The sequence below is a fragment of the Grus americana genome, chromosome 16 (assembly GCF_028858705.1).
Source record: "Grus americana isolate bGruAme1 chromosome 16, bGruAme1.mat, whole genome shotgun sequence".
Classification (NCBI taxonomy): Eukaryota; Metazoa; Chordata; class Aves; order Gruiformes; family Gruidae; genus Grus; species Grus americana.
The window spans coordinates 8,967,612-10,121,044 of NC_072867.1; the positions used below are offsets into that span (position 1 = coordinate 8,967,612).

Consider the following 1,153,433-nt stretch of genomic DNA (forward strand, 5'->3'; position numbering starts at 1 on the left):
AGGTTCCCCGAGCACCAGACAAAGAAGCCCGCCATTCGCCCGTCGCGGCTCCCCGCGTTATGGCCGGCCGCGCCCTCCCGCCACCTCGGTCCCGCCTCCGCCTCCCCCTCATTGGCCCGGTACTTTGAGGGCGTATGTCTTTCGCTTTTCTATTGGCAGAGCGGGTTAACATGCCAGGGAATCCATCAATAGCTACCGAGATTTCAAATTCGTGACAGAAGAGACTGGGAACGCAATTGGCTTGGCGAGCGCGGGGTCCCGCCTGCGGGGTCTGGAGCGGCTCGGAGCAGGCGTTTAAAGATGGCGGCAGCGGCGCGGAGTGGGGGACGGTTTTCGTGAAGCGGCCGAGTTCGCCCTCTTCTTCCCCCCTCCACTCGCAGCGGAGCGGCGGGGACACCGGGGATGGCTCAGGTGGGTGCTGGCCCCGTGGGGAGATGGGGAGGGCGTGCACGAGTGGGCCTGCGCGGCCCAATCGCTGCCGTGCGGGCAGTAACCCCTCCGTCCCCACAGGCCGCGGCGCCTGCGGGGGCCGCCCGGCCCGCCGCGCTCCTCGCCGCCCGTGTCGCACGGCCTCCCGCCTCCGGGCCGGCACCGCGGGTAGGGAGCAGTGAGGAGCTTTTCCCCGAGCAGCAGAGGTGAAAGCACCCACGTCCTGCTGCTCGAGCGGACAGGGGGCTGCCCTCCCCGGCGGGTGTTGCCTTGCGGCGCTTCCCCCACGCCCGGAGCGTCCTTGCCTCAGAGCTGGTGTTTTCTTGTGTTTAGGATTTCTTTGGGGGGATTGTTGTTTTTGTGTGGGGTTTTTTTGTTTCCCGCTTGCCCCCAGCCACCTCCCTCGCCGTAGAACCGCATTCAGGGAAGGAGCATTGCATTCAGTAGAAGGAAACGCCATGTCTTTCTGCCCTCAGCACGCCTCCTTGTCTGTGGGGTGATGGGGAGTATCGGCTATGGCATGAGTTTCTACACTGCATCGTGTGTCTTAGGGTAAAGGCAGGATTTCCGCTGGACGCATCCGTTTATACAGGGGAGAAGAGCCTCTGTTGCTTCCTGTGCCAAGTTAGGAAGAAAAGGCAGCCCTTCACCAACGTGTGTGCGAACACCCAGGCGCTTTTTTTTAGTTCTTGTACATTGGGACAGCGAAGATAAGGTGGTGTGTATGTCCATAACTCTCAGGATTCTTCACGCGTTTCTATTAATAGTGAAGCATAGTTATATCTTCATCTAAATTATCTCGTTCAGTCTCTAAAAGGTTTATTCTCCTAATTTCCTTCACCTTTTTTGGCTGGAATAAAATAGTGCTTTCTTTTGCACCTCTTTTTGTTAGGCTTCGGGTTTATCTATAAAGTCCATTTGCCCGCTGAGAGGGTGGGACCCCCCTGACATCCAGGCATCTCTAAACTGGGATTGAGGGCTTACTGGGTGAACCCATTCAATTTCTTTACTCCCTTAGGTTTTGAGTTAGATGTTGGAGTTAGATCTTTATTTTTTTCTTTTGTAAGCACAACTTTTCTCCATTCTGTTTAGGTAACTAAATTTAAGGGTTCCTATTTTTAATTCTGGATGAGGAGACAACGTCACTAGTTCTTTTGGGAAGCTCTTTTTGATTACCACAATTATTTTGCTTTTTTACAGAATGAGGGGAATTTGGTTCCTTATGTCTGTTGTTTTTCTTTACAAGTAGGAAGCTGTTTCTGATGTGAAAGTAATATTTTTTTTCTTCTTCTTAGGCTCTGATTTGCAGATTTTTTTTAAAACAGTTTCCTATTTTACACAATTAACTGAAACCATCTAAACCCTGCCAGAAAACTGGTCAAGCTATAAAAGCAGCAATTGCTTTGCCATTTCTGAGGGTGTCTTTACAAAATTATGTACTCTGTTCATTCTGAAATGGGATGAAGTCTTCTGAACTAGAAAAGTTCTTTAGCCGTGTCTGTGTTGCCACTGATAATGTTATGGTTGGGCCCTGACTGTATTTTCTTAAACTGCCTTGATGACTTACACAAAGTGGTTGTTTCCTTCAGAATCTTTCTATTCTAAATCCGATAATGGGGGGAGAAACTAATTCCTGACTGTAGTAGTTACAGAACTTTTTTTTTTTAGACTTCCTGTTCTGGTTTAAACAAAATAAATTCAGTCTCCTTGGTTCTTGAGTTTTTTTAGCAGTTGATCATAAATAAGATTAACTTATTTTTAGGACTGTATGTATCAAAAAGATGCAATAGCTATAGGTATAATAAAAGAAGGTAGATGATTGTGAGTAAGGAATTCCTTTGACAAGGGTTAAAGCTGAGTGGATCTTTAAGCATGATCAATGCTTTATAAATTCTGCTCTGCAGAGTTGCCATTTGGAGCCAGAGGATGATGATGAGGAGGACTTTGTATTTGCATAGCTAATAAGGAGAGTTTGCTCTGAGCCACTCCTCCTTTTGGGGTCTGCTGAATGTGAAGTAAGCAGTTTCTGACAAGGAATCCAATTTCTTTTTAAAAGTGATTTTTGAAGAGATAATCTGTGGTATGCTGTTCCTTGTCCCTGATTGCAGCTACAGCTATTCATGAAGAAAATGTGTTCTATAAAGAACTCGCACATAAGACTCAGCATGCTATACAGTGAAGGGAGTTCCTCTTCGAGTTTGGGCAGTGCTGGTTACAAATTTTAAGATTCTGGGTTTTTTTCCTGTCTTGAAAAGAGATACCCTTTTCTCTCTGTACTTCCCCCCCGCCAGTTGTGGGACTAGGCAGTGGTACTTATTTAATAAAGGAGTAGTTGGGTTTTTTTCTTTCTGCCTTCAAAGAACATCTATAAGGCAACCAAGCCAAGACACTGCTTTTGTTGGGACCCGTGCAGTTTGCTACATTACATTTAGATGTCTTACCGTGTATCTGTTTCTCTGAGTTTATGACATGAAAGTTTTTCAAATGGTCTGCTAAATTAAGAGCATGCAGTTAAGAATGTGGCATTTTCATGTCTTGGTGATCTGCAGGATATGAGCTGTGCATTCATATTTCTAGCAGTTCATCCAGACTTCCTTCAGTATGTTGTACTGGCTGTTGCAGCTGTCAGTGATGTTCCGTATCTTTTTAAGCAGTTCTTATGAAAACTGTCAGTAGAACTTGGTGGAGCCTTGGAGACTAAAATCTGTTTTTTTAGAGCAAGTTAATTAAGTTAGCCTGCCTATTGTCATCCTTATGTTGTATTCTAATATTTCATAACCTGGTATGCTAAGTCTGTTTTTATACATGGTGCTTGTGTTCCCTTGATCTGAGGTGTGTTTGGCTGTTTTTAACCTACAGGCTCATCTAACTAATTCTTTTAGGTTTCATCCCTTCTGTGTTTCTTTTAAAATACTTGATATCTAAGGGAAAATCGTTACTGGTTTTGTTGTAATTTTTTTTTCCCAGCCCCTGATAGAATGGGCATATTGTATCGTCAGTTGGCAAGAAAGTAGATGGGAGTTGGACCAGTGTTACTCTACTTCTCCCTGATGTTTTGTAGCTTATAGGAAGGTATTGTAGCCTACTGTAACTGTAGAGCTGCCAGACTCTGTTATCTTACCCTAGGGATGTGGCAGGTTTATGGCAGGAAATGCAAAAGCTAGTTTAAACTCATCTTGGTCTGGTACTTTTTCTGGCCGCAGCATGTGTACTGATTAGTAGACAATCCCTGGCAGTGATTTGATACGCTACTTGTTATTTCAAGACCAACAAGAATTTCATTGTTAATAGTGCTTGAATATAATAACAAGACATCTTTTCCGCAAAGAGCGGAGGTGTAGTATCAGCGAACTGCCAAAGCTAGGTAGGTAAAGATTAATTTCTTGTGTTTTGACATTGGTGTTGTTAAAACACTCTTTAGCGTAGGAGCAGGACGTGTATCAGAGATGTGGAAACTGCATTAACGATCATGTCTTATGACTTGTCAAAAATAGTCTTTCTAATTGGACCGGGTAGCTCCTTGATCATATGAGAAGGTAGCACTCTTTCAAATTCTAGAATACCAATTTCAGTGTTTCATTTCTGTATAAACTACTTCTGTTTGCTCTTCAAGAGTCTTCTAAAGAGTCGAAGGTGGAAGAATTAGATTACTTAGCCATTTAGTTTCCAGGAGTTACTGAACTTGTACTGTGACTTTTGATTCTTTTGTTCAGAATTAACAATGAAGACACTAATGATTTATTGTGAAGAACTTAACAGTTTGTCATTCACCTTTTTTTTTCTTTTTTAATCTGAAGATGAGGAAAGGGGAAGGTTATTAGACAAATATTTTCAGAGGTGTTCTGTATAACATTAGATGTTTCAGAACCTGTTGAAAGAAGGAGTTGATCACTGCTCAGGTGATTGCATGATCATCTTGTAGGATGGAATGGATTTAAATATCTAGAACTGCTTGTCTTACTGGTGAATGAGCTGGTTTTCATTCTGAAAGGTAATATGTTTGTATTGGAGAAGATGGAATTATTTTAGCGCTTTTATCAAAAGAGAGTATTTTTCCTTAGTGATTCTACAATACATATCAAGCTCAGCATCTTGAATGTGTCAGTTTTGAATATGCTTTAAAAAAACCCAAAGAAATAAACCCAAAACAAAACAGAAAACCACTACAACATATGAACTATTTTTTTGCCCCAGCAAAACTTTCTTTATTGCCAAATCACTAAAATAAGAGTTTGCTCTGTTGTATATTTTGCTTTCTTCCAGCTTCCAGGTAGGTAGCTTCCATATGCTATTGAATTTTAATTGATCCCATTATAACTCCTGATTCCTAGCTTCCTGCCTTGCCCTAGTTGGTGTTTGGATATTGCTGTTACTCTGTCTGGGCTGGCGTAGAGATACATATTTGGCTTCTCTAAGTCCCTCATGACAACCTGGAAGTTCTGCCCTGTTGTCTTCAAATGTTACATAGTGGTGCTGAGAACTCAGACCTTGTCTTTCTAGAATGCTTGGGTAGCTTTCTCTGTTACCTGCAAATACTTTAAACAGAGCAGATTCAGCCAGCTGGCTGTCTTGGGCAGAGTAACATGACTTTATTTCTAGATGGTAGGAAGATTTAAACCCAGTTTGTGGTGGTATGGAGGGACTTGGAGAAACCAAAATAGCAGGTAAGAAGTTATGCTTCCTTTCCCCAGGTGCTTATAGTCCTGCACAGATGACAAAAGTATAATTAAAGAAGCCATCATAGACATGGTAGAAGGAATCTACTTTATGTAAAAAAAGAAAAAAAAAAAACAAACCCACAAAACCATCCAAACAAAAAACCTACACTTACTCCCACCCCTGTAAAGTTTCCTAGAGCAGTTGAATATTTTGTCAGGTTAAATTACCTGAAACATTGTCTTCTAAATGCCTTCCAGAATTAATTTGACCTTTAATGCTATGTATGTAGACCTGAATTTCTCAGATGTAACAAATATATAGTCCCATAATAGTATGGAACGTAAGATCAGATGTCTAATATCTGGTTATCTAGACAGTCATTTTGTGTGAGTTTTTAGTAAATTATGAGATTTCCTGTTAAAACTTCTAGTGAGATATTAGAAATAGCTAATAACTTAAACTTTCAAAAAGCTGTGTGTCCTTATAAGACCATAGTTGTTAAAATCTTGTTGGTTTTGCGTATTGTCTTTAACTGTAGGCTAATTATCCTTTCTGCTGTGTGGGTAAGTATGGCTTGAATACCAGGTTATTTTAAATAATGGGAAAATCTGCCCCAAATGCACAGTTTTTAGTGTGGTCCCTACAACTGCCATGCTTAATGCCCTGCCTGCTAACCAAGCAGAGATAGTCAACAAATTATCCAGGCAGCTATGTGTTAGCAAATTCTTGTGCTGGTATACAGATCAAGCAGTAAAAACAATCTAATTTCAGCCTCATTCAAAATGGCATTGAGATACCCTGCTTTTTTCACTGTAAAAATGTCACTCTTCTACTTGAAATTTATGCTGGAAGGAGTTACACTTTTTCTTTTTGCCTGGGATACTATTTCGGGGGGGTTTTTTTCTGTGACAAAAGATTTTTTTTTTTTTTTCTCTCCTTGTAGGTTGAAGGAAGAAAGGGAGACCTGCTTGTCCAATGAAGATGCAGTCTTAGTCTTCAGCTATTTAAGCTGAATGCATTGTGATTTCCAATAATTGAGACAGTGATTCTGAAAGCTGTCTACATTAATGAAAAGAACAATGTAGTCAGCTTAACTGAATCATCAGTGTTGCATATTGAATAGAGCATGATAAACCAATCTTGATGGACTTATGCATGTTAGGAATATAGATATAAACATTGATTAAAGCATTGTTTTTTTAAAAACAGTAGTTTTAAAAATGGAGAAATATGAAAACGTACCACCCCTCCCTAAAGAACCTGCAAGAGAAATGAATGTGGAGAATCACACTTGTCCCCCACCTCTGCCGCCTAATGAACAGCCTCCACCACCTCCCCTGCAAACGTCCAGTGACGCAGAGGTAATGGACGTTGGCTCTGGTGGTGATGGACAGTCAGATACCCCTGCTGGGGACACGCACAGTATCTGCAGAACACAGCTTCTCACAAAGGGATCTGCCTGCTACAAAAGTCGTCTTATAATAGACCCTAACAATAGTGACCAAAGCCCAAGAACTGCTCGTCATGCACCTTCAGTTCGAAAGTTCACCCCAGATCTTAAGTTACTTAAAGATGTAAAGATTAGCGTTAGCTTTACAGAAAGCTGCAAAAGCAAAGATAGGAAAGTTCTGTACACTGGAGCTGAGCAGGATTATAAGGCAGATACAGATTTTGGTATTAATAATGTCAATGGGGATTTGCATGTTTGTCCTTTCGGTGGTAGTAATGGTAAAGCTGTAGGAATAGGGGGTGAAAATGATGACAAGAAGGATGATGAAAATGATATTGATCAGGAAAAGAGAGTGGAATTTGCAGTTCTGGATGAGCTAGAAGATTTTACCGACAATTTGATGGAAATAGATGAAGAAGGAGGAGGGTTCACATCTAAAGCAATCGTTCAAAGAGATAAAGTGGATGAAGAAACCTTGAATTACTCGTATGAGGTAAGTAAATCCGCAGGTTTTTGGTGGGTAAGAGGTTTCCAAGTGGCTAGAAAAAAACATGTAAAGAAGATGTTCACTGAAACAGTCTCTTCTACAAATGTGAAATACTTAAGTCAAAAATGCAGAATTTTCAGTGACAGAACTTTGGCTGAAAACTTTTGTAAATTATGTTGGTCAGACTTCTGAGTTGTGTGGCAGCTTCTGTAGTCTTGTTTAACATTAAAAGGCTTCTTACACAATTGCAGCTCATCTTATAATGAAAAATACCAGTTGTCACTTATGAAAACTTATTTTCTTTTTTTTTTTTCAGTCTTTTTACTGGGATCATTGGAAATTTCTAGTTTCTCTCTGTATGGAAGTACATAGAGAAAATGTATACTTTTTCTTTGCAAGGGGAAAGGGAGGTTAGTAGACCCAGGAGGATGGTGTCTGATGAAGTCTCTTTCAGGATGACTTTGATAATGATGTGGATGCTCTGCTGGAAGAGGGTCTTCGAGCACCCAAAACAAGGAGACTAGACAATGAGAAATACGGTGGTGAAAGTGATCACCAGTCTGATGGAGAAACAAGTGTGCAGCCAATGATGACCAAAATTAAAACTGTACTTAAAAGTAAGTTAATGTTCATTAAATATGTATTTTTTCGTGTGTGTGGCTTATGTCTGTAGAACAAAAATATATCAGCAAGCAAGGTTTAGGATAGCAACTCTTGTGAAACAGTTTATATGTTACAGAATTGTATTCTTTGCAGGCTTCTTTCTATGATATGATTTTTCACTTTACTGAACAGCGAAGTTGATTTTTGGGAGTCCTTTTGATCTTCATTTGTTGTATTTAATGAGAATATATTTTAGTGTGTGGATTCGTGAAAAAATGATGAAGAATGTTACTTCAGTGGTGGGGAGGTGAACAACGATGATCTGTTCTTTTGTCTCCAATAGTGTGAAACTGCTGAAGACTGTGATCATTGTGAGCTTCTTTCTACTTTAGTTGTATAACTTCTGTTCTTGAATTTGCAATGTTGCATGCATAAAGACTTCAAATAGGAGGTAAAAAAAATCATTAGAAAGTCAGTGGCTTGCATTTATCAAGTTTCATCATGTAAATATTACAAACTACTAATAAAGAAGAGCTGAGAATGTGAACCAGTCCAGAAGAATGTAACTGAAAATGGTCTGAATTAGAATTAAGATTTGAACCTGCTCTAGAGAAGTATTTTACAGCTTCACTATATTCTGAAATAAGAAGCCAAACAGCTTTCCCTCCAAATTTTTATACTAACACAGGGTTGCCAAGAAGCTCCTAGCTAAGGTGAGTCTGGTCTCTGATTACTGATGTACAGAGGAGTGAGACCGTTCGCTGATTCCTGGAGTAGAAAGGAGTTGAGGCCATGAGTGTGAGCATAAGCATGTTACTGCAGTATTGTTTCTTTTGCTATGTGATTCCTCATATTGGCTTATTGTACTCTAATTTCAGTCTTGTTTTCCGGACGTAGTATTCTTGATGGCTAAGATATTTAAGTATAAAGCCTTGTAGACTTGATCTTGGTTTGTATTGTAGACTTAATCCTTAGCTTACAGCCTAACTTACTGCTGGCTGTTTGGGTCTATGGGTCTAGTAGTGTCTCAATGCAAATTTATACCCGAGTGTCCAGTGCAAAAATTTTTAATAGAAAACTCAGTTGTTTCAAAAGTAAGTATGACTTGTCCATGAAATACAGTGGTGCTCGTGAGTATATAAGTACATAAAGAAGACTAAAGAGAAGAGAAAATTCACTTTTGAAATGAACAAATCAGTCTGTATGAAAATTAGTGCTACTGTTGCTTTTCAGTTGAAAACATAATGAAATCTGTGATTTTTCAGGCTTTAGTGTGGGTTAGAAGCATATGCCTTTTTATTAAAGAAAAACAATATTTTCTGCGAAACTGTTTTAGTCTTGTTTCAGTGTCATTTTATCCTTTGAAGCAGAAAAAGCAATAAAAATAAGAACTGTGATTCGTTTTCTGTTCTTAAGCAATCTATCCAAGTTTAAAGTGATTCTTTGCTTTAAAGGTCGTGGCCGCCCTCCTACAGAACCTTTGCCAGATGGATGGATCATGACATTCCATAACTCAGGCATTCCTGTATATCTGCACAGAGAATCTAGAGTTGTTACCTGGTCTAGACCTTACTTCTTGGGAACAGGAAGTATAAGGGTGAGAGCTGTCGGTTACTCAAATACTAACCAACATGTTAAAATCGGATACGATCCTGCAAACAGTTGAATATTTTTCTACTTTAGCAGGCATCTTTCCAATGTTAGAATTAAGGTACTTGAAAAATAAACTACTCTGTTTCTGAAAATACGATGTGATTTTTTTTTTTTCTTACGGTGTTTTGGTTTTCCATTTTTGCAATGAGTTTGGGCAGTTAAAGTGAATGAGATGGTCTTGTTTGGTGCCTTCATTGTTCTAGTATATGGCTGCAAAATGTTGGTTTTATTCCACCATGAAATATATTTGTTGCTTTAAACCAGCCTGAGCTGTGGCTTATGATCCACATTTACAGAAGTAAGCTTGTTTTGTTCATGAACCCAAGGAATATGCAGAAATTGGGTTTAATGTCATGGGCTTAAATGCCAAGAGAGCTCGATGGATTTTATGAAAGTATGTATTATTTGCATATAATTGAAGGGAATATAGTTTGGATCAAAAATAGCAAACGCATTTTGAAGGTTAGTATCAGTGTTACACAGTGCCAAGAAACCGTAGGAGTGGACGTACTCAGATCTTGAGTAGAATAAGATTGCTGACCAAAGAGAAGCCTGTGCCTAGACTAAATAAAAGTAGCTTCCATCTTGATTACGTCTTTTGGTTTTGAGTTTTGCTTTTGGTGACCTTGAGGTACTGAAACCTTCTGTATTATTTTATATTTGCAGAAACATGATCCTCCCCTTACTAGCATTCCCTGCTTTCATTACAAAAAAATGAAGGAAAATGAGGAAAGGGAACAAAACAATGACATAACTCCAAATGGGGAAGTATCACCCATAAAACACCTAGATAAGTCTTCAGAACTGGACTGCCAAACAGAAGAACCAGATTCTACTGCTGCTGATTCTGGGCCTTTAGATGACAAAGACCCTTCAGGGGGAGATGCAGCACAAGGAGCCTTAGGACAAGTTAAGGCCAAAGTTGAAGTATGTAAAGATGAATCTGTAGGTATGTATGGAAAGTGGAGTCTTTTCTTGGCTGGAGTTGGGGTAATGGCATTTGGGATACCAAATATGCTTTATTCCAGACTTGGCAACTGAATAATACCTTGCCTGAGATCAAGCGGTCAGTTGTCTTTCTGCACAGTTTTTCATATGCACAGATCTGGAGAAATAGATCCAGTATTAGAAATCAGTTTTGATTTTAACAGGAAGAGAAACATACAGTGGAGATCTTTGCTGAAGACCTGGGAGCCCACAGGTGAAAATGTGAAAATTTTGGAAGTTTAGTCCTGTAGACTTTATCTCAGTTTAAGAATCAATTAAGTCAACGTGTACATGTGAATTGCTGTTGTCAAGTGTGTTTGTGTAACTTCTTTAAATAGGCTTTTCTATGCGGTCTCTATATTGGCTGAATTATATCTATTTTCAGTATGATCTCTTAAGATAAATGGTGCAGTTAAATTGATTTGCTTATTTGCACAAGTCTAGCAGAATAAGTTATGCAAATGTAATTGAACTTATGCAAAAGGGTGTGATGCTTCATTATTTTATTTATGCAAGTCTGATAGCTTTTATACAAAAAGCTGCCCAAAGAAGTCATGCCAGCATCACTGCCAAACTTAGAGGAACTTCAGGAGAAAACTCCTGTGCTAGTTACCACAACCATGTACCTGAGAGTACCATCAATGTAAATTACTGCTGCTCAGAATACTGATACAGATTGTAGGCTACCACTTAGCTTTTGTAGTGTTCAGACATAAAACTTGTCATTACATTTGTCCTGTTCAGTCTGAAAACCATGCCAAAAGATTTAAAAAAAAAAAAATCGTCAATATTTAGCAGCGAAACTAAAACCAGTAAACGCTTACTTTCTACGTGAAGTTCACCTGTCTATCTCTCTCTTTAAATAGGATCTGTTTTGTATTACTGAAAAAAATACTGAGTGATCAAGTATAAGCGTGACTTGCATTTGGAATTCCTTGTGGAAGGAAACAATGCCAGCAGCTTGCTTTTGTTTACATCTTGGGATGCTACTCTTTATTTTTGCTGAAATATATGTATCTGCAGAAATATCCTATAAAGGAGAAGCAGCTGTCCTTCAAGGGGGACAGTGTTTTAGTACTCTGTATGTGAAAATGAATGTGTTAAATTCTGTTTAGAGGCCAGCAGATATTTGTGGAGTTCATGGAGCATCATCGTATAGTTTTTCATGGTACACAGATTAATAAATAGGCAGCAATAGTCAATTTTGGCTTCAGGAAATAGAAGCTAATAGCGTGGCTACTGTTACTCACTGTATACCTTGCTTCAAGTAATGAGAAGGTGAATAGGTGATTAAGTAGAACAATTACTAGTGTTTTGTTACAAACTGTGTTGGATATTATGCTGATTAGGGCTTAGTAAAATGTTCAAGTGACAGAATAAAATGTTCTTTTTTTGTTGTTTTGTTTTCCAGTTTGCACAAATGTTTTGTATTTGACCAGTAACAGGAAAATTTGTAATTAGTTCTGTTAGTTTAAAATAGCATCTTAACCTTGAGTATGTGAACTAAAGCCACTACTTTTGCTCCTAGTCTAAAAAAAATAACATGTTTAAAACAGTGGAAATAGTGAACATAATGTTTGCTCAGTGACAGAGAGAGTAACTTGCTTGTGTTTCTTAGATCTGGAAGATTTTAGACGCTATCTTGAAAAGCGTTTTGACTTTGAACAAGTTACCGTAAAAAAATTCAGAACCTGGGCTGAGAGACGGCAATTCAATCGTGAAATGAAGCGGAAGCAGGCAGAATCTGAGCGGCCTATTCTGCCTGCCAATCAGAAACTCATTACCTTGTCTGTGCAAGATGCACCTATAAAGAAAGGTGAGTTTGTCTTCCTGGAGTTCAAATATATACCTGTTTCAGAGACTAATTACAGTTCTAAGCTTGACTGGAAAAAAAAAAAAAAGAAAAAATCCTGTAATAAGTCCACTTTCTTGTTCTAGAATTCTGTATTCTTGGATCCATCATATTACACAGTAAAGGAAAAATACTGTCAAAATATACTTCCTATTAAAAGGAATGAATCTCTGATTATTCCTAAATGAAGGGGGTTTTGTTTAAGGTTGCAGTTCTGGTAACTGGTTACTACCTTCAGCTACTTGTTACTGTTGGTTGTTACTGAAAACCCTCCTGCCTAGTCCTTAGTGCTACTGCCTTCTCAGTTCTATACCAATTCTAACCGGTCCCAAATTAGGGACTGGTTACAAATGCCAGATTGATCCAAATTAAAACCTACAATTAAAAGTAGAAGTTTAAAGCATTTTGATGGAAACAGTTAAGAAAGAACTGTGTGTGCAGTTGTGTCCCGTGGTGTGAGGAGTGGGTATCATGTCTGATGAGAAGCTGGGCGAATTAGCTCTTACCTGTATTGTCTGCCATAGTAGTATGTTTAACTGCAGTCTGATATTTAAAATGTCCATAGATCTGTGATTTGGGGTTTGTTCTCATATGGTACATTGTTGTGTTTCTGGGTTTCTTCTCCTTAGCAGAATTAAAGCTTATAAGCTGCGTATTGACCATGCCCTGTTACAGGGAGATGCACCTGAATTTTTAGTTAATACGCTTTATCTTAAATTCTAGATTTAGAGCCACATTGAAACCATCTAAATTAAGGACTATTTTGCACTTTACCTAAATCTTAACTTTCTCTCACATACTGCCATAGTGCCTGCTGAGGCAGGGTTTGTGCTCTTGACTAACAATACTGTTGCAGGGGGGAGAAAAAACAAAAAGGACTTTCAAATAAAAAGAGCATGTTCAGGGCAAGGGGACGGTGACCTGATCTGTGGCTTGCTAAACAGGAGTTCATGGGGGGGCGGGGCGAAGAAGTGATTCTGGTTTGTGGATTTGAAGTCTGCATGCCTGTTGTTAGAAGGGAGATACAACATGTGTTTAGGAGCAAATTAGAGGATTTCTAATTGATGTTAGCTGCTAAAACTGCTGTGTGTAGAGGTCCAGAGACCACGGGACTACAAACATTGACCATAGAATATTTGACTTAGCTTGTAATTAGTGCACTTCCAGTTGTTGACAGAAATTTCTCAGACTTATTTCTCAATACATTTTCAGAGAAAATAGACTTTGAGGCCATAATTATCCATGTCTGATTCAACAGCACTGCATTAATTTGAGCAGACACTTACCTCTGATAGCTTATTTATTTGTAGTAGGAATTGTCTTTGAAAGACTGGAACTACTTAGCCATCTTCCCCTTCCTCCCTCTTTTCTTGTAGAATTTGTCATTAATCCCAATGGGAAATCCGAAGTTTGCATACTGCATGAATATATGCAACGAGTCCTAAAGGTTCGCCCTGTTTACAATTTCTTTGAATGTGGTAAGTCTGTTAAGTTTGGTTTGTTTTTTCTTAAACAAGGACATGCTGTTTTGAAGACCTTCTCTCATGCTTGAACATCTTAAAAAAAAAAAAAAAAAAAAAAAAACCAACCAAAAACACAACAATGAACATTTTTTCTAGGGCATGTCTTGAAAATCTATTGCGAGTCAAATTCTAGCTAGGAAATGTTTCCTGTATCTTAAATATGGCTTCTGAGGATAAAGGCAGTCTTATATTTAAAATAACAGTATGGATTTTCACTTGGGAAAACTATGCCTAAGTGAAAATGTATTTTAGTAACTCATTTGCATCTAAAAGGCCCCATCAGTGAAATGTGGGCAACTACAGTTTTGCTGACTGTGCACAATTAGTATTTGCCTAATTTCTTGTCATTGATGTCCAGAAAATCTGATTGGAAGGCAGGCATTGTTGTAGTGAATCATGAGAATCCTGAAGAAAAAAAAAGTTAAATACTAAACCAAATAGTTTCTGAAGAGAAATGTGTAGGCCTTCAATTATGAAGCTGTTAAAAATTTGAAAGATTTCTGCAGGCACTTATGTACCCTCTCTAAAGCTGCAATAATTTGAGATATTTTTGTGGCTTTGTCCTGTTCTGGTTTTCTTGCAATTAAAAAAAAAAATACGGTGGCAGGGGGTTGGGGTTTTTTTAGATATATGTAGAGTTTTAAAATCCTTTAACTGTTCAAATTACTGTGTGTTATGATTGTTGTTGTGTCATGGAGGTTCATATTTAAATCCAGTCATCCTATGAGAATTGTGTATGTATAAATTGATGTTAAAAATTTAAATGGAAATCAGAAATGGCTATGTAGACTAAGTTCATATGCGATTGGTAGAAATTGATTTGGTATAAATGTTGATTAATTTTGCTCATAATATTAGTTGAATGGGAATAGAAGTGTCATTCTACTGGACCAAAAGTAACTTAAGGAGTTACTGAGACTATGTTGTTCCATGATTAGTATGGGATTTATGTGAAATGTTGGATGGATATCTGTTTGTGTTTTTAAACATCTTTTAATTTTATTCTGTGGTGAGAGAGGTAATGTGGTAGTTCCTGACTTAAGCTGTATTGAGCCTTTTAAGTGATGCTAGCATTCAGAAGAACAAAAACTTGGGAAGAAATTTATTGTAGATAAATATTGTAGGCAAATGTGCTCGATGCTTAACCAAGAATCTAAAGATGTCGCATATATGGCAAATATAACTGGAATCAAATTAATGTTGGGAGTGTTTTTTTTCTGTAAATTCCAGCCAGATTGCCTTATCTAGTGGCATTTGAGATTGCTTCACAAAGTGATATGGTATACATTCCTCATGGTTTTGCTTTTGCCAGGGTTTTTTTGGGTACATTATGGAGACGGAAGAAATGACACCTTTTTCAGCAGCAGGCTTGAAAGTATTAAGTCCTGCAGTCAGCATCCGAGGAATTACAAGTCAAGCATCTTAGTTCAGTGTGGAACCTATAATTACTCAGAATTATGTTATTGCTGTATAGGCATTACATAATGTAACTGAATTTTCAATATCAGAATGTGTAGCTCTTGTATTTACACTGTGTTAGAGATGCAGAAACTTTGGAAATAACATTTGACTTCTGGCAGATTACAAATGATCTCTTTAAAACGTAAAAGTTCTTCATTTGGAAGAATGAACTACATGGCGGTAAGTCTCTGCTAATGGAAAACTCTATTAGTTTTTCATATACTGGAGTAAGCAATTCTTCAGTCTTCCTGAAGAGTAAACAATTTCCATCCCTCTTGAAGTTGAAATGAACAAAACCAATCTTAATAGTGGTGGTATTTCACGTTCATGATGAGTATTTTACATTGGCAGTTCTGAAAAGCTTTTTTTTTTTTCTTTCCTCCTCCATTTCCAGAGAACCCAAGTGAACCTTTTGGAGCCTCAGTGATTATTGATGGAGTAACTTATGGGGCAGGAACTGCCAGCAGCAAAAAACTTGCCAAGAATAAAGCTGGTAACATTTTTTCTTTCATAATACCAACTGCTGAATTGTTTTATCTGTTTTCATTTCTGCTTTGAAGATGACATATTTGCAATAGTAAGTAGGAATAATTTTGTTAATAGTCAAAGAAGGTACACTCGTGGTTTTTTGGTGAAAGTGATAAATATTATTGCAGAGACTTGTCCGACAACCCCAGTTTCAACAATGTACTGGGACAGAAAACCATGAAGAAACTTCAGATGTTAACTGACATGGAAACTATTGATGTAGACTGAGTCCGTCATATCTGTGAAGTTGTTTTCTAATATGAGTGGATATTTATAGGGGAGATGTGAGGCTTGCTTAGAGTGCTTCATTCTGCTGTTTTTCTTTACAATCATTGTTTAAAATAAACATAATTGAGATGTTTAATCACTTCCTGCAGCTCGATCTACACTGGAAATTCTTATTCCCGACTTTGTTAAACAGACCTGTGAGGAGAAGCCCAAAGACAGGGAAGAACTTGAGGTACTGAACTCTTACTTGCTGGTTGTCATTATTTCAGTCTGTTTTTAAAAACATTACACCTTCACTGTCAGAAGTATTAATGAAAATTCATAACGTTTTTTCCTTGGTCAGATGGAAATATGAAATTCTTTATTTATAGCAAAATCTATGGCAATGAAAAGACCTTTTTTCTATTGCAACTGATGAGAAAATTTACTGTGATGCAGAGAACTAGTCCCTTGTTGAAGCATCAGGTCACTTACTGAAGACCTGAAATGTTCCAAGACATTAGACTGCCTGTACTGTAATGGCTTCCAGAGTCCTCTGGTTGATGCCTTGGAAAGTTCAGAGCTAGATGCTGTCTGCTTTTGTGTGATCGATCGTCTTAGAAGACCAAGAAAGAACTAAAAGTGCCCAGGCTTCTGAGACATTTTTACTTAGCTATGAAAGGTACTTATTGCCCAATCAGACAGCTAAAATTTCAGACTTTACACAGTCATGTTTGAGAAAATCAAAGGAAAAGTTTCTTTGAGTGGATAGCATGTGCTGTATTTTCAGGTATTGGAGATGTTAAACGGCTAGTTCATCAGTGATACGTTCATTTTCAATTCAGCATGTAACAGACCATCAGTAAGGAGTAAAGGAAAAATCAGTGGTCAGCCTAAAAAGAATGTTTTAATTTTAAAAAGTGTAATATACAGAATGAGGTGTTTGAACACTTGCTTTAACTTAAAACTGTATTGTATGCCTTATACTATTGAAATGATCAGTAATAAAATGCAGAGAATTTTTCCGTTGCTTTAAAATAAAATACAAAATGTTCCAATAGCTGTTATGTTTTCTTTTATTAAACCACATCAATTAGAATTTCATAATTGGTTAAAACATAAAATAACCTTGTCCTGAGGGAGAAAGGATGATAAAAAAATTAAGATTGTCATTTCTATGTCCATCCTGTATAATGTGAAATTTGACTTAAAAGAATTAGTTAAATTTGTCTGAAAATATATGATTAGATGTGGTAAATACCTCCATTACAGTTTTAAAAATACTTTTTAAAGTATTAAGTACAGAGTAACAGAATTCATTTAATGTTGCAATGGAGAACTGAGGGTTAAGAAGAGTATTAAGGTCTTAGTTGCACAAAAGCTCAATAACCCTTTCCAATTCTTTTGTAGTATTTTAACCATATCAGTATTGAGGACTCACGGGTATATGAACTCACCAGTAAAGCTGGACTCTTGTCTCCATATCAGATTCTCCATGAGTGCCTTAAAAGGTAAGGCTGCAGAATAAGGAGCAAATTCCATTGTGTGCAGGTGTCTGCTGGTACCCGCAGTGTTTGTCAGTAACTTGGACGTTTTTGGGCTGGCCAAGCTTACTGCCCTCATGTGGTGTGGTTAACTGAACTGGTTATGAATCTTCCTGTAATTCGTACTTGCTGTTTATGCTGCTTGTCTTCTGAGATTAGGATATATAGAGATTTATTTTTCGTTCATACAAGCTTGCCTTTCCATTTGAGTCAAGTTACTGATCTAAAAAAGAACTCTTTAATGTCTTAAAATTTGTTGTTAATGTATCTAATTCCATTGCAATGACTATGAAAGATAACTGCAACCACTTCGGTTGTTTGTAATTTTACTTAGTATATGATATTGATTTTTTTGTTGTTGTTGTGCTTAAGAAACCATGGAATGGGTGATACGACCATAAAGTTTGAAGTGATTCCTGGTAAGAATCAGAAGAGCGAATATGTCATGACTTGTGGCAAGCACACGGTGCGAGGCTGGTGTAAGTACAGTACTTAGTGTGACCTCTGATAAAATCTTCCTTTTTTCCTGTTCTTGTTTGTTGTCTGTTTTGTAGTGCTTGTTCAGCTATCTAGCTTGTTACATGGTTATTCTACTCTTCTCTTGTATCTCAGTTTTGAGTAACAGAAGTAAATATTGGTGTTCATCTAATTACATAATGTGCCAGTATTGATACATTTTCATGATTGCTTTTACAGGCAAAAATAAGAGAGTGGGAAAACAATTAGCTTCTCAGAAAATCCTACAGCTACTGCATCCACATGTGAAAAACTGGGGCTCTCTTTTGCGTATGTATGGTAGAGAGAATAACAAGCTGGTTAAACAGGTGAACATGATTTTGTTTGATTGTAACCTGCCTCCTGATTGTATTTTTGCTTTTGTATTTTTCTGGGCTTTTAAATCTAGTTACAACAAAGCTTTAAGGGTATCTATTTTGGCATAATAGTGCTATTCCCGCTCACAGTAAAGGCAGTATGCATTTGATGAGCAGTTTTTAATTCTTCTGAATTGATTCGCATATTCTTGCTATTGCTAGAACATAAGATGAGTGCTTTCACTGACGACAATAATTCTGTTAATCTCGCATCTTCCAGGTCAAAATTATATATATTATATCTTTAATATTTTACTAATTCATGGAGATATTTGTTATTACTTAAGGAATTACAGCTATCACAGATTAAACTTCTGCTCCATGTATTTTAATTTTTTTTTCATCAAAAAAGCTCATCTGTTTGTTGTTTATGGTTCTGTGGAATAGGAAACCTCCGATAAAAGTGTGATAGAACTTCAGCAGTATGCCAAAAAGAACAAGCCAAATCTGCACATCCTGAACAGGTTACAGGAAGAAATGAAAAAACTGGCACAAGAAAGAGTGAGTATATGCTTATTTGTAGTTACACCAGGAAGAATGCCACGGGTCAAACTTAGCAATGATCAGAATTTTTGCTTGTTTTATACAGTATCTCACATAAAGGGAGCTGTTCAAAACTTTTTTTTTTTGAGGGCTACTTTTAGAGATATTTTCATCCTATCTTTTAAACTGGCTTATAACTTAATTTTACCTACTTGAGTAAATTTATTTTTATCATTAGAACAAGTTAGTCTTTCACAACAACTGACGCAAGTTTGGCTAAAATTGTTCAAAATGTTGAATGCTGTTTTATTATGATTATATTCTCTTTATGACTGCATGGTGGGGTTTGTTTCACATTCTTTTAGGAGGAAACACGAAAGAAACCCAAGATGACAATAGTGGAATCAGCTCAACCTGGTAGTGAACCTCTCTGTACCGTTGACGTCTAATGAGAACATTTACAAGTGGGGAGCAATAACACAAATGGAGGAACTAGATTTTCAACAATTATTTAAAAATTGTTTGCTGCAGAATGCAAGATAACTTTTAAAATCCAAGCTGCTTCAGTTATGCATTGTTCTTTTTGCATCATCAGGGCAATATTACTTTTTCCTATTTTCTTTCTTTTTTGGTTTTTTTGTTTTGTTTTTTAATACCTCTGAGATATGTACGTTTAAAGGATTGATCATAAAGATCTCTACTTGGGCAAATGCACAGAGGACAGGCATGTTCACACAGGATAAAATCAATCAAGCACTTTTTCCTGGAAAGCCATCCATGTTGTTTGAAATGGATGTGTTTTAAGGATGAAATTCAGAATATCTATGTACAGGTTGAAGCTGATATTTTATATATATACACATTCATATATATGTATATATAAAAGAAATATATGTACATCTTCTTGTATGAACATGCCTAAAACTATTTTTGTGAAAAGTTTTGTTGCATTTCAGCACATAATAATATGCACTGATAAGACACTTTGGTGACAAATACATGAACGTGATGAGCAATGTTCCTAATGCCATAGGATTAGGCCAGTAATGCTGTTTCTTTTTGGTTTGTTTTTTGTCTCCTGCCAGGCTTAGTTATTCAAGATCACAGTATGCAGATTTTTTTATTACTTGAAAAGAACAAGTATACCTGGTAGTGTTAAGAGCAACAGGCTGAATATCCAAAATTATTGGGTTTTATTTTAATTGAAGAGAGCCTACGCTAGTTTACAGATCAGTTGAAGGGGAAAAATATGGACCTATTTATTTGATTAAAATAAAAAGTGTAATTTGAAAGGTTGTTTTCAAAGCTTGGAGCCAAAACGCAGCTGATGATGGTTGACAGTCTGAAAATATTTTGCCAATGAGATGTTTAAAGACCTTCCACTCCCTTCTCCCAGCAATAAAACAAATTCTCATTTGTTTGGAGTCAGAATACATCTGACTTGATCAATTAAGTCTTAATTAATTTGCACCATAAACGCAAAGAATTTTAAACAAAACACAACACAACCTGGAGAAATTAAAATAACTGCAGCAATTTAGGTTTTTTAAGAAGTTTTTGTTTTTACTTTTTTAATTACGTTTTTAGTTTTTAAAGAAAAAGTGTAACTTCTGCAATGAAAATTAGAATGTAGATTTGGAATATGACATAGAGTAATAAGTAGAATGAGACCATAACAGGTTATACTGATAAATAAGAAAATCACAAATATGCAACTATTATAAAATACAGTCTTAGAAAACAGGCAGTACTCACTATGTCACCTGAGGCTTTATTAAATTAAGCACAGAAGAAATAGTTTGGGCTGTAGTGAAAGCACTGCTTTGTGGGTTTTGTTCTGCATATGGGGTTCTTTACTGGGTGATTGCAGTAAGTCTTCTCTTAGAACTGTTTTTGTGGGTTCTTTGGTTTGTTCTTAAGAGAGCGAAAACAAAGCTGGCAGTAGTGGCTTCAGTGATTTATCCAAGAGTTGCGCTGCTATGTTTTCCACACCTACTTCTGTAGGAGTGACAGAGGTCAGTTCTTTGTAATTGCTGCAGCTCCTGGTACTTGCCTGAACAGTGATCCAGGAGCTTGAGGGGGGGCATTTGTTTTGGGGAGGTTTTTGGTTGGTTGTTGGGTTTTTTTTACCATGTTACATATAGAGTGCTGCAGTATAATGAATTTAGTGCCTACTGGACTTTAACAATATTGGCATCAGTATTGTAAGACCTCCTTTTAATACCACCCACTATTTTGGAAATATGTGGATTTTAACTTGTATCTCAAACTGATGTTCTCTAATATGTTGCATATAATGTTTGAGGTTAAACAGGAGTAGTCTTGGAGTCTTACATCTTTCTGTGTTTGAGAGATGCTCAGAGGTCTCAGCAAATAGGAATTCACCCATTCTTTATTATTATATTTAGCTCTTCAGTTCCACGAGTTGTAATCCTGTCATAACAGGATACGGGTAGTTGGAAGACTATACATAAACTATTATTTAAAGAAGTGGCCTATCTAAAAAAAAAAAACAGAAACAAAAAATACTGCCTCTGCTTTTTTTTTTTTAAATAGCTTTAATAAATCTCCATCTTTTGAAGGGTATATAATATTGGTGCAGTAGTGACAAGCAGTGATTACTGTTTGTCTCTCTTTTTGTTGTTTTTTTGGGGGTTTTTGTTTTGCTTTCATAAAGAGAGGGCTTATATCTTCTATGCCTCAATGTATTACTCTTTTAGGTAGGTTTTACTTCAGCTTAAGTGTTTTCAGCAGAAAAATCTGTACTTGGATGGCACTGTAAAAGACAAATCGCCCTTATAGATCTTTTTATTTTTCTGAAATCAGAATATCAATGCATTTGCAGGTCACCTGCAGAATATCCACAGATGCCTCGCTCACAAATTTGTTTTTGTTATTTTTAAGAGGATTGCTGTATTACCTCACTCTGCCACTATCAGAATCACAAGGTGACCATTGCCCTTAATTAAAACATCCAGAGATTTCATCGTGAACCAAAGCCTAGAACGTATATTATGCATTCTAAACAAAAACAAACAAAAAAAGATGGTATTAGACCTTGCTGCAGCCTTTAACTGGAGAGATGTCCAGAAAATAGCGCAATAACTGCTGGAACAAACAACTTAACTGCTGTTTATGTCATTGTGAAGTATTCTTGTGTTTTAATGTTTACTATTGTTTGGAGTGTAACAGTCTTGCATTTGCACATAAGCACGAGCTGCTGTGATAGAGGATAGATCATTGCATTAACTTCAGCTTCTGCATGAACACTTACAGTGTGATTCAAGATGTATCCTAAACTTGTCTTGTAACTCTTGTGTGTTTTCTAGGTAATCGGCTGTAAAGGTTTAGATCTTGATTGTATGAATGCATAAAACAACTGCTGCTTTTGTCACTGATATTTGTTATTTATCCCTTCTGTATCCAGAGGAGGATGGGTATTTTTATAGGGATGGAGTGTATTTTTAAGAGCTGTTCCATCCTTCTGGAACTCAACAGTTTTTGCTTTGCATATTATGTGCTTCTCGACAAAAGTGTGGTATATGGACTTTAAGGATTAAATTAGTGTGCATTCAAATCTTTATGGTACTGATGGAAAACTTACTGTGACTTCCAGTGAATAGTCAGATGCTACCTATTTAAACACCAGTCATCCAGCTTTTTCTTACGTATTTATTAAACAAAACTGATGAAGTAGTTGGGTACTCAGAAGTTTGGAAAGACTATTATGCATAAACTTAACTGTTGTATGTAAACTTCCACTTTCCTGTGATGCTGTTAGGCTTTATACAAATACATTTGTAACATCCAAGTATTTAAAAGCATCGTGATTATCTTATTAATTCTCTAGACTGTACTTTGATTCTGGAGTAAAAATCAGGAAGTGATAACCTCCTAACTTTCCGTGGGAAGAAATGTGAAGTGCAAGAAGCCATGCTGTTGTTAACCAAATAAAACTATCAGTACAGTATTCTGATGTGTATCTGAGACAGGAAAGTGAAAAAACAAAACAAAATTCATTCCTATTGCCCAAGTAGGTAACAGTGGCCGCTGTATGAATTGTATTGGGTGCAGTTGCTTGATGCCAGTGCTAAATTGGTACAACTATAAAGCCTCATTTTCACTGAGCCTCTGCTTGCTTTTTTTCTGCACAATCATATAATCCTATGTGTTTGGTCTTTGAGTACTACATGTGTATTTTTCAGACAATTAGTTTTGAGCAATAAAGTTTGATATTATAAAATGCTCCAGTGTGATCAGTATTCTGATAGCTTAAGCATATTTAGACAAAGAAACTTTTAGTCATTGATTCCTGTAGGTATTTTTAAATAGAATTAAATCAGTACAGGCTCATTGGTTATGGAAGTACTTATTTAACCACTTTTTTTGGTAAGGAATTGAATGTTTACATGGTTAGATGTCACTTGGAATGAAATGGAGTTAAAACTTTTTCTTGAATTGGAATTTGTATTTGTACTTAAATGATGTCATGGTTGGAAATGACACAACCCAACATTGTTGGTGTTGGTACCTGTTGTCACGCACCTACCCAGCTGGAAAGGATGGGGTATCAGCAAGTCTGTGTGCTGCAATAGTAATTTTTTTTTTTTGTTCGGTCCGTATTAAATGTACATTGGAAGTCTGCTCAATAACTTGAGATTTAAAATGGTTATTCCTTCTACCAGTAGTATTGTCTGTTCTGTAGCTCAGATCACAATCTGTTAAGTTAATGGTAGGTGCTGAGAATCCTGGCTGGAGAGCAACCCCTGCAGGGGCAGGAGCCTCAGGCAGGTTTGCTTTCACGCCTTGAAGCACAGCTTAGGGCGCTGGGCTGCGGAGTTAAGTGGCGTTCACAGTCGTGACCTGGGTGTCTGCGATACAGATGCGCTGTGTTAAGGTTCTGCATTAAATACAACTGCCTCTTTCTCTCACCACACAGGGCTCTGAGTACAATGGTGGGGAAGACCTCGGAGATGAGATCCTTTTGAGTCTAGCGCAGGGCATTGGTAGAAAGGAACAGTGTGTCCAAAATTATATACTTCAGTTACAACCTCAAATGCTGAATAAGCAGAGGGAATATTCCTATTGCTTTCTCATTCTTCAGTAATCACCAAATTAGACATCACTCTTCCATAAATACATTTTCCATGAGACTGAGATTAGCCTTTTTAAAGCTACTACACAATCAAAAAGCCTCAGCGAGGCCACAGCACTTCCTAGAGATCACTGTGATACAGGAGGTACTTGACCAAAGGTATCCACTGAGCAGTTACTGACAGTCTGAGAGGAAAATGAGCCTCTTTATAAAAACCGGAAAATTTCTTACTTCTTCCTGCCAAGATAGATGGCCCTGACTGGTGTGTCAGCCCTGTTCTGGCTCTTAAGTTTTCAGTGGTGAGGGTATGCCCAGAGTGAAGTCATCTCAGCTTTACTTGTAGGTTGTAGGAAACTATCTAAGCCTTTATTTTAGTGTCAGTGACACTACAGTCTCAGAATAAAACTGATTTACAGTGTGGAAACTGTAGCATTTTTAGCAGAATACAAGTTTGCTGCTTCCTAGTGAAGATTTAGCAAGTGAGTGATTTATGGAAGGTTTAAGGTTGCTAAATCTTCACTAGCTTACTCAGAAGACACAGCACTGTTTAGACAGACTAGCAGAGCTGAGTCACTACTGACAGTTGCAACAAGATTACCTGATACTGCATGCAATCAGTCTGCAGGGCCCTCCTTGCTGCTTGTCTGCTCATGTGGTGTTGATAAATAGCAGCTCTTCACTAATACTTCAAGTACGGTGTATTATACTTGCACTGGAAGGGATGGTGGCGTATTAAAAATCAGCCCTGGTTTCAAATAGTTGTACTTGGATAGAGTTGTGGAATACTTAAAGCTATGTTTGAACTGTTTAAAGAGTGAGACCACAGTTATGTATTACTTCGCTCACCTAAATTTCCCTATGAGGGCAGGATGAGAAAAGCAGGATTTGGCCTAACAGTACACAGTGAAATTGAACTCAAATTAGTATGATGAAATAACTTGGAAGCCTTGCAACTACTCTGTTGTACCAAGATTTATTACCTGGCTATTACAGAAACAATGTTATTGAAACAGTTAACAAGCAGAAGTAGTTTCTGGGAAGCATCTCTCAGGAGTTAAGTTGATTGCCTCTCTTCAAAAGTAGTACCTGTGTGTACAGATGGTACCTGGCTCCCACTGCTGTTAGATGGGCTGGTGCCATCCAGGCATTCTGAGTCGCATCCTGCTGCTGTTATGACTTGAGTAGCATCAGGCGTTGCTTCAGCAGAGCTCCCGTTCGCATACTGAACCCTCTCAAATAGTATCAGTAACTCGCAGTGCCTGGTCTGAGGGAAGAGATCCACAGCCACTGCTTTAACGGGACGGAAGGAGGCTCCTTTGACTCTGTTGGAAGGGGCCCGGCAGAGGCTTCACAGGAAAGGGAAAGAAAGGGGAGGAAGAACTGGATTGACATTTCAGTACACTGTTAGTCACTGCTGCTCTTCTAAGGAAGGGTTTCTTCCCCAAGCCTCAACTCCATGATAGGGTTATTCACCACCCCTACTATTTGCGTATTGGGTAACACAGTTTCACGCTTGCTGTGTAGCAGCTGTCAGCTGTTTCTGGTGAAAGGTAGCCTCAATGAATATGGCTTAAAAATAAAAATCCAATGATGGTCCCCCTTCCCAAGAAGCACATATTTTTCTTCTCACTGCATTTACTTAGTTAACTTAATGCAAGAAATACTCACTCCATGAAGTTATTCATCGCAGCTCTGGGATTGCAGGATACATAGATAAGCTTCTTCAGATGTTCAGCTCTTCTAATGGCAAGAATTACCTTGGAATCTAGATGACCAAAACCAAGACAGCTGTTTACTAGTTCTGTGAGCATCAAAGGGCTCACAGAAAAAATCCAGGTTATACTCCAGCATGAACAAAGCTGCTGCAATACCTGGTTGCTTCAAGCTATGCCTGAAGCCTCCCACTTAATTTATTCCATTGGTGCTTGCTTAGGTTCACCACCAATTAGGAGAAGGTAAACTTACGCAGTCCTGCTCGTGGTGGATCTACAATAGTAATCAGGTTCTGAGGAGCTAATACGTTAATTAGGGAAGGAACGATATCTTCAGCTTTTCCACAATGAAATTCAATATTATTCAGTTCTATAGAAAAAGGAAAGATGTTATCAGAGTACTTGTCTAGTCAAAGCATCTTTCAGTATGCTCAAATTGGATATTAAGTTCTGGTGCCTTATAAACTACAAATTGTTTAGTCTACCCTGACATCAGTGTAACTTAAACAATCACTGGTACTTCAGATCATTTAAACAACAGTAACTTGAGCATCTTCCATTATCTGAACTAAAGCAAAACCCCACGAAAAATAGCTACTGTTCATGTTTTACTTACGAGGGTAACTGTGGATTCACCTCACTTTTACAGTGAAATGTTTTATTTTTGGAGGAAAAAAAAAAGCTAGCTGTTAGTCAACAGGAAAATTGATCTCAGATTAACATGGTGTTTGTTTTCAAGAGATTAAATGTTTAACGTGGACAAGATTACTACTGACAACGTGTAATTCCAAGCACTTAGATAACAAAGAGGAACCAGCTATATGACTACTACATTTCTTAACAAAGAAAGATCTTAGTTTTAGCTTAACTAACCATTAATCTGGGCATTCACTTTGGCATCCTGCACAGCTTCTTGGCAGAGCTCAATTCCAATCACTTTCTTTACTTTCTATAGAAACAAGGGAAAAAGATCCGCCTGTAGTATGTAAACGTAACCATTATTCCTAGCATCAGCAATGAACTACTATACAAACACTGACTAGTACCTGGTCAGAGAATTACTGCCTGGCAGCCAGAAAAAGGGCTGAGAAGGGACCTGTGCAAATAAAGAGGGACGTTTTAGACTGAAATTGTGGGACGAACACCATTTATCCCAACCTATTTGTGACATGCTCCAGTTATGCTGGTGTCTTTTTTTTTTTTTTGGGCCAGACTTCCTTGTATGGTCTAGCAAGCTCCACTCTAAAAATGATGCAAGAAAGGTTGGTTATTCATTAGTTAGGTGGATAGATTCTAGTAAATTTTGGCTATCCTACAGAACTACTGCCTCTTTTGACTGAATTAGTTTCAAAATAATTTAGGCTGTTCAATACAAGGGTGAGCTTTCCTAATGATTTAACAGCTGCAGGCAGTTTAATTAGAAATTAATTGAAAAAATTAAAATATAATGTGTTTTGTATCAAGTATTTTCTTTCATAGTAAGCGCAACTAAAGATCTAAGTCTGTTAAAAGTAGATTACATCCAGGAAGAGCAGTTACTCGCTCACCTTTGCCAAGGAAATCCCAATAGTCCCTGTACCACAGCAGATGTCGAGTACAGTGCTCTCTTGGCTCAGCTGCGCCCACTCCCTAATGGTGGTGTACAAAACTTCTGCGGCTTGTGTGTTTACCTGTGAAATTACGTGTCAGATAGGTCTACTTCTTCATCAACAGTAAATGTGTTTTAATGAGGCTTAGGACAAGTGTTCTTCTTCTTGTTTCTAAGAAACAAGTCAACTTCACATGTAAGTTAAAATCACATATAACTGACCTACACCAGCACATATTAAGAGATTGAAGTCTCACTCAATTCCCTCTGAAAAGTAATGTTTTGTTATCTATGTTCTAGTAAAAACATAACTTGTTCTACAGTACCTAAAAAATAAGTTTGGAAGTTAGAGGAGACAAGAAACAAAATAATTAAGCCAAATGCTAAGCAATAAAGTGAAATCCGGACTTTAAAAATAGTTCCTCTCCTCGAATAGGAAGTACTAAAGATTCCGAACCAGGAGAACCATGACGATACACTCAGCAAGCTTTATTTTAACCTTATTTGCAATACTGCTTTAAAGTAAATGCTGTAATTACACATTATGGTTAAGGAAGCAGTGTATAATAAGCTTTCTAAATCAGTGCCTCTAGAGCAAGCGTATTCTTTGTCTTAAACAGCAAGCAAAGCACGCTGTGGAAAAAAAAGTCTATAATCTATAGCAAATAATAGAAAAATACAGTTTAGCTTCCATGTATTTATGATGCCAAGTGATAACTTATTCCTTCCTATTTCAATACTTTCCATTTCAATGATACAGGCTACCTGCTGTGGCTTTAAAGCGTTGGAAAGGAAGAATTAAGTTTTGGAAAAACAAACAGAAATTAGTACCACAAAGATTCCTGAACTACACATTGCATGTTCTGTATACATAAGGCTGCTGTTCAACAGGAGGCAAATGATACTGAACTAATAAAAAGAAAAAAGTTGTTTTCAACATGCCCCCATCAAGTTTACACTCATTCACTGTTTTTACAGCCAAGCATAATATTCAAAGGTATTTAACCACACCAAATATATAAAAGATTAAATCTCTAGGTGTATAGTATCTTGTTACACAGCATTAGCCAAGCTTAAGGGCATTAATGCAAATCCAGTTAAATTAGTAACTTTATGTCATCCTTACTTGAAAAAATGCATGAGGAGAAATTCTAAATTTTAGGCCAAGAAGTTCTTCATATATATACTTATCGCCAGCCACATGCTCCAAAGGCAAGTCTTCCAGATTGGGAGATTTCCTGGGGGCGGCAAGGCACGGAAAGACAAAATAAAGAGAAAAAAGATGACAAACATGTTTGTTACAATTTTTACCAAAGTTGTAGACATCTTAAAAACCATAGTACTACATACTACGCAGTAATTTAGAGTGGGCCAACATTTATCATTTCCTTTTAGAGACCATCTTCTTGGCCTTTTTTTTCTTGCAGTGTACAATTGTTCCGTTGATGCAAACAGTAGGACCTACATTGTCTCTAGATGAAGATAGTGTGAGCCTTGTGCTCTGCAGAAGAGGATGGGGAGATTAAAAAAAATCACATAAAACAGGGAAGAAAGGAGGCAGAAGTTACTTGTTGATAATAAATATCCATCTACTGCAGTAAACACTCCTACAGCTTGACAGCCAGCAACAAGTAGTGGGATCACCCACTGAAACTCTACCTGCCTTTATCCACTAAACACTACAGAAGAACAGGAAATTTCAGGATTCTCTTGTGGAAAAGGTAAATAACTGTTCAACAAATCAGTAACGCTGCTGCTACTTTTATGAAACAGACAAAATAACGGTGTGGAAGTGCTACTTACTTTCCTGTTGGAAACACCAAAAATCCAGCCACCACCAAAAACCCGAAAGCACAGTCAACTCCCTCACCTTTGTCCTTCCTCCACAAAGTAAAGAGACGTAACGCCACTGCTCTTTCCCATCCCTTCTGTGAAGTATTGTGCCAGGGAGATTTTCAGGTCAGCTAGCTCTTCTTTACTTAATTTCTACAGGTTTCGTTTCAAAGAAGGAATAATAATCATCTTAGTGACTTAAAGATATGACTTTGTGTATGCCTTCTATAAGCATATTGAGTACTTGTTCATTTGCATGTATCAGACTAGTCTAAATATAAGAGTAGTAATGCAAGGTAAACTACACCAAGTAATTATTCTATTTCTCTTTTGCATGCACTATTCATAAAATCAAATTTGTATCATTTTAAAGCTCTGTGTCTGAGCTGCAGGTTATAGATCAAATTAAATACCTGAGGATTAAAATAAACAATTGCCATAATGTGGCCATTCCTGCTGGTACGGACTGTGAGCTGTTTCCAGTGACCTTCATAGGTTTCTGGGCTGTAAACTGAGTAAGGAGTTGACCTGCAAATTTCAGAAGCTCAGTTAACTAACAGAGAACTATTTTTTTGCATCACATTCAATAGTTTATTGAAACAAAAGCAGTTCATCATGCAAACTGATGAAAAAATGTTAAGTACAGAGGCTACACAGATTTGTCAAGTAATGAATGACTTCCACATCCTAATTAAGAAAAAAGAGAGACTGATGAATAGATCCTATCTCCTAGTGCAAGATAACCTGTCCCTACTTCTCACAATCCTCTTATCCATTTTAACCCATCCAAAATTATAGATAGGATATAGGTAGCTTCTCTCCACATTCAGACAATGACACAACTTTTTATAATGCCTTCATTGGCTTCTGTGCTTCACACCAAGTTCAAACTTTCCATCTTTGTGATTCTTCAGAGGTTTCCATTTTTGAGGATTTAATTCCGTTTAAAGAAACCATTCCTTTTTCTAAAAAGTATGGTTGCTTAAATTTACAACTTTTTTTTTATTCCTTGTTGTAGGATGATTCTTCTCTTCATCCAAGGAAGCAACTGGCTTTTGTTATTCAAATTCCTCTTTTAAAAAGCCTTTTTCTGAGTAGGTATTTACAGTTAGCGGAAGAAGTTCTCAAATAACAAACACTTTTTATTGTAGACTTGTACATCTCATTGCTTGCAATAAAGCTGTGTTTGGTTGGTATCTGTCCCTCTATCTCAGAATAGCTGAGCAAGAGCAAGGGAAAAATACCCAGTGGCACAAGATGTAAACATCAAAGAATTGCTGAAAATTGAGACTGGTCTATCTTGGGTCTTAAAGCTCAGAACAAACACTAAGCTTTTCATAGTATTTAATTTTATAAATATTTTTGAGTAAGATAGCAAAACCTTTACAGATAACTCATTTTACTTATGCTCACCTTATGTAGTCTTGGAAAGCTTTTACTACTTTTTTGGCAATAGCAGGAATGTGAATAGTATCAAATGGCTCCACTACAGCACATGTACCACCCTTATATTTGCCAAGACGACAACCCACAGTTTTGTCTTCATGATTTACACCAATCCCAATCAAGAATTCACATTTGTTGCGATATTCAGTCTAGATTTAAAATAAAGTTATGTAAGACATTTACATAGCACTTATTTGTACATGCCAAGTTTCTCCTCAAACAACCCTCACATAGTTAAATGTATTTACAAATGGACACAGGACATTTAGTTCATATGGAAGATATTTGTGGATTTTGATGTGAGAACTAACAGCAATAATGAAAAAGTATTAGTAAGTCTTGTTATTTAAAGAGCAAAATATTGCCTTTTTTGAAGAATGTTTGTATTAGCTGACAATACGAACTTGTAGGGACAGCATATTAATTTTCCAGTTAGAACATTCCGTTAATTGTAACTATTCTTCTGCTTCCTGTAAATATTTCCGCACAGTATTTATGTGAGAGACAACAACGTCTAAAATTCATCATTCATTACCAGAAGTTGTGAAATACTCAGTTTGCCCACTGTCTCTTAAGACCAAATAACTGATTTAACCCTAAACTCATTAACTCCATTCCATACCTTACCTCGGATTACGTTACCTGTAATGGTGATGCTTTCACTCCCTCTACTGGGCAACACAATTTATTATACTTCTGCTTCTGCAGGAACAACCAAGGTAATAAAGCTCTGTTGTTGTTTCCTATTTCCCTGCCCAAATCAGAAACAAAAATTGTAAAGTACACATTTAGAAAAACTCAAGTTAACAGCTGTACAAGACAGGTTCTTTTTTTTTTTTAATAGGGCATAAAAAAGTCTCAGATTATCAGATGAATAGTATTTCTTCCACAAGAATTTTTTAACAGGGAAACCCCCTCCAACTTTGTAAGAGCTGTAACCTGAAAAAAGAAGAGGTAAATGTAGTTATACAGGTATGTACTAGATTTATCAATGTACCCATGCATGAAAAGAATGCCAATTTTAAGGCAAGAGATAGAAGTGATACTTTGATCTACAAAGACCAGGCATAAAAATCTGAGGGGATTTGTAAAGAGGAAATCCTAATAGTAATTTACTATCTCTACAGATTGATCACCTCTTAGATCATTTGACAGTGTCAATATTTTTTAAAGGGTACAAACATCCTTCTGCTTAGGCCTATGGGACAACAGATCTTAAAACAACGCACCTTCCTTTAGCAATCTTTGAGGCTGACCAAGAACAGCAATAGCAAGTTTTGTCAGCTGGAGCAGTTTTTAGGTTCAGCATCACAGCTCATGTTTGATTTACTTTCTCAGGGGATTTGGGTTTTGACCTACCTCTAACTTACTTAATTTTAGAGATAACAATTTGTGCAGATTTAGCTATATCCCACCATAAGGTCAAGTCTTGTAAACATTACAGTAGCTTTACCAACAGGAATTACTTTGTCAGCTTCTGCAGCACTTGTTCACATTCCTGCTTCTTCTTGGCCAGCTGCTCTTCGTAGGGCACGTTCCAAAGCGGGGTCACGACATCCGCTATTTGCTTGCTCAGAGGCTCCTCTCCGTTGCCCTTGGAGGGAGCCGGCCGCTTCACCTCTCCCTGCTCCGTCTCCTCTTCTTTCTTCCTTTTTTTTGCAATCGGGTCAGCTTTTGGCTTGGCAAGCCTGACGCTCAGGTGCCGGCTCTTCCACAAAACCCCGTGGAGGACTTTCATGGCCTTGTCCCTCTCCTCCTCGCTCTTAAACGTCACGAACGCAAACGTCTGCTTCCCGAAAAGTTTTATCTTATGAGGATTGAGTCCGTATTTGGCAAGGAACTTTTTCACGTCATTAAACCCGATGTATTTAGGAAGGTTTTGTATTTCTACTTTATAGATCTCGGAGGTAAACAAGTCTCCCTTGATGTACCTGTACACGTCGGGGCAGGCTGCGGGGCTCTCCGCGGGGTCACCCCCGCCTCCACCGGCCTTGCTCTCTACTTCAACCCCGTCTTTACCCTCCGGCACAGGAGCCGCGACGTGACCAGGGTCGCACCGATCGCTTTCCTCCTCCATGCTCCCGCCAGCCCCGCGGCCGCACACACCGGCACCGGCCTCCCCTCAGCCCGGACACCAGGTCAACCCCGGCCCCGCGTGCTCCGCGCGGACCTCACGCTTCCTCGTGCCGGGCTCCTGGGGGTGGGGCTGTGGCGTCACCCACAGACCGTTGCAAAAGGGTGGAGGGGAGGAAGAGGCGATTTTTATTTTTAAACGTCTGCCCCTTACTGCTACCGTTCCTCGCGTGTGGGGTCAGCCGCGTCACGTAAAAAGAGTAATAAAAGCGACTAAAATATTGCCCCTCTCCGTCACGCACGTAGCCGCCATCTTGGGTCGGGACGCGGAGTGGCCCCCGCCATGCCGCGAGGGCTGATGGGAAGCGCCTCGGGAACAGCGCAACAGAAAGGAAAAAAAAAAAAAAAAAAAGCTTCGCCGGGAGCGGGAGGCGCCCGGGGCAGGGATCAGCGCCGCGAGACGGGGATCGGCGCCGCAGACCGGTACCGGTGCGGCGGGTGCTGTTTCTGCGCCGGGTCCCCGCCAGCCGCGGCGCGCCGGGGGCGGGGCGGGAGCGCAGGGCTGAGGGAAAGTGGGTGTTTCCCATCGAGCCTTGCGGCAGCAGCGGCGCGGGCTGCGGGAATGAGGTAAAGGCGGGAGGGGCGGGGGCGCGCGGCAGGAAGCTCGGTGGCCAGGCGGCAACGGCGAGCGGAGCGAGCCCGGCCCCATGGCGGACACTAAGGTGAGGGGAGCGGGCGCGCTCCTGCGGGCCGAGGCGCCGGGAAGGCCTGGGGCTGAGGGGGGAGGCGAGGGGGGGGGGGGGGGAAAGAGGCAGCAGCGCGGGCCGCGGTGGGGGGGGGGAGTAACGGAAACAGGTGGGGCCCGGCTGAGGCGGAGGGCCGGGGGGAGAGGGCCTCAGCGCCTGTGGGGTGCGGGACGAGAGGCGGCTATAGGAGCCGAAGGGCTTAGGCGGGCGGGGACGCCGAGGTCAAGCAAGGCCCGGGGCTGGGAAGGACGGGCTCTGGGCCTTGTCGGAGGACAGGGGGAGGCAGCGCCGCCTCGTCCCCGCCTGGCTCCGCGCGGCGGGGCTGCGCTGGGGGTGCGCGGCCGTTCCTGGCGGCTCGGGCACGTGCGTCTCCCGGGGCCCGTCCCTTGGCGCAGCCGAGCGTGGGAGGCCGAGGCGGTCCGCGCCCGCCCGGCCCGGCCTGCGCCCGCGGCGTCCCTTCCCCAGCGTGAGGAAGCCCGAGCCTCTCGTAGGCGCCGCGGCTTCGTCTGCGACTCGGGCGCTTTTGAGCGATCCCTTCCCCCGTTTCCCTCCTTTCTTCTCCTTCCTCTCTTCCGCCCCTCCCCCCGCCCGGCTGACACCCTTCGTGCCACGGCCTGGCGAAAGGAGTAGCCCCGCGTGCTTTATATCGCGGCAGGGCGGGATCTTACCGTGATAACGGGATCTGCTTTTCCTCACATGTGGCAACTATGAATTATGCGTTTCTTACGGCTCCTGTAATTAATTGGTCAGACGCAGAGCGGATGATGAATTACGATACGGGATGTGCTACTTACTACTGCAGGAGACAATATATAAAAGTTTGGCCAGTATTTCTCTTCCTGTTTCTTGAAAACAGATGTGACTAAATGTCTTTCTTGCTTTTTTTCTTGCATACTGGAACACTGGGAGCATAAAACTAATGATGGCTGGTGTGATGTTGTTGACATAACCAGAGTTTATTTTGCAAGATTTCTTACCTTACTCCCCCTTGCCCCCCCCTTTTTTTAATTATTTAGTAAGAAGAGATTACTTCATTTCAGTTGTTTTATGCCTATGTGGTGTGTACCTGATCTGTAAAGGATATACTAAATAGAGTCTGTTAGAGTGGACTCTTTCATCTGTAAAGTGAAAATAAGACTTGTGTCTTTTATGTATAGACTGTTTTTCCTTTCTCTCTTATTCAAACAACAACCAACCCCCCCCCCCCCCCCCCAAATTAGTTCCCTTGACCCAAGATAGCTGTTTGTGGCCTCATTAAACTTGCAGAGGAATCTCCCTTCTAGGCTTCTCTACTGAATGCTTTTTAGCAGTGCATATGTATGAAGTATTAGAAATGTTTATCACTTGCTTACTAGTCACATACTAAAAACAGTTCTTAAGTTTAATGAGTGATACAGCAAATTCCTGAATAACTAAATAGAAAGTGCTATTTTGGCCATTTTCCTGTAACCTACAGTTCCCCAAAGAGCTTTAAAGCAAAAAACCTGAAATTATTTTGTGAGTGTTGCAGCTGTGCTTCAAAAATACTTTTGGTTGTGGGCAATTCTCATATATAAGACTAGAATAATGAACTTCTGTTTGTAATGTCCCCCTTAAGCTGGGGTAGGTGGTTGCTTTGGTGTTGTGGTTTTTTTTTTTTTTATCCATTAATGATAGGTCATTAGCTACTAAGAAATAGTAGTGCTATAGTACCATAAAATACATTATATAGGAAAAATGTTTGAAGAAATTATTTTTCTATAATCAAGAGCTATTGCTCCAAGGCCAACCTTCTGCACAATTAATAAGAGTGGTAGGACTAAAACATCTAGCACTGCAAGGACACCTTTTTTTTTTTTTCCTTAGTATAACTGTATGTTGGCTTTAAAGCCATGTGTTTTCAGCTATAATAAATTTTCTTTATTGTTACAGGGTATTTCAGTTACTACAGTCTAATTGCTAAACAGTCATAAATGTTTTAATTTCAAACACAGGAATGAGTACTTCAGATTTTAAGTACATAGCAAATTTTGTGGTGTGGGGTGTTTTTTTTCCTCTCTCCAGGAAACACATGAGGAGCATGATACTTCTACTGAAAATGCAGATGATTCTAACCATGATCCTCAGTTTGAGCCCATAGTTTCCCTTCCTGAGCAAGAAATAAAAACTCTGGAAGAGGATGAGGAAGAACTCTTCAAGATGTAAGAATATCTCTGTATATTATCTACATGTTTATTAGGCTAAAACTTGAATGTGTTTATAAAAAACTAGATAACTTGTTAGGAATCTCTGTATGAAGTGGTAATCTAAGTTGGTTGGTATTTACTGTGGTGGCAGAGGTTGAGTGGGTGGATGATTGATAATAATGGTCCAAGAAACTGAAGTCTGGAACAATAGAAAGGACCTGATATTATGAATCTGGCTTTAGTGTTGTTTAGCCTAAAAGAAAACATTAACTTGGATAATAATTAGAGGTTTTAAATTGTGTGATCACAGTATAAAACAAGCATATACTATAAAACAGGTAAAACAACTTACATAGCATTGCTGCTCTGCATCCCCAGTTGTAAAGGGTGATGTTTAATATACGGAAACAATAAAAGCAATAGATGCAGTATGATATTGGGGCATTACCTATCTGTTGTCTTAAACATAGTTTTATCCTTAGGTTTGGCTTATTGTCAAATCAGGATAGCTTGCTTAAGATGTATGATCTGCCTGAAGAAACATGTAGGCTAAAGGTGTAAAAAGTGCTTTGAATTTGATCCATGATGCGTTTGCTTTACATAGGCTTAAAAAACCCTTTTATCACAGAAGGGTAGTGCCCATCTTGAAGAGAGAGTTGAGTTCTCCTTATACAGATTGTGGTAAAAACTAAAGCGATGGTCGGCTGACAAGTAGCATGGTGAGATCTCTGACCATTAGGCCTCTCTGCACGTGTGATGGAAAGAAGACATTTTTTACTGAAAAAGGAGAGGGGGAATAATTGTGTAAGTTTCAGTGCTCTGTAGGTTCATTTTTATGCCTACAAAGGGGTGAAGGAGGAAAGAAATAATTTTTTTTTTTTAATGCTGGTTGTTCTGATAGCTAAACTTGGGGGAATCACCTACTGAATGCCAGCTAGACTTGGAAGGAAGGACTTGGTTTGGAACAAAGTAGTTCATCTGCGTCAGAGCATGTATTAGAGTAGCTTGCTCCAACATCTGACACTTTCTCTTGAAGGACCCAGCTTACTACAAGTCCCTATGCCTTACTCTTCCATAGGAAAGTATATTTTTATATATATTCTGTAGTGAACAGGTGCTTCCTTTCCTATAGCAGTGTGTTAAACTCCTCACTAGCAGAGCTCAGATTTTCTCTTGGGTTAGTTTTGACTAATGTCCCAAACTACTCCTGTTTCTCTCTTGGCACACTGGCATCTTGGAAGATTAAGCAGTGATGTTTGAAGCAGGTACGTTGCACTGCAGTGCAGCACTGAGCTTCCTTTATTCCTGACTTAAGAATAGCAACAGCTAGGGTTTTGCAGTTAAAAGGAAGTGAGTGACTCTAGAGGGTGAGGCACTTTGTTAACAGTTGGTCAAACATTGGGCTTGGAATTATACAAGAGTCTTTACATAGCCTCAAGCTGCTCAATTTCTTGAATTAATAAATACTGTGGGTTAGATGTAGCAGTTGTATTCATTTTATATATATATAAAAAATGTATACATAAAAATGAACACAACAACTCTAGCTATGGCAAAACCTGTTAATTAGGTTAATTAATTTGAAAGGTTGCCTACACTAAATGTGTTTATCATCCCCCAAAAGTGTGTCCAGAACCTGTTGAATTTTAGTGTAGCTATTACATAATTCCTAACAGTTTGTTATTAAATTTGAATTTATCATGTCAGTTTCTAAATTTGTATGCTGCAGTAGAACAGGGAACCTTGCAAAAGGAATTGTTTTTTCTTGTGTGTGGCTTTTAAAAAAAACAACTGTACTGTTTAGTTGGGTGTGCTCTTTTGATAAATGTTTCTACATGCAGGCTTACTTCTTAAATTCTCTCTTCTTTAAGGCGAGCAAAACTATTCCGATTTGCATCTGAGAATGACCTTCCAGAATGGAAAGAACGAGGAACTGGTGATGTAAAACTGCTGAAACACAAGGAGAAGGGAACAATTCGCCTCCTCATGAGGAGGGATAAAACCCTAAAAATCTGTGCAAACCATTATAGTATGTTATATATTGCTATAGCTCTTATTTTTGTTTTTAAAAGATAAGCTTGTAGAATTGTACATTGTAGCTTAAGAGATCAGTGGCTTTTTAGTAGCAGCTAGAAAATTGCTGTGTGTCTTTAAACACGCATCAGATTTATATTAGACTGTAAATATAGTTGTCTCTTGTTCTGCACACAAGGCCACAAGCATCAAAAACATGAATGCTTACTTTTGTTAAGGGAAAGAAGCTGTAGTTGGTTTTGGTGATTGTCTGCAAGGCTAAGACTTAAAGTTGTGTTTTTTTTTTCCTTCAGACTCTGATAGTGTTCTAAAGACACTTTAAACACCCCCTCCAGAGCAATCACATAATGTCTGTTTGTCCCAGCTAAATTGTAATGATTAACAATGTAGAAAGCATAGGCCTTAATAGTGTTTAGTATAAGAAATAAATTTATACTGGCTTGTTTTCATAAAAGAATGAGGAATAAGCAATCATGTAATAATTTAGTACTTTAGGCTAAATGTCTGAATTGTTAGAAGCAATTGCTTAACCATCAGAAAACAGATACTGAGGTACTAAACTAATCTGTGGCTGCCTTTCTCTGCTTGTGAGAGAAACTGAAATGAATGTGGTATATTCAGCTAACCCGTTCAAAAAGAATGTGTATTGAGAGCTGATGGAGCAGGAGAGGTTTGTTCCTTTTATACACTGAATAAAAATAAACATAAAAGAGCAAGACAAGACTTGAAAGTCAATATAGCTAGCAAGAAGTAGACTGATTTGGTAATGCTTTGTTCCTTGCTTGCTTTGGTAATACTCAGGATTTTATATGAACAGTATATAGTACTCTGTGGAGTTAAACTACATTTAGATAACTTGAAATAATGTGTTTGAAGTAGCTTAATGCAAATCTGAAGTCAGAAGCAATAATGCTTGTTTTGTTTGGGTAGATCTCTTCAGAAAGTCACGCTATTCAGAGGAAACAGGTGTTCCTGTGTAGTAAATGAAATGGCAAATGTGAAAGCAGTGTAGTCACCAACCGATAAGAATAAACCTTTTGTTTAGGAAAATAAATGTTGCATATATGCATAACAGAATTGATAAATTTATAGTGGTTGTATCAAAATTTTTTGCTATAAAGACTGCTTTCAGTATGGATTTCTTTATTGAATTTATGCTGACTCACAGGCAGACAAAAGGACACTCTTCATTTTTGCAGAACATTAAATGAAACAAAATGTAATTTGATCTCTAAATTTAAAAAATGCAGGAAAGTGAGTAGACTTTTCAGATTTCTCCTGAACTAAACAAAGGACTCAGAGGTCAGGGAGAAAAAAAAAAGCCCTGCTTAAATTTTGCATGTGTGTAATGTAAAAAGTCTTAGAGTAGTGTGAGAAGTAACATTTTAGCTTCTCCATTCAGTCAGGTGACGTGATTATAGTATCTTGGAGGGAAAGGGCTCCATTTACTGGGAAGTAACAAATAGATTGAAAATATGCTGTATGTATCTTGCTGCACTGCAGAATTCTATAATACCTTGTAGTAGAGCTTTAAACTGATGGGAGAGAAATAAACCTGACTTGATGATTAATTGTAGGAATAATGCTTTTTAAAAACCAGTTTTCTATAGCGTGTAGTATTTTCAGTGTGCAAAAGAAGAATGAATGCTGTTTGTCTAGATGCCTTTTCCTCCTAAACCATTTGACTGTTCTTCAGAATTGTGCTTAGTGACTGCATGTCTTTTAGTATCACAGTCATCTGTTTTAAACAAGAATTGAATCAAACTCTGTTTCTTAACAATGGGGAATCTAGCATTCTTTTATACAGCAATGGTCTTGCATCATTTTATTTGAGAACATAAGGAAAAATATATATGGGCACCATTGTCTTCTATTTATCCAAAAGAAATTCTGTGTAAAGGGCTTTATGTAATCATCACAGTCAGTTGTCAATAAGATTTATGGAGGCTGGTGTGGAAAACATTTACTATTGTGTGTGTACATCTTTTAATGCTTTCTTTTCAGTCACACCCTTAATGGAGCTGAAGCCTAATGCTGGGAGCGACAGGGCATGGGTCTGGAACACGCATGCTGACTTTGCAGATGAAAGCCCCAAGCCTGAACTTCTGGCAATCCGATTTTTAAATGCAGAGAGTGAGTGGATTAGCACTGAACTTACACTGTATACTGTTATGTTACACTACATGTCTAAATGCTACTGTAAACCACTGTTGTAGATAGGCTGTATCTTACCACTGCATGGTAGTGTTAGCTAATTACTGCTTTAACTGAGTGAAGTCAGTTAATCACTTCACTGTATGTTTTGACAAACAGTGTAATAATTAGGTCTCCAGTAATATTTAGAGAGCTTTCTGCCCTAGGCACTTTTTTTAACTTAAGCCATTTCATGCAAGTGCAATGCCAATTAGAATAAAACTAAAAGCAGTAATACTATGAGGTAGAGATTAATACATGCAGCTTGCTTTAATTTTTCTCAGGTGCTCAGTTGTAGCTAAGATTACATTTTTGCATTAGAAGCAAGAAAATACTGACCTGAGATTTCTGGTCTATCTGTATTAGCAGAACATCTGGGTTTTATTTTTAATGAAGTATGTAGTATCTTCATTGTTTTGACTAAATGAAACACTTGGGGAAAAGTGCTAGTCAAGTCCAGCTATTGTACTAGTTGGTGGGTTTTTCTGGAGTGACTACGTTGGCTACCACAACACAAAGTAGATCTGTAATTACATGTGGAGCAGCTAGTAGGGCTGAATGAGTGTAGCTTTCCCAACTCTTAGGACTGAATCAAAGCTGTGCGGGGTTTTTTGAAAAAAAGAAGCAAAATGAAAGAGGAAAAATGTTGTTGCGTTTTCTGCTTTACCATTTGCCACACAAGTTTAGTGTGTTAGCCGCCTCTTCTTCCTACATGCTAGATGGCTAATAAAGTGGCTGTATATTTTAAAACTAGATGGATTTGCCTAGATTTGGGAGGCACTTAATATGTACATCTTGCTTCCTTTTCTTCAACATCGTATCATTTAGCCAAATAAATCTTTCTGATCTGCCTGCTTGGTGCTTGCTTCTTTCTTAATCAAGTATGAAATTAAAGGGTTTTGGTAACTATTTGCTAATCTTTGAGAAGTCTTTCCCTCTTTATAGTAGAGGTTGTTCAGCTTATTGAGTGTTTTGTCTTGAGGGAGTAGTCCTCTTTGCCTGTTTACCCTTTGCAGTACTGACTAAGCGGATGACAGGTGAACGGACATAAGTATGCCTTTCAATTATCTTTCCTTTTTGAGATGCTTGAAAAGGAATCAATACAAATACTTTCTGGACTAGTTTCACAGTGGCTTCTGAATTCCTGTGGGGCAACAGTGACCTCATGTGGTCAGTCAGACCAAGTTGGCATACCAAATTACCTTCTTTATAGTTCTGGTGTTAGATCAGCTTTTGTGTCTTGTTGCTTGTATTACTTGTGTAGAAGCATTATCGTAATTTGATCAACTGCTTGGAATGACTGTTAAATCAAGTGGTGGCTTAGAGCAAAACACAATGAAGGTTATGCTTCCTTAGCTATTGTAGTCAGGAATAGCTTGAGTCCAGGCCTTTGGGTATTGAATCTGAGTGCTGTACTAATGAAACAGGTTTACCTTCCATTCTTGATGCTAAGAACCCTAAGTTATAGTAAGATGTGGATGTCTTTTAGGGCATAATGTAGCTGGCAAGAATAGTAGTTCAAAGCTACTCTTCAGTCTTTTGCACGCAGATAGTTGTATTAGCTGTCTCTGACAACACATTCTTATTCCTGTAGGCTAGGGACAGCTGGGAGGTGCAGTAAGTACAAAACAGCTCCTTCTGGCATTACGTTTTAAATATTTTGCAAAATAAGCTGCTTTAATAGACTTGCTAAAGAAAATAAACTGCTTCTGCACAAAGATTTGATTCAAGAATTTTGCATAGCATCTTGTGTGATTTTTAAACTAGATTACTTTGAAGTGCCTACAAGTTATGTTTACACAAAACTTCCTGAGTATCTTTCCTCAAGACTGGAAGTATTCAATGTTGCAAGAAGGTAAAACTAATGAAAAAATGTTTTATCTTTACTGAAACAGATGCACAGAAATTCAAGGCAAAGTTTGAAGAATGCAGGAATGAAGTAGACAAGAGAGCAAAGAAAGGTAAGGTTAAAAGTCTAAGTGTAGTACCATGCCACTTTTTCTAGCTGCTTGAGTGGTTATGGATCCCTGGGGTATCTTTGTGTTTTAGCAGACTCACTCTGTACTGAACTGCAGTCTTCAGTTCAGGTGCTTTTTCTGTCTGCAAGAGTAATAGTTCACAGGAGTGACAATTGCCTTCTTTCTTGTAGAAGGCTGTTACAATTGCTGTTGGAACATTGCTTTTTTGGGAAGGCTACGAAAGAAGCATTTCTGGTTTATAGCACATGAATGGACTGTGAACACTGCAACCACAGTGATATTTCCTCCTTCCAGTTCCTATTCCCCAATTCCACAAATATATAATTATGCAAGTAGAATACTTAATTTTTATAGTTGTTAACTTGTGTGAAGTTGTAGCATTTCTTCACAGGTCTCTATTTAATAGATTAATGCACTGCCTCGTAGAATTGCGTACATGACAAGGTATCTCGCCATGTAAAACAAACACTTCCATCTTTCTAAAGTACAGATTACTAGTGGTCTGCAGTCATCACTCTTCAGGATATTTAGACTGGAATTTTTCAGTCTTAAGAACTTCCTGTTTTCCAGTTTGAAACTGGGGAACTTGACTTCTGGTTTTTTTTTGGGTAAGACAAGCAAGAAGCTAGGGACTTGAGCCATTTACTTGACTGGACACTGTATGGAATCTGTTACTGGTAGCAGCAAAACTGACCAAATGTTACATGTTTCTCAGTCACTATGGTTATGCCCTCATTTCGTGATTAAAATAGGCAAGTGGTATTTCTTGAATTCTGATGTCAGGGGTAATTATGAGAGGCAATTAAATGGCATGAATCACTCCAGTGCTCAGTGGAGATTTTCTTTTGTTCTTATTCTAAATACTAGCCGTCTCTCCCCACCCCCCCTCCACTTCTCTAGTCTTTCCCCTGTAACAGGAAAATCCATTACTGCATGTATGTAACTTTTTTCCTAATCAATCTCTTAGCAGGCACAGACAAAAATGATAGTGCTGATAAAGTTGCTGAAAAACTAGAAGAGCTTTCTGTAAAGGAAGAGAGCAAAGAATCTGAGAAGAAAGAGACCAAGGAAAAAACTGAAGAAAAGCAATAAATCATCCTGGGCCTTGCAGTTTTTTCTTTACTTTTTTCTTTCTTTCTTTCTTTTTCTTTTTTTTTATTTTTAATTTTTACAAGGGACTTTATAAGGAACTGAATTCAATGTTCAGGTTTTTTTCTAAGCTTTTGCCCTTTTGAAGATGTCTTCAGAAAATCCATTCCCCAGTCATGAAAATGTACTGTGCTAACTTTCTTTTCCATAGTGGAAACACTTATTTATAGTCATCCAAAAGAGTGAATAAAACAAACTTGAAAACAGCATCAGAGGACAGAACTGAGTTTTCTATATACTTTAAAGGCTTATGAATACACTTGTTTCATTGGGTGTTGAGATACATATCATCATACCTGTGGATTAACTAGGTTAACAGACTTTACCAACAGGGAAGATTAAGATTGCATACATGTTTCTTATATGGCTTCTAAAACTGTAGTCTAACAGACCTTTCACACTCTTTCTGCTGTGTGTTCCTGAGCAGGGAACGTGCCTGTGATTCTTGAAATGTGGCAGACTTCTGGAATCAGGCGATAGAGCGTACCTGGCACACTAGTAATGATGTTCCATCACACAGTGAAAATAAAGGTGGGGGAGAAAATGTATTATGTGAGACTTCAAAAGTATTTTCCTCTTAGAAAACAAAATCTGTGCCCCCCCATATGTTAATATTACAAATGCTTGACTTTAGCACAAAGCTGTTCTGTGGTCTCAGATCTTCCATGACGTGCTACTTGCTGACTGAAGGCAGTAGCAGCCTCTTCTACTAAGGTGTATACAAAGGAATTTTAACTGTTTGAGTACCTTACTATGAGATTACCCATGTCAGCGTATCATAAAAGTTGTACTCTAAAATTTATAAGCTTTTTTCCAAGGCTTTGGAGCTTGCGTTGTTTTTACAAATTGGAGGGGTTCTGAACTTTTAAGATGTGTGGTGGGAGGCTGTCTCTTCTGGGAGAGAGGTGGTCTGATGTTCACTTTGGAACAGTTAATTGTCTTGTACATGCTTGAGGGGCACTTTCTTTGCCACAGTGGACAAATTGATCAAATATCTTCCCTGCAAATGTTTTCTGTTTATCTGGTTTCAAGATAGTGCTAGAAAGTAGGAAAATAAACTATAGTAAGCAATAAAATCAACATGATTTTTAAGTCTGATTAATTGAATTCCGTTGTTAACCACTAATACAAGGATAGTGTTAGGATAGCAATGGAGTTCAGTACTACCATTTCCAAAATAGCTAAACTTTAAGACTGTATGACGTTAACATTGGATAGCAAGACCTTATCATCTCCATAAAGAGGCTTTCCAAGTAGGTAAGGCTCTGCAGTCTACTTGAGGAGAAAACTTTTTTTTAAAAAAAATTTTGTCTTTCTACTTAGTGCTGCCTTTTGATGCTGCAATGAACTAATCTTAAATCTGGAACTGTAATTAAGGTACTCACTTCATTCAAATAAATTCCTTTGGTGTGCATGTTTCCCTTCAAGTACAGCAGATATCAAAAGTCTGTTAATTAACAAAGATGGTTGAAAGGCAAAATAAAATGCTCTTTAGTGTTTCTGGTTTGGAAATAACAAGGCAAAGTTATTCTGAAGTACTTAACATTTGAATGTAAAAGACAAATCTTTATCCGTGAGTCACTGTACATTCTCTGATCTGATAATGTCAAACAGTGTGTCTAAATTGATAGAAATGACATTTAAAATTTTCAAAATAAATCTAAATTTTCATTTAAAGGATTTGCTTTTTATTTAAAGAACTCTTACTGGGAATGCATTTTTAGCCTGCAGGGGCAAAGTGATGAAAGCAGCAAAATGGGTGAGTTTGATTTCACTGTCAACATAGCACAGAAGAGGGGAGGAAACACTTGAATGACTTAATTTGTCTTAATCTTGGATATTGATGACTCCTGCTTAATTTTATTACCCTCTCTTCTTCCTCTCTTTACTTATTCTTGCATGCTTAAATAATTTCAAGACATTTCCATTCCTGATCAGGTTAACTGATTCATGTTTCTAGTTCGTGGATTACAACCATCCTTAATGCAAGTCTGCAATTTGAGTCAAGTTATGAGGGACCACTAAGTAAAATGATTTCCCTGGATAGCATTTGGCTGAAGAATGTCTTAGTCTTCTAAACTACAGGATGGTTAGTCAATGTTCTGGTCACTTTAGAAACCATAGGTGTGCTGTTGTACAAATTAAAAAGCAGTAAGTATTTTTAAAATTGATCTCAGTGAAATAAGGCTTTTTTTGTGTAAGTCATTCTAACGATAAACTTTCCTATATGTAACATAGACTACCAAGAGATGTCCTTGCAATGTTTTTGTAACTTCCTGTATACTGAGTATTCTAGAGTTCTAGCTGATGTATCTTGTCCTCCCTGCTCAGGTTACCAGGTATTCCTGCTTTCCCACCAGCCTCACTGTTAACAGGGTTACTGAGATGATGGAACCTGACCTGTCTTGTCCAGCAATAGAGAATCTTAAAATAACTTTGCTCAAAAATTGAAATAGCCCTTTGACAAAAAGGTAGGCTCATAGTACAAAAGTTTCTTCCTGAATTTGGGCAACTACTAAAATATGTAAGTTGCCTTATATGTGTTTCTGAAATGGCACTAACTTCAGTGTGATTTAAATGTCTGAACTCGTTTGAAGGTATTGTTTCATAGTAAAAAGAGATCATGCAGAAACTTCTAATTCATTGTTCAGACACAGTACAGAAATTGACTTAATCTTTAATTTCTGCACTTTATAGGGGTGTGTTGAGACTTAATTGGTCTCTAGAATCTGAGAGACAAATTGGATTCTAGGCTATTTTAACACCTGCAGTTGAATAGTAGTTACTTTCCTTTTTACTCCCAGTGAGGCAAAGTAACTCCTAGCATGTTTAAATGTAAACTAAAATAATGGGGAATATAGTTTTGTTAATGCAGCTGGCTAGAGAAGAAAGTCTTTTTAAGCACTTCTAACTTCAATAACAGTGTTACTGAGAATACAGCTGAATCTTACAGCAGGTACAAGTGATGTTTTTAAGGAGGTTTTAATCCATTTTCAGTAAAAATGGAAACTACAGTAGGATTAGTAAAGCATTGTCAGGTGCTGAAGTCTGCAATTTGTACAAATTGTGCTTGCTTCGAGTGCAGAAAGATGCTATATAGCCAGGCTTAATACCCCAGCCTTTGTTGGTACTAATAGCTTTGTGTACATAGAATTGGATGGATAAGTGTCTGAGGACACCTGAATGATGAATTTAAATTAGAAATGGTTAAATTTTGATGAGCATCAAAATAGTATTTTCTTCACAGGTAGTTAAGGTCTTAAAAAAATAGACTTAAGGGGTTTTTTATTATAAAAATTAATTCAAAATAGTTCTTTCTAAATCTGTGTTAAGTATTTTGAAGACTACACTAATAGGGGTGTTTTTTTTTCTCTGGGAATAAGCTTGTATTAGTGATACTAAATGTCTCATTCACAAGTTGCAAACACCCCAATTTGCTGTGTTTTAACACTGTAAATGATTATATTTTCCCTGTGTAATAAGGTAGCTTGTATCAAACACAAGTTCTCTGTGATACCAAAACTCAGAAAATTAAAATTCTTCTCAACACTGCAGACATGCGAATGTTGTGAATCTTTAGTTTTGATGCAACATGCTCAAGAAATACCTGTATGTAAAGGGCAAAACCATGAGTCTGAATAGTTTTTTCCATTTCGTTACTAAAAGGTCTTGGAACTTGTTTAAAAATTAGAAGGATTTAACTGAAAAATGAGGGATTAATTTGTATGTATACCTTCATCGTGGAAAGAACTGTGATAGGGCTGTGCAGAACAGGAGGAGGAGAGAGGTTTGAGGTATACCATCTCTTTTCTCACTTGGTATTTTGTGTAGAAGTCTGGGGAGGTACTTGGTTCAGTAAGCATCTGCAGCCTGAGCAGTACTTCCCTGCTTGTGAAGGAGTACCTGCAACCCAGACTGCTTGTACCAGTTAGGAGTATGGATTTCCCAGTCTGTCAGGTCCAGAAGGTGGATGCTGTGCTTTATGGCTAATGACGAGTCATGCTGAATTCTGACTTCCCACAACAGAAATGCTATGCTTCGTGCTGCTTCATCTCTCAATGCATTCCCTTGAATGACTTAATGGAAAAGTTTAATGTTACTAGAAACTTTTCTCTAAAGAAGAGACTGATTCAGAGTTCAGAAAATTCAACTTGATACCTTATTAATATTGAATTACAACTATTTGTGTAGAAATGGAGATTGTGGGGGTGATAACATTATAAACTGCCTTTTTAAAAATTTATTTCCTGTACAGATTGCCATTGGCTTTCAACACTGAGCACTTAAACAATGGTGTGGTTATTTAAAGAACTCAAACGTCTCTCCAACTAAGTCTCTGTAGCTGTCCTCATTTATGCCCTTCTGCTCCCAATACACCTGTCTGTTCAGGATGGTCCACCTTGTTTCTAGCAAGCTGTATTTTCTGAGGTGTCTATGGCAAGCTAGTGTCTTAATTTTGTTTAGCCAAACTAATTTCAAAGTGCTCTTAAATTGCTACGGTCTTGTCTATGTGTAAACTTGCACTAGTTTAGTCAAGTGAGGTGTGTATAAAAGATTTTTTTAAAAAATTTTGCTTTTTATGATTTATTTAGGATTTATTTTAAAGGTCTTCCTAGTTACATTTAGATGGAATTACTCTTTGAAATAGAAATAAGAGAAACTACCAGTCTTTCACGAACCTTAATTAAATCTCTGACAACATATCATTTTCAGAGTCAGGAGATAATGAAAACTAGCTGCAACACATCAGGATTATTTTGCTTGATGAAGAAAAGTTTGATGTAATCAGCTGTAGAGTGGATTGTACATGTAAGTGATTTCTCAGACTGTAGTTCATGTGAAAAGAAGTGCTCTCTCAAGTAAGCAGCTTGTGCAATTATATAATAAGGAAATAATTCTTCAAGTTGTGAAAACTGACAGTCACAGGTGCAAAAATATATTTGAGATTAATAGTTATTAGTATATACAGCTATTCATCAGATTTATGACTATTGGTGCATTTTTCCAATATGGAAATTTAAGTATGGAATATCTTTGTCCACTTGGGTCACATTAGACATTAACCATTGACTCAAGACCTGTTCATTTTTGAAAGACTTGTTTGTGTAACTAGTTTGCTACAGTCTCCTAGTGAAAATGCAGTCTACATTATCCATAAATAAATTACATTTGTAGAAATACTTTTTTAAAGTATGAATGGTGAAGCTAGGGTTTGTGGGGTATAGTTTGCCTGCTATGCTTTTAACCAATATAATGACAAATGTTTTAAGTACAAACCAGATGCTAGCACAATTCTGGATTACATGTTACGTACAGCAAACTTTATTTTGTGGAAGGTGTCTAACTACTGGAAGTATTTCATGAACTTAGAGTCTTAAACTTATTTTCAACTCAAGCTGGAGAAGTCCAGCTTGTTGTTATCAGTCTTGACTCTACAAACTTATATCAGCTGATTCACTGTATTGCAGATACTAACTGTTGTATCAAGATGTGCAATTTACTTACGAGTTAGCAGAGAAGCCAATGGTGTCAGAAGTTCTTGCCTATTCGTGTTGTGCTGGCTGTCTTCACTTCAAGTAGCTGAAGTATGTAGTTTTCTAATGCTTTTTTTCTGTAAAAGCAATTATAGCTATGTAAACATCAACAAAGATGGGTTGGACATTAAAATGACTGGATATTTTGCATTCTTTAGAGGATATTTCTCAAGACCATTCTACTTGGTACAATCAAAGTTTACATTGCTTCATATAAATAGCGCTTATCAGTTTTAATATTTTAATTTGTTTGCTGGTACATCACCCACTGTTGGCTTTCTGAGTTTCAGCAGCATCATTTAGAGTGATACTCCATCCCAGTGGAGGAGAATTACACTTTATTAATGGTTTTAAACAGGATAGTTGGTGAATCTTCAAAACTGTTCAGAGGCCCTCATTGTTCTAATGTAAGTAGTTCCTTGTGGGGATGGTCTGTAAATAAAGTAATCAAAATGTCATAATAAATGCAACTTGACATGCCCCATCACTGCAGTGATACAGGCGATGTGAGTACTGTTCGACGCAAATGCTATTCCATGGAAAATATCTATTGGCAGAATCTAGAAAATTATGTGGGATATCTGTTTAGCCTACTGAAAAGTCATTATTAGGCAATAATTTTTTGATATATCTAGTAACAAATGAACAACTAAACAAAAATTGTCATATTAAAATCCTAATGGGTAGCTTAATAGGCCTGGCTTGTATCTGGAACTGGCTAACGGAAAGTCCAAGCGAGGCTAGAACCATGCTGGACACGATGATGCAGATGTCCTCTGTACTGAGCACTGCAAGTTTGAGGGGAAAACAGCTTTTACTAAACACCTAATTGCTGATCCTTCAGGGTCCTGCTAGTGACCCTGAACAGTTCACAAGTCACCAGTACTATGTGGACTGGCAAATGCATTTCTTGTAGTAAGCAATTCCATTAACAAATGTAGAATTACTTATTTTAGTCATTGTTTAATGACAACAGTTAATATGAACTAGGAGTTAAATTGCCTAGTGACTGATAAAAGATTCCAGGGATTTTCTGTACTTCCAACTGTGCAAAATAATTTTCTTAACCATGTAGCTAAGATTTCTAGCTAACATTAGTGCCGTGATTTGATATGAAAATTGCATGGCAATCAAGATTTCTTGATGCTTGCTCTGTCACGAGTTTCATCTTAGCAGCTCTGAGAATGGTACCCTGGCATGTGGCTCTTGCACAGCTGCTGTGGTTGGCCCTTTCTCTTTTGGGGTAAAAACTCAGAGTAAAAATCTTGCAAAAAGACATGCAATTACTAGCCATATTCTGCCAGATTATTTTTAGATTGTTCTTTGTAGCTGTATTAGTTCCTTGGGTAGTCATTAAATCTCTTTCTAACTCATGCTGCCATTGCTGTTTACCTCAGTGCTGCCAAAATCTTCTGGCACGCTGATCAGGTAGTGTGAATCCAGAAACTACAGTCCTTGAAATAAAGGTGTTCCAGGAGAGTGACTCAGAGACATGCCTATTCAGCTTCAGTCAAGTCTTCCTCAGACGTCCTTACTGTTTGAATGGTAAAGTCATCTCATAGCTTTAAATACACTTGCCCTTTAATAGTGAGATTGAATGTTGTTCAGCAGTGCTTTATGCTGTCTTGAAAATAGACCATTTTCAAGAACTGCAACGCTAGTGGGAAGGAAATGAGGTGAACTGTGGGAATTGTTGGAGACCAAATTACAGAAATTTACTGCTTTTTCATAGGTTATCTGCAGTGTGCAGCAGAAAAAAAAAATCTCAAAACACAATTCTGTATAGCACTGTAGCCTTGTAACATGGAAATGCTGGTTCTGCATGACTGCACTGTTGCACAGCGAAAATGTCTTGATCCACAGGATGACTGTGCAGCGCAGCCCAGGTTTGCACAGTGATCTTTAAGATTAGTTGAGGTTTAGAGATGTACCTTTTTTTTGTTGATTTGAAAGCTACAGTTCTTTGTGCCCTGGTAGCACATACTTGCACTGTTATCTTTAGTGTCCCTCTTTCTATAAGAGTGTTGTATGACTGGGAGATTTTAAAAAAAAAAAGTTGTTTGCTGCTGAGCAACAGAACAGGAGTGGCTTGAAAGATTGGCCTTCTAAAGAGGGCTGTTCAGGGAGAAGAAGCATTAGTGTGTAGTTGAGAAAGGGAAAACCATTCTAAAGGATGGAAGGAGCAGGAGCACTGAATCCTCCTCACTTGCAAAGCTGCCTTTGAGAACCAGACTTTCTAGAGAGGTGAGAATCCTTACAGGAACATACAATTGAAAGTAGTGAGGTTTAGAGAACAGAGTAGAAATAGTTTCCTTAAGAATAACTCCCATGTTCATATCAAGGAATGTTACTGTCCCAGAAAGGCTTTGTCCTTAAAAAGAATGAAATTTAAGTAAATCACTAACCTCCAAATATGTATCTTAAAATGAACTTGTGCTTATTGCTCCCTAACTCCAGCTAGAAACTTGACAGGATGCTTCTGTTGCTCACCTAGAAAGGAAACTTGCATGTCCATGCTAAAAATGCAGATCTGACTGTCACTGGGGAGATAACTTCTTTACTACTTTTCAAGCCCTAAGAAATTCATTTGAGTAAAGCTCTTACTGTCCATTACAAGATGCTAACTAAACTTCATAAGTGGTCTATAATGCTGCTTTATGGTAACATTTTCCAGTTTAAAAATATCAGTGGAAAAATAATCAGGGTTCTGTTTGCAGCTGAAATGCTTCACCAAGAATGCTGCTTGAGCGGGGAGGAGGAAAGGGCTTGAACTGATGAAAGTGATAAGCCTATAACATGCAAGTGGTGCTAAGCTAGCTCATGACCTGAGTGTATTAGATGTTGCCTTGAAATGTATCTTCCAGCTTAGTTTTGTTGAAAAGGAATCCAGTTACATACTTTGAGACCACTCAGCAATATGCATCCAACTGTGGTAAGCAATGGTGATCAAGAAATTTGCTTCCAAAGGACACTTTTGATCCAACTTAATATGCTAGTGTAGGTGCGCCTGAAGGCTTTCCAATTAGTATGCAGAGTTTGGTTCTTTGTAAAGTTGTTGACCTTTTGATTAGTTACAAGATTTTAAGAATCATTTATTTCAATAAGCTGGCATGACAAGGAGTAGTGAAGCATAGGAAACATTCAATGTCCCCCAAGCATTCAAAAATAACTTAAGTAGGTGATGTCCCTCCCTTTCCTCAAATAAACTAAGTCTGGAGTTCATTTTAAGTTGCCTTCTGGCTTTAGTCCCTTTTGGATAAAACCTGACATTCTTAAAGTTGTTCTTAGAGAATACTTTTTTTTTTGAGGGGGGCAGTTGTTGGCAAAAGCTGAGACTTCATATAACCATATGCCTTCAGGCTGGAACCTGTGGGATTTGCTTATGTTAAAGCTGATGCTCACAATTTTGTTGGAAACTGCGAAGCTGAGAACCCTTACTTGCTTTTTTTTGTTGGCTTGTACTTGTTCTGTTCCTAATACCTCTAGGACTATGGAGCTCACCTAGTCCTCTTAAAATGGGGACTGATAATGTTTTTTCAGAGTATATGCCTTCTAGGGCAAGTTTACTTTTAGGAACACCCAACAGAAGCTGCAAACATGGCTTTTTTTGTCTTATGCAGTGCTTACTTTATCTGTGTGTCGGCAGCTGCAAATGGGGGATTAGCTGAGGGAAGAGAGCAGGAGTGAGGGAGCAAGCTACAGATCTGAGTCTTGATTTCTAAACCGCTGAGTGGCCTTGAACTGTTCCTCCCATCAGAGGATTTACTTCAGGCTGAGAGCTTCTGGGTGGTGCCCCCTGAATGTGAACAGAGGGGCCATTCACACACTGCTCTTCAGAAAGCTCATTTGGTGAACTTGCAGATGTTACCTTAAATTACCTCTGATTTCTGCCTCCTGGTGCAAACGGATAGATTTTAAAAGAATATAGTGCAATTTCAGTCATGTTTGCACTCATGTATTCATCTCGGTTAAATTTGGTGGAGTGCAGCAGTTCTCTTAATACTGTGAATCTAGGTTTAGCTGACTAAAATGTAGGGGTTTATTCACTGAGCTAGCAATGCACAATTTCTGTCTAGCTTGACTAGTTCTGAATTTACTGCAGGCCCTGATCCTGCAGTACGCTTCTCCTGAAAGGACCCTCTCCTTCAGGCAGAGCTCAGCGGGGTGCCGCAGCAGGGCAGCGGCTTGTAGAACCGAGGTATTTTGCAACCAACCAACCTCTAGCACGCTGTTGTCGAGTGAAATGGTAAAATCGCTTTAATGTCCCACAAAGAGCCTTGTAGAGCTCAATAAAGAGCTTTTTTTTTTTTTTTCCTCCTGCTTTTTTTTTTGGCTTTTTTTTTCTCGTAAGAGGGAGAGAATTGGATCCACCCTGTCTGCAAGGGTTGCCGCGGTGGATCGGTCCCCGGTGCGGGAGGGACGATCCCAGCTGCGCCCCGAGCGGCGGTGGCTCAGGCCGCCCCCAGGAGCCGGCGCTGCCCGCCCGGCCCTGCCGGCCGCTGCTCCGCGGGTCGCCGCGCTGGCTGCGCGCCCCTGTCTCCCCGCAGCGCTACCTTAAGGGGCTGGTTGACATCAGCCGAGTGGGCTGGGCGGTGTGGGTGGGATTTCCTGTGCTGGAGGTCAGCTGCTCCCCGTCCCTCTCCCGTCCCTCCCTGCCGCCCGGGTCCCGCTCTCCCCACGCCGGAGGGTCCCCGCATCCTCCCGGCTCCCTCCTCTCGGGTTGGATTTACATAGTGATGTGTAAACTACAGGATGCCCAGCAGCACTGGAAAGAGGTTTAAACCTACTAAATACATCCCTGTCTCCACAGCAGCTGCCTTGTTAGTGGGTTCGACTACTTTATTTTTTGTTTTCACGTAAGTACCGCTCTGGCGGAGGGGGGCCCGGGCTGGGGCCGCCCGGCCCGGCGGGGGGAGGTGGCTGGGCTTGACAGCTCCCCCAGGCCCTGCCGTTGCTGGTCCTGCTCCCTGCCTGCCTCCTGCTATCCCTTCCCGGCTTTGGTTTGCAGAGGCTTATTATCTCTCCGTATCGTGAAATGTGTCTGACAGTCAGATCCACCATTTCATGGCACATAAACCCTATCAGACTCCTGCAGCTGCCGGCCGTGTACATCAAAGATGCCAATTAACCGCAGCCCCACTCTCCCTCGTTTGTGCAAGCAGGGCTGGTGTATGGGAGAGAAATGTATCTCCAGCCACAGCCGCCCTGGTGCCGACAGGCGTGAATCCAGCCTGTGTTGGATCTGGCCAGAGCCTCCTCTGCTTCAGGAGGGAGAGCTGGCCTCCCTGAATCTCCCGTGTGTTTCAGGGTTTCTCCAGCAGAGCCTTTTGAAGTGGAAGGAATCCTATTCTAAGCATTACGGATTCCACGTATTTTTATGTAACTGTCGCTAAAAGCCTGAGGATCTAATGAACAGATTTAGATTTGCTTGAAGGAAGGAGGGGGAAACTTTTTTTTTCCTCCCTGTTTCCTCTTTTCTCATTCCCCTCTCCCTTAAATGCAAAATTTAGCTCTGGCGGTCAGCTTGCAGATCTCCTGTAGTTATATTAATATGTGAGCAGCGTAGTGCTTTAGCTTTTTGTTTCCTCTCCCTTTATATAAACTTGAGTTATGTAGATCACTAACCCTTCCTATGCTGGGGTAACGGCAGCTTCCCTGCAGAGGCGTTGTTGGTATTTTGAGAGCGATGCTACAAAACTGTGCTCAGAAATGAGCTTTGACTAAGCTGCTTTTTGGGAAGGTGGAAGGATTGCTATTGGATATTAAGATTTATTGTTTCACTTATTTTGAAACTCTTCCTTGTTTCGCTATTGCTAATTTTTAACTGAGCTCAGTGAAGCTGTTAGAAGCAGAAGGCTGTGTAACAGTGGGAGTATGTGTCTACATCTTTATCCTTCTTGGTTTGGCTGTGATGATTCTCGATGTTTCAAAATGCTCATTACTGGTATGGTAATCTTCATGTAGGATTTCAGAATAAAATGCAAGTGTTGTTTCGTCTAACAGTTTCTTAAATTGGAACAGGTTTTGACACTGAGTTACGCTTTTGACTTACTGTGACTTGATTTCTTGTTGCTTGTTTTTAATGCATTTGATATGAAGCACTGGTAAATCCTTTCAGGATATTACACTGTTTCAAGAGCTGGTACAAGCCCCAAGAACTGGTACAACTATAAGCCTATCATTCATCATATGGGCACCTAATTATAGTTTGGCGCTTACGGGCAAATACAAGACAGAGGTTGGCTTCTGTGATGAACTTGGTTGACACTGGTGTTGTGAATATTTTTTAAATGTTTCATAGTCAAAAAAAGGAGTCTTAATGCTGGCATTTATTTATCCTGCATCCTGAGAAATGGATGTATGCTAAGGTTGTTTTGGAAGCTGTATGTTTGTTTTCACATGATACTTCCAATGTAGAGCTACAAATTGCTTAGTGATGTAAGACTTTCCTGGTAACACAGTTGTTGTTGAAACATCCTTTTGGCAGCAGGACATCAACTGAGATGTTCGTTTTAGAATTTGTTACTGTACAGAAGAAGCAATTGGCTGTAGTCTGTTACCGAATCTCAAACTTAATTCTGCTCCCTCTGTTATCAGTGAATAATTACATGCAAAATGAAGTATTTTTAGGAGCTCTCCATATTGTAACTTGGCCTGTGCATCTTGAAGTGTTAGTAAATTTTTTGAGGACTGTCCCAGACATACGTTCTCTGCTGCTGCCAAGTCTTGTGTGTAATAAAAGTAACACATAATTGAGCAACTGTTGTCAGGCAGTATCTGAAGTCCTGTCCATTCAAAAATACTCAGATAAATTTGTATGGAATTGCTGTTGTTTTTTATCCTGAGCAGTTTTAGTAGAATCTATCTTTGTCTTGGAATCAAAGCAAGTAGCATGCATGAGTAGTGTCTTTTGTATGGTGGTGGGGTTTTTTCCCCCTTTCCTGAGCATCTCCATTTTTCTTCTTTTTCCATAGGCAGTGTTTTGTGTCCTGAAGATCTTTGTGTTGTGATAAGTTGTTCAAGACTGAGATAGGCCTATGTTTTCAGGGGTGTTGATTTGCACGAATCTTTTGATGATAGGTAGGTCTCTGATATGCAACAGTTGAGGCCCTGGCCCAAAAATGTTCTAAGCAGTGTTATTGATACAATCCATGCTTGCTTGTCATAGCACAAGAACTTCCAGATGAAGATTTAAATGTGTTTTTATTAATTCATTATTTGTGTCATTAAGTTGTAAGGCTGCTGTGTCTGTTAGTGAACTTAATACATGCATAAATACATGAAACATAATGGATGGGACTCAGATATTAAATTTTGGGTGCAGATCAGCTCAGTGGGAGACTTGAGCAGCTTCAGTATGGTGGAACTGAATAATGGAGGTTAATATATGTGTTATATATAGGCTAATATATGTGGAAAATTGAATAATAACTTTTTTTTAATCACTTACTAAATAAGAAAAAAGTCTTTTGGGAGCACTGCAACCATTTCTGAGTAACATGTATGAAGAGGTTCTGACTTGACTTTCTCCCTAGACATGTTTGTGGGCTCAAGCCGCATGTTATGAGTGTCTTCTGCTCCATGAAAAGCTCTTTGAACTTGAAGGCCAGGGTTAGCTATTTAGCAATGTAGTTTTTATCTTTAGCTTTTGTCCATGCAACTTTGCTAAACAGCAGCACATAATGAGTGTTTGAAATACACAGTATCCGCTATTAGTTCATGGTGGTGTTGATCACTGGTACTCTTACACTTAAATTTGGGAAAATTCTATGACAGATTCTGCTTTATTCTTTTTCCTCAGCTAACTATTCAGGATTCACTGTATCACTGTTTTATTCCTTCTGGTTTTATGAGGGGGAACTAAACTATTTAGCTATCAAGGTTATTGTCTGGAAAGGCAACTAAATATTGCAGTTGTATTATCGCAGGCTTTTAGCTCTCCGTGTGTGTTCCTTTAATAATAAATAGAAGCATATGAGTAGGTGGTCTAATTTGTCACAGTAGGAGAGTAAACAAGCATTAACTCTATGCATTACGAAGGAATGTATCAATAATATTATATATAACAATTAGGTTAATTTACTTATATTAACAAATATATGGCAGAATGAAGGAAGAACCAATTCTTCTTAACATTACAAGAATCCAGAGTGATTCAGTTGTAGCAGACCTGAACTTATTTCTACCAAAACAGTTTTTCTTCATATTTCTCATAAGTCTTTTTGTTAGAAATAACAATTTAACCTATTTCAGTGAAGTCTGGGCTCTTACGCCTTGGACCACCGACTGCTATGATGTAAACCTTAGTGTGTTCATTCAGTTCATACAAAGAACCTGGGTCTTGTGAACTTCCCATGTTATTTTACGTTGCATAACTTCCATATTAGTAGAGAATGCAGCTTAATTGCCAGTAAGCATAATGCTGAAAAGCATAACGTCACCCAATGAACTATTATTCTGGAGCTAATAGTTCCCTTCACCCATTTCAATTGTGCTACTTACTGTAGTTTTTAGTGCTGAGAACCTCTGAGTTTAGCAGCTGCAATGCCTGTATCCACAGCAAACTAAAACCATAAGGCTTTAAGGAAAAACTGTGTCTCATTTTAGTAAGGAGAAAAAAAGCTCTTCATTCTCTCTCTGAATAGCGTAGACTAGAAATTTCTGATAAAATACACATTTTCAGACTGTGTTTTCTGTAGCATGCAGTCACTTGAGCATCTTTGAAGTACAGCAGAAACACATAATTCATAACAAAGGTCCAGGTGCCACTGTTTCTTTGATATAATGGTAGAAATGCTGCTGTATATTGTTCCCTTAAATGGGATAATAAAATGGGTAATTTTCTGGGTGAATTGAAAGCACAAGTAAGGTGAAAACTCATTCAGTCAATACTGAAAATGAGACTTCAACTTTGTTCTTAGACGTCATAATGGGAGACAATCACAGGTATACGCCACAGACATACGCAATTGGCACTCTAATGCAGTCTGTGACACAGGGGAATTTAATATCAATAACCCTCAGGAAACAACCAAAGAGTGATAAATTGGTGTAAAAGAGCAACTGAAGTTGAAGTCACAGTAGAGATGGAAAGAAAATAGAGAAATAGCCTGTACCTTTGCTATTCAGATGGTAGAAGGAGTATCGGGAAGAATGGCTGGTAGACTGTACTCAATAGCAGTAGCCAGTAGGTTTACCTTAGCAAGAAGGAAAGCTCAGCTTCATTTGTGAATGTTTGAAAAAAATTCTTTTTATTCCCCGCCCCCTCCTTCCCCTCCTTGTCTGTCATGGTACTGTATTTTATGAACTAGAAAGACTCAGCATTTCTACAATGGCTTAAACATACTGGTTAGCTATTAATTCCAATACACTTATGATAAATGCACTTCTTAAATCATAAGCACCCCCCCTAATGATATGATCCTACACTGAAATATCTCAAAAATAAATATGTAATAGCATCTTAAAGTTCAAAAATGTAGTAACCATTCTGGATGGTAGTTAATGGCAGTATAATTATATGTATACCTGAAATTCTTGAACTATCTTATCCTCCCATGAGTTGTATGTGCTCATAGATGAAAAGAGGAGAAAGCATCATCTGCTTTTTTGACTTGGGGTTGTTCAGTCACTAGCAAAGTTCATGCTATTAGAAGATTATCTTTGCTTTAGCGAGTTTGATTTGTATCCAAAGATGGTTTTGTTACCTAAAGTATTTTAAGGACTTCAGTGAACTCCGGTTCCAGATGTTCAAATGTTCACTTCTGCCAGTTTAGTGTTCTGATTTCAGTTAGAACAAATGATAAAATGCAATTTAAAATGTATACTGCAGATGTTATGTAGCTTCATCTGTAATGCAGGTGGATGTTATACCAGTCTAGAGGAAATAGAACTGGATGCTGATAAGTAGATGCACAAAAAAGGAAATAAAGATCATAGCTCAGATTGTTTAACCTTGAGATGCTGCTAGATGGCATAAATTCTGCCTCGGAGTGTGACTCTTACAGTTTGGCCTCTGCTTAGTAACCTGCTGAAGGCTGCTTGTGGATTTGGGTGTAGCTCTGGTGGTTGTTGCTTGTGACTTATGTCAGAAGTTCAAGGTTTACCGCGGTGTGTATGAAAGCATGTGGAAACACTACTGCTCTGCTCATCCACTTCTCCCTCACACTAACTGAATGGTCACACCAGATATCCTTGTAACTTTGAAGTCTTTGCAACACAAAGCTCATCTTCCTTGTCTGTTTCTGGCCATTCTAGGGATTCATTTGATCTTGGTAATGCTAATTGTGAAAAAGAACATATCACCCCTTCTTGAACTTTATTTCCAAACCATACTTTACTACCTGGAGTATTAATGTATTTCTGATTTATTTTATTTCTTCCCACATGCCAAATCAAGAAATTGCTGGAACTGATAGGGAGCAGCTTCACAAAGTATTCATTCACTGACAGCCATGCAGATGACACTATATAGAGGAAAAAGGGTGTGCAAAAAAGTATGCCTCAGTTTAATCAGGTGAATTTCAAAACTGATTTCACAAACACTGATTTCAAATTTAGCCTCCTGAGATACCTTAACATTTTCCACCTTAAATGCATCTTTAATGGCAGGTTTTCCCTGTCCAATCTAGTTGCAATCCAGAATAGGTAAGGCTTGCCAGGTTGACCGGAGGCATCTCAGTTGTCACGTCTGTCCGCTTCTGAAAAATGTTTATTCTTGATATGACAAAGAAATGTCCTTTTAAGCTGTGGCAATTTCATCTTGGTGTATAATTTTTGTAAAGAGAATCTAGACAAACTTGTCATGCAAGATAAAAAGACAGGTAATCTCAACAGGAAAATCCATTCAGCTGAAGTGTGAAAAGTCGTCATTTTTTTTTTTTTAACACATGAAGAGAGCTCAGTTTTACAGCTTTTAACTAGTTGATTCTATCACCTTTGCTTCCAAGTTGGCAATACAGAAAACTTCTGAAAGCTATTAAAATTCATTTATTTAGGAAAAAAAAAAACAACCCAGGAATATTTTTTCTTCCTCTAGTTTGGGAGAAGGAAAAGGAGAATAATCTTCGTTGATGGCAGTAAATAGCTAGACATCTTCAGCTGTGGGATCACAGCTATATGCATGCAGCCATCACAGTGGCATTTCAATGCTCACTGTAGATCTAGTTTGAAAGGCAGAAGAGCTAATGCAATGAAAGTTATTCCTGTACATGGGCCATCCACAGCTGTAGTCAGTGTGTGATTTATGCGAGTAGCAACCTCCTTTCTGTTTTTCCTAATGAGCAGAGATTAAGGATGTATGGAAATAGGAATGAGAGAGTGTCTCAATTAGATTAGGGTGGGCCTCTCAGCCTTTGTACGTGAATATATAGGCATTTTTTCTATTTTTGTTTAAAGTCTTTTTCAAGATGCTACTTTAAATACTGTCCATGTTTGTCCAAGTATGCCACATGTGTATCCTTTTATAAATAGAAGCAATCTCTACAAAATTGTTCAAACACCATGGGAACTCACTTGGTTTGTTAGTAATGTAAACTAAGGGATGCTACTGTTCAAAACACACATCAGACTTGAATTGCAACAGGTACATGTGGTGACCTTTGAGGTCTGATCTTTGAGGTTCATTACCTGGGACAGTTGTTAATTATACACTTACATTTTTGTGTAAACAACTATGTTACTAGGTGCTTCCGAGTTGAAATCAGCTGTTGGAGCCTTTGGTGTAGGGATCTATGTAAGACTGTGAAATATCACCTGCAGCCAGCTTTCTGTTCTTACTTTGTGTGTAAGCTAGAAGGAATCTTTTCAAGGCCTGCAAAGGGATACCATGAGTTTTGTTTAGCTTGCATTGGAAGATGTCTGGAATACAATAATAAGGTGGTATAAGCCAATTTAGAGCATGAAATAGAGGCATACTGGAGTGGGGAGAAGTATCTTAAAAGCTGAATCAGTGCTATACTTGTGTAACCAGTGCGAAAGTGGAACATTGATTTACTGTCCTTTGAGCCAGACTCAAGACTTTTCTCACTAATCCAAAAGTAATGTTCAATTTGGGTGCACTGTTACAGAGCTACTATTAGTTGATCATTTGTCAGTGGGAGCTGCTAATGAAATTGAAAGGAAGAAGCATGGGGGTTGAAACAATAACACTGCGGTTTTTACTGGAAATTCTGTATTATTCTTTTGCAAAGAATACCATAGACTGGAAAACCATAGTTAGCCTAGAGCCTGTTTTACCATAGGAGAGGTAGTTTTGGGGATCCTTGCTTGGTGATTGCAATAATTAATTCAAATGAGTACACCACAGCATAGTATATACTACAGAAATCTTCAGCCAGTAATCTGTATCCAGAAAGAAGATTTAGTTAGTCACTGATTGTTCTTCTGCAATTACTAATGCAATTTAGCTAGACTTGCTTCAAAGCTGTCCGAAGTGCCGAAAATTCTGAGCTCTAAACCTATTATGCAGACGTTAGTGGATACTTGACTCTGTTTTTCTCGGGATGAATATTATGGAATAAACTGTACAGTAACCCATACTTAGATATTGCAGTGGTTACCATGGTTTTCTGTTTGTGAAAGTGTAAACACAGAATTTGTGGACTTTAAATGTGAAATCCTTATGAAATATCTGTACTCTACTGCTGTGCGTTGAGATCATCCAGTAACAAAGGACAGTGGAGCCAGGTGCAGGAAAAAAAACCCTCTTGAATTTTAGATCTAAACACCAAAGCAGCTGTTTCCAGTGTACATGTGCACCATTTTGTTATGTACTTTAATACTATGTGAAGTCACATAATTAGGAAATGCTGCCCTTTGTGCAAGAGGACAAGCTCTATGGAGCGAGGCGGGCAACATGAAGATGGGAATGCATGAAATTCAGATTTTTGTCAAGCCACGTATAAAATGATGTAATTATTTTTTGATAAAGGGAGGCGTTCATAGAGGCTGACTACTCAGTAATTCCCATGGAAATAAAGTTTGTATGTGCCACTTTGAAATTACTACTCTACAGAAAACCCCTGTATGCACTCAGACTAAACTAATTGCAGAATATTCTTAAATGAACAAATTACTTTTTAAGTTGGAGCCTAACAAAGCAAACTTGAAACTGCTTAAATATATAAGGGCTTTCATAAATAAAGTCAGACAAAGCCTTACTCTCCCAGGATTCTTAAAACTAAATTGGCATTTACATTAGCTCTCTTTGATGTCTTCAGGGAAATAAGCCAATGTAATATCTATATCCACACAATTTAAGTACAGTGCTGGGAATAAGAAAAGCTTGGACATTTCTATAAACAAGCATAATTTTAATTTAAACTTGGGTCAATCACAGAAATGTTTCAAAATGGAAAGGTTCAGCTTAAAACTTTTCTGCCTACTCCGATCCCAGTCGGCTGGGAGAGGCAGGTATTTTCTTACGGAAAAACACTTCCTCTCCCCCTTTTCAGCCAGTTCAGTTACAAAAGTTATTTGGGATTATTTTCATTGTGTATAACCTCCTCTTCAATTTTTTTTCCTGAGTGAGATCTCATTTTGCATGTTTAGCTTTCTCTGAAGATTAATGTTTGCCCTAGCAATAAGACTCTCCAGATGTGTTATGATCTAACACTAAGCACCAGTGGTTAACCCTTCTCTGCTGTCAGCAGCTTGCTGAACCACCTCCCATGTTTTACCAAAACCCAGCATTTGATTATGTAGTTTCTTGGCTCTAAGCAGCAGGAGCCGTTAGTTGTGTAGGTGGGCATGCTGTCCCTCCATGGGGTTTGTGTCTGGCATTAGACTCGGGAACTGCTGCCCGGAGACTTCCCCCTGGAACTACACTGTTAACTTGGCTTCTCCTCCAATATCCCACGGCACAACGGTGGAACAGGGACTTGGGGATGTCTGTATGATCATCTTCACGTGGTCAAACCTGTGACTTTGACCAGTAACTCTAGGTTCTTTTTTTAATTTTTTTTTTTAAATTATCTTTTTATTTCTCCCTTGTATGGTGCATAAGTCTCGCGTCTGTCTTTTCTCCCTGAAGATCTTGCTGCAACCCTTGTCTTATCACCTGGCCACGTGGAAGAAAATTACTTCTCTAATGGGTCGCTCCTTGAATGTTGATTGAGGTTTGTGTTTCAAGCTGGCAATCTAGGTTCATTTTTAGGGCTTAACCAGACATTGGTTTTGTCTGTCTTTGTGCTTTACATCTGTGGCTCATGAAGGTCCCTAGGATGGGTTGGAATTTGGCCCAGCAGGACTCATTTTCTTTGGGTATTTCTTACGTGGCATGTAGCCCTGATGTTGCCTTGGTTAAAAATTATTAGCAAGACCAAAAAGCATGAACTCTTTCCTCTATATGTGCATTTCTGGTTAAAGAATATTGTCTACTTTCTTAACTGATATCTAGGTGACAACTGGAATTCCCCATTCTCACAAATTTATTGGATGAGAAATGTTATTTGGCCCCTACCTCCAAACCAATTCTGTTTCCTGCCTGCCTTCACAACTGCAGCTGGCCTTGAACCAGGTTAAATGCTTAAAACTGTTTGAGAAGTGCTGGTGAAAGCTGCTACAGCTAGAGCTGTAACAGTGAACAGGACATGCGTGCTAACCCTGTGTTAACATAATGTAGTTATATAATGTAGTTAAGTATCCTAATTCACAGGGTCATTACTTCTCATCATATTCTTTAACTCTATTTACACTGGATACTAATTACTCTGCAAAGAAGCAAGTACAAGCTTGTGTAGTAATGCAGCTCTAAAGAGAGATTTCATACTACGTGCACTTTAAAATTGTACAAAGCGACAGCCTCTGTCTATAGTTTTTAACTTGATCAGTGCACAAGTAGGCTGGCTTTGCACATATCGCATTCTACATAGAATGCTAACAAATCTTTGAGGCAAAAACAATAAATGCATCAACAAGCACTGGATTTTTTTTTTTTTCAAATGACCGTGTTTTGATAATTCTGTAGGAAGAGGTATATAAAATGGCTGGTTCCTGATACATGGTATGAGTCAAACAGAAGATGTATGAAACCACTCAATCTGATGAGGTAACTTCTAATTCATGTACGGAAGTTGTAGCATCTGCAGCAGCAAGGAGGATTAATATTTGCCACAGAAACTTCAAAGTGCAAAGACAATGCAAGATTAAAATAACAGGACTTGCTGGGTGTGGCCATTAAATCAATGTGATTTTCTTTTTTTATTGTGGAACAAAAGTTCTAGTCCATGTCCAGATGCAGAACTGTATCAGAAAATAAACTGCAAGGACCATCTTGGCTCTTCTTGGCAGAGCTCTGCTGAGAACGTACCCTCATCTCCATTTTGAAAGTTAAATTTTGAAATAAAAGCCTGTCTATATGAGCAATGCTCTCAAGAAGCTGGGGCATAGTGGAGGAGGACAGCAGACACAGTTTTGTTTATAATAGTGAAAGGGTTGGTTCCTTGAAATGGGATGGTTCTGCTTGTGTCATCTTTGTGTATTTTCAGAAAATGGCATTTGACAGATCAATTGCAATGATAATAAGATACAAGGCCTTACATGTGACATTGAATGTGGCCCTGCTGCTGCTGATAAACAGTGTTTTCAACAGGTTGGGAAACATCTGCTTTCCTTCTGTAACGCTTGAGCTGAAGAAGATGGGATAGAACATAGCATAGTGATCTTTTGGTTCACATTTGGGCCCTTTCTGGTAGGAAGCTTTGAGCATGGTCAGAAGCCTTCATGGGACCCTTCCTGACTTTACGTAGGACAATGTATGACTCCCATTTGGGAGTTGCCCAGGAGACACCATTACTCAGTCGGAGGGCAAGGCTGTGAAAGACACAGACCTGGGAAAATGCTCTGGTGTGTGTATGTATGTATATGTATTTCAAAATGATTTTGTGGTTAGGGCTGTTATTAGGGCCGCCTAGTGCCTGGGCTCAGGTCTTAATCATGCAAAAAAGCTTTCAGTACTCTCTCTGGCAAGTCACTTAATCCTTCTGTATTAAGTGCAAGATTGTATCTGTGGCTGTTTCTTATACTGGTAGTTAGCTGGGGCAAAACTGTGCCACTTCCTCTGTTGATGTCTCTGTCCCTTCTGGTCCCAAGCAGCATAATGTGTGAATTAGGTCATCAGTGCCATCATCCCTGTTCCTGAAAGAGGGAAACTGCGGCGGAGAGGCACTGTACAACTGGAGTATTTAGGAAGTTTCACACGTATGTGCCAACTCCAGGCTAATGCCCTGTCAGCCCAGGACTCAGTGGAGATCACTCTTTCAGAGAGGGCTTCTGAAGATACAGTTTATTCTAGAGTGTCTTCTCCATCTAATGTCAGTTTGGGCCATCCTCAAATGCAAAGGAATGTCATGCAGCAAGACTGTTTTGTTTCATTAAATTTAAATCTGCATGAATGTATGAAGGTGGAGATACATGTACTAAAGCTTCATTGTCTGTCTTTAAAAGTTTAATGGTAATGTTGTAGTCTTTAAACTTTCATTTGTATGTCATTCCACAATGGCTAATTACTTTTGCCAAATAATTTTTCTTGCATTGTATTACAAAGGCTAGTGGGATAGAGCTAAACATGATATCTGTGGTTCAAGAACTGAAAAATTAATGGTTTCTTCTCTGGCCTGCTGTGTTTGATTTATAATTCATATCTGTTAAAATAGAAATGCACTTCTGAGCCTGCTATCATTTCTCCGTTTACTATCTAGGTGGGTTTGTTTTTTTTTAATTCTTCCCTTGGTGGATATTGGGGGTTTGTGAATTTTGGGCCCTAGAGTGCTCCTGAAGAAGGTGGTTGCCAGACTCACATTTTCTTCACCTATTATTTCCTTCACGCTCTTTATCCTTTGTCATATCTGGCCCCAGGACTTGCATTGACCCCAAACTGCATAGCTGTTGTTGCAGACCACTGCCATGACCCTTGACTTTTAGCATAACCTGAGTGCGTCTTTATTGTGACTCACACACATTTGGTATCCTCTCCAAAGAGGCTGACCAACATTTCTATCTTCTTCCTCACTGAGAAGTCTGTATTTTTAGTCTGAATTTACTTGATCCAGAAAAGTAAGCGCAGTTGGGTCTGGTCAACCAGGAAAGAGATGTCTAGCAATTTGCCAGTTACATTGTCCCCTTCTGAACACTAGAGCCCTGTTTAGTGGAGTGATGTGTTGGATCCTGCTTTTTTGTGATTAATATGCTTTATGCTTTTGTTTGTATCTTTCAGAGTGGGGTTATTTATTTTTGTTGCTTCAACTGCTTTGGAAATAAGGAAAAGCTATTTTGAGTGTAATATCCACTTGGCATTGAAAAAGTGTCTTTTCTTGCCAGTTTTCTTCTTGGTTTCCCTAGAACTACTTTTCTGTTGGGCTGCTTCTGCCATTGTGTATGTTGTGATATGTCTCCAAAACAGCATACTATGCATGCATGATGGGTGAATGCCTGCATGTCTGATGAGGGATTGATTCCCCTGGGCATGCAAGTCCTGCCAACTCTTTAGTTAGAAAACTTATGGTTTTAATATACATTCTGTCTCTTAGTCCCAGTTTGGCCTCTACTTTGGAAGATGTTTCTTAGGAGCAAGGAATTATGTACTGTGGTTTTTGTTGTTTTGTTGTGTTTGGTTTTTTTTAAATAAAAAAGAGTTTACACTTATATCCAGATAATTAATTAAACAGTCTGCATCTAATTCAGACTTCTCCCCTTAGTTCCCTTCTCACCCTTTCTTACCATGCCTGCTGTATAAGAATTACACAGATGGGTTGAAGCCCATCTAAAACTAGAACCTGATTCTGATCTCCTGACACGCTGATTAAAATATCACTGCAAAGTGATTATTCCTAGATATGCAAGTGACTGCATGCTTGGTTTAAGTCCCTTGGAGTGCTGTTGGTCCCCCTGGCTGATTGTGTTAATTGAGCTGCCTCTATCATCCTGCACGTCCTGGGCCTTATCCTTTTGAAAGAGGACTGTCTGCTGCCCAAGGACAAGATCCTGTTCCATAACTTAGAAGGGATGAGCTTTTCAACAGCAAAAAGAATAACATTTTTCAGCTTCCTCTTGGAATTGACTGAATCATTTTGGTTAAAGCCTTGAAGTGGGTCAAATATTTTGCTTGAAGGGGAGAGCTAACAGAAAGACTGCAGTCTAACAGTTGATTTGGCAAAGTGATTTAGGATGGAACGTGTCAACCAACATTGCTATAATACCTGTGCACTTTCAGTGCCATCAACAGATATCTGAACACACTCCCATCAACTTTTCCAGTGGCTGCTAGTCTTTAGAAGCTTCTCTTCACTCAGTTTTCAAGCTGGACTTTCTAATTTTCAAGAAGTACTGAGCCTACCCTCTGAAAGTCAGTCTTAAATCTGCTTCTTCCATAGGGTGACAGTCTTAAAAAGGTCTTGTTTGTTCCTTGTTTTGAGTTCAGAAAACAGTGATTCAAACTAAATTCAGACAATTAACCAGTCTGCTCTCATTTAATTGATAAGAGACAAGATGGAAAAACAGGAGCGTGTAAGATACTGCTATTGTAAATTAATCTTGCAATAGGCAAGTATTTCTTTAATTTTCCTCCCATCTTAATGTTTAGACAAAGGAAATATATCTAAGGAAGAAGTTGCAGAGTGGTCAGGGATGTTCCTATTTCCCATGGCAGTAATACAGAAGGGATTTTATTTTTTTTCCTCCATGAATATAAAAACACTTGACTATCATTGCACTGACTTTACCTGTGATATTTTGAAGGTTGTTGGAGGGAAGGTATATCAAGGAGGCCTAGACTAACTCACTGCTGATTTTTACTCTGTGCTGTAGTAGTCTTGTCTGGGTCCATGTTCAGAAAGCAGAAACCTGTCAAAAGTTAATAGATCTACACTGAATTTCCAAATTATTAGTAGTATTCTACATGCAGATTAGCTTTATTTTTGTGCTCCATTTTTGGATGAGCCTTAAAGGAAGATTCAGGCACAATAAACCAGACTTGTTTAGTGGCAGTTCAGCATCACTTCACTTGCCATGTATGATCACCCTATCAAGAACTGCATCCTGCTGCGATGACAGTTTGCTGGAAACTCTCCACAGATTCATTGGAAATTGGCTGAGTCCCAGCTCCAGAAATTAGTGGTCAGAAGAGACTGTAGGGCACAAGTCTATCCAATTTGTAGTGTTGATTTGATTCTTTTTTTAATTAACACTTTAAAAAGTGTGTCAACAGAGTGTCAAAAAGACAAGAAATGATCAGCTAAAACATTTTATTGCAGCATATGATGCTGTTCCATATTATCATGGGAACATGGCACTTAGATACAGCAGTATTTCTTTCTCTTACTTTTGTTCATTTTATGGTCAACAGGAATTTAAAATACTCTAAATAGTCTTCAAAACAAAGTCTGGGATTTTGCAGTTTTTTCTTTTTCTTTTTTTTTTTTTCCAATCCTTATCTCTTTTTCCCTGAATTCCTTTAAAGTCCAGTATCTTAATGAATTTAAAGCCAACAAGTTGAATTTTTTCCCCCTTTTAAGAAAAATGTTTTTCTGTAAGACTGCTTTCTGTGTGGTATCTCTAGCTGAAAGAGGTGATTGGCAGCAATTATATAAGGAAGTACAGTAGTCCATAGTCCTTTGTAGATCCTGTGAGTACAGTCAGGATTAATAAAATCTGGTTGGCTGATTTTTGGTGAAATCATCTTTCCCTTTTTTTTTTAAAGCATAAATTTATTTTTTTTTTAAACTGCTGCTTCCTCAGTGCTTTGTGTGAGACTTGTCACTACTCCATCCACTCCTTCAGTATTGCATAGCAAGGATAGTGAATGTCAGGATGAAAGCTTGAAAGATCAGAGCTAGTGATGACAGCAGTTCTAAATGCACCCTTGCTTACATTTCGTGTTGTAACCTTTCCTATAGAGTTGCCAGTTTATGGCCTCAGATTTTGGAAATATTCTGTACAGGTAGATTGTGCCAGGTGCTGGAGGCATCAATGTAAAGCAGGCTTGCTGTGTTAGGACTTCATTCTGCTTACAGCTCTGCTTAGAGCAGGTTGGGTGAATTCCGGTTTATGACTCTCCCTTTATCCTACTGGGGTGACCTTGCTAGGCTACCAGGTGCCCACCAGCCACTACTCCTCTCCCTCAACAGGGGCACAGAAAATAAGATGAAAAAGCTTGTGGGTTGAGATAAAGACAGGGAGATCACTTTTCAGTTACCATCATGGACAAAACCGACTCAACTTGGGGAAAGTGAATTTATTGCCAATTAAAACAGATTTGGATGGTGAGAAACAAAGACAAAACCTAAACACCTTCCCTCCATTCCCCCTTTTTTTGCAAGCTCAGCTTCATTCCTTTATTCCCAAGTTGTCTACCACAGAGGGGGGGGGTAGGGGGGAGTTGTCAGTCTGTAACAGTTCCTCCCTGTCACTCCTTCCTCCTCACACGTTTGCTCTAGGGGCTGCAGTTCCTGTCAGGAGACCTGCTCTGTGTGGGGTCCTCCCCACTGGCCGCAGTTCTTTCAAGAAATATCCACCTGCTCCGGCACGGGGTCCTCCACAGGCTGCAGTGTGGCTATCTGCTCCAGCATAGCCCTCTCCACAGGCTTCAGGGAAATATCTGCTCCATGGTGGCTGCAGGGAAGTCTCTGCTCTGGCACCTGCAGCACACTCTCCCCCTGCTCTGACCTGGGTGCTCACAGGGCTGTTTCTCACACTTTTTTTTCCTCACTCTGTGCAGGTTTTGCTCTTCCTTAAACATGTTTTCCCAGAGGTGCCATCAGCCTCGCTGAGGGGCTCAGCTGTGCCCTGCGGTGGGGCGGCTGGAACCGGCTGGAACCGGCTGTATCTGGTGTGGGCAGCCCCGGCCTCTCCTCACAGAAGCCCCCGCAGTCCTGCTGCCAGCACCTGGGCATGTAAACCCAACCCCCCCCCAATAAAAATTTCTATGTAGATGTTCCAGCACTTCTACATTTGTGTGAACCTTTACACGCAGGAGAAGGAGACTGTGACAAAGCAGTGACAGTGACAACAACAAAAAAAGCCCTTTTGACCTTCATCATCCCCAGCTGCACCACCAAGGTCAGTCAAACAAGTTGAGAGGAAAATGGGGTTTGTTAATTTTTTCTGCATATGAACTACTTGGTTTTTAGTAGCTCTTAACAAACACTCTTCAGGAAAATTATCTAATGTGAGAGTGCAGCAATGGCTCACTCTGATTTATTAAATTCCTCAGAATTTCCATTGTGATTCTATGAGTCATTTTAATGTGGCTTCTTAAGATGTGACTCAAGTATCTTCCATTTGCATTGGCTTCCTTAATAGCTTCTCTGTCATGGTTTGGGGGTTGCTGGAGTCCGAGCTGGAAGTTTCATTCAAGCGCAAGACACAAATGTACATCAGTTCTCATGCGTCTGCAAGCTGCTGGTGAAGACGAGCTCGCCGGCCATAGGGCTGCCACTGCGCCAGCTGTAAACTGTCCCTCCCATAAGGACTGCCTGCAGGTATTACCACTTAACCTCAAAAGTCAAGTGCCTTAATTCTGACTGGCTGTTTACAAGCCTTGTCACTCTTGTTAACCTCATAGAAAACTTGATGTTTTCTTTTGGTTTTAATGCTTGTTGAATGCTGGGGTTTGGTTACAGGGCTGAGATTTTTAGAACAAACTTCCCAGAGAATATCTACCTCTCCTGAGGGCAAGAAGAAGTTTAAAGATGTGGAGATTGCATACACTAGCATCCATGTAGTAGAGGGACAAAATCTGAGACGTTTACCACAGTTTTCCAGGGATAAGTTTAGGTAACTTTGGCAGCTGTACCCTGTTACTGGAGAGGAGAATACAGGGGAAGGGAGAAGGAGGAATAATAATCTTCTGTCAATGTCAGTAAAAGTGACTGGGTCAAAAGCTCTGTGAAAAATGGAGTTTCCAGAGCAGAAATACTAAAGCTTCAACCTAGTTCAGTTTTTTCTTTTCCTACCCTGAAGCACTCCATTATAATTGCCTTTGCTCATACCACACCTGTCAAGAGATGACACTGTTATGCATTAAACTCGGTAGGTGTGACAGCAATGTGTTTCGCCCTGCCAGAATGGAGGTGGCATGTGTCCATCTTCTAGTACTTGCCCTGGTCTGCTAGCTTTTTTTCCCCTCATCTAGAGATAATGCCAAACAGTAGTATTTTAACTGTTTCCCCTTTGGCTAATCTTCCTGGTAACGTAGTTGCAAATGATTTCTGTGTTCATTGTACAGATGTAGGAGCATGTCTTCTTGGCACTGTTTTTGCCTGATGCCAAGACATCTGGTGGGACTGCCCGGAGCCATCTGATCTGGATGCCCTGGGCATGGTTAGGTATGGGTAGACAAACTTGGCTTTAAAACCTATCGTATGCATGTAGGCACAGGCTGAATGTTCACTGTGAACAGCTGATCCTTGCTTGTGGTGAGCTCACTGTGATATCAAGAAAGACCAAGCACTGGACAGAGAAAGGAGTTGCCAGGCTTGTTCTGAGCATCTGTTTAGTGATAAATATTCAGCTGTTTTTCAGTGCCAAAGGTATGCAGAAGTAAGTAGATATTACCTATAGCTCCTGAGCCCCAGAGAGTTTACCTTCACTCACTAGCATGTTTTTTAACCTCACTAGTGTCTATAGCCAGATTCACCTTGTGTGCATAAATATCTGCTGAAAATACCTACTTCTTCACAAACACTGTGAAGTACACTATCATTCAGGAAACTAGAGGAAGTCTATTATGATGTTCTATATTTTTTGGTACACTTTTACTGTTTTTAGTCTGACTTCCTAAAGAAATGAGACTTTACTATGTTTGTTGGTCTGTCCATTCCTTCCATTCTGAACTTTTAGATCCATTACCCATTTTTAGCAAGTTCAATAAAGGCACTGAAACCTTTAAGATGATAAGACAAATTTGGTGCCTGAGCACGGCAAAGAAACCATGAATTATTGCCCTGTGGAGGGAATAGCTTTCATGTGAACTCAACAGATCCATCTGGACAGATCTCAAACTTTGCTATCTTCATTGAAAAACTGTCTAGCCAGGTCTCAGGTATGATTTCCTTTGTTTGCCTGCTAGGAGAACTTGAAGGGAAACTAGAGAAGAGTTTATTCAGTGTTAGAATATTCTGAAAGAGGATGTAGAGGAGACTGATAAATATGTATACAGAGGCAACATGCAAAAGAAAAAGTCATAAAGAGTGTGAGCAGCGACTGCTGGGGTGGGGCTGATGTTACACAAGGACGCAGGATGTATATCCATGGGAGGCATTTGTTCATCTGCTCATGAAATCTGTTGTTTCATCTTAATATAGAGGAGTTCTCAGATCACCTCCTTGTATAATTAGAAAAAACACATTGGGTGTAAACCAGATTGACTGTCCTTCCTAGGCCCCTTTAAAAATACAGGAGAACTGCTTTTAATACCTCTGTTTATTTTGGTACAGTATCCAGACTGCTGGAAATATGTTTATAGCACAGTCTAATGAGCTGAGGCTCCTCTCTAAGATTCCAGTGCCTTATGGCTGGCTAGAAAAAGCTGATGCTCTCTAAATATGTATTTATGTCAGAGTCTGGCTTGCACTAACAGTTAATGCCATGAGAAACTGCCTATTTAATGGCACCTAATCTAAGCCTGAGCAGCAATTGTTCTTCAGCATATGATACAGAGTGATCCTAGTTACTGCGGCATTCATTTACTTCTGTGGTAGTCAGATTTATCAACACCTTGTCTGTGTTGTGAACATCAGCAATTATATTGGGTCATCTGTATTTAAGCTTGATGACTTCATGGGAAACCATTTTAATTTTCTGTCTACCTGTGAAACACTAATTCCAGGTCAACTTTGAAATCTGGCTAATGTTTTAGATGAAAGAAACCCAAGTGTATGAAAATAGTGTTATTTACATTAGACTGGAGTTATAACTCTGCTGTGAGTGCCTGGAGCAAATTTAAGTGAGGTATGCTGACAGGCTTTCTACCCACTTCAATGCAGCAGTTTTAATCTCTTATTCTTCACACTTGTCCTTTTCCAAAAGGAAGTGCATTTTGCCTGATGCACAATGACTGACTTCATTAACTGGAAGAAAGTTTTGGAAACTGCACTTTTTGATAGAAATATCTTCCACAGCAGGGAGAAAGATATTGGCGCCTAAAATAAAATAGAAGTTTGTCTTGAAACACAAAAATTATGGTAAACATTGATCAGATAATCTTGATAGTGCAAGATCGGAGTTGTTTGGGTCAAACTTGCTGCCTGAAGTCACGGTCAGTTCCCAAATGGTTTAAAAAGCCAGTTTGCTGCATCTGCTCTCCCTGCCCATGTGAATATCCCCTTTCCCCAGTTATTCATGGTTTGCAAGGTGTCGGTATTACCTTCCCTTTTCTCTCCAGGCTCAGACCATTGGACTTGTCAGCTCTTTCTCCCTGAAATTGGATGATACTGAAAAGTTGGCATTCTTTTCCCTTGCTCTCCCAAATCTAAAAACCTGCTGCAAACGGTTTCTTGCAATTGATAGTTTGCTGGTGGCGTAGCTAGCATAGATAGAGTATGGAGAATTTTGCTTTAGTGCATGTTGGAAGGAACCGAACGGCAATGTTTTCCAGTGTGCCTCTGAAAAGTGCCTATCTTATGTTCACTTTTAAATCTCATGCAGTCAAAAAGTTAATATTAGCAATGAATTCTTAAGTCTGGCTGGAGAAGAGAATTGATTTGGGGTATAGAGTAACTTTTCTGTCAGTGTTTTGGCCAGCCCTGCTTAATATGAGTAGTAGTTAAATCCTAAATTTCAACAGAATGTAGTCATTTTAAATGATGTACAGGTTTTTGAAAACACTATTATCATACTATGACAGCATTTTAATGAACTACTTTTTTTGAATTACAACTGGAACTAATATCTGCTGGAGTAGTAGCTCTTTTGGTACATAGGAGAGTTGTTGCCAGGAATATATTGAATATCTGAAGCCCAAATTGGATGTAGTGAGTCTAGTTGGCTCATTCAATAACTTGTTAGCAAAGCATAAAAATTCTACTGGAGCAAATTCATCCTTTGCTTTCGAAGAACATTCCTGTTCTTTATTAACAGGTTGAAGATTGTCTAAGCAGTTTTAGGTTTTGGGGAGGAAATGTCTTTGTGCGTGCATGCTAGCTGCCTTTAATAGACCACTGTCTGGTTGGGGCTTTACAGTGATTAGCTGTATGGTGCAAAGGGCTTGTCTTCCTTACTGTGCTCCTTACTTCCCTTTATACATGCTGAAATTACTTAGAGAGCAGCAGCTTCCCCAAGGCACACCCAGATGTCTGGGCACCTTGCATCACCTGCTGAAAGGGAGAGTAGTATTGCATAGAGATAACTCATAGGCACCTTAAACCTATTCTAAGCAGAAATTGCATCTTCCTGAAGCAGCCAAACATGACCCTTGTGTACCAAGTTCCGCTTCAGGTTTTTGGCCTTTTTTGAGCACCTGGTAATGTCTCATCCTGGGGTGCACTGAACTGTCCCTGCTGTTCATTTAAGTTCATTTTGCTTAAGCAGGTGAGGCCCAAATGTACACTTTTTTTTGGGAGAAGTGACTGGGAGCCATTGGGTATTTAATCTGTCCTCCTCTAATGAGCTAACAAGCAGTGCTATTCCTCACGCCAGTTGTTTTTGCTGGCTTGTAGGACAAACCTGCATAGGAGGGAGGAGTGAGAGGTAAGGTGAATCCGAGTGCTTTGGTCACTGTTCTGGGTCTTGATTTGGCATTGACAATTTCAGAAAGGTGCTCAGGGGGCTGGCAGGGAGATTTTGCTCCCCAGGAATGACACATGAGAGACCTTTCTTTGAAGTCCTTGGGCAGCAAGAGAGAAAGCCTATCCTGTTGCGTCCTGCTTTGTTTCTGGGGAGAAATAAGATCTGGAGTGACCAGAGACAGGTGGACTGTGTCAGAGGTCCAAAAGAAGAGGCTAATCAAAATTCAGATCTAAGGTTTAAACATTTTTTACATGTGTGCCAAGCTATATAAAAAGCCTGCCTTGTATTAGCTATTTTAAAACACATTAGAAAAATTAAGTGACTCTCACGCATCTGTTGCTGACTTCAGTTCTTTCTCTATATAAGCAATTGTATTGATTTAAGGTAGTGCAAAGGAGTATTTGGAGTTTTAGTGGAAATTATATGTTTCTTTTTGTCATCCGGAAAGAATTATGAAGTCTTGAATAAGCAAATAATGCAAAGGACTGAAGTTGTAATGATATTTAATATCATGGATGGATGGAGACCAGGACTGGGGACTTCTGTGTTGTCATCTGCAGCTTCTTCAATCACTAGTGTATACTGCATCACTTTTTATATTTTAGTTACAAAATTTGAAAATGTATATCCTGAAAAAGTTACATTCTTAATGAAAACTGCAATTTATCTTGCTGGAAGCTGTCTGTTCTTATGTCTGCTTTGTGGTGAAAGGGAGTAAGTACTTGGCCTCAGTAAGGTCTTGTGCCAAGCATTCTAGAAAAAAAAAAAAACAAAAATATTACGGCACATGATTATTTTCAGCAGTTATTTCTGTTCGAAAAGGAAATAGGACTTCAAATTAAATAATTGCTCTCCGTGGATGGAAAAATGTGGTTTTTCTTCTCCAGTATATACTGCCTTGCTTGCTCAGTGCTTCAGTGTTACGCTAAAATCTTAACAGCCGGGATGCTGTTGGGTTAATCAATGAAAATGGTTTCCATTGATTGCTGTGGAAAGAAAAGAACCAACTGGTTTAATTAAGCCAGTGCCATGCATACCTAGAAGAGTGACTATTGATCTGCATCTTTTTAATTAAAATAGAGAGCTTGCAGTTTTTGTAAAACCTTGGCTCCTTGCTCGCTGGTTTGGGTAGGAATTCACCAATTGCCAGTGTGCCCTACAAAGCAGCTTCGTTTGGCAGGTCCTCAGACTGTGACACCTGGGGCTGGCACGTAGGCACTGGGGAGCAGAATGCAGAGCTCCAGCTGGGCCTCAGAGAAGAACAATGGCATGAAGTGACACTTTAATTTTCTGCTGTTCATTCCTCCATTTGAGTAGCAAGCTTGTCTGGAAATCAGATGACTAAAACTGTAGGAAGCCACTATTTGTTCTACATACTACTTTTAAATAGATACTCTTAGATGGGGAATGCTTCTCTCTGACATTCATAATTCATGAGAAGCCTGGGAGGCAGAAACTCCAAGGTATGATTTAACGTTTCTTTTTACTGTCTTTAGCTTCTCTATTTATTTTGCTCTGTCCAAGTGAAGCAGATCACCTGTCCAAATTGGAGCTTTCTATGTTGACACCAAGGCTTGTAGAGAGCTGCCCAGCTTTGGACTGCTGGAATAAAAAAATAGTTGTAATGTAGTCCTGTTAAAAGCAAGTACTTTCAGATGCTTCTCAAGTTCTCAGCCAGTCCTTCCTGTCTCTTAAACTTGCTTTCCTTGCTTCCATGTGAAAAGCTTCCAAAAATAGGGAAATTGAACAAATAAAATATAGACTATTCTTCTAATCTTTCCTGGCCACTTTGGATACTATGTGACTAGGAGGAAAAACATAGCAAAGCAAGACTTCAAGCAGTAAAATGGATACCAACCCGAGCGTGTTGAAGACAGAAACAAGGACTGAAATTACTAAAAACTGTAACAGTTGTTGGACGTTGTTTAATTATTGGCAGAAGCTGGCTTACCCTGTGCTGCTTCTGAAAAAGGTACCATACCTTCTCCCCTGTTGTGGCCCTCTACTACTTTTATGTGCATGCACTAGTCTTCCTGTGGCAAAGTAGTGCTAGTTTTCATCCAGATGTTTCCCCAATTCAGTTTGCTATGTAACCAGTAGCAAAGAGGGTTGGACTGCTCTCTCTGCAGTTGCTACTGGTGTTGGCATAAAGTTTTTGTGAAACTATGCCCTGAGCCTCCCTTGTGCATGAAATCACTGTTTTGTCATTTAAATTACAGGTTGCAGTGACAAGCTACCTTAATTATAATTATCCGCAACACTTCCATTATAAGACCTTAGTTTTTAACTCTGTGAAACTAGCCATTTGGGTCAAGAAATATGCTTCACACTGAGGGATTTTGCATGTGCTTAGGTTAAACCAGAGTGATGTTAAGAAAAAATGTTTTGCCTATTAGGAACTTCATGTTCAGGGAGAAGTAAACCTTAGGGACTTGAAATGGGACAACAGGTTGGCTTTTGTGCTAGGCTTTTTTCCATCCTCATGAAGATCTTCCTAAACTTGGCCAAGTTTTCAAATCTCTCCAAAGAACAGTGCAGTTTGTGTTCGGTGGCTGACCACTACAGTCTCTTAAAGCTTCACCCTCACGGAGCATGGTCTGCTGCCTGGGGAGCTCTGCCACCTGCACCAGGACTGCCCTGTCCTGAGGAGGAGACATTGGGCAGGGAGGGCACTTCTCATATGTGGCTTTTCACCCAGGCTTTGGGTCTTGCTACCATCAGAAACGAGAGCAGAAACATTTCCTCATGTGTTTTCTCAATGCTTCTATGGTGGGCAACTGGGGAGCAAAGCAGGGGAGTGGGGAAGGCATAGAGCCTGAAAGTAGCTGGGTAAGCTGTTTTCAGATCAACTTGTGATTGCAGTCTTGGTTTTTTTGAAGAGCAGTGTAATATACTTGGGACTTTTAGCTCTGAGCGCCATCAGCTTCGTGTTATGTTTGCATTGCAGCTTTCACTGACTGCAAAATGCTAAGGTCCCTGAAAAGTCAGGTTCTGGGGGACACACAACATTTTGGGTTCCCATCTGCAAAATCAGACTAAGATGGAGAGATTATAACAACTCCTGTTATAATGATAAATGCTAATGTTAGCAAAACATTCATAGGAAGTTAATTATACCAGAACATCCCAGAAGGAGAACAATTCTATAGTGAGTACAGAATGTGCATTGCATGCGCAAATGTGGCCTGGGGCCACACATTGACTGGGTACAATGAAAAGAAATACTTAACAGCTACCTGCTCAGTGAGCACGCTTAAAGTAGCAGCAGCCCTTCAGGGAATACAGGCAATAAAGACATTAAATTTGGCCCTCTCGTTAGGTGCAAGTGACTTTAAAGATTCATGGATAGTTTTATTCCAGCAGCCGAATTTTCTGAGCACTTGCCTTTATGCCAGGGTTGTCATTTTAATATATTTTAAAAAATGTGATGATGAACATGAACTTGCAGTGTCAAGTTGAAAAACAAGAGCTGGGCTTGGGGCTATTTTTTCTTGGTCAATTTTTAGTTTGAGGAAGGTGAGAAATCCAATAATGTATCTATAAAGTAGAAAAACTTAAAGGTTATTAAGCAGTTTGATTTGCCTTGGATTGATCTGGGTTGTTTTGGTGCATTTTTCCTCTTTATTGTTGAAATCATCACAGCTGATCTGAGAGTGAGTAAGAAATGTTACTGCATGCAGAAATATTAGGAAAAATGCTTGCTTCCCTTGGAGTTACAGTAAAGTCTGTTAATCTTAGCACACAGCCTATTTTTACAAATAGAATTATGGGCTTCAGTTTGTTGTGGTCACATTTCTGCAAGACTAACTTGGATGGTTCCATCTCTCACTTCTAAAAAAGGGGATCGTATGATGTATTAAGTAGTAAGCAGTATCATAAATTTAAATCTTATATTTTAAGAACAAAACCTTAGGCCTCCTTGCACTCTCCATGAATGTTTAATATTTCCTAAGTTTGACTCTTTTGCAATCCTTTATGACTTTATAAGTTGTGGTTTTACGGATGTGAGTTCAAAAATTGATTTTTTTTTTAATAACTTCAATAGATTGGGTGAAAGTAATTATTCTTTGAAATAATTACAAGCATAGCAACTATTTGAGACAGAAATAACTGGGATTTCAAATTCTTGCATGCAAAGCTATTCATCAACTAAATAAATCAGTCCCTCATGGAAGGGGGGGAAGGAGTAATCACCATGCTTTTGTGGCACAATAAACCAAGGAGGATATTGTGTCCTAAAAGTCCTACTGCACAGATTTAAGAGATTTTTTTCCTCTAGTATTTTTAAATAAGGATTAGCAAAAAAATGTTTTATAAAGAACTTCAGAAGGGTTTTTAAATAAAAAATGTAGTGTGTGAGAAGGCTAAATGGGTTAAAAAATTATTAAAATTTTGGTTTTGATGAAATTCTGATTTTTAAAAATGCCTAATAAAGGTACTTTCTTCTTACCAGAAACAAATGGGGGTTGGTGGCAGCAGTGGGAAGGGTGGTCAGGAGTAGAATGAGAGGGACATGCTGCTGGGAAAGTGGTTACTGTTCCAGTCTAGAATAGTATAATAAAAATTTCATTTTTCTATTGCAAGGAAGAGCTTGGGAGGACAAATTAAATTGTTTGATATTTAGACTTCTGTATATCCTAATGTTTGATGGTTTGTATTACGAGAATTGTGGGTTTCTGTCTGTATTGGTGGCTGTCGTCTCTGTCTCCTAGTTGCATGAGCAACAAACCATATGCTTAAAGCTTGTTAATTCCCCAAAGGACAGAAGGAAATGTTTGAACCATTTATTTTGAAAGATAATTCTTGCTTTAAGCAACCCCTCAAAGTTGACACTTAAAATTGACACTATTACATTGATTTGAGTGTAAACATATGAAGAATGTTATGATATTGAAAAAGAACATTTAGACTAAGAATATCTGTTGTGAAACGGTCATGAGTTTTAAATCATGCTTGGTCTTGTAGGAGTCCTGTTTCTTTTCTCCGTATAAATATAGGTAAAGAGTTAAAATTTTGATTGTTTGAACTCTAGCTAGATGAACAGTCAGGGAAGGATAGTTCTACTGTGGGACAACTTTGAAGGTTTCAAAATTTGCTTTTGTTTTCTTGGAAAGAAAACTTTCTGAATGAAGCACAATATTCTGTAAGATGCCAAGCCACACTTTTGATAATTGTGGGATTTTTCAATTAGACTCCTGCATCTCTGGAGCTTGGTCTTAATATAAGTTTCATGCAAATTTAAAACCTGTTTTTGCTTCAGCAAAAAAAGCAGAATGAGATTTGTTCAATGTCATGATGATCTCCAATACCAAACTGAACTAAACTAAGCATTACCTTGACTTCAGAAGGATTTATAATAGTTTCTCATGTTATTGTTTGCTCTCCTCCCTCTAATGTAATTTATTTGTTGAAATGTAAAAGCCCAGTAAGTGTTGAATCATCTCATCAAAGAAAAGTTATTTTAATCTCTTTTGGCAGGGGAAGAGGAGGAAAAGGAAAGAAAAAGCCTGCATGTTCTACATTTAGGAAAGGATTTTTTGAGAAACTTTTTACATTCTCAAGCGAATGCAAGAGTGCAGTTGGATCCTTCTGTCTGCTTCCTTGTCTTTGCATGTTGTGTATTGTACATGTAGAGCTGTTTTAAAGTTCAGCACTGCTTACCCCTCCCTGCCCCCTTTTACGCTTTTTTTTTTGTTAAGTAATAATTCATAACAGGATATGATGATGTTGTCCAATCTGGCCACACCTAATCTGTGCTGGGACACACTGACTTCATTCATTTGTAGGTGTGGTGATTATTAGACAGTTTATCACCACACCCTGGACTGTTTTATTACAATCATAAAGTGGTTCAGCTAAAGGAAACATCACTTTTCTAGAGGAAAATATGGTAACTTTCTACTTCTAAAAGAACTCATTCCAGGAATGTGTAGCGTAAAAATTTCATGGCCTGGAATAATCATTGAGTTTGCACCAAATATACAAAAAATTGCATAGCTTTTTCCATTGAGTGACAGTCTACCTCAATATTTTAAAATAATTACCTTGGTTTGTATGGTTCTGAATTTTCATCAAATCTTGTGTAGAATGGCTGAAGGGAGGACTCACTTTTCTCTTCTGCCTCTGGCATACGGAAAGGCTCATTTTATTGTGTGAACTTCTTTGTGGGCAATCCAGAAGGGAAACTATCGAGCTTTGGAAGTGAAAATATTTTACTTTCTGGCTGGGAGGTTGTTCATGGCACAGAGCAACATTGGAGGGTAAGAATAAATAGAGCCCATGTGTATTTCTGCTGAATATCGATGTTAATTGGGTCTTGAACATCAGATAGGCACATTTAATAGGATTTCATCAACTTGATAGTCCTGTGTTTGCAGAAGAGGAATGAGAAGGGGATGATACTGTCCCACAAAGCTGAGCTGTGATGCTGGTCTTCCTGTGAAATTTTCTGTATCTTTGTATTAGGTTTTTTTTTTCTTCAGAAGGGGCTGACAGCTTTGATGATGGGGAGATCTTTCATTTCATTTATTGCTGTAATCAAAAATCTGCTTCTGTTGACATTATGCTGAATATCCTTTCCCAAGTCCTTACATCTATAGTGTCCTTTCCCCAAAAAATTACCCCAGGAGGGGGAGCATGCTAACATGGACTGTTTTGCTGTTTGTCACAGATCAATCCTGTTTCCTCATTTTTTGCTTATAAAATGAAATGTAGAAGCCAAATATGTTTGCCATGCACATTTGGCATATTTAAAAGGCTATTTTTGTTACGAGTGGAGGAGCATTAAGAAACTGTGGTTGAAAATGTAGAGAGGCAGCAACAGTGGAACTGCTTTGAGTCTAAGTAGTAGCATTTATATGGTGTTGATTTCTCTGCATTTAAAGTATATCTACATTATGATCGAAGGAGTGATCTCCACCACTGTAAATTCTCCCATTTCTTTGCAACCAGTTCCTGGCCTGCCAAGCTGTTTCATGCATCCCTATCCATGGGAAATCCCTTTTCCTATGAAGAGAATGTAAAAGACGCCAAGTTCTCCTCCCCTTTCTTCCAGCCATAAGGCAATGTCCAGCTCCTCTGCTGCACTCCTTCCATCAGAAGGAAGGCTCTTTTGTCTGTGTGTGAGTCTGCCAGGCAGAGTCTGCGGTGAAGCACAGTGGAGGATCCCAACCAGCATTGCCCCTGGCCAGTTTTCTTTTCAGGAATCTTGAATGGCTGGCAGAAAGATGCTTGCGTACATCTGGAAGATAAGATCTGTTGGGTTCTGTGCAGTATTTTGGATGACTGCCAGTTTTTTAATGCTGCAGGTCCTGTACTGCCTAAGCTTCAGGCAGTTTGATTATAAAATTAACTCTTGGCAAAGATGGCTCTCTTCACATTAAATGTTTGTGCTACCTAACTGTAAATCATAGACATTTCCTGAACTACCAGCGTTTAGGATAATTTATAACTTTCAGTTCTCTTTTTTCCTTCTCTTTTCTTTTTTTAATAGTTTTGTACATCTTATTTCTCCATCAGTGTAAAAATATTGTCTGGAGAGCAATGAAAAAATCAGGAGCCTCACTGTGCTTGTATACAGTAAGGCAGGAAATGGACCTCCTAAATGTGTGTGCAGGTGTGACCATAAAAATGCTCGAATGCTATTCTTCATTTGAAATGAGTTATTCTAATGAAAACCCTGGAGTACTGGAATATTGTGGAACTGAGAAAAAGCTAAACTTGGCAGGGTTATGTTTTACAGACCCTATAGTTCCCTGCCCCTTTTCTAGCTTGTTTCTGCTCTGTAGGTTAACTGATGCAACTTTTTTTCCCCATTAAGTTACTCAAAGTGTTGTGGACCAAAGAGAGCTCTTCTTTTCTCTCCACTTGGGGATTTGCCTTATAAGGAGGTAATTGGACAATTTTATAGAAGTGTGTGACTAACTTTGGACCCTTTTTTGTAATCGTTTTGTCTGGAGAAACAACAAAAGAATTCCTTAGTCACAAAAAAAAGAATGTCATGCTGTTTTCTTCACTTCTTTCCAGTGTATTCCTAATAAAGGGCTTGTTCAAAGGCCTAGGAATGATCTGTCTTACTTTGCATTGCTATTCAACAGCGTTAAGTGCAGAAAGGGTTTGATTCTGGGTTTAGTGAAATGATCCCCCTCAAAAGTTGGAAAAAGTAGATTGGCACAGTCTCCCATTTGGGCTTGAAGATCCTTTTGAAGATACTTTCTGCTACTGGACATGCTTCATATAGATGATACATCAAGTTGCCAGTCTGTTTCACCTTACATTTGTCCATGGGAGAGCTTTGAACTGGTTTTAACAGCTGCACAAACTGTGCAGGTAAGAAGCTCTCCTCTTTTTGAGGCTAAGTCTGAGTACTTTGTCCATGGGAGCAAGAGCTCAATAGCAAGAGCTGTTTCTCTTGTAGAGCTGTAGAAATAAGATAGCTTAACAGCACATTTTTTTTAAAAAGTGTACTTTAAAAAAACATTTTCTGGAGGGAAACTTCACATCAATATTTATTTATCTTCCTCTAGGGCAAGGGCTAGAGGTGGTGCAATACTTTGCTGTTTAATATCCAGTGGAAGAAATACCTTCACTTTCATACTAAAGATGTGTTAGTATCACTGAGACCATATGCCTCTGTGCCAGCCAATCCACTGTGCAAAGTTCACTATGTGTTCTTACAGAAGCTAAACAGTATTTTCTTTTTTGGGAGGATATTTTGTCTAGTCTCTGGCACTTTGTGTTGGAAATATAACAGTTTCTTCCTAGGACATGCATGATTTACCGTAATACCCTATTATTTAGATATGGGAGCACAAAGAATGTGTTTGCAGAGAAAGGCCCTGCTTTAGCAGGACTGTAAGTAGAGTGAATAGGTGCATTATGGGGAGGCTGTTTTTTCAAGATCTCTAGCAGACTGCAGTTGTAAAGCTTTTTAAACAAATAAAAAGAAAACCATTATATATGAAGTGGAGACTTTTGTCCAAGTTACTACTTGGAGAAATGTTTCATTGGGATAATCCAAATATGTTACTAATTAAAAAGGATTTTTACAGTTTTAGGTTTTCAGAAATTGTATTACTAAGTTCTTATTCATTGGTTCAATTTAATGACAATGGTACAATAAATTCCCTTAAATAAAAGATACACAAAGACTTTTTTTGTGTGTTCTGAAGCTATAGTTAGGGGACACCAGTGAATCAGCCAATGATATGCTTTGGTTGTTGCTTTTTCAGTAGGAACTCCAAAGAGATTTAGAAGTTGTCTGTCCTTACCAAGAAAAGTATGTATCTTGAAAGCTCTTGTGGAGCTTTGGTTCTGATCAACAAATGGTGAGTTTGCTTTTGGCCCAATTATAGATCTGATCCAAAGCCTATTTAATTTAATTGGAGTGATTCCAGTCAATTTAAGAGTTCTGGATCTGGCCCATATTTTTGGCAAATAGATGATGAAGGGCGGTAGTTAAGCAACTGTCAGTTCTTTCTAGCAAGTCCACATCTGGATTCTCTTGCAGCTTGCTTCTCCTTTATTTTAGACTTCAGTCCCACTAGTTGTGGGCAGGGTTTTTATTGTTTTTCATACTCCCATCCTTCCCCTCTTCTTGAACAACCATGATTAAGCAAGCATGACAAAATATCGGTGTATAAAACATAAGATCTGCCAGACTTTGCATGTTTTGAATTTTTTTGTGTGTTTTTCTTAAATCTGTTTTTGCCAACATCTGCCTCCTGTGTCTCTCATATATTTGCTGTTTTTCTGAGATACTGGAGGAGCAGTTCTAACAAAGAACACTATAGATGTAGCTACAAAACTGGCAATTTACTCCCTTGCTGGAAAAAAGCTATGATACAGTCTGCCCAGTTAGGATGTTAAGGAAATTATTTATCCTTTTCCTTCATATCAGATTGTTTTGCAAGTATGTTGTAAATGGGAGTATGTTTTTAGGACACATGTCTTAGGAGAATGTTTGCTTATCTGCATAGGCCTGATTAACCAGGCCAACTTCATACTCCTAATAGTTTCTTTGCAATCAAGTAGGTTTGGGTCTGAATTAGTGCATGTCTTCAAAGTGCATCTGAAAATTAGAATTTCATAAGTTTTGAGTTGTATCAGAGGCGGTGCTGGAACACTAGCGTATGTTGTCACATGTGTCATGTCTTGATTTAAACAGACTTGAGTGTAAAATTAGCTTATAGATGTGTTGGATTGGGCAGTCAAGAGCCACTGATGCCTCACTCTTCTGACAGGCACTGAATGCAGAGGGCTTGTGAATACTGTGTTTATATAATCCTCTTAGAGGGGGAAACTGTTGCATAAACACCACTACTTCACATTGCTGAAGGTTATTGCTTTTGAGCCACTCATTGTTCTTAGTAACTTGCACAAGAGTCTGTGATGTGGCTTTGTGATACGCTTGCTCTTCAGCTGCTGGGATGTTCAGAGGAGGCAGGTGGGAAGAAAGGGGAAGGAATGCAGAAAATATCAGAAAATACTGCAGGGAAAAATTACTGCAAAATTTGTAACTGTCAAAACCTTTAAATAGCTTGCTGTGCCAATAAAACATCAGGTGAAATACATTGCTGCAGAGCTCAATTTCAGGCGGCCTCAATATTACTAAGAAATGAGAAGCAATCCTGTCTTCTTGTGGCACTTGTCACTTAAAAAAGATTGCTAGATCCATTGGTTGATGTTTAAATGGGCTATGAGTAGGACCAGTTTCTTGCATTAACATTTCTGGAATCAGAACACTGAAGTAAGTGTCATTTTGGGTGTCTTTAGGTTTCCTGGGTCTTGTAGGACACTTCAGTAAGGGTTTTAAGGTGACTGGGTAGGGAAGGAGGAAAATCAACTTCTCTCTATAGTGTTTTCAATGGTTTATGCAGCACTAACATACATATATATGTACACACACCACAAACATACGTACATGTATGTATGTATATACAGATACCCAGGAAACCCATAACAGAAGTAGGACAATTATACTTTGTTCAGAAGAGTAAACAGTTTAATTTTTTTCCTCATCTCATGTGCAGTCGTAAACCCATCAAGCATGGGCCTGCATTTCCCTGTACTTACTTTCCGTTTCTCCATTACTATAGTTGACCTAGCACAGCTTGCTAGGTCAACTCCTGCTGCACCTACATGGTCTCTTAAATAGTTTGCATATGAGGGATGTGTGAGTGAAAGCCATGTCCACACAGGAGATAGGTTTTTGAACTTTTCAGGTGTTTGACTAGAGTATTGAAACTACTCCAGAATTTTGTTTGATTTGGAAAAGGAAACTGCATTTTTTTTCTCGTTAGTAATAAAATCTGTAGGGTGAATTTTGATGGCTGAGGTCTGTTTTTCTGAATTTAAGCATCAAGCATGTCTACCTGAGTTTTATGCCAAGACAACTGGAACTACTGTGATTCATCTTATGGAATGAGTGAGGCCATGCCAGAGTGTTACAGGTGCGTTCAGGGGCTCAGGCTTTGTGCTGTACCATTTGACTTTGGCCCAAAGGAGTACAAGAAGATGTGGATGTCTGAACAGTATGCAGGATAGGAAGCTCAGCTAAGAAAGCTCTAACAGGGTCATGATGTTACTGGACATAGCCAGTAATTGGTTTTAATATTTTTATTTTGGATCATGCTGCAAATTATTCTTTAATAGCTAAGCTAATTGGATCATAGCATGAGAAGGATACTGGGAGGAAGGAGGAATAATTAACAATACACAAGTTGGCACGTGCTGTGAACATGCTGTCTGGCTGAGGAAAGGATCAAGGGATCTATGTGCACAAAGCTGTCTACCAGTGGCTGGAAGCTGGTTAACTGCTAATCCAGGAGCTGCACGCTGCTGGCTCTGAAGCTGCAGGCTTTACTTGGCAAACAGGATTCTGAAGCATTTGGAAAAGAATGGGACTCGCTCTTCTTGTGTCCTTGAGGAGTGACACATGCTGTTCATCATGACTGTGCTGTACAAAGACTGAGAAATCACTTTGAAAGGAGGAGAAAGAAATATTAGCAGACATGAACATGTAGTGGAAGTATAGGAACTCTATATATGTAAAAGAAAAAGTAGAGGGAAGTGTGCACCTGGAACACATCTTAGTGGCATTTTGTCAGGTAACTCTTCATACTCTCTAATCTATCAGCATGTGCAATGGCCTTGTGACTTAATTGTACTTGGTGAAAAGACAGGGTTTTGGCCAAACATTCAGCAGAAGCATAGGAAGACACAATGGTCTGGGCTGTGCTAGTAGAGGAAATCCGCTCCTCCTGCAATGAATTTGCCCAGCTCTACTCTCAAATGGAAGGGCTTGTTTTTGGGCTGCTAGTAGGTGTGGAGGGAGTATTTCATAGTGAGATGAGGGTCTGGAAACAAGAGTTTAAAGTCCTAAGCAATTCGTGCCTATCCATGAGAAAGTGATATTCAAGCTTCTGCAAGAATTGAAATTACCTATAAATAATGGGATAGGGTGGCTTAAATCAGAACATGTATTTCTGTGCTGACAGTGTACAGCATCTGCTTCTGCTTTAAGCAGGGACTGAAGAGACTTGGCAAAAAAACAGCCTTTGGCATCACATGCACAGGGAGCTAATAAAAGGCTATAAATCGAACAAATGTAAGGGCCTCTTCACATTGACATTTCCCTTTGAGAAAGTAGTTAGGGATGGGGTGAAATTTTAAAGAAAACACATGCATTGGGAGACTTTGAGTGGATCTCAAACAACAGAAGAGGAAAGAATGTATTGGTACTTTCTTGTGGAGTATAAAATGTCTAGTCTTTAGAGACTGAGCTCGAAGTCAAAAATTTTGCCCCAGACTCTGCTGCCTACTTCACAAATAGCTTAGCCTATGGTATGTCTTCCATTTCTGATGAATCTTTGAAGTGTACTGTGTTGCTGGATAAAACACATGGTATTTATGTTTTGACAGCAAAACAAATACCATGTATTCATATGCTTGGACACTAATCTTTTGAGGAGAAAAACAAAACCCAAACTCAGCCATGATAAAATCTTGGCAGCAAAGTAGACCCAGATGAACTGTATTTTGTATGCAGTACAAAAAAGCTTCAATTTCTTCTTCCCCTTCTCTGGCTAACTAGCCTTAACACTTTCCAGTGGATAGTTTGCTGTTGCTTTCAGGCTATTTCACAGGCTGTAGTTAGCTTTGTGCTTACATTCAATATCTTATTGGTGATGAAATTCCCTTGATGGTTTTAAGAAGAGTCCGTACATGCAAGATGCTACAGGACAAGCAAGCAATGGAATTCTTAAAATCACTCTTGGCTATGATTCAAATTGTTTGCAATGAGACCTAAAACACTTGAAGACTTTATATGCTTGTACAGTGTCATTCTCAAAAGAGTGTTGCTTCATGAGTGGTAATTTTAGGTGAGACTGCAATGAAAATGGTTATACTAGGCAAAGTTACAGCTAGAGAAAAATCTTCTGCAAGACTGATTTATCTTTTCTGCTTTGGCAATGGTGTTTTTATTCAAGCGATATCTGAAACAGTATTGAGCAAATTTGAACTTCTCAGGATCTGTTGGCAGAAAAGGCAGACAGAGTGGGAAATGGCTCAGAAACTACATGGATTCTTTCCTGTATATCTCTGATATAGTTAAGGCTTTGAGCTGAGGCCTTGATTTCTAAAGGTGGGAGTTGTTCTAGAGGTCTTGTTCTGCAGTCAGCTTTTTAGATTGTCCTGGAAGGCTGATGACATCCTGAGAAAAAACTGCAATAGTTGTTCTTCATGTAAACTATGTCTTTTTTTGTCTTTTTTTAATGAGTTTGCTTAACTCTTTGGTGTGCATTAGACCTATTAATTTTAGTGGGATTTAAGCAGGCTTTTCAGTGTAACAGGGCAGGCTTGCTGGCCTTTGGTTAGCAGAAAAGCAGGAGTTGAATTAATACCTTTTCTGACAGTGTGCAAAGTACCCAGAGAGTTTGTATAAGCCTTAGCAGTAAATGACTGGTAATTACTCTAGCTTCCTAACCTAGGAGAGACCCTGAATGCTATATTAATCTTCTGATTGTGGAATGAAACAGAGGAAGGTGTTAGGCTGTGGAGGCTGCAGTGTGCAAAGCTTAAAACAGATCTCAGTCAATAGATCATCATAACTAGCTGCTGCCTTTTGAGCAGGAGAAACACAAGACTTAATTGACTCAATAACAGCAAATACATGTTCTGATTAGCTACCAAGTAATGTTATTTCTTCAACAGATTTATATAGAAGTTTGCAGTTTACACTGCATAGTACTGAAGCACTAGCTCAAGGGAGAGATAGGACTCCTGTATTTTCAGACAGCTCTGTTCTGGGGGCTAGCACTCCAGACAATATGTTTAAAAAAGAACTGTTTTGAAAGTGTGTCTTCATTCTGGTGACAAAGTTCTGCAGAAGAGCACAGGAAGGTGTATTAGTGGGAAGGGTTTGGTTTGGGACTGCTGACCAGCTTTTCAATGTTTCAGACCTTAGTGTTCAGGAAATCAAATGTATGCATTATGATTTAGCACAATAGAAGTTGTATATGAATTTTATTATATACCATGTAATAGAGGAATGGGAGGTTTTATCTACAAGGAGTGCTATACTTAAAATAAGGACTTCTAGTGAAGTTTAGTACCTTGAAACATACCTGTGGATACTTTGTAAATCTGCAAGCTTCATGCTAACATTCAATTTTACTATGCAGATTACTTGCTGGCCAGGGGTTTTTTAGCTAAAACATTCAAGATGGTTATTTGGCAATGTTTAGTTTTAACTGCCTGGATGGCTGAAAAGCAGAGTTCTTTATTATACATCTCATACTGGGACTGGTCTCAATGCTACCAGAGGCGTGTCAGTTTTTCTGCTGTTAAAGTTGCTAGTAAAAGTCTTGGAGCATGTTTTGGCCAACTCAGAAAACATTTCAAAATCTCATCCAAGAAACAGAATAGTGCAATCTGTTATTTTTGTGGGATGGTGGGTGGATTTACAATGCAGTTGAACAAAATAAGATCTTGCATGGGCTTCTGGGTCTCTGTAGTAATTCTGCTTCCTTGAGAGCTCACCTATTATTTTTTCTTTTTGTAAACCATCTCTAACAGTACAGATTTAAACCTATTCCTTGAATGGAAATTATCAGTTTAGATCTGGGAAAAGCTGATTAGAAAGTAAGTTGCTATCAGCCACAGCCAATGCATTCAGATTGAGGGCTCTGATTTTGCTGTTTGACTGCAAAGACATAGACCATAGGGTAAGAGATCCCAGGTGTTGTAGAGCTGGATGGGTGATACATTTGGAGTCATAACTCCAAAATTATTGCATATTTAGCTAGCTGTATATGTAAGTAAAGAAATTTAAACTTTGAAACCAGATCAGAGTGAATTTTTAGGCTGTTTTCTGGTGATACTTATCAGGATGGCTGGGCAAGATTCTACAGAATATTGTATGTGCATTTGGGTGAAGATGACAAGTGAAAAACTGGTGGTTTCTTTCTTTCTCCCCCTCTCTCCCTACTCACAAGACTTGAAATCTGGAAAAGGGCTAAATAAATCTTCTTTAACATCTCAGATAATCTGAAACTTAGTCCTAAAAGCTGTGCTTCAGTCTTGTGGAGTACTCAGAGCATTCATCAGTTTCTCTGTACTTCATTTCTAAAAGACTGTAAATCTGTTTCTAAAACACACAAAATACCCAGTGGGCTTTCTTTGACACTAAATATTGATCATATGCATAATTGAATATTCTCCTTTTGGAGTTTATACCTGAACCAATATAGAACAGAGTGCCTTAATTTAGCATTCAAGTATTGAATACTTGGCCTACATTTTGAAACTGCAGGCCTTATTTCCCTAATCACAAAATAATGCAATAATTTGGGTTTTTAAAGAACACCCACTTTAAGCTGTCATCAGATTCAGTCTGCCTAGCTTCTGCTTACCCCAGCTGTTTCCTTTCAGGGACAGCATGGTGAGGACAATGGTGGACCTAATTCCTCATCTCTATTCCCAAGAAGTATACCTCCAAAGTACAAAAGTTTCAGCCTTAGGTGATCTGTACCAAGTCTCTTCCCATAACAGCGATACCAAAATGTAAATGTAAAAATTGGAAATTTAGTGAGTCTTTAGAAACCAAGATTCTTAAAATAATAATTCCTTTGCTTACTAGCTGAAAGCTGAAGATCGTAGTTCTATTAATGAAGTAGGTTATGCTCAACATAAAATTGGCTTTTTGCCAAGCATGCCACTTTTGAAGGAGATGCTTCTGGCAATTCACTGTTGATGTTCTGAAACTTTCTTCTGCTTTTACCCCTCTTAAAGCACAGGAGTGAAAGGACCATAAAAGGAGGTTGTGTTCAGTCAGGTGGACAGAATTAATAGGATAGATACTGTTAAGTTGAGGCAAACACCTGAAAGTTCTTCAGATGGTTTACATGGATCCAGTAGGTCATAGCAAATTGTCCTACTAAGCACAGATAGGTAGTAAGAACAGTTCTTATGACTTGCCACCTGTTTTTTGGTTGGTTTTTTTTCTTCCCTTCCTTCCTCCACTACAGAAAAAAACCCCAACCCCTTAGTAGTGAAAGTATAGCAAATAGGAAGCACTGTTACCCTGATTTTCCAAGAGGTGATTTACTCATGAGCAAAAAACCCCCAAAACTGTTTGGACAGAAGATTTACCCAGATCCCAGGGTTCAGTTCAGTCCTCATTTTGATTTGTAAAGAAAAGCAATCTCTTGTGGAGAGGTTTGGGAGACATCCTGCCTTGCATTGTCTTTCATAAGAATTGAGATGCATTTGAAATACAAAACATTCGATCTTCAAAGTATCTTTTCAACTATGGATAAAAGTCAGACCTGCCAGGGCTGGATTAGCTTTATCTAGGGTGAGATTCACTCTTCAGCTTAAATACTACTGTTCCTCTCCACTGGATTTCCTGGGCTTCAAACTGAACTCAGAAGCGGAAGGATTCTGTATAGGTAGCTGATGATTTATTTTACCTCCTCTTTAGAGCAAAGTGGTGCCCTGCAAACTTAAATGGATAGGAAGTGCATGGTGAATTGATTGTAATGGGGTGTTTTTCTGCTCTTTAATCTTTCCTTTATGCCCATGTAATGCAAGCAGTTCGTGGAATGTAACTTCCTAGATTTCATAGGGCAGCCTTTTAGCTGGAGGACGATCAGAAACACCTTTATTTTATTGTCAAGTTACAGTTTCAGTCTCATAGAACTAAGCATTTTCCCCCCTAAAATGCAGGTGCTATATATCTTAACTTATGTTTGAATTAATGACTTTTATTTATCATATATTGGCTATATAAGTCGATCAAAAAAAGCTAAAAGGATCTGTCCAAAGTCTTTAGGGAGCTTGTTTAATGTCTCACATAAGCCTTTCTGTAAGTCAATATTTATCTTCTACATTAAAGGATGACTATAAAATAACTAATAAACAGATTTCTAGATTTGTGATCCAGTGGCCAGCTAAAAGAATGTAAGATTTTCATAGAGCTTGACTTGCTGCATCATGGAGCTAGAGATCCCAGTGAATGGTTTACAGGAGAGAGTCTTTAATGTGTGAGTGTATGCTTGGTACAGGTGGGTGAAACAGTCAAAGAATGCAAAAGAAATATCGGTAGCCATGAAAATGTAAAGATGGACTAAACTTTTAGGGGCCTGAATGTCCCTTTTTAAATGTAAGCATTATTTATCCTGTGCTTTACAAGAGGTAAAATATGCTAAGCAATACATAATCTTTGCCCTGAAGAACTATCCAATACTCAATGGATGTAAAGCACCAAAGAGAGCCATGAGAATGTCATTATTGATATAATATGTGGGTTTTGAAGATGTTTAAAGCACTGTAGATATCATGAAAAATCCATCTGCATAAGAAGCACTGCAATGAAAGCATTTTGCACCATAAAATAGTGATGGTCAGAATGTGCCTCTCCCTGAAAATGCCAGTTTAGAGGCTTCAGGGAGTGGTGACAGTGTGACACAGAGGTTTGCAATATTTCTAGGTTCAGGATACAAGAGGAGTGGAAGAAAGAAACTCCTCCTTTGTAGGAAGAGTAAAAATAATAAACAGAAAAGCTGCCAAAACAAGATGCGTGATCGTCTCCTGCATGCCTGACTGCAGGTAAAAGGTAGTTCTGAGATTGTTTCAGAGAAAAGTAAGATCTTTGTATATTTTTAGCTGCCATAAATGGTCTTCAAGTGTGGTAGAGCTGAAATGAAGTGATGTTACAGACGATTTTGAGCAATATATAGATAGTTAAGACCATGGGAAAGACACTTAGAGAGGCTATAAGGAAAGAAGACTTTGTAGTATTTTGGGTGCTTTAAAACCTAGTGGGGGAAGAAGCAACTGTGTAAATCTGTTGTAATTGTTTAAGTAGAAACTGGGTCTTTGTAATTATTAGTACCTGTCAATTGTACTCTGCTTCCCAAAGACCTAAAAACCATGAGTCTTGGAGCATGTGTCCTTCTGGGAGTTGGAAAAGAGTTTTGTCTGGGAACCTGGGCGGAAGGAGAAAGAGGTCAGACCCTCTCAATGTGATACAGATGCAAGTGCTGTCTCTGCTGCACTTTCCAAATGGATCCCACCCCTGGGCTGTGTGGCCCAGGGTTGTGCACACAGTGTTTCTCCATTTGTGATTCTGGGAACAGTGCTCTCTTTAAAGCTGAAGGCAGAGATGAGTGAATGCTGCTCCAGATGGGAACTGACAAGTTTGAAAACATGTCAGTGTGTGTATATTTTTAATTTCAAAGGCGTCATGCTAGCGTTAGAAAGTTGCTTTAATTCTAGAAGCAGCTCTGTAGAACTAGACAATCCCTGAACACCTCTACCATAGCACAAGCACATTGGCAAAAACCCAAGCCCCTTTTGGCCACTTAATTTGTAATCAAGGTAAAATATTCTTGTTCCCATCTTTTGGACTGATCAACTACTTAATGAGGATGTTGTTCTTTGGACTAATTCTGACATTACGTGTACCAATCACAGAACACTAAGGATGAAAAATCTGATGTGGGTAGCTATGTAATACTGGCTTTTGAAGTTCAGTCCGTAAAGTTTGGTGAGGTTGAAACTGAAGATTATTCTAAATGTATTCTATTAATAGTGATGCTGCTAGGAGACTAAGCCTGAATTCTCTGTACAACAGCTGATGTGTGTTCTGAAATATGTTTGGTGTTGGTGCTTGAGATGTAGATTTGTAGGTGAGAAAGATTCTTAATGCAAAATTTCATCACCTGGTGATTATTTTATTTCCTAGTCGACTCTACAAAATGATGTTGTCCTCCAAGGCCCTTGTTTGTCAGTAGGGATCCTCAAAGGGGATGGAGGGTGTGCCTTCACTTTTGGTGGGAGTCAAAACATGGAACTATTTACAGCTGCTTCTCACTTCCACCATGCAAAACAGATAAGATAAACAGCAGCTCTGGAGGTCACATCTGGTGTGCCTTGCCTGTTGGCAGGAAGATGGTGAAAGGCAAGATTGAGTGCTCAGTGTCTGTGGGTATTTGAGACCTCTGAGAATTCTTTAAGAATGCCAAAATGTAGATTACAGTGAGGTATCTGAACAAACATATGGGTTCAAACTTCCCTCCATACCTATACTCAACTTCCTGAGCTGTAAACTAAAGTAGAATCTGAGTGTCTGATACCTTCCTACCTTACTTCTCTCCTGAGCAAACATCTTTGTGAAATAAAAAGGTGGAAATATTTGGTATTGTTAAACAATATCTGAATTCATGGCAAAAATGTGATTGGTGCTGCTTCATCATGGACTTCACTAAGAATGATTTTTGTTTCTTTAATATAGCTTGTCAGTGTATCTGTATTATTGCTTATGTGCAATAAATCTTAGAACGACGACCTGGGATAGTAACTGTGCAGTACAAAATGTTTCTAGGCTTAATCAGTGACTCCATCAATTGCTTTCATCTCAGTTAAAAGAATAGAAATAGCATCTGCTGAAGTGATAAACTGAGGTCCTGCAGCAGCCATCAGTTTGTGAGCTCCTTGCACAGTTTCCTTCATGAGGAAGGCCATTTCTGGAGAATGTTGTGCATTGTTTCAGGTGTGTGGAGAGCAGCGGAGGCGCTTGGTTAGCAGCCTCTAGCAATTGACACTGGAGGGCTTTGCCTTGTCTGCTACGATCTTTTTATTGCCTTCCTGCCTGAGAATAATGAGCTTTTAGTTCTGACGCTTAACTGAGATTAGACCTTATATAAATGGCCCTTACATAAAATGCAATAGAATGATAAATTTGTCTAATTAGTAACATACAAAGCAGACTATAGAATTGCATAAGTAGTGAAGACTACAGATGTGAATACCTGGGCATGCTGTGTGGTGTATTTTAGAAAGCCTAGTTTTGGATTATGTTTTTTCATGTGCTTTATGTATAATGTCAATAAGCCTAAAAAACCTGAAAAAGGTTTCCTGAGCAAGTTCTAATCATCTGGCTCTGCAGAAGAGACTGAACCAAAGTTCACCTTAAAAGAAGAATGAAACTGATATTATATTAGCCTGGGTCTGAAGTAGCTGACTAGGTTAGGGCAAACTGTGTCCAATTAGATACCATTTGACCATTGGCATTAGCCTGCTAGAGGTCTAACAGTGAAAAACACTGAATGTTATGATTGGAGCTTGGATGCTGCTTGAGTGATTCAGATGTTAGTATTTCCCAACTTCCCAGATATCTGCAAATGTTGAACTCCTAGTTGTTGCTTTTTAAAAGACATTTATATTGGGCAACTTCTTATCTGTCTTTACTATTTTCGGTATTCAAAACAAAGATGCCCAGATTCAAATCTGAATACTATATAAGGCTATTTACTCTTTTTAGACTGCTTCCTAAGGAAATGCCAGGCTTCTGCAATTGCCCTGTCAGCTGAATAACTTCTGAAATCATTGGTCAGCTTTAACCACATTTGAAAAGAGAGCTAGAAGCCTGGAAAAGCATTTCTCTGCAATAGAAGGGTGACACAAATTAATGTCTCTGCTCAGGAGAAAGCAGCATGCAGGCAGCATTTAGCAGTTGCACATCATTTGACAGCAGCTGACCAGTGAATTGGCCAGCATGGACCAGGGTCAGTCTGCATCTGCAGAGCTCCTGACTGCTTGTGGTATATACTGTCTTCTGCCTGCTGGAATTACTGTAGAGATGTGTGGGGTTATTGGAAGGAAGGGGTGAATTGGTGAGAGGATAAAGGATGCAAATAGGAAATTAAGCTTCTTCACTTCTGTGCCTGTGTACTAATTTGTGGGCTTTGTTTTGTTTTCCCTATTACCTGAGTAAATCGGTTTTGTTCTGTGTGATCTAATAGAGCGTGATTATGAAATGAGGTTGCTAACAGAACCCACTTATTTTCCCTTCTCATGCCTGTGGAAAGATTTTTCATTTTTTTCATCTGCATGTAACTTTTGAGTCAGAAGTTGTTTCACACGTCTTTCCACACCAGCTTTTAGGAAACTTGCTTCTGTCCACCCATGAATAGACTAATCTCTACAATCATAATTGATTATTGGTTCATTAGCAGTATCTTTTTCTAGTTCATACAGCCTTAGCACACTATAGGACATACGGTATCTTTTCTCTTTAATGCTTGGCCTTTACTTATATTTTCTCTTTATATATGAACTATAAATGCATGTATTTCTAAATCATAGAATCATAGAATTGTTTAGGTTGGAAAAGACCTTTAAGATCATCAACCCCAACCGTTGACCTAGCACTTCCAACTCCACCGCTAAACCATGTCCCTAAGAGCCACATCTGCACATCTTATAAATACCTTCAGGGATGGTGACTCAACCACTTCCCTGGGCAGCCTGTTCCGATGCTTGACAACCACCACAACTCTTTGGGCCTGGCCATCCACCCAGTTTTTTACCCAGCAAAGAGTATGCCTGTCTAAGCCATGAGCAGCCAGTTTCTCCAGGAGAATGCTGTGGGGAATGGTGTCAAAGGCTTTACTGAAGTCCAGGTAGACAACATCCACAGCCTTTCCCTCATCCACTAAGCAGGTCACCTTGTCATAGAAGGAGATCATGTTAGTCAAGCAGGACCTGCCTTTCGTAAACCCATGCTGACTGGGCCTGATCACCTTGTTGTCCTGTATATGCCATGTGATGGCACTCAAGATGATCTGCTCCATAACCTTCCCCAGCGCTGAGGTCAGACCGACAGGCCTGTGGTTCCCCAGGTCCTCCTTCTGGCCCTTCTTGTAGACAGGAATCACATTTGCTAACCTTCAGTCACTGGGACCTCCCCGGTTAGCTAGAACTGCTGATAAATGATGGAAAGTGGCTTGGTGAGCACTTCTGCCAGCTCCCTCAGTACCCTTGGCCCCATAGACTTGTGTGTGCCCAAGCGGTGTACCATGTTGCTAGCCATTTCCCCTTGGATTATGAGGGCTTCATTCTGCTCCCTGTCTTCTAGCTCAGGGGGCTGGGTACCCAGAGAACAACTGGTCTTACTATTAAAGATTGAGGCAACGAAGGCATTAAGTACCTCAGCCTTTTCCTCACCCTTTGTCACTATGTTTCCCTCTGCAACCAATAAAGAATGGAGACTCTCCTTAGCCCTCTTTTTGTTGCTAGTGTATTTATAGAAACATTTTTTATTGTCTTTTATGGCAGTAGCCAGATTAAGTTCTAATTTTCTCCCTGCACAATAATGTATGGGAAGAGCTGTAAGAAATACCTGAGAATGTCAAATGGGACTAAATGACAGAGAGAAGAGACTACCTCAAACCTGAAATAAATTTCCTCTGAAATATAGCTATGATCCTTGGGCTGTTTTTCGTTGAGGCTCGTCTGACTGCTTGAAGTCAAAGAAAATGAAGTGCTGTGTGATTTGATATTATTGCAAGGAGGAACTTCATGGGTCATCAAATCCAGCCCTATGAAAAAAGTGCATTCAACCAAAAGCACAGTTGATAGATGTTGTGTCTTGAACTGCTTCAAATTTCTGATAGTTTAGATGTCTTGCTTTGAATATGAATGGAAGATTTTATTGTTGATGCTAAATTATGATCTTGCTAGCTGTCTGCCCTGAGCTTTACCATCAGTGACGCAAGAATGCTAGAATAGATAAGCTGTGATGAATGAGTAGTTCTTATGGGTTTTTTTTCCTCAGCATCTGCTGTTAGCCGCTGTCAGAGACAGGAGGCTGAGCCTACTGAACTTGTGCTCTGATATGATACAAATGTTATTTTCTGAAGAATTTTGAAAATCCTCTCCTTTGGAGCAGAGGAGAGGAGGAAGGGGAGTCCTGCATCACTGCACTGCTGTAACATGTCCTACATGGGCCAAGGAAGAGGACTGCAATTTAAGCAAAGCATTCGTGTTGCCTCCCTTTACCAAAGGACTGATGGTTGCACATTGTTCTTGTCTGCCACACACCACTTACCCTTGTACTTGTTCAGGCAAGCAGCTTTGGCAAATGTTTTCTTCCTCTATCACGCTCACATATCAAAGAATATCTGTGGAAATGAGAGACTAATCAAACACATTTGTATTCTGAATTAGAACTGGAAACTGCAGAGAAATGAATCGGAGGTTCACAACACACCATCTTTTAAAACAAGATGTTTGTTCTTATCTTTAACTTTCTAAAACAATCTGTGTCTTAGCCAGATACTCTGCTTTTTATTTAAAAGGCATGACTAGATGTCAAAAAGGCTGGATCAGGACTTATGTATACAAAGTTTAGGACTGTAAATGATTAAATCTACTATCTGTCTACTATGTTGGTTTCTAAGAGGTCTCTAGATTTCACTTGTGCGAATGTGACCATTCTGAATATCTGAAATTGCAAATAAAGAGGTTAAGTTTGGTGCTATGAATAATAATGTTTTTACCAGTAAATTGTTTCTGAGTTTGCTGTTTTATTGGTTCACTGACCCTCCTCCCTCGATTAATTTGAATTTCTAAAGTTTCCTGACTTTAACATCTATGAATTTAAAAACCTTGATCCTACAAATGCTTGCACAGACGTACATACAGGTCACTTGAGCTTTTGCCATTAAAGCTTTGTAAGCAGTAAAAAAATTGAAATAATCTTAGTACATCTGTTTTTAACTGGATGATAAGTCCACTTCTGATTTAGTAACAAAATGGAGGGAAGCAGTGTTTTGCATCTGAATATCCAGGACAGATATGAGTGGAATAATCTCTCAAACTTTTTTTTTTCTTTGTAGATGTTCCAATTTAGTAGGCTTGAGCCTTAAACTTTTCCATTACTACTTAAGGGATCATATTGGATGAGCCTTGCGCAAGGAGCATACAATGATCTCTGATATTGACAGGTCTTGAAAGCTCCTGAACAGAATAAATGTCTTTTTGCCCTTCTTAGAGATGGCCTTTTTGCCTTTTTTATAGTTTGGATCTAATCCAAGAAAAGGCTAGGAATTAGCTCATCTGCAAACAAAACCTTACTACTGGTGTTGGCTCCTGAATTATGAATTGAAACTTCATAATGGAAATTTGAGGCCATGTAGTCTAAACATAAAAGTTGCTTTGAGGTGCTTTTTTGAATGAGTGCAGGTAGTGCTTCTGTTTTTCTTCTGTGTGGCTTTTGCTTCCCTTCCTGTTTCATTCTTATTTGTTTTAGTACCTAATTGTAGGCATACAATGAATAGAGCAAAATCATAATTAAGAGGCTATGGTACAGGAAGCCTTCTAAATGCATGTAAAATTTGGAAAACATGTAGCTATTTAACTTCATGTTTAAATGTTCAGTGTGATAAGGGTTTAAGGGAATGACTGCAAGATTATATAAATATGTACATAATACCAAACTACCTTTTATCCCTTTTTTTCCCCTGTAATGTTCAGGGGAGATTGTGATACTGATTCAGTGATTCCTAAGTGCTAATTTTTGCTAGAAAATGTCAATATTAATTTAATTAATATTTCTCCTGTCTATCATCTTAACCTTGATTGACTTTCTTTTTTCTCTCCAGTCTCAACTTTATTATTAAAGTATCTCAATTTAATGTTTATATCATCTCCATATCCTTAGTAGAATGATAGAGGCATGCATGCCTATAAGTATACCTGAAAGTATTTGTAGGGTCAGGCTCAGATGCAAAAAAGTTACGGCTAGAAGGAATGAGTAGTCATCTTGTCTCACCATCTGTAACCCATGGGCATTAATTACATTGCAAGGAACTCGGTATCTTGTTGATTAAAGTACATTTTTCTGAAAAGCTTATAGTTGTGATCTAACGACACCAAGTGAAGGATTTGCTGTCTTATTTCTTCAGTTTTGTTCCAGCAATTAGTTGGCCTCACCACTAAACTTGCACCATATTTCGAATTTGTCTTGCATGAACTGGGATTGCTTCTGGGATTAAGCCCCATTGTGCCTTCCCTACTAGGTAAAGAGTCCTTCAGGATCTCCATAGGGATTACTTTTTGGTGTTTATAATTGTCTCTTTTCAATAGAGTGTTTGAGATCTCTCACAGAAAAATTTTTTTTAACACTCAAATTCTTTTCTGCCACCTTCAATTTTCCAACATAAATTTTAAAATTTGGATACCCAGATTTGAATTTAATACAGCAGTGGTGCCACAGAATCACTTGCTGACTTCCTACTCCCTTGTTTCAGATAGCTGAAGGCTGTGTTAGTCATTTATTCATTTTGTTGTGGCAGTGACAAAGCAAGCTACTCTTGAGTCACTTACCTGCCAGGATGCTGAAGTTCTTCAGGACTCATCCTCTATTCTGTAGCTATTGCCTGTGCTCTGTGTTATCAGAGGTGTAGCTCTACCTCTGGCTTTGCCTACTTTAACTGGCGTCAACTGAATGTATGCATGCTTTTGGTTGTCTTTGTCTTTTTTTTTTTTTTTGTATCATTCTGCCCATCTATGTGTTAGCAGAACATTTTTTTTCCAAGGAATTTGTTATATGTAGTTTTCAGCAATTTTATGGATCTGGATGAGCATCTGGCTAGCTCTGATTAATGCAAAACCAAACTAAAGCAATTCCATTCCCCAGTGACTTTATGCTGTCAACTACTTTGAGATCTGTCAGTTGGCCAACCTTAATTCGGTTAACATGTGCTTTATTGACACATGAGCCAAACTTGTAGTCAGAGTATCATGTGGTATATGTCATATGCCTTGAAAATCTTAACTACTCAATTAACTCTATCACCCAAACCAGTGATTTCAAATTCTGAAATAAAGTTTGTTTGAATATCAGTATCATAAACACCTTGAGATTGCCATTAGCTGCGTTCCTGTTCTTTAATAGAAACCTATGCAAATTTTTCACTTTCAGTCTGGCATTGATCTTGGACAAACAAGGCTACAGTTGCCAAGGCTGTTCTACTTTAAGTGTTAACATGAGGTTAGCAGTCATTTCTGCTGGGTACCTTTGGAGAAGTGCATCCAGTTTATCCTGCACTGTAAGATTTACGTTTAAAAATGAACCCATTACCAGGTGAGTATCTGCTGATGCTGTTAAAAACTGGAAACAGACTGGAAAATAGAGAGGTGATACAATATGTGTTGTGTGAGGAAAGTGTTTCAAATAGATCAGAGACTGCTGATTTCCATCAAGACATCGGTGACTCTTGTAGTAAGCTTATTTCTTCCAAGTGCCAGTCAGAGGTCAGCATCTCTGGTAAAGACAGTGTTTGTACTTGATGTCATTGTTTATACTTTGATTCACAAGTCTAGTTTCTTCTTGTGTTTTCTTTAGTGGAAAGAGTTGTTAATAAAGGTTTCCAGATATGACTGCTCATCACAGCTTAGCTAAAGTTAACAAGCATTTCTTAAATCATTGAAATCCTTGACAAGTGGAGAAACTGGCCTAGCCTCCAAGTCAGAAATTAAACTGGGACTACTGCAGGTTTCAGTTTGATCTCTTGCTTTAGGTTCTCAAGTTTAGCAGCTGTTGCAGCAGCTTCCCAGGACCCAGCATCTTGGGAAGGGGACTTCACTGTTAACATCACACACTTTGAGATTTTGGGAGGAGAAGCAGAATTGGTTAGATGAGATGGCTTTTTCTGCTTGAAACATAATACTGAAGAGGCTTTGGAATATTCAAGGGCTTGCCTCTTTGCAGATTTATATCACTAAATGGTAATTTCAAAATTTCCTCTGTTACACTGAGGAAAGATCTGCATGGAGTTTAAAATCAGGTCTATTTTAGTTTTGCATAAATCTATCCTTAGTAATCTTAATCCATCTTTACTAGTCTTGCTAGCCTTCAGCAGAATTGGAAAAGGCTGTTCTGAAATTAAAATAGTGCAAACTCATGTCAAAAATCATGTCCTGAAGCCAGCTGGTATGCAGTCAGCACGCTTTACATGCTTCTGATGGAGCTTCTGATAACTTGAATTATCCATTACTGATGTCTTTATCAAAGTAGCCATCCTATAAGGGTGAGGAAGAGCCATCTGCTCACAGCAGGATTAATCCAACTGATGGCCCATGAGCATGCTGTTTCTTCATGTATCTGCCTCTGTGAGTGATAGGAGAGGCAGTTGCTGTCATCACTGTAGAGACAGGCGTGTGGCCCGCTGCACATGAAAAAATTCCTGCAGGATGCCCAAGTTTTATTTTCTACATCAGCAACAAAATAAACCCTTGTTCAGGGTGTTTTCACCTACAGCTTGTTCTGCTAAAAAGGAGGATGGAACTAAAATCTATAGTCTGTTTAATATTATCTCAAAATTGAACCATGGATTAAATCTTCTTTTGCTTAAGGAGTATAATAAATATTTATTTTGGGGAAATGAGAATGTCAGCAGAACAGATAAATACAAAAAAAAAAAATTGATATTTCTTTTTCTTCCTTTTAGTTCCTCTGAGGTTTTTCTTTAGGGTTTCGTTATTAACAATGAAATAGCAAACTTGCTTAAGGGCAGAATTGTGCTCTGAGAATCATAACTGTGGTTATAAACCGAATTTTTTCCTCCGTGATATACCAGATGATAGCTTAAATTTTAACCCTGTAAAGCAGGATCCATGAATTGGGCCATATGAATTTTTGCTGATAAGGTTTTTAATTAATCCCATTTTGTACAGACCTGTGCTTGCAGAAGCTTAAGGAAATTTATCACAGTTGCAGATTGTTTTCTGAGTAATACCCTCATGGGCTATGAAGCCTATCCTTTTATGATAAATGCATAAAGGTTTGCTTAACTTCATTTTTGAACCACTCCATCTCTAATCTCCGTTGCTCAGTTTTTAAGTAGGCTGAACTACAGTAGTGCTGATATTGAAATCACACACCATGATGTGGGGGGGAGGGATGTTAGAGGAGGTTCACTGTAGACACAGCTTGGATTTTTCCTCCCCTTTGATACAGCTGAAACTCTTACTTCCTGCACAGACAAGCAGTCAGTGTGATTTTTTGATATTTGGGTGGAGGATAATATGCAGCAAAGTAATTCAACTGTAATCCCTAAGGATGGGATAACAGATAACATCCCTGCTGTACAGGCAGCTGGAATTATTTAGAAGGTGTAAAGGGGCTTAATGTTCTGAGGAGCTGCCTTTATAGTGTTCTTTTGAGTAGGCGCATCTGTAACTTTGCAAATGAAATCACTTGCAGGCATAGATGTGGCTGCTGGTTTGTTTGCTCTGTTGAGGAGGTGACTAAGCATCTGCAACCCGCTGGCAGGTGTGCTGAAAGCTGCAGGTGTGGTTTCCAAGGCTGTCTCTGGAAAATAGTCATTTGCTTGTGGTGATCAATGCATTGTCGTTATTTGTCTTTCCGAACAATCATTGTTGAGAAGATTACAGCATTAAGTAAATATTTTTCTTTATATCAGTGTTATTATTTTTTAATCTGACTGGGTAAGGGGGAGCAACAGTAGCTCTAGGAGGAGCTTTAGCAGATAACTTTCTCTTGTGTATTTGGCACATAACCATTCTGCTCTGTGTAGGTGTCCCAGGGCTTACACTGCAGGGCTGAAACGGGGAACTGGGGGATGTTTGGGCCAGCATTTATACTGTGACTTCCAAAATCTGGGCCAAAGCATGAATGGTTTTGAAAACCAGTATTTCCATTTCAGACATGGTTCCCTCTTATTTATTATAGCAGCAGATATTAAAGATTGAATTTCTCCAAATTCAACAACTATCTTGAGATAACTGCAAAGGGGAAGGATTATGTGAAGAGATACTTGATAGACCATTGTTGTTTGTGAGTACACCTGAATAGAGAACTATCCAAATAGTTTTTTTGTGTTACATTTCTGTCTCTGAGGCTGTTGTACCCAGATGACAAGCTTTTACTTTATAAAAAAATAAACTTAAAACTCACCTATGTAACTGCATCCAAGCTAATGTTTGTTAAAAGTGACTATTTGTTGTAAAGGAGTGTGTTGGCCTGTTCCTTGTTTCATAGTTTGGATTTTAGACCTGTGATGTGGTATTAACCCATGACAGAAGGGGAGCTGTGGGAGCATGGGAAGCGTGCACACAGTGTGTTGGCAGATAGAGGCTGCAGACATGAGCTCCATTTCCAATCCATTCAGAATCCATCCCAGGTTTAGTCATATTTCTTCAGGTTTCTGTTTAATTCCTTACTTCTCACTGTCATCTAAGTTAATGTGATCACAGAATGGAGGCTTATATGCCAAATAGCAATGAAATGAAGTCATATGCAAGTGGGTGCTGTTAATTTCAGTAATAGTCATTGAAAGGCCATAGTCACTGAGAAGTTAAAAGGTCTGGGGTTTGTTTTGTTGTTTTTTTCCTAAGAAGGTATAAATGAAAAGTGCACCTTTTAAACAGATGGATGTGTGAATGGTGAGGAGGTAATCTGATCTATAAATATAAATGGAACTTTGTCTACTTATGGCTTTGAGCCAAAAGGCATTAGGTTTTAAAATAATTTTCAATTTAAAAACCCTGCTTTAACTTGAAAATAGTTTTACTTCTGAACAGAATATTTCAGACTGAGTGACCAGAGAGAAACCTGTAGCCTGATGAAGCTCTTGATGAGAATTGCTTTTCGACTGAGCAGCTGTCAGGCATGCAGATCTGAAAGTCGCAGCATGCTCAGCCTCTACCCTTGTTGCCAAAGTTCTGCAGGCCAAATTATTCCCAGTATGACACCTAAAAAAATTCATCTGTGTTGATTTATACTTCCTCTTACAGTGCTTTTCTTGCAACTTTTACTTCAGCTGTACTGGGTCCATCTAGCCCTATATCCTGTCTTTGACTGTGGCCAGTAGCAGTTGCCTGAAGAGGAGTGTCGGAACAAGCCAGATGAGATGCTTGGCCAAAATATTCTCCCTGCTTCCTACGGCTGCAGTCCAGAGTGCTCTTAAATCAGCAATGGAGTCTTTTTCTGCACAGTGTCAAGCAAGGATCCTGAAGAATGTTGCAGAGAGTGCCCCAGCAGTATGGCTGGGGCTGTCAGTGTTTGGCTTCTTGCGTGGAGGAGCCAGGAGATCCAGCCCCAGAGGAGTCCATGGAGAAGCTGTGCTGGTTACCAGGTTGGGAGGGATAATCTGCTCAGATGAACGTATGGCTCCTCGGTTATCAGCAGGTCCTGGGCAGCGGTCCCACACCAGAGCTGGCTATTTGGAGCAGGTCTGGGAAGAGAATTTGATTTACAGAGCTCAAGCAGTAATATGTTTTGGGCATAATTGAAGGAGAATGGACTCTAATGTAAATAAATATTGTAATAAGGCTAAATATGTTAACAACACTTTCTGTAGCCAAAAACTAATCAGCTAAAGTGGAAAGTTGAAATATGCAGAGGAGAAGTCTCCTCCAGAAAAGCAAAGGGGCACCAGATGTTATTAGGAGCTGGTTTGCTGTCACAGGAGTGCTGATCCCCACTCTCCATTGCCTTTTTAGGCTGTTGCTTTTCTTCCTGAAGATCATTGTTCCTGAGGAGGGTGCGAGGGGTCATATGAACTGTGCTTCCTGCTAGCAGCCCCGCTGCTGGAAACTTAGAGAGCTTTTCAGTTTGCCAGACTTCTGGTGAAAGCCTCTGATCTGTCTTACACAATCGAGCCTCAGTTCACGCTTGTCGTGGAGGCCGGTAGCTGGTAACATGTGGGCAGGCTTCAGTCTGCCTCTGAAAAGGTTTTGTTCAGTGTGTGTCTCTGCTCGGCTTGTTGGGGCCTTGCATTTTTCAAAATTTTAAATATTCAGCTCTGCTCCACTATGTTATCTCACAAGTCTTCTATTGTTTGGCCCTTTTCTGAAGAGCATATTATGTGCGGTGGTGTTGAATGGTGGCCAAGCCATATCAGCAGTGCACGCAAAGGTGCTTTGGTCTTGAGCTGGTGCCACCCACTGTTGGGAGGAGTAGGACTGCCTGAGTCGAGGGTGCTTTGGACTTGTTCTTCTTGGCTTAAACTCCTGAATGAAAGCATAAAAGTACTGCGGCTTTTTTTCAATGTGGACAGGCAGTGATAGGTATATAACGCTCCTATTCTTGGAGTTGTCAGACAGAAGGGAGCTAATATGATAACCCATAATACTTTGTCTGCTGTGATCTTGAGAGATAGCTGTGCTTAAGCATCGCATTTCCAATGGAGAGGGCTGGAGGAAAAAAAAGCCTCCCTGTTAAGGTTCAAATCCAGTCTAGCCAAGCTGCTGAGTTTTCATCAAAAGCAGGAAACAGATGGACGGGCACAGCTGCAGAAGGTGCTATGACTTCTCTGGAAAAACTACCCAGGCGCGTGCTGCAAGCAGGGACGTCAGCACAGTGCTGCTTGTTCTGCACGGGGCTGCAGCTTGGTGCCAATGAATGGACAGTCTCGCAGCCGATGCTGCTCGTGGAGATGCCATTTCGGAGAGGAACCTGCCAGGTGTTACTGTATGCTTGTCTGTTCCCAGAATCTGCTTGCTGTAGTAGAGGAAAAATGCATCAAAGACTCATTATGTTCCTGAGTCTTACATGTCTGAAGTATGCTGTGGGCCCTGTCCTGGTGAGCTTACCCTTATATCCTTTCCAGAAGCACCTCATTGCTCTGTCTCCTTGCTGAATTCTCCATTTCAGACTGAACAGTTGCATGATGAAGCGGGTCTCAGACACAGCCAGAGACACCTCTGGGATGCCCTGGGGTGGTGTTTCTTACGTTCTTGAGATAGAAAAGAAAAGAGGGTCCAGCAGCCAAGTAGTGTCCCAGGTGTCTGCCCAACCACACACAGAGAGCCAGTCTGATGTTCAATCATAGGTGAAGTGCTACACTTTAAAAATTAGAATATACTGTTTATCTGGCACCTACAGTCCTTGACTCCTCCTATTTACTTGAAAGGTGCAAATATTTAGATCTCTTCTACAAGAGATCTGTGTTATTGTTATTTAGGAGGTTTCTTTTCTTAAGCTGTTTAGTAATTTTTCTTCTTTTGCGTAGTTTTTGCAGAAATTAAAGATTTTCCAAGCAGGAAGCCTATGTAAGCACAACTGTATAGCAGGGAGAACATGTTTCTCTGCTTGCTTTCGCTTTTCTAAAGACAAAAGAGCCTTATTGAAATGTGCTTCCTTTCTGACTACTAATGGGTTTTCCTTCCTTCCTCCTTGCAATGAGCTTAACATTCTCCCATCCTGTTGGGTATAAATTTCGGCCTGGACTGTTTTCCCTGTTGAGGTGTTGAGTCACTGGCGTTGAATGGGAACCTCTAATGAGACAGGGAGAAGTCGGGGCTTGGGAAGGAAGAGGTTTTCCAGCAGTTTGGTGGTACATGGAATGAATTTTAAAAAACAAGGATAAGGTGCTATTCATTTTTGCCTGGGGCTGCTCATATTGTCTTTTCCTAGTTTTATTTCTGGATGCTTTCTTATGTTGGATCTGGATAAATTCCAGGACATTATACACAAAATACCTAGAGGAAGAGCTGGTTCCTGTTCAATACAATGTTCCATTTTAAGCTGTCTCAGGTTAAAGGGAAGAAAATACGATGCCATGTTACTGGAATTTGTTTGTGTCCTGAAGGAAAGATGCTGAAAGCCTTGCTTCAAAGGCTCTGTGTGGGAATTATGTCCTGAAGCCTGGATATTCTCAAGGGCTTAATCGTGCTTATTCATAGAAACACTAAACTTTATGAACAGGACAGCAGACCTCTAAATTTGGCTCTAACTGTGGAGAGGGTATTGTTTTTTGCACGCTCTGATTAGCAACACTGAGCACAGACATACACTTTGAAATAATTAGTAAAATGGACAGGAATTAAAGCAAACTTTGCCCTGACACAAACCAGATGAGCAAATAAGTCTTCTTTCTATCTGAATTTCCCACTTAAGTAAGGTTTCATTTTGTGTGATGTTGAGTTGTGTCGCACAGGGTATATCTTGTCTCTCTCTCCCCCATAGAACTTCTTTCTGGTCTAAAGTCTATAGTAGCACACTGTGGGATAAAAATCTGCATCTCTTCCCATATCATCTCACTCTGCAAGATGAAGAAAGCAAGACTGAGCGATGTACTTAAACCAGCAAGAGTGAGATAAGGTTACTGCCTCACATACACTTTTGCCAATCTCAGAGAAATGTGAATCCAAATGTCTTTGTTACTAATATTATCTATGTTCTAGAGGTTTCTTTTGCCTCCCCCACTGCCCCCCCCAAACAATAGGGACTTCAAAACCATTCGAAAACAATGTGTACTACTGCCTTCATGGACTTCCTTAGTTTGCAGTCCTACCTGTGGAGAACCAGCAGTGGAAGAGGGTCACAAAGGTGTTTTAGAGGGCTTTTTTGTTGCTTTTTTTTTTTTAATTATTCTGCTTTAATTGCAGATAAGGGATAAGATTCTTAAGTAATGTTTCCTCTTTAGAAAGCTCCTGATGAGTGAAAGAGTTGGTTTGGGTTATTTTTTAAGAGGTCTACCTTGAAGGAATATTTTCTTGTTTCTGGTATTATGTAGGATTTATGTATTAGGAGATTTTCTTTTCTATACAGGTTTCCTCATGGCATCTTAAATAAGTGTGCAAAAAAGCTGAAAAGAAGGATTGTTTGGACACAGCAAGCAGCACGTTTTGCTGTTGTCACAGTTTTGTCACTGTTGGGGCAAATTGGGGAATGTTTTCTGTTCAGAATTTTATCCACTCAGAATTACACTGCAAATTAATTTTGAAACTTGCTACTGAAGGGGAATTAACAAAAAATATCCGATGTGAAAATTATTTTTTTTTTATGGCGTTAACAGATAAAAAGGTTGAGTGATTGACTTTTTAATGGAAGCCATAACATTTAGATGTGTAAGAATATAACTGCCTTTTAAAATGTAAAATAGCTCCATGAGACTACTTAACTATCTGTACATGAAGTCCTCTAGGCTCCTTAACTACAGTTTGTTTTGTCAGTGAGATGAAACAAGGATTGGAAAATGAAAGACGGTCATGGTTTGGAAGAGCAATTGTTATCAGTGAACTTTGTTTCTTGGAAAACTAAGACCACAGAGCTGGTAACTTTTGCTTTGAAGTATTGAAACCTATGTTTCAGGCAGATGTGCAGGTCCTATTTTGAAGGATTTTGATGATCAAGGATCACTATGTATTTCAGTGAGCTACTTCAATTTCCATCCTACTTGAAAGGGTGTACCTTCCTCCTGTCTGTGCTTGAAAAATCATGAAAGAACCACAGGCTGGAAAGCAGCTAAACTAATCCAGATTAAAGAGGCTGCAGTTTGGGAGATCTGAGGGTCTCCTTACTATGGCAATTGACCACCCAAGTGTAGAGGCTGAGTAAAGTGTCATTACAATATTCACAAGTCTTGTGGTTGCTGACCTGATATTGGAAGATTTTAATCTAACATAGAACAAATATCATCTTTCGTATCTCTGAAAGCAGCAATGTGCTCAGTATTTTTTGTTTGATTCTTGCAGGCACTTTGAATGCGTATCTTTTCCCTGTATCCTACTTTTGAATTAGCCGTGCAATATCATAACACTTCATCTTTCACTAGAAGAGCAAACTTTAGGATGAAGCCTAGTAAAAACCTCAGGGTTATACTCTGTATCTTGTATTTAGAGATCAACCCAGTTGAATTCTAATTTATGGAAGAAAGCTTCCCAAGCTGCATTTGCACTGTACACATTTAGGGAGATTTTGAAGAGCTGATCCTGAAGTGTAATTTAGGCTGATTGTTCTGTTTTCATTAAAATTTTGCCTCTAAGAGCCCTTGAACACATGCTAATGAGGAAAGAGGTGAACAGAAGTAGACCACAGAATTCTGAATCCACATTGTACCATATATCAAAGAGACTAAACTTTGTAATTAAATACACTGAACAAGTCTATCCAAGCCACTTCACAGTTTAAATCTGAAGTTCAATATTGTGGTGCTAGCCCATCTTGAATCATGTGTCCATCAAAAAATTCAAGGTCCAGAGGGCCCAAAACTACCAATCATTTCCTTTTCTGTTGGGAATTCTTGTAAGCTGGCTCTTATTTTTAGTATCTGACATTGGAGATGGCAACTGGAGTGGCTGGAGGGATGGAGGTCCTTGCGAAATATATCAGACCAAGCAAACAGTGTTGTTCCACCCCTGCATCAGGCCACAATGGTATATAGCTGCCACAGAATTCTGCACAGCTGCTAGATGAGCAGTGTCTGAGTCAAGACCAACGCTGTGGTATTCCCCTCCTGTACCTTTATATTAAGCACAATTCTTTGGACAGAAGAAAATCTAGGAGCAAATCTAGGAGGATTTGGGAACTTTCCTTTTCCCTGCCCCTTGGCTTAAGGCAATGGTTCACCTGAAAACTGAAAATGCCATTTAAAAGAAAAGAAAATCACAAGCCTCTGTGAGAGGTCACTAATCTGTCCTTAAGGAAATGGCAGTAAGTGAGAGGGGCAAGTCTGCATCTGGGCAGGCAGCGGGGAGAGGACTGTGAAGTCTCATCGACTGCTTGGTTAATGGCAACATACTGAACTGTCAGGCAGGCTCATTAGGGACACACTGTTAATTTGGTCAGGCAAGCGCTGCCAGGCTGCATTGTGTAGAGTTAAGCAGTGTGAATAGAGCCCGTAAGCAAAGCTGCTGGAATCTGCTTTTGCGTTCCCTTTGGACGGCTGTCCTCTGTTTTTTGGCTTCTTTTCCAGTTCAAAGTGGCCACGTGGAGTTTTGGCACTGTTAGGATTGCCCGAAGATTAGTTATAGATTGCAGAAGTAACGTAACTTGTGCTCAGTTACCCTGCTTCTCTTCTCAGCTGTTTTTGCATACATACATTTAGTCATAGTATGAGCTATGTGTGAGTCTGGCCAGAGCCAGAATGTCAATTTGCTATTTCTGGTGACTTAATTATCAATGGATTAAGCCCTTTCTCTTTAAAACCAAATTTGAAATGCTATAGGTATTTTCCTTATCTTCAGTGCTCACATCTGCTAGGCACTAGCTATATGGTAATTAAAGTTTGTGTTTCTTTTCTACTGTCAAAAGATAACCTTTTTCCCCTCCACTTCCTACAAGTCACAGACTCCTGCAAGTGGTTTTGGAGGTATGACAATGTGTGCCTTATAAACCCACTGCAGACCCTAGAAGAGCTTGGTAGTGAGCTGTAATGCTATGGACTGACCCTTTTGGGCAGAGAAGAGGGAGACCAGTGATGGGTAAAAGCTGCTGCAACTGAGCTGGGTGGGTGCCTTGACTCCTTGTGTGACAGACTGGAGTGATTCCTCATGTGATGATTATTATAAAAGGTTGAGCAAGGGTAAGAGATTGTTTCCATCTCATAAAGGGAACAACCAGATTGTCTCAATGCTGTCTCTCCCCAGTGTGCGTCAGAAAGCACTGTTAATTTAGGAGTTGGAACCCAACGGAGGATTTTCTGATTCTCTACCATGTGTTTGCCTTTATGACTCCAGTTCCTCTCTCATCCTTTGGGGATGTTTTTCCCTGACATCTTCAGTCTTATTAAAACTTATTTTTGTTTTTGCCTAGTCTTCTGCCAGAGAAAAGGCTGAAATTAATAAGTTTCTGGTAACCATTTTCTACATTTTCACCTGATTTACCTGATTACATTAAGGCTGGGTCAAATACTCCATTAAGAGTTTCAGATGCTATCAGAACCAAATCAGAAAAAGGGTTCCCAGGAGATCAACAGTGTGTTTTTCCATGGAACAGACGTATCAGGGAATTGGCCTGCCCAATTACCTCGCAGAGTACTGCACAGCTCCAGCACTTCTGTCACTAAATACCTGGGGTAATCATTAGTTGTGAATAGATGACGTTTTCCACCTGCTGTGTCAGGCTCTGTTATCATGCTAGGAGGCTGCCCTTCTTCCCAGAAACGAGGAATTTGTACCTCTGCTTATTCAGATAGAGGGATATCTATTTAATGCAGTGCCCCATTTAAAGTAGTAAAATAGTGGGGTTCCACCCTTGGAAAAACACTTGCTGTGTGGGAGGGAAAACTTCTTACAAACAAGCACTGAGTTTCCTCATTTTACTTAACCAGGGGTTTCTATTAGAATAAAGCTGGAGGAGGGAGGTTTGGAATGATGCTGGGAAGCTTTGACTCAGGAAGGGGAGAATGATTCATAGATTTTTATTATGGTTATTTATTAAGGAGAACAGACCATTGGACCTAATCTTTTACTTATCTTTCTCTTTGAAAACTTAAAGCACTTATGCAATGACCCCAGAAGAGTTTGAACCAAGGTCTTTTAGCATCAAAGCATAAATCCCAGCTATGGGAGCTAGCCTACAACCATTTTAAAGTAGATTTATTCCTATTACCTTTATACTTGATTAAGTATTTTTATAACGAATCCTCAATGCATCCCTTCCCTGTTTGTGAAGTAGGGTGGTAAATAAGTTGTTCATGGGAAATGGGGACAGCAAGGACACTTTACAAAACTGAGCTCTGACAAGTGTTGAGACTTGCCACTTGGACAGTCGTCGGTTTCTCTGGTTATTGCTGGAGTCTCGATGTAAGAGTTTGTTCATTCAAGAGTCATTCTTTAGTTTTGATGGGGAAAATTTGATTACTGAGAAGAGCAGCTTGTTTAGTAGCAACCTTTTTCTTCTTCATTTGGAAGTGAACATTTACCTCTCCAAAAAATAACTTTGCTGTTAATAATCAAAATATAAAATCAGTCACAAGGTGTACATTAGAAAGAAGCTTTTAAGGTCCAGCCTAACATCATTTTAAGGACTATGAGGTGATTTACATTTATTTTTTTATTCTGCTACTACGAAAAAAAGATAAGTGCAACCTAAACTATGTTTTAATTAAAATTTGGCAAGAGAATTTAAATGAAGGAAAAATCAAAACTTGGCACAGTCTGTGTCACAACTGTAATTTCATTCTTGTACTTAAGAAGATAAGTAACTAGATGGGATAAAGTAAATATAACTTAGTCTTTTAGCTAATTACTTAGGTCAATTCTTTAATCTTCCCAGTTTATGAAAATGGGAAGGCCCTTGACTGTGGCCACATAGTCTTATCTTTTCCACTTACGGTATCATATTGTAAAGGCCCATACACCCCTAATACTTTTGCGTGTGTTATGTCAGTGGCTGAGACTCAGGGAAGCTTCCAAGCTTTTAACTTACTCTTAACTGGTGGAGACCGAAACAGTCATCTTCATTATCCTCCTGAAAAATCCTGTTAGCAAGGCAGTCTCATCATATCCAAGCTACTGGCTTGAATTTTACTCATATTGTTGTCTGTTAAGCTAGGCGGCAGCTTAATCTTGGCAGAGATAGAGAATGCATGCAAAGACCCTTCTAGCGAGAAAAATTATATAGAAAGAACAAACAACCAGTCACAGCAAGTACAGAAGTTTGAACTTAGATCTGTATTTCACTGCACTGGGAAAAACAGAAGTCCTCAGCTTCCAGAACTGTGAAGCAGACACTTCTGACCAACTCAACACCTGTCCCAGAAGGATTTCCTTACATCAAACAGGCTCAAGAAAACTGATTTACGTCAGTAGCCGTAATAAACACATTGTGCAAAGTTAAGAAGTCTCCAAGGCTTTGGATAATCAACAGGAATCTTAATTAAGTTCAACCTGTAGTAAGAATTTATCAGCCGTTATAGACTTTTAGTTCACATGTATGCAATCCTCTAAGGCCACCAAAAATAATTTCTTGGTTCATACTTCTAATGCAGTTGAAACTCTTTTTTGCTTAAAGGTCCAAAGTAATGGACCAGCCACATGGCAGTGGATGAGATATGATAAGGCATCAGAAATCCATTGATAGTTTCTTAGCAAAGCTGCAAAATAAACTCTTTGAACTTTCCTGTAGCCAGTGTTTATGCCTGGAATGAACTTGTCCGTTCTCCTGTCAGAGAATCTGGATAACTGTTTTGATAGAAATGAGGTATCCTCTATCAGGATTGTTAGTACCTTCCAAAACTGAACTCCAAAAGTGAGCTATACAGTCAAACACTCGCGTGTATGGGTGAAATTACAAGAAGAGGCTGTGTAAGAACAAACATATGTCAAACATAGGGTATAGACTTCCTCCTAATGGGCTTGGACTTAGTAGCCCACTGAAGTTGCCAGAATTAAACACGATACACAGTTTGTGGCTTTTGTGTCTTATTTCTTAATGCAATGTATGATGTACAAATCATATACTGCAGCAAAATATGAGGATCTGTAGTTACCCTAGCAAGTGGCCTGTCTCCTGTCCTTGATTTGACCCCTCGTGTTCTCCTTGGCTATTCTGATCTCCCTCTCCAAATTAGCAATCCCTGCACAAAGAAAATGAGCATCAAGATCAATCCCAGCAAGAAGGATCCTCATAATCAGACTAAAGGCTCCATTTCATGGAAAGATTTTGTCAGTCAGCAATATGCTAAAATCCACAGTTCAGGCAGTACATCCCAGAGATCATTATTAAGGAGTGTGGTTAAAAGCTATTTCCCTTTGCTTGGGCAAATCTCTCACAGGTGCAATCTATTAGGAAGGCCAGACTGCTCTCATAAACAAGCAAGCAAGAATGATCCAAAGAATAGGCAATGGTGTGTTGTCTTGCTAGCAGGGAAAGTCCAAGAGAAGACTGCAAATTTTAGTGGAAGTAGCATTTCGGGGGAAAAATCCATAGTATGTAATGGGATTTTTGAAAGGAACTATTTATTCTGTACGAAATTTCCAGTCTGCAGAATTGGTAGTTTAAGAAACAAACACAAATACCCAAAGAAAAACTCAAGCAACCTAACCTGGTTATTGAATGAATGTTGCCCTCTTTTTGTACAGTATAGGTGGGACTGAGAATAGATTTAAGTCATCTGCTATGCAACACGATTTGCTCTGCCATAGCCAATTTCAACTGCAGCAGCCAACGTGGATTGTTCAAGTTGGGTGACACCAGCATTTGCGATCTGAGATGCAGCCCCCTTTTTTCTCTCTTTTTTTTTTCTTTTTTTCTTCGAAGATGATCAAAAGAATCAAAATTATAGAGACCTTCCTCACCTAAGAGGCACAGAGTTAGGTAAGTAATTATTTTTGCAAATTCCCTTAACAGTACCCCCCAGCTTCAGCCTGACAATACAACACTGATATGTTCCTCTTCTCTTTTAGGAGTGAGAATTCACAATCCAGCAAGAAGGTAAGCTATGTAGTTAGTTATAACAAATTCTACATCCATTCCAAAAAGATTTCCTAGACATCCTTTCAATCTCAATTTCAAATATTCTTTGAAGTAAGTTCTCTTGCAAAATTTTCTGGTCCTTTTTTTTTTTTTCCTGTAATACCTTATAGTACATGTAGAATTTGATATAATTTATTCTTTTGTTTCCTTGACTAAGGAGAATTCAGTGTGTATTTTTGCTTTACCTCACTATTTTTAGTGATTCATCTTGCCTTCCAGAATGATTACATGTCCATCAATCCAACCACAAACCCTTTTTGAAAACTCCTTGCCACTGTTATATATACTGAATAAATTGAAGCCAGACTATCTCAAATATATGTTTCTATGACACAGTGAAATGATTGCTAGGATTATAACTGTCTGTAGCTGGAACTGAGAGCTATTTCAGCATTGAGCAAATAAACCAACCAGCCTTCCTGCTCCCCCAGCCCCCCTCACTAAAACCACTGAAAAGTGTGTATAACCAGTATTTGATCTCTTTCTGCAGCATCCAGAGAAGCCTGCAGAAGCAACCACCTGAAACAGTCCTCTCAGCACTTTCCACCTGTAGCCTCACATGCCTTATCTCCGAATCACGTGTTTGGGCTTTCGCCTGGCGCTGACTCAGTCTGCTTGTTGTTAAACATTTTCCCATCTGTTTTTGACTCCACACTGGATTTCTCCTGGACCCGGAAAGTGGTGAATAGTTTTGAAGGAAAGTGATCCGACTGAAGCTGAATACAATTTGAAGAGCTCTCCACGTGGAGTTGCTAAATCCTGGAAGCCTCCCTTCAGGATTAGTGGTTCCTTAGTTGCTTTGATGACCAGGGCTAGCAGCGCTCTGGTAGGCAGAGCAGGTCTCAAGTGGCCTCCTTGGCTCTGGTTTTGCCTCGAGTTGTTTTCACTCCTTTTCCCTCATAGCTTTCCTCCTCAGCTACCTTCCATCTCTTACTCAAGTGGAGTTGCTCTTCTGTGCAAATATACATAACTTTTAAGTCACGGTTGCTCTGGTTCCACCTTCTGCTCTTCATATTTGAGTATTTCACTTTAATCAAACCACATCACATTTCTTTTTGAGGTCACAGAAGTATGTTTGGCATGTTTAAGTTGCCACTGTGAGGTTCTTCTCCAAACAGAATTCAAACCATTATGTTACAATCTGTACCAGACCCTGCCTAGCAGCTGTGTTTATACAGCTCCTAGTAACATGGGTCCCTCATTAGGATTTTTTAATAGCTGATTCACTGACAAAATGGTGTTTTGAACCAGCTAAAGCTATTTAAAAAAATCGGGATAATACATGATTAAAAGTTTTGGTTTGAAGAAATGTCAGTGGCAATACCCTGCCAAATTTTAGGCCTGAAACATCATCACCATTAGTATCACAAAGATTAAGTTACTGGAATTTAATTGGGCAAGAAGTGTTTTTCTTTTGCTTGTTTAAAAAACTAGCTGAAAAATTAATTTGTCAGAGATTGAAGAGTAGTCACCCAAAATGGTTAAAGTTTGGTAAATTATATGAAACTGAGGACAGGTTCTTTATCTTGGAATTGTCAAGCAACAGTAACTTTGGGGCAATGTGATCCTGAATAAGAAACTGAACATTAGAGCAGTTCTGGGGTTGCTTCACATCTACAAAGACAAAGCTGTTTGAAAAACCAAACCCCATCCTCTGTTCTGAGTGACCCTGATACACACGACAGCTCCTGTGTTGGACAGGTGGGTTGTAAATAGCCACTCTGTTCCTGCCGTGCCAGGCCATCTCTTTATGAGGCTGGAGAAGTGATGGTTGGTGTGCCAGCAGCAATGCCTTCTGCCCTATATGCTTGAAAAGTGTTAAGGCTGGAAGGAAAAGGTACCTCATCTGGGCTAGTCCCCACTGTGGAGTTAGCAGCTGCATTTCCAATATTCTGGAAGTGTGGCTACGTGCTTCCTTGCAACAGATACTGGCATTGAACTAGAACAGTAAGCGTACATTAAGACAGGGAAACACAAGTGCTGCTTCTGCTGCATTAAACTGGAACACGTGATTAAAGGACCAAAAGCTACTTTGGCTGACAAACTCCATGCTTAAATGTTTTTTAAATTGTAAAGTAAAAGCAAAGATTTATAAGTTTGTGTCATGATCCATAAATCTAGATCTCCTCTCGTCCTTTTACTCTAGACAAATGGCTTGTAGAGGAAATTGTGGTGGTTTGAATAAGTCTAGGTTTCAGTTGTCAGGCCTCTTAGGTCAGACATATTAGAAGCATCTGTAATTGTTTGAGGAATTTGGCAGACAATCTTGTACTTAAATCACATTTTCCCCTTTGAAAGTTGGAAATGTCCATGTATAAATTAGACACACAAACCCCATACCTCTGCACTTGTAGAATTATACAAGGTATCAACTTGCTGTTACCTTCCAAATCCTACTGCAAGGTAAGAGTGAGTTGGTACCTTGCCACAGTAAGAAAGACCAGCTTAAGGTTCTTTAAAGCTCTGTCCTTTTTTTGTGCCCCAGAATAAAATCTAGTAGTTTTAAGGGGAGTTGCCATTAAGTGGCAGGCTACTTCAGTGTTCAGAATTTGCGACTTGGTTTGAATTTTCACTGACTAAAATCAAAAGGTTCTTTGAGTAAAATTATGCAAACCCTCCTCTCCAGGCAGAATTGCTAAGTTATGTGCATAGTTTTCACATCCTGGGCCTCTGAGTACATTTAACATACATAGTCTGTCTAGAATCATCTCATCCTGTAATAAGATCATGTGAATTTAAAGCATATTAAATTTAATCCTGGTTTTCAGGATTATACCCTACAAATTTAAAATTGCAGAGTACAAGAAAGGCATAATGTTCCTGACTGCTTATTATAAAAAATGAGGCCCAGCTCATTGTGAAGTGAGTCTTTGGTTCTGCCACTGAAAGCAGAATTTGGTAAACGGACTTCAGTGGGAGATTCAAGCTGATGTCTGGCGACCTTTGTGAAGCAGAACAAATGATTGCTATGTTTGCTAGAATTGTATTAGTGCTGGATGCTTCTGGTATGGCCTGAGCAAATGAAGTTTAAAAGTCTGGCTGTCTATCAGCAAACTTTGCCTTTTGATTGAGTCTACAAATGCTTTAGCATAGACCCTCCAGACAGGAATTTGAGGCTCTGCTTTATTTGATGGCAGGTCCTTTAATAGTTTAAGAAGGTGATTTTGCTTGTAATAGAAAAGCATGATGACAACAAGCAAAATCCTGAATAATGTGTTAAAATCAATTCCTGTGTGTCAGATTCCTGCATAACATGTCCTTTGGTGGACACAGTAGTTGTCTGAACAACCTGAGGAAGAGGCTGTCACACAGATGCTGTGTACAGGCTGCATCTCTCTATGTTCCAGCTCAGGCATGACAAAGCACAGCTACCAACTATGTAAGCTTAGCCCAGCTCATAGTGGACACAGAGCCAAAACCAGGCAAGAACACCCCCCACCCCCCCAAAAAAAAGAAAAGAAAACCCGAAATTTGCAACTACTTGTTATCTTTTTTTGTATGAATAACGTTAAAGAGCTAAAGACTATATTGATGATTCAGAGACTCATCTGCGATTCTGACCTTGACCACTGAAATGCTGGTAAGTTTACTGTGGAAGTGGCCTTGGTAGCTTTGAGCTCAAGGATGTACTAGATTTCTTCCTAGCAGCATTTGGTGACCAATCTCATGTAATGCCAAGCCTTTCCATGTTCAGCACCCTGCTTTATTCTAAGGACAAGTTTAGTTAGTTGTCACTAGTCCTTCTGAGGCAGGAATTTTTACTTTGGACTGACAAAGTGAGAATCAAACTAGAGGGAATTAAGGTGGAAGAATTGTCTCCCTTGAAGCCATTCCTGGAGCAAAAAATACCCCTCCTGTCTTCGGTATGTCACTGTGGAAAACAGACTTTTTTCTTGCGACTTTCTGCCACCTTCTTTACTTGTTTTCCTTTTTGTCCCCTGTACTTTTTCCTTGCTGATCTCTCTTCTACATTTGGCATCTCCCTCTGTTTTCACTTATTATTCCTTTATACATTTAATCCAAGGCAGTCTAGTTCTAACTGCCTTTTTTTTTTTTTTTTTTTTTTTTTGCCTTTACTCCCTGGGAAACATTTACATCCTTTCTGTTCCCTTCCCAGGGCTTTTTTGTATGGCAGCACTGACATGTCTCAGCCAGCTGCAAGCCTCCTTGCTCCTCCAGCCAAGCAAGTAGTTGATAGCAAAAGACTGGGTGCCTGACTGGACTTGGCTGAGTATCTCCCCTTTGGGATATTCTTGGTGGCTGCTGCCACGCTCAATGCAGCATGGCCCAGTTTCTCTGTATGTGGTGGGGGTGGCAGGAAGGGTTGGCATAGAAAGTGCAAAGCAATCTGTCATCTTCCACAACTGCAATTTTTTTTTTCCCCATGAAGAATATAGGTTTCCTCTTCAGTGAGATTAACCTGTTTGAAAGATATTTTTCACACCTTCAGGGGAATACAGCGTAGTATTTCTCTTGCAAACCTATCTGAACCACTTCAGGAAGTTGCAGTGAGTATGTTAGAGCTGATTGGCAGTTGTCAGTCACTGGTTATACATCTTCAATGTTTTTCTTAGGCAGGCTGAATTGCCTGATACAGCTCTCTGGAATGTAGCAGGAGACAGTGCAGCATTTTCATTTAATTGCTTGTGGAGATAGCTGCAGGATTGTAGTGTCAGGAAATATTGCTAAATCTCAGGGGATTTCTTGGCATTTTGTTGCCACAATAAGGTCATAATTGTCACAGTGGCTCAGTACAGCCACAGGATATATGTACAATTATTTATGCAGCCTGAAAATGTAGTGCAATAATAAAATATTTTATTTATGTATCTGCGACTTGCATTTATTTGAGTCTTCTAATGCTACTTTTGTCCTCTGGTGTATTGTTTAAATGCATATTTCTCATATTTGAGATTTTTAAAGATGTTAAGAAGAGTTGTATGCTGTCACTCTGGTCACATTTTGCAAGCAGTCTTAAATACGGTCCTACTTGTGGGTTTGTGTCTCTCAGCTGTCTTTATTACCTAGGCATTTCAGTTTTGTAAATCCATATTTATAAGGAATTTGTTCCACGGTAGAACTGCCATTGCATTGTTAATACCAAGATGACAAGTGGCCTGAAAATGAGGTGTCGAGCAAGCATAGGCAGTTTCCACTTGAGTTTTTTTTGCTGTCCTGAAGTCCAGCCAGTCCATGTTGTGGAGCATTTGCAAAGTAAGATTAATGCAGCGCCGAGCTGCTGCTGAATTACAGGAAAGCAGTCACTTGAGACAAAAGTGAGGCTGCTGTGTCTCCACCCCTCCCCTAGCAGGTCAAAAGCTAGCTTTGTTTGAGAATGTAAAGGTATATGCTTTTCTGTGTGTCATAGTTGAGATCTCCTTGTTCAGGGCTGTGTTCACTGTATGCAAAATATTAGCCTACAGCAGGAGTGGATTTTTCCTATAGAAATTATCTTTATTGCACAAATGTGAAAATGCTTTCTCTGTATTGCGTTTTTGAAGATCCTTTTCTCACAGTATAATCTTTGTGTCTGTTCCTCTTGTCTCCTGTGAGATGTTTCAGTTCAAGCATTATGGTTAAGTCAGAAGAGCGTTCACCCTGTGAACAACATGAAGAATGTTCCAATTACTCTTTTACCTGTATCTGTGGGATTAGACCATGAACTCTTTAGCTGAAAACATCCCTGGCAGGTTGCTCACATGCACAGTCATTGTGGCCCAAGCAGAATTGCTTACATAAGTAAAAAACCTCAGTGTGATCTTGCAGCGCTGCTTAGCAAAGTCATAGGCACATTGGTCATGGTAGATTATTACTGGAGGAGCTTTCCTGATGCTTCTTTATGCTTTTACTGTTTCCATTTGTCATGGCCTTGGTGCCTCTTACTTCTGGGTTTGTTTTTAGTAGGAGCTTTGTTTCTCTATTATGATACATTTGAGAATTCACTGCTTTTTCTCCCAAAACTTAAACTGGAGAGAGATTTTTAGTATGTCTTGCAGAACAGATCCAAAATCCGAGCTAATCAGACTAATCTGATAAAATAGGTTTTAGAATTAATCTAACACCAATCTGCTGCTCTGTAAAAAGCATACATAAGCAGTATTTATTGTCTGTAGCCACAAAAGGGGGAACAAAAAGCCCACATGTAGGATAGCTTCATTCAGCTACTGCAGCAGCAAAGAATTTGCTACGAACACTGAACATGATAATCATAGTCCAGTGTGTTAGCCTAAACTTGCTAATAAATGTTTGTGCACAAACCCAGCCTCTCTGAGAAAGGAGAGATTGAGCTGAAAATCATCCCTGGAAACCTGGAGGATTTTTAAGGTGAATAGGGAGAAAAGGAAATATGATTTTCAGGCTGTAATGAAAGATGGCTTTGGAGGACATGAGCGTGTGCAAGGAGCCTGAGGGAGGAAGTGGAAGATAGAAAATTCAACGTCTTTGAACACTGACAAATCACCTGGCTATGCTTAATGATCTGACAGCATCTTCTCACCGGCTGCATCAACATTAGGGCTCTTCATCACTTTTATGGATTCATAGCATTAGGTAACATGACTTTTCTATCAACACATGGTTTTTCCTGCCTAGTGAGCTGAAGAACAGCTTCTTACAGTTACTTCAGCAGGGGAAGCACACAAACGAGCAGGTTGTACTCCATTTCTGATGATGTGATTTATATCTCAGAACCGTATTTGTGTGCCACAACCATTCAAAGCTTGAGATGTTGATTCCAGAAACTGTTACTTTGCTATTCATCATCAAAGGTTTGGTAAAAGGCTGCTTCTGATCAATATATTTGTGTCTTCACAACTCTCTTAATGGGACTTCCTGTGTCCCCTTTGATGCAGTTTAGGAATGGCTGAAAGTAATAAAATATACAAATGGAGAGGTTTTCATAAAAATAGCATTTGTTTTGGGAAGCAGTGGTATCTTCACTATTTATTACTGGGAAGCAGTGATATCATCACACTTGTTGGGAGACAGCTGTATACAGCTGCTGGATGGAACTGATTTTTAGAAAGCTATTTTATAAGAAGTATCATTCATCACACTGATCCACTGAGAGGCCTTGATGCTGCCAAAACTAATGGGTATACTGTAACATCAGCAACCATATTGAAATAAGAAATTAGAGGCTTTAGAGTCTTTTGGGTTTGGATTTCTTCATATGTGAAATGTTTTTGCGTGAAGGTCTTGTTGATGGTTTTGTTGATGATGGTAGCTATGTTGGTCATTCACATGATTTGCCATAGATGATAGCTTTTTGGACCAGGAAGGATTGTCCAGTGCTTATGCTGTTAAACTTTAGAGAATACTTTGTGTATAAAGTGATGAGATTTTGCGGTCAACTAAAGAATGTGTGGAAAGAGGGAGAGCAGGACTGGAAGGGGGGCAGGAGAGTGTGTCCATTTGCAAATAACATAGAGGCCAGATCCTGCTGTTTATAGTATGGAGTTTCTGTCTTACTGTTTCCTCTACCACAATGATAGTGAGAAGTCATTCAGAAGTGCATTCTGAATGACCATGCTTATGAACTTTCTTGTTTTCACTAAGTATATTTGCATATCTGAATTTCCCTAAGGCAGACCTGCTAAGCAGAGTTCAAATTAAATTTTAACATTTGCCAGAATAAAAATGAACATTGTATAACTGATCACAAAAACTACAGTTTATGCTTGAGTGCAAGTATCAAAGAGGACTTTGGCATAACTAACACAGTATCCTATGCAAATATTCATAGCTGAAAAGGAAGCAATCCTTTTCTAGAGGACCAGCACAGATCTTTCAATGGCACATAAGCCTGCTTTTGAGGGAGCAGGTGCTTAGCAAGCCCTGAGGATTCACATTTCAAAACAATCTGTACTCTGCATTGACACACGCAAATATCTTAAAAACAAATTTTCAAACTCTTATTCTCTTATAAAATTGCTATAAATTCTATATATTGTTAATTTAGCTGTAACTTACATGGCATGCAGAAATTCTGTAAGAGCAGGACTTTGATCATCTCAGTCTGGAACTGGACAGTATCAGCTTTAAGTTGGGATAGAACAAAGCTGTAATTGATGGTTGGCCAGGTCTCTTTGCCAAGCTGCTCATTTTGATCATTCGTAGCAAGAGACCCTTATTTTGTAAAAATCCTTTTGTTGGTGAAGACAGCAGACAGGTTCTATTCTGTCCTTGGAGAGGGTGGCACGGTGCCAGTGTCAGCAGCCAGCAATCCAAAGTGTTGTGTTTAATCACAAGATTAATTTTTCCTTTTTTTGTCTTTTCCTTTCAATATCACCAAGCATGACATGTTGTGAAACAGTAACACTAGTTGAACAAGGGTTGGCTAGCATCTCTAAGCCCCCTGGCTATGTTGATAGCAAAATGAACATTTGGCTTGATGTGCAGCCAATAGAGACTCCCAGGAAACCAAACTGGGAAAACACGCTTGTCAATGAACGGGCCATGTGCCTGGTGAAGAATTAGGGAAGAGGAAGCAAGATGCACCTGGGTATAAGAGCTATAGTAGGGCTCACATTCCTTTTTTTCTTACACATTCCAAGCATCCGCAGTTTCAATAGCATGTCAAATACCTGAGTTTTCAAGCTATAGATCCAATCCATTATTGGTCTGTGGTTACCTTAGGATGTATTTATTTTAGCCTGCAAGTTAGCTTATAAAAGGAGATGGTAGTAGATCCAGATCAAGTTAAAAATTTGTACTCATCCTGCTGGACACAATGAGTGCAAGAGGTTGTGCTTAACATTGAATCATATAGAAAAAAAAAACTTTTTTTTTTCTTTCAGAGAGACGATGCTAGATTCAAACCTTTTTTATCCTCAGAGTCTGCAGCAGTGACTGGGTGAACAACCCTAATGTGCTATGCCATGATACAGAAATCTGGTCATAGCTAGGAGTGCTTGTGGTAGAGAAAAAGGCAGGCTTAGTCTGCCTGCTCCTATGTAATATCTGCAAACAGCTATGTTCATTCATCTTCATTGAAGGGACTTCAGCGGTCTGGGAATGGAAGGTTTAGCAGAGTTTGGTGTGAGTGCAAGAACTAATAACTCTCTGCTTGGCAAAGTAGGATAATGAGCTTCTAGAACCCTCCATTTTGAGGGTTATTAAATATGTCAAAACTTAAATGAATATACCCTGTCTTTCTACAGTCTATATTGTAACCTATGAATATTATGTTCCTAATGGTCTGTGCTGCCAAAGACAGGTGATAGAGTTTTACTGTATATACAGGAAGACAAGTGTACCTTCAGGGTAATGCTCCTTTAAATTAAGATTTCTGTTTGTGGATTTGACTAGTTTTACTGATATCTTCAGCATAAAGGCACAGATTTGCACGTACCATTTTCAGCCAAAGTTGCATTTTATTAGCTTTTCACAATCAATAGGTAGGGCAAACAATAATCAGTTAATCTACTATATGAATAATATAGCTGCTGAAAGATCAAGGACCATTGCATGGTAGAGTCAGATGCTGATGCTAGTTTGTCAAGGCTGGGTTCCCTTGGAAGCAAAGGTTTCAGATTGTTGCCTTGACTTACAGTTGTTTTTAATGCCCGTTTTATAGGAGCTGCTTCTGTCAATCCTTTCCACTGCTAGAGATCCATCCTTCTGCAATGAAACTGTTCTATGATTGATAATCTTGTGAAAATATTTCAATAACTCAAAAATCCACAGATGGATCTTGTGTGCTACGGTGCCCCTACTGAACATCACTTTTTCAAACAGGCACCATGGGGCAGCTCTCAAGGAAGTGGCCTAACTGTTGTTTCAAGGATTAAACTTTTAAGCCCCCATTTCCCACCTCGTGACCGCTCTCTCAAGGAGCGGAGACCTGAGGGTGGGGGGGATTAGGTATGGTTATGCATTTATGTAAATATGAGGTATTGACTGGAGATTGCAGGAAGAGAGTGCAGCCAAACAGCCGTCTTTGCAAATTCAGTATTTATTGCAGAGTTAAACAAAATGCCTTATTGTTTAGAGCATTATTTGCCTTGGGCATTGGCTTAGGCAGTCGCGTTGGCTGAAAAGAATTTCCTAACTCCCTTTTCCACACAACAGAAGATTAAGTAGATAACAGCAACAATTGGCTGCTTTGATCTGGCCTTGACATATGTTCCAAGTATCTACTCCACAATCCAACTAAATTATTTTTCTCTTTCATGGCTGCAGCACTTTACTCCTACTTTACCATCACTGACACTTCTGCTCCATCAGGGGCTTCTTTCTGAGCTTGCTTTCTGGTCAAAAGCGAACAATTTTAAAAGATTCCTGGTGCAAAGTGTGTAAATTCTTTATGCACAGGGAGTGTTCCTGACACATTAGTAGTATGCAAAGTCTTTTGGAGTACAAGAAAGCTCCATTGAAGGAAACAAATTCAAAGCAAAAGTTAGAGGAATTGCATGAGGAAGCTTTAGTATTCTTGGTAGACAAGAGCCCAAAAAAGTTGTGATGCTACATGGTGATGGTAATGAAAGCTGGAGACACTGAACTACAGAATATTTCTGTGGAGAGCTTTCCCCTGAAATTTCACTGGCTGTTCTCATGCACCGTCCCACCTTCCACTGGGAAAAGGCTTCTGATCAGCAATATAAAATATAAGTGGGTCCCATAAGTTTCCTGCATCTTGCCAGGCCCCCAGGCAGCTCTGATCAAACCTTTTTCAAAATGCTTACTTGGTTTCTGAACAGAATTTATCAGCTGGCATGGAGCAGTGATTTAACTAGTTCAGTCCTTGATGCAATTGGATGTTGTAGGAAAAGCTGTAAAAGTCCTTCTTTCCTTTCCATGTGCTGCTGTGTAGAAGGGGCCAACTGGTACAGTGAGATGTTGGTGATAGTGTTGCTGGTTGTCTTCCCTAGAAGGCAGAGATAGGAGGCTGCAGTCTTCCCTTTTGACTGGGGTCGGGGCTGGCTCCCGCTGGTGCTCAATTCCAGCTGTGCTGGCAGGTCATTTTTTGATTCCCTGCACTTGATACTGCAATCCTGTTCCTGTCAGATCTTTGTTCAGAAGGAAGGAATGCACTAATACACAGGAAAATCTATCTTTCTATGTGCTTAGGTAGAAGAGTTGATCTATTAGTCTGTTTTATATTATGAATGAATTTCAAAGTCCACATTGCAAATGTTGTGTTTTGGCTGAAATGTAAATATGAACGGACCTGGAGCCTGACACAGTGGAGTTGCAGCTTATGGTTGCAAAAGCTTTGAAGGGCCTGAGTTCACAGACACAGAGCATAATGGAGTATCTGGAAGCTGAGCACAGATCTTCACTTGAACCATTTTCTTCTCACATAGCTGCTGTTGTAGGAGATGAGGTAGCACTAAATGATTATAATACTGACAGCGCTGTGTTTCTTTATGCTTATTTAGTTCCTGTGTTATGAGTATCTCAGCAGTCTACAAACACTGCAGGCACTGCTTTCATTGTTTCAGACAGTGGTGTTTCAACATGCAGACCACCCAGTGACCAAGAGTTATGGTAAATTACAAAGAATCTTCCACGGTGCAGAAGGTGCTGAGCAGCAGACTAGCAAAGTTGCTTCAGTTATTGAACTTAAAATACTTAAGTGAACTGGTTAAATAGGCTCCTGCATCTGCATTGCAGATTTGCATTGATCTACTAGATCGATGTTAGGCCTGGCTATTATGCTAATGCAATTTTTCTACTGGACTGCAGTTAATTACCCAGTACTGGCTGGCAGCATCCACCTGTAAGGCTGTATCCACTCCACAGAAAGGGGATGCTTAAGGAGCAAAACATTTCAAGGTGACTCTCACAGTCTAGCCTCCGCTTGTGAGCGGTATGATACAGGAAAGTTCATATCGCACTGGAGACAACTTAGCAACAACTGATGGACTAAAATGTGACAGTATGGAAACCGAAAATTGAGAGGAAGGTAAAGTAACACATTATTATGGTGCTGTATGGTTGCCTTTCACTGATATACAGAAAATACCATCATAAAAGACAAATGTAAAACATGCTTTTGCTATTTACTAGAAAAAGGACTTTGTGCCTACTGAAAAATCCAGAAATTTCCAAAATTTAGAAGTTGCCAGAGAAATACTAAGCAAATGAACGTGTCCTTTCTGAAAACCTTTTTTGATCCAGAGGATGCAGTTCTTACTTTGTCTGTTTGCCTTCACTAACTTCTGTGGAGTCACACTGCAGTTAGACTAGATGTCAGGCCAAACACAACTGTTGGTAATATTGTTTGCACACAAAGCAAGGTGTGGTGTAAGAAGTAGCTTTCAACACAAAAGCAAATGACAAACAGTAGATTTCACTAATAGAGAAAAATGTTGTGTTGGTTTGTTCAGCCAACAACTTTACTAATTAAAAAAAAATTAAAACCATGTCCTTTTCAATAGAGATTATGGATCAAATCTTTCACATTCTTATCAGTCTGCAAATCAATTTGCTAGTCATTGATTCTTAAAATTTTAGATCAGATGATAACTTCTGGACTCAAACTCATTTAGGACTCACTAGCACAGCCACATGGGATTGGCACTTTCACCATTTAACATGGTTCTGTGAGGCAGCTGCAGATCATTGACTCTGTCTCCTGAGTCAGAGTTTAGGAACCCTTAATCCAAAACAAATGCTGTAAATTGTCCCCTGTGGACCCGGCAAAGTCATCCGAGCTGAAGATGGATGGGAAATTACAACAATTTGCAAGAGAGATGTTTCAGAGAGGTCCTGCTTTCTGTGATTTGTACTCCTAACTTGGGGAGAGGGAGCTGGAGATTTAACTCTATTGCAGACAACTGCTCAGAGCGCGTGTGCAGAGTTTCGCTGGAGCTCTCCTGAACTCAGTGTGCTATGTGTGCATTATGGGGTGGTGGAAAAACAAGTCACGCATTCTCTAGCCTGTCACCACAGGCTTTCTTCCTGTTCGAAGGGAGCTGAAGCTGAGCACTTCTAAGTTCTTTTCTTTGTCGCATGTTGAGCTGTCGTAAATGAGCAACACAAGATTATATGTAATTTGAACAATTCAACGCCTGTGTGTTTGTGAAGGTAAGCGTTGGGAGTCGAGTTTGTAGGAAACAAAATCCTGGTAGAAAGTGAATCTGTTTCTCCTTGCCTGCTCCTCCCCTCTGCTGCCCAGGCAGCCTGTCTGCCAGAAGTGCACACCCAGACTGACTTTTAAGAAGGGCACAGCTTTGTTGAAATGATTTAACTACACAGATGCCGCGCTGTCCCTCACCCGGTAGGGACGGGTGGTACAGAGGCTCCCATGGGAGCAGCTTTCTGGACAGACTCTTTGCTTTTTCTAGGTCTGTTAAGGTGTGCTGGATTCACTTTAACCCCTTCCTTAGCTTGCTGGCACAAATTGTGAAGAATTTAAAACGTTTCCAGTTCAAGGCTGGGTTTTGCTGTCTTGTCATCTGTTACTATTCCAAAAGAGGATACTTAAATTTCTTGCTGACTGCATTCACTGTATCTTTAGCATAACCATACCATTATCTGTAGCCTTTTTTTCCCCCAACATTCACAAAAAGTCCTTGTGAAACTAAAGCCATGGTTATGTGAATTCAAGAGAAGCAAGCAATACTGAAGGAGCTGCTGTGTGTCAATTGCTAAAGACACAAGGCAGATGCATTTTCTCATCTTGCACAGTTAAGATAACTAACATGGAGCTTTTGCTTTTCAATAACCTTTTGAAGGAGGTCTGTTTTCTGTATAGCTTTTGCAAGCACGAAGTTTTGCAATTCAGAAATACTAACAAGTCTTAAGTATTTATTAATTCAGCAAAGATGATTGCTTTTGTTCGTGGCTGGAAGGGATTCATTCAAACCACAACCTCCAGATGTCCCAGGACTGTGGTTTGCCTTGAGCTGTCATGGGTAGGGAGAAGAGGGAATATGATGCTTTAGAAAGTAAATACAGAGTTAAAGTGTCTGTATGGGCAGCGCTCCATTTTGAAGGAAAAGGCAGGATCCAAACCGTCTTTTGTTTAGTTACAAAAAATCACAGCAAAGCACCATGAAAAGCAAACAGATTTGTTAACTTGTCAATTACTTGATTGACCTGGTATTGTAAAAAAAATGAAGGCTTTCTGATATCTATGTTTAATGTTGAACAGCAAATGTTGAAGTGTTGATAAAATGAGTGTGTCACTCATGCCTGAGGAACAAACAAAGTAAAAGGCTCCTTTCCTAACTTAGGGTATGGAAACATGCCTGTAAGTGTGCCAGAAAAATAGGTATAAATAGCGCAAGCGAGAAGCTTTGGGAGGGCTGCTGTGATAGAAGATGCGGAAGAGGATGGGCCCCATTCCACATCTGCATCTTCTTGCCTGACCTGCAGCAGTATAAATCTCGATTTAAGGATTTTCTAGTCTGTTACTAATAATCACTGATTTCAGCCATTCTTTCAGTAAATCTGTGTCTATCCCTAGTTGGTGAACTTCTCTTGAGACTGGCTATAACACTCCAATTAATTTTCATTGACATATCTTTGTATTCTTTTAAAAGGAAAACTTCCCAACACTGCTGAGGGAGGGCAGTTAATGTTAAAGGTGAGGTGTTCCCAGAGGAAAAAAATTGCTGAATTGTGGAATATATAGACAAACTGGTGAAAAAAATAAACCTTGACCAGGTTACTTACTCTAACTACTTGACTATACTTCTTCAAGTAAATAAAAGAGAGCCTTTTTGTAGTCCAGTGGGTGAGTGAAAAAGTATTTTTTGTAGGATTCAAATGTGCATCCTGGAATTAAGACATGAAAAAGGGAAAATTTTGGCTCTGAAAAAGAAATTGCTTTTCATATTCACCAAAGGGCACTTCAGGGATTTAACTTCCCAGAACATGGTTCATTTTTACCATGTTATTGCCCTTCGGAGTCAGATACAGTGTACTACATTTTGAGAAGTTATGAGTTTCCTTCGAAGTTTTCTTCAGAATATGAATTGTAGCTCTGTGCTTGGATTTTCCAGTAGTCATGTATTAAAAAAAAAAAAAGGAAAAAGAAAAAGAAAAAAATTTTGTCAGTGACATGAGACCAGGAAGATTGGAGCTGTTTGTGTCATGTAATAAATTTACAAAACAGCCTCAGAAAAGGACTGTGGTGAATGAGATAGTCCTTTTTTTTTTTTTTTAAATATATTCCCCCCTCCTCAAATCAAAGGAGATGGAAGCTCAGTTCTAACTTTGCAAGCTTTGTTTATGTCTCTGTGGCTGTTCTCCTGTGATGTGCAGCTCCACATTTCCCCTAACTATTATGATAGACTCATCTGCTTTTGAAGAGGAATGTAAAGGAAAGTAAGATATCCCAGAGTTTAAGATGTTTTCTAGTATAAGCCAAAACTAGTTTGCTAGTGGCATATGATTTTTAGGAAATATTTGAGGGAGGAAGGGCAGGAGGGATAAGGGGTTCATTCAGAAAAACTGAACAGTAAATTATTTTCATTACACTGTGACAGCTGTTCAGCAAGAAGTAAATGTTCATATTTTTCTGAAAAGCAGAACGATGGTGCCTGCTCTTTAAATTAAATCAAGGGGAAAAAAAGCATGAATTATGAACTTCAGGAACGTTCAGGAGCAATTTGGTATTTAAAATGTACGCATACTAATAGTAACTATTGCTATTGGAAGCAGTAGTAGAACTCCACAGACAAAACATCCCACAGTTCAGAACTTTATCCAAACCTCTTGCTTGAAAGTTTGGCCTGGAAATTTCTCAACAGTTAAATCATAAGATTTAAGGGACGCTTCTCATTCTAGTCCCAGCTGGGAATCTGGAAAATGTAATGCTTAAGCTGAATATTTGCTTTGATTCTTGGAAATGGGAACAAGTTTCATCAAGAAACTGTTTCTTTTTTCTCTTTTTTTTTTTTTCTCCTTGAATTGGTTTGCCTATTGCACATCATTAGCAGATGGTGACACATGCCATTTCCATAGTCTTCTATTTTGGTACAGGAGCTGCTAATTGTCCCATTTTGACTCGGGAGTGCATTAAGCTTTGTTAATGCATCTCAGGTAATTGTAATCCTGGCTTATGTTCCTGAATTATGTCAACAGAGTTGGAAGACTGCTAGTTCATCAGGCCCAGAGCCTAATTGTACCTTTTCTGATAACTTTGTGCTTCTTCCAAAAAAACACCACCCAAAACCACAGAACCCCTAGGCTTTTAGTGAATACTGAGGTATTAGTAGGGAAAACAGCTACCCTATGTCCACTGCAGTACCTGAGCAAGCTACTCTTCTGTCTTTAAAAATGATAGGCTTTGGGGTAGAGCAAATAATATACAAGTAAAGCAGTGACACTTCCCCCGCCATCATGACTGCTGGTGAGATCCCCACCTTGTTGCACTTTAGAGTGAAATTGGCAAGAAGCTAATCTATACAGCAGGTTGAAGCCCATTTCCCTGTCTCTGTAATTAAGATGTTATCACCTCTTAGGATGTTTTCTAAGCAAAGTAATTTTGTTTTCTGTCAACGTGAATTGAATGCCTGTGCACCAAAACTATTATTGGAAGACTCCCTTTATATTTTGTCCAAGCTGACAGAAACATTTAGACCTAAACCGGTAATGCTATGTTTCATCATTTAAATAAAAAATATGACTGTTAATGTGACAGTCAGTATGGATTGGTTTAGGTTTTTATTGCTCCCCAAAAGCATTTTTGGTTTTGATAGGTCCTGTAATAAGATTTTACCTGTAGTAGAAGCTGCCTCCGGAAGCCTGCCCTAATCCTGTTAGGTGGTGAGCAGAGATGTTGCAGTCGTCGATGTGCAGGCAGGGGAGTCTTGGGACTTGGGCTGGGTTTGTGCTGTTAAAATTTGAAATGCTTAATCTAAGCCAGGAGGTCACAATCATTTAATAGTTTGAGAAGACAGTGGCTGTCTACCTTAGTGGTTCTTTTTGGTATCTGTCGAGAGAGTGCATAGGAACAGCTGTGAATCTACTGCATGTGTCACCTGTACCTCTGAGCCTGGGACATCTATCTGCAGACCTGCCCATGGGCTGCGAGACCTGTGTGGGTGCCTCAGAACGCCTCTGTGTTCCCACACACCCAAATTAAAGCAGCGATAGCACCATGTTCCTTTGCTGCATGAGAACATGTGTGTTGCTGCTCAGTCATTTAATTTAGTAACAGAATGATGGGAGGGAGAAAAGAGGAATCAGAGCTTGAAAGTTATTCAGTGATTTCTCTGGGACACTCACGAAAAGGAGAATAGCTCCGTAGAGGGAAAGAGAAGACAGATTTCTAATAGAGAAGTTCAGAAAAAGGCTGCTCTGACCCTGCTGCTGCCTGGGGGTGTTCCCTCGCAAAACTAGAAAGCAGAATGATGATGTTACTGGGGAAGGGTGGAGATAATGAGAACAAGCTAAAGTTTGATATGGTTTTTCATTTGATGAATGCAAATGTAGGAATGCATTTAGTTTTATAACATTTCCACCGGGCTAAGCAATGTAATTATTATTGTTATTGCACCCTTGGTTTTCTTTTGAACTGCATACATCTCTTGCTTGCAATGTAATCTTACACGGTTGCTCGTTGGCTTGTGTGTCCCATTACCTCTGCTGGAAGAAAAAAAGATTTTTCAGCTGTGTCCTTGTGCCCCAAAACAGTCCCAGTCCTCCAGCAGAAATGGGCTGTGAACTGGTTTCGGAGGGCCCCACTTCTACCCTGCTGTTGCTGGCATCCATCCTACACATAAAAGACCTGGTGTATAAAATGTTGCTTGGTTTCCGGACAGTGCATGGCTGGGCAGGGTGGTACACATGGGGTCTGGGACAGCATGGTGCTGAATTGGATGACGTGTCCTATTCTCTTTTGTTACCGTGGCCGTAGTTGTTAGGTCTGTTTCAGTTTATGATTAAAGGTGTTGCCAAAATAGGCTGAATCACTGATGATTCTCCTCTGATGTCCTCTCTTGCGAGGTGGCTTGTACCAGGTGGTGGCTTGGGAAGGGGTAAAATGTCCCAAAGTAGGTGGCCACAGGGGCACGTTCTTCACAAATGCAAAGTTTGTTTTATAGGTTGAAACATGAAAGTCTCTTGCATTTTTCTTTTCTTAAATCTCAGCTAACGTAATTTTGATATTCTCCCCCCCCCCCTTAAAATCTTAGTATATTAATGCCCCATTATACCACCTATGCAAATGTTCTTTTTCACTGTAGTGAGAATAAGGTATATAAATGTCATGGTCCCAGTTCAGGTTTCCATAAAACCCTTTTTGGGAGGATATTCCAGAGAGAAATTAAAGATGGGATTCAAAGAGAGGCTTTTGTTTCATTATTATTTATTTGCTCCAGTACTTGATAAAGAACGATGTTTGCACTTTCTACACTATCTTCTGTATCTATTTGCAATAGAGGTACCTCTACCTCTTTGTTTTGGTCATCTCTCCTGTAAAATATGAAGCCTCTACTCTTTCTGGTTCATACAGGGAAACCTTTCAATAACTGCAGTAATCTTACTGTATATGTGTCTAGAAATCTTCAAACAAGAGAGTTCAGATTAAGACTGGCTTCTTTTCCCTGCATAAGCAAGCTATTGCATAGATAAAAGAACTTGCATGGCAGCTCTGAAGCATGTTATTCAGGCCATGGACAGGTATTGTTTCCAGATTTCAAAGTCAATACATGATCCAGACAAGTCTGCAAGAACCTCTGGTCTTAATTAGTTCTAAATTTCCTGAACAGCTCTCTCAAGTCATAGAAGAAATTTAACTGCTATTACCAGCCTCACAGGACTTTCCTTCCCCTCCTTTGTACAAATCTCTGTCTAGTTGCCCCAGCACTGCAAAGAGCAGCTGGGAGTTTTGTCAGAGCCGGCTGGATATTGGGGTGCGTGCTCTCCCCAAACACCTGAATTGTGGCAGCCGTGTCAGACCTCGCCTGCAGCTGGGTGGTCCTTCATGTCCTTCTAGCTCAGGCCATGCAACATCCCTGACAGGGCCAGCTGGCATCTCACTGCCGGTTCATGAATTAAGTGGCATGCATGGCAGAGAGATAAGGTCCTCCAATAAGATATTCCCTACTAGTATCCGCCACCCCGAGCAGCCCCTGCAGCTTTTTTCAATGCAGAGTTTTAACAAGGCAGCTTGCTCTCTGATGCAGACCCGTGACGGGCACCCTGACACCCAGGCTGTCAGGGATTAAGCTCAGACACCTGGACGGTCTCTGCTTTTCTTCTTTTTCCCCTGCATCTTGGAAAGCGTGTTATATTACCCTATTCTCTGCTTATCCACTGAGGACATGATCACAGAGTTCAGAGCTCATGTTGAACGTTTCTTATGCATATTGGCTCATTGTTAATTTAAGTGGCATGTACTTTAATAGATGCTGTCTTTTAGTTAAGTAATTTCTCCACTAGCTGTAAAGGGATGGTATCTTGTGAAATTTAATTTCTTTCTACTAAAGCTCATGTGAAAAAGGAATATCTAAAACATCAAATTAACTTTTCAACAAGGGTAATAGACTGTATCTTTTCACTGATGTCACCATCCCCCTCCTCATCACATAATATTTCTTTACCTGTTTCTCTCTCCCATCACAGCATACTTAATAGTGAGCCACCTTGCTTCCACTGCACTGCTATCTCATGAATTCCAACACTGAATGTGTACTAGATGTGTTCTGCCAGTATGTGGTTGGGGAGTACAGTGAGCAAAGTCTGTACAAATCCTTCTGTGCCAGTAGAACACCTCAAGTGTGTCTGAATTAGGCTGCTAATAATTTGAACTTAGTTTAAAAAGCAACTCTGTTGGAGCAGCCCACCTCACCTTTCTGTGTTGCTGGTGGATTCATGCATGTATTGACAAGGATGAGGACAATAGGGAAAACACTGGAGAACAGCCTTCAGTCAAGGAGGAGCTGTCCTCTGCATTTTTTCCATGAGAGAGGCATGGGGTCTGGCAAATGCAATTCCATCTATCCAACAAAAACTTGGGTTACGGACTGCTGAGAGGTCTAGAAGATCACGAGGGTCACTAGTGGTATAAAACCCAAATAAACTGTGTTCTTCATTACTCAAGGAAATGGGACTCTGGCGGACTCAAGATGAGGGGTTGTCTCTTTAGCAATGCTATAGTAGATGTGGCATTAATTTAGTAGTTCTGATGTTTACAAATTAGAAGCACAAGTTTGCATTCCACATGGTATCTTCAAAAATGCTCAGAAAAACTCAGCTTGTGTAGCGTGTGTATCCCTTTCAGACACTGTGAAGTGTCTTTCAACCTCCCTGGACACTGTGCTGGGCAGCTGGACTGTGATTATTGCTGGAAATAGTGCACGCAGGAGCACAGACTGAGGGCATTGCAGCCACATGCATTGAGAGCTTGGCTGTGTTATTGGTTCATACAGCATCTTTTGGAGGTAATTCTCAGATTTCCCATTTAGCAAGGGTTCTGTGGCTTGATAATTCCCTTCTGTGAGTTTTGGAAGGGGCTGGAAGTCATTCAGCTGTTGCAGTACAGAGATGCTGGTGGCCAGCCATATGCAGACAGAACTGCGAAGGAATGTTACTGGGCAGCAGTTCCTTCTTTTTCTAACCAAATGGATTTAAAGCTTTCAGTGTGACAGGGCAACTAGTGTGTCTCTTTCTGTGGTTATTCTGCAGTAACTCTTTACTGTCCTCCTCTTCTGTCATGACCCAAAGACCACCCATATACTCATCTCTTTATTAGCTGCTGGAAAAAGTCGGGTTCGGTTCCAGCTGTTCAGCATGGTACTGATAAAAGGTTTGTGCATGTTTGAGAAGCTCTGGATTACACCCGTCATTGCCTCTTCCAGCTTGCGTGGCATTTTAGGCTTTGTAAAGTCCAGGGCTGAGAAAGCAAACCCAGGAGCTTCACATGAGAGGGTTTGTCTCTGGATCTGTGCGCTCACTCTGTAACCTGCACTTAGAATCCACTCTGATTTGCCCATGCACTAGCAATCAGCTCCTTTCCATGAGGCACCAGAGGGTTTACTGCTGCTCAGGGTGACTCTGCCTGCAGCCCATTAGACACTTGAAGTGCCGTGAAGACCTACTGTCTCGCTTTGATGTGAGCATTATCCTTCTCCTAATATAAAAATGTTATTGTGTGCTCTGAAATTCAGCCTATATATACCCTAGAATCAATGTGCAATGAATGCCTTCAATTTGAGGTGCAAATAAAAAGCTAGGCATTTCAAGTGATGCTATTATAGCATATTCCTTTACAAGTATATCAAAACAAAAACTCTGTCCTGGACTTTCATGTATGTCAGTCAGTAAGTGCTAATCGGCTCTGTGTAGAGTTCTTTAATTCGCTGCACGACAACGCAAATTTCAAAGCAATGCGTAGAGAAGGATTTTGCTATTTTAATCTGTATTTGCAAATGAGCCCAGCCCCTGCCTGCCCAAGCCCTGCTGCTGTGAGCAACTGAATGCAGCTCCGGGTAGTAACTAATGTCTTTTCGACTTTTATGGGTGCTCTACCAGGTTTCTGGGCTCCCAGCAGCTACTGAGCGGGTAGAGAGCATCTCTGCAAAGCATATGCATTGAGTCCAGCACGATCTGGTCCTGTCTGCTTACCATGCACATGATGTAAAGTCGCATTGTGTGTGTAGCTCATAAGAGTATGTCCTGTCCATTGGCTGCAGGGTCAATCTGTGCCTATGCAATAGGTCTGGGGTGGTTGGATGGCTTCTGAACTTGAGCATGATGATGGATATGTTTATCCCTGTGGTTGTCTCACTCAGAATTGGTTATTGGTATTCTTGTTACTTCTCTGTATTTCTCCCATATCCGTTCACATGACAATCGAGTCTTTTCTCAGATACTTGGGGACTTTAAAAAGGGAGGAAGGGAACATGCTCCAGAGCTTTCAAGCAGCTTTGTGAAAAGAGTAGAGTATATTTTACTTTGGGGGTGATGTATAGCCCAGATAAGACTTTTCACCAAGGACCATTATATCTCAAGTTGACTTTTTAATTGATTTAGCTCCTCTGATCTGTACATTGCCAAGACATGAACTACTAGCCTTTGGATGGAGTCCAGGCTGTAATGGAAAGTTCACTGAAACCCCATCAGCTCTTATTAAACCTGAGTGAGTTTCAGCCTAGCACATTTCTTGTGAATAATTAAACACAGTTAAGCAAGTGATAGATTTGAACCTCTTTCTCTAGTTTCAGCTATATTTCAATTAGGAAGGGGCTCATGAAATTCATGGAGGTTTTGGTGGTGGGTTCTGGGGGGATTTTTTGCCTCTTGTGATGGATAACTGCACCTGGAAACCCAGGGTAGGTGTTTTGGTATCTCCCACTTACCTCCCACAGCATGAGCTGCTCCATGTGGCACTCGGCTTGTGTCAGTTTCTGGTTTTCAGTAGTAAATTCTCCAGTATTTACTTCTCCTTTTCCCATTTTTATGTAACACTTGGAGTTGTTATCCTTTTATACCACTTTCTATCAGTACAACTGCTGTACTTGTGGTGAGGGTGTAGTGCTATGGCAACAATATATTATCTGCAGTCTTGGCAATGAGTAAGATATGGTACAGAAATTAGTTCATTTATCAAAATATGATGTGGCAGAGCTGAGCAAAGGACCTGGCTATCCTGAAACTCCTGCTATTTTCACGAGACCTGCCATTCTGTTTCACATTGGTTATGACACTCAGATACATTCTCTCCTGACTGTTTCCAGTGATGCCTTGTTAACGTATAGATGACTTAGCACCTTGGAAAATATTTTTAGATGTACAATAATCTCCAAGTTATCTTTGGTAGTGACAAAAAATGGAAAATGAGCATGTTTGTTTTTCTTCTGTTACTATTCCAGAAAGGTACTTTTCTGTGATTTCAGGGTAGGAAAAAGCATATAAATGGAAAAATCTCACCCAGACTGGGATATGTGAGCAATGTGTTAGATTTTCGCTGCTAAAGACTGAGACCTCTGCCCTTCTCTGCTCTGTGGTGCATACTGGGGAGTGTACAGCCTTCAGGGTGCTGTCTTGCACCTTCTCTGTCCTACATACACACTGGTGGAATGGGCTTTAAGGTATAGTGTTTACATCTAATTCCACATTCTTCTAAAACGTGGGTGTTCAGAATCAATTGATAGCCCTTTCATTTATGGTCTGGCTGGTACAGTACTGGATTAGGAGGAATTTCACCTCTGTGTTCCTGTCTCTTCTCTGACATGCTATCTCAGCCATCCAGACTGTTGTGCCTTTCAGAGTAGGCACAGGACAGGGTCCAGCTCCTAGGCAGCCCAGGACACTGGGTCCAGCCCCTAGGATTGCTGGATATTGGGGTAATGTTAGAAATGGTAAATCCCTGGTCAGATCTGGTGATGATTAGAAATTGTTCACATGGATTTTACAGTACACAAATTGGTACATGTTCATAATGGTCAAATAACTCTTGGAGAGGAATCAAACCAGGACAGTCTGAAAGTTTTCAGTGAAATTAATACCAGTGCTTAGTCAAATTATGTTTGCTTGTTGACCCCTCTTATCTGACTAGTCCCTACTTCACTGAGCTGCTTCTACTTGCATGCACTGAATCAGCTAATTCATATTACTGTTAGGACTAATGGTGGAAGAGGTTGACTGAAGTTAAGAGATGCTTTCTTAATAGGTGCTGGTAATTATCCAAAGTTTGGGTGCCTGTCTGTACTCTTGCAGTTTCCATATCTTCTCTGTTCACTACACAAGCAGATTTCACTCTTTGTGTTCAAAAGAGAAGGGTTGTAGCCTCCTGCTCCATGTTCTGCTCGTCTCTGACCTCCACGCACGCAGCACCCCGAGGGAGCCTGTGCGCAGAGGTGCTTGTTGCGCTCCAAGCAGAGTGTGAAATGAACTACTGGCCTGGTTTACTAGGTACATCACAGACACGCCCCTCACACAACAGCTCCTTGGCAGGAGCAGTGTGCCTCACGCCTGCCCACTGCAGGAGAGGGGGGTGGGTGACTGGCACTTGGCTACAGGGAAATGAACACCAGGACCACCAGCCTGGCCCTAACAGAGATGCTTTGAGATTTGGAAAGCCAAAGGTGATCCCTTCTCTGTCCTGCAGTGGGGAAGATGGTCTGTCAGTAGTTCATGTCTCATTTGCAAAAGGCCTAACTGGGGTGAAGGGGAGAAGCAGATGGCTTTCAGTCACTCTGCAAGCCAGTGTCAGAGCCAAGACCAAAACCTGGTTCTTGAAATCCCGGGCTCCATCCCCGATGGCCTACTGCTTCTCTAAGCATGTGTAAGGTTTTAATGAAAAACACCAAATCTTAATTTAGACCAGGATACAAGAAAAACGTCCTATTCAATTACTTAATTATAGGTGACCTATAATTATAAGACACTAACATGCTTGCTACAAAGCACCAAGCAAAAGAGCAGAAAGGATTATTTGTTGTTTAATTTAGCAGAGGAAGTCAGCTGATGATGCATAAGTCTATTTGACACCTAGCAAGTTGTGTGATCCTATTTGTTGATCTTTTTAACTTTCCATTTTATTAGGGTAGGGTTTCAAGAGCAAATAGGATAAATGAGATTAAATCTGTCACCCTGAATTACTCTTCCTCTGAGTTATGAGCAGAATCACTCTATGCCAGAGAAGTGTAATTATGAGGAAAATGCTGCCTGTGTAATTGTGTGCTTTGTTCAGAAGAATTTGAGATCCATAATTATCTCTAGTATGCCACGGTCGCATGTGCTGGCTCTTAATTTCTACAGTAAACAAAACCATTGAAGGTGTCTCTCCTGAGCAGTTCCTGATGTAGCATGGCTGGTACCTGCAACAGTAGCAATATTATCCTTCAGGTCTCCTGGTTCAAGTGAGGGATCCAAACTAACTTGGAACAGAGCACCCATTGTACATTTATTTTCACATTTACCTTGAACTTAAATGTTGATTGTGCAGTGAGGAATAATGGCCATGAGGAACAAAGAGTCTTCTGAGCTGTAGACATGCCAGGTGAGGCATATCTAGCTGCTTATGCAAAAAGAAAGTCATAGCACATCTGGTGCTGTGTTCCATCACTTAACTTTCTGGTGGTCCAAGGATATTGCCTTTGACCTCTGCAATGACCATGATTCTGCAGGTGCTCCAGCAAACACAAAGGCTGCAGCTTTCTTTGACAATAATTAAGCTGTAATAGAAAAGCTCTGGGTTAGGACTTGGTGGTTTTGCTCCTAGATGTCAGTGCACATCAGAAATCTTGGGGTTTAGATTTTCTCTCAGAAGAATCTGGTGGTGGTGCTTCATTAGGGGACTATATACTGCTCTTAGCTGTACTTAATTTATATGACCGTATTAAATTTGTGGTACCTTTCATGCTATATAATTCCACTGTGAAATGAGTTGAAGACACAAGACTGTAGCCTCTTGAAATTTTGGGTTCACCACCCAAAGAAAGCTTTGAATCCATGTGTTGTTTATCTAGATTCATAACTGCTTCTGTTAGAAAAAGCAACTGAAAAGTTCGGCTAGATTTGTCCCATAGATCAGTGTTATTGCTGCTGGAAGCAGATCTCCTGGAGAGAGGATATGCACAAAGTAAAAAGAAACTCACTACAGGTCCTGCTCAAACATTTCTGCAGCTCCCTTCTTGAGGCAGAGAGTGCAGAGGGTCAAAAGCCAGACTTTTGCATGATGGATTAGTGATAAAACAACCTGCCAGACTTGGATTAGAATTTCTGTTACTTTGCCTAAAATTATGTGTGCATTAGGGAAAAGGGACAGGGAGGATGCATCATTTTTGGGGAATCCTAGTAGCAATTTCATTTTCTTTTTCAGACCTTTTTACAGTTATGAGCCAGGACTTGATCTCCACATCTGTTTTTATCGGTCTGTCTAGTTTACAAATGAGGCCCCTTTTGTCCCATCTAATTTTATGTAATCTGTGATGCTGCATAAAGATTCTGGGAAGAAAAAATGGAAGGATTGTGAACAGACCTTCTGGCTAATATGTACAATGACTCACTCTATCCTTTATTTCAACTTCCGTGAAGTATTGTCAGCTACACTATTTACCCATTAAATGAGCTGTTCCGTTTAGCTTATGGCCAAAGTTTTTCCTAGTATTTTGATGTATTTGTTGGGAACGCGACAAAGTAAATCACAAATGAGAATGTTAACAAATGCTTACATTAATCATCTGAGACAGTCTCTCTCATTATAATCTCATTCTGAGTAACTAGTTATCTGTAAGAAAGGGTTTCCTGTCCCTTGATTTGCCAACTTACTTGACTTTACTGCCAAGGAAATTTCTCGTCCATGCTTGACAAGCAACGGGTAACTTCATACTCTTTCTCTGTGTAGGCAATTTCTTCATGGGAAGAAATTAAGTCAGTCATGCCCATTACTGAATCTAATTTTATTATAATTTAGAGGGAAGAACCCTTCCCTGGGTAGAATTCATTCTACAACCGCCTATTTCAGGATTTCTTTTGCTTTCCTCCAAAGGATCTGGCAGAAACTGTCGTTAGTGACAGGCCTGCAGCTTGCTTGGCAAGGTCACTGCAGCACTTCTCACAGCAAGCGAGAAACTTCTGCCTTGCCTTGGTTATCAGTCATCATCAGTTGCTTCGAGGACAACTGAGTATGGCAGCAAATCAGTATGACCGCGCCGCATGTTGGAATTCCACCTCTTAGGGAACGTAAGGGTTGTAGGGTACCTCATGGAGTCCAGCTGTCTTCAGCTGGGTCTGTCCGAGCTAGTTCATCTCCATCAGCTTTCTCTTCTACAAGACCTGTTCCTTTACCCAAGCTCCACAACCACCCGGAAGAGATCCCGAATGCAAGAGAAACACAGAGAAATTCAGCTCTCCTCCACTGAGCTCTCAGCCTGTTCCTATTCTCTTAATAGGTGTTAATATCTTGGGCCTTTCCCTACTTAAGACCATACCCAGGAGAAACCTTACGCTTCTGCTCCCTCTCTGTGGGCTATAGCAAAGCATCCTTACTCAACTGAGATTTATTTTTTCCTTCTCCTCTAGTCAGCCTGGAGGTTTGGCCCTGGCCACAGACATATCGTGCTCTTGGCTTTACAGTTTATTCACCCTGGGTAGGATTTGTCCATCTTTTACTCGCTCCAGGCCAGGCTGATTGAAGCACACACAAGGAAAGGTCCCTTTAAAACCAGTTTGCAGCAGTGCAATATTGAAAGCCTGGCTGTGAAGAGGAGGGGAGTGCAAACACATCTCTTCCTGCCTGCTTACAAACAAATGGGAGGAGAAAACATGATGCCCTTCTAATGCCGGCCACAAGAGCATATTTAACAGTGTCTCTTCAGGGTCAATAACACCATTTTCAGCTGTTCAAAACAGCATATTGGTAGCAAAACCAGTGCGAATTAGATTTGGGAGAGGGCTGGGTGTTTGTTGTTTTTCTTTCTCTCCGCAGGCTTCAGCCTGGCAGATAATCACATTCAACCGTACATGTAATTCGGGCAAAACACAATCCAGAATATGTGGGCCGATGTATGATTTATGCTAATGGCAGCAAAGTATTGCTGCTGACTGGCTGTCTGCTCAGCAGCTTTGGAGGAGTCCCTGGCTGTCCAGGCAGGTGGAAATCTAAGGAGCCACTCAGGGGTCTTACTTTTTTCAAAGAGATTCTTTGTCCCACATTTTTCCTTATTTATATTTGCCAGATTCATGAGATTGATCAGATTTTTCCCGTCAGCAACCCTATAACACCAAACCTCTTTATGCAGAACAGAGAAGTAGATTGGGTCAAGTGTTTAGAGAGGCTGTAAATGGCTGGTGAATAAACACTGCTTTCTGTTGGGTAGTTGACTGTAAGACAGGCTGTTTTCTGCCTTGGTCCTGCCCTCCTCTGCTGGTGGGAAGTGTTCTTTGCAGCTAAAACAATTTTCCTATAACTAACAGGCATTTCTCCATCCTCTTTCCAAAGTCTCCTACTTTTTCTCCTGTACCCTTTATCTTCAGTTCCTCTCAGTTGCATTCGCCAGGTAGGCAGCAAGCCTTTCCAGTGTTTCTGAAAAGTCTTTATGTGGCAGATGCCATCCACTTTCTTTTCAATATTGCATTCTCACATTCTGCTGACACCTGCAGAGCCCATGCTCGGTCTGACTAAACTTTCCCCCAAGGAGAGGTTTCATATTGTTGGTTCTGAGTGTTATTTGGAGTTGAAAACCACGCAGGGAAGTGTAGTGAGAAGTAAGTGTGCTTCTCATTGTACCTGCTGTGGAGATCAGTGGTTTAAGAATCCTGTTCTGCTTTACACCAGTGAAAATTGAAAGCAACTCCAACTGCAACAAGGCTGTATATAAGGTAAACAGAAATGCAACAATGGGATGAAGCTTTTACATGGAGAAGCAAAATGCCAGGTTGCGAATAAGGCAATAGGGTTGCAAAGCCCTGTGAGCCATGTGAACAATTGGTGCTTTCTGTGCTATGGAACAAAGCAGCTTTACAGAGAGTGTCTGCAGTGTAGTTTAGATCACTGAAACTGGCTCTGTGGAAATTTCTGATCTTAAATTGCAAATTCAGCCTTGCTGCATGGCTGGTGGGGAGGGCACAAGGCTACTTCTCTATGTGATGATGGTGAATGGGAAGAAACTACGTGTTACAGCCGAAAGAGTCCTTACCTATAACTTTTCTTCTCCACAGGTGCCCCTGGTTGACAAAAGCCATCTCCCCAGCCATCCCTGTGTACAATGGGCTCGTGTTCTTGTTTGTACTGGCAAACTTCAGCATGGCAACTTTCATGGACCCTGGAGTTTTCCCACGAGGTAACAGAGAATGGGACTGTTGTGGGGGGGATTTGAAAACCCATGCCAAAGGAGGCATCAGGTATCCAAATACACTGTTTGCTGACTAATCCCCTTCTTTTTTTATTTATTATACTCAGCTGGCAGTGGAGGTGGGATGGTAGTGAAATGCTGGATACCCTCCATCTCTCTTGTGAGCTAGGGAATGTCAGTTGTCCTTGCACTTGCTCAGACTGGCAGTTGAGGGCACAAGGTTGCATAGGATGGTTCTCCTTCAGTAGCTCTCCTGACTGATGTGCTTGTGACTGCCATCCCCTGTGTCATGCTGGCACATTGGATTTAAGTCACTGTCTTCACAATAGGTAGCAGAGCACGATGGAAGGGAGAGGCTAAACTTGCTGAAACAGCTTCATCAAAACAGACCTTCCAAAAAGCCTTAAAACAAATGCAAAAGCATTGAACGCTAAAAAAGATAATGATTAAGGCTTGCCTTAGAGTGTCTAAAAATGTATACATTTAGAAAGATATGCCTGCTTAAATTAGTACTGATTCACAGCTGATTAAATAGGATAAAGATTGCTCAGCTTTTGTAATGGGAACCACAGTGCAGCTATCTTTTTTAACACATCCTAATGAGAGAATTATCACCTCATTTTATCCGGCTTCCAATAATTATTCACATGCAGTTTGCAGCAGACACTGCTCTAGGCAGTCTTGCTAAACCAATGGATCTGGGCTCTCTGAAAGCTCTGCTTTCTCACCTCTATTCACAATACCCATTTTGAATTGCTACCTGAAAAGAACAAGGTACCTGTCCTGCTGGCTTCCCTGAATAGCAAGTGCCAGGTTTCTCCTGGTAGCAGGGTCTAATGATGAGCATCTGTCTGCCATTCCTTTCGGCTGAAGCTTTGAATCCCTGATTAAGTGTTGCAGCACTCCAGTTAAGGAAATAATTATGTGTAAAGGCAAACTAAGTGTTGTGGTTTAACCTGGCAGGCAGCTAAAACAACCACACAGCTGTTTGCTGACTTCTTCCCTCTCCAGTGGGATGAAGGAAAGAATTGAAAAGGAAAAAAGGTAAAACTTGTAGCTTGAGATAAAGACAGTTTAATAGGACAGAAAATGAAGACAATAATAATAATATAGAATATACAGAACAAGTGATGCATAGCACAATTGCTTACCACCCAAAGCTGATGCTCAGCTAGTTCCTGAGCCATGCTGCCTCCCAGCCAACCCCCCAGTTATATATGGAGCAACATGTCATATGGTATGAAATATCCCTTTGGCCAGTTTGGGTCAGCTGTCCTGGCTGTGTCCCCTCCCAGCTTCTTGGGTACCCCCCGCCTTCTTGTTGGCCGGCCAGTATGGGAAGCTGAATAGTCCTTGACTGCTTGGCAACAACTACAGTATTAGTGTATTATCAACACTATTCTCATCCTAAATCCAAAACACAGCACTATACCAGCTGCTGGAAAGAAAACTAACTCTATCCCAGCCAAAACCAGGACACTAACGCAAAGGGCAAGATTCAGTCATTTGTGCAAGATTAAGTGCTGCAGTGTTTAGATGCTTAAAGATACAAATAAGTCCTAGTTAAGATTTGCAAAAGAGCTTAAGCACTGAGAGCTTTTACGGAGTTTCCTGGACTTTTTAGTTGCTCCGCCTCAACAGAGATAGAAGTAGTTATACACGCTTTGCATGTGAGGTTATCGAAAGCATTCATGCTCTTTGCCTTCAGCAGGAGGAGAGCTGGAATAAGAGCTGGAGTCAAGTTGTTCAGTTTTGAAAATCTCAGTCTGGGAATCTAATATCTTTATGCAACATAGTTCCCTCAGACTGGAGCCTGCAGCTGGGTGCTCACCATGCCTTGTGAGTGATCAGTACTGAGTGTATTGTAAATTCATACCTTCCTTTGCACTTGTCTAACTTCCTTTTGCAAACAAGTTCTTTATTTTGGACTTTGCATTTAAAGGAGAAACACACAAGGAGATTAAATAGAAACTTTGAAACTTTCTCATCACTTGCTCTCCCTTCCCATCTCCCTTAACACAAGGGAGTCAGGAGCAAAGCAGGAAGAGGAGGAGTTCCTGCAGTTCACCTTCTGTCTCTTTCTCTTCATTTGTGGCTTTGGCCTTATATCTCTATCTTCTGCATGTGCTTGATCTGGAAGAGGCTGGGAGCAAGGGGAGTGGGGAAAGGATGAGAAAAGGGTTGAAAGTCATCCTGGAAGACAGTGATGAAGTAGGAGTTTAGATGTGTGAAGAAAGCAAACTGATAAGGAAGAGAAAAGATGGAAAAGACTATAAATACCAGTGCTGGGAGGAAAGAGGAGCAGATGTTATTTCAGATCACAAGTGTGCATGTGAAAAAAGCTATCACCACCCCACGCCGCCCGCAGAGCTGCCAGCACAAGGAGTTCAAAAATTGTAGGAGTGATTTAAAATGAATATACAATAGATCTATTTGCCTTCTGTTATTGAAATTAGGTTTAGTCTTCTTGGGTTTCAAGCTTCCTAGCACATTTCTTATAGTTACAAATTTACTTCAAAACCAAAGCAACAAATAAGCAATACAAAAGCTGCGATTCTAATGAAATCACATGATTCCTTTAAGGAAGCCACCAAAAATTGTAAGATATGTTATAAAAACATGAGACTTGGCTGTTCTGTGTCAGTGGATCAGAGTGTGAGAATCTGTATAGTAAGATACATTCCACTGCCAATGTATTCTGCTCAGATCACTGGAAGCTGGAAACAAACACATTTCTAGCTGTATCATATGAGCTTACAGGTTCTCTGGCAGATAGAACTTGGGCTATGGGGGCCAGTAAACCCAGCTCACTCTCGTATTGTGAGGAGGGCCTGAATCAAACTGCCAGATCCATTACTCATTTTTGAATCATCTTCGAATTTGTTGGCGCTCTGAATGTTTCTGGTATGAATCAGGATTGGCTCTGTGCGAGTGAGTTGCCAGTAATCCACCAAAATGAATGAGAAGGAAAGGAAGTATTAAGTCACTGAAATTGGGGCTACCCTGACAAATCTGATTTACAGTCTTGGTTGATATTTGCAATGTTTATTGCTGGCTAATTATAGATACCAACTGCAAACTGGCTTCCAGTATTTTTGATGTGAATCTGTTTTATACAAACTATTCAAGTGTGTGTCAATTCTGCAAGACTAATGTGTTTATATGCATATAGGTATATACAATGTCCAGATTTTTTGTCTGCATAGTCAGGTTTTTTTACAAGAGCTTAAATGGTTTGACTGTTCTAGTGTCATGTATTATACAACATGGGCTTGTTTATAGTAGTACTGAAGAACCTACAGATTGTATTTGTACAAGTGCCTAAGGTATGTAGAGTCTAGCTCTCACTAAGAGTTTCACTGACTAGTTATGAAGGAAAATTATAGAGAATGATGCCAGTACAGCACTCAGCTTCCATGCACAGACGTTAATCCAGAGAACACTCTTGCAAGGTAAATACTACAGGTGAGCCAGATCCCAAGCTTATCTAAGTGAAGGGAGAAACTCCTTCTGAAGTCAATGGAAATTGGATCATTTTAGTACGGATAACACATCTAGAGAAGATGTAATATAGAATTAAATGACAGTGATTGATGCTCCACAGGGACAATATTATCAAATTCCACCTAATTTGGAGCCAGTCAACCGATGCTAGCTGTACTATAATGTTTAACCAGGTGTTAAATAGATGTGAACTACTTAGATTTTCTCTGTCAAAATGAAACAAATAAAGATTACAGGAATCTAGGATAAAAAATGAACTTTCATGAACGTCATTCTCTTTTTTTTCCTTTCCAATATATATTTGTCTGTTGTAGACTAGCTTTTATTTTGTGCATTTCTTTTTAAATGGCCTCTTTTCTTAAACAGGGCAGTGCTTAGTTGAGATGATAAACCATCCACCCACCGTGTTGTCCCTAATAAGATGACTGCTGTATTGTCATCCTCATCTTACTAATGGCAAAGAGAGGCTAAATGACTAGTCCAAGGCCACAGAGAAAATTAGAATATAGGACTTCCTGACTCCCAGTCTTGTGCTCAGATCAGTAGACCATGCTGCCTTTGAGAGAGGTGAGATCTTCCCAGTTATGTACCGTTACTAAAGCAAGAGTGTTCTGGGTATGCTATGACGAAGTGATCACGGGATGTGCTATAAAGAAGTAAGCACTGGTGCAAGGGCTTTTCACGGGCACACAAATTGCTTCAGAATGTTATATCTTACTGTGGCGTCAGACTCTTTGGAGCAACAGGTCTTTGGGGTGACTGTAGGCTGACACTAGAGTGCTGAACAAACCATCATTTGTGGTCATCTGGGTTGATTTTGGGGTTTGATCTAGCACAACCTTCTTCTAATATTTGTGGATGTAATTTCTTTTGCTTTATATGCCGGTAGGCTAGCATTGAATTAATCCCAAAGGCATGCAGCAGAACTTCTCACAGCAAAGGCTTGGGTGATTTCCATGCCCTCTTTGACTCTAGTGTGCAGCTCATCTTATTCATTCAGGTTGTAAATGCTGGCAAAGACAAGATGCAAACACCTCTCTTTGTCCAGGGGCTGGTGAATAAGGCAGCACAGCACTCCAGTGGGAGGTGCTAAAATGAGCCCTGATCACAGAAGTGTTCTGCAGCCCCAGACAACCTGTTCTGACAGTCCATCACTTCCACCACACTCTTACCTCTCTGACAAGCCTGAGAGCATGTGCAGTGCCCCTGTATCCAAGGCACTGACCGGAATAGCTGTTTTATCTTTACCCTCTGTTATTTCCACTAACTTTTAGTTTTGCATTGAGCAGCAGATGAAGATGAAGATAAAGATGACGACTTCCGAGCTCCACTCTACAAGAATGTGGAGATTAAAGGAATCCAAGTACGGATGAAATGGTGTGCCACCTGTCACTTCTACCGTCCTCCACGCTGCTCTCACTGCAGTGTCTGTGACAACTGTGTTGAGGTAACAGTTCTGTTGATTACGTGATCTGTTGGCTTTGCCTCAGTGATGGGGTTGCGCACTCTACTGGAAACATGCAGTTGGGTGCTTCCACGGTATTTCGGTTCTTGGAAGTTCCCATCTGTAGCCCTGTTGATGGACTGCTGCTAATTAGTACCATTTGAAACATAGCCCTCAGTTATGATGTTTATTACATATGCAATAATGTTTGATGTCAGCTTTTTTGCCAGTGATAATTAGAATAAAAATTTATAATGCTGGCTATGCCTTCCTTGAAGTAGCTAAGAGATTGTGAATGTAAAAAAGAAGAGGTGAATGGAAAAGCTGATGCAGAGGCAGAGTTCAGGGGAGCAGGAGATTCAGGGTGAACCATTGTAGCTTGTCATGTGTGAGCTTAGGGCTCATCATTTAATTTGGAACAAACTAGTGCCTACACTGGTGGACAAGCAGAGAAGCTAGAATGGTGTGTGAGCTTTAGGAAAACCAAACTGAGAATTCAGCGAGTGGTACTCCAGTCAATGAAAGGACCCCATGTTTGTTTCAACACCCCAGCTCAGAGCATGAACTTCTTCATGTTTCTAATGTTGGTCGCTCTGAATTATGGGACTCTAATGTTTCTTGATAGCCCTAGGGTCTTGCTAGGGCACACAGGATTTTTAAAAAATAACCCCCAAACAGTAAGACGTGCTTTTGGGCTATAAACATCTTCCAAACTTGTAAGTAGAGAGTGCTGTATCTGCAGTAATGTATTGTCAGGGGGAATTTTTTATTGCTGAGCTAAAAATTCCACTTCTTAAGGATCATTTCTGCTGCAAGGCCTATTTTTTTTTCCAATAGAAAGATGAAATCTTCAATATGTCTAAAATATGTTCAGCTGTGCCATTAAAGTGAATTACTAATCAGAAAGGGAAAAAATACCAGAGTCAGCTAGAATGCTGTATACACCATCTTTGTCCTAATCCTCTTTGCCATAAGCAAGGGAATAGTCCCAAAGAAAGCAGCACAGTTACATGTGAGAGAAAGGCTGCTGGGTTTATCTTCTGCCAGTCATTCTCTCCTTCAGGGCAATGTATACCTAAGTTATAATTATCTGGAAGCAGTGCTGTGCCTAGTAACCATCAATGAGTAGGACAAGGCTATCCTGTTGTGGAAGGCCTCAGAAGGATGCAGGATTTGAGAAGATGGGGAGTGAGGAGCTGCCAAGGTCCCTGGGTAGAGGGGAATAGCCACAACTATTCATAAGTTGTGTCACACAATTTCTTTAGACTGTTGTGAATTGTTGAATAGAGCTGGATTTTTTGTAGAAAACCTGAGTCATATATTCTTAGCTTTAAAACATAAATGTTATCACTAATTCTAGATCCTGAGGATTGTTTCGATGATGATAAATTCTCGGTTGTCCCATGGAGTTTCTTTCTTCTACCCTCCCCAGTGGCTCAGCATGAAAATTCATTTTCCAGAAATGAAGTTTTCTTAGAAAAAGATCGCTCAAAATTCACTGGTATAAACACTTGCAATTTCATGCTGCCATAAGGCCTCCATGGGAGTCAGTTCTGCAGCAGAAATGAAAATGGGACAGAATCCAAAAGTAACCTAAATAAAATACCAGAATGCAAGGTGACTCTGTCAAGCTCTCCAGAAGTGTTATTGATGGCCAGATCAGTTGGGTATTCCTTACTATTCTGGTGTGCAAGTAAGAAGCTCTGCTTGTATAATTAAATTATGACTGCTGTGAAGGAATATAGGCAAAAAGCATTAATGACTTCTGAATCAATAAATCATGGTCCTAAACAACATGCTTTATTGATTCTTGTGATGCTTATTTCCCACTCACCTGTCTATTCTAGAAGAGCTTGGAGACGGTGATAGGAACAACTCTGCTGGCTTTTCTGTGTGGAACCCATTCAGGCTTGCAATTCACATCTTTTCACTTTCAATCTAGAATGTGCAATAAATAATATTTCCCTGAATATAAATCTTTTGCGCTAATTTAGTAAAAATGAACAAACAAGAAAAGCCGACAAAACTTGCAGACATAAAATCAGTTAAAACCTAAAGCCTGCTGTGACCAGAGTGATCCAAAAATGAATCTGTATCAAAAGTAGTCAGATTTTTGTTTTCTTTACTGAAGTGTTTGCAGTGGGTGCTTATATAGTTTCATAATGGAAAGATACTTTGGGCTGCATACAACCAGATTTGCATAATAGACATATGCTATGTCAGCATTTCAGATATAGCCTGAAATTATCTTTATTAAATTGTCCCTGTCATTTTCTAATGTGCTTTAAGAAAGCTCTACTCCATTTTCTTGTATTTTGTATATTTTTGGTAAATACATCATACCAAACTTAAAAATACAAAACCCCCTTTGTCATCATTGAGGAATGTTTAAAAATAGCATTACCACAAAACAAAGAATAAACAATTCATTTGTTGATGTAATGAATGTGTAATATCTGTGCTGAAGAATGCAGAAATAAGAAAGGTTTATTTCTTGCACCTGATCTTGTCCTCATGTCAAGAATAATCAATCCCATTGAAGACAGTAGGTTTACATGCTTATAAAAATGTGTAAAGGCACTTGAAAGGTGTCTGTGGCTTGCACTCGTTATTAAATCTCCTGTTAAAAGAGATCTGACTTTATAAGGGACTTTGAACTTTTGACTGAGACAAATAGTTAGGTTTGGGTTCATAACTGTTAATGAACTCGTGCAGAACTTTGCCTGCGTCTTATCCAGATGTTGCTTTTCTTTGAGGACCTGCTTGGTAAAAAAGTATCTTTCATGTTGTCCATTGTTTAAAGGGGATTCATTCAGCTTCATATAAATACAGCAATGCGGGGCAGAGAATTCTGCAGCAGTATTGCATCTTCAAAATGTTCTAGGTTATGAGAACTTCATTGTAATTGACTCCTCATGCAAAGGATGATAAAAAAATCAGTGCTTTTGCTGCTAGCAGATAAATCACCTGTCTTGTTTTTATTATTATCCTCTCTTTGACCCCTATAAACACTGAAGTACCTCTCCATCCATAGATACAGAAACCACTTTGTCCTAAGAAGAGCCTTGTAAAGAGAGTGTACCGTGTTGTAAAGCTGCAGAACTAGCCTGATGCAATTTTACATGATGATGGTTCAGATTTATCTCTAAGACAATGTATTTCCTTTAACTGTTTGGATATTGTTCCCTGTCTCTCCCTTTCTTCACAAGGATTTTGACCATCACTGCCCATGGGTCAACAATTGCATAGGACGGAGGAACTACCGCTATTTTTTTCTCTTCTTGCTGTCCTTAAGTACGCACATGGTTGGAGTATTCACCTTTGGGCTTATCTTCGTATTAAACCATATGGAAAAGCTAGGAGCAGCTCATACCACCATTACGTATCCTTCTTTTTGGTCTTTCAAGACTCAAGGTGGTCTTGAGGAAAATGTGGAAGAATAAATCTGAAGATTTGTCTTCCTGGAACTGGTGAAGATCTACTCCTCTCCTGATCCCCCACTGCTCTTCCCCTGTAAATGCTTAGTGCAGGTTTTCCTCTGTACCCATCTGACCTGTGTAACCATTGATTACCCCCAAAACTATAGCTGACCTTTTGTCTATCTCAATCTTTCCCATGAAAACCCAGCAGAAGGATATGCTGTCTCCCCAAATTTTACTTCCAATTGGGTGTGACTGTAAAATGCTGGGTACTATTTACTAAGTAAGTACTTACTGTACTGTACTTACTGTACAGTACACTTTACTGTATTTTAAAGCAGAGTTTGCCCTGGAAGCAGCCCCCCTGCATGCTGGTGTAATACACAAACCCCTGGCTCTGAGAGGTGCTACTCCTGTTGATAGATTAGTGCAGAATGGTCTTTACAAGATGGTTACAGCCAGAATCAATGAGTTCACATTATTTTTTAACCATCTCAAGGATAAGGACCCAGGCTAGGAGCAGATGGACCTGACTTTAAGATAGAATTTAGTCAGCCTAATTAAAGGCGAGGGACACCCTCCCTATTTCCAAGATTATCTTTTTCTCTCCTTTTCCTCTCCCTCTCCTTCATTCATCCCAGTTTCTTTAACTCCTGGATACAGAATGGCTGTCATGTGTGTGGCTGGGTTATTCTTTATTCCAGTCATTGGTCTCACTGGCTTCCATATTGTTCTAGTGGCCCGAGGGCGCACAACGAATGAACAGGTAAGAAGCAATCCTTTCTCTGTGTTTGAGGCTAAGATGTTGAGTTGGAAGGAAATTCAGCAAGTCAGCTTGGGTAAAGCAAAAAATGATCCAAATCTTAGCAGTAACACTCTGACTGGAGCTTTTGTGAATATCCAGGAAAATGGCCTAGTTTTTTATTTTCAGATTTTTTTCTTGAATGCACTACAAGAAAAGATTTCCCCCTTCTAACCACAAAGGATCATTCCAGGCTTATTTAGCATTTAAAATCTACTCACGGCCTTGAAATAGGTTTTATGTGGTAAGTACCATCATCTCCAGCAGCTCAAACTTTATGAGTCAGACTGAACAAATCATGAGATTGAACGAAAGAAAGAAAGGAAAAGATTAAATCATGCTTTTGCCCCGTCTGCTGATATTTTGAACTCCCCCAGCTAACCCACACTGCACATAATAAGATCTGAGCTGGCTCTTTGTCTCTGTCTCTCTGTCTCTCTCTTGTTCTCATGCATATGTGCACACTCACACAGAGAGGCTATTGGACCTAACGTGTTTTGCTTCTCCAAACCAAGTGCCAACATGACATCTTGTGCCAAAAAGCCTGTAAAACTTAACTTTACAGTTACTGAAATGTATATAATCCAGACCTATATGCATATCAATAGCATGATACGGTGATAGAGATCTAGTCATGGGATTGATAGCATGCCCCTGCCATTCGTAAGAGGTAGCTCAGTTAGAAAGCTTGACACTGGGTCACACAGCATGCCAGCAGCTGCACACAGCATTTTCAGCTTTCTTCCCAAGGCTAATTAATTGTGTGCTTTCCAGTGCCTCACCCTTTCACAGCTCCAGCTCCAAAGCACCCATCACACATCTGGGATTTTTTTCACTTTTTTTCCACATCACATTTCTTCTTTTTTTCTTTTTTTTCCTTTTCTTTTCTTTTTCTTTTCTTTTCTTTTTTTTTTTCCAAATGTGTTTTTACTGCTCTTGCATCTATGGGCACTCTCTAGCTCATGCTGAGCAGTGTGCTGTTCTGGCTGTCCTGCAGGCTGATGGCTTCATGCTTATGTAGCTTGTATGGCTGCTGTGCAGACTGTAAGAGTTGAAGACATCTGTCTGAGGCCAGGCCTTTGTAAACTGGGATGAGATTGTCTTCTATCCCACAGGAGACAATAAAAACTTTTATCCAGAAAAGTGTGGCAGGTTTACATAAGTGAAGAATCTGAAGTCAGCCTGAATTGTTGCCTAACATGGCCTTTGAACAAAGCAGGCTTACCGTAGCTGTAGATCTTTAAATGCTTTTCTCTGTCTTGCTTGGAAATCAGCTGCTCTTCATTTTAAAATTGATTTTGGACAAGTATTAGGTTTGATAGTGCTAACAATAGTGGCATGAAAATCAGGGCATTTCGGTCTCCTAACCCAAATCATGGTTTGCCTTAGGCTTGTCGTTGTGCAGTGATGAAAACTTGTCTATGAAAATTTTAGGCTGAGGAGGAAGGAAAAATTTAAATCAAAAAAAGGTAAAATCTAACTTCTTGTGTTTGTGGCTACACTAACATGTAGGAAGGTTGAGAATTTTGCATTTAACTTGATTGAAATAAATATTGGAAGACACATCCTAGCTCGGTTTGTTTTCCTGAGCTACCAAACCACTTGAAATTAATTCATTTTCCCATGCCATTTTCTGAAAATTAAATATAATCTGGTCTTAATTTCTGTTTAGTCATATTACTGCCTATCTGTAACTGGAGGATGGATGTTCCCAGCCTTCAGGTCCCTTTCCAAGGAGGCATATCTAAGTAACTAGAGCACCAGACCAGGAGTGATGGATATGAGATCTGCTGCTGGCTTTGCCACTGTTTTAAAACATTCACTTTTCTCCTGCAGTCTCAGTATTGATTCTCTTTTCTCACAATGTTGGTTATCTGCTGTCAGCTTTCCAGTTACAATATGCTCAGCTACACTTATCCTCTTTTCCCAGTGTATTTTATAGGCGAGTGGTACAGATATTCGTGTTGTTTTACTGTAAATTTTTGGTATTTGTTCACTCTGAAGTTTGTAGGTTTTGAGCATTCATAGTAGGCAGATTGTGATTTAGGAGTGCATAGTGGCTGAGTTTAGATGTTTGTGAGCTTTCTGAATGCCTCTGAAAGTCTTTTATGGAATCAAAATAACCCATAACCCAACATCTGCTCATATCCTGTATTTTTGGTTTCTGAATAGAGTAAATAAATATCCTTCCTTCTGAGACTGCTTTATATCAGTGGATTTCAAACTACTTTAGAAACCAAATTGATATAATTAGTAATGTAATCTGTGAGTTAGAGAAATTTTATTTTCATATTGCATTTGAGAAGATGGGCACAGAGATATGAAGTGCTTTGCCAGCATCTGGCACAAGTCAGCTTAAGCCCAGGATTGAATGCAGATGTGCCAAATGTCCCAGGCCCATGTTTTAGTCACCAGGTTACTCTTCCAACACTCAGAACTTCCAACATTTCTCTCTTGGCCTTTTTAAACAGTTTTATGTTATGTCAAAGAGGCCAGCATAATATATTGCAAAATCATTTAATCGTTGTTATTTTATGTGCAAGTAATTAAAGTATTTCTGGTACTCTGTAAACTTGTTGCTAAATCAGAACTATGTGTTGATTAAAATGTATTACTTGCAAACAGCAACAGTAATGCTTTTAATGGCAACCACTATTAATCTCTCTGGTTTTATTGGTATTTATCCCCATATGGTTACTTTCAAGTATCTGCCTGTAGAGTACAAACCCTTTATAATGCTTATGAAGCTTTGAATGGATTCCGCCAATCTAATGAGGCTTGGCTTTTATTAAACTAGCTCATTTCCAAGCAAACATCATAATCACCAGGGAGTTCCTGGCACCCTCCTGTACAAGGCGGTGTTTTGTACTGATTGCTGCTAGGGATGGGATGCTGACAGAGAGGAAACATTGCTCTCCTCCAACATTACCAATGTTGAATTGACATTCCTGTTTGTTTGGAGGGGACTTGCCAAGGCAGAGGAGTGGAAGTGACAGGGGAATGAAAGGGACCAAAACAGGATGTCTGGCTGACAGCAGGCATGAATCTAATACAGGAGCAGCATGAAGAGATGAACCTGGCCACTTTGAAACACAGTCACATTGAGCTTGCTCCTCTTTTGGGAAGGGATCTTTAGTTGGTGTGCCTCCTAGCTGGAAGTAGCTGATGGAAGTGGTGTGTTAGAGCAGGAGAGAGGAAGTGCAACATTCAAAGAAAACCAATCTGTTTGGAAAGACACTAGGGTCAGAGCAAGGCAGACTTGTTCTTGGCTTTCTGAGGATTTGGATGATGACTTTTCTATAACCAGAGGTTTGAGCACTGTCCTCAATCTGTTTCCAGGTGACAGGTAAATTCCGTGGGGGAGTGAATCCTTTTACCCGAGGATGCTGCGGAAATGTGGAACATGTGCTGTGCAGCCCCTTGGCTCCCAGGTAAGAGGAATGCTCTCAACTGGGAATGAGGGAGGCAGAGTAGTTGTTGGGACAGAGGAAGAAATTGCACTTGCTTGGACTCACAAGTGAAAGACTATTGATGAAATAACAGGGAAGTAAAGCAAAACACTCCTGAAGGCAGAGTTCCGTGATAGCTGCTTCACTGTTGCATGGCTGTAACCTGCTGTCCAAGCAGATGCTTTCTTCATGTAATTCATAACCCTCATCCCTGAAATATTTATTTGGAATGAGCATGTCAAATTATATTGAGAGCTGATACCCTTGTCTTCACCAACTTGTTTATCCAGTGGATTTCAGTAGCAAAGTAAGTTTCCTTATGTTATCATATTCCCAACATGACTTTTTGCACTGTACAATCAATGTCCAGGTATTCTGGTCTGCCGGAGAAAAGGAAGGAATCTAAAATCAGCCTTTCTCCTTAAGATTTAAATCTAATTTAAGGCTGCTGTGGTTTTCAATCTCACTGGCACTTTCATTATCATAAAACAGATTTTCAGTGAGGTCTACATCATGGAACTTGGGATTTTATTTATGGCTTTCTATTTTTGGGGAAATGGATTTATCGTTTCACATTTTGAAATCAGGATTTTAATGCAATAGATCAGCTGGAGTATAAATATCCTAGGTGCTGAGCTGTCCGGCCTGCAAATATGTTAATAATCATACTACAAGAAGACTTATTTGAGCCTTTTCAGGGTGTTGAGCAATTCTAGACCTTTCTTTTTTTTTTCTTTTTTTTTTCCCCTTCACTATGCAATAAATAAGTCCTAAAAGACTATTACATGTGTTAAAGTTAAGACACTGGAATAGCTACTTCTCAGACTTAGCAAAACGTGAAAATCAGGTCAAGATACTTTAAGAGAGCCAGATATTAGAAGTTGGGAGACACTCCTGTTAAGAGAGGGGTGTGAGTACTATCATCATGGCTATTCTCAGACTTTCAGCAAGCAGAATGTTTGTGTTTTGTGAAGACCTGTTCAAATTATCCTGTATATTTAAAGTCACTGAGCCATCACTACGAGCATGTCCTATTCACTAGATAAAACAGAGAAAGTTTTGATTTCTTTTTGTGTATTGGTATTTATGCATTGTAGAGCCACTGCCCAATTGCACTTACAGAATTCTAGTCCACTGAAAGAAATTAGATATCTAAAGTCAGCCATTTCCCTTTAGATTTGTTGCTTCCTATAGACCTGTCTGTTTCTTTTACCTCCATTTATTTGAACACTCTAAACACGGTACAGAAACAAGTCACCATGTAGTGAGCTAGAACTGACAGCACATCACCTTCTCCATGTTAACTCCCCATGTGCTGGGTCTTAATCCCCCAGTCACTGTTTTCCACCGCAGGGAAGCTGTTTCATGTTAGCTGGGTAAGATCTTGTAAATGGCTTTCATTGGTGGTAGGCCTCTCTTCTTCTCTTCATGTGAACTGTGCTCTTGTCCATCAGTGCTTCAGAAATTGCTATGGCTTTTTAATGCATCCTCTCCTTTTGCTCACTAAAAAAAAATTGATCTTTTTATTGCTTTTTAATTATTACATCCATTGACATAAATAGAGTTCGCTTACCTAGATTCTGACACGTTCTTAAATCATACCCTGGAAGCAGGAAAATTTTCTTGTATCTATGCCTTGTTCTTAGGTTATTGTTTATTTTAATGATGACTGTTGAACAATTAATCAGGTACATAGTTGAGCCCAAGAAAAAGCAAGCTGTGAGTGTGAAGCCTCCCTTCCTCAGACCTGATTTATCTGAGCGACAGATCACAGTGAAGATCAGTGACAACGGAATCCAAGCCAACCTCAACCGAAGCAAGGTAAGGCAGCCTTCAAGTGCTGCTTTTAAAGGTATGGATTGAGCATTATCAAGCCTGGGAATGAGTTTGTCATTGAAAATCTCTTTGAGATGATGCATTTTTCTGAGAAAATGATAGAGGTTGAGTTCTTGTCATATACTTCATCCTCTGAAAGTAACCCAGGTTCAGTAACAGCAGCTCTTGATCCAGAAACAGCCCTTTTTGCAGCTCTATAATAGAATGGGCATCTTCTGGAAGAAGAAGTTGTTCTTTGCAATGGTTACTTTCTGTCCCAAGAGCTGCCATCTCTTGATGTGCAAATTAGTTTTAACTAACCTAACACATTGCGGGAACCCTTGGACCACCAAGTCAGCTGTTCTACTTCAAAGAAGGTTTTGAGCTTCTGGAAGGCTTGTGGTCCAGTGAAAGGAATATTGGCTCAGAAGCTGAATTCTCTTCTCTCCTCTTCTTTTTTCAGTTTCTCTTGCCATGAAATAGAAGGATTTGTTTAGTCATATAAAAAGCAGTGGATTCAAAAGAAGCCACCTTGCAAGATTTTTGTGGATAGTTACTTGTTACACTCTTGGGATAGTTGCTTCTGAGAGCTGCCTAGAAAGTTGACAAAAAATGCTAGAAAACACCATTGTCTTCTACCACATATCAACTAGCGTGATGATGATGTTATTTAGCATGCCAAGTAGAGTAGGATAGTGCGTTTAAAATTATACTGGCTTGTTATGACAATGCTAATTTTACACATGACAATCCTTGTCTGCAGTGCTAAATCATGTTTGTCTGCAGATGCTAAATCATATTTGTCATGATAGGTATAGGTAGTTCCTGTTCTGTTGTACATCCAGCACTCTGACACATACTGTTATTTAACCAAGTTGTGGGTAATGTTTGATTTTTTGGTCATTTTCAGTCTAAAATTAGCCTGGAAGGTCTGGATGATAAAAGTATGGATGTGCAACCACCTCTCCCACCCAAAGGAGATCCAAGCAAGTACTCTGAGCTAAAAGGGCAGCTGGGGACCAGTGAAGGTATAATTGCATGATCACTGTTTTATTTTTATTAATAAGAAAATATTTCAGCCTCTTTAAAAGGCTTCTGGTATTCTTTCAAAGCAGTAATGGTATCTGAGTGAAGGATTTTTTCTATTTACAAGAGCTCTGAGCTAGAGGAATAAACAGCAGAAAGAGGAGAGAAAAGTGAGCTTGAAGTGGTTCATTCCGGCCTAGGTTGGATATTTCATTTCAGTTTCACAGAGTTTTTAAACCCTTTTAAACCCCTTCTTAAATTTTTGGTCATTTTTTGAATGAAAAATATAATTTTTAACTAAGGAATCAGAAATATTAGCATTAAATGCTTAGGTATTTCAAACTAAATTATTTTATTTATGAAAATGTGAAATTAAAGCTTTGATACTATTAAATAAACTATTTTTTTTGTTCTGTTTTGTTTTGGTTTTTTATCTCAGACTAAACTAGTAGTTGAATTCAACCCAAATATATAGTATTTCAAATTATGGCAAAATTACTACTCATCAAAATATGTCGCCCCACTTAATATTTTATACCTTGTTTCTTCTCTTTAGATTGCTGATCTGTCAGCAATATACTGTTATTTCCACAGAGGCCCCACTGATTTTGGTGGGATTCTGCACAAAAGGACTGCAAGTTTTATTCTTTCCAGAACAGATCTGTTTGCAGAGGACCATGGATAGCAAGGAATTAGGGATGATAGCATTCTGTCCACACATTTTAATAGAAAGTCCTTTTTTTTTTTTTTTTTTTCTTTTACAGAAGGTGGCCTTTCACCCAAACTGATCAGCCCTCCTACACCTGCCATGTACAAGTATCGACCAGCTTTCAGCAACAATCCCAAAGTCCACTACCATGCCACGGCTGAGCAGGTGAGTGAGTGTGGGAGAATCTCCTCCCAGCTAACACAAGGCAACATGGAACTGAGGATAATTCAGTGCAGGGCTCTAGTGAATGTACAAGTAAATAACAACACTTGGCATTGTTGTGCGATAGTGTGTATTTTCACTATGCTCCTTATGAAAACAAGTCTGCTTTCGCAGCTTTCCTCTGTTGAGCTTGACACATCTGTCCTGCTGACAGGCATGCACTGCTGCTTTACCAGTGTCTCGGCCTGATCCTCAGATGCTGAGAAGTGTCACCTCCCATTGGCTTCTCCTGATATAGATGCCAACTCCCATTCATTTCAGAGGGGCAGCTGGGCATGCTTAGTGCTTTTCTGGATCAGACCCTTTAGCCAACAGACAACATGCTCAGTGATTCCTTAAGATGTCTGCTTGCAAAACAGAAACAACTTTTAAAGCATCCCAAGAGATATTTTAGTTAAAATTAATGGAAGTTTCCTCATGTTTGACCTTCCTTAGCACCTTCTCAGTGTATCTGGGTTATATAATGGGGAAATAAGGCTTCCTAACACTTGGCATCGTTTCTTCCTATCAAGAAAACTGAGGTCCAAACAATTTGAGAGACTTGCTCTGGAATTTTGACTGTTTTCTCTTTTGCTTAGGAGTTTGGAAACAGTTTACACTGTTTCCTTTGGAAGCAGAGTGCAAAACTAAGCCCACCTCTAATGGACTTATTTTTCTCACTTACTTCTCATGGATTTGTTGCAAATATTCCTTGTCCCCTCGGGACCTAAGAACAGCAGTCTGAAAATCACTGGTCTAACTTGTATATTTGCAATATGTATCCAAATCTTCATAAGGGAAATACCCTTAAAACACACATACCACACACAATGCAGTTTTCTTACAATTAATTTCATCAGCTCCTCCAATGTCACCCCTGCAAGAACAAGAAGGGAGTGATATAACTAAGGAGAGGAAAATATGGTAGAGATAAATAATTGACTGCAGCAACACTGGAATAAGACAGAATGTTCCTTAAATGGTGAAGAAAATGCTTCTAGTATCTATCCAGAAAATGAATAAATGTTGGCTTATGAAAGGGAACATAAGAACAACAGTGTGTTCACTGTATCCAAAAAGTTTAATATCCTATCATCTTCACTTTATCACATGAAAAATGGCTTGACATCCCATTCAAAATATTCTATTTACAGGCGTCAGCTAGCAATTCTGAGCTGTGTAAGCAAGAGATGGTATTTTGGGACATGATGCCAAAAGTCAGAGCGCCATGGAAGGAAAGCTTGTTTTATTCATTCAGTCCATAGCCATAGATGCAATATAGATACAGGATAGGTTCTGATTAGGCCAGGAGATTGGGCAGTGCTTGAAATGATAACAGGGTACAGCACCTTCACTCTGAGGGTTGCTGTTTCAATCCTAACTTAAAAAGATGTTGTTATAGGCTGACCGGTGTGCATACAATCAGCTTTGTAGACTTGTTCAATTTTATAGTAGTCACAACTCTCTACTAGTCAAGAATATTATAAATGGAATATTATAAAAATGAGTTCACTTGGCAAGCCAATATTGTCTGGCAAGCCATATCTAAGTATAAGGCACAGAGGGAAAGAGACTAGCTGGTGTGAGGAATATCGTGTTGTCTCTTCTATATCAGTTCTTCAGCTTGCCAATTAATTCTGCTTTTGAGCAGTGAAAGCTATTAGGAAAGAGGGATCGCAGCACAAGGATAAGTAGCACAAATTTACTTATAAGATAAGCTACGACTCCTTCTCCTTTACAGGCTGTCACTTGGTCTCCTTTTTCCAGAGAAGGCCAAATTTAGCACCATGCTATAGAAGATAGCGAGCTGTTTTGCATATTTCCCTATCTTCTAGCTCAAAGAAAAAATCTTGAAGAAAAATTTAGAACTTTTGCCAGTTACACTTTTTTGGATAATTTTCCTTTAAAAGAAATCAGATAAAGAACAAACTGCATGGACTGCATTTCTGATTAAATATGTGATTGATAATAATTCTTTTTTTGCAGAGTCAATGTAGCCAATTTATTGTGCATTATGGCAAAATCTTCCTTAAAAATAACAGTAAAAATTATTTGCTTAGTACAAAATGGCATTTTAAGTGAAGAGAACTGTAAGCAATCTTTCACAGAGAAAACCAAAATGAAGTCCTATCTGTTTTCAATGCACATAAATAAATTACGGCCTATGTTTCCTTCTCTGATGTGGCCACTCTTTCCTACACAGGCAATAAACTAAGAGAAAATTGCTTCATTTTATTGTCTAAATGGTGGGAAGGAGCCTCTGTGCTCTAATTAAGCTTAGATGCTTTATTTTGAGGACCTATGACCAGAAAATCAGAATTACTGAATATTCATAGCTCTGAGTAAAGTGGATAAGAGTGCACTAGTCCCCAGTGTGTTGAAATGAAGCCTAAAGTATTTCTGACTCAACACTTAAAACCAGGCATCCCTCAACTCAAGAGCTATTTGTAGAAAACTTGAAGTGCTTTTTCCAAGGGCACTATTATCAGATTACAATCCTATTTACCTTGACTGAGACTTGAGTCTCAATTTAGAAGGTCTCATTCTGTGTTTTCAGTGTCCAGGTGGTGACATATTTATTACTGTCAATATTATTTAGCACTTATTATGAATAACTCCTCCTTGCTTCTAAGGTGCTTATCCATATGCTGAACGGGAGTGAGGAGATTCCTTACAATGAGGCTGTGTCATAGCTGGACTGAGAGTCCGAGAGAAGACCTCTAGCTCTTTTCTTCCTGTGCGCTCACCATGGAGAGCAAACCTGTACTTACATATCATTGGCTTGTGTTTCTCATATTCACCTCTGTTTTAGATCACCATGCAGGAGGGACACAGTCAAGGGGCTCTGATAGAAGAGGATGGCAGGAGCCTTGATTACCAGTCCGAACCCAGCTTGGACATCCCCAGCTACCGGAAGAGCTCCCTCCACAAGACCTATCAGTCTTCCCCACTCCAGATAGATTCCTTTGCCATCAATTCACGATCCCTGAGCCTGAAATCTGCTGGTAGGAGAGGGACAGACAAAGTGCCCCTTCATCCAATAAAGTCTGAAGGGGCGGCTTCCACCCCTTACAAAAGCATCTTTTCTCCCAATTCCCTGTCAAACAGAAATGGGAGTCTTTCATATGACAGTTTGCTAAACCCCATGTCACCCTCGGGGAGGAAGTGCATCGCCCATTCTGCGGTCAGCTCTGTTGGGTACCACTCCCCATACTTATCAGCCAAAATGTGCCATCTACGGGGGAGCGAGCTGCAACGCCAACCACCACAGAGCTTCAGCCCAGTGCTGGGGGGTCCAGCTCCGCATCAGCGAGACCCCTCCCCAGTCCGCTATGATAACCTTTCCAAAACCATTATGGCATCCATCCAGGAGAGGAAAGAGATGGAAGAGAGGGAGAAGCTCCTCCACTCGCACCCTGATTCAGTGTTTGCAGACTCGGGTGTCTATGACACCCCTAGCTCTTACAGCCTTCAGCAAGTCAGCACGCTCTCTGAAGACCCACGCAGCATGGCAATGAGATACGGATCTAGAGACAATCTGATGGCTGCTACCAGTTTTAGCACAAGGAACCCTATACTGCAGTCCTCAGTGTCTTCACTCTCAAGTGCAATGACAAGAGCACCAAGGACTTCCACAACCTCTCTGCAAGCTGATTTAGCCAATAATAATGTCCAGTCTCATCAAGCACTACAGGGCAGGGTGAGCAATGGCTCCTACAAATCCCCGGGCCACCAGGTCCCGTCGTCCCCCACAGGGATGCCTAGGTCACCCTCTTATGGAGGCCCAAAGGCTGTCTCATTTGTAAACACTGTGGAAATTACAGAGGTGCAATCAGTGGGAGCACAAAGGTATGTACTGCTTTAGGTGCTGCTTAGCAATGTGAATCTGTTTGCAAGCAAGTGCAGAGCGCTTTGCTGGAGGCACGACCCATATTACTTGTTTGCTGTAGGCCAGCGAGGGTGGGAGGTTTGTGGGTGCTCTTCGATTCTGTGACACCCTCATAGCAACCTCATCATGACAAAATGCTTGCACATTTGCTGTAACCTGAACTACAGGTGGTCAATTAAGTTGTAGAAGTTATAGTGATTTAGTGGCTTAGCTGAGTTGGATAATTATTTGCAAGACAAGAGGCAGATTATCCCTCCTGTTATGCACAAAAGGGTGGAGCTGTTTTAGTTTGCAGCCTAAGGGGAGGCTGGACCCAGCCGTTGCTTGGACACAGAGGCAAAGCTGGGATCACAGCACGTGCAAGCATACCCTGCACTAAGGGAAATGGGCTGAGACCAGTCCTGGAAATTGTGCTTGGTTTAGAGCTCTGTGTATTTAGCAATGTTGAGTGTCCTGTAGTACAGAACTGGTGATAAAAGCACAGACCATCTTGACGTTATGTTAGGGCCTCGCTGCCTCCTTCCTTCCTGTGAGAAAGTGTGGGGAGAGGATTTGCTGTGCTGAGAGCCTGAGTAACTGGTATCTGAGCAAGATCCTCAGCTGCAGCTTCTGCATGCACTTATCTTTCTTCCTCTTCCTTCTGGAGACTATAGGGCTTGGAAAGTCTGAAAAGAGCTACATGATCCTGCTGAGGATGCAGTATTTCAGACAGTTGGGGTCTGGAGGACTCATCTAGGTTTTCTTTGCATCAGGCACTTGCTGCACTGTGCTGTCCTCTGGTTAAGGTCCCAAGTTTTGCACTCCAGTATTATCCAACATTTTGGGCAAAGTTACTGAAATGTGGGAGAACCGTTATTGTAGGTCTCCTGAAGTTTAGTGCCAGCAAGTTTTTGCTCAGTGTTTTCAAGTGAACCGTAGTTGTTAAGATGATTTGTCTCCTAGTGGAAGATCTAGCATTCAGGAGGTAGACAGCCATTTTTTTTCCTTTTCATATGTATTAAAGAAATAAGTCTGTTTCAGTGAAAGAAGACCTGTGGACTTTCTTTTGCCTTTCTGTCCTCTGTCTGAGACCTGGATGTGTCAGCTGCTGCTGTAGGAAGGATGCTATTATGAGAAGCTGTTTGCCTTAGTCTCTGGTTCTTGGTAATGCTGTCAGCCTGTCAGTCCCACTGCTTTTACATTGTGCTTGTTTAAAATGTAGAGCTTGTAGATTTACTTCAGTTCAGCTCTTTGAAGTAATAAAAAAATACAGTGTTTGGCAAAAATGGTCTAGCTGTTAAAATAGCTACAGATCCCATCAGATGTTAAAGAAAGTTGCAGACATATGATATTACTGCAGAGGATGTTTTTTACTGAAGTTCCTAAAGTCAAGTCAAGTACCTAGATTAATAAATGAATAGCTTAATAAACTTGAAGTGGTTTACCTAGTGAAGTAAACCTCCCACAGGCACTCTGTGCTTTGTAAACCTAGCACGTTTTCTCTGTCAGCAATGCTACAAATTACTTTCCCTTCTCCCGTTCCCCCTAACACTCCCCAGCTCCTTTCCATCTTGTTTCAGGAGGCAGACTGTCTTCTTCAGGGGAATTTCAGCACTGAATTAGGGCTTTTATAATACTTCGATGAGGCAGGTTAGTTTGTTTTGTTTTGCAGACACGTGTAAAGACAGAAATTGCCTTTAGAATACAGTTAATCCGTCAAACACTCCGGCCTCCAGAAAAAGTCAGAGTGGTCTGAAATAGCTCAGGCTGCCTCAGTTTGCAGGCAGACAGAAAGGTTTCCCTTCTGGAAGGTATTTCAGCCCCCGGCCACTGCTGCTGGCATGAGCCAGTGTTAAACTTCAGACCGAGGCAAACCCAAGCAGACATCTGCTGTGCAGGAGTAAGATGTGAGAATACAGCAGACCCCAGTTGTGCTGGCACTTCTAAAACACGCGCAAGTTCTTTGGTAGGCTTTTATCTAATTACTTAGTGAGTCTTGGGCACAAGCCACATTAAGCTTTAGTGTGTAGTGGCCTAGATTTAAAAGATCTTTTGAGAAAAGCCTGTTGTCCATGCTCCCTGGCAGTAGGTCATAAGAAAGGAAATTATTTTAAAGAGTCCATCCGGAATATGGTCTTTAATTACAGGCATCCTAGAGTGCTTCCTGACTTGATTCAGTTTGTCTTCTGCCATAAAGAAGTCTTACGCTTCACCTCTCTTATGTCTTTCAGAGATGAGCAGCATAATTCTGTTTAACTGGATATTTAACTGGGAAGTGTTTTTTCTGAGTGTTTTATTTCTGATAGTAAGACACAGTTTGGCTTAAGGTCAACAGTGGTGCATCCTACAAATGCTTATGCAATTAGTTTGGTTCAACAAAGCATTTAAGCAAGTAATAAAATGAACGAATATTACTGGGGTCTGATCCACTAACCTAATGGCCAAATGAATTCTCTCATTTCAGTGGCTTTTCATCAAGTATATTGGCTTCAGCCAGGTTGCTCCCATGCTTGAATATTTTGCAACACTGGGACTCAGGGTAACAGGGATAATTACTTATCCTGAATGAAGCCATTCTGCTATCACACTTTTGTCACTAACATTGCATATTTTGATATTTCTTTTGATGCAGGGATGACATGCAGTTGAAGACACCTCACAGTAAAATAAATGGACAGCCAAAAGGAATATCCAGGTTGGGTTCAACAACAAGTTCCCAGGGGACGCCTGTCAGCCCTGCTAGACACTCAAACGTTAAGAAGGTGTCTGGAGTTGGTGGAACAACCTATGAAATTTCAGTGTAAAATAAAATTAATTAAAAATAAAGAGCCATCCACTCAGCCAGCCATGAAGCTAGGAGCACTGTGAAGACTCAAATGACAACAAAGAAGGAGCAGCAGCAGCCGGCCACTCTCCTTTTCTTGTTTTGGGTTTGTTCTGTTTTCATCTTTCTCTTTTGGCCAAAAACCAGCTGCAGCCTTATTCTTGAGGGAAAAAAATTGTACAGTCCATCAGACTCTTCCTGAACCGACGGGCAGGAACTGGCTATGACCTAACACCACAACCACAGAGCGGATTTCTTTCATGCAAGAGAGTGCTAAAGCCATTGTGCGTACATCTGTCCAACAAACCTGTTGTGTACCAGTTGTGCTGTGAAAAAGTATGGTCAGTCCAGGATCATTCAGTTTTTCCCATGTCCCTTCCCAGTCCTTCTGGCCAGCAATGTGTCCGGCAGGAATCAGAGGCCCAACTGCTGTTTTCCTACTGACATGAGAAGCAGGCTCCCTGTGCCGGGAAGTCTGCATGTGCGAGAACTGCTCTGTGTGTCCCCCAGGGGTTGCAGGTTGGGTTCCTCCTCCCAGCAAGGAGCAAGGCAAGGGCACTTGGGCCACCAACGCCGTGTTGTCTTTAAAAGCCTCCCTGCTCCCCGGTCCCAGATGGGAGCAGGAGAAAGGATAGCAACAGCTTCTCATTGTCTGCCATTCGCCTCCCTGTGTGTGAAATTGTGTGTGTGTGTGAGTGCGCGTGCGTGTTCGCCTCTCGTGGAAAAGGACCGCAACACCAGTAAGGATCTTCCACTCTGACCTCTTGCTCCCTCTGGTTTTTAAAGGCTTCTCTGACTCAGAAGCAAAACCGAGCAGATAAGAAAGGAAATGTTTGGATGGGAACATATTTTAAACAGCTGTCAGCTGCTTTCCTTGCACCCTCCTTATTACCTGTTGGATTTAGGCAATAACATGGTTTACTGCCTTGCCCTGGTGCCGTCTGTAATCCTGCAGCAAGGTTATCATGATCTGTTGAATTTACAGTGTTGTGTAACTGAGCCAAGCATACATCTAAAGGATATAAATTTTCTGTCTGCCTAATTACTAGCACATTCCCTCTGGTCTTCAATACTGTTAGACAAAGGATTTTCCGTTTAATTTTTTTTCCCCTGGGGAACAACTTTTTAAAATAATATCAATCAAATCTATTTAACATTCTGAGGTTTCCTTTTCCTCTCTCCAGAAAACTACATTTACTTTTTTGGATTTAAATAGAACTTTACTATAAAAACAAGAAAGGAGTCCATTACTTTTGTCACAAATATGAGAACTCTGGCAAAGCTAATTTTGGGACAAATGGATTTTTTTTTTCTTTTCTCCATTCCTTATCTCCTTTTTCTTCCCATTCAGTTACCACCTCAGAAGCTGAAAGTACTGAGATCTGGACGAATGCTAGCTAGCCAAATCATGTGTGCAATTAAGAATATCTTGAGCAACTGTTGCCAAAGTCACTAAAAATTATTATTTATCACTGAGCCAGTCAGCATATGAAACCTCAACTTCCCACCTGGTTCTCCTGGTGAATAGTTTTGACTAGAGAGCTAAATTTGTCATTTTTCAGGGTATTTGTTTCAAGGGGTTGAATCCTCTTCAGTCCTTGACTATAACGGAGAGCTCTCCAGATATTTGGTAGCAATTCAGAATGTGTTGATAACATCTTACTTGTTTTCATGTATATTGAGATTAATTATTCCAGAAGGCAAATATTGACCTCAGTTTTGCCTGGTTAAAATTTATCTTTTGATATGATGAATCTTTACATCTGCTGCAATATGTGCTTATTACGTCCCTTGTATATCACATCATTTTTTAGAGAGGAAGGTTGAAGAGAACATAAGAAAGTTAATCATCTCTCTGTGTAATGCTCTGTGTTGCCCGAAGGGAGAAACCTGGAAAGCAATGCAGCTGCAATAGGCCAAAGTTATGAGAGAGTGAACTAGAAATCAGTGTGCATTTTATTGCCTTGGTGATATTTTAAATGCCTACTGTAGGGACATTGCAGAGCAGAGGAACAATAGTGTTTCTATGCAGATTTGCTCACTGGCATGTAGAACGTTGTCTTTAGCTGGAGGCACCACGGTACCAGAAAGATGCTGGCAAACTGGATCAGGTACAGATGGAGCAATATGTATTAAAAGACTGGATGGGCTGGTTGATGAGAAGATTTAAAGGGCTAAAAACATGTCACTGGTTAAGCAATTAAGTGGAAATTGAGTGTTATAATTTTATAAATACGTTAGTTAAAAGATGTAAAACCAAAGGTAAATTTAAGGGTTGTCACTGGTAAGCAATGGTCTACATTTAGAAGGGGGCAGAAAAGATGGAGGGGAAGGAGCAATGGAATAGTCTTCCAAGGCAGGTATTGGAGACTAACTGTTTAGGACAGTCAAACTATATTTGGACAAGTCATTAAAAAAATTTCTGTAAGAGGTGAGCCTGCAGGGACAAGGGGCTAGACCAGATGGCCTTATAGATTTCTTCCATCTTTAACTGTTATTAATCTGCATCTCTGCCCTGAAGTTAGCTCCTCAGGAAGATGCAGTACTTCCTCAAGGACTGGAATTCACTCTGGTGCATAGAGTATCACAAGACTTACTTGTTTTTAAAGTATCATGTATGCCATATGTAAGCCCTGAAAAAGAGGGGATATGTGACACACTGAATTTGGGCTATGGAGCTAGGCAAGGGCACATTTTATCACGTATCTTTGAATATGTACATGAAATTCATGCAAGCAAGGCTGAAAATTTGCACCAATGTAATATTTGAGATTGCATCCCAGTGATGCTCCACTTTTATCATTCTTTCTCCTGCATTTATAAATGAAAAAGCTACTGAGGAACTTGAAGGGCCAAAGAGCCTTTGAAGGTAACTACATTAGTTCATGAGAGAATTTCTCAGTAAGACTAAACACAGTATTGTGTGTATAAAGCACTAATATCCAGGGTTATTTTGACATAGTTCACAAAGGGTAACGGAGGAAAGAATGAATGCACTGTGTCATTACAGGTTCAGATGTGAGGATTATATATTTTGTGAGTAGTTTTGCCCACAGTTGAGAGACATTTGACTTGTTAATAGGTTTACAATGGTACCAAAGTATTTTATTTTTTTTTCCTTTTGAGGTTTGCATATAATTCAGTGCACATAGCCTGGAGTAAATTATTCAAATCTTCTGAAAGAATAATCTAAGCAGAACTGTTAACAGGAGATTGCATGCAGCAAATCCAGCCTCATTTCCATCCAAGGCACTGAACCTGCACCTATTTTCTCATAAATGTAAGTGTCTGCTTCCATGGCTCCTGTTGTGGGACTAGGGACCTATTTATTAAGTCTAATTTTGGAGCAGAATCCAGCCCATGTTGAAGTATAGTTCTTCAAGCAGTTTACAGATTAGCAGTAAGGTTCTTCTGCCCAGATAGTCTCTGTTTTTACAGACACTGCAGGCCAAATCTTCAGCTGGTGTAAATTGATTGTGGCTCCATCAAAGCTCATTTAAGTAATGCTAATTGACAGTAGGTGGGGATCAGCCATGAAAATCCAGCACAAGTTAACACATCTTGTAAAGTAGCTTCTTTATTTTTGTGATGTTTATTTCATGTTTCAGAAGTCTTAAATCTTTTCAACATGTTTTTATTTTTAGCTGTGGGTTGTATTACTTATTTAAAAAACAGCAATAGTTTTTGTTTAGTTTATGCATCAGTTTTCATTGCATATTGCATTTTATTAGCCATTCGTTCTCTGTTCATACACTCCCATTTAGCCTCCAGGTTTTCATTGTAGTACAATCTGCCTTGAAAAGTTGGATCTCTGTATCTTTAATTGTATAATATATTGAGTATTATGAAATTAAATGTATCTTACTACATGGGTGGGAGAGAGAGGAAATATTTTTACTTGAAGCCTTAATATTTTCTTTTTTTACTACTTCGTTTGTTGACCTCATAGGAAAGTCTGAATAGCAAAGACTTTGAAACTCTGGGCCAAATACTGCACTGATATACAACCAGCATTTGGCCCCCTATGTCAAAACTGGATGCAGACATAACCTGAAGTGAACAAGGGAAAAAGCCTCAAGGTGGCATATTTTCCTGAAGATCATTAATAGAGTCTCCAAATGTGTCTGTAAGCAAGTACATTAATGAAGTCTTCAAGTCTTGAATTTTTAAGAAAGGTAATAGCAGGAACTGCCCTAATATCTTACATTTGCATTTTCTTTTTAAATTAAAACAAATGTAATTACTTAGTTTGATTAAAGTCAGCTCTAAGGGTTGCACAGAGCTATGTGCAGCAAATGAACTGTGTTGTGTTGCTGTTCTAAAATTGCTAACCAAGCATAATGTTATGTCAACTTGGCCTAAGATAATCACCTCATGGGCATTATAATGGACGTTCCTCAGATGATGCCTATTCTCCTATAAGCCTAATGTGGAAATTGCAATGTGGTTTTCTTTGGACTGTATCTGTGGTCCAGACTAGAGTTATAGATATATATATATATTCAATATTTTTTTGTGTGTGGGGGAAAGATGGGGTCAAGGTTGCTGTCTCTGACAGTCTGGAAAGTTAATGTTGAACCGTTTTTATGGTCTGTATTTCACCTGTTCTGCCACCTTGAATTGTTGGAATGTATCCGTGCAGGCTTTGTGGAGCTCTGTCTGTAACCTTTTTTGTGGCTCTCGTAATACATATATATTTTTTAAACCTTTGAGTCACTTCAGTATTTTAAAGTGTCTGGTTTTCCCTGATGAGTTACACCTCAGATGCATTCGTTTGCTGAGATGGTTCATGGTGTGCTGCCTTTTTTCACTTCCACTTGTGCAAAACGTGAACTGAAACAGTAGAACTGGAAGGGCCAGTTCCAGTGCAAAATCTGCAGGTGACAAAATATTAAAAGAAGTGATTGCAGGTTAAGTCTCATTTTCAAGGTGCTTATGGTAGAGTAGAAAATATGCTGAGTCTTTAAAAGACGATCTCCTAGTTGCGGCCAACAGATTCATGCTTGTGAGGCCACAGTAAGTGGTCCATGAAACAATACTAAATGAAGTTTTCTGTACTTTTTTTTAATTAAAGTTGTGGGGTTAATAGGGATCCTGTGGTCCAGCACAATTGTGAATCATTGCTACAGAGTAACTGTGGAAAAAATGTTATATTGGTATTTGTTGCAATGTTCTGTACAGGATATCTGGATTTCTACATCCCAAAGATGTACAATTTTTAATCTTATCTTTATCTATCTATCTATCTATCCGTTTCTAGTCTTTGAAAATATGTCCATTTGATGTGTAAGACTGGCTTATAACACACACAGTTGCCAAGCCCTCCTAACAGCAGCTGCTGCAGGATTTCTGATGCCATAATTTGTATATATAGGGTAATTACATTAAGCAAGGATCCATTCAAGCATGTTCATTATAAATGCCAGTCATATTTGTGTGCTGTCGTGTCTTCACATGGCAGAGATTACCCTATATAGAAAACAGCCAAAAACGTAATCACCGGGCTCCGTTGATGTTGGCTACATCAAACAGAAGTATATAAACTCGTGATCTGGTTTAGTACATTTTATTTAAAGACATCTTGGCTTACAGCAATCTTGGCTTTCCTCTCTTCAAGTAATGGATAAATTATCCAAGTTTGTATTCATTTCTCCATTATTGTTATTTTTTATTCTGCAGGACGAGTTTCAGTTCACATTTTGGAACATAATAAGGAGAGACAAAGGAAACTATTTATGCAGGTGAATATATCTTTTAAGAGAGGAGCAGTTATATAATAAATGGATTAGAATTACTGTCAAAATAGGTTTTGTTCATCTTGTCACAATAACTTGAATTTTAAAGTAAGGCTTATTTCACAGCCGATATCTCTGTAACCCTGAAACATTTTAAAAATGTCTTGGTTAGACGTTTCAAATTATGTGAAGGAATATGATCTACTTTTACAGATTAAAAACAGTTTTAGAGAAGTGATGGTACATTTTACAGTGCCTTATATATATGTGTATATATATATGTATATATATAATGCCTATATGTATATAATGTATGCATAACTGTGTACATATATTCAAGTAAAACTAGTTACAGGTGTCCCTATCTGATGTATTTTAAATGGAACTGATCTGTGTTGACAGGAAAAAAAAAAAGAAAAAGGTTGTATCAGCAGCAAAATACAAACCCAAACATACTTACTAAAATGTAAGCAAATAAAATAGACTGGAAAGAGTGTTTCTGCCAGTGGTTATGTTCCAGGCTATGGAAGACTGGTAACTGGTAGGTAGACCCACCATTTTAAGGGATATTCAGAGAGAAGGGAAAGCAGTGATGGAAGTTTGGAGAAAGTGGAGAATATATAAGAACATGAGGGATGAGCATCAGGGATGCCTGAGAGCACCCCAGTGCTCAGACCTATAAAGGAGAGGTGCATGAGGAGGGGACGGGCTGTCTTTCAGGGGAAGCTGAGATCTTAGACGAACCATCAGAAATCGCCTCAAACAAGTGGCCTTGAGAAAACCGACTCTTGGCCGTCACAATAAGAATCCTTCAGCCCTACTGGCATTGAAAGTATTTCACCAATTCTTTCAAATGGGCAAACTGATTCCTTCCGCCCAAGTGTTTTGGTTTTGTTTTTTTTCTGCCAACAGGGATGCAATACTCCTGACTCTAGCTAGATTTGGAATAGGGACTTTTGCAAAGCTTCAGACAGTGGACCTTATCTAGAGAGAGAAAAGTGGCTTCTGTGGAAAAGACTCTCATCTCCTGACTGTAAGGAAGATTATTCATGTTTCCTTTCCTTTACAAATTATTTCATGCTGTGTTGCCATCCTATTCACCTTTTAGACGTGCATCCCTTGTGTGGATTTTTCAGACAGTAATTTTGCCATTTATTTACAAGGAATATAAAGCACTGACGTAGCCTATCCATATGGTATTAGATCCAGAATATATCTGGCCTGAGACGCCAGCATACGAGGCTATGTGAGCACTCTGGGTAATACTGAGGTTTATCACTGTTTCTAGACTGCGTTAAGATATTCTTTCTACCCACTCATTAATCAAAGTAATTTCTGCATTCGTGGGCATAGGCCAGTTTGATCAGACTGTATGGCAGAAGTGCACAACATAACTTATGCAACAGATTTTGCCAGCTCATGAGCTTTTCTAGTTTAGGTGCATTTTAGAATAATAGGGAAACCACAGGTAAGTCTTGTATTTTAAAAAATATCTCCTTTCTGTATTTCTTTCATATATTTTACAAATATAAGTCATTCAAAAACCTTCCTTTCAGCAGACTTTGTGAAGTATCTGCCATGTAAAAACCATGAGAGCCATATACTACCTCCTAAAGTTTATTTCACACCTTTAAACTCCTAGCTCCCACATGAGGCTTGTACTATCCATCTATTTCTTCAATATAGGGTAAAAACAGGATTTTCAAGGATATATTTGAGCATTGTCTGTATGTGTGAAACCCTCCCACTGAATTCAGTGGTAACTGAAAGAAATGATGGGGAGGGTATGTCTGTTTAGCTGGAGAAAGGGAAACGCCTGGAACTCTTTAAGGGAAAAAGTAGCCTTCCATACAAATGAAGAACTGTCGTTTAGTTAGCAATGTTGTTTTAGAACCAAAGCATGCCCATGAGTTTGGGTTCAATAAATCATGTCGTTACACACAGTCAGTAATGAGGACTCAATGTAGGGCTTTCAACACCAAAATCACAAGCCTTCAATACTTGAGATTAAAACCTAAAATGAGAATTCCTGTCTTCAGAGTGGCACAATAACGCATTAAGCTCATGAATGCCATGCCTAGCTCACACTGAAATCTTAGCTCCCCTGAAATCAATGGTAGTTTTTCCTTTGATATTAATAGCACCTCATGATACTCAACATGCCTTGGGAATGGCACCCACAGGAATTAGCTCACTGCTATAGTTCATTGACATTAGCACTTCTTCAAGCCTCTAACTTGGAGCAAATCAAATACGTGTCATCTTTTTTCCCACAACAGGACAAAGGGGAAAATGAAATTTCATAAACACATCCTATTTTAATGGAGTTTCTGTCCCTGCTACAAAGAATTTAAATAGTCTTCGTGTAGGTGTTTTTGAGTGGCAGGCAGCAAGGGGGAATTTGGGTTTACTGATGAAGCTACAACGTGGTGCTCTTCTGCCTTCTGGCTTGTCATTTCATGTGGTGTGCAGGTAAGTGGCTCCTGGGCAGTGGTTTCTTCCTGCATTCAGTGCTTCAGTGGATATGAGGTAGATAGCTCCTCTGTGTGCCAGTTGGAAAGAACACCTCCCTGCCATGGAGCATACATGCTGAAAGGCTCTTTCAGTTACGTAGGTGCAGAGCACATGGGGATCTTTGGATCAAAGATGGCTGTGGAAGCTCATAAAATGGCATTATAATCTGGTTCTAGTCCTGAGCACAGGTGGTTTAGCGGAATACAGCTTTACCGTCAGCTTTTTCTCTTGTGCAGTCATTTGAACAGATGGTAAAAGGGTTTTTGTTGTTGGGGTTTTTTATAAATACGAATCAATGCTACTTTTTCTTAGGAAAAACTCACCTTGTAGAAACTGCAGTGTCTGAGTAAATTCAGTGAGTAACAGCATGATCCTATTTTTGCAGCCTGAATATTATGAATCCATCTGGCCTTGGGATCAGCCCTTATTGTCTCATTGACAGATATCTAAAATAACAGACTTAAACCAGAAAAATAAATAGTTATAAATAGGTGGTACTTGGGTTATGACTAATTTTTCAGACCTGCTATGACATAATGCAGACAAACTGCTCTGTTGTTGGCCACAATCTTCTATATCAAAAGGCACGTGCTTTGGACTGCTATCTTGTTGGCAGTTTCCCAGTGCTGAGCTATGATTCGCAGTAAGAGATGTACCAGTTAGATGTTCAGCTGGAAACAACGTGGTCTGCACTTAAGGCACGGGAATGGGCTTCAGGCATTCTGGCACCCGTTCCTGGCTCCACTACAAATTACTGCTGCCTTGTGCGTCTTTCCATGCCTCTTCACTCCATGTCAGATGGGGAGGTGACTTCCTGACTTCACAAATGTGTTGTGTTTGTAGGAGGCTCAAACCCTATCATTCTGCGATGAGCTGTGTAGCCAGAGCCAAGCAGATGCATGTCATAGGCATCCAGGAGCAACAGGGCAAATTTGGGGCATATTTAACCTCAAATGAAAGCATCGCTCCAGGCCATGTTCTTGGGGAGGAAGTTTTTGGGTGTTTGTGTGATGGGTGTTGCTGACAGCAGTCTTAGTCTTTCACACTGACTTTGGAAAGCTGTTTTAGTAAAAATATGAAAGATATTTCTGCCTTGATCCCTCGACCTGCATATTTCCTTATAATCCAACCCCCTGCATAATACCCACACAGCACAATCCTCATTCCAAGAGACCATATGCTTCATTGCCTTAAGCAATTCCACTCTTCCCTGCCGACTTATTGGAATAGTTGTGTATATATATACAATAATAACTAAAATTACTGAGCAGAAATACAGTAAAAGAAATAGCTGTAGGTTGGGAGTGACCTCAAAAAGAGGGGACGCTGCAATGTGCTGTCATGGCACAGAGGACGAGGAGAGCTGAGTTTGGCAGCCATTGACATGTTGTGGGCTGCTAAGGAAATACAGCCTTTTGTGTTTTTTCTTGAGAGCAAGGACTGAACTGCTGTGTTGCCATGAGAAAACTGTTATTAATTCCTGTCTTTTTTGTGTCTATTTTAATGTTGTACAGAAATACATACCTATTTATCTACAATACCGTATTCATAGCACATGAAGATTATCAAAGAAGGAATAATGGTGTCAGTGCACAAAATAATTCCTTTGCTAGTATGGTCTTTTACTGAATACTCTTTCTAATTAAGGGTCAGGAAAGAGTTAGAAATTATTAATCACTGGGATTTTTAACACAGAAAAGCACATCCTGCTTTAAGGGATAGGAAGTGTGCATAGGTGTATAGGGATAACGGATAGGTGTGTGCATGTGTGAGCAGAAGTTGCATGAGTGTAATTGTAAAGGCAAAATAAATACATTTATTTCCACTTATATTGAAGCACAGAATAGCTACGTTTTTCAAAACCTGTAAAACCTTCATAAGAAAATATACCATGGTAATTTACTGTATTTCTCCCTCAGTTTTTACAGAATTTATAATATTCTTTATGAGTATTTTCATTTATTTTTGAAAATAATTTTTTCTTCCATTATATCTACTCAAATTCTAGAGGTATCTATACAGACTCTCTTCATATATATCTAAAGCCCTGGATGCTGCAGATTTACATTTCAGCACTGTGTCAGAAATGATGGAGAGAGTCCTTTTTGGGTGCAACAGACTTGGGGTGTGCTATCCGTGGCTTGGTTTATTTATGTATATACCACAAACACTGGTCACCAGAAGGAACCTGAGCATCCTACTGTTGGATGGAGTCAGTACACAACCTGCGCATCCAGAAATGCTTTGCCTGCCTGAAGCAGAGACCTGTAAAGTGTCTTTCTAGGTACAGCGTGTCTGTGCTCCCTCCTAGCTCAAACACTGGGCAGTTTAAGCAGTGAGCTCTTCTGTGGTCTTTCCCTTTAGCGATCAGGATGTGTTACCTGCCAGTGGGGGTGAGGCACAGACCTGGGGAATGGGGCCTTGGGAAAGTCACATCCCACTCAGAAGCTGTTATTACAGTGTGACACAGAAGGTGAGATCCTCGGGATTTAAATTGCTAAAAGTGACTTGCAGTGTTGGGTCATGTGGCCGTTCCTTGGGGCCAGGTCTGAAATGTGTTGGCAGTAGGGCATTGGTTGGTAGAGGCTATATGATGACCATACGGACACTATGCCTTGTGGCAGAGGTGTGGGACTTCAGAGGGCATTCTTGAAGTCTCTACTTCAGGTCAAAGAGAAAACTGAGGTAATGGAAAGGGAAAAGAAATATCTTTGGCTGACATGAAAGGGAATAGGCAGTGTCAAAAGAGAGTGAAGGGCAGCTGGGTTTATTGCTGGCAAGAAAAATTTCCTCCAGTTTCTATCAGCGTGAAGGATTGATTGGCTGGGTCAGGCAGTGTGCTGTTAAGTACATAGAAGATCTCTTCTTCCTGCTCCGGATGGATTCCCATCATTATTTTGCAGAAAGGCAGAAGGTTGTAATGTAGGCAGGACCTTGACAAGGGCAGGGGTATAAGGCAGAGTAATAACATAAATCTTCAGAGCTCTATGACAGGTTTGACTGGGGACTGAAAGGAGGCTAGCAGGAACAAGTTCAAATAGAGCTCTGTCCTCACAGGATAGCCATTAGTTTTTGGCAATTCCACGTTCCTCTGCACTTATCTTGGAGGGACACTTTTAGTATAAAATACATCTTTTTATTGTAAGCACCAACCAGTCTTTCAATGCCATGTGTCTGTCAAATGCACTGTAAAAAAGCCAAAGTGAAGCATTGTAAAAGTAAGTCCTGTCCACAAATTGTCGAAGTTGGCAAGAAGAAAACATTTGTGCTTTTTTTTCCAGGCCAGTTTACAGCTCAAAGTTATGTTTTATATGACATACTAAATGCATTACAAAATGTAAATTCAATCTGGAGCAACAGCAAATTGCCTATTACTTTTCATTTTGCAGATATAAAATGTTACAGAAGATCTGAAACAGATTCATAAAATGCATACCGTGTATTTCACCTATTGCTACAGCAATGGCTGCAGAATGTGGATTTTGCTAATACTTTAAAAAGAATTCTGCATAAATTCCTATTATTAGCAACAATTATTTTAGCTAATGAACCTGTAGTTCATTTCAGCTAAGTAGTTTTTATACATTCCTTCTTTTTGAGGCAAAGTCACTGGCAAATCACACCAGGTTATAACAATAAAGTGCTAGTGGCAAATCAGGACAAAAAACCAATTCTCTTCCAAGAGTTTCTCTCTAGAGCATCTCCCATCAAGAACTCTCTCTTGAACCCAGTTGTTTTAAAGCTGATAAATGACATAATTAATGCCACAGGGGAAGCAAATGAGGAATGAGTATTTCTGTTTCCCACTGTACAAGAAACAGTGAGCACTAAATGAAATTACCGAAAAGGAGAATGAAATCACAAGGCAGAACTTTTTCAAGAAAGCAGATTAAATTGTCACAGGATGTTGTGAAAACCGTATCACTGGAGGAGAAGAAAAGCAACAAAGCTAATCCTTTAGCACAGCATTAACTCTGCTGTGTTATTAGCAATCCCCTGCATGGGGATGTGAAAGCAATGCTCTCTCTAGCCTGGGTTGACATGAGTTGAAGCCTACTTCCTCCGATGCTCCATGACTGCCTAATTCTATGCTCAAGAATAAATTCATCACTTGAGTCCTTCAACCGGTGACTTTGATAACTTAAACTAATGTGGTGGTCAGACTAGCTCACTGCAGAGGGCTGATTTTCACATGAGGGTCCTTAAAATTTCCCTAGGAAATGCATGAATAACATTAACAGAAATTTGAATGAGCTCAGTAATGTCATTTGGAAGAGAGAAAAAGCCACCATGCCATTTTGCCTGATCTATATGTATAGCAATTTCCAAGTTGCTATACACACACACATATATATACATACATTTACATATATGTATGTGTGCAGATATTTATAAAAGCAACCACAGCCTTTCAATTGTGTGTGCTGTGATTCAGCAGCAGCAATAATTTTTGGCAGGGACATAATTTCAGATTTTCTGCTGAGGATTCCTGCCAAAATGTTGTTGGACAGAGATAGGATAAGAAGGTTATTTATAAATGGGGATAATTAGGTCCTGTGCTTATTAGTGTTGGGAATGAGACAGAAAGACGACGCGTAGTAATGGGTATTATAATATGAGAAGATGTCCTCTGTGATTTTCTACGTGTTGATCTGGGAGAAAAGAATTCCTAGGTGAAATAACATCATTATGTGCTGCTCCCAGCTAGGAGATTCAGAATGTGGGAATGCGTGTGTTATGCTGTAGGACAGGTCTCAGTTATACTAATGCAAATTTGGAATACTTCCACACAGGGTCCAGGTGCTGATTGTTGTAACTGAGATTAGACTCTGTTTCCTCAGTCCTGAGCTTTGCATTTTGTACTCAGGCAAAAAATAAACCCTAAACAGACACAGGAAATCTACTAACTCCTTTTATTTGGAAGCAATGGCTCTTGACCGTGCCATCAGGAGACAGCACTGCTCAGTCTGATGCTGTGCTCATCATCTCTGTCAGCAGAGGCAAGGCTATTTCTGTGCCTCATCAGTCATGTAGATGTACGTTAGATCCCTTTTTTTTTTTGAGAAATACTGTCACTGGGACAAATTTACCTTTCCACTGGTATTCTCCCCAGAGGTATAAACCTAGCAAACGCAGTGTGAAATTCATCCACGCAGAGTCTGAAAGGAGCCTGTGGTCAGACAGTCCCTGCAGAGCACCCAGGACAACGCTCTCAGGCCATTTCTTACTGAAGTGTTTGTCACAGTAAATTGAGAGAATAGCGATTAGTATTGAAGAATTCTTAGCTCCTGGCTTTATACCAAGCTTACTAGATAGTGTGACTAATGTGTAATAAGACACTTAAGCACACATCTGTGTTTAAACAAATGAATACCTCATTAACTTTTCTTACTTCTCAAGCTATTTGGACTGATCTCACAATACTTGGGAATTTAAGGCCCCAAACTCCTGAAGTCTCAAGTAAACACTTGCTTATGGGGGTTTCTGAATTTTCATTAGAGGTATGGAAAAAAAAAGTCTTCAGCATTGCAGAGAAAAGCTTGAAATACAAAAATTCCACCTCTCCAAAATTCCTCAAACCTGTGAAAAATAAGTGTCAAGCTCATTATTTCTCCTGAAAAGGGTGGGGGTTTTAAACACTGGCATAATACTGACAAGGTCCACTGACTTCAGAAAGATTATTCATGTATTTAACGGTAAGTGCAGTCTAAGCAAGTGCTTTGCTTGGTCTGAGCCTTAGTCTCTCTGAACTGGGGGTGGTGTTCGGAAAGCTTGTCTGGCTAAATCTGAGCTGCAGCTGCTATTTCTGCTGTGTCGCCAGCAGAGAATGTCACGTATGTGACTGACTATCTTGCAGGTTCTCCAGACCTGTAGTTAGCACCCCAAAAACTATTTCATTGCAGAGTTTTGCCTGCACAGCCTTAATGCAAGCTTGTATGTGAAAACACTGCATTTAAATGCTTGTTTCCAAAAAAAGGAATAGCAGGGTTTAGACAGCATGTGCCAAGCTCATCCCTAGGGTGATTTTTCTGAAGTAAAGCAGGGAATATCTGAAACAGCTCCTGACAGAGAGGTAGGAAAGAATATACATTTTGGGAGAGTTAGAATTTTGCCTTTATATTTCTTGTAAAGAATTAAATGGATTGTTAAAACTAGAAATCTCCTAAATTTTGTGATTACGTATGTCACAGTACCTCAAATGATTTTGCAAGCAGAGTGCTCTCTTTCCTGCTAAGTGAATTTTGCAGATCGTGTCTTTTAAAGGTTTGCCAAAGCACCTAAAAGCAGAGCTGGGTTTAGGGCCTAGACTCCAGTGCCTCAATATTTAATAACTATCAAATGTGACAGATGTCAACACTGTCAAGTCCATAGTAATTATAACTTTATTTTCTTTTGTAAAACAGAAAAAAAAAGAAAGAAGAAAATGGCGTAAAGAGAGATCAGTTGAACTTTGCAAAAGCAGCAAATGCTGTTGCAGAAGTAAATTCTCAGTTGCTAATCAGGATTAGGAAAAATGCCTGAGTTCTGTTTCATTGTTGTGAGCTATCAGCAGTACCTGTGCTCCATTAGAAAAATAAAAGTTTAATGTTATCTAAGACAAAAATGTTAGGGGGGAGGCAGTCCTTGCGGCAATAATATCAAATCCCCTTTTGTTTCCTGGATAGTGATTACAGTAAAATACTTTGCTTATGTTTCCATTCCTTAGACCATCTGTTTCAAATTAAACCCTTCTGGCGTGATACATCATTATTTATTAGAGCGTTACATTAGATAATGTAGTGTTAGTATTGCTGTTATAAACTCTTAGTTTCATGAGTATGACTTCAGGGGCAGAACTGGATGTGTTTACTTAATGAAAGGGCTAGAGACTGTGTTAATAAAACTAGTTTACTTGCTTAGAAATTACTTTTTCTTTTTTTTTAGGTCTTTCCTTTCACAAATATATTTTTGGTGTGTTTTTTGATTTGTAACTCTGAATGTTTGTGTTTGGTAGAGTGAAACCCTCTGGTTTTAAATGACTGAAAGCGAAGATACTGAGAAGGCTCGTTGATAATAAACCATTAGACACTTAAAGCTGAAAACACAATACCCTGTACATGATGGGGTGACATCCATTTTCATAAATCTGCAATGCCCTGTAGCAACTGAAGATCTGGCAGGTAATACCCCCCACCCCTGAAGGAGTTTTCTAAAAGTTTTTATTCTTGCCCTCTGTAGCAACTCTTCTCATGCTTTCCGTCAGAGGCAAGGCTTCGTAACACCAATATGCAGGAGACAGACTTTTATCCTAGAGCTATTCTGTCACTGCAGTCTCAACCATTTTGGGACAATTTAAGAAAGACAAGACCTTGCAAGGAGATTTTTTTAAAATTCTCAGTGTTAATGAGACTTTAGTCACAGTGTACTAAAGAGGCTTACTCCTTACTAAGGAAAAATACAAAGGAGTAAGGAAAGAGATTCAGTCACAGGATAGAAGAGCCGTTCCTTACAGCTGTATTTGAGATACTTCAGTTTACCAGTGATACCTAGTATTACTAAAGAAATTTCTTTCAATCTACTTCAGTTAGAAAGATGGTGACTGTGAGTGTAAAATTAAGAAATGGATTAATCTTTAGTGATAGAAAGACTTTCCATGCTTTAAATAAAGTGAAGCCTAGTTTTAAATACACTTAGAGAGAGTGCGTCTGGGGGAAAGGACAAGTCTTTCATCCTAAATGAGCTTCTCTTTCATTTTGTTTCTGGTCTAAAGAGATCCAAAGCATCCTCTGGTGGGTGATTCACAACACCTAGATTAAATTCAAGATCTGAATCACTGCTAGCATATATATATGTAGACTTTCTTTCATGCTAAAATCTCCCTAAATTTTGTGCTGTATTTATCCAACACATTACTTGCGTGGTTGAGCTTACCCTTCAGTGATACTTGCGTGGTTGAGCTTACCCTTCAGTGATATGGTCAGATATGGTCAGGAAGCCAGTATCTGCTTGAAAATCTTTTCTTTTTTTAACTGGCCAAGTCATCCAAACCAAAGTTGCTTAAAAGCAGTATTCTCTCTTGCTTTATAAAAAAATGCATTAACTGAGCTTAAGTAGCATCATTTTATAACCTCAAAGTTTAAACTAGTGTATCATTTAAATTTTGCTGGGTCTGAAGCAGGACAGGATGACATCAATATTTCCTTTAAGAAGGCCAGCAGTAAGTCTACAGTATATGTCTGAATACATTTGGATCAAATGACATAATGTTTCCTTTTTTCTATCTCTGTCTCTTTTGAGAATAAATTTACAGATTTAATTTTTTTTTTACATTGGGAAGGTGATACATGGTGAGTAAATGCACTTGGGGTCATGGAAAAGGCTCTTCAAAACCACATTTCCCTCATTTCAACTGTCCTTTTATTACTCTAATTGTTTTGTTTAAAAAAAAATGCCTGAAAGTTCATAAATTTTGCTTGCCAAGTGTAGGCTAGAGACCTGCTCTTGATCTCCCTGTAGCTAATGGTAAAACATCCAAACACTGACTCATGCCTGTAGCAATCCGGGACCCATACAGAAAACAGAGGTTCTTCATATTCCTCATGTAGTGAAGTTAACCCTGAGGGCTGCCGTTGCTCCTGCTTTGCCACAAGGTTTTTCTGCCTGCCAGGGAAAAGCAACACCGTTTGTCAGGCCACATCTGCACTGACTTTTCTACCAACGATATTGGCTTTCTGTCTTCTGTTTCACTTTGTTTTGGTCATAACATAGTTAAGAGGCCACCCTAACCTCGGGCAACTTGCTTGAAGGTATCTCTGCATCTAGCCACAGAAATGGGATAAACCCTGGGAATCATCCCTCAGTATCGGGCCTATGGCATCATAGCACAAGCATTTACTGGTTTAGCTAACAGAATAAATCCATTAGTGGCTACCATCAGTAGGTTGTTATCCTCTTAGGTGGATTTTCTGCTCACAGATGAAATACAACACAATAAAACTGGATTAGAATAGCGCAATATATAAATACATATATATAAAACCAAAGAGCAAGAAGTTAAGTAGTTATTAATGCAATGTAGGACTGTATATTCAAGCTAGTGGTAACACTTCAACAAATTATTTTTAGATTTTTTTTTAACCTAATTCAATTGCAAGTTTTACAAAATGTTAAATATAATAAAATTAAAAATAACATTTTTAGATTTGTTGAACAAAATCTAAGATAATCTCAAAAGACTTTTGCACATAAAGTATATAAGTACATTAGCACCTAAAGCAAGCAAAAATAAACTGCAGAGTGTGAGCATATAAACAGGAGATTTCTGGTGGTGAAGTGTTACTGCAGAAGAATGACATCCAAAATGCAAGCAATCAATATTATAAATTTTCATTTTGTAGCACAATGAGATTGCCCAGATCTTCAGCAATACATTTTTGCTGAGGAAACATTTTTTATTATTGCTTAACAACAATCTCAAACTTTTCTGGTAGTGGACTGAGTTCAGCCCTGGTGGAAGTCGGTGCTGCTGTTGTGCACTCGGCAAACTTGCCTCTGTCTATACTGGGATTTTGACCCCAACTGTCGGATATTTGTGCAATCGATGCACCTTTAATAGCACTGAAGTTTCACACTGAACCATATGATTTTAGAATTCTGTTCAAGCAATTGAGAGATTTATCAGGAATTGCAACATTTGTCCCATCCAGCTTCAGCCTGTTCCTGTCCTCAAGCAGATGATGGTTGGAAATCAAATATGACAACTGGGATATGGTTAGAGGGCAGGCTGCAAGGGAAGAGGTAGGATACAAGTGGGACAATTGATGGAGAATGAGTCTTATGAGGGATAAAAGAGAAAAGACATTATGAGGGGAAAAGATTTAAAAGTCATTTGCAGGAAGCTAGGAGACTGAGAACTGGGGAAAAAGCACCATGCAATTTATGAGGAACTGGATACGAAGTTTTGAAAATAAGCTTTTTCCTTCTGGGCTCTTGATAAGAAAGAACATCATACACAGTATAAATACACACGCCTGCTCTATGATAAGGGCTAATACTTCCACGATAAACTAAAGAAAAATAATCAAATTAAAATGTTAAAGCTATGTAAGAAGAAACAGAAAGCTGAATACTTTAAATATAGAGAACGAGGCGGGCAAGAAGGATAAAGGAGGGGAACAAACCATCTAGTCTGTAGAAAATTTTCATGAGGGTCTCTGATTCGCTTCTCTGATGCCTGGGGGCCAAAGGACCTGTACTACAGTCGGCTCTATTTCTCCGTCTGCATCATATACGCATGCAACAGAGACACAAAGTGGTGGAGAGGGGAAAGACATTCAGCTGGGAAAGCTGGGAAGTGGTTTAACTTCTGTAGCAGAAAGACCGTTTTCTTTTGGGCAGGCACAGTGCCCTTCTAAGTCCCGCAGACCGAAGGAGCCTGTTGGCACCAGGACTGAGCAGAACAGATCTCTGTGCTTGGGGGAGGGAACAGGCTCTGTTTTCACTTGTTCTGGAGTCACTCGTGCCGATTGAAATCTGGCTGTTGGAAACTGTCTACCCAGCTGGCATATTAGTGGAATAACAGGAATAGTGGAATTTGTAGCGTGGGGAATGTGGGTAGGGAGGCGAAGCTTGAACAGGTGGACGGGAATGATAGGAATGCATGATTAAATATGGAAAGGCTGAATAACGGCGTCTCTAAAATCTGCCAGTATCACGAGATCCACATTCAGTAGCGTTTCTGTTACCATTTGCTGCTGAATTTAACAGGTAGAAATCAGTGCTGAATTCTGGATGTCAGCTCAGAAAAAAGGGGCTCTGTTCTACTTTCCCCAAAGCTTCTGTTGTGAGGTTATTAAAGCAGTACCATTGCTGTACTAATTATCTACAGATAATTAATGTTCCAGTTTGACCACATAGTTTCTTCTGCACAACACAATGCTGGTGGAACTAAACCGAGATCTTGCTTCCGAAAGCAGTCTCCTCACGAAGCAAGGAGCAGCGTTCAGGCGGGAATGCGCAGCCCTGGCACAGGCCTGCTCAGCTCTGCTGAGCCCGTTCCCAAACCCCTGGTTCCCGGTTTCCGACGCCAGGAACCCAGCACTGACTGGAAGAGATCGATTCCTGTGTAAGTCAGCTCAGGGCCTGTAACTAAATACGATGCACGCTTTGCCCATCAAAGTTGCAAAGCAGTGGAGTGCCCACACCGGCACCTGCATTAGGTGGTTAAAATCGGGCAGGGCGGGAGGTAATGCCCCTGCCCAGCCCCCGCCGGGCTCCCCGTGACCCCGCTGGGGCAGAACCCGGTTTCTGACCGGCCAGGCAGGATCAGCCCCTTCAGCGGCTGCCCAGGCCTCCGGCGTGACCCCGGGCTGAGCTCGGGCTGCCCAGACGCCAGGCCCGAGGCCCAGGCCCCTGGTCCTGAGGCGGGCTCAGGTGGATCTCCGGGACGAGGCGGGGCTGGACCGGGACGGGGCTTGCGCAACGCCGGGCGCCCCGTCCCTCCCCGCCCCAGGCCAGGAGCCTTCGCGGAGGAATCTTGCCCCACGCCGCGCTCCGTCCGGGGCGGGGCGGCGCGTTCGGCGGGCGGCGCCGGGGCTGTAGGGGCACGCGGCCCGCTGGTCGCGCCATGTCGTTCCGCCGCGCTTTGGCGCTGGCCGCCTGCGGGCTGGCCGGAGGCTCCGTCCTCTTCTCCGCCGTTGCCGTGGGCAAGCTGCCGGCCCGCGGCGGCGACGCCGAGCCGCGGCCGGGGAGCTCCCCCGCCTCCGTGCCACCCGCTTCCGCGGCGCCGCCGGGTTTGCTGCTGCTGCCGCCCGCCGCCGCTGCCTCCTGCCCGGCGGCTCCCGGCTGGATCGAGAGACCTGCCGGTACCGGCGGGTACTGGGACAGCAACTGGGACAGGTAGGTGCGGCGGGGCTGCGGTGGCGGCGTCTCCCTCCCCCGCCTGGGTGGGGATCCCGCTCCCGGGCGGCGGCTGTGGTGAGGGGCGCGGCAGGAGCTGCCCTTAAAGCCCCGCGTCGGGGCCGCGCCTGGAGGAACCGGCGTCTGCGGGCCTAGGGTTGGGGCTGGGCGCCCCTCTGACGGGAAGGGGGGCGGGCTCCCGGGTTCCCCCGTGGGAGCGGCCGTGGGAGCCCCGAGCCGGGCCGCCTCCCGCTGAGCCGGACCCCCTTGCTGGCGGCTGGGACGCGCTGTCGCGACCGAGCACCCCCGGTGCTCCCCAGTCAGGGGTCCGCAGGGCTCGGGTCCGCGGGAAATTTTAGGTGGTAAACGGTTCAAAGCAGAATGTGGTTGAAATTCTTGAATATTCTTGAAAATAGTTGGCGTTCCGGAGCACCGAAGTACGGTGAAGGGATGCCTGTGCTTTGGTTTAGACAGTTCAGAGACTTTTCCTGCCGTGGAGATGCACGGATCCCTTCACTCCAATGCTTCCATCCGGTGAGATTGCACAGCCTTAGGTTTGTGATAAGTGTGAGCACTGTGGAGAAGACCTGCCTGGTGTTTTTTTAACACGGTGTTAACCATATCTCAGTATTGCTTTATGTCTACACCCAGATTTTTCTGTTCAATATCAGCACCCTTGTGGATAAAAAACATTTGCACATGCTAGGCATCTATGAGGCCTGCTACTTACGTTGACTGTGGAACTGAAGTTAGTGTTCTTAAATCCTTGTAAAGGTAATGTTGCTTTGAACCTAACTTGGTTGTGTTCTTCATAGTGTTGAAATACATTCACCCAAGGGTTAGCTACATTTTTTCTGATTTTTTAATTAGAATGTGCAGATATCTGTATTGAGCTTTGGATCATTTAGCTTCCGTCTGGTGGAATTATCTCTCCGGGGAGACTTATGTCAGGCTCCAGTTTAATCATAGTAAATCCAAACTTAAGTGCTAACAGATTTTTATTGTATAATGCATCCTGTTTTGATTTTTGAGATGCTACAGAATCAACTACTCATATAAATAGGGCTATGTACACCCTAATTATAAAAATTAAAACTTCCATTAACTAAGGTTATACCTGGTTACATAGTTACATTGAGGAGGGTACTAAAGCTGCTTCTTTAACTGCAGATCCTGGCCTTTCTGGTTCTGCTAAATGGTTGATCCCCTTCAGGGATTCTAAAGTACTTTCAAACCTGTGTAACTTTTTTTTTTTTTAACCAATTCAGGAAGTAGAGATTGTCCTATAACTGATATAGCTGTCACAATTCCTTGAGCAAATATAGCTAGATAATACTTAATAGCAGTTAAGGATAGTGTACTGTATCACCATTCATCGTAGTGTGCAAACAGCAGAAGTGTATTATGTAAATACTTTATCACAGAACAGTTTTAGTTTTCTGGTGCTTGGTGTCTACCTGTCGGTGTGGTATGGCTTTGGCTGGACCTGGTTGAAGTCTTAATTTTTGATGACGTTGGCAGAAACAACGCGTAAACTTATTAAGTGGCTTATAACTACACAAAGCATCTGACCACTTCTCTTTGGGGGGAGGGCAGGGAACGATTTGCAAAGTCAAGTCCAGAGCAAATAACCAGATATTACAATATTCTCAACAACTGATGGCTTTTCAAGTTTGAAACAAAAGAATGCAAGTATCTTGTTTTGAAACTTCCTATTGATCTGATATGATGCTACACCTAGGATGTTATATTGGTCTATGCCACTTGCACAGGAATTGTACAGTTCGGTTCTTGGATAAGATTAATTTCATTCATGTAAAATACTTTATCTGAAAGCTGTTCTAATTAAGTTTCTGTTAACTGGAAAGCTTAGTGTGGGAGGGGAAAAAAAGTTTTGAATTATTGTCTAAATTTCTGTGCTTCAGGTACCTTCTTATATCTTCTGAGTGCTTCTTGCAGATAGTTTTATTATAAATAAAAGTAGAAATATCTGGATTTCAAGGTATGCTACAAGAATTAAAACATTTGTCAGGCCGACTGATGTGTTTTAGTGACATGCAGGGCTTCCTGGAGGAAAGGTGAAAAGGGCGCTGGCGTGGATTAAGTGATACTTTTGTTATAATTAGGTTTAAAGATGGTCCCTGGCATTGCTATTGCTTTTTAGCAAAGTTCTGTCCAGCTACAATCTTCAGCAATATTTTTATAAGGGAATGCAGAAAACTGCATTTGTCAGCTTCTGAGTTTCAGCAGCCTAAAGAAAACCTGCTTAAGTCTTAGCAATATTAAAAGTTTTCCTGCTCGTAAACTTTCTAAAACTGGCTGATGCTAAAAATATTGTTAAGCTTGGTTATCTTCTCATGACTTGTTAAAGCATCTGTTGCTTTTCAAAGCGCGTGTTACTGTCGAGTAACTTCAGAGATGCTGGGGGGGAGAGGGCAGGACTTGCACTCAGGCATTTCTTGTAATTTCTGTGTTTCTGCCATAGGATGAATTAATCTCTATGTTACTTTACAAATGTGCTTGAATTTTTCAGACATTTTTTCTATTTTCCTAATATATCTTTCCAGCAATAAAGTTTTTACTGAATCTGTGATAGTGAGGGGAGGGAGGGAAGTATCCTCTGTGCCCCGCATCCTCCTCAGGAACTGGATCAAGTGTCTGGGTGATGTGCAGGAGGGAAGGTTATGGTCTGCAGAAAGGGAGGCTGGTGCACAGTGTGACAAAATGGAAGAATGATTAAAGTGGCATGAGTGGAGAGGGTGATGAAAAAGATGAAAGGATAAATAAACACTCCAGGCTGGAAAATAAAGTGTTCCTGGAGAGGCTGGATATGAACTGGTTTAAATCACAAAATAATTCTCAAAGTGCACTGCAGAAAGTTGGAGTCTTTCTAGGTTATTGTTGGGGAGGGTGGGGTTAGTCACTTGATGTAAATGTGATTGATAAAGTGCAAATGTTGTACGTGTTATCATAGGGCCTTTTAGATATGGAACATTTTCTTTCCTTTGTGATCAGTCAACACCTCTTCTTCTTTTCCTGGGTATCATTCATGGTCAGTTTTTCTTGTAAAAAAACCTACCATTATACCTGTGACTGAAAATCAGTGAAAATCACAAGAACAACTATTGCATTGACAAGAATTCAAATACAAAGTCTCTGCTAGTGTTTATAATCTTCTTGTCCAGACAGACTGTAGCTTTGGTATGTTTTAGTGTACGCCATCTGTTTGCATTAGGATTTAACTTTTTCCTGTTGTGTTTGTTGCTTTTTTCCCCCAAGAATTAATTGAAAGGTGACTGTCACTAAACAGCAAATGTATCTGTGTCAGTTACGCCTTTTAACCTACGGCATTAACTTCTGCTTTTTTTAATGCAGGCTTTTATTTATAGCACTCTCACAATGGTTTGAATCAGTTTTTTGATATAAATGGCTAAATAGTCAATTTAGTACTCTAGCTATATCTAGAACTAAGGCAAGACTACCCATCTGTAAAATTCTTCTGCCTTTTAGTCTCTCCTATCTAAAAATGATGTTTTAAATGTGTTTGTTTAGACGTGAACCACTGGCTCTTATCAACCTCAAAAAGAAAAATGAAGAAACTGGGGAAGAAGAACTTGCTTCACGCTTAGATCACTGCAAAGCAAAAGCCACCAGGCACATATTCCTTATCCGTCATTCGCAATATAATTTGGATGGCCGGGCTGATAAAGACAGAACTCTGACCCCACTTGGTATGTATTACTAGAAGCATCATACTTTGCATTTTGAGAAAATTGTTTTTCAAGTGCTGCTGTCCTGATGAGTACAGGTCAGTAACTCGGCTCTGTTCTGGGTTCCACTGCCAAACCTTAATCCACTTTCTGGATCCTTTGTGGCAGAAAGATGTCATGAATAAGTTGTGGGTTTTTTCTGTTTTTCATCCTCTAAATCCAAACATTAAAACATGCTTTACAGAGTTCAAAACACAGTTGTAAAGAAACTTCACAAAGGAATTTTCCAATTATCTTAAGGTTGCTTGAGCAAGTCTTCATGCTCGCTGACATAATTCTCCAGGGTTAAGGCTTTTAAACTTAGCTCCATAACTAACTTTGGGATAGATTTCTCTTAAAAGGTGGCTTGTCTTTCTGTTAGTTAATTTGCTGATTTATATAAAAAAAATTACCCCTGACTTTCCTTTCACTTGGAGTGTTTATAATTAAATACATTTCACTTTTGCTACTAAGCACTGTTTTGGGGAATACTGCTAATCAGTTACGTGAAAAGAGGATAACTTCTGTGTTAAGTCACTGATCCTGTGACTAGGTTTCACATGTTAATTAGTATTATTTTAATAGTGTATTTAAAAAGCAGCAGACACTTTCTTGATTGTATGTATGCCAATACTGTTTTGAGGGGCGAAGAATTATCGTTGTGTAGTGCTGCTTGAGGTTTTGGAAGTCTGGTGCCAAATTTTTAGTATAAACACCTTTCCCCCCCCCCAAAGTCTTAATCACCAGTGTGCAAACAGGAGTGAAATGCTAATTTCAGGACTAAGGTGCTATCTTAAATTGGTAACAAAGTATAATCTTAATCCTGTCTCAGCCGGTGCCTTGAGTAAGTTACTTATGCTGTCTGGTGCCTTTTCACCTACTTACCTGAAAGATGGAATAAAGCTTCCCTAGGATATCCAAGTGCTGTGGTTCTTAACTGTTCTAAGACGAACAGTTTAGAAAAATGAAAAATGCATTTACTTTGTGAAAAATGCACTGTCAGCTTTGACATGGTCTCTTCTTCTATGTTCCCTGAACACAGAGATGGCAGATGGCTTGGGTCAGCAGTATCTTTTACTGGAGGTGGCTCCCGTGGGATGGGGCTAGCAGGGATATTGAATACTTTAGTGAAAGTCTCTGAGTAAGTTTCGATATATATGTATTTACTTTTTTTTAAAAAAAACAACTAATTTTTCCTGCCCATGGAAATGCGACTTGAAATTGTCCAGCCAATAAGCTTGGTCTGAATAAATAGCGACTCTGGTAAAAATGTTTTCCAATTACTTTTTGAAAGGAAAAAAACCCCTGACATTGATGGACACCTTTTATGTCTACTGGACAACTCTCTTAGTAGTTTGTGTGAGGCCAATTTATATAATGAATATCATTTTTAAGGTCGGGAGCAGGCTGAACTGACTGGACACAGGCTAGCAAGCTTGGGATTAAAATTTGATCAGATTATCCACTCGTCCATGACTAGAGCAACTGAAACAACTGAAATTATAAGCAAACATCTCCCAGGTAAGTGGCTTCCCTTAATTTTTCATTTTCTTCTGGTCCTTGAAACTGCTTCCAGTAGAATTGTAAGCTTGTCCTCAAGGTTGAGATGTTATTTAGCCAACTTCCAGCCCTGTGTGAACGTGTCTATAGAGAAACTAACAACCCTAATTCTGCTAGTTTCCAGTTCATTTTTAAAAATAGTAGAGGGATCTGCCCCTCTGAGTGACTAGCTGCTACCTGTATGTACTGCTGTGCAGGAGAGCTCTGCTGGTTGCTCTTCACTTAGGTGTTTTGTAAAGCAAAGATTGTCACAGGTCATCAGGATTGCCTTGGTCTGAGGAAGCAACAGCGCAGGGGAGAAAAGGATCATAAACTCCAGTTCTTGTAGTGATGCTGGGTTAGTTAACAGGCCCTTCTTGTGTGCTCTGCTATCCTGTGTGCAGGGGAAGATGCGGCACACTCACAAAGGTGTAGGGATTGGGTGGCTGCTTTGTTTATATGGGGTTTGGGGTTGTTGTGTTTGGGTTTTTTGGTGGGTTTTTTGAGGGGTGTTGTTTGTTTCGGTTGTTTTGATTTTGTGGGGTTTTTTCCTGCTGTTTAGACATACCAGAATCTAAACTAAAGACACTTGGCTATAGGTAATTCTGTTTGGTATTTTAGCAGATAATCAGGTATGACAAGGTGAAAGTCAGTTCTCTTAACCATTCTATCTATTTTCTTAAATGTGCTGCTTCAAAACCACCCCAAAACCAACAAAACAAAAAACCTCAAACACCCCTCTATCCCCAAAACACCCCCCCATCTCTTTTCTTCCTCAGAGTAAGAGATTACTAATATTAGTATAAATATTAAATATCAGAAGTGTAGTATTAATGTTAATTTGCATTAATTAGCAGTAGGCGTTAACTGACATATAGCTTTAGATTGAAGAAATACATTTGCAAGGATGTTAAAGTGCAGCAGACTGGGAAGGCTCAGCTTGCTGTGCCAGGCTGGTCTGGCTGTTCTCAGTTGGAATAAACTTCATCCTCCTGACGACAAAACAGTTGTGTTGGAGAGATTCACACACCTGGATAGGAAGCATGTAGACTAAAATGGTCTTTAGGATGAAGAGGAAGACTTCCTTGAAGAAAGAATATGAAAAAATGTATTGACTGTAGAGTTGTGGGCCTGTTCGCAGTGGCATGTGAAGTAATAACTCCTTTCTGAATGTGTATTTAATATTTCAGGAGTTAAAAAAATTAGTACTGATCTGCTGAGAGAGGGAGCACCTATAGAACCAGACCCTCCAGTCTCTCACTGGAAACCAGAAGCTGTGGTAACTTTTTACTTAAAGGGTTTTTTTTGTGTGTTTGTTTTGTTTTTTAATATACTTTATATTGACTATAGTAATAACTTGCAGTGTCTGAGCTGATGCTTTTCGTCACAGACCTTAGATAATTGCATACTCTTCTCCTCCCCAGTAAGTGTACAGAACAGTTAAAATGACTTAACAACCCTTCAGTATTAGTAAAGAAGAACTCTTTAGAAGACACGGCCCATCTGCAAATGCAGACAATGGGACGTGCTGCTCTGAGCTGTGTTTAATTCTGAACTCTCTGCCATCAGCAGTATTACGAAGATGGAGCTCGAATTGAGGCTGCTTTTCGAAACTTCATTCATAGAGCCGATGCAAAGCAGGAAGAAGACAGCTATGAGATCTTTGTCTGCCATGCCAACGTGATCCGCTATATTGTGTGCAGGTACATGTTGGATTGCACGTTCAGCTGTGTTCTTTAAAAGGCCATAGTTCTACTGAAGTAGCATTGGTGTATTGCGCCGCTGAGCTAGGAGATGCATTCATTTGGCTTGTTTGAGGCGGTTGGAGATCAGTGCCTGCATTGTGAGCAGCTGCTTCTGCAACTTCATCACAGGATTAATTTGCAGGTAGAGGACAAATTTGAAAGTTAGAACACTTTCATTCTAATTTTAAAGTGAAAATGGTTAAATAGGTGAGACTCAAAACCTTTTTGTACATCTGAACAGTCTCTTTAATACGATAAGCTTCTGCTTGCCATAAACCTCTGCTGGAAAAGATGACAAATAAGGATCTGACTGGATGTGTCTTTTTGAGGTGATGTGAATTTGATCTGACATAATGAAAGATTGATTTATTTTGGGGAATTCTTTACTAATGGAAATTTTTGTTCAAGTTGTATTAGTGTGTTTTTGCCGTAACATCCAGTATTGGATTAGTGAGGAGAGTGGATCTTTCTGCTAACATCAAAGTTGTTCGTGAAGGAGAAAACAGTTCTGTATCTTTGCCTGTCTCTGTATCCAGTCAGCTGAGGCTGTTTTATTCCACTTCTCTATCAACAAAGCACTGTCTGTAAGATAATTTGTCTTGAGCAGGACAGATGTGATTAAACTTTAATTTGATCAATACCTACAACAATTTCAGTTAGCTTTATTTAGCTGAGCTAGTTAAATGCTAGCCTGTCTGCTCTGTGGATTGCTTTAGCGCTCTTCAAAATTGCTATACTTAAAATCATTGATCAGGTAAACAGAATATTCTTTCCTGTGCTAAAAAATATCGCCTTGCTGCTACCTAGGCTTTTTCTGAAATACTTGTATACTTTTTCTCTTCGCTGTTTCTTCCCTCTTCTTTTTAACTTTTCTTCTGTGCCTTCCATTCCAGGCTATCTGAGATCACAATCCATATAGTGTTCCTTTTGAATCTAGCTTGACTGTAGCTGTTATTTAATTTCTTAGCCTTTCTAAAAGACTGTCATAAGAGCCAAAACCAAGTTATCCCTCAGTATCTGAGACAAAAGAGACAACTTAATATTTTACCACAATTGATTGAACTCCTAAGGCTATTCCTTAGGAATTTTAGAATAGTTGAGACTATCAGGCTGTGATACTGTGTTTCTGCAAAAAGCACCAAGGTACTTTCTCTGGTCGTTTCTGGGGAACAGTACAGCTCATGGAAAGTAGTTGTGGTGAATTTCTTCCATAGGCATGTACAGGCAAGTAGAATGAATCCTACCCCGCTGCTTCTCTGCTGCTGTTACATACCTGCCCACGTTGATAAGGCTAAAATAGTGCGTAAAAGCTTGCTGTTTGCTGCTGGTCTGCGGAGGAGGCCGTTGGGTTGGTGAGCCATCTTCTCTGCTTGTCCTGAACCGTGCAGGGGTTTGTGGTGCTGCAGTTGGCTCAGTGACCAACCTGAACCTGTGCTGTCCCTTGTCTTGTTTGTTAGGAGATTGCTCAGAGTGTCCCAGCAACCTGGCTACGCTGGAGCTTCTGCCTTCTGTCGATTTGACTTAATCCTGTCTACATTAATCATACCCAGCTGCTGGAATCTGCTTATGCAAGTGCATTGTTGGCATCAGACCAGTTATCAATGCTGCAATTTCATATCAATTGCAAAAGAAAATTATTTTATCCAAGGCTGACTGCAGGAGCATTTCCATGCAACCTGCAGAATGACCAATAATTTTCTTTTCTCCCCCCCCCCCCCCCCCATCTGGAACAGAAGGTGATGCTGTGAGTGGGATGTTAATATAATTGTTTATGAATGAATCTTTTTGTTTGTTTGTTTTTGTTTTCTAGAGCATTGCAGTTCCCCCCAGAAGGCTGGCTGCGAATGTCTCTTAACAATGGCAGCATAACTCACTTGGTGATACGTCCAAATGGGAGAGTGGCACTTCGAACACTGGGTGACACAGGTTTCATGCCTCCAGATAAAATCACACGCACCTGAATGAGCAAAACTGATGGCTGTCCAGGAGCTGCCTCCAGTCTCTTTGCACTAGTACATTCAGCTACAGTACCACTAGGTTTTTATCTGTTATGTTGGGGTGTGATGCTGTCTTAAAAATGTCCTTTAGCCCCTTGCCTCCTTCATACATACTCATATCTGCCTTTCAGTCCAGAAGAGAAGAAATCTTTGTAAGCCTGACGCTGTCCAGTCCTCAAGTATTCCCCAGAACGCCAAGCCGAGCTGTGGAATACAAAGCAATTGAATGTCTGTGTGCTCAGCAGTTGTGAGAGCATCGACTTCCCCCACTCCCCATGAGGTTCTATAACCAAAGCTTGCGCCTGTGGATGTTTTTCTTGTGCAGGAAAGCAGTTGGTGTGGGAACTGGAAGGAACCGCCTTGTATCACACTGCAGCTAAAACTGAAGATGAGCCAGCTTGTTTTGACTCCTGCAGAACTGACAAACGGTATTCTGCTGCTTGAAGGACAAAGGGATAGAGCTTCAATTTTTGTAAGCTGTTGAGGGTGTATGTTCATGTGTTGTCGTTCCCCTCTGCCCCCAAGATGCTCATGTAAACTGTGCCTGGAGAGTGTAAGCATAAAGCAAAGAGGGTAAAAAAGCATTTGCCTCAGAGCTGTGGTGCTAGAATTAACTGCTGCTTAAACTAAGTGTTCCTCCATCCTCAGGAAGTACTTTATTCTGAACAATGTTTTTCAGTCTCGTAAAGCCTTTAACTAAAACTTGGTCTGTAGAAGGACATGGGGATGAGGTTGTAGCAGTAAGATGGAAAGGAACGCAGCAATCTTCTGACAGTGCTTCCAGTTACTGACTCTTACATTGTTAAGTGCTTTCTCCCATTGATTTGCTTTTGGTGATACCTTGCTTTCAGAGTAAAGTCACACCACTGAGGTCAAGGTTGTGATACTGCAGGTCAGAGCTGCTGCAGCATTGGCACAAACTGCTGCTTAAAACTACTGTTGCTTGAGTGGTGAAGAAGTATCTGTGGAGTGGCTTTTTGAGGCCAAATGCCCAGTACAGATGTCAGGCAGACTGTGAAGTGGCTCCTCTGTGCGGCTCTGATGCTGCTGGACTTGTGCTAGCAAAAACGCAGATGGCTGAGACCTAGGTCATTTTTGAGGAGGGGGCTCAGAGGGTTGGGGTTGGTTTTTTTTTTTGTGTTTTTTTGGTGTGTGTGGGTTTTTTTGTTCCCCCCCCCCCCCCCCCCCCCAAAGCTGTGTGCTAGGCTGCTGAACCGTGTAGGAATGGCTCAGAGTACCTGGACTGTTGAAAAAGGTCACTCTATGCATAGTCTGCCTTGGTGACAGAGCACATACTGCAGGACAGCACCACCTGTAACTTGTTTGACAGGTTCTCTTTATCACCAAGACTGTTGTGGAGACCCTACATGCTCCTGTCAGAGCTGTATGGCACACAGCCTAACGAGACAAGGGTGTATTTGATACAGGATTGCTACGGTAGGATGAGTTCAAGGAAACAGGCTGGTAAGGGACAAAACGTGATTGGTGTGTAGTGTGAGCTGTGGGGGGCAAGAGGGAACCATCACAACGTATCTCTCATTGATGCAATGAGAATAACTTACCAGTTTTTGTCTATAACTTTTTAAAAGTTTTGAATAAAATAACTGGTCTGTCTTTCTTGTCTCTTCAGTTGGATAGTTGTGTGACGTCTGCTGTGGAAGGAAGGGCTGCTCAGTGACTTGTGGTTCTGCCAGCTGAGCAGCCTTTGTAGCCCACGTTGCCTGGGGCAACAGTTCATTTACCTGCTCTGTCCTTTTAACTCCAACTATCTGAAATGTAAACTTGAGGTAGGAGCTAGCGCAGTTAGTGATCATCACCTGCAGAACCATGTGCCAGCACTGCAGTGTACGAGGGACTCCCATTCTCTAGTCACAGCCCTGTGGGGCTCGGCCTTTGGGAGTTCAAGGGCTGCATCACTACCATCATGTCGAACAGGAGCACCAAAGCTGCTGGTAAGATGAAAACGCTGTGCATTTTTATTTGTGTGTGCATACATGTACCCTCTCACATCCACGCCCTTCTTGGTGGGCAGCCAGAGGACACGTGCACAGAATTTCACCTTTTCAGTGGCACTTCAGTTATGGGGGATGAAGTATGAAATTTTAAGATGTACATACATAATTTTTTTACAGGATTTGGACTTCCTGTCTCAAACATTTTGAGACGCTTCAAGTCTTCAGTGACATCACCCAACCTCATTGCTCACATACACACACACACACGATGCATGAGTTGTGTTGGTAAGGCCTGGCCAAATTAGTAATTTGCACATCATGGTTATCAACCCAGCTGCTTGCCACCATGGCCTGTAAACTAAACACAGCGTCACACTTTTAGCTACTCATTTATTTTTTAATAGAAAGCAGGGTAAGTGTATTTTTAACATGACGCTTGACTAATAAAAAAACCCAAAAAAAAAAAAAAAAAAAAAACCCAAACCACAACTAATCTTTTGCACCTTTAAAAGTGAATTTTTTTTTTTGGCCAAGAAAATACAATTCAAGCACTATCCATCTGATTTAAAGTGTCTCCACAGGCTCAATGGGGAAGAGCTTTCTTCACAATTACGAATCATTAGTAGCTACATAAATTGCTTTTTATTTTGATAGCTGAAGTAAATATATTGTTAGAAAAAATGACCTCTTAAGATGCACTACAACTGGACTAATGCACATTACATACCACAGTTAAAAAAAAAAACAATCTTGACTGAACCAAAACAAAATGACAAAGTGAAAGGGTCTGGTGGTGGTGTGTGTGTGTGTGGGGGGGGGTGTCTGTCTACAGGTACATACTAGTAATATACTTTTTTTAAAAAAAAAAAAAAAAAGGCAAAGCATAACAAAGGTAAAAAGGACAAAAAGGAAGAACTAGAGCATTAGTATCAGTCTCCTGCCTCTGTGACAAACTCTTAGCAAAAGGGCAACATCACTAAGGGACAGCTCAAGAAGGTCCCGGCTGGCGAGCAGCAGCTGTGTGTCTAGCAACTTACCCCATGGATTAGGCTTTAACAGGGTATCAGGCAATTACTAATCATCTGAGTCATTTCTCCAGAATGACAGACATCATTTACATTAAATTATTAAAAAAACCCAACAAACCCAAACCAGAACTTAAACACCCCCAAGCCCAAACCAAAAAAAAAACCCAAAACAAAAAACCCCAAACCCTTTAAAGTAAACCTGTAGGAATGTGTGACCTAAAAAAATTGTTTGCGACCAGGGAGACTGCTGCATCAAAAAACCCAGACTGGAAAAAGCCTTATGAAAAAGATCAGTTAATATACTTGGTAACAGAGCAGGTTATGTTGGCTTGGTTTGTTTAAATGTCTCTTGAAGAATGACACTGCCCTGCAACCTCCAGCTCAGTGTCTGGAATATCACTAATGACAGTCATTTGTGTAAAGCAGCTCTTCATGGTGTCCAGCTCACTGGAAATAGGCTTAATTATAAAGAAATAGCTAAATAAGCCTTCTTTTAGAATAATTTCTAAACTAGGAATGCTCTCCCACAGTGGAGAGCTATCGCACCAAATAATCAAACTTAGAAAGAGACATTAAAAATACGGTCCGTTCAGAAAGCCCAGAAGAAAAACTGTATTTTATGTGCCCATAGTAAGTGGATGCCACTTTCTTTAAAACTTCTAAAAGAACAAAAATTTAATTAAATATGTTACAAAAGGCACTATTAAGCTTGCAAAAGCATTAAGTGCAGTGTTTTTTAGGTTTGTACCAAATGATGACCCTACTGATGGGTGTACAGTTTGTGTGTGTGTGTGTGTGTAACAGTCCCTCTGCGGTGTGCAACAGCCACCAAACCCTTCCCGCACTGGATTCCTAAACCCAGGCTCTGTGTGGGGAGAGCTGCAGGTGGCCCGCCCCCGCACTGCACCATCCTGCCTCCACCGGGGTCCCTGCTGCCCTGCCCACAGCCTGCAGCCCGCCACGGCCCTTCCGCGCTTTCTCACTCACTGCGTGGCACCAGTGAATCCAAATCCGTCCCCTTTTACCAGCACAGCCTTGGCAGAGTTAATTTTCTGATCAGATTTACGTTGTAACAATAGCTAGGTTTTCCTTCTTACTAGAAAGCTATCAACACTAGAGAGCTCTGTTTCTGGAAGCCTTCTTTCAAGCAACGTTACAACCATTAACTAACTTGATATGGAAAACCGTCTTGCGTTTTGAAAAGCGTTCTTCAATCTCAGCATCCTACTGTCGAAACAAGTCATTCTTACGGAAGGCTAAAGAATAAAATTATTCAGTGCTGTAACAAAAACTCGTTACCACAGCAAGACCAGAGACATAGTAAAAGCTTAGATTGCAATAAAAATATTTTTAGTCCTTATTCCTCTCTCTTTTCAGGAGCCACATCATGGGTCACTGGCTCCCGCTCTAATATATTACAAACTAGACCATTAAGGTATGTTGCTGGTAAATTCGCTGAAATTATTGCTGATGTGTTTTTGTGTAATAACTATTAAAATCTGCTAATGTTAAAAGCCTCTGTGGGAAACAAACCAGCTAATTTTTAGATTTTCTTTTTTAATTTTCAAACTAACATTTAAAGGCATACCAGTAATTTCTATAGTGCCCCTTTAGTAAAACAGTAGATCACGGTGTTTTTAACAGCCTCAGAACAAGCAATGACTCAAGGTTTTCTGTGTAAACATGTGCATACGTACACACATATAGAAGAAGTGTGTGTGCGTGTGCGCGCGTGTGTATTCAACTGCCTAGACCAAACTGCTGGCTCCAAGCACTTACTTTCTGTTTACGCACAGGGTTTCACATTCATACTCGGTACTACCCAGGCTTTGTTTCAGGCTTTTCACTTCGAGCATTCCCCTGCAAGTGGAAGAACATTTGACTTCTTGCATCAGTTTCCTCTCCTCAGGTTTCTGGTTGCTGATGATGTGCTTCCTCCAGACAATCCAAGCAAAAGAAATGCAGTTGAGGGCTAAGGGGTTCAGTACAACAATGACACTGGTGATCGTGCAATGCCACCACTTCTAAGTGAAGGTTCAGCTCACTGCTTTACTGGCAACAGGGGTTAATTCATAGCTACTGGACAACTGCACTGACTGTCACTAACTCCTTGCATATCACCAGTAATCTATCTCGTATATGGCATAAAGACATATATTCAATTTTTTTTTTTTAACATACAGTTGTCCTCAATTGAGGAAAAATAAATAGCCAAGTACAAACCTCATGTCACTTTAGTAACATCGTAGCTTTTTCCTCCACTCTATCAATGAAAATATAATCACAGTCTCAGGAAGAGAAATCGTATTTTAGTGGGCAGGAGGCTCTGAAAAATAACGCAGTTTTAACAGAGCGTGGTTGACACAAGCTGGACTGTAGCGCCCAGGACTCCCGGGGTCTGGAGAGAATGAGGGAGCATTGCCGTATTTCCCTGGACTTCCTGTTATGGGACTGTTTCTTCCTGAAGTAGAATACACTGAAGCATTTGGAAGGCCAGCAGCGATGGTTTGGGACTTGAATTTTGCCTTCAGCGCTGGACTTGGCCAACTGAAAGAAACAAAAAGTCATTTTGTGTTTTGTTAAGAACACTGCAATCAGGAGAGCAGTACTTTTACTCAGTATCACTTTTAAGGTCTTAGAAATGATGCACCAGCAGAGAAAAATCAAGAGAGGTAAGAGAGAGGTCTGAGAAGAAACAGCAGCAGCACTATATATGTAGGCATGCTGCCTCATCAGTAAGATGTCATTTTATAATGGGGTTTTTTTTAAATAAAAAAGACCCCAGCCCACCCACCCCCAACTACGAAAGACATGCATTCACACAGCTTATTTAAAATCTTTAAAAAAATAATTTTCCTCTGACAGACCTACTGGTATCTGTATCATTAGGTCTGATTTTTGCAGTTACATACCTAAACACAAAGTGATTTCCTGCTGTTTCTTTGCTTTTGACAGAGGTAGCACTGCAAAATTAAGGAGGCTGACAGAGCAAGCCTTGGCATTGTCAAATAATTACAGTAATCATTTTTGCTTATGCACTAGAACAGTGATTACACCTAAAAAATCTTGTGTTAAATGTCAGCACTTCAGAAGAACACCTTGGACCTTTCAGACAGTGGAATAAGAATGAAAAAAGCCTGACAATTAGCCTATTTCTTTCAAAAAATTAATCACAAAAATCAAGGGACTACAGAATTTGATTTTGAAAAGCAAAGTGGTACGAGGACACCATATCAACCAGGGATATGAAAATATTTCCCTGTTTCTACTCCACTTGGAATCACAGAAAAATCTTAGCGAGCTTCATGCTTTTTGTAAAACTATACTCGATGGCCCTCTTTCAGTGCACTAGACATAGAGAGGCAAAAGAAAGCTGCTTTCTTTCCCAGTGCTCAGCCCTGGGCAGCGCCTCTCCTTCCACTTACCATCGGCACTTCTGTCAGCCCTGTCACGTGTTGTTTAAACTCTTTCCACAACATTCCTCCTGCTCCAATCTCTGCTAACTTAACACAGTTGCACTTCTCAGCTGCTGGTTCCCAACTCCTACTCTGAGTTTTGGGGCCAATAAAGCCAGTCAATTACATTTTTAAAATTCTCACAAGCTCGGACAGAGCTTTAAAGTCTCTGTTTTTAAAGCATGTTTTGAAAAATTAACGTTTAATGCCTATATTGAGAACTCAGTTCTCGTAATAAGTGGAATTTCGTGCATTTAAGAAAGCTAGAAGAAACAAGAGAAAAATAGAAGTTAGTACAGGTCGTTTGATGGCTTTCTGTTCCTGCCCCCTTTCCAGTCTGTTGTGTGGCACTGGGTCATCTCTTTTCTGAGAACTTTGTCATGACTATATATAAGTTGTAGGCTGTCTAAGCACGGGAATCTTCAGTGTTCTGACCAATGTCTGTCACAATGGAAATAAATCTTCATATTAATACAATTACCAAAAGAAGCCACTTGTATGAAAACCGTTGCTTTGGGTCCCCAAAAGCAACAGCATTCAAAATAAAACGTATAAACGGCATAACATGTATTCAGGCGTCCCAACAAACGCAGTCTGCTTCCATCATTTGTGTAGGAAAACATGACAATTCTCTCTAAAAACTTAACACGCACCATCATTCGCACTAAAAATCCCTTTGGACTGGGGCAATAGAAGGTAAAAATAACAATAGCAATAAATGAGGATATTAAATTCACTGTAACATCACTCTGCACAACCTTAGTACCTCAAAGCAATACAACATCCACAACTACCATTAAGACCCATAAAGGATCCAAGTACAAAGCAATAAATCAGCAAACAGACATTTGCCAACTGGAAAACCCTGACACTCTCGAGGCCTTCGTCTTCTGTCTGATTTGTCTGTATAGACATGCTGAAGTTATTTGGAACTGCAACATAATGGAAGGAATTTGACTGCAGCACCAGTAAACTTTCCTTATCAACAGACACCAGCCAAAAAGGCTTACTGATTAATTTCAGAAACACACTAATAGTTAATACAACTGAATATTTAAAACAAGGTTTTTGTGAACAAGGCCTGAAATTCCAGCTAGTCCAGCTGTTCCGCAGCTGACCCACTAAAAATTTTATTTCGACTCATTTGACCGAATTTGCAGAAATACCTTTGCCTGTCAGATGAAGAGTATGACTGCACCGCATGTTTCCACTTGTAAATAATCGGGTATTTCTGTGGATCAATCTCTACTGCTTCTATAGCTGCTAAGACATCACTATCCAGCTTGGAGGGCTGCTCCCTAGAATATAAACAGAACTAGATGAAAAGAGAACTAGATATCTGTTCAGGCAATAAAACATCCCAATTCCAAAACATTTATTTTTGATATAAGCAAACAAATTGCCCATGCTCCTCTATAAATATGGTTTCTCTATGAACTTTTTCCAGGAGGCCCACGCATAAATGACTGTCCATTAAGTAGTCTCATAAAATAAAAGTTTTGAAAAATTAATCTAAGGACACCCCAAGAGTGTAGCAAACACTTTGTTAATCTTAAGTCAGGCTCATCATGAAGTCACAAGCCTGTCAGATGAATGGTACACAGCAAAGTTAACTGAAACCAATTTGGAAACAAAGACTTCTCCTCTTCTTCCTTCTGTTTTAGGTATGGTATTCAGGTAATGAGTTGCAAAAGAACCATACGGCTACTGTACAAGTATTGAAGCAAGGCTCACTGCAACAAGTGTTGCTTAGTATCACACTGTCTCAACCTTGCTGTCAGCGATATAAAAAGCATCTTGTTTTGCCTACATAAACCAAAAGACAAGTAAGTGTGAAAAAAGACAATTCTTACCCAAGCAGGAATAACTTCTTAGAATTGTCATTTGTGGGTGAAGCCTTCAAAAGAAATTTCTGGGAAGAAAGTTCTTGACGTTGTTGTGCCTCATTAGTCTGAACTGCAGATTCCATGGACAGTCTCTCTTTTGCTGATGGCACTTTGTGTTCTGTCCTTAACTTGGTCTCTCCAGGTTTACCTGTAACACTTGGCTCAGAAGAACTTGCCAGTGGAACCGCATAGCAGGTCTTATCCAGATGGTCCTTGGGTGGTCTCACCTGCCTTGTTCCTTCAGCCAGAATCCTCTCATTCTCAGTTTTTTCAGTGATTTTATTTGATTCTCCTGCAACCTCTTGTTCTTGGAACGACAGGCTTTCAAATTCTGACATTAAATTGGAAACGGGCGATATGAGGCATTGTTCTCCGTCATGCAAATGCCTTCTGTCACTAATTATCATTTCACTGGACACAGGATTACAAAATCCATTTTTGCTGGAAGCCAACTTTTCATAGTGCCTGGGGCGATCCGATGTTTCTATAATGTTTACTGCACGCTCCATTGACAAGATATCACACTCGCCGTCCCCTATAGCATCAATGCTAGGTTCTTTGGACACAATAGGTTGGCTGATATTCCGTGCTGCATTTTGTCTGTTTTTAATTTCTTCTAAGCTCATATCATCGTCATCCTCATCCAAAAATGCTCCAACAGAAATAGAATTGCAGCACTTTTTACTCTTACCTGTAAACAATTTTAATAAGAGCAACACATGAAAAGACTTTCAACAGAAAGCAAATCAAATAAACTAGAAACAAACACAGTCTTTGTGCCTTACTCTATTTATTGACGCGCTCTCTGATTTTATTTATGCAACAGCATGAACTAACCTAACTAAAGCTACAGATGCAAAATGACACCATTACAGCTGTATCTTTTTTGCAAATAACCTTTTACACCCTAGTCATTTGAAAACTGCACTTCCTATGCTCCTCACCTCACTCATTAATCAGCAACAAAGGATAAAGTCAGGATAAAGCAGAACAGGGTAGGAAAATGTTACTAATACAGAATAGCTTAAGTTCTCATCTCTTCCAAAGCACAAAGGCTTATGACGAGTCCAACGACTATCCTTCAGGGTCTTGTCAGCCCAGGTTTATCCCAGTACCAGAGCCCCTTCAGATCTACAATCACACAGGAGAGATGGGAGGAAGGAGCACAAAGATTTGGGACTAGTGCGTGCCTTCCATAAACACACAGCAAGCAGTGGTCTAAGAAGGTGCAAAAGCTTTCTGGGGTTTTGTTCAGTGCGTCTTTCACCCTCAACTGTAAAGAATTATTCTTTTATTTTAAAAAGTTGTTTATTCTGTATCTGTGGATTACAAAACTCTATGCTCTTAAGGCAAGTTCCCAAAATGCCGAGTAAAAATTTACTGAAGATAGAGGTTTTCTAACAGGAATTTCATTTGGGGGCTACAATCAAATAAAGTACTTCAAATGAAAGATAACATCTAATGAGGTCTGTTCCAATTCTCCTACATTCACACTGCTGTTAGCTACTTTTTCAATACTACAATCAGATTGTTTGGATAACAGGTTAATAATAGCAACCACAACAGGTTAATACTACTTCCCCTGGGCACCAAGCTTTCTCTCTCCCTCTTTTCCCTAGGTACAACCTGTTGTTTGTAGCATTTGCCCTTTTCTTACCAGAAGGATGTGGAGTTTTATATCTATTGCAGGTTTCATTTTCCCCTGTTTCTTCCTGAGCCTTTTCGCTCATTTCCCGATGACTCAGGTACTCTTCTAATTTTCGCAACCCCTCCTGGGAAGACAGATCAACAAAACAGCCCAGAAATTCCCAGTATTCAACCCACGGGAACCCCAGTTCATGAGCTAACTCCCTGCAATAAATAAAATAAAACGAATCATTTGTGAAGACATAAATATTAGTTTGACAATAACTTTTCTGAACACATATTATCAGCTATTAATAGGAGTACAAACGTGCAACTAGGCAACACAATTCTGCAACAATCAACAGTCTGCAAAAGCGATATACACATCCTTAGCAAACATAGTATTGTCTGATTTTTTCTAGAATATTTTTCAAATTTAATCTACTATTCTTACAGTTAGAACCATAAATATTGCTATTTTTAAGCTAGCTGTATCTAGACATCAGATAGAGATGAATCCCCACTGATGTAGGCATAATTTGAATGATACTCCATTCAACAGCTTTTTCTATTTGGGAATGGGGGAAGGGAGGAGGAAGTCAGGGGTTGTTTTAAAGAAAGAAACCTAATCAGCTTTTATTCAAAGTATGTTTTTTCCATATATTACTGATACAAGGTATTTTAACAGCAAGGACATGTATCACAACACAGAGCTTTTATAAAGCAGCACAGTTGTATTAGGATCTGTTCATTCTGCTCTCTTTTTAACAATCGCTCAATTTTACAGAAAAAGTAGGCTATGCATAATTTTAGATCTTCTGACAAATTAGGCAAGTAAATGTTTGAGAAAAGCATTCTGTACATACTATCAATAATAGTTAAAGTATCTTTTTATTTCCAAAGCTAAGAAAGCTAGCTCTTGCATTTTTAGCTATTTTGTTTGCACAAAAATACAGTAAAAATCCAACTACAATATACTTCATAAATATTTCTGCCAGTAACTTTGGCTCTAAGATATTGTTCAGTAAGTAATAACCATACTCTCAGCACAAGTCTTTTGCTTTCAATTGCTCTATCGCTAATTTTTTTAACCAATACTCTTTTAGATACCTTCCAACTCTTTCAACACCTCTCTCCAAATCAGATTTCCTGACATTGTGAAAGAAGCCGGCTCGCTCTCGAGGTGGAGTCTTCCAAAGCCTGCGGAATTCTTCGGCCTTTAAAAAACAGAAATAATTTAAAAAAAACTACCCCCCACAATATGAAGCTAACTCAGTGCTGCCTAAAGGTCACCCTATAGGTCTAGAAAACATTTAGCTGTTTGCTGTCTACGTGTAAACAACCCAAGTTCTGCCACAAGTATTGCTCAACTCTGGCTATGAAGAATCTTGTATTGGACCTAAAGTTACTCCTCCCAGTATTACGGGGTACTTTGATCTCACAATTACTTACTAAAAGAGTAAGGCCCATAATGTACAACCATCTTAAAGTAAACTGTCTAGGTACCAAGTCTGCCTGGTTTTAATTTGTGTGCAGCAGGAAACAGAAGAATGTCTTAAAATTATAATGACGTGGCAAAATTATATATAATTACAAATGCTCTCTTGATCACTGTTTTCCAGGATGCAAAGGTGATATTTTTATATGTATGTATTTAATTCCCCAGACTTGCTACAATTATGAGAATATGCTTGCTGTCTATTTTGAATTTGAACTCCGAAAGGGAATAAACTAACGGATTTTAAGCTCACAAACTTTATGCCTTTACATGACAAAAATCAGCAATGATGACTAAGAATTACATTTAGACATTAAGAGTATCTGTCAGCAAGCAAAATAATGCATTTTTTACACCTCAGCTAAAATTTTTCAGAATATATTTTTTATATATATATATATATATATATATACACACGTTTCTGTCAGGTGAACAGAAAATTAACCAGCAAGCATATTTAGAAGAAAAAGCATTAAGCATTTTGGTAAAACTCAGTCCTGAAGAATTCAAGCATCAGATGACAGAAAGTTGTGGCTGCCCCCTCCCAAGGCCAGGTTGGATGGGGCTTTGGGCAACCTGGTCTAGTGGAGGGTGTCCCTGCCCATGGCAGGGGGGTTGGAACTAGACGGGCTTTAAGGTCCCTTCCAACCCAAACCATTCTGTGATTCTGTGAAAGTCCTCAATTGTATTTATTCACCATTTCTAAAGCTGTCATACTTCCAGCATGTTCACATTAAACAAATGAGTCAAAGAAATGCCTGTAAGTTTGTAATATATTTAACTGGTATCTAAGTATTCCTCCTGAAAATTAAAGATTTTGCCTTTCTACCATACAATCAATACTTTTCCAAAACTATCCCGACACCTACTTCTTGGTCATCAGTTTTTCCAATTATAAAAATATATTAACGTTAATTCAACAAACAGAGATGATAAACTGCTTCTAACATCCAGTGTCAACTTCTAGAAATGAGATAAAGATATAGTCAAGATTTTTTAAACCAATTCATAGCTGCATTGAAAGGCTTTGTTTCAGATTAGAAAGTTAGAGCAATTATCTATAAGACAATGAAAGGTTTGTCAGAGTGCTTTTTGACTAGATTCCAATAGGAAAAAGAACAGAACAACTTTATTTTGACTGAATTTCCACTCTTATTTACAAAGACAGGTTTCTGTTTTTAGCAATAAAAATATTTAGAAGTATCAGTCCTCCTTCTCTGCGGAGGAAGATCCATCTCTTCAAGAAAGAAAGCACCACAATTTCTAACAGGAGCAAGCTACACCACACAATGAACCGTGGGTGGATCTTCTAACGGTTCTTCATTAACAAAAAGGAAAAAAAAATAGGCCTTAGAGTCATACGAAGTTCTCTCCTTACCTTCGAGGGGCTCATGGGGCCTGCAAAAGCTCTTATTGACAACACTGGATCTTTGGGGCTGCCAGTGTATTTAGATAAAGTTCTTTGAGGGCTATCGTCTGTCTGATCGGGTGACCATGGCACACCAATTACAGGAGCTGAGGAATTGTCTTCTGCTCTCAAAAGTGGTACATAGTATCGACCTAAAATAAATAATAGAAAGCTTTCTTAAAAAGTTGATGTTACATTAGCCTGCTGCTTCATCAATAAACCCGTATACTTAACCATCTGACTTTATTTCATTAGTAAAACTACTTGTAATTCAAACTCATTGTTTCAATATTTATTACATGTTACAGATTGTATTTAGTACAGGCTCCCTTCTCTCTCAAATACAAAAATAACTGCATTGATACATATATCCCTTCCCTAAGGTTCTTCAGGAAATTTCAAACCCTCCTTTTGCAAATGCCTAAACTTGCATGTGACAAAACAGTGAAAAGTTCTATGTCAAAGAAATTACATGAGTCCCCGGTGTGACAAATAAATCTCTTGCTCTGTAAAGGTCTTTTTTTTGCTTTTAGATTAAACTTTCTGCTTCGGTCTCGCTGAATAAAATAAGGGCCATGCCTATGTTACAGAGCTACAAGGATAACCTTGTGATACGTACAGTAAGAGTTCTGACCGTGTAATTAAAAAGACAGAAAGTTTTCTGTTCCTCATCAGTTTTAGAGTTTCTCTTTGGTTTTCACACCACTCTACAGTAGCATCATTTACGAACAGGAATGCCACAGAAAGCAAACAAAATAGAAGACAGCAAAGAGCCAGAGTACATGTCTGATCTATTATAAAAATCTGAATACAGACCTTTCAAGTACTCTCTTAGTTTTTCTTTCAATTCTGCAGATTTATTCTTGCTTCTTTCACAAACTACCTGTTAATGTAATTTTAGTTGTTTGTTAGTAAAGCATAAAACATCAATCTGAAATAAATTGCAATTTGTGTTCAAGTAGTCATGTTATTGGCCTCTACCCAACTCATCCAGTACCTCTAATTCATGGTAGAACAAACCACTAAAATGCATCCACATTCATAAAATGGATACTGTAAAGAAAAGGCAATGAATCATAAAATCTAGAACTTTTCCCCAGATAAAATCAACATAAAATATTTTTAATATTATCAAAAATTTACATTCTAATCATGACACTAGTATCTTACTACAAGCCTTCGATATACAGTAGTTAGTAAATGTTTGAACTTGAAAAATATTGATTAGGCATAACATTTTTAGTTTTGTTGTGGACATGGAGAGACTTACTTCTGCTGGAGTTTGATCATATTTGTTTCTCGGATTTTTCACAATAGCTGGGTGTGAGGTAAGCACATTAACAACGTCCAAATTCCCAAACTTGCAGGCAAAATGCAATGGAGTATCAAATCCCTGAAGTGGGAAAAGGAAAATTCACATGCATTTGGAAACATGATGAAGTCAATCCCACGTATTTTATTTTGAGACTGGGAGAAGTAAATAAATATCATGACTAATTATCAGGGCTCTTAATAGATCTTTTCCCACCATACTGTAGAATAATGATTATTAAACCCCACAAAACTCATTAATAGCTCATTTTCCTAGAAGCGTCCCCTTCTATTCTCTGTCCTTCTCCATTACACATCCTTAACACCTCCCAGTTGTTTCCATAATAAGAAACTGGCAAAGATTCAAATCTTACCATTTTATCTGGTGTATTAAGGTAAAGGTCAACAATATACTGGATGCGATTTTTCAACATTATATCATTATCATCTGGATACATAAGCCGCATAAATTCAGGATTTTCCAAAGTGTCCAGTAATAACTGGCAGATACTAGGTTGATTCTCCTTGGCAGCAACATGCATGACATTGTACCTACACCCTTCCTGGGAAAAAAAAAAAAAAAAGACATACATTAGAATGAACTGAAATTTAAACAGCTTTATTATGCCCATGCACTTAACTGATATAACTGTGAAAATACAAAGCTTCCCACACTGAGTCTTATGTTTAGATTTTTGTTTCTTAATATTTTATTAGGAAAAGATGTTTACAAAAGAGTACATAAACATTCAGTGCTGCAGTAAATTACATGATATTGTTGTAAAGACTTATGCATCTTTATATCCACATTATTCTTACACAACAACTTCACAAAGCTGGTCTGACAGAAGTAAGTTAAGAAGATAGTTTGTTAAAGTAAGATTGTCAGTGTTTGCTAAACGGTACCTTACACATGGATTTTAGATGCAGAAATTTCATGTTTTGAAATGCAATGGTGGTGCCTAGGTAAGCAGTGCTGTAGGAACACCTAGTTACAGCCTAGGCACTACCCTGTTTCTTAAAATGATTCTATTTAAAAAAGATTGGAATTATTTGGAGATCAATACTATATGGAGACAAGACTATTCTTTCATGACTGGATAAAACTATTCTTGCCCTTAAGAACTGCATAGTCAGTTTCTTTACTCCAGCTGCTCTAGAGCAAAGCAAACTCGCAATTATGATGGGTGACTTACACCAGACAGACAACTGCCACGTTTCACTTAGCTTTCAGCTACTATCAATAAACACTGAGGAACTTTGCACTGGTGGAAACAAGGTATCTTGAAAAAAGAATAGCGAACAACATTCCTTCCAGTTCTGCTTATCAGGCCTCAAAGCTAAATCACTAAACCAGAATTTGGACTTTTCTATTTTTTTTTTTTACCTGTACAACTGTTGGATTGTCTCCTGACCCAATTAGATAGCGAGGGTTACTCCAAATAAGTTCTGAAAACGTTGCTGTATCTCCTTTCTCGACAGCTTTCCGAAGTTTAGCAGTAAGATCTTGAGTACGTGGACTTTTATAACTGTTGGCTCTCTCCTTATTAGCAGTTTCAGTCTCAGAGGAACATAAGCCATCTATCAAAACAGAAGTAACATGTTTCTAGATGTATTCTTTTCAGTGATCACTATTTTCAAACCCTGATCATGAAAATAAGCTTTTAATCTGAAATATGTATTAATTTTGCATCTTTAATGCAAAAGTACAGAAGTAAAAAAATTGAGGTCAATGACAAGACGTTTAAAAATACTAGTAGTTAGTAATAGGGAGGAGAATATGGCTTAATCATCTTGTAAAACTGTTTCAGACTTTAATAGGGACTGGTAAATTTTATAATTACCAATCTGCTTCCATGCAAACTGAAAAGTAAATTTCAACAAGAATTTTCTGAATATTAAAATTGTTTTTGTAGTTATGTGACTACTGAGTCCCTTTAATCTAATAGCTGGGAACACTGTGAAGTATGATCAATGTTTACCATTTTATTTCTGAACTTACTACTTAATTGTTAAGTACAGTTTTAGTATACTGTGCGATTTTATCAGTGTCTTATTAAACCTGAAAAACCTGAAGTCTATGAGTAAAATAGAATCCTACCAAATATAACCATAGACTACTAAGCAACATATCTACGCAGGCCATTACCAACATTCCAGCTTTAGAAGAACAGCAACATTTTTAGTGTAAAATTTGTGCGAACCAGAACAACAATTGCTTTCAAAAGTAACCAGTTATATTTATCATAACGTAGACCACAGAAACCATACATTGAAGGCCAAACCTTATGCTTTAAAACACAGAAAGTAGTCTTTCCATAGATTCCTGGGGCTCTAAATTACTTCTGTAGTAGTTCCTTTACAAAAGAAATGGCAGGATTCCAACATACTCCTTTTTTTTTTTATTTCTGTACACAAACTTTGGTGCTCTTTTCTTGGAAAAGCATCAATTAACTTTAAGGATGACTTCTCCAGTGACAGTACCATTTCATACAGAAGTAAAACTAGATTTGAATTAAAAAATTGAAATATGCTTTTTATTGCATGTTCCTAATAGATTTAACAGAATTTAATTAAATACTGGTTGTCATATCTATTTAATACAGTAATTTTATTTAGTGAGTAAGCTCTGAAGTTGTGATCTCACATTTGTTTACAGCTTATCTTAAACACCACCACTCTAAAGGGATTTCTATTTATTAAGATGCTTCACCCTTTGAAATTTTTTCTGTTATTAGTATATTGGTTTTGAAGTTGTTGCTTCTCATAAAATATTAACAGACTGTATGTTGCATCTACTGTACACAGATGAATACCCCCACTTACCTCTGTTAAACGATCCCATTTTCACTGGAGACAAACATAAAGAGGACTTGCTTGGAGATGGGAAATAATCACAGATTCCTTTAGCAAATTTCTCAGCATCCTCTCTGTTCGAAAAGGCTTTAAAACGGGAACCCTTAATCATCTTAACAGCTTGGAGGGCTTCCTTTTTATCTTCGTAAACATGTATTCTTTCTGAAACAAAGTACAATCAAAGGTAAGTTATTCCAATAATCTCAGATTTGTTCCTAGAAACAGATTACAAAAGCCTCAGACTATTCTTCCAGCTTTCATCTCAAACTGTTTCTCTATCAAACATGGCATAAGAATCAAAAGTCCTTTTTTCTCTCTTGGAATCTGAGTTGAAGCATTTTATGCACTCCAGCTAATATGAGGTGGTATCTGTACAGTGTTTGGCCATTCATATCAAACAGTATTTGTACATCTCTTTTAACAGATGAGCCAGCTTCAACAAGTGAGTATTTCACATCCAGACTGAAAAGCAAACTTAGAGCTTATTCACCCTGCATTACTTTCCACGTTCTCTTGTTCAGAAAGATCAACTATGTTAGTGATCCACTGCCACAACTTTAAGACCTCTACACAGAACCTTAGATATTAATCAAATCCTTCTCCTTCCTCTCCTTTTGCATTAATTTGCTAAAATTAAGAAATCTGAATATGCTTTTTATGAGAAGGAATACTTATTACCATCTCAGAGTAAACGATCCTTTGTGCACTACTGTAACTCTGCCGCTAGGTAATTCAATAATTCCTTATTGCAGTATTCATCAATAAAAAGTGAAGAATGACCAATGCTTCTAGATACCTTTTGTCATTATGATAGAAAGGAAAATCTGAAATCTGTTAGAAGAGATCACTTAAGCATCAACTGATGACTATAAATAGTTTTTTGATTGTTTATTTGTAGGACTACTTTTTTTATTCTTCAGAGGGATTGAAGGCACAGGATGGGTATGAGAGCAGTAGTGGGAAATAATTTTCTTCATCTGAGCTGCATCTCGTAGAGGATCCTCATGTATATGGACCATTATGGCAGAACAGCTGGGATGTCTTAGAACTCTGTTTCCATGCCTCAGAAGATCCAATATTTACAGAATCAAAAAAATACTTCAAGCAATGCTTAAAATACTAATACAGTGGTGTTTGTATCACCTCCTAGGTAGAAAAAGGTCTGTTTAGACATGATTGTAAATTGGGAAAAAAAAAAAATTGGAAATGAAGGAAATGCATATTTACCATTCCTTGCCAATATGTCATCATAAACTGGACAAACACCATAGAACAGTGGAGGATCTCTGGAGGGTGTCTGAGTACTAATTTGTGAATCAACACATCCTGCTCCGCAGACTGGAGCTGAACAGTTCATATGCATCACAGCATCTTCTTCTGGAGGGTTCAGACCTATGCAGTACCCAAAGTCTACCTCTTCAGAAACACTTCCATGACCGTTGTGATTCACTGCTGTAGTTTTCAAAGCCTTTTGTGCTTCTGGTCGGCTGCTATCAGATGGGACATGTCCAGCAGCCTCCTCTGACAGAGCAGATCCTCTTTCCTCCAACACTCCTTGCTGCTCCAACAATGCCTGAGCCAATTTTTTTTCAAAAATAAACCTAGTAGTCGAGGTAATGGGCCCACATTTCAGTCCTGCTCTTACAATTTCTTCTCTAAGCTCATCAGAGGACAGCTGCTTCAATCGGGATAATATTGCATCCATTGTTATTCCACCTATAGGAAAGGCAAAAAAGAGGAGATAAACTGTAAAGAACGCCACACCTTTTTTTCTACTGTTTAAATACTCTATTAAAACCGAGAAAAAAAGTGCCTTATTTTTTTCTGATTCTGAAGGCATTATCGCAGTTGCCGAGAAGACAAAATACTTTTCAACTCAACACCTTAAAAACACTTTTAACCTATGAGACTTATACCACGAGCTTATTTCCTATCCTTTCACAACTACTTGAAAGAGTATTTACAGCTTACATTTTATTCTTGTTTGTCCTTTTCAAATTTCATGAAGACTTCTGGAGTGAAAATTCAATCCAGAATATTTATGCATGAAAACTTATGACAGGCTGAGAAATAAATATTTGATTCCTGCCAAGAAAGGAACAATCTGCCTATGTAATACAAGAAGATGATGACTAGTTAGCCCCAGTAAGAGATTCTGGTTATGCAGCACCTACAGCTAAAAGCACAGTACTATTTCTATTATTTCCCTAAGAATTTCTAGTTCAAAAAAGTGTAAGACGTAAGTATGATGCAGCAACCAGGGGAGTGTATCTCTGGCCATGAGGCAAGGCTGGAACTATTTACACAACATGCTGTTTCCCAGCCCCTGTTTTGAGAGCAAACAGCCAGAAGACAAGAACAGCTGATCTTTTCAGATCTCCCTCTCTGACAAAGAATGGGAGCTGAAACAATTTCTCCATTTCCATAGGAAAATCCTTCTCTCGCAGGGGGGTTGGAACTAGATGATCTTTAAGGTGCCTTCCAACCCAAACCATTCTATGATTCTATACTGAAGTCCCCCAGCTCACTTCCCTCCATGTAATTCACACACTTACAGTTTCTGCACTGATCAGCAAGAAGATACTGAAAACAACATGATGCCAATACAAATTTCTTGCTGTGAAAAACACAACTGAAAAATACAGGATTTGTGCAGCTCAAGAACATAAGAAACTTAAAATTATTTCATCAGATACTACATTGATATATCTCCAGAAAAACTATGACTTTTTCCTGCTGTACGCCATTTAGAAAGGACAGAAATGATTAGGTTGTCATATTCCTTCAGCTTGCTTTCACTCCCTCCTTAAACTGACCTCTCCTTTGCCACCTAGCCATTTCATGGGTTATACTGGTTTGGATAGGCGTGTATGGCATTTTAGTTCTTTATTTTCAATTCCAAGTTTGATCCTCAGTTTATGAAACTTAAGACTACCGGAAAACACATTTGCAGCTTTTCCACATGAATTCGTTTCTATTTTTTCAATCATGCCATACTTGTAATAACACAACTCCTAATGTTACTCCATTTAACACAAAACAATCTCCCAGGTATGAAGTCAGTATCAGCTGTAATTTTAAGTTAAATCTCCTCAAAAGAGCATTTGTGGACGCATGTGGCAATACAAGGAATGTCCACAATTTATGAGCTCTCCCGCTTTACAAACAGCGTGTGCAATCAGTCCTTAACGTGAGTCACAACATCCACTCTGACGGGCAAGAGCCCTTTTGTCTGGGAAGTTAATGTGAGGCTTGAACAGTAAGTGGCTGCCGTAACATAGCAGGGATGCATAAATACTGGATCCTAATAAGTTAATTATTCATTTTGTTACAGTGTACAAACTGAGAAGTAATTCCAAAATTGCATCTTCCTCGTAGAATTGCAGTATAAACTCCCTTATTTTTCCACATCTATTGCCAATAGCACCATCACAAAATACACCAACAAAACAGACATGATGATTTTGCTTTTTAAATTACCCAAGGATTAAGCTGGTAAAGAAGTAACTTTTCATATATTAAAAAAAACCCAAACGTGCATGGCTTTTTTCATAACTTTTAGTCAATATACCCACATTTTAGTCGATATAGCCACATAAAATTTTCACTGCAATCTGACTTCAAAACTATTACATTTCTATTCCAGGAAATATTATGGAAAAATATGTTAATGCCAACGACTTGACAGTTACATGAGCTTGAGGGCTGTTTTCTTTGCGTGCCATTTCCTTTGAGAGTTGTTTCTTTTTTTGAATGTCTGATTTTAAACATCTTGTGGTTAGAGAACATACCTCAGTCCCAGAATATTTCACTAATATTAACTGGAACCTCACTGTAATGATGGGAAATGAGAGTACTTCAGCTTTAAAAACAAAACCAAAAAAAAATCAACAAACTAAAGCCACAGTTGATGCCGCTGAGCTATCTCCCCAAAGTATTCCAGTTCCCTTATGATTCCCGAACCTCCAAGCAACCTCATTGTTACGATTATCTAACTTGCCCACAAGACTGCAAAGACCGATGTGAAAGATAGTCTCACTTGTTTTTGATTCTTAATCCTCTTTTTTTTTTTAATAAATTTGATACCATTGTATTTTAATCAAGGGATAAAACGTGGTCCTGATGTCAATCATAAGAATACTCAAAGCTTGCTATTTGAAGGATTTGCTTTTTGAGATTGCGTAACTGAAAATACACGATAAAGATGAAAACTCAGAGGCAAGAAAGTTTATTGCAGAAACAGCTCAATGAAAACACTTTTACAGAGTCAATATAATTCCTTAAAGAATTAATTCAGGAAATGTTCCTATTTTTAGGGTTCAGACCCTAGCACAATCATTCTGCAGAAGAGCAGACCCTAACATATGTATAATTCACATACATAGAGTATGCAGCCACACACGAAAAAAATCTTTCTTTCTTGGCTTGTGGTCAAGTAAAAAAAAATGTTGGGAAGGAGTGATTCCTCTGGTATCTCATGTTTTGATAGAACTTGGTGCCTAAAATTTTCTTCCTCAGCTATGTAAGAAGAAGTATTTATTTAACGTGTCCATTACAATTCAGGCACAACTAAGAGAATAAAATGACAAAGCAGACCACCAGTGGAGAAATCAACCTTTGGTTTAAGATCTACTGTTAGCAGGAAGAGTTTTCTACAATAAGCTAGCTATAGAAAACAGGAAAAACATTTTTGGAATGACAACATAGAACATTAATGAAATATGTTTGGGTTCTGACATTAAGCTTTCAGCTAACATTAATAAGTGTTTATTAATTTTTAACCGCATCACCTATTTTGATCTGTCCAAAACAAAAGGTATGACTTGCAAACCTGAGAAACTGCCTGGTTTAAGATGATAATTTGATCATTTGCTACAAGCAGGTGCAAGAGGTGATTATTTGAACCTTAAAATGCATTTTATGTAATTTCTAATGATCCAGAGTACAGCCACCGCTGTCGCAGCTACCTTTTCTAGTTCAGCACACAAGGTCTTGCAAATTACCTTTGAGGGCTTTACAAATATAAATAACTACTTTATCAATGAATACGTGTTTGATCATTCTTCCAAATCAACCAAAATCCAGAAGAATGGGTAAGAGTTGTATTTTCCCTTGTTTTACTGCATCAGTATGAAACAACAGAATCTGTTTCCAAAAAAAATCAAGACTAGTACCAAGAGAATATGAATGACTTTCAGGGATAGCAATATTATTTTGTTCCACTGCTCACTGAATCCTTCAGTAAATGAGCAATGTAAGAAAACACTTTTTTTGGGGGCAGGAATTAAATGAGACATGTCCTGTCTTTGGCTATATTTTGACTGCCAGGATTTGCACGTGGCAGAGTAATTGTGGCTATTTAATCAGGTATTTCGTCTATACTGCCTGTTGCCAAATTAGCTAACAGTTATGAACTACGTGGCAGAAATAGCACTGCAAAACAAACTTGGAATAAGCTATGGAAAAGCCAAGGTTAAAAACCAAAAGAAAAAAAATAAAGAAAGGACGACTTCTCAGGAAGGAGATATGAACATATGTTTCCAGAGCTAGCGAGGGAAGGCAGGCTCGGTGTGGGAGAGGATTCAGAGAGCACAAACAGGGACGCAGTGGAAGGGTGGAGCAGACAGCAGCCGACCCTCTGGCCGTAAGCAGGGCGCAGACGTGCGCCGGCAACGGAGGGCAGCGCCGGGGACCGCCCGTGACAAAGGGGACGGGGTGGCGGGCGCGGCGGGACCAGGCCACCGCCCGACACGGGGCCCAGCCCGGCGGCCAGGCGCGGCCTGCGGGCGGGCGCCCCCCGAGCTCTGGCCGTGGGAGAAGACCCCTGGGGCCGCGGAGGGAGGAAGGCCGAGAGGCCGCGGGCCTGCCCGGGCGGTGCCCGGTGCCCAGCCGGCTCTCCAACAGAGCGACAGGCAGCGCCCCCCCCCCCCCCCCCGCCGACCGCCGCCCCCCCCCAGTCTCTCACCTGGGCGGCTCCCGCTGCAGCGCCGGCTCCCCGCAGAGAGCGGCGCCGGGGAGGAGAGGGGCGCCGGGGAGGAGATGGCCGCCGCCGGCGCCCCGCGGCCGCCCGACCTCCTCTCCAGCAGCCGCAGCAGCCAGCCCACGGCGCCGATGACCGCGCAGGCGGCCAATAGCTCCCATCCCAGCCAGCGGCCCCAGCCGGCTCCCCACAGGGAGCCCCAGCCCCCGGCAGCCCCGACCCACCGCTCCATGCCCCAGCCCGCGTCCCGCCCGCCGCACGCAGACACTCCCCGCACGCCCTTCGGGGACGGTACCTCAGCAGCCTCCCGGCTTCCGTCTCTCCTCCTCCCCCCCCGCCCCGCCAGGCCCCCGCCCCGCCAGACGCTGGGCCTGCCCGAGCCGCTGCCTGACAGAAAACGCGGCGGCCCCGCCCCGCCCCGGTGCCTGACGGGATGGCTGGGCCCCGCCCCGCCGGGCAGCTCGCGGGGCCTGGCGGGAAGGCGGCGCGGCGGCTGAGGGCGTCCCCTGCCGCGGGGAAAGAGGAACACAGGCCCGCTTAGATGCGTTAAAAATCAGTGAAAAAAATCAACACACAATAACGTAGGCTTTCAAAATAAGAGTTTTTTTTTCCTTAAAGGTAGCCATAGAGCTCGTTCAGAATCCTAAACATTACTGTCAAAACCAAAGAGAGGCTATCAATTTCTCTTGAGAAGTAAAACCAACATGGAGCCCTTTACCAAAAATAGTTTATTGCACAAAACTTTAAAAGGAACTCCTATGCACATTGTTTTTATAATCAACATGCTTTGTATGATCATAAACATTAATTGTACATAGCGTAACTCCTCCGTCCCCTGGGTTATCCACTCAAGAAGATGAAATGATTAACTTCTATCTCTACAAACAGCCTAAGCAGATATTACTGAATGTCATGTATTAAACAACATTTTTTTTTCCTTTACAATAACCAGAACACCTTTCCCTGCCCTAGAAATGTGTGCATCGGTATTGGAAATTAGTCTGCAATTCTCTTACACAGTGGTAGGGGAAGAGCAATGAGGAGACAGCTGATGAGCATTAGTAATTGCTTTGGAGTAATTGCTTTCACATGAAAATATTTAAAGGCTCTGGTCACAGCCAGTCACATGCAACTATTCACACTTCCTCAGCACTGTTAATAAAACATACGTTGCAAGTTTCTATATCACCAGTAGTGAATGTCATCTTTAAGTTAAATTTATAATCAATAATGCTATCTGTCCCCAGTGCACCTTAATGCTGTCATGACTAGCACTAAAACACCCATGCCACTGCGGTTCACTCCTCTACAGAGGAATAAGTAATCCATGAAAATATAAGTACTAGAACTTTCATTCTGGATATTACTCTTTACATATGTGAAATTCTCATAGAGTTCAGCTAGGATATTGCCTGGATAAACAGTATGGGATCAGACCTCCCCTTGCACAAGTGGGTAAGGGCCTCAGCTATCCCAATACAGTGCACAAATATTTCCAAGAAATCTGGAAGACAATAGAATGGAGCATATACAATATTCAGCAACACCAGAGACTCAGTAACTAACATTTTCCATTGTAGGGTTTGCTGGTTTTTTGTTGGGTTTTTTGATTGTATTTTTAAATGCACAATTTTTCAAGAGTCCTCAAGACCCCAACAGCATCTGAAAAAAGTAATGCTGCAGCATCTACCAACTGTCATCACTTGGGAAACACTCTCACATTACAGTGACATTTCTCCTTCCTCAACAAGACTTGGTTTAGTAGGTAGCAACCACTAAAACAGACACGGAAAATACATTCGATTGCAGCGCTTGGGAAAAAAAAAGAAAAAAATCTTTAAGAGATTATTCTTCAGTTTCTAAAAACACATCAGTGTTAACGAGGCACTGATTTTCCTCTGAAGTATTTGGCTGTGCTGTGACAGGCAGAGGGGAGGCAGTTTTCATTCCTACAACTAGTTTTATTGCCTAGACAGCAGAGACCTCAAGCTTTGTAGAGCAAGCATGCTCGGCCTCAGGGTGAGGGTTTTTAATAAAACAGCAACTTCTCCGGATAATTAAGAATTAACTGCCGTTAATTTAATTGACTTAATACCTCACCAGGCTTAGACCCTCAAGTCTCACTGTCTGTTCTTCATTTAAGTAAATGGCATGGTACTTCTGTTTATAGAAAAAACGCATGGTGAATATAGAATGAAAATAGCTAGTGTCCAGGTACTTTCAGAGAGAAACAGGTGGGTCAATGTGGAAATCAGAGCACTTCACAACAGCTCCCTCATCTTTAAAAGGAAAAACATACATCTAAGGCTACTTGATTGTATAAGCTCAGATGTCTTTATAAGGAGCCAGTGAGAAAATGCAGCTCTGCACTGAAAACAGAATGCAGTATGATTACTGATATAAAAAGGAGAGGAGAGCAGACATTCTGAAGAACTATGAAGGTTTCTATACAATTCTGGCTTCTTTGATACCAGATAAAACTGTTATCCATACAACTGTTGCCAAACTTAAGATATTAAAATGTAACAGGTTCTTAACTGTAGGCAATACATTTACTAAAATGAACAGCAACATTAATGCTGCACAAGTGTTATTTTATTTAAAATCTTGAACATTTGATAACTTTTTAGTACTGAATATATTATTCATTACTTAGCTTTAATTTTGTTAACAATAATGTGGATTTTTATTCTTTGAGCTTAATATACAGGCAACTTCAAGAACATGACAGCAGCGAGATAATCAGTACCATTTACTCTGGAAAGTAAACTGCAGCAGTATGCAGAGACTAACATATCTAAGCTAGTCTGTAAATCTTTTGACTTTTCTTTGAATTGTTTGGTAATTCGGTATGATGGGCATCTAATGGCACACTAATGCCTTTCTTCCTTCACCCATTTCAAAACTTTTAGCATCACTTTACTTTGATCCCAATAAAATGTCAATTAAAATCCAGTAGCTGAGGGGCACGAAATTGGTCAGTACAGACACTTTAGGTGCAAAGTGTTCAACTGGACTAGAGCTTGAATTGGTAACTATGAGAAATCAGACTTTGGATAAATATGGGTGGGTTTGGGTTTTTTGTTTGTTTGCTTATTTTTTTGCCTTACTGCAAAGCAAACTGCAATCATTTTCTTCCCCAACCAACCAAACCCATCCAAAAGCAGCAACAGTCTCTTTGGAAAAATACATGAACTAGACTTTTTTTTTCCCCCAGCCACTTAATCAACTTGCACTTATTAGATTTATTTTTTTTTTTAAACACTGACCTTTAGTGGATATAACTGACCTGGGTTTTTACGTTTTAAAGACAAAACCATGCTAATACATGAGTTGCCGCTAAATCTTCCAAATAATCCATCACGTGTATTTTCATTTGTGCTTTAGCGCTTAGCACTTTAGGCAAAGCAACAGTGAATTCGTGAATGATGAGAGGGTGGGCTTATCGCTGCACTGCGAGCCACATGGAGCAATGGGACCAAAGCTGAAGGAATCTAAAGTGGGCTGCTTTAATAATAATTATCTAGTCCAGGTGCTCTGCAGAGGGGCTGCTGCAGTACCAACATTTCCATTCAAGGTGGACACCTTGTAACAGAGGGTGCAAAAAGTAGGGAAAGTGTATGGGAGAAGATAAAGCTAATAAAAATAATTTTATAGGCATTATAATTTTGTCTTTTAAAGTAAAAATAATTACATTTCTAAAGGCTCTGGCTTTGGGGGCTAATTTCCCTAAGCCATTTGTACAGTATGTCAAAAACCAGCAAACTTAAATGTAACATTAAAACAATGACAGTAACAAAAACCCCTCATGTCAGCCTTAACTTACAGTATATAAGCATATTAAAACAGATATTCAAAGTCAGAAAATTATGGTTTTTTCTTATATATATAAATATATATTACACACATACCTTTTTCAAGGGTGTCTACTTCAAAAATTGAACTAAAAAGGTGCAAGAAGTGTTTGTGCAGTGAAGAAGCAAAGCTCCCTACTGGCCTGCAACTGTAAGAGAAAAGCTGTGACACTTCAGAAAACATCCCAGGCAAATCTGCCAAAGACACATACTGGTCTGCATTGCTTGTCTTTACAGTCTTGTTTCTTTTGCTCTAGGTCAGAGGTCACCTTCATAACTGGAAATGGCTTCAAATGAATTTCTTTTCTTTAAACAGAGATACCTGTAATCTGAATTTCAACAGTAAGATTATAGGAGGGAAGAGAGAGGATGCTCTCCATTTCTCAACCACTGCTAATGTCTGAACATGAGCAGAACTTGTTTTTCCCTGTGATTTGGATACAACCCAAGATGGGGGAAAACACCAGACTCTCCCCGGCCCCCCAAATTAAAAAAAAAAAAAAAAGAAAAAGAAAAAAAACCCCAGAACACCAAAACAAAAACCCACAAAACCACCAAAACCCAGCTGTTACAAAATTAACAGTCATTCCTTAACAAACTCATCCAGATTGAACAAATACAGACCTGGAACCAGATGCTCTTCCTGACCTCATTTTAAACCTTCACATCTGAATCTCCTCCTAACCCCCCAAATGAGCTAGATTTACCACTTGGCAGTCCCCAACATGACAGAGTTATTATGGTAAGGTTTCAAACCAACCCTTGGAATAACATGTTCTGCATTTAACATTACACCAGTTTCTCAAAACCATGCCCTTTGCTTCTACAGGCAAAAGCACAAGTCTGAACACCGTTTTTAAAAATGAAATAAATAAATAATTTTGATAAAGATTTGTTTACATACTTAAAGCAATAGGAAGACAGACAACTGATAAGGAGGTTATAGTGCCAAAGCTTCCTTGTCACTAACACTACAATTCTGTTTCTTTTCATCTATAATAGGAATCTCCTGCTGGTCTGATGCAGTTGCAGGACTGGTAGAAGTAAGGTCCATTAGCTGCCCCTCAATCTGAGTCCACGAAGACATTGATTCATGTACTGTAATGGTGTGTTCTTCCATCTGACGCTGAAGGCTGTCCATTTCTTGCCTTTTGAAAGTATTGAGAACAAAAAAGCAAAAATTAACAAGCAGAAAGATAACTGATAAATGCAAGATCAGAAAATTACTTTTCCAAGTCTTGATACCCACTCCAAGACTATCTAAGCTATAGCTGTATAAAAGAGAAAGTAGTCTACAGGAAGCTGAGGAATTGTCTTTCTTTAAAAACCAAACAAATACAATATGCTTAATTCAAAAATAAGGGCCAACAATGCAGCAGCTTCTTTGCTGCACATAGTCATTGCCAGTGGTGATGCAGCACTGTTTCCCCAGGAAAGGCAATTAAATGACTGCAACCTAATGAATGTGGTGCTCTTGCAGGTATAAAAGACAACATAGGAGATAGAGGTGAGGAAAGCAGCACAGAAAAATAAGTCATAACGTGTTTATCTGGTTAAGTCAGACAGCAACTTAGTAAAGTGACTAGTCTGGTAGTACAGAATCACAGAGCATTATCACTGGCTCACCCCCCTCAAACATCAACGAGGTGATAGTAGCAGCTCAGTTCTCCCAATAACCTGAGCTCCCCTTCTGCCTGAAGTTGTAGCTTTCCTGCTCAGAATCTCACGTGCAACCTTATAAGGGAAGATCTGAAAACATATTTTTGGCAGAATGAACTTCCTCTGTAGAGATTTCTTATTAACACACTGCCTGGGCTCCTACCATGAGTAGCTTTTCTGATGCTGTCAAGACAGAGAAACACCAGCTTTTCCACCAGCAAGAACAACTAGAAATAGCTGTTTCTGGTTTGTTCTGCTGGGCACAATTTAGGATGGACATTTTGTCTACTTTATTGTAAAGGCTTCTTTCCCTATTTCATGACCATATAAGCAAGCACTTACAATGACAGAACATCCTACTGTCCTAAATATACTCCCAATAAGAGGAAAAGAATTCATTTTACAAATCCTTTTTTTTTTCTTAGGCTGGCAGCTGGTTTCTTGGAAACATTTTTAAGATTATTTGATATGGTTTAAAATAACAAGTCATACTTTAATTGCCGGAGACAGCTGTTCAGATTTTTTAAAGGCTCCTTGCTCACAGCTGTCGATGGTTTCAACAGTTCTTCCAGCAAGGCAGCAGGCACTGGACAATCAGGAATCTTGACGGGAGTCACAGGATTTGAAGAGTTATTCTCTCCTTTCAGTTCCTTCCTCTGGTTAAAGAAAAAAAGAAGAGCCAGAAATAGAATTCAGTTATTTCATCAATGTCATTTTTACCACATAGGAAGAGTCTCACATCACACTACTAGTACATATCTGCATTATAAAGCAGGAATCAGAAACACATTCCTGTTAAGTCTCATGGGTCACAAGCAAAAGTTCCTAACCTAATCTCATGTGCTAGCCATGCTCATAAGTAAACAAAGCATCTAGAAGAACCTACCCAAGAATTCACCCTTCTAAAGAAATAAAACAGGAAGGATTTAAAGCAAATGACTTGGATCTTCACAACAAAATTCTAATAACATTCTTTCGGTATAGTTAAGAGAACAATTCAAAATAAAAATAAAATCAGTTAAGTAAAATCAAATAAATCCCGGAAAATAGGGAACCTGCAGGATGAGGTATCAGGATCAATGTCTAAAAGAATGAAATGGGGGCTTCCATACAAAATTCTGTCTCACTGAGATAATTACTTCAGGGAGGAAAAGAGCAAGAGATCTACTATAACTGCATTTTCTGTGTACCAGTAGCAAATCAGAAAACTCAAAGAAATCACTAATAGTTACCTTTTGAAATTGTGGAAGGATGAAAAACTAGACAGTATGGAGAGGATAGAGACATGAACATTAAGAAGATATTAACTATAAGAAGGTATTGACTCCATATTTGCCTGTGATTCATTATTTAATGGCTACCTTTTTTTGGTTTATTATCATAAGTCAAAATGTAAATGTAAGATAATGCACTAAACACAAAGATTTCTGAAGTAAAAGGCGGGTAGTCATGATCAGTATGGTTACTTTTGCCTGCAAATCTTCCTGTATTTATCATTTAAGTACCAGAACATCAGTAAGTCTGTATCACAGGCAGGCATTTCAGTTCAGAGTTTTCACCAGGTTTCTTGCAGCAGAGTATTTTCTGGTACTTTAAGAGCATTAGTGGAGTATTTTCCAGTACCCTGCAACATGTATTCTTTCTATTTAAATACCTTCTTCATCTTGCCATGCTTCAGGTCCAACTTCAGTTGCTGGTTCTGCTGCAGTAGCGACTTCATGCTGTTCTTCAGTTCAGTCACTTTAGCCTGCAGCATAAACTTATCCTTCTGAGTCACTGACAGGTCTTCCCTCGCCATTTCCAATTCAGTCTTGATATTCTAAATGAGAAAAGAAGAGAATCGATGTGATACAGGGAAACGGTATAAAATTCCAGCCAACTAATGTTTTTGTCATTTTTTTCTGTTTCCAAAGGAAACTAGAAAAAGAAACAACACATAACACTGCTATTTGAAACCAATTTGCCCTGGCAGAAAAACAGAAATTAGATTTAAAAAGTCAGTAGCCTATTTTAATGGTATAAGCTCAAGGAAATAAGAAGCTAACAGCACAGTCAAAGTAAAACAGAAAAGTAAAGATACTGCAAATCACATAGCAAATACATTTTTATGAATTAAAATTTATTTTAAAAGTATCAGAAAAGTATCAGTATATTTTTAGACAATAAAAATATTGTTTTAATTATCCCCCTACAGCAATACCAGTTACCCATCAGAATCTCCACTGGTCAGATTAAATACCTGCAAGACAACTTGTATCCCTTCTAACTCCTTGTGGCTGCGCTGTTCACTCATATCCAACTGCTGCTTAAGTGTTTCAATTTCTCTTTCTTTTTGTTCTACTTCCCACTTGAGGTCTTCCACCTACAGGGGGGGAAGTGGGGAAAATTATCTTTAGAATTCTCTATAGGTGCAATCAACTACAAAATTTGAAATATATTACTATATGTCTCATGAACCCTTCCTGGTTCTAAGAAAACCTAGCAAAACTTCATTAAAAATGCTGCATTAAAACCAAATGAAGTAATACAATGCATCACAAATAAGGATAAACACAGTAAACATGCAGTTTTTACCTCTTGGCTTACTACAGGCTGTTCACTAAGCTTGTCATCCAGCTTTTTCTGCAGAAGTTGGAGCTGAGACCTGGCTTCTGCCAGCTCTTGCTGAAACTGTGATACCTCCTGGGAATGTTTTTCATCCTCTACTCTGCACAGCAGGATTAACAGACACAGCAGTTATTCAATCTGTTCTTTAAACCAAGTACTTCACTGGGTTAGCTATGTAACCCTAAATGACATGACAGTGCATGTAACCTGGTTAGTTACAACTTTGACCGAAGGCTTTGCCAACACATCCACAGCAAGAGTTAAATCACAATAAGATTTTATACAAGACAGATGCATGAATATCTCATTAAATCTTGCCAAAAAAATAAATACTCCTTGAGCACTGGTAATAGTCCAGTTACAAGCAATAGATTATGCAGTAAAAAAAAAAATACCAAAACAAAAAAAAAACCTGTCAGCAATTTTGCTTTTGTTTTAAGAGGAACAGGGTTAACATTACATCCATTCTTATATAGGTCTGATATTTTTTTTAAATTATAAGAATTTATGTTCTATACAAGAACACAAATTGAATTTGAATACATTGTGGAATATAATCAACAATCAAATTCATCCTCTATGTAGTTCCTCAGGTATGTGAAACAGAGAAGAATAATATGATATATATGAATCCTTACTAGTAACATGAAATAGTAGAAATCTGTGTTGGAACTGTAAAAAAAAAAATAGATGCTGAAGTCTAAATATAGTGCTCACTTCAGGTCTAACTGAATTATGAAGAGACAGAAAAATGCAAGTATTCACCTAGTCCAAACATCTTATGGTTAGGCTCTCGTGGAGGACATTTCAATGTAATCCACACCAGAGTGGCAAAACCAAAACTTCACTAATGCATGTTTTTTTCAGAGGATTTGTTTTATTTACTGTTCTCTAAGAACTTGGACATTTACTTACTGCAGTTTGTCCACTTCAACCTGAAGGGCTTGGACAAGCAGTTCTTTGGCATGTAGCTCTTTCTTGATTTCAGTGAGCTCAAGCACAGCAGCTTTATAATGACGGCGGTTATGTGCTGCATCCGCTTTGGCTGCTGCTTCCTACAAGGAAAAAAAATTTTTTTATCACTGTAGAGGAATCATAAAGGGAGCTAGACTAAAAGGGTACAAAACAAATGAAGAAGGAAATTGTGCAGCTGTTAACACTTCTCTTTTCGTCTAAAAAATCTATTATTAGCGTTATTATCCTTACTAATGCTAATGGTGGTTAATAACTAGATATAATGGAAAAAGCATGTTTGCCAGACTGCTTCTTCATTATGAATTTTTGGATGAAGTATCATCACTTCAGGATATATCCCATGCCTTACAGGTCAGAATGGAACTTCCCTGGTAGACAATGAGCATGCTTAACACTGGGCACAATGGAAAAGGCATCAACTGATCTTTCAGCCACCGGCCATCATGAGATTGTGTAGGAAGCAGTATGTTATAAAGCACAGACTTTGTTTCAAGCTACTTTTCAAATACTTTACATTTAAATCACCTTTTAAGTAAATAAAAGATGAGCCATTACCTGCTTCTTAAGGTCTTTAACTTTTGACTTTTCTTTCTCTAAGGAAGCCTGTAAAGCTTGAATAAGTTGTTGCATTTGCCGATCCTCTTCCTCTTTCCGTTTTAGGACTGCCTGAACCTATATCACATCACAAAAACAAGCACACGTTTTTTGTGCGGGCTCACTGGAAGACCAGAAATGCCAGTAGAGGAAATATAAACACAAGCCAATGCAGGGACTGCAAAACTTCTCTCCGCTCTTCACCGATAACTATGGTACCCTTCAACCTTAAAAGTAGCTATGGTTAAATGCTAGCTCATTGCCTATATTTCCATTTGCAACCCCACGAGTATATTACTACTGGCATAAAAATCATTCATCTCAATGAACCCGTATGTAACCGCTTGTATGTTCCAGCTAACTTAACTGAGCCACACTTTCATTATTGCAATATTTTAGTGTGGTTTGTTGTTTGTTTTTTCCCCCAAAAGAAACAGACTTGTTTGATGCAAAGTCTCATTTCTGATCTCTTGTTTAGCCCCCCATATTACCATTGTGACACGACACACAGCAGACCCGGATTTGAAGAAAACGCACCAACTTTGTATCACACGAGTGCAGATGTCTACATCCTGTTACCAGAAATTCCTTTCTTAGGCTATTATATCAAAAGGTCAAATACCTGTAGATTCAGTTGTACCAAGTCTGCCTCTCTTTTTGCTAATGCTGTTTCTAGGATATTGTTGTGCTCCCGCAAAGCGGCGTTGGACTGACTAAGACCAGTAAGTTTTCCACGTTCATGCTCCAGTTCAAGGGCCAACTTCTTATTAATTTCTTCTAAACGTTTTATCTTCCTCTTGAAGCCTCTAGATTCCTGAAGCTATAGTCACAGAAAAAAAACAGATCAAACAAACCCAAACAACTTCGGATTACTACCACAAAAAAGTTGTGAGCTAAACTCATTAAATGTTTTGCTTTCCCAAAGTGAGATTCCTGTTTCTTTATTTTTTTCTTTTTTAAATGAACACTTCAAAATAAATTCAGTTAGGTATTTTTTTCCTTTTGGAAGACTAAAATGCTTGCTAGAAAGCAGAATCCAGGAGTACTGTTCAGGTGCAGATCAAGAGTAGATTTATATAATTTTTTTGTGCAACACTACAACTGAACACCACTACTCTGCCCTCAAAATCACTCAGCATCCATGACTCCAAATAGTTTCAAAAGATAATGATTCATGCATCCTCACTGTCTCATGACCAGATACAGCTAGTATCTGGTACAGGAACTATTTTTCTCTCTCATCTTCTTTTCCCCTATACAACAATGATTCATGAAACCCTGAAGAACCAGCACAGGGCAACAAAATTAACAAGTGTCACTGACATGATGTTTCCTATGTAAGATTCCGATTTCCTGCACTGTTGGAATAAAATTATGGTACTAAAATTTCTCTCTGCCTCTCGGGCACGTTTAATTGTCACCTTCCCATCTACCATGCACATTTCAAGCAATCACCTCATCCTCAAGTTCCAGCACTTTCTCTCGGTATTCTTCAAGCTCCTGGCTGGTAAGTGAAATCACTTCTTGCAACTCTTTTTCCAGCATCAACTTACTGCTGCTAACAGCTTGCAATTCTGTCTCCAGAGCTTGAATCCTTTCCTAAAGAACAAAGGGATCACAAGCATGATTAATGTATCGCCCATCTACAGGGGTAATTTTGGTTTTGTTAAAAAGTCTACTTCTCTAGCAAATATTAAATGAGGTGCTAGTACTTAATGTAAAGGTCTTGCTCAGAGCTTTCCACCCTTGCATCCAGCTACTGCTGTTTGTGTATTTGATATCTTGCTCCATTGATCGAAGGAATTGGAGCTTCCCCCAATAAATTAATTTTCTTATCACAGGCATAACACATATAAGTTATAGCTATGCTAAAGAACTTTTAACTCTCAATGAGAAAAAAAGAAGAGAATATTGGAAAAATCTTCAGATGTTAAGCCTTTCAAAAAAACCCAACAAAACAAAACAACAAAAAAAATTAATCAGGAAGTTTAGCACTACGGCTCATCATCCTCTTGAGCTTGGACTACAATTGGCAATATGAAAGATACAAGTAAAATTAAAAAAAAAAAAAAAAACAAAAACAAACACCACCCCACCAAAAAACAACAAAACACCCTCAAAAAACCCAGCCAAAAAAACCCCCTCAACACCCAAACCAAAGCCTGCCAAATCACCTCAATCAGTGCTCAGAACACTGATACCACGTTCTTATCTAGCTTTATATTCCAAATATTTTCATCACTTCAGTGTAAAATTATATTCCAAGACACATACTTAATAACAAGATAGCTCTGTCTTTGTACTAGCAACGTTAAAAGACATCTGCATACTTGAGCAATCTGGTTGTTTCCACCATCAGTGATTTGTGCTTTTAGTTTGCTCAACTCTGCTTCAGCAGATTCCTTTGCAGCAAGAGATTCCTGTAAACGACGACTAAGAATGCTGACTGCATTCTCATAGGCTTTATGTTTTGCTTTCATCTCTTTCTGAGCACTCGTCAGATCTGACCCTAGACGCTTCATTTTCTGTTTCTGCTCAGTAATGGCCCTGGAGTGAAAAGAAAAAACATCAGATAAAAACCAAGGACTGTTTTCAGGCAGTTTAAAAAATTAATTTTAACATGGCCCAACAAAAACCAATATCCACGTCTCTCCCCTTGTCCCAGAGTCACCCATCTCCCCAGAGGAAGCCACTGGGTTGGTAAGGTGCAGTTTGGCCCTCTGCAAGACAATACCTTGAAGATGCTTGATAATATTCTAAGAAAATACTTACTGTAATCAAGAAGTCTTTGTCAGAATTAATAAAGCTCCAATATGAAGGAATATCTACTACTGTCTCTAAAAATAACACAGAATTTAGAGTAAGAATCTAAACTGAGATCCTTGGTGGATATGTCGGGTATCATAAAACCCTTGTGATCACCAGTGGAAGAAAAAAAAAATGGTTCTCACTAATGCCAACATTCAAGCCAGTCAAGGCTAAAATTCAGTGAATGGTAATTAGGATTAGCTCTAATATGTACGTTGCATGGCATATACTATTGGTTAAAAGCATAAGTGAATCAGAGGAGAAGCTGCAACTCCTGTGTAGCACGCAACCAATGCTTTGCCATGAATATGACTCTATGACTTTCTACGACCCTCTATTTAAATTTCCCAAAGGGAAGACTAGGGAATAGACAAGAGTGATTGCTAAAAAGGTGAATATGAAAATTAAATAGTGTAGTTCTTTTGGCTGTGCTAAAAGAACAGACTTACTTTTTTGCTTCTTCTTGCATTTGTTCTACTTGTTGTTTTAATGCCTGATTTGCCTCAGCAAGAGATGTCATTTGTTCCTTATCGAACTGCAAAGACTTAATAGGAAGGAAAAAAACACCCATGAGAGTGAGAACAAAAGCTTGTTTGCTGTACGTTGGATTACAAAAGAATAAGCATGAAGTTTCAAAATTACTTCCATCTCTAAAAATAAGCTATTGCAAGGTTCTCCAGCTCCCTTCTCTTTCCCTTTTTTTTCTTCTTTAATTCTTCCCTCTGTGGCCAGCACGATAACACATACGAACAGAGTTCTATTTTGGTCTTTGCTCCCAGACGGAGTTCACTTTGGGACCAAGGAAAATGCTTCCACATCACACCTCTAACACTCCTGTAGCACGCTTCTCCCCATTTACTTACACAAGATGTTAATAAGCAGTCATGTATTTACTGAGTGTTGGTAGGCATATGATCAAATGTATAGACAATATTAAATATGTAACCAGGAATCTTAACTTGCAGATGGTCATTTTGTTTATTTCCCAAGTTAATAGAAATAGCAACGTATCCTGCACGTAACACTCTCGAAGTCCAAAGCTTAACATCTTCCATACCTGTAGGCGTGTTTCCATATCGTCTCGTTCTTTCTGTACTGACTGAAGATGATTTTCTATTTCCACCATCTGTTGGTGAACCTGAGATACTTCCTTCTGTAGTTTTGAATGTTCAGATTCGAGTGACTGTTTTTCAACTTGAATTTTCAGTAGCTCTCGTTTTAACTCTTTCACTTCTGAGTCCAGACTCTTCTTTGTAGCTTTCAGTTCGCTAATCAGCTGGTCCTTAGAACTTGCATCTCTTCGATAAGCTTCCACCATTACCTTGGACACAAGAATTTCAAGAGGACAACGTCAACTCTGTTACAGCTTTACAAATTTAAGAGTAATCTACTATAAAGTATTTACTGATATTCTTTTAATTTGGGGGAGGGGAGTATGTCAAAGAATACAAACCAGCATCATCTTCTGTAACATATTTACTCTAGTTCAAAGATTTTTATATAAGCTCAGGTATCAAATACCACTACGTATCAGCAGTTCATAAAAAAACCTCTGAGTGTTTATAGCAGCATGGGATACTCTTCTTCACATTTGTTATAGAACTGCACTTATTATGTGCCTTTTTTTTAAACTAAACTAGTTGTAAAAAATTAACCATCCCACGCACACAACTTTTGCCATGACAAGAGGGCTTAACTGTGACTGACAGTTTAAACAGCCTTCCCAAACTTAAACTTAACAAGCTAAAACAACTTGTGGCATTACCTTAATAAGCAATCAAGCAGTAAATTAATGGTGCCACCTTATACATAAAGCACACAGTGTTGCACATAACATATCAATTTCAAATTACTGTTTCAAAACTGTGTAAATTCAGAATAAAATTTGCAATAAAATATTTATTTTCAATCTAATTACCCAATCAACTACTGTTTTTCAAAACTGCAGGAAAATGATGACACTTGAAGATTTTCATGAGCACTTTTGCAAAACCTAGCATCAAACCAGAGAGATATTTTACATGGCGTATCATTTGGCAAACTCCTTGAAGTCCAATGAAAGCATGAATCGGTTGGTGGATCTGCTTTTACGTTAGTAACAGAAAAAAATTCAACTGTATGAAATGCAGAAACTGTATAATTATGTCACAAAGTTCTTTGATACAGAAAATTGATTCAAGTTTCCTCATAAACTCCTCAGAACTACATGCCTTCACTGTGAAAAAAAGTATATTCCTTGGTTTTATGTCCTTGAAATTGTTTGGTTTTGCTTACCTTCTGCTGCAGGAACTGTTCCTTCACTTTTTGAAACTGTTTTTTAAGGTTGGCATTTTCTTGTTGCAGATTTTCTACCTGCCAGGAGAAAAAAAAGCAAACATGTTGTTTTACATGCCAAATGTCGTATTCTACATTATTTCAAGGAGTGACAGTATCTTTTGCTATGTTTTAGGGATACTTTTAGGCATTCATTACCTGGCTTGACTTGATTGCCATTTCTTGCCTCAGTTGTTCCAAGATTTCTGATGCTACTTCTGTATCTTCTCCAAGGCGCATTGCTCCTTCGTCAAGTTGCTCTTTGCTTGCTTTTGCTGCCTGCAGAGCTACTTCCAAGACAATCTTCTCGTTCTGCAAATACTGGATCATGTCATCTTTAGAAGTGGCATCACTTTGGAATTCTTCTAATTTGGCCTTAAGTTCATCATACTGTGTTTGCAGGTCATCCAGGGACTGCTCTTTGGTGTGCAATGTTTCTTGGGTCAGAGTGAATTGCTTCATTAGGTCTAGGTGTTCTTGCTGTAAAGATTCAAGCTGCAGATCTCGCTGATGCAAAGTCAACTTGACCTGAGAATAAGTATTTTAAGATAATATTCATAGAAAATTAATGTTATCTTTGCAAATGTTCTCCAATCAAAATAAAATATTTTAGCTAATATTTTAGCTTCTAGGAGAAAACAGCAGAAGGTGAAAATATTTTTTAACTTTCCTAGGCCAGTTCTCCTATTTGCTCTATTCATTGCACTGATTGCCTTCCGCAGCATCTGTAATCTTTCAGGCTCAGCAATGACCAGAACGACAAACCTAAAATATTCTTAAGTAAGATTAACAGTAGTCTAAATTTTTATTTGAAAAATGTGTCCACAGTAGATATACTGCATAAATTCAGTGTTATTAATGATAATGCCATATAATTACATGGTATATAATATTGAGCTATCACATACTCCATCTCATTCTAGCCCTTGACGCACTGGACTCTGCAGTGAAGTGCAGATTTATTACTCTGTAAATGTATATAATGATATCCTGACTGCCTAACACTTTGAACATGGATCTATGCTTCTTGTCTATACTTAAATAATCACAAAACAAATTCACAAAAAACCTTCAACATCTACAGGACAGTAGTTCTGAAATTTCAAAAAAAGTACTGTTACCAAGATAGTTAAAAAAGGGAGCTTTTCACCTGGGACACAGTGACTTTAATATGGGCTTCATTTTTGCAGCAAGCTTTCAGGTTTTAGAAAAGTTTAGAGCTCAGTATTTATTTATTATTGCCTTTTCAGCCAAATAAATATTTCCCTTGAAGCCATTGGGAAGTTCCCTAACAACAGTCTACCTGTTCCAATTCTTGCTCCAATGTTGCTGCAGAATCAGCCATTTTCTGAAGCTGTTCTTTCTCATCCTCAAACTCCTCTAGTTTTCTCTGCAAGTCTTCTTCCACCATAGTTTTAGCCTCCTGGATCTGCATGAAGGCAGCTTCTTGATCTAACATGTCAGCCTGCCCAGAAAAAGGAAGGAATCAACTTTTACAATTTCCATGGAGGGGGAGAGGCAGGAAAAAGAAGAAAGGAGGAAAAAAAAAAAAAGGAAAAGAAAAAGGTAAATTATCAAGGCTTCTAGAGAAAAGGCACAAGCAAAAATAATTCTGATGTCTGCTTTACACAGCTGTATGTCTTTAGTGAAGTCACCCATTCATATAAAGACACCTTAGAATAACAGTGAATGTCTTGTATAGTTGTGACAATCTGAATTCCTCTTAAATAACACCATGTCCTTTTTAAATTGATGAAACAAGATGTAAAGAATCTTTATTAAAATTAAGCTGCTTGGAAAAATTCTGAAACAAGAGATTCCTTGGATGCTGTAGCTACTCCATGAAATAGCAGTTTCTGTCATTTATGCAACCACTATTAGTAACGCTGGAGATGGCATGCTTCCACTAGCCTGCTGCTTTGCTGCCCTTTGAGACTTTGAAGCAGGAATGCCACTGAAATTCAATAGGATTTAAGGTTCTAAGTACTCTGAAAGCAAGCATACTGCACGTCAGATTTTACCCATCTCTTCTTACTGGAGGGCAGGAAGGACAAACCTGAGTACTGAGTAATTTCACACACTTAAGCAGCACTTTGCTGACTTAGTTTAACTTCCAGTTAAGGTTTCTCTCAAAAGAGTTCCTAAATGGTCAAAGGAGAACATTTACATCCACCTTTAAAATTCAGTTAAAACCAAATACCAGAGCTGAAAATGCAAGTATCATCTTGGAATGGGAAACATATTGCCTTGCTCCCTCTTACTGTTCGTAATGTCATGCAAATTTATTTGCTCTGAAATATTTACTGGTTTTATAATGCAGCATTTGAATCAATTCACAAGAATTCTATGTTACATTGCTGGAATATCCTTGGGTTTGCAAAACCTAAATACACAACCTAGGCAGAACGTAATTCATGAAGCCCACCTACAACCGTACCTCAATATTTTGCAGCTGTGCTGCAATACGTTCCTTTTCTTTAATGGATCTGTGCTGGGTTTCAGTTAGCTGCTGAGACAGTGCCACATTCTCTAGTTTGAGATGCTCCAACATACCTGCTTGGGTCATTTGCCCAGCCTAAAGGAAAAGAAAAATAATCACCGATTAAAACTAACAGTCGAAATTTGGCCAACAAATTTAAAAGTTTCAGGGGAAAAAAAAAAAAAATCACATTGAATCTATCCGCGCCTTATCTCAACTACTATTTTCAAGGCACTACAGATCTTCATCCACAGAAACAAGTGTTTAAGTGGTTAAATTTATGCCTCAGCCTTAATGTGAACTAACACCTCATAACGAAAACCAAAACATCACCACTGCTTGCTCTCCACTTGAGGAAAACACAAGTGAGACTGGCTTCTTTGTCCGAGCTCATAAACAATGTCCTCTGGAGAAAACTACCATAAAAAAAGAACAGATTCTCAGTTGTCCTATATGCAAGTAAAGCATAATACCTGTATATTGGCCATCTCACTCTGCAGCCTGACACGGGCCTCCTGTGCTAGTACAAGCTGCTGCTGGTACCACTGCCGCACATTTTGGAGTGATGTGATTTCTGTTTCAGATGCCTTTAGCCTATTGGTCAGTGTGGTCCGTTCCAACTGCACCTTCTGAAGCTGGTTCTGTAAGGAAGCCAACTGCTGTCGAAGATCATGAACTAGGAGAAGAAAAATAGAGAACTTGGACTAGTGTACTCTATTGTTCTATTTTTATGCACACATTTTCAAGGCTTGTTGCTATATTCATAGCTTTTTCTTTCTTTTTTTTTTTTCTTTCTTTTTGAACAAAAGCATATATGCCTAGTTACATAAAGATTGGCTTTTCCTGCAAAAGTGAGGGGAAGTTCTAAAATCCAAAGTATCAGGTCATAAGCAGGACAAAGTTAAAATAAATGAATCAGTTTTTTAAACATTCAAAGTTCCTTAAGTGGCAGAAAATATGAACTAGTTAAAAAAAAATCAGGAAACAGGTATCCTGACATGTAGAGTCACCATTACAAACCAATATTTGTATAATTTTCTAAAAAACCATCAGCCCACTGTCAGTTACTAGACTGAAAATTTATGCCTCCCTCTCCAGGCTGGCAGTGCCAGCTTGCAAATTGTGACACTTTTGTAACACAAAATAAAACCCAATCATCTTAAAATTCAGACCACTTTATTAGTATGACATCAATGAAACACAAATTAAAATTCCTTCTTGCTCCAGAGTTTCAGAATTATGTTGAAATAAAATGATTTATGGAATAACAAATTTTAAAGATTGACATTTACATCATCCCACCTGTGCTGTCTCTGGTGAGAACATTTTTTTGCATGTCTTCAACTTTCAGCAGGAGTCTTTGGTACTGCTCCTCTGCTAACTGCAAATCATTATTTGAAGAAGCCAAACTAGCATTCTTTGCTTCCAAGGTATTTTGCAGGTCAGCCATTGCTCGTTCCAGATCCCAGCAAGACTGCTTTAATGTGGCCACTTCTGAGCTCAGAGATTCCTGCTTCTGCTGGCTGTTTTGGCTGTGCTCCATCTGCGCCTGAAGCTTCATGTTCAAAGCCGCGAGTTGGGCTTGTAGCTCAGTCTTCTCTTTGAGAGCCTGAATGTGTCCCAAAAAATCAAAATACAGAAGTCTTAAGAGAAAGACTAAAAAAAAAAAAGATGACCAGCAAAATGGCTTTGCTAAGGCAAAGACCACTTGCTTGTAAAAAATTCTTTTTTAAAGTTCACAGCTCACCTAGCAGGTATTTCAAATAGACAAAAAAAATACAGAGGAAAGCACAGAGAAGATGTACAGCATTATACGTCAGTAACCATGTCAGGATTTTTAATAAGACACATGTTTCCACACCTTAAGGAAGAATGCTTTCTATTATATGCGTTACACCATCAATCAATACAATGAGAATATATAGCTTTATATAAACATCTCTAGCATTACTCTGAATTTATCATCTCTCTTTTAATTTGACTTCTTTATTTAAAAAACCCAACTTTTTTAAAGCCTTTGAAGACTTTACTGACTTTAAATTTTCCTTTTAAGCACCCTTGTAAAGTACCTTGTAAAGTTTTATATGTTAGTTTCCTAACGTATAACCTTATTCAACAATGTTTTTACAAAACACAATTTCCACAAGTAATGAGTACGAGGCTCTTGAAAATTAATTAACATATTAATATAATTTGCTAAATACAGAAATACAGGTTTATTTTCTACCTGATTAGCTTCTAGTGAGAGTGCTTCTAGCTGCCCTTCAAGTCTCATCTTCTCCTTCAAAACCTGCAACATTTCGTCATGAGTTCCTGCGACAGAGCTTTCCATAGAAACACTGGAAAAAGAGACATCACATACACAGTTAAAGGGTTAGAATGTAACAGTCATCTTGTTGAAGAAAAATGAAGCTGAAATTAAGAAGTACTCAGACTCCACATGTGATCTAGAATTTAGGACATTTTTTCTGGTTTTATGACCGATCCAGAACACAGTGAAACAACCTTCATTAACGTATAAAACCTTCACGTGGATATAATTTCTTTATCTCTTTGGATGGTAGTTTCCTATATTTGTACCAAGTAGAATATAGTGTGGCACCCGTATATTTGTTATTTTACAGAAGTGCAACGGTTGACTTCATTATATTTTGTATCTGCATAACCCTTTATAAGCAGAAAAATGGACACAATGGGAGCCCAAAATCTCCACAACTATTTTCTGCAATTGTCTGCTTTAATGTGAAAGTGCCTGAGAAATACCAACAGCTGCCGCAAAAGAAGCAAGAACATAGAGAAAAAGGGCAACATCATCTCCTCTCTCTCACTACTGTAAGAATTAAGTCTAACCTAGAATAATTGTCAACAACTGATTTAACCTTAACATTTCAGGGCATTACACTTTATTCCAAAGAAGAGGAAAAAAAGGTAATTTCAAAATTAGCATGTATAAAACACGCATCTGCAGACAACTGAAAAACCACAACTATGTAAATCTCATTCTAAAGGGCTGAAGAGGATAAGACTATCTAGGACTGGACTCTTGGCATTTCATAAATATTTGAGGTCTGAAAGGTACATGCGTAGATCAGGAAAAGGACGATAATAAGTTAGCTCTACACTTTCAGACTTTAAAGACCAATACCACATCAGTGATTCAGTGAACGAATGCACAAATGCCTGCTTTCTAAGCATACAGAGATAGAAGCAGCTGCTAGCAGAACGTTTAAAACACTGTCAGTGGCAAAGATACCTTTCTCTAAAGACATGCTTAGTAAATAGGTACTCAAGTGAAGTGATCTTTCAGTTTCTTTTAGAATCTGTAAGTTAACAACAGACTTGATCACAATGAATGTTAGTTAAAACTGGATCCAAAGTTAGTAGGTAAGAGTAATAGGCTGCCCATTCCAAGAAAACATAATGCCAAATAACGGCCTCACTGTATGGTGATTTTTCTTACCTGCTAGAAATACTGTCTCTCCTACTCCGTACTTCCCCATTAACTTCTTGCTCATGGGCTTGATGCTCCACTGCTGCAGCCTGTAGCACCTCACTGATAGAAGGAAATTGCCCCATTGCATCAGGATGTATCTTCTGACCGTTTACTGTATACGGAATACCCTGTTTGCCTTCTGCATTCTGTAAACTGTTATACAGCCCTCTTCCTGACACGCTGCTGTAGGTAGAGCTGTCACTCTCATTTCCATCCAGCCTCATTCCCACTTCACTCCCATCAAGCTCTGAAACACTATCTCCTGCTAAAGAGGAATTCTCTATTCGATCATCCATGTCAGAGGGTAGACTAATCTCAGAAACAACTGATGCTGGACCGCTTCTGCTATGCTTCAGAATCCCACCAGATAAATCAGTAGCCACAAGATTGCCAGTAGCGTTTCCAGAGCCTGAATCTTCAGTTCTGTAGTCAGCCAAGGATCGGATCATACTGGGCTTACATTTTGAACTACTTCTTTCTTTTGAGGATGCTGGAAGTCTCAGGCTACCCAGTTTTGGCCCCCTGGGGACACTGGTCGGCAAAAAGGAGTATTCTTTTGTCATTGCTACAGTGCTAGCTCTTGGCAAGATTTCTGGATTTAACATCAGCTCAGGATCTAGGGTGCTGGAGGGCCGGTTTTTGGATGTAAACTGAATAGACTGAAAGAAGCAAAGAGTCAACGATAAATTCCAGAATGTTCCAGAATTTGAACTAGCATCAAAGACTTATTTTGTTGTAGAACTTAATACATAACTCTCTACACTTTTACATTAATATTGAAATATATTCATAATTTCATAAACAAGCAATCACCCCTATCAGGGCTCAGTAATTGCATGTTGAAAATTATCAAGGAAGACTCCAAAAGCTAACTGAAATAAACAGAAAAAATTGAAGATTTAGGTTACTTAAGTTTTCGGTTTGGTTCCCCCCCCCATTCTGAGTAGCACAATATGGTATGTTACCGATGAGGTAACACGGAACCAAATTTTGCATGTCCAGAACAAAAAAATGCTTTCTTGCACTTGAGAAAACTACTTTAAAGTAGTTTTAAAAGTTTTAAAAAACATTTAAAGCAGAGAAAACAGTAATTTAGAGCACAGAAAGGATAAAGTTTTCAGGCTTCTCAACAACACACTGAATCTAGACGACCTGTTGTGTGGTACTCACTCTTTCTTGATGTCTCTTCACTCTATATTGTTTGAGCTGCTCCTCTAGCCATCGTCTTGCTTGAAGTCTTATTTGTTCTTCCTTCTCCAATGGGAGTGAAGACTCTACTGAGCCTGTAAGTGAAAGGTACCTTTACAGTCAAACAGAAGACTCCAACACAGGCAAATCTGACACAAAAGAAAAAAGCCCCTTCTACCATCAGCAACATGCTTCATGCTTAAGCAAGGAATGCAAGGAAAGCCCATTGGCATGCACCTCAGAATACTCTAATACATCCTTGTGTAAGCATTGATAAAGCCTGTGTATTTCCGTTGCTTAGTTTGCAAATGCTGTAGTTCCTCCACATATATATGACAAGAGATTATAGAGCAAGAACAAAACTACTGCTGTCATTTAATCTCACCTGTCCTGCACTTCTGACAATAGTGAAATTCTGAAATTATGCAAGACCTATGCAGTCCACTCATTCCCTTCCCTGGATACATATTCTTACTTTTTCTTAACTCATATTAAATCTTTCCTGTTGTAAGGCTTTTTAAAAACACTATTTCAGAAAGCTCAGCATCAGAAACCTTAATATAAAGACTTCCCCTTTCTCTCCCCTTTATTGCTCTTCTTTTCCCCCTCTTCATTACTTAGCTTATAATCACCTGGTTCTGCTGTTCTGTCTTTTTTTTTTTAAAATGTCATCTGTTACTCCTAATAATCAAGATTAGAATAGCTTCAGCCCCAGAAAGCATAAGTTCCCCTCCAGCATAAGAACAATTTTTAAACGGTAAGGCATGTGCCTTAGCTGCAGCAGAGGGTGGTTTACTGAAAGAAAATGAATTGTAGTTCAAAGTAGAAGCTTACTGCAAAAATGAAGTTTAGCCCAAGCTGAAATGATGTTATAGGATTCTAGAGCCAAGCTCAGATTAAAAAGCTTTATGCAGCAAGAGAAAGCAGGGGCACCACCATAAACAGATGCTTACACAATTCAGTTTCTTGCATGGGAAGACTTAGTTTGAGAGACTGCAAAGCTTCTTTTCTAAGAACTATGCCCTCAGCACTAGTTCCCTGAGACCTCCTTAGGCTGCCATGGAAACCAGTCACACCTGGGGACGACTCTTGACCCTGTGCACTGCTGGTGGGGTCAAAAGAAACAGGAGAGTCAGGGAAAAGCGACTCTGGCCCATTCTGGCAGGCGTCCACTTTGCTGTTTATCTCCAGACTTTCCTCTTCATTTGGCACTTCGCTGATGTTAATACTGGTAGCTGGAAAAGAAAGTTTCACTGAGTTACACTGTAAGCCACCCCATTTATCTTTACACTGCCACTGAAATACAATGCTACCACTATTGCCTTTAAACTGTAAGAATATAGAAATTGCTAATGACAGCAACTGGCAGGAGGAATTTTATAAAGGACTTTTGATTCTTCATTTTAAAAGATCAGAACAAGTACCTTTCATTTGCTTTACCACATTGCCTTCAAGCAGAGCCTCAAAAGTGATCATAAAACATTTTCAAAACCTCACACAGGTTTTTAAATCTCATTAGGTTTAGAAGCATGGAACACCAAGTGGAAGCAATGTGATCTGTGTCACACTGAGTGGCAAACTACTACAAATAAGAGTCTGCAACTGTGGGCCTGTGCTGAATGATTCAGCTATTTGGTATGCTGCTGGGCACTGGGGAGAAAGCATCCACCATCCTGACTTCCAGCCTGGGCCAAGCAGAGTTTCTCAATTTTAAACTGAGTTTAATTTTTTCCAAATAGGACATCTTCATCTAAAGTATAGTAGCAAAGCTCACATGTATCAAAATTATAAATCTACCAACTAAAAGGCAATTCAAGAACCACTTTTATACCAATTCTATCCCCACTTACTAATATTTGATTTTTCTTTTGCATCAGGAAAAATGCATCTTCAAAACCAGTTCAACGCTACAGAGGATTTCTCACACACTTCTACTTCACTCAGTTGGGGACTACTTACATTTATGAAATTGCTGTTGCAACAAAACTGTGTATCTAACTTTAAATGCATTATTATAGATCTTAAATGAGCAGGGTATTGACATAGCCACTCTTTCTGTTCATTCTGACACCATGTATCACTGGACTAAGTGGAACTCACTGGAATAATATGGAAGATTTCATTAAAGATGTTTGAAAATATTTAACATTTATTATCACAAAGTATTTGCAAGTGGAAAAATCAAGTTCCCTCTTTCTAGTTTTTCCTCCTCTCAGAGTTACAGGCTTGAATACACGGTTGTGTTTTTTAAAGTCTGCTCAAAGATGATGTGGGGGGAAAGAAAACAAACAAACCAGAACTGAGAAACAGATCCTCCCAAAACCAAGTGTTTCTAAAATTCACAGAAATATTCTGTAGCCAGGAAGTAGATTACAATAATTCAACAAAACTTTAATTATTCATTTAGACTATCCTATTAACATACTGCTATCATTTTTCCCCATATAATGAATCACTACAAACTTCTGAAAACAAAACAATTCAAAAATAAAGCTATTATCATTCATGTACGTGCGTTAAAGTGCACCCTGAAATTAAATAAGCCATATGGGAAAAAGTTACAGGTACAAAGATAGGACTTATTCATTGTTTTCCCTTTTGTTATTGAAAAAAGCAAAAGGTTTCCTTTTAAGTGCAGTTAAACTGCACTTCAGAGTAATTTAAAGAGGAAAAGATAAATTTCCACCCCTAACCATTTGTTCCCACCTCTGTGGTGCATCTTCCCTTAAGGCAGCACAGATGTTTGTACAGTGAACCAGCTCAGAGGAAACTGAACATAAGTAAAAATAAAAAATTTTCAGCCTTAGGTTGCCAAAGCACATCAGCTCTCTAAGATTTGAATCAAAACACTTTTGAGTGTCTTACTTGTCATGCAGAGAACATTTTCAGGCCATCTGAGCCTGCATCAGTTCTCTGATTTAGTTCATCACATCATCACAAAAACACTTGCAGGGACGACGGAAGGGATTGGCACAACAAGGATGCAAAGGAGGACAGAAGACAGGACTGCGTTTTTAATGACTAACCAACCTAAGTCAGAATTTAAGGCATTTTAAAACTAAAGGATTATTAAAACTAAATTTAAAAGATACATCAGTGCTAAGAATAGTCATGAGAAGCCAAAAAGAAGATACCTTGCACATTCAGAAATACTGTTTCTGCCCATCTTTCAGAAACTGCAACTGTTATTGCATCAGGTTTACACGTTATTTACATTTTTATCCTCACAACTGTGAGTGGTATACATAAACAAAAGAGAAGCCAGAGCAAAATTCTGGAGGAATGTTTTCCTGGAAACTTGCTGAGGCCATAAGACACTCCGAATCTAAATGCTGCCTTGAACTAAAGTAATTTAATTGCAGTAGTGTCAACACAACTGTGGTCTTTTTAGAACAGTGGGGGAGGAGATGCAATTAGATTGAAAACAGTAGAAAGACACGCTACCTATTTGTAAGCCACAGCTCAATTCTTTGGATGATGTCCAACACAGGAGAAGACAGAAAGGGTGATCTCTAACTTCATAAAAGGTGAATGAATCATCATACAACCACAGTTTGCCAGTCTGATAACAGGCAACATAAGAAATGCAAATAAAGTCTCAGGCCTCCACTTTCTTGCCCGCAACAAGACGACAAACCTGTGGTACGAGGAGGGCAGAAGGCTAACGACTTCATCACATGATCACCTCCTTTTACTTAAGTAACCCGCACACTTTTGTGTATCTACGCAGCCTCAACATATACACCCCCCCACCCATCTACCACCATATCCTTATATACCAACATATCCTTAGATACCTGTAGTGGAAACATGGAGCTTTCAGTTCAATACAAGGAAAAGATTTTCACAATGAAAGCAGTTAAATACTGGAATGGGTAGAGAGGCTGCTGAACCTCCCTCTCTAGAGATTTTCAGAATTCAACAGGACAAGGTCCTGATCTAGCTTCAAAGCTAGGTCTCCTCTGTGCATGAGGTTGGTCTAGACAACCCACAGAGGTCCCTTTCAACCTAAGTTTGATTCTATAATCCACGCAGATCAGCCCTCTCTTAAGTTTCTTGTAAACAGCTGCACGATTATTTTACTATAGAGCTTTTCTACATATAAAATTTATTCTGAGATAATGCGGGAAGTACATGCCAGCATCTCTCTTCCATAAATAGAAGTTCAGAGAGACTTTTGGAGTACATTTTGATTTTTGCCTAATTGATTTAATTTATTAGGAAAATTTATTTTGCCAGAATAAACCACTCCAGTCATGAGTTTACTCCACAACAATCATTTCAGAACTATTAGTTCTAGTTAATTCCAGGTATATATTCTTGGAAACACTATCAGAAGACAGAGTAACACCCTGAGCAGCACATACTCAACTGATAGCCAACAGTACTTAAGCTAATAGTTTGGCTTTGTTTTGAAAGAATGTTTTAAAACAAAAGACAGTTTTGCTATGCACAGAGCCATAGCCATCAAACTTGCTTAAAACTACTGTACTAGAAACTCCTGACCTCATGGAAAAAAATCCTTCAGCATCACCTGAATAACAAAACGGGTAGTTGTAGAGAAGCCTGGGAAGACCAAGAAATGATTCGGTGCATATGAAGTAACTTACCGTTAATTTCATCTGTTGTTACTGGCAAATCTGACTTGGCTTTACAATCTAGAAGTTCTTCAGAGCTTCCAGGGGCCCCATTACCGCTTCTGTTCTCCAGGTGAACGTCCTCCTGGACAGATGACGAGTCCATGATAAAAACAATCCAGATCCCTGGAAAGTTTTTCTTCCAAATAATTTGTTGCCAAGTGAACTACCAAGTCCTGTTTCTCTCCATCAGCAACAACAGCATCAAGATGTTTCACAGGAGCGCAGTTCTGAGCTTTACAGCTGTTGGTGTGCAGCAGGAAGCCGGTAATTCCAGATTATGAAAACAGCTCGCAGCAAAAGTTGTAATCACCACGGAGCTGCATCCTCTAGAAATAAAATGTAGTAAATTTACAAACATTTCTTAGAGCTTTGAAAATATGAGTTAAAAAGCAAATAGTGCTCACAGATTACCCACCAGCCCAACTTCAACACACAGAACCAGGACATGGGATAATAACAGAGACAACGAAATATAACCAAGTATCCAGCTTTTGTGATTAAGAAGTGATCTATTTAACAGCTTTTTTATTACCACTTCTTTTTAGTAGCATTGATACACCAGCATAACGATGCAACAAGATAATATTCAGTGAGACAACTGATTTAAGATCACTGTCCCTTTTAATGGAAAAGCCTCTTTGGCCTCTACTTTAATAAGTAAGCCCGTATCCAGAGTAGCATTTTGCTCTGTAAATTACAGTCTGGACTTTCATACCATCTATTTCATTTCAAGGACCTACTGCCATTTAAGTTTCAATAACTTCAGTTAGAATGCAGTATGACAGATTTTTTCTTTTAAGTTAAATTACATCATTACTGTTTACTTGTCTGCAGAGCAACGTGTACATATCACCGTACAGAATCTGAACTACTAATTACAGCACGTGTTGGCAGTCACAACACAGCCTGGGCTGCAGTTCAACACTGCCTTCTCCTATGGTGAGCAAAGAGGAAGATTCCCAAACACGGTTTATACAATTTACAGATGATTCTCCAGGCATTCAGATCTTACCTGTGGGTATAGACCCAGCCAACTAACACAATCTGACAGCAGCTGTTGTACAATCACTTCAAGTATTTAAATTTTGTTCAAATAGTTACTGACAGCTGAATTCAAATTACAAAATGTTATGGTTCCTATTTACTAAAGGAACATAATAAATCCCCAGTTAAAAAAGGCAGGGTTGTGGGGAGAATGTCAAGCCAGGGATACTTTAATTGCATTTTTACATGAACACAAACATTTTGAACAACATTCCTTCCGTATCTCCAGGGAGTACTTGTGTAACTGCTACTGTACCAAACTGCCCTGGTCACCCAGCAACACCACCAGTCATCTCCAAAACATTACTGAAGCTGCTAACAGCTCAGGACACATGGGACTAGATGATTATGTAGGTGACCCTTATGTAGGTGAGCTGTGAAGAAGCCAGAAACCTGGAGCACATTTCTACAAGAGAAACCTCCACCAAACAGAAAGATTAATAGCTTCACTGTGATTTGTTATTGATTTTCAAAGCTCTTCTGTATAATAAAGCTTACAATAAAACTTCAGGAAGAACAGCTGTCGTACAGCATATAGATACACGACAAGTCACAAAGAGGAATTCCAGACAAAAGGCAAGCACAATGTAGACTGCTTACCCCTTGGCAAAATCCAGCCAACATTAGACAGTTTGTTATCCTTGTCATAAAACACCTGTTAATGATCAGGGTCACAAAGAACGGCTTTCTCCTGGACAACCCATTCCCAAATATTAAAGGTTAGAGTATTTTGACTTCAAAGTCCGTTTGTATCTCGGTGTTGAGCACAGGCTGACACAGACACATGCACACCGCGGGAACCCAGAAATAACCTCAGATGGAAAAGAGCTGTACGAAAACAACCTATTTTGTTTAAAGCACCAACAACCAGGAGGGCAAGAGAGCCCAGTCCCAGGCTGGGGGCACCGCCGGCGAGACACCTCCGAGGGGTCCTGGGCAGGGGCCGGGGCACCTCTCTGCGGCGCCGGCAGAGGCACCCGGAGGCCCGGAGGCGCAGCCGCGGAGCCGGGCTGGGCCGGGCGGCACCCCACACCCCGGCAGGCCGCAGGGAGAGAGGGCAACCCCGAGCGCGCCCCTCCGGCCTGAAGCAGCGCCCGGCCGCCCCCGGCCGCCCCCCGGCGGGCGCCGCGCCCCAGCCGCCCCCGCGCCCCGCGGCCACCCTTCCCGGCGAGACCCCCGCAGACCTGGGGCCGCCCGTCTGGCGCCCAGCTCCTGCCCGAGACGTGGCGCTGCCTCCGCCGGGAAGAGGAGGGCGCGGCGGTGCAACGCGGTTCTCCCTCCCCCACCAGCCGGGCGCCGCCGCCGCTGAGGGCCGGGCCGGACCGGACCCGGCGCGACCCCCTCCGCCCCGCAGCCGCGCCGCCGTCCGCACAGCCGGGCCCCGCGCCCCTCGGCGGGGAGCAGCGGCGGCCTGGCGCTGCCGGGCAGGCGGCCGATACTGCCAGGCCCGCTGGAGAGGCGGCGGCTTTTCCAGACGGACTCTTCCGGGAGCGGAGGGAGGAAGAAGAGCAGCTTGCTTTGCCGGGGCCGGGCCGGGCCGGGCCGGGCTTCCCTCAGCGCCGGCCCGGGGCCCTGCCGCGGGGACCGACAGGAGCGGCGAGGCCTCGTCTCCTCTGAGGGAAGCCCGCGGCGGGGGCGGGGGCAGGGGCAGGGGCAGGGGCAGGCCGGCCGAGGGGCCCTTACCGGCTCCCTCCGGCCCCCGTGCAGGACCCCGAGGCCGGCAGCCGACTTGCATAAATTAAAATCAAATCAGTGCACACATTAAAAATTAAACCGGTGTACGAAAGCGATGTGCCCCTCGCAGCTTTCGTTAATAACGTTATCATTCACGATCCTGGATTAGTGTTACATTTACTGGATTAGAATCAGGAAAGTTCAATGACACGTTCCATTCCTATCCTATTTGCAGCATTTCTGATGGCTGTTTCCTCATAAATCAATCCTTAAAGTTCTCAGCATCTTTCTGGCACTGGGCATCCCAGTGCCACTCTGTCGCATCAGAGCGGTATTTCACACAACTGTTTCCTCCTACGCTTGGGTTGGTGGGGTTTGCTTTTATAGGTTTTTTTTTCCATTAGCTGAATAGCTTATCTCATTACACCAGGATTATTTGGCAGCTGCTGGAGAGTTTATTGGTTGAGTAGATTTTACTCCTAAGCTTGCTGCTAGAGTCTCCGTATGGACCAGAATGTTGTTTAGTAAATGGGTATGGAAAACCAGACATCTCTGTGAAAGGTGACATCACTGTCGTGTGCCCTCACCCTGTTCAGAAAACTCTTTTATTTTCATAATGAAAATGCCTTCTAACACCATATTGTCACCCTAAATATAATTGCCAGGTAAAGATACTTAGTAAGCTTTTTCATGTATTCCTCTTTTCTTTTATCAATCTGTCCAAATCATCCTTAATACGAACATGAACCCACTGAGCTGTTTCTCTAGGAGGACGTGAGGCTATTCAACAAGTCAGGAAGCTACTTAAGCCCAAACTATTAGCGAGTCTAAATTGTTTAAATTGCAAACCTGTTAACCAAGCTCCTGACAGATTGCTAATGACTAACTGGGTGTTTTCGTAGCCCTTGAGGCATGATTTGGAAGAGAACATTACGAACTAATTTAGGAAGAAGGCTATTTGCAAGTGGAAATGCAGGCATGCATGGATCTGGGAGGCTAGCAAGCCAGATGATCAAAGATAGGGACTAGGTGAGCATGGGTAGAGTATGCCTCAGTGCAGTCTTCTTAGAGAGTCAACTGAATTAAACACCTTTTACTGTTCGCAAATTCACAAACACAGTCTCAGTAAGGGATCTGCACAGGTATCTGGAGAAAGTATATTTGGATTCAGAGAACAGCAGCCTCCTCCTGTTCTGCTGCCGGAGCCAGATGCCCGTACAAGTGGGCCATCCCAGCCTGTGGCTCAGTACCAATCTGAACTGAAGTTTGACCTTGGCTGGATGCACATGTTCAGCATTGAGCTTGTAAACCCTGTGTGGGGTTTGTATGGGTGCAGGAGAGCTGAGCTGAAAGGGACGTTAACAGAATGATTCTCTGCTGCGATTTGAGAGGAATCCCCAAGAACTCACGTGTATGAATGTTTCAAATTCCTTAGTAGTGACCTTTGCTATATACTCTTCCACAGAAGATGTCCAAAACAATATGGTGAGGAAGACTTGAATGCCTAATCTTCGTTCAATCTGTTGCTTTGATTTTCTTTTAAGAATGTAAAAAGTTGGAGTTTTGCCTCCTGCTGAGAACTGAGGAACTGTTGAGTCACTAATGTAGCTGTTCAGTTGGAGTATTTCTCTATGTTTGCTTCTTGACTTTGATCCCATCTCTCTAGGACAATTTATTGCTTGGGTAAAGCTCCAAAGTATCTCTTTTTTACTTATTAGTCTGCCACGTGGCATCAAGCCCTCTAGCTACGGGAATAGCCACTTGCTCAGAGACTACTGCCCAAGCATGGCACAAAGCTGCAGCAGGCTTGTACAGGCTGCCTGAATGAGACAAAGAATCCTTCATACCGAAAGATATCTATGATCAGTAACATAAGTTTTAGCACAAGAGGGGAATGTTGTGGTAGTTGTTTAAAAAGCTAGAAAAAATTGTCAAGCACTAACACAAATGAGGCCTGTAAGTGCAGGGATTCCTGTAAATTTGCACGAGACTTGTTTGTGTAAACTGCAGCCTCTGTCTCCAGCAGAAAAAAAGCCTATGGCTTATCCCAAAGTCTATTCCAGTTCCTCTTACAGAACACTCTTTTGTTCTTCAGATATAAAAATCAGAAGGTACCACAATGAGTCCTTTAACCACCGCCAGCCACAGCATTCTTTTACCCTGCAGCCAGGCTGCATGCAGGAGCTGTTGTGCCTCCTTCTCTCCAAGTAAGCTCTCTCAGACCTTAATAGGAATTGTCTTTTTCAGGAACCCACAGGGCTTTGCCCCTAAAAGGGGAAGGCAAATTTATTTGTCTTTGCTCTGACCAAAATAAAAAGGCATACAATGCCGAATTAAAGAGCTGAGCTCACAATTCAAATTAACAGGGAATGAGAGACCATTTGCAGAGTTACCTGCCCAGCAGGGTATTTTTGTAACTCGCTCTGTGTGTGTGAGAATTGCACTGGGGAAGGAGGAAGAGCCAGGTAGGAGAGAAAGGCTCCATACTCTGCAGAAGCAGAGGGTGGCACTCTCTGCACAGCACAAAGCCTATTCGTGGTGCTTTTCAGTTACAGCTATTACAGCTACAAACATTTTTTTTCTAAATATTTCCTTAGCAAAGGTCTTGTTCTCTAACCGCTGACACCACCATATTCCAATTCCCTGTGCTTATTGCATGTTTTTCTGCTTACATATTTCTATTATTTGGTGTCACTCAGTCTGCAAAAACTTCATTAAAAAAGAAACCTGTACTAACCACATATAAATAGCTCTTATTACTGGCAGACAGTAATCAGGCCAGGCGTCCAGCTCTTCTCTCACAGCCACTGAGGAAAAAAAATAATATTGTATTAAATAGATACTATGGAAATAGAATTCAGGTCTTCAGAAATGTGTTTTGTTAAAGATTGCCTTAATATTTTATTTATGTATTTTATTTACTTATAAATTTTATTAACATATGTGAAACATTTATACAGCATTCAACCTAAGCAATTTTTAGTGTGTCTGTTTTAGCATAGATAAGTATTTAAAGTGTTATTTTCCTGACTCATTTCTATAAACAGGGGAGACACTCAGCTGTAACCGTAGCGTGCCTGATATAACAACATAGCTCAGAATGGATTTAATCAACCTCTACTCTACATAAGAGAAAGCTGGGAAAGCATAAAAAGCCATGTTGTGTAACCAGAAGGTTTGCAGATGAGAACTCTTGCTTACAGAGAATAAACTAATATTTAAGGCCTTGCTACTGAAAGTGTCTTGCCAATGCCCTCCTCCTGTTTAAAGCTGGTTTCAGTTTGGTCACACCAGCTGTTTCGAAAAGCAGAAACTGCTAAGAGCTGCATTTGTTTCTGTGGGACGTTCCACTATAGTCTCCCTGGGCGAGGAGGGTTAGTTTTGGTATCAAGATGCCTTACATATTTAAGGAAATTAATTCAGAAAGTTCTTTTTCCATGTATCAGTGTGTGTGAGAGAGTGGATGGAAATTACTGGTTTTTTAGTGGTTTTAAGCTTAGCTTTCCCACAATAAATGATTTTTGCTGCCAGCCAGGAAGCAGTAAGTTTCTACTTCTTTTTTTTTCCTGGAAATAACTTTCCCAGCTTGGGGCTACTGGTTAAGAAAGTGCTGCCATTACACACACAAGTCTTATACACGAACTGCATAAATGTCACTGTTCCACTGAAATCTAGTGCTTGCTTCAGCATTTCAACAGCCCTCAAAACGGCACAGTACAGTAGGTAACACGGGCCAGTTCTCGGAAGGACTTGATAAAAGAGCATGGAAACGTTGAATTTTTCAACAGGGAGCCCAATGCAGAGAACAAGACATTTACTTAAAGATATCTCAACGACTGTGGAAGAGGCTTGGCATGGTCTGTTCAGGGATGTGCACAGCTGCACCTGCATCTGCCCTTCCCGATGCATGGTGGGCATGGGGTACACCTCTGCTCTGGGCTGTGTCGCAAGTATGAGGTGGAGCTGTAGAGAGTGTAAGATAGGGAATAAAGAGTAGGAAAGAAGCAAAGTCTCTTTTACCCTTCTGTCCTTTCTTGATCCTTCCAATAAACCTGCCGCCGGTCTACCAGCCTTGCATGGCTGTCTAATGGGCAGCTGGGCCAGACACCGTGGGAAGCCAGCTCACCAGCTAGATGTTTCCTGGAAGGGGCATTTAAAGCCCTGCTTGCAGGCTCAGTGCACCACTTGCAAGCCTGGCTGAATGGCTGTTACCTCCAGTGGGCAGTTAGATGCCTTTTGGACCTAGTCTCCCATGCTGCCTGGTGTGGGAAGTTGTCCATGTCCGTACAAAGTCCCACTGCCTGCTCACAGAGGGAGCTCATAAAGAAAAAACATGGTCTTCATAAACACTACAGCTTGAAAGGGTCACCAGTCTGAGCTGAAGATACTTATGAGCAGACCACTATAAGTCTGATCCTTAATTCTAGATGCTAAGTCATTGCTGAGCCATAGTGATGAGGTGTTGTGTGGACAGGTCTTGCTAGCAGAGGGATGGGACAAGGGAACAAAGACATATTGGCAGAATTTGCTAGGCCAAGAACGGAGTAAACACAAACATGACAAATCAGTATACATTTATGTCTGTGCTACTTGCTCAAGGTCTACAGCTTGGAACAGCAGCAGAGCCCAAACAGCAGCCTCTTTGCCTCGAAAGGATTATGGGTGCCTGCACTCAGATGACCCCTGGAAAGGAATCAAAATAATAGGGATATAAGATCCTTAAAAAGAGAGCTGCATTGCTAGACTTGGGCATGTTCTCTCTCTTTCATTTAGATATTTTTATATTATTATTCCAGCCCTGTTCAAGTGAAGAAAAAAATCACTTTTTGAATACCCTTTTCTGCCAGCTAGTCCTTGACTTATGTCCTCAACAACTGTGCGTTAACATAAGGAAACAGCAGATGGAATCTCTGTATTTACTTCTGTCACACTGAGCCTCATGTGGAAAAAAAGTAGATTTCTTGTTTCAGGGATTTTTCAAAGCTTAACATACATTTATGGTGACATCGCCCTGAGATTTAACTGTGAGCGTTAAGAAAAGCAATGCACCGCAGCGCTATGCTACAGAGACCAGACTGCCCTTCAGGCAGAAGTGTTCTGCTTGGAAAAAATCCCTTTCCTCTCAAAACCCCCTCCTGCCAGAGATGCCAAGTGTCCTGGGTTATGTGTTTATTCAGAATAATGTAGTTATATATGCTTTTTCAGTTGACAGGTAATTCAAAGAAATATTACCCAGGAGGAGAAAAATGTAAATTTGAACATGAGCAATCACAGTAAATAACTGACAAGGTCATAGCCTAGGAACATCATTTACACAGAATTTGCCCTGAAAAGAGAAGGGTGAAATAAGAATTGGCCACACAAAGAATTATTTGCATCTTCTGCCTTCAGTGCAAGAAGTATAAACAACCCAATTAAGCTATCAAGATATTCCTTATGTGCCTTCCCATCGAAGGGCTATTTCTACATTTGCAAATGCAAATTTCCCAGGGAGGCAGCATGGTCCAAGAGGGCAGCGAGCAGTTGGAGTCCTGTCCCCGATTCCCTCTCAGCCTCGGGCTAATCATCTTGTTACTTTTTCTAGGTGTACTCAGTTTGCACAATGAAGGATAACAGGCAGCCTCATCTCACAAGCACTGCAAGGACTACGTGGATATGTTTCATCTCTTTGGGAGTCAAGCATTATTTTCAGGAGACAGGACATCAAACCCACAGAGTAGGTGCATAGCCCTGGATGACACGTGAGCTCAGTGTCAGTGTGCGTTCAACGCCAGAGTGCTGCCTCGGTGCCTGTGCCCAGCCTCTCCTGCTTTCATTACAAAGTGTAAATTCAAGACATTAGTTCCAATTTACACAATGAAATGACAATATGGAAAATCAAATACAAAGTACATTAATGCATTTATGAAAAAAAAAAAGGTTTTCTTTGACACCAGTCCTCCAACTTTATGCTTATTAGATGCACCCGCTTGGACACTGACTGAAGGTATTATCCACATTGTTCTCTGAAAACCAGGTTAATCTCTGCTCTTTCGGAAAGAGGAATTCAGGAACTAGGATTCCTCTGGGCTAGTCCATTGTGCTTTTCCAGTAGTGGCCGGCAGAAGGATTTTTTTGGGAAAGGTGTAAGAAACCCTGTAACAATCTGCCTCTTGGCAGATTCCCCTCCCATGCTGACAGTTAGAGCTGGATGTGTGAGAGCTCCTTGTGCTGCTTACTGTGAGGGGGTAAAAAAGCGTAAAAAAGTATTTGTCAAATACCTCTACTTTTAAAATGGATTATTGCAACTCTTCCTACAGAATAGAAGAATTAACTGGAGCTAGCAATGTATGTTCGCTGCCACCTGCAAGGATAGAATAATTTTGGGGTGCTGGGGACTGTGGGGCTGCCTGACATTCATTGCAGCATGTGGCATGACTGGATGGGGTACAGGAGAGGGTCTCATCTGGAAAACTAGAAAACTGACCCAGAAATTAGAAGCCCTGCCCTTCCACGCTCTCCAGAAACGTTAGGTGGCTGCTCTACCCTGACCGCTAGTTTTTGTGCAGCTCCTTCTCTTTGGGCTCCCCGGGATGCCCAGGAAGATTCCTTCCCTGTCCTTTGCTCCATGCTCAGATGAAGCTGGGATGATTTTTTTTCCTCCTTGGAAAGACCCGAGCGCTTTTCCTATTTCACATTCCTCTGATAATTCACTCCCCTGACTGGGCTCCAGGGTCTGGCAGGAGACCGGAGCACGGCCGGGTACGCTGCCCAGGGCAGCTGCCCTCGCTAGTGCCAGGACACCAGCCCCTCCATCTGCCCCCCGCACAGCAGGAGAAACTTTTTCCGCAGGAGCCCGCTCAGGCAGGCTGCTCGGAGGGGCTGGGCTGCCTCCATCCCCCGCGGTTCCCCAGCCCGGAGAGGATCCAGCCCTGGACACCCCGCTCCGACCCTGCTTGCGGCGGAGGGCTCGGACCAGGCACCTCCGCTCCCCTCCCCTCCCCTCCAGCCCGGGTTGCCCCGCGGCCGCCCGACCCCCTCCGCTCCCGCGGCGCCTCGGCCGCTCCCCGCCGAGCTCCGCGCCGCAGGTGACCCCCCGGGGGAGGGCAGGGGCCGGGAGCGGCCGGGGGAGGGGGCGAGGGGCGGGGAGGCCGGGCTCGGGGGGTCGCTGTCAGCGGCGCCCGCTCGGGGCACGGCTCGGCACGGCACGGCTCGGCTCGACAGTGCAAAGCTCCGCTCGGCTCGGCGCAGCACGGCTCGGCACGGCGCAGCGCCCCGCGCCATGGTCCGGAGCTTCCCCGGCGCGGGGCTCGTCCTGGCGGCGGCCGCGGCGCTCTGCCTCGGCGGGGCGGGAGGCAAGGTAACCCCCCTGCGGCACCGGGCGGCCCCTGCCCGCCCCCGGCGGCACCGGGCGCCCGGCGGCGGGCAGGGCGGCAGCGGGCTCCCAGCGCGGCGCGGACAGCGGCAAACCGGACGGGGAGGGGGTGCCTCGGGGCTCGGCGTGCATCGGGGAGGGAGATCCGCCGGGACGAGGGGAGGTACCGGGAGTCCCGGGACGAGGGATGCAGCAGAGCTGCCGGGAGTCCCGGGAAAAGGAATGCAGTGGTGCCCCCGGGACGAAGGATGCGCCGCGGCTCCCGGGAGGAGGGATGCAGCGGGGCTGCGGGGCGGGGGCGGCCGCGCTGCCCCTTTGCCCGGGAGCGCGGGCTCCCCTCAGCCCCTGCCCACTCGGGCGGCGGGGTTTGGGCTGGCTGGTGACTCGCCCCGGAGTCCAAAAGGCACCGGCAGCTGCAGACACGATGCTGCGGGAGCCTCTTTAGATCACCCTCTCTGCTTCGATACAGCCAGACCCGAAATCCTCTGCAAGCCCCGTGGAAACCGATAGAACAACATTTGCAGCAGAAATCAGAGCACTTGCCCAAAGGTTTCCCTAACAAGGGGTAGCCTGGCATAAGGACCCCAAACCAACCAGCTTGTGCTGTATTACTGTCCCCATGCTCCCCGGTCTTGTGCACCTCCGTCTGTGGTACAGAGAAGCAGGTAAACAGTGCAAATACCGGCTACACCTCTCAGGACAGGGATGTTGGCATAGGCTGGGAGCCACTGGGTGAGCACTGGGGGAACCAGAGCGGTAATGGAAAGGCAGACGAGGAAGCACAGAGTACCCCACAACTAGGAGCAGCTGCAGAGCAAACGGTCGCTCTGTGCTTTGGGAGGGGTGAGCAGTCCTGGTCCCGCTGAAGCAAGTGGGACTTTTCCTGTGGACCCTGATAGGAGCAAGATCTGACACTTCTGGTAGAGATTCTCAGATCTATAAAACATGAGCCACTACACTACAAGAAAATAATATTCCTTACATTGATGTCTTTTGTTATGCGCGCGCGTGTGTATATATATATGTATATACATATAAAGAAAAAATGTGGGGTGTTGCTTTCCCTGGTGGAAAACAGCATTGTAATTCTGCCTTATACACCAACTCACTGCCACAGCACATATGAACACAGCAATGACTTTGTGGTTGAAATGATGATGTTTTATCTCACTCTGGTATCCTAGTGAAGATAGCTACAGTGAGAACTTCTTAATTAAGCCATGTTTCTGGCACTGGAGTACTAAGTATTAACTTTACAAAGGTGCGCACTTAAATCTACCAAATTGTACGGTTGTGGGGTTTTGTCTTTTGTTTCTCTTTTAACTCAGAATTGCATTGCATAACCGGCTAGCTTACCCTTTCCTGTTGGGTTTGTTACAAGAGATGAACAACTCTCTCATCCAGCTGCATACTTCTCTTATTAAACTACATAACTTGCTTGCTGCCCTAAGTTATTACATCCTTCCTCTGCTAGTTTTGTTCTAACTTTGCCTGTACAGTCATGAGGTGGACCAAGAATTAGCTGTGTGGTCTGCCTTTGGGTGCGAGTGGCAACAGTGGGACACTGAATGCATCGGCAAGCTGTATTATTTTTGCTGAATTTTTCTTTTTTCTATGTTTCCTAGCCAACTTCTGTTGTTCTCCAACTCTGAAATCAGGACTGTTTGATTTCCCATCAAGCAGTATCTGAACTAGTTAAGTATTGACCACCAGCACTATAGAAAAGAAACTGCCTCCTTAATGAAGAAGCAGCAGCCTCCTGCATGCTTTCCCAGACTTGACTTCTTGCCATGTCAATTATTCTTTTGATCACATGTTGTCTGTAGTCTCTTAACATGCAGGACAATTTATTTTGCGGAATGAAACTTAGGCACTTTCCATAGCTTATCTTCCTAAATGTGACAGAGTGAAATCCGTGTGTGCAAACAGGCGCATGTGTACATCTCTTGCTCCCTGTTTTTGTTATTTTTTCGAGTAAGTTGCACTTGCTCTTCACTCATCAAGGACTGCACTATGCTGCGTAGGCTTCATTATTTTTATCTTTTTTTTTGCTACATTCTGATAGTGTTGCTATGCTAGTAAAAAAATACACATCCCACTCTAAGTTGGTGGTTCAAATGTAGTTCAATTTAGCACTTGAAAAAAAAGGTATTGAAAGATTTATGAAAAACTAATTGTCTTCTGGTTTAGAGGTAACAATATAAAAACATAACAGAAACTCCCGTGGAAAGGGCAAATCTGCAATGAGGTGTAGGAAACCGAATTGTTCTTTTCATCCAGGAAGGTGGTCTCTGCCAGTCAGAGTTGAGGAACTTTGGGATGCTGTGGGGTAGCATGAATGTTTGAAACATGTTTTGTGGCAAAGTAGAGAGCTCTCTGCAATCCTTCACTGAGTGCTCCAGCAATATAAAAATAGGAGTTAGATCAAATGAAAGAAAATTTGAAGATAAGGTGTATGATGTTTCCTCCTGCATGTCTGTATCAGATGGAACAAGATGTGCAGATAAGTGCCTTGTTTATCCTGAAGGAAGAATGTAAGCCTGATGAAAGAATAACATAGTCAAAATTATGTCTCTGTATGTCCATAAAATATTATCTGTTTATATGGAGGAGGTCTTTATGCCAGTGCCATCCTTCATCTGGTATTCTGCTGTTCACTTGCTGGTTTAAAGAAAAAATCAAGCCTTTCTTGTTCCTTTTAAGAGATCTTAGCAATCCTAGACCCTCTAGTGAAAGTCTTAGTCCTGCTCCCAGTGAGGACTATGGCAAAATTCCTGCTGGTTTCAGAGGGAGCAGGATCCTTCCCAAGATCAGTGAAGGATTAAAAAAAAAAAAAAACAACTACTAAAATATGCACCTCAATTAGCAAAGAATGTGGCCTGATTAGTAAAGTGTATGAAATTTCAGCTATTAAATTCTACGGCCCTGATCAACAAAGCACGCTGCACAATTGGCAATGTATCCAGAATCTCAACTGCTGTACTAGTCTCCTGCCAGATCAACCAAGCATGCAGCTGAATCAGTAAATTATGCAACTGGAGCAGCAAAATATGCACTTCTGATTGCGGGGGGGGGAGGATAGGGAAAGTCTCAAATGTTTTAAATTGTCACACAATAGGTCTGTTACTGGTCAACCTCTGCCTGAAGAAGAGTGGAAGCAAAATATATAACTTTTATCAACCCTCTCCAGACAAATGCTGGACTGGAAAAGTATGTTCCTCAAACGGCTCAGTGTCTGCTAGCAGCAGCCTTGTTCTTTACCAGATGTAGTGCACATCTGGTTCCAATCCCAGATGCTGCCAGGTGTGGGGGTCATTTTAGTAACACTTTAATGGGATTTTTAGGTCCAGGTAGCTCTTGCTTTATAGGTCACTGCAAAGCACTGTGTATGTACGCCAGACTTTCTGTCTCAAGAAACAAAGCCAATCAAGACAAATAAGGCACCTTCAAAGAATCTGAAAGTTTTGCTGGCAATGAGCTTGATATCTATCAATCTCTTTGCAGTTTGTGAAAGTACTCTAGGGGTAGAAAAGGATAGGTCTTTCCTATTTTCTTTATATCTTTATTGATTGCCGTAGCTGCTTCCTATTGTGTTTACAATGTACCTTGACAGATATTTACTGTGTGGAGAGCGTGGATGTTTGGCCACTTTGGGGAGCAGCTATATTCATATATCCTGAAGCAGTAGAACTGTTTCTCCCTAGCTTGTGCATATGTGCTTAAAAATAAAAATCTAGCCACAGTAGCTGGTTCTGAGCTTCAGAAGTTGTTTTTGCTTTAAATTATTGGTTTTGTTTTGTACAGAAGACCTGCAGGTTGTCCTATTTAATAAAGATACGGTTTCAGGATTTCTATAAACTGCTTTTTTTAAACGTCTGAAAGTAAACTGTGTTACACAGCCTGTGCTCAAGGAATGCATGAGAATTGCTTTGTTTTATTGCACTGTTCACTTTAGTACCCAGAAGTCTGGAACATTATTTGAGTCTAAGGAATATCTGGGCTTTTTTTTTTTCTTCTTCCTAATCCACTACGCTTGGTACATAAAACTGGCTTGCATTGAACTTCTTATTTACCAAATTTCTGTCTCATTTCCAGGTCAGTTCAATGAATGATCCTATTTAGTTCTTTTCCTGTTTAAAATATTTCCTACTGAGCCCAGAGCAGTGCCCTTAAAACATAATTGATTTGGGTCATTGAACCTTTATTTTTCATGCATGTTAGTTTGCATCCCGCCACTGGTCTGACTGGTATTTCAATTAGAAAAATGCAGGCGGATTTCTCCTAGAGGCTAAAGTTCACGTAGAGTCTCTGGCAAAATAAGATCCTGGAGTATGTATCCTTGGAACCGGGCAATGATTTGTAACTTTTTTTTAATTCTCTGTCTGGCCAGAACGTTGTAAATCTGGCGCTCTCTTGTTAGCTTCACGCTAAGCAGCAGTAATGTCCACAGTGTTTTAGTCCTGATAATTCTAATTACTGAAGCACTGAAGAAGCTGAAAGCTGAGAAGATGGATGAGGCTGGCCTCAAGTCCTGCACAGCACATGGGACTCTCTCTTTGTAGAGCTGAACCATAATTCTCTCAGTTGCCAAGGCCAGCAATGGAAGCAACAGCCAAGGTAAGAGAAGTAAGCCAGTGGCAGAAGATTTCTGGAATGATGTGGGTAACCTTTATGCAGAAGGAGCTAAAAGAATGCAGTACCACTAGAGATGCCAACCATCCTTGGGATGAAAATGCTGAAGTAATTTTTGTTTCTTTACTATCTAAGTAGGTTGAGGCAAACAATCCTGTTGCACTGGTTTAAAAAGACCCAGCAAACAAACTTTCCTGGCGTAACCAACAAACAATTAGTATTCTCCCCATCTGCTTCTTTGCATGATGGACCAGCAATGGTGGTAAAATGTTCAAGTCTCTTTCTTCCTGCCTCCCATTCTCCTTAAAAAAAAGAGAACTCATGGCATGTTTGGTACCAGAGAGTGGGTACCCAGCAGTAGTGTAGCTAGACCAGGTCTGGTATATTAACTCTTCCCATTACACACTATTGTTGTTACAAGGTCAGTCTATGCGCTGTTATTGCAGGTCAATAAATAATAAATATTCAACTTGGTGTTTAGATACTTCCTTGAGTATGGGAAGTACTAAATAGAAAAATAATCCTCTTCTACTTGTATAAACCCATGGCAGGAGGAAGGTGGAGTAGGGACAGGGCACTATAGGGTCTTGTATTAAGATGTGGAGCAATTATACAGCAGTAGGGAAAAACCTTCCTGGCAGCCTTAGGTCTCAAACTCAATCAAAGAACATCATGATTCATTCCTCTAACAAGCTCTCAGCAGCAAATGACCTGATGGTTCGTTTTGAATATCCTTGCTCATGTCGTTGCCAATGAAAAGGAGGTTCAAATTTTGAGAGGAGAAAAGGCTAATTTGCCTAAATTACCTTTCTAGAATTCTTGGGCCCTACTGGAGCTCACAGAAGTCATCTGGGACTTTGGGAGGATTTAAATCAGGCCATAAGCACTGCTGGCTTGTATTAGTAACGATGAACACTGAGGACAACATCTGTATTTGGGTTTGGGTGGAGTCCTTTCAAGGTAGAAGAGTTGGTAATACTTTTACAGCACCTTTCATCAGAGGATTTCAGTGTTTCACAAATATCTAATTACAGAAACTATTAAATTATGTGAAATCCTTGGTCCTGGGGGAGTACAGGCAGCACCATTACACTTCAATATAAAGCAGGAGTGGGTGGTGTTCAAAGTGGCAAAACAAAAGCAAATTTGCCACATGCAAGCCATAACCTGCTGTGCTATCTCATTTTCATCCAGTATTTTATTCTTCTCATTTCTTTATATTAGCAGCCAGGTTGCAACATCAAACCACCTAAACAAAATGGGCTGGTACAAGCCTCCATTCAGAACTACCATCAGCTCTGAAGAAGGAAGTTCACTGATCTCTTACTGATCTGTTTCTGTAGTGTTTGCGTTTCATTATTCTGTTACGGAGTAGAGGACTGTAGCAAGGGTTGGGTGCCAAGGATGCCAATAAGGACAGCTTCCTGAATACAGGAGATCTGGGATGAAACGCCTCTGAAAGTCCAACCTGATCCAAATCCCAGAAAGATGATTGCTCAGCCTTTCCAAGGAGGGTGTGTCTGCTCTGTGCCGTACTCAAATTGGGATTAGCAATGGGAGATCTAATCCACTTGTTCTACCTAAATCCAGCCCTCTCCTAGTTTGGTTAGTAAATATTCTACTGTTTTGAATGACTGTTTAAGTTTTTCTTAAAGGGATTTTTTTTTTTTCCCCCTAGATTTGACTTAAAATGTGGAGCCTTTACTGTTAGAACTGAGGCTTGAAGCCCAGGCTGCCCATCCCCTTATCTTCCTGCCTGTATTATAGATCTGCATGGGTGGGCAGTTCAGGTGAATCCGAGACCTCGCTATTTGAATACAAGGGCCCCGAGGAGTTGCTCATCAAGACTAACTTTAAATGCAAGCTTAGCAGGCTGAACACTTTGATTTGCCTCTAAAATCAACAGTAACTTATTCCAGGTTTCCTGGCTGAAACTCGAATAGGGAAGAAGAAAGGATGTCTGCAAAACAGATTTCTTTGGAAAAATAAACGGCTCACTGGTAGGGACCCTATAACAACAAACTCAGTGCTTAGTTTTTCCTCTGGCTGCAGTATCTGTGATACTTTTTTCTGCCTTCTCCCACACCCTCCCTGCTGTGCACTCATGGTCTCTCCTTATGTGTAGGCAGTAAAGTAAAATTTACAAGCATCCTGCTCTCTGAAACCCTGGCAAAGGCGGAGCCTTGGAAATTTCCCTTTGCAGAGTGCACAAGGGGAGATGAATCCTGGAACAACGAGGTGGGGAAAAGCGCTGCTGTTTGTATACCATCCAAAACTAAGGATGTGCGTTCAGACCATAACAGACCTCTGAATGGCCAGCCTCAGCTGTAGCAATGGCTCATTTAGAAACCTAATTAAAAATATTGCATGAAAGGGAGAGGTTTTTTGTTTGTTTGCTTTTGAAGGATCACTATCCATGTCTTCTGCATAAGCCCTCTCACCTGCTAGTGACATTTAGTGAAACAACGACCTGGTTCCCGAAGAGTTCCAGTAACAACCCTGCAGCATGCTAGTGGCGATCCAGAATATTTGCAGGTTTTGGCTTTCGCATGTGGAATGTTTCCTTCTCCATATGTTTGCACAATAGACTGCCAACATGTGAAACATCTGATGTGTCTGGATGAAACAATAGGGTCATGCAGCTGGAAATCCAAGCACAAACCGCTCTCTTTTTTGCAAGACCAGTTTACACATATATGTGTATGGTTTATTTGCCTTTAAAGATCCACATTTATTTGCTGGGAAGTGGCCAGCAAAATTTTGCATGGTATTACCTTTCAGTTCTCCCTTCTCCTGTTTCTGGTACTTTCGAAACAAAACAAAGCATATTTGGGCACCTAAGCTGCATATGGATTTCATTATTTAAATCTCCCCAACATATTTGGGAGGTTATATACATAAGTTAATTCGGGAACACTAGTTTTACAGATTCCTATGAACACACATAACTGGCTCAATGGACTTTTACACTGAACTCTACAAGCAAACTTTTACTGCAGTGCTATAGCTTTTGTTTTGTTATATATTTCATCTGGTTACCAAGCAGATCAAACAATCTAACCATGTTTTCTGCTCTTTAATTTGAGCTGCTTTGGTCTGTTCAATTTATAGAAAATGAAAACCAGATTGATCTTCTGGAAACTCTCTCATCACCCCTGTCAGTTCCCACCAACCCTATCGTTTACTGTTAATTTTTTTCTATGGTGTGTTGTGTACACTTTGTTAATGAGAACTTGCTCTAATAGAAAAAAGACCTACGTGGACCTATTAAAACCCTGAAGCAAATGACCATGGCATCTTGAACTCTTCATTACACTGCCTTACTTTTATTTACGATGGTCTCATCATGTTCATGATTATTTGCCTGAGGAGGCACTCTAAATGATGCCTTTGTTTCTCTTTCTAAAGCTTTACATTTTTATGTTTGAATGAGGGTATTTTCTGCAAAAAACCCACCCCTAGAACAGGGATAGCAGCTTTGTATAGATGTAGGATCTTATCTGATATGGCATCTTGCATCTTTGTTGGAGAATCTCTATTTGTCTGTTGAGTGTCCAGTCACAAGAGTTCGCTCTTCCCCCCCAGCACGGATTAGTCTGAAAAGTCCAGAAGAAAAAGCTGGTCGTCGATGTGAATTCTAGCACTCCCTGGTGGATGTTATCTTAGGCTGTACGCTTCCTTAGCCAGAAAAGCTAACGTTGGGATGAAAGGGGAAACCCAATGTTCAGCCTGCTCTAGTAATGACATCTCGCTTGCGTTTGTTGCATGAACATAGCACGATAAATTTATGAGATACTAATGACAGGTTTCTGCTTAAAATAGTTCTACTTTACGAATGTAACAGTTATAGTCCCTAAGGGAACACTGCCTGGTCAAATGGTCTTTCCAAGCACTGGATTTGCATATTTTAAATAGATTTTTCAAATAATTTCATAGAAAAACAATCTGGCTTTTGTCCCTTTTAGACCAAGATGGGAAGGAAATGAATATTGCGATGCAGGGCTGCAGTGAAGGACGAAGAAGAGTTGAGAATAAGACCGGGCACTTAGTTTCCAGCAAAAGCACCTGGATGTAAGAGTATCAATGAAATTAAAGAAAAAATTAGAAATTAATTAAAGAAAATTAAAGAAAAAATTAGAAATGTCCTATGCCTTGGCCTAGGTCACTTCCACAGCATTTCACACTCCTACCAATATTTTACCCACTTCATGAGCACGTCTACACCTTGGCATACAACAATTACGGAGTAATCGGTGAATGCCAGGGTTACCCCTCTGGTGGTAACTTCAGCCTGGGAAACTGTCAGGTACCAAAAGTTCCCATAAACTGCCAGGCTGCTGCCAAGCCCAGAAGAAAACCCCTATTACTTGTAAGAATTTCTAGCCTTAACAATGTAGATCGAAGAAAGAACTGGATAAGGAGAGAGAACTCTGCTTAGCCAGACTTACATAGCTGTAACTTGCAAGACTTCTTGGTGAATCCAACTCAATTAAAGAACTGAAGAGCAAGAATGGTTTTATCATCTTTTCAATACCCTGAGATTTCACCTATGAACCTTGAGGTGGCTGAGTTAGCCAGTAAGCCTCTTGAAGTCCCACCTTCGCTGAGAGGGGGACATTCTTTCAGAGGGCTGTTAAGACCATTTCTAACTTCTGCTCTGAATTCCCCTCTGCAGGAAACAACTCTGGCTTTTGTCTGCAGAGGGAGACAAGCCAAATGAGCCAGCAAAGCCCCAGAGCTGGGTGATCTTCATTCACGGCCTTACATAGAAATCTTGCATCAGGTACTCAAAAAATCTGTGGCTGCTGCAGAAAATTCTGCCCATTGCTCATAACTACAGTGTAGGTTGGCATCTCTGGCCTCATAAGGATAAACTGGTTTTGCTTCTCACCTGAACCTCCCAAAAGCAGCAGAGCATTAGGCTGCCTTTCCTCTGGTTGCTCTGATGGCGAGTACAAAATGTCAAGTTACAATGTATGCCCAGACTGCATATACTGCTGATCATGCTATGGAAAGCTGCACTGTTCCATGGGCGATTGTTCGGAAAACAGCCTCTGTTTGTGTCTCTGGGAACAAGTGGGTTTTTGTACAGAGAAAAAGGCATTGCATCTCTGGAGTTACATGAGGAGGTCTGTTGTTCTCCACAGAAACTGGAGTGCGTTGCTGTGCCTGGTGGTTGTCGGAGTGCCAGTGTTCGTTTTTTTCTGATTTTCCTTTTCCCCACCTCCTGTTCTGGGAGAGGATCGAGCAGGAGGGATGGTGACCTCATGGTGCAATTATGCAATCTGCTTGAGGCCAGGTATCAAAATACACTGCGGCTCTGAAGCTGGGACCTCGCCATGGCTGGGGAGCCTGGGCCTCCTGGCTCTAATGAGATCGTTGACCTTCTCCTGCCACTTCTTCTGCAGCTGCTTTGATTCATAGAGATTTGTTGTGGCCATGGCCCGCCTAACTGTTTGGCAAGCTGCCGTAGGAAACGCTGCATCTAGAGGCAGGCGCGAGAAGCTGGCCTCAGAGACCCAGAGCAGGTGAGGATATCCTGAGCCCTGCCAGCCTCTTCCCATCCTCACAGAGCCTACTTGCCTTTGTCTAAGGGTGTGCAAACATAACCATCCTCCCTGATTTTTTGTGTCCCCAAGAGGCAAGGAGAGGGTTGTCTGTTCTCCAGTGAACTAAAGCGGCGCCTTCCAAGCAATCTTGTAGCGACGCTTGAGCTCAGGGCTCAGCTGCAGCAAAGTCACATGTGGGAAGAATAAGAGAAAATAGCATGCCTGCAGTCTGAGGCATATTTGGGCCTCTAAGTCCTGAAATCTCGTTCAGACTTTGCATTCTTTGCTCTAATTGCTGCACTGCATTCCTGCTTCCCTCCCTCTTCTACCAATATTTTTCTTTTTCTCGTCTCCTGCAGCAACAGGCTTTCATAGTCCCTTCCTACCTGTGCGTTTGTTCTCTTCAAATGTCCTGTATACCATTAAAAACAATAGAAAACTTGGTGGTAGGTGTGAAAAAAGAGCCCTGTAAAGCTGCCCGACGTGTGCCAAGAAGGAATATAAGATGAGTCGGGTTCTTTCCTGAAAACGGGATTTGCAGAGTGGAAATGTCACATCCATAACCACTTTCATGTGGTGGAACTGCTGCTACCCACTACTGAAATAACAGAGCATCTGTTAAAAAAAATGCAGTTTTGGTTTTTCTTAAATCCAGCAGGTTGCACTCACTTCAAGAAATATTAGATCCTTGTTTAAAAACATGAGTGCAACTGCTCTGAACAAATAAATATATTAAAAGCAAATGTATGCTTGGCCCAGTTTCAGGGTCCTACAGTTGAACCTTGCTCAGTGCTCGTTTATGTAAGTTTGCTCAGGGAACAAGAAGAGAATACAAAGTGTGTGTGCAGGTATATGCAGGGTTTGAGTTGGGACAGGGTTATTGGGAAGGTGAAGGAGAGCCCTTAGCACTCTTCTGGCGATCAATCTGAAAAAAAAATCACAGTTAAGGACTGGAAAAAGGAGACAGGGACAATGCTCTCCTAATAACTAAGCAAAGTCTCAGCAATTTTTGTTATATTCTGTGAATCCCACATCCTGATCTACATCTGCCAGGTCTGCTACCTTTAAGCATCCAGAGATACTTGAAAAGTTGCCCTAATACGGGACAAGAGAGTCTCCTTTCGCTGTTGTCTCATGCTTTAAACAGCAAGGGCAGTTTGGCAGACGGGGAAATGGTGATTCCAAGGCACTTCCAGGAATTCTCGTACTGCCAGGTGGAAAAATAGGTTAGATGTGCTGCTGCTGTATCTAGTTCATGCTAATGAAAGAAAGCAAACCTTGCATGCAAAGATGAGCTGAAAACGCAAAATTAAGTAGAGCGCTAATTTTATAAAGTCTCCAATTAACATTGTCCTCTACTTGGAAAAGAGTCCTACCAGCTTTGATCTCTAAATCGGTCAGTTAGTGAAGTAAATGTGGTCACTTCTTAAACTAATAGACTGGAGTTTTATATCTATTCCTCAGACACCGTATTTAACAAGCATTCAAAAAGCTCAGACTTCCCTAACTTGGAAACACTGTCAGAGGAGAACTTGGGGCTTTCGCTGGGAACCACAAGAATTGTACTTCTGGTAGCTTTACAGCTAGTTCCAGCCACGTCAGCGAGTAAAGACTTGCCTATACTTTGTTTTTCCCCCTTAAGCTGGGGCCGTGGAATGACCACTTTCCCTTTTTCCTTCTCCTTTTCTTTTCAAATGTCCTCATGAGTCTGAGTGATCTTTAACTCAGAATGAACCTCCTATGTTTGGAGGGGAGAAGGGGGAAGTAACCGAGATACCATACCTCACCCTGCCTGTTTTGAGCAACTGCAAAGATGTTGGTGGAGCCAGAGTTTTAAAGAGGTCCCTGGGGCAGAATCAAACACGAAGGAGCTGGTGAGGTAGTCTCAAAGCGTTGCCAACTCTTTGAAAGAAACACACATGTGTGTGCACGTGTGCGGCATAAGATGTTTTTAATTTTGGAGTGGTGAGGGTTCCTAAATAAAGCTTGCTGGATTTTCACCCCACTGATACTGTGGTGAGCTCAGATGGCTAAATTTAGTCATCCAGACTGAACAATCTTGGATTCTAAGACTGCATCCGTCTCTGTCCAGAAACTAATTGCATACCTCTATGGTTGCTGTTGAATCAGCTGTAAGCTGACAAGACAAGGCTACTATAGAACGGCCATATACTGCCTGCAGTCCTGTTCTACCACCAGGCAGCTGCAGTGGATTTTGTTTTTTAAATGAAGCAAAAAAATCTACCTGGGGAGAGGGTCTCTCTTTCCTACTCTGAAAAAAAAAAAAAAAATATCACTGAAGGATCATTTATGCAGTGAGGCTATTTTACAGGAAGGAAGAAAACATAAAAGAATCTTGTGGTCAAAAGCACAGGATCGTAACCAAGAATTTTGACTTCAGAGTGATTTTTTTAAGGGCCTAAGGCCTGCATAAATAGCTTCTACCCTCACTTTCACTCATTACTCTGGGATTAAATCTTTCTAGCACAGTCTTCAAGCAAAGACCAAAAAGCCTTTTAACTTGGATAAGGAGATAATACACGTCTGTTCCAGAAAAGACTAATAAACGCAGCGCCTCTTAAATGTTCAGTCAGTTTGAAATGCAGTGGATTATTCCTTCTCTGTCATTTCTAAAAAGAAGTGGAAGTGACATTTTTAAGTCTTCCTGAAACTTGAAATACATGTGAGAAACGCACAGAACCTGAGATGTGCGTAAGGCATTAACGAGGGCAAAGTGGGTTATGATCTTTGCACATCATTTCCTTGCAAGCGTGCAACTGGGTATCTCTATTAAGTGTGCGGCTTGGCCCCGAGGATGTCTTGGAAATTTAGCGGCTCCGCTGCGTGTCTCCAGTTTCCTCTGCTGAGGCTTTCGCTCTGACAGAGTACGCACCAAGAGAACTTGATATTTCTTGAGTATGTTATAAAAGAAACTACCTTGGACAGGTGCCAAGCCAGAGGATCTGAGATTGTGCTCACAGAGGAACGACAAGCATCAAGACAGGATGTCCTCCTTCCCCTTCTTTGAAATAAATACACATTAAAAATAAACAGTCTTTGGGATTGTGCATGGGATGCAAGCGGGACAGCGTCCTCTAGGATGCTCCAAACAGCAGCTCCTTGTAACCAGCATTAATGTGGATGAAGAAAATTTATTACTTCACCTTTTTTGGCTTCAGCAAAAACTATGAGCACAAATGGGCTGAGAGTATCCCTAGCTAGGACCTTGCATCACTTTGTTTCTACTTCTCTTCAGCAGGCCTTACATCTTTACAAGCTAAACCACCTTCTCTTACCAGCCATGTGTCACAGCATCCTCCCCACATTCCCGCTGGGCTCCCAGCACCGCCTCACGCCAGAAGCATTTCTCTCTTGGAGGCAGGACAGAGAAGCTGGAGAAACTGAGCCCTGCCTGTTTCTAGTGATTCAGGCAGAGGCTGGTACCCATCGCTCGAGAGCTCTTGTGGGCCAGCTAGAGGCTGCCATGACCTGCCATTCGTGGCTTTTTACAAGACCCTCCTGCAGGTTTTGAGCGTGCTGTAGAAGGGGGGAAGCGGCCTGGAGGGTCTCCTGGCTTTCATGTAAAGTGCTGCGAGAACTTGTCCTGTCCTGGCAAAATGAAGAGCTTGCTTCTGTGCGTGCCTCTGCTCTAGCTCTAGTCTGGTGACTCCTTTGGCAGTAAGCGTGATTAAAGAAAGGGTGCTAATTAAATTCTTCTCGTAGCAGGATTCCCTTAGAATGTGTTGATTCCCTGACAATGTTCCTACTGGAATAACGCAGAGGCTCCAGGGCTATATTTGTAGGAGTTGTGCAAGTGGAGAGAGTCAAGAGTTATATTACTCAGTGGATTATAACTGCTCTTTCCTGTGCATATACTTGGTTGGGCCTTACAATAAACTCCCATCTGGCCGAACCAATTATTTTCCCCTTTTTCTGCATGGAAATTCTGCTTTTTGACTGCCATCTGCTTCCCAAGAGCAATTTGGTGTATAGCGTCCAGTTTGAAGAAATCACATACTGGCTTCATGCTGCACCCCTAAACATTGAGGGTCCTTTGAGAGAGGCGCTGGTGTCTGCGGTGAGATTTCTGAACAATGGCTCGCAGTGACTTGTGGCTGCATCTGTTCCAACACGGCACAGCTGTCTGCTTAAGAAAAACTCTCAGGCTCTCTACAACCGCATCGCGCACGGGTTTGTCGCAAACCTGCACTTCAGAGGGCTGCACGGCACTGCTGCCAGAATTACCTACGAGGGACTAGCACAAGGTCCTGCCTCGTACCCCTTAGCCCTGTGTTTCCTGGTGCAGAGGCCTTGTAACTCCTTACATATGTGTAGCTTAAGTAGCTCAAAGCTGATGCAAATATTAACTAGTCATTTCTAGAGAGTCCAAATGTCAGCACAGGAGGAGGTAAGTGAGTGCGTGACAATGGGGCATTTTTTAGTTATGGGCATAAAATTAAGGTTCTGAGCGGGTTGTGTAGTGTGAAAAGGGCAAATGCGATGTCTTGGCACGTTCTGAAATATCCAACCATTGTATTTCTGCCCAAAAAGCAAAAGCTGAGATTTGAGTTACTCCTTCTCTGCAGCCTACTAAATGCTGTTCCCGTTATCCTGATTCGGAAGGCAGGTAGGGTACGTCTGACCACAGCGGGCTGGAGGTTCAGTTCAACCCAACTGTTTTAAACATTTGGGACTCCTAGCCAGAGTGGGAAGTACTGAAAAGCAGAACAACAGGACTGGTAATCTGGTTCTCCCTGCTCATAACTGACCTAAGTGGTGTGGGCATATATCAAGTGTTGTTTTTCAAAAAACAACAACCTATCATTTGCAAAGATTAAAAATGTGCCAAATTTTTTGCATGCCTCTGTCAAAAGCTCGTGAGTCTATAGCTTGCTGCAGAAGGGAACATCTGTGTCTAATTGATGAAGCTCAGCCTTCATAATGGATGATTTAAATGAACTAAACAGTTTTGTCATTCAGTCATGGATTATAAATTAATCAGAAATCCTTTCCCCCTCTTGGATCTGTCTTGCATTTCCTGTCCCTTGTGGTTTTTTTTTTCCTGCTCTCAGAGCAAGTCTTGAATCTTTTCAGTCTCCCAAGCCATAATAAATGAACAATTCCCCCACTGCCGTGACCTTTCAGCCATAAGTCTGGAATGCACACATTGAATAAATTCCCCCCCGCCTGGGTGTGGGGATGCAGTGTACCTGTTGGGATTCAGCTAGATATTGCAGCCAACTGGTGGCCACGTGGCTCGTAGGGGAACAAGAGGCATTTGAGTTTGAATCCAAGACTCCTTGGATGTGCACAGAGTCTGTGAGATATTTCTCTTCAAATGATGCCAGATTCAAGTGAAAATGCAGGCAGGAAAGGGAGCCTATCCTGAGAGCGGGGGCGATGGATTTACGGGGGTACGCACTTACCCATTCAGCACTTTGGTGATGAATCCCACAAGATCCGCTGAACCGACGGCTGCTGCTTTTGGGTGTTAACAAAGTCTTCTGGTAGTAGAGGTGGGGCCGTGAACGCCTCCAAGCGCCTTCTCAGTGTCTGAAAAAAGGCAACTAGATCAGTTCACATACTCCTCAAAATAAAATCTCAACCCTCATTCATTGCTAATTTAAGGAGGTTTGTGCCAATCTGTAATCCTCCCACATCCAGGAGGAGTGCCCTGCAATAGCAGCAGTTCTGGTGCAGATTCTGGCTCCAAAATTGGGTATATTTTTTTTGTTGAAAAGTTAGGCATTATTTACTGTTTCTTGCAATGCAAATATCTTATTTAAAAGTATGCTCAAACGACTAGCACGGGACAAAGGCGAGTCTGCACTGATGTTCCGGGACAGAGGGAAGGAATACTAGAGAAGTCACAGAACAGCCCTCTTTCCTTCTTCCAAATGTAGGAGCAATCCTCTCCCAGAGGGAAGAGGAACATATGCCCTGGAAACCAGCTAGTTTTCTGTAAAATCCAAGTGACAACAAATGTATCTGTAATTCTGATGTGAATTAGCAAACAGATCTAAATGTTAGGATCTGTAGCCTCTTAAACTGACATAAAGTTTTGCCATTTTCACCTGGATTTTTAGCATGAATTAGCTAATTCAGACTAAACCCCCAAATTCTACCTGCTAGAGAAAAGATCAGTAAATTTCTATTAATTTATTTTGGTATTACATGCCGTGGGAGTCCTAAGTCATTAGACAGAAAATAATATGTATTTGGCACATGAATATGGTTTCTTTTCCACTTGAGACTGCAAGCCATAGTCCAGCCCAGGTGTCTTAAATGAGAAACCTGTAGTTTATTTCCCTATAATTAACATAAGCTTTGATTTAAATGACACTTTTAAAAAAGTGAAAGGTTGGATTTCATGTTGAATACAGAATACAATCTCCACCCACGTTGCTGTTTTGGTCCTTTTCTATTGCCATCCTGCCATCCACCCTGAAATCACTCACAATACGAACAGCACCTGCTGGAAAACAAAGGTCGTGCCTTGCAGAACAGGTCTGGCTTTTTGTTTTTATTTAAGGGCTTTCAACATTTGGCATTGCTTTTTTTCTTTTTTTATCCCCTTCTTTTTATTTCAATATGAGCCAAGGGGAGGGGCTAAGAGAAAAAAAAATCTGGAGTATTTTGATCTTTGTGGCTTTATATGGACTTCATAAGCTTTGTTTGTTCTACTGCCAAGCTTCCTTTGTGTTTAAATAGATAACAGACCAAGACAACTAATAATTTCCAATAAAAAAAATACCTACCAAACCCAAAGCATTCCCTTTCTTTTCCAATTAATGCTTGTAAACCCAGGTCACAAGCCCTGCCTAGGAGCATAAGTACTTCTGACTTCTTTTTTCCCCTTTTCAAAAACAATTACCCAAGGTGCAGACAGGGCTCTGTGCTCTCCGAATTTATGAAAGAATCTTGAAAAAAGGCTCTGAGAGTGTCTTTGGAAGAAGGTAGTTGTAAACACGATGTATGAAAGCAGCCTCATGTACCTTTAGAGGAGCAGCAGCATGGTAGTTAGTGCCACCATTTATGGACTTCCTTCCTCTTTGGAGACGGAAGGCTATTTACGGAGAAAGAAGAAATAGCAAATTTCACACGGGACTGTTGCTGTGTTATGTAAAATGCATATTGATTGCTAGCTTACTAGTGAGAGCTGGAATCTGCTATCACTATTTGGAGAGGCTTTGCATTTGAAGAGGAGACAATTTACCCAATCGAAGCCACCTAGATTTTACTGCATATTGAAGTAAACAAGGCTGAATGTCTTTGAAACAGAAGAGGAGTTAGATAGATGAATCATCAGTGTAAGGTGGGCTTTTTTTACATTAAAAAAAAGTTTTTGTAATGAAAATAACACAGAGTTCAAGATGCTGTGGTGACACAGTTTTTCTGTAGCTTCTTAAGATTTTTTATCACACAACCAGTTGTTTAGGACAACACATTTGTGAGGTCAAAAAGCTGTATGTTAGCCAACAGCAGAAATGGATGCTACTATGATCAGTAGTAGAAAGTGAGAATTATGCGAATTACTCATCTAGGCTATGTTTCTGTGGAGGCTGATCATTCAGTATACACATCCACAGTCTCAAAGATTGGCTTTCCATGTTAGGCACGTTAGATCAATGCTCCAAATGGGCAAGTAGAAAACAGAGTTGTACAAGTTTAACAAATTCCCCTTTCTTGAGCCTATCTTATACCAGTCCCCAAAGGGAAAGAAAAGAGTGGGACCTTCAGTAGGTCTAGCAGACTGCATCATGTATATCATCTCTGGCAAGGTGCAAGCTGATTTGTTTTGTTTCCCAGGTGTATTATTCCTGTGGTGCAGTGGTGGAATCGATGGAGAGAGGCCTGATTTTATCACCAGGTTTTCCAAACAACTATTACCCAGGGACACACTGCGTTTGGCAGTTTTTCATTCCCATGAGAACCCATCTTATCTTGGAAATTTTTGACTTTGACATTTTTGAGAGCTCTAGTGAAACTCCAGCCCCCTGGGATGATGGCTTTTCAGCCCCTGCTAAAACAGGAGATAAGGACATGCCTTCTCTTGAAGAAAACCTGGACTTTTCTCTCCATACAACAAAACCCTCTCTCCAAACCTGGATGTCAAAGATGGCTCAGAATCTGAGCAGCACAGGAGATCGGTCGAAGGACCTTGCTAGTCACCTGGATGAACTTCCAGGAACCACCTCAAAAAAAGATGAAGCAAAACAAGCATCTGAAGAAAACCAGTCGAAGCAGATGAAGGAACCCAAAGCGATTACCAGGGCTCAACCAGAACTGCCGTTCCCTGTGGCTGGTAGTGCCACAATGCGGAGGCAAAATACCAGTGGCCCGGAAACAGAAGATTTGAACGGGAAAATCTTGCTTGCCCACCTAGCTGCTAGTGAGAGAGATGAAGTTACAGTAGAGAGCTGGACTCTTCCCACAACAGTATTGCCCATGGAAATCTCCTCCAGCCCACAGTCAGCAGTGGATGTCTGTCCCCATGATGTACTATATGTTTCCGACCTCATCACATTTTCCTCTCGCTTCTGTGGACCAAATTCACCTTTAAACAAGACCATGGTCTTTGGTTCATCTCTGGAAATGGTTGAGGTTATCATGGAACTGATCACCACCACAGACCGGGGCCGAGGCTTTGCAATGCTCTTTGAGTACAAGAACATCACTGAACCCAACACTGTAGATGCTGTGAAGCAGGAGAGAAAAGAAAACATGATGATGCTGGCAATTATAACAGGGATCGTCTTCTTTGCACTTGCCTTGCTCTCCGCCCTCTGCATAGCTTGCAGGTAAGATGATGCATACCTGAGCCTTTGAAGCACGTGATATTATCCATACAGGAAAAGGACCAGAAAACAAAGTTACGCTTCCTCTCCTCTGCTAATGCTTGCTGTCTTTTAAATGTAGTAAAGTGTGTTGATACAGAGAAGATCAATGCCAGTCACTGCTCCTGCCCCAGGCTCCTCACTTTTCTTTCCTAGTTCTACAGCTCTAATGTTCTGCAGAAGAGTAAATAATAACAAAGTATTACCACTTAGAATCAAGATTAAATAATATTTTCCAGTCTGCAGCATGTTTTAGCCAAGAGACTGTGCAGACATTTTAATTCCAATGCACTTCATGCATTAAGCAGTCATCTGCACATCCCTTTGACTGCTAGGGAAGAGCTGAGAGCCATGCTGCAGTACCCACGATCGTCCCCAAATGTCATCCAAAATGACATGGTCAAGTGAGCTGATGGTCAGGCTGGGTTGCTGATTTCCAGGTCCCGATGCTAACTAGTTAAATGGCTAAAAGCAGCCAGCACCAAAAGCATACTTCTCCAGTCAGTTGCTTTTATGTTATATATTTCTTTTCTCTATATCTATCAGGAGAAAGCTTCTCCACCCCCTAGCATGTGTTTGCATTTTTCTTACTAACTCCCTAGTGAAAACATTTTTGTAGAAACAGTGATTTATTTATTTGTTTTTTTCCTTCCAACAAATTCAAAACTGAGCCCAAGCTCCCCAGGTTTTTGTCAAAACAAACACTATTTTTCAAATGTTTTGACTTCAATGAAAACATCAGGTAAACTGAAACAAATAGTGTCCCTTGCAGGGCTCCATCTGTGATGACTGGCTATTAGTAATAGCATTCATGTCCCAGGAGCAGCATGCAGCCGGTCTGTCCTCTCGCTTCCTGCATCCCTGCCTCATCTGTTGCGCGTCCTCCAACCCAAAAGGTCTCAGGATTGCTCAGCCACTCATAGTCATTGAGGCTGGTCTGATAGAGGAACTTTGTTTTCCTTGTCCTGTTGGAGGCTGCGTTTCTAGCTCTTACTGAATAAATACAAAATGTAGGCCATCATACCGGGTATAAGAGAACGTGGGCAAGGTGGTGAAGCTTAAATATAATCTCTCTTGGTGTATATAGAAATTCCTCCTTCCAGGGTCTGAGCTTCTCATAGCTGTAAGAGTTAAACTTGCATGTGTTAGATGTAACTAACCTTTTTCATTTTAAAGAGCTTGCAGAACATTCATTTAGACCGCAACTTTTTTGCTAGCTCTAAAGGAAAACGTCTGGTGGAAAATGCCTTCCAGATACCAAATACTTTATTTTTATACCCTTGCCAACCTTCAAAAGAGACAGAAACATGCTCCCTTCACTATGGCAGCAGTCTGGGCTGATACACATGTTGAGTAGGCTGTTCTTGCTCCATTACCCCTATTTAATTTCACTGTAAATATCCATGAAGTATTATTCAAAACAAAGAGTACACTGGCAGCCTGAGATGTCACTGGCTGAAGTTTACTCTGCGTAGCCTGTTCAGAAAGTCAGGCCATGCTGCTCACATGCACGATTTGACTTTTTGCTTGTCAGATGTTTACAAAATAAAGTAATATTCTGCTGTTGCTGACCAACAGAGAAAAACTGAATGCATTTTTTTTCTCCCCACACAATGTTTGTACGTTCTGGTCACTGGAAATACATCCTACCAGGGGTCCTATGGCACAGGACCAGGATTAGACTCACTGGCATTTATGCCTTTTCATTGCTCTACAACTCTTTTTTAAGAAGAAGATATACCTCAGTCAGCTATTGACTGTATATAAATAGACTATCCCTAGTCCTTTAGCCTCCTGAAAGGCCATTTACTATCCCAGCTGCCCGTATTCCCCACATGCTATTCCAGGGAGGCCTTCGTTACAATACTTTATTTCTTGTCAGACTTAAAGCATTTAAGTGAGATCTGACACATGTGGAAGTGATGCCACGACCTGAGCCGAGCAACCTCGCTTGCATTGCGCTGGAAGAGTCTTCTCCCCTCCTTACTGCACTGCTGCGAGGATATCGGCCTCTGGCCCCAGCACCGCTGGCGCTGGTTGGAGCCCACCTACGCTTCCCAGCTGTGGGGCTTTTAATGCAGCTCAGAATAAGACTGCAGAGGCCATTAAGTACATCTAAACTTCTTTTAGTTTGAGCCCACAAAACTCTATTTTATGCTTTTTGCCCTAAGTAAGGGCTTGAAACCAGGTGTCATGTGTATTAGCCACAGCCTGTCCTCATTGCAGAAACGTCAGGACTGCCAGGGGCGGGCTGAGGGGAGAAGTGAAGATGCTTTAACAACACAGCACGTTCAGAAATGGGACCAGCAAGCTGAGACATAATACTCGCCCTGGCTGGAGCGCGCCATTGCAAAGGATGTTAGTAGTAACCTTCAAGCTCTTGGCCTTGTAAACTTGCCTTCCACTTTCTTTTCTCTTCGTACTTAACATGTTCGTCTGGTACCAGGTTTAGCTGTAATTTTTTTTAATTTTTTTTTTTCCCCCAATTTCTATCCGCTGCTTTTGCTCAGCTAAAAGTAGCAGGCTCTGCCTTGCCAGGGGTAGAAATGGCCCAGGATGGGCTTGGCACCTACTGCCACTCCAATGCACCAAGTCGTCAGCAGTGTCTGCTCGGGCTCATTCAGCCAGGGCAAAGCTCTCTGGGGAAACTCCAAGTCTCTGCCACACTGCAGCTTTTGTTTGCTGTTTGGCGAGGGAATGAAAGCTTCAGTTGTTAGTTGGCCAATAATTCTAATTACTTTTGGCCATGAGGCCTGGCTCGAGTAACGGGGTATTTTTTATTTTCTTTCCCAAGCCCCAAGAACAACAGACATGTCTACCTTATTTAATTTTAATCCTGTCCAATGCAGTCAGACTTCTGCTCAATGGCTGCAACCCATGGATTGCAACTGCATGTTACATCTGCACGGCCTGCCAACGACCCGTTTCCAATTGCAACTCCCTACGCGTACAGCTATTTCATCAAGTCATCGTGCCCTGCCATCTCTCCCCGTGCCCACGCAAGCTGCCCTGCCAGTTGCTGCCTGCAGCCTGATGGTCACCCAGGGATGAAACTTTTCCTTCATCATATAACGCCCTCCTAGAGAATCCTAGTCACTTCTGGGCTAAAAGCAGACCTTTCCTCTGCCAGCCTTGTGCTAGGCACGACTCAAATTCCTCCCTGCCTGTTGTAGCCGTGTCCTCCATTTCTGTCCCTCTACACATCAGGCTGGTTTAGTTTGAGACCTAAGACAGCTAGACCTGGCTGAAACTGCCTGCTGGGGAGCACAGGGCAATTTTCACAAGAAAGAAGAAAAAGTTAAAATGGAGACATTTCAGCCAGTTACCATTTTTTAATCCCAATTTAAACTTTGGGAAGAACAGGACTCTTCCTTCTCTTATTTCCCCTTATTCTACCATACTTGCACAGAAAACTTACCTTTGCCAGGGGCACCTTACTCTCCCTTTGGTTCATTCCGCCAAACCACAGTGTGGATTTCAAGGTAGTTATGGTGCCTGCTAAATGTTGCAGAGCACAACATTTATAAAGAATGGCAAGGAAAGGAGCCAAATGGTTGTAAAGTATTTCAGTTTCTTCATGCAGAACTTGCTCTGTCTATCCTAGTTTATCACAGCTGTCAGTTGCTGGTACTTTTAAAATATGTATTTCATCTTTTCAGCACTGTCCCAGAGAATATGAATATCTTACAAGTGGGACAGCTGTATACAAGAATCTGAGGAACACATTTTTATTTGTGTTTCTGAAAACTCGAACATTTTGTTTGTTAAGTCATGCTAAAAGTTCAAATAACAAACCCAAAAGTGAGACCATCCAGATAACTAACAAGTCTGGGTTGCCAATGCCTGATGTTCAGTGTGGAAGAAATATGTGCTAAATTGTGTTTTCTTAGAGGAGAACATTTCCTTTGTGCTCTTTAATCCCTGGGTGGGAATATTTAAACAAAATTGCTTGTAACATGCCAGTTATTTGAGACAAGAATATTTCATAGGAATATATCAGATTTGATTAAATTTTTGTCATGGGTTTTGGCAGGAAAGAGCTGGAAGGAGGGAAAAAGATTAAAAAAAATGAAGGCGTTGTGGAAAAAGCAGGGAATTACACATAGTTCCCCCACCACCTACCTGAATGCCTCGACTACCATGCTAATTCCTTATTTTGGGGCATGTTTTGCCAGGTCACTCTTGCTGAAATGATTCTGGTGCCCAATAAGAGCTTCTGGAGTGTGTGTGGAATATTTATATACACATTTTCTACTCTGAAGTATTTCCTACTTGGTTTGATGTTGCTTGATAAGGCAACTCCACTCCTGCTTGGAAGTCTTTCCTTGCTTCCCCTTCCTGAAGCACTGCGTTAAGGAAGAGCCTTCCCTGCTTTAGCCCTGAGTTGCCCCAAGAAGCCCAAGCGGGGGCTGATGCCATTGTGCCTCCTGGAGTAACAGCTGTACCTCTTCTGGATTAAATTCTCAAGTGCCAACTCACTCTCCTCTTTTTCTGTGGTCTTCTCTGTATTCACTGGGAATAGCGCTGGGGGCGCATCATGGTGGGTTTTTTTCCTCCCTCAATTCACTTGTCAGTCAATGAGCATTTTTTAAGAGATCCAATGATACGGTGAAGGAATGAAACCCACCATGCCAGAAATGGAGCAGACGCCGGTTTGCAGCCAGCCTCATCAGGTGGCCTTTGAGTCCCCATTCTTAAAAACAAACAGTAATGAAATGGTGAGTGAAAACTTGAAATCTTGGCTTCAACACATCACTACCAAAAAACCAATCTTGTATGGAGGAGATTAAATGCCTTTAAATAAACCAACCCCTCCAACAAGAAGAGGAAAAATGCCAGCCAACAGCACAGATAGTAGGGAAAACAGTAACACGGGTCTCATCCTATCCGGTCAGTGCCTTAATGCTCCTGCACATCCCACACTGTCCCGTGGATCACTGCTGTACACAAAGGCAAAATACACTTGCTTCAGTCATTATCATGGTCATTACTGCTAGCCTTTCTCTGTGACATCTTCACATCCTATTCATCCAAAAGTAAATAACACTAGTTGTTCCATAATCTCAGTTTTAGTAAAAACGTGAAAAAATGGTTAAGAACATGCCTTTGCCTCCCTTCAGCGAAGAGGCGTGTTTACCCAGCAATCATCTGCCATAGCACTGTCTTTTAATAAAATGTTGTTCATTTGTACGAACATCTGATGCTCTCTGCTTGCTAAATATAATCCAGCACGCAATATTTGCTACGCAGACGAAATATTCTGTCTAACAGGATAAGAACGATGTCACTGCCCAGACCAAAGGCAGGGTTTCAGTCCTGCTGTTTAGCGACTGACGTTAAAGAGCAGCTGGTGGTGGGGAGCCTGGTGGGACTTGGCAGAGGACTGAACTCTGTTCCTGCTCTCGCAGTGATCATGGGAAGAAGATGACAGGTCCTTCTTTTCTTCAGCTGACTTTCCACTACATGAGCATATCATTTTCTCCCTTGGCCTACAGGCCTTGTTGCCCTGAGCCTTGGCAAGTATTTTGGATGCTCCTGTAGGCAGGAGAGCTCATAACCTGCTGGGTCCCTCTCGCAGGATGAGCACAGCTGAGACCTTCCTTTCTGTGTATCTTTAACTCACTCGTGGGCTTGTTGTTGTTGCTGTGTCTCCTTTTCAGGCAGAGAACGTGCCCCAAAAGGAGCTCATCCAACGCATGCAGTGACCAGGAGGTTAGTGCTAATGGCTTCAGCAATTTCTGTTTCTCTCTTTCATATTGGCCGTTGCACTGTTTATCTGACGATGTTTACTGGGGCATGTTCTGAGTTGTAGAATGGGATCCAGAACTCCGCCGTCGATATCAATGAGCTCCAGCTGGTGGTGCCAAGTCAGGAGAATGAAAACAACAACCACTCTGTCAGCCGGGAGCAGGCGGGTAAGCACAGGGCAGCAGCGGGAGCAGGTCGGGCACCCCATACCCCCCGGCCAGTTAGTCAGATCGTTTCTTCCTTGCAGTCCTCCTCGCTGTCTCGCCCATGCACAGCTGGGGAGCCACTTCACAGCAGAGTGCCTTTGTTGTGGGAGCTATTCCTTGCTGCTCTCCCCCCTCGCTGGTAGGGTAGTTCCCCTGGCAAGGAGCGTGCACAAGCACAGCTCCAGGACGCTGCCAACAAAAGCTGTCGTAGCACATGGCACTGTAGAGACACTGGGTTAGCAGAGCAAACGTGTCAGGTTCAGGCTGCTACAAACAACTTAAAGATCCATAAACCGTGGAAGAGTTTCACCTGCCCTGTGCCCAACCTTGTCTGGAAAGGATGGGTTTTACAATGCTTGTGTTGGCTTTGGACAACTTTGACTTCTGGAGCTAACTTTTTCTGAAAAGCTTTATGGATGAGACTGCTTTAGATAACATAATGTGAAGTAAATGTCTTGAGAACAAGAGACCCCCAGCTGAGCTGCAGATAATGTCACTTGCTGCAATTTTGAGTCACAACACATGAATTTTATCAGTGCCCCTTTTGGTTGGTGAAGGCCAACAGGGAGCTACTTCATGTTGTATTGCTACACACCATTGGTTTCCCGCTAAACCATCAGCCATTACACACAGCTCAAGGATATCCTCCTAAAAAGCTAATTCTGTGCTCCCAACCATGACATTTTCCCTTCTCCTCCTTTGAAAGTCATCCAGGAGGTCATGGCCAGAGCTCTCCTGGCCTGGACCAGATGAACAGGCCTTGGGGGACGCATGCGCGCACACACCCTGTAAGGCTGCCGGTAGGACCTGCATCACTAGGGTTTAAGCAAAAAGCACAGCTCCCAATATTAACAGGGACGAGTAAATACAAATAAAGGAGGAGTTGAGCAAATCCGCAAGCTTCTGATCTGCAGCACAACCTTGTGTGTTTAGTACAAGGGATTTCAGTTTGGGTGTGTCTTTATTAGAAAGCAGACCCAAGGGTGTTCCTCCTCTCCCCTTTTGTTTTGTTTTTAAAAGCTTGCAGTTTCAGGAGAGCAAACTGTTGGCTTGAATTTTGTTCTGGCTAGTGCAACAGACAGCCAAAGCCTACTCCAGATTGTCTGGGGAGAGAGGGAGGAGGGTTTGCCATGGAGGAGTTGGGAACAGATGTTTTGGACTCTCGCAAGCAGTCTTTATTGATTTTCTTCTTTTCTCAGTCACTTCCTGTGGAGGCAGCACAGAACGGTCTCCTCAGGACACTGACCCAGATGTGCCCTCCTCCACATCTGCAGTGACCACTGAGACTGGGAGCGATGAAGTGTTTATCATTTCTGCTGGACCTGGGGCTAGTGGGCTGAGCTTTACCACCTACAGAATACAGGTAGGAATGCCCTTCAGCATCTCTAGCAAGCCATGGAATGTCCCTCTTGGGCAGCACTTGTCATATCTGCCCATTTATGCTTACTGCCCATTTCGCAGGAAAGGTAGTGACTGTGCCAGGCAGTTCTCCTAACCCTTGAGCTGAGCTGCCATCAAATGACGTGGGCTCTGATCCCCCGAGCCAGTATCTTCCCAGCTTTGAGAAGAGCAAGTGCAGAAGCCTACTTTGGATCCAATAGGTGATAATGCAGAGGTCTGCCAGCAGGCAATAGGACCAACCCTCAGAAATACATTAATTGGCAAAGATGATGTTCCATTGAAAGCATCACTTGTAGCAATGGAAGGACCTGGGAGTCAGTTGTGCTCCTGCCCACCACTACCATGTGGTCAGGGAAGTTACTCAGCTTCGCAGAAAACTATTTAACTGTCTCACCAGGCTGATGGGAACACTAACAGTAAATGCTCCAAAAATCAAGCTCTTCAAGTGAAAGCACTTGGGTCCTTTCAAATACACACACAGAAGCCTGGACCAGTTCAGTAAGTTCTCTCTTATTTTAGCTCTTTCCCTGCACTCCTGGTCAATTATTTGTTTAGAAATAGATGATAGCTCAGAAGTCTCAGGTCCATCTGCCACCGCTTCGACACAGAGTAGTGACTGGAAAGCACATCCATTCCAAGGCTGCATTAAAGCCTTTCCCAGCTCAATCCACTCCTCTCCAGTGCCCTCTCTCTTTTTTCCCCACAAGAGGAGAAACGCCAGCCCCAGGAACTCAGGTGCCCCAGACAGTCCATGTAATACTTCCATCACAGTTTACAAAACAAAAGCATTCTGCATCTCTGCACTTGACTAGGAAATGAGCCAGGAGGCCAGGCTGGTCAGGATTTTCCTACACTAGCATAAGACACACGCTAAGCTTTTCCACCAGTCAGCCACACCGATTAACAGAAAAAGGGAAAGAAGAGAAAACATCTCTGGTGCCTTCCCTCACCCAAACACATTGCCTTCTGCTGAGCAGGGCACTGTGAGCTGTAGCCGTGCCCAGACCGGGCATCCCTGAACACCTGCACTCCTTGGTCCTTCTTTCCAGTGGAGAGAGCTTCACCTGGTGGCAGCCACATACAAATACAGCTTCTAGATAGGAAGAAACCCCACCTTCCTTCTGCTCTTCCCCACTCCAGTCAGAATGAACAAATACGCTCCAACAGAAAAAAAAATTCTATTCTGCCATCCCTCCTGCAAGTAATCTGGCAAAGGAAGTTTATAGATATAAACACATATTAGCATAGCATTAAGTCAGTTCTAAGTGAATACAACCCAAAGAATTAAAGTGATTTACCACATTATTAACTCCAGAGGCATCTCCTTCTCAGTGATGTCCACACTGCACATGAGCAGACCAATGCTCTCAACCAACTCCCTTAAAGAGCAGGAAGGGTGCAAGGGCCCCTTTAAAAGCACGAGGTCTTTCCCCACAGCTGAAAGCTGTCCTCTCCAAGGGGGGGTGGAAATTGAGCAGAGCAGGCTAATTACAAACCTGCACTCAAACGAGCTCTCTTCAGGCCACTTGAGTTACTTGGGGTTACTGGATGTTAGAAATAAACATGCTTACAGTTTAATTTCCAAATGTGTATTTTTAGGGTGTCAAATGCAGCTGGCCAGCCAGCTCCTGCCTTTAGCCTCAGCCCCGCAGAGGGTACGGTGCATCGCTTTTGTGGACCAGCACCAGGCAAGTAGGAAGAGTTCTCCACTGGAGCATAGCCACTTTCTTGGCAGGAGCTAAGGGGTTACCCTCGCGTGAAAAGATGTGTGAAATCCTGAGCCTTTACAGTACAGTAAATAACACTCTCGGGCTCACCCAAAATGCTTGACTAGACAAAGCAAGCTGTAAGGAGCTTTCATTAAAAAAATTATCTAAACCTTTTTACTGAGAAACGGTGACTGGCCACTTGGTCTTGTGCCCCCCAGTAAGCGTGAGGCTCAGCTCTGCTGGGCAGGAGCGGGTGATAAACTGGCCTTTGCAGTTTAGCTTTAAAAACCCCTTTGAAGAAATCAATCCCCTGTCAGGAGGCAAGAGCTGGGAGAGCGAACGCACGTCTCTCTACGCGGACTAGTGTGAGGACACAGAGGGCAGGGTGGCTTTCAGATGGCTCCTGCGGTGTCCTCCAGGAGGGTCGTGGCTTTCTAAGTCCCATTTGGTTTAAGTCATCATTCAGCCTTATAACTGTGACCTCTGACTTCTGTTCAGACATTATGAGTTTCACATGCAAAGGTTTGGGTAAAGAGTGTTATCATGGAGGCTTAAGAAACATTTTTTGCTAAAACATTTTCAAAAATGTAAAAAATACGTTATTCATCTTCATAGTTACTTCCGGTATATCTATCTCAAAACCAGTGGCAAGATTTTACACCAGTTTGGAGGTACTTATTATAGTATTAGAATAATAAATCCTAAGACAGCCTGAAGAAGCTTCTGAGGAGAAGCCAGCTGGCTTATAAATTTAAAATAAAGATTGGTCCTTTAATCAAATCTGAGACTAAGAGCTTAATATTGAAACAAACTTATCCAGAGTCTGAAGCCTCTTCTAGCTTCCTACTGAGGATTTTTTCTGCTGTAGTAGCTAATTTCTTGCCTCTCTGCCCGTCCATTTCCAATATGACACTTTAACTAAATAGTATCTTTGATTTACAAAAACTTGAGTCAGTTTCTCAGAAATAACAAATGACAAGTTTCTGGTTTCACAGGACTTTTAAATCCAGGACACTGTGGGATTTATTTCAGACTCTCTTTAAGGACTGTGTAAACTTTGGGAATGTGGATTTTTGCATTCTTCTCATGACAACCATATTTGCACAGCTGAAAATTAAAAATACATATAGGGTTGTGGAACAGGAGGCTTATCTAAATAACAGGTGAAGCATTAGTAAGAATGAACGGACATTCATAGGACAGCCAGGGATTCATTAACTTTTCTGGCTCTAAACCCACGTCAATATTAAGGACAAAAATTGTGATTTTAAATGCAACATCAGAACAGGTAAAGTAAGTATGGAAGAGATCTGTAGAAGTCGTCTATAGTTCATTCCCATGTCAGATCAACTCTGCTTATACACGGAGCTGGTGACAATGGTTTCATGTGGTTTCACCTTCCGATGATGCCAATTTTACACCTGTCTGGATGTCTTGTTCTACTGCTAAAGCATGTTTTCCATCTGAAAAACATTTCTTATGTGAAATGAAAATCTCCCTGGCTCCAATGTGGGTCTCGTGCTTCTTGTCCTGTTCACCACAGACACCGAGAACAGATTATTCCCTTTCTCTTTGTTTTTAATTCTTTTTATTTTCTTAATTCTTCCCTAGCATAGGATAAAGAGCACCACTTACTTCAGTCTTCCCTCCTGAATCATGCATTTTTGAGCCTTCCGATTCTCTTGTTGCTTGCTTCTTGATTTCTTTCACTGGGCCCCATCCCCCTTGAAGTTTTGTTTCCCCAGACAGATGCATCTGGAGCCTTCCAAGAGGCAAGCGGAGTGGAAGAATTATGTTTTACACAGGAAAGTTTACTACTGTGATCTGCCAGGTATCTCCAGTAAAATAAAGCTGTAGATATTTGATGTATTTGGTTAGTGAGAGTGGTAGGACTTTATTTCTTATGTAACTGAAATTTCCCAATTCTGTGTTAAATCTGAAACTGGGGAAGCAAGGTAAAACTTTCATCGAGGGAAGGCAGCGAACTTCAGGCAGCAGGCTGGAAGAGCAACGAGGAGAAGTTGCATTCTTGCGTCTTGTCCTGAGAAGAGAACGACTGAAGAAATCAGTCTCTTGCACTAACAGTGTATTTTAGGGTGTTTTTGATGAAAGATGCTGTAAACGATTTTCACTTACTCTTTTCAGGACAAAAACCTAAAAAGAAGTGTCACAAGCCCAGCCTCTGTGTCTGACTGGCTGACTTCTAATCCCACGGCTGCAGGAGCGGACGCTGTTGAGAAGGGGAACGTCCAGCTGGAAAATCACTGTCCCAGACAACGCACGTGGAGCGCCCGCACTTTCCACGACTTCCTGGCTCCGATACCACAGCTACAGAAAAAATGGTGCAGCTGGACCACCAACAGTCCCTTCACGAAGCTGGTTGACAACAGCGTAAGTTTTGCGAGGAGGGGAGGACGTGGTGGTCGGGGTCTGTGCCCCAGTGCTCCCAGCTGCTCGCTGACGGGTCGCATTTTCCCCTGGCCCTACTGCTTTGCCTTCCCAACCTGCAAATGCGATGTACACCTTTCAGTCTGTCTTGCTTGGCGTATGGGAAACTCTTTTGCCCAGCTATATTGTAATTCATTCAGGCTTTCCTGAAGTACTAAGAAACTGTATTTCCCAGCAGTTAGCATCTGATTTAAGAAATGATCCCCAGCCCAGAAAAACATTTTAAAAGTGCCTTCAGACTAGATTACCTCACTGAACGTTCTGACACGTACCTTTTTTTTCCTGGTTATGCCTTAAATTTATTTTAACTGATCTATTACTATTGCATTATGAGGAATCTGTAGGTGTGGGAGGGATATCTAGGGCTCAGTGACTGTAATCATCAAACCAACAGCTTGTTACAAAGCTAATAGAGGATGTTTCTTCTTTTTTAAGGTAATAACATCAGTTTTTGCTAAAGAATGCATCTCACCTCTAAAGTAACAAGGAATTTTAGCTTTCAGTTCCCTGGGACCAAAATTTCTCAAGACGGCTGCTTTTCACGGTGTGTCTACTAATTTATTATTATTTTGTACAGGGTTTTCCTACAGCTGCAAGATCCCAAGGTGTCCCGACCAGAAAGGTAATCTCAGCCACGGAGATAGAGGCAGCATCAGAGACCGTTTACTCTGACTCATCTGCCAGTAACGCCTCCTACCCCCTCACGCTGTCTGCACAAAGGCAACGCAAGCTAAGCTCCTGCAATTTGAAGAAATCCAGGTTTGGGAACCCTTATTTTGGATTTTTAGCCAGTTCCCCTGATGGCAAACACGTGAGGTCCTTGGATGCCTCAGGACATCTAGGGGCAGCATCTCCAGTTAACAGCCAAAGCCCCAAAAATCCTCTAGAGAGCTCCAACCCACTGAAAATCAACTTGGTCAATGGTTCGAAAACAAAGGAGCTTATGGTAGAAACAGATAAAAACAAACCGGTTTTTGTTATTTCTGAAGAAGGAGATGATCAGCAGCCTCTGGTCCTAGCAGAGCATCTTAGCCAATGTGGAGATCATCTGTCAGAGCAAAACGCTGTGTATGCTCCAGCTGTACCAGATAAACAGCCGGTGGGTCTGACTGCTGAGGGGAACAGTTCTGCCGGCTTCACGTCAAATCTCCCCCTTTGGGCAAAATCTCCCGGTTTATACAAAGGTCACGTGAAGGTCCCTAGCTCTTCCAGGGACCAGCAGAGCTCGTCAGTTGTAGATACTAATGCTACTGAGGGCTCAGAGAACTGTGATACCTTAACTGCTCCTACGCTATGCCAAGCTTCAGTCCAGTGATGCCCTCAGAATGATTGAAACATCTGTTCACAAAAACAGAGGCAACAGAGACGCGGTCAGAGTGGAAGCTGTGCCAGGTAGTTGAGCGTGGCAGTCGCAGATGGATGCAACTTTGTTAAGAGTGGTCTTTGCTTCCCACGTGGTGGGGCTGGGGTTACGACCGTACATACCATAGCACAGCACAAGTGCCATCTTCCCTTACACTCACTAACCTCACCTCTATTTTCTGCATGAAATTTTGACGTGGTTTATACAAGAAAGCATCCTCTGAAAAGGTCCTTCAGACTGCAGAAAACCTTTTCTGGAATGAGAAATGAAAGTCATCTGAGATGGTTACATCGTGGTTTATGTATGAAATGTAAATCAGTCCTCTGTCACTGCAGTGTCACTGGAGTCTTTCTGTTGGGAGCTATGAGTTAAGCTCTGTTTATAGCTATGCCTGTACAATCCAAGCCTTGCCAAGCCAAGGGTAAGAATTCAATCGTGCATGTTTGCGTACAGTTTTGTAAACTTAATTTTAAGCATTACATAACTTCTGCACTCTAGCACAGTTTACCAAGCATTAGCATCTCTAATATTAAAGACCATGATTATCTCATATCCTAACTCTTTAGAGAAGTGTACAGACAAGCTGAGCAACCCAATACTGGATGCTAGGTCTATAAAAGTCTGATGCAGCTTTATCTTTGTTAGATCTACATAGGCTTCAAACACCTCAGTCCGCTACATTTTTAAGTGACTCCTCATGGCAACGGGAGCATGTGTACAAAAACACTGAAACACTAGGAATAGTCTTCAGCATCCAACACTTGGATATCTGCAGCTGCTCTGATCCTATATCCACCAGCTATTTATTGCTGGTAACGCACATTGACTAGAGAACTATTTCCCTTCCTTTAGCAGGCAAGACTTAAAAGACAAAATCAAGTGGGGCAAACTTTGAGTGCTCACTTTCTTTAGATATGAACTGTCTGTGCCTCCCTGATCACAAGCCAGGGCATTTGATGGAACGCTGAACCAAAGGGATGCCTGCTAGTCCTGTTGCCTTTAATAACCCCATCAGTATTTTAATTGCCTCCTGGTGATATTTTCCTTTCTTTGCAAGAGACTCCTGCATCTTCAGCCCACAACTTCAAATTATTTTGCTTTCTTAAATGAAAGAAATTCCCTATGAAGCTGTATTTTGCAGCTGACACAGCACATTGTTTGAAAGCAATAGTATGTCATAAAACAGGTGTCAGAAAGAAATCTTCTGTACAAGTCTTCCCCTGTATTAGTGTGTATCAAGTTATCTTAATCCTTCTATGTGAAGGCATTTAAGTCTGATTCCTGAAATATTTAACTGAATTATTTATGATTTCACCTGCTACTACAGCTTCTATTTGCCCCCTATTAATGTCTGAGACATGCAACACAAGATTGTAGGTTTTGCCTTATGGTTTGTGTGTGTATGTGTGTTACGTGTCCATGTAGACATGGAAGCCTTGCACCTGGTAGCAGTGGAAGCAACAACATACATGCCCTTTAGCAGTTGACTCAAACACGAACAGGAAACACATCTCCACATTTGTTATTACCAAACTGTGTTGAGCAGTTTCGAAGCACAAGAGTCTGGTTCCAATTTTGTTGTTGTTGGGTGGGGTTTTTTTCTGGTTTTTGGGGTTTTTTTTGTTTTTTTTAAATTAATGCTACATGATTCAAAGGGAAGAGTTAATATATTTATGATTTAAGAAAATATTTAGAAGTCTTCAGTATTCTAATAATAACTTCCACTGCATTGAATTCATATACATGGTAATTCAGAGTCAATGTTCTGTTACTTATTATATTTCTAAAGATTGAAGTACTAAAAATCTACTTTTGAAAAGTACTTGTGTTCAGTTATTGACAATAGCTAAATTTGAAGGGCTGGAAAAAGTGGCTTTTTCAATAAAAACGTGTTTAACTATTCATGTCTACAACGTAATGACACTTATTTTGTTTCTTTTGCTGGAAGACTAAGTTGTATGGGCATTGCCTCAGAGCACCAGTACATCGCGTGGTACCTCCCAGTACAGCAACCCCATTATCACTTGCTGCAATGGCAAGAGCACAAAAGCTGCTGCATCACTTAGGAAACACCCGAGGACCAGATCCCGTCTGATTTCACCTTGGTAAGGTAGCGAGATGATGAGGTGGTTGTTTACACTGACTTCCTCTACTACCTATCTGTCACCAAAGAACGGGTTTTTCTAAACCCGCGCAGACCGCTGCCAGAGGCTGCTTTCTGTGGGAGCTGGGATTTCCTTTCACACACTACTTAACACCTTGTGCCTCTCCCATCAGTGCCTCTCTAGCAGCATATAGCCAATTACGCGAGACACTAAATCAGGTATCACACGTCAGCCTGGACTACGTACGCAGATATGTCGAGTGAGGCTCTCCCCTTGAAGAATGTGCGATATTGGACAACGGTGCTTATCCTCAGAGCAGATGTGGCTGACGTACCAAATCATTGCAAGGGCATGGGTGTCTTCTGCCACCAGAAGATACTGGAGCCTAACGCCTGACTGGTGCCAGCTGCAGGTACACAGAGACCGTGCCCTCGCTCTTGAGCTTCGGTTCCCGACTTGCCTGTTGAAGTTCCTATTTTTTTAGGCAGATCACTAAAATTCATTGCTAAAGAGGTACCTGTGTTTTGGTTTGTACCTTCAAAGAATTTATAAAAGATTTTCCTCCTCTTACAGCTAAAGGAACTGTTTTGATATTCTCCTCTCTTTTCCCCCAGGAACAGAAAGAGCTTCCACCCAAACTCTTCAAAAAAGTAATAGTGCAAATTTAAGAAATTCTGAAAGCTCCAGGTGGAATAAAGTGCTCTAATACTCTCAGCTGTAAATATTGACTAGGATTAGTTTTTAAATATTATTACTTATGGCATTTATTTTGTTCCTGACAGCTATATTACTTCTGAGAGCTATGCCACCCCTTTTTAATGACAGCAAACCTCAGCTGGGCTGGGGATTCAGTTTTACCTTTATGGTAATGCAGTCAGTTTACTGTGCTGTTTTGCATACTGTAACTAAGCAGCAAGTGGGATAAGCATGCTAAATGCATGCTGAGAAGGAGGAAAATAATTTCAATCACAATTGCATGGGAAAAAAAATGTTATGAAGCTAACAAACAGGAGTATTCTTTTCAGTAAAACTGGATTTGAATAATGTTCACCTTTTTTAAATTAATTATTCTGGAACGTACCAGGCAATTCCTCTAACCAATGTCTGAGGTAGATTGAATAGGACAAAAATGTGTGGGCATTCCTTGTTTTTTCATTGTGGAAACAGAGGTTCAAAATAAAAGCTTGAAGCTATACAAGATGACAAGAATCCTGTGTGCTAGGTTTCTTACTGTCAGGTAGTTAAAATGGTTGAGAATGGAGGGTCAATGGGAAAACAATCCAAAAGATTTAACATGCAGCCAATGCATCCTAACTTTGGGGATTCAGAGTAGCAAGAAAAATCCATTTATAAGTTCTGAGCAGAAATGTGAACCGAGGTTTCCTTTCAGAAATATTTTTTTAAGAGCAGCTGGTTACAAAGCATCCCACTCCTAACTGTTTGGGTGTGGGTTTTTTCCATGAGAAAGGCACATGAGCCCTAACAAACCACATTTGACTCAAATAGTCCAGCAGCTACTAGATTTTATTCCAAACAATTAATTTGGATTGCAAGGAAAAAAGATAAGTTCTAAGGCAACACTTACCTAACGAAAGGAAGCAACCGAAACTCAGCAGCACTGAAAAGAATACCCAACAGAGACCAAATATAGCTACAACATATATTCATGGTCTGTCTAGAAATGTCTTTGATGTTAAACCTCATATGGCACACTTAGCATTTTTTATAATTCATTTCCTATGGAAACTAATGAGCTTAAGGGTGAAATTACCTCATTGAAAGTCAAAATGGTGAAGTGTGAAGAAGAGAAGGATGACCTGAAAAGCAGATTTAGAAGCAATCTTTGCATATTAAGCATTGCTGTGGGAAATAGTATAATTAGTTTTCTTCAGAAGTTATTCCTTGGAATTGTGTAAGTGGTATTTCAGCTCCCAAACATCATGCAAAAAGAATGTTAGATAAAATAGGTGGAAAAAATGCAAAATTCCCACACATTCTTTTTAAAACCAAGAGATCCTTTTCCTAACTTCCAGTAACGCAGTGACTCTTGGTTTATTTTTAGAGGGCAGACTGTACAAAATAAGGCCCCCTTCCAGCAGAAATTTCTAAGAGGCCATAAGAAACCAGATTTTCAGAGCATAATTTAGAATTGAGCATTCTCTCCTCAAATGCCTAACTCCTTTACTTGAATCAACTTATTTCCCTAAGCTCTTGCTGTAGGCTAAGCCATCTGCACTACAGTTCTGTTGAAGGCTAGAAATTGATACAAAAATGGATGTATTTTGTTTGCAGAATGACTGAGCTAATGATTGATCCTTCAGTGGCAAATACCATGATTTTTCTATTAAATTCAAGGAAAACAGTATCAGAGCTTAAACACAAATTATCCTACACAATTGCTGGTTCAAATACTTGAGACGCACCGAGGGCTTTCAGATTAACACTGTTGAGATTAGAATGTTGTCAGATGCTCCACCTGCAAAAGGCCATACATTGTATTCTCTTTCTCACAATCATGCCACCATCTTTCTTCATTCTTTTCGGAGGAAGTGCCTGGAAGAGCTTATGCTGTGCCAGAACTGATCACTTGATAGGGCATAAACTGAAAATCAGCAGCTTCCTCAAACTGAATTAGTTATGAGTCATTTGTTGACATAATGGAGTATAAAACACTTAAATCCACCAATATAAGCGCAGGGCAAGCGAAAACCATTGCAAGTTTTAAGGTCTATCAGCTTGTCTTTATGGTGTACAGAACAACATAGCATTTTCACTTTTACATTACTTAATCATGAGTTTGAATGTCTCAAATTTAGTCTGAAGAAGAAATTACAGCTGGTTTAAGAACAGCAATATAGATTAACTACAACATTAAAGGATATCCCACTTCAACTGTGGGAATGGCAGCAGCGCAAAAACCCTGGGATGCTAAGCTGCAATTTGAAGCTTTACAACTCTGTCATCACTGTCTTCCACATCAGACAGAACGGGGAGCAGACAAGGCCTCCTATTTAATCAGCAAGGGCAAAGCTCTATTCAGAAAAAGTTCTATTAACTGTAGCCATATGAAATCTTATCATTTATAGAAATTAGATGATTGCAAAGATGAACACAATATACCAATCATTTTCTCTAGTCTGCTGTTAAATCAGTAGTGATATAATGCTTGTCACTTCAGTGTTTACGGTATTGCAAGAAACTGAAATAGTACCCACTTTTTTAAAAGTAGTAAATTTTTTTATTTACTAGCATCTTGAAGTCAGCTTGTTGACAAACATGAATTCTATTTAATAGTTTTTTGCTTATATCATCAGTTATAAATCCTTTAGAGATACCAATGATCCTTTGTGATATCACCTGACACTTTTAAGAAAGTTTAAGAGAATTTCTTGGAATTACCAAAAAACTCATGTAATTTTCAGTTACTACAAGTTCAAGGATGATATTTAGTTGTAGAATCTCAACATTCAAATAACTAATAGATTGACCAAACATCAGAAAGTATTGCATACATCCATTTCTGTGGTGAGAGAATATGCCACAGAAGAAACAGACAACTTCAGTGAATATCTTTTTTTTTTTTTTTTAATTAATAACTTCTTAGTTCAGGAAAAAAATAAATCACAAAAGAGAACTGGAAGAACTACTCTCCACCTTCTTTATAAAAGAACATTCTCAAAGAGAGAGACTATATACCTTGTTCACCACTATGTCAAACCCTATCATAATCATCTCGGTTTTCACAACATCTATTCTACCACATCTCATGCTCAGCTTCCAAATATCTCTTATAAAGGAGGTGGGGGTGTGCTTTAGACAAGTTAAAAATATGCTGCACCTTTACAGTATTTAAACAATTACACCAAGCATAGTTCATACATTTATCACATTAACTATCACCTGGTAACCATACATTTAAAAAGGTCTAATGTATAGAGTATGTAATACCCATGACAGATACTCTTACTTACTTAAGAGCATATAAAGATCAGGATTTATTCACCCTCCCCATCTGCAAGTTAATTTCTCATCTCTTCCTGGTACAATATAAATGACAGAAAAAAATCCCTTCATTCCATTGCACTACCGCAACCCTATATGCATAGAAAGGCAGATTAATTATCTGTAACAGGGAAAAGGAAGAGGGGTTTATAAAAGGAATTTGAAGAACCTCTACTGCACAGGTAGTTTAGATGTTAAGTACATGAGTTTGGCATTTGGGTCTGTTTTTCCCCGATTTTTTTTCTTAAAGTCACTAATACATCCCTATACAAACATAACTTGAGTAAGTGCAAGGGAGGTTGTATGTAGTACTGTAGACACATTATTCTTGACCGACAAAAAAAATTCAGCACAAGAGGCTTGAACACTAGCACAGTGACAAGTCTATGCTGAAAGCCCATCTGGGGTGTGGGAAGTGGTGAATGAGAATGCAAAGCACATTTCTGCATATAATGTGCAAAGGCTTGATCTCCACAACTGCACTCCATTTGCTACATGCACAGCCAGAGATGAAAATGAGATCAAAACCAGCTGGGAATGGTTGTCCTGAGAAGATACAATAACCATTAAAAAAAAAATCTAAACATAAAATACAAATACAGAAGCAACAGAACATTGTTAATAATACTAAAAGACAGAAACACACGGTTGTTGTTAAAAGAAGTTTCAAGTATTATTCCAGATCCAATTTCAATCCTACTCACAGGAGAAAATGCCCAGAGATTAGGAAGAGAAGTCCACACCAAAGCGTATTTTTAATAGCACACGGGCATGGTCAACCGACCCATCCTTGCGACGGCTATTTTAAAAAATAAAAATCTAAACAGAAATGCATCATTCTAATTAGCATTCATATTAAGATGTGCGTTACTGGAAATAGTTGTTTAATTCACTAACACCAGTAGACACGATGTGCTGCATCATTTGTGCTCCATTATATCACAAGATAGTGTGTGTACACTTTATAACATTGAAGTATAAATCCTGATCATAAAATAAGGCATACTTAAAAACAACATGGTATCTACAGAGGTAACTTTGTATGCTTTCTTCTCCTTCTGTTTCACTCTTCTAGGTATGATGAAAAATTGGTCCCAGTTGAGGTTTGTGAACATTAGCTAACAGATTATGATGAAACATATCAGATCATATCAATTGGGGGGAGAGTTTGTTGTCTGTTTTTTTTTAAATGATGCTTGGGACATTTCCTGAACGAGCTCTGCAGAAGGCATGAAAATAAAATCTGTATTTTTTATGTCAGTGACACCAGTGTTCCCCCTCATCATCCCTATCCAGAAATACCTCCATATTGCTACAATTTGTCCAAACTGAATTATTTTCTGTAAAATTATTCCTTCCAGTAAAGCTGCTATATTCTGTTTTAAATTATAGCTTTTTCTACATTTTCACCAGTGTATGCATGCTAGAGAACAGCTGCATGGCAGAGGTACATATTTAGCATACGATATCAAACCAAAAAAGACATACAAAATATGAACCAGTGTGTCCTACTGGCTGCTCAAAAGCACTGTTTGGTCTTCTGATATAAAACACTACAGAAGTAATATTAGCAGAAGTCTGTTCTGCTTCAAGTATTACCCCAACTTTAAATGTGATTTTCAAATTTTTGTGCAATTATTTTTGTAATTTAATGTGAATAAAAACATCAACACGACTAAACTAAGAAAAGAAACTCTACTTCTTCCACTATAACACTGCACATATGGTAGAAGCTTTAAGTTGAAACTGCTGTTTAATGGACGGACTTTTTTTTTTTTAAGTTAATATTAACACGGTTTCTAGCCCAAATGCAATGGGTAGCGACAAAATATCAGACTACCGCAAAATGCAGTTACAAATATACACTGACAATTTCCTTCTTAAATATTAATGGCTCTTGAAATATCCATCAGATACTTTTACAAAACATTTCTATTTTAAGTCTAAGGATTTTTCTTCGTTTCTTCACAAGTAGTGCAAATACACTCCTTATTCTTAGGTCTTCCCAAGATATGGCTGGTTTTTGTGTGTGTGATTTCTGTTTGTGTTCTTCACTGAAGTGATACAGGGACGCTGTAGTCAAGAGGATGGAATGCAATCCTTGCTGGACTTTCTTGGAAAAAAAAATAATCTACCTTATTCATGTACAGCTGTAAAATTCTACAAATTAAAAAGTTCACACCAGATTACCTGATGCAAAAGTTATTGATTCCCTGCTATGGGGGAACTGAGAAGATCCCCATAAACCTTAAACTGTACAAGCAGTGTAACAGGTTTTTGTCCCCTCTCTACAGACTACAAGTATTCAGTTTTTGAATCGTGTTTGTTCACAAATGTGATTGAATTTCCTGAAATAAAAAACAAACAAAAAGTATTAAAATACAACAATGTTCTCAGAAGTCAGACAACAAAAAAATGTCAGCATCTTTCGTGTGGTATTTTAAATGTTAAAAAGTTTAAAGCAGAACATTTACATCCTAACATAATCTGTTTTTCAGAACCTGTTTAGATCATGCTCTACTACCATGTTATGTGTAACAGGATTTTCAACATCTCTCCTACCTAACCCTTGTTAGTTTTATTATGCAACAGAAAACCTGTTATTAAAACCATTGCTCTATACTTCTGCATACTTCAAACCCAGAAGGCAATTTAAACAGGAACCAGCGAATTAATTTTGCCCTGTGAGACATTAGTAATTTTTAGGAGACAGCATTACACAAGTTACTAGGAACTAGAATTAACCAGGCTAATAATACATTTCAACATAAACAAGTTCTTTCACTGGCTTATAATCTTCTTCTGAAAAGTTTTTCTCATTCTGTATTATTTAGGTTTTATGAGAATGGCAAGCCCATCTTCCTGAATTAAATAGATAACACGATTTTGTACGAGACACTTCTTTCCAATTCTAAAAACTTCTCACTAGTCATTCTTTGTTTTTCTCTTACTTGGGTTATGCATCCCCTGATACATAACTGAAACAGGAGTTGGGGTGTTGAGTGTCTATATACATATATACGTGGAAGAGATGATGCAAAGAGACCATGAATTTTCTCCCTCTTGCTGAATTAGATCAAAGATTAGAAAGAAACCTTGCTTACATAACCAAACTACTTAGCAAAACAGTTTGGCTCAATTAAAAAAAACCCCATCAACCAAACAACATAACTGCATATCTAGAAGTGGTATGACAGGATTGTTTGCTTTTATGGATTTTAGGAACTAAAAGCAGCAGCCAGTACCAGTAAAGTTCTAGGAACAGCTAATGCTTTAAAGAGGAAAGGGAAAAAAGGAAGGGAAAAAAGGAAGGGAAAAAAGGAAGGGAAAAAAGGAAGGGAAAAAAGGAAGGGAAAAAAGGAAGGGAAAAAAGGAAGGGAAAAAAGGAAGGGAAAAAAGGAAGGGAAAAAAGGAAGGGAAAAAAGGAAGGGAAAAAAGGAAGGGAAAAAAGGAAGGGAAAAAAGGAAGGGAAAAAAGGAAGGGAAAAAAGGAAGGGAAAAAAGGAAGGGAAAAAAGGAAGGGAAAAAAGGAAGGGAAAAAAGGAAGGGAAAAAAGGAAGGGAAAAAAGGAAGGGAAAAAAGGAAGGGAAAAAAGGAAGGGAAAAAAGGAAGGGAAAAAAGGAAGGGAAAAAAGGAAGGGAAAAAAGGAAGGGAAAAAAGGAAGGGAAAAAAGGAAGGGAAAAAAGGAAGGGAAAAAAGGAAGGGAAAAAAGGAAGGGAAAAAAGGAAGGGAAAAAAGGAAGGGAAAAAAGGAAGGGAAAAAAGGAAGGGAAAAAAGGAAGGGAAAAAAGGAAGGGAAAAAAGGAAGGGAAAAAAGGAAGGGAAAAAAGGAAGGGAAAAAAGGAAGGGAAAAAAGGAAGGGAAAAAAGGAAGGGAAAAAAGGAAGGGAAAAAAGGAAGGGAAAAAAGGAAGGGAAAAAAGGAAGGGAAAAAAGGAAGGGAAAAAAGGAAGGGAAAAAAGGAAGGGAAAAAAGGAAGGGAAAAAAGGAAGGGAAAAAAGGAAGGGAAAAAAGGAAGGGAAAAAAGGAAGGGAAAAAAGGAAGGGAAAAAAGGAAGGGAAAAAAGGAAGGGAAAAAAGGAAGGGAAAAAAGGAAGGGAAAAAAGGAAGGGAAAAAAGGAAGGGAAAAAAGAAGGGAAAAAAGAAGGGAAAAAAGAAGGGAAAAAAGAAGGGAAAAAAGAAGGGAAAAAAGAAGGGAAAAAAGAAGGGAAAAAAGAAGGGAAAAAAAGAAGGGAAAAAAAGAAGGGAAAAAAAGAAGGGAAAAAAGAAGGGAAAAAAAGAAGGGAAAAAAAGAAGGGAAAAAAAGAAGGGAAAAAAAGAAGGGAAAAAAAGAAGGGAAAAAAAAGAAGGGAAAAAAAAGAAGGGAAAAAAAGAAGGGAAAAAAAGAAGGGAAAAAAAAGAAGGGAAAAAATGAAGGGACAAAATGAAGGGAAAAAAAGAAGGGAAAAAAAGAAGGGAAAAAAAAAGAAGGTAAAAAAAAGAAGGGAAAAAAAGAAGGGAAAAAAAGAAGGGAAAAAAAGAAGGGAAAAAAAGAAGGGAAAAAAAGAAGGGAAAAAAAGAAGGGAAAAAAAGAAGGGAAAAAAGGAAGGGAAAAAAGGAAGGGAAAAAAGGAAGGGAAAAAAAGAAGGGAAAAAAAGAAGGGAAAAAAAGAAGGGAAAAAAAGAAGGGAAAAAAAGAAGGGAAAAAAAGAAGGGAAAAAAAGAAGGGAAAAAAAGAAGGGAAAAAAAAAAAAGGAACTCCCCCACCACAATATGAACAAAGATGACTGGTGAGTGCTTTGATATTGAATTAACTCTCTATCATTTCAAAACAAAAATCTCCTCTGGGAAAATAAACAGTCCTGTAACGTGAAGTTACAGATAGCAGTGGTGCTTTGAATTATGTCTGCAACTTAAATCTCAAATTATTTTTGAAAGTTATTTGGTAAAGCCCACTGAATTTGTAGGAGACTGGGGATGAATATTTTACAAGTCTTTCTTATGATCTGCTTGCATGAGCTGTATAGACTGGTTATTTTCAACCCATAGTACCTGAAATATTAAAGGAATTCTGCTAAGTGTCTATGTTCATTGCAGCATTAGAAAGACACTTCAGAATCTACTGTTCGTTAAAGCAATTTCTCAATAAGGGGTAACAGCTCCTCTATCTTAAATTGCACTGAGAATTTAGAGAATTATTCATAAAGCAAGGAGGATTTTTCTACCCTCCCTGGAACCAGTTAGCTCTTAGGTAGGTAATTTTTGTTTTGTTTTACAAGTCTTTAATATTTGTCTTACCACATATGCCTCTTTTTGTAAGAATGAAATTGCATTAGTTATCAGTGGCCTTGATTTTTTTTTTTTTTTTAAATCAAGGACCTTGATTTATTTTGGATGGACGCTTCTCATGAATGACCAGATACCAGAAGGCAATGCCCCCTAGATGTATTAAAACACTTGAGAAGTAGAGGGTTAATCTCTTTTCAGGCTCAGTATTTCATTTTCACCATATGCCCCATTGCTTGGGTCAGAGGTGTAAGACCTAGAAATTCCTCCAAAACCAGGAGCTGCTAAGCCACACCAGGTTCCTAATCTTACGTGTCCCAAACTTCTCTTGTTTCTCTTACTGCAAAGTATTCCCACCAATTTATCCTTTCAAAGTATGTTCCACTTCACTACAAGAGTCTCTCTTACAGTTTCAAATGGAAATCACACAGGACTAATTATTGTATGTACAGTGCTTTTAAAAAGCACCCAGATGTGAGCAAATGAGAAGCTGCTTCAGTGGGAGAATAATAGGAATGAAGGGGGAGTTGTGGGTGGAAAACAAGACTCAAGAAGTGTCAGCAACGGCTTACGTCAACTTAAAAGTGCTAGTGGCACCCTTCTGACATGCACGAAGGGCTCATTTCAAAGTTGCGTTAAAAACAAAAACAACAACCCCCCACCACCACCCCAAAGATCACCCAATTTTGCTTATGCTGCAACGGCGTTAGTCATGCAATTTCTGGCACTTCAAAGGTTGGGTTTTTGGGTTTGTTTTTTAATAAAAGAAACAAAAAATAAACCCACTTTCTAAATTGTGTAACTTACATGGCATGATGTGCTTTCACCTGAGTTCGACAGTTGCGCCCCCAGTAGCAATCAGGACGTGATGTGACAGTCACTACGAAAAGAGCAAATGAAATGCTGCATTTATTACAGAAGTCATTAAATAAGGTGATGTGGATTGTTAAGCCACTGCTAATGGTGGTTACTCATCAGAGCAGACTTTGTATGACACAATTGGCAAGAAATGACTGTAAACTATACTGGTTCACCTTTCTAGAAACAAAGCAAACACTTAGTGAAGGACAAAAAATTCATTCTGAATATTAGGCTCACTCAGACTTATGACGAAAGGATTTGGTTCTCAGTGCTGTCAACTGAAATTTTACCATTTAGTTTAATAGAGATGGACTTTAGAGTTTAAGACACTATCTAGTGTCTAGATACATTTCCATACAAAAGAAAAATTTATTAATTTGGGTAGAGCTAGTTGTTTTCCCCCCACTTTTACACACATTATAACTCAGCTGTCCAGCAGGCCATTACACTAAACGAAAAGCAACACTAAGGAGAAACAGGGTAGACTGACTGTCTCTCCTTATGCCCAGCAGCAGAAGCAGGGTTCTCAACAGTTAAAGACAGGGAAGTTGTTGCTAACAACAGGAACTGGATGGACAAAAGTAACATTTAAAAGTAGAATATTGGAAGAGCTTCTGTTTCCAACAGATTTAAGATTGAAAGAGGCACAGTTGCTTGCATGCTATTTTATACTAAAGCTGTAAATGCAAACAGATTTAGAATTGATTTATGAAAACATTCTTGTTCCTAGTTGAGAGCTAGTAAAATGTGAAATTGTTCAGGAGGTGCATCCTTTTATGTATTTAAATGGGAAAATAAATTACAGCAACTAGTTCCTGTTGACTATATTCTGGATTTTACTGAATTCCCCTTTTCACTATGCAGATATATTTATTCCACAGATAAGAAATCATACTGAAAGAAAAGATTCCATTAGGGAGTCTAACAATAACTACATGCAAACTTAACAGCTGACAAGTAAAGCAATCAGCATACTGAAAAAAAAGATAGAAGGATAAAACTGACTTTAACTCTTTAAATGACTTTTCCCTTTTACCGTGCAAAGCTATCCCCACCTGGCAATTCAGCAACAGGAATATTCTGCCTGTACTGGTAGGCAAGTTCTCGAAAGCTGCGAAGGCCACAACAGTAGCAAAGCACTGTGTTCCCAGTAATTCTGTAATCTGGGAAGAAAAGCAGTTTGTACATGATGTCACAGTGTAAGGCTTGAGAAATCAGATTTAACAAAAATGCCATGATGGCACTAGTTACGCACACAGAACTTCAAACCTCTTGATAAAATTACTGAGTTATATATACACAAAAAGCTACATATGGACAAACATGAACATAGCACCTACCTGACAACATAAAAACTCCTCTTTGAAGAGCTAAGAGACTTTCGTTTAACATATTTTTCCATGTCAAACCCCTGGATGCCAGGTAATCCTGAAAAGATCAATTTAAGTGTTTGGTCTATAAAAATCTCCAACATTAAAGAGTGACCAAGCCATTCACCCTCAAATATTTCCAAATCTAGATCTACCTAGGTTTTCAAAATGGGCTGATGCTGATAAGTAAAAATTAAATCTCTCTAACTTAATTAGCATGATACTTTTAGATCACCAATAAAACCTTCCACTCAGTATCTTTTTTTCCCCTGAAGACCCCCACTTTTGCCAAAAGAATGCAAATAGATTCATTTCAGTCACACTCTCATTATCGATTTAGATAACCCTGTTATGGTATGGGCAAAATATTTTCCATGCAACCTAGCGTGAAATTTAACTTGTCTGGGAACAGCTGTTTAACAAGCCTTGTTTTCCTGGTATATTTGTAGTGAATTATTTTTCCTTTAATTAATATTTTCAATGTTACACTCTAGATTGTAGAGCCTGGCTTCCCTAACAAACACTTCGTAGAAGTAAAACTCTTATGATTTAACCACCAAACAGATCTGAATTCTACAGTGTGTCTATCAGTCATTTGCACTCAAATTCAGAAGTTATGTCTAGAATTTTGGCCTTCTCAGCACCTGGCAGACATACTTAATTTCTCCAACATGTATCAGGATTGCAGGAAAGTGATTTTTTTTTGTTGTTAATTTGGGTGGTACAGGAAGAGCTGATGCAAAATGGAATGCATCTCTAGAATACGATGCCACACAGAGACTGAAAGAGTCAAATTATCACCCCAAAATACTTCCAATCTAGACACAGTGACTGTAAGTTTGGTCCAGCTGAACATTCGGGGCTCATTAGATTTGCCTTTTAGAATCAGGTGCTGCAAGTGACACAATGCTGCCAACCGTAACTGTTAGGCAGTACATCACTATCATTTGATGAGTGAGTACATCTTAAACTTTGTACATTTATCATTATGCATCATGTATAGTGATTTTTAAACATACCTTTAGGATATCTGACTCGTAGTGGTTGTTATTTAGGACTCCATCTAAACACTTATCACCAAGGTTTATTTCTAATCAGAAGAAGAAGAAGAAAAGTTACTATTTCTTCCCCCAACCCCATGGCCCTCACACATTTTGTGGAGGTTTTTCTGTTTCCTGAAATAACGTGCACAGACTTGTGTGAGCACCAACTAAATGACTGCATTCAACGTATGCTAAAGCATGTGATATATAACTTCCAGTGGCAATCAAAGGCAAGACATCGAGATTTTACAATTTGACCTTTAGTCCACAAACACTACTACTGATCTGCACAAATTAACAGTGCTATTAAAGCATATTCCATTAGCTTCAAACTGCAGCCAAGTAATTTCAACTGTTCTAATTTATTTTTTAAAAATGTCTAAAACCTTGAGTTTCAGAAGTTGGCATGTTTGAGGGTAAGGTTCTTTTCTAACCAGTTAACATCAGATGTTCAGTGTATGATTCTCTTACTAGGCTGAAATACACAATAATTATTTTTATACAGGAAAGCTCTGTGCTCAACAAGTGTAGTTTTCAAGCCCAATATGGTATGAAGATGAGACGTTAAATCCTCTCAAAGTTAAGACACATACCACTCAAGAATTTTTTATGTTTATGATGTAAGGACACAGCCTTTGTTTCCTTTTGCATGATTGTGCTACAAACTAATCTATTATATTTCTTAAATTACCTAAAGTTCAAGACAGACAGATATTATTGCAAAGTGAGCAGGCTCATAAGAAACAGATTATTCCACAATACCACAGAATGGTGCCAAACAGCCAAAACATGCCATCCGAGTGCAGCCCCAGTATAAGTGACAGAAGGGTTGCAGACAAACTGTACCTGCAAAATAAGAAAAACCCTGTAAGGACCTGCGCACAACAAAACTCAAGAGTTATTGTTCTTATAAATCAATAGCAATAGAGCCCTGATATACTTAGTTTAAAAAAGTACAACTTTCTCATTTCAAATACATTCTACAGAGGAATAATAAATTTTATAAAGAAAGATTCTTTTGTGCTGTCACTACAAAAGTCCAGATAAAGAATATTCAAATAAAGAACACTCTTCAAAGTAAACTTAATTTAATTAAAAATAAGGAAAGATTTAGTTCTGCAGCCAAGATTAAAAAAAAAAAAAAAATACACACATTGCTGAGGAGCAACATGAGGATTCTGTTCACGTTCTGCTCTTCGGTCAGGCATTGGTTGAAAGCAGCAGGTGCATATTACATGACTTCCTTGAGCAGGACACACATATTCCTGGACAGCTACATGAGTTAAAAACAGAAAAAAAGGATAGACTGAACAATGTAAACAATTGCAATCAGGACTAGGAATATTAGCAACATAAAAATCTGAAAGTAACAAGCAAGCAATATCATTTTTACAAAGATTCTATAAAAGAGCAGAAAAATGGCATTCAGACTTCTACACTATACAGGTGTGTAAAATATTTCAATATGTAGAACAGTTTAAGAACTGTCAACCATCAGCAATCTATTTTGGACAACCACAGAAAAACCACAGTTAAATCTCATGGTATTTGCAAAGATACTTATGTGAGGTGGTGTTACTCTCGCAGTACTACAAGCATGAGTTTACTTAGTTCATAATGGTGTATAAGCTGTAGTATTTTAGAATCACACCACTGAGAACACTTCATGACACTGACCTGCAGGGAAGTTGGCTGACGTAGATGGCGCATCTCCCAGTGCTTGCATTCCTCCTGCTTCTGTCTCTTGGCCTGTGCCAGGCAGAGTTGGAACAGAGTGTCTTCGGTACCCTGGGCACTGTCTGCATACTATATATGGTTGACTGAAAGAATAAAATAAGGTCATAGGAAATCACACCAAACAAATGCAAATATAACTCATATCCCTATGCTAGACAGGGTTGGTCATACTTTCAAAGTTTAAATTTGGAATTTCTTCTTCCAGTAACATATGGAAGTTTACATAACTGAGTACCTCACAGCTGTGAAGACTGCTGTAGTTGTAACAGATAAAAACTTTGCATTTTATAGTATTCCCCAAGTAGTTTTAAAAAAAAAAAAACCAAACAACACCAAAACAAAAAACAATGTGACTGGAAGCAAGATGAACAAGCAAGCTGGAATAATTATCTACCAGAAGAGTTCTTCTGATCCCCTCTAGACATACAGCAAAAAATGGTTTTTGTTGGAAGTAAAAAGGAAGTATTTTGGTGCCTGGGAATCCCTAGGTTAAGCATCAGCTGCTTCAGTACCATACACCTGGTGAAAGCCACATTCCAGACACATAAGAAAGTACAATCATTGCAGCTGCACTCATAGGGTCATCGACTGCTTTATCTCCTGACAAGATCTTAGCCAGAAACCTGTTTTCTCTAAAGTAACAGCCCATTTGTAAATGGAAAAGGTAATTTCATGTATCTCGCATGAAGCTTTTGCACAATTCAGGATAGAAATGTTGGTCATTAACTGAATCTTGCTGGACTCCTAGGAAGTTCTGATTTTAATTATTTTTTATTGACTGCTCAAGGTTCAGTAGGATGGCCAGTAGAATTACCAAGATAATTACTAGTAAGAATGAACTTGCTTGAAAACAAAAATAAGATTAATTCTGGGAATGATCATGGAAACACTACCAGAAATAACAGTATTGCGAAACTAGCTCAGTTTGTGGGTTTGTGCATTCAAACATAAGTGAATCTAATTCAGCACACAACGTAAACATACCTGATATCTGAAGATTCACTATCTACATCTGACAACTCCAACAAATCTTCAGAACTTCCTTCCTCGTCTGAAAAAGATCTCCGCACCTTGGGTTGCAACATGTCTTGAGTAATTTTGTTTCTAGCATCCATGCTCCGTACATCATCTTCGTTACGACATTTATCTGGCATGAGAACCAAATTCAAATTTCCAGAGAAAAGAATAGCTCACATCCCTTATCCCCAACCTATTTTATTAACATAGTTACAATTATTGTATTTTCGTTTCCATAAAACTTATTTTTGGATAACAGAGATCTAGAAGATACTAGTTAAATTCCCTTCTCTGTTAATGGTAGTGTAGTATCAGGCAACTTAAGTTTTGTTTTCAAGAGGCCAAGATCACGGTTAATTAAATCCATACTCAAGTATATTTTACAGAAGTACCTGAGTTTAGGTGGCCTAATCAGTGTCGCCTATTTGATAAAACTGATATTCTTTTCATTATTAATTTGTAAAATAAAATTAAGAATTCTTAGCATAGTTATAGTATTAAATCACCTTCAGTTGTCACCCAGTATTTCAAATATTACAATAGGTTATTATGTCATATTAAATGCACTTGTTTTCTTACAGCCACGTCAGAGAAAACAGCAGAGTAATAAAACATATGTAGAAATTTAATAGACAACAGTCTGCGCACACATCAGTTACGCAGGCAATGTGTGAAGTACGTCAGATTCTGTTACACACACTGTTCAACTTGCCTGGATGCTGAATCAGATAAGCTTCAACCAAGTTGTTCAATATGTGATTTTTACAAATACGTTCTACTGGACAACGACAAGTTGGACATAGAGAAGATCTTTCCATCCATCCTGAGTAGCAGGCAGCACAAAAAGTATGCATACAAGGCTGCAAGCTGGAAAACACAAACATGAAAACAATGAAAGAAATGGAGTCAAACCACAAATCTTTCATTTTTCAGATACATTCATAACACTCAAAAACCTGTTTAGCATTGATTTGACTATATAGATTGGGTGGGGGGGAAGGAACTCAGAAGGGCTTGTGAAAACCCTAAATATCCTGGCCTCCTCAAGCAGTTGTCACTGAGCTTCATGTATTATTACCACATGATTACAGTTTTTGTCAATCATACATACCTTACACAGTCATGCAGCAGTTCTTGGCAGATAATGCAAGTTAATGTTTCTTCCATCTTATCCGGTTTCACATTTGATGTTCTTGCATCTTCAGAGCCAATTTTAATTATACATTCACTTGGAGCTGCTGGTGGAAGATTTGGACAAGCACCTTCATCTACAAAGACAGAAGATTGCATAGTATGTAGTTTTTGAAGGGGTTTTTTTTAAATAGTTAAAAAAAAAGGACCCGAAAGATAGACACTGATTCACTGTTCACTGGCAATGGTCCCACTAAAGGTTCTTCCTTTACACATAACAGCTTCTGAAGATATTATTTTCACTGAACCAGAAATCAAGCCAGTAAGAAGCAAGAAACAAATTGAATAAGGACTGATAACAGCTGACCTTACTCAATTTGGGGGCAAGGGGAGGAATGAGGGGCAAGTTTTGCTTTTCTTATTTAACAGAATACTACACCGTAAAATAACATTGTGAGGAGGAAAAAAATTACCTATGCCCTACTAACATAACCTTTCAAGACCTTCTAGGATTTATATGTGTGCATTTTGAATTTATTTCATATTTATAAAGAAAAATAAGCACAGATCCTTATGTTTCTGTTAATCTCACTGGGCTTCTATGAAAAACAGACATAGCTTTCAGTTTCTAATTAAGTTTTTAAAAATAATTTTCAACTATAAACAAAACAATAAATAAAAGAGTGCAGGGTAGGTTGTGCAATGCTGTAGTATACTAGCCTCCTTTTAGTCTCTTCTTAGCAGGTTCCAAACCTTCCTCCTCCTCCATTCTTTGAGAATCTGATTCTGCTTTTTCTTTGTCAGTGATTTCTGAAGTGATTGCAGAAATTTCAGTACTCATATCCGGCTTTTCCTGTTCATCATGCAGTGCTCTTACACACACAGATTCTAAGACGGGGAAAGCAGGCACAGGAGTGAAAACTGGGGATTGTGATCCTACAGAATAAAAACAGAAACATGAACAAAGCTTCATACAGATATGGGACATGTGAAAACAAAGGTACTGAAACACTGATGATGCACACACATCAACCCAAACATCTGAATAAGAAAAAGTGGAGCAAAAAAGCAATGTCTGCATAACTACACTAAATGTATTCTGAGCCAATCTGACTAACTGGAAGACCTGGGGGGAAAACAAGCTATTAGTTCTGTAACCCTACCCAAAATCCCCATTCCTCTTTAAATTGTAGAGTATTTATTCATAAGACTATTATCCACACCAGGTCTTCCTGACAAAGATGCCAGGCAGAGGATTTACACAATATTGATCATACATAACAGGTCAGGATCACAGTGAAGGGCAAAGCTTTGTTTTCATAGGAGCATGTTTAAAAAGTCTCAATGAACTGTAGACAAATGCTGTCTTCTAGATAGCCGTTCTTCCTGCAGTTCTATTTTAGGAGTTACACAGCATTGTGGTATTACACTCGCCAACATAATGCAAGATACTACACTAGGGATCTATGTGGTATATTTTGGCCTTAGAGCTCTAAACAAGGGAAAGGGGAGTGGTGACTGGCAGCAGTAACAGTGACAGAGTAGTTTCTCGGAGTGACTGCATGAGCATGAGCATTCATATCTACTTACTTTGTTATATGAACCACAAAGATTTGCTAAGTTTTCACCAGCACTCCACTACAAAAACCATACTCTAAAGATAGAACAGTTTGGGATTTATGTGCATTTTCTGGCCCTCTGAGCGTAAGAAATTTGCACAATTGCCTTACTCATCCACCAGGATTTACCCTGCCTACTCATACAGTAAAACCGCATATATCGACCTGGTATTTTCACTAGAACTTTACAAAGCAAATGCTAAAGACCCAGATAGGGGTAAGAGATTAATCTGTTAAAATTCAGAACTGGAGTAACAGTTGACGGGATGTCAAACTTCAAATACTTGACACAATTCTTACCAGATGTAGAAGGATTATCCCGCTGAACAGATGCAGACTCAATAAGAGAGGTAGAAGAAGCATTAAAGAGGTTAGATGTAGAAGTAGATGGCTGTGGTTCCTCATAGCAAGACTGAGTAGCTGACGGTGATGAGGTAATTTGGGTCTCATCATTACTTCTTCCTGTACTTGAGGTATCTTTGGTCACATGGCATTGGTTTTCTACATTAACTTCTACATATGGAAGGGGGGGAAGGAAAGAGAAAGATCTGTGTGACAGTCACCACATTGGGGCTTCAAAATTCCAAGAAATCAAACTCTCTCAAGAGGGTTGCATTAGTCATTGGAGCTTAGCTCCTTTTCATGGATCTTGAATTACTTCCTTACCTACTGGTTCTTGAGTTGCATCATGTTTTGTGTTTAAGGACTCATAAAGATAAGCAACATCTGAAAGAGAAAAAAAAAACAGAATATTTAAACAAAAATGAACTAACCTTAATCTCACATAAACAAAAAATTCACAAGTGGCTGCTTCCCCAAAGTGTCTGACAATGGAAGAGGCAAATTAGGGGTCAACTCCATAGCGCAATGTTAATACTCCTACTTAGAAGGCAATTAGAAACAGCACAGCAAGATCTTTTCTTCTCAGGAAACCAGTCAGAGCAGCTTTCGTGTGATGTTTAACTTGTGCCAGCCATGGAACCAGAGGCTTAATCATTTTTTAAACCTAAAATCTGCTCTGTGTCAGAACAAACTGTATTTTTACTGATGCTTGAATGAAAGTTCTTTAAAGCAGCTTATTATTTCTAAGCTCGCTTCTCAACTTCTTCAGTTTTATTCCATTGCTTTGTGAGATACATAAACTCTCAAAAATATAGATTAAGACATGCCATAAGTTTCATCCAGAAACTAATTCAGTATCTATTAATAAAACCAATGGATAATAGCCCTTTCTTGTCCATCTTACTTCAACCTAATACAGTTCCAAAGATTCTCCTAACTTGCTAATTGTTTTCCTCTCCAGCCACCTAGAAGCAAATAAGACTCTCTTAGTTCATGGCAACCCATTTTCTGATCAAAAGTTAAAGTATTGTCTCCTTCAGAACTATGCAGAATGACCAAACAGGCATGGCAAATCTAAATTCTCTATCTCTAAACATGGAGAAGCTGAAAAAGCAAAACTCGGGGCTTGGTAGTCCAAATACTTGTTAATTCAAACAGAAATCAGTGATTCAGTTCATTACAAAGTGCCCGGAAAATTCGCATAGGTGAGTTCTTCCAAGTAGCATCAACTGCAACAGTGACATCTTAGAAAGGATTTGTGAGATAAATAAGCCATACAGACAGACAAATATAGTATATCACTGCTTCTTGTAACATTTATATCAAACAGCATAAATCTGTCTGATATGTCTGTACATAAATTAACAGCAACTTCATAAAGGAAGTATTTCAGTAGTATGTATGTATCTAGGATATTTTAGATTAACAGTTCATATGTCTATTACTGTATGAAAATTGTAAATACAGTCTTGTGTTTTACATCAAATATCATGCTGTAAATGTATGTAATACTATACCCTTCCATCTCCCAGTACATCCAATTATCTTCACAATAATAGGGGAGCTTATGACCAAACAAAGTCTGTCTGTTCGCCTTAAAGTTCCACTTCAGAGCTATCAAATATAGTAACGAGAATTAACATTTAAAATGCCTCTTTCATCTTTTCAGAAAGTGAGTGCTCTCTACTAAAATTTAAATATTACATACTTCACACTTAAAAGAATTGCATGTAAATGGACAGAGCAGTCGGCAGGGGTGCTTTTTTACATATGTAAAAAGAAGGGCTTGCCCTTTCTCTCTTTCCCCTCCATTTATCAAAGTTGAACCCCATCTGTTATTTCGTAATAATGAGCAACTAAATTCCTTCTGTAATTTTTTTCAGTCAGTGTTGGATTTAATGTTGTTGTATAACTGAATGAATGAAAAGGTATGAAATGAAAATTCTGCTGCCTCAATAGCTATTATTTCCTAAATAATTTATTAACATCTTTAAGACAGATGCCAACACAGATCATTCATGAAATATTTTATTAATTTTGTTCCATTGCAAAAACTGAGCTTTACACCTAAAACTTGGTCCCTGACTTCTATCCACCTAACACATGAAAGCACAGTACTTCCTGCTCAACAATAGCTTGGCTTATTTAAAAACCTTTGAGGAAGGACCGCCATTATTTATTTATTTTTAAAACCTAATTATGCTATTTCAATTGCATCATCCTGAAAAAAAAATCCTGAAAAGAATTATAGGCATGTGAGGCATGATTCTTCTTTAAGACCACACAAATGTTTTTCCAGGTTTACTAATTCTACTTTCGCTATAGTGCTTTCCCTACTTTCTGCCCCCTTTTTGCCTCTTCCCTCTTTAAAACAAAAAAAACCACAACACAAAACAACATGCTTTTGCAGCCTCTCCTTCTGGTGCCAAAAATTGCTTCAGCGTGATGTATAAAGTATCGCTAACTACCACAGCAATTTGACTTCTAAAAGAAGCATTGGACATGTGATCAGGACCTCATTATATACCATTCCATGTATTAGTTCTTCCAAAACTACTTCTAGACTTTCAATTTCAAGACTACTTTCAATTTCAGACAGTTGCTCAGACTTGTCCCTGTAAAAATTAGCACATCCATGACCTCTTCTATAGAGACTTGTTTTTAAACATTAACAAATTATTTGTCTTAAAATTGAGTAATTCTGTTCCAGTTGTATTGATATTTCTTCTCACTCATGATTAAAAAAAAATGACTAAGCATGACATTTTAAAAATATAATTTACTTACTGTTCTCTGGCTCGTTTTTTCTGTAAACAACATAGATCACATCCCCAGTCTGTAAAGGGTATGTCTGCTTCTTAACTACTTTCAGTTTATTAATCACTGTTCCATTAGTACTGTAAAGAGAAAGAAAAGATCATTTAGCATAAATATTTTCATAATTACATAGGAGAAGAAAGGTAAACCACAAGATACTTTTAATGAATAAAAACTATTGGCTCTCAAGAAAAAAGTAAGCCAGGATTAAAAAAGAGTAGTCCAGAAACTAATAAAAACTTTCTTCCAAAGACAGAAGTGCAGAGCTACTAGGGCTTGAAAGCTCATTTGCTTTCATACTGGTAAAGAAATGGTAGCTGACAAACAGATACGCAGACAAAAGATTCCTGACATTTGGCCAGTGTCTCAAAATAATTAGATGACTGTTTTTGTACAATAATCTCCACCCTTTAAGTATAAAACAGGAAAGGACAATAGGAGTTCTATTCAAAAATTTCTGGGAATCTCCTAAGACGTTCTGCGACAAAGGACCTTTTCCTGTAGTCAAGGATACCATGCAGCATTAATTTTTCTCCTATCTTCTAGGAGAAGAAGTTTGTTGCTTCAAACAGTAACAAACAAAAAATTCCAAGGTTACTTAGACTGCTTGCAACTCAAAAGCGAGAAGTTATTAAAGTGGAAAAGCAGTTATACATAATTAAAAGAGGAGCTGGAATTAATTATTTTTATATTGATAAAAACTCCAAGATGCATGGAAGAAATTAAATTGGAGAGGAGGAAAATGCAGAGCATTGCTGATTAATGGAGATATCTCCTTCACTATGGATGATGCTTTATACACAAGCTATTAGTGTTTTATAACCATGTCAAGATATTCAAGTACTGAATAATTCCAGCTCAATTGCAATAAGCCTCTCTCAGGGCTGCAGCGTTCTAGAATTTCAGACTTCTGCCATTCAAAATCTCAGCAATTAGTACCAAATATAAATGAACAGAAAATCTCTTTTTTCCCACGCAGCAGAGCAAGCTGCTGCATGAAATTACAGCAAACCTCTGCTGCCACCTCCTGGAAACCACCACTAGTGCTCAGGACACAACACGGCCTTCCTCAAGCAGGCAAGCTTCTCACTAGAAGGGAGGGATGGCTATTTAGAAATAAACACCTTCCTTTCTCATTATTTTTCTTTTAAAAAGCAACCTCGAAAAAACTCTTGTCATTTCGTAACATGAACAGAGAAACAAAACTAGAACTTCATCCTGTTGACCTTTTCAGACACAAAGTCAAAAGTATTACATTAAAAAGTCAAAAGGAAAAGCAAGCCCGTTTGATTCACTATAGCAAGTCTTGATCAAGGTATCAGTTCTTGCTCTTACCTCTGCAACTGCCTTCGCCATCTACATGGTTGACTCAACTAATCCAACATAAATATCAAGATACAAAAAAATGAAAATGCTACTTTAAACATCAACAAACAAACAAAAATCTTTGGGTCGCATTGATATTTGCTCTATTAAAGAATCTTCAAGCTTCTTCTAGAAGCAAGAAAACTATTTTAAGCTTGGCTTTTTACCTCAGGCATACAAATGTTGACCAGCCTGAAAGACAAAAGCACCAAAGAACCAGCAGAACAGAGACATCACTAAAAGAATGCCAAAGTTTAGCAGTTAAGAAGAAAAAAGAATTTTAGTCAGTCTGTTAGAAACTATATTAACTTAACATTGATGCTAGTGATAATACATTAAAAAAATTATGTTGAAGCAAAAACTGCACCTCCTTCAATTATCAAAGAAACAGTAAAGCTTACAACAATACTCAAAACCTGTCAGAGGTTCTTAAACAAAACTAGGAAACATCAAATTTGACCTCCTTTCTTTTCCAAAAGGCAAAAGAAAGCAGGCATCTCCCATCTGCTGTGTTCCAGACCTTCTTTTGCAATGAACCAGCTAAACTCAAGTAACAAGAATTGTCTTTTACTGAGGTTTACCTTCTACAGGCAATTCCTAGTCCCAATATTTCACTAAACACAGGGAAAAAGCGTCACAACAATATATTTTATGAAGTTGCTCTGTCATGACTGCCAAGTTCCAAGGTGGTTGTAAGGGACAGTAATTCAAGTGAGGTATTCTTGGGGCGGGGGGTGTGTGTGGAAATCATCACACATCTAGTAACCACTCATGGTTTGTCTCACAAGGCAAGCTGCAGAAGTAGCTACTCAAGACCTTAATTGTCAAATTGACTACAAATAGCCACATCTTTTCAGTTTTGCACCATTATACTGATTTCAGTGAGAGCTGACTAATTAATTATTTGGCACCCATGGACCCAAATGAAGTAGGAATAAACTGCTACCACTTAACACAGAAAAACATAAGCTTTTCTTAAATACATTAGCAAACTGAAGTAGTTGTATTTATATCTCAGCCAATAATCAAAGGAAAAAAATCCAACTACCCCAGATAATTTTATTAGTCTTTCATTTCCAGCTTCAGGCTTTAGCATGAGGCATTTAACAGATATGGTGACATATTGGATTAATGTTGTGGGTATTTTTTAACCAGACACAAATGATAAATTATGACATTTGTGCATTCCTCTGATGTTTCCAATTAAAGTAAGGTCCCCATGAAATAAGTAGAAAGTACAATGAGAATCTCAAATATGAAGGCCATTCATTAGGACTTAATATAAAATCAATACCAACTGGCTGTATGATTTTTGAGGTGGAGAAGAAAAACAGTACTATCAGATATAAATTGTCTGCATTGTGAAATGATGTCACAAAAGGTCCCAATGCCACTTCTCTAAAGAGTGGCAGGAAAAAAAAAATCAGGCCTTGACTCAATTCCAATGTGGCTGATGACTCTACAGTTTGAGTAATGAACAATACATTATCTTTATTTCCAAGTCCCAACTGCTGTGCAGAATTGATGTGAACAGCTACATTTTACTCAGAACAGGCTTATTTTTGAAGTAGGTGAATGACCTATGTAAGATACTTTGGTATCCTTCCAAGAAAAATGCCAGTCTGTTACTTTTTAGTAATTACTGGTGTCCATCCAGGAAAATAGTGTAGTTAATAGTTTTAATAGTTATCTGCTATTTAAATACATATTATCCTGAACATGCTGTAAACTGAAATGAGCTTTGAATTCTACTAAATTATAGGATTCCTTCTATACTATGTCAGTATCCATTCTTTTAATGTTCACAGAAATAATTTTGACTGGTAGGGTGAGGAGAATTTAGTAGCAGAAAGGACACCAGTGCCAGCTGAAGGTCAACCTCCGATTTACCCACAGGAAGGGAGTATCTGCTTGCCTGTCACATTGCCTTGTGTAAATAGTTTCCTGCTCTGAAATATCACTTACTACTTAGAATTTAAAAAAAAAAAAAAATCCTAGAAGAGAAGAAGATCTTTAAAAAAAAAAAAACCCTACCTTAGTTGCCTTTAAAATTTCTTTTTCAAAATGGAGAATCTTAAAATTGCTTTTACTTAGGGCAAGCCAACTACTGCCTCCACTGTGTTAGGTCAGCTTGTATAATTTGTTTTCTTTCAAGCAGTATAAAGCAACTAGTGCATAGTTTGGAAAATAAAGCAGAAACACCAAAAAAGGGCAAGTCTGTGAATATTTTATTGTACTATTTGCTAACTCTTGGCTTTGGTAACTTCCATACTTCTATTTACTCTATAATTTTGAGTTTTCTACACGTTTTCTTTCACCTGCAAATTTATGGTATTTCTTTCCAAAGTAGATCCAAGAACTACCAAGGATATAAAAACCTATGTTGGTTGTCTACATATATTTGATGATATTCTTTGATTTAGCTACAATACAGAAACAAAGTTCACTCAGTTCAACTGTCCCACACTAGCTGCCTCCTTCAATGCATTCCTCTTCACCAGAAAAATCTGAGCTTGACCACACCAATGTTTCCAAACTATTTTCCACTTCAGAGAAGAAAAAGCTGACATGGCAGTATTTTTCTGGGATGCTGGGCATCTGTATTGCCAACTCAAACATTCAAAATTCTTCTTTCAGTCTGCTTGATTTTTGGGGCTCATCTGATATTTGGCACAAAACCAGATTGTCTTCTGCAAGTAGTCATATCAACCTGTTTAGTCTCTTGATTCAGCAAATGGTAGCCACACTTCACATCAACTCACAGGCAAGCAGAACACATAAAGGATCTTATTCTTTTTTGTTAGATATGTATTAGTGTAACATGCATAAGCAGCTATGATAGAAAGGCTGCACCTATGGAGTACTATTACACTACCATTGTAACAAGCCCCACCTTTACATGAATATATCATACAGCAAATTAAAGTTAATTTGGCTTTGCTAGTTTTCTGCTTGCTGCACCTTCTGCCTCAGGGTGTGGGGTTGTGCAGGGAAAAAAAAAAGGCAGGAATGTTTCTGCATCATTTACAATTTCTTTAGCTTATATTATCATTACATTGGTCTAAACCAATTCTACCAACTACATGCAACTGAAACTAGAGACAGTTTCTCAAGCTTTGATTTACAGCTATGCTCTGAGACTGCCGTGATAGGCAAACATGGCCTGATTTGTTGTTTGAAACATCGTGAAATTTGGGATAACATTGGAGAATAACAATTATAAGCCATTTTCTAGACACCCTAGGTAGGCCTGGTATATTTCCCTAAAATTTAGCATTCCATTCCACAGCTTCTGGGAGCATAAGCCCTCCAGGGATCTATCCAGGGACCTATCCTAGTTATTTTCTCTAGCTACAACCTAGAAGTAGAGAGGAAATATACCCTCATCAACCTTGCGAATGCCACCAAAGCAGGGGCAGAGCTGGGCTGCCATTCAGAAGCACTTAGGCAGGCTACAGGCATGGGCTGACAGGAACATCCTAACATTGAACAAGGACAAACCCTAAGTCCTGCACCTGGGATGGAATAGCCACCTACAACAGCACAGGCTAGAGACCAACCAACAAGGGTTCTCGGTGGATCTTATGACTAAGTGTAAGATCATACACCTTGGACTTATGCCTAGGCTTAAGTCAGCAGTGAGCCCTGGCAGTGATGAAGGCCTACAGCACACTTGGCAGTATTAACAGGGGTGTAGTCAGAAACTCAAGTGAAGTGATTATTATTCGCCTTTACTTGGAACTCATTAGTCCACATCTAAAATATTACATTTAGTTTTGGGTCACCTAGTACAAGGAAAGTCTTGATAAACTCGAGCAAGTCCAGCAGATAGTCACCGACATTGCCAGAGGGCTGGAGCATAAGACCTATGAGCTAAGGGGCTAGGGGAACTGAGCTTGCTTTGCCTGGGAGAAAGCGGCTTGGTGAGCAGGGAACCTAATAGCAGCCTTCCAGTATCTATGAGGAAGTTACCAAGAAGACAGAGACAGGTTCTTTACTAAGATGACACAGGTCATAAATTGAAAGGAGGAAGATTCAGAGAGATGCAAGGAGAAGAAAAAAAAAAAAATCAATATGAGGATAATTAAGGTCTGGAATAAGGGCCCCGAGAGGCTACAGAATCTCTGTCCTTGGAGGTTTTCAAGACCTGACCAGAAAAAGCCTAAACAACCTAGTCCAGGTCTAGTGGTGGCTCGTCTGTGACAGAGTTTGAACTAAGTGACCTGCTGAGGTCTCTTCCAACCTGAATAATTCTGTGCTGTTTTACTTGAGGAAATAAAAAGAAATGCATAGCCCATATAAATATCTGGAAGTGAGTTCCTCACCCTGAAAAAGAGTCCCTTTAATATCAACATAGCTACTAATTGATTAAGAGATAGAAAATAAGCAGAAGTGCAAAAATTCTGCTGAAAGAAAAATGTCAACTGAAGCTCATACATTCTGCCAGTGCGCCCCAAAAACGTGCATGCCATTCAATTAGACAGTACAAAGGTTTTTCGGAATAATCTTGGATGGACTTATGTCCAAAGCTCAGCAGGTATTTGATACTAACCCTGAGCTATCAGAACAATACATTTAATTGCATTCTGGTATGTTTGGAACAGGGATTCAGCATGATACCCTTCAAAACCTCAAACATGAAACTGCTTCTTTATGTATGTACACCAATATATTTTTAAGTGTTGTCTTCGTCTTTGGGTAAAATGCCTTCCAGATATGGAATGGGAAGAGTTGGCAAAAAAGTATTATTTGTTTCTTTACTGACTGCAATAACCTGGCGGAAAAAGAATGTGGTTTACAGAAGCATTTTAAAATGTCACAGAGTTTTTGAAACGTAATAAACCAGAAGCTTTTGGTAATCTTAGACAAAAAATCCTGTCAAAAATGAAGCAGATGAAAATCTGAAGAGTTACAATCTCCTCTTAAGAAATATCCTTCCATACAAATTCCTATCTCAGATTTTATACAGGAAACTAGAAAGCAAACTACAATCCATTGGAAACCACCCACAACCCCTGCAGTGCTATTTGTACTCCCACAGTAGCCTTAGAACCCGACAGGAAATAGCCTCACCAGTATAGCAAGTTCACTGGCCTTCAGTATGTGAAGAAGTATGTAGTTAACTTTATATACTAAAAGTAATTCTAATAAATTAGCTTAGCTTTTTAACAGTGGTTCCAGTGAAGTATGTGCTTATACTGTCCTACATTAAGGGCTTCAGTTCTCACAGCCCTAACGTAACACAGAAGCACCCAGAAAAGAAAATAATCATTCTGGTTAAATAAAAGAAACAAAACTGAAATATCGATAGAAGTCATCTAGCAAACATCTTTTATTATTAAATTAGATTGAATAGGCTCTAATCTCTATCTGACATGTCCACCTCAATTGCCACACTACTACAGTACTTATGCTATACAGACTACAGGTATTTTGAATACCATACAGATGTATAACAAGTACAGATTTTTACTCCACATCTATGTTATGCTTTGAGATCATCACTGCAGGTATTTTCTTCCCTACACAAATGTCTGAAATGAGGCACACTCATGCTTAGAGCTTTTAAGAATGCTGGTCTCACTTTTTTCACAAGTCTAAAGAAATATGCTACAGAACTATTACATTAACAGTATTTTTCATCCAGTAGACTATGAATTCCTTTGTAGAAAAAGGAAAATATTCAGAAAGAACCAAAAAACCCCAAATCTAGATGTAAAAGCAGAAAAAGAGAGAAGGATTTACTATTGATGCCTCGAGCAATACACAAGATTTTACTTCACAGACTAAAAAGATTGTAAAAGTAGAAGTTCACAGAAGAACCAACCTTGTATCTTCCAATGACACTTGACCAGATTCTTCATCCACTATGATTTTACAGTGATCTCCAGACACCAACTTGTTGCCAGGAAAAGATAAGTCACAACCTTAAAAAGAAAGCAGATTTTCCAGTGTGCTTAAAAATACACATTACACAGACAGATCAGCATTCTACATGGCTATAAACGCACAACAAACTGACTCATGTACATCTGCAATAGTTCAAAATTTCTACTGGCGTACAGGCAGCAAGACAGTCTAGTATGGGATACATAAATACAAGTGGTGAGATAGCCCCATGTGCTGATATAAGCTTATTTCAACCATTTCAAGAGGTTTTAGTTTCCTCCCCCCCCACCCCCAATCCTAGCCCTTACAGATGGAAATCAAATCACAATTACTCTGATCTAGAGTAGTACAGAGATAACTTCACAAATATTTGAAGTGTTTAATCTAAATTCTAGAGGCATACATCACAGAGCACCCAGCTTTTTTTCCACATCATCGTAACACTATTTCATTGGATTTAACTTCTGCTTCATTCTAGTATATTGGGGGGGAAGTAGCTGATAAAAACAGCTGAGTATCACTGTTCTGTTAAAGTCCTTTTCTTTTGTTTTTAAATAGGAAATTTTCCTCATCTCTGTTGACAGTGCTATTACGTTAATAAAGCTGAAGGGAGATTAAAAATACAGGACTAAGATTTAGGGATATGTAGGAGAAGTCTAATGACAATGTTGACATGATCAAAACCTTCCTACCCATGATTCCAGGGCTCTGAGCAGATCTAGTATTTTTACTTCACTTTAACATTGAATATTCAAGGCAATGCTCAAGGTTCCCTGTGTAAGACACTAATCTCTCTCACAAATGACTCAAAGGGCTTGCTTACACAAAAGTTACAATTAACAAACATGATTCACTTCCACCTATTCACACTGTGGGTGTACTGTATCTCCGCCTGCAAAAACAATGTATCCAGAAGGAAAGTAGTAGCCACTACACGTGCCTGTGACAGTTTATCTCTGGTCTACTCCTAATATTCAAGGAACCATAAACAGCTACAGCGTTAACTGTTGACGCACAACTTCTGATGCCAGGAAGCCCACTGAAAGTGAGTAGACTAAATTTTATTCAAGAGCATGACAACGTTTTCATTCTATTCTATGGAGTTAGACTTTCACATGGGAGCAGGAAGGACAAAATACTCTAAACAAGGATTTCTAATGCTCCTGAAGATTTTTTAAGTAATACTTGTGACCCAAAGCTTGGCATTCTTGTAACCGCTCATTTTATTAATCCACTAGCAAACATTTATGGAAGCAACAGAACACACACACACACAAAAATCACCTTTTTTCTGCAAGATAACCCTCAACTATATCTCAATTTGAAGAATTTACCCACAGCTTAGATAACGGTAAGCAATCTAAATGTATATTACCAAATGTAAATAGGCAAAACATTTTTCCTACAATACATTATCTGAATTTCTCATACCACTATAGCATCTGGTGTTTGTTCAAGACTATTTACAGAATGTGACTGGTCAAATAGCTTGACCTGATGAACAGGAAACTGAAAATTAGTGCTGTCAGGGCAGAGTAAAAAAATTAAAACACTGCGATGACTGTTTTAAATAGAGTAAGCATGAGATCCTTTAAAATAAAGGCAAGCAGTAATAGCCCTGGACTCTGGGAATAAAGCTTTCAAATCCAGTCTCAGAGAAACTTTCAGTATTTGTTGGCAATCTTTATATGGCCAGAAGAATTAAGGGCTTTTATGTGGGCGTTTTCTTTTCTGAGAAGCATTTTGCATTGCAGTTGCAACTCATTTTAACCACAAGAACAAAATGAGAACATAAACAGGACTGATACACAGAAGCTCTTCTGAATCAACAATCGTTTTTTCTTATTTGTACAAACTGTCACAAACAACCTAATAGGCACATTCACTTGTAAACGTGTACACGTCACAAGCTGGTAAAAAAGAAAAGGTCAGTGTAAAACTTCCTCTTCACACAGAGCCAAGAGGTAAGTTAGGAGCAAGACACTGCCTGGCAAGCGCCTCCAACAGTTGAAAGCACGACACCCAACTAGTTTCAGTCCAACTTCTAACGATTTAAAGGCCAGTAGGGGGGATCGCTGCTATCCCCCGAACACCGCCCTACACCAGCGCAGCGTGTTCCTGTCCCACCTTTCTTCCGACCAATTGTCCATTCCCTTTTCAGCAGCAAGACGTGCGGCTCTGCCTCATCAGCACCCAGCCGGATCAGCTTCCCCCAGGGCTGCTGCTGCTGCTGGCTCTGCTCGCCTCCTTCCGAGTGCTCCATTTGGATTCACATCTGACAAAACAAACAAAGCAAACCCAAACCCCACCATCAGACAGCAGCCGGGGCGGGGGAAGAGAGCTCGCTCCAAGGGGGGGAGAGGGCTTGCTCGGGACCTGCAGCCGCGCCGGCAGCCCCCTCCCCCTCCAGGGGCCGGGCCCTGCGCGCCACCGCCCCGCAGCCCCTCATACCCCCAGGGACTCCCCCGGCCCCTGCCCTGCCCGCTTCCTTTTGTGTGGAATTAGAAAGCCCTCCCCCTAGGCCACTCGGCCCCCCGCAGCCAGCCCACCCCCTTCCCTTCGCCTCCACCCCACAGGGCCGCTCCCCGCCTGAGGGGGAGCCGGCTGGGGCGGCCGGCCTGCCTCCCTCCCTCCGCTCACTTCTCCCCAACTTTCCGCCCTCCGCCCCCAGCGGGCCCCGCTCCCCCGGCGGAGAGGGGCGGCGAGGGGAGGGAAGGGGGTGCCGCGCCCCCCACTCCCCCTGGCCGCCTCCGCCCGCCCCCTCCGGCCCGGCGCCCCCTCCCCTCGGCGCCGGCCCTTACACCCAGTCCCGCGGCCGAGGCGGCTCCTGTCAACAGACATTGCCACCATCAGCTGATCAGGGCTGGGCAGGGCCAGGCCTGCCATTGGAGGCGGTGCACGGCGGCCATAGAGAACGCACCGGGGGGAGAGGCGGACCTTCCGGCGCCCACCACCGAGCTACGCGAGCTAGAGCGTCGCGTTTTCCGGCGAAGCCGCGGCACGCCGCCGTACGTAGGGAAAAGAACGGCGATGGCGAGGCTTGGGGACCGGAGACGCCTCGGCGGACATCTTGGGTGTGGGCCAGCTTGCAAGCGGGACAAGGTGGTTGCGGGCATGTTTGTTGCGGGCGGATCGAGCGCCTCAGTGGGAGTTGTGTATGCCGACAGCCGGCTGAGCTTGTTTAATCGGTCACAGACAGTGAAAAATAATTGTAGTTTAACTCTTCGGAGTTGAAGACTTATTAGTTTGCCAACAGCGGCTAAGTAAAAACATACTTGCTGTTCCAGGGACATCCTTTAGAAAGAACGTTCGCACTGAGGCAGGATCAGTGCCCATTGATGGGGGTTCACACCCCGAGGGGCAGCCACAGTTTTCATCGGGAGGGTCGTACCCTTACCAAAACCTGCAGTTACCGGGGACAAGAGCAAGCAGCAGAGCTTTCTGCATCTTAAGAATCGTCACTTTGTTGCCCCACCAACCACCTCATTTCAATGTCCTTTTCTACAGTAATTGGAAACGAACTAAAAAAAAAAAAAAAAAAGACCCAAACAAGCAACAAAACCCCCCAAACAAAACAGCAAGTGGAAGATCTCACCAGTTTCCCCATAGCAGCCCATCTCCTGTGGCCCTGCACTGGTGGGGCCCAGAGGGCCTGTGCTCCCGGCCTCACTGCACCAACCCAGCTTTTGTGAGGCCACTGCGCTCGTCCTCATTTCCCCAGATCCTTGCTTCATCTTCCCACCTTCTCCATCCCGCTGGGAGCCCCCTCAGACAGCTAAAATGATAGAAAACAAATCACCCCCTCGCACACTTACATCCTGCTCCCGTCTTAGGCCGGTCTGAAGCATCTCCCCACCAGACACCCCATGCTGCCTTCACCCATCGGCCTCTCTGCCAAGTTACCTCAGGCAGTCACCCCTCATGCTCGGCTGGGCCCAGCAGCTGCCTTTCCTCTGCCAGACATGTTCAAATAGCTGGAGCTTCTTTCTCAGCATCTGCTGAAAGACTTCTTATGCATCAGTCTTTCTTTCCTTGATCTGGCCGTTGGAGGATTCCACAACCTAACCCAAATCGACTAACATAACCGGCCCCCCCAAAAGCTATTGAGAAAGTCAGCACGTGAAATTCGGTAGTCCTTTTGCCCTTGCGTAAAACATTATCGTTACTACCCACTTGTTGATCTGCTTGTTTCTCTGTATTGGTTTTTTTTTCCTGGGACATTTTTACCGCTTGTACCATAATCTTTTTAGGCCAATTAGCTCCCCATGTAAAGTGGCTTCTTAGGCAAACAAATTGTAGTCCTTGTGCACAACATCAGTAGCAACCTTTTAATTATGAATACCTTTATCACGTTCATCTGAGGGACTCTAAGTTTTATGTTCATCAAAACAGAGGAGGAAGAAGCTGAGCTATCCTGGATCTCCCTGCTGGTTGCTGATTAGCTTCTGAAATTAGTCATAACACGCATAGAGACAGTAAACTTTTTTCTTTCCTCTTCACGCAAATGATTATGAAGTTTGGATTAAATCAGAAGGCATGAAAACAGGAACAAAACACTGAAAACAAAACTATTTGCAATTCTTGGCTTTCATACTCCTACTTGGTTCACAGGCTTGGGCTCTCAGATTTTGCTTTTATCTTAACCTTTCCTGGAAACCCTGTAGATCCCCTTGGCCACATGAATCCCACAACGATACCAACCTGTGCAGGAGAGGTGCATGGGACTACTGATACAAGCAATGTTATTCAAATAGAAAAGTGTTTTAGATCTGCAGTTTTAGCTGATACTTAATGTTCAGTACTGCTTCACAGTGCTCATTGCATGGACCCCAGTTCGGGAGAAAATGTAAGCACCCATGTAAGTCAAAATGGATGCACGTACTTAAGAACTTTGCATTATTGACCTAAGTCTATAACTTTTCCCTTAATAATAATAGTACACAAAAGTGGTTCTTTGAGGCCTGCCTGTATTCCTCCAAAAGGATTTGTCTGTAAAATACCCTGCTTATTTTCAACTTTGTCCTCACCGAGGACTAGCACCTTTTATACATTCAAAGAGAAGCGCATCAGTGGAAGTTACAATCTCTCTAAAGTGTTGTCACAATGCTTCATTTTTATTACTGCTCACAGTGACTAGTAATTGTTATCTCCAAGTGGCAGAGGAAAATACCAGCACATGGGAGATGCAACTAAAAGCCCAACAACCAAATCTTTTGTGTAAACCATAGCTTTAGCAGAGGGAGGAAGTTGTTTTGTTATACTGTGGCATTGAGAAAACATATTTTCCAAATATTCCTGCCAAGAGATCCCTCTGCAATCACACCAAGGAATTACTGCACCTTGGTGATAGCACAGTGCAAGCAAACGATTGGTTCAGCGCTTGCAGCTCTCCCATAGTATCCATGTAAAAAGACAGCAAGTGAAACATACAGCTAGCTTAACGAGTCCTGCGTGGATAGGAGACTCAATTAAAATTAAATTATACAACAAATTAGGTTTTAAATGCTGTGCTGCTTAGCCAGCCAGACAAATAATAATTAGAGATGTACTGATCTGCTGCTATGTGCAGTTGAACAGCAGACTGCTGTAACTGCTTTCAGTGTACACTGACGACACTTCCCTCCCAGCTCAGGGTAGTTTTATATGACATTCCAAGGAAGCCATCCCTCAACAGGCCTGTTTTGTACTTGTCACCCTCCTGAGCTGGACAGAATGGAGAGGATCTTTTTCTAGAGTCCATCTTTCCCATCTGTTCCATCAGTTAATGTTTCTTTAGCAATATATCTCCCCCCCTCTTCTTTTTTTCTAGAATCCAGGTCATTCTAGATGGAAATATTTTTCAGGCTCTGAATTGTGTAGATATAAGTGTATTAGATTCAGCAGAAAAAGAAGCTACAATTCCCCCCCGCCCCAAATAGAGGTACACATCCTAGCAGTTTCAAAATACTCCATGATGCATAGATGGATACAAGCCAGAAACTGCCACCTCTGATATTGGTCCTAGCAACAGAAATTTAGGAGTTCCTGATAAAGAACAACATAGAAATCGGTCCAATTGAAAAGGACCTGAAGGCAGCTACTCAAAGCCTACTGTAAAATTTCAAATGTATTTGGATTACATTAATGTCTGGAGCTTTCTATCACGCTGTGATAGATAACATTCAGAAAGACTGATGCTGCTTAATTTTCTCTGCATTTTTTTTTTCACCTCTGGTGAAAGTAATATTAAATTCTTAACATCAGATCTGGCAAATGCAACATGGAAAATATGTTTCATGATTAAACTAATTACGTGTTCTGCATGAGAAAAAAAAGTATTTAAAAATCATCCTAAGCCAGCAAGAGTAATGTTATCATACAGCCATCTTCAGTTGTGGTTTCCTACTGCTGGTGCTTGTCTGTGGGTAGGGAAAAACAACTTTGTAGTGCAAAAGAAAACATACCAAGGACAGCCTTTTAGTCAAGCATTTTTTCCGAATACTGATAGCCTGGTCCTGCAGATAATCCATTTTCCTGCCATGCTGTAAATGAGAATGCACTATTAACATGAAGGGTTTTCCGAGTCAGGCAGCCAGCCCCAGATCTCTTCCTTATTATGTGGTAGAGGAAGGAAGACAGGCCGAGACCTCACATGAGAGAGGAACAGGAAAAGGATCATTTATGCCCTTTTTCTTACGCTGTTTAGCCAGACATCCATTACTGACCATTGCTAGTGTTTGGGAAACTCTTAATCTAGGGGAAACTAGCACTGGCAGTTCCTGTGTTCTGACTCTCCTTAGTAGTCCACTGCAAAGCCTTTGAATTACCCATGCGTTACAAGGTTAAGCAGCAATGAATTTGAGTTTAGGTACATCGAAAGAAAGGACTCCTGGGGAAATTCAGAGGACCTTCTGGGAAAACAAAACCAAAACCACACCAAAATCATGCACGCAGGAGCTAACAAAACAATGCGGTTCCCAGGAAGAAGCTCCTTTCAACAGGGACTGCGACGGAGCTTTGTTGCTGGGTCAGAAGGAGCAATGAAGAGACTGCCCTGGGCCCAGCTGAGAAACACAGATGAAAAATAATGCCATTATTGTTCACACTTCACAGGTTAGCTTCACTGGATGCAGCACTGATGGACAACATTCCCATTTCTCTTCGTAACCCCTTTGTAAATGCAGCCAGGTATTTCCTGAAGAGAGCTAACAAACAATAATAATTAAAAAACCTTGCTGACATTTCTTTTTAGAAATCACTAACATCCAATTATTTTGTTACTTTCAAATAGAATTTTAAAGCTGTGTAAATATGCATTTTGGCATTATTTACATCCTTCTTTGCTTGCAGCCTGGAGGGGCAAAGCAGTTTAAATTTTTGCCTTTGGCATTTTTTTAGTTTCAGAGCATCAAACTCTGTAGCTAGCTTGCAAGCCCAGCACATGGTCATTTCTGTCTAACAACAAAAGCAATTCCACTTGATTAGCAACATGGAAGTATTTCTAATCGCCTTAGGTTTTTGAAGAAATGGGTTTGGTTTGTTTTGTAAATCCAGGCACAGCCCTACAGTAAGGTCTTTCCCTGTTTTACCTGGCATAAGCCCCCCCTAGCCATGAGAGTAAGGGTGTATCCTGATTCTTACGTTTCTTGGACTAGCTTCAAACAGACCTCTTTAATGGTTCTTGTAATTTATAGGTGACATTGCAAGCTTTCTTTTTGATTGTGTAATTCACAATAGAGAAATTCTCCAGCACTTCCACAGTCACAGTCTTAGATTGACATGTTTAGTCTGAGGAAGAAAAAAAAATTACATGTATTATCTCAGGATGAAAAACTGCCTACAGAAAAATTACATTAATATTTCTGCAAAGACTCCCTCTCCATAGATAATTGAGAAAATTTACAGTCTGGTTAAAGAATCGATTGCATCAAAGGGGATTTTTAAAATATTTCCTTCTTTTAAGTGTTTTCAAACATAGTTCCTCCAGGGGGTGCTAAATTAACGCCACTGGAAAGTAAAAATGTGTAAATTATCCACACCAAGGACACAACAACTGTCCATACTGTACATTTCACTGTACTTTGTGAGTGATGCACCCCTCCAGCCTGAGCCAAAGGCACCAGCATTTAGAGTGAAATTTCTCAGCTGTTCACTTGTGAGCCTCTCGAAGTCAGAAACAGTGCTGACTGGCCTTACGATTAATATCATGCACATTCCCTGCCAAGTTCAGATAGGACACATCCCTTGGAAAAGAGCTTTAATAGCGGCCGAGTGGAGAAATCCAGCCAGCCAGCCTTTGAAAGAAAGAGACCTTGGGGAGGGCAGGAGTTACACACGCAGTGACAGCCGTACGCAGCTTCAACCAGCTTATGAATAAGGGCAGAAACCTGGACACAAGAGCTAAAACAACGCAGAAAAGCTGTGGAGAAGATGGTCGGGAGTGTCGTCAGGTTTTCTACAGGTCTGCAGGGAATGTCAGCCCCAAGTAGGATGTCTGTAAATGTCATTAAAGCAGAGGAGAAGTTTCACTGGCTCAGAAAAATAGAAATCTATCACTTAAACCAGAAACCTTGCTTTGAACAAGCGACCACTTTACTCTTAGGCAAGTCTATTTACTACATGAGAAAAATCAATCTAATCACTGTTTCCAGACAAAGGACCAAGAGAAAAAGAAATTGTTGAGAAGTAATATAATAATATATACACCTTTTCCACATTTCCCTGCTCATATTTTTCTTTTATCTACACAGCAGTTAAAATAATCATACAGCCCAGATATTCTGGATCCTTCACCCACCACATTAGAAATATTACTGAAAGAGTGCCTGGTTATCTTCTACTTGTCAGTAAAAATCTCTGTTGGATAATTATTTAAGTAGAAGACTCCAATAGTAAAAGACAAAATCCCCAATACATACTTACTTTGTCCTCTCATTTCAAAGTGCAAGTTTACTTCTCTTACTTTGAGATTAGCAATGAAAGCCAACACTACCAGTGAAAACTAATACAATTAATCCGTAATGTCATAGAAGTGTGGACGTTGTCAGAATGAAAAAACCTCTGCTACCTATTGTATTAATCCATTATTATGACATAATATGACAATCTCAGATTCAGGGCTATCAGTTAACACTGTACTGAGGTGCAGAAGAGATGCTCGTTATTCCAAAAAAACCACCTCACATAATTCTCAGCTGCATGCAGCAGTGGAGAACCACTGCAGTCACTGATAAGCAACTTTGCATCAGCTGAAAATACAACCACTTGTCTAGGCCAGACAAAGCTTTGAATTGCTGTGGAAGCACAATGAATTAATGAAAGAAAATCTTGAAGGCTGGGAATGATTTCTGTGACCACAAGGGAACTGTAGCAATGGGCTCCAGAAGGAAGGCTTTCCTTGTCTTCCTCCTGGAGATCTCCTCTCAGCTGAACATCGTTGTAATGGCTTGTATATTTGCTATACAACAACCCAGGAAATACTGTCCCTGGTACAAGGGTTACAAATCCCTTTTCAAGCAGGATATGGAAAAAGGGAACGTAGAGGCAGAAAAGGTAACTGAAGGAAATGGGAATGACGGGCTGAATGCAGTTCCTCCTCCCAAGCTGTTGATGTAGGTCTTTAAATCACAATGTGATAGAGCAGCAGGCTAAGCAACATACAATCAAGATGTTTAATGAGATTTATTTTTATTTTACATATTGTACAGCATAATGATCTGTAAATTGACTGGTGTAGGCACTGAATCAGAGACAAATAGATAAGAACTAGAAATCACCTGCAGTACATACCTGGAAGTCTAGTCACTGTTTTTGTAAATGATAGCATGCCCTAAATTGCATCATATTCAGACTAGACACTGGCATTAATGGAACATCTTATCTTGGTCCTTGTTTTCTCTCAATGCCATATTCTAGAGACACATTGTTATTTTTATTTTGCATTACCTTTGGAGATGCAGGCTTGCACGCTAACTTGGTTTACACTGAATTGCTTCCTGAGAAAGGGGAGAGTCTGTCTTCTACATCCTGTAGAAAAACAAAAGGTCCCATAAAATCTTGTCTGACTTATTATTGGCAGGGAGTTAGATCCATCAACACTGGGGGATGGGGCAGCATTTTTTATTTTTTATTTGATTTATTAAAAATCCCTGCTGTGGATATTAAAAGGAAATCACCCATAATTCAGAAGCAGTAGTTCTGATGGACAGTGAGATGGAAGGTTTCATATTAAAGCCTTAGGAGGTCAAAAAGAAAATTGAAAATCTGGAAGTATCAGTTGATGGGCACTATACTTTCATTATAAAGAACACCAAGCTCTATAAACCTCTTGGCAGGAGGGATAAGAATAGAATCAAAACAATGACCTTGAGTCTCAGGCTAGAAAACAGTAGGTTTACAACAGATGCCAAGTAGAGGGGAGAGAGAGTAAATGCAAGTCAGATGTCATCTTCAACTTGGACCTCGTTCTGGGCCCTCCAGGTCAAAAAACCGTCCACATTTACAGTTTCTTCCTGTATAACAAAACATATCTGTAATCTTTTCTCTCCATCCATGCAGCTGGAACTTTTAACAAGGTTCTCTTCACTTTGCATCTCCACTGTTGCATTATTCTCTCCTCTGTTTTTGTCATTTGATGTCTTGCCCCAGTCTTTTTCCTAGCCAGTGCCCTGCTTTGACCAGATCACTTTCTATTTACATCCCTCCTTTGATTCGCCATCCTGTACTGCTGCAAGGAAAAAGCTATTAGATTCATTTCCAAGACTTGTTTTCACCTATGTCCATCTAGCCTATTATCTTAAATTCACTTTCAGGATTCAGAGCTCACCTCTGATTAGCCACACTGCCAGTCTGTATCACCTCTTTGTTACATTTTCTGACAACTACCGTAAGCTTTTTTCTCCCCAAACTACCATTCCTCCAGTATAGGAATGTTCTGTAACAGCTACAGAAATAAGTTAATCATCATTCTTCAAAGCTTTACCCCCCGCCCCGTGACACCTACAAAAGTACCTATCACCAGGTGACTAGATGGCATGCCAAGACCATGGGCTAACCCACTAACTTGAGCTTATCTTATTGTTTTCTTGTACTGTTCCATCTGCCTGTCCCTGCTACCCACTCGTCGTCTCCTGTGGCATGCTTGGCTTGGGTGATCTTTGGCACGTAGATGCTCTTGCTGTTTCACACATGCACTGAATAGTAGAGGCCTAGTCAATACTTACTGCATTCAGGGACTACAGCAGTGCAAATAATTAACACCAGTCTCTCCTCACTTCTAAGCTGATGGATGATGTTCTCCTCCAGTTCACCAGCAGCAAAGTGATGAGTGGGAGAAGATGCAGTACTCTGCTGTTGTGTAAATAGTGCTGCTAGAAGGGCTATGGAGCTCAGCCTGCTACAGTAAGGATGGTGTTGCATACTAATAGCAATCTCTCATCCAGGAGAAAGGGTTTGGTGGATTCTAAAGAAGTACCAGTTCTCATGGTATGGTGCATAAAGCAGCACAGGGAGAGAGTTGATTTATGCATGGACTTTATCCAACATTTCCTCCTAAGACTGATCTCAATCTAAAGAAATCATACTGTAGACTCTTATTTGGGCTAGGTTTAGAGAAGCCAAAAAGCATATATCATTTGATTGCTAAAGCTCTGGAGGCAACTGGCTATGATTTATGGGGGTGTTGGAACACCCGCAGCTCAGCATCCAAAGCCACAGACAGTGGGACAACGTGGGTGTTGGTACACCACCACCATGTATTTTTTCATATGTGAACACTGGTTGCTTAAACACCCTGCATTCAGGTTTGACAGACTGTAAAGTACTGAAAGTCACAATATCCCCAAAACATTAGCTTTGATGTTACTCATTTTATGGCATTCTCATCTTTTACAGCAGTGTGTACGTGGAGGAGTAATGGTTCAAGAGCTCACCTAAATCATTGGTTTCTAGCTTATGGTCTGCAGAGCCTGGCAAGCCCATGGAAAACTTCTAAAGAGTCTGCAAAAAGTGATTGAGAAAAAGTAAATTCATATGTGCCAGACAGCGAGCTACATATGTGAAATTCCTAAAGGAGTCTGCACTACTGCTGGAAAATTTTTTAAGGGTCCACAAATCAAAAAAGGTTGAAAAACCACTGACCTAAATCTTCTCCGGCAACGGCAAATGGCCTAGAACTGCAGCAATATGAGAACTTGGCACTAAGAAATAGCACGACAGCTAAGCGGCACAAAATCTCTGCAGCTTCTCACAGACGTAGATGGAAGCAAGTAGGACAGACACATATCTGTTTAGCTTTTGTAAGTATTTGTTCAGGGATTAGTGTTAAAACAGAGTCAGAGAATAAAAAGGGCAACCCATCTCAATGCTAACTAAAGTAATCTTGACTACAGATTACTGTATGCAACAAATCTGGAGATGGATGTGTTCCTTATGGAGACTGGTCATTTCAAAGCCTGAATTTTCACTAAGTTAAAAAAAAAATAATCAGACAAGGACAATCCCTATTAAGGCATCATGTAGTTATTTCAGTAGATTCTTTGGAAATAAGCTTGTTTCTGTGCTAATTTTTCTTCTGGCAGAACCAATTCATTCTTGGCCTTTACAAGCTGGTCTTTTACATTTGATTCAAAATTGGATTTGGGCCTCTGGGGATATCTGATGTCGGCCTTCCTAATGTAGTGTCAACATGAAGACACAAAGAGATAAAAAGTCAGTTTCACTTAGAGTTTCCTTTTTCCAGGGTCTAATCTGGATTTTTCACTCTCACTTTTGCACTCTGGATCACCGCATCTTCTTGTCTTGCGTCGCATTAAGCAGGAGGGCAAGAGTGTGCTTAGCCAAGCTCCTTGGTTTATAGGCAGGGTCACTAACACAGCTGGAACACATACTTATACTTCATGATATCACCTCATAAAATGATCACATAGCAGACAAATTTTAAGCACATATTTGAAAAGCAGAAACTCTGGGGTCAGGGTGGCGTAGACTGGAGGAAGGGTAAATGTAGGCTACAATGAGAAATAATGAGACTCACTTTGCTGGAGGAAATGGTCAAACATTAGCATTTCAATAGAAGAGGTCAAACCATTTCATCCAATACAGGATGTAGTTCCCTGCAGACCAAGCTAATACAACCCATAACATCTGTACTCTGTACTGCACTGCTTAAATATGATGTCCAAACTGTAGGTTACTCCCCACAACAACTTATATTATCCCTCCCTCCCTGGCCCATCGTGCAGTCAGTGCTCATCTGGAACATATGAGCTAACCAACTGAAAATGGGACACAAAGGAAAAAGAGCACGAAGACAGAATCTCTCAAAGGTATTGGGAAAAACAGTATGTAGGCGCACAGCTCAGGACTTTCATAAGACACACATAAGACTGAATTACGATTCCTTGGATAACCTTAGTTCTGGAGTTTCCTGACATATATATGACTTTGCAACAATCAAGATTGTGTCATTTCTTAGAGTAATAATATACATTATTTAGTAGGCTACAAGTTGATCATTCTCTCAACCAAAGTATTTTATGTTTTTGCCTGTGAGAGGCTTTAAGTTTATATTCTCTTGCAGAGGATGACTGGGAAGCAAAGTGTTTCTCTCTTCTTCTTAAGTGACACAAGCCTGTGCACAGAGCTAACTTAGGACGTAGCACCTATGCAAATAACGTGGCAGTGAGTAAATGCACGGCACACCAAGTAGGATAAATTCATACCTAGCATCACGTGTGACTCTCATAAATGAAGGTTTCCTATCTGGGCAGACATATACTCTTTTCCTGGAAGTGATTAAATGCTGTCACAATAATAATTAAAAAAAAAAAAAATATCTGCATTTCCCAGCCTGCAGCACTTTCATGGTCCAAATACCTACAGACTCAGACCCTTGTTCCCCCCCACCACTGCAGAGCAGAAAGTGGAGCTGCTTTGTGCAGCGGCTTACTCTCCTGTCTTGCTTAACATGTTAGATTTCACAAAGGCAGTAGAGAAGGTATTTTGTTCCAGGTCTCATACGTGGTAATTGAGACAGGATTTTATGCCACATAACCTTTCTGCCATATTGCCTATCTTCTTAAAAAGATAAGGAAAATCCTCACATTGAGATGGGCTGTACAGCTGCTCAGTTTTGCAGAAGACTTAGGAATTTTCCTTGATGCTGTTTTCTCCTTTGCTTACACCTGTCTAATTTAACACCTTCTATTCCACTATTTTCTCAGCAGTCGTTACCCAACAGCACATCCTCCCATCAGCTCAGCAGCCAACACCAGCCAAGATCATGTTAAATGGTTGTTTGGATTCAGCTGGGCCTTTCGGCATTGTAGGAAGAGCAGGCAGGCATTTGAATATAGTTTCTGGGTGTTGGTCTGGATATCCAGATCAACCCCTCGCCAGAAAGAGAAAAAGCAGCATCACATTTTTCATAGTGCTTTTTAATGACATTTCCTTCCTTCCATTAAGCAAATGTCCAGGGGAGATAAATGAATTGCTTTGTATGTTTAGAGGATCTTTGAAATCCTTGATCCAGGCTAAGTGTGCAAGAATGAGAAAAAAATCCCCCACAACAGGGACCTGAATGGAGGAAGATGTAAACACACACAAACTCTCAGATTGCATAAAAATAGTAAAGAGCTAGAAAATGGAGGCATGACACAAGAAAATAACTGACACAGGGATACTCCAAAATAATGCAGCTGCTAGAGGAAGGGAAAAACCAACACAAAAGAACCTCGTGCAATAAAGGGAGAGTTGATGTTTGGCAATACTCAGAAATTTTAATACTGATGTGTAAAATTAAACCATGACAGCAGAACAGGCTTATCTGCAAGCGTCACTTTACTTCCCCTGGGATCACTACCTTCCCACTGGTGCTTCTGTCATCTTCTCCTTCCCCCCCGCAAATCTCACTTGACCTGAATTCTCATGATTTGACTCCATAATCCTCTGGTTTCCACTGTACGCACACAAAAGATTATTGTACAAAAGCGAATTCCCAGGGCCTTGGGCTTTGCTTTCCATTTAGTTAAAGAATTATCCTACAGTAGTTTAGGTGCTGGGAAACTTGTCCTGTAGATTATTGCCTACAGGGCAAATGCTGAGGAGGCTGCTAACGAGAGAACAGATGTTCAGTGGCTTATGAGCCTTGCTGAATGTAAATATCTGCAGCACAGTGCTTGTCAATAAGCCTCTGCCTGAGAATCACAAACCTTATGGACAAAATTCACCCCCAGTGTAAATGCGTGGGCTTAGGCAGAATTACACCGAGGAAGAAGCTGGTCCTTCATCTGCACCAGAGAGCCAGAGTTTAAAAGCTTGTACAGAAATTGAGACTAAATGTCATGAAAAGTTAATATTTTTAAACAAAACCTTGCCTCTTGCCAAGAGAAAATGCAGCTCTTTGATCTGTTATGACACAGCAGACCTAAAATAAGTAGATTGCACAGAGATATTGGTATTAGGGGTGAAAAGATCTTACAGTGGCTGGGTCTCTCAAATTTTGCTTGCCTCCGTAAAAGGATGTTCTGCTTACAGGGCCTCAGTTTCATCCAGCGGATGTTGTCTTGCCAGGCAGCAGCAATTTAAGGGGTTGTAGGTGAAATGCTCTTCCAGTCCTCTGAACACATGCAAACTTTCAGCTACCAGAGCAGCATGTTTGCTCCCCATCGCCTGAGGAGTGACCTTCAGAGCACTTAATGCTTGAGTGAGGGCTGAGGAGCTGATCGCAATCAGTTGGTGCTTCTGAGTGGCTTTTTCTTCACGAGGTCTCGTGACAGAAGGCCAAGATGTGCAAGGAGGACACTTGCCCTCAAGCTTTACCCCTTCTAGCCACCCTTCCTACAGCAAGAACAGGCTGACCTTGCTCTGCACCGCATCTTTGCCATAGCAAAGCTCAGTCATACCTATGCTGCTGGAAAGCCACGAGCTCTCACTGGTCACAGACTGCCACTTCACCGTTGGAGTTTAATAACTACATTCTGTCATCAAGTTGCTTGGTATAGTTTTCAGGATCCACTAATGAATCCTCCCAGCCAAGTGCGCCAGCTCTCTGCGTCTTTGCCAAGTGGTGCTCAAAGTTCCTACTTACGGCATGGGAAGGGATGGCAAGTGAACAGGGTCTCGCTTCTACCAATGAGCCCGTGAAACCAAGAAGGGGCTGTTTTTTTTCTGGGAGGCCTTCGTTACAAGGGCATAACCACAGTCTGAAAAATAAACAAACTCCACCCTGTATAACATTTAATTGAACAGACTAGCTGGCAAGCTGAAACTTGGGAGACCTGGGTCAGCTACTGAACTGCTTTATGATGCGGAGCAAATCACTTTGCTTGCTCACTCCTCTGTCCCGCCCCAATCACATTGCCAGCTCTGCACAGACAAGACTAAGTTTTATTAAACATGTCTAGCCTATGAGCACAGTGAAGCCCTTGTCTCACCTGAGGCTTCTAGGTATTCTTGTAGCACACATAATAATAACACTTAACAGTTCAATCTCTTATGGTGGGAAGTCCCTTGAAAAAATATTCAGTACATGCCTTTGTGTATATGAGTGCTTGGCATTAAAAGATGCCACAGAAAATACTATAATTACAATCTATTCTTTTGGAGGTAGACATTAACTACTGCAATGTGATCACCTCTGGGTGGAAAGCAACAGCTGTTCCAGACCGCACAGGAACAGCAGCACGCTGCCAGGACCGACACGCAGTGTCTGCAGCTGGAACATGGGCAGGACCCAACCTGCTCAGCCTTGCTCCTTCCCCTTGCCCTCTCCCTGCAGGCAAATCATAGCTGAGCTATCCCAGCTGGATCCTGTCCAGGACAATAAGGTTAACACCCCGATTCTCACCGGAACTGACACAGTTTATTAATACCTAACCAAAGCCCTCTGCAGCATTGATGGTCCTGCGGGCCCTAAGCCTCCACCCTGCCCAGTCCTGCTTAGTGTCCGGGGCAGAGCAGGGCTGCGGCAGCCAGGATGAAGGTCAAGTAGGTTGGAGATATGTCAGCCTGTAAACCTCTATGAAAGTATATAAATATTAGATACTTCAATCGCTGCTGAACCTTACTTTAGTTGCACCTTTTTTAGGATGAGGTCAGTAGTAGCTATAATATTTTGAGCCTAAAGGAAACTATGCATGTTTCTTAAACCCTTTAGCATCCGTGGGGCAAAGCAGCACGTACAGCAGGGTTGCACGCAACTTGCTGGGCTTCAGCAGAACAGCACAAGATTTACTTCCCCGCCTTCAGCTTCCGCAGTGCAAGGAGTTACCGGCTCCCGACCTGACCGGGGGCGACCGCGGCTCAGCCCCCGGGCCCGGCTGCGCCCCGGCAAGCGGCGCTGGGGCAGGGCGGGCGCGGCGGGGAGGCGATGCCTCCCGGCTGTCCTTGTGCTCCTCTGGCACTAGATGGCAATGTGGGTCTTCTGCAGCTGAGGGAAGGCAGCCTTGGGGGAGCCCGGGAGGGGGGAGGGTACCCCTGAGCTTCAGTCCGCATCCCTGCGCACCCCTCCGCATCCCTCCACCTAACCCACATGAGACCTCAGGCGGTCTCCTAGACAAAATGGGGAAAGAAATGCTCCCCGGTGGCTGTCATTGCCCTGTGCCTCCAACAACTGCCTCTCTTCCCAAATTGGATTTTATCAATCTCTAGAAATAAAAGCTGCAGCTGGCAGTGGGGCTGGTTAGTGCTGGCCACGACGTGTATTCCTGTGGATGGGGAGCAGCACACCGCTGCCCAGCCTAACCCACTCATTGCTGGAACCCACAGTATCCATAGGAGACGATATGGGCCATGAAACCTCATCTGCAGGCAGCAAAATGTACTGGTGTTGCATTTGTGCCCGAGGTATTGTCAAGCCACCCCACCTGCAATTCTGCAGGCACTACTGGTAGAAAAGCACCAGCCTTGCCACCACTGCTAACACTGGCTGTCTCCTGCAGCCGTTCCATCCAGAGGAGGTTCACATTTCCTTTCCTTTCCTGAGTGTAGAATAACACTTCTGAGAGTTTGTACCCAGACATTTTATTAATTACCCTTAATCCAGTGAGTTTTTCTTAAGAAAGTCATAGTCAGACCCTTTTCCGTTCTTGCATTTGGATGGAGTTTTGTCTGTCAGTCATGGGCAGGTTTTTAAGAAGAAATTTTAAGATGAATGATAAAGGACACCCTGAATTTAGCAACACAGAGATGATCTGCTGCTAGGTTTCTAGTTTTATGTTTAGTTTTCAAAACTGCCATGTGATGGAACATTTAATATTGCAGTTTCAGTATTAGTGGTCTTATCTCCTATCTTACACCTTACCCCAGTGGTGCTACATGTTACATGAGTTGTTTCCTCCAAGCTTGTCATAGTTCTGTTGTACTTCTTAGAGTTGCCCCCACTTTGCGTTATCTCTCTGCCAATCACACTGCTAGAATTAGCATTTCACGAGCAAGAGATTAGTGAGCTGTGGCTAACAGCAGGCTGTCAGTGCACACAAGCAAACTCCCCATCCTGATTTGTGCTGCCTGTTGCACTGGGGACTTACCATTAACTTTGTTGTCATTCCTTGTCTCCTTTAACATGATTGTTTTTGAGATTGCTCTCTCCAGGAGAACATCTGTGTTTTGGATTAATTTTCCCTAGACAGATTTACTTACAGTTTTTCCACATTAAATCTCAGTATTTTGTTGCTTTCTAGTCTATCTAGGTCCTTTTTTGGTATTATTCCTCCAGGTGCATTCAAAATCTCCCCATTTAGTGGAGTCAGCAAAGTGCTCTGGTATCCCAATTTACTCTGTGTAGGCTATGAATGAATTACACATTCCTGGATGTCCTTCTGTAACACAGTGCATTCACTTCTTGCAGTCCTTTGTTTACAGTTCATGCTTTTGTCATCTGCATGATTGTGCCAATATCCAAAAGGATTTAAATTACCATCTCCATCCAACACATATGAAAAAGCTATAAAAACCAAAATAACTCCCCAATTGTTCTGCTTATCAGTCATAGTTACACTACCTTCCAAATGTTTTGAGACTTTCCTCTTAGTATCTGTTTTATTTTACTAAATATAAGCTTACAGTAACTTCCAGACCACTATTGGTTCCTCTTTGAAAATTATTTAGATATTTAATTTTCACCAAATTTTCTGCCTGTATAATATCAGTTTTCCATTGCTTAGTCGTAACTGATGGATAACCTTTCTTATCCTTTAACTCATGGACATAACACTATAAATATGCCCATAAAAAGAATAAAAAATTTTGAATGGCAACAATCGTGCCTTATAACAGAAAGAAATTGTGGTGAATGAATTTAAAAAGTATAGTTTTCTGCCCTTTGTTTTATCTACATATAGATTTCAGGGTGAAAGCATATGTAGACTGTGTCCCCAAAACACACATCCCCTTGTGAGCATTCCTGTATTTTATCTAGATATGCTTTTTTTTTTTTTTTTGACCCTAATACTCAGGGGTCAAATACTATGCAACCTGTCTTGAAAAAACCCCCAAAGCCCAGCAGAGCTGGTGGCTGTGGCTCTGCCAGCAGCTGGGGCTACCACAGCCCTAAAGCTCACCTTCTTTAAAGCATAAGAGAAGGCTTACACTGACGGACATGCAGGTGGCAGAACTGCCCAACGTGCCTTGCCAGTGCACCCCAGTGACTGCTGGAGAAACTGTGTGTCTGGTCTGTACAGCTTCACTTGGCCAAGAAATGAGGAGTGGAAGGAGGTATAGTGCTAACTTGCTGTGCTCCCTGCTGGTAAATCAATGAGAGCTACACTGCACGCTGGTGTTATTTGCTACTTCATGTCCCAGCATTGCTCTCAGTGAGAGCTACTTCCGTTGCCTCTGCTCTTCTCCTTTCTTAATAGGGAGCCAGGTCCTACCTCTCACATTCACTCTTATTCCTGGTAGGTTTGCAGTTTGAGCACTGCAGTATGATTTATTCCAAGGTCTTGTCCTCTCAAAGCATTTCATCACCCTTTTCTTTGAATACACTTGAGAACGAGAACCCAGGTAGCATATCCGTCTGATGAGTCACAGTAACAGGATTTTTATCTCTCCAACTAGACTATTGACTGATTAAGTCCTCACAGCAATCACAACAAAGACTACCCAGTTTGCAATACATCTCCCCAAACTCCAGCACTCCATTACTTCACCATCACTGCGCTATGACTCACTTCCCCCTGCCCCCCCCACCGACATTCTGTAGTGGAAAAAGACAAATATTTAAGTGTCCCCAAGATTCCTTTGTCCATTATTGTTTTAAAGCTGAGCACGGGATCAAGCAGCTCAGTTCCCAGTGTGCTTTTTGGCTGGCACGGCTGAGGCAGTGGTCACACTTAGTACCTTCTGCTGACTACGACAGGCTTTGAATCCACCCTTCATGTGGGGAATGATGGAAATGTGTGTTTACAGATCTTGCTTAGCCTGATCCTGATCTTTGAGCTCATTGTGCTTTGGCTTATGCCCAGTCTCTAGATCCTCCCACCCTTGCCCCCTTTATCTTTACTGAGGGTGATAGCAAAGTGTGGGCACAGTGGGAGATGAAGATTCACTGTGATCATTTGCAACAGCAATTAGCAAATGCCTGTGCTCACCTGAAGCCTCTGTGGCATGAAGGAGTGCAGCACACATCCTTCAAATCCCATCCCTGCTCCGGGCTGTGCAAAGTCCTGCAGGATCAGAGCTCCCAGCTTAGCATTGCTGACAGACAAAGGCAGAGATAGACAGCCCTCCTCTCTCACCCTTATTCAGCTGTCCCTCCTCCTCCTCCTCCTCCCACCTGTGAGGCTTTTGCTGTGTTAGAGCAGTGCATTCAGCTGTCTTCCACCTCCATCATTGCTTTGATAACTGATAGCAGGGAAGGTATTACTTAAAGAGTCTGGGTGACTGTTAGCAAAATAAACAGGAGATGAAAGATAAGGCAGTCTCCTTGGTGCTTAATTACCTTAAATGAAGGTCTGTTTGCTAATACTGTTGTTTTGATGTGCTAAATAGCTTGGTCTTAACGCCCCAGCAGATACTAAAACTAACATAATTCCCAATGATGTCACAGCAAGATTACAGAGGCTGTTGGTAGGCAGGAGGTGGGGGGGGGAGAATATCCAGAAAGCAGTTGTGTGTAGGGAGTGCTCCCAAATCACCTGGTGTGGCAGGCTTGTCTTCACAGACAGCTCTGCTGTCAGCACGGGTTGGCAAAACCCAGGGAAGTGATGCTTCCAGGCAGGCGAATGGCTCTCTCAAAGTCACCTGCTCCCCCCCCACCAGCCTGATCTTGAGATGCTCTCGGGTGTGCAGCAAGGAGAGCTCTCTGCATTCATGCTACGATGCTCTGCATGGTAGCACTTGCTCCCTACTTCTTCCTGTAAGAGGGGAGGCTCTCCCTTTGCTCTGAATTGGGCTGCAAAAAGCTGCAGCTGGCTTGTAGGCAGCTGGGTTACCTGTGCATATACAGAATCTGAGCTCTGTGTGACTGCAGGGTTTCTGTCTTTTATTTATTTGTCTGCCTGGAAGCATCTCCTGACCTAATTATGCCTGCAGTTGTGTCACTTGTCCTGTGCGCCAAGTGGCATAGCATGAGCGGGAGCTCTGCGCACACACTCTCACACAACTGAGCTAATGGAGACTGACAGGGGGTATTGGGTTTTTTAAGACTAAGAAGTCTCCTGGGGTGTTACTAATCCCCTAGAGGTGCCATTAGCTTATGATAACCACACCTTTGAAATTGTTTTATTGCTTTAATAATGTGGTGGTGATGGAAAATGGGGAACATGCCACATTTATTATTTATGCTGGTAAAAGATGAAAGTTAGCAATTAGAAGCTTTAAACCACAGGATCAGCAGAACTATATGACTTACATTTATTCATTTTTGGACTATCCACCCCAGCACTGGAATGCCCTTACTGTCCAGATTTGTTAAGTTGGGCCGCCTACATAAACCACGGCAAAATGGCAGGCCAGCACAATTAACACTGCAAGACAGATAGACATCTTAACTGCAGGGATGGGTGGAGATTTCCTGGTGGGGAGCTGTTGGAAGCGGAACAGTGCCTTATGATATCTGAACTAATCTTGTGCTATGATAATTCTGTGTTGCTTAAGTGCTTGCAGCCTCTCTGTGCTGTGTAGTCATGCTGTGGCAGCTGCTGTGTGCATCTGATCCAAACTCGCTGCTTCCCCACACACTTAATTGGTAAAATTGCCACCTATTGTTTCTAAAAAAGCGTGGAAAGAGCGAGCAGAATCTTGGTCCCCAAGACTGCAGCAGCAGCGGCTCTACTGCCACACGGCTGGGAATCACACTCTGTCAGCTCGAGGCAACACAGAGAGGATGCGTGTTGTACCATATGCATCGTGACATCTACATCTGGATGGAGCAGCTCTACTGAAATAAAAGAAGCCCATGCAGCTAGTGGTAGCGTGGCCTTTCAAAGCTGCCGCACCATGCTTCCGAAGTGTGGGATTTTATCCTGAGCACCAAGAGAAAGGGACTTCAACACCACAGCAAAACTGAAGAAGGGAAGAAAGTTAGGCTTGTTGTAAAGGAAGCTTGCCAAGACAGCGTATGTCCATGCCTGGAGCTGTAATGGAAGGGATTTCACTAATCTGCCTTGCAGCCCACTTTCTCATTCTGTGTGATCCTTCAGTGAGGTTGTGAGCTTGTTTGATCGCTTCACCTTAGGATCAAATAAGCAGAGGGCTGACTGGGCGTTTTATCTGCAGTTGGCAGAAAATGGAGGTGAGAGAGAGCAAGTGAGTGAGTTTTTATTAAGAATAAAGAGATTAATGCACCCAGATTTAATTGGAATTGCACAAGCAGGCAAGAGGTGTCAAGCTCTGAGTTCATGCATAGATTATGTGGGTGTGCTATGTACTACATTTCAAACATCTGCAGCGTGACTATCTCAGCCTTGTACTTTGGTCCTTGCTATGAGCTTTCATGTTGGTTACCGGTATTGTACATCCTTATTTCTTCTACTTGCTGCCCTTTGCCTCATTGCACTGCTCCCCTCCTGTTGAAAGGCTGTGCGCAGACAGAAGTGGTGCGGGGACCTTGTCCATGACTTGATTTCCCCTTGGCTCCAACATAGTCAATGTTATCAGTGTCACGCCCTTGCCCTTACCACAGCCTGGACAGAAGCCCTCTCCCTGAAGCAAACCCTTAAGCAAACTTAGGCCAACTGCAGGCCATGTCCAAAGCCTGGTGGTTTTGTAGGTGAGCGATGCTGGAGCACAGCAGCTGGCCCTGCAGGGCAAAGAGGGACCCCTGAGGTTGTCAGCCCGCTTCTAACAAGTGTGGGCACTCTTACTTCAGTGTGTTGTTAATTGGGATCCATGTTGTTCCTCCGGAAGGCTGACTCAATGGCTTAACACAGGAAGATTACATGTGTATCAGTCACTGGCATCCATGTTATTCAGGCAAGAAGAAACCACGTATGCAACCTGGAGTCTCGGCCTGCATCCCACGCCTGACAGGCTCTCACTTCGCAGGACCTGAGTCACTTTGTGGGTGTCTCTTTTTCTCCAAGCAAAGGCCTTAGGGCTGAACATCCCTTCCTGAAGAAATTACACACGGTTCCAGCCAGGCTGCTGAAGGGTTGAAGCTGCTACAGTCAGCGCTGCAAGCGTGGGCTGCTACCACTTAAAGAAGGTAATCGGTTTTAAGCCCATTCATTACCTTCTCACACAAACATCGCCCTCTGACAAACCTCCATGCCTTTGGTTCAGGTTATTCCTGTAAGGCTGGAGCTTAGCGATGGCCATGGGCAAAGCTCGGCCTGGAGACGGGTTTCATTTCTTTTCCTCGAGGCTGCTGTCGGCCCTGGCTACGCTCAGGGACCTTCCCCAGCAGCACCAGCCGGCCAAGGAGCCCACCCTCGCTCGGAGGATTGTGCTGTGCTAGGAAAAATGCTTCTGGCTCTTCTCATGTGTATTTGGGGCAGAAGGAAGGTGTAGTTTAGATTAGAGCACTGCGGCTTTATCAGTGTTTATCAGTGTAGGAGCTCTGCTCCATGTAGCATAACAGCCCCAAGTCCTTTTAAACCCTGACATCAATATGTGGTGATAAGATAACACTGGTTATCCTGTACCGGTTGCTCTAGATAAGATAAACCCTTTTATGCTTTAAAACAGGACTCAAAGTTTCTGCTATGTTTTCTTTTCCTTTTAATGTAGCAAACTCCAGAAACATTTTATTTCTAAGGGAGTGGTATTTATAAGAGCAGATAAAAATAGTGCATATCATAAATAAGACTTTCCAAACTTGCCCAAGAAGCATGAAGCATTTTCTTTCAAAGACTAAATAGAAATGAGCTAGTAGGAGGTAGATTTCACTATCTTAGAAAATTGTTGGATTAATTAGAAGCTAAAATTATTCCAAGTGGCCATGCCTACATTTATTTTGTCAGAATAGTGTCTACATGGTGATATTTCAGCAGCAGTGGATGTTCATTTTAAGGTGGTTACTTTTAATTAACATGAAATAACTTTTGTAGAAGTATTGCTTGAGACAGCAGTACCGGGCATTTCCATTTTGCATTTAAAGCTGGGACTGACTCTCTCTGTACAAGCCAGTATACCCATAAATCTGCAGCACTGACTCTTCAAGTAGAGACTACATCTTCGGAGGATTTAGAGACACATCCATTCATTAGTGAGTTAAAATAAATAACTAGGTCCTTTATGAAATTTAGCACTTTAGTCTTGTTTGTCCCAAATGATTTTAACAATGGAGTAACAGACTCTTCACATTTTCCATATAATTAAAATTAATTGAAATGATGTGCATTAGTTGTAATTAAGCTATGCAGCTAAAAGTGGTTGTATCTAATTGCTATGATTATATAGGCTACAAACAAGCTCAAGTAACGAAAGTGGAGTTATTGTGACACAAGAACTCAGCTACCCACCACCTTCCCGTGACTGATGGTCTGCCCAGGGGAAGGCTGTTCTCTGGGATGAGGCAGTGCCACAGCCGCAGGAGAGGCTTTGGTAGCCGAGCTGGCTCAGCAGCCCCGTCTTTAAGTTCATGCTTGTGCCTAAACCCTGAACATTAAAGGTTGGCATTGGATCCTTTGCTCAGCTTAAATGAGAAACCAAGGCAGCTCCTGTAAAGCACAGAAGCCTTTGGTGCAGGGTCTGGCACAGCCTGTAAATCACTGAATTAACTGCAAATTTAGCTCCATGTTCACCAGTGCATCCCAGTTACATCAGGCGCCCCCTTACCCCAGTACCAGGTGCATTGCAGGAGCTATGCAGAAGGTGACCCCGTGACAGTGGTAGCAAACTCCTGCTTTTAGCTCTGATGATCTCTGTGTCCCCATGGAAATATTCTGCAGCTGCACAGCACCTCCAGATTGCTTCCTCCAGCTGCTTCACACCGATTCTGCCCTGAGCAGTGCCACAAAGGAACAAGGACACAAAACAGAAAATCCCCCCACTGCTCCATTAAAAGCTCATTTTGAAGTAAACAGGCCTAAATTGCAAATTTGTGGTCATTATGTAGGTCACTACAGGGTCAGGTTGAGGTTGCTTTGGATGTCATAGACATGCAATCACCTTTTTTTTGTGTGTGTTCTGCTTAGGCTTTTCTGAGCAGTGTCTTGAAAGTGCAACTCTAATTGTGGGTTTCCTACATTTATAATGCATGGTTTGGGGAATAACTAGTCCCTTATATTTTTTTTTTTAAGATTTTTTTTTGCTTTTCACTGCCTTGTGAATATTGAGCTTCATTTCATGGAAAACCCGGGGGAGAGTTGTTTGTAGGCTTTTTGGTATGGGAATAAAAACAAAGATTTGAACTGATGCTGTTGTAATCTGCCCTCTTGCCACCTGCAGCTGGCTTGTGCATGACAGGCCCCAGAATGCAGGGCTGTGTCGTGTCTTGCAGGATGTTAGAAAAATGAACATTTCAGCAAGGTTTCAACCTCTACAGCACATGGGAGTAGGAGGGATATGGCTTAGCTTCGCCAGCTGTTCATGTGCCCACACCGCAAATAAAGCAAAACAGCCCTGCTAAAGCATTCGCCTGATACACTAGCAGAAGGGCAGATGCAAAAGTCTGTGCTCAATACACAGCAGGCAACTAAGAATTATTAAACCTCCCAAATTTCCCTTCTAGAGTGGATTGGGAATGATCGACAGGGCTGCCAAGCAAAGCTTCTTGGAATTTATAGCACATGGAAACCTTCCTGTTAATTAATGGGGGGCTGTGCTTTGGGCAAGCAACTCCTGAAGCATTTCTCCCACCCTCTGGCTGTGCCTAGCTCAGGGCTGGTCTCTGCAGAGGAAGCTCTGGTTATTCCTGTACTCCAAACACTCCAGATGCATATGTAACCTTCAGGCATCCACCTTGGATGAAGCCTCTTGGCATGCCTCAGCCTGCTCCCCATAACATCCCAGGAATCCATTTCTCAGTACTGTTCTGTAGTCCAACGGTGAAATATCCATTTTATCCTTGAAAGACTCAGCTGTCTACCTTCAGGCTCAGCAACTTGATTGCAAGAAAATATTTATTCTTTACACATCGGCATGAATTAGTGACCCTCTCTCCCACAACTGTGGCAATCTGGCTGACTTCCATCTTATCATTTCTTTGATGATCTGCATACTGTGAAGTTTAGGGTGCAGATTTAGACCACGGAGCCCATGTGCGCTAGCACTAATAGAGCTGCACTAATATTATTACAGTGGGGAAGCAGAGACTTTAAAAAAACAAAACCAAAACCAAACTCACTCAGGATGGACAGACCATGATATTGGTTGGGGGGGTGGGTGGAGAAGTGAGAGAAACCATTAACATTTTGCAACGTTAGTCAGGAGCCTGGGGACCTGCTATAGCAAATAAAAAAAACCCACATAATTTAGTCAAGGGAATTCAGCCAAAAAAATTAGAAGTTTCATTTTTTCAATGTAATAACTTTTTGCTCCATTTAATCTCCAGCTTAACCATCTGAACAGATAATAGAAAAGTACTGTGAGACAGGGAATAGTTAGAACTGAAGGAAAGGAGAGAAATAATGCTCAGAAACATGCAGGCATGTTCACAGGCAAGAGTCATCCAAGATACCAGAGAAACCAGGAGGCAAGTAAATCAGGACAAAACCAGATCTTCCTACCCCATCCCAGGAAACACGAGGAACCTGCTGTGCATTTCCATCTGGAGCGATGCAGAGCAGTACAGGAGCTGCATACACAAGATCCCACAATAACCCCCGGGGCTTGCAGACTCGGTAACTGCCAGTCTCCAGCTATTGCTGCTGGGCAGTTCAAGTCACAAACTCAGCAATGAGGCACCGGACTGTGGCAAAAATGCAGCTTTTGCCATTGCCACTTCTTACTTAAAAGGAAGGCTTCAGTTTGGGATTTAAGCTTGTGTCACTGAAGCTCAGAACCTCAGCAGGAGCAGGGTCAGCCTTTGACATCCCGTTTATTCTGTTTAAAAGTTAGTATTTTAACTTTTGTACAACTTGTGGCTGTACTTACCTGTCATCCTTGCTAATAAATATCTTGGAGTGGATAAGGGGGAAAAAACCCAAGCAGCTGAGGTTTAATTCCCACCCCCCCATCAGGATGTGGCTTTGTTCTGTATTTTTAGAAATTTCAAGAAACTAAAATTGTTGAAACTCAGGGCTGAAAAAATAGGTTCAGATGTGCGTGATAGTGTACATTTCATCACTGCCCTGCTTGTGTGCCTGGGGGACACCTGCTCCCACGCATGCTCAAAGCCACGCTTTTGTTCCTGTTAAAATCAAAGACATAAATGAAGATGCCAGTTAAGGCCCAATATTTCAAACAGAGAATTCCCATCATGTACTTCTAAAGCTCCAAGTTGCTACAATGTAGAGTTTGTGGTCAAAAGACTACAAAGGTGAGGAGATGGGGAGCTTTGGTGTAGCCTCTATTGAAACTGAGGTGCCACTTTGGGGGATGAGATGTGCGCTGGCGCGGGCACAGAAGATATGTGCCAGCCCGAGTTGCTCTCCAGGAGCAGAACTTGCCTCCTCCGCTCGCATGACACGGTGCACTTGCCCAGCCATTGGGATTGCCTCCCTGTCCTCTGCCCAAAATAAAACTTCCTTAACAGGAGAGGCAGAAGCCACATGGGGTCTGAATGGAGCCATGCACTTCTGATGGGCACAGGTCCACAACACCGATGGATTAATGAGGAATAGTACAAATGAGGTTGAGCCTTCAACTATTTTAGGAGAAGTGAAGGAAAACATCATATCAAAGCATTCGGAGGGAATCGGGTTGGCTGAACATGAGACACACCGCTGGAGCCCGGCCAGGAAGGGGAGTTTAGCACAAGGGGGGCTGCAGAGGGAGCAGGCAGGGCTGGCAGGAGCCCAGCAGCCATCCTGCAGCACTGCTGCAAGGAAAACGAAGCCACCGATCCCACTGCTGGCTAGGCTAAACAGAGGGAAGTTAGAAGTGTGTTGCTATTGAAGTGACCTTGTGAGCAAGCCAGAGAGGCCGAGAAAAGTAGCCGGTGTGCTCGTGACATCCAGCACTCCTCCCGCTGCCTGGCAAACCCTGCCCACCTCTGCTGCGGGAAGGGCTGTGCAAATGGACCACAGCACCCAAAGCCAAGCCAGACCTGCCTTGAAAAGCCCAACCTGCCGGCCAGCTCTGCAGGCTGAGGTCAGCCGCCCCTCTGCCCGGCGGGCAGGCTTGAAAGGATCTGCTGCAGTGAGAGCACTTCCCTGAGCTTCGCAGGATATTCAAAAAAATCCTCTGAGGTTGAGGTGTGCAGGCAAGCAGGATGACCTTCCTAACTGAAAATACAGCTTGGCAATTTTTAATTAATATCTGCCATGGTATGAGCTGAAGAAAACACATTTTTGGACATTTCCCTATTAAAACCAAAGAAAGAAGTTGTCTCATGTCTAGAGACCAGCAACTTAAAGAGAATATATTTAGATATTAAGAGTTCTTAGACTGGGAACATTTAAGTGCATTCCCCCCAACTGATACGATTTTGTACTCTTTTTTAAAAATTGGCTATCAAATACTATATTTTTGTTTAATGCTCTTCAAAGGCAGTACTATGTTCTTTCCCCTTGAAGAATTTCACCTGAACTATGCAGTTTTCAAACATACCCTAGTGAAAGATGTTTGGGCCTTTGGTATCTAGGCTTTCTACAAACAAATATTTCCTATCTTCTTCACGATACTCCCTTATCCTCCCCAAAACATCAAATACGTCTTAAGAGTAATCGAGAAGCCACAGCAACTGCTCCTGGCAGGAAGCTGCTGAGCTGTTATCCAGAAGCCTGACCGGCATTATTTGGAACAGATGCTCTTTTAGCTTTGTAATTTTCAGCCAAAACCAATGGCAGTAAGTAAAAGTAAAGCTGCAGGCCAAAGGAAGGCTAAACTGTATGAGAATCATGTGAAAATATTTTTGATTTCACACATCCTCTCATTTATGGCACATGTTTCTGAAACAGTCTGTGAACCGTAACATGCAGCTGCAGGTTTGGCCTCCATGTCCATGCTCTGGATTTGCCACCGGTCAAGACCCACTGGGAAAAGCCAAGCGCAGGGCCACCATCCTGCTGGAGCCCTGGGCGCAGGCTGTGCCACTGAGGAAGCCCACGTGCCTCCCTGGGCTGGGGACATGGGCCAGACCTGAAGGACCTGTTCCTACCTGTGATCCCATCAGCCCACGAGAAGGGCACTAGATGCCATTATCGGCCAAGCAGGGAGGCATTATTGCAGCCAACCGGCACCTGGCTGTGTAAAATCTTTCGGCTTACCTGTGGGGCAAGAGCAGTGCCCAATGTAGAAAATGAGGTGGCAGCCCGCTCACCTGTGGGCTTAGCACCCAGGAACTCGCGTGGCTTCGGGAAGGCAGGTCCCATCCTTGGGGGATCCCAGGGCTGCACGGGACAGGGCACAGGAGGAGGGCTGCAAAGCAGAACGAAGCTTTCCATTATTAGGGCCAGGTAGGCAAATTGTGGTTTCCCCAGCTGGATGAAGGGTCCGCCGGGCTCATGCTGTCCCTTCCCTTCGCTAGGCATGCTCAGTTTAACAGAGCTCGCGAAATGAGCAAGTCTCAGGAAATAGATGTTTTCAGTCTCTCTTTTTTATTGCCTGTAAAATAGCAGGAGGCTTTCAAAGCAACAGCAAATCCTGTTAAAAAAAGTAGAGAAAATTAAAGAAATGTTTCTTGTCTGAGATCCAGCCCTTTTCACCTTAACTTTCCATCATGGTACATAAAACTTTTGTATATTTTGGCAGAGCAGAGAAATAGCTTTTTCCCCTTCTCTTCCTTGCACAGCCCAGGAGCTCTGAGTGAGCTTTAAAACAGAGTTTTGCACAAACACAGAACGGCCAAATAATAGAGCAAGAAAACAGCATTAAACTTTGTAGACAATCAACTTTATTCTGTGCACAGCAGCTAGTTTCTCCTGCTCTCAGCAGAAATAAAAATTTACAAGTGTTCTGGGAAAGCATTAAAACCCAAACACGTCCAGACAAAGTCTAGTGCAAACTACTTGGAAATAGATCTGTGCATCACCTTCTGAAAGGCTCATTCCAGCCGTGCTGGTGTAGCCAAACTGACGGCATCCAAAACAAATACACTCTAAGAGTTCAGGGCAGGATTTGAGAATTGAGATTTTGATACTGGTCATCCATGTGTCCCAGAGAGGCAGTCATAGTTCTCTGCTCTTGTGAATCTTCTGGTCAAAGCCCCTTTCTGCACCATTGCTTGCACATTGCCACAGAGGAAGGATGCCTACGTATTTGGGAGAAAGTGGAACCTCCCAGCAGCAGGAAGAAAAACCCAGCTACTGAAGACAAGGGATCAAAGATAAGAGAGTAGGATGCATTCACAGGCACACACCAGCCCTTTCCATAGGGAGCACATTAGGTTTGCTGTACGCTCTTATTGCACTGAATGTCATCTTCCAAGCATAGCAAATAACATTTTCATAAAACACTGCTTTTAATCAAGCACAACCTTCACATCCCCAAAGGAGCTATCTGGAGTCAATCCTTTTTCTCTACTGCTCTTTTTTGCCCCCTTTTAACTCCCTCCCTTGGAGACTTGTGCCTCCAGCAAGGAGGGCTCCATGCAGTTCCCTTCGGAGCTCATTAACATGGGTCCATCCATCAGGCCACGAGGCTGAGAGCGAGACGCATGGCACCCACAGTCCCCCGGGACCAAGCACGCAGCCCGTGCGCAGGGCTCGGCTGTCGCATAGCAATGCGTTAATAACCACGGTGCTTACGTGAAAGCACAGCGTGATACCTGATTATACAGCCCCATGCATGCTGGGACACTTAAGCAGGATGCCAGGCTTGATGGAGCAGTGGGATCCAGAAGGCCCAGTATATTAAAAACACTAATTATACTTTAGTGTCATCCAAACAGAGTGGGTTATTTGCATACCTAGTCACTGTTGCAGCTGGGGTTAAAGACTGGGGTGTCTGGATTGAAACTACCTAAAATGCATTTCAGAATACCAATCCAAAGCAATAATCTCATTACTGCAGTAATGGAGACCAGGCCCTTTCCAAGCACCAGCTCCATGACCTCATGCACGATCACCAGTGAGCCTGTTGACTGGTAAGCAGCTTGTGTGGGTGGGAACGAAACCAGCTTCCCAAAGAGTCAGACTTATTTCCTGCATGGCAGATGCTTTCTATCCAACACATCAAAGACAAAAACCTCCCAAATATGTTTGTTTCTTTAGTAAGTACAAATGCTCAGGGCAAGGGGTTGAATCCCTCTTCCATGCAGTTTGCAGTCAGTAAGTGCTCCTGAAAAGACAGGCAGAGCCACCATCAGCTGTACGGAGGACAGGACTGATGTCTATCGAGAGTGGCCCAGGAGCACCGATATAAGCACACTCTTAGCAGCACACGTAGCACTGCTGGTTGGATTTACCTGTCCCCATGTCCCCAGAATCTCAGAGCACAAGGACTGATCAGGAATGTAGAAGACTGAAGGCTTTTGCTCTCAGGTACAAATGGTTCATTACAGGCTTTCTCAGGTTGTGCTGATGAGAGGAATCATTCTTCACTGATGAGAAATCCTGCATTTTCTTCTCTGGCAGAACACAGCTTTGTTCCCTTCCTCCATTTAATAATGCACAATTTATCAGGCTAAATTGGTGAGCCTGGTAGCAAGTGATTCAAATCAACTTCAGCAGCTATGAGCAATCACATACACTTGAAGAGACCCACTTATACCACTTTCTGCAAAACCCGAGGAAAGTTGGCTATGAATGCGCTATCGTAGCCTGTTAATGCTCAAGAAACCCCATTTAAATGAACCTGTAATAGCTGATTGAGACTTCTATAATGAAACTCCAGAAAGAGTCAGCTCCTTCCCTCAGGCTGGGCAGGCCAAGGGCCTCTGTGGCTCTCTTGCTAGCTGTGGGTAGGAAAAGCAAATGGATGGAAGGAGAAATGTACTGTAGGGAGAAAGGAGGGAAGCCTCCTGGTTTTTCAAGGGTTGATACTCTCACATAGCATCACCAAGAAGGCCACAAAGTGCTGAGTCTCACTTCTGTCTCCTGATACTATAGGAAACAGTTTATTGGACTGCAGTGACCACCATGCATAGAAGAGCTGTCCCACACCTTCCTCCTACACAAAGCACAAAGGCATTTGAAGATGCAGAGAGGAAAGGCTGAAGTCTCATGCAATTTTGCAGGCTAAGCTGTGTCCTTGTCTCCATAGGAGACCTGCCAGGCTGCACTGGCAGCTCAGCTGATTGAGTCCTTCCACTAATTTGCCACTGAGTCTGTGACCCCGCAAAGGGCACTGAGCCCCTGAGGGTGCTCCAAGTCCTGATGATGAGCAGAAAATCCTCCAGCACACAGGTACTGTGATGGCACGGAGGGTGCTTCATCCTTGGTGACTGGTCTACATTTCACCTTGGAGTCAAAGCTGCCCTACCCACCTCTTTTATGCTTTTCCCTTCCAGTAAGGGCCAAGGATTTTCTTAGCTCAAAACAAATCTGGTTAACAAAACAACTGTGTTTCACTGCAAGGAAAAATGCATTAACTTGCCCACAGTTGCTCAATGTTTTAAACTTGCCCAAAACTGGAGAGGCTGCATAGACAGAAGGTATGAAAGGAGAAGGAAATGGCAGTCCCTGCCAATCCCAACAGTTTATCTCATCTCTTCTTGTGTCCTGCTCCCTCCTGTCCTTGGCTGCACCTGGGCAGTGACATGGTCAGCATGGAGCTGCCTTGCTCCAACAGCCTGTTTCAGCACGTAGCCCACAAACTCAGCAAAATATAGGGCGTTAATGGCCACAAACCTTTCAAAAGCATTTATGTGCCAACCAACCTCCTCCCCTTCAAAGCAGCAGGACCCCAACTGGGAAACACCCCTTTACTCTGGAAGGAAAGGACACTGTTCCCTCCTCTCCCCTATAAACCCTTCAGGCTCCTGATGCCTCCCAGGTGCCTCAATTTGGGCAGATTGGCCCTTTCCAGCACCTGGGGGGGTGTTACCAGACACCGTGTCCCCGGGCAGCTCTGGGCTGTGGAGCAAGCCCCCCCCCCAACCCCGAGCCCGGCCTTCCTGTGCCGTCCCTGAGCAACAGCCACCGGCCCCGGTGGTCCCCGAGGACTCGCGTCACTCCGCTCGAGACGTGGGTGGTCGTCAGGATGGAGATGGGGCACTGCGATCAGCACGCCTGGGCCCTCGAGCCCGGAAAGGCTGTGGGCGCCTCGGGAGAAACGAGGACTGTCCTCCCATCCCTGCTTTTGTAGTAGCAACTGCTGTGCGGAGAGAAAAGCTTTTGTTTGCCTTTTCTCTCCTGCATTCCTCATCTCCCTCCGTGCTGGTCTCCCCTATAGTCCATCAAGCACTTTTAATCTCTAATTGCATATGACTGATGAGCCTGAACTCCATACACGGCGTTGCCAAGAACCACTTTTTTCAGAGCCTGCTTTAGCTCTTTAGGCCAGTCATAACACACTGCAGGACCATTAAGAGTTTATAGTTTGTATACATAACACCCTCGGAGTACCAGAGGGTGGTTTATCCAAACAGAAAAGAATTGAGATGAATGAATGCAGAAATGACTTTTGGCCAGGAAATACTTTAATTTTAATTAGGGGGGAAGGGGATGAGAGAGGAATGAAGAGGCTTTCTTCTCTCACAAAAGACAAGACTAATGAGTTTACAGCTGCAGGCGCTGACCTTGGAGCATCCCGTATAATGCTAGTGCTGAAATGTTTGGATGTGATGTTAGACCCGATAACCTTGCTTCTAAAAGGAAGAAATAAAGGGAAATGGCTGAATGGGGAGGGATTCATTTCATGGGGATGTACGAACATATTTATTTATTTTCCCCTCTCTTGCATTCCCATTCAGCTGCCTTTGGTGACACAGCCGTTTGCCCAGCTGCTGAACTTCCTACGGGCCTCATCTATTTTGCAGAAAAGGAGTCAATTACTGCATTTTTCCCGTATTTAGGACCCTTCCCCATCCCAAAGCCCTTCTCGCAAGCCCCCACCTCTCTGGAGCCCGTGGCTGGAGGGAACGGGGTGCTGGAGCCCAGAGGAGCCCCAGCGCTGGGCAGCCCATGCATGAGGGAAGATGCAGCTGGAACTTCTGATGCGGCGGCTTGAAATAGACTGAGCGCCTGAAATTATCTGTGCTCGGCACAGACGTCACCACTCGCTTCACTTGGTCACTGGCTCATGGCGTTTGAGTCCTTGCCAGCACCCGCAGCGCTGGGCGTACAGTCCTCCCCAGCCTGGGAGGCTCCTTCTCCCACCCTGGCAGTGTCACAGTGCAGGGACCCCTGTCCAGGACAGTGCGGAAGCAGAGCCACCCGCCCGCCGGGCCCTGAGCTGACACGAATTGTCAGCGGGGTCTTTCTGGGGCGTGCGCCGGAGCAGCAGCCCCTGGAAGAGGGCTCTTCTTCCTCCTCGGGGGCATGGCCGCTGGTGCGTGTGCTGGGGCTCACGTAGGGCTGATCCTGCACCTCCATCCCTTGGCACCACGCTGATTTCATGAAGAGTGCAGCTTGCACGTCTTCCAAAAACTGCAGAGCTGCTGCTCCCACCTCCCTCTCCAGCCCAGAGGGTACAGGCTGGGGACATCAGCCATAAAGTCTCCCAGCAGCTTCCAGGCACTGTGGCATCTGCTTCCTCCCCTGGAGCTCTTTTCGCGGCCCCATAAAGGATCATCTGGCCCTGCAGATCCTCCCATGGATGCTGCCACGCTACAGCCATGGCGATTATTAAACTCTCGCGCCACAGCGTGAAGCTGTTGTGAGCTGTTGTGGCTGTGAAGCCAGTTTTGCCTCCGGGGAATCAACACCCCCTGCCCTGCTGAGTCGGCAGCCAGACGGGCTGAAACAATAGTGCAAGTTAATGGAGCAAAACAACCATCGGTGTTTCCTATTAAAAGTATTTTTATGATGATGATTATTATTAATATTATATAGGGGCTGTAATTTTCTCCCGACTCACTCCAACATCTCACAAAATAAACAGTTGCTGTATTATCCCCTTGTAAATGAGACCACAGGATTGTAAACTTTAATTTGTTACTTTTGGCTGCTCTCAGGTTTGGCAGACAATTAAACCAATTCATTAATTCACAGAGGCACATTTTTGGCCATGTCTGGCTGCGTGAAGTCATCCAGTGAACACATTGGAGGCAGGGTGCAGTGTCTTTGCCACAGGATCCATCAGTAATGGTACAAATAGGCCGGCATGGATTTCGCAGACCAAGGTGGGAGGGGGTCTGGTTCCTTCTGTTGCTCCGCCGTGCCGTGGGCATGTGCCAGTGGCAGCCCTGTGACCCAACTTGTTGGCCAGAGATGCGATATTGATCCTGTATCTGACCAGAAGTTAGCTGGGTTGTGCTTGAGGCTTAACCTTTAAATTCTGCAGGGTTTGATCAGTGAAACTCCATAGGACACAGCAGAAAATGTTGAGCTCTTGGAAAGGCTAATCTGGCTGTGCGTGACCTCCAGGGCCATCCCCACCAGCTGAATTAATTCCTTGAATAGCTGGACTGCTTTCGGTCCCTGCTTTCTCAGCTGCAGACACGTGGTGAGCCTGTACAGCCCCATGACAGCAGTGCGCGGCTTTTAGCCTTTTCAGGGCTATCAGTGATATGTGCTGAGAATTAAGGTGTGATTTCTCAAATGGAAGCCATAACAGTATATTTTATGGTACTATCACCTCCCCAGTCTAAAGGGGCTTAATGCAAACCGCAAATCAGACGTGGTTCCCTTGTCAGACATTTTTCACATGCTGTAGTTTCTTACATGTCCATTAACAAACCAAAAATCCTGAGCTATCTTAGTTTTGAAAACACCCCCATACGATTCCTCCTTTTTCCTTTGTTCACTCCACAGTAGGTGTAGAAGCCTTCAGTGCCTGTGACCAAGTACCCATCAACATTATCGGGCAGGTGGAAAGGCAGCTGGTCTTCACGGTGGCCTTGATGGTGGTATGCACTGCTATTTGTAACTGAGATATGGCAGGAAATTTGCTCACTTATTTTCTCTCTTTCTGTTAGTCCTTTGTTGGCTGACAGACGAGGTATAGCTGCCTGCATCCAATGGGTGTTGTGGGAATCTACACACAAGTGGCTGAATGCATCCTTAAAAGCAGGCAGGAGGTTTTCAGCTTGCAGCTCAGATTGGTGAAATGCAAAGAATAATACAGATTTCAGAAGGGAACCTAAAATGCTTTAGGTCAGTTTTCTTCCAGCTTTTTCATTCAACAAGCTATTAAGGAGACACTCTTAAATCCTTTCGTCCTCCTTCCAAAACCTTGCACTGCGCCCATGTCTGTGACAGTAATTCAGCAAACCCCCAGGAAGGATTTGACAGGTGATGGTGATCCCTGCATTTCTGTTTAAGAGCCATTGACCTGGCAGAAAGGACTTGTGAAGCCATAGAGGGACAAGGGGCAGAAGAGGATCTTTGCCTCATGGTACAATTAAAAAAAAAGGAGTTTCCAGCATCTCTCCTGGTACGGTTAAGCCAATGTGGAAGAGATCCCAACCCCCTGAGGCTTGGTCTCACCCAGCACAAGGCTCCAATGTGGTGCTCAGCTGGGGTCATTCTCTCTCAAGTTAAAATTATTCATTCCTTTCTTATTTCAACAAACTGCCTTTCTCTCAAAAAATGCTCTCTTTTTGGAGTTTTTGGAGTCAGATTTTTTTTGGAGTGCTATTTTACAGCACTCAAAACGAAAGGAAAGATTTTTGAATAATGAAACCTAAGAGCTTCCCCAAACTAGTTCCCCTCCACTGTGTTTCTCACCGGCCAGCTCTTTGAATTTGGATTTGCAGAGTTCTCCTGTTTTGCAATTTTCCCTGAGTGATCCCACCACTGCTGGTGCAGCCAGGGAGTGTCGCTGGGCACAAGCTCTCCATCAGTTTTTCCTTTTCCTGAAATTATACTATTTATTAACAACTGTGTTTTGATACCCAGCAGAGCAAACGCTGCAGAAGAGCTAATTACGACTTCTTATATTGCAACAGCTCTTCTCCAAAACAGCAGCAGAAACCTGCCTGCCCCGGCTGAGCTGCAGCTGTTTTCTTGCACGTTTTCTCCTGGCGCTGGCAGCGACTTGTGGTGTGTGACTGAGGCCAATGTGGGTGTGAGCTGGGCCCCCTTCTCCTTGGATGTCTAACACACCCTCTGCTCCTCAAACTGCTTTGGGGGGGGAGATGAAGGGCTTCATCCCGCTGCAGGCAGCTACAGTTCGCTGCGTGAATTCCTATCGCGGGTCGGAGGATGAAGCTGGTTGGGTTTTGAGTCAAAAAATAAGTCCTTTATTTTTCTCCTTTCAGCTGTTTATCAAGGCTCAGTGCAAAGGGCCTGACACCTGACCAGCGTGGCCCGGCTGCCGCAATCTGTGTGACACAGAAGCCACCGCGGAGCCCGTAATGAGGGACCTTCTGCTGAACGGCCAATTGAGCAGCCGGTGCCTGCTGAACAGCTTCATCGGCGGGAGGGACGGCCGGGTATATCTCTATTTTGACACTTCCTCACTGAATGAGGAAGAGAACAAGCAGAAAATGGCTGATGATAAATGCAGCAATTAGGGAAGCTTAATGGAGCAGAAGGTTTTTGTGAGAAGACAAAGAAATTGCCGTGCCGACACCTGCAAGGAGGTCCCAGCCGCTGTGTAGGGAGGCCTCCAGCTGTGCCGCAGCAGCAGGGGCTGGGGCAAGGGGAGACGACCCTTTCCCTTCACACACACATCCCTCAAAGGCCTTGGAAAAATATTTTCCAAGTTAAACTTCAAAACACCATTTGATTTTTATTTTTCCCCATTATGTTCAGAAATGGTAGCCTGTAATTTAGGCCCATTGCAGCCCTCCCCTGCTCCCTGCTTTTTATTCGGTTTCACATAATACAGGGTGCTACTGGGAAAGGCGTTTTCCTGACAAAATACCGATCTTGATGGTATGAAAGAGTTGTGGCTTCAGCGGGGGGAAGCCGTTGTCCTGGACGTGGGTGGACATGAGGGGGCTCCTCCAGATGCTGCTGCGGCGCCCGTGGTGACGCCCTGGGTAAGGCTGAGCCCACGACCCGCTGTGCCCTCCCCAAAGCACCGAGTACCTGAGCTAAGCCCTGGGCTACCGGCTCCCGTGGATGTGAGTTGAAGTGCTGTATTCATTTGCCAAAGCCCTGGTTCTCTCTTCCCAAAGCAACCTGCACGTGCAAAGGGACACCAAGAAGCATCGGGGAAAGCTCTGGGGGGTGTGCAGGGAAGGGCCCAGCAGCCCCCGGCGTGGGGAAGCCCAGGTTTCAGCGATGAGCAATGCCATTTTGGTCTGTCACAAGATCATTACCAAAATCCCCCCTGAAACTGCGACACCACTATTTTCCTAAGGCTTTGGCAAAAAAGGAATTTCCTGAAGGAGATAAAGAAAAGAATTACCTTTTTTGCCCAGTACGAACCAAAGGAAACACAACCCGTTCTCCCCACCGCCGAGGGCTCCTTGGCTCGAGCGCGAGCTGCACACCACTGACTTACCCTTCTCTCATTCTGGCACCTGCCAGCCTGCCCGAAGCAAAGCTGGCGCGTCTCACTTTTGCTTAAGCTCTCAGGATATTGCATTTCTCTCTCGCTGGCTTCTTGTGCTTTCCCTCCTCGGGACCCGGGTGATGTTGGGGTTGCAGATCTGACGGTGACAGCTCAGGCCGCTGCGCAGTGCCTGGGTTCCCCCACATCAACCCTTTGTTCATCTAACTTGAGATCACCGACAACTAACTCATAAATATTTATGGAATCTACAAAGGCTGGAATGGAGACTTCCCATATACTTATTTTAGGCAATAAAGCTTGCTTTTTAGGGAAGTACTAGATCTTTTTGTCGAAAAGCAGTTAATACTTTTGACAAATTATCTGAGGATTCATTACAGCTTTACCGATGGGCTTTTTCCGGCACTCCACACTCTCCTGGTTATTCACCCATTTTACTGACCAGTCCAAGACTGGCCCCCGTTAACTGAAGAAGGTGCACACCAAATCTCCTTCCACGGAGCCACAGCGGAGCATGGCATCACGTTTCAGACAAAAGGTAACGTGAGTGCAAGAGCTGGTCTCTCTCCTTATGCCTTCCCAAGTATCTTTTTAAAAATCGGCTGCCTGAGGCAAAGCAATGAACCTTACACATCCCATCCTCTTCCTCCCACCCGTCATTTGTTTGCTAAATCCCACCGTTTGTTGGTGGCTGAGGGAAGTCTCTAGGGAGACAGCTGGAAGGAGAATAAAAATGGTAAAAACTGCACAAAATGAAAGCCCAACAGTGGTAGAAACGCATAAAACCCAGGAAGTCCTTCTGTACCAGTTCTTTTTAGCAGAAGGCGGCTCAGCTGGGATAGCTTAAAGGAATAAGGCTGAATTAATTAGTTTCTCTGTTTAGGTAATAATATCATTAATCATGATGAACCATTTTGTGAGAAGGCTGATACTCGGCACTGCGTAATTCCGCAGGAATCCCACTGTAGTGCAGCATTATTGATGGGTCATCCTCCGAAAGCGTCAGAGCAATGCCTCCTAATACAATAAACGGCAAACCGCTGATTTTCTTTTAATATTCAGACTGCCGCAACATCAGTCATGATGAATTCTTCTGGCATTGGTGTGGCCGCAATAAGCAATCCTTCAGGAATGCCAGGGGAGCATGGCATTGATTTAATGCTCACTTTTTAAATCGTACACGGACCAAATGCTTCCAAAGGGTACGGTCCATTTTTGTATTTTTTTGAAGTGTACACTAAACCCCCTCCTTGCTTGCACGTGTCTGACCGGGAAGACGCAGCTATGGACTCTTTCTAAGAGGTGAGAGGGAGGTTCACTCCTGCACGTCTGTGGTAGAGGCGGTGCCAAGCAAGACGCTGTGCTGGACAATGGTATCGGGAGAGAAATACAGTCCCCTTGAGCCAGCATTACAAATATCTTTATGCTGAGTCCAACACACTTTTCACTTCCACCATGTGTTATATGTTCCTCTGATTTCAGCTGGGAGAGCAGGTGCTGATTTTTAATGCCTATTTTGTTTTAAGCCTCCTTTCATCAGATTAAGGACCCTGCTATTTTATTTCATTTTATTTTTTTATGCTTGGTAATTTAGTCACACGCAAAGTTAAAACCAGAAGCTGTAACATGCTGTTAAAGCACAGTCGCCCACTGTTAAATCAGTTACTGAGAGCGAGGGGGCTTGGAGCACTTCTCCATCCCCCTGCAGATGTCTGCTCTCAGCCTACGGGAAAGCTGGGGAAGCAAACGAAAACGCACGTGGAGAACAGCGCTTGAGGCGATAACCTTCCCGTAGCGATGCCGGCAGCACTATCCCTTCAAACGAGCTGCTGCACAGAGCTTGCGCTTCCTTTTCCATCCTTCTTTCCCCCCCAAGACGACTGTCGGATCAGCGCGCGAGGCGCAGAGCCTGCGGTGCCCGCCGCGCCGGGGCCAGGGGCTTGGGAGAGCTGGCGCAGCGCCGGGCAGCACGCTGTCCTCCCCAGGCCTGACCCCACAGCCGCAGCCTCCGAAGCTTTCCAGGGGCCGCGTTCCTTCTGCCGGGAAAGATGCACAAACAAAATAAAATCCCTCTCCCAACACCAACCCCTTCCGTCAGCTGCCGGCTGCCTCCTCCCAGCCGCCGAAGCACCGACACACAAACACTCGACTACCTTTTTCATCCAAAATCAATGTTGTATTTATCTTCATTGATCTACAAGGAAACTGAATGTTTAAAATTACAGGGGGTGCAGGGGGGAGGATGGGGAGGGGGGGGAAACAAGAGTTACAGAGCCAAGAAAATAGTAGCGGATGGCTGAATTAACTAGAGAGAAAAAGCCCAGGATATATAAAACATGGACACTGAAAAATAAAATAAGGGAGGGGGGGATGGTACAGCAAGTAAAACATGGCAAAATTTACATATGGATGAAAAGTAAAATTGGAAATAAAAAATAAATCATGCCAAAAAGCAGTTCAAGGCAGAACCACACTGAAACAAACATTTGCTTATGGTCTTCATGTACTATAGATAATATATCAGAATTTCTTTTTTTTTAATCAACCATTAGACTTTTTTTTTGCACTCCTAAAATTCTACTTTGTCTTGTATACAGATTCCAATAAGAACACTGCACAATTAGCACAAGGGGTCCACGGAAAATTGTCCTTGCTTGCCAGCGATCCTGCCCACAACACAAAAAAAAGAGAAAAAAAAGGAAAAAAAAAAATAAGGAAAGGGTCTGCCGCATGGTACTGTGCCAGTTCCATCTGCTTTTGCCAGCTTGAAAAGTAGGAAACCAAAATTCCCTTCCAGGAGCGTGTGTCTCTCTCTTTCCTTGACGAACTGTCCCTTGTGTTTGTACAAAAAAATTCAGTCTCTCTTTTTTTTTTTTTTTTTTTTTTTTTTTTTTTTTGTTAAACACAAGCATCCTTCTTCCCGGTCACATGCCATTTCCATTCTGTCTCCAGAGTTGCAAGTTGGTTGTTTTTGGGTTGTTTTTTTTTTTTTTTTAACCTTCCTCCCCCCAACATCCACTAAGACCTGCCTCCAAGTTCTTGCATAGTTGAAGTATATATGCCGTACTTAGCTTTCTGAGTGTGAATTTCTGACTGTGACAAGAGTATGAGTTGTAACCATGTTAACAAATAACCAGAGTGGTTCTAGAAACCATTTTTATAAAGTCTACCTATGTTAAGAATTTAATATTGGTGTACATTTATATTAACAGAATATTTACAGTTTGTTTTCTTTGTTTTTTTTTTGTTTAAAACAAGAAGTCAAAAAAAATTCCTCTTAAATTTCTGCATAATATAATAAGGCAAAAAACAAACAGTTTTGTACATTATTATTATTATTAATATTTTAATATATATCTGTAACTTCGGTTCCAAAGTACCAAGGTAAGTGATCAATTGGCCTCAGAAGGGAACCTCACAGTGGACTGTAAAACTACAGTATTTCCATAAATAATACTTTTAAGAAACCCTGGGTATTTTTTCTTAAGGATCTGAGGCCTTTAAAATGCAAATTTAACTAAAAACAAAAGCAAAATTTCTTCTTTTTTTAAGTGAATAAAGAGCACAAAATTAAAAAAAATACAAATCCATTAAAAATGTTCCTCACATTTGGGAAAAAATGTACAAACTTGATATTTTTAACTCATTTTTTTTTTTAGCACAGAAACAAAAAACAAAAGCAAAAATCAATACCTATATATTAAATTCCCATTCTCAGCAACCTCCTTGTTGGAAAGTCTGCATCCCCGACCCCGTTATTTATGGAAATGTGCTTAACTTCTACAAATTTTACATTAAAAAAAAAAAGTTTACAGCAGTGCATTTTGTAAAAGGTTTGTTTTTTGTTTTTTTGTTTTTTTTTTCCTGTTTGTTTTTTTTGTTGTTGTTGGTTTGTTGGTTGGTTGTTTTATATACAGGCGAGTTTAAAATTCAATGTTGGGGACTATCGTGCCTCTACTTCTTTGGGGTTCCTAGAGGGGGAATAGTCCCTGGACTCTGAGTTTGTGAGTGGAGTAGTCCTGCGTGGGGAGGCAGGTCTGGTGCTGCTCGCTGGTACAAGAGGTGGCGGGGCGCTCAGCGCTGCAGTTGGTGGGTTCCTATTTAAAATCCCATTGTGCATGGCAGTGGATGGACTCAGTCTGGGGTAATGCATCCCGCTTAAATGAGGCATGAAGGATGGCACGTGTGCCAGGTGACTTTCGATGGGGGACGAGTGCAAGTGGTGCATTCTGGCACGCTCAAGTTCTTCCCGTAAGTGCAAGCGCTCTCTTTCCTCCACTTGCCGCAACCGCTCCTGCTCTCGGCGGGCTTCAAGAAGGTTTTCATGGTTATAGTCGTGTGGCTCCCTGTCTCTGTAAGAACGCTCATGGTCGTAAAATCCAGAGGTGGTAGGGAACCTATGGATAGGATCCGTCCGGAGCTGAAAGTCCATTCGACGGTGCAGGTCTAAGCTCCGGTAGGCATCTCGCAATGGGTCCCTCATTGGGTCCCAAGAGAATCCAGGATGTGGCAGCCTCTCTCTTCCTGACAAAGGATTCATGCCTATGAGCGGGGTCATCATTCTGCTGCGGTCCAGAACATTCATGTTGTTCATCTGGTGCACGCTGCCCATGGAGATGGGCATAGAGGCAGCCATTGAGTGAGGCAATGATAATCCATGCAAAGTAGGTGGTGGGGGATGCTCCACTGATCGGGAGTGCTGTGAAGGCTCAGACCCTACCACCAGCACATCACTGTCTTCCTTCCTCTCCTCTTTGACCTTGATGTCATTCTTAATCTTCTGGAGGTCGCTGGGAAGGTCTGTCTTTCTCTCCATGTCCTTGCTCATTAGATTGGTAAGCTTCAAGCTCTCACTTAGTGCAGGTTTGCTGTATGGGGATACAGACTGGATTACTGGCTTTGTGTTGTCCTCAGAGGGTCTCTTATCATGGCTTGGAGTTTCCTTCACTGGGGAACGGCTCTCTTTAATCTTGTGTTCTGCTATGGGCGGCTCTCTCAGCCGGTCAGGGTGCTCTCGCTCGGGTTCTTTGGACCTTTCCCTTTCACCGAGGCTAACCTGTCTGATGGGATCACTGGAGGTTTGGCTGTTGCTGCGGATGAGATTGCTTATCTGATGTGTCACTGGAGCCGATGCCGGTGAGGATCTGTTTGAATGTCTGTTTTTATCCATGAGGTCTCTGTAAAAAGAGAGAACATACGTCCTTGATTTGTGTGAAAAAACATAGATGTGATGTTGGACATGCATAGTGCTGTGTCCAGTTGTGCAATTCGAGATTGTTCAGAAAATGATTTGCAAAACTCTGCTAGCATCAGCTATAGCTGTGATGCTACACTAAAAGATACGTACTACCTGCCTTTACATACTACATAGAAAAAAATGTTAAATGTCCACAAATTTGGGGACTAAATTGGGGATGCATTTGAAAGAACAGTATATTCACCTGAAGAGAAAGACTACTTCACTGAGAAATGTAAGGAAGGAAGAATTCTAGACAGCTTATTTTTTTAAAAAAGATGCTTATTGTGTGTTCATATATACATCTTGCTGCCAGACGATGATCTTCTTGGCTGTAACACTCTTAACTCAGGATCCTTTCCTAAAACGTGGATCCAGGCATACAAAACAGAAGCCAACAGAAATGTACGCAGGTCCTTCACCAGACAGCCTTGTCGACTGGAAGCAGCCATAACGTGATGCTTACTTTCCTATGGAGCCACAGGAGAGTTGTTGTTGTTGGCAGTTCTGGCAGGTAAGCTAGGTGCTTAAGGAAAAAAATTCCTCGAAAAAGCCATGAAACTGAGTAATCGATCTCTGTTTCAAGAGGACCTGCTATGAGGAACAACGGATTTGATGACAATGTCCATGGTTTAGAAAGAGAGGCACGAGGGTTTACATTTCTAACTGCACCTCTATCTCTGAGCAAGCCAATTAGTCACAGTTAATCCCACCTCTTTAAGAGGGGAATAAATAATGCTCACCTTTTAAAAGCACTTTGCTCTGAATGAGAGACACTTTAAATGCAAAGTATGGTGGTGTGATTGAGAGAACTGCATTATACAGCTGAGAGGCTCACTGATGCCTAAGTTTTATGCCGGGTTTGCTTTCGAGGGCTGTAAGACCTGAGTGCTGAAAGCTGGAGGTGTTTTGGGGAGTTCTCTAAGTATTTATCCCTTATGATTACATTTGCTAACCCAGATTTCTTCCTCTGCGCCTCTGCGGTAGTCCTGATTGCTGGTCAAGGATGTGGTTTATTATGCTGGGGACAGCTTGAGCTGAATTAATGGAAATGTAATAGAGATGTTAACCCCTGTGTGAACACTCTGAAGAGTAAAGTAACCTTGGTTTGCAAATGAATTACACTAAAGCCAAGAAGAGAGCTTCCTATCTGAATGACTATCCATGCAAGGGTGTCAGACAATTTAACATTTAAAGCAAGATGATTTTCAGCCTATTGCTTCCATATAATCTTGTTCACAGGCACTGCCTGAAGATCTCATTAAAAGCACTCCAGGCAAACTATGAACCCCCTATCACAGTCAAATACAAACATCTAAGACTTGCAGGCTGCTATTGCCTACAAAGAAGTAGCCTGTTGGAGACAACCGGGCTCTGAAATATAAAGGGCTTTACAGCTTCAAAAACCTGTAACTGGAAGCTAATGAAGTATCTATAGCCCAGGTAATACAGTCCTGTCACTGTTAATAAGGGTTTGTCTACAGTGCAATTTTTAAAAATCAGTTTTGCTAATGGATTCATGCACACTGCTCCAGATACAGGCATTTGCATTTTTATCTCGTTAATGTCCAGCTAACATTTGAATTCATCAGCATATCTGTACATTAATGAGAACTATGACTGCCTCCAAAGGACCCATCACAATGCTACTTTCATGATTTCAGACTATACAGCAATCCTAAAGCAGTTGCATTGAAAACAGCCAAGGATACCCTGAAAACACAGCGACACGCTCATTTCCTCAGCCCGGTGCATTTTATTAACCTGCTAGCAAGGACTGGCTTACCATATTTCCACAGAGGACAAATCCTAAAAGCCAAAGAGGTGGGTTTTTTGTGTTGCTAGTACTTGTGTTTATCCGAAGGAGAGGCCTATCAGCTGCTTCAAAGACAAGCAATGTTTTGCTCTGAAGATTATTTTACGATTGGGAAAATTAGAAAAAAATATAGAGGAAAAATAGGCCCAGAAGAAAGTGTTCAAAAGCACTCGCTGCTTACCTTTCTTTGTCTCTGTCGTCTTTACTCAGAGAAAGATCCCTCTTCTCAGGCTCTCGCTCCCGCTCCCTGTCTCTGTCATGGTTTGTCACTGAGGAGCTTCGTTCAGAATCGGTGGGCTTGGGCCACTGTGGAGGCGTTGGGAAGGATGGTGGGGTCCGATGGAGTCTATTCCATGGCTCGTGGGGATTATTGAAATTCTGCAGGTTTGGGCCATCTTTGTGAGTAAAAATGTTGTTGTGAGCTAGAATAATGGTAGGGGGAGGAAGAGTTAAAAATAATTAAAACCAAATAATTACATTTTTCACAATGCTAATCACAACCAGAACTGTCATTTCAAGATTTTTTTAATGTGGAGCTAATGGTGAGGGGGAGCTGCTAGCAGGTGGACACAGATACCTCCAACACTGGGTGTAAGATCCACCAGCTCTTTTAAGGCTATTGGTGGAGGAAGCTTTAACTATAAATCTGAGTAACGCAGAGATGACTGAAAATGCCCAGCTCCTCTTCTCCCCCCACCCCAGCAAGGGTTCCAGTACAAAAGCAGTATTTTTCCTCAGCTCCTCTCACTGGCAGAAACTTTAATTTGTGGGTAGTTACAAGCAATCAGCTGCCTCCAGCTGAGGATTCAGGGACTTTTTTGTTAAAGAAACCAGAGTTTGGTGGTATGTGTGTGTGTATAAAAATAGAGCTTGGCTGTAGGCTTTTCAGAACAGTCACTTGATTTTCCTCCATTAATCTTCAGCTGATTCCTGTTGCACCATGAGATGCAAAAGCATGCTCTCTTATGTGTGGCTCTCAAGCATGTCTTGCCTACAGGTAACATGTTTTTGAAGTAAAATAATTTCATACAGGTAATTTAAACTTCAGACAACGGTTACAGAGGAAATCTACATGCTGAATTAGGAGAAGTATCAATAGCTGTCTCACTACGCGTCTTCGCCGTTGAAGGGTGTTACTTTAGATGCCCGTAGGGACCCAGAGCTCAGCGAGGTCTAGCAGCTCTAGCACCTCTAGGAGCACGCAAGGTACCAACCTTCAGCAGTGAGGAGGCACAGAGCACAGCTAGTGATGTCTGTGACATGCAGAAAAGCTCCCACCGCAGAGACCTGGAAATCTTAGGTGCAGTGTTTTCAGATAGGAGAATGGAGGTTAGGAATTAAACTTCTTTAAAAACTACCACCAGCTGCTGTAAATATTAGCATGTGGCTTTTCTGGAAGGGATGTTTGTCTGCAGTAACCCAGCCAGTACTTACTCAGAGCATGACTGCCTAATCCTCCAAAGGCATTGCTGCCTAAGTTCCCAAGGCCGCTGAAGGTGCTTGACCTGCTAAATGGATCTGGAAAGGCAAACAGGGATTTAGCAGGCATTTAGCCAAGAATGTTGGAGAATGAAACGTACCCCTCCCCTTCTAACGGTCTGAATCCAAGTAGGATTAGGCCAGACTTTAAGCTGATCCTTCTCATTGCAAGGTTCTTTGCACAGAAAATTCCCATCATGTTAAAATGGAGAAGGGATTCAGTGCTCACTCTGCAAACAGGTGCTGTAATAAACTTTTGTATGCCAGTCAGAGGGGAGCTAGAAATTAAGGTCTAATAGCTGAAATTAGGGTGGCTGCTGCTGAACTGTAACTCTCCTTCCTTATCAGTACTCATAGTAGAAGCATTGCAATTGCCTTGAAAGAACCTCAGCAGGCTCCTGGGTCAGCATACCAAGGCGACGCATTTCACTCTTGTTTCTGTATATAATTTTCTACCCTCTTTGTAACAGTGCATAGAGACAGTTCTCAGCTAATTGCTACAGACATCCATCCTTACATCAACTAAATTTAGCCTGTTTGAGCCAAAATGCTCCCCCATAATAGCTTCCTTGATCCCAGTGGTGGTGGAAATGATAGCTACTATGCCAAAGGGATGGGAGGTTTGTATCCTTTGAGGCGAAAGATGAATCTCGCCTTTCCTACTCAAGTATCTGACTACTTGGCTACTGGCACCCGTCTTTATAAAAAGTCTCGCCTTTTTTTTTTTTTTTTTTTTCCCCATTAAAGGCACCCATCATCAGAAGAGGTTCCTCTCTGAGTGGACATAGCCTGACTCAGGTTTCTGCACTCCAGAGATGGCTATGGACCAGTGTACTTGTTTTCCTTCCTACTGGTCATCTCTGAACAACTCCTCCTTCTGCCCACCGGCTTTTTGACTGTCCCTTTAAAGTCTTTAACATGCCTTGTTACAGGAGGTGTGCTGCTCTCCACTTCCTCACGGATATCCTTACATTTAAAATATCAAGGCAAATAGCACAAATAGCTTGGATCTTTAAGCAAACAGCTATTTGCTTATTTACTTATTTTTAAACAGCTGTTCTCGCCCTTCCCCTTTGATATTAAGTAGTTGAGTGACTCTGTAGAGATACAGTCAATTGTGACAGAATGTTCAGGAATTGATGTAAATCTAGATATTTGCAAAAGAAAAAAGTCTACTAGGTCATGTGGCATGCCACATTTACTGATTGGATGAGTGTTACTAAAACATTAATCAACAGAGCTTGAACTTTAATTGGCAATGAGCTGCTTGTGAGCTGCTAAAATGAGGAAATTTGAGAAAATCAGGCTCTACTTACTGCCAATTAGGAAACTGAAAGGCTGGCGAAATGTGCAGAACAGCTATTTGCCAGGAACTGTTCACTGAACTTTAATAAAGAACCTCGCCAAGAACTTTCATAAGTGGGAAACGGTACGGGAGGAGCCCATTTTAAGCTGAGGCTTGTTTGAGGGACCTTCGCATAAATTTCCCCCGTTTCCTTGGGCACATTCAGTAGCACAGAAGGGCTCTACGGGTTGCACTTCGGCTCCTGTGCAGGATCCCAGTGGTGACAGACTTGCCTGCTCTGCAATGCCCTCTCGCAGGACAGAGTCTGCTAATCCAGTCCCTCTCCTTTGGAGGACAGCAGAGGCTGGTGTGGGTGGGAGGGCGTCCTGGCTAGCTTCTGGTTCCTGAGACCGGTTTAAGCCTCTCCCTCCCCGAGTGCTACAGTGCCTCAAGGCAGGACCACGCAGGAGAGCCAGGCATAGGTCAGAGGTATAAAGGTGAAGGCAGGGTTACTTACACTTACCTGCCAAGTGGTTAGTAGGCAGGAAACTGCTGTGGTGAGGTGAAGGACCAAAAGGGGTGGTGGCTGGATGTGTCGCACCTGCGAGAACAAGGTCCCTTTTTAGTTCAGTGGCAAGTGACTGCTTGCATACACAGAGGTCCTGGCCACCACATGCAAGAACCAGATGCAAAGGCACAGGCCAGATTTAAACACAGCAGAGGCAGGGGAAGACCCCAAACTCCAGCCGAGCGAGCTACAGGCAGGATTCCTCAGCGTGCCCTTTAAAGGAGTCAGTGGGCACTAGGAGGCAGGAGGAGACCTTGCACTGAGCATTGCTGCTCACCTGTAGTAATGAGGAAGTGAATCTCTTTGTCTGGCGTTTCCAGTCATTACTCTGTGTTTACATTAAAAAGGGTCAGCCCGGGTTATGGGCCCAGACAGAAGGTGCTTGGAAGTGACTGATTAGAGTCTATACGAAACACCAGTTAATGACAGGCACGCAGGGAACATCAATCATGCCTCTCCCATGAGAGCTCCATCTACACTCTCACATCTGTCTCTGCATCCACTGGCTCCCCCCACGGTATTTTTTTCCCCTTTCCTAGACACTGCTCATTGCCACGGTGCCACGCTACCTTGTGGGAAAGGAACACCACTGCCGAGAACGCTGGATTACATTACGTCGAGGCAAGGGGCAAGAATGGGCTGAAGCAAGCTGGTCTGCCCTGTATTTCAAGGTGGACCAGGCTCATGCAGAAAATTCTGCTCTCATTTCAGAGCAGAAAATGAGAGATATGCCTCCTTCGCAGGCAGACACATGCAAACCTGAATGGGCTTGCAGCTGCAGTGTGAAAAGCACTGGTGTTACCTGCCACTGGGACACGTGGTTTTTGGAGGAAAATTAACTCCCATGTATCCTGCAACTGACAGTATGTTTGGGCAATCTCATGGGCCTGGCTTTCACCCCCTAAGATAACTTTCAGGTTGCACCTAAAATCAACTTTTGAATATTTATGTTTCAGATGTGCGTGACAAAATGTTTCTGTGGCTCCAGTGTTACACTGACAAGACCAGTCCTCTCCAACTGTTTAGACTGTGAATGTCCTCTCGGTGCCTCTCCCTGCCAGTACTTCCACTACTGCAGACAAAAAGAATTAGCAACTATCATAACTTTCAGATGCTGCCTGGATGCAAACACAACTTCTGCCTCCCTTGCAGAAAGCAAGACCTGCCATACCTGCGCATTAACTGTCTCATTTTGTTAGAAACTAGTAATTCTACACAATGACAGAAGCAGCACTTTCCCGAGGACATGTTAAATCATGTGCAAAATAGACCAACACCTAAATAAAGCTTTTCAGTGCTCTTGTCTTGCGTATTTTGTTAGTAAAAAGTTAACCTCCCTTAATACTGGGAAGAGTTGGTCGACTCCAGCAAACAGCAGCAGCCATACTGGGCATGAACGTGGGCTCTTCACTAACTGCTCACTTAAATCAGTGACGGCTTTCTCAAGTGATAACTTTCTGTTATAGAAAAGAGGATTATGATCCTTCTCCTCCCACCTGGCACTCCAGCCCTCCTGTCACCTTCACCACAAAGACTTCTGCCTCGTCTGTGGCCCATACAAACGATTCCCACCAGTGGCAGACCCGCTCCGTAAGTTCCTGCCCCTCATCTCCAAGCCACATTAAATGCATGTTTCCACCATGTATCATCAGTGCTGATAACGCTGTGGAAAGTCACAGCAAAAGTGGGGCAAAATGGAGGGAAGAAATTAATATGCACAGGAGAAACTGCATCCCAAATAAAGCCCAAACAGTGTTTTATGGAGGTGCTGGTCAGCCCCTGACCTGGTCTTCCTTGGTGACAGAGCCCAACAAGAGACGGTTGTTGTAAAACACACTTATGTGCCCAGAACATGAGCGGACTATAAAACTGGAGAGGGAGACAGTGCTGCGTGTCCCTCACCAGTTTGGGCACCACAAACCTAAGCAGCCAGAAAATGAGTTGAGGAAACTTAAGAGAGACCACAGCAACGAGCCCTGGAGTTATCTATAAACATTCTGACTGCTCCAATGCTTCAAGACGGATGGAGACTGTCATCTTTCTAATCCTTTAAGATTTCAGAAGGTGTAAAATGGATGGGAGATTTCTTCAAAGGAGACGGCTTACAAACTCAACTACACGGGTTGATAATAAAAAATCCTCCGGAGAAAGCCAGAAGCGGCATTGCAGGCTGTCAGGTAGTTATTAAATATAGCGTCTGCCAGGCAGCTGAACATCCGTCCTGAAGACAGGTGGCCCTAAGATAACTTATGTCTCCCACAGTAACTAGGCAATGCAGCAGAACCAATGATTCACATCAACTGCACGCTTGTTTGATAAGGTGAAAAGAATGCCTCGGATATTGCAGAGTAAAAGATTTATTCATCTATATATTACTGCTGCAATGTTTGTTCACTTTGATAGCACTCTTTACCTAGATTTACCGTGTGATGGCTCTTGTGATTAATATACTCACAGACAAGTTCCTGTAAGGTTGTTTATCTCTAGTGAAAGTTTTCTATTAATTTGCCTTCTTTAATGTATCTATTCCATACTATTTCCCCTCTTACTATTATGAATGGAGAAGCAAGCCATGCTTGCATCTTTAAGAGAAAAAGCTCAAGACAGCAACTGGAGTGGTGCTTTCCTGCCTGTTAGGGTAACCTCTGCCCAATATAGCCTTCAGTAGCAAAACCATACATGGAACAAGATTTTTGTAATGACCACACAGGACAGACTAAGGACGGTGATAAGGAAACAGCTGCCATAGGAAAACAGTCAGAGGTTTGTACATCAGCTGTGCTTATGCATCCAAGCAAATGCAATAAATATCTTGGCCCTGCACTAACAGGGCCCACAAACTTTTACAAAGACCAAAACACAGGGTAGCATCCTACAACATATAGCTACTATCAGCACTGATTAGATGTAGTAGAAACACGCATCTGATAGTTAAGAATTTCCATCCACAGATAAGGGCAGAAAGACAAACTGAACCACTGGAGGAGTTCCTGAAGTCTCTCCGACATCTGCATTTGCAACTCAATTCTCACAGAGGTTTCAGCTTGATTCTTGTCTGTTGCTTTTCTGTCACATTTGGGACAAGACTCGTAACACTTCTAACCTCATTCATTTCAACAGGGTTGAACCAAGGTTAAATATGACCTTGTCTGCACTGAGTTAGAATGAGAGCGTAATATTGCATCATAAAGCCAGAGTAAAGTTAGGAAAGAAAATGACATTAGTTGCCAATTAATTACATATGGAAAGCAAACTTTGGTGTCTTAAACACAGAGAGAAAATCCAAAAAAGTCTAGGGGGAAAGTTAAGGCCTGGGAAGAGAACATTTGGTAAATGGAAATCAATGAGAATTGTACCACTGACCTCCAAAACCAGAACGTCAGAGTTGCAGTCTCCTGTGGTCAGAGCCATCAAGAACAGCGCAGTGAAACCTACTGCACTTTGGTAATTGCATTAATTGTAATCACTTCTCCAACAGATTAGAAAGCAATTGATCAATGTAAACTGCATTTAATGCTTTCTTTTTTTTTTTTTAGTTCAATATGCCATTTTAAGCCTTAGAGATTGCTGGACTTCATAACACATAGGGAGATTTTATATTTTAAACCCAAACACTTCACAAATACACCTTCTGTGATATTTTGAATGCTATTATTGAAGTCTTCCTTCTACAAAAAACCCCTTGTTTTCAGAAAACAAAACCACAAACTTGGTGAGTGGAGGAGCTGAGAAGAACAACATGGCAAATATAAAAGCAAGAAAGCGACTGGGGCCACTTCCAATCCTGTGCAGTGGAAACATTTTCAAGTGTTTTGTCAAAATCACTTTTTAAAATCACTCCATAGCCTATTAATCAGGCACATAAGAACCAGCTGCATAGACACAAATGTAAGAGCCAACTGCTGCAGCTCAGTGATGTGCAGAGGATCCTGCACTGGAGGCAGCAGCAGAGCCCAGTCCAGCGGCTGAGAGCCCCGATCACAACAGTGGCCAGTGCCTCCGCACCCCTCCGAACCAATCTTGCCTGCCTCAATGTTTGAGGCATACGTAGCTGTAGAGACACACATTACATATATTGAATGTTTGGGGTTTTTTTGCAATAAATGATGATCTTCTCTTACCTGTGGTAGAAAACAGAGGCCTGGCAAGATCCTGTGGATAATGGAAGCCTGGAAACACTCCAGGGGCAGGAGGTCTGCTGAACAGGTCAAGTTTACCACCTATCTCTAGCTTGTGGGGATCCAGCTGCATTTGCTGTCAAATGATATAAAAACAGTCTCATTATACACTTCCTTTTTCTTGGGAGAAAAAGAGAGGGAGTTCAGGCTCACTCTTGCTTAGCCCTGCCAGGGAGAGTTAGCAAGAGTGACAGCAGCATCTCCGGTCATGTACCGCAGTCATGCTCTGACAGCATCTGTAAGGCCATTTCGCTCCACAGCCTCTCAGCTGCCTGCCTCATCCACATGAATAAGGTCTGAAGTGAGCTCTCAGCCCCTCAGCACACACGGTGGAGCATGCAACATGATACACTGAGCACGCTGCACCCCAGGATCAGTTGGCGCTCTCAGCCCGACAAAAAAATATTCTGCAGGCGGAAAACTGCCAAGTCTCGAGAGCTGGGTGACGGACTCGTCTGTTTTGCTTCTCCAGTTTGGAAAGAGAGAGATGTTCCCAGACTATGCCCTTCCTGCAGCTAGTATAGCTCAGTATGCAGACAAAGGGCGAAGGATGAAAACTATGAGGCTCCTCCAGAGGCTATTTTTATCCTTCTCCTTTAGAAGTGAGCATCACCAGAACTGCAGCTAAGTCATCTAAGTCTCTCAATAGCTTAAAGATCATATATATGCTTATAAAAAAATGGACGTACACCACTGGTAAAGGGACTAATTACAGTGCACCTACTTAAGCACTGAATAGTCTTCATTAGTGGGACAAAAAAACTACAGCAGGAGCTATGAACCCCCCCACCTCCCACTACATAAGTCCCATTATCAGCTATTCTGCCTGCCACAGGGAACTTCGACCCTGTAACAGCACCCCAATGTACCTACGTCTTGTTACCTCTTGAGTTTTAAACCCCCTCCTTCTGCCCATCATCACTGCAGCGCAGAAAGCCCAACAACCCCTAACACAGTAATTATCAATCTACTTGCCTGCTCTATGTTTTGTAATATGTTCTTCACCGTATCGGTCATTTCATTACCTCCTCCACAGGAGGTATTAGTACAGAAGGGAAATGACATTAAACATGTAAGCTTTGTAAAAAAGACAGATTCGGGGCAAAACTACCCTCCCTCTCCCATTCTTTGTCTCCTTCTGGCTGTGCACTTAGTATCTCCTGCTCATTTTGCTACCCTTCAACCCAACTCCTTTGCCCCCAGATAAACTTTATGGTTGCTACAATAAATGTTAAAGGATTGCAAGTATTAGTTAATCAATACGGCAAGCTTGAGAATCACCAACAGTAACTGCTTCCTGCTCATTACTCACTAAAATATAATCTGTAAGCCAAAAGACTTGGCTTTGTTCCAGAAACTGTCTGAATTACCTTTATCTTTTGCTGGTGATGGTAGATCTGCCAGGCGATCTGTACATGAACCGCACACCACTTCCCGGGTTTCTGCAATGGAAAGCACAAGAATTTAGATTAATTTATACGTTAGCAATCTACATCAGATAGAACGTTTCATTTCCCTGACTGTCAAACAGGCACCTAAGCAATGAGAAAGGCTGATTACTAAAACGGCACAATAGGTGATCAGCATTTTTTTCTGTACTGCAGCAGATGATGTTTAAATTAAGAAGGAAACAAACAGGAAGAATGTGGGATATCTTCCTCATCTCATGGAGACCTGAGATCCCTGCCTTGTTCTTTCCTACTTGCATTCCCCACTTCATAAACCGAAATAAACGGCAGCACAGAACAGTATGCCATGCTTAAGAGAAAGCAACTAACGGTTAACAGTTCTGTTTCTGAAAAGAGCCCTGTTCATTCCTCCCTGCCTGCACTGCAGGCTAAGTCATGCGTGGTTATTATGGCTACTTGCATTTGATGAGGAAAAGGGTACAGACAAACAATCACCAGGGATAAGCAGTGCCACAGCTGAACGAGTTACTGTTTTTAAGCTGAGCTGCGGTACTCACTGTAGGGTGTTTTTGTGGAACATCAGAAACACAAATAAAACGCATTGACCTAAGCCACCATGACTCTGATGACTAGTGAATGTCTGTCCCTGCTCCCAGTTATTTATTTCTATGACCCTTATTTCATGCTGTGAACTGTTAATGCACATAAATGGATGCAAAATAAGGTTGCGATTCAACCTGAACGTTATTAATCACAAGCAGCTAAGAGCTAACTATGACATTTTACTTTAAATAAAGGATAAGCGTGAAATTTTCTACTGGACATGTTAAATTTCAAAACCACATGCATAATATTTGAAGTGTGTGTGTAAATATATGTATATAAAATCCCCCACAAACCTTACTTACTCTTACTGGAGGCCTGTAAGGGTCTGACACCTATGGAAAAAGAAGAAATAAAACAATCAATCTTTCTAAAACTAGCCAATATAAAGAAAGGTGGGGAACTTCCTTCCTCTGAACAAGTAAAAGCATTTAGGAAGCAGTGTTCCAGAGAAGTCCCCTGTGACACGGGAAACCTAAAAGGCTTAAAGAAGGCTTAAAACTTCTCTTTCTTTCCTTGCACCAAACTCAGCAGAATTTTATGATAAACAAAGCAGCTTCGTGCCAGCAACTGAACAGTGCCAGTGCTTTTCTGAACCTTATAATCGTTCTGAAATGGAGCGCATAAAACTGCTCTCCAAGCAATGCTTAGGGGAAAGACCCTGAAGGGGTTTCCTGCCCCATTTCCCTCTGACTTTGTTTAAAGAAGTCAATACATCCCCTTGTATTCACGACTGGTGGAGGCTACTGTTGTCTCACCAGAAAAAGAAACTTCTGTCCTGACTGCATGTTCCAAGTCTAGAAGGCCAATTTGATCACCAGCTGCTCTCTTTTTTTATGAGCAATCGCTGTGTTTACTGTAAAACCAGATAAGCTGAAAGGAAGGTTATATATTGTTGCCTACCCCTGGAGTCTTCTGCAGCAGCGTATGGTGGACTGTGCCTGGTCTACCTGCTACATCAATAGGGTTTGAAGTCTGAAAGACAAGAATAGAGCGTGAATAATACTGTATCATACCAGTGGTACATTTAACATCTCTATCTGATGTTAACGGCATTAATTAGTCCATGTTTGTACTGTGCTTTGAACACGCATATTGCTACATTAGTGCTAAATGTTATCTCTTACTGACAGCCAACAGCATTTAACCACCATGTCATCTATTATTATTTAGCAGCAGTAACAGTATTACAGCAGCACCCTTAAGCCCCACTGAAATCACAACCCCATCGTGCTATGCAGTATGCAAGTGGATGGGAAGAGACAGTCCCTGGCCCCCAAGCTTATTCTTTAGACAAAACAGGCAGGCAGTAGGAGAAAGAATGAGAGAGGCGGACTGACTCCCTCCATGGTTCAGGCAGTAACCCGTATAGCAGTCAGGAACAGAACAACTCAGGCATCCCAGTCCCATATTCCACCTACTGGACCATGGCCCCTCTCCGACTGGGGTTAGATAACACAATGGCTAAAATGGCAACAGCCCATCTATTTGCTTCGACAAGGCAAAATGAGAAACCTTAGAAGGTGCTTGTGGGTCTTTTATAGCTTTGCATTGTTTATCCTATCATTTTTGAGCAAGAATTAAACACCTCATTGAATGAATCCCTGTTCCTCCTCCTCCTCCGGATCCCACCTGCTGCCCTGTCCTAGACGATCCCCAAGAACTCGTTCGTCTTCTCACTCTGGCATTCATCCATCTCCCACTCCCAGAGCAATTGCACCTGGTGCCTCCACGCAGCTGAGCGCAGAGGGGTTAAACCTCATTCTCCAAGAGATTATTTCACTCACATTTTAGGTCAAATTACAGTAGATTTCAAACAGTCAAACCATACAAGGCATGAGTATAATCGCAGGTGTGGGAGGAAAGGTAGGTTTTAATTTGTCTAAGGCTACGTAACTTCCAGACTCATTAAAAAGAGAATTCTCGTGTGTGTGTAGGTAAGTCAACGAACTCCCCAGGCAGATCTGTGCTCTCCAGGGCCTGTCTGACAGCTGAGGTATATATAAGGTGGCAAATAAGTTACAGCTATCATACAGGCAAGAACTTTAAGATCACAACATGTTAATAGCATGGTGTCATCCTGTCCCTTTGTCCCCTGGAGAAAGACGTGAATGCTTCCTCCAGCAAAGTAAACTGAATACTTCTGACCTTTTCAAGTTCTTAGCTTGTGAGAAATGGCCTTCGGGAAACTCACTGAGAAGTTTACCGTCAGCCTGGATTTATGTGCAGTGGATTTACACGCACAGCTGTAGGCAACCGACACGGGAAGGGGAAAAACAAACCCAAGACCTCTGCTTTGGAAAGCAAGAAGTGCAGGATTCGGTGTGCCAAAACCAAATCGTCAGGTCTGTAGTGATTATGAAGGCTTTAGTCAAACAGCTTGGGAGGGAGAGAGCATGGAAAAACGATACAGTAATGATGACCAGAGTGGCTTTGCCCAGCAGTTCAGCTCTGTCTCCTCTAGGAAACTGGAAAATAATGTGCCAAAGTGGCAGATCCGTTTTTCAACCTATCCCTCTTTTTTTTTCCCCCCAGATGTTAGATTGCATGTAAATACAGTGCTGTCCAGAGATCAAGTGAAGTTAGTGATTAACCATGGCACCAGAGTGTAACCTTGTGCTGCTTAAACTCAAGCTACCAAATGTTCTATGTATCTATCATTAAAATGAATTAAAAGCTAGTTATAATGCAGCACTAAGAACTGTTTAAAAATGTAAAGGGTCTGTGCTCACTTTTTCTTTCTCACTAAGTAACACCTTCTCTTTGGTCTAATGGAATTTTTCAGTGAGATGGTATCTGTAAAGCTCTGTAATGAAGATGGAAACCAGAAGAGCATGCTACAGGTGGAGCACAAGCTCCTCATTAACAGTAGCCTTATGGCAAAACTGAAGCCCATCTTCATATTAGCAACATTTTGCCAATTTATCTTACTTGTGCAGCTCCTTTTCTTGGAAAGTCAAGTTCACACCCTGACAATTTGGGGTCTGTAGGGACCCCCGGCATCCCTTGCAAGAATAGCATCAATTAACACTGGCAGACAAACTCCATCAAGGGATAGCTATGTTCTCCATCAAGGGATAGCTATGTTCTCCATCATGCAACTGTTCCTCTTCTATGCCTATAGCCACTACATACAGAACTCTTGTTGAAAAAAGCCATTTTAGAGACTTTGCTATTTGTAACGTATACAGAAAATAAAATAATGTAAGGGATTTGATGGGCACTGAAGAAATACTCTGGCTTCCATCAAAACAAATTCAGTGAAGTGGGAAGGTTGTAAGAGGCCTTGTTCGCAGCAGTTACTAATTACTGACTTCCACTGACGTCAGCGAGACTGCCGAGGGAAGCACACCCCACAGCCCTGCTTGGTACGGTTACGGAAATGACCTGCCAAATGCAAACAGAAATGGCCTAGCTACAGTGCTGGTCCTTCAAGTCTTCTAACACAGTAGCAGAGCTCTATGGATATGCAGTTCAAGATAAGAAATCTCTAAAATCACAGTATGCAAAGCAGCTGAACACATGTCAATTTACAAATGGAGTAAATGCTCCATTTTCAAACAAATGCTATACAGATATAATGCATATTTCTTGTTTGGAGAGATTTAACAGTTTCTGTACATTTAAAAATAGTTAATAAAAAGAACAGGTCTGGGAGAAAAAACAAGTAGTGCACACCACAGAATTCACTGAAAATGGTGGTTATCATGGCAACATTTCCAATTGCCAATCAGTGCTAGTTGTAATGATATGTTACAGTTGCAGTGCACCTTTCAAACACACTATCTCAAAGAAGCTTGCAGGCATTAATCAACCCTTATAAAACCCACTGCAAGATAACTTATAGATGAGGAAGCTGAGGAACAGAAGATTTAAGCGACTTGCCCAAGGTCAGACAGTGTTGGAGCTGGGAATAAAAATTCAGCTCCTTCAAATTGCTCTACCCATTTATAGCAGTCTCTCCCTACTGTTCCCACACTTGTACAGTCAATTTCTCTTTTTTTTCTGGGTATAAACATGGTTTATCTTTTGCAATCTCAGACCGTTAAATTTATAAAATGATTTGGGACTCATCGGTCTGTTATTAGCTGTAAATATTTCAGTCAATAATGCATTTGACTGTATGCTTCTTCTCCAGTTTCAGTTGACCTCCCAAGTGAACCACTACATCCTTTTCCAAGGAATGATCTGTAGTGCCAAGAGAAAATTTCTGCTAAAGTGTTGGCTGCTTTGTGCAGAGGATGCTCACAGATCTGCGGGGCGATCGCTTCCAACCCCGTGTTGCACTTCTGCTAGTTAAATCATGTGCTACAAAATCACCAGAGACACGACTCTCGCAGCAAAAGAACAAAGCCTTCAGAAGAAGAAGTTTGTACCTTCGGTTGAAATGCTCCCTGAAGTGACCCAAAGGGACCTGAATGTGGAAGCATGGGTGGCATTCCAGGCATTGCTGGAGGATAGGTTGGAAAGAACTACAAAAGAAAAAGAGATGCTTATGTCACAGGACAACTTGAACAATAATGGAGGTAGGTGCCAAGCCTGGCACATACAAAAATAGTACTGTGTTGAACGAGTGCCACAGTGAAAATACACACTAAATTTGCTTTCAGAATTTTTAAAAGCAAAGCTAAAACGTGGAAAATGCGCTCATCTGATGAATTTTCTGGATAGTGCTGAACAAGTGTGCCTTTAAAATTTGTGGACTATTGCAGGAAGCACAGAGCATTCACCATTTTTAGAGGAATCGGAATAATTGGGGTTTTATGATCACTTTTGGTTAACTTTGCATTTTTCTGCAGTAGCAAACAAATTGATCCTGTTTTGAAATGTGATCTGCTTTAATTTTCAAAGCAAAAAAGAACCACAAGATGCTGCATTGCACACTAACCACAGGCAACATGCACACCACCTTGTAGTTGTGTACGCTGGGTTAAGTTTTGCTTAGGCCTCTCCTGAGCACACACAGCAGTTTTACAAGTCCCAAAACAGATAGTTTTTGTGCTTTGGAGCAGTGGGGAGCACCAGGAAGAAACCACCAGTCTGACTTACTCCTGTGACCTGAGCAAAATCTTGTGAAAGAGCCATGCACTCCGGGCTGCTGCACTGTGAGAAGCACCAGCTGCAAAGATACTGCAATGACCACTGATTTAGCAATTTCTGCGCATTCCCTGCCATCCCAGGCACAGCAATATAGAGCCACAGCAGCAGAAACGCAGTAGACAAAAGATTTAAAAAAAAACCCCAAAAACCAAAACAATCCAAAGAAAATTTTGTACCTTAAAAAAAAAAACCAAACCATCAGACGGAAAAAGAGCTTTAGGAATGAATGAATCAAAACACTACACATCAATTGAATACAAGCAAAAGAAGCGCAAGCAGAACCATTAACAAAGACACCACCTAGAAAGGTAAGCACTCACGTTGGAATGTCGAAAGTAAGGGTTGTCTAATTTGGGAGCGTACTTGTCAAACTGGAAAGAAAAGAGAAAAAAAAAGGAAACGAGTGAGTTTGGTTTCGGCAGTAGTGGACACATCAGGATTTCAACGCAGACAAATAATCATGGCCCATTTGTACAGCATTTAACAGAGCAGAACTGACTGGTTATTCCATACTTGCTCATCAGGGAGCTGACTGATTTCCCAAAGCTAATGGAGACGGAAGGGTGCTAGGGCCCGGGTGGCACCGGGTGCTGCCGAGTCTCCCTGCAGAACCCTGTCTGCAGGCGCTGCGTGATGTGGCACCTCCACTATGAAGACAGCAGTCCTGATATCTGCAGTGCAGTGAAACGCAGGGAAGTCCAGCTCCAGGTCTAGATCTGGGATCTGCCCCGGAACACTGAACTAGATCACAGACTAGAAGGTAGGGAACGTTTTCCATTAGACCCCAACGTCTACTGTGGGGCAACCAATACCAACTCCCCGTTTTCTGGGTTCCTGTAAGTGCCACAATCGTTTGGAAAGGGGCTTAATTGCTTTAGATGTACAAATCTCTGTATATTGCCCCCCTGCAAAAGAGAGAGCACCCCAGAGAAAAGCTGATGGTTAACCTTTTCCGTTCCAGCATGGGGTTTTAACACCTCCATGTGTGCAGTCTGTGTCCCGTATTTATTTTTATGACCATTTGTCCTGTACCTCCTTGGAAGCAAAACCAGAGCACATATACATCACATTTTTGAACAGTATGTACATTCTGCTGGGGAGGAGGGAGTGGGAAAGAAGGCAGGGAAGGGAGCTGGAGGACCCCATGAAAAGCTGCTTATTTGGCAAGTCAGCTGCTGTTTCACACTCCTCTATGTGCAGGAGAGTAGATTTGTAATTTCATTAATTACAGTTATTACTGGAGCCATGTCCCCTCCAGTGTAAATACCATAAATTACCAAACACATGCAGCTGTAAATTTCAACACTCTTCTCTGGTGTTGGGATTAGCAGACCTGATCTAGTGGAATATAAGATGTGAGTGAAATATAACAAAAGAGCCTTGCAAGCTGTTTTTGCTATGAAGGCTGACATCAACGGGCACGGGTGGGAGGGGAGGGAGCTGTTCGCAGGATCAGATATCAGGATTCTTAAATAACACAGGAGGTTTCTGAGAAAAGTTTCAAGATTGTTTTACACAGACCAAGAAAAGAGGGGAAGGTGTTTACACACGAGTACATTGAGCAAACACCTGGGGCTGGATTTTGGGTGGATGATATTACTTTTAATTGTCTCGCTGCTAAGCAGATTACAACCCAAGAATGTCATGGGGCAGTCAGCAGTGGGAAAGAAAAGTGAGACACATTATGCTCCTTAAGTTTTGGTACTTCTTCCCAAATGCTGCTTTTGCTGTTTCTCCTGGCTTTTGCTAGCCTTAGCAGAAGAGGGCTCTTTCTACATTTTGGACACAGTGTGAAACTGAGAGGGGGGAAAAAGCTGAATCTTGTTCTTTCAATCTCACAACGTAATTGCCAGAAATGGAGAGAGAGTGCATTTTAAAGTACTGACAAAATCCATTTGTAGCAGATCTCTAACAATTTGGTAACAGCTGCAGCGAAGTCCCATTGTGTTACAAGCAAATTCAATGGCAAAACGCTAAAGCTTATTACACGGCCAGGAGGACCTCTCCCACAAGAAGAACCAGCCACACACAAATTAGCGCTTGTTGATGTAATCAAATAATAAATGCCAAAATCGATATAGATTAGGGAATTAGGAGGAAGAGGGACAAAACTCGTATCAGATGAGATGCTGCACTGTGTTGAGAGCTCTGGGTAAGCAAGTACGATCTGCCCCACAGCAAAGAGTTGTGGGGACCGTGTTTGGCGCTGGAGGCCACCGATCTTGTGGTGTCCTTGTTGGTGTGTTTTGGTGTGTCACGGCACCTGGTTCTGGGAAGGGGGAACCGAAATACATAGCAGGGCACACGAAAAGGGAAACTAAAGGGACTCTGGACTTGTCTCCTGGGTGCGGTATCTGCTCATGGGTAGCAGCATGGGGGACCCAGAGGCTCGGTGTGGAAGCTCCGGATGGAAAGGGGGTCCCTTCGGGAGTGCTGGGCCTGTCTCTCCAGGCCTCCAGGTCGGAGGGGCAGGGACAGCACGCCTGGCTGAAATGAAGAGGACTGGGTTTTGTTTGACAAGAGTGGGTTAGGCTTTTTGACCAGAGATGCTCTACTTATCCTCACATTTTGGGCTGGGGTACGCACCATGGGAGGTGCAGAGGGCGGCATGAGCGGCGTCTGGGGCAAGCTGGATGGAAAAGGAGTGAATGTGTGCTGGTGGGTGTGTTGGTGCTGATGCGTGTGTTGGTGCTGGTGAAACTCCGCTCTCAGCAGCGGCACCGGGCCAAGTGAGGCAGCGGCCCGGTCCGAACTCTGAACCAAAAACCGGTTGTTCAGCTCTTGCCTGAGCAGTTCGTGATCTAGAGGAGAGAGAGAGAGAAAAAAAAAAGACACAGAGGCCCGTGGGCCTGTGAGTACCACAAAGACGGAGGAGAAAGAGTCAATATTCACCTGGCATTCCCTGTTTCTGCAGGTCATGCTGTGGTGGTTTTCTACGTGAGGACTCATTGGTGGAGGTAAGAGAGATGCCTGTGACAAAGTACCAATCAGAATCCCCGAATGAGGCTGGCAATACATGATTGGTTGGTTGAATGATATCAACAGGCTGGTATCTAAAGGCAAGAGAGAACACCATGAGTCATCACAGCAGAAAACATCATCGGGGGCGTCAGCAAGCATCCGCCCCCGGCCCCCCGCCCGCAGCCCCGCTACCCCCGCGCAGCTCCGCCGCCCGACGGGCTACTCCTCCTCCCCGGCACCTGACGGCCACGGCACTGAGGTGTCTCCGGGAACGGACCTCAGTGGTCTGGTCTCGCGGCATGGTGGCCGGACCTTCCCGCACCAGCAAGATGCTGGGGAGCACCCTCGAGGACAACGGCTCACTTTAAAATGAGTAATACTGACCTGTTTCCTTTGGAGGTTTGAAATTCAGAAGCATATACATACACTGAAAATGGATGGTGGGCCTAACGCGTGTGTTACACTCTAACAAATATGTACTTAAGAGGTAAAATTCTGACAAGATCTACAACGCGATGAGATTACCATGGATTTGGGTGGCTGAAAACTACCTGCTTGGACAGCCATTTCTCAACTGATCCCCATGCCATCCTCCTAAACCCCAGGACATGCGCACAGTGACCATGAACATCCATCCTACAAACTGAGGTCTTCTTTGCAATAAGTTTTTTTTTTTTAGATCTTAAATACTAAGCAGTCCTTTCCTCAATTTCTAACAGGCTATAATAGTCATTTTTTGTCCTTGCCTCCAGGCTTTTCTCCTATGAGAAAATATGGAGGAGGAATCAGTGGGAAGAGGAGAAACATTCATCTGGCTCAAGATCTCATGAACGTTGCAATGACTGCAGAAACAAAATGTTCCACCATATGACATGTGACCTCTTCTCAGCATCTTCCTCTGGAAGAACAACTTGCACTGAATTTGAATGTGGTTTAGGGCAGTGGAAGATACCAGCACTTTGGATATGACATGACTGAAGACAATAAGGAAAAATGTCCACTTCCCCAAAGCGTCTGCTGGTATGAATTAAATCCATCCGTGATTTTGCCTAAGAACTTCAAACAGGAATCAGGACCCAACGTGCTAGGTATTTTCTAACCTGAGAGCAACCTGTGCTACCAGCTGTGGATGACATACACCCAGTCCTGACTGACCTACTTGTTTCTGAATTCACATGAATCCACTTCTTTCAGTGTAACGCCCCTTTTAAACTAGAGCACTAAACGTAAAGGGGCAAAAGAATACACGTTCTGCAGGCATTTCTTTTACTTACATTTTCTGGAGTAACATTAGAAACGTTTAAATCAATCACTTTCTGAAGTGACATGGTTAAGATCTTTAAAAACAGGCACTCTGACGGGGAATTTCAAGGTCTCTACTACCACTTAGAAGCCTACAGCCTATTGAAAGTCACTTTTGAAATAAAATTTTGGGTAAGTCATTTGCTTTTCAGTAATAAATGTACTGCTAAGAGCAGGTACTGTGTACTGCTACAATCTTTATAATAATTACTACAAAAGCAGAAAGTACATATACTTGTGATACTGAAGCCTAAGACACTGCAGCAAAAGAGTCTATAATGGGTTCTCCTTGGAGCAGGCAAACAAGGCAAAAAAACCTAGGCTGAAAGCACTTAGGTCCAAAACCTAACCTCTTTAGAGAATATGAGTATGATTTCATATGTGTGTGTTTACGCATTTAAATCTGGCACGACTTTAAGAAACTGAATCCTTCTGTTAGCATCAAGATAATCCACTTTTCTGGAGGGAGAGATAAAAGCGAGTTGGCAGTTGTAAGTGCTCTGATATCCAATTTCTTTAAGTGACTTGAAGTCAGACTGATAGATTTGCAGCTGGCTCCAGCCCATAGCCCTGTACCACAACTTTGGCCTTTGTCAGGAAAGGAAAAGGCCCGGAGATGTTTGGAGAAGCAGTGTGGCACTTGGAGGAGTGGCTGCTTCATAGTAAGGATGGGACTGCCGAGTAACAACCCAGCTCTGTGAGGGGCTCTGGGCAATGTTAGGATCAGAACTAAGTTCTCGTGCCCCCTAACGCCTTGTCCCGTGGGTCTGGCCATGTAATAACACAACTAGGAGCAGAGTAACTGAGCAGCCCTTTGAATGCCCAAACACTGCTGCTCTGTGTGCGCACACGAGGTGGGCATGGCAGGAAAAGGCCAGTCCTGCTAATGTTGCTAGGTACCCTCACATTCAGAAGAGAAGATGCAAAGACCGTTGTTTCCTATGTGTATCCTACATCTGGGCCAGCCTTGGTGCTCCCAAGTAGAGGGCAGCAGCCCACACGAGGGGTGCTCCTAAGTTACTTGTATAAGCTTTAGGTTTCAAAATGAAGAAATGCCACCAGAAGTGCATCCTTGTTATTCACAGACCTGAATTTGTACCATTAGTGAGCACAGGAGCTCTGAGCTCTGCTTCTCTTCTCGGTAAAAGTGACAAGTGTCACACAAGTGTGCCAAAGAAAATTTAAATCTAGAGCACATTTTCCTCCAAAGAAGGAGGAGAAAAAGATGACAAAAAAAGTAGCCTTCAAAGGCCCATACCCTCTCTGATGGCTTTTCTAAGCTGGTGCTTTTAGTGAGAGCACACATGCGCTCGAACGGCACAGCAAGGACTATGGTGCTAGCAGCAGTTGGACCCTAGCTCTTCAGCGCTGCTCAGCAATATTGTCTGCTTTTAAGAAACTTTTACGTGAATGACAACAGAAGCTCCTGGCTATGCAGCGCACTGTATCGATTTTATGATGTGCCAGTTTGCAGGCATTTCATATAATGCAGACAAGAGGTATTTCACTGTCTGCAGGGTGAGACGCCCAGACCCTTTCCTCCACTAACTTAGGCTTCTCCTGCTTAAATTGCAGGAGAAATCCTTTTAGTAGGAGCAAGACTGTTACCGTTTCCTGGCAAGCTGCTGAATGTGAATAGGTCACTTGATCTTGCACCTCCTGAAATTAATGGTGAAAACATACTTGCTTTCAGTGACTGCAATATCATGCTTTTAGTGAGCGCACTGCTATTTCCTTTTGCAATACTTTCAGAGTCCCCATCAGAGTAGTCCTTTGCCTTAAACAGGGGAAGCAATGAATAGGTCTCCCACAGTGCTGCCAACATCTTCCCAGCCATGTGGTTGAAATTCTAGATGGTGCCAGGGCCTGTGAAAGCTGGCAGCTTTGGCCTATGTGGTCCTGCTTCTGGCTAGGAACCCACAGCACTTTTGTCTATCATCGTTCTGAGAGCTCGCTTTGGACCAATTCACATTTTTCTTTCATTTAAAGAAGCAGTTATAAATAATGGGACATTATTTAGCTCCTGGAAGAAAAAAAGGGGATGTAAGGCCATCAGATTTTTCTGCAGCAAATCTGCCCTCTCCCTATTCCTTTAACCAGCTTCATAGGAAACAGAGGGTGCGTTTTTTGCAAAATGCCTGTCCGTTTAATCCCTGCTGAGTTAGTTGTGGAGTCAAATGCCAGATCAAAAGGAGGCCCCAGCAAGTGAAAGTTGCAGGGAAGTCTCCAGCTGCCAGGGTCTCTTCCAGGGACAGCTGTAGGCTAATGGATAAGCTATAAACAGGGCATTTAGGGCAGAAGTGACAATAGAATGGGGGCCAGGGTGAACAAAGGAAACTTTTTAAAAGGATGCAAAGAGAATGAGAGCTGAACAGCAGAGCCTGTCGGCTGAGCCGTCTCTGCCTCAGACGGAAAGGCTGAGCAGCCATGGGCACACAGGGAGTTTGTGCTGCCGCAGGCAGAGGGTCTTGCTCTGCCGGCAGGATGTGGTGCTTGTCAAAGCATCAGAGCAGGGGATAGGTGTGGGGGGCCGCTCACTCGTCACTCAGTTAGAACAGCCTTCTGGGATGATTAGACACAGTTTTTTTCAAGTCAGTTCTAACAGCAGCAGCTTCCATTAGAGTGGAGAATGGCAAACTGTACATCAGTCCTTCATTAATCTAAAAAATGCCTGATGACTGTGGAATACCACACTGGACAACTCATGCCCTGAAAAGGAGAATTTTTGGGGAAAATTTGTTTTGAAGACTTCTTATAGGAAGCTACAGTGCTGTCTCCACAATCTCTCATCTGGTAAAGCACATCGCGGTTTCCTACCTGTTTCATGAGCACTCTCACAGTTCACACTGCCCGCGGAGGGGTCTGTGTTACCTTATTTTACCTGCCCACCAGCCAGCCCTTCTCTCAACACCCTCCAGTGCATGCACGGCAGATCAGCCCTGGAAGAAGAAGGGAACCTACCCGCAGGGTGACCTGGTATCACGAGGCTGTTGGTAGGTAACGCTGGTGGAGGTGGCAGCGTGGGTGGGGTGGCGAACATGGCCGGATGGTGCTGGTGTTGGGTCTGCGATCTGAGAGAGAAGTGCGAGGTAGCAAGATTAGAGATGGAGAGGGGCAGAGCCGGGCCGGAGGAATGGTGCGGAGGAATCTGGGGAGAGAGGGGAAGGTGTTTCGGGAGGCTGATGCTTGTTGCACTGCTAGCACTGCTGCTCCGGCTGCAGAGAGAAAAAGATGGGGGGAAGAGGGGGGAGAGAGACAGAGAGAGAAAAAGAGACAGCGTGTTACAATACAGGACTGAAACAGTGCAAGAAATACACTACCAGAAACAACACAACTATCTAACATTGATTTCCCCAAGCTTATGTTTTTGGCTTTCTTAATGGCAGCGAAGACAGTAACAAATCTTAATGAACTTCTGCAACGGGGCAGGACGGGACTCGGGCTCTCTGGAGTGACACTTCGTCTGGTGCTTGAGCAAGTTACAATCCTCAGAGCTATCTATGAGATACTGATGAAGGCCCCAGAGGCAGCTGGATTTTGCACCTTTATTTAGCCTCTGATGACCTTGCAGTGGCCATGTGCGTCCTTGTGATCATACGACACAATTACTCTAATTCCTTTTTCTGTTGCTCTGGGTGCACAGAGTTCCATAGTGTGACTGTGGGACCAAGTTGTATCTGCTGTGCATGCTGTGTAGTTATATTCACAGAAGCATGCAAACACGCACCATGTTAATAAATTTTTCTCACAATAATTCTGTATTTTACATCTTCTTCTTCTATTATGATTACTCCACTGCAAGTGATCTAAGTTTTGTGGGGTGAAAGGCACTATCACTGCAGTTATTATTTAGTATAACTCCCATAATACCAATTATTTGTTGCAACCTGAACCTCTGAGCTATCTTGAACAGTTTGAAATATTATTAATCATTTATGCTATGGTGGCATTTACAGGATAAAACCACAACAGAGCTTAAGTATGCCGGATACCATGAAATACACATTAATGGCAGCTCTCTGTATTCCCATTTGACCCTTGTGCAGCCAAATATTTTATGTTTTAAATCAGTTTTCTCTTGTTTAAACTGGCCTAGTTCTGGTTTGGGAGGCAAGGCATGTTTTCTGTACCAGCAAAAAGACTATACAGGTTCCAGTTGACTGGCTAAACTCTTTTCTGTAGAAATGTTTTATCCATACCATTTTCACCCATCCCACTTACTGGATGGAGGCAATTTAAACAGCAAAGCTAAGCCTTCTGCTAGATCTGAACATGGCAGATTGAAGCAGATTTCTCAGCCTACACGGGAGTCCTGTTCTAAGGGACACAGCATTTTCTGATATAGATATACCTCTTTTGATGCTGGTGAACGAAAAAAACTGTGATAACCATGAACAAACCTACTTCACAATGGAAGCCTTGAATATGAAACAAGGGAGTTGCTCAAACTCAAACCACCTTAACTTCAAGAACTAGCCAGCTTAGACAAGACAGTGCAAAACTCCACTAGAAACTGGACCTAAAGGAACTTTACCCCACAGTTACACGTGCCTTTCTCTCAGAAAGGGAGCATTTATCACCATGTTTCAAATGCTGGAAAATCAGCCTGTGGAGTCAGCACAGAAAGCCCAATATCCAAAACATGGAGCATCTCACCCAGACAGTAAGAGTGCTCTTGTCTTGCCTCCCAGCAATTTCTGTCCCATTTGAAACAAGCTTTATCCCGCCAGTAGCACAAAGATGACACGAGTGTCCCTGTCCCCTACCTGAGATTATTGAGTCCGTTGTGGGCCACCTGGTGATGCACTTGGTAATTGAGAGGTGGAGGGATGTGACTCGGAGGCTGGGTCCGAAGCTCGGGTATTAACTGAGGCTGCGACTGCGGCCGAGGTTGAGGTTGTGACTGTGGCCGAGGCTGCGGCTGAGGCGTGAGCCTTGGTGGTGCTGGTGCTGAAATCACTGGCTCCTTCTTCAACAGTGGGCTTGCTCTGGCGCTCGACGTGGGCGCTGAGGAAGTAGAAGTCACAACGGCAGCTACTGGCTGGGGGCTGGGGATAGGCAGGGCGAAGGGCACGTCGGTGCTCAGTTCCCGGCTCCGCTCTAGCCCAGACACCTTTGGGACATTGGCTGCTTTCGCTTCTGGCTTGTCATTCAAGGTGGGACCTTATGGAGCAACAAGAAAAAGAACAAAGCACATGCTGAAAGGTCTGCGTGTGTTTCTCTGCTTGGTAGAACATATGCCTGAGAAAAAACAAGTCATGTTTCAGCTCGTGGGAGCATCGTGGGAGCACTGCTGCTACAAGATGAATGTGTGTTTGTGTGTCTGTCCTTCCGCTGTCCTTGACTGGCCAGTCTACAGTACTTGTTAGTGTATGTGTAAGAGACTTAGCTGTCATTAAATGAATGCATACTACAAGGAACATATAGCTTTGTGACTTAGACTCCGAAGGGTATGCATAGTAGGAGTGTGAACGTATCTCAAGTTACTGCTATGGTATTTCCTGCTCAATGTAAGTTTTAAGGCTGATAACGAAGTCATGAACACAAGCCTGATCATTAAGACATTTCATTTTCTCAGCACTCTTTCAAGGCAATCTACATGGTCTTTAGGCTCAACTCCAGCTACAATGCCCCGTGACCCAAGCACTAACCATTAATAATAACCCCACCTGGCTTCTAGGGAGGAGGCTACCTGGGATCTTCGTGTAGCAAAGGACAGGAGAGTTGTGCTGTGAAGCTGTGACATTGCTGTTCCCTGGCCACACACTTGTATGGAAGAGCAGAACAGAGAAAGCTGCAAAAATCCAGTCAGAAGTGCGGTGAGCACCCAAGCGTAGTCCTGCTCACCCTAAGTATAGCACATACCTGTAGGCACGGCATGTCAAAACTATCTGGAATGCTGCGACCTTGCAAAATGCATCTACAGTGAGAATTCCATACGGAATTACTCCTTCTATGATGCCAAGTATTTCTTTTTCCAAAGTAAGCTAAACAAAGCAGGCCAAAGGGTTAAAAGGCTGGAAAGGAAATGGGAAAAGGGAGAGAAGGAGAGATATTTCAGATCAAGCAGTATCCAAAAGGTCTAAGACAACTGAAAAGACCAACATGGATGTGATTGAACTCCCACTGTAACTCCCTTTTTGACACGATCTGTGTATCCTTGAGTGCACATATACCCACAATTACAAGAAAAGCTGTCCATGGGTTATGAGAACTGGTGTTGTCCATGTGTTTCACATGCACACACACCCCACCATGCACTTCTAACTGACTTTTAGGATACATGCTTTTATTATGCACCAGAACGTGTTGGGGGCTGTTTGCGTTTAGCTGGCTTACAGACATGCAAGAGATGCTACCTACACTCATTGACATGCTCCCAAAATCCTCACAAACAAATTCCACCTTTGAAATTTTCCCATCTCATCAAAGGACTGATCCAGTTCCTGATGTAGGAGGTGTGGAAATAACATACAACACACACTGAAAGCTAATTCTGGCCAGGCAGACAGTCTAACCAGGCGTTTGGAAGCGCAACCTATGCGAGGTCAGAGTCCTCAATGCCGTGGCTTTGAGGACTTGAGAATCACCATGCCAGCGTTAGATGAGAGGACAGCGATGAATCAGAGGCTGTAGCACATCAGTTCATTTTCTGTACAGAAAATGCCCACATGGTGATGGCATCTCTTTCCTTGAGATAAAAGGAAAACTCTCACTATTGCACCATTCCATCCATCCATCCATCCATCCATCCATCCACCCATAATGTGAAAAGAGAACAAATGTAAACATATGAACTGTATCAGCTGAAAATGTGTGAGGACCTGTGGCCTCAAACTCAGGAATAACGGGAACAGATGCATTTCTAAACACCAGTGCTTTGGCTGGAAGCAAGTACAAAGAGGCCTCTACTTTTCAGCACTTTGTACATCTTTACAGGTTTGACACAATGTCTGGAGGTCCTAAATTATTCCCTACAACAAATACAAGGCTAATGCTTGTTTCAGTGGATTTCTTTTTCAAATACGAGTTCACGCATCACAGGTACCCTGGTTTTGAAGATGTAACTAGACTTGGTTCCAATGTTATTTAGAGCGACAAATAATTTATTTCTAAAAGAAAATTCTCATTGCTCTTGTGCACCATTATTTTTTATAATGCCACCTATGCTTGTAAATTTTCCTCAGATTTTATTACTAACAATTGAAAAATTGTCATTGACAAGTCAAGCCAGGGGTCCCCAAACTGTGCATTTTGGAGCAAGTATATTCGCAGCTGTAGATCCCACTGTTTTTCAGGAGCTACCCATTAAAAGCAATTGGGATTCATTCCTGACCATAGGTTTCCTGAGAGCCTATTAGCTCTATCCATCCAACAGGCCTCCTCCTACAGAGTTAAACTTCATATCGTGTAATTATAGGCAATGTAGACTAATGGGGTATATTCAAAACACACTGGCACCACAAAAGTTAGTTGAGTAAAAAGTCAATTAGATCCAAAACAAATCAATAAAGTCCTGCATTAAAAGCAGCTGTTTGACCAGTTTTATGTACAACTATTGATTCCCTGTGGTTTCAGCATTAGTTCTCATTTGCAATTTTCTCAAAGCAAAAGCTCATGCTCCCTTGCTGACTGAATTGACCAGCCAGCCTGGTTGTATTAGTTAGTACTAGGGGTACATGGCTAATTTCTGCTGCCACCTTGCATCTCTCAGGTTGCCGTACTGAAATGTTTTTGTGGTTCATTCTCGACAACAATGAAAATAGGCAGATGTTCCCCCCCCCCCCCGGAAAAGCTACAGGCACGAGTGTGAGTATCTTCTCTCCTTTCGTAGCTGGGTTGAGCAAAAGCAGAAGCACTGACAAGGGAAAGCTACGGTGTGGATTCATGGGCAAGCATGGAGAAGCATGCGAGAGACAGCAAAATCCCCAAGCCTTCTCAGCCACCGCACGGGAAGGATGGTGGGCGAATTCTGGTGTTTTGGTGACTTTGCTGTTTCCCCTTCTGACGGCTGTGATGCAGTACAAGAGAGAGGAGATGCTTCCTGTGGCTGACTTGAGGGTGAACTGCCACGGGTGAAGGGAAGGGGACCACACATGAACAATGGCAGGACAAACCATGGAGAGAAATGACAGGAAGACAGCGACACCAGGCACTGGGACCTGCCTGATGTTTGAAAGGGAAACTTGAGAAGGACTCTTCTCACATCTAGGTGTTTCACTTAAGTCTGGTAAAATAGATGTGCGCAAAATGGAAAGCAGATGCCCAAATGGAAATACATCTCATCCATATGTCTCCCTATTCTAGAAAACACAAAAGGCACTTCTAAGCAAAGACTTAAGACTGTTCACTTCAGCTAACTCCACGGAGTACCGTCCATGACTTACACAGTGACACTGAACACATCCTGGTTTCTTTCTTCCCTTTCACACTCTTCTACCGACACTTACTTCTACCTGTTCAGTGCCTGTTTCCAATACCCAGTCACTAGCTAACCATGCTCCAGAGGTCTCCAGAAACCTGACAATTTCAAGGCCATTTTCCCTGTGCACCAAAGAAACAATGAATTTTGAAGGCTATAATTACCTGGTTTCTCAGGTTCTTAACAAGATCCTCATCATGATACTGATCACAAAAATCTCCAGTTCAAGACTTTCCTCTCCATTCATGTGAAAGTCTCTGAGCTACCTTCCCTGGAATCCCTCAGAAAGTTAATTTTAATGATTTTAACAAGAGATGTTGTCCATTCTGATCAGAATCTCAAACTCTCCAGTTTCTCTGTAGGATGCTCGAATGTCCCTCCTAAGGGAACTACACTCTTGTATGCCCAAGTTCCCTCCAGTTGACGAGGCTGACTGCTGCTCACATATGGAAATATCCCAAGGAAAAAACCTGAATATTCCCTTTTGTGCAAGCTGGATCAGGCTTCATCAAGACCCTTTCAGAAATTTTTGTGCTTCAGCTCCTAATCCAGTCCTTCTGAGCAGACGGACCTGCAGAGCCGAGCACAACTGCCCAGACAACAGCACAGACCCACCAGACCACACCACAATGTTCTAGAGGCAAAAATGGGTTTATTTTTACCAAGTCCTAGAGTAATTTTCATGCTTAATGATAACAGGCTGAGCCAATTTGCCTAAGACTTGACAGTCAGCTCCAATAATTCAACCTTAATTAAACCTGAACGCATGTCAGTTCAGCTCGTCCCTTCACAGGAAATCTGACATTTGCAATGATTCATGTTTCAGCCATGCTATGGGAAGGCTGGATCACATCTGCCATTCTCCACCATGCAGAGCGCTACCCCTTTTCAGCATGCCAACTTTGTTTATTTTCTAACCAAACACTTTGGACTTCTTCCATTGAGAGGTTTTCTTAAATGAACACACAGTGAAACATGTCTTGATCTCATGGGGATGAATGATGACTGAGTGCGAGAGACAGGGAAGAAAGGACTGGAACTGCTCTAACAAGAAAAATAACAACAACAACCTGGGACTAGTAATTCTGGCCTCCTTGATCAACAGAGTTGTCATTTGGAGTGTTGCAAAATCTCAGCCTCCCTGTGTCTTGGGCTACATCCCATTCCAATTTAACCTGGTAAACATGAAAACTTTTAACAACTTCTAAAAGCACAGAGAGCTTTAGCTACTGCTGCTGCTGGAAATCTGTAGAAACTGGAGTTGAAGTCAGCTGCAGCTGAATTTGCTACAAAAAGTGTGTTTCAGAAGGAGTTACCAGAACCGGAAAAACCATCAGCATGGATCCAATACGAAACTTCAGTGAATTAAAAATCTGTGATTGGAATAAACACGCACTGCCCATCCCCATGGCTGCACAGGGTGACATGCTTGCTGGTGTGTAACTACACAGCATCGCAGGCTAAATACAATACAGAAAGTCCCAGACACAAATTAAACCTTTCTGTTACAGGAATTTGCTTTCAAGCTGATTAAGAGTAGCTCAAGTGCAAGGGATTAAACATGTAAAGACTGCTTTGAGAACTCCAATAACCAGTTACTGTGTTATACAAACAGTACTTAGGGCAACAGCAGTTCCAGCCCTGCCTCTTGCTCTTTGCAAGCTACTGGTTGCTGCTGAAAGGGGACTGTCAACACACGTACAATGTGATTGGAAATAATCTAATCTTGCTTGCACGCCTTTCCTTTGTCTCTTGAAAAAAAAGAAAAGTGGAGTCATTCAGACGTCTTTCTGCAGTCTCCCTCGTTGTATTCAAACAGCAAGGGTGATGGGGTGATGTGAGAAAAATTCCTCTCCTACATCCATCAATGACATCTTTACCAATGGCAATTTCCCAAGAAACACAACCACCACCATCTGCAGCCTATCTATCCACCCTGTACACATCCCTGAAAACAGACATAAGCCAGGCTGGCTATGATGAACCCTGCTCCATATTATAATTCCAGCAAGAAACACTGCAAAAGCATCACCACAGGAATTACAGGGATGTATGTGGCAAGAAGCTGAGTATTTCAGAGCTGGTTGATGAATCCCAGAGATGAGTTTTGAACCATCAGCATGGGGAATGAGTACAGAAGAGCATGATTTTACAGCAGTAGGTCAAAACAAAGAAATAACTAAAGGAGCATATTCAATGAACTTCAGCAAATCTTTTTTTTTTTTTTTAAATTGAGCTTTTAGAGTGCTGCATAATGTATTGTGGATATGCAACATATATAAGCACAAGAGACAATAAAGCATTTTGCATTGGCAATGATAGCACTGAAGCTGGCAGAGTGCTTACAAGTGAAAATCAATATTTAAGTGCTAATTCTTTATCCTCAGCTGGCGTTTGCTTTTATACGGATGGCTTTTTCATTGCATTTTAGGAGGGTAGCACTATTTAAGATTTCAGACGATTAGCTTGGTCTGCAAAGGTAAGGCAAGCAGAGCGACAACACAGAAGCTATCCAATATATGGGGCCCCAAGTTCCTCCACCCATTTTAATGCAAATCAGCTTAAGATAAGGAATAAAGACTTGGGACTTGCACATTAAACCACTGTCTGGAAGGCTCATGGTGTGTAACGTGAACCATTTTTATTATTGCGAAGCAAAGGCTAAATTTTCATTGTGGCAGCGGCGCACTGCACACGTTAGGTCATGTCAAAAAATGTTCTTCTGTGACACAGGCTCCTCAGAACATCATAGGCCTCTGGTGGATTTTCCACAAATAATTACAGTGTTTTACAGAGGAAAGTAAACCAAGCGTAAGCACAAACCCTCACGCTTGGCTTTGAACCCGCGCTGCCGAGCGCAGCCGCCTGCGTGCGGGGGGAGCCGGTCTTTGTTCACGGCACGGCTCCCCCAGCCATCCCCTGTGGCTGAGCACCGCGGCGGCTTTCAGCGGGAAGCTCCTTCTACAATCCGGTCTGGATTCGGCCCCTATCACTCAGTTCATTTGTACAGCGCTGTCTGTCAAGTCAAATCGTCTTGCCGCAATCTGAAACACCCTCCGAACAGCTGCCACTATCAATTACTCTCCCAGACAGCCTTGACTATCAGGAAGAGAACTGGAGCGAGCACTTGCCAGTTTTAATAAACTGTGTTGCCCAAGTCATTTAACCTGCTAGATTGCTGTATGCTGGGGCTGTAACAAGCCTTCAGCTTTTCAACCTAGAAGAAAGCAACAGTGGCAAAAAGCTGTCAGCTTGGTCCTCAGAATTAACTTCCAAGGGTGTCTTACCCCCTCCCTTTCTGAAGCACCCAAGTTTAAAAGTAAAATATCTTCAAGTCATTTTCATAATGCCATGACAAGGAAAGCATCTCACATTTTTAACACAAAGCCAACAACTCCTGAGAGTGAAGAGTTGTCATGCTCCACGATTTTCATGTTTAGAAGCACACCTGAGCAGAGCGAGCTCCTCGTTCCTCTTACACCTACACGGACGTGTCCCACGGGCGCTCCCCAGCGCCGGCCCTGCCCGTCTATCTGTCACCACCGCCCCAGTGATGCTGATGCAGCCGAGGGCTTCAGGATGCCCTGACCCCCTCCAGGGCTCTGCACCCACCACTCCAGCCCGGTTCCTCACACCCTCAGCACAGTTACAGTTTCTCACCCAATTAAACACTCAGGCGTGGCAAATTTACATTTACTCTGGTACTTTCAGGACCAGTAGGAAAGATTTCCTAAATAAACATTTATTTAGAATTAAAACAGTTCCATCCAGATCAGTGTTTTCGGTTTGTGTCTCACGTTTATACCATGATGTCTGTGAATGTTAATCAAAAAGAAAAGGTCTATTGTCATTAGGATTAATTTGCCATATAGGAATCTGCACTTCCACTAGAAAGCTTACTGGACTCTGCAAATCAGAAAGAAGATTCAAACCCACTGTGCTAAATGTTTTCCTTTGCCAGCTACATAGATAAGAGCCTTTGTTGTGAAACCTTGCAGCCCAGAAAGATTTCACCCCCTCCCCTAGAAACTGAGAGCAACAGCATTAAGACCTATGGACTTGATGCTGATTTGCTGCTTTATGGTTCTTTAATGGGATGTTTTATTCCTAGAGATTTGGGAGCTTTCCATGCTCTATCCAGGCATGTTAGCTGTAAGCATGCATGACGACACTCCAAAGCTGCAGGAGCTGAATGAAAATGGGTGCCAAACACAAGGATTGGGGCCAGAGCATAAAGAAGAAGGATCACCATTCAAATCCCCCCAAAGTAAGTCACACTGCATTTTCCTAGCAATGCTGCTTCTGGCAACATTTCAATGCAAAGCTGAAACTGGATTTGCAGCTAAAGCACCTACTGTGGATGCTGGCGTTGTAATGAGATTGAAAGTTTCATACCAGCTTTTAATCTGGGGCTATAATGGTGGATCAAACGCTGCAGGGTTAAATCTCTTCAGTGCTGCTCCTAAGCAGATGCCGGATGCCTAAAAACCAGTGACATAGGAGCCACTCTATTGCACTGGCCACAAAATGTTACTAAAGCTTCTTGTAGTTACTTACTAAGGGTGTTTTTGTCTTGTTTTGTTCTGTTTTTTTTATTTGCGATGGCATATTGTACACCTAATCTGAGCGACAGACAAGAAACAAGGTAAATAAGCTATTAGAAAGACAATCCTCCCCTCAAACATATGAAAGCAAGCAAGCACAACTAGTCAACCCCAGATTTTAGCTTTTAACAGACAGAACGGTTATATACCAAGGAATCTTAGGATTTTAATTAGTCAAACAAGGGCAAATAATAAACCATCAACTACTACATTACAGGAGAAAATGTACTACTTTTGCTGTTTGAAATCCGTATCGATTCCCATCTAGCCTGTGAGTTATTAATCACTCCAATTAAATCATGAACACAGGTCTTTACACTGAAATTGAACCCCCACCAATAGATCAATAACTCAAACCTCCAAGAGCAATTACTGCTCAGCATAATAGAGCAGCTTACTACAGAGAGCTCCATGCAGACCACAATTCTCTCTGTCATATCTTTCACAGGCAGTGCAAACAAACTGGGGAAAAAAAAGATTTTATAACTATTATTTTCAAAATAAACAGACATCTGCTTAGAGTTACCTAATCTCTCTCACATCACAGAGGCAGATCTGCCAAGGTCACATTGGAGACATGATTACATTTTTTCACAATTTGTTATTCTAGCAAAGCCCTGATAAGATTGAACTATTGAAGTTCACACTCTGGTTTAATTTCAAGAGGTTAAATGCCAAATCCTTTTCTTATTGCTACAAGGAAGGGATCTGCCAGGCTGCATAATACCCTGTGTGGGCTAAGACAACAATTTTGTTTCATCTGCACAATCTTATGAAGGTTTTTTTTTTTTTTTTAAATGACATCAGAGAACTCCAAGCTCCCAAAGAATCATTTAAAGGAAAATCAGAAAGTGAGACTGTTCCGGGGGAGTGTGAATGACCTTTCAGACCTTCCGGCCTGGAGAAGTTAACTCAATGGCTGGCTGAGAAAGCACATTCGCTAACCAAAACCAGAAAAAAGGCAAAAAAGAACATTCTCAAGCACCAGATCATCTCTGCTGGGAACAGGAGATGATTACCCTAACCAGCCAAGCGTATGCAGGGTCACAGAAATTCCCCCTGCCTTGGAAGATAACTGATGCTTGTCCTGATGCAATGAAAAGAGGAACCATGTGTGCTCAGGCTCTCCGAGTGCCGCCGTGCCGCTTAGCTCCCACGTCCTTTCCAGGTGAGAGTCATATTTCTGCACGCATCCTTGCTTCTGATCCACCGGCCCCTTCAAGCAGGCCCCTGAGCGCCATCCATCATCCTTCATTAGGGAAGCTATTGGCAGCCAATTAAGTGGTGATGGACCCACAGCAATGAAGCTAATCAAGATGAGTTCATACCCTTCAGGCTGCAGGCACTGTCTCCTACCAGGGGTGTCACATCACTGCTTCTTCCCCTCACCCCTCACTGTTGGATATGTCGAACAGCCTTGGCCAAGGCTCAGCATATGCACGGAAAAATGACACCAAATCAGGCAATGCAAGAAAACAAGCAGGTAGATGGGCAGCGCTACTGCTGGGGTCTCACCATGGCTTTCCACCACCAGGCACACAAGCAGCTTTTACAAAAGCGAGGGAGAGAGATTATCTATTCCCCACTGCAGGAGAGGCAGAAAGAGCCTGGACAAGAGTTTTCTTCCTCCCTAACGGTCAGAGACTGTAACTGGAGTTGAAAGATGAAATCATGTTGTGATCTCTTCTCTGGAATGTGGTATGTGCTACTCATGTGAACCATATCAGCTCAAAATCCAACATCCTACACGCATCTCCTGAAAGTGAGCTCATCTCTGGTCTCTAAATGACCACATGCATCAAATTCTCTGCTCCAGGTTAGCTTTCCAAACTTTTTTACTTCATCTTTTACACGGAGGAACACAACAGACCCTTTAACACACACACACACACACACACACACACACACCCCCCACACCCAAATTCAGCCCCCAGACAGATGCATATGGATTCAAACTAGCTTTTCAGGGCAGAGGAGAACCCTACATAAACCAACATTTTAAAGGCAAAGAACCCTCTTTCATGTTGACCTCTTCCTGAGTCTATAGATAAGGATATGAAGAATCACATCTCTCCACTTAAATCAATGAGCAAGCATTACTTAGAGCAAGGAATTGCTTTTGACAGCGTGTGGGATCCCCTTTCCCCAGAACTCAAAGGCCAAGCTGGACACATTCTGTTAGGCCTCCTAATTGACACCATTCAAAACCACTGAGCTTCAATGTAGAACCAGCAAGGGGATCCAGATGCGCTTGAAACCAGCTGTGATGGACCTGGCCTCCTCAGTTCCAAGCATAAAGCAGGAGAGGCCATCAAACTCCAGCCAACACCAGCATGAGTGAAGAGTGTTTCAGCAGAAGGCTACTGCAGGTTCTGCTAGAGACAGATCCTGTTTCATGGAAATAATGGTGGCATCAAACCAGCTATGCAGCCCAGGAAGCCAGTGAACATCTTCTGCAGGACCAGGCAGGAGGGACGTGCAGGAAGCACGGCTGCAGAGTGAACTTGTGGCTCTGGTGTAGAGGACTGAAGATGCCATGGAAAGAAGCTCACCTGTAGAGCTGTGCTAAAGCTAAGGAGCCACAAAACCTGCCCATTCCCCACATGCTTTGTGTCTACCAGACCCACTGTTTCAGCACATCGTACTTTGTTTAGGAGGCTCCATGCTAAACTCGGCCATTTAAATTTTCAGGGATAACAAAGACAGCAGTAATAATTTCTAATGCATTTAAGTCTGCAGGGGTCTTTGCTAGATGTCAGAAGACTGCAGAAAAAGACCTATTGTGCCTGTGTGCAATCAGCAGTTGAAGTGTCAACTGGCCCAGGAAAGTCAGAACTGAAAGATATACAAGAGTGGCAGAGAACTGTTTAGAAACTGTCTCAGTAACTTGACTAACTTCCATACCCCACGTTACGGCTGGAGTTGTGAGAATGGAAAGTTCTGCTGCAAGGTGGCTTAGTCTCTGCTAAACATGAACAGAAAGGAGTTCTGTCCATGCACAAGTTAGCAAAATCCTGTCTTATTAAGTCCAGCTCTCATAGTTCAGTAACTGCTGTCACGTTAGCACTAACAGGCTTATAATTTGGGGAAACAATGCTTGAGATTGAGTGCTTGTCAAGTGGGGCCAGCGCTTTCCAACCAGCAGCTCCCCATACCCTGCAGCCTCCCGCTGCCCTCCCTCCCGTTCCCAGGCGCAGGGAGGCACCTCCCAGGCAGATCCCTTCCTTAGATCTAGCAGCAGCAGATTACTACTCGGTAACAACACGTTCGGCTGTTACCAAATTGCCTCCATTTCGCTGGCAGTTACGCCGTAGTACCTCTTTCCATTAACTTGGTTGAGGATCTAGGGTCAAGACAGAGAAAAACTGGAAGAATTTTCCTGCAAGCTCAGGAGTAATAACGTGTCCCACCTCACTCCTATTTGCATGGTCAAAATCCAGCTCTAGAGTTGCTGGCGTGGCATCTTAAGAAAAATTGAGATATTGAGATTAACAGACTGAATACATTTGATGACATTTCAAGTTGCATCATGGATAATTAAAATATTTAAGGGACAAGCTGCAAGTTGTTAATCAGGGAACATTTACTTGAATGGTGTGTGCCCTTTGGATTTGGTCCCTATGGCAACCAAAGATTCACTCCAAAAGGATGCGCTGGAAGAAGCATGTCAGGAGCTGCCTCAACGTTTTAATTCACAGAATGAGCAATGAATAAATACAGCTACTGACAAGCACAGCACAGGCAAAAAGGGTTTGTAAACAGCATTAGGAAGCCACAGACGGCCTTTTGCTTTTTAAGATTGAAAAAGTCCACTCTTCCTTTAAACACGCCCACTATAAAGATCAAGAAAACCGGACTGTGTTGCACATGGGATGTTGAATCACATGTACTAGCTACTGTTAATAAAAGTTTTATGATAGAGGAGCTTTTCTTCAATTTCTAACTTCTCAATCCTCGAGAAACTGATTGTGTTTCCACTCCCCATATTGGAAGCTGCTGCATCAAAATCTTCAGAAAAATCTTTTGTGTCTCACCTGGCTCAACAGGAGACAAACTTTGAGAATGCAACAGCACGTGTAGGACAGTGTTGCAACGTGCTCAAGAAGGAAAATGTGAGGGATGATTGGCTTTTCCTTCAAAACAGGAAGAGTGGCCTGGTATGCCGTAAGGAAAAGAACAGAGATCTTCACTGCACTGCAGAAGGCAAACTCCTTCAGCGTGATCTCAGAGTGTGTGAAAGGCAGCTGTGAAGCTTCTTCCAGCTCTCTCCTTTGATGAAGTGTGAATTCTTCAATGGGCAGTAGAAATTTTGGAAATACTTTGGTGCCGGAAATGCTTGAGGATTATGTAAGATCTGGCATCTAATAAGATCTAACAGAGGAACAGAGGAACATTGTGTCATGCATTGCAATGGAATCACACCCTATTAATGAAAAGGTACTCTTGAATCTCTTCTTGCATGAGGGTTTATGGCTGTGGAAAGAAATCTCACAAGGCTGGAGGGTGCTGGCTGGTGCAAGGCTGCACGGGCTGCTGCGATGCCAGCCTGAATGTGCAAACAGCCTGAAACAATAACTCAAGACTTGTAAACCCCAACGCTTGCTCTTCACTCCTCTTCCCACTGGCTCCTTGCGGTCCCTTTACATCCGCTGTAGTGGCCCTGCAATGATGGTTAGGCAGAAGCACAACAATTTCTACAAGGCTGCTGGATGGAAGCGGTACCTTCAGCTGCAGGTTGTTAAGGCCATGGAAGACACTTGTGATTCTGACATGCGTGAGGACTATTCACTGTCGTGAGGGACAGTCACTCAGTAGAGCATTCCCTGCCCTACTAACTGACGTATTTAGCTTTCTGGGTGATGGGATTTGCTGGGAGCCCTGGCAGCACACCGCACTCTCGTCTCCCACTTCCCGGGCAGAGCCACAACTCTCACAATCCCCACGTTACCCTCTGAGCCGGAACTGGGCAGGCGCTGCCACAGTACTAACCTCCATCTTAGGCAGCAAACAAGTACAGACTCAGACATCTGTAAGGATAATCACAGGAATTGTTTCACACAAAACTGCTGCACATTTTTATTTCAGTATTGGGTGAAAGAAAGAGACAAGTATCTGGGCTTAGCCTGCAGATACTTTTCCAAGACAGTAATTGCTGCATAATTCATATTCTTGTTTTCACATGTTTGCCATGTGTACCAACAATCCTATTCGATTCACTGTAAGTTTTTCCTTCAAGTCCTCTCCATGTCACAGTTTTTCCAAACAGCAGAAACACAAACAAGAAGCAGCCCAGCAATAAGCAGCAACTCGAGTTTGGCAAATTCCTGTAATCCCAGATTCTTGCACATTAGGAGGGGAAAGTGGGGTCCAAGATAATTCTTCAGAGTTTCCACTCCACATTAGCACAGCAGACAACATCTTTCACTCATTCTATCCGTATTTCCCTGCAAGCAGTTCTCTGTGAAGTTGGAACTGAGCCTTTGCATCACTACCCAAAGCCACCTGCTCCCCATCAACCCCAGATCACACAGGCTGGAGGAGTGCTGCCCTCTAAATGAGGCAAGGCTCATAAATAGCAAATATTTGTGACTGACAGGAAATCTCAGCAGTTAGAAACAATTTATAGCTTCCGCACCAAAGAAGTGGCAGCAATGATGCAGGTCCTCAACTCAGCCTTTCCGCAATGGTCTGAAGCACCTTTGCTCATATTGACCTAACTACAGATTACATACTAGATCCTTGGCAGGGAAGGGATTCCTTCTTTTAAGAAATGCGTTTGTTCTAATGGACCCGAAATGGTTAATCAATCCCATGACTACAAATTAAATGCCTCATCTCTCAATGGGCAGAATCCAAGTTTTGGTGCCACTAGTTTTGTTTTTGAGGACACAATATGGTTTTGGTTTTGAGGACGATGCTCCAAACTGCCAGCAGTTTGTTTCAGGGAACCACCTCCTCCCACATCAACATACTCATTTGCAAAATCTATCACATATGTTGCGTGCAAACTGGCTGAGAGTTTGATTCAGCTTTGACAGCAGGAGAGCCTCTAGCCCAAATATCTGAAAGTAATAAAATCCACACCACCCTCCTGGTTCCTCGTGCTAACAGTGAATTGACCTGTATTCGCTTTGCACTGCCAACAGTGGGGAACCTACAGAGATATGTAACCACAACTACAGACAAAATGGAAGGGGCATCAGTTTCTAATATGTCTCAGTTTTAGCTTCCTCCTCCCTTGGTTTGAAATAAGGGTACTAATCCTAAATCTAGCATTTTGCCTGTCCACTAACTTTCTGCTGTAACAAGAAGGGAAATGGTAAGCCCTGTTCAGCGCTCAGATGCAATTGTAACAAGGACCACGGATGAAGCTGGAGGACCAAGGGCCCTTACGCCAGAGCAGCACAGGACTGGGACACTGCATTGCAGAAGAGAACAAACCTGCGCGGCTGGGCTGCGGCGCACCTAACGCTGCACAGCATCCTCATCCCTCTGCCCTGCCTTCTTGCTTTCCCAGCCATATGCACTTTGGTTTTCTTGGGTATCTAACCAAATTGCAATAGCATCTCTTCATTTTACACAGAGGCATGTACTTGTTCCCAGAAGATGGGAAACTACCACAAGTCCATGCCAGGATTGTGGACCTCACAGTGGGATAATTGTCACATGAAAAACGCAAGCAATAGTGTTTTTGTTACAGGCTATGCTCACGGCTAATAGAAATGACTGCACTATCACACCCTGCCTTACGATCATTCCACAAACAGAAATTAGGCCAGGAGGGACAGAGCACCCATTATTTCATATATAGATATGGGAAACAAAGAAAATTACAGAATAACCCCTTGCAGACAGTAGGTGTTTCTGTGTGTTAAAAAACCTTCTCCTCAGCCCTTTGTTTCGCGGGCAGGCTGGCTCAGAGCTGGACTGTTCCCACAGACCCCAGAGCTGTCAGGCTGCCGGAGGCTCAGAGTAGCTGCTCTGAATGAGTACGTTTCTTCTCATTAATTCATTAAAACTGAAGCCAGATTTCCCTTATGCTAGGTGCTGCATATTCCTGAAAAATCCCAATTTCTTCTAAGACCAAACGCAACCCGGAGTGGCAGGAAGGAAGCAAGGATATTCCCCATCACGAAAGGAGGAAAAAGGCACCAAGGGAGCAGTCGGCCTCTCCGATGCTCCAGGGACCAAAGCTTTGCTGCATCCACAAGATAAATCCCCCCTCTCCCTCTCTTCCCACAGCAGCACAGAACAACTCCCCCATTAGCAGTGCTGGATGCCAGTAAAGGTCTCCCTTTTCCTCCTCATGTAAGGCATTTCCCACCCCTTCATTTTATAAATTACCAAAACAGACATTTAAATGTTCCAGAGTAATCTGAACAGAGTATTCATGCCTTGGGCATTTTTATGCTCTACAAGGAGAGAAACAAAAGGGCCTCATTTAATACCTCCCTACAGCATTCCCTGTTCCTGCTCTTCCCTTGTGAATCTCCAAAGGCAAACTCCCAGCAGTTCAAGGCTCCTGCACTGCCCTCTCCCTTTTTAAAAGCAAGACAGGCTTTTAAAGCAAACCTCGCTGGCTGACTGGAACAGGTGGTGGGAATCCTTTAAAGGACAGAAAAATCATTTGTAACTAATAAAAAGAGAAGAAAATTCTGATTCCCGCCGTTTTACTAAGCACCCACGGGAGTCATTCAGACGGCAGGCGCATCTGCCGCTTCTGCGCGCTTTGGTGGCTTCCTCGGTGCCCCAGCACTGGAGCTGCACGATGGAGAGAATAAACGGCTTCTGTGCACCTGCACCCTCCGCCTCCCGAGATGCCAAGGAGCGGGGTGGCTCTCCCTGCTTCATAGGGGTTTTACGAATGCTGCATCAGCCCCAGAGCCTGATGGGCCAGGCTAGGGGCTGAGCCCATCTTCTGCCTTGGATTTTGAGATCTAGCTTTACAAAACCAGCAGAAGCCTCTATCTTCTCCAACATATAGAGCACATACAGAAACCATCCAAAGTTTGAACAAAGTTTTGTGCTAGATCAAAAAGCCGGACCTGCAAAATCATCCCTGGGGCTTTGCTTTTATTCTTTAACAAAACCTTCCCCTACAATAACTTTCTGATGCTCAGTCCAGGACAGAAACATCCCAATATCAGAGACTAACAATGTACCTTAATCTCTTGCCTTATAATTGATGTAAAGAAGTCTAACCGGGAACGGACCCCCAGCGCACAGCTGGCGAAAGCTGGGTTTGCTGCGTGGCGCTTGGAGACAGCAGCTCCCCGAGAAGGCAGGGAAAGAACTGCAGCCCTGGGACAGCAGCTCACTTCCCACCTCCCCTCTCCAGCCGTACCGTCCACCTCTCTTCCTCCTTTATTGTCAAAAATGAAGAAGAGAGAGGTAAGAAGCTGGAAAGGCATGGCCAAGACTCGAGAGTGAGAATTCAAAGCACCTCGCCGTGCTCCACAGTACTATTATGGCTGCTCCCTGTGTGCAGGGAATTAGGATAAGGTCTGCAATCCAGCTATGAGCAAAGGAGGCAGAGGAATAGACGTGCTTTCTGCAAAGACCTCAGGTACTGCTCCTTTTCTGTATTAATTGGCAAGCACGAGGTACAGAAACATCCGTGGCTAAGAGCAAATGCTGGAATCCGTGCTTATCTGGATGTGATCTAAGGGATGCTTTGCTATGATGTGGCCAACACAGCTGTTTGATCAAGAGTTAAAAGGAAGGGATACTTCTTCCTACGGAGGAGGACCAGGAAATTAAACCTGGACTTGGCTCAGATCTCCCTCCTTTCTCATATGCATTTCTCTCCACAAAGAGGGGGTGGTGGTGGGCTTGAATATTCTCCAAATGTGACTTCCCTTTCCTCTACAAGTAAGTTAGAGAGAAAAAGGTCTGAAGTCCCTGCAGTCTTCTACAGATATGCCACATTCTGGAGCTCCGGGCTCCTACCCATTTCTTTGTTTCTCCGTCTCAATTTTGTCTGTTCACAACCTGCACTGAAGTCACTTCAAGATGCGCGTGCCCACCTCTCCCCAGGCACAGCAGCTGGTGCTGCCTGCATGTGTGTTTGGTGACACGCTATCACTGAACAGTTTTTCAGCAGCCAGTCCCACAGCAGTGCCAGAAAGTCTATTTAGCTTGTAAGTCTACAAAAACTGGCATACACCTTTACACAGTCTGAAACACCACTGCAGTATTTACATCCCTGCCACAGAACCACGGAAACATTTATCACTATATGGTCAAGCTCTATGAGTCACATACCAGCACTGGCGTCCTGGAGAAGCACTGTATCACAAACAAGCACCCACCTCAAGTACCTTTGGGGTATTCAGCATGTTGTGGCTACACTGAATTAGTTTCTGACCAGAAAAGAGAACACTTTCTTCAATCACGCTGTAGAAATGTTTTCCTTATGGCCAAACTTCAGAAATATTCACCACCCGATATTGAGGTTGGTTTTTCTAAGAGCTAAGGATCATAAAGTAGCCACATGTTTAAACAAGAGGTCATTATCCACCAGCTCCAGGGCTCAGTGCAAGCTTCTAAGTGCAGAGCAATTTGAAAATAGAGCTGTTAAAGCACTAACAGTAGTTTAGAGTAGTTTAAGTTTCTGTTTTACTGATTTTTCTGGCTAAGATTCATAGGGCTATCAAATTAGCATCTGGATATCTTGTCGAGGGGAGTAAAGTCAATAATCTAACAGGCCCATTTCGTTTCTCTTTACTGCCGCAATCGTGTGACTTCATCGATACTCAGACCTGAAGGCAAAGGACACAAGGACAATGCCCTACGGCAGATGCCGAGGCCCCTGTTTTGTGTGTCATACAGCACAGTCCAACAGATGAGATTTGAGAAACAGCAATCAGAAGGCACTGTTTCTGCTCAGGATGCTGTAATACCAAAGGTTTCATATTAATTTATTGGTTCCTGACACAATTATACGAAGGGAGACTTTTCAAATGCACAAAGTCATCAGGAGATTAAGTGAGGGTTTGACCCAAACCTTTAAAAGCCTTGTAGCCATGCAGTTCACCTGCACCCTAACCTGGAAGCTTTTCAGGACCAACAAAAGTAGGAAACAATATAATCTGTTATTTAAATGAATGTGCTCCATTATCTCTTTGCAGAGAAATCTGCTTTACCCAATACCAAGCTCCTCAGCCTCTCTAGCTTCACCTACCCAACGTGGTAAGAAGAGAAGCTGCTTCACACCCTTCCCTCCTCTCCCTCTCCTCCACCTCCGGACAGTACATCATTTCAACACCGGTCTGTGCTGCACTCAGCGCTCCACGTCGCCAAGCTGGTCAAACCCGCGGATGGAAGGAAAGACGCCTTTCCATCCCCACCTCTGGAAAGACGCAGATGTGGTAGGAAAACCCCTGCAAACTCCCCTCGTTCCCTTTGAAACCCAAGGAGAACAGATGAGCAGCACATTTGAAATTAATTACAGCAAAACCTACTGCATTGTTCTCTCCTCCCCTTCCTTTTTCCCCTGACCCCCTCATCGCAGAGCTTTCACTGAAACCTCTGTGGCGTGTATATTTTCCTAAAGTCGCCGGGGCCAAAACAGTACAGCTGAGACATTCACAGAAGTCAAAGAAAGTGCAGAGCCAGGTTAGCTCACAGGGGTACAATAGTTCCTTAAGAGCGAGCGTCTCCCCCGCCGCCGCCCCCCTCCTCCCAAACCTTCCCTCTCTAATGAACCTTTGGTGTCTGTCCACAAAAAACAAACATCAATCAGGCAACAGGCTGTTCCTTTTCCCCTGTTGCTAGTCTGAAATAACAGTCATCCCCCGCTGGGCTGGGAACGCCACTTCCCTCTCCAGCACACATACGGGATAATAAGGGGGAGGCGAAGGAGGGAGGAAAACCCGCTCCGAGGTGCCAGAATACACAGCGAGCCGTGCCTTTCGGAGCCAGAGAAAACTTGGGAACACAACAGCTTTTGATTCCTCCTGCCCCACTGGGCACGTTAATTATTTAATAGTTGGCTTGTGAATTGATGGTGGTGGTAGGAACAGGGTGGAAGGGAAATCAGCCTTCCCCCCCTGCCCCAATCCCCTCCTTGAGCTGGCAGAATAGTGTGTGTGTGCACACACGTGTGTGTGTGTGCGCACACGCGTGAGGCTTCAGGCACGCCTGGGAGCCTGCTCAGAGCTGCGTCCTCCCTCCGCCGCTCTCACAAGACCCTCCTTGTTGGCTTGTGACCGCAGCGGCTATAGACAGCATGGGACGGCATCTGGATCAAATGAGTTATGAGGCAAAGGAACGCACCCTGTCTGCTCTCCGTTTGGAGGCTGATATTTTTCACGTATTATGACTGGGGGAAGGGCACTTCAGAATTTAGATTGGATTTCAACAGAGCTGGAAACGGAGCTGCAAATCAAACAGGGATAGGCTTATGATTTGCAACCAGGGCTTTCTAGGTGTCTGAAGCAACACTTTGGGAGGAGCGTGGGGAAAAGGAGAATGTAACTACATCTCATTTGGATGGAGAGGACTCGCAGATGTTAGGAATATTTTTGATCAACAGCTTTCCTGGCACTGCTTGTGGTGGAATCCACAACCTTGACGGCTAGCTGAGTAAGAAAGTGCTGGCAAGCTCCTGTCTGCATGCAGGCAATTTGCAATGCTGCCAGTCAATATTTCAGTGAAAACAAAATTGCAGGGATCATATTAAAAGAGGGGAAAAGGGAAAATAAAACAAAACAAACCCCAGCCTTCCTTCTTAAAAGAAACTCTGATATAACCTGATGGGAAAGACCCTCCCAAATCAGAACGCAGTCTTTGTTTGTTTAAAATTAACACACTGTGATGGGAGTCCTGCCGTGAGCATGCGAAGGCAAGCCCGCCAGCAGCAACAGAAGCAGGCTCAGCAAGAAGTGGCTTTACACAGGGACACCTGGGTGGCATGTTTAGTACAGGCCTGCAGGAAATGATGCAGAAAGAGGTTTATAGTTGTGTCCATTTGGTGGAGGAAATGTATGCAGCAGGCACAGGTCTGAGCCAAAAACCTGGACCCAGTCCTCTTCAACTGTCGGGAGGCGAAGGGAAGGGATGGGAGGAAAGGAGAGCTTCTGCGGCAACATTTTCAAATTCAGGTCTGGATGTAGCCACGCTGGCCTATTCTCAGTTTAAAACAATGGTGTTCTTGGGGGAGACAGCAAGTGGTGTAGCCCAGGCAGCATTTCTCACTGGACCAGTCTTGAGATGACTGACACAGGCTCTCAGGGGCATCTAAGCTGCTGGTATAGCTCTCACTGCCATTTGGAGTATCTTCAGAGTGTCTCTGAATTACTCCCATCTCCATGGCTTGCAAAAGGGTGCTCTGCTGCTCACAACCACTGGAGTCAGGCCCTTTTCTGCCCTGGCCCCAGGACTAAGCTTGGCTGACAACGCTGCCACTGTCAGTGGGGAGTCCTCGGACGTCTGCTTAAGACTGCTTTACAGCACATACTGCTGGAATGACATAAAAGGTCCAGAGACTGGCCTGCAATGCAAAAAATATTCAGGCCAAAAGGTACATTATGCTCAGAATATTTGTTCATTGATCCAATGAAAGGTATAAAATTATCTGCTCCACTGTGGTTATTAAATTGATCAGTACAGAATGTAATGGACAGATTCTACTTGTTGGTTTCAGGTTTCTAGCTTAGTTTTAAAGACCGATTCAATAATAAAAATAATGACAATGTTCATTATTGTATAAATATTCAATGCTTACACTGTAAATTTCTTCCTCCAGGCATTAAGCCTGTATTAAATCAGGTTGCCTCTGCAGAGCTTGCACTGTGAGCGTCTCTGTCTGCGCCCTGAGAAGGCCAGCCACGTAGGAAAGCGAGTGGCTGGGGACAGCTTCGCTGTTTGGAAGCCAAATCACATAGTACTGAGAAAATTAAAATGTTAGCTGCTTCATCCAACAAGGCTGGCCCTTTTCTGCCACCCTGCTTTGTGGATAGCTTCCCAGGGAGCAGGCTCTGGCTTCGCTTTTGCAGTTTAACATTCAAGAGTCGATGCAGTTTGAGGTGGGTTTGCGAACTCTGATGTGATCTTTCGCCACGCTGCCTCGTCCTACACTTCCCAAGATGTCCCAGGGACAAAGACTCATGGGCCTGAAGGGACAAACTCTTCTTCCACGGCTTTCACACCGTGAGACAGGGAGTGTTCAGGAGACGGATCTCTCTCCATACTGGATATGGAAACACAGAACAAACTAAGCAGACACTACCAGCAGATGCAGGTTCATAGACGTCTGCTTATTACCAAACCTCACTCCAGCTGAGACTTAAATAGCCTCCTTTATGCAAAACGGGAGAGGGAGCGGAATTGAAGGAAACTGGCAATTACACAATTTTATTTCCCTCCTAGCCCATTCGCTTTTCATCAGGTGGCTCTGTGCTCGCATACGCAAGGCCCTTGTGAGTGCTAAGTTAAGCACAAAGCCAGCTTGATACTTTCCTTTCACTGGGAGGAAGTCTCTGTGTGCTTTTCTGGATTCAGTGGCAAAGCACAGTGAACACATTATTTTATACTATTTTGAAAGCACCAGGAATGCCTGAGAAACAGGGACTTCCAGGCTGCACCATCCCTCTTTTCCAAGGCTGCACCTCTCCCGAACACGATGGTGCTCAGAACCAGACGGCAGGGCCTCAGTTTAACCCCTGCACTGGGAGTTATCTGTACGGATCCATTTGCAATCTTCTTCTTTCTCACCTTCAAAAAAAACAAAAAACAACCCAACTCCTTTTTTCTAAAATCTCCACCCAAATTCTAGAGGTTTGACTGGCAAAGAACCCACCATCTCACAGCGCTAGGAGATGTACTTGGGTGCAATCAGGCTTTCCCGGCTTTGCTGCTCACCTTGCTGATACCTTTTAAGAATCTATGTCCAACAGGCAAAAAGTTAATGTCCTTTTCACTGGAGAGAGGTCTGAAAGTCAGACTATTCCCTTATGGATAAGCCTTAAAGAATTTATTAGTGATGAAACCAATATGTTTCTTCAGAAACTTAATAGGTTCCATAAAAATTACTTCAATAACTTTTAAAATTTAATGGTCAATGAGAACCTTTCCACAGGCTTTTTGAACTGTCCGACAGAATCCCATAGTGGGGATATAATTCTGCAATAAATTTTGCAGGATGATTAAAAAAAAATATAGAAAGCTTTTAATTTCCTATTACCTCCTGTAAGACTTTGCCATCAATTTAAAGCAAATAAATGAACTAAAAGCACTGCAGTCACTTTTCTGTCCCAGCAATTTACAAGAAAATATTTACTGTTTGGAGAAAAACCCAACAAACCAGAACAAGCATCCTTTTCAGAAACACAGACAGGCAAACATAAACACTATGCCAAGTCCTGCACTCTTATACATTGGTGTAAACCCAAATAAATCCAGCGAAGTCAATGGAGTCAGTATGGCTTTACCTGGCTGAACCGAGCCCGGGAGCCAGGGCTGAGCGCACAGAGCAGCGGAGATGGAAGGAAAGCCTCACGCTGCCAGTCCCCGAGCAGCTCGGCAGCAACATTAACAGGCTCCACGGGGAACTGTGTTCAGCCCTTGTTAGCAGGAAGGATGGTCAGCGAAGCAGGGAGGTGAGAGAAGCGGCGAGCACATGCGTGCAACAGCTTGCGCAAGAATTAAAGGAGAAAACGGCAGGAGCCCTGTGGGCTGAAAGCAAGCTCTGAACCCGGCCTCCCTCCTTCCCTCCCATGGGACAGGACCGGAGAGGTACGTCTCAGGATCACCTACAGCAGTGATTTCAAACGAAGCCAATATAAAAAATAAGATACAGAAACATAGCGTGAACTAAAACTGCCTGCCACGCAGGCTGATTGGGCCAACAGAGTCCTGCTCATCAGCCACGTCCCTGTCCTGGGAGGACAGGTGAAAGGAGAGGGAGCAGCAGGGAGATGCTGACAGCATCCTCTTTCCCTGAAGCCGGAGACTGAGGCCTCACTGGGACCCGCAGACCCTGCCAGCGTCGCACACAAAAGAGTAACCAGATCCATTTGCAATTAAACAGCAAACCCCGGTCTCATTGATCACTTCCATTGATTGCCCAGAAGGAAATACAAGCCGACCTGGGATCAGATCCAGCTCCCTCCTGCACCAGCCTCCTTACCCCCCACCGCCTCGTCAAATTACTTGTCGATCGTCAGGCTGCCCTGTTTTATGCCGGTGACCTGCACGGAGCACAGGGTTACCGTGTCTGTGCGAGTCCCTAATGGGCTATTACACAGCACAGGATAGCTGCCCATCGGTAACCTGTCAAACCGCTTCGCAGAAACAGAAACACAGAGCACCGGGTGGAGAGCGGCACGGAAAGGAGAGTTTGAAAAAATTGCACAAGCCTAGGCCGTGCACAGTGCGGCGCAGACCTCCGGCACGGGGTTGAGAGGGGCTGAAGAGAAGGAGGACTCTCCTTAGTGAGGAGCAACCCTGATCTAAATGGGGACGTGGTAGCCACGGCACGCTCAAACCCGTACTAGAGGTCCAGACACCTCGCCCCGCGCTCCAGCGCTAGTCAGTATGATGAGGGAATCAGGTTTCTACCCAGCATTTAATTTTCTAAGAAACTGAAGCTTTACAGAATCTGACATGAATAAAACATGTCTCTGTGGTATTTTAAAAGCAGAATTGAGAAGACCCGATAGCTTTGTGCGGGTTGCAACTGCTGCTCTTAACATCACCGCCCTACAGCATCCTTCTGGTGCTGAGGTACAACCTGCACCAGCATCCTGCAACCAGGGACAGCAGCTGGAAACAGCACTAAGACGTACCGCTTGGCTTTCGCTACTCCAGTGAACAGATAAGCGTGCTATAAACAAGGAGTGAAAAGATGGCATCTTTCAACTATCCTTTAAAAGCCTGGGCAACGTATACTACACGCATTTGGAAGGAATTCTTTTTTGCCTTTTTTTTCTGATTTACAGCTGGATAGTAGTTTTATCTACTCTAACGTGAACTGAAAAAAGCTAGAATGTGCCTGCTCGATCAATATGAGTTTGTGCTGGCGCATTCAGGATCTATATTATTTTGCTTTTATAGTTTATTTTAAATAAAAAGTATAATTAAAGAAAATAAACCACCCACTTCATAACATTTATACAACGAAGACTTTATTTATTTTATTTACATTTTGGCGGGCAAGGCACAGCATGCAGTTAGCTTTCCGTGATACTTAACAAAGCCGCATTTGAAATTTAAAATCTTTAAGGAAATGAACAAATTCTGCAGAGGAAGGGCAGTTGAGCAAAGAGACTTCTTACATTACCCTAGGTAATTGTGCATATATATGTTTCTGCGTGCCTGCCTCTACTCCAAAAACATATCCATGACTTGGATGCTTTAAATCAAAAAGCAATTTCAGTCTGTAATACTCAAATAAATAATTAAACATGTTTTATCTCCTACAGTATTGCTTCTATTCATTCTAATCCCACTGACAGGAATGCAGCAACATACCCCACATCCTTAAAATAACAAAACAAAACACAAGACACCAACCAGAAGGCCTGGAAATGTTTATAATTCAACTTTTCAACCCTCTTGGCTGCAGCCTGAAGCTACAAAGAAAGCTCTATGCTGGCTCACTTGAGGGAGAGAAACTGGGAGATGGCTGTGCAAACCACACGGCGAATGGTGCAAGCAAAGCCTGCCCGCTTGCACGAGGCAGCTCTAACTTTGGGAGGCATACAACACTCAATTTGTGTTGAAGTTAATAAATTATCCACTTTTGCAGGCTAACTGAGTTTTATGAAGTTAACCGGACAGTGTGGTTAAGGTGAATGGTCTCTCCTGCCCGTCCGTCATATTTTCACAGACAGCTGCTACGGATGTGGATGGCTATATCCTGAACTACTAATAAACACATATGGCAGAGCTAACAGGGGAGACAGAGACTACATTCCCATTCCCAGAGAGAAGGCTGAAAGCTTTCCAGAGCCTGCAAAATCAGAAAACTGCAAGTCACTGGCTGTGACTTGGGTGATTATCTCGGTTACCCACATTGTTTGAAAATCAAAGTCCTCCTCCTTCCCAGGCCACTGTATAATTATATATATGCATATGCAAGAAAGCTAATGTACTCATTCAGGCAGTGACAAAATTAGATAGAACTTTTCAAAAAGAGGATACTGGGATGGGCTCACACGCTGGATTTAACAGTAGTAGTTCAGAGTATCCAGTATTGCCAACCCCCCCAAGCATTTACAAATCACTAACTGTCTTTAAAATGAGGTTAAACCCAAAGTATTTGGACTTCTTTTTGACTGCCTAGTGGCTTTAAAGCACAGAAGAATCAGAGTTTCAGGCTTTTCTCTGTGGCCAGGAAAACTAAAGTCTTGCTTAAAAAATGAAATTAAAGTTTAGTTTCTCGTACAATCCTCTGAGGGCCTGGGTTTCATGAAAAACACATAATATTGTAAGGTTGTGATAAAATCACAAGAGATGCAGCTGCAGAGCATCCTGAGCACTGTATAAATTATAGCAATGTGGTTGCTATCTAAATAAATGCACTACTTATTTTATTTATTATTACAGATGCTGCTGTGGAAGTTTTTGCATGCCTGTAATTATGGTGGACTCTTGTCCAAAGATTCAGCTGTAAATTATCATCCCCCTCAAGTTCACTGACTGTGCAGGTAATCACACACAAGACGGTGACCTCATCAAAATGTAACCAGAACCTGGGGATAAAACTGAGATCAAGAGACAGGATGCATCTCTGCTTTCCTGCATCTCAGACCCCACTGTGGATCCCATGCAGGAAACTGGGAAAATTTATGATATCTCTCCTGACCTCCATTCATGCAAAACACGGCTAATTGCCTGACCGGGTGCCGTGAGACTTGTTTGCTCCGTGTCTATGCAGACCTTCTTGCGATGGAGAGCTCTACATCCTGGCCCAGCAAGGCAGAAGCCCTGAAGGAGAGGTGGACTTGATTACAGGAGATGCTGTCCCAGCCCAGACAGAGAGTCTCTGACCCTGACAACCGGAGAGAGAGGGCCAGGGGGCCGGGACCAGAGGCAGAGCAGAGCATGCAAGCAGCACGGCGAGCACAGGAGACACTGGGCTCTCGATTCCCCTGTCAGCACTGAGCAGCCATTAAGCCGTGCTGCTGCAAACCTGTGCCAAGCACGGTGTTTTGAGCTCAGCTGCATTCAGGTTGTTTTCTGCTTCGCTGGGCACTCACAGGTTCCTCCTGGAGAGGCGACTTGCTGCCCTCCTGTCCTGCCCCTGCCCTGCTGCCCCTCCTTTCCCCTCTCACCCCATCTCACAGGAATAACCATCAGTTTTTAACAGCATGTCCTACGCTGGAGGTTTTGTAGTTCCAGCTTTTAAAATGATTTAGTGTGACAGTTTAGTGCTGAATTAAAAAAAAAAAAAAGGAAAAAAAAAGAAAAAAAAAAGAAAAAAAAAAAGAAAAAAAAAAGGAAGAGAAGCAGCAGAGAGAAAAAGGAGAGACAGTCCCCTTAAGGCAACAACATTACGGAGCAGTGATCTCAGAGGAACAAGGGTTCTTCTCTGGTTCAGATGTGCTTGTCAGGGCTCAGTGTCGTCTCTGAACAAGAAATCTCTCTTGCTGGCCCAAGGCACAGTTTTGTGGTCAAGAGGACAGAAAATAAAGGGAGGGAACTTCAAAGAACCATAAGCTGCATTAGCCCACTGGGGCGGGTGGCTGCGGCGCATCCCGTGGCTGACAATTACGACCTGCACACTGAGAAAGCTTGCCTCCCTCTTGTCAGAGGGATAAGACACAGGCTGTGAGCTTTAGAGCTTTGAGGATGTGTACAGTTCATGATGAAAGATAGCACTTCAAAGCCCTCTGCCTAGAAACCCAGGGAGAAGCGAGAGCAGAGGGTAAGCAATCTTTTTTTCCTGGGGGGGTGCATATGCGGGGGAAGGATAAGACTTATTTTCACTGTCATTTATTATTGCCATGAAAATGAAGCCTTGCACTGTTTATGGAATCTCTCATTAAAAGGATCTCTTGATAAATCGCTTGATAAACATTCATTAATTAAGTCTCTCAGCGCACTTGGCTGACAAGCATCAGTCTTCATTTTGCAGGAGGGGGAAATTGAGGCATGGAGCTCAGTAAGCGTTCAGCCAGCCCGAGGCAGAGCTGGGTCCTGGCCAGCAGCTCTGTGCCACCAGACAGCTGGATCACACTGCTCCCTCCATGTCCAGCTTGATTTTGATCCCAAGATAGGACCAATGTACTCAGCTCCAACTATCTTCAAAGCCCTTGTGTCCCCTGCCCCCCACCGCTGCTGCCCAGTGTGCCTCGGGGCTGCAGGGCAGATGGGGCTGTGCAGGTCTGGCTCCTCCGTAGGCATCTTGGCTGATGCCCGAGAGGGCTCCCAGACACCTCTTTCATCTCACACCTCCACACTCACAGCCTGCCTGGGGTTATGAACAGGGACACCTGAGCTGCTGCCCAGCCTCCCCTTACTCTGCAATGGAGATTTTCCTTGTCAGGGCCCTTGGTCGATGCTAAAGCCATTTGGGAAACACCTACTGTAAGACATCTTTTTCACCCTAACCCCACCAGTGGCTCTGGGTTCAAAGCCTGGGGACTCAGCAGGTCTGCTGGGCTGCAGCTATAAGGCAGAAGGTGGCAGGCAAGGCACCGCCTCTCCCGCTTTCCCTGGCAGACAGCAGGGCTGGAGCAAGTCCAGTGAGACCCATCAGGGAAGCCCACTGCAGGAGGGAGCCAGCAGCAGGAACACAACACCCGAGTCCTTAAAATACAAACTATCCCATCCCACACGCACTTAAAAATATCATCACGGCAGGCAGGCAGAGGTCCTTCCAGGGATTCCTCTCACCTCCCCAGACCCACAACGCATCTGCTCGCCTATCAATCACCGTCACTCCCTCTGCCTCATCCACCCACTCGGGGATGGAGGGATGGATCCGGCTTTCGCCTACGCCTCCCCTGCCCTGCCTGCCACTTGCCCTTCAGAAAAAGCAAAAGACTGGCTGGGAGATTCCTGTGAGAAAGGAGCTGCATGAGAGAGCAAACAGACCTTTATTATTTGTTTATCGATTTATTCACCAGGAGGATGTAACACCCGGCTCTTGGCAGCAAATGCCCTTGTAACTCTGTGCTGCAGCGACAAGTTGGCTAAACAAACGCTTTTCTGCGTCAGAAAACAAAGACCTGTCAGCACAGCAGATCAGGGATTCTCTGCTTTTATTTTTAATTATTATTTCCTTACACAGAGGATTTAATCTCCTCTTCTCCTGGAAGCTCCAAGTGCCCCATTCAGCCTATTTCGCAGCTGTGACTACCGAGGTCACCCTGGGTCAGGACACCTCTCTCCGCTGCACAATAGCGACCGGTCCCCGAAGTGGACATCTACGCTGTGCATCTGTTGTTGCAGATGAACTGGTGTCAAAAGGAGGAGCACCGCCACCGCCGCGGCCCCGGCAGGGAGGGGGCAAAGACAAACGTTACCCAGAGAGCCCCAGACAAAAGACGCTGCTCCTCAGGCCTTTTGTGGAGCTGTGAAATATGGTCAAAGGTTACGTTTTACAGCTGTTCCAGCCTCAAATAAGTGAAACTCGTCTATCTTAATACTTAATTGCATTGCTAAGCTGTTGATCAACTAGGACGGCATAAAACAAATACGCTGGGCCAAACGCATCCCCAGGGAAAGTTTGTGGGAACAGGGGGAGTTGCACCAGACAATGAATCCACTTTATTGTGTTTTAAAAGCCTGGCTACCTTCAATAAAAGCTGTAGCATGGACGCTACAGATTTGCCAGTTAATATCTCTCCAAAAAGGCCACAAGTGTTTACAAAAGAAGGGCATAGTGCAAATGCCCACGGGAGAGGATGAGCACGTGCCGCGCCGTGCATGTGCCCATCGGGAAACTGCGTTGAGCTAATCCCTCCCCGCGCAGCCACCACGGCTCCAGCCCTGGAGAACACGGGCCTTAAATCAACGCTCTTGTCTCACAAAAGGAATTTAAGCCCAACGCTTTGAAAGTCACTTTCTCCCAGCCATATGGCATCACCGAGCCCGGTCGCGTCGCAGCGGCGTTGATTTGCATGCGCAAGAGACAAATCTGGCTCTTGCGTTGTGGGAGCAGTAACAGGGCGAGGGGTAGAATTTAGCGCTGTTTGGGTTTCTGCACAAAATCTCGCTGAAACAAGTTTCTCTCATCTCTCAACACAAGTGCCAAACGCTGAGGTAGCCCCCAGCAGAGCTTGCAGTGATCACAGCCCGTGCTGATGAGCAAAGCTCCACCGGTACAGGGCCAGGGTAAAAGAGAAGTCTGAGACAAAAATCATGGTCTGAACCCCAATCTTCCCAAAGCTGGCAAAGCCTACACCCACAGTACACCAAACAGGAACAGTTACGGGGATATAAACAGCCCTGAACACAGACTTCAAGACAGCAAATTCACAGCCATTCACACATTTGACTTCCTGATAGGGAGGTATTTTGAAAACTCATGTTGCTGAGCTGCTCTGTGATATGAAGGGGTGGGGGGAACTCAGGCTTCCGCATGAGGAGGAGCCAACAAAGCTGCTAACGCTTCAGCAGAAGCTCTCCAGCAGATCTCTATGCCGTGCATTTATGCAGGATGGCAAGACTTTTGTTTTGCTGAGGCAGTGCCGTATGGGCAATCTGGTTTACCTTATCAGCGAGCCAAGGCTGAGAGAAGAGAAATGTTCTTCCCCACCATTTGTTTAAACTTCCCTCCTTCCCCCAGATAAAGCTGCATACTTTTGTAAAAATATCTGCAAATGTAATAACATAATGGGCTTGTCATCGGTTTCCACATTTGGAACTGAAAATCTGCAAAGCTTGGAAAGAAAGAGAATTCCTAATACTTACCACTGCTAAAGAGCCCAAGCTATAAACCGGGCCTGGATCCAGGTGATGGAGCACACAACCACCAAAACGCCTTTCCAGGGCCAGCACCTACTCCTATACAACTGCACATTATTCCTTTCTTGGCCCTCTTGAAATAATGCAAGAAGGTTATTTCATCACTTCTTATTAATGGGTCTCATCTCCCCTGTTCAGGGTATTTGCATGTCCCTAGTATTCATCATTGCTCTGAACTGATCTTACTCTGCAGCTCAGTGCCGGGAACGCTGCAGAACAGCCGCACAATTCCATTTGGAGCCACACCGCCAACCTCCTTGCATGATGAAGTGCAACCATTCCGAGCGTAATGCCTTCCACCGCGTACCACGCTTTGCCCTCCGAGGCTGACTCTTCAATATTTTTACTCAGTATCCATCTCAGTGAGATTATCCCTGGGATGACACCAAACTAGAGTAGCCCTGCTTTACGGCTCTACTGAGCCCCCAAAGGAGGGCTTGGTGTATTTAGAGATATGTCACTGTACCTCCCAACGGGAATCTGAACTGGCGCAGTCTCTTAGCAACACCCAGCACGTATCACAGGTAACTCTCAATTAATAGTAATAGTGGGAGCTGCGAGCCGAAACCCTACAACGCGCTGAGCACCTTCCACCTCGCTTTGGAGAGCCGAGACGTACGACACGAACGCTCTGTGCGTGCTAGCAGGGGAGGGGTGTGCAAGCCCTTGTAAGGATAACACAGATAACGCCAAAATATTGATTTGTTTAAAAGAAATGAGGATTTGATTGTATTAGAGGGAAAAGCATATCCCCTACAGTAAAGGCTGATTTCTCCTTTGTCAGTAATCCTTCTCCCTAAGACATTTGTTACAGATCTGACTGGTAGGGAAGAAGTCCCACCCCACACTGAGACAAGGCAGCTCTAAATTTTAACTTAATCATCACAAGCTTGTGAAGTCTATCTTTATGACAATGTGTGTCGCAAAATTAAAGGCGCCGGCAAAACTGATGTCCTGATATTCGCACGATACGAATTCACAACTCAAATCTCTTGCTCCAAGATAAGGAAAGCATTTCTCCAGATCACTTACCTTTATTTGCTGCAGGGGAGAACAGCTTTTCAGAGCCTACAGAAGCCTGAAAAAGAAAGAGAAAAAGAGGGTGAGTAATAGTAAAGGAGAATTTAGGAAAGCTTGCTCACAAAAACACAGCTCATATAACAAGTCGGTTATCTGTAGACCTGCAATTACACATTGCACCTGGAGGGTGCAATGTTGTGCCATTAAAGAATAAGCATGCATCCTAAGAAGATGAAAGCAAAGCATATACAAGTACTGTCCTGATCTCACCCAACTATATCCTCCTGTCTCATTTATTTAGGCAGCCATGCAATGCACAGCTATTTTATCCACGATTCCTCATATAAAAAACAAAACCAGTGAAACTGCTATCAAGCTGAAGAAAAAAAAAACACAAAACATTTCAAAGCCTCTCTCATTGAAAATAAGCTCATTTCTTGCTGAACATGCAAAATGTAATTTGTGTATTGAAAACACAAGTTGCAACTGAACACATCCGTATGAAAGAGGGTGTTATTTAATATTATGCCAAATGATAGGTACATGCTGCTATGCACTTAGTTGAGTATGAAACAAAATTACTTCCTCTTGGAAGAAGCCTGTCTCCTTGCAAACTGGGTTGAACTATGCTATTTGAACTCCACGGCAGTGTATTTGTGCTCCTCACAGCTCTGGGAAATAGTTAAAGAAATCCAATTAACCTAAACCTTGTAAACAGCTTCATGATAATCAGGGTCACTGGGTTACAGACAAGATGATAATGATAGGCAGGGAAAAAAGTCCATTCATCGTAAATAAAGCTTTTATGAGTTAATTTGATTGCTTCCTTCCCTCCCCCCACTGATATCAAACAGTCAACCTATTTCAGCATAAGCTTTTCCTCCTCGCTATCTGATAAAATAGCAAGTAGCCTCTACAGAATCAACGCTGGTCTGGGAGCAGGGAGCACGATCAGCATTACTACCATCTCCAAGATAGCTGAAAATATCATCAACATTTGGCACTGACTGCTGCATGAATAAAATGGGGTGAAGTACAAAGCTGAACAGCAAAAGATACTGGAAGTGGGAAAAAAACTTTCTCCCCTGGCTCTGCTTTAAAAACAATGAATTAATTCAACACATGGCTGAACTAAGTTGATTTTCTTTTTGATTTTATTGATTTTATTCTAAGGTGCCTTGGGAGATTTGCATGATAAAGAACACTATGAATTGTATTACATTGTTATATATTTTAAATGCCAACTCAGAAGGAAAAAAACAAATAGTAAAATGCAAGAAGATCTGCATGAGATATAGTAAGAAGCAAAAAAGAGTGATCTTTTAATGTTATTTCTAAGGAAAGTGGCACGGCAAGCACTGAATGTCTTACTTAATGCAAATGCATAAAAAAGAGAGGGAAAACAACATGAAAAATAGGTTGAGGCTGAGACACATAGGAAAGAAATTCTGAATCATGTCCACGACAAAGCTGCACGTGTAGCTGTGGCATGTATGATCGTTACACAGCTCAGCAAAAGGATCCTAAAATCTTAGGGAAAATCAGTTACCTGCACGATCCCTTCACTGCATGGATTAAAGAGAGGAAGAACCAGGATTAAACAAGGTTTTGCCTAGGCTGGTTTGCAAAGAAAGTGTAACAGTGTCACACAGCAGCAACAACAGTGGTGCATAAAACGTTTGACAGCCAACTCTGAATTTACAACCCATTGTTAAGAGATTTTTCACTTATAATCAACACAAAGTCACCACGGATGCAGAACACATCTGCAGGCTCTGGGAACTCACCCATACTAACAGCTTACACAAAGCCAGGACCTAGCCTCAAAGCACTCCACAAGCACTAGGACACGTGGCAGGTGGATAAATAAGATTCCCCCATTTTATAGGCAATGAAACTTCGGCGTGGCTGGCACTAAAGCCCAAGCAGTAAATCGGCAGCTGAGCCACAAACGCGAAGTGCCGGTTTCTGACTCCGGGGTGCAGGGTGTGCAGCCCACGAGAGGAGCCCGTTGGCCGGCAGCCTGCTCGGGAGAGCTGCCCGTCCCCGGGGTGCCGTCTGGAGCGAGCCGCCGGCTACAGGACCCGCTCCGGCAGCGGCAGCCACCCCAGCTGGGAGAGGCTTTATGCTTTGCCTGGTCTGGAAAGTTGGGTGACGCCGCTTTATGGCAACCACCAGCTCACTCCCTTCTGCGTAATTCAGTACCGAGGGTTTAATATAGACCGGCACTGTTTAATCATGAGCTAAAGATCTCAGAGGTACAGGTCCAGACCATATAAAAACAATGTTTAAGGAAGTCAAGCAAGAAAATACACTTTTAAGAGGAAGACAGACGGAACACTGCTCAGTCGCCTGATATCAGTATGTGGCACCACCTTCGACAATCAGAGTCAACATTTACAGAGCAGCGTTTTCAACACCACAGCCACAGTTTACAGACACAAACCTTCACACCTAGGATTTACAGTAACTTTTGCTCTCACTTCTGGTGATTTCTAGCTCCAGATCTGAGCAGTTTTTGGCATGAGCACCATTCTGAAACAGTGAATGCCTGTGCTATAGGATATTCTGCAAACTGCTGTAAAGGCAGGAGGGAGGCTGGGGGAGGAAGAGCCTGAATACATCATTCAATTCCATCAGTCACCCTTTAAAGGAAACATACAATAAAACCTATGTGTCTGAGGGAGCCCGCTAATGAGTGAAAAAATCCAGCAAACCAATGCATCTGCTAAAACAAGTCCCCTCCCAAATTTTCTGCTGTTTCAAGCAAATCATTTGCATATGTTTAAGAAGGGATTAAAAAAAAAAAAAAGTGGAATTCTTCCCCTGTGAGCAAAACCAGGCATTTAGAGTCCTTTATGTGGGTGGGTTCAAACCATCCCAGGAAATCACACTTTCTTGATTACAAAATGAAACTAGAAGTTTCCTTTTTTTCCCCCCTTTCACTGCCTCCTGCCTGTCTCCACCTAAAGCACCACCTCAGGGACGAGGGCAGCTGGAGCAGCTCCCTGCACTCCTCGAGTCTTTCACCGCCCCCCCAATTCCTTTTTGTTGCTGCAAAACAGCAGAGACATCCCCGGCCTGAAGCTCACCGACAAAAGACACCTCTAGCCTTCCCTGTACATTTGCTGCTCGTCTCGCTCCTCCACGGAGCACCACCGCAGAGCCCAGGACAGGCACATTTTCCTAAAAGCTGCTGCTTGCAACGTCCCACCCTCACCCCCAGTAACGACCTTTGCATTTTAAGCATATCTAACATCTGTCCCAAATGAGAAGCACGCACAAATGATTTCAGAGAGCAGCACGGCTGCTGAGCTAGCCTCGCATTACTGAAACTTCTCAGGCCCAGCACCCTGTCGGCAATACGCTAAGCCTTGCAGGTCCCCCTTTGTGGTTTATTCAACAAAGTTAGCAATTCTCTGCCCCATTTTGATTTTCTTTATTTTCTACATCTGATCTAAAGGGGAAAATGTCTCCACCCAGTTCTGTGACAGTTTGAAACCAGGCTGAATACACTGCAGAGAAAAACAACATTTCTACCCTTTTCTGCTTTGTGAAGAGCAAGCAGAGGAGTGGTGCTCCGGTCCCTCACCCTTCCTCCCCTTGAACCTAGCACGTATAAACACTGATTCAATTTTCAGCACTAAAAGCTTAGCAAAGGCAGCTTTTTCTTCAAAATGTACGGTGGTAGCCAGAAAGGATGTAGCACACCCTCTCCTCTGAAGGTGAACATAATGAAGTCCGTGCCTCATTCATCCTGGTTCCCACTAATCCAAGGCAGCTGAAAAGGTGCAAGAGCTCTTACAGATTAATAATTTAATGATTATATGTAACAGAACAACATCATCTGACAGAGACAGCATTATAAACCACGTCAGGCCTCAGTAATTAACTTTTTTTTTTTCTCTTTCTCTGTAGCCTATAAAATGGCTAACAGGGAATAAACCCTTTCCTTATCACCAACAACAGAAGCTCTGCGGATCTTCACGCAGTCTCCTGGAGCACCGAACACCAGATCCAAGCCTGATACTTCAGGTGCCTGATCACAAGACACTGGGAAGTTGCTAATAAGGCTCCAGTTCTGGTGCACAAGGAGCAAGAGCACGTGGTGGTAAGGACCTGGTACGTGTATTTTGTACGGGGCAAAAGCCAAGGATTCCCTCCAAACTTGAGTCCAGTACAGTAGGCAGAAGGAAAAGGAGGCAGTAAAATACGGTTTACGTTTTATTTCTGGACAGCTGCCTATCTTCTAGACAGCCAAGAGCCTGTCTCAAGAGAGACTGTTTTCACACTGTTACTGAACTTAGCAAGCACTAAAAAGCTCTCAAGAAAACCCTTCTCCAGGAGATCTTCTAACTAGAAGCATTGGTTATGCTTAGAGAAGCTTTCAGCATAAAGCATGAACACTACCTGAAAATTTTGGATCAATTTTCATTCTTCCCTTTGATCTGTTTCCCCTGCTTTTACCTACCACTCTGATGCCACTTGATCGCTTGTCTAGCAGAGAATTTCAGCACGTCAGTATTATTTTACTAGTTTCCAGTTGATTCTGTAAGTCATTCATACCAGAGCCCTTCATTCAGTAATATGAGAACAATAACTAAAACAGGAAGGTATTGTTTGGGTTGTGATTCTTCTATAGGAAATGGAAATTAATACATCTGGAAAGGTGCAAGAGGAGCCTAGGAATCACACACACACACAAGAAACAAACTAAAATTCCCCCTTAAGACCAAGAAAGTATTCAACACATTCCAGGATACAGAAGCAACCCACGGGTAACACTGCCTGCATTGTGAGGGGACGTTTCAAGGGAACCTACGGTTTTTTCAAAACCAGGATTATTTTTGGACGGAAATCACAGCTCGATTAAGAAGACAAAAGAAAAGTTAGACCTGCAAGTCAGTCATTTCATGCACCATCACAGGAAAAGAAGCTGGAGTAAGAAGGACATGAACTACCTTTCTGTGACACCTTCTAGGAAAACCCAGCATTGTGGTACACGGCTGGCTGGGACGGCGCACAAGCCAGCTGCGCAGGGGATTAAGCAGGAGGGAACAGGATACACACTGAACTGCTACAAATCCACACTGCATTTTGTGATTATCTCCCGACAGCAAAGACATTCACCTGTCCCCTTCCGTCCGAGCGCCTCACACAGAATTTATAGCTGGGGCTTTCAAGAGGGCTCAGCACTCAGCAGCTGCCCTTGGGGCACCAACCCAAGCGGAGCTACTGAGCATGGAGCATTTCCGAAAATTAAATTAAATTTAGATACTTGAATGGTGACCAGGTTGTTCTGAAAAATCTAATTCCAGCTGATGGTCAGGATCCCTTATGAAATTCTGGCTGTTCATGTACAATGCAAATAAGGACTAATAATAAATAATATTCCCTAAGCAAGAACGAATGCCAGACAGATCTCCAGCTTTCTAGGAATAATCCTAAAACGTGAGTTGTGCCGTTAGCTGCACCGTAACACATCACAGTGAAACATGCAGCACAAATACCCCAAACAGGCAACTCCTTAGTGAAATGGCAATGCCTTAAATGCCCCAGATGCTTGTAGTTCAATTTTGATTCAAGGCCATATCTAGGAGGTACTGATGGGTCTTCCATATCTTGCATGAAAGTTCACTCTACAGAAGGTCCACTAGAAACAAAAAGCGTCTTGGACTGTACTTTCCTACAGCAACATACTTGTTTAGATTCCCACCTCACATTCATTTAGCACATGCATATTCAGTACTGCCACAGTCCTGGAAAGGCCCTTTCACAAAGCACTCCTCTCTTCGTCACTTTTTCTTCCAAGAACGCTTATTTCTCTCAGCAGTTTATATAACCATGACTATTTTTTGCAACAGCCCCTTTGAGAAGCTAGCACAAGTCTGGGAACAGAGAATTAAATTAGGCCATAGAGATCCTAGAAGCAGAGATCACTGGTCCCAATTCACCGTTGAATTACACTGAATTTACGTGATGGCAAACAGAAAGCAAAGCAAAGTGGATGCTGACTGGAAGGCACCGAAGGAAATGCTGTATAGACAGTTTGATTCAGTTAGTGCAGGGCAAGGGGGAGCCAAGTCCATTGCTTCTCTGCAAGTTCAACGTTATGGTTTTGGTTTGGACCTTCTCTTTTGGCAACACAGCGATAAGCTTAAAATAACACCATTTTGAATCCAGAGCATGTTCCTCATCGTTTTACAACCATTTTGGGATAGATCAAACTAGTTTAGATTAAGCAGCAACTGTAATTCTTAAACATATGCTGCTGCGGTCTGTCAGCTTATTGCACAGATGTGCCTCTTACCGTGACGAAGGGTGACCTAATGCTCCGAAAGCAGCAGGATGCCTGACCTACAGCATGTCTGCTATCAGAGCCTCAGGGCACGGGCTTGCTAACTCCTCTTCGCTCTCTTCTCAAGCCATCCCTCCAGCCCCTGGAGAATGGCTATAGCCCAGAGTTTTCCCCTTCCTATTCCCTCCGTTAGCCATGCTTTATGATTCATCTTCCTCTGAGCAGTTGCTGTCTCCCAAAGGAAAAGATCAAACTCCCTCTCCTTCCCAGCTCAGCTCCAATAAATAAATAAATACATGCACTGAAAAAAAATTTAGTAAAGGAGGAGAAGGGAGGAAGCTGGGGAGTTCCTGGGCCTCACCAAGGCTGGTCATACAGCTGCAAAACGTCCCTCAGCTGTTTGCAGAGACACTGACCAGAAAAGAAAATTTCCAGCTGTCCTTCATTAAACCCAGCCAAAATACTTGATTAATGCTATTGTGCCTGCATGCCCTAATGTAAATGAAGGTGCACTTGGTCCATATCTCAGTATCCTCCTCCCTCAAACCTCAGCTCCCAAACTACCAAAACCTACCTTGATTTTACACTCCTGGCTATTTTCCATTCTGACCAGCACTGATTTCCCCATTACTACATGTTTGTATACTCCACGTCCTGGCTTATTCCCACCAAGCAAGGGCCTGCTTACGATTAGCAGGAAAAAAAAAGAAAAAGCAGACTGTGAAGTAGATGTTGCTCTCTTTCTCACATTGGGTTGTTTTTACTTCTGTGTTCATGAACAATACCATCGACTTAGCTTCTGGGTAGTCCGGCCCATGAATGGCATCCAGAGGATAGTCCTCTCCTGGTGTCCCTGCGTCCGGCTGCACCTCTCGCCGTAGCTCACAGGCAGCAATGTGTCCATGTTAAGGGCAACTGATAGATGCCCCAGCCAGCGATACACTTAGAAAAGGGCTTTGTGTGATCTGTTTTTAAACGTCTCAAACAACAGAGATCTCAGGCCTTTTCCTGAGAGCTGACCCCCTCCCGAACGGGCAGGCTTTTCAGCCTGGACTTCCACATTTCAAATTTTTCCAGTACCCAGACACTGACTTAGGCAATGCCAGACCTGATTGCCGATTCAGCTTTTGCTACAAACGCAGGGGAAAACCTGCCTACGAGTAGGAAAGGTTGGGAACGCTGTGTAACATACTACTATAGTAGTTTGTATTACTGTCATTACCGCTTGAAACTATCTAGCCAGACTATCTATTTGGCTGGGGTACGGGTTTTTATTTGCACTAAATCAAACAGAATGGCGAGTGCTCTTTGCAGAACTACCTAAAACTTCTTACAATTCAAAGGCTGCATTGTCGGAAGAGTGATGGGGGAGAGCAGGGACTGTACTGCCAATGACAGGTGGCAGACTGTTGTTTGGTACCTACCAAATTACTCTGCTGCTCCCAGGGCTGCTTTGGCATTTCATTATCCCAACTCTCTCCTGGAAGGATGCGGACATAAATTCACACCTCATGTCCTGGTTTCCGTCAAACTGAGTAAGAGTGCAAATGCTGGCACCAACTGGGAATGCCAAGCAGGGCTTGGCACGCTAGAACAAACTCTCAGCTGTGGTCTTTGCCAGCTACCTGCATTTATCATTGTAATGGCCTGCCAGACAGGACTTGGCAACCGATGGAGGGGGGCGGGAGGAGGAGGGCCAGGCTCTGCACTGCCAAGCAATTCATTCCTGTAGCTCCTGCCATCACTGTACCAGCAGGGCAACCTTCATTTTATTTTATCTTTTAACCAATTACGTGTCACCCAAATCCCACCTGCAGCCTTCTCCAACACAAATGGCTATAAATCACAGTTCAGAGACCAAGAGGGTTTTGCAAGACATTTGATTTCATAAAAAGGTCACTGTCTGTCTGAGAATTGCTGCAGTTCAAAAACGTACTGAATAACAACCTGCACTGGCAGACAGGGAAGGAACCGCTTCCATGGTCTGTTGCGTGTTGTCAGATAATATTAGAACAATTAGGGAGGCCAACAATGGCAGAATCATTAGGATTCAGCTGAACCAAAGAGCTGATGCAAATTCAGTGAAATTTCTGCTCCTTTCAATTTTTGAAGAAAACATTATCAATTCCATAAAAAAGGGAAAACCAGAAACATTTGACATAACCACCTTGAACAGGTAAGCAGAATACATGCCTGCCGTCACTGCAACCTGCTCCAGTCTGCCTGGGTATTTCAGAACTTTACACCATGCTTTGCTGTTTCTCAGACCACCACGCTACTCTGTGGTCTCAGACCACTCAGGATGGTCTGCTGTTTAGGGGAAATGCTATCCTGCCATTCTTAATCCATATGCTGGATATGTAGCGGACCCTGTATAGCACCTTATGTGAACCATATCACAGCAAACATTTGGGGACACTTAAAAATCACTTGACACTGACGCTGTTCTAGAGGCCCTTTGTGTCCATCCCTTTTTTGCAGATGACATGTCCTGCCAGACAGCCCTCTGACAAATCGCATCAAATTCTCTGAAAAGGACCAGGCTAACTGCAATAAATACATGAGATACAGAGAAGATTGCATTGTCCTCCTAGCGCGGTCCATGACATACAACACACAGACATCCCTCCAACAGAAGCTCCCAGTTACGGATCCAATCCCGATGCGGCCCTTTCCAGGACTGGGGTTCAGGGAACTTATCAGGAAGGCGGCTCTTGTCCACTGCTATTGAAACTTGCTGTATTACCCGCAGCAACCTCAAAGGAGTGCCTCTGCAGAAGGCTCTTTTGTTGTTGTTGTTTCTAATTCACTGCTCCAAAATATTTCTTGGCTGCATCCCAGGGCTGAAGCCTTATCTTCCCATCCCCCCAGCAGACATACAGCAGCTGCGGAGGCTTATCACGGCTGCCTGTCCACTGAGTTTACAAATTAACACCCTATCGAGGCTGCACGAGGGCTGATTAATCAGAGAGAGGCAGTCTGAGGGCCTTTATCACTGTAAGCGGCTGCTGGGAGAGAAGTCACAAATCTCTCAGGAGGCCGGAGATGCCTTACAAATGAAAGAGCAGGAGGCCGGAGAGGAGGAGGGCGCAGTGGTACGGGAAGCAGATATTTTAGAGATAGTGGCGGTGGAGGTAATGGAGCAGTGGGAGGGGGCGAGCTGCAGGCAAACACCAGTACATTATGACAGCTAAAAAAAAAAGATAATTAACAGCCTATACCTCATGATTCTAGCTTTCCCTCCCCGGGCTATAATTTAGCCTATTGCTCGTTTGCTCCAGAGGACAATAAACATTTATTATGTTAAACACATAACTGTGCTGCACAAAAGCACCGTTCTTTCCCAGGTCCACTCCTTTCACAGCTGTGCGATCCAGGAGGATGATGGGGCTTCTGAAGTGGGCTCCCCTCTTATGCAGAAAACGACTTGGTTGGACACAAAATGCATCCCTGGCTTCACCCAAAGTTGCAGCATGCTGGGTGCACTCATACTGAACATGAAGGCAAATCCCAAGAGACTGAGAGCTCTTAGACAGCTCCGCTGGCCCACCAGCATCTGATACCCAGCGTAAGGATGTGCCTGGGTGCGGGAGCGTCGCCAGGCTGGAGCAGCTCCTGCTCCAACTACAAAGATCGTGTGGCTCAGGCAGGCTTCACCACCTGAGAAGTATCTCCTCTTTTTAATTCAGCAGTCTCGCTAAGAGGTTTACTGTACTGGGAAGTATTCAATCCTGGCAGAATGATGTGCAGGAGAGATTCTTATTACAAGATGCATATTACAGTTGCGTGAATCGTACTGGAGCAGCCCTGGCCCTGCCCACTCCGAGCACTTTATGCATCGTAATCGCGCAGTGATTTAGGAGATTTGCCTATTTGAGTGGACTATGGTTCGGGCGCTGCTCTTCCCTTACTTCAGTGCTAGTACCTGCTGCAGCCCTCCAGCCTCATCCTTGTGCCAAGACAGTGCAAAATAAAGACCAAGGGAACTCACTCAAGAGATTTAAAAACTAATACATCTTTAAAGGAAACAAAATTAGGCATCTGTCTAAATTTGTCAACATTCATTTTGTATTTTTAAGTTTTCAAGTTTAATTCTTGCAAACAAGACAGCTGGATTTTTCCTTTAAAAAGTAATATATATGCTAGCTGAGATTCTCACGCAGCAGCATGACTCCAGAAGGTAAAACTTTTTACGCTACCAACATGTAGACATTCATAAACAAACACTGCAACCACCTCCTGCCCGGTCCTTTCTATTAACACAGCAGCAAACAATTCAACAAATAACCTCTGGATAAAAATGTCATTCACTGCAGCTTTGCCACCAACAGCGCCGGGCTTGTGCGTGATCTTGGGGAATGTCCGTTCCCATTTTGCCCACGGAAACTGCAGAAATACAGAGGAGGGCTGCTACAGCCTTACTGAACATCTTCAGGCTGGCTCTTTTCAGACAGCACCGGAAAGCAAAATCAAACAAAAATGAATGATCATCTGCCTTCTCTTCCTCTCTTGATCCAATGAGAAAACTATTTCCTGAACCACCCAGATTATGGGTCTATGAACCCTTGCAGATGCCCAAGTTTTAACATTAGCCATTAGGTTAATTAGAAACGGGCAAGTAGATTCTGAATATTAGTCCAGGAAAGGAATGACAGCTTTTTTATTTGAAAACTCCCTGCCAGGCCCTGTGAAGTAGGCAGCTGCAGAAGGTCTTCTCATAGCTCTCCTCCACAAACAGACACCAGATTAATTTGAGCAGGGCTGGACCACCACGCATTATGTTCAACAGACCCACGGGTAATCAAACGAAGAAGCTACAAGGCAATGATACCTCCCGTCACCCCAATCAGATAACAGCAACTCTATACATGAAGGAAACATCAAATATTCATTAGGTAAACAATATGAATGTGGTAATCCCGAAACACAGTGATATTTTAGAAGCGGTCTCTCTGGTGTTTATCAGATTGACTCTTTTAACTTCATTATCAAGTCTGCCCATCAACCCTTCTCTCTCTCACATCCTCTGTTTCTACGTTTCAGGGAAAAAATGTTTCTGTTGGACTAGCTGTTCCCCACAGCTCTGTTCCTGCATGTGCACACCCTCACCTGCAACAGAAGGCACGCTGCAGGGTGCAGTAGTGTTTAAAGACCCAACAGACGGGATTAGGAACACCTAAAAAGAGGGAACCAGGACAGCATATGAATTTCCCTACAAACGGAGGCTGTGAAGGAAAATACATGGAAGAAAGACTACAGTTCACATCTGCAAAGCATTTGGCTTCCTACCCCTCACTCATTCAAGGGCAGTGGAATGCACTCACCTACTCGTTACAGAAAAGGGGCTCCAAGCATTTCTCCTCTGCTCTACAGTAAGTCGAGGAAGTAGCTCTCATCATTATACTCTGATTAAATATGGCATTAACTGACCTCATCTTCTGTGCAAGAAGGCGGTGAAGGGGGCAGTCCACCATTTGCAGCCGACATATAATCTGTCTTCTCCAATTAGATATGCTTTGCAACAAGTGTGGTGGATCCATTTATTTCCGTACTGCAATAATGCAGATAAATCCAACTTTGGCTCCAGTCCCACTGCTTTCAAAGCTGGGGCTCCACATTTCCAATCCTTGCCCTTATTTTTTTTTCCCTTTCTGCTGCAAAATGTCACCAATTTACTTTAGCCTGGGGGCCCATTTCGAGTTTTACCGCTAATATACGAGAAATGCATTTTTCAAGCTGTTACCACTTAACTGTACTGATATCAGCCACTCAGGGGACACAATATTGTTTACACATCCTGCTCTATGGAATAAGCACGGATGCCAAAACTCTGCCTGGGTTGTGAAGGAGACGTTTACTCTCTGTTTTATGAGATTTCCTCGATTTGTGGCTGTCTCAATGGTCGTAAAAACAGCTGTAAATCAAAAGAGCACCACAAAATTGCAATAACAACTGTCGAACTCGGCTCTAAAGAGCATAACTCCCAGCAACAGAAGGTGGAAGGCTTTTTTCTGATTTAATACCAGGTGTGGGGGAGCCCTAGCAAGTCTACGTGCAGCACCGTGTCTGCCCACAGTCACCCACACACCAGTTCAGCCCAAACCCCCTTTTTTGGCTGCTCCCCTATCACTTGCCCCCTACTTTGCCCCACGTAGTCCCTTCCGGCCTCTTTCCTCCTCTTTTCTGGAAAACAGAAGTCTTTTTCAAATGCCTGGAGAATGCTTATACAAATAACTGCTGAATGTACAGCCCTGTTTAAAGCATTAAAATAGACAGAAAAGTCAGCCTGGTGTTCAAACACGACTGCGCTTTGAATTGTGGCTGCCGTGCACAATGGCAATGGCTTTAGCAGATTACCTCAGCAAGAGCCCGTCGCCTTGTTGCTGGCCTACCCGAGAGAGCCCAAATTCCTGCACAGTCTCTCAGCCCAGTTTTTAGGGAGTGGAGTGAAGGAGGAGAGGGCTGGTGAGACATGAGTTATTAACAACCGTCTTCTGGGAGCTGATTCTAGCTAAAATGGTTCCAGAACAGGCAGCTCCATTTGCTCTGACAGTCTCCAGCGAGGACTGGCCAAGCAGCAGATGCACGAATTCGAAAGTTTCTGTGACTCTGTGCCACTGGCTACGGTCCAAACCAAAGAGAGAGTTTCACCCCGTGGGTAAAACAGCCTTCCTGGATTTTTCCATGCCCCATTCCAGTTGCTTTCACAAACAATCTTCTCATCCTTGTCTCCAAAAACCTAAAAGACTCTCAGTTCCTGCATCTCACTGCCCTCCCAATGTAAGACTTACTCAGCCAACAACAAACTTCTCTCACCGCCTCACCAGCTCCCTGAGAAATCAGCTGTGGCACTGACAGCCACCATGCTATAAACCCTGGGCCCTGCCCAGCCTCTTCGTGCCCTCCGTCCAAAGCACGGAAATCTTTCCTGTCCTCACCAGCCAGGTCTTCATTCTCTTTTTCAAGTTTCCTCTTAAATCAAACTTCTTTCATGGCATTTAAACAGCCTAACATTGTCCCTTACAGAAGGGGGGTTGTGTGTGCATAAGCCAAAGTATGTGAAGAAATGGAGAGGGAAAGTTCACGGGAAGTAAGTTTTGACACTGCTCGTCTCAGTTTCTTTTCTATCATCCGCAGCAGATTAAAATACACTTGGGTTCTAGTACGTTACTGTATCTGTGCCTGGTGGTGTGTTTTTCCAGATGCATATCCTAATTATGCTCTTCAAGCAAATGCCCCATGGAGCAAGGTAGTAGAAGAGAAAAACTCTTTACAGTCACCATCATGCTGTGATCCATTCTGGACAGAAACTCCCTCCTGCATTCAGAGGACAATTTAATTTCCATGGACCACATGATGCGAAGGGAAAAGGACCTACGTTCTTTTGTCTGAGCCCCACAAAGTGTCAGCCCTTCTTTTCCTGTTCTTCTGGTAGATGGGTACGTTCACATTCTTGAGAAAATCCTCAATAGACTGGAATGGTCTTTCACTTCCAATACATTATGCCTCCCTGCTATAATCTTTTCCCTCTTGTACAATGCCTCTTGACTTTCCTTTGGCTCTTTTCTTTGTACTTATAAAGGAAAAATTGCAATCAGAGAGACAAAACAAAAAATCCCCCAAACCCAAATGAACAAAAAACGTCATTCAAAGCCTTTGCCGATGATGTTACTGGCAACTCCAGTTGAGAAACCATCTGTACAGACATGAACTGATCTGACATAGGGAACAGCTAGTTTTATTTCAAAAAGCTCTGTGTTCTCAATGTTCTGGGTACAGGAACTCCACAAGCCAGCTGAAGCTAATAGGGTGAATATGTGATCAGCTACACCCATGCAGCTCTTCCAAATTTATTTCTTTTGTACTGCAGCAACTATCTGGGTGGAGTTGCAAAAAACATTAAAGCAGTCAAATATATACCATGCCAACTGCTGACCACAAAACCAGGCCATTTCCTCATGCACAAACCATAAGAAACTTCTCCCAGTTATTGGCTTGTATCAGTAACCAACTATTTTCAACAAAAACATGGTTCTGCGTGCTAAAAGTTACTAGATTTGGAGTCTGGTGAGTCTCAAGAAGGATAGAAGGCTGAACTCTAGATGCATGCCTCATGCCGGGAAGGTGGTGTAACTCTAGCAGGACAGTCTATCAAACAGCAGTTGTTACGATAAGGCATAAGTGCAGGGCAATCACTAGGTTTATTTTCCATATGTGCTGATACAATTTTGCCCGTAAAGTTTCGTTTGCCTGGGGTGAACAGTAGATGTCTGCCAGAGGTTTTGTGTTCTAAAACCTTCTGTGTTTGCTCATGGACCTGTGAACAAGCAGAGCCTCACTGACCCAGCTTTGCTCTTCTGCCTTCATGGTGATGTCTGGGGGAGATGTTTTTTGAGTCATTGGCTAATGCTTGCCATGCTCAGCCACCAACTGGAGAGCTTCCAGGACACTCACACATGGCTTGCCAAAGGGCCAGGTTGGCTCTGGACAGAAGGAAGCTGACCCAGCTGGAAGAGGGAGAACATCACTGTTGTGTGTGTTGAACCACCAGCTTTGCACAGGAGATGCTTTTGGAAGGAACAGGAGAGCAAGCTGCACTTGACCTCTCCTTTGCCAACTATGTGCTCATTTGCCAAGACAGCAACAACTCTATTCAGCTGCCAGGTCATTAACCCTTCCAGACCACTGTGCCTTCAGGAGCTGAATCCCAAGCTCCCATGGCTCAGTCCTGGCTCATCTCCCCTTGGCCTCTTAGTGACTGAAGCCAGTGCCCTTTCCATACCTCTCCTCAAAAGCTCCACAAGAGCTAATAGCTCATTTCACTGGAGCTTAATTTCTTGAACCAAAGGCACAAATGCAGTGTTATAAGAAGTCTTTGCGATTTTAGCCTAGACATGACTGTGCCTGCTTAGTAAGATGAAAAGCCTACGGTGAAAAAAGAGGCAGAATAATCCTGCATGTTAATACAGAGTGACTAACACCTTCCTGGTGACAATCTCCTTGTACTCACTGCAGAGGGATGTGGGTAATGATCCTCCAGAGACACTATCTTGAAAATGCACAAAAGGCTCTGATCAGACCCCAGCATCTTCTGATTAGCTTAGCAAGAGCAGTAAAAGGGACATCAATTTTCCAGAAAGTATATTCAGAAAAGCACTTGATCAAATGCTTAGCTCCATGTATGTGCTTAATCTCGCTGTAGCTGAAGCACTTTCCTAAACCAACGCTTTGTTTATTTCTTCTGCAAAAAATAAAATGATGGAAAGGCCTTCAAAACTAAAAATGTAGACTTGAATAGTCAACAGTTTAGGAAAATTCTGATGAGGCTCTGAATTTCTGTGGCTTTCAGCTCATCTGTAAAACAATCTGGAAGTGCTGACTTTGGCAAATGAGAAGAGGAAAGAAAGAGAAAATAAAGAGAAATAACCAGAGTGGATGAAGCTGCTATCTTATAGTAAAGAGAGCCTAGATTAGTCCGAAGCAAATGTGTGTACCTATTGTTGGGTATGCCCTTCCTGAGGTTTTGGTTTTTTTCTTTTGCTTTCTTAAAACAATACCAGATACACCTTGACAAATCTGGCACGCTGCAGCCAACCCATCTGCTTCTCTGCATTGGGCAGACTGCAGAAAATGGAATTTTTCTTTTCCCATTTGCCTCCCAGTCTTCTTGCTGCTGCTCCCCACTAACACACTCACAGCTCCTTCCCCTGCTCCCCCGGCTGGTGACTGATTGCTGGACTTGGAGCAGATGGCTGATGGAGCCGGGACTGCTGTTTCCTACGCACTTCAGCGGTTCCAATCAGACCTCGGCATCTCCTGCCTAGCTCTGCAAGAATGCAAAGCAAAAGGTGCAGCAGTTCTATACCCAATGAGTCAAAGCCACTTTTTAAGCTCATTTAAAATACATATTTTACCAGATATTTCTCAAAATTATGCAATCGCAAGTGCACAAACTGAGTAAGAGCAGCGAAAAATAATCTAAGGCACTTAAATAATTTGTATTTTTAATTTCCCCCCCAAACATGTCTATTCCAACTTTATCATTTTGGACAACACAGTTTTGTGCAAGAGCATATGCACAACTCTACAAGATTGACTAAGCTCCTCTTTAACACAACCAAGGAAATGTTTGGTTTCCTACGTCCAATCCAAGCTTTTGGGTCCCAAGACTTACTGCTGTATCTCACGGGAAGAGAAATGCGAAGAAGTCAATCCTTCCACCTCTACCTTAATCTCCAGACAAGTAATTCCAGCACTCCAAGTCCTCCTCCAGCACCACAGAGCAGCCTGAAGCATGTTCTGAGCTGGGTACTCACAAAGAACCACTGTGTTGTTTGTTGTCTTTATTGTGAACACTTCAGGGCAATGACCACCTTTAATTCGTCCCTTCCAAAACATCAAACATGATATTAAAACCTAAGAAATAGTTGTGCTTGTGCATGATAACCTGAAGGCTTCTTTGCTCTAAACCACTGCCAGCATGTACAGACAAAAGAAATAATGTCACCCTGCCTCCAACGCTCCCAGCCATCAGAGGCAACGTTAACCACAACTTTGCTTCTGCTCTACGTTAACGTTTCTGTGCATTACAAATAAGCACCTCATTCAAAGATCTCTCCCCAGTTTATTTCACTCCAAAAAAGGAGACAGATGGTAGAAGACAGAGGGTTTTACAGTAAGGGGGGGGGTGGGGTTTTTTTCCCCTTCATTTGTTCCCTATGCTGTTTCTTATCCTTGGGGATGTGGAGTTTCTTTTGATAGCACTGTGCTGCCTAATAAACAAGCATACAAGCACAGTCACAAGTATATATCTATCATCAAAGAGCCCTTCTTGTCTCCACTCCCCACAAAGTTGATTAATGATTACGTGTTTAACACATACATTATACATGGGAGGGGGAAACCAAGAGGGTAAATCCAAGTCCTTGTATACATTTACATATATTTACATACATAAAGAAAGCAAAGGAAAGCAAAAGAGGGCCATTCCCATTGGGAGAAAAATCCATTTTGGTAAACATACCTCCTCATTCCCCTTTTTAAAAATACAAAGGCAAAGGGAAGGCTCTACCTGGCCCAAGGAGGAAACTGAAGAACAAGCAAACAGCCTTGTTTGGTTCCTGCAGTTCCATCCCAAAACGAAAGGAGTAACTCTGTTATCAGCAGTCAGATTAGTTTTGGTTTGTAAATGTGATCTAACAGCCACAACGCAGTTTAAGAGAAAGGAAAGGGGTTAAAGTTTTAAGAGTGCTCTTGGTTTGTACTATTAATTCATACAGCTAAAATCCCAGTTAGGCAGGCAATAAATTAGATAATTAATTCAATTGTCTTCCTTATGTAGAAAGAAAAAAAAATTATCTTGTCACATCAATCAATAACGAGAGATACTGGGAGTGTTTCATGGACTGCAACCTGGGGTGACTACAGATCAACCACAAAGCCAGGCCTGATCCTTAAACGCAGACGAAGAAGACACGTAGCGCAGAAGGGTACAATATGGCAAACTTCCTTCTACATCCTTCCAGGCTGAGCCAATCCTCGGCCCTGGATAACTGCCCACGTAAAATAAAGCAGCCTGAAGGCTGCTTTAATCATGCTGACTGCCAGTGGTCTCAAGCAATTGTTCCAGCAGCTGGGGGACCAGCGCCGTGGTAAAGGACTCCCTTGACAAAGTCCCTTCTGGCAGCTGGGACAAAGCTGGCGCTGAAACCGCTATTGTGGCTCTCCGCTCTCCGAAGCGTCCTCGTGCAGAGTTAATCTTCCAGCCACCCACTCTGCTGGTTTTCAAACATCTTTGCAAGGTTCTGATTTAACACTGCTCCATTTGCAGGGCACTCTCGTAGCACGCTAGTGGCGGACAATTGCATTTGGCATTACTCTCTGCTGAACCAACCTATGCTGGTCCAGCTCCACCAGCCGCAGCCACGGCACGAGTGCTGGTGAAGAGAAGGCACAGGGCAGTGGCCACTGACAATGTGTTTAAAACATACTTGCGCAACATCAGTGCTGAAGAGTGGCAGGGATAGACCGGGGAAGCAACTGGATGAAATGTTAGAAAAGGACACCTCCCATGCACAGGTCAGGTCACAGCCCTGAGGCTGCGGCAGCTGGATGGCCAAAGAACTCACCTACCTAGAAAGCACAAATAAGGAACTCTATTTTTTTCCTTCTTTTTCACATCATAACCTTTTGACTCTGAGTCATGGCTGCTGACCTTATGACTTCACACTTTCTCTTTCCATACAGCACAGGGCCTGAACTAAAAACAAGAAGTTGCTTTCTTCCACCTGCTAACTCCTTATTTCAAATATAAACACAATCAAAATACAACCAGTTTATTAGGATTAGACAAGTAGACAAGATTTGCCTTGAGTTTTTCAAATAGAAAAATTCACAACTGCTCAGGAAGCTGCAGCTAAGAGGCTCCATTTAAATTCAGACAACCACCAGCGTTCATCATCTCGCCTGTACCCCTTCCTTTGCTCCCTGATCTCTCCATGTCCTTGGTCGTTTCAATACGCTTCACCACACCACGAACTGAAGCGGATATAGACCATCGCCGCAAACACATCATAACATAAATCTGCAGTAGCCATTGTAAAGTATTAAGTTAATTTGTGCTGAAATGAAGCAGTCCAGGGGGGAATCAGTGTCACGATGCGCAGCAGCACATCCTTCTAGCATGCGAGGTCACCGTGTATCAACACCAGCTGTAGGACTGGGACTTGCATCAGCTCAGCACACGTGTTTTCCAGGGAACATTTTATCGTTGCTCCATGTAAATACAAGCATACTTTTTTTGCATTGCAACTGCAACATCTTGTGGTGGATATTTCAGATCTACTACCTGGGCTACAGCCAGGAGATCTTGTCTTTATAATGGTAAACTAATAAAGAACTACAGCTCCATCAAAGCACTCTTGGTTCAGCTCCATTAGTACAGACCATGTACCTGATCTCAGCCAGTGCTTATTTGTTTGGAAACCTAAAAACCATCTCCAGCACACAACAGAAAGACATGCATGGTAAAAAAAATAACAAGTACTAAGCCATCCTCTCCCAATCTAGAGGTTTGTAAGCCACATCTGGTTTGTCTGAGTTGGTATCTAGTTGGCCTCCGAACCAGAGAGCTTGACTTATGACAGGAGAGGTAAGAATTCAGTTTTGATTCCAAGACAGGGAAGAAAGTGTCACATTAAAAATGTCATGGCTCAAGCGAGATGTTAGCATCGTGTCCCTTCTACCCCTCCTTGGCAGAGGTCCAGATGGAAGTCACAGTGCTGTCTCTCAAGAGCAGCAGTTGCTCATGCCCAGCGTTTATCTGCTCAATGAAATGGGTTATGGTGTCAAACTTCTGGTAAGTGAGCTATCTGAATGTGCTGCCTGCAAGACAATAGTCTTGCATATGTCCAGGGGTTCAAAAAGTGCTAGAATGAAATTTGTTTTTATTTATCTTCACTACTTCTAGATTTCAAGTTATTTTATTTCTAAACTGACAAAATGAGCAAGACAGTCACTCTGGAGACTGTTCAACAACACACGGCCAAAGCCTCAAGACTATCTGCCATCTCCGAGTAATGCCTCTTGCACAAGTCTGTGCCAGTAGAGAAATGACTCAACTTGCAGACTCTGAGGAATGTGGGGTTGAAGAAACCACGCATGCAAAAAACCGTGATTGCTCTTTTGCACCTTTTAAAGCAGGGACATATCACAACAAGATACTTTTGCTAACCGAAGAGCGTGCAAGACAAGGGAAGAACTACCACTGACTATACAGGTACCAGCACTCCTGCACCCGGCTTGACAAGGTTACGGTCCCAGCTCAAGTGATACAACATTTTTAAATCAAAGAGATTTTGAACTATCTTAGACACAGATGCCATGAAAATGTGAGGCATGAATGGAAGATCTCCAAATACCGTTTGAAACAAAGATTTTGCTCTCTGAAGTAATTCCAAGGCAGCTGATATCTTTGGCGTGTCGTTTTGCCAAAACATAAAACCCACATAAAATTGCAAGTGGGATAAAGGCTGTCTTCAACCTGCTTTCCTGTAGGTAGCCATGAACGATGCCCCACAGTAATCACACCTAAGACATCTTTCACCAGGCAGCAGTGAAAAGCAGAACATAAGAAAGCAAAGGGATATATCAAGCTGATGCGCAGAGAAGGTTTTGGGTTACCAGGCTCAAGGTTTGGGGTTATTTCACCTTATACACAGAGACAGGCTTATGAGTTCACGTTAAACACACAAAACAAGAGCAGAGAGTGATCAATCGGTAGTTTCAGAACTTGCCTCGGAGGGAGCAACATGGGTGAATACGATGTGACCAAGAGAGAAGCACATTTAACCACACACCCGGTGCCCGACCCCTTGCTTTGGGGAGAGCACTAAGGAACGCACAGGAATAACGTGCTGTGCTGCCAGTGCGGCTGTATCGCTGCCTCTCTTCAGCCATGCTAACCAGAGCCCCAACAAAGATTGCTGCAGGGACCTTCTTCACTACATAAAGAGACAAACTGAATACATGAAAACATGGGAGAGGAAAAAAAAAAAATCACATCAGACAGGAGGAGCAGAAGTTTCCCTGTTGTTAGTGCCTTGGGTGGGCAGTGTTGTACACCAGAATAAAATGAAGGCCAACTAGTAAGAAATAAGGAGCATAGAATAGAGCACCACAACTGAGATATTCAGGAGACTGAGTAGGGTTTAAAGCTCACAGATTACAGCAAAGTATAATATGACAGAGCCTGCAAGCTTCTCCAGTACAGAAATGACTCAAACTTTGACATTTTGATTTTGAAATTCCTGTTCAAATATGAGTTTCTCTACAGCTACAAAAGCAATGAAAAAGCCCCATAGCCACGTCTCAAAAAACCCCGATCTGCAGCAGAGAATCTTCCCCCCGCCATGTTTGTACAGCACCTAGTGCAGTGAAATCCTGGCCTGTCACTCAGGCTTTCAGGTACTACTATAATGCAAGTAGTAATAAAAAACCACCCCTTCAAACAGCAATCTTGAAAAAACGTTACCCTTGGTACCACAGATACCCCTATAATAATCTCCACCGTAAATTGAAAATGTTACCATCGCACCAAGAAGCACTGGAAATATTTAGTGCTACTGTTATCAACCTAGGTTTAGTTTCATTAGTAGTCCAGACATGTGGTAATGAAGAACCCATTCAATTCTCTATCTCTGTTAGTGGTACACTTCATGGGCTCATGGAAAGCACACATAAAACCGTTATCTCTGACAGGGATGGACACATGTGTGCATGTCCCAGATTTGGAAATTGCATTGCAGCGAGCGCAGCCTTCACGTCACTCAACTGCATAGCTTAGAATTTTACATTTTAATTTTTTTGATGTCTGGGGAGATTAAAATGAGAACTGGCAGCATGTGCAAGGGATACTGCACTTTGAATGTGTTATCTATAGTGATTCAGGCTTCCCGGAGCTCCAGCTGAAGCAGGTTTTTCACAATGGCAGAAACCACATTACATTGCTCCCTAGGAAGTGAAACAAAACAATAAAGGACGGTTAATCTCTTCTCTAATTCTGCTCTGTGGGACAACTCCTTCAGTAAGCAGCGCCTGGCTGTATCTACCTGGGAGGGGGTCATTTTACTTCGGCTTCCTCTTCTGCTTCCCTCTGTCCCTGGGAGCGCTCTGTCTCCCTGCTGCATCTTTCAATGGCTTTATCAGAGCTTGCACCAACTCAAGCGTGAAAAGTAGCTCTGGGCCCAGCAGGGAGAGGTGGGGGAGTGTGTGTCTGTGTGTGTTGCAGGGGGGGAGAGAGGGGAAGACGAGGGAGGAAATGTTATTCTGTCCTTTGTCTTTTCAACAATTTCTTTTTAATGCAACTTCCAGAGCAGCATATAATTAGGGGTCTTGCAGAGCAGGCTTAAACTCAGGAGTAACCCTTCTAACGACCTCAGCAACGGATAATCAGGTACGCGGCTGTGGGGCACAGCACGCCTCCCCACCCGCCGCGCATCTCGGCCTCGTAATTAGAAGCCTCCACACTCCGCTGCATAAAGGCAGATTGCAAGGACAGCGTGAAGCCCTTGTTTGAAGCTGGGGGCACAAAGATTGCAGTGCCTGTGATGGATGGAGACAAAGACTCCGATACTGGAACACTTCCAGCAGCCTCCCAATACTCGCAGCATTTCTGATGGACATTTTCAGGATTTCTTAGAGCAGCAAGGTTTATTCTCCCGCATCCCCCTCAGAATTCCTCCACAGCCCCCTAAGCCACGGATGTGGATGTGCGGGCACAAGTCTCCAGAGATACTTGCACGGTTTCATCATGAGAAAAATGTGTTGCCCCCTTTCCCTAATCTATTTTCGTTAGTTCTTGTTCCTGACTGGGAGGAACGTGTTGACACTTAGAAACACATTGTGCCGAGGACATGGGGCTCAACCCCCGCCCCGAAATTCCCAAGCCAGAATGGTGTTTTAGCTGACTACGTCACAGCGACTTGAAACTGTGGCAGCAAGTACTATGTTTAAGTTGTAGCTGATGTTAGCGTAATTTCCCTTAACCCTTAAGCACGAATAAAAAAAAAATTTCCCTTCTTAAAAAGGCGTGTAAACCCCCTCTCTCTTTGCTGATCACAACTTGTTTTTCTGTATTTACGTAACTCTAAGCACAGAAGTAAATGAAAATCGACACTGAAGTGTATCCCAGCTACAGAGAGGAGGAAGAAGAGAAGGATGGAGGGCAGAATCTTCAGGTGAGAAAAAGCTAAGAGAGTGAGGGCAGGGTCAGTTTGTGTCACGTAGCCTCCCATAAACCAAACGCTGACTTCTATTTTACCCCAATTCCACCACCTTATTTTCATCTTTGGGCTGCTGCTGCGGCTTGTTTGCGGGTTCCTCTGCACCCGAGCCCTCCCGCGCAGTGCTGCAGCTGCTTGTCCCACCTTAGCCGCAGCAGCAGCAAAGCAAAGGGGAGAAAACCAAACAGCGCGGGCGACTCGAGCACAGCACAGCAACAGACTGAAAAAAGGCAGCGAAGCCAAAACGGTTTGAATAATAAAACAGAGGAAGAAAAACCAGTAGAGCCACTCAGAAGCTGTCAATTGCCAGACAGACAAGCTCCCTTGGAAAGAGCAGAGGAGGCAGGTTCAGGGAAGAGCAATATCCATAAGGCAACGCTGTGTCAGTGTTTCTTCCCTCAGTTTATAATGACAAGTTAACAGGGGCTGGAAGAGAACAAAACATGGAAGATTTTCACAGGAGAAAGCCAAGGACGGCTGCCCTGAACTCAAGTTATTCGAAAGCATTTGTAGGCACTTACAGCCTAGGAAGATCATTACCAAGCTAATAAGAACCACCAGCAAAAGGAGCATAACCTGGACTTGCTAATGTGTCTCGTTCTGAATAATGAAAGGGCAAAAGCATCCAGACACCGAGCCACTGCGGCTAAAAACACCAACAAAAGATGCTGCGATTTGTATTGTCTCCTGCCCTACCGTTTCCTTAATGGTACAACTGCTGCTACACAAAATGTTCACCATCCTATCTCCTGGTCTGTCTTGCGTTCTCCCCGCAGTAATTTTATAAATGCTACAACACCCTCCAGAAAAAACAGACTGTAACATACTCTGTACAACTCAACTCAAAAATTTCCTTTGCCTCTCTGCACAAAGACCCACTGGACTGCTGGGCTCCATGACCAGTCCCCTGTTGTTTGGAAATCAGTAGATGCAATAGCTTAAAGGGAGCAAAGCAACCTTGGAGTGTTGGACCCTACAAGGACGTTATCTCCAGACTCATGCCTATTTCCAATTCACCAGGGTTTGAGGAGATAAGGCATGGGTACTCATGATTTGGTAGTCTATGACAACCTTGAACTCTGTAGTCTTGGTTTTGCTCTGGCCAGCTGCATTCAGGGACAAACCTGTTTATGCTTTCTCTCTGATATGATTTTGAGAGCTTCGGATCTACTTTTATGCTGGCTGTATCACATATTTCAGCAAAAAGGAACATGGTTTTTCATCACACAGCAGATCTGCTCTCCTTTTTCTGCAGCAAGACGTGTAGTCACCTGAACAGAATCTTTTCACCAGATCTTTTTGGGGAACTGATGAATATAAATTTGGGGAACTAGAAGGAAGGAAACTGTAGAGAGCTTTTGAATGTTTAAAAGCTGATCCAGATCTGTGACATTCAGAAAAAACATAAAGCCACCTTCACTTCTTTCAACTTGCTGCACACACTTGCTGCAAAGTTTCCACAAACTACTACATACATCTTGTATTTACTTAAGAAAGCACCTCTGCCGGCACCTTTCTTCCAGCCCAATTAACTTCCTCCAGCTCTTCTCCCAAGAGGACGTGCACTGAATCCCATCACAGCGGTGGGAGAGCACAGCCCAGCCCAGCTATCGAGTGTTTGGCCCATTTCAGCACGGCCGTAAGAAAGGCTCCTGCCCATGGCGGAAGGGGAGCGATCCCTGTCTCCAAAGTCCCAGCTTGCAGTCCCCCAGCCTCTCGGAAAAGCAGACCTCCCTGTTTATCTTCCTGCAGTGCCAGGGGCGAAGCTGTGCGGACAGCAGCTGGCACGGCTCCTGCTGGCCTGGGAGATGCGGGCTCCTCGCTGCAAACTGCGCCGGGCAGAGCTGCACGAGATCGGACCAGGAGGATAATAAAAAGGGAGCAAGAGGTTCCAGAGGGCTCTTCTGCCTCTGAAGTCGTGTTACTGTTGACTCCTTTATTGTGATTAACTCCTTGACATCCTCCTCCCGTGACAGGTGGGGGAGGACAGACTGAACTTGGTGATTAATTTATCAGTGAATTACCTCCTTCCCTTTCAAACCTCGCCCCCGCCAATGATCTTTATGGCTCAGCTCTACCTTATGAGACGGTTTGCAGCCAGATACAGTTTGACAGCTGGCATTTCATCGCTGAGAAATTCGGTTTGGGGCATCCCATGCTCCTTTGCCAGACCTGGTGGTAATACCATTTGCAAGCTTAAGCCCACCCCACGAGCTCTGTATGAGGAAAAGAAATCCTCTCCTCCTCAACCTCTCGTTCAAATGACAGTAATTAGGGAATCTCATCACTCTAGACCTGGAGAAGGAGGGGACGTTCATGGTAATTGGAGACATTACATGAAGCCACACTGCACTTATTAAAAAAAAAAAACAAAAACCCACACACAGAAGAAACCAGCCCCCTTCCCCCCAACCTGGTTGGCATTTCCTGAATAAATTGCCTTTTTTCAGGCACATTGGTGTGCTTTTTAATACTGGAGACTGCTGGAAGGACTCCTGCAGCCCGATTAAGTGTAATGCAGTGTAAGAAAAATAGGAAGGAGGGGGGAAACTCTCAGGCAATCGAAGTGAAAAATCTATCAACGGCACGGTGGCTCTGCCGGAGCCAAGAGTCCTGTTCTGAACATGCTCCGACTTCCCAGTCATTTGCTCTGCCGGACACTCTGGGGACCCCAGCACAGCAAACTACAATTTCTAGTAAATATATCCCAGGGACACAATTAGTTTTTCAGCTGGGGGCATGATAAATTGGTCATGCATAATTCAAGGCCAGAGTGGGCTGGAGTATAAACTGCTCCGTGGCAGCTTCCAACTCCCTGACAGAAGAATGCAAATGGGCTGCCTGGCGCAGGGGCTGACGGACCCTGCTAACGCTGCTGCCTTCATCTCACCGCCTGCGTGCTCCTGTGTCCACCTATGTGCACGGCAATGACCATTTTAGCCTCTCCTTCTGCACACCTCTCGGTGGCTTTAATTTCACAGCAACGTATCCATCACTGTCCGATGGCCTTTTGGGACTGAACGCACATTGTTATCACCACAAATACCACTTTCCGCTCGCTCTACTCTGTTTTTTCCATACGCAGACACAAGAGAATGGTTTTGGCATAGAAAGAGGCTGAGGGACCGTCTTGTCTATTGTCAGCATTAGGTGGCCTGGGGCAAGTAATTTCAAATCTGCCTCAGTGTTCTCATCTACACAATGGAGATAATTCCAACCATGCAACTGCAAGGTTAGCAAGAGGCGCCCCATTTGGGGTCTGATAAAGGTCTGAAAGGTGGCTGAGGATATGCAGCCTAGCTAAAGCAACAGCCTCAAGTTCTCTGAGCTTATTTTAGATATTTAAATAAATGCAACTACCCGTTCAAAGTGATCACGTAGGAGAACAAGAGAACTTGCTGCTTCACAGAAGTTAGCTTAGCGATGAACGAAATGAAACCTCCAAGGAAACTTTGGGAGTCCAAAATGATGCCCTCAAGTTTCTCATTGCATGCCCTGCAGCCTCCCAGCCACGGAGGGACACCCAGTGTGCGTGCTGGAAAAATCTGCTAGAAAAATCATTACAAGTAGTCTCACTGCAAGCAAAATTAGCATCTGCCGTCTCAGATACAGCCATGTAACTGAAGGCTGAGAGCTCTGTTTCACCAGCCAGTTTTGCTATCTTACAAAATTCTGAAACCACTTCTTTGGATACATTGCCATTTTCTGCTCTTCAGGAACAAAACAGGCATTTTAAGTCCGCTCTGTGGGAAATACTCTTAAGAAGTAGGGCTGAGGCAGAGCGGGGGTATTAATAAAGGAAAATTTTGTTTCATTTTGGCAGTGTATCTGCAGATAGAGCAGCCCTTTAATTTCATGGTCAGTTCCACATACCCAAATGGGTGACTTTGGTTTCTGCCTAGTAGTTAGTGAAAATAATCCAGCTTTATCTGTTTGTTTTAATAGGAATACTTCCCCCCCCCCTCCCCCCCCCATGACTCTCTTGTACAGAGTGGATTGTCCTAGAATAACACCAAATAAAATCCAAGCAGAGATACATGGGGTACAAATACAGAGAGCACAGACATTAACCCTGGTAAGACTGAACATCCTCATCACCTTAAGTGACACAATTCTGCCAAAGCTCAAAGTAACACTGACCACCATCGAGTATAGGAAAAAACCACACTGCTTAAACACAGTAACACTGTGATTTAATTTAAACAATTTCTCGTGTTGCACTTTCCTGTACTAGGCAGCGCTAACATGTCTCACAAACCTGAAAGCATGGCCCTCTTCCACCCTCTGGCCATCAGCACAGAGACAAACAACGCATCAGAATGTTTTGATACTTTGAAATCTAATGTGGATAAACATTTCACTCAAACAATTTTTCTTTTCCTAACAAAGCTGGTGTGCACCTGTGTGTACACACAAAAATAATGATCTGCAAAACTGTTACAAGAGTAAGTAGGTCAGTCCAAATTTCCCTTTGGACTAGATTAACTAAATTAGTGCTTCAAAAATAAACCACATATTTAACTGAACTTGCACAGTTTCATATGATTCAGCAAGTCTGTCTTGTGGGGACACCTTCACCTTAGAAAGCAATCCTGCCATGACAAAACATTGAGCACCGTATTTATGGGGCTCTCTTACAGGCACGTGGGTGACGATGCTCCTGAAGCCCAGACCTTTGCAGGACTGAATCTGAAGACTGCATTTTGGTCCCAGGTGGTTTTTTGGTCACGAAGAATACAAAGCTCTGCAAGCTCTGATGTTTTTCAGCAGACTGTGGAGGAGCTGGAGGGTGTGACGGCAACAATTTCACCAACAACTTCAAAGCTAAATTCTGGGCTGCAGTGTAAGCCATTACAGAGCAGGAGCTGAAGATGAACTGAAGGACCAAATCACTGCACTCTTGGCAAGAACTGCATTTCCTCCATACTACCAAATCCCTTCCTTTCCCAATTAAACAAAAAAAAATATACAAACCTTTTACAATTTAAGTAGGGTTTCAAAGGTGAGCTCTGTTCACATCAGCCCACAGGGATTACATTAAAAAACCCCACCACGAACAAAAATTTTTGCTTAGTGAAAACAGCAGGGACAAAATAGTGCTAATGAGGATTATTATTTTTATGCACACTGGTAGGCTTTTTATCTTCTCACATGAGTGTTTTCTTCATTAAAATAAAATTCCCTGACACACGTGATGCACTAAATTGTATTCCCAGCTATAAGTGCTATCCGCCTTATAGCAATTTCACATGTGGAAAAAATCTGGTCAGTTTTGGGTTTGTTTGTGGTTTTTTTGTTTTGGGTCTTTTTGTGTGTTTGGGGTTTTTTTGTTGTTTGGTTGTTTATTTTTTTTTTTAAATTTCAGCATATGTTAAAACCTGTATCTGAAAGATGTAACATGACTAATAAAAAAATGCCAACGTCTTCATGATACAGGATCTCTGCGCAATACACTTCTGAATTACAAGGTTTTATGGTTCCTGGCACACCCTTCACACCTTGGTTCAAATGCACAGCCACTTTCACAAAAGGTTTCTAGCACGGTACAAATTTGTTTAATGTAATTGTACACAAACCCAGGTGTGTTTGTGTACTCAGGTATGCAGTTATATTGCTCACAGGCTTAGGTGGGGGTACAGCCAGAACACCCAAGTCAATACACAACTGGGAACACTGCAAAACACCAAAAGATGCTTAGAAAAAAGTCACAAGGGGAATCACATCAAAAAGAGAAAATTGTGGGTGGTCATGTGCCAAAACCATTGGTCTGAACTTCCCAGTGAAAATGTCTAGGTACAAAGTTAAATGATGCTTAAAATCCACTATCAAAAACATGACCATGAATTATCGGTGTCAGGAGACCTACATGAAAAAGGCTCCACAAATCATCCATTTAAGGAAAAATTGGCCTGTCCCTATCCACACAGGGAAAAAGAACGAAAAAACCTAAAGTATTAAGTGGTCTTGCTACATAGGCTGAAGGCCAACAAGCGCCGGCTCTGATGGACCAAGGCATAAGAGGTAATTGTGGCGTGAAGAGCCCTCTGCGGAGAACTCGCTGCTGCTAACCATTACGCTCAAGAGTCTGTCAAGCCTCGTGTCCCAGCTGCTCCCAGCTGGCCAGGTAAAAATGAGCAGGGAGGAAGCTCCAAGATGCCACAGCAAAACAACAGTCCTCTGGCATCATCAATGCAGAGGGCTCTCCCTGAACACAGCTATACCTTTATACTGCTGACCCTATGTGCACACACCGAGTTATGGGATGGCGACGTGTGGAGAAGCAGTACCCGTGTAACCACCATCCTGCAGACAAAACTCTGCAGTTTATTTACACAGCTCATATCTACAACACGTCGTAAGAGGAGCCTCCCAGGCATTTACAAGGCTAGAAAATTAAAACTGCAGTTTGGTCAGAAATATTAAAAAGCGTGGTGGCTTCACGAAGCCAACAGCCCCTGATGGAGGCTGAACCAGCAATTCCTTCCTGGGTTTCCACTGGAAAAAAATTAGAAGCACATTAGATATAATATACCCATATGCTTTGTTTTGCTTGCTTTTTGTTTTGCCTTTTAAGAAAAGAAGAGTGAGATAGAAACTTCCCCTCCAGAACATTAGAAGTAACAAATTTTAAAAAATTATTAACAAACACTAACCTCAGATCATTAGCCAACCTGGCAACAGACCAGAGAAAATTTATAGCCGACGTGCAACATCAGCTTTCATCCAGAAATGCTAATTTCAGTAAAATGAATAGTGTGTGGGCTTTTCATACTGCTTTGCATTTGGCTCCTCACAGCCCTGTTTAAAGCCTGGGAACCGGCCATATAGTTAAACTGCACAGATGTTCAACAATCTGTACTTGTGTTAATTACCCTAATGTGAGCAGAAACTCAACAGATCCCTGCTAATGAAGGAGAAAGTTTTCCAGTGTGACTACCGTATGTTTCATTGTCACTGTATTACCAAGCTTCTCCCCCTCCTTCCTCTGCCCCCCCAACTCCTATTCTCTCCATCTCCTTTGCATTCACATCACCCTCCTACCTCAGCATGCATGAATTGGACCAACTAATGACTGTGTATTCGCAACATGGCAGACACCATTAGGCTGATCGGAGGTGCGGCTGCTGAATTTTAACAGGCAATTTTAAACAAGGTAAGAAAAACAGATTCATCGTGCTCCTGATTCTCTCATCCCCACCCATCTGCCATACTTCTGCCCTTGCCACAGCTCAAAAACCACTCGCGAAGTGCAAATACACTTCCCCCTCTATAAAACACAGAGGCGTACAAAGCAATGCAAATAGATGTTGCTGGGCAATTACTGGAGATGGAAGGCAGAGTCGGGTGCATCCGGGAGGACAGACTAACAAGATGGCTCAGAAGCGAGGCTGGAGCACGGGCTCGGGGAGGGAGCTGCTCTGCCTCGACGGGCAGCACAGTAGCTGAAACCGGCTGGGGCGATCCTGTCTGCAGCTCCCCTGTCAAGAAGCGAGAGCTGCTGAATTCGTTGTGGGAACCACAAGAGCAGCAGCTGTACGTTGGGCTGCGCACAGGAGGGTAAGACAGGGTTTCTTGAGGGCACGATGGGAAAGAGCAAGGCAACGCTCAAGTGATCAGTGCTGCCGGTAGCAATGAACCAATACTGCTGCGCAACTTAACCCGGCATTAAAACATACTCGACCTCTGAAGAACTGCTTCTCCCACTGAGGATCTCACTTTCTCTTCCGGCGCCTCTCTGCCCCGCTCCCCGCTGCCAATCATCACCTCCAGCCACTTCTCTCAAAGCAATCTGCTCCGCAAGCAGAAGGCAAAGGGGGCCGGGTGAGGGCAACTGACTCTCACCCCGTTAAGCCCCAGGTGACCTCTGAATGATGCCAGCCCTGGCCTAAGCCAGAGTTCACATCTCCCAGGTGCCACCACTTCACAGTCAGGCCAGTCTTCACCAGCAAATTGTATTACAATGACCCTCCCGGGAACAAATGTACTTGCTGTGCCTGACTTGACTGGCAGACTCCCCTCGGCGGAGGAAGGGGGGGAAAAAGCAGCCAACTTTGCTCATTTATTGCATCCATCCTGCTAGCTCAGCCTCTTTTGTCGTTCACAGAGCCAACGGCTTGCAAACTCAGAGATAGAGGAGCAGCTGCCTATCCGGGGAACTCGGCCGCACCACCACGCACACGTTTCACCCACGCCGCCCACACCACCTCTCTGCTCAGGACAGGGCACTCGCCTCCAGCTGTCCACCCACAAAAGCTTGAGCTCCCTCTCAAAAACCTTCTTCTTCGTGAAGCGAGAAGAGACGGGGGAGAAGCATCGCACAAAAAGGTGGGGAGGGGATCCAGCATAACCCAGAAAGAGTTGAAAATTATTTAGAGAGTACTTGGCTCTTTTCTCCTACCTCTTCATCATTAGTACTGGAAGCAACACAGCTGTCTAATGGCAACTTCAGGCACCCATGGGCCAGCGAAGCGACATTTTCCACACTTAAATAACACTGAGCTGATTTAATTACTGCACTTAATAGTAACAAAAGATGTCTCAATTTAATCTTCAAACAGCCCTCCAAGATCAAAACACAGCTGGCTGGATAACAAGATGGCCTAGGCCAGCAAACAAGTAGGTCCAATTTGTTCAAGAGCTGTATCCACTCCTCGGTATGAAAGGCCAAGGAACACTTGTGTGTCGAACGAATCAAAGAAAGCAGCGCTCCCGTCGCCCCCCTTCCTCCCCACCCGACTTTTGTTATATAGAAAAAAAATAAAGAGGCAGCTGATTCATGGGTAAAGAAATGCAACATGATAAAAGAACAAGTGATGATGTTTGGGAGAGAAAGAAAAGAAGTAAGAACCAAGGTTTAACAGGTTTTGTTTTTATAATCCTTCAAGATGATTAGGAATGAATGAATCAGATTAAAATCACATGGGGACAAAGGAAGGTCTCTAACTCTTTTGTTTTTCTCTCCACACTGGACAGAAGGAGACAGCTCATTAAGGAAAGCCCTCAAGACACAGCTACAGTGAGGAACAACCAAGGTTGTTTTTTTTTTAAGTGTCTGTTAGCTGTGTTTCGGCAAGAAAAAGTTGGGAAAAATTAACCGTTTACCTCTAACATTTTCTAACTGTCCATATTGAGTTGTGATTGTTACTTTTTGCAAACTATTCTGAGCAATGTCCCTCTCTTGAGCAGCTTTCAAGACACGTTCCCGCTGACACCATGGTTGGGGCTGTCCAGGCACCTTCAAGGAATTTCTAAGTTTTTGCACATTCCCTTACAGCCACACACGGAAAAGTTAAAGCCAATCTTTCAGCTGCTGCAACATTTCTGTGATCCCCTGAGCGGCAGAGAAGCCTAAATAAACTTTTGTGTTGTACACAGGATGTAGCTTCCTTTCCAACTCTCCCTTCCAACTACTGATAGTAACACGAGGGGCACACAGCCCACTTTTTTGATATAAGTTCTACTAGTTTTAATTACAAACAAGTTCACTAGAAATCAGTTCATTGAGCTTCATGAGATCACTCTAGAGTGACAACAGTCTGTAGGATATTGTTGCTGAAAGCTTAGAAGGTTTTTTTCTAACAATTTTTCCTAAGCTTTTTCTCCTGATGGAGAACTATTATTAGGTAACTCAAGTGTTCCAATTGTCTTGGAGCCCTGGGTGATGTTTTTTGGGATTATGGTTCCTTTGGTTTTTGTTTTTCATTATATACAGAGTTTACTCCATCAACAGCAGTTCTTAAACAGACAATGTCACTGGCCACCACACCACAAATTTGGAAGACTGAGGACAAAGGGGAATTTCCTACAATTCTGGTGACTCTCCTTTCCCTGGACTGTGACACAGTAGAGGAAGACGTTGTCCACATTTACAATGATCAGAATCAAGCAATCCAGTGGTTTGCTCAAATACCCTGGCAGGCACGGGACATCTAACCAGAGAACCATAGAGCCACTTGAAGTGGTGGGGCTTCGAGAGGTCATCTGGCTCGACCTCCTTGCTTAAATAGGGCCAACTAACTTCTATGTTCAGGCGGGTTTCAAATGGCCTTGGTTAGCTGAATCTGCATGCAAATTTTGGATTCATTCCCTCACTGTTCATTTAAGTGCCTTCCTTTGCCAGTGACTTTGGCCCTGGATAGACCTGTATTTTAAAAAACACATTATTATGCAATAAACTGGTGAAGAAGTACTCATTGCTGCCATTTACAATACAACCTCCGTACTGACCTGCATTCAAGCTCAGAGAATGAACCTTCATTCTTCAAACTAGCTGGGTTCAGGCATCTGAAAGGTAACTGGGAATAAAATTTCCCATCTCCGCCCAAATGGTTTCATTTAAGCAGGGTTGAACCTTAGCTTAAAACCAGTTTCTCAACCAATTTAAGTTCTAGATCAGTAAGAAGAGATCTTGAGGAGGCACTCGCTGCAGATGCTCAAGCAAGTGCATGTTTCCAGTTTGCATGTTTGTTTAAGTAAGCGACAAAGATGGGGGGACCAAAAGCAATTCCCTTCACTAGAATTCTCAAGTGCAACCAACTAGAAAATCTCCCGCCCGCTAGTGAGGAGGGAGTCGGACTTTCTCAAAGACTGAAAGGCGGCTCTGCTCAATGCCTGGCAGTATGTACAAAGCACCAAGTGTGAAATCCTGACCCCACTGCAGTCAGCGGCAAAATTCCCATAGATTTCCTCAGGGTCAGGATGTTCAAACCTGTTCAGACAATTCATAAACCACCATTTCAAGGACACACCTTTGCAAGAGATTCCCAAGGGCCTTTTGAGTTTTGACTTAAATGCTTGGATTATTTTTACAATTCCAGTTACGGGTTCTTTGTTCGCAGGGAGTTAAGCAATACAAAGAACACAGCGAGAGAACAATGGAGGTATTACCATACATGATTTGTCTTTAAAAAAATTCTCTTTCTTTTCATGAAGTTATAGATCCAATTTCAGTCTTTATTATCGCTTTGCCATGTGAGAAAGTGGTTCTTAATTTTAATAAAGGAAGGGAGCTTCATATTTCAACAAGAGCTAAAATGCTTCCTGCGATACAGGAGGTGGAAAGCTCTTTTGCTAACAGCGACCGCAGGCCAGATTCAGGGAAGGAAAGGGAAATAATCCGTCCACACTGAGTAAATACATCTTGTCTAGGACATACCTAATGGTGGGCAGTAGCCCAAAGACATCTTGTCCGATGAGATCATTTCTGCCCCCTCCATTTTAAGGGAAATTAAGAGCTTGCTCTGCAGCGCACATATTAACTTTTCACTTATCACCAAACGCAGGGTCCAAACAAGTGCGTATCCTACTGCAGTCTATGGTGCACCACTGGCCTAATAAAAATCTTTCCACCACGTTAACCCATCTGGAGAAAGAACCATATAACGTAGCTTCAGAACCTTTCGCTAGGATTTCAAAGTAATTTTCTCCCTCAAGTCTACTTTGCCCTTAACAAGGAGTCTGTGGTATATTTAAGGAAGTTCTCTTCTGAAGCTTAACTGTATTCTATTTTATATGAAGAATGACAAATTTAACCCAATTCACAAAACAAAAGTAAATAACTGTCCCCAATTCACACAGGCTTGTGCAATTTACCTTTGAAAAAATAGTATTAGAGGCCCACCACTCCCATTTCATGCTACTATATACATTTTAAAATGGAAATGCTTGTTTGTGTTTGGTCAGCCGAAGCTTTGGATCTATTCCAGTTTGAAATGCCTTTTCCCCCTGAAGATGACCAATAGACCTATTATTTTACAGCCTTTCCCATTAGACCCTGTTTACACTAGCGCTGGAGCAATAATAGCAAAATCCATCTTTAAACATGGCTCTCACTGGCAAGAACTAAACATAGTTTTGTAAAATTATTTTTAATATTGTTCCATTTCTGTCTGTTCTGGCAAAGGAAATGAAGTTAGTTGTAACCCGAGTACCAAGAATCTGGTTTAAAACATGGCCCATGTGGGAAGCGAGACACAGATTCGATGCAACAACATACATCAAGTAGCCAATTTGCTTTTATGCAGTGCAGCGTTTGGTGCACCTCTGCAGGAGCAGCAGCCCTGCAGCAGAGGCGGGGGCAGAGCGGTGAAGCCCCTCACCTGCTGTCGGGGCCCATTTCTTCCATATGAACAAAAAGCAAAAATGAGAGAAAGCAGTTTGCACCCCACAGCTCTCCAATATTTCTACTTTTTTTAAAGGCTGAAAAACGTCAAGTTTTATGGAGTGAAACATCAACTCCTCTGGTCAAGAAATCAACGGGCTCCTTTCAGCCATGTGCGATCTCTTCTTTTACTCCTCAAACTCAGCACGTAGGATACAACAAAACTGAAGGAAATAGCGAGGCCTTTGCAAAAGACCTAACTTAGGCTGCAGCTACACGGTCATCCACACAAGCAGGACTAGGTACAGTGCTAACATTCTCATTTTCCACTGGGAAAACCTCAGGCACAGGCAGGGGAGGTGTCTTGCACAGCCAGGCTGTGCCAGAGAGCAGCACACAGCACAGGTCCCCTGCCCTGGATGCCCCAGCCGCTGGGGCGTGTTACCTGGGCATGTTACAGAGCTGCCGAGGGACAATACGCTATTCACTGCATGTGTTATTGTTACTCATTCTATACTCTGAATCTCAGTATAAGGAAGAAAGTAACCCTAAGACACTGGGAGCCACGTATGGAAGACATTTCTACTGAAATAGCAGTAGCAAGAAAAGCAGCAAGACAGCTCCTGACGAATTCCAAGCCAGATCCAAAGAGAGAAATGCAGAAATGAAAGCAGTAGAAGCAAGTAGCATTTATATTTTCCGACTCTCTTGCATACAATTCCCAGCAAAGGGGTTTAGTGGCGATGAACAAGGCTGCAAGATACAGAAACAAGATACAGTGATTTTATGATTCTTTTCAGGTAGCTGAGTATGAAATCCCTGCCCTTCTCTCTCCTCGTGCCATTCATCTTTCGCAGGTGATGGAAAGCCACTCTCCCAGCGGGTGGTCCTGCTCTCGCAGACCTTAATGCTTAATTGCCACAAATGAATTCCAACCTTGATGCTCAGGCTGCTGCTACCCTGTCCCCCTTTCCACCCCTTTCTCTTTACACTGATCACAGCCCAGGATCCTCTCATGTAACTAAATCAATCTTCGGACACATCACCTAGGAAAAACAAAGAGGCAGCACCAGATGCTGCTCGCTGCAGCCAGAACGATGAGTTGACGTTACGCAAGAAGACCAGCCTAAAAAAAGAGTCAACTCTGTGTCTCTGTGCGTGTGTGCACGTGTGCACACACACATGCCTCCTATTTTATTTTTCTGTTCAACTGGAATTAATCAGGAACGATAAACACTGTTTGTCTCCTGAAAGCAGCGGTGGGGGGATGAAATATGCCTCTTAAGCTTATCAGCTTCAGCGCCACTGAAGAAAAAGCTGGCTTCTAAGCCCAGGGATAATGGGCTGTCCTTTCAGGAAGGTATCAGAGGTCTCAGGAGAGGGAGACAGCACAATGGTGTGACCTTCAGCTAATAAAGCCCACCCTAGAGTCCAAAGAAGCTTGGGGAATATTGACAAAAGTTCATATTTACAACAGCCTGGACTCTTTCCAGATACCATTACCAGTTTAGAGAGCTGCAGCCTCGGTACGTACACTCACACAGGCTTTTATTCTGCCTCCTCCTTTCTTTCTTTGTTCCCATGCTGGCAAAAAAAATTAGTCAGAAAACGGCAATTCTTCTGCTAACAAGGCCCCACCAGCATCTTTTTTAACGAAGAGAGTTATTTAAAATTTCAATTTCAACCTCAGCACTATCCTCTACTTGAAGGAGATTCAAGGCCTCTTGCAAGGATTCTCAGTGCGTCATCATGCTCATCAGGAGGAAAGCATATGTGTTTTTGTGGAAAATCTGCTGATGTATTTATAATTCTTTAAACAAAAAGGCAGCCAACATATTGTAAAATGAGAAGTTGTTTTTTGGTTGTTGGGGTTTTTTGGGTTTTTTTTTTTTTTTTAAAATAGGCACTGGCAATCAACACAGCCCCAGTCAGAAATACAAAACCAAAGCTTTTTCAGGCAGAAACTGATCTCCCTGCCCCCATCCCCAGTCTGAGTTGTGGTTAACAAAATGACATTTAGCCCATAACTAGAGTGCATAGGCATGACTAGAATACAAATAATAAATAACACTTTAAAAACTGTTCATACCATGAAAAAAAGCCAATTTCAAAACATAAAACCTGTTTGAAGCAAAAGTTTCATTCTTCTGCCTCCTAAAGTAGTTACAGAGGAAATATATAAAAATAAAGGTTCGGAGGAAATCTGTTTTCAAGGGTAATTTCACTGAAATCAATATTAAATCTCAAAACATTTAATGGAAATAACATCTTCAGTGACAGAACCATTTTGACCGCACTTTTTCATCCAGCCATGCCAGTCTGCCATTTTTACTTATCTGCCTCATAATTCATCTTTGCCATCCTGAAACTAATCTTGCTGGGTTAAAAGGGATCCAAAAACTGAAATAGGTTAGAACTTCTCCCAATAACATCTTCTGAAAGGTGCCTCTGTATCTTGGCGGTCTCTTTTACCACGCTGGTATTTAACAGGCAGGAAGAAGGCTGAACCTTCTAAAAAGACCACAAATTTCTTGCTTTTGCAGCCTTTGCTTTCCAGCAAAGAACCCATTTCCACCAGCAGTTACAGTTACATCAGCTACACAGGCTCACAAGTAGTTTTCCAATTTCCTAGAATTTTGGCCCAAGCATGCATTTTCTCTCTTCTCCTTATCCCATCCAGCCATATTCACTGTCAAGAGAGTTCAGGTGATTGATTACAGCCCGCCTGAATTCGAAGTAGTCAAATTAGACATTAATGTTGTGCTTAATGCGCTCACACAAACAAGGTCATCGGTTGCATCAAGACTAATAGGGGATGACACACACTGGGACTGCATGACCCAGGGGACTGGTAACAAGATGAAGAGTCCTCAGTTTATGGCCACTATTTCAAAATCAAGCCTGATCCTACAGACACCCTATCCCTGTAACGACTGCTCAGCAACCCGCCTGAGATCCAGGCACAGCAACCCAGGGTAGGAGCACTTGGTCCTCCATAACCTCAGGACAGAGGCACTGCTATTGTCTTGGCTGCAGCCACATTTTGATCACTGTCAAGATTAACTACCCTCCGTCCTTGTTCCCAAACGTTGCTCCAAATTACATTCATCCTCCCTCTAGAGGTGAGCTAACAAAATCAATAAGCAGTACTGAATTTAGGAGGTGCTGTAAAATAGCAGGAAAGAAATATAGAGTCCTAGGAAGTCAATAGTGCCATCAGAAAGATTAAACCACGTTCATCTTGGAAAAATATCAACTAATTCATCTGTGGGGAAATAACACATAAGCATGATACTCCGCAAGAAAGAGAAAGCTGGAAAAGTATTGGGTTCCTCAGCAGGAACCTACAGCTCTGCTTGGAAAGCTAGAGCCGAGCAGGATGACATACCCATTGCCAGCCCACCTGAGGGCATGGGGACAGAGAGAAGACCGCTGACATAAAGTAAAACACAATTTTTCATAAATAAGAGAAGGAGCTACAAATGATAACATGAAATACTCTGAACTGGTTTCCAAGACCACCTCTCTATGCACTGTTTCAAGGATGTGAGGTTATGTCTCCTGGCTGCCACCACGGCCCTAGCTAAGTGCTTTTCACCACCTAACCTTTAAACCAGAATTGTTTTATTTATAACAGTGAGTTCCTATTGAGAAGCTCCAGCAACAACTGTGTCTGGTTGTAATTTTATACCTCTTTTCCATGGCAAAACCCCCTGGCTCTCAGGAAACCACGGGGTATTAACTGTATCCCAGAGAAACAAGCAGATCCAGGACACGTCTTCTGCCGTGCTGGATGGGCAACTGCTCCGAACTGCTGCCCTCTTCACTTCCAAACCCCGAACACTCAGAAAGTCTGCTTTTAGGATATGATTTTAATAATGAATATTAGAAAAAAAAGACTGAAAAAACAAGTTCCATCCTGAGAAGGTTTGAATAATCCCACCTGTGACTGTCTTGGGCGTGCTCTCCTGTACTTTGCCTTTGAGCATTAAAATGAGAAACCTAAATGCTGCATGACATGGCGCAAGTTTTTGTCTTCCTTGAGCCAAGAGCTAAAAAAACCCCCAAAACAGGGCTTGAAATTGCAAAGAATTAAGACTTAATATCAGCCAAGACGGCGACCGGATCTCAGAGGCCTGTTTCCCTCTGAATTTCTCCTTGCTGCCGTGATGTGCTCACACTGAAAATTTTCCCTTGAGCAACTGCCTGACTAAAATACAGCACACCCTTACCATAAAGCCCTTTGTTAAAACATCTTTGCCATAAAGCTGCAAAACCTTGGCTCCCAAGTACATTAAATCCTTATAAACCTGCCTTCATTTTAACCGTGCAGTATTTCAAGACACAAAGCGCTTCTTCCGAGAGATAGCACTTTAATGAGGAAAGGGGTAAAATATATAAACCAAACATCATTATAGCATAATTTCTAGGAGACAAGCATGCTGTTATAAAAAGAAGCCATGGCAATTGCATTTCACATGGCTTGAAGATTTAATACTTTTAAAGAGCCACTGCTACTTTCAGCCATTGGTGGTGTTTTGTTTTGAACATAACAGAAAGCAACCAGAATTATGGGTCCACTGTCAGCTATATATTTTATATTCTGTAAATTGTTGCAAATGGTGGATTCAAGTCTACTGCAAGCTCGCAAAATGTAACGTGGATTGAACAGCAAGGGATTGGCTACAAGTTGCTGTATATACTTTTACCTTTAAACCTCTGCATTCTTAAAGGTTGCTGCTTTAAACATAACGATGTAGCATGGACATGGTAAATTATCCAAACCAGATCCTATTCATACCGCATTGAAAGTGCTTATAATGATACAGCTTGTTCACATGTTAAACAAAGTCAAAGAAACCCACCAAAAACCATGCTGCAAGAAAAATCTAGGGTACTGTCAGACCAGTGAAGATGATGGATATAATGCCATTTAATACCACCTGTCAGAGAAGCCAGGGTAACTGGCACATCAAAGGGGCTGCAACTGGTTTCCAAAAATGAGAATACTCCATTTTTTAAAAACCTGAAACTCAGTTGCTTTCTACAAAATGTCAAATGGAACAAATCTCCCCAGCCAACTAGAAAAATGTTACTGGAAAAAACTGTTCTCCCAAAGAACAGACTATCTATCTATCTATCAAAGGAGCATCTTGAATTACATTGGTCTGGAAGACTTTTAAACTTAATCTAATAAAAAAGCCGTTATTGATTACAGTTCTTCCACATTAGTCTTCCAGTTGGAACTTCTGAAATGAAAGCTTAGCAATGATTAGGTATTTACTACTATCAGTAGAGAAAAATAGTGAAAAAAGATGAGCATAAAGGTCACCAGAGAGACAACATAATTTTTTTTTTTTGAGAGGAGGGAAACAGAACAAACAAAAAAACCCCCAACCCCCCCCAAATAACCCCACCCCAAACCCAACAACAGCAGGGAGAATGCACTTCACAGCAGCTTTGACTTGAAGCACATAAAACACTGATTGATGGATACTGAAAGTGAAGACACCAGTGGAAAATTAAACCCAACCAAGCACCAAAATTGGGACAGGTTTGGGGTTTTTTTGTGTGTTTCTTGGTACTACTTTAGAAAATTATGCAAGAGGGGTCAGAATATCAGCAAATGATCATTTTAGCTACTGTCACAGATCTGGGTCAACAGCAGAGCAAAAAGCTGACATGTAACTGATGCCTATAGCCTGGTTAGGATAAGCGTTTCCTCTTCTCTCTTTGCTGTAGCTCATAATGAATGAAATTCTGTACTGAAGGGTGCTTGTTCTCCCTGATTACCAGAAGGTTCAACACTCACTACGTGGCTATGGTGATGCAGTAGCACTTCTGATTGCAGTTCTCAGAAGAGGACATCTGAAGAGAACATAATACACCAGCCCTTTTTCTAAATACAAAATCAACAACCTTGGCTTTGGGTCCTGTTTCTGAGATGCTTTTACAATTGTCATTTCTCCTGATGTGACTCTTCTTTCCATGCTTATAGTAAAAGGGTAACAGGTTCCTCCCTCACCATCATCACTCCCTTGTAAGTCACAAGAGACTTTTCCAGCTCTTATCAACTTTGCCACAGGACAAGACAACAGGCTGGACAAGCCTGAGTCAGCGTGTCAGTGCACAAATTATCACAGGATGTCTGGCATTAAGGTAACCCAGCCTAGCACGTGCCTTCCCCTAACTCAACTTTAATATTTTTCTGCTTGGCTGTGCAACTAAACCTCAAGGAAGAAGATAACTGCAAGCAAGTGCACATGCTGCTTTTGTTTTACAACCTTCCCACTTCCTCCCTTAATAACAGAGAGTTTGGGGTGCTAGAAATGAGAAGTCTTATCACAAATGTGTAATGAGACCCTGAGCTAACAGGTTAGCTGACGTGGAACTGTTAACAGTGAATTGGCTTGGAGACAGTGGGGAAAAAAAAAGAAAAGAAAAGAAAAAAAAAGGGAGACAGAGTGAGAGAGACAGAGACAGCAACCAATTCAGCTGCAAGAAATCAAGCTAAATCAGTCCCAAGTGCCCATGTTGGAGAGACTTGATCTCATACCTTGCTTGTTATCAAGGCACTCCTGATACGAGTCAGCTCCTGTTCCGTTGCGGTCTACAGACAAAACAAAAAGTTTCATTCATATCAAACATAAATATTAGAAACTTCTCAAATGGCAGCCTTGCTGGAGCAACATGTTACGTGCAAATAGCGCTAGTTCTTTAGGAGGCCACGCTGGTTTGCTGACATAAACTGTGACTTGTTATGAACAAGCTGCAATAAACTGACACCAACCCGCTATGATACACTTATTTTTGTCCTGGGCAGTAGGTGCAGGGTGCTTTCCTCCCAGCCCTAGCCATCTGTCTCCACGCTGGTGAGGGCACAGGCGAAGGGATTACAGCTGCAGCTGCTCTGAATAAGTTCCTTAAGCACGTGGAAGATGGAATACTTGGAGTTAAATCTATCATTACGCTGTCCACTGTGGGGCTTATGAAACCACTGGTTCAAACCAGCAGATCCTGAACTACGATCTGGAATAGACTTCTCTGTGGCTCATGGTTTTTGGCTGCTACGTTGTGTTAAAGACAACTGAAAATACAAGAACATACTTTCCAAATATTACTCTTCTATGGAAGCAATGTTGCTGCAGTCACCACTAGGGTTATCTGATCCAGCAGCAGGAGAGGAGCTGGTCTGTGCCATGAAAATGGGGGAGAAGCTGAGATTCCTGTACTCGTGTGTGCTCCACACAAGGAAGAAGCCAGACAGCTCCCAAACACAGGTGTGGTCGCACAAGTGGCATTTCACAGCCAGCATGGATATCACCTAACAAACCCCTTCATCTGCATTAGAGGTTCAACTAGATCTCATCGGCTGTGTGTAAAAATGGTTTAAACTGTAGGTTAGCAGAATCAGGTTACAACATGGCTTAGACCTCAACAGCAAACCAAAGAATGTTCCAGCGTGGCTTCTCCTCCTGCTTTGCAATCCAGTTCAACCACCAAAAGTCTGGATGGTCCTTGAGAAAAAAATATTAAATACATCTGTAAACCCTGGATAAACTAATGCTCTTTCAGCAGCTTACATGCACCTTACGTATCATGCCAAGTGTGAGAGCAACACAGCTGAGCCCGTGTGATAGGTGTTTGCACACACTAAGTGTCCTCAGAAAGTGAACGTTCTGTACATCACAGATAAAAGAATGCTAAAATCAGTCCTGCTGTATAACTAGCAAACCACTCGATCAGGTCACCCACAGCATGGTACTCCCACCATACCAACCCCGGCTGCACTGGAGACAGGTCCTCTGCTAGGTGAGTTTTATCCATACAGTGATCATGGCTAATAAAAAAGCCACCACTGTGGGCCTTGGAGTTAGCACCCCGTTAGGCTGAACGGGGCAGACAAGCTATCCACTCCAGTAACAGTATTTCAGTCTCACCGCCAAGAGAACCAGCACAATAGCAATGGATTAATTTCTTTGTAAAGCTGCTCTTCAGGGCCAAAAGATTAGAGATGTTGTTCACAAGAGAAAAGAGACACTACAGAGAACACCTCCTGCCCAGGCACCTGCAAACAACTCTATTTCTGCACCTCCACAAGCTGCCCAGCCCCTGAATACGATGGCTTTCTGGCATCTCTCACGCGTGGCAAATGCATTCCCACACAAACTGCCCTTCCACTTTTGCTCAACCAACAGCTGGTGATGGCTCCTTGGACGTACGAAGAGATCCAGATCAGAGTTAAAAGGCTTCACATTCAGCAACAGTATTTAATGCACAAAGAAGCAAAAATTAAAGTTGCCCCACCGTTTGTGTTGTGTAAATCCCAGATAATAGATCTTCTCCCTAATCCTAATGAGGCCTTCCTATTAAAATCTTTATTAGCTTTCAGCTCTGCAGATTGCCCAAAGGCTCATCAGTTTCCCTATCTCTCAGTACCAAGATCTGCTTTAACTTTTACAAATAGCTCTAAGATATTTCTCAGCTTATCAGCATTGCCAAGCAGCCTGTCTTATCATTACTATTGCAGATAAAATAAATGAGCTCAGGATGATATGAATAATGGCATTTTCTGTAGGCTGGTTTCCCATTACATTTTCAACAGATTGTAGATTTAAACTTCAGCACAAAAGAAAAAAATAAAAAAGAAGCGGAGGGGGAAAGGTGGTGGGGTTTTTTTTCCTTTCCCATTTACCTTCCCTATCTTAAGAGCGTAGGCTACATTTCTAAGCTCACCTGATGCGAGCTAGTAATTAATTTTGAAAGGGAGCAGAAACACCTCAGCTCTGCTTTCTCTGAAGACCAAAAGCACCGTTACTTCTGGGATGTTTTTTCAGCTGCATTTGTTGGAGAAGCAAGAAAGAGCTAAATTGCACTCTGCCTAATGAAGCCATCTTCATTAGTTTGCTCCTTTTCCTAGCAGACTAGGAATACCAGTCAGATTGGGAATTGAAATCATGAAAAGCAACAGAACTGCATTTGAATTAAAAGACTAGGCTACAAAGGTCTCCGACGTCTGCTCCGGGCTGATTAGCACAAGGCGCGTGTGGCACCGTTGTGGCACAGAGCGAATTTTACAGCACACGTTGGCGGATAAAGGCAAAGCGTTCGTGGGAGACAAGGAAGCTGAAAGACTAACACGTCTCTCCGTTTTCGTGACAGCGAGCAGGGAGGTCATGTTCTGGCAACCATTTTCTGCCTGGTCCCTGCAGCAATCACTACGGGGTTAAACGCTTTTCCGTTCCCCAAATTCCTAGCCCTGTCACTATATCAAGGTTATCTATTATTGGCAGTGACAGGTGAAAATTAATCTCCTAATTATTTCTTGCTGCGTAATCTGCACTGAAGAAGTAACATAAAAGGATTACAGTACACCCTCTACGGAAGGCTTTGCCAGAGAGCCAGTCATCCAGGGAGATAGAAGGTATGTGGTAAAGAGATATTTATGATGGATTTCCAACCATTTTGAAGGCAGACTATACCATAACTTTATAACCTACAGCTTTGGAGTAAGAATCTACTTGCTGGTATCTTAATAGCCTGAACACTTTTTATTGTTGATTATTCCATGGAAAAAAACCCCAAGATTTATACCCATTATGTCCCTGATTCTCCTTTGGTATAGCAGTTACTGCAGAAACAGCATCCACGTACAGATGTTTTTTACCCCCCACAGAAACATTATGGCAAACAACGTACCCAGCTTGCTTTAACTCAACATTAAAAATCTTCCACGGCAATTTAACGGTAACATTTTTTCCACAAGAACATAAGCTAGGCAGAGTACTTTCATAATTAAAAATATTTTTTTTAAAAAAAATCCCATTTTGTAAGCAAGCTAGAAATATCTTTGGTAACAACATAAACAGCCACCTTGAAATGCTGTCTTCATGTAAACTCTAACTCTTCTCCTACCACCCACCAGCAAGTAAGGTTTATTTTTATAGTATTGAAGCATACACATTTTATTTATCTTTAACCCCTTCCATGCAGCCATATAAGGTACAAATGGGATGTCTCGGAGAACGTATTTTTCTATATCCATGTCAACAGCACCATCCTAGTTTAAGTTTGCAGACAGGCTGCGATTCTTACCATTTAAAGTGACATTAGCTACCTTGAGAGACGTTCCTCTGCTAAACCACGCCTGTGAGATGGTTAGTATAAAATTCTGGCAGGGCAATGGGACAGGGCAGCGAGGAAGATTACCACCCAGGCGTCACCATCTGCAATCAAGCCCTTCCAGCAGTATCAGGCACCTGTATTTTCAGTTTCCTTGACAGTGACCCTTTCTACAAGGTGCAGAAACATCACCAATTCCTTTATGCAAACTCGCAGTGCTTAAATCCAGCACCATTTTCCACCTTTGTGGAAAGCCAAGCCCTGCCTCAAACTCTGCAAACCACAGACTGGTCAGCAGCGAGCGGCCACCACTCCGGTTTGCATTTCCAACGATCAGGATCTCTCAGCTGAGTCAACGTTAGGTGAATCAGAACAGAGACCCGACGCTAAACCGAGACACAAACTAAAACCGTCAAGACGACGCTAAAATTGGGACCGTCCTAGGAAACCCAGCCACACCTCAACAAGTGCAATGTGCGGCGGCAGCCACAAGGTGGCACACAAAATACTGCGAAATATTATCAATGAAACGCTGAAAGCGGGGCCTGGACTTCAAAACAGCCATTGCACCTTTAACTTCCTAAAAATAGTGATAGCTGTGCAAACCTGCCTCGATTACCAGAGCCACCATCAGGGGTCACTGCACCACCTCGGCTGCTGGAATCCACGTAAAGGCGATTTTCAGAGAAAACCCGCAAAGCTGGAACAGATTTGGAACTCAAGGGACAAAAGCTGGGCAAGCCATTTGAAAAATTACTAGAATCACCAGCACTTCGATTTTAACTGAGCAACTCCAATTAGACAAATTCCCCAGCAGTGACAGAGGTGTTACGATTGTTCACCTTCTTCCTCTGTTGGTTTTAACACCTCTGAGCCCGTGCGCGGGCAGGCGCTGCCGGCCAGCTCGGTGTTCGGCTCCTGAAGGCTAACTGCTGGCTCCGGACTGCAGGCATGAAAAATGCTGAAGGGCAGGTGTGTGGAAATGAATTATTTTCCTCTTTAAGGCAACTGCTACTAAAAGTGCAAGGCTGTATTTAAGTCATTTTTTAACAAGTGCTTTCTTCTCCATCTGAAAGTCAGCTCTGAGGCAATCCTTAGGATATTACGAGGACTCTGAAAACACGTATCTAGCTACCAAGTTTTAATGAATGCACAACATCACGTATACGCATTTCTATATAATTCATTTTCACCAGCATGAGGATAAGGTCATTCATGTTTACACCATTAAGGCTAGAGATCTTCTCTTCCTTAGGACATAAACAGAAATAATTTAATGAAGCCTAGAACAGAACATAAGCCCTTAATGGTTTACCCTTGGCATTAAATAAGTAAGGAAATTATTCACTAGCATCTCTCGTTTTGCGGACATTTTAATCTTACGGTTACCTAATCTCTTACATAGTAGTTATGAGAACAAAAGAAATGTGTATAAAGGAAAAGCACCCACCTACTAACGTATCAGTACTACTTTTAACAAGCCTATTTTTCAGTAATATGCTTTGCTTATGGAAATCTGAAGAACAAATTCCTATCCATAGGCATTTTCCCCAAATGCTCCATCACCAGCCTCATTATGCAATACAGAAATTCTCCCAAGGGATATTATGTAATAGCAATCCCTCCTTCCTCTCCCTAAGGAGTATATTTCTCATTACATCTCCTAGTAATTGATCAGTCTAGGAAATGATTTCTGGTAAAACCATATGTTTCTTTACCTAGTTCAGAATTCCCATCTTTATTCAGAAGGATAAAAGACTGCAAGAAACCCTAACATTTCCATTTCTGATGCAGAATGCCAACCTTTGCTCAAACATGCTATTAAGCAAGGAGCAACACATTCTTGTACCTGCCTGACTTCAGACCTTGTAAATTCATAAGTCATTGCAGCTAACCAGCTTACATTTCCTATTCCGATGATACAAATAATTTTACTTGACTGAATCTTCTGTCATGACTTTAAAAAGACTGCTTCACATTCAAATATACCCAGACTCCACAACCCCTAGCTATCAAGGGTCACTCGACACAAGGATGCTGGGAGCCAAGGGGGAAAAAAAAAAAAAAAAAAAGAAAAATATTTAAGGCAGAAAATGACACACACATCTGTGCTTTCCAAAAGTATGGTACAGCACAGACAGGCTCACTGGAGAATGCAGCCCTTCTCATTGCCACTTTTGTCAACATATCACTGTTAAACATCTTAACAGCTCTTAGTTTAAAAAGCAACAACAGCACAGGTTTGCACTCCTTACTGAAAGTTAACACTTCAAGTCGCTACATTCTTGCAAAATCAGAGTAAAATAAATATCAACTACTGCTAAATGTCTGTAATTTATCTCTGGAATTGGAAACATACTCCAATCCCATTTTTGACTTAAAAATAACAGAGCTACTCGTGACACTGCTATTCGATTTAGCCAGCACAGGCCACAAGGTCCAACAGATGACTGCATGTCCCGATAGAATAACACCGGGATATATTTTGCTCCTTCGTTTGTTTATGAGAACAGACTGCCCCTCTCTGATAAACAAGGCTTAAGGTTTCACTCAGAATAACCCACCTTCCAAATAAAATTTAAAAAATAATAATAATAAAAATCACTCTGTACTAGCAAAAACTCAGTATCCAACTAAATAAAATACTGCCTTCCTTGTTTCACAGCATTAATTACCTCTGGAAAATAAAATCAGGCAGCCCAAGCTAGTGCCTCTTGGCTTTAGCACAGGGCAGTTTGAGGGAACTGTTGTCAGCAAAGAGGAAAATGCTTGAAGAGAGCATTAGAAGTCTGCCACTTGTAGGAAGTTAATGTTGTGGGTATAAATCAAGCAGCTCGTCCTTGTAAGTCCGTACGTGGAGAAAATCGGATTTATACATAAACATAAACCTCTGAAGTAAATTCTGATCAGGGACAACCAGAGATTTAACTCTCTGGGAAGAAGAATGGGAACACTATATTCCTGTAATACCTTAGCAGCCTTTTCCAGTTGAACAAGGCTTTCTTTCAAGAATTGATAACGAAGTAAATAATTCTAGTTTCTATGGCACTGGGGAGACCGGTTAAGGACGATCTCCAGGACCCAAAGCAATCATTCAGAACAGTAACTTACATAACAAGAAATTATCTTTGTTACAAAATTAGGTTAAAAGGACCTCGGATACAGTAACGTTACAAAAAATCAGGACATGTCTTGAGAAGATTAGCTAGCAAGCAGCCTCCTGAGATAAATGCGCAACTTCAAGAAGATTTTACAAGCCTAAAAAACAGTTTAAATTCCAGAGAACTGTACAAGCCTTTGCCATTTAAAAAGGTCCCTCTTTCCTTCCCTCTGCCCTCGCCTTATTCCCGAGCTCTTTTCCCAACACATCTTTAGTTAACCAGTGACCTGGAAATCTTATTTCGCCTCCCCCCTCGCCTTTCAAATTTGTCACTTTTAAACACACAAGGTTTAATTTCTTAATTGGATTAAATTTTTCTTTCACGCTAAGCAGAGGGGACACAGCAGCAGACGCGGGGACAAGAACAACGCCCGGGCAGCCACCCGTGCCCCGTGTTTCGGCGTGGCCAGCGCAATCTGCCGGGCTCGGGGAGGCGGCCGGGTTATTTCTCCGGCCAAAGGACACACGGGGGGGGAAAAAAAAATCCATAAAGACCATTTAAAAACTTGTTATTCTTTGTGAGTACAGGGGCTCTGGCCTGCACCGAAGGGGTTAACCGCCGGCTACAGATTTTTAAGTTTGTTACCGTTTTTAATAGCCAGCAATTTCAGGCAAACACCGTCCTCATCCGGCAGCCTGCTACAACACCCAGCCAAGGAAACACCCCGACAGAGCCGATTCGCGATATTCTGCTGAAGGGGACCATTGACGCCCCTACAAAGCCGGTCTGCGGATGGCTGCCGGGTCGCGTCGCCACGGTCACCCGTGGGTGGGAGCAGCCCGGGTCCACCCGGGCTCACCAGCGCAGCCCCCCCCGGCCTGGCTCTCTCCTTGCCCGATGAAGGCAGCGATTCAACATTTTTTTCTTTCCCCCCTCCTGGAAGCGAGGGGCGAGGGGGTGGGAAGAGGGATGCGGTCGCACTGGAGGAATGTGCGAAATGGGGTGAAAAAAAGCAGCTTGAGAGCGCATCGCATCCCCGCAGCTCCTCGCTGCTACATCTCTTTTTTAAATTTTATTTAAACACACCCAGTCTCCCCCCCCGAAAAAAACCTTCTCCATAAATCCGTAGGGAGGGCTCCTCGGTTCGCCTGCGGCGATGGGTAACGACCGGTTTCTCCCTCTCCGCGTTCGCCCCGCTGCATCCCAACACCCCCTCGGAGCAAGGGGCACGAACCGCCCCCCGAAAAGCAAACGGGGCTGGGGGGGGCGGGGGAGGAGGACCGGCAGCGAGCAAACGGCGCGGCCGGAAAAATCAAACCACCTCGTCGACTGCATCGAAAGAGACACACAGAGGGAAGGAGAGAGAAAAAAAAAAAGAAACACACAAAAAAACCGCACGCACACAACCATCGCACCGGGCGGAAAACACGGCGATTTCCTTCTCCCCCCTGACCGCAAAGCCGCCCAACTCCCCGGCTCCCGCGGCCCGGCTGAAAAACACTTCCCTCGTCGAGAAACGGGGGTCGGGGAGGGGAAGAGAAGCCCCCGCAGGGGGTGGGGGGTCCCCGGCCCGGAGGAGGACGCCCGCCCCGCCGCTACTTACCCCGCGGCGCGCAGACCATGGCGAGCCCCGCCGGCGAGCCGGGCCCCCGCGGGATAATCCACAAGGCGAGGCCGGGCGGCCCCCGCGGGCGCGGAGTGGAGCGGAGCCGCTCGGGGCCTCCCCGCAGCGGCACAACGCGGCGCCCGGCCCGGAGGTGCCCCGGGGGTCCCGCCGGCCCCCGCCGCGGCGCCTCCTCCCGCCGCAGTCCTCCGCCGCTCGCTCCTGTTCCTTTGCTTTGTCGGGAGATGCAGGCAGCGCGTCTCTTTTCCTTTCTTTTTTTCTCCCTTTTTCCCCCTTGTTTGTTTTTTTTTTCCTCTCTCCTCCTCCCCACCCGCCCCGGCCGAACCCGGGGCTCAAAGTTTGCGGCCCCTCCGCCTCGCCCCGGCGAGCTGCGTCCCCGCCGCCCGGTCAGCCCCGGAGCCGCCGCGCAGACGGCGCTACGGGTCCATCACCCTCGGGGCCGCGGCGGGGCGAAAAGCACGCGAGGGGGCGAAAAGCCCACAGACACACCAAAAAAGAAAAAAAAAAAAGGGGGGGCAAAAAAACCCCAGCCAAAAAAAGCGACCCAGGCGGCTCCGGCCGGCATCCGACGAGGGAGAGACAGGGGGAACGATCAGCCCCGCAGGCAGCCCCAGCCCGGCCCCATCTAGGGGCTTCCCCCGGCGGCGGATTTCTTTCTTTCTTTCTTTTTGTGATTCACGCCTCGGTAGCCATTATTCCCAAACATGGACGAGGAGAACCGCGCCGAAGCCCGCTCCGCTCCGCGGCGGCGGTGCCGCTCCTCGGGCGCTCCGCGGCGCGACTGCTCCGCGCGGCCGCGGCGAGCGCCTCCCGCCCCGCGCCCGCCCGCCGCCAGGCGAGACCAATCCAGCCTCGAGACGCGGATCCCCGCCGCCCCGCGCGGCTCGGCGCCGCTCGCGCGCGCCCGCCTGTCCCGCCCCGCCCCGCCGCGGGGCACGCGCGGGACCCGCCGTCGGGGCAGCGGGCGCGGGGAGCGCGCGCCCCGGGCCCGCGCGTGCAGGCGGTCCCGGCGCGGGGGCGGGGGGTGCGCGGCCTGTGGGCGTGTGTGTGCGCGCGCGTGAGTCTGAGTGCACGGTCCGTGCGTGCACTGCTCGTGTGCCCGTGCCGTGTCTGGGTGTGCACAGTGTGCATGGGCTGTGCGTCCACGGCCCAAATCCACGTGCACGGGGTGCGTGTGTGCGTGGCCTGCGTGTCCACGGTGCGTGCAGGTGTGCATGAGCTGCGTGTGTAATAGAGTGTGTGTGCAGTCTCTGTGTGCACGGTGGTTGTGCGCAGCCTGTGTGCGTGTGCATGTGCATGGTCTAGGTGCACAATCTGTGCACATGCACGCAGTCTGTGTGGTGCGTGTGTGCACGGCCTGCGTCTGTGTGAACGGTCAGTGTGTGCATGGCTTGTGCATGCACAGTGTGTCTGTGTGCCCGTGGTCTGTGCATGCATGGCATCTACACGTGTGCACAGGCTGTACTGATGTCTGTGGCCTGGGTGTATGCACAGCGTACACACGTGGTACGTGCAGCTTGTGTGTGTGTGTATATGGCCTGTGTGTGTGCATGCACACAGCGGTATCTGGGTGTTCACAGTGGTGGTGTGTGCACAGCATGTGTGTGTGTGTGGTCTGTGTGTGCACCGTCTGTGTGCACAGAGCGTGTCTGTGCACGCACACGGCCGGAGAGTGCGTGGAACATGTGTTAATGCTCTCTGCACGCACGAGTGTGTGTGCGTGTGCACGCATGGTGTGCATGTGTGCGCGCACGCTTCCTTCCCCACCCCGTTCCTTTGATGGGCTGAGGTCGGACTCCTTGCCCTCTATTTTCCATGTCAGTTGCAGCCTCCTGTGCCCCGGGATGCATTCAGACCCCCAGGGGATTTGGATCCGGGCGGAGCGAGAAGAGAAAAGCAAAGGAAATGTTTAATCGTGATTAACCTTCACATTGCAAAACAGTTGTTAGTAGGTATATTTAAAATATAATTACTATTGCAGTGATTCATAGGTGCTTTAATAAACGGTTAATCAATGGCCACAGGGGCCGAGGATCCACGCCGCCTGACACGCCTGGCTAGTGCCGGCCGCAGCAAACGTGATTCACGGGGACGGGGTGAGCCCCTGCCCTCCCTCCCCCTCGCTGGCGCAGTCCTGGCGCGTGGCCCCCTCCCCAGCCCGCAGTCCCCCGCGCTCGCCGTGCACCCGAAACACCCCGCTCTGCGCCGCCAGCCCTGCAGCGTTCGGGGTGTCCGCACGCGGCCCCGGCGCTGCGCCTGCCTCTCGGGTAGGGGGACAGAGCCGCCTGAGCGCGGTTTTCAGCTGGCCTTGAGAAATTATCTGAAATCTTCAGGGAGAAAGGCAGTAAACATCTGTATATTATTAAATCCATTAGATGTGTTCATTATTTTATATTGATTGGTATATCACTACACAAAGTTAATATATTATGATTATTAGTATATTGTTAAATCATTAAATACGACAGCAGACGCAATAAATAATTTCCAGGGGATCTCTGCTGACATTTAGAAATTGATGGGTATGCTTTTCCTTTTGCATCCTGGCTGACTGCAGGACTGCAGCGACGCTCTGGCTGCTCTCCTTCCCCTGCTTTCCTCTGCAAGTAAAGGCAGCTGAAAGAGCCTGCTCTGCCATGCCCAAGTTTGCATTTTAAAAGATGAAGCTGAATTAATAGAAGCCCCAAAGAAACCTGTCGGACAAGGATATTCAAACCACGTGCGTGAAACAGAGCGCCACAAGCAGGATTTACACCGGAGGCCGTATCTCGGTGTTGCTCAGGGAGAAGAACACCCTCTTGCAACACCAACAGGATTTTCGTGTGAAAATGCAAGGATGGAGCCAGCAGCACTGCCACCTGCGTCCTGCAGGTAGCCATCCCGGCCAGCTCTCCTGACCGTGGAGCACAGCAGCAAAAGCATCCCCAAACCCTCAGCCCAGACTCCAGGTCACCGGGGTTCGTGGATTTATGGCATAGCTCCTCATGAAACAGCAGATGTTGGAGAGCGCGCACATCTGTATCTGTACAGCAGGGGAGCTGGATGCCAATCAGGGTTAATTCGGGATAAATTTACAAGAGCGCACAGCATGACCCAAGGTACCTCTTTATTGGCCTACTACAGGCCTGCTAAATACATTGGCCGACTACTACACATTAAAGCCACATGAGCTTATATGTTCAAAATGAATTTTACAGGAAGACACAGGGATAGAAAAAGGAGGAGAGCCTGTGTCACAAATGACATCCAGATGTGAAAACACTGTAAATACAAACATCAAAAGGCTCACCCCTCCACATTCTGCAAAGACAACATTGGAGAAAGGACTCGCTGCATTTAAACAAATATTCTCGGCAAGGAAGCCAAGGAGCCTGCTGTCCCCGGTGCACAGCAAACCCCCACGGATCCGAGGGGGAATTAGCCATTTGTCAAGGCAAATATGCGGCAAATATTATGCCATCCTCCAGACGGTCCAACCTTGGATCGGGGGCAATGAAACGGCATGGAAGGGGAAGTGTTTTCCTAAGGAGACCAGAAGTTTAAATCTAATAACTCAAACCTGAAAACTGCACTCCAGAAAGCATGTGATTATTTAGATAAAGTCTCCAGAGCTATGACATACTTCTTACTAGAATCGATATCATTCAGGGACGGCTCTTAAGCCTTGCCAGTTGCATGAAATAACTAAATAAATAGGTGCCTTTTAAAGCCTTGGTATTTACCGCAGTGAAGATACAACTGGAGTGATAGCCTAGAAAATCTGGGATACCTGGTAAACCACTCAGCAACTTTGTTTTAGGAAGCGGCAAATACAAGGCCATTCCCCCGGAAGGCCTCTGAAGAGCTTGAAATCTCCACTCGCATGGACCTACAGAGGAGAATGAACCAGCAGCGAGTCACCGCGAGTGAAGGATGAGTGTTCCTGGAGCCACGGACTCATCCCATCCGTCACCTGTCACCCTGTCCCTTTCCCTTCTTACCTACCTCCGACTGCAGCAGGGCACAACAGGGGACAGAGCTGGCTTGAAGCGGGACAGGAGAAGCTTAAAATAGTATCAATAGCAGCAGAAATCACTTAACACCCTTCCAGAAAGGCGGGGGATTGATGGGCAAGTGGTGCACGCAGGGTGCAATCTCAGATGTTTATTTAGTGTTCTCGGTTCAGCCCTCCAATGTGCAAACCAAGATGACAACATTGGGCGTTAGTCGCTTGAACTATCCTCTTGGAGCAGCGTGGCCAGGCCTCAGGCTGGTGCTGGGGTGCATTCTTGTTTTCTCATCTTTTCAAGACGCTATCTAACCACCAACACCTTACACACAGCGTGAGCGCTGTATCAAGCTTGCGCTAATCTCTTGAAGGTCCTGGGATGCCAGGGTGTGGGGGCAGCGTGAGTGCTTGGAGAGAGAGGAGATGAGATGAGATGAGATAGGCTGCGGCTATTGCTTGCGCTCAGGTCTGACTCAAGGCTGCAGGATCACAGCCATCCGCTCGACCAGTGGTATCTGTCCCAAGCGGAGAGCCCTCCCCTGAGACTGGACTCCCTCAGACTGGGCTGGTGCTTGAAGAGAGCACGGAGGACCCTCCTCACACCCCGAGCCAGACCACGCTTCTTATTTTGGAGCTAAAAGCTTCAAGCAGTTTGAGACTGGCAGTGCTGACAATAGAAGGAGAAAGCACTTAACCATAGTGTTGCATAAAGATGTCACAAGGAAATCAGGATTTTACAGGGGAGAGAGTAGAAAAACACTCAGGAAGAGCTTGGATAAACTCAGGGCTAGATTCAATAAGAGACGCCAGCCGCCTCCTGCACTGCGTGCCCCCACCTGGGCTTCTGCTGGGAGGCAGCCGGAGAGAAGTTTTATTGAATCTTTTATTGAATCTGTCTCTAGGCTGGTAGCTGTGCTAGGTACCCTCACCAGGGCCTAAAAATAGAAATGAAGTGACACAGGAATTCGCAGTGAAACTGTTAAAATATGCTCTGATTTGCTTCAAAAGAACGCGTGCGCTGGGAGAGGGAGCGCGGCAGGGGACAGCGCGGCGCGCCAGGCTGCCTGCCGGGCACCCGAAGCTGCCGGTGATGCTGCCGAGAGCCCCGGCGGGCCCCGGCTGCCAACAGCGCGGGAGCTCGACTGCAGCTCTCCATCCCTGTGTTTGCTGGTGACGCACGGCTCCGCTCCTAGGCCTAACAACATAGGCGCTGCAAAACTATTTAGCCATTGGAGTATCACATTACATGCAAAATCTATAGCCGCTCAAGAGCTTAATTTTGACATACAATTTTCACTTGCTGAACAGAAAAGGGAGGGGAAGCCTGAAACTGTCTAAACAAAAGAATGTTTTTTTCCACTGCACTTTCAAATGTTCATAAACCGAACAGAATACAGTTAGAGACGGCCCTTCGCCTCGGGGCATCCAAGGCTATGGCTCCAATTAAAGAGAACAAGGATACAGGAGGTGGTACCTCCAGTCTGATTGCTCTCGCCTGGGGCAGCTAAGCCTCATGAATAAACACTGTTGACTCTAACTCTCAACAAAACAATTACACATTTGTTTTTAGAATACATTTTCTTAGCCTTTCCACTTGCAATTTTTGCTACTATAAACTAGCCAGGACAAGAATAAATACCTTTGTGATTCTCTAAACATCCTTGTAATTGCAGTACTTCACTCATGAATGTGTATTTCAACAGAAGAAAAGATCCCAAGCGATATGAAGAAATGTTTCTTTGAAGTAACCTTTCAGAATTAGATGCAAAATATTTACAGCTAATTATTAGAAGAACTCCTGTACACACTGCCAGCTACAGGAGTGAAAACCTTACGCACAAATCCAGTTATCTTTGAAGAATGCAAACAACAACAAGACGGATGAGACTTGCATTTAGGACTCCTGCCAAGAGTGGTCACCAGCGTGGTGCAGCCCCCAGAGTCCCCCATCTCCCCACGGACCTGTCAGCCCTCCCGGACCTCCCTACGGGCAAACCCCACTGCAATCAGCCTGCAAACGGGACCCCAAAGGGATGCTGCTGAGAGATGAGGGGGTGCCCCTACATGTCAGAAGTGCCTGCTCAACCGTCTCCTGGATGCAAATGAAAGGAGTGGCAGAATTTCCATTGTTGGGAAAAGTCTAAATGGAACAGGCAGTGGATGAATCCAAGCGAAAGTGGGTGCGTAACTTCCTCCCACCCGAAGCACCCCACTGTTACAGCAGCCAGGACAAAACCTGAAGCTTTTATGAAGACAGAAGAAGATCGCTCCAGCTGGCCCTTACAGGCTCAGGTTTCTCTTAAAGATGGGTGCAGAAATAAAGCAGAGCCCTGGTTTCCGTCTGAGGACAGCGGTGGAAGGAGAAGAATGATTTACTCAACTTTCTAAGGATTTTTCCCAGAAAACTAACCTATTGCTGCAAAGCTGAACAGCCAACAACCAACCATTACAAAACACCAAGCCTTAAATGGCAGTTTCTCTACTTAGCACAAAAGATTTTGGCGAATAAATACACTTTTTTTTGTCTTAGATATGCTTCCTAACTGGATTATTATCCTCCTTCTCACTGTTAGTGTAAGATTCAGAAAATACAGAACGGGAGAGTAACGGAAAGCCTGCTATTGTGGACAGGCGACACTTGGGCTGTGGGTTTGGGAGCGACCAGGCAATACGTTAACAATACGTGCTCCACATTCAAAGTCAGAAGACAAGCGATATTGCCTGCTCCTATATGTTATTTATATATTGTGTTAAGCAACAACGTGCAAATGAGCTGGCGTACAAAATATCAGACATGGCAAGATGTTACAGAGCAGTACTACACAGCACAACAAAGATAAGTGACTCTCCGTATGGGGCCCTGCATCCTAGGAGTGTTTATACTTGATTGTATAATTGGGACCGCAGCCAGCTCATCCTAAAATATACAGCATGAGCATGGTTAGGCATTGCATCTGTAACATACACAACTTTAGATGTCAAAGCATCTTTGTTTGAAGTCAACAGCAATAAAAACTGCATTTGTACGAGAGCTTAGCATGTGGGAATACATATTGCTAAACCAGGATGTTAACACATGGCCCTCCTCAGTTTGCTGCTGCCAAAAGTATGCCTTTCAAAATCGGGATGAGCATGCCAATAATCTGTAGGATATTTTAAAACTTGGAGAAATCTACAGCAATCATCCAGTATTGGAGAAACTCTTTTGGGGCAAGTTTACCTTTGTTAGAAATTGGCACAACTCCTTCTACTTTGAAAGACTTGGATCCTTCGCATATATGGATGCATTATGTATAAAAGAAATCCACATAAGGATTTTTTCTGTCATGTTTCATTTTGCAGAACCTTCGCTTAGTCACTTAGTGACTAATTATTCCCTTGTATTAGCGAAACTTTCAAATGCATAGAAACTTTCAAAGGCACAGAAACCTATCTTTTTGAGGTCGCTATCTTGATATTATTTCATTAAGGCACGCAGAAATTACACAGAACTGTGTTAAGCTTATGGGATTTCTGTGAATTCCCTTTCTGGATATTAAACTTTAAACAAATATTATGATTGTATTCCAAAGGCTTGAATGGGCTGATGATTTTGAAAGTGCTACTTTGGCATCATTGTACAGCTCCATTCTTCTATGTATGTTTTGTTAAAACACAAAGAAGCTCTATTTATGAAAAGCCAGTCTTAAATCTATAGTTTGTGAAGCCATAATTTGTGGTTGCAATTGTGGTTAATTTAACAAAGAAAGCCTTTTGGTTCACAGTGCACCATACTTACTATTTTTCATAAACTATCAGAGCAAAAAAACCCCTTCAACATGTCAGATATATGATGATCCAGCAATGTTGCAATTTTCCAACTCCTATTTTGTGGTATACCATATTATATGCACAGGAATGCTACATCATTTATTCTGGAGCACAGCCCTGTAATTATTGCTGGCAAACTACTAATTACATACCGCCATCAAATCTAACAATTTTCCCAATAAAAAAAAATAACTACTTTCGTGTGGAATATAGCAAATACAGCCATGAGTGCACGCATGTTTTTATTTTAACACGCATGCCATACGGTATTGATCCTCCACTCATATATCCTTACCTAAAATATCTGCACCGACGATGGGATTCTGCAAGCTTTGCGTTATGGTACAACGCCACGGGGCACGAGAGGTCTCGACCGTGAACTCTGGTTCTGAACTGGCGTCTTCCCCCATCTTAGGGACAAACCTCTCAGCTCAGGCGGGTTTTTTTGGCTTGGTCTAATTAAGATTCAGGCTCTGTAACAAAATGGGGGTTTAGATCTCGAGTTCCCCAAACTCCAGGATTGTTGTGTTTGGAACTTTATCATTGGTTCATCTTTAGAAGCTACAATATGGATCTACTTCTGTGTCCCCTGCCGAGAGCAATGGTTAGCGCTGTGGAGAAAGCCTGTCAGCTGGTCAGAAACCTGCTTCTCCGCATCCCAAGGAATTCTAAGAGCCATGGCAAATTTCAATCGCAGAACCGCAGTTTTGAGTCGCTTCTAGGAAAAAAGGAGGGATTGTGGGGAAGAGGGAGCACACAACAGTAACTCCCAGAAGATAATGCCCTGCACATACACTGACATTTCCAGACATTGGCCACAAATTCGACAGCTTGGAGCAGCCCCACCGTTCCCTTGCAGCGCAGGAGGAGCACGGGCAGAAAAGCAGCAGATGCATAGTGAGATCCGTGAACGCTTCTACTCGAGGCTGTTTGTGTCTAACACACTCGGGTGATTTAATGCACGCCTGTCCCGTGCCCAGGCTGCCCGTGGGCTGGCAGGGCACCGTGGGAGGAACGGCGCTGCACTCTCCCAGGGAAAACGCGGGGTGAAGCAGGAGCCGCGGCGCTGTAGGGAGCCAATTACAGATTTGAGGCTCCAGGCTGCTCGCTCGCAGCATCTGCCCGAGCGGCTGCGGAGCTCCTGCGCTCACAGCCGGCGGCAAGATTACCTGCAGGGCGGTGGACGACACTGGTGGAGCTCAGCAGCGTGTCGGGGCGCAGGGCAGATGGGGCTCACAGCTGCAGGAGACGCTTTCCCCCAGCAGCACATAGGGCCCTGGAGGGCATCCCTAATGCTCTGGGTGGACCCGGCAGCCAAGGGCAGCAGGGGAGAAGCCCAAACCAGCATCGGCTCCTATTGCATCATTTTTCTTCATTCACAGCCCCCCCGGCTTGGCGGGGGGGGGGGGCTATTTTGACAGGCAGAAGAAACCTCCTGACACGACTTCCCCTGGACTCCACCCTCCCGAGCGCTGTGCTTCTGACTTGGCAATCAAAACATCTGTGAGACTCGCTCCCTTTTAAAAACATGACAAACAGCGTAGGTATGCAAGACAATTTTCTTAATCTTTCTCAATTTTCTCCTATTTCAAAACTGCAGTTAAAATTGACTGCGGAGCAGAACCCTTTCCTGCTTGTTTGAAGGTATGGAGCAATATAAGGAGCTTGTTGCACACTTTGATGATAATGTGTGAAATGAAGCAGCTGGGGTGCTTGTGAAGGATGTCAGAAAAATCCCACTGGAGCACAGTAAGTAACCTCAACGCCTCCGTGGCAGTGCAGGGCACATGCTGCCAGCACAAAGCTGCACATAGATGCAAAATCTGGCACAGTTCTGGTAAAGCATGGACTATTTGCTTAAGTTTCTGGCATTTACTCCTCAGTGTCCTCAGCAGCTTCAACAAGAATAAAGCATGCTTTGCATGCCAAGCAAGTTGGTTGATCTTGGTCACGGCCTTGGTCAAACACAAGGAGTTGCTTGACAAGAAAGAACTGCAACTAAAAACATTAAAAAATGTTAACAGAGATCGCTGCTTGCAAGTTTAGTGTTGTATCTGAAGCCTGACGATCTTTGGGAACTACCCTCAACATCCATCTCAGCAGGAGTTTTCAGGCACCAGCACTCCTTTTCTTCTTTATATCTCTATTCTTATTTATTTTGCACCTACAGAAATAGTCTGTTTTTAAAAAAAAAAAAGTGACAGGTATAAGACTCAGCTCATATGGATAACTCTGGAAAAAGAGATTTTCTTCCCTGAGTCTACTTTCAGGTTTGCTGCTCTCAGTTGAGGATTAGTCAGCTAACATGGCATCTCTGTTGACATACATTTTCTCCCCACAGCTAAGACAGCTTAACTACTTTATACACCAGAATATGCAATGGTTAACCAGATACTTTCAAAAAAGAAAAGCATCTCCTACTTATTCATTCTGCTTTTAGTATTGAATTGGAATCCACAGACAAAGAAATAAGCACCCAAACCCCTCGTGCCTCTAAAATATGCTCACATGAAAAGCTTGAATTATGGTTAGATAAATAAATGAACAGAAGAAGTCACTTGGCCAGTCTTGCAAGCGCACAGAATCCATTCAAAATCTCACATATGTTTTCTTCTTCAGCATATACACATTACAAGGATTAAACAGAAAGGGAAACTTACAGCTTTAGACACACTTTGTGTCTCAATACCAACTGCAGCACTAGCTTCTCGGTAAGGATTATCAAGGCTACACCCCCATGCAGCTGTCAGTCCCTGCGGGCTGTAATTCAGCTATCCTGCTCTCACTCTATCCATCACATTTACACAAATCCCCAAGGTGGACTGCCTTCTAAATGTCTTTACCTTGTGCATTATCCTGGGGCTTAACAATCCAATATTGGTGCAGCCAAGGATAATTACTCTCCATTGATGATAAAACACCCTGAATCCTGTCAGGCATGGCAATTTGCATCTTACAGTGCTGAGGATCAATACATACAACAAAGGAGTGAAACCTGATTAGATACTGCTGCCTCTCAATGGAAAGGGAAGAGCCGATTGTTTTGCAGGGTTGAAGTCCTGGTTAAAAGGGAAATGGAGGTTTCCCATTACAACACAGTCCCCAGACCTGCTGTTCACCTAGAAACTGCTGCAGGGAGTCTGAGACTTGAGGAGAAAGTAGGTGAACAAGCAGCCAGGTGTTACAGCCTCCTGGTAAAGAAGGGGTGGTACTTACTCGGGCCAGCATGGCTCGTGCTGCTTCACTGTAACCCAAGAGAATACAGCGGACGTGAATTGTCTGGAGCTCCGAGAGGTTCTACTTTTCCCCCTGCTTTTATAGATTTACGGTATAAAGAGGTCAAGTAACTAGTTCACAGTCAGACACTGCTTCAATAACGTGCCTGGAAGTCAGCTAGCGGCTCTCCAAAGCTGTTTCTGAAGCATCCTCTATGTGCATGGGCCCAGCAAAGAGCTCCTGCCCTGTCGAGGCAGCAGAAATGTCATATATATTTAAAATAAGGGATTGCAGGATTTTTCAACCACAACTAACCAGGTAAGCAGATGTATGAAGGTGGAGGTGGAATAAAGAATTACTCCAACCCATTCAACAGTCTTCTAACATTAATCTAACACTGAATCTGATGGAAGATAAGAAGAGCAGTGGGTGAACTTCAGTTCCCACATTTAATCTAGAGAGACATCACAAGCTTCTGCCTCTTCAAGTCTTTATTTGGAGGCCAGCAACACATTGACAGAAAACCACGGTTTGGCTGACAGCACTGCTGGGCTTCAGGCAGGGAACACATTCCCGTTTGGACGTGATTCTCCACCGCTGACACTCCCTGGGCTCAGCTGTGCCCATCTCCCACAGCACACCCAGATTAGTGATACCAAAGCTCAGCCCTGGGCTGCAGACCAAGAGCTCCCAGAATGGATATAGCTAACTGTGGTAAATCTGGATTTTTATTGGGTTTCTGGTGGCAGAGCTACATTGCAGACTTTTCTTCCAGTGAGAAGCTGAATTTGGGGGATTCCCAACCATGTGAAGGACGTTTTAAAAAAGCCTCAAAACATGAATGATGCAGAAAATAAAACAACATCAAGGAAGGAGCTGGGCACATCTTTTCAGGATGCGTGCTCTGAGCCTGATGGAGAGGGGCTCAAAGCAAAAGAGGAGGAAAGCAGAGAAAAAGAGAAAAACTCTTCAGAAACCAGCTGGGAATAGTCTGTTCTTATCAAGACACGTTGCTGACACAGACCTGTCACGGAGCCAACATCTGCTCCCAACTCGCAGAGTCAGTCCGAGGCATGCTGAGCGTCTACTACACTCAGACACAGGAACACTAAGAGTTGACTTGGCACGTTGGACATAAATGAGAAGAGCTTCTGAAAGCACCAGTGAGCTCAAAGGGAAGAAAACTTGCTCCTTTGATGGAAAAACTTTTTATTTTGACCTACAGGCAAACTTGCAGATTTTCTCTGCAGAAAGGAGTCTCTTCCAGTGTGGGAAATGGAAAAAAAAAGCCTGATTCTGGACCTCTAACACACATGCAAGTGTCTACTAAAGCCAACAGGGGGGTTGCATATGGCAAGCCTGAGAAACTGAGGGTCATTAACATTACAGCGTAGTATTATCACTATTTTACGGTCATAAGGACCTGTCTCTTTCACCCTGAGAGCTGCTTCGTGTCAGTTGATTCAGGTGCCCCATATTCACTCCCAAGAGTAAATTTTACCAACCCCACATCTAAAATCCTTTGTCTCCTTCACTTGTGCCATAGAGTAGAAGCACGCCTTCTCACCCTGACCTCCTATTAGCCTGAAATCTGTCCTAGACCGATTACCTTAAAGGCGTTCACTCCCCTTGCCTGCTTCAATCCCCAGCATTTTTGGGGTACCGGAGAGGATTTGCAAACATTTTGAGACACCACCACTATAGAACAGATGGCAACTATCCCACCTAGGGCGAGACACCAAACAATATCCGTTGGACTCTCACACGAGCATCCAGCTCCCGGCACCGCCTGTGCCTCTGCGGCGGCACTCCGAATCTATCCTGCGTTGTGGGAACCCATCATTCATCATGAAGAAAGGGATATTACGGCTTTCCATCTGTCAGTACAAAGTGAAATGTAACTTTGTATTGGGCTCTCCACTCTGCACTCACGCATGGAAGATTTAGAGCTTGCTGTTCTGTATTTGAAATGGGAAATAGGAGCGGAGCTGCTGAGTCATGAGAACAGGGGCCAGTATTGCCAGCCGTTTCTCCCTGGGGAAAACCACTAATCCCCTCGGATGCACCTGGGTGCGATTGATTCCTCAGGATTCCCGCACGCTCACACAATCTCAGACTGTCAGAGGTGCATTGATTTGTTCGGCAGTGGAGAACAGAATGGATATAATGGAGGTGATTTTTAAGGTGATGATTGCTATGGGTGGGTGAAGATAAAACTGTATTAAATAAGCAGCCATTAGAACTTAAAACTGAGCAGTTCAGCCGCTTGCTCCTGCCCTCTGAAAGGAGGACGATAACACTGTCACAGGCATCTAACACAGGTGAGCAGGAGCGTAATGAATTCGCAGGGTGTAATAAACCCGGTGGAAACTGGCTGAAAACAGACTTGTGGTAATAATGCATCCTCTTGCAACACAGTGTACTCAAGGACATTGTCCTCATCAAAATGACATTATGTATGGTGGAAGAAAACAGAAGGAGAGCATAAATGTGGGGACCTCATAAACAGCCATGACCAAGTCCCGGACGAGAGCATCCTATTAAAGACAATGATGCTGAACCCTTGAAAACAAATGTAGATTAGCAAAACTGCTAGTCGGAGTTTGCCAGGAAAGCTTCTGGTCATCGTTAACTGCTCTGCACAACTGGAAGGGAGAGGAAAAGGGTCAGGATAAAGACCTATTTCCCTATCATTTCATCACATCACTCTTCATATAAGCACCCTGCTGACCAGCCTTCTCCCAGAACTTCTCAGCGATTAGCACCATGCTGTTTCTTACTGTGAATTTGAACAAGAGTAGCACAAAGCTATCAGCAGGGACTTCAGTGATCAGAAACTGCTCAGCCAATTTTCACTACCATTTTTTCTATGTCAAACAAATGCCTATTGTCACCGGGCCTGCTCCTGTGGCATGTTGAGAGCTTCTGCAAATTGCAGAGACCCCTGTCTCTGATTTTAAATCCCTAAAATATTAGCTCTCACCTCACAGACTAACAGATGAGCAAAGGACAGGGAGCCAGGAGCCCGCTGGTGGTAATTCTGGCTATTGATGTGCAGCATAAGAATCCCGGGTACCCTGCCCCTGCCTCAACCTTCCCTGCCTGCGGAATAGGGAAGGAAAATAACAGTATCTCCCCTGCCACGAGGTGAAGGGAACCTAAGGGGTTTTTAAGATGCAAAGTGCTAATTGCTAGCATTCAGACTGCAGGTCTTGGCACTGGAATTAGAAATAGCAAAACTATGCAAGCTACCGTCACAGTCACCAAATATAACAGGCCTGCAAAAGAGACTTCATCGTTAAAAAAACCAGGAGGGTGGGATTTTATTCAGCTGTTTCATAGCAAGGTTTCACTTCACCTGCGAAACCAAAACTGTGCCACTACTGACAAGTTTTCTCCTTGAAGGGAAACCTGCTCTGCCTGCAGCCCAGCCTTGGCCCCTGTTCGACCCTGCAGTGAAGCCATCGTCCTGTGCTTATGAGATCAGCATCAGCTGCGATGGGAATGTCACACATTGACGTGATGTCATCATTCAGCCGTATGACACTAGTGGAAATGGAAAGAGAAGGAGCAGATGGGCTATGAAATGTATAACCCTGATTTAATGTCAAATATATTTGATAATTAGCAGAGGTGTTATAGCCCTTACAGGAAAACAAGGGAAAGAGAAATGGATTTTAAAAAAGACAAATATAGGATATATTTTAGAGCTTCTTCCAACCTGCAGATTTCTTTTCCACACCACATATATTGCTTTTTTTCTTAAAGCAGCCACTGTAGGGGCCAGGGCATTGTATAACAAGAAGAATGGTCAAACACAATTTTAATGTGTCTAGTAAGGCAGAGTGCAATACTTATATATATCAGAACAAGCAATGTGCCAAAGTGCCTGATGATAAGGAAGAAATGTGTCCTCGATCAAGAAAAACCAGTTTAATGCGCACACTGGGAACAGAGTATTACACAGATACTGCTTTCTCCTGGCCGTGTGAATTTAAGGAACCCCTGCTGGTAACTGAGATTCTTTGCAGACAATCAGACCAGAAGCAAAATGTTATAAATTCTTAAGGTACTGTACGACGTGAGATACATCCTCACATTTTATACAAAACCGAGAAGGGAAAGATACCATGTAAGCATCTGAACTCCCATACAACAAATGCCATTTCAAGCATCATTTATTATGCTGCCTTTCACAGACTTTTACAATCCTCAATATGGTTAGCAATTCCAGCTGACTCGTAAAGCGGTTTTAAAATTCATCACTGAAAAGAATGTTTATCTCTGTGTTTTCTCCAGTTCGGGAGTAAAATTAGACTCTTAAAACCTGGGGATGGTGTGTCTTTAATTTTGTTTAGAACAGAAAATAACTGCGATATGAAAGGTTTAATGAGGTTAGAAATCTAAAAGGAAATGGAGTGGGAATAGATTATCAAGAGAAATAAAGCCAACCGCTGGAGAGTACACTAATATTAAATATTAGGTTTCTAAACCAAATATATATAATCCATTTAGGGACTTAATGGTGGTTCTCAGAAGCACATTTATCTACAGCTTATGGTTCAACAACCAATATTATAACTCCATTTGTCATTGTTAGGCGAGGGAAATGGATGTCAGGGAGGCGAGGGTCAGCAGATGAGGAGGAGCTCGGAGGAGGCTCAGCTACCGTACGTTACCGACAGCACTTGGAGGGTTAGAGCTCGCCTGCAGGTTTCTGGCTCCACGCTGAAGATCTGTTGGCTGCCCTGAAAACGTCTCCTTACGAGAATACTCCTTTTTTTTTGTTCTCCTCATGAAGAACAAAGGCAACATATTCAAGCAGGGATTTGCCTTAAATCAGGCTTTATACCCATTTTTCATTCAGCAAGATACTTATACATGTGCCTAACTAAACGTGGGATTACGCACTTGATTAAAATTAGCGACATGCTTAAACTACTTGATGAATTGGGTCATTAGATACCTAAGTCAATACGAGATAAGGAGCTCTGGAAATCAAGACAAATTGAAAACTCAAAAATGGATTTTGGTACTTAGCTTCTGGCACCTATGTTAACAAATCTACAGTATAGGCAAAGATTACCTAAATCTGTTGATATTAACACCTAAAATGAGATCCCTGCTTTGGAAACACCTGCTTTCTTTTTGGCTCTCCCAGGACACCGGGGCAGTGAGATGACCAGCTGCAGGACAGCTCTGCTCATCTTCAAGTAGCCCCTGAAGCTGCAGAAAAAAACTTCCATAATAAAGAGATAAGAGACTAGGAGATGGGATATTTAAGAAAAAACTATGGAAAGATGCATGGGTTTTCACACTTGTATTTTAGAAAAAGCCAAAAGAGCCCCGTGTGGAGATACCAGCTACCTGGCCATACAAAGGGAAAGCTGCTGGATGAAGGACGATTCCTTATCACCGTTACCAGGGTTGCCCAGTTAACCCCTCTGTACCACCATAAGAGGTTTACAGGCAGAGGTCATTTTTTTAATTACAGTAAATAATTGGATAAAATGCCGAAACGCCAAGCGCATGATCCTTTCTCAAGAAGACTCTGCAGTGGCCTTATTGTAAGGGCTGTGTGCCAGAAAGCTTCTTGTTTTGCCCCAGTTCCATCTGCTGGCCAAACACCAGGCACCTTCTCCCTCCCTCCGCATCCCGCCTTGCTGCATCCCATCAATGAAGAAGGAGGCTGATGTTCCATTTCACACTTGGGATCACTGTGTTATTTTGGTTATTCATTGTGTTTTCCCTGTCTTTTCCTTTCTGAAAGGACGCCTGCTGTCAGGGACCCACCACTTCCAAGTGAGCGCTTAGCCTGCCAGCTCCAGGCTTCTGGATGCAGCCAGCAGCTCGCTGAGGACTCCCAGGCATGCTTCCTTTCCGTTTTCACAGGAGGGGAGGGAAGCTGAGCTGGGAGGATGACACAGTAGGAAACAGAAGTGTGCTCCTTTCTCTTGAAAGGCTCCAAATTTGCTCCCTCTCCACCCCCAAAGTACTTCTTGGGCCAATTCTCGGTTGACTGAAATCTTGAAATGTCACCAAGAACTGCAGCAAGCCAATCCAACACGCTTGTTTGAAGTGGTCAAAATGAAGTAAAACATACTCTACTGCAAATAACGCTTAGCTACTTCCAGCACAAATGCTTTTTGCTATCAATGAAATTTTGAAGAAACTCAGGGACTTCAGTTAGCGCCATATGTCGGCTATCACTCTACTCCTAGGCTGGGTATTAGTGGGTTTTTACTACTAACACCATCAATAACAGCAACTGAATTAGCTGTAAGAGTCACAAATCCATTCTCTGAGTGGTATGACCAAATTCTTTCACATAATTTGCCTGAGTGACAGAAAAATATGTTGCTAGCATAAAACAAGTCTGGAGATTTAAAGTGCTTTTAATTCTGAAAAAAAAAAAAAAAAAAAGCAGCGCTGCTTCTTGATTTCAGAGAGCTTCAGAAAAGTGCTTAATTTTGATGTTTAACTTGATGTTTAACTTGAACTGAAATCAGTTCTCCTGAATGAAACCTGCAACCTTTTTTTTACAGCAAACACAAGGAAGCCGTTTTTCCACATGACATGTCATTAAATTGTGGAATTCACTACGACAGGATGCTGCAGAGGCCAAAAATATAAATGAGTTCAAAAAAAGATTAGACAAATTCACGGGGGATAAGTCCACCAGTGGCAATTAAACACAACGGTCTGGATACGACCTCTGGCGCAGGAAGTTCCTAAAGTGCCGATTGCCAGACGCGGGGAGGATAACACCGGGGAAAGGTTCGCCCTGTACAATCCTGTTTCTTATATTCCTTCCTGAGCATCTCCTGTTGACCACTGATGGAGCAGGGATTTCTGTGCTAGACAAACCATCCCCATATGGCAATTCCTCTGATCTTCGCAATACCTGGATCTGAACAAAGCTCTGAAATTTGTTGCAAAGCAGGGAATTTGGTAACATGCAGAACTCTGCTGGCTTTTTCACATCTTGAAAAGTTTTCCATGATTCTCAATAAAGAACAAGCTTTACTAATCATTTCAGTGACAAAGCATCTCACACTTCTTGCCACCTCTATTTAAAAAGGAGATCCAAAGAAGATATTAAACATAACAAATTGTTTATTCCTGTTGGTATCATGCAGCTGTACTATTATTGTTTTATTAAGTCAAACGCTGGTGAAACGGCTGAACATATTCAGCACAGTTACTTGACTCATCTTCCTTTAAGTATTTTAAACAATGCTGTGTCTAAATGTCTTGTAAAAGTAGAATTATTATGACATTTTATGCAGGAGAAGTTTGCTTCAATGGGGTGCAGAGGTACAGGGACATAACTCTGAGGTCTAGAGCTCCTTCTCAGACTTATTTACAGTGCCATTCTTAAGTCTTATGATTGTTGATGTTTTTCTTGAAGCCCATCTCTAAGTGTAATTCTGTGAGAATGCTGGTGTTCGATGAAACAGAAAATGATAAATTTATAGCACTGTGAAGCTTAAAAATGTGATCTAAATGCATTCCCGCATCCCCCACAGGCTGCAGAGAAAAAGACCTAATTTAAAAACCAAGACCTCTCCCTCCCTCTGAAAAACAAAATGTTTCCTGAGACCCATGACATTCAATGACGTGGGTTATTAGACACAACCGAGTCACAAATCACAAGCACTCAGATGTAGCTTAAATTTCGTATTCTGTGAGCCCCAAAATAGCACAAGTTCTCCATCACATTCTTTAGTTTCGTATCTCAATTATAGAGCATGACACAGATTTGGAAATAACCTGTATGAGTTTGTTGCAAGACATAACGAAAACATCATGAACCAAAATTCTTGGTTAACCATTAGCCAGAGACATCTAATTAATTAATTAGCCTAATTCACAATAAGATCCTGTCTATATACAAATTGCCACTGGTTTAAAAAACAATTTTGCTAACACATGGCAAAACTTACATCAGTTGTTGCAAATTCAATTTGATTTAAGCCTAGTCAAATTTAAATTAAGATCAAGATAAATCTATTTAATCCTGGCTTAAAAAGAAAGAAGAATGTCCATGCTGGGTTTTGCATAGTTTAAGCTTAATGATTTAAATCATGTCCTTAGTTACTGACTAGTACAACTGTGAATACAAACAATGCCTAGGTCAGGAAGTTTTTTCTTTCTTAGCACTTGTAAAAGTAATTCTTAGAAAAGGCATCTTTTAAAAAAATGTTCGTTTGTGCCTTTCTCGTTACCCTGCTGTACAAAGACCTTCCAAAATATTTTTTGAACAATGTGTATATATCTACTGAGATTTTATCCACTGTATTTCTAACATGAGAAACTTCAGTAGCTGAACACCTAAACAGCTTGAGTAAGAGTATTTTCTTCTTTCAAGCTTTCCATCTGACGACCCTTTGTGGACGTGTAATTTCACGGATCCCGTAAGTCCCTACGAGTCTGCTGGACAATGCACAACTAGATGTCTAGCAGAAAATCACCAAGATTTACAGACCAAACCAACCCCCTGACTTCCCAGTCAGCCTTTAGCTTTCTTTATAAATTGCATAGAAGTAGGCAAGCCTCTTTTTTCCTTTTTAAAGCTACCACCTATAGACAACACAAACGTTTGTTTGTTTCTTTCAGTTTCTATTAGTCATAAATTTTGCAAAATTAAAGAAAAGGAGCAGGACCTGAGTATTGAAGCCATTTTGAAGAGAAGCATCACGACGAATGTTAACACAGCATCGAGTTCCATGCCATCAGCATATTCTTTAAGCAGATCTAAATTATTTTTCAGTGCTATTTTATTCAATTTGTTGCATCAGACCTAGTTGTTTTCAGGTCAGATACTAGCAGCCATTTGGTAATTGAACACCTCCTTAATTTCAATCAGAGCTATGCTATGCTAATGCAATTCTAGCCCTTTTAGTTTCTGTTGTCTTTTCCTAATTTGCTTTTTGTCTTTTAGTCCCATGAAAAGTCTATAAGTGATGGCATTAACATTTCTCCTCATCCCTGTCAGTTAGCAATGTACTGGAAACTGCGAGAAGTTGCCCACCCTGAGCTCCAAAGCATCTGAAATCAGCAAAACCCAAGCGGCGGCAGTGGTCCTGCTTCCAAACTTTTCCCTTTGGTCTACTTTTTTTTCTTACCCCCTCGTGGCATACTTTTCTCCTATTTATCTGGAGGTGATGGGAAGGCAGGAAGAGGGTTCTTTGGTGATTTTTTAGGAAAGGTTTTGTTTCCAACCTATGGTAGCTTCTATCTGGAGGAAAACAAAGAGAATGAGCAGATCCTGTTGTGGTGACGTAAAGCCTAAGAGATATTTCAGGGTCACCAGCTATCTTATATAGACAACATCTGGCAAAACCATCCAGCAGCAATATGGATACCAGCCCCAGGAAATACTGGTACACACGGCAAGAAAAAAATACAGTATTCTGGGTTTTATTTTTTAAAAAAGTCCTTTTTTGCAAAGAAGAAAAAAGTGACATAACCACAAACAGCGGCGGAGACTTGCCGGCGCAGGCAGTGATAGATGAGGACTTTTGCTCACTCTCAGATGCATGGAAGAGAATAGGTTTTTGTGTTAAGAGTTCATTACAGCTTCAGCCCTCCTACTGCACTGTTTCCTCTGAAATCAGGGGCAAGATTAAATCTGTTGTAGCGGAGCGCTGCGTAATGGCTCTGACAGACGTTGTTTTTCCTCGGCCTCACATCTGGGAGTTAACCAGCAGAGCACTTGAAACCAACCAGGTCAGCTCTTTAGTTGAGTTTCGTGTCTAATCAGCCAGGAAGGCTGAGGCCTCAGGTCACACATGGAAATCACTAGAGCTATTTAAGTCGCCAGAGGTTATTAATAAATCTCCCACTATTTCCTTAAGTAAATAATTGGAGGCCCATCTTTCAAACAAGTTATGTCTGGCCATGTTATGGTACCAATTTTATCCTTCCTTTTTTCCCCTCACCAAGCAGGAAGAACAAATCTCTGGTGACAACAATGGCAAAACTGTGAATTATAAACATCCATGTGTCTCTCATTTGAATGCCTCCTCGAGTTTCCTTGACAGCTGGGGGAGAGAGAGGCTCTTAGTCTTTCCACCGGAGCCCGAGCCACCGAAACCGCTCTCGCACCAGCAGAGACTTTGGGGAAAGCCACTCAGCTCTGGCTGCCGGGTGAAATAGGAGCCGGGCTCTCTCCATTTAGGTAGCTGAGTTCAGGTTCTTCTGGGCTGCCGCGAGGGAAACGAGGGGAAAAGCCTGACCATGAAACGTGGCCGGAGCCAGCGCTCGAGGGCTTCTGGAAAGGAAGAACGGCTCTGAGGGAGAGATGGGGTTTGCGATGCTGCATCCTCCCTCCGAGTCACACGCAGGCACGGGGCTGAACGGAGCGCAGGGGACTGCATCCAGGCCTGACACACACGGGTCCTGCGAGACCCGCAACCACAGTCACAAAAAACAAGCCCTGGCTTACCAGAGGCCCCAGTCTTTCCTGCATGTGTTACCCTTTCAACTTCAGAAATAACAGACAGTTTTGTTTTCACTGTCATTGCACTAACTGAGGTAGATAACACATGCGCCTACGCACAGAGAAATTAATAGCAGCCCAGGGCTCTGCCCACTGCCAAAGCTGCATCGTAGCAGCAATCCGCCGCCGGTGCGACCTGTGGGGAAAGCCGGGGCAAGCACCGAGGGGGTCCTGCGCGGCCTCCAGCTGCAGGGCCGGACCTCGCAGGGGCTCTCCGGGATGTTTCACATCCCTCCTGCTCGTCCCAACTCAGACAGACAAAGACAACAAGAGATGGCTGCTGCCCGCCCCTGCGTACGCCCAGCCACCGCGTGGAGCTCCTCGCAGGTCCCGGAGATATTTATGGCAGCTGTGATAACCCCAACGTATCTCCTAGCTGCCAGATCACTTCCACCGCTGCACTGAGTTTTCTTTGAACTTCTTTCAAGATGATGCAGTATCTCAGACATGAGGAATACAGAATGGGTACTTTAAATGAAGCAGAAGTCTACACACAAATGTATATATTGTGTATATACATGTACACAAATATATCTGTTCTTTTACAGCAAACAATCTAAAGTCTGCCTCTAAACAAAGAACACTGGCTCCATCCTTCAAATCATGTCAGCTAAACAGCAGGTTAATAATCATTACAACCTTCGCACACACGGAAATATTTTTAATTTGCAATAAAGATTTTTTTTTTTTCATTTTTAAAAAAATGGAGGATTTGCTCCCTCTCATGACAACACACTGTCTCTTATTTGCTATCTAAAAAATTTTTGTACTTGAATCACGTTTTCTTTCTTTCTGTCTTTAACTCACTCTTGCAAAGATTAATGCCTTGAAACGAAAAAACAGTCTTTCAGAGGGAGGATTCTCCTCACACGATCATTGCTTTGCGGCTTTTCTAACAGGGGCTATCGACTTAATTAACTCTAACTTTAGGTCTGAATCTCCCAACGGAAAGCAAATTTGAGCTGTAGCTACGTACTGCTTCAGCCAAGTAGTGTCTTTCAAGCAAGCAATATTGAAGTATAATCCTCCCATGCCCCCAAACAGGCGGAGGAAAAACGCAGCGCTACCTCTTTGGGGTGCGCTCAGGCCGCAGGAGATGCACACCACGGCTGGATTGAGGAGTCCCAAGACAGGCTGGTAGATATCTCAGGCCACCAGCAGCAAAGCTTTGTTCAAAAATCGACATATTGAGCCTGTGTGTGTCTGACTGTGTGGGTGGGGGAGGATGGGGAGAGGTGGAGGTAGCGCAGCTCTCTGGCACCCGGGCTGTCGCCCAGGCATCACTGATGTGGGCACTGGAGGGAGTTGCTTGCCAATCCTTCTGGCAGAAGAAAAATTGCTACAGATGGCAACTGCCAGCAGGGAACGAACAGCAAAAACAGAGGAATTCATGACAGAAACTACGAAGAGAAAGAGAAAAAGGCATTTCCAATGTACTTGTTTCATCTTTTCAGTTAAAGAAAAACCTGTTATTAAGTGGTCAAGTGAACAGCTCCCACTAAAGCCGAGGGTGGAAATCACTGTAGGGCCATCAGAGCCAGTGGAGCTCCTTCAATTAAAAATCTACTGTGCAGTGTGCTTACACAGTTAGTACAGGCATGCATAATACGCGTATTTGCTTGCGAAGATTTGGGTGCACTAAATGAGCGACGTTATTTATGCACATACATATTTCTGTGGCTGTGGCTGAAGAACCAGGCTGAAGACAAGCAAAATCTGTGGAATTTGCACATCTTTTCTTTCTGCATGACAGAAGGTGCCAGATGAAGATATTTGCTGTCCTATCCACTTAAGAGAGCAAAAGTAGGGAGTGGGAAAGGAAAAAAAAAAGAAGGAAAAAAATGCAGCAAGCAGGAACACTTAAAATGAGTTACTATGTCTGGTCACTCAATCCTTTAAGCCCTGCCAACACTTTTCTGTGATTAGTTAGTAAATCTGACAAGGCCTGCGTTTGTTCACAGCTTATTGACAGAACTGTATTGATAAAGCAATATCCAAGCCTGGGGAAAGAAAGCCTACAACCTCATTTTACTTTCTCAAGTCTTTATTGCACAAAAGTGTTTTTCTTGGATGAATTCATTTTCCTGAAACTAAAGTTTGAATTTTCTGAGACTGCAGCTCTTATATCATTGCTTAATAATTATTTATTGACTGGGTAGACATTAAACATGGGAGAGGAAAAACATGTCACACAAATTTATTTGTGTAGACTTCTGACCTGACGATGCAGGGACATTCATTCAGAGTTCGTGAGAGACAGAGCAATGGTAGCTGTGGGGATTATAATTTTTCCATCCCCCAGAGATACCCTGTGCTTTCCTGTTCCCCGTGCCCCCGCTAATCCCGAGCTTCTTCCTAGAACCCACCTCCGTCTTCCCTGGAGGTTTGTGTTGCGGCCATCGCGTCCTGGATGAGACTGCTGATGGGGTCCCTTGAGGACCCATTAATGCCGCTCATAAATTAGCCAGATGGGGTTTGCTTTGACCGAGCTGCAGTGGGCTGGGTCTGGGGGGGAACCCAGGGCTCCCAACTGCCGCACAAATGCATGGGATACGTTTTCAAAGATTAGGAGCACTGTGATATGAAAAAGTAGGAAGGGACAGGATTAAAGCCAGAAATTATTTCATATTAAAACCCCACACATTACTGAAGCCTAATTGCAGCATTTCACATCCAGTTGAATTTTATGAGCTTGATAAATCCAGAGTGTCAGTAAAGAAGTGGCAGTGTGGGATTGTTCAATGATTTCAACCCAAAATGAGGGGAAATGGGGTCAGTGACAACCTCTGGCTACAGACACCAGTAGAGAGCAAGCAGTGGTGCAACAGCTTTGCTCCAAGAGGCTGGAAAAGGCACCAAATGTGTGCTTCTATGCTCCCACTTGAGATTGCACAGTTTAAAGCGATCTAATGACCACTGTGGAAGCTGACAGTTGACAGAAATGGTTGAAAAAACCCTATTTGTTGGTGTTTCGTTTACTGTTTCTCTTTTCTGTCGGTAGTGGAAATTGGCAGGTATAGAAGTGGAACATCATCACCAAAACAGAGAGTGACAGGGAAAATCCCTTTACCATTTAACTTAAACCATCGTCAGATATCAATGAATCGTATCTCAAAAGCCTATCTAGGCTTCCCTGCCAGTGAAGAAGTGGAACATCATCACCAAAACAGAGAGTGACAGGGAAAATCCCTTTATCATTTAACTTAAACCATCGTCAGATATCAATGAATCATATCTCAAAAGCCTATCTAGGCTTCCCTGGTATTACAAATCCAGAGTTCTCTGGGCTCTTCTGCAATCGCTATTGATTATGACTTTAAACCCGAAAAAGTCCTCCTTGCTAACAATAAAATCACTTGTTCTAAAGAGAAAATAAAGCAATTTTTAAAAATGAGCTGAAAAATTGTGTACACGTATCTTCAAAGGCTACTTTCACTATTGTAGGCGTGGACGTATTAAGTCTTCTAAAATTTATGAAGGAAAGAGTAAATGGGAGAAATAACTAGCTGAAGAAATCGGCTGTGCTAGGAAGAGGCTAATAAAGTATATATACTTCAAGGGGTGACATGTTTAATACTAATAATCTATAACAACATAATCCCTTTATTACGCGATACTTATCCAAAAGAAAAGAAAATTCTTTTGCCATAGGGGAAAGACGTATCATGGGAGTGTAGGCGATGTCCAGGGGGATTTCACAGAGCCGGGAACCAGCACATCCCGAGGTCCAAGCATCACATTCTCCTGGCTGCATTTTCCACTGGCAGAGTGCATTGTAGCAACTCTTGCTTATTCACCAGTGTTGTATTCATAAGGAAACTAATAAGAACCTACAGATGTTACATGTGTTTTGAAAGGATTAGTTCATGTACCGACTTTCTGAAAAAAGGGAGGCATCACTACAGCTGTATTACTCCAGGCTTAAGCAACTCCAGTTCGATGGTGAAACTGGAAGAAGGATCCACTTCTAAGTGTGCATTCACAGAAACGACTTGAGGTGTTCGTAGTGAGTGCTGTGATGTGGCAGAGTTCAGCACAGCTCTCCCTCCCAGGTCTTGCTTCCCGGGGGGGGACAGATCCCCTTCTGGCTGACTGCTGAGAATTGCTGACACCGTCTGGGGAGAAGCCCCGCTCAGACAATGTCTTTCGGGAGAGCGGTCGCAGCATGCTGGAGACATGACTCAGCCATGTAGGTTCTTACTAGTTTCCTTATGAATACAACACTGGTGAGACGCCACGGCTCTTGCTTAAGCCAAGTGGGGTTGCAGTCTCACAATTCTCATTTTGACTGTAAACAAAGAACCCAGCCCTCTGTGGTAAGGATCTGGGGATGACTTATTGTTAGAGCTGGATGTTAGAAGTTATTGCTGTGGCAACACTTTGTTCTGCATCAAATGCCATTTCATAACATAATCATCTCAAGTCCACCACAAATATGGATGACGCTCCATTCAGGAGAGCTTTTAACAGTTTGTCAAATGATGGTTTATAACTGAGTTACCTCCAGTCTAGTCTGCTGTTTCATGCACTGTTGGGTTGGACCAAAAGAGAGAGAAAGAAAAAAAAATGAAGCTGGTATGTAAGGAGTATGTAGCAGCACAGTGGCACTAAACCAGTGCAGGCCTACCCATTGCACCCATTTGTGAACAATATAAATCAGAATCTCCTCACTACCAGCTTTTCAAAATAGCTCCAGGTTCAGAACTGAGAGACAGTTTTTTCCTGAAGGAATTCACCATTATGGTACAAGACTCAATATTCTTGCTTTTTAGAAAGTCAAGGAATGAAGATTCTTGCAAATGGAAAGTTTGGTTTAATCAAAGACTTGCCATATGGCTCTGGACACAAATCTCAGAATCACAATTTCTAAGAAAAAAAAGGCAAAGTAATTCTGTGTCCCTGAATTTCTGGATATCCTTCTTGAAAACTCTCTGGCCCAACTTTCAGAGGAGCTGAGCATTTGCAAACCCTCCTATGGTCACAGCAGTATTGAGTGCTCAACAACTTTTGCACTGGGCATTTCAGAGGACGGTTCTTGAAAATCAATCTCTGTACCTCACTTGTGTCATCTGTTTCATGGCAATGCTCATACAGGTCACATCAGATATATGAGATTAACTACATTATTAACACCTAAGAAACACTTTGCAATTGCAGGTTGGAGGAAGCTAGGTGCTTTAAAAATCTTGAACTGCTGAATACTGTCACACTTCCACTGCTTCCAACAGAAGCAAAACCATCCCCAGAGATGATTATCTACTCTACAGTCATAAATCCCTCTCTCTAACCTGTGGCTGTAAGCGCAGATTGGTGGACTGACAACTAAGGTGGGATGTTTATTTGAAGTGCACGGATGATGGGAGTAAGACAAGATGAAATGAAGAACGCAACAGTTTAGGCTCTGTTGGTCTTACCCATATTCACGTTCAGGCCACCCAATGCTGTTCTGGCCGCACAGGAGAATGTAACGAGTACAAATACAATTTCTGTTATATGTTATCTCACAGGGCCACAGCAGGTGTGAATGACCTTTAGTTTAAGTAAAAACCAGCCTTTGCATGCAAAAGAGCTGTCTGTTTGACTGTGAGAGCTATTAGGCTCTGGAACGATTTCCTAAGGGGGCCTGAAGAAGCTGTCATTCGGTACACTTAAGGCTGAATTGGACAAGAACTTGAAAATATATTTAAATAGAAAATACTATCTTGTCAGCAGGATGGATGAAGTGACCTAACACATGTTCTCCAACTCTAATTTCTATGAATACCTGCAGCTTAGACCTTGTGTATGCTGAGAAGGGTCTATCAAGAAAGCTTTTGCTGAAGATGGAGACCCAGCTTCTGCTGATCGGAGAATACTAGTTTCCTAAAAACCGAACAAGTTGAACCAATGACAGGATTTCTTGTTGATAAAATCATAACTATGCTGGTGTTTGGTATTTCATTTTGATCTTTTAAATCCCTGTCTTTCCCTACAATCTTTGTTGATGCAACTATGCCATCCTAAACTTCAGCAGTTTAATCTCCAACTAGGCTGTATCTACACACCAGACCAAGTAGACATGGGCAGTGCACACACGCTACTGCAAACCAGATCTAATCATGAAACGTGCCAGGTCATTGTCATTATATGCACAACTACAAGCTCTGCTTATAACAATAAAATATTCACTAATTGGTAACACGATTACTCAAAATGCTAAGAGGACGAGGGCTGCAGGGGGGAGAAACATGCCCCTTTTATTTTTACAATTTCTCTGAAGCCATAACATATCTATGCAGAACACATTTTCCTTCCACATGTGTTGATCTAGAGCTAAGCAGGAGATGGATGCTGAAGAGAGCCATTTTCATCATCCCTGGAGAGATTTGTAAAACAAGAGAGAGGGTTTTTTATTCCCCTCTCCCTGAAAGAGGCATTGGCTCCTTTCCACTTCCAATTTCACCATGGCTGCACACGACTAAACATCCATTTTGACACTAATGCGGAGTGGTGCTCTCTACTAGGTTGGGTCAGCCAGCTCTCCTGCCTGACTGGCCAAGTGATTGTAAAATCATTAATGGTGTATTTTACACCCCATATTTCTTAAAAAACATAATTACTAGGGAAATTATTCTTCTTTTACTCCAGGATTTTTTCTTTTATTTTTTTTCCCAAAGACACATGTGCTCACTCTCTCATAACAGTCAAAATGAGGTCAGAAACTTGAACATATGTGGCTGTGTGTGCTTTCTCCTCCAACCAGAAATGACAAAGCAGAGTTTGGCAAGGCAATAAAGGAATGGCCACAAATCAGCCAGGATTATCTGACTTCCTTTAAGAAAGCCATAAATTGTTTACAGCAGCATTGGTCTTTAATGGCAGAATGGGGGGTGATGGAGGGGAAAGCTTTAATCTAACAATTTCAACACATTGCCAAAGTCCTTTCCTGCAGTTTACAATAAAAGAACTTCCAAAGCATCTAACTTATGTTGGCTGGACTTTTTATTTTAAGGGAAAAGATCCTTCCCATGCTCCTTCAAATACAGAAATAGACTGGAGTGTAATGAGGTTAAGTTTTAAAGCATTAAGCATTTGACAAAAATGGTTGCAAAGATTTTAGCACCAGAAAACCTCTAGAGAAACTGGACAGAGCCTGGGATAATACACAGCAGACTTCTCCAGGCTTAATGCACTGGGAATTGGAAGTGCATTAGGATTTTGGCTGCAGCTGGGCTTTTTATGGCCACTGGATTCTCAGCATCACTGCTTCTAATAATACATAGGTGAGGGGACATGGAGAAAGACAGTTTGCTGTGATCGCTACTCACCGTATGCTGCAAAACAGTTCCAAACAGGAAAAGGCAGCAGTTAAAAAAAAACCCCTCTGGAAACAGAGCCAATCTGCACAATTCATATATGAATTTCCAACGCTGAACCCTCCTTCCCCCTCTAGTGCAATTCTACATTCAAAGTTGTTTGGTTTTATCCTTTTGTTCTTGCTTATCCTAGAGGGCAATTGTGAAATTGAGAACCATCAATGGAATTCAGACAATGAATATTTGCAAAGTTTGAGGGCACCCATAGTGAGATTTTGAGAGATAGGGTCCATGCCTCCTGTGTTTCTTTGTATATTTTGCCCTTCAGGGCCACTTCCCAGATGGCACTGTAGTGCAACATGCATCTAATGCAAACAATGCGAGCATCTCCACTGCCCGGGATGGAAAGCTCCCAAATCCCTTCCTGCAACTCCTCTGAGTATTGGGATCGCCACTGCTGCTGCACTGTACTTGTTCAGCCACACACCACTTTTGGAAAACACACTTCTACTGCAGGAATGATGTAAATAAATACAGCACAGCTCACATGGTTTGAAGAGTTTGTCAACAGAAAATATCCATTCCAGACTACTGGCTTCTGAGAACTGGAATGTTTCCAAATCTATTTATCTCATCACTTTGTAGAAGCTCTTTCCTCCCTCCTCTTGATATTTCAGAAATTTATTTGCCTCCCATTACAAAAATAAATACAAGTGCTCTTCCTCCCCAATGCCCAAACAGTAATTAGTTATAATGATTATTATTTATGTTGTTGCAGTGCCTGGAGCCTCAGACATAGGCTGGGACCTGATACGGTTATATGTTTATAATACGTCCTCTACATGCTACTTAACAGTATAAAGCCAGTAAAAGCAAATTCTTAAAGTATCACAAAGGAGACTGCCAGCAAAGTCTCCCCAAAGCTTTGGATAAAAAGCCCAAGCAGTTGAATGGTTCGCCATGCTGCAAAGTCTAGCTTTAGCAAGAGTCGGTCATCCTAGTTGAATTTCTTGTTTGGCTGAAAACAAACTCACAAGGCTGAAATACAAAAAGGCAAATGGAGAGTGTTTCAAGGGCAAGAGGGAAACCGTTCCTTTCTGGAAAAGCTTTTTCTTTAATAATTAAGGCTGAAAAATTACTGGTATTTTCCCATGCACTGATGAGAAACTTATAGGAAGGAAGGAAACACAGGAAGATCCAAATAGCACAGAAGCATAGGATGAAGTACTTTTGTGGATAATTGCCGTGTAACTCTCTATTTTGTTTCTGGTGCCTAGATATTATTGAATAAAACTAATTAGAAATGCAATAGATAAATGTACTCAGAATTCTTCACATCCTCTGAGTGGTTCCAATACCACCCGTCAGGGACTCTGCGTTTGCTGGGCAGGCAAATGATTTTCTCATAAAAAGCTGGTCGACTCTTATCATGGCTCATTTTCTCCTTTAACCTATACTATTACTGCTCCTCCTCCTCCAAAGTGAAATATAACACCCGTCAGTGTTGTAATGATTCCTTAACTACAGGTGCAAGTAAAAAGCACAAACAACCCCCCAAACCCTCAGCACAGAAGGCAAGATGAATACAGCTAGTTAGCCCTGTCTCTAATTAATGCATTTTGCTCTTCCTGCCAGGTGTGGTCCCCATTTCTCACTCACTGGTTTCCCTCCCAAACAATTTATTCTTCAAAAGCAGAAGCAAGTGATGGAAACAGAACCTGCAAAATACAAATAATGAAGCAAATCAGCGTTGTTTTTTTTTTCCCTTGCTTCTCAAGAACTTTAAAGACATTTGGGGGAAAAAACAACAAAAAAACCCAACCAAAACAAAAACCTTTCCACTAAGTAATTGAGTCTGCACTCTTGTATCAGACATTCAATGCTAATTTGGAGTCCTGTCTTATCGCATTACAGACAAACACAAGGCCCCTTACATCAAGTGCAACAAAATAGCTACACTCGGCATTATTAATGAAGTAGATGGATTAATTTCCTATTTATGAGAAGCTAACCAACTGGCTAGCTTGCTGACAGCACTATTAATGATCCTTAATGCCCCACAGGCGGTAATGGGTCCCGCTGGGAGATCTAGGAGCGCTGCAATTTGTATTGAGGATTTAGACATAACAAAAAAAAAAAAAAAAAATGCCCTCCTGGGAGCAGGCAGTTGATCAGCGGGCGCCCCAGCGGAACACAGCAGACAAATAATAAATGACAGCCTTGCGATTAAATCAAACCTTCTACTTTAAGTGTTAAAGTGTCTGACTGTCACTAACAATCTAGTGGTTGTTAAAGCCTCCCGGGGCCTCCAGGAACAGACGCAGTGAGCTGGAAGGTAAAAGGGGGGGCGAGCGGCGGTGGCAGCAGCGGGAGCCTTGCTGTCTTGAGAAGGGAAGCTGCATTAAGGCAGGGATTTAGACAACCACTGAACCCTGGCTCTGCTTTTTGAGGTACCACAGACTCAGGGCACCGGACCCCCAAAAGTCTACATAAGCCTTAAAAGAAAGATTTTACTTGGGAGTGAAACAGCCTGAAGCTTCCCCAGTCCCAGCTCTCCAGCCCTGCAAACCTGCTTACAGTGGACTTTGTGGCCCAGAGTGAGTGGGACTCCCCGACACAGGATCACGTCTTCCCTGCTGCTTTCTAGGAATTTCAGTTTCCATTCATACATCTATTCAGGACTGAAACCAGAGGGCTGTGTTTCCAGATTCGAAAGGGACAGGTCGAGGTGTGAACAGAAGTCCTGGAGGCAGCATGGATTTCATTCACTTGGTCTTCTTGATAATACAGCCATACACACTCTGTCCTCCTTACATTTAGTCTCCTTGCTGCCCTAGACTGACCACATCCTGGGGCTGGGTGACAGCTGGGAGAAATCCCAACGTTTTCTCTTCCGGGGATCAGCGTTCAGAGATAGAGATGAAACGGGCAAGTAGGTGAGATGAACATAAGCACCGAAACAGTCCTTTGCCCGTCACCCTCTATCAAAACACGAAGGCCAGAGCTGAGGCTTAATGAAGTAAGGAGGCACAAGGCCAACATTTTGTTCTGATTGGGAAAATCATCTCCTCCTCTTTGTCATCCTCTCTCCAAGCCATGACCAAGTGTACGCTTCTGTCTTCTTGGGTCTTCTCCCACCCCCCATTTTAAAAGCATGGTCTTACATACAATTAAGGTGAATAATGAAAAGCTTTACAAAAAGGTAATCTGCCTTTAAAGAAACATTTAGACAATCACAGGGAGTTGGATGTTGTGTACCTGTCATCAGCTATAATCAAAATACATGCCTGTAATCCAACTCAGGTAGTGTCAAATTCACTCAAGGTTCTCGCAAGGCAGATGCCTACATTTTGGGATGATGAACCTGTGTATCTTGCAGGACAAACCGATACTATTAAACCTGCTGGTAAGATTTCTGTACATGAGGACTGTATGTATCATTTGGAGACGTCATTAAAAAACCCCAAACTAATAACAAACAGAAAAAACAGTCCAATACTGTAGGTATACATTTCTAAAGTCACATGCAATATTTTACATTTTAAAAATAAGCAAAAAGCTTTTCCAAAGAATATTTCTTACAGTAAGAAAGATCAAAGGGGAGAAGAGAAAGCCATAAGAAGAGTTTCAATGTATCCTGTGATTTTGTTAGAAAAGAAAAAGAAAACAAATATTAGCCACAGTTTGTAACTCATGAGTTAATTGCTGGATATTCACTTTCAGAAACAATACACAATGATCAAAATGAAATTCAACTTCACCTTCCTCTTCAAGTCTCATAGAGTTACATCAGTACAAAATCAGCATCCATGAAATCAGGATTTACATTGGGCACGTGCGTGCTCATACGCACCTACCTAATTTGGGAATTATGTACACTAAACACGTATTGTATCTACACCCACTTAAACGAAAATATCCTATTTTGGTACGTTGATAAAATTGGTCAAAGTAGCATCTCTCAGCTACCAGCTGTCGCCCATCTGCAATACCCAGAGCCTGTATGGGAGAGCCTGGGGTATGAATGCAGCTCCACCACGCACGGGGGATGGCAGAGCCTGTGCTCGAATGAAAGGTCTGTGCTTGTCACAGGCAGTGTAAGTGCAGTACTTCATATTTTGAAAGGCTGTTACTTGCCACTTACTGCATAACACCCATTCAAGCTAAATTTCAGTCCTATTTTAATGCTAAGAAAGATAAGAAGGGCACATGAGTAATTTGTCTGAAGCTACAGAGGGAGTCAATAGGAGGAAAGGAGCTGGGAACTCAGAGCTCTTCCTCCTTCCTGTGCTCAGGACACTTGCTGATAATAATGTGGCAGTGCCTGAACAAGATAACCAGGAACACTAATGCAAACAAGACACATGGCAATGTCGTTCCCCATTCTCCTCTCTGCACCTAGAGTGTAGGTTTCAAAAGGACAAAACCTGAACAAATCTAAGAATGAAGACTAGCAAAAAATGAAGAGAAATTTGCATAGGATTCCCATGCAAGTCAACAGCACAGAAGTTCCAGTTCAGTGCCCTATCCGTGCTGCTTTTCACTGAAATCTTCATATCTAATACAAATTTTGAAGGAAAACCTACTGAAGCCAGTGGGACTCTCACTGCTGACGTGTCAGGTCTGGACTAGGCTCAGCATATCCTCCCCCAGACCGAAATAATAACAGGCAGCTGTTCCCAGCCTGACCCCACAATGCTTGGAGCTGGGATCCAGCAGGATCCCTTTTCCTCAGGCACAGCGTTAGGAGATGCACTGCTGACAGCACTTTGCTCCAGCCAACACTCCCGAGAAGACAGCCCACCCCTTGGCAGACCAAAACACTCAAGTGCGCGCTCAGCAAAACCACTGCCTATATGCACCGCTTCATACCCCACGTTCGCTTCCCTGCTGATGTACTTGCAGAAAACAGCAAAGGTCCTTGCACCTTGATCCTCCTCATCTGCTATTCCCATAATCCAGGAAACAGAGAACATTTTCCTTCTAGATGCTTTGTAAAACCTATGTGGAAGGTTTATGGCTCCTCTGAACTGTAGCTGTTAGGTTGCACAGGCACTGAGGTCCCTCTGCCAGGACATGGCACAGAGGGGCCACGCAGTGGATCCTCCACCTCACGCAGGAGCCCTCGATACAGCGTGTAGCTGCGAGAAACAACAGTCCAAGGGAGAGAAAGGGAATTTTGTCTGTTTTTCACACAGACTCCCTGAGACCACCCCTATAACCGATCACGGGTGTGAGATGATATCTGGTCTGCTGTTTTGCAAGAAACTGTCATACAATTTATGGCGTGTTCATACCTTGGTACTGCAACCTGGGAAGAGAGCCATAAATAATCATCTCAGCTCATATATATATATCAATTTATTCTATTACCGACCCATGTGTGTTTTCTGGCAGAATTAGTCTTTTCTCTTTTTAATCATACAACTTAACAACATGCCACTGAAGAGAACCCACAGGAAAACAGAGCAGCCAATTGGATTTTCTTCCCTTTATGTGAGCTTCAGTAAAGAACATGTAACGGAAAAAAATGGGGAGCTATGGTGAGCACTGGCTGCCAAGAAGGTAGCGTCGACAGAACCACACTTATTTATCTATCTTTCAGTTCATACAAGCTGCTCTATTATAGCCTCTGGGTGGGGAAGCATCGATTTTTAAACATCACAAGCTAAAGAACAACCGATCTGACAAAATGTCAGCATGGAACAGAGCCCTCCTGCTGCAGGGAAGGCAACACACTGCCCTTGCCCTCGGGCAGGAGCCTCAGACCAAAGGGTGAGAGATGTGCCCAGAGGCACCTGAGGGCAAGGGCAGGCTGCTGGGTGCTGAAGACCCCCATCAGATCGCTATCAGGGTTTAAATATGGGGCAGCAAACAGGGGTGGCAATTTCTACGCTTGCCTGGCTCCACGTCAGATGCCACCTGAATTAATGTCACGGCCCAACGAGCACAGGTAGGACCAGGCAGCATCACAGCAGTGGGGAGGTCTCCGGGACGTGGCATGTCTGTAGAAGCACTGGCGCTGGAGGGCAGCAGCCTCTGAGTGGCTGTAGTGAGGACTCGAGTTTTGGATAAGGGTCAATTGCACACCAGCTTTACGTGCCGATTTAGGAGCGACAGTTTCTCCTAGAAAGACTGCCAAATTTTGCTTTGGCTGGTGATCTGTCACCCAGGACCTTTGGTCAAGCGGATCACAAAAGGTGGGGCTGTATGTATGTCAGATAACAACAAAGTCACTGTGCACAGAAAAAATGCTCTTCATAAGGCGTCTTCCTGCCATTCATCACACAAAGAGTTAAGACACACCGCTAATTTCTTTAGCCTGTCCTCTCCTGTCTTCCTACTGCTGGCATAAAATTGGATCCTGAGCCTTGTTTGCTTGATCACGCTTCCCCTCCTCCAACCTGTCCTCACCCCCTGCACCTCCCCACCGCTTCGCCCCCGATGTCCTCGCTTGGGTGGGGAAGGCAAAACCTAATAGTGACAGCCCCCACAGGAAAGCCAAGAGGCCCTTGCAAAGTGCACCACGAAAATGAACGTGCCTGCTCACTCATCACATTTCGCATTCGTTCTGCCACTTGCTGTCAAATTAAAACGTGGCCAACAACTCATTTCTCCTGCTCTCACAGTTACAAATTAGTCCATTAAGCTGTCTGCAGCAAGCCTTTTTTCCTCTTCCCAGTAATGGCCTCCGAGAATTCCTTCATAATCGCCAAGTCCTCCTGGGATGCCCACCGAAAGCAGATGGAGAAGCTCCCGGGTAATACAAGGCACTTTTTAATGACACAACATGCTGTGGGGTTTTTTTTTCAGTTTTATTTTTTTATGTCCCTGTTCTCCCTTCATCATCGTTCCCCCTTCCTTGCTTTCTTCCACCAGCATGATTAGGAATTAAAAAAAATAAATAAAAGAGAAGCAGGGATGGAGGGGCACGGATACTTCTGTGCAGAGGCTGACAGCTACAGGAAGGGGTGGGGGGGAATCAGCTTCAACTCCCTAATTAAAACCTCCTAATTGAATTATCTTTATTGAAAAATTAGATCTTCCATTGGAAGCTTAGAGATGTGGGAAGACAGATGATCAAGTCCTCCTATAGATGACTAATCTGTTTCATTTATTGTGTCTCCTCCTCCCCAGGCAGAGACTGCACAGACGACGACCGTCTCTTCCGCGGGCCAGACCTGTCGCTGAGCGAATCGCTCCTGACAGAACAAGTTGCTTAATGCAGAATTCCCTCTCTTAAGGGATGTTTTGGAGAGCCAAAAGGACTTGAGTGTTATTAGCAAGTAAAGGGCTAGTATCAGCTGGGAGTTGTCTTTATTTATTTAAAAGAGCATCTTATAAAGTGAGGCTGTTACGGCAGTCTGTTCGCGCAGGTAGTACGGGGAAGGGGCTGCTGACCCCAGCATTGGTGAGGGCACTGTAACCCCCACAAAGCTGCTGTGTGTAGAAATGATGCATTTAAAATAAAGCAAACATTTTCTGTGCATTGATGATGCACAGAAAAAAATGATACAGACTAAATACAGCCAGCTGGTATCCACGCTGCACTTTAAATAATAGCAACTACAGACAAATCTTTCCTGTCCACCTGTTAAGCCAAAGACTCAGTCCTGGAGATGCTGCTCGGGAGCAGCACTGCTCACCCACAGCCCATGCAGCAGATGATAACTCTGGTGAGCACCCACACTGGAGCGTGGCTGTGCCAAGCTGGGACCTGCTCTGAGCTTGTATGGGCTCCCCTTCCCAACACGGGGCTCAGCAGCCCACCACCCTGATTGCAGCAATGGACACAGCTCTGAGGAGCACCACCTTCCTGACGCCACCCTGCTCCGAAGGGGCTGGCTAGGAGGATGCTTTGCTTTACACAGTGCAATGAGAAAAATCACCATTTGGAGAACTGGTAGCAGACTTGGTCCTTCCTTTCCAGGTTACTGACTCAAACTGAGTTCAGGCTCTAGGTCCTATTTGATGTTTACTTGGTGGTTAAGTGAGGAAGAGGCTGAATCTGCCCCAAATGTAGCGTTCAACCTCACAAAATCACAGCTGGTCTCTTCTGGAAGCCTCTGGAGACAGAGGCAAGATTAGTGGTGTCTGGGAAGATCATATTCCTTCCCATTTTCTTTTACTTTTTCCAAACAAGGAGGAAAAGCTCTTCCCAGTGGAAACCACTGGAGTTATACACACCAGCAATTCTTGTTTTCAGTGAACCACCGAAGAGTAGAAAACCCAAATCAATCTTTCCCATTTGTCTTCCTCCCTCTCTCCCCACCAAATCAGATAATCAGCTTCAAGATAGTAAGATGAAAACCTAATTAAATAAATACAGTTGCATTCCTTTAATTTGCTTGTTGACTTTGCAGTGGGATGACTCCTACTGCCCAGTCTCCTTAGTGACTGCAGGGTTAATTTTTCTTTCACATGAAAGTCAAAATTTCTTATCTCATTGCACAATTCCAGGAGCTGTGCCTTTAAGGAAACATTTTGCAGTAAAATTGCAAGATCTGATGACACTACAGTAGTCCCTCTTCAGCCTCCTCCTCCCACATCAAATAAAATTCAGCGACTCGGCTGCCACCCTGCCCGCTCTCCTCCCAGCGCCGCTGTGAGTGACAGGCGTGCCGTGCTCACACCATCCTGGGGAACAGCCAAAGTATTCATGGATCTTGTTGCTAGACAGGCTGTGATAAGGCTGTTTTCATGGCTATACACCCCACAGACAGGCAGAAAGAGAAACAAGAAAGAAGGTGGCAACGGAGAGTAGAGTCCTCTCAACACCTTTAAGGAGATGCCGTGTGCTGGAGGGCGAGAGGAGCTTTTTCACGGGGAAGAGCTGTGTTATGAATGTATATATTTTGAGGTGGGGAGGGGAAGGAATAAACCAGTTTCCTGGAAGTGAAGAAAAATTGGCTGTCTTTGCAAAGTCTGAGGCCAGCTGGGAAGACAGAGGCGTGATTCAACTTTTTGTTCAAAGAAAACCCACTCCAAGTGGCAGAAATGTCCAAAAAAACCCACAACCAGCCCCAGCCCCAAACCCCTAAGTCCTGTACTAGGAGAAGGAAAAACCCAACTTGCTCTAAACACAGACAAGTCATCAGTGTGAATAAAAAGTGTCCTTCATATATCATAAATTATTACTTTAGGAAGAGAACAGGCAGTTTTTATTTGAACAGTAATATACAAATATTCCCACCGGCAGAACAAAAAAGGGGAGGAAGACTTCAAGTAGATCCCTGCACTCTTGAATTTTGTTACCACTATCTGCTCATTTATCCTCTGCTCACAACATAAAGACTTCCTGATTGTATTATATTTATAGAAAATACAAGACAACTTCCCTAGGCTTTTTCATACTGTTCTTTTCTGTTCTTTACAATAATACTCTGAAAGGAAAGAAGTAACCTTTTATTTTCCCTATTTACATGTGTGCTCTAGACAAAGATAACAGCTAGAAGAAATCAGCTAGTAGCTAGAAACGCCACAGTGCTTAGTAGGTGAGGGAAGTAGGTACACGTATAGAGAGAAGGCTTGGACATAATCAGAGAAGCATCCAGCCACGTGGACTCTGATTTTGGTGCAGATCATTAGCTGAAGAAGGGCTTGGCCAGCATTAAAGCAAACTGAATGGCATTTGCAAGGAGGTCTACTAACTCTTTTCTATTTTTATTGCACTGTTGTCCCAAAATATAATGAGAAGGGACATGCTGTTGGAAATGCTAGTTCAAATAAAAAGAAACCTAAATCATCGACACTTGGGTTATACAGATGCTTTTTTTTAATGTACCTGCCATATTCAAAATTGCACATAAAATCAAAGTTAATCAGCTGAAGTCCCACTCACTTTCTGCAGGAGTCAAGTTAACACCTTTGCCTTGGCCAAGCAAGAAAGATTTTGGTTTAGCCGTTTGTGACAGCAGTCTAACTTGTGTATAGCTCTACAGCAATTGCGCACACCGATCTATTTGCACACACATTTTTGTAACTGGCTCACCGCTCTGTTTAAAACATCTCCTTGAAATAACCTTGAAACTACAGCACATATGCAGTGTTCATGCACAGATATAAATGCATGCATGAGTTTAGCATTACCATTAAAAAAATATTACAGTATAGTAATGCTTCAGTTAAGCATCAAAACTCCATAGCTTATAATTTTACTTCACTACTTGGGGCAATTTCTGAGAAATACTGTAATATTTTTAACAGCACATATACGAGAGACCATATATACCGCTGCTGGCCGCTGGTTTCCATAAATCTTTCAAAACCAATATTTATACTCCCATGAAGGAGTGCTGGCTGCTTATTTTCCATCTCCGTAAAAGTGGTCAGATCAATAGTTCTGTGTATGTTACTTGGAAACATGTCACAGCAGCCTCTAAAACCTCTTTTTCCTTTGTCTGAAATCAATTTCTGTAATATGCAAATATTAAGAAAAAGGAAGCTTTAAGTTTCCTCTTAGGATCCTTTGTGAATCCTTCAGAATCCAGACACCACTACGACGGAAAATTAAAACCCTGCCAGCAGTTTACCGTCTCCCCTGAGCGCCAGTCGCGCTGTGATCCTAACACTTTGCTCCAAGCTATGAAATTCTGAAATTTGCATATTCTTCACTTTGGGATTGTTTCGGAAAAAAAGTAAAACACTACGGAGCTGCCTGCCCACAAAAACAACCCTCTCCTCAGACAACCTTCCTCCCTCTGAAGATGACAAGAGGAGGAGGAGGAGGATTTCCACTGCTCCTCTACGCCAGTAAAAAGGTAACACCACTCACTCTCTTGCTTTAGATGTTGCTGCACGCCTGATTTTTTTAGTTAATATGCAGGATCAGGAAAATTAAACTTGTGTTATGAAGTCTTACTTTGAGAAGAAGCAAAGAGACGTGCTATTCACTGGAGCTTTTTGTGAGAGCCTTTATCGCCCCCCCCCCCTTTTTTTTCAGCACAGCTTGAGCCCTGAAGCTCTTATTAAAAAAATAAAAAAGGGAAAAAAAACCCCAAACCAAGCAGTGTACAAAAGTGGGGGGAGTAGAGAAGGTTTAACAAGCTCCAAGTCATAGATTATAAGCCGCTGCTAAAAATTTATGGCTGTTTGGATCTTTGCCACACTGAACAGATTGGCAAGCTGATCAGAATCGCAGCAGGCTGCCTAATGAGTCCCACACAATTTTTCACCCCATATTTTTCCAATAAAAAAGCAGTTAAATACCAACCGCAGCCACAGCAGAGCCTGCCATCTGGCTGCTTTTTTCTCCAGCCATCATTAAAATGGTTCTTGGCAGTTTACACCTCGCTTTTTTCTGTACAGATGTGGAACGAATTTTCTGACAACCCTTGGATGAAACAGGGGGCTTTATTGAGCTTTACAGATTAACTGCCTAACTTCTGGTCCTAATTTTAAGTGTCTTAGCACACCGGAGGCATCATTTTAAGTGAGCTAATTGTATATATCTGAGCCCACCAGCAACATTTGGTTAAGTTAAAGTGAGATTCAAAATCAACATTTCAAGGAGCTGTGTAACCCACGCCACCATGGTCACCAGCATCTGGCCCACGCTGAGAGTTCACAGGGATTAAAAATAGTAACTATAATGATAATGTTTGAAAGTGTCTACAGAGGAAACCAAAGCATTATGGTTTAAACCCATTTATTGCAGCCTAATGAATATGAGCAGCTTTATTTCTTATTCTTTGCTTTTACCTTGCCAAGTGCAAGGTCCTGCACATGGGTTGGGGCAATCTCAAGCATAACTACAGGCTGGGCGGAGAATGGATTGAGAGCAGCCCAAGACTTGGGGGTGTTGGTGGACAAAAAGCTCAACATGAGCCGGCAGTGTGCGCTTGCAGCCCAGAAAGCCAGCCGTATCCCGGGCTGTGTCAAAAGCAGCGTGACCAGCAGGTCCAGGGAGGGATTCTTCCCCTCTGCTCTGCTCTTGTGAGACCCCACCTGGAGTACTGCATCCAGCTCCAGGGTCTTCAGTACAAGACAGACATGGAGCTGTTGGAGCGAGTCCAGAGGAGGCCACAAAGATGCTCAGAGGGCTGGAGCACCTCTCCTATGAAGACAGGCTGAGAGAGTCGAGGTTGTTCAGCCTGGAGAAGAGAAGGCTCCAGGGAGACCTTGCAGCAGCCTTCCAGTACCTAAAGGGACCTACAAGAAAGCTGGAGAGGGGCTGTTTACAAGGGCATGGAATGACAGGACAAGGGGGAATGGCCTTAAGCTGAAGGAAGGTAGATTTAGATTAAATATTAGGAAGAAATTTTTTTATGATGAGCATGGTGAGGCACTGGCACAGGTTGCCCAGAGAAGCTGTGTATGCCCCATCCCTGGAAGTGTTCAAGGCCAGGTTGGATGGGGCTTTGGGCAATCTGGTCTAGTGGAGGGTGTCCCTGCCCATGGCAGGGGGTTGGAACTAGATGATCTTTGAGGTCCCTTCCAACCCAAACCAGTCTGTGATTCTCTGGCTGTTGTGCTCATGTAGCAGTTTGGTTAGCCAGGTAGTAATGGAGCCCCATATTTGTGGTTACCTGAGCAGAGCGGAATGAAGCTGCAGCCCCAAGTATCTGGTTAGATGAAAGCAGCTCAACTCGCCTCTTTGTCACTGGAAGATGACAGTGACCAGAGGGAGAAGAAAGCTGCTTCTGGGGCACAGAATTCATGAACAGAATAACTATTCTTACAATCAATTTTTGAAACCAGAAATGCAAACCAAAGCTCCTTTAGAAACCTAGAAAAATCAAAATATAGCTAAGAAGCACATTTAAAAACTGCCAAACAGAGGCAGGATAGGCTTGAGATGGATACAATTGGCTGAATCTCTATGGATAGTTTTGATTAATGTAGTCTGCAAGTCTGGGCAGTTTGGGGGATGGGACCAGGAGGGCAGCCAGCTGAAGTGCAGATAAGATGCTTCGAAAACAGCATTTCAGTCTCTCCCTAATGACTTGTCAAGACCACAAAAGAAGCAGTGGAAGTGGAGGGACAGGAGCCCAGGTCCTCCGAGAGCAAAGCTGGAGATCTGTCAGATCCCTCTTTCTCTCCAAAAAGATGACAAACAGCAGCAGAACATCAAGGAGGCTTTTTATCATTTCGCTTTCCTTCGCATCCCTAACACAGATTATTACTTATGCCAATCATCTTATAATGACCAGTGGATTTAAAAAATGAATAATTTATAGGAATGTTGATAACATTTATTTGTTTTCAGCAAGGACTTCATAGAAGCATAGAAATGCAGTACAGAAAGAGACCTTAAAAGGTCATTCTAGACCCCCTGCTCTGAAAGAGATTATGGTGGAGATTATGTACATAATAATGTAAATGACCCTATAACTGTACTCCAGAATCAACATTTTCATTAAGAAATATATTGCCCTTGTAATCCTACCGGTTGGGTAGATAACCTTCAGAGTGCAAACTGACGCAACCACAGCTATCCAAGCCTGGAAACAGGCAGAAACAGTGACTCTGAGACAGCACGAGTGGGCATTTATTCAGAAACCCACCAGGCACAGGCTGGAGATGAATACAACTGGCTCACTGTGTAACGATAGCTTTAATTACTGTATGCTTCTATGTCCAAAAAGGGTGGCAGTTTTGGGGGACGGGAGCAGCTGAGCAGTCAGATGAAGCTGAGAGTTGGTGTGATGGCGATAAAGGGTTCCACATTCATGCTCTGCTGTTGAAGTCACCCTTGGCCCCCAAACTGTGATGTGTCCTATCCCCATTACTGGAAAAGGCTGTGCAAATTGCTGACGAAAAAGAGAAAAAAAATTACCTCCATCTCTTTAGTGGGTGCTGAAAGCTCCAATTTATCTCCTACCGATCGACCTAAAACACCAGTTCACCCTAAAAGCACTGATGTACTTTCAGTGCACAATCCTGCAGCCTGCTGCAAACCTCATGGCAATAATAAAAAGAATTGACTTGAACATCAGTAGTCAGGTCAGACAGTTCTGGGGTTCCAAACTCTATAATTTGGGGCTGGTGTGCAGCGTAGGGTAAAAGACCTTGTTTTATAGCAAAGTAAATTAAAACCCAAGACAATCTACCAGAGCAACTTTTTGTCCTATTACACTTCTGGTAAATTTTGTTTCTAAGAACCATTACTGTTTGAAGAGGCATTCACATACACGCACACTGCCTTGACATTTGCACTTTTTTATATAAACATTTTTACAATATTCCATTACCACAGAACGCACCAGCTAATAGCCAAATCCCTAAAGCTGCTAACAATCAAGTCTGGCTCAGAGTTGCCTCTGAATAACTTCCATTTCTTCAATGCTTTTGCACAGCAGGATTGCTAATAAACAACTGGGCAGTAAAAGTACAAGTCAGCCAGTACTGCCTCTGTCTTCTCCAGTTCAGGGAATTGCTCTAATACAATGTGGAAATATATCCTGTGACCAAGCAGCCTCTGGGAATTCTTACATTTCAGGTTGGGTTGTCTTCATTTGGGTTATTTTGGGATATCCACAAAAATGAGTCCCAATTCCCTTTCCCTTGCTCTCCACCCCCCACAGTCACACACTCCACCAAGCAAAACATTCTAGCTACTTAAATGTGGTCAGGGAATAAACTATTTCAAGAAAAAAATAGTCTCATCTTAAATGGTTTCCATCCAATCAAATGATTTAGCCCAGAGGCTAAAATGATTTAGCCTTTACACAAGTCTAACACAATAGCGTTTGCATAACTTACTCCAGCTCTCTCTCCGTCTGTCCCATGGAGAGTTCCCAGCCCACAGAGAAGACACAGAGATAATTGGGCATTTGATCCAAGGCTAGTTTTCATTTTATTTAGGACTCATCTAAACCAAAGGTTGGTAAGTTACCTGCGTACAGCAAACTGCCCTTTGTTCCACAGGTCTGTCGGTAGCTACGTCCCCAGTGCTGCAGCGAGCTCTGCAGCCCGGCTGCATTTTCTAACGATGGGGCTAGTCAAGAGTAAGAGCTTTGGAATGAAGGACTGGGGTGAGGTGCTAAGCAACAGGTGTATCTTCATGCAGAAACCCTGAATACAGCAGCCTTGTGTGCCATGGACAGCCACGTCACAACAGAACATCCTAAAATTCACATTTGAGACTTTCACACTTGTTTCAGCCCTGCAGTGTGTTATATTTTTATTGCTTATTATTGCTAAGTCAGTGTAACTGACATGGTGCCTTTACAGATAATGTTCTTGTGGTGAGTCTCAAAACTCCTTTCAGGTTTATTAATGATCCTTTCCTCCTCACTGTTTTTAAGGGTTCATGGTTTAGATTTGAGATTTTAGCTGTAGGCAGAAATATGCTGCAAACCGATCCTAGAATTTCCCCCCTCGACCCTATTAAAAATAAATTCCCCTTATTGCAAAGGTAAAAGAACATTCACAGCGAAAAAGGTAACAAAGGGATTAGAGGTGTTTTCAAGTCATTCATTTTCACTCCAAAAAATAATAAATTTAAACCACATTTTCTTCCTAAGAAATAAGGTTTTGCTCTTGCAATTAAAAAAGCTGAGCGCTTCAAATCCATGGGATACATGCAGAAAAAAAGAAAGTAAATAAGCAGAGCGCCTCTGCACTTCTACACAGAAGAGCTGGACTCAGAGAGAGAATCATAAAGCCAGTCATTTGGACGTCTTGGGGTTATACAGTTCGAATTCTGCATTTATAGGCATCAGCAGGAATTTTGCCAATACTTAACTGACTTTTATGCTATAAAGCTAGAATGATCCATTTTGATTAACTGCTCTGACCTCCTGCATAACACAGGCTTATAGCACAGGGCCAAGATTTCATCCCAAATCTGGACAGAAGAGAGATGCACAACATATGAGTCAGCAGGACAAGCACAACAATTTTAATTTTAAAATGCCAAATCGTGCTGGCAGGGAAAAACAGGGTGGATGATGGACAGTTCTGGATACTAAGAGGTTTCTTGAATTATTGGGAGATACTTGGCTATGTCAAGCAAGCTGACTGAGCTAGCTTTCATCTCTTGTTTTTAATTATCTTTACTCTTTTAGAATTTCCTTGTTGAGCTAAAAGTAGTCCTGGTGTAAGCCTCCTCCCCAGATCTAATCTTTTTGCTTGAGGCAATTGGGGCAGAGTTATTTTGACATGCAAACGAAGAGGACATATGTTGCATGCAAACGAGAGGGCCACAGCTTAGAGCAGACAGATTTTTTTCCCCCTGCTCCAGGCAATTCTGTTGTTGCTTAACATGATTTCCTGGGGATCTAGATCAACACTTTCACATCAGGGTCTCTAAACTCCGGCTGCCCATCCAGCCACCCAAGGGAAGCCGCGGGGAAGTGTCGGGCTCCGCTGACGGCGGAGACAGCCCAGCCACAGGTCCTGCTTTCAGAGGGGGAGGAAACGGGTGCTGGTTGCTGCAAAGGCTCAGCCCCACCAGCAGCAAGCTCACCTTGAGCCAGGCTGACTTCAGAGACCAGCTTCAGGAAAAACTGGCCCGAGGCCACCAGCCTGGCCAACCCCACTCGCTATTTGTTGTTCTCAGGTATTAACATTGGAAAATTGGCTACTGCGTACTGGCAGTAACTTCTTACTGTTATTTAATACACGTTATTGTATTCACATTGTAAAGGGCCCACACCCTGTTCTGATTCAAGACCTAGATAGAGGGTCATTATGGTGCTATAAACACCACTTTTAAAGGCCTGACTATGTATTGACACAGTTTTTTATATGTGCAGAACAGACTCTCAGAACCACTCTCAAACATTGTGATGACGTTTTACACCGGGCTCATGTGTCCCCAGGATGGCATTAATTGAAGTAGTGCCATGAAAGCAAAGGGAAACACGAAACAGCAAGATCTGTGCAAAATAATTCTGCTTTGGAGATAAGAAATCAAGGCAATTTGGAGAGGAGGCCAGATTCTGTGCTTGATCCTTCATCTTTGCTTGCCAAGATTATAACAGTCATCCAAGAGTGAACGTTACTGGGGGAAGCATTTGAGAACTTACCTTTGCAACTAAGAAAGGTGCTTAAATTTCAGAATACCCAAAAGGTAAGCTAGCCATCCCCAGACAAGCGTATTGGCAATCATACTTAAATATGCAAATAGTAGAAAAAAAAAAAAAGGAAAAAAAAAGAAAAAAAGAAAAGAAGATCTCATAACACTTGGCACAAATCACACCATTCATTGCAAGAAATCCCTTCTGGCCAACCTATCCCCATGGGCAGAGAGGGCAAACAACACAACCAGAATGAACTTGCAGGTCCCTCCCTTCGGTGGGTCTGCTCCAGCTGGGATGGGGCTGCTGACTGTTGGGGGCAGGGGCTGGCTTTTTCAGGATAAACTAATTATATCAACATACTTGCCCACCATCCTAAATAAGGCAGACTTTGAACAGAAGCAGAGGAAGAAAGTCTTACAGATGGTACTGCCACTCGGCAGCTTACGACAAGGCTTTGGTGCCCCCCTGACCTTTGCTGGCTCTCCCTAGAGAGCAGCCCCACAGGCACAGGCAAAAGCAAGTCAGATGGGGTCAACAGATGGCTGAGAATATGGTGCACATTAACACACATTCTTCATGTGCCTGTCTCTGGCCCAGAAATAAGCAGGAGAGGGATTTGGCCCCACTACATTCAGCAAAACCATGGTCATACTGCACTGAAACCTCTTCTGGCATCCATAAGCTAGACAAGCGCTTGCTGCCAGAGTTAAATATTTCATTCTTAACGCACTATGGCTTTGCTTTTGTGGTTTTGAGAAAAAGCATGTTAAAGTCTCTTAAAATGTGTTAGGAAAAACCCTGATGCTTGATTTGCGTACAAATGGGTGCAGTTGTGTTGTGCATGTCAAGCCATGCATATGGGTAACCTGATAATAATATAATTTGCCTTAATGCCTCTCTAAAAAGACATCATTGTCCTTCTAATTTTGATTCCTTGTAAATAATCAATCAATCAATTAGCTAATCTGCTCAAATGCTCCCCCCACCCCTTTATGTTTTCAATTAAAAGTGTGAAAGGCAAGTGCAGACAGATTTACATGACATTCCAGAGGCAAGCGGCAGCAATGGGTATTTTTTCACTGATCTTATCAGGTGCCCTTTAAGTACACTTGGGGTTTCTTGTGATCTTGACTGCTAAGCAATTCTTAGCATTCATTTTTTTCCTGACGGAAGACATGTCTTTGTGGGATTGCCTTTTGGGAAATTCCTCATATAGAATATCCAGCAAACTACTTAAGAAGCAGTATTTTTGTTTCAAAAGCCTACCTGTGCAACCATGGGGACTTTGTTTTCCTGAAACTCTGAGAGTGTGCAAACTGATACTTCTAGGAATATTCTGACTTGGCTGGATCTGATGCGACTTTTGTAGAGATAGCAAAAGGCATCTGTCTTACACGAGGCTAAGCCCCTGCCAAGTTTCACATTCTCCAAAGCATGGAGGCGTGCAAGTTTCTTAGCAAATTACTTGCAAGCGCTTATAACAGGACCAAACCAATGTATTTCCCCTCATCTTATTTTTTGAGTGAGCCAAATCTTTTTATTTGAACTTTCAAAGAAAAGGAAATCAGCTGCAGGCAGACACACAACATGGAAAATTTCAGCTCAAGCAGGTTAAGTTTGGCAAAGCTGCAAGCAATTGACAACAGGCCTGGAAGGGGAAGTGCCAGGCAATCCCAGCGCCGGGCAGGGCTTCCAGCTCCATCGGCAGCCTGGCCAGGAACGTGTGGACATTGTGTCAGGTCCATGCCCTCTCCCAGGCAGCTATTTTTAAGGAGTCAGGAGAAGTGATTTGTGGTGTGTATTGTGAGGGGATTACTAAAACACGGAGGCTGAAATGTAAGAGGGCACAGCCATACAACCGGGGAGCTTTATAACAGAGAAGATGAATCAACCATGGCTACTCCATAAGACTTGACAGACTTACACATTATTCATACAGATTTGTAATAGACTGCTTTAGACATTTCAGGTGATGCTTGCTGCAATACAATCTTTACATGTAATGTTAAATTATATCTTCAGTCAAAAGGAAATGAAAATTCCTCAAACTGAAAAATAACAAGTCAAGACCTCACCAAAATAAAAATCAAACAAAGAAAATTAACTCGAACAGCACAAAACTGAGCAGCAACTAGCAAGGCACAACACCTTCCCCCAAGCCAAAGCCTTACTCATGTATACTGCATAAAATATTCCTTCAGGAACTAGTAAAAGATTTTTTTTAAAAGATTGAACATAATCAAGCTTATTATTAAATTTTATCCTTCTGTAAGTGGCAAGGATGTATTTGTTAGCATAAAACATTAGTGATCACACCGATCTCTGTTTTTCAGACAAGAGGTGGTGTTGCCCTGTGGACTAAAAATGGCATTGCAGGTACGCTGCATTCAAATCCCCGTGGGGTTATTAATTCCTGGGAGCACTGAGGCAATGTCACACTCACTCATTTCTGCTACATAACTACCTTAATATCCTTTCTGTGACACAATCATTGCACTGCAGCCAGAAAGAGCCGCACTACTATTTTAAGAGCAACAGCCAGGGATCTCAGTTATTTCAAGTGAAAATCTAGTTGTATTGGGGTCCGTAAGAATTTTGCTGTCAATTTTAATGCACCAGGATCTCACCTTTGGTATCATTTTCCCCTAATAAAACAGGGATGATCACACTTGCAGATCTATTAGAGTGGGACAAGGACAAGCTAATGTGTGCTCCGCATTCTGAATGTGTGCATAATAAGTGCATGAATTATTTATGTGTATAAATTTAAACTCTTTGATTGAAATGTAAGACTGGTTGATTAGAAATAAACTTCCTCCATCTTTGATACCTAGGTGCTCTGCCACAGGAGCTTAAAACAGCGTGGGCTCCCTGGTTGCCTGCTCCCATCTCCTCCTCAGTGCCAGCACTAGTATTCATGAAAAAACACAGAAATCCAGAGCTGACCCAGCTGAAGAAAAGCCATAGAAGAGTACCCTCAAACCCCCAACTTTTCAGTTAGATGAGTTTACTGGACCAGCTCAGTGCACAAACACAGAGTACTGGTGGCGTCAGGGGGAATGCATGGCTGGGACTGGGGGGCCACAGCTTAGATCAGCCTCAGTTGCCATTGAACCTCACAGCAGGTTAAAACACCAGTTACTATTAAATCTAACTCCTCCTAGAAATGTTTTTTCTTGAAAATAGATATACCTATATCTCTAGGTATCTCTCCCAGTAGTGCAGTAGCTTAACAGAGGCCCCTCAGCGGTACCCTGCACTTAATGTTTTAACCACCTCATTTAATGATCTGCAAAAAGGAAAAAGGCTCAGACAATTAACTGACATAGTGATTTGTTATCAGAGGGTCCCAGAGGTAGATCTGCAAGAATAAGAAACGTGTATTGAGAAAACAAAGTCCCACAACCAACAATACTCTGTCTAGATAAGGCCACTCAGTGAAATGTATTCTCCTCTTGTTGACGTGGATTGAGAACTTTTAATGCTCTTTGCTCCAGACACCAGGTAGGCATCAACTAAAATGTGGCTTTCTGTAAGAAAAGCATAACCTCTTCTGAAAAAGTGACCTCTCATTACCCCATGGCTTCATCATTATCAACTAGTGTTCTCAGTCATCGGGCAAAAAGTTCTCCAGAAATTTCAGTTGCTGTTGATACAATGCGTGTCCTCAGAACAACACTAAAAATAATAACTGACTACTTGTCCCATAATGTCAGAGCAGCATGCTCAGGGAGGGAATGCGTGCAACTTTATACGCCCGTTGTAGTTTCAGATGCTGAGTGGGGAGTTTGTATATAATACGAAATGGGGTAAGAGAGCGTCTATTATTAATGCAGCCTCATGAAGCAATTAATTTGCTGGGTCATTAACTCGCCACCTACACAGAAATTCCACAGCAGAAAAACCCTGGTCTGAGTTCGGCTGAAGGCACTTACGTGTGGGGCAGTGTCTCCAAAGCCCAAGGCCAAGACCTGCAGGAGTTTGCAGTGAGACTGGTGCTGTGGACCAGTATGAATCGTGCGACGTTTACTCCAGGAGATCTGCATGACCACCTCAGTGGAGATCACCATCCATCACTCCTCTACTTTGCTTACAACGTCCCTCATTAAGCTCAATGCATATTTAACTCCAGTTCACGCAGTCCATGCTTTACACTGAGCAGAAACACCATACTTGGTTCATCTTTAATTTCCAAAATACATTTGCTCACTTTTTTAAAGCAACACAGGTGGCCTTTGTGCACAAGCACGCCAGACTGAGCTTTTAAACCATCCAAAGTCTTTCAAAACAGCCATACAGTGCAGCTGCTACCGCCCAGAGCTGCTGGTATGGATGTGGCATAGGAAGGTGAGGTAGAAATACTCATTTTTTGAACTTACTTTCAAAAAAATGATGGCTTTCACACTTTCCTTGATACAAGGTAAGGCATGCTGGCTTCTCTCCACCTAAGGCAGCCTTCCCTCCCAGCCATTATCAATAATCACTGTTCCAGCAGTCTGATGCATATGCTGGCTGGCTTTGCCGCACGAAGTCTCTCTCTGCTGGAAGAGGCATTAATTATAAGCAGGCAAGAAGAAACTTCTGCAGCATTGATGGCTGCTCTGCTGGGTGCTTTTCCTTGTACTAAGCTTGTTTTCATTAACTTTCCAAATAAATGATAAAAGGCACAGGCATGGGCAACAGAAAGACAAAACCGTAATCACTGGAGTAGCTGGCTGGCTTCCTATATATATGAGGAAACATTGTTTCGATCTGTGCAAGTGCATACATATATAGGCTTTCCTGCCGAGCAGTTTAACTAATCCAACCATCAGTATAAAATACTAGCTCACTGTGAGCTCGAACACTTGGCTACCTTCTTGGTATCGCGGTTTCAAGCTAAAACCAAACTCATTTAGGATAGGAAGTTTTGTGTTCTGCCTATAGACTTGGTAAAAATATGTCAACAAAGAGATGAATCAATGGCAGTCTGTTCTTACCGAGGTGCAATGCTGACAACACTCAGGATTTTAATATGAAATATTGATGACTGTTATATTATTATGTTGATTAAAATTGTGATTGATCATGTTGATAATTATTGCATTTTATATACATGTAGGTGCTCAGAGCCTGGGCCAGGAAAAAAACTTCCCTCCAAGTGCTGCTCAGACAGACAGCAAGAAGAATATCTGATACAAGTTCTGCTTTGAAAGTTCCAGGTTCCAAGTTTAAAAGTTTTAAAGGAGTCCTATGCTTGAGCAGGAGTCACAGCTTTCACTGGCAACTGCAAACTAACCTTCCAGACCTCACAGATACATTAAAAAACCCCCGAAAAGTACCCGTCAGCAGAAACATTAAAAGGCAGATTAAAAAACATACCCCTAATTCAATGCGTTGTTCTGAATAATGATTTTTAAGAAAAATCACATTATTTTCTGGAGCCTGACTCATGATTTTTAAACATTAGGGGTTTGCCAAACTGCTGGTATAAATCTGGAACTGCTCCACTGACGTCACTGAAACTGCACCAATGTAAAAATGGCATCAGGGAGAACAGAAACAGGCTGAGAGAATTGGACAGCTGTGACCACTAACACAGGCTGCGCATTAGCAAAGATCAAAGACTAATTTTTACAAAACATTTTGGCTTGGTATTTATTTTACTGAATTAGGGTAAAACACGGCCCATATTTGCTCTCAGTAGCTTGACGGGCTAAAAATTCTTCACTGACTTTTGGACACAGCATAATACCAACGGGAATTTAGTTGGCTGTTCTTTTGAGAGGTACTTCTATCTGCTGTTAGGAGGCTTCAGTCACTCAAAATACAAGATTACCTTTCCTTCCAGCTGCATGACTGCGATGAGGACACTGTAGCAGATAAACGGATAAACCTTCTGGTCTGAAGTCCTACCCTGCTCCCAGACTTCATTACTTAGAAACATCCCCATCCTCTTGGCAAGGGGAACAGAGACCAACAGGGATGCCTCTAAAGGTTAAGCACATGAACCTTTTGTCATATTAAAAAACAAGAAAAAGGGGAAGAAAAAAGAGCACAGGCAGAGAAGAGCACTACAAATCAGGCCAACTGACTGCTCAGCAGAAACAGAGGGCAAAGGGTGTGCGCACCATTATCTGGCGGGGAACACGCTATGCAGAACCACCGTTCACACCCGGTGTCTGCAGAGAAAACAATCGTCGTAATCGAAAAACCTTCAGAGCTAGCAATTTGTAGTCATGGGTTTTGTATCACGAAACGCCGGATCCTGGCAGCAAGCACGTTACTGATACGAATGATAAAACAGCAGGGTTATATGAACATGCCCATCTCCGAGGCCAGAGGAAAAAGAAAAGCTAAAATCTCCAAGGCCCTTTTCAGAGAACAATCATAAAAGCTACAGACCGCCTTTCCCAGGTATTTTGTATTGTGATTAAATCTGTTTCTAGCATTACACCTTTAAGAAAGATCAAAGGTAGGCAGCAAGGGAAGGAGGTACACACTGACTTCCACTAATTGAAGCAAGCTGAAGCCTCCAGCATCTTCTGGGTTCTCCAAAGTTTCCCTCTCTATCTCAGCATTTCCTCTGCCCTCCCCTGCGGCCTCCCTGCCCCAGCCCTTGCAAAAGCGAGTGTATCCAGATGACTGACACAACAGAGATGCCTTTTATATCTGTTTGGGTACAGGAGCAGGAACAAAAACATCCCAAATCTCAGTACAATCACTGGCAGAAACTCACTGCAGTTCTTTCATTGTTTAATTTCCGTGCCTCATTTTTTCCGTCTTTAAGAAAGGACATCAAAGAACATTGAGGTTTAGGAGCCGTTAACAACATATGTGTATCAATACCAGTATCAGCGGAACACGGCGTGCAACTCATCCCAGTAACAAAACCTATCAAAGCAAAGCTGTACTGGGAAAACTAGTTTCTCAGCATAACTGTATATGCAGCGAGGGTTTTTGCCAATCTCCTCCTACCCCAGACCAACCTAATTAAGCTGCTAGAACCTGTAGCGTAAAGATAACCATGGCATCCCACGTGGGGCTTTGTAATAACCTGACTCTGACTCGAGCGCGATAATGCTGAGAGCATCGTGGATTCTGCACTCAGCTAAACAAGTGTACTCGGATACCTCTTTTCTTACCATTTACCTTTTCCAGTGTCTCTGCTTCCTTCTCTCATGCATCTGTGCTTTGATTATAAGCTCTCGGGGAACTCCTGGGAGATGCTGGCTTCCCTGGAGAAGCTGCGAGTCAGGGTCTGCACTAGCCTCCACGGAGGCTGCAATTTCCATCCACTCATCCCACTGCGCTTGTGTATTACCAAGGAAGAGAGTTCCTTGTAAATGCCTCCAAGGGTCAAGCACAACTTTGCCTTTGATGCTTAATAAAGTTTTGAAATCAAAAGCACTATGTAAATGTTGTTCTTATTATCAGGTAGGTGTGCTCTGGTTTTCTTCCAGGAGAGCTCAGCTGCTGGAAGTGGCTGGTATTAAAAGCAGGTCTTGGATGTTCGACATTCAGGTTTGCAGGGCGAAGACTGACATAAGAGCTTGGCACACAGCAATGAAAGAGGATGCAATCTGATTTGGCAAATTAGCCCCTGGGATGATGCAGTTGCCATATGTACCTAGGTGCCAAATTTCAAATGGAGCAGAGTGACCTGACCCTGACCTTTGGCTCAGAGCGCTAAATTCCCTCTCCAGGGAGCCTCTCTAGCCTGAAGCGTGTTTCAAAGCTGTGAAGAGAATAAGCGTATTCACCTGGGGGATATTTACAGCAGAACATTTGTTTTCACTTATGCTGAAATCTAAGGAGAGTTTTGGTAGAGTCCCTGCATGTCATTCATTCCAACAACAGGTTTTGCAACTCTTCTTATGCAGGTGTCTGAGGCCTGTGCAAATCTCTCTGGCTGACCACAAGTATCTGATGAACTCTCCGTTCTAGCCAATAATATGCCCAACCTGGGATTTTTCAAACAAAAGCAAATATCATCTTCTTTCTCACTGCTTACCAAAGACACTACAGTACAAGACAAGGAGGCTGCCAGTTACAAAACTTTGCCGCTTTTAATAAATACACTCAAGAAGTGTACAAGTGGTATCATAAATAATTTAACCTACACTTCCCAGAAGCTGAATGAAGTGGTTTTTGTTTTGTTTTGGTTTTTTTTCAAATCCTTGCATTGCAAACTAGTAGTTAGCTGGCTAATTAAAAACAATTGCTTAATGGGTCATCAGATGGCAAGTTAGACAGGTTAGATGGAAGAATGAACGTTAACTAGAGGCAACAGATGGAGCTTTCTGAGCTTCAGACTAGTATTATGATACCCAAAATACAGGAGCAGTAAAGAAAGGTAAGAGAAGGCAAGTAAAGGTTCAAAGACAAGGCAGATTAGTTAAAATAGTTCTACGACACAAAACAACATTAGATCTTTACAGTCCAGTTCAGCAATGAAATGCCACTTTTGCTCAAAAGGCAACCTCCATGTGGATATGCTTTCTCTTGGCTTTTGGCTTTATCATTTTAGTTGACTTGCATTAACTTTTCTAAGTACCCTGGTAAAGACACAAAGCCAGAGATCACCTCAAGCACATGCCCGCTCTTCTGGAAAGCAGCATCAGTCCTAGAAAAAACTGCTTTCCTTTTTTTCCAACCCGGTCAACTATCGGTGGTTTGAAAACCTATCCACTTCCTTCAGATTCAAGCTGTGCTTGAAAGAGATTGTAGAAGTATTCAGAGAAAAGTTGAGAGAAGAACTGAATGCAGCATTGCGGACCATGCAGTGGGCTTTGGGAAAGGTAGCAGTATAGATAAACCAGGCTTCCATTTAGTCAGCTAGCAGAAATACATCTTTATTTTAAGGAACTGAGTCACTTCTGAAATGCATCATTTGTTTAAATTACAGGAAATAAAGGTTTACAACCAGGGACGAGCTTGGCAAACCTTGTTAACAAAAAACAATGGTTTGTATGATCTGCAGAACCCGGTCTCTGAAAGGCTGATACATCCCTAAAAGCAGCAGCAAAAGGGGAGAGGCGGCTTTGCTAAACTGTGTTTCTATCCAAGTTTCACATACAGAACATCTGTTTGCACCCTAAAACATACACAGGCATTTGATAAACACTTTCTTTCTTCTCACTGTAGGATGGCTCTTTGGCTCACACAAAATTTAACACTACTTTTTATATAGTCTCACTCATTTCAAGTGCCATATAGTCAGGCATAAAAATACATGCTTAAAGATGCAAAGTAAAGCATTTTAAAAAATTAGGGAGAAAAATATTTAGGATTGCCCATACAACCTTAATTTAGCTCTGCTTTGCATGCATGCTTTAGTTGTGTAGTAAGACCCTTTTCGTTTTCAAAATCTGGCTCCCCCTTTTCCTCAGCAGCCCCCTCACAGGCTCTGGTTCCCCTATCACCACACCAGGCCCACATCTCCACGCTGCAGCATCTGCCATCTTCCTCCACACTGCTGGATGCCAACAGGAAAAGCTATAAGCGTATATGGGATGTGCTTTTGCCATCTACCATCTTTGCTTCAGAACTTCGCTGGCAGCAAGGAGGAGAACTAAGTGGAAGAGCACCCTGTGCTGAAGTGTTTCAGCTAAAATTCACCCAATTAATTCAGCCTGAAGAAGACACTCAACAAAGAAATTCACAACAATGCAGTCTGGCCAGATTGTAAGCACATGAAAGCAGAGCCTCGTGGTATAAATTGCAAGATAACCATAACATCTGGCTTTCCTTCCTGTCCTGTTTACAGGAGGGTGGGAAAGACCTCTATGTTTTGTGACTTTGAGAATAACGAAGAGAACACATCTCTCAAGCTCCCCCAAAATAAACAAGGATAATTTGTGTATCCAGGATGACAGTAAAGCTTGTCAGTGAGAAGCTTCTAGCAGAGCATGAAGTCTGCTGCACATGACAGAGACAAATGCCGTTTCAAGGAAAAAAATTGTGCTGAGATCGGACAAGATTTTCCATACTCATCTCGCCTTTAGAAAATAACCCTGAACTTTACACTTATAAAAACACGCTGAGAGACAAGCATCTTTTACCTTGCCTTGGCAGCTTCAGAAGAATGCTAGGAATAAATCATAGGAACAAACAAAATAATCATAAAAAACCCTCGCTGCATGACACAGACTGGAGCAGAGGATGCTCTGAAACACTGATTCACAAGCAATACCTCTGAACCTGCTATTGTAAATGTCATTTCCCAACACCTCCCCATCCCTACCAGCCGGCTAAAGCTGCAATTAAAGAAGTGGGAGTACTCTGCAAGCCTTCCCTGTCTGTAACAGACCCACATCCAGCTATTTATTAGGTAATCCAATTACTCTGATGTGACCTTACTCCATGCATTTATGTCTAGTCAGACTACAGGGATAGCCTATCAACCTGGGTGTTTTTCTCATGATGCAAACCTCTGTTCCTTTAATAACAGAGGTTATTACAAAACATAGCTACTGCACAAAACATTGCATCTCCTTTGCATCTCCTCTTCTCTCATCGTTTTCCAGTTGTTTAAAGAGCAATTACATGCCTGACTGCAAAGGAGAACAGGTTGAGACTGGTCTCTTGCACCCACTTGCGCTGTGCTTTCTTCCAGGCCTCCCCTCACACCTGGGAGGAGTTCCCCATTAACCTCTACCGAGCTGCCTCATTATTCTCCTCAAAATTTTCCTTTATGGCAACACAGTCGATGGCAGTTAGGCCTCTCGGGTATGATGAGGCCACTGCTTACCATGTTGGCTTATGAGATGTCTTTAGAGCACATGCATCCTCTCTCTTGCTTTTTCCCTGCAACGTGAGCTCCCCAGAGTGGGGACAGCTTTTTTGTGAAGTACATAGCCTAGTGTGGATATGGTCCTTGGCCGGAGCTCCTGGGGGCTTTGATACAGCAAATAATACAATTTCCAGCATCACCCGATAGAGCTTTCTTTGGAAATCAATGACAAAGTTGCAAGACTGACTATCAAAGCATCTAAGCCACGGCCTCTTCTGCAACAAGGGGTCAGAAATCTCTGGCAAATAGACCCACGAAAGAAACTTTGAAGAACTTGGATTCCTAAACAATGTGTGAGGCAAATCCCAGTTTATACTCCATTTGAAACAGGCTCTTTCAGGGCTGCAGGGCTTTTTGCTTGGAAATATGCTGAGGGAGGACCTTGGCCTGTATCCATTGACCTCTGATGACAAAGATTAGATAACAAGTGAATGGAAGTGCTTTCAGCAGTGGTGGTGTGTGCTGAGAGACATAATAAAGAGCATGTATCATGACAATACTCAGCATATAGAATTCCCTGGAGAGATTACCTAGTAAGAAAAAAAGGCTTTGGTATGCCCCTGTTTGTTACACTGATTTTCCTGACTTTCCTGGAGTAAAGAATACTTTCCAGCTCTCTCCTGCTATGAAAAAATGCTACAGCCTCTGCAGACTCCTGAAGAAACTCGCAGTTCTTGATGCTCAAGGGTCACTTCTAAACACCCTTTATTTCCTTCTCTTCAATGTTTTTCACACTATGCTTTGACACGAACCTTCTGATAAAATAGGACCCCAAAGCTAGGGCACAGGAGAGGAAGGCACGCAGGTATAAGTGCAGGCACATCTATGGCCATGTGAAAATGATAAATAAAACTAAAACCAGTAAGGGAGTTTCTAAATGCAAAGGATCACAGTAGCCTGTCTAGAGGTTCATCAGGCAAGGGTTCACCGGCAAGATTTCTCATTAAAACAATCGGCTTTTCTTATTGTTTTGGCACTGTTATGTGACACAGCCCGTAAAATTTGTGCAGGAGCCAAAATTTTACGGAACAGACACTTTGGGCCTTTCTGGTGCACTACAAGTAGCCCAGTAATCACTGCTGCTTAATACCCCAAGGAAGCTTGCAAACCAGGAAATTGTGCTGTATTAGTGAGAAATAGGTATCCAAGGCAGGGTTCACTTCAGATAGACACAATTGTCTATGAAAAATACAAAGCTGTGCAAAATGTAAGAGGCTTGTTTCATTAGCTAAAGCTTTTCATCAGCTACAGGTAGAGGAAACACCATAGTGCTTGTAAAAACTCACACAGAGTTTTTGTCATGCTTCTGACCAAGTCTGCCTGGTTTTACAGTCCTTTCTTTTAATTGAACACAAACAAGATTACGCCTTTGGGCTTGGGATTATTTCTAGTGGCATAACTTTACACCTTTCACCCTGCTGTGTCTTAATGTCTGTCTTCCAACCTTTGCCTGGGTCAAAGATGCATATAAACCTCTGCCCATGAGAAGCCCATCCCAGACAGCTTCTACAGAGGCAGAAACTACTGTTTACCTCCTCTGTGCCTGGTGGTGCCACTGGATGTAGCATCTGCTACAAGGTGGACATCATCCAAGCCACAGTACCAGCCAGGTACAGAGTCCTAAGCCATTCTCCCTTCTGCATGTCCCCTTCACCCAGCGCAGGCAGAGGCAGCTGCTACGAGGAACGGCTCTTCCCTGTGCGAAGCTTTATGGAGCCCTGGAAACATCACAGCTGCCTTCGTGGAGCAGCTGATCTGCACAGGAATCCCAGTAATCAAATCACGGTGGCGGCTTCAATGCTATTCCCCCACCACTGTACAAAAGGCCACCGGGCAAGGATTACCTAGGACGATTTAATTATGTGCGAAAACAGCTGCAAAGCTTTATGGGGTTTTAGGGTTGTTGTTCTTTGCATAGGAGGGGGGAAGGAGAAGGAATTAGACGCAGAGCTCGCTCGCTGGGGATGACCTGTGATGGCAGGGAAGCACACTGCCAAACACACCAGCAAAAGATTAAGGACTGATATATACAAAGCCATTTTTTCTCAAAGGGTTTGCCTTTCATGACTTGTCACCTGGAACAGGGTCACTGTGACCCGCTGTGTCTCCCACACTCCTTGTGCCATGAGAGATGACCACTCATTTCCTGCACACACCTACTTTATCAAATGAAAAGGCTGCTTTGCCACTATTCACCTATACTTCCGTGTTAAAAGACCATGGTGGCCTAAGGGGAAGTGAGGTATATTCTTGCTGATACTAGCTGAAATCTTGGTCATATTTAAATTAAAGAGAGTTTTATTACTGCCTTCAAACAGGCCAGAGTTTCACCCATGAGAATACAGTGTCTGGAGAACAGAAGGTAGCAAAGTCCAAGGAAAAACTACACATTATCTTTTAAACCACCTCGTCTGAGATATTTTGCCCTCCCTGATTCCATTAAAAGGTCTCCGTGCCTTGCAAATATCTGTAGAGGAAAACAAACCACCACAGAGAACACTTCACTTGGTATTAACTTTCATAAGGCACGATGAGAGCTCATCAATGCAGTCTGTAAGCTGGTTGATTTAAGGACTCCACCAAACATGTCTCACACAGGAATTACAATACATGTGGTATTTGTTTGTTTTTGTTTTTATTTCAATTTTATTTCTGGATTCTACTTTGCTTTGTAAGTTATTTTTCTTGCATGACAAGCAATATCCAATTATTCATGCACTCCTTTTTTGTTTTGTTTTAAGTTGACATTTTGCCCAAGCTTAAAACCACAAGATACTTACTAGGGCGGTCCTCCTAGCTTCAACGAGGTCTCCCGTACTGCTGGCTTTTAAAAACTAGTACATGCTAAACCTAACACACATAAAAACAAGGCACACAGTTAGTGACATCAGCCACTATTTCCCCTCCACACGCGTGCGTGCATTTTCTCTATCTATGCACAATGGTGTTTCCAACCTGAAAACAATGCGTTCATGGAAAAAAATGGGTTTGTGTGATGGGATTTCCAACAGAGCCTGAAGGACTTTGGTAGCCCCAGACTATAAAGAAAGTCCAGAGAACAGAATGCTTAACATCTCCGCCTCCTTTGAATTCCCAGCCTTACTGAACCAAGAATAAAGAAAGCCTGGCCCATAAGCAGGAATCCACTAATTAAAGAGAAATGGGGCTTATTTGTCTTGGTTTCTGAAGTCACAGTTCTCCACTTCTGAAAACACAAGTTTCTCACCAGTTCTTTTCCGCCCTAGGGCTGTGACCTAAGCAGCTTAAATGATACACAGATTTTGGTTGAAATCTGCTCTTTATTTACTGGACTTCAAATGTGCAAACAATTACTGAATGGGTCTCGTTTATTGAATAAAAGTATTTAGGCATTATGTTTACAAAGGTCTAGAAACATTAAAATCTAGTGAAAAACAATTATTTTTACAGAATACATCTGCAAGCAATATGAAGTCATTTTGTTTTTGTAAATTTCTCCGTAATAGACTTATTGTTGATGTGGAAAATGTTCACATTGCAGCAGTGAATTATTTTGAAATGCCAAACTTAATAAAGGAGAAATTATTGCAAATAATATCACGGCCCTTAAGGAAAAAAAAAAAAAAGCCAAAATACCAGTGGTTTCCTGACTAGTCAATCCTCTTCAGATTGGCAGACCTCTTCAGACTAATCAGGAAGAGTTAGACAAATAGTTACTTTATTACGGAGGCTGTCAAATAAATCAGAATCTGGCGAGCAACTGTTTCTGAGCCCTGCAGCCTGCCTGGCTGCTTTTCCTGTAAAACCAAGGCAGTTCTAACAGACCCACGTATGTGTGTGTGTGTCTGCAGAGCAACGTGTAGGCTCCAGGCCTCTAAACAAAAGTTCTTCCAAATTTGGGCCAGCATTTTTCTTGGCTTCCCTAGGTTTTGTTGTGGAACATGGCTGAGAGAAGAAATGTTTTCTAACCAATTAATTCAAGTCACTGCTGTTATTTTTAATGGAGAGCTCTGAAGCTCAGCTCACAAAGGGTAATGAGAAAATAATGTTTTAAACATCATCATCAGAGGAATTAGGCCACGGACTTGAACTACATTATCCGATTCTCGCTGCACAGTTATTTTGCCCCCAGAATGTTTGCTCTTTACAGTGGCATGATGAATGGGAATTTTGCCCAAGGTACAAGCCTGAGACGTGGCCACGACTGAAGATCACAGAACAGCGAGTTTCAGCGATCAGCCACAAGAAATGGTTGCTTCTGCCGCCACACCCCGGACTCCAAACACGCTCCCCACACTGGCAGGTTTTGTATGTTTGGGAACAAGTGACAACTGAGGTCTCGTTTTAGCAGGGCACCGCGGCACATTTAACCCACTGTCCCACAGCACTTCAGCATGGATTTAAACTGATGCAGAGGAGACTTTGGTACATAACTAGACTTTAGCTTTACTCGGTCATTCTGCTGAATAGAGGGAAGAGGAGTGCTGCACTGAGAAGTTAGTAACAGCATCACCTTCTGCACCTCCATTCAATCCACTTGGTGTTATCTGCATTGAACAGTATTGATTCGAAAGGCAACCACAGGGCAGAGGGAAGGCAAAAGGGATATAGGGCAGGGAGGGAGGAGAAAAGTTTGAAATCAACATCCAGAACGGCTCTAATGAACACCGGGGCTTACAGTCCTGACTGAAATGTTTTCAAGTGCTGCTATTATACAGAATATATTGACCAGCTGAACAGCCAAGAATTCTAGTTGGAAATGCTAAGACTGCCCAGGCAAGAACTGTACTTAATTCTGCATCCTTTACATACACGGTGATGCGAACTGGCAGCACTGACAAATCAATTCAACACCAGTGACGTTCCAGACTTGCTAAGAAGATGGGATATAATAACTTTTGAAGCTAATAAGGTGGCTTAAAAACTTTTTTTTTTTTTTCCACTGGACCACATTAAAAGAAAGCAGCGCAGATGGACTTGCACCTGCATCCAGATGAAAGTGGTAGCTAGCGCAGTGTTATTCTTAATATGAATTAACTTTTAACACGGATCTGCTTTAGTTCTAATTGACTTTACAGTGCTACTAAAAATAACTATTCATCTAGCTGGCAGGCGTGCTTCTTCTCCTCCCCATGTCTCAATATGGACAGGGAACACTACAAGCACCTCAGTGTAAACGGCATCAGTCTTTTTCTCACTCAGAGCCCTTTTCTACTGCCTGTGCCGCTTTTTCCTCCATGAGACCAACAGTGAACCACTAATGACAGCCAGTAGCAGAACTGCTGATCACTGGGATTTGTCCCCTAAAAGTAATTTATTTGGTGCAAAACCCATCTCCATAAATTTAGCTGGCTACAGCCTATATTGCCATTCCCACATGCATGTATGGAACAAACACGCGGCCACAAGGTAAATTTGAGCGCACCCCAACAGCCGCCCATGTGCTGGCTCCTACACCACCACGAGTGCCATGTAACCCACTCCTCCAGGGAGTGCCTGGCTCGGACACAGGCTGCTAAAAGTGCTCCTCGTTTCTCATCCCGGTGCATGACTGGGGCTGGCTGTCCGAGGTGAAGGGCTGCGGTGGGCACAGGGCAGCCTGTACAACTACCAGTGGTACCCACCCTCACGGCACACTGTGCCACGGGGGTTGGGATGTAGGAAGCTTTCTCCTTCCACCTTTACTGGGCAGGTCCCCACTACTATCCATGCTGGGACAAGCATGTGCCTGCGCCCCGCTCTGTGGACAGGCACTGTGAAGGGCAACTTCTGTCCTCCTCCCATATGCAACCTATTTCCCATTTCCTTCCCAATTTTTCTGTATGTTAGATTTATTCTGATTTTTAAGTGAAAACAAGTTTTTTACTCATCTGTTTAAGGCAACTCGCCTTCCATCTGGATAATACTGTACATCATCACCTATTGTCCTGCCATGAACCAATTTCTGAATGTTTGAGCTGTTGATGGCTGTTGGCGATGATGTATGAAGCAGAAACAAAGCCAGAGTCGCAAAGACTTCAAAAGGCTGAGGATAACTAAGAACATTGTTTTGACTAAACACAGACATATACACCAAGAAGCTGTCACTTCTGCCAACCTTGCTCTCCCTCTCCGGAGCCACCTTTTAATTCGTTGCAGTTGCACAAATGATCTCTGTGTGTTGAAAGTTCAAAGGAAACAGCCATCCGAAAAACATCTTGATATTCCACCACCTTAAAAGACACTTCTCTGATGAAATTATGAAAACAGGCTCTAATGCCTCAGAAAGAATAAGACTTCCAATGTAATACGTAAAGCTTTATGACTTCTTAACAAAGCAAAACCAAAACACATTCCAGTTCAGCTAAAGGTAATTATTTTTTCAGGCATCATCTATCACCAGCAGAGACAGTTAGGGTGTAGAAGGCAAACATCCAAGGGTTAGTTTTGGCTGAGACAACACAGTCTGCCATCCAGACTCGCATGGAGATGTGTTAGAGCACAGAGCTGAGCAAGAAGACCGGGAATTTGTGTCCCCCAACACTACTGAGTGATCCAATGCTGGACCGCGGGTAAGTCACATTTTGTCTGAGGCTCAGTTTCTTCAGTGGAAAATGCTAATAATGATGTTTACTCAATTTCCTAACAGATTTTGGATAAAACATGCTCACAAATAATTTCTGTGTGTTATTTGCACTCCAGGAGTGACCATGAAACGCTAAGTCATCTCCTTCATGGGAGGACATACTCTCTGTTTTATGGATCCTAAAATGTAACATTTGTAGTAAACACAAACTACCACTAAATGCACACCATGCTACATATAACATTTGGTAGGCTCTGCGGGGAAGAACCACAGATTAGTCCTTGTAGGCAGCCTATCTTGTGGAGAAAACCACCAGTGAGAGAGAGAGATTGCAGCTTACAGCCCCTACAGCCCAGAGGCCAGCAACACGGGCAAAGCAGGAGGTGCAAGTGATGCCATCAGACAAAAACAGAGAGATGGTGCAGGATCTTGAAAAGTAGGACAAGAAACATTTCACAAAAAAGGGGGACTAAAAATACAGGGATTGGAGCGAGACCTTTTTGGTGGCATAATAACCACATTACAAGAAATTCTACTTTCTTCAACTTCACCTAGGGTAACCTTCAACTAGGGTAAGGTTATCTAAAGATTTAAAGAGGGGAAAAGTTACTGCAGTCACTCAGTAACCAGGATCTGAGTGCCCATAATATATAGCAACTTGTATAACACACATTGGTCACTTCAGCCACCTTTGCGGCAATTAATAAAAAGAACAGACACTTTAAAATCTTTGTCAGTTATCAAAGGTTACTCTGCACTTTCATCCTCGCCTAATACCCTTAACTCAGTTTATATATGAATGGGATCCCTTTCAATTTTAGGCTAATGTTCTTTTATATTTATAATATTCAGGATAGCTACACATGCTTGATTACCTTTAAAATACTTATCACGATTCCATTTAAAAATAAATGAATCCCATTTAAAAGTGACTTGTCCCCATCTTCTAGTATTTATGGACAAGGACATATGGGGCTGATTTCTCTCATTATTAAGCAGCATGTCTGAGGCTTAAATCATTTAAATTATTCATTGACAGCAATTGGGCTACTCATGCAAACTCCCACTTACATAAGGAGTCCCAGTGACAGGACCAGTCAAGTGGATGAAGGTGGCTGAACAGATTTTGGGATGCACTGAGCATCCACAGATAATGCTAACTTGGATTAGGGTGAGGAGTACTTTTGAAAATTGGGCCCCATCTTCACTAATAAATATAATGTAACTGGGACTTTCAACATGGTTATTTTGAATGCCATTTTCTTCAAAGGTTACCATGACTGAGGTTCTGAGTGGTGACCACTAGTAGCTGAAGGAACACAAGTGAGAGTGCAGTGATTACTGTAACAAAACCCAAGCGTGCTGCAGGACATTTCTAGAGCAAGGAGTTACGTGGGACTTTCCCTTTTGGTGGGGGTTCTGGGTGTTCCTCAGAGTGGCCAGGTACAAGGCAGGCATCGCTGCAGAACCTGTGTTACGAAAGCTTTCATGAAGAGCAAAGCTGACTCTAAGCAAATGAAGAAAAGCATCTCCAAGCAGCAGAAAGCACCCATTTCTAGTATGAATACTACTGTTCCAGCAACACTGAAACCTGAAACAGGAGACGGATAAATCAACTGCACTGGTGAGCTTGGACTGTAATAGTCCAACTGACAAAGGCTGTAAACATTTAAAGCTCTGCTATAAAGAGATTTTCCAGTCTATCACAGACTACACTGCTCTCCGACCACCTCACCGGTGGAAGACCTTGAGCTAGCTGTTAGTGTGTTTTCAATCAGTGGAGTCAGAGAAGAGGAATCATCCCTCATTGAAAAAAAAAGTTATGGTTATTGTTTGCAACATTTTATTTTTAATTAAAAAGACATGTTTCCTGCTCTCTTCAGAATGAGCCCAAGGAACATTTGTAATCATTTTCAGGTCACATTATATTGTACATATTGCAGCTGATTTCACAGCTAAGTGGGCAAATTACTATTTTTCTGCACAACTAAATCATTATCAAGGTAACAGCAGACAGTCAGCATCACCAATATCTAGCGTTTACAATGCATTTTAGGAAAACACGGTCTAGCGTTTGGAAGAAAAAGCTTTCACATTTCAGCCAGATATCTCTTCCCTGCCCATCCCCACCTCTGAGCCACAGCATGTACCAGACTTTGTCCCTATATGTGTTCTAGATGGTAAAGATTTTGTTTTATTTCTTTTTCCCCTAAGAAAGGCAAAAAAGGTTAGTAAGTCTTTAAACTCTCGGTTCTTAAGGCTGTTAATATTTCACATTGCCAGCAGGGAAAGGAATTAAAACTGCCAGTAGCTATCCAGATAGATTTTAAAATCCCCTTCCCTCCCCCTTCTCTCAGCCTCCCTCAGCTTCAGAGGATATTTTCCCCGCAAATTGGTTTTAAATTAAGGAAGGTGATGAAGGCAATGTGCCGTCTCAGCATTTTCCCAGGTGCACTTAATCTAATTTCATTAAGGAGATCAGGACAGATGATCGCTACAGTCGAAACATTAAGTCTGTCCATTTTTGTATAAAAAACCATTAAGTCTGTCAAAGTGTTGGCGGGTGGGCTGTTTATTATTGGAGATGAAGGTGCGCTTTGCTTCCCCAATAAACTGTCAGGAGTAGTAAACCACAAATTAAGTCAGCTGCTGCCAAAGATTTAGGCAAAGATCTCCAACTAATTTTGACACAGGTGTGGGAAAGGCCAAGGAAATAGAGGCCGTAAGTCGGTCTGCACGCTTTGGAAACCAAGCCTTTTGTGTGTGTTTGAGGTATTTCAATCTGATGCATCGAAGAGTGGAAGATTGTGCATCAGTGGATACGATCAGGCAGAACTGTTGCTGCTTCTGACGCTCCAGACACAGAGCTGATGGGAGCTGTGCAACAGCGTGCACTGCAGAGCCCAAACCACGGAGTTTGCTTTTGCTTTAACCTGCACTCATCCTGCCAGGACTCATCATCTCATGCAGACAACAACTCATAAAAGCTTCAGTCAGCCACTCTGCTCTGTTTTGAACTTCTGCAAAGCTTTGACTAAAACATAAAACCGTGTTCCTCAAATAATCATACATATATCATACAAAATTAGAGGAAACGCATCAAAATGCAGAAACTATGGAAGACTATTTAAAAGCCAAGAAAGAAATCAAGCGGAGCTTTCAGATTGAATTTTCAGGCACTACAAAATCAAATGTGAGCCATTTGCTAAGGAAAACACCTTACTTCTCAAGAAAAATGCAGCTGGGTAGAACTTTGATATCAAAGACCATCAAGAAATGTTAAAAAGTATAAAATACTAACTGGAATTACACAATCTTTACAGTACATACAGAGAAATTAATGATCTCTAATATGGAACCAGGAGTGATATACTAGCTGGAGCTTCGTGATGAGATAAAACTGCCGTGTTTGCAGGTAAGGTGTGCTATGTACTGCTTTGAGCATCAAGGGCGGACAGAGCAGAGGAAGTTCATTTTCCCATCCCAGGTGCAGCAAGGGGAGGAACAGAGACTGCTCCGGTAGCAGCAGCTTCTGCAGTGCTGCAGGGATTAGGAGGGAGTGGGAGAGGCGGGAGGAAGCCAGCTACACCATGAAAAATGACTGGCTCACCCCTGGGTAGACCCAGAGCTGAAGGCTTACAGGTGAATGAAAGACAAAGACTTTTCCTTGCCGCCTGGGAAGACCTGTGGGGAGCTGGTGTGTCTGTACCGCAGCCAGCACTAGAACTAAGGGGTGACCCTGCAGGGAGCAGAGGAAGGCTTATGTACAAACACTTATTCTAATCTCTCTTGCTCTGAGTTTTCTGTGTTTGAAAAGCCCCTCACTTTGGTTTGTGTTTGTGGAAAGCCAGGACTCTAGCTCTTTGGGAGTCCTGCCCCTGACGGTGGACAGCAAAGGCTGGGCAGCACCAGCTGAAACATCTCCCCTGACTCAGGGTGCCATGGCAAGCCCCTTACTGGTTTTGCAGACAGAAGCAGCAGTTGATAAGCAGCTGATAAGTGAAACCAGCAGCTGATAAGTGTTAGGAGACTCACCTAGGCCAAAGAATACCCATTTCAATCATGATGCTTTAGGTAAGGGTGAATTCCTAAGCAAGGTCAGGCAGACATTACTTCTAGTCTTTACTACTGATCCAAATGTTGTTGTTGCCTCTTACCTATCTGGAAAACTCCTGTAGTAAAACCTAGTTTGGATTTTATTGCAAATTGGACCCAGAAGCAAGAACCATTGGAAAGCTACAAAACCCAAAGCTGACTCTTGGGCCATCCTTTAGTTGTATCCTTTACACCTGCATAGGACACACAGTGCTGCACACTATGCTCTTCTGTATTATTTAACCTGGTAAAACAATTTTGAAATACAATAATGAGAAACTTTGCAAGCCAAATGAGGGCCTGCAATTGCAGCTATTAGAGTATGCGTACTCCAAAATTCTCATCTTCTTGACATCTTTATGGTTAATTAAATAATTCAATTTAATTAATTGAATTGCCTAACTCAATTGCCAATTCCTATCACCTGCCTACTCTGTTATGTTCTTTCTGATCACCTCCCAAGGAGTTCCTGCCATTGCACAGGTTGCCCCTTAGATTTATAGCTACGTTATAATGGTGTTTCTTGATGTGGGCAGATAGCTGTACAAGATTGCTCTCTTTCCTGTTGCCTCAGATCTTAAAAGTTTCTTCACAAGGTCTCTGGTAAGCAAAGAAAATGCTCATGGAAGGGGAACTGGAATAGGGAGATGTTAAATAGAGAAACCAGAGAGCTAGGGACATGCTGACTGCCGGGGACAGAACTGGTACTACCCTGTCTTGCCCAAGAGCTCTCCATAAGACCTCCTTTATGTGAGTCCTTTTATGTGAGTTAATGATGGATTTTTGCCAGCAAATTAGAAGGCTCTTCTCATTGTTTGCTCTGAAAATTTTTTTTCTACATTTTCAAGAATGAATATGGACACCACAGACTGTGATGACTCAGCTTGTTACATATAGACCAGCGTACTTAAAATTTGAGCTTTTGTCTGGATAAAAGAAAAACACAGAATCTCAGTAGGAGGAGAGAACACTAGTGCTGAAGCTTTGAGTCTGTTTAATTTTTTTCAATTGCATTCCTGCTTTACTTAAATACAAAGTATTATTAATAATACTTTTTACTGGAATTGCAAACCCTCTTGTTGGGAAGGGCAGCTTGGAGGGCTCCTTTCCCTCTGGAAGGGCTTACAGGGCCAAACTCAATTACCCCAAGTCCCAGCGGGAACCTTTCTGTCTGCTCCGTGCACATGCTGGGTGGACGACAGAAGCCAAGGACATGCCAAGTCTATCTCCCATCTGGCATTTCCCAAGGAGTGATTGAGTGAACTGGGTATGCAGTGGGCTTGTAGGTAAATCTGTTCATGGAGAATGATGAAATAAAATTCACTGAATGGTGAATTTTTGTGTTCCTGTACTGGCAACAACATTATGTTTGCCTGTTTATAGCACTTGAATCCTTCAAGGGCTACAAAGTTATTTTAAATTCAATAGTTTCATATTGTTTAAAAAGCAGATCTGGTTTTAATAATGACATGCAGCTCATCTGTCAAACAGAGACTTTCTTCAATTAAGAGAACTAACCACCTTTACCCAGTTGTTATTATATGGGAGTCGGGTTTCTCACTGGTTTTCATTCCACATCACTGGGTTTTTGGTCTGTAAGAGTTAAACCTTAGAAAAAACACCGATTCTGTGCATTTATGTGCATGGACATGTATATATGCTATACTCCTGCATGCTGCTAAGCCTGCAACACAGCTCATACTGTCTGAAAACCCAGCGGGGAAGTAACTGGCAAATGGAGACTTCTCGTTATTAGTCAAAGCTAAAAACTGTCATAGATTGAAGTGTAACGCTAACAGAAGTGCAAATAATGCCATGTGAAAGCCCTCAGTTCAACTCCATGTTTGATCTCACCCTTCCGCTGCAACCAGTAAGAATTGGAATTGCTGGAAAAGTACCAAGTTTCATTTCTCAGAGAAAGGGACAATCTAAGGATGGAAAAAACCAATTTGGGGACCATGGCCTGGGTAGGCTTCAAAAATAGCAAATAACTGATTACCAGCAGTGGGAAATAAACTTCCAGCCCCACAGAAACAAGGGATTTATCACATGAAACCCACCTCTTCCATTGCAAGATAAAAATGTGAGGAGTGGGGGGAAAGAAGCCTCCAGCAATAGTGCTACCAATAATAGCTCCTGTGGACTTCCAAAGAGTGGCACTAAGGGGTCCAGGGTTTGAGGCTTATTCTGGCCCCATGAGACAACACGCTGATGCACTGACAAATGAGGCCATGTGAGCAGGAGTGAGAAGATGCAACAAAACACACAGAAATTTGGATCAACGTAGGCTCTTTAAGAACAGACACTGTGCAGTTTGGCTTCCTCTCCCCCACTGAACTGCACCTTGACTTCTGAAGTCTTTCACAATTCCCTTCCCTAGATCTCACCTTCCTTGACCAGCAGCTACCTGACACAGCTCTTCCCTCCCTGGGCTCCAGCAGCTCCTGTCTGCTCTGTTCCTGCCTCTGTAACCACTGCTGTGATTCTGAGCATTGTTAAGACCATCTTCCCCAAACTTTTTAATCTTTTGTCACGGGGCTTTATCTTATTTTTGGGTAATCTCATATACACACACACATACACAGAGTGACCACTTCTACTAGAGCAACTCATATATCTCTCTCCATTATTAAATCCCTTTCTTCTGCTGCCTAAACTATGATTTTTCCTGTGGGCTTGTAGACACCCTTTCAAACAGAACTGATAGTTTCATCCCCCAGATCTTCCACAGTTTACTCTCCTCATTGGTTCCACTCATATCACTTCTGCCTCTCGCTCAAGCCCATACTTCTCAGCGCTCTCTTTGACTCACACCATGCCCTACATCTTGCTATCCAACTTACGTTTAAGTCCTGATATCCTTTTTCTCTATAACATAATGAGCATCCTCTGTTCATCCACACAATTAAATTCTTGGCCAAGCTCTCACTACCCCACCTTTCATTCACCATTTTACCCTTTCCTCTGGTGATGGCAGATGTAACTATGCCCTTGTGCCAAGGAAAAAGCTGCCACAAGATCATCTTCCTAGTCTGTGGCTTTGCTTCCTACACAGCTCCCCACTTCCCAGATCGCAAACTATCACTCTTCATGTTTTCACTCTTTCACAGCTTACCTCTTCTTCCCAACACTGACACTCAGTATCGATGTAAACTCTCATCTCCTGCAGGTCTGGCTTGATCACCCCCTTGTTAAACTTTCAAATAAGCACCTCCTTACAACTTACCATGCCTTTTGCTAGAGAGAATAACTTCCCATTCATGGCCATAAAGCTACCTGATTTTCCCTCTCAAATGCCTCCTAAAACCTTCCCCTTTACCTTAATACCTACAAACTCAAAGGTGGACAACAACGAGGCTGCTGACATACTGAAACAGTGCTGTTGTTAACAGTTCCCCCCAATTTATCTGAGTCCCTTCACTCTAATCCGATCCTTAAGCCACGAGTTGTTCTGCACCTATGCGGCACGTAGCAGGGTTGGAACCCAGCCCGTGGTGGAGCGATCATAGCACTACCGTGTTGCTCTTCTCCCGTGTATCAACTGCTAAATTGCACCTGCTCGTGCACTGCTGTATGCTTCCAGGCACCTACTGGGACTCAGAAATTAGCACAGCAAACAACAGCATGGCAAGGCTGAATTCACATTGCCGCAAGCAGGGCCTAATAAACTCACTGTGCTGTTGCAGAAAGTAGTGTGAAAACACTGTTTTAGAAACCTGACTTTAAAACTTTTTGCTTCCACCTTGGATATATCTTTACCAGTCTCAAAGGTTGCTTGCTATAGCTAAAACACAAACTACACAACAAATAAACAGTAAATACTGATTCAACTTAGAAATACAGTGTCATTTTTTTGTACCTCTAACTTAGCACCACATTAAATGAAGGAATGCCTGATATCTAACCCCTGATTTGGAGAGCTCGCTTACACTGCGGGGCCATGCAATTAAGCTGACAACCCACAATTTCGCGCACAGCAGACAGAAGTCCAAGACTGAAAGAACATGAACACTGAATTACTTTTAAAGAAAGAAACAGGCTTTTTTCTTTTTTTTAATGCAATCTTGAACACTGTTATTAAAAAAATGAGAGCAACATTTTGGAGTAACGAGTAGAGATTACTCATTCCCTTGTTTTACACAAGTTGACTTTTGGCTTTCTGCAGAACACTATTTAACAGAGCACATTACCAAGCTGCTAGCCACTTTTCACAGTGATGCTAAAGCAGGTAAGAGACAATAAGTGGAACTGTTGATGGTTTATATTACTCTATTATGTTAATGTTCACTAAAGTATGCCATAAGCTCTCTCATTACATGTGTATAAACCAATTCTCTGTGGTGTTATTCCTGTGCTAAATGCTATAACTACATAAATCTTGAATTAATGGAGACTTTATAGTTCCTGAAAATGAAGGGTAATTGCTATCTGTTAATGCTGTTGTTGCTATTAAAGGAAGTATATATTTTCAGTAACAATGTTTATGGACCGTGAGCCTCACATCACAGCCATTGCACAGTGCGGAGACAGTGTAATACAATTGTCAGACTACCTCCCTTTCTCTCCCTCCTCCCTCACAAAAAGCACAGTATCATTTCCACAGCTTCGACAAACTGCCCAGCAATTCTCCCAATGGTTGCAGAGTCCAAACCGATGTCCTTCAATAAACATACAGTTACAGAAAGAGGATTTGCATTTCCATCTGTGGGAACGCATGACTTGCTAAGTTTCTCGCTTGGTTAAATGGCTGGACAGCTCACTTTATTAGTTTGGGTATTTCGAACGGTTCTTCGAGAAGCGTGTGGTGACAGAATGATAGGTGTGAGAAAGTATCATCCCACTTACTTCCTTTGAGATTTCAGCAGTGATGCAGAAGTGAAAGGCTATACTTGGCCGGAGACAGTTCTCAGAAAGTAGTTGGGATGGACAAGTCCCCAGCCTTGAGCTCCTGTTCTCCCATTATTAAAAACAGCAGCGCACTGTTTGGAAGCACTCTCACAATCTGCTGTGAAACTGTAACTTGCACTAAACTAATGGCTCCTCAATTCTGATATACTGTACGTATGACTGACTATGCTCAATTACTTTTCTCCCCTGGAGTCCTGCACAACACTGCACAAGGAAAAAACCAAAACCATCAGGAGTGTGTTTATATTTTTCAATGAAGTGAGGGTGAAGCCTTAATTTTACTCTAACGCCTATGTTTTAAAACATTAAGAGCTCAATAGCCCATATACTTATGAATTAAATAAATAGTAGATAATTAGTAGCATGGTACAGAGAGAGAAGTAGGAGGTGGAAAATTTCAGTTTTGCTTCTAGCTCTATCACTGACTCAGTTTGTACTTGTACGTGAACTTCTTTTTTTGTCTGCTTTCCTCACGAGTTATATACAGATGACAGTGATCCGCTGTTTATGACTAACAAAAAGTGTTATGCAAATCAAAAGTACCTTAGTAATTCCTGCCCTGCCCTTCATTACTGCCGGCGCGCGTAGGTGTACCTAGAGAAAGTTGCTTCTTGCTGACCAAGCAGGAAAGCAGGCTTGTTCTGTAGTGCTGTGAAATGAAGCCGACCCATCATGTAACTTGGGAAGCCTGATGCTGGGCTAGACAGTATGTCGAATACTCCAGCTGGCTGCGATAGCCAGAGTGCATTATTAGAAGATACATTTTTCCAACACATGGAAGGGGAAAAAAACACTCTTCAGTGTAATCCCTCAGGACATTCATGCCATTATTTTTATAGCTCCTTGTTGCATCAGCCAGGTTAAGTTCTAGACAAATACTGAACGTGTTTCCAGGGGAGTATAGTATGTCAGGTATCAACAGAGTGCCAGGCAGCCCTTGTGTTCCCCAACTGGAAGACAATATTGCATTTACATTATGCCCATGAAAGGTTTGAACCTCCTCACTTCAACCTTGGTGAGTTCACATGGATGTGCACACGTCTTTGCTGACAAGAAGAGCAACCCTACTTAATTCCAAAGACCTATTTAATAGAACCGATGTCATGTGTCATGTCTCTACGGATCAGGCAAGAGATAGAAAGATGATATCTTGTGCTGCTCTCCTTATGAAGAAAATAAATGTTATTATTAAGGTGGAGTCACCTTAAGGAGAAGGTAGCTGGGAAATATGTGAGCCTAGAACGTCAAATTACAGTTATAGATATGTAAAGAAATGCCATATTAATGGTAAGGAACACTATAATGGCCTTTCTTTTGCTGTAAAGGACAGTGAGTTACCAGCCAAACACAATGCAGCTTCCTCTGAAGGTAACCTCAGATCCCACATTCTGAAAGCTAATCAATGTTGTTCAGATTTCAATTTCTTCTCTACAAGGTGAAGTCAAACCTAATCTAACAAACGTCAGTCTCAGATGTAATGCCGCTAGCTGGGTCTACCAGTGTAATTTAGATAATCATTAATAGCATAGCTGTATAATAAAACTACATGTCACTTACAACTTCATCTGAGGTTTGACTGGCAGATCTTTAAACAGTTTTCTAAGTGATTGCTTTTACTTTCTTTGATTGGGCAGTCTACGAAATGTTTTAACCCCATGGTATCTAAGCTTTTAGGGAATAATTTTTCACCCTCACCAACCCTGCCATCAGCTCTGCTGCTGTGTAACCTTGTAAGAAACAGAACTTGGGGGGTTGTGGTGGTTTCAGGGAGTGACTTTATACGTATATATACATTAAAAAAAAAAAGGTACAGTATCTTTCACTCAACATATATGATTTAAATGTTTCTCTTCAATCAAGCCTTCATCTCAAAACACAGCTTTTGCGATACTTGAGGATATTTGGTATGATGGGATTTTTAAAAGAAGAACTTGAAGAAACCTTAATGCTTCCCAACCTCTAACGGTATTAAAAAAAGAAAAAGACTTAACCAGGAGATGCTTTTAGTGTAGTCTCTTGAACTCATGGTAACCTCTGATGTATGGCTGCAGCCAAGTATGCTGCCAAGGAGACAGGGCTATCTGAAGTCAGCCTTTACTTTTGTAATGCTGATCCAGTAGAAACCTGTGTGCCACAGCTCCTCATGAATGAATGCAAGAGACCGGACAGCCAAAATACAATAAAAGTTTGATGAAGATCTAACCTGAGACTGCCAAGTTTGATCTGCCAGAAGAGAAGTCTGCAAGGGATACTCAAAGTCTTTTATACATCTGACGCTTAAAAGCATGGTGCAACTGTTGCTATGTAGTGGGACTTCTCTGTTTTCCTTGCAAAGGTGAAACAGAAGTCCCTATACAAAACCACACAACTACAACCTTTCAACAACTAACCTCTGTATCTAAAAGGAGGTCAGAAAAATCATTGCTCTGTGATAAATACGCATGCAACATGACAAAACACTCCTTGACAGTTACCACACTGCCTTTGAGGGTAGGTACCAGTTGTCCCATCTTCTAAACTGATTACAAAATTGCCATCTTCAAAGGTTACTATAAATAAAATATTGGCTCCTGACAAATCACCGGAGGAGACTTCCTCTGAAACAGCACTAACGCTATGACTCAGGTCTCACCAAATGCTCATGTAATAATCAAGAAAGCCTATTATGTTAATGGGAATTTCTCATCTGTAAACAAAAACTAGTGAAGATCACAGAGTACCTGATCCAATGTTTTTTTCATTCAATTATAGATATTTTTAAATTAGACATGAAGACTTGGAGGAAAAATATTATTTTCAAATTCATTCTTATTTTGACTATGAGGGAATTTCCAAGCTAGGAAAGCACATGAAAGAAGAAAATTCAGTCTTACCTTATCGTCAATATCACTCTCGCTGTCACACTGTGGATTAGAGAGAGAAAAAAGATTTTGAGAAACATCTTCATGTATAGGGATCTTTTGCATCATCCTCTTAAATCTTTAGGATAGCTGTTTATGATGTTCTCAGTTCAATGAAACACACGTTTGATGTTTGCAGTAATGCCTTTTAGATTGCTAGCATAAACCAGACAAAGCCAATTTCTCTCTTCTTGTACAAAAATATGGTATACTCTTACTTGGATGGGGGGAAGCGAACTTTAAACAAAAAAGACAATCAGCGATGCATTATAATAACAACTGTAACATGAATACCACAACAAAAAGCATGCCTTTTTATCATCCCAAATTGTGGAATATATAGTAACAGTTTTGCATTGCTTCACCTTGATAAGCACTTTGTCATCTAACAAGGAAACTGTGAAACTGGCAATCAATTTCTAATTTAACGAGTGGTACCAAGAATAGTAATTAAAATACATCATAAATTCTGGTACATTTTTTAGTTTGAATGAGATCACGATCCCAGGAGGAAGTGTTTACTTAAAGAGTTTCAGAGTGTAATCTCTTACAGCCTCTGAAAATGAAATGCTCTATTTTCACAGCACAAATGATGGAAAGATAACTTGAGCACTGAACATTTCAGGACACGCACATCTTCTTGGCTAGAGCTGAGAATGATTTACAGTCGGGAACAAGAATAAATCTCTTGGTGTCTGTTACACAAACAGAAAGCGGCCAGTGTGTTTTGTAGCTTTTGTGCTCAAGAGGAACTTTCCCCTTCAACCAGCCGCTGACGGGGATGGCCCGGGTGCGTTTCTGTAACCGGCGGCACCCCGTCGAGTTCACTGGTTCAACAAGAGGAGACTCTGCGAGCCAGCAATGACAAGCTACGAATGTGGAAATGGTCCATGAGAATGCACGTGCTTTGGTGTCGTGAATGTGAAAGAAGGAATAGATCTGTGCAGTCCATTTTGTCCAGCTCCTGCTCCTCACGGAGCGGGGAGGAGGATCTTTCCTGTCACATCCTTTTATCCTAAAGTTACAGTGCAGAAATTTCAGCTGTGACATTCTTAGTTTTCTGCAGATTTTTGAGAGACTATTTAATCTCTTCTTCCTCTATTTGGCACACGAAATGATTGACCTCAAATACTTGAGGAACGTTTTACTCTTAAATTCTCTGGAACACACCGAGCACATGAAGAACCACAACACAGCAGGGGGGTCTCCCATGGTGACTCTGCAGTGAAAACCACACGGCTTCCCAACTGACTCCATATTTCCATTTAACTGCAGTGGAAACGCTTGGTTTCAGGAACCTGTTTTTCTATAATCTTGACTAGGCAGAACCCTTTTTCTTTCAAAATGAAAGTTTTATACTGTCCCACCTGATCCACAGCACGTTTTTCACAGAGAAATCCAACTGTTTAGAAGGATGCACACAGATCTAATTGTATCTGTAACCATTCTGGGAAAAAAAAGAACCTGAAGCAAAAATGGAAGAAATTACAGGAAGGCAGGATGCTGCTCTGCAGGGGCCGGGGAGCAGCGGGAGGGCAGGTCCTATGGGAATAATGAGTGTTAATGCCAGCACACTGCATTAAGCCCTAGCCAATTATGTTGTGCATGGAAGGCAAGAACATCGGATAGCCACGTCTTTAGCAAATACCTTCCCATAAGGCATTTGTGCCTTTTGGGGGGACTTTTATTCCATCACTGAGCTTTATGAAAATTATTATAGGAAATTATGAGTTTCTTTTCACAAACCAGACATTCAGATCAAAAGTAAAATCAGTCCTGATAAATCACCAGCAGCAGCCATTTGCTGACTCTCCCAAACCCATGCCACCTAACCATGAACAATTAGAAGTCTCTGCTCTGGGCCTGGAATGGGACTAATTGTCCATCACTACTGAGACACGCTGAAACAGGTTTGCTGGGCAAAGGCTGCCCCAGTACCTGCTGCATTTGTGCTTGCTCAAGACAGTGCTAATACACGCTGACAAAGCAACACAGTCATCAAAACCAAGGCAAGGGGTGGGGGAAGATGCAGTCACAGCACTACACTTGTTATTATTTACATGCTCCTGAGAAACACTGGCTGCTCAAGGGAAGCTTTTCACCTCCACCCAGGAGGTTGAAATCAAGTCAGAAGGCTACGGGGAGTGTGCATCCCCTGAAATTACTGGCATAGTTGAGCAGGTCATGAAGACCAAGTTATTTTACCCTTTAAATCTGGTCTATGCTAAAGTATCTTAAGTCACCATGTTAATCATTGTGCTCACTCAACCCGCACTCTCATATTTTAGAGGCAGAATGTTTTGATGACGTGATGCAACCTGCGCAGTTCGCAGTAAAGCACGTTACAATGGAATTACACTGATCACAAAAATGGCGTAAAAATTAGTTAGTACCCTCAGCCCTGTGTTGCTTAAAATTGTGTGCTTAGGCAACAGGAATACAAATTTTAATTCTTACAGGGACTTAAGAATGATACACTGAAGTAATAAAAAAATCAGATAAATTAAACTCAGAAATATATTGACTAGAACACATTCAAAATTATCATTAAAACTCAGAGCCTATGAGCTCTGGTTTAATAAAACCACAGTACTCTAAACTTTAACAAATTTAGCTTAAAAATATTTGAGAGCAGATGTAAACAACTTTGGGGAACTTTAGTAACCATTATTCAGATACAACATAGTATTTTAGTCTTGCTCTCTGTTTTTGTAACAACACTTGTCTTCCTATTTCTTACGGCATTTTGATATTTAAAAAAAAGAGGACAGGCTTTTTCTTGTTGAAAACAGATTTGACGTCACAAATTTGCATGCCTCTAATGAGTCTAAAAACCTATTACAGATGGTTTGCATTACGAAAAGGTGCAGAATTGTTTTATTTAGATGCCTAATTTAGCTTTGTACCAATATGCAACTTTGTTTCATGTAGATAAGTGAAAGTTGCAAAAAGCCAGTGAACCATCAATTCCACATGCTAAATTTTATAAACAGACATACAAATGAAGCAAACATCTGCTCTCTCAGGATACATTTTTCCCCATTCAGGATCTGTAAATACTCCATAATTAATTGTTTTTAAAATGAAAAGGACAGCAAAGAATTTTGTTTCATTTTAGCTTACATCTTCCTTACTTTAATCATGACCGCATCAGTCTTGCACTGAAGAAGCCAGCGGGGCTGTGGATGCAGACCCACACGCAAATGTGGCTCTGTGCGGACACGGCGCCCACCATGCAGCTGTGACTGCGAGACGGGTGCTTTAAAAACTGTATTTCTGAGAGCAAGTTGCATAATTTCTTGTTTGCCTTATGAAATAGCTGTCCTCTCCCGCCTCTCCCAGCCGTGTAGGACTCACTTGTGCACGCAAACTGTCCCCACATTGATTCCTACTGCGTTGCTTTGGAACCACCAAAACATCGTATCTCAATCCATGTGAGAATGAAGTCCCAAACCTACCCAAAGCTACTAAGCAGCCTACCTGATGAGAGATCGTGGGGGAAGAATTAACCTACCATTATTTATAAAATTTGGACTTCTGCTTATCATACAGCATCCTAGAAAATGGAGAGTTTGAGACTCATGGCTACCAACCCATGTTAATCTCCCACAGTTTCCTGAAGAAAATACAGATGGCTTTGGTGGGGAAAAACCCCAAGCTTCAGAATTCACTTAGGTTTTCTTCTTTTTATTTTAAAGAAAGAGGCTCCCACATTCACATTGAGAAACAGGAACCCACAGGCTGCTGAACACGCAATAGCACTGAAAAAAACGATGACAGCAAAACCAAACCCGCCTGGGGAGATCTGCGAAAAACCGCTGTTGACCCCTTCCCTTCGGAGGTGGGTGTTAAAAACACGATTTCAATGGGCTGTTTCAGTTTCTGTGGTAACAGCCTTCAGTCTCCACGCACCCTCTCTTCTCCAGCCTCCTTGCCTCTGCCGCCCACCCCTGCAAAGCCCTGGGTTGACAAAGAGAGACGGAGGCTGGTGTGTTGCATGGCCAGGATGTTTAAATGAATAATGAAGTCATGGGAGAAACTTTGGTTTGACCCAGAGGATTTTCTGTGTCTTATAAGACAACTTACTCTGGCCTGGCGAGGAGGCCGGTGGCGCTCCCTGCGCAGGCCAAAACTGCGCGGCTCCTCCGCCACCCGCCGACGCTCACCTCCCACGCAGCTGTTGTCAGAGGGACAAAAGCCCTTGTCAAAACAAAAAAGTTAAAGAAAATGTGGAGAATGGTGACTGTTGACAGCTACGGGGGCTCATTGAAAGACAAAAGCTTCAATTACCTGGATTTTTCTAAAGGCCTGTTAACACTCCTGGTCTATAAGCGAAACTGTAAACAACCATTGTGCTGGGTTCATAAAGGCTCCTAAAAGGATTATTCACTGGGTTGTGCCAATTGCCTCTCAATTCCACCAAGAATGTTTGCAAAGCCGACCCCTAATTGTGCCGCTTTTTGGAAACAATTTCGTGCAGTGACAGATTCCAGTCAGAAAAAGCCTCCCATGAGGTAAAGTTAAGCAGAAACAACACACAATTCAGGTAGAATCGGCTCCAGGCGCTGCAAAAAGGGCTCACCCCTCGCTTCTCCCTGCTTCTGCCCCACAGAAGAGGATGATGCAGATTTTGCAGACGTGGGCCCTCCACCCACGATGACCCAGCGCCAAAAAGACTCTGCCGAGCCGGGTTCACCAGGACAGGGCACAAGCTAGTGGCTGCTCCAGAGGAAGGTTCAGGCTCTGGATGAAGCACGGAGTGAAGCTGTCCTAATCTCCACCTAAGCAACTGCAGCAACTCCACCATCCTCTGATCCATCTGTTCCCCTGCTGCACCCAAAAGACCTGTGGAATCAGAGACAGCTCCCACATGCATAGACCAGACCCTGTGGCTTCCTTTTTTGTTTTTTTTTTTGTCAGCTGAGATGGAAATTCACATTTCGAGACCCCCCTCCACCATGCCTTTCCCACCAGACAAGGAGTTATGATGCGTTCCAGCACTTCTTGTACAAATCATCTCATCGGGGAGAAAGATAGACTTGTGGCTACTATAAAACACAGGCAAGGGTGTACTTGTAGAAGGGCTTCTCTTACCATGGAAACGTAGATGCCACCAGCAGCACACCTGCCTGCAGTGAACTGAAAATAAACCTCTAACCCCTCCCTCATCCCAAACAAGATAAGGTTGAAACAGGAAATACAAACGTTACCCGCTGTGGTTCACATGATGTACAAGCATAAATCAGATCACTCCACATAACAGCAATGGATACTGCAGAGGTATCATGTATTAACATGAAATCAGATTCTCACATAACTACCTCATGCAAGGTACTAGAGCTTCAAGAAACAAAACCAGTCCCAAGTCTTGCAAGACTGCAACAAGATTGGCAACACTTGGGTCTTATGTCATCAGGTGCAGAGAAACACTGTTATCTGAAATGGGGCCACATCCTCCAAGCTTTTGAGAATTGCATAGAAGTCACCTCGGGTTAGTCACATGAATATGGTATCTCCTATTCCACCCAAACCCAGAGGTTTATGATGTAGGTCGTGCCTACACCACCTCAAGGCTATAGGGCCCGGTTGTGCCAGACACTGTACAGCACAGAAGTTACAGGTTCCTGCCCAAACAGCTGACAGAAAGGCTTGTTTTTCCTTTGTGTGCGCGCGCGCACACACACACACCTACAGGTATTATTTATATTATGATTAAGCAGAGAGTGATAGACATCTAAGCTAGCCGTGTGAAAAAACAGATCCCAGCCCAGAGGGATGTGTAATCTAACCAGTCTACCTGCAACTAAATTTGTGTGGGGAAGTGTAAGGCTGAAAGAAGAGGAGGCAAAAATATTAAATGTATAGTCTATAATATTACAGTGCAAGCTGGCAGGGTAGAATATATATGTAAAAAGTTGCACAGAATATATGAACAGCGTAGATACCTACAGAGCTTACACACCCACTCAGTCCCAGAGGATGGCCACGTTGCTGCTATCTTACTATTTTCAACCATATTTAGTTACTGAATTTTCCTTTAATAGTGAGGCTTGAGGAAGCATTAGGCTTAAATCCCAGTTTGCTAATGTTTCTTTCAAAGGAAGAAGTAAAATCAAGCCTATTTTTAAGAGCCCTCTGCCTCACCCTGTCCTCTGAGCTAACTTCCCGGGAGCAGCTCACAGCAGCAGCGCGTATGGATGCGCGCTTGTGTGTGCAGGGGGAGGGTGTTGTTTCCTATTAAGTCTGGCATCAGATTCATGTCTGCAGGGGCTTGCTTAAGATGATAGGAAGAGAGAGTTTTATCATGAGCCAGACTGACAGAAAAGCCTGCTAATGGGACTTGAGGCATACACAGGAAAGAAAGTGCCAAAACATTAAGCTACCGCCAAGTGTCAGAGGGCCACTGATTTATTGCAGCAATTTTGCCACTGTGTCCTTTATAAGGTCCCACAAGTCCTTCCTCCTGGCAAGAAGCTGTGAGCTGCTGCAGCTCGGGGAGAAGTTTAGATCCAGAGCGCAGAAAGTGTCCAAGCGAAAGGCGGGGGCCGGGGGGAGGACGGAAATCGAATGTTGACTTGAACTTGCCCCAGGCAGCAGAGTCCTCTTAGCTCCACTGCCTCCCTGACAGTTTGATGAAATGAGTCAGGGCCTCCCTATGGCTAGACCAGCTCAGGCTTCCAAGTGCCGGGGTAGAGCTGTAAGAAACAGATTGAGCCTCAGGGCAGCAATTTTTTTTTTTTTCTTCCCTTTCTCTCCTCAGCATTTGGCTGGGGGAAGGGGGAGGTTATGAGCACTACAGATGTATAGGCTGAGCCTTTGTCTGCGGAGGGGGAGGGCGAGGGGGAGAGAGAAGAACAGCAAGAGAGTATTAGCTATGGCAGCCGAGAATAGCCCTGAGCACTATAACTAATTTTGAGGGGCAGTGATGCATTGTACGGGCTATGTGCTGTTTGGTCTGAGGGGGCCCCTGTTGTGAAGCAGCAATCAAGAGGACATTTTGTTAAGTGACCAACAGCTGTCATCTGCAAGCCCAGAGTAGGGAAGGAGGGAGCAAGGGGGAGGTAAAAAAGAAAAAAAAAAAAATAAAAAGAGCATTTGTCCCTTGGAGGCAGAGCACATTAATCCACCAATCTGCCACAGCTTTAACTCTAAAAGTGCTCGGTGCCTCCGAAGAGCCAAACTCCACGCCATCAGCCGCCCGGAGAGATGGGTACCTCTCACCCTGCTTCAGCCTGCCAGACGCAGGGAGCTTCCCTACCTCTGCGGGTCGAGGAACCAACGCTAAAAATACTGTTTAAGCCTCTTTTCATTCCATAAAATTGAGTTGATCTACTGCAGCTTAGGGTCAATCCCTCAAGGACTGTTTTTTCCCCCCTTCCCTTTTCCTTAGCACTCATAAATTAATCAGGAAGACCCTGACTAAGTCATTTCATGCTGTACAACATAAAAGAAAGTCCCCTGATGATCCATGCAAGGATCTATTAAAAGCAGGAGGAGGGAGAAAGGAAGGGTTAGGGAAGAAGGAGAAAAGGGAGCGGGGGAAGGAAAAAATCTCAACCTTTTTGATATTTTAGGATAAAAGCTGGAGGACTTTGTTACAAATTCTAGCCAACATCAAAACACCTTAAATAATTCAAAGAACATGTTAAAGGGAAGAAACTGAATGTTGCTCTGATGTTCAGTTGATGCAACGCAGAATATTACCCAAAACAGCACAGCCTGTTAAGGGAGACAGCAGCCTTGAGCATTTCAGTTCTTTAGAAAAATGTCAGAACCTGTAAAAATCATAATTTCCAGCAACTTTTTTTTTTTTTTTGCATGATATAAACTCAGCGAGACTGAAATGTAGGTTTCTGACAAGCTGTTAACAAGACAACTTTAGAAATCTGTCTGGAGCTCTCAGGGAGATGGGCTGCCATTTCACTGCTGCAAAGAAGTTCATGACATGACAAGCAAAAATCAGGGAACAGAGACCTAAAAACCACGGTGTAATTTTCATTTGCTTCTGTCGTGAAAGAATTCAAGCAGAAATATTAGAAGGCTGCACAACTAAAAAAGCCAGCAACTGGAAAATCATTGCTGTGGTTTGACAAGCACATCTTTTATGCTGAAAATGGTTTCTTTATTATTACACCTATATACAGGAAAGCACTTTCGGAAGAAAAAGGGATAATCACAAATTATTCCTTGAGATCTACAGCTACCTACATTTGAGCCGAGTCTAAAAATGGCCTAGTTCATGGGAGAGAGTGACCAACCCATCTTGAAAAAGCTGGAAGAGGCACCTGACTTCTCTTGGTTTCCCACATCCCTGCCCTTTTCCTCCATAGGAAAGGTAGAAATATCTTTCCATAATGCAATCTTTTACTGGAGCCTACACAGATGAATGTTGCTACATAAGCATTTAATAAAGACACATTCATTAAAAACAGAAAAGTCAGCATCAAATGCCATCTACACAGTGATGTTTGCACCACATTCAAGAGAGCCTTTCTGGCTGGTTTACCATATTACACCTCCTACTTTAGGCCTTAATGTACCAGTATAATGCTTTTCCATAATTTTTGGATGACTTAATGATGTCTTTTCCAGAATCAATCTATTCCACTCTATGGTTAGAAAAAAGTAGATCAATAGATCAATTGATCATCGATCGATCGATCGATCTATTTCCATATAATATAGCTATTTCAATATACAATCTCTCTCTCTCCCTCACTATTTGGACTCATTTGAGGTATTAAATGGTACGTTGATATAGCTGCCTTGCAGTCAATTTGCTGATTGTGATTGACTCATTATAACTACGGTTGCAGACTCCTGGTACCCTTGGGACAGATGCTTTGGGAAACTCAAAGATGGCCAGCTGCGTACATACAATCTTATGCTTAATTTCAGCCCGTATTTGCCAAGAGAGAGAGAAATCGGACAATGCAGGAGGTCATTTTCACTTGTAATGCCTGTGAATATACCAAGGGGTAATGTGAATTATGGGCCAAATTTAGCCCAGCATTTGCAAGGACCACGCAAATAATGAACTGAAGCTTTTTCACCTCTTTCCTATTTCAACTCATTTCCACACAGCTCTGGTGGAGAGGTCCTACAGCCATGCTTGGGTAATTGAAAGGACAGTGCACACAAAGTTGAATGGCTGACACTGCATTTCACCAATTTACGAAATGGAGGAGACTCTGACAAGAAAAGAGACGCAGTCTGCTTCTCTTCTGAAGTGCTCACAAGTTCTTTTCACTCTCCCCTCGCTTGGGCATTGTGTCACCCGTCACTCATTTTCTTTTCATTAGACAGACACTCTTGGAGACATTACAGCTTCAGTGCTGTACATGGGCTTTCACTAAAGAACCAGAGAAACATCCATTACTTTCTTACTCTATGGTTTTTAAGCTATGACTAATGCCGTTTGCTTGCGACAGACATCTTGCCTTGCTGCCTCCCCTTTACCATGAGCCTCTTGGCTTGGAGTTACCTGGACCCCCTGCCCCAGCTGCTTCAGTCCCTCATGATCTCCAAGGAGGAGCAGAAACCCAGAGGATTGCCAGTGACTCACTGCACAGAGCAACTCTACTTCTGTTTGATGCAAAGATGACTAGACAGGATATGTCCAACAGAAGAAAAGTGGCTTAAAGCCATTATTTACAACAATTAGAGGGTGCTGCAGTTTGGAGGGGGGATCTTTAAAGCTTTCTTTAAAATTAACGAGGAGTTTAGGACTTAATATGGATATAACCAAAAGCCACTTTAATCATAATCATCTGTCTAGTAATTCCTCACTTACTATAAACATCAGTTTTCTTCTTCTATTTGGACTGCAAATCCAGTCCATTACTATGCTATGTCCACGTCATTATGGAGTCACCAAAAAGTACTCAGCGACTACAAAACAACAGGATTTGTTCAAGTGCCCCTGCTCTAATGGAAAACATTCAGTTATTCTCAGCTCTCTGACTCCATGGTATGTGACTCTGTTTGGAAGTTTCATTTACATATTTATTTAGTGGAGAACATGCATGGGCTGTCTTCCCTCAGTGCAGAACCATTATTAGCTGCAGGAAGCTGTTAGAGGAGATTTCAGCATGGAACTCAGGAGGAAAGGCATTTCTTCATACCTTAGTATCCTGCTTAATAACAGTCACCCTCCAGAACGAGGGTGATGGGTTTCTGGTTATGATTCACATGGGTGTTTATTTTATTTCACTTTTTATACAGACACACACACACATGCACTTTTTCTCAAGCTGCCAACTTCCTTCTTCCTTCCTTCTCCCTGTAAGTCCAAGTGGTGCAGTGAAAAAAGGACACATCAGGCTATGCATGAAGACATCCACTTGATGATTTCAAAGTGCACCCCCAAGTATATCACAGATTTTTCCCTTCAAATGCAAGCTGGACACCCACAAATTTCTAACGTGAACATTCAGAAGTGGGGACTCATTTCAGAATCTGAGCTGGCATCACTTAGGTATGAAGGCAACCCTCCGCTACGCCTTGTAACCATTTATTCTGGACCTGGCAGGATGAGTGTGCTGAAGCCAGTTTGAATTCAGCTGGGGTGAAGCTGGGGTGAAAGGCTACACACTTTGAAACGTATCACTCTGATGCTGTATGTAATATTTTTGCACTATTCAATTAGGAACTTTGGACCTGGAAAACAATCTAAAGCACTTACTGTGTTCTCATCATACATTAATTCAGCAAAATGAAGTACTGTTCATTTTTAACTTAATGAATATAGGACGGTTATACAAATCAGCTGCTTTGTTTTGTTGAATGTCTCTAGCCACTAAGAGGGGAAGTCCCTGTTGTTCTCAGGGACAAGATTTACGATACTTATATATAATTAATATAATAATTAATATAAGTTAATTCCAGTGCTATTTAATTCATAGCAAGGTTTATATTGTTGTGGCTAAAAAATATAAAGCTTACAATAGCTACCACCAATGTTTGCATTATTGAACATTAAAATTCAAATCTGGTAAAAGATTTCGCACAAGAATTGAGACATCTACAGAAGACCTATTCCTCTAAGGAAACTCTCAGAGCATGTGCTTGCAGATTTCAACCACCACTTTTAAAATAAACCTTGAGGGATGGATGCCCCACTTGCCACAGGCAAGCTACTCTGGAACAAAGAAATTCACCAAGATAGAAATAAAAAAGATTTAAAACACAAAAAGTAAAACCACACCTCCCCTCCCCCCCCCGAAAAGTCTCCAGCAGTAGTCATTAACATTAATACAATGCAAATTAAATCTTTCTTTTTTCCTTTTGTTCCATTTAGATCTTAAAAATATTAAAGTAGGTAAGTCTTGGAAGTGAAGGACAAGCATTGCCTAGGGCATACATTTGGGTGTCTTCAATGTAATCTAAGGAATATAGCAGAGGCTGCAAGCTAATTTGATTAGAAAATACTGTTGTCGGTTATTCACTCTTACAGAATTGTTCCATGACAAAGCTAAATATAAAAGCTTCAAGGCCCATGCCATTACATGGCAAATACTTCTTTGGACCACTGAATGACAAACCTTTAAACATTAAGCTATCTTTAAAAATGTATTTGCTATTTCAGGTGAAATTGTAAAGGCTCTCTACTACCTTAGTACATCTGCTGCTCTCTTCCAACCCCCCTAGATACTCATTTGTTCTTGTCAGCCCCCAAAATGTCAATGATTGATGTAAATGTAATGATTTACAAGATGGAGCCTCCTACTTCACTGTTCTGCTTTCAGACTGCAAAGGTAGTTTGACCAGCGCTGACCTCAAAGATCAAGACAAGGGCTGGTAGTACGTGTTGAAAGACGGCAATGCAAGTATCCTTAGCTAAACTATCCCGAAACTTTCTGAACAGGCACGAGGACTTTTATCCTTCTGTTGTCACTTCTGAATTTTTTTATGTGTATTTTTCTTCCAGGACTGACGTGGAAATGCTCGGTTGTGTGGATAGATGTCATTTATGAATAGAAGCTCCAGTATGTCAAAGTCTTTCCTCAGTAGTGACAACCCCCTGTATAGCTAATCCAGACTGGCGTGATTAAAGAATAAAAGAAAGAGGAAACATCTCAACAGGAGGGAAAGTAAGAGAAAAAGAATAGAAGACTGAAGAGCAAGCCTGGAAAAAAAAAACCCTTACTGCACTGTGGACCAATAAAGAGATGGGACTACAAACATTGTCTGTTCGGGAATGAACTCTATCGCCTTTAATCAGTAACCATTATTATTAGCATGACAATAAAACTGCTCATAATTAGATGGAACGAACTATTACATATTTGTCATGGAGCGAGAGTACATTCAATTATAGAAACTTTTCATTTTCCAATAGGTTATTATGAACAAAGGTGAATGTGAAATATTTGAAAAACTGGAAAATACCTCGACCACGATGCTTTAATGCCTTTCAGTTTGTGTGCACTGGCACTATGAAGTAGACGGGTCTTCCTGCTCCAATGGGAGGTGGGCACAGTCTGTAATTCTTTTTTCACTTGCAATTTTTGCTGTATCAGCGGTGATACACCAACCAAGTTGTGCGGTTTGCAGCCACATGTAGCAATAAAATGCATAAACAGCAACTCATGATAATGCTATTATTACGATGTGTCACTACTGCACACAGGGGTCTTCATGGACTACAGAGTAATTAGGTGTCTTTAAATATGTTTTAAAGCCTTTTCATGGAGCTAAAGTGTAGCAAGGTTCTCCTCAGCATTTATGCAAAGTACTTGCACAGATAACTAAAAGCTCAAGAGCTTCTGGCCAGCTTTTAGCAGCACAGGTTGACAATGACAGGGTCTCATGCTAATCAATGTACATTAAGAAAAAATTTCTTTTAAATTCACACCTAACACTTTTGTTTATGAAGCAGAAATAGCATTCAAAACAAACCACTTTGTTAGCTCAGCTGGCTAATGAAAAATTGCCACGAGTACAAAAACAAATCTTTGTTTTCAATTTTCAGTAAGCAGAGCTTTAAAAGAACAAGCTGCTCTTGAAAGCATGATAGTTCTTTTCCCTAAAAAAGGAAAGAAAGAAATCCTTCCTAGCAACTGCAATTATGATACTTTCATGTCAAATGAATTATATTACTGAAAATAAATCTTTCTAAGATGCACAAGAGGGTTATCTGGCTCCAGTCAGACTTATGCATTACTGGTTTTATATGTTGTACTCTACTTGATTAATATAGGTAATCAAATTATATTGCCTTCCACTGTGCTCTCAAATTCAAGGCTATAATGTTTTCAATGACAAAGTTCATAGAGTTGTATAAAAATGTACCTCATGCTGTACCAGCCCTTTATTGCTGTAGTAAAACACCATTTTCAATTTAGTAATAAGTGATATAAAACAGAGTGTCTTGATTGGCAGGGTCGTATTCATTATGCAGTGCCCTACGACACAGCACAGTTCGGAATGGAAATTTAAGGACAGAATCTACCACAATCTCAGATGCTGATACTTCAGGGAATAAAATAATTCCTTTTTCATGAGTTGTCCAAAGGAAGGACGAGGAATTGGACACAAACCCACGCACACGTATTATACACACATACATATATGGATGGAAGGGAAAAAGGGGCAGGACGAGACTCGTCATAGGATGTTACTACTCCTTACAGGTTTTCCTGTACTGGAGCCAATCCTATACCACTGCTTCCCACCTGGAATAGGAAATGAAAAAAGAAAATAACAGAAAAAGAGGAAGCACAATAGTCTGGATAGCAGCAAATACTGGAGAGCTCTTTCTGGCTCCGCCACTGGCCTGACTTGTGACCAGAAGAAAAATTTTGGGGCTTTGCAATTCCAAGTGTTTAACTTGAGGTGCCTTAATGAAGTTGTGTTATCAAGTGCTCTTCACTTTATGAACATCAGGATTCTCTAAAGAGCTGTAAATTAGACTGTCAAAAACGGCAAAATCTTAAGTTTGCAGCTACCTTTGAATATATAAATCCTAACTGTTCCCTACCTTCTTTTCGAATCTGTAAATTAGGAATAATGTTTACCATAGCTGTAAATCATCAAACCAGCCAATCTGTGAGTTCTATAGAGGCAAAGTATTCTGGTGAGCCTTGTCATCACTGTGAACACTATCTAGAAGAGAAAGAATTATAAAGCCATTTTCTGTGGAACTAAACGGCAGAGATATTGTTAGCTGGTATCTTTTCTAAGCATGTATGTTGAGCAAATGATATGATCAGGAAAGACAACTCTTGGACTCAGGAATTAGTAATGTTATCTTAGTTTTGTTTCCTTGGCAACTTGACCTTTCATAATTTGCCCAAAGGCAAAATATGGGCAGCATATCCCTTTCAAATCATACCTCAATAATCTTGTGATTAAAAGCATCACCAGAATGTGGCCTTGCCGTAAGATGGAGAATTAACGACTCTCTACTAAATGATCCACTGATGTTGAATCTAATTTAAGTAGCCTTGCAAGAATATTTAACACTTAATGATAGGCTCTGTATTAGAGTAGGTTTAATCTAGGATGCAGCCACAGATGTCATAAGAAGGAATTAATCAGCATTGCTTCCACTAAAACAGAAATGCAAAATTGCTGAACAGAATGTATTAGAAACAGATTAAAGAACTGGGACTTAAACATAAAAGAAACAGAGCTGATGCCACCCTCAGAGAGCTAATTTGAAATACAGGAAAACTTAATTCGCCTTTAACTGAAGAATTGGGGTGTTTGAAGTTACTAAAGAGAAGCTTGTGTTATCAAGAAGGAAAGAAAGGCAGATAGTCTTTTCCCTCATCAATTAAAAATGAAAGCCCAACCCAAATATTAATGCCTGCCTCAGAATCCCAACAAAATGAAGTTATTGATGCTCTAGGGACGATTGCTGCATTCTACACTGAGCTCTACACTCAAAGAAGTGCTGTGGAAGTTTCACTGATTTGGAAAACTCTGGCCAAATTTAGATAAGTTACATTTCAGAAAAGCAAATCGTGGAAATGGGGAAATATAGCCTATGGTTATTGAAATGCTTGCAGTTGGGGGAAAAAATGAAATATGACATTTGCAAATTCACTCTAAACTCATCTATATAGAGAGAACTTGCCCATCCAAAGGTTTGCGTAAAGATCTACATTACAGTTACTCATTCTTGCTTCAGACAATTTATCATCTCCCCTATTATTTGAGGACTTCGTGCTGTCCACAAGGTTTACGCTGCCCAGTCTCTTTCAGTAACAAGGACAGGTCAGAGCATAAAGCCAGAAGGAACCTCAGACCACCAGTTCACAGCATCTATATAGCACAGGTCATTTCATTTCAACCAGCAACTCTCCTCCAGTCTTGATCTGAAGATCCCTTAATCCTATGAATCCTTAGAAGCACATGTCATGGATTAAATACTGCATTCTTAAAATTTTTGAGTTACAGTTAATGTTCCTGGTAACGAGGAGGACAACTTCAGTTTAGCACAATTATATTTCTGCTGAAAACATCTAGGAGTGTGCTGAATACTCCAACGGCCTGATTCAACTAGTGCACTCCTGATTTGCTATCACTGCAATTAGAAAGGTTTTTGACTGGGTTGAGTGGCCCTTCCTTGAAAAATTACAAAACAATCTGGCTTTGGTCCCAATTTTCACTGATAGCCTAATAGAACATACAAATCATCTCAGTGCTTGTTCCCAAATTAATGAAAAACTTATATAAAGCTTTGATCTTGATGGAAGAATCCATCAAGACTTCCCATTTGTCTCCCTAATTACTTGCTTTGATGCTCACGCTTGCAATCACTGCATAAGTTAATGTCCTGAGGTTGCCATAGCTACCATTAGTGAAGCAGAACGAGAGACATTGCTCTGCACATAAGCCACCTTTGCTAGATGTTTGCTTCTTTGTCTTGGTTGTTCCTCCACCACCGACGGTATAAAGGTACTCCTCTACTGGACCAGAAGTTAATAAAATAGTTCCTATTAATTTTATTACAAATGTTACTGGTAACATTAAATGTTTCTTTCTCTCTGCTGCTCATACACTGGAAGTTTTGCAAGCAGTGAAGTGGTAAGAAGACAAGAGTGCAAGCAAGAACTGAGTTTACTTCCTAACTTGAACAACAATCTGCTGTGGGATTCTGTGCCTCAATTTTCTTGACTCTTGAAGGATAACAATGATGCATTTTTCATCACACAGTCCTGTTCTGAGAACACATTACTAAGAACTGATGAAAAAAATGTGTAATAACATTCATTTTTCATTAAAAAAATTGCTTGAAGTGAGTTCCCGCTATTTCTACAACTTTCTGGTTACCTAAAAATCTTTCATTAAACCTCTGTACTTCTCCTTTTTTAATAAAGGACACTGAACAAGTAATGATGCATAATATACTTCACCATTACTAGTAATTGCTCATTGAAAATAAGAAATGAGAAATCACTTTCTTATTTGCTTATCTGATGACCTCTAAGGACAATGACGTGCATGATAAATGCACAGTGTAGTGTATTTCCTCATTTACTGTATTGATCTGATTTAATGTAATGTCAAGAAACGCAGTACTAAGCTATTAAATGCCAACAAAAAGTATATTTTACTCTAAAGTGTAAGTATATTTGTAACTTTAGTCCACACACAAGTTTTTGTACTTTCTGCAATTAGTTCACAAAAGTTTTCAGCACAATCTGTTCTCAGAAGTTTTCCATTCTAAAAAAGATGACAAACAAATGAAATATCTGAGTGGGAACCACCATCCTAACATATTTCAAATAACTAACCAAGGTTGACTGAAAAATTTCTCCAGCAACAACACAATACTGCTTACTTTGGTTATTAGGAAGATATATCACTTTAATATTCTGTTCCTGCCAAAGTTTTATGCGTTCTTTTAAGTGTATGAATTCTAAATCTTTTTTGTTCTGAATACAGTATTTTCCTCTGGGAGGTATAGTACATGGTAAGTACAGAAAGTTAACATGTAATTAGCATGGTAATGTCTAAGCAAATTACATCATGCTAGAGCTAATAGAGGTTCAGATCTGAAATAATCCTCTGAGCACAGCCAGCGTGAATTACAAGTTTCTGTAACGCTCGGTAATCTGAAAACCTACAGATCCTGAAGCACCTACCAACACCCTGGCACCTCAGATGCTCTACTGCTCGTCACCAACCTATGGTGTTTAATGCTGCTCCAGGAGGACCTGTCTGAAGCTTGGAAATCACTCGGGCACAGCTTTTGCAATGAGCTGTAGACGGTGGGAAACAATGGAATGCACATCCCATAGGACCAGGTTCTAAATCTTTACCCCCAGTGTGAGAGCAGGAGACTTTATTAGAGGCTCTCTTGCTAATTTTCCTCATGATTAAATTTGCTTATTTTCCTCAAGGAGTGACTATTAAAAATAAACCTACTGTGGTTTTATTTTTAGTAGATCCTGTAGTTAGGTCACGCCTGACAAGATGTGAATCAGAACCACTGCACTAGCAACAGGGTCACATTTACAACGGCATAGCGCTAATGCACTCATTACATGACCCACTACTGGTATCCTAACAACTTCTTACTATTTTATTTAGAAACAAATAGCAAGGGGAGAGAGGGCGATTCCAAATTAATTAAATGGGCTTAGTGAAGAAGAAGGATCAATTTAGTCATGAACACTACACATTATTTTTTTTAAATTAAACCAATACTATATGCTATTTAGCAACTCCAGAACCCACATAATGACAGAAAACAGTTAAGTGAATCAACAGTCACAATAAGCAGAAATCAGCGTAAACAGATTAGGGGAATCATCATTGGACAATCCAGAGAAATAAGGACAGTCATTTTTCAAATGACTAATGATAGTACCAAATGTTAAAGACAATGAAGAAAAGGAGTAGGAGCTATTTATAGACAATTGCTTTTCTTCTGAAGAACACAAAGCTGAAGAGCTTGGACTCATCTCTCAAATACTATGGCTCATCATATGACAGGTTGTAATGCACAGCACATGAGAGAGAATACATAAGCCAACATAAAATTCAGCATGATTAATATGTGATTAGTTCACGTTTGTACAATGCTTTGAAGATGTGAAGTGCTAATTAGAATTTCTGGATCAGGCTGGTTGATGCCCCAGTGCAATCCAGATCAGTAAATAAAAAACTGTGCAGAAGTTTAAACTAACTGCCCAAAGATTGAAGAACCCATGAGACACTAAAAATGCTTTAAATTTCAAGTGGGTAAACAAATGTATAAAATAGAGAGAGAGAAGGAGAATTCAATGCCCCAGTGAAGATATTTAAGACAGACAGATGAAGATATTTAAGACAGAAAGATATAGCTGGTAATTATTTGAAAAACACTGGTTCACCTCCCTCTACCATCACCAGAAGTACTCCCATCGGCTCATGAGATATAGAGATAGCTCAGCTCAGGAACCCGTAAATATTTGCTGAACCAAAACTTTAAAATCTAATGACCTTAGTGGAACATAAACAAATACCTTCCCAAGAGTCATTCTGCAGTAATGAGAATGAAAAAAACTATTTAGTTTGACAAGTGCAAGGGATTAAAAAAGATGTAGCCTCAGACTTGAGGGTGGAAGAAGAGAGAAAAAGAGTACATTCCTCTCTAGCTTTCATCAGAAATTTCGAAACTGGACTTCAGGATGGGGGAAAGAATGAAACCTGCAGCAGATGAACAATATGTGGCTCACAGCATCTGATATTTTTTTTTGTTAGAGAGCAGAATAAATAAAATCATTTACAGCAAAAAGGCCATCCCAATACATCATTCGCATGGGACCAATATAGAGCTCAGGATCAAAACAGAATGCCATCCAACAGAGAGATGTTGACTCTGCTACTGATCTGGCCTTTTCCTGCTTAATTAAAGCTACCGAACGCTTGAGCTGGAAAACTGTAATCCCCATTAAAGTGTCATTTTAGCGGTAGGTGATCAGACCTTTCAAGCTACACTAAGTAATTATGCTAGCAGGAACCATGTGTAGTATTAATGCGACCATAGGAAAACCACATACGTGCAGTCAGGAGCACTGTTAATGCACAATCTGGTAACCAGCTAAAGATTACCAGGCAAACTAGTACTTTCAGCTCAAGCCACATCTGAATTGAGACAAAAGTCGCAGTAGGTAGCCGTGCGCAGTGCCAGGCAGAGAAGACGTGTGGCTCTAATTCTAAGTACTAAGGAAGATTGGATAACCACATCTGCGGGAGCAGAGACTGCATGTAATGGTTATTTACCTTTTGGGCTGAAATAAAATAAAGATGAAATGTTCCAAAAGAGTAGGCACGAAACAATGAAATACTTGGCGCATGAATCTTTACTTTTGATGCAGAAATAGATGTGGAGGCCTAGAGAACAAAAATTGGTTTTGTACTGCAGTACGTTTTATGGAATAAGAAAACGTGACCAAGGGAAGTCCCAGTAGCACAAAACCCATGTAGACTTAAAGCTACTACAGATGCAATGCAGTTGCGCTTCAAGCTTAGCAAATTCTTTGTGAGCTGACTTCAGAAAGAGTCCTTGGGGGGCAGGGAAGGAGGGGTCCACTGGAGATGCCCAGTGGTTAGAAGGCGTATGGTATTGTCGTGATGCAGAAACCACATTAAACCCCTCATCCTCCAATGCCTGAATTACTGGAAAGAACCGAGACAGAAGAAAGCCAAAACAAAGCAAACCTCCTGATTAGTGTTAAAATGAAACAAAGGCACGTTCTTATTAAGCAGGACGCACATTTTTCTGTAGCGTGCTCTTGTAGAGGTCTAGGACTATCACTCACATAATGTATGAAAAGATGTAATCCCTAGGTATAGACAAATCTTTTCCAAGTGTTTTTCAAGCTAGCATCTGTAGCAATACGTATTTTGCAGCAAATATTTAGAATGAAATATTTCATAAAGTACTGCAGCACTTCTTTGAGTGTTTAATTTATCTGACATAAAAGAACAAGAGTGTATAGCATTTTCCTGTAAGTGGATGTAAAATACGCATTGCATGGATCCCTATAATTAAAAAAACAGCAAATCATTGTCATTAATGCACAAGCAAGATCATAAATGAATACATTATTAAGTCCTACTGAATTAATGTTTAACTGCAATAGAGTTGAAATTGAATGAGGCAATTAATCAGAGTAAGAACTGAAAAAAAAAAAAGCCACATCTGCCTCACTTTGAATATATTGAGCAAAACGACCTTCAAAACGGTACTGCCAATCAAACCACGCCGCCCACTGATTTGACAGTCTTGGTGCCACCACAGAGAGAAAGTTTAGTCAGTGTAACAGATACAAGCTTTCCATCTGAGTCACTTCATGGGTACATCTCACCCTCAGGGAATAAAACATTATGTCTCAAGGGTCTTATTTCATAAAATCATGAATGTTCAGATGGTGAAGATCATGCTGGTTATAAATGTGAACTACATCTGCTCAAAGTCACTAGAAAATGAAAATGGGGGAGTTGACATACATAATGATAATTTTTAAAGGCTTAATGCTCTTCAACATCTAGGGGAGGCTAAAAAAATTATGTTCAGAAGCTTTTGTTCCACGGATTGTGCTTTGATCAACTAAAACACATTAAGTTAAATTTTTCCTCATCAGTCTAAAACTCTGTAGTGGAATTTTCTTTAACGGGTTAATTAAACTCCCTCAGGTTCTTAACTGTTGAAAAGTCTTAGTTCAATTTATTTCGGAGTTTAAGGAGGAATAAAATGATAATACTAATGATGATAATGACCCTTATCCTAGCTAAAGCTTTTTGCTCTTCCCATGTAGAACAGTACCTATTGTTCACGAGTCCTACCTTTGACAGATAGGTAGGTATATGTACTTTTCCTCGGTGTAACATATTATGAATATTAAACAATATTTTAAAAGAAAAATCCATTGGTATTTTTGTACCAAGTTCTTAAGCAATAATTATCTTTGAATAAAGATTTTTTTTTTCCCTTAATGCAAATGAACTGCAAATTTCCCAAACCATAACTGTTTTCCTACATTGAATTGATGGAGCAACTGGCATGTAGGTAATCAGCATACTCATTTCCCTTTCAGCAGCAATAAGGACTAGGTTCAGGATTTTCCATTTTAAAAAAAAAAAAAAAAAGAAAAAGAAAAAGAAAAAAAAAAGGATTGCTCAGACATTCATTGATAAAGCAGCTAATAATAAGGGGTTAGGAAAGTTTGCCAGAGCTGAATAATGGTTAACCTGTTCCTACACTCCTGCTATCATATCGATGAGTGCATTAAAGCCATTGTGTTACTTTACAATGCACAATAATTTGTCATTTGTGCACAATACATAGCTTTTGGCACCAAAAAAGCCAAGTCAAGCTATAGAGTTATCTTTCTATTAACACTTGCAATCACACATTTGCCCCTGTGCGTAAAATGGGTACCACCAGCACACTTGGAGATACAGCATGCACCACCTCAATTCATCAGGGAGAGATGGTGTCTCAGGCTCCAATTCACCTGAGTCACTGCAATTTTTATGGTGCTATTGAAAAGCAACTCCCAGCACTGACAACTTTAAAAACTTGTTGGGAAACTGAAGTCTAGTGTGGGGAATGGCGTGAGAGTGTGGGATGAGAACGGTTCTGGGTCAGTGGGGAGGAGGATGGCAGGGTGGGTTCCTGGTCTCTGCCAGCTTTAGGACTTCGAAGAATTGCTTCATGCCCATTTCCTCACCCCCAAAGCCAATGAAGTCCCATCAGTGAGCAGTGAAACTGCTTGACTTTTGGGTAATAGTCCAGGACTACTGTTCTGTGCTGATCCACACATGCCCCTCTTCAGTAAGAGTCATAGTAACTATATAATAATAAATACTGCAAAGAAACTTATTCATCTGTTACTTGGTTTCAGACTCTGATCCCTCTCTTGCTCCACACGAAGAGATGGTGTGCTTGGCGGGAGTGGACAACAGTTGCACAGAGGTTTTGATCTTCATAATCCTCTACCAAAACTTGTAACAGTGACTCAAAGCTACTGTCACAGGCTATGAGGCAAGATGAAAAGTTCAGCTACTGTAGAAAGACTGAGGAATACAGATCTCGTGTGCCTTCTCTCTGGCCATGTTTATTAATGAGTACAGATCAGAGAAAGAACTGGAAAGCGCAGCCCTGGGTAGCATCAGGTCTTGTTTCCTGAGAAAAGTGACACATGGAACAAGCCAAGCCTTGCATTGGATAAAGGTGATTCCCTTTAAGGACAGTGAATACTCTTCCATATTCTAAGGGGTTTTAGATAAACTTTAGACAATTCCCCAGCACATATTTTCAGGCTGGCAATATTTTATTGGGACACCATGAGATCTAGGCATATCTGGATACCTGCCAGTGTGTACCAATCTAGTCTACACAAGATTTGTTCTGACTGTAACATCCAAATATGAAGATTTTAACAGAACTGTGATACAGGCTATCAGTTCGATACAAACTCAGGATGGAAGAGCACAGCAGGATGGAGTCGCCGCTGCACAGGACTGTTTCAGTCTTGGCTTCCAAGTGTTAGATACCATTACTTTTATTAAACCGATCATGACAAAATGGTTTATCAGCACCAAATTGCAAAGGAGAGCATTAATAATGCCAACTATCTGCAGGGTTAGTTAACCGATCCTGTTTCATGGGAGGACATAAGATTCAAGGCTGAATCCTGACCTGACCATAGCCAATGGTCTACATTTTGTTGACTTCCATGAGAATGATGTTGGGATCTGTAATCAAAAGGGTAAGCGAGGAAGAAGGAAGGGAAGAGAGAGGTGGGGGCAATTCACTAACACCCATAAACCCAAAAGATAAAATCAACAAAGCAATTAAGCTTCAACAGAAACAAGACAGTCCTTTTTGTTTTGTTTTGTTTTTTCCAGTGTGAATGTTAATTACTGTGCCTTACAGCAGAGATAACGAGAGGGTTTTACTGCCTAGCATTTTTCAAAGAAAGACATGAAAAATTCATGAGCAGGAAGACCTTGGTGTTGAGCTTCAGTTTTCTTGTCAAATATTTCAGCTCCAGAGGTCCTTGGGAAGGTTACATAGCAATATTCAAGACTAAAGGATGCCTGTCAGCTGGATCTAAAAGCAACAGGAATTTTATAGGCTACATGTGACCTTGTCAACATATTTTCACTGGCCAGTAGTGTCTTCCAGCATCATTCACCAGTTTACAACAAAAAGTGAACACTAAAATGCCTGTCCTCCTAAGGACAGAGCACTTGCAACACCAATCTGTCCATAATGTAGGAACTGAGATGGTTCATCTGATGTCAAGAAATGCTGATGTCTGCACATCACTCTGAAAACGGTCCAGAGGTACCTTTGTGCTGACAATCAGACACTGGGCTCTAGGGAAACTTTGCCAGTCACAGAAATTTTATCAGGGCTCTGTGCAGTCCAAAATGTCACCCTTTAACTGGGAAAAAGATCCCACTATGCTTGGTGTGGCTTCTAAGAAGATCTAAAATCTCTTTTCAAGTAACTGGCTTTAGACATGCGGATGTTTTGCAAGTTAGCTGCACCCTTATTAAAACTCGGCTGAGGTTTTTTTTTTAAAGGTTACAAAAAGGAGGTGCTGTTTGCTGACATGTAGGTCAGGCACAGATCAAGTGTGAGGAGAATAAGGCCATTTAGTGGACTAACAAGAAACAAGTATAACACAAAAGCTTTTGGGATCATGTGAAACTCCTTCCCTTACCTAATCAAATTCACCATAGCAGAAGCAGGAATTTGATGAAGTCTTCAAAGTCTGAACCGCTCAATGTTTTCTTTCCTTGTTAGTTTAATAAAGAGAAATCCCTCAGGTGAGTCACTAAGAATCATTCTTCAAATCAAAGACTTCCCTAATCCATGGCCCCATGCTTTTAAAAATTATTCTGCATCAAATTTTTCAGCATATCACCTCTTCTAGAATACAGAGTATTGGACAAAACCAAGACAATAGTCTGTGTGCTCTGTCTGCAGCGGTCTTCAGGTAGACATAACTCTGTAGCACAGAACATGCTGCAAGATCAGAAGCCCGAATTGTGAATTTGAGTCAATTTTTTAATTAATAGCCTTGGCAAGTAGGCAGATTTAACATATGCTTAAGTCTCTGAAATTAGGCAAGAACCTTCAGCTAAAAATATTAACAAACAAGGAAAAACCTCTCATAATCATGTCAGTGTTTAAGACCTCAGTGGAGCCAAGAGTTCACCCACGTACACTGATTCTCTCCCAAAGTACTGTTATGAAATTAGACTCTTCTTTAGAACTGCAATTTTCTAGTCTGAATGGTTTGCAGGTGTTTCCTCTACCTGTGTTTGGCTCATATAGCTCAGTTTCATATGTAACACCACATTGCTGCTTATGACTCAAGAACCTGGGAGGTATTTCTCTTGCTGGTGTTGGTACCACTGAACCCAAAGGGTCACAGAGGTACTTACCAGTATTTTCTAATACGGACGCTGGAATTGGAAGGCAAAATTTGATTTACGTTTCCCAGTACTAAGCCTTTAGGGGTAAAGCTGCAGCCCATCAGTTAAAGCAGGAGACTCAGAACACTCACATCACTCTCAGATGAGTCATGCAGGCAAATTTGTAACCAGGGCTCTTTTTCCCAAAAGTATTTGCCACCAAAATAAAGACATTCTAAGTTCTAGATAACTACAAACCCTTACAAGCAGGAAACCCTCCAGTCAAAATACTTTCTCCTTCATGTCTACTGAGATTTCACTCAACTATTGCCACCGCTTCCCTGTCTAGAAGAGCAACGGGATTCAACTTCTAGTCTAAAAGCAAAAAGTTATGATGAATATTAAGTCTTTGTTTTACAATCAAGTGACAAGAAAGAATGCTAGCAGCTTCTTTCTCTTCTTTTATAAGCTGTCCCTGATGCATGCCATCCTGGTCTTTGAGAAATAGCTGCTGATGTTTAGAGGAAACATAGTAAACAAGAGACAAAAAGTCAAAGTAGTAAATCAGCACATTGGTTTCATCAACTCTATATCTTAGACTAGTGATAAAGAAAGATGTAGCGCATTTAACCTCAACATGCTTCTCTTAAGTACCCACACTACTCTGTGTGTTTGTGACCGCTGTATGCTCTCAGCTAACCACACTCAGCTCTCACATCGCAGCGCTGAAGCACGCAGCCTTCCAACGCCGCTGTCTCAGCCAGCCCCTCTCAGCTCTTCTGGGTGCAACAAGGCACAATATTGCTCTTCCCAGCTGTTCTTTTCCACGCTTTTCTCCCTGGCTGCACTTCTCTGAGCAAACAATTTTCTCCTACTTGGGACGCATATTTTTGTTGCAGGAAATATCTTTCAGAGTTGCCTTACCAGCAAAATTGTGAGGATGGATTCTCAGCTGCACTCTAAATCTGCTGGGAGCAGTGAGTGGGGATGGATAGCTGATGTAAAATTACTACTCTGACTTTCCTAAGGCCGGAACTGTGCTCACCGTATCTGTTGGACAGACTACACCGGCAAACCCCAACCACGTATGGCTGTTTTGGTGTGATGGTGGACCTGTGAAAGGATTCAGCACTGAGTGTGGAGCTTTTTGGAAGTCAGATTTCTGGTCCCAGTCTGAGCCAGATTCCACCATGACCGAAGTAGAGCAATACTTTGTGATTCCTAAGAAAACACCTGGCCTGATTAAAAAACCAGAAGAATTCAAAAGCCATTTACTGCTCCTGTGACCTTAGCTTACACCTCTTCACCATGCAACACTGTGGTGACCTCAATATGAAAAAGAAAAAATAAATATACCTCTGTAATAATTTCTGACTCTGCATTTGGGGAACAACAGAGCAGAGTTCAGGATTCAATCCTGCACCCACGTTGAGTTTCCTCCCACTGGTACAGAGTCCCACTGGGGTTACTGAGATCCTGACCAGCTTCCTTCTGAAATGAGTGTCTGGGCTCCACCACTTGCTTTCAGCATCAGCTAGCAAGAATCCTTTGCAAACCATTTTTTCCGAAGTTTTCACTCCTGCCAAGTACCTTCTTTTTTTGTTTTAAATCAAACAGAGCTGTCTCTTCCCCTGCCTGCCCTTCCCTTGCGATCCTTTTTTGTTCCTGCCACGATAGGAAGCGCTGTCTTTCATTTCAGATCACTGCAAAGTTGCAGGTGAAATCTGTTAGACCACAGAGCAGCTAATGCAACAAAGGAGAAGTTTTGACTAAAGAAAAGTGCCCTGTAGATTTTCATATCAGTATCTCAGGTTGACCAATTTGTAGATTGGTTTGTGCCCTGGAGCTCCTCACTGAGAACATTATGGGGTAAATCAGGGCAGGTTTGGACCATTGTTCCTGGCCCAAAACATTTATCACATGGGAGCTGCAGACACAGCAAACTGCACCACTTTACTCCAGTTTTAAGTATGAAAGCATCTATATGTGAGTCACCGGTACTACCAGCATGACCAATTTGGTTTCTACTTTACCAGAAATCCTGTAACTAAACCTGCACAGGAGAAGACAGGCCTAATGACTGTGCATAACTTAGATATTCAGACAGTGGGTCCCTCCTGTTTTTCCCAGAGACAGCTGGAATTGGACAGTTTGAGCTGAAACAGTGCTGGAAATGGCTTTGCAATTAATTTAAAATGTCTCAGTATTCAAAAAGTAAACAGGGAACTTAAAGCTGGTACATCATTTGCCATGTAAAAAGGCATTTACCTTAGGTATAAGGGGACACTTAAATGGTGCCAAACTCCAGACACTCCCTCTTCCCTTATACCTTGAGATATCTCTCTTTGCTTGTGTATTTTTAAATTATTAGCCAGTGTATTTATTTTTCAGGTTTGGGTCCAATCTACAAGATAAAGTCTGATTGAAGAGATAGAACTTAGAAAGGAAAAACCCTTCACTGAAGAAGAAAAGATTTAAAGCATATCTGTTCCCAGAATTCTTTCATTTAAGAGGCTTATTTCTGTTTATTACTTGCTAATATGTTTAAACTGCACTAATATCTAATCCTGACATTTTAAAGATCGAGGTTTAAAAAACGATCTGTCTCCACTAGTAATGCAAATAAGATTCATAATCACAGATTCATCTCTGTGGAAGTGTGTCGATATCCCCAAAACACGAGACAACTCGGTACTGCTGAAGCCGCGGTGGGTGCAGTTAGACCTTAAATAGCAGCGGCAGTTTCAGGTCCGAATTGAGGTGCAGAGTGGAGTTATGACTGGATGGCTTGTGCAGCACCTGCATGTAACATGCTTGGCTACCGTTCACTCTCTCGCTTTCATGAGAACCAAAATTCAGCCTCCTACACATCCACCACAAAGAGGAAACTCTACAGAGATACAGCCGAATTGATCGTGGCCGATGGTTAAGCGGGGAGGAATATAACCAGGCAAAGCCACCAGAACAGCAACTAACCTGCTGCCTGAAACTGTCCCGTGACAAGTCTCCACCATTTTGATCTTGAAATCACAGCATCCTCCATCCGATGCTTATTTACCCAAGAAAATAACGCAGCTGCAGGGTCAGTTATATCATGGCTTAAGATCTTTTCCTGCTGAGCTTAATAAAAGATGGAGAGTACTCAAGTGATTTAGGCATGTCTTACAGTGGGTTAGTGACTCATCTGGGTTCAGAAAAAATTCAGGGTTTTTCCTTGCTCACAGGCCTGTATTTCAAACACAATGTTTTCTTTTGACTAGTTCTGTTTTCATTTCATCTGGTTTCCATTGAGTAAAATTAGAAGCATAAAGTTTAAACTATATTGTGGACTGGTGAAACATTCAAACACACAGAGGAGTTTATATTGAACGCAGGCCATTTGCTGAGACTCATTATCAGCTAAGCATCGACTAACGAAGGCTGCCAGATTAACTGTCCTCAGCCATGCAACAGTAGAACATTTTCCTTGTCTCCAGCTGGCTATCCAGGGATTTTTTCATTCATGGATGTGGCTTATAGCACAGAGATTACTAGACACAGGCGGGCTGCCTTGGTTGTACTGAATGTAATCCCCAAGGAATTTTTGAACATATAAGCCTGATACTTGCTATTTCATCAGCATCAGAAACATTGCAAGGCACAGGTAACACAAAAAGGAAGCCGTATCTCAGTGATAAGAGAAAAGAAAAAAAGATTATGAGCAAAGTAGATTTGTTTTCAATGTACCGCAAAATAAAGCAACTTTACAGAGTTTAGCAACACAGTTCCTTTAAAATCCAGCTGCTAGATCATCTTTGTAGTAGGATAAATGGTTTCAGTTCAGCCCCACATTCAGATGCTAGATCCTAAACCCTAGGTCTTGGTCATTCACCGTGTTAGAAACACAGGAAAAGACAGGCAGAAAGCCTGGAATTGGAGATACTATCCAGTATTACTGCCTTACTCATGTTCAGCATTACTTTGTAAGCCATGGATACAAACTTTTAAGTAGACTCATTTGAGGGTTTACTTCAAAATAAAGCAAGCTGTTAGAAGTCTGTACTTGCATGCATTCTATTTAATTACTACAGGCTGCCATTAATGAAAAAATGGCTCCAAATTGGATTCATTAAGCTCTTTAGTGTGCTCTTCTTGTTGAGAGAGCTTCGTGCTGCTGCTGGTAACCATGCATTTGGAAAAACAAAATTAAGTCAAAGAAGAAATCTAACACGATTGCTTAGATGCCAGTACTCTGCAGGATCTGTCCTGCAGTCCACAGCCTGGCACTGCCCATGGCAAAACCTGGGAGAGCATTCCTGGGATGGTTCAATCACTGCTACTGCAGTGGTTCAAGCATCAACTCAAAGACGTTTTATAGTTTGATGGGTAACCTGCCTACCTGTAATGGAATCGAGGGTCTCAATTGCTTCCTAATGCACAGACGTTAAGAGTTAATACACATCTTCATAACTGGTGTGCTGAATATCAGTTTCAGTGAAAAATAAAAAGCAGGTAAAAGCCTGAGGAGCTATCATCTTTTTTCTCGGGACAGCCAGATTAACAGAGACCCACTGGTAAAGCACTAGGGTCAACCACTGCCTGTGCTGCCTTGGACAGGCATCAGGACTTTAGCTTGGTAGCTTTCACAAGCACTTGATTAAAGAAAGAGTATCTTCTGGATACTCAAAGTAAAAATGTACTCATCTGGGCTTCTCTGTAGGCACTTCAGCAAAGTTCTCAAACCACCATACTGAAGTATTATCCCCAGCGGAAGACACCAGGCGACAATTGCCTTCTCTCACTCTTGTAGCATCCTCCTCCTCACGCTAGTCTGCAGCTGTTCTCACAGCAGATAAGAGTGACAAGCAGAGACTCGATGAAGACCAGGACCTCACCGTGCTCCTCTCAGAGTAGACATCACACCGTCAGCGTAAGTGAGGTGCAGTTTGGAGGTCGCAGTTGGAGGGACATTCCCGATGGAGAAATGGGCATTGTTGGTGCATGACCAAAGGCATCAAGGTCAGGTGCCATCATAAGGCATAAGCCACCTAACGCTGCCACACGACAAAGCCTCAGGAACCCACCAAACTCACGCTGTTTTCAAACTTTCTGGCATATTTCAAAACCAAAGTCTTTCGATTAAGCTTCTGTGAAATACATATACACACACGCACACGTATCTATCAGATAAATACATCTGATAAATGATAAATCTGCCTTGATCCTGTGAAGAGGAGAGAAAGTTTGCTGGGAAAAGCACTTTTAGCCATGTCTGAACTAGGAACCAAAATTCAAAAATCAAGAGGTTTTTTGTTAATTTTTGTCTTATGTTATAATTGGCATCACAAACCTGGAACCACTAGTAGTGGAAGTAGCTCTTTTACCAAAACATTGTATCATATCTGACGTTAGCAGTCTGGGAATTCACTGTAATAGTGATCTATATTCCCACGCTGCTTTCAGATTGGTTTAGCAAACAGAATATATAAATGCTGAACTATTACAACAGTTATATCTACCACTTCTGCTCTTCTGAGAACAACAAAAAATAAATTATGCAGTTGGGCAGGCAAAATCCTACATTTTCTATATGAAAAATCCCTTTCATGAAAATCTGTTTATTTTTAAAGGGTCTGGATTAAGTCCCATTTAAAAATCAGGCCTATCAACGCACTATAAAAACTCTTATCAATTAGGAAGAAGTTCTTGTGTATTTGAAGTAAGACTGTCCTCCCCACTATCACACTACGAAGAAGGATGTTATACAATGATTTCCACATGGGAATGTTTTGTTTTTTTTTTTACACCACCACAACACTTCTTTTAAAATGGTATGACAAGTGTCATGCCTCTTAATGACACTTTGTTATCTGAGCAGCTGGCTTTTAAAATGAGATGTGGCACAAGAAACTTCAGGGGCAGAAGCAGGCTGCCAATCACGGGTACGTCCCGCAGCCATCTCTCCATCTTTGTCATAGCTCGCCCTTGCCCTGTTTTGGAAGAAGGCAAAGGACTGGAATCTGTTATTTAGACGATATCCGACAAGTCTGTTTACCATTCGTGCTGTTCTCCGGGGAATTAGTGCTGAGGGATCCGCCACAGCAGTTGGCTTCGCTCAGCGCTGCCGGTCGCAGGGTCCCAGGCTGGCCGGCTCACCCGGGGTCGTGGGCTCTGCCTCGGGAACAGCTTGAGAGGAGCCAAGCGCAGGCATACAGCTGAACTCATTATTATATTTAAAATGTTTCAGGAACCTCAAAAACAGATTAAGTAATGCAATAATAAAACTCTCAGTGAACCTGTGCAATAAAATCCATCAACAGAGGAGATGGGTAATATAATCTCTTTAGAAAAAAAATATCCTCTGCTCTATGCCTGAATTACCTTGTGCACCACAAGACAGAGGATTTAGACTATGGCAACGGATTGAAATCTCTCTTCAGGGACATCCTTCTCATAATTGTACATTCATGCCTCTCTCCCCAGTAGTAGCCTAAATACAATTTACCGTTGCACACATTTTTATAGGGTTTCTGCAAATCCGCCACTTTATTACCACCCCGGTTATAAGGGGCCACATGGCAATTCCTAAGGGTTCACTAACTGAGCAAGATATTAAGCTTGAATAAAAAGAATCAAAAACGTCTATCTGCAATTTATAGTTCTCTATAAAGGACCTTGGGGAACCGCAATTTGAAGGTGAAAAGTAAATGGAAAGCAGATTTCAGCTGAAAAATTCCATATGATCGATGGAGAAGACTTACGGAGAATTATCCAGAGAGGTTTTTAAGGTGTGCTAGAGTTAAAAACATACAACTCCAAATTACACACAAGGCACACAACATCCCGGTGTGGATACATCAGGTCTATTCAGAGCTTGGTAACAGCTGCCTTCTTTATGCATAGCTCATGAAAGCAATCCTATTTTACACCTTTCTTCAGAGGAAAGGTAGGTAAAAAGATTTGAAAAACTCTGAGAGGGCCCATACTACCAAACAGTTTCCCAGTTTGTCTGAGAGATCCTAAGGTCCAGAAGTGAGACCTCTGCTCCTAACCGAGCCACACACCACTTGGGTCTTGAGTAAATCACCTAGTTCAGCCGTGCCTCAGTTTCCCTGTTGGTGGAGTGAGGGAGTTCCAGTTCATTCACCGCTGTTGTGTTTTCCAAAATTGGAATGAACAATGTTACAGAAATCAAAGCTACTATTTCAGTGGGTTTTGTCTTTCTAAAGTTATAAGAACAATAATATAAAGTCACTGTTACATCCAATTATAACCAGCAAAAATGGAGAAACTATGCAGTTATTTATAACTACCGACAGAAATTAGGGAATAAATTAAATCATTAAGATAGTTAAAAGAAGTAAAGAGTAGATGATGTGGCAGATGTATCCTCATGCCAAACTCAGGAGGCAAGTCTTTGAACGTGGAAGTCCGTCACTACACCATAATACCCTGAAACATCTGAAAATCAAGATCGGATGTTTTAGTGAAAGATAAACTATCTCTCGTGCTCCAACACACCTTCATGTTTGGCTGAGTGCAGGGTCCCCCGGGGCACAGGAGGAACCAGGCAATGGAGTCATGATAAATGATTCTTCCCTTTGAAGAGATGGGCCCAAACCTCTGCTGTCTTATTTCCTTAACTGCAAAACATCCAGTGACGAGCTTGGCCCACTGAATCTATGAACTGGAATACGCCTACAGGAATGACTGTTCTCAAATGCTTTCTTTCCCACACAAGAATATGGTGCGACGTACAGCCACTGCTTCGGTACAGGATCTCGTGTGCTGGAGGGACAGGACGTTTCCAGGCACTGAACTGTCTTGTTGATGAGAAGCAAAACATTTATCTCTGAATCTTCGGCAATTTTTGAATAGTGTCATAATTCCCAGAATCTGTGGAATCTGAAACACTGACATATGGTAATTAACCCTCTTTTCATCTCTTTTTGATTCAATTGCGCAGGATAAGTATAGTAATGCATAACAGGCAGGGAAATCTATATTTTATTTATTTATTTTTTGCTTTGAGGAGATGGAGATAAAAATTGTAGACTTATTTGATGTCGAATCAAATGAAGATGCGGTGCATTCAGGCTGCTGTACATCCACTATTGCCATGATGCGTTTATTAGTTCTCCTCCTAAGCCTACTGCTAAGTCTGGGAATAATGGCTGCAAAACCGAGCTCTGAAGGTGACACTGTTCTGCATGTGCTGTGACCTCCTCTATGCTGGTGCTCTGGACAGCAGCACAGCTCTACTAAGTCAGTTCCCATTATTTATGACATTTCAATTTGAGCCTTAATAAATCACACTCAGAGACAGTGTGATTTCCCAGCTAAGGAAATGAATGCAAGGAAGAGGTAGGTGCAATCAAATGTCTTGGGAGCCCGTGGATGATGGGCTATTAGAGGAAGATGTGCGGGGAGGCAACCTTGGTTTTACACTGGCCCTGCCGCAGACTTTCAATGAAGGCTTTTTTTTAGAAATCACATTCTCTGTTGGTGCTTGGTTCATCATCCAACCTCCCTTCCTCCTCCTCTCTCATACTCCTTCCCAACTTCGGGTATCTAGAAGGCTCTTGGCAAAGACTCTCTCTAATACGTACTTGCATATGGCAGAACATCTATCTCAATTGAAACAACCAGGCATTAATGTATAACACAAATAATGAACAATGATTCATCTGAGCAGGCTTGATATGAAGGGCTGCTTTTTTCAAATCTGGGCCTCAGTAAAGCTTTGAAGGATAATTTCCACTAAAAATTGGATCAACTCCATCAAGAAGAACACAAATCCCTGTTTCCTCCAGATTGTTTCACTCGATTCACTAAAATGTTTATTCTACACTCTGAAAAAAGTTGCTGGAATTTCTAAACTGCATTAAAATTAATCCTTTGCTTCTTTACAGTTGCCTTTTTCAGTGCTTCCTTTGTTCCAAGCTGGCGCTTACAGGAGCTTTCATAACCAGCAGGCAATCACATACATCCTTCCTGTTTGCAGTTTTTACTGTACTTTACACAAACAATGTGGAACAGTCCAAAGTGCATCTCAGACATCTGAGAAAGAAGAAGGTAAATGTTGCTTACAGTTCTCAGCAGAAAACAAGAAGCGGATAAAGACACCTAGGCTTTGAAATGGAGCTACCTCGTTAACTCACTTTCCACTTTGCGAAAATGAGAGCACAAGATGACCCAGCAAGTCTCTGACAATCCCATAGCTCTCTTGAAGCACTGATCTGCTCCAAAGGGACCATTCGAACACCAGGACAGCGGCCTTACAAAGGGAGGTGGAAATTAGTGCGCAGAAAGCCTGTGCCAGATCAGTGCATCGGCCCTGGCAACTAAGAAAGGACAGGGCTTGCCCTATAGCATTTATAACAAATTAACATATAAAATACCAGAAGTCTCTCCTCCCTGCAGTGCTGTTCAGCTACCTGGCCCATATTAGGCTCTAATTCCAACTGAGTTTTAATTAAGGGCTCTTTCCAGCGCATACCTCCAGCAGGTTTGAACAGTTTATTTTTGAGGTAATGGTCAGCCGTGAGAAATGCTCAGTGGCCAGTGACACTTTTCTGTCCCTCTACTTAAAACATGGGGAACAGATACAACGAATGAGCAACGTGTCGTGGCGCTGGTTGACAGATGTCCTCTCCCATCAGCTGACACTGAAAACAGACACCTACCTTTGCAGAGAGCACTCCGGGACGGTTAACAAACCTTTATTACCTTTTGTGAACCTGTGTCTCATCAAAATTTAAACAGACACATTGTCACACTTCAAAAACATCCTATTTCCTGCCAATGAAACAGCGAATTGCTGCTTAATGTTCTCCAGCGGTATTTGTTATAGACCAAGAGACTCAGTCTCTGTGGTCTCTGGTACACTACAGAACATACTCATTTTTCAACAGCCGTGTATCTGAAAATAGACAGGGCTCAGGTGTTTTTACTACAATGTCATGAAAAAAACCTGTGAGTGCACTGATAAAATAGGCCTCGTCTACATGAGCATTTGATGTTTGCTAGCCCTGGTGCAGCTGTACTGCTATTGAAAACAGTACAAAATATTCAAGTGTACACGGGCCTTTGAGGAAAAAAGAAGCTGTATGGTTTTATGCATCTATCTGATACGCATCAGTGAGGAAATGCAGTCTAATTGCTACAGCTTGAAACAGAGGAAATATTTTTAGTTGTGTCCTTATCCATCTACCTACCTACCTACCCACCTATCTATCTGGTGACACAGCAGGGGAAAAGAGTTCTCCATCATTTGCCCTTCCAGAAGCTTTGGCTAGGTGCTGTACCAACATTTCATAAAAGACTTTTGCTGCTCCAAAGCTGAAGCAGCAGCAAGAAGTGCCCTACCCAGGGCTGCAGCAGCTTTGGATGTGGAGCTGAAGGCAAAGTTCTGCTCTTCTAATAGACCTCGCATCAGCCATCACTGCTGCCACTTCATGCCTAAGGCTCACGCTCAGTGCTTTGGAGACAGTTGTTTACTGCGTATGGGATGATGCGGCCAGCTACAGAGGGGTGGAAGGAAGCTTAATCCATTGGTGTGCTAAGCATCTGGCTATAAAGCGGCATCAGGGGGCAAAACTGCCTTCAACCTCACAGCAAAGGCCTCTCCAAAATTACCCTCCCACCACAGAGCTGATGTACAGGGTTTGCTGTTGCACAGCTACTGCTTGACCATCAGCCAGTTGTTGGTAACATGTTTTGCTGTCTTTGTAGGAAGGGAACGATGCTATTAATAGGGAAAATAACAGTTAAAATGTCTTTGCAGTGATTGGGGAATAATAATAATGAATATATGCATGAAACTTTAAATAGTCGCAATGGATTAGAGACAGTCCTTTGCCAAGAAGGCTGCAACCAGAACAAAATGCAGCCGAGATGCTTTTGTTTGTGTTTATTGCTTGAATGAATGATGTTCATAAGGCTTCTCATAGACACGCAGAGTACTGATTGATATCAGCGCCATGCTGCCACAGGTCAATAAAGAAGAGAATTTTTCTGTTACCACAATGATTCATGAAAGTGATTACTTCCACTTTGACCTGCTTTCCAAAAAAATCTGCATGCAGCAATACACTTGCCAAATGCTCCTTGCGTGCTCTTGGTGAGCATCCTGAAACTGCTGCAGACAGGTTTGTGAAACAGGACTGGAAATAGGGAGAAACGTGGAGGACACAAGGCACATACGGTCTCTGATGTAGCTAAGAACAATTTTCATGCTGCTGGACTGACCGGGAGCAGCCATATAGTTGGTGTTACAGCTTCCCACTCCATCACACCTCCTGCTCGAGGAATATGGAGATGGATGAAGCCAAGTGCCCCCCAGGAACTCATGGCTCCCCCTCCAGCCATGCTTCAGGATTTCACCGAGGAAAACCATCCCTGCAGCTGTAACCCAGATCCTGCCCACTGCACCCTGCATCTCTGTCCATCTCTCTCACACACACTCGCTCTTACTTTCTTTTTTCCTGCTGGCAGGAGACACCTTATCTAGAAGGTTATGCATTACTGTGATACATTTGCTTTTGAAGTACTGAGTGGCTTTTAGACTCTGGCATTTTGAACTTTCGGGGAGGAAGAATGTTACTTTCACAACAAACTTTGAAGTCTGTTTCCTGAACGTGTTAACTGTTTACTCTCTTCTTTTCTTTCTTGGCCACTTTAAGCTCTTCTAGAGTAAACACAGTCCTCACACCGAAAAATCTTATCGTCCAGGTATCAAATAACATCCCAAACACAAGAAATCAATGCAAGTATTTCAAAAACATGGAGTCTGAGAGAGGAATAAGACCACAGCTTTAATGGAGACTACAGCCCCCCTGCCACATACTTCTCATTTACACTATATATGAATGTGGTATCTTCTGCCTCTCACGTATGTACTTCCGAAGAAGCAAAAGCTATCAGCAAATACTCCCCCTTTTTACAAATCTCCTCAACACAAGCAAATCTGGGTCTCAAATATTCTTTCTAGGACAAGTATTTTGGCTCCTAATCCTCACCTTTGTCTCACAGGGTTTTATCAAAAGCCTGGTTGTGTGTTTAAAAACTATGACTGCAAAAAAGGACCACATCAAAGAAATCTTTGGTTGTATTTGTGTATTCTACCACTTCCAAAAAACTAGGTCGTAATTTCATATTCAGTTACACAATCACCAAATCCAGCAATGACTAGAGAAGAACCTGATCCTGTAATTTATTCTATTCCAAACAGAAGTTTAGGATAACAAAGATTCAGCTGGATAACTTCCCCCATTTAACGTAATTCTTTGTCAGGAAAACAGAGACAAAAGCAAGTTCTTTACGTTAGGCAGTGCTGTCAATTTAAATACCTTTGAACAGACTTGTGCGGTTGAGTGACCTGGGATGACTACATGCTCAAAACAACCAAGCCTCCCTTTAAGAACAAAGAAAACCGTGTTTTCTTTTAATCTGATAAACTTGCATCCTGATCTTAATGGGTAAGACAGTTTTGCCAAATTTGTCTTCCTTTGCATTAAAGAAACAAAATTTCTGACTAGAGTTAGACTGTTTAATTAATACTGGCAATTTAAAAGATAGTAATGTCAACCAACAGAAACCCCCAAAACTCCACCCAACACACACAGTGAAGTTGTCAGTGATTCACCCTTTCCTACTTAGTAGCAATTAAAATACATATTGATTCTTTAGCTGCTTTGCAGTAAAACACATTCAAAGCAAGTGTTAATAAACATCTCTCGGTTCCTGCTTCAACCTGATTGTCTGCTTCTCGTTTTCCTTCTAGAAACAGGAGAGGAAACTTGCTCAACTCACTGAAAAGAAATGGCTCTTGCACAACTGTAACTTCATGAGAAAAACGGTGACACAACTACCCGACAGAAGTCTGGGTGATGACGTAAACCAGGCAGTTTCAAAGCATAACACTCCTGCTGACGCTGGAGCGAAGGTCTGAGCTGAGGAACCCAACAAGAAGGGTGCACCAGGACAGTACAGCAGAAAAGATATAAGCACACCTTGTTCATACTCATTCCCCTCTTTTCCTCTCTCACAAGTGCACTGGGAAAATGCACCTTGTAGCCAGGAATTCCCTCTCTAGTGCCTTGATCTTAAGAGTACATTTTTTCTCAATGTTACTGTATCATTTTTCCTGGGAAAGCTTACAAGAACATTATGTGCCTTCTTTTTGCTCCCACCCTTCCCACGAAAAGAGAGATCCGGGAATCCCACAGCTTTTGAGTTCATATTTGCCCTCCAAATTTGGGTGGAATCCCTACTGATGATTCAAGAGCTTCAGAAGACAGAAACGAGAATGACGTATCTTTTCATATGTTGGACCCAAGGGCTTCTTTGTTTTAAGCCAAAGCTAGGGCCACAACAATTATAAGCTAGTCTCTGTTGTTTCAAAATTTTCTACACTGGGTTTGAAGGGATTTATTGTTAATATAATTGTTTTTATTCCTAGTCACAAACAGCGAACTTAACAAGAAGAAATGGTGGGATGGTAAAGCTAGACAAATTCAGAAATCTGCTGCAAGATGTTGTTGAGTCACTGCTGCGGACAAAATATGAAAGAAGGACAAAGAAAACCAGTGGATTTGCACCATCCTGAAGCGAGGCTGGATGCAGCTGAGATATGCAGTATGTGTGTGGAAAAGAAGCCAAGAGATATCTGTCCAGCTATTCCCCCAAAGGTGTCACTCCGAGCACTCCCTGCCCCAGCTGCTGGCCTAGCTGCGACGGCACATCACTGCTCAAAGGCTTCTGATCCAGACTAGGTGACCTGATGGATGATGTGAACTGCTCAAACACAAGCTACTGGCTCACTACAAGACTGAAAGAATAAAATTACCTGGCTTGTGTTATACATAAGGTGTGGCTGAAAGAACTGGTTCTACCTGGCCCTAAAACCTACTTTTTTTTGAAAGAATCTTCTGTGCTTTGTTATGTTGACTTAAAACTCTCTAAAGCCTTTAGCCACATGAATTTGATCACCTGCAGTCTGACTGCGAGTTGACTGCTTGGCATCGCTCATCCAAACACCCTCCCCATGGTCAGCCTGCTCTCGTGCCCACACACCTCCCATTTCACACCTCCAGGGCTGCTCTCTGTGTCACAAGGACCACTTTCATCCTGAAATGTAAACATTTTTTCTGAGAATTCATGACATGAAAGAATGATAAAAAGAAATCATTCAAAAGGACAAAATGGCTTGAGGAACCAGAACTTTGCACTCACCAGTTCCATGTCGACTTGCTTTCTTTTCCCTGAAAAGTCATCCCTTCTGCCCTGCGAGCATGCTTTTCCCAAAAGTAGACTTGGAGGGCTCCTTCCTTTTGAAAACCCCTACTGCCACCAATACTGGCTGACTTCAGCTGCTCCTTTGCAAGGTTCTTTCCCTGTAACGACTAATTACTGTGTGTCAGACTCTGCTGTGCTCAGACTCAGCTGGCCTCTGGCCTAGAAGCTGCACTCTGCTTCCTGGCTGCCATTTGGCATGTTTTCCCTATTTTTGTTTTAACTCTTTTTTCCTTTCTTAGAAGATTTTCCAGGCTGGGAAATTCAATCAGAGGCTGCCCCCAGCAGCTTGGCTGCCAGCAGGGAGGTTTGCCAGCCTGGTGCTGGCCAGGTGAGAATTGGACTCTTCCGCTCCCATCTCCCTGTGGAGCTCGTGCCCCCGGCTCGGCGTAGGCACAGCTGCAAAGGCTTTGAGAAACTGTGGTGTTTCGGCTTCCCCGCTTCCCCTCAGAGAACAACTGAGACTCCTGTCTTTTAGGAACTTGGCTATTCCTTTCAAGAACAGCAGCACACAAACTGTGAGGCACAAGAGGAAAATGTGTTCAAGACAGATGGGACACGTTCTCATCCCTGAGCTAATGCACTTAAGTTAATGACGATGGCTCTTGCCCTGAAGAGGCAGTTGAAGACTCATCACCATTGAATGAGCTAAGTTTCAAGAAGGTGGAAATAAACCCAGAAGGTGCCCAAAGTGTCACATGCCTCCATCACCTGACCTTCAAGTTGCCACCACCACTAAAACTTTGGTGTTTTCGCCTACACAGACAGATTGGAAACTTCATACATGAATGACTTTCTCTTGATACGAAAGATCTACATCCGAAAGGTAAAAATCTGAGGTGAAACTGAAGCAGTGCCAAAGGACTATCAGGAGGGAAGGTAACGTGGATTGCAGTTGCAATGCTGTTGTGTAGGTCACAGAACTGACGGAACATTAGGCATGAGAAGTACAGCACTCAAAAACCCCTAAGTAATATCGAATATTGGAATTTGTCCCTTTGGCAAGAGAACTTACTGTAAGAACATCAAAATCTTCGCATTTGACACTAAGTTTCCTTATAATTTTGAATCAAGTTCAAAGCCTTGGACCTTATTGCTATAGAACTCCCCGGCTTACATCCAAGTTATCTCAGAGATTATTGAGTGTTCTGGGATGACAAAGAAAATGTTGACATATTTACAGTTAGCTTTTCTATAACTTCTAAGTTATAGAATCAATGTCTGGTATCTGCAGACAATGTGCATGATGCAGACACTGGAAAAAGAAGGTATTTGCTCGTTTGCTCCTTAGACCTTTCGCTGCAAGCATTCACGATATAAATAAAAGCTACAAATATTATCTCACTCCCAATACAATTATTTATGTTGCCCTACACAACCTAATAACAAACATATTTCTTTTCTAGGAAGAGAGATCTCAAGTGGTTTAAGGACTATGCTGCTTTTATCAGAATGGCAAAAATGAACCGCAGCCATGTTGTAGCGCAGACCCAGTCAGGATAACCCTATGGGTTATTAGAAGAGTTATAAATACGTTTAGACCACAGAAAATCTATGCATGTGTCTATTTTTTCTTTTGGAAGGAGAGAAAACTGACAATAAGTTTCCAAGGCTGAGGATCAGAGCTGAATTTTCTTTCCTGTCACTAAGCCAACACAGGAGAGCACGTGGTCCATCAGGAGGGTCACATGCTGGGGACACTTGCATGGGGATGGGGCAGTTCATCGTGTGTTCTTCCAGCAGGAGACAACTGCAATTCTCTTGCGCTTCCTAACATACTCACATGTGAAGGATTTCCTTTGGGAAAACCACGGGGAAGCACGGCTGGCCCTTGTGCCTACTGCTCCCTGGGAGGGGTGTCTCCTCCACTTAGAAAGGTGATATTTCCCCCTCCTGCAAGCACAGGAGATCTGGACCAACCTACAACACAGATACCTGGACACTTTGTGTCCCCACATGTGGGCATATTAGAAAGAATTTGCTTTGTTATGTGCTGTTTCTATCAGGTCAGCATGGTACTACAAGCCAAGGTTGGATGAGTATTGCAACATACGAAGCAAATACTGCTTTTTCTGCTTAAGCAATCTTGTTTGAACTGTGTGTGGGATGCAAGGGAATTTAAAAGAAATTATTTAAAGCTTCTTTCTTTTCTCAAAAAAACACCAAAACAAAAAAGCCCAAACACTAACAGTTTGACAGTGAAGAGTAACCCTCCTGTTCAGCACCAGACTTAATGGAAGAGAAAACATAAGGAAACATTTTCATTTTGCAGCTCCCAAGAGACTCTTCCCAACAATACCAAGAAAAAACATTTCAGAAGTGCCAAAAATCAAGGGAGTGCTCCATTTACTTATTTTTATGGTCAGTCACTGATCATGCTGATATTTGACTTTGGCTCTGAAATCTTAGCTGTATTAAAATAAAGATAATACACAACTCGCTCAGGGTAAATCCACAGACAAACTGAGACATTCACAGGACTTGAATAGAACTACAGACTGTTGCCATCTCTAAATGCTGACAGAACGTTGTAATTAATTTTTTGTATTTTTACCTTACAGATTTCTAGGACAGCGATATCTTTCTGTATTACATTCCACGCAGTGGATCATTATCTGTTAGATTTCCACAGGACTTTGTATACAAGTACCTAAAACGCTTATTCGTTTACCAGAAGAAGATATTTGCATTTATATATTTAAACTATCATGATGTTTATCACAAGTTTTAAGACTCTAAGTGGCATCAAAAGGCCTTCGATCAAAGCATAGGATGTTATGAAATACAAGAAATAAAGGCAAGTGGCCAAATAAAACAACTTTCAGATTTTCTATATGCTCCTTCAGGCTATGGCAATTACGTATCTTCAGACAATGGCCAACACTGAAATCACCTTTAAGGTATCAGCAGTCTCACTCGCTTAAGCCTCTACGAACATTCAACCTATGCAGTGGAAAAGCTACGACTCTTGGATGGTATCCAAAAGCCCATCCAAACTCTGCAGAGCCCAGGGGTTGGACTGATTACGGAGGCAAGACCTGTCACAACAAATGTGCTCTCCCATAGCACCTGGTCATGTATTATACAAAAATCACAATTTCTACTGTATTTTTGTCCCGTGGTGCAATGGGGAAAACCTACCGATTCTCAGGTTAGTTACCACCCACTGAACAAAACACTCCAGGCTGCACACTCCTCACGGATGAATTCAAGAGTTGAGCTCTATTCTGATTTTACAACATTCCTCAGACGAAGCATCTCACAGTATCTCAGTGCCTGTATCTGGGTTTATTTGATGCTGCCAAATTTCCTCCTCCAATCCTGTCTATCTCCTTTCTCATTGGCCTCTGTATTAACGAGACTGAGCTAACAGATTGTGGCATGTCAACATGCTGAGCTGACATCCTGCTGCCCCCTCCATGTCTGTCTGACTTTTAAGCTTTTTCTTTCCATTTCCCTTCTGGATTATATGTGTAACATGCACTGTAGTCCAGGAATACCTCTTGCTTTGGCTGCCTTGTCTCTCTTTTTGGCATGCTCATGGAGCCGGAGGGAATCTTGCTGAGGCTGGCTAAGTCACATGTTTGCCCTTTAATGAACATTAAAAAGAAAGCAGAATCTATGCCATTTTGATGTTTCTATTAATACAGACCACAAGAAAGCTCAGGTTCCTGCTACAAAGATCACAGAAAAACAAAGGCATTTGTAGCAGTTGTTGCACAGAAGGGTTTGATCACATCGCAAAGAAAAGAGCAATTATTAGGCAATACAAGGCACGTGCATTTAGTTTAAATTTGTTCAGCACGGCAATTTTGTAAATTTTGCTGTCACTTGCTGGCATTCCTGAACTTCCTCTTGAATGACCTTTACCTAAGGATTTATTTTCACTCACTGAACTAAAGATGTTCAGCACAATGAAAACATGTCCTTGGAAAGTCGCCTTATGGGATACATCTTGAGGCTGGGAGCTGAAACAGTGATGCTCTTCCATAACCCTTTCCTTCCCTCTTTTGGATCCAACAAAGGTGGAGAACCATTGGGGAATTATAACTTGTTTTTCCATAGGATGTCCCACAGAGCAGGGTCTTCTGGAGAATGACAAATACAAGTGCAAAGACCAAGGGGAGGCAAAGAGAGGCAAGGACAGCATCCACAGTACCACAATTTCAAGTTCAGCTACAAACATGTCTGGGAAACTAAAACTCAGGTTCTCGAGCAGTTATTTGCTGTGTCAAAAAAACCAACCACCAAACCAAAAATATGACAATGTTCAGTTGGAGTGACCTTTGCAAGAAAGCTAGGGAAAAAGAAAAGAGCAGGATCTTTCCTTCCTAGGGAGGATTGTGAATCATCTCCCAACTGCACTCCTGAGCGTGAATCAATTTTCTTCCAGTCGATAACTAGCGCAAAGGTTCTAACCTTCATTTGTGCTCCAAATACTCAATCGGGGATGTAGAACACATACCAATTAAGCAATTCAGCTAAAATAAGAAGGCCGTGAACCAACATCGTTGCTGCAGCTGCCCCTGAGGGATCGAGGGTTAGCAGCTTGGGGAAAAGGTAATTTATTGAGCTTAATACTCTGCGAAATGTTCTCATGATAATAAGATTGTAAGATCGTTTTAATATCTGAAGTCATGTTGAAAAGGTCATTTCTCATCTTTTACGCCTACCTAAGTCATGTAAATTAGAGCTACTCAAACAGAGTTGAGGATGTTTGCAGCCTAAGTTTTTCTATATTTTTGGATGACAGAAAAAAATGTCAGTAATCCCAAGTGAGGGACACAATCAGAGAGTGCCCATGAGTTTTAGAATAGCAACAGTAATGGATGCAGCTACTCTTGCTATGCATTAGGCTAGCATTTCATCTTTGACCTAGTAGATTTTATTCAGACTTTTTTCCTCCTTTTTAATGTTGTGATTTGGAGAATGCTAAAAAAAATATTCGAAACACACTACATGTAATCTGAAAGGGGAGGGGAATACAGCTGATGTATTTACCAGAAGTTTTATAACCCACGAAAATGGGGCATTGGCAATTTCGCAAAGTACTTGCCTCTTTTCCAACATTCTTTCTTTCCATAAGAGAGAATTAACTTGGAGATTTTTTCTTTCCTTTTTTAAAATGCTTTCTAGGCAGAAACTTTGTAGACTGTGCCTCCACATCTCCCAGCCAACATTCCTAAATCACAACTTGCAGCTGCCCTTGCTATTGCAGCCTTGGAGCCTCCACTTGGCAGAGCACCAGCATCATGCCAAGATGTGATGTTTCTGTGATGTGCACAATTACCCAACAGGGATGGAGCTGAGATCCCCAAACACATTTCACTAAGGCCCCTGAACCATATTTGAAATCAGGTCTTCAAAATTTATAACAGCATTAGGCTACCTAGGCCCTTAGTTTCATTTATGTTTTGAAGCTTCAAATCCATCACACAACTGAGCTAAACGAGGGCATTATTCAGAGCAGTAATGCATTTGATCCCCTGTAGTCTAAAAGATAGAAATCCCCTCCTGTTCTTTTTTTTTTTTTTTTCATTCTTAATAGGTTCCAGAATCATCTTCCCTCCTCATCTTTCAGTTACCCCGGAAAGCCTCCCTTGCTATCCCCCTTCCTAATAATTTTTCTGCCTCCTCTCTCCTGAACCACTACCCCATTTGTGACTCTCCACTGGTCAGGTTGCAAGCTTTTCAGAGGAAAAGTCGTCTCTTTTTTTTTTCTGCTTGGCAGTGTGCTCCAAAGGTGCTATGCAAACGATTTATTATAACAGATTGCAGCCCAGAGTAATTTAATAGACTGTAAACCCCAGCTCAGGAGAGCTGGCTATCCAGCATTTACAAAGCATGCCATGCTTGTATTTTTCAATACATAATACATAAATCTCTCTGTTGGTGTGGCTCTGTTTTCAGATTTGTTGGGGTTTGTATGTGAAAATTTTCCAACTATTTATCAGCTTGATCTTCTCCTTCAGCCTTTATCATCCCTTACAGTCCTTCTGAAAAATCCCCGAAACAGAGACTGAGGCAGCTGCCAAACAAAGTAATGGTCTTCCAGGAATGGGACACTCTGCCGAGGGCTGTATCCCCACCATGCCAAGATCGTCACCCTTATTATTATACTAGTGATAATAACGATGAAAACATCAAGCTGAACCACTCTATCACACCAGAAGAGCTGGGAGGGAAAGGAAACGTCTGCTTGCTTGTCTTTTTTGGCTTCCTCAGTTTGGTCAAAATGGTTGAGGGGAAGATGCTTGAAAGACAAGAATCCCACCCCATCATTTGTGGGACATCTGGGTGATTCACTGCCAACAACTCTTCCACAGAAATGCTGCGTCCCATTGTGATCTCTCTGGTTTCGTTACTAGGTGGCCACATCTAATAACGAGCCTTCCAGGAACTGCACTGATCCCCGTTAGAGCACTTAGTCGACAAAAAGTTAGTGTCAGCTTCTGGGTAACAAAAAAAGCCCCAGCTCTATCAATGCTCACTTTTTTTCTCAAGCTCAGTTTGGTAAGGGACACATGGCATCCAGCTAGAAAGTTTTTCCACTATGAACTGTGCTTTCAAGGAAGGTGATTCACAAATGAAAAAGGGAAAATATAATCCTGAAAAACAGGGAAAATGGAGTAGCAACAAAGCTCCTGAGCAAAAGTGAGAGGATTTTTCATTTGGCCAATCGATTACAGGTTAAACCTGAAACCTACCTTTCACTTGGTTAGATATGTGCGTGAGTGTGTGTATTTGTGTGCTTCAAAGGCAAAACCCACAAGCTTCAGTTTTGAAGACTGTTTTCACTGGAGTGGTTCCAATTTGGATGTTGACTGCTACTAATAGACTATGACATCAAGAGGGGCAGAAAGCTCACAACTCGCTGAGCACCGGTGCTCACCAGGTTGTCTCCTCCTTTCCCCGTCTCCTTCTCAATAGTTACTGAGCAAGTGAAGTTTCCAAAACACAAGCAGAACTTACGCAACTGTAAAACAATAAATCACGTTTGCCACACTTCGGCAGCAGTCTGCTTTACAAATTTGCACCCCGTTCAGGATGAATGTGGATGTATGTATTTCATGTGCAACGGCAAGCAGCGGTTAACGGGAAACTGCCGTCTACTCATTGCAGCATGTGCCAGACACTACAGCCTGAATATTAATAGATGATAAATCGCTATTTGGTAGAAATATATATTTTACACATAGCTTAATATATGTTCATAAAAAAGACTGAAACTTGTTAATCCCAGGCATTTATACCTTCAGCTAATTTAAAAAATTCCAGTACAGTTTTGGAGGAGCCAATATTTCATTGTAGACTGGAAAAATCTCTGCAAAAGGGAAAAATAACCCTCAAAGTACATGAATAGAACAAATTATAGAATACATTTTCTGCAATTCTCTAAAACTTATCTGGAATGCTACTGAAAAAAAATGGTAAGGGTATAAGATTACATGGAAAAAATTACACACCTTTCACACATGCTTTTTTAAAGTCAGCATTTTTGTAGGGAATTTTGCAGCGTACATAATAAAAGTGCGGGAGAGACAAAGTATTTCAAATAGCCTCAATTTTTTCATTAAGATCACTCATTCGGTTTTCCTCTAATTCTTTTCATAACAGCAGCCAGTCTCTTTCCTGAGTTTTTATAGCTTTTGTATGGTCAAATGTCTCAAGAAGTAAAAACAATAAGTGATGGTCTAGTGGACTTACTGCAGTCAACAAAAAAGGAGTATTTATTCCTTAATTAGTGACTTCAAGCAATGCCAGGTCTGTAAGAGACAATCAACACAGGATTCATCCGACTCATAACTCCAGGTGCCCATTTTCTAAATCTAGTCAGTCCTTCCTTTTCCTCCAGCCATACTCACAATCAATGAAATGACTATGCCATATCCTACCAGCATTTTGAATGCTGGAAAACCACAGTCACGCCACCAGCTAACCACTACCCTGCTCTAATCTCTTATAATACAGCAAACTCCTGCATGTTATTGACAGATGGGCTTTAAAATGCAAGCACACACCAAACCAGATCTCTAAGAAACTCTGCTCCCCGGAGGCCATCCACAACCAACCTACGATGTTGGAGGGAGCAGCCTGGTGCTCTCGTTCACAGACCATTTAGCTCTTTGTTAACTGACCACCATACAGAGCACAGCCAAGAAAGCAACCATAGACAGTGTTGAATCTGGAAAACGTGCTGCATGAAAGAAGTGGTTAACTTCATATATTCAACCAGATCAAAGATTTCTAACTTAAACTTTCTACGTGTCAAACTTCGCAGCTGTTCTCTTTATCAGATCACTAGGAAAAAGTCTCCATGGATTGGTGCCATTCTTCGTAAAACCTCAATTGCTCTGCAGTAAAAGAGGTCTAATTTTTACAGTAAAGTTCTGCTTATATTTAGTATCAACATCTGACCACAAGTGCCAAATATAAAAGTTCCTGGGACTCACTTTAATTGCATTTTGTGCTCTCTTTGTGAGCCAAATCCTTTACCCTTACTCAATGCATGCTCAGGCAACTATGACATTAGCTTCTACCAGTAAATACTTAACCTTCCTTCAACGTGGAAATCCAGCATTAACTTCCATCGCTTTAGATTGGAACCAAAATGTCCTTCACACGTAAATCTCTACATGTAACATTACACTACAAGAGTAATAGTCTATGTCAGTTGTCCTCATTTTACAATTTTCTCTAAAGCAAGAATAAATATAAAAAAATGTGCACTAATTCCTTTCTCTCCTGCTCTCCTCCTCTTGAGGAGCTCTCAAAGCCAATTAAGACATTGTTAAACAGTCAGGCCCAGCAATGTAAGAAAGAGCACCATGGAGCACCTACAGCACTACTGCAACTGCTCGTTAGAGCAAAGGCCGTAATCCCAATTAAGGATGCTCACTGTTTAAGCAGCACAAGCAATTGCAGTCCTTCTGGCATTCAAGACTCCAGTGTCCCTGGCAGCGATGAGGGGGCTGTGGTCTTGTTTGGGAATGCAAATTGAGTCTCCAATAGTTGGGTGCAAACAGGCTCTCCATTTACTTTTTCCTGTTCCAATATTTAGTTTAACCACCTGTGTTAAAGCTGGGAGGAACATTTTCTGCTAAGTGCATTCATTTGCAGGCCCATCTCTTGCCCAAATACCTAAAGTAGTACAGCAATAGTTTCATGTTAATGCACATCTTGGTTAAATAAACCAGTTTTCCAGGCTGCTAGGTTTTCATTTACATTTCTGCTAGATTAGCCTGAGCTATGGAACTGAACACCACATACGCCGGGAAATGGGAAGAGGTAAATTAGTCCTTTCTTGTACAACTTCCTAGCAAAGAGCCACCTGGCTCCACCAGGTCCCAACTGCTTGAGCTGCCCGTGAACCTCCCTACTGGGGGGAGCGAGGCGAGAGCGGTGCTGGGGTCAGCACACCAGCCCAGCAGGCTGGGGCTGTACGCCATCCACCCTTCACTGGGGGATATAGGTACCAGCCTCAGCTTAATGAGATATACTTGGGGCGGTTTCCTTGGGGTTTGAACTGGGATGTTTACCCAACCTACCTGAGGCAGTCACCAGGAGGGAAAAAAAAAAAGAAAAAGCAATGATAATAAAAGGTTGATTAATTATGTGCAATAACTGGGACAGCATATCATGAAAATTCCATTCTTGTTTACTCAGCTAATTCACTTTTTATGAGTGTTTAGGCTTTAAAGCAAAACAAAGCACTAATTACCCAATTAACGAGCAATTAAGTTACTGCAGCCTAATAGCCTGTACAGTGGCTGCCTTTATGAGTCTGATGGTGAGTTAGAGACCCATTAAACAAATTTATACACAGCTGTAGCAAACATTACATTTCCAGAGATGTTACATTACATGCTAATATTTTCACAGCCTTGAAACATCATTCACTGGTTTAGTGAATAGAGTTTGCCAGTTCACTCAGCCGAGGTCTGACAAAGGAAAGGTCTCTCACATTTTACCAGCAGCTATTACCCACGGGTAGAAGAGAAGTGGGGCTCTATATTTCAAAGCTGTCTGGAAAAATCAAGCGACTTTTAACCAAGGTGAGTGACATTTGCTTTAAAACTTTTTTTGGCCTTTATTTAGGAAGAAATCACAGTCCAGTCACTTTCAACAAATAAAGGTACTTATTTGCAGGAGTCTAAGATGCTCTCTGCAGCAGGTGACATCGTACTGGAAGTTTTAGGTTTGCAATCAGGTCGTGGAGGTGAGGATGTTTTACTGTGCAAAAAGAGACAAGATGTTTTTGTAAACTCCTCTAGGCAGACGGGATTACCTGTGACGAAGCATGACATCTCTGAATCATGGTCCAGGATTAGAAGTGGGTTCTCCCTCCCTACGCACTGAGCAATACCAAGACACAGTGGCATGACGGCTAAAAGCAGAGTTTCGGTCTTAACTTCTGTGCTCTCTTCTCTTCAATCAAACCCATGGTTTTGTAACTGTATTTCAGTGTGGTTCAATTTTTACATCAATAATGGGCGTATCTTTTAGTGCAATTTTGATTGCACGGTGAAAAGCTTTATTTTTAAAGCATCCATTACATCTCGGTTAAAGAAAATGTATTTATTCTGAGCAAGACTAATTGAAACTCAAAACAGATAGATCACTTATTTCTGCCCATAGAAGACAGGTTTCCATTTATCTACTAGCACACACACAACCTTAGTCACCTCTTTCACGGGCATAGTATCACTTCAGAACACAGGCTGCACGATGTAAATAAGAAATATTTCATAGACCAAAATAATGTAAGCAGTGCAGTTCTACAAGCCTGCTCTATTTCCTAACTCACTCCACGGAAAAGCACAGTAAGCAGTAAAGATTATCGGGTATATTGGTGACCTGACTTTAACCTGATGGTAAAGATAAGCCATTATTTGGAAGTTCAGGAGCTGGAAGTACGTATTTTTTTCAAGTTGCATACACACATCAAACCTTCAAGCTGGCATCATCACAGTCCCACTGAATTCCATGAACTGCACTGATTTATAGCAGCCACTAAAGATCTGGTTCCTGCACATTCATTAATAAATATAAAGACACACCTGTGTTAATGAATTCAAAAGCACGATGCTATCTCATTTGTCTTATGGATAAACAGAGTTCTGCTCACACCCTGTACCTTACGGACATTTCCCTAAGCAGAATTGCTAATGAAGCCCCCTTGTCTTTGGCCTGTGCTTAGAGTTTCTTCTTATGCAAATTCTCTTGTATCTGATAAGACATAAGCTTAAGCTCCAACATTTTCCCTAGTGGAATACTGAAGATGAATTCTTTTTTTTTTCCCCCACAAATACTACAAGAATTTACTGGTTTTGAGATGTTTATTGTTCCATCAAATTTGATGGATCAACTCGTTGATGGGCTTAAAAGAATGATTAGAATGGAGGAAGCACAGACAGATGCACAAGGACACGCGATTGCATAAATCTAGTTTTCTTAGGAAACCAGGCAAAAGGAGAAAAGTAACAATCTCCTTTTGGGGCAGATGGCTGTATGGATGAATGTATCAAGGTAGGTTTTGTAAGGTATTTAATAACAGCGTGGCATGGAAAAGGTATGGAAAAACATCAGGCGACAATAGCACAAAGCCAGAGTAATCCTCATTTGGAGATCGTAAACAGTGTAGGAAGGTAAATGGTCAGCCAAGGTGAAAAAAGTGGAAAACAAATCTGAAGGCAACAAACAAGATTCAAAGCAACTACATCTCACCTAAAAAGGGACATCTTTTAATCATGTCTATATTAATGCTTCCTTAGAAACTTCATCACCCATCAGCCAGTCAAACTTGCAACCCAGCAGCATCTGGTTTGATTGAATAATGTCTCCCAGCTCTATCTTTAGTCTTTCATTTTTTTTATTTTAGTTTTTATTAAAGAAAAGGTCTTACCTGGCCTGTTTTGTATTGTTCTCTCTGCTCTCTTTTTTTTAATCTAAAGTCATTTCAAAGAGTGAGCGTCAGATATCAAACCCAATATCCTTTTTCTCATTAGCACTTTTCCCGTGCAGACCTTCAAATGCGGTAATAATTAATGAGTCTGTGTCAGAAAATGAATAAAAGATGGCTCAGATGCTTCACTGTTCAGGGCTGACCTTTAGCTGAGTCTACTGTATTAATATATTCTTGTGTTGTCAGACTCAAAGAGCTAACTGCCTTATGAATTATTTATCAACACAAAAAGTCTTAACCAGAAACAGTGTTAACATTAATTTCTAACCCTCTGTGTCACAGCAAAGCCTGCCTGCACTGCATAATTGAATTTTAGTTTTAGACAAGCAATCAAAGCACAAGTCGCTGTTGTTGTAAGTGTGGCTGCCTATGATAGCAAGAGGAACGGCTGCTCTTTTTGCACATCTGGTGCATTACAGGCAGTTCAGGTTTCTGTGAGCAATAAGCCCGACTGGAGACAAATGTGGAATGGGTTTGCAGCAATGTGAAGCGCTGTGGCTCCCTCCTCCCCAGAGCGATTCTAGATGCTGAACTGCTTATTATCCTGCTATTGGTATTTCTAATTGGGGCTGGTATGGCAATGTGTTATGCCTTCTCTGCTTTCAACACACCAATGGGTTGCCTGATACACCTGAATCACAGAGGATGAGGCTGGGAAGACTGTCCAAGGCTCTGGTGCTTGGTTCTGCTCTTCCATCCATCTCTTAGATAAGAGTCCATCAATCTCCCTGCTCTGCCCTGGGTGCTCCCCAAATGCATGAGCTTCTGCAACTCCGTCATTTGCAGCCGTTGTAGAAGTGGGTTTCAGCTGCTATCCCCAGCCAATTTTGAGCAACTGTCAAATTGATTTACAGGTTAGGCTTCATTTGTATCATACTAACCCTATCAAGACCTATGATACAAGGGCTCAGTTAGGACTTAAGGGTTGTATTCACAATTGTTCTCTCCATAAGAGTCTTGGGAAATTATGCTTGTGCTGGACCAAGAGCAGAGACATAACAACACATGCGAAGGAGTGAAATACCTCTATACCCTGTGGAATACACCAGCCCCTGTTCACAGCTCCAGCAAAATCAGCACCAGCCTAGTACTTTTTTTTTTTTTTCCAGTTCACACTCAGTGACTAAGGTTTGATCATCCCTGAAGAAACAGTTCAGAGATTACCAACAGAGCATGAGGGCCTCATACAAATGAGACATGGCTTTAGGCTCTAAATCCTGGAACAACTCAGCCAAACAGCAGCTTTGGCAGTTTTCTCCCTCCATTCTCAGAGTCAGCAAGGGCAAGGAGAGAAGAATTATATGCCTTTGGTCCTTTCCCATCTAAGTGAAGAATGAAATGGGAACTCTTTAGACTTACAAAGATATATTCTCTTTCTTCTCCTGGGAGCTTAAATCCAGAGGCTGAATGAGAACCAACAGTGCCCAGCACAGAGAAAGGCCACTGCTGATGGACCTCCAGAAGAAGCCAGGTCTGGAAAGAGATGATGGAGAAGCACCAAGAGCTCAGACAAGTGACCACGCTGCTGAGGAGAGAAAGACAGACACCCTGGGAAGTACAAAAGCCGCAGCTCATTCAGCTACTTCTAGAGAGAGTAACCCTACCCTGCCCCTAAAAAAAAGAAAAAAGGAAAAAAAAAAAGAAAAAAGAAACCCCCCTATCATTCAGCTATCCATCATCTTGGTGGCCTGATAAAGGGAATGAGTTTGACTACATTTACAAAACCTGTCGAGGCCTCATGCTGAACCTCTCCTCCCTGGCTTGGGAGCTACAACTCCTGCTGAGGATGTTGGGATCCAGACCAAAACCTCTGAACTACAGGTACATTAACTGTGAGGCAGGAAAGCTGTGTTTTTACGAAGCTACCAGCAGGATCTGGGTGCCTTAATCCCCAGAGGGCTTTGAAAAATTTTAATAAAAAAGATCTCCACCATCTCCAAAGTGAGGAATGAGTATTAGCCCTTAGCTAATGACTGACCTGGTAATCAAATGTTCACTCTTCCCAGGAGCTGTGTGCATCACACCTTTGCTACAAAAAAGCAGATGACTACAAGTGTTTTAATCTGAGCTGAAAAGTGCTGAGCTTTGCGAGTGTTGGACTATGTGATTCTGGGTTTTCCATCCAAGATTGCCAGCCAAGTTTCAATGGAAAACAAGACACGACATTTTTCAACACTCTGCTAACTCTTCTTAAGACTAATCTTTTATAGGCGCTGGGATCTTCAGAGCACATTTTTTTTTCTGTAGTTGTTTTTATTTTTACTCTGGAGCCTATGATGGAATAAATCAGTCTTTGCCAAACCAGATACTTTTCTTTGGCAGACATTTGCATATTAAATCTAAAATTGTTTGCCATGACACAGTGAAAAGCAATTCTTGAAAGCCACTTCACATCCTTCCTGCAAGATCTCACTGGCACCTCCATAAGTAACACCAACCTGTTTTTTTGGAGACCTGATAACCTGGCACATTCAGCTGTTCCTTGTACCATTAGCGCTCAGAGCAAAATCGATGATAAAAGGTCTGGAAGACATGCACTTCTGCAGTAAATCCATAAGACAGCTCAGGTCTCCCTTCAATTTGGTATTTATTAGTTTTTTCCCCAAACACAGCAGAAGATGGTGACAACTAGTTCCCATCTGTACATGCCTGCTCCTGAGCTATGGAAAATGACTCTATAGGCCAACTGGAAGCTGAATAGTTTATACATGAGCCAAACAAATGAGTTTTAAGGATGACTGATATGCTGGGATTGACTCTTTGCCCTCGTCGAAGGCTCGTGGAGGGTATATCCTACGCAACGTGTTGCAACATTGGCAAACAGATAAAAATAGCTCCTTGCTTTATAGCTGTTGCACCGGCGCAGTGACCTGCTTCGTATCCCATTGCTTTCTGCGTCCCAAACTCACTCTGTCGGTTGTATAAAATATGTTACAATTGGGGATATTATTATTTTTTTTAATCTTCCACTTCAATATACCAGACTAAGCTAGTAAAAAAATGAGACGGTCATGCTCTTTTAAAATAACAAAACACCCACCCTGGCAGTTATGACATAACCCGGCAGATTTTTCTTGTTACTTTGCTGTTTTAAGTGCCTCACTCAATGTGAATCCAATTACCAAGGCCTTTGTTTTCTCTAACAAAGGGACTGTGTTTCGGGGCTCCATCTCATCTGGCTTTAATCATCTCTCATGAGGGGAGCTCACTAACAACCACTTTGGGATACCTTTTATGATAGATTTGGGCAGGCGCATGAAAGAAGGGGTGGTTTGAAGAAAGAGGAGATGAGGTAGATCCCCCCCCCCCCCTTTTTTTTGTTGGTTTTTTTTGACAAGTGCATAGGCTTTTCACAGAGCTCCAGTAAACCCAAGCATGACATACCCCCGGCCACGGATGGAAATGATTTTCGAGCGGCTATTTTTTTGGACTGAACCATGGCTTATTTTAGAAGTCTCCAAAGTCTTCTGAAAGAAGGAAGGAAAAAAGCCCAGCTCTGGATCTTCCCTGGCCCATGTGGCTGAAAATTACCCGTTTTACTACTACGAACGCCTGAGCCAGTTGGCCAGCCTGGACAGACATGTTTTCTTTTCCCTTTTTGGCCTATTCTATAACAGATTTTTCCTCATAAAACTTACAACTGGTGCAGCTCTTCTCAAGTTTGAAAAGCAAAACTTTTGAAATCAGTAGGACTCAATTAGTGCGGCCGAGAACAACAGATCCTTCAAGTGACACAAGGAAAGAGAATTTCCTCAGCTAGAAATGGTAATTTCATTCTCTCCTCCTTCATCGCAGGAGGCAAACATGATTGCTCAAGTCACGCTTTAAAAGTAATCATTTCAATACCAGACTAGTAAACAAAGTCTTATTCCATCCTGAAATGTTGTATTTAAAAAGGAAAACCCTTCCCCAAAGCATTTTTTCCCTGTTAATTGCAGTGTAAAAGACCATCAAACATACTGTTAGTATTATTTTCTCAATGTTGCATGTAAAATTTACGGTGCAATTTCCATTGTATTCAATAAACAGCACAAGAACTAGCGCTAAGCCTAGAAAAGCTTGTTTTAATCCCATATTAATCTCAGTTGTTTTGTTTTTATTCAGTTTATTAATTTTTCACGGGGCCACAAGCAGGCTACAACAGTTCCCAAATACCCGATGGAAAAAGTACTTAAGGTTTCCGGGTCAATCCTTTTCCGCGGCATGTGACAAAGACAGGAATCTGCCAATTGTCCCCTCTCTCAACATTCTGGTAACCCCAGAAAATGGCCTACAGTCATACAAAGTCTTCTGAAAATCAGTCTGTTGTCTCAAAGGTTCCTAGCTGTTGCAGCACTTGCTCTCAGAGGCCATCATCCTCCCGTGTATTAGGGGAAAAAGAAACCCCCAAACAGCTGCAATGACAAAAACCTCTTTCTAAAAAAAAAAAAAAAAAAAAAAAAGGAGGAGCACAGTAGAGAACTGTCTGACCTTTGATGAGAATCCCAGGTGTTTCCTGAAGCCCCAGGAAATTAGTAAAATGAGGCAAACAGTGAGAAGTACCAGTCTCCAGGCCCTGTTACCAGCTTTGGCTTTTGACTAGTTAAACTGGGATTTTTGGGAAGGACTTCATCACTCGACAGTGTTCACAGCATCACAGCCCTGGATGGGACCATCTAGTCCCCCTTTGCTCTTAGCAGGATCACCTACCACCTGCTCTTTGCTGGAAGAACAGTGATCTACCCCAGCACCTCTCTGTCCTTATCTTTGGAAAGTTTGTCACAGTGTCCTCGTGTAGTTTTGCGCTCTGGTTTGCCTCTGGGTTTGAACAGTCATTTTAGATGAATACAACCACTCCCAAAACACAGGGGAGAATTTTTGCTCTAGGACAGCCTATTCACAATTCCTTTTTGGGTCCAAAACCAACGCACAGACCTGTACCAGGCACAGCACTGCACTGACAACCCCATACAAATCACAAGAGCTACTGTGTTAGGCTGATGTGGGCAATGACCCAGGCAACATGATTTACCAGTACAGTAACTATCATACATTTCATGTTGATTTACTAAGTCCTTACATGAGCGCTGGAACTAAAACTTACATTGGATGTCGTAGAACTCAGATGATAATTGTTTTGATCTACTTAGAGCAACCAGGCTGCGGCACAGGGACATCCCCAGGCAGAGCCAGGTCTCCAGCGAGCCGGACCACAGGCACGGCTGCAGAAGCCACTCCACTCCAGAGCCTCTCTCCTACTGATCCAAAATGCCCTGCCCACCCAACAGCATGTACCAGATCGGACCACACAAAGGTAATCAAGTGAATCACAGACTAAGAAAAATTAGCATGGTCCTCCTGGAACAAAGGAAAATGTTTACCTAGTTACGTGCTTTCCCACCTAGCTTTAAAAGTTTGCTGAAATGCGATTGCTCCACTAGGCTTGCAAAAATCTAAGGGGATGTGAAACACGGGGTTCAAAACCATAAATGTGCAAAGTTCGAAACCAGTACTGACGATTTCTGTAGCTGAGAAACATCCAATTACTGTGAGCTGATGGATGCAGCTGAGGGTTAGTCATGATGCTTCAGCCAAGACTTCAGGAGAGACTAAGCTGCCTGCCATAGCCTGTTGTTATTATTTACTGTTACGAAAACAACTGCTAAGCTGCAATGGATTAGCTTGAATTTTAAAAATTTTAGCTTCTCTTCTTTATAAATGTATTTGCAGGGTAAAGAAAACCAAAACTGCTCCACAGTACGAAGCCTATCAAGGTAAAACCACTGGGATCCCAAGAGTTTACCGGCTGCAGGCATGTCCTAAGGTTTTGACAAATATTCCTACGCATCTCACACTCCTTGTTCTGCCCTAACCCCCCGTACTTGTAAGGTAGTTGACATCAACTGGATGGTGGAACCATCCAGGCACAAGAAAGTTATGCCTTGGTTTTGTATGTGGGGTTTTTTTAATATACAGAAAGATCAATGCAGTTTTTCAATAAAGCACTGATCATTCTAACTCTCACTATGAATACTTAAGAGCACTAATCATATTTCAGGCAAACATTTCCATACAGTCTCTTAATATATCCCAATCAGATCAGAAAGACTCAAGACCAGTAATAACTGAGATTCTAAGCTCTGCTAAAAGCAGCCTTTTAAGACATACTGTGGTTCCAGATGTTTTGTGCAGCTATTTATTTAGCTTGTAAACAAGCCACCAAAAACATTCCACATAATGATGGGAGAACCGCAATTACATTGTTGTGGGGATTTACAAAGAGCTCAGCATACTTTTGTGATTTAGAGAAGAGAAATCTCTCATTCTTTCTGAGAGCTGATTTCCAGATTTATGTCTGTGCTGTGAAGCGCCCTGGGAATCATTAAAATGGTGACAAAGATTATTAAAAGAGGAATGAAGGAGGGGAGGGTGAAATAAGAGAAACCTCCTTGCTCTCCCTCCCAACAGATTACTTTCCTCCTTATCAGGGATTTTACGTGGAGTCAAATGATCATCAGGTAGCATTGATACTCTGATGTTTCAATTTTTATACATATTTGTTAACAGCAAATTGCTAGAATAGCAACACTTCAGTTTATCCTATGACAAGCACCATCCTCTGCCTTACCAACCCCTGCTTGAGGAAGGGTACCACCAGTGCGACCGCACCATGACCTATTGCCCACGCGGCACCTTTAAGGTTGCTAGTGCCAAAACTTGGAGAAGTGGCACAAAATTCACTGCACGCCATGGAAGGCTCTTGCTCCCTTGCTGCCATGCAGTCATGTCTGGGCGAGTTAGCTCGGACTACCACAGCTGCTCCCCTCCTGCTCTGGCCGAAGTGAAGATGCACGCTTCAGAGGAAGAGCAGAGCCCAGCCACCATGGGGCCAGCCCCACTGTGAGGCTTCTGGATAATGACAGCCACCCAACTGCTGGGACGTAGCGTGAAATCACCCAGTGCATTTCATTTTGCGTGTTCAACAGCCATCAGGTAGCTACAATTTTTAACTGATACTGATATGAGCTGGTCAGTGAAAGCGGAAATCTCTATCCCGTTAGCAGTTCCCTGAGCTGGGCAGACCCCATGATCACCTTATCTCATTTTGTTATTTGTAATACAAGCTAATCACTCCAAGCCAAACTGGGTTCAGTCTTCATCTCCAGATGCTGTCTTTGGTCCTGCAAAGGGTCACTCCAGTTCGACGTTCACACCTTACTCTACTTCTACAACATAAAAAAATGTAACCATATTTTCCTCTATAGAAAAAAGACCAAAGAACCAAACCCCCATTTTTAGCACTTCATAGATTTGCTGCTTTCATTCAAATCCAGCCTAATGGCTGCGACTCCAACCGCTAGCTCCAGGAAATTCTCTTGTTTACGCTCCAAGTCTCACACTTTGTGCAGCCACAGAGGCATAGCTCACCTTCACGCTGCTGCTGACACTGTCTGCCTCTGCCAGCAACAGGGGAACATCGTGTCCTCAAACCCTGCCCTGGCGTTTGGATCTAAAGGCAGCCACCTAAAAAACCAAATGCTGCTTAATTCAGCCTACAAGGACACAAAGGTCCCTTTTTGAACTTAACTTTTTTGAACTATTTCAGCAAAAAGCCTTGGTTTTATAACTTCTGGCTAGGTGACTCTAGCGGAAGATTAAGATTTTAATCTTGAGGTGGGTGCAGAGCCCCGGAGCACTACCAGTCCCTGAGCTGGAGGTGACCTCCTCCCATGGATGGAGATTGCTCATGCCTGGCACCCTCCCAGAGCGTGCTCCCACATGCCCCTGCTCCCGAGCGAGCAGTCGCTACACAGGTAATTCCTGAGCCTGCCTGCCGTAAATTAATGAAGAAGTGACATCCCCACCATAATTCCTAGGGAGAGAGTGATGAGAGGCCTTAAACGTGATTGCTTTCCATCTGTATATGTGCTTAAAGACTGTAAAATAAATTAATGGGGAAATCTAAAACATAATGATAAGGATTCCCCACTGAACAGGTGTTTTTTCCATCCATGAAATTATGAGTTGCCAGGAACAGACATGGGCCCAGCTCAGTTTTATTTCAGTCTCAGCTCCTTCCATTAAAATAATAACAGGCTTTATGTTCCTGAAGCTGTAATTAAACAAGCGCTTTGGAAGGAAGACCTACAGCTTGTTGTACTGGAAATAAAAGGGAAGCTACAGCAAACTGCTCAGATCGGCCATTCCCACTCCTTCTCCCTGCCTCCTGGCGTGACTTTCTAGACCAAGCTCTCATTTCACGCTGCTGGGTTTATTGTTTCGTTGGGTTTTTTCCCCTGGTTTTTTTAATGGAGGATATGTAATCATTGAAGAACATTTAAAATCTAGTCAGAAAACATAAACTAGAAATAAAGTAGATCCTCCAAGAGCCACACAGAACAGCCTTTGCCTCCATCCCACGCGGGCATTTGCCACTGGTATCTGACAGAGACAACCCAAACAACTTGTGCATGGCACTGAGCATCCTTCCAGTCACTCAGAGTGTACATGATGAATTCTGCTCTCAAACGTGTAACATAATGTATGGTGTGAAAAAAGAGAAAACCCACGAGTGCTGTCGCTGCATATTTATGATATAAAATAAGCATTAGCATATGGGAGAGCTCTAAAGGGAAAACAGAGCATAGCTTCCTCCAAATTTAGAACAATTGAATCCATTTTAGATCTAGGACTTCCAAGAGAAACATGCATTTTTACTAAGTCAGAAGTCAGTTAACCTGTCTATAACCCCTTTAAATAAAAGATCTATCTTTGGCATACATGATAGGAGAACAGTAACATAAGCTAAAGACTCAGTTTAACTTACGACTCTTAGTTTTAAAATACCACTAGGGAAAGAAGATAAGGAAGATTTTCTGACTCCTCTGCCTATCCACTTTTCTAAGCGGTGAAATATAATTATTAAGCAACGACATAACGCTTATAGAGAACACAGGATATGTATGGAGTGATGATAATTACTAATAAGCAGCTACAGCGAATTCTTTACTTGCATGTGGAGTGCAGAATTTTGCATTACAAATTAAGACATATTTATGACTGGTAGTCTCTACTAATAGGTGCAGCTGACCTACAAACATCTAGCTCAACCAAGACACTAATTATGAAGCTTTACATGATTTAGCAATACAATTGAAATACAGAACAATTTAACATTGTGGGAACGAAGGGGGCTTTAGCAGGCAGTTCCTGGAATATTGGGAGCCCACAGCTGTGGAAGGAAGAAGTTACTCTACAGGCATGCACCAGGCTGGATCCCTAGGCAGGACTGATGTCCACCTCCACTTTAGTTCTAAGTCTTGGTTGTGAATGTCCTGCTGCCCTTTTTGCCAATATCCCAGGAATGAAAGCAGAAACAGCATGGACCATTGCAGCATAAGCAAAGCCAAGGCTCTGCAGGTAGGGCTGGAAAGCAGCATGCCCTTCGCAGGCTCCAGCTAAGGGGCACGTGTCACGTGTCTGATCAATGCTCATGTCATGGACAATGATCATAGCTTACAGAAACCAAACAACGTTACACCGCATCTCTTTTTGGGTGTATAAATTGGAATTTCCAGACAGACTCAGCTGACCCTGACAGGATGGAAATCCCAGGCAGGTAATCGCTTTTGTGAGGACAATGTTCAATAACATTTTCCTCATTGTACTATTAAGAATCTTATCATTAACACAAACTAGGTATGTCCTCTTGTTTCAACCTTCTTCCTTCTCCTGAGAGGTCACATACATTGTTACCAGTACGGGCAAAACTTTTTTCTATCTATTTAAGCACCTCTACAATCCCAGCGTGTTAGTATAGTTCATTGCCTTACTCAACACAACACCTTATTCCTTTTTTTACATTACAGATTTGCACATATTACCAGCTGTTACAGCACAAGTGACATGAACTGCCTGTCTTCCCCAAAACTTCACCATTTGTCCAAGTGCACCTTTTATTAAGCTGCCATTATGCACAAACTCTGCCTCTTTAGTAACTAAAAAAGCTCACCTTGCATAACAAACAATATTGTCCAGTAGCTAGTTAAGCAAATTAATGCTACTTCCTTGTAAAAACAATCTGATTTAAATTTTAGTTCATTATAGTCAATACTAATTCTAAGGAGGAGGTTAACAAAACTCAGAAAAAAAAAGCAGACAAGGAGAACTCACTTCTACAGCACCTTCCATAATTAAAAATGTCTACAATTTAAAACTCCAAATAAAATGCAAATTGAAACTCCAGTGACACAGAGTAATGGATAGAAAAACCATCACAGGCAGTAAAACCATCACCAACCCAGGACTGGTCAAGCCCATTTCCCCCACCACTGGGTGCAGGTTTCCTCCAGCAAGGGTGGTCACTGGGCAAAAGACAGAGAAGAGAGTCCCCAAACATTGTGCTACACAAGGTATAGTTCTACAAGGCACTTACGGATGTCTCCAAGATCTCTCTTGACATTAATAGAGAGCGGCCCGCTGGCAATAACTGGTGTAAGATTTCCAGTACCTGGAGGCCCTGGCTATGAGGAGCCCTCAATGAATGATAACTGGTGGCAGCATGAGCACAATTTTCCAGCCATTTGGTCCAGAGAGGCTAATTTCTTTTTAGACACTGCCAAATAGACATTGAAGTCCTTTTTAATCCAAAATATACAATGCTTGGCCAGAGCAGGAAAGCCAGGAAAGACAACAGCGGTACAGACATCAGTAAAACACTTATGAAATGAGCCCTAGCTACTTGTCACATCTTCTTTGCTGTTGCAGCTACAGAGTGCCCTGAAAATTACTGTAAGTTTGAAGAAAATTATCTTCTGGTGCTTCCTTAAAGACACACTGCACGAGGAATTTTCCCCCCTCTTACTGTATCTTAATTGTTGCCCAAATTGTTTCCTAACAGATATCTACATGCAAATGTAATGTTTTGGTTTTATCTTTCAGCTTCAAGATTAGGCTTCAAATTAAAATGGAAGGGTTGTGTTCCAGACTTCAAGAAGTGAGGTATAAATAAAGTCGAGTTAATTAGCAGTGTTGCATTTTCTGCCTTAGCATAAGAGCTCATCTACTGCAACAGAGCACTACGCTTCCTACCGGTCTTTCAAAGTAAGGTACTGATATGGGGCGTATTTATGACAGCAACAACAGGGTAGATGTAAATGAAGATCCCACATGTTGATAAATGCTGGGTATCATGGAAGAAAATGTAACCTCAGGAGACCAACTGTGAATTCATGAAAGGTCTGTGCAAGCTTCTCCCACAGCATACAACGTGGAAATGCAGGGCAGCTTCTTGCCAGATGGGAGGAGAGGAGGAGATCTACTCAGACTCGGTAATTTAATGTTGTCTTTTTCAATAAAAGTTAAAGATACTTGGAAGCTCAGGGTACATAAATGCTGGAATTTATAGCTGTCTCAGAGACAGCTGCATGATATACAGTTCAACGGGAAGGCCACCACAATTAGTCTGGCTTCCAGGATTATTTTATTAGAGGAAGGGGATGATAGGCACTGTTTATAAAGTGGGAAGTAACAGAGAACAAAGTCTGTCTTTAGAATCACTTTATGAGCATACGTAAGTGTAAGGTACACATACAAGCAACTCATTTGTGGAGGGAGGGTCCCTTGGAGAACATGACTCCAGGATCCAGACAAGGGAGGGACTGCCAATACAGCACTTGTCTTTCTAAAAACATATTTTTCTGTGGCAGGATTACCACTCTTTTCTTGTGTTGTTCATGATATTGCAAAAAACCCACACTGCCTCACTCTCTTGGGAGGGTCATACACAACGCAGAACAGACACACATTTCTCTTCTGGTGCCTGCAGAGGCAACGCAACGTGCCGCAAGGTATTTAGAAACCATCATACCATGGTAAGAATACAATGTACAAATAAAAGCATGTAGATCACATAAAATAATTCATTGTTAGAAAGTTGCCCTTGTAAAGCTCCCAAGAAGAATCAAAAAGCTTTTTGCAAATATTGGCCATATTTGCATTTGTATAGGAGGTTACCTGGCACAGACTAAGTACCCCGAGGTCACACTGTGAAGATTTTACAATGTTTGCAACAGGGGAAACACAGACGTGAACGTGTAGATAAAGACTACGTATGCAGGACTGGGTGTTTGACTAGTCTGCATGCCCAACTTTATTGACTTCATAATTCCATTAAATTGATATTCTGATATGTATCTAACTATATACCTTTAAGTGCATTGTAATGCAGTGCTATCTGCAGCAGGTTTAGTACTCCAGTACAGATCCCACACCGCTAATAAGGGAAGGAAGAAGCTATCATGGCCAGGGAGGAGTGTGGTCGACGGGCATTTTTCTAGGAAAATAGGTATTTCAGCATGCAAAGCAGGTACTTTCTGTGTCACTTAGCACTAAGCCACTTCCCTGTCCATGCTAATATAATTATTCTGTTTTCATGAAGAGCTGATCCCTCACAGATTGAGGCTGAGTTGAGAGACCTTTGAACAACGTGGCACACGTTTTGCCTAGTGTTTGCCTGAAATACCTAATGCCTTCTGAGAACACATAACCACCGAGCAAAACATGCCATGTTGTGAGCCTCCACATGATGAATTAAGACAGATTTGCTTTTCCTTCCTCATATATATATTTTTAAATAAGACTAGAGGTGCTTGAAGAACACAATAAGCTCATCCCATTTACGTGTTCCCAAGCTGCACTCAGCATGGAGTCTGACACTTCTGCTCCAGACCTAAAGAAGGGCTTGTCTATTTTCTCCAGCTACAGCAGTTTGTCCAATAAAAGATTGTCTAGGTACCTCACCTCTTCCATAACCTTTCCTGAGAAAGCTTTTTACTGAAATCTCAATGGTAGGTAAAGTGAGAAAAGGATAAAGCTACAGCTGCTGACTTTTAGAGGAAATCATTGCACCATCATTTTCAGCAGGAAAAAAAAAAAAAAAGGTCAGGATTAAGCTAGCAGGGCTTAAAATGCAAGAGTTGATGTGGTTAAACATTATCATCAAGGGACAATGACAGGTAGGATGGTCTGTGCTCCAAGTGGAGAAGTATCATATTCCTGACCTCATCCTCAGCTGCACCAAGGCCATCGCTGTTACACTGAACATCTTCCATACGGGAAAGGGGCCAACACGAGGGAATTTCAGGTTTCTTATTTTAACTCTGTCTTCCATAATAGTGGGCCACATGTATGAACAACTCGATTTGTCCATAAAACAGGATTAATCTTACCATCCCTCCTTTGAATCCAATTAATGTGATAATATTTGTAACATGCTTTGTCTCATTACCTACAAATGTAAGAAAGAAACCAGCATGCTTGAGACAAATTCCCAGCACCAACAATTTTTGGTTTTTCCACAAAAGAAGCACCAGCAGAAATTTCAGTCAGCTCATGTGAAACTTAGGGGAGGAGTAAATGAATTGCTCTTTTATCATGTCTTATTAAGAATGCTCAGTATATAATCCATTCTTCAAATTATGCTCTGTTGAAACAGTCAGATAATCATATTAAAAAGGTGAATGGAAGAGGAGAGCAGCACAGTCAGTACCTGTCACTTCAGTAAAAGCAGATGTATGCACACATAATACGTTTGTTTCTCAACCAGGACTCTAAAACGGTGTATTTTAGAGTCTTACATTTTGCTAAATAGTACCATGCACTGCAATAATACACCATAACGTTACTCAAATTGCTGTCACAAATGAAAACTAGGGTTCTTAAATATTTAAGAAAAAATTCAGCTACTATATTGCAGTAGTATTTCTTCAAACCTGCACCCCAAATCACTACAATGTGAGGGAGGTAGCAGGGCACGGGGGGAAAGAAAGGAGCTCACGGAAGGTCACACGAATGCAATGGCACCACAGAGAAAGCACATCCAGCCATTTGCAAATAGAAATTTTAGAAGCTGGGATAAAATATCTTCACCTTTCATTGATACACAAGTATCAAACGGTAAAGTACATCTACATAATATGTATTATGCAGCTTTATTTTTAACACAGGTTTCTTCTAGCTGAATGCACAAACCACTTTGGCTCTGCTGTCATGATTTATTTTATCGCCCCAAAACCCCCAGTAAAAGAGAGCCTTTTATCTGCGGTTTGACAAGCTACGGTCTCTATTTATTTCACACTACAGTACATCGCAAGGGTGTTGTGTTGCTCCTCCATGCAGGAGACCCAGACTGAGCTTTGCGAGTCTCTAGTCTCTTCTGTCATTCCCATTTCTGTATTTGTCCATCTGAACACTTGCCATGGTCCTACTAGCTGCTCTTTGATGCTTTGCACAGTGGCAGCAGGAGGGTCACCAAGTGACTTCACCCTTCTCGTCTTTTCCCAACAGCTGGTGATAACCTAAGTCATGGTCTTTACCCAGTCAGCTAATAAAAGAGCTATGTTAGACTGAGGTGCAGGATCTTTTTAACAAGAATACACATGCAAACATTACATATTGCCTAAAAATTTTACTTACTATGTAACACCACAGCTCTCAGTATGTAAGTGAAGATGTTATAATGTGATTTCTCACCTACGTGCTCAGAACATCTGGTTTAGGAAGCAAGTGTACTTTCCAGTGCTTACAGGAATATTCTGATACCAAAAGGAAAACAACCGTTCTGTTATAAAAGTTAAGGACTTCTCAGATTTTTAAATTTCATGTTCAAGGCTTTCCTTACATCTTTGCACCTTCCAAGGGCAGAGATCCCTCTCCCACCCTGCAATTCTGAATGAGGCATCACTTTTTTTCTTTTTCTGCTTGAAGAACTTTCTTTAAATGACCACTGAATCATGAAATACCCTGTTTTTACCAGTCCTGGATACTTCACTGTAGTGTTCCCACCAGATTTGCTTATCAAAGGTCATAAACCTTACGCTGCTGCTAATAACAGCAGCAGCTCCGTGCTATTGTTCTGCCAAATTTCTGTACGCAGCTGCTGGCTGCAGTTAAACTTCTGATCCCATTTAAAGTAGATAACAACATGATACCATTTCACCTGGAAAAAGCTGTGCAAGTGCTGATGTTTTGGGGTAACTTTTTTTTTTTTTTTTTGAAGTTTCTTTCTTTTTCCCAAATTAAAAACTTCTTTAGTTTCAGCTCTGAACTGGGAGTCAGGAATTTTGGTTCCTATTCCAGTGCTGCTCAACTCACTATTTTCTGTGCTAAGAATCTGTGGTTGTGGTACTAAGGATATCTACATACAAAATACATGCATTATCACGTAGATTTGACACGTGCAAGTATATCTATGTGAACGCACATACATACACAAAGCTGGCAGGTTAGAAACAGAGAACTATTTGGAATACGCCCTTTTTGTCTAAATCATTGACAAACCTCCTTAAGAAGTAGCCAGTAAGGCAACTAAGCTAATCAGTCCACTGCTAGTATTAAGTCTAAAACAATCTCCAGCTGAAATGTGATTAATCCATGCATGACAGCTTAAAGGTCAAAGCTAGAATGCAGAGCTTCTTGACTGCAAAGAAAGAACTGACTTATTTTTATCTCTTCTTTAAAAATTACAGCAGCCATGAAGTGGCTCAAGGAGCAGAGTAATGAACGTCATAAACCTGCCTCATAAAAATGGCATTCATGCAGTAATACAGCAGGTCAGATGAGCAGGGAACATTTCATTAAAAATTCCCCTTCTTGCCTACCCAAGAGAGACTTAAAACTAATCATATAAAATGGCTGAGTGACACCATTAACGAGCATTAATATTTTAAAGCTTTAATAGTACAACAGAGCTAGGCTGTTATATCAAAATTATACAACCTTATTAGACAGCGCACTTGGCTGCATTGTACTTGAACTGTCAGTAGCCCTGATTGGAAATATTAAGGTGGCCATGAACCACAGTGCAAATACCTTAGATGTTATTTGTCCATACTTTGAAGGCACGGTAGTTTCCTGACTGTGCCAAATCTGGATAATTTTGTGAGGAACAAGATGGTTTACCTTACCTATACTGAAGAAGGGAGATAGTTACTGTGAGAAATGGGAAAGGCTGGTTTCAGAAAGCTATTCATTTTAAAAGATCCTGATTAGAATTCAGATTCTTGTGATCCAGATTACAATTTCACACAACCATGTGGGTAGGAAAACATCTTGTAGACTTCCCTTCAGGAGAAAAAAGTCATAAAACTGAAGAAAGTAGAGAGACTAGCATAGGTATGTATCCTTAACTCTAAAGACAAAAGTTAATGTCATCCGTATTCCTCTTCTGGGGACAACTAAGGACCTCGTTGACAAGCTCAACTAAAAGCTTCACTGGGGATTACCTGCAGTCACATGCAGTAATCGAGCAAGTCAGACCCACTCGTTTAATAAACAATGGTTTCCAACTTTGCCTCTTTTCATTGTGGCAAAATCAAATCTTGATCATAGTTCCTGGACGTGAAATGTAACTGGAGGAGGAGATACAAAGACAAGGTTTAAAGCAACTGGTTTATTGTTTTCTTTGCGAGAAGCGTAGATCCTATCAAACCCCCTCAAACATATCAAATGCTCGCTGCCTTCATTGTTGCTCTCTTCCATGGTGTTGTACTTCTAAACACACACAAAACTAGCAGCAACCAGCACTGCACCTCTTTTAAACTTTATCGATTTGTAGGACAGTAATTAACTGACTCCAACAATAATGTAGCCTGTACACTGCAACCTTAGCAGGCATCCTACTTTAGGAACATCTGAAAGCTCAGCAAAGTTATCATTTAAGAGAACCTCTTAATTACTCTGGCATTATAATGAATGTTTCTCATAGGCACCCAGCTGTTTTGTTTCCTCTTGCACAGAGGCAGAGAAATGAATTGCTCAACAACTGCCTGAGTGATAAGACACTGGTATTCTTAAGATTGAAGAGATAATGTTGATGACTGTGAGCTATTTCCCTCTCCCTAAATGCTATAATTTTAGTGAGCAATTTAAGAAGGGATTTCTCAGACAAGAGAGGAATGGAAGGAGTTGGCTCAGTGTTGGTTACTTAGGCAATGTTTATATTAAATTGATGTTATGATTTTCAAGGAGAAAAAAAGATTTAAGAACACTGCAGTAATCCGGTACTTGACAGTTTTGTCTTTGTTAAATACTGCACGTAATTCTCATCAGCACTGTTTTCTGCATTTCATAAATAAGGAGGTTGAAAGCAATATTAATATCCCACATCTATAAATGCTATTGGGCTCAGGTAAGCAGTTTTCTTGACATATGTAATGACAGATAACCAGCTCTTGAGTTTGTTGAAGGAATCATATCTAATAGCATCCCTCCCAAAATGCACGAACATCTGACAACAATGACGATTCTTGGGGTCAAGTAATAAAATGGTACAAATCGAAGATGCTGCAATAGACCTACTCCCAAAAGAAAAAAGACAAGAAACCCATGAAATGGGCAGCAGTAAAGCCTGGTTAAAACATCAAAGGGTTTGCATTCAGTACCACATTCTCAGCATACAACTACGGTAGCCTCACCAAATTCTGTTCCTTCGCTCATCCAGAACAAATAACTTGTTTGACATATACACGTAATGCTGCAATATTGCGGTCTTCTGTTTCCAAATCAGAAGCATTAATATCAGTCCAAGTTAAGACTAGCTGGTTGGGTCATACATTTTCAGTTCAATACGCTGATTTAAAAAACTTACAGTAATGATGTATCACTGTGACGTATGACCAGGAACTACACGACAGAGAAGAGGAGAATCTATCACTCTGTGTCTAACAGCTTTGACGCTGCTTGAAGACCACAGTCAGCAACAGACCTTCTGAATTACAATGACGTTACTCAACTGGAGAGAATCAAACAGCAAAAATAATTAGGGAACTGAAGTAAGCTGCTCATGACTTATGACAGAATGGATTGAACAAGAAGGGCCCGACAGCAATGGCCACGCAAGAATGCAACGCTGGAGTGGAAGTATGTTGTCATTAAAACAATGCTTCGAAAAACTACAACTAACAATATATCGAATAATGTAGACACCTAAAAAGGGGAAAAAGTAAGACTGATATTCTGGCCTATCTGTAATGGAAAAATAAGGAGATTCATTAAATAAAGGACAATTTAGAGTGACTGCAAGAGTTCAGCAACCTGCCCAGCGACACACAGAATGGCTGCTGCTGCTTTGGCCAGTCTGCACATGCACAGTAGGGCACAATCTCGTTATCTGCAAGGGGACAAACTCAGACAAACTGTCTTTTCCATCTCTATTTTCCACGATCATTTGAAATTCAAGTCTGACCTGCTTGTAAATAACCTCTCTCACGGCTAGAAAATAAAATATCATACAAAACAGAACTTTTCATTTACGACTGTTTTAGGATTCAGACTCCCCTGGGATTCTCGTACTTGTTACACAAGCAAGCTGCAAAAGCAAAGAGAAACTGCTGCAAAGCAAGCTGACAGTAGCTCCACTCAAACGTCAAAAGAAACATAATTGATAGGACTGTTTGGAAGCATACAGGCTGAGAAGTATCTCTGACAACTGAAACTGTGCTAGAAATATGTAGTAATTTGCCAGATAGAGTTTACAACCCATAATCATTTCAGAAGTTCCTCTCCTTCAATAGTGTAGCTTGAGTGAAAATTAATATGAGACCTGCAGGGAGCAAACATCCATTATTAGTAGCACATAAGTGTAGGGTAATTGCCACAAAGCAGGTGCATGGCTGCTTTGAACTGCAAGAAGGGATGAGGGAGGTGGGGTAGGACACCTGAATTCAGGAACCAGTGCGACATGTCTGGCTTTAAATATGCCATTTCAGCCCCTGCCAGGCTTGCCCTGAGTTACCGATGGATTTGGTAAGCAGCTGCTCCTCACACTTCTCCTCCACACCTCAAGGCTGCCTACCCCCTGGCTGGTAAAGAAGAAATGGCAAGTAAGAAAGAGAGGAAGGGGGCAACACAGAAAACAGGCAAACATAAAAATGCCAGGGCTTTCGTCGCACCTGCAGACTTCAAGAATCATGACAACCTACAGACCACTCTGGAGGGCAAAGCTACATGATTTCTATTAGCCTCAGCAGACTACTCATCACACAAATGCAAAATAATTTCAAATGTTGTCACGGGGGCACAGTCTCACTTGCACTTCAAAATATTTACAGAATAATAGAGAAAAAGAAATCTCTCCCTCCCCTTCCTTTTTTTTTTTTTTCAAGTATCCGTAAGGTTAACTGAGGAAAACTGTACTTAAGTCTGAGGTACACCAGCAAAAGGAGTGAAAAAAAAAAAAAAAAGATAAAGTCATCATACCCCTCCTGCTTGTCAACAAGGCTCAGATTGTCTTATTTCCAGCTTAAGCGTGCATTTCATACCATATTCTGAAAAGCCTCCAACCCCTCCACTTCTCAATTTCACCTTTGCTTCTGATGCTTTGTTCTTAAACCAAGTGATGAGAAAACACACAGATGATTTTAGTGATATAATCATTATGGATGGTATTGGTAAAAAAAAAAAAAAAAAAAAGAATCAGTGCTGAACTGTTCACTTGCCCAAATAATTACTGAGGATGCAGAATCCCCTTTGTGGGATATATTCTTCTGTGGCAGTGAGGACAGGAGGCAGGAACAGTATATCAATCAAGCCAGACAGAAAGAGCCTGTCCTTTTTATTCAAAAAGGATTTTGCATTTCCAAGTGTGTTGCTCCAGTTTAATGAAACCAGCGACTGCAAGCTCCCATGTAACACTTCAGCTCTGTGCAAGGACATGCAAAGCCTTCCAGCCTTTTACACAATTTATTTCTTTATCTAATAAATCAAGTCAGGCCTTTTTGAGTAAAGCATCGCTCCTTGTGAAGGAGTGAAGAACCGCCTCATTTGACAGTGCAAGGAAGGGGAAAAAAACCTAATGGGGGAGCCAGCTTCATTTCAAGGTGACACTAAGCAGAGAAAGAGGAGAGGCGGCAGATTGGTATTCTGCGAGGCTCCACGCAGGCGTTGGACATGAGATTCCTCTGAATTGAGGGAGTCTCACTCCATTAATTCAAAAACCGATTGAGGTGGAGGGAAAGTAGAGCAATATGCATTATGTATTTGTTACAAAACTATTGTGTCAAAGCAATATTTAGTGGTAAATTATGGCACTATCAGGAGTAGGATGCCACATACATAAATCAATTTGTCTCCTCTGCTGGCAGGAGTGTGACAAAAAGATAAGAGCTCATCAGTGCCATTATTTCCCTGGGCTGGAGGAGGAGAAGGGAGGAGGGGGTGGGAAGAGCTGCTGGGAGAGCCAAACATGCCACTGATTGTAAGTGACAAAAGGAGGAAGGCCTTTAACTTTGATGAGCAGAGTTAAGATGCTATCACCAAGTTAAAACAAAGAAACCAAACCCCTGCTAAGGAAAGGTTGTTCAGTACAAACAAACTTGTCTCTTCCCTACAGGAGAGGGAAGGGGAGGACAGAGACCCAGTACTCGCTCATCCTCATTTGTTTTTCTAAAGCCAGCTTGAAAAATTGATAAAGATTGGAACAATAATATTTTCCGTGGCAGAAGAGTGAAAAAAAGGAGTAAGGGCTTATTAGAATAAAGGGAAGTACAAATAGTGCCCTGCTAAATGGTAATTATGCCTTTATGGAAATGTCCTGTTAATTACTAGGTCATTTTTTGTTTTACAATTGAGTTGTCAATTTACAGTTAATTTAGGCCATGCCAGTCTAATAGCTATTTACAGATTGCACAATTGCCTATACGGGAGGAGCATGTGGCCTCCGGGCAACAGATGCCATTTTGGGAGTGCTGGAGGTAAAGTATCATTGAACAAATGCAAGCTATCAACCGAAAGGCATCTCCGGCAGGGGGGTATGTGCACAATAACAATAAACACAGCGAGTGGAATAAGGAAGAGGCTTCTTCACTTCGCTTAGTGCTCAGTTTATGGTAATAAGATAGAGCAGCATGTTAGAGGAGCTATTAAATAAAATCATAATTATCCCTCTCTTTAACAATGAGCAGTTGTTAGCTCTTCCCTAGCTGCGACCCAAGTTGCAAACCCAAAATAAAAGCACTGAAAGCCATTGGAACTCCACCACAATCAAGGACATTTGATTTGCGGTGTGTCCGTTTACCCGTTTGCCGTGGGGATCTTCACATAAGCTTGGCCCTGAGATAGTTGAAAGCGTCTCTATTTCTGGCACCTCCTTAGCGCAGGTGATTCAAGCCAGGGTAACAGGCACAGTGCAGAATAGGATGAAATATGAAAATGTGAGCCAGAGTTTCAGTGTGAGGGGTGAAACCACTCAGAACAGATGCCGGCCAGGACATGATGAAATACTGAGCCAAACGACCAATTTCCATGGTACCAGGGAGGGACCACTACCACCGCGGAGAAACGCAGAGTTCCCGACAGCAGAATAAAGTGTACACAAAATATCTCCACAAATTGCTTTCCTCTCTGAAAATACAAAGATCTTTGAGGTATCCACAAGGATTGCATCTACAAGCCATTTAGAAATGTAAAATACAAACCCAATTCTTGAAGCTTTTCAACATGCTTGCTTGTTTGTTCCCAAATATGGCTTAATGTATTTCAAAGCATAAACCCCTACCCTACGTTCATGTAACGACTGGACAAGTCCAAGAGTTGCTCCTGAAGTTCCCTTCCTCCATGTCTTTGAGGAAAGTGGAAACATTTTCTGGCTCAGCCCCAGCCTTCAGATTTTAGGAATTGAAGACAGGTGAAGCCAGAGGACTTTTCACCAACATCTGTTTGAATATAACTAAACTAATGATACAAGGCTCTTATGTACCACATTTCACATGAAGATCTTTTCTTAAGACCTCCTGAGGTGCTGTCATGTATATTAGAAGTTAAAGCCCTGTTTTTGTTTGGTGAAGTAAGGGAGTCTATTCTTAGTAACATGTTGAGACAACGACATGAAAGTCTTGACAAGCTATTCTACTTTCAGCTTAGTCCAAAGCATGATATCAACTTCCCATAATAACTACAAATGGAAGTAATGAAGGGCAAAGAGGAAAAAGACAAAATAACATACAACAAACAACTCAAGCAGATTAGCAGGCACTTTATGAAATTATCAGTTTGCAACAGTATAAACAATTTTAAGTCAATTTATAAAAAATATTCCCAGAAGGCAATCAAGTAAATCAGGTAATTATATCCTGTAAAGGGAGATAACATCAGGAAAATTAGAAACACTTCTGCACATAAATCAGAGGAAGGAAAGCCTTCACACTTCATTTACTCATTATCACATTTTATGTATTTCTTTGCAGAAGACAGGGAGCTGGCATGGTTAATGTCGGCTGCTGGGTGTCCTGATTATCATCTGTGCTTATGGCTTGAGGTCAGCTTATACAATGTTGTCAATCAACAAAACACGGACAAATTGACAAACAGATGATGGAGCAAAGTGGCAGGACCTTATTCCACAGGAATAGGGTTCACACTGTGAATACTGATATTGGGAGAAAGTCTGAGAGTTCAAAATTGAGCCTTGCTTATACAGGATTGAAGACACCCAAGGCTTTGGGGGAGCTTGGGATTTCAGATCTGGGGTCAAGCTTCAATGGGTGCATCCATCTGTTGCTGCAGTAATCCTAGTGACCAGCAAGCACCCTCGAGTAAAAAAACAGAAGTCACATATCTAAAATAAGGAGGAACCCTAAGGGTTTCTCTAGTTTCTTGTCTAGAAGCTTAGATTGTTTACTGTCGTGGCTAAAGGCTTCCAGAAGTCTTGGCTTGGACTAGCCATCAAAGGACGGACCACTGACCGATTTTTAGATAAAACACTCCCAGCACAGATCTATGTTTGGTATATGTTTAGTATTATATCTACCTATCACAATTTTATCTGCCTTCAGATGGAAACGGCAAGCAATCTTCATAAGCAGATTGAAAGGTGGAGTCTAATTTCACTTCAACTTCTGTCAGCAACACCTGCGGTATGTCATTTTGCTCCCTCTATCTGCAGTCAATCATGGCACGTCTCAATGTCTTTTAGCAATCGTATCCATGGGGAATTATTGTTTCTCTTTTCACCAGAAAAAGAAGAACACCAGTGTCACATATCTCAAAAGTAGCACTCCACTCAGCCAAGCTGTTAAGCATCTATTTAAAGTTAGGCACATGCTTAAATTTCATTAAAATTAACAGGACCTGTGCCTGGAGCTAAGCATGTTTTAAGTGCTTTGTTGAACAAGAATGTACTTAAGCAAATGCTTAAATGCTTCCCTGAATTGGTGTCAAACTTATATTAAATCAGGGTCCTTGCTGTTTTTATTCCAGCATGTCACGAGTCACGCAGAAGAGATGGTGTTTAACCAAGTCTTCCATTTTTTTCCTTAGGATACATAAGAGCTGTCCTATTTCCTGCTGCAAGCAAAATATATAAAAAAATGTCAATGGGGAATCGCTAGTTGCCGAAGCATCTCTAAGATATTATGGCAGATAAGCCTTTTAGTAGTTAATATTCGTCCCCAGCCACATCCTTACTTTACAGATTATCATTTCTCTTTAATAAAGGAAAACCCTAAATCCCGCAGCTTCAGCTGGAGATGGATTTTCATTTATTTGGTTGCAAGAAACCAAATTAAGAAAATTACTTTCTAACTAATTTTATAGTGCTAAAGAACATCTGATGATATGCTGGGGAAAAGCTTCAAGCTTTCTGGATGAAGCCGTTAAGACATGAGTAATAATTGGAAATTTACTGTGAATAAATCTTGATGAAATTAAACTGCATTTAAGTATGTTCTATAAAAACCAGGTCAAACGGCAAATGACGAATGCCCTGTGTCACTCGGTGTGGGGAAAGGTATTGCATAAAACCAGAATAATTACTTCCTCCAAGTACTAAGCACAGGCAAAACTTTTTTTTTTTTCCTTGTGTACAAGAAATCTAAGCATAAAATTACCAAATTTTTCTTTGTCATTCCTGACTCAAACTCATCTCTGGATGGAAATGGCTGGAGATGCACATGGCACAGTGTGACAGGAGACACAGCCGCCTTTAACAACACGCTCACTACCATTATACAGTGCTTTGTAATAGTCTTCATCAAATAAGCCCAATTGATTTTCACATGGAGTTAGAAATGTTTTACATCAAATTTTTCCACAATCATTTTTATAGGTTGGCCCAGATTCTTAACTGGTGTGAAATAAAGACTATGTAGCCCATTAAACCCAGCCCCTGTCCTGATCTACTGTACAAAACCCCAAAACTCACAAGTGTTCCCACATCACTGTGCATTACCTGCAGATAATGCAGAGCTGCAGTACAAATCATAATCCAGTCATTTATGGGTAGAGGTTTAAAGTGGTAACTATAAAGGAGAAGGTCCTGTTCGACTCCCGTGGAGCTAGGATTTCACCAGCATTTGCAAAAGCATCATCACTACGAAACAAATATTCTGAACACAGAGAAAGACATCTTTCTCCTTAAGAGAACAAAAAATAAAAGGACAAAAATATAATTCAATCATGAGCTATCATCCTTCTAAAGACTTTGTCACAGTACATTAAAACAATAGAAAACCACAAATGTGATAATCGAATGTTTTTTAAGTTAATCATTTCAGCTTACAGGACAGATTTTTCACTGGTGAAAGCTAACATACTCACTTGAAATCAATGGAGCTATGACAATTTACTCCAGCTAAAGGTCTGGCCCATTGGTTTTTGAAATTCAAGTAGAATTGGAGGAAGAAAGCATAAATTTACAAGCAAAAAAGACTGAGAGAGGCAACGAACCATTCTGACCTTCACTTCCCAAGTCACAGATCAGAAAGCACAGCCCAGAATAAGGCAATGGGGAGGAAACTGCGCTCTTCATTTACTTTACCTGTATTTCCTAATAGGGGTGGAAGAAGAATTAGCAAACCAGGATCAGATTTGCCATGAAGTAATGCAGATTGTGCGACAAATTAGGAGCTATATAGCTACAATGTCCTGTTTCAGCATTAATGATACTGGCAACTGATACAAAGTTCATCACCCAGTCTAATTCAAAGACCTCAGTTTTACAAAATCTGGTCACCAAGTCACCTTAGCAAAGTATCAGCAGAGCTAGAAACACAATGTACACCCCCGGTTCCCAGTTCCACCCTATGTCCTAGCTCACCTATCTCTACCCTTTCACAGTTCCCTTCCTCAAAAGTCTTTAGCATCTACAAAGACTTTATCGCAATGTTGTGTGTTCAAGTAGGGAAGTTCAACTCATTTTATGAGTGGACAAAAAGTATAATCAGTGGGGATTTATCTCATTGTCTTTTGGATCTAGACCAAGTTAATTGACTTGTCTACAATCAAACAAAAGATTGTACTGAACAGCTGGAAACTGAACCCATGCATCGTCAACCCCAATTCAGCACCATAAGTTATAAAAGCATCCTTCTAGAAAGTGTTGGTTGCAAAGATGGAAGACAGGATATGGGAATGTCAGAAAATGAAAGAGTGGGTACAGGGAAAGAAAATCAACTACCAGCATGAGAAGCACCTGCATTTTGATGGCAAAGGCAATGCAAGCTGTGAACGGCACCTCTTCACTGATGGTAACGTGGCTCGTGGGCAGAGAAGGGGCAGGCCAAGCACACGGCTCAGAGACTGCCCCAGGCTTTGGTTTGTGTGCAGCCCTAATGCCGGCCCGTGCTCAGGGCTGAGCCACACGGGGAGGGAGGAAGGCTTGGAAAATTCCACGGACATAACTCAGACTTCAGCATGAAACAAAAATATTATAATTTAGCATGAAAGGCAAAGGTACTTCCTGAGGAAAACATTGGGAAGAAGGAACTTTTCTTTTCTTGCAACCCTAAACAGAAGCATACTGTCCTTTTATGAGATCATACAGCAAATATCTGCTAGCAGGTATGTATTAACTACTACTAGTTTTTCCATCACAATATGTTGCATTTACTACCATGCGGTTAAAAACAAAAACCCTGCTGATGCAAACCCTTTCAAGTAATGTTTGTTATGTTTCCTGCTGCTACTATTTCTCCAGTAATACTTTGCTACAGAAGTTAGGCAAACTTGTCACGGAAAGTGTTTTAACAGTCCCCATGGAGAACCCTGCCCCTGCTCTCACACCAGCTCGGGTGTCTGCCAAACTGCAAGACATTTTTATTCTAATCTAGAGAAAAGGATAGGACTTGATGTTATTGATCAGCCCAACAGACCATCAAGACTACCAGATACGTCTGCTATTAATCTATACTTTCTGGTTCACAGGAAGGTAACTGTACATGACGTATGTGCAATCCGTCTCTGATAATGCACTGACAATAATTAGCTCATGATGTTTCTTTGTATCTCTGAGTATTTCCTTTTCTGAGACATCCTTTTAGACTATCTTATTTTTGATATTTATTTGCCATGAGTACACCATTGGCAGGCATTGTTAACTTTAAGGCACCAAGAAGAAAGAGCTCTATGCTACTTAAATTATTTGTAGTATTTCTTAGCTGAATGTGGGTGTTTAAAAAAATGTATTTCAGAGCATCAAACAGGAGAGAGAAGGATGAGTTACCTGAAAAGACTTTATAAAGGGTTTGGGGTAGACTGATTTAGTAACATCTGCTCTTGAGGAGACTGCAGCTCTTTTAGGAAAAGGTGGAAAGCCACAGCCAAGCCTGTGAATTGCACATTATACCCTCCTGAATACAGACAGCTTTGTGGAAACAGAACATCCTGTCAGTGTGGCTATTTGACAGCCTCAGGTAGCACATGCTAACAAGGATAAGCTTTATTTATTTATTTATTTTTAAAGAAACTAATTTTTACGATTACTCCAAACCGAAGTGAGATTTTGGGACTGAGTTTGAGAACTGTTATCAGGTGCTGCATAAATGCAGGGACTCTTTCTGGAAGGTCACAGCTCAGCAAAACAGGGAACCAATTACACACCTGCTCCCACAGCTTGCACTCAGGCTGCACAGAAGTACGATGCCAGTTTCTTCTTGTAAGGATTGGGGATAAATCAGATCTGGGAACAGAAATCACCACCCCTTTGGACAAATGAGGCTGCAGTTCCCTGGACTGAACTATTCAACTCTTGCTTTCTTTAGTGGAAAGGATGAGCCTCGCAACCTCCCCTAGGGCCAGTGTCACTGCAGCCCCAGGAGAGGAAAGGATGCTCACTGGAATATACAGCTCTTGCTGCACCAAGCAGAAAATGGCTTCTGCTTCAGACTGAAATATGTCTTGGTGGTATGAAACAGCAGCACTCACTGCCTTTTGCCCAATTATTCATCAGCACCTACCACTGACTGAGTTGGTCAAAGGCTGCCTCTGACTGTTTGTTGTCTTCCAAGAAGTCAGCAGCAGGATGCCGCTTTTACACTCCAGGTTAGGTTTCCTCTCCCATCTGGCCTCTGCTACGTCTTCAGAGAGAAGATTTCATTTACAGGCTGTTTGCCATGAAGGAAGGAAACTGTCTGCTACTTCTGTTCTCTGCAGGGATGATGATACAGCATGCTTGCTCTGCTAACTATCTGCTACTACTTTGTAGCATACAAGAAAAACGTCTACTGACTACCACTGACTGTTAATAATACTCATGAGAAAGACATCTATTATTTTTTCATGAATATGCTGCTCTCGAGTCCTCACCTGGATTAAAATTTGTACTTTCAGAGGCAGCACAATGGGACGGGCAATGGAAATAAGAGACAGGACTCTCCATTACTTGTAATTCAGCTTCGTATGGAAGAGATGAACACAAGTTTTTCCTCCTGTCCTCTCCAGCCATAAAGCCCAAGGGACTCCATCATGTTAAAGACAACAGCAAATGCTGCTGCTCTTTCTTCTTCACGCCTGGTTCTTATTTCCTCTTAAAAATACATTTCATCAGGATGCTGCAACTCAGTACCCTGCATAGGAGGAAGGAGATGAAAGCAGATCTCTTGCCAGTGAAGGTTTTACGCAAGTGGCATAGCCCCATCACAGATCTCCGAAGGAATTTATGTGACCTCCCTATGGACATCAAAACCCTATGATTTTTCCTGTCCTTTTCTGTTTGAAGTGCGTGAAAATTAGAGAGCTATGCTGCAGCCTACCAAGGTGGCATTTCCGTAACACATAGCCGAGGCTGTGCATTGCCGCCCATGCTGGGCCCTGGGCAGGATTACTGGGAGGGACGGGGCACACTGGGATTACATGGGAAGCAAACGTGGTGGAACAAGGCCCAGCGCTAAAGGGCTGAAGCGGGCACTGAAGTCACCTGTCATGTCAACTGTGCCCAGATGACATGGCACACAGGACTAAATTCTCCCTTTGGCTACAGATTCCCATGGCTCTGATCCACAGAGCCAAATTCACACAAGCATCCTACTCACAATTAAGACAAAGGTATCTTACTGATTAAAGTCACAAGAATGTAACAAAGAATATTAATCATTCTCCCAACAACCTGAGCCAGAAAACAAGTCCTAACATTTATGGTTTGAACTCAGGTTTGGGCTTGTGGATTTTCTTAGCCCTCCCTCAGGCTTGCAACCCTTGAACAGCAGTCCTGTTATTCTCAGCTCAGTTCAGGCGCCTGCAATAAGCCATTGATACCCCCCTCCTTCCACTTCCACTGTCTCCTTTTAATCATACCAAATTCCTTTGGCATTCATCTCGGGGTAGTACATAACTCTGCAGGAATTCCATTGTCATGTAGCATTAATTTAATGTCCGCTTATTATAAAGTGTTATGGAGAAATAATACACTATTCGTGGATGAAAAGATTACATTAGAAACCTGACTGTATAATGAAGATGCCGTTTTGAAAGGTGCTGCCTATTGTTCGGCATCTTACACTCCGTAGAAGGAAAGTGCTGCTTGTTTTGACAAGCGACTGAAATTTCCGTTTACTGCTTTAACAGCAATGTTTTAACTGTCATTCTGCAAGGATAGAAATGTTCTGTAGTTCAAAACACACTTTTCAAGGATTGATTTGGACATACTTACTTGCCTGTTTATATATATTTTTAAATGTCAAATTAGCTTGGAAGTCTAATTTTCTTGTCCTGGTTGATAAAGGATTTCAGGGCACAGGACCCAGCAGCTCTTCAGACCAGACCTGTTATATGACTAACGGGCAATTTGCAGCTCTCAGTTTTATTTTACTTCAAAAGACAAAACCCATCTACTGAAGACAGGAGCTCCCACCATCGCTTTTTAAAAAACATTTTAATCTACTTAGTCGGAAGAGATAACTATGAGAGTATATAGCTGTACTACAGGATGATTATCTACTGTTACAGCGCTGCAGTTAAACTAAGATGCTTGTTTCCGAAATAGCACATGTCGCTCAGAGAGGGCCCCTGCGCTACCAAGGGAGAAGGGCAGCCGGCCTGGCAGACACAGGACCGTAACCCCCTGCTCTCCCACGTGCGAGTGCACGGCTCTATCAGCAGGAGAGCCCTGCTGCCACCATGCACCTTGCCCACAGCCAGCCGGGACCACAACTGTCAGCTTCAGCTCTTCGCTGGCAGAAATGATGCTGCCCACTCAGGCAGGGCAACCCCTGGGAGGGCTGCAAGAACTGCTCTGGACCATCACTTTTGAGCTGGATTTGGTGTGGACTAGGGGTTATTTGGTTCCTGAATGACACTAATTTTAACATCTCATCTGTGCCCCATCTGCACTGGCACAAGAAAAGTAGACACTGGTACTTCTATAATGGTAACCTCCTATACAAACAATTAGTAAAAGGTGCTAATGACTTTGGCAGCCAGTTTGAAAAATGACAGCACAACCAGTGGCTGAAGTTAAGTAGAACTGAATAGGACAACACAGTCCTGAACACCACAGGACTCTGCATGTAATACAAGTGTGATCCTTATGCATTGCCACAATAAACATAATTACTAAAACCAACAGGAACTTAAAAATAACCAAATCCACAGGCAACGTCTAAATAAATCCAACTGAAGAAGCACTGAAGTTGCTGGAACAATGCTCCTTCTTGCCATATTTTCCTGTTTTCATTTGCGATATTGCCAACAATGTGCATTTCACAATAGGCACAAGGTTACGATTTTAATTTTTCAGGCTGTGAGACACAACTGAGACACGAGCTTTCTGTATTAAGATGCCTGAGTTTGAAAGCTAAAAGTGTTTTGCTAAAGCAAAGATCTTTCAGTGACCGGCATTTCAGGATGCCATGGGATGATGAACATCAATAAACACACAGCAAATCACCACATTGCTTCCATTGTCTCCTTTTGTGCCTATCAACACTTTGTTTTAGTCTCATAGCTATGGAACAGAAATGAAAAAATACCAACAGAAGCAGGAACTAATGTAATGTCAACTTGTATTTAATCCTCCGGGTTAGTGCAGAGGAGGGAAGACTGCGGGCATCACACATCAGGACACAGCAGAGCACAGGTAACCTAGCATCTGTCTGTCCACAGCAGGGATGCTTGGCTTTGCTGGCACTTTAGCCGTTTTGCTTCCAAAAAAGTAGGAATAATTTTTCTCTTGTTCCAAAGATCGTTGTTTCACACATAATATTATGGTGTTTTAACTTAATGAAGTCAATGGTGTGAATAATTAAAATTACCCGATAAAAGAGAAATCAAAAAACACTTTCCTCCCCAGTTTGAAGCAGTTACAGGATATTAATTAAAAAGTAACCAGAGGAAGAAAAAAAAAAATTACATTACGCCCAGATAAAACTCACTGAAAATGAAGGGCTGAAGCATAACTAAGCGGATCCAGGCAAGACAATGCAACTGGCAGGTAGCTCTTTCCAGTTTCTCCAGAACAGTTCTTGGACAATAAAAGGAAACACTGGAAATGAAGTGTCTGCAACTTCCCTGACACCGTGACAGTGACAAAGAGCATATGTCTGTTTAGCTTCAACGAAAGCTCAGTAAATACTGATGGTAAATAGACAGTTGTCTGAACAATTAAATCAAGGGAAATCATTACTGAACCCGCTGCCAAAGTCTACGCAGAATGAGACAGACGTGACGCTCTCTCGCAGCACTCATCTCCCAAGCATTTTGCCAGGTGGACACAATTTCCCTGCACTGCAGCCATGGTGGAGTAGAGCAAGGAGGAGCTGGAAGAGCTGATGGACCTACCTGCAGCATGGGGACACCCCGTGCCCTGGAGACTGTCTCTGCACACTGTCAAGGCCTCTCCTCGCGCTGGTCCACCAGCTTTCCTCTAAATTAGGCGCTTGACTATGGAGATAAATTCTTGCCCAGATCTCTATCAGCATCACTGCCAGGCCTGATACCAGCATGGCTGTCCCTGCACCAGCTACACCCCAAGAGCATGCTCAGCCTGGGCAAAGCCTTGCACCGGGGGAAGGTAGGGGCATCCAGGCAGGCTTTCTAGCTCACACAGCAGCAGGACTCGGGAAGAGGGGATCGACTGATGGCTTCAGATGCTCACTGACAACTTACATTGGCGTATGGCAACAATCCACCAGCTCAAAACTGATACTGCGAGTTATCAAGTGTGTTTAAAGATGAGTGGCAGCTAGGAGAGCTCACAGCAGAAGGGATGAGGTAAGGGAAAGTTCGACAATGAGAGAGAAAACACAAGATGGGGAAACAGAAAAGGAAAACAAGAACCTATTCCAATCTGTTGTTTTCTCTGTTATGACTGATACCTCTTCCCTCTAAAAATGCAGCAGGCTGTCAGAGGCTTAAGACTCATAACTTATTTGGTCTGATGAAATGGAGGGAGATGCTGTATAAGTCACCAGCCACAAGGGCATGCATACAAGCTTCTGAGCATATGGATCCAACGTGCTCTGCTTCCCCGCTCAGTCCCAGCTACATGATGTCTCAGTGATGTACAAGGACTTGTATTTTATATTAAGACAATAATCACTTGAAGATAACATGAGAATTTCAATTATCAATTACAATAAAAAATTAGCAAGGTGCCCCATTGCTGAAGGAAACGCTTATTTTGTATTTTAACTAAACAGACTGGGTGTGTTTATTATTTTATTTGAATGATCTTGATGGTATGCGACAAGATGTCAATTTGAGAATGAGCACCAAGGCCTTAAATTTTTACCATGTTCCTTCAAAGCTGACAATTTCTATATCCGGCAAAAATGTTGCTCATGGTAATATGATTTCCCTTTAACATGCCAAGAGCTGCTGCACAAGAGCTGTTATTTACTGAAAGCAGGTCACAAAGGTGTTGCACTTGATAAAACAAGAACATTCTGTGTAAATGAAAACAAAAACCATTAGGTTTTTAACAGGGGAATTTCAAAATCTAATGCACACCTCATCTGGCAGCTGTGATTTCACCCCACCATGGTACAGAGGCCTCATTATTGTATTTAAACGGAGATTTGGAGAAGATTGCAATTGGCTTGCAACCATTTCCATGACCAATGTCCAGCCATCCCGCACTCTGTAACGTGGGTGTCTCACCAGCTGCATCGAATTACACCACTTTTCAGAGAGGCAGAGGAAAAGCGAATTTTCAACTATAACATGAAGGTGAACCTCAGATCTATTTACTTGATATCAGCATAAAGCCTCAAACCTTCTGTTATACATACATGCGACATTTTTTTTCCATTAAGCGAAAATTTACAGTCTCTGAAACAGTATATGATACACAGTGGTTAGGCATCAACTGATAACATCTATGGCTAATGATCCCTACAGCATTTAAGCATGAGCCAGCACAAAGATCACAGAAAAGAAACAGCAAGACTACTGCTTGCAACCTCCACCCCTAAGCAACAAACGCCTTACTGGTAATGATTTGCTTGTTTCTTCATTGGTTTATTTGGAGTGCTGTGCTGAGATTTTATTGGGGCGGGGGGGGGGGGGTGGATGACACACGGATAACAGGGGATGAAGAGCTGTAAGGAGGCATGTTCTTGGTAAACCTACATGGGCAGAGAACTCTGTCGCAGGGAAGGAGGTGCTGTTTGGGTGGTTATTGCTTTTTCAAATGGATGAGGCAGTTTTACCCAAATTTAAAGACCCACCTATAAGCCTTTAGGGATCCTTTTCCCCTTGGCTTTTGCTATCACCAAGTGAACGACACAGGAGCAGAAGAGAACTGGAGAAGCAGCAAAGCCGATGGGAATGACTCTGGCCAGCAGCCATGGAGACAGGGGTTTTCTGGTTCACCTTACCATTTTCTTCTGTTATCGTAGGACTACATACATTACGAATGCCTTTTGCTCCACCAGTTGTACCTTGGCAATACGGAACTCATGCTCTTTTTAAAGGTCAGTCTTTAATCATGCAGCTGTACAGCCGTTAACTGTAATGGTGCACAGAAGGTCCACATTGTTCTCCAATGCAAGTAAATAGCAGCCAAAACTAAATATTTCAGAGTTCCAGATAAATTATCTTCTTCCATACCCACTGGACTATAGTCCAGCAAAGTCTGTTTCGACTTGAATTTAATGCAAGAGTCTATACTGGCTTTTTCAGCACATCTTTAAAGTACACAGGTACTTGCCAGAGAAGGCTGCTAGTATGCATTCCCTATATGATAATTTCCAAGGCTTCTAGTATAGATCACTCCATAAATGTATTTTTCAGTGCTACAAGGCACGATTCTGATCTCAGTCATGCTGGTGTAAATCTATTATAATTTCATAATCTAGCCTTTAGCATTTTTAATTTCTAAGAATGCCACTGGGGTATATTTACTTCCTATTTTCTACAGCCTGTTAGGTGAGAATTATAGTCATGTTGTCCAAAGCACACTCTAATCTTATATGCATCCATTAGTGGCTTAAGAAAAATAATCAGACTGTCCAATCAGCCTAACAGATAACGCACAAGCCATCATTTACATGTTATCCCTTTCTGCAATATTGTGATTTCCACTTGGCCCCAGGGTAATACACTATCGGTATTAGCAATTTTCCTTGTAAATTAATCAGAACCACCTAGCAAATAATTACAAACTTCTCTTCCAAATCTATTATCTTCAAGTTTAAATGTGGGCAGATGGTGGGCCTTAGGGCATGTTTTATTCCAGGTATGGAATTAATTGATGATTTCTCACATTATAAACAGAGAACTTCAAATTATTGTTGAACCTCTAATTTTTTTCCTCTCATCCTATTAATGTTCATGCTAGGTAAATGTCTGGCAGCAATGAAATGTGCATTTTAAATACTTGGCCAATTTCAATTCAGGTATGAGAATCACAAGCTTCCTTCTCACTAGCACACTGATATTCAAAGCTTCCCTGTAATACTCATCCTCTGATGGGTAAGAATTAATTTATTCCTCAGGCTGCCTGCCCCTGAGTGGAGTTGGACACTTTTCTAAATAGGACTATGACATGCATAGTAGTTTCAGAATATAAATAGTCAAAGTATAAGACATTTGGGTTTGAAAATCAATTTTTCCTTCAAATTGATACCCTAGAGCTGAGAACTGATTACTCAATTAATTAATTAAGCTTTCAATGAGCACAGGATCTTTGGAAGCCCAGACAAGGGGGAGGGGAGCTCCTGGAATACCTGGTCCAACACATACGTGGAATATCTAAGTCTTCATGATTTAGAAGGCCTTTTCTCATTAAGCCAATGAAATGAGATACCATCACCCTTAAAACCAGTATGTAAAGACAGGTTCATGCAAAAGGCTTCCCTCGCCTGTTCAACGGGTTCTGAATCTCAGGCTTAGACATCCAGGGACCCGAAAAGTCTCCGTTCAATTTGAACACCCACCTACTATGGAGTTATACAAGTACCAAGGTTTGCCTCGAAGGCGATAGGGTTGTACTGCATCATTTAAAGCCATCAGATCAACTAGAACAGTTTTGTAATTAAGAATCTATTTCATGCTCAATACCTTAGAACAGTGTGGTACTTGCTATTCTTTACTCCTCATAAAATGGGGATATACCAAAAATAAAACCATTGTCCATTGCCTAGACTTGCAGCATCAGTGCTATTGTCAGTGTAGAGATACCTACTGTATCTTAAATAAAATGAATGTGAGCTGATCACTGGCAGCCAGGGTCCAGTATGGACACAGTAATACTTTATTTTAAAACATTATTATTTGTCTTACTCTATGCAGAGATGGAATTCCTTCTCTAAGAAATAAATAAATACCTCTTTATAAATCACAGCCATACAACAAAGCACTAGGAGTTTAATTCATTGCTTCCTTCCTTTATTATTTTTCTTTATGACTTCCTCATTTGGAACTTCTCCTATTCCATCACTCACACAAGTAAAAACAAGCTTATGCAATCATACATCACATTTCCCTCTCCTTCTGCAAAGGAGGGGGAGGAACCCAGCTCAAAACAATTGAAACCATCAGAGATTTTCCCAGTTGTGAGAAGTGACAAACGTGTAGCCAGCACAGTGTCCCTCTGGCTGTCGGCTCCCTAGGATAGCCTATCAGCGCTGCGCATGGAAATCCTAAATTCATACTACAGCCAAGCAAAACCCTAGGAAAACAGCTATTAAAGAACATTTGTTCTTAGACATTCTCAAGAACTGTGTAGGTATTAATATAAAGCTTGGGTAATAGAGATGGTATGAACAGAAAGCTTTGTTCTTGCTTTTCACTTGAGGAACGCCTATTCTTTGTCAGCAATTCCCAATCAGCAAAATGAAATCGGAACAACTAACTGTGTAAAAGACAAAAAGACAAACAGCTTTTAATAATGTATAAAGTTGATCACAGTGCATTCCCAAGACTGAGATCCAACACCAGTATCTAGCAAACAAACCATTATGATTGCATTAATAGAAAATGCCTGATGCACAAGGAACATAATTAATTTTAAACAAGTAACTTCACTGGTCAAGGTTCTTGGGAGCAATGAATCTCTTTGAACACCCAACCTTTCCCCCACCCCCGCCTACAATGCGAGATACTTTAAGGGAAGCCTTGGTTTCAGAATATGGAGCTTATCTTGAAAGTAACTAGAGTTGTAGGTGGGAGGAAGGGGGTGTTTGGCATTCAAAATCGTTACTGGTAGCCAAAATGGCAAGCTTTCTTTGCAAACAGCAGGCACTGAGTCCAATGGGAAGAGTATTACAGAAGCACACACGTTATGCTGCACAAAGCAAGAGTCTGAAGTTGCACAGCTAGAGAAATCGGCCGTTACAGTGAGAGTGGTGATGGATTCTGGGATGGGAAATATGATCTCAAATAATTACTTACCAATCTGACTATGTATCCTAAGGGGCTGGAAGAAGGATGTATAAAGAACTGGAAGTTTAAGAAGTAAGAACCCAAGACGATCAGGGTTTCCATACACCAAATTCAACTTCCTTGAACAGGAAAAATTTGATTTTGTTTATGTGAGTAAGGAAGCTTCTATTATATCTCTCAGCTTTTTCACTCATCAGAATTGTTTAGGTAATGCTTGGAAAGACAGATATGGTATAAACAGAAATCATGAACGGTATTCTCTCAGCAACACATTAAGGTCTTTGAAGACAAACAGAAATACTTAATAATACTTTTTTAAATAAAAAAGGAGGATGGATGCAACTTAATTCCATTAATTAAAGGGTTAATTATGTGCATGATAAAAATAAGTTTTATGTTTTACTGTGCACACCCAATCCCTATAATCTGGTCATAAATAAAAGGGCTGGTGATAAGGAAAGCTGCAGGCAGGAGAGCAACTCACCATCTTTAATGGGCAGTTATATGACATGCTGCTAGTACATTGGCAGTAAATCAGCAGAAACATCTTTTATAGAGTTCTAGTTTTTATGATGTCATTAACTTTCCTCCTTATACTTAAGGGATAATGAAATAAAGTCATGAGGAGGGATCAAAGGATGAGCCCGAACTGTGTAGTTTGAAACAGCCACAGGGGAATCAATTTTGCCCACACTTTCCTGCAGACATTTTGATGGCAGAGGGGAGTGAAGAGTGGAGGAGGCAAGACAGACCACAAAACTTTTGGCAAAAGCTAAATAGCACACATATTAATGAGCTGTTTTATGAGACAAGTTCTTTAAGCAATATTACTGTGGCTTCAAAACACTGCAATTTAGCAATAATTTAAACACAAAAGGTGGTGGGATCAACACCACGTTCAAAGAAATTGCAAGACAGGCTGCAACGTTAGCACACCCATATTGGAAAGATGCCAGGTACAACAACGTTGTCTCATCCTCTCGTGTAATTAGAAACGCTGAGCAGGATGGCGATCGATAGGGTAATGCATGGTGTACAATAAGGGTAACGCACTGTGTACAATAACCAGTGGACACCATTAAATGAAGGCAGTAACACTGGAAAGTTATGACAGTTATGAACCGTTTAGGTGAAGTCAGGCACCAATCTAACACAAATGGAAGAAAATGTTGCCAGCAGATCTGTATCTAATTAAAAAAAAAAATAAAGCAAACCTCTCCCTACCCAGTAGCGGTCACTGTGATTAGAATTATTCCGATAGCGTACCTATCAGACAAGCCTTAAAAAGCATTTTTGAACAACACCTGCAACAGGTCTGTGAGTAATAGATTATGTCAACACATATTAGCTGCCATTTATAACTCAAGATGCTATTCAAAACTCACAGCCTAGTTTGCACAGAAACCCAAGAAACTCTCTTATACCTTCTACGTTCTACAAAAAGAGCATTTCTTCCATCCCAAGGAACGGCATCCTATTAAGTCACAAGGATAACATGGTTTTTTCCAGTACTACACAGCATTTGTCTTACATATTAGCTTAGACTTGAGCAGGAAGTGCCATTTGTTCAACACCTCATGACTGTTTACAGTTGTAGACCTCAGATGTGATCCAAAACCCTGTGAAGAGGCCTGCAACGAGCAACTGGAGGATGCCATTAGATAGCAAGGCATGACAGCTTCCTGAGTTCAGGTGAGCATTTACTCTATTTGCTCACCTGAGTGATTTGCTCAGCTTCAGAGGAACTATTTCCAAGATTAACATCTGCTAGATTTGACCCAAACAAGACCCCATGCTAAGTCTAGGTTAAAAATGCTGCTATCAGCTTACTGAGGGTAAATAAAATTTTAAAAATGCTATTACTACTAAAGAATTGAGAGCCTTGACTCCATAAAATGACAATCTAAAACTTGGTAGGGGAAACAATGCCTTGACTTTCGATCATTCCTTACTGTTTATTGTAGTCTCATCTGCCCATTAAAGAGGAAATTTTATGTCTTCCCACTGAAGGAAGATACCCAGTATTGGCTGTTTCTTAACACACAAATGATATGCAACCTGGGTCGTCTCCTCCTTGCAGCCCAATGTTTTCTTTCACTTGTTTTGCATAACTCTGTTTAGCAGAATTTGCCATGGAAATGAAGATGGAGAAGTTAATTAGCCCATCTTAGGGATTTGCACGAGCACATGGGAAGCTCTAGGTCAGCGCATCTGTCTGCAAACACGGTGGTCAATTAGCACGAAGAACATTTATCAACAAGCGCTGCTACATGTTCCACAAGCTACCTTTCAGCAAAATACTAGCCATACTGTATAGCAAGGATCAGACGTGTTAGTTAAGATTCTGGAGGCCACTCTACCCAAGTATCACAGGGCTCGCAGCAAAGTACCAATTCCACTCATCTTCCCATTCAAATTGAAACTGTCTTTTGTCTGATATATGCACGCAGTGGTGCGATGGAAGAGTAACCCATCCTGTCTGCCATGGAATAATAATGGATCTGTCAATGTGCCTGTCGATCTCCTGCCTGAGGATCTCTCACGTGCTCTCTGTCCTCCTTGCAACTGCAGCTGTGTTGAAAGCTCAACCCTGATAAGGCAGTAGTAGAGATGGAGGAAAGCTCCACTGGTGTTATTAAAAGAAGGGAGGGGAGGGAACACAGGAGCTAATTGCATGCACTGCAACTCTTCCTAAAAATAAGAAACTGAGTTATCACAGTGTTTCTTACAGGGCTTTATGCATTCAAACTTCTCTAAATGAGGGACTACACCATGCATTGTGCATCGCCATATAGATGATTGTATACCATTACCTAAAATTGAACTGAGTCTGTTCAACCTACTCTGCACTCCAATTTGTCACAGAAACAGTTTTCCTGGCCCATTCACATAATGAATGTGGATATGAAGTTAATGCCAAGGAAGATAAGCACCCTCAGGGTTATTTAAGCCTACCCTTCTCTGTCATTCCCTGCATTATTTCTTAGGCAGCATTATATAGGAGTTTAAAAAAAAAAAAAAAGGCAGAAGGGGAAACTGGGAAGTGGCACATCATCCAGATCTGATGCCAGCGTTTACAGTGACCTTGCTGGCTGAAAAATATTTTACTGTAACCTGTTTCAAAATCCATCAGGATCAATCTTAAAATTTGTTGTCAGAGAAGATACTGGACATATTGCACAAGTATATTTTGTCAGGTGAATGCCTCTCCTGTTTCTACAGAAAACTCAAATTTTTCATATATATCATATTCATCCAGTGAAGTATGAAATACATACCAGGTTCCACAAAGCAACAAGTCATATTTCAGAAGCTCAGTGCTTTGTTAGAGCACTCTGGATGAAGTCCTGTCCAGTGGAAAGGCTCAGCTCCCATTAATACGTCAGGTGAGAATTTAACTCTTTATAATAGTCTCTTTTAGTTTAAACATAGCTACATGAGCAATAAGAAGGTAAAGTAAACCAGCTTCTGTGTTGTGACTCCAGCAGATTCAGAGAAGAATGGCTGTTCAGCCAGCCTTTCCAGCTGTTGAAGTCCATGATCATATCCAACCAAGAAATGTTGCCTACGCTGCATAATTTAGCAAGATTCTTCATCATCTCAACAGCAGCAGCGCACGTGTGCTGGATCAAGCCTGTACTTGGAAGATACCAGCAGGATCGAGGTGCCTTGAAATGCAAGGCTTGTAAGCTGGGAGGTTAAAAGCAGCATTAGAGAATTAGGTGTCCAATTCCCACTGAGAACTAGTGGTAATTAGTATCTACAATAATACAAAGGCCCATGCAATTAGTATGCAAAGATGCTTGTGCAGAAGGCAGACTGACTGAGATTTAATTTTTAGGGTTTCTACAGAGATTTTATTTACGACCTAACACTTGATTTTACCTTCAATATTCCACTATATCCTACCTATCCTATCTTTACAGCACAAGCCAGTCAGATTGCAAAACAAGGCTTATCTACAGAGAGTCTTTCCCTGCTATCAAGTCTGTGATGTCCCTCAATTTAAATTGCAATGGTTTCTTCTTTGAAGGATTGCTAAGTGGCAAGAACAAAACCTATGACTGTCAGGCTCTAAGCATCACAATTTCTTAAGGCTTTACAGCAGAACATTAAGACAGGATGAAGAATTAGCTGTGTCAAGGAGAAAATTTGCTACTGTCAAATTTGTTTAGTTATTCAGAGTTACAAATATGATTTGCTGCTACCAAAAAATCAACTAGGCTGTATTAAAAGTGTAATTTGATACCCAGCTATAAATCTCTTTAATAAAGGTGTGGTGGAAATGATGTTATCCATATATAAAGATTAATCTCTATTTAAATATATATAAATTCAGGAAGCTGAACGACGCTGAAGCTCAGAGAGGCTTCTAAAGTGCAAAGTTGCTTTGTTACTCTTGGTAAATGCTAATTCTTTTTGCTGCCCGTTTGGTTGTACTTTACATTTAACCACACAGTTTTATTTATTATTCTCACTCTGAACTTTCACGGCATCCCTTTCATCAGTTAAATTCCCCCTTTCGAAACAAACATCTATTTGAACAAAAACAGTCTTTAAAAAAAAAAAAAAAGAATCAAAGCATTTTTAGTGAAATGAAGTTTTCTGGACTGAATTACCCAGCCTACACCATAGCATGCTCAGCCACTGGAAATTATTTAGAAACAACCAAAGGATAGGGCCAAAGGCCCGAGGCCTTTATCTGGGCCAGATGATTGATGTGCTGTGGGCCCCGCTGTGGTTAACAGTGATTTTTATCTGTTGCTAGCAGCAACAGTCAGGGGCGCAGCATGAGGCCAGCAGCCGGCCGCGGCGCTGCAGCAGGCCCGCACACAGGGACAGACAAATAGTCTTTTCAGCCGGACAGGTCTCGTGGGGGGCTTTGACATAAAGGGCCCTTTGGAAAGGCTGGAATTGTCAGCCCTTTGATGGCCGCATGCTGGGCCATTAGCTTCTGTTACTAATTTGCGGTGCATGTGAGAGGGCAGATCCACGGGAACACCTGCGAGCGGCTCGGGTGCATTGTGGGACGGGTTTTGTAGGGAGAGCCGAGGAATAAAGGACGAGGCATAACCCTTCCATCTAAAGGGCAGATGACACAGGCTATTATCGTTTCCAGCCATCAAAAGGATGGCTCTGAAGTAACATCAAGCCGTCTAACTCAAACCTGGGAAAGCAAAGAAACCAGGGAAATTCAGAGTTAATAAGGGGCCATCTGTAACACAATGTGCCAGGCTCCTGCAGGAACTTTTTGGCGAGAGGTAGCCTCACAACGCACTGGGATACCCAAGAGGAACAGGCAGGATTCAAGGATAAACCACCACCTGTGCTTGTACTGATTTCGAAATTCCCCATCTCCTCGAACCCCTGTGTGCAAAATATAAAAATATAATGGGAGAAAATAATACTGAAGATGAAGATGTTCATGGTAGATGCCAGCCCTGGACAGAAGTGGAAAAAATGCCATTTCTAACTTTTGGGGTAACTTCATAAACCCATGGACTCCTGCCCTCTAAACAGTATCACATTTTTCCACCAGCAGATCCCATAGACCATTAAAGCCTTCACACAACAGGGCCTGTCAACGCACCCTGAAGGTCTCCCCACCCTGCTCATGAGTTAACCAAGGCACAGCAAACAGCATGCCCGAGATTGCAGCGTGAGATTATAGGAGTGCTGGGAATACAACACAGACCTTCTGTCTCCTCCTCCTGGCTTTGAACACAAAACCATGCTTCCTTTGTTGGTTAACATTCAGGATGCCGAAATTCTAAGTATTCAAGGCTGCAGCTTTAAAGATTAATATTAAAGCAACTTTTGTATTACACTTGTGCAAGCAACCAGAAAAGTACATATTGTAAAATAATCTGCAAGTTGGACTACTGTAGGCCACTTCAGTGACTAATGAACACGTTAACTTTCAGGTTGAGTTTCACTGGAAAGCAATTTTTCCAACCAAATTATAAAGTCTACTTGAGTAACGGGATCATTTACAACTCTCATGGCACCGTGGTGTCACGAAAATACCACTCCGACAGATTTAAATAGGCATCAGAGACCACCACAACATCCAAATGAATCCAACCCCAACTTCAGTCAGAAGGAAGAAAACCCACGGGGATAGACACGCTGAGTTTGCAACGACACCGAAGGTACACTTTTGTCAAATAAAAATTCTGTAAAACTTGGTTTGCAGCATCAGAATTCATGCTACAGCAGTGCTCAGAGGCACGAGCCAGAAATAGGGGCCCCACCGCATCAAGCCACTGGTTTTCAGCCCTGGGACATCAGACCTCCAGCTTTGCTGAGTACTTCTTAAATAAGCTGTAAAAAGGTATCTAAGAAAAGCAAATCTGTGGTCAAGATGGCCTTGAATTCAAAATAGAGCTCTACAACTTTAGTAGCATTCCTCTTAAGGTGTTTGCAAATTGGAAGAGGTCGAAAACCAGCAAGACTAAGTGAGGTGTAAGAAAAACCTACCATTATAAAGGAGGTTTGGGTAAAAGGGCAACAGACTTTGACCAAATTGAAACCCCAAAAATATTAAAAGCACATCACTAAAGTCTGAAATCAGAAAATGCCTACAGCAAGGCTCTGAGAAGTTCTGAATCTGGCTCTCACAATGCAACTTTAATTACGCATCCTTCCTACCTGTGCTTCCAGCTTTACAGCAGTTGAACACATTTAAATGTCTGAAAACCCCAATTCATGAGATCTTGATCAAGCCATTGTAACCTTATTTTCAATGACATATTTGCCTTAGGTTTCGCAAGTGCTGATAAGAATTCATTTCTTTTAAAGCAAATTCTGACAAAATCAATCAACTTGAGAAGGTACTGGTGAGTGAAGACATCATGATCAGTAAAGCCACAAACCACAGCCACGCTGTGGTCCTGCTTAGCCGGCAAAGACCCACTCCCTCTATGTATTGGGCTCTCTTCCTGCAACTTCCTACTGCTGTCATTGACAGACATGAGAAAAACCCTACTGTTCTCCCACTCATTGTCTGAGGCCAGCGAGGTAAAGAGCTACCTGAACAGAATATGCCCAAGGATGTTTGCCCAAGGCAGACAGATCAGAGATAAGGTTTTGATCAGATCAGGTGGAAAACATCCATAACGTGAAGCAGAAACTAGTCCTACTGAGGAGCTTTCTTCCACACTCGATTCCTCAAGTAAAACAAAGCAAAAAAACTCCAAATCCCCCTCCCTGCCCTCCAGAAAACTCTAGATAAAACCAGTAGGTGCCAAACGCGTTGTTCAGATGCTGAACTATTTGTGCACCTCACAGATTATGATCCGTCCCACTGGCTCCGCACCCACAAGCTGGCAGACAGCCCTGCAGCAGCTTTGTTTCTGCGCATTTCAACATTACTCAACTCCTTCATGCAATCATCTTCTACTCGCTTTCCCTGGCTGTTCAGTATAGCAATGAAGAAAATTAATGTGAAACTGCAAACTGCCCTTCTAATTTTTCTTTCTCTTTTGAGAACCTGCCCTCCCCTTTGATCCTCCCAGTGAGCCTGTTTTGATTGCTGACCCTACCACCTGAACAGAAACTTAGAAGTGCGAGTCATCGATGCACAATGTGTCATAGCACTTTGGGTCAACAAGTGGGTAGTGTGCGGACACTCCAAACCCCTTCTTTCTAAACACCAGATTAATCTAAAGTTCATTTGCATTGCTCTTCATGCATGTTTGAACACGTACACTTCATTTAAACTGCATTGCCTAAACCAACTTCCACTGTTTTTCTCATTCAATGCTGCAGCAGTACTGGAAGCTTTTGAGGAACTGATTTCCTTTATATTTGCAAGACTATTCAAATTTCAGCATTCAGTTCCAAAAGGCAACTATCACATCAATCCTGCCAACCCAACAGCTTGGTGGCCATCATTCAACTAAGGAACTCAACAGAAACACTTTAGAAAATCCCTAGGTTGGTTAGCTGTTCCTCCCTTCCCCCAAGATGCTTTAAAACCTATGGAGTTTATGGATGAAGTGGGCCTGAGAGGCTATGCTGCCCACAATACTTGTGCTCTCTGCACCAACCACAGTGAAGCCCATCGGCGATGCAGAGACTAATTGTCGGCTTGTGTTAACAACCTTCAGATAAAACGATTAACTTTACATCAGTCATTGGCCATTATACAAATAAAGTCCCTGAAATAAAACACTGCTGAAGAATCAATTTCTTTTGGTTTTGATAATGAATGCCTTGGCTTTCATTTCCCACATAAATGCCTTTTTTTTTCATATATGTACCAAGAGCCCATCATACTGCAGCAACATAACAGATGCATGTTTGTCTTGTTTAGTGTCTACTAAGGATTTCTATATGGTGGCCCTCATCCTGGAGGCCAAACACAGCTCCCCAGACCTTCTGCCCTTCTGCTTAGGTCGTCAGACTCTATTCCAGTGTCTGATGAAGGAAATAACATAAAGAATTTGAGAAGAAACACATTGAGGAGAAACAAATGTTGAGGAGAAACAAAGGCCTTTCTGCTAGGGAACTATTGTAATTTCCTTGAAATATTAACCAATTCTTAACCTACCTTCTCACATGGCACCAGATATAGTGATTGTGGAAACAGCCCCTTAAATTCCCTCCCTTCCAATGCTCTAAATTGGATCCTTAAATAGGATTCATATAGTGAAGCTGATTCTGGCATGCCTCAAAAAGTTATACTTGTTAAGAAAAATATTTGAAGAGTGATATACCGTGAGAAATATCATTGTTTGTTTGTTCTGAAATGCAAATATGCAAATAAGGACACAATATGTTTTAAAAAATAATAGAAGTCTTAAATAGCTGCCCAAAAATAATGCAGCCAAGTTTGAGAAAAAGATGTAGATATGAAAGTCATAATTATCTAGCAGTAGGACTAAACCAAAGAGATTGGTTGGAAATAGAAAAAGAAAGAAAACCAGGGAAGTGATAAACACACGAGACTGCAGCATTTGGTTTCAAAGTGGGCCAGGTGGCTTCCTTGGCACTTTGGCAGCAGAGAATATTTCAGACTCTCAGCACATTCTGAAGGCAGAGAAGCTGCCTGCCCCAGCCACAGCCTGCTGGGTCATCGCAGGTTCAGAGACCATGCTCGCTATCCAGTAAAAGCAGCTGTACTTTCCCCACTAATGGCTAGATTTAGATGCAGTTGCAGAGATCTTCATACTACCATGCTTCTTTGCAAATCTGGGCAATAACTAATGCTACTGCAGGCTGTAGGTTAATCTAAATTACGTATCTGATACTCCAGTTCTTCTAGTCATCACGCAACTTCCAGGTGGGTGAGACTCTTCCGAGCCAGGACATGCCTCTGGTTGGACTGAGCATTGGCTAGTACCTTGAGAGTGTCACCAGGACACCAGAGGCCAGGGCAGAAGGGAGACGCCATCAGGCATTTGGTTCTGCAGCTTCACGGTGGCGTGTTCTGTTGTCATTGGAGCTAATGATTCCTAGTCCTGTCTAATGCCAGTGCTACATTGCTTTGCCCTTTGAGTTTCAGCTTATGCTCCACACAATCACATTCCTTGGAGCAAACTCTGGGTAGGCTTTCCTAGACCAGCAGACAATTTTGGATGGGGTCCGGCGCTGTTACTTCCAGGTGATACAAACAGGAAAAGTCACTGACCTGATATTATCCAAGACAAGGGGATGGGAAGAAGAAAAGGAAAGAGAAGGAAAATAAAAAAATATACAATTGTTCAGTTTGTGGGTAGTTTTGAGAATGAATTATTTTCTTGTAGTCCCTTCAGTGCTCTCCATCCCACATCCTTCAAACAGGCACGTTATGCCGCAGGAATCATCTTCACAAGGTCTGACATTCTAGGACGGGCAGCAGTTTAGCCACCTCCTCAGTGTTCTGCACCAACAATTAGTAGGAGCTTCATCACTATACATCAAAGATGTAGTCTTGCCTTAGATAAGATTTCATAGGAACTCTTAAAAGGAATGCATTAAATACATTTCTCAGGAAATACAGTGTAACAACAACAAAACCCACAAAAAAATAGAACACAAGAAACCAACCACACACACACAAGCTTCCAGACATTTAATTACAAAATATATGCGTGTGACAGACATCAACAAGCCTACAGGAAGATTCCTGCTTCAGTATTCAATGCAGCCTCAATAAATATTTCAAGGTTTCAAATGGATGCTTTGCAATAGCAGAGTTTCCATTTGCACAAGTGCCAGAAGGAAGAATTCAACGCAGGCTTAAAGCAAAACCAGAGTATTTTCCTGTAAAACTTTAATTGGGAAACTGACACTATATAATCTGTACATCATTGCCTCCGAGCTGTTGTTAAAAAATTAAAGCTGTATCAAAAGAACTGCTTTGTTAAATTAACACGTTATGCATACCAGACATAATCTGCACCAGGAAAGGAAATAGCTTTGAGTCAAAAATGCACTGATTGTTATGGTTGTCATTGACAGAGGCTGAGCCAAGCAACGTAAGCAGACAAAAGCATCTTACAGGCCTCCTGTACAGACACATGCCCTTACAAACACGTAGGCTTTATTTCAAAACCTGAACAAAACCAGGACAAGCAGGATTTCATTATGGTGATGGTTACAGCTACAAATCACACAGCATATTGTGTGACTTCAGTATGAAGTTTTGACGATGCACAGGTACAGGGTGAGGCTGTGCTGCCGGAGCCCTGCCACCAAGCCCACCTTTGCTTTTATTCCTAGGCTGGCAGTAAGGAAAGGGCCAGAGCACCCAGCGCTAGAGCGATGGCCTCAATGGGTGTGACAGCTCTGGACAGGTCATAGAAGCCTCTCCCACCCGAGAGCAAGACATCCCAGCCCCTTGGCTCCAGTGGGAGGCACCGCCTTCCCCATGCCAGCTGGCAGCATCCACAGGACATCAGCCGGTGCCACAACAGGCACCTTGCTGAGAGCTGGGCTGCAAGCCATGGCTGGGGGACAGGAGAAGCTGAGGAGTCTGGTTTGAGGAGAGGGATGGTCAGACAGGGACACAGGACAAGCAGCACAGAGCTCCTTATACTCTAGGCACAAGACACAAAAATTAGGTGGACTTTCTGTTCAGAACTACCTTACCTGTTTTAGTAAATATTCAGTAAAACACTCTCCATCTGTACATGCCAACGTACAAAGGAGATGACTACCATTCTCCCATTTCAAGGATAGAGAATCTCATTCACCGAGGCTTAGAGCAACTTGCCCAATGCCTCTTTGAAAGTACTAATTTAAAACCTCATTTGATCCAGGTCTCTCTCTGAAGTTTGTCTATTCTAATCCCGAGGTTTGCTCAGCAAATATACGGCAAAACCAAACCAAGTGCCCTAAGTGATCCCAAGAATATGACCACCACCTCTGTTTTAACCTTCGCAAGCTCATGTCACAGCCACCATCATTTTGGCTTCAGATTAGTCCAGGCTCATCAAACAGGCTATGATTTGAACAGTGCCTCGTTTTGCATGCCCAAACTCCTGACAATGTGAGAGCCTCAAAGAGGCTGAGTTTTCTAAACATATGGACTACAATCCCTCAGAAGAGACTAGTTCCTCTCATATGTTTCAAGTTGTTCACCTCTGAATTTGAAGTGCCAAAGTAATTTTGGAAGATCTGAGCTATAACGTTTCCTCAATAAGATTTTACAGCTTTGCACGTGACAGTCTGCTATCTTCATTGCGTGCACCGAGAGTCTAAGGCAGTGCTGTGGTCTGCAGCGGTGAAGACGGGTTAACAGTTTTGAGGCTTTTAAGATAAGCAAAATTTCCCTTGACGTTGTAAACTCTTCAGGTGGTTAGAGACAACAGTTTCTGCTTTTTTGATGTCTTCTCAGAAAAGAGCTCACATAATTTTATCAGTCTCTGGGGTGACCATCAGATAACCAAGCTATTCCTGTCTGAACCACTCAATACATCTCCACCTTCCTGTCACTGGCAATCCACAAGACAACCAGAGGACTCGAGCTAACCACACGGCTCACAACTTAACTGATTAAGTAGGTGGGAACTGATGCCAGCTCAGCTCAAAGTGTCTTTCTCTGCTAACCAGAAGCTGGCCGCAAGCTGTAGAGGGGAATGACCACAGATAACACACTGATACCGAAACCGTTTGGTGAAGTTGCAGCTTCCTGTTCGAGTGCTCTCACAATCTCTTAGAAATGAATCTTCGGCAGGAAACTGGCTGCAGTTAAATAGGCTGTCTAGGTCGTCATGTGGCGTGTATTACTGACTCTTGTTTTCAAGGGACCATTTATTACTCTCTCCTGCCCTCTTCCCTGACTCTCTAGAGATGAACCAAATTAGGGCTCTTTCTGAGAACAACAAGTGTTTAGGGGGAGGGAAAGATGCTTAGAAGTCATCTGTGACCACCCTCCACCTGTTACAACTCGATGCCTGCCAGTTAGTGGCCCTGGGCATCTTCATTGTGATATCCTAATATTCATGCTTCAAGCTCTTTTTCTCTTAAACCAGTGTGCTACATGGCCTAGATGCTTTTAAGCAGCTTTGGAAGAGCAATGTGAATACAGTCGGGAATATGTGTTCTGTGAACTGGAAGAGGAGGTTTGATCTAACTTTGATCATGAGCCTTACAATCGTGCTTGTGTCAACACCTACTTGTATTTTGCTACAAAGAATGCTTACAGAGAAAAGCCTTTTAAACAAGTGATTTTGAGAACAAATTTTGAATCTTTGGTTCATTACAAGTATCCCATTAAGTTTAACTTCTCAGCTGTTCATGCTGCTGCTGCCCAGAGTCTGAAGGTCCTAGTCCTCACCTACTGAAGTCAGTAAGAAATTTCCTCCACTGACACTACTTGGTGTCCTCAGCTAGGTGGCAGAAAGAAGGGCATGTGGCTTTAGTCACTCCATGGGACATCACAGTGGAGGTCTAATGGTTGTCACAATGATCTGATGATACATGGAAATCAGTTCACCAAGAATAATTGTGAAGAAAAGTCATATTAAACCATATTCTGCAATTGAAGGTAGAGTGAAACCTCACAGACAACAGTTACGTTTTCACTTGCTCAGCTCTGGCTACTTGTAGAGTGTATGTGACACACGGCAAAATAAAACACTTAACCACTGCAGATGACAGCAGAGTTTCATCAATCTATTAAAACAGGTAGATATTTTACCCACCTCGATTCAACCATTTTTTCCTTTGCTGATTACTAGCTGTTCTGAGTATGATGCTGCATGAGATGCACACGCTATGCAGTCTATACCATACTTCATCTACAGCACTCTACTTGCTACAATATGTCCAAAAACTGTCCTGCTTTGATTAGCTGATTTCATGGGTAGCATGAACCATCTCAACATCTAGTATGACCATGTCCAGAAAACCTGAGAACCACACACAGTAGTTTCTGAATCAAACCTAAAACTTCTTTATGCTTACAGATAGCAAAGTACCAGTCTAAAAAACCTGAACTGAGGTTTGCAAACACCTGGCATCTACACAGTCCTTACATGTTTCTCAATGTCATGAGGCTTTCTGGAGAACACATGTGGCAAATTAATCAAACAAGAAAATTCCTCAGGATAATTCAGATCCAGGCCATAAGTGTTCAGGCACACAAAGTCTTATCTATCATAAGCACAGAGATGAAATGAAGATAGTAAAAGCATGAATCAGGCTACATTCCTGTAGGAACCACTGCAGACGTGTCCCCAGTGATGTAACTGTATGCCAATTTTCCATCATTCTGGTTGCAAAACTCTGAATATTCACAACCAGTAGCACAGTAATGCATCTGGAAAGAATCTACATATAAAGCAGTTAATTCTGGTAAAATCTCGATGTGATACCATTTGAGCGTGTAACTCAGCAGCACCATGTAAGGACCACTAGTGCTCGCTGGATTTTTTATTATTTTCTTGAGACACATACTAATGCCATAATCAAAAGCAATTTTGAGCTCAAAACTGACCTCGAGGTTACAAGACTCTATGGCAGACTGTTACCTTTCATTGGAAGTACATTGTACAGCCAAGACGTTAGCACATACACACCGGATGGACCACAGGGCTAATTAAAAAGTAGCTTTGGTAGCTGTACCTGTTCCAAAAGCAAGTTAGTAAACCAAACTTTAAAAAAAGTAATGAAATCGAAGGTGCTACAGAAGCAGACGATTCCCACAAAAACAAAGCAGAGCTCAGAGTGATGAACAGTTGTTTTACTCAACCTCAATGTCTTTGAGCTCCTGACCCGAGATGAGCTGAAAAATGAGAGAACAGCTACAATCACTTGAAAACTAAGCTGAAACAGCGGGTATTCTGAACTGAAAGTTAAAAATTTCTCAATTCATCTCATTGATCAACGGGTTTTAAAACAAGACTTATAAAGACCAACTTTTGGGTACGGCAATGCCTGAATTTCAGAATTACACCACTGCCTCCTGAAAGCCATTTACTAAAACAAAGAGTCGAGGAAAAAGCAGAGAGTACTTGGGCTTACCAGCTGCCAGGTGGTATTGCAAAGGTCTCCCACATCTGTGTGATTTGTATCTCACATACAAGCTACACACAACGGAGTCATTCACATTTCTGCCCTTGTCCTTCATTCCCTGGCTTTCTAGAATTGCAGTTGGTCCTTTTGCATCAGGTAAGGAGGAGTCTCTTACAGTTTCATTTATTTATTTGCTATAAAAAGGAGAAAGGACAACTTTCTAAAACGTTACCAGCAAGACATGGTGACAGGGGCTGGAATTGACCACAAGGAACTGCGATGCTGAAATGCTAAGGTGGCGGGAAGTGAAAACACTGACCTGGTGTAAGAAACATATCACGTGGCTGACCAGGGTTTTCATCTGAGTGCTCCTCTTCCAGCAAAGCAAGCACTGCAGAGAAATTCAGTCTCTTCAGTAATGATTTTACTCCTGCAGCAGGAGCTTAACCATTCCTACAAAGGCAGCCCAGGAATCCTGGGCTCCTCCCTGAACCACCTTCCTACAGAGGTAAGCATGGGGGCTGTTTCTCTGTTCTCCCACCCCTTGGGAATGGAGGAGCACTGCCTTTCCGCTGCAGACGCAATGACATGCCCCAGTATATTTACACTTGGCTCACACATGAAGCAAGAAAGAGAGAAACCTCAGCCTACAGCAGATTCCCGTTGTCCCCCCGCCCCCCCCAGTTTGCAGTTTTCACAGCAGAGCCACCACACCTTCAGCATGTTACCAAAACCTTTTCTGGTGTGAGATCTGACTTAGGATTGCTTCTGTTGTGGTGTTAAATTAAAGTTGCAACTTCGTCTTCTGTTAGGACAGGGAAGAAATTTAAGATTTTTCTCCAACCTTTAATAATGTCTCTTAGTTAAAAAAAAAAAAAAAAGAAAAAGAAGGAGACAAGGAAAAAATGCAAGTGATGAAATTGAGTAAAGACCACCAACCTACAGGAAACCTTCCTTACACTCTGGATGTGCAGTGACTAGTTTTATTACCAACCCGAATAACCTACCCTCTCTGGACTAGTTTATTTCATTGCAGTTTAAACACAGGGAAAACCATTTGGGGACTGATAAACAATCAGTGCCCGAGTGTAAGCACAACAGGGTATTCCACTGAGCTGCACAATTAAATATTTTAAATCTTACAATGCTTTAAGATGACGGACAGTGCTTTCTAATGCCAACAGCACCCACAAAGTTGATGCACTCGATCCCTTTTCCTTGTTCTCTCTTGTTCACCTACGATTAAGGTGAACAAAACATGCTGTTCGTCTTTTATTTCTACAACAGCATTCTGAGTTAGCAGCACTGTTATTTCCTCTGCTGTTCCCCTCACACTTCGTGGTTTTGGGTGCAGGTTTCTGCAAGGGCATATTGAGATATGAGATAAAACAAGAGAGTGTGAATCCCCATTTCCCTGCCCCCATGAATTTCCTCTGAGGAACCTGCCACAGCACCCAGCATAACACACACCAGTGCGCTCCGGCAGCCCTCAGAAATGGGCAAGTTTAACCCCTTCTCTAGGTATAAAGCCCTAGCACTGCCAATTCTCACTGCACAAGACTATTAGAGAATTAAAGAAAAATCAAAAGCAAATCCCCCAAGAGGCCCCACACTTAACCCCTGTTCTTTGTGCTCATCAGGTAAGTAGCCCTGATTCTAATCAACCGTCTGTTTTAATCATCTTTTTGTTGGTTTTGGTAAAGGGAAAGGAAAGAAAGTTAAAACAAGGCAATGGATTTCAAGGAAAAAGAGCCATGAGAGCAAATAACAATGTGAAACAGCTGAGACAGACAAGCAAATACCCTGCCCTATTACACAAGGAAAGCTACAACATATAAATGACACAACTGCCTCAGGATAGTCTTAATCAAAAAGGTCCAGAAATAAAGACCAGATATTCACAAAATCCTTTGCCTTTCCCTCTTCAGCAGGCTGTAATCCCTTCCAGGCTGGTGAATTCAAGATGGATTTAGGACAACTCTTGATTTTAGCATGCAAGGCCAGGGACAGCAAGGTTATCCTACCCCAAAAGCCAAGGAGCAGTGGGATTTTTGGGGGATGCATCTGTGTAACAATACTGTCTTTCTAGTCAGATTAGAGATCTGATCCCCCCATCGCCCTGAGCAGAGCTGAGGGCAATAGCAAGGGAGATTAAAAACGTGGGCAAAAATCACGCAGAAGTCATATGCCCCATACCTCAAGGGGCTTGCAAGGGCTTGTGGTGTCAGCTGGCTGCACTTCCCCTGCAGCTGGGGGGTTTATGGAAATCGGCATCATCCCATCCTGCTCTGGCCGCAGGGACAAAGGGGCACTGCTGCCGGTACGGCTGCGCCAGAGCCTCCTTAGCAGCCCCTCTGCCAAGGCCACTGGTCCAGGCAGACTGAAATTCAGCCAGAGAAGGCCCTTTGTGCTTACTTATTGCTGTGGAGATGAGTGAAAATTTATGGGACTCTTCATCCTAATTAAAAGCAGAGGTCATCTAAGAAGAAACAGACTTTCAGAAAAGGGAACTTCTAAAGGAAAATGTGTTGTAAGGAAGTTCATGGACTTCAGTATTTGTAAAGCTGAAGTATGTAGTTTATTTATATTTGTACTTCTGCTTATGCTTTTCATGGGACATTTCAAAAACCCTCAAAAGCTCCCACGGATGTGGAGTAACATATGTACTAATTACCCATTAGCATTTGAGCTCACGGGTTAGGGACAGCCTCCAGAGTCAAGCAGCCAGCTCCTCGGCTGGCTTACAGCAACCTGGCTCCATCCCACACGGCACTCTGAGCAAACGGACTCTATTCAGTGAACTCGGCTTGTCCAGGTGAATTCAAACGTGGGGATAGTTCTTGTAAAGTGAGGCTATTTAGAAACACGCGAAAAGAAAACCAGTGGAAGTTAAATGCTTTGGACTGACACCCACCGTTACATGCCTGGCTCTTTAAAATTCCTCCTATCTTAGAGGGATATGTCCTTTCAAAATTATTTAGGTTTCTATTACATATTATTATTTTTCTTTTTTTTTTTTTTTAAATCCTTTGTGCTGTCATTGCTCTTACAGGCCACATCACTTTATTCTAGGCCCTTTTTCTTTTCTCCTTCTGAGTATCTGTCTTCAAAGAAGACAGAGAATTGCTTCACCTGAAGGGGACCTATCTGCCATTATTTTTCTTGTCCAGAAGAAAAAGACAAGTATAGTCCCTCTTTTATACTTGGCATCATGGCAAAATGAGATTGATACTTATTTTGGCATTGTTACTCCCCTATTCATAAATCTTGTCCAGAAAATCTTGCTCATGTTGCCAGCCCACAGGCGCACTATTGTAGGAAATATATATTAAATTCACTTTTATCATTTAACTTTGGCTCCAGCTCAAGGAGTTTTAGATTCATAACAAGAGCCCTGTTTCCAATATTGATTTTTGGCAAGGAAAAATGCTAATTTATCAGAGGTCCTAAAATACAATGAATTTTCCAGCCCAGCTAAGAAATGTTACCTACCTACAGAAGAGAGTTTTTTCAATAGTGTATGACAGATCAGCAGGTGGAGAAACCCCATTAGTTACAGTTCAAGTTTGCCTCTGGTCACTGAGCATGCTTCCACACCCACGAGCTGAAGCACACTCAAGAATTCCCAAGCAATAGTATTATATGCTTCATAGCAATAATTTTGCTTATCTTTATGTAGAAATTTATCCTTCTCAGGACATCAGTTTCTCCGCGGCAGTCTCAAAGATGGCAAGGTATATAATCATCACTTGGGGTCTTGGACCATGCTCCATGTAGGAAGTGGTACTGAGTTAAGCTCTGTACAGAAAAGATGCTGTTGAAGGTGCTTTTCCAAGCCTTACAATTTGATACCCAACCTAAGAGCACAAGAACATTCTTGAAGCACAGAGTGGATCAGGGGAACGCTGCTGGCGTCTTCTTCAGCAAGCTTCTGTAACCATTACACTGAGACGGTGAACCTGCCTGTGCATGCACCGAGGATTTCTGGCGTGGGAACAGCCTCCTTAGCAGGGACCATCTGTTTCAGGGTTTCACAGAACTGCACTGAGCTGGCACAAAACTAAAACAGGCCACAAAAAGAACTTTACAGGGTATATGAGGGTATATAAACCTGCAGAGAGTCAACAGTTCCTAGGCTGATGATTACCTAGCATTTTGCAGTCATTCATATTGGTCCTCCTTCCCACTGAGCTTGTTGCGCTGGACACTGCCTCCATGCTGTAAATCAGGTGAGTTACAGCCCAGTACTTGCTGTCCTGGCAAGAGTGCTGTGTGCTCATGGGTACGAGCTAAAAAGATCTGAGTGGGGTAAGGTGGTCACAGGCAGCTGTGTTGGGCAACAGCCCACTGTATGCAACATCAAGCACGCAGCACAGGACAGGAGTCCTGGAAGGCTGTCAAGATCACCACTAGCAACTCGGAAGCCAATTCCAAAAATCAACAATATAATTTGAGAGAAACAGTCAGGAAGGATCAGACTGGGGTACAGGCAGACAGTGCAGCAGGGCTTAGGATGCTCAAAGCCCTCCCAGTGCTTGCCTGTACCACCTCAGGTTCCATCTTTGTCAGGGTAACACGATAATCATTCTCAGGCTATGTCATCAAGTAGAAGGAAAGAAGGTTGCAGATAGCACTGAGTTGATTCTGGATGACCCAAGCGTCTCTGCAAGCCTTATGGTGTTTTGCACTTTTCTTTCTATCCATGAGCTACAGTCTAAGCTATCTGAGACACTGGTTTCCGGCGCTCAACAAGGAAGATGTAAAATCAACAGAACTTGATGAGCTGCCAGGGATTTGACTAGGCTGCAAAGACTTTGATATTTTACAGAAGCTCAGAATAAAAATCAGCTGCCGCTGTTGCCAAGTGTATGTTACTGTTTTTATTTTTAAAAAAATCTTCCAAGAACAAATAAAACCAAACAATGACATCTCATCCTCCTGTACTTTTGTTCCAAGGTACACTCAGGCAGGTTGGTTCACTGGCTATCCATTTGCCATATGCTTTCAAGTTTATTCTTTTATTCACTCCCACATTTTAGCCCCTTCCATTTCAGAAGAGGAACAGCTGCACAGATGCTCTATAAATAAACTACATAATTTATTGGAAGAGGTTTTGTATTTATTTTTTTAAGCTACCACATATTCCCAGTTCTATCCTTTTCCATGCTCTCTACAAAACTTGAGTCCAGTTCAACTGCAGCTTGAGTTTGTCTATATGATGTGCGCAATGGTATAAACAATTGCAACTTTTTAGCTATTAATAACAGACTGTATGTACTGATCTTATGTTCATTGTAACTACTTTCTAACTACCTTAGGTCCTACAATGACTTAACTATCAGAAATAAATTTGAAAAATGGTCCACAGGGCACCTTCAGTGATACACAGAAACCTCAACATAGAGCTATTTTCTAATTCTTTCTGTATTTTTTAACAAATCAGTGCGTTTTCAGGTAGACAGGACTCTCATCTTGTTACCAAAAAGAAAATCTGTTTTGTCTGCTCGGAGGACAGACAGACCTTTCTGACTAAAATCACTAATCTCATTTGTGCATGCAGGAAGTGTGACAAATGGCTAGAATAGTTTATCACACGTATGTGACCATCAAGTCATAAAGGGAATAAGATATTAACCTCCATAAACAAACTAGCATTCTATTTCTCAGCACAGCGGAAGCATACATTTAATAAGATAAGGATATGAAACACATGCTACTGATGAGATAAGGAGCTTGCAGAAACAGTACAGACATAGATATGTCTCATATTATCCAAGTAAAAGTAAATGCCATTCAGAACTTTATTCTGGGAAATAGATTGATAAGAAATTTTGTCTGTAATATCTACAGATAGACTGTGAAACTACGTGCCAAGTCACTGTTAATGCTATTTTTGAGGCTACAATTTAAATCTAGGTGCAGTTGAAGTTAACCAGAGGTTATTTGGTAACTTTAATTCAGAATTTCACTGAGTTATTTCAAGCACAGTCCTTATTTAGACACTTAATGTTCCATGGGAAGCCTTAAGTCCATGAAGTTGTTAGAATATTCAACAGTCAGGAGTTATTATTTAGACACTTGCATTTAGTTTTCTTCTTAACTCTAGCTCCAGAGTCTGCACCTTATATACGAGTGGTTTGCCAAGGTTTTCAACATTGGCTTCCTCTGTACAAACAGGCCTTGGATATTCAGCTGGATGAGCTGAACCTTGGACTGAAACTTTTCATACAAGATTACTACTACAGGTTTTAAGTCCTCTTTTTGCAAATGCGCATTTCCTTAAAATGTGCATTTTTTACAAATGTTTCTGAAAGCAAACACCTCTGCAAGGACAGCTGAAGCAACTGAATGGTGAAGCGTGCAGATGTGAAACGAGCTAATTAAAAATGAACAGGCACAAAATAGTTTGTGGTATTTAAACAGCTGCTTATGAAACCCGGTACAAGAACTTCACCAAGTAATGATATATATCATCATCCTGCAAGTGACAGTCTTTCACAACACAAGCCATGCACAGATATCAGGGGGCACACTCAATACCAGACCAGTGTCTCCATCGTGCCTCCTGCTAGCACTAGTTTTTATCATCCTTTCACCACGTCTGGCAAACAACCTATTTGATGTAAACAGGGGCAGAGCCAAAATAGTGACCTAGTGTTTCATATACAGCCATTTTCATGAGAAAATGAAAACTGTTACAAGACATTATGGACAACCCCTGGTTTGGGGCCAGTTGTCTTGAACCAGTGGCTTGAACATCTCTCTGCCACCTGGGAGAATCAGCTTCCAATGCAGGTTTGGGCCAGCGAGGTCTGGCAGTGCTGGAAGTGATAGTCTCTGCCTTATGCTAAATCAATTTAGAGCAGCATTGGAGTCTTAAGGGAAATGGTCAGCCTCAACAGCTGGTACATGGTGAGGCAGAAGGCAGTTTAATAGGGAAAATGACAACCCATAAGGAAAAGCAACCCCAGGCTCACACTACTCATGATCTCAAAATACTGCCTTGGCATGCAGAAAGCTCTTACCTCCCTTGAGAAGTTATGGGTTGGCTAAATAACAGAACCTTGCCCCCACACATGCACAGAGAAGGAGCTAAAAATTTTCTCAGAATCATTTATCTGAGAGACAAAAGTAAATTTCTTAACAGCCAGCAATGGAGGAAAACAGTCCTATGATTTATTGGCCTTGAGACTCTAAAAAGAATTCTTTGGCCTTTTTCCATTAAGATTTCGCAACCTGTGTTATAGCCAGTGGGAAATTGTTTAATTCCCAAACCATGCCCTCAGTCATAAAATCTGTGAAGATGATTCATTATTATTTATGTGGTGCCACAGGCATGCATGGCATTTTATAGACAAAGAGAAGATTCAGCATCTGCCTTCAAAAGCTTAGGTGAATCCAGCTGTTCATGTGTATGGGAAGCAGAGCGCAATTGGTCCTAGAGCAAACGTTCCTCATCACTCAATGAATTAAGTAATGATACTCACCTGGGATGCTGGAAAGATTTAGACAGGAGGATACTTAGGAGACATGTGTCATTACTGTCTAAAAATTTGTGACATTATTTCATTAAAACCTTAAGACTTTTCAAGTCATATGTTATTTTGTAATGGCTTTATGATTAAAATGTACTTGGTCTTGCATTATGAATTTCTGATAATATGTATGATAGCATGCGACAGTGTCACTATGAAATCAGACCATAAATTCTACTCTGCCTAGCAATTTTTTCTCTGTGCACACAGCACTGAGTAGGAACTCACAGGTTCCATCATACAACTCTAAATGTACAACATAAATTACTGAAAGAAAATAATTCGTGCAATTATTGCAAAAAAAAAAAAAAAAAAAAGGTACCAGGTCTCCATATCAACTTCCTGAAGTATATAAAATCCACCCTTGTTCTGGTCTACGAAAAGTGAGGAGTTACAGCTCTTGGTAAGAAACAAGGGTTTGGGACCATTCACCTAGAAGGCAAAACTTTATCATGGCAGAGGTCATGAAAACAGCAATTATTGTTAGTAAGTGTAGGGAAGAATTGTTAGCTGGACTAAGACATTCTTGTTCAGATTTGCGTACAAGATTAGCATGTGCCTTCCTCTACAATCTTTGCACTAGCAACGAGGGTATACATGACTTCTTGGCTGAACAACCAAGGTATCATAACACATACATACGTTTGTTGTGAGAGTCAAATATAATGTGATTCCAGGAATTTTCATGTTGACATTGCTAAGCCACTCACACCCTCTCCTATTTCCTTATTAATATATACAATAAGGTCTATGTGCCTGCCTTTTTGGACAGCTGAGCAGCAAAGGTACCCAAAATAAACAATAATTATACTACCTCTACATGAAGAAATGTCATTATTGCACATACAAATAAGGTACACGTGAAAAGAAATGGTCAGTTGAACATCAGCATTACATTGCATACACATGCAGACATGTCCTGGCCCATAACACCAGCCCTAGAACACTGGTACCTATAGCATTCCTGCGAAGAGAAGACCAGAAACATCCTCCTAAAACAAGGGAGCTTGTTTTATAACTCAGAGCTTGTAAAGAAAGAGGACATTGACTTTCTTTTGTTCACACTGGTGAAGGTCACAATTCTTCTTAAAATTGAGTTATTTTGTCTTTGATTCTTGTATTTAACACACAAATGAAAACCTATATGAGGGAGGGACAAGGGAAGCATCTCCCACCGGTGTTGAAAACTCTCCCCACTCACGTCTTTTAATTCTCACAAAGTGACTATCTAGCTGAAATCCACTATAAAACATAAAAAAACCCCCTCCCTATAAGAATAAAATTCAATTGAAGAAGCCCTCAGACTCTTAATGCATGCTTATATGTCAGGGCTGTCCCCTGCCAGGTGTGTGACAATCCTGTAACTCTAACCTTGTTTTTTATGTTCTGCATTTCTTTTATGTCAGTGGATATGCAATAGGTAGTGTAAACCTCTGCAATCAACATCAACAGAAGTGAAAGAATTAGCTGTAAAATGACTTACGGAGTAGCCTCTTCCTGAAAGCGATTGAGCAGAACTCTGTGGGAGGAAACAATATGCCACAGTAAGTAATGCAAGAGATTCTGTGTAATGTAAGATAAGAATCATTTTGCGATTCCCTCCCCCAGCCCAGTATTCCTTAGGGGAGAACTTCACAACCAAAGTGCCTCAAATGATCTGACATTCTGCGTGCTGCCACAGGAGTAACAGCAAAAGAGCATCTCCAGGTGAGGGCTCCAGGGCTACTTCAGACAAGGCTTTCATAAGCTAGAGCAGGGCTTCGACAGCACCTCCCAACTAAGGTAAAAGCTCTCAATGTGGGATACGTCTTCATAGCAGCAGAGTATGCATTTTGAACCGTCCCTCTTCAGTATGTAATGGCAGCTTTCAAGGAACAGCACACGTGTGTAAGGATGCTTTCCTGAATCAGGGCTGCACATTTTGCCTTATCGACTCCAACTTTCAGTCATGTAACCATACATCACACTTTCCATTCCCCTCTATGAATTTGTCATCCTCCAGCCTTCATTGCTGCAGTATTACCATATGACAACTCTATCTGAAACAACAATAGCAGCAAAGCACTAATTTATCATCTCTCAGATCTTTAATAAGTATTCTGTCCCTTTTGAATAAGTTAAATTACATTGTTTACTGCTGCTCTTCATTTCAGCTCCTCCTGCTCCTTTCTCTACCACCTCCTTACCTCTTTCGCATGCTGGCAAATCATTTGGTTCTTTTCCTTTTCATTACACCATCTCCAGTCACTTGGATCCCTTTCCCCTCTCTACGACCCAAGACTGTCGAGCTGCTGTTTTGTGCTGGCAGTGGCTTTCTCGACGCAGCTAAATGAATTCCACCTCTATCTCCAGCTGCTGCTATATGCCTTCTTTTCGGAAATTAAAAAGAAGCTGGGAACAGTGGTGGCATATGACACCACATGACCCAGCAAGTACTCTGCAGGCCAATTTCCAACTGTGATTTATAATCATGGTGCCCTTGCTACGTGATATTTATTAAACAAGATTCAGGGAGTCTTAGCAGTCCTGTTTCTAAGACTGATGTTCTAGTGGGTACCAAAGCCTGAACAAAAATACCGAATTGTTGCAGGCTGATCGCGAGGATTGTTTGTCTTTCTGCAGCAGCGCCAGAAGTTATCGTGTTACTAAATCACCACAACAGCACAATACTCCCAAAGAGATTGATGCAAACCGATTGTAGGCTACTGCAAATACTTGTAATTTTCCACCAGTAAGATAACAGTTCCTTTGTACTACCAGTTTGCAAAGCTTTTGATTAGAAGATATCTAGATACATGCAGAAAACTTTCCAGACTCCTGCACTCAATGGAAGACTCGACTGTCTTGTTGGTCTGCCCATGCATGCTCTGTGCCACTGTCTTGCAACTGCCATAGACACCAGAGAAGCAATTTGCCCGCCAAGTGCCCGTGGGGGAGAGTTTCCAAAGCGAAGAAAAGATAACAGCGAAGCCCTACAATTAAGTGAGTGTGCTGCTGGAGGAAAGAGGGGTCCCTATTAACCCTCTCACCAGCTGGCACAGGAACCAGGGTGCCAGACGGAAGGAAAGCTGTGGCACAGCTCTTCCCAGCTTTTACACACAGGTCTGCAGCCAACGTGTGACTGGTGCCATCCCCATCCCTGGCACGCAATGCCTGCACATCTGTCCTGCAACTCAGGAGACCTCTGCTCTGCAGGAAAAGGACACCTTTCACAGGGGAGTCTGAGATAGTAATAACCAACCACTAACAGCATTTAACTTTCCACCTTTTGCATATTGCACATTGATTTGGTCTCTGCCTTCAAATGCTACCAAAAAATAGAGTTATTTATAAACCTCTTTAATGTAAACTTCCCAGAAATAAAGCTACAGACTGGTGAAATGAAGGGCAGTAACATTTATCTCTGTTTTTGAGAAACTGAGACAAACCTATCTCTCCCCCTAAATACTTTAAAAAAAAAAAAATCCTCAAACAACTCACAGACTTCAGCCTTGTATAGAAAAAAGGTTAATAACAATATCCTGCTATCTACATAAGTGTATTGAACAGCTGAACACAATTATCTGTTCTGACACTTTGGATAGCTTGATCAGGCAGTTCACCTAAAGTACACAGGAAAATGAGGAGAGGGCAAATTACCTACTTGGAGAGGCAGGAGGAGGAAAGGAGAAAGGGTGGCAGTTCTCACACACACCCCCCCGCCATCAACTCAGATTTAACAAAGATTGACAAGGTCTAACAAATTGGAAATAATAACCAAAAACAGAAACACGAGGTTTCATTAGAATCTTCTCTGTAGGGAAACTGCCCCTCAAAGCATTTTCACTTTAATAGTTACTTTCAATCTTTCTTTGAATCTTGTGCACACCCAAAATATTTTCCCAGGATGGAGCAGACCCTTAGACAACAAACTCAAACGCGCTAACAACAACCCTGCTTTTCTTAGATAACTTTCAGGCATCCCAAGCTGTCCAAGAACCCCAGGAATCTGCAGACCACTGATTTAAAAACACTGAATAGAAAACGATAAAAACAGTTGCTGAATAAAGTGTTACATCAGAAATAATTAAAACTGAATGGCAATTTACTCCGGCATTTTTCACATCTAAGAACTTCTTCCTCCCTTGCAATCAAAATCAAATCAGGGAGGGGGGGAAAAGTTGTGTCCTCCTCCCCGGCCCCCCCAAAGTTTTATTGCACATATAAAGTTAGTAACTGGTGAATACTTTGGATTCAACTCGTAAAATCCTTTCAAAAAATTAGGTTTACGCACAGCCATGTCCCACACTCTCCAGAGCTATTTGCAAGCATTTTTCTGCACATCTAACAAACCGCTATTGCTTTCTTGGTTAGCTGGGAACACTGCGGGCTCTTTAGAAGGATCCATACCAACTGCCACATGCAGAAACTTTGAAAGCCTCAGCTAATATCAGCTTTGAGTGCCAGAGCAAAACAGTTTGCACGCAACTGTGATGGATGTTCCTAAAGAAAAAAAATCTTTGAGGGTTGATATAAACATAGCTCAATCCATATGTCTCTATATCAAGATCAAATAATGAGAAAAGTAATCAATTGTGGCTGCAAATACAAGAAATCTTAGTGGAAGTTTAACTTGGCATCCACCCAAAGTTGAAGAAACCTCCTTTGACTATGAATGAGTGCTTGTTTGGCAAGAGCCGTTCCTGGGGCAAATCTTCAGCTGCAATGACCTACAGAGGCTTTTACCTACAGGATAGGAGCACTTACATGGGCTGTGTTAAAATTCCTATTCTCAAAATAGTCTATTTGCTATTTTGGTCAATTTTCTCCCTGTCTGAAGGTTCCTCAAGCAGCAGTGTACAATGGTCACCACGGTACCCAGCTAGCCACGTTCATGTTAGTGCTGCACTGACCATCACAGCACCTGCCTGGTAGCTTTGGTTCACCTGAGACAAAAATTCAAAGCAGCTCTTACCCTGGCACCCAGGCTCAGTTCTGGCCTTCGAACACTGCCTGAAGAAGGCATCACAGGCAGCAAAAATGCAGCCAAACACGCAATTCAAAGACAGAGGATCGTGACCCCACCTGGCCAACTCTCTGCAGTCAGACACAGGAACAGCTGCCATGTCATGCCTTTCTAAAAGCCTTCACAGCTGCAAACCCCAACACTGCAGAAGAAGTGGGAGACGAGGAGAGCAATGTGCCCACACAACCCAAGTACCACCTGCTCAAAGCAGGCAGGGGCCAGCAGGCACAGTCTGCAAGCCCTCCAGCGCAGCCACTGCAGTGGATGCATCCATGCCCAGCTTGCAGACACTGCTCCCGCTGGCTGTGGCTGCCACGTGAAGCAATCCCGAGCACAGCCTCGGGGAGGGTAGAGGTCCTCTCTACCTGGCTTGAACACCAGCTTTTGTGCCCCTCACACCTCTTTCAGCAGTGTCTGAAATACCCTGGGTTTCTAAGGGAGACTGTTATTAGTTAGGGGCAAAATGAGTGTGGTCTGTGCATTTAATGATGCATAAGTGGAACTACAGTGCTAGATGGCATTTGTGCATAAAGATAAATGGCTTATAATATTTTGCAGATGATGTGCTCTTTTACAACTAAAGATTTTTGGTTCCTTTTAAGCCCAAGGTTAAAAACAAAACCAGACAGGAGACAAGACATTTCAGTTATGTCACAGAGTGAATTATTTCTACCCTGGGATAGCTCTCATGTTAATTACACTGGATATAAAAAAAATACACCTTTCTGGCAGCAAAGACAAAATCTTGCTGTTGAAAGACTCTGCTATCCCCCCACCAATGTCCTTGAGAGTTTGAGTTAAACTGCAATCTGCAATTGTATTTAAAAGATTTTTTCCTTTATTTCTGATAAGCAACATGATTGCAATTTAGAGAAAAAAATAAAGACAAAATCTCACCAGTAACCTTCAGCAGGTTTTCCAAGATCGTCTATTAAATTGACAGGAAAAGTTATTTCCCTTGTATAAATAAAAGCACGGCCTTCCACTGTTCTCATGATGCAAAAGAAATCAAGACATCCTCTGTTCAGTTTCTTAAAGCCATTGGGTTATTTATTGAACTAGAAAGGCAGTAGGAAGGGCTTTAAAATCCAGTAATAATCAAGGTGATAGGGCATCTCAAGCCAATTCCCCACTCTCGATGAGTCAGGCAGGTTTCAACTTGGATCTTTTGTATCCTCGATACGTGAACTAACTATAAGGGGATTAGATAAAAGCAGGTGATAGCAGCACGGCCACAAAATTAGTTCTTGTTTTTAGTATTCACTTCCCTCCTCTTTGGCTAAAAGACCTAAATTAACATATTCCAGAAGTGTCAAGAGTTCACTCCAGTGTCTCTGAAATATGCCACTTCTGGTGGCTGAAACCAAAAGTATATCGAGTACCTCCAAGTCAGGTGCTGAAATAGCTATTTTGGGCAAATAGCTACTCCTATGTGGGCACAGGACAGTCCCCAAAAGAGCCACCTAGCTCTATTATTAATGCCACACCCATGTTAGTGTGGAAACTGAGGCAGAGAAAGACTTGGACATGCCCAGTGTCACCTGAGGGGTCCCCAGCAGAGGAGGGAACTAAAGCACACTTCCCAGCTCTTATTTACTGCCTCATCTTGCCTTGCTGAATTGCAGGCCCAAGCTTATCATATGGCCGAATGCCACAAGCCTGATTTGGTTGATTAGCACTCAGCAGAGTTAATCAATAATATGGAGAGAACTAAGTTTTAATTATGTTTTATAGCATTTGTTCAGGATGAAAAATCACCTCAGTTGTACCTGTCTTTCACTATTTCTCAATTACCCCAATTCTGCAGTCAGATAGGACTGAGGCATAAGGAAGTACGCACATTTACCTGTCCACTTAGTCATTTATAGAACAGAATACTGGTTCAGCTTTGACTACTGCAGAAATCTAGCATTTCCTTTTCAAGCCAGTCCCTGCAAAACTTAAATGTCTTGGAATGAGAGGAGTAAGTGGGGAGGAGGGCAAAAGGGCCAAGGGCGGAAGATATCCCAGACCTTAACGCAGAGCCTCTTAACACAATTTCCATAGTCACACTCCTGTCTGTTAATACAGAGTTCAATTGACTTGGCAAAGGTCTCAGAGTGCATCTGATGTTCACTTAGATTAGAAACCAGGACCTGACAAGATAACCACAATACATAACGAATTATTTTGGATGTCATGCAAAACTTGAATGTGTTCCTTCTTTAATTCACCTAGTTTATTATGTTCGATAAACAAAGGGGGTTATGCTTGGAAATACTGCAAAACCAGTTCAGTAAGATATCAAACTACACAAGGTCTAAACATCTGTAACTGGCTTGTGAAGCTACAGAACAGCTTCCAACCAAGACACTTAGATTCCTATAGCTGGTGGCCATAGACAGCCAAAGGAGAGACGGCTGGTGACCAGGAACGAACGAAATCCATACAGTAAGCCAGGAATAATATGACAGACCTCAGATTTACGAAACGCACGAAACATGCATAAGTGCTGCTCCCATTCAAACCATCACCCCTTGGCCAACTTCACAAAATCTTCTCCAGACTTTCTTTGTTCCTAGCTATGCTCCACTACTTGAAACTTCATGCAAGTCATTACAACTTTGCTAGTAATTTCTGCTGCAGCAGTTTTCATGCAAGCATTCGGTATTTTGAGGGACACAAAGATAAAAGTAGATAGCATGCTGAAGGGACATGAATTTTTGCCTCCAGAATACTGTGACTTGAAAGGTTTCATAATCCTCGAACGTATATTCAAACCAGTTTCCCAAGACTCATGGTTTGAGGAGGGATCTTAAAACTATCCTGTTGCTACCTTTATTTCACTAAGCTCTATCATGCTCTCATTCCATTCTTCAAACTGGGGATTAGATTCTAGTGTGTTATACATGGGGAACAACGGACAGCACGTGCCACAAAGAGTCTGCAGTCCACATGTTGCTATCCCGGGCCTTCCAAAAATCTCCTTCAACGCACTCAGTAACATCTCTGACTGTCGCACTGAGGTGTTCCTGGCCTGAGGCATGCCAGGCTCTGCTGTCTCACCGCCACCCTGCCTGAAGCCGAGACCAGGCATCCCACATGTGCCAAAGTTTGCAAAGTGAATAAATATGGACCTGCGGTGTGACTGTGGTCCAATTCTCACTTCAGAGGCTCAATTGATCATGCTTCTGGCAAGGTGCCTCAGCCTGAGGCACACGTAACGGACCTGCAGCTTTGTATCCTGTTGCTGCTTTAATCCCTTTGCCCCAGGAGGGGAAGTGTGGTACAGAAAGTAGAAGGGGGAGATAGTGTCTGTGATGGCACACAAAGAAAAGCAGATCACAGTGAACTGTTTGAATTAGAAATCACAGAAGTTATTTTGTATTCATCTACCAGAGAGAGAGTTTTATATCTAGTCTATACAATATGCTAAACACTTATCAAAGAACATTTAGAGAGAGGAAAATCTCTGCATTTCCTAAAAGAATACTTCTCATTTATTATGTTTAAAGAAAAACAAACAAACATATGAGGATAGGATGATGGAAAAATTAGAAAAGATAGCCTGGGGGATGGGGGATGAGAGGAAAAAGCTCTGAACAACTTAGTAGCAGTGCTTGCTGATTTTATGCACAGCTGAAGTCAATCCCTTGAAAAGGAGAGTTTTGACTCTTAAGTGGCCAGCACCTCTTGCAACATATTTCCTAATCAGTGAGTATTTATGGTCGATATTTTATATTTCCAATTTCCCCCTAAGGGCTCGTGAGAAAGCAGCACACCTGCCAACCTTTTCAGCTGGGCCAATAATTGCCAATTTGCTCTTTGCCTTAGTATATCACTCAATTTAGCCCTGGCTGTGCCCTGCATACATCCTCATTCATCTCTGTGCCCCCATGACAATTAGAGTGTTAGCTTCAGCTAACTAGGGCAACTATTCTACTAGGCTTGGAAGACAATTATTAGTCTATTTTCCCATCTTGTGGCAACAAAATTGAGAATCCATGACAATTACATTCAGCAATTCTGCACTCTCCTGCCTGCTCCCCCTTCTCACCCCCACCTTCCGAATATTTCAAATTATCACAGCTCTACTACCACATTCAAATTTTCCATGTTCACAGGGAGTGAGGCTTCTATTTAAATGATAATGAGGGACGATCCATTCAATTTAGTGAGGGAGAAAATCCATTAAAAAGCAGGCAGTTCTTAAGCTGATGGGTCAAGAAAAAGATAAAAACCTTTTTTTAAAGCCATTATACAAGGCTCTGTGTGGATTTTTGGACTGTTCAGGACATCAGAAAAGATTAGGACAATTATGGAACATGGAGGAAAACCAAAACAAAATGCCCAAGCCTTCCACTTTTACTTGGGTCAACACAACAAAATAGCAATATGGCTTATCTGGCTCTTAATTCTCTGGCAACTTCCAATTACCTCACTATTTTCCTCACAGCAGAGGAAAATCCCATTTTGGAAAAAGGCTGTTGACTCTGTGTTGGCTGTAGAAGACCTGAGAGTACACGTGTCACAGGCATGTCAGCTATGTAGTAGACTTTAAGGGAATTTTACATTAACACTGGGAACATAAACAAGTGGCAAATTCCCATCCCCTCTCCCCCACACTACACCGTACCATCTGCCGTGCAAACCTGCGCTGAAACTTCTCTGGCTTTCTGCTCTGAAGTTTCATCATCCCAAAGAAGAGACCAGCCTCAACAAATCAAACCTGTGCAGCCAGAGATGATTTCACTAGATCATAATAAGCATTTTTTTCCCCAATGACCCATAATAAATGGCACTCAGTGTAATGTCTGGAAAGACTACTATACAAGACAGACAACTGCTGTCTTACTATGAAGTTGTAGCACACTCTCCCCACAGAAGTTTCATTATGGCAAAGAAGCAGCAAAACGCTCTGGGTTTTTTTGTGGACGGACCGATGGCTCTGTGTGTGTGTGTGCACAAGACATAATCAATCATTTGCTTCAGTTTTCTTTAGAGTGCAATTATTTCACGACAGACCAGGCCACCTCTTGACTTCATGGTCCATTAGAGACTAATGACATGCATTAATGTAAATAAAGAACAACTTGCTGGCATCCCATTGAACAAGTCACCTCAAGAAACAAATCACACAGAGGAGCTAAGCTGTTCATAATAGCGCCTTCTAAATGGAGACTGACAATGAAGCCGGAGGGAGGACTCCAGTGCTCCTAAGGTGGCAACGCTGAATACTATAGCCGACACTTTCATACACATATTTCCCACCACACCTGCTGTGTGCTGCCGTACAGCAGCCAAACCTGCCACCTCCTGCCTCATTTACTCCATTGTTCACCCAAGTTAATGGGGAAAGAGATGGGAGGGAAAGGCAGCATGAAAAACAGTCCTGAAGGCCAAATGCACCAAGAAACAGCAGGAGAGCTACTCAGGGGAGAGCGAGAAACAGCTCAGGTGCCTCCCACTGCAGAGGATCCGTCTGCAAGGACAGGGGCCATCCCAGCACAGCTGTGTGCTAGAGCCTCGATTTGTAACTGCTAACCGCAAAGAAAAAACGTCCCTGCCTTGCCTTTACGTCTGTACTGCCCTGTGGCTTTTCAATCCTCAGTGCCACACATAAGCTGCACACCATTTATTTAAACAGCATGCTGAGAAGTACAGCTTCAGAGCTGTACAGGGACCAGGCACGGCTGGACAGGAAATCCTGCAGGAATCCACACTCAGAAGCATGTCGTTGTCTTTCTCTCCCCTTCCCTGCTCCCTCTCTACAAAAAGAAAAAGTCTGCCACCTTATTCCTTCGCATGCAAACGGGGAAAACCATCCGACTGCACCCGCGGGACTTTCTAAGACTTTCTGACAGTCACTAAATAGACTACAGAACATTTACTAGTACGCGAGGAAGTGTTATACGTAATTAAAGCTAAATTGCACTCATCAAATAATGAACGGAGAGCATTCTGTGATTCATGAACCTTACTTTTCAAACTGTTTAATTACTAATTTGAAAAATTCTCATTTGCAATGGGTCGCCAGGTCACGAGAGCAGCTTCAGTAAAGCTCTGAAGTGTGCCCCGGCCTTCAGGCACTGCTGAAATGTCCCTGTTGACTAAAAAAGAACGGAATGCCTATTTCCCACTGAATTTCACTTGCTGCTGAACTAGCTTTGAAGATTTCTCAGGAATTAGGCAGTCAGACTCAATTCCTGCAGGCTCAGCCTGCAACTTTGGGGGCAAAGGGAAAGGAGGAGAAAAAACTGGAAGTACATCGGCTTAACAAGAAAAGTCTCCAAGACCACTTAACGCTTTGACCTAAGCTAATCACTAAGTCTGAATATATTATTCCTCTCCCGCGGCCCCACGTTACAGTACAGTAAAGGTATCAGGCGCCCTGCTCACATACCTGTCAAGAGTGGCCAAGGAGAGAAGCATATAAATATATGTATATATAAAATAACGATCATTATTGACTAATAACACAGTCAAAGACGCCCTGCAGCCAGGGGATTTGTCCCAAGGGCCCTCCCCTTGCCGACTTTCCCCTCTGCAGCGCGTGGGTTCGCAATCCTGGAAGCAGATCACAGGACACGTTATTTTTCTCTTCCTCCCACTGCGTCGGCTGTTTACAGCGCCCCATTCACACTCCAAACATGTAGAGAGAATTTTCCCCCGTCACATTTCCCTGTCAGAGCTGTCAAGCTGAATCCCGCTTTAATCTGCCAAAAGCACTTTTCTGCTGACATTTTTAATAAATACTTTCAGCTTTTAAACACATTTGTGGGAGCCATTTTTTCCCCTTTTTCTCCCTTCTCCTCCTGTAGAATGGGCTCTGAAAGCCTTAATAGCAAATACATTACACTTATCAAAGGCTTCCCCCCCCCCTTCCTTTTGCATCCTGAAGCGGAGGTAGTGTTTTCAATTTTAAAGCTAAATTAACTGTCCAATTGAATTTAGCTGGTGTGAGCTGTTTTCTGTGACAGGTTTTAGTTATGAAGCATATTTTACATTAATAGAACTCAACATGAAAACCACTCGCTCTGGGATTTCTGTGGCTTGCCATTGAAATGGCAAATTTAATATTTCAGACATGCTCGTGCCAGCGTTTGATTATTGTTCTTCATTTAAATCTCTCCTAACGGGAAAGGTCCTAATTAGTAAAAAATCATGTTTTAATGAAGGCGAAATGCTAATTGCTAACACAAAAAGCCTTCATATAAAATTATCCCAGCACTGCCATTGATTTCTTGGTGACTCAAAAGCCCATTTGTGTGTTTACACACTAAGGCACCGTTTGCTTTTGTTTTATCATAACACTTCATTCAACGTACCATCGAATTTCCTGAGACAAAGACAGCTTTCCCCCAAACCCCCTTTGTGTCTTGGAGGCAGGAAGCATTAAAGTAGGTGAACTGACTTTGCACCCAAACTACGTGATTACGTGCAGTAGCTAAACCCAAAGATACTGTAAAAAGCTTTTTAACACAACTTCCTTGAGAAAACAAAACAAAACATCAAGCCATTTTTCCCCAAGGAATAACAATTCCATTTTGTTTTCCCATCTCTGATCTTTCGCTTATCATATTATTTGCACCATGATTATAGTGTTTGCAAGGCAGCTCAACCACTTATGCCATAACACTCAATCATGACATAAAAAAAAGTTATTACACAGTGACCTCTGGATGCCAACATTTGTTCAGCAAGATTTATGAAAAGCCATGTCAGCAGCGGGAATTGCTGCAATGAAGCGATGCTTTCTCCTGAATGGTACTTACATCACTGAGACGGTCCCTTGAGCTGCTCCGCTGAGAGCTTGTGGCCTCCCTGATGCTGTCTTCCTCGCTATTTCTGCCACTTCTGCTTGTAGGGACCTTCATCTAGAGGGAGAAGAAGGAGGGGGGAAAAAGGAGATTTTCAAGGACTGCTCTGCCACCTGTTCCCGAGGTTGCTGACAGCGGTTTAGTCAATGTTTCACTCCTATGCCCACGGCACCGTGGAGAGGATGCTTTTGAACTCATGGGGCTTCTCTGAAGCTGTGCTTGACCACGTATGTCCAACATGGAGGGAAGGGGTGCTTTTAACACTCCTGAAAGCAGGCAAGGCTGTGCCAAAGTCCTAGGGCCTGACGGGAGAGGGAAGTGGACAGACAAACCCCCTTCACTCTTTGCTACCGGCAAATCTCGACTGTGACGCCAGTGTGTCAGTACTGCCACTTGCTGCCAGGCCACCGCTGACCCAGCAGCCAGGTCTCTGTTTCCCAGTCCAGCGTTGTCTCTCAGGGCCACCCCAGTGACTGCATCGAGAGGTCAGTACCGGCATGACGGCTAGGTGATAAATACCGTGAGGGATACTGGCCTGAAACAACTTGCACAAAACTGGGAAGTAGAGCACGATTAACTCTTACAATCAAGGCTGGTTCTTCTAACCACTAAATCATCCTTTTTCCGTCACCTGAAGTTGTGCTTGTGTTTGTACATAAGTCAGAGGTGCCAACGTCTGAAATCACAGCAACTTTCTGCCTACATCTGCGAAGAGTGTTACAGGGGGAGGAGAAGGATAGGATAGATATGTCATTCACAGCTTCATTCCTAGGCTCATTTACTAACAAATTATTCTGCTAATTCCCTTGTGAAATATTGGGTGGAAAGAACTGTTTAATTTATTAATAGGTTCTATTCATATCAGTTTGGTTCCATTTAAATTACACTATTTAAAATGTCGGCTTGTACAAATTGGTACTTTTAATGGCAATAAAATCCCCTTGTTTCTTTCTGTCCTATTTCATTGCAGTCCCAGTAGCTAGCAGGGTTTGCTTATGGTGCTCTGGCGTAACCCCAGCATGCTCAAACAGCTCTGCTGCCATGGCACGAGGAACCGTGCTCAGTGGGCACACTGCCACAATGCTGGCACTGCAACCTGAGCCCTGGGAGCGCACTGATCACCACGCTTCCATGGACATTTGATATGGCTGCCAGCTAAGTACCCCACAGTCTATTAATATTTTGATACAATATTCAAGATACTACGTGCAGAATGAGCTCCAGTACTCCTCCAGTCTGGAGAATACAGCCCTGTATAGGCTTGTATAGGAGAATACAGAGGAAGTATCATGCTCAAGTTAAAGCAACAGTACATTTCTCGTTAAAGTCATTGCTCTGCGTGCTCTTCTGCCACTGTACACCTCATCAATATACTTTCTTCCTCAGCATAAGACTTTTAGAGTCAGCCACATCAAAGTGTTAGAAATACAAATTTGCTCACGGCCACCTTGTCACACAACCACCGCTCTCAGCATCAGTGTCTGGTCTCGTCCACTGTAAACCACCTTTCCAATATGTTGTCTACCTGCAAACTTTTATCAAGATCTATTTTTCATCTTTGCTCCTACACCAAAATGTTCAAACAACACAGCAACGAGAGGTAGTCCCTGCTAGGATGTGCTAGAAGCATTTCCAACCAACAGTGAGCCTGCATTCGCAACTACCAGCACCAGGGATAAAGGCAGGAAATAATCCACTCGAAATTCATCATGTTGAATCCACATTGCCTGTTTCCTTAATAAAAAGGCCAACAGCATCAAGCTCAGAAATCTGCTATACTACATCAATACTGTGGCCATTATTAATCAAATCTTTAATCCCAGGTGTAATTAAGTAAATTTGATAAGTTTTTTTTCTAAGTACATAAAAAGATTGTCATTCACTTATTTTATTCTTTTTTAGGTCTTTATTAGCCAATTATGATTTCAGCTATTCCATTACCTTGCCTAGGATTGATGCCAAGCCAATAGGACAAATGGTAGTGCCTCATTAATTACAGCCTTCTGAAAACACTGGCACACCAGCTTTCTTCTGTCATCTGCATCTTCCTACAACTTACTCGAAACCCAACTCTACTGGTTCCCAGTCATCAGCCAGCTCTTCTGAAACTCTTGGATGGAAAGTGTCTGACCTGCCAATTTCAAAGCTTCCAGACACAGCAGGGGCTTTGTTTCTCCGTGAAATAGGAACCACTTAACTATTACAAGACAGAATTACAATTTCCCTAAATACAGTACAGAAAAACCCATTGAATTCTGCGGATTTCTGATCCATAACCTTACCACTCCCACCTAGGAACACATCAAAGCCTGTCAAAATTATTACACTTTTGACCTAAGCAACTCTTAGACAGCTGCAAATTAAAGGGAAAATAAATTACACCATTCCAAATCCTTTCACCTTCCCAAGCGCAAAATGTTCACCAGAATTATTCAAAAAGACTAAACTGCCAGCTGTTTAAAGTCAGCACAGACTCACCCAACCTGTTACCAGACTCCAACCTTTTGCTGTTTTTCTTGAGTTACAGTCAGCTCCCAACACCACCTGCTTCTTTTCTCCAAATTTCATTAAAGGAAAACTACACCTACACCCACGGTAACAAATTGAAACAATTTGACCTGACAAGGTCTTGCACGGGCAAGCAAATTAGAAGCATCACTGCTGCCATTAACCTTTCCAAGTAAATATCAATTATTAAACTTGCTGCACTACCTCTGTCCCCAGTTTGCTGCTGTGAATTAAGAGGGTCATCAGACTTTTTGACAGATCTTGTTCATTTACACCTGCTGCCTGCCAGCAGGGGAGCCCGCACACCCACGGCCAGAGTGCTGAGCCAAGCTGCCTTAATTCATCAGTAATTACCCTAATGAGCCACATGCAGGACCCAACTAGGAGGACAAGTTGTTCTGCTAAATGGATGCATTGGTTTCACTGGCACTCTCTGCAGACCTGGGTATTAGCAAACTGGTCAAAAGCTTCTTTCTCAAAGTTGCTTCTGGCTTGGCTGCTTGATTTCTAGTGATTTGCTCTGGGTGTTTTTGCTTGAGTTGCAGAAATTCCTCCTGACCATGTTCCCTGATTAAGCTTTACTATGAAACCTAGTGTTCCTCTCCCTTTGAAAAGGTCATTACTTTTTTAGAGTCCGCAAAGGCTCCGTGTCCCAGAGACGAGGTGGGCTCCCAGCCCGGGGGTGTCATGGCCGCCTCACACCACACAGACCCAAACAAGCAACTCCCCAAATTCATACACAAAACACGCTGTGTCGTCCTGTACGACACATTACCAGAGACTTACACAGATATTAGAGCAACACTAGTCACCACCATTAATAAATACCTCAGGTAGAGGAGCCAAATAACCTGTCTAAACATAGGCTTGAGAAGGGGAGGGCTATCTGAGAGAAGCTGCCTTTCCACTTGGATAAAGCTGCCCTACTACTGTTACAGAAAAGCATTAAAATCACTAAGAAGCAACGTTTAGGAAGGAACCCCCTCTCTAGCTTGCTGACTTTGCCTGTCTGGAAGTATACACACAGCCTGCTGGTACTTTCTGCTCTGACGCCGCAAAGGCCCCTCTCCAGGCCCTGCCAGACGGCGCCTTCCACTCAGTGTGACAGAGCCAAAGCACAAGCTCAGGAAGTGGCGGGTAGAAGCATATGTGGGCCAAATTTCAGTATGCTTGATCGCATTGCCTTTAGGTCTGCTCAAAATATTTTAAGAGGCATCTGAGAAGCAAAAAGTCTCAAAAGAACACCCAAAGCTCAGCGAGCAAGAGTCTTGGAAAGGTGCTCCTCTGCCTCGCCTCCTAAGGTGGGGGGGAGGAATCTTTTCTTAAATGTAGGCTGACTACTGTGTCACTTCAGGACAATTAGGCTGGAACAAAATAAAAAGACACAAGGAGAAGACTGAAGATATTTGGTAATTTATGTCTTCCAAAGGCCAAATCCTGTCCTCATCCAAATCCTAAGTCAGCAAGACATTCACGTCAGTATGTATTCACCAAAACGTTTAAATATGCACCCAAGTTTTACTCAAGCAGAGCCTATTTCATCACTGAAGTTAAAAGGATTCTCCAAAAGCATTAATTAAAGCCAAGGCCACTTGAGCCCCAGACAAACGCAGCCTCCCGTAAGATAAATAACACACCTGACACCACCACACACCGCAGAGAAAAGCTGGCAGTAGGCAATCCTGGCTCTCTGCAACAGCTATGGTTCAGTTTTTACCAGAAACTACAGATTTGTGTTTGAGAACGTGAAAGATGCCGTTTGCAGCTCCATGGGAGCAGACCAGCGCTGCAGACCGGGCTGGCTTGGCAGGGAACGACCCCGGGCAAGGTACAGAGGGTTTGTGAGGCCGTGATCAATCTGCACACTGCAGGTGCTCACGGACAGTCCCAAGCCACGTTTGGAGCCAAGAATTATGAACCTTGCGCTGTTGGACATCATGTAGCGTGATTAAACATCATAACTCATGCTGGTAATAACTCCAGCTCTCATTAAAGTCCAGTTCTGCTATCCTGAACTGATGCTGCATTTTCATCTCTCCCATCCAACTTCTCCCTCCCTATTTCTTCTTATGGGGCAGGGGTGGAGGAATATATGAATGGGCAGAGCAGGTCTGGCTTCCCTAAAAGGGCTTTTTCATTACCACTATGCTGACTCTCAGCCCCCGCTTTTTAATCATAATAGATCAGCCTGCTCTCCATTTACTTAAGCTTTTCCGATGTCAGAGGAAAGCACATTTTTATTTGGCGCACCTATTTTCAAATTACAGGCATGCTGCCCCTGCTCGTTATTAATAAATACACTTCGATTTATCACAAGCTCCGTTTGAGTGCCACGGGGAGCCTGGGGCAAAAGGAGACAAATTCTTTTCTTAAGTTGTTCTGAAAGGTGCTGGGCTTCCCGACCCTCACCCCCATTAACCCAGCACAGCTAGTGCGCTCCTACTGGGAGCTCCACGGCTTGCGCAGCGGCAAACTCGGACTGATCTTGTGCCATCTCAATATATTTGTTCATTATCTTGCGCACACACAGAAGCATTTGGAAATGTACTCGGGGCACAGGCCAAATTGAATCATCTGCCTTCATTTTCCACACGATCTGAAGCTACAGCTGCTACAACAGGCTGTGGGATTTTTATTTTCCTTCCTTAACAGTTTTTTTTCTTGCTCTTAAAGTCACAGCAGTCTGATTTTAAACCTCTCGCCATTGCTTGGGTTTGTGTCTGATTTTTACAAAACGGGTCTTGCAGACACACACGGTGGGAAAAGAAATTCCCAACAACCTCCCTCCATGCTGCTCTAAAGGCAAGACAGAAAGCAGCGCCCTCGGGGAGAGATGTAATTAAAATATTCGTCTCGGAGATGCCTGTTCTGGTGGCTCAGATGGGTCTATTAATCCACTAATCCTCTCACCTCCGCCAGTGGACAGGCACCAGCAGGAATGGCGCTCACCTGCTTTGTGCCACACCTGGGAACAGGGAATGGTCCCACAAAAGCAAAGAAGCCCTTCCAGATCAGAAGGGGTAAAGAACTCCATCCAGCACTGAGCCAAGTTGCCTCCTGTCAGGAATACATTAACTTCTTGAGAAAAAAGTTTAATTCCTGGAAGATCAACTTTAATTTGTCTTGAGAGAAGGGACAGACCTAACACAGCCTTCAGATTTAGGATTTTACTGACTTCATGGCAAATCTATTTTGGCAGAAGCTACTTGAGATAAGCAGGTACAGCTGAGCGGTGTCCAAGTCCCAGAGTTTAGGTCCAAGCTTTCAGATCACTAGAGACAGGGATGAATCTACCTTATCATGCTCATCTATCTAAAGTAATGTTGCTGAACGCCACTTTACATCTCATCAGTGCGTAATGGCTTTATCATATGCTCTGCCAAAGGAACTTTTTTCAACTGTTTCTATAGGATCAATCTAAGGAAGCAAAATTTTCTGCAGATAATATTTCATACTAAAGATTATGATTCCCCACAGCTACAAGAATTGTCAAGAGTAACTGTTCCAATAACATCAAAACTAATTGTACGGCCTGTCCCCTTCCTAACAAACATGAAAATGATGCTTAAACACTATTTTGGGAAGACTTTTTTTGCTAACCTATGCTTGCATTTTATTATCAACTCCCAGATAAGCTCATGTTTCTCTTGGTAGACTACCAGCAGTAGCAGCTTTCTGCGGCAGGAGACAGTAAACTGCCTTAATAAATACAAATGGACAATTTAATTAAAATATATTGGAGACTTGGAAAAAGTACTATTTGTGGACGAAACAGTCTGTTAAGGGATTGCACTCAAGGCTAGTTCAGGGTATTTTAAGCAGGCAACAATAAGTGGCAGTGAAACATACTGCACAGAGCTCTACCCCAATGATTAAAGAGCACGCTGAAATTACAAACGTCTGTTTTCCAGAAGGGGGGGGGGAATCACCCAGTTGCTCTGGTTTTAATGCTTGAAACAAAACAAACCATTTGGCTTTAAAAATGTACTTCTTTAAACCTGAAAAGACCCATGTATCAAAACAAGGTGGAATCAGCTAAACACATTACTTCTGACTTGTTTCCTTGAAAATCCAGCCTTAATGCATTCTAACAAAATTTATCTATCCCAAGCATACCTCATAATGAGATCAACTGGGAAAAATATCAGGCTTGTTTGTATATTTTATACTTGCTCTAACTTGGCAGTTTGGAGATTATGTATTCCCCAGGTCCCTCCTTAAATCGTTTCACATGCCGCAATTTGATTTTCTTTGCTTGCCCTTTTCCACAATTTTTTTGATACATTTTATTGAGTTCTGGCTCAGAGGGAAACGTTCCCTTTGAATTAAGGGTGCAATCATTTTTTTTCCCCTCTAAATAAGGACATATGGCTTAGAAGGCAATGCTATGGTCTGAGGATTTTATGATGAAAGTAGGACTCATTTTAAAAAATGACAGTAGCATCAGGTTAGATTAGAGTAGTTTTTCTAATTGGGCGGCGCTGCTGTGGATGTTGTGATCGGCTATCTTAGCTATAACTCATTTTAAATATGACATGTCCGTTTTTACTTACTGTGAAAAAGAAGAAAACGGCAGCAGTGTTACGATACTGAAGGAAATTTTTTAGCATTCATTCAGAAAGTGACATGACGTTTAGAAGGTTAGCGTTTATACATTTAACTGGTGTGCAGACTTCTGGTTTCTAATCCCGTCTTACCTGTTTCCTCTGGATAAGTTACTTAAATAACCTGTATTGTAGTTGAGCAGCCTGTAACACGGTGGTTATTTTTTACTTCTCTCTGAGATGCAGAGAGGTTGAATTAATGATAGCAAAGGATTTCTGTGCTTAGAGGCCATCAGAGTCAGCTGCTACAGGAAGGCAAGTACAACTTACAGTAATAAAAAGTATTATTAGCGAAAAACCAAAATACTCAATAGCTGTTGTTAGTTTCTCAACTAGTTGAGCAACATTAATCACTCATTAATAACCTAACTTTGCATCTTAATGCTTGCAACTAGACATGAGGGTCACTCACCTCCTTTTTTTAAAACCAAATGAAAACCAAGCTCATATGGTGCAGTCACTTGCCTTTGCAGTTTTTGGAAGAATTGCTATATGGTGCTCTGATTAGCCAGGGTAACATCCTGCAACGAGCTCAACTTTAGCTCTCCAAGAGACACTTCTCCAGGTCTGGTGCCATACCTAACTACAGAGAAACAACATTTGATCTCACGAGTTTTGAGAGGTGCAGCCAAAAGAGTGGGCCAGTGCCCTTGGGGACTGGAAAAGCCATTTTGACCAGTGCCCAGCACAGAGAGGCTGTAGGGAGCAGTGGGGTTGGCTTTTCTGCTGCTCAACCAATGCACTGGAACCGCCGCAAAGATTTTTCACAGCTTTTCGGCTGGCAGGTGGCCTCGGCTGCGGAGCAGAGCCGGCATCGCTTCCCCATGATGGCCAGCGCTCTAAGGATCAGGAGGCTCACTGCGATGCAAGAGCTAATGCTTATTTTGGAAAAGAGCTGGTGCTTAAGCAGGCAAAACTGCTCGATTTTACAGCTGCCATCAGGCCTGCATAGCAAACTGCACTCTGCATGCCCCCAGCCGTACTTGGCAGATGGTAGTAGACAGCTGGGAAAATCTGGGTTTGACATACGTCAATGATAAACTGTGTCGGTGTAGACCTGCTTAGGTTACAGCTAGCTAGCGTGTGTGCAGGAGTGAGACTTTGACTGGTGAAGGGTAAATAGCATTACTAACCAATTTAGCTAAAACCTGCCTTCCCCAACAGGGTACGCAGTGGCACCTATGAGCCCTCGGGGCTGTCTGGAAAGGCAAGTGAGGCGATAAAGGGGTAACATGCAATTTTGCGATTCATAGCCTATAGCACAAAACCAGAACGACACGTAACAAAACAGTGCCCACCACCAGTGATGACTTACCAGGTCCTGTTCTGAAGGCAAACTATAAGCAATTGCCAGAGAAAAAAGGTCAGGACTCCCCACACTCCCTCAGTGAAGAAACCCCTGAGAAATCAAATAAACTTCTTGTGGCACCTTACTCTGTGTTTATAAATAAATGAAGGCAGCTGTAGGCACCAAAAAAAAAAAGGACACACTACTTGGTGGCTGGGAGATGACAATGAAACTGTAGCTGGACAAAGGACAGACACAATCACCATCAATGAAAAGGCAGCACCTAATAGTTACTGCACCAGCTGTAATGCTCGGCCAGAATCGGGTGCCCTAACTACACTTTAATTTAGCAACAGGTCTAGAGGAACAGCATCCAATAAATACTGCATGAGAGCACTGAAAGCCTCCAAGAAAGTTACTAAATAAGATTTGTAGCTTCCAGTTTCACAGTAAGGTGATTAGGACCTGTGATTCTTGGTTATAAAACACCATCCAATATGCATCAAATGAGAAGTTGATTTGGCAAATTTTTTGGTGATGGGAAAGAAATGGATACACTAAAGATCAACTCAGGACTCCTACAACAGATGCATCAAGTGTTACCAACACCAGTGCAACTGACCATATCGAAAGAATCACTGTAAGGGAAGTAACTCTGAGCAGGATGGAGGTATGATTGACTGACCATCCATTTAGCAAGGACAGCGCTGCGTTCAGCTGGAGCCAATGGACTAAATTAGGCTGAGTTTACACAATGCTTTTAAACACCATGTAGGAGGCAATCGGAAATGACAGCTTTAACATTGCTGCCATCTATGCATACAGATACCATCTATTAAAGGCTAATATCAACAGCTGTGATGTTCAAAGCAAAAGTAGATTTAATATACATATTAAATTGTCCAAAGCTGCGGGAGATGTTTCAAAATATATTAGGAAATTCAACCAAGAAAAATTTCTCTGTATACTACGGTATTTCTCTTCTAACAGTATTACCTACCAAAAGCAAGGGTTTTGAATTGAACATAAAAGGTGATGATAACCTTCAAAAGTGATTTTAGTAAGAGAAGATCCCAAAAAGCAAGGTAAACACATTACTAATGATGTCAGACAGGCAAAACATTCAATGCTGTTCTGCTGTGTCCTTGGGAAGAAAACAGACTCATTCCTAAGTCTTCTGATAACAAAAGGAAGATATTAGACAACATTTACTAAGAACAAAGTCCAAATCTGTTGCACAAGCCCTAGAATGGGAGATCATGTGCACATAGATGTTTTCATAGAACTTGGAATAGCTGCTGGGAAAACTGAAAAAAAACAAGTATTGGAGAAATGTTTCAAAGGAACAACCAGGACTGGCTGGGCAGCTATAGGCACATTTTCGTGATACCAGGCTTGACAGAAGGAAAAAAAAGCCTAATACTGAATTAAACTATTTCAGTCAACAAAGTTTTCTGGAAAATTAATCTTCCTGAATAAGCCTGGCTTCATTCCTTTGATAAGTTTGGTTGAAAAGGAAGTGTGATACATTTAGGATTCTTGATGCACTTATACTGCAAGACATTCTGATAAAAATTAGCGCTATATAAATATCAATAAAGCATATTTTAAGCAGGGAACATATTGTCTAAGTTCTCAAAAAGCACTGTCCATAAATAATCATCAGAAATAACATACCCCAAAGCAGAGCTGCACTATGATTATGAGGTATGAAGACGGCCGCCTGCAGCTACTATAGGAAGAGAGACTATGCTGCCAGAGCTGCTCGCTCGGGAAAAGCTGGGAGGATCACAGTAGACAAGTACCTCCACATGATCTTCCAACGTACTGCTGCAACCAGAGGGAACTAATCCAATCCCTGAGCAAGGGAAGAGAGGCCACTTTCTCTTGGATACAGCATTGACGGGAATGATTTTGGAAGGCTGGCTTGGTCTACAGCCTCCCCAGTAAGACAGCAAGGCAAAGCTCTTCAGAGCTGACAGCCCATGGCAACTACAGTCTAACCTGTGCTACAAAATTGGAGAGTTGTCCTGAATTGCTCCGAGTCCTTCTTACACAGACCACAGAGATCAATCAAACTGCCATTAGAAAAAGCAAAAATTGCCAGCAACTACCCAAGTGTGATGCGCTGCAGATCTGTCCTTACTTAGAGCCAGGAACAAAAGTGACCATCCTGATGCTGTTGGACGGTGAAGGAGGATTTTGTAATGGCAGCCTGCAACCCCCACGGGTTCTTGTCCCTACTTCAAGGCAGGGACAAAAGCATCCACATTCTCACTCAACAATTCACTCAAACCCTTCAAGTGTCCCATGTGAAAAACCCATGCTTAGTACAGTAAGGTTTCAAATTCATTACTAGGACTCTGAGGCACGACAATAACATGATTAAAACACCACCACATGTGTGTCATATAATACATGTTAAAAAAAGAAAAGACATACTGTGTGCAGATACAACAACAATTTGCTGTTCAAATTAATTCAGGAATCAATACCATCCCTATAAACCCAATATATAAAACATATGCTACTGTAGGCATGCATAAATTGCATGCAATTTTTTCCAGATAAAGCCACACATGCAATTAATAAACTAAAGTGAAAGAAGAAAAGAAACAAAGCAAATAAATACAAAGGGGATGATAAATTTTACAGAAACTGCTGTCAAAGATCACAGCACTGAGCAGACAGAACTACAGCCGCGAGCTCATACCCTTCCCTCGGCGGTACGGTCACACCCTGCCCTCAGTTCATCTGAGCAGGGAACTCAGTGTAGCAGAAACGGAGACCAACCAGAGACCAACCAGGTTTTTTGCCCAACGTTGGCGTAAGGTCGAGCTCCAGTGGTACAGCTTAAATCACAGGAGAGAGCAGACAGTCTTTCACATACACAGGATCAAGCCTAATATCGCGTTTTCAGCCATTCCACAAACCAGTCCACAATCATGTCCCTGGACTGAACTTCATTACCTCCCCCTGTCATTTCTGAAGACCCCGTAAAACCTAGGAGCAAGGCTCCAGCGTAGCAGCAGCTAGGGGAAAAGCTGGCATGAAAGGGATGAGAACCACCACTTCAATGCAGAGGGAACTGATGGATGGTTGGCACGAGCTGTGCTATGACGGGAATTTAACAAAGCAGAGACAGCCCCCACGCACACCACTGTGCATAGTTTTATTCCAACTTCTACCTTATTCTAGTCAGACCTATGATTTGCTTTTATTGGTAATTCAAACTCTACCAAGCCCCCACTTGCACTCTCTCTAGACTTCCTGAGACCTGTCCTTGCCATGGCAGAGGTCTTCATCCCCCAGCCAACTGTCCCTCGTCACCCACAGGCAATGAAAAGCTAACCACAGCTGCTTCAGTAAGTCCCAACAAGAATCAGAGCCATTTTCTTCAGGTTGGCCGCAGCAGCAGATGAACCAAGGCACTCTGGCAAAAAATCAGAGCAAACCTTATACTTCTGCAGGTCTGGAAAGCAGGTCCCTGGCTCTGCACTTGAAGCAGAGGTAATCTGAAACATCATTGCTGTCTGGTTGTGATCTGTCAAGACATTAGTGTTGTCAAGGAAACTTTCAGTAAGGCCATGAGATCCTACACCACCACCCCAAGTTTTCTGATTTGAGAAAACAGTGTTATAACTACCAGAGCAAGCACAGCCAGCTCCACAAAGAAACACAGAAGCAATTTCCTCTAAATGCCCAGGGGACATCCTGTTTGCTGTTCAACATCCTGAAGAAAACAAAAATCTAAGAATAATTACAACCGAAGCAACTAAGGTGAAGCCCTTTGGTAATTTTCAGCCCTGAATAACTAAAAAGGGGTGACAATTATTTTAGCTAATGATCACTGAACTTTGAGATTAACATTTGCAGCTGAGGAATGGGAAGCAGCTCTTTAGAAGGCAGCACTGCTGTTAGGCTAAGCCCAAAGCTCTGTGAAATAGCTGGTTGACACTTGCTATCATCAAGGGACACAACGCATTACCCAAAGATCCAAGGAAGTAAAGAAAGCACAGAAAGCTTGGTAAAGATGGACTGGGAGCCTGCCCTACCTTCGTCCTACATAACAGAGGCTGCATCAATTTATGGTGGAGGAAAACTGCATCCTGATACGGCCTCAGGGGTGAACTGCAGAGGAACCACGAGGCAGATACTCACACCATCCACTGGAGGTTATCCAGCTGGGCTGACTTGCTCCCTGTGAGGTGAGACATCCTCTCCTGATTCTGGAGAGCAAAGCTGTGCCAGTGCCTTTCAGAAAGGAGTCAGGCTGTGCTTGGGGATGAGCTGGGTTCAGAGGAGGGGAAACCTGCCGAAGGCAGGCCCAGAGAAATGCAAGCCATTGTGCCTGCATCGTTTCACAGAGGGCACAAAGGCTTGTCAAGCACCAAAATAAACTAGTCCACTAGTTTAACTAAAAGCCTGGTTTGAAGCTGATTTAAACTGGTGTAAGTGGTGTACAGCATGCTTATCAAGCTTTAAGCCAAACCTTAGCTTTGTTCAGGTTAAGTTATCAATCAGTCTAACTTGAACTGGAACAAGCAGCTTTCAAAGCAAAATTAAAGTAACAGCCCAGTTAAGTTAGACTGCTGCAGTCCTTCCCTTAAGGATGGTCTTAGCTGCAGGAAACACTTATCTTCCTTGTCACATTTGGTGCAGAAAGGTATTTTAAGCAGTAATTAGCATCTGTTTTCTCTACTTGTTCAGTGGGAAAGTCTAGAGTTACACAAAGAGCACCTCAGAGGATAACATAGTAATAGCAAGATGCATTTATTAATGATCCTACTACTATTTCCTGAGAGCATCTCCAAATACTCTGCAAATACCCATCTAGTTTAAATAGCAATGGGTGGTATTATTGTCCCAGTTTCTCAGAAGGAATGAAAAGATCAGATGACTTTGGGAACGTCAAGCAATGGACCTGGGATAAGGCTAGGACTACAACTATAGAGGAAACTGGATGGCTGAAAGCATTGCAGCTTTTAATAGCAACCATCTTGCATCTTAACCACAAGATCATTCTCCCTGGATGATGTGTAAGTAAATATTTCTTAGAAAGTATAATGTTAACAGAGTAGAGCTTGCTGAGAAAGCAAGAAAAGGAATCGCTGTTTTTTTGGATACTGCATGGAAACCCTGCACCTCCACAGGAAATATTTTAGTAAAAAGAAGCACAGAGATACAGTGGGAAAAAATGAAGCCATCGGATAGGAAGGTTTTGTGGAAGAGGGGAAAGGGAGCGTGCCTTCACTACTGGGAAGATAGGATGGGTTTCAGCACTGCTCTTGATACATGGGACAGAGAAGTTTTACTTTGGGTAAAAAGACCTGTGTCTGAGTGCTGCCCGAAGGCAGGAGGCTTCGAAGTACCTTGGATACAGAGTTGGGAAACGACCGCAGTCCATCACACCATGGGCTCTTTATAGCAGTTGTGGGCCCCACTGCTGCTTGTAACCAGGGGGAGCAAAGCTGAAACCTCAATCCAGAGACCAAAAGTCAGCAAAGGACTTCTCTGAACTATAGCTCTTTCTGTGAGAGCAAGCAGGGGAGAAGGAACAAACCCCAAAATAACAAAATTCACCAAGGCAGTACTAGGGTAGAGCTAGATAACCAACTAATTATTCAGATCTTTAATGTTCCCTTGTTGCTGCCAGTGGATGAGTAGCAAGAGGACACTAGAAGTAGCAAGTGGGAATGGCAAAAGCCTCTAAAATATGATGCAAAAATTGAACATGTCTCCTAGAGATGTAAAACTGGTCTCACGTGGAGCTTTTGTGCTAATAGTTGTCTCAGTCGATATGCAAATTCCATGTAACGGTACATGTCTAGATACCATTGCACTATAAATATCCTTGCTCAAAACACTTTACCTTACTGCTATTCACAATGTACCTGACAGTTTCCTATTTAAAACAATATTACTGCTAAAGGAAACTATTAACAGAGGGCTAAAGGAAACAATCTTATTCACTGAACCAACACTGTTCTCTCGGCAAAACAAAACAATTAACATCTGAGTTCACAGGAAAATATATTAGCACAACAGATGCATGTGCATGTATTTTGGCCCTTTGGTAAAATGCACTGTTTTGGGGCCAGATGTTTCTGCTCATACCAAAGAAGAATCCAGCTGCATCAAGCTGTGAATATTTCTTCTGATCTGTCAAAATCTGCTATGAACTAGGAAAGAAAAAAACAGAACTGAAGTTTGAAATAGAAGTCTGTTTTCCACTGGGGATTTTACACCATCTGTATTTTAAAAGCTTTAGTACAACTGACAGAGTCTGAAAAAGTTTGCAACACAATAGGTAAAGCACATTGAAATACCATTCAAGTAAGGTTTCTGGTAGAGTTGAAACATATGGTAAAAGACTAGTTTTGTGCACATTTTTTCCCCTTAAAAATCAATTTATACTTATTAGTTGGATTTACAACATGTTTAAATTGTACAGCCTTTCTTGTAATGTGCTGCCATTACGAGCTGAACTCTTATTATTGAGATGATAGAGCAATATCGAATTACTGGGCAAACAAGGTCTTTTTTGAAAAGCACCAGAGGTGATTCTTTTTCTCATGGTTTCTAAAACTTTTTTTTCTTTCATTAACAGAATTACTATGGATTTGCACTGATGCAAGAGTAAAATGATATCCTTTTCCTGAAACCATAAAAAAGGAGCCAAAATGGAAACAGAATAGCTAAACATAAAACATGAAAGAATCTCATAACAAGGTAAATTCACAAACTACACCCATGTTTGTCAACGCTTGGTATTGTCCTTGCTAAAAACCATCCACCTAGCAGGACCAGCACGCTCCCACCTCGCAGCCCACCTGTGGAAAAGCCCATAACTCATCTCACAGAAACCTCTGTTGTTTTATCCCCCAAACCAGCTCCTCCTGCCCACAGGGAGAATGCAGCGGCAGGAGCAGGATCAGTGACTTGCTTCTATTCAGTGAGTAAGTGGCTGCACCATTATCTTCCCGTGAGTCCTAAAGCTGAGATTTTCTGAAGTGCCTCAGGTACCTTAACTCCTAAAGGCATCGAGATTCCAATCTCTCATGTTCTACCCTCAAAATTTCAGCCTCAAAAAAAAAAAAAAAAATCTCCTAAACCAGACAAACATATATAGTATAGTGCAAAGGAAATGGAATATAGCTGGATATATCTGAACTGAGTTTTAATTCTGATCTTCTCTAGTTATTGCCTGCTCTCCACATTTGTACGCCAGCACTCAGGCAGCTGTGCTGCCTTCCAGGTGTGCGGCACAGCTTTGCCACTGACAGGGTTATCTATTTTACAAAGAATTATGCTAGCAGTGAAAATCACAGTAGAATTGTTTTGAAAGAAGCAAGCCTCAGATGGACAATTTAGATTTCACAGAAGTTGAAACAGGATTTGCAGGTTCAAATTATTAATCAACACCCTGCCAGGCAGGGGCCAAGAGCAATCTGCCGGTGCTGAGTTTTCTTAGACTTAAACTGTAAAATCTGGATTTTAAATTGACTCAGTGGGGAGAGGGGGTTTTGTGCCTACAGCCCTTTCCATCTGAAGCATCCAAGCAAAAATGGTCCCTGGCTTTTAGGGACAAATATGAACTTATGGATGATGGGGGAAGTTCTTCCTCTAGGAAATTGGGGATTCAGGGGCTTTCTGAGCCAGTGGACACACTGCACAGGACAAGGTTACTTCTGTTGTTAAAATGGGGCTTTTGGTAGCAAGAAACATGGAGAAAAGAGGCCAGAAAAAGGCGGGTGCCCTCCGAGTACCCAGCCTATTGCTGCAACAGCATTAGTTCTCCCACAGTGACAATTGTGATGACGCAGGCTGCTCCAGCAAAGAAGAATTTAATTCTAATAAGCACCTAGCACAATGTAACGCTTAATCACAGAAAATCACACAGTGGGTGCCTCCGGTCACATCAGGCTAGCTTTAGCATCCTTTTGCTTGACCTATCAAGCTGATACATGCCTGCCAAATTCTGCAGGGACAAACTTAAAGGAAAAAAAAAAAGAAGAAAAAAGGAGAGGGAAAAACATGGAAACTCTTCATAAGCAATTTTAAAGAAAATGCTAACTAATGTTCATCTACAAACAAAAATGTAAATCAGGTAGAAGCACATTCTACCATTTGCTGCATATTTCTCTAAACCCCAACAGAATTTCTTGGGGAACAGTCCCTGCCACTACTGAGTGGAGCACCAGCATCTGTAGTCAGGACAAGCAGTGGCATGGATTTGAGCAGTAGCATGGATTTGACATGCCTCTCAGTCATGGCTTGATGGTATATTCCAGAAGAGCACCCCATCTGTGCACATACTTAAATTGCAGCGCTCTCATGCCAGAAACCACCCCATCTCCCATGTTTCTGTGCTTAGGGCGCAGGAGGCCGAGAAGGGGGGATCCCACAGTGCAGCCATACCAGAGTTTGGTGTGATACTGGTTCCTGAGTAGCTGCTCATGCTCCCACATGTGAAGCCCTAGAGCGTGCATGGCTGAATGTTTCAGGGTCTGAGCAGTCTGCTGTGGGCAGCATCCCCCGCACAGGGGAATAGCTGTGAGCAGCAGAAGGGCAGGGGGAAGGTGCAAGATCATGTGAGAGAGAAGATGTGCGTATGCCCACATGCATGAACAAGACAGGACCGCCCAACGTACAAGCCCAACAGCATCCGTTTCAGGTCTCCTCTCTCCTGTACATCTTTATTACAAAGATGAAAATTGTGAGCTTGAGGCCAAAATCAAAATAGAAAGAATGTGATACACTCTTACAAACCTTGATTGAAAATGGTGATTTATTTTTCTTTATTTTTACCTTAACTGTGCTAGTGAGGCTATCTGCTGAAGCGTAACACTGCTGCTCCTGTTGCACTATATTATAAGAATACTTGTTTCCTGTTGCCAGCTGCTCATCAAGGATTACCCCCAGCACAGCCCTCCTTTCTTTCAGATCTAGTCAGAAGGCAAATTAGTTGCAGCCTGATGGGGGAGTGCTAAATTTTTCATTACAATCTTTCTCTGGAGGTTTGGTGTTTAATAATTTGTACTGTATAAAATTTCACATATGGGAAAACACAGCACCACACAGCCTCTCCAGATGCCTTTTTTTTTTTTCTTGCTGCTAATCATGTGAGCCCCCCAGCTAAAGGAGTGGATTTAGGGCATAATTAAAGCTTTATACTTTAATAGTAATATGGGTAAAGCTGAATTTTATTTTTGAGAAGAACATGCCACATTTGTAAATTCCCATTTCACTGAGGATCAATTTTCAAACAGGCTTTGTACCCAGGCTCCTTTGTTCCTGATATACCATGGAAACATAAACCACGTAAGCAGCTCATGGTGCTATGAAAGATGCACGCCCCTGCTTAGCCGCTGCGAAGGCGCTCTCATTCCTTACGATCAATCCGAGTGGTGGCGGTTGTGCAGGGGAAATCCGTAAGAGAGCATTGACATCATCTGCTCTGCTTTTCATCACATAATTTGGCAGGGGAGTCTCTCAGATTGGTCATATGAACTTCAAATCTCTGAAAGTTTTAGCTGCAGCCCTAGGCAGAGCTGAAGTGATTTAACTTTGCTGCTGCTCTCCTAAACCTCCTCCCAGCCACCACCCTTCTTCCTTCCCCACGCAGCCCGGAAACTGCAGGGCTGCTGCCACGCATGGGAATGCAGAGCCTTCTCCAATGTTCCCACAAAATTGCTTTCCCCCACATTCCTGATGAGAACAACCACCTGGAAAACACTTTTGGTATTAACTACAGCTGCATGCAGAGGACCAGCACAAGGTTTACACACTGGCTAAGATCTCCAAAAGCCTCATTGTGAAGACTTAAAGTGGAACCTAAGTAGGGGACAAATTCTGCAGTAGGTACTTCACAGCAAATGACCCATCATGAAATCTACTCACTACTGTAACCTACCAAGTGCCATACTGTCTCTTATCCCCAGGTCTTCTGGAATCCCTTTCTCTTCTCAGCAGCATACTGGGATCTCAGTACCCACACACTGCTGCAGAGTATGACAGATGGGAAGGGTAAGTGAAATGGAAGAAGGGGTGCTGGCAGAAGGGCAGGAGACAGATTCTTTGCGTGGCTGAGACGGGAATAGTTATGCGATGGTCAGCACTTTGAGGACTAATTTTAATTATTTGATGAACTCTTAAGTACAGCTCCCTTAAAGAAAGAAGCACCCCAGTGATTATGTTCCCAGGATGACAACTTACAATATCAATTCCTTTCCCTCCTCTCCTAAACATCCTCCTAAGTAAATTCAGGAAACGCACACAGAGTAGGACAATGACCATCTTTCACAATATGGTTTTAATTCAATCCAAGTTTCTCCCATCTGCTCAAGAGACCTACAGGCTGCCTTAAAGTGAAGTGCTTTGGTGCTATGATGGATTTCTGATTTCCCATAGAGAAACCAGGTGATAAAGAGCCAGTTTGAACTAGTGTGGTAAAAAACCTACAGTATTCTTTGACAAATCTCATGCTTCAACAGAAAGGAGAGATTCCAGTTTTGTCATTAAGTGTCTCTGTGCCCTTACACTGTGGTTGAAAGCCAGGTTTTACTCTACCAATCAGCAGCGATACTGGGTGGGGTGCAGTAAAACTGTTACTATGGATAAGCATCTACCCAGCCCTCAGAGCCTGCAGTATGCTGGCAAATATATCAAATGACCTCAAACTGAGAAATAATGACCTTGAAAGTGAGAGCTTATTTCTGGTTTTATCCATCTTTAATATCACAGCTTAAACTAAATCAACCATGCATTTTAAGATCTATATTGTATCCTTCCAAATCTATTTGAAAATGCTGAAGTCTTGAAATGTTATTTGTTAAAGTGCAGAGCTTATCACAGGTCAAAATTTTACTTGCCTTCTAACTGATTACGTGAGTTACTTCAGTCAGTACAACTGATAGAGGACAGACAGCTCTCCGAACTTAGTGAGCCACCTTAGTTGCCATGAAATTACTGACATAAACTTGTCATATATGGTAGCACAATTTAAATATAGGAAAGGAACACATGTATGTAAAGTATTTTCTAAATGTCTTTCTGTTGAGTTCCAGTTTCACTGGCATGTATAGGTCCTGCTGAGTGAAGACTTTCAGCTCTGCAATCCTTATGTTTTTCACCAGGTAGCTTTACAAAGACTCGATTAGCGACCAGCCGCAAGGGTGGCAATGTAACACCACCTATGCACGGAGCAAAGTGACCTTGAGGAGGTTCACTCATCTCAACGTCTAGCAGTCATTTCCATGAAATCCCTGGGCAGGAAAATACACATATGGAGACGTAATAGAGGCAAAGCCTCCATGTCAAAGAGCAGATTGGACTTTTGCCATCAGGCCCATGATGGCAATCCCTAATTCTCCAAGACATCTGCTTAACCAGCAAAACACAAGACGGTCGCCCAGCAGACAGGACAGCACTGGGGTTGGCATACACGGCACAAAGTCAAGTTCTACCCCTAGCTCTGACCTTAGGCACATTCACCTCTACTATTGCCCGTGCCCACCCCCTTTTTTCCCCTTAAATACAAACCAGTTATACATAATGTCATTATGCTCAGTTTGTGAGGATGAATTTATCTGTGACTGCCAAAAGCATGGTAATCTTCAGTACGAAGCATGATTACTCTGTCATCATGCATCTCTACAGATAGCAATGCTTGCGTTATCCTTTGAACAGGAAGAGGTCAAACCACTGATGTTAAACCTGTGAGGCCTGAGAGCTAAAGGACAAGCTGCAGTATCAGTTTTTGCCAGAGGAAAGTCATCCAGGTTCTGATTTGGCAGGAGAAGGATTTATATCAACTTACACCAGATAAGGAACATAGGAAATAAATACATAAGTCAGAACTTACAAATGGGTATTATTTCTCAGATAGTAGCAAGTTAATGCTATATAGCTAGGCAACAAAGCCATTCCATCCTTGATAAAGGTATAAACACATTAAAGGAATAATCCCTGTGTGACATGAGGTTACTTGTGCATTCATAAAATCTTCACCACTTCCGCTAGCACTGCCTTTTAAAAATCACTGTTCTGCCCCCAGCTTGATCAAACCCTGCAGCCCATGATTTGCTTCTCCTTCAATATGCAGAAACATGCAGAGAATCCCATTATAAATCCCTTTTTAAAGGATAAATAGAAGTCTCCTGTATCACAGACAAACCAGCAGCTTGACCTAATTTCAGTAGTTCCAAATTATTTCAGTATCAACTTCTCTGTCTATTACACCCTGCCACAAAACCACCAGGGTCGTGCCTTGCACCCAGGTCCTGTTTCAGAGGAGAAACAATGGGGAGCAAAGCCCTACCATTTCTGGTGCACCACCAGTGCGGGTGTTGGGTCAGTTGTTTACTCTGCCCCTGCCCACTAATCTGTAGGTTGCTTTATTTTACACGTATTTATTGGGTGTTCAGTTCTGATCCCCTCAAGTTATACAGCACTTTCCTATTCAGTAGAAGCACTAATTCAACACTAAGGAAAGGGTTAAGAATGTGTTTGTTTTCCATTATTGTAACAGGTTCCTCCTTTTTATCAGTTGCCTTTGAAGACACTACAGATTACAAAGTACATCACAAGCAGCAGACTCTGTTAAAATCAAGCAGTATTACAAGTTGCCATGCTATGAACTAGAAAATGGGTAGCTCTTCTTCACCTTGTGAAAATAAAAAGCTAATGAAGAAAGAAATAATGATCTCACTCTGTGTCAAAGAATCCAGCTTGAACCAACTCAATATTTGCTATCTTTTTCTTCCCCTTAAGAAAATTCACACAGAAAAATCAAAGCTCTTAAGATACAGGAACTTATTAAAAAAAATTTACTAGTGGATAATTTCACATTCTTAGCTCAATACCCAATATTTATTATCATTTTACCATTCTGGGTGTGGAGCCTGTGGGTATTTGATCAATCACAGAATGGTTTGGGTTGGAAGGGACCTTAAAGACCACCTAGTTCCAACCCCCTGCCATGGGCAGGGACACCCTCCACTAGACCAGGTTGCTCAAATGGATCGATCCACCAAAATTTTGTAAGCATCACTTTCCTTCTGGAGAAAGATAATTTGGGAACCTTTACTAGTCATCTTAGATTTCCCTGCACAGATAGGATAAGCAGCAGAATGTAAACTAATGAAAGTGGCTGTTAAAGAGAAACCTTTTTTCACCCTCTTAAGGACACTGAGAAAACTTGCAGCAAGATCCAAATTAGAGGTAAACTTTCTCATTAATTCAAAAAGGTGAAGTTATCCTTTTTCAAGCTAGAATTAAGGTCATAATTATGTCTTCATTATAGAAATACATAATACAGCACAATAAGACCTCCTGAAGGGTCATGGTACTTCCTAAACTTTAGTCTAACAAGACAGTTTAAAAACTGACAGTTTCCAAGGTTTGGGGTCTCTCCAGATATACTCATCAGTTACTGCAAAATACAGTATTGTTTCATTACTGGCATGCACATTTGAAAATAAACACTCTATTTCATTAGAAGTTCAAGAAAGCCACGCTCAAGTCATAAGCCAAAATTCACACATCAGGATATGAATTGTCCGAGCTCTACTTAAATCACTGAATGACTGGTTCAATTATATGGAGGGACAATAATGAAAAGAAAAGCCAAAACAAGTACCTGGAATACTGAGTATGAAATAATGATATAAAGAATTACACAGAACAACATTATTTTGAAGCAACTTTTTCTTCTTGGAAACCACAGCAGAAGAAAAGATGGTAATATCTAAGTATGATTTTTAAAAAAAATAAACTAATGTTGCATTTGTCTGTTGGTAAAATGGAGGAAGGAGAAAAGCGACTATTGTTAAAGAAGCAGGAAATCTCCACCTGCAATCTTTCCACTTCCCTGAAATCAATGATATCTTGGGGCAAAAGAGACAGCTCTTCCTTTGCTGAAAATTCATGACTTGAATTCACATTCATGAATTGTTTTATATTCTCTGTGTTGCTTTATCAGCCATTAGTGAATTACTTTAATGTGAAAATTTACCCCAGCTCATAGGAATTACCACATTTTAGGCAAGCTCTGAATGAAAATGGTTTCCCAAACAGAAAATGTAAGTGATCTAATGCTGAATGTGCCTCCTTCTTTCAATGGATAAGTTGCTAAAAACAAAACTCTGATGCCAATTTGTAAGATTTAATGAATATGCAGACTGTTAAATGAATAGACTATGCCCCAGAGCTGCTCATTTAGGATGCTGCTGTTATAATAAAATTAGGTGAGTATCCAATGAAAGCTCAGGACCCTGGGCTGGTGCCGTCTAATTGAAGTTTACAACTTTATTGGAGATTCCTTGCATCTTAGACATTTGCTTCGCAGAGTTTAATAGCTGGTGGCCTTGGCTCTAACTTAATTACAAATCAGAAAGGAAGGTTGTGTCAGCGTGATAACATTTGGCTAAGCTGAAATGTCGGTTTCAGGCATATTTCACCTGTTCTCATCTTAATTTAACTGGACTAATACGTCCTAATGACACAGAACAAATGGGTCTTTAAAGTAAAGATATAAAGTTAAGGGCCAAGTCCTGCATGTCCTTCATCGCCAGTGAAAGCGCTGGGAGTTGGTGGCACCGAGCGTCCGTCAAGCAACCCTGAACTGCAGCTGAAGATCAGGACAGGCAACGTGGTCAATCCCGATCAAAGAGACTGCAGGAAGGACCAAAGCGAGGAGGGGAACAAGCCCCAGGGTTAAGCCTTATGAACAACCATGAGGTTAGAGCCTGAAGACAAGGGCAGAAAATGGCAGGTGTAAGTGAAGTGAAAGACAATTCCAGTTACCTGCCCAGGGTTACGTAGTCTCCAGGGAGAGTTACTGGTGAAGGAGAATGCATTTCACCTGGGATCTGCTGCAAGGGCCAAGGAGGGAGAGGCAGGGAGGGTTTCGGCAGTGGTGCATACCCACAGCTTTCACATTTATTTTTCAACACTATAACAATAACCTGGTGGAAAGAGTTGATTGGCAGATGCCAAGTAAAACACTTCAAGAAGATAAAAAAAGCCATGGGAAAGCAAGACTATATAACCTTCTAGAAGATAAGACTATAAACAAAACCACCTCCACATCCCACATACACAGACTCGTACTGTGCGGCGGTCCATTAACACTCATTATGTTCCACTGATTAAAAAGAAAATTTAATACATCTGTCGGAACACAGAGACAGAATAAATATCCTTATCGTTCCATTTACTGTAAATAATACTTAAGTGCAAGTCAAATATTAGCTATATTCAGCACAGCATCATAACAAAACAGGCACTGCTAACATTATGGTCCCAAACTGTGTTATTCTTAATTAACATCTGACATATATCTGCTTTTGCAATCACCCATTACTGATTAAATGACAAGGCACAATGTCAGATGCATAATCTGATTGGTTAGTACTCAGTTACCAAGGTGTTATATTTTGAAATTGCCTGTGAATTGATTTCTTTTATTGAATTAATAAGTGTTATCATACTGTACAGAAAGTAAAATTGCTACTGAATGTGAGCGATAACATATAATTACAGAAAATCAAATCCTAATCTGCAGAGCCAAGCCAGGTGTCAACATTTTAATTGTAGTTAGGGAAGCACAGTAACACCACGGAACAGGGGGAGGAAGGGAAGAAATATCTCAAGTGTAGGAAGAAAGAAATATATTGCATAAAAAACCCCAACTTTAGTTAGGCATGATAGCAACCTTGAGGGATGTCAAGCACTCATGTGTGCAGAAATATTATACTTAATTTTTCATTTTAGACTATAATCCCACATGCTGGGGGACCTGACTGTCATCCAGACCCAAATCTATCTCTCAGAGTCTTAAGACTGGCATTTTTGGGAGACTATTTCTGAAAGATTTTAGGAGATACAAGCATAAAATACATAAATTATGCATTTCCCCTATTCTTTCCTTAAAAAAATAAAGATCCCTTCTTTCCCCAGAAAAATCAAGTCCCTGTGAAATGATATCACAATCTTCTGCTATAAATAAGACCTCAAAGATTTTAATAGTTTTAGTAGCTTTATACTGTTTCAGTGAAAAATGCCTCTTCAAGCCACTTCCTAGTTGCTCTCCCTGGTAAGTCTGCAATCAAACACCGCACTAATGCAACTACTGGCGTCTAAATTGATGATGTTAAATTGGCGTAACCCCCTTGCACGGACACTCTCAAATTAGCTAGTTCCAATACATTTGATCTATATCAGCCACTCTTAAACCAATTTGAGTGTTCATGCTAACAGACTACACCAGTTTAACTATGTGTACTCAGAAAATGATGTCGCTAAATTGCTGCAATTTCTTTGGATTAAGGAGGCCTAGGAAAGCCCCGGCTTCCTCCTCACGCCGCACGAGGAAGAAGCCATTCAAGCCACCGTAAATGACTCAGCAGAGATTTTGATTCTCATTCCCTGGTGCTTATCCAAGACCTTTCCATATCGCCCCTCTGTCCAGGCAACACCACACGATCCCAGCTCCCCATATCTCCACCCCTTCCTCCTCTCTGTTGCTGCCTTCCCACCGTTAGTACCCGAGTTGTCTTGTCCCACTGCCATCCCCAAGAGCTTGGCTCGTGATGCTGTTTCTCCCGTCCTCCTGAAGGCTCAACAGGGCTGTCCGCAATCAGGCACAACCTGCCAGCTTTTCCTGTTGTGAACTTCTCTCATTTTGGATTCTCTCTGCGACCTCTGTCCTTTGGAAAAGGGACCTGTCCAAGCACAACATGAGGTAGCGCACAGACAGGAGGCACCAAGGGCAAATGACAAAGCTTTGTTCAAAGACCACGCTGCTTCCCTACTGCACCACGAGCCAGCTACCAATTTGCAAAACGTCTGTTCAAGTCATGAGCTTTTTCTTTTGTTCAAGGATAAAGAGGAAGAAGTTAAGTGATCCTGTTTGTATACAGAGAGAAGTTAAAAACCATGCTACTACCACCCAACTGGCAAGATATCTTGGCAGCAGGGTAGCATATAAATCTTTTACATGAAGCCCTTTCCAAATTAATTCCTTCTATGCTTCTGTTTTCAGGGTAATAGTGAAAGTTTCCTTCTTGAATTGCAAACCCCTGCGTTTAGCTGTACGATTACCAGGCCAGCAAGCTTCTTATCAACACAGTTACACAGAAAGTAATGCAAGAGTTAGCCAGTTGTGGCTTTGTCTCTCAAGAGCTTTGAGTGCATCTTGCACATACAGTCCTCCCAGGTGGCATGGGGAAATAGCAGTCTAGGCAGGAGCACACAGCATGACAAGGTAGAGTGCCTGGGCGAGCAAAATTTTGGCTGGATACAGACAAAGCATCGTTGCATGGAGAAGGGAGAGAACACCACCTCTCCAGTATAAGTGCATCTTAATTCTGTACATTGGCCTGTCTTTCAGACCCTAATAAAGTTGTTGGAAGGAAAAAACCCAACTTATTACTGGAGTTGAAGTAACTTATTCTAAAATGAAAATTTCTAAACCATGAGATGTATAACTTGGCTCTGCAGGAATCACAGTGGGGAAAATAACTGGTAGCAGTTATATGCCTGAAGAATGTTAATTTGGGAGAGTAGCAGGAATAAGACTAGCAGAAGCAGCCTGAACTATTATAATGGGGGGGAAAAAGCTACATAGAAGAGAGGCCTTTTCTCAAATAATTTCTTTCTACCGTTAAAGGTAAGTGCCAAGGAACATAACTGCAGGAGAGTGAAAGCCTGTATCGATTGAGATGAACTGCACCGACTTGGAAGCCGTTTTGCTATGACGAACATCTGCATGACCTCCATGCAGGAACTCCGGAAAAACAGCAAGCAGCTAATTGGGTTTCCTTTCCAGTCACTCAATTTACAGCTACTTCCTGACCTCAACTTTACAACGTTTGGAAGCTTGGTGGTTTAATGAGCTAAAATTCATGCTTTTTCACAAACAGAACTCGTCCAGGTACGTTCCTGTATCTCTTCTACGTTGCGGCCGCTGCAATGCAGCAGCAGTTGCTTGTTGCTCCCCAGTTGACCCAGTTTTTGGAAGAACATGAGGAAGATGCTGCCTCCGACACTCCTTTACTGAAACACACCATGCAAAAAGCACGCTGATAGCGCTGACGCATGGGGAAAGATTAGACAGAGCGGCACCACAGAGCAGCAGCGGTCTGTGTGCTGCCACACGTGAAAGGAACTCCTGACCTCGGCTTGATGCATTTCTTCCATTTCAAGGAGACAGAGCCGTAACAGCCCAGACGTGACAGTCCCACGGCAGCTTTAGCTGATGGAAGTTATAAGCCAACCAATTCCCACTCTTCCCTTTGGCCCCAGCCATATGTTTCCACCTTCTCCCTTGCACCAGTACCTTTATGACTAAGTGGTGAGACAATTCAGGAAATTAGCCCAAAAGAAACTAATTTTTTTTTTTTTTTTTTTTTTGTCGTGTTAGCTTTTGGCTGGTTGAGCTCTTTGCAGCAGTTACGAGCACATATGCTAGTGGCTGGGAGGAAAGGGAACATGTGGCTAGAAGCACGAGGGAGGGAGCTGGAGACCCTCTCCCTATAAGCTGGGACCATGCTGGAAGCACGACCTTGGGCTCACGAGACCCTGTGGGGCTGGCACAGCACAGGGCAAGCTCCTCCAGCTCTATTTTACAGGGACCTTCCAAAGTTCAAAAGAGGAGTATCCTGGAAGACACCCTGGCTGTTTTAAAGCGTGATGTTCAAATACACAGTTTTTTGCCACAACGATTCCTTTGAATTCCGCTGTACAAAACCATAGCTACAGCTATCCCAGATCTTGCTGTTCTGTGGGAGAGATTCCCAGGATGCATCTTCCTTCAATAATCTCCTATATATTGCTGCAACCGACTTGGGCACCTACTTAATCTGTGACCTTACAGCTCCTGTCAAGCAGACTGTGACCCCCTCTAGACTCATATTATCCATTACCAAATTTTCATTTTTATTAAGCTCAGCAGAGACTTCTTTCCTTCTCCTCTAGGAAGCATGAATTCTCTTGTGTCATTTATTCCACAAATGATTTATACCAAGAGCCTGTCAACTACAGGAGGTACTTGCTTGTGCTTACCATACCTGCAAGTAGCTCTGTCCTTTCCGGGTCATTACTAATAAAGCACTTATCCCTCATACAAGCACAAATGCCTCCCTGTGCTCTCACAGGTATTTATCCGAGCACTTCAGACTCCTCACTGGATTTATCCTCACAGTGCTCTGGTGAGCCGGGCACTGGCATGATTTTTGTTACACAGATAAAGAACAAGGCTCAGAGACTGAATTCAGCTCTTTGTTACTTCGAGGGGACTTAATCTCGTGAATCAGGATGCCGTAACCACCAACCATTCTTCCTCCTACTCCCCACGCCTGCTTCCCCTTGGGACAGCAGGAAACTACTCATGGTTCATCCCAAACTCTCTGCTTTATCAGCCAGCCCCACACTGGCAGAGTATTGCTGCCCCAATCTGCAGAATAGAAGGCTTCATCCTGCAGCCATTTCTTACCGTGGAAGCACTTATGAAAGAGAGCATCAAAAACCTCGTGGCCCAGCCTGCATGACCTAAATCATTACCCTCCTGTCCTGCTCCCCGTTCACAGATGACTCATGAGATGAATTCTCCCTACTGCTTAGCACCATCCGCTATGCAGCCAGCCAGATTTTGCGAACAACAGTAAAACAAATATATTTGTCTTGCAACTAGAGCGCCAAGACAAGCAAGGAGCAAAGCTGGGGGCCAACTGTAACACCACAGATTTTGGCAGCCAGCCCTCTTTCCAGCTCCTTATATATTTTTGTCCCAACTTTCCACCTAGTTCTCCCTCTTTTCAGTATTTCTGGGCAGATCATAACACCCACTGAAGAGCGACAAATGGCTGCGTGGCTAAGTGCTTGCCCTTGATAAATTACGGCATCTCCGTGCTCTCTCCTCTCCCACTCTTTCCAGCATCACTTTATCACAAGTGAAGATGAAAAACCTGTTGCTGCTGTTTCTCTTTCAAACCCTAAAGCCAACTGGCAAACCAGAATTTAACCTCACAGCTGCTGAATGCAGTTAGATTAATACATGCTGGCCAAACAAAATATTGCTTTTAAAATGCAATTTGTGCTTGGCACTGAACACGTTGGGAGAATTCAGAGCAATTTGCACTACAGACCAGCTCATAACCCTGTGCAGAAAGTGCTTTGATGCCCCCAATTTACATCTGACAGCCTTAATGCATTTTGGAAAGAGGCAGTAGAGTAGAAAGCCCCTGCACTAATCAAAACTGATGTAAGAAAACTGAAAACACTTAACTGCTTCTAATTTGTTGTAAAATTCTCCGTGTGTGCACAACCTCTCTTTCCAAAATCTAAAAAGTCACAGCAAGATGGTGGAAAAAATGGGGAATATCTGCCAATTTATGATGACCCTTTTAAAAGAAGTCTGAAAATCCTCCTTACTGACCCAAAATACACCTGGCAGTTTATTTCTGGTGGGGTGGGGGAAAGGCAGGCATACGGAAAGGCTTCACCTGTGATTATCTCTCCTGACCCTCCTGCAGCTTCTCACTGCTGTACCAAGCTGCAGATGTATTCACCTGCACAGGTATTTACGGTCAATCTCCTGCAGACAAAATGCATATTTCCTCACCACAATAAAAAGCCAGTTCAAAGCAGGCTGCTCTCATTGAAGTCCATGGGAGATTTTTTCCCCCATCAATTTTAGCAGGAGTTGAGTTAGACCCATTGAGACAGTTTGCCTCAGGAAAATCCTCACTTGTTGATTAGGGCTCGGCAGGAAAACCCACAAATAGCAGCTTATTTTTATTGATTACGCCCATTCCCCAAATAATTTGAAATTAATCCTCCAATTTCATTTCAAGCTGCTTTTCTGCTGCGCTTGGTTGCTGAAGGAGAAAAGATTCTGGAGAAAGCAACACAGGTGAATTACATTTGCTCAACATTTTCAGCATTAAATAATCTGCACATAACTCAGGCTCACTCGAAAGGTACGCTGCAACGATCTGACATAAAATATAGCTCTGCTAAGCCAAAAAAGATAAAACAGGGATACCTTCATATTTAAAGGAGAAACAGTGAAGGATTTCATATTTTAATGAGATACAGATGCCGACCACTGAATGAATCACTCTGCCCATAATTAAAGAGTCTTCTGATGTCTGAAGACTCTTCCTGTCATGAAAATGCTTGGATGCTATTTCATCTCCATCCTAAGCCTGATTTCAGACTGAAAGAGGGGGTTCCAAATGTTGATGTCACCCCAGACACCACTTATATTCTCCATTTCCCTTTTGAAGAACTTGGTATTAATTTCTGTCTATTCAGGTTTTTATGTTTTTATAAGTCTTCAGGCACCCTTAGAGCTAGTCAGGAGATATGAAAAATCAACAATGGACCAAGGAATTTCCAGGCACCATACTTCAGCATTTCATGCAAAACAGCAATATTTAAATTAGGGATCTGTCTCACTAGCATTCAAACCACAGTATAAATTAGAAAAATTTAACTTTCAAGTACACAAAGAACACAAGAATATTTTACAGTTTTGCTGATGCTTTAACTGTAACAGTCTGAAGATGCCAGGCAACTGAAAGTTACAGGGAGAAGGTGGACCTTTATTATTATTATTATTATTATCCAGCTGGGCTACCTGGGGACAAAAAGAGAAGAAAAAAAAAAAAAAGCAGCAGCTTCCAGGTACACAGCCTTTTCATGAGATGCCCAAGAGCTTGTGTCTTACCTGGTTACTTGCATATCCAAAAAAGCCTCTCTTTTTTCCAATTAAGTTGGAATTCTGTCTTTTCATTTACTTACCACTACTACTCCCTGGGCATGAATAAATCTCTCAGCTTTTCTGCTATGAGGTAAAAGGATGGTTTTAAAAAAAAAAAAATAAATCTTATCTTGGGCTGAAAAATCACCTGAGGGTCCTCTTGCTTCATTTCAGCTGCAGCCTCCCCAGGGACACTGGTCCCCATGTTTAACTAGCCTTCTTGTTGCAAATTTTTCCTAATGTCTCTTCTGACAGCCAGTATCCTCCTTGAACAGTGACATTCAGAACGAAACATATTGCACCCACCACCAGAACCAAATTAAATGAACAGAATGCCTTGCATATTTTACAGTAAACCATATTTCTATGTCCCAATAGTATTTTTTTTGCCCTATTAACAAGATGGCATTGCAGATCCAGGGATATCTAGTCATCTGCTGTAATCCTGAAACCCTCCACACACACTTTCTTTTACCATTTCTAGCAGAACAGGTACCTGACCAGTTCTGGTCTTTTAGAGTCATTCATTCCTTCTTTGCTTAGCACTGCTAAGCTGTAACCTTTTTTTTTTTTCCAGATGGTTTCTGTTATTTCAGATCCCCCTGAATCTTAGTCCTGAACTTGACTGTGCTTGTACCTGTCTCAGCTTAGCACGATCTGCAAAGTGAATAACCATGCTCTCTCGTATGTCATCCAAGTATTAATAGAAGGAGTGACTACTGCAGGAGCTGCAGGTCTCCAGCTCTTCCAGCGACTGCTGCCTTCTACGTGCTTAGAAACAACTTGATCATCTTTATCATATTTCTCTGAAAAAAATTCTCTTGGCATTACAGGCTTCCCAGCCTACAGCTCCTCCCTTTCTCCCCTTTTGAAAGATATCCCATTAAGTTTTCTTTTCTCCAGTCTTCTCAAGCCTCATTTGTCCTCCACAGATTTTCAAAGATTATCACTAATGGGACTAAATCGCTTCAGCCAGTTTTCTAACTACCCGGAGCTGAATTCCTCCAGGCTCTGCTAACTTAAGTATTCAAACCTATTCTTCCCCTCTTTCCTGATAGTGTGCTGGCTGCACGGCTGCAGCTGACCCTCTCAGGAAGAACAGAAAGGATAAAAAAAAAAGTAATTCGGCACTTCTGCTTTCTCACTTCCATCTTTTGAGAGCTTTTCCTTTCCATTGAGCAGTGGACTAACTCATTCCCTGGCCCAGCTCTTGCTACAAATACATTCACAGAAACCCCTCTGGCTGCCCTTTATGTCTTTTGCCAACTGTAGCTCATTTGGACTTTGGTCCTCTCATTTTTCTTTGCATGTTCACGCTAAAATTGTTCTCAATAGTTCAACCTACTCTCCAATTTTTTTATGTTGCTTTTGAGTTTCAGGTCATTAAAGAACCTGTGATTTAGCTAAAGTAATCTCTTACTACGTTTCCCATCTGTCCTCTCCATTAAGGGAGTTCATACTTGCACCATTAAATTTGCTTCTCTAAGAAACTTTCAACTCTCCTAAACTTCCTTTTCTCTCCAAGCAGCTTGCCAAGACCGTAGCTGCGAGCTGACCGAAATCTGCTTCCTTGAAACCCATTATCTTCCCCATGCTGCTTTCCCTACTTTTCTTCTTAATAATCAGCAGTCTGGCAATCGAAAAATGTTTTAATTTTAGAAAAGCTGTTCTGCCCGGGTAGAGTCATTCCCTAAATTTCCCAACCAAGGACCGAGTTCCAGTTACAGTGTATATCTGCTTTGGGAGCTTTGTGTTCTGGAGATGAACAAGGGTGTGCTTCAAGCACTTTGAAGAAATTTCCTTGCCAAAGTCTCACAGCCAAACCTGTACTGCTATAAACACATCACCCCAAAAGAGAGGAATTTGCAAAGAACGAAGGGGGAGAAAAAAAATCTCAGACTTTTCTGGAAGGACACACACATCCTCCAAAGCATCTGAATCTCTAGGTTAGTGTCCTAAGAAAAGGCTGCAGAATCCGCCTTGCTGCTGGCACAAGATATAATGAAGGATTTAAGTGCAGGTTGTAAAATTCTATGTGCTGTCCTAGATAATTTATACCTTTCCAAATGATGCCTCTCCATTCCTTAAATACAAGAGATCACCCTCGAGGAGGCAGCCCTGACCCCAGTCCTTTCAACATCCTCCCTCTGCACAGGGGATACTTATATCCTACTGCCGTGCTTAGCCGCACAGTAGCAGTCGATAGCAAAGAGTGACTTAGAGGAGCTAAGAAAGAACAAATATTTTCATAGCAGCCCCCTAATACTTAGAGTGGGGAAGGAAGACGACAGCATGTACAAGGGAGCCATTGAAAACAGCACTGCTCCTAACATGTGCTTAGAAAGATATCTGTTATCTGGGGTTTGCCAGCTGGCTCCTGTATGCTCAAGATCACACTGCCTTTAACTCTGTTTGCTTCCCCGTTCCCAGAAACGCAGTCTCTGCCCTGAAGAAAAATCCCATCCTGCTGCTGGCTGTGATTAGCTGGCCCCAAACAGCCCCCGCCAGCCAGGGGCAAGGCCTGCGGGGAGCCAGGCTGCCCCGCTGCTCCTCCCTGCCCTAAGGGAGCTGCGAGCACCCTGGCTAAATCCTGGCAGATCTCCTGAGGATTAAGCCTGTAAAAGAAATGCATTTCAGCTCCTCCAAATCCCCATCACCCCTACCGTTATCACCCATTATCTCCTACAACAGCAAAACCCCATGTTTTAGGTAAAATCCCCAAATGATCCTAGGGAATGGACTGTGCCCTGCACTGAGAAGGGAAGCAAACCCTCTCCCCAGGGTCTCTGTTAATCCCACCTGCAGGAATCCCACCTTCCTCCCCAGCACCAAATCTGTCAACGGCTGATCTTAGCAACCGGGCACCGAGCATCACTGGGAGGACCAGCAGACCCATCTCTAGCTCCACCTCCAGTCCTTCAACGAGGGTGATTCTCCTGCCCCCACTCCTGAAGCCCAGTTATCACCAAGTCCAGAAGAAGAAATCTTTCTTGGCCCTTGCAGAGAAGCAGAACACATCAGCCATAGGATTAACATAGCATAAGTATGGTGCACAGAGTCAGTTATCCATAACCTTATCCATATTAAGGATCCATATTACCAGCTTAATTTCTGGCTGTTCCCTCTTGAGCCATACAGCTCCTTCTGTAAATGTTTCAAGCTTCACCTTTACAACAATTGAAGTCCCTGCTCCCGTGACCGTCTTTGGCCAAAACCCACTCCTAAGAACATCTGGACACCATCAGCACGCCCTCTCATGGAAATTAAGACCATAACGTTCCCCCCCAGAGGCAGCATTTCACCTACTAATTTGCTTTTACCCAACTATTTGTGCTTCCACCAAACATCCTAAGCTGGCTGTATTAATATTTGGGTTGCTGGTTTTTTTTTTTTCTTTCTAGTTTGTTTCCATTTATGGTTTCCTTCTCCATTTAATATTAAATCGACAGTGACAGATCATCATTTTTTTTCCCAAATTCACTATACTGTTTAATAATATAATTTTTAGAAACAGATTTGTGGCTTGCACATGCACGCACACACCAAGGCAAAATAAAGATGACAGCACATTTGAACAAGGCAGCAATAAAACAGTGATAGTAATAAAGAATAAAAATGCTATATCAGGTTGCCATGGGAACCAGCATTCAAGGACTCCAGGTAACGTTGTAAAACATGCCACTGAGCATAAAGCAGCTAAGCAGGTTAAGAGGTTATTTATTAGGCTGCAACATGTTGTGCAGTGCCCTCTGGTGAGAGCGCAAGAGAGACACAAACGGGTTCAAAACAGGTAGAAGATGCAAGTGTTCCTGCCCCGCACGTATCGCCTGGGAGCTGTCAGCTTGGCAGTTGCATAAATTGGAAGGAACGGGAGCACGCCGCAGGCAGCGTGCAGAAGGTATGGCTGTGTGCTGAGCTACGGAGAGGTGATGCCAGGACACGCACCCACGCCAGCTTTCATCTCTCTCCTGCAGGAGCCAAGAGCACGGCAGCGCGCTAAGGAAGTTACCAAGGGCTCTGGGAAACATCTCAGTAGGTGGGACCTGCCGACCTCTGCAAAGTGCTGCTTTTCCTGCTGAGGGTAATGGGGCTAGCTAAGATGAAAGCTACAGTAGGTACGATTAAGGCCATGGTCACGGTATGTTTTCTTAAGGACTGAAAGTGTAGCTGTTCCATGTCCAGAAATCTCACTAAAATTAGCAGCAGTTCCCCACGTGGCAAAGTTGCAAACCCAGGCTCAGATTCCCTGGAGCCCTGGGGCACCACATGCCGCACATCCCGCAGAGCAACACAGAGAAACAACTCAACAAGGTAAGAAGCCCATGTGCAAAAAAAAAAAAAAAAAACACCAAACCAAAAAAGCAATTCAGTAATTCCATTCAATGTAAAACCACCCTAAAGTGCCCTTTCCAACATGAGACAAAAATACATAGATACCAATCAACCACAAGATGTTCTTAAGCATCATGACAATGCAGAACCTCTTCCATGATTACACACCCCCCATACACAACAGAGGATGCTGCAAACCATTTGGAGTGCAACATGCTCCGTTGCAACCTCGCAATGAAACTCCAGGCTCACGTGGAGGTCTGTGGTTGATGGCCATTCTACAGCTGCAAACAGCTGACTTCTGTGCCTCTTTCCAGGTACCATTAGTTAACCACAAGCATTTATTTGGGGGAGCAGAATAGCTTGCTTACAAATATCACAGCACAGGATTTTCTTTTTTCCCCACAGGCCTTTCTGTGGGGAAATCAATAGAAAATCTAGTTGAATGATTTTGAATAAACACTGTATATACTGGCTCCTCCAAAACTGGAATCAGAGCTAACACCATGCCATTCCATCACCCTTCCCGTTACACCTAAAATAGTGGAAATCATAACACAGAGAAAGAATGATTTTTAAGCCTGCCAAAACCTTGCATAACACAAGGCATGGCTGGATTAATTTTTTCTATCAGCAAAGCCAGACTATTTAGCCTACTGTTCAGCAGTGCTCTCAGTGCGGCTTTCCTCTGTTGGGACTACGGTCAGTGCCTGTCCACCCTGCCAGCACTATTCTGCTGACAGCCACCTCCAGAACCCGTAGCAGCTCTGTGGCTAGCAAGAGACTTGAATTTGTATTTAAACTGCAGAAATACCGCTGGGAGGATGGAGGTGGGGGCTGGAATATGAAACCCAGCTCTCCTCATTTTCCCCTGCACTGTTAAAGCTGTCAATTCAATTCTCCCCCCACTAAGTGGCACCAATGCACCACAAACCACAATGAAAACATCTGTACAGACAGCTTATAAATAAATATTCCCCTGTCTTCCTGAGCCTGGCCCGCAGCAGGGGAAATCAAACAAGCAGGGGACTGCGTGCAGGAACGGGCTGCGGGTGCTGCTGCAGACCAGCTCTCCCCCACTGAGGTGTCCTCTGTGCCACGGCAGCAGCCCGTCGGGGCTGGCTCTGCCCCATCATGAACTTTTAATTACATTTCCATGAAGGAAATGCAGTTTATAGGGATGCAAGAAAGGGGGTGAAGGGGGAGAAGAGGTAAACAGGCAGTCTCGTGTTAACTGTACTCCCCAATATCTGCTCTTGCTTTGAAAAGGGGTGCAGGGACAGCAGCAAACATCGAAACCCACGCAGCGTTGAGCCAAGCCCAACCCAGACTGCATGCAGTTGAACTGCATATCATCTACACCACAAATCAAACTGTGAACTCCAAAAGCACTGCTGTTTTTCTTTCAGACAGCCCTTGCGAGGCCCTTTTGGTGAGGAGAGCTGCAAAGACTGCCCTCAGTTCCTTGCTGACCCACCCAAGGCTTCGCTCCACTTTACCTGCCGGACACTGGCCATACGGTGAGTGGAGGTGTGGGGCAGGGATGACTCTGCTGTACAGCAAATCTACTGTGAAAACAGATCTATAGCTCAAATCTACTGCAGCTGGGAAAAGGTTACGCAAATCAAAAAGCCCATTTATGTTTATCATCATGCAATAGCAGAAGCTAACAGGGGAAAATGTCTAGGAAATACCTTCTCACTGGTGCTCTTTGAGAGAAGTAACAATTAACCAAAACTGTATTAGAGCACAAATGCACTTCACTCATACCAAAACAAACAGGAACAACTGAGCAATATTACAGTTTCTCTTGTCATGGCCTGCCATTTGGAAGAGCGATAGCAATGGTCACTGCTAACTGGGGAAATAAGGCTGTGTGTTGAGCAAAGGTCTAAGGACATCTTGTTCAAACCGGCACGTCACCTCAGGATTAACACATGAAACACTAGTAAGACAACTTACTAGTGATTGCATATTGTAGATATTTCAGCTCAAATGCAACATCAAGAAGTATGACAATCACACAGAGGCAGACAAGAGACTGAAAGCCTACATTTCAAAAAGGATCAAAAGATGATAGTAGTCTGCACTGCATACTACAGGAGAAAAAACAACTCCATATATAAACATGACACTGCCTCTACAGCAGCTGTTTTCATTATTGATCCCTGGTAACCCATGGTATTTATATACCATGGGATGTAGAGCAGCTGGTGAATGCACAGGTGATAGGAAAGTGCTGTGCTGAGTAGTGCCCAGGCAGGAAGAGCAGAACCTGGCAGCGATGGAAGATGGGTCTCAGTGGTTTCACCAACATCTGCCTCGCATTTGCTTCAGCAGAAAGCTGCTGGAAGAGAGCAGCCCAGTAATGTGCTCCCGTGCAGGCCAGCCTGGCCAGACACCTGGATCACGGTGCTGGAAGCAGACAGCCATTCGCTCCCCCAGCCTAGGGGAACCGCCTGCGGCTGGTGGTCACCATATTCCAGACTGGGCACGCCAGTCTGCCTTCCTAAATTAGCAATATGCAATGCCCACAGAGGAATAACTTTCCTTTATCTACAACAGAGTTAAAGAGCCACAATCACCACCAGCAAATCTGAGCAGCTATCCCTAAGGGGAAGAAAATATCCCTAAGGGGAGGAAAAAAGAGTTCATAGGTGCTCCCAGAATTTGTTTTTAAAACAACGCTCACAGATGTAGCAGCGACATTAAACCTCCAGTGCACTGAGTCCAAAACAGGGAATAGAAGAATCCCATTGGTCTCGAAACATTACAAATATCCTACGCTGAATGCCTGGGCATCATGCCACTGGCTATAGATGTTGACTTGCTTCTTTATGCTCCCTCCGCCTTCCCCCATGCAATATCCAACAGCTGATTATTCTGTTGTTTGTAGTACACTGAAGTAATTAAGCTTAACCCTAGTCCTGTGGGAGTCCCAGAGAAGGTTAGTGATCCACAGGCATGACACGCTGTTATTTATAGCTGATTAAGTTCTATTTATCTACATTTAAATGTTGCAGGAGATGGGAGAGATCCCAAAACACATCTGTGTCTTATTAGAAACACCAGCTGTGTGTGGTAGCTTAAAGTTTGTCTTTCTTGAGAGGTTATAAGGAAAAAACACACAACCCAGAATAATTCAAATTCTTCACTGTAGCTAAATAAATTGGTGTGGTTTAGTCATGATCTTCAAGATGTAAGCCTGACATCCCATGCAACTGAACTGCTTCTGGGGTCAAACTCAAACCCAAAATTAGCTTGGCCACTTTGAAGCTGTTCTGAGCACTGTAATTGCATTTAATTTTTACTGTCAGACTGTTCATATCTTGAGACATGAGAAAGGTGACCAGCAGGTCACAAAACAGATCTTTAGAGTCATAACTTCTGAGCATCTATGCATTTAGGAACAGCACTGTGGTTTCACTAGTAAGACCGACGTCATATATATACTCTATTTTCAGACACACATGCAGAGGAAGATGAGGAAACTGAGGGGATGCAGTTCTCTCACCACCCTTTCCTCAGACAGATGTGGTGCTAGGGTCCACAGTAACAACAGAAACTGGTGTTCAAACCTTCACATTTGCTTCCTCTGTGCAATTTAAGTTACTGCATTTTTGGTGGTAGAGAACAGTAACAGAATTACTTGCATGTAGGAGATTAAAATATTTTCAATAATAGTACAAGAGTAACTCAAAGTCAGGCTCTAGAGGAAGGGACAGCACTGTCCTGTCACTATTAGCACCAAATCAGAAGAGGTAATGCAGAGTTCGCCTCCTAATTGCCAAAGCAGAATGTCATGAAGGAAACAGTAAGCTGATGTTTCCTCCTGTAAAAGTCTCTAGTTGAAACATCCAGATAGCAACCATGGGATATAGCTAGGTCTTGTGGCTGCAGAACTGTAACTCGCCATAAGATGCTTCTGAAGAACCAGAAGAATGATCTATCATCTGTCTTCCCTATCTTACTGCTTTGCACGCAAGCTATATGCGGTTTGTGAGATTTTCTTTGGTAACTGTTCCAGCCCAGAAGAGCTAGCAGAGTTTCACTTTTAGTATCACCTGAAATGGAGCTGAGATTCAAAATGAAACTTTAGGGTAAAAAGCGAAACCTTTGAGTTTTGCAAAGAATTCTTTGAAATGCCCTGCCAGAGCTTTGATAACTTCTTGCACAGCAATCAGTAAGACTGTATCCACAGGAGCTCTGTGAAATCATGCGTCTTAGAAGGAGGACACCCGCAAGGACTACTTTCACCCAAGCCACTGACTGCAATCTTCTGATGGAAGATTAACCAGCTGTCAATCACTCCACAACAGACCATATTGCTGTGGCAGCTCATGTTAGGCTTCGTTTGCAATCCTCACGCACAGTTTGACCTGCGTGGTAAAAGCCATCCAGCTCTCTCTTTGGAAGTGGCTCTGACCATTCCCACACCATGCAGTGGCCAGCGACTCCTCACTCTTATCAGTCCCAGCCAGCATCTGCTCAAGTGATGCAAGTGTGGGGTGATACTAACAGAGTGTTAAACCTCAAATTAGACTATGGATGGCATGAGCCTGGGATATTTCTACAGTTTCCCTGATAAAGGCACCAAAAAAAAAAAAAAGTCTGATAATTTTTTTCTTCCAACTTTGCCTGCCCTATTTACCTAGTGTTATCTCTTCTAGGGCTAGAGATGGTTTACACCATTCCTCTCGATGTCTCCAATATGAGTACCTAAGTAATACAAAAATCAGCAAACTATCATCACATCAGAAACTTAATCTTCATAATCTCAAAAATTAGTCTGTTCCTGGACAGGAACCAGAGCTCCAACACAAATGCTGCCTCATTAAAAGCTTCCCACGTATATGCTATCATCCACATACAAAGAAAGAAGTTTTAGCTCGCAGTGATCTTACAAAACTGATATTTTGAGATGTAATCAATATACAGAACGATCAGCCTCTTAACTGCTGATTTCTTTTACCGGTGCTTTTAGATGACGTGTTTCAGCAGTTGCAAGCATACATGGGCGTACACTCAGTAAGTCAACTGCCAAAAAGGTTCCTCCCATATTACAGGAAAAAAGGAAGCATTTCTGGTTAAAAACAAGGAAGGAAAAAAACCAAAAACAAAACCAACAACAAAGCAAAGTCTGGTTATTCCAGAGTACAGTTTCCCCTGGTATTTCGTGTTGCAATTATTTACGTATCCCCAGATAGTCAAACTGATGTAGTCCAAAGTTTTGTTGTGGACTTTGTAGAATCCGTTGTGTCTGTGCCAACTGGAGCACACTCAGCACATTATCAGGCTGAACGATGGAACAGAGAATACACTAGATTTGCTACTAAAGAAAAAAAATAAATCAGTAAGCTACATGAAATCAGCTCCTCGCAAACACCAAGTCAAAAAACCACAACAAAACGCAAAAACAAATTCAAGCACACTACAGGAAGTAGGTATGAGTTGCAACCACCTTGAAATCTTGAGACTCTTTGGTGGGAGGAACAGCCCTAGCAACCAACAACTTCCAGCTCTGCACCATCCAGCTCCTAAACAACTTCAATGCAGGGGCTCAACAGTGAATACATCACCACGTATTTTAGCCTAGAATGTAAACAAATGTACTCGAAAGCTGCAGTTAAGGTTTCCTCACATATTGTCCTAAATAATCTTTTATCCACTCTAGCAGATATAAGACAAAAACATACAACTTGTAAATACTCACCAGTTACATCTCTCTGCCAGGCTCAGCAGCTGCAATCACAGAATCACAGAACCCTAGAATGGTTTGGGTTGGAAGGGACCTTAAAGCCCATTTAGTTCCAACCCCCCTGCCATGGGCAGGGACACCCTCCACTAGACCAGGTTGCCCAAAGCCCCATCCAACCTGGCCTTGAACATTTCCAGGGATGGGGCATCCACAACCTCTCTGGGCAACCTGTGCCAGTGCCTCACCACCCTCATTGTAAAAAATTTCTTCCTAATATCTGATGTAAATCTCCTCTCCTTCAGCTTACGGCCATTCCCCCTTGTCCTGTCACAACCTGTCCTAGTAAACAGTCCCTCTCCAGCTTTCAATCCCGATGCCCTGCCTGCCACAGCTCCTGGCATCGTTGCACCCTTACAACCACAGGACAAAAATATGTCGTCTGGTAACTGCAGCAGCACAGCGTTGTAAAAGGCAAGGTGGAGATCCAGTCTTACCAACAGAACACTCCTCTTAATACTCGTATAGCAACAGTAGTATTTGTTACACACCAGTATGTTCCAAATGCTGCTCGATATGAGAATTACAACTGTCCTGTTGTGCTGTCGATACCATGTCATCTGTACCTTGTCTAAAAGGTAATGCTTTTAGGTAGGAGAACCCAAGCAGTGTAAAGCAAACAGCTCTACTGCCTACCAAACCAAGAAAAGTTTAACCATGACCTGTCAGAGATCATTTCAGAATTTTGTAAATATCTTGGCAGACACTTCTTCCCCATGCTGATTTCATAACAGTTTAAGTTTATCCTTTGGCTGGACAGACTAAAAACACATCTGTTGACAAGGGATGCCTGGATGTGCCACTTTACTATTAAGCTTAATGAGCATGAGCAGAAATCTAAAAGGAAAGAACACTAAAAAGGGTTTCTACCATGAAAATTCATCCTGAATTTCCATTTTCTAACCATGGTCCTACAACTTCAATATTTCCCCTATTGTTCATCTGAGTTCTATAGTTTCTCTGCTTCCTCATTTTAAATTATATTTACACGAAAAACAAATCAATTTAAATCACTCTGAAAAAACTAAGCAGCACACACTTTCAGATGTGCAAGAGCTGCTGAGTGGATAATTTAGAAGATGACAGGCAGAACCAAAATAAGGCCTTATTGCCACACCACATAAATCACCTTCAACACAAATTAGACAAAAATTGGTTTCCATAACCCTGCTTCTGTCCCATTCAGTACATAGGTATGGGAGGAGTACAACTAGAGGTTTGTTACTAGCCTCTGTCTCAAAAAATCCACAAAATCACAAAACCCAAAATATAACAGTTAAAACTAGTATAAGCGACACAAATGTACTGCCACAAACATCGGGCAGATTTTTAAGGACTGGTATTTTACATTTCCTTTAATGAACTATTGTAAACTAACAGATTTTTACAGGAACTTTGTATTTTGGGAAGTACATGGAGAATGCTACCAAGCACGCTGAGCCACCAGCCTTTTGTATCCTCGGAGCTTCTGAAACTCTGTGCGCAGCTGAACGCACCTAAATCGGATCAGATTGCAAGAGGCGCAGATGTACCTTGTTTTTCTTCTTCCTGTCAGCATCCATTTCCACTCCTCAGCGCGGGTCACTCCTCCTCGCACATGCACCGTTCCCAGAAAGTGCTCAGAAGAGGCTGCGTGTCTCAAAATAACAACGATCCAAACCAAAAGCTTAAGCACTTAAACAAAAACATGAAACAAAAGAAGAGAAGGGGGGCGGAGGGAAGAAAAAAAAAAATGCAGTGGAATAAATCCAACCGTAGCTTCTCGGCAGCTCAGCGAGCCCCTAGCAAGTGCCAGCAGTTTCAAAAGAGCTGTAATCTCTAAACTGTTATCAAGGTTTTATCGCACTGGAGTTCTTATCTAAACCAAACAATCACTAGAACAGCAGCTGATAAGGCATCCTGACAAGGTAATTTCAGCAATTTAAATACGCAGCTACAGCCATCATACACTGAGCATATTTTAACACACTTTCCAGTTTAACCTCTAATCTCTCTTCCTCTGTTCCCTCCAAACACAGGGCCAATTTTTCTCTCTTACACTTCCTGCCATTGCTTGTGTTAGGGGCAGGTGCCCTTTGAGCTCTCCCCTTCGGCATGTGCGGCCCATCCACCAATGCCAGTTGCTTAATCAAAAGGATCATTATTTTCTCTCTGAATTCAAGTGGCCTTTTTCCCTGGCTTGACAAAGGTCCATCATTAAAAGCGGTGGCTGCATCTGTCACAAGCTGCTGTGTGGGAAAGGAGAGGGAAATCAAAGGCAGCAAACATGACACAGGATCAGCCTCAGCCCTGGTGTAATTGGGTGTAACACAATAGAAATATTTTATTTGTAGCCCTGTGGGATTTTCACCTAGAACATCTCACCCACATGTCGCAAGGCAGGATTAGCTCAGGAGCCTTTTAGCTCAATGTCTCCTCTTCCAAAATCATTCATCAGCCAGAAAATCCAGTATCATCATCTCCATTTTTGCTTGTAACAGACTTTTTACATCAGGCCAGACTTTGATTTACGGGACATCTGAGAACACTTATTTATGCTAAATGTAGCTGGCAAGTGACATCCAAACTAAAACAAAACCAGCTACCTCAACTGGACAGAAGCATCACTGGATCTGATGTAATTTCTTCTGGACACTAGACGCTGCCTTGACACAATTCCTAATTATTTCTCTCCTTCTGGAGCAGAAAAGCAAGTATTAAGTTACTATCACATTCCTGCGTCTCCGAAGCTAAGCAGCAACTTGCCTACATCGTACATCGTACAACGTTTACGTACGTAAGAGAGGGCAGAACAGCTTTAGAACCACTCGAGTTTACCCTCGGCTTTCCACAGCTCCTGCGAGGCCGGGGAGCCGAGCATGGCTCTTGTGCAATCGCCCTGGGCACACCCAGTGTCTGCAAGTGCATCAGAAACAGCAGCCAGAGCTACTAAAGTTACTCCAGTAACTAGAGGAAAGTTCCTGAAGCAAACTGCAACCGGGTCCCTTCTGCGGAGCCATAACTGACTATGTCAGAGCTGTTGTCTTTGTATGAAGAGAAAGTGAGCAGTGTAAACTTGAGAAATTGCTCAATTCCCTCAGGTTGAACTTTCAAAATCAGGAAAGGGAATTGAAGATTTCTTGGCATATGCACACAGGGAAAAAAAAACCCAACCAGATGCTGCAAAACCCAAGAAATCCCTCCACTAAGGACAGAAAATTCCTTTACACCCTATTTCAAAAACTTTCTTCCATCAAAACTTAATGAATCAAGAGACAAAACAGATGCAAAACCCCATTTTCCTCTATAAATCATTGTGTCTGACATGTGAAATGCAAACTAATTTGTTTAAATTACAAGACTTAAATGTGGTTATAGGAATAATAGAGTGTCTTCAGATTTTAATCAGAAAAAAATACATCTTGAGTTTCAGAAAAACTACCCAGCTCAAGTAGGAACAGAACATACAAATATAACACGGTACCCTTCGCTAGCCTGAAGAGTGATGAGTTATTTCCTTTCTCTTACAGTGCAAAGACTAATCACATTTTCATTCCTGAATACCTCCGACTGGGACAGTACTGGGTCTCTGGCATCAGGGAAACCCACCAGAAGTCAACTGATTTACTGGGTTTGAAAATTCTTGATGTGTTTGAATATTGCTCTGAAGGAGGCTACATCAAGATCCAGACAGCACAAGTATCTAACACAAAAGGAAGAAAACAGTCATGCAGTTCTAAAAAGACGTGCAGTTTGTACCAAAATGCACATCATCTTTGTGTTCCTCCTCCATGGGGGATTATTGGGGCTGGATATTGTATTCAAATGGGTCTCTATTGTATAATTATTTGCAAGGACACTGCATTACCGCTGGATCCAACTGGTCCGCTTCAAGAACAAATGAATATTACAGTTCAACCTGTTTCTTCAACCACCCGAGTGCACAGCAAACTCGCCTCTGAAAGCACAGTTATGATACATCCACTCAGCATTTAAAACATCCAATCCAACCTGCCATAAACTGTCACTTCAGGCATTTATGGCAGACAGTAAACACATGCTTATCGGAGAACAACTGCACCCTGTGAGCTCAGCCAATGGAGCAGCATTTCTTATCAAATCAACGGCTTATCAGGGAACCTAACAAAAAATAAAGGTTACACCATATGGTCTCCTCCTTTTTACCTCTGCTCCATTGAGACGTATGACTTCAATTAAAGCTACATTGCTCAGACTTTGTAGACTTGCTTCCTCCTTGTCTGCCCTTGAAAGCAAAAGCCTACCTTTAGAGCAAGGCCCATGGAAACAACCCCTACAAAACCCTGCTGAACTTGACAGATATCCCATCGACCCAGCTTTGGCCATCAGAGGCCCTCACTCGTGCCCACCTGCACGAATCGATAGCCCGACATCGCAGTGTTTACCCTGCGTGAGCCCCCCCGTGCATCTGCTCACGCGTGGCTCCCTGCACTTCAGCAACAACCTGAAGGTCAGGAGGCATCACGAGCGAGCGCAGCACGCTTCTGCACGGGGGGCCGGCGGGGGATATTTGCACAGTCACTGGAATCACATTTAAATTCTATCAATGGAGACAATTTCTGCTGTTAGTGTCACACGATGACTTCGTTAACCAAATTAACAAATAATAATAAAAAAGTAATAAAATAGGCAAGAACACAGATTCCCTTGTGTCTATCTTTTATCAGGAGTTGTCTAAAAATATTAGCTCACGTTGCTTGTATGAAGAGTTACGTGAAAAGGGCATTTTCTGAAGCACACAAAAGCGAGTATTTTTGTTGGACCAACACAATTATTAAAGCTCCCTTCAAAAAGGCACATTTGTCCACACAAAACCAGTTATTCTTCCTCCTGCAGTTGGTACGTACCACACTGCAGCCCCACTTTCTTTCTGGCAAAGTAACAAAAGCCCCTTCAAACAGAATAGGTTGGATCCAACTTACCGCCTGTAACTTAAATGAACTTAATTAACAATCGGCTAATTAACTGTTGCTTACCAGTTGATACCATTATTAGATCACCTTCCATCCATAAGTTTACAGCAGTGGCACTGGAAAGTAACCACGTAAACAGCAGCCAGATGGATACTGAGAAGCTGGTTTCTTCTGTGATTATTCACGCTGTTTTCTGGAATAATTGCTATTAAATTAAATGCAACTGTTTGAATTTACATTCGTACAAGTAAAATCCTAAATCAAAAAGGATCAGAAGAATTTCAGGTGCTGAGCTGCCGGCAGTTGGCAAGCTGTGCTTTACGCTACCCAAAGGCTCCTCTGCTTCCAGGGAACAGGCCGGTGAAGAGTTACTCAACACAAGCAAGAGATCCTCTTATTTTTTTATTCAGATCAGGTTTTTCAGATTACAAAGCAGCTGTCAGTATTATCACAGGACTAGATTAATAATGACTTAAAAAAAAAAATCAATAGAAGCAGCCAAACTACTCACCACTTTAAACTACACAGTCCTGCTCAATCCATGGTCTTAATCTCGACATATGCAAGTTCCTTCTAACACATCTATCTCATCAGATATTATAAATTAACCTGAAAAATGGAACTACCCTGTAAAGCAGTTTGTTATTTCTACTTTTGATATAATCTAAGAATAAAACATTTGGGGTCTATAATCTGTTGCTGACAACTCTATTTTGCTGAGCTACATGACCTAGAACCAGAAACATTCGTTTGTACTTGCAGACAGAGATTGATTTTCATCAGTATTATCCAAAGTGCTGCAGTGATATTTGCTGGGTTTTGAGAGAATAAAACTCATTTCTTTCTGTGCCATCACCAAAGGTAAGCAACGTAATATTTTTCTTACAAGCAGAAAAGACATCTTCCCACTATTGTGCTGCCACACAGCCGAGCACACACTCCTCTTCAGAGCTTTGCTAAGCCCGAGTGCAACTTGGCCACTGATGCTCAGCATTCTTACAGCTTGCCTACAGACGGAAATGACTCCAAATTGAGGCAGGATATTAATTTATGTGCACAATACTCCTTCCAGATAAGGAGTCTTTTCCAGTTCACTTTACTATACTGAACTAAGGTAAACTGCCAAGAGAGCCACGTAGTGAGCTCTTTCGGGTCATTTCTCCTTGTAACCAAGCCCTAAAAAATCTGGGGGCTGCTAAAAATGCTGCATGGGATGTCGGCTCTGCCCCGAGGAGCATCCTGCCACCTTGGCTCCTGGTACCACACCTCTCCCTGTGCTGCAGCCTAGGGTCCTCCTCGGATGACAGGAATGGTCTCAATCTAGAACTACTTTCCTATTGATTAGCTGTCTTCTTTTCATTAAAATCTTTTAAAAATAGCTAGTCATCTATTCTTTCAATATTATTGACAGCTTCTTTGATGAGAAAAAACATGAAAGCACTTCCAATTTTTTATTATTTTGTTTAAATCATTGCCATATAAATCTGTACTGTCTTCATGGATTACCTGTGTATGTTGTTGTTACCAAGCCAGGTTAAATTTAGTTCTAACGTAACGCACTTAAAACTCAGTGAACTCAAACACAAACCCTCCTTGATAAGCAAGCAATAAAAACCTGTCCTTTATTGCTACCAAGGTAATTCATACTTTAATGTATCTATTATTTCAGTACTACGATTATTTTACTGCAGCAAATTGAATTCCTCATGAAGGAAATAAAAGAAAAGAAAATGCATGAGAAATGCTGAAGCAAAACTCAGATTCTGTGAGAGACTAGAGAACAAAGAATTTCAGAGAACCTGAAATTAGTACTGATACTACAAGAAAGGATAACTTAGAATAACATTGTGTCTCATAGTGTTGCTGGGATAATTTGAAGAATGTCAAGACTAAGCATTTCTATACTGCACTTCATCCAAGACTATCAGAGAACAAGCATTAAAGCAGCTCACTTCACAACCGCCTCAAGGACAGGATTCCCAGCTTCTAGCAAACCAACCTGCAGTAGGAAAAATGCTGCAAGTCAGAATCTGAGGTCTTATTTCTGACTCACACTTTCTATTGCAAAATGCTTCCCTTTCCACAGGCTGGAACTGATTTGCAAATTATTCTTTTACTAGCACTCAAAAAATTGGGAATGGGTTGAAAGATCATGGGTAGTCCTGATAATTTACCCAATTTGTGCAAAGATTTAGAAGGCAAGTTAACCATCTGCTGTATGTTGGAACAGCTGAGAATCAGAACTCTTGTTCCCATTCGTGATCTTAACTCCACAGGCTCCAGAAATGTTTTCATTAACACAAATTTTGTATTCAGAGAATCACACACCAGAATCGTCATCCTAAACCCCCACTCAGTGCTTTGTACCATACAACATTTCTCATAGAATTTCTCGATCAATACTAATATGATTCACAAATTGGTAGAGGATTTGGAAATACAGTTTGTATTTTATTCTTTTGGAAGTCTCTAAGACCTTAATTATAGGGAGGCTAATCTTTTTTTGTTCTTTTTTTCTCCAAAGAGGAGAACATTAACTAGTTCATTTCTATTCACTAGTCAGTGTAACATAACTGGTATTTCGGTGATGCAGGTTTATTGCACTTTAGGAGGAGACTGGAATACAGTCGAAGCAGCTCAACATGAGCTACAGCCAACGCAATCTAAAACCTTTCCACTCCAGGCAGGTATCACACAGCTGCAAAGCGGTTTACGTGAAATGAGTTGCTCTCCACAGCAGACAGATGTCCCATGTCAAGAGCCCCACCACCGTCATCCGCACTGCCCGGTGGTTGCACCAGGACGTCAAGCACAGAATAGCCCGTCTAGAGCCCGCGAGCACGAGGAGAGGGAGGCACTGTCTCATCTGTTATTGTTATTAATGTTTGCAGCATGGCAGCGTACAAAGGCCGGTATCAGGACAGAGGCTCACCAGATGGTGTACACATCTCAGCAGAGAACATCCTTCCCTTAAAAGATCTATGTCTACAGTTTAAAGAGGCAACATAACACCAGCAAACCTGTGCAGTAAAGAATCGTGTAATTTTGTTACCTTCATTGGACTTAGCTTTTCTCATTTTTTAGTTGAAGGTACAAAAGAGGGCAAAAGGGAAGGCAGAATAATCCCAGCAGAGCTGGTGGCATGGTTTCCACGGGCAGAGAGGGAATTCGGAAAGACTGCAAAGGAAACTAAAGTAGCATCTGTTTCGATTTGAGGAGGAAGGCTTCCCTATGCATTAAAAAGCAGTCAGATAAAACATGAGATACAACAGTCATTTGGTGCTCAGTAATGGCTAGGACATTTGTGAAGGAAAAACAGGGCTGATGTTTGCACTCAGTACATGCCAGATGAGAAAGATAGACTTAATCGATGTTGTTAAAAATGAAGGACCCTTTTTCTATGTATAGCATTACAGTGCAGAATCCCCATCGGAGCATGAGTCTATTGTCATTGAGCACTTCAAGGTCCTCCTTCAGAGGGAAATCTGCTCCATACAAGAACCAGGCTTGAAGCAATGAGAGGAGTTTACAATATTTTCATTTTCCAGTAAGATAACTAAGGAGTGGTTTCTCATTAACACAAGGATAAAAACAGAATTGGGATCTCCACTGAGTACAGCACAATGTTGTAAACAACAACTACCACCCCCACCAAACCCAAAGAAAGTTGGAAAATAAGGAAAAGAATAAGGAAAAAAAAAAAAATCAAAGTACTTCTAGCTTCCATTGCCCCACCAACCAAAATCAAGCAGTCAAAACATGCTGGCTGCACTCACACAACAGAGAACCTAAAGAGGAAGGCAGGACCAGAACCATTTCCATCATATCTCCCATCTTCAGCTACATGCAGCCACAATTCACCAGGCTTGTTTTCCCTGACTGCCACAGAAAGCCCAGCTTGCCCCGATGCAGCCTGGCTGAAGTTCCCACAACACCACAGTCCATGATTATTTGGGCTAACACAACCCCGCGCTGGCCACTAGACAGTGAAAGTTCATTTCTTCGCTACAAAGAGAATAAGAAACTATCAAAGCCACAAAGATTAACAACGAAAGAAAAACGTAAAAATCAGCAAGTGACAGCTACGCTACAGGACAGTTATAGAGACAGGTTAATTATTAACACTGAGGACTTACCATCCTCTAAATCTTTAAAAATGTTTAACTAGCAGTTAGAGCCACAGTAAGAAAAGTACGTGGTTCAGTCTTCTTTCCATTCTGCAGAGAAGGAAACCGAGGTGAGGAACGAGCTCGTAAAGCCACGGAGAAAGGTACAGCAACCTAAATAAAGTGTGCCTGGCTCTAATCCCACGTGCTAAATTTAAAGTCCTCTCCGCTGGTTTACTCTCTTTTAAACCTTGATTAGGAAAGTGGAAATCAGTATCTTTTAAGTAGCAACATTCTTGTTTGTGAACTGGAAAGCACTTGCCACAAGGGACAAAAAAAAAAAAGAAAAAAAAGACTGACCTTTGACATTTTTGAAAGCTCAATAAATGACAATAGGAAGCAAAATTGTATCATGCACCAATAAACTGTAAATTATTTTATGATATGAGAGGTTATTTAATCTAAAACTATAACTATTAAGGAGAGTGATAAGAGATAAGGAAGGTAAAGACTCAGGGACTTTTCAGTCTCATATCTTATCACTTCTGGTGTAATATTAACCAGCTTGATTCACAATATCCCAGTCACTTTGAGATCTTTCCACAGTTGAAAACAATTAGCAAACAAAGTATCCAGAACTTTGTTCAGTTGTGCCATTAAAACAATACAATCTTGTTTTTGACCACACATTCAAGCTACAGTAGCGCCAACAGAGGGAATTAATTCTGTAGATTTTGTTGTTGTTGTTGTTAAACCTATGTAAACTTTATTTTGATTTTACTCTGAAAAGGAGAGTGTGAACTCTTACCACTCCTCTACAGTCAACAAGCTTTTTAATCCACTGGGCAAAGATTAGTAAACTGCTTTCTAATATATTGCTTTGACATCTCTCTAACCTGTTTTCCAGCAGGCACTGATTAATGTTAGAAGTCTACAAGAATAGTCACATTAATAAAGCTGATTGTCTCTCATCACAGAAATTATTTAATGATGGAGGTACCGTCATGCACATTCACCTGTACCCAAAGAAAATCAAATTACCAGCTAGACCACCCACCTACTGTTAAATCTTTTATTTAGCTTGCATCATTATTGATTTTAATTGAAGAAGTCATGATTTGTCATAGCTTGTACTGCCTGAAAACTAAAAACTCTTTAATGTGCTGTTAAAATTGCAGGTGGTTTTGTCCACAAACAGTGGAAGAGTATTGCTCAACTAAATCCTCTTATCACAAACCTGCAATCACACATCATCGAATCATAGAATGGTTTGGGTTGGAAGGGACCTCAAAGCCCATCTAGTTCCAACCCCCTGCCATGAGCAGGGACACCCTCCACTAGACCAGGTTGCCCAAAGCCCCATCCAGCCTGGCCTCGAACACTGCCAGGGATGGGGCATCCACAGCTTCTCTGGGCAACCTGTGCCAGGGCCTCACCACTCCAACAGTAAAGAATTTCTTTCTGACATCTAATCTAAATCGACCCTCCTTCAGCTTAAACCCATTACCCCGTGTCCTGTCACTACATTGCAGCCTATGATTGTTTTAGCTCTTGTAAACTGTCGCGTGCAGTTGGATAAGACAGCTCCAAGCAGAATACTGGGGCTTGCTGGTTGGATATATATAATTTTATTAAATATCATTTATCCTCCTCTCCTCAGTCCTCTACTCTGTCAAGATTTATTCACATCAATAATCTGTCAACTTCAAGAGGTTAATGAGTATAAAAGATCAGTGAGTGCTGCAACCTTAGGGACATAATTTCACATATACTTCAATGCAACACAAGCCAACACAGCAGCCAGAAGTGTGGAACCTTCCTCCTCCCCCCCAGGGCACTGCTGCTCCTGCACCCCAGCAAAAGTGATGGTGCACATCAGGAAACCGGTGTGGCTAAATGCAACCTACCCCCAAAAATGGGGGAAAACAACCCACCCCGAAAATAAAACAAGAAAACCCCCAGTTGACTATGATCCTAACCCACGGTTGTCCTGCCACCAGGGAGCAGCAGGCATTAGGAAGAAAGCCAGCTGGAAAGGGGCAGGAGCGCTGCTTTGCAGCAGTGCCAGCTCAGAGCCCATATAAAACCTTGCTCCGAAAGTATACATGCAATAACGCACCCTATATAGCACTAAGGAGCAAACTCTTTCTGGAGGTGGCTGTTAGGTGACTATTTTTGGCCAACAGAGCAAGAATGTTATTTTCTCTGATGACAAGAGTGCTATGTTAAAGAAAAGGGCTACGCAAATAAAATGCAAGCCACACTTGCACATTCTCTTCCCTTCTAACACAGAGCTGTCTTCAGCCATTTTACGTACTGATAGCTACTTGGCTGATCCTCTCTGAAGCTGTCCAAAATGAGGTGTTTCAACACATGCTTATGTTGCAAACAACATTCAAAAGCTTTTCCTTTTGTTGCAACATTGAACCAAAACAAACTTTGAAATCTCAGAAGCTGCAACAAAACAGATTTGTCATTCTCCCAGCCAGCTTTAATCCCCACCCCACAGGAGCCTGAAAGCAGAGCCAGATACTTTCTGCTCAGGACCACATGAGCTGTATTTCAGGCACGTTCTTGGAAACTCACCATCCAGTTCCTCCACAGGCTGTGCCACCAAAAACCTCTAACATGAGGAGATGGGTGCGACCTCAAGGACTTGATATTTCCCAAGGGAAAATAACATCCTTTCTTTCCCCACCGGAGGGTGGATGGGGAAAAACAACCTGTGAAGGCAGTTTGCGGCCACCATTGCGCTATACAAAGGCACAGCGAAGAGCACAAACATTTCCCACCCACAGAGCTCACCCTTAACTCCTACGTCCTGAGCAATTTTCTCATTTATCTTACTGCATCTGCTCGGTGAAGTTACTGCATCTAGTCAGTGAAGTTACACTGCCTATCATTACAGCAGCTATAGACATATGGAGGGATGGATACATTACCTCATTAGATTTGGAATACTTTATAAAAAATATTTTTAATGCAGCTGCAGAGCATGTAGAGAGATGAGAATCGACCTGCTCAAATGTTGCTGCTCTCCCAGCTGACTCACTGCTACCTTTAGCTTTGCATCTATTTCTTTCTCTCCCTCCTGGTATAAACATTAACTTGAACCCAAAAGCCTGGTCAGATTTGAGTTGCTCTTACACAACTCTTCATTTGACACCTCATCAAAGAAGGGTTTTTCTTCTTGAATACAGACCGACATGCCATGTGCTGGGGAAATACAGAACCTCCCCACCTTTGATCAGCTACGTAACATCTGCATCTGTTTCAGACAAACAATTCTCTGTCAGACATTTCAACGAGCTACTGCCAGGATACTCTCCTCCAAATTACCAGGAGACTGGGGAAGCAGTAACCCTGAAAAGCTCTGTCAGCTCTGAACACTTAACACTCTCTGACAACGCATGCCTGGAGCGAGCGGCTATAAGTAAGAGACGTTCTCCAGCTCAGAGACAAACAAGGGTAAAACAGAGCTGGAAGAGTCCCTAGGCTTTCTAAAATGTACAAGAAGATTCCAGCTCTAAAGACTCGAAGGATGGAAATCTCCCAGCATCCTGCAGCAGCAGCCAGATGGTGTTTCTTCACTTACCGAGGCCTAGATCTGAGCTAGAGGGCACGGACAAACAAGCAGTTGTAATCACACAACTTACTAGCACCTGGCAGATAATAAATGCTACCACTTAAGAAACCTATAGAACAAGCTACATCTGGCACAAGAGCCTCAGCTAAAGGTACCTGAACAGCTAATAGTATCAGCCTGTAATGTAACAGCAGCTCAGGACAGCGTTTTTCTATATTCTTCCCTGTTATCTTTGATGAGGAAACAATTGGTAGCCAAAAGTCCTCTGAAAACCACCCAAGTTAAGGATTTGGTGAGGAATCTTCTGCTTAAGAAATGTGACCAGTTCAGGACAGGAAATAAATATTTACTAAATGCCTGTAAAGCCCCCAGCTCAGTTTTTCTGAGCCCATGTGGCATGAATACTGTCCAGTATCAGAGCACATATGATGTCCCGCTTTTTCATCACTCGGTACCAGCCACGGTAACTGGAAGAGAAATAAAAATGGAACTGGAGAAGGGAAAAGCTGGGAATTAAGGGTTGCATACGAGCAAGCTGGACTAGCAGGAGACAGCAACAGGCACATAATCCAACACAAAAAGTATGAGGGTATAGGAGATTTCCTTCTCTTCTTCCCTCCTTTCCATACCAGGTACCCTGTCACCACCTCTCCAGTTGCTTCTTCAGATCCCTCCCCAAGCTGGATGTGAGCCAGCCCGTGGGCCATACCATGCAGGGTACCACTGTACCCAGGCCTGTCAGAGGAACTGACCCTGCTCTTGCACAGACGTTCTAGGATGCTGAAGTCATATTTACACACAGAAAAACCCAGCACGAGACCTGAAGATGTGAGCTTTCCTAATACACCAGTGTGCCTCTCCACTGACCTAGCAGTAGCTCTTCTAAGGGTCAGACTTCAGCTTCATTCTCTCCGCCAAATTAATCACTGGGTTCTCAGTTAGGATTCCCAAATGAAAAATGGAGCCAACGAGTGCAGATGCTGGCACTCTGGGAGCTGGACCACATCCACCATCTCATTTTGTACAGTCACTGCACAGCTGTCCAACAGAACAGCTACGGTCATTACCACGCAGGGAAAGAATGGAGCCAGATACCTACACAAAAGTGTCTAGATTTTATAATCAGCATTCTGAGCCGGAGGTTGGGTGTTACTCCACAAAAGCATTCAGAGATACTCTTAGTGTGGAAATAGAAATTAACAGAAATTAACGAACTTAAGATACTTCTTTGTGAGACTCATTTTTCACACACATTGCTTACCTACATAAGAATACACCCAGCAAAACGATGCTGGAAATTCCCTGTACCTTGTTCACAATAGGAAAGTAAATAACCTGGAAGTATGGATGAACACTTGTTTATCTACAATTGTTTCAGTGATTAATTCATCTGTGTCTAATTCACTGTCTCCTAAGCTAAGACTAAGAACAGTTCTGACCTTTAGTCCAAAGAGTGGGTATGGGCCAACCATGCACTGGGATGCAGAAACAAGGAACACAACCTGCATGTTTGATTAAAATGGGGATTTCTTGCATTAAAACATCAGATCACAAGCACGCTATGTTGCGAATTTATCTCCAGTCATCAATTATGCTGAATCCAAAGGACATGTGATACAGTCGGAAGACTTTTCACTTTTTGATTCACACTGACATAAAGAAATCCACAGCATCCCCTCAGTGTCTCTCACCTGTGCAGCACATTTGCTTGTTATAGTAGAAATTGTTTCCCTTGTTAGATACTGCTTGAAATACTCCTGTATTTTGAGCTCCTCATTCAGAGCTACATTTCCTCTGGGTTTCTATATGCTCACAGCTGGCAACAACTATTGATTACTGCAAACATTCTCCTTTTCTTTACTGCTACTTAAACAAATGTAGAAAAATCCTAGACAGCATTTCTCAAAAAACAGGCTGGTAAAACCAAAAACTATCTTATTTCAGTGCTGTATGGACTATGTACAGCAATCTACTCCCAGGGAACACCTCCATCTAAAGATGATAACTGCAAGAAAATTATTAATGTGGGAAGCATTTCAAAGCAAATACAGAGATTTCTGTACCACTGCTAATCTTTTAAATAACCACCCTCCCACCGTACACCCTGCCAAAAGGTGATTTTTCTGACAGCAAAGAATGAACTGTGAGCAATGCAGCAGTAACTGGGTTGATATTTTACATCTGCCTTCCTATATTGATGCACTTTTATAGCAAGACCACACAAGATAAAACTATATAGATAGTTCCGAGAAAATTTAAATAGGTATTTTAGAAGTCATATATATAGATAGATATACACATAAACCATACATATATATAGACACAAGCAATATTTACAGTTATTTCAACAGTTTCAAAGAAAAAATAAAATAAGGAAGTAGGAATTTTTTCTACATCCTATATTTGCTATTTGTAGGACATTAGAATAAAATATTGTTTAAAAATGTATTTAAGTATTGCTAGAAGAAAATAAGGAACAAATTTACATTCTCTGACTCTATACTCCCTAGCCTGCTAGGGAATGTATTAGTTTAGGCTTCCATGAGGTATACTGGATAAATAACCACTAAGGGGATGAGTAACCTCTACTCAATTTAGCTGGACACATGTTCCTCAAGAAATGTAAAAGGAAGGCAAAATAACACTTTAAAAAAATCAGAAAAAGATCTGGAAGTACTGATTTTTCACTCATTTTACTTGTATCCCCCACAAAAACAAAATAATCAAAGACCAGTGGCGATGCACTGAGGGAAGTGATTTGTCCTCAGTGAGGCAGCCATGTCCGGGAGCTTGGTGGCATCACACATACCTTTATTCTGATTTAAGAAGTCTCCCTGGTTTGTGTGTAGGCCTGAGCTGAACCGTGTTCAGCTGCAGTTTCAGTGCCCGTAGTGACTGGTTTCAGGTTAGGAAATAACTACATGGTAAACTGAGCTGGAATTTGCAACATACGTGGGGATAAGAGGAGCTGACAGAACTCCTCATTCCCTCGGATTCAGGTTCCCTAGCACTCGGGCTGAGCCCCAGATCCAACGAAGCCTACTTTCATACTGACCAGTGTCCTGCTCCTTAACCATTTGTTGCAAAGTAACTTCACCAGGTGGCACGAAGCTGCTCTTCCTTGGGAAAGCTGAGGCATCAGCTCAGACGTCTCTCTCCCCTGAACATGGCAGTGAACCTGTGCTGCAGACATTCCTACACATAGGGTTTCTTATCGGGAGCAAATACAGGATCTCTCTCTATCCCTCAGACGCTTATTTTTATTTCATTTTTAAGTGGTCTACTGGACTTTCCTTACCTGGTTTAAGTCAGCCAACTACCGGACAGTAGAAGAAAAAGAAGGGAAAAAACCCAAATCATATATACATCATTGCACCAGGCAAATTCCCATAGTAAAATCAAGCTAGAAATAAGCAGGGTGCCATCTACTCTCAGAAATACCACTGACTCAGTAGGACATTGCCTAAAAGATATGCAGCTTTCCCCCCCGGTGTCTTTACACCCATCCTATTTGTAAAGGCCCACGGCTGAATGCAGAGTACAGCCTCACCCTGGCTTGGACAAGACCATAATCAAGCTTTACTTAAAATCAGACAAACCACCAACAAAAACCAAAATACACTGGAAGGATGGAAGATTACAGGTAACTGCTAGCTAAAGAGCAATGTACTTATTTATTTATTTAAGTCCAAGACAAACATGGCAGAAGCCTAGGGACAAGACAGTTGAGATGAAATGACTGCACACATTTAAAAAACCTTATGAACTCTCTTTCTTTCTATGCAATCAGCCTAATTACACTTATGTAGAAGTCTAATTACACCTCTGCATTAGCTACCAGTGAAGTGTTTCTTGGGTTATTTCTGAGCAGCCTACAATTAAATGAGCCTCATCCATTAAGTGACACTGTGTGTGTGTAGTCTTACTGCTCCAATTATGTACCTCAAATCAGCCCCTGAAAATCCTCCTTCCTGCCAAAGATATCCCTGTGAAAAATGAAGGTATTGGAGGTGGCTTGAAAAACCACTGCCAACATTAAAAACAAATGCTGTTATGCAAGGCCCTGCATTTTATTTAAATTTGTGCTGCTTGAGATGCAAACAAGACTCATTTCACTACATGGCTGTGCTATTCATTTATTAACTATTCCGCATGAAATCCATTTCTAAATGATTTTACTAAAGTTCATAAGTCATTTTAAAACTCAGAAACTGATGAAAAAGGAAATGATCCAGCAGTTACAAACCTTGAACTAAAAGCCTGATGGAAATAATTTTATTTCTCAATTTAAACAGCATACGAAATTGGATTCAATCCCAAAATCATTGCATGCTCTTTTTAATTAAAACTTATGAAGGTTGTAGAAAGTAGTTATACTTTCAAGAAAGAAGGAACTCTTCTCCGAGTTTACTGTAGCCTATGACTAACATTTGGTAACGGCCAATAAATGAGGCAAACAGAACAAGGTTGCCACATTTCTACTTTGGTGATACATGTTTTAATATCCAAACCCTGGTATTAACAAGCACTGTGACTTCAGATGGCAATAGCTAAGCTTCCTCCTCTATTTTCTAGGCGTCAGTAGTTCAATGTAAATAAGAAAAAAAACCTGCAAGAGGCTGCAATTTGCTTAGTGTCATCAGCTCCCACCTCTTAAGGGGCATTCTCATACACTACCTATAAATAACACTGACAGTAAAGGGGTTTGTAGGGTGGGTGAATTATTTTCTCTATACATACACATTTATTTATCTATATTTTAGTTTGCGGGGTTTTTTAACAACCTTTCCCACTCTAAGCAGGTTCCTGAACAAAACAGAGTACAACCTTTCCTCCATGCCCAGCTGCCCACACCTAAGGACAGGCTTACAGCAGTAAGTGGTTCATGCGATTAGCTGCTCTCCAAGCTCTTCCCAGAGCAGGTAAAGAGGGGAGAGCTGCTTTCCTCACAGAGCTCAATGGAGCCCTTGAACCACCACTTGTGGTAGAAGAGACACATTCGTGCCTTGGCTAGGCAAGCAAGAGAGCTGAATTGTGCCTCCACAGCCCTGTGTGCCGTATAAACCCGAAAGGATGACTCCAAAGCTAGCTCAGTACCATGCACTGCTGACACAGTGCCAACATCCCAAAGCTGTTCTCTAACCCCTTTATTATTCTTCTCTTCGGTTTCTGGATAAGTTCACCTGCAAGCAAAATTCAGCTAATGTTTTGACAGGGAATATGCACAGATGGATGCCTCAATTTTCCGTCCCTTGCAAGCGTCTCAAGTTCACCATGGCTAAAATAATGGTTTTTTCCTCTTCTGCATCCCTCCTTGCCACTGAAGTCCAGCACCAGCCTGTCCACAAGTATTGTTTTCAACTTAAGACTCACATTGTGCTCCCACAACCTCGGTGTTTTTAGAACAATTTCTGCTTTGCTGTACTAACACCTCTCTTTTCTTTCACACAGGTGAAGCACTTGCTCAGGACAGTGCTGCACATCCTTCGCTATAGCCACGTTCGTGCCATTTACCTCCCCTGTCATTGTAGGGCTGCTGCAAAGCTCCCTGCTACCTCTCTGCTCTGAGCGGAGCATCCCTCCCTTCAATCGCTCCACTCAACTGTTTTTAATCACACCAAACCTGAGCAGCTTCTTTTCTCTTTCAAGACCTCCACAGCCTCCCCGTACCCCACTTGGCTCTCACATGGAGGCATGCTGACTACCATGGCCCCACTGCCCAGTGTGGACTTGTTCATGTTTTAAAAAAACCAAATTATACCATCCTCCAGCATATTTGTTGGACAAGACCCACAGTCACAAAGTGACCCATTTATTACATGTGTATCTGCACTTACAGAACAGGAGGTTGCCACAATGCAAATCCCCCCTCCTCTGAAAGAAGTTAATGGAAAGTGAAACAGCACAATGTCGAATTTCCCTGCTATTCAGTGAGCTGCACTTGAGGGTAGTGTTGTTCTGTGCAACGCAGGAGGAAAAACTCATCAGCCAAAAAGCAATGAAAGACTCAGCCACATACCCCTTCTTAAGCAAGTATGCTGTATGCAAATTAAATTCAACTGAAGATATCACTACAATGTTAATGAAACCCTAAGCATTGAAAAAATAAGCATCGAGGGAGCGTAAAAGCGTATTTTGAAACCATAGTATGCTATTACAGAAAACATCTTATGACTACCACGGTCACCTTCGTCCAACAGACTTTGCCTAGTACAGAAATGTTTGCCATCTGCAGTATTACTGAATAGGCAATGTTCTCATCGGTCTATTAAAAAAGACAGAAGTTTTACCTGCTTGGGTCAATAAGACAGCTGTTTAAAATCATATTGTGCTTTCAGAAATAAAGAGAGATTCTTTCAAGACCTAGTTTCTTCAAGTAACTTCTGATTGATTCATGAACGAGCAGCTGCCTGTAGACCAAAGCCAGTGCTGCCGGTTCCCTTTTGTAGGATACTCCGTTTGCATCTGGACCCACAGGGAGCAGATTTAAAGTTGATCTTGATCCTACATTAGTGCTTAACTTCATACACTACCAGTAGTCCCACTGAAATTATGGCCTGAAAGTTAAACAGTAGAGTAACTTCTGCAAGAATTCAGCATTACATGAAAAGCTTCAATCGATAGGAGGGCTGGTGTGCTGCCAGAAACAGAGGGACTTTCCTTAAACTCGTGGTTTGACTTAACATCCACTGAAGGCTCCACTCTTGTCAACTCTGAAGACTGCAGGGTCATGCACTCATATCAAGATGCAAAAGGAGGGCCTCTCATGAGATACTCATAGCTACCTTCCTTCTTACATATGCAGAATGATTGTATTTGAAACTTTCAGAGTGAATGTAATGGATATATCAAATCCCAGAAATGATATAAAATTCCTTGTGTAACCTGGGACCTCTGTGATACAATTATAATATGAAGATTATTATAAGATCAAAGTCAGGGAGCTGGTTAGGGTAAAATATAGAAGACAATTGTTTGCAAACTGCTCCAACTATGGTATTTGAAGCTTTCCAACTACTGAATACATGACAATAATGTTCCTTCTACATCTAGTTTTGCACCCTCCTATGCTTCATTAATCTGCTTTCTCTATAAAATGTTCTAAACAGTGCTATTCCACAATGCTATTTCACCTTACTTATGCTGCAACTTACCTTGCAAAACCCCTCAGAGAAGAGAGATCAGCATTTGAGTAGTTTCTTCATTCTAATGCAGCACAAAATGATCCAAAACAAACACCAGCAAATCTGCATTTCAGCATGACAGCAGTGATCTCAATGGTGGCACTGCACTGAGCACCAACAACTGGCTTTGTTTTCAGGTTTGGACAAGTATTGCAAATCACCTCTGCAAAACAGGAACTTCGCTTTTAGGACAAAATCTCCATAAAATGTGCAACCTGGGTGCAAATGTCAAGTGGGAACCTGCAGGACTCTTCCCTCTCTTCCCTGCTTGACCTCATTATCAGCTCAGAGCCCATTTAGCAGCTCAGTCTAACCACTGAAACCTCACAAATTAACAATGCTTAAAAGAGTGCATGGACCGTAAGTCACCCGGGGCAACCTTCCAACGAAGAGGAGCTGCCACATGAAGCCTCATGGTGGAGCCTGGAATGAGGTTATTCTAAGAGCAAGAAAAAACCCTCTCTTAGAAAGCTTTTCCCAGGTATTACCAGCATCAACTGAAAATAAAGTTATTCACATTAAAATTGAGATAACAAGTCTAGTTTAGCATACTAATATCTTTCTTGATCTCAGGTTTCTGCTCAATAATCAGCAGCTTTAGAACGGTTTAAGCATCTTGTTTTAACTGTGCCCTGACAGCAAGGATCCTGCCCGAGAAGGTGTGCTTCAGCACTTCACTGATGTGCTATAGGTGCAAGGCAGCAGCTTTCCCCTCAGGAGGGAAATGCTCCACAAATCACAATGCTGTTAATCCTTGAATATTTGCAAATACCAGTTCAACCAGCAAGAGACCAAATCACCAGCTGGACTGGTTCTCACCAGCACTTCACATTCAACAGCAAACAAGGCCCTACAGCCAGGCAAGGTCAATAAGCAGGGGACGCTCACCAATACAGATATCAATAAATAAAACAGTACTCCAGAAACACTTTGTGGCTCAGGTTATGCTTAGAAACCAACTTGAGATAAGTTTCTTAATTGGTTTCACACTCAAACATGCTTAAACTTAGTGTTATATTTGCTGCTTTCTTCATTTCACTTTCCAGGATTCTTCTGGAAAATGATCACCGTTCCTCCAAAACCTGAGGCTTTCTACACACACAACAGCTCCAGGGCACTCTCACAAACTCCCGTTCCACTGACACTGTTTGGATGACAGGGCTTCATTCAGATTAGTTGATGGCACACCTCTGATGTTCATCAGACGTTTCATTTCTCAAAGGGCAGTATGCTTGAGAAAGGAGAAGCCTGGGAGTAGAGCTGGGGCGAGCAGGGATGACCTTAGGCCAGTGGGAGGACAAGAGGGAGAGAGGAGGAGTGCAGACAGAGACACAGCAGTGTGTCTGCAAACAGAAGTGCAGCTTAGTAGGAGACCTACGGTGCGTTTTGCAAGACCTCTGTTCTGCTCATTTTTTAATATCTAAACCAAAAAGATCTTCATCATAGACTTCAGGATGCTATCTCACAGTCTCAATGGCAAACAAAGCAACCAAACATTTCAGTCTCTGCCTACCCAGCTGCATGTTCTGCTGCAGACCAGTGTACACGTCCTGGGGTGACAACTCCTGAGGAGGAGTGGGAAAGCTCTGTTATTTGCAATGCTCGATCACAAGCAAAACCTGTTATTTCACCATAAGAGGAAATTCCTAAAATTTAACTTCCTCTTAAAGTTTATTTTTAATGACCAAACACTATTAAGACTCCACATACACAGCAGGACCTCTTTGAAGAGAATCACGATCAAAATAATGAAGACCACTGTATGAATTTTTATTTTCCTTTTAAAAGTACTAGTGAAATATGAAAAAAGTTTAATAGTTTTTTTTAAAACCAAACAAACCAGAGACACCAAAAGCACATGGCATTCCTTTCCATCAGGATGGCCTCATTTAGTCAAAAACTGGAAAGAGGAAAAAAACATTGGAAGGAAGAGACAAGAAAGTTTGACCTCAGCAAGTGCACACCCCAAAGCTGCAAGCTGCCCTCGCCTCCCTGGCGAGGAGCAGAGACAGCACCGCATCCCGCTTGAACGTTTTAAAACTCCCTCAAAGCTAAACTTCCTCTGTGGATGAATCCCGTGCTGAAACACTGACAAAAGAGCAACAAAGTGCTGCTTTGTGATCTATTACTTTCTACACAAAGAGACAAGCAGCTGTTTTTCCATGCAAAAATACAGGAGTAAGGTGCAAAGATGAGAAATACAAGCGGAACAACTGCCTTCAGGGACTGTTTACGCAGAGGGTATTTTGTTTCTTATATTTAGAAATCGCCAACGTGGGGAACAAGAGAAAGGAAACACACTGCATCACGTACAGCCCCCCATCTTGCTAATGAGACAAATTAACAAGAGGAGTCATTTTACAGATCTCGCTTCACACATCAGACTCATGCTGAGACTGCAAGGCAGTTGTCTCAGCTGGGTTTCCTTTGATTTGTCAACTAAACACGTACTCTGAACGAATGGATCAATCGCCTGAAATGTATCCCCTTTCACTAAGGTGTTAAGAAAGCAATGTGCTGCTTTTCCAGATGAGAAGACTGCAGGAAACAAATCTGTTTTTTAAAAAAAACCTTTCAATTGTGCATGTTCCCATCACTGGGTGCAGATCTCCACTTTGATGCCTGTGCTGCAATTAAAAGTATTCCCTGTACCTTTTCCAGGAAGCTCTGGTGCGCATTAGGAAACCAAACTCTGTTACGGTACAGACATCAGCAGCCTCCAACATGGTTTGTAGGAAGCCATTCCTCTCCATCATCCGGCTTTGCTCTCCCTGATGCAAGGCCACCCACCCAAGCACACACCCCATTAACCTCCAGCCGAGGGCACTAAGCTGCTAAAGCTCTGCTTTTTGCTGGGAGGGACAAGAACTGGGACCTGAGCTGGAACTGCCCCTCAGGCACTGCCAGCTGCTGTGTTTTTCCCTTTTCCAGGTGGGCATGACTCATCTATCTTGCATGCACCAACAAGGACTATCCAGAATGTTTCCACAAGGGAAGAGGAAGAGCACGCGTGGTCCCAGGACACCATGCCGGAGAGGCTTTCATCAGCAGCTGCCTTTTTTCAGCAGCCCAGTGTAAGGCTTTCCATTACAAGACTACCATATCCTGGCTCTGAACTGAATACCAAATCCCTCTGAAAACATTATTGTGACTCTTCCTTCCGAATGCACCAAATATTACTTAGAAATAAGCATAATATTGTTATCATACCAGGCTTTTTTTTTCTCTTTTTTTTTTTTTTTTTTTTAAATCTCACTTTTCTGATTCACATTCACCACCTGGAAGGGGTGACTTGAATTTCTAACTTGTATGTTAGAAGTAAAACTCCCTCTGAGAAGCGTGCATGGAGAGGCAGGAAGAAACTGGAGTGGATTAAAAAGTAACTGTTAAAAAGTCACTTAAATTCTGCACTTCTGAAGGAAACCAATTACAGAAATCCTGCATTCACGGCACTTGAACTCATGTGTTGTCTGCAGTACATTTCTCTATTCCTACGGCTCCTAAAAGGATACTTCATGAGTTTCTGGATCCAAAAGTCGTCAACTACATTAAGTGCCAATACAGGCAGCGATCACAGTCAAACATCCAGCAACTAAGAAACCCAATGCCATTAAGACCCTATGTATAATGTAAACACTTCCTGCACGAGCCTCATTTGCCTCAAGTCCACCACCTCACCAAGCACACCGTGCACTCTAACAGTTAATATGACATTTAACTGTCAGTAGGTTTCAGAGATAACAGCTCTCTACACAAACAGAGGCATTTCGCATAGTTCAAAATGACCATTTCTAGCTGTAAATAGAAACAGACAGAAATCACCTTGTCAATTCAAAAAATTATTTGAATTAGGCATCAAAAACCCCTGTGTCTGAATTTGCGGATATTATGGATGACAAGACTTAGCTCTGCAATTCTTCTGAAATCAAATCTGAAAACAGGTAAAATAATTGCTGCGCACCTGAAACATCAGCCAGATTTACTAAGAAATCCACTCGGTTCAGCAGGAGCTTTACGTGGTACTTTAATGGCACTGGGAGAAAGGAATGAATAATTCACTGAGTTTAGACAGTCAAAACTCACCACTTTTGGTGAACTTTACCTCTGAGATTTTAGATTCATTCAAACCCAAACCACAGCTCAGCAGGTGCAAATTCATGAAAGCACAGAGTTTGCATGACTCGCTTCTAACTGAAACCACCATCCTTTTGCAAAGCAGCAGCTGTGGCAAGCGCTCTAAGAGAATAAATATTTATTCCTCCTTAAATAAAGCTGCCTTCCCACCCACGAGCACAGGCAGAACAATCAAAGGCTTCTCAAGGACAATTAGAGGAAAAACTCCTGCCTGCCAAAGTCAACCATTGCCAGCACAGTGAAACCTGGGACACCAGCTCTACAGCTCCTTTGAGGAAAAAGGCTTCCGTTACAAATCCCTGAGGATTTCAAGCTTGTTTCATAGCCACAAGGATTATTTCCCTCTTTTCCTGGCCAGCTCTTCCTTCAGAATTCATCAATATCACTCCTTGCTGCTATATAACATCAATGTGATGCATCACACAGCAGCTTCTCTTCCCAAGGGGCATGAATAGCATACTAGTACTAACTGTATTTTTAAGTTCGGTTTATCTATTCGCTCTGATTTCTGCTATTTTTATCTCTCTGACTATTCATCTTCTAAAACAGTCTTTTGTGATGACAAATAGCAAGATAGATCAAATCCTTTTTGCTCCAGATGTTTAGATAAATTATTTTAATTAGATAAGAAACAGCCCTTGTCACTGAAATTGCTAAAGATGCACAGAACAGCGTACTAAACAGCTGAAACCTTATACACTTAAGTTGATGGTTTTAGCTGGATTTTCATTGCTCTCTGTTGATTCTTCTTACTTGTGCTTCTATATACTCCTCAGAGGCATTGGACTGAGGGATCAGAACAGCAGCATCTAGCTGGTGAAGGCCAGCAGTCGCACTTACAGACTCAGGCAGTGCCTGTGCTCAAGGGCTGGAGCCTTGGAGGAACAAGGGCTCCCTGGTGGAGCGTGTAGCTTGGCATCGACACTGCGTGTCTCACCAATGCTGCTCACGTAAAACAAACGCGTTAAATCAGGGCTGCTGAAGGCTCCTTCCTAGCTCCATCTCCTTTTTATCACTTCTTTGCCAAGAGTGAGGGTGTCTGCACAGTATTCGTGCTCAGATTCTTATCTTTCCTGTGGCAATATTGCAAATGCAAATTCCTGTTTTCGGTTCATAATGAACAGACCGGTGACTGAGCAACCACATGCACGTGATGTCGAACCCTAATAAAAATCACAGACTCCACCAATACCTGGTGACATGTTCAGACTGCAATCCCTACTGGGCACGTAACGGCAAAGGCAACTGCCGAGAGCATCCTGGCTTATATCCAGCCTCTTCCCCAGCAAAAAAAGGGTAAATTAAGCTTTTGGGTATCAACTGGAAACGCTGTCTGGAAACGCTCCTCCATGCAGGATTTTCCCAGTAGAGGGCACTTTTGATTCACAGACCAATGTGGATGCTGCTTTTTGTTATTCTCCATCGCCATCTCAAAGAGCTGAGGCAGAGGTGGTGCTGTCTGCTTAAAAATAAAAGACATTGCTGCTTTAGCTCCACTTTCCTTCCTCCCTCTCCCCTCCAACAAGTTTTATTAAGTTCTCATCTTTAATTCATGCCTGCAGCAGAGCTGATGTCACTTTTTTTTTTTTTTGCTATTAAAAAAAGATCCACAAAGCACAAGCCAAGCTTGCAGTGGTATCTCACCTACTTTCCTTCTCTATTTTTATTTTCACTTCCAGTGATCTGTTAACATTCATTATCCTCAAAACCTGAAAATGTATTCCAACAGAAACATGACTATTGCACTTTGAGAGGAAAGCAAACAAACCACCTATTAGATTACACACTCCGTCCCCTACAAAGGCAGGACACAGCCCACCAGAGACATATCACAAATTAAACCCTCCAGTTATCTGCAGGGAAATTGCAGGGTGTTAGGGACCCAGCAAAATAAACAACTTAGCAACTGTTAAGGTGAATTCCCCTTTGGGAAACTGTCGTTTCACGGTGGATGCAAAGTGAGAATGAGGCGGGAGGTGTGATAAGACAGTGTGTGGGGGAGAATTTTCCAGCAAAAGCCCTGGGAATTGAGAAGTTTTGCACTGCTAAAATAAAAAGCAATAATAATAAAAAAAGGATGTCTTAATCAACTAATACACACATCTGTCCTAAGTTAAAACACTGGGAAGATCAAGCACTGCAGTTCTGTAATTCTACTTCGTTTGCATACAGCTGGGATGTGGTTTTTAGGTTGGCAGCACCATGTAGCTGACTGAAGGCCAGACAGCCTATTTCAAGGCAGTAAAGATGCCAGGAGTCCTGTCCCCGGGTTTCCTGCTACGAAATCTATGCCTGTGCTTACCAGGGCACAGTCCTGGAGACTAACAACTAAAGCATGCACTTGGACCCACCAGCATCCACATCTGGCATTTTGGCTTCTACCAAGAGCCCTGAGGACACCTGTGGGTAACAGAAATTTCCTAGAAGTTGATCAATGTCACACTGCAGACGAAGAGAAGCTCGTTTGGTAATAAGTAGACCAGCCGAACAAGTAATTTCGTCTACAAATTATATAATTTAGAATCACTCTGGTTCCTCTTGGCTCATGGATTAACAGTTTTGTTTTTTTCAAAAGTCAGAGCAGCGGGTGGTGTGGTCATGTCACGTAAGATAATACAAAGAGCAAAACAATTACTGCCAAAGGAGAAAACACTGTATCACAGGCTTTGTATTTTTTACTGTGGTTTTTTTGAGTAGGACTTCCTGCAGAATTGCTTGTTTGCTTGTGACAAGTTTTACTGGAACAGACATTATTACCAACCATCTTTCCAAACCAGGAGAAGCTGTCATAAACATGCTTAAATAAAATGCAATAAAGTCATTGAAAATCACCGGGACTGTGCAATATTTGTGTAAAAGTATGTTGGGGAGGAAGGTTATGGGAAAATCAACCCCAAAAATCCCAGAGACTGTTGCTTTTGAATCAACAAAAAAACCTAACTCCAAATACGTCAATAGTTACACTGAAGTCAGAGCTATGCCAGTTTACACAACAATTCTGCAAGTATTTTATTCATCTGTTGCGGGGAGGGGGCACATTATTCAGCCTATGCAAGGCAGCGAGAGGAACTGTACGAGACAGCACAAGTACAGTGTTAAAAGTTGAAGTTTGGACTCAAAAGTGGAAAAAATGTGGAATTAGGCCCTTTCTATCATTCTATACTTTGCCTTTAGGATTTGTAACAGGATATTTAATTACTTGATTTCATAAAGTCTTTGCTATTATTTTACAAAAGCTGTAACTGTCGATACCAGATAATTGAAGTTAACATCACACACCAATCCTATTCTGTGTAAAGCCCAGCACCAAAATGCCTCCCCACATCAGCCCCAGCTTGTAAATCATTAACAATATTGGGAAAAGGGGATACTTCCCTGTTGCCTGTTAACCACTAGCAGGCCTGAACATATATTCAGTAGCAATTATTTTAAGAAAAATACATGAAATCTGCAATTAAATGATGCTTGGCCAGATTCCAAATCCTTTGTAGCTCACAGGCACCTTTCTCCTGCCTTCAGCATGCTCTGAACCACATGGCCCTACGGGCTGGATTATGGTCCATACAAAAAGAAAAGCCACCCCGAAAATCCTTGCAGCCACCAACGTCAGTGCATACGCTACACATGACTGTTGAGCATCTAAATTATCATTTTTCAGCTATGGCCTTCACATAAGTTACAAGAAAGCTTGGCGGCCATACCTGAATTCTGTAATTCAGACAAATGAGGTAACAAGGAGCAAACTGGTCCCAAGACTCAAAGCAAGAAGATGGATATTTTTATGCAGACATAGCTCTCAACTGCGTGGTCCCATAAACTGCTCTGTCACTGCCACTGAGAGCGCAGCAGGAGCTATCAGTATTGGCACTATGGCCAGAAGGAATTTTTATCCCATTATAGGTTTCTGGAATAATATCAACAAAAAAACAAACAAACAAAAACAACAACAAAAAAAAGACCCCCAAAACCCTAGCAAACAAACTTTGTGCCAGAATGGCAAAACAGTTTTGAGCAAACCTTTTAATACAAGCTCCTCCCTCAAGCGCAATCCTCCTGCTTCATTTGCCTTTTCCCTTAAAACCCTGATTATCCAACCAGCCAGCATGCCGGTGCCGATTTATCACAAGGAAAAATACATCCGACTTCCAGCTCTTGCAGGACTGCAGCATCCCAAAGACTTCAGCTGCTCCCACCTACCAATGGCATCCCCAGCCGTGGGAGAATGACGGGATTGTTTGCATCTCTCTACAGCCCTGAAAAGCTTCGTGCCACCACTGAGCTTTCACTGAATGGACATGGTGCCAGGAAGTCAGTGCCTGTGAGCTCCTGCTTGTTTTCAGGCCTGGCAGTGACGGATTACATACAACCACAAGTTGGGCACAAACCAGCTGTCTATCTGTCTTTTCCAAACATCTTGCTTCAGCTTCTGTATTATAGAGGTGCCAATGCCTTGTTTCAGGATGCCTACTGCATAAAGAGCACATATTTCTCTGAATATTTTACTGTCACACAGAGGGACTAGACTTTTTTCTTTTTTTTTTTTTTTTTAAATGCTGTTGCTCCTTCCCCAGCACATTCCCCATAATAAAAGTCTCTCTGTTCCCAGAAGCCTGAAGCTGAAATGACAAACTGCACTACAGGTTTTCTCTGCACAGAAACCCATGTGCGCAGATCCCACTGTCTTCTGCTCATGGGTGAGAAACCTCTGCCATGCATACACACTAACCCTCCTTGCTCTCTTGCCAGGGCACCATGTCTGTAACAGCAGCATCTCTGAGCTTCATGGTCCTGCTGCCTTTCCATCATGGACTAGGGGGAAAAAAAATTGAGAAAATCCAGCTAGCATTCCCCTCCTGGCCCTTCCACAAACCCTAAAGGGCAAAGCAGTGTAACAGCTTTGCAAAGTGTCTAAACCTGCCGTGTCCAAGACTGTCTATTATCCTTTGTGTTACTGTATACATACACTACATGTATAGGCACATATACAAGTTCATGTGGGATTCAGTTACTCCAAAGGATGTCTGGGGGAAAGGGCTGTAAACAGCATCTATTTGAGACAGCTAACCTGGGGGGCAGGCAGAAGATAAAAAATACTAGTTACTGAATTTGGGTCTGTTAACTACAAGGATCAAGTGCTGAACACACTTTGAAAAATCTTCCAGTTTTGCAGCAAAAGTCGCGGTAACAGCACCATGCTGTCCTCCAAAGTCAAAGCAATTCCCAGGGAACACCCTGGATGTGACTGCAGCACTGCCTACATAGCAAAAGCAAAACCAAAACTCAGATGAAAAGATGTTTCCCCTCTTCTCTCCCTGAAGGAAGAAAAAAAAAAAACAACCCCAAAAACCAAAACAAAAAAGCAAAAACAACATCCTTCTTAGGTTGAGAAGGAGATCACAGGGAGGAAAACATGTAGGAGTCCAGACAAAAGGGTAGAGCTGTAGACCAGGCATTGCTGCATCTGCTCCAGCTACACACAGTTGTTTAAAAAAAGCATTATGAATTTTTCTCTTTCTTTAGATGTCTTGTCTGGATGCTTTAAAGCAGCCTCAGAGGAATGTGCTCTTGGGTCTGAATCCCATCGGAAATTATCCTTTGTGGTGGATGGTCTCCCCTTGGGGCCTGTCTGTGTGTTTTGCTTTCATGTAATCCTCCCACCTTGGTTTTCTAATGTAATGCTATCCACATTATTACAGCTCTTTGATACTCTCAAACGGTACTTACTCATGCTGTTGTATTTTCAGCTCTTCCAGACTGGGTCTGACTGGCTTGGATGGCTTGTGGTTAGTGCCATAAATATTTAGTTAAGTCACCAAAAGATATCATGGAGCGGTTGCATGCCAATGGCAGACATCGCATATGGGAGTGCCTGGGCCATTTGCTCTTTCCAAGTGGGATGTGCTGGTGATGTGCACGGGCACGTGCTCTACAAGAACAACAAAAGCCTAAAATATAAGCACCACTCTGTCAGGGTTTGTGGACAGCTGCTAACTACTTTTTTGTCCTAGTTCCCTTTTCTTTCTACAACTTCTGTTCCAAGAAAGTTCAGCAGATTACATGCAAATTTTTAAGACAGTTCATTACGGTGTTTTAGATCAATTTTAACAACAGCCCACCAGGTCCAGCATCCTGACCTGTAGACAAGACTCCCTCTACACTGCCTATGACTGAAGCTTTCTCAAAATACATGAAACTTCGCTGCCAGTACTGCTCTCATTTGCACCAAGAGCAGGGTTTTGTGGTTTCCTTTCTAGTTCCTCTGCATCACGCAACCTCAATATTAGGTTTGCATCATCTTCGTTGTCTCACTGATGCACCACGGGAATTTAACCATAACGCGAGCCTCCACTTTGGGTGTTCTCTTTTCTTCGTTCTGGCATGAATTTACACCCTGACAAGTTGGATCTTTAATATCCTTCCTACACACATGCACAGAGACAACTTCAGTACCTCCCCCGCTCACACAGCACATACCCTAAAAACATGAATCAACGTTTACCCGCAGTTTTCCTACAGTGCTATCTAACTACCAGCAGTTATCGCCCATGTGTAGGAACAAACTCAAATACCACTATGTGGCTGACTGCTCTCCTGTGGTTTCCCTCTTGAAAGTTATCTCCACTTGTAATGCAGGCTTAATAACAGTGAGGAAATACAGCCCATCAGAGTAACAGAACATAAGGGACCTGGACTCTGCTTCTAATCCTCCTGTTTGCCTGCTGGATGCCCATGACTAATCCATCACGAGCCTGCCTTCGGGTTTCCCATCTGCAACACTGCAATAATAATTTAAGAAATCAATGACAAAAGGTAAATTTTGTAGCTAGTTGATTATTACCAACAATTGTGTGCTGCACTCAAGCTCCAAGCTTTTCATCTAATGCAGGGAAGTTATTTCACAAACGCAAGACAGATAAACTTCACAGCATGTGTGAAGAGGTGAGAGCAAGCATGCTCATTAATGACACTTTCCCTTAAATTTTAAAGGCTTCTCTGAATGAGAAACTCAATCTTAGTTGAAGAAAACTGTGATCACATCTCAATTAAGTTGGCCCATTGCTATATAAGCTTCACTGCTACAGCTACATGAATTTCTGGCCTGAATTGGTCTAGCATTAAAAGATGTGGAAAAGAAATGCCAGGTGACTGCAGCACTGTCCCCCAATTATTACATTTTATAATATAGAATGTATTTGTATTATATTATTAATTGTATTATTATACTAACTATATAATATATTAGTCCACAGCAATAGGGGTTAAGTAAACCTTTCTTTTTTTCTCCCTGCCTTCCCTAAGGAGGGTTGATACAAAGCAGAAATGTTCAATTCCATTTACAAGATCTGTCCTGAGCCGGTGCTCAAACCATGTCGATTGGTAGCAGTCCTCAGGCCATTCCACCGGAGCAGTGCTTTAGCAACAGCAGGACAGCAATTCTGCTTTGTCTTACTGTCAACTGTGTTGAAAAGCAGCAAAAGTAGGAAGAGGTTTTGTTTCATTCTCCACCGCACAGCAATAAACTGACAGCACAGCTGCAGTCTGCTCAGGCTTAAGGAAGAAAGAAAACAATCTGGGGCTCAGGTCTGTGCAGCAACTAAGAGCACCTACTACCCATCTCTATTCCACCAAAGGACTGACCTAGCTATGCAGTTCACTTTTGCTGATGACATTAGCTTTAGGAAACTCTCAGCATGTTTATTTTGCAAACAGCATTTTGCTTCGAAATTACAAAAGAATCAGAAGTGCCACTTGCTGTTAGACAACATTATAATGCAAAATGAAGCACATCCATTGTGATGGGAGAACACATTCATTAACTCAAGAGAGTTGGCAGTCTTCTGATATTTAGTAGATTTTTCTCAAATTCAACCCCCTGGAGTCATGTGATCTGAAAATCTAAATTCTCTTCCTTTAATAAAGCATTTTTAGCAGCCCTCATAACTGCAGGAGTTGAAAGTTACTTACCTAAAGGGTAAATACAAAGATTTAAAAATTTTATGTTGAACTATCATCTATTTTCAGGGCAATATTATGATTCTGAACATCAGGCTTGGTAACTCTGAACAACCGGCATATAGGACTTCTGTTCCTTATCTGTATATCAAAATCTAAAGCAGTCATTGGTTTATCTTTTTAAGACCATTTATGACCGCTTACAAAACAAAGACACTGGAATTCACAAAAGCCATAGTCCTAACTCCCATTTTTGCTGTAGCTACACAATTGCGCTGACTTGCAAACAGTTGCGATTGATGTTAGAATACTGCAGAAATCATAATCAATTGATTTTTACATGATATAATGATCTTTTTTACTTATTTAAGCTATCTTTGACCTGAAAATACCTCTGCACTTTGAGGATATTCCCAAGGTGTGTGTTATTGTAAAAGTACCCAGCAGTACTCTTGAAAAATTTCCAAATGGGGCCCCGTAGAAGAGCACAAATGGATCTACGCAAAGTCTATTACTTCTATAAGAAACCAAATTGGATGTGTCAAGTTGCAGAGGAACAAAAGGAGATGGTCACATCCTTTGAAGATGCATTAGCAAAAAACCCAATGACAAAACAAGTTTGTCTATCACCTACTTACTTCTTGCATCGCTTATGCAAAGAACCAGTACCTCAGAAGTCAAAGAAAAAAGGAAGAGGGAGGAAAGGAAAAAAAAAAAACCAACAAAGAAAAACAAATCAAGTTTTACTTCCTTGCAGCATATTTGTAAAGCCCATCCTTCACACCAATGTCCCAATTTTATGCAGCATACAAAATAGCCTCCTTGGCCAGGCCCTCAATGGAAAACATCAGCAAGTTGACAGGATTCAGAAGAATGAAGCTTAATGACAAATGGGGAAAAAGACCAGAACAACATTGAATCTGGTGTCCTTCTGCCTTCCACAGTTTTGTCTACAGAACTGATAAAGCCACAGTCCTTTCAGTGCTGCTAACACTAATTAGATCTGCACAGCTAGAATGGAATACATTAAGGTTAAAAAAAAAATTACCCTCTGAACCCACAAGTACATATCCACAGGAACTGTTCGTTTAAACTTCAACTTAAATACGTATTTATCTTTGTGCTCCGAATTCCAATATACCTCATTTTCAATTTAACCTCCCCTCTTCTATGCTTTGTAGAAGTTGTGCAAGATCATCTGTGTAGAGATTTAATATTTATAAAAAATTCAAGCAACTAGAAGAGCCAAACATTTCAAAGGGTCAGCAATCACTGCACACAACCCCTGCACCCTGTCCAACCAGAGAGATACAGGCAGAAACTGTGAAGCGCATGTTAGGAAACGTTCCGTGTTTTACATCCCTGGCAAAGCGTGGGAAGGCAAAGCTGCAGAGAGGAATGCAGGCCAGATCCTTCAGTAAGGTAAACTGTAAAAGTAACTCCTTTGACTGCAAACTGGCTTGCAGAATCGGACTCAAATACTCACTGAAGGCACTGGGGCAGCTTACAAGGCAAAGCAATTCTCAGGAGGAGGAGAAGGTGGCAGATACGGAGCCAAGGTGGGGAGATACATCACTCAAAGCCCAGAACCGCAACAGAGACCTGGCTGTGCACTGCTTCCCCGGAGCTTCGTCTGAGTGTGCTTATCTGTGCTGCACTTCCCAAGAAGCACCACTCACCGAAGAGGGCACAGTTCAGTGTGTGTTAGGCTGATGGACCTAATCCCCTTGCATTTTTATTTTTTTTCTTTTTTTTTTTTTTTTAAAAGAGAGTAAATCAGAGGAGCCATCAGCCAGAGATACCTTTCACAAGCACAGATGAAAATCCCAACACTTCTTGCAGGCTGCATTCAGCCCATGTACACAGTTGTAAAGTCACAACCTTTCCTTTGCTAGCCAGCACTGCTCCAGCACCGCATAATTCAAAGCGGAAGCCCAGCGTGAAATCCCCACACAAACATATCTAGCAAGATGCTCTCAAAACTTTCATTTTTTCAAGCTTGATTTTATAACATTTTGATGGGGTCCAGAGACCGTCATTTGTACCCTTGTCCCAAAATCAAGAGCACTTACTTTTTTTTTTTTTTAAATTTGAGACGTAGATTTAATAGCTTTATATTAGATCTGTTCCGATGGAGTCTTTGAAAGTCAAATTCCTGCTACTAGCACATGAAAGGTTAGAATGGTTTCCATTATACGCTATCTAAGCCTCTCATCAATACTAGAGTACCTAACGGTCACAAAATGTCACTCTCCCAACTTCTGTGTTTAATAGAAAGATATTACGCCTGGTTTTAGACATGAAATAGTAAGGAGCAAAGTACCTTAAATAACCTGCCGAAGGTCATATGTGGATCTATAGATGACCTATGCCTTTTTTACCCCACTCAAGCAGCGTAATCAAGAAACTGCCCTTCTTCCTTTTATGACAGTGTTAGTACCTAACGGGGATTTTTATGTAGTATAAATTAGGGATGAAACATTTCTTTCCAGTGGAAAGACCCCAAAACCACAGCTACACACAAACATCAACTTTTAGTCATTGCAAGAAGCTTTGTTTAAAGGTATTATTTTAGCCAATTACAGTAGTAAGACATAGTAAATCTATGCAATAGAACAAAATGACTTTAAGGACGAAATCAGCACATGATGTTCAGAGCGCTTGCCTCAACATTAGAGATAAAACCATTTCAACTTGGCAAACTAAATACTAGAATTATAGTTTAGTAGAAGCTTTCTTAATTTCTTTGCATCAGCCAAAATTTCCCCCCCTTCCATTCCTGCTCCTTTATACACAACCTCAAATAACTTTTCTGTGCTAATATCCCCAGAGAGCTGTAAATTCTCACATGCCCACAAAAAATTGGAACAAATACAATGTAAGATTTCAAATGCAAATTCTAAATAATATGTAACAGGTTTGGGTTTTTTCCTTGTTTAGATTTACATTGAATTTCTATCCATTCTCTTCTGAAGGTTTTACTGCACCGAGGAGGCTCATAGTGTAATATGTGACAGCAAGCATACATTAACAAAAGACAGTAACTTTTTCAAAGCATACACGCAAATACAAAATATTCTGCAAGTGTAATTAACATGGGCTTCTCTCCTCAAAGAGAGTGCTCTTTCAAAATAGGGTCCGAAAGCCTGGCTCTCAAGAACCCACCATGTACTCATTTTAGTGGCTTGAACCCATTTTAATACTCAAGTACAGCTCACGAGAAGCAATCTGTAAGGATAAGCAAACAAAACACACCCCCAAACACCTTACAAACACCAATTAGCTTCTTGCTAATACAAAATACAACTTCTAACTGTACATATCTGGCATGTAGGGAGAGCTAGTATCGCCTTCATCTTGAAATAGTCTCGGCTATTTCAGAATTCTGCGTGAGCAGAAAGACTGTAACTGATTTATTTTTTTAATCATACATGTGAATGTGCATCCAAATGTCTAACAATATGCAAATCTGATTAAATCCCTTGTAGTACCTACTGCGAGAAATCGATCCCTATGGGCCATAGTAGGCTGGAAGTAGAAATAAAGTAAGGTAAGTTAAGAAAAGGTAAAGCAATATGTCCACTTTGTCTTAAAAAACTGCCCACCCCAAAACCTGCCTCTTTCAGGCAAGCGGGGCAGCAGTTCCGAAGCGTCTGGCAGAGCAGCGTTACAGCTGTCGGGTAGCACACACGTAGCCCAGAGCTTACTGAAGCTTTGCAGATAAGAGATAAGCAATACTTTATATTTCACTCAGATGTAGATTATGAGCCAGGGAAAAGCAAGCTTAAAAGGTGAATGGCTTCTTTTGGCATTAGCTGAAATCTCTGTATAGTCTCCAAAGAAAGCCGACAGCGAGGTCAAGCTACAGTATGGGAATTCTATAGTCAATAAAAAACCCTGGTTTTTAAGCTCTGAGTCAGAAAAATTCAATGTGGATGACCACTTATTGAAAGGGTCATCATCCAACAGAGAGAAAATTGCTAGAGCAACAAAGAGCCCAGAAGTATTCCTCAGTTTATAGAAACCACAGAGAAGGGCAAATTCTAAATCTGTCTCCTCCTAGTATTAAACTAGTTTGCCTCCAAGGATCAATTTATCCAGTAGAAACCGCATTGTGATGGTGCAGTCAAGTTCCTTCTTCTCTGAAATCTGAGCTTAAATCATAAAACAAAACTATTGTTTTATGGCTGCGTGCTGACATTTAAATATTTCTCTAGCACTGAAAGCACAGCTCAAGCGCTGCACTGACACGCAAGAAGGACAGATGTGGGCTCTCCCCACAAGCTGGGATTTTTTCAGTGGAGCAACTTTACTTTTTACTATACTCTAGGTGACTGCGTTGTGTGTGGGCATTCTCAGGATGTTTACAGAGCCAGAGCTTAGGAAGAACATTTAGATTTCCCACTATCTCCCAAGGCCGTGAGTATTTCCCTATCAGAGAGGAGTTCACAACGTACCCGGTCTAACGATGACTGTGACCATTAGACGATGCCTGCACCTGCGCTGCTGGTGAAAGAACAATCCTAATGTAGCACTAACCTTGCCCTCGCACCAAGAACATCGAAGCAAAGCTTGAACAGGCGCCTCCATGGATCCTCTAGCAGGACTTTCCATGCATTAAATGACTCGTTGTGAAACAAAGCCAGCTCACCAAATCTTAACAGTAGAACATCCCACTGCAGCGCAAATAAAAACCTTTTATATCTAAAGGCAGATATCCCTCCCCCACAAGCCCAACTTTCAGCAACTGTTCCCCTTTCTGATACTCATTCTTAAAGCATCCAGTTATATTCTTCTTCTCCTCACTTGCTCACCCTGGTGCTCCCAAAGCAATGAATTTGGCTTGCTAATTACTGCAATCAGGGGAGATGGGGAACATGAGGCACAGATTAAAAAATTGCTCAGGCTGGGTTCTTTCTTAGCACTTCACCCTTTTGATATATCTGTGTGGTAAGCTCAACACTGAACAGCACTTGACTCAGCCTCAGTTTGGAGTAGAGAGAAATTAATTGCAATCTAATAGGATTCAAATTGGTACAAGGGATCCCATCATTACGGGACAAGAAAGAGTAAAACCACAGTACATTAGCCAGCTAGCAAAGGGCTTCGGTCAATGCGGTGGAACAGGCAACACCATCGCTGAGACATGATGAATTGATACCTCAATAACTGTAATTTATTAGTCGGTGGTGCTGCACTAGCATATGAACCAGGTGGGAACAGACTAAACCTACGCGGTGTTTGCGGAAGGAATGACATTCCCTTTGCAAGGTCTAACCTGAAATAATTTTACACTGATGTGAAGATGTGTCACAGCTTAATTCAAGCAGCAGTTATGTGTACTGGAGGATGAAAGTGTAAATCAGCAGCAGACTGGGAAACAGAAGGCTCCCGGTATCAAATGTCAGCGGAGTTGCTCCCTCACTGCGCAACCTTTGACAAGTCACTTGACCTCCTGGTGCTTCAATCAAGGCAGCCACAGCACCGGGTTGGAAGCAGGATTCCCATCATAAGCCACATTCGCCCTCTGTGCTTAGATCTTCAGTAAACTGCAGCCCCTGCCTCGCTGTATTTGAAACTGGCATTGGAATTACTACATGTGACTGGCCTGTGGATATTTAAAGTCATGTGTGACAAACAGGCTTTATGTAATGAATTATGGTTAAGCTGCGAGAGTAAACTTGACAGACATGCACATGTATTCGCATTCACACGAAGTCCAACTGTCCCACTTCCACATGAGCAGCTCCAAGGGAACATCTATAAGCAAAATGAAGGTTCAGTTGTGGCATGGATGAATGCACCTGCAACGATTTCCTTCCAGGTAGTACACAGACAGGGTAGTAGAGCCCAAGGCAGCAGAGGTTAACAAGCTTGGATCCCCGTGGGCTTACATTCCTGTTCCTCCTCTCTGCTGAAGCCTGTGCCACTGAATATTCATTACTTGTTGCTAAATTAAGCAATCATTCACATGGCTAGTAATGCCACACTCCCTCCTGATTTTGCTGGGCAGGCAGAATTTTAGGAATTTGGAATATTCTCCAGTTAGCTTCAGAAAACAGAATGTAACCCACCAACACTAGAGATGCCAACACAACTCACTGGCAGCTGCTATTCCCCTCCCGTCTTCTGTTCAGGAAAATCTTTTGGATGCCAAACCCCCTGAAGCACAGATCTACCACCCGCACACCTAGCTGGACCTTAACAACTCCTTTTGCCTCTTCCCACCCGAGGTCAATGAGGGAAAAGCAAAGGTCTCCCAGGCAGGCATTCCAGGGAGGATCAGAAGACCACACTGGAGGTGAAGGTCTGTGTCTCTGAGCTAAGGGCAGTACACAAACAAATCCCACTGCTGGGAAGAATAAAAGGGATGAATTCATACCGAATTGCAGAAAATGTTTTTCTTGGCAAGCCAGGGCTTTGACAAGCCCTTTTTAGCCCATTGCAATCAGCTTTATGTATGTCTCATACTCTAAGCTGCATAATCAAGTGGGGCTATTTCAGAGTAATAGATACCTGAGCCCTTTCTCAAGCATACATAAGCAGATCTATTCCTTCCTAAAGCTTCTCGAGAAGCCAGTTACTAAAGACAGAAAACCACAAAATTATACACTCAGTATTTCTAACCAGCTCTTCACCCTAGAAGACCTTTGGAGGGTTTATAATTAAGAAAAAGAAAATGCTTAGGCTAGAAAACTGGCCCAGCAAGTTTGCTATCAAGATCCTTCCCTAGGTTTACACCCTCAGTATTCACACCTAGTTCTCAATCATTAGATGATGATTAATACCAGCATTAGATCATCCTCAGCAATTGCCAGAGCTTTCTGCAAGGTTCTTGGTGGACTGAATTATTGAGGGGTGCTCAGCACCTCTAAGCGAGCTCTTGGAAACTGAAGCTGTCATCCATTCTGGGCACCTGATGTGGCACGATGCAGAAATACCAGCTTGGATGGAGTGACTTCTCTGATGTCCTCCATCTGAACCAGCTCGTCGGGCTTTGGGTCAGCTCTGAGCTGATGTGGCAGTGCTGTTTCCAAATCCAGCCCAGTCTCTGTATGATGTTCCACAACTTAAGACCAGTCCCTTAAATCTTGCTAGCAAGACCAAGACTCATACAGCAATGACCTCCTCCCTTCCTTCTTTAGGTTGAAAAAACAGCCTTGTATTTTCCTGTATGGTAATAAAATAATCATCATGTCCCCTGCTACTTCTCTTCTGTATATTGCAAGCATTTTAAAAAGGAAGTAAAAATTATTATCTCCATGTTACAGATAAGCAACCAGACAAAGGATGGCTAAGTAATTTACCCCGTTGCCCAACAATCTAGTGGCAGAACTTGGTAACATAAATCCTTTAACCTCAGCAACTCCACCAATTAGCGCTATTGGCAAGAATACGGCCTCTCCTCCTCTCCCAGACAGAGTTATTTTTTGAGGAGGAGGAGGAAAAGGGTTTTAAAATTACGTGTGTGTAGTGTCTGGAAACAGAAAAAAAACCCCAACTCAGATACTAACTACCATTGTGCTAGAAATCAAGATTCCTATTCAATTCAGAAATAAAAATACCACATAGAAGTTAACTCCTTATGGAGTGACTACCAGGTGAATGCCAGGATCTGATTGTTAAAAAGATCATATCACTTGTTTAGTTTTTCTTTTAACATGTATAGTTCAGCATCGGAAACAGCTACTTTTTTGATAGGTAGAAGGAAAAGATTGACTTTTACTGATTAAATCCTAATTCTGTCAGAACATGCTTCAAGTCAACAAGTACATCAATACTTAACTAGGAATTAACTAAGAGCTCTCATTTGTGTAGTTGTATTAACAGCCTTTGTTGCATCAAAGGACTAGAAAAGCCTTGCAGACTAAGCTGTTTCAGCAGGTACACCTTAAGCAATTACAGTACATCTCAATAGGTCTTTGAACACAGGATATAACACTGCAAAAAAGTCTGTTTTCTACGTTCCGCAAATGAATACAGCTGAAGCAGTAGAAATTCCTGTCATTACCAATTTAAGTTAAAGAGACTCTGCCAAAATAAATAAATAATAACCATTAGGAAAATAAGGGCATGATGCCACAGAAGGAAGCCTCTGAAATGATCAGAAAACCTATTTTTGAGTCCCATTAATGGAGCACAACATACATCTTGCAACAGCTTGCACATTTTATTTGACTGGATCTATCAAAATAGAAGAAACATATTTGTTCTAGTAAGAAGAATCGGAATACAAAAAAGGAAATAAAAGTAAACTGGTAAGTGGAATGGGATTTACGTAAATGCTTAAGGGAGCGAGGAGCACATTGTATCAACAAGTCACTGGGATTTAGGCTCTCAAGTAATTAAATCCTTGTGGTGGTAATTTCTTATAAGAGCATCATTTTTTATTTGTGTTTACAAGACTTGAGTAGCAGACCTTTCTTTCTTTTTTAAACAAAGCTGGCTCTTACCAAAGGACTTCACAGGTCTGTAAGAGCTCCCACCCTCCTAACCCAGCCCTCATCAGCAAGATGGTTCTGAGGAACATCCAACAGTTGCTGTTCCAAGCTCTTCAGGACCAAAAGCCTAGGATGTGTGAATGCTCCTCCCCAAGTTAAAGGCAGAGCTACCAAAGTGCAAGCCTCCAGGGTCTACATCACTGCTAATTTCTTGACACAACTCACACTTTCTTGTTCATTTTGCAATTGAAATAATTTTTCATAAGCCCAATTCTTCCTGTGCTCTCAGTTTCAATAAATAATAACAACCAGGTATTTGTCAAGTTCCCACACAACTTAATCTGTAACTTGTCTGCCTTTGGCTTTGCCTTAGGCTTATGCCTATTTGAGGTGACCCAAGGTTGCCAGACAACAATTCAGTTCCTACTAACTAACACACACACACAAAAAAAACCCACCCAGAAAACATACTACTTTTTTTTTTTTTCTCTGGGACAATGTAGACTTTATTACATCTGCTATTACAACGTGCCTATAACAATGTTCTCTAACAAGCAGCCCTAAGGTCAAATGTGTCCCTTGATCAATTTACTAGAGGTCCCTGGTGCTGCTGCTGTGGGTAGACTGTCTGGGGAAAAAAATAATCCCTTTATTCCTTTGCTTCACTGTAAGGAGAAGAAAAAAAAAGCTGTCACAAAGACATTTTTCTTCTCCCTCTGCTCTTGACAAGTCAGGTAAACAGGGAGGGAATATCTAGCTGCAAAGGACTGTAAGAAACCAACATTTGTACAGGCATATAAAACCACACTGATTATTTACCAAGCTACTCAGTGCATGAGGATGATTCAGAATAAGGCTAAGGGGATTGGGAAGATGTCTTAGCAAAACACCTGCAAAGCTATTTTGCATGAGGACAAATAAAAGGCACTCTGGATGTGAGTGTCATGAGGTCCTATTTATACAAGAATTTAACAATTCAGTACATTGCTATGGTTAAAGCACTCTGACAAGCAATAACACTAATTCAGACATGCTCCTAGCAGTGTAGCCATCACATTAACCTGCTCTGAGTTTGTCAGTAAAACTGTAGACTGTTTATTTTTGCTCAACAGATCAGTATCAACCATTAAGTAATGACTATACCGAGAAAAACAGACTGGATACTAGTAGACTCACTACAGAAATCGCTCCCTGATTGCACTGAAGCAGCAGGGAAGGAGTTAATCTCATTGGCCAAAATGGCTGAGTACTACTCTTACTCATGCCTGATTGCATGACTTTTGTTTCATATGTTGTGATTTATTCTCATGTCTATGCGTGGGTTTTAGTCACAGACTGGCACTGACGTTAATGGGAACTGCCCTATTCAGCCCCACAATGTGGAGTCGGACCCGAGCTCCGGGTGTCTCCAGCTATTAGTAGACGATTCTTGGGATTGTCTCTGCTTATTTGCTACGCACCGATTCCCATCACTTCTGATTAAACGTGGTAATTTCTGCAAACACAGAATGAGTAGCCCCTTTAAACGACATTCCCCTCAAAAAAAAGAAGGAAAAAAAAAAGAGCACCCTTTGCAAATGACCTATAATGGGTCTAAATAAAGCTTGAGCTGTTCCTTACTCATGCATAACTTCATTGCTTCTGTTCTCTCCACACCCTGCCCAGTTGGCATAATTTGCAGGAGGGTTTTGGCATGGACAATTGAAACACCCACATGCTGCCTGAACTAAAAAGCTTGATCCTGGAGTCCTTTTCTTTCTGAGCGATAGCTAAATAAGACTTTTATTTTGATAACACAGGTCCCGTCTGCACTGTAGGTTTCAGCCCAGGAACTCCAACTGCGTTCCCAGATTAGGACAGCTACAACCTACAGCATCTCACCCCACATGACAACTACAGAAGGCCTAAAACCTGGCAAAACTCCAGCCTTTGCCTTTCATATGACCAGAATAAAATTCCCCCAAAATTAGCAGACTCCACCTCTAAAAACCCAGAAGTCACCACACATGGTAATTAGCACACACCTTGGTGGGGTCCAAAATCGAGACACGAATAAAGAACAAGCATGGGCCACAAGGAACAGTCGCAAGCTTCTTCAAAGAGCGTGCATTCCCCACCCCGGTGCCAGACCCTGAAACAATTTTAATCCATCTTTCTCTTTAAGCAGAGACAGCACTGCCACTGACGATGATACGACAGTGACAAAGGAGGGCTGAAATTCAGACCCAAATTGTTATTCCCCTCAGCTAGACAGTTATGCACAAGAAACACTGCTTGTAAACACTTCTTTGTCAAACACTCAATTACAAGCTGCTTTATGAACAAAATGAACCAGTCGCAAGGAAAGCAAGAGACGAAAATGGGGAAGCAATCTAAAATGGCATGCAGCCATTACGCCACCACGTCGTCCCCCGGTAACGCTCCGGGTGGAACTGCCAGCCTCTTTTACAGGAGAGCACAGACATGTGCTGGGAAAACACTGAATTCAGCTTTTTAGAATGGGGTTCAGGTTTTGTAGATCTAGACTTTGTTCTCTGCTGTAGGGATTATTTCCTATGTGGTAAGCAAAGAACAACTTTTTTATTTTTATATTATTGGTTTTGGCAGTATGTGCCTGGAAGAAATAGAGCACATGTGCAAATGAGGAACAAGTTAAAAAAAAAAATCCCAATGCAGGCCACGCTTGTAATATGACACTCTTCCTTCAGGTCATCCCTCCTTACCTTTATACACTGAAATTGCTCCATATGAGCTGAAAAATAACTGGAAAGCACATTTTTTTTTTCCACGTTAAAGCTGCAGATATACTCCACAGCAGACCTATCTGACCAGCTCAACTATCTCCATCTTCCGTCCTAAAGGACTGAGACACTAACTCCAAAAATATACCTATGACTGACGACAGGCAATAAAAGTCATGTTAAATTACAAAATACTGTCCTATGGCCAGCCGGAAGTTTTGAGAACCAACCGAAAGACAACTTTATGAGATCCAGCACCACCTTGCAGGAGGCTGCAATATTACAGCATCAGAGGGCTATTCATCATGGCACTGTTATTCTAGCTGCCCTGGACAGCATCCATTACTTGATCCACTACCTTGTCCTTGGATTCTTTGAGCAATATTATTCCAGCGGATAAGGTTTCCCTTGGAAAAGGGTTGTTTTAACTTGTTCTTGCTATTCAGTGTCAATGAGTCAAGAAGGGCTGAGAGAGGAAGCATTAGAGAGTGCAAAATGAAACCTATTACTAACCTTCAACTTTAACTTGCACTGGATCTGCAGCAACTGAAGGAAGAATCGAGCCTGTGCTCCCTTCCCTAGTGCCGAAATCAAAGCCTTTAACCAGAAGAAAGTGGAACGTGGAAGGAAGGGTGAAGACGAAAGACTTGTTTTTATATGAAAAAACCTGCATATATTTACGTAATTGACTTGAGATGCTAACTTTCAGAATCCAGAAGCTACCCAAATACTTGGCTTTGTAATCTCAACAACTCCAACTGAAGAGACAAAATTGAGAGGAAGCTACAAGAAAAAACAACCCCCAACTTTTGCATATAGTGATAGTAAGAGTTTATACATACAATTCCTACACTTAACATTCGAAATATCCTCCTTGCGAGGATATTTAAAAAAATAAAAATAAATTAATTTCAAGGCTCAACTTCAGAAAAATTTTAGAATCAATTTACAGTGCTAACAGCTGGAAAAACCCACATACAGACAGGGCATATTTCAACTCTTGAGTTAAAAGATACACACATACCCAACTATGCCTTAGGACTCCCTCAACCAGTAAGCTTGGAAGAGCTTTAAATCTATCACAAACCCCTGCTGGCTTTATTTAATTCTTCAGTTTCTTTTAGATAAAATGTTAGAGAAAATAGCACCGGTTTCATAGACTGGTTTTGCTAAATAAATAGTGCAATGGCATTCACCTGAATAGCTACTAGTAACCTTGCTTGAAGGACTAAAGGGGGGGGGGGGGGGGGAATAAGTGCTTATTTTACCTAAGAGATGTCTTCAAACCGAAGATGTACTTACTCAAGCTGTGTATATTCTCAACAGCTCACATAAACCATCCATCAGGCAGAAGTATGAAAATTAGCTCCCCTAAGAATCCACACAGAAAAGAGGGCGAGGGATGTGGGTAACACTGCCCGAGGCTGCAGTTTGTGAGGTGAGAGCAACGGAGAGGTGGAAAACAGCATCATCTTTGATACGCTTCCAAGAGGAAAGCCAAGTGAGCTGGACCAGTGCCATTAAATGACTTCAGGCAAAGACTGGCAACTGCCAAAGCAATTCTGCTACAGCTCCTGGTGCACCCATTCCAGCAGTCTCTTGTAGAAATGGAGATCCATGGCCAGTAGTAAGCAAGGACAAGTTCAGCATGTTGAAAGTAACAGTGTCTCATGAAAAAGATATTTATTCTGCCTCAACCACAAGTGACATTGGGATGTCAATTTTATGTTTGTTTTAAATCAGCTCAGATTTAGACTGGAGCTGTGCAGATGGTTTAGTTATTACAGTGATAAGCATGCTGGAGGAACAATATTGTCCGTCTGCAGCTACTATGCGTTTGCGTGTTTCACACAAAAAAAACCCCAAACTACAAGGATGATCATAAGGAACCATTCTCTACCTGCTGCCATTCAGAGGCTTCATATTTCACTGCAGACATTTGGTGCACGCCCAAGAACAGGGGCTACAATTAGGCAACAGATCCCCAACCCTTGTGCAAAGCTAGCTAAAATATTGGGCAGCTAGGTGCTTAAATCAAGATGGAATAACCCTTCAGACACTTCTTGTCCAAACCAGAAAAACAACATGCAAAGAGGCCATGGCTGATTCAGCTGCTTCGAGGTCCTAGCCTCTCCTGTGGCATCTGGATTACACCCAGAAAAAGGGGCTCTACGCAGCCCACAGGACACCCAGAACGTGCCTTATCTCACCACCATGAAGAGATGTACAAGAAAAACCTCCAGCCAAGGCTCTGAATCTCTTCAAACAGCACACACTACCAGGACTAGCCGGACACAGAACACCATTCAAACAGTACTGTGTTTTTCCATGCTTCAATTTGCTAAAATCACGAAATACAACAGAAGTGCTCTATCTTGGTGCCTTCTCTTCTCCAAAAGCAAATATACAAACAAAAAAAAAAAAAAAGAGAGAGGAGGGAAGAAGGAAAAGAAAGAAGACTTTGTGCATTCTGTCAACCAATTAAATTCAACAGAGAAAAAGATACAAGTGGTTATAGCTTCCTGTAAATTACTTCATGTAATTAAATCCCCTTCTCTAAATTACAAACCATTTAGCTCTTCTTTTATAACAATGTAACCAATGACCACCAACAACCTTTTTTATAGCGTCTGATGCCACAGAAGTTGTTAGCAATGAAATTTCCTTTTTATTTCTCCCTTTCAAAAGAAGCCATTGTAATGAGATTCATTCACAGCTACTTACAGAACATCAGCGAGAAGAGAGGATTGCTTTGTTTCTCTTTATTCTGCTCTTGTCTGAGGCTATATTTAAGCAAATGGGACCTAAGGTCCTTATCAGTCATTTAACTGCAGGCAGAGAAATTAAAGGTGACCTGCAAGAGTTTTAAAACATGGAGCTTATAACTGGTTCGATTCTTAACATACATACAACATAACTTTCTTACACTGTAACAGCGTGACTTAACTATCTTCCTATCGCCTCAATTTTCTGACCTTTTCTAACTTTGGGAACACTGGGAACGTCAGGTCAAGTCTTCCCTGTTTGTTAGGGATGAGTCTTGTGAGATGAGAGCTGCTCTGGGCCGCTTCCTCCGGATTGCTCTGTTTACGAAGAAATGTCTGTGCACGTCTCTAGTTACCAAGGACTGTTTGGCCACACTTCACTGGATCCGCAGCTATCGCATCTTCTCAGATGGGGAACTGAGATGGAGACGTACGGCCCCTGAAGACGCTGCGGTTCAGCTCCACTAGAGGTAGTGTAAGAAGTCCCAATGCAGAGGAAGCACTGGCAGCATCCAGTGCTTTAATCACCGTGCTCTCTAGACCTGCTCTAACACATGTTAAAAATGCCAGCAGCCATCTGGAGGCCTGAACACATTGCTGTTGCCCAAATGCTGTTACGTGGGAGAGGTGAATGGGGACAGACGGGAATTTCAGAGAAGAGGAAAGAAAAGCAGGGACAAAGAAGGTAGAAGCCAGTGCCACAGGCAAAGCCTCAGGGTCCAGTTCCGAACATGGCAGGGTCATACCGTTGTAGCAGCATTAAGATCCTTAAATACAAAGCAGGGAGTAAAGTGCATGTGGCAAGACACTGCATCCCCATCCCCACATCCACCCAACCTTCACTTGCTCTGCCACCCATGAGCTGTTCCCATCCAAGCAGGAGCACAGCCCACGGCAGTACAGTGCTGGTCCAGGTGAGCAAGCCCTGCCCAACCCAGCACGGAGCCAGCATCCCCCAGCTGCGCTCCTGAGCTTGGGCACACCAAGGAGCTGTGCTCAGAGGCAGCTGAGCCTCTCTGGGAGGATCAGGCGAGTCCTGCAAGGACAAGTGGGGCACGTGGAGCAGCAATATTGGCAAGAGAGGGTCAGCAACAAAAGGAGAACCCACTGGTCCAGACAAGTGAATAAGTATTTCACTACATCAGTGAAAACCACAAAGCCACGTTCTCCTACATGGAACACTTTGAGCAGCCAAAACACGCTTTACATCACTCCGTTCAGAAAATAGTATTTACAGTGTAGTAAAATCCAGCATATGGTTCTGTTTCATGCTTCAGCATTGGTCTAAAAACAATTGCATCTCCCCCACCTCCAATTCTAATAAACATGATGCTCTCAATTTATGCTTCCCTACCAGAACTGCAGAAGGTCTCAAAATACATTTTTCCACCTTAAACGAAGGCCATCTCCTGTCATAGTTCCCAGTGGTTTTACGGCACTATTTGGCACCACTCCTCCTGAAGCACAGTATGCTACAGAGATCAGTTGTGGAAGCTGTGCTGTAGCTCTCAAAAGGTGGCTGCAATCCCATGATTTGCCGTATCTATAACGCAAACCTTGTCTAAGGTCCATACAGCACCTTTAAGAAACACTGAAGAAACTAAACGCACTGCAAAGTTCACTGTCTGTTGCAGAGTGGGCTCTCCAGCCACTTCAAGAATCTTGACGAATTCTTGGATAAATTTAGCAAAAACAACAGCACTTCTTTGTAATAGCAGGGTTTCATTTGGGAAATAAACATCCAGTATTTATTTGCAAAGGATTTTTTCTCCTCCTGCAACTGCTGTGCTATGCCCACTGCTTCCCCTGTACTTTGATGCAGAAAACAGAATACCAAGTGCCTAACCAGGACTTAAAGCAGATTTTTAAATTAGTTCCTGACAGTGCAAACAGATTGCTATTGATTAAAATGAGGCTGATTTTAGGCCTTGGATTAGCAAACCTAATGACTAAATACCGTATTGCCCATTTCAGTACTTTGCACCGTTACTCCCCAGTGGTTTCCCAGGCAGCTGTGAAGTCTCTGCACTTGCAGATTAGCGTGAGAGAGCAAGGCAAGGCCATCTGTGGCTGTGCCGTGCAGCCCTACTCAGCCGGAAATAAGGACCTCCTCTGAAATCCCCCCGGGACAGGGCCTCCGGCACTACAACCGCATTAAGAGCTTTGAAGCCAGCAGACTGTTCACATGTTTAAAAGCGAGCGCGTGCTTGGGAAGGCTTTGCGGAGTCGGAGCACCACACCTCGTCGGACCAGGCCTCCGTCGCCGTCCTTGGCTCAAGCTGAAGGGAGTCAAAGCACCAACCGAGCCACCTCCACGGGGTTCCAGATAGCCTGGCTGGAATCAGCGCAAAGAGACTTCAGGCAGATAACATGCGCTGCGTTAACAGCCCAACTCTCCTAGCAATCATAAATGCATACTTAAAACTAATTGGTACAGAGCTTTCATGTCCAAATTGTAAATTCTTGTACTTACAAAGGTAGAAATGGATCTTGGTTTTAAGCAATACATGAAGCAACATTTTCCTGATTAAAAGAAAGGACCTTTTTTTTCCCCCTTTTGCTTTGTTATTTAGTTTCAAAGAACATTTAAATAACAATATCTGCTAACAAAAAGGGTAACATCAATTAGAAACAAAAAGAAACTGGTTTGTATAATTTCAGTGTTCAAAAGCAGTGAAATGCAAACACCAAAGCAGCATACACCAAACCAAACCAATCCCCAAAACCCACATTAAAGGTAACCTTTCTTTTTCTTTTCTCTTCTTTTCTTCCCTTTTTTTTTTTTTTTTTTTAAGTTGGCTGCCTAGAATTCATTTACTTTTAATAGCCTGAGATACTGAAGGTAACAGACTAAGTTACTATTATATTTAGACCCTCTTAGGCACAAACCAGCTTCCAAACTCTACATTATTAAGACATGGAAGGACAGACATATCCATACTTGTCTTCTGGCCTGTAGACAAAGACTCTGAAGACTACTATTTTTTGGACTCACTCTTCTACATGGCTGCTGAACCTCAGCTAAGAAAGGTACATTTCAGTCTCTGAACCCTGCATCGCTAAGCAAACACTCTGCCTCCAGCCCACCAGTGGCTTCAAAAGCACATCCAAGTTTTCGATTTACCATTTATCATTATCTGGAAAACTACAAATAAAAATCAAGCAGCTACTCACTCCTATTGCCCAACCACCAGCACAAGCAGTATGGTGCCAAAGGAAACTTTCCACACAAGGTAATTCATTAGCCAGATGAGTTTTCAGACTGCTTCTCCCTACCCTGGGAAAAGCCCCACAGCCTTTCAGTACCACCACCACACACCAAATGGGGCCAAGAGTATGTAACTGGTTTGAAGACAAGCTATCAATTTGCACCTAGACATCAAAAATCCCAATGCGCATCCTGGATGGAAAATGACTTAGTGTATCACCTTTAGCTCAGATCAGCAGTAACCCTGAGCAGTGTTCTCCTGGGGAGGCAGGGAGGGTGTTATATTCATCAATGAATGTTGGATAACGAGCTGATGAGCATCACAGAAAAATCACATGAATAGGTAATCAAACATGTTAATGTAATTTAGCAGTTCCAGTCCAGCAAGAGCCACAGCAACAATATACATTAATCATCAATAATGCTCAGCAGTTTGACGAAGGCTGGGGAGTGAATGAGACGCAGGAATTAACTCTGCTTTCCCTCCCTCCAGGAAGCTCTGCCGGAGTCACAGAGATGTCACACCTCCAGAGCAACATGACAGCGTTAGCTTTCTTGCCCTTTCCTCCCATGCTCCAAACCCAGCATGCTATTTATGAACACTAAATACATGCTATACCACCCTGTTCTCCTCAGCTTCTTTGAGACTCTTCCTCATTTTGGGTGATTTAAACAGTGGGTGAGAAAAGGAAGGGGGAGGTGTAAGACACTCATCTTCATGACAAATGACTATTTGCAGAACTGAGTGTTATTACAGCCACATTTAACATGTACACATACTCAATACACTGTGATGCTCCTGAGTTAACCGCAGAGCTTAGGTTAAGTTAACTTGAAATAACAGAAACTCTTTCCTATTAGCTCCAACTCTTTTTCAGGAGGTCAGCTCACTTTTAGTCTGCATACCAGAAATGGCAATGGGTCCTGAAACTCAGAAAAACTCCTCCTGTTCTACATCCAGGGTGACCCCAGGCTGCTCAGACATTCAGAGGAATAAGCAACTCCAAAAATGAACCCAGAAAAAGAGAAAAACAGCTCAGCTAAGGCTAATGAAAGACAGACTTAAAGTTCAAAGGGTAACTCTCCAAAAACTAGACGCATTACTTAGGACAACACAAGGAAGCGTAACTGGAACTACGAGGTTTCATCTTACATCTACCTCTTACTTCATCTAAATGAATTATACACCCAACCATAGAGGAATCCTTTAAAGAGGCAATGGGCTCCTCTCCCCCAACAGCACTGTCTGCAGCTGCGGTGGGGATTCCTTCCACAAACCCCTGGGTTAGTCTTGGACATGGCTTTTAAAAAAGGCAATGACTCAATTTCCAACAAATGCTCCTGCATTAGAGGCAACTACACACATTAAAAGGGGCAAGCTGTACTGCAGGCCGCTCTGGCTACACTAAAATATGTCACAGCTTTAAACACTTTCTCATTCCTTGACATAGCCCTGATGACTGTGGGAAGGTTTGTTGATTTCCATCCTAGAGGAGCAGTTTCAAGTCAGCACCTTTCTCTGCGTACATGTGTTGAGAACAGCCCCAAATCCTGACAAATCTTTGGCCAAAGGACCTATGACTATTTGAAATGCCCTTTTTTCCCTCTGCTTGGTTACAGCAGGAGATAAATGTGTTTGAATGATTCTTCTATACAGTTGGGGTAATAGGCTGGAAAGGACAGATTGGCTCTTGCAACCCTCTCCCCATGCCCTGAGGTACAAAACCACCAAATATTTGGGAGCAAATAGTAATCTGGATGCTTTGTCAAAAAGGAGTGAAGTATTAATCTAATTTTCTAAACAAAGCAGACAACCTGGCACTCAAATCAGCTTACCACTTTGCACCTCTCTACAAGGATTAGCAGAATGCCATAATTATAATGCCCAATTTGATTTATTAGAGGAGGCTGCGTAGAAAAGATGACAATTCAGTAGCATTGTGAAGAGAAGGGATGAGAGTGTGAGGAAAGCTTCAAATTGAACAGTAATTTCTAAGCGACATCTCAATATAATTAGCATTAATTACAGTAAGCTTTCCAAATTAGGTATAAACCTATGTTTAATAACCGCGAGATGCAAAAATCACCCCCAAATTCCAGGAAACTTAATATTACAGCCAATTTGTCTAGACAGCTTGGCAGGAAATGCCAGAATTCTAGGTGTGAACTTTGTGGTTATTAAAAAAAGGAAAAAATTATTGAACTTGTCTATATCATTTGCGTAATTAGTTTGAACTAAGAATAGCCTAGTTTGTTTAGCTTAGATTTTGTTGCTACTTTCATCAACCTTACAGACCTGAAAACTTGTCTGGTTTTCACAACTGTATCAACTAGGATAATAAAAGGTATTTTAAAACCCACCCTTTTCAATAAAAGATGCATTTTAATTGTGACTTTTTTAAAGAGGCATGGTGTATTAATGAATCACTCATCACAGGTTTTATTTTATACTCTTTGTGCAAGCTCCTCGCTCTTGGAGTTTGTTACTCATACTTACGGGGGAAAAAAAAAAAGATTAAACAATGAAAGATGAATTCAGGTTTTCATGAATGTGGCAGCAAATACCCTATTTAATCACTGATGGCAGCCAAATACTAGCCCGAAGAAACAGATAACAGTGTCCTCATTTTTCAGAGCTGAAATACAAATAATCTAAATGTTTGGTAAACTAAGGCAGCAGTATATAATTACAGAACCTGGAGTCTGGCCAGTGTAACAAAGCCTCTTACCCCAAAGGTTTCTAAGTGTCATGAAATCCCTAGTGGCCACAACTATTTGAAACTTAATTTTACATTTCATGTAGCAGATGTCAATACTAACAACCCTTCCCTCCTCTGCAGCAGGCGAGCATCCGGCTCTCCCCAGCTCCAGGGAGAGGGGACCCCCCCTGCTGCCTGGCAGAGCGCGGCCTCACACACCCACAATGGTGCAAATACCTGAAATGCACTGAACCCCCTGCAGCTGGATTTTAGACCTGAAGGAACAACTCTCTAACCCCTAGAAAGGCAGTATTTACTGAAGTCAGGCTTGCATGTTGGAGAGATTTTGGTGGCAATCGAGACCTAATGAGCTCCTGCGGTGCTCCTTGTTTCCATACTCAAACTGCACCACTCTCAGTTGCATCCACATGAGCATTTGTAAGGTTACTCCAGGGACTAGAGCGGAAAGTGAGCCAGCTTTATGTATACTTTGCAAGGGTCGCTGGATTGGTATTTGGGGCCTTTTCATGTATATAAAAAAACCTGACACAACAGCAACTTTACAAAGGCAGAGGAGCTGATGAAGCACAATGCCACAATCCTGGTGTAAGCAGCAGGCAGGAATGCCATCCTGCACTATTGCTTCTAAACCTTTTATATCAAAGCCAAGGACCTCTGGCGAAATACATGCTTAGCATTTTGTGGGTTTGGACCCCAAGAAAAGGATCCTAGTTGCTGAAACTTTCATCGAAACATCTATTCAGCCGTAATAAGAAGTCATCTTAATTGACACATTTAAATTAACAGAGTGAATATTTGTGCACAAACTCATTGCACCTGTAACCAGAGGGGGAACCGATACCCTATCCCTCAACCACTAGCAAAAACAAACAATAAACTCGATATATTTTAACTACATATACACCGTGGAGTCTGAAACCAAAACATTTGGTATCACTTTGGGGACTTAAAAGAAAACAAACCTGGCAAATATTTTACTAGGAGTGCATGGTTACATGATTTGCTACCTAAATGTTTGTAAGAAGAAAAGTACTAATATTTTACATAAGTTATTTGTACTGAATTATTCCAACTTTTTTTTTTTAAATCAAAAGGAAGAAAACAAGTCTGCTAATTTGTTAATGAGAACAATTAGCTCCCAGAAGCATGGAGCCATAAACAGACCATCAGAATTTCTAAAGTAAAATGTGATGAGCCCTTCTGAATGAATACGCTACAACACAATCACAAAAGATTGTGTGTGGTGAAGTTATGCAGCGGGTTACCTTAGGTAACCTTAATGACCCTTTCAAATTCTAGAATATCAAAACACTGAAAAAACACTTCCAATAACTGGACAATTCAATCTTTTCTTGTCTGGCACACATACAGAACTAGTTTCACAGAACAGAAGGTGTGCTTGGGTGAAACAGCTCTTTTTCTCTGCACCATAGAGAATAAAAAACAGCTTTTCATCATAGTGCACTTAGCTCAGAAAAAATGCTGGAGGGTCAAGTACACTGGGTCTTCCCACTGGCTGCTGTTTGGCACCATGTTAAGGGACAACTGGGAAAGTGTTTGTTCATAGATATAGGCTGCTGTGCCATGTGGATTTCAAACTGATGAATGAGCACTGAGTCACCAACAAATCTCCCTGCTGAGCAGCAGTTAAGTGATAAATAGCCTGCCAGCCTCAGTGCCTCTTCTTTGTCACCTCCCTGGCTCTGTACACACTGCAGTTCAGATGGGAGTCTCCGCAATCGTCCCCTCCAGCATGACAACTCTTAATTCATTAATGCTCTACCACATTTTAGAAGGGCACAGAGAAAAGACTCCCCAGAGCACAACTTCCTCCAAACTGACTTTCCACTTCTAAAATACGTAAATGTTCTCTCCTTCTCAACATACTGTTTTGGGGGCACATGAACTCAATTCACGAGATGGACATATTCATGTTTGCAACTTCCAGGTGCACATTAACAAGCACGTCTTCCCCAAAGAAGGCTGTGATCTGACTGATGATTTCTACTTGTGTCCAAGACTAAGAGCCACAAACCTATGGTGTGAATTACTGCACGGTCTCAAAGTTGCAGGATACAAGGGAGGTCCTGCTCCTTCCTTCCTGCACTATCCACTACACTTGGTCTTCCAGTTTTGCTTATGAAACTTGCCCACAACACAGATTTGTGCACTTGGCTGGAAGCCTCATAAGAGACATTGTTTTCACCAGCACAAGCTACCGGAGAGGCCAGTTACATCAACAACCCCAACCTACAGGCACGACAGCATTTTATAGCGCCCAATGCCATGATACAGTTGCTTCAGACGAGAAATGATTTCCCTACCTGTTTGGATAGCTTCAAGGGGAGTTTCTTCTTCATCCGTTCTTTGCCTCTTTCTGCCTCTCTCTCGGAGCTTCCAGCATCATTATTATGGCCATTTTCACTCGGCTCAGCAGACACACAGTTTTCAGACTCTCTAGGTTTCTTTCCTGGATGCCTCTCCCATTTCTCCTTCCGCTCCTGAGGCTTTAGCGACATGTCCTTCTGTAAAGGAGAAAACAAAAAAAAAATATTAAGTTCTTTAAGTTCTTTGAGACTGCTTTTAAGCATTAAGCAGTATAAATATTGAATAAACACACAAACAAGACAGCATTTTCTTTCCAGAGATGACTTGAGATGAATAATTAGGCATGCACAATGCAAACAGTAATTTTAGATTAGATTAGGATGAATACTCTCCAGGCTATGTGTTTGATTAATTTCAGAGATGCTGGAACTGGTTATGAAAACGAGTTTGCTTCAGATTAATTCAGGAACCATATGTCAACAGCACCTGAACAAATCAGCATGCTGAAGGAAAGCCTTTAACTGTTCCACTGAAACAGAGGTGGGTTTTGGTTTTGTTTCTGATCTCAGAAAGCAACGTATCAGACCCCCCCTGGGCCTGACAGTCTCTGATTCACAGTAGCATTCATATGGAGAAACGCACTTCTAAAGCCTACCATGCATTCAATAAGCAAGCCCAGATCAATGGGATCTAAACACATAACAGAGGTTGAACACTTCTAAGTGTTAAGTGTCTGCCCTGAATCAGGACTATAAGATACAATCTAGGCATAGTTTAAAAGCGGGTATGTCATGTCATAATGATTAACACAGGAAGTGAGATCAGAGAAGGGAATTACTACTGCTATCCCTGGCATCTTTCAGGACTGAAAGCTGAACTCTTGGTGACAACGTATCAAACTCTCCCCCTACGCACACCACACAGAAAAAGTTAAAGAAATAATATACCAAATCACTATGACATTAAGTCACTACAGCTAGATAAATTTTTCCCCAATGCCTTTTATTAACTGCTCAAGGGTAAAAACTAAACACTTTTTGGAATGTTTTGCAGAATCTCTATCCCAATTAATTTTCAGGCGAGGTAAATAGATTAGGAGATCCCTTAAAAGCAGGAGATACCTGTTTACCATGCCAAAATTTATCAACTTCAGCCACAGAAATTTTTCTAAATGCCTCATCCCCTCTTTTCTAAATGCCTCGCTTCTGACTCAAGCAATTACATCATGGATATTTGTATCCTACATGAATGGAGCTCGCAATACAACTCGCTCTCAACATGCACACCTTCAGTACTCCAAAAGAGCTCATGAAAATCATTAGCTCTCTAGTCTCTCAAAAACTAAAGCCCAACAAAAAAAGAAAATGAGGAATTGGGATGAAATGCCCTGCTGATTGCTCTAGATTACTTCCTCCCCCTCTCTTTTAATTAGTGAATTGACTGCCTCAGTGTGTAACATGCTGATTCCACTCCAAATCACTCACTGCTTAAAGTTACCCTTCCCCGTGAAGCAAGATGATGTGCTGACACTTTAGGGTCACAGAGATGTTGCAATTTGAATCACGAGGATGAAATACATACAGCTGTTTCCTATTCCAACCCAGGCTGAAAGACAATCAGCCAGCACCCAATCTCTATACACCTTGCGCAGGGGTTCTGTGTGGCTGGCAAGCTCCTCTTAAAGCACACATATATGTACAGCAAGTTGCAAACCCCTCAGGTACAACCCCCACCCCAAAATTAACATAAGTGGCACTGTCTCAGAGGCGCAGAACACACCAGAATACAGCTCAGCTTGCCAAGTCCATAACTAGTGAAAGAGCAAGGAAAATGATTGTCTGGCATTATTCTCCATGAATGATAAAAAGAGGAATACAAATTAGTGTTCAGTTGCTCACTTTGGGTTTTAGTTTTAAGATAACACTCTAAAGCAGCAGTTCAAGATGCCAATTAAAGAAGGTCACATTGTCCTATTTAACAGGGAAGTTGCTGAGATAGAAATCAAAATGCTAAGCTTTAGTAACTAATCAGAAACTAGTGCAATGGAAATGACATCTGTTAACTGATACTCAGCAAAACATTAGAAACAGAAGTCACCAAAAATGTGCACTTCTTCATAAAGCCAGATGCAGCTGCAACGCGACAGCAGACGCGTGGAAGATGCCGCACGAGATGACATGGGCCCCTGATAAGGGAGAAAGGAGGCTGTGGCAGGGGAATGCCACCACCTGAAAGCACCAGCAAGTAATGCACTCCAGGCTCAGTGTGTAATACTTACTTTTAGGGATGCTTTCAAAGATGGTAAATGGCCATTTTGGTTTAAATTCTAGCTGGCTTCACATGGGGATTGGGCCTCTGTTAATGCCTTGGGGAAAGTCTTCCCTCAGTACCCACAGCACATTCACTGCAGGTTTTAGACGATTCACTTCACAACATAGCTAGTCTGCAAATCTGTGGTTTTTCCCTTCACTGAATCCTACAAAATTTCCTACTTAGAAATTTAGCTTTTTGTCTCCATTTTGTTTGGAGATTTAAAGGTTTGTCTCATCACTGAGCTACTAGCAAAATTAATTCAGGGAATACAGTCATAGCTGGATCAAAGCCAAGGAAATAATGCATTCACTTGTAGTGCCACTTGCGTCCAGGAATTTCAAGCACTTTCCAAACAGCCGTGAATTAAGACCGAAGCCCTGGTAGCCGAGGCTGCTGCTTGCCTCCGGCAGGAGGAAGGCAGAGGGAGGCATACTCAGCTCCGCAGCACGTCTGGGGCAGCCGCAGGGAAGAAGCCAAGTTTCTTGGCCCTGTGACAGGAAAACCTATTCCACAGTCCCACTCCTGCCCATTTCAGCAAGGGATGCAGCTCACAGGACTTTACTTTTTCTGGGAACACAGGACACTGAACTCAGCTTCTCCTTACTGACAGAGGGTGACAGCGGGGCTGTTTTCTGTGCTGCTAAATGTAGACCTCTTTGCAGCCTCAGGGAGAGAGCAGGAGAAGGCTAATGGGGTTTCTGTTCTTGCCTCCTTTGTTTCATTTCTGTTTACTCTACTAAAGTAGCCTTCCAGCGATTGCTCTGTTACTAAAGTTTATGACCTCCAAGTTGGGGATCTCAGCACAAGAGCTTACTATTTTTGGATGTGCATCTGTGCTTGTGCATAGGCAATTGCTGAAAATTTAAACACATGCAGAATATACAGTGCATCACTACGGTGAACAACGCTCACTGATGCACCTTGACTTCAATCCAGAAATCCCAGCCAGCAGGTGAGACTGGCCTTCCAACAAACTGCTCCACTGGAGCCTTCCCCCCAGACAAGCCCAGACCAGCAGTTATTTTTTCCCCTTGCACGTCACGTAAAGCCCAGGGGTTCGTGCAGCAACAATGTCTGAAGTCAGGCCTTGAATTCAAAAGGTCTCCATATTCAGCCTTGGGGTTGCTGCCCAACCCAGGAGTCAGCAAACCTGGCTGCCTTTGCTGTCAGGGCCAGTAAATCCCCTTCTCCAGGGAAGGCTGGTAGATCCAGACCCATTCTCTCTTCTTGGTTCCAGGAAGGAGATTGCCAAATCTTGTTCCAGAATATACAAAACTATTTTGTTCCTTACTACTCACTGCTTCCAGGGCTTTCTCCTACCTGTCTTCACTTAGGAATCTCTCTCACACCTTCCAGGGTAGGCTACAGCCTCTCCATCTGCAGCCCCTCGTCTGTCTGGGCTGCAGACGGAGAGCAGATGGTTCTAATTGGCTGCGTGGTTACAGATAAGGAAGAATTAGGTCTTTCTTTACTGCCTCTTTCCGGACAGTTACTCCATGAAACATACAGATTCTGTCTCCCTACTTGCTTATTTGAATGTACAAATATCAAAGAACACTTCAGCTGAAAACATAATTGTGGCACCCTCTCCAGCTCCACCTGGAATATCTTGCACACCTGTAGTTGGGAAGACCCACTGGCAAAGATTTCTGCGCAGGCTGCCAACCCAAGTATGTAACCCAGACTCTGCAACAGATTTTGAGAGTCCATAACAAAAATCTCTGTGAATTTTTTTTTCATCACTATTAGGCCCAAGCAAGTTAAAGTGATGCAATTGCACCTCTGCTTGCAGCGGAGCTGGCGACATCCTTAATCACTTGGAACACTCCTTCCTGAAAAGCCATTTTTCTTCTGTCACCAAGGCACATCTGCAGCCTCCAAAAACACTCAAGGTGCACACTGCTCAGTTTACAAAGCAAGCTGTGAAAAATGCGGGTACATGGCCCTCAGCTCTAGAATGAGACCATTCTTAACCCTAAAATGCCACAGCAAGAGACTTCTGCACAGCGGACTCCACGTTGTCTGTTTGATCAGGAAATAATGATCAGCCCTAGAGGACCCTGGTGCAAGCTTACATCCACAGCCATCCGCTGGCTGGAGTTATCACTGCATGTTTGCTCAGCCCAGCTCAAACTCTGCCTTAATCCTCTGAGTTTACACAGCTCTTTGAGATCTCAGAAAGCATGTAGGGAAGGGGAGGTTGGGGTTGTAAATACCTTTCATACAGAAGGAACACTTAAAGAACCTGAAAAAAGTGCAAAAACCACACAGCTAGATGGAAAACCTCGAGCGTGCTGCTGGGGTGCAGAGGACAACAATAACACCTACAGTTAATAAAATAACTACCCTCAGCCCTCAAGCATCAGTTCGAAATGCAGCCCTGGTGCGAAATCAAGTACATTACAATCCCCTGTCCCCAGGGCCCATCGGACACTGCAAGGCTCAGACACGCAGCCAAGGACTGGTTACACTCTGCTCCTGCCAGACTGCCTCTGCCGACTTTAGAAGATTATATGGGCTGATTTCCCAGAAGGGAAACAGCCTCCAGCTTCTCTCTCCACAACTCTTCACTGCAGCACTTATTCCTTAAGTTGGGGAACGTGAAATATCCCACTGAACATCAAACAGGAGAAGGATCCGTGTAAAGGAAATAGAAAAACCCAACTGCTGTCTCTAAAACTGACCCTGCCTGTCCCTGCTTCTGCCTCCAGCTTCTCTCAGCAAAACTGCAATGGAAAAGCCCCCGAGGATCTAAGCACCATCTATCCTTATATCAACTTTATCATGCAATTAGCAGTAGGGTTGTCAAATGCGTTTGTTTAATAGTTCAGGGAGAGATCCGGGCTCAGGGAGGAACTGAAACAGATTTACTTTTAATTTGGCTACTTTTAAAATATTCCTATTGACATGATACCCAGTTTTTAGAACAGCAACGTAGAAAACAAATGCTGACTTAATATTCTTGTGCTTTTTAAGTAGACAGAGCACGTTACAGATACAGACAGGACCTCTACTAGGGGAAATCTACTGTCCATTTAGTTGCATAAAGGTGACACAGGAGACAGTAATTCAAATGGAAAGATAATATTGGAAATATACATGAGAAACATACATGAAAGAAATTAACTTTAAGGCAGGGATTTGAAGATGAGTCCGTAGAGAGAGAAACCACTGCAACAACAGCAGCCAGCACAAGAAAAGATGAGTAGCCAACAGGCAAATGAAATGAGGTGAATAATAAGGATAGAAAAAAGGAATGGGATAAGAGGTAACTTTACCAGAGGGTATCAGGTAGGACCACACCAAGGTGATTGGATTTGAACTCAGTGTGGTGAATAGGCAGCAAATGCAAGTGGAGAAATGCAAGCAGGAGTGCACATCAGTGGTGGAAGAGGAGGAGAAGTTTGAGGGCTCAGCTCTGGAGAGCTATGGGGTAGAAGGAGCACACAGAGAGGGCTGCAAAGGGGAAGGAGCCGTGGTGGTAGGACTGGCACACAGCTCGGCACAGCAGCTTCTTGCTGGAAGCCCTGCCTGCCAGCCGACCAGCCTGGCTTCGCTCTCCCCGGAGCTCAGGGCACTTGGGGAGGCAGTCTGCTGGTGTCTCCAGCCAGGAGCCTGCCATTTGCACGGATGGGGAAGTTCTCACTTTTCCTGTAATATAACACAGGTTTGTTTTACTTTCCTTCCCTCCCTTCTCCCCCACTGCGAACTTCACTAAAAATGTAACTCAAGCCCCTAGCCTTTCAGCCAAAGCCACTAAAGCTTTTTTAAAAGGCAAAAAAAAAAAAAAAAAAAGTGTGGATTTGAAGTGACTCTCTTGCTTTGACCCTCCATTCAAGCAACGCAATCAATATCAATTAAAATGATTGCAAATGAAATCCTTGCTTGTTTAACCTTAGACCAATTCTCCTTTCCTAGCTGACATATTCCAGATGAGTTTGGGTCTTGCTTTTTAAAATGCATCACGTTTGCTCTGACCCTGCCACATGTTTAGCTCAAGAGTAAGATGACTTTTTGACAAGACAGCTTTGGAAATGTTAAGACATTTGAAGCTGCCACTGGTTTGCAGCTTTATGATACATGATTTAACTTAAAAATAAAAGTGGATGAACCAAGAAACTCACTGTAATTGAAACAGTCAAATTTATTACCAGCGGCTTCGTGCCTGTCACCTGTGAAGAGCTGAAGAGCAAGCTGCTGGTACTCTGCTAAATGCCCACTTGTTATGTCTCCCAAGAATTAAGACCTTTGCTGCTAGGACCTTGAAAACACCGTACCAAGTAGAGGCACCTTGGACAAATGTTACTTCAACACAATGTAGCCAACAATTACAAAAGGAAGGCCAGTGTCACTCTACTTTTAAATGCATTTCAATTCACAATGATTTTACAAGGCTTTGATTGCTCTTTCTGCTTGCACGAGACCTGAATGAACAATAATGGAGTGCTGAGCAGTAATCGGTTTAAAAAGCTGGGGAGAAGGGGGATGGTCCTGTTCTCTTCCTTCTCAATTACTTGAGAAAAAAAAAAAGTCCTCTCCCTCCACAGTAGTATCAAGTACTTGGAAACAGAGTGTTTAACAGTAATTTAGGGGACAAGCAAATTAAGAATGTATACAGCAAATATCTTCTCTTTGGTAAGAGTCAAGGAAATCTGCATGAACGAGAGCATACGGTTGTCCACGTTTTTGGTATAAACTCTTCTCCACCATCAGCCATTGCGGAGATGGATACACAAAACCTACTGTTTTAAGCTGCACTCTGCAAGCTCAACAGGAAGCCAGCCGTGGCTTTCTCCCTCTCCTCCAATTTCCTCTTCAGAGCCTGCAGGTGCCTCACTGCAGAGAGCTGCACCCGTCTTCCTCGCTACCTACTAACAGACATACTGTACAGCTATTAAAACTCCCACAGGTGCTTGCTGTCCATCAGAAAGGAAATGATCCCATTTTAAGCCATCAGTATTTCCTCTAGTGATGGCAGTAAATGCCCGACGAGTGCTCACAGAATTACTGTCAGCGGAAAGTGTGTCAGAGAGCAAGGGAGCTTAAATGATTGAAGGGAAGCTGGGGCACCATTTTCAGGTAGATGAAATGAGGCATATTGCAAGCCCAGCCTGCCCAGCTTTTACAGGCTGCAGGAGTGCTGAAAGGCGCTGCTGTTGGTGCTCCGCAAGGCCAACCTGCCCAGCTTTCACAGCAGATAAAAGCACGTTTCGGCTGAAGCTGCTTTCAGCCAGGACCGGCAGCTCGGCCTGCCCAGTTTACGTAGCGTATGAAGGAGCTGGAAAGAGCTTGTGCTTATCTGACAGCACCTACTTCAGTTTATTTGAGCAGCATCGCTGCACTGCTGGGTACAAATGCTGAGTGCACGCCTCCTGCAAACTCCCATCGTCTCGGTGAGAACCCTCCCAAGAGGGAAGAATTAGGGTGGCAGCAGCACCGCACGCTGCCCTCACATTCCCCAACGTTTCACAAGTAACAGGCTATGCGTAACACCTCCATTTTAAAGAATGTGATCTGGGGGACATCAATCTCAATTAACTTCCAAAGGTATCCAGCGGGTAAGAGGCACAGTCAGGCACGCACTCCAGGTCCAGTGTTTTGGGGAGACATTCCTCAAGTGTGCCAATATTCAATGACGCTGCTGGGCCCATGCTGCTGATAGGCAGCAATCACAAGCTTGTTTACAGAGCAGCCTTTAAACACTTAATGTGAACTAATTCCCCTTCTCCCCAGATTATTTAAACAGGCACTCATATTGAATTCAAACAGCTCCCATCGAGTGACAGAATTAGGATCTGAAGAAGCAGTTCCTTGCTTTAAGCCAGATGTGGCCATTTCATCACTCATTTCCAACCTTGCCAGGAAGGCAACTCAACCCCAAGTCCCCAGCTGCACCAGCTGGCCCCAAGCTGCCAAGGGAAAAGGCATGAGGGTCCTACCAGCACAAACTGGTACAGCAGCTGGATGCTTTCACTGTTACCAATTTTCAGCTAAACTAGTCAGAAAAAACCGAAAAGAACCGTTGAGTAAAAGATGCCTCCAACCTATTTGTCACTATGGACAGGAATGCTTAGAAATACTGGCTCTCTCTTTAAAATTAATAACAAAAGGAGAAGACACAACTGTTTCAACCTCTGCTGAGAGGAGAATGTCATGCTTCCATGAGCTGGACTCTGGAAAAAGGAGTTGAGCCAACCTGAGGCCAGGCAGATGGACTGGGCATATGGCTCATTTACCAAAGGCAGGGGCCTAAATTGGTCTCCTCCATCTATACTTCTGCATTTAAAGTTTTCATCTTCGTAATGCAAATTATCTAACAACTACATTATGACTGCACTGACTACCATGCAAATAGCTTCATACTTGAGACTTAAAAGATATAGCTATACTGTTAGGTAGCTTGATCTTAAATTCAAGAATCTCCAGCCTGATTTCTCAAGCAATTCAAAGCTTCCACCCACTAAACACAAATGCAAAGTTTTAATATATTTTCTAGAATTCCTGATTCAGCCACACACGTTGTCTCCACTTATTTTTTGGTACATACTTTTAAAACATAGCCATGAAAAATGTACTGCTTTTAAGGCAGTAGCACCTACAGAATGAAAGCTCCAGACGAATCTCCCACGTGGTGACAGCCTCAAACACGTTCACTCTGCAAGTAGCTGCGGACGTTTTGAGACTCTGCCTCCAGCCTACGCTCTTTATTACCACCCTCCTAGGAAGGGTGCCATTCCCAAAAATGCTGCAGAAGAGGTATGAATGTTCTTCAGCAACAGCAGAGCAGTCTGCAAGCTCAGCTTAAACTGCAGTTTGACACAGCTTGCGCAAAGCTGATGAACACTGCACTGAAAGAGATGAATGCTCGCAAATTCACTTCTGCCAACTCTACTGTAGGGGTGAGAGTCTCCAGAAGAAAACCCAGCCATATCCTGATCCCTGGAGCTGCATGATAAATTAATTCATGGTTAAACACTATGACACTAGAGGCATTTTTCACCAACTCTGCAGTTGCCCTCAGTGGTAGGCAACAATTTTCAGTTCAGCTGTCATGAGGTCTAGAATGTGTATTAAATAATTAGTCCTCTGGTAGTTTCTTTTGGCTAGGAAACAAATGGGAAGAAATATAAATGATCCAACAACAAGAAATATGTAGAAGCCAGCCATCTCCAGAAACAGCTGCCCATAGCATATTACTTCAACCTAAGGGGATGAGCAAGGTGACTTCTAGCAGGAGAGAAATGCCTTTCTAAACGTCTCGATGTCACATACGCTAATGAACAGGCCAGGACAGTGCATCTGTGCCACCCTCATCACCCTCGCTCCTCCTCAAACATGCTGCTGGAGAAACGTAATGTACAACAGAGGTCTACAGCTGTCAGTCTCGCCAGCAGCTATGTTCTCCCATGTCGAGTGGCTTAGCACACCACGTGCTTGTGAGCAGCTCATCTATAACTGGTTTGCTAGAACAAACAAGCAACCAAATGTTTCCATATATCCTCAGGGCTTTCTAGAATAGTTCCAAATATTCTGGTATCTGTGTCAGGAATGCAACATTCCTCTATTTCCTAGGCAATCGCTGAGAAAGGGGAAAGATACACTATAGTCACAGGCAATTTTGATGTATTCTATGTTACAAAACATTTTCAGTCAGAGAGCTCAAAGGTCATTAATAGATTTTCATATGTTTACAGACAGCAGCAATTTCAAGCTCTGTAATTTTAAAACTGCGTGTCAGTCTCTCAACTTCCAGCTGTTATTTCAACATTAGATAATGAACACAATGCAAAGGTTACACAATCACTTGAACCAGCTTATGTTGTAGATCCAGTCACACAAATTGTTATTAAATTCTAATTACACATATATTATTTTACAACTCTTATTAGAACAGCAGGGCAAATCATCTTTTATAGAGAGATCAACAGTTTAGGAAAAGAGGCCAGAAAGGTTATTCTTTTAATGTGACAGAGTTGCTCCTCTCTCCCTCCATCACCTAAACCACTGTTGATTTATGAGCCTCAGAAACAAAGCTGCACCTTGTTAACACCACACCAGTTGGTGCACATACAGCTATCAGCCCATATTTTGCTTAAGTGCTTTATAGATCCCTAACATACAGACATTGATGCCTACTTAAAATAATCATCTTTGATCAGAGGAAAAAAAAGCATTTAGTGGTTACCCAGTGTACTGTCAGAATATGCTCCTGTTTTTTTCTTTACACAATTACTTTGAAACTGAGAAGCACCCTCCAAAACTTAGAGATTTCTCCTAAGAAGAGTGTTGTTACCTAAGCTAAAGCTTTGCAAGATGTCAGGCTTCCATACCATGGATTTTTATTTTATTTTAATTTTGGACCAGAAGAAATCATTGTAGTCACCTGATCTGACCCTCTTATCATGCAGCCAAATGAGCAAAATCACCCAGCTGTGAAGTGGTCTTTGGGAAATTTTGGAAGTGCACTAGCAAACTACCCCATTACCAAATAAGAAAATCAGCGAATTATGTTTTGCTCTTGCCTCTCATTTTTTCTCTCTGTTCCTAGGCAGTGCAAAGTGTTACCCACTCTGGTTTATTCCGCCCAAATCCAGCTGTCAGTCACACAGCATGTAACCTCAATGGGAATTGAAGAATCTCATCCCCAAGATTCAGCTTTGAAGCAGGACAGACCAGCAATGTCCCTTTGTGCAAGGTCTCCTGCGGTGACATCAACGCTACCCTGGCAGAGTGATGTCTCTCTAATCCCCAGTGCATCCTTAGCCAGCAATGAATTTCACACTGGGAAATTCCATGCTTTGACATTAAATAATTCCAGCTGGGATTTTCAAAGGATAAGAGATAGGAGTCCAATCCCATCACATTCCAATAGGAAGCCCTTAAAGTTTGGTTTATTTTCCTTTTAAAAAGGAAACCCGTATTTCATTCTCATTTCCATCCCAGTTTCCCCTGGGAGATGAAATTGAAAGCAAGAAACAGAGGGCAAGGGCAGTGCTAATGGGAAGGCAGATTTTCATAAGACTGACAAATGACAACACCGATTCTTGGGTACAGCAGTTTGCAACATGCGATACAAGAAGGAACAGATAAATCAGGACATTCATTAATGTTCCTGAGAGAAAGGAGGAGTTGTACTTTTGTCTGGTTAGTCTCACTTGCCACTAAGGAAGAAGTAACCGAGCAAACACTCCACCAGGATGGTAGACGATTAAAGCTCAAGAGCGAACAAAACCCGCAAGCTGTAGAGAGGAGGACATGTGCAGAATCAGAATGATGCGATCCACTTATCCAAGCATGTCAAATAAGGCCTCGGGCAGGCAGAGCCGACAGGACAATAACCCACTGCAGAGAAAGACCTCAGCAGAGCAGGTGCCGTCAATCAGTCCTCCTTGCTGTCACACCAAATCCTGAGCGAGCGGTGCAAGTTTGCATTGGCTTTGCCACTCTTGCCATTATGTTTAGAGGATTTGGGTTTTCCCCCACCCAAGCAGTTCTAAGCTGGGCCTCTCTGCAACCACTTCCTCAACCCATACTAAATTACACTTAGTTTTCAGATCCAGAAACCTCTATCTGCACTTCACAGCCCTGAAATCGAAGGCTGGCTGGTTTGTAGGACCTGTTTTCTTCCTGTGTGGAACAAAGCTTTACCAGAGACTACAGAAAGGGGCATTCATGCAAAGTTTTCCATTTGCTGCTAGCCCTCAATTTTGAAATGCAGTAGGGAATTCATACATGATACAGAGCAGCAACTTTCATCACTCAAATTAGTTAAGAGCTCTTGTACATCTCACGATTCACATCTCTGAGGGCTTAACTTTGCTTCTCATTTACTGTTCACGGCACCTTGCGAGTAGTAAACATCACAGAGCGAGAAATACAGATGTAGCACACTATTTATTTGTTCAAATGGGCATAACCCTTTGGCAAGAACCAGAAGACCCAGTCAATGTGGGGAGAGTTAAGACAGAACAGATGCAACCAGAGACTCTGGAGAACAGCCTGCATGGAAGCAGCATTTCTTATGATTACTTTTGTCTTGTAGGTCTTAATAAGCCACATCACAGCTGACATCTCCACCAGCTATCGGCTTCTTTAGGTAGATAACCAGAAACAGAAAAGCTGACATGGCAATTACATTATACACACACACACGCTACCTAACAACTCTCACTGCTGCAGCAGCACAAGCAATGAAGAACAAGCACATCCTGAATTCTCATCCAGGTTCTAACACTAATTCTCAATGCAATCATATGTGAGATATCTAGTTTAAAAATTGTTTTAAAAAGTGCTCATAAAATCAGGTAAGAGTTGCAGCACATCTCTCTCAATAGTGTTACGATACAAAGAATTTTCAAGATGAAAGAGAGCTATAAAAGCATTTCACAACTACTGTTTATTAATAAAGCTCTAATCCCCATCACAGTTGTAACCCAGGAGGCTCTTGGTGCCCACCTATTCCCACGGCACCCGAATGGCATGACCCCACGCGCGAACGTGAAGCCCCCAGCCAGGCATAGCGGGGAGATGCTCGGTGGCGGCAGGGCGGGCATCCTCTCTGCCACCTCCATCTCAAGAGGCTGTTGCTAAGCGACAAAGTGCCGCCGAGATCTGCAAAATCCTCCTGCTCTGCCCACCCCAGAGCCTCGGCCCTATTCCCAAACACAGCACTCAACCAGCCACAGTGTCTCTCTTGTACCCCTTGATAATCTTGCTTTTATGTGTAAAGCAGCTCTTGTCAAGGAATTCAGGGAGCCCTATGATAGGAAAAACTGCAGTTAAAAAGATAATATCAAGAATACTACATTTCAAAAAGCAGATAAAAGGGCAGAAAGGGAAATTTCACACATCAGACCACAAGTGCTCACTAAAGCAGAAAAGGGTTTAAAGCACAGGAGTTTCCAGGTATTTGTTTTCACTGAAGGATATGGATTTCCCAAGGTCCCCACCATGACTGAGCAAAATTATAAGTGTTAGTTCTCAGGTCGCAGCAGGATCTGTAAAAGCAGGTGACCGAGAGACCAGCACCCTTTCTGCAATGATGCCAGAAGCAAATGTCTTCTCAAAGAGATACAGATTGACAATATAAAGGCTTTAAAAACCAGAAAGACCAGCTTAAACATCCACCCATCCCACAGAAGGCAGCAACCTGGGGAGTGGAGGGCCATGTTAAAATAACGTGTGCTTAACAGTAGTTCATCCCCCACCTCTCTCCACACCCATCCACACATCACACTGTTATTGATATATATGAGGTTTGTGGCTTTCAAATCCCATTAGGGAAAGCCTTCCTCTAGGAGAAAAAAGAAGAAAAAAAAAAAGCATGCTAAGAAGGTGAAAGTTCTCTCATAATTGATAAATAACATCACCATTTGGCTTTCATCAGGCCCTTTTCATTAGCAATTCTTAAAGCACAACACAAAGGGAATCAGCATTTTGACCTCTATTTTACAGAATGAGAAATTCACAAATACAAACCAACTTGCTGGAAATCAACCAGCCAGTCCTCTGGCAAATCTAGGAGCAGAATCTGCATCTCCCAGCTCCTAGATCATACTGTGTTCCAGGAAAACCGACCAACAAACAACATCGAAATCTCCTTCTGACACCAAAAAGGATTTAATGTTGGTGGTAGAGAGTATATTTTTCTAGGATGCACAGTAAATGCAAACACAGATACTAGCTACAAAGGAGGCAACAAGTGGGATTTGTACAGCTTCAACCTTCTACCCTTGTGAGTGTTAGATAAAATCAGCTTGAGAATAGCGAGCACAATGTGATCAATACATTAAGTCAAGCTGTTTGTTACCAGAAGAGTAGAACTGGCAGCTCTTCTTGGCTTCTGAAATATGACACATAACCTGGCCTTTCTAATGTGCTACTTTGGATGGCACCCAAATCCAGCACCATCTGGCTAGCATGGGCATATGTATACAAAGAGGACAGCAGAGACTCCTGGCTGACAGATAAAGTGACATATCAGTGCAGCAACACGGACTTTAAACCTCTTCAGAGTTTGCAAAGCCGGCTAAGCACGGTGGAAATGACACCAGTAAAGTGACTTCAGGGCAATATGAGGGCTGAGAACTTTTCATACCCACGAGATCCTGGTAAACATTTGTTTTGTTTGTAGAAACCATTGCCAATGGTACAAAAATATGCAAAATGCTTTTCCTGGTATAGATTCAAAGTGGAGGGTATCACATTTCCTCCCCTGCCCCAAAGCTAATCCCTAAATTCAAAAGCCTGATTTCTTCATCTCTATTTTCACATTCACTCTTGCATTGACACTCTCCGGGCATCACATGGCAGTCAAAACCAACATGTTATTCCATGGCTCAGAGTTTCTTAAAGCTTGGCCTCCCAGCTACAGCACAGGCCACTTCTTCCTTCTCTCCTGCTACTAGGACGCAATGCACAGATCCTTGTAGATTTAGTTTCTAGCATTTAAGTGATCATTCGGCAGTAAGGAAATGAGAATACTTAGGTAACAGCACACATAGCAATCTGCCCAAGAGAACAAGTGGGATGTCTTGTATCACATTCTGCATTCACCTGCATGGTTTTATGCAGCTGTTAACTCCACTGAGATAAGGAGAGTCACAGTGCTGGAGAAGAGAGAACAATCATGAACTCAATTTATGCCAACTCAAAAAAACCCCAGGAATTACTGAGGAATCCAACAAAACAGCTATTACAGTTTAAGAAAACACAGACCCACCTGTCCATCTTGTGTTCTTTCTGAAGGTTAGTGCCCCAAAACCAGGAGGCACAAGAGAACACAGGCTAGCCTGGTATGATCACACTGTTGATCCATTCAAATGAGCAATCCTCTGATACACCAAAACCCAGCTGTATCAAGGTTAGGGGATTAAAAGAAACTTAAAAAATGTAGCTGTCATTTGGGAGGAAACTATCCCCCAAAATGTGATCAAAGGTTCCCAAATCATCCTGGTTTAGATTTAAAGTCATCAAGCTTGAAATCTAAACAAATCCCTTATTAAATGAGTTCAAAGGGATTTCTTAACTGTCCGTGCCCCTGGGTCCTCCCTTTGATTTGGGTCTCATAGTGATATTTTTTCCCACATAGTGAATGCTCTTTTCCTTGGAGCACATTAAAGTGTGGCTTCAGAAAGCTGAGGGAAACAGAAAGCACTGTCACAAACACAAATTAAAAGAGAGACAACTCCTCCCTGGATATCCAAAATTTCAAAGTCACGGAGACCGGAACGTATCTTTTAACAAACACGAACATGCCAAATAGGGGTGACTCAGAGCAATGGTCCAAAGCAAGGTAGTCACTTTTAAATACTGAAGCCCAGACTCCCACATACCATTCTCAATTCTTTCATTTAAAGAGTGAATGCATCTAACAGTGGGGTTTGTGTCTTTCCTCTTTGCTGCTATACCTGACAGCATCACACAAGTCCTTCTGACTGTTTCCTGTCTGGCAGTACAAAACACTGCAGGTAAACCATGTGTGGTTTTCAATCCTGAAGTTTTTAACCAAGCACAGCAGAAAGTCACTTCCTCTGTACAAAAAGGGCATTTGACAAAGAAATTCCAAGTGAATGAGGAACTTTGAATAAGAACAGAGTCTTCAGGAACTCTGAAGATAAACCCACCATTTTTCTACACCATTTTTTCCTTTAGCGTTAACTATCCTCCACTATCCAATACATGGTATGTTTATTATGCCTTCTCCAAAGATGCCACAGGGAAAATCTTTTATTCTTTTTCTAAATTCCCTTGTGAAATCATTGTGAAAGTTTCATGTATGTGTTAAAATACTGCAAGTTCATTAGCTATCAATCCCAATTACATCTATTACAAGCAACAAAGAATTAACTTTGATTTTTTTCCCTTATTATTCCAACAGTTCAGGTGAACAAATAAGTAAGTACATTTGGCAACAAACAAATAATAAGCTTTTGTAAAAAGGGTCTTAAGGTTTACAGGCCAAACTTAACAGAGTCGTGAGTTTTGGAGTTAACCCCTTGTTCTGGTCTTGATATTTTAAGCCATTAGCAAATCTGTCTGGCAATTTTAAAACAGATGGGAAAAGAAATACGTAAACACTTCTAAAACCCAAGTATTTTACACAAAGTAGTCAAATTCTGTTCTAGGCCTGACCTACTTTTCATTCACAGAGATCAGCTGGCTTTACAGAACAAGCCAATTATCCTTTCCTCAATGTTGCAGGTGATAAAACCTCCCAGTGAAGTGCCTTCTTCCAGCTCCAGCCCTTAACACCTGATCTCTGATTTCAGCATCCCAGCGCTTGCCTCAAGCGTGAACCATGACGCGTGGTGCAGGGCAGAGCCAAGGAGCACAGGGCCAGACACATGGAGAAATGGCCCCACCGCTGCCCGCACAGCACCGAGCCTGCACCGCACTGCTGTCCCCATGCAAAGGTTTCATTTAGACAACTTCCACTAGCTTTGCCCTCACCGTGCACTTGCTACTTCCCCTTATCTAATCTTACTTTATGGTACTTCACAGTATCACAGGTCTGGCATTTAAAGCATTTGAAAGAAAAACAGACTGCAGAAGCACCCAGGGAGATTAGAATTAAGGCACTAATTGTCTTTGCTGGCCAGTGAGGAGGTGATGGTGCAAGGGCCAGCACTCTGCTCTGGCTGAGTCCCTGTCCCTGCTTCTTGTCCCAGCTGTGCCTTGACCTGCTGAGCATGACCTTGGGAAAGCCCTTCTCCTTCCTTCCTGGCCAAAGAGGTGATGCAGTCACCCGTGGGACAACTCAGAGTGGCTTTAGCACTCCCTGATGCAGCACCAGCACAAACATTTGGGAGGCAGCACGGTAGACTGGACCAGTTTGCTGACCCAGTTCACAAGGCACAGAGACAGCAGTACTGACACCATGCAGCTGGCAGCAGAACTTGAGAAGCGGACGACAAGGTGTCCATCACTGCCTCAGTCAGCAAAGTCACTGAGAAGTTTTTAAACAAATGATACCCTGAGCTCAAGCTGAAACATACTGTGTGATGGAGGAATGAAGAGACAGAAAACACAAAGGGGAACTGTAAAAGAAAGAGTAAGCCCCTTCTCCCTTTAGCACACCAAAATAAAAATAATTAGAAAAGATAAATTAGCATTTTAAGAGGATGCAAAGGATCCATGAGGAAGAAACAAAATCATTAAGTTCTGTTTAGGTTTTGCACTTCTAAAACTTGGTAGATAAACACATCAGGCTATTGATAAAAAAATGCATGTAGAAACTCCTGATACATTAAACTTACACAACAGCCACAAAGCCCCTTGCTTGCATTAAACCAACCCCCATTGCCTTCTGTACTTTTACATAGCTAAAACAACGCACCTTAGTAATAAATAATTTTAAAACCCAGTGTTATCAATGAAATACTAATTCCCAGGACCCAATTTCACTTTTTGCTTCTGAAGAACGACTAATTCTTTAGGGCTCTTCTGTTCTTTGACATTACTTTCCTCAGTTGGTTTCCCTGTCCTTTTCTATTTACTGGATTACAAACATTTTGGAGGTTTGGAAAGCACAGTATTTAACATTTTATAGAAACATCTGCCAACAGAGCTGCTAAACACTCTTGTAAGAGAGACAGAGATGTTTATTTAGACATGCTGCTGACGTTTCCTGTTGCATTTTGATCCTGAGGCATATGTAGTCCTTCCAAACAATTTAGCATGTACTGTGGAAGCACAGTTCTCGGAGAAGTGCAGTTGAAAGTAAGAGAGATTGAAATTTCAGGACCATCGAAGGAAAACAACTACCAAAGCTCCTGCCAAGGCTCCAGGCAGAACAAGCACCTACCAGAAAGGCAGGTACAATGTTCCTAGAGTACCAACATTTGAAGAGCACCAAGTTTGGGGCTTGGCCAGGACAATTTTGTGACTGGCTTGAGCGACGCTGGTTACACTGGCAGGCACCACAGGACTGCAATGTGCAGTGGCCTCCTTTCAAGCTGGCCACCCCATCCACAGCCACAGGACACCACCACAACAGCCTGCGTTAATAGAAGGTGCAAAATTCACACTTCCGTGGCACTGCAGCAGCACCACAGGTGTCCTGAACCATGTGCTACTCCCACAAGCAGGCTACTCGTCCCCATGCCAAGCTAGCTGGGTTACCCCTTTAGCTCTGAGAGTCTCAGCACTGAAGGATGCACAGGTGTGTCCTTAATGCTCTGGATCTGTGATCTCTGCTAGATTTAATTACAGTGGCTGAAAGAGCTATCATCTGACTCCTCCCTGCCCTTCTGCTGGAATTTACCACTCCACAAGTACAGCTGATAGAAGAGAGCTTATCCAGCCCACAGCCCCTGCGGTTCATAACCTGATGGATTACTGTAAACTATAAATTGATCACAGTTAAATCACCTTCAGCTGCCGCAGCAAAATCCCACAGGGATAATGAATCTGCATCCCTAGTCTCTCTGCCTTTGTTTCTTATCTGTTAAGAGTAACCCTTCATTACAAAGTTAAAACCATTATGTTGGCCTAAAGAGTTTTCAGACAGGCTATGTAAGTACTTAAGGAAGAGGGTGATTTATTCTACAGCCAGTGAAGAAAAAACCACAACATCAACCAGCACTACAGCAATCTGCAGGAAAAGGGGAGAATCCAAACTCTATGCTTTTGACATCTGATCCCTAAAAGCAAAGGACAATACTTTCAACAACAGATTATGAATCTGTGTACACACAAAGGATTAATGCAGCTTGTTGCTTACAGAGATGAAGGAAATAAAAAAAAAATTAAAAGGAGAACTGTGAATTAAAGCTAACCACACAAAAATTAAGGGCTGTAGACTTAAAACAAGCAAGCAAAGTACTTGTGTGCAGCAGAGGAGGTCTTCTACTCCAGCTGAATTAACTCACTCAGTAGTGCGGATTTCATTCTCCCCCAAAGAATACTTTTGCAGAAGTACCTGTTTTACCTTGGAGTTGGGGTCTAGAAGACAGTGAGGAAACAGGATTTCATTGTGTTAAGACCCCTGTAACCTCCTCATGGGGAAAAAAAAAATGGATCTTTGCCTGCAAAGCTTGATCCTGCACAGCAATGCATGTGCCACAGACTGTCTCCTCTTCTGATGCATGTTTTAAGTGATTTGTGTAAATAACCATGCTGGTTACCCCCATCTGGTTTCCATAGGGAAGCATTTTAACTGTGAAAAAATAGACAAAAACTGGTATATTGTGATAAATGCATTTTCTGCAACTACTTTCAACAAGAACCCCCCCAGGAATTTTCTTTCACTTGAGCCTGCTTTAATAATGCTGAGAATCCGCACATATTTGGGTAGAGCAAATTAAAAAAGAAATGGTGCTGCTATATCTATCTACATACTTATAATTACTCTGAAAGAAGTAGATTTTGTGGATTCTTCTTTTGGGTCCAGAGGTTTTAAATTCCTGATAAAGGTCAAATCATCTCATTCAGAAAAGACGATGAAGCTCCACCAGAGTTTGACTGAAAAAGGTCACCAAATCCAAATGCTCTCATATTCTTTAAATAAACTCATAGGGCTTTGCTCAAGTGTTAAGGATATTTAAGGACACTGCAGTAAAATGTAGATACTTGTTTCCAGTCACTCTTAACAGTCAGAGCTCGTATTAAGTGGCTAGAAATCTGAATAAGAAACTCCTGCCACTGCACCTTTTCATAAATTCCTTCTATCGTCAGGAACCAAAAATTCCTGATGCTCTGAATACGCCACAGTGACTTACGAGTGAATGGAAAGATCTTAATTTTAAGGGGAGATAAAAGAACAATACACAAAACTCCAGGTCTGAATCTCTTTAACAGATTAAATGGATTAACTAATAAATTAGCACAAACTCAGAGATTCATAGTGCTAAATAAACAGCAAACACTGTTTTAGAAGCAGTAGACACACTTGCTTTAGAAGACCTGATGCACTTGCTTTCACATTAATCAGTTAAGATACACTACTGCATTTTCTTTTTTCATCACAGACACCACTCCTAATAGACAAATCCACAGAGTGCAAATAATCTGTTAAATAAATGAAATGGTACATATCCAACTTCAAGAAACACAGGACTCAAAATTTGTTCTGTCCAGAACTGCAAGTAAAAAATCCAGGTAGGTCAGTTCCTAGAGATCACCAACACACAAATGACTAGTTCATAAATTAGTCGTATTAGCAGGTTAAAAATTAAACATGACCAACCACCTGAACTGCTTCAGACCACTCTGATCCCAGTGCAGAGCACAGTCAACCAGTTCCAAAACTGCAACTTGAAGTTGCAACAAGCAACTCCCTAAATCTGCTTTTCTTCTTCATTCCCTGGCACTGAGTGTCTGGATTCGTACCACAAGGTTAATTTACCAAGTGACAAAAAGAGTCAGGGAATCCTGAAAATAGCTCCGTGCTCACCCCCCTGGCAGCAGGGGTAGTCGTATCACAGCATTTTTGACAAGTTGCTCAGTCAGCCCAACATATCTTCCCTCCCCTTGCTGCTTGCTCCTCAGAATATTGCATTTGGGACCTTTCCCTAATATTGAAATACATAATTGGAGGCGGCCTGCATGGTCCACACACACAGAGTTAATCTCAGCCTTCAGCCAAGGTAAAAATGGTTAAGTCACTGGAAGGGAAGGATTGAGAAGAGAACATAGACATCAGGAAGGGAATAGTAAAGGAAATAAAGATCATTTTTCAAACTGCTGGGCAAAGAACGATGTCTTTTTTTTGAGGGTAGTGCAGCAATTTGATGCACAGACACACCGAGTTTTCATGTGCAGGAAAAAAAAAAAACAAAACCCAAACCAAAACAACAACAACAAAAAACCCCCAGATCTGAGCTCTCCAGCAAGTTTGCCCACAAAGAAATCCAGCTGTTGAGCAGCCAGAAACAAAGGCCCTGTGCAGGTCCACAGTGGCCCCTGAGCAGGGACTGGAGCTGTGAGCCATTCACATCACCTTTGCAATGTGAGGCAGCAGCAACCCCCATGGCTTAAGATCTCAAACATTTCTTGTCCGAAAAGCTCTTTGTGGCATAAATTATTTTAGGCACAATTCAAATACCTTCCTCTGAAATCACTTCCAAGAATTCAGAACCAAAGCCTCAAGCAGACTCTCATATAACATCCTCATTTTAAAGAGTGAGTGGAAGTGCAAGCTAGCCGCCACGTGAATTATTCAGGAGCCATGCGCACGGGACTTTCAAGCATTACTTATTGCTGCTAGTGTAGTCCCTTCACCTTCAGGACAGACAACTCTGTGTCTGGCTCAGATTGACATAAAAAGAAAAAGACCCCTTTGTGCTAGAACAGAGGCTCTCTCATGTGGCAAAACTCACGAGCTAAAGAACAGAAATACAACACTATATATAAAAACCAAGATGGTACAAACACCATTACAGACTCATGATGAGAAACTGTGCTTTCTTCTACAGCAAATTATAAATATACCCCCTACTAACAGCTGGTGTGTCGCCCCTCTTTTTTTCTTTTTTTTCTTTTTTTAAATTTATGCCAAACTTAGTCCTTATGAAGACAAGTGATACAAAATTGGTCAGAGTTTCATCCAGACAGATACATTTCTCCATTAAGCTTTATTAAAACACATTCTCTAATTCAACCTTTACTCAAGGAAGGTTCTGCCTGCCAGATAAGCCACACATCATTTGTAACGTGGACAAAAATCCACTAAGAATTAGTCTAAAACCAAACTCATTTCCTCTTCAGGCTTGGGCCAAGATTTGAATCAAGGTCTCTGGAGGCAAAAAGACTACAGCATTATAAATCATTACTGACTGCCTATTTTTACACTTATTTGAAATCCACATATGTGTAACATTAAAAAAATTGGAGGGGTATTTCCGATTATAATTCTAGAGACAATGGCAAATGGTTGCTTTAAAGGTCTATGAATTGAAACTTGCTGTTTGCATTCATCAGTGGATTTGTTATAAAACAGAAAAACTGGAATTAATTCATAGCCATTTAATCACAGCAGCCTTGATTCACCTCTCAGCCACAAAACACAAAGGCATGCCATGATTCTGTATTTCCAGGACTTAAACACCTCAAAATCTCTGGATAAGAGTTAACACCCTTTTATTTCACTAACTGAACTAGTAATTTCACTAAGAAAACAGTCACAGGTGTAGTTTCACATCAATATGCATTATGTTTAAGGGAGTGAGGGCTCTTACCGCTATTAGCAGGTCTTTTTTATTTTGCAGGTTAAAAGCTACCCAGGATATACATTAGGTAATCAATTTTAATAATTTAATCACTTTGTGTTCAAATCTCATACCCTTCCTGTATCCTGTCATTTCTGATGGGAAAACTGAATCAAACAGGGTCAGACTACACAAGAAGTCAGTAGCCAAGTCAAACCCAGAACCACAGCTTTCAGTGATCCCACCTTTAAGCTTTGTTCCTTGGGGCATTATCTCTCCAAAAATTTGGCATACAATGAGAACCACTACCTTAGCACAGAAGACCACCACCAGCAACAAAATAAAGCTCAGCAACTATTCTGCCTGGAGGAAGCCACTTAAGTCGGGAAAATGTTTAAAATACTGCTGAGGGGATCCAAGAAAAGGCTCAGCTGTGAAACGGACACTTCCCAGGGAAGATAGCAGCAATGAGGTGGGCTTCATGAGACAGGGTGGCAAAGGAAAAATCAAATATCGGCGAAGGCCAAAGTCCTCTTTGTGATCTCAGTGTTTCCCAAGCTGTCAGTAATGAGGATGCTGCTGTCACTTACCCCCTCATTCACTCTCTCCCATCAGACACTGATAGCACGCCTGTCACAGCCATCGCAAAGCGGGAGTCAGAGATGACAAATCACAGGGAATACGTGTCAACACAATCAACTGGCCTAAAGACAGACAGCTGGTGCGCAGATTCCACCACAGACAGTATCGCTTGTGAAATCATTCCAAGGCATTTTTAGCAATCGCAAGCTCTCAACAACAGCCCTGACTGCTAAAAATAGCCTGCTGAAGATTTGCTCCAGCATTAATAACAACGCTGGCTAAATTTGAGTCATGACCCACTTGGTGACATGTAAGCAAAACAAGCACAAAACTCAGAGAAGAAAGAGATTAGAGTGCTTAGAGCCCTAGCAATTTTAATGCACCTATATTACAATGTTTTCTCAACAACATTAATGTCAGTTGCTAATATATTCCCCTGAAATGGTGGATAGCAAGGCAGGCAGGATCCTCTACAGCTAGGTAAAAAGCAAAGGCTCAGATAATTCTTCAGCACAAACATACATCAGTGTGGTTCAATACAAACCCTCCTCACTGCAAACAAAAAGGACCAATGCATCAAAGGTGCTAAGCGTCCCCATCTCTCCCATTTCAAAAGTTCCTGCTGAGCATCCATCAGCTTACAATACATAACTGCAATATCCTGGACAAAATAGCAAACACTGCTTCCCCAATGGTTTTGAATCTTGAGAAGCAGCAGCATGACAGGGAAAAAAAGAGATCCACTTCCCTTTGGTATACAACTCACCAAAAAAATGCACTTTTAGTGAGAGCTGTAGCAGCACCTGCAAGCTGCAACTGTTCAAGACCTTTGAGAACAACATAGAAAAATGGCAAGGGCACAAAGCACTCTTAAAATTCACATACCCTGGCAGCAGCATTGACTCTTCAGGTGTAAATAAGGACAGAGTTCATCCCCAGACTGTTTTAACAGAAAAATCTACTGCCTCAAAATTCTTCATTGCCAGTATACTACCATGACACAGGCTGCTGGACTTGTCTGAATTAATCCCAGACTGAAACACAGCCTCTTGTTTAAAAAGGTTCAGCTTAGAGATATGCAGAGACAAAGGAGTCATCATAACCCTTGATAAACTGCTACAGTCGTTAATTATTCATACTGGTAAAATTTTGCAGCTTATCTCTAGTCTGAACGTATCAATGTTGTAGTCTTCCAGCCACTGGATCTCATTACAGTTTTGACTGCCAGACGGAAGAGCCCTCTATTATCAAATTTCTCTTCCCTATACAGGCTGTTATAAATTGTTATCATGTCACCCTTACCCTCCTACAATAAAACAGACAGAGCTCCTGGAGCCCTTTCCTGCGAGATAGATTTTCTGATTCTTTAACAGTTCTCACAACACTTTTCTGTAGTCTCTCCAGTTTTTAAACATCCTTCTTGATCTGCAGGCAGCAGGATGGGATACAGCATTCATGTTACACTTGTGCCAACGCCAAATATAGGGCTATATAACCACCTTAGACCTACTCAACTCAGTATTTTCCCGACTATATTTTCAAGGATTTCCCTAGGCTGTAAAAACTCAAGGTCAGATGGTTATCTATCTTGACACCCAAGCCTCTTTCAGGGTAACCATTTCTTAGGAGACAGCTATCCCTCCCTCCATCTCCTCATTATACAAGAAGGGCCCTCATTTTGTCTCTAGAGCACGGCATTTTATTGCCTCAGAACACACTGTTCACAAAGCAATCCCCCGTCACTCAGGTCCTGTTCCTTATCTTGCACTCCACCTAATCTGTGTGTTATCTGAGGACTTTATGAGTAATGGTTTTATTTTCCCCCCCTAGGTCACTGATTAAATGAAGTTAAACAGTGCTATGCTAAGGACCTACTACAAACATACTTTCTGGAAGCTGCCTCTTTTTTGCCTGCCCAATTTCAAAACCTTCCAGTTAGACAGTTTTGAATCTAGATCTCATGCTGCTTCTATTAAATATCTGCATTAACAAAATAATAAAGCTAGGACAAAACCACTCAACTGCAAAATATACTGAATCAAATATCTGGGGCTTTCATAGCTGATTGCAAGAGATATCACAGAAAAATAGAGCTACCAACTATCAGCTATGCAGATAGCTTAAAGCTTATTTTAAGTGTCTGAGGGTCCACATCCTGCTGTCTGCTTTGCCACCGTCCCTCTAAAGAGCAGAGCCACACGTTTGGCGGTTGCTGCTGGAGGTGGTGTCACAGCCCTGCCATGTTAGCGTCCTGGGGGGAGCGCTGGCAGCACATTCAGCAGAGGAAGGGAAAGCTCCTAATCCCAGAAGAAACTCCTCAGGGTTATGTAGGGTGGTCCTCTCCAGATTAGACAAACCAGGGTTGTGCCTTTGAAGCACAGAGCAGCTGGTCCTCTTAACTCTTCTCAGTGGGGTCCCCTAATCCTAACATGATAGAATTAGATTATCTGTAATGCAAGGAGATTTAAGTGCAATGAGAACAACGCTCTCCAAACGAGTACGACAGCAGAGTTACAAGACCGTGCAAGACATGCCCCATTGCTTACACAGCGTCGAGCGGCCTCAGCATGAGCTCAGCCAGCTCCACCGTGCAGCTACAAGCCTCACCCCACCCACAGCATGCTGCTGCACAGGACAACCCTGCTTTGCAGTCTTACTTGAAGAAAATAAGGTGTTTTAATAGTATGCTTACTAATCTGTAATATTACAATTTATTTTCTGGGGTTATTTCATAGTTTCTTCTAAATCCTAGAAAACTGTACACTGTAAATGAGGGCTTGCTGCTTCTGGTGGAGAAGGGGCAGGAGGTCATCCAGACAAGACGGTGAGGTGCAATGATGAAATGCACCCCTCCTACATCTCCACAAAATGATGGATCAGGAAACCAGCCAGTACCTTCACCTGCCACCAACTAGACCTCACACTCCCCATTTTGTGCTTAAGTTACATTTCTCTATATCAAAATATCATAATTGCCAACTCTTTCTGCTGCTCCAGAAGAAAAGCCACAACCACAGCCAACATCGTTTTTCCACAAGCCCTGTTAAGAGTTATGTCCCTGATGGACAAGTAAATATGAGGAAAGGGATGCAAGGAATGCTCTTAAGAAACAACACAATATCTAAACATATACAGTTGGATCCTCTGGGTCTAAAACTCAGAATTCATCCTCGTGATACCAGTGCCTGCCACTGCTCTTCCTCCCAGCAGCACTGCCACACTTACACAGCACAGAAGTCAATGAAAATTTCTATCATTTGTTTCTTAGATTGCTGTTAGTTCCCAATCAAAGCAAATTTTATTCTTTAAGAAGTACTCTTGATGGCATAAAATCATATGTAGCTTAGCCTTTAAAATAACTTTGATCTTTAGCTACTCCAAACCTAAGATCTGGAAACCACATACTTTAAATGCTACTCAGGGGGCTAAGCAGCCAGTGCAAGGAAAAAAAGTAAAATGTATTTTTGCTGCCTCTGCGTACTGCGAAGAAAGGTGCCTCTTTTCCGCACTAGTGAGACATTTTAAAAAGGATTTCTGGTCTGCTGTGAAGTATCACCTGCACACAAAGACAGGGATGACTCAGGAGCAAGGCACATCCTTCTTTGTCTTAGTGGGGTTTGTCCTTCCTTGTGATGACTGATGACCCAAACTGGGGTCCCTGGATGCTTATGGTTAACAACCCAATTCTTCAACAAGTCTATAGCACAATACAAACCCCCATCTGATACAGAATCCAGTTGAAGAAATGTTGTGCCTTTGAAGTGTGAAGTATTACAGCATCCAGGTAACATTAATGGATCAATGACACCAATGAAAACAAAAACAACTTCACCTACAAAATAACGAGGTTGTGACTGACTGGTCCTTGTCAGTGCTGAGATTCTGTACTAAGCATGGAATTAAAAGGCATATAATTAAATTTAAGCAGAAAGAAAACCTAAGATTAGCTGCAGAATAGGTGTCTCCAATTCCCCCCCATCTAGAGAAATTAAATCCCTGCTTAGATTCCCATTCCCACTTCGCAAAGCTTTATGGAGATAGCCCTGGATAAACTTCCCAGGGCTGACAATCTGGAATTTCTCACGAGAAAAGCATGATAAAGCTGCTAATGATAAATTCATGCAGGGGTGGGAAATCAATATAAAATTGCAGTTTCATGGGCAACAGCATTGCATATTGCACAGTAGCAAAAGCCTGAATAGCACCTTATCCCCACCACCAAACACATCCCCAGGTCAAAGGAGGGTGTTGCTTTTCTTTGTACTTGGCAGGAATAGCCTGGAATTAGCCAGCGAACAGGCAGCGAGTCTGGGCGAGCAGGTCCCAACAGCAGAGTCTGGGAGCTCTACTACAACTTCTAGCCCAGAAGAAGCTGACAGCTCTCTTATGCCAGTGCCACACAACTCTAGCAAGGAGTTTGCATACTCACCGGGGATTTTTCTTCCTCACATTTTCTCCACCACTGCAGTCAAAACACCAAGGAAAGTACTTGCCAAATTTGGCTGTGTCATTTTTCAGTGGCTTTTGTGTCACTGGAGCTGACAAGTCCTTTATCCTGCCTGACAGGAACAGCCATGAGGACTTCTTGAAGCGAGTCTGTGATATAGGCCAGGCAAAGCTCCTCATTTTCCTTTTAGCTCCAGTAATAGCTCTGAAAGCACTACAACTGCACATCTGCCCCATGCAAAGTTTTTGTTTAAATGCTCCTGCAATGATTTGACTCACCTCTCCAAAATGAGGTTTTGAACATATTCATAAGAAGACTTATCACAAGAATTATATAAATGAGCTTTCTTGATGCTTGCCAATGTTTTTAGCCATGTCAGTGTAAAGCCTTTATCTTGTCTAGCAAAAGTTGGCAGGTTAAATCCAACCTAGACACTCGAAACTGCACAAATGACTGCTGCCAGTCAAGAAGCCAAAGCATCAAATCACTGTAAGTGCAGGCGTACTCCCTCATAATCATTTAATATTTCAAGACAAACAATAAACATGCTCCACTTCCATGCAGCCTCTACCCAAGTATCTCCCTAAAACTTTGCAGGAATTTGGACTCCTGTCACCATCTCATTTTCAAATAATTTTCCTTTCACCTCCATCAACAACAGATATCCAGCTCCCCTCAATGCCTTTTTTCATTTGTTTGTTTAAAAAAAAATAATAAAATTCCCAGGTCAAAGAGCCCTCTCACCTTATACTACTTATTCTATTAGTAGCTATACAATAAGTTGAAAATACACTGTGTAGTGAGGGTAGCACATTACATACATACCATAGGGAAAATCCATTAATAGAAAACTTACTCTGAAGAGAAGCAAGTGAAAATAATATCAAAAGCAGATCAAGTACAGCTCAACTAAGAAATACAATCTTTTCAAACTTTAGAAGAGAATTGGAGTGGCCATAAATATCTAGCTAATGAGGGCTTTAATGGGATCTCTGCTCCTAACTCCTTCAAACTGCTAAAAAAAAAAATCTCTGAAGATCAATAGTGCCAAAATCTTCAAGAATTTTATATTTGTTCTGCTTTTACAAAACCCAGACATTCTTACAACCATCCATTCCCTTTGCTCATAAATATTTATCTAGTTGGAGCCAAGTGCATAAACGAACCTTCCATCCCGCTTATGTCTGTTCTCCCTTTAATCCTTAATCCCTTTGCACTATCTTTCTTGTCTCTAACCTGCAGAGGACTCTGTTTGCATTTAATTCTTCTTACACATGCCCTGGAGCACAAATGGCTTGTCAGGTTAAAGATAAAGCAAACATGTACTGCCACCAGCAGAGTAACCAGCCTTTTTGATATCAGAACACCTGCAGCCAAGGCAGGCCGGGTAATGGAAGAAGGCATAAATAAGTGACTCGGCTGAGATCTCCCCACTCAGCATATACGCAACTTTTCTAGGACAAACCTCTTGCCTGCTACTCACGCTCACTAACTCTGAAGGTGGTCCCCTTCCTCTTTTTAATCAAATGCAGCAAATCCAGGGGCAGCACGGCTAGAGATGAGCCAGAGAGATTATGTCTAAATTGCATCTTGAACAACCATGCAAGCAGAGCAGAGAAAGGAAAGGTATCATATCTATGCCAAAGAGGTCAGCAGTGAGAGGCTTGAAGCCATCAGGAGAGACCGACCTGGACAGTGTTTTAGCAGTACAGGCAGAAAGGTCAAGACAGGAGGAGCACTTGGAAGAAAGAAACATTAGTATTTAGGCTTGGAGAGGGTCAGTGGAATAAAAAGACAAGGGTTTGTCAGAGTCAAGAGCTTTGGTTCCTGAACAAGTCCTTTCCATTTTCCCTCTGACCCACATTTCCAACCACAAAGCCTTCCACTTTTTTGGAGCTACGCTTAAATTAGTCCTCAATTTTAGACCAAAGGCACAAATGAAATCCCAACACAGTTTTCTTCACTAATAAACATCTCTCATTACTGCTGAGGAATTCAAGACTATCCACCACCTTCACTCCCTGAAAAGCTTTCCCTTCACTTTAAGCAATGCACTAGCTGTGAAGTCTGCCAGCTAGAGCTGCTGCTGCTGTCTGGAAATCTGATAGACCACTGCCCAAGGCAACGCGGTGGGATGATGCTGCCAAAAAAAGTTGCCAAGGCCCTGCCCACACTCACTCCTGGGACTTGGAGAACATGAACTTTTTTAATGGGTGTTTCTTTCTGTTGTTCTTTCCAATCAACTTGTTATTACTGTTCCTTCAGAACCGAAAAATTTAAGGTTTTGGAAAATGTATCTAAGTGTGCAACTGCATCATCTGGCAGATTAGGCATTTAACTGCAAGGACAACATCACATAAATCACTGTGATAAGCCTGTTGAAGCACAATGTTTCCACCCTGCTTCTATCCTGAAATGTCAGATTGTTAAAAAATGTATCAGATTTTGACATAATTTGGAAAATATTTATCCTTATTTCTTTCAAAAATCCTCCCTTAAATCCCATCCCTTTTCGGCCACAGAAAACACCAGCAACAAAAAAAACAAAAACAAAAACAAAAACAAAAACAAAAACCAACCAAAAAATACTGAGGAAAAGAGATGATCAAAAGAGAAGTGAAACCCCTTAAACTGCAGGAGTCCTTGGACAACGGTGCCGTATTTGCAAACAATGTCCCTCCAGCCAGTCTGAGAGCTCTCAGAGATCTGCACTAAACGTACACTGTTGATTCTTTGATATAATTAACATTGTTTGTCTCAGCATCAGTAAAAACAGGCTTCTGCCTGCTGGCAAAATTTTTGGCTATGCACACTATTGTTTACTTGAATGAAAGGCTAAAGAGCTAACTGAAGCTTTTTTCTGTTGCGAAAATTTCAAATACTGTGGAAGTGTATCAGTTTATGAACAAACCTTGCTAATCGACACACACGAAGCATACCCTTTTAAAAAAATAAACAAAACCCCAGAAAACCAAACTTGATCTAATTATTTTGTTCCAATATTTCTCAAATACTTGCAACAAAGCACACAACCGTTGTTCAATGTCTAGTTATAAAAGTCTTTTTAAAGCCTTATGAAAACATCAATGTACCTACATCCACTACTGTATATTTACGTGGATTCTTGGAAACCTTAGCCCTGAATAAATAAATACTTGAAAATGCCCCATTTTGGCACAAATGCTTCCTGCTGTTTCAGCCATTACAGGAAGATTAAGCTGTGATCCACCTGCTAGCAGCTTGCAGGTAGGAGCAGAGAGGTGATGCCCAGAACAGGTAAGGTGAAGGCTCCAGGGAACTCCGCAGTCTGGCAAATACGTGCTACAGCAGGAGGGGGTACGTTCTTCCAATTGCTGGAAGAAATCCACTAGAACTGCTACAGGTGACCCAAATACCTCTCTGTACTCCCCAAATTTGGGAGAAGACCTAGATTTAAAACTGCTAAATTTTAACTTACTCTTTCTTGAATTTATGTTTTTGTTCATTTGATAGCTGCTTCCTATTTAAAGGTGCAGATTCAGGCCTAGGGAAATTAAGGTGAGAAACAGTTCAGTAAAGTCACTGTGAACTTACTCAATGGATCAAGTTCTCTGCAATTACTGTAATGCAGCATCCACGGTGGAGGAGTTTATCACAACTACGGAACAAAAGCAACAAAGCCTTCCTGCAGTGGCCCCAAAAGGCCAGCTTCACAGGCCTGGCAGCAAAGTGCCAGGGCAAAGCCCTGCCTCAGATTTGGGACTGATGGGCAGTGTGATAACTCCAGCAGTACCGATGGCAAGTTGCAATAATTGATTAGGAGGGAGAAGCAGCACATTTATTTAGAGAGGCAAGACCTGCATGGATAGATTTTCTAAAAGTTCCTAATTTGGGAAAGAAAAATACCTATATAGAGCATTGGGATTTTGAAGCGGCCCTTTTTCTTCTTTAATGCAATATTTAAAGTTACCTATAGCAAAATTAAAAAAAAAAAAAAGGGACTACTCAAACCTTATAATAAACCTTTACTTCACACAACTAAGCAGCTGCTAAACCCTCTAATATTTCCTAACTGGGTAAATAAAAAGCACTAACTACTCTCTGTCCCTCATGCCTCAGCTAGCTGACTTCGGAGTTCACCAAGTTTAAGCCTCCTCTCACATAGCCATGGCAAAAGTTTGGGTTGTTGGGGGTTTTTTGGGTTGTTTGTTGTTTTGTTTTTACTTTTTTTCCCCCCAGATGGAGGCACTTTTAAAGAACACATCTCCTATAACCCCACTGAGCATCCTCTCACTGACACTTCATTACAGGCTGAAATAATCTGAGCATGGCACAGATACAAATTCACAGGACAAAGCGTCTGCTGTTTTAACTACTCCCCCAAATTGGTTATTAAAACTTCCAAAAGCTGAGAACACAAAGGTCCCAGGACACTGTCTGCCCACTGGAGCAGCCAGTCTTTATGCATTTAAACACAGTGCTTTCCACTTCATGCCTCTACCAGCTGCTTTCATTTAGATGCAGGTCACATTCACACAGACTAGAAAGCATCACAAACCCGTACAAATTGCTAACATGGGAATTCAGATCCTTGAAACTCATGCACTGCAGCCAATGGACAGTCTATCATTTCTCCATTAAATCTTTAAATAATAATACTGCTATTAATAGAGTGCCTTTTGTCTTTAGTACAGGTTCCTGATATCTAGGATAGCTTTGCTATAGGTTTTTGGTTTGGGTTTTTTTTTTTGACAGATTGACAAATCTATTAAGTGGACACCAAACACAAAGGTTCAGTGGTCTCAGAAAATGTGAATTTTCTTGTCAATCCACCAGTCACACTTCATACATGCTTGCAACATTTCAGGAGTGGAGGAAGGAAATTTGGGGAAAAACATCAGTTGAAACTGGTTTCCAATCGCAGATCAGAGAGCACATGGACAGCAGCAGAGAAACATATGTTTGAACCCAAGCCAAAAATCTGGCTTCCTTAAGAAGTGTAGGATGACAAGCCTCTTGTAGTGGTAATAGTAGTCTGAAAAGTGGGGGTGGAAAAATTCCCTCTGCTCATGCAGAAGGCAAATTCTGTAACATCTACCTAACAGTATTTCATTCAGGACAGCTGGGGTTTGGAGAAAGCCGTCAAAATGACCCACTAAAGACAACAGTCAAAAGCTTGACACTTTATGCTTTGATAGCATTGTCTCTTCACTCACCACCATTTTATGAGAATTTGGAAAAATGGTAAATAACATATCAGTGTCAAAAACCTAAAGCACTTTGCAGGACATACACTCATACATTACTTGGTTGAGAGCTGATAAATGTCTGTGTCTTTGCTATCTTACATTAACATTTCCACCAAATTTGGTATATGAAAATTAATGGTGATCAGAAGTTAATTGCAGTGTTTATGTCAAAAATCAAAAGAGCAGAACGGTGACTTTTAGTTTGGGTGTTCACTGAGCTCAGCTACTTCCAACAACAGAGACTCCAAGACCATTTGCTCTTAGCAGCAGCACTGATGGTCTGTTCTGTTCTATCCATGGTTCACAGCAGACTAATAGTACCAGCCTAGAGCAGAAGAATATCGCTATGATAGCAGTCCCTCTGTTGCCACCAACAGAAATTCTGGGCACACCTGAGTACTAGAAAATTGCATAGTCAAAAACATAATAAAAAAATATCCCAGGCAAAAACCAACCCAAAAACCCCGGAAAAAAGACACTGATGCAAGTTCCAATGTTTGGCTGAGGCCATGTCCCAAGTCTGTAGACTTAGTAAAACCTAACTGCTTTGCTTTTTTATTGCTGCATGTTCTCCTCCTCCTTGAAATAGATTGTGCTGATTAACAGTTTTGTGCCATTTGTTGAAAAGATACTCTAGAAATGGGCTCACATAGCTGCTTATACAGCAGCAAATACCACATTTGTGGAGTACAAGTGAGCAGAAAGACATCTGCTTGCTTGACTTCAGTAGGTACAAGTGGCTCATTCTTCAGGACATGCTTGCTTTCTCTGCTTGAGTGTTCATTGCCTGAACTGCCTTGTCTCGGATGGTTAAACCCAATCCTTTCCTTTTTGCATATCAAAGAGTTGACTTTAGGATTGCAGGCGATGGGTAGAGGCTGCTGTCCAAGGCTTGTAAGATGCTCCTTTGCATCTGCACACAGCTTATAAACTTCAGTTCCACTACCACAACTGAACAGAAATAATTTCTATATTCCAGTTCTTTTAGCTGCTCACCAGCTTTTGTACCATTCCCACATTCACTCAATATTTGAAGGGACTCCAGAGCAAAAATAGTCACAGTTCTTTTAAGAAAATTAGTGGATTGCAGACATCACACCACCACCACTCCTGAATTCAGTTGCAGCTGTCATGGATTAGCACCCTTGGAAAAAAAACAACAAACCAAACAACCCAACAACAACAAAAAACCCCCAACCACCACCACACACAACAAAAAAAACCCCCCAAAACCCCACTGAAAACCTCAAACAAGCAGCTACTCAGGTGGGAGGCAGTGTCCCAAGGAGAGCACACTGCTTCTCTGTGTGAAGGATGATTTAGCAAGGGAAAGAGCTACCTTGCAAGCTGCCAGGAGTCTGCTTCCCTGCCTGTATGTTTCTATTTCATAAGCCTGACCCACCTCAAATACGAAGATATGCTTTGTTAAATACAAACAAGGTATCAGCCCTCTATTACCTGGAAGCAGCTGCTTTGTGTTCCTTGAAGAACAAGCAGCATTGATCGTTATCTACATTTCAAGACTGCCCCAGAAGCAGACAAATTCTCCAGAGAGAAAGGTTCTGTTTTCATGTTAGCACTCGTGGAAGTAAACAAGCAAACGGAGAAAAATACAGAATTTGTATTATTTCTAGACAGCAAAGCTTTCCATGAAGTGTCAGCGGTTCTATTTTTGTAGGCTGTTTAAAAACAAACAAACAAACAAAAAACCCAAAACACACAAGCAACCAAGCAAGCTTTAACATGTTTCTTCTTGGTCTCAGTGAAAACACATATGCAAAATGAGATCAGAACTAAACTTGTCATTGGTATTCCTCCATCAAAAGATGACCTTATTGAAGCCTGAAAATTAAGTCTTCATAAAGTAGCGTTTTCCAAACCTGCCAATCCCACTACTGCAAATGACAACAGCTTTGACAAAGAAAATGCTATTCTGCTTTCCTAGGAGGCAGAGCTACTGCCAAGAATTAAGAGAAACCTTCTTTCTTAAATTAAAACTGTTTAGGTTCCTCGCTGTTTGTCTGGAACCTGAAGGGAATGCAAAGAGAACACAGGTGAGGAGTAAGAGCACTACTTTTTACAGGGAGGGTTTTTTCTTTAATTATTATTATTTTTTTATATCAAGGAAATAGTTCTAGGTACAAAATATACACGGACCGATTCTTAGAAGGTCCACCTGCCCAAGACCACGGTGAGCTCATTTACTCATTTTTTGGATGTGTTTTTTTTCTTTTTAAACACAGTAACATTTCATCTGAATTTCAGCTTGCAAAGCAAACGTGCATGCTCAACTGCTGAATAATCCCTGGATTTAAGTGTCCCTAAATACACAGTGAAAAGATGGATTGCCCATTAGGATAAAATAATATACACAAGCCCCTAAATACATATGTACACTGTAATACACATTTTAAATAGTCTCTGTGTGTGAATTTAAATGATAATATGCATGCTAAAAAGTTTCAAAAGACATCTTTACAAAGGAGCCATTACCACTGTGTAAATAATACATCATTTAAAATAAATTCTCTGAACTCCCATGAAAGGTTCTTTTCTGGTCAACATAAAAAGAATAAAAGAAATGAACACATATATAAAATACAAATGGTATTATGGGTTCAGTTTAAATTCATAACAGAGTGCACGTGTGAGGGGAGGGGATTATTAATTCCTAACACAGCCTATTTCACACTCCTTTGCTTTTGCCCACAGATTTTTCTAAAAATAAAGGCCCTGATGGATTAATAAAGTAACGATTTATAGTCTCTGCGAACTGTGACCTCTTGCCAATTTTCCAGTGGACAGACACCTGAAGAATTTTCATATACATCCACTGCTCTATAGCACACACAAACTTGCTTTTTTCTTAATGAACTTTCACGGACCCTTGACAATTATCCACAGATTCTAGACTAAAAAGGCTAAAATATCGAGACAGCACTGTATGGAAGAAACAGAATTGCTGCCTGGTAAAAACACAAACCAGTGCTTTGGAGGAAGCACGCTTTGAGCAAGAAGGCTTGGGAAGATGGGATGGTTGAGAGACCAGTTTTAGGAGGATCAAACAGCTATGCAAAACAGGAAAGTCAAACATGAATGATCAGGTTTTACAACTTTTCAAACTCCAGTTTTCAATAAAGTCTGTTTGGCGTACACAGTTTTGGCAAGTCTAAGTTTGGTATAATGCACTAGAATTTGCTAGTAAAACTTGCTTTACTGAACGGTGAGTAACAAGGTGCTTTATAGCGATGCTGCAATATGCACAACCGAATTCCCATATGGATCCCATGGAGTTTGCACCACTAAATTCACTAATATGCTTAAAACCGTATAACTAACCCACAGCAAAGGCCAAAAGGAATCAGACACCTAATTTCCTTCTCAGGAATACTGACATGCCTCACTTGAAAGTACTGTTCTGAAAACCCCAGATCTTAATTGTTTCTTATCACATTTCATTGCTGAAAAGCAAACATACTGTTAACTATCCCTAGCACATTTGTGTTTGAAGGCATAGCTTCATATGCTAATTCCTACACACATATCGAGCACAATGATATGCCATCAAGTACACCCATGTGACAAAATCAAAGCTCTGCACCAAATACATGCGGGAAAGGGAAAATCCACTTTCATTCACTCTGCAGTGAGCGGCTGAAATAATTTCGATCACAAGGGGTGACAGACACAGGAGCACAGTTACAGATAAGCAGCTCTGCTGCCACTGAAATAGCAATACGTTCCCTTTTGTTGTTTTGTATCCTGACACGTACCAAGCCCTTCTCTCCTGACCTGCCTTCTCCCACACAGCCTAGTCCTTCCCTCTTCTTCCAAACAGGCAAGAAAAACAATCAGGTTCCTCCTTTTCGGGGACAGGAGATGGTTGCAAACAGCATCTGGGGGGAAAGAAGTAGAGCTGTTTGAACATGATCCTGCCCAGCTCAGCTCCCGGCATCTGAGGAACTTCCACAGGGTTCAAAACTTCAGGACTGCCCCCACGATCCCGACACAACCCCAACCAGAAGCAGCATGTGCTTTTCCAAGTCAAGATGTCACTTGTCTGGACACGTGCCTGTGCCAGCTGTTCCTGCTGAAAGCTTAAGCCTGCAACTGTTTTGCTTCATTTTCCTGGCTGCTCTCAAGTTAGTTTTTGATTCTGCCTTTCCAAAAGTGCTTTAAAGGAAAATAAAACTAATAAAAGCACACAAGAGCTGGTATACCTTCCTCCAAGTGAAGCTAAAGAGTAGAGGCACAAATTTTTTACTCTAAGCAATCCCTACCATAATTTTTACTCTAAAAGTTTTAAATACATGCCAAGTTGTGCTCCCCAAAGGGCTCCAGCATCTGAGAGCTGGGTGGGGAGACAGCAGAACCCAGCCAGCTAATAAAGGCCCTATTTACATGGCTAACCAAGGATGCCTTGCATGCTGTGCGGGCAAGACAGATACATCTAAACCACATATTAATAAAATTTGGCCTAATATTTAGCAATTGATTTGAATTTTTTTAAAAAACCTTTAGTCCTCAGCCAGAGGAAGCCTTGTGCTCTCAAAAGGCAGTATTAAAAAGAAAAAAAACAACAAAAAACACACCCAAAGACCCAGTGAATTTGGAGCGTGGCAATAGGAAAAACTGATGCATAGCATCTGCTCTGCAAATTATTTTCCGCATGACATTTCCCCCTCGCCCCTCCCTGAAGACTCCCAATTCAGTTGGCTGCTATTTGGGTTACGTTCAAGGACCTGGTCCCCACGGTGCTCTCTGCCACGCGGTCAGGATGACACAGCCATCTGGGCTTCTGCAACCTGCCCTCCGACACAAGGGACAGAGCCGTGGAACTTAGAAAAATACTTAATTCATAAAAAGCACATATTTACATCCCTAAGCAAACTCTTTAAAAAAATATATTCACCCACACAGTGCTGCTGAGAGGCACACAAGAAAGCTATTTTAAGAGCTCTTTAAACTGGAATGTAGATGTATCAAAGGTGAGCTCAGGTTTTAGATTCGATAAGCTATTGCTCCACTCTTTGCTCTTGACAGTTTGGCCTGAAACAATCCCAGACAATTCTTCTAAGCCCAGCCCCATTATTTCACGACATCTTGCTTCAAACTGATTAAGGCTGAGGAAACTCAGAGCTTCACTTAGGACTCCTTCCAGAGAGGAACAGACAGCTTTTGAAGACAGTATTTTTCTGGGCTTTGGTTTAGATCCATTTGCCAAGTTCTTTATCAGTGCATGTGGAGGGGAGAGCATCCTCATCATCTTTGGTGTTTCTGCTGGTGTTTCGGGAACAAGCTGCTCACCCAGCCTAAGCAGAAAGGCTAAAACTGCTGAAGACCGTACAAGGCCTCTGCAACACAGAAGACAAATTTTGCACTTTCTGTCAGTGCCAGAACTAGCATGGAAAAAGTGAAAACTTTCTCAGGAGTGAAAGGACAAATGCAGAACAAACAAATTAGATTAAAAAGAGTAAAAGGAAAAACATATGCCTTAAACCTTCAGCTATGTTAACTCACAAGCTTCAGCAATATTTTTTCCATTTCAAGCCAACCTAGCTTTATTTATAAACAAAATTCTAACATTCAGCATTCATATCCTAGACAGTAACGCATGTGCATCTAATACTGTAACACCTCAAAATATGGAAGTTGATTCTTTTGGTAAAGTGACATTCTCCAGGAAATTCACCGTTTAATCAGGTTCTATTTTCTTTCTTTTGCTATTATTCAAGTGCAATAAAAAACTTGTGTAATTTAACCTAAAAAAAAAAAGACAACAAAAATTTGGTAAATGAACTGAAAAAAAAAATCATTAAGGGGATTTCTAAATCCCTGTTTAATGAAGCATAATAGATTGGGTTGTTTCTGTTCTTGGCTTGTTTGGGTTTTTTTCATAAGGTAAGAGTGAGTTTTGTTTTTTGTAGTTTTCCTATTGTTTCTATAATTTTTAATATACCAAAGCTTTGCACAGAAAATTAAGACTCCTACAGCATTCAAGTTACTACTTAACCTGACTAAAGCCTGAAGTGCATGGACCTCGCTTCCTCTCACCGTGCACCTCCAGGCCAAGTCTGGGTCTGCCTCGCCTGTAGCCTCCTGAGAGGGTGAGGACAACAGCATGCCCTTCTGAGCCTGCTCTTGAGGGGCAGCTGCTGTTTCTTCTTAAGCAGCAGCTCTGAAAAATCCTTATTCCCTCCCTCTACCTTAGTACAGTCCTTCCATTAATGTCTTTGCAGGCAGATCAGAGGAATAGAGTTAGCTGAAGACATCAAGCCTATCAGGGTGATTCTGTAAGAGGGAAAACCAGTCTCATAGCTAAAAGACCTCAGAGAATGCCATATGGCCGCTCCTGAAATTGGTTTGGTCACTGGTTTTCATTAAGAGATGACACCAACCTGCAGCACTTCAGCTAAAATAAGATTCCTGCTGCAATTCTCAAGGCATATCCTGCAACTGTGAAATTACTAATAAAGGGGTGTCTGTGCGTGTGACTGTCCACTGTCACACATCTTTCTACAGGCAGTATTATTTTAAAAAATTAAAAACCATACATATTTCAAATGTTTGTCACGCAAAACTCAAGATAATTTCCGCAGCTGAAACTGGTGAGTAGATAAAATTAATAAATCATAAATAGGCTGCATTTCCAGCCTACAAGAGAAAAATTATGATATTCACATTTTCCGTGAAAACAGGAATTTGCCATCTTTCCCCTCCGACAACTTTGATTTTTGTTCAGCGCATGGAAAAAGTCTCACTCCATATCCTACTTCAGTCTTGGGCACCAAAAATTAACTTGCTGGTTTTGCCTTCTTACAGCAAGTGTTTCAATGAATGCTTCCCTCTTTTGAGATGGAAAGCACATAAGAAACTCACTTAATTCAAAGCTTGTCTTGTGCTGCTTTTCTTTATCCCTAGAGTAACGTATTGTTTTTTTAAGCAAAGCAAACAGAGAGGATTTAGTAGAATACAATTTCTTTTGGTTTATTGCTCCATTAATTTTATTTATGTTCAAATATGTTGCTTTTATCAATTTGGTATGAGGAAGAGAGATGCATCAGGAGGAAGAAACACGACTGTACTTCAAAATGAGGCATTGGGCATAACAGAAGCAGGAGACGCCTGAACCACCTAAGATGATCAGTCATATTAATACAATGCAGTTTTGATAGGTAGCAATTACCAGGTAATAGATAGTCCAAGCATTATTCAGAACTCTACTGCAACCATACATTTAGAACTGTGTCTTTCTGTTCCTTCCTGCAGAAATACATGAAGGTGTCATTATTTAAGAAGAAAAAAAAAATTCCTTTCTTAGTAGTGTATTTTGGATTTTCTAGTCTGTCTCTCCTGCAAGTCTGCTACTACAGAAAAGAGGACCAGTTTCCCCAGATTGCTTGCTTTCTTTATAGCGCTATTTTTGATCATTCAACTGTGCCTTGGTCAGCAAAGCAATAAATACTGTTATCTTAAGGAATTGTAACGAAGATAACACCTCGCCAAAACCTACTTAAATACTAATTTAAAAAAATCCAGAATGAATCAGATGCTCTTGCTAACTGAACCCACTACACAGTAGACTTCTGGGTTAACATGCTACCATAGAGTTTTTTCTTATGTGATACAAAGGACAAGACGTTTCTTAAGGCAGAATCCTTGACAGCATGAATCGGACAGAAAAGAAGGAAAAGCAAAGCACCTAGCTACAAGAAATGAATGATGATGGAGACCCTGCAAAAGGCCTTTCCTAATGACAAGATATTACTGCACAGGTTAATGAAAACCAAATACCAATTTAACATGCTAACCTTTGAGCAAATTGAGTTCAACTAATCAAGGGCCCTCCAAAAGGGTATTTTGAACTAAGAGAAAAGACTGGAAAAATCATTTACATAAGATGGCTGGTAATGGTGCATTTAATGGCACTGGTGATAGGGAATTATACTAAGGAAATGAACAAATCATGTACGACCTATTCCCTAAAGCATTTAATAAGATGTCTCCAAAGAGCCAAATTCTACCCATTGGTAGTGAAGCACAATTCCTGTTAACAAGCAAGGCAATAACAGACTCTTCCTCAGGACACCTCTCCCACAGAATTTTAAACAGAAATAATATCTACCATCCAAACCCAGACTTCATTGCATAAAGGGCTCTCTACATCAATTTTGATAACTAAGGGACAGTCCACCTCTGGATCAGATCATGCATTTCCCCCTCTGAACTCCTCTGGCAGAGAAGAATATTTATTACCCATGATCTGCTATTTCTTTATAGACTCTGTAGGAGGATGTGACACCAATCTCTGAGTATCTCCACCTGAAGACTCCTGTATAAATAAATCCTCACACCATTCTTTTTAAAAGATTACCCTGGCATACATACTTAGAAAAAATCCTGAGTTTGCGCAGGTCCACATGCAACGCTGTGTACATACCTGCCTTCACCTTGACCCAAGCACTGACAGAAGCTGTGTTTTTTATGTCTATTTAGCATGGCTCAAGTACAAGAAAACAAATCTCCTTCTTCCCTCTCTAAAAGTGAAGGCAGTGCAATTCTTAGAAATTTATCCAGATAGCTAAACAAGAAGTGCTATTATCCTACATAACAAAAAAGTCTAACTCCCATAAAGGTGAAAAGATGCAGTTGGCTTTCCACCCCCTATGTGCACACACAGGAATGGCACTAAGGTTTTTCCTCTGTTGTTTCCCCCTCCCCAAAAAGCAGGTTTGGAAGTCTGCTTTCCACCACCACCTCCACATACTCTGAAGACTACTGGGAACAATTCAGCAGTCCCCAGCAAGCACCACACCTGTGATTTATCACTTACCACTCGCACCTTGGCAACTTCGAGCTACATACCCTTGCCTGTCAAACAAAACAGCATCAGCTTACATGGTTGGGAATGTGTCCAGCATCTCATAACAAGTCCAGGTCTTAATAGATGCAAGATGTTAACATTACAATAAAATCAAGGCGCAACATCTTTAGGAAATACATTTTAGAATAATATTAAGCTCTGCAATGTATTATCTTTGGCAATATCAGATAATGCAGCCCTTACACCAGCCATTTTGAGGAGGACAGAGAAGCAGGCTTTTCTCCCCTGAAAATTTCTAATATAGCAGGGAATAGCTGGCAACTAACAAATGCTTGCTTTGGCAAAGCATGTAACGCCGCTGGTTAGTACATTTGCTAATATTTTCAAACTCCGCAAAAATGACCTAACGCACCAGGCACCTTTGGCTTTACAAGCACATCAGTGTTTTCCTTCAAGCCCTCTCAGTCTTGCCAGATAACTAACTGCCCAGTGGAAAGACAAGATTGTCACCTAAATGACCATTCAAACAACATGATTACTGGAAATAATCTGTACAAATATAAGGGAGGCAACTGTAATTAAGCACATTTAGTAAAACAATACGAGGCCTTTACCCAGGAAAGCATCAGTGAAAAGGCCCCCTAACCCTACAACAAAAGCACTTCAGATACTCCACTCAAGAGGCATGGTGACCATGCTTTGAATGACACTCCTAGTTAGGGCTGTGCTCACTACATTTTAGGCCTTTAATAAATCGGATTTTTTTATTTTTAAATTGTCATCTGCTGACTTTCACATTGGAGAAGTACTGAATTATTATAACAGCCACCTAATGGATGTACTTTAGCACTTTCTTGAATTAAAGATATCCAGACAAGCGTGGTCAAAAAAGGACACTAGTCACAGGTACATTAAACTACTTAAATCTCCTACTTACATTTCAATATATCACGCTGTAATTTTATGAGTCAGATCTCCTCCTCCCTTTCAGTTCAGCTAAAGTTTAAGTAGTGTGATCCTTGCTGGCTGCACTGAAAGCACTAACCTAAGATTTTTGGCTAACAGCTGCCCTTCAATCCTTTCATTCTTCTCTTCATTACTCATTCTTGTTTCACTGTCTGAACAATAAGAAACACATCATGAATCTAAAGTTTTGCAGTACTGGGAACTCTTAAATTCATTTTAAAAAAAAAAAGATTCCATGGAAATGTGCCTACAGTTAATAAAAGACCCAAACCTTTTTCGAAACTATACCTTGTAGTTAAGAGATTCCATAATTAGAACATAATTACTCAGCCATATAATGTGTCAAATTATGGAGAATGATTATTTGTTAAACTACAGATAAAGAGAAGAATGAATAAATCTGAGGCCACAGATAAAACCAATTAAATGAAAAACCTTCCCTTTAGCATTCTTCTAACACTTTGGAGACCATCTCTGTATCCAGTACTAGTTTACATGCACAATTGCTGTGATAAAACTTTTACACTATATACATAGCATAAATCCCAGTAGTAAATAATTCAGTACCAGAAACGGCTGCAAAGAGGGACAGCTGGTGCTGACAATGTTATCAGCATCTTTGCTACTACACGACATACAGTCAGTTATGAGTGGAGTAAGATTATGGAGAAGACAACACAAATTCCAGGTTAAGCTTGGAGTTGATAAGGGATTTCACTTATTACTTGTATAAGAGTCAGCGTCTTTTAAAGCAGTCTTCAGAATGAAACTACCTGTCTTCAAAACAGACTGAGTCTTTGCATACGAATTCAAAGCATGCTAACAGTACACCTAAAACACACAGAGAAAGGCGCCACCCCTCTTCGTTTGGTGTAAATGGTAAAACTCAATATAATTGGACTAATGAATTCAGTCAAACCTACCTTAAAATATATGGAAGAGTACAACATGGGAGGAATGCACATAAGCAACCTTGGTGCCCTGCCAGTCAGTGCCACAGACATCGCCGGGACCAGCACAACAGCAGCTTGTCCTAAAAGCAGCTGCCTGCCCTCAAAGTTACAACGGGCCTCAGCAGAGTGATGACATACAGGAAAACTCAGCAGAAACAATAAGGAATGATAAGAACAAAAGATATAAAAACAGTACCAGAGGAAGCACTTATTTCAAATTAAAAGCCAGGCACAGTCTCTCTGGCACATGGATTAAGTCATCACCCACAAGTTGTTCTGCTTTCCCAGTTCATGGATTTCACCCCGTAGAAGAGCCTTCCCACCTGTACAACTAGAACTAGGGTTTTTATTGGAGTTCCTTGCAAGTGCACCTTGAGTTTTTTCCTACTCCCTAAAGCTAAGTCACAAAAACCCCTGCCAGTTTGCTACTTGATCATGTAACAACACCCAGTGCTTTTCCTTACCCACTAGAACACAGAGTCACCAAGAGTTCTTGCAACTACAAAGCCAGACCTCAGGTCACCTGCTTTTTACTGCCCCTTCAGTACACAACAGTACAATTCTTGCCTTGACACAACTTCAGCAATGCACAATCCATCCATAAACTGAAGAGTGACCTATAAGAATACAATTATTATTCTGTAGGCATAGATAAAATCAAGAAAGGAATTAGGTAAACTACACTGAGAACATAGCTAGTGATAAATTAGGGATCCACCATCTTAATTAGTACCAATAATTACATTCTCTTTCAAAGAAACTGAGGTGTAAGAGACACTAATGTCATCTTTTCCTGCACAATAATATAATATTGATTTTTTTAAACAAAAGAAAGCACACTGTCTGACCAAGTCAGAAGATGAATTATAGCCATTTTAGAGGCCCTGAAGGTAACATCGGGCTACACTGCTCACATTGTGGCCAATTTAAATAAAGATAAATCCAGTCAATGTAATCTTTTAACTGAGGTATGAGATTGGGAATCAATGGAAAAGGGTCCCAGTCTCAGCACCTGTCCCAGATGCCTAACAGTACTATTTACCTAGCTCACAGAAGCACTGAACAAAACAAAAACATTATGTAAAATACTATGTACGTCAAATACAAAGTTCTATTAATATCACTGCTTTAGAAGACATTGATTCATCAGTATTTACTTTTTTAGATATTATACTGAAGTTTTAATTTGACAAAACCTAGGGCAAACGCCCCAAAAATCCGATCTAACAGTGATACAAAGTTTCAAAGATGTATTCGAAGTGAGTAAATAAAAACTCACTTATGCAACAAATGTCCAAACTAGCCAGAACAAAACCAAACAAATAAAAAAACCCACTGAAAGCAAAGAACTCCACCCTTAAATTACCATCACAGGAATGAAAATCTGCTGGTGTAACATCCGTTAGTCACTCAGTTTCCACCGTACCATTGCGGACTGACGCACAGCCGCCCCCTTCAAGTTGACAGCTGTAGGGCAATCCCCTGCCCAAGGGGCTGGGGGGACCGTTCCTTACAGCCCCCACACACCGCTGGAGTCGCACAGCCAGAGTCCTACGGCTGTACAAAAAGGTGCGTTAAACCTTCATTGCTCTGGAAAATGAAAATCAATTGACAAAAATGTTTTAAATTTAAAAGTGAGGTTTTTTTACTCTCATGCCAAGGAGGCATTTCACTGCTGCTGTGGTGACCACTGTCATCTTTCCACACTGGAGACCGCCAGCAGACCCAGAACCACTAAAGGTTTGCTTTAAAAACACAGATTCTTGTTTCAGAAAAGAATCGTATCTCCAATACTTACAAACAGCATGGGACATGTCATAAAATGCTGAATAGCTTTCCAGTTACTTCTAAGGGACCTTAGAAAACTCGTGTATCCATGGCCATAAAAATGCACTTCTCATCATTCTGGTTAGAACATCATCAAAATACCATTTGCCTTTTTATAAGCCCAATTAGCCCCCAGATCCCTCTAATGACTCTCACTTTTTCTGGTTGGTATCAGAAATCATTATATTTAAACTTGATGCATTTCAGAAGGAAACCAGAATAGCTGAATTTCTGTATTTATTAAGACTGAATAAAGACATTGGTACCTCAGAAGCACATAGTTATCTAAGATTACCCGATATCTTTATGCAGAAAGCATGTCTCCTCTAAACAAGATGTGTATATACGATCAACTAAATTGCTGCTGAAACTCGCATGACATTTAGATATTTTACTTAATGTGAGAAAAGGAGCGCTACAAGCTAAAACAGTTAAATGTCTATTACACAACTTGTGCCATAATATAGTATCAAATTCAACAGCACTGAGCACACCATCCAAGCTTGATTTATTGCAGCTAATTGCTAATTAGGGTTATTTTTGAAGCACTGCTGTTTGCATTGCACCAGATTTGCACTTGGGGAGAAAACAGGATTTACAAGGTCAGAATGAAGTTTAAACATTTGTATACAGACTGCTTCACTCCCCTCAGTATTGCTAAAAGGTCTTCGCAATCTGAAGACAACAGTATTTACACATGTGATGTTATCAAAACTGGGCACTCCCAACTTTGTATAAAGCAGTTATTAACATGCAAAAATTCAAAGTAGGATTGCAATGGTTACCCAGACAACTTTCTAATTAAATAATGGTGTAATATCACCACGCACTACATTAAAAATTGAACAGTGTCTCACTAATAATGCATTGGTCATTTGCATAATCTAAAAACCCTGGCTGCCAGTATCAGCTACGGACCATCACATCGTTAACCACCAACATGCACATCCTGCACCCCCTCCCATGGTCAGCAATTACAAAGATGAACACATCAGTAATTCATGGGGGCTGCTGTTTCAAGCTCCTGCCTATTAAGATCCATTTAAACGTTTTTAGTAGTAGGATGATCCTTAAGATCAAAACTTGGCTGTTTCTTTCAGAAATCCAGCCCCACTGTAGACTATATTATCTCCAATTTTAGCATCAATCTTCTCATTCCCCTAGCAGATTTCTGTCTGATATTTTAGGCACCATGGCAGCATGTCTGCAACCAAAATACCACCATACTAACCAGAGCTCAGGCAATCAGCCTGTTGTGCTGGATTCCCTGGTGCATCTGTGATGTCTCTGCCAATACCCAGCACAGCTTTATTCATCAGTACTGCAGGTGAGCTATGCTGAGGCAAGGTATAAAGGAGGCTAATCCACCTTCCAAAATTCAACTATAGCTGTCAGTAACTATAGAAGAAGGCTGTCAAGAGTGCTGCAAAATATAATCCCTTCAAAAATAAAGCTTCAGTTGAGTTACACTGGATACAGGACACTAACATGCAGGCTGTATAGAATTAACTGACTATAGCGAGAAAGTATGAAGGCTGAGTGACCTCTAATCAAGAAAACATGACATGCCTAGACTTACCAAAGGTTCCTCTTGAATTATTACCTCAGTTCAGATTTATTTTTATGATTTGCTATAACTCTTTCCAAATCTTCTCTAATCATTAGCTGTATCAGCAGTATGAGAGCCATATGAAAGATAGCACACTGTTATTTTTAATTTCAAGAGACCAATTGCATTTCCAAATATACTGCTAGCATAATCCAGTCAGGCTGTGGTTTCATAAATCCAGAGAGTTTTCTTGGCATATTATCCCAGAGATGAAGACAGCTCGTACAAAACCTTGGGGGAGTGGGGATTCACAGCTTTGACTTCATGAACTGTAGCACAGGGTCATGCTTAAACATTAAAAGAAGAAACGAAAATGTGGTTCTTTCTATGCCTGCCCAATTAGACGGTTCAGAGAACTTACTTTTGGTAGGAATTAAGAACCTGAGTCTTTCCCATGTGCCTAGAAATATATTCTTATTTTGGCAGTATACAGGAGCCTGAATGAAGGAGCTCCTAAAGCAGAGTGCTATGGAAACAGGACAAAGACACTTTTCTAGCCCCAAAGCATGTATGCTACAGCATGGGTACATGGTTCCAATTGTGTCTTAATGGAAAATATATTTGCATCAGTAGAAGGCCGCTTACCGACCAGCTGTTCCTTCCTGTCCTCCGCTTTGTTTTTAAAGGAAAGCCACACTTCTCCTTCCTATCCTCCCCCACCAGACTTCTACAAGTACAAAAGGACTGCAGCACACGCCAAAGGTCAGACCTCTTCAGCACTAGTTGACAGGAAGGGGCTGGATGCCACAGGAGTTGGTGTTTTCCTCTGTATTACACCACATATAATACAGACACATTGTTATTTTGAATAATCTTCTGCAGTCAACACTCTGAAACTCCCAGAAAAACTCTGCAATATTTGGTCTCTCACTATTCTCAAGATGTTTTGCATCAGTAGCTTCAGCCATTTCAAATGTTGGTCAGGAGCTCAAGGCACAGAGATCCACAAGCAGCTCTGCAGTGGGCCAAGCCCCACGCAGTCTCCACCGTAACCACACTCCCCTGCGATGGCTTTGGAGACACAGTGGCCAGCGGGAGCTCCAGTCCAATCCTCCCCCTGAAATGCAGAGCATCAGTTCAGCCCACTCACTGCACGGAGAAGTCTGACTCAGTGGATTACATCTGATCTCAGGATCTCTCAGGAAAGGAGTCTTTGAGGAAGTACTGGGAGGTGGGACGGGTAGAGAAATACATTGTAGGAAATAGTTATTCTCTTGACTCAAGGAAAAAAATCCATCTGTGGAACTTTTGAATAAGCTCTTTAACTCACTTTTCCTTACTCCACCCCATTATCATGCACTGTTTTACCATTGCAAATACTGTCCTTGTGACGGGCTGCACACATCATACAGCATCCAGCAGCATGGACCTTTTTTAAAATCTTGCAGGCATTGCTGCAACATAAATGTTCCGACTCAGAACTATTACTTCTGACTGCACTAATGAGACAAGCGTGCTGTTGCTGTACTATATATATACATTACACACAAATTTCATTTAACAAGTATCGTATCTTGGCTGTGATGTTAACCCATCCCTACTTAATTTATGTTTGCACACATTTGGACTGAAAATTAAAATTAATAGAAAGCTAAAATAAATAAAAGAGCTCCTGCTGCTCTGTGTGAACGTTCAAGAAAGCAAAGAGCAGAAACACTTCATTCCCCCATAACCCAAGCACAGTTTGCTGACTCCCAGTTACTAAACAGCCCTGTCAGACACCATGGATTGACTTGGTGCGGGGGGTGTGTGACATGAGGGGTGCACAGAATAGAGGAATTTTCTCCATTCATCAGGCAGTCTTCCCCTCTCCATACAGAGTGGGGACTAATGCACGTAAATCCCTGGTTCATCAAGAAGTGAATAGACCTTTTGTTGCAGTCTATTACAGTTATAAAGATTCTGGCCACGCTTCTCTTACCACCACCATCCCCTCCACCAAAATGAAAGGTAGAGCTTAAAAACACAGAAACAGATCAGGATTCAAAACACGCTGGAACAGCCCGGCTGCACCAAGAAGAAATAAAAAAACAACCTGCCGGCCCCCTTTTCAGGGCCTTACGACACCACTTTTGAGAAGTTTTGCTCAGGCAGCTGACATCCAGTTTTCGTCTTCTGCTGCAGATGTGCGGCTTTCCTGCACAATAGGCGCCTGCAGCCCTGGCTCTCTTCCAGGTCCCACTGTGTGACAGTAACAAAAGGCGAAGCTGGAAGCCCTCAGCTACAGCACAGCTCTAAATGATTTAGTGACCACGGCATCCAGACCTTGGCAGCAGCTGCTGCTTTAAAGGGACATTACCCAAGGAGTCAGTAAACCACAGAGGCAGGCGTTTTTTCACACTAGATTTGAAAAGTTCAAAATTGAAACGGTCCTGCCACACTTCTTTAAAAAACCAAGGCAGAGAGTGGGGAGATGGGGGAGAACAGGACAGGCAGGGATTGCTGTTGGAAGTTGTTAGTGCGATACCACAAAGCCTAAAAGACCATCTATTACAGTATCCTCCACTTAAGGATTTCAAGGCACTCTGCAAGCATTAGTGATGGCAACCTTCTACCTCCACGGTCATGTGTTATTTTCACTTTAGAGTTAGAAAAAATAAAGCCCTGAGATTAAACCAGCCACTAGTGACTAGGACAACTTAAATCCTGGATGACACTATGTGGACACCTTTTCTCCTAAGTGCATGGAGAAAATTACCTTTTCACACATGAACATTGCATCACGTTATCAATTTCCATTTTCTTTGGTGCACAATTGTACACCAGCACAATGCTACAAAAGGGCTTTTGCAGAGAATTTTACCTTGAACACTGTCTCTAGCTTGTGAAGGAGGATATTTACGAGCACCCGTAAGCTCAGCGTTGGACATCAACACGTACCATACCTTAATGCATACTGCTCTTGGTGAAGCATACTGTCAGTCCCCTGCCGAACTCCACAGCAGTTTTTGAGCACCTATTCCAGAAAGTTATGGGCTAGAAGAGCTGGATTGTTTCTACACAGTACAAGATCCAAACAAATCCACAAATCCCTTCAAAACCCACAAGATATTTTACTTCCTCTCCAAGCTGCAGAATAGCTGTGCTTTTGCTACACAACTTCTTGTGTGCATCAGAGGATTAATGAACCAAACCAGTGTAATCTTCCAAAAAAACCCAGTGAAAACAAGGAGTGCCTTTGCTCGGCATTCAAGCCCTTCTGCCCATCATTTCTTTTCTACCTTCTGGTAACATAGAGGGTTGAGAGGCTCTGACATAAAATGAGTTGTCGTTTAGTTCTGCAAATGTGTCCTGCCACCTTGTTTCTTTGAAGCCTCCTGCAACCACCCTGGGTACAGTCACAGTAGGTTCATGATCAAGGGCTGCATCACAGCTCCAAACCTCTGGCAGTGGTGCTCCAAAAACAGGTGAACTCAGCTTCTTCCCAGAGCTCAGCTTCCCTGCTTCAAACTGCCACAGTACTGCCTATGGGAACCCTGCAGACAAATGGAGGGCAAGTGATTGCCCAAAAAAATCACCAAGTGTCTGGACGCAAAGAGAAATCAGTAGCCAGCTGTGCTAAGTCACACCAATAACTTAGTGCAAGAAATAAACATGTCAATTCAAGTAAAAAAAAAAAAGATTTACATGAACAGTAACTACTGTGCAGCAAATACTCAAAATAATTTCTGTCAACAGAGCACTAATTAAGATGGATAAACACTCGTTTCGCTAATCTTCCTCCTCCTCCTCCCTCCAGAGTAATTTAGTTGCCCACAGGGAAAAAATGTACAAGAGGCAGCTGATAAAAGAGACATATCAAAAAGGTGCACATATTTCTATGTGCCACAAGCAGGTAACACAGCACTGCTAGAGCTCTGTTGGAAGGGGGAAAAGTACAATTTGGTATTTCTCTGTGGAGCCTGAAAGTAATTTTAAAAGGACATTTTAAAGCCATTCTTCACCACCTGCAGTCAAGTGGTCATTATAAAAAAAACCCACTGTAATCAAAGCGCCCACTAACTGCTGAGAAACACTATTAATCCACTAAGCAGCACTGCTCCATCCATGCACTCTGCAGCCATCCCAAGCAAGTAAAACAAAGCCAGGCTCACTCAGTTGGATTTTCAGCTCCTGAGTGAGCGGTGATGGTGAGAGGGGGCAAGGAATGTAAAGACGTTACTGTGTTAACCCACGAACAACGGCAGGTTTAACTGGGACCCAGGACAGCTTGTGTGGTTATCATCTTTGGCCAGCTGCGTTGCCCCAGATTTCGGGCTTGCCTGCTGTGTTAGCAATGCACGAACAGGGTTTGGGCCTGAGCTCGGACAGTTTTCAGTCCACTGTATTAAAGTGGTGTCTCTTCCAATGACTTAAATATGCAGGGAAGGGAAACGAGCAGGAGCTGTTACAGTTCTGTTGGACCTTTCCTGCTCAGAACAGTGGGGAGGGAGTGATGGAGAAAATGCCTTTGCAAAACATATGGTTCGAGCAAGTAGGGGCAGTAAGTGCTTTGCTCTACCAGCATGCTGCTACGCATAAGATGACTGCTACATACAGCGAGAGGCGGGCAGCACAGCACACAACATTTCCTGGTACCAGATTTGCTAATGTCAAACACACAGAACAAAAGAATGATTTCCTGCTCCCCCAATGGAATATGTCTTATCTAGCCTTACATTGTGCTTTAAAACACAGCGGCTGCCTGACCAACCCAAACAACATAGGCTTGGTAGGACTGGAGATATTTTTTCCACCTCACTGAAACAAAGCTCAGGTAAATGGGAACTGCTAGCCCAGGTTTCTGTAGCACCAAGCTGGAAATCAGAAATCAATGCATCTTCCAGCCTCCGGCTTGCCAAGAAGCATCAGGAATTTAAACAACTAAGAGCTGGAATGAGGGAAGAGGGAGGGAAAGGAGAGGGATTCACAGCATTTGTTAGGCAGTAATTTGTCTTTTAACAGTTCCGGATGTGGTGCTGACTGACCATGTTAAAAGGGTGCTCTCCCCTAAGCTGGAGAAGCAGTGACCCTTAGGAACAGGGCAAGAAGTCAAGCACAAGGAAAAAATAAACAACCAAGAAGAGAAACAGCAATTCTTCCTTGCTAAAGGAAATATTTTTTTATTGCATAAGCACTCGTGACCAGGTGACCGGTCTGGGTGAGGATCCGGTCTGATGCCCTAAGTGGCAGTGCTTTCAACAGTACTAACAGCAAAAGTTGCTCCCCGCAACACATGGACCAGATCTCCCAGTTGTTCCAACGGGCTGGGGCTGTGCCAGGAAACACTGCGGACCATTTGGGTCAGGGATGCTGCTGGCCTGCTGCCAGCCACCATTGCTGTTTGACAGGCAGCACGGAAGAGTAGAGCCATCACTGGGAATCCTGCACAATATAGGGGAAAAGACAGGTTTATCTACGATAATTTCACAGCATTCTCTCACTCCATTTCCTGGTTGTTTTCCAGGTCCATTTTGATATGCTGTAAAAGCATTACGTGCCTGTGATCATGGTGACAAGACATACCGTGATGATAGTGCAGCTAAAGGCAGCAGGCTCTGCAAAAACAGGCAGACAGGTCTGCTTTGTTCTCAGCAGTCAGTTCCAGAGTCCAAGCTACTAAGAGACAAAACAGGGTTTTCCAGGGACAGAGGCCTGGGTGCCAGGTATGCCATGTACTGCCACCGACTTGTTATATGGTAGGAGACAAGTCACTATCTGCTTTGCACCACATTTACCCTTGTTTTGCAAATGCAAAACAGGTCCTGAGGCCCTTCATGTTTACATGGAGAAAGACAGTAGAGGCTTATTTCAAAAGACTCTTTCAGTAGAAGGACCATGCTTGTTCCCTGGTCTACGACGAAATTACCAAATTCTCCAGTTTCTAGCATTTGCTAGGATCCTAGACTGACTGCGACAACTTAAACCCAACGTGAAACACATGCAGAGACTCTCAACTCACCACCCACTCCCAGAGTTGAAAGGAGTGAGGACTCCAAAAGGTTGAACTGTAAAAGGCAAATGTATTTTTAACAAATTCTGTTTCTATAAATATTACAAAGCTTTCTGCTCTTTGGAGGCTGCTCTGCTCCCAGTGCTGCTGACATTACGGTGACATTTAGGAGGCCTTCGCATTGCCTTACTGCCTTTCGTATGCTGGTTTTGTTCAAGGGATCAGAGAGACATATGAAGACACAAGGGCTGCTTATTCAAACTCTGCTCACTCGCTGACCTGCTGCTCACGCAGGAGTCAGGAGCACAAAGGGGCTCTCCATGTCAAGTGTGCTGGCTGCTGCCGTCTCCACCACTCTGGAATGCATATAAATGCAAAGGACACTAACCCCGAGGTGCCACCAACAAGGCACAGGGGTGAAGGGATGGGGAATTGATTTATGAAGCTGCACAAGGACTTCAGGTAGTCCCAGCTGGTACTGTACCCTGTCCACACACCATAAAGGCTCTTCTTCATTTATTGATTCCTGCATTTGCTGTCTCTTCTTCTCTTTTTTCAAAGCTATTTTCCCCACATCCTCTGCCCTCCCCCTCCATTTCTTCACTTCCTTACACTCTCTCTGGAGACCGCTGCCAGCATGGCTGTGAGGCCAGCGTGCAGCATGAATGGCACCAAACTGGCACGCGCCCCAGATGCTGACATCACCTCCTCTCCTGCCCTCAGCCTCCACCAAGCTGGGCTCCAGATCCTGCACCTAAAACGCTGAGCGCCTAATTCACTGCTGCCTTCGCATCAGTTTCCAGCTTAATCTGTAGCTTTTCTGTTGTTAAAAAACAGGGTGGTTACACAGCAAGAGACAACATACAGTTAAAAAAAAGGAGAGGTCCTCCCAAATCAGGTTCAGACAGACACCAACACTTGGGTTAGGATCCTTTAGATATCTGTTCTTCTGCATTTCACAAACACTCCAGCCCAGAGAAGCACCCTGTCCACAAGGTAGGAAATGACTCCTACATACCTAAACAGGTGCTAAATGACCAGATGAAGCAGTTACTAGGATCATATCTGTACATCAGCACATTTTTTAAAAAAAATGCTGCAACTATTAAAAATCCAGCTTAAAAAAAAAAAAGGAACAACAGATACGTTGTTAGTTATCTCCAGGATTCAGCTGTTAAGTCTCATTCAGGGTGAGCTACCACTGGAACATCCAGCAAATCTTTCACAGTTAAATGTAAGACTACATGTTCTCCACATCACAAAAATCTAGTATCACGTACACACTGTCCTGTTACCTTCTGGTTATTTTTGAACAGCAATGACACTGATACTTAAGGTACAGAAGAATCCCTGTTCCCACTTAAGCAGGTGCTTAATTTTATGGATGGAGAAGGCTCCAAACTAACACAACAGAACCAGGACTCGCTGTACCGTATGTTTTTTGGACTGTGTTTTATTTTGCATAAATATCTAATGTTTTTCCTAACAGGAAACTTCCACAGACTTTCTTTTCTTATTACAGGATACGAAAGCCTTGACAATGGTGGTGTTAGAGCTCCAACAGAATTCTCCCATTGCAGACAAAGGAAAAATAACACATCTCACTTCAGTTTGCACCAGCAAAAATGGTTTGAAGATTTGTTTGAACACTTAACAAGATGGTTTTGGTGTCCTCTGACATTTAACATAGGTATTGTCATGCTAAGAGGATTGTGATTCACAGGAATAGTATACTTGAATAGGATCATTCCACAAAAATTTCAGTCTAGAAAATTGCCCATCCCATTTTGTAATTCAATGAAAACGCAGAGCACAACAACTGTAGTTATTTAACCTTTCATCAAAAAACCGTGAATATCTGATAACAATAAGTACAATCTATAAAGGCTTCAAGTCAACACTTTTTATAAGCAGATTTGTAAGGTAATAAATTTTCCATGACTTAACGATCAGCTTTGCCTATGAAAGCCAATGTTGTAATTCCCAATTGATTGTAGATGTTAATCTTGCAAGACTCTTGTTCTTATGCTGTGATTTATTAGCTGAATTAATGACAGATTGCACTGTTTAAAACAAGCTGCTGTTTTACACAATAACCCAGGAAGCTCTGTCCAACTGAGTCACTGCAAGGATGGGAGGAGGGTAGTGTGCAAGGTGAAACTGCTCAGATACCTGAGCTAATTTGTCTTATTGCCTTTGAAACGCAGCACTAATTGTTTAACAATTAACCCTATGACTGAACACCAGGAGAGCTGAATGGCAGCAGCTATTCAGGCTCTCTGCAGAGTTTGGGATTCACATCCAGTCTCTGCAATTCATTTACACTGAGACATTCTGCTTTCTCATGGAAAACAACAGAAGATTCCCCCAACCCCTCCACACACACGCTTACTCCTTTGGGTTTGAAGATATTGGAAAACAAAAATCCCATGTGCTTTCTGTATATATGTATGTGACTAGAAAAGGAAAACTGCAGAATAAGGACAGATCGGATTCCTCAGGCCTTATCTCATTGCTGCTACAAAGCAAGTGCCATTATCTATAATAAAAGTTATAACCTTCTCTCCACATTATTCATTCTCTACCTCTTTGGCAACATTTCTGGTGTAGGAGAGAATATGCCACAAACATGCTCTAACAATACAGTCAAATAGAGGGCCAACATTGTAGTGGAAACAATGACAGTTCCTCAGTTAGTCTTAGTCTGCAGGTTTCATGAATTGCAATGCTGTAATAAACTCAGACCTTTTCCTGTCGACTCTGCCATGGAGGCACAATACAGAAGCTAAGAGCAGGGGCTATGAAACTGGTGGGAGGGGAACCCCAATCACAGGGCAAGTACACAGAGCGATTATATTCTGATGCAGGAGTCCCATGTTCTGCAGTAAATGGCTCCCCCCTTCATTTGCCTTTTAAAGGCTTGTCTCTGAAGGGATCCCTCTGTTTTGCAGCGAATTTGAACTTGCTTCAGTGACTGGAGGCACTTTCTTGTGCCGCAGAGTGCCAAGTGTTGCCAATTCCCATCAAGCCATCGCTTGCAGCTCCAGTGCCTGCCTCACTTGCTCTTCCCTGTGACTCCCTGCCTAGTGAGAGCAGTGGCATATGCTGCTCTGTGGTACAGCTTCAGAGGTGAGCGTAGATTTAAAAATAAATAAGTAAAATCAAATAAAGGAAGCAAAAGGATGGAGCCTTGCATGGCAGCTTCTGAACAGGTGTAATTCACAGGCAGTCACCTCAGAAGAGTCACACCGAATCCCTGGGACCACTGCTGTGATCGGTTATTAAAAACTGGCCCCAGCCATCTGCTGGTGGTCAAGCTCCATGATGTGGCAATCAATTACAGCTGTTATCTTGTCCTAGCTTTGACAGATGTTCCTCTCTTTCACTGTACAGTAATTACTAGTTAGCTGCCAGCAGGCTTCACACTTTAATTGTGGCGCTAATTTGAGACAAAGAGAGGAAAAAATAGGGAGAGACAGACAGGGAAAGGCAAAAGCTAAGACAGCTGTGGCAATTGGAGCACCCATGCATTAAACATTTCTTTACAAACAATAGGTGAAGGCAACCAGTTACCCCAATAAGACTTTAAAAAGCTACAGTTGAGCACCATCCAACCACACCATAGCCTGCAGTCCTTGTTTCTTTCAGGGGGGAAAGAGGGACACTTTTCTCTTTCCTTGCCAAACAGGCTATGCTAAAAATACCTGCCAGCCTTCTGGCAATGCATGGCTTCATGCTGCCACGCAGCATGGTGCCAACTACTTCACAGCAGTGAAAAACGCATGGATAAAGACACAGGGTGGGGCTTTCATTTGTTGGGGGTTTTTAACCTTCTCAGAGAACAAGCAACCTCCTTAAATTATAACACAGGTGAAGTAATGCTGCAAAACACAAGCAAATGCAATCCAGTGCCTCGCTAGAGCACAGGAGCGGGGATCACATAGCACCTGCTCTGCAATCTGGTGTTCGTGGAGAGCCTTTGGAGATGGGCAGGACAGAGCAAGTGCCCTATTTGATCAGACCAGGAGCCAGCAAGGTAGGAAACCTGGCAACTCTTTTCTTATGTAACCCAAGGGCTCTAAGGAGTCTTCAAAAAAGGGACCTGGCAAGGTTTATCCTTTTCTTCTTGTCTGGTTTAGATGCAGCATTTACAGTGTAATTTCTAGAGCTGTATCTTGTCTTAGTTTCCGTGCACTATCTAATGATGTATAACCCCATACCCCAATAAAAAGACTCCACAGTGACTCTAACAACAGGCAAAGACCCAGATCCGCAGTAAAATCCTCATCAGCTGCTTTTTAATGACAATAGTTTCAGATGTGCTTATCTCCTCTGTTTAGACTGTAACGGAAATATTTCTTTTTTCTTTTTCTTTTTTTAAGGTGTTAAATAGTCAAAAGACTGTTTTTAAACAGGTTTCATAAACCAGATATCGAACTTCCACTAGAAGTCTGAAAAATAAGCAGAAAAACATTCAATTGTTAAGAGCAATTCTGCAGCAAGCTACAAGCACCCTCCCACCGGATGTCCAAATCTGCATTAACTATTTTCTTTTCAGTTTAATTCACAATGGACATATTTCTGCTGTTGACTATTTATTGAATCTTTCAGTAGTACTTAGGCTGTGGTTCAGTGATGTGATGTCTTTGGCAGTAACAGTGGCTTACAGCAGTTCCCGTCACGCTCTCTCCCTTTCCTCTACTGCCCACCCCATGCCCGGCCTCATGCCACTGCATGCTCCCTGCTGCAAGTTGTGGCAGCACAACTATTTCAACATCCATTTACATCAGGAAATGGAGAATGGCAGAAGGAATTAACACCCTCACTTCACATTAGAGGGGAAAAAAAAAAATATCAGGGGGAGAAGAGTATCTTGTGCTGGCACAAGTGACACCGAGGTTTCGCAAAACAGCTCCCAGCCACCCAAGGATCAACCGACTGCCTGAACTGGCGAAGGGGAAGGTAACCAGACAGCTTCCACCACCATGGAAGAGCTCAGCCATCTTAGAAACCTTACACTGGTGCAGCGCATCACGTGTGTGGGAATGAGAAACACAAAACTGCTCATACCGGTATTACTGAGAACTGCTTACCAATGAGACATGCCCCTGGTTTAATTGGACACAGTCAACTGCAGGCATCTGGACTGGAGGTCAGATTTCTGGTGTGCTCAAATCCACTGATGTTTTCTGTCCAAAAACTCGTTTGTTTTTATGTGCTCTCAGATTTTACATTTTAATGCCACTTACTGACCTTTTCATTATTTTATTTTTCTGTCATGATCTCAAGCAGCGTTTGTTGATTTCATATTTTATTACTACTTTGTTGTTGGGAGAACTTCTGAAATCAGATTGTTGGAAAAATGTATGAGGTTTTGGTGGTTGCTGAGCACAACCAGCCAGCTCCCGCTGATAAAGGCAGTGTAAGTTAACTGTCTGGGATCAACACATAGCAGCTGTCAAGGGAAAACGGGGGAAGGGACAAAGCCGTACATTTTTAACATGTTTCTAGCATTGCAACTAGCAGAAGTAGTGGTTTTACAGAAGCAGAACTATGTGGTTCACTGACCAATGATTTGAAATGGCTTCTCTGCAGGAACTGCCATTCATCTGGATTACTGCTTTTTGAAAAGGGACTTCGGGACAGTGCTGTAAACATCTGCCAGGTAGCCAGATGTTATGCAGATAGACAAGAAAAGTAGGTCCATCAAAACCCTCTAGGATCTTGCTACCTGAGAAAGTAAAGTCAATCACTTTGAAAATAATATCAAGAAGCATAACTGTACCTGGAATATTAATCTTTCTTTTCATAGTGTGCTTACGAACTGATGTTACTACTTGACTTCTAGTGCTCTACAGGCAAGCTGTCCTTTCCTTTTGTTTCAATGCACCAGTTCTCTTCAGAAAGATACTTGAGAGTTTACAAAACATGTTCCCTATCAGCTGATGTTCTGGATGACATCCCCCATGCTACCTTGCCAAAGATGAGCAAATACCATGTTTAAATCTCTGAATAACCTGAGAGATCATTTGACCGTGAACCCACTATGATTTTTCCTGGAAATATTTCCTATGATGATGTGCTAGCCAAGCAGCCAGCCACGATCAAACAAAGTCACATCACCGCCATTCTTCTCAAGGACACCACGCCAGTACAACAAGCAATACAAGTTAAACTGTGCTGCTGTCCCCTCTGTATCCCCAAAAAGAGGGCCACATGTCCCCCAGGGAGTGGATCCCTGGAGTCAAAGGGTGCCGACCTCTGATCTCTGCCTCCACCAGAGAGGATTTGTTAAATGCAAGGCAATCTCTCAACTGTCATCAATGCTAAACAGGCAATTACTATGCTGATTGATTGATTACATTTCCCTGTCTAAATTATATCAGGAGAGAGGCAAATCACTCAGAAAATGAGAAAAATCACAGCCTAACTTCAAGCAAAATTGCAAAGAGCGTTTTTGCCACTATGAATAACAAGCAGGTGGACTGGAGTCAAACCAAGGCCCTGAGCAAACAGTCCCAAAAGCAGAATTATCCACAACCCTCCTGACCAGGGAGGGGCTGGGCAGGGATTTGCAAACCAGCCATGACCACGTCAGGCCATGACCTTTGCTGAGAAATTAACTGGAGGGGAAAAAGAAAAGGAAAAAGGTCTCCAGAGACTGAGGATCCCCAAGTGCCACAGAAACGCATGCATTCCCTGTCCATGCTGTGGAAGCAGCACCACTCCAACAGAAACAACACATCCTCCCTCTCTTGGTCGTGTTTCTTTTCCCTCTTTTGTTATTTTTTCCACTTTGTACCAGCTAACTTGAGTGTCCTTATTGTGCTTTCATTGTCATCAACAATTTCTTAGACAGCACCTTTGGTCTGCAGCTGACAGCTCGCAGACAGCTGCTGCAGGTACAACAAAGATGGTGCGACACCTGCTCCATTTCACAGAGCAGCATGGCCTCCCAGACCCACACAGGACCCTAACAACTCTGAGACAAACTGCCCTGCCAAGCCCCTGCAAGGGGCACCGAAGCTGCCTGGCTCCATATTTTCGGCAGCTCTGTGGCATCCCACCAGATGCACCCTGACTGGCTGGCTCAGGGGCTTTACCTCGTGCTCCTGCTTCTGCCTGCCTGCTTCCATGTGCACCCCACTGCTTTTTTTTGGGCCTTCATTTCTCAGCACTGCTCCTCCTCCTCTCCTGCAGGCACGGCCACATTCCAAGGTTCACCCTCAAATTCAACCCTGACTATTTTTCCTCACAAACTTTGTATTTCATCCCAGCCACTGTTCCGACTCACCTCTCACTGGTCTGCTCGCCGCAGCCCCGGCACGTGAGGACCCCAGACTCATGGCATCTCCAGGACAAAGCAGCCCAGAGACACAGGCCGGCAGCGGGACCCCTGAAGGGAGGGAGCACCACAGAAGCAAAGCCCCGTTTGCTGGGGATAGGGACCTGCAAGCTGAGCTAGGGCACCGCTGCCGACCGGGAGAGGTGAAGGGCAGGCTGGGCCCTCGGCCTCTTTCCCTGGCCTGAACGCGATGCAGAGCTGCAGAGGTCCCCTCGGGGAGAAGCTTCCTCAGGCAGAGGGACCGCCAGCCCTCAGCTCCTCTCTGGCAAGCGGCACCCACCAGGCTAGGCCCAGCTTGGGCTTGTCCAACCATGTTAAACACACTGGCACTGCTGGGTGTCATGGCCAAGCTAACTGGGGCACCAGCACAGCCCTCCGCTCACTGCCAGACACAAACGCTGAAGAAAACACACAATGAGCCAGTCTTTGGGGCCTTTTACTAACCCTCTCCTTGTTTCAGAAGAGCCAGCTGAAGTGGCAATGAATGACAAGGGGACAAGGTACCCCCCTCTTCCCTCCCCAGTGCCCGCCACGGCACCAGCACATCCCCAGCACGAGACCCCACGACAACCCATGCTGGCTTTTGAAACTGTATTTCACAGTAAGAATAAGTCTTCAATTCTCATTAAGGGCTCCCTCACTCACAGCAGGCAAGTCTATTACAGCTGCTTCGCCACAGGGCATTGCCATTTCCACTCACCCAGGCGTCCCTCAGCCCCCGGCTGCCCTGCGCCCATTCAGTGCCCGGGGACACCGCAGACAGTAATTAAGGCCAAAGCTCCATAAGCAGTGTTTTTTTTTTTTTTTTGTTGGGGGGGGGGGGGGGAGGGAGCAGTGGGTGGATGAAGCCCAGCTGCCAAAACTTTTAATTCTTTCTCACAGGATCAGGGCTGAAATGTTTGAAATAATTTCTTAACAAAAACAAGAGAGACTGCTGAAAAGAATAACATTATGACAGCTGCTGGGAAAGTCACCAGTGGGTGAATACCGGTCGCCACACCGATCCCCGTCCGTGCGCCACTGCTTACAGGAAGGAAGGGATTTTTATATCCTGAGCTGCAGTCTGTGCTTTTTATTTACTTTCCCATTTCTCCCAAAGCCACCCTGGCTCGAGCTCACTGCTCTCCTGCTTCCAGCCTTCAGGACGGCTTTCACAAGTTGGAAAGGAGACAAACTTGGCAGATGCTGCGCTACGTTTGCATTTCAGTGGTGACGGTCTGGTGACCACAGGAGACAGGCACGGAGAGGCTGACCTGCACCCCTTGTCTTGCACCAAACATGAGACAGATGCTCTCTTTAATTCCCTTTAAAGTACTGCTACATGAATGGGATGTTTGGTTGGATCAGACAAACTTTGTGACATGAAGAAGTCTTTCCTGCCAGAAACATGTTATCAAGTGGAAGATGTTTGCTTCAGACATCTTCACTCTCTTCTCAAGGCCAAAAGCTTTGCTGCTCTTACATTTTAGGACAGACTCTCTTGCTGTAAGTGTACTCCCAAACAAAGCTTCCCCACAAAAGAGAAAACTGGCCTGTGCAGTCATTATAAGAAATTAAACAGAGTTTCAAACAAAATTAAGTTTAATTATGTATACTTAATGACAGGTATGTGCTTTTAAAACAACAGATGTTGCACAGATGTGGTTCAAGGTAAAAACGACAACAAAAGCTCTCCTGGTTTCCATGGAGCACCCTTGTACTGCACCACCTCTGTCTTTAACCAGCTGTCAGATTTTGTTTCTTACCTAGGTATAGCAAGCCTCCCTTGCCCACTACATACACATCACCTTGTTTCTGTTTGTTTATTTGGGGGGTGGAGGTGTTTGCTTTTAAACATTGAGGCAGCACTGAAAGATTTCCAAAAGAGAATTTCCTGATCATCCCCACTGCTGCAGCTGCCTCTGAGGCTATTCTCCACAAGCTTCTCCTGCCTCATCACCATCCAGCTTGCATGCAGAAAGCAGAACATGCCAGAAATCTCTGTCCTGCCTTGCATTGCCCCTTGGTCAAATATTTTTCAGGAAGTAGTTGATCTGGCCTGCAGGATATGAAAACCAAGGTCAACCACATCACTAGATGGCTGGTAAGAAGAGAAAATAATCGTATGTCTGAAGGGGGGCCAAGAGAATTAATTTGAAGGGGAAGTTATTTAGGATGAAGCTTTGCAAAATGGGAAAAACAGCACTATTATGTTTAACAAGACCATTGTCAGAATCAAAGATACTGTGGCACTAAGATACACACTAACTAGGGACACAGACATTCCTAATAAACACACTTACATACTGTTGCATGTGATAATTGCCTTTATTCTACAGTCACTGGCTACATTTCCAGATTCTTTGATTTCTGTCCAGCACAAAAACCTAGTTTGCCCTTGCTCATGAATTTTGGAAGCCAGCATGAAAATATTCCAATATGCAGAATGGGAGCTTGTGCAAATGTGCCAGCAAAAAGTAGCTCTGTGTGATCTTACGCATTATGAACATAATGCTTGCAATTTTTTTTATGCACAGGGGCACAGGATCATTTCATGAATCACAGGAGAAGAAAGAATAAAGAGGAAAAAAATAGTAGGGGAAAACTGCCTTAGAAGTTTCTAGTTTTAAAAAAGGATTTGAGAAACGTTCTGACATTTTAACTTGCATTTGGCAAGATCAAGTTTGATTGCAGTTTATAGCAGCTCTGAGCAGTGCACTGGGAAAAACCAGAGCCAACTGCTAGCAGGTGAACAGGAGCAAAAGAAGAACATATCAGGACTGCAAATCTCCTCACTGTATCACGATTCTTCTCTGCCTCCTCACTGTGTTCCCTGCTCCACCTGACTCCATAAATTAGCTGAAGGACCCACACACTAACCACACAGTGGCTCCAGGCTACATGCACCATCCTTGCTCCACGTCACCCAGACACGCTCCAGAAGAGGAGGCAGCACCACGTACAGAAAAGCATGCTGGAAGGTGTGTGGGAAGAAGCTCCAGTTCTGCTCAGTCTCCCACCCCAAACAGAACAAGTCTGTCGCCAGACCCTGGCTGAAATTTGGACCTTTGCCTCTTTGCATGCAGTACAGATGGCAGAATAGACGTGCCTGCTGGTGCAGGAAAGCTGTGCCAGTTCTCGGGAGGTGGCAGGGAGCGAAGGCATTAGCAGAGAAGGGTCACCAAGATCAGTGCTTGCTTCCTTGATCTCAGCTGCTTTTCCAGAAACTGCTGGAAAGATTTGGGAGGAGAGGGTTCTCACTACTGGATGACACCATCTAACTATTAAAAAAGGATGTCCCTCTTTGCTGCAAAATGTGTGTCCTGCTTGATGATTTTTTTTTTCTTCTCTCTGAACAGCTGCTTATCTATCATTCCTTTTCCCTGTCCATTCCTGTTGATTTAATTAACGCTCCTCTCAATATCCTCCAAGGAAACTAATGGCTTTGTTGGTCACTGAAAGGTGCCAAGTAATTTGCATGACCATTTCCAGTTAAGATTCCTTACAATACTGATGTCAGCTAGCCTTGTTTTACAACAAATTAGTTAAGCACATGAAAATGTTCAGCTACTAGGATGCATAGTCTAAACGTGCAATAAGAGATAATACCCTTCCTCCTATTTCTCCTTCAACACCGCTTGTACTACATTCACTGCAGTCTTACACCACACTCCTGTTCCACCAGGACCCAAATAAGGCTGCAGGACAAATAAATAGAAAAGCCCCACAGATATTTTTGTTTCTTTGTTTAGCCTCTATAATGTCTGCCAGAGCCAACGGAAAGACCAGGCTTTGGTTTCAACTGAGATATTAAAAGTCCTCCGGAGGCTGAAAATCATGCAAGGGAAAATTGGATTTTAAGGCACAATAAACTTGTCTTCATGAGATACTAAAAAACCTTTGCAAAATAAAAATAAATGTTCATGTAAACCAAACACCAGACATCATGTATCTCATCAACTGTAGGCCTGCATGCCCAGGAGAAAAAACATACACAATACTACAGAGCACAAGACTGGGTTTTCAGGCAAAAACATCCATTCCCCCACCCTTCTGGAAATGAAAATTATTCCTCTCTTCCTGCTCCAACACCTAAACTATTTCCCAGTTCCCATTTCCTCCTCCTATCTGTAAAATGAGGAAAATGAAACCAAATCCTTAAAAAGCCTCAATACTCAGAGACCAAACACTGTGTAAGACCCAGGCATCAACATAAAAATTAAGCTTTCTTAGGGGCTCAAGGATTTTTTTTGTGGATATGGTCACATATCAAAAGCAGTCCTGAGAGTGCCTTACACAGCACACCTGCTGCGAATCTGTAAACTTTTTAGTGGCCATTTGCACATTAAAAAAGCATGTTTTAAATTTCCTCAAAGATCAAAGCACATCAGAACAGAGTTGTAGATAAAAGGAAAGATAACGTGGTGCAGAGATACCTAGCATCAACCCAGCGATTTTCATGACATTTTAGTTGCATCTTTATTCCTTTCTATCTCAAAAACTCCAAAGGTCAATTTATTTAAATTGGTCAAAGATCAGCCAGAAAGTGAGAAAGACTAGACATAAATAGGGATTGACACACAGTGCACCTGAAAGATGCTTTTCAGAGAAAATACCTTTCCCTGTATTTGGCAAGCACACTGTACACTTGGGGCACTAAATACTATTTCAAATAACTACGTAGGTAGGTTTGTAGAAATCAGCACTGACGCGTTGGCGACCAAGTACTGCAAGTGAACTTTGCTCGTTCTGAGACAGTGTATAGAATTGCTCACATGAAGCAGAACTCTCATCTTTTACAGGAACCGGAACATCCTTCTGATCAGCACAAAATGATTAACAAATATCCAAGGCCATCATTCAGTAGAAATAACTTCCAACAAAATAATTCTCATCAACTACAGAAATTACACCTAAACGCACAAGATCTGACCATAGTCTTGCAACTGTGTAACTATACGCAAAGACGACATTCCATTACTTCCTGTGGTACTCTTACCTGCCTAAAAGTAAGCACAGTTCTCTGTGGTTTAATCAAAAAAAGAAAAGTATATGAAAGACACATTGAAAGTTGTTGCTAAAGTTTAAAGTATGCCCATAAGCCACGCATCTGCTTTTGCCATCAAAATGGCTTTTCACCATTATATTGTAAAAGAATAACCTTGAAACAGAGGCTTGTATGATGTTTTACAACCTTTCTTGAGATACCGGTCTTCTAGACTGGTGGTGGGTGTCCAGGACTGGCGGGACAGAGCAAGAAGCGTGGGGCAGTGGTGAGGCAGAGGGTGTATCAGCCCTGGGCTGAAGCATGACGTGCCATCTCCAAAGAAACCAGACAAAGCAAAACCCCTTCCTGAAAAGCTCTTGCAAGAACAGTGTTGTCCCTCGCAGACAGCACATCCAAATCAAATCGTTAGCCTTCACTTTTCCAAATTCTGAATAGCAGTCAAAATCTGGAGCTGGACCATCGTTAAGAGTGAAAAATGCTCCCTAGCTCATTAATGTACATCCCCACATTCAAATTCAAGATTTTATGGACAGCTACAAACAATCAGCCAGACAACATTGCTTTGCATTAATCAAGTCACTGTTGACACTTGACAGCAGTGAACACATGATTTGTCTAATTTGTTTTCATAGAGAATACTGTCAATTTACCAAAATTATTTTATTAAGCTCTTTAGAAAATTCTGAAGTTCCTTAGAAACCCAGACCTTCTGGTTCCTTAACAATTAACTTTGCTGCATTGTAAACAGAATAGTTACCTTAATCCAGTAAACTAGAGATAGACTCATCATGACTTGAAACAAATTTGGCCAAGACACAAAAGAAAGCATCAAGAAAGTTCATACACACAAACTGAAAGCCAGCAACTGAATGGACTCATCAGCTGAGGATGTAGTGTTTAAGAAGAAAGCTATTTTAATATCAGATGGCTATTTTCACCAGTTTTAAAACTTATCTTTGGCCCTTTTTACAATCAGGGACCCAATTTTCTGAAAATTCCTCCTGTGAAGATCAGTTTCCTAAAATGCATCACAATTTGATCACCTAAATAAGACACAAGTGCCTATGAATCATCTGTCACGGTCATAGGTCACTTCACAGTAGTGTTTAGGACTTTAGAAAGCAGATGCCTGATGGTCTAGAGAAGAGCTATTTAAACGGGGCCGGGGAAAGCCACAGAAATGGCAGTAGATACTACCTGTGCTATATTTAGGCTTGTAAGGCTCGAGGTAGAGGCAGCAGGAGACATCTCTGTGCAGTTTGCAGAATGTAATCCACTCTGTATCATCAGCCATCTCCTGGCTGTTAGCCACCTTGCATTTTGCTTTTTTATTGCAGTAAGTAATACTTAATTTTTACCAGATGTTCATTCATCAACATCCCCAGGGGCTGCTTCAAGCACATTCACTTCCCCCTTGGCCTTTTCAAACTGGTAAAGTCTACCAGCAACCCTCTGATTCCTCCCAGCCTTTTCACAAATCCAAAGCTGGGATAGATGGAAAGATGGTAGAGACAGCCTATCCCTTTCCGAGGGTGCGAAAGCCATGTCCTTGCAGCAGTCATCTCAGTTTCTACAGCACTGATTTCCAGCTTGTAGTATTTTGAGTACTTCTAGAAGGGTCTGCAAAAGGTAACTACAAACAACACAAGCCAATCACCAAGCGAGGTTAAATTCCCTCCACTGGGACTAGCACCTCAGTGATTTCTTCTTACTTTATTTTTTTTTTTTTAAGGGAACTTAAGAAGAAAAAAAGTTGAAAGCCACTATTCTACAGTAAAAGAAATTTCAGGAGGGCAGCTATGCAGCCCCATGGGAGAGACTACAAAACACAAGCCATATGAACCCTTTTCCGCTCTCTTTTGTTTCAAAGGTAAAGTGGGTGAACAGGCAGTGTTTCTCTTGGAAGCAATACCAGTTGGCTCAAACTCTCCAAACATAAAATTACTGAGCTTGCTTGGGAAATCTATGCAAGTTGTACTATTACTTCAAATGCTAACAAGATGGCTGGGGTACTGCTACCCAAGTGTGTGGGTCATGCGGTGCTTTTATTTGCTAGTGAACATTGAGGGTGGGTTGGCCCTGGGAACAAAAACCTGAGAAACATCTTAACTTGGCTCGGGGCATGCTCTCTGATAAATGCTGGGAATATGTATTGGAAATATGTATGTTAAAAATCTGCGTGGAATAAAGCTCCCTCTCATACCAGCAGGTCAGGCAGGGTTGGTTCCCCCCCACCACCACCACTTACTGCCCCTTTAAAACTCAGGTATGAGTTTCTATTTCCAAGCTCATGTAAGAGCTTACTCCCTGGCATACAGGCAAGCTGGGATCTTTGCAGCCCTCGGGAGGCAGGGAATGCAACCAAAAAGCAGGGTTTCTCCCAGGCAGGCAGCAGGCACTGCCACAGCAGCTAAATGGCTCTGGTTATGTTTGAGTCCTTTACCGTGCTGCCTGGGCTGGATGCACAGCAATTCCACCCCACCTTAGACCACCCGATCATCATGCCTGTGCCGCTGAATTCACACCTTCACCCTCCAGCTCCCTTCACCACCCCGTCCCCTCTTTCAACCTAATTTTTTTTTTTTTTTTTTTTTTAAACTACAAAAGTTGGTTTAAACAAAGGGGCACTCTTGGCATCACAGATATTTTATCTTTTTTTTTTTGCTCTCATTCCCTTCCCTTGGCCTTTTCCCGGCAGAAATCACCCTCACGTGCTGTGTTTGTTCCACACGGAGGAACTTCCCTTTGCCCCTGCTCACCCCTCCCTACCAGGGCTTCGATCACAAGTTTTATGGTGCCCCTTGCACTGCAGCTGAGCCTGAAGAAAGAAGGATCAAAGCAGTTGTGAATAAATAACACTAATAATAATGGTGGTGTTATGAACATTAATTGTTAATACATTTTATTTCTAAACCACCACGACAGTCTAGACCACCCTGCAAAGGATGAGGTGCATCTGTTACACGCTCTCTTCCCTGAAAGAAGCGTCAGAGGAGTTTGTGGACTTGAAAGCTTTGAGCAGTGTCAGCAGTCAGAAAATACCCCACTTTATCTAAATTCAAGGGGTTAACAGCCCAGCGGCCAGTGCCCGGTTCAGCAGGTAGCACAGTGCAGAGTCCAGTAAATAAAAGAGCTTCCTGCAAAGCGTGAGGTTTTTAAGTGCCGTCTGAACCAAGAGATTACAGTAAGTTTCTAAGAACAAAAAATTAGCCCGGAGATGTCACTAGCCTGGTTTTGCCTAACCATCATACACAAATACATGACTTCGCTGTTATGTTTTCAAGAGATACTTAAACTGTAAGTGTTAACATTTCAGAGCTTTAAAATACTCCTGTAAGTAGAATGGACATAAAGCTGACAAGAGGCAGGAAAGTACCACGATGACAAGATCAATAATTTTAAGATCTCGCTGCTCTGTCGACAAGGTGTTAAACACAACCAAGTCTCAGCACCCTGGCGTACCCTGCATCAAGTTTCTGCTGTCTTGGCTGCAACTCCGCAATACTGACCAGCTCTGTGGCAAAACAGCAAAACCCAGAGACCTGAGCGCACATTCAGCAAGTAACACGAGGCTGCGTGAAAGCCAAAAAGAAAATGGATTCAAAACCAACCAGCCAGCCTTCTGCCACGCTACTGGGCTCAGGACATGCCCATCGCTGGCACCACGAACCCCAGGCAGGATCTGCATGCCAGAGGTTCAGCTTCCACTGCTAACTTTCAACACTTCTGTCTCTCTCATGAATAATCACCATGTGTGTGCAATTACAGACCCAAGGAAAAGTGCTATTTTGCATTTTCCTCTTCAATGCCAGAACTTGCTTGCTCCATTAGGTCTTCCAGAACAAGGACTTAATGGCCCTGGGTTCTCCACAAGTAATACCTATTCTGGAAGGAAGGGACTCCGTTCTTTCCTGTAGAGCTGGGGCAGATCTGGGCTTCAAAGTCTCACGCACACCCTCCCAAGAGGCAAAAAAACCCCCCAAACAAAAGCAAGAAATCCACATGGATTTGATGGGGAAATTGCAATTCAGAAGACAACGCATTTGATGATCCTATGAGTCTTTCACTAACCGTTCCCCAAAAGGATTTTTTCCTACCTAGTCTTTTTTTTGTTGTTTGAATGAAGGCCCTAGGAATATGCAAGTGAGTTGTTGGGTAAAGCTGTGATGTTAGTCATCACCTTACAGTTAGTTTTACAGAAAAGCAAACTGACATTTAAAAATAAAGTCTATACAGGCAGAAGAAATTAGACAGAAAATATCTTAAACACCGTTTAGACTAAACATTAATGCAAATGTTTTTCAACACAATTTTAAAAACACCTCTACTATTACAGAAAAGCAATTAAGTTGTATCTTCCTTCTCTACAACAGAAAGTTAAAAGACTGCTAAACTGATTTTCCTGAATTTCGTTGATCCGTGCCCGTCAGTCTAGTCAATTATCAATGGGGATGCTGAAAATACATGACGAGAAGCCTTTTCTCAAGTACCAGGGACAGAAGCTACAGAGCTTCAGGCTGTAACTTCATTTGGACACAGACATTCTTGACAGGTGGAGGATAATTATACAGCTTGAACCAGCCATGGGGTTCCACCTACTTAAACAGAAAGGTGCGATTTTAAAATAACGGAGTAAATAGGTGCAGTCTCCTGTGGACAAGCTATAAAAACACTTCAAATGGTTTGAGCTTAAGTAGCCTTTAGAATTAGAAACTGAGCTGGTTTAGAATGCCCATGGCTGAAAAGAAGATTTTCCATGTGTTTCTAAACTAGCTGTGCAATTCAGGCAACTGGAATACCAAAAAATGGGGATTCATCCTTAAACAACTATGGGGATTCATCCTTAAACAACTATCAACTTCTAAGTAAGGAAAACAAGGTGGTGGTGGTAGGGGAACCAAAATTAAATTTTAGTGATTTGGTACAACAGTTTATACCAGTGTCATCATTTTCTTTCTCTTTTTGAACAACAGGCTTTCACTGAAAAAAAAAAAAGGGGGGGGGGGGGGAAGGAAAAATTTAAGTGTAGAACAACAGTGGAAAAAAACGTGCAAAAATGATTCCCTGTCCTTTCAGAGCATCCCTGAGCTTATGGCCAGTTCAGTAGCTGCTTTTAATCATCTTTTCTTTACCCTTCTAACTAGTCCCCACACTAACTCAAAGCACACTATCTTTTGCACTTCCTTTTTCAAGGGCAGCAAGAGGGATCAAGACGAGAATAGCTAAAATATAAACCAGATGCTTTAATGTTTGTGATCTTTACTGTTTCCCGAATTTTCACTACCGTGTAATTTTAAGGACTAATTATGAAATTACTGTCTATGTTCAAAAGAATTTTCCTCCAAACCAACATGCGAGTTCCTTACCAAGTCACCCACAGAGACATTTTAGTAGGGATAACGGTCCCATGTTGAGTGGGCTTGTTGGTTAACCCTTCCCCCCCATATTATGTGACTCTGTCTCAAAAGTACGATGCTTTTTGGTAATTTTCAAACACTAAAGCTGAAGCAAAACAGATGCCAGTCTGTGTTAGTGTTACAGTAAGCTTTATAACCCTAAACACAACATAGCAATAATGTGGTGGATGCCATTTGCTTGTCTTCCTGATGTTCGCATTTGAAGAAACCAAGCTAAATAAAAATCCTCTTTCTTTAAATTGAACTTGACAGCCTAAGTTTCCGGACTGGTCTGATCTTGCACTTTGTGGAGACACAGTTTGTGGGTTCACGCCAAGGGAGACAGCAAGTATGATTCACAGTCAGGGGAGCGGAGGGCAACAAATTAAGTTTTACTTTCAAGAAAGGTAGGATCTAGAGAAGCTGGGCAGGGGGGAGGAAACTTGGCCTGCAACTTCACTTTGGGCAAAAAGACAATTCATTTGACCCATATGCTCTCTTTCTCTGCTCTTGAATTTTTCACTGCCTGCCCTTTAGTTCCGATTTACTAAAGGCTCTACACAGGTATTTCTCAGCCTTCAGCTGCAGATGAATGACCACTATAAGAAATGCTCAAAATCAAACTGTTATGACTAGGGACATATTTAACACTCTTCTAACCAGTATGGTCACCTTTTAAAACCAGTTTGCAAACTGTAAATTTTAGTTTTCAGCTGTAAGTTTTCTCATTGAAAAATATTTTTAACACTTCTGTTTTGACCAATACAATACCAAGTCGGCCAGTTATTTACTATCTGGATCTTTGTATTTCTAGCAGTTGAACCCAAGAATTAATGCAAGTATAGTCCAAATATAACAATTTAAAAGTGCACAAACAAGGATACCGTGCCTGCTGCTTGCATTCAACTCTGACTGTTGTGTTGCCTTGCTGCCAGTACACGCTTGCCAATTCCAGTAACCGCATTTTATAAACCAATTCTTATTAATAGGAATCATAAGCTGCATGCACACACACACACACACACAGAGGACTCCACAGCTTCCTCACACAGAAAAGAAACTTCAGTTTCTCTTAAGAAGCTATATAAAGTTCAAGAAAAATTTCTGCTGTACTTGGGAGTTTGCAGGGAAGGAGTAGGAAAGCACACAGCGTACTGTGCTCAGCTCCGTCTCTAACCGCCGGGAGCAAAGTCTCCCGGACTTCACTGAGCATCTATGACAGTGGTCATCTTGGTTAGGAACAGAACTGGATGCTACCAAGATAAATGTAATAAAGCCAACCATTCTGAACGTTCATGTAAGTAAAATAAGCTTTGGGATTGTCACATGCACCCCTACGGTGCAGAGCTCTGCAGAAATAAAGATTCCTTGGTCATCTTCACTATTACATTTTCTTTGTGGATCTGCGGTTGCTCTGTAATTGCATTCCACCAGACCTGTGTACAGTCGCTGTCATGCTCACACTGCAAACCAACTAATTGTGTCAACACAGATAAAGCTCACTTCCAGCCCTGGAGAGCTCTCTCAAATACAGACTGATAGAAGGGTGGGGGGGTGGGGTGGGAGGAAAGCTTTGAACACTCAGAGTAACTGAATTTATTAAAAACACACTTTCCAGTCTTGGGAAGCAGGGCAACCCACAAAAACATGTTTAAAAATTCAGCCAAACACACTGAGAGGGGAGCAAACCTCACCCAGGTAAGGTAACTTGTCATGCAATGACTAATGGTACCACTAAGACTCAATTGACAGCAAGACGATGACAAGCAAAATATATTGCTTCATTTCATTTTTCCCTCATGCTCCTTCAATAAATCCGAGGCAGGGGAAGCAAGCTCTGAAAGCACAGCATGGTAACAGAGAACAATGAAAAAAAAATCCAGCAAAATTTGAACCTGAATCAGAAGAAAACACACAACAGAGCAATGGAAATAAATTTCACTTTTATCTCTGCAAAACCACGGCTGTGTTCAGATCAATGCTGTGCACACTTCTGCTTTCTCAGGGAAAATACCGCAAGTATAGCTATCCTTACATTGCTGCGAACGTCCTTCCCAGATCCAGACTGACCGACCTCCGCAGCCGGGGAAGATGGCCAGGCTTCCCCGTGCACACAGCTAGTCATCACAGGTAGTCCCGAGTTCATGCCCTAACTTGTTCCATGTTGATTTACTCACACACCTGCGCCTAGAGCTTCTTCATCCCCTTCTCCCAGACAGGATTTTTCCGATTATTGGTCAGCCTTTGCTCCATTAGAGCCCCAGATTATTTACCTTTTAGATCCATGACAGAGCACTCCCTTTCCCATCCCCACCTTGCAGGGATGAGGATGTCCCAGACAGGAGTTCTTTATTATGTGCTGTTCTTTATTATAAATCTTTCTAATTTGAAGGAACAGACAGCAGAGTTGGGGAAACGGTTGCCTATGGTCAGTCACGTAATGGTATCAAACTTCTCTTTGCCACTCCTGTTACTTTAAAATATGAGAAAAGCTGCTCTTGCACATTCTGCCATGAAGAATAGGGAGGGAAAAATGCATCGAGCTTTTCAATGGAAATTGTTTCAGCAGATTTGGTATGTGATGTTTTTGAAAGGGTCAGAAAACAAAGCTAATCCATTCATTTCAACATCAGTCTAAATGTTTCTGTGATAAACAAATAGGTTGAAATTCACCGTGAATCCCAAAGTTAAGAAGTTCAAACTGAAAAGACTACAGTGTCATTTACTTCCTCACCATCCAAAAGGATGTACGTCCTCCACTGCTTTGGCAAGAAATAAAAATGCCAATTATGTTTTGTAGGAATAGTTAACTGGGAAGGTTTGTGTTTCTCTGTTTTCTCTCAATCTCCAGCAGCAAGGGGAAAAAATAAAATCCAACCTTTTACTTACTCATCAATTTAATAAAACGTCAACACACGCAGGATCACTTGAGCATGTGGATTTGACTCCATTATTATACCATATAATTTCAACAGCCTGTGGTTTTATTGTCCACAAAAAGCAGTAACTTACTGAAGTGAAAACAACAGTGGTATTGCATTTGTGGTACAACACCACAACACACAACCTTAAAGCTGAAACTTGTTTGTATTTCCTCATGTGCAAAAGTCATCAAGGCTTTTTGGAACAAACGGGTTTTTTTTTTTTCTTTAAAAAAGTGAATAGCGCTTTTTTTTTAAATTAAGCTTTACACTTAATTAAATAAAAATGAAAAGTCATCACACATATTACGGGAATTGCTTTATCTAAAATGACTCAGCTCTGTCCCATCAGAGGCCAGCAAACACTGATACTGCTGCATCAAAACCAGATTTCATTCCTTACCTTCCCCGTACCACGTATCTCTAATATTTATGGGCGGTCTGGTAATAGAGATTAGGCTATGACTTATCAGGCTGCAATAAGGCATGTTAACATGGAATTATGGCCTTTTAGCATAACCAATAATGATGGGTAATGTTATTTACCTGAAGAAAGAAACATCGCTGTCACAGCTGCAGCTCATTCTAGTGAGTATAATTTAGTTCAATCATTTATAAATGCCTGCCTTGCTTCTGCTTTCCATTTTAATTTCCTTGTACTCCTTTAGTACTCCTTGTACTAAATCTCCCCATATTTAGAAAGACAGTTTGGATGTCCTACCTAATAACCTATGAAGGTAACCAAAAGGGAAGCCTGACGTGCACTATTATTTTGCCAAAGTGAGATCCATTGCCCAGTCAGGCCAACTGCAGCCTAATCCTGCACACGCAGACACGCACACACCTGAGGCAGAGCCGGTCTAATCCTGCACACGCAGACACGCACACACCTGAGGCAGAGCCGGTCTAATCCTGCACACGCAGACAGGCACACACCTGAGGCAGAGCCGGTCCTGCTGACTGCAGCGCTCTGACTCACAGCCCTTGCAAATGTTTGCAGAACAGACAGAGACCTAACGCATATAAATAGAGGTCTGAGGTCACACCTCAGGTCCCCAAGATTTCTTCCATCTCTTCCCCTTCCTTGATGGAGCAAAGCTATTGTATTTAAAGCTGGATAGTATCCTGCAGAAACACTACACACAACCACACTCACCATTTAAGACAAAAATCTATCAATACCATAATGTCTTCTATCCCTAAGCTGAACTCGAGACCCCACGTTTTGCTCATCCACCATAAAAAACAGCTAAACATCGTGAGCAGGGAAGTCGCTCCCAAGCAGATACCAGAGAGCTGTTAAGCCAGCCTCCCCAACCCTCCAGCTCCCAGCATCTCTGCTGGGATTCTCTTCCCATCCCTCTTCCACCGGACGGTTTCCCTCAACTGGGCCTGATTTGCAAAACAAGAAAATCGCAGCAAATCACAACGAAACAATTGTGCTTCAAACTAAGAATCCCGATTTCCCTACTATGGGTTTTTTCTCTCAGGCAACACCAGTTATTTTGAAAATTCTACTTATTTTTTTTTACATAGCAAGCATTCAGGAGCTGCCCCACAGCACTGCCATGAGTGAGATGCATGTCAGGTAAGCAGGCCACAACAAACTTGCAATTATCTGGCAAGATTAATGTAGTAATTCTATAAATACTCCTGAAGAGTTTACTATATTTTTCTTAACTTGAGCAGCCTTCCAGACTTAAGATTATCAAGCTATTAAGTGGATTGAGACAGCTGATTTGAGGTCCAGAAAAAGGGAATTCATGGGAGAAACAGGCGGGCGACAAGGAGTTCTTATATTAAAAAAGCAATGTGATGATGAGTGAAAGGTGATAAAAATTCTGAACAACATCCATTGGATTATTCTTTAAAGTCTGTAAGCTCTCTGACCAATTTTGCTAGCGGTTAACAAAAGCAGCCCTTCAAAAGCCTGTTCATTCACGAGCCCACTCATTTATTCTCTGTATGCATGATGTGATCTTGGCACGTACGTAGACACTTGAGAAGAGATTATTTTCATCCGCCAATATAGTTACGACTTTGCTAATATGTCTTCCTTGTCCAGGATATTTTTAAGCAATCTGAAGAGTAATGAATCATATGGAAGAAGAATGTTACTGGGCAGAATACGTGAGGCATGAAAAAAGAAGACAGACAGCTGAACAATTAATTTTCGATTACAATTAAGTGAGGACATTTTCTGAGAACATTTACTCAGAAAAGACATCACTGGGACTTTGCAGTCACTTTTTCTGACATGACCGAGATCATTCAAGCTAGGCAGGTTCACGCAAACAGAAAATATCTAGTGAATTTTACAGACTAAGCAAGTTAATCTTGCACATAAAATATGAATACGCAAAGAGGAAAACTTAATTCTTAAAACTGAATTAATTCCAGACCTTAAGCACAGCCTGGATATAAGTGTCTGAGCTTGAGCTGCTCATCGAATAGGCCTGTTCTGCTAAAGCATAATTATCGTCATACACCATCATCTCATGGGATTGCCCTGAAATATTCTCAAAGTGGTTAGCAAAGCTCTGGCTGCAGTGAATTATGTTCAAACTGGTGTTACTCTTACTTCTAAAAACAGAGTGACTTACTTATCTGTTTGGAGAAGGGGGAAGTTAGATGGGTCTATGTGACAATTTCCCATTTTACTTTGATTTAGTTAACACATGGGGTAAAGAAAAGGGGAATTCATAAGCCAACTAATTTTAAAGAAAACAAAAACTGGATTACATCCGTGAGATATTTAAAAGACAATACTGGACTTTAAGCTCAGAATTGCAACATTCAAAGAAAAGCAGGCTAGAACAGACTAGGAAAAAAAACTATGGGCCATTAAGTCAGCAGCAGCAGCAAAGGAAAAAACGTGTTTCAGAGAGCTTTTTAATTACAAGTATTAATCCTTATTAAGTATTAATTAGGGAGAGCTTTTTTTCCTGAAGTGCAACACAGTGTCCAACAAGGCTACTCCTTTACGGGAGGAAGTTTTGGACGCCCCTGGTTTCGTTGTCTTTTCAATCTGCCGTGTTATCCAAGACTTTAACGGTGTTTCAATCACCAGCTACGGTGAAAGCGTAACTGTCCTAACCAGAGGAAATGCAAACGCGAGTGGCTCTGATTAGACGCTTAGGCAGAAGAATTAAGCATTATAGAAAGGTACTGTCTTAGCTGAAAATAAATTCTTCATAAACAAGAGAGCAGCTAACTTGGGATGAGTGGTTAACTACCTGTTAGCCTTTCCTCTTCCCTGCTACTAACCCAGCGAGGGCTTCACCCGCCGTACGATCTCCTCAAATGTGCTTGCATCGAGACCAGGAGGAAAGGGACAGCAGGCCAGACAAGCTCTGCTTTACCCAGCAGTACTGCATCCAGGCTTTACAAGACTGTGCACATGAGAGGACAAGCTGTCTTTAACGACGTGCCAGTTGAAATCTTAATTATACAAACTGGAGGGTAAAGACACCCCTGAAAGAGAGGAGTGAACATCCATAGGCAAAGGAGCATTAGAGGGGTTTTTTTAAATTATCGTTATTGGAAGAGACTTTCAGCGACTGAGGGATTAATTCATCTGCTTTATGCATTCAATTTATTCATATACACATCATGTTTGTTCATTATACCACTCTTTCAAACCACGCGCATACACACAAAGTTCATCCGAAGCCTGAAACAACCCACCTCCGAGCAGATGCACGTCTTGTAAAAGATTAATAGGCACAACAAGCAATCTCGGCTGCAGGGGGAAAAATATCCTAGTTAAATATTTCAGCGCTTTCATCAAACATCTGTCCTCTACACTGTGCTTGATAGAATGGCAAGGTAGCTTCTCACAAAGATTAACAGACATCTGCTCGACTAAAATCAACATGTTCGGTGGAGCGCCAGCTAAACGCCGAGCGCAGCATCTTGGAGTAACTCAGCATCCCATTGTGAGCCTGTGAAGATGTGCCAGTATTAGCCACCTTCCAAATGCATCCTCGGAAGATAACAGCATAGGTGGGGTTTTATGTTAATACAAAATCAGCCGGCATAATAGATGTAAACTATGCTGGGAGCCTGCTTCCTAAGGGTGGGAGGCAAAGGGAGAGAGACATCCAGAGCTGCATATGAGATGGCTCACTTTCTGCTTTTACAGCCATTTGTGAAGGCAGGGAACTGCAAGCAGCAATAAGTTTCAGTGCCAGACAAATAAGGTTGCTTGGAAATGGCAGCGGCTTGTTTTTACTACCCTCTCTCCCAACCCTTCAATATAGAAAGAATAGGCAAGTTCTGAAACACTTTACACACATTCAAGTAAAAGGGAGATCTGGAAGGACATTGGTACTAGGGGGAGAAGCTGAAGGATGTATTTTACACCTGAAGCAGGTACAAAAGGATCAGCACTTGAGCAGTTTCCCTCTGCAAGAGGTTTCTGGGCACCACGCAGGCTGCCACCATGATTCATTCTTCCTCCCTCCCACGAGGATGTCTGCTCACACCAAGCTCGTCTGCCTTTCACATGGCAATGCTCTCAAACATCTTACTCGCATCACGCCAGGAGTGCTCGGGACTACCCCATGCCCTAAAAAAAACCTGCAAACACCGACCAGCTCCTCACACAGGGTCCCACGGCAAAGCCAACCCCGCTGCTCGCAGGGGTGAGCCGGAAGGCAGCTGGGTTTTTCTGGGGCATGGTCCCAGGTAGCTCCATTCAAAAATGACCCAGAATAAACTAGGAGTAAAATAAATAAAAGCCTAGGAAATGCTCTAATCTCTTCCACTTGAAAAGCAATTACTGTTGCACCTTGGACGTCAAATAGCCTTGGGATCTGACAGGCTGCCAGGGCCTCCTCAAAGAAATCACTAAGGAACAACTTGGGGTTTCTAACTGCTCACCTTGCACGCCGCAGAGCGCCAGGGAAAGGTTAAATGCTCCTCACTTCCACCCCCAAACCCAGGCGGGGGTCACATCCCCATGCAGTGCGTCACCAGCCCAAGGGCGACCAGCCACGCCATCCTCCCCTTTTCCAACAGGTCATCGTTGCCCCCGCACACAAACCTCTTCAGATGCTGGTACAACCCCACGCAGAACCAGGTCTTCAAAACAACTGTATTTTCCAGGGCTTTTTTTAAACATGTGTCACAAGCTCAGTTTAGATCCCAGGGTCCTGCCTGGGGGGAGCAAGACAGTAAGAGGAGACACAAGACACACAAGCACATGAGAGCTTTTGGAAATGCCAAGGGGGATCCTTTCAAAGCAGCCTTTGCCACCCAAGAATTGGACATACCAGCCAGAGAAATAGAAGGCTGTTAAAACTTGGCAGGACCACTTATCCCTGCTCCAGTGTCAAATGACTTCTTGCGGCACCGCATGACGCTTCCAGCATCCATCACTCAAATGCTGTGCTGTGGTACAGCTTTGTTTTTGGAGAAACGTCCGAAGCCAAGGATTATCAACATACATCTTCATCACCTGGTGCCTCTTACCAAGTACAGACTGAAGGGCTTTCCCTGAAGCTGTGAGCAGTGCAGGAGTACAATTATCCTAATAGCAACTTTCCTCCCAGAAGAGCGTACCCATTTTCCAACAAGCACTAAAAATAAAAATAATTTTAAATGAGGCACCCAATGAACAAGCGGACTTTTTTCTTAAATGAGAGCAATGAAGTACTTAAAGTATGTAGCATTTAATAATATTTAAAATATAGAGGCAATAGCCAGGCTTTAACGGCTCAGAGCTGCCATTAAAATTAATAGGACTACCTACTAATTACCTCTGAGGATCAGACCACTGGGTTCCTTGAGGATTTGCACTCCTCTGGTTTAAAAACACCGGCTTAATCTCTGTTCAGTCTTCCTCACCTTGTTTTAAATAAGCATGCAATATAATGGTCTTTTTTTGTCCCCTTTTATTTAAAGCAGCTATATATTTCAAAAGAAAGAAATGAACAAACAGGACCACAAACATTCATGCTAGTTGGACAAGCACAGTCAGTAAGGCAGCAACAACCACCCGCATGCTGACGTCTCGTGCAGAGAACATTAAGTTACATCGAAGTCCCAAGATCGCTGCCTCATAAGAACTCTCCTTGCTGAATACATCAAGCATTTCTCCTCAAATAACGAAAATTATGGCCTTTCCACAGTTTTATAGGCTTAGTGAAATTCATCCGCTGTTTTGAGCTCCACAAAAAAATTTTGTGTTACTGAGTGTGAGACTTGCTCCCATGAAAGAGGAATAGGTGATCCGAGGGTTTGGGCGACGGGGATTTGCGTTCACCTTCCTGCCACCAGTTGCATCCTGAGCTGTTGGAAACGGCTGCTCAGGCAGCTCCCGTTCCCACGCCGTGGGCATCTGCTCCGTGCAGGTGACTGCACGTGCTTTGCTACAACAGCGACCAAGCCCAGCCTGCTCGAGGGGCTCCTCTGAAGGCTGGTGTTCAACGGACCATTAGAGGACAGACAACTTGGGAATTTCTGCTCCTGCCTCAAACTGTTTAACTACCACCAAATTACAGGGAACAAGTGGCAACATTAAAACCTGCATCTGTGGCACGGAATCAGCCTTTTGCTCAGCCGTGCTCGCTTCTGCCCACCATTTGCCTTGGGAGCTGCACTAATATCCAGGAAAACACAGGTTAGCTGTAGCCCACTGCAGCAAGCAATATTTTCTTGTAGGGTGGGGGTTTTTTTCTCCTTCCCTTTTTCCTTTAAAGAATCAATATGCAATTCTGTCAAAGGATATGAAGCAAACAAGACTTGACTCCCTGCCTTCCCCTCCATGCCCCCCAAACCCCTCCGCTGTGCATTACTCTTTCGGCAACCCTGGCACTCCTGGGCCAGTCTAAGGTCTCCCCTGCCAGCTGGCCTGTGCTGGAAAGGTCAGCAATCAGAAACTCAACCTCTCCTGTATCAAATAGCTCTGATCAGTGATATTAAAACAAGATGCCAGAGAGACTATGTAGTGGTGTGCTATAAAAGCAGGTGTTATCCACGATAGTCACATGTAGCTGTCCTGGTTAACCAAGACACGTATTATTTAAGTGCTGCTGCTGCTTTCCTCTACGCACCTGACTTTTCTGATTCTTGTGCGAAGCTACCCAAGGTTTACAAGGGACAAGCAGATTCAGTGAACAGAGGAAGGAGACTTCCCCCATCGTATGGGGAAGGAGAGGCTATGCTGGAAACTAAACCTGTATGAATATTCAAACAGCAGTCTGCTTCCATCCCTCTGCAGGAAGCGTGCTGATGCTTGAGAGTCCACTTCATTAACTCAGCATCTCACCCAAAGCATTTCCTCAACTGATACTGAGAGATTTCTGATGACAGCAGGTCTAGTCAGCAAGAGCACACCCATCATGGGGAAAAGGTCCAGTATGTTTGTATAAAACAACTTAAAAAAATCAAAAAACATCCCTCCCCAGACTTGACAAACCACACCACCAGCTTCAGAACAAGACGGTTAAGGGGGAATCTTACAGCAAGAAGGTTTCTGGTGCCCAGCCCTGCATACTTCAGAAAACTCAGGATTCCCATCCAACGCATCTCACGTGCAACTAGCATCTCAGTGCCAGGTCTCTGCACCTCAAAGGTGCAGACAGGTACCTATCTGGGAACTTTCAAAAAAGTTCCCTACTTCGCTCCGAGTGATTTCACTGAAAATTTCACTATATCTTTATCTAGTTAAGGTGTGGCACTTCATCTACATAGAAGCCATATGTCAAAATACCCTGTTGAAAGTTCCCACAGAAACAGTATGCAAAATGGATTGCTTTCACGTCTGACTGACTCTCCTCCTGTTCAGGGCTATCATGTTTTCCATAACTTGCTCAGTTTATTGTCTGCAGTCAGACAGCACCGCTAGCATTGTTATTGCCAAGTAAACCATGATATTATTATTCTCCCGAGACTTAATCCACAACCCACTGAAGACAATGGAAAGCCTCCCCTTCACTTCTACAGGCTGCACATCAGCTCACACAGCCATGCTGCCGGTTAAGTACACATTTCAGACATGAAAACCATCGCTAATGCCAGTCAGGAGAGGGTGGACAGACACCCCAGCACCCAGCTTCGTGTTGGTTCCCCAGCCCACCCACGGATTTCTGTCGGGCACGAAGAATACGAGAGCCCTCTCTTCACGGCTCTAACATTTTAATGTTTTCAGCTCTCACACATCAATCCAAGCCCCCCAACAAACTAAAGTCCTGTGGGTTACCCCAAGGACGACTTGCGGGGGCTGTCCCCAGCCTGGCACAGCACCATCGGACCCGGGGAGCGGGGACTCTGTGCCCGTCTGGGGACTGAATGGCTCGGGGCGTCCCCGGAGGAGCAGCACCATGGGCATTTCGCAGCATCACTGGATTCATTTATTAAAGCCTGTGTGGTGATTCATGGGAGAGCAAAAATGAAACCTTCCAAGTTTTGCCACTACTTCTTACTTCTGTCCTGGTAAGAGGCTTCATTGGTATATTTTAAGGAAGAGGGGAACACGCGCATTTCTACCTCAAACCCTTTCCCTGCCATGCCGCTCTCTTCAGAGCCACTTTTGTTCTACCAACCATCTTAAAAGCAGAGAAACACAAGCTTTCTGTTTCAAACACAAATGCCAGATGTCCCTAAGTCTGAAATACACTTCCTTTTGACATTTTCCTATTATGCAAAAAGGAGCAAGGAAATATTTAAAACGTAGCAAATTAAAGACTGATAAAGAAAAAATTTAATCGCCCAACACAAAGCAAAGCCCATGCGACTTGATTCAGTGCCCACAAAGTTTAGTAAAATTCTTTAAAAGACGGACTATTTATATCAACAAGAGCATCCAGATTTATAGCGGCAGGAAGAAGAGGGGAACAGTATGCAGCAAGGCTTGGAAGGGATATAAATCTGCCTGCTTCAAGAGCAATTTAAGCTCTGAACTGTTATATAAATATAACAGTTGGAAACTTTCTGTGTCAACACAGTCACTCCCTTCTCTCAGTTGGTTTTACTTCTCCTGCAGACACCATGCAGCATAGAAGTCTCTCCTCCTCCCTGGCACAGCTGCCCGAGCCCCTGCAGATGCTCTCGCCCAGCCGGGGACCCCAGCTCCAAGCCCCCGCACTGACCCCGGGCCACCCCAGCGCTGGCCCTGCAGCACAGTGAGCCGTGCCTCCTACCAGCACCGCAGCACCGCAGAAGGGACCGGGCAATTTTAGCATCCTCTTCAAGAAGCTGTGATTAACCCTTAGGCACACTGCAGCCAAGTATCCGTAACTCTGCGTTCAATCCAGAGGAGCAAAGAGGCGATGACATTTAAGAACGATATAACCGCACAAAACGTGGTGAAGTCTCATTGACATTAGCACCACCCGAGGCAAGGTGACATCAGTGTGTCCTCCGGCGGGGAGGCAGCAGGGCTCTCGCTGCAAGGTAAACACCAGAAAACATTCCTGCTGCCCAGAGGATCTGATCATCGATTCAGCGGTTTCAGGGCCAGCACTTCCGCTGCATCGTCACCACCATCATCTATTTACTCAAGTCACAGGCAAGAACTAGCAGGGGAAAGCACTGCCAAGACTTCCCAACCTGGAAACTAGGGCATGACAGACTTATCAGAGACATTATGTTTTATGACAGCAGGAGCTTTCCAATATTAACACAAAAAAAAAAAAGAGCCCTTCTTCAAGCCCTGGTGTCTGAGGTACAGTCACTGCCTCCACACGCACACACGTACGTTGTACAAGGCTGCAGACGGCACGGCTGTGTACCTGTGGATGCAACTTTCCAGAAAATTCAGTAACGCTGCAATGAAAGGATCGTTTTCAAAGCTTCAAATACAGGTGCTTAGAGCTAATTAACTCCATTATTATACTTCAAAGGGAAAAAATATATTAAAAAAATCAAAATGAAAATCATTCTCTTTCCAGAGCTATAAAGTGCTACAAAATCCATTTTATCTTTACATATCCCATATCCTCTTTACAATGCTTTTGAATGCTGTGCATGAAATCCTATTAATTTATAGGTATTATAAAAGGCATCTGAATTTAATATTCAAATGGCCAAGGTTTTTTTTTTTCTTTTCTTTTTTTATCTTAGCAGAAAGCAGAAGCCCCTCATTATCTGTGCCTAGTGAAGAAACACAGCTAAGCAAGGCCAGCATGCATCTAGCAGCTGCAGTAATATTTAATCATCAGAGACAATATTCCTCGAACCCTAAAAACATATATCATCTCTTCCTTAACCTCCTCCTTTCTTCAGTTACGCAGTTGATGACCTTCCCTTCCAGGGAAGCCAAACCACTTCCAGAACCTCCCCCAGGCTCCCTAACCAGAGTTGTCTGGATTTCCACGGCACGCTGCGACTCAGCTGCTCCGTACCACGAGTCAGCCCTTCCTTCCTTCCTTCCTCCCTCCCTCCCTCCCTCCCTCCCTCCCTCCCTCCCTCCCAGGAAAAGCTGAATCTCCCTCTCCCAGCTGAGGGCCACCACTGAATTCCCTCTGACCCACAGATCCTAAATTCCTGTATTATCCCGTGACTACATTATTATTGAGAGAAGATGGGATGGTACAGGGAATCCATAAATTATTCATTTTTCTCTGAAAAATGAAAACACACTGCAGGCAAACTTTCCACTGATGTTTTGGTTCCTTCATTGAAAGCAACCACGTGTTTTGTTCAGACGCTTGCCTCGTGTGATTCATTGTGAGGCCATTAAAAGAACCATACCCTTACATTTTAAGATTGTTTGCACTACAGCACATAACCATTCCCACTTTTCTCTCTCCTCAGCACCAACAGCCCTTTACCTTACTGCTCTCTCAATAATACAAAAGAAAATGATGCACAAGAGGAAAAGCATCCATACTGTCCCGTCCATGAATCAGCCTGGCAGGGTATAATTCTCACAGGGTGGGGAAGAGGGGGGAATTCAGCTGCTGGCAAATTTTCAGCAGCCAATATTCCTCAGAAACATATAGATTTGATTAAAAACGTTTGCTTTCTGTCCAAATCTGGTAGGAGAAAATGAATGGTGCTCTTTGTTAGCCATCAATCTTCCCCACTTGTCCATGTGCCAGATGGCACCACACTTCATAGGAGGAGGAACAATAAGCAAAGAGTCACTTGTGCAGCAAGTTTGCTTATAATCATTTAATCGCAAACAAACAAAAGGAGAATAAGGATGGAAAGAGGGAAAGAAGAATATTAACTCAATGTTTATTCACTTTATTTTTATTTTTTTTTAAATAAACCCCCATTCTTTACAATGCTAATTGTTTGTTGACAGTTCTGAAATTTCTATTCCCCCCCAAATGAATTTTGCATTTTTAAGAGAGTTTCAAATAGACCGTGACCAACTTGTTATGAAATAGCAAAACGGAAATATTTATAACCTGCGAGAGAAGCCTGAATCCCATGGCAGTGACAAACACCCCCTTTCCAGCCCCGAGAGCTCCCACACTGCACAGCCAAGACAGCGAGAGGGTGGGAAGACGGGAGCTGTGAGCAAGGACAGAGCAAGAAACGCACTCCAGCCCCCCCGAGACCGTCCTTAAAACAAAACCCAGTTACAGGTTTAGTTTGTCAAGATGACTGTTAGAAACAAGCAATCAACGTCTAACTTTTTCAGAGAAAACTTAACATGTAAATCACTGAGACACAGAGGAGGAACCCTACGGTGCCATTTTCACAGAGTCTCACTTCAGAATATAGCTGCACTTTAAGATTTGATACCGCTTAACAGCATCTGTTGGTATTGTGCCAATAGCATATGTTGGGAGCAGATATGGATGCGAATGCCAGCAACAATATATATTTTAAACCTAGCTAAAGAACAACAGAGCAGGGGGAACAGCAAGACTTCTCGAGTGAGAAGCAGAGCCTGGATGAACTCCCATAACCAAACTCCAACCCAAAATGAGCTGTAGGTTCATGATTAACGGTGAGTCAGTGCCATGGAACAGATCAGAGCCCCAGGGGTACGGCGGCAGGGGAAACAGAGCTGTGTGCCCCAGCACAGGCAGCAGGAGAGCAGGAGGAGAGCGGGAAGTTCCCTGGCTCTCACCGCCACGCAGAATGCACAACTGGCTGCCTCTGTGGTTTATAGAGCAAGAGAGCCCCACTCCCACCGCTCCCCTTCCTCTAGGGCCCTGCAGAATACCACCAAGTGTATGGAAAGGTGATGGGCACAATGAACCGGGGTTCAGTAATGGTCCAAGGATCAATGAACTAGTTGTCTTAATGTAAGCGTGCAAAGTTCCAATGTTTTTGGAAAGCGGTGGACATACACTCTCTCTCCAAGGATCAAATTCACAGATACTCGCACATTAAAGAAAAAAAAATATTTCAAAAACCAGAAAAAAAAACCACCCTTGAAAATTTTGGCCCTGTCAGTACTGGCAGACGAAATAATCCTAGGGGAAACATTATTGCCTCGGCTCTAACGGATCGGATTTAGACGGCTGGGATTCATTCTTTTGGCTCTGCTGTTGACCTGCTGCTTGAGCCTATTCATCTCCCCTCTGTACTTCTGTTTGCTCATCTGCAAAATGAGTAAGATACTAATCTCCTGTTCAAAGCATTTTAAAACTGTGGATGGAATAGCTAAGTGCTGCTGGTGTGAAGAATCACATCACTTGCAACCTTTTTTCCAGCTGTTAAGTAGTTAATTGCTCAATCTGAAGCGATCAGATGGTTTCCTTCTCTAACCAGTCCTTCCTATCAAATTCAGATCTTGAAGTATGGCTAAAATCATCTTGTGGAATTAACGGTCTAATATCTGTACCAAATGTATTCATTCCTCATCTGACAGTTTGGAGAGGTACAAAGCCAGGCAGGAAAGAAGCTCTAAAAAAAAAAAAAAAAAAAGTAGCAGAAATAACACACACCACCCCTTAAAACAAACAAATAAAAAAAACCCCAAACCCCACAAACCAAAAACTCCCAAACCCACAGGAACCAACTCACCTGAACTCCAAAATGTCAAAAAAATTACATCTGCCTAATACATTACAGATAACAGCAATAGCCCTGTGGTTACTGTATTACCCAGCACCAAACAATTTCATGCTCTTAAACTACTTCATGGGGAAAAAAAAGTCACAGCAAGTCTTGGCAATATCTTAAGTGGAACAAAGTGAAAAACAGCCCGAGTTACAATACGGGGAGCTGTTTGCATTCAAAGTAACTTAATCTTCTAATACGGCTGTGTACTTTAAATGCACAGGAGGAAGGAGCTTTGAGGCATTATCTGCTGCACGCAGAGGATCCAGGGTAAGCAATACTGGCTGGCGCTGCTCGTCTTTCTGCTGCAGCGTGGGGGTAGGTCAAGGCTGGCAACAGCTGGAGAAAGAGTAAACTAGTACTGAAGGTCATTTTGTGCCGTCTTATATAGGTTAAAATAAATTGCTGTGATTGGTACGTGCCCCAGTTTTAGGGATGAAAACTTTGACACAGCTACGAGGCCAGGTGCACGGCAGTAGGGTGCAGATGCAATCACTAAAACCAGATATAAACACACACGCGGCACTCCTGGATTTAAATCTCTTTTAAATGAAAGAGGCAGAACAGATGCAAGTGGCAGAGAAAGTTTTTGTTACTCCTGTTGAAAAGCTTGCCCGGGGAGGCAGAGGAAGGTTAAGAAAACCTGTGAAAGATCAGAGCTGAGAACTGGATTTAAGTCCCCACCTTACACCTATAACCAGCCTCTCTCTAGTCTATCTAACCTGAAACTAAACACCTCTCAACACAGATTGTGACAGATACTCAGTTTCCTGAGATATCACCTCATTTTCTATCCTCACACCAAAAAAGCAGCATCATTTTAGACTTTCACATTAGTTGCAAGCACTCCCACAAAGGTGAAACTTGTTTTCTTTTTAAACTAATTTAGTTTTAATGAGATCAGTTCCCATTTCAGTTTCTCGGCAAGACACAAAGCTCTAACAACAGACCTGGCAAATTATGCACCTTTAAGGATAACATGAACTTCAGACTTAAAAAAAAAAAAAAAACATAAGCCAAGATAAAGCATTTTGCAGAGTGGAAATGCTGAAGACATTTAGTGTTACAGCAGGACTCCCTCCCTCCCCTTGGAGAGCAAAAAGGAAAGTATCAAAGAGCGACAAACAGGGGAGAAAGGGAGGGTGCCTATCAGGTTGTCAATCTGCGATAAATCCCAGAGCTCTGCTAATGCCTTCAGTTCCCCTACACGTCTCGCACTGTTTAAAGACACTGTGATGTGCACTCTGAAGAATTCAAGGAGGTGGAAGCAAAGCCCAAGGCCTTTATGCTTAACTGTTGAGGAAGAAAAGGGAAGAGGAGAAAACCCTCAGCTACAAGGATTTAATAGACTTCAGCGCTGGAGTGCACCTGCAGTCTCTCCCATTTATCACCGTGCCCGTGTAACGTATAGATTTGCACTCTACACTGCTATCCAGTCTGATGTGTGAATATCTGTGCGCGGCAAAGACGGAAGGAGAGTCAGGGAAGAACACCCGCTTGCCCAATTCACCGCCCTGTGAAAAAAAACCAGATGGGGAAAAAAGCCACCGTTGCATCACAAATTAAAAATTCGGTTTTGTTTTGGGTTTTTCCCAGTAGAATTAAATGCATCAGAGTGCCAGAACACTGAACTCCTTGGGGCAGAGTACTGCCTCATCTAGATTACAGATCTTGAAATTGGCTTCAAAATCACTAGGGCTCATCAAAGCAGATTTACACCAAAACCAGCATCGTAGCATTCCTGCTGTTTATCACCACAACTTTCTCTTTTATACTTCTTCCTAGGGCTTAGTAGCCTGCTCTATGGTAAGGCAGGCACCTGGCTCTCCACTGGTGCATTAATAATCACAATAACATATTTGTAAGACTGCCCAAATGAATTGTGGTTCTGTAACAGCATTAAATTGAGACTGACTTCCAAAAAAAGCATGTTTTGCATCAAAATCAAATTACATCATCTTTTCCCAACACCTGCCAGGTCAGCATGGATACGGATTCACTTTGGTAGAAAACAGAGGTGGATACAGGCCACGAAATGTCAAAGTGCATCCCAAAACTCCAGCCTCTTGCATCTTCCATTTTAAATCCCAAAAATGTTTACTTCAGTCTTTCCTAGCATATGTTAATTAAGGTACATACTATATACATATAAATTATTTTATTTTAAGATACTCGAGAAATCTTTCCGATTTTTTTTTTTTTTTTTAAATGGCCATGAACAGCCACCATGTACATCTTATGCTGTTTAAAAAGCATACCATGCTCTGGTTTCTGCTTTTCACCTCTTTAAGCACAGAGGCATTTCCTGCAGCACTTACCACACATGCATTTCAGGGGCCAATTACTTCCCGAGCGCACTGCAGTCCGCGCTGCTGTAACGTTCCCCAAGCACAACCTAAGTTCTCCCACGGAAAGTCTCCAGAGCAAGAAAAGCCAGGCAGCAATCAAACATCATTACGGCCAGACTCTTTGATATTTGCATGCTGTATCAAAGCCAAAGAACAATTCATTTAAAAATATTCACCACAGGCTATTTTAAATTGAATTTTAAATTTATAAAACCATGATAAGAAATTGAGATTCCTATTTTATGAGAGTTTTTTTAAAGTCATGTAAGCTGGGGAGGGGTAGGGAGAAGAAATTTCTCAGTAAGGATACAATTTTAACTGCCAGAAATGCATTGCATTTGTCTGATGAGTCTCAGAGCAACCCTTAACCACCCTGCCCTTCCCGACATTGATGGATTGCGTAATTCCAGGAAGTAAAATATAATTATAGAGACAGATGAACAGACACCCAAGAAACAGAATAAAGACACTGCATAGCCATAAAAAGCAATATTTCATATATAACATTATTAAAACTAAGAAAATGTTATCTAAGAAAATGTTATCTGCATAAAGACTCTTTGCCTATTGAAACTCATAAGGAATAGGTGGAATTTTTTTCCGTGTATGGTCTACCCAGAATTTATTTGTGCAGTCATTTCATAGCAGTATTTTGAGATACTTGTATCACTATATGAACTTAGAAAATGTAACACATAATAAAGCTATCAGAATTTATCTTTTCCCCACTAATCAACATCAGAACATTTTCTGTATTATCTACCTGAAAAAGTGATCAGGCTCCAATTTCCAACACTGAATACCTGCTTTCATCACCCAAGAGTGGAGGCTGGACATGACCTCTGGAGACCACCTAGTCCAAACCCCACTCAAAGCAGGGTTAGCCAGAGCAAGCTGCCCAGGACCACGTCCAGTCAGGTTCATGCGATGGGTCATTCAAGTTACACACAACTGCGATTCCCAATTAGTCAAATAACGCTCAAGAATCTGACAATAATTAAAATTTTATTTTTAAGATCAAGTGGCATTTAAAATCTTTTTCTTTCTAGACCTAATGCACAAAGAGATGCCACCTCCTTTCTACCCCCGCTTCACTCACACCGTGTTGTTTTTTCAATCCCTTTTCTCCAATTGATAGCAACAGTTCACCAACCAAAAGCCCTCCAAAAACCCCTCCCCCCAAACTTTCTTCACCTAAAAAATCATGGATTTAGTCCTTTCCGGATCAAAACCTCCATGACAAAGCCTCACATTGTGCCCTAAAGGTCAGCGCAGAGCCCGCTCAGACAAAGAGAGGGAAGCAAGTCCACAGGCTGGGGGCTGATCAGTCCGGCTGGATTATGTCTCTTAAAAGCAGGAAATCCCAGGGGAGCACATCTCGGGCTACAGACACTTCCCAGAGGTAATTCCTGAACTAATTTCAAAGTGATGGCACACATTCCTTGGCAAGGCAGAGCACAAATACTTCTTGCATGCATGAACTGCTGGGAGCCGCCGGAGAGCCTGGTACTGCTCACGATGACCAATTAAGTTTGCAAACCTTTAATCCAGACTGTAAGCACTTTAAAACAGAGACAGTATTTGTTGCTCTTTTCTGTTCCTTAACACAATAGAGCTAATCCTTGTTCAACATTTAAGGGTGCTTCCAACATGAATAATCTCCTTCTCAAAACACAGTTGCTTTTTACCCTAGCACTGGAGTTGTTCACTGCAAGTAGGAAGAAAAAAAAATAACTACATTTCCTTACTAAAGAGTTGGTCTAAAGCTGAACTACAAAGTGCATTTTTCTGTCTGTATTTTTAAAAGAATTTAATAACTCAAGGATGGAAGACCACTAAATAACACATATATCTTACATATACAGCCTTCCCTTTCAAATCACTTAAGAAAAATGTTTTCTAGACAGATGGTGTTTTCCCTGTCTTGACTCCAGTTCAAGTCTCCTTTTTGGAGAGACCAAGTTTTCCACTGAACTGCACATTATACACCAACAAAGAATAAATAGGCTAAATATAGCTTGCAGCCAAATCGCTGCAGTCTTGCAATGCAGCATATTCAGGAGTCCTTTAAGGACAGCCAGCATGCTGGCAATGCAGCCTGCACTAAGTTTAGGTTCTCCACTTTATAAATCATTACCTCCACATCAATCAGCGCCATCCCCTTCAGAGCTCACTTGAAGCATGCTTCTTCTCAAACTGCAGAAGTAATGGCATACGGAGCCATCCCTCTGCAAGCTGCTGGTTCCTTCGTTATGTTCTCCCGGTCAGTAGTGACTAAAATTCATTATCCCACCACTGCTTTTCAATAAATTGTATGGAGTGGCTAGTAGGACTCTACAGCCTTGGTGGATGCCCGTCTTCTTTTGAGCAGATAGCCCACTGATGGAGCAAAGACCTGAAGGTGGGGAAGGCAGCTGCTGATCTGCTCACCTTTCAAAGCATCTGCAAAGTTGCGGTGGAGAACATCAGAGCGCACAGTGGTGACCGGCTCTCCTGGCACCAAAATCCCCTTTCACAGGGAAGCAATCTGGGCCAGCAAAAGCCCTATCAATGTTTTTCAGGAAATCTCTTAGCAAAACTCACTCCACTTTATATGCCCACTGCTGCACAGGCTACATGACGCGCTACTCTCGAGTAGGAGGAGAGCCAAAACACAGAAGAAAGATTCACTGTTCAGGCTAACCAGACACTCGCAGAGACCTGCAGTGTGAGCTGCCCCTCGCACGCTCACAGCAAAGCCCAGAGGCACAGCAAGGGGCTTGAGCTCACCAAGGTTTCCAAACCTTACCCAAACCAGCCCTGAATCGAGAGTGCACCAGCTCATGCAGCAGAAGGAGATGTACGCTGCCAGCCACCCGATAAGCTTAGACCATCTACGCATCCCTGGGAAGAAAACGAGCCAGGACTTTGAATTCAGTGCTGCTCGGTTTGTGGGCACTGAGCAAGAAACGCCGCTCTCGTGTGCGCATACCCCACAACCTCACGGCTTCAGCGTGACCCTGTTTTAGCACATTCCTGGGCACGCTCCTGCCACTCGCTTTGCAATACCCGGCTGCAAAAGCTCCGTGGGAGCTCAGGCACACGGAGACGAGCAGCTCTGCGGCCATGCGTAGGGGAGAAGAAAGGCTGGCGGGGGGGGAAGAGGTGGGAGTGGGGAGAGAGATTTGGGGAACAGATTTGGGGTGGGATGTAAAAATAAAAATCTACGACCTTCAAATCTACAGAGGGGTTTTTTTGTTGTTTGTTGGGGGTTTTTTTGTTAAGCAGTCTGTTACCTGACCCACCGAGAGCCATCTGGCCTCAGGTGAGCTGCTGCCTGTGTACACATTTATTTAGGTTTTATTTCAGCAGGCGAGCTCCCTGTCGCGGTGGCAACGCAGGAAACACTTATTGTTTTACATGTTTACAAACAGCCCCTTCAGATCTCCCTTCCCTCTCTGTCCCCCGAGGTAATATGTATTGTAATAAATTCATAATTCGCATTACGATGATTTAAACAGCTTTGGAGTGGCATGTTTTAGTGCCTTGATTCAATTGTCTGCCTCGCAAACTGACAGCCTGCTCGCTGCAACTCCCCGGCGGTGGGAAGCTGCTCCCTCACGCAAACAGGGATAAATATGCGGGAAGAGTCACACTTTCTAGAAAAGGAATTAGTAACGACGTCAGTTAAGCTCTTCACCAAGGAGATAGGATAAATACTGCTGTCTCGACCCAAACGCGTCACTGGGCTACAAAGCTTGATGTTTGGGGTTGCTTTTGGACAGTGCCATCAAGGAGCAGCTTTTCATCGCATTTATGATAAACTCCTACCATCGGGGGAAAAAATATCCTAGCAAGCTTATTACCACCAAACCTCCTTCAATTCATACAGCATCTTCCAAGACATAGGTAAAGGAAGGCTGGGCTCCCGTAAGGAAGGAGATAAAACTACATGTCAGAGCGAAACGGCACAGGAGCCCGTAACTCTGTTCTTAAAGGAGCTCGAGCAATGAAAATCCACTGCCAAAACGTCAGCACTTCTGCTGTTGTTACAACAATGTGACAGCAAAAGATAGCTTTTAAATATTGTAACAACTGCCTTAAAAGGTAACCAGCTGCATGTAAATACATAATAGGTCTTGGGTAAGGGCTTAGTGTTTTCAGCTTGTACTAGCCCCAAATCACTCTCCTAAGTATTCTCAAGCTGTTAGTCACTACCTGCTGTCCCTACAGAGGCAAGAACATGCAGATGAACAACAAAAGAATAAAAATCAATGTCATAGATTTGCTTTGATGTTTTTAAAACTGCAAAACTTAGCACACATCCTTTCTATATTCATGTTGCAACTTTTGTAAGCCACACTGGTGGAAGTATCAAAGCCTCAGCAATTACACTCATGACAGGAAAACCATCATAAAAGGGTCACACTGTGATTAAAGCATATTTTGCTATTACAATCCGGATACCTTTTTCGTCGTCGTTGTTTTTAATTAGGTGCATTCTAATTAAGATAAAAATACATGGGTTTGGTTTTTTTTTTTTCTTTCTTTTGCTATCATTAAAGCACCAAACACAGAAGATGCAGTTGTTATAGATCTGTTCCATATTGCTATACCAACTTCAAGAAACAGAATCGGTCATGAGGGTCACTGATACTTGGGGTTAGAAAAGCTTTTTTCCCTTTGGAGTAACTAAATGCAGATTATTAGACAAAGTGATCAAGCTGCACCTTCATAAAGGCAGAGGAACAGGAGGGGCTGTCCCGTGCTGAATCCAAGCCGAAGCACTGTCTGATTAACAGTCAGTCACCTTGCAGAAGCTCACCCCGGACGTGAAACGAGCCTCTTAGCACAGACAGCTGCCCTTGGCAGAAGGGTCTGCCTACGCCCCAAACCCCGACTTGGAGGTCACCAGCCCCAGAGGAAGGAGGGTGACATCTCTCCCATCACCTCTGCACGAGCTGGGACACGACCGACCTCCACAGGCGTCACCCCCCGCCGGGCTACGTGCCTCTGCCCCATCCACAGCTCCGGGCGGATGTGAGAACTGTAAGGGTTTGGGGGCAGATTAATTTCCCACTGCCTTTTCCAGATCAGGTGCTGGGGAAACCGGAATTCCTCAGTTTCCCAAATCCGGGGATTCAGTGCCATATCATCCACACGATCACAGTTACCACAGCAAGAACAGCTTCAAGCCACTTTGCCCCCATGTTTTATGACAAATGCTAGTGATGTCCCTCTTTAGTCCTAACAGATCAGTCTCCAAGACAGATTTTCATACGTGGAAGATACTAAACCCATGATTTGCTTTCCTGAACCAAAGGTGTTCAGTCACCTCTTCTAAAAGACTGAGATAAACTACACTATTTGCAGCAGAACAGAAGGGAATGGCCAGCAAAAGGTGGAGATGCGCTGAAGCAAGAGGCAAAACTTGCCTATAGCAGCGGAAAGAATTTTTTATCAGGGGTCAACCCCAGCCCCCAGAAATGCTTTAGTAATCAAAAATCATTTTTGACACACCCTCATGAAAAGGGAGGGAAAAGGACTGAAGCACCCTCAAGGAAACATTGCAAGGAAAGACAGGAGGCAGCACCAGAAGGCACCGGACGGCAATACGCATGTCACTGACTTCTGAAGAAGGGGGAGGGCCCTCCTCTTGCCTCCTCGCACACTCCTGCACCGAGTCAAACACAACACTGCGGTGTCACCGTACCCGTGGGTCAGGGAAGGACTCGCCCATCCTCGGAGCACGTACCAGACCACACTCACCAGCAGGTCCAGCTGGCCCCTGACACCACCTTACCCACATCCACCTCCACCACTCAATCAGCTGCTTCGTGCTGCCATCGCTCCTATCGCGTCGCTGTTGCCCACCCTTCCTCTTCAGATAAAAACATCCAATTTCCAACCAAAACTTAACTCACGCACTGTAATTCCAGCCTGTTCTTCAGGCTCGTCTCTGGCTCCAGGGAACCCCCGCCATCAATGGTGTCCCCTCTCTGCCCCGTGCCCTGGCATTACCACGCTCGGCTGCTGCACCACCTCCACCACCCACTACCTGCGCACACTTCAGGAGGCTAGTCTGACACTCACTTGCTGGTTTTTTTTGGACACTTAGGACAAAGATGAGCACAACGTTCCAGATGAGATCTCCCAGCCGCAGTGGGGACATTGCCTGGCAGTATTGGCTGTCCTTTCCATACCCGTACCAGCCCAGAGGGCTAGCCATCCCTGATCAACTACCACAATCAGCTTTTCTTGTCTCCCCATGTATGGTAATTCCTCACAGTTTCTTTTTGTTTTCAGTCTCTAACCATGGCATTTGCTGTTACTAAGTTTTACTCTTTTTCTGTTATACTTGTATTCTACTCTATATCATACCATAATTTTAAACGGCAATAGCAACAAAATTACTTATTGTACTGCAATCTGCCAGCTACACAAAGATAAAACCAATCATTTAATAAGTCATCCCAGGGATTTTTTCTCCTCCGTAGCAAAGGGCAGCAAGGCATCAGATCACAAATTAATCAGACTCCAACACATCTTCATCTTTGCTCTTCTTTCAACCATGGAAGTGATGTTTTCCACTATCGTGCAAATTACTTAATACACTTATTCTAAATTCAGCTGTCTTCAGAATAACTGCAATTACAGAATTCCTCTTTGCTCCGTTACGACCCTTATAGATTTGAAGCACGTTGTACTCTCTGTGCAAACACTGAGACATAACACCCTCGGATCCCATTTATGCCGGATAAACCGCAGCCTCAACTTTGCTTCCTCCCCTTGGATCTGCAGTCGAGCCTCAAACACGAGGGACCACCCAGCAAGGGAAGCGATGCACAAGCTACCGCCACAACCACGACTCAGGGGCCAGCTCCAGCGCCAAGCCCCTCCTTACCCCTGTTCTCGACGTCTTTTCAAGCACCATAGACACCTTCTACTCTCTTCAACAAATGAATACAGAAACAAGTATTTATGATCTCAGACCACAGCACTTTCTAGGTCTCAAATAAAGTCTGGTGAACAAACAAAAAAGTCTTTAGAGCTGGGACAAACTTTTCATCCTTCTATCTCTGAGAAAATGCTAGAGCTTAGACAGGGTAGATGTATTTTAGCACAATCCTCCTCCAAACCTCGCAGCAGACTGTCAAGCCATATTAGCACAGATCTGTCTCATAACTCACTCGGGATGCATTTTTCAAAAATTCAAACCTCAGAACATATGTACCCATTGAGATAGGGCATAAAATAAAAAAATTCAACAGAGAAGTCAACAACAGTTTATAAAGCAGGATTATGGATGCAAAGAGATTTGCATCTGATATATAAGCAAATCCCAGTGATCTGGATTAAAGCAGGAAAGCCTACTTCAGACACCCAGAAAGTCAGGGGAAAAAAAGAACAACTGAAAATTCTACAGGGGCATAATTTAGCTCATACTGCAAAACATAAGGTTTCATTATTCCAGAATGGAATTCCATGGACATCAGGCCCCCAGCAGTTTGAAAAGAGGTGTCTGGAAGTACCAGGAAATGAGAATCAGTTTATCCAAAGCAAATTAAGGAGATTATATGAGATTGGGGGAAAAAAGAGAGGCCACACAGTCCTTTCTCCTTCCACCTCCTGGCATCTTTCGTTCCCAGAAAATCCAGTCACAGCAGTGCAGAGGGTAGGGAAGAAATGGTCCTAAAATATTCAGGCTGCAGCACTCCACCAGAAACTTCAGCTTTTCTCAAAAGCTGGTTTTTAACCAATTTCTCCACTAATAATTCCATTTTGGTCAAAAGCACTAAGTATTACGACTGTTCAGCGGAAGGAAGACCGAGGCTCCGCACACCCTCCGCATCCCTTTGCTGGCAGCAGCGCCCGACCTGAGCGGAGCTTCGCTAAGGAAACAAGATGGCACTTGCCACCATCAGCTCCTACAGCAAAGGGATGTTTTAATTAACACAGTGTCAGGCAGCAGAGGAAAAACATATTTAGACCTGGATCAGCACATGCTTCACTTAACAACCGCCGTGTTCACAAAGAGCTTGACAGCTAAAGTATACACTGATCTGGGTCTAAACAAGTTTTTTTTCTGTAATGCTTTTGCACAACATCAGCGAAAAGGTCTGAATTAAGAAAAATACTGTCTTTAGCTGACTTTAGTGCCTTTTAAAATCAATTTGTTCCTACATCCTACAGAGAAGATCTCTCCTACCCAAATCACATGGTGGAGACCAAGACAAACTCTGCCTCTCCTTTTACAAACTGTATATTCACTGTGACAACTGGTTTTTTGTTTCCTAAACAGAATAAAACTAGTTCCATCTGCATTTTAATGAAGAAAAGACTGCAGCGCTGCTATCCAAGAACGTTAACAGAGACTTTTTAAAGACATAAGGTCCTTCAGCCTCCCAGTGCCTGAAGAGGGATGAGCTGTACAGGGAAGCTGAAGCAAACCTGGGCAGCCTGAACTCCAAATGTTTCCCCCCGCTTGACCTAGTACTTAGTCACCGACCAATTCACAAACACGCAGTGAACTTACAGAAAGGAAACGCTCTTATTTTCAATCTTGGCCAAATACTGAATTAGAAAAGAGTTAAAAGTTATTTGATAATGGCAGCAACCAGCGCAGTGCTTAACCACAGATAGTAAAAGGTAGCCAAGTAAGCATCTCAAACAGGGAAATTCCCAATTCTTTGCAAAGAAGGGGAAAGAGGAAAAAAAAAAAAAAAAGAATCAATCACAAGCTGTCATGATATCCCATTGTTCAGCACTGTTAGCATTAGAAAACAGTCACTAGGGATTAAGCCAGCAGAGTATGTATAGTAGTTACTGACTGTTAAGCAAATGCAGGCTGCCTGGTAACACATGGTACAAGGCTGTGATTAATCATTACGATGCGACAGAAGGCGTACTACTGTGAGATAACGTCAGGAACTGAACTGTGCCCTGCCTCTAATGAGAGGCTGCTTATCCTAACATGCTCCACATTTGTATGACTAAGAAAGCATCCTCAACTTGCTTCTGACCGATGGCTGAAGGATGCAGCCAGGGTGCCAGTGGACAGGTGAAACACTCGGGGTTCGATCCTTGAAGGTCCCTGGACTGAAAGCACCTTTGATGGGAGCTGGTGTAAAGTGTTTCTCCAGGAAACCACTTCAAACCATCGTCTTTTACACACAAATCACACCACTGGAGGAGCTCCTCTGGATTTACAGCAACAATATTTTTTTTAGATAAATTGCAATTGGTGGTAGCCTGTAGTGAAAACAAACTGGTATTTTTGTATCTGTTTTTTATACATATATATATAAAAAAAAAATCAAGAAGGAACCTAAGCTTCAGAACTTCAAGGAATTAACATCCACCTTCACAAAATACCTTGCAAAACTAAACCTATATTCTTTACTTTCCCTGATCCTCACTGTAACAATTTCAAGTGACTTCTGAAAACTATGCAGGTGGTTATGAATTCTGTTTCGATCTATTCCCAAAATTGCTTTGTTTTGTTTTGGGCTTAAAAACATGGAGCAAGAAAAATCCAAAAGCTCTGTACCATCAGCAAGAGAAGGAAGGAGAACCTAACTGCATCCTTCATTCTGCCCGCTGCAATGGGCAATTAGTGAAGTTCTACATTGCATTAAACAGTAATTCATGGGAACAATTATTTATTAAGGGTATGGACAATAGCATTGATTGTTACAAGTTTGATTGATTAAACAGACAAATTGGCACAGTTTCTCCTTCCCTGCCTGCCATATGTGTCTTCTTAAACATCTGGTAAAGTCTTTGTATTTCCTTGAGTAACCTAACAGGTGTTGAACCAAATCCTTAATGCTTCATTTTTCCCATTGGAAGCAGATGGGTGAAGGAGACAGAAGAATATTGCATTTCCAAGATCTCTCCCCCTTCTTCCTCCTCTGTGGTGGCCTCACTAATAGCCTGAGGTTAAAAGTAGTAAAGGAGATTTCAGATCAATCATTAAAGTGATCTTTTGATGTAGAGAAGACTCTTCATATTGAGGCAAGGAAGTCAGACCTTACTCCATGGATGCAATTTTCCCCTCTTCCATTTCACAAGTGCAAAGGGTAAGAAAAAAAAAAGGGGGAAAAAAAAAAAGAAAGAGTTTTCCATCAGCCCTTCATATTCCTGTTGTTAAAAACGTTTAAAATTCTGCCTCCCATCTGAAGCAGGTCATTGGTACGTTGTGCTTGGGCCACGGGGGGAACACAAGCCACGGTCCCCTCGCCACCGCCGGAGCCACCGAACACCAGCCCTCGCCTGAAGTCATATGGCGGGCAGCATGCCAAATATGTAATTCTAGCTGAAGGAGCAGAAACACAGGTGCCTAACGTTGAGAGGGCACTCTTTATTTTGAAAAACGCAACACCACTTCAGCTAATTAGGTCTTATCTGTTTAAAGCTACAGGATAGTTTGATAACAATTAGGAAGGACTCCCAACAGGCTGCTGGGATCAAAGGCCCTTTCTGCTACGACGTTTAACAAGGAAATTAACACTTTTGCCAAGTAATTTGCACATGCTGCCAAAGTTGTTTTAACTTGCTGTAATATTTTAGTTTTAAATATGTACCTGCAGAGATGCCGCTTTAATTCCAGCGTTCAGCGTGCCAGCTACGGGCTCCCAACCACAACACCAGCTCCCATTTACTGCTGGAGGGGAGCGTCCACAAACGGTCTAACAGAACAGAAGGGCTTGCTTCTATTCACTTAAAAAAAGAAATGAAAGAGGAAAAAAAAAAATAGTTTGGAGACAAAAATTCCCCTCGCTGCTTTTTTCTTCATGGAAACTAAATATTTCCAAAAGACTGCCTGTGGGATCCCAACCCGTAATGTCACAAAAATTAATGAGAACTGTGAAGCCGAGATGCCATGCGTGCTTGGAAAATTCCAACTGGACTCTTCTGATAGGTTTTTAATACTGGAGACTGGGGAGCAATCATGGCTCCAGAGAGCTGTAATGATGAATGGCTGGGGGACAGTGAATATAATAAGGCAAACTACAAATTCAACAGCTGTATTTCATAAAGAAACAATAAAACCATGCATAGCAGTTTTTCTTTTTTAATTCAGTGCAACGTTTAAAGAGACCTTCTGATACCCAGTAAATTATGCTTACATATCCACTGCTGATTACGCTTTAATAAAACCAAGCTTCCAGCAGATCAGGGTACTTGTCTTCCGGTTCCTTGAGATCCAGGGCAGGACTAAGCACCAGCCCTCACAGCTGGACTCTCATGTCCCTTTAGGTGCAGCGCATCGCATCCTAACGGAGGGTCACCTTAGCGTACCCCGAGCCACGTACGTGCCACAGCCACCGCACTCTGTGCTACCAAACAAACTGAAAGATCGATCCTGGAAGGAGAGCCTTTCCCCAGACCGCTGCTGTGCGGAGGCAACTCATTCAGCATTAGTCAGCTCAGGTTAACAGCCAAGAAGACAGAGTTCATCAGGGGATTTCCTCAACACAGTTCTTCCCAGCCAGGAGGCTGCGCACCAACCCAAAGCCAAAATTATGTTCATTTCTTTTAGTAAATCAAGAGTAGATCCAATTAAGACAGGCAACAGCACTGTGGTCAAAGCCATGCAGTGAAATTCGGAGGGCTGGGGACAGCCTGACATTAGTTTAATTTCCTTCAGCAGGGAGGGCAGCGATGACTTGCACCGAGCGAGTGGTGATGGCCAATGCTGACCACAGTGGCCTCCAGCCTTCCCCATCACCTTGCCCACGGCTACAGCATCACCCAGCTTCTGGACAGAGATCAGGCCACCCAGCCACAGCAAAGATTTCAGCTACCCGTTGCTCCTAATGAAACGGGACCAGCGTTTACTTAAAGCTTAATACGTATACTTTCCTCCCCCACTCCCTCAGTGACACCAAGCGTGCACTTGCAGCACAGACAGCCCTGAGCCAGCAGCTGGTGGTAAGAGCAGACCGAGGAGGGGTGTGCAACTCCTGCAGCACACCAGTTTACAGAGGGAGGGTGGAAGTGCCATCCTTGGATCTGGAGGCAAAGGATAAACTGTTTTTAAATCTGGAAGCACTGAACACAGACTCTCACCATGCAAGCGTACCACTGTCATGGACTAGATGCTAATGAAAAGCAATTTATTCTTACTAACACTTCTTTCGTTCACTTCAGTAACTCAACCACATCACCGCCAGTGACCCACAGCAGTACTGTGCAAAAATACACGGTCAAACTGAGATGCTTCTGACTCAGTAAGACATTTACTGTACCGAGAAATCTGAACGCAACGGTTGGAGTTGCAGAGGTGGCAGCCAGGTACGATGAGTACAGAACCACATCCTGCCCCTGCAGCAAACCCCATGACGGTGCCGTGGGCTTGTCCTCTGTTGCCAGCAACCAGCTTTCAAAGCCACCTTCAGATTTTTATGGCCCTTCAAAGAAAGGTTTAAGTTTTCCACCACTTTTAATTAGAGCACATAGAGTGAGCCAGGTTCTGAAGTTTTTAATCATTAAGCTTTATGAATTTATTAACAAGACAGCAGACAGCATGAGAAAAGGAATTAGAGTATTTGCAATCCTTTTGCTACTTCTGTCCAAATGATGATCGTTACATGCCAGGAGACTCCGAGGGCTCAGCATTACCATGTTAAAGTAGCTCCTGTACTCTTAAATCAAAGGCTAAGGGCTTAAATCAAAATCAGAATGCTAGGTGCTGTAAAAAGGTTGGGGGAGGCAGAGGGGAATAGCTTCTGACAAGTTCTAAGCAGACAATGCAAGCAAAGAATAAGGAGACATCGGTAACTGTCGCATATTTCTTATTAGACCTCAGGCAAATTATTTACTTTTTACCTCAGTTTTATATCTGTAAAATCTAACTGATAATACTAACTGCATTCAGAGCTCCCAAGCTCCATGCCTTAGCCAATACACTCTATTTCTAAAAATGAAAAATAATGTTGCAGCCAAGATGAACAGTTATTCATATTTTTTATATGAAAATCTCTGCTGATCTAGTCATTTCAGGATAATTCTTGAAGTGTAGAATGGTGTTCTGTTAGAAGGATTTTCTCCCTAAAATTAATTAGGAAACGACACAGTAACCCAAATTAATATCTCATTTCAGAAGTGGTATTTAATATTGCGTATGAAGTGCGCGTACCTTCCCTGATCCCTATATACAGCAGCACCTATGACGAAACCAGTGTACATCAATCTGCCATTGTGCAGAAAAAGCTGCACTTCTCAATTTGGCCCAATATACACATTAAGAGAGGGACACTCAAATCACCAGAAACTTCACTCTTCAGATGGCTTGTTGGATTTCTGAGAGTGAAGAGCTCTTTCTGGCTCATACATATAACAAGCAAAGTATAGTCAGAAAATTATTCACTTTTGAGGACCGGTCTTTTTTAATCCAAGTCAGAGGTGGTTTGGAGCTCTATTTCAGATGACTAGCAATTAAAACCCAAACCAAAAACCAAACCAACTCCCCCTTCCTCAACAATAACAAGAGGCCAACCCCAGAACACAGTGACTGGAGCCAATTTTGCAAGATACTTTTCTAAAAGGTGGAAATTTGGATGGGTTCCCAATTTGAATTTTTTTTTCCAAAGAGCTCACACAACTAACTGCAAGGAGAGCAAGATGGGTGCCCTCACCCTTGTAGAAGGTCTCTAACCCCTTCCACAGAGACATAAGCCTACACTTAATTTAGTAAACTCCTGCGAGTTTCCTCTCGCTTCCCTCAGACAGTTCCCAACAGTTTCACCGACATCCACAACTGTGTTACAGCTATCCTTGTTGTAGCCCTTCAAAATTAAGGATGCTGCGCACACGTTAATTGCTGTCATGGGCAGCCAACACATGGATCCAGATAATGCCACCGCAGGACAGGCTCCCAGATCACCCGCTGAAGTGGTCACAGGCCTCTCCAGAGCAGAGATTACAGTCAGTCATAGGAGGACAAAGGTTGTCCAAAGTCAGTTTGATTGACCTTCTCCTTAAAAATCCTGGATTAATACCAATAAAAATAGCTTGGATTAATGTAACGGAACTGTTCGGTCATGTCTACTGATGGTACCAAAAAAATCACTGAGAACATGAGCTGAGAATAAAAAGATAAACTTCTATGAAATAATCAAACCCAGAAGGTTCATTTCCATTTCTATCAAAATAACTTAAGTTCCAGACTTAACAGGATAAGGAGTACTAGGTACAGTCAAGTCCCATCAACTTCCCAAACCTACCGGCGAAGACTAAGAAATCAGATTGAGCCAGTTTGGAAAGCAGGACCTAGCAGCACAAGGCTTTGAACCTCTCCTTCCACTGACTGTCTGGGAAAGGAGAAAGCTGCAATGCCACACAGAAAACAGACTTTGGGAAGAACAAATTAGCAGTGAGGATCCTTCTGCCCGCGCTGAGTGCCTCCGCTTTCCTGGCTAACCAGAGCCACCCGCATCCCGACCAGCTCAAACTCTTTCCTTCCACATTACCATACTGTTCTAGATAAGCACTGTGTTATTGCTCCAAGAAACACAGGGAAGTTTTGCAAGTACGAGACTGGTGGCAGGCAACGTAGCAAAGCGAAAAGCTGCCGTCGTGAGGCCTGCCAGACCACTCAGCCTTTCAGTTTGTGCGTGCCAGAAAAAATAAGAGTTTAGACAACCACGCTTGGTGCGGTCATTAACCACTATCACCAGCCGAACAGGTTCCGCACCAGAGGGATGACCAGCAAGGCAGATGGGGAATCACACTTGGAAAGAAAGGGACTGCTCAAACTGAGAAAGATAAGTAAGGAGGTACAAGGCAATATGAGTAATTGAAATACAAGTGCCACGTGAAAAGGAAAGTTTAACAAAACCAAAAATGCAAAGCCCAACAAAAAGTATAAAAGCATGTTTTGAACAGGCAAGACTACAGAAACATGCTGAAGGACTACTGAACCTTGCTTTCTGCTTGATACAGAAACATGCAACTCGTCCACACGTTTAACCTGTGCCTTATTACTGTAAAACTGCTCCCACCAGTTTATTCTACAGCCAAAATCTCACCAACCAGTTCTAATCCTTTTAAATGGTGGGGGATTTCTGCTGATCATCTGTATCTAGGGCTCAAACCAGCAATGCAGAAACGGGGAGGGGGGGGGAAGAGTTTAGTTTGATTTTGCACTGGGATATTTTCAGTTGAGCAATGGAGTTAAATGTGACACAGCTTTAAAATAAAATCCATAATGCTCTTCGCTGCAAGCATCGTGGGAAGCCTCCTCTAAGCGTTAATAGGAGCAAAACGATCTTATCTTCCAGACCTTCCCCTTTATGGTTTCCTAACTCAGGCTTACATGTGCTTAGGAAATCCCCACTGCAGACTTGGATAAAAGGTCTCCTTTCAACACCATTTTCCACGTAGAAATGTGCTAGCACGTAAGCAAAAACATTCTGCTTCTGCTTACAGATGTGAAAGCCTCAAAAGGGGAAGCTCCAGTATAAACACCACAATGCTGTTGGCCTGAGTCTGCAGGCAAGCCCCATGTCTGAGCGCTGTTAATGGTAGTTTCATTATGAACATTTTAGCATCAGAAATAAAACCAAGTTTCCCCCCTTAAAATGCTTTCAGATCTTTCAGTAACTTCTCCAGTGACTGGGCTTTTTTTTTTTTTTTTTTTTTGCACAGATCTCCTGTGCACTGACACATCAAAATTGAAAAGAATCGAGACCACATGAAATAAGCAGGATTTAATAACAACTGTCAAGAGAACAAAATTAATAGTCTCCCATTTCCACATTTCTGTAATGAAAACTTTAATTTCTGGAAGACCAGAGCATCCCTGGTGTATTTGATCTGCTCCATTAGTTGCCAGTTTGGAATCGATGCTATCAGCCCATGGAGGGTTTCCTTATTTAAAGATGTGAATCAACACAGCAGCGGATGGTCCTCGGGTAGCTACAAAAACTCAGAGATCCCAGGCACAGGGAAACACACAGAAAACTGCAACTCTGCACACTCGTCTAATAGGACATTTTGATAATGCTCGTGACGCAAGAACGGCCGTGTCTGTACTTTGCCCACTGACAGTTCCAAAGCCGACTGCCAAGTCACTCATGAGGTTTATTGACACTGCAAACTGTATTGAAACGTGATTTATAAACACTGCTCAGCAAGTTGGGGATAAACTTTTAAGTAATTACACAAACATCCCAGTAGACTCAATCTAAAATTCAACTCTACAGTCTGAACAGTTGTTTTTTTTTCTTTTTTAAAAAAAAGTATAGCTCCAAGAGTATGAGGAGTTTGATGCAATTCAGCTGTGTGGGACAGCATGCCAACAAAATAAATCTGTCACTAATAAAAATAACAAAATGGAGCCTGGGTAAGGCCTATCTGTACTTCTGCATGAACTTCCACTCATTTCTACCCAGTTAGACTATTAATAGCACCATCAATGCAGCAACATACTAAATACTTTTAATAGCTGTATTAGAAAGTTTACCAAACAAGCAAACTGTGCAAGAGCAGCCGTACATTTTAATACTGCAAAAAGCTGCAAACAGAAGCCTGATGAAACACACGTATTGCTGTGCTGCTAACTCTTGTGTTTTTCTTGCAATTAATACAGCTTCGTTCATTACTGAAATCACCCTTGAGATGATTTGGGAAGCTCCTTCTCCTCGTTTCAGGGAAAAGCACAAGTATGAAGATGGCAGAAAGACAGGGCAGACCGAGGCATGGGAGGGAACAGCGATGGGCTGAGTGAAATCAAAAGCTCTGAGCCATCAGGCCATCCTGGGGTTGCAGCAGCAGCAGCCAAAAATCACACCTCTGAGATCCGGCAGAAATGCTGAGGATGCTGCTCATAAGAAACAAGATTTCACACTCTTTACTATGGCTGGAGACAAGAGAGCTTGACTTTTCCAACCTTTAAAAAAAAAAAAAAAAAAAAAAAAAAGGCCAAGCTTCTCATACAGTCTCTCCTCCAAGCCCAGCTGTTGGGAATCAGGAGCAAAACAAGGAAAGAGAGGTGCACCTTCAGAGAAGGAGGTTGATAATGGTACACTGCAACAATATCAAGTTTTTCTGGTTGCTCACCTTACATTGTAAGCTGCCATGCATAACATAACACAGCAAATTTCAAATCAGAGAGTTTCTGATCTGCACATTTCCTCTGCCATTTCAACTTCTTATTTTTTAATCACATGAAAGGCCAGTAATTGCACAAGGGAAACACCTCAAGAACTACGGCATGTCAGGGAAATCAATTAAAAATTTCTAGTTTCATTTAGGGGAAAAAGGGTCATTCTGCTTTAACCACCTTATCACAGGAGTGAATGCAGAAACTAAACCAGGCAAGACAGACCTCTGCCATTAGAAAGTGCTGATAACGTAACCCAGCTGCCATCCAAAACACTCCTCGCTGCATTTTATTTTCTTGTGTAACAACTCTGAGAAACAAGCAAGTTTTATAAAGAGGTTTGGTAGCACACAAATTGCCAAAACATCACTTTCTGCGTCCATAAGAATTTCCCCACCACCACCCTGGGTTTCCACGTTCCCCATCAAACTGAATTACAAACAGCGAATCTAAACAGACCGAGAATCACGCCTGACAATTTAATTCGCCCTCCCAATCTCTACTGCCTCTGATATTCTTAATTCTCTAGAAATACTCCATCTCTCAGGCATACTTCTACCAGTTTAGCTTCTTCGCCATAAACTGCAAAGAAGTACATTCACTCCCAGCAGAAAGCAGAAATATGCTGTAAAATTTGTTGCGAGGTGGTTTTTTTTGTTTGTTTGGGGTTTTTTTGGTTGGTTGGTTGGTTTATGTGCACACACATGTAGCCATACCATAAACACAAGAACGGGCTCAAACCTCTGGGAAGCCTTTCACATGGCTTTATAAAACTGTACCTGCAAACTGAGGACCTAAAGCACAGCTCCTGCACTTTGGGGTTAATCACCTTTCTTCTCCTTTTTGTCTGTCATCACCTTTGCTTTGCAGACCCTTGGGACACAGCTCTCAGGGCAGCTGAGTAAAACCACCCTGTCGAGCAGGATTTAGCCTAGCACTAACCTCAGTGGGATCTCTACAACTTACCACAGCAGCAACAACATATTACTGCATTTATCCACCTATGAGCCAGCATCTGCTTTGAGAGATATACGTGTACGCGAGTCAGCAATAGGAAATTGGGTCTTCTGGGAGATCATTATCTCTCGGCATTCGCAAGGACAGGATCCCTTTGAGAAAAGCACCAGCTCCTAGAGCATAATGCCAAGCGCTGATGGTCTTCGTGATGCACCTACAAAAGGTGCACCGTTCCACCTGCAGTGCTGTGATGTGGGGTAACTAATGCACGTTCCCCCCCTGCATCTCCTCCATGCCAGGCTCCAAACCTAGGATTCACCGTCCACATGGAAACAGCTCCCTTCTCCCCCACTGCTTTGGATACAGGAACTGACTCATCCGTATGGGTTTTTTTTTTTTTTTTTTTCCTTTTCCTCATTCCAATGCAGATATGAAAAAGAATAGTCTTCATTTCAATATTTAATCATATGCTTCATTTAATAATGAGTCCAAGAATAATTTAATCCTAGCTATCAACATAAAAGAGATATTGTTCCTTTCACTTGCCTATGTAAGAAAATAAACCCCCTCTGCTCTCTGGCAGGCCAGTTTTGCTCACTCTAACTTATAACGTAAATACAAATTACGTTACATATTTGATTACGCACACACACAAAACCTTGACCCGCATTTGGAAAGGGGCACAGGATGCTCCTCCTAGCAATTTCACCTGCGTAATTACAAATGCTGCCGTCTCCCTTGAACGAACAAACTCGCTTATGAAACGGAGAGGGAGCTGACATTTCATGGCACGTCGCCTCGTGCCTCAGTGAAGAAAAACACATCACGTGCCACAGATTTCTGGAAGCATCACCACTCCCTTATGGTACGTGATCTCTTGCCAGGAATAAATAGGACAGAGTCCAGCATAGGAATCACATAATGTTTGGCTCGCACATCATTTTTCTGTTATTGTATGTTATTATACTAAATGTACTGTTCAGGTACTGTCCACTCTGGAAAAATCTCATTAGCTGTGAAAAACTTGGACTTAAGTATAAGGTGATTAATAATAATTCAGAATGTCTTGCTTAGATGCTCAGCGCAAAACTTGAAAAGAGTCCAAATCTCTGAAGAGGGCAAGAGCTTTTTGCATATTACCTCTATGCGATTTAAACGATCCCCCAAAATGTGCTCTTCCGAGGACAAACGGTGCTTGTTCTCTATATATTTGTTAATACTCTTGGGACTGATCTCTATGCATTTTATCCATATATAAAGCACAATAATGATGATGCTGTTATTTTACATTAAAATATTTTAACATAAAATTACTTCTAACCTGGTAATATTTATGCATTTGAAGTCTCTGCTTTGTTTTTCTCTTAAAAGCTTTAATTTCAGCTCCCCAATTTTTTTTCCTTCTAAAACATTTCTGCTCGGTATTACATGTGTGCACTCTCACACTTAAATGCCTCTTCCTCCTCTATTTCTCATTGTGCATACTGTACTTTGGAAACATTAAGTAGAATTTATCATTTATTTCTGGAAAAAGAAAGCGTTTAAAATTTGAATACAAGTCCTTCAGAGATAAAGCATCCCAGGTTAAATCTAATGATGTCCAGGGGAATTCTAGGCAAGTGATGAGCTGCCTGCTAATATGTCAATGCTTTAGGGAAGAAAAATATCAATTAAATTTCATAGCATGCAACCACATATTGACCTTGAAAGCCATCCGTAACTTAGTTTAAACTTGAAAATTCAAAGCCTAAGTCAGAACTTCTGCCCTAATTGGTTTTAACTTCACTGAAGAATAACACAGCTCCATAGAGACCCCAGAAAAATTAAGAGAATCAGTCTGGAGGGGGAAAAAAAATTCCCCCAAATCCTATTAAGTGTTTAACTATGACATTTGTGTGTGCCTCTCATCTCCCTCCCTTGGGTTTTGACTATTGCTTCAAAAGACATTAGTGGTTCTTTTCTCTTTCAGCCTTCTGATAATGCAAAAAAAAAAAAAAAGTTAACAGCCACGCTAGCCCACGTCTGCCAGCAGCATTGCATCGGTGCTTCTATGAAGATTTCTACAACAAAGTATTTTATTACAGAGAGAATTACAATCCAGCAGCATACTGTACAGCACATGGACAGCGAGAGCAAGTCAGATGAAGGAAATCCGCTATTATAAACTGCTCCATGGGTCAAAGGAAACCCAGAAGGTAAATCTCTCACCTGGAACTGGACTTGATCTTTAAAGCCTCTCCTACTGCAATGCCCTTTGCTAAGCAAGCTGTAATTCGGACTGTGCCAGATCTTTCACTGTCATTCTAATGGTAGGGCTTTTATTACTATTATTGTTATTATTATTATTATGTTTATCTGCACTGATCTAGCTTATCAGTCTGAGAAAAGAGTATTTTTGTCTTTGGTTAGTTAGCATACCATTTTACCCATCAGGAAGAGAAAGGAGAGAAGGGTATGTGCCCATCTTTCCTACTACAGAGTTTAAGCAAAGAAAAAAAAATCTGATATTCAGAATAAATATATTTAATTTCATCAAACATGTATGAGCTGGATATCCAAGCCACCAAACAGAAAAAGGAGAAGGAAGTCATATTTTGTATTTAACGTCTAGAAAAGCCTAGCTCCTCCTTATTACAACTCAACTTGCCTTCTATAGATGTTTACAGACCACAAGCAGCAACAGCGGGACCTAACGCATGTCTCGCTGTTGGAGGACAACCAAGCATGCCTTCTCACTGAATTTTTTCTGGGTTTTGTATCACTAACAAAAGATTTCAAAACTCCTCCAACATTCCTTGGAGGTTGAATTAAAATTTGTGACGCCTGGGCTGATGAAAGGGCACAATGTTGAAAGAGCTCAACTCCTTCCTCATTAGCTAATAGCACGGCTTCTAGGCAGAATGAGGCAGGATCCATTTATTTTCTGAGAGAGTTAACATGATGACTCTTTGCAGGTGAGAAGTTCATTTACACCGTGACTGGCAGCTGCTCAGACCACCAGGTCAAGTGGGCCGATAGTTAGAGCCATTAACCCTATCAAACAATTAACCCTTTTAATAATGGTGGTTCCTCTCCCCTTGCAGCAAGGGGAATATAAAACTCCACAGAATTAGAGATGTTCAAGTCAGCTCCGAAATCCAGAGTTCTCAAACCCAGCTTACCTGATTTTAAAGTTAAAAAAAAAAGTGAGAAAAGAAAATGTTTCTTTTGATCACAGCCCACAGACCCACTTATCTGAGACACTTTGCACAGCAGCTCAGGCCACAGCGTAACAAACCTCTTCCTGCACCTTCGCCAGCACTGGACCATGGCGAATTCTGCAGCATCCCGAGGCGCTTGGGAGGCACCTGGGGCTTCTGCATCCCACCAGATGCATAGCTATATATAAATATATATATATATAAATACACACACACATATATATACACACACTCCCCTCTCTTTCCTCTGCTTTGCAATATCTTGCAGAAGCTAAAGCATGAACTCTTCCCGCAAAACAGCCTGGGCTCTGTGTACCATACAAGGTTCCCTCATCATGAAATTTGTGCTCAGACTTCTTGAAGTTTGAGAAATTATTTGAAGAGCAAAAGACAAAATCAGACAGCTCCTAGCATTACACTAAGGATCCCAGAAGCAACGCAGCAGCTTTTTATTTGTGGAGCATGAGCACAGGTGCTCAGCTCAGAGAGAAGTTGTGAGCAAACGGAGCAGGAACCCATTTGACTGAAAAGAAAGGCCAGAAATCCGCATCAGAGGCTCAGGCAGATCCTCCCCGAGCACCACTCAAGTCCAGCCCCAGCACTCCTGCAGCACTCGGATGGCTATATCTTTCTTAAGTCTCTGTATAACGGGATAAAACGAGATGCTGCGGTTCAATGACACAGACCGAAGGGAATTAAGGTCTGACACGTCCCTGCTTAGAGAGGATAGAGATAAGCCCGGAGAGAACTCTTACCTAGAGCAACACCAATAGGCAAAGCTACCGCAAACGCTTTTGGATTGCTGTAGCACTTTAGAAACAGGAGCATTTAAGACAAGCAGCACCGCCTGGCACGGACACGCAGCGGGGCTCTCCCGCTGAGCCACACCTCGCTCCCCGTGTATTTGCCCAGAGACCTGCACCGTTCCACCTGACAGCAGGATGAAACCAGGGGCCGCCTTATTGCCACATAGGTGTTCCTTCCAAATATCACCCGTGGTAGCGCACCGATGACGGAGCGCAGCTGTGCCGACTCTCCAAGCTGACGTGCTCTACGGGCTCTGATCTGGGGCTGCAACGAGCTGCAAGTCAAGGGGGAGGGCGGGAGGCGCAGAGAGGAGGGGGATGCTAAGCACCAACAAGCCCAGGATGAGCTATGTTTGTGACAAAAATTCTTACTATATATTATCTAATCACCTAGGGCTTCTATTTCAGGATTGTTTCCACTGCCCCTGGCTCCAGGGAAGTAATGCAGCTTTGCTTCGCTGCACGGGCCATGAGCCTCGATGCAAAGTTCATTCCCTCACGCTCCAAAACTGGGAATTTCACACCCTCCCCAAGGTGTCCACCAAGTTGTACATCAAAAACAAAAGCCTCCCTGCGGCAGGAATTGGGTAAATTACACAGGGTTTTTACACAGCCACTTGTGGCATCTCAAAGGGGACGTTTCTTTGGAGACTACTTAACCCTTTGGAAGGGGTTTGCTGCAGGACGTCTGGGCTGTCCTCAGCCAGGGTTGTCCTTAAAAGGCTGCTGGCAAAGCAAAGGCTGCTGGCACCAGCCTCGCGTATTGTTCTGGGCTCGTGCAGAGCCTGGGAGGGGACTGACACGGACCCGGCTCCTCAGCAGCGCTTCAGAAATATCGCTTTCACCTCAGCAATAAAACATCAAAAGTCTGAGCATTTCTTAAAAAAAAAAAAAAAAAAACCAAAACAACACAAAATTTTCAAGTTTCAACCCCTTCCCTAATTTCCCCAATCACATTAACAGTTTTACCACAACAGGAAAAAACCAAAAACAAAACCCCCTTTGAGCACTTCATATCTGGGTGGGGGTTTAGTATCACTAAAGCCTCTCACTGGTTTTCAATACAGCTTTATTTTAAGAAAGCATCTATTATATGAAGCTTGGGCTTTGGCAGGCACAGCAGAAGCCTGGCCAGTGCAGAGAAGGAAGACAATACTGAAAGTGCACTATTATTTTGTCACTTTTTCACATTTCTTGATATCAACTTAGTGAAAAAGTTTACTACTTACTCAAAGTTACTTATCATCTTGTGTTTTCTGCATTATTCTGCAGCCAGGATACAGCCTCTCCCTTTCTATCCTCCTACACAGATTTAGTAGAAACATTTTCTAGCAGTTAATCTGAGCCAGCTATTTAGTTTTGGCTTGGCAATATTTTCAACTAGAGGCAGGTCCAGCCTCCAGGAAAACAAGTTATGCAGCAAGAGGGTGGGACACTATCAGAGAACACATAATAAAGTAAATATCAAGTATGACCCACGAAAGGAGAGGAAAACTAAAGAGATCTCGTTTCCATGATAGTGTAAGTTAAAAGTCATTTACACTGATGTCAAACGTGAAATTCCTCCTGGGCTGTTTTTCATTCTTTGGCCATAGAGGTGTAAGGCCAGACTCACGTCCAAAAGAAAGCACGCTCCAAAAGGCCAGCACCAAACCCAGCCATAACCCAACATCAAAACAACAACCCAGGAGGCTTAAGAAAAAGATCATCAACCCAGCTCATAAACCTTCCAGCACATCCCCGAGGAAGAACACTTTCACAGCAGTTTTTCCTGTGCTGCACTCAGAGTTCGACAGACCTGAAGCAGCTCCTCCATCAACCAGGGTCCTGCTGGTATGGATGGAGAGATATTGCTGTGCATCTATTGATTAACTTCAACCTAGCATTTTCCAGTTGCCTGGGAATCAATTTAATATCATTGCTGAAAGCAATAAGGATAAAAAAAGCTAGATGGATACCTTTGATCTATGCAGCTTTACCAGGCACGAGCAGCTAAAGCATTGCTGAGACTCTCCTTAAGACATTTTCCCCTTCTCAGGATTATTTTGCAGTTCATTCAATAAAGCAGCAAAACAATTTCCTGACAAACTAGGAAATGAGCATTGGACTGAATTCAAGAACTTCAGAAAATATTAGAAACAGAGATTTAACAGAAAGCGCTTGGATCTCACTGACCTTACAGACAAGTCAGACTGTCATTTCCTCAGCCATCAAACCCAACCTGTTCAAAGGCAGGCAGGAGGGAAATAATCCTCGCTGCGAGACACATTTCACTGCCTTCCACCTCAGACACACTTCCAAAAGCAAGTCTGAAGGAGTCACATACATGGCAATTCTCATCCACTAAGCCTCCACCACAATATTTTGCTGCAAAAATAACGCAATTGACAAAAAAGATATTCAAGTCTGAACCACCTCTAGTTGTGCGGGGAAGTCTCCATGGAGTAGGTGGACTGGGAAATCACAACACCAAGTTCAACCTGCAATGGCCGACAAGTTACTTTAATGAGTCCATGCCTTTGTTCTCCTTCTGGAAGCAAGGGCAGGAATGCCAGCTTACCCCCATGGACCACAAGCTCCTTGGGGGAAAAGGTGTCCCCTGTCTTCAAGTGCAAAGCTAGCACAGCAAGGCCCTCGACTTGGTCACAGCTGGGAGGCACTGCTCGAGCAGTTCAAATAATCGGTGCACTTCTCTGCCTTAGTTCAACACCCTTGGTTTTCCCAAACATGTTGTATCATCTGTGTGTAGTACGATGCCTTTCCTAAACCGCGTCGTTGAAAGCAAAGCTAGGTAAGTTCCTCAATTATTAATGCTCCCTATTGCTTCTCCAGAACACGTGCCACTGCTGCCAAAAGAAAACCCACACAAAAAAACAACCCAAAAGCCACTAAGAAACCAAGTAAGAGATGTTGAAGGTCTATTTTACCTGCTGCAAATGAAAAAACAACTGCTTCGACTTAGCTCTAATAACTTTCAGTCTACTTTTGACTCCAAGCAGTGCCCAGACAAAGCAATATTTCAGTGCAACACACACTGTTTTGAATTTAACGCCCGATGATGAAGTTAGTGTTTTGCTCCTAGAGTAGCTGTCAGACATCTCCGTCTCTACAGTTACAGCACATAACCTTAAAACCAAGAAACCGGAGAAAGCTTGTGTTCATTAGGGTTCGCTGCTCCAGAACTGGAATCTCTGCTAAAGAAATGAGGTAAGGTGCTCCAGAAAATGCAGTATGTCATTGTGTTTTCTGCCAAACTACACCATTTCTTAAAGTCTTAATTCCATTTTCAAAAGGCCCAAAAGTGCTTTGAGCCGTGGCCAGCACAAACCGTCCCCAAGCCTTGCAAGACAATCTCCCATCTGCTCCACAGAGCGGGTGAAGCTTGCTAAAGGGAACAAAAAAATTACACAGGCTCATTTGTAGGAGATAGTACAGCAGCACGGTTTATTCCTCTTCGTAGAATAAATGCAATATATGGCAAATTGACTTTTTTTTAAAAAAAAAAAGGGTAAACCATGTTGAAAGCTGGTACCTCCTGTGGGCTGCAGTATGGGCTTTAGGCAGCAGGATGGGGTGACTCCTGACTCAGCTGGGATGGAAGCTGCAGACCAGCAGAGACACGAGACCCAGTACAACACGAGCATGGGGACAACAGGCAACTAGGCTACACCATGAGGGTGTAGTGCTGCAGGGACGCCATGGTGGCCCATCCAAGCTCAAGGTAAAGCAAATTCTTGTTTTGTCTCACTAGCAAGGTTTATATTAGCAGCAGTGAAATGAGAGTCATTTCAACAGCTTACCAGAAAGTCTAGGAATTGCTCTAGGACTTTGTGAATAAGAGATCAACTAGAACTGCCACTGTATGCTTTTTTTCATGCCATTTTTGGCTAACAAAATATTAGTAGAAGGTGAAAAAAAAAAGGAATATATTGTTAGCCTTGATCCAGCAGAGAGCCACAGCAGTTTCCAAGTACTTCCCCCAACTTCCCATGGGACTTCCCATTTCCTTAACTGTAAACATGCGAGAAATCTCTGCACGACTGAACTAAAAGTAGTACATCTGCCTTCTCAACAGTTACACTTGCCTATTAAACTTTAAACTCGGTTCTTCAGTGCATGAATATTCGTGTGTCCAGTTAGGAGCATGAGATTCCCTCACACAAGTGTCTCCGACACACTTCTTCCCACTCAGCTCTTCCAGAAGATGTTTTGCAAGGAACAAATGTAGCTGCTGGTTACTGCTCAGCACATTGGATTTTCCAGAAACAGACACTAACCATTTCCATGCAGAGCTTCAACATGTTTCCCTTATAAAGGAAAATTCAAGATTTTTTTCCAGCAGTGAAGGGCAATTGTTTCAAAATTTAAATACTCATGTTAGCATTCAGCCCCACCACTTATGGAGGGCACTGCCAATGCGTTTGAAGTGAATCACCTCGATGAGCAGCCGCTATTGAAACTCACCTCCGGCTCAGGTATGTGTATTGAAGGGGAAGGACACTCAACATACCGAAGTATTTATTTACTCTCTATCCTTCCATCCCTTAGTTTACAATCAGAGCAGTTTAAGACAGCAATGTATACGTTAAACAGGTGTAACCACAGTCAATTCAGGTTGATCTCAAAAATGCAAGAGCCTCCAGTATTTAAAGGGTATTGCTTCAAAGGCCGGAGTTCCTAATCTTGGGGGAAAAGGTACATCATTATCCCAGCACTAACACAAAGTGGACACTACATAAGCATCTAGGAAAAGTCAGTGCCTTTATAGAAAACTTAAACCTTTCAGTAGCCATAACAGGTGGGTTGAGAGTAACCCACAGCAGAAAAGCGCCATGGTGTGACCCTGCGAGCGTACAGGAGTGCTGCTGGCAGCGCCGTACGGGGTATGGCCACCCTCCACGCAAACCTCCCTTCGTTCAGGTTGCTAGAACCCAAGAGCAGCAGTTCTCACATTTCAGCTTCAGTGCCACGTACCAGGGTTTTGTCAGCCAGCCGGGCTACTGGAGTTCACCCGTACCGGCCACCCAGAGTCCATCCCAGCAACGCGAGTGAGCGCCCAAATTGGAAACAGGGAGAATTTAATCAAACACCAGTTTTGTACGAAGATGGTCACTATTGATTCTCGCCAGACACAGCGAAGCAGACAAAGAGAATAACTTGAGCCAAATAAATCCTTAATTTTTTCCCCACTGAGATAAGATTACAATAGCCTTCCAATCTTGAGCTGCTTTCCTTTGTGAGAGTTGCACATATGTGCTTTTTATTAGTTTTTGGCTTAGCAATTAGATGGATTTTCAGTTACTTCCAGAAACGTTGCAGGATGACTGAGCTGCAGCTAATCTTTGCTTCTCACTAAATGGGAATATGAAAAATGCAGCAGGGCTCTCCAGCACTACAGCCAATGCATCTCAATTTTGCACTTTCATACAGAAACATAAATGCTGTATTTCATACCTGAACTCCTGCACAGTTGCCAAAAAGGGAACCGTAAGTAGAAAAATAATCATTGATTTGTAGGGAGGAGAAAGAAAAATAACATGGACACTCCCTGCCAGGAGATGACCAATTTTCCAATAGTTCTGCCACACAAAGTGACTTTTTAAGATTTTTTTTTTTTTTTTAAAAAAAGCTATTAAAGCAGAAGATTATAGCTGCAACAAGCTATCTATTAACTCTAATTAGCACGTATTTGTTGTCTGGATTTAAAACCTCCAAACTTGGTGTTAATGAACTGTAACACTGTAGCAAAACGTATTAATAAAAACAGGAGACCATGGGCTGCAAAACAGATCTCTGCTCACATTCCAGCGGAACTTGGTGGGGGATTTTTCCTTTGCTGCTTCAATCCAGGAACTGCAAAACGAGGAATACATGTATTTAAAGTGGTTGCATTGGAAAACTATGGGAAACTATTTACGTTGCAAATTTATATTTAAACTTCTACTCCATATTCTGTTTCAAGAGGAGTAAGTCTCTTGTAATCTACAAATATAGATAAATTATGCTTTGGTTTTTTTTTTTTTTTCTCCATGAAAGAAAACAAGCACTAGAGCAATGGGACGGAGGGAGACAATAACAAAACTTAGTTTTAAAATTGTTTTGGGGTTTTTTTGTGGCTTGTGGATGGTTGGGGTTTTTTGTTGGCTTGGGTTTGGGAGGGCAGTTGGTTGTTTTTTTGTTGTTCAGTTGTTCTTTTAGTTTGACTTTTATCTCCTTTCAAGATTCCAGAGAAGAGCAAACAAAAAGCAACTTTGAAACTGCTGCATCCTGTGGCAATTTTAGAGACCTTGTCCTTCAGAGAGCTGCACAGGAAAATAGCTGTTCTCCCAATGCGATAAGTAGCTTCACTACTCATTTTAGGATTTATACTTGCACATGCTTCTGCCTGGACTTCTTACAAGGCTACCCAAGATTTGGTCGATTGTAACAACTACAATAAAAGCTACTGCGAGCCTTTCCTGGTGCAATGCTGCCCTAAACACCCCGGGATACTCCTCTTTCTGCACCAGCATGCTTTAAAAATGTACAGACAACTGCAAATTTGGGTGGAAAAGAGTTTAATACCACAGCCTGAAAATAGGGCATTCAGGCCAGCTGCAGAAATGAAGGGAAAAAAAAAAAAATCATAGCCAGTGCAGTAAAGGTATCCCAGCCCTCACCTTCTGATGCGAGGAAGGAAGTCTGAGCTTCCCAGACCCCTCTGGCCAGCTCCGGCGTGCAATGAAAGCTCGTCCATCTTTCCTGGGTTGATTGCGCCCCATGGAAAGCAACGGCCACCCAGCTGCCACAGCTAACGGAGGGGCGAGACACACCAGTGGTGGAGGACACACATCAGGAAAAGAAAGGGCTCTTTTTCCACCCACCTGCAAATGCATTTTCTATCTTCCAGCACATGTCCCAGTTGTTTTCTAAGGAATTCCTCTATTTATCTTTCAAGAGGGTATTTTATTCATATCAAAAGCCTTCATTTCTACACGTTGCTGAGATCAAACTCTGGCATTACAAGACACGATCTATTTAATACACTCTACGCATGCAGATCTCATACCTGCCCAGCCTGGATCTATGAACAGACTCTGGATCTCAGTGGCCATCCATCACCATAAAGCTGCTGCTATAAGCCATTTCAGCAGCTCCTGTCCCCTCTGCCAAAGCAGCACTGGCCCAGTTCACTGTACTGGCCCAGTCTGTCTCTCCCTAAAGCTTGCTGCCGCAGTGCTTTGACATACAAACAGCTCTCGGTGTCAGGATCGGTACCACAGGCATACCCAGACCCCTCCCCAACACGCAATCGCTACTAAGCTGCTGGGTTTGCTGGAAACAATTTCAACACCGCAGCATCTTCCTCCTAGGGCACCCAGGGCCAGGGAGGAACAGAGAAGCCTCCAAGAGCTAGGCAAAAGGAGGAGAAAAGGAGAAAACAAGGAGAAAGAGGAAAACCATTTACTGGTCACTGAATCGGAGCTGTAACCTGACCCTGGCTGCGTTTTGCCACCGACAGCATTAACTACAAGCAGCTTCCATTCAGCAGCTCCTGCCAAAAATAAACAGTGCCGGCTTTCCTGGCTGCTTGCTTGGGTTCGCTCTCAGTGTTTTTCTTCTTGCCTCTTCTGGCTAATTGGGATGTGCTACATTTCCTCCGACCAAGTAGTTTGTTTCTACCCTCTGCCTTACTGAAACTGAAGCAGTTTCTCACAGCAAAGAACGAAAATAAAAGCTGTTTGATTGAAGATGGCCACCGCAGGCTGCTTGGCACTGTGGTGGAAAGACGGAAGGAGGGATAAGAGGGGTTAGAACAGGTACACAGCAACATCCTGCTGTAAGGTTTCCCTTGCCATGGGTAGTTACCCTCCCTCCGATGCTCTCCCCTTTTTACCAGGGAATCATCTATTTACAAATAATATTGGTGTCAGCTATTTTTAATATGGGCCAAAGTTTTCATGCTGCCCATCTTCGCTAGGCACTGGCGGGTTTTGGGCAGCGCTGGCTTTTTATTTATTACACAATCCACCGCACGAGGAGCCAGTGCATCCAGCACCTCCGACTGCAAACAAGCCCTACTCCCGAGCTGTTTTTTCTCTAGCAAAACAGGGAATTAACTCCTTCTCTTTATAGAGCACTTTTCCTACACTTCTTCAATTAAAAATAGATACCAACAGACAGAGGTAGAACGGGGTAACTTAGCCATCGTTCATGAATAAAACCAGCTTATACCAATAACAGACTGAACTGCGAACTGCTAAATGTGATTAAGATGCTCTAAAGGCGTTATGCAAATGCAGTTACCTTCTGGAAGAAACTCCGGTGGCCAACAGTATGCACCAAAGCGTTCTGAGTTGCGGCCGGCAAAAGTGTTTAATAAATACCACAGCAAAGCAAGAATTAAGGAGTATGTGACAAATACTCTTTCAACACCAGTTGCATGGAAGAAACCCCAACAAACCCAACCGATTTAAGGGTTTGGACCTGCTTGCTTTTATAGAAAACCTCCTTTCTTGCTTCCCCTCAATCCAGCAATGCAAGGAAACAAAAGAGGAAAGAGAAGTTTTGTCAAGCTAAGCGTGTTTCTGACCCAGCCACTGAAAACTAAGTTCAAAGGCCCTTTAAAACTGTACTATTTTAATATGTCTTAAGAAGCGCTCTCTGCCTTCTAATTTGTTCGGTTCTTTGAAACACCTAATTTCCTCTGCACTGTCACTGCACAGCACTCTGAAGCCTCGTGGAGCCCTGCCACTTGATTCAACACCAATAGTCACATTTCAATAGGCAATTCCACTTGAAAGCCTATAAATGAAGGGGGGGAAAAAAAAATATGTCTTCAAACCAGAGAATGCTATGCAACACCATTTTTTTATATCCAAGCCCTCTTTTCTGTGGCTGGCTACTGTATGCAGGAGCCAGAGAAGGGGAGCTTTAAAGCCTAGATAATTAATTCTAAGTGGTTTTAAAATGGCTAGAGATTTAAGGTAGACAAGATGCAACACTGGAATCAGAGTCAAGCTGTTGTGCTCTTTGCTCTGCTCTGGAATGCACTGTTTACTCTGGCATCACGTAAAATATATAATTGATTTCTCAAGGAAAAGAAAAAGGGGAAAAAAACAGCCCCATAAGCCTTATTATTCTATAGAACAAAAGTAAAAAGGTGTGTTTCAGTCCAAATCACAGTTGTATTTCAATAGGGATGGGGAAGTGCAACAGAATCGTAATTTCCTATTTATTAAAATTCATTTACTACAATTGCCATCAACAGGACCGCAGGGTTGTTAACAAGAACCTCCCTAGAGTCAGAAGCATCAACTTCTACAAGCATATACAGATTTAAAGAAAAATTAAATTAAAAATAAATTTAATAATATTACTTTGGAGAACATTTATCATTCCTGAGTGTGGGGTTGGGTTTTTTCGCTTTCCAAACTTCGTTATTAAGATTTTGCAAAATTATAATGAAACTTGACAATAAACCACATGGTGCCTAAGCACACTTCCAAATTAGTCAGTTAGTAATTCCACCGGCTGCACAGCAACTATTTGTGTGCCCTCAGACAGCAAATGCTCCTCTTCCTCCGAAGGCCAAGCCAGGCTCTTGGGGGTTTAAGAACATCCCTGAGACACAGACAGTGTAAAACACTGTGGAGCTCCTCCGCATCATCCCACAGCTCAGCGGAGCATTCTCCACACTCCTTGTGAGGCAGGGAAACAAGATATAAGATGCTCATCGGGTCACGTATCAGGGTAAAAAAAAAAAAGGCAGCACTGAAGAAATTTTGACTGGAGAAAAAAAAGTAAAGACACAGAAAACAAATTTCAAAAGGATGACTGTATAAATCCATTGCACATATGCAAGACTAGCAAGACACTATGATCAGTAATATCACGATACCCTCCACTTTGTTGGCCTCCAGTAATATCAATTTATTCTCCTTCAAGTTTTGTAAGACACAGTCTTACATGTATCACTTAATACTTCCACGGTGTCCTGGTTTTGGCTGGGATAGGCTTAATTTTCTTCCTAGCAGCAAGTATAGTGCTGTGTTTTGGATTTAGGATGAGAATAAGGTTGATAACACACTGAAGTTTTAGTTGTTGCTAAGTAACATTTACGATTAAGTCAAGGACTTTTCAGGTCTCACACTGCCCCACCAGTGACAAGGCTGGGGGTGTGCAAGGAGCTGGGAGGGGACACGGCCAGGACAGCTGACCCCAACTGGCCAAAGGGATATTCCATACCATTTGACATCATGCTCCATATATAACTTGGGGAAAGCCGGCTGGGAGCTTAGACCATGGCTCAGGAACTAGCTGAGTATTGATGGTCTGCAGGTGGTGAGCAATTGTGCTGTGCATCACTTGTTTTGTATATTATTTCATAGCAATTATTATTTTTCTCCTCCTTTTCTGTCATATTAAACTGTCTTGATATCAACCCACAAATTTTACTGTTCCCCCATCCCACTGGGGAGGGGGGCAGCGAGCCAACGGCTGTGTGGTGGTTGTAGCTGCCTGCCGGGTTAAACCACAACATGCTGCCACAGAGCCCAGCCCTCGCACAGACCTACCCTTTCAGAGTGACTTTAAACGGAGTTTTCAGCCAGAACTGTTAACATCACCTTAAACACTAAGTGAGGGCGACCAAAGCTGCACTGCTCCTGCCTTTGCAGCCCAAAGAGGACAAGCTGCTCTGATTTTCTCCATCAAAAGGCCCCCTGTCACACACCCTTCGCTGAAGCTAGGCATCCCACATCCCCTTTCTTTGCCAAAACATCAATGCTGAGTATCTTTTTTTGAGGGGCTGCTGCTCAATTTATACGTAGGACATATACACTAGAATATACCTGAGCAGCCATCTCACTTGTACAAAGAGCAGAGGAAATCAGCAAGAGAGCCATTCTGCATACGACATTGCACAGCAGCTGGAAAGCCACGACCACAAACCGCTATGGGGAAGTCAAAGCTGGGTGATGGTGCAGTGAATTACAGGCGACTTGTCCAAAAGCAAAAGACTACAGCAAATAGATGCAGCAGCCAGAAACAGCCTTCCAGCCTGCTCCATCCATCATTTCTCCTCTCTCTTCCTGTCTCCCTGTCTTAAAGGGTTTGGCCATCTTTGTCATCCTTTGCCAGCAAGGCAAATACAGGAAAATAAACCCTTTTGGGGCAAGAAATGCACTGTGCTGTTCAATGCCGGACAAAAAGAGCAAATAGCTGGTGGAGCTCAGAGCCACGGGCAGGCTGGCAGCAGCCAGAAACCTTTTCTCTTTGCAGCATGTCTGACACACCACTAACATCTCTGCAGTTGTAGCAAAAGATAGAAGAGGCTGATTTCTATCTTGAAAGGAGCTGGAGCCCGAGGCCATTACAAGCACAGCCTGAAGAGAGGCGGATTTCATGGGTTTGCTGTTTTGCAGCACAGTTACCGCTCGTCCTGCTACCACACAGCATAGCATCTTCAAAGCGTCCTAATGACTTGGGCAGCTCGCTTGTCGTCTCGCTCAGGTTTGTGGAGGAAACTATTGCTAATGGCTTTCAAAAGTGACCCACGCACCTCACCAGGGTACTAGTGACATACAAAATGCAGTGGGTAACCACCACATCCCTAAAGTTTCAGCTATGAGCAAGTGACGAGTTCAAACGACGGGTTTTGCTTTCTCATTCCCACAATAAAAGTTAAAAAAGATAAAATTAAGCGCCCTCTCAGGACTCACTGAAGCCCCTGCAGCTGGAGGCCATGTACGTGCAGGGACCTCCCAGACCCTGTGGAGGAAGGGCAGCTGATGAGGAAGGTGAGGGACCCATCTGTGCTGCAACCCTGTCCTGGTTTTGGCTGGGATAGATAATTGTCGTCTTAGTAGCTGGTATAGTGCTGTGTTTTGGATTTAGTACAAGAATAATGTTGATAACTTGCTGATGTTTTAGTTGTTGCTAAGCAGTGCTTACACCAAGTCAAGGACTTTTCAGCTTCTCCTGCCCTGCCAGCAAGTAGGCTGGGGGTGCACAGGAACCTGGAAGGGGACACAGCCGGCACAGCTGACCCCAACTGACCATGGGATATTCTATACCATATGACGTCATGCTCAGCATATAAAACTGAGGGAAGAAGAAGGAAGGGGAGATGTTCGGAGTGATGGCATTTGTCTTCCCAAGTAAGGGTTACGCATGATGGAGCCCTGCTTTCCTGGGGTTGACTGAACATCTGCCTGCCATGAGAAGCGGGGAATGAATTCTTTGGTTTGCCTTGGTTCCGTGTGCAGCTTTTGCTTTAACAGTTAAACTCTCTTTATCCCAGCCCATAAATTTTCTCATTTTTCCTCTTCCGATTCTCTCCCCCATCCCACGTGGTGCTGAGCTGCCAGCCGGGGTTAAACCATGACTACCCCACAAGCTGGCCCACAGGAAAGCTGCGACCCAACCCGCTCTGCTTTCACACACAAAGTAAGAAAAGAAAGGGAAAAAAAAAAAAAAAAAAAATCAGTGTTTGTCACTCAGCTGAGTCTCAGCACTATGAAGTGAGCTGAGGTCTTCAAACATTCAAAGAACGAAAAAAAAAAAGATCTGTCAAAATGCAACCAAAGAAACACCACCAAAAACCTCTACTACAGCAAATTAAAAAACAAACAAAACCCGCAAATAAAGTACAGACTAACTACAACGCTAGCAAAGGGGGAAGAAGAATGAGGAGAGGAACTTGTCACCAATTCAGAGATGATAGTTTTGGGGGTTTTTTTTCATATAGTCAGGAATAATAATTAAAGGCAGAACACAAACAAGATCCAATTTGTCACACAACACCTGCAATCAGCTGAGTGAAAAAACTACATAAATAAAACTCCAAACCAAAAACCCCACTGTTCAACTCCTACATTGCAAAGTATACTTCATGATTGTTTAATTAAAGTCATTTTTAGCTTTGCATGGCTGCAATCACCAAACATTGTCTCCCTGTCAGCATTTGAGGGGCTAACATACTGTTGCCAACAATTAGCACAAATCTGGCTGACATTGTTTTCTCCAAAAATAAACCATGCATGTTAAGTAGCTTGAGAACAAACATGAAAATAAGATTTTAGGATAACATTTTTCTTCTCAGTGGAAACACAGTCCTGCAGGAAGCTCAGGTAATCACTCCAGGATCTACTCAACCACCACCACCACACACCTTTGCTGCTGAAGAAGTACCACCAGGACGTAAACTGAAAGGTCTGGACACTTGTGATCAAGAAACCTTTCTAAGCAGAGGGAAGACCTTAACACCAGTCTCTTGGCCAAAATCCATTTGCGAAAATTCCTGATTTGCCTCCTTCACCAGCAATACTCTCAGCATGGGCATCACAGCAAGAGAAAAGCATGCAAGAAAACAGCCCCTGTGAAGTTCTTTGGTTTTGGAAAACTGACTTCTCTCTAACCTGACCCATTAAGAAAATCCAACAACACTGAAATAACGCCACAAGCACGCAAGTCTCTTGGCTTGGGAAGGAATCCTCTGAATCGGGAGAATTTGAGAAGCATGCGCGCACTTTTAATGGCTTCTTTGGTCACCACCCATCTTCAACTTCAGGACCCAGGCACTCACCCATGACATGCTCCATCCTAGAGGTGGTTACCCAACAAGGATGGTTAAACATGACTCAGAGAGCAGAGTTCTGCTGAAGAACTAGTACTTTTAAATACAGACTGAAACTTCCAATAAGGGAAGAAAACAGCTGCTGCTTGTTATTTACAGTCAGGACTATTTGAACTCCTGCACTGACAATGGAAATCACGAACCCAATCTGAGGATCAGCAGCAGATACACACTCCAGTTTTGAAGCCAACGCACCTTTGCGGCGCTTGCCTGACACATGGATGAGAAATAAAGGTGGCTTTGGGTGGCAGAGGAGCAGGTAGGGGCCTGTTACACTGAATACACTATGTCATTACAAAACTAATGCTGGAAACCTTTTACTAGGCTGAAGAAGTTAACATTTTCTACTCAGTGATAGGAAGTCTATAACTGCTTATTTGATACCCTGTTCTCATCTCTGAAGGCTTTTATTCTCTAGAGCAAATTAATCAGGCAGCTTGCATTATATGTTCTTTCTCCAGGCCTGGCTCCTCTCGGCATCTCTATTGATCTTCACTCAGTAAGCCATTAGCAAAAGGTTTTGAAAATTTGCTGGTTTTATAGTTCCTAGAGAAAGCCGAGTCCAATTTAGGGGGATTGCCAGATTCAGGTTTGAGAGCTCAGTCCTTCAGGGCAAAGATCACCATTTTTCGAAACACGCAACAACGTACAAATCCCGTTCTGCTGCTCGCTCACACGTGCCTGTGTCTCTGCTGCTCCTTCCTGCCAAAGGATGGTTTAAATGAGCAGGGAGAACGGGACTGAGAGAACGGACAAGTGCCACACACCTACAGCCAGTAAATAAGCCAGAAAAAAAAAATTAAATCTACAAGATTGATGCAAAAAACAACAGGAGAAAGATATGAAGAGAGGGGCAGGAAGGAGGCAACTTTTAATAAGTAACCGTAAGCTCTTGGACAAATTATTTTTCCCCTTGGACTCCACAAGGTCGTCTCTCCAATGTACCTCCCTCAGGTTCCCATTTCCTCTCTAGTCCAATAAAGCCACAGCAGTAAAGAAAATTGGTGTAATTTCAATGTACTTTTGCCATGCTTTTTTGGTGTCTGTGCAAGACGACCTTTGTTCTTTCTCCTCTTTTAAGCTGTTTTTCTCTACGCATGCATGAAAACAACTTAAAATAAGCCAAACCAAAATAGATCACCCATCCTTCCCATTAAACACCATATTAGATCCTGCGTCCATAGTCGGACCTGCCAACTCAACCGAACAGACCTGGGCATGCTGAGGCGTGCCTGACTCCCACGCAGGAGGAGGAGGAGGACCACACCAGAAGATACGCACGCAGACAGAAGCACCGGCTGTCCCGAGGGCCTCACGCACTGCGTGCACGCTGCAGTTCCGCTGTGTCGGGCCTCCAGCTGACTTTCACTGTGCAGACATTACCCCCCAGCAAACAACAGCGCTCGTTCTCCGGCCTGTTCCCAACAGCCAGCAGCACACTGCACGTCCTGCTGAACCCAGCGGACGCAAACTCCGGCCTGGTGTGACGTTACCGGCTCGCAGCCCTTGCACAAAGCCGGGCTGGCTGCTCAGCCCAAGCCCGTTACGTGAGCTGCGGCCTGTGTGCGCGTCTCCACACCCTGTGGAGGAACGAGTTCAGCGGCCAGGGGTGGCAGCGAGCAAAAAACGCCAGGAACAAAGGAGAAAAAAAGATTCTGCAACAGACCACAACTTCAATTTTAGACCTGAGCTTGCCCAAAGCCCAGGGACATGGAGATCTAAATCAACAAAGAAGTTATTATTTTCTAATTATTTACAGTTAGAGACCATAAAGCTCTAGGACTATCACACTGAAGACAACCTGATGTGAAACACCCGTGCTGATTGCTCCTCTCTTTCCCCCGTACGGTACAGTATCCTGGTCCTACCCGCTGTTCTAAGGAGTGCACAGTTTTCAAATGAAACCTCAAACCTGAGGTTTAATTCCTTTATGGCCACTGCAACGCAAACAGGAGGGCCAGACCTGCATGCCCCCGGCCACCCGAGTCCAGCAGCACAGCCGTGCCCCCAGCTCGCCTTCGCTGCACCCGTCCGCCCCTGACCTCTCATGCTCAAACTCCTTTGTGGCCACACCACCAAGACAGCAGGACACGTAGCCAGAGGGCTGACCAACTGAAACCTAGCACTAAGCAACACATGGAAGACCAACCTGCTGTCTACAGCCTGGCCCAAGGGACAGTGGCTGGAGGACCACCATGAGTGTCCCCCTCCTTGCTGGACCTCGCACGGCTCCGGCCGAGCATGTGGCAGGCACCGCGCTGCCGCCGGGAGCTTCCTTGGAGCTCGAGCACAGGGGGATCAGGTCCACTTCTGCTTTTAGCCTGCAGCCTGAATGTTTTAATCAGGCTCCTTCATCTCCATTCTGCTCCCTCACAGCAGGAGCGATGCCCGACAAGAACCAGACATGAGCCAGCTTGGCTCCCGCAAGCCACCAACCTCAAGGTGAAGGAGGTGATGGGGGCGGGGGGACACCAGCATGGCTAGCTCTCTGTTCTTCCAGTAGTCACTATACTTCAGCTCACTGCCCTTTGGTTTCGGCCGTGGTGGGTCCACACATATCCCAGCACACCCACCCCAGCTCCAAAGCCACCCCGACCCTGCTGGCGGCATGGCTCGTGCCTCCCACCCTGGGGAGGGTGATGGAGGAGGAGGGGGGAGGCAGCAGCAGACGGAGGAAGCGCAGCCCTGCCATTTCCTGCAGTTTGCTAATCTGCACTGTGCAGCTGCAAACCCCACACCAGGGCATGGCTCGATGGTCTTACCAACATGTCGCGATGGCAAGGCTCTGCCTGGCTGCCCCGTCCCTGCGCCCAGCCGAGGAGGGGTCCCGGTGCAGGGGAGGCAGGACTGCAGCTCCTGCATTCAAGCCAGGCAATCCCAGCCACGGTTAAATCGTGTTTTTTCCAATTCTCATGAGACTAGATAGCTCAGGCTAAAACACAAGCCCAGATCGGTCTGGCCATGCTGAAGGGGTGATGACTGGCCCTGGCTGGTCAGCTCTGGAGAGAGCCCGGAGGGGTGTCACAAGCAATTAATGTAACTTAGAAACCCCTCCACCCTGCGCCTAGCATCCCACTAAAAGGAGGGGGAAAGAGCAATAAGGGAAAAAAAGTAAGAAATACAAAGGCAAAAACACACCCCTTGTTCCCCCTGCAGCCAGCTCCCCCAGCAGCCACCGGTCAGAAAGGAAAGGCAGAATCAATCCCCTCCATCAGAAGAGGGTTGTAACTCACAGGGGTATCCAAACTCACTTGGCAAAGGGGATAAATCTGTACCCAGGAGGAAATAGAGTTCTCTCCACTATAGATCCGATATAGATTGCATAATGAGGTGCTTCCTTGCCCACAGCACCACAAACACAAGCCGCCTGCATGCGGAAAAATAAGTATATATAGTTTTCTTTAAAAATCCACCATCCATTTCACCTCCCCCTCACTTCAAGCAGTGAAAACAGTTTCTGTCCAACTGTCACGTGAGATTTAAGCAGAAATGACAAGAAAGGCAGCTTTGTGCAACTCTCCCTGCAATTTCCCCATCTATGATGTACATGGAAAGCAGAGAGAGAGAATTCGACAACACGCAGAGGATGAATAAAATGACCAGTAACAATACACAGCACGTATACGTCCCACACACACTGACCTGCATACCAGCCACCACTGCCTGCTTCTCTATAGCTGGGCACTCAGCCGCTCTTTGTCAGGGTTTATTAAAAAGGTATCAGCAAAATAATAGGAAGGAAGTCCCAAAGGAATATCTTTCCCTGCTGCTCCTCTGCCATTGCAAGATTCCCTCTTTAACAGTGATCTAGTAGGCCAGCCCTGACTCACACTGGTTCGATGCAAACATGTTAATACCATGCTATGTGTATAATTTTTTTAACTTTTTTTTTCTTCCTAATACAAGGACTTTAGAGGGACACAGACTAGTCCTGACAGCTATTATAGCACCTCCATGCGTAACTCTCCTGGTTATTCCAGCTATGACCCCAGTAATATTGCCCTCCGCACTTTTTAAAGTAGCCTTCCACATGGCTACCTAAACTATAATTTGCTCTTGTTTCCCAAGATCTAAGGCTTGCACTACCACAATCTCTCTTACGCACATTTAACCCACATCATGGGTTAAACAGTGCACCAGTTTGAATTCTGGGGAAGCAAACTGCTCATAATCTTGATTATATGCCTTATGCAATTTGGAGGTTGGGTGGGTTTAGGTTTTTGTTTGTTTAAGTTCTGATCCACCATTGCAAAGCTTTCCAGGACATCCGTCCCCAGCAGCCCAGTATTATTCACAAGTCTCCTAAGCAGGTACGAAAAGCCTTTGAGATCTTCTGGCTCAAAAACACGAGGGAACAACCTATGGCACAACAAGATGATGAGCTGTGTTTGAGGAAGGGGCTGGGAGCAAAGAACAACCCACAGATACCCCTCATGGAAGATTAAAAATCAATTTTGAGTCCTGTCACCAAAAAGCTTTAAAGACAGTGGATCCATTAGAGAAATGTGCAGATACATCTCCAGCTATCGGTTATAAAATCATACCCTAAGGCCAACAAGCCAGTTTCCCCCTCTAATATTCTTCATCATCCACACAAACCTCATCCCACCCGCTCCAATATTTACACCACATCCAGAAAGGCTGGGGGTGGGGGAAAAAAAAAAAAATAAACCCTTGTGCGTGTACAGCAGGGTCTTTACTGCGGTTGGCAGACTCCGGAAGATGAGGCGCAGAAATCCCAAGGGCAGCATGCACGGGAAGGAATCTGCTCTGGGCAGCTCTGCGAGGCGCTCTCACGTGCTTCAGCAGTGCCGGCCGCATCCGCGAGCAATGCCAGAGCTATGTACGCTTGGGAGAGAGCAGGAATTCACACGCATTTTACAGAACCAAGGAGAGGCAGGGAACAGTTAGCAGGGAAAACAGGATCATCGAGAGCAACGTTATTGCCTTGCTATGCTGCTGTCTGCACTTTCCAAATGATTAAGCCAAAAGGAGGGGGAAGAAATAATTTCACAAACTAAATCCTGAGAATATAGAAAAAGGTAGGGGAGGAGAGAACAGTGACAGCCGAAGGATGTTCAGCGGCCAAAGATGCTTTTTACTGTTACAGGAACAAAAATTCAGTTACTAAACAGGTGGAAAGAAGACCATTTTAACACGAACAGCTGAGAGATTGATTTGAGAATGAGAAAAAGCTCATTTTTACGGAGTGAAAAGCCCTACCCCACATAGCTATTTGTAGCTAGTAGAACACACTGGATTTCTTGCCTTTATCACCACAAACAACAGCCCGTTTGTAATGTAAAGCTGCAAGTTACACGGCCAGTACCCATGTCTGTTCCTTTATACTTCATCTCCCAATTTTATCATAAACAAACACACAGCTTACAGTTGCCTATAAATTTCATCCTCAAACTCTTCAGAACAAAACACCATGTACTTTAATCTTAATGTACTCCCTATCAAAAAGATCCTGCATGCGGGGTTTACAACTACTAAGCAGTAGAAGTACTGTGAGATAAGTTATCCTTCTTTTACAGAAGAAACAGAGGGACAGATATTAAATAACTTATCTAGACAGAGGAAAAAGCGACATGCCCCAATTTTCAACTCTGATTTTTCCAGCCCCCTCCCAAGTTGTGCTGAAAGTACTTTAGAGGGGCTCTTAAGCAGCTACTGCAGAGAAAATATTTGCCAAAATTAAATTTCACACCCACTTTTAATAACACACTGGTGTTCAATAAGCAGGATGTCAAAAGCCTTGCAAGTTTAAACAGCTCAGGGAACTTAAACTAGGTGCTTCTGCACCTGTAATTGTTTGAACAGTAAGTTTTAGGCAAGACCAGGAGACTTCACAGGTGCTCCTCTGCTCAAAAAACCCAAACGTACAGTGCTGTCAGAGGTCAGTCCCAAAAGAACAGGCAAAGGAACAAACAGGAGTTTACAAGAAATCCAAGACAGGTCCAACTATTTTAAGTACATGGAAGAGAAGGGGAAAAAACCCAACCATATGCTCGTGCGGGGATGTGCATGCACGTACACTTTATTGTCGCTAGTATATGGTTAGTATATGATGCAAAACCAGAAACTCCTCCAGCTACCAATGAAGTTGGGTAAGAGCATGCGGAGGCAGGTGGATACAACCAACTCCCTGGAACCCACCTTCTAATGTACAAATTTATTCTCAGTTTAAGATGAAGTTGTCACAAGAAAATAAATATATAATTTCCTTAAAATACTTCTCAATCTACAATCTTTATTCCATAAATCCAGCAGAAAACTGCCAAATGCTTGACAAGGCATTGTTTCACAGACCCTTGAAAAGATTACATTTATAAAAACCTCTACCTCTCATCAAAAGAGGAAATGCTTAAGCAGTTTAAATTTGGCGTAGCAAGAAACTTGCATACAGATTAGCTAATTTATTTGCTATGATGTTGCGAGATACTGTTTTATTAGCTTAATTTGTCTTTAGCAGCACTGGAGACCAAGGTAACTACAGCTGAGTTGCTGGAGCCCATATGAAAAAAAAAAAAAAAAGGCTTTGAAAAAGTATCTTGTTATTCTTGTACTTGCAAACTGTTTTTTGTTTGCTTGTTTTTAAAAAAGGTTTGCTTATTTGAAGCAAATGAAGCTTTCAGAAAGCTAGCTGGCTGTTGGCAAATATTTTAGACCATTTCTCCACTTCAAAGACTTTTTGTATCAGAGATTCTACAAAGTCCACAGCACGCTAAACTGACACGAATCTCCAACAGAAACAGAGCTTATATTTAACCTACTAGCAAAATTCAGCTACCTGAATAATTAATATTCTTCAAATTAAGATTCCACTTAGGCCTCTAAGTGTACAATATTAAATCTATTACCATTCGTTAATTTTCAGCACACCAGTGGAGTTAAGATCAAAATCAGAGAGCAGACATGGAAACTTGGCGCCCGCGAAGGCTGAGAGTTTTGACACTGGCTTCAAGCAAGGCAGGATTTCACCCTTGGTCACTCCATGCTGCTTCAGTTTATTTTTCCTTCTTTCCTCCAGCCCTTTCTTTTTTTCCTTTCATATCTCTTCTGAAATACACTGCAGCTCCAGCAAGTTCCCAGCTCTCGAACAATGTGTTCCCAAACTATGCAGCCAAGAACGCCAATACAAATGAAATCTGTGCTGCAGCTTCTACGGAGCTGGGACCACTTTACATCATCCTGTCAGATATTTAAAAAAAAAAAAAAAAAAAGAAAAAAAGACTACAATAAAAGTGAGCCATCTTGTTTCCTTTGAGCATGAAAAGGCTTTGAGAGCGAAAAAATACAAAGCAGCTAATGGTAATCGGTTACACAGAAACCCTCATCTGTGCATTTTGCTCCCAGGGAGCACCAAGCGTACGAGACCAAAACGCGACATCAGATCCACGTGAAATTCTGCACCTAATCTGCAAACCAGTTACCATGACTGCACATGCAAATTGGTCAGATAAAAGCCAGTCAGAGGAATAATTGGCTATTTGGAGGTACAAAATGACTAATCTATCACAGCCACCACATAAGTGTTTTTTCCTCCGCTTCATAATTGCACCACTTAATTCTCCAAGTCCAACCTAGTTTTTCGAATGCAACATGGCACAGTAAGTACTGTAACGAAGCGGGAACCAGGAGAACCCAGGCTCCATCCAGAGCTCCACCACTGCTCCAACAAGTCCAGGCTTTCATCTGTGCCCAGCAGTCCCCAGCGGGAAGTCAAGGGACGACTTCTAAAGGTGACTGCAAAACACACACCCATTCCCAGCAGTCAAACAGGTCTTTGGAGGGAACTGTGTATCCTCTGAAGAAGCCTTAGAAGCCCCTAGCACCCAAAACCCCAGCGTGGGTTGCATCTCTGCTGTTACTGTCACCAACGCCACTTGCGACCCCGACCGTGCGCCAGGACAGGTACTCTCCCCTAAACAGACTACCTTCAACAAGCAACCTTCAGCATCATTTCCCTGATGTTATTCAAACAGTACTCTCTAAAAATCATAACTTTGCAGAACTCTTGTGTTTTCCTGCCTAGCAAAAATTTAGCATAAGTATAAAAACCCATCACCATTTAGTCTTTTAATAACTACAACCAGCTTCATTCTACTCCTCGCAACTAAGGCAGGTGCAAAGCATTAGTCATTTCTCCCCTCATCCAGGAGGCAATGGAAAACAGTGACAAATTATTTCCCTTATTGGCAAACAAAGACTAGGAAGCTTCAACTTTAATGGCACTTTGACCTACTAAGATACCAACTATTTTCCTGCTGGAAGTATTAATAATTTTCTTCTAATGCCTTCTTCGTTGGATATGAAATTAAATCAACTAAGGCAGAATTGTAGAAGAACATAGGAGGCAAAGCAGAACAGGTCTGTATAAAACCTCACACTCAAATGTTTAGACTTCAAGGATACTGCTCCAGCAAGCTTTCTATTGAACACTTCAATAAAGCAGGAATGTTAAAGCCTTGAATATTCTCCCTTCTAGGCACAGAGCAAATAGATCAGTTGACAGTAATTATTCGCTTTCCCTGTGTTTCAGGCATTCTCATCTGTGAAATGGGCCTAATCTTCATTAACCTGGACAGTAAGTATTAAGTCCTACATAAGAGTCCATATACCACTGACATCTCTTATCTTCTGAGACTTATACAAAACATCATCCTCTATTCGTATTTTCAGCCCAAAATACAAGAGCTTAACCTTAAAAAGTATGTAAGCAAATCAGCCTCCCACCTGCACAAAGCTGTAACAGCTCATGCCAAACCAACAGCCAGAGGCAGGATGTAGAAGAACATTCGTACACGTGAAACTATAGGGGAAACCAAGGCAAAAAGACAGTCCTGTGTCTGAAACTACCTAAATACGAGATTACCGAGGGAAGCTTGCAGATTTCTTACATTTAAATTTCAAGTCCATCTTCTCATTGGAGCTGGCACTCCAGGGCATAACCAACTGTCCCTTCTCCTACAACTGGGGTCAAGAAAGCCCCTGGCTCCAGAAGTTTCCCCCATGCATTTCTGGCAGGTGCCTTCCCATCTTCTCTCTCCTTGCGTTTTCTGATGAATCCATATGCGCTGCTGGAGACGGGATTTGGCATGCACGCTCAGATGTAAAACCCCTCTGCCCAGATGTGCTAATCCCCTGTGGCAACCCACTTCACCACACATGACCTCCAATGGCATGATTTGACAAGGTCAATGACTACTGTGCCACAGAGGTTACTCATGCTCACTGAAGTCTCCGATGTGCGCACAAGAGGGTCCCTCCCCCTCTTTTAGTGCAATTAAATGCTTTTTTATTTAGAAATTTGTACAATTTACGTGCAATTTTCTCACCCTCCCAACATATCCAGTCTCCATTAAAACCACTTGCTGCAGCACAGCGAGCGTTTAGCTGGGCTCAAACACTGATCTTATCCTCCCGACACTTTCTTCAATCCCTCCGTGGGATTACGGCAGAGAAAATGACACTGATGGGAAGAGCTGCTTCTTCCCCCACTCTTTGCATTTAATATCCAATACAGGCTTCTCCTTTATACAACACGTGCACAGGATACAGTATAGAAAGAAAGATAGGAAGAGCAAAAAAAGAACAGAAGGCTAAAAAGAAGGAACACTTGTGTGAACTGAGCTACAAATGCCATTTACAGACTGAACTACTTCTAACCTTCTGCCATCCAAAGGGTTAGATACCTCACCCACTCCAAGCACCAGACCAAGCACAAACAAAAGCTTGTCTCTTCCTTCTCCCTGTCACATTGAAACTAATCAGTGAAAACAAGGTAGAAACTGGGCTTCCAGAGCAATTCAATTGCAAGTGAGGTTTTATTCTCCCAAGTAATCCCTTCTACCCACAGCCACTCCCCACTACCCCATATATATAATCACACCATCCCAACTTCACCACCTTAACCGAGACCAGAGTCATTCCAGCACCATCATCATTTTACACCATCCATTTCAGTGGACCCCCAACTTAGAAGATGACCTAAAACACAGAAAGAACATGTAGCTATAATCCTGGTACAAAGGCTCAGGCCATATTTGCAGGGTTTCTTTAATCAATACACATCTGCTCCGCATCCCCCTCTCCCCGCGTCCTGCCTCCCCCGTGCCAGAAGGGCATTTGCATGGCTGCGCACTGAGCCAGATAACGGAACCAGGGAATTAGTTTTCCTGGCAGCATAAATGCTAGCGCTGGCACGAGGGAGGTAATCGGGACAAGCAGCCAGGGCCGGAAAGGACCATCCCCTTCAGCAAAAACACGTACTTAGACTAAAGTGGTCACAGCCCCAGCTCCCTGCTCCCTCTCCAGATTTCTGCAAGCGTGGGAATTAGCAAGCAGTGTGGAGGATCAAGTCGTTTAGCTTTGCAAAAGGGTGTCTGTCTAAATACAGAGCTATTTTCACAGCTTGTTTCTTCTCTCACCAGCTTCCCCTCCCTTCAAAAAAGGAAAAAAAAAAAAAAAAAAAAAAAAAAGATTTGACTGAGGGATTTGGATCCCGTCAGTGACCATGTTCCCGTACCGGGGTATGGAGCAAAGGACAGGGGCAAGGGGCTGCAAGGGGCTGAGCACAGCAGCCCTGGGCTCCTAAATGGAAGGGTGCTAACGTTTTCCCTGGCAAGGTAAACAAACCCCGCAGTACAAAGATTGAATGACTCCATGGAACAAAAGGGAAAATAAGGTCAAACCGAAAAGAGAAAAAAAAAAAAAAAAAGAAAATGAAACGAGAAGCAGCCGAGATGAGACAGATACAAACACACAGACCAAAAACCCCAACACACTGCTCGTTAGCTCTGAAGCCGCGCACAAGGAAAAAGAGAAGAATTTACTTCTTCCTCAGCTGGAATGTTTGCATAATTGTCACTTTCAATTTTACATAATTCCCTTTTCTACACATTTGTTTCGTGTCTAGGCCACCATGCATGAAATAAATCCCTGTATCAGAGCACGGCCTGTCTGTGCGACATGCAGTGCTAAGGAGATTGGGTTTCCCATTTATTCCCGTATTACATTCCAAGAAGGTGTGAACAATGCTTTATCAGACTTAAAATAATATCGACCAAACAGATACCCGCCCCAGCCTGGATGTGTTTGCCTAGGCAGATTTTTCTAAAACCATAAAGCTAAGTAAGGCATTTCTTAAGCACTAATTAAATACCATTTTTTCCCTTCCCTCCACAGGGCACACTGAACACAGGACAAGCATTGCACCAACAAATAATTCAGTTTTAGGGTTGTTTCTTAAAATTACAGCCATTCACTTTGGGTATAGGTTCAATTTTCTTCACACACAGTGCTGATACCCAGGTGTCCTATTAAAAAAAAGCCCAGATACTGAAATATCAACACTAATTAGGTCTTTTAGACACACATTTTTAGATGCTGTTTAGAAAACCTACATAAAGAAGAGTAGGGGCAAAGGATGAACTTTCAACATTAAAAGGAGTAGCACTAAGTAACTAGGCACTCAGATTATCTTTTTTTATTTAAAAATAGAAGCAAGCATTTCAATGATCATAGTCTAAAGAGAATGCAACACTCTTTCTTTGTTCTGAGCAAAACAGAAAGATTAAATGCTGTTAAAAACAGATATTTAGAAGTTCATTCAGCTTTAAAGCTTGACACTACAGAATAAGAACTAGAAAGTCTAAAAAAATATTCTGTACGTCACTGCAAAGTTTTTACCTTGTAATTCAGCTGCAACCCAAATTCTGACCTTCTTGAAAGGTATCTGCAGCCCCCAGAAAAAGACATTTGAATGTTTCTAGTTTGGCAGCTGCCTGGGAAGCACAAGCAACGGGATGTCGATTCACTCATCAGGAAAACCTCCAGCCTATTTCCGCTCCTTTCACCAGCATCAGGAATACATTGCAAGACACCAGCATTTACTCTTCTTGAAAAGGCTTGATCACCACAAAGATACAAAGCCAGCTGATTTATTTTTTCCCCCCCCGTGCTTTTTCACTCGCAGCCCCGCTTCCAGCAGCACGCTGGTTAAACTGCACCGCTGCAAGCTGCCCCTCTCCCCAGAGCATCCCTCTGCCACGGTGGAAGGGAGACCCCCACGCTCACATTCTGCCCCCTGCCATCAGAAAGGCCAGTCTTACACCGTGATTAACCACTTTCCAGCCCCAAAATATATACAAGGATGCTACACTTTGTATTTTTCCTCCCCCCAGGTCTGTGTTCTTATTGGCATGCTTTTTGTGTCTGGTTTACGCTTTAGGCACAGACTCATTATTCCTACAGTATTCAGCAGAGACCGAGTGAAGAATCACATTTTGCTTACGTTCTGAAACCTGCAAAGGTAATACTAGGAAAAACACCAGTGACTTCATCTGCTAAACATTTATAAACAGGGAATGGGAATTTTAACACACACATGCACAGGAGGAGAGAGATGTGAAAGAACAAAAAGAATTCATCTATGGCTTGAGACAACAATCTATTCCCCCTTTTCGGTACTTGCTCCTTTTGGCCAGGTAAGCACACTAAACCATTGAAAATTCACCTACTGATAGTTAACAGAAAATCAGAATTTCATAAAAATCAAACCAAGAAATACCCCAAACGAAGGCAGGCTTTACTTGCAGGCACGCAGCACCAGAAGCTGCCCGTTACCAGCCCTAACGCCCACATCACAGCATCTCGCCGTGCTTCACAGGACCATCCCCGGGTGCCGGCCGTGTTGCCAGCGCTGCGGAGGACGGGCGCACCAGGACAGCAGGTGCCCACCCCGGCAGAGGTGACATGGGCAGCAGGGACAGCCAGACCCCCCTGGCTCCCAGCCCCATGGCAGCACAGCCCAACAGCACCCTCCTGGTAGTTTTTGCTGCACGTCTCCATTCAGCCCAGATCTGACGCTTCCTGAAAGCTGGATCAGTTGGGCTGACATTTGAGACAGAAGGGGTTTGGGTGTCCCCGTTTTATTGTAAGTCGACGTTACTCGCTTGCTTCCCAACACCACCGTGCACAAACAGGTTGTCTTTCAGTCCTGCCGGTACGGTGCACAAGTCTCATCTCCAAGCAATCACAGTAAGCGATGGAAGTAAAAGCTGCCAATTGCTAGTAAGTGTTAAAAAGAAAGGGCCAGTCTCTCTGGCAATACACACGAACCATAAAATAAACCAAATAATCTCATTTTAGATGAATAGCACATTGTTCTTAACGGAGATATAAACACCAGCAATTTACATTCTGTCCTTTCTGAGGTCGAAGTAATATCCTTACAGGTTGTACTGACCTTACAAACAAAGTTACAGAGAAGTTTCATAAAACATGCCCCTGTGTGAGCCACACATCTTTACGCCAAGCACCACGCTGCAGACACGCAGCCAGACACAGCGCATGAGCGCAGACCACAAGTATATCAGCAAACAGCTATTTAGTAACAGTCACAGCTAGCTGACCTTCAGGCAGAAACTCAGTAACCCGATGATGATATTCCTGACCCCGGATTGTCTGCAGCATTTATTTTGGCAGTGGTAAAGAAAATCCACCGATACATTTTGACCAGGAAGCACTGATCAGGAAACCAGCAAAGACCTCTCTCCTGTCCAACAGGCAGGCTTCAACACCCACCCCTGCCTCATCCAAGCAACACAATAGAGTCAATAATCAAGAGAAATAATTTTAAGATCTTAAAACCCAGTAGCATGGCTTGCCTGGAAGCTGCAGCACAAAAGCAATACGTGCCTAGAGACCGGGAACTTCGTAAGCCCAGCAATGACAACCCTGAGCTCCTCCTGGGTGGAGGAAAACCAGGCAAAACACTCAGAGACTTCACAACCCATTAAGGTATTTCTCAGGACGTAATACGGCTGAAGCTAAGAAACCAAAGATACTCTGTCTGGAAACAGCTTGTGCACAGTTTGCTTTTTAAAAGACGACTAACTTGAGAAATAATTCTTGGGAACCTGTCAAGAAAACAAACTACATACAGTTGTTTATCTGAGGTATCACCTGGGAGTTTACATTAGTTTACGTAGCCCCCCCCGCCCCTTACAGCAGTTCATAACCTCTGTTTTGGAAATGGCATGCCAAAACACGAGCTCATTTTCTAACTGAGGCAATTGGGTTTGATGTTAGCACGAGGCTCTAGACAACCTCCTATCCAACAGCTGCTAAAAACAAAACATCATCCTTTCTTGCAAAAAGCCCAAAACTTGTACAGATGACTTTATAACAAGCATGGGAACCTCTTTCTGATTGAGCCCTGCAAGCACTTTTGCCTAGATGCACATAAAATTTTAATTTCTAAGTCACATACCCGATGTGACTTAGTGTCATCCAATGATGCGGAAGAAATGTCATGAGCTGCATGAAATCAAGTTACAGACCACGTGCAGCCCGTTTCTGTTTCATTAACCCTCTTCCTGATACAAACAGCATTGGAAACATCAGCGCCTGTATTGAAGCCATCTCAAAATGGTTCTCTCTACACAAGTTACGCCGACCCCGCAGATGCAGCCATCTCCATAGCAATGGGAAGGATCTGAGAAAGTAGCTCAACTCCAAACTCCCATCTGGTACCTGCAGGGCCAGCCTGCGAAGAAAAATCCCTCACCCACTCCCCTCACCGCAGGGCTGCTGGAAGAGCGTTAACAGGGCTTGAACAGGGTTATCGGTTTGTTTGATGTAATCAACAACGTTACCACGTGCACATCAGAATGAACGTACAGACATCTGCAGAGTTTGATGGATGAGCTGATAGCAGGCGACTTATAGAATCCATCTGGTTAGAAAACCATTGTCGTTTTCAGCTAAAAATCACATTAGCAAACTCTTATCACAACTTGGTACTATTTAGCTTCAAACTACAACACCAGAGTAAATGGTATTCTTTTTTCCTGGAGATATCTTGCAAAATATTCAGAAACTTGACACTAATAGCAGTACAGCAGGGTGGTTTTTTTCTCCTATTTTTTTTAAATGTACCAAGTGCTTTAGTTAAGTCTGAGAAAAAAGGAAGGAGGCTTTTGCCTATCTCAGAACAAACCCCTCCTGAGATACGAGTCCGTTCTGCAGCAGGAGAGTTTCCTAGTAAATGTGTGAACGAGTGCTTCTATAAGAATCAAGATTATAAATCCAGAGCATCAGTAAGGACTGACAAAGCCTAAGAGAACTTAAGAGGCCCTAAGTCAAGGCCCATAATTTAACTCTAAGAGGAGATAGAGAACTAAAGCTCGGGAAAATCTCATACTAAATCGGCACTTGCCGTGGTACCCAGAGCACAGCAGGCACAGCAGGGCATTGCACCGGACAGTACATCCCACATGAAAGACACCTTCACACCACACGTGAACCTGAGGTGGGACAGAAGGGAAACATTTCGCTAACGGTTCACACAGGAAGATTTTGAATTTGGCTGCAGGCTACCAAAGCGACAACCGAGGCCAGAGGACACCGATGCACAGACCCGTTCCCCATCGTAACATCCAGCACACGGCCACGAGGAGCATTGCAGCACGCTGTGCTCGCGCCCACGCAAAACCTGTCCCTGGGAGCATCCGACCACGGACAAGCACGTCCCCACCCCCTAACACGGCAAAACAGGGAATACTGCCGTGGCTCCTAAGCACCCGTGGGGTGAGCAGCTCTTTCATCCGAGGCTCTCCCATCGCCTCCCGCACAAACGCGGCCTGCGCTTCCGAGTTACGCATACCAGGGTTGAGAGACGGTTCCCTCGAGTCAGAGGGGTGACATGAGTTTCTCTGAGCAGCAAACCCAGCCTCCCATCGGGTACCCAAGCAACGGCACCGGCGGCCGACGCGACACAGGCGGCAATGAAAGGACTTGCCTGGAGCTCAGAGAGGAAACTTGTGGCGGAGTCAGAAAGAAAACCCCGTTATCTTGACTTCCGGACCCCTCTGCTAACCGCCAGACCACAAAACACACTTATTGTAGGATAACATTACAACAACTAGCTATTTTCTGTTAGTAGAAAACCCACTTTGCAGTTTTACTTTTAAAAATCCATTTTTTACTCCAAGTCTGTAGGATTGCAAGCCAACCCTGTAACACAGCATAAACAATTTCTCCCTTCTTTGCATGTCCCAGTTTTATTAAGTAATCCCCATAAAAGCAATTACTGAGCTTTGGACTGAAAAATAACTACAAAAAAAAAAAAAGAGAGCGCAAATTCTGTGTGTCTTCATTTGCATATGGATTCCCTCCCTCCCCTTTCTAAGGTTTTTGCCATGAGGTCTTTTATGTCTCTTTCAATAATCATATAATTATATGATTCCTAAAGTACACACTAGCAACACTTCAGGGGATTTTAGTCATTACAGGTGACAAGACTTTTCTCTCATGTCTAATGCTCACTAGGATTTCCTTCCACTTCATTCACAGATAAGATGAAGAACGGAGTGACACCCAAAACCCTCTCCCAGACAGATTTTGGGGGATCGGCCCTCTTCCTCCTCCATAACGGATACAGGGAAGCAGGCAGAACTGAACTGCAATGAACTTCAACCGGAATGAAGCATTTTTTCAATTAAGCAGCCCATCATTTTTCCCAGGCACAACGTCCAACTATTTTAATGGCTTTCACATTTTTTCTTTAATTTTACAATCTGAAAGAAATGCCAAGGTTCCATCCAGGACCAAGAACACCGTAATTCCATTTCTTCCAATGGTTGCAAGTTATTAACAAGCTGTCAAAACACCATAATTATTTTATATCAAGTTTGACTGATTCCATAAACATCTCTTAGCTGCATACTATCTTGAGTCTCACTCCCCCTGAGTGCGAGTATGTGCTCAGGCCAAGTGGAATAAAGAGGCTGCACATCCTCTGTGACAGCAGCGCAAGACACATTTATGAGCCACCAAAAAATCAACAGCAATAACATTTATTAGCTGATACACTGGATGTCATCGTAAGGTTTGAGACATTTCTTCCCTTAAAATTCTTTGGGGTTTTAGCTTCTCTGTACAACTAGGAGCTACCAGGAAAGAAACTACAGCCTCACTACGTAACAGGAGGGGTTAAAGAAATGACCTCGTTGTCCGTCAGCGCAGCCCGCTGAATAGCCAGAAGCCCTAAATTATCATTCGTTTCCCAACTTGGGCGGCATGCTTCCTTCTAACCTAAGCATCTCCTCACTAAGTACAGGCTAGATCAGGGATACGCTAGCATCAGAGTAAATCAATCTATATTTAAAATTGGGGGGGGGGGGGAAATATCCACCAAACAATTACAGTCATATTTTTACAAAGCTAGAAAGAACATCTGTTGGAGAGGAAGATAATGCGATGATAGCCAACTGCAAACACTATAAACTTCACGTTTAGACTACAGGCACAAGCACACCATATATATATATATATATATTTATACTCCAAATGCCTCTATCACAACCTGTTCAGAAGAGAACAAAGGTTTGGACAGAGAGGAGCCCAAGCACAGCTCTCTCGCCCTGCTGACAGTGCCCAGCAATCCCCAAAATAGAGCATTTGACTTCAAATTGCCACGTTTGTGTGGCACAACTATAGATAGCCAGTACAAGATTAGAAAAGCTTTCCTCTGAGCACAAAGGGAGAGACAGGAATGGTGCCATAAGCCCATGTTTTGCAGCCAGTAGCGCGGGGAAATCATTTTGATCCCTTCAATCCCCTTATCCATGCCAACCACTGACCTTGCAGATGCAACTTTTGTTGAAGTTTAGTCCCTTTTTGGCTTGAAGCAAGACAGAGCTACAAAGGAAACGCTCTCTATTTGTCTTGGATCACGCAAGCGCTCTGTACATAGCTGCCCCTGCGCTCCTTTTCACCAGGTATTTCTGAACTTCGGATCCAGACGCTCAGTACAAAATAATTAAGCCACAAAATTTGTCATGCACCTATTTGCCTATTACTAGGGCTCGACGCATCTGCTGGCCTGGCTGGGACAGGGTGGGAGAGCCCTGCAGCCGGTGCAGTTTGTACCTGCCCAGCTTTCACAATTGCTTGCACCAGAGGAACTGGACCGACAACTAAACCAGGTCGGGTTTTGCCTAGGTGGCTCAGAAGCTGTTTAACCCTCTCCTCCATATGAAACATTTTGGATTAATAACATAAAGACTGATTCTCCTTTCAGCATCTGAGCAGTATTCCTAATAGTTCATTAGTTTTGGGAAAGAGACTATTTTTCAAGGAGATGGAACAGGGCTGGTAAAATAGCGCTCTGACTCTCTTCTCTATGCGAGGAGCATGGCCAGAGCGGTCACAGCCCCCGTTGTGCTGAACACAGCAAAGCCAGAAGATATTTAAATAGCAAGAGCTACTTCACCTACATAAAACTCTTTTATACCTTTACTGTGATAAACTGGAGGCATTAAAGTGCAGTGAATTGGAAATTGTTCTCACTTACAGCTGGATGTTCACATACAACTGATACCAAGACGCACGTCCTCCATACTGTATTTCAAATTTTTATTTTAAAAAAATATTGCATCAAGCAGGACAGTCCAGTTCTGCTGATACTGTTCGCTCTCAAGCACTTGATGCAGCACCGCAGACAAACTACGCTATGCTCCCCACAGCCTGTATCATCACCAGGACAAAGACCAGCCGGTACAGAAGCTGAAGCAATAAGCACATTTCAGTAGCACTTTCGCCAGCCAAGGTGCACACACTGTTTAGGATCTCTACGCGTGCACCAGGTCTAGCTAAGCCTGATGCAGGGGGAGCAGCCTGCAGTGGCTGTGCCTGCACAATTCAACACATCACACCCAGAAACAGAAAGCAGGGGAACAGGAGGATACCAAGAGGAAAAAAACCAAAACAAACCTACCCAAACCCCTTTGTATCAGTGTAACTGCCTCCAGCCCGGGTATTGCATCTCTGTACCTATATGAATTTTTAAAGAGGTACAGTTGTGCGATACATCTGCAGAGCAAGCAGGAATCTATCAATCAAAGAAACAAAGTGAAATACGCCCGGCTGATCTCATCCCACCCGACTCCCTTGGTCACTGTTGTTTTCCCAGAAAGTAACATTGTGAAAGTCAGTCTGGTTCTGTGAAATAATTGAGATAAACAATAAAAAGTGCATCTTCTTAGCATACTGAGAAGACAGTAAAGTTTTCAGTTCTTACTAGACAAGAAGTCAAATGCACTACTGCAAGTAAACATTAATTTGGATCCAGTATCATCCATTATTTGGGTGAAGTGGAACACGAATTTTATTACATCCCTTTTATCAAAAAATCTTATCTGTGCAATAGAGTACCTTATATTTCTGAGATATGATATATTCAAAAAGTTTTAATTACTTATAATTTATCTTCTGAATTTCTCTGTGGTGGTTGGTCCACTTGACATTTCAGCAAGCTTCATCTCATGTTTTAGCCTGGGTTTCAGACTGCTGAAGAAAAGCTGAGCAGTTATGCTACAGGAAACTATTTTGGAAAAATTGGTAAGATATTAAGAAGTCTTTCAAAAAACCTAAGCAGACAAGGTCAAGCGCAGTTTGAGCTAAAAATGGGACCTCAGGTAGGGAGGAGGGTGACCCCTGAACTCAACTGGGATTTTCACAGCCAAGACTCGGGTAAGCAAGCCATTTCCTTTCTCCGATGCCACCGCAGCCGTGTTAAACGCACTAATGGTGCCCTGACCCAGGCTGCAGGCATCGTCCCATTTGGGGGCTGTACGTGCCGTGCACCGGCCACTCCTGCCGTACAGCTCGCTCTCCTGCGCACAACACGCCCGTTGATCCCAGCAGGTTTTACTGACGAGGCAGAACAAAAGAGCTGGATCCTGCCTCATCGCTGCCCACCACCCGAGCGGGGTTTGCAGGGAACCTGGCTCCCCTCAGTTCCTGGCCTGACTGAGCAGATATTTGGCTTCCCAGAGCTGCCCCTCTGTTTTAGCTCTGCATTAACCACAACAAAACTACTTTAAGTACCCACTTCGGACAAGGTGCAAAAAATCAACAGCTAGGAGAACAAATCAATGGAGACTAACAAGCCTTCGGGAAAACCAAAAGGCATTTAGAGCCTTTAGAGCACCATCCAGAAAATCATTAGCTTTCCTGAGGTTAAAAGCACTTTTTTAAAGGAATAACCGGCCATCAGAAACACTAATTTGATACACTATCACTTGACAATTAAGTAGAACGGAAAAATACTTAAAAATCTGGAAACTTGCTTTAAAACATAAGATTACCTATGGAAAAAAACTAAGCTGCAAAGTACACATACAGAGATATGATGATAAATGAGAAGTTACACAGCTAGGTCAGTGGAACTAGCACAAAACCTTTGGAACAGGAAGCTGCAGTTAAATACACTGGTTTTCTTATCAACAGGAGATCAGAGCAACAGTAACAGCACAGTGTACAACACACATGTGAAAACAGCCTTATCACGATAACAGCTGAAGAACTTATGGATTCTGTCCAGAAGTCTCTACTATCACCATTAGGCTTTCTAAACTCTGCTACACTCAAGTGCAAACAGCAGAGAAGGGACTGTGATTTAGCACAGCCAGACCTCTGGATACAAACAAAAGTAAGAGTGGGCAAAGCGTTAATCTCCTTAGGGCCTGTGACCAGATGCAACTGGGCCCCAATTCGGCTTGTAGCATCACCGCTTCAACAAGACGTGCATGAAGTCAAGGTCTGCCTCTTTTCAGCTCAGGGATCTACTTCTGCACAACACGTCACTCCACGCACGCTTGTGAGCGGATTCTCTGCAAGATTCTATAAATAGGTTAAACGTTCCTAAAAAACCCATATGCACACACACCAGGAAAGTTAAAATTTCCATACAGCGTTCCAAAGCTTTGCTGGAATCTGTAAAAATGATAAACAACAGCCAAAAAGAAAACACAACCCCTTGTCTTTCCAACTACTTTGGGAAAACAATTGCTCTCAAAGATCGCATTCATTAACATTCTGATGAAGTTCCCTTTTAGTGCTGTTTTTCATACTTGAAAGGAACAGCTATGATCAGAGAGAGCCCTCAACTACCGACTCACTCATTTAGATTCTCTCGCTCTGATTCACCAATCACCTTCAAGAATAATTAGCAGCTTCGTCTGAACGTAATGAATATACACACATGCTCACATACATACCATTCATTTTGGAAGGCGGCAAGAAATCCCCCGTTTCGCAGCCCGCCAGCGTTTCTGACCCCCAGTGCTGGAACCGTCTCCTGGGCAGCACCATCACCTGATGGTTTTCCAGTAGCTGCCCGTCTCACTGACCACCTCGAGCTGGCAGGTCAGGGCAAACTAAGTTTCCAGGTTGTTAACTTCAAAGCCGTGTTCGCTGGCTGGGTATAAAAGAAAAAAGCGGGGGGGAAGCAACACACACCACTACACACACATCAGCTGCGTGTAACCTGAGTTGGAGCTGGATTTATTCAAGAAGATTTGGGGAAAGGAAGGGAAAGGGGAAGTTTTAACTTCTTATGCACAGAAAGAGGCTGCTGCTGGTTTGTCTGTGGGCTTTTTTTTTTTTTCTTTTTTCCTTAATTTAAAATATAATCAACTCTGTCTTTATGTGGAAGATGGAAGGATAGGGGATCTGCAAGTCAAGTCACAAGTATCACAGAAACAATACGCAATATTTTCAGATGACAACTGCCAAAGGAAACGTTACCACATGAGTTAAAACAAACTCCAGAATGCTTAAAATTCACAAAGAGCTAAAGGAGACTTCATCAAGACATCCCTCCGTATTAACCTTAACTGCTCATACCTCCAGGTCAACACGAAGGAAGACTATATATGTTTATTCTATAAAGCACCCTTTATTTACAGGAACACCAGTAGTGAGAATTTTCTTCAGTGAGAAAGGGGAATTCACAATATTTTGAGATAAAAAGAAAAACAAACAAAAAAACCACCTTACCTCTCCCAAACGCTTCTACCATTAAGTTCTGCCTAACCATTGAGAAATTTAATTTCCAAGGGGAAGCCCAAAGCTTAGCTAGTTTACCAAACATAATCACAGATCACTGTCACATCAAGCGACAAACCAACCTAGAAGAACAACACTAGAAAGGATCACAACAGCTACCATACATGCAACAAAAGCTCCTTTTAGGATTAGAAATTAAATAAATCAGACTTTTAGTTCAGTACTGTCCCTAGGCTGTGTACTCACTTTTATTCTTTCTCCCCTCCGTGAACACAGAAGGTTTCAATTCTTATTTATTTTCAAAACATCATCACAGCAGATTTTAAGTACTCTTAAAAAACAAATACACGCTGAAACACGAATCTCCTCCAAAGCAGAAGAAAACCACCTGTTGCAGTCAAGTTCACTAGAGCACACAGCTCCACGCCACACAAAATGACCTTGCCATTGCAGTTCATTTACACAGGCATATGTTGCTTTAAAGTAGTCTTGGCTTAATAATCCCCTTCCCTTGCTGCTGCATCAAATCTGCCAGACATCACCCGTGGTCAAAGGCAGCGCCCACACGGAGAAATGCACACAATGTAGAGTATATTCTCCTTTTCAGTGTCACTGGGATTTACAAAATGCACATGATCCTTAGGGCTCTCCGAGAACCTTGACTGCAACATACCTCCTAGCTCAGCCCCTGAAAGAAACAGGTGAATCCTGCTCACGCTGTTCCCTCCGAGGCACCAACTACCATCCGAGATGCTCAGGTGCACGCGTTCTCTTGCATGCTGGTAAATACAGTAGAAATCAATTAATTCCAGGTGGTACTGAAGTATTTTGCAAGAGTTTAAAAGGGGAGAGTTTGGAAAGACTTGTGGGTGTTTTGTGGGGTTTTTTTAAAGAAAAAACAGAAGTGCTTCCACAGACAGATGTACTTTGGGGTGGCAGAAGTTTAAGGTCACCTTCTATCCTTGTGCACCCTATTATCAAGGTTGCGGTTTGGTTGATTTGATAACAAGGCTTATCCCATTTGAAAAGCTCAGAGTTTTCCCCTGTCAGCCCTGAAGGGACTGCACTATCATTTGAATTCTATTTCCTGATAATGTGCTCATCATGGTAGAAAATTTCTGCAGGAAGATGAATTTTACTTTCTTCACTGACAGCTCAGTAGAGACTCAGGGGTTTAATTGGACCTATCTGCTGATGCATATTTGACTAAGAGCATGCCCAAGAATGAAAAAGAAAAGAAGGAAGATGCAGACAGGTCTGTGGCATTTGTTTTGGAAGCACGCGATAAGCGGATCGCTCATCATCAGTTCTGCGTAGACAAAGTAGTTGGCTTTCCTGTTAGGACTACACCCCACAAACGACGCCGCAAAAGGTCAAAGAATAGCCATCACCAAGCTAACACAAACCATCTTCCCATACCTAGTGCTGCTCAGGGACTGCTGGGCCAAATGTCCCTCTGGAGTGGAAGCCCAGGCTCCTCAAACTGAGGTGTCATTGCTCTGACACCAGGGTAGATGGCCAACGCCACCACTGACACCTCTGTGGGACCACGGGGACCATCTCTGGGACTTTGAGAAGCTGATTCTGGGAGCAAAACGCTCCCCATAGCCATGATGCCACCAGAGCCCAGAGGCCTGCGTAGCAGGAGGGGTGGGCTGGGGAGAAGCGAAGCCCACAAACAAAACGGGATTTCAAAGCCTGAGCCAAAGATGTTTAGAGATCCCAGGGCAAATCTGAGATTATTCATTAGCCTTCGCAGAACCCTTCGTTACTGTAACGCGGGTTAATAGATACGCTAGGGGTAGAAATTCTGAAGTAGGGAGAGCACCCGAAACTTTGCCCATGTTTTTACCGCAGCATGTTGAAGAAAGTGGGCAAAGGCACCAGGATGGCTTTATTTACTGGGGATTCAAGTTATTATGCCCGTCAGGCGACTTGTTAGGTGCTTTCTCTTGACAACTCACTTCTTCCCCTCGTACACAAACAAAACAAAAATCAAAAGCCAAAGTCTTAGTTTGTCAGTGCCCCTCTGAAAATATTAAATTTCCTGCTCTGCTTAACTTAGCTCAGACAAGGCAGGCAGTATTTGCTCAGCAAATATTGTTTGTAATAAGTTAGACAAGCAATATTTTTTGCCAGCCTATTAACACCAGAAAAATATGTACAGTCAACAAGAGATGAAGAATTTGTTCAATTACTTCAAAAATGGGAATTACAACCAAGGGATTATTATCCATTTAAACATCTCTTTTCCACAAAATGTCAAACACTAGCCATTTGCTAACAATCTCCGGAGACAGATAAAGTAACATTTTGGCAATGCAAACACAAACTCCCCGAGACCGGGGGGGGGGAAGGAAGGAGGGTGGGAGGGCGAAGCTCCCCATTCACAACAATACCGGACCATCCCAACGCGCCAGGAATATTTTGCAGCCCTCCGCCAGCCAATTAAAACCCCAAACAAACATTTGACTTGCCCTAAGTGATAGTTAACACCAGCCGGAGCCGGAGGGAGAAGGGGGGGGCTGGGGAAAGGGGGGGTGCAGCAAGTTGCCAGCGGGGCTGTGAGCACCCGGGCTGGCTCGCCACCCTCCTGACCGCAGCCCCGAGATCCCTCCGGGCTGACACCAGGATTAATGCACATTAATTGCTATTTGCAAAATTCAGCAGCCTAAAAGCGCCGCGTTTCCTTTTTCATTCCCCCCCCCACTTCTTCCTCCCATCTTCCCCCCACCGCCCCAGCCCCCCGCTCCGCAGGAGGGAAGAGCCCCCGGGCCCCCCCTCCGTTCTTACCTCCAGGGCTTCCAGGGTGTTGAAGCTGGCTATGGCGAAGCCATCGATCAGGTCCTCTTCCTGGGAGCTGGACTCGCGGCGGCGGCGGCGCGGGGGCCGGGCGGCGCGGGCGGCGGGCGGCGGGCCCCGCGGGGCGGTGCAGTTCTGGCCGCCGTTCTCCTTGCCGGGGCTCGGCTCCTTCTCGGAGCCCGAGGAAGGGCTCTGGTTCCGCGGGTCGCGGGCCGCCGCCTCCCGCCGCCGCACGCGGTCCCGCTGCGACCTCGACCTCCGGCTCTGCCGGATTTTCCCATCCATTGCCGAAGAAGCAGCAAATCAAAACAATTTAAAAATAATAATAATAATAATAAAAATAATTAAAAATTAAAAAAAAAGAGAAGGCCGGGCGCGGGGGGGGTGTGGGGGTGTGGGGGCGCGGGGGGGGAAGAGAAAAGTCGCCCCCCTCCAACTCACCGCTTCCCCTCTCCAAACCCCGAAGCCCTTAAAAAATAATAATAATTAAAAAAAATCAACAACAACAACAAAAAAAATCCTGCTGTTCAGACCCTCGGATCCAGGGCGATGATAATCCACAGAGCAAGGCTGGGTGGCGGTGGCGGTGGGGCGAGCGGCACACACACACAAAAAATATTAAATCCACGGAATGACCTTGACAAATTTCCACCCCCCGCCCCCCCCACCCCCCAAAAAAAGCAGAGACGGGAAGAGGAGGGGAGGGGAAAAAAAAAAAAAAAAGAGAGGAGGGGGGGGAATATATCTGGATCAGGACGAGGACACCTCGGATTCACTCGGCGCGGAAGAGAGAGGCAGATCCAGGAGGCTCGACCCAGCTCGGGATAATCCAGGCGCGGCGCCCCCTCCCCGGGGGCAGCGCCGCTCCGGGGCCCCGCTCCGGCCGCCGCGCACCGCGGCGGGGGGGCCGCCGCCGCCGCCGCGCTCGCCGCCCAACTTTCTTGCCGCGGAGCGAGCGAGACAATCCCTGGGCAGCCCCCGCCGCCGCCCGCCGCCGCCGCCGCCCGCCGCCGCCGACCCCTCCTCGCCGGGCGCCGCCGGCGGCTCGCAGCCCCCCGCCGGCGCGGCGCGGCGCCCCCGCCGCCGCCGCCCGCTGCCGGATGGCGCTCGCCCGCCCGCCCCAGCCCGGCCGCCCGCAGCGCGGCGCAGCCCCGGCCCCCAGAAGCCGCTCAGTCGGCGCTGCCCGGATGCCGCCCCATTCTCCCCGAGCTGGGACGCGGCGCTAGCACCGCCCGGCCGGCCGCGCATGAGCAGGGCTGCCAGCTGCGCGTCATTCCCCGGCGCAGGCCCGGCCGTGCCCCCGGCCCCCCCCCTTCCTCCTCCTCCTTCCCGCCCCGCCGCCGCCGCGCGACCGCCCCCCCTCCGCCTCGCTTCGCCTCAGCGGGGAGCGGGGGGAGGAGGGGGCGCCCTGGCCCGCCCCCCGCCGCCGGGAAAAGTTTCCCCCCGGCCCGGGTCCCGCACCTTCTCCTTGCCGCGGCCCGGAGACACCCGCCCCCCCACGCCCTGCTCTCGCCTGGCGGGGCCGGTTGAGCCCCCGGGAAATGGAGGGGAGCGCTGCCGGCAGACCCGCGGGGCGGCGAGAAGGGCTGGCCGGGGGCGAGGGACGAGCGGAGGGGACGAGCGGCGGGATGGGTTGGGGGTTAAACCGTGAACCTACGAGTTGAGGGCGGGTTGGGGGTCAAAGGATGAGCCAGGGACAAGGGACGACCTGAGGGATGAGTTGGGCGTTAAACGGTGGGCTGAGGGACAAGGGACAGGCTGAGGGATGAGTTGGGGGTTAAACGGTGGGCTGAGGGACAAGGGACAGGCTGAGGGATGAGTTGGGGGTTAAACGGTGGGCTGAGGGACAGGCTGAGGGATGACTTGGGGATTGAGGACAACCTGAGGGTCACAGGACATGGGAAGAGCTGAGTGATACACCAGGGAACTATCTGGGGGTCAAGGGACAAGTTTGGGGACAAGCTGGTGACGAGGGTGCAGAGGCAAAGGAGCTGGGCAGCCAGAGTTGTAGGTGGGACATGGAGCAAGGGGGCCGAGGGTGAAGGCCGGGGTCATGGAGATGGAGGCAGGAGACCCTTCCTGTTCATTACCCGCTGCTGTCCGTCCGTCCGTCTCGTGTTCATTACCCCCTGCTCCCCGTCCGTCCATCTCGTGTTCGTTACCCCCTGCTCCCCGTCCGTCCATCTCGTGTTCATTACCCCCTGGTCCCCGTCCGTCCATCTCGTGTTCATTACCCCCTGCTCCCCGTCCGTCCATCTCGTGTTCATTACTCCCTGCTCCCCATCCGTCCATCTTGTGTTCATTACCCCCTGCTCCCCATCCGTCCATCTTGCTGAGGTTTCATTCAGGCTCTGCAGCGCAGGAGGAGACTGTAGTTCCCTCGTTTCCCTGCTGTTTCAGGCCCTCTCCCCTCTCCAGCATCGCTTCGGCCAAGGCTGGTCCCTGGGCGCTTCCCTGGAAAGGGGACCAGCATGGTGGCTGACCAAGCAGCTGTGTGCGGCCCGGCCCCAGGGACAGCGCTGGGGGAGGTGTGCCTGGATCAGGGCCCCAGTGCAGAGCACCAGCTGTGCCATGTATCGCAATGGTAGGAAGACCTAACCCTCCTGTTACCATCTTTTATTGCATGCAGTCAGATATTACCGCACACTGCCATCACTCCTGGGTACTCCCTTCCTTGTGTGTGGCTGGCTTTGCTCCATTTGACTGACTTGGCTCCAGTCCTCACATCTTTGGCTGCTTTTGCCTTCCCCAGGGCGTAGCCTCCACTTCTGGATGTGAGAGAAGTTAGAAGGAAGTTGTGAAATAAAACCTAAAGAAGTCCACCGAGCTTCATAAATAAGCAGGAAAAAATCCATTAAGGAGATTCAGCGTTAGTGGGAGCCGTGGAAGTAGGGGAAGCCAAAAAAGTCTCTTGCCACCTGTTCCCACTTGTGTTCCCGTTCAATCGTCACCAGGGATGGTGGCTTCCTCAGGCCAGTGCCCCAGCAGCAGCAGGCTGGCAGCTGGGTATCTAACACACCCATCAAAGGCTTTGACGTGGGCACCGCGATGCCTGCCTCTCCTCGGTTTCCTTATATCCTGATCTAATTGTCATAACGGAGCAGTCAAAAATTAGCCTCCTTCTACCTGGCCCCAACAGGCTCTTTTAGAAGGGTTTCTGGTGTCTGGTGACAGCTTTGCCCTACCTTACTCAAACAAGAGATAAAATAAGTATCATCCTTTTAAAATATAGCATAGAAACATCATTTAAATTTAAGCAATTTAAAACCAAAGGTAGAAATCCCATGTGTAGTACAAAGCCTCATAATGCAAATAGTCAGTCATGCATCGTATGCCTCAATCACACTTGTATCAGTGTCATTTGTGTCCTAATAAAATCCTATAATCTTTTGCGTGCCAATTAGACAAGGAAGATAGCTAAGTCTAGCCGGCTTCCTTGGGTAATTACAGGCTAGCGGGGAGTCAGACGGTTATCTGCCGTGGGTTTTGCTGGACTCTGGATTTCCAATGGGGTATTTTCTCTCCTGTTTCTTTAAGGGCCAGTACTATGATTTTTTGGATGTATGGTATTTTAAAGCTATAACCAAGATCTGGGGGATGGTTGTTAATGAAAGATCTGGAGTTTAGACACACCCAGTTAAACAATGGATTGAGCTTAACAACTGTATTTGCTTTACCAATATTTTAAGAGTCACTTTCTAGAAAAGAGCATTTATGCTGAGTTCAATGACGTATTTTTACACTTGTGAGCCTGCCCTTTAATTTACAAGGTAATTTCTGTGTTGCTTATGAGTACATCATAAGGGTAAGCTGTTAAAAGAGATGAACTGAGGAACTTACAACAGTTTCTCTTGGTACTGTTGATTTCAGTCCCATTGTGCTGTAGGTCCTCCATCATTAATATGCATTCCAGTTCTCTTTTTTTCATTCACTTCCAAATTTGCTGACCAACAAGGACAGTGGAAATTGCCTGTAAAGTTCCTTTCTTTATTTCCTGTCAGCGGGGTCATCAAGATTCTCATTCCGCTTACATGTTTATGTACAGGAGTTTAATGTCACTGTGAACGTAAACCGAAGGTGCCTTCTGGGGAAAGTTGTGTATACAATTTTTTTTTTTCAATGAACTCCACAAATTCAGCAGCACTATGATTGTCCATAGTTATCCCCCACTTTGTATATATGTATATTTTTGTTGAAAGGCACTGCAGAAGGGTCATCCAAAGGAATTAACAAAATCAAACTGCCCACACGTGAAAGGATGCCTCTATTTGAAACAGCATCTCTGAATCAATCGTGCCTTTTCTTCCACCAAGGCAATTTCACATTTTCAATAGAAGGCAGACCTACAGTGATTTTTTTTTCTCCCCAGCATCAAATGGCTCTCTGCACAATGATATTCATCATGTTATAACTCTAGGTGAATGATAATGGATCAGAGGGAATGAAAACAGATGGATGTTAAAACAGACAATTCCCTGCCACGAACCTGGGAGCCCTCCACTGCTGCCTAGTCCGCTCATTCAGTTCATAATTGTATTAGACATTCCAACAATAGAGAGGCCTTCTTCATTAATCCTGAATTTACTGAAAAGAAGCTTTGCAGACTATAGCTCTTTCAGTGCTTAGACAACACCAGGCAAAATTTACCACAGGCTTAAATGGAGAAAACTCAGCTAGATCAAAAGTAGCACAGAAAATTTCAAAAGAAGCAAGAGATGGGCAGTGAGACAAGGAAGGAAGACAACCGAGCAGCAGTACTGCAGGTGGACAGCAGATACTGAAGCACCTTTGCAACAGAGCTGCAGCTTAGATGATACCAAGGACACTTATAGAAAAGCTTTCCTCTTGCTGGAGTGCTGGCACAGCTGAACTTATCAATACTGCACCAGTAGCTGAGCTAACTTTTCCCTTCCCAACAACCAGCCCCCTGCTAACCCCTGCCATGTGATGGGGCACAGCCTTTTTGTAACCCTGGTCTGCATCAGGTGACAGGGGCTAAGCCATACAGATCCAGTCTCTTACCCGCTGTCCTGTGAGTCAGACCTTGATTACAATATTGACATTAACATTTTAATCACATGCATGCTGCTGCAGATTTTAATGACCAACTTGCTATGCCTTTGCTTTTCTAGGATCAGAAATTAGACCCTTGTTTGTAGCTTGAGCGAGTACAACATCAGAACAGCAGCTACCGTAGCAGTAAGCATGGCATTGCTCTCGCCACGAGCCTGTCCCTGGACACCTTGCTGGCACTGGAACGGGGACTTTGTTCTCCGTTACTCTAGTCCTCTGTCTAGGGCAGGACTGGCAGTTATGAAAAGAGGAGAAAGGCAGTGCTTTTGTATTCTCTGCAGCCCGAGGCGATGCGAAAATCTACCCAGTCCCTGTCTAACTATCATTTTCAGATTCCCGGGGACTTTAATCAGAGCAGAGTAATCCAGAGACGTTTCCTTCATCCTGTGGAGCCAGAAGCAGGACTGCTATTATACTCTCCATGTCTTGTGCTGTCAGAGCAAGGTGACAAAACTTAGTGCAAATGAGAATCAGGCCCCAAATCTGTGATGTTCCACTCACCCCAAACGTTGTCCACAGCCTGTTGCAAACACTGCAAGGCCTTGCTCCGTTAAAGACTATCATGTCCAAGGTGGAAGGACAACCAAAAGGTCAGAATAAATAAACTGAATACAAAATTGCTTCGGGCAATAGACACCAGAGGCTTTCATTGCAGTTCTGACATGCACCAGAACATACTTCAAGATGTTAAATAAACTGGTTTTTTGCGTCACTGGGCTTAGCTGTTTTCTGTTGTTTCTCCCCCTGCTACCCCAATATTTTGTTAAAACAATCAGGCCTTAACTGCTTGGTATCCCTTTCACAAACATGGGCTGCCTTTATCGCTTGCTTCATCATAGTCATTTGCACTGAAAATACATAATCAGTGTCAGAGTACAAAGAATCATTACGAATAATTAGTTACTTCCAATATGGCAAGTCAGTCTCATAAATCTTGAATGTTTGGCTTTGGTTTTGGAAAGAGATTCCTTAATGGCTACACTTGTGAGACTCTGTTAATTGATATAAAATTGTATTCAAAATTAAATTTGTTTTAACAGCTCTAAATCACCCCAATAAATCAGCTTCAGCCTATCTGCTTTAAGGGTTCAAGTACACTTTTTTTTTTTTTGCCTTTGGCAGAAAGCATGCACTTGCAATCAATGCCTTGAGGGCTGGATCTGACCCTCCCCTCGTTTACTAACCGCTTCCACATGCTGACATCGGGGTGATTTTGCTGGCCTGAGAAGGCATAAAGGAGGGGGTGGCAGCTCTGGGGTGTTTAGCCTTTCTGCCAGGCAGGTGGCTGGGGGGTGAGGCGCAGTCTGGGTTTTAGCTGGTCTCAGCTCTGGTGTAGCTGGTGCGTAAGAAAGGAATTGTCTCTCTCTGTTCTGAGTGGGCAAAGGAGAAGGGAGGGAATTTTAATAAGAAAAAGTTCAAGTCTATCTATAATAGTCAGATATTGATGCTTTATGTTTTTTATGGGTAATAGTAGTGTGAATGGTAGTTCTTACAATGTTCTCTTTTTCTTCAGAGAAACCATCTTTTTCATCTGTTATCATGGGTGAGTGAAGGTGATAGTTAATAACAATAGCTTAATTGTACTTGACTGTATGTACTCTATTTAGCTCCTGAAATGGTTTCAGGACAGGATGTTCTTATCTTTATCCTCATTTTAAACTGGGAAAATGGAGATACAGAGAGAATACCCCAGTATTCCTCTCCCATAACTTCTTTTCAGTGGGCTGGCTTCCTCACCAATGCAGTGGTGAGCACGAGTGCTTCCCCAGATCCTGTGCAGTAAAAATCTGTTGGAAGAATTCTCTATTTGCATCCTGTCTGCTGTTACTGTCTGTTATCTTAAATCTTTCTCTCATTTTTTTTTTCTCTTCTAGAGATTCTTTCTTGCCTACTTCATCTCAGTAAAACTTTCCCCACCCTTCTGCCTGAGTTCTTGCCTGTACTTTTGCCTGTCTGATCTCCCGCAGGTTCTAGCTGTCGAACTTGTTCCATGTGGGCAGGCTCCGTCTCCTGCCTGCAGCCTTATGAAGTTCGATGCTCTCTACCCGGGGATTTACATACGCCTGGGTCAGATTGCAGGAGGCTGAAAGCCTTGCAGGGTACGCGCTGCCTCTTGCTTCATCTGTGTGAAGTCTGAAAACTGCCGTGTCTGTCGTCAGGCCCTGCAGCATCGTGATCGGTAGCTAATATTAGGTCTTGCTTGACTAGGTATGCCTAAATCCTGTTGGGCTCGGTGATCTATTTAATGATTCTTTTACTTGCTTTTAGAATGGCGCTAGTGCACAGCCACCTTCTTCAGTGCTCAACGTGTCGTGCGGTACGTGGTATTTAGGGGTGATTAAGAGTGAAAATCTTCTCAATCAGCTTTATTAGGTGCAACCATTGCAACTGTTGGAAATTTTCCTTGGGTAGAAGTTGCTTCTGTTTCCAAGTGTGTTGTAGGTTGTGCTCATTTTACTCTTAAATTTGTTAAAGTAAGACATTTCATTTTAATCCCTCATCAATCAGTTAATAGTTGAAAGAAAAAAACAACTCTTAAAAACAACCAGACAAAAAAAATCCCACCACCCACCCACCTTGGGAAACCTGGAAATTAAGACTGTAACTGTTTTTCTGTTCTGAGCCTGGAAATTGGGGCAAAAGCTAGTGAAAACTGCCTTGGAGAAGATATAGCTGGCAATCTACAACTTCCAGAGCTCTCCTAATAAAGACTGGCAGGGTGTGCAAATGTAACTTAACACGTGCTCAGCTACTTATGATAAACAGGTGCTAAAACATTTTTGCAGTATTTCCTCTGTTAATATTTTATCTCTTTAAAGCAACCATCAGGAAGATGTGTCATCTTAAAGTGTATCAGGGAGCAAGGAGGCTGCTAGTACCTATGTATGTAACTTGCTAATACAGGCTTCTCTGCACTGGGCATTTCAGCTCTCTGCGTACCAGCAGCAGGCTAAACACCCACGTAGTCTGACAAAATCACAATGGTACATAATTTATACTGGGTCAGGTTACCCTTCGTGGAAAATAGGTGAGCTGGACAAGTGTTAAACAGGGCTTTACCCTTGCTGTTGTTAATGGCTATAATGGGGAATTTATTCCCAGAATGGACAAGGCTTAACAAATTACTGCACAGTTGTGTGTCCTAATGTCTTTGGGTGGTCAGACCAACTTTACAGGAGCTAAATCAGAAGTGGATTCCAAGATATTTAGGAGAATATAATAGTTAAAATGCTGGCTTGACTGCCCGGAATCATTTTGCAATGACAAAGGTAGAACTGGAAGCTAAATAAAAGGAAAACAGGAGAGATTGAAATGGATCGCTTGCTGTTTGAGTGTGTAATAAGAACTGAATTATTCTTAACACAGAGGACTATTTTTTGCATGCGCCTCATACTATTGCTAATCTTTTGTTGTTCTTCATCTGATTCACTGATTTAATTTCACTTCCGCAAAGGAAGCGAGGAGCCTCAATTTATGAGGGGACTGTGAGGGCCTTTGGAAGGGGGTGTATTGAATTTCAGAAAGCATTTTACAAGAAGGTAGCCCGCCACAGTCTTGTGCTATAGGACTTCCTTTGGAAGCATATATTTCTCCCCCATAAGTCTTTTGAACAGTTTTATACCACACATGTTTCAAGAGAATTAAATCAATAACAATCTGTACCTTTCTAACCTGAAATGCAAGCTCTGCACGGCAGGAGATCAAGCTATGCAATTAACTGTTGTCCTTTCAAAGGAATTCTGACAGATATTTATAGTTTACTGTATTCCATTTTCCTGCCATTGGAATATAACAGTACGACCGAATGCAGCTGACTGGAACTATGAAATAATTATAGCAATAACTATTTCCTTCTCTACTGGGGAAATCTTGTAAAGTGCTGAATGTGGGAAGTGCTGATGTTCTTACCCCTCAGAATTCGGTTCTTACCTTCGGTTTATCGTCCATCCCTCAGTAAGTCACCCAAGAGAGAATTTTTGTTTTCCATTACCTTCAGCTTTTTCTAATGTCATGTTCTAAACCTCACATTCAACTTGACATTGAATGAATCAACGCTGTACAAATAAATACGCTTTAAAAAGCTTTCTAAATTTGGGCACGGTCAGTGTATGAAGTAGAAAGACTTCTCTGTAGTAAAATAAGTCATATCTTTGTGTGGGAGTTTGGAACAGTCTATTAAGAAGAAACTATGCAATATTACCAGAAGTGAATAGATTGGCATTTGACTGCTAGGCACTTTGCAAATTTCAATATAAAGGCACTTATTTTATACCCTGAGCTGTCACTGTAACTTATGTGCTCATGCTGGTGACTTAGTAGCATAATGACAGGCCATTGTTACTAAGCTAATTAATTTTAAGCAATCTTTCCTAACAGTATACTTGAGAATGACATTCATTTGCTGCAAACTTATGAGACACTGATGCATCAGGAAAATCGTACGGCTGAATCTTTGAGCTACCTCTCTTGCTGGCGCGGTACGAGTCTCTCATCAGAGGGTATTTGCTGCGTTGCACGCTTTAGGTGCCTCTTTTACCAATAGTAATATCCTCACCTCTTTGCTTTATGGCTGTAAACTAGCAGCAGTACACCATGGGTTCCAACCACCTGTTAATTTTGCTTCTCGACCATTTCTCATCAAGTGGGTGGAAGGTCTGCAGATAGCTTACCAGGACCTAGCAAGCTGCAAACTAGGATCAGATATCGCTGTTGTTGGACTGAGGTGCTTTGGGGAGCAGAGTGGTAGGGGTTTATGGTATGTTTAAAGGAGAAGGAAAAAAAAAAAAGTTCAGTAAGGCCGGAGTAAGCTAAGTAGAAGTGGAAATGTCTCTTCAAATCAAAGGAAGTATTAGAATTGTTTTCCTAACAATGTTTGCCAAAGGGTAGAAATGTCCAGACGCCCTCCACCTTTACCCACATGGACTGGACATGAAGTTAAACCCTTCCTCCAACAAGAAAAGAATGAGAACAGGGAAGAGAAACTATTCTTGCTTTATTCTCACAGGTGGCACAGACTCCTTGTGGCTGTTGAGTAATATTGTATTGTGCGACTGCCTCAGAGAGTGATGGCCTGAGTCATTCCTAAGTAACTGTTTTGGAGTCCCTCCCAACTTGTGTTCAGACTGGGTGGATAAGTGGTGGTACCATAACAGGAGGAAAAATCCAACAACCAGCTTCTCCCAAGTTTACTGTTCCTGGAAGTGTTGTCAGAAATGTCAAGTCCACTAGAAGGAAAGAAGTTAAGGAACCGGAGGATGTCTTCTACATTAACTAGATCTGGAAACTCCCCATCGTTAGTTTTTTCCATGCGAGGCTCTTATCCAGAATGCAGCTCTCTGACTGCTAGACCCACTGGTGTAGTAAAGCACCAGTCTGCAACCCAACCTGTGCGGCTCAGCTTCTGGAAGTTTACTTCCATGCATAAAGAGAACAAGATTTGGGTTTTCTGCACAGTGAGCTGGTGTGTGCATGAGGATCAATACTATAGCTGAGAACTCTCCTCCTGAGAGGTCCGTGGCAAACAGTGCATTATTTATGTGCTCTTCTCGCGTTTCCCTGTGTTATGTAAATACTAATCAAGGTGAAATTGGACTCAGCCATGTCTAATTTTGACTTCAGTTTATTTTGGCAATAGCCAAGCAGAAGCCAGTTGCTAAATGGTCTTCTAGAGGGGCCCCGAGGTTTTCTAAGACTTTGCGCAGATTTAAGGCAGAGTCTCCGCATAGGCTTATAACTGACTGTTGGAATCCCAAGGGCTGGCGCTTACAGCAGGAATGGGAAAATATCAAGTCCTATCCAGCCATTGCCCTTTGACCGCAGCCGATGTTACTCACTCAGATAAGCGGCAGCATATTTTATTCCATTTATTCAACATTTTGTTAGCTTTGCATCCTCTCCCCATATCCTTGAGTTTTTCTCTTTATGTTTATGACTCTTCCAGTGTGGTTTTTATTCCGGTTCATCTGGGAGCAGGGGGTTTCTTTGGGAATACTTCATAGCTTTCAATTGGTTTTGTGGTTCTCAGAGTCTAGTTTTGGTTGTTTGTATTTACTTATAACATCATTATATTTTTTCACCTGATTGTAGATCTGGGAAAAAAAAAAAAGCCTTACTGACAACTTTGCTAACCAAAGTCTCTTTTTCATACGTGGTAAAAGTTAGTGCAGTGCAAGGCTTCCTTAATGTGCATGGGTGTGCCTGCCAAGCAGGGCGGCTATTAGTTCTGTGCACGATGGTGGTTTCTCTGATGAGCATGACTTTCTCTATTGGGAAATGAACTGTGAACACCTACTCATTTTTCATAGGCCAAATTACAGTGATCTTTCAGCTCTGAATTGCCTACACCTCAAAAAGGAAGTCCCTAGGACCCTTTAGAGCGATGCTAATGAAATAGCTGGGGCTGAGCAGCTATTCTGTAAGCAGGAACTACCTCTATGAATTTAGCCATTTGCTTTCTGCCTGGCAGGCTTCTGATGCACTTGATGTACTACTTCACTTTTTTTTTTTGCACTTGGGATTGAGGTAGCTTTTGGGTGCTTGTTGCTCAGGCTTCCTTAGCTGTGAATAAACTGAAGGAAGAGGGTTTGAAGTCAGTGAAACTTTGCTTAGAGTTCTGTGTCACTCTGAAAAGCTCAAAGGCAACAGCTAAGAGAAAACAAATTAAAGAAGACATTACTACTTTTTCTTAGGGGAAGAGGAAAAGCATTACCAGTAGCATTGCTGTTAAAAAAGATAATACCTATTCAGACCTTGGAAACAAAGGAGCCTGATTCTCAAAGAATTTAGTCCTAACATTTGACTTCAGATGCTTCCACACTTGTATTTTTGGATGATCGTTAAATTTTGTTTGTGCTTTCTAACCTAAGAGTTCCCCAGAGGTACTCAGCAGCTCAAAGACTTCTGCCTGAGATTTTTTTTTTCCTTCTCCTGTAGTTCTGGGGCTGCTCCTGACTTGGTCTAGCAGAAAAAAAGATACTTAGTGGAGCTTTTGACTCTCAAAATAGCACGGCCAGGCCAGTAACAAACTTGTATTGGAGCAGTGCCCAGCAGATGGAGAGGACAGGGCCCTTGATGAAATGAAAGAAATGAGAGCTGTGGGATCTGTCTCATCAAGAAACTGTCACAGCTGTCTTCCTCCTCTAGGATGACCACAGAGAATTCATGCCAGTGCACTAACTTCTCCCAGTGAATCAGGTACGTGTCTGTCTACAAAGATGACTTTAGTCTGTCTCTGATTTTGCTAATGTTCCATCGCAGCATGTGTGTATACACAGCTGGCTTTTGTCTTCAGAGAAAAAAAAAAAAATCCCTTTTTCCTCAGTGAAGAGTTCTTTATGTTCTAAGATTTGGACACTGTGGTCAAAACGATGAAAGGTTTTCCTTAAAGCCAAGCTTTCCAATGCAGTAGGACAGAAAGAATACTATCAGCCAGCCGATTGGAGCTTCAGAGCTACGCAGGTACTTAGAAGTGTAATCCATCAGGTACTCTGGTCTACAAGTCTGGCTGAAATCTTGCAGCCGTCAGCATGACATTACTCCCAGTCACATCAAGTGTGTTGAATAGCTAATAGATGTTTTGAAAGCAGGAGTTAAATTGGCTTCCCAAAATTCACCTCAAAAATACCGGATCTGTCTACAGCTTGGATGTAAAGTGTGATTTCAGTCCACTTTGATAAATCACTAACACCTGGGGTTTTTGTTTCTTTTTTCCTGATGCTGCCATTTAACTTGCATTTAGCTAGCCGTTAAACAATAGTGTTCTCCTGTTGCAAACAAAGTGTGTTGGCAGGTGACTAAGTTCAGAACTAGTTACGGGGTTTTTTATGGTGGATGTGACTTTCAGTTCAGAGCGAAGGCAGGCTTTTCAAAGTGTGTAATGAGAATGCTATAGGATGAGTGTAGGTCTCGCGTCAGCTCTGATTAATTTTGCTTATACATATAGTTCAAAGTAAACTGCCACATGGTCAGCAAAATGAACTTAATCCTTCAGTCATCCTGAGCAGTAAAAAAAGAGCATGTAATCATTTGGATTCCTTGTGAGAGAGTGCAGAGGATGTTGATAACATTCCCTCAAAGCAGGAAAAAAATTTAGTCGGCATCTGCTGGGTGCAGAATTCTTCATTAAGAGGCAAAGTTGCTCAGCTTTATGCTAAGAAGCTGTCTCTGAAAAACAAATGGGGGGGGGGGGGGGGGGAAGGTACGGATGAAAAGGGTGATCCTCCGGTAAGCAGAAGGAATATGGAGAAGCGTATTGCCAGAGAAGGTGTGTGTAGGGATTTAGCTGTGCTGCTGCTGGCTGGGTTTGCTGCTGCGTTACGCACGGTGCCCACGGCCCCAGGCTTGGGTTCCACACACTGCGCAGCCTGTGCCCAGAAGTGCGGGTGTCCTTTACATGTCAGTCCCTTCCTTCCCCCCGTTTGGATTGCCAGTTCAGTAGGGAGCTGCTTTAGGGGAGAGCAGGACCGAGCGCTGGAACTCGTCTGCAAGTACTTGGTTTAGGCTTTGCGAGAACAGCTGGATAGAAGGTATAAATTACTATAAATTGCCAGGCTATGCAAAAAGGTGTTTGCATAAATTATTGGAGAGCCCACTTGAACTTGTTGAGCAGTGCTCCCACCAGCATTAAGAGGTCACTTAACCCTCTGCGTGGCCCTGCTGTGGAGCCCAGTCATGCATTGCAGAATTAAATGAGTTCCACCATTTTTCTTCTGAGCCTTGCCCAGATCTGATGCAAAGTGACATCTGACAGCACAGCAAAGCAGCGACAATGCTCTGAGACACTAATAATAGCTGTAGAGCTGGAGCAGTTTTCCTCTATCCTTATTTTTTTATTAGATTCTTCCCTCTTTTGGTGAGGAAATGTTGTCATCCCTGGCACAGTTTATCCTTGGAAACCACCTTTGCTGAGCCATTTAATTGCAAGGCTGGCTGCGTAGTGGAGTCAACGCGCTAGGAATGCTCCCTCCGTAATCTCTTTAAAGAACAGCTGATACCTCATTGAGAACTTTGAAGAAAAAAAAAAAGCATTCCTCTTGGATGATCCTTGCCAGAAGTTAGGAGCAGTGAAGGGGGTGCTGATGGGGGAGAAGAGGCTGAGTCGTCTCTGGAGCAGCATGGCAGCAAACGCCCCGAGAAAGGCAGGCTGCAAATTCTGTGCAGGCTCCTCTCTTTCTCTCCTCCCTCCCCCTCCATTTCCTTTGTTACTAAGGAGATTTACATTGAAACAAGCTCTGCAGGAATCCTCAGGTTCCTAGCAAGGGGATCTTAATATTTCTACTCCCTTATAACTAGTAAAGAAGATACTAGAAAAGGTTCCTGTGAGGGATTCTTGGGGCCAAATTACAATAAAAAGGAAAAATGATGAGTAGCCCTCTAAAGCTCAATTGTGTGCTTGTGGTCAATTTGATGGGAACCCAGAGGTAATCCCAGGGTCAGCAGCAATGATGTGATTTACTTCTCTAGGACAGAAGTAGATCAGTCCTTGTTATTTTGGGGGTGGGGTTTTTTTTAGTTCTGCTGTAGCTGTTGGTTCCTCGCATCAATGCTTGTTTCTCTAGGATATCACCCTCCTGTGCTGAAGTCAGCTGTGAGACTCTGAAGAGTGAATGAGACTCCGAGATGCCTGGATTTATTCAGATAGGTATTTTTAAACATTGCTCCATGGGTGGGGAAAAGAAGGGGCAGTGATTTTTTTTTTTGAGTGCTGGATTTACAGAAAGGAATAGGTGCCTGAGGAGGAACTCAAGGAAGAATTTAGGCACCTAAATCCAAAAGGATAATCCTCGCTGCTCCTGCCTACCTCCGTAAGCGGCTGAGTATCACCACCAAGAGGGTTCCTTAGGTACTTAAAGCTCTTCTCTGTATGTCTAGAATTATCCAAGTCTTGTTGATGCTGAACTGTTCAAATCTGATCTCTCTCCTAAGCCCTGTCAAGATTAACAAACCAGGCTTTCTCCTGACTGCCTCCTGAGAGGCCCTGCTGATAGCACAGACAGAGCATGCCTACAGCATGCCTCTGCACCAACAAAATACAGAGACAGCTGCTATTTACATTCCAAAGCAGAGGAAGAGTCAGGGATATCCTGCTGCTATAAAATAGCACTGAATATTAAATGATAAGAGAGGAGCTGTTGCACGAGCAATGGGGTTTTGACCGATCTCTCGTGTTCCTCCACTGCAGCAATCTCAGCAGCCTTTTCATATTCCCTGGGATTTTTCCTTTGCAGTATCCTCAGCTCTCCCATCTTCCCTACAGCCCTGCCGCCACCTCCCGCTACTTCTGACACCTCTGTGCATCTCTCTGCCATGTTCCAGGCTCCTTCCCATGCCCCCTAGGTTTAGCCGTGTCATAGCTTCTGCTTTCTCCTACTTTCTCTCCTTTTTTGGCCTCCTGCTGTGAAGGAAGCAGCTCATGGTGTGGAGTATTGGGAGCAGTATGTGCGCTGAGAGGTTGGGTATCGTGCGTGTGTCAATTGGGGAAGTTCTGCAAGAAAGTGGGTGCTGAACAGTTTTTCAGTACTGCCTGCCTGAGTCCACGTGGCAACATAAGGGCTTGAGTTTCTTTACAATTGAGCAGTATAAAGTCATTTTGAAGCAAGGCATAAAGGGTAAAAATTTAGTGAATATGGTGGACGCTTAGAAAATGCTTTGGAAATGGAACTGGTGGAGATCATTCAGTCTGAAGGTGAATGGAAAAGAAGTGCAGAGAAGGGAGAAATTGGTAGGTTCCTGTAAAAGGGTGGTTGAAATCTTAGACCAGTCGTTCCCTCCTATTTCAACCCCTATCTCTTCTGCTAGTGTCTTAATACGTATTCAGCAAGCCAACAACATCAGGTCCTCTTTCACCTTGGCAGCAGTACTGGCGATACTATTATACAGCTCTGTGGTTGCTGATGCTTTTTTCCAACTGTTACACACCAACGTGTTTTTCCCATGTTGACTATGCAGGTTCTTCTGACCTTTAGCAATACGGTGCTGCTGACTGCTGCAGTGGAAACCAGCCTTTCCATTTACATCTCTCCTCAATTCCCAGGGCATTGCTATGATATAGACTTTTTTTTTGCTTCCAATATATTATCATCTTGTAGAATTAGCCCTTAGAAAATCAGCATCTGGTATCAATTTTTGTTCTTTAGCTGAGGTGGCTGAATCTTCCTGCCTTGCAGCAGTGAAGGTCTAGAATTCCTTTACCTCGGAGTGCATGGACACCACCAGGAAATGCAGGAGCTTTTTGTGAGACAAGGGACATTGGCATGCTTCCCAGCACCTGTTGTTGATAGCACAAAAGTGTATGGTACAGGCTGGGCTGCACAATCCCATGGTAAAGAAACACTATGAGGCTATTAAACACCCACTTTAAATTGCACCCTTGATCAAATTCCTAACCGAAGGCAGCATTGCTGTGTGGTTCTGTGTGCGTGCGTGCTCTGCAAATTACATCCCCAGATGTATGAGATCTCTGGAGAGCAGAGGGGAAGGAATGTCATGCACACAATAGAGCTGGAAAAACCTTCTGTCTTAATGGTGTCCCATCAATTCTTATCTGATAATCTCTCCTTTTGAAGGTATGTGGAAAGCCAAAAATAAGAACAAAGCAAAGCATAGACATAGACTTGCCCTGACCTGTCTTCTAGACGGTATCTCTCTGGAGCTCTACTTGCTTGCTCTACTTGTCTTGCTGTGACCTCTCTCTCATCTTGCTATCAAGCTCACTTGCTGGTGTGAGAAGCTCCCCTCCCTTCCTCCTTTCCCTTTTTCCAGCCTCTCCTGTTTGTAGCAGCCTCCTTGTGCTTGTCTGGCTTATCCACTTTGTCTTATATTTTCAGCAGAGATTAGAAATACCTTTTCTTCTGAGTCTAAGTGCTGAATTCCTCTATCTTCCTGCCACTGCTTATCTTGCTGCTGTATTTTTAAGCTCTAATACACTCCAGGATATGGTTGTCACAAGGGACACTTGAACAAAGTAAGAGTAGTGTAGCAACCTTCCAAAATTCTCAGCAAAAGTGCTTTGTCAAAAGAAGAAAGTTCAAGGCATAAAAATATAGATACATATTTTTTTAGTTGTTGAATAGTGACAACACATGATAGTGGAATGATTTTGAAGTGTGTTAACTGCACTCAACTCCCATCTAAGATATCCACCGCTGCTTTCAAGGTAAAATCCATTCTGTTCTGATCTGTCATGTATTGTATCACTTCTGGTTCGAGCCCTCTACGGGCCCGGGAAGCTTGCGGTAGTAATGACAAGTAGGCTGGAAGGTAAAGGATTACTATTAGCACAATCTCTCTCACTGCACAGATGAGATACAGAGCAGAAAGAGGAAGCGTGACTCATAGCTGGTAGCAGACCGGGGAAATGAACTCTGACTTCCCTGGTCCCAGCCAGCAGCGAAGGTGGTGGGCCATCCTTCCTCTCTCCTGTGGTTCACTCCAGATACTCTTGGAAGGTGTGAGAACAACTTTGCATTACCTAGTGAATAGATTCTTATCTGGGTGCTCCAAAACCACTATTGGTGAATCTCCTGAACCCTTTGAGCTTAATGGGAAGGCTCTGAAACACTGTGGCTTTCATAGCCAAGGAAGAGAAGTGCTGGATCTTACTGATGTTCACGGGGGAGGCCAGATTCAAATCGTCTACAGGCTCCTTGAAAGCTTTAGCCTAAAATGTTGGACTGATAGCCTTGTGGCTTAGGAAGGTCTTACCAAATGCAGACAAGGGTACTTTCCATTTGGAACTTTCTGGTTGGTCCTTAAGATATTTAAGGCAAAGCGTGCAAAGGTGAGAGGCTGTCGGGATAGTAACTAACAACGTCCTTTCTTACTGCTGTCTACCTGGGAACATAAGTTGCCATATTCCAAACAAGGACCTGGTTCTCTGTGGTTATTTGTCTTTCTCTTTGGTTTGGTTAATTATACTTGCCCTGAAGACAGCTTTAAGGTATATTATCTAGCTTTTCAAATGACGCCCTTGCAGTCTCTGAAGTTCGTTATCAACTTGCGGTGCCCGTAACTGTTTTCAGGAACCCTGTTGTTTTTCTGGGGATTGGAGTATTAGGAGTGTGCAATAAATAGTGTCTCCACTGGCAGTTGTTTACAAGACCGTCTTACTGTCTCCCCTTTAACTCTTGTGCTCTTTGTGGGTTCACCTCTCTCCCCATGTTTAGGAGAGATACAGGTGGAATTGCCCTCTTCATGGAAGCAAGACATTTAAAAATGTTCAACTTGGCAATTAGAGAATTGCAGCAAACTTGTGGCCTCTGTGGTGGCTGGGCACCTAAAAAGCACTTCCCTTCCACGGGGGGAGGAGAATGCCCAGCCGCCTGCTCCAAAACTGGTGGTTCCTATTTGAGCAAAAGGCAAGCTTCCACCTGATGTTAACCCTGTAGAGCCAGTGAGACAATTCAACAGCATACATCTAATGCTGCATGTATTTAGTAGGATATTAATTATTTTTTTTTCCTAGCTGTATTTTAGGGACAGTAAGTTAACTCTTGTTGATTTGCTATAGGGGGAAAAAACATCAAATGAAAAGGCACATGATTTCTGCTTCTTCTGAAATCTTTGTATTGTTATGCTGAATAGCTGCAAACAATTTGCATTACAATGTAGCATAAATAAGAGATGCCACCAACTGAAGTGTAAACTGAGGAAAATGTGAGGAGTTTTCACTGCAACTGAATCTAAATGGTTTGAGGCAAGATTGGTCAGAACTAAGAGAATACAAGGCGCTGTTGAGTCTTAGACAAGCCCTGTGGTCAGTAAAAGTCCTAACTTCAAGATTCTCAGTTGATCTTAATTTTCAATAGAAGTAAGATAACGTGTGTGGTGGTTTAGATGCCAAAATTGTCTGGCAAAGAGGATGGGGGGGTGCAGGAATAAACCTGTAGAACAGGATTAGGCAGCATTAAAGTCTGAAATGATCATACGGCACTGGGTAGCAGATACTGCCACTGCTAACTCAATAAAACTCAGTGGGACACTTGACATTGCACATTTTCAAGCAGCAAGTCATAAATCTATTTTCATGTGAAATGTTCTGCACTCAATCGGATGGGAACAGAAACACGACACAGCTTCAGGTGCTGGCTTAGGGGAATAAAGCACAGGTTGCTGCCTTGCGGGGACAGATCTCTGCTAGGAAAAATGGAAAGCAACTCGAATGATGTATGTAATTATGCTTGTTTGCAGGGCTTGTTTGTAATTTCTACAGACCCACTGAGAATCCTTAAAACCTGAGATTAAAACCAGCTATAGGTATATTTTTAACAAGTTGGCTATATATAATTATATGTACATATGTAGCAGTTGGTATAATAGTTGACAGTTCAACAGTCCAAAGTGCATGAACACTTGCTTACCTTTTATAAATTAAACCACATACTTAAATGCTTTGCTGGACAGGGAAGTACTTAAGTATTTTGCTTAAATGTTGGGCTGAGTCAGGTCAGAATGAATTTCAGTTCTTCTCACTGTCAGTATGAAATGACTTACCTCGCAGCTAACCTGTGCTTTGAAGACCAGTGTCACAAAGGTGGTATGGAGAAGATGTGTTCTTGCATCAACGTTGTGTTTCGTTAACGCTACGTACGTGGTGCACGTGCTGCTGCCGATGGCGCTTTGACAGTGTGGGAAGACCAGGACGCGGGATCTGTGCGGCAGGGCTGGTCGCGGTCTGGAGCTCTTTACTTAACCAAGTGTTCTTCAGGCTTTGGATCAAATCTTTGAACTGTTGCAGACTTCAACTCCACCAGCCCCCAACCATGAGGTAACTGTTTGCTAGGTCCAATGTGAGTCATAGATGAGGAGGATATTTCTAGTTTCCAATTAAAAAAAAAAAAAAGTTGAAGCTCATAATCATGAGCAAAAGGTCTCTGTGCTGTAATGGGAACCAGTTGGTGCGGTAGGCCATTTCAGACTAAAATCTGTCTTTGTTCAAGACGTGGCCCCACCATTATCACGGTTGGAAACAATCCTTGGTGCTGACACGGTAACGACAGCTTCATGTTTTAGACACATCTAATGGCACCAAGTCCTGATCTTGGCTGGCATTTATCAAGATAAGTAAGCCAGTCAGGCAAGAGCATGGTGGGCTGACTGTATTCCTCTAGATAATGATGTGCGTATTTCCTCTCTTGGAAGAATAATGAACGGAATATGACTGTCAAAATATTTCCCTCTGGAGAGGCTCCAAAATAACTGACACTTACACGCGCTCAGTGCCATCAGCGATGTCAGCTTCCTCACAAACCTGAAAGAAGTGGAGCTGTGGCCGAGAGAGATGTGAGGGTTTCTCCTTAAAACAAACCAGAGCCTGGGAGAATCACTTTCTCACAACTCCCCATAGCTCTCACTTGCAATTGGACCTCTCCTGGGAACAGCCCCACTATTGTGGTCACTAAATGAGATCGTATGTCCTTTAGGTCTTCTGAAGCTGATGGACAAGGTCCTGGTGATTTTGGTGAGATTGGTTCTCATGTAGCGTAGCCTTATGCTTTCTTTAGCTGATATTTTAACTAGAATTCTCCGTACCAGCAGAGAATCAGGCCCTGCAAGCTCAACTTTACAACTCTTGGATTTTCCTCTTAATCCGACTGGAAAATAGCTGTGCTAATGACTTGTCTGCAAAATAAAGTGCACGCACAGATTCATGCAGAGCTTAATGTGCTTGCCTGGCGTACCCCCTCTTCAGCTATTTGCCTTTGAGAATTCTGGGAAATGCATCTAACCAGCAAAGAGTCTGTTTCTAGAAGCTGTTGTTGTTTTTAGGGAAGATCCATTAAAAAGGCATTGCTGGGAATTTGAAAGGCGTTTAAAATTTAGAGTGCTAGCGTGCTTCTGTCTAACCAAAAGAGGAATGTGGCCGAGGTGGTTGGAGTTAGCTAGCACTGCTTTCAGCTCGGAGAGAGCTAATGGCCCGTGCCACGCGGGACAGGCTTCTCCTGTGACGGGAAGGTGTGCTGTAACGGTAGAGTAAGCTCCAGCAATGCTGCAGCACAGGTCAGAGCTGGAAAGTGTACGGAAAGGGCTCTCCCTGTGGAACAGGTCAGGTCATGCTGCTGATTAAACGCGTCCTGCAAAGGTGTCATAACGCTCCCCGGTCTGGGCAGCTGGGAAGTATGAGAGTAGGGTTTTGCAAGCCTGGATTGAGGTGAGTTTATTCCCTTTTTATTCTCTCAAATGTAGATTTGTCCCTGTTGAGTTAAGCTGCGACGAACTTAGTTTTTACTGTAGGCAAAGGGCTGACACTTTTGCTGATGAAGTGACTCTTGTATTTCTGCTGACCTCTGTTCCGTGCTATTCACGGCAAATTTCATGAATTTTCTGTATGAGCAGCCAAAAAACCAATTTTTTTGTAGCTGGGCGGGGGGGGCTCTGTCAAGTTTTTAGCTGCCAAGATCCCCCTGTTCCTGAGTGTTTCTCTGAGGAGCTGGGGGGATGCTGGAGGTGATCAGGACAGTAGCATCTCTGATACGGGATCCACTGTGATCCAGCTCCATGATGGACAAACGGGTGCCTTCTGCAGGTCTCTACAGTGGAGTCAAGTAGTGTAAAGATCTCTTAGTCTTCACGGTACTACAGGGCTGATATTGGAATCCAAACTTATTCCTGTGCTCTCTGAAGCCAGGGCAAGATGCTGGCATAGGAATTGTTCTTTGTCAAATGTCCCAGACCTGCAGAAAGCACGGAGAAGAGATGGCGGGGCGCAGTGGTCAGGACAGTGTTTGGCGGGCAAGGACCGCGGTGGGTAAGGTGGTCGTGTGTTCGAGGCGGCAGAAATCCGAACTTCTGATGACAGCAGACTATCTTGTTCTTACCCGCTGTGTGCCGTGGGGCTGCTCACCGGCGCTTGTGATGCCGTGTTGGGTGGGGAGGCGGATGGGACGGGACGGGGGGTCCTCCTGCCTGCACCATGCAGCCCCCAGGGCTCCTTACCTGCACACATGGAATAGAAGCAGGCAGCAGGAGAAAGGTATTTCTTTGTACCCGAGGAGCAATGGATGGTGTCACAGACAAGGCAACAGGCGGTTAAGAGTGGGTGGGAACAAAACCTCTACATTGCTCTTTGTTTGGTTTTTAACAATCAATATTTACAATGAAGTCCAACCCCTCCCTCCGAACAAATGTTTCTATATGGGATGGTTTTACCAAGAAAGGATAGTAAAACATCAGCAGTAAAATAATATTTATACAGCTATGTATTTGTGAAAGTGACTGTGGTTTTCTAGGTAAATAGTTGCTGGATTATTCAAAATACTCTGTATGTCTGTCAAAATCCTTGTGTCATATGGAATATCTCCCACACAGCTTCATAGAGAGCCTCTTTTTAACTGCTGGTGGTAAACCTGCAATGCTATGTTAGGTTTTTAATAGCTTGCAAAGGTCCCTGATTGATTTTTTCACACATTTATTTCCACAGCAATAAGGTTTTACATACTGAGATGTGGGAAGGAAAGAAAAAAAAAATAAATCGCAGGATGTTGAATGTGTTTCCAAACCTGTGCCTAAATGTCTGTCCGTAAAGGCTCTCAGCCTGGGGATGGCTAAACTAATGACATTAGCAGTACTTGAGGAGAGCTGGAAAGTTTGCACTTTCTCGAGTCAGGGATCACTTCTTTCCTCAAAGATGAAGTAAATTTGCACACACCCCCCTGGAAATCCCCTGCTACGCTGCGTGCTGACTCCTGCAATATGGATGTTTCTCCTGGTGCCGTTTCACAGCAGCAGGAGCTGCGTGTCCTCACGTCCGTGGCGGGGCTGGGGTGGCCAGGACCCCGCTCAGCACGGTGCTGATGCCCCATGCAAGGCAGAGTTTTGCCGTGCCTTTTTCATCAGCTCAAACACCGTTCGCTGTAGCACTCCCTCTTGTCATCTCATGTTATTTCTGTGCGCTAGAAGAGTAGTGCAGAGATACAGGGATAATTGGACGTGTGGGAGAAAGCACCGAAAGCCGCATTTCCAGATCCTAGTGTTCCTGCGGTGCAACCTCAGCCGACTCCAGCGGTGCTGTTCTTCACCGTCCACTTTGGCTGGAAACCCTCCGCTGCCTTTGTGTCCCCTGCCTGGCTGCTGGCCTCCGGGTGCTGTACCCTACAGCAGAACAGAAAAGGCACCTGATGTGACACGGGTGACAATTGTGACCCAGAACCCGCAAGGAATTGTCCTTACCAGTTAATCTTCAAATGTCTGCGAAGCCTTGATGAAGTTTAATGGGCTGTAGGTAGTTTTGTCATTTACGTAGCAAACATCATTATTGGGGATATTTCCTTCCACAGCTCACAGCAGCTTGTCGAAAGACTGCAGTCTGGCCTAGCTCTTTTGGAGCTTCTGAGTAAACAAACAAGCATGCATCCTACTTTAAAAAAAAAAAAAAAGACTGGTGATTAAAACAGACATCTTGCATCGTACAAACCGGAAGGATTGTAAAACACACTTTGCAGGGAGTCAGTGGAAATGCATTCAGTCTAGTTTATAATCACAGCACAATGAAATACCCTGAACGTAAATAGCAAGAAATCAATTTTCTTTAGAAAAAGTAAAATAAAGAACATTAAATGATCATTTGACTAGATAACTGCGGTTTACTCGGTGGTATAACTGTCAGCTTGCCTGTGCACAATAATGGAATTAATGCAGAGGGGGTATGGTTTGGATGTCTCCTTCTTTACAGTGACAATAACTCCCTTGTTTTCTCTAGTGAGTAGATGTTTATATTCTAATTTTGTCTCTGCAGGCTACACAGAGCCTTAAACTTGCAAAAGGGATTTGTGAGCAGCTTGCTTGTCAAGAACAAATACTAGTCAAAAGAAATGTGTGACTTATTGACCTTGAGTTCACTGAACCTTCGTCTTGATGCTTCCGCACCACTAAGGAATCGGCTTCTCCGAAAATTAAAGTTCCCGGATTAGAATAGAAGCTTCGACAAAGGACTTGTATGGCTTGACAAATACACATTGATTAGAGGACTTTACAAGAGCTTTGTTAGAACAATGGGATTATGAAAAGCAAACGTTTGAGAGGTAAGAAACCAACTGAGGTCAAAGTTGATGAAAACCAGACTTTTGAAAATATGGAATTTCTTATTTGCTTTTTGGCTGAAAACCCTTCGCTCCTTGTCCTTACCCCTTCCGTTGTTCGTTTGGAGATACAGGGACAGTGTCTGGCTGCCCTAGTCATCTGGTCAAGGTGATGATATGCTGTGGAAAGAGAAGATGACTGTCATGAAGACATCAGTTTGGGGGGGGGGGTGCACCCAGCATTTATTTTGTGATATCTGATTCAGATTGGTTTATTGCATCGTCCAAGTTTTTATAAGTTTTTAAGAATATTTCATACTCTTTTAATGTCTGTGCGTAATAACTACATAGCCATGACATTTCTTTTTTCCCCTGAAGAAACATCTCTCCAAAAATCAGCCCAAAGGTTTCCATGCAGTTTAGGGCTAAATGAACCTTTAATAGTTTTAACTTGGCTCTCAAACTTTTTGAGGCTTCAGAACTGTACCTCTTTCCAAGGCACAAATACGAGACTTAATGCTAAGGTGAAACTTAGGACAGATTAGTAGCTCCTATACAGAACTGAGCAAGGGAAATGCATTCTTCCACTACAGAACCGTGCATTTGTGCACATATGTGACTGACGTGGATTTAAGTGTTAAATGCTTCTATTATGTGTATACATGTCCAGAGTTCAGAATTTTATTTAAAAGTATATACGTAATAAAATGGCATATGCTTTTCATATGCTCAGGAAACATCTTCTGTGTGGATGGTATTACTTTTTTAAAAAAGTAATTTACCGCATTGGTTCCAAGGCTACAGCTCCTATATATTTTACCTGTTTAATTACAAAGATATTTGTATGATGAGAAAACTTGGAAAACTGAGAAAACTTGTTTTGCTTACCCCATAATCTGCAGAGTTTGCTTTGATGATAGTATGTCATAATTCCTCCTGGATGCCAATCAAAACAGACTTTGCCCTGTACACAAGCAGTTCTTGTTTGGATGGTTTTGGTATTTTGACATGTGGAGTAAAATCCAAGACAGATTATTTCCCTTCCTGTAGCTGAATAAGGATAAGGCTGAAAGTGTGAAGAAGCTTAAAGCTTGAAGTAACGGAGGATTCGATCTCCTTAACGCAGTGCCGCTGTGACGCTGTGCTGTATCGTGGGCAGTGTAAAAGCAAAAGTAGGGGGAAAAAAAAGTGTTTTGAAACTTCCAGAGTTAGCGTACATTTGAGGTGTGTATTTACTTTCATACTTGTTTTTTTACTTCCTTATACCGTTTACTTGAATTAATAGGGTATTGTTTTTTGTCAAGTACCAGGTGTTACTTTTAATGGTACAGTCGAATTATGTCAGTTCAACTACAGTTGTTGCGCTTGTGTGCACTTACTGATATTTTTCTGGCTAGGAGAAAGCTTAAATTTGTCTTTTGAAGGTTAGATGGATGGACAAAACAAAGTATTCCATGAAAGTATGTATCACCAAATAGTGACAGTCAGTATTGTGAAATATCGTACCGTTTACGTGACTTGTTCATGCCTGAGGTTCACTGAAGTAGCCGACTGTTGTCTGTCTTTATATTCCTGCTTGGAGAATCAGTTGGTTGAGCCTGAGATTAAGCTTATGTTTAAAGACAAGCTCAAGGCTTCTGACTTGGGATATCAGTTAAAGGGGTGGGGGGGAAACGTGTGGAGCCGCAACTTGGAGACCAGCCATTTGCTGCTTCTCTGTGTCACCAAAGTACTGCGGTGCTGGGTCCGTACGCTGGCTCCAGCGGCCACGGGGGTGGGTTATAGAAGAGGAACCAATTCAGGGTCTTTCCGCAACAGTCCTTCTGTGTTGCCTTATTGCCGCTTTCCTCAGCCAGAAGCGGAAGGTTGTATGTCATACCTTGAAAGCCAGTTACTTCGTTTGTCCTTTCTTGTCTGTAAAATGGGAACAACTTTTCATTTTCTGGATTGGTTTGGGATCTGTGGATGAAAAGGCAGCATAGTTACCATTATTAGCCATCCTTTTAGTGAGTCTATTTTAGACAGGACTGAATCCAAACCATGCAATCTCTTGCTTGCTCTTGAGTTCAGAAATTGCGGAGCATTTATTTTTTAGGCTGAGATAGTTTTACAGCTATCTAGTAATCTGAACTAAGATTATCTACTGTCTCAAGTAGAAGACAAGAAGAATAATAGTGGATAGCTTCAGACGAGCCACACAATGAAGTTTCCAGCAAGGTTCCTGAAGTGCCTTGGGAGAGTTAATCATATCCCTGCAGCACCTCTTGCTATCAAACCACCATTTGTCATGCGTTAATGAAGGGACTACGCCCACCATAGAAGTGGTAAACAGGGTGAGCATCAGCATGCATGGTGCTTTCCTGGTGACCGTCCAACCACTGTTGTACCCAGAGCTGCGCAGGTTGCTTTGTAATGCAGATTACTCTAGGTGGAAGTCGAAAGTATATCAAAAGCAATGCAAGTAAAGCTTATGTAGTGCTACAAGGGGAGGGCAAATCCCGGGAGCTGTTAAAAATGTCAGCAGAGAAGAAGCTTTTCTGTTGACCATTTTCCTTTGGGACCACTGTCAGCCCTAGATTATTTTTTTTTTTTTGTCCTAGAGCTGTAGATTGGATTTCAAGTGGACAACACCTCTGTTTTAAAGATAGCACAGTGCCCAGCTGAATGACGGTGGGCACACAGAAACCAGCTGCAGCTGGGGCTGGTACCCAGGTGCTGTGAAGGCAGGCTGGCTGTTAAGTTTGCAACCAGGCAGGGGTGAAAAAAGGTCAGGAAGAATCTTGCTGTTCCCAGTGTCTGTCAGTAAGTAATCATGCAGATAAAAATCACACCACTCCCTCAGCTCAACAAAAAATTTCTTTCTCTATCTATATATCCATGTAACATTACAATACAAGCCTCGGGGCATCTCTTGTCCTTATCTAAACAAAAGTCTTCTCTGAAAACCTTAGTCATGCAAGTTATGGCATGAAATCACCCTTTCAGCAGAAAAATGGTAATTTTGCATCTGGAGTCAAAGGAGGACTGGCTTGGTGTACAAAGCTATTATGTTTCTCAGATCCAATCACCCTTAGTAATTTGGGAGCAACTCACAGATCATTCTATAAGGGTGTTTTTTTTCATTGCAGGTATAAATCCCACTGAAGCTGTACCTCTGGATTTTTCTTTGGGTCCTGCTCGCATATAAATTGCATGTAGTGTTATCTGCCTTCTCTGTGGAAGGTATAAGAAAAATGACAGACAAAAGAAATTAAATGGGAATGACCTGCAAATAAATGTAAGTGTGCAACACTGAATCATTGTACTGTGATTGAAGTGAGGAGGAGAGAAGGCGTATTCTGGAGAAAAGCAGGGAGTTTGCATAGGGCAACATGCTGTTGGTGCAGTTTTTGTGAAAGCACTTTCAGTTGTCCTGGTGGGTAAATTAAAAATTAAAAACTGTTGCATGTGATTTATAAATTGCCACCTTCCCCCCCCCCCCCAGGATTTGGTGCAAAGGAACAGACGTATCTTCCCTCTGCATCGTGTCGGTGATTCTTCTGCTCCTTGATCCCAGTTGTCTGTGGGCCAACACAAAGAATGTTTTTGCAAACCAGGAGGAGGAGGGAGCTGTGTGCCCTCTTTGGGCAGTGTCTGCACCGTTCTCGGTGGGCTGCGGAGGATGCAGGTAGGTAAGCAGATACAGCTATCTCCTGGGAAACAAATCTCTGCGTGAGAATCCTTTTCCAGAAAGAGAAGCCTCTCTGGGTTCCTCAGTTTGTGGAACATTCACTTGCACAGTTCCCATGGAAAAGGATGTTAATACAGTCCTTAAAAATAATTACATATAATGATCCTTTTCTCTGTCTTCATGCTTTAAAAATAATTTATTTGTCCTCATTAGTTCAGGCACAATGCAGAACTGAGCTGACTCTTCCTTTAAATAATCCTGCTCTCAGCTGGTTGCATTGTTCACCCCAGTCTGTGAGCAGCATAAAGGCTTGGTTTCCCCTTCCTGATATAACTTAAATATGAAGCCTCTTCTATGCATTGTCTTGAGCAGCCCTCTCCCCATGCGGGGCGGCAGGATGCTGGGCAGAGGTGGCGGGGAAGGGGCCTGTGCCCCAGGGCTCGCTTCTGGGTGAGAAGGAGAGGAAGGAAAACCCTTCTGGCTGGAAAAGAGAAGGAAAACAGTGTGTGCCCTAAGGGGTGGCTGTCGTTGTCTGTAATGGCTTTTTTACTTTTTTCTTTTCCTGATACTTCTGCAGTGTGCATTACTCCATGGAAGAGATCCTGTAGTATCGGCTCCCTCCCTATTCCAGAGATCCTGTGGTATCGGCTCCCTCCCTGCTCCAGACAGACAGTAACTGGTAAGCCTTGATTTCTTTCCTTAATTATAGTGTCTCGGTGCAAAACTTCAAGAAGATCTTTAAAATACTGCTGATTATTAAGAACTGCACTCCCTGATTGCAGTGTTATTTCTTGACATTACTTCTGCCTTGCTTTTTTTCCCCTCTTGGAGAGGTGAAAAGCAAGCTTTTATAGTTTTCCTCCTCTTTAGATTTTAAACAATATTATGTTGTTTCTGCTTTAAATGTTTACATTCCCTCGCACTGGAGACCTGGTCCCCCGCCCCCTCCTACAATCCCCAAATGCACAGGGGTTTTTGAAAGTGCTGTTCATACTTCTCACTTCACTGTTTATGATGCTGGGCAGTGATGCATTCAGATTATCACAGCACGGGTAAAATAATACCCAATTCTTCACTTACATCCTATTACTGCACCTCAGAGAGCCCTGTCACTTAGATTACTCAGGGGAAAGTCAATGACATGCAGTCTTTTCATTTAAAATACAAACTGTTGTGTAGAGATTTAAGATACCCTAATTTATTCTGAAATGGCCCGTAATGTGCTGGTACTTTTTTTGATTGTTTTATTAGACTGTGATTTTTCCATCTAGCTTCTATTCCCCAAACCTACCAAATGATTGTGATTTCCTTTGGACATCTGTTAAATGCTGGGCTGTCTGGGGAACAAAGCAGTGGAGCTGCAGTCCTGATGGGAATATTGAAGGAGAGCAGTGAAACCAACTGTGACCTCCCAACAATAGGGTAATTTGAGCCACACAAGCCTCTAGCTTGCATGGGTTTTGCACATAAATGCGTGCATCTCCAAACATGTTATGATTAACCACTCTTATTAATTATATTTATCTCGTTTAAGACCACCTCAAGCATTTCCCTGAAGTGGAAGACTATCAGATCTATTGCTTTGCTTTTTTCAACAAGAACCAGTCTGGAGCATGAGCATTGACAGGATGCTGAGACCTGTTTGATTCCCCCACCCACAAATGCTGAGATATTTCTGTTCTCAGCTGTCACTATTAGTGTACTCTCAGTTCTCCTCCCCTCCACCCCCATTTGCAACCAGTACTGAAAAGGTTTTTTGATTCTTTCCTAGCAGTTGAAGCAAACCCTGCTGCATTTTAGCTTCCTCTGTGGGACAGATTTACTCACTGTGGTTACCCTGTGGTTGCCACATGTTAGTTACATTAAAGGCACTGCTCCCTAATCTAATGAAACAGAAATCCATGAAATGTATAAAAACATTCCGTTATTCTCCTATTTTCAAGAACATTTCCTGTCTCCTCTTTCTCCCCCCATGCCCCCCCCCTGCGCCCCCCCCCCCCCAATTTCATGAATATGGGTTTAGCCTGTAGAAGGGAGGTTTCAAACAGTGTGTGTCAGGCTGGGTCGTTAAAATACATCCGCCCTGTTTGGATTTCGGCAGTTGTGATAGCCAGGAGCATGAAGGTGATACTCCTGTTTGAAGAAGAATGATAGGTATTTATCTATGAAGTACAAGTCAGTATCTAGGGTTCTTAATTGTTTAATGACATTGCAAAAAGTACACTGTGAGTCAATATAAGTTTTACCTGAGTAAAGATGATTGAAATCCTTACAAAAAGGTGCTCAAAGGGCGATGGTGTTTAATATCGTTAAGTACACAGCCAGAGATGCTGAGATCTCTGTCTATTTGTATCAGAAGAACAAACTATAACCTGAATAGGGGTTTAGGAAAAAGTATTCAAGACAATTTCTAAGTGCATTAAAACATCACTCCTCACAAAGTGGCTAAGCAGCAGATGTTTCGACACTCAGGTCAGCTACAAAACAAGCAGCACTGTATCTCAGACTCGAAATGGTCTGTGTTGTGCTTTGGCATTTATAAGTTTTGTTATTGTCATAATAGGAAGTTTAAGAGTGCACAAGGCAGGAAAGAATTTTGGGTTTTGCTTATTTTACAAGTGGATGGATCACTTGCGTAGGAGTACTCAAATGACTGGAAGAGCTGGGAACTTGCGTTGGGAGTGCTGACTCCCTCTGACTGCTCTAACTCCCCATCGAGTCAGATCATTTTGTATCTGGACTTCGGTACAAGGTTTAGTCAGAGATGACAGCAGCAGAACTACTTCGTGAGTCATCTACTTAATCCTGCTCCAGACAGAGGGCTCTTCCTTTTATTTTATTAGTCTGTTAGCTCCATTGTCTTGCTGTTAGATGTGCTGGTGGTTGGGTTTTGTCCAATCTAAATTAGGTTATTTTTTTCTGTGCTTTCCATTCTTTTGGCAGGGCCGTTTTCAGCCATTGCAAGGATTTCCTACCTCTGCAGGTTAGCCCTGGCTCGTGCCGTACTCAAGCAGATTACTTCCAGTCCTAAAGGAAAAGAGTGTAGGAGCTTTCCCATGAAGAAGCTGACCTTATCCATTTGAGCTGGTAAAAGACTTCTGTGAGCTTTGAAACGTGCCGGACTGTGCCTTACAAGTAATACATGTTACTTTTATAGCGAGGCGATGATAATTAAAGTGAGGACGATATCTAGAGACCTGTAGGTCTGAGACCTAAGAGAAGCTCTCCTAGTAGTTGCTAGAAATTTCTATAATGAAATCCCAAACGCTGTGAGATCTTCCAGGCTTTGCTGCCAACCTGAAACCTGAGTTAGGGTTATGGAGGTCTATGAAACTTTCAGGAGAACCATGGCCAGTTTTTGGTTTCAGCTGGGTTTTGCAGTGGTGCCATAGGTTCATTTAAATGCTGAATATGTGGAAATGAGCTCCTCTCCTTCCATGTGAATGTTAATTTAGTACACTTTGTTTAGCTGCGATGGCAACACAGTTTTTGGAAATGTTCTGTGTGCATTAGTCATCAATATCTGAGCGATGTTTCTATTGTGCTCATCTGCCAATGGTCCTAAAAAGCATCAGCAATTCATCTATTCCAGCTGGGACAAGAAAGACTGACAAACTGCAGCGCTGCATTGAAAAGCGACTAAAAATGGAATCATAGGGCATGTTTATTGTATTTTCGTGACTGCAGCAGTTAGGGACTGATTTTCTAGCATACTGCAGCATTTGGGATTACCGCTGTGGGCTGTCCTGCTTCATCCCACGGGATGACTCAGTCGGAAGTCTACTCTTCTGAGACCCATGTGGAGGATCAGCCTCTGATAGTTGAACTGATGAGGGGGAGCGAGAGCTACATTCGCATCCAGCTACCTGGTGTGGTGTGGTGCTTTACTTGACAGCCTGCTGTGTGGGTGGCGATCCCCGGTGAAGTTACGGAGTTTGCATGTGTAGCACTGAATGCTTACAGGTTCAGACTAAAAGGATCACGTCAGGAGGAAGGGTGAACTCACGATTAAGGCCCTGAATTAGAACCTCATGAATCTGGGTTTGACTTCTGCTGTGAGATCCTTGCCTGACCTTGTGCTCAAGGTCATACCAGAGGTTCAGTTTCCATCTGCAGGGTGGAAAATATTATTTCTCCATCTGCCTGCCCTTTGTTTCTCTACATGAGAGAATGAGTGAGGAGGGGTCTCACAAAGCTAACTTCAGCTGAATAAGACTAGTTTTTGTAGTGTCTGTGTCTGGGAGGCTCTTCCAGAGGCTGAATCAGAGCTGTTAAATGGCAATTCCTGCTCTGAGTTGCCTTGGTTAAAGCTAGTCTTTGCGAATCCCCCTTTTTCTGTCACACTTGCTGTGGTGGGTTGACCCTGGCTGGAGGCCAGGTGCCCACCAAAGCTGGTCTCCCCACGGGTCTACCGGTCCTGCCAGGAGCCTGCTCCAGCGTGGGCTTCCCACGGGCCACAGCCTCCTTCAGGTGCCTCCACCTGCTCCAGTGTGGGGTCCTCCACGGGCTGCAGGTGGAATCTCTACACCCCGTCATCCTTCCTCCATGGGCTGCAGGGGGACAGCCTGCTTCACCATGGCCTTCACCACAGGCTGCAGGGGGATCTTTGCTCTGGTGTCTGGAGCTCCTCCTCCCCCTCCATCTGCACTGACCTTGGTGTCTGCAGAGTTTCTTACATCTTCTCACTCCCCTCTCTGGCTGCGAAAGCTGCCACTATGTTTTTTGGTTTTTTTTCCCCTTCTTAACTCTTATCCCAGAGGCGCTACCACTATCACTGATGGGCTCGGCCTTGGCTGGCGGCGGGGCCGTCTTGGAGCCGGCTGGCACTGGCTCTGTCGGACAAAGGGGGAGCTTCTAGCAGCTTCTCGCAGAAGACACCCTTGTAGCTCCCCTGCTACCAAAACCTTGCCGTGCAAACCCAAAACACTTACACAGAATGCCCTCTTCACTAGGGTATTGAATGCTATTGCATTTTTGCCATCTGTTTTCAAGACAGTCACCTTGGCGAGAGGCAACCCCCTTCCCCACGGCAGCCTGAGCCCTGCCTGGTGCTCCTGCACGGGTGCCTGTGCTGCTGATACTCCTGAGCACCTGCTCGCATGTGAGTTGATTTGTCTGTAATTTGTCAAGAGGGGAACAAGGAATAAGAAAACTCTGCAGAGCAATGATGCCCTGCATCTCCTCCTGGGTAGGATTGCCCTAGCTGGCTGCTCCATCAGATGCTTATGAGGAGGGGGGCTGAGACTGGGAGGTTTTTAAGGTCAGCACCATCTATTCAGAGCAAGAATAGAAGGTCTGACCTTTTTCAAATGGTAAGCTTTGTCAGTGCTCCCATTGGGATTTTTCCCCAGGTGACTGCTTAAATGTCACTTGTGGTAAACCGGGGGATTGGAAGCACTACAAACTTCCCTTTCTCCTTCATAAGGCAGCACTGAGAGCTTCTAATGAGGTTATATGTTTTCCTAATGTTGAAAACATATGAGAGAAATGAGTAGAAATGTCTTTTTCATATCACGTCTGTTTTGTAAAAGCCATAGTTCTTGAAGATGTCTGTTTCTTTAGCAATGTAAAAAAAAAAAATCTGTATAGCTACAATTAACACTGCAGCAATAACTCAGTGGCATACATTCCTTGTGTTTATTGATTAACGAACAAGCCCCCCTGGGGTTTACATTGCTTCCAACACATTCAGTTCCAGCTGAATACCTGCAGTGTGCATTGATCTAAGCGTGTGATTTCTCCTAAATATCAGCCATCCTGTCCTATTGCATCACAGCTGTATATGTGCTATTGTAGCTCTGCCGAACCAAGTGGCTGAAAATGAAAAATCACCATGTGAAAAATGAAAGGGCACCTGTTCCAGTCTCTGTTGACATCCATGAGCCCTCTCTGTCACATTGAGGTTACACCTGCATAATTCACTTGGCTTCAATAGAGTGACTTCTGATTTATATTTGCATGTGTGAGAAGAGACTCAAGTCCCTCAGGGGCTATGGCAGCTCAGTGCTTCAAAGAATCAGGTCCCTGCTGCAGAGAAGGACCAGATACCAAAGTTCAAAGTGAATGGATGCTTATTTCTTTACAGCTTTTGTTTTCTTTGTGAGCATGAACTACAGATCAGTGCACAGGCATTTCCAGTATAGGTGTGGCTGCAGTAATTGCTGCTTATTCTTTTGAAGGAACCTGCACTTACAAAACAGAGCAGGATACAAAAGCAGATGAACATGCTGTCTAAAAGGACCCAATGTGACCAGCCGAAGTTCAAAGGTTGGGAACAGTGGGATGAGTCGCTTGGCAAGACAAGGGCTTCAGCATACGCTGTGCTTGGTGGGTTACTGGAAGGCGTAGGTACCTGCGCAAAGCACCCTGCCATGGCTCAGCGCACCGGCTGAGCGAGTGCCTTACGCTGACGGGACGGTGCAGATGGTGAGGACAGAGGCAAAGGGAGGATAGATACAAAGAGAAGGAAGGCTACAGGGAGAGAGGTGCTAGTGCTATAGGAGCTGGGTTTGTTTCAGGTCATCAGCCTCTAATCTGTTCTAAAGTTGGTCCTAACCGAGCATAAAGATTCCTCACAAACAGTGCTACATTTGCTTTCATCTGCCACGGCCTCACCCAAAAGGAAGGTCGGAGGGGTCACGTTGGGAGGACTCTGGCCGCGCTGCTCCAACACCAAGTGGACTGGTCCTACTAACCACAGAGCTGCTCCGTCAGGGCTCTGGTGCCTGAGCTCCCCTTGCTGTAGCGCAACAGGGATGGGTGATTGACCTCTCAAGTTCTCTCCCAGCTCTACTTTTCTATAACTTAAGAAAAAGCGTCCCTCTCCCTTTGCTGTTAGGGACACGGTCTCACCATGACTGTTTTCTGTGAAGACGTGAGGAAATGTCTTGCTTTTTCTAAAAGGCAGCTTTTCTTTATCCCGTGCTAATTTTTGATGAATGCTGCAGCGGCAGTAGTGAAGAAGGCTGCGGCAGGACTGCAGATAAGGGTCTGAGGATGTTACTTGTGTTAAAAGGCAGGGCTGAGACTTTGGTGGCAGGAGGCTTGGACGCAGGAAGCGAGGAGGGTTTCACCCAGAGCAATCACAGCTGTTGCTTTGGATTGTAGAATAAGAAGCAGTCTCCAAGGTTCATTAGGCCCTCGCCTATTAAGGGCTTTAAAAACTAGGGTCAGGACCTTGAAACAGATCTGGAGGCTGGGAGGGAGCGGAGTATGTGTGCTATCTGTGCAGCGCGGGGAGCGGTTTTGGTTCAGCTCCAAGTGGATCAGTGCCTGTGGTACAAAACCACCTGGAATTAATCGAAAACACTGGTGGCCATTTTCAAGAGAGGCAGAAGCAGGCAGAGAGACTGGGAACACTCTGCCCTTATCCCCCGGTTACGCTGGTGGAGGCACACGTGGGAGGTTTGTGCTGACGCTTCCCACGCTATATGTGCTTTGTGAACTTTCATTTCCAGGGCTGTCAGGACGAAGTCTTTCGTTGCAATTACGGACGTGTTTTATTTTCTTGTAATAGTTGCATGCATTTATTTTTGCTCTAACCGTACTGTCCCTACAAGAAGGCACTGCTTAGAATGAAGACAGCTTCCTACATTCAAATGATGCTTTTCTGCTCTTACGTATCTCTCTCTTTCCATAGGCCATGTGCATGGCGGAATAATTGTGTGGGATGCAGAACTCTACTCTTCAAACCTGTGGAGATGAAGCCCATCAGAAAACTGTCTTAGGTTTGGCCAGGATTTCAAGGTAAATTCCAAATGTCATTAGAAAGATTTATTTTTTTTATCTGATGAACAGTGTCCTTTGTTTCCTTTCTATTGTTTGGCTTATGAATATGAAAGAATATCTAGTGGGAAGAATACTTGTTCACACTGATGATTTTTGGTGGTCCTTTAAGGAAGGCTTCGTGCTCTTTTGCTGAGGCCATTGATATTTTAGCATACGGAACAAAGTTAAGAAGCTCTGGGTATTTATAAATGTAATCAAGGAAAATTATCCAGATGTTCTGTACTTCACTTGAGAAGTACAACTAAGTACAAATAATAAAATCAATACATTCCAGCATTGATTTTTGTTGGCCCCATAATCATGGAGGAGATGAGGAACTTCTGCTCCAGGAGAGTCACAACTGGAAACCAGGTGGGACTATAGCTGCAAGTCTGAGGAGTGCGAGGTGGAGAAGGGACGCTTTAGTGATTGTGCAAGAGGAATTGATTGCAACTTGCGTTAGAAAAGTAAATGTAAGAATGAAGACTGACCTGTGCTGAGGTGCAGCTCCTGTTGTGTTGTGTGCCTTGGTGAGAGGGAGGGATGTGGCAAAATGGGCTTTGTCATGCAAGTGGCAGAAAGAGGAAGCCTCTTGGTTCCAGCTCTGGCAGTGGCCTGTTGATGGGCACGGGCAGCCTATTCTGCCCCCGGCTTTTAGTTCTTTGGCCTGCTCCGTCCTCTCAGCATCCCCAGTGGCTTTTGTCGGGAGATGTTGTTCCTGCAGGAGAACTTTGATTCACCTCTTCTCTGTGGAGCTGGGTCTTCCTTCTCTGCCCTCCACCTTCGGCAGTTCTTGCAGAACGCCCCCGATATCACTGAGCTTTGTGACCAGGACAGAGATATCTCTCGCCCCCAGTGCAGCAGGTTTTCCCTGGAGCAGTGCTGATGTTCCTGTCTCAATTAGTGCGGGTTTTTCCGTGTGCAGTATGATGATGTTTCAGTGAAAACTGGGACTGCAGCTCATGCATACATAGATATAGCTGCTGGACCAGTAATTCTTCTGTCTCCTTTTCAGCTTATAAGACATAGCTCTAAATTGAATCTCAGAAAAACGAGGTTCTAGGTCAAAGAAGTAGGGTAATGATTTAGAATATTTTTTCTCTTGTTTTGTGTTGTTCCACCCAGGTGTGGTGGTTTTCTCCTCACTGCAGAGGAGGTAGGGGCTATGTTCTTCAAGGGGAAATTCCAGTTTGGGGTAATGCAAATGAAAACACCATGTGTGTCCTTTTTCATTCAAATTACGTACAAAAAATTGGTGATACATGAGCAAAGGCAGAACAGAGCCTAGAGTCTTTAATCTTTAAAATCTATTTTACATGATTAAAAGGATCCTGCCTGGAGAAAAGCAAGACTGGCTATTTATATCTCCATTCTTCTCCCCCCCTGCTCCCCCTTTTTTTCCCAGAAAATACTGCACAGTCTTTCACATCTGAAAGACCACGGCTGGCTGCCATTAATTTTAATGCTAAATCCTCATCAGCATTTCAAAACATTATGAAAATGTCTAAGAAACTGTCTTCTAGTAGCTTGAAAATATCGCAGGCAGCAACCTAAATAATACTGTAAGTGCCCTGGTAAGTACAAGAGCACATGCTGGAGTGGAAAAGAGAAAAATAAAAGGCTTTAGACCACCAAGCAGACGTCAGTTCTACAAAGCAGGCATAAATGGATTGCAGGATTTCATGGATGCTGAGAGTTTGAATTACTGACTGAGCTACACCTCGCTTATAGAAAATGTGGTTTTCTTTTTGAGAGAACGCATCAAATATTGAATGCTACCGTTTGCTGTGCAGTCTGCTCCGTGGGCAAGTGCATAAATAACCTTACTTGTAGTGTTCTGTTTAGGCAATTAAATGAACGGAATATGGCCGGGACCCCGATATTAGCACTCTATTACACTGCGTCGGCAAAGATGATGGATGTCAATTAAATTGAAATCAATGGTCATAGGTTAAACAAATGATGACTCTGATCAAAGCATTCCTCCTTCGGCAAAGCACTAAACTTGTCCTAAACTTAAGTACTTGTTTATAACAGTTCTGCTTAAAATTGAGCACGTGCTTATGTAATTTCCTGTTTAGGGGAACTCCGGACCATGCATTTTCAGGGTTTTTTATAATGTGGAATATCCATGCTTACCTGGTTCTCTGTAGATGGGTTTCATTGAGACACCTATGCATGTGCCAAATTTCACTGGGGTTTCAGGACGTGCTATTGCTGTCTCACCCTCGTTTGTATTTATAGTGCTCCAGCAGGCTTGGGGAACTATATAAGGATTTCAAAAGCTCGTGCTATTTCTGCTTTCATTGGTGATGCTTTCACTGAGTTTTTACCCTGCAACGGGTTGGCAGCAGAGGGCTGGTGAGTGGTCCTTCTCCCATGGTACTGAGATGCTGCCAGTTGAAGATGATTATCCATATTATTATTTTTGCAATAGTGATTTTTTTTCCCCCCGCTTTGGTGAATATTTTGAAATCTTGCCAAGTCTTTCTGCTTTTGTAAGAATTAAAGTGAACTTTTTACCCTTCTTTTTTGAGATCTGCAAACCTATAGCCACATTTTAATAATAATTAAAAAGAAAAAAAGACATGTAATTTTTCAAGGGGGAAAATAGGCCTTATTGTTTTCCCCAGTTCACATAAGAACTGGGACAAGAACTCTGTCCAAGCAAATAAAGTCAAAATCTCAGCTTTGCTGGGAAATCCTAGGGTTTGGGGGAAAATGTAGAGTCAAAAATCAAGGTAGAAATGGGAAACAGTCATCAGCCCCTGTGCTGCTTTTTCTCTCTTTGATTAAACATCAGGTTTAAGTACCATCAACAATGTGAATTCTGAAGAATACAAGAGAATGCACTTCAGGTTAGAAAGCTTGTCTTTTATTCAGGTATTAAAAAAAAAAAAAGCAGCCACTAGACTATTCTTGAAATAAATCAGAGAGGGTTAGACAGAGGCTGAAGGTGCACACTACATTTTTCATTGCCAGCTCCTTGTAGCCAAGGTACGTTGTCAAGACTAACCTTGGAAAAGCACTTCTCTCTCTTCTTTCTGCATAGCTCTCCATGGTGGCATCATTAATGTTGATGGCTATAATTGACCACAAAGAGCAGACCTTTAGTCCCCACCTGATCTTTCGGCGTGTGTATACACTGCCAGCCTGACCACACTGCAGACTAATGAGCGTTGCACTTGACAAATATTGTCATGCCTAAACAGGAGATAGTGCTTCTGCAAAGACAAGCGGCAAGCCTGGGGGCATGTCATACTCAAATAGGAAAGTTAAGAATTAATATTAATTCTCTTCCACTCGCTCGGGGCCTGAGCCAGATCCCTAATGTCAATTAAGTCTTTCCACTGAGAGCTTTGCATCTCTCCTATGAAGTAGCCCTTTAAAATACAACACAACCAAATAGTATAATAATAAATTTGACAGTAATAACAGATGGTGCAAACTGCTTTTTAACTGTTCCAGTAGCTGGACGAGGTACCGATTTGAGATGAAAAAGCCCAGGTCCTAATTCTTTCTAGATTTAAATATCGGAGTCTCCATATGTGTTGGATAGGTCTCCAAATTTTATGTGCTAGGGCAAAACATGGTGAGCAATTTAGAAGAAATGAGGACCTGTGATTTTATTTGCATTCAGCCTGTCACGTAAAATTCTGCATGGCTGCTGTGTACGGTCTGCATGCAGAGCTTTGGGGAAACTCCCCTCTGCCCCACACCAGCCCTGCTCATAAACCCCAGGCAATGGTAGCACCCTGTGTTGCTGAGTTGCCTTCTCCCTGCTATGTATGCGCGGGTTTTTTGGTTATAAACGGCATCAAATGTTTTAATGGCTTCTTGAGGGTCTCTTTCTAGATGCTATAATTTATTTTTGTTTTATATAATTTAAAATAGAAATGTAATTACTTGTGAAATGAATGGGATTGCAAACTATGCTTGTGTCTAAACATCTCTCTGGTCTGTTTATCTGGTGTCCAGGCTTCACTGTAGATTTTTTTTGTCATAACTTGCCATGATTTACTCGACTGCTGTCTCCTTTTTATTTTTTCCGACAGAATCCTTGATATCAGGTAGAGCCAGATATTCCCGAAGTTTCGGGCTAAGTTAAGTCACTTTGCAGTGCAGCAGAAGGTGATGCCAAATAGCGGGGGCAGCCAGGTTTCCAGCCTGCCGCCGAGAGCCGGATCTGCCGCGCTGGTGCTTGCTTTTTGCTTTGCAAACTTGCTTGTGCTCAGGAAGCTTCTGACTAACCTTGAACAGCTGAGTCAGCTGGACTTTCCGGGGTGCTCTCCTGGCCCGCTGTCCTCTCCCTGGCCGTGGGCTGGTGTGCGTGTGCATCCGAGACCAGCGTTGCCTGAGCGCGGTATTTTAAGTATCTGGGTCTGTGCGCTATCCGGATCTTGATTCTGTTTTTTATCATCTCTGCTCTGGGGCTGAAGTGTACCACCACAAAGTCATGCTCTTGACGAACTCCTGCATGCGTGCTGGCTGCAGGCGGAGGCCAGATGCTTGCTCGGGACTTTCGGCACCCGCTGCCTTTGCGGGCTGCCTTCGGGCGGGGACCGGAGCAGCATTTCCAGCTGGGGAGGGCAGCTCTGTGCTGATTCGTTTGCTGGAGACTTGTGCTTTAGCGATGTGATCTTGTAAGACAAAGCATTGGTGATCGTTCCTGTCACCAGATATTCATCTAGGTCAGAAGAACGCAGCCAGCCCCGCTGAAACGGGAGGGAGCGTGCCACCAGACTGCCATGAAGTCCTTTGGAAAATTGTCCTGTGGACTGGAGATGATTCACTGGAGTACATATCCAGGGCCAAGTCAAAGTGACCCAACTGATGCAAGTGGATCTCAGTTTAGGTCAGGCCTAAATGCAGCCCAGAGTATTTGCCTGCCTTGACTGCAAGCAATGCTTCAGCTGCTGGTGCAGAATTGCTTGGCAGTGGCGTGTGAAGGCGCAGTCCTGATCTGCAGTGAGCGCCCAGGCTCACCGGCGCTGCGTGGGGCGTGCAGTGGTTCTGCGGCATCCCTGGCTCCAGTGTGTCCCACGTGCTCAGTAAATCCCTCTGGGACTGATGTGATCCTTTGCATCAGGATCTGCTAATTTTGTGCTCGGAATCTTTTGGGTTAAATGGGAATGATAGAAAAAAAAGGTAGTTTATTATCTAAAAGAGCGAGGACTCTTTCTTTGCAGTGCTAGAAAGCAGTTGCAGGGAACGCTTTCCACCAGCCTCGCTTGCTTCCCTGTGGGAGAGGCACGCTCGATGCACCCATCGCAGCCCCCAGATCCTCGGGAGATGCGGCTGGGCCCTCGCACCACGCTGAGGTGCAGAGCGTGTAGGAATTGAGCTGTGCGTCCTCTTAGGACTGGCTTGGTCCATGATGTTTGCTGTCAGCAAGATCCCAGTGGGAACCGCTGCAGACATGTCAATGTTCTGCTTCCTCTGCAGAGGGGCTTTGAGCTGCCAGGGCAGGTTTTTATCTCAGTATCACCTAGCTGCTTTCACCTGTGTACTATTAAACTGCTAATATATCAGGGGGAAAAACTTATCCAGGAGAGTGTATTAGGAATACCTAAATGAGGTAGCTGTGTTATCCTCAGCAAAATATTATTGTTATTAAATGTTCCCACCAGATACTTGGACAGCTTGCATTACAACTGCAAAGCTAACATTTCATTATAGGAAGATATATATTCATAATGGATTGCAATTTACCAAAATACACAGAGGGCCCCAGATTTGTCAGTGTGCATTTGCTCTGCAAGAAATACATCTCACTAAAAACCAGATGTCAAAATTAACAGTAGAGCTTTTGCAATGCAGGGAAGAAAGCTGACATTTCCGAGCTGGCAGTCCAGCTGTGTTAACGACGTCAGGGAGCCTTTGTGCTATTAAGTACAATGTTTAGCAGTAGAACTGCATTAGGAGTTTATTTAAATTATAAGTGGTGGGAAATCACTATACTGTGGTGGTGGTAACAATTCAAATCAGGTGAGATCCTGGACCCCCTCCTCCCCCCAGTATTTTCTCTCCTTCCATTCACTTGCCACGTTCCTGTAGAGCAAAATTTTTCAAGCTGTTGTAAGAGTTACTTCAGTTCTGAGGAAAGTGCTGGGGATCGCTGTCAGGGTCACGTTTTGGAGAGAGATGAGGGAGACAGGCATTTGAAAGCTCTTGTAAATGTCTGAGTAACTGTTCTACTGTTCTGAAATGTAAATTATTGATTCATACCCTCCTGTTTTCTAATGTGCTTTATCTTCCTGGTAATTTAACCTAGTTTTCAGGGCATTTTTATCTGTAGGTTTCTAGAACCTGTATTACCCATGCATTTCATCTCTTTCTCCTATTCTTAGATGTTAGGTAGTGAGTCAGGGTGCTGATTAGCTTGACTAATTTGTTGACATATCTTTCTGTCAGCAGGGGAAAAAAAAAGGGTGCACATTTTAAAAAGTGAAGCTAATTAACCATCGGAACAACATAGCACTGGTGGATTCTCCAGTACTAGCAATAGCAATGTCAGGAGGTAGGTTTTCCTAAGAGATGTCTCTGGTTTCCCACTGGCATTAATTTTTGGAAGCCTTATGGCCTGTACTACATGGAAGATGGATGATCTTGATGGTCCATCACGTCTTAGGAGTTCCCAAACCTGGTGCTTGGACACTGTGTTTAGCTCTGTTCCTGCTTGTGGGAAAGGATGGAAGGAAGGGTTTGGTCATGCAGGCAAGGTCCATGCCTTGCCTGGAGGAGTGTGTGCCATGGCGCCGGACATCTGTATTTCGGGTCATGTCAGACTAAGGGCAGGGAATCACTTGCGAAGTGGTGGGTAATCTTGGCTCCTGGGGTCCCTAATCACCGATTGAAATGTGAATTGCAATCTCAGGAGCCTCCAAATATACTCGCTAGAGTAAACGCTGCATCAAAGGGTGCTGAATGGAGTTAACCTGCACCTCCTGCAGGGAGGTGGGAGAGGGAGGATGCTGTGGGGGTGCTGCTGCACGCAGGGGTGCAGACCCCTGGAAGACCATCCCCTCCCTGCTGGGCTGAGAGGCAGGATGGGGCCAGGCACCCGGGTGATGCAAATACAGGAGAGATGCTCTCAGGGAACACGGGGGAGTCAATACCCCACTGATAATAACACTCAGCGTATTTATCTGGGGGCACTGTCCTGGTCCCGGCCGCTTGTATTTGAGCACCCCCAGAGAAGCAGCCTTGCTGCACCGCTTTGTCAGGTGGGGAAGCAACATCCCCTTTTACAGGCAGAAGGAAGTGCTGACAAACCTGCGGACAAGGGAGATATTCAATTTCAAGGCAAGGTCATATTTCCTCTTTAAAATCCAGATAGATCGAGATTGCTGTTGACCCCAAGCAGCATTATGTGACCTTATCTACCACACAGATATTTTCCTGAGGTTTTCTATTAGAGAGGCGGGCCGGCGGCTCCAACGGCGAGCGCGGGGGCGATGCCGAGGTTTGAACCCACCCACCCAGAGCAGAGGTGGCTGGTGGGGCAGGTACGAGGTGCTCCGCGTGGCTGGCTGGCTGCGACACACAAGGGGAGGAACATCTAGAGGAAAACAGCTCCCCGAAGCCAGCATGGAGACGCGCAACACTCTTCAGTAAATCACCTGAGCGTGATCTCGAGCATCTATTGCAATGTTTTGCTGAACGGGGGCCCAGCAGAGGAAGAAGTCCTTAGGCAAATCGCAGTGTATAACTACCTCTGCTGTGAGCGTAACTAAGGCCACGGCGCTGTCACGCAACGCAGTCAGCAATAAACAGGTTCCTGAATTAGAGAGAATCTCTGCTGTATTTCAGATGTGACTGAGCTACGTGTACAAAATGTCCTTTGAAATAGCAGCTGTGTCTGCGTTATCTTCCTTTGAGAGATAAGCAATTATGAGAATGTTATAATGATTTCTTTAAAAAAAAAGTCTAAACAGCAATTGCTTTTTAGTGCAGGAGATATTTAAACATCAGTACCTTGAATTGATTAAAAAGAGCTGTACTGATAATGCAATTTTGTAGCTTGTGATTTGCACTGAATGGTGCAATGAATCATGATGAAAGGCTGGAGAAGAGATTTCTGATGGGACCTTCGGCTGCATTGGTGGCTCCGAGATGGTGTGTTCATTTGACAAAGAAGTCTGTGCTTGTATAAAACTTCTCATGGCTGGGGAATTAATGCTAGCGTGGTTTCAGTGGCATGTTTTTGTTCACTAATGGTGAACGCAGGAATACCTTGCTTTGCTGAAGGGCCTCCTAGGAGAGCCGTGTTTCTAAGGGATACTCTGCATTCCTCTGCAGACGGATCTCTGCTGTACTTCTACTTTGAAGGATTTTGAATATCACACTTTTATACAATTTGCATTTCTCCTGTTTGTTAGTCATAGCAATTATATATATTGTTCAGACTTTCCCAAATGCAAAATAGATTTCTTCCACTTGGATGGCTAACCGATAGAAAACAAAATCTCCCAACTAACAGGTAATATCAGTGAATTCTTGGATCATGGAAGAATTTGTATCTTCTCCTTGAATCACCAGGCAATTTATTTATTTAAGCCCTCTTGGAATCTGTTCCTTTGCAACATGTAATTCTAGTGGCATTTTGTGAGTAAGGTTAGCTGAGACATGCTCACGGTTTAAGTGTGTACATGTACCTAACGGGCAGTGTCAGGATGCACGTTGCTGTAAGCAGATGGAGTAGTTACCAAGCTGAGCTGGACTATCTGTTCTTTTAATTCCTTTTTACGCTGTGTGTAAAAAAAAAAAAAAAAAAAATCAAAATAAAACCAACCCCAAAACCAAAAGGGGGAGTTCAGTCCAGCGTGCCTCTGAGCTGCACTCTGAGCATCATTAATTTAACTTCTGCTCGAGGTGGCACTTAGGTCTGGAATCCTTCTGTACCCTGGCTCCTGCAATTAGTCTGCTACCTCCGCAAAGGGGTCTCAACTGTCTAAATCCTGGTCTTCAAGCAAGTACTGACAGCCCCCTCGTGTTAAGTTTTGTAAACACTAATTTGTGACATCTCCTGTGGCTTAAATCAAAGCACTCAAGTAAAAGTAATAATGCCACTGTTAAAGGGAATGTTACAGAAGAAAACGCCTGTCACCTGACACTAAATGGATATGACACCGAGCGTGTTTCAGGAGATGTTTCTAATGAGGAGGTGCTGGGGGAAGAAACGCTGCTTTCGCAGCCCCGAAGCTATCTGCTCCCTGGCCTGCTCAGCAGAAAACAAAAGAGAAAGAATATTGCTTATTTCAAGTCTGTTTTGCGTTTTGCTCAGGTGCACATAAAAGGAGGAGAGTGACCTGGCTCCTGCAAGTCTCCATTTGAAAGGCAGCTGTGCGACCTGCCGATGCATCTGAGAGAGACCCAAGCCCCGGTTGTGCTGGGTGCTGTACGATCCGGGGACACCCAGGCTTCTCCCTGTCCCATAAAACTTGCAGTTTAGCAACCAGGGCAGACTATTACCTGAAATTATGTCTAGAATATACAGCGCTCTCCTATTTATCTTTTTTTTTTTTTAAAACCAGCCTTTTTTCTTCCTTTCATATTCACATTGGTTGGAATGAACGCATCGTTCCCCCTTTTCCTTTGGAATGCCCTGAACTCTGTTGTTGCATTATATGAACTTCTCATGTCTGGCAATACTGGAAGTGATAGAAGCCCTTGAAACCAAAACTGCAGTGTCACACTCGTTAATTTTCAAAGAAATTTCCATAAGCATTCATAGTATAACCATGATACAAACTTTAAAGCAGGTAGCTGAGCTGGTTGTACCCATCTGCTGTGTTGAAGCACGTTGAGGGATAAACCAAACCTCTGTTGGCACCTAAGAAGCCCAAGCAAACTGGGAAAGCAGACAGGATTATCAGTAAGAGAAACACCACGTGGTGTAAATTCCCATCCCATGGGAGGAGTAGGGAGCAGGGGAAAATGCCTGAAGGTGTTGCCTGTGTGTGAACTCTAGGCTGGGAGGGGATGGGTATCACCACGGGACGGCGGGTGGCCGCTGGGTACCACCAGCATGGAAACCTGTCAGGTGAGCACTGGTCTCATGGGCTGAGGTTTTCTGTCTTTGTCCACAGGCATCTGTCTGAATCTGCATGATCTAAAGGTGTGGAGCGCAGGACTGGAGTGGGAAGGAGAGAATGGAGAACAGTCAGGAGAAGAGGTGATGCCCAGGGAGCAGTCTGGGCAACTCGGCCAGAGCTGAAGGTAAGAAGTGAAGGCAGGAATATGAGAAACGTCTCTGCATCTGCAGCGTGGGAGCAGGAGGGTGTTTCACTTCGTGTGAACCATGAGTGCGCTCGGGCCTCCTAGAGACATCAATGGGCAGTAAACGGCTGCACAGAGGTAGGTGGCAAGTGAACACAGCTGGACCCTGGGGAGGCCGTTTCTTCTTTTACTTCCCCCAGGCCACCCAACGCGTGCTCTAAGGACTCGGCCGCCTGTTGCCCCGCTCGCCGTGACGCCTCGCGCCAGAGGGAAGTGGCTGCTCTGTGGGGCTGGTGGAAAGGTGCCGGCGCTCACCAGCTGCGGCCCTGGCCCACACTGCGCTTCAGCTGAGCGGACGTCAAGGCGAGCTGCCGCGGAGCGCGTGGGGACAGGCACGGCTGGCCCTGGCGGCACGCTGGCGGGAATCTCGGCACGTCCCTCGGGTCAGCACAACTGCACTTGGTGCCGTTAGCAAGAGGGTTCGACCTTGCAGAACTGCTTGCCGGTCCGAAGGTTGAAGTCTGGGGCTGGGGCACAGAAGACAGCGGTGCCGTACGCCGGCCAGCTCTTCCTAATTCTACTGTTCCGTAATCCCTTGTTAAAAGGCTATAGACCTGGGCAGGTGCTGTAGTGTCGAGAACGTTTCTAAGGTCTTTTATTTCCTTTTTAATTTTTTTAACTGAAAAATGCATATTTTTTTGGATTCCTCTATTCCTTGTATGATTAGGGGAAACACCATCTAGTGAGTCTGAATGCTTCTACCATGGAAATATTTAGTACCAGCTCTGGCATATTTATGTTGGCTCCCTGATTAGACAATGTGCCAAGCTGTCCTTCGTGGCCTTAATTATCGCAACTTCAGGCCAGCGTTGCCTGCTTACAGCATAATCCCACGGCCTAGAGTGAACCTTGAAAATGCTTAATTAAATGACATTCCACAACAGATTAAGGAGTCAGAAGCCCAAGATAAAGAAAAAGGGAGACTGTGACCATAAGAGTAGCAGGTGCTCTTCCCTTTCAGGGTAATGGTCCTGCCACGGACTGTTTCATTTTGAGCGTATGTTAAAAACTGACATTAATTGGTAACAGTTTGGGGTCTGCGCTTGGCTTCTTGCATTTTCAGTGCGAAGGGATTCAGAGCCATCTCGTCATGGGCTGGTGTATGAATGGGCTCTGTGGGCTCTCCCGGATTTACCTCAGCTGAGGATCTGCTCTGTGCTCAGCGTAATTTGCCTGTGCCTGTAATCGTGTGTGAAGTACGACCCGATCACGAAGCCTGCTCATGTGAGCAGGGCGCTGCCTGCCAGGTTGCAGAGCGTGGCTCGCCGTTCACGTGGTGCTGTGCCAGCTTCCCGGAGCCGTGCCGGAGAAGGGCTGTGGGATGGACGCCCCGGAGCAGCTTTTACAGCAGTGACCAGAGACTTTGTGCGCTTTGCTTTGGGCACCCGGATGAGGTGCTTTGGCAAAGTCAGTGGAGGTTTTTGCTGCTTTGCAGTTCTGAAACCCAGGGTGAGCATCAGGGTCAGGCACCAAAAATCAGTTGGGTTTTTTATTATTATTGTTAAAAAGTAAACCCCAAACCTTTTCTCTATGTAAAAACTAGCGTACAGTTATTTGGAACAGACACAATCAAATTGTGTTAGGGAGTCCCCCTGGGAGCTGAAGCCTATGCCTAACCGTAGAAGATGAGCATACAAATACAAGTGCTGTGGATAATGTTACATCGCACAGATTAGGGCTCAAATCTTCAGCAAATCTGTTCAGAGCAAGAAAATGACAGCAAGTAGGGCACGTGCAGCACAGCAAGCATGTCTCATTCAAAGACCCATTGGTAAAGGCAGTTATTGCTAATACTGTGTTTTATCATATTATTCCTCAATTATTTGCTCCAACAACTCTCTTGTCTTGGTTGAATAAACTGGCTGCGCAGAAGCTGACCTGGAGTGATTTCTTCTTTGCAAAGAGAAGTGGATCATGGTTAGGTGTTGTGATGTTTCCAGGGCTTTGGTTTGTAGGGTTTGTGTCCTTCTCCAGCCCTATAACATAATTTCAGCAATTAAACTACGGGGTGTGTGTAACTAATTAAATGTCCCTATTAACACAGGGACAGTCAGCAGGGGAAACAAGGTGCGGAGGGCCTGGGTGAGGGTAGTCCCTGGCCGGTGCCTTTGGTGGGTGGGAGGCGATGTGTGGGCAGTGGGTCTGCCTGGGGTTTCACTGCATGGAGGGCCCGAGGTGGCTGTAGCTGGGCAGCACGGGGTGGGGGGGAAGCGTCTGCCTCCTGCCTCTGGAGACCTGAGCTTTAACTATCTCTTATCTTACAAGTGCACAGAGTTTAGTGGTCCCAGCCTAATCCCCAGTGCATATTTTGCCCGCATTATAAACCGTACCACACACTTGGACACAGCAGGAAGTTTTGAGTGAGTGAGAGGCAAGGATTTTTCTATATTTGATAGCAGAAGCAAGGTGGATTATTCCTAAACTACATCAGCTAAGCTGTGCAAGGAAGTGTAGCATGTCATTTCCCTATCTCTGAAATAGAGAAGATTTTTTTGCTGAGCAGGGCTATTCAGGTGGTGAGTTTTTAGCATGAGAACTCTCTCTCAGCACAGTTCAGAGGCTGCACACGCTTGCTGCGTGTGCTTAATCCCTGGCCCCATGACTAGTCGCGGTGGGGTGCAGAGCAGCAACCTGGAGTGTGTACCAGCATCATCGTGCCCTAAGCCTGACATCTGCTCACACTCATTTGCACTGCTGCAACACTTTGAGAGAGCCATCATCTGCCTGAATACTCCATGGCTTTGCCCGGCACAATGCATTTACCAACATTAACGTTTATCAGCTTCTATTGCAGCCTTCCTTTTTGCAGATGAAAAGTAAAAGAGTTTAAAAGCAGCAAGTGAAATCTTACAGCAAAAATCTCTTTTTAGATATCCTGTGGAGGAATAACCCAGGGCAATACATGTGTCATAAGGATTTTTATTTACCTACAGGTATTATATGCTTGGAGCCAACCAGTCTGCATTGATTCCTGTTCGGAGTTTCATATGTTATAAAAAGCATCAGCTTAGATTTGTTTTCTTTATTCTATATTTACTATCATTCCTCAAACTGAAATCTCATCTTGTTTCACTCTGAAGACCCAATTCTGCAGAGGTTAGAGCACCCTCAGTTTCTCCCGTGATGTCTCGAAGTTGTCCAGCAGCATGCAGCTCTTGGATGCTTTGCTCTTCAGCTGGATCAGCCAGAACCAAATCCTGGAGATCTTACCCCGGTTTAGTCTTCGTGAGGCGTGTGTGTGTGTACAAACTGGGACTCCCCTCGGCTGCAGCAGAGCTTTGTGCCGGTGAAGCCCCAGGCTGAGCGCAGCAGGTTGTGCAGACCCCATCTGAAGGCCTCCTCTGTGGCTGGAGCAATATAAAGGTCTTTAGATCCAGTCTTCAGTCTTGAAAGTGCTTCTTTGAAGTCTCTGGGCCTTCATGTGTCCTCCAGACTTTCATTTAATGTAGTATTTTGTTTTGGTAGGGTTTTTTTTTTTTTTTAAGATTTCAGGTAAGATTTCAACAAGCTGGGGATGTATCAAAGTATAAAATACTTGCTTGAGTCTTAATCAATCCAGACTGTTCTCTTAAGAAGGAAAAGTAAAGGCTGTTAAAGCAGGCCAGACACTTACAAGGCAGCAGATGTTTCTCTTTATTGTCAGAACAGTGATCTTTATTAAATACCAAAGAAAGCCCTGTAAATCCGGGAAGGTGGTTGAGTCTATGCTGAGGATGCCTCTTCCTCAGCCCAAACAGCCTTTTCTAAGTGATTTGTTTTTCCTGCTGATCCCTCGATGGCGTTTCTGACATAAAAGCAAAAGGGAAAATGAATATTTAACCATGGATAGTTTAAGCTTGAAAAGAGAACATGGGAAGAGAGGGAAAGAGCTGAGATGATGCCTTTCACGCTGATGCTGTCTTCTCCTTGGTGCCAGGGCTAATGAGGGGCTGTTGCAGGGGACCCCTGGAGATGCCCCAAGTTCAGCGGTGGGCTGGTATGTCTGGTCACGACACAGTTAATGGCTAGGCACATCTTCTCCCGAGAACACGTCTGACGAAAAGCAAGCAACGCGTTGTTATTGCCTGGGAATTGCAGAGCCAGGCCTCCGTAGGATGGAGAGCGCTCTTTCGGGGTTGTCTGGAGAGCGCTGGGCATAATGAGTCTGGTAGTTTTCATTAGCATTACTAATGGCATCTTCCACTTTTAAGAAATAACAACAAGGTTTCATGAATTAATAAAAGGGAGATTGTGATTGACTAAACAAAGGGTGTGCCAGTCTATGCAGCTGGTCTGTTTTAACTAGGTAATGTCCGTAGATACGGCGTTAATTTAATTCTCAGTTGAAATACTCCAGAGGAAATGTCAGATCAATAATGTAGAAAAGGGCAAAGATTTGCTAAGCCTGGCTGACTTGCGTATGTTAACTACCGTGAGATAGATATGGATAAATGCTGAACATTAAGGTGAGTAATCACAACTGTCTTGGGTGTCTGAAAAATTTTTCTGCATAAACACTATAGAAACCAAACATGTTTCAGGCAAGAAGCTGGGCGTTAAGGTACCAGGTTGTTATTTCACACACAACTCCGCAGTTAACATCCGTGGGTTTGCTTTTTTTCTGGAAGAGGATAAAAAAGCTTCATTGCAGACATTTTCCCATCCTCCCTAGTGTGTTGCTGAGAGTCCCCATGCCTACCCCTAATTCAGGATCCTGCACCAATACAACTTCAAGCCTGACTGCATGCGTACCAGCGCTAGCTCTTGGTGGCTGTAAAGCTTGGTTTGCACCTGGATTTTATCTGCCTTGCCAGCAGGTTGCGTGGGTGCATCTCCTACTGGCTTCAGACTATGAACCACGGGAGATGCCAAGAAGATGAGAAATCCTATGCCTGTGCTCCAGAGTCAGCGTGAGCTTTGTCTGCATTAGGGTTTTCTGCTCGGCTTTGCAGGCTGCTCGGCCTCCCCGAGCCTGTGTACCTGCCGGCGCTCTGACAGCATCACTAGAGCTGGGCAGGACTGCTCAGCTTTCTGACTTCACCCTTGAATTTCCAAATCTGCATCATCATTCTGGCTTGAGCCCATCATGGCCCGGAGATGAATTGCGTCTCATGTGTAGATGGCCATAAACCACCTATGGGCTGGGTAGGTCCCGTGTCACTTGGGAGAATTCCATGGGACTAGGGGGCAAAGGGTGCTCCAAAAGCAAATCCCACCTTTCCTTGTCAAGAAGTGCTTCTGTTACCAGCAGCTGTGCTCGGCCGCGGTCATGGCTAGCACGCTTTCCTTCCAGTGAAGACAAGAACAGACAACTTTCTTGGCCTCTGGGCCTGAATCTCAACTATTTAACAGTTGCACCGTAATTTTTCCATGCAATCTTTGCTAAACCACTCAGAAACCTTGAGGATTTTTTTATTTAAATAACATGATCTATTCCAGTACCAAGAGTAAGAGCTCTCCCAGAGCTGGTGCGTGCGTGTATGTGGAGTCTATGGGAACACCGCGATTTCAGAATTGCCAAAACAAACAACAGGTGCCCGTGTTATTTTGCAAGTAGGAGCTCCTCAGATGTCAGACTTTGGCAGAGGAGATGCTTCCTTACAACACTGATCTTCTTACCCCAAAGGCCCCTGGAAACCTGGGTGGTGTATTTACAGTAAAGAATACTGAGTTGGAAAATATTTTGAAATCACCTTTGATGAAAAAGTCTTTAAAGTGCCTTCCCAGCCACTTGTTCATCTGCTTAATTTCTGCTTTTAGCAAAAGTATGGATCGGTATCAGGTTTAAGTACAACTGGAGAAGGCACACGGTGACTCAGAGAACCCATAATAGCCTTTTTCCTAGGGGCTTGGCTTACCTACTCCGCAGAACTGAGCATGGGTGTAGCTACACCAAGGTCGCTGTACCAGTACAAACCTGCGGTTCAGAAATATGGCGAGATGATTGGAAAAAATGCTTGCGCCGATGCAATTAGGCTTCATCCAGGAAATGCTCAGGTTGCACCGATGTCCAAGCAGAGTGTGATGGTGGTGGCTAACAGTAGGTGTGCTACAGTGGAGAGAAATTACAGTGGAGTCCTTCGAGTGGCACTTCTTCACTTCTCCAAGGGATAAAGTACCAGCTGCTGCCTTTTCTGTGAGCCAGTAAAACCACGAAGTGATCTCCCTCTGCTCCAAATGGCCAACTCGTGCCTCAGGAGCCACCCCCCCGGTATTTGCCATAGCGTGGTGCTGATTTCCTAGCAGGGCGGTGATGGACAGGATCAGTCCCCTGCACAACAGGGAGTCCCTGCGTGGGCAGGATGCTGTGGGAGATATGTGCTGCCGCTTGCCCTAACACTCTCCGGGAGTGCGGGTGCTTTGGAAGGATCTGGGGGCAGCCCAGTGCCTCCATCCCCAGTGTCAACTGGCTCTTACTGGGCTGCTCCCAGCTGCGTTTTAAAAGGAGGAAAGAAAAGAGCTGACAGAGCTGGAACTGCTTTAAGGTGGAACTGAAACAATTGCTTGTGGCCGTCTGAATCAGTTCCCTTGTTCCATGAATTTGACTCAGAGCTGAGTATTGCAGAGTCTCAGAAAGAAAAGGCTTATTTCAATTTTGGTTCTGGTAATGGGCAAAGGTCACAGCAGCTGGGAGGAGAGGGGAAATGAAAGGCATGGGCCTGGCTATTTTCTCTGAACCAGCTTCACCCGGTCCTGGTTACGATCTCAGCAGAATAATAACTGATATTAAGCAAAGCCAAGAAATTAAATTAACACATGCAAAATTGCATTACAGCCGTGTCAGGAGTCCTGCTGCCCAGCAGCGTTAGCGAGGCCTCCTGGTGCAAAGTAACAAGGGCAGCGAGGAAAAGCTGCCGGCTCGGAGCGGAGCACCTCGCTCTGCCACGCACAGCCCGTACCCACGGCGGCAGGGCAGGGCTGTGCGCCGACATCTGCCTGCGCCGTGTCCGGGGCACGGGCGGCTCTGCCCGTGGGGCTGGAGAGATGCTCTGCCACACGTGCCCCCACAGCTCAGCCTTCCCTCAGTCTCCCACGATGCTTTAGCATGCCGTAAATCCAAACTTCAAACGTGCCGGCAAGCTCAAGGCTTGATGTGCAGAGATGATGCTTGAGCTTCTCCAGGGATTTGGCCGGCCTTCGAGACCAGATCACGGCACACCGCGAGAGCTGTACGAGAGGAGCAGCCAGGACTCCCCGCAGGGCTGTGTGGGGTTATGGCAGCAGCCTCGGTGGCCAGGCTTCACCGCTCACCAAGACAAACGACTCCACCTGCCCTCAGTCTTATGGCTCCAAGTCCCGGTCTTGCTCTCAGAGACGTTGCAGATCTCTGCTCCCTCTCGAGGTTATCTACAGCCTGTTTCCTATTTGTCCATCCAGGAGTGAATGCCTTCACTTCCAAAGAGTTATCCCCAGGGACTTCCCCTAAGGTTTCCAACAACAGTTTGTCTTGCAAACACATTAACCTGGGGATGGTGGCCAGGGAAACGAAGAGCTTGCTGCTCTTGTCAAACTTCCTAGAGTACCTGCTGGAAGTACAGCACAGCCCTCCGCATCTGTGCAGAAAATGCACAAAATGCTGGCTGATGTATGAAACAGGGAACGGGACAGAAGGATTCATTTTATGTACATTAATAATAACAATAAACCTTCTAAGGAGCAGTTATATTTGAAGAGCTTTTTTTTTTTTTTTGCTTCTTAGCATTGCCTCACTGGGCTTAGTATAGTGCTGTGTGTCAAAATAGTTGTTAGTGCTGAGGCATTGCCTCCCGCAGGGCTGAGCTTAGCACCTGGGGAGCTGTGCGGTGCGGATGCGACCCCAAGCTGCCAGGGATAGCTCACCGCTTCGCCTGCGCCCGTCTCCGCTGCCACCAGCGATGCAGAGCCAGGCAGCAGCAGCAGGCGCAGGCTGGTGAGCTGGGGTGGCCGGGAGGCGAAGGCGGTGGTGCTGCGGGGAGCGGGTGAGTGGTGCCTGGTGCTGTGCGGGGAGACGCTGCCCGTGTCCTGAGCCGGGCTCTCGGCACACTTGTGTTTTGCCTGGGCAGTGGCCGAGCCGTGCTGCGTGCCATCGGTCCCCTGTCTTTCCTGAGCGCTCCCTCCCAGGCACACCTCACCCCGGAGACACGGATGCCCACCCAGAGGTGTCATGGGTCCTCTGACCTCCGGGCAACATCTTTCACGCTCTCCTCGCGTGGCAGAAAACGCACCACTTTCTCTGCAAAAAACCAGCTTTTCTGGGGTCTCTCCCTTAATAAAGACCCAGGTTTTCCATGCGCTCCCCCCGTATGAAGCCTGAGGGGAATACCCCAGCAGCAAGTGCTTCTCTGCCTCTGATTGCCCGCTCTGAGGTCATCACACAGGGCAGGGGCTCAGCTGCCCAGGCCCATGTGCCACACTGGCTTTGCTCGGCCGGGCTGGAAGCGCGGTGGCCGCGGGAGCCCGGTGGGGCCGGGGAAATGCCGGCATGCGGAGAGGCAAGCGCTGGCTGCGGGGAGCCCTGGCCAGGATCTCCCGCCTGCTCCTCCATTTGCAGCTCAGCAGGAGCCGGCAGCAGGGTCTGGCCTCGCAGCTCTCCCCGCTGCCGGCGATGGCTGCTGCGAGCCGCTGAAAACGTACCAACGCACCGACTTTGACACCTGCGGCTCTGGCGTAGCGAAGCAGGCTTGCACAGAGCCGGGAGATTAATACGAGTATTCCCATGATGTGGTTAACGACATCATTTACTTCAGAGGCTCTTGGGACGGCACTGACACTCGCTTTAGCAGCTGAAGTGTTTAATGTGTTCTCCAAGACGCTCTCTAAACACAGATAGGGCTGAGTGACACAAATGTATTTGCAGAACATTTTAGGGTTAGCACGCTTCAGAGCAGTGCAATCAAATGATGGTGAGCGTCAGGAACAGTTCGCTGAGAGGATCATGATTCTACGAGGGCTCGTGATTATTAACTACACCGCAAATCTCCCTCTCTCTATTTTTCATACTCTTTTTCTCAAAGTATTACTCACATAATTTTCCCTCTGAAAGTTATTACGAGTGACTCACCTTTAGCTTGGGTGAGCAAACATGACCAAGTGTTTATTTTGTTCACAGCTGGGCAATTTTAAGCCCAAATCCTGACCTTAAGAAAGTCCCCGAGCAAGGCTGGTGGATAAGACAGTACACCACCGGTCCCTGGAGCATTGTGACTCAGAGGCACATTTCTTATTAAAATATTTCTGCTTTTAACTCGAGGCGGTCACATCTTGCTGACCGACGTTGACGGTGAATTACCCGTCCCACCCCACAGAGCATGTGCTGGGCTGAGCTCCCACCGCCTCCCTGGGCGCCTGCTGCTGCCAAGGGGACATCAGCCCGGTGGCTTTTGCCGCCGTCCCACCCGAGCGCTGGAGAAAAAAGAGAAGGCAAATACTTATTTCCTTCCACAGGCAATTAATCTAAGTCATGATGGGTCCACGTGTTGCTCCAGAGGGAGAAATAAAAATGAGCATCTCCAGGGCAGGGGGAGGATGGGGAGCAGGGGCTCAGCTTCTCACCGTGGCCGCTGCTGGGGAGAGCAGCTCTGGCTTTGCCAGCCCGCCCCATCTGAAGGCCAGTTTTGGTAGGATTTTCTCTTTGGATCAAGCTCTTTTTTTGTTGGTTTGTTTTTTTTTTTTTTTCTCCTTGGCACCTGAGATCAGCAAGTTCACTTTGCAGTGACGGCTAAGGGAAGGCAGAGCGCGTGCTACCAACCTGCCTGTAAAAGCCTCTTTGTCATCTGCTGCTAATTTGCAGTCTCTTTGAATGCTTTTGTCTCAAATTTTGTTTTCAGTTCGGGTCTTGCCACCAATCTCACATGGTTTCCTGGCTGGCAGAATAATCTCCAAGCTTAGCAAACAGAAGGCTTATAGCGTGTCAAACGAGCAGGTGAGGGAAACCGCACGCCCTGTGAGAGGGGAGCGCCTGCAAAAGGCAGCAGATGCGACGGAGTACAGATCAGGAAACTGCAAAAAAGGCTGAGCTGGGGAGGGGGGGGAGCACTCTAGGAGTCAGGACAGGATTGGCAAACAAAGGAAAAAATAAAAAAGAAAGGAAAAAAAAAAGCCAGTGCAAAGGCTGGTGTCACAAACCGTCTTCTGGGCAATTTGCAGAGAGGAAGGGACTTTGGCAGGGGACCAAGAACTCTGGTTCCTTGCGTTGGTGTTTATCTATTGCAGCAAGGAGAGATAAAGGGAGAGCAGCAGCAGCTGAGGCGGGCACCAGGCTGGGGAAATCACAGCCCCTGCGTCACACATCGCCCTGGCGCTCTGAGAAGGATGGCAGAACCACTCAGCGATAAAGATGTACACTATAGCGAAACGCATGGGAAACTGTGGAAGGAGGCTTAGTCTTAACTTGGGAACTGGTGCCCTAAAAGCTTCTGAGCCCTGGAAGTTGTGTTTAATTATCAGTTAATTGGCTGGGATGTATCTCGTTTGTAACTAATGAGAAGAGGAAGGATGGGAGGCTGTGGTGGGTGGAAGAGAAGCTGATAATTTGCTATTTAAGGTGGCAGAAGAAGATGTTGGTCTGGTCTGTAGGTGGGTGGCTTTTCTGTGCTGCTGCATGGTGGTGCCTTACCCGGGTGTGTGGCCCCAGGAGGTGGAGGATGTTGTCTGTAAGCTGTCACAGATCAGGATCTCTTGCTTGTGGACAGGGCTTTGGAGGTTGCCTGCTGTTGTGGTTCATGGGCTAATGCTCCTTGGAAGACAGGAGTAAGGTAATATTTTAGGTGGCTTTATAACCTGGGAAATTGCCTTTTGAGAGGGTTGGGGGGAATGTAGCAGAGTACTTGTAATTCTGTGAGCCTTAAACTCTGTGACAAAGCTGCTGTAAAAAAGACTGAGAATTTCTGTTGGGAAAATATGAGTAGCCTTAATCTTGCATTGCCTTCTTTTATAATGCATAATTTAAAAACATGTTAGTATTATCTTTGCATGATATAGGAAGCAGCTATGTAATACTGTCTCTTTGAAGGTTGTATTAGAGTTCTCTATCTTTGCTCAAGTAGCTACAAGGTCAAATCCCAGCTGGTATCTCAGAGGAACTGCAGAACAGACGAATGGATGTTAAGTTGAGCCTCTGACTCGGGATGTTCCTCTCCTCACTATGCTGTAGATGTGTGCGATAGCAGCTAACCAAATTAATTTGCCTGTGCTCCGATCCTTGCTTGTGAAATTAGAATAACAGCAGTCTGTTATCTTACAGATCCTGTGTAGATCGGCCCGGTAAAAGTTACGAGGGAGTGGTGATGGGATTCATATCGGAGCATAGGAAAAATTTGGAGGGGGGGGGGAAGAAGTCAATAGGATTGAATTTAAGGTTGAAATGGGGCAATTTTGGGTTTAAAACTTGTAATACTTCTGGAAAAACTGATCTGGTGGTTTAGGCATTGCATCTTGTTGAGCAGAAATATTTTGGTGAGGATACTAAGGTGTAATTAACCTCCACATTCCAGTCGAACTGGCTTTGCCTCCAGCTCCTGGAGTGGTGTGCCCCTGACACGCTGCTGGGAAGGTCTGGAGCCCCAAAACTCCCGTTTACCCCCGCTCCCAAAATCAGGCTGCGTCAGTCAGGGACTCTTCCTCGGCGCTTGGTGGAAATGTCGGTCTCGTTCGCTCACTGCTTTGGTCTATCCGTACCTGAGACAGGATTATTAATATGTTTTTACCTCCCAGGATGACTGAGGTTAATTGAGATTTGTGAGGTGCTTGGATACTGCAGTGATGAGCATGGTAGAAATTGGAGGCAGCAGAAATGTGAGTATTTGTGGGAAGATTTTTGAAAACAACTCTGGAAATCATCAGAAAATAGGGCTTCAAAAATAAAAAGAATAATTCCTCTCTATTTTTAGAACTAGAAAACTTAAAAAGTAATTATTGGAGGGGGAAAAAGAATATTTTTGTACACTTTTTAGCAAAACCCTCTGCTTTTACTCTTATCTGATGGCAAAACAGATCAAACAGGACACTTTCTGATAAGAGTCATGTATTTGCCAATTGTTTAAACAAACGCCTGCAAGCCTTACCTTCAATATTTGCCTTTGGAGGTTGCTGAGGACAGTGCCTGCCTGTGCCCACAAGCCGTGCAGACCTGGGGGAAGAGGCACGGGGACTGAACAGGAACAGAATATCCCTCGGGTGTGGGTCTAAATGGAGTTCACTTTCTGGTAGTGATGGAAAAAACCCCATGAAATGGCTTATATTGAGTTGGAGAACCAACAACTGGTTTCCAAGAGGCCTGTGGAGGACAGGGCATGTTTAAAATGCCAACGGGTGTTTCATGAGGCTTTGCAGGAACATTCCTTCCCAGCACCGGTGTCCCCCCGCTGGGACTTACTCAGGATGGTCCCCCCAGTGCCCTGCTGCTTCTCCTGATGCTTAGGTACCTTCAATAAATCTGCCTGATTTTTCTGCAACTTCAGTCCTAATCCTGAAACAAGCCTCAGGTGGTCCTGGAGCATGAAGTGAGTCTGTCTGCTCATCCCCAGCTTAGGGGCAGCTACCTTTACTGTGATTTTCTTTTTTGGTTTGTTTTTTAGCAGAAGGAAAGATGAAGTCTTTGATTTGGATCTCAGAAATAGGTGTGCAAAGGGAAGGTTTGCTCTTGATAAAATGCATTGAGAATAGCGTGGGGAGAGAACAGTATGTGCTTGAGCTACTGATGTCAGATTTGTTTGATATGTTCTTCTGGATGGCGAGGGTAAGGATGTGTTTGCACACGTTGGTATTTGTCTGCCTCCGGTTTGCTTTCTGTAAGAGAGAAGTGATATGAAACGAAAAGGCAAAATGGAAACTGGGAAGCTCGAAGGTTGTATAATTAAAGTGCGAGTCATTATGCCATAATCTAATGGAAATCAGCATTACAGCAGGTCCCAGTAGATAAAACTTCTTGTCCTGGCTCTGCTACAGACCGACTGAATGACTGTGATCAATGTTTCACTGCTCCATCCTTCAACCCCTGCTCCTTTAGTGTCTTTGTGCCGCAGTTTCTGATGTTGTGCAGCTGTTTGTGTGAGGAAGTGGGGTTCCCCTCATGGTGCGCGGAGGCACCCACCCCACTCCCTGCCCACCCTGCATCCCCGTGCCAGCTGCATCCCACCCCCAGCCCCCCCTTCCCTGGGGCAAAGGTGTGCCTGGTCCTCACTACAGTGGTGATGCACAGGGAGCAGCACGAGTGTTGGGGTGCCCCTGGATGCCGAGTAACTGAGGTCAGGCACCCCCCAACCACCCCGTGCACTGACAATGTGGTTATGTATTGCTGCCACCAGGTAGCTGTGCAGGTGTGATAGCTGGTGTGGTGGTCTTCTGTCACAAACCACGGCAAAGCTGGGATGAGCCCTGGACCTTGGGTTCCCTGCGGGTGCCTGGGTGGCCAAGGAGCAACACCTGCCCCTTGGCTTGGGGCACCTCACCCTCTGAGATGTGTTTGGTTGTCTTGAGGCAGTTCCGCAAAGGGCTGGTGCCGTGTCCCTGCAGGTTTCCCAAGGCAGGAGAGCATCCAGCTTGGCGGCAAGGATCAATATTGGTGACAGCAGCTTCTGTGGGGCCACCCGGTCACCCTCATCTCATCCCCGTTTCCTCTTCTTCGGTAGCACAAAATGAATCCCTCAGAAGTTAAGTTAACTAAACAAACAAATATGGAGCTATTTATTTTCTATTGTCATAGAAATGCTGTGGGCTCAGGCGGGATTTTGTATTCACTGTTCACATCTGCAGCCCTGCTGTGCTTGGGGTGGAGGAAAGACTATCCCTTTTATTTGCTCCAGCCTCGCCACTAAATCAGATGGGAAGGATCCCTCCCTGAAGCCACCCCTCTCCAAACACTCTCCCCTTTCTCTCCAGTCCCAAGGGAGCGGAGCTGCACCATCCGCATGGTAAACACTGGGCGTAAGAAAAACAAACACTTTTTCCGCTCTGGGTGGGAGGGAAGAGAAGAAAAAGGCATTAGCAAATGTCATTTTCCCCTCTGAGCTAAAATAACACAGCAGTGCAAGCTTAGGATGCAGCTGTGGTTCAGAGGGACTTTATTTTTATTTTTTTAATACACCACTGGGAGTTCAAACAACGTGTCAGTGATACGTTGCCTTTTGTAGAGAGCGGCTTCTTTGTCTCCACCCTCTTTTCTTTTTTTTTATTTTCCTAAAGCATTTTAGTCATTCTGTCGAACGCATAGCTCATCTGGATAAAAGCCTCTGCTGTGACATCCACAGCCCAGATCTGCAGACTTGTTTGTTTCAAAGCAATAGTCTGGGAGAATTTATTGAACTGGCATCTCTTTTCCCCTCCCTCTCCCGTGTAAATTAATGAAATGAATGTTCTGTGGCACTTGTTAAAAAGCAATAAATCCTCTCTTGCATTTATTGCTTTGAAGGTAAGGAAAAGAAAAGACACAATTTAGTCTTGAAGTAGGATGGCTGGAGTAACTCTGTTTCCCCTGGTGCTTCGTCGCAAAGGCAAGGTGCTTCATTTCAGCAGCTGAAGCAGCCTGAGAAACCAAAGATGCCCCTGGACCACGGAGGTCTGATCCTGTTGGCTATCACCTGGTCGAAGCCCCCATCCCTGGTGCATCCAAACCCCTGGGGCCTTTCATCCAGAGGCATCGCATCTCCTTGTAAATCCAACCCCCGTGCTCTGCTCTGGCACAGAGGTACCTCCAGGAGCAATGAAACCGCTCTGGGAGGTGTAAATGAGGCGCTGAGCCTGCCGGGGCTTTTGTACAGCAAAGTGCCTCTTTATAGGCAACTCTGTGCATCTTGACACTTGGTGATTAGCACGTGATGGTGTTACTCAGGTGCCATTAAGTGCAGACTATCTCTCGGTGCTTTGCAAATCCTGATTAAACAAACCTTAGTTAATGGTTTTTATTTTTTTAAATCCTTGTATTGGCAGGATGTGGTAAAGCCACTTTCTTCATCTCTGGTGCTGAATCAATGGCGGCGCTGCAAATAGAAGCAGGTGCCCTCGAGCTGATTGGTGTCCTCCTCTGCTGCTGACTCACGGCCACCGACGGCTGCAGCACGAGGTCCTGGATGGTTTCTGTTCCTCTCTCCCAGGGCCTGGCCTGAGCTGCCCGTGGTGGGGTGCTGACATGGAAGAGCAGAGGTCTGGGCTTGTCCCTGTTCTCCAGGCTGACAAATGACCATGGTGCAGGAGGGAGGTGGGAGTCCACTACTGCAGCCCTTTTGGGTTCAGTCTCGTGGATGCTGGTGGCTCACACTCCCAGTGCCTGGGAGGAGCCTCTGTTCACCCCTTTGCAGGGTATGCACACGTGGGGAGCAGGATCAAGGCTGCTGGTTCCTCATGTGGCATGAATTTAAAGGCAGAGGTGAGCGGTTATGGATTTCAAGGATGCTCAGCAGGTTGAGGGAGTGAGCGCAGGGGGGGATGGTGGGCAGGGGGACTTGTGACCACAGGCAGAGCCTCTGCATCTCCTGTGGTCTCCTCAGCACCATCATCCTGAACCACAGCAAAATCACAGCAGAAAGGGGTATTCCTCCCTCCTTCCTCCTTAACCTGACAGTCTTTTAGTCTGACTTAAAAACTTCTTAGCTGGCTGACCAGAGGCAAGTACAGTTTTGTGGGCTGCGTAAGGGATGCCTTGGAGAGCGTTGATCGTACTGGACATGGGGGCTCCAGCCCCTGCAATGTCCTGAGCAAGCCTGGGCCTTTGAGTTTGAGTGTGTTTAACTCTGATCGAAAACAGAGAGCAGAAAGGATCGTGAGGATGTGGTCAATAGGCACTTAAGCGCTTCTTTTGAAACCACAAACCCCAATCTTTTTTTTTTTTTGTCATTACTTTTGCTGGGATAATGTAAAACTGACTTGGCTTATGGCATTTTCTGAGAATCAAACTGACTGAATTAAGGGCTGGCTGTAAATACAACAAAGGTTGGTGGGGGGTTCCAATGCTGGACTTGGTGGGGTTGTTTTGGAGTGCTGCAGGCTTTTCCCATTCCAGCTGGTTCTGTGGCTCTGAGGAAAGCAGAAACAGTTAACTTGTGCAGAGCGCACTGGGCTCTTCCAGGTTAGCCCAGAGTGGGTCCAGCAGGGTGGCAGGAGCCTTGCCGCATGCATTAGACCATATAGTAAAACTACATGAATTTCTTATTGCTGCATGCAGCGTATTTTGCAATTGAGTTTTAAGTCTTCCTGTTGCAAAATGTGCTTGGCACAGCAAAAATGTACTTACATGCTCAAACAGAAGAAATTGGAATAATGTCACCCTTTTGCCACCATCAATGCAGTTGGCATTAGCATTTGGCAGTGAGGATGCTCTTCAGAGTGGCAGAAGCTTCTACAAATGTGTGCTTTGTGTTAATAAGAGTTTGGGATTTTATCACTTAGATTTGGTGATTTGGAAAGTAGTTGCGTACCAGAAGCCTCTTAATCTGTGTTTCCCTGCATCAAAGCACTTACCAGATGGGATTTTCTTTCCTTCTCTGCATCAGAGAAGGCCTTAAACGGCCGTGCGAGCTGTGCGCTGGCTTTCCCTGCCAATAAACCCCTAATGGTAATCATGGCCACGTGGTCAGTGTCCTTGATCTGAAATTTGTCATTGCGCGTTACGGCTCACAAAGCTTTGGCTCGGTCTTTCAGCTGGAGTATTAAACCTGATGACAGATGCCAGCTCTTCCAGCTCCATTGTGGTCTCTGGAGTGAGCGGGATCGTGAGCATTTCGCCAGCTAAATAAGGGCTTCAGCGTAGCGTTGGGGAAAGGTGATGGCTGCTCCTCCCGGAGGTGTTTGCTTCCAGTGTGAGGACAGGCTTCAGCATGTGGTGGTTGGAGTGGTTAACATGGAGATACGGTGGTGTGCATGGGAACTCCTTTGCCCTGGAGCTTGGGATGCAAGTACCAAATCCTGCCTGGCTCCTGCGACCTGAGCGCCTGTTGCCCTTGGAGGCCCTGGGCAGGATATCTCAGCAGGATTTGTCCCTCTTCAGGGAGGCTCTGTACCCAGCAGCAAAGTGTGGAAGGTGATGTTTTCTTTACCATATTTATTTACTCTGGAAAAAGACCCATTCCTTGTATATTTAAGGAAGAGCAGAGGCTAAATTTAAGTGCCTGAGGCCTTAAAGTAAAATAAATTTTTTAAAAAAAGGAAAAAGGTTTAATTCTGTTTCTAAAACATTACCGTGCTTAATTCAGCAACATAAGTAGGACTCTTGAATCTTTCTCTGAAACAAATTATTACCTGGTAACAGCAGGTAAAATGATTTCAAAACCTTTTCCAGGTATCCAGAACATCACAAAGCAGAATTACAGCCTGAAACTTAACCCCCAAACCACTTCTGAATGGCAGGTTTAAAAGCTTCTCTTAGATGAGAAGATGCCTGAACACGCGTATTTTGTAGGTGGATGAGCAGTAACTAAGTGTGGTGGTTCCTGCCTTTCAGAGGGTTTAGAGTGGGCTGGCTGATCCTGATCTCCCAAGGTAATGAGTAAGGATGGGAAATGATGCCTGCAGCTCCAGGGAAAGAGTGGGGAGAAAGGAGGCAGGAGGAGAAATAAATTAACAGGGATTAGAGACCGGAGGTGTGTGGCTCCTGTGGTTGAAGGACTCTGTAGGAGGTTACCTCTGCTGGCCCCACAGCATTGTGTAGGTGCTCTGGAGAGGTCCTGTGTCCTGTCACCACCATGAACCCAGGGACAACTAAAATTTAAAGGTCTGGTTTTAAACCAAACAAACAATACTGGCCCTATACCATTTCACATTTTTTCTGAGGTATAAAAGAGCTCTGAAGGGAGTATGTTGGAGTTCTATGCTTTTTAAAGTAGATCTTCATTTTTATTACAAGAGGATAAAGTTGGCACTTGATCTTTTTTCCCTAAAGGATTTCTTGAAGTCCTTGTGTGCTGGGAGTTCACACACTCTGCTCATCCCTCCCCTCTCTGGAGGCAGAGGAGCCTTGCACTGTTAGCTGGCATGGGAAGAGCAGCACATGAGCTCTGAGCTGCCTCTTGGAAGAGGTGAATTGTGGTGGTTTTGGTAAAACTTCAAGGGAGTTCTTTTTCGTTTGTTTCCTCATGATGTCTTAAAAATCACTAACTTATTGGTCACCATCAGACCTTTCTGAACAGGCCTTTTATTTTTCTTGTATGATGGCAAATAAGCACGGGAGAGAGAACCTGTGTTCCTCTTCTCTCCTTTGCCATAGATGAACCACCATTGCTCCAGCCCAATGTTTTTTTACTCCAAAAATGCCTGAACAAACTCTTGATAAAAGTTTCTCTCCTAAGCTAATCTTTATTGATGTCCCTATGGCATGTCAGCTTTTGGAGGGGCTGAGGCACAGGAGTGGAAGGACCTCATGGGACCTGGGCTCCCTCCCCTTGGCCAGGAAGGATAATGCCAAACGTTTGCTTGTGGCTTTTCCCTGGCAGCCAGGGCTTGTGTCCGATGGAGACCCCTGAACTTGCACTTGATTAAACATTAAAACCTCACCTCCTTTGAAGTAAGAACTCTTTCCCTCCTTGCTAAGAAGATTTATTGCCTGGCTCAGAGTTGCCTGTGATGTTATGATGTCATGGTGTATGATGAAATTTGTGCTCTGCTCCTCAGTGCTCACCTCAAGCCTCTTCTGCACACATACAGACCCTTGGATATTAAACCAGCAAAAGGTGTCAAAACACAGCAGAGCTACTGTGATATAGAGCACCCTCAAATTCCTTCTGGTGTTACATTTCCTAACCTTGGTCACTTGGATGTTGCTGCAAAATGAACTGTAAAGCACAGCGCTGGTGGATTTATAGTGGGTAAAGTTATCTGCAATGCACGTATCTCGGAGTAAATATTCCAGGGGGAGAAATAAAATGTAGCTTTCTGATCTGTTTGTCTCCAGCATGTTCAGTTTGGTGGGGTTTTTTTATGCAAAGTTTGAGCTGTGGAAATAAATTAACACCAAGGTCTTTGGGTTTCTCCTCAGCTCCTTGGCTTTTGGAGCCAGGGAGGCCTGTATGCTTTGCCAAGAAAGATGAACATGGGTCAGTGACACTTAACCTGTCATGTTCTGTCCCTTGGGAGCCATTGCGGAGACTTGGGGATTAATGCCTTTGAACCCTGGGAATTAATGCCTCTGGACCATTCAGAGTGCAGCTCAGCCCCTAGATCGCATGTTTTAAGTAAATTGGTTACAAAATAGATCTGTCTAAATTGGTGCGAGCCCCTTTGTGTGGACACTCCTAAATCAGTTTAAGAGTGGCTGGTATTGATTTTAGCTTAATGTGGTTTGTTACTGAAGTAAGCTGGATCAATAGTGCTAAATAGGTGCCATTTCTTGTGTTGACTATGTCATGGAAAACTTTCATAGAAAAGATGAGTAGAAATGGAAAAGGATTGAGTTTCTTCTCCTGTTGCTTCCTGATGATCACTTATCAATTTTTACAGCCAGCTTTGGAATTTTTCCCCAAAAGATATCTCTTTGAATTGAGTTTCTGAGGTGGGAATAGAGAAATCCTGAATCCATTCCACCTTAATAGGGGATTTCTAGGAATGCAAGTCTTTGTGCTTCACTTATTTACCACCTTTACCTTTGGGCCAGGAACCCATGCAGGGAACCAGCACCTCAAGTTGTCCAAAGGCTGCAGGAAGGGATGCTGTGTTGTTCAGGTGGTGCTCAGAGCTGTGCTTTGCCATTGGCTTTCTGCACAGCCCTGAGAATCACAAGAACCCTCAGCCTTACCCAGGAGTACTACTGGCTCTGCGTGGCATGTTTAGAGATTTTCTTGCACTAATGAAATTAGGAGGGCACAGAAATACCTTTGAGGAACCCCTGTGTGCAGGCTTATAGGTCTCCTGCCAAAAGATCTCTGCACTCACCCTCAGGGTGAGCAAGAAGAGCAGGATTTGAGGTCCCATCAGGAAAGATGGAGTGGAGGATTGCTGTAACAAGAACAAGCTGCCCTGTCTCCTTGTTAGGACTTGGGCTCCATTGAATCCAGTGAGGTTCTTTACCTTCAACCTCCCTGTAACAAGCATTTAGCTCTTACTGTCAGTTCTGTGGGTTTCCCCCTCATGCGTTGTGCAGCAAGCCTTGCTTTCTCATTGCCTTTCCAACTGCTGAGTTCAGTGCTATTGTTATAACCCTCTGAGTTTAGCTATGAAATTTCATTTATTACAGCTAACATCAATTATAGATGCACCCTTGTACTGAGTGCCTTGCTCCTCAGGGGCCAGGAGGCTCACAAGTGCTTCCCTGTCCCGTTAGCCTAAGGATGCCTGCGATGTCCCAAGGCTGCTCCCTGCCTTGGGGGGGCTGGCTCAGGGACCAGGCTGGCTGTGACACCCCTCCTGCTCTCACAGCCTTTGCAGCAGGAGAAATCCAAATATTCACACTATTGTACCTACTGACAGATCACCTGTGCATGAACATTTGGTTTCCACCAGATCGCAGGCAGGTTTCCCCTTTTCCCCTCTTCCAATTCTCATCCCCAAAAGACATGTGATGGAGGTATCCTTGCGTGCTGGGCTCATTGCCATGCATGTCGCAGTCAAAATCTCATTTTCATTCCAGAAACAAAAGGTCTGTCAACTTGTTTAACTGCACAGAAAACACCAAACAAGAAATAAAGCCCAATTAAGAATAAAGAGAAGGAAGAGGCTCAGTATAATAGATTGTTTTGGTAAGTGGTTTCGTCAGCTCCATTTGCAAGCTGTTGCTATGTGAACCTGCTGCAGGACCGGGGCTGGCTTAGGTGCAGGCAGGGCAGGCAGCGTTGCTGGTGGGTTGCTGGCTCCTCTCTCTGGGGGTGATGGAGATGATGTGGATCATCTCTCCCAGGAGGGGCTGTGCCAGCAGACCCTGAGTGACCTTTCCTCTTGCTGGCGGGGATGAGCCAGGCTGTTGCTTTCTGGTGTTGCCTTGTTTTGCAGAGGCAACCCCACTGTGAGCTGCTGTCAGCTGAGCTTTTGAGGTACTGTCCCAATAGCACCAAGACAGCAGATGGAGGAGGCCACTGTTACCACAGCTGGTGGCCTTCCTGCAGGCACCGCCAGGCTATTCCTGGGGACAGCCCTGTGCTTGGAGGTTTCTCACAAGCTTTCCCTTGACTTTTCCCTTCCCTTCAAGAGATGACCATTTCAAACAATGATTCTGCTTTCTGATGCATTAAGACTTGGAAATTTGCCATTCATCACAGCTGTGCATTTGAGCCTGTGTGATTATTTTGGGAAGTGAACCATGGTGATTTGTGTGTATGTGTTTTACTGGCAAGCAGGATGCTCCCTATCTACCTCTCCCTGGCTGTCTGGATTTGCACTGGTTAATAAAACAGATAATGGTCAATGACTTTCTGATGGGTGAACAAGATTTGGCATACAGGATGTAGCAGCTTTTCACGAAGGCTAAAACTTTGTCCTGGGAGACTGAACCCTCTGTGGCAGCCATACACAATCCATAATAACAGAAGCTTTTAACCCATCTGTAATTGCTTTTATATAGAAAATGATTGCTGTAAGTTAACTTCATAATTCTAAATCAGTGGCTCTCAGTAGGATTTCAGATGCTTTAATTTGCCCTGAATTATCTGTAGAACTCGCAGGCAGTTCATCTATGCTCTTTTCTGATTATGTTCCTTGTTACTCTGACCCAAACTTTGTCTGTTTAATTTTTGTCTCCTTGTTCTGAAAATAAACCTGTTTCCAATGATATCTCACCAGTGGTAATGATTCTAACTTGTGAACGGAGTGGATGATGCGCTCCCAAGCTGCCTCCTTTGGAGGCCAGCCCATGCTTTGGACCTGTCACACATTACTGACTTGGTTGGGAGGTAACCTGGGTTGAATGTGTGGGTACCCATCAATGCGGTGTGGGGTCATTGCAGTGGTGGCACCTGGGTGGGTTCATGCTACAGTTCCTCTTCAGCTGCAGGGAGGAGGGAGGGACATCACGGCTGGCTCTGCGGGTACCCAGCGCGTGGGGGATTCCTGGGCACAGTGTTAGATGTACTGTGATGGCACATACTGTACGGATGTGGTGTCAGTCTAGGGGTACAATGACAAAGCTTGTGGCTGGGTTGTTTGACAGTCCCAAAATGAGCAGGGTGGTCATTCTTCCCCTTACAGCAGCAGCCAGCCAGAGCGATTTTGAGTGACAGCAGATGAAGGGATTGCATTACAGCTTGTCTCTAGAACTGTACATCTGTGTCAGCTCTTTGCTGAATCAATAAACAGGATGCTGAAGGAGAAATACTTTTAGGCTTCTTATGTCTTTATGCATCAAACTGATTGGGCAATGAGAAGCTCGGATGGTAGCAGGTATTGCAGTGTGGCTGGCTGCGGAATCTTTTGTCAAATCATGGGTAAGGTCTTGGTCTTGGAAGATGCTGGCAGGCTGCTCCCCCAGAGAAGGAGGCAGTCATGTGGATTCCTTTTCAGTGGTAGTTACTATGCAATTTGGATAGAAATCTTCAACCAAGGAGCCTGGGGTGCAGCATCAAGAAGTGGAGAAAAATCACTTTGCATGTTCCAACAGACTAACAAATTACCTATGGAAATGCACTTGAGAATATTCCTCAGTAATTGGATTTCAGCTGTTGTTTCGGTGTATGTGCCCCCAGGCTCTGAAGGTAAAAGGACTCCACTGAAATGCTTTGAAATGTTCTCTGGCACCTACAAAATGTGTTTACTATTAAAAAGTGAAACCTGCAAGTCAGAACGCTACTAAGCGCAGTTTAAAAACAAAATTGCACCCCTGCAGCGTAGCTCAGGGTGCTGAAGCATCTGGTTTATCCAGACGGTCTCAACACAGAAACATTCCTGTGACTTGAGTGGAGAAGCCCCGTCTGCCGTCTTCTGCCAGGGTAACATGGGCACGTCTGCATCAGGATGTAGAGCAGGAACCCTTGAACAACAGCTGGTTTGAGTTGAGGTGTCCACGTGGCCTGGAGTAGGCTAAGAAACACATGGGAGGGTTTGCAGAATGAGTTCTTTTAGGTTTGGTACCTCTTGCATGTGCTGTTCCTACCCCTGGACCCAAAGTTGCTCTTTACAGGCTTGAAATACTTAAAAGTTGCTTTTGCGGGGCATGGGGAACAGTGACTCCTTAAAGTACCTGCAGTGTGATTGATGCAGAACAGGCGTGCTCTTGGGAAGCTGACCCCGGATGTTTGGCACCTTTTTATTCAAATGCTAGGGACATCTCTGGTCCTGACCTTGATGCTGAAACTGTAGATGAAATAAGGAGGAATAATCTGGCATTGCACATCACATGGTGGCCACAGAGTTTGACAGGGAAAAGGGGGCAATTTGAGGTGATAACCACTTGGATAGAATTGAGTCTGGATGCTGAGAAAGTGTTCTTGAATCTGGGAGCAGAAAGGAAGCAAATGTCATAATATGTTCTAAAGCTGAAGCTATGTTTTTTGTGGGGTTTTTGTTTGTTTTTTAAAATGGTGGTCCCAATTGTCCAAATACTGATTATCAGTGGCCATATGCTACAGTCGTACGCTCACACCAGGCACCACTCAGTCCGTTTCAGTGGAGATGTATACTGAGATGAAAAGGACTAGACTTGCACCATGAGCTCTATTTATGCAGTTCCAAATCTAACTGTGAATTTAAAACATGGTATCCTAAAAAGATGCTGATTTTGATAATCAGAGGGCTCCTTTGGGAACCTCTCTTCAGGCGTCGCCTTCAACTTGTTTTGCACAGAAAGACATTTCTAAAATTCTACAGAACAACAAAAACCAAACGTCCCCAACATATGAAAAGTAGGACTTTTTTTTTTACAAGGGTTTTGAGTGTAAACCAGAAGTTACTATGTTTGTGCCACGCCCATCGAACAGTGGGGAAATAGGAATTTTCATTTCTCTATTTTAATGGCGTTTAATAGGCTACTTCCAGAGCTGAAGTCTACCTGGCTGCAGGTCACCCATAAGCAGAGGTGACTGAGAATCGCCGTATTTCCCCTCAGATTTACTTTTAGCTGAAGATAACAGCCAGACTTTGAAACCTGCACACCTCCATCTGAACCTTTCAGATCTCTCTGCCCTTTGGAAGGAGCCGACAGCAAACCTGGCACTGGCAACTGCCCTAGTTTGCTTTGCAGGAGCTGCGCAGAGGGAAATAAATCTGCTCTGCCGGCTGAGGCAACTAGTTCTGTGGGCTTATAAATGCTCCAATTGAGTGTTTTGACACGGCAGTCAGATATAGTTAATCTTTCCCTTGACCTCCCAATACCGGAGTGCAGACTGAAACCGCTAGTTAAGCACGTCCGTCTCCTGTTGTACCATTCGCGCTCCAGCGCACCGCCTAATCAAGTGTAATATATCTCTGGGTAAAACACACACAATGCTTTTCACAGCTATTTAAACAAAAAACAGACCTCGGTGCATTAGTTACATACACAAGCCACACAGAATCGCTGTTCCTGTGGTTAAGAAAGAAGTTGGATGGGCTGGGTTTGCTCTGGGGAGGAGCTGTGGGAAAAGTGTGGGAAACGCTTGCTTCCATCTGCCTGAATATGAAAAAATACCCGCTTGGTGTCATCCCAAAGGATGTGCATCCTGCTGGGTGGATGGTTTTGTGCCCATAGTCCTGGACTGAGATGTAGGACAGGTGGCTCAGCTCTGGGTGAGGTCAGGGGGATGTTGTACAGATGCTGCATAAATTACCTTCTCTCCGTGTCTGGTAATAAGCCTTTCCTACAGCAAAGGGTAGCTCGAGAGACAGCCAAATTTGGGCAGAATTGTAAACTGCAAGGATTAGAGGCATAGTATTTATTTGAATTGCTGGGCTTTTCTGTTTGACAGCATGGCTGTCCACAGAGGCTCGAGATGACTCTGGTACCTCAGAGCGATCTTTCTTTGCAAACCTAGTAAGGCTCATTTGCTTTTGTTAAACTTATTCATCCCAGCTTGGCTTGGAAGAAACTGGGAATGTTTTGACAAGATGTATATTAAGGGGTGCTCTATTTTTAAAAGCGTATGAGGAGGCAACATCAGAGGATGTCTGTGTGCAGTGACCACAAAGGTGAGGCAGGCAAACCACAGGAGCCCTGAACTCGGGGGACTGGGTGAGCTGTTGGAGGGAGGTCGCTGAAGGGAACCGTGTTCTGTTGTGGGGTGGTGCTGATGGCTTTGGGACCTGTGATTTTGGAAGGTGAGGCCTTGCTAAGGAGTCAGGGAAACTGGTCTCAGGGTGTCCACAGGGCAGCTCATAAGACAACCAGGAAAAAATAAATCATGCAGGAATTGAAAAAAGAAAATGGGAGAAGAAAAAAAACCCAACACGTTTCAGCATTGATCCAAACATTGCTTGGGTTTGCAAGTAAGACAGTTTTGCCAACATGCACAAGGTAGTCTGTGACTTCTAAACAAAGGAGTTAAGTGACTTTTAAAGGTTGAGAAACACTGGACTGGATGACCTCTTGATACCCAATCAAGCTTTATAATTTCCTATAATACTTTGATAGTTTTCCCCCAGAGGATTTTTTCTAGCCTCCTGCTTGATCTCCCTAGGATATCAGTGGGGATTCATTGATGTGTCCCTGTTAAAATGCAGCAAAGCTTCTGTTTGGGAACTGTATTTGACAGAGCAGCTCATCCTGTTGGATATTGAGAAACTATGCACCTCAGGATAAAATATACCCTAACCCACCAAAGTTTTGTATGCCAAAGTACGAGGTTCCTCCAGGCAGTACAATGTATAAGCCCTATGTAAATGTCTGTGTGAAAATAAGACACTTAAATCTCTTTTGAATTCTTGTTCTCCCAAGCCCGTTGCAAAGCCCGTCCGTGACCTCCGTGCCTCCCTCTCTTCCCCGTGAAACGGAGCTGAGCTCTCCTTCGGGAGACAGAGGTGAGACCCGCTGAGCTAATGTTTATAAAGCTCTTTGAAGGTGAACATTAGCATGTACCTGCAGCAGCAGCCTGTCTTCTGTGCGCTTATTAACATTCAGGGCATGCTCAAATAGCAGCTCTGTGGCGGTATGTTAACTGTACTGATAAATCTTGTGTAAAAACAACACTCCACCACACCGTTAAAGCTCCTTCCACCCGGGAACATCAAAGCCCGACACAAGCACGGCTTGATCCTCGCAGCAGCCGGCGTTGCTTTGCACCGTGGCACGGATGGGGCTGCAGGGACCCGGTGCTGGGCAGGGTGTGGGGACACCCCTGATTTTGGCAAGAGAAAGACAGTTCTTGGGATCCCTTATCAAGGGGCCCTCTGCACCACAATAGTGACCTGGCCCAAAGTTTTTATAAATATAATATAAATATGCTGCTGGGAGCTGACTGATGCTCCCTGGAAGAGGAGGGCACCCTGCAAATCACTGCAAGCAAATTCGAGTGTTAGCAGCTAGAAAAAATACATCATAACACGTTTTTTAAGTCTGCACCTTCCATGCTATGAAAAGTCGCCATTATAAAATCAAATAGCAATGTGTATAAAAGCAGTCATGCCAGCACTGGAACCTAGTGCCTGCCTTGTGCAGAGTGAAACAGGATTGCATCCTGTGCCTTTCTTTAAAGGCTGAAATCCCTTTTAAATGTATTTACCTCCCCTAAAGCTTTGAATCCAACACAGCTTCAAAGCAGGACGTACCCGTTATTAAACTTTTTCTTGTGGCTTGCAATAAGTTACTTCTTGTTAAGAGATGGAAAATTTCTGTCAAGGAAAAATTACTGAATCAAAGAATAATTTAAATTGCAAGGGACCTCTGGAGGTCATGAAGTCCAACCTCCCATTCAAAGCAGGGCTGACCTGAAAGTTAGATCAGATTGTGATTTAAATGTGATGACATTTATATATATAGCGATAATCATATAACACTTGAGTCTGTCAGTTTATATTCTGTCTGACTCTTCTGAGTAAAGGGATAACTGGAGAAAATGGACTGGAATTTTTGAGATTGGTATCTAGATAATAATTCAACCATCACCACCTTGGGCTGTGTTTTCCCAGCCTGGCACAAGCCAAGACCTGAAGGATGCAGGGCAGAGTGGGAGCAGCCCAGCCCAGGGTAGGTGTCAGATGTGGGCATGGCCATCAGGAGCCAAGGAGGGTCCAGGGGTCCCCTGTGAGCCCAGTCCCGTGGGTACCCACGTGCTGTGTTCAGCCATGCACCCTGCACTTAGCAAGGCAAGACGTACCCTTAAACCCGCACACAGTGACCTCAGCTCTGCTGCGTCCCCGTCCCTGCTGCCCTCCTCTCCCAGCCGTACAGGAGGAGCTGGTGGAAGAACAGAAATAGGAAAGCTTTAATTCAGCAAATCCATAAATCATTTCATTCAATGATTATTTATGAACTAGATCACAAGCTTATGACAGTAGCTCTTAAGAAGGGGTTCCTGGCTGCTGAGCAGTTGGCATAGTTGTCCTCTGAGAGCATTAAATATGCATTTGACACAGGTGATTGTGGTGGTTTCTTCCATTAGCCCAAGATTTCCAGCTTTCAGCCATTACTGCAGGTATTATGCACAAACATATTAATACTTTGTAATTCTACCCTAGAGACTTCGTTAGGAGTGCGGTGAGAGATGAGATGTAGCAAAGGTCCTGTCTTGGCTGGATTTATGTTGCCTGTGGTGTCCATCCTCCACCCAGCTCTCCTGCCTTGCTTATTTGAAAGCTTTTTCCTTCAAACTGTATTTGGTACATGTGGATGGAGACTTCTGGGGTGGGGCAGGATTGATGCAAGTTGCTGTTCCTGGCTACCAAGTACAGCAGCAAAACATGAGTTTCCTGCTGTCCTCGCTGCTCTTGTTGTCTCTGGAACATTTTCTAAGTTTTTTTTGTTGGACTGATGCCAGAGCAGGCATCCTCAAGGTGCAACACCCCTCGTCCCTGTGTCTGGAAAGGATGCACCAGCCCCTCCAGCCCAGCACCTATCTGCTTGGTGAGGATGGAGTAGCAGTGATGCACTGGTTGAGCGTGAGCGTGAGGGGTTAATTTTGAATGGAAAAGAGCTGTGGGGTCCCACTGCAGCTCTCGGGCAGGTTTGGCACTGTCACTTCATGGTGTCACTTGACAATTACAGTGAATGCAAGCGGGGTTGCAAAGAACAGATTAATTAGATTTGACAATAGCACTGGGAAACAACTTCAGAGTAATCTGTTTCAGGAGGAAAAAGTATTTCCATTTTTTGCTTCTTGGCTTTCTCTTTAAAACTAGACACAGGTTTCCAGCTCTCCTGTGGGAGTAGACATTCTTCTTGTGTCTAATAATGGTTTTAATAAGTGAGTATTTTAGGTACCATCGCTGTGGAACTTGTCACTCAGTATGAACTGGGCAAAAGCTGCTGGATTTCTCTAATATTTGAGAATCCTGTGCAAAATTTCCCCCTTAACCTGGAAAGTTGGGTGGATGTGAGCAGCAAGGGTGCCCGGGAAGGGCTTTCCTTCCTGCCTGCTCTCCTGCTGCACAGCTCGGTACCAGTTGCTGGTTTGCACCTTTGCCTTCAACTGAGTTCGATGCAGCAGCTTCTGGTTCCAGCAGAAAGTTCGGGAGGTTTTAATTGCACTTAATCTCCACTGGTTATTCTTTTCTGGGACCTTTTTGCACTTAGTGGCTACAGAAATATATTGCCAATTTCCAGTACTTCTAGTAACAAGGTGGGCACATCTACCTCCGCTGTATCTTCTCCACCTACAACTCTCCACATCTGCTGCGTTACCTCTACTACAGCTGTAAAACTCTAAACAACCTCACGGTGTAAAATACATTTGAAACCTAAAAATCCTCTTAATTTCCTCCTTTTATCAAGGTCTTCACCCTAATGTGCAAGTTTTTATACGATGAGCTTCATTGTATAAACCTACTAGTATGGATCATAGCTCCAGTTTCCTTTAACAATGAATATTAGCATTTATATAGTGCAAACAATGTGCCAAGTTTGGTATAATTGTCTTAGTTATGGATGATATAAAAACCTGATTGTTCTTTTTGTGGCTTCATAAATCCAGATAAACTTCTGATGCTGCAGTTATCCACCTTTGCAATGTGGAATCTGCAATCCTTTGGCAGCATTTGTCAGAGGTGGGAAACTCAGTCGATGGACTTCTGGATGGCCGTACCTGAGCCACCGTGCCTGTATGAACAGACTCGGATGCTGCAGTCATAGCACTTACGTGCATTTCTTGAGGATGAAGGATTAATATATGATGGATTAGGCAAATTAATCTATGGTTTGTCGGGAGTACATTACACAGGGTTCAATTTAGGTTGATGGATTTATTATTTATTATTTATTATTTGCTGTTGTGTGTCAGTAAGTGCCGCTTCCTAATAGTATGATGTATGATAGCAGCCCATGGCTGAGCTGCTGTATATAAAGGTCATCGTTTCCATAATTAACCCAATTTTTCATGGTCTTTTAATGCCAATACGTTAATTTGTGTTGGTCTGGAATGTGGCAAAGAAATGCATTTCCTTGGGTTAGATTTTCTTATTCTGAAGAGATCTAAAACATAGGACTATGACTGCAGGCTTTTGGGGTGCAAACACCTATGGTCTTCAGCAGATTGCCTGTAGCTGAGGTTTTCTGACCCAGGAATATTTTCAGAGAGAGACAGAGGAGTTAGAAGTGCCAGTTTTAAAAAGAGATATTAAGGATGGGACTTCAGAGTGATACAGCAGCATAAACCCCTCAGCAAGAGGGGGGGGATCCGGACCAGAGAGCTCTTGAATTTTTTTCCTTTTTTGGGCCCCATGTTGTACCTTTGCAAGAGAGAAATATCCAAGTCTTCCTGGCTGCAGGACTGTCCCTGAGGATGCCCAACAGCTATTTTTCAGTGTGTTTTTTGAGGTGTCGTAATGCCATTTCCCACTCTGAGCTATTTGACTCCTCTCTTGCAGCCCGTTCATTCCTGCCACGCTGGGTTGTTGGGATGCTTGGGGACAGGGCTTTCTCCGTGAGGCACCTCCTTGAGTCCTGCCCAAGGCTTTGGAGACTGCTGCTCCCGTCTCATAGCCAGCCTTACAGCAGCAGGCTCTTGGAGGTAAGGTCCCTGAGCAACCAGCCGGGAGCTACCCCCTTGCCTGGCTACCGCTGTCCCTATTCCCAAATAGTGTCAGTAAGCAGGAAAATGCTTCCACCTCCCCCCAAATCCTGGTGCAAGAGTTGGGACCAGCCTCTCCGTAGAGCTGAAGCTGCACCGCTGCTCATGTGCCGCGCCATCTCCCCATCTGCCTGCAAGGGCAGAGGAAACGGCGGGGTTCTGCCTGCCTGGCCAGTCCCGTGCAGGCAGCAGCAGGTTTCGCTCTGAATTTCTCTGTCTTTGTGGTTTAAATCAGAACCTTAAGGCTGGCAGAGCGCCCTGCCTAACGATACCACGGGCTAATCATTTACAGCAGAATGCAAAGGCAAAAAAGTGTGTTTTTAATCTTTACAAATGTATCTAGATAAGCCAGGAGACAGACTTATCTTTTGTATTACAAGAAAGAGGGGGGAAAAAATCCACACCAAGGAACATTGCTGTACCGTCCTTGGCCTTTTCTTCAGCCTTTGTCTTTCTCTCTGTATCTTGTGCTGTTGAATTAATGGGATATGAACTCTGAATACTTAAGTGATCTATTCATTTTAATTAGCTTCCTAATAGCTTCTGGACGGTGATCGAACATAATGTCGGGGACTGTACTGTTTACTTCCCAAAGCGCAGGGCGCTGCTGGTGCGCACGTTCCTGCCCTGCTGAGCCGCTGAGTGCCCTCCAGGACCGACGGAGTTTTGGGCAGGTTACATGGATGGAGACTGTGCATGTGAGGGGGTGGAAGAACACAGCTGCGTGTTTTGGTGGCTGTGAGTGCCTGTGCCCCTCGGGAGGTTCCGCTTCCCCAGCGCTGAGCGTGGCCGGGATGTCTGGTCTGCCTGGGGCTGAGCAGCCCTGGTGCAAGCTCGGCTTTTGCCGGTGGGATGGTCTCGATGGAGGAATTGCCCGTGAGCTGCTCTGGCTGAGCGCGGAGGGATGCTAGTGCTCCTCACCGCCTCGCCGCCGTGCCGGCGAAGAGCCGCATCGTTCTGCAGCCTCTGAGCTGCCGACCGGGGAAGCGTTCCCACCAGATGGGCCTGTCTGGATTCTGACGGCATCCTCAGCAGGAACCATACGGCAGGAGGCTGAGGACATGGAGGTGAGGAAGCCAGCAACACTCCTCGCTTTCCGCTGCGTGCACATGAAGCTATGAATGGGAGAGAAGTCGGGGAGCTCTCAGGCTGCCGAGGCTGGGGGCAGAGAAATTCGCACCGTTCCAGTTTACTGAAGCTGTGAAAGATGTGATAGATGAATCACTTTTGCAGCAACCTTCTCCGCCACCAGATTCCCTGAGATGCTCAGCTTCGCTGTACGCAGCGTGTACTTGAGGAAAAGATAGAAGGGATGCTCTCTGAATCAGGGGAGAGTCTGACGCACAGAGACGTTTTCAGGGGAATCATTTACATATGCATTCCCTTTCTAAAAATATCAGTCACAGCACTGCCTCTATTTTTGAGTGCAAGGCTCTCTAGGCTGGTAGGTGGATGGAACTGGGAACCCGCACTCACTTAGATGGATCCAAATACCAAAGGTCCATTGAGGCTGCAGAACGGGCTTTTCCCACCGCAGCTGCCCAGGCATCACTCTTACTGTCCATCCTGGGGACCAGGTGGGACTGCAGGATAAGATCACCCTCCTCCTGGGATGTTTAAGGCAGAACCTGTCTTGGCTTCATAATAAATTAAGTATCTTAATAGAAACGCACATTTATCTTGAACTTCTGTCCTGTAACAACCTACGGACACAAAGCAGGAGGAGTGCTCTGATGTAACTCTAACTGTCTTCTCCATCCCCAGGTCTCCCATCTGGGATTTACCTTAACCTTTGCCTTGGGCCTCTCAGGGTCTCATGAGAAAAGAAAGGAAAAGAAAAGGGGGGGGGGGGGAGGTACAAACGGGCCCATTAATAAATGTAAACTGGAAATAAAACAGGTATTGCTACCACCGGAGGGGTGAGGTTATGAAACAGCTGTGCAGCAACAGTGTGTCTCAGCATACGTGTGGAGCCTGCGCGCTTTTATGATGGAGGCTGATAAATTTATGGAGGGGATTATACGGCCTCAGACCTTGCGTTAGCAGGGACTGGCCTCTGCAGACCCACCGCTGGGAATTTTGCGAAGTGAGAGCTACGCCGATACTCAAACAGTCTTTGCGGTGAAGATGTGGGCAAGCACGGCTTTTGCTCAAGGTTACACTGAGCCGGACAGGGGCAGATGCTCTCCAGTGGGGTTCTGGCAGCATCCTCAAAATGGGCACGCAGGGCTCTGACGAATGGGGAAAGGGGAAAATATGCAGGGCTGCAGGTGAAACACAAGGGAAAATTTGTAAAGCTTTTTTTTCTCTTTTCTCTGTGAGTTTTGTTAGTACGCTCAGGAAGTCCCCATTAACGCCCACTCACTCCAGTAACACACATCATTTTGCACCTTATTGTGTCTTCTATGAAAAGCTGGTACTGAGGAAGCAGTCTTGTGCTTCTTTGAAATCGTCTGTCAGAAAAAAACATCACCCCGAAGAAACAAACAAGCGCACAATCCCGGAGCACGCCGGAGATTGATTTGTAGCACTTTTCTCCCCCACCTTATCTGTTCAGAAATGTTTTGGCAAGCTGTGAAAAATCAGAGCCCTTTGCTGTCAAATGCAATCTATTTCCGCGGGAACTGCGTTAAGGGCTCCGGGTGGGTGTTCGGGCTCTGCCAAGGAGCTGAACAATTCCCATCCAAGGGATGCTCATCCAGAAGAGCAAATGCAGCTGGGAAGTATTTTGCAGCCTGTAAACGAGGACAGGAGAAGAGCGGTGAGAGCGGACCGTGCAGGTTGCGGAGAGAGCTAGGGGAAAGAGATGCCACGCCAAATGTGATACAAATGGGAGACAACCTGCCTTCTCATTCATATCTAGTATTTTTCTAAGTGTTGCTGTTTTTCTGCATCCCGTTAAGCTTTTTGATTTGTTTCCATCTGTTCAGTATAGATCACTTCTGCAGTTTACTTAAAACACAAATACCCTTTATGAATCTCTACAGATGGTTTTCAAAGACTTACAGAAAGACAAAGATAAGATCAAGAAAATCTCGAGCGTTTGCCTCGGGGAAAAATGGGACAGTCGCTTTGCCTTGCAGCTGCAAGCCACGTCAAATCAGACACTTTGATATGTTTCATTTTCTGTCTGAAGTCGACATCTGAAAGGCAGCCTGGCTTATTTCAGTCAATGCGCAATTTTTGTTAGTTGGGGCTCTTTCTCAGCTTCTAAAAAAGATGCTCATTTGCATCTTAGAACAAAGACAGCACTTTTCCCCCCCTACATTCAATGCGTCTTCACCAAAAACTAATCATGCTGCAACGTGCGTGTGTAGGGGGAAGTTGTTTTTTCAAGCAGTTCTCTCCTGCCGTGTTAGCCCGAGCTGCAGCAGGGATGGGTGCTCATCCTCTCCGCGGTGGCTTCAGTCGAGGTCCGGTTGCGTTTGTGCTGATGCCGGAGTCTCGTAGCTCAGGCAGGACCCCTGGATCAGAGTGTGGCTGTGCAGAGCCGGTTGGCAGGCGGTGGTGCAGCCATCAGCATCCTCCTGCAGCCGCGGGCTGAGCCGTGCGTCCCCGTGCCGGGGTGCTGCCGCCAGACGCTGCGGGATGGGAGTTCAAACCTAAGAGCAGTGAGCAATGCGAAGTGTAGAAGTCAGGAGAACACGGCCGCTGGAGGACCACGCTCTGCTCGGCCAGTTTAATCTGCTCTTTGCGTTAGCTTCTCCCTTAGGCCAAGACTGTGGCTGGCATAAACTGGATTAACTCTGCTGGCCTCTGCGGGAGCTGCTCACCCTGCCTCTGTGTAACGCACTGCTTGTGCGCTTAAAAAAGCCCCAATCATTTCCCAGAGAAACCACATGAAGTAGGGTAACTGCTAAAGTGCTGCTGCTTTTTGTCTGCTTTAGACTCCTTGCTAGGGAGTGGGGGGGCTCACACTTCTTGTCTTTTCTTGTTAGCGCCGTTGGGCCCGTCCCAAGGGCATGTGAAGGCAGAGGGACTCTGCCCCTGCCCTTTAATGGCCACTGACATTGGCTCTTGAAGATTCGCCTCGGGCAGAATCAAAATCTTTGCAGAAATTTGAGTATTTGCATTGCAGATAGGGAACCTACAAAAAAAAGAACATGTCTACCTTAAATGTACAGCATTGCTAAGAGCTGATTGGAAAAAAATAAACCACCAAAACAAACCACCAACTTGTAGGAGTCATGCACGTTAGCACTGGACTTTATGTGCAAAGACAAGGTGTGTATTTTTTGCCCAATTAAAAAGATAAAACTTGTAGACCACAGTCAGCGAAATGAGCTGTGAAATGAGTGATGACTCGTGGAACAGGCAGGTGCACGCACAAAAGCGTATGCAAACCATTCTACTTATCTAAAGACAGGTTTATTGCCTGGTCATCAATTTACACTGAGGTTGCTTCGGAAAATTCGTGGCCTGGCTCTGAGCTGCGCTCTCAGATAAGCTGTAGAAGGAGCAGCATCCCCCGGGCTCTCCTTGCCTTTTGGAGCGGGAATGGTTATGGAGGGCGGGAAGGAGATAAGCGGAAAGGCAGGGGTTTGCTGGGGGGGGAGCTGGCTGGGGGCACCGTGGTGGCATGGGTGGCAGCGCCCAGTCCAGGTCTGGTTCAGGGGTGTTTGCGCTGCTGAGCAAGTTCTTCCCCCGAGCATGTGCAGCATCCGGCCCCGAAATGTGGGGATGTGAAATGAATGCTTTGTATGATCCTCGCTCCCAGCCATAAGGAACTAAATTAGGGAGGCACGGATAAGCGGTTCAGCTCTTCTGTCTGGGCCTCAGCGGGGAGATTTTACAGTGAAGTGTGGGGGAAAAAAAATAAAATTATAGCTTCCTATCCCATATAGATCTAACCTGCTTTCTGTAAAAATGGGTGCTTGTAACAAACAACTAGAGAGATGAAGTTTGCAAACATGGTACTGAACTTGGATTTGGGGCATCTGTGGTCACCTCGAGCTTTGTCAGAGTTTCTTTGTGGGGAGCTGCTCACCCCAGAGGTTTTTGTTTGCGGCTGTGGGCCCCCAGGACAGGGGACATCTCCCACGCGTGCTGTGCGAGCAGGAGGTGGCATGAGCCAAAATACTGAATGTACGTCTTGGTATGATGGAGATACCAGCAAGTTCTGTAAATACGGGCACATAAGCAATGTTGCTTAGTGCAATGATGTTAAAAATTGTTTTGTAGGGAAGTCGGAAGACAAGACTGTTGCTCGAGATCTTGCACGCTGAATTTGCAAATGAAGTGGGCTTCCTCTTTACAGCTTGTTTTATAAGTCAAAGAGTGTATGCTTCCCGCAAGAGTTTTACAACCACATGCATCAGAAAATGCTTGATGCACGTGTGGCTTAGGGATTTAGGATTTGCCTCAAACAGATAATTTTACAGTTTGCGTTAGAAGTCTGTGTTTCTAGAGATTAATGAGTCTCATAGGCTTGGCTGTGAGACTTTAACAGCAGACAAGTTTGGGTTCATTACTGAATATTTATACCTGAAAATAATAACCATATTAGATTATTTTGCATCCAGGTAGTGAGTCTGTGAACCAAATAATTGTTGGAAAATGTCAAACTGCTTGAATTGAGCATGTAATCCACGATGAATAACCTCGTCTGATGAAACTTTTCAAGAGATAACTATGGCTCGATCGTTAGCCGCTGCATTCGCTGCTCCTGATCTCGAGTAATAGAGAGACATGATTTTTTTAACCAAGAGGTTCAGGAAAGGCAAAGTTCATAAAGCAAATACATCTGGTAGCTGTGCTTGCGATGGATTTCACACCCAGCCCAGCTCACTGACCTTCGTCTCCGAAGAACATTCATTTCAAAAGCAAGGGTGAGAGCATGGCTGAGACAAATTGGTTAGCAAATTAGACCGATTACAGATTTCTTCTTTTTGGTAACATCCATTCTGTGAAATTTCCTTTTCTCAGTCTTCAGAGAGTCTCACACTAACGCTTCAGATCTAAGCCCTGCCAAACCTCTGAATTTTTTCAGTTCTGGCCCCTCTGAATTTAAGGGAACTGCAGTTACCTCCTCAAGAGCCCCTCACCTCGTGTGAGGCAGCAGAGAGCGGCTGGAAGCAGCGGCACTTCTGAAACAGGGAGAAGAAAAAGATTGTAAAGAAAGAGGGATAATCAGCTGAGTTGAAATTTCAGGGTTTTGTCCTTTGGCTTGCTGAACAAAGTTTTATCGTAGGACAAAGAGAGAGAAAGGACTTCTGGTCACTGCCCGTAACGCTTTTTAACTGGTGCGGATCAAACAGGAGTTTTTTTAAGTAGATGAGTGTGTGCATGTGTGCCCACGTGCATAATGCAGGGGAGGTCTCTAGAGACTGATACGGTAGAAAGGAGGGGAAATACAAGATATTAATTACCAAGTTACTACAAACGTTTAGTTGCTGTATGATGGAAAAGGGAAGGTGTTGCCCTTGCCCTGTGAAGCACCTTGTAACAGTCACCTACCTGCCCCTTCCAGCTCCCAGCCCGACTTGCAACGTGCTCATCCCTGCGAGCGGGGGGACAGCCCCCCAGGTCCCCAGCAGGTCCCTGCCTGGGCCATGGATGCAGGAGAACTCAGTAAGGCCTTAGTTAACCACAATCTATGGGAACACGGCATGGGTACCAAGTCTGCGTGAGGTCTGTCGCGATGTCTTTGTGTGTCGCTCCAGACAGAACGATGATTTTCTGAAGTTCGCTTTATAAAGGATTGACCCTGTTATCCCGAGGTAACGGCTGCCCCTGCACTGACGCACTTGGACTGGGGGGTGTCGCTCCTTGTTTCCAACGTGCCTCTGATGCTGCGTAGCGTTGTTTTCTGAGAGTAGAGGAAAGGATGGAGAAGAGAGAAAACAAGGGGGGCTGAGTGCGTACGGCCCTGCAGCGACATCACATCCTGGCACTGTTCAGCCTGGGAACTGCCACTGATGTAACACACCCCCATAGGTACATTAATAGCACTGACCTTGTACTTTCAGAGCTTGCATCTGCTATTTTATGTATATTTTATTTTATCCGTAGTCAAAAGAGTCTCTGCTTCTGATAGGTCAAAACTGCCATTAAAATGAAGAAAAATCGTAGCCCACGACTTTGCTCCTGACTTTGCATGTGCTTGCCTGCAGCCATATACTGTGCTATATTCTTTGAAAAAGTTACGTGCCATTGCTATTGCTCGTTCCTAGCCACTGCAGGTTTTTGATGACGCTGACTTACAACCGCAGCTGCGAAATACCGTATGGTATTCATAATGTGGCGATGTGGTTCTCATAATGAATTCAATTAAAGCGTGTGTTAAAATGCGTGGTGTGCAGTACCCTATCCCCCACTGGCTGCAGTGTTTCCAGCAGCTGTGTACCATTGACTCCGTGCCCTTCGCCTCGGAGGGTCGCTTCACCTTGGTTTTGGTTGTCTCCATCTGGTACCTACCGTTGGTTCACCACAGTTAAAGTGTTGTAGACTGAGAGGTAAAAGACGCTACCCGGTACCAGTACAGATCTAGGGGAGGATGAGCAGAGCATGGATCCAGTCCTGCTTGGAGGATGGAGATAACCTTGTGTGATGGAGAGGATGTCTTATGTTCTCAGCAATGACAAATGAAGGGAGGGACAGGAAGGATTTGGGGGCAGGCAGAAGTTTTGGCCACGGTAAGAGTTAACTGATGGCAAGACATTCACAAGGGGAGACAATTTGTGAGCTGAGATTTTTATTTTTGCCTTTCTATTCCTAAGCTTTATTATAGGGAATTGAACGGTGCAGTCATCAGTTCATCCCTCCACATGCAAGAACAGAGCTTTCAAAATCTATCCTTAGCTTTTAGAACCTCTGGGGAGTCCTCACAGCAGCATTTGAAACAAATCCCTCATGCATAAAGTAATCAGGTTTTTCCACTCACCTTTTAGAAAACCCCTGCCATTTCCCTGCTGAGCTGGGATGCTCCACGAGGGGCTGTGCCCCAGGAGGGAGTGTGAGCACAATGATAACACAACTGTGCTGTGATCACCCTCTCCTTCTTTATGATATACGAAGGCACTTGTTCACCTGGTAAAGAGGGACTATCAGGCTGCAGGGGGAAAAAAAAAGAAGAAAAGAAAAGAAAATGGAATCCCACTGCTGTAGAGAAATCAGAACAGAGATTTTGCTTTGATGAATAAGAAACTCACCAACTAAAAAAATGGTCCTTGGGATACACGTTTACTGTGTCTGCAAAAGGGGGAATGTGGCGCATGTGTATTTATTTTTAAGAAAGCAATAAAGTACCTTGAAAGAAATGTTTTAAAATGTTCCAACAATCCACCAGCTGTTTGCAATTTTGCTCAACTACTAGAAGTAAAATGCCGGTTGCGTAGTGCACTGCTGTAAGGAATTAGCTCCTTCAAATGTCCTTCTGAGTCTTGACGTTGGCTTACTCAACAGCCATCTTCAGCCGAGATATCCTTAACTTGAAAGATCGTTCCTCTGTTGCTAAACACCCGAATAACCTTTCACAGCATAAGTAGTCTCCTCTCCTGCAGGTGAGCTCAGGCACTATTCCCCGTGCTCAGATTTTCCTGGCGCTTCAGCTCTAACCTAAGGTGATTTGTTGCAGGTCGCTTGATATCTGTCTTGGAAATGTTTTGGTGAGATGCAGTTGGATGAAAGTTTGTTGGATGCAGTTTGTTTTATTGCAAGCCCTCGAAAGAATTCTCATCCCTAGGAAACACCTCTATTGGGTTAGCGACTGAGCCTCATCCCAGATGTATAAAACCAGGCTGTTCTTGTTGCACCAGCGGAGCGCGGCTGACCTGGCCCCGGGAGGCCCCCGCTCCGGCACGCGCGGGGGTGCCCGTCCTCGGCGGGGAGCCCAGCAGAGCCCGGCTGTGCGCGGCGGGTGGAAGCAGTGGGGTTTAACGCGGGGTGAGGTCCTCCATTGCACTCGGACGGGGACCGCGGGAGCTGGGCAGGGCCCCAGGGCTGGGCTGACCCCGCTCCAGCAGTTTTTCCAGTCGATGATTTAATCACACCCTGGTTGCATAAGAAGCGTTAGTAGGAAGACGTGGTCTCTGGCACATGCAGAAACGCAGAGGCAAACTGAAACAACAGTCTGCGATGAACGTTATGTTTGCTTGGGACCTTGTAACTCTGCGATGGGAACTGCAGCTAATCTGGGGGGGCCGGGGGGGAGGGCTGGTGTGGCTCTGGGTCTCCCACCGGTCCTGCCGCTGGCCCCGGGCAAACTGCTCCTGGTTCTTGATGTGTCAGGTCTCTGCCACAACCCTGGTTCTGCGCGCACGCGTCAGGGCTTCTGTCCTAAATCTTTTCATGTGAATAAGCAAGATGAAAATAGTTTAACGTGAGCGTTTCTCAATTCAACAAACGCATTTCTTTTCCCCCAGTCTGAATCATAGAGGAAAAAATTATTGAGAGCTTCAGCTACGGGGGATGTAAAGCCGGTATTGTACCTCGTAAAACAAGTGGCGCAAACTAGAGCCATGTATAATGCTGAGTGGGCAACTCTGCAGCTAAAGTGCAATAGATTATCTCGAGCTGGAGCGTTGAGGACCATCAGTCATGTGGTTTCCAAGAAACTGAAGATTTAGACTGAGAAATGATTTGCAGAGAAAACCTCTGTGACTACATCAGGAAAAAAAGCATATTCAAACTGAGATCCATTAACTAACACAGCCTGGGCAACGTATTTCTAAAATATACTTTTTTTATTTTTTCTTTGCATAGGTAACCAAATCTGTATGGTTTATTTAAATTCCTATCCTGCCTCCAAAATTAGTTTCTTTGAAGGATAATGAATGAGAAACAAGTTAAACCCAGGTTGTAAGTGGCTGTCGTACAGGATTCCCAGGGGGCTAGGGCCATTTCGTTAGCTACCATCCTTGCTTTCTCCTTGCAGAGGCAGGCTGTGCAGGACAGCAGCGCAGAAGAAAGGCTTTTTACCTAGCAATTAACTTGCGTGACAAGACGTGGTGCAAAGAAAAAAAGCAGGAGAAGAAAGGAGTTTCCTTTGTTGCTTGTTTATTCTTGAAACACTCTCTGTGCACCTGACACGTTTGCTGGCTTCGTTCTGGATCTAATGCGAGGAACTGGCAGTGTCTTACTGCTGTGGTTAATTCTAAATGCAACAAGATCACGCTACGGTACTTGACACATCTCTAGGAGCAACATCGTGACACTGTTGACACTGAATGTTCACTAATGGCATCCGCTGCCAAACTCAAATGTAAAATGAGTGGGATAACAACAGCAGCGTTTAAAAAACTTCATTCAAGGGAGCATTTAAAATTTCATCAGGTCTAACCGGCATGGTGGATTTGCAAATGTGGAGAATATCCAGTTTCCGTTGCTTGCTCGCAAGCTTCAGCGTGCAAGGCAAGCGCAGCTCCGTCCCCTGAGGCAGGGAAACCCGGCGGCGCAGCGGCCGAGCGCACCTCCACGTCGGAACTGGAACGCCTGGCCCCGCGGGGCTGTGGTGCCTGGCGGGGCCGATTCGAGGACCCGGCTCCTGTGGCTTTGGGGTGTTTTTTCTTCTAAGCTAAAGCTTAGTTATGGGGTTATTAATGGTCTTAAACCAGTTGTATAGGTATTTTAGAATATATAGCTTTAGCTTTTCGGTCAATAAAATAAAATATAATAACATAGCGTGAAAATCAAAGTGCTATAAATAAATACGGCTGAGTTAATCACTAGCTAATGATTTGTTTGTGGGGATGTAAGCAGAAAAGAATTACTCTTTTCTGTGCGATTGCTGTGAACATTTCTAAGTGTGGATGCAGTTATATTGGTTTAAATCTTCTCCGCAAATACAGCCATAGTGTAAACATTTTATACAAATATAACTTCATTCACACTTTTGCTAACACAAGCTACTTTCCTAAAAAGCACTCCTATTTAAATATTTATACAAAAAATTGGTGGGTTTCAAAACACATACTTAGTTCTGACACTGTAAGTCAATTAAATCAGCAGGACTAGGTATGAGCAGGGCTCCTGTTTTTGGAGATGGTGAGAAAAGAACCGTAGGGAAAGACATCTTTTTGTACCGATGTTTCAAACACTGCTCCCCCCCAGTAGGGAACCGTGGTAGAAATAATGGACATGTTTTGAGTCCGGATGGGTTTCCAATATCTGTATGTCAAAGGTATTTGAACATTCTGAATGTTGAAATTTTTATTTGGGAGAAGGTTATGTTTTTAAATTTTTTTTAAGTGGTTCTACTCACAGAAATAGGGTTTGCAGGACTCTAAGTACTCATTTGAGGCCAAAGGATAACAAAGGAGGAAGAAAATCTTTTATTCTCTCAGTACAACCTGCAGTGGAAATCCTGAGTGGGACTTTGCTGTGCAACCTCAATTCGGTGATGATGATGATAAGTTCCTCCAGTTGTTAAGTACGGCTAATAAAGTTGAAAAACACCTTTTGAAAAATGATTAGGTAGATACTAAAGTATGTCAACTTGAAAATATGCATTCTTCATGTGATGACTGGAGATAGTTTATCACTTTATGAGTGACACCTCCATTTATAAATATTTATTCTCTCCAGTGGTACTGATAAATCTTTTGAGCCTATAAGCCCATTGATACATACGCAGCAATATCATTTGTCTTTCCAATGCATTTTATTTATTATTGACTAATTGCCTGCCAGATTGTAAATATGATAGGGGTGGCATTGTGCTTTGATTAACTGTATGTTAAAGTACCCAGAGGAATTTAGATCTAGCTCTGAGCAAAGACATCCAAGGCAATAAATTGTATATTTTGAAATCAGCTATGCAGTATGGAGCTGCAGCGCTAGTTAAACAAGCTGAGCAGAGGCATTTTCCAGAGCAGTTTATTTTGATTAATGGGTTCCCAAAAGCCTCTTGCTGCTGTTTACAATGGATTTGCTGTAATATTTACAATAAACTGGGGTTATTCAAGAGAGTTTTAATGTACTTCGGCAGGTTACTTGTACTTCACAAACCCGGGGCAAGAAGCACGGTGCAAAGTCAAACGGGTAAATCTTTTTGTCCTTCTCTTTTTGACGCGCACGTGTGGTTTGGTTTTTTTTAATTCTTTCTCCCCCCTTCAGCTCCTCTCTCAGACCTTTTCTTAACCAAATGTTTAAAACCGGCTTAACACATCTTGAACCATCTATGTGATGACTGGAGATAATTTATCACATTAGAGCTGACACGCCATTTATAAATATTTATTCTCCGCGGTGGCACTGATAAATGGGCTGAGCAGCAGGGCCACTGGCGGAGGCTTGCGGCGATGCTCCCCTTCGCCGCGTCCTCCCCGAGCGAGCGGGTCTGGCACCGGCACGCTCCTGGGCAGGCTGGGAACGCAATTAGGGTGGCAGTGTCTCCTGATTAACTCCGTCAGAATACTTGGAATTAGGACACGCAAGACCTTGTTAAACAGCTGTTCTGAAACATCCTGGGCAAGGAGATTCGACGTTCTCCACAGCACAAAACCGCAGCGGCGGGAGGTTTGCGAGGTGGGCGGCTCTTGACACCCACCACAGACACGCGAGCTTGCTCACGTCTTCGTTTGCCTATCTCGGAACCGTAAAGACCAGATGTTATTGCCCTGCCCACAGAAAAACCCCTCTGTGGAAGCCGCTTGCCTGCAGTACGGCACAAGATGGGCAACGTGTTAATCGCTGCCGCGTGGTGCCCTGCCTCCGCCTGCGAGACGCCTGCCAGCAGCGCGGGCACCACCGGCCCCTCGGCTTGCTCCTTCTTTTCTAAAAATTGAACTGGTCTGTCAGGCCATATTTATGCGCCATGTAATTTGACAGAAATTCTATTGTAATTAGCACCCGCTAATCACTGTCAGTAATGTTAGTTAGCTAATTGTACCTTGGGCATTAAAAAGCAAAGCAAACCCAGTACCTAATTTTGTTGAAATAGATGAAATAGCCAAATTCCTGTGTTCTCCAGATGGACGTGGCCAGGGAGATGACGATGTGTGCTGCTGTTCCCTTCCGAGTCCTACAGAAACATCTCCCTTGGGGACCTGCTGGGCTTTCTCCAGAGGTCTCGTAACCTGAACTTGTGGGACAGTTTGTGGATGGTGCTTTGTAAGCCTGCAGGAGGAGGGGGAACTTTGCAGGATTGGTGCAAGAAATTCCCAGGAGTAGAGAGCTCCAGAGGCAAAAATGAAAGCAGGGGCCAGGGATAGATATTGTCCTGACGGCTGGGCTAAGTCAAGGAAGGGTTTGGTGTTTCCAACCAGGAGAAACGATCTTGTTCAGATATTTTTTTGGTCTAAATACTTCTTTACACTTAAAGAAAAAGTGAGTGCTATCATCCAGAGCTGTTGCAGCAGCCTTTCCTCCATGGATGCAGGATAATCTAGCTCTCTTTGATTTCCATTATGCTTTCCAGTGGATCTGAGATGTAATTAATTAATTGATTTTTGCTGCCAGTCCCCTAATTAACACTAAATAAAAATTCATGCCAGGGTTAATAGCTTTAAAGGTTGGAGTCAGGAGCTTCTGCTGCTCAGGTCCGTTGTCCATTCTGCAGTGCGTTTGGGTTATATTCCCTGTCATGCTTTTAATTCCCAATCAATTGAAAGTTAATTTCATTCTTAACCGAAAGGGAGCCAGAAATAGGTTACTGTTACGCAACTGGTTTTTTTTTACGGCCTTTACAGGGCTGTGTTCGTGGCACAGTTATAATATCACTGGTCAAACTGGGACATCATGGCAGGGACACGATCCTGGTGTAATGCAATGCCCCAAACCAGTGAGATTTATACTGGGGATAGACCTGTAACTTGTGCTCCTGATACTTGCTGGAAATGCTGTGCTCTTTGCTCTTTATTGTTCTGGACAATTACCATGTGGATCCATTACTTAGTATTTGTACAATGCTTTGAAGATATGAAGTGCTAAGTAATATTATGTGTAGCCTAGTGGAAGTTTACTAACGAAAGGTCAGGTCATTTTTATCCATTATCTCCTACTAGACAACAAAATGGCAACAGACTAGACAGAATTATTGAAAATATTGCTTTATGTGTTGGTAAAATGAATTATCTGAACAATCTTACTCCCTTATGGGAGCAGGAATGTTGAAATGCCTCCGGGACATAGACTGAGCCTAGGAAGGTGGCCAGACCCTGTACTGCTAATTAGGGCTCCTGGATTTTGGTAAGCCATTAAACCCTTGAAAATGTCCCCGTAAAATTGATCTGAAAAAAATAAAGACATTCTCTAGTTGTATTTAAAAATGAAAGAAAAATAAGAAAGAGATACTCTTTGCTGCTTTCGCTTTCATGTCCCTGTGACTTCTCGGCTCAACGTCTTCCCTTCCTTGTCCCTGTGTGGGAGAATCACTGAAGCTCCTTCTGAAGTATCTCAGGAAGATATTGAGAACATCCTAACCAGTGAAATACGACCCTATTTGACAAAAATGAAATTTGATAATGACCTCTGCAGAGTGGCTATGTGACATTGTCCAGGTTATTTTCAATCAGTGAAGTATTTAGTTTATGAGGTGGGATCAAAGCAGTTCAGATATGAGTGAGTACATCTAAGGCAAATATCCTGTAATGCTAATTGTTGTCCATTGTTTTTGGGTAAACACATGGGAACGTTCATGTTCAAAGGGGTTTTGGGTTTTCCTAGATGTTAGCAGTGCTATCCTCCTGAAATATGGAAGTGTTCATAGATTCTCTTCCATTTTCCACTGCCTTGTGTTGTCATTTGCGCTTACGCAACCACAGTGTTCGCAGCTGTGCTGCTGCTGTGATGCACCTCAGCGCCCTCGAGTTGTCCGGGCTCAACACAGCGCTGAGCAATGGGGAAGTCAAGCTAAAATCCCTGTTCCTGTCTCTTCTTGTTTTCTCTGTCCGGGCATTTGCAGCACTGAGCAGCCTGGAAAGAGAAAGGAGCAAAAAAACCTAATTTCAAATAAATGAATAAAATATATTTTGTCCAGTTCATCCCTCATAGGCTTTAAAACATTATGTTTTTTTAAGCTACAGGGTGGTGCAAGTTGCAAGGTGTTGGCAAGACTGCAGCGTGCTCTATATCAGTTTGGATCGCTATAGCTAATCCCCAAACATTCAACTCCGATTTTATCTTTTTTTTGGTTTTTTTTGTTATCAACTTCATTCTTTGTCCAATTGGAGTATCAGTTCCATGCTCTACTTTAATGATCTGCTGCTGGTTTGCTTCTCTGCACAAATACTGCGCTCAGGATGCTGCCAGCCTTTAGCCTTGGCCATACTAATACATAATGTAGATGATAAAAGCCAGTGTAACAGAAAAGAGGTCCCAGGGAGAATACAAACCATGACAAAATAAGAAGGAAGCAGATGGTTAGGTATTAAACTGCAGTAATAAAATAACATCTGGCAGAATATCACATACAGGCACTGATGCCCATCTGAAGAGTGCACTGATTTAAGTAATATGTTTCTCATTTTGGTGCAATTAACACCAAAATTTGCATAGCAAACAGTGGCAGAGCACACAGAAGCTTCTTTTGAAAAATACAACTCAAATATAAGTCTTTTCTACAAGGAGATTGGCCATAGCAGGCACTGATGGCTTTCTATACTGTGGTGTAAAGCAATTAATGAGTCATACCTTCCTGCTGGCCAGCGAACCCATTATTCTGTTTACATGCAGCCTGGCAGATGTACTTGTTTGCAGGGCTGGAAATTAAAATATAAAAGGGGAATAGCGTTTGACCGAGTGGAACATCGCTCCACTCTGTGCCATAGAGAGGAGGATGCTGTCTAGGATGCTGACTAGGTACATCCCTAAAACCCCATGCAGACAAATCTGACTGCCTCAGATCCTCTCCCAAATTTTCCCCTTGTGCAGGCTAGGGAAAGAGAAACCTTGGGGCTGGGTTTTTTAAAGGAAGTTGGAGGGAAGACGAAATTCCCGCCTGCTTTAACAAGCCACACAGCAGCACCAAATACCCTGCAGTCAGTTAGGTCGTGTTTTTCACAAGCCCTGACCTGCCCACAAACCAAGCCTGGGGCCAGAGAAGCCTGATGAAAGCAAGTTGAATTTGTGTTGCTGAGCACGTGGAGTGCTGACGAAGGGATGCGCTGGGAAAGCTGCTGGTGGGAGCGCTGGGGAGCTGCTGGGTGGCTGGGCTGGAGCTGGTCATCGGCGCGGGGCTGGTCCGAGCCGCGCTCTCCCTGGGACGGCCTCGCTGCCAGCCTGGGCCATTAGCAGGGGATGGAGCTGCTCCACGGTGGAGCTCGCAGGCCCCTTCACCACCAGCTTTGCTAACACCTCAATGATCGAATGCACATCAATATTGTGATGGAGAGGGTGGGGGAGAGCTGTGTGAGGGCTCCTGTTGGGACCCTCCTGCTGTGGACACCTACTCAGCAGTGCCACTCTTGGGGGAAGAGCCTACAGCTGCCTGCTCGCCCTGTTCTTCACTGGACAGGTGTATTTGCAGTTTGGAGACGGAGAGCTACTGCGTCTCTGCATGCTGGAAGCTGCGTCTGGAGCGCTTTGGGATTTTGCCTTTCTCTGTGGTATGATGCAGTGCGTTAACCTCCCCGAGCAGCTTCAGCAGAAGCGTGCCTTACCGTCCTGTGGAAGCAAATACCTGATAAAGCAGGCAATGGTTCAGTCATCAAAAGCACATAAAAATAATAGGAGGTGGCGGATATAAGATTGCCAGCGCGATGTGCCGTGTGAAACAAAAGATGCCCTGCGCTCTGCTCCAGCGAAGGCAGCACCGGATTTCCAGCTGCCGAGGGCCAGTCTGCACTGGAGCCTGGTGTGTGTTTCAGCATAAATGGCATCTCCAGTTGGAAACTTCCAGTCTAACTTGGTATAAAAGCAACTTTCTTTTGGAATTCCCTGGGAAACAGAGCTTTGAAAAAGAAAAGAAGCACGGAAAGAGCTTTGTCTCTGAGTGCAGGAGGGAGGTGGGCGGCAAACCTCTGTCCTCAGCTCTGCCACGGCAAGAGGGGAAGAGCGCAGAGCCCCCCAGGCACGGGGAAAGGCTTTGCCAGCTATCCAGAAAGGTTTGAGTACCTGAGCTGGGCCTGGCCGCTGTAAAGTCACGTACGCTGAATTTTCTCCTTGCCATTGGCCCCTGTGGTGTGGTCCCAAGGTGCCGCAGCTGGCAGCGGTTTCGGCTGCCTTTCGCAGAGCGGCTCGGCTGGCCAAGCAGCATGCGGTGTTCCAGGGAAGGGAAAGTGTGCTTCCTTCTGTTTGGCTGTGCCCAGTGAAAGGCCTGATCTTGCTTCTTTTGAAAATGGTGACAATAGTCCCATTGATTTCCTTAGAAGAAAGGAGTGGGAACATGTCTAAAGTTCTTCTTCTTTCAACAAAATGAAATAAAAGTGTGCTTTCAGCGTTTCAATTCCATTGCCTTCTGCTTTTTGTACAGGGTTAGCTGCTGGAAGTCTGCGTGGCTCCATGCGCAGGCAGATCCAGATTTTGACACGAGGCCCTGAATGCCATCGTATTTTAAGTGAGAATGTAGGGATTTACTTCCGTCAAGTACAGCGTTTGGGTCACGTGGTATCTACTGTCCTATGGCTATCTTTATGAGTAGGAATAACAAGGATGCTCTTGTGGTGTATGTTTTTCTTAGAGCAGCAGCAGATCTAGGACACTGACAGAAAGAGCTGAGGGGTGTCTGAAGCTAGAAGGATATTTATGGGTGGAAAGGGTCATGTGTATTAATAGAAATGTGCACTACCGCAGCATCTCTGAGGAATAATAACAGGCAGAATTTTGCAGTTTTAGCGGCTGTGATGCAAACAGCAATCTTTTTGCATTAGTTAGTTGTCTTGAAATCTGATTTCCAAAGGTAGCAGCCTTAATTTGGTTTGTTCTTTGCTGGGGGTCCCCTGGGAGTGTGAGCTTCAGTCTCCAATAAATCAGGAGAGCAACATGCGCTGTGGGCTGCGTCTGAGGCACGCTGGGAATCTCTCTCCTCCTCAGCGGGCTTTGGATGGAGCCTTTGACTCTAAACTGGACACTATTAGAATAGCCCTAATTCTTATTTCTAAGGCAATACTGCATTTAAAGCAATATTGCTGTCACAACCAGGGAACAAATACCTGCTCTGCAATCTGCTTGCTCCTTCCCCCGGACCACCTCCTCCCTCTGCCAAACTGCAGTCCTACAGGGATATGGCAACTTTGAGCTCCGTGAACCAACATTCGTGGTTCAGGGTATCGCGGTCCTGCGTATTCCCAAACACGAGCACAGCCGCTGAGAACAAGCCAACATCCTTCCCAGAATAGCTCCATCCAAAGCTGTACAAGCGTGTCTCTGACCCGGGGACCGCTGGAGCCAACGAGTTCTTTTGCCTGCAAAATCTCACACTGAGCACATAACCTTTATTTTTGCTGGATTTCTGCTAGGTTTAAACACTGCACTCTAGTGCAAAATGGGGCTCTGATTGTGGCTGAGGAGCGGGCGATGGGGTGAACGTGGAAACATTTGCAGAAAAATTGCCTGTTCTAGCTAGATTCGCTTTAGTTTTGCATTTCCCTGGGTTGCTTTCCGAAGATGGTTTAATTTCCTATGTGCTGCTTATGTTTTGCCTGTATTTCCTCTCTTCAGGCTTCCTCAATGATATCCCAGTGCCTGCCTTCTCAACAGTAATAATAATAATAATAGCTGCAATATATTTAATAGCTACCCACTACCAGCCTCACTCAGCCTTCTCCACAGATTCCCCAAGGTACCAGATGCATAATGCATTTCCCAGCGAGAAATCAGACCTCGCTAGGATCTGCTCTCTTGTAAAAACTCCTTCCTGGCAGGCTCCCCGGCTCTGTGGGAATTCGCGGTGTGTCTGGAGGCACCGGGAGAGGTGGTTTCCTTTTTCTTTGCGGGTGTGAAGCACAAGGTGTGGAGCTACATCAGCTGCTGCAGACCAGCACGGTCGCCCTTGTCACCCAAAGCAGCCTCTCTGCAGAGGCACCGATGGGACATTCCATCCTGTCCCCAGCCATCCAAGCCACTGAGGAGCGGAGGTGCAGGGATGGAGCTGGGTGATACGAGGGAGATTTTTGGTATGAGAAACAGGAAAATGCAGAAACCAGCGTAGCAAGAGCCTGAATGAAGGAAATCTGTTAAATCTTCCCGTGGTGAACTCAACCCAACTAACCCAGGCTGACCAGAAGCAACCTGGTGTGGCCAACCTGACCTTTCAAAGGCCCCGATCTGACCAGCTTCCTGCTCTATCCTAAAAAAATTATTGGATGTGAGGGCCATGGGGGTGTTACATTCACCTGAAAGTTTAATCTCTTCAGGAAGGAGTAACTAATTTCATTATTCATTTATTTGGCTTTATATTCACGCAAAGAATGATTTAAAGCAATTTGCTCATATGAATTTCTCTACCTTCTGGTGTCCTTCAGGACAGAATTGTTTTAGAGGAGAAACTCATCAAATGACTCGCTGATGGTTTAATTAAAAAAAAAAAAAAAAGAAAAGAAAAGGCCATGGTAAAGCTGGGAAATGAACCCAGGAATGTTGACTTTGAACTACATGAAACCGGTTGCACTACAGTAGCACGCTCAGTACTTTTGCTCGGTTTTTCAGCCACGGCTTTAAAGTTTGGCCAACAAAGTTAAGAAGTCAGGAGGGGGGTAATTTTTATTCTTCAGATGAGGAGACTGAGAAATCTAAAAGCCTGGTGCTCACAATAACTTATTATTGCTCTTTATTTGATGGAGTGACTCATATAGCGCATAGCTTCAGGAGCAGGTTTGGGGAAAGCTATAGCTGAAAACACAGCCAGCTGTAAAAAGCTAGCCATTTCCTACACAGTATCTACTTCAAAAGAATAAAATAGATGTCTCCTTTTTTCTATCCAAAAAGTCACTGCAGAAGCAGCTTTCTTTTGTTATCTCCCAATAAATGTGTCTCTGTAATAGTGGAATTTACTGCTGGGGGTGTGTGTTTCTCACCACTGCTTCCCCTTACAAAGGAGCTAATCTATCTTGTGCTGGGAGAAGGCAAATGATGTCATGTTTCCTGTATTTCAGCCTACTTCCCAGCTGCTGCAGAAAGGCAGGGCTATAGGTGAACATTTTGCTCTGCAAGCGCTGCCTGCCTCTGGCCGGGCTGGGGTTGTGCCGGGTTAGTGCTCCGGGAGCCGACCGACGGTCACAGCATTCCTACGGACACCGGGTTGGCGTGTTTTCCAGCTGGGCTGCCTGACCTCACCCCGGCGGTGAGCAGCCCGAGCACACCGGGATGAACCGGGCCGGGATACGGCGGTGCTGGGGAACCAGCATCCTCCTCGCCGTGTGTCCTGCCCCGCCGGCAGCGCTGGCTGGGGCAGGGAGCCCAGCAAGTCGGGACGCTCTGCCTTGGCACAGCCCAGCGTGGAAAGTTTGCAGAGCACCGCCTGAACTAGTTTTACTTCCAGCAAGAGAGTCCTTGACATTCATTAAAGCTAAATTCACTCTCACATTTTAATCAATGAAATGGAAAAACAACAAAACAGGAATGCATAAGCAAGTCTGACTACTTCTTTTTTTATATATATATATATCAGCAGACTAACAAGCCCAGGATAACACCCGCCTGAGTGCCGGATTCGCCCAGGCAATTATCACAAATGCAGATTGAATAATTATGCATGTGAAGACCCGTCTGGTACCTGCCACATGCAATGACTCAATCTGTGTGCAGGTGCACGCGTCTGCTTCTGCGCACGCCGCTGACTGCTCCTCTTGCGCAGCGGGGCCAAGGTGCTTTTCACCACCCAGCTCGTTCCGCCAGGTCACTGTCTCGGCTCCTCAAAGACAGGACCGAGTGCCCGGGGTCTGCAGAGCGGAGGCATCGTGCCCTTCGCCTTTGACCGCGGGCTGCCCTGGGCTGCTGTGCACGGGCTGCAAGGAGGCTCCTCAGGGTGCTGGGACCCTCTGTGCTGGTGCAGGGTGCGGGAGGTCTGCAGGTGATGGCAGGGTGCCGCTGCTGCACCCTGCTTTCCACTGAGCACGTGTCTGAAGTGACAGCGGTCGAAGGAGGGGTGCAGCCCGAAGCCTCGCTTTCCCCTTGCGTGGGCAACAGCCCTTCCCTGGTGAGTTCACCCCCCGGGCCAGCGCTGGCCCTGCAGCCCCACAGCTCTGCTGCCTGCAGCTTTGCTTCTCTCTCATTCTGCCCCTTGCCTGTGTTCCAGCAGAGTATGACTTTCCTTATATATTATACCTTGAGTGCAATACAAGAAAATAAAAATGAGTAACAGCTTGTTTCCCAGCCCTGGATGGAGCAAAAATTTTGATGAATGGACAGACTACTTGCATGAAAAAGAGCATGAATAATTTGCAATGAATAATATTCAAGTGTTACCTTTTTTTTTCCACTCATAAATTGCTTGCAACCTTTTTTTTTTTCCCCCTGAGCTGTTAGTCACCAGAGCAAATGCAGAGCAGCTTGTTTGAAGCATTTGTTTTCTGCTGCTCTGAGCTGTGGTTAGACACGCTGGTCACTCTGATTGATGGGGAAACTTGTACTAGCAAGTTTCTTTGGTTGACACCTTGAGGTTCCCGGGGCTTTGCATATATTTCTTCACAAGCAATGGCAGATGCTGAAAAAGCTGTTTGTTTGCTACTGTTCATAATTTATAAATTATTGCTTCTACAAGTCTCAACCAACATTGGAGCTTGACAGAGACCCAGGTTAAGAATGAAGTATTTTTTGAAAAATACATGTAGATCTTTATGCTTCTGGAGAGTCACAGTTCACCATTTCTCCCCATTTCTCTGGAGTTTTGCTGTTAAAAAATAACATGCCTATCTCTGTGGAAAAGTTTTGTGGAGGTGGAGAGTGAGGAAGAGAGCGATGGGGCATGGGCGAGGCCATCCCTCACCTCCGTCACCGTTTGTCCTGCTTGTGTTAATATAGCAGGCAGCTTCTTCTGACCTGCTTTGAGCTGCATGTGTGGAGTAGCTGGGAGTTTGATTTCGTCCTTCCACTCCCCTCTCTCTCCTCTCCTTTGGTGGGGGATACACACAATTCAGCTGAGTGCATTGTATAATTAAAAAAAAAAAAATAATCCCCCAAGCGTCACCTCCGTCCCTTCCCTCCCGCTGGGCCGTGCACAGGACAGGCGTGCGCGGGGTGAGCGTGCAGCGGGGATGCGCCGTGGGAAGGGTGGGAGGCGGGAGGGGTGTTTCCCACTCTGTCCCTGTGCATCCCTGCGCTCCCGGTGCAGGGGAAGGACGGAGGTCGGCCCCTGACGGGTGGATGGTTATTTGCACGTGAGCTGCTTCTCATCTTGCGTTTTTGGCCTTGAAATGCTAACGGTGATGAAGAAAACCTTAGCCCTGCGCAGAGCTGGTGCGTAACCCTGCCCTGCCTCCACCCAGCATCTCTGGGTAAGCGAGGCCAGGAGAGGGTAAGCGACGTGCCAGTGGTCACGGTGTCCCGACCGGCTTGCTGGGCATCGCGTGGACACGAAGTGACAGTCACTGCAGTCTGTCATTTGGGGATGTCTCCCCCACCTCTCCAGTTTTCCATTCCTTTTCCATCGACCTATTCTAATCAGCTGAGATACTTTCCCTTTTTCTTCTTTTGCCTGAACTGGAAGTGGTGTGAAGCAATGACCTCCCTCTCATGCACGTGATTGCATTTTAAACTTTAATAGCTTCCATACCCTTTCCTAGGAGGTGCTCTGCTCAGCCGAAAGTCTGTACATTGCACTCACGTTTAGGGAGCAGCCAGAACATGATGGAAAAGTACAGTTTCTGTATCAGGTCTCCTTCTGCGTGACGGACACTTCAAATTTAAGCTACACTTCTTTCTGAGCTGAACATATGTGAGGTTGAGGTTCGTCTCGTAGAGCATTATTGACATTATGCAGCTGCAAAGAAATCTGTTTTGCCTATGAAAAAAAATTGGAGTGTAATGTAGCTAATGTTAATTAAGAGATATCTTAATAATGTGCAGTGATTTCTTAATAGCTGCCAACAGAAGAGGCTTAAGGGGAGACAGTGAAACACACCCACAAAACCCGCTTTTGCTCTGTCACAATCCCTCCTCTAAAGTGCAGAGGAATGTTTGATTTCTGGGTGTGTGTGTCTGCAGGGTTGGCAATGGAAACCAAAGCAATCGAGATTACAACAGTTCTGCTTATCCTAAACTGAATGTGAGGTTTTTCTGAACGTTTTGAGTTTAATGACTTATTTCCTCTTAACATCTCTTTGACTAAGCACTGCTTTTCTCGTAGTAAAGCGAGATGGTTTGGACACGCAAGGAGTGATCTGGGAAGAGTGGTTTGTTAACATGGGTCCCAGAACAGAGAGATTGAAGCCCAAATTACTTCCTGGTTGTGAGGTATGTGAATTAGCTCTTGGGTGGATAGCTCTGTTATGAACTTTGATGTTATGAACTTTGATGTGACAGTAGCTGTTCAAAGGAGTGGGAAAAGGATGTGCGAGAAGTCTGCAAAAATCAGAAGAAGGGCTTTTAGCTTATAGACGCTGTCTTTTTCTCTCTTGGTGGAGTTGTCTCTTCTCAGAGGCAGTTAACTACATCTCGGACGGGGATGAGCTGAGGTTTCTTCTTTGCTTCTCTTGCTGGAATAGCCTAAATTGCCAGGTTTAGAAAGAGAATTGAAGTGCAAAGTGTGAGGGAGATGTTGGACCAGAAGTTTAGACCATTCCTAACGTCACGGGGAAAGCAAATGAACGCCCCACTGAAAAATAACTGCTTGTTGCCTGAAGCAATTACCATGTTCTTAAATTGCCTTTATTCATACCTATAATGTTATGATGAAAACTCACCCACCATTGGAAAACTCCTTGCTGGACAGTCCTGCTGGTACTGAACCTGGGTTTTCTAGACCCTGGTGTTTCCCACCACCCTGGAGATGAGCCATCGTGGTGTCGGTGGGGTGGGAAGGACATCCCTGCGGTGAGCAGGACAGCGGTGCTCTGTGGACAAGGGCGCAGGAGGGGTAGGCATGCATTGCCGAGCCCCTCGCCACCTCCTGGCCGCTTCCCCTGTTTTCTGACCATCCTAGGAGGGGTACGAAGGACTTGATGCTTGGCTGTGGAGCAGAAGATGAGACCTAAGGCTGGAATCCAACTTGCAGTGGATAAAATGCTGTAGAGGTGGGCTGGTCCCCACAAAACCCTCCAGACCACCTCTAAGCAGCAGCTGGCTTCGCTTACAGCCCCAGCTGAGATGAATGGCATTCCAGCACTCCTCAGCAGCCCACTGCTCCTTCTCCTTTTACAGCTGTTGCCTGATTACACCAAGCAGTTTAGCCTCTTGCGTTTGCTTTTTGATGTAAATCCAGCTGGGAGGGCGTATTGGGGTGGGAAGCGAGGATATTTGCTCGAACCCCACCTTCCAGTGTGAAAGCGTAGTGGAGGGTTAGCAGTGGCAAACGATGTCTCTGTGACCTCGGCTTCCTCTGCTGTGAGAGTTTGCATTGTGGAGCAATGAATACGTAATTCATTCCCACCCACCAGGGAAAATGCCCGGGTAGCACGGCGCAGACATCCGCAGCACGGTATTGCAGGAAGAAAGGAGGTGGTTATACAAGATTTAAAGATAGGATGCACAGCCTATAGGAGGGGCGTGTGAGATGGATTTTGAGTGGGAATGGAGCAACATGCCTGTCTGGCTGGATTCTTTGCAACTTTTTTTTTTTTTTTTTTTTTTTACCACAAGCATTCAACACTGTTGACGGTTTTCCATAATTTCAGGACACCTTTACTCTAGCTGCCAAAAATCCAGCGGGGCTGCAGGGCACAGCAGCTCTCTCTATTCAGGATTTGTCTGAGGGACAGTCCCTTCAGTGGTCCCCACACTGGGGCAGTTGCTTTCAGCCCTGCAGATGGGATGTGGCAGAGGTCAGAGAAGTACTTCACAAGCCTTCGCCTTTGAGATGCTCATGTCTAGCCCAGCTCTGAATTTTTCTTCAGTTTTTAAATAGGAACAGACGTCGAGAAGAAAGCATCCATCCCAAATGAACCATCGTCACAGCTTGTACCCAGCCCCCCAGGGCACTCTCTTGCCAGTCACTGCCTTTTTCAGGATGGGCTTTTGTAATGGTTGTGATGGACTTGTTCTCTCGTCTTTGTGTGAAGGTCCTGTTGTCGAACAGTGAGGTTGGAGGAAGCCTGGAGAGGTCCTTTAGCCCGTCCCCCTCTTCTGAGACGGGAGTGATATTATACCCAGAGCTTTCCTGATGGGCGTTTGTCCAACCCACACTAAAGGGCAGCCGGAGAGGAGCGTTCCCCTTAACCTGCCCAGGACAAGCACGTGGTAGGAAATAGTCCATGGTGTATTGGTGCTTTCTCCACATATTAGCCTTTAAAGGTCTAATCTGAAATTCCTTCCTTTTTCTTCTGCAGATTGGAAAGCAGAAGAGCTGAGTCATCCCCTGAGAAGAAATTTCCCGCAGCAGATGTTACGCCATGCGATCCTGCTATCTCTTGCAGTCGTTGCTGGAGGAACTACTGTCTCACTCCAAGCCCTGAATGAAGATAACACGGTCCCAGTCCTCCAGCCGCATCGCTACAGCAAAGATAAACTCCCCGCTTAGTGTTCGCTGCAGAACAAGTGTCAGTGAATCTTCTCTATTTGGAAGCATCCCTTGTCTGTACTGAGACCTTACCTTTGAAAGGTGACAATGGGAAACATTCTGCTACATTTTGCAATGAAGATTTATTTACGTATGTTATCTGGGAGCCATCCTGTCGTTTCTAACACTGTGACTTCTGCGTGAATCTTCTGTGCGACTCTTCTGTGCTTTTCTCTGGCATTGAGTGCCAGCTTTATGCCAACAATCTTGGACGACAGTTTACTACATCTAAATTCAGTCTCCATTTCTGTTATATATTGCCTGTGATTTAAAGCAAGTCACTTAATTGTCTTGTTCCTCATCTGTAACGTAATCCTGCATTTTTCCTCCCTGTCATCTGCCTGCTTTCTGTGGATCATGTGGTGGTCCAGGCAGGGCTGTCTTGGGTGCGGTTGTCTCAGCAGACTGTTTTAAACCAATAAAGTACTTTGGGTGATTAACTTTTGGATTTGGAACTAAAGATATTTCAGTTTCTCCCAGTTCGCTGCTAACCAGACTGTGAGCGTTGTGAGATTTTCTGCAATATTTAAATCTCAACTTCTTGACTTAGCTGATTATGTGAGAATCTTGGCCCCTGGGGATTTTTTGGGGGGGGGTTTGTCTTGTCTTCTAAAGGTGCATCACTAGCAACAGTGCAAAAAAGAGCCAGAGGGTTATGTCCCTGGATGGTTAGAATCTGTTATTTCTTCAAATAGAAAGAAGTTTGGGCTAATCTCATTACTTTTCCCAGGCTCAACTCATCAGGCTTGTGCATGGGGATGGTCCCGTACAGAACCAGTGCTGGAGCCAGGACAGAAGCTACTTTTCTGTCTGCAGAATAGCTGAAATTTGTATGTACTCAGCGCACAGCAGAGGCAAAAAAGGCATCAACGAACCAACCAACCAAAGCAAAGTCCCGCCAAAAGCACCGAACGCCAAAGTCTGGGAGGGGTCGCTGGGGGACGCACTCCCGGCAGACGTGCAGCAGTCAGCACCGAGGGACTCAGGGCTCAGAGTTTCTTCAAGCTAACACCTTCACTACAAAAACTGAGTCCCAGCAGTTTCCTTTGGGCAGCCTGCTGCGATGGAGTGTGTATCCTAATAAACATTTCTCTTCTGTTACCTAATCTGTTTACCCGCTGGCACAATGCATATATTGGGTATTGAGAAATAGCATCTGGGAAAAGCAATATATACATATTTAACAGAAGCATTTTAGAGCCCAGAAAAATTAAACCTCTGTGTTCAGGTTTCCCTCTGGGTACTCGAAAGCAGCTGCAAGAGTTAAAGTTATGTATCTATGCTGTCCTATATTAAAGGAGCTGCATTCATACCTTTCATTCTCAGCCTCCGCCTCCTCCTATTCAATTTACAGTCTAGACTGTTTAAAAATATCTTGTTACTGCTTTTTTTCTATGGGGAAAGGGCACTTGTGAGACAATGCACTCAACTGGAGATTAAACAGATTTGTTGCATGTTGGTGCACGATAACAGGAGAGGTTCCAGCAAGCTCCAATATATAATAAACTGTGAAGGTATAAATTGCATATGATTAAACCTTTGATGGTGGGCTGTTAGGAATTCCCAGTGCAACATGCCATGCCGCCTTTTACATCAGCCCTAACAATGACAGTGCCAGACTCATTGGCTCCAAGGGGTTAATTATACATTATGGATGAAAACAATGCAAGGATGCTTGTTAATACTCAAATCATTGCACGGTAACCCTGGGTGACTCCCTTACCGCTGCTGCCAATTTGCAACACTCACCTGGGGCAAGATAGGAAAAGGCTTGTCATTCCTCACCCCCTCCACTCTCTTCCCCTCCTCCTCACTGGTTTTTTCCTATTTGCAACAGCAATTTGCTTGTCAAGGTAGCTGACAGGTGAAAAGCCTACCTGATTATTGAAATTGTAAGGGCAAAATAAATTGAATCCATCTGCCATGGATGGCAATTTACAGCGAATGCTGGTCCAGGGCAAATACAGATGAGGGGCAGGTGAGGAGGGCAGACAACTGCTTATAGGAGTGATAAAGCAGTAGGTGATAAAAAGGGTCACAGAAGAGGGGCTGGTTCTGTGGGCTAGTGGTAGGGGGTGAGGAGCCTGAAGCCTTGGCTCCCAGCTGAAGTATTGACTGGGAAAGCTGGGTGATGCCCTCTGATGCACCAAGAAGGGGCTGGCTGTTGTCCCCCTCCTTTTGCCACCCTGACTCTGGGAGTCTGAGTGCCTTTTATCTGCCGGAAGCCAGTGCTGGTATCAGAGAGGTGAGCTGAGATAAGGTGTCTGTCTAAATGTTAGAAAATAAGTGGAGATGTCATGCTATGAGGAAAATTTGTAGAACTTTTGTGTTCTCTCTTTTTTTCAAAAGACAGTAATGAGCTAATGTAACATCCATAAACCTGGGATGAAGTTATGCTTTCAGCACTTGCCAGCTTTGTATTTTTGTTCTTCTAAAAATAGCTGCAATGAAATGAAACTCTAGAAACTCTACTCTCAGCTTCCTTTCCTGCTCTGGGTGAAACCTGCCCCACTGTGTAATCATAAAGCTGATGCTCTCTGTTTATGCTGACAAATTTTCCTACCTAGACACACCCTGAACGTAACCAGAGCATCTGAGTTAGCAAAGATCCCTAAACATGGGCTATGGGAGACTTATTCCTTTGTAGAGCTGGGATACTGTCAAGATGAAGCTGGAGTTGAGCTTTTGAGGCATGAGGCACGTAGAAAACCTTGATGACAAATGTCAAGGTTGTTGTCTTCTTTCCCTTATAATGGTGTGAGATTTGTCTGGCCATCTCCTGGGCTGGTCCTGGAGAGCCCCTCGGCTGCCCGCGTGCAGGGAGGCTGCTGCTTGGGCTGGTGTCTGCGGTCTCTGAACAGGAGTGATTTTGGTCTGTGTAGTTTAGAAATGGGTCTGTACTGGTGTGTCTGTTGCCCCAGCAAGAGCGAATCAAGTGCCAGTGTGCACAGATCCCAGCGGCTAGTTGGGAAGCAAGTATTAATCTTCTGCAAGTTGAGCTCCTGCAGCTAACTGAGCTTAAAGATGTTGCTAGTGTGTCTGTATCCGTGTCCCCACGCAGCAACTAACCCCTGGCAAAGCCTGTCTTACACTCTCCTTCCAGACTGAAGGAATGTTTGATGGCTTAAAGAAGGAAAAAAATAAAGACTGGGGGGAGGAAGCCTACAGTAAATAAGACTCTGACCTTATCTGAAGTATTCCTGTGCACTGAATCTAGCCAAGGACTCTTGAATAAAACAAACTTGAAGTTTCTAGGCCAAGTAGGTTTTGAGATATGGCTCTACAATAAATTGTTAGAGGAATATTTCAAAGGCTGAATTGCACCTCATTTTTCAAAGTCCCATATCTCACAAACACCTTGTCTGATCTGCCACAAATTTTGTCAATAAATTATCCCCTGGCTACTGATTGTGTATGCAAAGTCTCGAGCAAAAAAAGCAGCACAAATCTTCACTCTTATCTTAAACACCTCATTCCCCAAGATATATCCCCTCCTCCCCTAAATATTGGCAGAGCTTTTGAGGGGCTACTTAAAAAAAAAAAAAAAAGGTAAAAAAAATCTGTATAATCCAAACTGGCTAGTGCTGGATGGCGAGTCATGGATCTTCTGGTCTTGGCCATCTTCCCAAAGCCTGTGGTTTGCATGAATGTGACTGGGGAAAGCTATGGCCGGTTTTGAATGGGGCTGTGTGGCTGCGCTGCGTTGCACCACCCAGCAGCTGCTTGACGAGGCCCCGTGGGGCTGAAATGCCTCCTGCCCCATAGCTGCCTGGTCCTCCTCCCGCGGGCTGAGGGATGCTCTGTGAGGGGAGGGGGCTGCCCTGGCAGGGTGCCATGAAGAAGGGGCTGAGTCAGCACTCTGCATGTCTGCTCCGCACCGGGGAGCCACACACGGCCACCCCTGCGGGCTTCGGGGCTGCTGGTGGCCATCGTCGTGGCTCACATCGCTCCTGGCCCTGCTTTCCCAAACATTAAAGTTTGAGGTTTGCACCACCCGTGTCAGAGCAGGAAAGGGAGAGAAGGAAGTGATCTTAATTTTTGGCGCATGCTATTTTCAAGTTTTTTATTATAGGGAACTCAGATCAAATAGGAAGTGAGTAACTATTTGTTGGTTCTTGTATTTTGTGAATGAACTCGAGGTGAAAGGAGAGCAAAGGAAAAGCAATGGGATCGGAGGCAGGAGCAACAAATAAGGCTAGGACAGCAACTGAGCAGGGAATCAATACTGCTTAGTGTCATTCTCCATAATTTTTATTTGGAATAATTAATCTCAAAGCATTATGGCGCTCTGGTAAATGCATTCTTAGAAGGGCTTTATAAATCTGTGCTTCTATTTCAGGGACACAGATAAGCACTTTTTCTCTCTCCCCCCCATTTGTACGCTTGCAAAGATAAGTCTCTTCTAGTATCTGCGTTCGGATCCATGGAGGAGTTATTAACTGCGCTGGCAGCACTATGCAGCAACAATGAGACAACGATCCTGTCCTCATAGTAATTTGTTCTATGACATTATAAGGAATCAAATGAAATAATCATTTAATAACAGACTAAAGAAATTTTGCATGTCCGTGCTTATGATGATTATTTCTTTTCACACTGTTCTCTTCTAGTTTTCCTTTGGATCCTAAGGAAATACAGGAATCGTAGATTATTTTTTCCCCATAGTTAGATCCTGCCTGAAGCCCCTCAGATTTTCAGTGGTAAAAATTTCAGTTAAGGTTCACAAAATTAACAACTTCTCAGACTTAGATATTTGATCCAAACACTTGTGTGAGACGCTCGTAATAAATTTACAAAGAAATCGTTGAGGAAATATCTGCTACACTGAAACATGAAGGAGGAATTCAGGATGTTCTCTTTTAAGATCTTAATAGTCTGTTAAAGTGTTTCAAAGTCAACATTTCTAAAGAGGCAAAAGGTAACTGACATGGGGAAGTGTTTTCATCTCCAATCAATTATTTCAGCAGTTGGGTTAACTCCCAAATTGAAATCCTATCCATCCTTGTTACACAGATATGATCAATATCAGTGATTTAGAAGTTGGGGAATATCTTCATTAATATCCCCTGTTATGTGTGGTTTAAAAGTCATTGCATTATCAGCCAGCTATTATTTTGTCACAGTATGAGACTTAAAAGTCATTTTTCAGAGCTCTGATATGCCTAGCTAACCCATGCCAAGCCGATAATCACCTAAGAAATCAGTGAATAAACAAGCACCACTTAAAATGCTTTTTCATCACACATTGTTTTTCTTCAAGCTGCTGCCTAATAGCAGCCCTTCTGAGCAGAGCCATCATTCCGCATTTATTTAAAATACTGCTTTTTTTTTTTTAAGTGCATTCCCTCGGCTACCAGCTGAAGCTGCTGTGCTAACCCTGTCACTGCTGACCCTCGCAGTGCCTGTGTGGTGTGGAGAGGTGGTGCTCCAGGTCTGGAGCTGGGACACAAACACCAGTTGCTGGAGATGCTGTGGAGCAGATCCAGGATATGAAACCACGGCGGTGAGCAATGTCCGTGCAAGCAGCCTGAAACGAAGGGGTGGGAGCTCAGATAATGGGGATCTCGTCTGTTGATGTACAACTGTTGCAGGACTAGAGAAGTGAAAATCACAGGTTGAGAAGGAGTGCGAGCAGGGGGGGTTGATTACCCAGGAGGACTTTGACCAGCACACTGAGGTATGGTTTTTCCACCTGGGGAGCCCCTTCTGGTTCCCCTTTGGCTACAACAGTGACAGAATGACTATAGGTGGGGGCTACTGGGTAGCAGAGGAGACTGTACAGTTGGCAGGGTGTATCTAGAAGCTTATGTGGGAAACTGTCCTACACAGGTTGTGAGATCCAAGAAAACCCCCTGATGGAGTGAGTGTGTGGTTTTCTGGGAAAGCTCTGTGTGAGTGGAACTCTGGTGATGGCCCCATCCATTGCAAGTCATGGCTCTTATCTCTGCAATGCACGGAAGGATATGGCTTTTGAAAAGGCTTTAGGTGTGGGTTTTTTTCTTGTCCTCTGCATATGTGTCAGGAGTTGCTTGGAGCAAGCTTTTTTTGGTGGCATGTGAAACAGTATCTTCCAGGAAACTTCAGAAATATTTTATGAAGTGTAGTAATAAAAATATCCATGTGGTGCGGCCCATGCAAAATAACACTTTTGGCTGGGAGCAGTATGTACAGTTTCTACAGTGCACAATTCTTCCATGAGAAGCCCTTGCAGATGGATTTCATCTCCCTGGTATTTGAATATCCATTACACAACCCCAAAAAGCTTTTCTAGGGCAGTTGTAGAGGTAGTTATCTGTAACAGACCTTTCCAGCTCAGCTCAGAGGCTGGTCTGTGCTCAGGTTGGCCCTGCCAGGTTGGATCCAGCCCAGTGCTTCTGGCTTTGCTCCCGGAGAGACCCCAGCAGTCATGCTGAACCAGTTAACCGGGGGCTGTGGGCCCCATCCGCGGGGCTGGAGCTCTGCGGGCGGTGGTGCTGCCGATGGGATGTGCAGGGCTGGGGGAAACCGCTCGACGGTCAGCGGGGAAATGCCACAAGAGAGGCTTTGCTTCCTGGGAGGACTCTACCAGAGGGTTGATCTGGACCACCTTTTAAGAGAAAAGAAAGATTAGAATACAGTAATGAATAGAGCTCAGATATGGGTTTTGCTTTGTCACTTCTGCGGCTGTGCTCCGTAAGCAGGTTGCGATGTGCTTGATAAGAATCCTCCCGTGGCAGCAGGGACCTTACCTTTCTGCTGGTGTTTTGAGGTCTTTGGCTATAAGGTTTGACAGGATATGAGCAAGGCTAGTATGCCCAAAGGACAAACCGGGCAGTTCTTCAGGGCTGGCTTTTCTAGATCTTATGAGTGATTCTATGCAAATTAACCTTAATTAATGTTAATTACTGGGAGACTTACATATTTTGCTTGATTCCTTTTTGGCAGCTTGTGCAACTGTGTTTTTACATACCTGGTACTTGAAACATTTGATTTAAAAAATAATAATCCTCTGTAATTACAATTGCTTTATTAAAGGTTGCAGGGCTTATATGATCTCTGTAGTAAAACGTTATGAATTCTTCTATCTAGACAGTGATCTCCTGGATCTTGCTGCAAAAGAGCAGTACAGGGTTTGCTAACCACTCATGAGTTTACTTGCCAGCCTTTCCCAGCTTGGATCCCATGATTTCTAGTAAATTAACATCATGAGGACTGTGTATTTTGCCAAGGATGTCTGTGGGTGGAAGCCCAACTGTCAGCTTGACTTAGTCCTGATGAGTGACATTGGAGGTGGCTTCCCTCTGTGCAGCTCAGCCTTCCCATCATTTGCCTAATGAGCAGCTTGGACATCAGCTGAGGGGTGAGGAAAGCTCCAGTGGAGATTTGCCCTGGTTGTGGGCATGGAGTGCCCCCAAGATGTAGAGGCAGTAAGGACCTCCTGCACTTGTTGCTGTGGGGAGCAGGAGGAGGGTCTGGGTCTGAGCTGCACTGGGTTCCTCAAGCTCCAGGCTTGCGCTTGCTCCCAGCCCTGGTTTCATGAGCCTTGTGGCAGTCCCAAGCCACGGCTCTGCTGAAAGCAAGCTGGGATGACTCAGCTGTCAGTGGTCAGACAAGATGTTCTGTAGTTAGAGTCCTTTTGTGTCCAGACTCAAAAGCTCTGGAAGGCTCGGGGTTCCCTTTGCCTACCATTTGGGGACAGTTGTTTTATAACATCGCCTTAGCCTTGTGGGTGGGCAGGAGGAAAGCACTGCTTTGAGATCAGCATCTGAGACAGGAACAGGTCATCACCCAGCCTTTCAGTGCAACCCCTTCTAAAAAAACTCTGCTCCCAAACCCTTGCTGTTTTTCTGTTTAACTGTGTGACCTGCAAGAGCCCCAGCTGTGCTGGTTTAACCTGGCTTATTTTTGTGGTCTGTTTGAGCAGTTATGTTTCCTTTTCATAACTCATCTGGAGGAACATCTGACTTTCTCAAGTTCTTCCTGGTGAGCTTGTCCTGTGCGGCTCTGCAGACAGGTCACACGTTGTGTTTGGCAGCATTAGTGATGATGAACGTGCCAGTGACCGCAATTCAGAGCCCTCGTGCCCATTTCCACTGGAGCTACAATCACTGGCTCTGTGACAAGTTTCCTGTCCTGATTCATAGTTGCTGAGTCATTTTTAATGTTATCTGCCTTTGAAGGGAAATGGAATTTGCTCTCAGATTTCATTTGTTATTATTTTTAACGTATCGCAAGGCTTAATAAGTTTTGGTTCACACTTTATTTTTGCTATTAACGCTCTTCCAGTTTCAGGCTGGTTGCTGCAACAGCGTAATTACGTGTTAGGCTGGGAGCTGGTGTAACTGTTGTTGAAAGAACTATTTGAGTGATTTGCTACAGCAAATCTTCCCTCATCTCTGGCCAACGATAGGTGGTTTGGGGAGAGGTATAAGACCCACACAATGGATTTGTCCAAAATGTGCACTTGAAAGAAGTTTTTCCCCAAAGTAGGAGGTTATGTATTCCTTATGTGCTTTTGTGCTTGTTAATCACATTGCCAGTTTTTTCATTTTAGCAACATTTAAAACTTGTACAGATTTGGTTTTAAATGAATTATCCAGCTCACACATAGGATCTTCTATGTGTTTTGCTTTATAACAGTACTAATGGTGAAAGGACTTCTGTATTGTCAATTGAGTGGGAGAAGACAGTACAAGCCTGTTCAGATGGTCTTGCCTGATGATCTGGGGCGCTGAATTTTCATGACCCTGTGTTACTGCCAAAGGATACAGTGCCGGAGCTCAGTGAGTGGAAGACTTTCTTGGTTCAATGAACCCTGCATCAGGCATATAAAGCTAAGTCACTTCAGGAAGACACTGTGGTATATACCCCTGTAGTTCAACATGGTATATTTTTCAAACAGCAGTGTTTTTCTTCTTTTTGTTGGCGTTCGAGACATACGGCACTGAATTCTAACTCCCTTTGGGCTTGTAGCTGAGATAAGGTGGGTAGGTTTTACTGTTGCTTTCAGATAGTAGGTAAACTGCTCAAGATGTTTAAATTGGGAATATGCTAAGCATTCAGGAGTGAAGAGCTCTGAGCTCAAGGGAAGGTGCTTGGGAAGTGGAATAATTCAGTGAGTGGCAAAGCCAGAGGCTGAGCTCTACCCCAGCTTTAACGCAGTGCATTCTGCAGGGGAGAATGAGAAAGAGCGGTACCAACGGCAGATGGAAGGAAAGGGAGATGGCGACAGCCAAGGTGAGGGCATTTGGGGATGGAGAGCAGCCTGGCTCAAGCCCAAGGGACTTAGGTGCCTCCCAGACCATCCTAAGTTGCTAAAAACCTGGCTTGGCTGACAGCTTCCCTCCGTCTTAACCCAGCGAGGCAGACGGCGGCGTGTGCCAGAGCACAAGTATTGCAGGTTGGGAGCAGGATCAGACCCTCTCTTCGAGGAGGCCATGTCCTGCTGCTGCTGGCTAATGAAAGCTCAGCGCCTTCCCTATCAGCCAGGATGCTAATGGTTTTGAAAGAGCCGTTCCTGCGCGGCTCTGAGGCCCAGCACAGTTGCAGGGTGAGCGGTGCTGGCTGCAGCGCTATGGTAATACTCATACAGCGCCTGGCTACCTGCCAAGAGCAGCAGCAGCAGCTTTTCTTTCCTGGCTAATCGCTGATAAAACAGGAAGACCTTGATCATCCCTTTTGACATGAATAACGATGTTATCTCCTGTGATGTATGACCCAGAGCCAGATAATGTCCTCTGGCAGGCCTTTTTTCTCATGAGATGTAAAATACAATGATTATGTTACAAGGGGGAGATAAAGTGGCACAATCTTCACTAGTTCAAATAACTAATTGAAGCAGGAACTAGTGGAAATGGCTTCCTTTGTTCCCCAGCCATTGTTGATATAACAGTGCTTATAATGAAAGCCGAAACTGTTGCCCTCTTTTTTTTTCTCTCTTTTTTTTTTTTTTTTCCTTTTACACTCAAGTGCCTTCTCTTCTGCTTCCCCCTCCCTGTTTCCCTGGGGGAGCTGAGGACAGTGGTGATTTCTAGCAAGGGGTCCTGTTTTCCAGCAAGTCTTGTGTGTGAGCGCCAGGAGGATGCAATCAATAAGTAGCTCTCATTCTTTGTTTCCCTAGAGGACTTTTGAGAACGGAAAAATTGAGACCAGTGCTCTCCAAACCATAATTACACTTTTTTAATTTTATTTGCTTTCATTTTTTTTGAAAGCAACAAACCTAATTACCTGGCAGGGATGGTCACCAGGGGTATATTGATATTTCAGTGAGTGTACAGTACTTATCAGAATTGAGTTCAAATATTAAAAAAAGCACCCCATCCCCCTCAGCCCTCAAGTAGGTGGTGTGAAAAGCAGGTAACAGGGAGGGGGAACAGCACAGATTTACATGAGGCGTGATACTGCACGGTCGTGGTACATCGTTATTAAAGGTGTTGCGAGGCTTGATTCTTCACAGCCTGGTCTGATCACTAGAAAAGATGCTATGACACAGTGCCTTTCCTCCCGGTGGGGCAAATGAGCCTCTTTTGGACCAGAATTGGCTTCAAATACGAAACAAGGATTCCTTGCTTTAAAAACACCAAACATCAAGATGATTTAGTAATATCTGTTACACTACATAAAGGCCAGCATTAAATATGTGATTGTTGTCAGAGGCTATCTACTACAGGCTTTACAGCTGTGGTGGGTGTTGTACTGCTGAGGAACAGGCTGTGCTCTGATGACTCAATAACCTGGACAGATGAAGTCAATAGAGACGTATCCTATTGTGTGGCAGACACACATGGAGAATTTAAGAGACTTGCTCATATTCCTAGATGACTATAGCAATATCATAATGAGATAGCCTTCAGCTCTCGTGATCCCAGACCATTGATGCTGTACTATCTGATGTCTCTCAGAATCACTAAACTTTAATCTTATTGGGATTAATTTTATGGCACTTTTAGAAATTCATCTGACTTGCGTGATGCAGACTTGTTCCAGCTCTGCTTTGTCCTGGGATTGTAGCCTCTGCAAAGCCAGAGGGTCTGCAGCTCTTGCTTTTTTCTTCCTTGGGGTCCAGTCCTGTAAAGCTCAATTCCCACAAGCTCCCACCACTGCAGAGCCCAGAAATCTTGCCTTGAGTCCAAATAGCTGACCCTCAGCTAGCTCAAAATCTTTCACGGAGTGCATGGGCTTTGCGATGCATTTGAATGACCTAGCTTTGTATTTTACTGATGGATGATATAGATGTAAAAGGCTCGTAGGTTACCAAAGTGCTGTGAAGCTGTTGCCTCCAGGTTACGTGTGATAGTGGAGTCTTTCATCTGACGACTGGATTTGTGGCGTCTTTGGCAGGAGTTTTTTTGTTAGAGCTGTAGAAAGATGTTTTGTTTTGACTTGCAGGTACTTACTTCCTCAGCTGGTTTGCTTCCTGATGCACCTTTTTTGGACCTGCGGGGGGACCCTGACAGCCTCTTCCCAGCAAGCAGCAGCCACCCATGACCATGGGCTGCTTTGGTATCTGTCAGCCTCCCCGCTGCAGAGTTTGTGTTATTTGCTATGCATTGCCATGTTTGCGTTGCTATGCTGCTTGTTGCATCTCATCTGGTGCCTGTTACTACGTGTTTCCTTACCCCAGTGCCAACAAGGAGATGTCTGTGCCTGGCTTGACCAGCTGAGGACCAAGAGGTGGGAGGATGGCGATGAACTGTGGGGCACCATGGTTCGGAGCAGGCTGGGTGAAGGGGTGTGTGAAGAGGATGCAGGAGAGGCCAGACACTGACTGGGTTCAAAACATCTTTGAAGCTGAAGTCAAGCTCCCAAAATACTGTCGAAGCAGTGTGAGAAAGCTCAATGTTGGGCAAGAGTTGGGCACCTGGGTGCTATTTATGACTGAGCTACTGTGTGACCTCGAGCAGCTCGCTGCACTTCTGAGTCATAGCTCTGCTTCCCGAACTGCAAAGCGAGTGGTACAGAAACACCTACTTCATTCACAAGGGTATCATGTGGCGCAATTTTGTAATTAATTGAATGTAGGAAAACACTTTTTCTGTGGTATAAAGGCTGCAATGCAATGATCTGATCCTCCTAATGCTTGCTCGCAGGCTGGGAGCGTGGCTGAACTCATTGACTTCCAGAGGGTACTTTGTTCCCCGCTAAGTACAGGAGGAAATATTTGCAGAATTGGGACCCCTGTGCAAAGTTTTATGAGTTACCACATGGCCACTGTGCAAATCAATTACTGTAGTAGGTCTGTAATGAGACTAGCTTACAAAACAGTTACTGATTCTACAGCAACTTGAGCAGATGCCAAAAAATGTGGCCAATAATTAGTGACCGCCTGACGGATCTGGGGTTTCTCGGCAGCGCTCGCTCAGCGCATGGTTCACAACGCAGCCGATTCTGGAGATGGTCCCGCTCGCAAGGTCAGATTAGCTGTTGTTTTTTAAAATACTTGTTTTGTGTCAGTCTTTGTTAGAATCCCAGTTTAAAACCTTCCAGGTGTAAGTATAAAGCTTAAAAGCTTTTCCACAGCTCCACCCTTAAGAATGGGTTTAATCCTTTTAACAAAGCTCTGATCTGACAGTTTATTTCGCTCTAGGCTTTAGCTTCAGTGGTTGCAGCCAAAACCTGACAAGTTCTTCTTGTTAATTCTGAATGTATTATCCAGTGACAAATGTATCTCCCACTTATATGTGACACTGAGAATGAAATGCATATGATCAAATTTCTTATAGCTGGAGTGGGGCTGGTTGTTAAGAACATCTCCATATCTTTGCAGTATGACAGTCAATCCAAACCCATTCTTTTTCAGCGGCATATCTCAGCCTAGTTTGGGACACTCATGATGGGTTGCAATCTGCTGCCATACCCTGCAAAGATTAAAGAAAGGCTAAAAATAAACCTGTCATTTTCCCTGGACATTTTCTTGTGAAATGCAGAGAGATACGTCACTGGAATGCAAAATAAATTCATATGGAATTTTTTATGCTGTGTTTTTTTACAGACAGATGGAGTCACTGTCGTTTCTGGTTTCTCATTTCTAAATACAGTGGTGTTACGTACAGCCTTCCACCTGAAAGCTTGTCTTGGAAGCCAAAAGGGAATAAAATGGATTTTTACAGTAAAGCCAAAAAAGTTCTTAATTCTTATAAGTTTGCCAATATACAGGATGCAGATAATGTATTTGATGAACTCAGCCTCCTTCTCTGCTCATAAAATATTGGCATGCTGATGAAATTTATTTTCTGGAATTTAGTCTGTATCATGAAGTTGGGGTTTTTCTTTATTGCTATAGGTTTGATCTTTTGCTAGTGATAGATTAACACCTCCAGGAGGATGATGCCCTGACTGCGTGCAGTGGACTGAGAGCCAGATCTCTGCCATGGACTGTGTGATCCTGTCCCTCACTTAATCCCTCTTAAGCTGATCTCCTCTTGCTGTCCATCTCCTGACTGGACCAGCAACCCTTAGACCAGTGCCATCGCTATTTTCTCCCAGTCCTTTCGAGCCCCATCGTTGTCCCTGTGCTTTTCCAGGGCCATGTCGTGCTCCCTTGAAGGCTGGTGATAGCAGAAGAGGCAACGGGCTAATTGCTTCTGGGGATTTCTCCGAAAGCAACTGCAGCTTCAAAGTGCCTGTCCTGAGACCTTCCTATTTCCTCTTCCCCCAAGCAGCGTGAGGAACCGAGTGGCTTTTGCAAGTAGAAGGAGAAAAAGCTAACGGGCAGGACGCCTCTGGCCAACGCTGGCTTGTGTCGCCGCAGTCAAAGACGCGAGGGTGCTGGAGAAAGTCAATTTCCTGTTAAATTAACTTGGCTGTTTCTCTGAGAAAGGAGGAATTTTAATGAAAGTGCTTATTAATGGATGAGCCCAGAGGGAAGTGGATTTGTGGCGAGGCCAGAACTTTATAAGGAAAGCCTTACCTTGTAAAAGGCCACAAAAGATGCTTACAGGACTGCACTTGGTCTGCTCGGGAACCGGCTCCCTGTACAGAGGGACAGTCTTCCTTTTCCCATAAAACATGCATTAAGGGTGCCAACTAAGTTGGTTCTTTTTTATATCTGTCACAAAAACAGTGGGAGGTTTAGTTCCTGTCAAACTTTATGGGCCATTTACGAGGAGGCCTTCCCCAAAGTATTTCACAGGCCGAATAAAAATAAATGGCACTGAAAAATTTTATAACACAATGCACAAACTGTTGTGGCAGTGGGAAAACATGTGCAGGAGACCTCTTCTCCCTCCCCTGTGCAGAGGAATTAAAATGGAATTTTAATTATTGTAACTTTTATAGGCTTTTTCATTTTCAAGCATTACTGTAGTCTCATGGTTACCTTCGGGGAGGGAGAGATGGTGCCTTTGTCTAGAGATGGGAAGATGTGGTGGCAGGGGGGCAGCGGCTCTGCAGAGAGAAGAGGAAAACCACAGGAGGTGGTGGATGCGAGGAGGGGTAGGACATGACTTGTGGTGCTGGGGGCCCTGTTGAAGCTGGGGATTGATGTCTGCTGTGCTTGGGCATCCTGTCTGGGTGCAGAGAGAGGCAGCTGTGGGCACACAAGTGCCTGCTGTGTCCTTAAGTCTGATCTCTCTCTAAAAAACTGGGCTTCAGCCTGGGGGCTTAGTTCAGGCTGCTGTGGCTGTTCTGCTGGGGAGGTACTTCCTCCTGTTACTTCATTTTTCTATTCAAAATGGGAGGACAAAAGGAAGAAGCCAATTTCCCCCACTGCTAGGACCAGATGAAATATTCAGAGAGGACCCGACTGGTTCAATGTACAGTAAGAAGCCTGTTAACAGGAATAGCTGCAGTTTCTTCCTCATAAGTTTTACCCTCCACTCTGAGCTATGGGGAGGAAAACACTTCTGTCTGGGGAGGAAAGCAGCATCTAAATACCCGTGTGGAGAGGGAGCAGCTCTTCTGAATATTTTTAATAGAAACGGGTTGAGCAGTCGCTTCTGCGCGAGCTGTCTCCGCTGACGGGCGTGCTTCACAGCTCGCTCCGTGAACTGTTGCACTGTTGAACTCCCTGTATCTCGATGCTGGATTTACCATACCAACAGCTTTATCGGAGGAGTGAAACAACAGCTTGCTTCTACGGGAAGGGAGAGGAACAACCTACCCCTCAGCAACCAAATGGGCAGCAAGCAAAGATGTTCTCCAAATAGTTTCTCTTCCCCTCTCATGCACATGTTCTTGGCAGCCTTGCTCAGCAGAGGTCAGTGGGTTCAGGCAGTAATGCAATTACACCATCACTTCTTCAGATTGCACATTTGATAAAAAATTAACAATTAAATCCCTTTTCCAACCTTATGCTATTAGAGCTGCTGCTATTTTGTTATTTTTATTTTTTTTTTCTCCCTGTGAAGGGTGGTCAGTTGCTGGAACCAGGGCCCAGAGAGGATGTGGGATCTCCATCCTTGGGGATGCTCAGAACTTACCTGGGCACAGTCCTGAGCATCCAGATCTAATCAGAGCTGCTCTGAGCAGGGGAGGTTGGACCAGGTACCTCCAGCTAGTCCCTTCCTTACCATGTCATGCTCTGGCTCTGCAGCTTAGGCTGTTCAGGTTTGGAGCAGCTTGAATGATTTTGGATCTGCAGTCTCGCTGCCAGAGGAGCCTTGGCAAGGGCAGGCTGCGTCTCCCTCTGCCCCAACAGAGTCCTCGACTCTTCCTCTGAGGCACGTCCTGACACACAAGGTCAGGAACGGGATCTGCGATTAGATGGATGTGGGAATCTGATTTAACCTGACAGTAAATCAGTTGTTCTGAGCCAGGGCAAGTTAGGGCAAGGGTAAGGTCTGGCAGCAGGAACTAACCTTTTGATGAGGATGGACTTAAAATGGATCAAGCCCACAGAGTCCTTTTTTTAAGTGTAAAATGAGGTTAAATGAACTTTCTCGGTGTGCAGTTGTTTTGTGACTGATGGCAAAGCGCTCAGACATATAAAAAGATAGGATAAAATCAGGAACATCTCTGAAGCCTTACCAGAAAACACAAAATAACCTATCCAAGTTTTTCTTGCTTTTTTGGGGTTTTTTTTTTTCAAGGCAAGCAAACTGGGTCAAATGAGGTTTGTTTGATTTTGTCTTATTTTCATATCTTCTCTTGTTCCCATCCTTTTCTGCACTTTCCACACACAAGATCTTCTAAAAAATGTTAACTTTTCAAGCCCCTATTAATCCGGCAGTCTGTTTTAGTGACACATCTGAGTGGTTCTCCTACTGCTGACAGGCTGAGTCTGCGTTTGCTGTGACGCTGTATCGGTTCTGGTTCAAAGTCAAGCTACCAAACAACAGAACATGGCTTTGAAATAAGCCTCTGGGATAAACAGAGCTGTAAACCAGTGATCTCAATAACTTTGCATAACAATGTAGAATAGAGAGACATTATTCCCCCCCCCCTCAAATACCTGTGGCTTCATTGTTTTCATTCAAAGCTTTAAGACAGGGTTACACTAATGCGGAGGATCTGAATGCTGTAAAACATACAAACATCTAGTTGCTTTCTAGCTCGGGTGTCAGGCTACAAGGAAAAATAACTAGTAACGTAACACAAAAGGCATTGTACGCTAGAAGTGACTAACTAGATTCATTTAATTTTTAATTTGTTCTGGGTAACATCAAAGTAACTAAAATGCTGTTAATCTTCCTACTCTGAATAAGACGTCTGCTAACAGGGAGGTGTGAGGGAGGGAGACACCTATTAAAAGATTTTAATTAAGCGAAAGTGGCAGTATTACCCAGGGAGAAAGTACTGTCTTTTATTCTTTCTTAAGCGGTGTCTAGATGGAGGCGCGCAGTAACGCCCCGTCTGCCCGAGCTCTCCTCTGGGCTGAAGCTGTAGGTGGCAGCTAAGGGATGTTTGCGACGGGCTTGGGGCCGTGAGGTGTTGCTTAATGCCACAGAAGCGTGTTAGGTTTGGGGGACTGCTCGGGTGCTGGACCCTGCGTGAGCCCAGCGAGGCTGCGGGCTGGAGTCAAACAGCCGCTGCTGCGACGGGCTTGGCTGGGCAAAGAGCATCAGCAGCACCAAGGCTGATGCCAGGTCTTCCTCCAGCTCCCTGCAGGCGATGGGAGATGGGAGACATCTGTCATCCTGCTGTTTTCTTCTGCTTCCTACTAAGCTCGTCGTCTCCCTGGCACTGGTAGGCAGAAGAATGACATTTTCCGCTCTCTAGGACGGTCGATATTAACAATACCCAAGAGTTTAGGACCTTCCTGCAATGCCCGTGCAGCCCCGCTGACGGAAAAGGGCTGCACGTCTGTAAGAAGAACTGGAACCAAACCTGCAAGAAGTGACTGGATGGGGAAGTTGCCTTCCTCTTCCTCACTGCAAGTGTGTGTTTGTGGGAACGGACTGGTGGTTCTGCCTGGTTTTACAGCCCATCTAAGGTCCTGGCTGTTTGTTGCCAGCGCCTTTACCACAGCAACAACTGGGTTTTTTTCTAAATTACAGCATATACGAATGGAGGATTAATGAATATTGTGACCTGGCAGATTTCCTAGTGAATCGCCTTCCTGCGTGGCACGTGGGCTGGGTGCAACCCAGGTGGCTGTGCACTGGTCCTTGTGATCAGGGCTGGCGGTGGCCCTTGCACAGTGCCTTCCTCTTGGGAAAAATGCCCCCCGGATTGTAGCGTGCTCTGCTGGAGGGGACTGAATCACTCAAGGGACCTTAATTCTCCAACCTTTACTCTCGTAGTTAGGTTTTTACATTCCATCACACAAATAATAGTAATCAAAATGAGTCCAACAGAGTAAAAAAACCACAAAAAAACCCCACCAAAACAAAACACCACAAAAAAACCCCAGCAGTTTTTACACAGGAATTATTTTGAACTATATTTTCATTTTGCTAGAATGTCTGGCAAAAATATTTGCTTGTCAGGAAATTGCTGAAAGATTTTTTCTCTACTGGCAGAATGAATTTACTTTTGTGTGTGTATATATATTTTAACATTTGGAGAGCAAAGTTACCATTTTAATGAAAAATAGATTTTTACTGAAGAAATTATTCTTATCACAAGAACTTCTAATATTTACTCGGCTTGTATATAGGACTTAACGTCTACTCATGTGAGTGTGGGTCATAGGGTCACATTTTACTATGTGACTCATCTTTCCTGTCTGCAAGAAGCAATACCTATAAGATGTGTGCCCGACTGGGCAAGATCTGAGTAAGATTGTTTACGCAGCTTCCAAAAAAAAAAAAAAAGAAAAAAAGATGGAAGTTAAGTTAATATAATCTCAGTAATCACTGGATTTATTGCCCAGGAAAACTTAAGACTTTTCAGGCTCTTGGTTCTGCCAAAAGCTGAGATCATGCTTTCTAAACTTTGCTGCTTTGTACCCATATGCAGGTGCTAATCATTTCCATACAGCTGAGCCATAATTTGCTGGCCTCCTCTATAAAACACACTAGCTTTTCACAGTGCCCTCTTATATATTCTGCCTTACAAGGAGACTGTAACTAACCGTTAAACCAGCATGTAATGTATTATTTTCTTAGTTTATAGAAGATTGTTTTATGGGGCAGCATATTAACGAGAGATGCCTGGAGGTGCGTGGTTCGTAGTGTCCAGCTCGTCAGTGGTTTAGGTTTATGCACGCATAGGAACGTACGACCCTCATCGATAATCAGGTTGCAAATGGCTCTGTCGAGTAATTGCAGCATTAGTCTTCTCTAGCTGAAGCTTCAGAGTAATTTTGCCTTTTTATAATTACAGAGCTAGAGGACTGTAATAATTTCCAAATGTTTTGGAGCTGATTTTAAAGCTGATCTGCAATGTGTAGTTAAGAGAAGTCTCAAAGACCCAGATTCTGAAGACATGCTTTGGCAGGTGGGCTGGGAAATTTCTTTTTTTTCTAAGTAAAACATATTGGGGAAATCCTCACTGATGCGTATAAGACTAACACTGGCCACAAACTGGTCTGGATAAAGCAGAACCTCTGAATGGGTTGGGGGAGAGAGGGAGAGGAGATGCAGAGACATGATCAAACTTGTGATATTAGGAACATTTTAATGACAATTTTGATGCAAGCTTTATTAGAAAAATGGAATTTTTTCCTTTCTTTTTAAAGCACAAAACCTACTGTCAGTCTGTATCTTGATGTATCTCAGTGGATGATTTTGAAGTGAGGCCATTTCATTGATTAGAAACACCTCATCTAGGAAGTTTAGGTAGCTTATGGGGTTTCTGTGCTCCATATGTTAACAAGAGCTTGTGGGTCAAGGCTTCAAAGTTAGTGAAGCACTTACAGCTGATAATGAGTACCTTAAGGGGATTCTCAAAAGTACCCGAGCATGCTGACTCGCTAGTTCATTCTTGGCATTTGTACATAAATAAGCGTGAAAACTGGGCCTGAGGGACACAGAGGATGGCCATCACCTCAATTGTCTCCTCCTGGTGACCTAGTCTTAATGTGTTTCCCAGTCAAGCTTCTCATGGCTGAACGTAAGGCTGGATACATTAATGCACTTGACGTATTCATCCAGTGAATAACTGTCAACTACTTTTCAGGAATGTAAGGCTTCAATTACTGCGTCTAGGATTATAAAAAATAAATCACGATCTCCATTGTTTTTCAGACTGCCTGAAAGCTATAGGAAGCTATATTATAGGGAGAAATCTTGGGAACTATTAGAAAATACCTGGGAAAGAAAGGGGGAAAATGATGTAACTGATTCTGGCCTGGCAGTTATTTAACTATGAGTCTGACTTACGGTATGGGGAGGGAACGGAGGAGGTTCCTGGCTAGCCCAAGGGAACAAGGTCAGGTTAAAAATCTTTACGTTTGAAATAAAACATAGGAGTGGGAGGAAGGAGTAATGCACAAATAGCAGTTAACTCCAGAACTGAGTAGAACTAGCAAAGGTTTGCTTTCTTCCTTCCCATTTTCATGGTATTACAGTTGGGCTTGGTCCTGCTCAGTTAAGCTCTTTGCATCTTCTCTTTCAAGGAACTGAAGCATGTGAATATTTCTGCAGAAGTCACGAGGAAACCATGCGTGTTTGCGGTGCGTATAGGCTCCCTGGCTGCCTGGCAGGGCAGATGGCTCTATCAGCAGCTTCTTGGCTCTTCCTTTTTGGGCCGTGGAATTTTGTTTGGTTTGAAGTGACTGAGGGCTGCCTGATGCAGTGGATACTGGTCTAGTAATGGAGGCACTAGCATTCTGAAACAGTGAGGTTCTCAAAAGCAGAAGGGTTTTAAGAAATGCAGAATTCAGGGATTTCAAATAAGAAAGCAGCAGTGCTAGTGGTACCCTATGGCCCTCCGGCTCTCAACTGCGCCTGTAGGACGGATGATGAGGAGTGCCAGTTGAGCTGGTGAGGGACAAGTGTGCTTGTGCTTACCGTGTGCTTTGAGCAAGGCAGTGTTGAGCTTGGTTTCTCCTGCCTTGTGCATAATGCCTTGAAAATCAGGTGCAAAGTGCCTTTACCTCCCCTCCTGCAAGCCCTCCTTGTCTACTGCATCATCTTGAGATCTGTACTCAGGGATATCATTTTGCCTCTGTGTGTATATTTTCAGTGTGAAAACTGACTTTTATTGGAAACAAGAGACATTTAAAATAAGAAAGAGAGCAAAGAATTTTTATCCTTTCATGAAGTTGATCCAAACCTTCAAAGTGTTTTGGTAATTGTGTCTATGGCTAAAAGATTGATTATTTGAGTCTGTGTTAGAGTATACTTTTTAGTATGAAGTAATGGCTCATTACAAGCCAGCTCAGGAATGCTTTTGAGTTTTTAGGAATTTTTTAAAGCTGGATGAGGAGGGAAGAGTGTGAGGCACTAAGTTTAGCATTAAAAAACATCTGGATCTGCTCTATGGTTTATTTTTTAATGTGTTTTCCATGAGTCTATTTAAACAACCACATGGCTTGATGGCAAAATGAATGCAAGTGTAGTGTTTGGAAGGGGACCCTGGATTAAAGTTCAGCTTGCTAACTAGAGTCAAGTGACATGCTCTTGTTTCTGGTTAGGTCATGTGGATTCACAGAAAGAGCCCATCTTGGCTGCTGCTGTTCCTTTTCTCTGCCAAAAGCTGCTAAACATAAAGCAGGCAAAGGAAGTACTAAATTACAGAACACCTAATCTTTAGCCCTTTGTTTAATCTCAAATGAGTCTCCCAGATCTCACAAACTAGCAATGAGGACAACATGGAAGGCCAACCACAAGATGATCTAGGACCTGCACCTGAGCAAAGGGTCTCCTGTGGCTGCAGGGGTGGGAGTGGGGAGGGACAATTCTGATAACACCTTTTTTAGGGTGTGCTATTACAGTGCTGTTGAGAGAGCTGCTATTCTGCTGGGCTGCCAATGCACCAGCAAGGTGCAGCAAGCACTGGTCTCTGTTTAGCTCCTAGTAGTTTTGAACAAACAGATTTTGTTGTTTTGTTAAAAATATAACAAGATCTATTTCTCTGTGAAATACAGAAGGACCTCATTGTTGATAAACACTGGCAGAGGTAGTGATTTAGCTTCAAGTCTGCTTGCAAGTGATCTTCTTTAACCATTACTCTTTGCCCTTCTCTCTGGCATCCTTTTTCTCATATCTATTTTCCCACCTTTTGTCTTTTCCAAGCATGTGGTTTTTATTCTTTTGCTGCTTTCAGCTTAGCCCAAATGCTGAGGCCTCAGGTCTTCAACCTGCACTTGCATTAGGAGAACGGGGCTGACTAAGGTACAACTGGGGGCAGCTCTTGGGGATTGTGGGGTCCACCTCCACTGGAGTTTTATAGTCTTCCCTAAAATCCCTGCCACTCATTGCCATTCTATCTTAACAGTGACATGCAGTGGCAGCACGATGCAACAGAGGCAGCTGCAGACATCATACAAACTTGTTACTATATCACTTTTTTCCACCAACACGTGAACACCTTAGATGGTCCTGGTGCATCTTGTGTCCCTGCGTCAGCTGTCTGTGCAGAGACGGGCACAGGCGAATGCAGACGGAATGTGAAGAGAGGCTCAAAAGCAAAAAAGATAGGATCCTTTACAAGGCAAGGACATTTTCTATGTTTTCCAGAATATAAGACTAAATATCTTTGTTCTACTGATATTATTGTGATAAGGAATTATTCACTCTGTTCTTGTTTGGCGTGATATTCTCTTAATCATCTCCTGCATTTTATGCATGTGCACGGACATGTAAAATTACTGCGAATATTTCTGTTGAGATCCCACCAGCTAAAAAGTGTTACTTGCTGCTGGGCACAACTTAGGTTTCTTTGTACTTGGGAATGATTTGTAGAGATCATTCTGCAAAACTTGTATTTCCCAAGAAAGACTGAAAATTGTATTGAATTGGTCTTTAGAGAACTGATCCCTTGCAAAAAGTTTGCAGGAGGGGTTGGGTGGCAGTGTTTGTACAGGCGGTGAAGCTAAAAGATTCCTTGGGAAGGAGAGGAGGGAGCCCTAAGGAACAAAATGGAGGATGTTGAGGGAGGGGTAGGCTGCAGAAGGGTAAAGTCAGGCGTTGATACTTCAGGATACTTATTTTGGGGTATCTTCTGTGCTTCAGGGATATAGCTATTGTATATGCATGGAAAATAAGGGATGCTAGTGTGTAGATGTGAAAAGGACGCTGGAGATGGAGCCAAGGATAGTGCTATTTGTCTTCAGTGACTTGTATGGATTCCTGAGCTGAGGAGTAGAAGGGTTAACCACTGTGTGTATTAAGGCTACAAAAAGCTTTTCAACCAGGAACATAAATTACTGAAGCTGCTATTCACAAAAACACATATCAGACATAAAACAACTGCCACAGCTTTTCAGATGTCTTATTGTGCTTCATCTCATGGTGATGACTGGAGTGCTCTGGGACTACTTTTCAAAGTATTCTCCTTTGTATCTCAAGAATACACAATGGCTCAGCCTTGACATCTATCTTCATATGTAAGGAGACTGATAGGTCACTAGTGACATAGCTGCAAACATGTTATCAAGCATCTTCTGATTGCTTCCAAGCAAGTGTTCTTTCCTGCATAAGACAGACAGCATTTAGATGTTCCTTTCCTGAATATCTTACTAGATTTTTATATACTTTGAATTATGGGAAGAACAAACATTAGACACTTTTTTTCTGCTTTGTGATTTGCAGGGAGTCTGAGATCAATGTTTCCAGCGACCACTGCATTTCCTCATTCCCAGCGTGGTCCTACTCTGAATCTAATATGCAAAAATCCCAATCCTAGATGCCGAGGTCCAGATCTGGAGAGATAATACTCAACTACTCAGATATTCATGCACTTCTGCCCCCTCTATTTAAAAGCAGCCAGATGCTGCCATGGTCTTTATCAAGTTGAACTAAACAAATAAGAAATTAATGTTGCCGGACCTGGAGCTTTTGTTCCCTTCCCAGTCAGTGCAGACAGGGGCTGTTAAGCCATCTAGCCAGAGTGATTATCAACTTGCCAGCCTCCTGTCTGTCTTGCATTCATGCTTGGGAAGCTGCAAAATTGTCTGTACACAGTTTATAATGGATCAGTTTGATTACGCTGTTCACTGCATGGTCACACAAAACATTGGCACAGCTGCTGGGGAGACAAACTGGTATGTGGTCAGGCTGGGTTTTGAGGGGAAGAGGGATTTCTCTACAGGGCTCTCCTCCCTCTGCCTCTTAAGTAATGACCTGAGTATCAGGCCTCTGACTTGGAGAAAAAACCTCAGCTTGTTCCTGGGCAATGTGATGCCCTGTGGTGCTATAAGGGTAAATAAAGGCAGAATCCAGAGCATCAAGTACAGGCGTACCCTGGCTGGCAAGGAGGTTCCCCAGGTCTTGCTTGCAATGGGGAGACCATCTCTTAGGCAGTAACCGGGGCAGTTATGGCTGTCACCAGAGGTTCATGTGCCTGTAGTCCTAAATTCTCTTGGTTACATAGGTGAAATAAATGTGGACAAGGTGTCCAAACGTTTTTGTGGATCCACGTGTGCCTAGAAATGTTGCTTTTTCCCCTTTGCTGCAAGAAAACGGAAGGGGAAACAACCATGGTAGCGGTACCAAGTGCTGTTGTGGTTGAACTTCCTTGTTTGGGATCTTCAGCTTGAACTGTTGAAAGAGAGAAGAATGGTTAGCCATTGGTTAGCTTCAGAGATCTTCCTGATCTCTCTCTTTTTTTTTTTTTTTTTTTTTTTTTTTTTTGAGGGAGAGGCTACCATGATGGTTCTTCATCCCATTCCTCTTCAAATGCTCCTTGGAGGTCTGCAGCCTCCATGTGTGGGCTGGTGGTGGTCACAGCCATGGGGGAGCCACGTGGGATGCAATGCCAAGGTCTGCACACTGTAGGCACTTCCTTTTACCCTCGTGACAGACTTCAGCAGGCACGGGTGTCTAAAATGCTTCTCTTCAGGCTTTTGAGGCTGGTGCGCGTGTGTGCAAAGCTGCTGACAGCGTCAAGCTGGGATCTGGGAAACCTTATGCCAAGAGGAAAAATATCTTAAAGTGACTTTAATACTTAGCACTCCACTGAGTAGCTCATACTCACCCTCGTGCCTCTGAGCTGAAAAACCCCAGGTCTCCCTCAAAGTGAAGTTAAAATGAAGGGCAGGGCTACTGTTCATGTTGTGGCAGAGGCATTCAGTCTGCTTTATTATTTAATATCAACAGACAAAAATTGTTGGCTCCACCTCTGCGTGTTTATCTGCTCTGTGGCAGGTTGTGTTTCTTCTTGTTGTCTGGGAGGGCTGACAGAGACATGGGCTCTGGAGAAAGGCGGGTCTGGGGGCCCTGCCTGAGCCCGGCCGTGGCGCGGGGATGGCTCCGTGGGTGCCCAGATGGGTCAGAGCTGAGCTCCACAGCGCTGGGCTCAGGGCATGGACTTAACCAGGGGAAAGCTCGTGCGTAAATATTTTCTTTCCCAAACCAGGAACTCTGCGAGAAGCAGGTTCCAGCGCACTTATAAACATCCAGCCCTTGCAGCTCAGAGGCTGGGTCCAGCAATGCCCACCTGTGCTTGTACTAACATTAAATATAAGGAGTATGGTTTTGCCAGCCTCATCCTTTGGGCTAGCCCTGTTTCTCAACAGCTCAGCAGCAAACTGTTATTTTCCCTCCTTTTTTTTTTTTTTGATTAACCATAGCTAAGTGAGCATGAGAGGCTCAGGGTTTAACCCTAAGGCCCTGGTTCTCTCAAGCACTAACCCTGCTGTGACTCTGTAGCAATCTCTTCTAGCTCTGCAGTTTTCCAGTTGTTCAAACTTGCCTTACCCATGTCCCAATCCAGGATCTAAGCCCCAGCTGGTGATGGGGGCCTGCACCTCAGTGGGTCAAAAGAGGTGTATTTTTACCCACATCAGCTCCTTCAGTAAACTTCTGTGGACCTGGAACAACCAGAAACAAATTTCCCTCTTCCACCATGTTTCCTAAATTTCCCTCTGGCTCAGAAGTGAAGTAGGCGTCTTATTAACAACTGCTGGCACAGACACACATCCAACGTGTTGAGGCCATGAATGCAGCAGTGAGCTTCCAGCTTTCCCAACCCCAAAACTTAGATCCACATGAACCTAGACCGAAGCACGGACAGATGACCTCTCTCCACACTGAAAAATAAGCCCTTTCACTTTCATGTGTTCCTGTCTTACGTGCTGATACGGCTGAGCCATAAACTTAACTCGTAAATGCTGAAGCATGTACACAAAGGTCAGTTTGAGATCTGCGTTCGTTTATAATCCTGGAGAGATTAGCTGCTCGTTCCGACTGGTGACACGGCTGCTCGCACGTTGCTGGGAGGCAGAGCTGATTTTTGGGGTCTCTGCTCAGTGAGACTGGGTTCCAGCAGGTTTTCCATGCCCTGTAGGTGCTGGGGGGTGTATTACAGGTATTACAGCCTCCGTTTCTCCCAACCACTGCTGAAACAATCACTCTGAAACAATGACTCAAAGCTCATGGAGTTTCCACCGTGGCGTTGGGGGAAAAACCCTTAGAAAGGGGATGTTTTTGTCTGGGTGTTGGAGTGCTTTCATTTAAGTACAGAACCATAAGGATACCAGAAGTTAATAAAGTTTTGCTCTGGCTCTCATCTGGAGGCTGACTAGCTTTACAGCGGGCTCCAAGGGGACCGCGTCTGCATGCTGCTCTCTGGGAGGGTTTTGAAGCTGAATAACGTTGAGACGAGGCTGCGCGGTGGTTGTGTGGGACAGGGAAGGCTTTCTCACTTCCATGGACCAGTCAGATGTTTCCCTGCTGTAGGGGGTGACCGATTCTCCCAGACCTCAGGGGATGGTGGGGGATCACAGTTGTGGAGCTTTTATGGAGGCTGTTGAGCTGAGAGTCGAGTAATTATAAAAGCAAGGGAGCATTTCCACCAAGCAGAGCAATGAGTTGAGATGGCTTTTGGGACAGGCTCAGCTGGCTCAGATGAGCAGCTGGTAGTGTGAGAATGTGATGAAAATAAACAAGATATTGTGTGGAGACGCAGTTAAGCAGTGGAAAGACAATTCACCCGCAGTTCACCGGCTGCATTTGTGACAGGTGAATAAAATAAAATACCTTGAGAAAGAGCTTGAGGTCAGGTTTTTTTCTGAGATGGAGAGACTAAATCAGAAGCCTACACCTTTCATGGAAGGCAATCAAGCTCTTTTTCACCAAACATTTGGATGTCAACACGAGCAGCTTGAGCCTATGTAAGATTATAGACTTTTTCATGTGTCAGTCAAAATATCCCGGGGAGAAAAATGTCACATTCTTCCTCTGTGTTACTGGCACTTATGTTTTGTAAAACACATAGCTTTTTATTTAAAATAGATCTGCTGATATAAAAACTGAACACAAAATATCGGGAAGTTGGCTGGTCTCTAAAAGGGATGCCTGCTGAGAATGTAAAATTAATTTGCTGCATGTGAAAAATGCTAGCTGTGGGGACAGATGACAGAGAAGGTGCCTGAAAGAGGATAGCAGGGACGTGTTTCCTCTATCTTGCCAAGCAAAATAGTCCAATTTTGTTCACAAAGGGCTGTTTCCGGGGCTAAGTTGGTAATCTCATCTTTATTCCTTTCATACTTGTTTACTCCTTTCCTAGTCTCTCTTTTCCAGCACAAACCACTTTTGCATATCTTGCGTAAGGACAGCAAATAGGCGGAGGGTCCTGCTCCTTGCTGCTGACAGATGCCTCTTTCACTCCTGAATATTGTTGTTCTCTGTAAGGTGCTCTGCATCTTTAGATGACATGTTGGTCCAGGTTTTCCCTCATGGCAGAGCTCTGCTGTTGGGACTTGGTTCATAGGTCCAGCTTAACAGAAACAAAAGAATGGATGTTCTTGGGGTAAGTTACTTGTTCCCCTGATTAAATAAACTAAAGCATCAAAAGCTTTTTTCTACATGTATGAGAAAATTGCATAAGATGTCCTAAAAATACCAGACCCAAGAGTGCAGCAGAAGCAGAATTGGCCATTTCCCTCAGGTGCTGACCATGAGCTCCATAACATCCCCCCTGTTTCACTTTCCTGCATTAAATCTGAGGAGGCATTCTGATAGTAGGAGCAGACACAGGTGTGCAAGCTCACTTTCAGGACATGGTTTGAGTGTTAACTGTGTTGTGTCTGGTGGAAGAAGGTGAAGCCATGACTGTATCTCTGTGGTGCTCAGCTGAATTTCCCTTCTGGGCTAGAGCAAGCCATGATTCTCCTGGTCTACACTAGATTTACACTTGCACAGAAAATGTGAAGACAGTTGTGTGCTTAATTGCCAGTTTAAGACAAGACTGAGTAAGGAAAAGTGCATCCGTATTTTTGTTTCCAAACAAGATTTGAGACACACACTTCAACCTACCTCCATGATTAACGCTGTGGGGTCCAGCCTGGAGGACAGGAACCAGAAGATCCAAACTGTAGTTTCAGGGTCCTTAAGGCTTCTTGGTTGCATTCAACATTGCTTCAAATTGATTGTTAAATCAGGGAGCGTGGGTGTAGCTCATTCCATTATAATCCCCACAAATTGCTTTGTAATCGAAAGCTTTTGTTCCAGTGTCAAGTGGTTAAGCACCAAGTAAGAAGATCTATTTTACAAGACCAGACAAGATCTGACAGACAGCGGAAACTTAACTTTCAACAAATATAACAATCAACATGAGAGAACCAAAAGGTCCTCATTAAGCACTGCTGTTTTTAATTAATTGGTCCTTCAGATTTACTTCTTTAAAGCTGCTAACAGCCTTAAGCTTTTCCTAGATTAATTACAAAAGACGAGCAAATCACAATAATTAGTTTAGCCTCAGGCTCTTGCTAGGCCTCTGACCTACGTGTGTAGGTTTGCTCCATGCAGTGTAGACAGGGGGAAGCAATTTGCCTTCTTGTCTTGTTTCTGAATCAGAATTTCTGGCAGGAAGTGTTTTTTTCTTTTCTTTAGTTGTTGAAAAGTGTAATTTTCCTTCCCCTAATATATTCTTGTCACTTAGTTTAAAATGATCCTTCTGCTGTAACGACTCCCACTTGGGCTGGAAACCCTCCTTCACCAACAACAGCTCAGTCAGTGATGATGACTTTCAAGGCTTGTAATTCTTGGCTTATGGGGCCTACAGGCTCAGGGAAGTATCATTAAAAATGAATCATGCTGCTCCCCTGGGGATGTGCTAGCTTCCCGGGATGCACGTTAATGTGAATCCATCACCCCTCCCTTGCTGCAGAGGGCTGGTAAGTCAACAGTGCGATGTAAGAATGAATTTCAAAGAGGAACGTATATGTGTACCTATTCATAAAGACAGAGAGAAACTTGCTGTATGTGCCTGTAAGAGGCACACCCGTCATTGCCCCGAGAAGCTCTTTAGGTCTTTTCCTGTCTGATCCGTGCTTTCATCTGTAATGACGCAGACTTTTGGGGCCATCTCTATTCCCTTCATTCATGAGACAAATCCTCCCATTTTAACAGTCATCCCCTTAGTCTCAATGAGTCCGACAGTGTAATGGGAAAACGTGTTTAGCTTTGCCTAGAAACTGTGTGCCTCAGTTTCCCTACCTGTAAAATGGGCGCAGTACCAGCCTTTGGAGATTAGCTACATGTCTTGACTTACTCATTCTGTAAATTGCTTTGAGATCCTAGGCTGATGGGGAGATAAGGGAAAATTATTGCTGTTTGTGCTCTTGATTAGATAATCATCTGCTTAATTTCCTGTGAGTTCAATGAGACTTTTCAAGGCACCAAAGAATTATGCTAAACTGTGGTTTAAGTAGTGACATCATCACTGTGCTGTACTGTTTGACAAAATCAAGTGTAACTATGGATAACCACCAAAAAATGTTGTTCCAAGATATCTGTTGTGCCCCTCCAGGGGGTTCTTCCCGGGGGTGAAGCTAGGCGGGAGGTCCCAGGGCAAGGGCACAGGGACTGATGCCTGCTCCCTGGGACCGCTGCCTGCTCGTCGTGCCCTGCAGGCAAGAGGGTCCTATCACGCCAAAACCTTTTAGCCCAGAAACAGAGTGCAGTCCTGCTGCCAAGAGAGGGGAATCCACTGCAAAGGTACTTTCTAAGCACATAGTGTTTTGTTAGCACAATACGCTGCTGCATATTTTCCTCTTGAAACCAAAAGGATGTTAAATTCTTCAGTGGATCTTTTGGGTTCTCTCTTCCCACCTACCCGTCCTCTGTCTCACTGCTGCTGGGTGCAGGTTTAAAAGGCATATTTTTATTTTTAATGCCCTTAAGATGTCTTCTTTCAGGCCAGAACACAGTTGAACTCCCGTGTGCAGAACTGCTGGCCATTGCTTGATTGCTGTCCGGAAGCTGTAGAGTGGCATCAGCTCACTGCTGTGCCCCAGCTAATAAATCTATGCTATTTCTTGCTGAAAAAATTCCTATCCTATGCAGCAAAAGTGGTAGAAACCAATGATTTTTTTCACCTTAAATAGGGAGTAGCTACCTTGGGGTGAATGTGCATTGGGAAGAGGCTTTGCTCACCTCTAGGACAGTTGGTATCATTAATGTCACAGCAGTAGTCAGACATCAGGAGGGAGTCAGATGACCCAAGCTCACTGCTTCCCACTCTCTGGGGGTCCACGAGGAAAATCCTGGCCAACACAGCTAATCCACCTCCCTCTTATTGCTCTGACAAAAGTTAAAAGATCCTTATGTCTCTAAGCTAGAAGGGTGATGGGAAGCAAGCAGGGGCTTTCCTCTCCTTTCTACTTATCATTTCTTTGTCCCTCTAAATTTATCTCCGTCCCTGGACCTTAACCTCCCACTCCAAGGGCAGGACAGGGCAGGCTGATAAGATGTCTCTGAAACCACTGGCATTGAAGCAATTATTCAGCAGCTGCAGCCCTTTGCAGCTGAGCAGAGATTACCATCTCTATCCCTGGGAAAACTGTCTTCATGCCTGCTTAATGTATCCTGGCCTGTGGACCTTATTTATGGCACCTTCTGGCTGAATTACCAAAGTGACGCAGCTCTGGGATCTTTACTGCTCTTTCTTTGGACTCTGTCCTCAAAAACAAGGTCATTTTTTTTTTCTTCTTCCCTGCCTACAACTGCTTATGCCTAATCCTGTTCATGGGATAGCAACACTCCCACTCGCTCAGCGCGCCGGTCCTGTGTGTTTGCTGTCCTTTGAGAACATGTGCAGCGTGACACGGACAGACTGGTGCTGCCAGTAGCTGCTCTGCTACAGGTACGCTCACATTGCCTTAGTTAATAGCTCAGATTCATAGCTAATTTGAATGCAGTAGGGGAAATACCGATCTGCCTGTAGTTTCTAGACACAAATTGTTACGGAAAGTAGAATTTATACTTCATTTTGCAAGCTTAGACAGTCCAGAAGTGTAATAGGTCCCCAAGACCAGGAATGCAACCTGAAATATTTGTATTCACCCTCAATTTGGAGTTGAAGAATCTATGGGAATCATGAAATTGTCACCAATTTTAAGCACTGAATTCAGGGAAGTTTTGATGCACAGCCCAGAAGTTAAAGGCAGAAATGAGGGACATCTTTTTGGGTATTTCTTTCAGTAGTTACTTACTGGTACTGTCCCAATAGCTGCCGCCATGGACATGCTCAGACACGAAATAAGAGAACTCACAATAGCTCTTTTCAGTTCTTCTATGAGTTGATGCTCAGTTATCCAGCATGTGAAATGGGTGCAGTAATACAGCAACCTCCTGCGCTGTCCAGCTCTCCCTCCTGTGACTGCATGGTTTTAAGAAGCTCTTACCTCTCTACACTTCATCACATTTGTTTTATGCCCCAATTTCATTATCAAGCTGTTAGGATGAGAAGGAGATGATGAGAAGTGTGAGGAGGCTGCACATGCAGAAAAAAGCAAGACAAAAATCACTTCTCCAAAACTTTCTAGGTGCAAGTTTCCTCTGCTTGAGGAAAGAAAAGCCAGATAGTGTTATCAAACGTTTCAGTGGGGAAATTAAATAAATAAATTTAGCAGAGTCAAAAAGCAAACACACGCACCCCCTACCCCACCCCACCCCCCCCACTATTAAAACCAAAGCCCCCAGTGGTAGCCATGGCAGCGCTGCTGGCAAGATACAACTGACACAGAGGAAAAACGGTTTTGGTTGGTTGTTGGGGTTTTTTTCCTTAAATCAGCAATTGAGCTTCTGCTTTCACTTACACCTGGCATGACCTAGACCTGCGCTGCTTTTGGTGCTCCTCCTCCGGACACGTGTGTGCGTGGGAGCGCTGAGGGGCTTGTGGGGGGTGGGAGGGATTGGAAGATCGGATCTTTTTTCTGAGTTCTGGATTTAGCAATAAATTATAATGATTTCCCCTTTATATAAGCAGCAGTAGGGGAAACAAAACAAAACCTTTGCCTCATTTCCTGTTGTGTTTTGAGGTTTCTTACCAACACTGAAAACCACAGTTCATTACGGGAAGTTTTAGTGGTCTGTATCTGTTAGTGTTTTAAATCAGGATTTGGCATCAGCAAATGAGCCACTTTTCCCTTGAAGTAGGAGGGGAATTTCACTCTTTTCTGTGTGCTTTGTTTGAGAAATTGTGTATTCACATTTCTTGTCAAGTTTCTCGTTTATAAGCACTGTGAAAAGCTACACTAACAAAACCAAGTATGTTTTGAATGGCTTTCCTTCAAGTTCGATGAATAACGCTTCGCCATTAACCTTTCTGCTTGCCAGGGGCTTGGGAGCGTGGCAGTCGCTGGTCGGTTGTCAGCTTGGTTTTATATCACAGCCTCTTTGCAGAGACATTAGTTTTCATCAGCGCACTTTTTTTGGAGAGAGTTATGAGCTTGAGATGCTGGTAAATTTGTGTGAAGTTAGTAGGCTTTTGTTTTATACCATCTAGGACGCTGGGATGGCATTGTGCACGGTGCTGCGCAAATACGTGGGTAACGGTGCCTCCCTGAAAAGCCTTGTAGACTGGCAGAGCTAGCAGGTAAATGAAACACAACTTCTTTGGGTGAGTGAGAATTTCTTCAGAATTAATGGGAAGTGACAATCAAACACAAGCTCCTGCTTACCTTCAGTTCGCTGTCTGCGTGCACGGTATTGCAGCGGTTCGGTCCATGGAGAAGACGGGTTGGGAGGCTGTGGTTAGGGTGTATGGCTGGAGGAAATGCCACCTCTCCCAGCGGGGCAGCAAACCTGAACCGAGCCCCGTCTTTGTCACTACCTCATGTGTGACTCCGAAGAATCTTGTCAGTCTTTCCTCCTTAGCTACCAGTCTTCAAAAGCAATAGGGTTGGTGGTATTAATCTGATTTTTTATGAAGTACCCTGAGATGCTTGGATGAGAATAAGCACGAGGCGGGTGCAGTGATGCCGCAGGCTTCCCCGAAAGGCTGTGCCCCTCACCGGCTGTGTGTTCATCTCTGGACAGCCAGACTTCGAGCAAAGCCAAGCCCCTCTCTCAGGCTGCTATGAGGTTTGCACGATGAGGGACCTGTTTGCATGGTATTATCCATGAGAACTGGCACGCTCCCAACCTATTGCACGCAGACTAGCAGAAGTCAACCAGCAGCACCAGTTTGGACTGTTCCTGCTGGATCTGGGAGGACCCACATCCCTCTGGTGGATGCTGGAAAGGTGGTTCTTTTTGGTTAAATGGTGCGTGGGCCATGTGGATGTGGAGATCTCAGTTTGTTACTCATTCACTTGCTTGGATTTCCTACACTACAGTGTTTCTGAGCTCTATCAGCCAAATCCAGCAGCAAGGTTGACAGCTGCACGGCCAGCGCATCTCCAGCATGTGCGTAGGAACCCGTCTCCTTCATCTCCTGGCTTGCTGCAGCTCCTGGTGCCACCTTTGTGTGCCTGATCCCTCTGAAGGGATCTTGGCTCTTATATACGGTGGAATCGGACAAGGCTTCATTTTGAGGAACAGCGAGTGGAAATCTGTAACAGGCTGGTGGGGTTCTGCTCCGGCTGCTTGCAGAAGCGGCTGTCATAGCTTGGGCAGCCCCATCCCTGGATGTCATAGCACGGCGTTACCACTGGGCAGTTCAGGCGAGGAAATGGGAGCAGGGAAAGCAGAGAAAGCAGAACATCTCTCTGAGCCTGACGGCTTCGACACCTCTCCTCTCATGCACGCAGGCGCTTCTATTTTTCCAAAATCCTTCTACTGAAGTAGGAGTTGTTAGTCTTGATAAAAATCACAGAAGTAGTTGGTGACAGCCCTGCTTAGCACCACTCGATCCAACGGACTGGTGCCCACTTTAAAAAAGAAAATAGATTAATTCATCCTATCTTTCCCCACCCCCCCGCCATAGGGACAGCAGGGCTAAGTCAACAAGTAGAAATCAGATCTCTCCCCCAGCTTGAGGTGAACAGAAATGTGGGTGCTGCTGTAATACAGTATGGGTAAACTCATGTTTTGGAGAAAAAAACCCCACTCCACTCTTCATTACAGCTGTGTTGAACATTTATGTGTTTAAGCAGAGGTGGTTATTATGGCAGCTTAAGCCTGCCTGGCCCTCTTTATTTCCAGACAATATATTTTAATTTGCCTGCCCCAAATGGAGGTATAGGAATTTCCCAGGGCTGAAACTAATTTTCTTGCAGGAGTAAGGAGCGCACTGCTAACGATGCCTGCTCCACCGCCGAGATTCTGGTGGCCCATGGTCTGTAATGGCTTTTCACGTGCAGATCCTCCAGCCATCAATACACAATTGGCAGTTCTTCGCAGCTCCCTTCTCACCTCAAGCATAGTGTCAGGAAAAGCTTCCTCTGGGTCAAAGCCTCCAGAAACTGGGCGTTATTTAAAGATGACGGAAATGGGTGTTATCTCCTCATCTCTTCTCTTTGGAAGAGCAGGTGGAGCATGCTGTGGAGTGAGATAGCCTCGCTGTTGTTCTTGCCTCTGTTGAGACTGTGCGACCCGCAAGGAACGCGCTCTGGTGCTGCGCCTGGGCCATGGGTTAAGCATTTTAAAATAAGGGAGGCATAAAACAAGCAGTCTGAGCATTTCCGTGTGCTGCCGAGATCCATTTAATTCAGTAGCATAGAGAGAACTGCACTTTGGCACCCTCCCCACCTCCACCAGCCGCTCGCAGAAGGGATTAGCAGGGGATTTAATTAATAAGCGTGGTGACTTTTCTTTTTTAGCACAGCGTGTCCTACCTGGGCATTGCCCCATGTGGTGGTTGGGTTAATACCTCCTTGCCCGGACACAGGGGTAGCCACGCTGAACCCTATTTAACCACGGCATGTGAAGGTGTCAACACATGGTCCGACAATCCTGTTTCCCCTCCTAGAATGGATGTGGCCAGCGTACATGAGAAGACGACAACAGGCTTCAGGAAGGAGGGAAAGGTCACACTTTCAACCTTGTGCTGCCTGTGATATTTTCCATTGATCCCTTTGCTTTTAAAGGCAATAATGCAAAATCATTAAGTCTAATGCCTCTTGAAGATGCAATGGGCTAACGAGCCCCGTAAGTTTTTCGGTCGAAACTTGTAACGTCCTTGGATTTTGTGCCAGATAACATGTTGCTATGCTGTGCGCTGCCAAGGAATCAGCGTACTCCAAGTGCAGGGACACTAAAGATGCCACACAGAAGGCTCTGCATGCTTGCTGTGTTTTTCCATAGCAACAAATGCGCCTGATTACAGCACATTCATATGCTCTATATAATGAGTATCCCATAGGAAATTTATCACCGTGCATCCTGCATCATAATTAGAAATCAGACCCGGGCAACTGAAATGAATTCCCCAGGCGTAGGATGTCAGGCGCGTTCTGCGCAGAGAGAGTGGTGGGAAGGAGGAGAGGGGAGGGCGAGCCAGCAGCTCCGCTGAGCACCCTGGTCCAATGCTTGCTGCTGAACTTCACAGCTAATTCTGAAATATTTGTGCTGTCCCTCCTGGCAGAGAGTGTGTGTCTGTCTATGAATGAGGAGAGGTGGTTTTGAGGTTTTTCTTGTCTCTTTTTTTTTTTTTTTTTTAAAAAAAAAACCCAAACATTTTCCTACCCTAATTTCTCTTGTGCTCCCCTCTGGCAGGGAGAAATTGAAACCAGCAGTGTGTAGACTTCAGTTTCATAGGCAAAGCGTGTTCTCCTGGGGGGTTTCTGCTGTGGCTTGGTCCAATTGTTACTGATGTATCACTTACGATATTCTTAACTACTTCAGACAAATTCATCGGTGCTCTAATGAAAAACTAAAATACACAGGCATACTTTCAACCAGGCAAATTTAATAAAGAATTTTATTCACCTGACAAATCTAATCAATTTTCACCAAATAAGGCACCATTCAGCCTCAAGGCTAGGAGTTTGCTGCATGTGTAGTGTATACATCTTTCCAAGTTCAAAAGACTCAGGTTTTGTGGCTAGTGCTGAGTTCAAAATGAAATGTTACCGGCAGGTCAAAAGCTGTTTTCTAGCACAGCAATTGTGTTAGGTATTCATATGGTTCAGTCAGTGATGATGGCTATTAAGGTATCTACTTATATTTGCCATCAGCACCGCATTAAGGTGGTTTTTTTTCTTATATGACGAGATCTGTTCAGATTCAGATAATGAAATTATCTTTCTTCTCCATTAACCTGTGTCATTTCAATTTATGAACAAATGCTGCCCTTGACTGTAGTCTGATCTGAGCCCACAGGTTTTCACTGTACCTCCAAGGACAGAATTTGGTCACTGTTGGTGAGTAGAACATATATAGACTGTTTAATATTTATTACACTTTTCTAGTTAAATCAACTGGCTTGGTACCAAGAGGTAATTTTCTGAGGTCTTGAGCTCCCAGTCAGAGGCGGGCTGGGAATCGTGCAGAGGAGAGATTTTCTGTGCTGGGGTTTATCATGTTACATCACCTGCTATTGCAGGGCGATGTGGGAGTGAATCAGGTGCCCAAATGTAGGTGTCTTGTGACATTTGAGATTCCCTAGAGCATTTGAGACACAGCCATGGAGTTGGCATCTAGGACACAGGAGACTCAATCCCACTTGCAGCAGGCGCAGTTGGATGTCAAAGCGGCAATAGATGCTTGTCAGGTACTCAGGCTCTTCCCCTGTATATAGAAATAACTATATTTATTCAATAAATGGGCTAATTTAATTTCCCAGAGACTGAGCTGACTTTAAGCATGGTAATTTATATTTCAGTGATATTATTTAGGATGGGCTCACAAAAGTTCACGAGGCTTCTAGTTCTTCATTTCTGTACTAGAAAAAAAAAAAAGGCAAACCTCATGCTGCCAAATTGAACTGCATTGTGCTCACGTAATGACTCTAAGCGATGCTGTTATGGCATTGTGGAACTATAACGCTTCAGACCATTACTATCGAGCAATGCACCGTGTGTGTACATGTGAAGCAATTGCTGAGCCTTGCGCTTCACCTCGACTTTTTTAATCCCCCCGCCACAAACCAGGTTTGCATTTGGAGCGTGCAAAGGGCAGCCTGCACCTAACCTTTGCAATGACATAAACATTGCTGTGGCCGCTTTATTATTTCATGGGCGCTTGAGTGTGCACAGAGCTCACTTGCAGGTTGCTGTCATTAGTGAGCCCGGAGGATTCAGGGCTGGAGATCAGGGAGGAAAACTTGGCCTCACCGTGGCTCTCATTGCAGTTATCATTTTGGGAGCGACTGATTCACGTGGCTGCGTAAGGTAAAAGAAAGCAATGCCAGGTTTCTGGGACTGATATCGCAAATGCTCTGGTAAATTAACAGTATGTTTCACTTGCTATCAACTGGGTCTTGGACTCACTTTGCTGATAAACCAGTTCTATCACAACAGGCACGTCACTTCGTTCCTATATGCTCCACTTTGGAACAAGTGAAAATGAAGTAAGCCTCTCTTCTCCTTTCCAAGCCTGAATGCCAAGATTTGTGCCAGTCCCACAGCTCTGCAGCATTAACAAAATCATTGCATGACGGGCTATGAATTGAAGTGACCAAAACACTCTGTTGTAACCTTCAGATTAAGTGCTGCTCATCAAACCCCAGAGGAAAGACGCTGGGCAAACAGCCTGGCAGCCAGCCCAGGCGCCCGGGGGCACTTGCTGGGCACCAAATGGCGTTTGTGCTCTGCGTCCAAACACTCTGGCCGCAAAAGGCCCTGTTTCGCAGCGCCTGCCCCTGAGGAAGTGTTATTCAGTCGCCGGAGGGGATGCTACAGCAGTTCCCATGCTGTTTGCTCCTGCTGTTTACCTGCTTGCTCCCCAAAGTGGCCAGGTCAGGTAGAAGTGAGATTTCATCAGGAGGAGATGTTGCAGAAAGTGCTAATGTCTGGTTTGGCACAGGGTGGAAAAGCATGATTTTTAGACTTTTCTTGTTTCTTGCTGCTTACAGGGCAAGGGACAGGTTAGTAAATGGCTGTCATGTGGAGGGGAGGAGTAATTTTCACCCTCAGGTTGCCAGTTGTGGGGGGGGGGCAGCAGGCTCCCTGCTGCTTGACACCAAATCTTCCTGTGATTTATTGTAACTAAGAGTACACAGCTCTAAAAGTTCTTCTCTCCACAGTCCTATGAAGTTGCAAGTGAATTTTATTCATTTTCAGGGGATTTTCTTGATTACGGACAATGAAAATGCCATTCCCGTTGGTTGGCACCCTTCCTGCCAAAGATCTGGCAGCGACTGGGACAGGTCCCCAGGGGCTCTTCCAGGTTTGTGCTGCAACATGATCTGCTGAACTTGAAGTGACCGAGGGATTATCGTCCTAAGTGCTCCTTGGGTTAGGTTTTCCTTTGGGAGTCAGGTGGTGGTGTTCTTAATAAAGCATGGCTAAGGCAGGGCATTGAAGTGGCATCCTGCGTTGGTTTAGGGCGGCTGGATTGACAGACCGTATCCTCCAGCACTTACTGCAACGCTTATCGGGGCAGCAGAGCAGATTTTAAAACTGTCTACACGTGAAACAAGTTTGGTGCAGCAAGAATAGATCAGAGCAGGAAAAGAGAGATGAGTAAGGAGGAGGGGATGGGAAATAGGCTGATGTGTCTTTGGAGGGAGGAAAAGGAACGTGTAAAACAGACATAGGAACAGTAGATCAAAGTAGCCCAGCGGGAAGAGGAGAAAGAGCAAACTAGTTATTGCACGAACAAAAATATCATCGTGGATGAGACATGAAGGGAACGACAGGAGGAAAGGAACAGAGATTGAGAGTAAAAAGAAGCATTTTTCCTCTTAGAAAAGAATAGAAGAGTAATAAAGGATAGGAGTGGGAGGTGAAAGGGAATTAGATGAAGAGGAGGAAGCCTGGAAATAAAGACATACTAAAATGGTGTCTGTATGACCCCAGGGGAAGAGCAGCAGCTTGGAGATGTATCTTGAAATTTGCTTTGGATAACACATCATGAGGCTCAGCTCAGGCAGGAGCTTTTTTTCTTCTGGGGAAGAAGAACCCGTGTCCGCATTAATGTCAGGGTGGTGGTGATGCAGGTGGGGGCTGCAGAAGCGAATGGGTGGCTGGAGCCCTGGGAGAGGGAGCTGGGTCTTGCTTAAGGTAAAGAAAAAGAGCCCAAGGAAGCATGACCAAGCTGCTGTGGTTCAGTGAGCCAGGCAGTGTGTGATGACATTTCCCTTAAATCCCTACCTCGTGATTAGTTCGCTCTGAGGGAAGCCAAAACGCCGTCGGCTCACACCTGAGCAGCGGCTGGCTGCGCAGCACCAGAGGGATGCACCTGGGCTGTCCGCCCTTTCCGAGACAGGGTCGTGGGAATTGGAGCAGTTGAGAGGTTGAAAATAATCCTTGGAAAATACCTTGAAGAGAAAGTAAATTAACCTACCTTTGCACTCCCCTGCCTGCACATACTTGGACAGTTTTGATGCCTTAGCCCTCAGGTTCCTGCTCACACAGGCGACCAGTGACCCAAACACTCCTTCAAGAGGAGACAGAAATAAATCAGTCGGGAGAAGGAAAAAGGAGGAGGCTGGCAAGGCAGGCAAGCAGGGAGAAGAAATTGGAAGCATGTTTGCATGGTGGCTTTCCCTGTTTGGTGGCCAGGCCTGTTGAAGGCTCAATGTGTTTGTGTAAAGCCCTTTTAACCCCCTCTTCACCGTGACCCCCTCCAGGTCCTTTGGTTTGCTGCAGAACCCTTGGGGAGTGGGGAGCAGTGTGCGGCTCCCCAGCAGCCAGAGCCTCCCGGCTGGGTGCCAGTGCTGGCTCTCCGCTCGGGACTGGCGTGGGGAGCTGGGGCTGCGGCAGCTCTGCCCTTGCAGTGTGCTTCGGTCACCCTGATGGGTTTCAGATCCAGCCACCCACTGCCCTCCTCTGCTCAGGACAGCAAGCGGTGTAACCAGCATCCTGCCAGCTTTCACTGGGCAGGCATGCTTGGGCCAAGAGCACTGCTGATGAAGCTGATTGAAGAGACAATCTCCCAGCATCTGCTTTCCATGTTACACCTGTTTTTCATACCCTGGCTTCAATCTTTACGTTTGCCTGTCTATGAGATTTGCAGAACAGGGAAAAAAAAAAAAAAAAAGTATTACACTCCACTCGTACTGACATTTGGTCAGAAGTCCCAAAGTGTGCGAGGAAGAAAAGCAAAAGACTTGGGGGAAGCTGATGCCAAGTATGAATACATCACTCCAGCTTCAAACATGTCTGCCACTATGCTGTCTGGAGCTATAGCAACTAAAGTTGTGTGATTTATGTTCATGTCGTGGCCTTCTTGCATCAGCAGGGTTTGAGCTGAGGCAGGCAACTCAATGGAAAAGCAGAGTTTATCTGTGGCCAGGACTTGCATGTGGTCAACTGGAACCAGTTCAGTACGAGCAAAAGCTCACCTGGATGGTGCGGTAAGAATAAGCCTGATGAGCCCTCACTGAGGCTCTCATACATACTCAATCCTGCCTAGCTTTCCCTACCTCTGGCTGCCTGTTCAGGGTGTCCAAAGCCTGTCCTTTTGGCAGCTGGAGATGCTGCTCTTCATGGTGCCTATCTCCTGTGGGCTCATGAGGTAGATGTGTCCCTCAGTCATTGTCCTTGGTGCCCATTGCTTGGTGGATCAGCTTGCTTCCTCCCCAGCTGTAATGAGCATTGTTAGTTTTTTGGCTCTAATAATCTTCATTTGAAGCTCTAATGGATACCCACACAGATAACATGCTAATTTATTAGTTCGGCTCAACTGGGCTGCAGGATGAAAAATGATTGCGGAAGACTTTTAATAAAATTCAAAGGGATTTTATAGGTCTCAAGCCACTTTTAAAATGCAAAAGAAAGCCAAGAGTATTACTTTGTTAACCCACATAATTCTATCCTGCCTAATGAGGTCTGGAGCTAATCTTCAGCGCTCTGCCCTGGGATCAGAATTACTGGAGCAGGTAAACACCACTAAGTACTGCACTGCATCTCTGAGTTTTGGTTGCATTGTCACTGTGATTTTCTGTTCCTTCCCTTTTATGAACTTTTCATAAAGCTCAGAATAGAGAAGATCGTGTAAAAACAAAGAGCTGGCTTCCTGTAGTGACTTGCATGCAATAGCCTCCTTTCCTCTCTGCTGCTAGGGTTTAGGCCGTCAAGGAAAACATGGTGTGTTGGCCTGGGGGAGTGCACAGGTCTTCATTTTCAGATTGCCTCTCCAAAGGGATGGAGAGAGATCAGCCCATGAGGGCACACTACACAGCTGTGAAACTCATGCTGCAAGCTCAGTTTAGGCAATGTATTTCTTTTTCATGGCAACTTCACATTTCTTACTCATTCCTGCAGAGATATTTTGTGGGGTTTGGGAGGGAGAGAAGGAGTATATAAATCAGGAGAGAAATGGCCTGCTTAATCCTGTTTAGGAAAGAGTAAAATCTTCTAAAATAAATGTGGAAGGAATGTTTATTCTCTCCTACTTTTTTTTCTTTTTTTGCTGGTAGAGACAATCAATGGAGTTTGACAGAGTCAGTGTCAAAGAGGACAGAAAATACAGACTAAGACTACCAATTACCATAAACTGGTAACCCTACTTGATTCAGTGGAGTTACTCATCGACACCACCTCAAAATCTGCTTCCCATTTGAGAAGCCGTAATAAACTTTGTCCCTGTCAGTAGTGTTTCAGCTCAGACCTTGCCACTAAAACCAAACAAAGCATTAAAAAAGTCAGTCTTGTTAACGGTTCCTCTAGCTGCTCATGGAGTTCCCCCCTGCCTGTATAGGTTGTGATGAAGCTTATTTTGGACTGAGTTAAAAACAAGGCAATCGAACCTGAGTTCTTAGAATAGCTTGGAGAAGCTTGTCTAGGTTTCCAGAAAACTACACCATTTCACAGTAGGCTCTACTTTGCTGGTTTCACAATGTGTACAACGCCGTAACCAACAAGAAAGCAAAACTAGATGAGCGTTGAGTTCATCATTATGCTTACTACTTTAATACAGCAGCATGTGTCCTGTGTTCAGGGCAAGTTTTGTTAAGATTTTTAAGAATTATGACATTACTAATTTTTTCCTGACTGCGTAAGCAGTGCTTGTCACAGTAATCAGCAAAGCACAGTCGCGTATGTGGTTTGGATGCTGGAGACAGTTTTGTTGAACCAAGTAACCTAGCAATTCACTTTGGTCCCATTACTCAGTGATTACAGTGTGACCTGGGGAATAGTAGCCACAGTCAAAGCAGAGGAGGTTAAGGTGACCACTTACCAGGAAAATGTAGCTTGCAGGGTATAATCTGTTTACAAGCATTTAATTGCAGTAAATGAGCCAGGCAGAAGGTGAGGAAGATCTGAAACACAGAGGAATAATAAATTGACTCGTGTTTATTTAAGCATTTATATCTTCTGAAGCTGGGCTTAGCCTGAGGATGCATGGGGATTAAGACATGTTTGCAAAGCCCCTTGTCATCTTCTACATCCCATATTTTTTCCCCTATAATGCCAAATCCTCTATCCCCCTTCCAGTGGGGTCTATGCACTTCTACATCATTTTCTTTGCTTAGAATATTCTCCCTTGTGATCCGTAATGTTCAACCCTGCACATCTCACTCCCTCTCCCAACCTGTTCCTTGTGTCTCATAAGTGCCACTCTTTCAAGCTGGGCTATCTGCTCCCACCTTCCTTTAATTTGAGTGTAGAATTTCTGTTTCAATGCCTGAATGTGTAAACTGGGTTGTATCACTTCAGGCCATCTGAAACCTGTACTTTCCAGAAGGGTTCAATTAATTAAATCCCAACCCCAAATTAATTTTGAGCTAAGTTCTGAAATGCTTGACATGAAATGGATTATTTTGTTGAGTTTTCCTATTGATGAATCCACATTTAACATTAAAGTAAAATCTAAATTATTTTTTTTCTTGGAAAATGTCAACATTTTCATTTTGAAAAATGTTGAAACAAAATGTTCTGACATTTTGGAAAATCCATCTCCTCCCATATCAATTTCCCTTCCAAAAACCTATCATTAGTTTGCTACTCATAAAAATAACCTCATCAGCAGTTTGGGGCCTGTTTCTTACAACCTGATGTAGGGAAGCTGTTCATCTCCTTTTGGTTAGACTGCTTACGGGATTACAAACCCACTGGCATTTTTGCATTGCCCCTTGAATCAAGGCCTGGGCTGGGTGCAGTAGGACATGCTAGATGGGAGAAGTGGCCCTATGGCATCACAACTCATGTCTGGCATGAGGTAACTGCTGCAGCTGGGGTGGCTCTTGCATCATTGTGTTGGCTTCACTGCAGTTGCTTTTAGGTAACTGTGCAAGAGCTTCACCTGCTCCTCACTGATGGGCACTAATAAGCCTTGATGGCCCTGATGGGCCCCACCTGGGGCTCCAGGAGCCCATTTCAGCTCAGCCTGGGGCCATCCTCCCTCCCCAGGGATGCTGTAGGGTGTCTCGAGCTCTGCCACAGCCCTGCTGAGACAGGCACTACCCACGGGCTGATGGTCTGTCTAAGCCTTGATCCATCACCAGAGAGATGGCTGGGGCTGCCCCTGTTGGTCCCCCACCTGTTAGCCCTTGTGTTACCCCTTGGGGCAATCGCCCTTGTTTCCCTGGGTATTGACTTGGTGCTTGAATCCCAGAAGATGCTCCTGACCCAGTAACTGAAAATGGAAATGCTTTACCTGTCAGGTAAGGAAATACTGTTTTCCTTGTTTTATGGATGAAGAAAGGAAGCATATTTCCCTGTTTTTTGCTGATTTTTAGTGGTTGCCTTCATTTTTATGACTGTCATGGTTTAACCCAGCAGACAGCTAAAACAACCACACAGCCATTCGCTCATTCCACTCCTCAGTGGGATGTGGGAGAGAATTGAAAAAAAAAAAAAGGTAAAACTCATGGGTTGAAATAAAGGCAGGTTAATATTATATAAAAGGAAGATAATAATGATAAAAGAATATGCAAAACAAGTGATGCACAGCACAGTTGCTCACCACCCAAAGCCATTACTCAGCTAGTTCCTGAGCCGTGCTGCCTCCTGGCCAACCCCCCAGTTATATACGGAGCATGATGCCATATGGTATGGAATATCCCTTTGGTCAGTTTGGGTCAGCTGTCCTGGCTGTGCCCCCTTGCAGCTTCTTGAGCACCCCCCACCTTCTTGTTGGCCGGCCAGTACGAGAATCTGAAAAGTCCTTGACTGCTTGGCAACAACTAAAATATTAGTGCATTATCAATATTATTCTCATCCTAAATCCAAAACACAGTGCTATACCAGCTGCTGGGAAGAAATTCACTCTATCCCAGCCAAAACCAGGACAATGACTTATTTTGGTTCTTATTTTCTGGTTATAGCAGAAAAGTATGTTTTCACCATGATTCTCACATGCTCCCCTCCCTCCACTGCGTGCTTCCCACATAGGCTCCTGTCGAGACCCTGCCTGCTGCGCTCGGAGGCTGCGTGCACCAGGTCCCTCGCTGCCACGCTCGGGCACGCAGGACATGGCGCAGTCACCTTGTTTTGCGTTGCACTACAAGAAGCACGTTTGCTGCCCAGCAAATCCCAGTAACACCTCTGAGGCTGCCATGATGTGTTGTGGGCTGCTGCTCTCAGCTCTGAGTCCCCTTTTCTCCCTTTTTGTCGTGCGAGACAAAAGGCAAGCGAGCAGCGAAAGCTGTCACGTGCGTTAGTTATGATTCGATCAGCCCTATTTATGATCTCATGATTCAAGTGTCTGGCTTGGAGAACGGCAGTGCTCATGGGCTTGTTTTGTTAACAAGCTCTTGCAGGATGGCTGCTAGAGGCAGCTGCACCGCGAAGACGAAAGCCTTGCGGTAGCGGCAGCTGTGGCTGTCGAGGGAGCTGAGCAAGGTGACCCACGAGTGTCTCGTTCCTGTGATTTATCCGAGACCTGGGTAGATGTTCTCCCTTGACATTGTCTCCTATAGTTTATGCTGTCTCTGCAGCTGGGGATGAAGCTGGGAGGAACACACGGTCATGAGGAGATTTCCTAATCTCCGCCGGTGCAGAGCCGACCCTCGTTGGCATGCACAAGTCTAACGGACTGCAGCGCCTGGGTGCCCCACACGTGGGGCACGTCAAGCAAAGCACCAGACGCTGGCACACCGTTCGTTGTGGCTCCCATAAAAGATGCATCGCACATAAGGTCAGTGCGTGCATGCCCTGTTTGTATTCATTTATCGATCAGCATTGAGGGGCAGCCGTGACAATTAACTGTCTCAAACTCCTGAGACCCAGGTCTGTCGGGTACGGCTCGCGTTTATACGTGCCCTACAAGCGGCCGTGCCAGTCAGCCAGAGCTATTGCTACCTGGGGATATGAATGCTCCATCATTATGGTCTGTTCTCGATGTCTGGCGTCCCAAGCGTTTACCATGTCTGTCTCAAGCCGGGGACTGTTCCGTGTCTTGAGTTAACCCAGGGTTTAGTTCAGTTCCTATTAAAACTCCTGAAAAGATTCCCATAGGTTTGTGTTGCAACTGGACTTGCTCGTTTGCCTTTCACTTTCTGAAGAATAATCACATGGGATTTGCAGCGGAGAGCTAAGCTGTGCCAAAAAATGCAGACAGCTTTGCAAGGGCAGACATTTCAAATTGCTGGGCTGCAAACAAGTTGGAGCAACTTGTAAAGCCATCTGAAATGGAAATATTTTTCTTCATGTTGAATAGTGATTTTTAAAAAAATAATCTGCAAACGAAAAAAAAATCTGATGTTAAAGGGTGTGCATTCAGCTTGGGCTGTGATTTCATAGTGGGTTTAAAGTGATCTAAGCAGAGGCTCCTGGTGAAGGGAAATTCTGTGCACTGTTTTGTACAGGGTCTGGCTCTTGTGCTACTCCTTTGGTGTCCGCTGTGCTCAGATGGGACACTGACCCACAGCCTCTGTGACATGGTGTCCTAGTAGGGGTGGAGGAGGGGAAAGGCCTTTCTGGAGCAAAGTAACAGATGTGTTAGTGCATGTCACCATGCCTGCCACATGAAAAGGGCATTGCTTATAAAGGGAATTATCTGAGGAGCGGCGAAACAGTTAATTTCAGACCACTGTGGATCTGTTTCACCTGCTGTGGTGGAGCAGATGCTCCTCCAAAAGCCCTTGGGCCAGGCAGCCACCCGAGCGTGCCCACGTTTCTGGGCTGTGTGTGGGAGAAGTGACCCGAGCTTGTCTGGCTGCTGGCTCCTGTGTTTTAAGGTCCTGATGTGAGGTCTGCAGTGTCAGAGCAGGGCTGAGAAGGGAAGTGAAACAAGAAAAAAAGAAGCTGAGGGAGTATTTTAAAGAAATGGGTGGTGCTCTCATGCTGCAAGAGGCCATGACCGGACTCGAGGCAGTGCCCTGCTCTGATTTCCCTGATCCCAGGACACGACTTCTTTCGGTTCCCTCTAGACACTCTAGAATAGGGAAGACCAGATAAGGGCTGTGATGGGCCTCATAGTCACCTTGAGGAACAACTGCTTGGCCCCAAGCTGGTAAGAATCCCCCTGTTGTACGCGCTTGCCCTGCTCCCCGGAAAGCAGAAGCTTTTCAAATTCAAGGAAAGGTAATCTGAGCAGCAAAAGGCCCCGAGAAGATGGTATGTCAAAGCCAGGCAATAATTTCCCGTGGCCTTATGGGCTGTGTGGGTGTTACTGTCGGAGGTAGTTTCTTAGACTGCAGTGAAGGTTGTCTGAACTTTAGTATGATTCATCTGGCGTAGGGTTTGTTTTGTTTTGTTTTGTTTTTTTAATTCTGCTGGTGAGCAAAGCCCCAGGGCAGTACCTAGGGACACTCAGGCTGTGCTGCTGGGCAGAGCATGACTGTGACTCGGTCTCCCCATCTGTAAAATAAAGGATATCATCCTCCACTGAGGGCTGTGATGGAAAGCTGTGTAAGAAGTGGACATTTTGTTATTTCTGAGTGTGTTTGAGAAAGGGAAGCAGCATTTGGTCATTCTGTTGTAAAGCCTTTTGGATGGTGTCTTTGTGGGTAGAGCAACCCTGCAATACCTACCTAAAATAGGAGCCCATGCTACATCTTCAGATATCCCTGCAGAGAAGAAGTAGGAGTAGCCCTGGGAACAAGGACATGATTTAGGAGTTTCTAAGCAGATGTTCAGCTTGCCTTAAAGTATTCCCCTAGCATTTACATGAGTACTTCTTCCCTTCTTTCTTTCTTTCTTATTTGTTGTCTCCCTAATGGTTTCAGCCTTATCACAAAGCATGATAGCAGCGTATCACTGAAGTATAGCTTGCAGTCTGCTATTGCAGTCACAAGTAAGTAGTAAATAGCTCATTCAGAAAAAATAAATGTTACTTTTATCAGTCTGTCCGCGGCACCCATATGTCCAATTTGGGATTGATCGCTCATGCAGGAAAGCTAATAACACTAAGTACTCTGCTTTTAGACTCCACAGAGATAGGGTACGTGACCTCCCTTTGCCCCTCAAGCACCCCCTGGTACTGTGCCGCTTCATCCATTGCCAAATTTTCTTTGTTTTAAGAAAGTGGCAGATGTGGAGCAAGAGAGAAGGAAGGGAACAGGATAAAGAATTTTAGGCCTGGTTAAGAGAACTCTACACGTGAAGAGATCTAGCTTCCCCCCTATAAAGTTATGCCTAGATGCAGCATAATTCCTCTTCAGACTTGAGGAAGAAAACAAGCACTTTTGGCCTGGAGGAAATGAAGAAAACCAAAAATCCCATCACATGGAGTTCCCAAACATTTGCACATTTGGCTGTGCACAGAGAGGTGTAAAAATGAGAACCATCTACAGCATCTTACCGTGGCTCTTCTGAAGAGAAGCTGTATCCCTTGAATATTGGAACAAATGGTTAAATAAATCCTACCTAGAGTCTTCATTTCTTGGCTTTAGTGGAGAGGGAGAGGTTTAAACCTCCAGATGTTTGCCGTTTGCAATGAGGCGTTGTCGTTCATCACTGGTTTCTGGTCTGCTGCTACGGACAGGGGGTTTCATGTCTCTGGGCTGCCCGGGTCCCTCTGATGTGTCTCTTGGTCATTAAATTCATTCAAATGGAGGTTTAAGATTAGGGTATTTTTGAGCTCTGAACTGACATGTAAGTCAGGTGGAATTTTATGCTGCAGTGTTTAAAGGAAAAAAAACCCCTCCACTCTCAGCATTGCTAGAAATTACACTAAATGATATACCTGTATCAGCAGTTTATTTGACAACATAACTACAGATTGGTGACAACCATAAAAAAAAGACAGAAAAAGGAAAAAAAAAAAGACATTTTGATTATATGTTAGCATCTCCAGGAATTAGAATAGGGGGAAAAAAGAAGGCTAAGAAACCAGATATAGCCTGGATCTTTGCAAATGTTCTGTAACAGCAAAGGGCTAAAATCTTCCTTTGAGATACCTGAAAACCAAGATCCCATTTTCTTTCTTATAACTATGTCCCAATGCTGAGAATAGGACATTTCAGAGTGACAGTTTCTTCGTAGCTCTACAAAGGCCAGGGTGCTGTGGGAGGAGGCACAAAGGCACAAGGTATGTGTTAAGAACATGAGTGCTACCACCAGCTGTATTAATCTCCCTAGGATTTTACAATGTGTAGAATAGTGCTTGGGAATAACGGAACTGCTTAAAAAATGGCCAGTCTCTTGACCCTGCTGTGTGCTATCAAACAGGGAGGGAAAATTAAAATAAACGTAACAGCTCACTCTAAATTTTAAGTATAACGAGAGAGAGAGTTACAAGATGTTAGCTTGCCCTTTCTGTGGACTCAGGGAACCATCACCAAAGGGAAGAGCAGCGTGAACCTTTGGGAACCGGAATGGGCATCGCTAAATTGAGCGGTTTTGTGGTGGGAAGAGCTGTATGTTTTGGTTGTTGCATCGGTGTGCTGGAGTTGTGGAGACCTCCCTGCACAGGGCGAGAGCCTCGCCAGTGCCTGGCTGCCGTGAGCTTCCATTTGTAGACCTGAAATCCCAGTTTAATCCCATAAGGGTGCATGTAAGATATTTTCCAACTGATCCATTCTGGACAGCTTTTTGCTGCTGAAGTATACAGAAGGTTTATAATAGCTCTCAACCTAAATATTTCTGTTGGACTCAAGAAGCCAAATACCTCTTGAAAATACCGTTCCAAAATTGTCTGCAGACTTCTCCGTTATAATTGATCCCAAACTGCAGTGTAACTCATGCGTTTGTAACAGGTGCCACAGGAAACCTATCCACCTTCTTAAAAAGAAACACCAGCCAACAGCTAATACTGCAAAGATGGTACTATAAAGGGCAGCATTTGAGGACTTTTAGAGTAATTTTTTGGCTATTTTCTATGCTAGTAACACAGTGTTTCCCACAAGTTTTGTTGGCTTGTTTTTCAGTGGGCTAAATGGTTTGGGTGTACCAAGGATCTGGCCCTCTTCATAACAAAAAGAAAGCTAAGATTTTAGCGCAAAGATTTATTTTCATGAGCTAGGGGAAAATTTCCTTCTTTCTGATGGACCCAGCCCTTTAAAGCCTCTGAAAGGAAACCAAATATCTTTAATTCCCAGGAGACATCTTGGAGGATCAAAGCTAAAACGTTACTGTCTGAACTATCAGATACAGAGACCTCTGCGTGACCCTTTGTGTTTCAGAGTCTCGAGGCTGTGGATTCTCCAGAAGAACCTATTTCTTCTATAACCAGGGGCTGAACAAGACTGCACCGTTATAGAAGTTTAAATAAACCACATAAGGTCAGTGGCTGCTTAAATCCCTGCTACCAGGTCTATAGATATTTTTGCTTTGCTTCTAAGCAAGCTGAGAGTCCCAGTGCCAAAGGGCAACATGTAAATTGTGCTGTTATTCTGAAGCATGCAAGGTAATAAATGGTGCTGTCAATTGTTTTCACTCAAGCGGCAGATTTATTCTCTTCAAAATGAATGACCAGGAATGGCTATTATTGCAAAAAATTCACTATGTATCATCTCGTGCCTGTTGTTTAACAAATAATGCTGAAGTCTAATTGCCTTCCTCCATGGCCAAGTATCTATGACTTAATGGCTTTTTTTTATTGAAGATGTGTAATTTACCATTGCTTTTGATGTGCCATCTGATTGAATGTCTCTGTGAATCACATCTGCAATCTAGCACCACGTGTCCCAAAGGAATACTCCTTATGCCATTGTTTTCTAATGATCCGGGTAAAAGCAGTCTTTGGTGGGGGGGTTTTTGTGGTGTTTGTTTTGGTTTTTTGTTTGTTTGTTTTTCTCCTTCCCCCTCACAAAATATTAAGCTTCTGTTTCTGAATTTCTAGGTTGAAATTCCAGCTCTGGCAGACGTTGAAATTTAGTAAATCAGTTGCACATGGGAATGTATGATATTTTATAGTACTACCAAGGAGTGGTTTTAAATCTCAATAGCGCTTTTTCCAGAGTAAACCCAGAATTAGCCTGGAATCTGATCCAGTTCTGCCCAAACTCCCCTGGAATCTGACTGCAGCCTTTTCTCATAGCACCTTGTCTTCCAACAAGAAATTGCTGCAGGTGGTTAACAAGCCACCTCGGGATACAAACCTTATCACTTCTCTCAGATTTTGTGATTCAGCAAAGCCCTTTTTTCTCTAAGTCTGTTCCATTTTTTTCCAGTCAACACTGTAATCTTTTTAATGTTTCAGCAAACATGTGAGTAGGTTAGAAAATAGCATCTAAAACTGAAAAGCTTACCTAAAATTTGCACTCCAACAATATATTTTAGAAAGAGCTGATTGCAGACAAATGTTGAAGTTAAGCCTTGCTTCTTTTGAAAACAATACAGCTCAAAAGAAGGTGATGGGGGGCAAAGATTCTTCCACCGGCAACAAACTTCTTGCTTGCTTGTAGCTATTGAGGTCTGTTGTGGTAGAAAATGCAGTGAAGTGGTCCCAAAAATGTCATCAGAGACGTGAACAGAGGTGGCAGAGACAGCTTGTGGGCCATCTGCTGTTGCATCACCCAAGGCAGTGCATTTCAAGCTTTGTCTGTTACTAAGATTTGGGGAAGACGCAAGTTTTGCACTGGTGCAACGGGCTGAACTAGACATGCAGTGGTTTAATCTGAAGTTGTTCTGAATGGTCATACTGACGTATTGAACTTGCCTCTAGTTAGAGACAGCTGACACTACTGGTATAGCTCATTTGTTGTCTTTAGTTGTGCTTTTACGACAGCATCAAACTATATTAGTAATCCTGGTGTAGTTACAACAGTATGATTTTTCTGTGGCGATAAATTTTTGCAAATGCTTACTGCCGAGGCTTGTATTTGCGTTTCTTTGTTACAATAATGCTCCATTAATGGCCGTTCTCCAGCAGCAAAAGCCAAGGTCTGGTTTGCCAGTAGGTGAGGGTTAAAAAGAGGAAATAAGATGGGCAAATAAAAATAGGGGATACAAGTAGGACAGGAACTGTGACTTGCATTACAGTCACTCGAGTTGGTGGAAGCACTGAGGACAGTCCCTGAGCAGATGTGCCAGCGCTGTTGTTGTCCTCTGGGGCTGGGAGTGGAGCCCTTCAGGTGAGGGAAGTGTGAAACCCCATCGGTGTGAGTGGAGACCCTGACTCGCCAGAGGAAGCATCTCAGAGGGTGCTCTGTTGAGGATGCTTGCTCAGCAAGCTGTTATTCTTCAGCTAAAGCAATTTGCTAGCAAACCCCAAGCATGGATTGTTTTGTTCTGTTAAAACAAAGATCCAGGAAATTCAGCTACAAACTTTTGCTATCACTCAGCTCTTATCTTGCTCTATTGCAATAACTATTTGATGACCTCAACAGAGGCCTTGAATCCAGTAATCAGCTCTCCAAGTGTGCAACAAAATACATTCTTTTTTTCTAAACAAGTTACAAGAGGTCGTCTTGACCTTTATCTGTTTTGACAAACCGAGGGCCTGGACCACCTTCTTCGCATGCTGATCTGCTCTTTAAGGGTCTGAACGGAGGACGTGGCTTGGCTCGCCAGACTCCTACCTTGGCTGGGACACGTTGTCTCATGCAACTGCCTGGCAAAGGAAAGGAGGAAACTATATCCCCAGCCTGAAAGGCAACGCAGGCTGGTTGGTTTTATCTGGGCTGCCACCGAGAAGTTGAGCTGGTTGGTTTGCAGAGATAATATTTAGCTCCTGTTTAGCCCAGGCAAGGAGGGATTTGGAGAGTGAATGATCAGAATGATTCACTTGAGGAGATGGCCAGATATTTACCTTGGTGGTTTAGCACCAAGAAGCCAATGATGCTGGAACCTTTTTGTCCCAGCTGTAAGTCTGTGTTTGGTGTGGAACGGGTTAAGGAGCAGCCAGTGACAACACAAACTCAGGGGCTGCAAAGCATTTGTCTGAGGACTGGGACCGTGCTTATCTTTACAGTGAAATATTATCCCTTCATGGTTAACAACTAGCAGCAAACCTGCTCATTGTGGAAGCAGTTTGGCATAATTAGCCAGTTAAAGAAGTCTGCCTATTGATTAACTGAACTAAATGACCCATAATTAACAGCACAACTGTGGAGCTAATCTATTTGGTGGTGTTTCCCTTCCCCTTAAAGATTTGGAACCTGCAGGTCTGTTCATTATTAGGGGATGGGTTGGTGAGGAGTCCGCATCGCATGGTAATTGAGTTAGTGTGCCCCTGCGGGGCTTTAAAGCACACGCTGATGCGTTATAAAAGGCCTGCTGGCGTATTGCTTTAATCTCTTGGACTGCAGAGGTGCCAGTGTGAGTCCTGCTGACTCTGGGTGGATTTGTTGCCTTTCTGAAAGCACACAGAAACACCTGCTCCAGATCACCTCGGATTTATTGGGGGCTTGGGGGGGAGTCAGCTTCAGCCCCAGGAACGGCCCCGCGGGCGTCTGCGCGCTGAGTCGTGCTGCCGTTGGAGGTCCGAGTGCCACAGGGACACCAGGCAAGGCTTGGGCTCTGGTTAACACGAGAGACAGAGCTGGAGCTGAAGGTGTGCGGAAGCCATTTGTTTGGTTAGCTTGCAGTGTTATTTCCTTGCTAAAGTCGTCTATAAATATAGTGGTGATTTATGTCTAATGTGCTGCATAGTCTCTATAAAACGTATCCAGACTGGAGCTTGATTTGAAGAGTTTAGAGGAGCTCATATTTAGACCTGAATATTATTGAATCTTTCATTACTGTCTCTGCAAAATGCTACTTTCTTCTCAGACTTTTTTCTCAGATATCCTGTTAAGGATTATGCCAAAATGAGTTCATTGCTCTGCCCTCCCTTTGATGCAATGTTACAGAAACGGAAAGGATTGTCCTTCAGTGGCGAGACCAGCCAGCCTGCACAGTGCTAGCTGGTACCGCTGCTGTACCAGGCTGAGTTACTGATAAAATTAAGCTACAGCTTCAAACAGTCAGAAAGAAAACAATGATTATTTTTTGAAACCCAGCTCTTATCTGCCTCTTCTTCCCAACCAATCCCCCAGAAAAACACAGAAGTAGAAATCTGACCAGATTGGCTCTCGGGGAGTTGAGTTGAGGGTTACAGGACTCCTTAAGCACTAGTCTTTGCTCAGTTGGGCCCACTGAAATAATCAGAAAACGTTTCCACTGACTTTACTGGGTGTTAGAATAGGCCCCCCACATCCACATCCTTTCCTGCATGGTGAAAAGCTTTTGGCTGTGTGTGATTTTCTGGCACAGAAAGGAGATTCTTTCTCCATGTTATTTCCCTTAATCTCTAAAAACTTTCAGCCAACCGCAATGGAAGTTGCTGGCCACAGTGTTTGCTCTGCTGGTGTCCTCAACCTGAACCAGTAAAGGAGCCTTTCAGGAAATAAAGACTGAGATCTTTGTTCTTTCTCTGGTCCCACAATAGTGGGTGAGATAACTGCTGATACATGGAGGCCATATAGCATCCTCTGGAGAGCAGTGGGGCAGCAGCACCCAGGGTTTGTGGTGATTTTAGCACATCTGGACCCCACGGGAGGACCGAGAGACGCAGAGCTGCCTCCTGCCAGCTGGGAGCTGTGCAAGGGACAGAGGTACCTGACGAACAGTGTGGGAGACAGAGGCACCCACCCCTTTGGGTGGGAACTTCATGCTCTTCACTTCATCTTGCTCCGGGTCTTTAGGTTCTGGGTCAAAATGGCCCCCAGTCGGGGGAGGCATTTTCTAGACACAGACCCTGCTCTGTGGTTTTGGAAGCCGGACCCATGTCTCAGCTGTAAAACACTTCTGTACGTATCTGGCCAGGGAATGGCTTTACCACAAAGATGGTCTGCAGGAGTCATGCAAGGAGCGTAGCAGGACCTGCAGAAAAATCTCACAAGCAGTTATAAGAGAAGCTTCTAAGTGAACCTGATTGAGAATAACACCCTACAGCTGCCTTTTAAAGTTGATTTTTATCTCATTCTGTCCCTTCATCCTGCCTTTCATAATCATTGCCATGAGGGAATAGATAGTAGCTTCCTATTAATAGTTTGACACCTTCATGCAATGCCCAAACGACAGAGATGACTCCAGCTAAGCATCCGGCCGTGATCCAGGAGGCTGCTTTGGTCATGATTGTGGAAGCGGGGAGACAGAGACTGATTTCCTCCCCCGGCTGCAGAAAGCCATGGTGCCATTCACATCACCTCACTCCCCACAGCTGCTTTTCCCCCAGCAGCTCACACATTTCTCTGCCTGTAAGCGCTCCAAGAGGAGAGAATTAGCTCCCTGCGAAGATGCAGGAGAACTTAGAGTTGCATGAAATCTCACTGGGCTTCCCTTACACACCTATGTCCGAAACACTCCAGCGAGGGACCGGCCCCCGGGAAGGCAGGGATCACTGAAATGCCGGCGCCGGGCTGCCGCTAGCCAGTAAGGCACCCCTCAGTTGTAACATAGTTGGGAAGAGATGAGATGTCTCCTCTCCCCTTCTTTGTCAGAGTGGTACTTTTTGCTGTATTTGGTGCTTTTTAAGAGTTTAGATTTGCTCAGTACAGTGTAAGTGATTTTGCTTTGGTGACCAGGCAGTGAGAGACCAATTGCTTTCAGTAGCTTGCAGAGTCCCCTGGCAAAAGTGAGCTTGAAAGTTTCTAATATTTTTATTTATATATATGTATTTAAAAAACCTTATTATATTTATATATAATATATAAAAACATAATTTATACATTGTTAAAAAGGCTATAACTGTATCAGCAATCACTTCTAAGCAGATCGTGTTATACCTTGTGTATTGCCATACAGCATGCAGATACTCTTAAGAGTGCCTTGCTTGCATAACATAGCTTTAATAGCTATAACAAGGCAATTAGTACATCGTTCCACTTGAACTTTAACGTAGTAATTGGCAGTAAGTAATCCCCCTCTGATCTATACACAGCCTGCTGCGAACAAATATCAGAGCAACCCTGTTTACGGAAAGGGGAAAAATAAGTTACAGCTGCTGAGTATGGCCAAGGGGGTAGGTTTTGGGTTGATGTTCCATGATGATGACTGTGCTGTGGACACCAGAGGCGGACCAGGAGTGCTGTGAGACCTCTCACTGGATGCGGCATCCCAATCTGCTGCATCTCTGTGTGGCTCCGAGCGAGCAGGGTGTATTGTGTATTGCTCGGTGTCGTGTTCATCCTCAGAGCACAAGGCTGGGGCATCGGCAGTGGAGCACCTCTGCGGGTTTCTCGTGCAGGGGAGAGGATGGGGATGTCCTGGCTTTGTGGTGCTTCCCCCAGGGTGAAGGGTGCGTTCCCACGTTGGTCAGAGCAAGAGGCCCCTCTTTGGCAGCTCTCCCGGGACTCCTGCCACCACTGCCCTGAGCTGCGCCAGGGTGGGATCAAAGTGCTCCATCTCACTGGTGACTATCAGTGTAACCATCACAGTAAGCGCTTGTCCCCTGTGGGTGCTTTAGCCTGGATGCTCTGCACCTAATGGTGGGCACGGCAGGGTCACACCACCTGAAACAGCTCCGTACGCGATGCCGCAGGGGAGGGGACAGATTTATCCCCCAGGCATGGCACTGACAGGCGCAGAAGAGATTCTTCTTTCATCCTCCCTGCCCAGGGAGAGATTGGCTTTGAAAAAGGGACACTGAGATAGCAGAGATCCTTTTTGGCACCCAACGAATTACAGCCTTGGGAGAGGCCAGCAAAGCCAGGAGCAGAATAACGATGCCTCTTGCTTGGCATGGAGCGCTTAACCCCAAACACTTCTGAATTTCCGAATGAGTTTCTGATTCTCCATTGCGGCAAGGTTGGTGGGGGAACATAGGCTCTAATGCAGCTTTGCGATTTGAGGTTCAACATCTAAATTGTGCTCTAATACCTAAGAGATCCCGTATCAGGGAAAAGCATTTGTTTCCTGTGATGGGTTGAGTAGGTCCCAGCAGACTGCTGCTCCTGCACCAGCAGCTGAGCATCGCTGCTCCTGCATCTTCCTGGCTCTCTGGAGAAACTGCTGCTTGTGTGAGGAAAGCTCTTCCAGGCTGCCCTGATGGTGTTCACGTGAAAACAAAAGGAAGGGGGAGGGAGGAAACATTTTAACCCATGTCTGGCCTGATCTCTCCTGTGATCACGTCCTGCCTCTGATCCTCCCTTCCAAATATCTGAAGTGTAGGTGGTTGGTGTGTGTTTGCTAGGAACCGAGTGTTCAGCTTTGTGAAATGCAGAGGTGGGAAAGGCTGCTTACCACGGGCACTTTGTGATCTGGAGAAAACAGGAAATTATATTTTGGGCATACTACAGCAGATGTGGTTTCTTTAACCTGATGCTTTTGCACTGAATTGGTTGCAGTATTGTCTAGGACCAGATGCATAATTAATGATTTATCCTATTTTTTTGCAGATCTTTATGATTTGGGCATCGTAAAACTGTTTCCAACCAAGGAAGGTAAGGAATGCATTTCCCAAACTTCTGAAGTAATACTCAAAGGCAGTGAGAGAAAGTTTCCCACAGGATGACTGACATGTGCATCACTGTAATGTTGACAGAAAGCCGAGTCCCCGGTGCTGGGTATTGAAGCCGTAGCATGACGGATGCCTCTGTCTTCTGGAGCCTGTGCTTGGTGGGGACCGTTGCTCAGGGCCCTGGTGTGTAGGAGGGCAGCAACATTTGGGTGAAAGGAGTTGGGGAGTCTCCAGGCCACCATGTCCAAGTCCAGCCTTGCCCCTGTCAAGGAGCTTCCCTGCTGCACTGAGACCAAGAACAGTGAAATTCCTCCTCCAGCACAGGCAGGCATGGATGGAGAAAGAGTCTCCAGCTGGCAGAGCCCCCGGCAGGACTGCAGTGCTGCTGTGTCCTGGGGCAGTGCTTTAACCCCAGGGCATCCTTCCCTCCTCGCTGCCAGCCCCACAGCCCCTCCTGAAGTCGTGCTCGGCCGTGCCGCTGCCACCGACAGCTCTGTGCCGTGAGGAGGATGCGCTGGCCGTGCTCCTGCTGCGGACCTCCAACAATCCCCAGTGACTCATTGAAGTATTTCCTAGCTGAGCATGGCGGCAGGTCTGCAGGTGGACATCAGGTGCAACAAGGAGCAGAGGAATAGGAAGGGAAACATGTCAGGAACTCCAGGCGCTGCTCTCCTTCCACCCAAATTCCTTCGGCAGCTGGATCCCCCACCGCTCCTCTTCATAAAAAGCAAATGACTTCTCAGATTTATTAGTTACCTCCAGGTGCAATTTATCAATCCCAGGCTGGGTCCGGCCCAGGCAGCCGGGGAGAGGCCTGTGTCTTTGATTAATGTGCTATCCCCCACAAGGGTGGCAGATTTCTTACTGGGGTTTAATTCTAACAGATTCTTAAAAATAACAAGAAGCATATTCAGTGAGCTGTTTAAGAGGATGCAGAGCCAAAGTGCAGTTCATTCTCTAAAGCTTTGAAGTATTTATGGAAGGGGCTGAGGAAACCTTCATGGAAGCTGGGAGGGTAAAGGGGGATCTTGCTGTGGGATAAATAAGGAAGGGAGGGGTGGGGGGGAGGGAAAAAATACAACAATTCATAACGGAAACAGGAGACTGAGGGGTTTCTAGACAGAAGTGAAACGGGAAGAAATGGGAAGCAAGGTCTCAATTAGAATAAGTAAAAAAGGTTAAGGATTGGGCTCTTGCAAACAGAAGGGATTCCTCTAAACAATGCAAATTTTGTTTCTGAAATGGTTGTGAAAGAGCAGAGGGACATTCAGTGGGGAAAATAAGAAAAACCAGGAAAATGAGGGGAAAAGGAGAAGCTCCCAAACCTTGGACTGTAGTACAGAAAAACTCTGAAGCTTCGCTGCAGCCTTTCCCCTAATGCCGTCCCCTCCACAAACACGCAGGACTGCATCAAGAGGATGCCTTTTCCCATCTTCAGTTTCTTCTCCTGTCAGCCATGGCCAAAAATGAAAACATTACATTCAGACTTATCTTTTGGAGCCTGAGCCAAGAGGACTTCTTGATCCTTTGGCCTTTTTTTCACAGATGGAATTACATTCACTTTTCTCTCCTTTTCAACAATATCAAAGCCGTTCTCTCACAGTTCAGTGTCCGTGCCGGAAAGCAAGAGAAGCCTGCACCAAGGTGAGGGCAGAGCAGTTTGCTGTTTTCAAGTGGGATTAGGATGCTGGACCGAGATGGCTTGCAAAAACTCAACCAGCATCCTCTTGTCCCCTCTGTGCCTGCATTGGCTGCTGACAGCCCTCCTAGGTGCAGCGGTTTAGATTTCAGTGTGACAAAGTGTTTTCACACCCTTGTTAAGGGAGAACATCATAACCCAGTTAAAGGGCAGCATACTCCAAGCTTTCAATGCATATTTATACCATCTATTTTAGGTATCTACTTTCAGATATTTCTATATGGTCAGTGCAAAAAAAAAGATATGTGTCTCTGGAAGGTGACTCACAACACCTAAAATAGACTCCTGTTCTCAGACATCCTTTCTCTGCGCTAATTATAGAAGGAAGCTGGAGACGTTAAGCTCCTAGTTTCAGCACGTGAAGGCTGATGCATGTAGGAGAGAGTGTTAATACCCTCTTTGTTTTCCTTGACGCAGGGAGTGAGATGGCTGGAGTGAGCGTGTGCAGGTTATCTGCAGCCCAGCTCACTCGTTTACGGCTTCGCTGCGCTGTTTCCATATGCTCCAGAGAAGGGTGTTGGAGCCCACACAGGTACTTACAGGCTCGGTCAGGCTGCTAGTCTGCTCTGCTGCTGGTAACGCTGAACCCCCGTGCACGGCCATCAGGGCTGGTGGTGGTGCCGACGGCTGGAGTGCCTCTGGCAGTGCTAGGAGCGTCGGTTACAGTGCCCGCTCGGGTCATGCTGGTACTTCTGTGCAACGCTGTAGGAAGTGTGCTGAGAGGCCTGGCTCCCTGCCTGTCCCCCAGAAAGACCTCTGGAGAAGAAACCCACTGCGGTCTCGCCTTGTGTCATGGCATTTCCTTCTCAGCTGCGTAGCACTGAAGTTGGCTTTGAGGAGGACGCATAGAAACATTAACACGTTGGAGTTAGCCCGAGACTTGGGGTTGACACTTGGTGGAAAGGGAACAAAATGGCACGCTATGGGCAAGGACGCAGGAGCGTGAGGTGGATTTGCCCCATTGTGTTCATCCTTCAGAGCAGGGATGCCACAGCTCAGAGTGGCACAGCCTGGAGTTTCTCCTTCCCCTCACACTCGCTTTGCATAGCCATCTTGGGAGCCACAGTTGAAAATTAACCCCAGAGTTAGCCATTTGTAAGCCAAGCTGACAGGAAATTGCTGGCTTTGTGCTGAAGAAGTCATTACCTTAAGCTTTATTGCCGTGTGCAGAGTTTACTTGTGACAAAGTAAATGTGCAGAAATGTCTGTAAATAGGGCTGGGATGTTGCTGCGTTAACAGCTTGTGGTAAGCTATCAGTCAGCAGAACAGCGTGTAAGAAACCATTAAAAGCCACTGTGGTAAATGCAGAGCCTCCAACATGCACACGCGTGTGAGCTCAGCACCCCACCAGCAGGTTCTTCCATTGCTGCTCCCCTGGTTGAGCAGAGACCACTTGTCCTACAGTTTTTAGAGGATGCATTGTAGCCCTGATGCGTCACCAGAGCTGGTGATGCCATCTGGGAACGGAGGGTAGCAGGGAGTGCTGGGCCAAGGGTGGCCATCTGAAAGAGTTTGGCTGAAGGTGGTGGGAACTTTGGTACCCCTGTCACTTTGGGTGGAACGGCATTGCTGTAGAACTGATGTGAGAGCCTGGTATTCTTTGGGGTTTTGGTCTTGCCCATTAACATTATGGCTGTAAAGGGGAGAGAGGTTTGTTCCTGTAATACCGGCACAGAGCTCATTTAAAATAAATGAGGTAGCAAGATGCACTGCTCATGCTACTTGAACTGCAGGAGAAGCTGTGCTGGGGGGAAAAGACATGTATTGAAAATAAGCTGATGTCTATGTGGTTAGTGTGTGTCTAAATGACATAGGTGGTCCCTAGAAAGAGCATCTCCCCTCCACCCGCTGTTCCCCCGACTGCTGGTCAGGAGTTTCTGGCAACCAGGCAGCTCTGGCTGCAGCGCGGCTGAGCTCTCCTCCAGCTCACAGAGCTCTGGCAAGACGGAGATGTGGGTTTCTGGCTTATCTGTGTTTTCTCAGGGTGGCCGACAGCCTGCCTTCACACCATCCGAGCACTTCAGGATGTCTGGAGCTTTTTATGTGCGTCTTCCCTTGGAGTCGGCCCCCTGCTTCTGATGCCGTTTTGGTTTTTGCCAAAACTGTGGCAGCCCACTGCAAGCACATATTTCTGGCTTTTCCTGGCTTCTGCCGCTTGTGGGAGTGATAAGGTCAGACAGGGAATAAAAACGCATCGCTTGGGGGTCACCGGAGGGGCAGACCAGAGGAATTTCCCAGGCATTGGCTGTGCAAGGCTAGACCGCTGCGCTCGGGCGAGGGGCAGCGACCGAGGAAGCCAGAGCCCTGCGTTTGTCATTTTATAGCGATGGCTTCCTCCAGGACACCAAAGCTGTTGGGCAGCTTTTGCGGGTGCTACAGCTTAGGGAAAGGGGAGGGCTGAGAGGTGACAACATAAATCAGACGATGCTGCAGATTTCTTCTCTCTCAGTCCTCATTCTCACAGCTCTTGCCTCTCCTGTGCCCAGGTGTGGCAAGGCTTTGTACAGGCTGATAAAATCGTGTTTCCCCATAGTGAAACCCTGATGCCGGCCTGAGGGGCTTGGTGCCACTCTCACCACTTGGGCCAGGAGCGGAAGAAACAGAGCTGTGTTGTTTTTTGCTGCCTCCCAGCCTTGGCTGGGGAGTGCCCGCGGGTCTCTTTGATGCTGGGGAATGGTTTCGGGTTTTTTTTTTTCCCTCACTCCTCTTCAGCTGCCCTGCAGGCAAGTCCCTTTGGCACGCAGAGGGAATGGCACCCAGCCACCCTGCATGAGGAGCATCCCGGCTGTAACTCTGCGTTGGCTCCCTTCATCCCTGCGCTCCTGGAGCAGTGCTGCTCTTCCAGCCAGACACCCAGCTCTCGCTGGGGAGTGAGCCATGGACAATTTGGCCCAGAGTGCGCAAAGTTCCCTGCTGACATGGAGCTTTTCCTTTTTATCCACAGCCATGGCAACCCCATGAGCCCGATTAGCCCGAGTCCCGTGGTGCCAGCCTGACTGAGCGCTGCATCCCCTGCCTGACCCGAGGATACAGCTGTGGTGCCGGCAGCCTCCCGTCTGCTTGCCCCTTATTAGTGGGAAGCAAGAGGGTTCCCCCGGGGCCTCTGCCGACCTGCGAGGCATCTCCGCCAGTCGCTGCGAATTGTTGGCAAAGCACACAGAGAGCTTTGAGGGACCCCAAGTGCAGGTGAAGCTCAGATGCACGGGGGGCCAGGTGAGAGCCCCCCAACGTGCCCTGCTCAGCAGGGTGTGGGAAGGACAGCCAGCGGCTCCTGTATCCCTACCTAGGGCAGGGACGTGGGCTTGCCAATGCCAGCAGCGAGGGCTGTGCCATGCTCCCTGCCCTCAGCCAGGGACGGGGCTTCCCTGGGAAACGCTGCCCAGGCTGCTGCCCCGAGGGGTGCGATGGCAGGAGCTGCTGGGGAACCTTCCATCACACACTTTACGTCAGAAAAGGCTTACCTTTCCCTTCCAAAACTCAGCTCAGTGAGATAAATATCCTGAATTTTCACATCTGAAACTGCAGTTGCAGCATTAAAACAGAACTGTTGTGTTGTTTTAATTTGAGATGACTTTGTGGAAACTTCAGTTAATTGTTACCAAAAGCACTTAGAGAATAACCCAGGCACTCTATGGCTGCTGGGTTGAACTGAGCCTGGTTTGCTCTGGAAATGTGTATCTGGGTTGCTGGGGAGGTCAGGAAAACTGTCCCCAGGGCTGGGGTCTGAGGGACCTGCAATGGCTCTTTCCCTTGTGGATTCTCTAGTGTCTAATCAAGGCTGAGCGCACACTGCAGCCTTTTGTTCAGTTGAGGTTACTCATAACATCTCTCTCTTTTACATGGATGTCTATTTTTGCAAACCTTTGAGGAACTGAAGCGTCTCTGAGGCTGTTATCTCTCTGTCAAATTTGGCTGAGATTGCTCAATGAGTTCAAAGTTGTTGCGGGAGACACAGACAGTGTGAATGTATGAGCTGTAGGAAATCAGACTGTCAGGCTGAAATAAGAAACACTTTAAAATTGCCAAAACAAAAAGCCTTCCCAGTGGTCTGACCCGACTTTTTGTCCAGATTATTGGTTCTCAAAGCCTCCTGAGATCCTGCCAGCTGCCCTAGCCCCAAGGGGCTCCTGAGAGCCCCACATTGGAAAGCACAGCACCAGCTGTGCTGACAGTACAAGGGACCCCTGGGATTAGCAAGAGACTTGGCATCAGCTTTTCTTGTGGTCTCTCACGTCTGGGAGAGTGGAAGCCCATGGCCAGACGCCCATCCATGCCATTACTGACCCACCCAGAGAGGAGACTGCATGACAAACTGGTTTGATTTGTGCTTCCTTTTGCCAAATGCCTTTGGTTGAAAAGCAATCTGACACCAGTTAATTAGACACAGGTGCAGGGTAGAAAAATAGTTGCAATAATGAATCTTCTTGTACTGGTCCCTGCTGCTCTTCCAGTGGTGCTATTGCAGCCATTCACAGGATGGTTAATCTTTTAGCTAGTGCTTTAAGCGTTTTGTGCAGGGAGCTACGCACCATCAAAAAGAACGAATGGCCCTGTTTCTCTTCCCTTTCGTGGCTATCAACCAGACCTGTCTTTGGCATAGCTTGTAGGTTGATTTCTGGTTGAACATTAGAGGCAGAATTCATCTGTCCAAATGTAGACATCTAATTGTGGATGTCTACATCTGAGTTACTTGTCTAGACTCTTGTTTATAGGAAAGAAATGGGCACCCCAAGGACATGAGTCATTGTATGCTAGAGTAAATGTCTAAAATAGGTCAGATGAATCATTCTGTAAATGGGCCTCTCTCTCTCTCCTGTGACTATAAAGGGAGTCCAGAGTCACCAGGCTGGGGGGAACAGAGAGATGTCTCTAAAGTACATTAAGATGCATCCCATGTCAGACATGTTTCTGGGTATTTGTAGTCAGCTGCTCTTCTGTTTGCACATCTTTCTGACATCCTCTGTCCACTTCTTGCTCTTGCCATTATAAATTAACCTGGGACTGAGATGCCATTTTGTCCCTGTAGCTTCCTCTGCAGTTGCATCAAGGATGAGTCCCAAGCACCTGCCGCTCCCCTCTTCTCAGTGTCATCAGACCGGAGTCACCCTTACTCCAAACCTGCAGCTGGGACTCTGCTTTATCCTCTTGTGCATCCCCCCTGTTCCCTCTCCAGCAACACACTACTGGGGACCTGCTTTCCCTGCAGCCAGGTACATGCACTGCTTTGCCCTTCCACATGAGACATCTGCAGACGTTTCAGGTGTCCTCATGTTCCTTAGGCCAACACAATCTGCTCTGATTTCCTCAAAAATTCCTTAAGCCACTGGTAAGCAGCCAGAGTCCCCACCTGGGCATTGGTTGCTGCCTTTTTCCATCTCTGTTGTATCTGCTAGGGTGGGCACTGGCACCTGACTGAGGGGGACTCACAGCAGCTTGAGTGTCACCACTGCCGTAACTGACTCGTGTCGATACACGGTCTCAGCTGGGAGGTCAGGGGTATTAACCTGAACCTCCTTCACTGACTCGCTCCCATCTTATCGCTGTTTGTTGAACAAAAGAAATGTATAAGACTTCCAAATCCTTCCAACTAGGCTTGCAGCCTAGTCCTCAAAATGCAGTATTATTTTAACAAAACCGGTGTTCTGTTGATAAATGGGATAGTGGGAGGCGGGAAAGAAACTATTCATAACACATGGTGCAGGAGATGAGGGAGAGAAGAAAAGAAAACTGAAGAGTGCAGATAAGATTTTTGCTGCAGGTGTTTTCTCAAGTTTTGGCTAGGAGTCGAAGGAAAGCCCACAGACCATCCAGATAAGCCCATTAGGTTAGCTGAGCACTGTTTCATTTCTCAGTAGTGTTATCTAGGCCCTCTGGCCTCAGCAAAATCCCAACTTTATTCTTTTATCAAATAGTATTTTATTAAAAAACCTTCCTGTGAGAGGATTTAAAAAAAAATTAAAAACCCAAACATGTTGGAACCTGGGAATAATTTCAAATACTGACGATCCGCATGCTTGTGTAGGATGTGCCTATGGTCTCCTGCCCCTCAGTGGTGTTGACTTTGACTTTAGTTGGTTAGATCGAGCCCAGACCATGGGCTGAGTGGCTCAGGAGGAAAGAAGAAACCGTCCTGTCCCTTGGAGACCTGAGCAACAAGGAAGGTTGTTAGGCAGCAACTGCCTTTCTCGGCATGGCAAACAGCTGGGACTGGAAGCTGTTGAATGAGGTGCAACAACCTTTCTGAGCAGTTCGGCTGAGGGCTTGAGCGAGGAACCCAGCTGAACTCCCTACCAGAGAAGTTAAATTATATATCATAGTACATATATTCCTGAGAACCGGGCATGCATGAGCATTTGCTGGAGATGAAAGCTGATGGAACATGCAAACTGAAACCACAGCGAGCCTCACTCTGCTCTGAACCGTTTCCCACTAGGAAACTCCTCGCTGCAGCAGCCTTTCCATTTGCTCTGCAAAGTATCGCCCGTTTGTCTGTGGCTCTGTGGCAGGAGGCCCTCCAGGAGGCTGCTCCCTTCTCAGCATTCATTGCTAACAGAAAACAGAGTTGGGATGACTCAGAGGTGTTTGCCCTTCCATCACATAGGTTCAAGATCAGCCCATGTTAATAATGAGCAAATGTCCTTATCGTTCATCTGATGGTGCTTAGTGCTCTGAAATGAGTTGCCAATTCCTGTCCAGTTCCTGGTAGGCTGACACCTACTTTGTAGAAAGACCCGCCCTGACGCTATGACCAGAAAGGTTGACATCTGACTGCATTAGCTGCTCAGCATAAGGTCATACCTCCCACTGGACAATGATGCTTGTCAGGACAGATCTCTGCTCTTACACCATTCCACGCCACCTTATCTAACCCAGCTTTTCTCTTGATATCTTACACGCCCTCTGTGTTTTCTTCTTATATCCAGAGTTAACCTTACAAGTAAAGCTCAGCAAATCTCTTGAAATCCATTTATTCCTGGAAGCTCTCTCACTGTGATGATACCTGTGTGTGCTATTGTCCTGTAAATACTGAGTTAGAGATTTTCACTGATGCTGAGAGATGTCATTACTAAAACTGAAGCAGATGGTAGAGTGGGGTTGAAGTAATACTATGGAGATTTTTTCCCAAGGTGTCATGTATTTTCCACAATTATGAAGCACTCGAATGGCTCACCTGAGAAGGCCACAAGACCTCCACCTTGGGAAGAACATTTGTTAGGGATGACTTCATTACCCAGTCCTTCTCTGGGGAAGGAGATGAACTACGCAGTTTCCTGAGGTCCATTCCAGTCCCAGGAAGCCCAAGGTACCCAGGAAACTCAACAGATACTGAAAGAGGTGTAAGGTTTAGCAACAGAGAGGAAATGTTCAAAGGAAAGAACGCATCTCAGATTCAGAGCTGATTTCTCAGCAGCAGTGCTGAGTTTGACTGAGGCAAATCCTGCCACATTCAGCATTTGAAATGCTCAGGCAACAAATTATACCTGATTGTCAGGACAGGAGGAAATCAGAGTGCGGTCTCCTTGGGGCAGAGTATGTGAGAGTGTGCTTTGTGTTCTGTGTGATCCACACTGGGGCAAAGTACAAACGCCACCACTTGAAATTTCCTCCTAGCATTTAGATACTTCTTAAAAAAAAAAAAATTAGATAGGGAGTAGTGGATAGCCTTAATCTGATCCTAAGTTAATTTGCATTAAGTGCCTTTCAATTCTTTCTCTTTAATATCATTTTCATGCCTAGCTTGTGTGTTGCTCACTTCCTCTGGTGGAGAAGTGAGAAGCACATGCAGCGGAAACCAAACAAGCCAATAAAAATTATGTGGCAGAGGGAAAGAGAGGAATGTTGCAAAAAAACCCCTGTTTTGGCTGATAAAGGCATCCTCAGGAAGCTTACATGTTGTAGGAGTCTGCCATTTTGCTGGGCTGGGGAGAGGAATGGAAGAAAAATATATGCACAAAATAAACACTTCCCCTTTTGATTTGATTTCCATAATATTTTAGTACTTGTTCTACTTTTGCACAATGTGAGGCAGAGATCCAGGTCTCCTGATGCTTTGACAGGGATGCAGGACTTCCAGTTTCCTCTTACTGTGAAAAGCTGACCTGGAGTGCAGTGGGGGAAGAAGAGGCTTCTGCAGTTGATGCTGCGTTGTTGTCCAGGTTGTATTTCTCCAAACTAAGTGACACGTTATCAGAGGGATGTCCTTTCTGAACTTCTGCAGTTATTTATTTGGCACAGACCAACACGATAAGGGAAATCACATCCTGAAGTGTCACGTTGTGCATCATGACCATGTGCTGATGAGCCAAGAAGCCACCAGTGGAGCGCTCCGGCCAGCCCACCGGTCCCAGGCTGGTCCCCGGTCCTTGCTGAGCACCAAGCCCTTGGACTCACAGGCTGCTGTGTCAGGGTGCGTGGTTCTCACCCACTTCAAACGGTGTAAGTGGTAACGCTGCTTGTAGTGACATGGCATCGGAAATCCCCAACATGCAATTGCACCAGAAGGTCACAGCTCAGTCAGAACAGCACATTAAACATTAAATGCTCCATTTATACGCACTAGTGGCGTCATGCCAAGATGAATCCGAAATGATTAAATCTCCAGCCGTGTCGGTTCCTTTCACAGCAACATAAAACATTTTGCTCCGCTAGTCAATGCAATGATGTTGTGCCGAGGACAACAGACTCGGGCTCTGAGCCGTGTTCATCGCAGCGATTTGTCATTAAAATGCATCTCTGGCTGAGACACGCTACTAGGGTTCCCGGAGGTTCAAGCTGCCACTTGGTTAAGATGCATAGGAGTTTCCAGTGGCCAGATGACTCACCTCAGCCTCTCTCGTCACCCGAGCGAGACAAAGGCAATTGGAAGGCAGAGAAGAAAATAACAAACTGTTGACCACATCGTAAATCCAAAGACGTGGCAACAACAGGGCTTAGCTCATTCATGCAGGAAATATTGTAAATGAAACCACAGTGTTCGGATACAGTGTCTGCTGAGAAGGAAATCTCTTTTGGTAGCTTGCACCTGCTAGATATAAAAAGAAAGGGACTGGATTTCTTAATTTTGCAGGCATCTATTTTTTTTCCTCTCAAAAGGCAGCATATTTATAACTCTAGTAAAACTGCAAAAATTGGTAAATAAAAAGAACCCTATGAGAAGAAGAAATTGATTTCTGGATCTGATCAGAGCAAAGCTCTTAATCTTTGCTCCTCTTTTATAGAATTGCTGCCTGCATGCTGCCTCTATGGGCCCAGGACCTAATGCTTTATTCAGTCCATACTCAAATGGAAAACTGCCAGGAAAGGGAAAGAATCTTAATTTCTCTTCTCTCTCCTTGATTTAAGAAAAAGAGCTATTCAGATCAATTGTTCTCCTTTTGCTTTTTGTGCTCCTCTGGTGACAGGAGCAAATGAAGACTGTCTTGTAACTCCTTAACCAGGCATTTCGTACCAGCATTCCTCAGAGAGCACGGAGATGGGTTCCCTGATCTGTCCCTGCCCCAGGGCAGGGCAAAGTGCGGTACGAGGTCACACAGAGGGGGAATAGACACGTTGACCTGAGCAGGCTCCAGCTGTTGGCTGATGTTTTGGAGATTGTTGCCAGTGGGCACAGACGAGCACAACCCACTGACTGCTCTTCTGTGCACCTGGGAGTTTTAGGCAGAGTGGCAGTGAGTGGAATCGTGGCCAGATTGAGCAGATTTGAAGATGAGGTGGTGGAGGATAGGTTGAAACTGGTCCTGGAGGCTCTAGTGACTTACACTCATCCCATCTTTCACTCCTGTCCTGGAGGTTGCAGTCCTTGGCTGCCTTTGTGATGCACCCAGCTCTTCAACATCATGTAAAAAATACCTGCTAATTGCACAGCTTGTCCAGCTATCGCTAGCGTGCACGTATGCCTCAGGTGGATGAGGTTCACCATATGAACAGCAAATCTAACTTTCATAGAATCATAGAATGGTTTGGGTTGGAAGGAACCTTAGAGATCATCTAGTTCCAGCCCCCTGCCATGGCAGGGACACCCTCTGTAGAGTAGCACCAATAGCATTCAAGTTAAGTGATGCCGCTACAAAAAAACGCAGCATGCTGAGTGCAGATGGAGTGCCCAAATACTGTGCTGTTCTGACTGCCGTGCGTAAGCACCCCATGCCTTGTGCAGCCTCATGAACCAGTTTGCATAGTGATGTAAAGACCAGACGACGTGAAAAAGCAGATCTGCAAGTGCTCGGATGGGTCCAAATGTTCAGAAATCCGAGCAGCTGACCTTCACGTAACACGCAGAGCTCTTTTTACAAATCAGCCCACTTACTTTGTGATACGAACGAGTAGCAGAGGGAATCCTGCTTCATTTATAACTCAAAGGCCTCAGGGCTTTAAGTAACAGCAGAAACAAGCTCTGCAAAAGGCTCTGGAAGCACCTGCAGAAGTCCCCTGTGATGACTCAGATGGAGCTTTGAAGAGGACCTGCTCCATCAGTTGAGGTCCCTAAAGAAGATTTGAAAGGCTTTAAGCTTAAAACAAACAAGCACGCAAACCCCAATCGGACCAGGTTTTATTAGAATAAACCCAGGGACATTGAACTTTGCAAATGGAGAAAATGCAAAGTGGCTGTCTCTGCCCTCCCTGCCCTGTCGGCCTGCAGGTGTGTCTGCTTCCAGGACTGGTTTTAACCCGATGACTGACTGAGCTGCAGCAAACTGCCAGGGATGCTCCCTCCATCACTGGCACTGCCTGCTCCTGGCAGCCTCTGCCTCCCTTGCCTGGGGCACTTTGGTGTCCCGCAGAAACTTCTCCCCAGGGCAGCAGAGATCGTCATCCTCCCGGGTGCCTGGCTGGACCCTTCTTCGCAAAGGAGAAAAATACTGCCAAGGAAGCAACCCCCACATACCAACTGCCACGCTGTTGCAACGGAGAGCTCCTGACAGGAAACACGTACGCCAATAGCGCGCTTAGGAGTAGGGTGTCTAGAAATTTGGCAGGAAACCTCCTCTTCAGACTGGCATGTGACCAGGAGATAGGCAGGGAAGCATCCAAGGAAGGGAGATTAGCATCTTGGTTTCATTTCTGGGGCTGTAGTTGCGTCAGCCAGGTACGATGCTCGTGTGGCTGTCTCGACCCTGGAGAGGCAAAGCTCTCTCCCCTTGCCTCTCTCCTGGCACCAAGATCTCACAGGTGTCTCCAGCGGTGCCTCAGTATTTCAGTTTCCTATTTGTTAATCAAGCTGGAGGCTTTGAAAAGTCCTGTCTGACTTAATCCCTATTGATCACAGATCCGAGAGCCCTGATGTGAAGGAATTTTAAATTTCCAGCCGCTGGCTGTTTAACAACTTCTGACTTCAAAAGCTCTAGAAGCCTTCTTCTCCTTTTAAATACACTTTGCACTTAAGGAAAATATAGTTGGTCCCTCATTAATGTGTGCTTCTCCCATAATTATACAAGTGTTTGTTGTGCAAACCCTCAGTTCTCGTGCCATGTGCACATTCTTCATTCATGAAATCAATAGGCAATAAGCAAGGTCCATTTCTGAGCTTTACAGAAGTCATTTGTTGCAAGGACAAATTTTACTCAGTCTCAAAAGGTAGATGTAAAATAGACGGTCTTAAAAAACACACAAGCCTCCTGAGCCAACAGCTGTCGCTGTCACCAAATAAACAGACGCATGTTTTCTGGTACCAGGTACATAAAAGCCCAGGACAGGGTTTTTTTTCTTTCTATGAAGGCCCTTAAGCTGTCTGTGTGCAGGGAGGTTTTCTGCAGCGTGCTGCACCGCTCCTGCTGCAAGCCCTGGCAAACGAGGGGCTTAGGGCTACGTTGGAGGTCTCATCTCAGGCAGGTCGCAGCAGGTTGACCTCCGTCTCCTGGTTTCTGTTTTTGGGGCTCTTGCGTGCAGAGCTCTTGTACTGGCACCTTGGAGGGCACTGCTGCACCGAGCCACCCCACGTGGCACCAGCACCTCCTCCCTCCTGCCCCGGGGACGTGGAGCTCTGCGTGAAGGCAGGTCCCCAGGCAAGCTGAGGTGCTACCAAAGAGGCCTCTCGAGCACAGAGGGTGACAGGCTGAGTTATAGCCCTGAGTCAGGGAGCATGAAGGAAGCTGGAAATTATTATGGAGCATACAGGGGAGCTTGAGTAGCGGAGAGACTGCAGAAACCATGCTAATCCCCAGGGAATTCAAACTGTATAATTTACACAGGTTTATGTCTGAACTTACCTTTACAGTCATGCTCTTGGAAGAGAGTTTACTTAAAATGGTGAGGACACATAAATCTCTGGGGCTAAAAGAGAGGCTGAGCCGAGTCAGGTTTATAGGGCAGAGATTTGCACGCCTTCAAATGCATGCAGCCTTCCGTGCGCCTTACGCCGGCACGAAGGCAGCGACGGACAGGCAAATCGGGCAGCTTCGACCAGCGCTGGCCTGAGCACCGCATGTTGGGAGGGAGGTGCAACTGCAGGGACCACAGGGCGAGGTGGTACCTGGTGACGCTCAACGGAAAGTGGTGCAAGTGGGTCTTGCAGCCTCCTGGAGACAGAGTTATTCTGGATGCAAATGCTTGGAAGAGCTTTGTGGAGGTTCTCACATAAAACTGAGACCTGGTAGTTCTGAGTTTGGTTTTTTTTTTCTGGTTTTGTCAAAAAGAGAAAAGAAAAAATTCTCACCTCCCCATGCCTTCCCTTTCCAGATTGCCAGGGCAACTGAAGAAAGTGAACTAAAAATGTATGCAAAGCAATGCGTAATATACACCTTCCAGCTTCTGAAACAAATGAAGATGCGGTCCCAGACGCAACAGCTTTCTTCACTGACCAGTTCTGACTCACCCTCCTTCTGGAGAAGTCATGAGACATAGTGAAACCCCGTGGTCTGAAACTGTTTATAAAATGTGCAGGAAGGCATTAGTCCAACTAACTTAATAATGTTTTTTAGTACTGAGACACACTCAGCTGTGCAGCCCGAGACAGAAAACCAAAACTCTGTGGGTGGAGCAAAGCAGGAAGCTGTACCAAGCCACAGAGAGCTGCATGCAAGCCTGGGACCAGCGCTGGACGTGAAAAAGATCTCCAATGATCCTGAATCACACTTTTCTGTGAAGGTGGCAGAAAAAACTGGCACTGAGATGATAATTCAGTTTTTTCCTCTGATTACATTATTTTCCGATATATGTGAAGAAAAGGCAGTGAGACACAATCCAGTTGCTTTTCACCCCACCTGAATGCTACGGTTCAGGAGGAAATAGTTGCAGCGCTTGCTTTCAGATAATTAGGAGAGGAGGTTTCTCTGCAGTATGTTGGAGAGGAGGAAACTTGCCGGAGTTACATTCACGCTGGATTGTATCTTCAGAGGACAAGGGGCTGCGGAGCTCTAACACGCGAGCTGGTGCTTGCAGCCGTAATGACGGTCCCTGCGGGGACGGGGCCGTTTGTGTATGCACGCCCTTGCTCCAGGCCTGCCTAAGTCCGGTGCTTGTGCCAAGCTGCTCTGAGCCGAAGGTCAAGTTTTCTTCTATCATGCAGCATTTTAATGGCCTTTGGATATCTTTCTAAACCTGAGCTTGTGTCTTGATGAAACTTTTGACAGGCAGTGAATAAAAGGGGCATTATTTATTCATGTCAGATGGAACTGAAGCATTCCTGGTTTCTTGTTTATCCTGCCAAAATGGTAAATGAAAAAAATGGACTTTCTCTTTGACCTTGGTTTTGGTTCATGCTGTAGATCCCAAAAAAAGAAAATATCTCAGTAGTAAGTGTCTTATTAACAGAAAGCATCTGCAGAAGGAGGAACAATGTGTTCTGGCCCAAACTCGCAGCTGTGGCCACCAGCTGTGACAGTCCTGTTGTTCCAGCTTTGCCTTTACTACATTATTTCAGTGGTAGCTTTAAAGAAGAGAGAGAAAAGCCCACGGGGAGTCTGGCTTAGAAACAACCTGCTGCAATCTACAGAACAACTGTTGGGTCTGTGAGGACTTCAGCAGCCCGGGGGATAACCCAGCACTTGGCTCCAGGGCCCTCGCAGGCAAGCCAGGGAATTCCAGAAGACCTGGGGATCTGGCGAGCGGAGATGCATTTAGTAGCAGAAATGAAGCACGTGCCTTCCAGCCACATGAGGTCTACAAAGCCTTTGGCCAGACTCTAGACGTCTCATTGGAGATCATTACTGCTCTCTTTTCTATTGCTTTGGGGTTTTTTATACTTAAGTTTGATTTTAGGTATTGGGAAGCGTTCAAAGGCCTTGGGCATGGATCTTGTATGGCCGTTTCCCAAATAACTGTCTGCTCCTCAAGGTCGTCTGTGACCCCTGTGAACTTGTGCTCTAGGTAGTTCTTTCCAGTACTGTCCTCCTTTGAAACAAGGACTGCACAGAGCATTCCTGAATATGGGAACGTCTCGCTATCTGCTGGTGATTTGTCTCACCTACTCCTCCACCTTGTCCCCGTGCTGTTGACTTTCCTCTTGGGAGCTAATTCAAAGCAGGACTCAGGAGGTTCTGCTCTAGTGGGATCTCTACCCGGTGGCCTGGCAGCTTGGGCTGAGATGAAATGATTGTCTGCACCCGTTGGACACAGCTGTTCTTTACAGAGTTTGGGGCCGTTTGGGCTGGTCCTTGAACATTCTTTGAATAAAACATAATATAAATAAATAAGTGAAAACACATTCCCCTCACCACTATCCCAATAAAACTTGTTGTGTATAGCTTTCTCTTACATAACCCATCTGACTCCAAAAACAAATGTCCCTAATTTCTTCTGGATGGGAGGCTTTGTGGAGATTTAAAAGGCAATTTCTCTCTCTTTTTCTTTAGCTCTCACAAAGTATTACAATAAGGAACTGCAGTGACAGACAATACTTAAAGGCATGGTTTAAAAGTGATTCATCTGCGAAACACGGTGTAGCATATTTTATTGTATTTTAGCTAGTAAAAGCTGTGCATTCTAGCCCAGCTCTGTCATACTGCATGGTAAATTATACTTACAGGAATCCCAGCCACCTAGCTGAAAATAAGTACCCTCTATACAGGAGTTAATGCGGTAGATTTGTACTTAGACATGTATTTGTAAAATATTTAAGCTGCATGAAAAGGACGTCTGTAGGAAGATATGATTACAGGATTACATAAGTGCAGCACAACGCTGTCATATTTTAGGGTTAAAGAGCAATCATTAGGCGCTGGTGGCTGACACTGCACGCGTGGAGGAAGGGGAGCCCTTTCGAAGGCCAAGTGGGGCAGGAGAGAACGGGGAACAGCCTGAGTCTTGCGTCTGCTGCCCCGGCTGCAAGACAGCCCCAGCTTGAAGGACGGTGTGTTTACTGCTTCTGGGACCCTCCTAATATTGTCTTCTTACGGCAGGAGAAGGGAGCTGTGGGAAATTGCCTTCTGGTGGTTCATGCTTGATGCCTGTACATTCCAGGCAGAAAAGCACAGATGATCAGGAGATGCTCTTTTCAACTTTATAGCAGTAACTTGTCATTCCAAGGCTGCTAGTGCTTTCCAAAAGCACACAGCAGTTTCACAAGCTCTCCAACATATCTAGGCAGTGCCTTGTAGCCTCTTGGCACAAAGCGGTTCAGTCTGCTGGTGCAACAGCTTTCGGGAAAGCAGAAAACCAGGTTATTGGTCCTTATTGTAGAGGGGTTGAATTAGACCTGGAGAAAACAACACACATCTCTGCACCGTGACCACAAACTCTACTGAGGTTTAAGCAAGCCAAACCTGAATCTTCTATAGGCTTGAGTCTTATTTATTTATTCTCATAGTGTTAGCAGTTTTCCAGCCAAAAGGGAAGGAGGACATGTTCAGGTACTACCGTACGAGGTAATGTATTGGACATTTTTGATTGCTGGTGCCTATCCCTAAATCACACACAGTCTAAATAAACTCCAATTCACTGAAGCATCTTTTCAGCCTCCCCTTGACTTCACTGAACTCCAAGTACATGTTTAAACTTAAGTGCATGCTTGAGTTTTGCTGAATCATACAGCAAATAAAATATGCAGAGCTGGTCTTTAATATAACCTACTGATTCATGTGAAAACTACACATTTCCCGCAAAGCCTACTTTGAGTTAATTAATGGGCATTAAGCACTCACATTTTTCTAGCGAAGAAGGGCCCCAAGGGATCGCAGCAATTTGTGTTCATACCCTAAACGACACCAATGCAATCTTCCCATGGAGACAAAGCCCCAAGCACTCCCTCTGCAATAACCAAGCACTTACACGTGATGGATGGGTTTTAGCTGCCTCTGACACCCCATGGGTCAGGAGGGAGGACCTGGCCTCTGACCCGTCCCTTTCATCCCCTCTGGCTGGAAGCGTGCCCACTGCATCACCGATTTCGGGGGGGACGAGGAGCGTCTGCACCCTGGGAAAGCAAGGAGGGGAGCGGAGCGTCTGCCTTCTCGAACTTAAGTTCCCAACATTTCACTCAATCACACCAACTCCCATTGCTGTCGTTACAACCTTCTTCAGGAGCTTGACAAAATGAGGCTATGATCCGTGTCTGCAGAGCATGCCGACCGCAGGAAACCCTGGCTATTAATTTATTTCAGTAGCAGAGCCGAATGAATTGGGGCAGTTGGGTGTGACAGAGGGAGGCAGGCTGAGTGCCGCTGGAGCCGGGGGCTGCCAGCGCTACGGCAAAGCATCCCAGGGCCTCGGTACGGTGGGACTGTCCTAGTGCAGCCCCTGCCCCAGGAGGGAAGGGAGTACTCCTTCAGAAAAGAACAGCGCAAATTCCCAAATGCCGCGAGCAGAGCTGCGCCTGAGTGTTGCAATGCAATTTTCTGGATTGGCACTTTGGTGTCCCAGCTTGCTCTGTTTGGCAACCAAGGTTTTAAAGCAATGCACCTGGGCAGCTGTGAACTGAACAGCTCAGTGCTTTCAAGGAAGTTGGAGGGAGCGCCAGGCTGGAGAGACCTCCTTCATCAGCAGGTCTGATCCCATGTGTCCCAGGCAGCCACCCCTACAGATTTATCAAACTTCATCTTAAAGCTACATAGGCTGGCTGAGGGGGTTTTTGTCCTTGATTTTTACCCCCCACTACTGCTCTCTCCGGTCTGTTCCAGAAGCTCACTCTGCTGGTGAGAAACTGTTTAATTTCCACTCAGTCTTATGTCAACATCGCCTGGTAGCTGTTTCCCTTCTTTCTATTTATCCTCCTAGAAATCATTGCTCAGCTCCGTTCCCAGCCCTGTGTGGTCCTCCTTCAGCTGGAAAAGCAGGGGACAAGGAGGAGATTGTTATGGGAAGCACCAGAGCAATAAAATCAGTGGTGTGGTAAGATGTGTATGAGTGAGCCCAGCAAGGACACACATTTGGAGCGCTGAGGGAGAGGGCTGTCCGAGGGAAAGGAGTCATCTGTCCTCACCAAGTGAAGCCACCTCATGCTTGGCCTCGAACCGACCGTTTCCGCAAAGGGGCTAAGGATGCTTTGCATGTCTGCAGCTACAAGGAGCAATAAGACAAGGCTGGTTAGAAGGAGAATTACTGCGATACTTTCTTTCATGAGAGATGTGAAGTGCTTGAGCTGGACTTGAAGCACAGACTTATGTTCACCAGTTGTCAACTATTTGGCCTGGGGAGTGCCACATTTCAGCCTCTTTGTCCCCATCTGTGAAAAATAGGATGATAATAATAGCCAGTCACCTCTCCCCAGGGTACTGTGAGGGTCAACGTCTGTAAAGGGTGTGGACCATTTAAAGTAATAAAGAGATGTTAAGTATCATTATTATTAATCTTCCTGTGCCTCGGTTCCCCATTTGTAAACTCTCACCTAGCACATTCTGATTCCTGTTTCCTCATGGAGCACTGCCCAAGGAGGGCTCGGTTGGAGATGCACTCTCCGGCCGCTGCCACTCATAACCGTGGCCCACTTGCTAAAGACCCTGGGAAGTGCTGAGAAGCCAAAGTTTTGATGTTTTGGAGGGTTTAATCCTATTTATGAAGCAGATTATTATTACTGTTACGTGTTCATGTCATCGTTGCAGAAGAAAACAAATCTACTGACCCGCTGGGTGCACACACACCGCTGTGTATGCACCCCTTTGGTGACCAGAGCCTGGTGTCCTCCGATGTCTTCTCTGGTCACAAGGCTTCCCTGTCGCATGCCTTCAGAAGTCCAACTCTTCCTTTTTTGGAGATTTACACTTTCTGGTGTCAAGTTTATGGCCTTCACCCATTTGCTTTAAGCCCTTTTACGGTGTAACTGTTGACATCTGAATTGATTTCCAAGACAGAACTGCAAGTGGTCTTGTAAACAGTTGTCGGCAACAGTTGTAATTAAAGTGCAGAGAATGCAAACACAAACCACAACAGCAGCCTGTAGGAGTTACGCTGCTGTATCAGCTTTAATGTGGAGAAGCCCTTAGGGCCGTATCAGTGCTTACAAGGGCTTGTTGCTGGTTTCCCCTTCTCCCTCCCCTCTTCTGAAAGGGACAAAAAAAATTTAGCAAGCAAACCTTTTCCTTAGGGAAAGCCGAGGAGCTGGTAGTGTGAGAAATGCTGTGTGCCTGTTTGACAGTGCCTCGTAGGGCCCTTCTGCAACAGAAGTGGGATAGAACTGATTCATCTCCCTTCCACGAAAGGACTCCCAGGGCAGGAACATCCACGTGGACCCTGAGCATCAGCCATCTCACTGGGGGGGGAGGTAGAACAAGCTGAAGGAGGTCAAGACATGGGAGCATATTGCTAGGGATGGATCTGCTGGCCCCAAAATCCTGGAGAGGTGGTAGCAGCAGAGATGACCTATACCAGGAGTTAGTTGCAGGTTAGTTTATTTCACAGTAAAATAACTCGTGTCCACCGGTTTGTTTTGTCTGATGTGGATCATTTGATGTTTTAATGCATGCTATTAAACACGCTCTGGGAGTGGGTCTGCTGAAATTTGCCTGCAGCAAAAATGAAGCAGATCCCCCAACAGCTGTTGAACCCCTGCCAGCTCCTAAGGAGAGCCCACACCCTTCTGCTTGTCAGCTGGAAGCAATGGTCTCATCACCTGTGTGGTCCCTCCTGCTGCAAGGTCTCCCAGAGTGGGCGTCACTTTTCCATTTAAAAGGGAATTCTCAAGCAGCTGTGGCTCTTTCTGTGTCCTAGTTCTGTGCTCAGGTCCTGGGTGACGTTTCTTGCTGAGAGTGGACTGAGGGTCTTGTCTACAAACAAATGTGTCCAGCGTGGCTGGGAGCGCAGCCAAAGCGCTGTGGGAAAGAAAAGGAGTTTGAGCTATGTGGTGAAAATGGGAAGGGTAATAGGTTTTATGGGACTATCTGGGCTGTGGGAACTGGGATTACTCCTGTGCTGGGAGGAGACTTTAGTATTTGCTATCTGTTCCTGAGTCCTGGTTTTCCTAGGAATGTGATGCATCCCTACTTTGAACAAGATCAAAATGTGAAGCTGATTTTGAGACATTTTGCAGGGATTTAGTTTTTGCTCTATATTGCTGAATTCTATTTATTTTTGCAATACCCTTCTATTACCTGTCTTTATTTTCCAGCTGATTTCTTATATGCAGTTCAAGAAAAATGACTTGGAAGATTAAGGGAGTGCCTTGTAAAGGGTGTAATTTCACCCACCAGTGATGTATCCCATCCTTCAGGAGAGCAGATGTGAACCTCCTCTTCCAGGAGCAGCACAATTTTAGGTAGGTAACCACCTCTGAGTGACTGGGTGGATGGGAAGCTGTGTAAAGCCACGGGATTGTAGTTGGATGCTGATTTGCATGTCTGCTTTGTGCTGCTGTAAGGAGGTGCAACGTTGCTTCTGTGTGCTTCTTAAAATACAGCGTGATCGACTTTGCAGTTGGTTCAAAGTGTGGGGAAAGGTTTTTGTGGGTTTGTATGTTTATCTGCCTTGTCCAAAGCCTGACTGCTCTCTTACAGTAAAATAAGCCCTGTATCTGGTAAGCTGTGTGTCACTTCAGTTCTACCAGATCCCTCCTCGCTCTCTTAATCTACTGAAGTTGTTTTTCTTGAGCTTGGCTTGTTAAGCGAAGCATCATACATTGCCTAGAGCCAGGATGAAACTCTTGAAACCCAATAGTTTGCATGCTGCTTCTTTGGAAAGCTCAATTTACTTGGGATGAGCTATTCTGAAGTAATATTTTCTTTCCTGTTTATTTTTCCTGACAGATCTTCTGTTTCTCCCATTCCCTGTCACATTAAACCATTTATGCACAAAGTAAGCAGTTTGGGTTTGCCCTTGTGACTGACTTTACTGGAACCAGTTGCTTATTCCTCTTATGATTCTGCCAGCAAGTGCTTCAGTGAAAGAAGTTATAAACTACCCACTGCAGCTACTACATTTCAGTGCAGAGTGATAAGTGAAATCACAGCCTTATTTTAGGTTAATGATCTGATACACGAATGCTGAAAGCTCTCTTTGAGTTTCATCTTGTGAAATGTTGCAGTGTCCAGAGCAAGGTGTGAGTCTGAAGGAGATCACCCCCTTTTCAGAAGGGAGCCAGCAGCTCTGCAGTGGTGTGTCTTTCCAGAGGTTGATGAGGGTGGTGTCACCACTGAGCAAAAACACAAGTGACACCCAGCTGGGGAAGAAAAGCAAATCTTGAAATCCAACCAACTCATGCCTGAGGCCACCCCCTCTTTTTTTCTTCTAGCACTGACTTCCATGGGCTGCAAAGAAACATTTATTCCTTACTTTGCAAGTGGTGTTCGAAGCGGCCTCCGAACACTAGTTTCATTTCACTTCCACAACACTAGAAATAACTGGAACACAAGGCTTCCTGCACAATATGGGGTTTTTTCCTAGACTGCCATATCCAAGTGTCTCTTCAATCTATTATCTCTTAATACTTAAGCAAAGAACTACTCATGGGACTATCCTTTTTTTTGTCTTGAAGGCAGTCCCTATCACTCCACAGTATGGAGACCAAGTGGGAAAGTAATCTATGCAAATTACATGTACTTTTCTTGTTGAATCATGTTCCCTCCACTCATGGTAATGAGTCACTTGGCATAAAGTGGACTGTTACTATGAATGGAGAGAGCACATCAGGGCTCTGCTTCTCAAGAATTATTTCCAATTGCTGAATCTCATTTAGGCCTGGAACCACAAGGGGTGAGACTCAGCTGTCAACCTCTCCGTGCTTGAGGGACTGTAGTTACTCAGATTTTTGCTAGTATAGCAGGAGAGAATTGGTCCCAGACTCTTGTTAATCTTTGATGCTGAGGGTGATGGTTCATGGACAGTCATCAAAGCTGTCTTGCCCAGTTCCCAAATACTGGCCGCTTGGTCTTTTTCCTGTAGTAATACCGAGACTAAATCAAGAACTGACCTCAGTGAAGAGGAAGGCAGAAGTGAGTCCCATCCCATGTGCAGTGTCTGAGAAGCTGACTGCTCAAAATGCAGCCTGTCTGGCTGAGGGACTGATTCCTGCAGAGTCAGCTGCCATCTCAAAACTGGTCCTGTTTGTATCTCAGCACTGGAACAAAAGCAACCTAAATTAAATTATCGCTCTGGAAAAATCTCATTTTGTTGTATTTTTTCCTATATAGTAATTAACCCAGTGACCAGATGATGAGGACTGGTGCTTAGACCAAAAGCAGGGGTGTCAGAGAGCTCCTATTTCCTGCTCACAGCTTCATAAGCACTACAGCAAAAGAAACTCCCATGGGTGTGACATGTTACGCCTCCCCCGACCTTACATAGGCTTACATTGCTTTTTCTTCACTAGAATACATAATTCTTATTTATTTATTGTAATGGAAACAGACAACTGACACTGAAGTATTATGACACCACTGACTGATAGTCGAATGACAAGTTGCAATGTCGCTTTCTTAAGAGAGTAACTATCCCGAATTACAAGGGTAGTGAATTGAAATGCATTCTTTAGAAAGATGCCTAATCTCATTTTTAAAGCTCCAAGTGATGGGGAGCCCCCTTATCTTGTCAAGTAAGGTCTTTAATTGCCCTTACTGCTAGGATAGTGCATCTTCTTTCAAGGTGGGGTTGTTTTTTTTTTCATCTAATGGCATTGACTCGCTGTGTGACCTTGGATGAGAAGGGATGGATCAGTTGTTTAAGGCTAAATTGATCTTGGAATTTATGTAGTAATATACTCATTCTGGAGAGCCTCCAGGGTTGTTTTAAATGGGTGAACCCTGGATGGAGTTTCAGGCTCAGTACTTATTTTTTGCGTGTGCTTTGTGGGTATTGCTTTGCATTATCCTTAGCCTGGGGTTTAAATTTTGTGAAGCAGGTTGCCGGGGCTTGGTCTGTGCAATGGCAGGTAGGACGCTTGTGTCTCCTTTCTGCGGCAGTATTGCTTCCTGACCTTTATGAGCAGGAACCTCTGCGTGCTTTTGAAGCTGTGATGCCGTGGTGTAAGTGAGCCTGTAAACAGCAAAAAGAATAAATGCCACAGTTACGGTTTCACCGAAGCTGTATGCCGGTTAGAATACCCAATGAGAAGAACTAAGTGCAGTCTGAGTGTCAGCCCAGGTGAACAGTCACACACCTGTCATCAGAGTAGCATTTAACTAATTAGGAGATAAATGACAATGCCATTAAGAGTATATTGAGACCAGTGAAAAATGTTCCGATGTTGATAGAAATCACATAAAATAACAGTCACTGAAATAGCTTGTCAGGTCTATGCTGTTTTCACTATGTTACTTAACATGGGGGAGCCCCTAAGCTTTAAAGAAGCATCTCTCTACCCTGATCTAGACAAATTACCTTTGTACCTTGATCTAAACAAACTCTGATCTCTCCACTGCCATTGAACTCACCTTGTCTGAAACCTAATCTGACTACTTTATTCTACCTCTGTACTGGGAATTCACTCTATCATTAGCATTTCAATCTATTTAATTCACTGAGGGTCGCTAAGCAATGTAACCGAATCCATGCTAAGCTACCACTGGCAATTTAGCTGTCAGATAGTCTCACCTTCTATTTTTAGTTGCAGTCAAATTCCTCGCTTAAGGGGGTGCACACTGAATTTCTGGATTAGCTTCCCCCTGACCCCTCTATTGTATCACTGTCAGTCATCTTTAAGTTAGAGTCCTATTTACATTGTTCTATTATACTAATTACAGCTTGTCAAAGGTATGGACAGTGTTCTCGGACACTTTAGCTACAGGCCAGTCACTCTGGGATTAAGCCCTTCCATTTAGAGCTGTAAGTAGTCTGTATTGCTGCAGTGAAGAAAGCCTTTGCGAAACACAGTTTTTTAAATGGCACAGCCAACAGGTCCAAAATCTTGGGACCTAATGCTTTAGGCTGGATGGTCAGTCGCCTTTGGCCCCTCGTAAGGCACTCTATAGTGCCAGAGCCTTATGCCTGGGGAGGGCAGGAATAGCATTGCCAAGGTTCATACTTTCAGAGGCAGGGGTTTAGGATAAGGTGTGCAGCTGTACTGTTTCTTCCTGAAGAATTACTTCCAGCAGCCATGCACCCTGTCCTTCTGCGTCTTTCACTTCTTTTCTCTTGTGCAGATTCCACTGCCTCTTATTTTTGTATTTATTGTCTCCTGCCACACCGCTCTCCCCAAGCTCTGTGTTCTAATGACCTTCTTAGCAAGCACGTGTGCTGTCGCGTATATTTAGTTTTGAACCAGCTTATGGCTCTTCTTAGGCACATTCAGGGCAGGAAGCAATTTGTTCTTGTTAACAAAGCTGTGTACACATCCACACGTTGCCTGTTAAACCGGCTTTAGCTCTGTATTCAAGTAATCTTGAAGTGTAATTAAAAAATTAGGCAGAGAATGGTAAAACGTATATGTGTATATAGGCAGAAAGCATGCTTTGTTAGGGGGAGAACAGGCAGGTTGGGCATTTAAGTTGTAAAATTCATCAGTAAGTTTACTAACTTATATTTGTTGCACTTTGGAGATCAGATTTCTTTCTTCACCTTCTCCAACGTAAGCTTGGTGCAAACTTCTCTGAAGCCAATAGGTTCAACTGTATGGGAAAGGGATATTACAGCCGTTTAGGGTAAATGCAGGAAGGTGGTAGCATATAGCAGAATGACTATAAGATCAGAGACTTGGCTTCGCTAGCTCTATTGCTGATCTGCTCTGTGACTTTGTGGTCACTTCGCTTCTCTTACCTTCTTCAGGCTTCAGCTACCATCCAGCCTTTGAATCCTGATGCTGTCTCCTGGACTGGGTGCTCAGCGCATGCACCAGTGAGCCCTGGTCTGAGCTGGGCCGTGCGTGTGAGGCTCAGCAAGGCTGCTTTGGGGGGTGATGCTCGGAGGTAAGTGATACGAGACTGCCCTGCTTCCTCTGATTCCAGCTCTACCTGCCGCTGAGTAAATATTTTCCTGTGCAAGTGCTGTGCAAAGGTGAGTAAAGAGCTGTGGCTGCTCCCGAGGAGGATCATTGCTGGGGACGAAACCGGAACATTCATCGGGAGCCTCAGTAATATCCAATTCAGATTGCTGATGAATACATCCTGACTTTGGGCACATACCTCCTGTTAATACTAATGGGAATGTCACACATGAATGCTGGAGAATATTGCCCATTATTTTTGGTCCCAGAGCTCTGAGCTGAGAGATTCCCTGAGAAAAATGGCCATTTGCTGTATGTTGCAGGCTGCAATTCATTATATACAGTGCATGGTGACTGTTATTTACCTTACAGAACTGTAATGTGATAAGGAGTCTATGTAAGCCACTTAATGGTCTGTCTACCTTAAAGAAAATGTGTACCTGATCAGCCTCTGATTTATGCCACTTTCACCCCAGCGCAACTCTATTGGCTTCAGTGGTGTTATCCCTGATTTATGCTAGTCTTAGTCGGACTTCATGAGTTTATGTACTTTATATGACTCATGTACGCGAGGAAAATGTAGTCTAATAAAATATCTGGCTGTGCATCGTGGCTGCAGGTTCTTTGTAGAACTGTTAACAGGGGTACTACAAAATCGTGTTCTGCTCCTCTGCAGTGCCTATATATTTCAAGGGGTTATATCCCATATCTATAGAGATGTAACTTAACGGTCTCATACTTGACTAATGTGCTGCCTGCCTGGCACAGTGGAGTGTTAGAGCTGGGCAGCAGGCACGTTAAACTTTTAAGATGAGAATAAGAATTTGACTGTGGTAACTGGGGCATTTTTGTTTTTAACTTGGCAGATCAAGTTCCTTGCCGAAAAACAAAGAACTTTCCACAGATTATGTCCCTTCACTCTGAAAACAACTGTTCTTATCTCATTTGTCTTGCTGCATCAGCACTTATCTTCTGGCTTTGGGGTAGGAAAACAGTCTATTTATGATGTCTATATTGCAGTAACAGCCAGGACACATAGTCTTAGATGCAGGACTCCTTGTTCTAAAAAATGTGTAAACAGACCAAGAAACCACTGTCTGGCCCGATGATCCTGTGCTCCCATTAACGAGAGCTTCTCCAATTGCCATGGCAGCTTTCATCATCTGGCCTTGTCTGCAAGGGAAGTGACCTTTCCTCAAATCTCTGGAGCTGCGGTGTCACTCTGAGCTCTGGTGAAGTTGTTGGAGAGATACCCATTACTGCTGCCGGACTCCAGGTCAGCTCACCTTCTCTGGTACTCCTGGGTGCTGATGGTCAGACTTGGCACCTGAGACCACTCTGTAGTTGATCCTTGTTTCCTTCACCATCTTTCTTTATAAACTTTGCCTGCTTTCCTGTTAAGCTCTCAAGCACGTTTTCATGTAATGGATATGAGTGACAGGTACACTCAGGTGTAAAATACAGAGGCTGGGTTGAAGGTCTTGGGGAAAATGACGAGCCCTCTTTGGGATTTGTCCTGTACTGTGGGGACAGCATGAGACATACTTAGGTCCCAGAGAGGGGCATCCTGGAGATGTTAGTAATCCTAAGCTAGTATGCTAGTTTGCATAGGTTTGTGGACAGCCTTTGCTGAGCAGTGTGGTGGTAAACTGAGATACTTCTGTGTTCTGTCACAGTATTTCACCAACTGCGTTGGCTTGTTCCATTTTAAAAAAATTAAAAACATAAAACGAGCTGTTCTTAAAACAGAAAGTGCATCTTTCTTAGCATGGTACCACAGCAAATTGAAGGCTCGCTCTGCCTGTACTGAGCTGTAATTTATGCTTCTGCTCTCGTAAGGGGTCTGCTTGCCCTTGATGCATGTGCGTAAGTCCCATTAACGTTAATAGGAGCTGAACACAAGCATTAGCTGACGCCGAATTCCCTAAATGCTGCCTTCAGTTCTAAAGCCAAGACTTGGTCCCTGCCTCTACAGCTAATCAGCTCCTCGCAGCCTGGAGCTGCTCCCCCTCCTCTCTGGCCATGCAGCAGCCAAACAAGGCTTTTGTCGGGGCTGGGGCACTGCAGTCGTCGTCCCGTTAATGGAGGCCGAGGGCTGCGCACAGGGGTGGCTGGTGGGAGGTGTCCGGCTTCCTTGGAAAAGCACCGCCTGTGCCAGAACGGGAAGGAGATTCATCAGGAAGGGATGTTTTCTGCTTAGCTGACACTGTAATGAGCTCAAGTCCCTGGGTGGAGAAAAGAGGGGTGACAGGAGGAGATGGGGAGAGGGGAGGGGAACAACTTGTTTCAGGCAACAAATCAGTTGCTAGCTCTGATCCAAAGCCATTTGCATAGATGATGTTGGCCCGGGGTGGGTTGGAAATATAAGGCATTCTGTAGACAGCTGCCCAAGGGAATGCTAATTAGCTGGCAGGCAATTAATAATTAATCAGACTTTTGTTCATTGTGAAGACAGTGTTTTCTTTGGCAGCTTCATAATGTTCTGAGTTTGCCTTGCTTTTCTTTCGCAGGCTGATATCATCGTGCTGGAACTAGTTTTTGCGGCGACATGCTTCTCCCTCCCTCTGGCATCCAGCTCGCCCTGTCCACATGTGCAGCCTGGGCCACGACCTCGGCGCTTGGCTGGGCTCTGACGGCCCGTTTAGCAGTCAAAGGCTGGAAAGGGAGTTGCTGGTGTGCTATTTTTAACCAGCTGGACAGTTAAATAATTCAGATGCAGACACACACGCAGTGGTCTGGGCTGCGCCTGAGATTTGAAAGCGGAGAAGAGCGTTGTATCACCCCTGCTAGGCTTGCTTGACCTTATCAAGCATGGGTTCCCAGGCTCTTTAACACAAAACAAAAACCAAACTTCCAGGAGTGAAATCCCTGCCCCACTGATGTCAGTCGGGCTCTGGCTGCGATGGAGCCTGGATCACGCTTAGCTGCAAGGCATGAACTGTTCAGTATTTCCTGGCTTTCTAATGCTGCAGAACCCTTTTTTTCCATGACAATAAAACCCAGTTATGGTGTGAGTAGGAGTCCAGAATGGGGAATGTCAAAACTTCTTGGGAAAATAGGAGTAATTTCAAGAAAGTTCTTTAGAAATCGGAAGCTGCATGTATAGCTACTCCCCTTGATTTCAGACTAAGAAGGGAGTTGCACAGAAAAGCAGTTCATCCCATCTCTCCAGCCCAATCCTCTCCCCCGCCGTCCTGTGGAGCGGTTCACAGCTCACTGAAAAGCCATCCCTCTCGTACAGGGATGTCTGGGAGAGCACACAGCCACGCTCTTCCCATCAAACAGACTTCATCTGGAGTACCAGAGTTGGTGCATTCAGAGAAAGCACGGGGCAGTGGGTTGGTTCTGAAAGACGTGAGAAGAGCATTCACAGCTGGAGTTGTTCTGGAGAGCAGCAGAGGTGTCACTGTGTTACTGAAGGGCAAACCAACCCACTGGTCACCTGCTCCAAAGTTGGGCAATTGGGCATTTTCTAATTTTTGCTCGCTAAACAGCTGGAGCTATTTACTTTTTTAATTTCTCAAGGAGACATATGTTTCACTGACTATTTTTTCACTGTCAAATGGGGCTAAAATGAGAAGATTTACTACCATTAAAAATTGATTTGAACATAAATTACCTAGCCTGGTCTGCAGATGCCTTTATGATTATTATACTCAAATTTCATGATATCTGTGTGGAGCGGGGAGATACTCTCCTTGTCTGACAGATGGGAAAGTGCTGGAACAGTCTATAATAATTCACCTGCCCATGTACCCAGAAGGTCTTTGATCCAGGAATTGCATAAGTCAAAGGCTTTGAACAACTATAAATAAGCCCATTCTTGTGCTCTTGTCCTCTGAGTCTGCTTACCTTCACCAATGGGTCATGCTTACTGTTTCCAACAGAGGTACAGCTTATTTTTTAATTTTGGGCAAATTTGATTGGGGGGGTGTGTGGTTTTACAATTAAGAAAATGTACCACATTGTGTAGGCAAAGGAGACCCTGTTAAACTCTTGTCTGTCAAAGAAAAGGCACAAACTCAGTCTTTTAGGCATGAGGGAATCCACAGAGGAGCTCAACTTTGAAAGACAAATGCACAGCAAACCAGGCTTCACTGATTCTGCTGTTAATAGGACTGCTTGTTTCCTTTGATTCCTGTGTGTTAGCTCAGCTGTGTTTTGGGACTGAACAAGATCTTTCCACTAGTTCAATTTCAAACACGTGGTAAATGACTCTGTGCCTGAAGCACCCGAGATTCCCGGGTGGTCTCAGTGCAGAGACCGGGGCTGCTTCTGCTGCTGAGATCAGGCAAGACGTGGCTCCTTGTCCCGGCGTAGTCAGTGCCCGTTGTGTCGTTGGGAAGCTAATCGATGCGAGGAGGATGAGGATGTTATGAGTCCCTTGTGCATTCCAGGTCTGAGGTTCTCCCCGTGTCTCCGCATCCCGAATCGTGACATTTGTTAATGGAAGTACGTGAAGTCTCATTAAAAGACTGCGGCTTGTGATGATCTTTGGTGATTTTAATGAATCATTTGTGGCCGGGGTGACTCAGGCAAATCAGGCTGGCAGCCAGCAGCTGGTCAGACAGGCCTGCCGAAGGCAGAGGCTTGACAGCAAGTATGGATAGCGCGTGCTAAGAGCATAGCATTTTTTTAAAGGGCGGCTGTAACCCATGCGAGGTCTGCATACCTCTGAAAGCCCATTAGTGGAACACCAGCAAGGAAAGTGAATTTGGCATCAGAGGTGTATTTTTCTAGCCAAAAGTGCAGGCAAGTGGGTGGGAAGGCTGAACATCCAGAGTTCATATTTGCAAATGGAACTGATAGTGCACTTGAAAAATGGGACCCCAGGTTTACCAAATCCCATTTCTCTTTCTACAACTGTGTGATGTTTGTCTGTCCTTTGTTCCGAGCTGGTAGGCAAATGCCCTGCCTGTTTGGGAGTGCATGCAAAATAGGATGCTATGCCCTGTACAGTGCAGAAGTTCAATTTTCAAATAATATGGAATTGGGATGTCTTATCTAATACTGCTGGCAGACACTCCCGAGAGTCTGCGCAGCAGAATTCACCTGCTTAGTATGGTGAATTTAAATCACCAGAGCCACAGTGGCAAAACTCTCCTGTGCAGAACCTCATTCTGGACTAAAGTCCTTGAGTAATTATTCTGTAATAAAGTCACTTAAATTTTAGAATAGAGTGTCCATGTGGAGAAGTTATACAGGCACAGCTATAACAGGATAATTATTTTGTTATAGCTATGCCAGTCAATTTCTCAAGGCCTCGGTCACATGGGAAAGTTGAAATGATGTATTTTTTACAGTCGCCAGCAATTCTTTATTTTTTAATGTCCATTAGTGCTTGACTAATGCTGAACGATAGTGGAAATTCTCCAGGACAAAGACAGCTCTCACAATTTCCTCATGGTTATCAAAGGAATTTGGATCTATCCTGTTAAAGCTAATATGTAATTAATTGCTGGTGATTTGGGGTTTATTGCTGAATTGACTGGGAATTATGAAGCCACTGTTTACTAAATTCAGCTGAAATAGCTGAAACAGAAATTTGTAGAGAAGGTCCTTATTTATGTGTTAAGAATCCTCAAGATTTTTAAAGACTACACGCTAAAACAGATGAGGATACAAAATTCCCTTCTTCCCACACAGCACTGGAAGTTTGATTTTTCAACATAGGATGGAGCACCTTTCCTACGAGGACAGGCTGAGAGAGTTGGGATTGTTCAGCCGGGAGAAAAGAAGGCTCTGGGGAGATCTAATTGCAGCTTTCCAGTACCTGAAGGGGCCTACAGGAAAGCTGGAGAGGGACTGTTTGTCAGGGAGTGCAGTGACGGGACAAGGGGTAATGGGTTTAAGCTGAAGGAGGGCCGATTTAGATTAGATGTCAGAAAGAAATTCTTTCCTGTTAGAGTGGTGAGGCACTGGAACAGGTTGCCCAGAGGTTGTGGATGCCCCATCCCTGGAAGTGCTCAAGGCCAGGTTGGATGGGGCTTTGGGCAACCTGGTCTAGTGGAGGGTGTCCCTGCCCATGGCAGGGGGGTTGGAACTAGCTGATCTTTGAGGTCCCTTCCAACCCAAACCATTCTATGATTCTATTCTATGATTCTATGACTTAGCTTAACGATTTCACGGGTGTCTGAAATAGTTTAGTTCCTAAGTTGTTGCAAGATATACATGTTATGATTCATTATTAATTGCAGTGGAAATAGTATGTCGTGGTTTAACCCCAGCCAGTAACTGAGCACCCACAGCCAGTTGCTCATTCCTCCTCCCCAGTGAGATGGGGGAGAGAATACAAAAAAACCTTGTGTGTTGAGATAAAGACAGTTTATTAGGATGACAAAGGAAGAGGATGATGATGATGATAACATGATGCACAAATGCAATTGCTCACCAGCCGTGGAAAAAACAACCTGATGCCCAGTCTGTTTCCAAGCGGCAATCCCACCTCCCAGCTTGCTTCCCCAGTTCTATCTGGAGCATGACATTCTCTGGCCAGTCTGGGTCAGCTGTCCTGGCTGGGCTCTCCCAGCTTCTTGGGCACCTGGCAGGGCCTGGGAAGCTGGAAAGCCCTTGACTCAGTATAAACACTACAACTACCTAGCAACAACTAAAACCATCAGTGTGTTATCAACATTATTCTCATACTAAATCCAAACCACAGCACTATACCAGCTACTAGAAAGAAAATTAACTTTATCCCAACTGAAACCAGGACCTAATACTTCAGAGTAAAACTGCATTGCAAAGGGCAATGACATATATAAGATTTCTATGGAGATATGCCTGAGCTAGCGCAAGTCTGGGGATTAAAGCACAGTAGGAACTCAGAGCCTGCATCCCCTCAGAGCTGTCTGGTGAAATGCTAGATGTAGCAAACAGGTGCCAACTGAATTTGTCGCAGTCATATTTGAATCTAAATTGAAGAGTTACCAGAACAGGGAAGGACAAAAATCTCAGTGCACGTGAACGTGCTGTGCGGTTCCTGCATGCCAGTCTGGGACACAGCAAGCTGCTTGGGGAGCTAAGGCCGAGGGGGCTGAGGAAACACACCCGATACGTGCTTAATCAAAAGAATGACTCAAAATGAAAGGTGCCTATAGTTGTAAGCTGTCTTACAGCAGAATGTATCTAATTACACCTATAACTTATCCCTTCTTAGAAAAGGAAAAAAGATTGAGTTTGAGGTAGAGGATGCCAACATGCATGTCCAAGTGGCTGTACCAGCTGGGAAGTGCACAAGGACAAGAACAGAGTGTGGTCTATGTGCACAGTTGGGCAGATGGACGGCTTGTTGGTCTCATCAGTGTCTCCCTGGACGCAGACTGCTGGGTAGCAAGGATGCTCCTCTGTCAACCTCTCCCAGTATCACCATGCCTGAAGGAAAGCTGACTCCTCACTCCAGTGCTTCTTGCTGTCATGTGAGCCCTACTACATAAGGTAGAGTAAAACCACCTAGTTTTGGTTTCAGTTTATCTCCATGTGCTCACCTCTTCTGCTGTTTATCTGAATTTGGGTTTTTACATGAGGCCAGAGGGGCAGGCTCGTGTTGCAATGCACGTGCACAAGGATAAAAAGAGGACATCCGTTTCCAGGGCTGCAATGCAAACGCTTAATCATGTTTCGGAATAACTGGTGTTATAAACTGATGGGGCATTTAAAATGTTATCTGGTTCCAAACATCAAGTGTTCAAATTCTGCCTTAAGGGGACATTAGCTGATTGTCAAATCACAATGAGATTCTTATCACTTTATTTTAATAAACAGTTTTCATAAATGTTAACATTTTAATGGATGATTACATTCATATTTAGCTAGCAGATGCAGTCACTTTGATTGATGTCATTTCCATGAGTACCAAAGGAATTAAATAATGATTTGTCACTTATGGTAAAGAGCTGCTCAAATGTCTTTTAAATAAACAACTTTATTTGCGGTGTTTGATCAGATGGCGATGCAGAACCGCAGCGTGCCATGGTGCAGCAGCGAGAAGCTGCGATCGGGGGCAGCTGTGGGTGGTGCGTGGGACCACACCACGCTTTCCCCCCTCACGGCAGCCCATGCAGCTGGCAGGCAGCTTGCCACCAGTGGGGAGCGGCCCTGCGCCCGACACCCCCACGCATGTGAGGAACAAGGGGAATCTCCTCTCCGGCTTTCAGTGGCTTTCATGCTGTCCTCCCCCTGGCTCAGGGTCACAGCGGAGGGGCCAGCCAAGGCGGGAAGGAGAGGGGGTGAACTAACGTGGGACCTGCCACTGGTGACCCCAGTGAGCGAGGGGCGGGGGGGACTGGCCGGGGGCAGGTAGGGGTGTGCTGGCTGCCAGGCACGGCCCGGCCACGCAGTGCAGTGCTCTGTCCCCCTCTTGTGGCAAGCGGGCCGGGTGCCGCGGGCCGAGGAGCCGCCGCGGCCAGCGAGAGGCTGGGGGTGCTGCTGTGGGCGGCCAACGAGGCCGGGCCGGGCGGTGCTGCAGGGGGCTGCAGGGGGCTGCAGGGGGCTGCAGGGGGCTGCAGGGGGCTGCAGGGCTGGGCGGTGGGACAGGACGCGTGGCCGGGCCGGCGGCTGGGGCTGCGTGTGCTGCTGCAGGTGGAGGGGACCCCCACCCCCGGCCCGTCCTCTTCCCCAGGGCCCCTCCTCCCCAGCTTGCCCGCAGCACGAGTGCCCCGTGTGCAAGGGGGCTGGGGGTGCTCCCTGCCCTCCCCCAAACGGCTGGCCCGGCAATTAACGCCCATCAGCCCGCCCGCCTGCGGCCCGCCAGCGCTGACTAACGAGCGAATTGAAGGCACCTGCGGCAGGCGGCCTCCCGGCCCGGGCTGGGGCGGGCAGCGCGGCTCCCTCCGGAGCTCGGCTCCCTCCGGCAGGCACCTGTATACCCAGAAAAAGCAGATTTGGGGGTTCGCTTTACTTTGCAGGGGCTGGTGGAGCAGCCGGTAAGGACCGATTGCAGCTGCTGCACCCACCTACAGAGCCCCCCGCTCCTGGCTGATGCGAAGAGAAGCTGCGGGAGTTTCGCTGGGGATGAAGATGTGTGCAGGCCTCAGGTGAGGTGTGTCGGGCTGCTCCGTTCCCCTTTGCCGGGGTGAGGGATGAGCTCTGGGGTGCCGTTGTGCCAGGGCCGGTGCTGCCAGTGCTCCGGGAGAGCCCGAGGCTTTGCTATGCTGTCATTAAGCTGGGGTGACAAACAAAGAGCTGTACTGGAGGTGACCTCTTTTTTTTAGGGTCAGTTCTTGATGGTTGACTTCTGGATGGCTCACCAGGAGAGCCTCTTGGAGTTTTATTCCTCTATAGCTCTTGCTGACTGAGGTTTTTCAAAAGACCTGAAGCAAACCTTTGATATTTTGGTAGACCTTTAGGACCTTGGTTGCTCCTGTCTGCCTGCAGAGTGAGAAGAGAGGCTGTGTCTTTAAGAGGCACCATTAAGCAAGTGTGTTTTTTGCCTGTTTTCCAGAAGTAGTTATTAGATTTGATGGATTGGTTATCTGATCCAGCATGACAGATGGATGCAATGTTTTTGTCTATGACTAAACTTATAGAGGTTGCATAAATAACTTCATAGTAAACATTCCGATTTCTTTGTAAGTGTGTTTACATGTAGGTGTATATGTACTTTAAAAAAAAACAAACCAAAAAAACCCCAAAACAATGAAAACCTCCAAAAGCCCCCAAACCAGTGAAAAGCTTCCTGAGGATCCTCTGCCATAAACTGCTTTGAAAACCCTCTCCTTTTTGCATCTATGGCCTGACTTCCCTGGAGTGACTCTAGCTAACGTATCTGTGAATTTAGCCTGTGGTCCGTGAGCTGTCTGAGACTTCCTGGAAGGCAGCTCCAAAAGACCAAACTGATTCCGGTCCATTGTCTGCAGTGGTCCAGGAGAGCCCAGTGTACCAGCAGCGAGGCTTTCTGTCCCGCTGGCTGGCTGCCTCAGGGTGGGAGGGTGACTCATGGGTGGCATGTTCCTCTCCCTGGCTGGCAGAGTCTGATAACTGGTATCCAGTTCTCCGGTGCAAATAGCTCGTGTTTACTAATGGAGCTTGCTTAAGGCAAGTGCATTCAAATACTGCTTAAATGCCTCAAGTCGAAGCTACAGCTTTGCATACACTGCGAGTACCAGGAGCTATTTGATAAGCACTAGTTACATCCTGCTCCGTAGCAGCCCTGTCTGGGCAGTAGCAGGTTGCTTCCTATAGGGTTTATTTTACCTAACTATGGACCTGTGACTCCATGCTCTTAAACGTTTGACTCCTGTCATGTATTTCTCTGCAGTTATATTTGTATGATGTCTTTTCCTGAGAATACACTGTGGCATTTCTACTGCTTGTGAACTTATGCACTATAGGTGGCAGTTGGATGTGAAGCTATGTGAGGATTGGTGTGTATTTAGCAATGGGAAATTTCCTGGATCAGTAAAAATGACCCCAGCTGTTGTTGTCTACTTCAATGAGCAAAGGTACCTGCTGAAACCCCTGCTGAAAGCAGCCTACCTTAAAGCATGGCTCAACTCCTATGAGGTGCTCCTGGGAGAAACTCTTGTGAGATCACTGCAGACCTCCAGAATCACTGGAGCAACTTTGAACCTACTGGAGATCCTATCTAATGCAGGCAGGCTACAATTGTTGTATGGCAACTACATTTCTGCAAAGGGATGAGTGTCTTGGGGAACTAAATGTCCTTATCCTAAGAGGTTCCCAGGCCAGCCTCCAGGAGCTGTTGCTGCCATTGCCACCTTCTGTAAGCAACCACCTAAGCTGCTTGGTGGTTGAGTTGCACTTTGAGCTAATTTATAAAGAAATACGAGTTGAAATACAAAACGGATTTTCTAACTGTTTATAAAACAGTTTGCCTGTGAAACCAGTTTCTATACAAACAGTTTTTACATGGATTCTTGTCATGTTGATGTCATAGAGCATCACTGAAGGTCTTTACAAGAGTCATTAACAAGTCTTGACTGCTCACTTGAAATGGCTGCATTCAACCGTGAGGAAAGATAGATTTTAGCAGCTAATTGGGCTGTCAATATGGTGTATGTGTTGTGGTTTGTGTGTTTGGGTTTTGTTTGTTTCCCCCCTGAATGACTGTTTTCAAAAACAACCAGTGATACTGGATGGGGGAGAAGAACTGTTCTAGATAGGTGGCCACCCACGATTTCCAGCAGACTTGGATACTTAATTGGCTTTTCTGTATGTTGGACAGAGTAAACTTTATATCCGAGACAGTCAAAATAAATTGCAAACTGAGCTCCAACTTTTAAAAGGAAATCAAGCATTAAGACAAACAACCAACCCCCAACCAAAAGCCACAGGTCCCATAGCTATAAACAGCATGGTGAAGATAAAAACTTGATGCTGCAATCTACTCTGGACAAAAGCAGGGTGGGAAATTTGGCTGTGCTGTTCTGGTGTATTTTTGAGACTAGCAGGTGCCATTTCTAACTCAGACTTTCTCTGTAAATCAAAAATTATTAAACAGATGCTGGCCTATACTTCTGCTGTGCAAAACTAGTTACATTATGGGCTCTCCAGAATGTCTGCATGGCAAATCTGTCTATGCCTTGGAGCCATTTCTGATGGAGGTTCTTTAATAAAACCCAACTACAGAAGCCCAAACTATTTCTCACACTTGAGGTGGATTAGCTAATGCACGTTGGTGCAGTGCTTCAGTGATGAAAAGGCCTTAGCAGCATGGAGACGCAGCTCCAGACCTCTGCTCAGCTTCTGTCTGGTCTTTGAGATGCTGACACGAAGTGGCCCATGGCTGGAAAGTTTCCTGAAAGCACGTACAAACTCTTCACACTAAGAAATGCCTGCTTTCACCGCACTGAGCGGCTTTGCACTGAGCCCCAGCCTAAGGAACTTAAAGTGAACCAATTCCAGTCCTTGTACAAAGGCTTGCCCAGATCAAGCAGTAATTGAAAGAAAAGTGGCATGAAAAGTGGGTGACCAAAGCACAGTTGAGAGAGAAAATGGGAGGAGAGGAATTACCGTCCTGTACTGTGGGACTTGTCAACCAAAGGATGGGTCTCAGGAGCTGGCCCCTAAGCCAGGGACCCCCCTCCCCTGTCAGGTCTGGGGTTCTGGGGCTCTTTTCCTACTGATGAGCTTGCAAGGTTTAGTGCCTTTGATTCTGTTTATCTCCGTGACTTCCTTTATGTCCCTGCTCGGATCCACTGTGACCCATTACCTCAACCCAGAATTTGGTACTTGGGAGGTAACGCTGAGTTTCCAAATAGTGAGTGGCACATGGGTCTCTGGGCTATATGAGCTGTATGTCACAGGGTCTAGCAGTGAGTGAACCACTATGGGTGCCAAAAATAAAACGAGAAGCAACATATACCCAAAGATGAACCAGTTTCGCAAACTAGTTGTATGCCTGTGGAGGTTATACGTGGGGCCAGCCAAGAGAAAGAAAACCCAGGTGTTCGGAGGGGTAGCAGTTGTTAAGGTACTAATGGCAGTAGAAGCCTTAAAACAGACATGAGAGATGTTCACAGAAAAGATGAGTGTGAAGCCTGCTCTCTTTGAAGCAGTCTGGTCCAGCTGACTCACACCAGGTCCTGTCCACCTCCTGTCATCTGTGAGTGACTTTAGCTCCGTGGTTTGTCTCGGCTGTTCTTAACATATTTCATGCTGGGAACTCCTCAAGTCCTGGTGGCCAGAGGTTAACTCAGATGAGAGCTGGCTTCCACTGAAATGTGCCTACTTTCTCAAGACTAGGTTTGTGCTTTTAACAGATGTCTAATTCTCTTTTCCCTCTAGGCCAGGGAGGTTAATTGGAGGTACATCGGGCCCAAGAGCCTCCTACAGAGATACTTGGCACAAATAAATCGGCCTATTTTTGATGAATAACAAGGCCCCAAAGGCTCTAGTTCTTGCTGCCTGCACAAATTGCAGGTATAAATTTCACAGCTGATCACAGGGACTCCAGAATTCAATTAACTCTCTGCTCATTAAAAAAAAAAAAAAAATGCTGCCTGCCTATTTAATTATGAGTGTCACTGATACTACACATGCTGTTCAGGAAAACTCCAATTAATAAAGCATTGCATCATTAATATGAGTGACAGCATGAAGCCTGTGACTCTCTCAGGAGTCTGTCTTGACCCTCTGCAATGAGAGGCTTGGGATTTATTGGAAGGGGACATCCTTTTCTTCAGGCTTGGGTGATGCTGAAGGAGCTCTGAGATTGTCTCCATGCTTTGCAGGCTGTTCTGGTTGCTCTGTTTTGCGTGCGGTTAGGATGTAACGTAGTGCTGACAATCCACGATTTAGACTTTCTGGGACTTGGGAAACCTTCTAGGGTCTCTGATTGTGGGTATGGGGGCTGCACAGAGACATGGGGCAAAAATCACCAGAGATGAACCTGTGCAAGGCACGGTGAGAAGATGACAGCAATGTTGTTCTTGCACTGCCTTTACCACATTAAAGCGCCTTTCACTGCCAGGAAGGGTGTTAACCAAAGCTGTACAAATAACCCTGTCTCTGCAAAATGTTTCATTTTCGAGTGTTCTTGATTTTAAATCAAGTCTCTAAGATCTATCAATAAACAGAGATGTTTCATTTTGACTGTCTAAACTGTCTTTTGTTTTAAGTCCAAATTGATCTGACCTGCTCATTCTGTGCCTCTGCTCGTGCCCATCCTCCTTCCCTCTTGATCTCACGCCATGCAGGTCGTGTTATTGGAAGTGGTCTCCAATTTTTGCAGCTGCATCTGCCTACTTCAGGACAGTATCTGTGGCTCTTACCACAACTTCAATATCAGCATGATAAACAAAAGGCACTTGGCCTTTCTCCCCAGACTGTGCCCCTCCTTCCTTAGTCACTATGCGTAACCCACCAGGATCATAGTCTAGCGTTTTCTTTACTCTTTGTTCTGGCCGTGTCTAATTTGTACCTCGGCTTTCTAAATAGTACTGAATTCCTGTCTGCTTTCTCTCCACCACTACTTTTTTTTTTTTCCTTCCCTGAGCAGCTCTGTTCCTGACTACAGCAATCTTCTTTCCAGTAGTGGCAAAAACAATCTCACTGCTCTAGCCAGAGGCAGATGTCACCCCAGATTAGATGTAACGGCTCCATCGCTGCTCCAGCTCCCTGCATCTTCCTTGGACTTCCACACTAGTCACCAGCGTGTTCAGCAAATGTGTGTCCAGATGTTGTTGGAAAAAATTGGTAGTCGCTTTGTTTGCCTCGCCTTTTTCCAGTGCTCTATCATAAACTGCTTGCCTTCTCACCCCTCTTCTACATGCTGCTGTTCCCTGTTGCTGGTCAGAGCTGCAGCTTTCACTGCCTGTTTGCCACATTTAAGTAGAACATCTTCACTGTTTGCTTTCAGGCTCAGGATTGTCATCCAGTAAATGCCTGCAGGACCACCTCTCTTGTCCATAGTATTATCATAAAACCAGAAGAGCAGCTTTTCCAGTCTCCTGCCTGCCTCTGCATTTCTGGTCCCTCTCTAGCAGCTATTTTAGTGCTAGAAGAGGGAGTGGGTGTTTTGTTTGAGTTTATTTTTGCTCAGTGAATGGTTGCACAAGCCTTAGAGCTATTCCAAGGGATGTGCAAAGGCCAGCATCTCTGACACTAGAGAGATTTCAAATTTAAACTTATTCTTGAGCTGATGCAATCTGCAAATAAGTGGCTGGTATCCTAGGACTGCTCCTTTCATGCTACCGGCTTTAATTTTGTAGTTATTTTGTTCCCCTGTTGCCTCTTCTCTAACTGAAATAACCTATGTCCTGGGCCTGGAGCTACCTGTCTGTCTTGTATTTGTACAGCCTGAGGCTTGACAGGACTCTTATCTATGACATGGGCCTCAGGGCAGTGCTGAAACACAGCTGTTGGATTCAAACACCGTTGCTTGTTCCGCTTTCCCTGTGCAATGCAAGCCTCCGTTGTCAGTAGGGCTGTTGCTTGACTGTGACCAAACTCCCGTGGGACGCAGGTGAGAAAACAGTGTTAAGCAACTGTAACCAACTTGAATCAGCAGGGGATGGTGGTTGCTGCTACAGCCCTCACATGGGGACTTCTAGTTCTCCTGCTCCAGCTGTGCGAGCCCTGGAGACCACCCATTCCTACCTCACTTTTTCAGCTAGGACTTGGTGGCTGTAGTACAGTAGGTAGCACAGTGCTCACCTTGGAGAAACTGCCTAAGTCTCAGTGGAGACAAGGGGGTAGGATGCTTCTTATGGAAGGGCTGAGGTGGTTCTTGTTTTCATCCCATTGTGGATCTTCACACAACTCGTTTTCTAACCATTGGCTTTCATCTGCAAAATAAGGATAGCACTGTGAACCACATGAACTTTAATTTAGTGTGAATAGTGAGCAGCGTGTACAGTGGTTGCCAGTGATTTAGGAGAACTGGGCTCAAGTCCTTGTTTTGACAGAAGTGAGACAAGTAGGCTGCCCTATGGGAGGACAACGGGCTGTTTCTGGTTGTGCCAACTCCAGTACCTGTTCAAACTGTTCTGCAAAGTTTTGATTGTCATAAAATGACGCTGCAATGACAAAAAAATGCGGTCAGACTTCCTGACCAGCTGCAGCTGGGCATGTAGGTTGTTGCTATTACTTGTCTTATATGACTACAATGCAAAAGCACTGACCTTCCTGCAGTCTGTCATCTTCTGGCTATGTGTGGGAGCGAGGGAAGAGTAAAGGTTGTGAGCTGCTTTAATCTGTGCCCCTGGAACAGCAATGGGCTAGCTGGTGGAGCCGTGATGTTGTTTATGCAGCCTTCCCAGACATTCGTCTTTCTGAAAGCACCACTCACCTGCGGTGAAATTCCTTGTAATGCTGGAGGAAATGCGAATGTGAGACTGCAGCACAGTGATGTGCAGATAACAGGAGCTCACTGTGAAAGGCTGAAACCCTCTGAGAACTCCTGCCTCCAGCTTTCCTGGCTTTGAAGTTGGACTCTCACACACGCCAGCCTTGCGAAGGTGTCAACTTCATCCTGATAGTGGGTTTCCTCACTTAAAAGGCCCCTCCTGGCTTCTTCCCACTCCCCTCCCTCTTTCCTCCTCTGAAACAGTCAAGCCTCACCACAGCTGAAGATGACACCCGTCTTGACCTCGCGCTTTGGGTGTGAGGGTGATAAAGGGAGGAAGATACAGGGCTCTCGGCACTGCCTCCTAGCTGTGTTGTGCCCTCGTAAGTAGTGCTGGTCCAATCTTTGGTGGTAAATGCAGTTGGAGATGAGGTGCTACCCCTTGGCTGAGGTTGCTCCCTGGCTGGGGTACCAAGTCCTCCAGCCCCCTTGGGATGAACCTCAGCTGCCTTGCTCCCTGCAGCTGTCAGCCCCAGGGCAGCTTGTTCACTTTGCAAGGCACAGCTCTTTTATCAACGTAGCCCACAGGCAAAAGGCATGAAAGTTTTATTGGCTTTTTTTTTTTTTTACTAAGACAAATAAAAATATTTTTTGCTTTCTGTGTAATAAGCCCTGTCCCAAGGGAATTCAGGAGCCAACATTTGGCATTCCTTGTCCCTTTTAGATATTAGTGAGCTGCAGATGCAGAGACACCCAGCTCACTTTCTCAGTTTCTTTGAGTATTAGGTGGGCACTCCACACTAGCATATTCCCTTCACCTTTTAATGTCCTTTGAGAATCTCTAAAACCCTTCCAGGTGCTTCACACCTGTGAAACTGCGGTGTACTCCTTTTCTGCAACCCGTTCCACAAGGGATATGTGGCATCTCGAGATTTGCAGCTCCCTATTGGAAACCGTTCTTGAACAGCGTGTGGGAGCACGGGGCTGAGCGGGAAAGTGAGACCTGCAGCATCCCGGGATTTATCAGTTTGTGCTGCTGGAAATATGTTCTCAGCACTGAACGCTGTGCTTAGCGCTGGCTTTAAGGGAACAACAGTAACAGATGCTGGCCAGAGGTCAGGTTGTACCCTTTAACAGGCTGGGGGAAGGAGGCACGCACTCCACGCTCATAGGTGCTTTTTGCTTTAGTTTGATGCCATTTACCACTCCAGGGATAACCTAAACAACGTCAGCCCTGAGTGCTACTGACCAAGTTCCACCAGAGCAACTCCTAGGTGACTATGTGTATGAATATAGCTGATAAGCGCTATGTTGTAATAAGCTAGACTTGAACTAGCCCCAGAGGCCAGGGATTCCGGTTTGGCATCAACTTCAGAGGCTGATCTGAACCTGGAGGATGGGAATCCAAAGCGTGTGAGCGCTGGCTTTCCTGGGAGGCTCCTAAACTTCTGCTCCTGTGCTGAGGTTGATCTCCAGGTATTCATTTTTATTCCAGCATCGTGTCCTATCCTGACCTGAAATCAGAAGGGTAAGATGGGCAAAAATAAACAAGTGACTGAGCGTGTGGTTGAAGCCTGACCTTTGTGTTTGTGTGTTCCTCAGTGTCTGCATACTCAGGCTGTGCATATATTTCTTTTTACACATCTGCTTATTCTAATCAGGATCAACCTTTAGATGAAACAAAACTGACTTGAATACTTGCCCAAACTGTGAAGATTTGGAGTTTGGGTTTTGATGAAGTGTGGTGCAGTTCTCTTTAATGTTTCTGCAGCTCTGTGGTATCTGGCTGCAGCTGGGATCAATAGCAAAGGTGCCAAAATAAAGCAGGAGTGGCTGGTTTTGGGCTTTTCCAAGCCTGACCAAAAAAAAAAAAAAAAAAAAGAAAGAAAGAAAGAGGGCCTGTTGTTAGCTGGAGTGTTTTCTTACCTCATAGCGTAACAATCTGCCTTGAAGGAATCCAGTGGTCGAGACCAGTGCAGACCATCTTTTTTTCTTCCAGCCCTTTTGGGAAGCTCCATGAGGATAATCAGTGGGCTTTATTTGAAATATTAATCTCTGTCTTGGAGGCATTGGGCCCCATAGATAAATTGCTGAGGAAGGCACACATTAAGATTCTTTTTTTTCCTTTCTCTCTGGAGAGACACTGAAATAGCCCCTGAGTTGTACTGCTTTGAAAGAGATGTCACCTGTTGTGGCTCCCAAGGAAGATCCTAGCTCAGGAGATGTTGCTCAGGAGAAACCTAAATAATAGTTATTGGCATTTGAGAAACATACATCACTGCACTGCTAAGAATATTTGCAAACAAAATGCCAAAAGAAAAGCAACATTTCTCTGAGTGAAATTATAACAACATTCCTTGATGGGAAGGAAGCTGATTGATATTTTTTTTTTTTTTTTTTTTTTTTTGGTTGGTTGGTTTTGGTCCAGTGCTTAGAGTAAAAAAGAGCTTTCAGCTTTTTCCCCTCATTTTTGCCTGGGCCCTAAGCAGACTTTCCCCCAGCCCTGGCTGTGCCTTGACTAGTGTTATCTGAAGAGTGATGTGTTGGGAAGATGGGTTTGTGTGCAAATTCTCCTTGATGGACTAAATCATTGAAATCTATCATATAGCTCTCTTCTGCCTCTTTCTAGAGCTTACTAAGCAGTCCCTAAAGACTGCAAATAAATAAACTGTGTCAGGGCTTTATCTTGAACAAACTCAACTTTTCTCCCTTGCAGAAATTGCATGCTGTAGTGTCAGCTTTGCAGGGGATGACAGAAACCAGAATCCCAAATTACCATGGCTTGTGGCTATTTCAAGCATTTTGCTGTCAGCTGAAGCTGAATTTCCTCATATTCTAATTAGAAATCTTAGCTGGCTGGAGGATGGGATGCCTTCACTGGAAGCATTGGCAATGCACCTAAATAAGCAGATTTTACATCCTGCTGTTTCCCCCTATAGAATTTTGTTAGTTGTTGTGCTAATATAGAGAGGATGTAGGAATGGAGTGTCTCCAGAGGTAGGAAGCTGGGTTTATGCTGAAGACTGATGTTTGCTGGCCTCCCACCTGTAAAATGGGCTGCTTGGGGGTGGGACTCTTAGGCTAGTTCAGTGTTCCTCCCTGCAGAAGTCGGAGCAAGTTAGCATCCTATGTTAGAAACTACTGTTGCTATTAAATACACTGATTTAGAAACATCTTGTGAGATTGAGCACAAAGGTGGCATCCTCTGTATTTTTCTCCGACTTTTCTCCTCGGCGGATTTTCGCTTTTCTGTTCAAAAAGGAATGTGAGCTTTGCCATGTTCAGTATTAAGCAGCCAGGTTTTGCCAAACTCTTTTTTTTTTTCCCCACCGCAAGTCCAGGAGGTTGGCCAAGCAGTCTCAGCTTGTATTGTTTTGACGGATTAAATACTATGGGTGACTACTTGTGACCCAAGCTAGGTGCTCTGGTTCTTAAATTTATTGACCCTTGCAATATCTTGGTTTGGTGGGCATACATACTTTTTTGTTCTTCCCATACAATATCTCTTCACAGAAGGAGGCTAATTATGGAACTTTTAAAGGTTTATTAACCTCTGTAAAACCTTTGAAAACAACATATTGAATCAAATAGCATATGCTGCTTAGCTGAAGCAAGGCTGTTTGTGCACGTAGAAGGTACAGCAGATTGCTGTAGCTTACTCAACAGCAAAGTCAGGGTGAAAACACCAGTCTTCTGGGAATGACACCGTATCTGGCAGAAATAGCTAAAGTGAATATCTGGTTGAATTACACAATACCTGGCCCAATCGTGCTGGTGGTGTTGCAAGCATGTTCTTGAAAGCAGGACTTGGCACTGCTTATTACCACCTCACCACGATGGCTGCGTGTGCTCTGGCTCTTGGTACTGAGTACTGGAAGTAGGGTGGAATAACGCTGGACAGCAAATCTTTTATAACTCAGTAAATTTAGGAGGTGCAAAGGTCTTTAAATTGAACTTGTCTGGAAGAGTTATGAAATTCTGCTTGGAGCCAGAGCAGGGTAAATAGCCTAAGTGTCCCCTTTTCTCCCTCATTCACATGTATTTCGGGGGGGGAGGGGGGGAATTGGAAATCTTTCAGACTAAACAAAACTCTTTGACTTCTTGATACAGCTTCTCTTCCCTCCTTCTTTTTTTCTTTTTCTCTTTTTTTTTTTTTAAAGTAACAATCTGGCTATGCAATAATTCACAAAAGCTTTTGGCCCTGCCAAAATTGTACGCTCTACCCCCGCTCCCCAAATTCACTCTGCTACATTTAGTAGAGTTTGTTGGCAAAGATAACCCGACTTCATGCTGTGGAGAATATTTGTTTCTTAATAGAAGATGGAGCAGAAGTGGAATTGTGCTGGTTGTATATATTTTGCCTTCTCAAGATTAGCCCCAAGCAATTATCTGACTATGGCCTGTGCCAGAAAAACACAACAGAACAATTTTAGCAGTGCCAACGAAAACTCCAGAATGTGTTGCACTCAGGAGTGTAATTTTAGATTCTGTTTTCAAGTAGTATTTCTGTGACATCATTGACTTTAGGAAAAATAATACCCCAGGGCTTGCTTTACAAACAGGATGGAGCTTTATGATTTGGCAGCTTTCCGTAAGCAGAAAGACAAATGTTCATCACTTACAAACCTCTGTATGACAACAGGCTTTGCTTCCTAGCAGAAGTTAAAAGTGATAAGAAGTTAAAACTGGTGTGGAAGGGGAGCTGATAGGCCCTCGTCTCCTGGCCTGAGGGCAGGGATGCTCAGATCACCTCCAGGAGACCCTGAGCTGTGTGAAGGTTTGTTCTAGGAGCAAGAGCACTTCTGGCTAAATCCTGCGTGTGGAGTTGCCCAGGGCAAGATTTGGGAAATACAGTTGTTTCTGCTTTTGCAGCCTCTGATCCGTGTTGGTGACATAGATGTACTCAGATCCGGTGACAGGACGGGAAGGCTCTGCTGGTCCCCTGAGCAGGCTCCAGCTGCCTCCTGGAGCTCCGTCGTTCAGATGCAGCCTGTCTGGTATGTGCTTGAGGGATTTGGATGTGGTGGTGACAAGCCCCGTGTGCCTAGCCCAGAGCTCTACTGTCAGGAAATGTTTCAAATTTCTTTACTACTTTTTTCAGGAGTTCCCTGTTGATTGTAGGACTGGAAGGGACCCCACGAAGCTGTCTAGTCCTTCTTCCCAGCCTGCGTGGGGCCATGTGCGCTTGAGTACTGCTTTGCAGGCCTCCGAAGCTGAGGGGCCATGGTCTCCTCTCTTCACAGATTTTTGTTCTTTCTGGTAGAAAGGGGTTTTGTCATTCTAATCCACATTTTTCTTTCTGTAGTGGTAAGTCCATCACTTCTCTGTTCTGCGCACACATTGCAGATAGGAGAAGTACTTTCCAGCCTGCAGCAGGCCGTTACGCATTTGACCCTTACCGACCCTTTTCCTCCCACCCATCCTGGTCCTTTCCTTAGACTGAATAGTCTGTGTGGGGGTTCCCCCCCCCTTTCTTCTTTGTAGGTAGATATTTTAGAAAGCTTTCATAGTATCTGCACCAGTACTTCTGGGCAAATTTAAAGTGAATTAAAGGTCTATGGAAACCTTTTTCATTCTGGAAGGCTCTGTAAGCTCAGTGGATGCCTTCAGGTGTGTGAAATAACTTGTTTCCCTTCAGTAAAGGATTTTTTTAAATGAAAAAAAGTGTTCTCTGGCTCTAGGGCAAACCATGCTGCAGCCTTCCTTTGCTCTGTGCCCCCCAGCGTACACAAGTGGAAAACTGGTTAAATTAACTACAATGAATCAGTTGTAGCTTGAAGAAGCGATGACACCAGCTCTGTCAGCAGCTGGTTGATTCAGCGTACTCTAAGGAATCCAACAAGTTCGTAAAATCAGTCAAATTACGCACAAATTTCTTTCACAATCAGCTCCAGTGACTTCAGTGGAGTTGCTTCCAGGGTGCCTTGGTGCATCTGGCACAGCATGGCTCTTCTGTTGCTCGACCACAATCCTGTTTGGCAAGTTTGGGCACAGGAACTATGATCTGAATGAGTAGGCTCATTGTTTGCTGGAGTGGCCAGACATAGGCATCGAGTTGCCTCTGGGTTGTGTGAACTAATAGCTCTGTTCCAGAAAGACACGTGAAACTCCTGCTGATTTCCATGAAAGTGAGTAATTTGCTGGGAGCGTGAACCCTGTCGGGGAGGGGCTGCGTCTTCCCCTGAATGTGTGCAATGTCCAAAAATCTTGGGCACTGTTATAATATAAATAACAGATCCTCATAGTCTGATCAGCTCCTAGACTCCCTTGGGGAACTTTGCATTCTTCTGTAAATATGAGCTTTGTGGGAGAAGTCTGATGCTACACGAGCATGTGAGAATTTCCTTCCCAGTTGGCATGAAAAGGCTATAAATCTGTGGAGACACAGGCCCTTCCCCCCTCATAAAATTAATGGGTGTTCAGTTAAGCCAAAACAAAGAGTGGCTTCCCTCAGGCAAAGTTGTCCTTTAAAAAAAAAAAAAGGCATTTTAGCATATGGATAGAAAACCTTGTTTAAATCCATGTTTAATAATGCAGTAAGTGTCCAGGGAAAGGAATTGTATCTCTTGCTCTGCTTTGGGCTTTCTACTTCCTGGGAGTAAAGGTTGGAAAATAAACAAGGGCTAAAGCTAATGGAGATTAAGGGTGACCTTGGCCTGTGTGGTGATTTGCATGACCCTGTATGGGTTGAGCTGTTGGATAATGGAGACTTTCAGACTCTGCCTGTCAGACAGGGAGGTCAGCTATGTCACTTTGATTGCAGTTTTTCTCTCTCCTCGCTTCCTACCTCCGTGCCGTAGAGATGTTTTAAGGGATAGTGGCAGAGAGCTAATAACAGAAAGTCATTAAATCCTCAGTTCTCCTCTAAAGTCCCTTTGGACAAAGTGGTGTGCATGGCAGTGTGTTTTCTAGTCAAGTCCTGAAGAAGAGGAGGATGGGGAACTGACCACCTGATCTGCTCCTGCCTGACAATGGACAGGTGGGATCATCTCAAAAACCCATCTGGTTTTAAATTCTTCCTACTGCTAAAGTCTGGAGGACAAACTCTATGCAAAATTCTTCCTTTCCACTGTATGTGGCTTTATATTCCCCAGTCCTGGAAGAAAGCAACAGATACAAATCTCACTGATCAGAAACTAGATGAGGCTGGTTGCTCTCAGAACAAAAAAAGCAATTGATGAATATTTTAAGTTTGTATCGCTGCTTGGCAAATGAGTCAATGATGGCTGTCTCCAGCTTTGGTAGCAATGCAAACCCTGCAAAGTACAACCCACGCTGGTAGCTGAGATACAAAATGCCTGCAAGCTCATCTGGATATTCAGATGATAGTTGTCAGCCATTTTTCACCGTGTGGGTTTGTGCTTAATATTGCAAGGAATTTTTTTAAGACTTTGGCAATTTCGTTTGTTCTTGGAATATCCAGGTCTAAGTGGATGTTATGATGGAAGGGGGGTTTGTTTATTTACTTATTTTGGATATGCAAAGTAATGCCTTCCAGGGCTTCAAATACTGCTCAATAATTTACAGCAATGTAGAGGTACAAACAATTTCATAATAGCACTAAAGGCAGCTTTAGGGCAGGTGGGAACATGGTCTGTGAGGAGGTAATTGCACCCAGAGGATCAGAGGCACAGCTGCATTTTATGCTTGGTAATGCCCTGGGGATGTGATTATCTCTTGATAACAGAACTCCTCACGTGCCTCTCTGCTTGGCAAGGGTTGGGGAGGTGGTGGAAATAGCTCTTCAGTGAGCAGGTTTCCCTGCAGAGGATCCTTTTGAGAGCGTTTGGGAACTTGAAGCAGCTTTTTGTTTTATGGAGAGCTGGTCAAGAGAGGTTATGGTCCTGGAAAGCCTGGTCTGTGAACCTGCTGCCTCTGCTCAGAGATCGCTGTGTGGGTGGGAGGACAACGCCATGGGGGACTGCCCCATTCTCTTGCCTTCTCTCCCTCTCTCCAGCCTTCTCCCTTGCTTGTGACAGGAGAAGCCAGGCTATCATGCCTGGAGCAAGACAACTCCATTTTACTTGTATGGTTGCCCTCCAGCCATCTTGATTCAAAAATCCTCTCTAGGTAGAGTGTGTGTGGTTACTTTCCTCTCTTTCTTTCTCCCTGGATTTGCTCTGCAGCTATTCTCCTAAACGCAGCTCACTGGAAGTAGTTGCTGAAAGCAACGTGATATGGCAAGAGTTTCATTTTTGCTGCCATGACCTTCTGTACCCTGCTATTGATAGAGTTTTGATGTGTTTGACTGGAAGTATGGGATTCCTCACCTTCAGGCACGGGTCCTGCTGGATCCCAAATGCGCTAATGCTCATTTACAGCAACGTCAATTGGCACATTGCAACTGAGCTTTGATCCTACAGCAAGGGCTTATCTGCTAAATTACTGCAAGGGTGCTAGTGTCCCTAAGGGTTAGGCTCAGCATATGTTTGCACAGGGAAAGGGCAGATTTCTGAAGGCATTTTTCAGCATTTTCTTGGATAGGTTAAGAAGGGAGGTGATGTTACATGCTGCTTTTAGAAGAAAAGAAAATCCTTAAGCCTCCCATCTGTAACCCAAGGTTTTTGAAGCCTGTTGCACATTCCCTTTTTAGACAGTTCTGTTCTCTCGATCCTGGGAGAGGAAGCAAGAGGTGTAAGGTCTTCTGCCTAATTTTTCTGTCATCCTCTTGCAGTGAGTTTTTGCTCTAGCCTGCAGACAGAGGGAAGAGCTGGGTGGGTGGTGATGAAACAATCATCACTTAAAACTATTTGCTGATAATGAGTCACTCTTCATGGAGTCCCAATCTGTTCTCCCTTCTGTCAAATACTGAGAGTGCAGCAAATCTGCTTGCTTTGCTGCAGAACTTTTTTTTTTCCCCTGAAGGATGGATTCTAGCAGGAGGATTTGGTAAAAAAGAGGAAAGAATAAATGCGTGTTTGTGGGGGAATATTAATCAAGAGGTTCCTTTTTTGTGCCAAACCTGAGTATGAACCTCCTAGTAGCTCAGATGAGGAGCTGTGAGGGTGTTTTTGCAGTCTATAGGCTGCATACTCTGTAGCTGGCATAAGTCTCACCAAATCCCCATGGCCTTTACTCCTCAGCTGAAAGTGATGTCTAATCCAAAACCTTTAGGCTGGGTGACAAGACACAGGGCTTTCCCCTGCAGATGGTATTAAAATAAATCATGAAGACAAATCTAGGGATGACCCAGCACAATGTAAAGTAAGTCCAGCATGATCCCAACAGGCAGCTATGCTTTGCCTTCTCTTGCAGTTCCAACTGCAATGGTGTATAGTCACTACATTGATAAATGCCACCCGGTGTGGTAAGTGCTGTCTGGCTTGTGTTGTATTGGGATGGCTACGAGGTCTTCTCTGGTATGATTCCTGCAGTAATAGGCCAGTCCTGTAGATTTCAATGAAAACTCAATTTTCTTCTAACAAGGTTTAATGGGAAGTTTATTGGAGTATTGATAACAGAGAATGCAATAGATACATGTCCCAGAGTTAATATACTGTAAGACATTACAGCATACTTTGCACATTTATCACTGTCAAATTCAATTAAGATTTTAATTATATATAAAAAAGAAGTGGTCATTCAAGCACAGGAAAGCATGTTCAAGGGAAGGGCTGAAAATAGGTGCTCGGTCAGATGGGCCTGAGAAGGGCTGAAATCAAGCGGAAAATTGAGAGGTTGGCATTTTATTAAACTCCCCCCCTCCCCCCCCAAAAAAAAAAAACAAACCCAAAAACCAACCCCAAAACCAAACCTGCATGGACCTCTGCTATAAACTTGTGCAGGAGTTTGTTCAGTAACCTGTCAAGTGAGCTGGGGGCTGGCAGTGAAGTGGACCTGTCCCATGCTGAAATCATCTCTCAGATATCCAGGATGTTCTCTCAAAGTGTGGATGCATCATTGGTCATGCCTGCGATATGCTGCTCTCCATCTGCCCCGTCACAAATCCAGTGAAACACTCTACCAGCGCATTACTATCTTTCGGTTTATCCTGGTTGTACTCGAACCACTTCAAACACAATAATCCTTCTTGCAGATCAGATATACAGTAATCCTCCTTTACAAGTGAGAGCACAATGGGCCTCTGCCGTCAGACATGATGTAATCCTGCTGCATCAGATAGAGAATTTCTTTCCTACCTCATGTGAAGCACTGTCCTCTGTCGTCTTGTACTAGACTGCAGTCTTTTTCCATCAGATGACTTTCACATCTATGCATTATGGTTCTTCTCTAGGCCCAGAGCAGTAAACTTCCTTATTTCCTTGTCGTGCTCTGCTACAGAATATGTCCCTAGGAACGGTAGCAGTGGGTGAAGTGGGAATCGCGACGTTGCATGTGATGTGCCCTTTTGAGAAAGGGCTTTTTCCGTCTTCTGCATGTGCAGGACTTAGTGCAGTTGGAGATAACAAACCTTGGGTTTTACTGGAATATAAAAAATAGCTAACTGCAGTTTCTCTTGCTTCCAGTTCTCTACACTGCACAGGCCTTTTAAAAATTGTGAAGCCTGTCTTCGAGCTCTGCTAAAAACAGGTGCTGCAGTCGTTTTACACTAGGCACTGTGCAAACAGTTGGCTGCATGGCATTAAGCAGCTGCCAGCTCTTCCAGCTGCACCCTCTTCTCCTCCTGGTAGCTCAGGTGTGTTTGCCCTGTCTTGCACAGACTGTTGTTTTATAATCCTTCTGCTGGGGATGATACAGGAGAGCTGCCTTTGTACGCATGTTCTCTGTAACCTTTCTCTAATCCTTCTTGTGGGTCCTGAGCACTATAAATCCCTCTTCTCTTTAAGTACAGCCTCTGCTAGTTTCTTGGTTGGGGAGGGGAGAAGAGGGAGATGCTGTCATGTGGAAGGAAAGCATGTATCCTAGCGCTCTCTTAATCCACCAGTCTGTTAGAAAGCAGCTACACATCCTGCCTGATTGAATACCTGCCTTGTAATTCAATCTAGGGGTTCCGCTGCCATTCGTAAATAGATTACATTGCTCTGCTGCGGTGTGCTGTGAGGCAGCCGCTTGATTGAGCCGTGGGTTTGTGTGTTCCACCAGGCAATACATAATGGGGTTTTTTTCCTCTGCCATGGGGAAGTGGAGCAACTGAGCAAGAAGCTGAGTTGGGGTGTTAGAGGGCAAGGGTTCCAACCTTCTTGGCTTTAGGGCATGCATACCCAAATAGTCCTTTGGCTCAGAGCCACATAACGCATCCTGCCTCAGTCAAGAGTTGGGGGGGATGAAGGAGCGCCAGGGATAGCTGGCAGGTGGAAAGCGAGAGTGGCTGCTCAGAGATCCCACGGCTGTTGTATGAGTGGGTTAGTGTGGCTTTGCTACTAGGCGGGGTGACCTCACAACTGCTGAATCAGCACTTCTTTGCTGCTGTGTGATGTTGGTTTGCAAGCTGGGCAAGGCTCCAAGGGAGCTCTTGTCAGAGAAATGTAGAGAAAGGTAATAGCATTTAGGGTGTGCTGGTAGAAGTCTAGATATTTAGTTATTGATGATGAGATGGTTGCTCTCTTTCTCTCCTCTTAATATGTCCTGTTAACTAGATGTTTGGTGACTTGTGCAGTACTGACCTTCTGCTTCCACAGAAATGACTGCACAGTGAAACACGGCTCACCTCTTGTACTCCTGTATCGTTATCATCCAGTGCAGTATCTATCAACACTGACTGGCACTTTCTTGGTAAACATCAGCACGAGCTTTCTGAGTTCAGTGGGACAGAAGATGATGGATGTGGGTTTCTCACACATGGAAGATCTCCATTTCAGATTTCGCGTTGCCAGTAAGCACTTTGAGAGACAACATGATCTGTGCTTGCAAGTGCATGTCTGTCTGTAGCCTGGAATAAGAGACTAAAGTTCAGAGCTGATTGGGTTTTAAGCAAATCTGCTTATTTTCTAAGAACCTTCTTAGTGTTTTGCTGGGATCAGAACCATGAAATGGGGTTTGCCTGTGGACTCCTCTTGCATTTTGAGGATCTCGTGCTGTTCTAGGCTTATGGCACAATGGAGGTGAGGAAGCTGGTTATGTGGTGCCAGCTTGATTCCTCTTGTGTTGTGAAGTGGGCGATGCTCATTTCTTGAGGAGAAACTGGGTAGTTCCTTTTCAAGAAAAGTCTTCCTAGGCACCTTTTTGAGCAGAGTGAACAAATCTTGCTGCAGTGGTTTTTTTTTTCTGCTCTTTTTCTGTTCATTAAATGATATATGTTCACATGGAGGCTCTAAAATAAATCATTGTTGCAGAAGCACCTTTTAAAACTTGTCAGCTGTGGGTTTTTTCCCCAGTACCTTTGCCTCTTAGGACCATAAATGGCTTCCTAAAGCAGGGGAAAACCATTATTAATTACACTGCCTAATGAACTCATTTGGCTTTCTGCCCAGCTTCCAAAAACAGTACTAGCACCAGGCTGGATACTGTTGTCTCACTGTAATTATGTTTATATGGAAAGTTAATTTTTGTTTTCATAAATTGATTTGAGGCTTCTGGAAGCTATTTGGAGATAATTAACTTTGCCCACACAGACCTATATAAGGGCATTTGTTTACAAGGTAGTGCTTGGTGCTGGAGCATGGGGGTACGTTTCTGGGTTCATCTGGAAATATTCAGTTAGCAGCTCAGGGCAGCTGTTTCCAGACTCGATTCCCTCTTTGTGGACAGTAATAGCAAGCAAACACCATAGTCTTGGGATTTTGCAGACTGGTAACAACCCTCAGGGTGGACCTGCAGTCCCTAGTTGCAATCTAAATGAGCTGCAATTCAAATAACTCAAAGCACTGCAAAAGTTAGTGCTAGAATCACAGACTCCCTTCATGTGAACAACAATCATGACAGTCCCAAATGGAAAAGGTCTGTAAGGAATGAGACCAGACCTCCAGTAATAAGTAGCTGTGAAGGCAAAAGCAGTTCCCATATATCTTTTATAATGGGGGGATGGAGAACAAGCAGCAGAAGTGCAAGGTGATTTAATGGGACCTTCACCAGCAGGACACACAATGTGATATTGCAGAAGTGACTGACTTGTTCAGTCATAGTCGTGTGGCTTTGGGTTCCTGGCCCCTGCAGTGAACTCTTCCTTCAAATCAATTCATTAATGAGCTAATTTATTATGCATGGAGATCCATTAGAGAAATGGGTAATAACCTCAGGATGCAGAGCCCAGCTCCCAGCACATGGCTACGGAAGAACAAAAACAAGAAGAAAAAGCGAGGTTTCTTTGGCAGCCCTAAGCCTGTTTGGGAGCTCTTGTCTGACCCCTTTAAAATGTAGGGGAACACATAAGGCACTCTGGGTCATGTCTAACAAAGCAGTGGATGGCCTGGCTTGGGTGAAGCAGCTTGTGTAGGTCAGTGCCAAGGGTGCTAATTTTTAAAGCTACATTTTTAAAGTTCCTATTTTGGTGCACCATGGACTTTCTTCTTTAAGAAAAAAATGATCCCTGAAGGACTAAAAATGTACTAATTCCTTATTGCACACTTCAAAACCATGGACAAAGCTGCATCAGAAGACCTTCAGGCTAGATTGACATAAGATGTCTCTCTGCTTTTGCTAGGGGGAGGGGGGGGAAAGGATTGTATTTAGAATTCATAGGTTTGGGTCTACAGGTGATCCGGTCTGGTCTGGTCTGGCTTGCTTGTAACAAAGAACGACTTTTCCTAGCCCTTGCAGAAGACCAGTGTACGTCCTGTGGCCAGACTGCCAGCAAGCCTATGAATTCCAGCTTTGTCTACTTGACTCTCTGTGTCCCTCTCTCTTGAGCAAATCCCCAGGGTCAGTGTTTTCTAAGTTTTATCTTGTGCTTCAGTTGGCATCAGGAGATTTCTACAGACTGAAGGTCAGCATGCTGGAACAACAGCCCTGGATGAGATCAGGAAAGAAAGGAACTTCCCAGAAGATGCTTGTTGTGTTTCATCTGCAAATCATGTTGCTGTAAAAGAAGGAAAACGAAGTGTTAGGAGAGAAGTTACAGGTTTCTAAAGTTTCTTTATAATCTTCCTTTCCCCCCACTTCCCCTTTTATGCAGAAGCAGGGTTATAAGTTTTTTTATTCCTGATTTGCTACTGCATTTGTTGGCAGGGGATACTTCAGTGACTTTGGGGTCCAACTACTTTTAATTTACATCTATGACTTTGAGAAAAAGTATTTTTCTGTAGAGGAAACTAGAAAAATTGTATCTTAAATCATTATGCATTGATATTAAAGATGTACTAGGAGGGCTGGATGAGCGTCAGGTTTTTGGATGGTGTGGGAGAATGAATTGCAGCTTGGTTTGAAATGAAGGGGGTTAATGCTGCTTTTCAGTGAAGACTGCAGTTGGGAGGGCTTTTTTTTTTTTTTTTTTTTTTTTTGCTTAGTACTAAGGTGCTAATCCTTAGCTGTAAGTCAAATGCCCCGTTAGGGTCATGTGCAGACTTGGGCAGAAATTCAGCTGGACATTTAAACCGTCGGCCCATGGCTTTCCAGCACCGGGGTGAGCGTGGTGTGCTGGCTGCTCGGGCTCTGCTGTTCCGCCGCACAAACATGACTGCGTTCCAGGAGGCTCCTCGCAGCCCCTGGGGAGAAGGAGGGGGCTGTCTGCACAGCCAGACATGTTTGTAGATCATTCCCAGAGCTCAGTGTTTGCAGTGCTAAATTCCAGTTCATAACGCAGGCACTTGAATGTCTCCAGGGTTTCCAGTTTTGGGTGGCTGCCCGCAGTGAGGTTGCAATGCTGGCTTAAGCCTAAGCCACCCGCTTTGCCTGTGAGGTGTGACCTGCTCTCACCAGTGTGTGTTGGTACAGAGTATGGAGGGGTGCTAGGAGGCAGCCCCCAAGGCAGTCATGGGGGTCTGCAGCTGGTGGGTCTGCAAGGTAAGGTGAGGTAACTGCCATCTTGATGTTTTCCAAGGCATTAAAACCTGCTTATGGGGCACCTGGGCTGAGATCAGAGGGTTAGCACACTCTGTTCCCTCTGCTTGCAGATGTGGCTGGCAGTGGTTCTCCTGCCCACCACCTCTGGATGGGCCATCTCATGTTACCTCGTGAACGTATGGCTAGATGGTGTTGCGTGAGGTGCTGTAACTGATGGGGTGTTTGCACAGCCAGCCAAATAAGTTCCTGCAGAGGATGTGATGGTATCTGTGGACCTGAGGTTACCTATCCGACGCATGGTGTTTGCTGATCAGGCAGCTGAACTGATACTGTTTCTTGCTTTGCTGGTTTAGTATTTGAGCTAAACAGGTATTTATGTATCTCCTTAACCTGCACAAGCACTTCTGTTGACTAGAATAGAACTGCTTGTGTTTAATTAGTTAGCTGGATCAGGGCCTGAACATCCACTGCCAGAAAGTAGCTTTAGGATTTTGTTGGCAGCTCTCACAAAGAAACCCATGTAATATTGACCATCTAATCCTGTGCCTTCAGGCCAACCCTTTTCTCAAAATCTGTCCTGGGATTAACCAGCACCTTGAGACGCAGCAATTCAAGGCTATAAATGATGACAGCAGCTAAAGTGGAACTTCCTTCTGGATCCCCATGGTTTGGATACGGGGCAGTGAAATGGGTTGAGTATACATGTGCACTGAAGGCATAAAGCAGTAATGTCAAAACAAACATCCTGGAAGCAGGCATTTCTCAGGCATAGATGAAGAACTGTGAATTGGAAGTGCTGCTCCTTCTTCCTCCATCTGCTGAGCTCTCCCAAATGATAGGTAAAGGGTTTATCCTTCATCTCCCCGGTTATTTGCTTCTGTATTTTATGGAGACTGTTTATTGTGCACTACAGGCTCCTCCATAGCTGTGTTCCCATGCCAACCATCCTGCAATATGGTGTACATGCTTAGTGAAACAAAGCAGCTTTAATCCTCAACCTTTGGATGTCTCCTGCCCATTGGGGCCAAGTCTCCGAAGAGGAACCCTGCTGCTTACAAAGTGGAGCTCCAGGTTCCAGTTAATTGGGCCCAGTCATTAAGGGAAATTCAGTTTATGTCTACTGGGATTGTGAAGGGAGTGGGTTTTTAATAGCAAATATCTACAGTGTGTATTGGTTTTCCTCAGGTTAAAAAAAAAAAAAAAGAAAAAGCAAACTTTCAGCAGAGAAGAAATGCTTCTAATCACTTGCCTTTGGCAGAATGGCTGCCCTGCTCTTTAGAAGCTGTATTTATCTCCTGCAAGAACCAGCTCATTAGCTCTATTGCTCACACAGATAATCAACAACATAATTAATAATTATTTATATGACACCCACAGCAGAGGGCTTTGGATCACATAACAAAACATCATTTCCTTATGATCACTCGAACATTTCTAACTCTGTTGTCTTTTTTTTTTCTGCCTGTTCTTGACTTTCTCTGGCCTTTCGTGCCAGTTTCTAATGCTTGCTGCAGGTTTTTGGTTAACTTTCTACCAAGTGTCTCCCTGTTCTGTTGTAGAAACCTCTCTGAAGTCCTACTTGACCCACAGAGAATTTCAAGTGCCAGAACTCTCACCATGCAGAGCAACCTAGGATTGGCATGAGCAGCCATAGCTCCTGTGATATCAGTTGCATCTGTTTATACTGATTTTTGGACTGATCCCTATCTGCACTTGAAATGCCGAAAAGCAGGATTTCTCCTCATCAAGAGCTTCACTTGTTCTGTGTTTTTTCCAGGCCAAAGCAGGGCTATGGCATAGTATGTTTGGGCTACACGTAGGATGTCTGTCCTGAGGGGGATTTTTGAGCAAAGTGTTCAGACCCTGTTCCTAGGGTGGGATTTTATCTAAGGCATGTATTCAAACAAAGCTAATCTACTAGGTTTCCCTGGAGTGCTTTGGACTCACGTTGAGCAAGACAGCTACAATATCCTGACCTGCGGGGTAACCCACAGGGCAGCTTTCTCTATCTTTCACTGATGCAGTGAATTCTTGCAGCTGCTGGCATCTAGGATGCCATCAGAAATCCTGCAGTCAGGTCCCATAACCCACTGGACACCTCTTTCTTTGACGTGCTGTGAGGCTGTGGTGTGCCTTCCTCTGCACAGCCTCCGTGCTCCTGGCCAGCTGTTTGACACGGCGGAGCCATCATCTTCCTACACGTGACCAGCACTCGAGCACTTTGGATCAGCAGAGTACTGGTGTGGTCCAACGCAAGTGAGTCTCATTGCTTGCCCAGCACAGCAAAGAAGCTACGGGAAAGAGATGTAAAGCTGCTGTGAGCTGAGCGCTCAGGGCAGCCTGACACTAAGAAGGGTGAAGGGGCTCACTGGGCGATGGCAAGGAGAACAACATGAGATCAGGTAGCAACCCAGCAACTGGGCATTTGCAAGGTATAGCTCGTGCCATAGAGACTCATTTCTTATGGGCCTGGTTTTTGGAGCACAGGTCAGATGTCAAAATGCATTTGGGAAAATTTGAAGGTGTGTTTTGGATGGCCAGTGAGGAGAGGAGGGAGAAGCTAGTGTCTGATTAAAGATGTTCTTCCTACGCTCTAGGAAGGGTGTGCTTGCACAGAGGATCCTTGTACTGAAGGAGCAGAAGACGAGCGTGCATCTGAATATCATTACAAAAGATATGAGGTCCTAAAGCAGGTTATTGGTGTGTGATGCTGCCCTTGGCCAACAGGGAAAGATAGGTGTGTCCTGCTGATTGCACCTGCCTGCTGAGGGAAGGGCACTCTTGCCCTACCTCCTATCTCAGTGCCTGTCTTTGGAGTTGGGAACCCAACGTGCCTTGGCCATATCTGCAAACCTCAGCCTGAGGCTTGGAAACAGTGTTTGCTGGCACCATGTGTTGCTAAGCAGATGGGCTGCTGCGTTTGTACCCGCTGAAGTTTTTCAGAGAGGGTGGCTTTGGTGTGACATTTCAGTAATTGTTGCCAGCACAGAAGAAACAGAAGGAAAAACATGTCCAGTTCTTTACCACCTGCTTCTCCTTCCTCCTTGTAGCCCTCATCCGACACCTAAGTAATTGCCTACAAAATGCATGGTAAAGAAAATGAGAGAGAAGAAAAAAAAATGCCCAGATTGATAGCAAGATGGAACAGGTGAAATTCTGGTGTGAGGAAATAGCAGAAAAATCTTAGCTGAGCATGCTAAAAATATAGGAGGGTGAGGCAGCTGAGTCACTAGAGGGGAAGCTTCAGCTACACATGGTGCGTGAAGGAGACTGAACGTAAATGGTGCGAGTGTGACTTGCCAGAGCATGTGCTGTTCCCTTTCTCTATGGGCTGGTAACAGCTGGGATGGTGTAGCTGGATGGCAGGGCTGTCGGACATGCCATCCTGCCTTGCCCACAGAGATGGGTGCTGCAGGCAGCTGGGCAGCTCGTGTGGCATTTCCCTTCTTTGTGGGCTCCCTTGGATTGGCCTGAGGAACCTGATGGGTCTTCCAGTATGTTTTTCCAAAACCTGCTAAGCACACCCAGAGCAGGACGAGGGCTCGGTCTGTTGCCATTTTAAATGCTCTGAATACGTGAATGAGATTGCCTCTGGCTTTAAAGGGAGCAAATGAAATGCTGTTGAATGTCCCACCCAAAGGCTTGGATAGGAAGCTCTTGTAGTTAACATCTGAACCCCTAATGCTGGTTCTGACCTTTTGTTTACTGTTTTACCTTTTGTAACAGCCAAAACGTAGGGGTGTCTTTTTTGGTTAACCATAGGGGATCCATTTGGTGTGTGTTGATACAGCAGGGAAGCTGTAACGTGTCTGTGCTGTCCTGTCCTTGTTGAATGAATGTTTGCAGTTAACAAAATTGCCTAAAATGTTTGGGGAATTTTTGCCCTCCCCCATCAAGTTTTCACCTTCTTACTACCTGTGGCTTTCCCCCCCTTGTTAAAGGGATTATTCCCCCTGAAAAACACATTTTGACAGATTGTCTAGGCTGTATCACCAAATGGGACACAAGCTGATTCATTTCTCTCAGTTCAGGTGAGTGATCCATCTCTCTTACTCATTGATTTTTTTTTTTCCATCCTTGTGTTTTGAGATTTATGGAACTAGATGTATCAAAGAGCAAACTCTGTTCCCAAACCCTTGAAAGATTAAAGCGGTTAGTATTTCATGTCTTTAGCACCCTCTACTCCCCCTGTCCAAAAAAGAAAAGTAAGCCATTAGGCTTGAAAATCTAATTACCTGTAGCAACAGATTTCATCATCACCAAGAGGGTCTACGTACCAAAACTGGGCTTTGTAGTTGCTTTTTTGTGTCCATCCACCTCTTGACATGCCTGTTAAAACACTTTCATGGTTTGTGAGCTAGCAGGCACTGAGCAGATGGGAGACTTGTGAGTTACATAATTTTACTTTTTTTTTAAATGTAAAATTTCTACCACATCTCTAGCTGATGAAGAAAAAGACACATTGGGAAAGAAGGTGTGGGTGAAACGAGGACAACATTATCCCTGTACACATGGGTTGGTTTGATTTTTGGAACGCCCTCTCTCGCAGATGATCTGCCCATAAGTATCTGCTGCGCTTTTTGGTGATATTTCCTCCCCAGCATTGTTTTTCCTGCCTCTAACACAAAAATGCTAAGGGTTTTTTTTTTGGTGTATGTGTGACCACATTAAGCATTTGGATCTTTCACTTCCTATCTGTAAAGTGGAAAGAACAAGATATCTTCTCCTTCATCCTTTGTCGTGACTTCTTTTGATTATAGTGCTAGGGTGGAGATTTTTCTTGCTGTGCTGATGGACAGGACCCCTGTGTCATTCCAGATGTTGCTGAGAAATAGGCTGATTTAAGATATATTTTAAAATGTTAGGTCTATATGAAAAATAGTACTGTATTTCTGCTGCCTCTGGGAAATTTAACTGCTGCTGCATCGCTGCCGGAGGAGTGAATGTGCAGCCTTTATCTGATCACCACTTCCCCCTTCCTCAGTCCTTTGTGGCAGCATCAAGTGTACATGCTATGCACAGCTGATGTTTGATACATTCTGCTGAAAAGCTGAATGATGCATTATATTGTTGAGCAAAACCAGTTGGCATGTTTATCTGGCTTATTTCATGAGCGTTTGGAGAATCAAAATCGATAACTTTTATGTAACGCTCCTGTCATCCACTTCAGCTTCTCCCTTGCAACTGTGGTTCCTGAAATGAGTAATGAAATGTATTTAATTGTATGGAGTGATGGCCACAGAACAGCAGCTCCAAAGCTGTTCTGATCCCCCCCATTGCACAGTAAATGCTTAAGTAATTTTCACGTGCAAATGAGCATAAGTTAGTGCGCTATCTTGTTTGTAAATGAGCATGAATAGCTGTGCTGGTTTCATATTTTTACTGTCGGGAATATTATCCCTCTGAAGGCATCGAGTTACTTGTTGCAGCTGTTTTACTGTGCATCTTGTAGAAAAGGTCCCTGGCTGAGCAGAGGAGCCCTGTGCAGGGCCAGACGGTCATGGTGCTGCCACTGACACGGTGTGTCCTCAGTAAATCAGATTTTCATTCTTCTATAGGTGTTGTTGGGCTAGTAAGCACTAAACCTTAATTTTCTGAGTCTTACTAGTTGATAAGGTTATTGCAAGCTTTCTCTCCTTTATTAATTTGCATGCCCTTACTGAAGAACAAAAGTCAAGCCTGTCCTTTGTATTTCACTGGGACATCTCTCACTGAAAAGTTACACACCCTTTCTCACGCTAGTCCTAAGTGAATATCAACCACTTAAGGCGAAATGTTGCCCCAAAACCTGAAGATGCAGATCTTCCTTTAGCAAGGTGGTTGCTTTCCACTGCACATCCCTGGCTCCAAACTAATGTCCTGACTCTCCAGAGTGTGATGGGCCATAGCGACAAGTCCAGGGACTCTTTCTGTCCTGCATGCCCTCTGTCTTCATCATGAGGGACATACTGTACTGATCTATAACAGATTTCTGAAATCTGCTTTAGTGTGTGGTGATATTTTTTTTCCTAAGCTAATTTTTATAAGGCATTTTGTGCCTGATCAACTTGATGACCTACATTGACTAAGGGATGATTTCTTTGCCAAATATCAATTTAAATATAAAGTACTGCGACTACTAGCTTGGAATTGTGTTGCCATGTGAGTTCATTATGTAGATTGCTTACTCTGTTCTAATACTTTAATAAAGCCATTGGGCATTGTTGTGGTCTCTTGCTTCCTTACAAGTGGACTTTTTTTTTTAAAAGTAAACACCAACATTCAGTACAGAATAGGATTACAGATGTAAGTCTAGGGGAAGATGATGATACAGTCTGAGCATTTGACTGCTAATAAACACTTTTGGTTTTTAACCTGTTGGACAAAGTGTGGTGAGCAGGGCTAAAGATGAACCAGCATGGAAAAGATCCAGTAGCTTTGCTGAGGGGTCAGGGGGAATCTACCTGTAGGAGAATTTTGACTTTTGTGTCTTTCTTGCCTGTGTGGAGGAAGCTGTCCTGTGCGCGGATGTATCTGGGTGCACTCTGTCATGAATGTCCCATCTCGGTAGGCTGCTGACGACTCCCCAGCAGAGAGTCGAGGAGCAGAACCTTGAAGAAAAGGTGGGGTTTGGTCGAAAGCTTGAGGAAAGACTTGTGTTGTTAGTGTCTTGTGCTTGCTCTGTGTTTGAAGCAGCCCAAGAGCCTGGAGAGGCAATTGCTAGGACCTGCTCATGGGCTTGTGCTTAGTCACAGGGCTCTGTCAGGCTTTGAAGGCTGGGATTTTTCTGAAATGTGTGTGCTGCAGGACGTCCAGCCCTCTGCTCTTTTGAGTGCCCTCCTCTTGTAAAGGTTCTCTGATGTTCCTCCTGGGGTGGTTGCATCTCTTTGAACACGGCGATTCCCTTGCATCTCTGTGAAGATTATACCATTTTCTGTCTCCTTTTAACAGTAAGGTCTGTGTGCTCAAGGGGTGGGATGATTGCTCATTTCTGGAGAGAGAAGGGACAAAAGCATCCACCAGTCTGTAGGAATGAAAGAGATGTCCCATTTTCTACTCCGGGATGAGCCACAGATTACAGACTCTATTTTTAATTTTATTCCTTTTCATTTGTGATTTTATCCCTCCTGAAATTGAAGGTAGAACCTCAGTAAGACTGAATACAGCATGGTAGTTCTTTATTTTTTTTTTCTTCTAATTTAACTTTACAAAATGAGTGTTTTTCATTTTGGTTTGCCTCATCTGGAACTATCAATTTCCCTGTTCACTGCTATGTCCAAAGAGGAAATCCCCAAATAGAAGAGCAGTGTCAATCCAGGCCCATGGAAACACTTGCTCCAGCCTCATCAGGGACAACTGGAGGAATCAAACAAGTTTTGAACTTCTCCAAGCTGCATGTCAGGAAAGGAGTGGAAAGCCCAACTTCATGTCCTGTTGGAAGAACATCGGGGGGCAGTTGATGGAAACTCCACATCCATCTCTCCCTGCGGACCTCAAACCCCACAGCAGAACCCCACAGAGATGGGGACTTCTCTTGCTTAGTCTTTTTGTGGCTGCTTGGCTGCCTTAGTGCCGAGTCCCTCTGAAACTGGCTGTTTGTGTGGTCGTGGCAATCTGCCCAAGAGGATGGGTCGTCTTGTCCCTTTATGCCTTAAACAGTTGGCCCAAGTGAAGTAAGTTTTGCTTCACTGTAATAAGTGCTGCCTAATTAATTAATCCCTCCTGGCCTGGAGCAATGCATATATCTCCTTTTGTGTTACCTCCCAGCTGGTCTGACCTTGTTCCTCAGAGTTAAGAGGAGAGGAATTTATTGCCAGAATTTATTGGAGTCAAACTACAGCTTCACTGTGTGTACTGGGGATTGTTCCCGCACAGCTGTGTACCACCACCCAGTCTGACTCCTGAGCAGTGCTCAGGGAGGGAGCAGTCTCCTCTAATTGTATTTAAATTGTGTGCTGCTGCTGCTGCTGCATTTATCAGTGTGTGGATGTGGCTGGGTTTGGAGTGATATTAGAAAGAGCCTTTGAGGTGTAGGAGTGGATAGGCGTGCTATGGGCTGTGGTAGATTTCCCTTTTCCTCCCCATCTTCTGGAGGAAACTGTTAAAGCCAGTGATTATTTTCTAACAGAAAGGTGTAAATTAACCCTCTGCCTCCTACTTTTCCTCCTCGTTGGCTCCTGTGACTCACAAACCTCCTTGTGCTGTGCTCCCTTGGGCCTAAGGTAGGTACAAAAGCACGTGGTAGCTGCAGGGCTACACGTGAGAGCTGGAGTACGAACGAACTGGTGTGACTACAGGGGCTGTTGTGTTGACCTCCCTGCCCACCCCAACCATACCCATTTTCATAGCAGTACCTGAGCGGGAGGCAACCTGCTGTACCACGTCATTCATTTTTTTACAGCACTTGTTCACACCGGGGCTGCGTCTGGAGGCAGCCACTTTCTTTTCCATTGGCCACTCTGAAAGTGAGCTAAGTCAGCCTAGGAAAAATTCAAAGGAAATGGTTGATTTGGTACAGTTTTCCAAGAGCAGCAGCCCAGAGCCCTAAATTAGGGTGAGGATGAACTTACTCAGCTGCAGAACTAGAGTCACTTCAGCAGGGATAGTGGAAATGCCCCTGGAAACTTAGGTCTCTTAAAGCTGGACATCTTTAAATCTGGCTGGTTATCTGTGAAGCTGGACATAATGGAGGAGTGTTGATAGCAGCTGGGTTCCTGGATGGCCATTCACAGACGTGTGGCATAGTAGCATGACACCTATTATGTTGTCTCAGTCAGTCTTATGTGCTAACAATTATTCTGGTTCCCCAAGAAGATATTCTGGGGTTTCTTTTCCCCAGTGAGGTATGCTGTTCAAGCCCTTTGCTTAGACTGATTGCTTTTTGGTTTTGTTTTTTTTTTTGTGTGTGTGTGTGTGTGTATTATATTACCTGCCTCAAAAAATCTGCTGCATGTGTCCCTTTGGAATTGCAGCTAACAGGGGAGGAGGTGACAAGTGGCTGCGGTTCTCACTCTCCTGTGCAGAGCAGAGCTCGCTGTGCTCTTACAGTTCATCTCTGCTGTGGTAGACAGCAAACGGTAAATAGACCTTTTTTTTTTTTCCCCCAGGAGGGACTGCACCACCAATATGTTGTTCAACCCAAGTCTCTTCACGTCAAAGAAATGATTAGAAGTTTGTTTCAATCTCAAGTATGTCTCTGGCATTGTAGATAGTGGGGAACTTATGTTCAGGTCATCAGTCTAGTAAGTGGATTTGTTTCATAAAATAAATACATCACCCGTCTAGACTAAATTTTTTCAGTGACCTATAACAAAGTGAAACTCCTTCATAAATGAGCTAACGGGTTGGTGTAGGTCAGTGGTGTAGGTCTGTAATGAATCTCAGCCTGCCAATCAGTTTGCTTTTCTTGGTCCGTTCAGAAGTAATCTGTGTACTGCAGCCTGAAAACCACTGGGCAGATCACACTGAGGTTCAGTGACAGGTCAGGGAAGGCGAAGAGGCAGGGATGAAATCAGATTACAAATATTCTTGGCAGTACAAAGAGATTGTTGCTCGTCTGTTTACTCGTCGTTTGTCTTCTGCTCCTGATTGCAGTGTAGGAGCATCTGATTATTATAGAAAAGAGTGGGATATCATACTGAAGCAACTAAAACAGAGTGGGACTTGTTCTTGGCACGATCCGAAGCCTGTTAAAGCTGGTAACAATCTCTGCTTTCACTGCTCAGCCTTGCATAACACTATCCTCCATAAGAAACACTGTGTTGGAACATATAAAGAGTCTGGTGGGTGCGTGTAAAGAGCCACAGGCTAAACAAGCCTGTTCAGTATTTACCAGAGGCTGCTTTTATTCACTGAAGCTCCTTGTGTAACTTTATTGCATTCAACCTGGCAGGAAGCAGCGTACTTCCCTTGCTTCTGTGGATCAGCTGGCCACCGTCCTGTACTTCAGCTGGTGGGAACTGTGGCTGAGACAAGGGGAGCAGCGTGGGATCACAAGTACATGGGACATGCTGCACGTCTGAGAGTTTGGTGGGGTCCAGGCAAAATGTACTCAGGGTCCAGACAGTTTCTGGATTCCCTGACTGGGAAGCTGGGTAGCTCTGGTCAAAAGGATGGCTAACAGCGGTCCTGTGGCTAATGAGAGCGGGAGGAGCGCTTCCCCAGCGTGCAGACCACTGTGCAGAACAAAGGGGCTGTGTAGGCAGGAGCTCTGCATCCTGCCTGGTGCAGCTTCACCCTGAAGGTGTGATGGGAAATCCTATAACACGTGACACCTTTCCCTAGCAATGTCCTTAATCGCTTCCCAGGATACTCCCCCCCCCCCCAATCCCTGTGAGGAAGATATGCTCAGGAGGCAGCTTGCTTCGCAGTGGGTTCTATTAGGAGTTTATCCAATCTGACTCAGCTCTATCCACTACTTAGTCTGTTCTGATTCAGTCCCCTCCTAGGACTCCCATGTTCATTATTACTGTTAAAGACCTTATTTAACCCCAGCTGGGCAAAGCTGGCAGGTTTAGGCTTGGAGTCATGCTGTCAGGGCTGTGATTACAGCAGGGTGGGGACCTGGGCCAGATGTTGGGATCTGCCCAGCGATGACAGCAAGGAGCTTGGCATGGCTGGGAACACCTGTCTGGGTTGCATGGATAGCTCTTGCGGAGCCCTGTCTTGGTACTGGTGTGTGAGCCAGCTCAGGGTGTGTCTGTGCTATGTGGTGGCCATGGCTGGCTGGAGATACAGGTCTGCCTGAAATGCACTGCATTTGAAGGGTCATCTCCATGGAGGTTTTGTAAGAGGTCACGGGTCCACAGATGGTATTTAAGGATCTGCGTGCTACAAGCTCACCCAGTCTACACTCATATTTGCTGAATTAGCTAGAGCACCAGAGGTGACTTGTTATGCTTCTGCACCATCTGTGGAAGGACAGGCTGAGCTGGTACGAAGCCAAGCAGTATAGTCAACCTGTCGTCATTGCTTTGGGCCGGCAAGGTGAGTTTGTCCTGGATCAGCAGAACAAGCAGAAGAGGGTTGAGGTAACAAAATCTCTAAAAAAGTTACCTTGCCCTGTGGGGAACTGAGAAGTCCTTGGCATTATTTTATACAAGATACTGATTGTGACAGCTCCTAACTGCAGGGGTTTTTCAGAAGCCTCTGGGGATTTTGTGTGAACATCTGTTTTTGGTAAAGCAGCTCCTTCTAAGAGTACAGCCATGCAAACAAATTATTTGTGAGTGTGTAGGTTTATGCCACTTTAACTGTGTTTGCCAGGCAAAATTCTCCTTTTCTTTGTGTGTGGTGGAGAACACCTTTGAGGGATTTCTCTGCTGCAGTCGTCTTTGTTCTTGCTTGGATCTACAGCCTCCTGCTAGCCTTAGTTGTCTGACATGTTATAGACTGCCACCTTAGCCTTTCTCTAATAAAGATATCCTTTGCCTGTTTGCTCATGGGTCTTGCCTGCCACTCCAGAGGTTTAAAAGACAGGATGAGTTCAGGTTAAATTACATTAATGTGCAAATATGTACTGATTTCATCACAGAGCACTCTTACAGCTTCCTCTATAAAGCTGTACAAACAACAGTAATCCATACCTCCCCGGACCTCATTAGTCACCAACCATGTCTAAAATGCTCAGCTTGAGGTGGTGAACTTTCTGTGACACCGAACAGCTTTGCCCTCAGGAGTGTAATGTTCTGTTACTGGTGCTGCAGAGGTAGGTGTAAGGTGCAGGGTGTGGAAAAAACCTCGTTCCTTGTTTCCCAGGCTTGCCCTCATCTACTCACTGAACATCATCAACTGTGTGGCTTCACTGTAGCACAGGTGAGCTTCATGTTCACTCCCTCACTCCAGGCATCAGATGTGCAGGGAGGAGGGCAGAGGCTATGGTGGCGCATAAAGCAGAGCTTAGTTTAGCTGATGGGAGAGGTGTTCTTTGATAGACAGCTTTCATTTCATCAAAGGCTTTTGGCATATAAGAAGGGAAAGGAGTACCAACCCAAGGACACCACTGCAACGCTGTGGCATGACATACCTACTGTGGTCTTCCAAGGCTGGGAGCAGCGGGTTAATTTACTGTGACTCTCTGCCCATGCTGTTCACCAGCTGGTGAGGAATCCCTCTGCTCCTCCTGGCAACCCACAACAGGCAGGCATGCTAAAACCAGACTTCAGCAGCAGGAACAAGCCCTTTCAGAATGTACTTTAAAAACAAGGCTCTGTCCAGGGTTTATAGCAGAGATGGGCTTTCCTGAAATGGAAGGATGTGAGTAAAATTGGGACAGCAATGGAGATGAGTGCAAAGCACCTACTTTTTGGTGTGGAAGCTGCTAAGTCTGCTCTCACCAAGGCACAGACCTTGCTGTTGATCTCTGCAAAACCCGTTTATGTCCTGGAAGCCTTTCATGTGTCTGTTTAATATTGCAATTATGCTTGTGTCTTCGCAGGTGAAGGCCAGGGGCTTGCTGCACTGAACTTAATTATTTTAGTACATGCTTTCTCTTCTCTAAGCCTACTTTAAAGATGACTATGGCTTTTTTTACCGTGGTGCCTGAGGAAAAGGACTGTCCGCTAAAGATGTTTTAGTGATGCAGGTGGGCAATTCTTTAACAAAGATGGAGCCTTCCTTGCTGAGACACCAAAAGTGGTGATAGATGTTGGTGGGTACCATCTCAGCTCTGGCTCAGGCAGCCAAGCCAGTGAAATTAGCTTTGCAGACTTTAAATCGTGGTCTTTTCTTAGAAGGTCACGTTCTCAGTCTCGCTTTCCTCCTGTGCATGTGTACACAAGCCAGTAGAGTGGTAAATCTCTTAAGAGGGAAAGCTGTAGGAAAGGATCGCCTGAAGCCTAAGCTATGTGGAATCCAGGATGAGGTACTTGTTTAAGCATCTCTACTTTATTTCTAGTGACCTCTGACTTCCTTAGTGCCATGGGTGACCCTGGCAGGTAAGAAAAGCCACTTAGTGAAGAAGCACATTTCTACAGAACAGCAGTAACATTTCTTCACTGTTTGGCTCTTGTATCGCTGTACTATCTGTAAGCTGGATAAAAGCCTCAGAGGAATGACTGTCTGAGCAAGATTGAATCTGGAAGAGAGGCTCATGGATCCCAGGAATAAACTGGCTGTCAGAATGTAGTATTGACTTGAAGAAAGCAAGTCCTTGGAGGCACTATTGACTGTCATTACTGATGTAGTGGAGACTGCCTAAAGTGCCATTTCTTGAGAGTGGCATCATTTTTTGCTGTACTTTTTTTTGGTCTCCTCTTCTCCTTCTTGCTTTTGAAGAGGGTGGGCAGAAAACCAACACTAGCACATGTTATGAGTGAAATTGAAAATACATGCTGAGCTGGAGTCTGCTCAAGTACTGGTTTCAAAATGAAGGGCAGAGAGGGGATCTTGGAGGACTGGTTCCCCTCAGCGCATACTCAGGCTGGAACTGCAAGTGTTTCCAGTCCTTGTTTGCAGAGAGCAAACTCTCCCTTGTATTCATTCGAACGCAGCCTTCTTGCAGCAGCAGCTATGAGGTTTTTCCTTTCACCTGCCCATATTAGACTTTGCCCTCAAAAGGAGGGGTCCCATGTAGGAGATACAGTGCCAGGTCACAGACAACTTGGGGGAAACCTGGCGTCTGTGATAGAAAGCGTAGAAGGAGAAGGGTGAAGGGTCTCAGTATTATTTGAAGACTTGGCAGAAATAGCCCTAGGGAAAGTGAATACAGCTGCTTCCCTCCTGTTTGTCACTGTTACTCCTCCTTCACTTGCTCTTTCAATGCTGAGCCTGAAACAATAGGGGAAAGAGCTCATGGCCCTTCGGGAATGTTGGCTGTTTCCAACTCTTAGAATTAGGCTGGGCAGAGCAGCACTAATTGAAACAATGCTGTCCCACCCCAAGGGGTCATCTTGGTGTACGGGATGGAAATTTCAAAGCCACTTGGTGGGCGTGGACTTTTTTTTTTTAGTTTTGGTTTAGTGGTTGGTGGGGGTTTTGTTTGGTTGGGTTTTTTCCCTCCAAGGAAGCCCATCCACATTGCTTTGGTGGCATGCAAAAGGGGAGCTTTAAGTTCACTGGCTTTAGTAATGCATTTCCTAAATTTCAAAAATCCCTCTTTGCAAAAGCTATTATTTTTGGTTGGCGTTGTGTTTTCATTTGTCTGTTTTCAGACAACTCAACAACTGCTTCAGAACATAATGAATGTGGGCTGTGCATTCCACAAAGCAGCATCCAAAAAGTCCTCAACAGAAGCATGCAAACATTTATTGTAGCCGTACAGCAAAATTCCAGTTTCTCATGTACTTTCTTAATGGCACAACCTGAGGATAAGGAAAGGAATAATGTAGTAGGCTTGTGCTATTGATGCCTTCCTTATCCAGTGTTTAACTGTGTACTAAATAAGTTCTAAAGTCCTTCACCACTTAATGTGGTGTCTTTAGGAACTGAGTACCCTATTAGTAGCCTACTGACCTGTTCTTGTGTCTGCATCTGAAATTGGGGTAGGATGGCAATATTTAGTCAACGACAAGTAATTTGTGCGCACAGATGATTATGCTTAGGATATTAGATAAAACACTGTCTTTGGGGGAAAGGGACATTCCCATTCCCAAGGTAATGTGGGAGCAATGGGGAGCTGCCCAGGCTGTTGGAGTTAGTGTGTAGTGTGAAGATGAAAAGGCAACAGAGAGAGATTGAGAAAGGGTGAGGTAATATCCCACCTCTTACCCAGGGATCCTCACCCTGAATGGCATTGCTTTGAAGTGACTCTGCCCCGAGGAGGGTGTCTGGCGTTGCAGGGGGGTGTCCCAGCCGAGTGTCTGGATTTTCTCCCTTAGGGACACGTTGGCTGGGATGCTGAAGTGACTCAGTGTTTGGATGTCTGGACATTGTTTCAGGCAGAGGATTTGTTGTGTTGTCCTTGACAGAGATGGTTTTGGATAGCCTGGTTGTCCAACTGTCTGGCTAAGCTGGAGATGTCGGTAATCCTTGGTTCATTCAGGTAAGGAGGTGAAGGAAGCACTTTGAGGAGACTGTTAAAATTGCATTCTTGATTTGAGATGCTTTTCCCCTTTTCTTCTTCCAAAAGGAAGATTTTTTTTTTTTAAAGTTATTTTAGTGGTCATCCTGGAAATCTCTTCCCTTTATTTCCCCATCTGGATGCAGTTAGGCTTTACATCCTCTTCCCTGTGACTCAGCATGCCTCTGTGGCCTTAACCCCCGGGGGTCTGCTCCAGGGCTCCCTTGGACATGCTGTCCCATACAGAGTGTGTCTTCCTGGCTGCTGGAATTTGGCTTGGGAAACTGAATCTCACTGACTTCAGCAACTGTCCCTTATCTTCAAGGTACCTCTCAAGGTTTTAACTCAAAGCTTTGGAAGTGGTCCAGGATCCAAGTTATCTGCAGAACAGACTGCTGCCATGGCAGCTGAGATCAGCTGGAAAATGTAGCTGGACAGGGGAAGAAAAAAAAAAAAAGCAGCAAAACTTTTCTGGTTCTAATTAGAAACACTGGGGAAAAATAATTGAGAAATACATGTTAAAGACTTAACCAGCTCTGCTCATGGCCAGTCCAGGAGCCAGGGAGATATTCAGTCAAAAGGCTGTTGGGTCTCAAATTCGTTTGCTCTGTGGCAGGGGCTGTAGTGACTGGCCTGAGTTGTGTGTGGGTAGGAGGCAGAACGGGTGGGTGGCCCTGTGGGAAAGGAAACCAGAGCGCGTAAGTCAAAAGGAGTTTGCCAAGGTTGTAGGATGGGTTAGTGGCAGAAGTGAGAGTTGAACTGAGTCATCTGGGGCCCTTGCTTGGAGGGAGGTGGAATATCTCTCAGCTCTAAAGGTGTGAGAAAGCAGACAAAGCACCTCATCTCACCAGTTCCTGCTGGCAGAGAGGCTGAGGCTTTGCACCCAGCTGAGGAGGAGCTGCTGAGCATGTTTTAACACCCCCCTACTACAAGCCACCTGATGGCTCAGAGAAGTTTGCCAGAACCCTGGCAATGACTGAAGGTAGGAGTGAAGGTAGTGACAGGGTTGTTTAAACACCCCTGTTATTGACTTCTGGAGAAGGCTGACAAGGGGAATTGAGTGGACGTTTGTGGGAATTAGATACCTGACTCCCCTTTGTGCCTTTGAAAAAATCTCCATCCTGGATTCCTTTTTCCCCTGAAGGAGAAAGCTTTGTGCTTAGCTGTTCCATTATACTGCAGCAGACAAGAAGATCCAGTTAATTTAAGTGCCTCTTACTTCAGCTGAAACATATTTGCAATCAGAATACCATTCCTGCTCACTGAGCAGAGTCCTGGAAGCCATAGGTTCTAGTGTGAGAGATCCAATTAAAATAAAAAAAAAAAAGATGAGGTGAGTAAAGCTCTCTCCATGAACTCTGGGAGGGATTTCCTGCATGAGGCCAACCTTGACCTTGAGCATTCCCAAGTCCTTTCCCTGGAATGCTGACCCAGTATTCATAAATCATTTGAAGCATGAAGTGATCTTTTTATTTAATAAAAAAAAGTAATTGGATTGACATAAATTAAAGCTGAGTTAACCTGTCTGGAATAATTGGATTGGTAATAATGGACAGCAGTGTGGATTGAAGTAGGTCACAGTTTAACCCGGAGGCCTGGAGAGGCTTTTTTTTTTTTTCCACCCCCCCTTTCTTCTATTTGTCCCTCTGAGAGCACAAAGAAGTGCAGAGGGAGGGAGGGAGAAGATCACCAGTGTGTGCCATGTGCACAGGGCTGCTGATGGCTGGGGAATCCCTTTAGGGAAACTCCAGTTGCAAACTTGGATGTTCCTGGGAATAAAATTCCCAGGTTCATTGCTGGAAAGTGATAGACAACTGTGACAGAAGCTATATTGTGCATGGTTGCAGTGATAAATCATTTCACAGGGATTAATCCTACTTCCTTTCTGTACTGTCCTTACATACCACTGGTGAGAGAAAGGCTGGAGGAGCTGCTTTTTGAATCAGGACTTTCCGGTGGCGATGAGATGTGTAAACATGGGTTTGGGGTTGCTCTCTTCTTTCATTAGTGTATCTGTAAATGCCCCCCAGATATTCTTTGTATTGAGGTTTGACTGGACTCTTCTTACATCCTTGGGTAATAACAACAATGATAAATTATCTATAGTGTTGAATAAGATCAGGAGTTTTAATCTAAAAGTAGCTTGAAGCTAGTTTACAGTTTACATTGCTTCTGACTTGAGAGCTTCAGCACTCTGACTGCTGGTTAGAAATGATGAGTACTGCTTAAGTGCATCCAAAAGGAGTCAGTCCTCCAACCCCTTGAAAAATATCCCTGTCTTGGGAAGTAATTCGAGGATATTGCTCCAAAGCAGTTGCATGGTCCTCTCCCAAGGACTTGATTGGAAGCTTTGCTGTGTTTGACACCGTATCCTTCACTCCAGTGAAACCCAAGTCCGTCAAGGCACAGATGTTATGCTAAGCACATGAGAAATCTCATCCCCATTGGGGTAAAAACATCTCCAAAGGGACCACTTCTTCCCTGTCTCCTAAGTGAAGGTCACCTATAGGCTTCCCTCAGAGTGGCAAGAGTCCAAGAATACTGCTCAGCCAGCTGAAAAATGAGCTGTGAAGAAATCCTCTCGAGATGAAACCCTCCTCTGATCCTGAAGCAAGCAGGATATTTGGAATACGTGCTAAGGAAAGGTTCGTGTCCCTGCAGCGTGCCCTGGGAAGGGCTGGGGCTGGAGAAGTGGGCATGCTGCAAACCGTACTGGAGGTGTGTTTGTATGGAGCTGAGCAGGGATGAGGAGGCAGTGCAGACAGGTCAGCCCTCCTCCTCACTTCTCACCAGGACAATTCAGGTCTTGTTTGCTTTATTCTGTAGAAAGTTGATGATGGTTACGTGGTTGTAATAGTTGCTTTGTTAAGTGAAGTTAACTGGACTGTCTTCTGTTCTTGTAGCCAAATCCTGCTGCCTTTTCAAAATTGCATAAGTAGTTCTGATTGTCATATTAAAACCACTTGCTGCGAATAACTTATTTGGAACAATGGTCTGTAAAAATCATGTTCTCAATCATGCTGTATTACCTGCTTGGCATGGAAAATAGGTTTTGAAGAATTACACTGCCACTCTAGAGATTTCTGTCTGATGTCTGTGGGCCAGACCCTGATGCTGCTGGGTTCAATGATAAAATTCCCTGGATTTTTGGTTGGATGCTTGGCACAAGCAACACTTTGCTGTGAGCTGGCAAGTGCATCCATGGCAAGGAGCAGCCGGAGCGTTCACTGCCTGCCCGTGCGGTGCCAGTGCTGGGCTTCCCTCGGCGGGGCTGGTCTCACACTGCCCTGCTGCACCCTGTGCCGGGGCCGAGCGGGGCAGCTCCTGGGGAAGGATCATCAGTCCCAGAGGGGCTTGGTGCGGGTGAAGGACTGTTTCCTTCCAGGGCAAGGGAGGACTGAGAGAAAGGGAATGCTTCTGAGTCACCATCTGCTCAGGGGTAGTCCAGCTAGACACATTTCTCTGCCTAGAGCTTATGATAAAGTCACAGCATGGACTTAAATAATTAGGAGATGCCTGGCTTCAGAGCAGAGAGTCATTTCTTTCCCTGCTGACCTTGGCTGATTAGCAAATATTTGGTATCATTTGTGGAATCCTATCAAAGCAGCCCAGAGGTATTCATCTGCCTAAAAGTCTCTGGGGGATCTCTTCTCCCCCATGGGGGCACAGCCCATCCTTGCTCTTCAAAGCAGGTTTTTTGATTAGCTGACTGGAGATGCCTGTTTAAGATCTTGCATTTTTTGATGTTTTTTTTTTTTTCTTTTTCTCCCCACCCCCTTTCAAAGAAGGGAGAAACTTAACATCACACTAGTCCCTTTGTGGCAGTTCGGAAGTTAAATTTACCAGGACCATTATCTTTAACAGCTGCTGCTGTCTGACAGATTGAGTTTATAGTCGGTCTTATAGGCACTAAAAACACTTTTATCCTTGTGGGTCCAATTTCAGAGCTATTCAATTTATTATCTCTAAGAGCTTAACAGCTGTTCTCCCCACTCCCTTGTACCCCCTGCCCCTCACTCCCTCTTGCTCCCCAAAGCTCAAACCTAAGGGTCACCCCTTACTCCTGGAGGTAGAAGCAACGATGTGCACATGCTCTCCCAGCAACGGGTGGAGCTTTACTGTAGGCGGGCAGTCTCACTGATGGAGGAGTCCCCTACTCCTATGAATTTTTTCTTTTTGTTTTTTTTTTTCTCCCTGTTAAGCAACAGCATCATGCCAATGTTAGGTCGTCTTGGCCATGATGATGGTCAGAAGAGATGTTGCTTTCTCTGTACCTTGGCAGAGAGGAAAGGAGCTGCCATCGGTATTGCAGAAAAGCGAAGAGGCAGCATTGTTCTAACCAGACCACTTACAGCTTTATTTCGGGGAAAATCGAAAATTAAAAAAATGGAGTAAATTGAGAATGATGCATTAAGATATGTTTCCCCCATGAATCTTTTTCAATAGCTCTGAAGAGCACACCTAGGAACAGGGAGTTGCCTGCTTGCAACCTTCTCTGCCATTTTTGACTGCTTCAAAGTCCTGTGTTTCCACCCTGTAGCACTGTGGTCCCCTGGCCAGCATGCTCCGCTCTGTTCCCAACTCAGAGTGGAAGTCTAGCTTGTTCCTCCCAGGGCTACTCTAATAACTTTTGCTTCTGGTGGCACTTTTTCCCCATGCTGAGTTAGTAAGACTGGTAGCTTTTTCTACCAGGTCAGGTTCCCACCCTAAGTGTCCCACCTCTGCTTGTACATGAGCTGACCCAGTTTGTGTTTACAGCTCCTGCTCTGCTGCGATGTTGATTAACCTCCTAGTCCGTGCCTCAGTTCCCTCTCAAGTGGAGATGATAAGGCTTTGTCTCTACAGGTGGTGGGGCTACCATGTACCATTGCAGCACATAGTTAGCTGTGTTAATGGACGAAAGGGGAGCTTGTTCTTGCTGCAATTACTTCCTTCTCAGCACACATTTTCTCTACCACCTTTCTCATCTGCCCCATCCCCTCATTTTACTCGCAGCTCTGCAAAAGCATTGATTTATTGTGTGAGTAGACACTGTGATGATGAGATATATTGTGAAAAATCACTGAAAATTAGTAGCGAGAATTCTAAGATGGATTTCACTTATTTCCCTGTAACGGTGGTACATGATCTATTACACCTTGGCTTGGGCTAAGTTTCCCTGAAGTTAATGGGAGGCTTCCTGTTGACACATGTAGTCTTTGGATCAGACTCGCGGGGTTTTGGCACTTGTCAAGCGATAGCAAAATCTCAGCAGGTCTCGTGGCACAAAGGAGACTATTCAGACCTGTCACTGAGTGCCTGTTTCATTCTTTTCATCTTCTCCTCGGTTCTATTCAAGTTCTTACGCTGCTCTTGTTCCAGTGGTGCCTGAGTGCCCTCCAATGGTGCTAATGCTCCCACAAAGAGATAATAATACCCGCCTGCTTCAGAGGGTCCCTTTCTGCTCTGCTTCATTTCCCTTCCACCTTGCAGACAGTCTGATTATACCCCGTGGCTATTCCTACTCTCTTGTCAGCTTCAAAAAGGAAGAAAGAAGTCATTAGAAACCAACGAAAATGTTAATTGTATCATAAATCTCTGAACAGAGCAGCATTTCAGCAGTTTATTCTGATTTGGGTGTGTGGCACTGCAGCTAAATCTGCTTTTCTTTTTCCTCTAAGTCACTGAAAAGCTCAGAAAAGATGGAGGAGACAGCCTGGTTTGCCAAAGCTGTATGTAACATCAAACGGGTGCAGAGTTTCAGCAGTTAAGCCTGAGACCTAATTTAGAAGCAATATTTAAGCAAGTACTGAATAAATTCTGTAAAGGAAGAAAAAAAAAAAAAGGTTTTCCTTTTTATTGGGCTAAAATAAGCGTTTGCATACGGGTTTTTTGTGTATGTTTCAAGAACAGCTTTACAAGCATATGGGACTGAGTGTACATCCAGCATAGTAGCCTCTCTTTAGAAGCGTTGGGCTGACACATCTCCCTGACAGAGGAAAGGCATCAGTAACAAGTGTGGCTGTGGCCATGGGAATTACTGATTGTGCCAAAGGAACGGCAGAATTGTTTGTTTGTTTTTTTTTTTTTTTTTTTTTATAATGTCTGGAAGTGGAGCAAGGAGTGCTGGACTTGGAAGAAAGGCTCAGAGCAGAGGAGTGCTGCCAGCTCCCCTTGCAAAGGCTACCAGAGCAGGTCATGGAAACAAGCTGATAATGCTGGAGAGACTTTAATCAATGGTGTAAGAGGTGTAACCTGGGGCATATACAAGGGAAACTACTGAGTTGGTTTCCAACGGATAAAATGGGGAAATACGATCTACACGAGCTCACGGAGTGTTGTTTGTTCTTAGCAACGTGATCATGGAAGTAGAGGATGCCTTTCCTTCAGGCCAGTGTCCACCTGGAGCTTCCCACCCATGCTGAGACTCCTCCACTCTGCCCCAGCAACAGCTCGGGTTTGGCTCTTGTGGGGAGCACCTGCCTAAAAGTAAATGACCTGCTGATCTCTACCTTCAGCACAAACTTGGCAGAGCTGGGAAGGATCTGCAAGGTCTGTGGAGGGGCACGTCCACTGCTTTGCCTTCTCCGTCGGGGACGGCCCGATGAGTTCAAGTCCAGCGTCGTCTTCTCCCCTCCTTGAAGTCAGCTGTTCTCCACTGTGCATGTGGGTCTGTGGATGTGCTTCGGTCCTCTTTGCTGTTCTCCCTGTTTCAACCCAGTTTCAGACTGCAACCAGCGCCTGGTAGAGGGGAGGGAGGGAAGAGGAGGGTTAATGCAATCCTTTCATCTTGCCCTTTGTCTAATTAAAACCACAACAAATGGCACAGTTTAGGTTTAAATGTAATTGTGTTTAATGAAACGTTAAGGGCAATTAAAGGAGTTACCGTGGCAGCCTCTCTATACCCTCCAGGGTTATAATGGTCTGATGAAGTGCTCTTATTGGCTCTCTTGGCAGGGGGCTGTTAATTGCATTAGAAACTGATAGTGGCTTTCTTTTAATACTGAAGTTTCTCTGGTTATCCATCTCAAGGCACTTGCGTGGGATCAGTCTCTGGAAGTTGGGAGCAGCACGTGGGCACGCTGGCTACCCAGGGGGATGGATGGGGTGGTGGGAGGCTGCTGGGGCGGCCCCTGTCCTTGGCAGAGTCCCCAAGCTTTGGTCCAGGCAGCTGCTGGGGCTCTGGGCACCCGCTGACACCCTGAGGTCTGAGTGCCCCTCCTGGCCTAATTATTATTATCCTGGCTTTATTATTAATGGGAGGCAATGCCTTATGTTTTTTCCCTGCGAAAGCTTGTCTTGATGTAGTTAAGTTAGTTTGAGAGCTGTCAGCAAAAGGAACCCTTATTGTGTAAACTTAGGTGATTCATGCATGTAAATATTGTATATTTACTATCAATCTCAGACTTTTAAAAGTCTCAGGACCTAGAGGTCATTGCTGGAGATTTCACATACAAAAAAAAAAAAAAGTTGGCACCTTCCTCTTTAAAATGCAGCCTGAATTTAAAGCTAGTTCCTTACATTTTAGGACTTTGACTCATGCCTGACTCATGCTGTTTTTAAAACTACAGATGGGAGTTGGCAGAGTGAGATAAACTGAGGCACGGAGGGAGGGCAAGGGCAGCCCCAGCGCTGCCTCTGAGGGAAATCAGGTCAGCCTTTTTCCCACTGCCATCCCCAAAGGTAACACAGAGGGAACCAGGAGCGGAGCTGGGAACAGGATGCCCAGCTCTAATCACTTTCCTGCATCTTGAAGAAATAAGCACTGCCAGAGCAGCAAAATAAATGTCGGTTTTAAAAATTGGCGGTGTAAGTGGACAGCAAATAGTCCCCTTGCAGAAGCAGCCTGAAGTTGAGCAGACTGGGCTTTGTCTTTGTCTCTCTTCCCTCTCTAGGTAGAAACTGTGGCTTGAAAACAAGGTTAACTGCTGCCTCCTGAACATGGTGCAGGCTTGACAGCAGCTTTGTGGCAGCAAGGCTGCCTTCACATCCCTGACAGGATGACTGCTCCGTAAATCTTAGTAAAAGATGTCACAGCAACACGTGTCCCCCAGAGACTGGGAGGGGAAGGGAATGATATATGAGCGAAACCTGTCTCTACAGTCCTGCCATCTATTTCTCAAGTCTTAAGAAAATGCTGCCACTGTACTGCCTCCATTTATCTCAAGTAAATATGGAGAGAAACTTTTAAAATAAGAGGCCTTTCAATTTTTTTTTTTCCGGCAGAGGTTATTTTTAACACCTAAGACTTTTTCTTTCCTCCTCAGCACATTTTCCAGTTGCTTTCACAGATAAATAACTTAATGCACCTCCTCGTCTCCACCTGCTTCCTGCCCCATTCAGCAAATGCTTCCTGAGGCCGTGGGGAGAGCTGGCCATTTATCTTGACCTCTGAAAGCCCCTCGTGATGCTCCAGCCTTGCTGCAGCTGTGAGGGGTAACAGATGGACTCTTATCTCCATCTTGCAGCCGAGGAGCCAAAGCCTGTGGAGATCTGGGACTTACTCATGCTCACTCAGGAAACTTGTGGTTGAACAGGAGCTAAATCCTTTTTACTTTTTTGGGGGATAGGGAATTGTGAATTTGACATAATAACTGTGGTTTGGGGCTGTTGCTTCCTTTACCAACCATTGTAGACTGGCTTGCTCTGAAGGCTTGTTTTGCCGGGGCGTGTCTGTGCGGCTGTTTGTACCTCAGGTGATAGGTGTCTGTGGCTTGCGATGGTGCGTGGGTGCTACACAGCTCTTGGCGAGCTGAATGTGGCATGGGGGTGAACTCTCAGGGGTACTGAGGCCGGTGGTTACCAAGCTCATCAAGTTGCCCTGGTCCCCAGTGGTGGGATGTGATGGAAGGACCACAGTATCCTTCCTCTTTAACAGTGTTGAGATGGGCAAGGAGGTATATTAGGGGCTGCCAATGTTTTCCATTAAAAAGGACTTTTCCCGCAAACCAAAAGTATTCTGAAAGTGTTTCTACCTGATACTTCTGTTATTTCTTTTCCAAACTTTGTGTTTGCTAGGTGCTCAGACTTGCTATCACCTATGCCTACTTGTCCCTGGCAGCAAGAAACCAAGGAAAACAAAGGTGTTAACTTGAGTTTTTCCTGTGATGGCTTTTGGGGTGTTTTTGGTAGGTCTGCCCATGCCATGAAGAGGTGTTTTGAATAGCAGTATGAAGAGGTTTTGCCGCCTTCTCCCCCACCCCTTTGTGCTTGAAGAGGTCAGTGGCAGCAGGAAACTTTCTCTAAGGAGAACAGATATTGTCCTTCACTTTGCAGGGATTAAGGGCCTCTTCTTGATCTGGGATGACCTCCCTTGCTCCTAGGGAAGCTGTAGGGACTGCTATGTTTTACTGTGGTTTTTCTTTTTTTTTTCTTCTCCCTTTTTTTAGAGCCAGAAATCTGTTCCACAAATCCCTCGCGCTTTGTGCTCTGAGAGCCCTCAGTCCACCTTTCCTAGCTTCTCCTTGGACCGTTGCTCTCCTTATGATACTGGCCTGTAGAACAGCAGGCATGTGAAAAGGGGAAGGGCAGGACAAGACAGATCACACCCCACGTTGGGTATACCGAGCCCCGTCATCACATCTACCCCTGTCTCTGGAAATACATTTCTTCCATGTGCTTCTGCAGTGGTGCTGCGGGATCAGGGACAGGGCATTCACAATGCTTAAGTAAAACATAATGATTTAAGTCTTATTTAATTTAAATAATAAAATGGCCATTAACCAAGTTATGCATTGACCACCTTACCATGCCCTCTAGTGCTAATCCTGATTAAGTGTCTTTATTACTTGGCTCAGTTGGCCTTTTTTAAATGACAACGAAACACTTGATAGCATGAGTGCAAACTCCTTCCCTCTTGGCAATTATCTCCCTTCCTACTGAGTTTTGCAGGAGGAAGGAGAGAGAGGGGGAAGGAGAAGGGAGAGCGGGTTGGCCAGGGGAGAAATCCTGCAGCACCTGATCCGTTTATCACATAGATATGCCATAGTGGAGGCTTAATGGAGATTTAAATAATTCAAAGCACTCAGCCCCGCTAAAGCTGTATAATGAGCCTTCTGCACTGTGAGCCGCTGCTCGGCTGAGCGTACGAGCAGGGAGGTCGTGTGGTTTTTTCATGCATAATTAAAGGGATAAAAGGGGATTTAGAGCAACAGTGTTACAATGAAGCATGCGGGCAGAGGCTTCGCTTGTATTTAACTTGGAAATGCCAAACTGTTTTGGACTTGCACAATAAGCTTCCCTCTTTACTTTTTTTTGAAATACTTTTTTCCTTCCCCTGTTCCTTGCTGACCTGTCCCTGTTCCCCTCTGACCTATGAGCATGGGGTTGTCTCTGAAAAGGATTCACAGTGACTCCCGCTTCACACCAGGACAGCAACTCTCAGCCCTCTGGCTATGCAAGGTCTTGGCTGGAACAAGTAGGCATGAGCTGAGAAGCCTTTTCCAGCGCGTTTCATGTCCCCTTTGTTTCTGCAAAAGGGAATGGTTCCAGCCAAAAAAGAGTGAAAAGGAAAGTGGGAAGAATACAGAGGATCACTAACTTTTATGATTTACCATTTTCTATTGTGCTGTTTACAAAATCTGGGGCAAAGTGTTCTGCCTGGATGGATGGGTCTGAGAGAACTTGTGCATTCCTGTTTCTTCCTCTCTCTTTTTTTCCCTCTTGTTTCTTTCTGCCTGGTTCTTTGCCGGGAGGCACCAACCTTCACAGCCTCCCAGGTCCAAGGCAGCAGAGAGGCGGCTGTGGCAGGGAGGAGGCTTGCTGGTCCCGATGTTCCTTGGGGACTTGGGTACCTGCCTGCTGCACAGCCAGGCCAGGAATAGGGTTTCTCACACTGCCCTTCAGCAATTTGCTGTACCTGATCAGCCCCTCAGCCAACACTGTTGACAGAAGGAGAAAATGGCTTTGCATTATCCTCCTCTCAGGAAATGGAAGAGCATATTTTTGTGCTGAAAGTTCTTCTCAACCACATCTCAAAAACTGTGCAGGTCTGCGGTGGTGGTGGTAGTTAACACATCTTTCATTAACCTCCTCATCACAGGCTTAATCTGCTGTGGGAGAGCTTTCTTAAAACAAACAGCTCTGACCTGCCAGCGTTACTGTGGGCCAGTTCTACCTCTCGCTGTTAAACTGCTTGTTTTATCACAGCTCTTCTGAGCATGAGTGAGTCCCCCTGCATCCCTATGAAGTAGAAGCAAACTGGAGAGAGCTTCAGTGGTCTACAGGTTCCTGAGAAGGTGAGGAAGGGCAAGCATTTGCAAGGGATAAAGCCACCTGCAATAGGGCTCGTGCCAAAAACCATGCTGCGCCATGGTTGCGGTCTGCCACGCCACCGGAGCCCTGTTGCAGTCCAGGTCAGACTGGTGTTTCTCCCTTTGCTGCCGTAGCCACTCATCAGCCTGGGGATTATCAAGGCATAGGGAAGAGTTACCAAAGGAGGGTTTATGCTGATGCAAATCTAAAATATATCCACTATGGTGTTTCTAGTAGAAGCAGAGATGTGTTAATGCTGCTGTAGAAAGATGTTGCCCCAGGTGACCAAGGAAGATGAGCTCGGTTTGGCATGGCTGAAAAAAACAAGTCACTTGGGTTTTTGTTATGAGTGGAGGTTACAGAGACTGGGACATTTAACCCAGCAAAGCAAAGGTTGAGAGGGGTTACTGCTGCTGCTTGAACATATGGTGAAGGATAAACATCCATGGGGGAGAACCATTCTTGCAGGTTAAGATCAAGACAAACATGGAGTAGTGAGGGTGCCCAGTGAGAGTGGTGGGGTCTAAAAACCAAACTGGTTTTAAGGTGATACATGATAACTTGGAGAAAGGGATTACATGATGTTTCTGCCTTCTCAGGGGACATGGATCACTAAATCAGGAGGTCCTTTCTGGCCTTTAATCCTTAATAACCCCTTTGCCCAGGGCTGCAGGAAGGTGCTGCAGCAGCTCATGGCTGACTCCCTGCACAAGTGTGTATGTGTCCCTCAGGGCTCTCCTGCCCTCACTGCCTTCTCCAGGTAGAGCGTCAGAGCTGCGTGTCAGTGTGATGTACAGCCAGGAGCGCAAGCTACTGCCAGGTTCCTGCCACCCTTCATCCCTAGAATGAATTCATTATGTTTCTTTAGATAAACAAAACAATAAGGAATCTGTGGCCACCATATTCACCGTAATGGCATGTGTCTGTCAGCTGTTTGTCACTGGGTGGGAAGCGGGGGGCAGCGAGACATCCTGCACAGTCACTGTAATGGAAACATCCATCTTGTCTCCCTGAATGCACACTCTCCATTTAGGAATTTCGAAAACACTTCTGTCAAATATCACTCTCTGCACAATCCTGTTAGCGGGGCTGATGAATGGAGTCTCAAACTAAGACCGATCCCTCTGATAACCACAGTGCTGTAGGAGAGTCATCTGCTCAGTCAGAGCTATTTATTATATTTGATTAGCTGGGATGGCAATCTTCACAACCCACTGTAAATTCTATTAGGGGCGCTCTGAGGCCCAGAAATGCAAATTATACTTCCCAAAACACATATGCATAAGTATAGCCTCTCTTAGCAAATGGGTAATTTCCTCACATTAATTTCAGTGTTGTTTCAAGAGAGATGTTGATGCCTTCCCTTTGCCAGGAGGGGAGGGAGAGGAATGAGAGGAACACTATTGGGTGGCAAGACAGCCCCACGTTCTCCCTTTGCTCTTCATCATGAGAGCCCGCATGGCAGCAGCTCCAGCGGGTATGTTTTGTCAGCACTGGGCTCTCTACCTCCCAGCTCCCGTTAGCCCGTATCCTACAGGCAGTCCCATGCAAATGGGAGAGCAGAAGTCTCCTGCAATGCTAGGGAAACCTCGCAGGAGACTTGCCTGTGGTGAAACCCTAAAGATAGGGCAGGCTCTTCACTCTAATTTTTTTTTTTTTTCTTCTCCTGTATAATTTGATTCAGACGGTGCCCTGACACCTCCAGCTGGCTGGGTGAAATAAAGTCAGGTTGGAAGTTCCGGGCTGGCTCTCCCTCTGGCGCAGCGATGGCGAAAGGAGCAGCGTGATTTCAGCAGTAGCTGTGTGAACGGGTTGCTGTACGGCTCCATTAATAATTATTGATCAGGTGCTCTGACACCTGTGCATAAAAGGCACATTTTAATCAGACTGTTCTTCTGGATGATGTTAGTACGGGTGACTGAGGTACCTTTGACTCCAGGGTAGTTAGCATTAGCTGTATGCTTTCAGGGAAGGAAGAGGTCTGTCCTGTAGGCTGCTCAGTGAATAGTGCATCCAGAAGTTTCATTTATTTGTGGTGATTAATTCTGCCAAGAAATGAAGAGGTTTATTAAGAGTAAACAAAGCAAAAGTTATTTGGGAGCTAACAAGCAGCACTGTTGGTGTTTTGCCTTCTTTTCCCCGGTCACATTTTATTTTAAGAATAATTTTCATAATGGCTCATTAATTTCTGCATTACATAGTCATTTACTAATACATGCTATCTAATAGTGTACTACCCATTGATCTGTGGGTTGGGTTCATCACAACTTATTAATCTGCAATTAATAGGTTTTTAATAAACCCTTTTTAAAGGGTTAATAAACCTCTTAAAGAGTAACATTGACATAAAATCTGAGCTTTATCTCTTTCCCACCTTTAGTTTTTGTACCTGTTCAGTAAGATTCTTACAAGATCTATGTCCCTTTGATGCACTTCCCATTGTATGTGTTTCCCTAGGATTTTTTATTGAGGCAAGCTGCTGCAATGATGCATAGCTAAAAGAAACCCTTACAGAGGTACCTGGCAATGTATTTGAATCTCCTTAAGTAGTTTAAAAAAAAAAAAAATTCCCAGCACATTGAATGAAAATCTTATCTGGGCTTGATAAGGATCCCTTGGTCCCTGTAATATAATGTAGTTTGTTTCTTCCAGCCTCACAAATGCTTTTGTTATCTTTGCTTTGATTTTTTTTTTCTCCCCTCTGTATCACTTTGATATTTTTTTTTTCTTCCCTTTTCTCTTTCATCATTGTTGCTTGTAAATCCTTCCCCTGGTAGAGATTAGAGTAGGAATGAGTGATAGATGCTGTCAGTAACAGGAGCTAATTTTACCCCTGATAATGGCTCTGTGGCTTAGACTGCTGATGTCTGCTGATGCAGACATGTACCCAGGGGCCCATCCTGTCTGTGCTCAGCTCAGAGGTGCACCACGCTTGGCAATGGGGATTTTAGCTGCTGGGGAGTGTGCGCTTTGTGCTGGCAAATTTTTATCCTGGGAAGAGTCTCTGTGAATGCTTCTCACCAGTGAAGAATTCCCTCCAAGCACACAACTAAAGCGATAGCAATTTTGGGTTTTTCCGTGAAGAGTGTTTTGACTTCTACAGAACTGTATGCATGTGGCTGGGGTGGGGGGCGGTGAGTGAACGAGCTGGATCAGATTTAGATCCCATTTCTGGGGGGGAGGATTTCATTGGCATCCACGCAGCGATGCTGCTGCCAGCCCAGCAAGGAGGACTTCTGGGTATCGCAGGCACGTACCATGGCAATGGCACTAAAAGGCTAATTTAATAACACCACCAAACGTTGCTCTGGGTGGTATTTTATACCGCTGTGACCTCCTTTTGGAGCTATGACCCATACGTTGCTAGTGTGGCATGATGCCAGGTCTTACTTTGAGCCACTGTTGGTAACCACCGAGGATTAGGAGTGCTGGGGCACTGCTGTCCTAGCCTCGTCTGCCCACCGGAGCGGCCCAGTGCTCTATGGATGAACTCCTGCTTTGTGCTCATCTTATGCTACCCAAAGGGAGGGCAGTGCCAGGACATGGATGAGATGCCACAGCCCACACGTAAGGAGGGACCACAGCTAGGGAGGAAGAGGGCTGCAGTGGTCCTCTGTTTTGCTCTTGGTTATACAGTGGGGGAAGCACTGCTGGACTAGGTCACCAAACACTCTTCACCTGCTCCTCTCTGGCCGTGCCCTGTGTAGATGGTGTAGAATTTGGCCTCGCTCTTTCCCCACATTGAGTCAATGCTAGACAGTTCATTTTTCCTGGTGTTCTCACAAGGGACTGAGTTCTGGGAGGTGATTTGTATGGCAGATGAAAGATGGCTACAAGGATGCTGGAAGTCTGAAAAGTCTTGAAACGCAGCTGTCGCAGTCAGACTCCAGTGCAGATGGTTGTGCTCTGCTCATTTGAAATTGCAGCTGCAGTTTCCATGAGGGATATTTGCTCCTCTGGCCAATACTGGTGAGCTTAATTACTGTGGGTCATGTTCCAGCCCCAAAACAGTTGCAGTGATCTTGGTTAACTGCTTGTCCTTGGATAAAGACAGAGTGAAATATCTTCTGCTATTTATTTTCTTGGTTACCGTTGTTTACTGTGTGTATTTTTTTCAGGTTGTCTTACATAGTCTTTGTGTGTGTGTAGAACACACAGTACTCTCCCTCACTATCTTTCCTTTATTTGGTGCGACATAGTCACATCAAGCCTCTGCATTCACATTACAAAGTGCAGAAAGGAGAAACAACTATTTTAAAGCCTCTGTTGGCAGTTCACAATATGTTCTTTGGTCACCATTGGTCCTTCTAGTGCTTTGTCTATGTCATTTGGTTCCCTTTGACAACCAGTTTCCCTCAGTTTGTCCTCCTTACATATGAAATTGCCCTCAGATAGCTTTAGTACACGGCTTATTTTACTTCAGTTCTTATCAATATCTTTAGATGTCCCCTCCCACTTTAATTCAAGCAATAGTTCAGGGAGGCCCTGGAGTATAATGTGATGTTCCCTATAGA

General features: G+C 43.0%; 10 protein-coding genes, 3 long non-coding RNA genes and 1 other non-coding gene across 48 annotated transcripts; 9 read left to right on the plus strand and 5 right to left on the minus strand.

Moving 5' to 3' along the window:
- The first annotated feature begins 243 nt into the window (after positions 1 to 243).
- DGCR8 (DGCR8 microprocessor complex subunit) lies at positions 244 to 24,046 on the plus strand. 2 transcript variants are annotated; one of them, XR_008579506.1, is made up of 14 exons: positions 244 to 411; positions 6,032 to 7,031; positions 7,480 to 7,642; positions 9,083 to 9,225; positions 9,948 to 10,230; positions 11,887 to 12,084; positions 13,497 to 13,598; positions 15,499 to 15,597; positions 16,010 to 16,092; positions 17,250 to 17,350; positions 17,756 to 17,862; positions 18,080 to 18,169; positions 18,643 to 18,756; positions 19,104 to 24,046. XR_008579506.1 is itself a non-coding variant. In XM_054844308.1 (14 exons), the coding sequence occupies exons 2-14, from the start codon at positions 6,309 to 6,311 to the stop codon at positions 19,185 to 19,187; spliced, it is 2,328 nt and encodes a 775-aa protein (XP_054700283.1). In that variant the 5' UTR covers positions 247 to 411; positions 6,032 to 6,308; the 3' UTR covers positions 19,188 to 24,044. The 2 variants fall into 2 exon arrangements, 1 of the variants encoding a protein (XP_054700283.1); XM_054844308.1 differs by having other exon boundaries at positions 247 to 411; positions 18,080 to 18,207; positions 19,104 to 24,044.
- A 746-nt stretch (positions 24,047 to 24,792) lies between these two features.
- TRMT2A (tRNA methyltransferase 2 homolog A) lies at positions 24,793 to 32,726 on the minus strand. Its single transcript, XM_054844313.1, has 11 exons — positions 31,879 to 32,726; positions 31,055 to 31,163; positions 30,380 to 30,561; positions 29,380 to 29,494; positions 29,004 to 29,119; positions 28,260 to 28,371; positions 27,093 to 27,215; positions 26,419 to 26,494; positions 25,799 to 25,915; positions 25,502 to 25,598; positions 24,793 to 25,179 (listed from the first exon to the last, which is right to left on the minus strand). The coding sequence occupies exons 1-11, from the start codon at positions 32,487 to 32,489 to the stop codon at positions 24,888 to 24,890; spliced, it is 1,950 nt and encodes a 649-aa protein (XP_054700288.1). The 5' UTR covers positions 32,490 to 32,726; the 3' UTR covers positions 24,793 to 24,887.
- A 343-nt stretch (positions 32,727 to 33,069) lies between these two features.
- Positions 33,070 to 44,428, plus strand: RANBP1 (RAN binding protein 1). 2 transcript variants are annotated; one of them, XM_054844314.1, is made up of 6 exons: positions 33,070 to 33,207; positions 35,275 to 35,411; positions 37,268 to 37,425; positions 39,435 to 39,563; positions 41,519 to 41,584; positions 42,570 to 44,428. In XM_054844314.1, exons 1-6 carry the CDS (start codon positions 33,193 to 33,195, stop codon positions 42,692 to 42,694), a joined length of 630 nt encoding a protein of 209 aa, XP_054700289.1. In that variant the 5' UTR covers positions 33,070 to 33,192; the 3' UTR covers positions 42,695 to 44,428. The 2 variants fall into 2 exon arrangements, with proteins under 2 accessions (XP_054700289.1, XP_054700290.1); XM_054844315.1 differs by lacking the exon at positions 33,070 to 33,207 and adding an exon at positions 33,966 to 34,049.
- Positions 41,672 to 41,804, plus strand: LOC129214005 (small nucleolar RNA SNORA77). Its single transcript, XR_008579600.1, has one exon. It is a non-coding gene; the product is annotated as a small nucleolar RNA SNORA77 (small nucleolar RNA).
- Positions 44,429 to 44,568: 140 nt separating the features above from the next.
- ZDHHC8 (zinc finger DHHC-type palmitoyltransferase 8) lies at positions 44,569 to 172,406 on the plus strand. Of its 3 annotated transcripts, XM_054844312.1 has the most exons (13): positions 44,569 to 45,222; positions 47,465 to 47,560; positions 48,220 to 48,336; positions 143,093 to 143,214; positions 148,020 to 148,177; positions 151,384 to 151,556; positions 152,257 to 152,359; positions 155,735 to 155,826; positions 157,533 to 157,665; positions 158,570 to 158,687; positions 159,450 to 159,559; positions 162,408 to 163,444; positions 166,096 to 172,405. In XM_054844312.1, the coding sequence occupies exons 4-13, from the start codon at positions 143,178 to 143,180 to the stop codon at positions 166,265 to 166,267; spliced, it is 2,133 nt and encodes a 710-aa protein (XP_054700287.1). In that variant the 5' UTR covers positions 44,569 to 45,222; positions 47,465 to 47,560; positions 48,220 to 48,336; positions 143,093 to 143,177; the 3' UTR covers positions 166,268 to 172,405. The 3 variants fall into 3 exon arrangements, 2 of the variants coding, with proteins under 2 accessions (XP_054700287.1, XP_054700286.1); XR_008579507.1 differs by lacking the exons at positions 44,569 to 45,222; positions 47,465 to 47,560; positions 48,220 to 48,336 and adding an exon at positions 52,126 to 53,141 and having other exon boundaries at positions 166,096 to 169,567; positions 170,237 to 172,406; XM_054844311.1 differs by lacking the exons at positions 44,569 to 45,222; positions 47,465 to 47,560; positions 48,220 to 48,336 and adding an exon at positions 52,126 to 53,141.
- A 13,653-nt stretch (positions 172,407 to 186,059) lies between these two features.
- PGAM5 (PGAM family member 5, mitochondrial serine/threonine protein phosphatase) lies at positions 186,060 to 199,100 on the plus strand. Of its 2 annotated transcripts, none has more exons than XM_054844268.1 (6): positions 186,060 to 186,413; positions 189,966 to 190,144; positions 191,558 to 191,683; positions 192,892 to 192,980; positions 193,271 to 193,404; positions 195,257 to 199,100. In XM_054844268.1, the coding sequence occupies exons 1-6, from the start codon at positions 186,142 to 186,144 to the stop codon at positions 195,405 to 195,407; spliced, it is 951 nt and encodes a 316-aa protein (XP_054700243.1). In that variant the 5' UTR covers positions 186,060 to 186,141; the 3' UTR covers positions 195,408 to 199,100. The 2 variants fall into 2 exon arrangements, with proteins under 2 accessions (XP_054700243.1, XP_054700244.1); XM_054844269.1 differs by having other exon boundaries at positions 193,274 to 193,404; positions 195,257 to 197,057.
- On the minus strand, positions 197,772 to 218,714 carry ANKLE2 (ankyrin repeat and LEM domain containing 2). 2 transcript variants are annotated; one of them, XM_054844267.1, is made up of 13 exons: positions 218,432 to 218,714; positions 213,694 to 214,182; positions 212,437 to 212,628; positions 210,998 to 211,191; positions 209,985 to 210,173; positions 209,570 to 209,692; positions 209,116 to 209,182; positions 208,270 to 208,451; positions 206,504 to 206,610; positions 205,425 to 205,618; positions 203,735 to 204,458; positions 203,048 to 203,179; positions 197,772 to 200,973 (listed from the first exon to the last, which is right to left on the minus strand). In XM_054844267.1, exons 1-13 carry the CDS (start codon positions 218,676 to 218,678, stop codon positions 200,736 to 200,738), a joined length of 3,078 nt encoding a protein of 1,025 aa, XP_054700242.1. In that variant the 5' UTR covers positions 218,679 to 218,714; the 3' UTR covers positions 197,772 to 200,735. The 2 variants fall into 2 exon arrangements, with proteins under 2 accessions (XP_054700242.1, XP_054700241.1); XM_054844266.1 differs by lacking the exon at positions 203,048 to 203,179 and having other exon boundaries at positions 218,432 to 218,713.
- A 442-nt stretch (positions 218,715 to 219,156) lies between these two features.
- On the minus strand, positions 219,157 to 247,583 carry GOLGA3 (golgin A3). Of its 3 annotated transcripts, none has more exons than XM_054844336.1 (24): positions 247,285 to 247,583; positions 245,027 to 245,382; positions 241,493 to 241,651; positions 240,399 to 240,511; positions 239,196 to 239,887; positions 237,963 to 238,074; positions 237,038 to 237,344; positions 236,209 to 236,411; positions 235,694 to 235,831; positions 234,560 to 234,721; positions 233,416 to 233,784; positions 233,218 to 233,295; positions 232,001 to 232,264; positions 231,393 to 231,487; positions 230,466 to 230,682; positions 229,591 to 229,734; positions 228,758 to 228,955; positions 228,097 to 228,213; positions 227,482 to 227,621; positions 226,534 to 226,666; positions 226,199 to 226,321; positions 225,614 to 225,778; positions 224,452 to 224,615; positions 219,157 to 223,448 (listed from the first exon to the last, which is right to left on the minus strand). In XM_054844336.1, the coding sequence occupies exons 2-24, from the start codon at positions 245,157 to 245,159 to the stop codon at positions 223,241 to 223,243; spliced, it is 4,434 nt and encodes a 1,477-aa protein (XP_054700311.1). In that variant the 5' UTR covers positions 245,160 to 245,382; positions 247,285 to 247,583; the 3' UTR covers positions 219,157 to 223,240. The 3 variants fall into 3 exon arrangements, with proteins under 3 accessions (XP_054700311.1, XP_054700309.1, XP_054700310.1); XM_054844334.1 differs by having other exon boundaries at positions 241,370 to 241,651; XM_054844335.1 differs by lacking the exon at positions 247,285 to 247,583 and adding an exon at positions 246,701 to 247,162 and having other exon boundaries at positions 241,370 to 241,651.
- Positions 247,584 to 254,923: 7,340 nt separating this feature from the next.
- On the plus strand, positions 254,924 to 288,923 carry LOC129213991 (uncharacterized). Of its 2 annotated transcripts, none has more exons than XM_054844958.1 (7): positions 254,924 to 255,113; positions 273,119 to 274,110; positions 279,807 to 279,858; positions 279,959 to 280,061; positions 281,300 to 281,463; positions 285,356 to 285,601; positions 286,236 to 288,923. In XM_054844958.1, exons 1-7 carry the CDS (start codon positions 255,036 to 255,038, stop codon positions 286,971 to 286,973), a joined length of 2,373 nt encoding a protein of 790 aa, XP_054700933.1. In that variant the 5' UTR covers positions 254,924 to 255,035; the 3' UTR covers positions 286,974 to 288,923. The 2 variants fall into 2 exon arrangements, with proteins under 2 accessions (XP_054700933.1, XP_054700935.1); XM_054844960.1 differs by having other exon boundaries at positions 285,432 to 285,601.
- Positions 288,924 to 291,650: 2,727 nt separating this feature from the next.
- On the minus strand, positions 291,651 to 320,522 carry CHFR (checkpoint with forkhead and ring finger domains). 4 transcript variants are annotated; one of them, XM_054844514.1, is made up of 18 exons: positions 320,499 to 320,522; positions 319,706 to 319,853; positions 317,517 to 317,616; positions 310,295 to 310,404; positions 307,832 to 307,891; positions 307,466 to 307,678; positions 306,267 to 306,482; positions 305,527 to 305,683; positions 305,128 to 305,282; positions 304,383 to 304,545; positions 303,339 to 303,481; positions 302,815 to 302,934; positions 302,424 to 302,507; positions 301,638 to 301,708; positions 300,589 to 300,676; positions 300,304 to 300,411; positions 299,195 to 299,267; positions 291,652 to 295,476 (listed from the first exon to the last, which is right to left on the minus strand). In XM_054844514.1, the coding sequence occupies exons 2-18, from the start codon at positions 319,839 to 319,841 to the stop codon at positions 295,434 to 295,436; spliced, it is 2,040 nt and encodes a 679-aa protein (XP_054700489.1). In that variant the 5' UTR covers positions 319,842 to 319,853; positions 320,499 to 320,522; the 3' UTR covers positions 291,652 to 295,433. The 4 variants fall into 4 exon arrangements, 3 of the variants coding, with proteins under 3 accessions (XP_054700489.1, XP_054700486.1, XP_054700487.1); XM_054844511.1 differs by lacking the exon at positions 320,499 to 320,522 and adding an exon at positions 320,380 to 320,477; XM_054844512.1 differs by lacking the exon at positions 320,499 to 320,522 and having other exon boundaries at positions 319,706 to 320,053.
- Positions 320,523 to 360,382: 39,860 nt separating this feature from the next.
- Positions 360,383 to 909,634, minus strand: FBRSL1 (fibrosin like 1). 23 transcript variants are annotated; one of them, XM_054844211.1, is made up of 20 exons: positions 908,421 to 909,634; positions 759,293 to 759,493; positions 664,899 to 665,000; positions 653,623 to 653,658; positions 543,450 to 543,479; positions 460,185 to 460,238; positions 418,462 to 418,507; positions 387,252 to 387,648; positions 385,447 to 385,700; positions 380,809 to 381,023; positions 378,543 to 378,593; positions 377,499 to 377,594; positions 374,026 to 374,097; positions 373,419 to 373,457; positions 372,481 to 372,552; positions 371,054 to 371,186; positions 366,882 to 366,965; positions 365,035 to 365,118; positions 363,782 to 364,022; positions 360,383 to 361,725 (listed from the first exon to the last, which is right to left on the minus strand). In XM_054844211.1, the coding sequence occupies exons 1-20, from the start codon at positions 908,712 to 908,714 to the stop codon at positions 360,492 to 360,494; spliced, it is 3,735 nt and encodes a 1,244-aa protein (XP_054700186.1). In that variant the 5' UTR covers positions 908,715 to 909,634; the 3' UTR covers positions 360,383 to 360,491. The 23 variants fall into 23 exon arrangements, with proteins under 23 accessions (XP_054700186.1, XP_054700181.1, XP_054700180.1 ...); XM_054844206.1 differs by having other exon boundaries at positions 380,788 to 381,023; XM_054844205.1 differs by having other exon boundaries at positions 366,888 to 366,965; positions 380,788 to 381,275.
- A 29,551-nt stretch (positions 909,635 to 939,185) lies between these two features.
- LOC129213802 (uncharacterized) lies at positions 939,186 to 954,159 on the plus strand. Its single transcript, XR_008579536.1, has 3 exons — positions 939,186 to 939,272; positions 943,825 to 943,931; positions 954,044 to 954,159. It is a non-coding gene; the product is annotated as an uncharacterized LOC129213802 (long non-coding RNA).
- Positions 954,160 to 1,007,309: 53,150 nt separating this feature from the next.
- Positions 1,007,310 to 1,010,203, plus strand: LOC129213801 (uncharacterized). The gene is made up of 3 exons (XR_008579535.1): positions 1,007,310 to 1,007,497; positions 1,009,261 to 1,009,438; positions 1,009,528 to 1,010,203. It is a non-coding gene; the product is annotated as an uncharacterized LOC129213801 (long non-coding RNA).
- Positions 1,010,204 to 1,087,330: 77,127 nt separating this feature from the next.
- LOC129213803 (uncharacterized) lies at positions 1,087,331 to 1,095,166 on the plus strand. The gene is made up of 3 exons (XR_008579537.1): positions 1,087,331 to 1,087,528; positions 1,091,968 to 1,093,400; positions 1,094,635 to 1,095,166. It is a non-coding gene; the product is annotated as an uncharacterized LOC129213803 (long non-coding RNA).
- Positions 1,095,167 to 1,153,433: the final 58,267 nt, after the last annotated feature.

Excerpts from the sequence above, each read along its gene's own strand:
- DGCR8 (XM_054844308.1), top strand. The coding sequence starts at position 6,309 with ATGGAGAAATATGAAAACGTACCACCCCTCCCTAAAGAACCTGCAAGA. Across the intron at positions 13,599-15,498 it reads TTACAATTTCTTTGAATGTG|AGAACCCAAGTGAACCTTTT; the intron begins GTAAGTCTGTTA and ends CTCCATTTCCAG. Across the intron at positions 15,598-16,009 it reads ACTTGCCAAGAATAAAGCTG|CTCGATCTACACTGGAAATT; the intron begins GTAACATTTTTT and ends CACTTCCTGCAG.
- TRMT2A (XM_054844313.1), bottom strand. The coding sequence starts at position 32,489 with ATGGAGGAGGAAAGCGATCGGTGCGACCCTGGTCACGTCGCGGCTCCT. Across the intron at positions 30,562-31,054 it reads TGAAAGCATCACCATTACAG|ACTGAATATCGCAACAAATG; the intron begins GTAACGTAATCC and ends TTTTAAATCTAG. Across the intron at positions 27,216-28,259 it reads CTCCTCATGCATTTTTTCAA|GTAAACACACAAGCCGCAGA; the intron begins GTAAGGATGACA and ends GTAATTTCACAG.
- RANBP1 (XM_054844315.1), top strand. The coding sequence starts at position 33,993 with ATGATGAATTACGATACGGGATGTGCTACTTACTACTGCAGGAGACAA. Across the intron at positions 37,426-39,434 it reads AATCTGTGCAAACCATTATA|TCACACCCTTAATGGAGCTG; the intron begins GTATGTTATATA and ends CTTTCTTTTCAG. Across the intron at positions 39,564-41,518 it reads CCGATTTTTAAATGCAGAGA|ATGCACAGAAATTCAAGGCA; the intron begins GTGAGTGGATTA and ends TTACTGAAACAG.
- ZDHHC8 (XM_054844311.1), top strand. The coding sequence starts at position 53,038 with ATGCCCAGCAGCACTGGAAAGAGGTTTAAACCTACTAAATACATCCCT. Across the intron at positions 148,178-151,383 it reads TCTGTGACAACTGTGTTGAG|GATTTTGACCATCACTGCCC; the intron begins GTAACAGTTCTG and ends TTTCTTCACAAG. Across the intron at positions 151,557-152,256 it reads GCAGCTCATACCACCATTAC|AATGGCTGTCATGTGTGTGG; the intron begins GTATCCTTCTTT and ends TCCTGGATACAG.
- PGAM5 (XM_054844268.1), top strand. The coding sequence starts at position 186,142 with ATGTCGTTCCGCCGCGCTTTGGCGCTGGCCGCCTGCGGGCTGGCCGGA. Across the intron at positions 190,145-191,557 it reads CAGAACTCTGACCCCACTTG|GTCGGGAGCAGGCTGAACTG; the intron begins GTATGTATTACT and ends ATCATTTTTAAG. Across the intron at positions 192,981-193,270 it reads ACTGGAAACCAGAAGCTGTG|CAGTATTACGAAGATGGAGC; the intron begins GTAACTTTTTAC and ends CTCTGCCATCAG.
- ANKLE2 (XM_054844267.1), bottom strand. The coding sequence starts at position 218,678 with ATGGAGCGGTGGGTCGGGGCTGCCGGGGGCTGGGGCTCCCTGTGGGGA. Across the intron at positions 214,183-218,431 it reads CTGCAGCGGGAGCCGCCCAG|GTGGAATAACAATGGATGCA; the intron begins GTGAGAGACTGG and ends CCTTTCCTATAG. Across the intron at positions 200,974-203,047 it reads TCTTCATCTGACAGGCAAAG|TTGGCCAAGTCCAGCGCTGA; the intron begins GTATTTCTGCAA and ends TGTTTCTTTCAG.
- GOLGA3 (XM_054844334.1), bottom strand. The coding sequence starts at position 245,159 with ATGGACTCGTCATCTGTCCAGGAGGACGTTCACCTGGAGAACAGAAGC. Across the intron at positions 231,488-232,000 it reads ATATGGAAACACGCCTACAG|TCTTTGCAGTTCGATAAGGA; the intron begins GTATGGAAGATG and ends CTTCCTATTAAG. Across the intron at positions 226,667-227,481 it reads GTTGAAGTGGACAAACTGCA|AGTAGAGGATGAAAAACATT; the intron begins GTAAGTAAATGT and ends CCTGCTGTGCAG.
- LOC129213991 (XM_054844958.1), top strand. The coding sequence starts at position 255,036 with ATGGTCCGGAGCTTCCCCGGCGCGGGGCTCGTCCTGGCGGCGGCCGCG. Across the intron at positions 274,111-279,806 it reads GCCCTCTGCATAGCTTGCAG|GCAGAGAACGTGCCCCAAAA; the intron begins GTAAGATGATGC and ends TCTCCTTTTCAG. Across the intron at positions 279,859-279,958 it reads ACGCATGCAGTGACCAGGAG|AATGGGATCCAGAACTCCGC; the intron begins GTTAGTGCTAAT and ends TCTGAGTTGTAG.
- CHFR (XM_054844514.1), bottom strand. The coding sequence starts at position 319,841 with ATGGAGCACTCGGAAGGAGGCGAGCAGAGCCAGCAGCAGCAGCAGCCC. Across the intron at positions 307,892-310,294 it reads AAAAAACGAGCCAGAGAACA|ATGTTGCTTATCTTTATGAG; the intron begins GTAAGTAAATTA and ends TTTCTCTTTCAG. Across the intron at positions 306,483-307,465 it reads GGATAATCCTTCTACATCTG|GATCACAATCCCCAGTTTTC; the intron begins GTAAGAATTGTG and ends TTTATTCTGTAG.
- FBRSL1 (XM_054844205.1), bottom strand. The coding sequence starts at position 908,714 with ATGGATGGGAAAATCCGGCAGAGCCGGAGGTCGAGGTCGCAGCGGGAC. Across the intron at positions 373,458-374,025 it reads TGCTGCAGAAGACTCCAGGG|GTGTCAGACCCTTACAGGCC; the intron begins GTAGGCAACAAT and ends CTTTTTCCATAG. Across the intron at positions 364,023-365,034 it reads ATTAGGCAGTCATGCTCTGA|CTCACAACAACATTTTTACT; the intron begins GTAAGTACTGGC and ends CCATTATTCTAG.